Source organism: Polypterus senegalus, chromosome 2 (genome assembly GCF_016835505.1).
Source record: "Polypterus senegalus isolate Bchr_013 chromosome 2, ASM1683550v1, whole genome shotgun sequence".
Classification (NCBI taxonomy): Eukaryota; Metazoa; Chordata; class Cladistia; order Polypteriformes; family Polypteridae; genus Polypterus; species Polypterus senegalus.
The window spans coordinates 304,634,519-305,787,951 of NC_053155.1; the positions used below are offsets into that span (position 1 = coordinate 304,634,519).

At 40.0% G+C, this 1,153,433-nt stretch overlaps 1 protein-coding gene and 1 non-coding gene across 6 annotated transcripts; one reads left to right on the forward strand and one right to left on the reverse strand.

Annotated features, from left to right (window-relative positions):
• Window positions 1–47,920: 47,920 nt before the first annotated feature.
• robo2 (roundabout, axon guidance receptor, homolog 2 (Drosophila)) lies at window positions 47,921–796,863 on the reverse strand. 5 transcript variants are annotated; one of them, XM_039745866.1, is made up of 31 exons: window positions 796,053–796,863; window positions 733,121–733,447; window positions 339,154–339,311; window positions 329,803–329,923; window positions 319,122–319,260; window positions 285,238–285,365; window positions 279,073–279,084; window positions 256,780–256,904; window positions 252,346–252,517; window positions 237,556–237,761; window positions 233,744–233,825; window positions 231,307–231,472; window positions 230,065–230,231; window positions 221,749–221,870; window positions 214,733–214,964; window positions 202,214–202,338; window positions 199,052–199,223; window positions 188,826–189,014; window positions 187,727–187,753; window positions 176,723–176,765; window positions 161,145–161,272; window positions 160,386–160,667; window positions 153,480–153,605; window positions 111,293–111,449; window positions 103,636–103,896; window positions 98,561–98,772; window positions 72,277–72,459; window positions 65,973–66,146; window positions 61,775–62,041; window positions 55,560–55,760; window positions 47,921–48,398 (listed from the first exon to the last, which is right to left on the reverse strand). In XM_039745866.1, coding segments are annotated over exons 1-31 (4,761 nt in total). In that variant the 5' UTR covers window positions 796,108–796,863; the 3' UTR covers window positions 47,921–48,396. The 5 variants fall into 5 exon arrangements, with proteins under 5 accessions (XP_039601800.1, XP_039601801.1, XP_039601803.1 ...); XM_039745867.1 differs by lacking the exon at window positions 153,480–153,605 and having other exon boundaries at window positions 111,293–111,464; XM_039745869.1 differs by lacking the exon at window positions 72,277–72,459.
• LOC120524714 lies at window positions 112,276–112,429 on the forward strand. Its single transcript, XR_005632834.1, has one exon. It is a non-coding gene; the product is annotated as a 5.8S ribosomal RNA (ribosomal RNA).
• Window positions 796,864–1,153,433: the final 356,570 nt, after the last annotated feature.

Below are 1,153,433 nucleotides of genomic sequence, written 5' to 3' on the forward strand. Positions count from 1 at the left end.
TAAAGACCGCTGCAGCTCTGTTCTAATCCTTTCCTGCTGAATGCTATCACTGCCTAAACTGGGCTTTTCGCCCCGAAGACCCATGTGCACTCCAGATAACTAAAATGAATTGAAGTCCTCTCTGTAACTCAGATTCATTGCAGTAATGGAATTGTCCTCATATAGACAGAATGTCCTCAAATAAATCCTCAGTTCAACAACAACAACATTTATTTATATAGCACATTTTCATACAAAAAGTAGCTCAAAGTGCTTTATATAATAAAGAATAGAAAAATAAAAGACACAATAAGAAAATAAAATAAGTCAACATTAATTAACATAGAATAAGAGTAAGGTCCGATGGCCAAGGTGGACAGAAAAAACAAAAAAAAACTCCAGACGGCTGGAGAAAAAATAAAATCTGCAGGGATTCCAGACCATGAGACCGCCCAGTCCCCTCTGGGCATTCTACCTAACATAAATGAAACAGTCCTCTTTGGATTTAGGGTTCTCACGGAAGGACTGGATGATGATGGTCACGTAGATTTTTGCCTTTTGATCCATCCATCAATGTTGGAGCATCATGAAGCTTTGAGTAGGTGGAGGTGGCGCAGGCCACCACCACAAAGAAACCGGAAAAAGAAACAGAAGAGAGAGTAGGGGTCAGTACGGATTTTAGAGCCACCATGAATAGTTATTATGATGAATTGAACATACAGAGTATCAGGATTAAGTTAAATTGAAGTTATAAAAAGGCCATGTTAAAGTAATGTGTTTTCAGCAGTGTTTTAAAGTGCTCTACTGTATCAGCCTGGCGAATTCCTATTGGCAGGCTATTCCAGATTTTAGGTGCATAACAGCAGAAGGCCACCTCACCACTTCTTTTAAGTTTTGTTCTTGGAATTCTAAGGAGACACTCATTTGAGGATCTCAGGTTACGCTTTGGAATATAAGGTGTCAGACATCCCGATATATAAGATGGGGCGAGATTATTTAAGGCTTTATAAACCATAAGCAGAATTTTAAAGTCAATCCTGAATGACACAGGTAACCAGTGTAGTGACATTAAAACTGGAGAAATGTGTTCGGATTTTCTTTTCCTAGTTAGGATTCTAGCAGCTGCATTCTGCACTCGTTGTAATCGATTTATATCTTTTTTAGGTAGTCCTGAGAGGAGTGCGTTACAGTAATCTAGTCGACTGAAAACAAACTAATTTCTCAGCATCTTTCAGTGATATAAGAGGTCTAACTTTACTTATGTTTCTTAAGTGAAAAAATGCTGTCCTAGTGATCTGATCAGTTGCTAAGTGTTTCTTTCCTGGGGTTCTGCAAAGAAGAATGGCAGAAAATCCCCAAATCCAGGTGTGTGATGCTTGTCGTGTCAAACCCAAGGAGACTCCAGGCTGGAATTGCTGTCAAAGGTGCTTCAACTAAGTTCTGAGTACTTGTGTGAGTGTGAGATTTCAGTTATTTTTAATAAATTTGCGCTTTGTCATTCTGGGTATTGAGTGTTGCTTGACAAAGGAATTTAAATTCTTTTAGCACAGGCCCGTGAAAACAGTGAAGGAGTCTGAATATTTTCTGAATCTTCTGTAGGTTAGTCAATTATTCTCAATCTCTTGTGAATATGATAATAAGTCAGTTGTTAAGGTGAAGGTTAAGACCCCTAATTAGGAAACAGCCCTCATGTACAGTAATTAGATTAGTTGCAGCACCTGAAAGCTATTTAAATTCTTCTTAGCCAATGAATCTTCACAGTGGAATTAACTTTTATGTTGTGTTATGCTGCATCCCTGTTTGCTTTGGAAAATTAGGGTTCTTTGACCTTCAAATTAGGCTTTTCTGGTTTTGAATTTTAACATGTAAATGACAGATTGGAGTCTTGGATTTGGTCCACCGTTCCATGGTCAGGATAGAATCCACATTGCTCCTCCTGGATCTGAGGTTCCACAACTGGGTGGAGTCTCCTTTCTAGTACCCTGGCATAAGATTTTTCAGCGAGGCTGAGGAGTGTGATCCCCTGATAGTTGGATTCTGAGGTTCTGGGAATGTTAAAAAAGGCTACTTGGTCCTCTGGTGTAATCACAGTGATTGCTGGGTTCACACACTCGGAAGCCAGGGGTTGGGAAGGTGTCCAGTTTAGTGTCCTTAGGACTGTGTCACTGCATTTTGCAGATGACGTTGTCCTGTCAGCTTCATGGGGCAGTGAACTGCAACACACCTTGGGAAGGTTTGTGACCGAGTGTGGCGTGGTCTACGTGTTTTTGAAGGTTGCTAACATTAGAACATTCTAGACGAGAACAGGCTATTCAGCCCAACAAAGCTCGCTTATTTCTTCCAAAAAAACATCAAGTCGAGTTTTGAAAATCCCTAACGTCTTACTGTCTACCACACTACTTGGTAGCTTATTCCAAGTGTCTATCTTTCTTTGTGTAAAGAAAAACTTAACTGTTAACAAGTTTCCGGCTGTGTAAACATGTTCTTGATAAACTAATTTTAAAATAACAGTCTCGATCCACTGGACTAATTCCCTTCCCTTCCCTCTAGTCAACAAACAAAGTGCTCTGAGTGACGTTGCATTGAGGACACATTTATAAATGTCACCAACACACGCAGGCTCTCCTAATTACTAGTCAGTGATTGGCTGAATTGTGGAAAAGCTCCATGGAAGTGACTGTGGCATGCAAAAAGATCAATTAGCTCAGATTAAATTCAACTGTTGGTTAATTTTATTGGCATCTAACATTAATGATTTAATTAATACTTTATTGCTATCTGCTGACAATGGAAGGACAAAATGAAGTTTAGATAAATTCATAACTGTATGTGATATAGTCACTTAAATTTCTAAATATTCAGCTTCATTTTAGCCTTGTATTTACTCCATTAAGGAGGTTTACTAAGCATGTTCAGTATTAGTATTAGTAGTTTTAGTAGTAGTAGTTATTTTATTATTATTAGTAGTAGTAATTGTATTAAAATTGCTGTTGTATCACAAGTCACAAGTGATACTTTGGCTGTATCAAGAAACAGAGTAACAGCACATTGATACCCTGGACCATCAACATCATTATTATTATTATTATTATTCCTAAATAGGCCTTCATATTTAAAGTAATCAAATCAATTGGTACAACATTGCCATTTAATACTACTGACGTCCAAATCTAGGGGTCGTCCCCTGGACTGCAGCAACCCTCCCATTTGTCAGTTTTGCTAAACTTCACCTCATCACGACATACCTGAAGTCATCCATGACACAACAACATGTGACCAGCTTGGCTGTCATCAGCCTCACCTCAGACCTGCACAGAGGCTGTCGTGTGATGACTTCATAGTTGACGTTGCTTTCAGAAAAGGTAGACGTGAGCTGTTGTGATATGCAACAAACAGAACCCCTGAACATTCACTTTCAACTTTTGATTATCGTGTATACTCGCGAATAAGTTCTCCTGCAGATATGTCGGGACTTGCTTTTACAGTATCATTTCTGGTATTTTAAAATGTCGGTTGTATATGTCAAATGCGGAAAACTCAAGCTATTGGTCCAAGAAATTATGATATGCTAGCGCCCACTGGAGAGAGTAACCACGGAGCACACAGCCTTTTTCTTCTATGTGGGTGGGGCAATGCGCTGTATCAGTGTGTGCTCCTAACTCTCTCTCTCTCTCTCTCTCTCTCTCTCTGTTGTGCCTACATGACCACCCGGTAATACCCAAACTATTCTAAAGAAATATTTGCACTGATTTATGTTTTTTTGTATCTCACACCCTCATACACCTTTACTGTACGAGCATCCCTTATTTACGATGGAGCGTTCGATCAGAAGAAAATATGAATCTGGTTTTAAATTAAACATTGTTGAAGTAGAGAAAGAAATTAGTAGCCGCGCTGCTGCAATAAAATTCGATTTGTCTGAGAGACTGGTGTGAGATTGGAGGAGGCAAGAAGAAAAAAAAAAATAAGTGTTGCATTTGTGAAGGGGTGTATAAGTCGGGGTCTGATTTTATGACAGATTTTTCGGGTTTCAAGATGTGTCTATATACAGTATTTAAAAAAAGAAGTATTTGTTAAGTTTGTAATTTGTGCTTCTTTATTTATATGTTTGTTTTTCAAATTAAAGCTTTTATAATAAATTATAACATAATGGATTCAGGTAAGGGTGAGGTGACAGTGGGGGGCATGGGGGCGCCCAAGAAGATTCAATTTAGTTTGGCTAGTGACGGCACAGTCTGGACACACTGCATTAAGAGGACATCCAGAGTTGTAGTTAGTCCTCACTGTATCTTTGACTGAGTACCTTAAATAGCTCATTCTTTATGTTTTTTATGTTTTCTCAGCTTCTGCCTAGTGAGAACATGAATATTTGAGAACATGCATATTTCCATTCACACAGTTTATATTTGCTATAAATAGAAGTGCAGGGTTGTGAAGTCTGTCATTGAAAGTACAGCTCCTGAGGAAAATCTCGTTTGGAATCAAAGCCAGCAATTAGTAAAGCTCAAAATCAAACTCCACGCAGTTCTAAGGTTGGCAGAAAAATGAAATGAATAAATCATAATTGTTTAACTGAAAACAGAAAACAAAAGTAAGGAATACTAATTTATTTCAGAACAGTCTGAGATCATTTTTTATTTCTTTTAAACACAGTATGAATTAACTTTGGCTCAAATAGCACACAATAAAATTATATTCCTAAATGTGTAAAGTGACAAAGGCAATTTGTCAAACTTGGTATGAAATCATCCTCACATAAACATTCAGCGGAGCTGCAAATAGCACATGCAGAAAACACAGCATTTTCAACAAAAAAACAGTTTTGTCTCGCGTGAATCCAAAAACTGAATACTGGAAAGTGACTGAAGAATTGGAAAACACAGCATTTACTGTGGCAGATGTCACAAGTGTCATAACATTATCGTAAAAGAAAATGAATTTAAACATCATGAAATGTACCATTGAAAGATATGGCATGCAAATGACAGCTAAAAAAATACAATTGACATGATTATTTGCAAAAAAGAATTTGTGGTGATTGTTTTACACAGTGCCCTTCATAACGTCTGGAACAAAGACCGATTGTTCCTTGATTTACCTCCACCTCTTCTCCACAGTTTAAAATTACAAATCAGACATTTCAGATGCAAATAAAGAACTCATTGCAGACTTTCATTTAAGGGGATTATCATACATTTCAGTCAAACCACGTAGAAATGACAACACTTTGTCCACACAGCCCCCAACATAATGTTTGGGACAATTGACGTCACAAGTGTTTGTGATTCCTCAGGTGGGTTTCATTGCTTCATAAGATACCTCCTTGCTTTGACCCTTTGGAGTCTGGAGTTGCCATTGTTCAACACGAGGACTAGAGCTGTGCCAATGAAAGACAAAGAAGCCATTATGAGGGTGATAAACAAGAATCAAACTAATTAGATACATTGGTAAAACCTTAGGATGAGCTAAATAAAATGTCTGGAATAGCATGAAGAAGAAAGAACACACTGGTGAGCTCAGTAATCGCAAAGAGGCTGGTAGGCCAAGGAAGACCTCCATTGCTGATGACAGAAGAATCCTCGCTATGGTAATGAAAAAGCCTCAAACGCCTGTCTGACAGATCAGTAACAGTCTTCAGGGGGCCGATGTGTGTGTGTCAGGGACGACTAGCAGCAGAAGACTTCATGAACAAAAACACAGAGGACATACTGCAAGATGCAAACCTGTAGTTAGTCACAAAAATAGGATGGCCAGATTACAGTTTGTAAAAAAGGACTGAAGAGAGCATGCAGAATTCTGGGAAAAGGTCTTGTGGAAAAATGAGATAAAGATGAACCTGCTGTATCAGAGTGATGGCAAGAGAAAAGTGTGGAGATGAAAAGGAACTGCCCGAGATCCAAAGCAGACCACCTCATGTGTGTGCTGGGGTTGTAACGGCCGACCCCTTTTCCAGACCAGCAACTGCACAACCAAGAACTGTGGCCTGGCTAAACTGAGCAATCTAAAGACAACACCAAGCGATACCCCTTACAAGCAGTCCTTTCCCCCAATTCACGATTAAACAGGCAATGCAAGTCAGATTGTAAAGTTAAGTGCAGATATTTTGAAAAGTGATAACTATAATATATATATATATATATATATATATATATATATATATATATATATATATATATATATATATATATATATATATATATATACATACAAATCCACCCACCAGCCCAAACACACAAGTGAAAGACATTATATATATATCTTATTTATAACAAGTACACAAATAATATAAAGTAATCAAAACAATACAAAGCCCTCTCTTTTCTCTAAACAATAAATAAATAAACACGAAACACAGATGAAAAACAAACTGCAATGAATGGGTGAAATAGAATAAGTCCAAAGTTCCTTTTTTGTTTTTTCTTTTTCCTTTTTTATTAATTTTATTGCAATCCATACAAAGCAATCAAGTTTTTACAAAAGAAAAATTAAGTTAAGAACAGATCGATCCCCACCCCTGAGAGAGCGAGCAAGCCAAACGGCATAAAATTTAAGGATTGTAAACATACCTAAATTAATAAATTCTCTGTGCTTTATGAACTTATTTTAAAATATTACTGATTAGATCCTGCCATGTTTTGAAAAAGTCTGTACGGATCCTCTAACTGAGTATTTGATTTTTCCAATTTCAAATAATATAACACATCGGTTTCCCACTGACTTAAAAGAGGAGAGTTTGGGTTCTTCCAGTTTATCAGAATAAGTCTGCGTGCCAACAGTGTAGTGAATGCAATCACAATTTGTTTGTCCTTCTCCACTTTAAGCCCTCTGGAAGAACCCCAAACACAGCTGTTAATGGGTTAGGAGGGATTGTGAGTCCAAGGCTGTCTGAAGGTAATTAAAATTTTTGTCCAGAATAATGTTAATTTGGTGCAGGCCCAGAACATGTGACCCAGTGAGGCTGGGGCTTGGTTGCAACGTTCGCAGGTTGGATCATGCCCTGGAAACATTTTGGAGAGTTTTAGTCGAGACAGATGTGCTCGATATATAATTTTGAGTTGTATAATTGTATGCTTTGCGCATATGGAGCTCGAGTGAATTCTCAGCATTGCTACTTTCCACTCCTTTTCTGATATATTAATTGAGAGATCTTTTCCCAGTGTCCTCTTGGATCTTTGAAAGGAGGGATTGTAAAATGATTTTATATATTGTAGAGATGGAGTCTAATCCTTGAAATTGAGCAATATTTTTCCAGCATGGATGAGGGTGCAAGATGAGGAAAATCTGGAAGGTTCTGTTTAACAAAGTTCCTGATTTGAAGATAGTGAAAGAAATGTGTAGCTGGAATGTTAAATTTGGAATGTAATTGTTCATAGGATGCAAAGACGTTGTCTATATAAAGATCTCTAAGCAAGTTAATTCCAAATTTTTCCAGATATTAAAACTGCATATGTTTGTGAAGGTTGAAAGAGGTGGTTCTCTTGCAGAGGTGCCACAGATAGAAGCTTCTCCGTCTTAAAATGCTTTCTACATTGGTTCCAGATTCTAAGTGAGTGGAGCACAATTGGGTTATTTGTATATTGCCGATAACGTGTGTTTATTGGAGCACAGAGCAAGGAATACAAAGAAGTACTGCAGGATTTTACTTCTATTGCGGTCCAAGCCTGTGTATGTTCTTCTATTTGTGTCCAGGTTCTTATCGCCTGTATATTTGCTGCCCAGTAATAAAACTGGAAGTTAGGTAGAGCCATGCCCCCTTCTGCCTTTTGTCTTTGTAGGGTCTCTTTTGATGCGTGGATGTTTTGAATTCCAAATAAATGAGGTTATTGTTGAATCTAATTGCTTAAAGAATGATTTATTAATGTATATTGGATGTTTTGAAATAAAAAGGAGCTTAGGAAGAATATTCATCTTAACAGTGTTAATTCTTCCAGCTAGTGTGAGATGAAGGGTTGACCATCTATGCAAGTCTTGTTTAATTTTTTCCATGCAGAGGCGAAATTTTGTTGATATAGAGCTTTATGTTTACTTGTGATGTTTACCCCTAGGTATTTAAACTGTTCTGCAATGATAAAAGGTAGGGTATCTAATCTAATATTATATGCTTGAGAATTCACTGGAAAGAGTACACTTTTATTCAGATTAATTCTGAGACCAGAGATCTTTTGAAATTCTGTGAGTGCTGCTAAGACTGCAGGCACAGAATTTTCTGGGTCTGATATATACAGTACCATGTCATCTGCATATAATGAGATTTTCTGTTCCAGTCCTTCTCTGCTAATCCCCTTTATCTGATCAGTATTTCGACAATGTATTGCCAGTGGTTCAATGGCAATGCAAACAGCAGCGGTGACAAGGGCATCCTTGTCTAGTGCCACGTTCTAGTTTAAAGTAGTCTGAGCAAATGTTGTTGATGCAAACTGAAGCTTCTGGGTTAGTATACAGTAATTTAATCCATGCACAAATGTTCGGGCCAAACCCAAACTTCTCCAATGTAGTAAAAAGGTATTTCCATTCAATCATGTCGAATGCTTTTTCTGCATCCAACGATAATAATATTTCTGGGGTGTTTGATTTAGTTGGTGAGTATATTACATTAAACAGGCGTCAAAGATTTGAAGTGTCGGCCCCTAATACATCCAGTTTGGTCTTGTGATATTACCGAGGGGAGCACTTTCTCCATCCTTCTAGCTATGATTTTAGAGAGTATTTTAACGTTGTTATTCAGAAGTGAAATTGGTCTGTATGATGCACATTGTAATAAGTCCTTATTTTGTTTTGGAAAACAATGATTAGTGCTTGGCGAAAGGTTAGAGGAAGAAATTGGTTATCTCTGGCTTCTGTAAATGTTGCTAGTAGGAGGGAAGCTAGCAGAGCGGAGAATTTCTTGTAAAATTCTGCAGGGTAAACCATCAGGGCCTGCTGCTTGGAGTGACTTTATAGCATCTAGTAATTCTGATAATGCCAGAGGTTTATCAAGGTTCTCCGCACTAAAAGTGTCTATTTGTGGTATCTGTAATGTATCCAGAAATGCATTAGAGTGTGTATTGTCTTCTTTAAACTCAGTGGTATATAGGGATTTATAGTAGTCTATGAAAATGTGCATTATATTTTTGTGTTCGACGATTTTATCTCCGTTTGCGTTGGTGATTACCGAGATTGCGTTGCGTATGAATGAGTCCAAAGTTCTAATGTCCTGAATTAAATTAAATACTGTTCGATATGTTAGGTTTGCTCCTTCCCGAAATAATTCAAAATGATCTCGCCATGGGCGGCACGGTGGCACAGTGGGTAGCGCTGCTGCCTCGCAGTTAAGAGACCCGGGTTTGCTTCCTGGGTCCTCCTTGTGTGGAGTCTGCATGTTCTCCCCGTGTCTGCATGGGTTTCCTCCGGGTGCTCCGGTTTCCTCCCACAGTCCAAAGTCATGCGGGTTAGGTGAATTGGCGATTCTAAATTGTCCCTAGTGTGTGCTTGGTGTTTGTGTGTGTGTGTGCCCGGCGTTGGGCTGGCGTCCTGCCCAGAGTTTGCTTCCTGCCATGCGCCCTGTGTTGGCTGGGATTGGCTCCAGCAGACCCCTGTGACCCTGTGTTAGGATATATCGGGTTGGATAAGGGATGGATGGATGATCCTCTCTCCTCGGCAGTGGTTGAAATAAATCCAAACCCCGGGGTTTCTCCGCACTGGCTAACATACTGATGATCTGGACAATGTAAAAAGCAGACGGTAAGGTTGCACAATGAAAAGTACACGATGATTTAGTGAAATGAATGCGGAATGGCTCCTCTCTCCTCTCGATCTCCTTTTTCTCCTCCCTATCTCCTTTTCTCCTCCTTTGATATTTCATTCCTCTGGTTTAAATAAAAATGTCCCAGATGAAATTGGTGAGACAATGGGGAATACCAGTATTGGTGTCACTGCATCATCCTTCCCCGTTTGTTTCCCGGGACCAACATTTACATAAACACACAATGGATTGAAATGGGATGATGCAAAAAAGATGCGACTCAGCACAAAACATACATGAAATATCTACAATCGTGTAGCCCCGCTACAGGGCTGTGTGTTATGGCTTGGGCATGTATGGCTACCATAGGTCCTGGCACACTTCTCTTCATTGATGATGGAGCTGCTGATGGCAGTGGCACAATGAATTCTGAGGTGTACAGAAACATCTGATATGCTTAAGTTCCAGCCCCCAAACTCGTTGAACAGCACTTCATCCTACAACATAATGACCCAAACATACTGCTGAGGCTACAAAGGAGTTTTTCAAAGGTAAAAAATGGAACATTCTTGAATGGCCATGCCGGTCACCCAATTTAAATCCACCTGAGCAGGCCTTCTATATTCTTCCAAAGCAAGCAGGAGCTGAAGATGTCTGCATTAGAGGCTTGGCAGAACATCACCAGGAAAGACCTGGGGCCTCATGTATAACGCTGTGTGTAGAATTCGCACTATAACATGGCGTAAGCACAAAAGCCAAAATGTGCTTACGCACAGAATAATCCAGATGCAGGAATCTGTGCGTACTCCAACTTCCACATTCTTCCGCTACATCAATCCCGGTCAGTGTGAAAAGTAATGCTCGTGCATGCGCTTCAAGTAATGCCCCAGCACCTCCCAGAATTACGCCTCTTTGAATATGCAAATCAATATAAATCGCCCTTAAGCTCAGCCTTCTGTGAAAAGACAATGGGAACAGCACGTGGGAAAATATAAGAATTTCAGCGAATACCAAGTGGAAGAAAAGGAAAAACATACTATTTGTTTAATTAAACTGTGGTATAATCGACAAAAGGAAGTTGATCAAGTGACATAGCGTGTTGGAGAAACTTGAAAGCTCACATTCACAAAGTCGCACAGTGCCGGAAATAAAAAAGAATTCACATATCAAAGTCACCTTGAAAAGGCGAGTTGTATGTTGTATCCCACTGTCTGAGTGTCATATGAAAGCTTATTAGGGTACAGAGAAAAAAAAGGCACACAGTATGGAAAATGCACAAAATGTCAACTTCAATCTTGAAATTTCCACTTTAATCACGTAGTTTATTTTGTCATTAAAGTAGAAAATCATAAACTTCATCTTAAAATTGTTTAATTAACCAATTTCTCAAGTCACATCGTAATTAAAGTATAGCACATTAAATGCTTTGTTTTGTATGTGATCTTCTATGTGCTCTGTGTGTGTGATTCGCTATTTGCTTCTTAAACCAGCTCTCTTACTGCGACAGGATACAGAATCCATTACATTCATGATATTACAGCTCTCTGAATAACATAAAATACTGAGATGTATACGTAATATCATTTTCATGATGATTGGAGTTAAAGCACGTTATTAAACATGGGTTTTACGGCGCAGTGATTGTGCGCGACCTTCGATTGTTTATTGCAGCAGTACTCATGGGCGGCTCTAAGCTTGTGGCAGCCCTGGGCCGAGAAAGAATCGGTGGCCCCTTCGTCTGCCAATGTCAATATGGTATCTTATGCACGGTGTATGGCCACGTCCGTTGCAGACACTGCATAGCCGCCTTGTGCTCATGACACAAGCGTTTAACTTTTGCCGCTGCGTTTTTAGCTGTGTCGTTATTTTCTCTTTCTGTTTTATATTCAATTTATATTGGCATTGCTGCCCCTGCAGTCCTTGCTTTTCTTTCTCCAAGTAACCGATCGCCATACAATCAGCTCTGTAATAGACGTTAAGCCATCTGTAAGCTTAGAGCACCGATTCTTCAAAACGTTTAAGGAACATTGAAATGTCTTCGTAGTACATGTTTAATTATTCTATCCTTCACGCCAGTCCCAGTGAAGAATATAGATTATTTAAATGAAGTTAAAGTTTTATGTGTATAATATAATAAACATATTTTGCTGCATTTCATCTTAAAAATGATATCATCATCATATGTAAATACGCACTTTATAAAGTGGCTCAGGTTGTGCGATATTATAACTGTAGTGTAAGTTTACAGTGGGGTGATTGTATTAATAAGTACAAACAGTTCTACAAGGAGCACTTGATTGAGTGCATTTATAGTTCTTGGAGTGAAACTGCTTCTGAACCGCGAGGTCCATACAGGAAAGGCTTTGCAATGTTTTGCCGTGGCTGAGACAGTGTGTGCTTGATGCTGTATACCAATAATTCTCTTTCCGATCAGCTGCTGCTGTGATTCACACTCAGATACAGTGATATAAATACTTCAAGTGGTGCAGTGAGAGTAATATGGAAAAAGATGATCCACTGTGGAAACTCCTAACTGGGGCAGTTGAAAGAAGAAGAAGGTGCAGTTAGAGTAACAACGCTAAAGCAGTTATGGTATTTAGAATACTATGGCTATTCCCTGGACCATTATATTGTTACAAGTTAATTACAATCAGATGGATTACACTAATAAACAATATGCGGTTAGTTTCAGTGTATTTATAAACCTGCGTCAGTTAAATTAAAGGGTAACCACACAGGAACAGTAGCACTGCTTTGACGGTGGGTGCTGAGAACTTGCGTACGACAAGGTATGAGGTACCGTGGAAAAGTGCATGGCTTTACACCAAGTGTAGGTTTTATACATCGCGATTTGAACGTGGAAATGTTCTTACGCAACATTTCTGTGCATATGCAACGTTTATACATGAAGCCCCCGGTGATGTCTGTGAATCTCAGACTTCAAGCAGTCATTGCATGATACGGATATGTAACAAAGGACTAAATATGATGGCTTTAATAGACCGGCCATTTTTGTGTGATAAAACATTATGGTATACTGAAATAGTGGGACCATATAGAAAAAATGTGACCGAAATGTATGCAAATCCCAGTAAATTAAATTCTGAAATGTGCACTTTAATAATGTCTGAATTGTTTGATTTGCAAATTTGTAGCAGATGGGTAAATCAAGGAAAAATGTTTCTTTATTCCAGACATTTATGAAAGTTAAGGGGTGCATGCTCCAGACACCGAGATGGACAAACAAATCTCCCAGATGTCAAACTGATTGTACTAAGGGGGCACTGTTACCCATTTGATGCCATTTATGAAACACTGTATAAATTAAGGGGTGAGCACTATTTGAAGTCAGCAATTTATACACAAAGGGGTGCCGTTTGTGCTGCTGAAGGCGCACACTACTCCAAGTCTATTGACTACCTGCTATTGCGAATGGAATGAGGAGCAACATACGTCCACCCCACCTAGGGTTCCAAATTAGCTTTGACCAGTACTGAGTGAAGGGATCTGAATACTTTCTGATTCTATTGTAATTTACAGTGCATTATGCATGTGTGTGTGTATGTATGAGAGGGAGAGAGAATTCCTGTGGTAGACACACAGTCCAGATGTGTTTTCCATGGCTAGCCCTCATGGTTACTTGGGTCGTGGGGGCAAGGGGGTGTTGAGAAGCCTCATAGCCTATGCAGGGTGATCCAGATCTAATTAAATAGATCCAGATCGTCTGGATGACTTTGATTTATGCGGGGACGATTCCAGTTCAGCGCGAAGACGATTCTTCATGTTGTCAGTTTGCACAATTCTCGATGGTCTGGGATTTTTCGGGTGATTTTCTATCTAATAAACTTAATAAGTTATAGCGTAATGAAAGTTGCATAATTAGATCTGGGCCACCCTATAGAAACAACTTTTGTACAGAGTGGGCACAAAAGCTGTAAATATTGCATGCCAGATGCTGAAAGGACAAAGAGCCCATTGCAAAGGATAGTGGATGATGCTGGAGGCCTTCTGTACACAGTTTTTTTGGTGAATGTCTTAGACTTTGTAAAGTCTTGATCCTCAGTATTAAGACTCTCACTTTGTTTTCCCGCAATGAACCTTGAATCCTGATTGGGCATTGGTAAAGGAAAGGACTGATTTCTTGGCTATGCACTTTCGTTTGGTTTCTGATTTACGTTTCATCTCGCTTTCATCGTGCGCTTTTATAAAAAAAAAACCTTCCTACCTTTTCTATTAAGACATAATAGTGGTCATTTATTTCTGTAGGGTGGTGTTGACTTCTAAAATTAACCATTAGGCTCTTTGTTGTGTTTTCTGTAACTTCATAGGTAATAGCGTGACTGTGTCTGACACAATACTTGGAGTGCTGAAGTACAGTAATGCTGCTTCTTAGTCTTCTCTGACTGGGTTCAATTACAGTTTTTTATGCTTGGCGGAGTGGAAATTGAAGATAGTTCAGGGCTATCCTGTGCCAAGGTTCTATGGAGAGTAGCTACAGCTACCAGGCCAAAATAAGTTGGTCCTTGCTCCTAAGGGAGCGGTTCAGCTTCCTGCTCCAACGAAAATGGAGAAGCATCCTGCTCCCAAAAAACAGAAAGGGTGCACACACCTAGTATTAGAGGAAGATGTAGCCTCTAGTGATTAGACCAAGGTGTAGATTTGCTTATTAGTGCATTATTTTGTCTATCATAGTAAGAAAGGTTCCGCTTGCTGTTACAAGCTTCAAAATGAATGGTCATTTAGATGCCTTTTCATCTGAACAAGTCTCTGCAGAGATGTTGACTCATCTTTGAATGGCACCTCTTCTTATCAGATTAAATGTAGGAAGCAAGCTGACTACATTTTTTAGGACTGCAGTTTAGCTATTTCTAAAATCTAGGTGGTGGTGGTGTTGGAGAGAGTGGGGGCATAGTTGGTTTTACGTATACCCACTAAATCTGTTCTCTTAATTACTCACTAAGTCTGTTCTCTTAACAGGCCTTGTGTGCCACTGAAAGCCTAATAAACTGGGATAGTGCCCACTTTGTCCTACAGTATTAGTGTCTGTATTCAGAGCTAAACTGAACACATAGTTTTACCTATGTACTCAAATTAATTAAAACCTGCTAGTAAAACCGACCAATTAAATTACTTTATTGTTATTGCTTAGAAGCAAATTGGAAGATTTTTTTTTTCCAAACACCATATACTGATTGTTTGGGCTAACAGGATGTTTAGTCAAAGGCAAAGCAAAGTGTGTTGTCTGTTAAAATTATAGTGTAGCTAATGCATACATTGTGAGTAGGTAATAAAAATGAGCTATTGAGCAACACGTGCAGAGTTCCTTCTGTCATATTACAATGATGGAGTTCATCATTGAGAAGATCTCCTTTGCCTCAAATGTTTCTAAAAATTCTGCTCCTCTCGACATATTTGTTTTTCTCTTTGCAGTGTTCTCACCCTCTCTTAAAAAGCAAAAATTTTCAATTTGATAACTCCACGACATATGTCGTTGGCACATGGCACAAGATGGAATCCTGTCCTATATCTTGTCCAGCTGTTGCCCCTTATTTATTTTTTAATTTCATCTTCAAAAGTAACATACTTGGCCCAAATTTCAACCACCTTCTCTGTAAATGGCTCCTGTTGGGCTCTTCTGTTTAGTGTCAGTCCAGTTATACTTCTTTTCCAGTCATATCCAGCAAAAACCAAGGAAATGGTTATTGACTTGCTCCATATCAAAGAGCCTCTATGTCTGGTCACTATTCAGTGAGTGTATTTAGAGGTGGTGCACTCCTACAAGTATTTGGAGGTCCACATCAATGACACGTTAGACTGGTCTCAGAACACAGAGGAACTATAGAAGAACAGGGCAGACCAGCCTGTTCTTCCTGACTGTATTCCTTTAATGTAGGTAGTGACATCCATCACATCTTCTAAAACTCCACTATGGCCAGTCAGATTTTCTGTACTCTGGTGTGGTGGGCTGGTAACATCATTTCAAGAGAGGCCCACCGAATCAACAAGCTAAATACCATGTTTCCCCGACAATAACGGGCCTTATATTCATTTTTACTCCAAAAGATGCACTAGGGATTATTTTTAGGGGATATCGTATATTTATTCATGAACATCATGATGACATGATATACATTTATCCAAATGCAGTCATGTCATCCTCTTCTGGAATATTGTCATAACTCTCCACATTCAAACATTAAATTCCCGCCTGAATTTCTTGCTACTCCGGCCGCTTTTAGGATCCTCCAGGATCGATGTGCGTACTTCGATGTTTGATGAATGGGTCGATGTGGTGAAGCAAAATGCAGAAATGCAAATGTATGCATGTTGCTTTTATATTCAAGCGTCACATATTTCCCAAAGTAATGACACGATACATTTTAAAAGTCTCACATACCGTCTTGTGCCATCTTTTTTTTTTTTTATTGCACCTTCACAATACCATCAGAATGTACGGCCGCGTATTTGATCCACAGAGAAAAAAATAAGGACATAATGAAAATGTCTATTTTGTGATTGAAGTGGAAATTTTGTCTTTAAACTTGAAATGTCCACTTTATCCTCGTAGTTTACTTTATCATTAAAGTAGACCGTCGTAAACGTCATCTTAAAACCAACCCAGTTGTTAAGCACTGGGGCTTCTTCCTGACCTGACAGCAGCAGCAAGAAGCAATAGATCGCCACACAGAACACGTTAAATTTATGATATTCCAGCTATCTGAATATTTAGAATCCTTAGATTTATACTTGATATCACTTTCATGATGAAATGCATTAAAATATGTATATTACATTGTACAAATAAATCTGTAACTCTGTTTAAATAATGAATACTGTTAATAGTTACACATGTGGGGGTGGCACAGTGGCAGAACGGTAGCGCTGCTGTCTCGCAGGGAGTCATGTCCCTTGTGATCCCTGCCTGGAGTTTGCATGTTTTCCTGGTAGGTTTCCACAGCGTGCTCAGTTTTCCATCCAAAGACATGAAGGTTTGGGGATTTGGTGAAGCTACAATGATGTTAGTGTATGTGTGAGTGTGCTTGTGTTCACCTTGCAATGAGCTGATGCCCTGTCCAGGGATTTTGTTTCTGTCTTGCGCTGATGCTTCTGGAATGGGCGCATCCCCTATATCCTTTACAGAGATGTTGTGGCAAGATGTCCTCAGAATTGAATAGATGTTTCAGGCATATGTGTTGCATCTTGTAAAGTGTAAACCTGGTCTTAGGCTCCTTACCTTTCAGCTGACGATCTTGACTAGGGCTTATTTTTGGGGTAGGGCAGCCTGAAAATCATGCTTGGGTTTATTTTCGGAGTAGGTCTGATTTTCGGGGAAACAAGATAAAAGGCTCAGTTATGGGACAAACTCTGGACATCCTCTGCCTAACACTAACACTGAAGACTTTCTGCCAAAGAATTATTCAGCAGAAGTGTGTATAGAAACAGTATGTTTGTACCAACAGCAGCACACCTGCATAATGCCTCAATGTGTCTGGAACTGACAAACTAAAAGTTTTCTTTCCTTCCTTTTGAAATTGTTCTTCTCTTTTAGTCATTCTAAAAAAAGAGTTGGCTTTCGCAGTTTCAGAGTCAAACAACATGCTGGAGTCTAGAACTATATAACTAGCATACCTGAGAAACAACCTTTAGAAGCAATAGAGAGAATTAAAGACAAATGAGTCTATCTGAGTTTCTGAGAGCGCACTAACAAGAATCTAACTCTAACCAAAGCAGACATAAAACCAACTAAAGAAAGCTTAGATTATCCCAAGGCTAGGGTGACAAGCATTTTCCAGTGTCATCTTAAATAGTCACTTGATGGGGTCTTGTAGACTTAGAACCCCTGCAGATTTTGTTTTTTTTCTGTTTGTTTGTTTGTTTTTTCTGTCCTCCAGGCCATCTAACGTACCCTTTTCCTTGTTACGTGCTGTATGATATTATTTCCTAATCTTCTTTGTTTATGTTTTACTAGGGGGCTCTGCCCCCTGCTCACTTCACTCGCCCACCCCCGGGTTTGGTTTACCGGATATACAATTTAAACAGATTGTTTTTTTCATGTGAATTGTTACATATGCATTATTTTTGCTTTTACTTTAAAACTTTTGTGAAAACGATATTTGTCCTTTATTTCTGGCCCCGGGTGTGGTTAAATCTCTTTCTCTCAGGACGTATAACGCTGCTCGTGTTGCAAAGGGGGAGCGGCTGAACACACGCTATGGAGATGCCGTCGGATCATCTGCTGGCTTTCTCCTGCTGCTGGCGAGGTACGTATTCTGCTTGTCGTGCTGCACGTTGATCATGTAAAAGCCTCTACAGCAGCTGTCCTTTTGCCACTTCGTGTCTCTGCCTCTCACATTGTGAACTTAGGTGAGTTGGAGGTAGTGGGTGGCTGAACACATGCTAAGGAGAAGCGGTCGGATCATCTGCTGGCTTGCTGCTGCTGGCGAGCTGTGTGTTCTGCTTGCCACTTGTCATTGTTTTAAGAGAAGGGAGCACATGATGTCTGTCTTCCAAAAGCATTCCAACAACTGCTTAGTTAGATGTCCATGAACTTGTTTTAAATGTTGTCTCACTGCCTTTTCTCACGTGATGTTAAAGTGTCTCTCATGGGACATCAAATTGTCTTGCAAGAAGATCACGTCTCGTCTCCCTAGTCTTCCTCCCAAGATTTTTTTGTTTTAAATAGAGAGATTTATTAAATTCCTTTTTTCTTCCTCTTGTAAAGCACTTTGCGCTACATTGTTTGTATTAAAATTTGCTACATAAATAAATGTTGTTGTTGGTAATGATGTCAAGTGTTGCACTGATGGTCGACTAGCAATGGGTAAACACCATTGATGTTGACACTGACACAGTCCCAAAATGGCAGTGGAATGATATCCCTGTCATAATGTGAGACTATTACTATTGTTAATAGTCACCGGATGATAACATCACATGTTGCACTGCTGGGCAACTAGTGACAGGTAAACAATATGGATGTGGATGCTGAGAAATATTCAAAACAGATTTGAAAAGGTGTCACTGTTATAACATGAAGTAATTATAGATAAAACAAAACTAAAGTATTAGTTGGGCAGCATGATGGCATAGTTGTAGTTCTCCTGGCTATGCAGAAATGAGACCCGGGTTCGTGTCCTGGGTCCCTCCTGTGGCTTGGTGTGTATGTGTGTGTGTGTGGCTGGTGTGTATGTGTGTGTGTTTTCACCCTGCGATGTACTGGTATCCTGTCCCAGGTTTGTTCCTGCCTTGTGCCCTACGCTAGCTGAGATTGGCTCCAACACCTTCCACAACCCTGTTCAAGACTAAGTGGGTTAGAAGATGACTGACTAAAGCATTAATTACAAATTACTGTACAAATGAAAACTATGGTTTATAACAGTGGCCTTTGAGAATTTGTTTACGCAAATGTCATTTTTATAACTTCACTTGAGCACAGCTTAAGTGTAACTGATGGTCCAGTGTGTACATATTAAAAGTTTTATATTTATGGTCTGTGAATAAGAGAACAATAATATTTCTTCATCAGGTTCTGTAGTCCCTTAATAAAAGAAGTTGCATGTAGTAATGTTGAATATTGCATTTCGCTGTTCATACCCAAGGTTCAAATTCCCTTGTGCTCTGCTCCATCTATCCTCCAGTTCTGACTGACCTAGACACAACTTCTTGTGTTTGCACCTGAAGCATTTGCTTCTGTTCCTCAAGGAGTATATTTGCCAAGGAGATTTGTTATTTTGACTCTTTGTAGGAAAGCAACCCTCAAGCACCAACATGAAGTAGGTATAATTTGTTAGAATAAGCCGTGTAGTCGGGAGAGCAGTCACTGTGCTATTGTGCAGTAACAATTAAATAATTTTTTTAAAACTGTATTTTAAAAATAAGGTATTGTGAGCTTATGGAAAGCTTCACTAAATAAATAAATTATATACTGTAGAAGTACATACGTATGATTTAAGAGACTTTCATGACCTATAGTTTTAAAAAATGTATTAAACAAATTAACAAACAAGGAGCTCCTCGGTTTCCTAAGGGCAAAATTCTGGTGTTATGAATTGGGACACCTCGGTCACATTTCTGTTGCTTCAGATCTGTTCATCTGTTAGGGATATTTGTAAAGTTTTAAAGCTTAAAATGATAAATTTGGTATTTTTCAAGTCAAATTACTTCTTCAGAAACATGGCATATATGCATTTGCCACATGAATTGATGTTTCAAAGTTAAGCTCTTTCTGCAAATTAAAAAAAAAAAATTCTTGTTTGCTCTTGAGCTTTACTTTGGAGGCTCTGAGCATGGAGGAAAAGATTGAAAACGTACCAAATACATCCATTTTTCAAGCCAAGATACCTGTTGAGTATTGGTCTGCACTTTCTGTGCTTCCGACACATGTTTATGACAACAAAAGGGATCTGGAAACATTTTGCATATTCCTGGTACCATTTTTCTTGTAGTAAGAATAGTTTTTCTATTCTCTTGTGCAAATTGTCATGTAATTATGGAAGTAAATCAAAACAAAACCAACCACATTGCACAAAACGATTACTCTGATTTGGTCTGTGGTGAGGAAACCAAGCCACCAGAGAGTGTTGTGTAGGAAGTACAGAGTTATCGTACGTACAGTTAAGTCCATAAATATTTGGACAGAGACAACTTTTTTCTAATTTTGGTTCTGTACATCACCACAATGAGTTTTAAATGAAACAACTCAGATGCAGTTGAAGTGCAGACTTTCAGTTTTAATTCAGTGGGTTGAACAAAAAGATTGCATAAAAATGTGAGGCAACTAAAGTATTTTTTTAACACAATCCCTTCATTTCAGGGGCTCCAAAGTAACTGGCAATTGACTCAAAGGCTATTTCATGGTCTGGTGTGTTCAAGTCCGTAGTTATGTCTTTATCAATTAAGCAGATAAAAGGCCTGGAGCTGATTTGAGGTGTGGTGCTTGCATGTGGAAGATTTTGCTGTGAACAGACAACATGCGGTCAAAGGAGCTCTCCATGCAGGTGAAAGAAGCCATCCTTAAGTTGCGAAAAACAGAAAAAACCCATCCGAGAAATTGCTACAATATTACGAGTGGTAAAATCTACAGTTTGGTACATCCTGAGAAAGGAAGCAAGCACTGGTGAACTCAGCAACGCAAAAAGACCTGGACATCCATGGAAGAAAACAGTGGTGGATGATCGCAGAATCATTTCCATGGTGAAGAGAAAACCCTCCACGACAGCCAACCAAGTGAACAACACTCTCCAGGGCTTGGTCGGTGTATCAATATCCAAGTCTACCATAAAGAGAAGACTGCATGAAAGTCAATACAGAGGGTGCACTGCAAGGTGCAAGCCACTCATAAGCCTCTAGAATAGAAAGGCTAGATTGGACTTTGCTAAAGAACATCTAAAAAAGCCAGCACAGTTGTGGAAAAACATTCCTTGGACAGATGAAACCAAGATGAACCTCTACCAGAATGATGGCAAAAAAAAAGGATGGAGAAGGCGTGGAACAGCTCATTATCCAAAGCATAGCACATCATCTGTAAAACACGGTGGAGGCAGTGTGATGGCTTGGGCATGCATGGCTGCCAGTGGCACTGGGACACTAGTGTTTATTGATGATGTGACACAGGACAGAAGCAGCCAAATGAATTCTGAGGTGTTCAGAGACATACTGTCTGCTCAAATCCAGCTAAATGCAGTCAAATTGATTGGGCAGCGTTTCATGATACAGATGGACAATGACCCAAAACATACAGCCAAAGCAACCCAGGAGTTTATTAAAGCAAAGAAGTGGAAAATTCTTGAATGGCCAAGTCAGTCACCTGATCTTAACCCAACTGAGCAGGCATTTCACTTGTTGAAGACTAAACTTCAGACAGAAAGGCCCACAAACAAACAGCAACTGAAAGTAAAGCCGCTGCAGTAAAGGCCTGGCAGAGCATTAAAAAGGAGGAAACCCAGCATCTGGTGATGTCCATGAGTTCAAGACATCAGACTGGCATTGCCAGCAAAGGGTTTTCAACCCAGTATTAGAAATGAACATTTTATTCCCAGTTATTTGATTTGTCCAATTACTTTTGAGCCCCTGAAATGAAGGGATTGTGTTAAAAAAATACTTTAGTTGCCTCACATTTTTATGCAATCTTTTTGTTCAACCCACTGAATTAAAGCTGAAAGTCTGCACTTCAACTGCATCTGAGTTGTTTCATTTAAAACTCATTGTGGTAATGTACAGAACCAAAATTAGAAAAAAATTGTCTCTGTCCAAATATTCATGGACCTAACTGTACCTGGGGCCCTCCCTTAACCGGAAGTGGTACTTTATCCTTTCATGCAGCTATAAAGTTCAATTTGTTCAACTTTACTTTTATAATAATTGTTCAATGTATTATTATTTTAATTTGATTGGTTGTTGATGATTCTTTAATGAACATCATATAAATATATTGTATTACGGTTTACTTCTCAAATATCCATTCCCCATATCTGAGTGTACGAGAAAGTCTAGGGGAGACCACTCCCAATTTTTAGCTAGGTTAATTTACATAAAATGACTGCAAAAGCATCTCAGATCCACCAATCAGCATACAGATAAATGATTATTTTCCAGAAACCCATCTCTGCTATTAAGTATTATGTAAAATCCCCAAATAGTTTATCCTTAAGAGTCGTGAGTGCTACGTAGTTAAAAGAAATGCTTCTTCTGTAAGAAAGACCTCTTATATGTAAAGCTAAATGTTATATATGATCTGACTTTCTAATTTAAATGTGCTGGTACAAAAATCCTAGTTAAGTAGGCAAGTGGTTTCAAGCAGATTTTTCTCTTGCACTTTTCAGAACAGTTTGAATTAGGTGTTATTTATTTTAAAATATTAAAATATTGAATTAGTGACGAGTGAATGATGGAAGTTAAAATTAAAGCCTTATCTTAATGTATATATTTTATTTGGAAAGGCCAAACTCAGTTCAGTGTACATACAGCACTGTAATTGTTTTCCTCTGAATTCAAAAAATGATGTTATGCAGTGTAGCAAAAAAACATTTTGTTCAATTTTTAATAGTGTAAGGTTTTACATTATTTTGTATATCGCTTCATGTTTAATTTATATGTTTGTTTTTTGTAGTTTTTTTATTTAAAAAGATATTTGTTTTATGTATTTCATTTACAAGATGCTTACTTAGGGCATTTCGGCTCGCTGAAAACTCTGCGACTGCCAATCTGTGTTTTCATCTTGAAGACAGACTTGTTTACTGCCTTTGCTGCATGATCAGACAACAGTGAAATGAAGTGTTGCTAGACTGAAGAAGCAACACTCTGTAATGAGATGTACTTGTGCCAGAATATCAAAATATTTAAATATTTGTGTGTGTCATTTAAAAGGTCCATCTGGATTCCAAAAATAAAAATATGTTTACGGTATGAATTGTTGAGAATAATTAAATTTGGAATGACAGGCAGTGAGAAATTATTAGTCTGTGTTTTTACGTTTTCCATCATTTCCACTTACAATTATAAACATAATAATAGATCAATGAATTACCACACCACAAAATAGGTTATTTCAATTTAAATGTGATTTATTCAAGGTTAGTCTTAAATCTTTGGGTAATTCCAACATGAAAACCTGGCAGCTGGGGCAGAGCTCATCAATCAACAGATTCAGAAATGAGGTTTTAAGCAAGGAAAACATTACTGTTTGAATGCTACGGTTATCTCCTGCTCCATTATCGTGTGTTTGCAATTTGTTAGTAAACACTTTCAATTATCGTTTGTGCTTTGTACATGAACTGAAGCCTATATTGCTATTCAGCTTTCAGATTATCAAGCCTCATTACATCACCAGCAGGCAGTTTATACTGAATACAAATAGTATTCATTCACTCTTTGCCAGGAGGCCAGATTTCCTCAAACTGTTAATCTATAGATATGCCTGCTCTCTTCATAAATTTTGTTTTCATTCAAGATTGTGGTGGCTTGGCCGTAAACTCTTATTTTATCCAACGCTGCACTGTCTGAAATGTCACTGTTGCCAGTTCCTGTGCATGCATTGATAAGCCATTGCCAATCATTTGCCAACATTCTTTGGTGAAATGCTATGGCCAGGACAAGAAGTCCCAGGAATCATTGCATAAAAGATATTAAAGGATAGTTTGTTTAGGCTTTAGTTGTGCAGTGTGCGGCCTTATATTTGCAATATATTAAGATTATTAATATTAAATTATGCTTTGTACAAGCTGAATATCAAATGAGTCTATATGTATATATATTTTATGGAGATCCACGGGTTGAAATTATCTTTTCAAGATTAGTAAGAACATCATGGGAACAAAAAAAAAAGCTAATGATAATGGAATGAGTACTTTCAAGTGACTTAAGGCAACAGCTTACTGTTAGGAAAACAATTAGAGTAAATTATACATTGCAGAAAGTGCCTAGCATCACCTTATAGCAGGATCACGCAATTGACTACAACTCCCAGCAGCAGAGGCCATATTACACCACTTGGCAGATTCAGAAGCCACAGGAGTTATTGGAAAGAAGGATAGTTAAGCTGGCTCTCTGTAACTACAACTACAATCACTGTGAATTACAGTTTTCTTCGGGGTAAATATGCTTCTCTATGCATGCTCATCCGTGTGATTTTGTCTTGTTTGGATATGTCTTCGTGTGGGGAGCGCTCCCAGTCACGCCAAATCTCCATGCGCGGAACTGGTAGGACAAAACTTTACTTTCCACTCAGATGGCTTTTCACAGGGTTTTTTATTCCACAAATCTTGGAGACATAGAAAAGGTTGGGAAACACTGCTCTAGTTTATTCTTCCTTTCGTTTATTTTGTACTGTGAAGGCACAATATATTTTAATCTTTTGCTCCTTTAGTATTTTTCTGGGTGCAGAATGTTGTATAGTGTCACGTAAAGAGACGTAGATTTATGATTATTTTAAGTTAAATATATACTTAAAATTATGATGAATGTTTTGTGGTACCAAACTTTATTTTTAGTCACCACACCTGCACTTAATTAAAGTAACAAATACCACTTTCACATATCATTTGTACCTGCTGCACTCCACTGCGTTTTTGACTTTCTTGTTAGTGTTAATTGTTTACTGAGCAGTGTCTGTTGTTTTATTCAGTTTCATGTATGTAGTGACACTTAACAGTGTCATCTCCAAGGACTACCTTCAGTGACAGACTTTTGTCATTGTCCTGCTCCACTGACAGACTGAGGAGATCGTTCCTCCCACACTATGCGACTCTTCAATTCTACCGGGGAGTAAATGCTAACATTAATTTTATTTTAATTTTTTCATTTTTATTACTATTTAATTTAATATTGTTTCTTTGTATCCGTATACTGCTGCTGGATTATGTGAATTTCCCTTGGGATTAATAAAGTATCTATCTATCTATCTATCTATGTAAATAATTATCACCGTTGAGGAACTGAGAAGGACTTTTGTGTATGCATTTTTTTTTATCTTTGTATAATTAATAGATATTTTCCATCCATCCATTATCCAACTCGCCATATCTCAACTACAGGGTGTGGACTATGGCCGGCCAATACCCCCAGGCCACCAGAGGGAGCCCTCCCTGTGACATGGAGATGTCCCGAATTCCAGCAGGGCATCATGGACTATGTAGTTTTAGTACACAGCCCTGCTGGATAACGTCGGGGCTGCCAGGGGCCGCTGCAGGGAGGCTCAGAGATGTTTACTTTCCATATAGCCCGGAAGTACTTCCATGTCACGAGGATGAAAGAAATAAAGTGCTTTCAGGCTAACGAAGAAGAGAAGTTTCTATCTGACCCGGAAGTGCTAGGAGGTCACATGGACTGCTGGTTCAGAAGCACTTCTGAGTCAAGAACTATAAAAAGACGATGGGAAATCCCAGATGTCGAGCTGAGCAGGGTGGAAGGGTGGCAACGCGTCTGGGAGTGGAGGACTGTGTATTGATTATTGTGTATTGGAGAATTGTATGAGTATTGTGGAGAGAAGGGTGCTTTGTGCACTATATAGTTCAAAAATAAATTATATTTGGACTTTTACCTGGTGTCTGGCATATGGCCTGAGGGTTCAAGAAGATGATAGAACCCTCTATCTGTCACAAGGGTCACGGGGGTCTGCTGGAGCCAATCCCAGCCAACACAGGGTGCCAGGCAGGAGACAAACACCGGGCAGGGCGGCGCACACACACACCAAGCACACACTAGGGACAATTTAGAATCGCCAATGCACCTAACCTGCATGTCTTTGGACTGTGGGAGGAAACCAGAGTACCTGGGGGAAACCCACGCAGACACGGGGAGAACATGCGGGTCTGCGGAGGTGAACCCGGGTCTCCTAACTGCAAGGCAGCAGCGCTACCACTGTGCCACAGAGCCGACAATATATATTTTATTATCTTTATTATTGGTCAGGCCATTATAAGTGTCTCTGTGTATGAGTGTGTACATGCCAGGTCAAGGATGGTTGTGTTTTTTGGGTTCCCATAATAAAATAAACATACCACCGTTTTTGGACGTTGTGAATGTTAGTGTCCGCGTGATTGCTACAACCTACTTTTGGCAAATTATATATTATGTGAGGCTGCTACCATACTTCTACTTGTATCATGTGTATATTTGTGCTCTTCTAAGTAGACCTTGTTGAATATATTGATGGCAATATCAGCTGTTTAGCATCTGTGGTGAGTTACTCTAGTGTGCTAGTGTTGTATGTGTAACTATTTATTGACATGTTCTTATTTTAGTAGTAACAGAGGAGTAGTAGCAGAGGAGGAAAAGGCAAGACACCTGAGCGGGTGTATGCATGTCCAAGGCAGTGCAGGAGTAAGAGCTGGAGCACTACACCAGTCAATCCAGCCTGCATGACAGGAGATACCTCGGCACGAGGTACCGAGCACCGAAGGAGTGAATAAAACTAGTAAAGCTGGCACTTCAGTGTGGGTAAAAGGAACCAAAAGAAAGAAGAGAGAGATTACTTACTAATGGCTATTCAAAGTTACAATATCTGTGGCTGTGGACCTGAGCATGAGTTGCAAAACTGAAGGTCTCTCTTCAGGTTACGGGAAGGCACACTTGGTACTTTAAAGGGGCTAGGTGGGGCATCAGTCAGGACTGGAGGGTATACTGAATCTGTCACTAATGTACACTGCAGAACTCCTGAGCAGCCTGAACAAGGAGAGGAGAGGGTGCACATACTCTTGATTATACCCTAAAACTTTGAGAAGTGGAGATGATGTAGTGAACTGGGACATTGGTTTAGTCTCAGTAATTTTTCTCATTTATTCCCTGAAACAGCCCAGAAAGAAAAAAAGGGTAAAGGACTAAGATTGTTGTTGGGATATTCTAGTCTGTTTTGATTTTTTTCTTTATATAAACCACATACTTGCATACATACATACATGCATTGCTGTGGAAAACATACTGCATTGTTCCTGTTCCAAAGAAGGCAGATGTCTCTTCACCTAATGACTACAGACCAGTGGCACTTACATCTCACATCATGAAGACTTTTCTGTGGCTGGTCATGGATTATATGTCCTAGATTATTTAGATCCACTTTAGTTTGCCTATTGGACAAATATTGGAGTGACGGATGCAATTATCTGTCAGGTCCACAAGGCTTCCTGACACCTGGACAAAGCTGGCAGTACTTTAAGGATTCTGTTTTTTGATTTCTCCAGTGCCTTCAATATCACCCAGCCATCCCTATTAAGGGGTAAACTCAAAGATATGCAGGTAATTGAGCCTGTGGTGTCCTGATAATGGAGAATCTGTCAGGGTAGACCGCAGTTGGTGAGACTCAAGGACTGTGTGAGCAACACTGGAGCACCACAAGGAACAGGCCTGTCTCATTTTCTTTTCACTCTGTACACCTTCAACTACAAATATAACAGCAGGTCATCTTACTTGCAAAATTTCTCTGATGATTCTGCAATTATGGGATGTATTGATAAAGGAGATTAGACAGAGGAGAGGAATCAGGTGGAGAACTTTGTTTCTTGGTGCACAGAGAATTGTCTGCAACTTACCATCAGCAAAACCAAGAAACTGCTTATTGATTTTCACTGCACCAAAGAGCCTCTGTGTCCGATTACTATTCAAGGAGTGGATGTAGAGGTGTTGCACTCCTACAAGTACTCGGGGGTCCACAATAATGACAGGTTGTACTGGCCTCATAGCATAGAGGAACTACATAAGGAAAGGCAGAGCAGATTCCTTTTCCTTAGGAGACTGCGTTTCTATAATGTGAGTAATAACATCTTTCAAATCTTCTGTAACTCTGTGATGGCCAGTGTTTTCTACACTGTGGTGTGCTGAGCTGGCAGCATCACTTCAATTGAGGTCCACTAAATCAACAAACTTATTAAAAGGACAGAGTCAGTCAAGGGATGCACTCTGGGCCCCCTGGATGTCATAGCGAAGGAGAGAATTGAAACAAAACTGAGTGCCATTATGATCAATGCTACACATCCTCTCTCTGATACAACAACACTGAGGTCTTTCATCCAACGAACCATTCAGCAGAAATGTGTCAAAAAACACAGAAGGCAGAAGTTTTCCTTTTTTTTAATTTTCTTGCTTTATCGTTGTAGCCACCGTGGCTAAATCTCAAAGTCCAAAAGTTTGTTTTAAAAATATTTAGTGAAAGTTAAAAGCAAATAATCCTCACAAGAATAAAAGAAAAAATAGTTACACACGTAGAATAAAAGGCAAAAAAAGAAAAAATGTATCTTCCATAAACGTAGTTTTTCTTGAAAAACTTTAGTTATTTCTATACTTAAAAGTTCTTTACGTCTTCTTTCTATACTTAAAGGTTCTTAATTTCTGATATACTTAAAGATTCTTAGCTTCTTCTTTCTATACTTAAAGGTTCTTAATTTCTTCTTCTGTATGCATACAGTTCATCACTTAAATAAGTGCTGTTTAACGAGTTACTTCACACTCAAAAGGCCTGTAGGCCGGTTGGCATGGCTTAAAACCTTATGCCTTCCACACCTTACTCATGACAAGGCTGTCACTAACTGAAGAATATTGTTTACTCAAAGCTGTTAGAAATGGCAAGAATATACCAATACAATTCTATTTACGGGGGTTAGAGGAACCTCCCATAGATTATGCATTGTCATCTAGTAAAATATGCATGAATTTTATAGAACTAGGAAAATACAATCGTTATTTAGTTATTTATTTATTTATCTATTTGCATGAACTGTGCATTGGTGGTCTTACTAGTGTGACTTTTCACTTGACTCATTGAGCTTCAACTTTTGATGTATTTGAATATGTTTTGCCATTCCCTGTTTTTAATAAATTTAATATTTTTTTTACCATCTTATCTGTGTCTTGCTCATCTTGGTGTATTCTCGGTACGACTACTTGATGCCTGGTTAAACCATTGCAAGGTATGTGGTAGGTATGAAACTCCTAATTGGAGTTTTGTGGATATAAATAAAACCTCTGGCTAGCATATGCTTTGCTTCTTAGTTTTATCTTATCATTAAAAATGCTTTCTGCTACCATCTGTTGACTTCAGTTCTGGCTATTATTATTAGGACTTGGTTCTAATTTTTTTATTGGCTTTAATTTATCAAATCTTTTTTGAAAGATCACTCATTTTCAGAGTTCTTCTAGGCAAATGATAATCTGATCCCGAAGGTAGTTTATTGAATCATTTCTTGCTTTTTGATTTATAAATTACTTTGCACAATTTTTGTAAGAATTTTGGGCGCCGTCATTTTGCATCTCCTATGATTAGGACAGAGGTCTGTGCAGTTAGGGACATATCCTCAAACGTAAAGGTGTCCAGTAAAGATACAACAAGTTAAAAGTGTGCCTTTCAAAGAGCTTCCTTATCTGAGTTTGTAAATTCAAATTATTTCTTAAATGTAATCTCTTAGCATTCATTTTGGTGCTGACCCTTTGCCTTGTTATTTTTTGACCACAATTATCGTCTCTTGTTTTGGTTCTGACGGGTGATTTTTTTGGTCTTGATCCCTTAAAAATACTTGTTAACAGTGTACATGTTAAAGCAAAGGGTCGACTTTTAGGTATTGATTTTTGGCTCGTTGTTCAGGTTATGTTTCACCTTTTGCCCTTATTCATCTAAAATTCTTTAAAGAACACAATAAATTTGTCACCTCTACTGATATGAAATGAGTTGTTAATTCCCCTGACAAAAAATAACAGGCACATTAGCAGTGAAGGCAAACTGTAATCTAAGTGTGATACACGAATCACAAGCAAAAGTAGAAAACCTGGACTCTTGTACCTGTAACAGTTTTGTGATGATCTCCATTCTCTATCCGTGTAGCACAATTCTTAGTTACAGCAGACTTATGACATTCTTAGATGAGAAAGGAGACATTTTCTAACAAGTTATTTCCAATTTGTGTCTTCTATTAGGCAGCAGTATGCTCATCTTGTGAATGCTCATTCACACCTCCTTCTTATCTTATTATTGTGTGATGAAATAAGGAAACAAACTTGAAAAAGAGTTGGGGCATTACCCCTTATAATGTTCTGCTGAACAGTTGAAAAAATATAGCAGTATTGATCAAAAATCATTTCATACAGGTGGCAGTAAGTATGGCATTTTTATAGACAAAAATGGTGGCCAGAAGGAAGTATAAGTGGAAGTGTTGTCATCAATCTGTCATCATGTCATCATGTGGGGACTGTAAGTGATGACATCTTGCTGAGCCAGAAGTGACATCATCTTGTGGAAGTGATGTTATCTTGGGCAGCAGGAAGTGACATGATTAATCTGGAACCGGAAGTGATGTCATCGTGAGGAGCCAGATGTGGGGCTGAAGTTTATTCCTGGTTGCCATTTGTGGATTTGGTAGGAGAAATATATCATTATTTGGCTTCAGAATTTCTGGTGAGAAAAAAGGAGAGGCATTAATGCTTGATAATAACCCTTTATCTCGCGAGAATTCACTCACTTTTAGGGCTTGTTGGCTGCCTCCCAAGTGCTTGTATGTGACAAGAGAAAAACACCCAGTAAGTAATTAATATAAAAAGACACCATTTGAATGATTGAACCTTTTATCAAAAAAAGAAATCAATGAAATATTTAACCTTATCCAAATCAAACAAGAATGCTAAAACAAAGTCTAATTATTAAACCTTAACCTTGTTAATCAATTCTAATGGCTGAAGACTCATGACTTTAGCCTAGCATGCCCTGATTAGAGCTGCTGATTAGCTGTGCATACTACCTCTCTGTTTCTTAGTCATCTGCACAAAAATATACAATAATTATAACTGTTACTAACCCAGTAACAATTAACAGTGTTAACTTTTGCGTCACAGATGACTTGTATGTTAATAGAGTGTAACTGCTAGCGGTTAACAAAAGCAGCTTCATTCTCACTTGGTGCCCTTATTGCAATATGAGTACATTAAAAGAAAACAGGACACTGCTAAAATTGCTTTTTATGTTAATAACAAGATGTTATGTTATATACGTGTGCTCCCACACCATATGAAAACTGGATATAGCAAAGTGGGCATGACAGAGTGAAACTTGGGTGAGATATTTCTGACCTGTCGGCCAATTTCCTGAGAAGTTACAACGAATGGCTGATATAAAGTGGCAAAAAACCAAAAAAGCTCTTCTCTGCAAATATGCAGTGTTTGGTCCTCTTAAAAGAAAACTAAAATTCAGTTTGTGTATCAAATTCATCATCTTTGAGCTTCAATATTTTAGTCTTGTCTACACACATAAAAATAACAGCTCGGTGATATAAATTATACTGTATGTGCGAATCATCATTTAGCTAGTTTGCCTGCATTTCCCCATCTTGTTCAAGGGTGTCATCATTTCCCAGTTTCTCCGAAATGTTGTGTATGCTTCAGTCAGAGTTGCCTTAAATATACACACATTTCCCCGTCAAGGTTTCTTTTATAAATCTCGATGTCTGCATGGGTACACACATTTTGAGCCTCTCTTTGTGCTTAAATGAAGCTTCAAGACTGTGACTGTGTCTGACTTTCTCTGTTGTAATTGACAACGGGATCCTCAGAGGTTTATATTCTCCAATAATGCTGCTGACTGGAGTTTTTGTTTTCCTCTGCTCCATCAACAATTAACTATTGGACAGATATCATTTGTTACTATTTATATCAATTAGTTTGTGCTTTGTTTTCTTTGTGTTTAAACAAATATCAATGAGGGGTCCATATTTAATAATTTGTAATATTCCTCAGTATTTAGATAGATAGATAGATAGATACTGTAGATGTGAAAGGTACTATATGATAGATAAGAAAGGCACTATATGATTGATAGATAGATAGATAGATAGATAGATAGATAGATAGATAGATAGATAGATAGATAGATAGATAGATAGATAGATAGATAGATAGACAGATACTTTATTAATCCCAAAGGGAAATTCACATACTCCAGCAGCAGCATACTGATATAAAACAATATTAAATTAAAGAGTGATAAAAATGCAGGTATAACAGCCAATAACTTTGTATAATATTAATGTTTACCCGCCGGGTGGAATTGAAGAGTCACATAGTGTGGGGTCTCCTCAGTCTGTCAGTGGAGCAGGACGGTGACAGCAGTCTGTCGCTGAAGCTGCTCCTCTGTCTGGAGATGATCCTGTTCAGTGGATGCGGTGGATTCTCCATTATTGACAGGAGCCTGCTCAGCGCCCGTCGCTCTGCCATGGATGTCAAACTGTTCAGCTCCATGCCTACAATAGAGCCTGCCTTCCTCACCAGTTTGTCCAGGCGTGAGGTGTCCCTCTTCTTTATGCTGACTCCCCAGCACACCACTGCGTAGAAGAGGGCGCTCACCACAACCATCTGATAGAACATCTGCAGCATCTTATTGCAGATGTTGAAAGATGCCAGTCTTCTAAGAAAGTATAGTCGGCTCTGTCCCCTCTTGCACAGTGCATCAGAATTGGCAGTCCAGTCCAATTTATCATCCAGCTGCACCAGGTATTTATAGGTCTGCACCCTCTGCACAGTCACCTCTGATGATCACGGGGCCAAAAGGCCAAATTAAATCCTCTGTGATTCAATGTCATATAATAATAAAATATGATAACTTTTAAGGGGTGTGAAAGCTTTATTTAGGCTGTGGTAGGCTATGCCACCAGACCCTTTGAGTTAATCAGCTGTGGTGAAGCCTGCATGCATCAGGGAGGGTGATGCAGGCATAGTGTTGTCAGTAGCACAGACATGTGTGGAAACGTGCAACAACGTTTTGACATTGATAGGAGGGGGATGTCAGAAAGAGGAATGCTGGCAAGAAAGTGAAAAGTAAAGTAAATAAATTAAAGTAGATTATTGATAGGGATCTCTCATAAATTGATGGTGGAATGAGGGTCTCATGCATCAGTGCTGTGAAAGAAAAATTAACTGCTTGCAAGTTTCTAAGGGTTAAGAGCTGACAAAGCTGTTTTGCTCTAATGGCAGGTTATTCATACAGGCGTCTGTCATAAGAAGGGTGCAGTAAGCTGACCGAGGACAACTTCCTCTTTAGGAACGCAACTGTTAGACACAGGAAAGATGACTTTTCCTTCTTTAGGGCCCCATCTGCAACATACACAAAACAGAAACGGTTAGCCAGTTTGCGCAATGAGATGAAATGCTTAGGTCAACATATTATCCTTATTGATAAGTAAGGGGAAGGGGGAGAAGGAAAAATATTAAAGCTGATCAAAAATAGAGAAACTTTGCTCTTTTGCCTTGCAACGCATGAATCCATATACTCATCTGTGACTGAATTAAAAGCTGATTGATTGAACTGTTCCCGTCTTCCTCAGAGGTTACTTCCACTGTGCACATGGGTGACATGATAATTGACAAATGATTAAGGAATTTGTGTACCGTTGTGGATGCACTATTTAGTTAAAGAGACGGCAGAGGCAGCAACAGTGTGCAGAGAAATGACATAATCAAGGGTAACTGAGTAGAATTATTCTGATTTCTCTTCAGGGTATGCAAAGCCTGTTGCATTTGTGTCCAGCTGGGGCAGAGGAACAGAGGGGAATGGTCTCTTGTGTGTAGCATAGCTGTTTTATGTCCACAAGGCTGAAGGGTAATGAGAATCCATAACCATATGCTTCCAAACTGGTGATCAAAAGAGAGCAGGAAGGAAAGGAGAGAGCAATTTAGTCCCTGAGTAACTGAAATGGACGAATGGATGGGATGAAGTGTGCGTGAACTTTGTGGGAGAAGCAAACTCAGAGAGAAAGTGAGAACTGGGAAGACCGGTGCGTGGGAGCCATATATCAGGATAGGGTCACCAATAGTTGAGGGGAGGCAGGGAACAAGTCTTGAGACGTGGCTCTTTGGGTTTTGCTCATTGAGGAGCAGTTAGTTTTTCATCCGCTTTTCTTTTTTAAAAAGGAAGGAGGTCTGCTAGAAATATTTAGCTTTTTTTTATGAGCACTGCATTTATTGATATGACAATTGTAAAACACTATTTATTTACCTGTTTATTGAATTATTTATTGAATAACAGTCTATTATATAATGAAACAGTAAGATCTGTGTGTCCAGTCCCTCAGAGCAATCTGATTGGTCTGTAGGTGTGATTGGTCAGTTGTGTTTGGTAATGAGACAATGAGGAAGAGCAAGTGTGAGATTTATGAGGACTAATAAAGACACATACTGACAGAGTCACCTTCAGAGATGAAAAGTATAAAACCGGATGGGAGGCGAGAAAGGCACCCTGAAAAAAAAAAGTCAGAGGCTTTACGGGAATGCACTAGAGAAAGGCAGCGGCGGTGAAGAGACGTTAGTGAAGGCGTAAGACACGTCGCCTTCAAAGACGGAAAGCATAAAATTGGACAGGAGGAGAGAGAGGTACCCTGAAAATAATTACAGAGACTGGGAACCAGGCTTTACAGGAACACATCTGAGAAAGGGGGCATAGAGGGTGAAGAATGGTTCAAACACGCGCAAATACAGAGGAAACACACTGAAAGTACATTTAGGGAAAGATAGCTAATGTTTTAAAACTATTCTATTACCTGTCTTTGACAGGTACTGTGGCTAATCTATACTAATAAAAGGCAAAGCCCTCACTGACTCACTCACTCACTCACTCATCACTAATTCTCCAAGTTCCCGTGTAGGTAGAAGGCTGAAATTTGGCAGGCTCATTCCTTACAGCTTACTTACAAAAGTTGGGCAGATTTCATTTCGAAATTCTACGCATAATGGTCATAACTGGAAGGTATTTTTCTCCATTTACTGTAATGGAGTTGAGCTAGATGACCATGGGGGGCAGAGTTTGAGCCTCCCACGTAATCACGTGAACTGACTATCAACACAGTACGTAGAAAACCAGGAAGAGCTCCAAAAAGCGCTGAAGAAAACATGCATTATATAATTGAGAAGGCAGCGAAAAACAATAAGAAGCGAGCGAGTGACATTTACAACCATATTCATGAGTGCTGCTACTTCGGAAACAAAGCACGGTGTAAACCGTAAGTTTAAATTAAGTTCATAGACAGGCTACCGCTGGCGTTTCACATGCCCACAGGTAATGCGGGATACAAGTTTAATGAGAGGATGCAGGATATAAACGAGAGTTTTGATCACTTTGTAACTAAGTTAAAATTGTAGGTGAAGGGGTGTGCTTATGCAAATTCCGAGAGACTGTGTTTGTGGGGGATTGACAGTTAAGGCGGGTGGGGGAGTCACATCATCATCTCCCCTCCCATTCACCTCATTTCGCTCTGAGCTGAGCTCCGCGGCTAACGCCGTCTTCCGAAGCAACTTCGTCACACTGCCACCAAATACTCACAGAAAAACCCACAAGTTAATACACACGCTGTCTCTAGAGTTTCTCCACACTCAATGTATTCCTCGCGTCCACTTTATTCCCTCTGATCTCCCATTTCAATTCAGGTGCCTCCAATTTCCAGTAAGGCTCTGCTGCGCGATGACAAGTAATAAGTCTCAGGGACAGACCCTACAAAACGATGCCATTGATTTGAGGCAACATTGCTTTCCTCTTGGACAAAACTATACGTTGCATTCTCAAAGTATATATATATATATATATATATATATATATATATATATATATATATATATATATATATATATATATATATATATATATATATATATATATACTCAGCAAAAAAAGAAACGTCCTTTGACTTTCAACTGTTTTTACTTTCAGTAAACTTAATGTGTAAATAATTGTATGAACAGTAAAAGAGTCAACACCATAAGACATAAACTAAAAATGTTTCACAATGTGTCCCTGAATGAAGGGAGGCTCAAAATCAAACGTACCAGTCAGTATCTGGTGTGGCCACCAGCTGCTTGAAGTACTGCAGTGCATCTCCTCCTCATGGACTGGACCAGATTTGTCAGTTCTTGCTGTGAGATGTTACCACACTCTTCCACCAAGGCACCTGCAAGTTCCTGGACATTTCTGGGGGGAATGGCCCTAGCCCTCACCCTGCGATCCAACAGGTCCCAGACGTGCTCAATGGGATTGAGATCCAGGCTCTTCCACTGCGAGGATGAATAGTTGTCCTTCCTGTCTCCCTGTAGCGCTGTCTTAGGCGTCTCACAGGGCGGAAATGGCAATTTATTTCCCTAGCCACATCAGCAGTCCTCATGCCTCCCTGCAGCATGCCTAATGCACGTTCACGCAGATGAGCAGGGACCCTGGGCATCTTTCTTTGGGTGTTTTTCACAGTCGGTAGACAAGTCTCTTTAGTGTCCTGCGTTTTTAGAACTGTGACCTTAAATGTCTACTTTCTGTAAGCTGTTAAGGTCTTAACGACCATTCCACAGGTGCATGTTAATTAATTGATTATGGTTAATTGAACATGCATGGAAAACATTGTTTAAACCCTTTACAATGAAGATCTGTAAAGTTATTTGGATTTTTAAAACATTATTGTTGAAATACACAGTCCTGAAAAAGGGAGGTTTCTTTTTTTGCTGAGTATATATACATACACACCCCGATCTACATACTGTCAAATAACGAACCACACACCCTAGTGCAACATGGCACTGACATCTGAGGTTCGATTCACGAGGGTGGGTGCAGTGAGTGTGTACTGCCTGATTAGCCCATCAGGCAGTTGGATTTAGTCTTTAAATTTCTTTGGTGAAGAAAAATTTATGCAATGATGATTAAATTTAACTTTCATTCCTACTAAACATACTTCTGTCAACCAAATAAAAATTACTTATATTTAAAATTTAAATAGAACTTGAACAAATACGATAGTTCATAATACCCACGTAGCACTAAGTGCACGTAAGATTAGGAGTCATCCGTTTTAATAAGCAGCGTATTGCACTGATACGAAATAGCCTGCCCATTTAATTATTTAGGAATGGATAGATAAATTAACATTTTGTACAAATAATGTTTTTAATTTTTCTTCCTTAATGGATTCTGGCACCCCCAGCAACAGCTGCTCGCACCCCAAAGGATATATATAGATAGATAGATATATAGATATAGATATGTAGATAGATATGTAGATATATATATATATATATATATATATATATATATATATATATATATATATATATATATAGACAGATATATAGATAGATATAGATATATATATAGATAGATATATACATATAGGTAGATATATAGAAAGCGCGGGTATTTTGCTATATATGTATATGTATATATATATGGGTGTGTGTTTGTGTGTGTGTATGTGTCTGTGTCTGCGTCTGTGTCTGTGTCTATATATATGACAGCAACACTCATATCAGTGACAAAACAATTACATTAACAATCATCTTACGTTATTTTTAAAATGCTTCTTTTTCTTTTTCATAACTTCTTTAACACACTACTTCTCCGCTGCGAAGCGCCGGTATTTGGCTAGTGAATAATAAAGTGGTCCACTTATTTGCACCTGGCTGAACAAACAATAGTCTGAGTGTTTTATTCTCTCACTGGGGGTCTCAGGTCATATCTATAGATGTTCTGGGAAGTGGAAGACGGATTCCCAAGATTTCACATAGCCACTGTACATCCTACTCCTGTAATGGATAAAAATGAAACCTCAGATTGTAACCATTAAACCACCAGAACCAGCTATAGTCGGTTCCCAATACAATTTGCTAGCACGCCGGAGTTGAGTATATTTGGCGACATACATTCGGTGATGTGAATTTCCCCTTGGGATTAATAAAGTATCTATCTATCTATCTATCTATCTATCTATCTATCTATCTATCTATCTATCTATCTATGTACATTAATTGAACTCCGCAACCTCAGATTGTAACCGTTAAACCGCCATAGCCGAGTATATTCGGCGACTTACATTCATTGAACGTTGCAACCAGCTATAGTCACTTCCCAGTGCAATTTGCCTACACACCAGAGCTCATCAGTCCATGCTGTACATTCGTCAAGCAGCCAGCTCGTGACCACTGCCACCCCCTAACAAATCAGCATCACTGTCCCTGGGATTCAGCCGCAGCACTAGACAAGCCTGCAAGCATCAGCGCTTACCTCTGTGTGCCTGCATGCAGTTCGGTTGGCTCGGTGATTTACTGAATTTCATCAGTAGCGTCAGTTGCACCTTGTACATATTGTTCCAGTAGTTTTTTTAATAGTTTTTACAGTTCATTGGCAGTGTGTAAAATGATCAATGTTGCAGTAATTGTGATGCTCTTTGCATGAAAAAAAAATGTGTCTCATTAAAATTTCACTTTTTCTTTGTGAATTGTGACGTTTTCTTAAAAAGTGCAGCAAAAAAGTATTTCGCATCCGAGGGTGCATTAACAACAACAACAACATATAGCACATTTACATACAAATAATGTAGTTCAAAGTGCTTTTAAATGATGAAGAAAAGAGAAAGAAAAGACAAACTAAGAATTAAAATAAGACAAAACTCATTAACATAGAATAAAAGTAAGGTTTGATGGCCAGGGAGGATAGAAAAAACAAAAAAAAGAAAATTAAAATCTGCAGGGGTTTCAAAACATGAGACCACCCAGCCCCTTCTGGACATTCTACCTAACATAAATGACCAGTCCTCTTTCTATTTAGGGTTCTCATGGAAGGACTTGCTGATGATGGTCATTGGACTTCTGGCCTTTAATCCATCAATGTAGGAACATCACGGTGCTGTGATTAGGTGGTGTTAGTGCAGATCGCCACCACAGAAATCCAGGAAAAGAAACAGAAGAGAGAGTAGGGGTCAGTACGGATTATGGAGCCACCATGAATAGTTATGATAATTAATTGAATACACAGAGCATCAGGATTAAACTAAAATGAAGTTATGAGAAAGCCATGTTAAAGTAATGTGTTTTTAGCAGTTTTTGAAAGTTTTTTGTTAAGCCCCCAAGTATGTGGCAGTTTAAGGGTTAACATTAATCACTCAACACGGATTATCATTTTTCAAAAATATTTTATTTGCTGCTAGTGATCCAGGTACAAGAAGGATGGATTTTATTTTACAGGACATGAGAACTAAATTTTTTTTAAATGTTTTCTTGGACACGGACATGCAGGTGAGTACAGAAGCTTCTTTACAAAAAGAGACCAAAACATAAAAAAACAGCAACACGTATTGGATGCTTGCATCCTTTTCCAGTACTGTACAGCAAAACTTTCAACAGCTTTTTTTTTTTCTGTATTAGCAAAAAGGCAACACACAGAATGGCTACAAAGAACCAACAATACTGTATGAAATCAAAAATTAAAAGCCAAAAAACTGTCATTTTTTTTTAAACAGCAGAACACTTTACTATTGTCTTGTCAGGCAAAGGAGTGAGAAAGGGGATGACTTCAACGTCCACAGCTATGTTCTCTTTCGACACCAGAGGAATCCTACATGGTAACATGCAGCACTGGGTGAGAATCTCTCGATGCTTTCAGCACGGAACGAGGAAACTGCATTTGTCCTGAAGATTTTTTTTTTATTATTTTTGCTTACCCAGTTACTTAGAAAAGTTGATTTTCATTGTAATGCATATATATGTCTCACAGTCTTACATTTTAATAAATAGAAAACATACAATGTGAAGAATTCAAAATAAACAAGGTCTGTAACAAAGTTTTACTTAAATGCATCAATTTTCCACATTTTTTAATTTAGTTAGCCCCATCTGCAGCTAAACATTATTTAAATACCATAGAAAGTTGAGATCAAATAATTAAAAAATCTAATCAACAAGCTTTAATTCACTCAACAACAACGTTTATTATTTTTTTAAACCGTTGTCTAAAATAACCTGAGATACCTGCTGCACCTCATCTCCTTTAAACTTACAATGAATAAACATACTGTATATGCATCTTAACAGTAGTTATTGGAAGGTGTACAAATATTGTTCAAGTGCTCTCTAAGGTTTCATTTTTATAGTTATTAAGCCACTTGATTTCAAATATCATGTACTGCCCCAACAAAATGGCTATTTCGCTGAAAAAACATCTACGGACCGACTGTCGCAATATTTGGTTTTTATAAACAATTGCATTATCTCACACAGCCATGTTTTCACCTACACTGGCTATAAACTCTTTATATATATTTATACATTTACATGTCTATAGACTTATGTTAACCCACAACTACATGGGTCGTTTAGAAAGGAACAACATTGACTTGAAAAGATCCTTTTGGTACTTTTACTCTCCTTTGAATATGTAAAGGGTATTTTTTTTTTTGGGACAGCGGTGTGGAAGTTCAATTACCGGTACAAGATTAGCTTAACCATTAAAAACGTCAGTCATTAACATCCAATTTTATGTAAAAAAAAAAAATATTGTACAATGTACAGCAAGATGGCACAGAGGGCTAGCGCTTCTGAGACATGGTGTTAATTATCAGCCGGTTTCGAGTTTTACATGCACTTCGCGTATCTACTTGGGCTTTCTCCAGGTGCTCTTCATCCATAAGAGGTGGGTGGATTTACGTGTGTCAGGATGATTTGGCCCCGTAACCCTGTGTTCGGATTCAGCGGGTTGGACAATGGATGGATGGAAGGATGATTTGGTTCGCAAAGATGTTCTTTCAGGGTGGTGACTGATCTTCAGCCAATGAATAATTATTAAGTGGTGTGGTAGACAGTAGGACTTTAGGGATGTATAAAAAGTTATTTTGGAGAAATCACATAGGATTGGCAAGGTTTGTGGGGCGGACTGGCCTATTCTCGTCAAAATGTTTCATGTTTAATGTTCAATCAGTAACAATCTGATATCATCGAACTTCTGTTGTTTCCCGAACAGCATCGGGGCAGTTTTTGCTCTCAAATTTCACATTTTTAATACCAGAGTTAAAAACCTGGTGGGCTTAAGAATATAAATAATAATAATTTTCTTTTTCCAGCCATGCTCAGCAGATTTCAAAACGTGTTTCTGTAAATGAGAACGGTAAGGTCTTTATTGTTCTTTCAAAAGGGAAATTCACATTCTTTCTTTTGGGCCCTTCCAGATTTTTGATGTCGTAGGCTGCTTTTAAAGCTGGTTGAATGAAGCTGCACGGTCTTGGAATAACAATGGAATAAGCAGGATCAGACAAAGGATTTGACCCGTAACTATCAAATCATTTTCGTTGATAGACTCTTACGTTATTAGAATTTATCAGTGTTATTCAGAATATTTAAATTTTAAGCATCAAAACATTTTCGTTGATAGACTCTTACATTATTAGAATATAGTGGTGTCATTTAATACCATTAACTTTTCGTTGATAGACTCAGATAACATTTATTAAAATAGAACAGTATTATTTAGTACCATACAATTTTAAATCTCATATCATTTTTGTTAATAGCTGCTTATATTATTACAGTGTTATGGTGTTATTTAGTACCATAACATTTTAAGTCTCATACCATTTTCATTGATAAACTCTTACATTATTAGAATTTAATGGTGTTATTTATTACCAATTCATTTTTTGTAAGTTTCTTTTAAGTTACACATTGGATAGTATTTTATTTATCGTTACTGGTTCTGTAGATACATAACTCTATAAATAAACCTTTAAAAAAGTATATTCTGTGGTAAGATAATAGTTTAGAATGATATTTCAAATGTGATGTACATGTAAACAAACTTATGTGAAGCCAAAGCATGTTTCTATTGTACGTCAGATTCATCTTGTGATTTGCACCCATCGGTGACAGTAGTAAAAATATCACCAATGGACAACGAATATGACGCCATACATTAGATACAAATAAGATAATGGATGCAAGAAATGGTCGTGCAGTGGTCCGTATGAGTGACAGAAAGTGATCCTCACTAACTGTGTCTATCAGTTAATGCTTTTCAATTGCAATAGAGAACCATAGTTTATCTCGCCTGCATTGGTATAACGTTGAAATCTAAAGATCAGCACCATGGGATGGGAATATTCACTTGTATTCTGTCAATTTAGAGCTACTTTTCTTTGAAATGTGAGATAAAACTGAAGCTATTGGGTAAAATAAAAAAAAATCACCTGAAAACTTCACAAGAGCAGAAATTGTGTTGGGCCCATGGTGTGTGCTAGCCACAAAACACCATACTCACTCCAGGCAGTTATATCGGAAATTGTATTATTATATGGAAAGCTAATTTTACTTCTGGTGAACATTGTTTCAAGAGAGACACTGAAAGACAAATAAAAACAATGTACAATAGATATTTGCTTCTGTAATAAGCAATGTAAGGATGCCTCACCATCAGTTAGGACCTATGTTCTCTGACGTTACAAAAACATGTATCTATTTTCAACATGTTCTCTGACTTCAAAAACATGTAGCTTGGAAGAACGTGGTGACACTGGCCCTGATGAGTGATATTTGGCATTGATGATTTTTGGTTTTCATGAGTATAAATCTCTACCTAACAGGCCTCTGTTTAAGGTACAGGTTAGCATTGCAAATTTTAAACCCTAATTTCTATGAAAATCTAACAGTCACGTAAAGAACTTCGAATTATTGTTGGGACAGTCCTCCCTCTTTATAATAAAGCTTAGGCTTCAATATTGAAGAATAAAACATATTATAACTGTTTAGAAGTGGATATCACAGCCCAAAAACCAGTGCCAATGTAGGGACTACAATTCCCATCAGGCATTAGTAGTGTGCTGGGGCTGATGGCAGGACATCTTCATCTACAAAAAACAAATTTTGACCATTTTGATAGATATATCTTTATATATCATAAACTACCGTGGCTGTTCGTTTGTCTGTCCAACATTTTAAATCACCTGTAGCTTGCAAACCGTTTGACCCATTGACCTGAAATTTGGCACACATATATTACGTGACGTCTGCTATCCGCTTTCAGGGTGATGATTGGCCTCCAGGGTTATTCCTCTTTTTACTTTTATTTTATTTTATTGTAGAATCAACTCTTGGCAGCAGGGTGGTCGTGTGGCGCATGCAGACGGGCGTCATTCGCATCCCTACCATCTTCATTGTCACTTGCCCTATCTCTTTATATCTTGAATCACTCTTGAGGCAGGTTGAACACTTAAGTTCCATAAAACTAAACAGTTACAACACAAACACTGACTTAATCAGTTTTAACGCAAAAAGATGCCAATGAAAGAAGAGAAGAAGCGGGCAACTAGGGTGGAGAACAGAAGAGCTTCTCAGGAAGCAGCAAGCGCATCAACCTCTGAGCAAACGAATGCTAAACGTACAGAGAAAGACGATGAAAACTAGGAAATGTTCAAGTCAAATGTATTCACTGCACGTTATCGTGCAGTGCGCTGTTACAGGTACAGTGTATTCTTCTCAACTAATCTAGATAACAATTTCAACGCCTCGCTAGATTACATATTTTTGTGTAATGGTGGTATATAGCCGTTACACAAATATACCTGGGCAATGCCAAGTATAACTATTAGTTGAAAATCAAAAAGTAACAAGCTCTTTATGAGACGTAAACCTCATCTGCTCTGATGAGCGATACTACTGATTAGTTTCAATTTTCAGAAGGATAAATCTCTGCCAAAGGGGTCGCTATTTAAAGTACTTACAGTATCTGTCTGTGGTGCGCTCCATGTGATAAAATTCAGTGACAATGAGTAATCATAACAACAGATAGATGTTTATGATTGTATATTTGATTCACGTTCATCAGAAAACATCCACTCAGTCTGATATTATAATTGGTCATTTGGAAGCACTACAGTTGTGTGTTTAAAATGGGCTTTACTTCTGAAATATCAGATGTCAATGTTAAGATTTTATGTTTTTTCTGGCTTTTACCCAAGAAGATCAGGATACATTACAATTGTTCATATATATTTTAATTACTTTAGGAAATAAAAACATTTTTCTAATAATAGAAAGGTCAGCCATAACTGAACCTTGGACCTAAAGTTACATAGTTCAATACAACAATTAAATAAATAAATATAATATTGCACATTTCACAACACATGAATTAACCAAATAATCAATGTTTGCGGTAGGTGGTACCTTAAGTAAAAATTTTTGGTATAAAAGTTATAATTGAAGAAATTCATATAATTCCACTTTTGATTTGAAATAATTCTTGACTATCTTAGAGAAAATTGTTTTAATTGTGGTCTCAGAGCGAAGCTGTCCTCTGCTTTTAAGCATTTCCAGTTCCAACACCTCTAATCAAAAGTGACATTTAGGACATGATGGGCCTATTTGTCTGGATTTATGCCCAGTCTAAGGTTTATTTCATCCATTCATATATATTCAGTTTTGGCACTACGGCCATGGGGCGCGATTTCCCCTGAGGGTGATCCGGCTCGCAGGATCCTTGTTGTTGAGAACCCAAGTGGCTGGACCAGGCCAAGGTGATGCCCATGTAACACCTGCCTGCAGCAGATAGAGGGTCATTTCTAGAGGTTGGGACTGGATCGTGTGTCTGCCTGGAGGGTTGTCAACCAGGATCCCGAACTGTTTCGCCATGTGGTGGGTGCGGCAACGTGCTGTACCAGTGCATGCTCCCCAACCTGACCTGACCTAATTCAGATTTTTTCTGAACTAGCTTATTCCATTGATCATGGGGAACTGGAACCTAAACTGGAAGGATTCCATACAAGGAAGAAACTGGCCTCTGCATTGCACTCCGGGACTCACATATGTAAATTAGCAAATGCTATCTATAAGTACTAGCAAGTCAAAGTCAGGTATCTCGGATGTGGGAGAAAATGAGAGTGTTTGGTGAATATGGACATGTAGGTAGAATGTGCTAAAATCAGACTTGTAGGAGAAACTGGCTCCTTGGAGCTAACTAATACACTACCGTACCAGTCCGCTGTGTATCCCCTTAGGCAAAATAGACTTCTCTACACATTAAATCCCCCATTTCCTTCAATATTAGGCAAGTATGAAACAGAGATGTACAAATATATTATTCAAAAGGCTAATAGTTCTTAATCTTGGTGCAGGGGACCAATAGTGGCTGCTGGTTTCCATCCCAAGAAGTTTCTTGATTGGAAGCCAATCTCTGCTGCTTAATTGAATTTATCGCATGATTGGATGGCTTCTTTCAGCTCTTTCTGTAATCTTGAAAAATGTGGATTTTACTTCTTGGTAAATAACTCTTTTCTACTGGACAATTTCAATTCCTGGTTCAATTTAGATTTATTTGGATGCAATTATGAATGTTTTGGCATTTTAATTACTTCCTTTCCTCCTCAGGAATTAGCTAGACATTTTTAGAAATAAGTGGTCTAGTCTCAGGCTTCACTGAATAAATATGAATTTGATTAGATTGGATTGGTTTGAAAATGGATAGCCAGATAGACATTTAGATTTAGTTTATCCAAGGATTAAATCATTTGACTATAATTAAGTTTTAAAGAGTAAAGAGTTTGTCAATTTCAAGTGTCCTTAATCTCCTTTAGAAGGGTAAGTTCTTTGATTTCTTTATCAGAGCTCACATTTTTCTGTTTAACTTTCACGTTTCTTGTGTCAATGAAATTATTTTAAATTGTAAATGTTCTTACTATTTTAAAATCCAATTACTTTTATGGAATGATTCAGCACATACATATTGTTTTTATTCTTATTTTTGTAATGAATGCCAGTTTTGAGCAACTTTGAATGATTGAACCACCATTGCTTTTCTAATTATTATAATAGAAATATGTAAAAATGTCATTACCTAGGAAGTTTTCTTTTCTTAGTCCTTAACCATATTTTATTTAATAACCAGAACTTTTCCATCTATCATCCACATTTTATATCTTTTGGAGCCGACTGTGGCAGCACTGGGTGCGAAACAGAGCATCAATGCATCAGCAAGCACGCTCACATAGAAAATGGACCCAGAGGTGAGATTTGTTCATAGATGTTTTCATGTCATTTGCTATCATCCATTGTTGCTTACTGTAGATGCCAATTCAATTAGAAAGTTTGTTTTGTCCACTCTCCATGAAAACATGTGGTTAAAATGTTTTCACAGTCAACACTACAAACCATCTAAGGTGAGTTACACATAGACAAATCTGTTTTTATAGGCTGAAGATGTACTATGGCCCGAAATCGTCATCAGTTTGTCAGAATTATGGTGCGGCCTTGCACAAATGTTGTCATCAGTAGCGGATGTGGACTGGTGTCCAAATCCTTCTTTGTAACAAATATTTATTGGATCAATCCATTCATAAACACTGTGCTGTGGTAAAGCACTATCTCCATATTGTGCGGTAAGCCTTCAAAGGATCTTGGGCCCCAGTACACCTTCAGACCATAGAAAGCAGATCACTGCTGTTCTGCTCTTCTTTGGTGCAAATGAGGAGAGGAGTAGCCATGTTTACACCTAGAAGGTAACAAGAGAAACTGACTGATGAAGGCTGGAACTTTACCACTGTGTCCACAGACACACCAAGTTTCCACTTGGGTACGGGGAAAGCCGTACAGCCAACCCAAAGAAAATGAACACAAAAGCTTAGATAATTATTGATTTACCATTAATTATTAAAATATAAATTATGCCTAAAGTTTATTTTAATACTAAGAGGCAAGTTCTTCAAAACCAAACTTGTAGGAGGTGGATTTTTCCTAATGTTCCATAATTTGTATCTGCTCCTCCTGTACCTGCACACTTTCTCTAGGAGCACCACTTAATTGTTCCTTAATTTAACAAGCGGCAGTGAACTGAGGTTGGCAGACGACTCTAAACTGCCGGAGTGAGTATGTGAGTAACGGCAATATGGGATGCTTCCTGTCTTGTACCTAATGCTGTCAGAAGTGGCTCCAGCTCTAATCTTGAACTAAGTAAAATGATTGATGCTATGTATTTAGGGGTGTTTGTAATTAATTATAAAGAGATAAATTGGCACCTAATTAAGAAACTTATGGAAGTGGATACCAGCAACCACAGCCGTTCCAGTGATACTGCCAAAACAGGCTCTCGCTCACCTGCAACCCTCAACTGGATACATATAGCCTATATATATATATATATATATATATATATATATATATATATATATATATATACACACACACGTAATATATCTAGTATATAGAATATATGTATCCTATATATATATATATATACAGTATATACTACGGTGGGCTGGCGCCCTGCCCAGGGTTTGTTTCCTGCCTTGTGTCCTGTGTTGGCTGGGATTGGCTCCAGCAGACCCCCGTGACCCTGTAGTTAGGATATAGCAGGTTGGATATTGGATGGATGGATATACAGTATATAGAATATATGTATCCTACACACACAGACATATATATATATATGTAAAATATCCAAAATAGGTGTGTGTGCATTTTGAAAGTGTAAATTGAAATATGTTAAAATTGTGATCATAATCATAAAAAACAGAGAAGTATTATTAAAATTGTTAAAAAGTTAATTATTGAACTTTATACCCTTTGTACCACGCAGGCTGCTACTATTTAATATCACATCCTCCTTCACTAATGGTTAATCTTTTTCTAGTACTTGACAGCCCCTCAACATATGCCCAGATGTTTCGAGCTGGCTATCTATGCCAATCCAGTCTGTACTGCTAAAAGTTACCCTTGTTCTTATAAAAGTTTGTTTCCGCTCATTATTTTAGATTATCTGTTCAAAGGGGCGCACGACAGAAGTGTCTTGGAGGACTAGGGAGAGTGAAAGGCAATAAGGCTCTTTCCAAATCTGTCTTCTTTTCTTTTAATAGTTTACAGTACATGAACTCCCTTCACAATTCATCTGGATTTCTTCATGTCACAAGGAGTTAAGGTTTTGTGCTTATCACCAAAAAATTGCAGTGCAAAACATTAAACAAACAAACATAAAAATGTCATACAATAAAAACAATTATTTTATGGCACCACAGCCTATTAATTCACATATAATACATCCGACGAATAAAAACAGACAGTATCATATGAAAAAAGCTAAAAAGAAGTGAGCTTGCATAGCAATGCAAAAAGAAACAAAAAATAATATTTACAGAAACAAAATCCCTTTGCATCTGAGGGTAATCCTTTTTTTCCTCTTTTTTTTTCTTTCTCTTTAGATAAATTTTTTTCTTTGTTTTCTCCTGACAAGAAATAGTTAAGGTGGGAGGTGTTTTTGAGGAGGACAAAAAAAGCATAAGAAAATCATCTGTGGGGTATGTGTGTCTGTGTGTCTTTACATCACATTTACAGATTTCTGGTTTTTGTTTCTCAATAGTACATAAATAAAGAAAATGTTCAATTGCACCAACTGGTGTCATCTCTTCTTTGAGATCAGACCATGTCGAATCAGAATTGGCCTCCTTTTCGGTTTACTCTGCAGGAAAAAGAAAACAACAGAAATCAAATGAGTTATTCCCGCAAGTCAGCTTGTCGTCTGTAACATTTGGAAGCTCTTACTATTCATCCTGGCATTTGCTTTGTCTGCTCATTACATACATTTGAATTCCATGTGAAGGCTTGTCTGTGATGCTGAACTGAGGAGAACAGGATCATAACAGACATCTATCGTCATGTGAAAAACTAAAGACACCCCATGAAAAGTTTTTTTTTTCTTTTTGATCATATGTGGGCATATCAAGATTTGATCTTCATTTAAACAAAAGTTATAGATAAAAGTGGTATAATATAACAAATATCATTCCACATTTACAATCTGTAGACCACTGGATAATTTCAATAACCGAAATGCCAATTTTGCCTGTGGAAAAAGTTAGTCCACCTCTATGTTTATCACTTAACGTCAAATACCTCAAATTAGAATGAGGTGCAAATTATTAGAACAATTTTGTCTTATTTAAATCTCAGATATTTAGTTTGGTTCACTCTTTGTTGTCAAAGAGTGGCTTATCACCATGCCTAGAGCTCCCCAGAAAAAAAAGGGTTATGGACACCAATAAGTCTGAAAAGAAACTTCAAAAGATCTCCAAACAATTGGAAATCAACCATGCCACTGTCTGGAAGATCACGTACGCTTGGAGAAGATTTCAAACATCTGCCAACTTGTCCAAGTCAGGCCAACCCAGCGGGTTCAGCCAGAGAGCAAAATGCAAGATGTTAAAAGAAGTCTCTCAGAGTGTACTCACACTAGGCATGTTTGTTCTGTAATTTTCCCAATGGCAATTGTCCCTCCTCCCTACACTCACATTGCGGTTTAATGTTCTGGGCCTGGCCACACATTGGTCATCACCCTGCGACTTTGTGTAAAGCCAAACCAATTTCCCAACACAGAGTGACAGCATGCATATCAAAATGATTTTACTTATTTTGTGGTTGTTTTGGAGTCGTGTAGGGCAGGCTAACGCTCTACCCTCTTACAGATTTATTGAGTGTACAGCACTAGCATTTTACTGTTAATTGTGCTGCATATATGAAAAGATTTTTTACAGAGACAAATGTTAAGGGAGGAATTTGCAGCTTTTCTTGCCAACTACAATTCACGTTCATCACGTGCAAATAAAAACTTGTTTTTAACTCAAATAGTATCCAATGAAATAATATCGCATCATTGACATCATCTCTTTGTTCCGTGCTAGCGATCACACTGTTCTCGAATACTACTGAACCTCACCAAGGCCCACCTCCTCCAATTGGACCAAGGAAAGGTACATTCAGTCCGGCATGGAGAGATCGCATTAGTCAAATGAATTACAATTTGGGGGGTTACATGCGGACAAATGTGCTTGGGCGTGAAACAAATTGCTACTGTTAGTACACATTAAGAACTCCAGAATTTGATCATGAGGACTATAGTTAGCTGTTGCCACGGGTGATGTCAAGCTACAGGAGTCTATCATTAGAAGGAGTCTACACAAATGTGATCTGCATGGGAGGTGTGCAGTGCTTGAAATGGGCCCTTTTCCAATTTTCAATTTGAATACTGGTATCTTAACTTTTCTCCATGTCACGGTAACCTCTCTCAAAGCTTCACGTGAGACAACCCTCCACTACCCTGACTCAGTCCTCAAGTGAATACAGATGTATCATGGTTTGCAAAGTTTTACTAGCGACCTACCTAGCATTATTAGTGTATTAGTTCATTGTGGTGCTTGAAATGTCATGGAGCTCCAAACCTGCTTTTCAATCGAATGCTAGTGTGTGAACATAGACTGCCTTCAGCAATTTGGTTCCACTTTAAGCACTGGACGTGTGCCAGGAGGAAACCACAAAGAGCATGAGGACAAGACTAAAGTTTGCTGATGAACACCTAGACACAGTCTAGGACTTTTAGAACAGTGCATCTCAGATAGATGAGGCAAACATAGAGTTATTTGGCCACAGTACCAGAAGACATATTGGGTGTAAACCAAAGACAGCTTTTTGACCTGAACAACCTGTAAAGCATAGTGATAGAAATGTTATGGTTTGCGGGTACTTTATTGCATCAGGGCTTGGGCAACCATTATAGAATCCACTATGAATTCATTACTGCACCAGAGGGTGCTTGAGGATAATATGAGACTATCAGAAGATTGAAGCTCAACCCAAAAGCTGACCTTGCAACATGACAATGACCCTAAAGATACCAGTAAACCTACTAAGGTATGGTTATAAATAAAGAAATGGATGGTTCTAGAATGGCCACGTTAAAACCTGAATCTGAATCCCACCAAGATGCAGTGGGGAGATTTGAAACAGGCTGTGCACACAAGACAGCCCATCAAACATCACACAGCTGAAAGAATTCATCATAGAGGAGCAGGACAAACTCTCCCCAGTAGATGTCAGAGACTGCTAGACAGTTCTAGGAAATGCCCACTTGAGGGGGTAACACCCGCTGTTAGAGCCAGGAGGGGGCTTACTTTCTCCACAGATGGAAATGGAATATCTGTTCATTATTCATTGAATAAATTATTGCAAAATCTAATTTGAATTGTTTTGTTTCAATTACACCACCTTTATCTAAAGAAACGGTTTAAATGAAGATCAATTTCATTTCATTTGAAGAAAACAACATTCCATACACTCAAGTCACACTTAACAAACCAGGATTCAACCCCTGCCTGACAGTTAGAGAGGAGATTCCTAACAGAGCCTGCTGGTGTGTGCCATAAGTGGACTTCTAATGAAATAAAGGAATATAATTCATGTTCACCATATATATTGCATTCATCCTTCTGCTCCTAACTTCACTTTGAATTTCATTACCTATATTTCCACTAGCCTTTTGTCTTTTTTATATTCAGATGTCACACACTCACTCATCTGCCATTCTAATACCATTTTCAACTTCCCTCCTTTAACTCCTTCTTTCCTTTTGTATAGACATCCCATTTCTTTTTATTGTCTTATGTCTGTTTCCTCATCTTCTCACACCAAAAAGCTTTTGACTTTAGTGCCTTCTGTTGTGTACCAGAGTGAAAAACACCTATACCTATATAGGATATTTCATATCTATCTATCTATCTATCTATCTATCTATCTATCTATCTATCTATCTATCTATCTATCTATCTATCTATCTATCTATCTTAATACAATTAGTGTTTTAGAAATTAATTAGTGTGAAAGGTTGAAGCCTCTGTTTATTTTGTAGATTTTTTTCTAATGGTTGGAAATAGAATCCTTGAGAGTTTGCTTTATTTTTGGAATAATCAAAAAATAAAAATAACTGCATGATAGAAATGTTCTGTTAAGACCAGCTAAACTAGCAATACTTAAAACAAGTAGAAACAAAGAAAAATTCTCATGGTGACTAATGCACTATTATTGTCCAAAGTTCTGATTAAAAGCAGACTGAAATTTGAATGTACCTACCTACTGATTAACAACATGAAATGTGGAGAGTGGGACAAGCACTGTGTATGACAGCATGGTAGGGGTATGAAATGGTGCTGAACTGGTAATTATAGGACAATATTGATGTGTGTCAGTCATGAAATTGGTTATTGGTGGACATTTCAATTAGTTTCATTGTAACTAAGTATGGAATAGGAGGAGTGAAATGGAAGAATAGCAGTGTTGAGGTTTTAAACTTTGTATTTAATAATATTTGTTGGGGTGAGAGGTGTAGTTAAGAAAATTAATTTGAAGAATGGGAGCGATATGTGTATATACATATTTATGGTTGGAAATGCAGTTTTATTAAACATGGAAGGCTTGTATTTTAAGGTAATATTTTATAATTTTTATACTTGTTTAATATAATAAAGATTTCCTATCTATCTATCTATCTATCTATCTATTATACAGTGCCTTTCACTCTATCTATCTATCTATCTATCTATTATATTGTGCCTTTCACTATATCTATCTATCTATCTATCTATTATACAGTGCCTTTCACTCTATCTATCTATCTATCTATCTATTATATTGTGCCTTTCACTCTATCTATTTATGTGCCTTTCTATCTATCTATCTATCTATCTATCTATCTATCTATCTATCTATCTATCTATCTATCATGTGCCTTTCAGTTAGTCTATCTATCTATTATATAGTGCCTTTCAGTCTATCTATCTATTTATTATACAGTGCCTTTCAGTCTATCTATCTATCTATTATATTGTGCCTTTCACTCTATCTATCTATCTAATCTATTATACAGTGCCTTTCACTCTATCTATTTATCTATCTATCTATCTATCTATCTATCTATCTATCTATCTATCTATCTATCTACAGTGGTGTGAAAAACTATTTGCCCCCTTCCTGATTTCTTATTCTTTTGCATGTTTGTCACACAAAATGTTTCTGATCATCAAACACATTTAACCATTAGTCAAATATAACACAAGTAAACACAAAATGCAGCTTTTAAATGATGTTTTTTATTATTTAGGGAGAAAAAAATCCAAACCTACATGGCCCTGTGTGAAAAAGTAATTGCCCCCTTGTTCAAAAATAACCTAACTGTGGTGTATCACACCTGAGTTCAATTTCCGTAGCCACCCCCAGGCCTGATTACTGCCACACCTGTTTCAATCAAGAAATCACCTAAATAGGAGCTGCCTGACACAGAGAAGTAGACCAAAAGCACCTCAAAAGCTAGACATCATGCCAAGATCCCAGAAGTAATTGAGATCTATCAGTCTGGTAAAGGTTATAAAGCCATTTCTAAAGCTTTGGGACTCCAGCGAACCACAGTGAGAGCCATTATCCACAAATGGCAAAAACATGGAACAGTGGTGAACCTTCCCAGGAGTGGCCGGCCGACCAAAATTACCCCAAGAGCGCAGAGACGACTCATCCGAGAGGTCACAAAAGACCCCAGGACAACGTCTAAACTGCAGGCCTCACTTGCCTCAATTAAGGTCAGTGTTCATGACTCCACCATAAGAATGAGACTGGCCTGCAAAAACGGCCTGCATGGCAGATTTCCAAGACGCAAACCACTGTTAAGCAAAAAGAACATTAGGGCTCGTCTCAATTTTGCTAACAAACATCTCAATGATTGCCAAGACTTTTGGGAAAATACCTTGTGGACTGATAAGACAAAAGTTGAACTTTTTGGAGGGCAAATGTCCCTTTACATCTGGCGTAAAAGGAACACAGCATTTCAGAAAAAATGGTCTGGGGTTGTTTTGCTGCTTCAGGACCTGGAAGGCTTGCTGTGATAGATGGAACCATGAATTCTACTGTCTACCAAAAAATCCTGAAGGAGAATGTCCGGCCATCTGTTCGTCAACTCAAGCTGAAGCGATCTTGGGTGCTGCAACAGGACAATGACCCAAAACACACCAGCAAATCCACCTCTGAATGGCTGAAGAAAAACTGAAGACTTTGGAGTGGCCTAGTCAAAGTCCTGACCTGAATCCAATTGAGATGCTATGGCATGACCTTAAAAAGGCGGTTCATGCTAGAAAACCCTCAAATAAAGCTGAATTACAACAATTCTGCAAAGATTGCCAAAATTCCTCCAGAGCGCTGTAAAAGACTATTGCAAGTTAAAAACGCTTGATTGCAGTTATTGCTTAAGGGTACCAGTTATTAGGTTCAGGGGACACAGGGCCATGTAGGTTTGGATTTTTTCTCCTAAATAATAAAAACCATCATTTAAAAACTGCATTTTGTGTTTACGTGTGTTATATTTGACTAATGGTTAAATGGGTTTGATGATCAGAAACATTTTGTGTGACAAACATGCAAAAGAATAAGAAATCTGGAAGGGGGCAAATAGTTTTTCACACCACTGTATCTATCTATCTATCTATCCTATATAAAGTGCAGCTAGTGACCAGGCTAGGATTTGAAGCCAGCTGTAATTTAACAAACTCTAACATCTTCTATGTCTTATAAGGTTGTTTGTTTTTTGTATGCTAAAAGGCTTTTTACATTAGGAAACATATGAAAATGTTCTAGTAAAAAGGAGTCGACTTTCAGGTTTGAGGTATGGATACACCTTTAACCTTTTCATTATAATCTTCCCGACAATCTGTAGAAGTACCCTTGCAATTATTCTGCAGTGATTTAGCCTGCTCGTTATACTTTCTGTATATGTGATGCTGTGAGTAACGATGCAAGGCAGCAATCGATAAAGAGATTACAAAACTGCAGTTAGCCTCTGCTACCTCTATGGAGCCTTTTAATAAATACAACAAATCTAACTTCTGCATTCCAGTTTGTAATTGACAGTAGTGGGATCAAGACTGTGAATTATGACTAACAGCAGAGAAATGGGATCAAGCATCAGTGTCCTCCATTCAACCTTTCCATTTACCAGCTGTTGTGTGACAGAAATGAAGAATTTACTGCAAATAACTTGCGAAAAGGAAACAAATAACTGTTACATGTAAAAACAGAATGCATTTGCAAAAAAAAGAAGCTCTAATTGGTTTCAGGGATGGCATTTCTTTTTTAATAAACCTTTGAGTAGAGCCTAACCAATTATGTGTAAAATCTCATTGTGAACTATAAATCTCCAGCCCCTGAAGCTCTAAGTGTTTTTGTTTCACCAGTTTTTACTGTACCCAGAGCAATTACATAATGTAGCCCTGCTTCAGCTGAGCTACACTATTTCAAGGTAAAATATTTTATAATCAATAGTTGTAGTAGATCTACGTCAAGCTAGAATATTCAGTCTGCCTTTCATGTACCAAAAGTAAAAATAATAAAGTCATTCTGAATAGAATCTCGTAGGTGCTGTCAGCCCCAATAAGCCTAACAGCATAACTAGATAACAATGTATTTTGAAGACTTTTGCATCCTTCTTTAAAATAATATGAATGCAATTTCCCCGTACTTTCAAAAGGCTGATTATTTCTTTTTGTGCCTATCAAGGCCAATGTGTTTTCAATGTGTTTTCAGTGGAGAATTCATTAAACTTACATAGTAGTAGAATGCTTCTGATTTATTTTATCTTGACAGAGGAATACAAGGAGACATTTAAGGAATCAACTAAGACATAATAGCCAGAATGGAATCAAAAGGATGTTAGCCCTGAAATCAATGTCAGCCATTGTCCCTCTGCTTTACATCACTCAGAACATGACAACGCTGACGGCTTGGTAATACGTCTCTGGCTTAACATACTTACACAATTCTCCAGGATACTGGCCCTGGCTGTTTGTTCCCATGTGTCCTTGATCCAGGAGGTCGGTGATGTTACGCTGATGTGGCAGCCTGGTCGCCTCGCCTTTCCGAGGTCCCGTTGATCCCTTTGAAGATGATGTCCCTGAAGAACTGTGTCCCCCTGGGGAAGGGAAGCTTGGCTTACTGTATGGGACTAATGCTTCTTCTACAAATAAAACAAAACAAAAGCTTCAGTTAGCTTTGAGAAATGGGGCAGACAGTCTATAAAGTCTATAAAATCTAGGGGTAGCTGGTCATTTTTTACTAAATATATCCATTACGACTTCAGAATAAACTTAACGTAGAAACTAGAGACATAATGCTTTGAAAAGGACTACCAGTGTTAATAAAAAAAAGAAATGATATTTAGGTGCCGTCGTTAATACTTTTATTATTTTATAACAGTTACAGTATATTGGTAATATTAGCCAGGCTATTACTAGCATACGTTTAAAGGGGGTGGCATTTGGCATAGTGGTACAGTTATTAGAATTGCTGCCTCATGGATCCAGCATTCGAGGTTCAAATCCTGCTCCTGTATGTGTGTACTTTGCACATCCTCTGTGTATCTGTGTGTTTTTTATTTCCAAGGAAAATTGAAGTTTGGCGATGGGCTCAAAACTTTGTTATCAAATAATTTCTCGAACTGGATTCTCCGATGTTTAAAATGTCAAGAAAAGATGATTTTAGCATGGTGTCAGTACTTTTGTGTTTGAAAAATTGTAAACATTTTAAAATGACAATTTTTAATAAAAAAATTTGGCTTTTTTGTGTTGTGTAGAGCTCCTGGATGACCGCATATTAGTGTCACATGTATGTGATTGAGAAACAACCAAAGGGCTGCTCTTCTGACTGTAGTTCTACTCCTGAACAAGAGTTGGTGCTGTCGCCTAATGTCTCGCCTCTTTTTTTATCTGCAGATACAATGATCAACAGAGAGTCATGACATCACTTCTAGTTTCCAGTTGCTTGGACTTTCCCATTCCTCTCAATCAACCCCTTAACTGGCTCCTCCGCCATCTGTTGACAGTTTGCTGCTAAACTCATGTCTGGAAGACGTTATTTTGAAAACGAATGTTAATCGTTTTGTTATTTTGTGTTTGCCTACAGGGTGCCGCAAATCTTTATACTCTCTTTGCCTTTTTGTTACTTTAGTATAGATCCGTGTTTTCCAACCTTTTTTTTTGGCTGGCACACTTTTTGTAACCAAAAATCCCAGGGCACACCACTGTCTTACTAAACACTGTCACACATGTACAATTGGGAGGCAGCTAGAGGGCCTGAATAATAGTAGTACCACACCAGACCAGGGGGTGGCGAGCTGCACTAACTCTCTCTCACAATCCTCTGCAGACCATTCGTGGGAAATCCCATTAGGTTCTGGAGCCATTGATGACGTCACTTCCGGTAACGCTGCCATTGATGACATCACTTCCAGTACTGGTGTCATTGATGACATCACTTCTGGTTCCATCACCTTTAAAGATGTCACTTCTGGGCCCGGCGCTATTGAGAATGTCACCTCCGGTCTCGTCGACATCAATTCCGGTCCCGAGGATGTCACTTCCTGTACTGGACTTTAAAGCCGCCATGTTCTCACTGTCAAATTAGTTGTTTTTAGGACATTGTACCATTCACAACTCATCAGTTACCCATTTTTGTACCCAGGGATATTATTATACGGGTGGCTGCCCCAAACCTTTGATTTTTTCTGTGTCTTATTGGGACAACACAAACATATTGTATCTCATAGATATGCTCAACTGTCTGAAGGGGTGGAACTACTGGAGAAGCCAGTAACAAAGAAGCTCTGAGATCAGCATTCACAGATGCAGTACTCAGTGAGAACTCTGCTGGCATCTGCCAGCTGCTTTGTCCTTTTTCCCACCCCTCTCTGTCTCAGAGGCAACTTGTATGCCCTCTATTCACCAGCTCTTTGAGACTTGTTAACGAACCACAAAGGCATTCAGATGAACTCTAGCAGCCTGGAGATGTGTCTGAATGCTCAAAGTCTGGAGGCTGCAGCATAACAGTCACGGAGCTGCTTTTATGCCAGCTTCTCCAGGTAGTCCTGTCCAGCCTCAGTCAGGTCTCATCTACCAGCGCAGCTTGTCCCTCTCAGGTTCAGACCCAGGTTTGCTACCCTATTATTTCCACAGCACACCTGGGTAGCTCACATGGAGCACCACTGTGCCATGGCATACTGGTTGAAAAACACTGGTAAAGATACATGGTAATTCTAATGGGTTTGACCCCAAGTTATGATGTTTTACATACTGTCTTAATAATGAAGCAATCCAAATGAAATAAAGATCACAGTATTCCTGGATAAATGTCCGAGCGAGTGAGGCATGGCATACTTTTTGACTTATTTGTGAATGAACTGGATGACTGTGAGATCAGTGAAGGTTATTTCCAGGAAGATGGGGCAACCTGTCACATATCAGCTTGCACTATGGCACAAATTGAATCTTTTTTTAGCAATCGGGTCATTCCTAAGGGCCTATGGCCACCTCGTTTCCCGGACCTGTCACCTCCAGATTTCTTCCTTTGGGGAGCACTGAAAGGAAAAGTGTACAAGAACAAGCCTCATACATTGCAACAATTAGAGCAAAACATTGAACAAGAAATTGCTGCCATCACCCCTACAATACTTGCGGATACCTTTGCCAATATGGAGCGCTGTATCGATTTGTGTTTGCAAGAAGACCATTTTCAACACTGAAAGTAAGTGATTCGTTTACACATCTATTAAGGTGTAATCAGAATATAAATTTAATGTCACTGTTCTCTGTGCAAATATTTTAAATCTTTCTGCATGCACAGCTGAGCCAGATTTAGTACAAAGGGGCTCAGCATGTAAAACTGCTAGGCCACGCAAAGGACAAGATAGACAGAGACAAATGGGCAACATGCACTGTTTCTGTGTGTTAAGAGTCAGCATGCCTCTCTTTGCCTTGTTTGGAATGACATGATTTACCTAAGTAAGGGCCTGCACATGGAGAAAGAGTATAAAGCCTTGGAACATTGCCCGGCACACCTTTGAAGCTAACGGATGGATGGAAGATTATGTCATCCGATCCGGAAAATCCTTCCAGCGCAGCGACAAAAATGGCAGACTGTATACATCGAGCTCCCACCTCGGTAAAAGTCTTGTGAAGGCTTCCTCGTCTGTTATACCACGCAAATCATCATTAAAGAATTTAATGATTTAATTTAATGCGCCACCACCACCTACTCAAAGCATCATGATGCACCAACATTGATGGTCTGAAAGCCAGAAATGAAAACACTAAATACAAAGAGGACTGTTTGACTTATGTTAGGTAGTTTGCCCAGAGGGGACTGGGCGGTCTCGTGGTCTGGAACCCCTACAGATTTTATTTTTTTTCTCCAGCCTTTGGAGTTTTTTTTTTGTTTTTTCTGTCCACCCTGGCCATTGGACCTTACTTATTCTATGTTAATTAATGTTGACTTATGTTTATTTTTATTGTGTCTTCTATTTTTCTATTCATTTTGTAAAGCACTTTGAGCTACATTTTTTTGTATGAATATGTGCTATATAAATAAATGTTGATTGATTGATTGATTGAAAGAAAGCTAAGTTATTTTCTCTTATGTGATTTCTTACCGCTGTATCACTAAGGGAGGGGTATCGCCTCTTTATAATATATCTGTTTAGGTTCGGGTTACTTAACATGCCGCAATTACAAAAGAACTTAATCCAACCAGGGAGCTAGTGCCCCCTAGAGGAAAACACAAGATATGCACTGTATTTATTTAGTTTCTATCGCGTCACCATTACGTGAGTAATACATCATAACTCAGGGATCCCACCCTTTAGAATCTCCCTATAAAACATTTAAGAACAAGAGCTTCTGTATTGCAAAAAATGAAATCCAAGCAAATCTAAGCAACTCAAAAGTTTTATATCAAGTCATGAAATTTGTTTTCATTTATTGGAGGGTTTATTTGCAAAATTTGTATTTAAAACTATTTAGCTTTTTTAAAGATATCTTGTCAAGTACATTTTCCTTACCTTATTGTCAGATTTTTTTTCTAAAAAAAGGGAAAGCAAATCTGTATTTAGGAAAAGAAATCTTCTAATGGTATAAGAAAAATATGTGGTGATGATACTGTAGTTCATGAAACAAATTTCACCAAGCAGGTCAATTCTGTTATTGAACAAATATTTTACCAGAAAATTTTGATATACAGCAATTAAATTTTAATTGATTTACAGATGGTTTTGTCAAAGAAAGCTCTTGAGTTTTGTTTGTTTCTAACTGCTATCTGCTCTGGTGAACAGATATAATACAGCAGAATGAATCAGCTTTATGTGTAAATTGGGACACTCAACAGCTTAACGATTAACAACTGCTGTTTCAGAAGTTCAATAAACAGGGAGAGGCTGACATCTTACAGCCAATTCCTGTTGCTATGAAATATCTCCGTTAACAGTCGCTGCACAGATGATCTTAAAACTGCTTAGCTCCTGTAACAAGATTTTAAACACTGTGGTTTATAGATTTTTTTTTCATTCAATTTGCTGCCTTTGAAAATTTGAGGTAGGTTGAAATTCTGCAAAATAATGAAAATAAAATGTAATCAGAGGTGCTATCTTGGCTTCCTTTTATACAATAAGTTTACAGAATTTCATTCTATTTGCAGATTTCACTCAATTATCTTTTTTAAATGAATGACTTTACATTTAAATGTATTATTGTTTTTGCTAACGTTAATTAAAAAATGTGCCACTGTTCATTTATATAAAATGAACAGATGATCTATCTGATTTCTGCATAGCATAGTGGATTACTGGATAATTTTTAAAGGAAATTTGTCTCAACATGTAAAATTTTCTAAACTACATATTGCTATCAGATGTTCAAAACTCGCATCACAGTGCACTCACATGCAAGAATGATTTCATATAAAGAAATTCATGAACACAAAAGTGTGTTAACAAAATTAGAATAGAGCCACACATATTACTATTTATCTATTGTACAGTGTTGGTCGAAGATGATTTGGAGCTCTAGGCAGGGGGGATGGATGTCGCCTCTCGTTGTCCATAATTGATAGATAGATAGATGTGAAAGGCACTATATAATAGATAGATAGATAGATAGATGTGAAAGGCACTATATGATAGATAGATAGATAGATAGATAGATAGATAGATAGATAGATATGAAAGGCACTATATGATAGATAGATAAATAGATAGATAGATAGATAGATGTGAAAGGCACTATATGATAGATAGATAGATAGATAGATCTTTATTTGACCCCAGGGAGAATTTTGCATTTTGCAGAAGCTCTTGAAATAAAGAAAGAAAGAAAGGATGTATACAAAGCGGAAATTGGTGCGCTTCAAAGATGTTAGGAGTTAAATACAGCACGTGTTGTGTAAACAGATTACAGACTGAAAACCTTGTGTATATAGTATATTGGCAATTCAACTAAATCTTCCTCCCTGGGGAGAAGGCATAACATTTTATAGTATAGTGAATTAGCGTTTTTAGTGAATTTTTTCCACTTGTAGATTTGGATATAATTTACTTAATGGAAATCTGTACCATCACATTCACAGACTGCATAGACCAAAATGTTCAAATATAATCCTTTTTAAAATTACTGTGGAAAAATTAGAAAATTACTACTCCTCTTACCTTTGGGGAATTGGTACTTTAATATTGTACATTTAAAGTCGGAATTTATTTATTGTATTGTATTATACACTAATTTTTTGTAATTTCATCCAGAGTTTAAAATTAATATAAAACAGTTGCCCAGAAAATGTTGCCATATTTGATTTTCTCTTTTTTTAAAAGGTACATTTATCAGGAAATTTAGATTTTCAGATTTGTTTTAACTTAAAACAATCCATTTATAAAGCATTGGTGATTTTTTTAAAAGCAGGAATACATTCGGTGCAACCTCAACTACTGAATACATTTTATATCTGTATTTATATCTGTATTTAAAGCCAATGAAAAAAAATCAAAATGCCCCAAGTTTGAAACTGTTAGCTAAGTCCCCAAACACATTTGACTGTTATGATATGTACATTTTCTAACTTGTTTCTTTCTGTATTTGTTAATGCATATTATCGTCATAAAATTTTAGGCTGATGTGGGTCACAGTTGATGGGCAAATGATGAAGTTCATCTACCTGATACAAGTGCTTGCTTATGGTGTCTTCTAAGGTCATCATTGCGCTCCATTGACCCTCCACGTTCCTGGCCATGCCTTTGCCTCTCAAGTGATGTTCTAGTTTGGCGCTCCAATGAACTCTTGTCTTCTATGTTGGAGACTTGTTGTCTTTCGAGGGAGCTTGCTTTCTTTTCTGTAGGCCCCCCTGTGCTTCCTGTCCTCTGCCCAGAACTAGAATGTAATCTAGACCCTTGACAAGGAGGTGGATCTGGAGGTGGAGGGAGATCTAAAAAAAAGATAATCAGAAATTATAACCATTTAACTTGTTTGAGAATGACCATTTTCATTACTTATTTTCTTAGATATATGTCCTTTTATTCTAACCTGCTCAATCAAGACTAGAATAATAGGGGGGTTCGGGTTTGGGAGCTAATTCTATTTAGCAAAGGTTGCAAGGCAGGAACAAACCCTGGATAGGGTGCCACTCCATCGTAGGGTGAACACACACACACACCCGTACACCAAACACACACTAGGGCCAGTTTAGGGATTGTCAATTCACCTAACCTGCATGGCTTTGGACGGTGGGAGGAAATCGTATCAAGGAAAATAACTACAATAGTTGATTTCATGGGGTGTCAGAGGCCTCTCTGATAAGGAGGTAACTGCGAGGATTAAAATACCACTGTTTGAAAGTTGCTAATGGTGGCTGGAGTTGTGATGCAATTTAGTACAAAAAGTGAATGGAAACTTTAAAGGAAATTCAAAGGAACATTTTGATGGACAAGAATTTAGCATTAGAAGGTAGGAAACTGGTGAAACCAGGGCCACATTGTCTTCCAACTTTTCCAGAACACTACCATAGCTGCTCTTTACTTTTTTGGATGTAACATTCTGAAAAACATATAAACCACCATGTGATATGTATTTAGAAATACACATATAAGATACTCTATGAACTATCAATACTGCATGTATGCATCAATGAAATGCCATTAAGTGCCTCTGAGTGTAAAACAGACAACTGTGGACAGTCCGGCATACTATCTAGGTGTGCAGTTATCAATCATACAGTGAGAGTCGCCAATTAACGTACCATCCACATTGGAGAAAAATCCACATAGACAAGGAGAATTTGCCAGATTCACACTTATAAACCCCTGACAAGTTAAGAGCCATCACACTACTAAATGAAAGGCTCTTTAGCTTAGCTGGATCAGATAACTGGTTGGCTTCAAAAATACTGTGTATTATATAGGAGTATTTTTCGACAGTGACGAGGCCAATACATCCATATGAGACATATTATACATTATATGTGACGAAAATATTTATAGATTATGTGTAGGTCTATAGGAAAAAACTCATTATGAACGATAGATGCTCGATATGAAAGGCACTATATAATAGGTTAAAAGAGAGATATGAAAGACAATAAATGGTAGATCGATAGATAAACAGATCGATAGATCATCATGGAGACATGCATTTGCTTTAGTAACAGTGAATATACAGAACAAAATAAATTGCAAAGTATTATGTAAGTGGAAGACTCAGAACAAACACACGATATACCCTTTTAAATATCCTCTTTATGGATATAGCATCTATAAAGAAATTGTGTTCTTATGGTGATGTGATATGTTCAAGGCATCATAGGTCAATATGTTCAGTTAAAGAATATTGGTATCATTTGTATTTAATATTATGCATATGAAATCTATTACTGCCAGTAAAGCCCACCTATCAGTTATTTCAAAATGCAGCAGGGATCATAACAAAATTTACAAAATACAACCACATCTCCACAGTTGCTAAATCTCTTGATGGGCTGGCAGTTGGATTTTAAATGGAATTCAAAATCCTCCCTTCAACTTTTAAAGCTTTGAAGGGATTTAGCTTCTCCCTACCATGATGAATTGAATATTCCTCCCACACCTGAGCGCGTTATAAAATCACAAGACATGATCTCCTTTTTAATTCCTAAAATGAAGAAAATGACCACAGATGAGAAAGCCTTTAGCTGCAAAGCCTATAAACTTTGACATGGAGGATGTGTCCTGGCTCACAGCAGTTCAAGCAATGCTGCAGACTTGGCCGCTATAGATTTTGTCTGTATTAGTGATTGCCAAACTCAGAAGAGTCACAGAACAGAATGGCAGATGACTTTTGTTCTAAACAGTGTATTCATTGAAGGCACCGATACAGGACATTTAATGTACGAGGAAGTGACTTTAACTTGTTGTCTTATTTCTTTGTAGTCTACTGTGTGATTTAGATAGATAGATAGATAGATGTGAAAGGCACAATATGATAGATAGATAGATAGATAGATAGATAGATAGATAGATAGATAGATAGATAGATAGATAGATAGATAGATAGATAGATAGATAGATAGATAGATAGATAGATAGATAGGAAAGGCAGTATATGATAGTTAGACAGACAGATAGATGTGGTTTACAATACAATACAATACAGTTTATTTTTGTATAGCCCAAAATCACACAGGAAGTGCCGCAATGGGCTTTAACAGGCCCTGCCTTTTGACAGCCCCCCAGCCTTGACTCTCTGAGAAGACAAGGAAAAACTCCCAATAAAAACCTTGTAGATTTCAATTCTAGAAGTGTGATCTGAAGAATTTAGGAGCCATACTGCCACGGAGTGAACTCCCTTTAGTTTAGATGGATGAGAGAGCAATATGACTACAAATATACTGTATATTAGTAAACATAGGAGTATGTTTCTACATTTAAAATAGTCTAAGGAGGCAGGAAAGTGCTCTTTCAATTATTCAAACCCATCCTTACAATAGTAGTTTTAATTAAAGTCAGTCTAAACTCTTCACTCATTTTCATTTTGAAGATTCTCTTTTCCTAAATCCATAATCCATCTCTGAAGCAACACTTCCATAATATTAGAATAATATTAGAATGAAATCTTGAGGACAAGCAGATCATCAATAGGTGTTCCCCTTCTTTCATGTACAAAAGACAAATGTTTCTTTCATTCTCTTTATATATTAAACATGCTGGTCATTGATATTGTATGACACTGCTCTATTTGAAACCACAATTCATGACCACATAAATTGCATAATTAAAATAAGACAATATGTTAGAAGATCATAAGTGAAATGTGAAGTGTGTGACGCTTTCTTGTTTAATGATTCAGTTCACAAATCAGCTAAATGAGAATCGTGCGTCTTATTCTCAGGTTGCAATTTAGTCCAAGAATCAAATGAATGAGAATTGTGTGACTCCTTCACGGGTAATGATTTAGTTCCAAGACAAAAGAATCAACAAATCACCCATACCAATACAAATGTGTGTATTAGAGTAAAGCTTAAAGCAAATTAGTGTTAGAAATTGGAACATTATTTTTATAAGGTTCAATTTTGTGTGACTAATTGGTTGAATGTACAAAAGGACATACAGATATTAGTTTAATATTATATTAATATATTCCCTTTAAAAGAATTTATAGCAAACAGTACAAAGCAAACAATTAATCCGTTCTAATATAAAGGTGTTGTTACTGTGTTGTACTTGTGTGATGAACAAGAGAATCATTAGTGATAGAGTTCTCTTTCTCTGGTAATAATTCAGTTTTGAACGATTGAATGAAAGTCATGAATCAGATGGGCGGTATTTGCACGTCCCCTTTATTCATCTGCGTGCTAAACGAAACACGCTGACAATATCACATATATGCTACAGCACTCCCGTTGAGCACTGAATCGATTTGTTTGTTTGAGAATCGATTAGTGAGACTGAATTCATTTATGAATTCATTTATGAATCACCCATCACTAGTCACAAATTAGAAGCCATCTTTACACTGGGTGAAGGGGAGATGCTTTTTGGTCCTGCTAGATGAGATAGATGGTTAGTAATTGGAAAGCCTGTGTTTCATAGCTGGCAGGCAGCATAGAACCACCAAAATGACAGACTGAAATGCTGAGCAGTGAAATGGGGGGATCTTCTAATGAACTAGCCCTTTGCTTAAGGCTAGTTCTATACTTTTGCTCAGTGCTGCTGCGTTTAGCTCTGGGCCAGCACAAACCTGAATAGGATTAAGCTAGTTTGAGAATGTGATCTAACAATTTGTATATAAGCAAAAGCATGGCTATGATGGATTTGACTGTTTTAGCTGTAGGGCCTTAACTGGCTGGAGCATCAGAGGTTATTTAGACATACCATTATAGTACTTACCATCTAGTGCGCCCTCCCTACGGTGAGGAATGTTCGTCTGGTCTAACCGTCCTCCCTTGTGTTTTTTGGCTGGCCTGGCCTTTTGACTCTGGCTGTAGGCTGCACTGTTGTTACTGTCTGTGGAAAAAGGGCTACCAGGACGATGTCTTTGAGAGGAGGAGGAGTAACCTTTACCTAAAATATAAAGGGAAAAAAAGCAAAGATAAAACTTAGTACCCAAAATAACTACATATATTTTAAAAAAGTCAACTCTGTTCCAAATCTGTAAAATATGTGTGTGTTGGAATGCTTTAATATCTTAGTTGCCAAAAGTAGAGAAAGAAGGTCTTTACATCTACAATATCTCAAATATACGCTCGTCTGTAATAACCGATCATTGTAAATTCACTATAATCCTTCCCATAATGTTCTATAATGTATTTTCTAAGGACAATACGCTGAGCAGTTTTGATCAGATTTCCCCTTCCATACTAACAGATTCCAGCTTGTCCTAAGGTATTCCCTGGCAGTTTGGGTAATTTGTAAGACTTAATCTTCACCAAATGCCCAAAGTCACAACTAGTTCGTATAACAAAGAGTAGTTACCCTTCTGCAAACGACTCACAGACTTATGAGCACCTGACATTGTTTTCCATTTATTCATTAACTCAGGTATTAAAACAGATTGCTAAACTGAATATTTCATCCTTAACCTCAGATTCTACTTCTTTAAGAGTGAATGGCCCACTCTATTTTTGAGAAGTTGGGTGTCAAATGAAAAATTGCTGGTTTCTCATTTGATTCTGAGAAACAGATGAGCAAATTGTGTGTGCCAGCAGTCCTATTCAGAAATCTCCATATTGGAGTATATTGAACCTCAGGAATGCCATAATATTCTAGCTAAATATTCTCAAACCGCTTAATTCAATATGACCAGTAAAACCACAAATGGGAAACGCTCCCTTTGTGTAGTCCAACATGAATAAGCTGGCTTTTGTCAAGAATATGTGCACATTTCATATTTGACACATATAAGGAGTGTTTAGTATGAAGTAACAAACTCAGTACCCCATATTCTCATGACATTTCACAGAAGACAAAGAAGTCAAGAGTACTAAACTGTAACAGCCCTAGAAATACGTTTGCAGCTACAAAGAGGGTGTATTTACAGTATTGCATGGAACTGAGGCTTGACTTTTGCACACAGTCATGCTTATAGCACTTTGACATAGCGCAGGTTTTCCAAGGGGAGCTATGGATTCCATCCAAGACTGAAGTGAGGTGATGTAACATCTCAAAAGTAACCAAATGACTTCAGCATTAGCATATCTGGCCTACTCTCTCCAACGTCTAGAACTTTACCATTATGAATGTTTCTGACCCTAACTTAAAGAAAACCATACAGTTCCACCCACTGTTTCCATTACAGCCTTGTAAAAGTATGATATACTCACAAGGTTTATGAGTTGGTGGAAAGGCTGCCTCCAGATCTGTACTATTTCCCCCAACCATACTTAATATTTTATTGTCCATCTTCTTTCAGGTCCCAATCCAGGTGGTTCGTCATGTGATGGGTGCGTCAACGTGCTATGAGCATATGCTCCTAATCTATCTCTCTCTTGCTATTAAGAAGTAATGCGGTATTTAGTGAATGACACTACTATTGTATATAAATGGGGCCAAACAGCAACACACTGCTGCTCTTACAGATTTAGTCCTTGTTCAAATGAAGTTTGCACGTGTTTCCTCTGGGCACTCAGTTTTTTCTCTCATATCCCCTAAGGTTAGGTTGTCAACTCAAAATTTTATTCACAATCTCTAAAGCACTGACTAACTTACAAGATAACCTGAAGCTATCGAACATTCATTTTCATCTTCTCCCATACCTGGGATTCTTCCACAATAATAGGATCATCTACATTTTTTTTTTTTGAAAATCAGCCAAATTTGAAATAGTAATGTATGGCATTAATTAGAAGACTTCAGTCTTTGACATCAGGTCACTCCATGACAGGTTTTCTGACTCCAAGCCTTTAAGCATTTCTAGAAATTCTTTCTGCATTCAGGCATCCTCTAGGTCTTTCTGGCAATCATTCTCCCATTAGGGTTCTATTCGTGTCATGGTACATCTCTGCCTCCTTTCACAAAATTGTGAAGAATATATGTTCCTTAGATCTAAAATTTACATCACAAAGTCAATCATCGACCTTCAACTACTTTTACTAAGTAAATTTAGGAGCATTTTTTTTTTTCTCCAATCCAAGGAAAAATTATAATTGATCCATGGCTAAGGTGATGCAGGTCATGTCCCTTCAGAAATTTAGATAATTCTTTAAACAGCCACCCAAATCCTGCTCTGGGACTAAAGAAATGAATAAGTAGTACCCATTTTAGCATTGCCTTGAATGATTTCCAAGAAATCTAAATGTTCCAAATGGGTTTTAGGTGCTCAGATGCACAACATAGTCAACATTCCTTAATGACAGTAACGTTTTCAATGAAATAAATTTCTTATTCACTGAAACAAACATTGTAAGGATTTTCCCAGGTAGCTACACCAAAGTAGGAGAGATTCCAACTGAGAAGATGGGTCCCCTGTAAGAGAGATACTACTATTCCTGACAGAGAAGTTGGGTCCCTATACCAATGGTCTGGTTAGAGGTCAAGCAGACTATTTCTACCCAGTAATTCTCCATCCCTTGGTTGTGCTGCATCTCTTTTCCCAAAAAATGAAGTGATATTTCAAAGCCTAGTTTGTATTTCCAAGGTCAACATGATGTGTGGAACCCATCTAGCAAAAAAGAGCTGCATCCTTTATCTTTACCTCCATGATCTGATTCTCCTAAACCTATTCTGCTCATCATAATGGCTGCCAATCTGGTGTCAAAACTGGGGTGTACCCATTTTCTTGTGTGTGGTTAACTTAAATAGCCAACGATAACTCTCCTATTCCTTAACACCTCTGGTAATCCATATTGTAGGAGACGTTCCTATATTCTGTATTGTAGAATGTTTATAAAGTAATTAAGATAATTCATAAATTAATTTTGTTCATTATTAGCATTAAATACCCTTAATCTATTGTGCCTAGAAAATAATCAGATTTTTATATACAACACTTATTTTATCAGAAATCAAAATCATTAGAACATAGATAGACTTTTAGCATACACAAATTATAAAGAAGATGTTAGTTATGAAAAGCTGTAAGCCATTTGTTAATAAATCATCAAAAACAGGGACATTTCTAGTGACAAAGAAAGCAGGTAAATTTGCAGTGGCTCATTGCTGTATTTTGTGAATGGCACTATTATCTTTATATATTGTACACTACCGTGGCTGTTCATTTGTCTGTGCAGAATTTTAAATCACCTGTAGCTTGCAAACCGTTTGACTTATTGACCTGAAATTTGAAGTACACATATACTACGTGACGTCTACTATACGCTTTCGGGATGATGACTGACCTCCAAGGTTATTTCTCTTTTTATTTTTATTTTACTTTATTGTAGAATCAGCTCTCGGCAGCGGCCAGCAGGGCAGCCATGCGGTGCATGCGTATGGGCACCATTCTCATCCCTACCACCTTCCCCTTAAATCATTCTTGAGGCAGATTGAAGACTTAAGTGCCAGCTTAAGTGAAAAATTAAAGAAAGCGTACTAAGTAATTGCAACACAAACATTGACTTAATCAGTTTTAACGTGAAAAGATGACAACGAAAGAAAAGAAGAAGAGGGCCGCAAGGGTGGAGAAAAGAAGAGCTGCTCCGGAAGCAGCAAGCGCATCAACCTCTGAGCAAATGAATGATAAACGTACAGAAAAAGAAGATTAAAACTAGGAATGCTCAAGTCAAGTGTATTCACTGCACGTTATTGTGCCGTGTGCCATTACTGGTTGTATATAAATGGGGCCAAACAGCAACACACTGCTACTCTCACAGAGTTGGTCTTTGTTCACATGAAGTTTGCATGTGTTTCCTCTGGGCACTCAGTTTTTCCTCTTATATCCCCCAAGGTTAGGTTGTCAACTCAAAATTGGCTCCATGAGAGTGTTGATGAAGGTGTGTGTGTATGTGTGAGTGGGTCGATAGCTGGCACCAGCACTGCAACCGATATTATCAGATTCCTCACCACCCTGAATTGAAATATGCAGGTTTGAGAATGTTACATTACTTTTATAAATATATATAACTTAAAACATACTGTCTTCTTCTTTCAGCCTCTCCCGTTAAGAGTTGCCACAGTGGATCATCTTTTTCCATATTTTAAAGGTACTGTATATTTGGTAAATAAGATATTAATACTGAATGCAGTATATTTATATGCAGTGTGCATATATATCTATATATATATATATATACATTGTGGCAGACAGTCAGGGATCTTGCCCCACCGGGATCCCGGGAACCTGGAAGGACCGGGAGAGGGGCAATACCCCCCCGGACATAGGAGGGCAGTCCCCCTGGATTCCATCAGGACCACGAAGCTGGGAAGCTCATCCCTGTGGGGGTTTGTGGTCACCACTAGGGGGCGCCTGGATGGTTCCTGAGCCAAAGACAACAGCACTTCCGTTACACCAGGAAGTGCTGCTGAAACAGGAACAATGTACGCCCGGAGTGCTTCCGGATGCATGGACAGCACTTCCACCACACTAGGAAGTGCTGCTGGAAGACCATCATGGAGCACCTGGAGCACATCTGGGGTGGAATAAAAGGGGTCGCATCAGTCCAATTGAGGAGCCAGAGTTGGGAGGGAGAAGATGGAGCTTGCGGGAGAGGATTGGAGGCGGCTGAAGAGAAGTACAAAGGACTGAGCCTTGTGGTTTGGGCATGGTATTGTGTGTGCAGTAGTTCTAATAAATAGTGTGTGTTTTTGGGACATCTGGAGTCTGTGTCTGTCTGTTGCCGGGCTGATCTTTCACTATATATATATATATATATATATATATATATATATATATATATATATATATACAGTAATCCCTCGCTATATCGCGCTTCGACTTTCGCGGCTTCACTCTATCGCGGATTTTAAATGTAAGCACATCTAAATATATATATCACAGATTTTTGCTGGTTCACGCTTTCTGGACAATGGGTCTTTTAATTTAGGTTACATGCTTCCTCAGTTTGATTGTCCAGTTGATTTCATACAAGGGATGCTATTGGCGGTTGGCTTAGAAGCTACCCAATCAGAGCATGTATTACATATTATCTATCTATCTATCTATCTATCTATCTATCTATCTATCTATCTATCTATCTATCTATCTATCTAACTAAAACTCCTCAATGCTATGAGATATGCTTCCCGCGCGGTGCTTGTTTGCTTCTCTCTATCTTTCTCACTCTCTCTGCCTGACAGAGGGGGTGTGAGCAGAGGGGCTGTTTGCACAGAGGACACGGATGCTCCTCTACAAAATGCCGCTTTATCGAGGTGCTTCTGTATACTTAAAAGCATGTATTGATTTTTTGATTGTTTGCTTTTCTTTGCGAGCGCTCTCTCTGACATTCTCTGCTCCTGACGGCGCTCCTTTATGACGGCGCTCCTTTGAAGATGATATGTTTGCTTTCTTTTAATTGTGAGAAAGAACTGTCATCTCTGTCTTGTCATGGATTACAGTTTAAACGTTTGACTAAAGGGTTTTATTTCATGTCTAGAGGGATCTAATAATGTTAACAGGGTGGGAGAGTTTATAAGGGCTTAAAATATATAAAAAAAACTATACAAACATATGGTTTCTACTTCGCGGATTTTCACCTATCGCGGGGGGGTCTGGAACGCAACCCCAGCGATCGAGGAGGGATTACTGTATATATATACTGTATATATTTATACTGTATATATTCATATATATATACATATATATTGTATATATTTAAACAGTATTTGTTTTTGTGTGTGTGTGTATGGATGACACTGATGACGACATCTAGAACAAATTATTCTTTATAAATGCTCTGCTTTTCAAAGGCCAAATGTCAATGCACAATATTAAGTGTAAGAAACAAATCAAATCAGATCAGGTAGATATTGATCCTGTGCTTAACTGAAATGCTGGTTTGACCTTTACCCACGAGAAATAGTGTATCTTCTTGTTTTTCCATGGATGAAACATATCATCCATTTACCAATAAGAAAGCAAAAAGGTATGCAGGCAGAGAAAAGTAACAGTCACCTAAAAAAGCTTTCATGCAGAATCATTGCGAGGTGCCAGGCTATAGTCTTAAGGTCATTAGGCAGATTCATGAGGGAAAGCTGAGATTGTTCAGAAGAGGGAAAAACCCATACACCATGCTGCATTGAAACTTTGAATTCTACAAACCTTTTTTGGTTAAGCTTGTTCCATCAAACCTGAAGCCAGCTTTGTCTGCAGCAGCAACCAATGCCTGGGCAAAGCTACTGTTGGTAAACATGGAGTCATCAGAGGAGCTACCTATGCTAGATCTATGACTAGAGAAGTTACGCTCCTCCTCTGAAGCAGAACCCCATCCATTAACCATTGAACCTGAAAACAAATGCAGGTGTCGGGTAAGCCAAAGATCCACTGATATATTCAAACATATACAAATATTTATAGTTTTTTTGTTAATGGTAAACGGAATTGTACCAACTGAAAAAGTAAATCGTAATAAAATCAATTAGCTTTCTGAGGCAAATAACAGAACAACGATGTTTAAGCATTTGTACCACAACCATAAGAATACGATTTGTACCTATTAAATGTAAAGTGAGAAAATGCTTCATTTTCTTTTAGCAAATGCATATTACTGTACCACTGACATATATGGATATATTTTTATTATTCTCAATGTAATAAAAGGGGGCTGCATAGTCAAAAGTACTGTAAATACAATAAATATTGCAAGTATATTCAGATTTTGTATAGGAATACTGGTAATATATGAACATTTAACCCCAAGTAATATACTTTCCACATACTTACTGTAAATCTTTTGGGAAACTTACTTATTATTGTGTAAATTTTTTCTGAACACAGAAATGTGTAATTCACTGAAATAGATAGATAGATAGATAGATAGATAGATAGATAGATATGAAAGGTACTATATAATAGATAGATAGATAGATAGATAGATAGATAGATAGATAGATAGATAGATAGATAGATAGATAGATAGATAGATAGATAGATAGATAGATAGATCTGCTATATAACAAAACACTACAGTCTGTGTGTTCAGTCCCTTTTGAGTAATCTGATTGGTCAGGTTGGCTTTGATGCAATTGGTCAGTTTGGCTTTGTTAAAGAGGAGGTAAGAGTGTGAGAAGCACAAGCAGGAGTAAAGGTGTGGGAGGATTTTGAGAGAGATGCCTTCAAAGACGGCAGGTATAAAGTTGGACAGGAGGTCAGAAAGATGCCTCAAAAATAATGACAGAGTCTGAGATGTGGGCTTTATGAGAGCGTGCTTGAGAGACGGAGCACTGGGGAAGAGAGGCTCACACACACAGGTAACACAGATAGTATACTTATTGTGCCAAATCTGCATATATTATACACGTACAGTGTATCAATTATAGGCATTTAATTTTACTTTATTATAGTTTCAGTTTGGCTGTTGCCCTTTTTAAAGCATTTGCTATATGGTTTTAAGCTGTAGGGCTAATTTTTGCAGTGTGCCCTCTTGAAAAAGGCTTTGCATTGTTTTACTTTATGGATGACAAATACATTCCAACAGAGGATGTATCACAAATATTAGCACTGCTATTAAAATTTCAATAGATGGAATATCACAAATGATAACAATTAATATGACCAACAGAGTATGGCGGCTAAACAGATATTGGCTTCTATCTATCTATACTGTATAAAGTGCAGCTAGTGACCAGGTTGGAATTTGAAGCCAGCTGTAATTTAACAAACTCCAACAGCTCATTTGCTTTTCATATGTTAAAAGGTTGTTTACATTAAGAAAACATATGAAAATGTTTTAGTAAAAAGGAGTCGACTTTCAGGTTTGAGGTATGGAAACACCTTTAACCTTTTCATTATAATCTTCCCAACAATCTATCTATCTATCTATCTATCTATCTATCTATCTATCTATCTATCTATCTATCTATCTATCTATCTATCTATCTATCTATCTATCTATCTAAATGGGACAAGCTAAGGGAATTAAACAATGAAAGTCTTGAGCAAACAAGGCTGTGTGGGAACATAATCCAGATCCTCAAACTTTTGATTCAGAAGAATGTTTTCAGGAAGATAAAGAATTGCTTGTTACTCCAGGACACCAGTGGAAATTAAATAGAAGTACATTAAAGATTTAAAGCCATTAAGCACCTTTTCAGTAAAAGGACTGTGGGAGAAATCTTAGCAAACATTTACAATGTATCTACATGGCATATTGGGGCAATTTAGACGTTTGATAACCAAACAAGCTCAATGAGAGTAAAGATCTCCTCTAATTTGTCAGATGTCTCCTCTTCATCTTTACAATATGCTGATCATCCCCTACTTCCACTTGGTATCTTTTAAAACTGATTTATCTTTTTCATATTGTCAGTATTGTTCTTATTGAACTATTAGAATATTTGATTCTGTATTTTAAAGCTAAGATTTCTGTAATCCCTAATGGTGATGCACATTATTAATAATAGTGCTATATAACATAAAGATGTTTTTACTCTTACATTATATTATTAGTCATTTTTGGATGTGTGTGAATTAAATTAGAGCTACTTATCTGTGCAGTGAAGGGTCTCATTGAGGCAGCATTGTGCACTGAAATCCCATGTTACCTTCTCCCTTTGTCCGTGTGGGTAATCCATTGTTCTTTACTTCCCAAGACTGTGAAGGTGGGTTCATTGGAGATTCTACATTGACTCTGTGTGAGTGCGGCTGTAGACGTGTATGTGTGTGAGCAGGCGCTGCGAGGGACAGGTGCCCCGTGCTGTGTTTGTTTTTGCTTTATCCCCAGTGCTTATTGGATCGACTCCAGCCCCTTACAACCTTGAACTGGATTAAGCAGGAGGTTTGAGAAGGTTGAACAAGTTAAACTTCTATTGCCACTAATTAAATCCTCAAAGAATATACAATTATAAGACACAAAACACATTCCCTGACCACCATCTGCCTAATCAGATCTTTCATTCTTGCTCAAGGCAGTGGTGTTGTTCTTTTCTGCTCATCCTTCCTTCCAAAGAGGAGAAAGGCATTAATTACTTATTTCCCACCTTAAATGGCATTAACTAATTTAAAAATAGGAAAAAAGCACAAAAAAATTCTTCTTCAGCTCTCTCACTCATTAAAACATTTTACATCTGAAATATTGCACAGAGAAAAGGAAAGCTGTATGATTTGAAATGAAAAGTCACAAGCTAATCTATTTCCAGATCGCGTTATGTCAGTTTTAATTAATACCTCGCTGAGGTGGTAAATACAGGCGTACACATCATTGTAAGTGTTTTTGTTGCAACAGGATTTGTTCAGTGATGTCATCTAGTGCCTAAATATTCTATGCCAGAAGGCAACTCTACCCAAAAATCCACTTTTCGTACTGAACAGTAGATATAATGAACAATAACAAATTATTTTGTTTCTGAACAATGCCCTTATTGTTGCCCTCTGATATCACCGGCTTGATTAATTCTTTTTTTAAGGGCACATAACCAACTATAATTTTAAAAAGTGGCTGCGGTATCGTTGTAGTTTTCTTGTCTCAGTTTGTTGTTCAAATAAGTGAGCCCAGCCCTTCTGTTTCCTAGCATAAGAAAGCAATTGTTTGAGCCTCACCACCATTAGGGGTCCTCCAAGTTACATTGGAAACAGGGTTAAAGATGAGAGGCCCCAAAGGTGGAATCAACCCTACAGGCCAAAAAACACTATGTAATGCTGGTGTGTCCATAAACATCCAACACAAGCAGGCACGGACACAAGGTAAGAGCCCTAAAGAGTCTTTTACTGTGGATTTCCCGCCACCACAGCCACAAGTATATTAAATACTGTAAACACCGTATAACACAATAAACACACTCTTTGTCTTCCTTCTCTTGGTCCTCCACTCCTCCTCACATGCTTCGTCCATCTTCCACTGGACTCTGGCTCGATGATGCTAGGTAGGCAGTTCCTTTTATTTTAGCTGCCCTGGAGGTGCTCCTGATCTTCTGCATATGTGGTCTGTAAGCACTTCTGGGAGTGGTGGAAACCCCATGATGTAGCAGCTGCTCCCCATGGCGGCCCCCACGGGACCAAACAGGGCTATCTCCTGGGAAGACAATACCTTGCAGGCACCCATGTGGGGATCCAAGCCTGGGCTCACTGCCATCTAGTGTCTGGGGGGAGATAAAGCCTTATGTAAGCTGTCACCCCTTGTCCTTCCATCCTAAAGGCCAAGCTCAGCCGGGTAAGGATGCCATCCATCTCTCACAATGGTGATGTCACAGTTAGCATTCTAATGCATACAGTGGAACCTCTAGATACAATCACCTCTGTATACGAGAAATTTAAGATAAGAGGAAAGTATGAGCGAAAAATTTGGATCTAAATACGAGCATTGGCTCACGTAACGAGCCACAAGCCAGGCTATGGTTATGCGTGACGCGTTTCCCGATCCGCCTCGACTCGGGGATTCACCCAAGCTGACGCTGCCAGCCCGTCAGCTCACTCAGTGTTCCTTGTTCTCCCGTAGCGTGAGGATCTACGCGTTTGTGCGCTTGTGATTTCATTGTTTCGCTGTAGCAGTTCGCTGTATAAGCGTATCCAAAAATATCGCGGACATGCAGACGGAGAATAGGAGACGATTGCCCTCAAGAGGAGAGAGAGAGAGAGAGAGAGGCGCCCGTGCGAGCGAGAGAGATAAGCAGAGAGAGAGGCGCGCACGAGCGAGCGAGAGAGATAAGGAAAGAGAGAGGTGCGCGCAAGCGAGAGAGAGATAAGGAGAGAGAGAGAGATGCGCGCGCGAGAGAGATAAGGAGAGAGAGATGCGCACGAAAGAGAAGAACCATCAGCTCAGTTATGCTCACATGACGCTCAGAAGACAAAGTATATCCATACTACTTGTATTGCAAGACATCGCTCGTTTTATCAAGTCAAAATTAATTAAAAAATTTAGCTCGTCTTGCAAAACACACAAGTTACTTGCAAACCGAGGTTCCACTTGTATATATTATTTATCAGTGTTATTTGTTAGGAAAATTGATTTTTATGTTGATATTTTTGGGGACGGGAACGGATTAACTGTATTTCAATTATTTTCAATGGGGAAGTTTGTTCTAGATACGAGAAATTCGCTATATAAGCTCAGTGCTGGAACGAATTAAACTCGTATGTCGAGGTTCTACTGTATATTAAGGTGACACTTTTGTGATTATGTTACAGGCCTCAGGCCTAGAGGAACCTGGGCCAGGTACAAGCCACTGTGGGATATGGTGAAAAGCATAAAAGAAACAGGCAGCATTCCCGAGTCTCAGACCATACTTCTCTGTTCTACTTTATTCTCATTTACCCAGAATTATATAAATGCCTCAGTCTCTACATAGATATGCATGCTGATCAGTTAAACAATGGTGCATGCCAATTTCCTCTGCGGAACAACAGTGTAAACACATTTACTCTGGCTCAACAATAGTATTGTTGTCAGCTATCAAGAAGTACCTGATTAGAAATCAATGTCCCCAGAACTTGTTCGTGTTTAAAGGAAGCACATTGTGTGTGGATGAGTTACTAATCAAAACAGTCTGATTATTCAAAGCAGGTAACTCTTTTGCCAGACAGGTAAAATACTTATGTCCTGTAGATAGCCATCATCAATAACCTGTAGCAGAATTTTCCAGGAATGTTGTCTTTCCTTCAAAACACTGAATTCAAGTTAATTACAATTACACTTCACTTTAGGTATTGCAAAAATACATCTATTACTCCTTTACTCTTATGGGCCCGGGTTCATGGCCATCCTCTCTGTATGTCGGATGTGCAAAAGAGAAGGGCAAGGACCTCCGTATCCTTCTCTATTACTCAGTCATCTTAAACTCAGATATTACTCATAGTAGTAAGCATCAGAGTTCTTTGATTGATTATGTATCCTGCTTTTCAATATTCTTTAACAATGCCCTTTTTAATCTGATGTAAATGTTAGCCAGGAAAAATCTATAACAGATTTTAAAACGCGCCGCAGACCCAAGCCCATTTTTCATTTCAGCCTACATTGCATGCAGTATGGTCTTTTCTTTTCTGAGACGAACGTTTTTGTTTTGTTACATTAAAAATGAAACTATTTTCCTTGAGCAAAGAAAGAAGCAGTGTCTTTTTCAGAGTGAAGAAGTGGTTTTCTGTTCCAAAATGACAGAAGCCATCAGCTTCAGTGAGCTGGCAGGATGTAATAAAGGAAAGTTCATGAACTCGAAAATACAAACATAAAATGTAAGAGTCAGAGTCTGACAAGCAGACAGACAAAGTAAGAGAAACAGCGATGGGATGAAAAAAGTGTTTGGAAAAGGGCAGTCTGTCCCCTTTTTGCGCACTTTCTAGAAACTAGACTTTTTTAAACAAGGACTGAAAGAAGTTTTTCCTCCACATTTTATTACATCTCCCCTAGACTGTTATATATTTCCCTTCAGCAATTCTGCAAAAAGAATTTAAATAAAAGGAGACAAAACACAGCTGCTAGTGTGGGCTCTTATACATGATAGCATACCCCTGCAGCTAGCAACACTTCGATGGCTTCCTGCCTATTTCACAATACTCTTCGAGACCTGACTTTTCCCTTGAATTAATATGCTGGTGTATTTGCTTATAATATTTAACGCTTACAAAGCTCTGTGAAAGAAAACACCCTGCACTAAAAGTGCAAAGGAATTACAGTTGTGCTTGAAAGTTTGTGAACCCTTTAGAATTTTCTATATTTCTGCATAAATATGACCTAAAACATCATCAGATTTTCACTCAAGTCCTAAAAGTAGATAAAGAGAAGCCAGTTAAACAAATGAGCCAAAAATATTATACTTGGTCATTTATTTATTTATTAAGAAAAATGATCGAATATTACATATTTGTGAATGGCAAAAGTATGTGAACCTTTGCTTTCAGTTTCTAGTGTGACCCCCCAATAACTGCAACTAAACGTTACCGGTAACTTTTGATCTTTCCTGCACACCGGCTTGGAGGAACTTTAGCCCATTCCTCCATACAGAGCAGCTTCAACTCTGGGATGTTGGTGGGTTTCCTCACATGAACTGCTCGCTTCAGGTCCTTCCACAACATTTCAATTGGATTAAGGTCAGGACTTTGACTTGGCCATTCCAAAACATTAACTTTATTCTTCTTTAACCATTCTTTGGTATTACGACTTGTGTGCTTAGGGTCGTTGTCTTGCTGCATGACCCACCTTCTCTTGAGATTCAGTTCATGGACAGATGTCCTGACATGTTCCTTTAGAATTCTCTCATATAATTCAGAATTTATTGTTCCATCAATGAAGGCAAACCATCCTGGCCCAGATGCAAAAAAAAAAAGGCCCAAACCATGATACTATCACCACCATGTTTCACAGATGGAATAAGGTTCTTATGCTGAAATGCGGTGTTTTCCTTTCTCCAAACATAACACTTTTCATTTAAACCAAAAAGTTCTTTTTTGGTCTCATCCGTCCACGAAACATTCTTCCAATAGCCTTCTGGTTTGTCCACGTGATCTTTAGCAAACTGCAGACGAGCAGCAATGTTTTTTGGAGAGCAGTGGCTTTCTCCTTGCAACCCTGCCATGTACACCATTGTTGTTCAGTGTTCTCCTGATGGTGGACTCATGAACATGAGCATTAGCCAATGTGAGAGAGGCCTTCAGTTGCTTAGAAGTTACCCTGGGATCCTTTTTGACCTCGCCGACTATTACACGCCTTGCTCTTGGAGTGATCTTTGTTGGTCGACCACTCCTGGGGAGGGTAACAATGGTCTTGAATTTCCTCCATTTGTACACAGTCTGTCTGACTGTGGATTGGTGGAGTCCAAACTCTTTACAGATGGTTTTGTAACCTTTTCCAGCCTGATGAGCATCAACAACTCTTTTTCTGAGGTCCTCAGAAATCTCCTTTGTTTGTGCCATGATACACTTCCACAAACGTGTTGTGAAGAGCAGACTTTGATAGATCCTGTTCTTTAAATAACACAGGGTGCCCACTCACACCTGATTGTCATCCCATTGATTGAAAGCACCTGACTCAAATTTCACCTTCAAACGAACTGATCATCATAGAGGATCACATACTTTTGCTACTCACAAATATGTAATATTCGGTGATTTTCCTCAATAAATAAATGACCAAGTATAATATTTTTGTCTCATTTGTTTAACTGGCTTCTCTTTATCTACTTTTAGGACTTGAGTGAAAATCTGATGATGTTTTAGGTCATATTTATGCAGAAAAATAGAAAATTCTAAAGGGTTCACAAACTTTCAAGCACAACTGTAAATCTTGTTAGATGACTAAGTAGGGGCTTAAAAATTCTAAACGCTTTTGATATAGTTCTGTTTTTGATTAAAATGTTTATATGTATATGGGTTATTATTAGTGTTGATCGGCAAATTTCGACAACATTTTTTCGCAGAAAATAATAATGTAATGGATGACACACATGGGTTTGAATCCCAGCCAGGACTGAACAGGGACCCTTTATCGGTGGGGAGGCCAGTGCAATGGAAGGACTGGGGTTGATAAAGACTGCTGAAATTTTTTTCTCCCCCAATTCACTAGATGGCAGCCTCCCTGGGTTAGGATTCCCATATGGATACCCACAGGGTGGCTGAACAATCCCCAAGGAGATGCGGTTGCTCCTCCAAAACCCCCTTTTAAACGGTGATACAATGAGAAACAAATACAGTTTTAACTCCTCTTTGCTCAGTCAGCTGCTGGCTTGATGCTGTTGCTGTGCTTGCGTGGCCTGGAACCCCAGCAGATTTTATTTTTTTCTCCAGCCGTCTGGAGTTTTTTTTTTTGTTTTTTCTGTCCATCCTGGCCATCGGACCTTACTCCTTTTCTATGTTAACTAATGTTGTCTTATTTTAATTTCTTATTTTGTCTTTTATTTTTCATTTCTTCATTATGTAAAGCACTTTAAGCCTCTTTTTGTATGAAAATGTGCTATATAAATAATTGTTCTTGTTGTTGTTGTGCTGCATGATCTGCATCACTGTCTATCTATCTATCTATCTATCTATCTATCTATCTATCTATCTATCTATCTATCTACTCTGCTTGTCAGATGTCTCCTCTTCATCTTTACAATATGCTGATCATCCCCTACTTCCACTTGGTATCTGTTAAAACTGATTTATCTTTTTCATATTGTCAGTATTGTTCTTATTGAAAATTATTAGAATATTTGATTCTGTATTGTTCATTGGAGATTCTACATTGACTCTGTGTGAGTGCGGCTGTAGACGTGTATGTGTGTGAGCAGGCACTGCTAGGAACAGTTGCCCCGTGCTGTGTTTGTCTCTGCCTTATCCCCAGTGCTTATTGGATCGACTCCAGCCCCTTATAACCTTGAACTGGATTAAGCAGGAGGCTTGAGAAAGTTGAACGAGTTAAACTTCTATTGCCACTAATTAAATCCTCGAGGATTAAATAAATATACAATTACAAGACACAAAATACATCCAAATTTATGCAAGTTAATCCGGTGTCACAGTACATGATATCTAGTTGGAGTTAGACTTTCCAGCATTGTCTCACATTACCAAAATATCTTGGACTTGCCCCTTTTTAATAGCGTGTGGGTTCTATACAAATGAGCAAGCTCCATACAAATGCTTTTTGTTCAGATGCAATTTCTTTTTTTTCCCTTTTTTTCTGTTCTGTTGTGGTGTTTAAAACAAAAGACATCAGACAGACGGGCTTTTTTCTGTTTGCAAAGTCCAAAATACCCATGGATCCTTATTCCTCGCAGCTATATTATTACGCATTGCTCTCCTGGCTGAGTGCTCATTGGTTTTCAGCTCTTGCATACATTCGAGCCTGTCCCGATGACCTGTTTAGTTTTGTCAGGCAAGTCGCAGACTGTACGGACTGAGTCGCTAGAGGTGTCAAACTACACAACTGCTTGTGACTCACTAAGATTCAGTCTGTGATTGAAAATCCCTGAAGGAGCCGTGTAACGGGACAGGGTCCTAACAAGATGAATTTGGTGTGGGTGTGTCTGTGTGAGTTGGTCCTACAAACACTGGCACCCCTTAAAGAAATGTATCCTGCCTTGAACCCAGTCAAGCCTGGAGAGACTACTGAGTTAAATTAAATTAAGAATTGAAGATATTTAGCTGTTTAAATAGTACAAAATTAAAACCAGGAATATGTCACACACAAAGCAAAATCCTGTGAAGGATATCTGTAATCTTTCTTTTTAATTTGCAGCATCACTATTTTATCTTAATTGCTTTTTGTGTGCACGCAATAACATTTTCTTATGTTTTGTTTTAAGGCTTAATTAAATTGCTAACATGCAGCTGGAGGTTTTAAACTTAAAACAATGGTCAGTTTATTTGCAAAGACAGGGAAATGAAATCCTCAAATGAAGAATACTAATTCCATGAAATTTATTGAATGCCTGCCTTCATTTTAAATATAAACATTTCATGCACAATAATGTATCCCCAACCTGACCTGACCTGATGCACAATAATATTAGTAAAACTGATTCCATCAAACTCATTGAATGCCTGCCTTAAATATACACATTTTAAAGCATTCCATAGCATGCATTATGTGCAAAACAGTGTTTAAGAAAATGAGCTTTTTATCTGACAGATAGTAATGGATAACTATGAAAAAGCATGATTTACAGAACTGAAGGAATTGTTTATTTAGCTATAGTACTAGGGTGTTGTACCGTGTTGGCCATTACAGATGTAGTGAGAAGTCAAGCAAAATGACACCTTTTATTGGCTAACTAAAAAGATTACAATATGCAAGCTTTCAAGGCAAACTCAGGCCCCTTCATCAGGCAAGATGTAATGATTACATCTTGCCTGATGAAGGGGCCTGAGTTGCCTCGAAAGCTTGCATATTGCTAATCTTTTTAGTTAGCCAATAAAAGGTGTCATTTTGCTTGACTTTTCACTTTATTTAGCTAAAAATGGAAAACATTGCCATAAAACATTATAAAATTGAACAATCTAAGGTGTATTTATGCAGCCAGGTATTTATCTGCTATCTTTTGTCATGCAAGCATGTCTGTGAGTCACATCTGAGGTAGGTAAACTCTTACAAATCCTGCTTCTTTAATAGGACTATATGGTTCTTTATTGGGTTGTATGGTTCCTTGTAGAAATATTGCTTGACAAAGCACCATTTCATTCTGGGAAGGGTTCTCTGCACATGAAGTTGGTTCTTTGTGCTTTGAAAAACATCCTAATATGTATTAAAATGTATGGTAGGCTACATGGCAGGGCACTTAGCCTGGGGGTTGTTGTATGCAGCTAAAGTTCTTTTTAAAATCATGGCTTATTGGTATTTCACAAATATATTGCCATCTATTTATGGTCCTCTATGGAGAATGTTACAGAACTAAATAAATTGAGGTTCTTTCTGGAACCTTCATGTGGATGGGTCTTTTGGAAACCAAATATGGTTCCCTTATGGCATTGCTGTGAAGAACCATTCTGGCACCTTTATTTTTAAAGATTGTACTACTAGTCTGGGTCAAGAGAAGGCACATGTGCTAACCTTCTTCTATTTTGTTCCTTCTGCTGTGCAAAGACTATGTCCAGTGTGGGCAACTGACTCTGCCCCTTTCAGTCCACCACCTATAAGGCCAGGTTTATACTTCACACGATGCATGCTCCAGTGGATGCTCCTGCTACACAAGCGTTTTACTGTTTATATTTGTGCTTACTTTACGTAAATCTGGAAGAATCCACCAGGTGGCAGTGCGAGATATTATCACGGTGAGAACAGGTTCAGCTTCGCTGTGTTGTGAATTGCCTGTAACAGCCATTAAATTCCGAGGACACCTTACTGCAATATTTCTGAAGAGGATGTTTAATGATTAAATCCATAAATCCAGGAATGTGCCCATTTTAGCTAGCTTTTTAACATACTTTAATGCATTTCATCATGAAAGTGATATCAAGTATAAATCTAAGGATTCTAAATGTGCATAGAGTTGGAATATCATAAATTTTATGTGTTCTGTGTGGTGATCTATTGCTGTTTGCCACTTCTGTCAGGTCAGGAGGAAGCCACAGAAAAAAAAGACAGGACAGGAGACGGTATGTGAGACTTTTAAAATGTATCGCGTCATTACGATCGGGAATATGCAACGCTTGAATAAAAAAGCACCACGAATGCATTTGTATGTCAGCATTTTGCTTCACCACATCAAACCATTCATCAAACATCAAAGCAGGTACATGGAGGATCCTTAAAGTGCCTTTCTGTCACATGTAGACAGTAAACAGAGACTCTGACGTCACAATCCGACTTTTATCACACAGCGCCCCCTGACTCTTTGCTGGTACTGCAACTCGCGCATGCGTCAAGTTAATTTCTGAGGACCTGCTCAGAGGATGCGTCAAATGAATGCTGGGAATGCGTGGCAGCCATGATGCATACACGTTCTGATCGTGAATTATTAACAATCCCTAAAGCCCCCAGCTACCAGAAGGAGGCATTCAGTCTTGAAAAAAACAGAATCAACAAGCTAATTAAAAAGGACAGGCGCTGTTATGGGACAAACTCTGGGCCTGTTAGAGATAGTAGAGGAGGAGAGAATGAAGACAAAACTAGGTGTCATTATGAATAATGCTGCACATTCTCTTTCTGACACACTAATGCTGAGAGCATCCAGCCAAAGAAGTACTCAACAGAAATGTGTCATGAAGTGTGACTGGGGCTCCTTTATGTCTATGATTATATGTCTGTGTAATGCCTCTCTGTGACTGATCTTTCTGTCTTAGGCCAAGTCAGACATTTTCTTTTCTTTTAGTAATTCTGGTGTGTATTTTGGATCTGTTGCCATTTGTTAAAACATTTACTTATATACTGAGCATCTGTAAAAAGCCACATTTTTTTTCTTGGAAATAAAGTATGATCCTAATCATAACCCTACCCCTAACCCTAACCCTAATTCATTCATTTTATCAATCTCCCAATCTTTAAATTCTTAGCTTTCTGGCACTCACATGCTTCTCTATAAATGATCATGTTATTGTGCTTTGACCTGCTCACAAATTACTTTCATTTGGACTTCCATTTGTTCCAAATTCAATCACAACATCACCAGGATGACGGCCATGCATTCATATTGTGAAACATGATGTCAGGATTAAAATATACAGCTCTCAAACAACCTCTGAACCTCTGTATAAGATATTTTTGTAAATTATAGCACAGAGGTTAGTAACTCAGTCAATAATCGTTGACTGGTTTGCACATACAATGTTAGAGTTTGTAGTTAGTGGTTGATGTCCTATGACAGCCTCTGTTTCTTTTTTTTTGCTTATTTGTTTTGGTTGGCTTGATGGGCACAATGTGATATTTAAATGTAACAACATAGCCTAGTGGTCTCTGCCACACTGTGTCTCACTTTTAACAGGGGAGACAGATATGTGTGTGTTCTAATACCAGGGATATAGCAGCAAATTTAAAATTATATACAAAAAATAATTTGAATCATTATATTCTATCAAACCAGTTCCCAGTCTCACCACTGTCCTATCCTGCACTGGTTCTGGGAGAATCTGGCTACCCTACTAACTGGAACTACTTCAAGTCAAGTCAGTTATCTCAGATATACTTAGAGTAAAAGTGCATACATTTATTTGAACTGGAGTTTTTGCTTTCGGAAAAATAAATTCCCAAAATAATAAAGAAAGCCTTATGCTTACTTAAAAGTGAATTGAAGCTTTGATAATGTTAAGGGAGTGCAGTTTAAATATTTGGAACACAAACTGAGTTTCCTTCTGTTTGTCTGCTTTATGCTGTCTAAAGATCAGCAGCTTCCAGCCGTTGTCTCAGTGTATGGCTAGGCTCAGTCTCGTTCTGCTTTTCATATGAGTTTAGAATAACTCTCCAGATGATAGAAGTGCTGACAGCAAAATGCAGTCTAGTAAAGACTGAAAATGTAAAATCAAAATGCAAACTGTAGCTCTACAGAAGAGCAAAAGTGCATTTTAATAAATGTTCTGTGGCTACCGCTGGCTCGCTCTACAGTTTCTTTCATCTTTTACTTTCAAAGATGTCTCTTTTCTATTCACTACTTTTATGTTTTATTTTGCTACTCTTTGTATAATCTTGCTGTATGTTTTTATACATTAAACAATTAGTTATTTTAAAATACACATTTCTGAAGTACAGCAAGTGACTGGGGTGCAGTCTTCCTGGAGTGTGTAGTTGTCTGCATTACAGTATATGACAATGAAGGTGACATAAACCTTTACATTTTGATTTGGATTAATAATACTTAGGTCATTCAAATCCTCTTACTTCAGTGTTGTTAAATTTTTAGTGTTGGTTTATCTCCTTTGTGTAATAATCATTAAATTTAAATCATGTTTGAAATATTATCCATCCATCTATCTATCCCTTACTAAGCCTCTATAATGCATGAAGAATCCAATTTATATAATTAATGTAATTTGAACTTTGTTATCAATGTTTTATTGTTATTGCCATTTTGTTTGTTGTTTGTAATTAAACATGGAACCATTTTGTGTATTTTTCAATGGCCACAGCCATCCTTCAATCTATGTACGGCCAATGGATAACTCTTTAGATTTCACAATTTTGAATCTCTTTGCACATTCTCAAGCAGCATATAGCATAAAGCTAAAAGCTCAGTGTACTTCATTAGTACATACCTTACAAAGTACATTCCAAAATATGGTGTCTCACAAATGTAAACGCTGAATACACCCAAACAGAGTGTGACTGCTAGCCAGACCAAAATCTGCATATATTATACACATATAGCAATTTTCAGCAATTAATTTTACTTTATTACAGTTTCTGTTTGTCTATTGCCACCAATTTAAAAGCATTTGCTATATGGTTTTGAGCTGTAGCGCTAATTTTTGCAGTGTGCCCTCTTGAAAAAGGCTTTGCATTGTTTTACTATATGGATAATGAATACATTCCAACAGGGGGTGCATCACAAACATTAGCACTACTATTAACATTTCAGTAGATGGAATATCACAAATGTTAACAATTAATATGAACAACAGAGTATAACTGCCAGAAAAACAGATATGATCTATCTATCTATCTATCTATCTATCTATCTATCTATCTATCTATCTATCTATCTATCTATCTATCTATCCAAATGGGATAAGCTAAGGCAATTAAACAATGAAAGTCTTGAGCAGACAAAGCTGTGTGGAAACATAACCCAGATCCTTTTCAAAGATATTGATAAAATTGATTCAGAAGAATTATTTCAGTTAGTATCCCCTTACAACCTTGAACTGGATTAAGCAGGGGGTTTAAGAAGTTTGAATGAGTGTGTGTGCGTGTCTGTGTAGAAATCTATTTTTTATATATAAATACTAGGGCGCTTTGCCGCTTGCTTGCTTTGCTCGCCAAATCCCATCTCTGCCACTCACGTTGTGAAGAGGGGGTCTGAACGCACCCCAAGGAGAGGCGGTCACTCCTCCGAAACCCCCTCTTAAACGATGATACAATGGGAAACAAAATTATATTTTTTGTACCTCCTTTTTGCTCAATCAGCTGCTGGCTTGTTGCTGCTGCAGTGCCGTGTGAGATCACTTTTGTCGTATCACCTATGTCCATATATTCGATCTCTTTTCAATTTTACCTTTTCCTCAATATCACATTGAATTTTGATTCCATGTTTGGAATTATATTGTGACAACGCAACGTATAACTCTGCATGTGAGTGAATATCGTTTGTTTCTCTCTATAAGAAATGTGTCTGACAATAGTATTCACACAAATGAGAAATGTTTTCTCTCGTGGGATTTCACTTTCACCAAACAACAAATCTTTTAACTCTTGTGGATACGCCTCTTCATTGGGAAGAAATACTACTTTTTTTTATCCCTGATGGCAACACGAATTAGATGATCTACAAGTCTCTGACCTAAAGTTTAAAACCGAACAATATATTTGATCTCTTTTCACTGTTCCATTATTTCACCAAATAATAATTTCCATTTATTAGCCCTAATAAAATCTTTACTATATATATATATATATATATATATATATATATATATATATATATATATATATATATATATATATATATATATATATACGGAAACATGCTCACAGAGCAAAGCACTCGTATATCAAAGTGAATTTCCCCATAAGAAATAATGGAAACTCAAATGATTTCTTACACAACCCAAAAAATAAAAAAATATATAAAAATGATTAATACAAATATAAAGTAAAAATACATAAAACAAATTAACCTGCACTTTACCTTTGAAAAGAATCATGGCTGGGGTGAGTGAGTTTCTAAACTTTTGTGGGATTCCACCCAACGGGACGACACGCGGAAGAGCGTCCCAAAGCAATCGCAGTCTCCCATCGCTGTAGTGGTTCGCCGTAATAGCAAATCCGAAAAGATTGCTGACATGCTATAAGCGTCTGCCATCGATGGGTGATACAAGGAACGTTATAAATGCACAGGGCATAGTACTGCTTGACCACGACCCTGCCTGACTGCTGTGTCTGTGTAAATCCTACTACAATAAATAACTGTGCTGTTGCTGTTTCAAGCTGAATAAAACTGGTGTTGTTAAAGTACTGAGACTCAGCGTGTTTTGGGGCACAAGACGGGGACTCGCATGTCACAGCACACACACAAGCACACAGTCACAATACTGTAGTAAACAGTATACGCTTGTACGGATGTTGACTATATGAGTAAGGCACGCCGACTCAGACGGAGAATAGGAGACCGAGAGAGAGAGAGACAGACACAGACACAGAAACAGACACAGACACACACGCGCGTGTGACAAGAACCATCAGCTCAGTTGTGATCACATGACGCTCAGCAGACAAAGCTTATCCATACTACTCGTATTGCAAGACCTTGCTCGTTTATCAAGTCAAAATTTATTAAAAATTTTAGCTCATCTTGCAAAACACTCGTAAACCAAGTTACTTGCAAACCGAGGTTCCACTGTATTTATATACAGTAATCCCTCCTCGATCGCGGGGGTTGCGTTCCAGAACCCCCCGCGATAGATGAAAATCCATGAAGTAGAAACCATATGTTTGTATGGTTATTTTTATATATTTTAAGCCCTTATAAACAGCCTCTGTGGAAACAGCCCAACTGCTCACATCTCCTCCATCAGGCGCAGAGAATGTCAGAGAGGGTGAGATAGAGGCAGAGACAAGCAAACAATCAAGCACCGCACGGGATGCATATCTTATAGCATTGAGGAATTTTAGTTAATATGTAATACGTGCTCTGATTGGGTAGCTTCTAAGCCATCCGCCAATAGCGTCCCTTGTATGAAATCAACTGTGCAAACAAACTGAGGAAGCATGTACCATAAATTAAAAGACCCATTGTCCACAGAAATCCGCGAACCAGCAAAAATACCTGATATATATTTAGATATGCTTACATTTAAAATCCGCGATAGAGTGAAGCCGTGAAAGTTGAAGCGCGATATAGCGAGGGATTACTGTATATTTATATATATATATATATGTACAGTATATATATATATAAATACACTCACCTAAAGGATTATTAGGAACACCTGTTCAATTTCTCATTAATGCAATTATCTAATCAACCAATCACATGGCAGTTGCTTCAATGCATTTAGGGGTGTGGTCCTGGTCAAGACAATCTCCTGAACTCCAAACTGAATGTCAGAATGGGAAAGAAAGGTGATTTAAGCAATTTTGAGTGTGGCATGGTTGTTGGTGCCAGACGGGCCGGTCTGAGTATTTCACAATCTGCTCAGTTACTGGGATTTTCACGCACAACCATTTCTAGGGTTTACAAAGAATGGTGTGAAAAGGGAAAAACATCCAGTATGCGCCAGTCCTGTGGGCGAAAATGCCTTGTTGATGCTAGAGGTCAGAGGAGAATGGGCTGACTGATTCAAGCTGATAGAAGAGCAACTTTGACTGAAATAACCATTCATTACAACCGAGGTATGCAGCAAAGTATTTGTGTAATGAGTCAGAATTTGGCGTAAACAGAATGAGAACATGGATCCATCATGACTTGTTACCACTGTGCAGGCTGGTGGTGGTGGTGTAATGGTGTGGGGGATGTTTTCTTGGCACACTTTAGGCCCCTTTGTGCCAATTGGGCATCATTTAAATGCCACGGGCTACCTGAGCATTGTTTCTGACCATGTCCATCCCTTCATGACCACCATGTACCCATCCTCTGATGGCTACTTCCAGCAGGATAATGCACCATGTCACAAAGCTCGAATCATTTCAAATTGGTTTCTTGAGCATGACAATGAGTTCACTGTACTAAAATGGCCCCACAGTCACCAGATCTCAACCCAATAGAGCATCTTTGGGATGTGGTGGAACGGGAGCTTCATGCCCTGGATGTGCATCCCACAAATCTCCATCAACTGCAAGATGCTATCCTATCAATATGGGCCAACATTTCTAAAGAATGCTTTCAGCACCTTGTTCAATCAATGCCACGTAGAATTAAGGCAGTTCTGAAGGCCAAAGGGGGTAAAACACCGTATTAGTATGGTGTTCCTAATAATCCTTTAGGTGAGTGTATATATATATATATATATATATATATATATATATATATATATATAGACGTGAATGTCTGCAATGCAATTTGCATATTTATAGCTAGAAATCTGTTTCCTGTCTTGCGCCCTGTATTGGCTGGGATTGACCCCAGCGGACCCCCGTGACCCTGTAGTTAGGATATAGCGGATTGGATAATGGATGGATGGATAGCTAGAAATCCATAAAGGGGAAAAAATGAATCACATATCTTAAAATAATCTTTTATTCCTGAGCTTTCAACACCTATCAGGTGTCATCATCAGAGGAAAATGATTGCACAAACTGGAAGCAAAGGAAATATATAGCAAATGAGGAATGGGGAGAGTGTAGGTGGGTGTAAGGGGGTAGATAAGTAAGGTGGGGTTCAGAGGGTGTTGGTTTTAAAGTATGTAATTTGTGGCCTTAAAATATAATTTGTGTTTTAACCATTAATTAGGGCTATCACTAACTCCTTCCCCTCTTTTTCCCTCAGAGTGAACAAAGAACATCACTTTCTCTGCCGAAATGAAGTTCCTGTCTTAACTGCCTGAATCGACAGCACCTGGAAGTTAGTGTTTAATTAGGAACTTGGGGGAAGACCACTCTTAGTGCAGTAGCAACCTTTATGAGAGAGAACAGACCTATGAGGTCCTTATTAACATTTTCTTTGATTTTGTTGTTGTTGTACAAGTACAACTTATTTACCTACAGTATTTACTCATCCTTCTTTTGCGCTTATAGCTGTATGCACCGTGAACCCGTCCAATAGTAGTTTTATTATGAACAACAGGAATTATTTATTAAGGCAATTTTTGCACAGTTTTTCAAGGATAATGGATACATTTATTTTAGTTGGGTTTTAAGCTATGTAATGTGGTGTTTTAGAGGTATTTATAAGCTTCCTTACTGTAGTGATAAGTGTGGAAGCAGAGATATTAGACAGAATACTGTCTTCATAGTTAGTATACCATCCCCATTGCCACCCCATGACTACCAGAAATATGACTCATGATGTCATCACCTTGATGGTATTTAAGATGGCATTATACTCCTAGCTAAATCCATCCATCCATCCATTATCCAACCCGCTATATCCATAGCTCTGGATTCTAAATGCAGTGCTTAAGACTTTCCCTGTTTTTTTTGGTTTGTGTGTTTTTAATTTTGATTTTTCACTCTTTTTGGCTTTTGATCCTGTGTGTCCTCTTTCTCATTTGCTGTTATCCATTTGACTTTTGTTTCTGTTGCCTTTTCCTATGTAATAGAAAACTCCTAAATATTCTGAGCAGGACCCTTTCTAGGACTCCCTACAGAATAAACACAAGGAAAGATTATATAAGTGGTGCACCTTTATAGCAGCCACCAACCAGAGGACACAGTGACCGACACCCAAATTCCACACAGAAAAGCCATCCATTTCAAACTATCCCTATTTTAAATTGATACAAGGGAATTTTTTCTCGTTGAAATGAATTTAGTGAATGAAATGGTCTTCTTTTATTAGCAAAATATGTAAACCTCTCTTATGTTACAACTCTCAGTAGCATCCCAGGAAGATAGGAGATATCCGCCCTCACACACACAAATATAAGAAAGAGCACCACAGTGGCTATTGCTTGGATATGAACCACTAAGATCTAGCTACGACCTGTCCTTATCAAAACTGTAACAAAAAAAAAAAAAAATTCTCAAACCCACTTAATCCAGTTCAGAGGCATTTGTGCCCAGGAACTTATTTTAGACCTGGCACCAGTCCATTGCCTCTTCCTTTAGTGTGTAAATTTTTTTCCCCCCATCTGATCCAGAAATCCTGATTTTTGGATCCATCCTCGGGGCAAGTCCTTGGAGACAGCGCCCTTACTTTCAACATATGTAATCACAAGGCTGGTGCAAGGCAGCAAAATGATGATGTACCCTGATATCACTCTGCTGCTTAATTACACCTTCAGGACTAAAATTATTTATGTCCCCTAATTGTTTAATTTGCATTTTATGCCATAATAAAATCATCCTCGCTGATGAGTGTAGGCCCCTCAATACATTAAACCGTAGGCTATAACGTATGACCTTACTAATTGTTGATTGACTATTTTTAGAATGCCAAAGCAAGTAATGATGTATTTTTTGTTCAGCTACCATACACCCTTAATTAACTGCTTGTTGAATAAAAATGTGGCCTTCAATATGTTTTGTAGCAACAATCAATACTTAAACTGACTCTAGCCATGATAACACAGAATGATTTCAGTTAATGGATTTCTGTAATTTACTAAGCTAATTGCATTTGCGTCTAGTGCAAAAACGGCATTGGAAGATACTACAGTGATAAGATCTTTCAGTAGGCATAGCTGGTTGAATTATACAGTATCTTTATACTTGATAGTGATGGCACACATATGCATCCATTTTAGAGTACACCCTACCCTTTCCATAAAAACATTTCTGTATAAGGTGTATTCTCAAAATTTTATCTATCCATCCATCCATCCACTCTGCCACAGATGTTAAACTGCCCAACTTTACTCCTACAATAGAGCCTGCCTTCTTAACAAGTTTGTCCAGGCGTGAGGCGTCTTTCATCTTTATGCTGCCTCCCCAGCACACCACCGCGTAGAAGAGTGCGCTCGCCACAACCGTCTGGTAGAACATCTGCAGCGTCTTATTGCAGATGTTGAAGGACGCCAACCTTCTCAGAAAGTATAGTCGGCTCTGACCTTTCTTACACAGATCATCAGTATTGGCAGTCCTGTCCAATTTGTCATCTAGCTGCAGTCCCAGGTATTTATAGGTCTGCACCCTCTGCACAGAGTCACCTCTGATGATCACAGGGTCCATGAGGGGCCTGGGCCTCCTAAAATCCACCACCAGCTCCTTGATGAGTTTTTTGAACGAGCAAGTCTGACAAATGAAGGAAGACACCTCAGTCCAACAAGCTTGTGTGGTTAACTATTGTTGTAGCTACTCAGTGTTACTAAGATTCCTTTTTCGGCTACACGACCGTTTAATTAAATTGAATGATATTTTTCAGGCTACAGATTGCACAAGTGAGACTACGTCTGGAGTACTGAGTGTAGTTCTGGTCACTACACTACAAATTAGACATAGCAGCACTTGAAGCTGTGCTGAAGAGAGCAAACCAAGTGCATGCCAGGCCTTAAGGACATGCCCTACCATGACAGACTCATGTTTAGTCTCGAGCGGAGGAGTGAGAGCATGGTCTCCAAAATTTTCAAAGGCACTGGTAAAGTAGATACAGCAGAATTGTTTGAATTAAATAAAGACGGCAGTGAAAATTAGGAGTGAAGCCGGGACGAGAGGGGGTGCTGGCACTATTCATGTCCTCTCACTTTCCTTCCACAATGTAGAAAAGATGCCCACTGAGGGTAACTGACCCCTCCTCTTCTATGGTCACTATGTCATAAATTCCAAGGCATCATTTAACCAAACGAACGATTCACAAGATGGAGCTCCCCAATCAAACAAGGAGAATTAGAAAACCCTTGCCACTGCAAGACCCAGAGTGGCTATTTTGTTAAAATGAATTTTTGCACTCATGCCATTGATCGCCCTTTTTGTTTTCTTAAAAAAAAATAAATAAACATAGACGGCCATGTTTGCACCCCAACATTTATTCCGTGGAGTTGTCATCTCTCGCATGATCACAGTTTGAAGCATTTCACAGTTGCAAAACTGTCTTTGAATTCTAATCTTAGTGACAGTTTCATAAATTGTATTAGAGTTGAAAAGTACCTTTTAATTAACGTAATGTGCGCGTGTCTTGAATATGGGCTGGAAACGTTTTGGGAATTGAAATAGTGTTTAATGTTAAGAAAAAAAGCCTTTAAAATGAATCCACCTTATTTTTTCAGAGCATTTTTTTTTGTTGTCATTCAGTTAACATTAGTGACGTCACTAAAACGATTAAATGACCTAATATTCCAATTAACTTTAGTCCCATAACCCATATGTTTGAATCTATTTCTATTCTCCTTCACTCTTTACTGGCATTCAAAGTGTTCACTTTCAGATTTCATTTCAGAATTAAGAAGACTGCTCATTTCTCCGTATTGCCTTTTCATGAATGATTTGGCTATAAACAAGACCGAGGCATCGATTCCATCAAGGGTAATAACGGCAGGTTTGCGATGCTTTCAAGGAAAAACGCTAGACAACTACAAACAGGAAAAAGAAAAAAAAAAACATATTTGATTTTACTCCATTTACTTTGCAGCAACAGTCTCTCATTTTCTATCTTTCTCTCCACTGAGTGGAGATGTCAAATAGGATCAGGGTTGCAGATAAAAGCCTGAATTTTTATAAAAAATGTTCAATGTGTCAAACAGTCAGAAATAATCTAGGACATACAGAAATATGATTTATCTTCAACTGACTGCCTTGGTTACGGGGGGAATATACCATACACCATATTGTAAGTTCTCATCCTTTAACTTCATTAATGAAGGAAGCTGTACCTAAGCATACGTCTTTTTAAAATGCAATTAAATTAATGCTTCTTCACCATATTTGTGTAATAAATAAAAAAGTTTATGAAATTGCAAAAATGTCATTAAATATATTTTAAGCAATTCCTACATACCTTTTTAGTGAGACAACCATACGTAGTACTGATACCTTTAGTAAGATTCACACTGATATAATTCATATTATTACATTAGAATGCACAAATTATAACCTAGTGCAAAAGAGCTGTGCAGACAGATTGCTATACACAAGCAAACAATATCAAAGAGATTGAGGTAGATATATTCTTCATTTATCCGTCATGTCTACTGTGAAATACTGGGGGTCCTGGTGAAGTTGGTGGGTCTTGGACCCCATAAGTACTTCTTTGGACTCACCATGTACTGCCAGAGAAGGCATGAACTCTCCATGTTTTGTGATGAATGTTGCAGTGATGTCTTTACCCTACTCATAAAATGACTTACTATAGCCCTCTAGGTTACTGGACTGTACCTTTAGCTGAGAAGTTTCCTTCCACTACTGGATGTCATGCATAACAAAAGAACAATCTAGATGTGAACAGGTCATTCAGCCCAGCAAAACTCACAAGTCCTATCTGCTTTATTCCTCCAAAATAACATCAACTCGAGTTTTGAAAGGCCCTAAAGTCCTACTGTCTACCGCACTACTTGGTCACTTATTCCATATATTGATGATTATGATTATAAAAATCAAGAGCCAGGCCTTTAATGACCTCTTGGGCACGGCCATCAGCAGTGTGTCTGTTTGCGGAGAGAGTGTCGACCTTGTCGAGAGGTTTACTTACCTCAGCAGTGACATTCATATCTCTGGTGACTCTTCCTATGAAGTCAGTAGACGGATTGGGAGAGCATGGGGGGTTATGAGGTCGCTGGAAATGGGTATGTGGCGCTCCCAATATCTATGCAAAAGGACGAAGGTCCAAGTCTTTAGAGTCCTGGTGCTTCCTGTCTTGCCATATGGCTGCGAGACATGGACGCTATCCAGTGACCTGAGATGAAGACAGGACTCCTTTGGTGCTGTGTATCTCCGAAAAATCCTTGGGTACCGCTGGTTTGACCTGAATGAGGCACATTACCTGCACTGTGAGGGAGCGTCAATTACAGGTGATCCGGCTCGTAAGATCCACACAGATTGGGACCCGAGTGGCTGGACCAGGCCAAGGGGTCACCCACGTAACACCCGGCTGCGGCAGATAGAGGGTCATTTCCGGAGGGTGGAACTGGACCGCATGTCTGCCTGGGGTGTTGCCAACAGGGATCCTGAGTTGCTTTGTCGTGTAGTGGGTGCAGCAACGTACTGTACCAGTGAATGCTCCCCAAATTGCTGCTGCTTTACTTGCTTGATGATTATTGGTGTCAAGAAAAATACCCTAATGTTTGTGTGAAATTTAACTTAAACTTAGTTTAATTTTAAACATTTTAATCATGTCTCCTCTTAATAATAATATATTTTATTTATATAGTGCCTTTCCCATGCTCGAGGCACTTCATAGAGTCTCAGAAAGAAACAGCAGGTATATGTAACATTGGATACAAATGTTTCCTGAATAGAACACTAAAACAGACAGATACAGGATAAACCAAGCATTAAATAGAATAAAAGACAATCAACCAGAGTAAAATATTAAATTCAATACTAAAAGAAAAGACTAACAAATAACAACATTTGTGATATAACACAAACACACAAAAATTGTACTGAGCCTCAGAGAGGCAAACTGAAAAAAGGGGCAGAATGTCAGTTAAGTTAAAAGCTTTTGTGAACAGAGGAGTTTTCAGTTGTTTTTTATAAGAATGAATGGAATCAGTTGATCTCATTAATTTCGGGAGGTCTTTCCAAAGTCTGGGCGCTATATAACTGAAGACCGTGTGACTCATAGAGTGCAGGTTAGTGTGGGGCACAACAAGATTGCTAGAATCAGAGGACTTTAGTGGCCGAACAGGAGCAGAGTGATGGAGAAGGTCATAGATGTAGTCCAGTGTGAGGCCATTTAAAGCTTTGTAGGTTAATAACAGAATTTTATATTCAATCCTCTAAGACAAAGGGAGCCAGGGGAGGTGAAGCAGGATTGGTGTTATGTACTCGCTGTTGCTGGTCTGTGTTAAGAGTTTTGAATCAATTGGAGCTGTGATATAAGATTAGAAGTGGTACCTGCCACCAGGGAGTTACAGTAATCGATGTGGGATGTGATAAAAGCATGTACAAGATTAACCTTCTTTTGCTTAGGCTGAAAAGGCTCAAATCTTTTAATATTTCTTCATAACTCATCTCCTGTAGCCCTGGAATCAGCCTAGATTCTCTTCTCTGGACAACCTCTAGTGCTGCTATGTCCTTTTTGTAGCCTGGAGACCAAAACTGCACACAGGACTCCAGATGAGGCCTCACCAGTGTGTTATAAAGCTTGAGCAGAACCTCCTGTGACTTGTACTGCACACATCAAGGCGCTATATAAACTGACATTCTGTTAGCCTTCTTAATGGCTTCTGAACACTGTATAAGAGTTCATGGCGATGACTCTGCTTCAACTCCTAAGTCCTTCTCATTTGTTCTCTTAATCGTCTTTTGTTTAAGCTGTAAAGGCTCAGCTCTTTAAATCTTTCCTCATAATTCAACCCCTATAGCCCTGAATCAGCCTAGTCACTCTTCTCTGGACATTTTCTAGCTCTGCTATGTCCTTTTTGTAGCCTGGAGACCAAACCTGCACACAGGACTCCAGATGAGGCCTCACCAGTGTGTTATAAAGCTTCAGAAGAACCTCCTGTGACTTGTACTCCACACATCAAGGCACTATATAACCTGACATTCTGTGAGCCTTCTTAATGTCTTCTGAACACCATCTGGCAGTTGATAGTGTTTAATCTTTCCTCATGTAGTCTTGGAATCAGCCTAGATTCTCTTCTCTTGACAACCTCTAGTGCTGCTATGTCCTTTTTTGTAGCCTGGAGACCAAAACTGCACACAGGACTCCAGATGAGGCCTCACCAGTGTGTTATAAAGCTTCAGCAGAACCTCCTGTAACTTGTACTCCACACATCAAGGCGCTATATAACCTGACATTCTGTTGCCACACTTAATGTCTTCTGAACACTGTCTGGCAGTTGATAGTGTCAAGTCCACCTATGACCTAAACCCTTCTCACAAATGGTGGACCAGGAGATGAATCATTTATCGAAAAGCAAAATGGGGGGCCAAAACCGAAAGACAAAAAAAAAAAGGATTGTGTATCAGAGTCAAAAATCTTTTACAAATGACTTTTCGAAACAGATCACTAATGAAAGGTTTTGAAAGATTATATACAAATCTGAACAAAGGAAAATGTGTGCCAACAATGTTGAAAGCAGATGACGACATATGACAACCCATAATCCTATACCAATAGAAAGGTAGCCAGTCCCTTACCTGCCACTGAACTGTCGAGATTGTCCATGCTAGAACCTGGAGTATGTTCAATACCCCTAAGTGGCCTTGCGACTTCATAACCCTCATCGTCTTCCTCATCTTCATCTTCATCATCCGGAATGTCATTTTCTAGGTCTGAAATCAGAGTGCTGGATATATAGCCCAGAGGAGGTGCAGGGGCCTGAGGGGGATGTGAGTTGCCTTGCATTTGCCTATAAAGCACAAACAAATATACTTTTTGAAACTACCTGTTTCAGACATTTCATTAATACATAAAAGGGACCCAATTCCAAGTAACTCACTTTTGCTTATTGAAAACGTTTTGCCTGTCTGCTTTCCCAATAAGCTGGAGCAGCCAAAGGGAAAATGATATCTGTATATATTGCGGCACGCACTACAATTCCCAATTAGTCACTTGTTCATTCTCGCCAAGGCAGAAATGAAAGGAAACTTGACATAATTATTGCAGTACATCCATTTTAATGCTAGACCAGTCATCATCTTTTTCAAGCCGCAGTTACCGAACATGACATTTTCTATAAAAACATGACACTTTTTACTAGAGAGAAGCATAACATTAATTCAGTACACCGCCTCCCGTTTAACCATAAATAAAATATTTTGTTTGACAGACTGTGACCCACAACTGTCCTCTTCATACTATGAGCATAAATGAATATTGGATCACAAATAATCTGGCAGATTTCAGTGAAAATGTTAGAAAATATATATTTTTTTCTCTGTATACATTTATTTATTGCTATCAAGCCACCCATTTCATTTCTTCTATTTTCCTATAGGAGAGACGGTTGAGAAGAGGGTGGCATGCTGATGGGAATCAAATGTCGTCCCCGTCAGGGTCTGAATGGAGTTTATATATTCTCTTTCTTTGAGAGTGTTTGGTCCTGTTTGCCTAATAATGAAAGGGACATTTCAGCTACGTTAAACCATGAATTTTATTAAGCTTATTTAAGAATGCTATGTTATGTAATTTGATGGGAATGAATTAATATACTGCGGTGGGCTGGCGCCCTGTCAGAGGTTTGTTTCCTGCCTTGCACCCTGTGTTTGCTGGGATTGACTCCAGCAGACCCCCGTGACCCTGTAGTTAGGATATAGCTGGTTGGATAATGGATGAATGAATTAGTATAGTTGTGTGCACAGAACTGTCCAGGGTTATTTCCTGCTTTGTACCCATTATCACAAGGATATATTCTGTCTCCTGAAGCCCTCCATTTCGGAATAAATGATTTTAATACGTGGATGGGACAATGGTCACTATGCGGTAAATCCTGTAGCAACTGGCTAAACGAAAGGGCCAGCCCCGATTAAACACTAATTTTTTGCTGACGAGTTATAACCAGGGTTTTTATTTAGAGAATGCTACATTTATATGCATGTAAAAAGGAGTCTCAGATATGTCAAAATGGGGTATCAAGCCTCCAACATGGCCATAAAGCAGGCCAAGACATTCACTGGCCAGCCCTGTAGCACTGTTTTTCTCTGTTTCTCTCTATTCTGTGTCTGCTGCCCTGTTGAATCTCCTGTGCTTACATTTACTTGCTCTTCTTATTCACCAGTCTCCGCTCCCCCTCTATTGCCGTTTATTCTGTCCAGTCTCAGATAAGCTTCAGTTCCAGATGCTTCCTTTACACTCCTGCTGTGGGCGCGCAGGGTGGGAAAGCCCAGTCTGTGTTACAATATACTGTCAACATTTTTCAAATAATGGTTGCATATGCTTTATAGAATATCTAGCCTGAAGAATGGGTGGTAAGTCCAAAGGCCTCTGACTCTGACACCAGAATAATCTGTTGATTTCAGTTTTTGGAGACACCATGGGTTAAGGGAACACTCCACCCAAAAATTGCATATCCCTTTTATATGTCACTCAATTCAAATCCTCATTCTCGCTTGAGCACGTCCCATTTTTGTTCACAACAGTGTTTCCTGGAAGTCATTTATTTATTCATTGTGAGCATATTTCTGGATGACTTGACATCTAAGTTATGTGATAGGACTAATACAAGATTTTTTCATTGATATTTTTGCTCTCGTTTTCTGTTAACCATAGTGGGTCTCCATATATGTCTATTTTCAGAATCTTTGTTATCTCAATTCTGCATGAAAACACAAGATTACAAACTTCTTACAACAAACTACATCAATGGTAAAAAAAGAACAAACACATTAAACTATAACTAAAAAGTGTAATCCAGACATTGAAATACTGACTGAATTAGACTACGTTACAACCTTGGGAGATAAGTTACATCATCTTTCTTTAATAGCAACGGAAACGATTCACTTGGTTAGTAATATTCTAATGATGAATCATTCTGACCCTAGAATGTTGGTGACTTCAACCAGGGGAACTTTGGAAGGAACAAACCTTTCTCAGGATGTTCCATTTTGTGGACACAATAAGCTGGACTTACTCTATCCAAATGTTAATGCCTTTCAATGCAAACCTGTGGAGCAACTGGGTAAATCTGACCATATCTTACTGCCACCTACAAGCCTGTTATCAGACGTCAGCAGCAGCTCTCTTATTATCCAACGGCAGAAATTCTTGCCTGTTTGGAGGATTGTGGATTGTTATAAAATGCATATTTTTCTTTATCTTCTGCAAAGTTTTAATTTTCCCCCTGGGGACAAAAAAGTGTTATCTGTCTATATGTTTATTGGATTAAGTATCATTTTTTAATGAAATATTTCTTTAAGCGGATATTTACACATACAGTATATTAGGAATATTTTTTAGTTTATCTAACGGCAATTAAATTGCAGGTAGTCGTTGACTTACGACCACGTATAAGCTGATCTGGACGTAAGACAGACCGATATACATATTCAAACATGGCCACATGCATAGTATTGTATAATAAGTCCCTTAATTCATATTGATTGTTTTACATTCTTTTTTATCACAATTCTTAGTACATTGTGTAAATTTTATTACTGCTGCTTACATGGGTACCGAACTTTTAACAGCTTCACAAATTCTTTCTTTATCTGTTACATCATCAGTATGAGTGTCTCCCAGTGTTCAATGTGTTAACTGTGAGAGGCGGTATTGTACCAGCAGAGTTTGAGCACTTGTATGTTCTCTGTTTTAATATGTCAGCCTGTTGATAATACAAATTAACAGATAAAGGAGTTCAGTATGGTTTCATTACCCAATCGTGGCAGTTCACATGAAGCGGCACATCGTGAGTCACAACACAGAAGCTTTGAAGATTAACCAGATTCAAAGCCAGAGTGCAGCAGTACATCACGTGCGCCGAACGCCGTTTACAATGGAATAACTTAAAGTCACATGTGACCCTTTTCGGTTCCTTTCCTCTCTCATACTGCTTGATGACCTTCATTTATGTGTCAAGATCAATCACCTTTCTTCCTGCAATTGTAAGACAAATGTAACTGAATGTAGTCGTAACCACTGTAGGTAATAAAATGAGATCGAGATGAATGAGTCACAGCATACAGAGCTGGCATGGTGAAACTGTCATTTGCCCATGAGATGTGATAGCAATTGCAAGTCGAATGGTCATAAGACACATAGGTCTAAGTCGACAACTACCTGTATTGTAAATTTGGATGCTGGTATAGAAAATTATTACAGCTCATATTTTATACAATTTATGTTCATGAAGGATGGTGAAATTTTATAGATTTAATGTTATTAGGACTACGGTGGGTTGACGCCCTGCCCGGGGTTTGTTTCCTGCCTTGCGCCCTGTGTTGGCTGGGATTGGCTCCAGCAGACCCCCATGACACTGTAGTTAGGATATAGCGGGTTGGATAAGGGATGGATGGATATTATTAGGCTGTTGCCTTTTCCACTGATTTTACGGTAATGGAAGATTAATAAAAAATAACCAGTATTGCTATACCATGGCTAAAACGGATGTAAGTGAGTGACAAGGGAAAATAAATTAGAATTGATGGACTAAAACAACAAAGCCACCAAAAGCTGTGAATGAAGAAAGCAGAAAAAAGTGAACTTAATATCTTGAGCTTAACAGTCTTCTACACAAATCCAATGAATTTGTCTAAGTACGTTTGCGTTAAATAGGTGTTTTGGGGGCTGCAGGAGAATGATGATTACTGTTTCTGCTATGTTGAATATCCGTGTGGATATGTAATGTTTGAGCTTCATCAAATCAAATTCCATGCAACAATCTGTGAAAGAATAGACACAGGCAGCTAGCTTCTGAAAGTGAAGGCTACTAAGCTCAACAGTCACTCCTCAGTAGTTGTCCATCATGGCTTTGTGTAATAAGAAGGTCTGCACCATAAACTATTTTAAGACACAACTACCACTCTAAAGGTAACAGCAGGTTCAGAAAAGAAATACAAGTGTGGCTATTCAATGTAAATAAAAATCCATATTTTAAATATATTACTTTGCCCGAGAATACATAAGAAAAAAATCCAATTGCTTTTCCTGTTTTCCTTTATGTATTATGAATTTGTGTTCTGCAGCTGGAATATTTGAAACGCATATTGTCTTTCCAGGCACATCTTTGCAGGAGAAAAAAAAAATAGCAAATAAAGCCGCCTGCCTTTCTCCAGTCCACATCTTGACTAAATCTGTGGTATGACTGTTTGTTATACTCTGGGGCATATTTCATATGGTAATCCCATATCAAAGGGGGTGGTCTGCCTGATAGCCATTACAGCCAACCTAAAAATGACAAGGAAGAAAACTACTGAAGCACTGTTAATGGTACACAGCTAATATCTGTCAGGACCATTTACAAACCATGCATTGACACGTCTTATAAAGCGATCATAGTATAGTTGTTCATCTATTTCTATTTTCCATTATGCTTACATAACAAAAATTCAACGGCCCAAATATTTTGAACACCGAGACTAGAAGTGAAAAAGCAGAATTAAGGCTTTGAACTGGCAGATTTGTTTTTTTTCTCCTCAATATTAAAGTTCTGTTGTGTCATCATCAGCTATGCATTTGTATTAAATTATGATAGAAACATCAGTATTGGAAAACCTCATATGAGTCAGCCAATGCAACTGCAGGGAGCAACCCACAATACGCAGGCAGTACTCACCAGGCTTGTTTTGTGATGTCCAACTGATAAGCCCTAGTGAGTTCATCTAGGTGGGCCTGTAGCATGGGCTGCATTTCCTCTCGCGGCGAGGGCGTAAGGGTTGCTGTGGATTGTTGGCCAAAGGACACAGCAGGAGAGGATGCAACACCTCTTACTGGTGGTGTGGGTACACGTTCATCTTCTTCCTCTAATTCATCCTCCATTCCTTGATGTAAGTACGTCTGTACTGGTAAAGGGGGTCCCCAGGTATCACTGTCATATCTAAGAACAAAATATTCAAAAAGGTTATTTTCTGAAAGAATCTTCCTTGACCTGCACATTTAACTAATAAGTGTTAGTTTGTATTTTAAAATTCTTTAAATCGACAGGATACTGTAGCTGCAGTGTTAATTATTGTTTCAGACACTGTCTGTCCAATAAGTTGAATAATAGCATAAAGAATCAAAATCTGGTAATGGACTGCTTTCTCATTAATAGCTTGTAGAAGGTCCTGTCGGTAGATGACAGGCTTACTAATGGACCAATCCTGTGGTGCACTGAATTATAGCATAAGGCTAGAGGGTATCATGAGAACTGGAATGAACCGTGAAACAGCATTTTTAAATTCAGACATTAAATCTATGGCCATCACCAGGCAGGGTATTATGCTAGTATATTTCTTTTTGTCTCTGCTTGGTAAGAAAGAAAGAAAGAAAGAAAGAAAGAAAGAAAGAAAGAAAGAAAGAAAGAAAGAATCTAAGGGATTTTAATTATAATTGTTACTGACATAAAAAAAAAAATCTTTTCATATGATTCTAAGCATTATTGAAATCCGACACAATTTTGCATAAGTGTCAGTTACCCAGTGTTCATAGTTTAAGAAATGCATGGCTCATAATGGAAATTAATTTTTTGTGATTCCAAGCATTTAGATCATCCCAAGGTGGCTTAAACGGATAACATAAACGATAATATGGAAACAATTTCTTTGTCTTAAACTTGTTCTTGTGGGAGATCTCATGACCAAGCCTTAGACAGCCTGTTTTTATACCCCAAACACATGCGAGGCCATTAGACGTACAGTAAATCTGTTTTGAAAAATAAATAACCTCAATTAAAAAAAACTATTCATTTGATTTTCACATGGCATCTTAATATGCCGGAGTGGAACGTTGTATAATTTTACTAAAACACAATAACAATGCAGAATGATTATTTGTATATTTGGGTTCATTACCCCATTCGAGTAAAGGCACAACTAGATTAAATAAGATTCCAATATACGGTACTCACACAACAGTCATATATCATTTGGTTTCAAATGGCCAAATTTTACAGGCCATCTTTTACATCATCAGTAGGATAATCTAAAAATGTTTAATACTCTAAATCTTTGTGTCAAATACAAAACAAGCAGTTCCGTGTTGTTTCAGGTACTTTGATTTTGATCAACTGCAAACACATTGAACCAACACGAGAATAAGGAAAACTGGCCAATGTAGATAATTCACTATTTAAATTTTTCGTATTTACCAAACAAAACAGTCGTTCACAAGGAAAAGAACAAAACTAGTCGTACAGTAATATCTTCAAAAGACAATCGATGAATTCAGACCTTAACTGCCACCCAAATGACAGGTCTATATCACAAGACAGTTTCGTTTTAAAGAGTTCTAAATTACATCTTCTTAATTTTATGTTAATGGAGGAAGATGTGATAATGAAGAGATTTAACACGCTGATGGAAAGCTTGATACACTTTCACACTTAAAATGAATTTCTGTGTTTTGAATAACCGGTTGGGTACGAGTAATGTTTTTCGTTATCAACAGTAGTTGTGTGGAAACAAAATGTATTTTATAATGCGCTCAAAGTGTGCATGGCTGAGTTCAACAATCGAGACATAACAACATCAATTAAGAGACCATTTGTACCCTCAGGCCATATGCAGGATCCATATAAGAAAGGACAGAGGAGGCTCTTTTTCCTTAGGAGACTTCGTGTGTTTAATGTGGGATGTGACATCCTTCACCCCGACTCTCTCTTCTGTTTCTTTATCCAGTTTCTTTGTCACCTACTCAAAGCATCATGATGCTCCAACAATGATGGATGGATCAAAACCCAGAAGTCTACGTGACCATCATCATCATCAAGTCCTTCTGTGAGAACCCTAAATCCAAAGAGGACTGTTTCATTTATGTTAGGTAGATTGCCCAGAGGGGACTGGGCAGTCTCATGGTCTGGAATCCCTACAGATTTTATTTTTTTCTCCAGCCATCTGGAGTTTCTTTTTGTTTTTTTCTGTCCACCCTGGCCATCAGACCTTACTCTTATTCTATGTTAATTAATGTTGACTTATTTTAATTTCTTATCTTGTCTTTTATTTTTCTATTCTTCATTATGTAAAGCACTTTGAGCTACATTTTGTATGAAAATGTGCTATATAAATAAATGTTGTTGTTCACATCTTCTATAACTGTGATGGCCAGTGTGGTGTGCTGGGCTGGTAACGTCACTTCAAGAGAGGCCCACCAAATTACCAAGCTAATTAAAAGAGCAGGCTCAGTTATGGGATGCTCTCTGGACCCCCTGTAGGTCATTAAAAAAGGGGATAATTAAATCAAAACTGAGTGCCATTATGAAGAATGCTGCACATCCTCTCTCTGACACACCATCACTGAGGACATTCAGACAATGAATTATTCAGCAGAAGTGTGTCAAGATATGCGACTGGGTCTCTCTTTATATCAACAGCAATGTGCCTGCATAATGCCTCACTGGGACTGTCACAGCCAATTCAGATGTTTTAATTTTCCTCTTTGTTCACACCAATGTTTGTTTGTATATTTAATTATTTACTTATCTACTTATTTATGTATTTATTTATTTAAAGAGCTTCTGTAAAGAGCCAAATTTCCCCTGGGTACCAACAAATATCTCTCTATCTATCTATCACTTTTTAATGTCTCTTAATTGTGTGATTATCGCTGCCATCACTGTCCTCTTTTAATGACATATCTGTTGAGCGGTCATATGATTAAAGCATGGGCTGTAAGTCAAAGGTAGATCACGTTGACTTTTAAAAACGTGACATAGACAAATTGAAAAAATATCACTATTAAGAACATAAGAAATCTGACAAACGAGAGGAGACCATTCAGTCTGTGAAGCCCGTCTGTGTTGCTAATAGCTAAGCTGTCCCAATATCTCATGCAGATTCTTCTTAAAGGTTCTCCAGGTTTTTGCTTCAACTCCATGTCTTGGTGGTTTGTTCCACAACTTTTGTCATAAAGAAAGTGCTTCCTGGCTTCAGTCTTAAATGTACTTCCCCTTTATTTCCACTGACATCCTCAAGTGCGAGAGAACTCTGCCAAACTGCATCATCTCCTTGATAACATGTAATTTTCAGGCAGAGATAAAGTTAAACTGAAAATCAATCAATAATCGGATGGATTAAATTAAGTTTGTATGAACAAACAGGCGTGTCCTTTATTCACCTTTATTCACTACATTCTATACACATTGTATTTCTGGATGAGCATTTCGTTATCCCGAAGGTTGGCGGTTCGAATCCCCGTCACTGCCAAAAGAGATGCTACTCTGCTGGGCCCTTGAGAAAGACCCTTAACCTTTCAGTTGCTGCAGGGGCGCTGTACAGTGGCTGACCCTGCGCTCTGATCCCAAGGGGTATGCGAAAAGATGCATTTCACTGCGTGTTGCCCTGTATAACTATGTATGTGACAAATAAATAAAGAATTATTGGTTGTCAACTCTCCAGCGTATACAGACTGCCTCTCCTATAAACGAAAAAAATCAAGCAGGTTTGATTTTATTGTTGCCTTTCACAGACTTGTTGGCCTCAGTCATTAGGTATGTCACATTAGGTGATCATCTTCATGGATGCATTGCACCAACTGACTGGCTAAGATATGTAAAAAATAAAAATTCTGCACTGGAAAATCACTAAGGTTATTATTGTGACGTCTATAAAATAAAGTGAAATTCTTACTTGTGTGTGTTAATCAACATTGGATATACTGCTACTCTCTGGTGCCATGATTAGTGTAAAAGCCTAATGATTGAATTTGGAATTGAACTTGGGTTCCTTGAGCTGTGAGGCAATGAATTATTAATGCCTGCATGGAGTTTGCATGTTCTCCTCGTGTCTGTGTGGGTTTCCTCCAGGTACTCCGGTTTCCTCCCACAGTCCAAAGACTTGCAGGTTAGGTGCATTGGCGATTCTAAATTGTCCCTAGTGTGTGCTTGGTGTATGTGTGTGTGTGTACCCTGCGGTGGGCTGGCGCCCTGCCCAGGATTTGTTCCTGCCTTGCGCCCTGTGTTGGCTGGGATTGGCTCCAGCAGACCCCCATGACCCTGTAGTTAGGATATAGCGGGTTGGATAAGGGATGGATGGATGGATGATGCATTTTCTCCAAATCGTGTTGATAAATACCTAACTACAATAACAAAACATGATATGAAGGTAACATGATTCATTTTTTAAAAACGCACTTTATTTTTTTACCTAGTGTTTAATTATATAGCTAGCTAACAGAAAAGTGTTTCCCCAAATGACTATTTCTTAATAAATATGTAGTAATATATTTTAAAAAGCATACTTGCAGTCTGTGCTATATGCAATCATTTCCTAATAATTAAAGTGTCAGACACCTTGTGAAACAAATTTGTTTTCACCAGGCCAGAGAACATGCAACAGCTTTCGACTGATTATGCCATTATTTAAAGTCAAGAATAAAATTTAAAGCCCTAACAACCTGCTTCGCCGACTCAGAGATGTAAAGCTGTTGACTAACAAGTGAACAAGAACAGAATAAAATGAAGATAAAAGAATCGCAAACATGTCTGGTTGAGAGTTCTGATTTTACATGTAAGGGATAAATGGAATAACCGTTTGTTTCACAGTGAGGGGTCCCCATATACTTTAAGAATAAATTGAACTGTCATGCAATAAATATACTATGGCATCTATTACAGTACGATTCTAAACAGATTTAATTGGAAATAAACTGTGTAGTTGTACGATAAATGAATAAGCTTTTAAAAATTACGTTTGTTGATTAGAATTGACTAGCGGAGGTTTGGAATCATTACGCCACAAATCAAGAATGTGAAACAGTCAGGTTTCAAACGATTACGAGGAAATATTTTAGGGAGCAAAACAAAACTTGGTCAGAAACTGTTTAAGAAATCATGGGTGCTTTTCCATTATCTTTGTTGAATAACCTCTCACCCTTAAATAATAAGGCAACTGCCACATCACAAACTGGTGGATGCAAAGCTGCATTGTTGCAATAGGAAAACACCATTAGAAACACATGTGATGCTAATTTGAATAACATCAAAATTATGTGACAGCATATACCATGACATAAACACAAACACGAAAAAATAAAAAATACGAAGGCACACCAAAAATGATCACAAACAAGTGCTGATCATGACAAGTTGTAGAATATCCCTTGAGTTCCTAGTGCCACAAGCGTGCATTAGGAAGACAGCTTAAGGACTCTGGTGATGGTAAGTATCTAGCAAACCAGGGGTCTTTGTTGTGTTCTTATGCCATTTCTCTTTCTCCCTTTGCAGAACAGAAGATTGATAGCCATTCCACCACTGGCATTACTTCTGTTGCTTGACATCCTGGACCTCCCAATTCCTGCCTGGAATTCATATAACAGGAAGTTTGGCCATTTTCTGTTAGTTTTCTTTTGGAATTTTGTCTAAAAAGATGTTGTTTTTGTCTTTTTGAAAAGACCAACTTTTTCAGTTTTCAGAGTTCACGGAAAGGCCCCAAACCTTTTTCTGTGTTGTTCTCTTCTTTTACACAAGGTACCATAGGAATAACCTTTACTTTTGAAATTCCTGGCAATGCCCCTATTTATGTATGTTATATTTTTTGTTACGCATATAATATTGTATTTATAAATGTCAAACTTAATAATCCAAATGTAATATTTAATTACTAATTAGAAAACGAAAACACTATACCATATACCACAAAATTATATACAAATTTAAACCGTTCAACAAGAAAAAAAGGTCAAAAAGTAACAAATCCAGAATATTTGACATACAGTATTCCCCAATAAACCAACCAAGATAAAAGCAGATATTCTGCCTGCAAAAGAGTGTCCCTTTTTATCTAGTAATTATGGCCCCCAAGTGTTTGTGGAACGCTTTGGGTCTCCACCAGAGGATTTTCAGCACCCTCTGCATACAGTATACATACAGTATGTGGCTTCAACTTGGAAGATGGGGAAGCATAATGACATTGCACTTACATCAACTCCAGCTCATGTGATTCAAGAGAAGGTAATATATTTATATATTTTTAAATCTAGCTGGATCATTATCCTCACATCCCTCCGGTAAGCCCACAATTCTAACACTATTTTTCTTGATCTTGTCTTCCATATGAGCCTCCGTAAACTTCAGAACTATAAACTTTTTCTTTGGAAAATTCTGTCAAACATGTTGGGAGGAGGAGAATTGTAAGACTTGACGCCCTTTGGCTGTGTTTCCTATTTGGATTTCATCAAACCTATCTCAGTCCTATGTTAAGTTCTATGATTTTTGTATTTAACTTTGTAATCGTTTGCAGTTCATTCATGTAAACCTCATTGATAAAAATGCTTCTCTGTGTGATCTGTGTTGTCTTCCTTGGTAAGTTAAAAGCTTTGTGGGTATTTCAAGATAGCCATGGATAACTGATTGCACACAACAAATGAAACAAAACCCTTCAGTTAAATATAATTTTAGATGGGTTAATAATTTAAGCAACCATTAAAATTTTGTGCACATGATGAAGTGCACATCATGAAGGGGTCACATCATGTGACTCGCCAACCTATGGGCTACAATGAACAGCAATATCAAGTTAGGCATGTACAACGTGAACATTGCAATCCTATGGTTATACCACAAAAGATGAAGGACGCCTCATGCCTGGACAAACTGGTGAGGAAGGCATTGTAGGCATGGAGCTGGAAAGTTTGACATCTGTGGCAGAGCGACGGGAGCTGAGCAGGCTCCTGTCAATCATGGAGACTCCACTGCATCCACTGAACATTGTCATCTCCAGGCAGAGGAGCAACTTCAGCGAGAGACTGCTGTCACCATCCTGACTGAGGAGATCGTTCCTTCCCCACACTATGCGACTCTTCAATTCCACCCGAGGGGGTAAACATTAACATTATACAAAGTTATTGTCTGTTTTACCTGCATTTTCATCACTCTTTAATTTAATATTGTTCTTTATCAGTATGCTGCTGCTGGAGTATGTGAATTTCCCTTTGGGATTAATAAAGTATCTATCTATCAATACAATTCATAATAAATGGTTTAACATACAGTGGTCAATAAGGTGACAATATACTACAATATAGAATACATTTTAATGTATGATTTTTAAACAAATTAGGGGCCATTGTTCAGCCATTTATGCACACTTTTCTTAGATCTTGTGTTAGTCAAGCTAATATGGCCTGTCTAATTACCATTTATTTGGCCATCATGCATTTCTTTTCACAATTATTTTCTGTTAACCTGCAGTCCCCTATACAGGGCTGCATCTGTCTACCTGGTAATAACATGTGAATATTTTACTACTAACTAGCTATAAATGTTAAATGAATGTTGTATTTGGGAGGTAAATTCTTACCCGACTTCATGATGGTCTCCTCCATAATGGTCAAGCTCTGTACCTGGTAGGGGCTGAACTGGCGGAGGAGGTAAGGGAACATTGGCCCAGTTGGACCCATTTGTCTTCTGTGGTTTAGAGCCTCCCTTAGTTTTCTTTTTCTTCCCACCTTTTCCACCTATAAATGAAAAATCTGATAATTTTCAGTTCCTTAATAATATTAGGGTTGATCAAGTTTAAAGCACACTGTTATATTGCTACATTCAGCATGTGATTTAATAAAACATCAAGTACATTCATTAAAATAACATTCCGGTCATTAATTTACTTGATGCTTGGTGGAAAGTTTATTATATTTGGATTTGCGTTAAGGAATTGTCAAAAGGTCAGCCATCCATTTAGCATTTTCCTGACAAATACAGAGCAAAGTTTTATTGATTAATTTTGTTAGAGTCAAAAGCAACTATTGATCCAAAGAAGAGAAAATGCATTATCTTCTTAATTCTAAAGGTAACTGCTCTTTAAATTTAAAGTGGCCAACTTCTACATTAGTAAGTGGTTAAGAAGGCATTTCAGTCTTTCTGTCACAATTGTAAGTTATGGCGGTTAATTCCTCTTTATTTAATATTTCACTAACAGAGTTGTTCTGCATAAAACATGAAGATGTGTTGAGAAAGGAACTGATAAAAGAAAATTGATCGGAGACAAGATTATTCAACGCATTTATTCAAAGTTTCTGTAGGAGAACAGCATTATTTTACAGTAAGAGAATGCACAGTGATGTTTTTACCAGTATCAGAATAGTGTTTTATATGAAACATCACACACACACGCACAAGGATGGATAAGCAGAGGGAGAAAACGAAATCGGTATGAAACCCCTGCTGCACCAATGGGTACGCCTTCTTCATTAGGTGGTGATGTCCTCATACCACCAAACATTCCCTCTCTCACCTCCTCACTTTCTTCAAAGTCTGGCTATTCTTTCTGCCTGTAAACTACTCTACTCTTGGCGGTGGATCACTCGGCTCGTGCGTCGATGAAAGACGCAGCTAGCTGCGAGAACTAATGTGAATTGCAGGACACATTGATCATCGACACTTTGAACGCACCTTGTGGCCCCGGGTCCTTCCCGGGGCCACGCCTGTCTGAGGGTCGCCTTTTTTTTTTTTGTTTTTTCTGTCCACCCTGGCCATCAGACCTTACTTATTCTATGTTAATTAATGTTGACTTATTTTTATTTTTTATTGTGTCTTCTATTTTTCTATTCTTCATTTTGTAAAGCACTTTGAGCTACATTTTTTTTGTATGAAAATGTGCTATATAAATAAATGTTGTTGTTGTAAACTTTATAACGATGTGCCCAAAAGGAAGCATTTCATACTGGTCAGAAATGTAAGTGAAATATAACTGCGCTCTGTACATGTGAACGAGAAATTGGAATTTAAAATGAATAATAATAAAAGAAACTAAAATGTATAAGAGGAAGTGCTGTCTAGACAAAATAACCAAGCACCAATACTTCAAGCACAATACTTTACCTCAGACAATAGCATCTAGTATTGAGTTCATTAGGAGAAGGACAAAAGCTTCGCTAATCGATGAAAAATTCAACCACAATTGGCCGAAACCACTCCATGGTCAGTTCTATAGACTGAAATTGAACAACTATGTCCTCAAGAAACTGACCTTCAGCAGGCTGCAGAGTTGACGACTGAATGGCACTTCACACATGCTATCATCAAAAGAATATTTTGAAGATGGATGTTGATATTAAATGCAGGAAATGCCAGCGACAATAACAGCACATCAGTCATATTGTTGCTGGATGCTGAGTGCTAATGCCAAAAGAATACACTCGCCAACACAATTAAATGGCTAGTTACCCACACTGCTCAATGCTCTATGAGTTTGGCCTCCCATTGCGTGATCATTGGTACAATCACCAGCTGGAAATGTTCACTGAGACAAAGAACACCACTGTTATGTACAATATGACTGTGAATATCGATCATACCATTGTAGACAAACAACTGGACATCAATCGCCATGATAAAAGCAAGAGGTGATGTCTACTCATCGATAAAGCTGTTCCAGATATAAACATCTCACTCAAAGAAGTAGAAAAACTAAGCAAATACAAAGACCTTGAGATTGAGATCCTGCACATGTGGGACACATACGTGATTCCGGTTATAGTTGGAACACGTAGACCTTCTTCACTACCACTCCAAAAATACTGTATCTTGAAGAACTGCCAGGTAAAGCCAATGCCACCCAAGTGCAGAAGATCACCCCCCTCAGAACTGCCCACATATTTTGTAATGTAAGCTGTAAGGATCCTGGTGGGTTCCTGGTAAAGAACATCCAGCACAAATTTAGGAAAACAAAAAGAAAATAATAATAATGATAATTACTTTTATTTATATATCAGTTTTCCCATGCTCAAAATACTAATTTGAAGCTCAACTTGAACTTCTGAGTCTTGCCATAAAATGGGTTTATTAAACGTAAGTCAGAGCACCCTCTGGTAACCTCTGACAGCATTGAAGTGCAGATCCCAATCAAGGCATCTAGAGCAGCTTATGAGTAGGTTTCTCTCTGTCTTCCTCTCGAGTAGCTGGGTATCATGGGTAAACACACAGAATGTCTTTTCTAACCCAAACAAGTTGTGCTGACCTCTAATCAGTCCCACTCTTTAGGAGAGCCTGGCACCCACATAGCATATGCTGGGTTTCCTGCACTGTAAACACCATGTGTAGATGTTAAAAGAGATCCACCTTGAGAATCGTAATCTCTTAAGTGTTTCTCTGGAGGCCTCCTTTCTGGTATACCCAAAACACTTACAGGACCTAGCATCCTCCAGTATCCCTCATCTACCCTTGATATGTGTCCTGGCTCAGCAGGAAAGAGATCAGTCATTTTTGAGTCGCACCTGAAGATGTGTGCAAAAGCCAAAACAAAGCCAATAAAATATAAAAGAAGTAACAGAAATCCTGATGATTGGCAAGAATCAGAGTCAAAATTAAGGCAAGAAGTTGCGAACCAGGCAAAATATGAAAATCAATAACAAAGAAAGAATTTCTATAAGAGTTTAAAGGATTTGTCTGCAGATAAAGTAGATAAAGTTTGGTGCAACCGCTGACCTTTTATCCCATCTTGCTGATGAACTCGAGGTAATAATCCCAGAGACCACCCCCCTAGAAATGCAAGATACGACCCTAAAGATGCTTCTGCAAAATGGCACCTACTATAGAAAAAGGCTGTAAGACCCCAAAATTCAGCCCTGATCCTGACAACATAAGGTGGAAGTGGTGGTATTACCAGTAGTCACTGTACTGCCACAATGCACAAAGAACTTGCTTGTCTGACCAACATGACAAGAAATATAAATAAGAATGTATTACAATATATAACATCATTTTAATTATTAGAAAAACAATTAAGAAGGTCTTAAAAGTTACTCTGTTTAGGTACGTGTTTCTTGTTAATGAGAACTGAGTAGTCATTTTCTGTGTATGAGGCTAGATGGTCCTTACACGTGTACTGTGCACTGGAGACACCTTAACTCTTTGAAAGTGCTGCTATCATGATAATAATAATAATAATAATAATAATAATAATAATAATAATAATAATAATAATAATACATCATTTGATATTGCAGCGTCACTATCTGTGAATCTCACAAAGATTTATGTTGAGAAAATCAACAACTAAGTGGCACTTGTTGATGAGAACAAAGACGTGGCAAATTAACGAAGTTAATATTAGGCCCCTATTCATCTCTGTAAATGGAGGGGTACTGAAAACATTGGTGAAGGAGCTGAACAAACCCGTAACTGCCACCCACCCGTCCAAAGGACATTTTTGCTAGACTTGAACCACATTGTAAGAAAGTTTTTGTTCCTAACTGATCAAGCCTATTAACATTAGTAATTAGTAAACATTTCCCAGCACTTATACTGACAAGTGAGAAATGTTAGTAATAATAATAATAACAATAATATTAATAAATTAATTCATAATGCAGAGCCACTATCTGTGAATCTCAAAAAGATGCATACAGATCAAGTCAATAAATATGTGGCACCTGGGGATGAGATCAAAGACAGGCACCTTAACAGAGTTAATATTAGACCCCAGATCTTCATTATGATAGGAGGGCAACTGAAACCATTGGTAAAGTAGGCGAAAAAGCTAGAGAACAAAGACGTGGCACCTGAACAGGGCTGATATTAGACCCCTAATCATCTCTGTGACCCAAGAGCTACCAAAAACCTTGGTGATACAATTGAAACAACTTGGTATTAAAGATGTGGCACCTTAACAGAGTTAATATTAGACTCCTACTCATCTCTGTGACTGGGGGACTACCGAAAACATTGATGAAGCGGATGAAAAAACTTGGTAATAACAACAAACTGCCACCCATCCATCCAAAGGACATTACTGCAGGACGTGAACCACATTGTGACATGGATCTTGTTCTGATGGGGACTCAGCAAGCCTGTTAACTTCAAGAACTGGTGAATGTTTGCCAGCACTTATACTGACAAGTGAGAAATATCAATAAATAATAATAATAATAATAATAATAATAATAATAATAATAATAATAATAATAAAATGATTAACTTTGCAATGCCACTATTTGTGACTTTCAGAAAGGTGCATACAGATAAAATGAATAACTCTGTGGCACTTGTGGATAAGGTAAAAGGCATGGCACCTTAACATAGTTAATATTAGATCTCAAATCATCTTTATGACTTAAGGGCTACCAAAAACATTGGTGAAGCAGGTGACAAAACTTAAGATCAAAGATGTGGCACCTTAACAGGGTTAATAGTAGACCCCAATCATCTCTGTGACTGGAAGGGTTGGTCAAGCAGCTGAAAAAACTTGTTATTACCAAGAAAAACATTAACATGAATTTCCCCTTGGGATTAATAAAGTATCTATCTATCTATCTATCTATTATATAGTGCTTTTCATATCTATCTATCTATCTATCTATTATATAGTGCTTTTCATATCTATCTATCTATTATATAGTGCTTTTCATATGTATCTATCTATCTATCTATCTATCTATCTATCTATCTATCTATCTATCTATCTATCTATCTATCTATCTATTATATAGTGCTTTTCATATCTATCTATCTATCTATCTATCTATCTATCTATCTATCTATCTATCTATCTATCTATCTAAACAACCAACTTCCACCCATCCATCCAAAGGATAGGATATTGCTGGAAGGGAACCACCTTGTGAGATGGATCTTGTTCAATAGGGACTGAGCAGGCCTATTAACCTCATGGACTGGTGAGTGTATCCCAGAACATATACTGACAAGTGAGAAATAATAATAATAATAATAATAATAATAATAATAATAAATGCTTTAATGTTCCCATCTTTCCAGGTTAGAAATCAGAGGTTCTGTATGAGTAATCATCCATCCATCAATTCTCACAACCAGCTTAATCTTTCTTGGCGTTCTGGGGCCTTATTAATCGTGTAATGTATTAGAAGTGTAAAATGTAAGGTTGCAAACACCAGGGTGCCAAAAAAGCTGAACAGACACATTAATTTTTAGTACACTGCATAAAACAAGAAAAAAATGATATTTCCCAGTATTTTGCCAAAGAATCACTAATGAATTAGTAAAAACACAATCTGTTAAGTATGTTTGAATCAAATGTTTTATTTAGGCAGGCAACCAATAAGCAATAGGTAACAGATGGCTAAAATATACCAATGAGACAGCTGGAGAAGAGAGAAAAAAAATATATTAAAAAAAGGAAAAAAAGATGACTTTCAAACTATTATGCTTGACCTTCTTAGTGCTCTGTACAAAGTGTAGTCATAGACGGGAACATGGATATTATTAGTCAAATAAATGCTGCAAATTTTTATTCATTTCTAAGACATGGAGTGAAATGAACATTTTGAATAGCCGTTTCAATACCCTATTCAAGGCATTTCCAAGAATTATTAATGGTTAAAGTGGATAAATTCAAGTTTAAATAAAAAATATGTATTATTTTGAATTTCAGCTTTATGCTCCAACCTGCTTCTGTAAGCTTCCTTATCTATTAAAAGCTCATGTTATCAGAGAGGAGCACAAAGACCAGGAGATGTTAATCATCATATCCATCAACCCCTACTCACAGATGTAATGTCCATATTGTTCTATGTTGTAGAGTAATGTAGTAATAAGCAAAAAAATTGAGCAAAAATGTGGCAAGAACAAAATAATTCCAAGAAGAACCACAGTTTTAATCTGAATCTGGGAACAAGCACTGCAAATGCACACCAACTTCTTCCAATGCAAATTGCAACACCGGGCACAAGACACATGAAACTTGGATGTCAGTGCATCACACACACACACACACACACACAAACCCGTTTCTTATGACGCGGCCATTCAGAGTGGCCAATCAGCCTAAACCTTCACATCTTTGGGGACAAACTAAAAGTGAAACTCCATTCGGAGACAGAGAGCACACAGAAGCAGCGCAGGGTACAAGGCAGGAGAGGATACGAGACCACTGCCTGGCAGGGCAGACATCCCCATATTCATTCTGATGGAGTCGCCCTTTATTTTCACAGGCACGTTTTTGAATGTTAGAATAAAACTGGAGTGCTCACATGAAAACCAGGAAGACAAAGAGCGACTGTGCGAATTCCACACAGACAGAGACCCGGCCAGGATTAGAACCCAGGTCTCTTGGGAGTGGAGACAATTGCATCTGTTACCTAGACTTCATAATTTCAAATAACATTCCTTTTCACACTGGATGTCGTTAATGGTAGTCAAAAGCTACAGTTAAGCCATATTAATGGCACTAACCACATTCATATGCAGTACACTATGTCCTGTAGCAATTCTAATTAGATGAGAAATAAATTAATTTAGAATATTAGTAATACACTAGACTATTAGCTTTTTGCAGAGAAATTCTCTTTACTATCCATCTTTCAATGTGCTCAGCTTTTCAATATAACTGAATCAGTGCTGGAAGCTGAAAAATATGATAAACATTGTGAGAATGCGATTTCTGGCAGTGAGAGTACAAATGAAACTCTGCGGCTGACGAGTTAATAGCACGTCATCTATCAGGCTGATGAAGGTCATGTGTAGAAAGCTGCCATAGCTGGGAGGAGGCAGGAGAAGTTTGAAGAAGCAGAGCAGTCAAGGACTGAGTGAATTACAGTATTCAGATGAATACCAAAACCGATCAGCAAACGCGAGAAGGGCAGGCGATCCTAACAACATCTGCTGAAACATAAGGTGTCATATAACTTACGCGTAAATGAATGTTATTTTCCTTCTCTTGAGGCACACATGATATTATCCCATCCAATGTCCAAATTGTTAACTGCAGTAGTAATTTACGCCTGCTGTATATGTTATCAAACTTAGAGCTCTGTTTCATATATTCAGAGGGAGAAGCAAACACGTCCGTTAACCCTGTGTGCTGATGACATTCACGCAGCAAAGTAAACAGACAGGAAACATGGTGGAGCTGGAAAAATTAAATATTACAGTCATACAAGTATTAAAATACAGTAAATATACAGCAAAGTGAGCAATGACGTGGCCTATTGTATCATACCATAAGATGTTTCAAATAAATTATAGTGTGCCACCATAGAGAAATATCATGAATAAGATAGTAGACAATTTTCAATGTTTTTACTTTGATTTACCAGAAAAGTCCAAAAATTATAGTCATGGTCTCTTTAGAAAATAATACTCTTAGTGATCACTCACTGATTTGATCACGGAGGGCTATGCTTTCATCTATAGAGGACATTTCTAATACATATAATATTAATACCTTTTATTTATTATGACAACTGATATCTAAGGAAAGAACTTCCCATTGTGTTAGAAAATCCACTTACTGAGGTTATGTAGCACCAGATCAGAAAAATTTGAATCCAAACACAATATATTATTAACTCATCTACTGCAAGTGGCAGAATCTCCATTATGTAAGCACCCGAACTAAGAATCACTTTCAAATGTTACTAATTATTTTTCATCATCTCCATCTGTCTGGTACATGTTAGATTTGTTATTTATGTTTTTAATTTTATACTCTTGCATTCTTATTTATATGAGGGTAAGTCGATAATTATTCGCAATTTTGCAATCATTTTATTTGATTTGGCTGTATAGTTTTCCCTCGACTATTTGGAAACATGGTGTGTCTGTGGTCACATCCCTAAGGTTTCAACCTTGATCAGTCAGTTTCTCTTGTTTTTTAGCAGTAAACATAGCCACTGTGATCTCTGTTTGTACCAAAGAAGAGCAGCTAGCAGTGATCCGCTTTTTTAGGCCAAAGGTATACCAAGGGCCGAAATCCATGGAAGACTTGGATTGTGCTTTACCATGGTAGAGAGTTTTCCAACGGATTGAGAGAGGAGAGAGAGGTTAGGAGCAGGCACTGATACAGCACATTGCCGCACCCACCACATGACAAATCAACCCTGGATCCCAGATTAGGACCCGAGAGCAGCAATGCAACGAGTGACACCTCAGCACCGCACTCGCTCAGATGGAATGGAACCAATGTGAGGTTTTTTATGGTGGCAGGAGTGCCAATTCTGCCACCAACCCCCAGGTTTTTCACTGCAGGTTGGAAGGCCTACATGCAGGGCTGGATGTAGATTAACGTCATACCCTGGACAAGATTGAGAAGTTAAAAAATGGCTGAACAAAGATGGAGCCAGACTCTTGTCCACATCCACTGTCGACGATAACATTAGGTAAGTCCGCAACAATATTCTGATAAACCAACAAGGATTTTGAACCCTGGTACACCTTCACGCCGTATAAAGCAGATTAATGCTTTTATTGTTGCAAACAGAGAATAGAACAGCCATGTTGATTATTGACTCACCCTTGTATTTATGTATTACCCTTACTTGTCATTCTACCATATAGTGTATTATCAGTGCACTTCTGATGTTTTTGCAGTAGCGAAACTAGAACAAACACGTTTTCTAGGGTATGGCTGGGAAATATGCCAAAAATTAACTGACGATAAGGAGCTCTCACCGCACCAGTTTTGTTCATGCCAGTATGATCCTTAAGAACGAGCTGTCTCCTTAAAAAACTATAGTGCCCAGTACAAGTTGTAATCTTAAATCACGTGCTTCCACCTTGTCCAACCCTTAATCTGCATTCAAAACAAACACAGGATGCTAGGCATGAGAAAATTTGAGCGATTATGCAGAACCCCAGGCAAGTAGGGATGATTCTTATACAAATGAAGATGAGCTGGTATATAATAAGATGGAATATCGATTTTAAACTCAATACTGGACAAACAAAAGTGAAATGTAAACTTTTTGATTCATTTTACTGATCTGATGCTTTCTAACATACCTGTTAAGTAAATCAATTTGTTCGATTAATTTGATTCATGCTACTCATTAATAAGATTAATAAAAAAACATTGGTCCACTCTGCATGTGTTGCATCACAAATACATACGAAACATGACGATAATGCATATCATATGATATTGTTCTGTTTGAAAGCACAAAACGTGATAAAAAAATTTAAATTAATAATATAAGTGAATGATTAGGTTCGTGAATCAAATGAATGAGCACCAAGCATCTCATTCTTGGGTAATTATTCAGCCTGGAATTCAAATGAATAAGAATCATCTCTCTCTTTCTTGGGTAATGAATCAATATGCAAATCAAATTAAGAAGAATCGTCCGCCTTGTTCTCGGGAAGTGAATCGGGCCAAGAATCAAAAGAAAGCGAATCATGTGCCTCCAACTGATTCAATGATTCAGCAACCTGGGCTGGCACTTTGCACCTAATCATTGTCTAGATAGGTAGGTCTAAGTAAATCTATGGTACCTTTGTGGATTTTCTTCGTTCATCACCAAAGAAGTGAGGTTAAATGGTGATTCCAAACTAAATGCAGGTATGTATGTGACTGGGCCTTAAGATGAACAGATGGCCTCTTCAGGGCTATTACATGCATTGCATTCAGTACTTCCAGGATAGGCTCTAGTCCCCCCATGTCCTTAACTTGAATTAAGAGGATCTGAAATGTTATGTTAACATTTTTGATATATGGGAGAAAATCTCCCAAAGAAAAGCCTGTGCAGAGATGGAGAGAATGTGCATACTCAATGGAGATAGTAAACCAAGCCAGGATTTGAACCAAGGACACTGCAGGTGTGTGCTACAGCAGAAACCATTGCACCCCATTGTCAGATATATGAATAATAATTCTATTATTAATATTATTAATAAGAATCCCATTATCAATATTGTACACAAATATCATCATATAATATATTGTAAATATCATAATGCTATAAAATGTACACCAGCATATCATGTATTAATAACAGCAACAATTTTAACATTGGTGTAGTGCTCTTCTCATTATGGCTCAGAGCACTGAAGGGACCACTGCGCACAAAAGCTATCAAACAATAAAAGTGATATAAAACACACACAAAGTTCAGATATACAGCATAAGTGAAAATCTTTGTGTAATCAGAGAAGAGGAAAGCAAACATACTATCATGATGCCAATTCTGGAAAAAACCTGAATTCTTTGTATAAGAAGAATGTCTGACAAATACTGGACAAGCAAGTTGGCCAGCAAACCCTCCCTGCGTAGACTAACAATGCACAAGATTGTCTAGGCAAGTGTCCCAATACTTCAATGGTGATATGTAAAACGACTGCGCAGGTCCATCTCTCGGATCAGACTATAATGAAGCCTTTTCTCCCGTCTGCTGTGATGACATGTCCCGTACAGTAGTTAGAAGTTGGTACTTGGCCAAAGGTGGAAGTGGCGCCCAAGAGACCAAAAAAAAAGAAGATAATACAGATAAGCCAATAAGTTAAATAGTCGTTATTAAAATAATAAAATTGACATAAATAGTGAAAGGAGACATGCAATGCCATGCTAACAGCTCTAGCAGGAGTAGGCAAAGACAGAATAATGGGTGTTTAGTTGTGTTTTAAATACTGACACCAATGGTTTATTTCATCGTTGTTGCCAGATCATTTCAAAGTTTAAGTTCCCTGTCAGTAGCAGCTGTACTGACTACAGATATTTGGGAGCCAATGCCAAGCTACCCTTTCATTTTCTGGCTTGCACTTTCTTTAGATGTTTTCTCCGTCTCGACCTTTTGAACAGCAAACTTACAACTCAACAGTTAATTACGATCAGAGGCAGGCTATTAAAACTATAAAACTCATGCTTCTCGTACTAACCAACAACATTTATTATTATTTAATCCAGCCATTCACTTTCTAATTCTTGAAGCGAAAATACTGACAACTCTTTAAAAGTATCTGGATATGATAATGGGACAACTTGGCTATTTTTCTGCCACAGAGGAACAACAGTCAGCTAGAGAAGCAAAATGAGCAGGAAGAGATAAAAATAATATTGCATATTAACTAGAAAGGGTCTCATTGAGAAAGCTAATTAATCAAAGATAAAATGCTGACCAACTTCTAGTCAAAAAGAAAAGAGATTTGATTTGCAAAATGTTCAGAACATCGTACGCTGAGAATTTCATCTCGTGATCTCAAATAGAGAAGTGATGATGTTCTCACACATCAGCAGGAGTTGGCTGTCATAACTAACAACAAAGCACTTATCACAATGCTCCAAACTAGGAGTTCTTACATTTTTTAATATGAGTACCAAAAGAAACTTGTTGGTATTGTACTCGCCACCCAAGAAGAGGTTTGTTACCGTAATGAGAAACGGTAAACGTATTTGCGTATTTAATGAAACAATAATTATCATTCAAAACAGAAATAGATTTCTGATATACAGCATATCACTGGCAGTGTAAATGTGTAGTGTAAGCTTTAGTAAAGCCAAGAGAAGTAAAGTTTTTATAGCAGCTGTGGTGTGAGGATATCGTTTTTGACAGGGCAGTACAAATGGCCACTTAACTTAATCACTTGTTTCATGGTGCTGGGTAAGTGATAAAGTACTGAAAAAATAGTTAAACTGTGAACTTTTCTTACCTTATCTTAAATAGCGTTATTTTTTTTATAACGTTTTCAGTAAAAAAAAATTTGTTACTTATCTCTATTTTTCCTCAAAAAAAATTTGTATTTTATACAGGTGATAGAATAGACCTTGGTGAATTTGATGAACAGTTCAGTTTCAACCGTTCAATCTAACGACTAATATCGTGCTGAATATGGTGAACTCCACTCTATAGTTTGTCTCCCTTTTGATATTTTCTGCTATTATTACAGTTCTTGATGGTCCAACAAACACATCCTTCACACTAAAAGTAGATTAAAAATTATTGAACCATTTAAAAATAGTGTTACAAATAGAATGTAAAACTTATTACAAAATCCTCTCTTCACTTCAGTTATGGATTTGGAGTTAATATGTGCCATGATGGAGAACATGTGATGAGGCACCAAACAATTGTCCATGACCATAGAAGTTGCATTTAGCATATAACACTGGCACAAGATTATATATATATATATATATATATATATATGTATATTGTGATAAAGGTGCTATATAGCGCCTGACCCGGCACAGACTACGCAGAGGCACGTGTTCACACTCAATACTTTTTTTATTTTCTTTCTTCAGCCGTGGGCACATGTCTTCCCCGTGTCCCATCGGCCCAACATAGTCCCAAGCACAAAACACACAAAAACCACACTTTCCTGCTCCACCACTCCTCCCAGGCAACCTCGTCCTCTTCCTCCCGATTCTGGCCTTGAGTGGAGGTGGCTGGCCCTTTTTATATCCCACCCGGAAGAGTTCCAGCTGGTTGACCAGCTGGTCCTAATTGCCCTTCCGGGTGGGGCTGAGAATTCAAGCAGCCAGGCTGCGGGTCCCTACAGCTCCCCCTAGCGGACGCCCGAGCCCCCAACCAGGCTGTGGAGGACTCCATCTCCCATGGAGCCCTGCGGGTGGTTGGGGAATCACCGTCCGCCATGGAGGCTGCCACCAAGCGTCCCGGGGGAGGTACTGAAGTGTTCATGGTGGCTCCCCCGGAATATACACAACAGGGGCGTCCCGGCCGGGCATAGGACCCGGCTGTCCGTCACTATATATATATATATATATATATATATATATATATATCTATACTAATAAAAGGCAAAGCCCTCACTCACTCACTCACTCACTGACTCATCACTAATTCTCCAACTTCCCGTGTAGGTAGAAGGCAGGTTCATTCCTTACAGCTTCCTTACAAAAGTTGGGCAGGTTTCATTTTGAAATTCTACGCGTAATGGTCATAACTGGAAGCTGTTTTTCTCCATTGACTGTAATGGAGATGAGCTTGAACGCCGTGGGGGCGGAGTTTCGTGTGACATCATCATGCCTCCCACGTAATCACGCAGTACATAGAAAACCAGGAAGACCTAAAAAAAGCGCTGAAGAAAACATGCATTATATAATTGAGAAGGCAGCGAAACAATAAGAAGTGAGCGAGTGACATATACAACCATATTCATGAGTTCTGCTACTTCGGAAACAAAGCACGATGTAAACCTACACTTTAAATTAAGTTCATAGACAGGCTGCCGCTGGCGTTTGTAATTTAGTGCCTGCCCATATAAGGCTGTCTGTCAGCGGCAATCCAATAGCAAACTCCCACTAAATATTCACGGGTGAAGGACTGTGCTTATGCAGAGGAAGATGAGATGGTCAGGGTGGTGTTTGGCACAAACTCAGCGAAACTGCGAGAGAAAGTTTTAAGTGCCAGGACTAAGGTAACATTAAATACAGCCATGGACATAGCACGAAATGGCACCAGCACAGCTGGGAACCTTCGATGCATGTACACCGAGCGGCTCACATGAACTGACGAAGTGCACAGATAAAAAGCAACAGTTCCAAAGAGCGCTGAACAAAAACCGAATTACACAATTGAAAAGGCAGCAAAAAATATGAAGCGTGTGACACATACAAGCATATTCATAAATCCAGCTACTGCGGAAACAAAGCACACGGTGGAAAAAGTCAATGTCCTGCTAAAGGAAGACAGTGTAAAAAAAAACCCGTGCATGCAGTGTGTCAGGTCTCAGATAAAGAAGAAGACGAGCTGTTTATTGATGCAGTAAGAAACGAATCGATGAATGAAACCTGTCATCTTTACAACGATTGACAAACACGGAATGTAACTTGAACACAACACATCCTACAAATACGAACCTGATTGAAAGAAATAATGATAATCAAATCCTTGATGACAGCAACACTCAGTAACACTCACAAAACAAATACTGTATATTGACAGTCATGTTACGTTATTTTTAAAATGTTCCCTTTTCTTTTTCTAGCTTTTTAACACACTACTTCTCGCTGATACGCGGGTATATATATATGTATATATATATCCCGATCTACATACTCGAATAATGGATACTTTATTCGCCATCAATGATTGTTTTGGTAAAGCCATACTCAGTGTATTCATTAGATGAACGGTAAAAAAGTAAGAGCGAGGGGAGGATGACTTATTGAGGCATGCAGGCTGTAGTGCGCGTCAACTCTATCTGAATTGCGATCACATTTGAAAAAATATATTTTTTCAAGTTCTATTAAGTCCATATGTGTCAAACTCAAGATCATTTTATATACTGCATTATTGTTATTAATGGCCCGGGTATATGAAGCGCTGCTAACACAATAAACTACAGATCCCATAATGCAGCGCTTCAGCTGCCTTGCCGAACACTTACCGCGTTAATCAAGTCTACCTTATGATGCTGGAAGTTATTGCGAAGCTAGCTCACACGATGCTGACAGGAAAAGTTGATTCTGAAAATAGAGCCTTTAAAAACCGATGGGAGGCTGAGTATATGTTTACTGAACCCGTGTGTCTCATTTGTGGAGCTAATGTGGCTGTAATTACAGAATTTAATCTAAGACGGCACTATGAGACAAAACATCAGGGAGTTCTGTGTTGTGGAGATTCTCAGGATGGATTGCGGGTGCTCATCAGTGAGGCTGAAAGACCTGAATGCAATGCAGAAGATACAGAAAGCAGAAGAATTAAATAAGAATCTGACACCTTAGCGGACGTTTTTACCCGTGCACAATCACAAAGTGATTTCAAGTGAAGCTGCTTTTATGGGAGACACAAATGCACCAGTGCAACTTGCCCCACTTTCCCTGTTGCCAAGTAATGTTGAACCAAGTCGTCACTACGGTGTTCCCAAATACGCACTTTGCTGATAAACTGAGCGCACTGAGTTTGCACGGCGCTTTGGTGACTTTGAAGAACAAAAAAAGTCTGTCTACATGCCGCTCGATCCTTGTGCATGTTTGGTAGCACATATCTGTGTGAGAAGCTCTTCTCAGTGATAAAGACTAACAAAACAGCACACAGGAGTCGCCTCACTGATGAGCACCTGCAATCCATCCTGAGAATCTCCACAACACAGAACCTCACACCAAACATAAACGAACCTGTGGCCAAAAAAAGATGCCAGGCGTCCAGCTCTAAAATGACATATGAGCAAAGACAACTGAATGATTTGATTTGTTATTGCTGAAAGGAACACATTTTTTTATATTTCCAGGTTTTGTTTTGCAGCATGTTCATATTTGAATTTGTATAATTTTGACAGGATATATTTTTACGGAGAGCAAAATCTTTTGGGATATTTAAAATCTAAGTTTATTTTTTATATAAAATTACATAAGAGTAAAGAAATTTGAATGTTTGTTCTTTTAACGTTTACTTTATTTCTAACTTGTATAATTTAGACAGGATATATTTTTATGGAGAGCAAAATATTATAAGTTGTTTAAGGTTTGAGTTGATTTATTCAGGAATAATATTCCTGTCTGTTTTTACCATTCCTACCAAAGATATTTCCGTCGACTAAATAAAAATTCCTTCTATTTAAAATTTAAATAGAACTTGAACAAATACGATAGTTCATAATATCCACGCAGACTTGCACGTAAGAGCGGGAGTTATCCGTTTTAACAAGCAGCGTATTGCACTGATATGAAATAGCTGTGTCTGTATATATGTAGATATGTATGTATATGTATATATATGTTTATATATGTGTGTGTGTATGTATATATGTGTGTATGTATATGTATGTGTATATATGTAGATATATATATGTATGTGTATATGTGTGTGTATGTATGTATGTATGTGTGTATGTATATGTATGTGTATATATGTAGATATATATGTATGTATATATATATATATATATATATATATATGACAGCAACACTCATCACTCACAACAGTGACAAAACAATTACATTGACAATCATGTTACGTTATTTTCAAAATGTTTCCTTTTCTTTTCATTGCTTCTTTAACACACTACTCCGCTGTGAAGCTTAGTAGTATATATATATATATATATATATATATATATATATATATATATATATATACACATACACACCTGGCCTATTGACTCACCCCCTCAAAATTCTCAGCAATAGTCGCACACTTGTGCTGCATCTGTTATTTTCCTTTCGACATTTCGAACTAGCACCATGGTGCCTTCTCCACACAAGCATGTCTGTCACCCCCTTTCTTTTCCATGTCTTTGCTTGCCAGTCATCTCAATTTGATTGTTACACTGGTTTTGTTAGCAATGGTGTTGTCATAGGGAGTATTTATTCTATTTTGTACCACAGAAATGAAAGAACCCTATGATGTATCAATGGAGATGCTTATAGGTTACATCTCAGATCACGTAGTACTGCTATAAATAGTGCACTAAATAGTGGGAGGTATCTCACTCACCACAGAATTTGATTAACTTAGTTTGTTTTATTACATAAGTACCCATCACAAATACGTCTATGACCCAATTTAGATTGTGCCACATAATTTAAGAAACAGTGCTGTAAACTATTAAATGCCTGTGGTCATGACCAGAAACATTAAACAAAATATCGGTGCTATGATGATAAAAAAATATTGACACACACAAAATGCTCAAATAGGTGAAAATTGCGTACAAAAATAATAGGCATGGTAAAACCAGTAAATCCAACCAGCTATTCGCTAACCAAACAATCTTGATGGACCTAAGAGTTCAAACTTCTTAGGTTCATATCTGCAGATCTAGGTCAGAGTTATGGGAAGCCGATGCCTGGCAATGCTAGGTTCAAGACGGAAGCCAACCCTGGATAGGAGTGGGAAACGTGCAAAACAAAATTTCGTACTAAGCTTAAACTTGAACTTTCAACCAAGATAAAGCATCACCACATTTAACATGTTAATAAAATGATATTATTTTCAATGCCACAAATATCTATTTTATAAAAATCGTATTAAATTACTTAAAATGTCAGCCAATGTTGCACAGTGTATAGCAAAATTATTCAGTAGGAACAAAATACATTAATAAACTGTGATTTTGTTGCTGAAGACAATTAGGTGCAAGCACACTGAAACGTTATAAAGCTGAATTATTATAAAGAGTAGTTTGCTAAATATGTCTGAGTACAAAATGATAGAACTGATTATCACAACAACATTGTAACTGTAGAAAACCATAAACCAATGGAAGTAATTAAAGGATATCTGTATTAATGAAGAAATGCGCTTATGGAAGTAACAAAATGACTCTCTAAATCCAAATCAATGTGAAAGCGGCATATGTAAAGCCTCTAATCAGAGGGATGCCAATATCATATTCACACTTTTCTAAAAAATCATTAATGAGTATAGATATGGCAGTGAGATTAATGCTGATTTATTATGATAAACAAAGAGGCCTTGTGGATTCCTACTTTGCTGTGCCTAAAGTTCTGACTTCATGCAATCCACACTGTTAACAACAACTTATAAAAATGTATGGAAAGACAGCAGTTGTGTACATAATGAGGTTCATATCAAAATTAACAACAATACCATAATTACCAAGAATATGCATGAAGGTGGTGGGTGCAACAGAGCAAGAATGCAGAGGACAGGAAGATATGGAAAAACAGGAGCAGTTGAAAGAAAAAGAAGAATATGCAAGGCAATCTTGTCCTGTATGGTACTGTAGTACTAGTTCCACTTATAACGTCACACCTGAATGAAAACTGACCTCATTTTTCTGACTTACTGTACATTTACATAGTTCATTAGCGTAAAATGGCCAATAAAGTGTAGTGATTGAATGTCTTTTGAAAGATGAACTCCCAGTGACTGACACTTGTGCACAATCTCAGCATACATATGGAGATTACTGTATGTGTGTTAGTAGTGTAAGATGATCGGTAAATTACTTTAATTTTGGGAACACGGTTTTGTAGCTTAAAGTATTATTTAAGACAACTATTATTCTGAAATACTCTGTGCAGACCGCACAGGGCAGCAATCACTTTGAACAGAAGATGGATCTTACAAAATAACTAGACAACACACAAGAAAACACAGCCCAGGGCATGGACATACATAAGAACATAAAAAATTTGACAAACGGAGAAGGCCGTTCACTCCATCAAGTTTCTTTACTTAGCTAATAGCTACTGTATGTTGCCCTAATATCTCATCCAGATACTTCTTAAGGGTTGTCAAGGTTTCTCCTTCAACTACATGACTAGTAGTTTATTCCAGACTAGCCATGTTGCCTGCCAAAGACAAATAATGGAATAAACTAAAAAGAATTTGACATTGCCTGCCCTATGTGTACCCTCAGCACCTTATCTCAGTATCCTCGTGTGTCTGAACCTCTCCTGACTGGCGCTCCCTCTCTTGAACTTATTACTGTAAACTCTGCTTTTCAGACAATATCATTTCAAAACACCTTGCTCACCTACTGTCTGCTTTTCTACTCCCCATCTTTGAAGGTGACTCTCACCATGCCACCAACGCCTTTACTCCTCTTCATGTGTCACACATTCTCACTTCCTCTTTCGTCGCTTCACCAAAGCTAAACTGACCAATCACACCAAAGTCAAACTGGCCAATCAAATTGCTCATAGGAACCAGACACATACAGAGACCTTAGTGTTTTATCATATAGTAGATTCCCATAATTCTTTGAGTAAAGAAGTGCTTCCTGCAGTCAGACTAAATGCACTTCCCTTAAATTTCCACTGGTGTCCTCAAGAATGTGATTCACCATTAAGTTGAAAGAATTCTGCCATATCTACTTTATCAATGCCTTTAAAAAAATTTGAAGACCTGAATTAGACAAGAACCAATCATGGAACTTGTCATGGTATTGTGCAAAGTCCTGCTTGGGATGGTGTTTATATAAAAAACATTTATATGTTACTTATATAAAAGCCAGATCGAATGTTATTTACCTTGATTTATTTACTTATCTTTCTACAGCGTAAAGTCACAAGTAAGTAAATAAATCAAGTTAAATACGTCTAAAGCTGCATTGGTGGGGGACAAGATAGCAGACTGCCTGCTGTTTGTGCTGTTTGACACATTTGCAAAACAAGAGCTGCTGATGGAGAGTTTTTTTGTAGGGTTCAGGGATTCTAGTGTTAAGTGTTATGGTACCCAAGACAAATCAGAGTGATCACCAACAGACTGGATCTACCAAGAGCAACAAAAGAGAAAAATTGAAGAGCTCAGCAGAGAGGATCATCATGTGACAATGAAATAAATTAAAACAGACTGGGTTAGGGTGCTATATGGTTCAGGAAATAAGGGAAAGTGTGGGATATCACAAACGGTTTTGCCCACCGAATTTCTCTCTTGCTGAAAGAAAAGAACATATCTCAATAAAACATTTCTTCATGACTACTTTTGAAAGAAATGATCTCCTTCATGGAACATGGTCCATTCAGATTTAATGTCCCCCATCTCTCTTTCGAGATGCAAGAGAAATTCAATCCAGAGGTGAAAGACATGAGCCTCTGATAAATATTCCCTGCACACAGTCACTATGCATTTGGGCCTGCCAAGTCTGTCTGGTACCTTCCCCTGTGACTGGTTGACAGCTCTGCTCCTGGATTCACCCGAGTGTTCAAGACATACAGTCACCTAGACATTTGGTATGAACCACTGCTTCTCTGCATTGAAAGAAACTAGTTGAGGTGGTTCATGCATCCGACAAGAGAACTCCTGGGTGCACCTCGGGGCACTCCTAGGACATGCTGGAGAGCTGGTCTAGATATACCTCGGTATCCCCCGGAAAGGGTTAGAGGAGATGACAGTAAAAACAGATGTCTAGGCATCTTTGCTTAGACTACTTTCCTCTGTGACCTGGACCGGATAGAAAATGTATGGATGGATGGAGTTTCTTCACCTCTCATGAAAACTAAGTTCATCACTTGGCTTTGGTAGACATTAATCTCTACCACAAGAGGATCTTTAGAATTCTATAACTGCATTAATCAAGATGGAATCATTAGGAGAAATAAAGATACAAAAATTGGTTACCTGTTAGTACCTTTATTGAATATGCTTATTACTTTTGATATAAGTCTTGTATAAATTAGTATATATATATATATATATATATATATATATATATATATATATATATATATATATATAATAATAATATCAGGTACAATAATCAAAATCAAATGCAGCTGGTGTTAAGCCTTTTTATTTTTAATGGAAAAATTGATAAGTGCTTCTATAAGTAGGGCCTTGTGATTAACTTGCGCCCTCTGCCTTGCTGCCAAAGCTACCAGGGTAGGCTCTGGTACCACGCGGCCTTGGAACTAGTCAGTTTGAGAATACTATATTATGTTTTGTAAGTACTCACGCATTTTAAAAAGGTAATAAAACCAATTTACCATTTTAATGTGAATGTAATAAAATTCATGCTATAGACAACAGGTTAAAGATTTTGTATATTTTAGTTCTTGAGGCAACCTGAATAGATAAAGCATCTGAGACCAACCATCCATCATAAGCACATTAAATCTTCAACAGAAAGAATGAGGCGAATGTTTGAAATGTAAGAACAAAAGGAAAAATAGAGGCATTTTTGGGCTGCAGTGATGTTCTACTATTATCTCATAAAAATAAAGTGTTTTTGGTACAAGCCAATAAATGTTTCAATAGGGAAAACCTGTTTGACTGGCTGTCATCTGTAGACCTTGTTTGAAAATGAAGAATTCTGGCTTCATTTTGACATTTACAGCAGGCTTTTGCTGTGGTTTTATCTGTAGCACTTAAATGTTTTATCATTCCACTGAATGGAAAACCGATTTTTTATTATTCTTTTATTAAACAAAATCTGATGTCTTTAGCTTTTTTTCAAATCGTACATTACAGCAGTGAAACTGCCAGGAGATGGAAAATGTGTCTGACAGAATGCAAGGAACTGACAAAATACTCTAAAATAAAACAACCTTGTGGACAATGGATAGCACAGCATCAATCCATTTTAAAAAGAAGAGAAAGTTACTGTCAGTGCAGACAAGTGTCGGAGAGTGATGTCAGCATTGTGTTTTTGGACCAAATTGGTTCCCAAGAAGTTATTGTATGAATTGTTCTTCTTACCAGAATAAGCTTACTACTTCTGAAGACTCCTGTGTTAATGAACCGTTGATTACCCTGAACAAACATAATTTGTCAAAGGATATATATTTTCTAAAAGAAAGATGCAACGAGACAATTCCTGAGGAATCTACAATACATTCAGTAAGCATCTCTAAAAATATCTCTCCTTTAGCTCATAGCAATACAGCAAAGATCACATAACTGCAAAATAATCTTATCTGCAATGTGTGCCAGTTAGTGCCTGGAGAGATCAAAAATGAGACTAAAGTGTCTGGGTGCTGCCCAAATAAAGAAATCCCGGTAGGAATTGCATTATTCATCAGTCCACAGTGACCCCTGTGGCAAACCACAGGGTGGATATCTTTGCTGGCAGGTGATGACAAGCAAAGTCATGCAAACATCTAAAGCTTTTTGTGCCAGAAGGTAGATCACAGTATTATGGAATTGGAAATTAGGTAAAAAAAAAAGTCTTAAAAAATGTGATAGCCTTCTTGTTGTTTCATACTATTTGTTCCAGATTTAAAAAAAGACAATTATTTCATTTCATACTCTTCAGAAAATTCTAAACAAAGCCATCTTTAAACACTTTAAACAGGCTGTCAAATGCATATTTCTGTGTATACACTATAGAGTTCTGCCAATAAAGTGCACTTAAAGTCTGCCAAAGAAAACAGAACATTCTTGGAAATTCAACACTGGGACTGATTTTCCTGTCTCTGTAGCCATGTGATCGCTGCATGTCCCTTTCTTATATTCTTTTATGCTACTTATGCTTTTTTCTAAATTTGCCAAGTTATTTTTTTTTTCTTTTTCAAAAAAAAAATATTCCTAATAGAAACGCACACTGGTAATATTGTGCCAGTTTTTGTATGTCTCAAAATTTTTAATGTCTCACAAATATGGTTGCGAGACTCGGACGCTATTCAGTGACATGAGACAAAGACATGAGACTCTTTCTTCAGAGAATCCTTGGGTACCGCTGGTTTGACTTTGTGTCAAATGATTTGTTGCTTATGGAGTACCGTATGAGGCACGTTACCTTCATTGTGAGAGAGCGTCAGTTACATGTGGCACAATTCCCCGAGGGTGATCAAGCTCGTAGGATTCGCATTGCTGAGGACCCGAGTGGCTAGACCAGGCCAAGGGGATGCCCACGTAACACCTGGCTGTGGCAGATAGAGGGTCATTTACAAAGGGTGGGACTGGACCGCGTGTCTGCCCTGAGGGGGGGTTGCAAACCAGTTTCCTGAGTTGTTTCGTTGTGTAGTGAGTGCGGCAATATGCTGTACCAGTGCATGCTCCCTGACCTGACCTTAAATTTGCAATGAATAAGGTCTCTAATCTGGATATGTTTGTTGTTGTACTGTCCATTTTTTTACTTTCATAAACATAAGAGACATATCTTCAGTATAACTTAGAGGAACATATGCTTTTTATTTTTCTGTAAAATGTACATTTGTCAAGATTTTCACTGATCTGGTGTGCTACAAAGATTCCCCCAAGAGAAGCCCACCAAAACAGCAAGTTGATTAAGAACGCAGGCTCAGTTATGGGAAGTCCTCTGGACCTGCTGGAGGTAGTAGTGCAGGAGAAAATTAGGACAAAAACAGAATGTCATTGTGATCAATGCTGCACATGAAACATGACACACTAGCACTGAGGACTTTAAGCCAATAAATTATTCAGCAGAAGTGTGGAAGAAACCCTTCTGGGGCCCATTCATACTATCAGAATTACGACTGTATAATGCCTAACTAGGACTGATCTTTTAATCTTTAGCCAAGTCAGACATTTTCTTTCTTTTGGGGCAACTTTTATAACCGACACTTCAGAGTCTGGTGAATGTTTACTGAGTTAACCAGGAGAAGCATTTACAATATGAAAGAAAAACAAATAAAAATATACCTAACTACCAAAATCCTAATGACAGATAAGAGTTGAAGTCAAGGAAACAAGCAGAGAGATCAAATTCAATGAAACTAGCGAAAAGCAGAAATGCAAAGAAATGTTTATTTTTTTTTTTTCGTTTTAAGTGGTTGTACCTACAAATCAAATAACGAATGGAGCCCCCAGCCAACCCTTTATCTCATCCCACCAATTACTCGCGGGTCACAACCCTTGTAGCCACACCCATAGAATTATGTAATACAGAACTCACAACGGCCCTCAAATTGGTGGCGATTGAAAAGCCTGAAAATAGTGGTCACATTAACCTAATTATGACAGAAATCATTCCCAAACATGAAGGTCAAAAACATAAAGAAACCTCTGAAGTACAGGAAAAAAGAAAAATTTAACTAATTATTAATTCCTTCAGTTATAGGATTAATTTAATCAATTTATTAATTCATTTGTAACAGACACACATAAATAATCGTTTTGTTTCACAAAAAGCATAACTAAAGATCACTAATTAAGCAAATGAACTGCCACCAAAAATAATAAATTATCTAAGGGTCAATAGTTCAATTCTTAAATGAAATACTGTAGGAACAACAAAAGAGGGAAAATAAAATTACCTTTGCCGTTGTCAAAATCAAATTCTTAGTAAAGCTGAGAATCCAAGAGACATAAACAAATAATTCAAAGGCTGGGCAAAACCAGAGGAATCCAAAATGCCAAATGTCTCAAAATAGAGAAGAACCTCAAAACAGTTAGAGCATTAGAACACTCTAGATGCGAAGAGGCCATTCATCCCAGCAAAGCTCACCAGTCCTATTCACATATTTCTTCCAAAAAACATCAAATCAAGTTTTGAAAGTCCCTAACGTCTTACTGTCTACCACACTACTTGGTAGCTTATTCCAAGTGTCTATCGTTCTTTGTGTAAAGAAAAACTTCCTAATGTTTGTACGAAATTTACCCTTAACAAGTTTCCAACTGTGTCCCTGTGTTCTTGATGAACTCATTAGAAAATAACAGTCTCGATCCACTGGACTAATTCCCATCATAATTTTAAACACTTTAATCATGTCACCTCTTAATCTTCTTTTGATTAAACTGTAAAGGCTCAGCTCTTTTAATCTTTCCTCATAACTCATCCCCTGTAGCCCTGAAATCAGCCGAGTCGCTCTTCTCTGGACTTTTTCTAGCACTGTTATGTCCTTTTTGTAGCCTGGAGACCAGAACTGCACACAGGACTCCAGATGAGGCCTCACCAGTGTGTTATAAGGCTTCAGTAGAACCTCCTGTGACTTGTACTCCACACATCAAGGCGCTATATAACCTGACATTCTGTTTGCCTTCTTAATGGCAATAACTGAAATGAAAGAAGAAGCACCAAATAAAAAGGCATGAGATTACCAATGATACATTTTGTGTTATTTTGTCGACTCCTTGCTTTTTTTGGGCCTGTTCTGGCTGAAACCAGCAGGTAATATTTGGGGCCTGGCTGAGTTTAGGTGTGGTTCTACTGGACAGACCAGTGAACATCTTGGCCTGCTTTCATAGGTTCTTTTGGAGATCTTGCAACCATTTTGCTGCTGTGAAAATTCCACAGTTTTTTTTTTTTGTTTGTTTCTTTTAAATTTTGTTTTCTGATTTTGGGTACATTTGTCCACGATTGTTTGCCTTTGCTCTGACCTCTTGTCTGCCTTCTTGATTACTGTTTTTTGGACTCTGAACTTGTAGATAACATTTATTTTGCCCTTCGCTATTCCTGTTTCTCTGTTGGCTCACCATAATTTGTATTCCACTCTGGATGTGTGCAGTAGGTCATGCTTTACAGGACACCATGCCGTGATATGGCCAGACAGCTTGGTTCTTCCTCCAGGAGGGCTGGCGCTTGGAGGCTTTGCTACAGGAGCTAACATTTCTATGAGCATGGCTGTGTGGCACTTAGCTAACAGCTGCCATGATGCTACAGGGTGTATCATTTACTATAAAAATATGCTGCGTTGTAATGATGGTTCAAACAATATGGTAGAAAAAAAAAAAAGAAAAAACAAGCAAAGAAATGCACTTTTTGTTTGCCCCCAATGGAAATTTGGCTTTTGACGGAAGCTCTTTAAATAAATAAAATGGATTGAATAAAACATTATTTTATAATAATAATAACAACATGCCCTATGGTGGACTGGCATTTCACAGGACTGGCTTTCCTGCCTCTCCCCAATGCTGTTTCTAGTTCCCTACAACCTTTAATTGGGAAAGCTGGTTGAAAAATGGACGGATGGATAATGACTTTAGTAATAATGATCATTATCAAAAATATGTTCAATAAATGGTTTTAAGTTAAAAAGAAAATCTTTGCATACGTTCCTTCTCGCAGACATTTCAAAAACTGCCTAAACATAAGGTCCCTTTATTCAAAACAAAATGTTTAAGTCACCCACTTTGGTTGACATCCAAAATTTACTTAAGAAGGAAAGTGCTTGCAACTGGAAAAGTTCATTTACTGTATGTTTTGAAGAGCTTGTTCAAAGATGACACATGCTTTGAGACCAACTTAAATAGTGAAGCACTTCACTAGCTGAATCAATGAGATCATTTCCTATTTTACTTTTAATGGTTACCAGCTACAATAAAACTTGTGTGCAGAGAATTGCAATGTCATTTATAGGACACTGAGGCCTTGTGTAATCTTGTTACAAGGCACTGCTTTAACTGGTTTCTAATCCAATACATATCAAGCCATTACACTCATAAGGCAGATCTTTTATTTGATTTATGCTGACACTTTTATGCTGTCTTTACTTGCTTACAACTTCCTATAGGTTACAACGGTCCATTGCTCACTGACGGAAATAAATAAATATATCCATAAAGAAAATGGAATTTATTAATAAAAACATATACAGTGGTTTGAAAAACTATTTGCCTCCTTCCTGATTTCTTATTCTTTTGCATGTTTGTCACACAAAATGTTTCTGATCATCAAACACATTTAACCATTAGTCAAATATAACACAAGTAAACACAAAATGCAGTTTTTAAATGATGGTTTTTATTATTTAGGGAGAAAAAATCCAAACCTACATGGCCCTGTGTGAAAAAGTAATTGCCCCTTGTTAAAAAATCACCTAACTGTGGTGTATCACACCTGAGTTCAATTTCCGTAGCCACCCCCAGGCCTGATTACTGCCACACTTGTTTCAATCAAGAAATCACTTAAATAGGAGCTGCCTGACACAGAGAAGTAGACCAAAAGCACCTCAAAAGCTAGACATCATGCCAAGATCCATAGAAATTCAGGAACAAATGAGAACAGAAGTAATTGAGATCTATCAGTCTGGTAAAGGTTATAAAGCCATTTCTAAAGCTTTGGGACTCCAGCGAACCACAGTGAGAGCCATTATCCACAAATGGCAAAAACATGGAACAGTGGTGAACCTTCCCAGGAGTGGCGGCCAACCAAAATTACCCCAAGAGCGCAGAGACGACTCATCCGAGAGGTCACAAAAGACCCCAGGACAACGTCTAAAGAACTGCAGGCCTCACTTGCCTCAATTAAGGTCAGTGTTCACGACTCCACCATAAGAAAGAGACTGGGCAAAACGGCCTGCATGGCAGATTTCAAGACGCAAACCACTGTTAAGCAAAAGAACATTAGGGCTCGTCTCAGTTTTGCTAAGAAACATCTCAATGATTGCCAAGACTTTTGGGAAAATACCTTGTGGACTGATGAGACAAAAGTTGAACTTTTTGGAAGGCAAATGTCCGTTACATCTGGCGTAAAAGGAACACAGCATTTCAGAAAAAGAACATCATACCAACAGTAAAATATGGTGGTGGTAGTGTGATGGTCTGGGGTTGTTTTGCTGCTTCAGGACCTGGAAGGCTTGCTGTGATAGATGGAACCATGAATTCTACTGTCTACCAAAAAATCCTGAAGGAGAATGTCCGGCCATCTGTTCGTCAACTCAAGCTGAAGCGATCTTGGGTGCTGCAACAGGACAATGACCCAAAACACACCAGCAAATCCACCTCTGAATGGCTGAAGAAAAACAAAATGAAGACTTTGGAGTGGCCTAGTCAAAGTCCTGACCTGAATCCAATTGAGATGCTATGGCATGACCTTAAAAAGGCGGTTCATGCTAGAAAACCCTCAAATAAAGCTGAATTACAACAATTCTGCAAAGATGAGTGGGCCAAAATTCCTCCAGAGCGCTGTAAAAGACTCATTGCAAGTTATCGCAAACGCTTGGTTTCAGTTATTGCTGCTAAGGGTGGCCCAACCAGTTATTAGGTTCAGGGGGCAATTACTTTTTCACACAGGGCCATGTAGGTTTGGATTTTTTCTCCCTAAATAATAAAAACCATCATTTAAAAACTGCATTTTGTGTTTACTTGTGTTATATTTGACTAATGGTTAAATGTGTTTGATGATCAGAAACATTTTGTGTGACAAACATGCAAAAGAATAAGAAATCAGGAAGGGGGCAAATAGTTTTTCACACCACTGTAAAAGGCTTTTTTATTGTATTTTTACTCAGTTTTACAACAATGAGAATTTTCTCCAATTTGAAAATATAATGTATACACATTTTAATGTATAAATGAAATCTTTGGATGTGATTGGTTTACCAGAGAACTCTCCATTTAAATATACTCCAGTCTGTTTAGTGGCCATTTGCTGTTTAGATATTACAATATTTTGCTCCTACCCCTTATCATTATGTCCTCACCGGGACAGGCAGGTAACTCCTCATATCTAAAAGTGTTGTTTTCTCTTTTCCCAGTGAACGATCAGAAGACACTGAAAAGCCACACCCAGGAAGGTCACTGGAAGACCAGGATACACAGAGACTGGCCAGTGAGGGCAACACAGGAGAAGACGAGTGTCAGACACGTGCAAATAGGAGGGAGCTGCATGGACTAAGTGAGGGTAGTTCCACACCAGGGCAGGGGCGTGGGCAGGGGGTTTGGGGAGAATGTGATAACCTTCCTTCTGTTGTTTCTGCAGACAAAAAACATGAAAACCTGTCTGATCCAACTCTGAAGACATCACTTCCAGTTCTGGAGCTCAGAAACATGTCACTTTCGGTTCCAGCGCCCAGAAGCAATCACTTCCGGTGGCAATCCCAGAAGCACATCACTTCCGGGTTCACTAGGCCACTTCCTGTTTGGAGATTTAAAACTCTCATCTTTTCCAGCCATCCTCAGACTCCAATCCATGCACATTAGTGCTATTTTCAAACAGTTTTTGCAGCCGTGGAATTTATACGGGTGGCTGCCCCAAACCTTTTTGAGTGTGTCGAGTCTAATCATTTCACAACAGCAAACATCCTTCAGGGAAACTGAACCAAAAACCATTAAAATTAAAACAGGAAGGTCCTCAGTCTGTTCGCTTTGTACAAGACAAGGAGAAGTAACTTCAGCCTGTAGTTTCTTCAGACTTTGAGTTGGAATATTTTTAACATCAACAGTTTTGAAGGACACATACTCATGCCAGTTCATGCCTACCACATAATTCACATAAGTCTTCTCTCATAATGAAATTGTGTCCCTGCTATGCTGAAATGAATGATACAGCAGAAGTTGAAGGTCAGACAAAGGGGTGTTTTGAGGATTTGCAGACTTCAGGAAGCGAGCCCCCTCTGTGATTGTCTGTGTATTAAAAATCAAACCTTAGGGTGAATTCTTGGACATCAATAAAATCCCTGATGAGATGTTTCCTATGAAGTTTTGTGCACAGCCTTACACATATTCAAATAACAAACTAACAGCATGTATCAGGGGATATTTCCTATAGAGAATAGGGTAGAGGTTGGAAACATGCACTGATTACAGCACGTTGCTGCACCCACCACATGACGTATCATATATGACGGACAAAAAGATCAGGGACCATAACGTATGTATATAGTGGCCAAAAATGATCAAGGGCTTGACGCATCAGATCAGGGGCTTAAACCTCTAAAGCATCTTCTTCCCAAAAACGCTGGTCAGACATTAATTACTTTCATTTTAATAGATAACAACAGAATAATGACTAACGTTGACGTATTGAACTAATTTATTAAAAACGTGTGCTGATTTCCAAAGTCTTTTGCACCCACTATAAGAAACAGGCATGTCAGTAAAGTTTGTAACAGGGATGGCAGTGACAGATGCACAGAGTGGATAGTTAATATAATAACTGGTTTGGATTATCAATACAATCCTGGCACTTGTGACAACTAAAAAAGGGTTTTGGCTTTACTTGAACCGTCCTTATCCATATGCTGTCATTCCAAAGATTCCATATTGATACAGCTGAGCAGTAATCCAGCATCATAAAAATTAAGAACAGTGTTAACTTTATCCACCAAAGATCCACTAAAGACAGACGGGTATATACCGTGAGGTGGTGGAAGAATTAACTTTCTAACGCCTCCCGAGATTGAAGAAATTCTATTAACATCGTGTTCTTAAGTAAAGTCCTGTTTGTATGAAATTCATGCAGAAAATATAGATTAGCTCATTGTTTTGTGTAATATAAAATCAAAGCCCCAATTCCGTGATGTGTAAATTAGCAGTAATGTTGAAAATAGTCTCATTTTAGATGAGCTGTTAGAGAACAAGCATCACTTCTTTAACTACAGGTTTATTAAAGAATTCACACATTGTATTTTAAGATTATCCAGTTTTTACACTTGAATGTTACCACAAGCAAAATCTGCAACACTTAAGTTAACATTTTAGCTTTTCAAAGTTTGGCTTCTTCTAAACAAAACAAAGTAAAAGTTTCAAGTTTCTTTTTTAAAAGATTTAATTACTAACCTCCTAGTAGAATTATAAATGCAAAATTACATCTTGCCTGAAGAAGGGGCCCGAGTTGCCTCGAAAGCTTGCATATTGTAATCTTTTTAGTTAGCCAATAAAAGGTGTCATTTTGCTTGACTTCTCACTACATTCATAATGGCTAACACGGTACAAAACTCTAGTACTAAATGTAGAATTATGAATTATAAATGTAGATATTTTGTAATTGATTGCTTTGAATAGTGTGGCTTTTGCAACAATAACTTTGAGTAAGTTGCCTGTACTTAACTGTAGCAACGGTCAAGAGGAGGATGGGTTCCCTTGTTTGTCTACACTCATTGTTTTCTTTTGTTCAGTACAGAATCATCGCCTGATTGAGTCTCAGAGAAGTCGTGAGTGGTGGGAATTATGACAGAGAAAGGACCAATTGGAATATACTTTGCCAGTAAGGTGGGGAGTAAGGGAGGAGTCTAGACACAAACGAAAGTGAAAAATACAGAGTTTTTGGAAAAGCAGACTTACAGCAGGATGGATAAAGAAGAAGAAGAAGAAGACAGCATACCTTAAAATGGTGCAGTGTTTCAGGATTCTTTGGATCTTTTGGAAAAAAGCATGTTCCCTACCGGTAGGTCAAACTGTTTTCAATTCTGTATTATTTGGAAGAATACCATCACACCGCCTAGACTTCTCCATTATTCCAGTCAAACGCTTTTCAAATGAATCTGAGATATATGTGGACTTACTGGACTTTTTCCTATTCGATTTCCCCTGTAACGCGTTTGTTTTTTGATGGAGTGCTGTACTCCATGAAGTCAGTTCATACGTATTAAGTAAAGAGGAGAGCATCACTCGATGGGTATTTGTTGTGCATGTTGCCTTATTTGATTTTCATTGTTGCAACTCAAATATATAGTACTAGCCAACCCGCGGCGTATCCTTACGCCGCATAATCAGGCCGTTTTTTTAATGATTTTTAAGCACAGGGAGTAAATGAACATTTGAAAAATTGGTAATGTAATAAATCAGCAAGAAAAGCAACATTGTAACAATGGACGGAACAAACCAACACACAATCGTCCGTGCAGCACTCAGGCGCGGAGGGTGGAACGGGAGGAGAGGAGAAGGACATCCACCCCGCTCCCCCATCATGCTAGTCTGCTGATTTCTCGTCCAGTATGCACTGCCCGCTCATTGTCTTTGCACAGTCCAGATGCACCTGTGACTCACGTAGACTTTTCATTGCTCCTTGCGGTTTTGGCTGCCTTTCTATATATAATCCACAAAGACACCCGACCATGGTAGTAGCGAGGTGGGAGGGGTGTGTGTACAAAGTGCAGGAGCATCTAAGAAGACGCATGTTTGTTGTGGATGCGAATTGCTGTATGTAGCGTGTAAAACAGTTTGATATGGTCACGCCTCGTGCCTGTAACCGGAAACTCGGTTTTTAAAGACTGCTTACTTCATTGTGTATACGACTGTAGGTGAATGAAAAGATATAACTCTGGAGAGGGTAACATACAATACAGCGTTGTACACGCGGCACACAGCGATTCACATCCGCGACAAATGTGAATCTTCCTAGATGGTGCTGTCGCGTCCACCCACGCTCTCGAAGCACACACACTGCATGGTCATGTGCACGCTCGCAAGAGCAACCAACAGAGACTCGCCCACCAACTGTAAGACAATGGAATACCCCTCACAAACTGCTCTACACGACGCATACAACGATTCACATCTGCAACAAACAAACTGTTTTACACACTGCATTCAGTGATTCACAGCTGCGACATGATTTTTCTTAGATGGGTCTAAGACCATGGGAAACCCCTCGGAAACTGTTTTACACACTGCATACAACGATTCATATTCGCGACAAACAAACTGTTTTACACACCGCATACAGCGATTTACATCCGTGACAAACATGCCTCTTCTTAGATAGTCCTGCCGCGTCATGTGGTGCCTCTGTGTGAACCGGTCGGGCACAGAGAAGTTCAGCTGCTGAGAAAGCATCTCGACTGTTGCAGGGCCTGCATTGGTGAAGCAGGTGAGATGGTAATGAAACAGAGGCACAGGTAGCGAGGTGGGTGTGTACAAAGTGCAGGAGCATCTAAGAAGACGCATGTTTGTCGCGGAAGCGACTTGCTGTATGTAGCGTGTAAAACAGTGTGCTATGGTGCATCGTAACCGAAAACTCGGTTTTTAAAGACTGCTTACTTCATTGTGTTTCAATCTTAGTTGTAAAGGAATGTTTTAAGGATCCCATGGGATAATCCTCACAAACCGCTTTACACGCTGCATATGGCGATTCACCTCCGCGAGAAACATGCCTCTATGAACAGTCAGCGTGGGTCGGAGCCGCATGTTGCCTCTACGACAGATGAATATAAATGACGCCATTTTTTTCTGAGTTGGTGGGCGTGACTCTGTGAGTTGTCGTCGTATCCAATGGACTTGGAGTTAGTGGGCGTGGCTCCTTCCTGCGTGCGCCATAGTTGTCTCATTTGTCGGTGGCTTAGTGAATCCACGCCCCTTCCGGCTGCTTTCCATGGTCGTCTTGCCTTAGTGAATTATATATATATAGACTAGCAGAATACCCGCGCTTCGCAGCGGAGAAGTAGTGTGTTAAAGAAGTTATGAAAAAGAAAAGCAAACATTTTAAAAATAACGTAAGATGATTGTTAATGTAATTGTTTTGTCATTGATATGAGTGTTGTTGTCATATCTATCTATTTATATATATATATATATATATATATATATATATATATATATATATATATATAGCAAAATAGCTGCGATTGGCAGCGGAGAACTAAAAAGAAAAGGAAACATTTTAATAATAACGTAACATGATTGACAATGTAATTGTTTTGTAATTGTCATGAGTGTTGCTGGCATATATATATATATATATATATATATATATATATATATATATACACACACACACACATATATAAATATATATATATATATATATATATATATATATACACACTATACACATATATATACAGTTATATATATATACATATACACACATACATATATATACATATACATATATATACAAATCTACATATATATATCTACATATATATATTAGGGGTGGGACTCGATTAAAAAAATTAATCCAATTAATTAGAGGCTGTGTAAGAATTAATCTTGATTAATCGTATGTAATCGCACACGTAAATTTGCCCCAAATCGCAAATGTTTTTTTTTTTTTATTTAAAACGGTTTTAGTGGGCGACAGAATCAAATAATAGACATGGACATGAATATTGTAAACTGAAGCTGTTTTAATTTCTGAAAAAAGCTTTTAAACTGCATTTGAATTCAAAACAGAAACAAAAATATCATCCCTGGTTAAAATTGGGCAGACTTAAAAATAAAGTGGTAGTTTAAGTACTTTAAGTACATTTTCAGAATAGTATTGTCTTTAAATAATAATAACCAAAATTTCACCATAAAGTGCAGTTTTCTTCTTAAAAAATAAGTCAGAAACATAAAAGGTAATTTGACCAGCTTACTCTTTAAACTCTGAGTAACATTAGCCAAAATTATTTTGTACATTAGGCTAAAACAGTGTGATCATTGAACATTTTGTAATTAGATGTATTTAGAATTACTAACGGTCACGGAAGTCCAATGATCCCCAGTAAGAGCCACAAAGTCCGCTTTCTGTAATGCATCTAATTTTGCTTGCTTTTCAGTGTGCACAAAACCATGCTTTTATCAAGGCTTCTCGGGTAGTCGAAATGATCAGTCGTAGGAACGCGCTTTATTCCGACTCTAACATTTTTGTAGCTGTGATGTGTGCATCAGTGTAATGGATGTACCAGGAAATCATGCATTGACAAAAGTTCCGTTTGCTTGGAATTGAAAGTGTGATTAAATGCGTTATTTTTTAACGCGTTATGGAGTACATGCATCGAAGCTTCTCAACTGTGCTTGTGCTAAGAAAGGGAAAATTTTAAAATAACGTAACATGATTCTGCGTTAACCTAATATTTTTCATACGTCCCAAACCAAGGAGATGGGAAGGTAAAATGAATCGGTAGCGCGTACATACTCAGTACATCCCTCTCGGGAATCGAACCTCGAATGTCGGTGTTAGAGGCTCTAAGACTCTACAATTGCGCCACCGCTTGTCTATGCTAAAGTATGTATTGTAGATCGGGCTATAGATATACATTTATATATATATACCCGTGTATCGCAGTGGAGAAGTAGAAGTTATGAAAAAGAAAAGGGAACATTTTAAAAATAACGTAACATGATTGTCAATATACAGTAATTGTTTTGTGAGTGTTATTGAATGTTGCTGTCATCAAGGATTTGATTATCATTATTTCTTTCAATCAGGCTCGTATTTGTAGGATGTGTTCAAGTTACATTCCGTGTTTGTCAATCGTTGTAAAGATAAGAGGTTTCATTCATCGATTAGTTCCTTACTGCATCAATAAACAGCTCGTCTTCCTTTTATCTGTGATGTGACAAACTGCATGCACGGGTTTTTTTTTTACGCTGTCTTCCTTTAGCGGGACATTGACTTTTTCCACCGTGTGCTTTGTTTCCACAGTAGCTGCATTTATGAATATGCTTATCAGACGCTTCATATTTTTGCTGCCTTTTCAATTGTGTAATTCGGTTTTGTTCAGCTCTTTGGAACTGTTGCTTTTTATCTGTGCACTGCATCAGTTCACGTGAGCCACTCGGTGTACTTGCATCGAAGGTTCCCAGCTGTGCTGGTGCCATCTCGTGCTATGTCCATAGCTTTATTTAATGTTACCTTAGTCCTGGCACTTAAAACTTTCTCTGGCAGTTTCGCTGAGTTTGTGTCAAACACCACCCTGACCATCTCATCTTCCTCTCCATAAGCACAGTCCTTCACCCGTGAATATTTACCCGTGGCAGTTTGCTATTGGATTGCCGCTGACGGATGGCCTTATATGGGCAGGCACTAAATTACAAACGCCAGCGGCAGCCTGTCTATGAACTTAATTTAAAGTGTAGGTTTACATCGTGCTTTGTTTCCGAAGTAGCAGAACTCGCTTCTTATTGTTTCGCTGCCTTCTCAATTACAGTGGTGTGCAAAACTATTTGCCCCCTTCCTGATTTCTTATTCTTTTGCATGTTTGTCACACAAAATGTTTCTGATCATCAAACACATTTAACCATTAGTCAAATATAACACAAGTAAACACAAAATGCAGTTTTAAATGATGGTTTTATTATTTAGGAGAATAAAAATCCAAACCTACATGGCCCTGTGTGAAAAAGTAATTGCCCCCTTCTTAAAAAATAACCTAACTGTGGTGTATCACACCTGAGTTCAATTCCCGTAGCCACCCCCAGGCCTGATTACTGCCACACTTGTTTCAATCAAGAAATCACTTAAATAGGAGCTGCCTGACACAGAGAAGTAGACCAAAAGCACTTCAAAAGCTAGACATCATGCCAAGATCCAAAGAAATTCAGGAACAAATGAGAACAGAAGTAATTGAGATCTATCAGTCTGGTAAAGGTTATAAAGCCATTTCTAAAGCTTTGGGACTCTAGCGAACCACAGTGAGAGCCATTATCCACAAATGGCAAAAACATGGAACAGTGGTGAACCTTCCCAGGAGTGGCCTGCCGACCAAAATTACCCCAAGAGCGCAGAGACGACTATTCCGAGAGGTCACAAAAGACCCCAGGACAACGTCTAAAGAACTGCAGGCCTCACTTGCCTCAATTAAGGTCCGTGTTCACGAGTCCACCATAAGAAAGAGACTGGGCAAAAACGGCCTGCATGGCAGATTTCCAAGACGCAAACCACTGTTAAGCAAAAGAACATTAGGGCTTGTCTCAATTTTGCTAAGAAACATCTCAATGATTGCCAAGACTTTTGGGAAAATACCTTGTGGACTGATGAGACAAAAGTTGAACTTTTTGGAAGGCAAATGTCCCGTTACATCTGCCGTGAAAGGAACACAGCATTTCAGAAAAAGAACACCATACCAATAGTAAAATATGGTGGTGGTAGTGTGATGGTCTGGGGTTGTTTTGCTGCTTCAGGACCTGAAAGGCATGCTGTGATAGATGGAACCATGAATTCTACTGTCTACCAAAAAATCCTGAAGGAGAATGTCCGGCCATCTGTTCGTCATCTCAAGCTGAAGCGATCTTGGGTGCTGCAACAGGACAATGACCCAAAACACACCAGCAAATCCACCTCTGAATGGCTGAAGAAAAACAAAATGAAGACTTTGGAGTGGCCTAGTCAAAGTCCTGACCTGAATCCAATTGAGATGCTATGTCATGACCTTAAAAAGGCGGTTCATGCTAGAAAACCCTCAAATAAAGCTGAATTACAACAATTCTGCAAAGATGAGTGGGCCAAAATTTCTCCAGAGCGCTGTAAAAGACTCATTGCAAGTTATTGCAAACACTTGATTGCAGTTATTGCTGCTAAGGGTGGCCCAACCAGTTATTAGGTTCAGGGGGCAATTACTTTTTCACACAGGGCCATGCAGGTTTGGATTTTTTTTTTCCCTAAATAATAAAAACCATCATTTAAAAACTGCATTTTGTGTTTACTTGTGTTATATTTGACTAATGGTTAAATGTGTTTGATGATCAGAAACAATTTGTGTGACAAACATGCAAAAGAATAAGAAATCAGGAAGGGGGCAAATAGTTTTTCACACCACTGTATATAATGCATGTTTTCTTGAGCGCTTTTTTGAGGTCTTCCTGGTTTTCTATGTACTGCGTGATTACGTGGGAGGCGTGATGATGTCACATGAAACTCCGCCCCCACGGCGTTGAAGCTCATCTCCATTACAGTAAATGGAGAAAAACTGCTTCCAGTTATGACCATTACGCGTAGAATTTCGATATAAAACCTGTCCAACTTTTGTAAGGAAGCTGTAAGGAATCAACCTGCCAAATTTCAGCCTTCCACCCACACGGGAAGTTGGAGAATTAGTGATGAGTCAGTGAGTGAGTGAGTGAGTGAGTGAGTGAGTGAGTGAGTGAGTGAGGGCTTTGCCTTTTATTAGTATAGATTGATTCCTTTTGTTAAAATGTGTGATATGCTCTGTGTGTTGTGAGGTCAGTAGAGGAGTAGTGTTGGTTGTTCATTCTCTTTTTTCTTTATTTTTATTTACAATAATATTGTCTGCCACTACAATAAAAGGCAGTGTAATGAAAGGCACTATAATAATTATAATAAATTTTATTTATACAGTAATCCCTCCTCGATCGTGGGGGTTGCATTCCAGAACCCACCACGATAGATGAAAATCCGTGAAGTAGAAACTATATGTTTGTATGGTTATTTTTATATATTTTAAGCTCTTAGAAACTCTCCCACACTGTTAACATTATTAGAGCCCTCTAGACATGAAATAACACCCTTTAGTCAAAAGGTTAAACTGTGCTCCATGACAAGACAGAGATGACAGTTCTTTCTCACAATTAAAAGAATGCAAACATATCATCTTCAAAGGAGCGCCGTCAGGAGCAGAGAATGTCAGAGAGAACGCTCGCTAAGAAAAGCAAACAATCAAAAAATCAATACGTGCTTTTAAGTATACAGAAGCACCGCGATAAAGCGCCATTTTGTAGAGGAGCGTCCGTGTCCTCTGTGCAAACAGCCCCTCTGCTTACACCCCCTCCGTCAGGCAGAGAGAGTGAGAAAGATAGAGAGAAGCAAACAAGCACCGCGCGGGAAGCATATCTCATAACATTGAGGAGTTTTAGTTAATATGTAATACATGCTCTGATTGGGTAGCTTTAGTTAATTCACATAATGCATGTATTCCAAATAACGATATATTATTTGCACTATACAACTCCAGGCACCTCATACCCAGATAAACACACTTGAGTTCTTAATTTTGTGACTGATTTCAGCTCCTTTCTGTTTGATGGGATAGCAGGCTGCTTGTGCTGATCGACACATTTGCAAAACAAAACACACTGATGAGGAGAGGTGCAAAGGAATTTAAGGTGGCCCGGGATTACAAGTTTTTTCGTAGGCTTCAGGGATTCTAGTGTTATTAAATGTGGAACACTGTTGTTCAACTTCTAATTCTGCTATGTAACTTTCGTTTAGGATGTATACACTAATTTATGAATAATAAAATAAAAGCAGTACTCGTTCTAGCAAATACATGGTTAATTCACATAACTACACAAGCGCTATGAATCATGGCAGAAAACACAATAGTTTTAGGTGAGATTCCCCAGGTTAAAGTTCAGGCCAACTCAGTTTTAATCAGGTAATAAATTGACCAATTAAAGGACACAACAAATAAAATTTTAAATTAAACAAGCAGTCGACCAATTGGTGCTTATTTACTCTAACAGACTTTCATAACAGTCTATATGCCAAAATTATGCTACATTGCCGCTTATATTACAATCAGAATCATGCCTTGCATCTACAAATTGCACACTGTTATAGAGTACAGTGCCTTTAAAAAGACCAGTCAGTTATTTATTATTTTATATTTGCAGAGATCTGTTTTCATATTGACATTACAAAGTCTTTTTTGTTAATCAGTATTAAAAACGCCAAATTAAATCCACTGTGATTCAATGCTGTACAATAAGAAAATCTAAACACGTCAAAGATGGGTGAATACTTTTTCAAGCACTGTAGCTGCTATTTTGTTAATTTTCTTATCAAATTGGAGGGCGCTGCTGACAGTCTACAGGACAGTACACAGGGCAGGGATGTGCCATAGATAAGGTGCCAATGTATTGCATGCCACTGCCATGCACACACCTGCACACATTCGCACAGGGCTAATGTAGAGTAGATAAGCAAGCATTTTGCAAACTGGAATACATCAAGAAAACTCACATAGAAGTTGGAAAAGAATGCAAAACTGTTTGTAGACATTGGCTGGGTTCAAAACAGAACATTGACCTTCAGAACTGCAAGGCAGCAGCTCACCATGGTGGTGTCTTTTTAAGGTCACAATTAGCCAATTCATTGACAAATGAAGGAGATAAAAAGTAAATTAGGTTGAAATTAAGCTCAAACTCGGCAAAGCTTTTTTATAAGAAATGCCCAGGTAGGCCAAGAAGGCAGCAGAAGCCTAAGAAAGCGTCTGTGAGAAATAGGAACTTGAAAGCAGAAGAAGGACTTGGGTTTGCAGTAACCTTACCTTCATCCATCAAGGGTGTAAAATCTACATGACAAGAGTGGTGTAATGTTTGCGCAGGGTGACAGCAGCTTTGAGAGACAGAATGAAATCAGGAAATGACACAGAGAGATCAAAATTGAAGCAGGGGTCTTAGATGGGAAGTCTAATATTAAATAAATAAAAATCAGGACGTGTAGCCAGGATCATGATTAAAAAAACAGATCATCATAAGCTAAAAATGGAACACATAACCAAAGGTGGAAAAAAAAGTCAGATGTAATATGTGGTCTTAGGGCAGAAAAACCTCTAACCAGCAACTCACAAACTTACAAAAAGGAAAATGCTAAAGGTTATTTATTCAGGAATACAGATCTTGGATGACCAAGAAGCAAGATATGCTAAACTTTATGCTGTTGTGATAATAACGTCACGCTTCACACACTGCCAGTCATCAAGTTTAGCAGCAGTCGACAATAAAACTATTCCAGAATACCGGCGCCCATAAGGAAAACAAAATACCACTGTGGGAGAACATAAATTATATTTAGCACTGGTCAAAACACATGGAAACAAAAAGCAACTATTAAAATATAAATAAATAAATGAATTCAGAAGCCTGATCATGATAATCAGAATGTCTATAAAGAACCCAGACCATATTACTTTTAATTATGGACACAGATTGGGTTTAATTTAAGAGAATTGAACTATTGAGTGTAACTCTACATCCCTATCTTCAGCTACAGATAGTGGCCAAAAAAATGACACAATGAGGTTTCTGTACAGGGTTGCTGGTCTCACACTTTGTGACAGCTGAGCAATACACGAGGACCTTGGTGTAAAAAGACTCCTTTTCCAGATTAAGAGGACCCAATTCAAGGGGTTTGAAACTATGGTTAGAATATTCTTCTGAGGATCTCATGGGAGATTACCTAGGAAAAACCTGCTAGGAGAAGGACTTTATATGTCTCAAGCCTGAGTCTTCTCCAAGAATGGTTGGGAGATGCTATGGAGACTTGATCAACCCAGCATACTGCTATAAATGATGATGATAAAGATTCTTGAGGTGTATGAAAGACTACGGGTTTCAAAAAGTAAGAAGATCCCTGAATTAGCATGGGCAGTTGAGTCACTTGTACCATTACCATTGTCTCACACGTGCGATTAGGAAGAAGCTGTATGGACTAAGTGAAGGTATTTCCACACCAGGCCAGGGTGTGGTGGGGTGCACTAAACCCTCTACTGCCTGATTCAACCTTAAAGACATCACTTACGGCGCCCAGAAGTATGTCACTTCTGGTTTCGGCACCTATAAGCACACCACTCCCGGTTCTGGCACCCAGAAATACAATACAACCCCAAAACATGTCACTTCTGGTCATGGCCTTTAATGGATCCATTTTCTGAACATTAAATCAGTTCTTGTTTGGACTCCAACCAATGCACATGAGTTTCAAATCCCAATTGCAGCCAGGGACAATATATGGGTGGCTGCCCCAAACCATTTTGTGTGTGTTGAAGCTATTCATTTCAAACCATACAAATACGAGGAGGGAACCAAATATTCCCAGAATTGGTCAATAGCACAGGAATAGGGTGTAGTTATCAATCATATCACTAGTTATTGCATATGGCTAATGTCTGTTTATTCAGTTAGTTGAGTGGCCCCATGCTGAGCTGATCAAGGGCATATTTTTATTGTTTATTCCACAATCATGCACGTGACTTGGGCAATTTTTTTTTTGATTATAAACAATTTCTTCCCTATGGATAAACATTTCATCAGGGACAATACATCGAAGAACTGAGCAGTCTACAGAGAGACTTGAGGAACAAAATGTCTGGGGAAACGTCACACCCAAAACTGGATTTAAAGCCAGGACAACACACCTGCACACACTGCATTGTCAGTCAGAGTTTTTGAATAAAAACAATACGGTTGTTACTCTGCACCCCCTGTATTTGCCAGACCTCACTCCCTGGGACTTCTGTTTGTTCCCAAAATTAAAACTGAGACTGAGAAGAAGAAGATGTGCTACTGTGGAAGAAATCCTGGAGAAAATACAGGAGGTTGAAGACATGGTAACAAAGAAGAGTACAGGAAACATTCCCAGGTATGGAATGGAAGAAGTGCGTTGTAGCTCAATGAGAATATGTGATGGTGACTAAAAAGAAATTGATGTAAGGATTGTAATAGTTTTTTTTTTTTTTACAATTCCGGGAATTTTTAGGTTCCCTTCTCATATTTATTCAGCAGAATCAAAAACACACAGCATAAGGATGATACGACTATCTTTTCAATGAAGGAATGCTAGAGGCAGTGGGTGAGTTGTTTTGCAGTGAGTGTGTTTTATATTGTATATCCACCACATATTACTGTCCTTTATTTTACATTATTTACTCTTGAAAATGAGCAGTGTGGGAACCGAGAGAGAAGGAGAAAGTGATTCGTTGCACTCGTCAGGCAAGAAGACACATTATCCTAACCAGACAAACAATTAGCTTGAAATTCATGTCTACAAAATATCTTTTTTCCTTTTGCAGTTAATTCTTGACAGATTACTGAACATGCCTTCATTAACATCACTTAAGTGGAAACTTTGATTGCATTCCAAATAAATTTTACAAAGCAGAGCTTTGTGATGTACAGATGGTTAAAGTTCTCTTCTTTTCTTTTCCATATTTGTCACAGTCATCATTCACTTTCCAACCAGAGATTTCTTTTTTTGAGAGCATATGTTTTTTGGGTTAGCCAAAAGAATATCTGGAGGTTAAAACTGGCTTCAGTTTTGATGTAAGGATTATTAGTTGGATGGTGCATGCAAAAATAAGGCTGGCTGCATACAAAAGCTGCTGAAAGAAAAGTTTTATGGGTTCAGTCTGTGAAACCAACCTGAGAGGCTGCCACTCCTTTCTGAGCTGTTGTGAGAGCTCGTGGTGCTGAAATCTTGTGACTGGTTGTGTGGCATTCTATTAGACAGTCCCTCAGCCAGGCGGTAGTCAGGAATGAAAAGGAGTGCTACAGGTTAAAGGGTAAAAATCACAGTGGCATCAGGTGAGTCGCTCCCAGCCCAAGCACATGCACAGCATGCAGTTAGCAGAAAGCCGAGGCTGTGAAAAGTCATGTGTCAGAACCCAACTCTTTCACCCAAAAACCTGCAAGAATAAATGCTGCAAAAAGGAGTCAATGACAGAAGACAAGAATGAAAATATGAGGACATTACAATGTACCACAGGTAACGTGACGTACTGCTACTTTGATGAAGTGTTGTATCATTAAAAGATCTATCTATCTATCTATCTATCTATCTATCTATCTATCTATCTATCTATCTATCTATCTATCTATCTATCTATTATATAGTGCCTTATTAATCTATCTATCTATCTATCTATTATATAGTGCCTTATTAATCTATCTATCTATATTTCTATCTATCTATCATGCAGTATGCTTCAGCCAAGCACACATGCATTTTCCAAACTGGCTTCATCATTGAGAAGGGTCCTGAGTAGCCTAAAACTATCACAGAACCATCAGAATCAAGGTGGGACCCAAGCTCAAGTTGGATCCCAGTGATATTGCGGGGCACAGACATACATACACACACACCCTAAGCAAAGCTCCCACCCATTAATTAATTATTAGATCTGCATAATCCAGTACTTAGGTGCAGGACGTGTAGTCTATAGTAGCATGTTTGGGAAAAATCAATAGCTTTTTGTCACAGAGCACACTCATATGCATCTGCATAGACATTTGCATGGGGTACATGTCAATCTAACTAATTGTGTGGGATATGAGTGGAAACTGGAGTTTCCAGAGAAAATTAAGGTGGATGTATGAAAGATGCTCAAACTCCCTAAAGTCAGTAGCAGGGAATGGAAATCAAATGCAGGTACTGTGAAGCAATAGCAGTAGCTACTGCGCTTCTGTGCTCTTATATAATATCATCAAACCACACCATACATGTATATATATATATAAATTCTACTGTCTACCAAAAATCCTGAAGGAGAATGTCCGCCATCTGTTCGTCAACTCAAGCTGAAGCGATCTTGGGTGCTGCAACAGGACAATAAGTGAATGCCATTGAGGATAGAAGGGTACCCCGGCTGGACAACGACAAGACCTCCTACCAAGATGGAAGGTGTCATGGGATGGGTGATCAGAAGCCAGAGGCCAATAGCAGTTCCCTCATGAGTTAGGTGGTAGTGATCAATTGGAGGTATCCCAGCTTAGATACGTTCAGGGGTACGTGGGAACTGTAGTCTGGAGTTCCAGGCCTGTCTGGGTCCCTGGGCATCACAAGAGGGCACTATCCATGAGGACTCCCCTGGTTCTCAAAATGCCTCAAATCATACCCAGTCACTGGAAGCCGTTCCGGGTCTAGCTTAAAAGAAACCTTATTTTGACAAGTCAGAGCTGGGCAACACTCAACTAGAGGTGGAAGGAGATGGAAGAATTTCATTGATTTTGTATGTTTATTGGTTGTGTCCATTGTAAAAGTGCTTGATGGATTAAATATCCCATGATTGTATTGGGCATGATTGGGTTTTGGGGCTGTCATACCCTAATGGTTACTACTTACACACACACACACACACACACATATATACATACATGAGTCAAAGTTATGTTAATATTTGAATGATGGAAACGATTTATTCACAAAACATACTTCATATGTGCAAGATGATTTGCAGGAATGTCCCAGCCTGTTCACCTATGTGCCCTATGCAGCACATAAATTGTCCACAAAAATTGTATATAAGTATATACATAGCAGCACCATTAGTATTAACATAATTTTGACTCAACCTATATATATAGTATATATGTATGTAATCATAATTCACTATACCATTTACCAATTGCCATAAACAATTTCTTGCACTAGGAATTTGTCATCTTTTACATGCCCAAGCTTATCCTCCAGGGACAACACAGAGAGGGAGAGAGGAGCTTGATGTCAGAGCACAGGATCAGATATTTGTTCAGTGCCCATACAGCAATTCCAGGTTAAAAGCTTTGCCCAGTGGCCCATTGGAGTAGCATTGCTTCTGGCATTGCCTAGATTCCAGCTGGCAGCATTCCAGTTACCAGCACTGATCCTTTAGCCAGAGAGCTACTCATACACTCATTCAGATAGACATACATACACATGTATACATTATGTTCACATAAGATCAGGACGGTAGCCCCATAACATAACATGACATAAAACTGACAGACTGACTTAATCCAATTCAGTGTTGGAGAGGGCCAGAGTCTACCCTGGCAACATTGGGCACAAGACAGTACCCAGCCCTGCACCGGGCATCAGTCCTTTTCAAGTACACACTCACACAGTGCCAGTTTAGAGCTGTCAGGTAAGCTAACACCCGTGTCTTTGGGGAAATAGGAGGACGTGTCATGCAGACACAGGGAAAATGGGCAATGGCTGGGCATGGGTTTTGGGATCTAGGATGCTAGATCTGTGAGGTACCAGTCCTTTGCTGAGCAGACACATGCACACTTGCTCACAGAATCCAATTTAGAGATGCCATTTAGCCTAAAATGTACTGTATATTTTCTGGATATGGGATAAAAAAACAAAAATTACATGCAGATACAGGGAGAAAGCTCAAACTTTATACAGATGGTGCCTGGCCAGACGTAAAGCGGTAGTGCTAAACACTAAAATAACACAATATAACATAACATAACAAAATGGAAAAAAATGAAACACAATAAAAAGAAACATACAAACAATAACCTTTTGAACTAAAGAGAAACATAACACAACATTCTCAGACCCTATTAATCTAATACAAGGTCCCAGGGGATTAAAGAAGGTCTTGTAAGCATCAGGCAGGATCTATCTCTGGACAGTGTCCAGTTCATCCATGTATCTATTCACTCACACAAACATTTCACAACCATTGTTCCAATTTGGAATCACCAATTAACTTCACAGATATTTCTTTGGAAATGTGGTTAATAAAATAAAACTGCAGTGGAGGGACACCCCTTCTAGGAATGGTTCTTGCTTTGCGTCCACAGGGTTTAAAAGACATAACATTTCTATGTACTCCATCCTCATCATAGGGAGCTAAAGCCTGTCCCTGGTAGCATCACGAAGAAGGCAGGAAACCATTCTGCTCATCACAGAGCACAACTGTAGATACACTCACACCTGTTAATGCCTAGCCAAATGGGGGCTTCCAGTTTGCCTGACACATGAATCATCCAGATTTGGGAGGAAAATTCACAGGTAAGTAGGTACAACATACACAATCCATAAAAACAGTAATTGGGTAAGGATTCAAACTCAAACTACTAAAGTTTTGAGCAGTAATAATAACCATTTTACAACAGTGCTTTTGTTTAAGGGTATTTGTAAATCTAAATGGAAGCAATACGGCTGGTGTCCAAACATTTCTTTTAGACCCATTTCTTACTACCATTTGACCACAATATATATGTATAGATACATATACACACACCTACTGTATGTACAGGGTGGTCCAGATCTAATTATGCAATTTTCATTACGCTATAACTTATTAAGTTTATTACTCCGAGCCTGTACCTAACTGAATGGAGGACAAGTGGTACATTACATGGAAAATCAGTGGATCTAGTCTATTTTTGTTTATTACAAGATATTTCAAACAATTCTTTTGTCTTGTATTGTTTTCCTGCATTGCATTAAAAGTTGCATAATTAGATCTGGACCACCCTATAGAGGTGGTGCTGAACAATAAGGTGGGGCCTGAGTGATAGAGATAGTTCGACTGACGTCATCAGGAAGTTCTTACAGGCAGTCCTGGAACAAAGAGTGGTACAATCTTTGTCCTTAGATTACGATTTTGGGAGCTGCTTCTAAGGGCCTTTGTAATCCAGATGTTGCAGGTTTGGGGCTGACCACTGGAAATTACCAGAGCGCAATCTGGGAATGATTTCACAGGAGAACACTTGGCATAGTCGGCAGGATTTATGCTGTGGAAGGGTGGAGTGTAGAAGTGGTGCTGCCCAGTAAGGTGAGGGTTGATGGAGATAGAGCTCAGCTGACTTCATCAAAAAACACTCCACTTTGCATTGGTTACAGGCTGTCCTTGCATGAACAGCAAGGGGAGTGTTTTTTTTTATTTTTTTTTTAATTGCACACTATAGGGAGCTACTGCTGAGGACCATTGTAATCCAGACATTGCAGGTTCATGACTAACTTCTGGCAGTTACTGGAGTGTAAAATGCACAACCTGAGTTTCATCATGGTCTGATTCCACAACATTGCATTGTGGACAGGTGGAGTGTAGAAGTGGTGCTCCGCAATAAGATGGGGGCTAAGAAAAGATAGAGAGAGCACTTGGCTGATGTAACTATGAAGCACAATGCTTTGCATTGCTAATGGACAGTTCCTGCATAAACAGCTGGGGGAGCTCTCCTTTTATCTCACACTATAGAGGGTTGCTTCTGAAGGTCTTTGTTATCCAGACATTCCAGGTTTGCAGCCGACCACTGTCAGATACCATAGTGGAAAATGTGCAACCTAGGATGTATTGCAGTATGATTCCACAACAAAGCAAAACTAGATATTTATATATTGTCACGCTTGGGTCACAGATTTGCACAGAGACACAGAAGGTTGTAGAAAGCAGGAATTTTATTCAAACTCTGTAAACAAACATTTGTTTCTTTTTCAAAAGCTTAAACTTGCTCCACGAAAAGTCAGAGATGACAGTTCCGCCATGAGCAGAGAATGTCAGAGAGAGAGAGAGAGAGATAAAAGCAAAACAATCAATTCCAAAAACCGACAGACTCTGCACAAGGCTTTTAAGTAAACGGAGTACCGCACAAGGTCTTTATTACGCGTTATAGCGTAAGTGAGAAGGGAATGAGCAATGTGAAGGTAGACTCTGTTTCAGGGGTTTTCTCAGGGGCATCTGTGTCCTCTTGGAGTGCAATCACCCCTCCAGCTTACTATATATATATATATATATATATATATATATATATATATATATATATATATATATATATATATATATATATATATATATATATATATATATATATATATATATATAGGGTGGTCCGGATCTAATTATGCAACTTTTAATGCAATGCAGGAAAACAATACAAGACAAAAGAATTGTTTGAAATATCTTGTAATAAACAAAAACAGACTTACATCTATCAGCAACAAAAATAATTTTTTGTGAATCTCTATGTAATAAACTTAATACGTTATAGCGTAATGAAAACTGCATAATTAGATCTGGACTACCCTATAGTGTGGCATGCATCTGCACCTGGGGATCACCTTTACTCTTTGAGGGCTGAGTATTTTTTTCCAAAAAACTCAGTTTTCCTGATTTGCACACAAAGCAATGGTTTCACACAAAAATCGACATAAAACGTGGCTGCTGTCGGCGTCGATTCACCGTCTCTGGCAGCAACGGTTCAACAGCCAGCAGGAATGTGTGGTGGGCCGGCTGCCTGGCTGTCTTCATGCAACATGCGGACAGCGGTGGCAGTCAAAATGCAACATGGTCTGCTTTGTAACTCCTGCTTTGGTGGTCCTCCCAGGCAAACTCCGATGTAGGCGCCTCAGTTACATGAACGTGTTCAGCACCACAATCAGCTGGGGGCCGATGAGATGACACTGGTACCTCACTTTCATTTTTGATCTCCAGATGACTTGCACCAAACTGGAAGTCCGACAAGTTAGAGTCTGATTCAGCGGTAATACGCAAAACGTCATCCATTGGAATTTTATTCGCTTTGGTCTTTCGCCAGATGTCGATGCCATTTTAGAGGTTGTTTGATCTTCGCTGCTCCTACATGCACAAGCAGGGAATTGAGGTGAAATCAATGAAGCTAACTTTCCTTTTAGCAAAGAGAGTCTAACTGAAACGTAACAGTGAGTTTTGTTGCAGTTTATAGCTGATCACCTCTGAATTTCGACAAAAGTCAACAACCGCCTTGAAAGAGTTAAGGTAAGATGTCACTAACTCGTTTTTTCTCTTCCATCCGCAGTAATCTGTGTGTGACCCCATCCTTGGGGCCCAGAGAAGACTCCACTCCTCTCAGTAAAAGGGGCATAGCTGAAGCACTGCGTCTCATTCTGACCATATACCCAAGACCGGAAGGAGCTCATTAGCTACCTGAAGCAGAAGTTTCTAATTTATTTAAAATCATACCCATTGCTCTGTAATGATTTTTGTTATTACGAAAGGCTGGACTGGCCGACTTTTCTCTCTGTGGCGAGCCGGAACACTTTTGTGTTTCTGTCATTAAATGGGGTCACCCTGCTGGCATTCCTACTTTTACTGTGGGCTATTCAATGTACAAATAGGGTTATGAGGGCAGATCCTATCCTAACACTAGGGGACATGAGAAGGCAGAAACCAGCCTTTGATAGGGTGTCAGTCCATTACAGATAATATGCATAAATACATTACATACATTCAAACATACATACATACTTGAACCCACTTAACCCACTTGGGTCACGTGGGTCCAGAATCTACCCCAATAGCTTTAGGTGCAAGGTAGGAATCAATCCTCTCAGGTTACCAGTTCATCACAGATAATATAATATAATATAATATAATATATATATATAATATAATATAATATAATATAATATAATATATATGAGAGCAGCATTACATTGTCAGGCAATCACAAAGAGCAGTTTTTAGGTGAAAGGGTGAGGCTAATATTACTTTAGTAAACAGGAGCATTTACAATATGTGTGTTTGACATAAATGTGTGAAACTTACTAGCAGGATGCATAGCTTCACTTACTATTGTTGCAAGAGTTCTTATCCGGCAGCGAGTATCCCAGTCCAGTTATATCTTGCTTGGTTTGTATCGAAGCTTTCCACTGAGGATCAGGGAGGTCAACAGCAAGTTCATGGATGCTATTCGAGTGCAGGATCTGTGTGGTAGCATAGGGGGTGGCTTGTGAAATCTGTCCAGGGCTGTTGTAGCTCGTTTTAGTAGTAAAGTCGATACTGCTATAGATGGCTCCATCTGAGAGCATGGTTCCGGTTTTATCCCCTTGGCCTGGCACTGGTGGCAGCACATCTGTGATAAGCATAGGGGAATGAAGCAAATCAGTGATGCAGAGGAAGCTTAGACTATCAAGGTTTTCAGATGAAAAATAAATGTGTCATTCTGCATGTGTGCATTTCAGCTGAGACAAGGTCCACGAGCCAATGAAGGGAAAATGATGTACAACCATCGCTTAGCTTTCAGCATCTGTGACAGGACTTATGCTTGTCCTTCACGTCTCACTGACTAAAACCATCTTTTTTCTCTTGGCTATACCTTTGACTGCAAACATAAACTATGGGATATTTTAGCATAGAAACGTGTTTATCATTATTCATAATATGAAACCAAATCAAAAATATTCAGAAGTGTTTATGATTATATCTATACATGAATTTCAACTAAGGATGAGACAAAGTGTCACTGTCATTCTAACTTCAGCGATGCTATTATTTTTATTGCTTCGGCATTAATATCATATTAGAAACAAGTCACTAATCGATCGCTTACCTCCACGGCTAAAGTTTCCAAGCTCATTTGGACCACCGGAGCCACTGTTCACTGGAAGACTAGAAGTGGGCCAAGAGTCTGCCAACCAGGGATAGCCAGGTTCGCCAGCATTTAGCAAGCCTGGACGGCTGAAAGAAAAAAAAAATCAAAAGAAACCTTCTGTTAGAAAACGTATAAGGATCACCTTGTCTGCTAGGAACAGGTTTGGCTGCTACCTTGGGGGAATTCAGAAAAAAAAAATCCCTTCAGGCAGAAGCACTCACTAGTTGACACCCTGTTACCGGTTTGCTAAAAATCTCAGTGTTTCTGTTTAACAGTCAGCTAAGGTATGCGATAACAAAGGGCAGTGTTCAATGTAGCGTGTCTTAAATATGGTGCATTTCAAAGTAATTAGTCCATCTTGCCATATTATGAAGCACTTCAAAGACGGCCATCCTTTTAACAGAGATGGTGCAATGTGATGCGAGAGTATGTGTAAAAATCACCAAATTTAAAAGGCGTGCTGTCGTAAATAATAACTCCTTTATCGGACTCAAAAGAAATTCAAACGCCAGGGTGAGGAATGAATATTGTAATACAAATTGCCAGTTTCACGATACAGTAGGTATTGTTTTGCTCTTTTTTCTTTAATAACCTTTGTAGCATTTGTGTGATATTATTGGACCCATCTGAACTTTTACAGCTAATTACAATTAAAGAAATACAAGGGTTAAATTTGAGAACATTGTAATGCCGTTAGCCCATAAGACCATAAGAGTTTCCTCGAACTAAATAGCATTCAAATCACAACTCCATGGTAATCGATTGGATTTCAATGACAAACGTTACACCATGAATGCAAATGAACACTATCATTGTGATATGGGACAGACAAGCTCAGAGCCCCAAACTAGAGTTTGATGATAAACTGCCTCCTCAGGGGAACAATCATTCAAAGTCACAGTTCTGTATCAGTTGTTTCCTCCGCTGCAGTCTGCATTTCAAACAGCACCTGTCAGCTGCAGGCTGTTATGGTGCTTACTAAAAGATCTGCCTGTTGTCTCAACAACGAAACAATGGTCAGGAGAGGCATATACTGTATATACGGCAAAAGATAATAATTTGAAATTATGTGGGAACTTTAGGTAAAGCAAAAAAGGTACCTAGTTAATCACAAGGTGCCATCCCACACCAGATCAATTAACTTAACCTGTACGTCTTTCAGATATACTGTAGTAGGGAACTGAATTACCACCAGAAAAACAATTTATATACAATGAGAACAAGCAAAGTCCATAATAACAGGGGTTGTGCCCAGCACACTAGATTCTTCACTTCTATACTGCCTGAATGACATTGAGCTAGTCCATTTTATAAACTAATAGCACTTCTGCATGTACATTGTCACACACATGTGCCTAGGGAGGGCTCTACAGAGGTAAGGACAACAGGATCAGAGAATATGCTGACGCAGTTGGTGAATCTTTCTGCTCTGTTTCCCCATGGACTAGAAGACGATCATCTATGATGTCACTTCCTCATTGGCCTCAGAAGTCTTCTTTGTGTCTTGCTTGATACCGAAGAGGACTAAGGAACTGAAGTTGGTTTTCAGTCGAATCTGCAACTGAACAGGACTGAGCTCTGCCTTCAGAAGCACTTTGTTTCTGTTAAAAGATAATGTATCACAGACTGCGATGGTACTGACTTTTTTGATTCTTTTTTATTGTTTGTGTGAATTAATTAGGATGACCTTGGAGGTATCCCAATCTACTATATTGTCCCTATTTTCTCCTTAAAACATATTATGGTACCAATTCTTCTTTTTTGACCTTATTTGTGATACCTTTGATTATGTACATTAAATGCGGTTACCATGGAGGTAAACCAATCTACTATCTTGTTCCTGTTTTGTCCTTACTGTGTATTGGATATTGTAACACCACTCCCCATCTCCCTCACTCAGTATGGATATCAACATCATATAAATTCTGAATCTGCATGTACAATGTCACACACACATGCCTAGGGAGCATCTTCAGGGCTCTACAGAGGTAAGGTCAATAGGGTCGGAAAGTAGCGTGACACAGTTGCTGAATCCTTCTGCTCTGTTTCCCCATAGACTAGAAGACAAGAGTCTAGGATGTCACTTCCTCCTTGGCCTCGGAAGTTTTCTTTGTGCCTTGCTTGATATTGAAGAGGACTACAGACTGGAAGATATCGTTCAGTATCGAATCCACAAGTGAACAGGACAGAGCTCTACCTTCAGAAGCTCTTTATTTCCATTAAAGGATAAGGATAAGTGCTTTATTTCCTTTAAAGGGTAATGTATCACAGACTGTGATGGTATTAACTTCTCTTTTTTGACTTTGCTTATCGTTTGTGATTCTTTTGATTGTGTACATTAAATTAGGTTACTGTGGAAGTAAACCAATCTACTATCTTATCCCTATTTTGTCCTTACAACATATGATATGTTGTAACACCACTGTCCATCTCCCTCACTCAATATGGATATCAAGATCATACGAATTCCGAATGTGCATGTACATTGACACACACAGGCGCCTAGGAAGCATCTTCAGGGCTCTACACAGGTAAGGTCAACAGGGTCAGCGATTAGGGCAGTGCAGTTGGTGAATTCTTTTGTTCTGTTTCCCCATAGACTAGAAGACATGGACCTAGGATTATCACTTCCTCCTTTGCCTCGGAAGTCTTCTTCGTGCCTTGCTTGATATTGAAGAGGACTAAAGACTGGGAGACAGCATTCAGTATTGAATCCACAATTGAACAGGACAGAACTCTACCTTCAGAAGCTCTTTATTTCCAATACAGGATAATGTATCACAGACTGCGATGGTACTGACTTTTTTTGGTTCTTGTTTATCGTTTTTGACACTTTCAATTGTGTGCATTAATTAGGATGACCCTGAAGGTATCCCAATCTACTGTCTTATCCCTATTTTGTCCTTACAACATATGGTATATTGGATATTGTAACACCTCTGCCCATCTCCCCCTCACTCAATATGGATATCAAGATCATACGAATTCCGAATGTGAGTGTACGTTGTTGCACATAGGCACCTAGGGAGCATCTTCAGAGCTCTACACAGGTAAGGTCAACAGGGTCAGAGATTAGGGCAGTGCAGTTGGTGAATTCTTTTGTTTTGTTTCCCCATAGACTAGAAGACATGGACCTAAGATTATCACTTCCTCCTTGGCCTCGGTAGTCTTCTTTGTGCCTTGCTTGATATTGAAGAAGACTAAAGACTGGGAGACACTGTTCAGTATTGAATCCGCAATTGAACACGACAAAGATCTACTTTCAGAAGCTTATTATTTCCATTACAGGTTAATGTATCACAGACTGCGATGGTACTGACTTTTTTTGGTTCTCATTTATCGTTTTTGACACTTTCAATTGTATGCGTTAATTGGATGACTCTGAAGGTGTCCCAATCTACTATCCCTATTTTCTGCTTAAAACATATAGTAGATATTGTAAAGGCACTTTCCTTGCTATAAAGATCATACAAATTCTGAAAACATCAGAACACAAAAGGGATTTTTTTATCGCACAGACACATGTGAGGTTTCAGACACACAAATAAACATACCCATTTAGGCAGACGACAAGATCTTTGTATAACCAAAGAGGTTCACCCTCTTACATTGCCCAAACTACCAGTTTCCTTTTACCTCCACCTCTTTCTATTTGAATGCTTTCCTACTGACAGGGAACATTTCATAGTTTCTCAGATTAGTTTCTGAAAATGAGGCAATTTGTGTACTTCTCTGGTCGGCACCCTACACTTTTCTTTCATCATTTCCTACTTTTCTTTGTCCCCTTCTGTGTTGGCTGCAGTCCTCATGCTTCCCGCGGTATGTTTTATGAACCTTAGTAGGGAGAGATCACTCATACCCTGTTCTGGATTTTACTACCATGGTTTGCTTTGATGAACTTCCATGGTTTTTATAGCGGATGCCCTATGAATTCTGGGGTGATTGAGGCTCCAGATTGTTCTGTTGTTTTACATTTCACTAATTTATATAAATATCCGGGAACCTACAACTTCTCCTGGGCTGCCTGCCCTTTTACTTTCTATGCACCTTTGATTCCACTGGCCTGGAGGAAATAGCTTAACCACTTGTGCGGTTCTCCATTTTTTTGTGATGCCTAATATATTCATGACTCAGGATCGCTGTCTGCACCAAGTAGGAACACCACAAATCAATCCTCCCTAACCTGACTTACACCATTTTGAACTGCTTCCTCTTGTATCATTTCCTGATTAATGCGAGTTGCAGGGGTCTACACCTCCAAGTTAATTCTTTATCTGTGACAGTACACACTCTGTGGCCAAAACACAGCCTCACATATAAGTGGTAATTAAATTTGCATATCTATTCGCATGTGAGATTTGCATGAACAAGTATGCAAATGATTAGGTTTGCCTGTCTGTCACACTAATGAGAGCCCATTAGATTGCCATGTAATTTAGTCAATAATCTGATAGGACGAGATTATGATAACCTTAGGATACTTTAAACATCTTTACAGCACACCTCAGATCTCTTAATGATGCATTAGGTGTCATAGTAAAGGCTGACTGTGTTAGTCGGAAGCTGAATTCCTGCTCTTGATGAGGATGGGTGGTCAGTTTGATATGTCTTGAAAACGGGTAGCTGTATAGATCTGATAGAAGCAAGATGCCCGTGATAATCGTTGCATGAAAGCTCCCAAGTCTGTTTTAAGTAGTGATGTGTGAAACACACAAGTTCCTGTTTGCGCACAGTTTTGTGATATGAACACCACAATTTGTTTTGTAGGCAATTCCACACTCACAAAATGCAAAACTTGCTAAAAACAGTTTTCTGGAGGTTGTAATTGTTTTTTTTTAGTGGTTGCACAAACCAAAAACCTTGTTCACAATTCAGTAAACTGTGTTCTTTTCAACAGTTGCACCAGTAAATTCACTTCACTTTGCGTCTAAAACTTGAATTACCGCGGAGGAGTGTACTATTTTTTTATAATATAACATGTTCCATTTTTTCCTCACTAAAATGCAGCATTGTTCACAATACTGGGTTTTCTCCCCAAAAATAAATCTCACTACACGAGATGTTGTCCCTCATCCTATTACCTAGCAACCACCCGTCCCTATGTCTTGATTTCTGTACAAAACGCTGAGGATGTGCACTCGCCAAGCACCATGGAGCTTTAAGTTTCTTTTCTGTCTTTGATGCATCTTTAGGATAGTGATTACCAAGACTGTCATCTGACTTGAAAACGTTGGGGAACATACTGCTGAAACACATCTGGCAGCTTAACTAAACATCTACATGGGACAGAAAATGAGTCCAGTGATTTTTGTTTTTTCGACTTCAAATTTAAATGCTAAATGATAGTCAAACACATGTAAATTCTTCCAGAAAGGACTAAACATCTGTCTTCTTGTGTCATAAATATATATTTCCCTTAAAGCCAAACACAATTTGTTTCACAAACAAAGTTTGGCTGTATAGTCAATTTTATAGCAAATTGGCTATCAATATCACCCAGCATCTCTTGTTTATTGTGTACTTCTATCTCGTGAAGTAAATCATTGCATTGCTTATGATCGCCATAGACTAATGCTTTCTTTTTTAATCACATTAATGCATTTTCTGAAGCACCTTATTTGGGTTTTAGGGATCCCATGGCCTAACCTGGAAGTAAAAGTTGCCAAATAGAAAGCAAACCTGGAAGGATATCAGAAAACAAGCATTTGACCGGGGATCCCTTGGCATGAGCCCTAGGCATGTGTTGTATGAGGTGCTTCAGGAATATGAGGGCCACTTCTTTAGAACATCAGAACACTCTACACGAGAACAGGCCATTCGGCCCAACAAAGCTCATCAGTCATATCCATTTGTTCACTTTGGCCATCAGAGTCTGTCAAGGCTGTGTCTCGTCATCACTCCTGTTTGTGGTTTCCAAGGACAGGATATCAGGATGTGAGGGTGTCCAGTTGAGGAGGTTGCTTTATGCAGATGGTGTTGTCCTCATCTGACTTCGGCAAGCAATCAAGTGATTTACTACCAAGTGTGAAGTGTCTGGGATGAAGTTCAGCACATCTAAGTCTGAGGTCATGGTTATCTTGCAAAAAAAAAAAAAAAGTAGATTGGTCAGCTCAGATAAAAGGGGGACAAGTGCCCTTAGTGAAAAAGTTCAAGTACCTCCAGAGCTTGTTCACAAGTGATGGAAAAAGGTAATGTAGGATCGACAAGCAGATTGGAGCTTAGGTGCTGTACTGGTCCATGGTGGTGAACTAGGAGCAGAGTCTAAAGACAATTTATCTAAATCTCTGTTCATATGGCTATGAGCTGTGGGCAATGACTAAAAGCATAAGAATGTGAGTAAAAGCGGTAGAAATGAGATTTCCTTATAGGGAAGCTGGCCAGACACCATGAGATAGGGTAAGATAGGGTGAGATAGGGGTTTAGGCACGTCATAACAATGTGGCCTGGGCACTCCTTCTAGGGCTTTTCCGGGGACATCCCACTGGACATAGACCCTGTGGTAGACCCAGAACATCCTGGTTGACTTGGGAATACCTGGAAAAGCCCCAGGAAATCCTAGCTGCAGATAAGAAAGTTTAGGCTGCTGCCACCACAACCCTCACTATGAAAAGCGGTTTTAGAAGATGAGACGAGACAATTAATATATTATTACCAGTAACGCCACACTGCATGATAGTGTGCAGTGAATACACTTGACTTGAGCATTCATCATTTTCATCCTCTTTCTCTGAATGTTTAGCATTTATTTGCTTAGAGGTTGATGCACTTGCTGCTTCCTGAGCAGCTCTTCTTTTCTCCATCCTAACGGCCCGCTTCTTCTCTTCTTTCGTCGGCATCTTTTGGCGTTAAAAGTGATTAAGTCAGTGTTTGTGTTGCAATTACTAAGTACGTTTTTTCTTAATTTTTCACTTAAACTGGCACTTAAGTCTTCAAACTGCCTCAATAATAATTTGAGATATGAAGAAGTAGGGGAAGTGATGGTGAAGATGGTAGGGATGAGAATGGCGCCACATGGCCGCTCTCAAGAGTTCATTCTACAATAAAATAAAATAAAAATAAAAAGAGTAATAAAAATCATCACCCTTAAAGCGGACAGTAGAGGTCATGTAGTATATGTGTACCAAATTTCAGGTCAATAGGTCAAACGGTTTGCAAGCTACAGGTGATTTAAAATCCTGGACAGACAAATGGACAGCCACGGTATCGTATTATATAAGAAGATAAGCTTATTAATGTTTAGAGTCGTATCGTAGCAGTAGGGTTAGTTCAAAGCTTCATTCCTGGCCTGTATGTGTGCAGTTCATATGTTCTCCCCATGTCTGTGCGTGATTTCTTCAGGTCTTCTATTTTCCTCTCTCATCCAAAAGATATGAAGTCTAAAATAATTGTGTGAAAAACTGAATGGTGTATGGTGATGGGCTCCAGCTCTCTGGGATCCTTTAATGGACTCACAAAGTGAATGGATGGATGACTTATTGCTGTTCAGTTAACTGAGCTTTGGAAACTAAAATGAAAAAAGTGACGCAAACACTATTTTTGTACAAGACCCACATTGCACCTAGTTTTAACATGTTGAAAACTGTCAGAATGATATGTCACACGTTTACTTTAATTGCAGCAGCTTTATAAAAAACCCCTTAAGGGTCGCTGCAACAGCAAGGTTTTGGAGTAGTGCTTATTAAGCAGATATACTGTCGACTAACTTTGAAACCATTACACCTCATACTTGCGTTCCCTAGATTATTAGAAACAGAAAGTCAAATGTCACTGCGCCGTCAAAACCGCAATCTCGATATTTGCCAAGTTAAGCTCTTTCTTCACCTGAACATCTAGACATGCAATTAAAACACTGGAAATTCTGGAAGACTTGCAAGAACTTTTTTTTGGTTTGGAGAATAAAGCTGCCATGAAGGACTTGCACATTAAGTAGAATTTGAAGCATGTCTGAACATGAATTTACATTTTAAATTTAGATTCATTGCTGCCTTCTGTCAGCCTGTAGTTCCTTAGAGGTAAATGAATTTCCATGGTAACTGTAACTATAAGATTCATTGGCTTGCCCAGAAAATCTACTAGCACTCATTAGACCTAATCTCCTTTTGCTAAAATATTGATTAGCTGAGAGATAGGAAGTTATTACTGGGCCCTAATTACAATCTCCATATTGGCAAAGGGAAAACAGATGAGGATGTATGTGCCTCTTATCGGATTTTATCAATTTCAATTGAGTAGCCAAAGTTGTGGGATTCAGGCCTATCAATCCACAGCCTATTCATCTTCCATGAATCATTTATTTTGTGATCGATTAAGTGTAATTATTCCGTCAGAGCAATTTGGTCACAACCAATGAGAAGTCGTAAACAGCAGCAACTTCATTTACTATTGTCTAATTAATGCATTAAACATTGCTTGTAACAAATGAACACATTTCCTTTGATATTTGTGACTAATTTCGGCCTATGCATAAGAGAGTTATAAAACATGTGGGGCTGATTTTTTTTTTGTTTCATTTTCCCAGACAGGTTAAGAATGGTCAAAAGAGGATTGCTTTTCACAGTTCACGTGGAAACGTATATTTTAAAAGCTCGCTTAGTGTTTTTAACAGATATTCAGGGTTTTTTTTTAAATAGCACATGCCTCCCACTGACATGCCAAGAATGCTTCACGCATTTACAAATGTAACATGGTTAAGTTAGTCAATACTAACCAAATGGTGCTATTGTGTTATGTTGATGGCTGCTAATCAGGAGTAGGAGGTTTGTAAATAGGAAACAGGACACCCCTTAAGGGGTTGAGCATGAAAGTTGTAGTGCAGCCTCTTTGTGTTTTCCTATGTCTTTAATAAGAAAGATAGATAGATAGATAGATAGATAGATAGATAGATAGATAGATAGATAGATAGATAGATAGATAGATAGATATGAAACTATATAATAGATAGATAGATAGATGAAAGATAGATAGATAGATAAAGCACTATATAGATAGATAGATAGATAGATAGAGAAACTATATGATAGATAGATAGATAGATAGATAGATAGATAGATAGATAGATAGATAGATAAGATAAATATGAAGGCACTATATAATAGATAGATAGAGGATAATAGATAGATAGATAGACAGCACTAGATAGATAGCTATATGATAGATAGATAGATAGATAGATAGATAGATAGATAGATAGATATGTAAGGCACTATATAATAGTGGAGGAATTTGGACAGCCTGCAATGCATAGGAACACGATCTCCCAAGTCAACAAAATGTTTGACCGGACTGGTAGCGCCAATCACCCAAAATTTTATTGAATGTCAAAATCGGGAAAAAAAAACAACACGCAGTCACTGATTACAACTGCAACATGTTATGCGAATGAATATGAATAATATGAATGATGTTGCATCCGTGCCACAATGTTTTCTGAAATGTACCACACAGGTCATAAAATGAATTAATTCCAAATATCGTATATACCTATGTCTCTGGTTTTTTTTTTTTTGTCAGTGCGGCTTTGACATCATGGACCATAAAGTGCATACTGATTCAACGTGAGCAGGAACACTCAATAAAACTTAATTAAAAAAAATCAAGTGACGGTCCCTCCAGTCTTTCCACATTAGAGAATGTCCAGTTCTTTTGCATCAAAACACCACTCACATCTCCAGTTATTCCCAGTTTCATATAAAAAGTAACTGCGTCAGATCCCTGGGTGGGGAGGCGGTAGTATGTATCGTGATCGTGACTGAGAAAATAAAAGTGGAAAAAAAATGGTAACTTTTACAAGTGCTATAAATTTGCACTGTCTGTTACAGACACAATCAAATGTATGTGTGTACTGTATAATATTAACAATAAGTGTAGCTCTCTACTGAAAATGGTAAATATAGGAAGCAGTCGGGATCAAACCGAGGACTCTTGATTACAAGTCAGCAAATCTTACCGCTATGCCATGGAAGCTGTTGTATCGTCCTTGAACCTTTTGTGAAAGTGTTTATTTGATCTTTGGACTTCAGGCTTCACACATTATATAGTTTATGCCTAGATTTTGTCATTTACTACATTTACTACTAATACATGAAAAACGTTTCTGTTTTAACAACGTGTTTACACAGATTATTGTAGAAATGGAACACACATGAAATGCATGTGCTCCAAATAACAATCTATCATTTCCACTCTAAAACTCCAGAACTTCACTGCCAGATAATCAAGGCATGAACTGGGAGAACTTTGTGCACGTTCTGCGGTGGTGGGGGGGATAGAATAAAAGGCTGCTTGCTGCTTGTCTTTATCGGCACATTTACAGGACAAAAGACACTGATGGAGAGGTGCGAAGGGATTTAAGGTGTTACGAGTTTTTTCGTAGGCTTTGGTAATTCTAGTTTTAAGGGCAAATTTTGAGCACATTTTAGAGAAAGATTTTAGAAAAAAACCATAAACACAAGGAATACATTTCCAAGTAGTGTGGTGTAGAGTAGGACTTTGGGGGACCTTAAGTCTAGACGATTACATTTTGGCCAATCTAGGTGAACAGTAAGGATGAGTTTGTCGGGCTCTATGGCCTGTTCTCATTAATTTCTTTTATTGTTCAGCCCTGTAATTTTTTTTCAAGAAATCTGAAGGAGCACTCATGTATGAACATTTTGAGTTTACATTTACAAATGCAAACAAATACTACAATTCTTGAACTTATAACTGCTGGGATGATTTGCATAAAACCCATTATTCTGCACCAATCAATATAAAGAGAATATTATAGTGAATTTCACACCATATCCTTGTATGGATAGTTAAGGCACCAAAATACTGAGTATTTGGGGAGGCATCTTATCATTGAATTGGTGCTCCTGATAAAAACTCTACACTTGGTGAATATGTTTTAAATATCATACAATCTCATTATCTCCATGATAGATACGCTGGAAGTGATGGATGTAAGAAATTTTTGTTATACAGAAAATGCCCTTTACAATGGCTGCTAATGGAGTAGAGGGGATTTGTAATTAGGGCACTGGGTACTCCTTACAATATGTTGTGTAGCTTTTGTGCTAAATCAATAATGCAGCCTCTTTGAATTCTTTTTATGTGCTCAGTATTCTTTGGAAATTGTACTGAAAGATGAAGAAGAGAACAAAATAAATATAAAAAAACAAAACAACAAACAGCAGTCATTCTTAAAATGAGAAAGAAGGAAATCAAGCGTACAAACTAAGCCTAAATATGGGGCCTACAATAATATATTTATTGTATAAAGAAGAAAATATATATAAAGGAAAAGAATGTTGCACAAAGGCTTTTATAAATATATGAGATAAAAGAAACAAAAGACATGACACACAACTAACAGGTTTCTTTTAGCTTTCTGCATGTGTTGTAAAATCAAGCCATCTACAGCTTGTATGACCATTTGTTTTACATGCGGGATGTGCACATAGTAGCCAGTGCATTTTTAATGAATTATCTTTAACATTATTTAACAAAAATGAACACAAATTTCCTTTAAAATGTAGAAAGCTTATTGAACTAGCACCTCGCAAACAGATTTGGCATATGGAGGCAAAGCTAAACCTCCTTAATATTGTTCAGGGGACAGCAAGAGAATGACAATAATTCTTATCAATATTAGGAATATCAAGCAATCACAAGTGCTGACTGTATGCACCCCTTGATGCAGAGTTAATTGCTTCGTGTGACAGTAGAAATTTGAGTAGCGTTTGGTTTGCTAGATGAGGCTTTCAATGACACCAGTGGTGCCCCCAGGTGACCAGAATAATTAAGTGCAGCACTTGACATGCACTTTACAAAGGCCTGTGAAATTCAGTGGGCTGCACCGCATCTTGATTATCTTGATTTTCAGAAGCCATTTGTTAAGATCTCACATGAGAGACTAGAATTAAACACAAGCACAAGGTGTAGAGTGGAGATGAGTACGAAACACAGGAATATGGTGCAAGGCACCTTATCAGAATTTGGAGATGTTAAGAGTGGTGTCCCTTTGGGTTTAGTCCTGAAGCCACTGCTATTTTTAATAAATATAAATGATCTGTATAGGAATATAAATAACAAGCTGATTAAGTTTGCACAAGATGCTAAACTAGGTGGAATGGTAGATAAAATGGATTCAGTTGAATCATTACAGAGGGACTTGGACAGAATACAGACTTAGGCAGATTTGTGACTGTTTAAATTTTGTGTAAAATAAATGTAGGAAGTAGACGTTAAATTTGAACAAGAAATGAAAGGTCTGAAACTTGAAAGTACACCTCATGAGAAGGACCAAGAAGTCAAGGTGGACTCGTCACCATCAACATCCAGACAGCATATGGAAGCCATTAAGAAGGCTAACAGAATTTTGGGTTATATATATCAGAATGTGTGAAGTTCAAGTCCAAGGAGGTTCTGCTGAAGCTTTATACCACACTAGTGAGGCCTCATCTAGAGTCCTGAGTGCAGCTTGGGTCTCCAAGCTACAAAAAGGACATAGCAGTGCTGGAAAAAGTCCAGAGAAGAGCAACTAGAAGTTGAACCCTTTCACTTTAAACAAATGGAGATTAAGAGCTGACATGATTGACATTTTTAAAATTATGAAGGGAATTAGTACAGTAGTTCGAGGCTGTTACCTAAAAATGAGTTTAACAGGAACACAGCTGGAATCTTGTTAAGGGTAACATTTACAGAAGGAGTTAATTACCAAATAGTGTGATGGAGAGCAGGATTTTGGGGACCTTTATGTCTTGACGTGATATCATTGTGGACTATCTAGGTGAAAAGGCTATGATGAGTTTGCTGGGCTGATTGGCCTACTCTCATCACAGACCTTCATAGACCTTCACATCTTGATTTGATGTTATTTTGGGCAATCAAAGTAAAAGATATGAGACTGAGCAAAGAGTCTGAGTGTTTGGGCTTGCGAGTGTCCTGGATATAAACCAAGAACCAGGCCTTTAATGACCTCTTGAGCACGAGAGGTTTACTTACCTCGGCAGCGACATTCATATCTCTGGTGACTATTCCTATGAAGTCAGTAGACGGATTGAGAGAGCATGGGGGGTCATGAGGTCGCTGGAAAGGGGTGTGTGGCGCTCCTGATATCTATCTTTAGAGTCCTGTTGCTTCCTGCCTTGCTATATGGTTGTGAGACATGGACGCTATCCAGTGACCTGAGACAAAGACTGGATTCCTTCGGTACTTTGTTTCTTCGGAGAATTCTTGGGCGTACCGCTGGTTTGACTGTGTCAAATGAGTGGCTGCTCATGGAGGTCCGAATGAGGCACATTACCTGCATTGTGAGGGAGCTTCAGTTGCAGGACTATGGCCATGGAGCACACTTCCCTCAGGGTGATCCATCCTCATTGTTGAGGACCCAAGTGGTTGGACCAGGCCAAGGGGATGCCCACGTAACATCTGGCTGCAGCAGGTAGAGGGTCATTTCTGGAGGGTAGGACTGGACTGCGAGTCTGACGGGAGGGTTGCAAACCAGGATCCCAAGCTGTTTCGTCATGTGGTGGGTGCAGCAAGGAGCTGTACCAGTACATGCTCTCCAACCTGACCTGACCTGATCTGAAGTAAATAGGATGGATGAGCTTGTTGGGCTGAATAGCTCGTTCTAGCAACAACTATTTTAATATTCTGTTGTGTGATGCCATCTTTAGTCCATGGCCACTGTAATTTCTCTCCTACTCCTGTCGGTTGGGTCACTTGTTAAGGGTAAATTTCGCACAAACATTAGTTTCACATAGAAAACTAGCCACGTGGAATAAGTTACCAAGCAGCATAGAAGAAAGTAGGAATTTAGAGTTCTTCAGATCTCAACTTGATGTTATTATGGACAGTCAAGGTGAGTAGGATGGATGAGCCTATTGGGCTCAACGGTCTGTTCTCGTCACAATTGTTCTAATTGTTCTGGTGTGTGATAGACGACAGGGGACCTTGCCCCACCGGGACACCTAGAGAAGGGAAGGACCAGGAGAGGGCAGCCCCACTGGATTGCATCAGGGCCACAGAGCTTGGGAACTCAACCCTGTGGGGTGCCATGGCCACCGCCAAGGGGGTGCTTGGATCGTTCCAGAGCCATGGACTTCAGTACTTCCACCACACCAGGAAGTGCTGCTGAAACAGGAACCAGGTACTGTGTGCTTCTGTGTGCTCATTGAGTACTTCCTCCACTTCAGGAAGTGCTGCAGGAAGGCCATTAGGGAGCACATCTGGATGCAGTATAAAAGGGGCCGTCTCACTCCATTTGTCAGAGTCAGGTGGCAGAGGATGGAGCTTGCGAGAGAGGAGTGGAGGCAGCAGTGAAGTAAAAGAGAAAGACTGAGCCTTGTGTTTATTGTGGCTGGGGTGTGCTGCAAAGATGGAGGAGAACATCATAAATGTGTGTGTTGTGGGCATTCTGAGTCCATCTGTCTGTGTTCAGCACATGGGCACTTTTACCTTCTTTTTCTATGATCTCTCCCACTCCTGTTAGTTCAGTAAATTTTGTACAAACATTACTTTTACACAGAAAACCAGAGTTGGACACCAGTGACCTGGACTTGATGATATTTTGTAGAAATTGCTAGGCTAAATGGCTTTTTCTCATGAAAAATGTTCTAATGTTTATCACAGCAGTAAACTTTTGCTCTTATCCCTTTGGGGATTTATACATCTCGATTGCACTTATTTTGCCATATAAAAAATAATTAGGCAAGATTTTCTGCAAGTAAAGTGGTGGACAGTAGGGGCCTTCAAAAACTGAGCTGATGTCATTTAGGAGAAATTAGGACATTTCGCTAATGTTCTAATATTACTCACGTCACTAAAATTGTGCTCTTATCTGAGTGTTCATTAATTAAGTATTTCTAGATCATAATTATTTGGCCATTGTAAGGGATGACCAGCACCCCAATCCAGCCCGGACGCCCAAGAAATGTAAGGATGGGGGAAGGTAGCTTCTTTTGGGCCTCCCACAGACTGCTAGATGTCATCCTCCATTGGTTGCAGCGCTAACCCGGATTCCCAGAGGGCACCCTGGGATTTGGAGTTCTTTAACCCAGCCTTGTTGGGTGCCGTGGGTTCCGCCAGGGTGTGCTGCAAGGAATGAATAGCCCTGAGGCAAGGGATTTCCTCGTCACCCAGAAGTGCTGACAGATCACATGGGTGAATGTTTGGAAGCACTTCCGGGGTGGCTAAAATAAAAGGGACTGTCTGTTTCACATTGACGAGCCAGAGACGGGTGGAAGGTGGACGAAGCGTACTGGGGGGAGCGGAGAAGGAAGAGAACAAGAGACAGACAGAGAGAGAGAAGAAAGAAATAATTGTACTTGTGTTTATTGTGGTACTTGTGGCAGTGGTGGGAAACGCTGGCTATAAGAAGAGTTTTCCAGAATAAAGGATCTTTGCACTTTTAACTATTACTCTATGTCTCCCTGTGTTGTGTTTGGGGAGCGGGAGTGCCCCCTGGTGTCCATACCATATAAAAGACCATTCTGCAAGGTTTCCTTTTAAACTGCATGTCAGCCTGATAAAGAAAATGTATCATCAGTGCTTACCTTCCATTGCTCATCAACCCTCCATCCACACGTTGAAAGGTTACTTCATTGCCAGCAGAGAAAAAGAGAAAAAATGTAAGTTTTATAATTTATTTAAGTTAAGCAGTTTAATAACTGTTTGATAGCAAACAATTAAAAAATTAAGATACATAGTAATTAATTGGACTATCCTTAATACACAGCATGTATTAAATGTTAGTTCCAACGATATACACTACAGTATAAAGCATTAATTGTATTCACAATCCTGACTCTTATTTGTTTCAAGGCAGTATACCTCACTTGCTTTCCAATCAAAATTCATACAAGGCTCAGGAGAATGAGGCATTGCTATCTTCAGTTTATGGCACATTATACATTTTTATAGTTAATCATTAATAATAACGATGACATTATCAAATGTTAAAAAAAAAAAATGAGACTATGAAACGGCACCTTCAAATAGCTGATTAAATGAAAAATAATCAAACGCATATGAATTCAATTGTGTATTCAAATGCAGTAGCCATCTCTTCTTGTCAGCCTTTCCTGCCTTATCACACAGCTGCCAGTGCCAGGCTGTGTATCTGTCTCAGGCCTTGAGGCATTTTAGTGGAGGGTGACGGGGTCACTGGAGTCACATGGAGCATTTCTACAACATTTCTTTACAAGGAACTGCTTCATTAGTGCTCGTCCATTCAGCATATAAGAGGAGCAAATGGCAATGCAATTTCAGGCGGCATTTATATGTTCGTCTTTTTTGACTTTTTTTTTTTGTTTTCAGCTAATATTAAAGATTCACTGCTGATGGCTTCTGAAAAGTGGTTAGAATTTTAATGCAAGGTACCCTTGAATACTTTTCATTTTTATTCCCTTAGGTGGTGTTTTGTAGAAAATAAAAAATAGACAAGTGGTTTTCAGTGTTTGGTAAATTATAAATATAAACTATAAATAAAGGCTAAAGACCTCCTCCATATCAAGTGAGTCTGTTGGTCTGAGGGGGCAGAAAACAGGTTAATAGACTGCTTTGATTGTGTGGCGTGGGATGCGCTCAGGGGCCCTGACACAGATTTAAATGATATACAGACGAGGTCACCGGCTAGCTGAAATATTACACCAAAATCTGTGTACCAGTGAAGACAATCCCGACATTTCCCAATAAGAAAATGTTGTTCAACAATAAAATTAGGTGTGTTTAAATCAGGGGATAAGGAACAGTACAGTATTCAATGAAGACAACTATAGGACATGCGAAAGAAGACTACAGAGTGAAACTAGAAATGCGAAGCGCAACATCCCTGTCTGACGAGCTTAAGCCATTTCTATGGCTGCTTGGATGCTCAAATCATTAACACTGCTGACAAGGCTCCAAAGTGCACAGGGCAAGTTTAATCTGAAACTCTTACAGCAGCACATGTAGAAAACCCTGAAGAGGATAATAACTGGATGACACCAGGAACCTTCAAAACTAGACCTGACGTTTATTTTGTAAAAATTAGGCAGATAGGATTGTTGGGCTGATTGGCTTGTTCTCATCAAAAAAAAAAAAAAATAATGATCTTCACAGCAGTAAGGGATGTGAGATACCACCTCACATCCTCAGGATATGTGTAGCGTAGCAAACCACAGTGTTTACAGATATATGGGGGTGGGCAAAAGTAGGTTTAGAGTTGTGGAAAAAGATGTGCAGGTTATGATTGCCACACTCACACACACATCTCTCTATTATAAAAAACAAGACGAGACTATTTCCAAGAGATATTTTAAAGTCCTGCAAGACTAGACTATTGCCAAGAGATTTTATCAACCCTAACCCTAACCCTCTGTTCAACCATTTATGGTTAACATCCCACGTCCACGGTCCTATCACCTCTCATTCGTGTGAATGCTTTTGTCAGATTCAGTTCCTGCGCTCTCAGCTCTTATACATTTTTACGTTTTCCTCACTTTAATTTCTCAGTTAAAGAAGACTTATTATGTTCAAATCTTAATGAAGAATTTCATCTCGAAGGGTAAGCAACAGAAGAAATGAGTACATGGGCAATCCTAGCACTGAGAAACGATGAAGTCAAACAAATTTCTGCAAAAATTGTCGATCGTTGGCAAATTGGTTAAATGCATATCAATAGACTATGATGAAATAGTTGGTGATTATGGTGCGTAAAATGAAAACATCAACATACAATATCCCATAGAACATCTACAACCGTTAACAACGTCCGGTCTTCCACCAGCCGAATTACTGTTGAAAGATGAATGTATTGTAATGTTATTGCATAATTTATGTCTGAGTGATGGACTATGCAATAGGACAAGATTAGTTGTATTCAAAATTGGTCAAACAATTCTGACATGTAAAATTTTAACAGGCGACAAGAAAGGTAATGTAGTACATCTTCTATGGAAAACATTAGACACCAAAGGAAATCTTGATATGCCATTTGTATTGAAACGTTTACAGTTTCCCGTTAGAATAGCTTTTGCTATGACAATTAACAAATCACAGGGACATGCATTCGAAAAAGTCAGTTTATTTATTAGAGATAAAGAAACGATATTCACTCACGGGCAGTTATACGTTGCGTCATCACGATGTAACTCCAAACACGGAATCAAAATTCAAAGTGATATTGACAAATTTAGTTTTTACTGATGTTTTACAGTAAAATTGTAAGTTTAAACAGTATTCAAAAGCCAAAATGAACGAAAACGTTAAATGCAACAAATTCCTCTAACGCAACATGAAACATCATTTTCTTTTAATTTATTATATTTTACTATTTTTTACTATGGTTAATTACTCGCTTTAATGTAAAATAGTTAAGTCTATTATGCATATGTAACAATTCCCATGAAAATAACAATCTGTTTAAATTGTACATCTGTTTCCCCATACGCAAGTGGCAGAGCCACAAAGTGGCTAACGCATAGCACCTGCTTGGGGATTGGCGAGCGAAGCGAGCAGGGGGCAGAACCCCCTAGTTAATAATAATAATAAGAAGAAGAAGAAGACAAGTAGTACAAAAAAATAATACAATAATATAGAAATGCAGGTTATTATTGCTATACTCAAGCACACTTTAATAATAATACGGAAAAGACAAATAAGAAGACAAATAATGAAATAATTAACAAATACATTTTAATACAAGGACAAATTGTAAACCTCCTTTTGTTCACCCCTATATGTTTCAGCCAGGGTTCCTCACATTTTGGGATCCAAAAATCTCTTTGTTTATTTTGTTTTTTTTTTTTAAGTTAACAGTGTTGATTATTTAGATTCTTGATGTCAATTTGTGGGTAGTTCCCCATGAGGTGGGATCACCTTGCCCATCACTGCATGGGGACTGCCTTCAGTGATATAAAGGCTTATGAAAATCCACACAATCCCTTGTGGTTCATTGAATGCGCTTGTGGTGTGGTGAGCTCTGCATTGTCTATGCTGTGCTTTTGTGTTATTTTGGATTATTTTGACTTTTCTGTTGTTTTTGACTTCACCTAGTTAATTATGCTTTGGTTACCTTTTTAGGTAACACCTTTTCCTCTTTTGCTCTGTGGAGCTTTATTTTGTTACAGGGATTTTTGTTTTGTACAAATTTATTGCCCTTTCTCTGACTAGCAATGGTTTGACTATTCCCCCCTTCTACTAAGCATTTTTGGCATTTTTTCAGGACTATGTGCTTAGAACTTCTCTAGTAAATAGCAATGGATATCTTTTTATGTCTAATTGTTGTTTTCTATTGTCCAAACCGGTTTAAAAAAATCCTACTGTTTCACTTCCCTAAAGTAAACGTTTTGTGTTGATGAAATGCTTAGAAAGGCTGGAACTTCAACACATTAACCCTTCTATTATAAAGTTCTTGTACCTCTTTCACTTTGCTTAGCAGAAAGGTAGTGGACTATGTTGTATCCCTTGCTCTCTGCACAACCTAGGGGCATGAACATTAGGCAACTTTTGACGAGAATGGGCCATTCAGCCCAACAAAACTTGCCAATCCTATCCTTTTAATTCCTCCAAGTCTAGCTTTAAAGGTCCCTAAAGTCCTACTGTCCACCACACTACTTGGTCACTTATTCCAAGTATCTGTGTTTTTCTTTGGGATGAAAGACTTCCTAATGTTGTGTGAAATTTACCCTTAAAACGTTTCCACCTGTGTTCTAGATGAACTCATTGTAAACAGACTTACACTTTACTAATTCCTTTTGTAATGTTGAACAGTTTAATCATGTCTCTCCTAGCTCTCCTTTTGCTTAAACTGGAAAGGCTCAGCTGAACTTGCTGAGCCGTTGTTTTCAATCTTTCCCTCTTGTAAATGATCTTCCAGACAGTGGAATGGGTGATTTCCAGTTGTTTGGAGATCTTTTTAAATCCCTTCCCAGAATAATAGGCATCTATAACTTTCTTTCTGAAGGCCTCAGAGAGCTCTTTTGATCTAGGTCTGGTGGTAACACACCCTTCCACAAAAAAAGAGCAAACCAAACTAAATTTCTGAAGGTTGTACGAAGCAGGGTCCTTCAAGATCCTCTTCAATGATGTTCTAATGATCTGAACCCGATCTGGTGCATACGATTCAAATTTAGGGTATTTGTGGTAGTGTTACATGTAAGGATGGACTTACTTTTTCCACATACAAAATTTGCATTCATGTTTATTTATATTATGCTATGCACTACAAAATGTAAGTGTGGCATGATGGTAATTACATTATATATCACTTTTATCTATAGATATGGTTTAAATGAAAATCAAATCTTGATATGTTCACTAATGTTAAAAAAGAATAGACCCTTTTTTGGGTTGTACCTCCTTTTTCACATAACTGTAAGGACCAAAAAAAAAAGAGCTGCTCTAAGCATCAACTGTTAGGTTCAAGCATCCCACATATTGTGTTATGGAAATAAAGTAATTACTTACTTTACTTAATTGCTTTAGAACTAACTTGTTCAGAGGGAGATTCACGTGCCTGGCACAACAAATCTTCAGCTATTTCTTTTTTACTTGAGTAATATGCAAGAATTTTCTGTACTCTCACCAAATATACTTGAATAAAAATAAATCTGCCAGCCTGATGGTTTTCCAAAAACTTCCATTAGCAAACATACTGTACCAATACATGGCTTGTTACTGGACTCTTATCTGAAATGAGGTTAGTGTCAATGAAATATTCCACTTCAAAGGGGGTGAAAGTTTGCAAGCCAGCTGGACAGCTTTTCTTTCTAACACTTCTACAAACTTTAACCAAAAGATAAAGATATAATGAAGCTATTTGACATTTCCAACAAGTGAGCCTTATGAAATCTTAGAAGTTGCTATCTCTACTTAGCCACATTTTCCCAGCACAAATAAGTACTCTACTGTTACTCAAATGAGGTTCGTTTCAACTCCTGATAAGCAGTTTCTCAAATATGAATGCTGTTTAATCCTCTTTAATAGGCATTAACTGAGTGCAGATAATAAGCGAATAAAAATTCCATCAAATTTTCTGTCTGGTCCCGGATGATCCTGTCAAATGATTTATCCTGTTCTTCTTGACAGTTTTAGGAGCCTGGCATGAAATTTCAGGCATCTTTATGAGTTCTTTCCTACACATTTAGCATTTTTTTTATCACTTGTGACATTTCCCATTTAACATGCGCATATTACTGTTCATTAATTCTTTGCCAGTCTTCTTTTTTTCTGCTGTTAAACTCAATTTTTCTATTATACATTTTGTGGGTCAATATACATGTTCTGTAATTTGAACCAAATCTGTTTATTCAAAACTGTAATTATTTTCCTGCTCTCTTACACCCATTTAAAAAGATGATGTTTTTGTTTAATTTAAATAGGACAATGGATGGAATGCTAAAATCAATTACTGTTATAAAGATTTAAATGCAGCAACTTCTGAACCACAAACAGCTGATCTGAAATAAATTTACATTGTAAAACTGTCACAAATCATGCCAACTACACTATAGTCAAATTAACACTTAGAAATTAGTATGGAAGAACGAAGAGATCTGTATTTCTCCAAAAAAGCCTAGCAGTGTTCATTAGACTTTGACAGATTCAGAAAAGTTTACGCTATTTTAAACGTCCTTTGTTTTTTCACTCCTGAGATGAATGTCCCTTTGAAGTAAATGATAAAATGATGAAAATAATAAATATGAATTCCTGTTGTATACATTTGATCCAAATGATTTATTTATTTTTAGTTAAAGATACATAAATATGACAATTTTATGAACAAATAAAGAATACCTAGTCAAGGTTATAGAATAATGTATAAAAAAGTAGATTTCAAAAGACAATCATTCAAAAAAATGAATTAATGACAAATTCAGCTCATTCTTTTTAGGAGAATATGTGTGGAAAAATGCGGATATTAAAGCCCTATTTGAATGGGATACGCTTTTAGGAGAGACACCCATCAGCCGCAACATTAAAACCACCTGCCTAAAAATAATGTGTAAGCCCCCCTTGTGATGCCAAAGGAGCTCTGACCTGTTGAAGCAAAGACGTTAGCAGCAGATCCTGTAAGTCCTGCAAGATGACATGCGATCAGAATTGTTTCCCATAGATGCTCAAATTAGATTAAGATCTTGGACATTCGGAGGCCTAATCAACTCCTTGCCATGTTCCTCACACCATTCCTGAACAATTTTTGTAATATGGCAGTTATTCTGCAGAAAGATGTCACTGTAATTTCTCTGGTCCTGTTCAGCCTATATACATCAGACTTCCAATACGACTCGGAGTCCTGCCACGTGCAAAAGTTCGCTGATGACACTGCTATTGTGAGCTGCATCAGGAGTGGGCAGGAGGAGGAGTACAAGAAGCTAATCAAAGACATTGTTAAATGGTGTGACTCAAACCACCTACACCTTAACACCAGCAAGACCAAGGAGCTGGTGGTGGATTTTAAGAGGCCCAGGCCCCTCATGGACCCTGTGAACATCAGAGGAGACTATGTGCAGAGGGTACAGACCTATAAATATCTGGGAGTGCAGCTGGATGACAAATTGGACTGGACTGCCAATACTGATGCTCTGTGTAAAGAAGGTCAGAGTCGACTATACTTTCTTAGAAGGTTGGCGTCCTTCAACATCTGCAATAAGATGCTGCAGTTGTTCTACCAGACAGTTGTGGCGAGTGCCCTCTTCTATGCAGTGGTGTGCTGGGGAGGCAACATAAAGATGAAGGATGCCTCACGCCTGGACACTTGTTAAGAAGGCAGGCTCTATTGCAGGAGTAAAGTTGGACAGTTTAACATCTGTGGCAGAGCGACGGGCATTAAGCAAACTCCTGTCAATCATGGATAATCCACTGCATCCACTGAACAGTGTCATCTACAGACAGAGGAGTAGCTTCAGTGACAGACTTTTGTCACCGTCCTGCTCCACTGACAGACTGAGGAGATCATTCCTCCTCCACACTATGCGACTCTTCAATTCCACCCGGGGAGTAAATGCTAAGATTATTCAAAGTTATTGTCTGCTTTTACATGCTTTTTTATTACTATTTAATTTAATATTGGGTTTTTTTTGTATCAGTATACTGCTGCTGGATTATGTGAATTTCCCCTTGGGATTAATAAAGTATCTATCTATCTATCTATCTATCTATCTATCTATCTATCTATCTATCTATCTATCTATCTATCTATCTATCTATCAGGGAATACCATTGACAGGAAGGGGTGTACGTGGTCTGCAACAATCTTTAGACAGGTGGTAGGTGTCAAAGTAACATTAATAATGAATGCCATGGGCCAAGGCTTCCCAGAAGAACATTGTCCAGCTTCACCCTACCTCCAGCACCTTGCCCTTTTCCCATAATGCATTCTGCTATCCACATGTTCTTAAAGAAAACATGATTCATCAGACCAGGCCACCTTATTTCATTCCCCATAGTTCAGTTTTGATGCTCACATACTCACTGTAAGTACTTATGGTGGTGGAAAGGGGTCAGCAAGGGCACTCTAATGGGTCTACAGCTACACAGCCCCATATGCAGCAAGCTGCAATGGATTGTTTGTTTGGACACCTTTCTCTCATGGACAGTATTAAGTTTTTCAACAATTTGTTACACGGCTATTTTTTGTGGGATCACGCCAGACAGGCTAGCCTTTGCTCCCCACATGCATCAATGAACTTTGGGTGCCAATGACCCTGTCATTGATTTACAAGATGACCTTCCTGGTACTAATTTGGTACAGCATCCTGGGAACACTCCACAAGACCTGTCATTGTGAAGATGCTCTGACCCAGCCATCTAGCCATCATAATATAGCCCTAGTCAAAGTCACTCAGATCCTTATGCTTGCCCATTTTTCCTGCTTTCAACACATCATGTTCAAGAACTGACTGTTTACCTGTTTACTGTTTACATCCCACCCTTTGACAGTTTCCATTATAATGAGATAATCAGTGTTATTCACTTGAGCTGTCAGTGGTTTTTTACGTTGTGGCTGATCGATATGTGTTTGTAAAGTCACTGTTACCACACAACGGTGGGAATTTTTACTATGGACTTGCATGAGTTAAGATATGTCTGCAAAAATTAAAGAGGTAGACGTGCCTTCTAAAGTTATACAATGTTGTCATCTTAAGACAGCTGCACGCATTGTAGCTATGCATAACAATGGGTCTTGATGTTAAACATTATCTGGATCTACTGTAGAAGACTCAAGTTCAGGTGCCACAGGCTCTAGTCCTAAGAATTCTGCATTTGAACCTCCTTTCTCCACAAACTTATCCACATGACCGACAAGGTATGAATCGGTTTATAGTGGTTCAATGTGGATCACACAGAGCATCGACAAGTTCTTCAACTGCCTCCATTTTGTCTACAAAAACCTGAAAAATCCCAGGGAAAATGCCATTTTTACAGGAAATGATGGAATTTTACCAACGCATTGATCCACACAGGGGTTATTTTTTTAGACTTTTAATAGAAAGTAAGAGGTTCTATAATCTTTACTCATATGTGAATGCGCAGTCTGTAAAACATTTCTAACGAGCGTGATTCGGACTGAACTAAAATTAGATAAGTCTTTTGGTACCTTTTGGTATAAAACTAATACCGACCAAATAAGGTTTAGGCCTAACAAATACTTTTATTTTTCTTAGAGCTTCCAAAATAATGCACTGCTAGGATGCCCAGATACTCTTTATTTATTCAATTATTTTTGTCTCAATGACGTTACTGTTTCAAATAACCAAACAGAAAAGAAAAAAAACATCCGTAAGGTTCAACCATAGTATCTAACTTCTCCCTGATGCTGCTGCTCCAGCCCCAAAAACTCTGAATGGATTATCTGAGTTTGTGAAGGCTGTTTTTAAATGTAACATTTGTTAACATTTGTGGAAAGAAGCAAGATAATTGCACTTGCAAACTATGATGCATTTAATAGTGCTCATTTATTAGACTCTTATTGGACTATTTACTAGTTCCTTATTGTATAAAGATGGCATTGCAAGTAAGCATACTGAGTATAAAGCACACAAATGTATCCATTTTTGCATTTTCAGTAGTTCAATTTATGGGCCAAAGTCTTTCCCAACAAACAAATTGGAGTAAAACTTTATGGGACAGAAAAATTCAGAGAATTGATCAATTAACACGGAAGTAAGATGTAGTTATCGAAAATGTCAGTAGTTATTGGATACCAACAGTTTGGTTAATCAGTTCAAGGACTGACATCACGCTGAGCTGATTGAGCATCCACATGACTTAGGCCATTTACTTTTCTCCACTCCACCACGGTAGATATTCAACAGACGCCAATGACTGCATTTTTCAATCTTGACAAACTTGTGCATAAAGAGTTTATTTCCCCATTGAACTGCCGAGGCATCTACGTGAAAGTATCAGGTGTCACACACGTGCGATTATGGGGCAGCCAAAAGGACCAACGGAGCACAAAAACTCACCGGATGGGGATCTAAGACGGCGTACTAATGCTTCTTTCCTTTGCTCACCAGAAAAACTGAAGCCCAAACCCACTCCAGTACTTGAATTCTATGCCAAGACACGATCCCGTCATGGGAAGAACTTCTGCATTCCACCTGTCCCACCTTGATGACTTCACCTCCGGTCGCCGTCCAATGACATCACCTCCGACACCCTCTGTTCACGTCATCTCCTCCCTGCAGTTATTTCCGGTTCATATACCATAAATTGTGCCATCTTTTCGCCATTGTTTGTTGACTGTGTATCATCACAGTGCTGTATTGTGACTTTATTGGTTCACCGACAGTATATGAGGACGGTTCCCCAACCCTTAATCTGTCTCCCTGCTCTCTTTTCTTCACACAGGAAAAAAAAAAACCATTTAGAGAACTAGCACACCCAAAACTGGACGTTACATTATGACAAGGCACCTGCACACACTGCATTGTGAATCAAAGAGTGGTTTGTGGTTTGCATCATCATTACTGACCAAATCTCGCTCTGTGCAGCCGATTTTTATTAACGAAATGAAAATTGAGACTGAAGGGATGATGATTTGCTACTGGGACAGAAATCTAGGAACAAAATGCAAGAGTAAAACAAAAGCGGAGTGCAGGAAACATTTCCAAAAATGGGAGAAGAACAGGGATAAGTGTATCGCATGTCAGGGAGAGTATTTGAAGGTGACTAAAAGGGAATTGCTGTACGTTTTATAGAAAAATGAACAATTCTGGGAATTTTTGTGTCCCCCTCGTACATACACTTTATTTACAGGGCAACTTTTCTGAATCCATTGTGTTTTCTTTCTTTGAAACTAATGCTCATATATATATATATAGAAGTGTTGCATATACTAAATAACTTGTATTTCAAATCTGGGGATTCTGTTAAACAGAATACTGTTGAAAATGTCATATTCACAAAAAGTCTAACGAAAAACATAGAGGTGTGACCAGTGGGATACACACAGACATTATACACTTAGGATTAAGGATGGAGTCACACACAAGTGGTTATTACATTGGACAGTTAGCACATCTAGGTGTAGCAAGAGGGGAAACAGTGGAAGACAGACTAATGGACAGTACCTGCAGGGGTGAAGGTGAAGGACTGAACTGCAAAACAAGAAGACAAAGAAGTCATGAGTTAAAAGACCCTACAAAAACCCAGTGGCAACTGTTCATCGGTCAGTTTGGAACGGTATTTATTTACAGTCTGCATTTGAGCCAGGAAGCAAGCAGTGAGACACCAGTGATTTAAGGAATGATGTATGGCGGTGAATATGAATAGAACATCCATACACAGACTGACCATTTTTACTTAAACACAATGACACAAACTTCACCACTTTAGTGATTTCGACACAGGAATGGCTAATTTCAGATATTCAGGCAATTTCTTACAGAGGGGTTAGGCATTTTGATGAAACAAGAAAAAATGAGGGTTACGAGATGAGAGATGAACAATGTGGTTTTCACGAGATGGCAGCTGAGAGACCATTTGCTCGGAGTCTGCAGCGCCAATGCTCAATTAGCAGCGTGTCGTCTTCCCCCATGGGCCTTTCATGTAAATGTAAACTCCCACAAGATTATATTTTCGGGAACATTTTTAAGATTCTAAGCACTCTCGATCTTTTCAGTTATGTTGACCAAGGTCAAACGTTTTCTTGACAAATGTCGCACTGTCTTCTTTCAGCATGCCTGCAAGCCTACTATCTCAGAATGCACAATATTTATTTTATGGTCTACAAAAAAAAAAAAAAAAACACAGAGTGTAAAAATAGCTCTAGCTTTATGGCAGGAAGAAGACGTACACTTGGTTTTGCAATTTGAAATTTTAAAGTGTGCAACTACAGTTTTCTATTATAGGCAATCAATACCATTGTGCTCATTTGTCATACGGCACAAATACATAATGCTATGGATGTTATGAAACCCTGGAAGAAGAAGAAGCTCTCCTGAAGAAGGAGAACTTAATAGCACTGTGGTCATAGGACGGCCAGGACTGCTTTACCAGATCATGTCATGTCCATGTATAAGATGCAATGCAACAAACTAGTTGTCTCTTGAAAAGATTCACATTTTTAGATGTGTGTAAATATATATATGTACATAAAAACACATATGAAATGAGTTGTGTTAGTTTTTTACATTTAGTCTTTAAAAGCCATAGGGGCAGATTGCTTACCGGCATAGTTGCTCAGTCCCTTTCTCTTCTTCCGTCGCCAGTACAACCAAATGCTGAATCCCATTAGAATCACCCAACATGCCCCACCTATCCCTGCAATAAAAGCAGGCTGCTTGACAACATCCGTTATCTGCTCGGTGATGCTGTTATTGCTGCCGGCTCCACTCATAATGACATCCTTGAAATTCCCTACAAAACAAAACAGGCGACAAGTGGTGCCAGGTCAGAATAGATGATCTGTCACTGCAGGTTTACTGTGTATCTTTGAAGTTTGTAGCCTGTCGATGAAAATAAGGAGGACGTACAAGCTGAAAAAGAGATACTGCATAGAATACAGTGACCTCTGGCAAAACTATGACAGACTCTGATCCGGCCCCTGGATACAGTGAATAACATCATCTATCAACTTCTTCAATTCATTTGATAAGGATGCTGGCCTTGGTAACAGATTACAGTCTTTTATTGTTCCAGCTACAAGTGAGCAGGGCTCTGATTGCTTCCCTTATACTGTATACGTTATCTTTTAAGTGCATTATTGTTGTATTTCATAGAATAATGAGGTGCACTCGGGCATTAGCTGGTTGTTTTAGTCAAAAAAAAAATAAAATAAACATAAGTTATTTAGTAGCATATTGGAATGACTGTCTATTCACTCTAGTCAGATCACCCTTCTTCGGAATAATCAGCTTTACATGTTGAATGATCCATTAGTTGTCACACACGTGCATGCCCATTGGGGAAAGCTTAAGGGCTTTGTTCACGGTAATCTCCAGCCGCGACACAGGATGGCGCTAGTTACTAACACCTTTCCGCTTCTTCCCTCTGTAGACCACAAGATTGAAGGCTTTGCCAACTTTGACATCACTTCCGGTGTCTGTCCACCTGGATCTGCCTCTTTTTGTCAGAAGTCCCCATTACCAAAAAGATCCACCATACTGAAGCAGTCACTAGTGAGACTCGCATCTGTCTGGATGATTTCTTTATTTAATGTGTTTGTTAAACCATATTTTCTTTTCAATTATATTGGGTTTGCTTGCTGGCGTCCCCCAACACTTCACGCCTTGTCTGTGATCTTTTCTTATACTGTTTATAACAGGGGTCCTCAATTATGGTCCTGGAGGGCTGCAGTTGCTACAGTTTTTCATTCCAGCCAGTTTCTTAATTAGAGCGCAGTCCTTGCTGATAATGAAACTTGGTATTTAACTCTATGCCTTGTTAGCACTGTCATTTATCAAAGACAAATTTTAGTTACATTGTAGATCAGAGGTCCTCAATTACAGTCCTGGAGGTCCGCAATAGCTGCAGGTTTTCACTTCAACCAATTTCTTAATTAGAACCCGTTTATTTACTACTAAAGCAATATGTTTATTGGACTTAATTTTAGTTATCTTGCCTGTTACAATTTAGAACCCATAATTGCCTATTTTAGTTTTTATTGTTGCCTGTTTTCTTAAGCAGACATTAGTTAATAATGAGATGCAAATAACTAATAAACAAGCAGCTCTCCAGCTAACGTGCTTCTTTTTAAACCATGAAGTGTCTGTGTTAAAAAATGTTTAGAAATAAACGAGAGAGGAATTGGAAGGAGTGTTAGGTTTAAATCTGTTTGGCTCCACAAAAACATAAGGATAATGTTCTCAGGAACAGACTGAAACTGTACAGTGCAATTAACATTTCTCTTGGATGAATGAAAGCATTAACAAGTTTCATTACCAGCAAGGCATGTCTTCTAATTAAGAAACTAGTTGGAAAGAGAACCTGCAGCCACTGCGGCCCTCCAGGACCATGACTGAGGACCCCTGGTCTATATTATGAACCTAAACCTTTTGGTTTAATATTTTATTATTCTATTGATTTCAGATTAGCAATTCAAGACATATAGTGTTGTTCATGCATGTCAGAGGGACTCCTTCAAGGCCCATCCGAGGTATGCCATACCCCGCCAGGGTGAGAAGGAGCACTACTGCTAAGAGTCTCATCTGATTTTACCAGGCTTCTTTTAACTTCACCCGTTTGTTGTCTGGTAGAAATCTTGTAATTGATATTTAACCCACTTCCTGTTGTCCAAATGACTTGAAATTTTGCACACTTACTCACTTTCGATGACAATACATGAATCAATAATCAGTTTAATTAATTGATCAACTAATCCATGTTAATTAAGAAATTAAATTTTCATATGAAGAATAGTTAAAGATTTTACCAACAGATGGCGCTAGTAACGGATAGAAATATTAAAGGAAGTGTTAAAATATTGATTACAAAATTATACTAAAACAAACCCAAAGGTAAAAAATTGAAAATTATATATATATATATATATATATTGTGAAGAATGGCCGGCCATATATTTCGGACCACACCTCCAAGCCGCCAGATGGAGCCCTCCCAGCGGCATAGGGGTTCCCCGAATTCCAGCAGAGCCTCATGGACCTTGTAGTTTTTATAAACAGCCCTGCTGGATACCATGGGGGACACCAGGAGCCGCTATAGGGAGGCTTGGGGAGTGCTATGTGCCCTATAACCCAGATGTACATCCTGGTCACGTGAACAGTAGGAATGACGTGCTTCCATGGTGAAGAAAAAGACTTTGTAGCTGACCCGAAAGTGATAGGGAATCTCATGGACTGTATGGTGGATTCACTTCTGGGTAGGGAGAGATAAAAGGACCACTCCCAGATGACGAGCTGAGCTGGGTGGTAGGAGGGCAACACATCTGGGGGGTGGAGGATTGTGATTTATTGGAATAGTATTGTTTATTGACAATAGTGGTGTGGGGGTGCTTTGTGCACTTAATTATTATAATAAATAATAATTATTGGACTTTTACCTGGTTTTTGGCCTGCACCTAAGGGTTCAAGGGAGTGGTAGCGCCCCCTGCTGTCACAATATATATATATGTATATGGTGGCACGGTGGGTTCGCGTCCCGGGCGCTCCCTACCTGGAGTTTGCATGTTCTCCCTGTGTCTGTGTGGATTTCCTCCGGGTGCTCTGGTTTCCTCCCACAGTCTAAAGTCATACAGGTTAGGTGCATTGGCGATGCTAAATTGTCCCTAGTGTGTGCTTGGTGTGTGGGTGTGTGTGTGTGTGCCCTACGGTGGGCTGGTGCCTTGGCCGGGGTTTGTTTCCTGCCTTGCTCCTTGTGTTGGCTTGGATTGGCTCCAGCAGACCCCCGTGATGATGTAGTTAGGATATAGCAGGTTGGATAATGGATGGATGTGTATATATATATATATATATATATATATATATATATATATATATATTTATATACATACTTTTTAAAAACCATGTTTATATTAAGTTAAAAGTGTGGTAAAAAGTAAAAATAATAAAAATAAATAATAATAATAATAAAATCCTATTTTATGAGTGATGTATGAGAGACTTATTTTTTACTTTTTTTTTTTTATTCCATACAAATAAATCAATTTTTACAAACAAAGATCGAAAACAAAATAACCCCCACCCCTGAGAAAGAGAGCTAAGACAGCAGAGTAAAACTTAAAGCTAGTAAAAATAAGTAAATAGATGAATTAATAAGTGAATAATGATCAATGGAGAAATCCTCAGAGCTTTAAAAGCTTATTCTAAAATGTTATTGATTAGATCCTGCCAGGTTCTGAAAAAGTTCTGCCCAGATCCTCTAAGTGAGAATTAGATTTTTTTCCCAGTTTCAAATAATATATACCATCAGCTACCCAGTGACTTAAAAGAGAATTAAGATTCTTCCAGTTGAGCAAGATAAGTCTACGTGCCAATAGTGCAAATTATATATTTTATTTTACGAGTGATGTATGAGAGACTTATTTTTTACTTTTTAGTACACTTTTTAACTTAATATAAGTGTGGTTTATAAAAAAAAAAAAATATATATATATAAAATATATATATATATATATATATATATATATATATATATATATATATATATATATATTTACATTCCTTTATATTATATTAGAGATCTTTATTGTCACATACACTGCGGGAGCACAGTGAAATTCTTATGATACAATTGCAGTGATGTGTAAGAAACTACAGTAAATAAATGAGTAGCAGATGATGAGTTAATAAATAAAGAGCATAAGCAAATAAATAAGAGTTAAAAAGTAATGTATAGTACAATTACAAATAAACCAGCAGGAGGGTACAGCACACAGTGTAGGGCAGTTAGGATCAGGGTACTGGGAGTGCAGTGACTTTATGGCCTGGGTGAAGAAGCGGTCCTGAAGCAGGTGGAGTGAGTGGAGGGGCTCTGGTAGCACTTCCCAGGAGGCAGAAGTGAGAACAGGGAATGAGCTGGGTAGCCCTCTTAATGCGATGATGGATTCAGCTCTCCTCAGACAAATTGGGTGAGTAGATATTATGAAGATGTGGAAGGGCAGCCCCAATTATTTTAGTCACTGTATGGGCAGTTCTTAAATTATTACATTATAAGTTGAATATTTTTTTTTCGATTACTATACAGTATATACTTAGAAGGTATTCCATGTAAAAATGGGTCATGCTTACCAGTTTCACACATTATCTATTTAAACAGTGCAGTCATTCAAATACTCTGTATTATCACTTATACTTGTTTCATTCTTAAAGGTGGTGGATGGTGCCTGACTATAAAGTGTAATGTCCCCTTACAATTTTATTTTATAATTTTAGTTACTCATGAAATACCAGATTATGCACTACAACAATAGTAAACACAGTGTGCAGTGTTTTTGGCCACAAACAAATGAAATTTCTATCATCAATGGAAGATACCATTCAGGTATTGAAGGCTGGTGCTAATTTAGTAGAATTAAATATTCCAATAAAAAAAAAACAGTATGATATAAATAAACATTGCAATATCATTTAAAAATGAGTATTATGGAAAAAGATTATGCATGAGATGTTTATTGTAGCAAACGATAAAGTTGCCATAATAATGTTGTCTTGCTTAAGTAAAAGCACAAAGCAGGGGACACATCTGCAATGCTTCACCATCCCGAAGAACAAAAAAAAAAAAAAAATGAAATGTCTTCCTCCCATTTGAGACTAATAAAAAACAAAGCTAATTTGCGGGATAAGAATTAATTAGATACATCAGGTCTGATTGTATCCATTACTATGCAGCTGTTCACTTGATTATTACATGGGCAGCACTTTGTGACCAAAAGCAGGCCATGCGATTAGTGTCGTAATTGCTTTATTAACAACAATTATTAGGAATGATTTCTCCGTTCATTAATGTTTTACTAAAGATGAGGATTTTGAATACAAGGCTGTAGCAGAAAATTAATCATTCATCTCTTGTTTTGCGCAGTTTTGCTTTGTCGTTTTGTTAAAGACAACTATGCCCAAAAATAGGATTTTTTAAAAAGTGTTCCCCCATGTGCTTTGAAGTGCTGGCCGAGAAAAAAAAATATTTTATGTTTTTTATGCAGAATGGGGAGAAAAATGTTTATGATATAGTAGAAGCCAATAGTGAGCAATGCTGTACAACGGCAAATGATGAAAAAGAACAACTGCGGAAAAAAGAAAAATAAATGTCACGTTACTGGTGTTGCATAATCCGCATGTTAGTTATTCAATTGTATGCACAAAATGTACAGAATACATGCTTTTTTTTGCTAAAATATTCTGAAATAGCATAAAGGACAGCGTGCATGGGCGGGCAGGCATCCTGGCCTGCATGGGTCAAAGTTCCTTACCTTGGACGGAAGGCCAGCCCTTCTGAAGTGTGCTGACTTAAACAGGGAGTTGGCAGAAGATGCCAGTTTGGAACTGGGTATGCTGGCAGGGTTGCCATAGGATAGCGTTTCTCAACCTTTAAGTATTTGCAACCTGAGTTTTCATAACAGTTTTAATCGTGCCCCCCTAACATTGTTGTGAAATGTAGATGCATATTTTATTATACCTACTTAACTCTTATCGACATTTATCTAACTCTGTATTTATTGTTCTAGTATAAGAATGTAGTTTACGTTAATTTGTTTTGGTTTCAACAGATGTTTTTTCATATTTTTGATTCTTGTTTTCTTTTTTTCACATCTTCGCGCCCCCCTTTTTGTTACTTTGCGCCCCCCTAGTGGGGCCCGTCCCACAAGTTGAGAATCACTGTCATAGGAACATAACCCAGCTAAGAGACCAGTGTGATACATTTTAATAGATTTTTTAAGACCTAGTGAAAAGATTAAGAAGCCAGACATACAGCTACAACTTACCACTGGAGTAAAAGTACAAAACTGTACTTTTTGCAAATGGAGCCAAAATGATTCATCCTATCAAGCTGGTTTGTTTAGCTAAAAGCCAAGATGTCGCAATATCACATTCAGATACTTTATAAAAGTGGTCAAGATTTCCAGTTCAGCTTCATGACTCGATAGTTTCTTTCAGATTTCTTTTTTTCTTAGTCTTAAATTCAACGTGCCCAATTTTCACTGATGTCCTCAAGTACATTTAATCGAATGAATTCCATTTTATTAATGATATTAAACCAAATAGTGAATGATGAATCCACATCGGTGTAAATGGACACAAGCCAGACAGAGAACTGCTGGTTCCTTTGTCGTTTCCATCTTATTGCTAATAAGGAGCCATTAAAAACACTGAAAGCAGCTCTTTAAGTTTAAAATAAGCAATTAAGGGTTCAAAATCTTAACAAGTGAGACCACTAAAATGAAGTAGAAAAATGTCACTTGAGCAATAAATGACTTCTCATGAAGCAATTGGGTTGAAACAAAACGTTGAAGCCACTGTGGCCCTCCAGGACTGACATTGCTCACTCCTGATTTTAAGGGTCTGAGTCTTAAATAGCAAATCAAGTAAATGATAATTAGCAGCAAATACTGGACACCAATTAAGAAAATGGTTAGAATGAAAACCTGTAGCCACTGTGACCCTCTAGGATCTTTGCTGGGTACCGCCTGCTGCAGCCAGTTTTGGTGCTAGGTTATTTTACTTATTATTGCACCAACTGAATGTTCGGTAGCTAACCCATGTAGCAGCCAACCATTCCCACTGCCACCAGCCCCGCATTATGATCTGCGACCAAGGCAAATGCCTAATTTGTTTTAATGGTGGCCCTGGCTGTAGCCCACAGTTAATTCCACCAACCAGTCTGTGTCTCCCGCTATTTAAAAAGGATCATGTTTATGACCAAGAGTGTATCATTACTGCTGCAACAGACATTATTATTCCACAATAAATGGAGTTTTATTTTACAGTGTTTCTAGAAATTTACTTAATAAACGCAGGGAGAAACGAGAAGAGACCATCTAGTCCAGGGGTGTCGAACTCCGGTCTTGGAGGGCCGCAGTGGCTGCAGGTTTTTATTCTAACCCTTGTAACACAGGCGCTATATAGGCGCCTGACCCGACACAGATGGACACGGAGGCACGTATAAAAAACACAAAGAGTTTATTTTTCTCTTCAGCCGTGGGGCATGTCTTCCCCGTGTCCCACAGGCCCAAACACAGTCCCAAAGCACAAGCACAAAACAATTCTCTTCCTTTCTTTTACCTCCACTCCTCCTCAAGCTTTGTCTCCTTCCTCCCAACTCTGGCTTCCCGAGTGGTGGTGGCTGGGCCCTTTTATAGCTGAAGACTTGTCCAGCCGAGCTGTTGGAAGCAGACAGCCAAGCAGCCACCCCGAGCCCCAACCGAGCTGTGGATGACTCCATCTCCCATGGAGCCCTGCGGGTGTTTGGGGAATCACCGTCGGCCAGAGAGGCTGCCACCAAGCGTCCCGGGGGAGGTATTGGACAGCCAATGGCGGCTCCCCCGGAACATAAGCAGCAGGGGCGTCCCTGCCGGGCATGGGACCCGGCTGTCCTTCACACCCTTTTCTTAATTAGTGACCTGTTTTTACTGCTAATTAACTTCTTTTGCCTTAGTTTTAATCAAGTCGACTCAGACACCTTAGTTCCTTCTGTTTTCTTTAATTAGCAGCCAAACTATAAAGAGACACAAAATGAGCAAATAGGTGACCAGCTAACCACATTATCTGAACATAAAGAAAGGTGAGGATTTCGGTAAAGTTGATCTCTCAGGTCAATAATCAGAAACAGAAAATCAACATTTTGGGAAATAAGAGCAGCAGCAAGCCATGGAATTAAGTAACGGGTTTAATTAACAGCAAGAATTGGCTTCTCATTAAGAAACTGGTTGAAGTGAAATTGGTTGGAGTTTGAAACCCCAGTTTAGCTGGTCATCTGTTGGCTCGTTTCACGTCTCATTTCTGTTCGGCTGCCATTTAATGAAGAAAAGAATCAATTCAGAGGAGTGAATCCTTAAAAACAGGGCTATTCAAATGAAGGGAAAAGGAGTTAACTAGCAGTGAAAACTGGTCACTGATTAGGAAAAGGGTTAGAATGAAAACCTGCAGCCACTGCGACCCTCAAGGACCGTGATTGAGGATCTAGTCCATCAAGCCCGTTTGATTACCCAGTAGCTCAGCTGTCCCAATGCCTCATCCAGACTCTTCTTAAAGGCTGTCAAGGTTTCTTCTTCAACTCCATGACTTGACAGTTTCTTCCAGATTCTCACAGCTCATTGCGTAAAGAAGTGCTTCCTGGCATCAGTTTTAACTGTCCTTCCCTTTAATTTCCAATGAATATATAATTCACCCTTAAGGTCAAAGAATGTTGCTGAATCTATTTTGTTGATGTCTTTGAAAATTTTGAAGACTTGAATTTGGCCCCCACGCTGTCTCCTCTGCTCGAGACTAAACAGATTTAATTCTCTGAGTCTGTCACTGTAGGTCATGTCCTTAAGTCCCATGATGCCCTTGGCTGCTCTCCTCTGCACAGCTTCAAGTGCTGCTATGTCTTTCTTATATCGTTGTGCCCAGAACTGCACACAAATACTCCACATGTGGTCTTACTAGTGCATTATATAGTTTAATCAGTTCTACTTGGCATTGAGCATATTGTTTGCATGATTGAATTCCAATTAGAGTATGTTTGCATGTAAAACCGCACTTAACAGAAAGTTCATTCATTTTTTTATATCAGTGTTGCAGACAGCCAGAGCCCCTACCTGTCCAGGACACACAGAGTATGGAACTACCGGGGGGAGAGTGTATTTTTAAGACCGTTCCTAACCCGGACCAACAGAGGGCAGCCCCCCTTGGCGTGCAGTGGGGCCATGGGTTGTGAGCAAGGAAGCTCAACTCTGCTAGGGCCCATGGCGCCTGGACTTCTACAGAGCCCTATTTGGCAGCATTTCTACCACACCTAGAAGTGAAGCTCATTGGGCACCAGGAGTCCTTCCGGGTGTCCTATAAAAGAAGCCAGTTACCACCACTCACTGGCCAGAGTCGGGAGGAAGTGGACAAAGCCTGAGGAGGAGGGACTGGTGGCACAAGGGACTGTGTTGTGTGGGTGATTTGTGCACTGAGCTGGAAACTGTCAATAAACCGTGTGCTGGCTGCTAAACCTGTCTGTATCGGGGTTAGGACGGCTGTACGCGCCCTGGACTTCACAATCTGCTTAGTTCATTTTAGGGTCATAGTGTGCGAGAAAATATCCCAGCAGCATCAGGCACATAGCAGGAACCAACCCTAGACAGACCAGGTCCACGCTTTCAGTGTAATATGATATTTTTGGTTCATTCTGGCAGTGAATAACACAAATTATAAGAGCTGTGATCAAAATTCCAATTCTAATATGGTCCTCAAAGGAAACAGCTTGCCAGGTTTCTTCTCAGATGAGCTCAGTTCTTTACAGTCCCTCGTTACCTTTTGCCTTCTTCCACATTTTCTGCTTTTTTGCAAAGAAAGCTGATGTTCACTTTCTTTCAGCTCCCAAACTTGGTGCTCTTAGTGGGAGCCATAATTGGTGGACAGCTATGGTCATTAGATGACAGCATCTACCGGTGGTAAACTAGACACCCCTTTCCACCCAGCCATCATTTATCAAAGCCCCCTGAAATTAAGATCCTGGATTGCCAGCGTTTCTCTATGCATAGCTGGATTCTGGTGCATCTTCTCTGGACAGAAGAGCTAATACCTAGTATGGAGGAAGCACAGGGGTTTAATTTGTCACGATGCGCAGACTTCCATACTCGCACACTCTCTGGAACACAGCGACCCTTCTCAGATGAACACCCTCTTACATTCAGTGACTCTAAGGCCCAACTGTATACTTGACATCTGGATGGACAAAATGTTACTTCAGTGAGCAAATACATACATGCAGACTTCAAACAAAATGTAATGAGACCCGGACTTAATTCAGCTTACCGATAATTATGGGCTGAGGTTCACTTTTGACTCCCACTCCAGCGCTAGTACTTGCTGCCACCTCCACTCGGTATTGGATTCCTGGGTACAGCCCACCTATGACCACAGACCGAATCGCTGCGTCTACTGTCTTGTTGATGTGAAATCGACTTTCGTTGCCAAAACACCAAATCTAAGTTCAGTCCAAAAAAGGAATAAAACAATGTGCATTAAAATTTCTTCTTTTCAGTAAAATGTATTCCCTGTAATTGCATTTTAGTGGAAAAATATTGTTAATGCGTTCACAAAAATCATACAGAGCTAGATAAGAGGGCTAACAGACCCATGTTAAGGATTACTGAGTTTGTGTCCTGTTAACGTACATTAGTAACGTGACCACAGCATCATTCTATGTAAAATAGACATTAATATTTGTCATTGAAAATCTTTACATAATTTAAGTATGGGTGTTATACACCTGCTTTATGTTATGTAACAGCTTGAATTTTTTGTATACCATATATACTCGCGTATAAGTCAGGTCTTGAAACCCGAAAAATCATTCGTAAAATCAAACCCCGACTTATACGTCCGTTCTAAAATACGACACTTATTTATTTTTTTTTTACATCTTCTTGCTTCCTCCAATCTCGCATCAGTTTCTCAGACACATTGAATTTTGTAAACGTGAGTATATACGGTGTTTATATTTTCCTAGCTGTGTTGTCCTGCATCACCTGGGAAATTCCCTAAAACATCTTGCCTCAGTTACAGTGCCAAGGCTTAGTCAGATGTAGCTGATTAACTATCACTATTTTACCACCCACCACCCCCATTATGTGAAGTTTTTGTATATAAAAGTACTCGACAATCCAATCCAGCTTGAATGTTAATGTATTTGTGAAGAGTATGACAGAATAGGGAGTACTGAGTGTACCGAACTAGACCTTTTGCTAACCACATCTTCAATGAATTTCACCTAACTTTTCTTTCTTCACTTCACGTCTCATTTTCCATGAAGCTCACCACCTCTTCTCTTTTCTTCCCCTTTTTTACTTGCTGTCAGCCCCTTTTCTCTGTGCGATTACACCATCAGCTTGTACAGTGGTGCTGTTCTGCTCACAGCCTTCATTTTCATGAACTGCACGTTCCTTTCATGATTACTTTCTTGCCATCTAACTGCATAGAAACATCCCACTCACTAACACTTTTTTACCAAGAAATATTAAGAAATGTAAATAAATTTAAAAAAAAAAGTTGGCTAATTTTCTTTTTTTATAAACTCTCACCAAATTTCAATAAATTCTTTTTTTTTTTTAGATTTTGGGGTATTTAGTTTTTCTACCTTAGGGGGAGTTCTTTTTTCTTCTTCTTTTGGCTGCTCCTGTTAGTGGTTACCACAGCGGATCATCTCCTTTAATATCTTTCTGTCCTCTGCATCTTGTTCTGTTACACCATCACCTGCATGTCCTCTCTCACCACATCCATAAACCTTCTCTTAGGCCTTCCTCTTTTCCTTTTCACTGGCAGCTCTATCCTTCACATCCTTCTCCCAATATACCCAGCATCTCTCCTCTGCACATGTCCAAACCAACACAATTTTGCCTCTCTGACTTTGTCTCCCAACCGTCCAACTTGTGCTGACCCTCTGATGTACTCATTTGTAATCATGTCCATCCTCATCACACCCAATGCAAATCTTAGCGTTTTTGTACCTTGGGGGGAGTTACCCCTACATATTGATATATCGAAATGTCCATTCTTAGCGGATACCTACAGACTTAAATGTAGCATCCTGCCAAATTTCAGCTTTTTAACTAAACAGAAAACAGTGTTTTTGTTCGCAGGTACTGTGTCACATATCTATGATCTGCTTTTCGCAACTGACAGGACGTGGTGGATGTTTTCAAACTGGCCCGACTAACCACAAGCATTACTTGGTAGGTGACTGTCCAAATAATCAGAGTGTGATTCAGACCTATAAATGTAATATTTCGATCTTCACCCTGTCAAGTACGTGAACCAGCCACTGTGGTGCAACGTTAGAGGCTTTGCCTCTGGTGCTGATATTCGAGGTTCGATCCTCGTAAGGGGAAGCAAAGATGCATACACCTGATGAGACCCAATTAGGGTGAAACAAGTATCATGTACTCTTTGTATTTTTTGGCAAGTACTGTGTCTCACACACATACATATACATATATACATTATATTACATGTGTGCACATGGGAGGCAGCTTCTGGAATATAGTGATGGTAATTCCCAACAAAACCAGGAGTTGGTGCTGTGAGCTAATGCCTTCTCTCATCCTCCTTCTGCAGAAAGGAAAACTGATAGCCACTCCACCGGTGATGTCACTTCCATTGTCTGCCCTCCTCTGCCTAGTCATCACATGACCCAAAAGAGGCTATCTTGCTTCATTTATACTCTCAGCTCCCATCTGAAAATATGAAATCCACAACTTGGTGCATTCTTTATTGTTTTTCAGCAAGGGGGTGCCTCAAATCTTTAAAATGGTTGTGTCTCCTCTTTCACAATAGATAGATAGATAGATAGATAGATAGATAGATAGATAGATAGGAAAGGCACTATATAATAGATAGATAGGAAAGGCACAATAGATAGATAGATAGATAGATAGATAGATAGATAGATAGATAGATAGAAAAGGCATGATAGATAGATAGATAGATAGATAGATAGATAGATAGATAGGAAAGGCACTATATAATAGATAGATAGGAAAGGTACTATATAATAGATAGATAGATAGATAGATAGATAGATAGATAGATAGATAGGAAAGGCACTATATAATAGATAGATAGATAGATAGATAGAAAATGTATTCTGTAATAGAAAGAGAGAGACAGACAGACAGACAGACAGACAGATATGAAATGCATTCTGTAATAGCGACGGACGGACAGATAGATAGATAGATAGGAAAGGCACTATATAATAGATAGATAGATAGATAGGAACTATATAATAGATAGATAGATAGATAAATAGATAGATAGATAGATAGATAGATAGATAGATAGATAGATAGATAGATAGATAGATATATTCTTTATGCATCATCTTTCATTTAACATACAAAAACAATTGAGGAGCCCCCGACACACTCGCCCGTGACAAGTTGCCATGCTCCAGCCCTCGATGCCTACACACTGTACCTTGTACTCCTGGATGATTCCATTCTGGTGTTCAGGAGGTGGGGGGTCCCAGGAGACGCTGATGCTTGTGCTGTTATGATTTCCAACCATCAGGACAGTGACAGACTTTGGAGGAGCACTTGGGGCTACAGTAGACAGATAGACCAAACAAAATGAAGACATTAATCCAGTTGCTGGAGCATTAATTTTGCTTAAATAGTGAAAATGTAAAGCTACAAAGAAGCAAAGTAACCCTCCCTACAGGCTTGCATATGCATGAGCTAGTTCAGCCTTGACAACTTTGAAAAATGCCTTTCCGAAGAGGGGCTCAGCAGCAAATTAAATGAAGCAGGTAAAGGATATGCAAAACTAATAAACATCTGCATTTTTATTTGTAAATTCTGTCTTGCGCAGAGTTAAAAAAGCAGTGTAAACATATGCTGTGTTTGCCGTCTCTGTAGTGCTGTCACACCAACAGCTGAGGTTGTCCTTGTGGCCACTGATCTGTCTTTTTATTTTTGGAAACGGCTTCACGTTACAAGTATGCAACTGTATTAACTGGAATTACATAATCCTCACTTTTTTTCCCCAAAAAAAGAGAATTTGATCACACAGCTAATTCTTCTAATGTTGAGTTCAGCTGCTGGGTAAAATTGACTATAATGTTTTCCTAATAAATGATTCCTTTCATCCCTTAGTCAATTTTAAAAAACTTTGCCATCTGTGGACAACTAATATTTTTTTCCAAACCTGCTTATTGTGTTCATAAGAATGAGCGCTTCACAATCCTTTTTGATTTTTATATCCGCCGCCTCCTGACTCACCGGTACAAGAAAACCCCACATAAGATGGATGGGGATTTGGGACAGTTTAGCTAAACAAACAGGCTTGATGGACTGAATGGTGGTCTCACATTTGTTAGATTTCTTATATTCGTATGATATAACCGTTTGGTACAGCTTAATGTCTATTTGTTATGATCAGGGTTGAAATTTGAGGTCTTATAGCCTTTTCCTGTTATGGAAGCCATTTAGTGAACTGTTGTCAGGATCACATCCCACATTGCTAGGGGCGTGGTCTCTGGGGTCGTGGCCTTGAATTAATCAGCAGATGGTATAAAAGGTTAGCCTTTTGCAACCTGTGCCTTATCTGATCTGCAGAATAAACCTTCTTCATCTTTTTGAATTCTCCTTGTGATTATTTTTTGACTTGCCTGGTTTTACATGGTTGAGAGACATGGATGCTATCCAGTGACCTGAGACGAAAACGGGACTCCTTCAGTACTGTGTCTCTTCAGAGAATCCTTGGGTATCGTTGGTTTGACTTTGTGTTGCTCATGGAGTAACGAATGAGGCACATTACCTGCATTGTGTGGGAGCGTCAGTTACTGCACTATGGCCATGTGCTGTGATTCCCTGAGTGGGTTCCAACTTGCAGGATCCACATTATTGTGGACCCGAGTGGCTGGACCAGGCCAAGGTGACACCCACATAAAACCTGGCTGTGGCAGATAGAGGGTCATTTATGGAGGGTGGGACTGGACCGCATTGTCTGCCTGGGGGGGTTGGCAACCAGGATCTCGAGCTGTTTCATCATGTGGTGGGTACGGCAACTTGCTGTAATAGTGCATTCTCCCCAACCTGACCTGATCTAACCAGCCTGGTTTTCAACATATTGCCTGATTACTGACTTTTTACTTCGGGCAGCACGGTGAAGTAGTAGTAGTGGTGCTGCCTTGAAGTTAGTAGACCCGGGTTCGCTTCCTGGGTCCTCCTTGCGTGGAGTTTGCATGTTTTCCCCGTGTCTGTGTGGGTTTTCTCTGGGTGCTCCGGTTTTCTCCCACAGTACAAAGACATGCAAGTTAGGTGCATTGGCGATCCTAAATTGTCCCTACTGTGTGCACTTGGTGTGTGTGTGCCCTGCGGTGGGCTGGCACCCTGCCCAAGATTTGTTCCTGCCTTGCACCCTGTGTTAGCTGTGATTGGGTCCACCAGACCCCCATGACCCTGTGTTAGGATATAGCGGGTTTGACAATGACTGACTGATTTTTACGTCATTTCTGGACTTTGGTCGCTTCATTTTATTTTTGTTTTCGTTTGTTTTGCCTTTTGCATGCATCTCCCTGTTTAACTCGAGAAACTAGTTATCTGTTTTCCTGCCGAGTCAGGACACTAGTTATGCAAAAGTCATACTTTTTGAATACCTCCCCTCTATTTTAGGCCCTCTAGACTTCATTTTTAGTTCAGTTTTACACAACATTTTGTGCAGGAAATTACACCCTTATGATGGAGATCATAGCAACAATGATCAGAAGGATTTGAAGATGTGTAAGTCACATCAGACGACACCAGTAAAGGGAGACAAGGGGTCAAAGTTACTCCTTTTCACAAAACTTTGAAAACATGGGGATCAGTAAATACGTGGAATGTGTTGATCACAAATATTCTTGATTCTTTACCAATGGTCCTGTTCCTCTAACTGACATTCCCAGAAGGTTAAAAATGACAAATTTCAAACATAAGCTTGTTTTAGGCTACTTCAAGGTCAGTAATTACGAATATGGTGTTATTTCTGATTTTTGATCTTAACTAGGGACCTATTCCTTATCACATACAAGGGTGGCAGCTACAGGGCTCAAATGATGGCAATCCCAGACCAGACCAGGGGCAGCCTGTAATAACAATCCTGCAGACCACCCAAGGACAATTCTGCCTGGGTCCGTGGATATCTCTTCTGGTTCTGGGCTGATGACATCACTTCCGGCTCCAGACCCAATGACATCACTTCCTCCACCCCACTTTAAAAACAGCATTTTGCTAGCCATGAATCAGGTCTGTTTTGGACTCAACTCTACCGTGAAGACTGATTGTTGATTTTTACTCTCTTAAGTATACGGGGTGGTAACCACAAACCTTTTTCTGAGTTCTTCTCTTTTATTTACACCCTCTATGGACCACTATCAGTGGGTAAAAAAAATGAGAAATTTCTATTACGATTAAGAATATGTAGACTTTGCGCGCCTAGGGGACAGTTTAAGGGCTCAGGTGGCGGTAATTCTCTGCCACTCCAAGGGTTGGCGCTATGTGATAAGACCTTCTCTTTCCCTCCCTCTGCAGACCAGAAGATTGACAGCTTTTCCACCATGGACGTTACTTCTGGTGTCCATCTCCCTGGACCAGTCTATTCCTGCCAGAACATATCACAACCAGAAGCTCCTCCATTTTTTGAGTTAGACTCCATTTGAAAAGACGTTACTTTAACGCTCTGAAATCACGTTTTGTTTATTTCTGAAATTCAGTTATATGGGTTTTACCCCAGGCTTTCTTATTGTGTCTTCTAGTTCTTACAACATTTAACTTGAACTACAAATTTTAATACTGTAAATACTTCACATAACTATTCTTGTTTATTATGTACTTCTACCTATCATTCCATTTCTTATAAACACCCTGAATTAGGGCGGCTTATGTTAATTTAGACTTTTTCCTATATAAAAGTTCTGATGGATGGTGCATATCCCAGCAGTACTGAGTGCAACTAAACCTAAACAAGATGATGACTCATGTAGTTCCAGTTTCCAATAAGTTGCATTTGCACTTCTTTACGTTGCTGGAGAAACTTGCAATATTTGTCTGGATACAGGAAGAACATGCAGGCTCCACACGGACAGAGACCAGGCCAAAATTTGAACCCTGGACACGTAAGTGGTGATGCAATAACACCAAGTGTACCAACCTTCTTTTTATTTTTTGAACATATATTTCAGTTATTAATTTAGATTCCATTTTCTATGCTGTTCAAAACATATTATACAATTTGGATATGATTTTAATTAATTTCTGTCTTTAAGATCAGCTTTATGAAGCTTAGTTTTATTTCTAGAGCATTTTAATTATTAATTTGCTTACGCCTTTATCCAAGGTGACTTACAACATTTATGATACAATCAATGCTAACTCTTTTCCTTTTCCAATTGGAGCACAGGCAGGTCAGGTGACTTGTTTAGGGTCACTCAGTGGTGTCAGTAGTGGGATTTGAACCCACAACCTCAGGGATTCAGGCCCAAAGCTTTAACCACTACATCACACTGCCTGCCTAGAAACCTCTTTTAATTTCATGCTTTGCTAAACATTTTTTTAACATTACGCAGGAAAAGAAAAAAAAAAAAAACGCTAACAAAAACCAGCTTTTTCTACAGTAGGCGTTAAGACCCTCACAATTTTCCCTGAATCCTGACAGGTCAATTATTCCGGCTTTCAGCCTTTTCCTACAGATGTGCTGGTCCACAGATTGCTGCTCATCTTTTCAGGATGCAACCGAACAAAACACCATTTATTTCTTTCACTAGGCCATGGAAGTTGAAGATAAATGACCAGCAAACTGTGACAAATAGCCTCAACAACGAGAACAACAAATTCTGTATCTAACAAGATGGGTTTTTGGAGCTTCTTAAAGTGGAAGTTGGAAAATTGAATCTCCCCAGTGACATGATGTTAAAATAATGGCCTAACCATCATAGTCAATGTCATACAAAGTTAATGCTGGGAATGTTTAACTAGAAAATTATGCATACAAGACCCCAATGCCATTTGTTACCATGTAGAGTGAGCAAGAAGCTGCTAATAAGTACTTAACTAGATGATATATAACTAGCGTAATAGAACCATGCATTATATACCGATGTCAATAAGAGAGCCTCTTAGGTTTACCGGCAGCTCTGAACTGGCCGTATGTGCGGGAGAGAGCCTCTGTCTATGGTGGCTTCCTGCTTCGAGCTCAGTGCTACCAGGATAGACAGAGGTCTCCCCGTAACGATCAATTAGATTACATGGGTTTAAATGATAAACTATATGCAATTATTAAAGCAAGACAATGGATACTATAGCTGCAACAGAAGAGCTACCTACAAATAAAATCATCCATCCATCTTCTTAACCCATACATCCAGGGCAGGGTTGCGGAGCAGCTGGAGCTTATCCCAGCAATCAACAGGTGTAAGGCAGGATCAAAACACGGACAGGGTGTGAGCTCTTCACAAGATAGACGGCTAATATAGCATCTCCAATCCACCAAACCTGTATGTCTTTGGGCTAGGAGGGGATGAAGCCAAAGCACCTGGAATTAAAACACTAGGCTTCTGGTTGAAAGTGCTACCACTGTGGGGCCCAAATAAAACTAGATAGAATGAAAGAGATAGATATGAAAGACACTGACAGATAGATAGATAGATAGGTAGATAGATAGATAGATATGAAAGGCACTATATAATAGATAAGATAGATAGATAGATAGATAGATAGATAGATAGATAGATATGAAAGGCACTATATAATAGATAGATAGATAGATAGATAGATAGATAGGCACTAGAAAGATAGATAGATAGATAGATAGATAGATAGATAGATAGATAGAAAATGTATTCTGTAATAGAAAGAGAGAGAGACAGACAGACAGACAGATATGAAATGTATTCTGTAATAGCGACAGACAGACAGACAGATAGATAGATAGATAGATATGAAAGGCACTATATAATAGATAGATAGATAGATGTGAAAGGCACTATATAATAGATAGATAGATAGATAGATAGATAGATAGATAATAGATAGATAGATAGATAGATAGAAAATGTATTCTGTAATAGAAAGAGAGAGAGAGAGACAGACAGACAGACAGACAGACAGACAGATATGAAATGTATTCTGTAATAGTGACGGATGGACGGACGGACAGACAGCTAGACAGAAAGACAGACAGACAGATAGATAGATGTCTTTCTTTCACATAGCTGTACACTGAAGTAGAATAATAAGAATCCCCCATTGGGAAGAGATAATGAAGGTCAAATCCTGCTTTAAAATCTGACTGGATCATGCTGTCTAAATCCTAATTGCATTAATATAATTTAAGAATTTTAATCATCCCCTTAGCAAACTACTTCTTGGTACAAGTGCTGCTCTTTTAATTAATTTTCAATGTTTCAGCTGTAGGCAATAGAAATATGTATTACGCACAAATGGCTTCAAATTGAAATTGTTGACAATGAAATATTTAACTTTCCACTTTTCAGATTTTTATTGACTATTTCTGAGGTATTATTTATAATATAACATACCCAATCCCATTTAATTTGATTGAAGGTCATGGCAGGACCAGATCCTACCTGGACATGAGGCAGATATGATGTCCAGGATGGGACCCACTCACAAACACTCCCACACTTGACAGTCTGCCAGTTTAGTATCCCCCATCAACTTAAAGTACACTTCTTTAAGGATGTGGGAGGAAAGCCACAATAGCAGTACGACAGCACACACACACACACACACACACACACACACACACACACACACACACACACACACACACACACACACACACAGATTTATCGCAATTCTATACAGTACAAACTAAGACTGGGCACAGGAATAAATTGAGGATGCATGAAGAAACAGTCGAAACCAATGTTTTATTGTTCTGTCATGCAGTTGTTATAGTAAAGTCAGATCCTTCCTTGTGTGAATTCACCTTCTCTTTGGATCTCTTGATCCTTATAGCTGGTGAATATCCCGGTGTGTGGTCAGAGCCAGGTCTGGATGGGATGCTAGTTCATCTCAAGAGACATTTATTAACACATACTGGCCAATTTAGTGCAATTAATGAGCTTTTAGGAAATGGGAAGACACCTATGAACCTCGAGAAAACCCAAAAGGGCACAGAGAGATAATGTCAGTCCCCCTCAGACAGTGACCAGGCAGTAAACTGATAAAGCAAAATTCATAAGAGCCAGGGGACTGTTTGATAGGAACGTAATGTGTTTAGATCAATGAGACATTTGTCAATATGTTGAAATAGCCATGTGTTTATATTTGTTAAAATAACAGTTACTGTTTCTTAGTTTGATGATTAGAAATCAGAGACAGTTGTGTTCCTGCTGTAGAACTTTCTACAATATCTATTGGCTGCACATTTTTCAAATGATGGCTTCGGAATGGTAACAAGGTATGTACAGAGCTTTAAGCTGATTCAAAAAGTAGTCTATGAATGGCTAAAAAAAGATAGTAAACCTTTATTATAAGTTTCATAGAGGCAGGGTAAAAGAAAAAAGGAAGGCTGGCATGACTGACACACTTATTCTTCATGTCCACTTCTGAACCTAAGAAGGCAGAAGTTATCAAAGAAAATTAAAAAAACAAAAAGTCACATTTCAGAATCTTAACTTGTCCAATGGTGAATTTGTAGCATTTACTGTCTACCAAATTAATTTATTTGGAGGATGCTTTCTTTATGAAATAGACAGAAAGTAGTATGGTATAAATTCAGCAAGCAGCTCCAGATCATCAAATAGATAAACTTCAGGGAATGTAATGAAGTGAAACAGAATTCAATAAAATGTGGTGGGCTGCAAAATAAATCATTCAGGGCTGCTGACAAGGTAGAGCAATATGGGAACATCACTTGATGTGGAAGGTGTCTAAATTTAAATGGACACTACAGAAATCTCATGTAGACGATAATACAACTGCAGAGTCAGCCTGAAAAGAGAGCTCAGCACTGCGAGCTTAGAATTACCCCAAATGATACAAAATGAAAGGAAGATGTATTATGGGGGGGGGTGAGGGGGTCTTATTGATTTTTTTTTTGTTCCAACCCAATTTCTGAATATTGCTATTGCTCAATGTATTATTTATTTATTCATTTGTTTTGCTCAAGAAACATTTTTATGTATCATTTTCATTGTATTGCTTGTTGAAATTCTCCAGCCTTAATCATTTATTTTAGTCTTAAGCACTGGCATTGATGGTTTTAAATCGCTTCTTATTAGCTACAAGATGCAAATGACAAAGGAGCCAGCAATTACGCCTTACTGTGTGTATTCATCATGAAATATCTTTAATAAAAATAAAAATTCTGGAAAGAAACTAAATTGAAAACTGGGAAGAACTGAGAATTACTAATCTGCTTCAGGCAGCCAATTGTCTGGATGATATCCTTGGAAACTAAATAATCTGCGACATAAGACTGACCCGACATGGCAGAATGAAAGCACTAGCAGGCCACACGATTAAATAAGATCTGATATTGGAAAGGAACCAATAAACTGAAGTTACTATGGCCCCTCAGGCTTAACTTTGCAGACCTCTGACCCAGGATATTTGCTATTTCATACAGTTTAGTAAAATACGAACGCTTTATCTTTTCAGATATATATTTTATTGCAATCATTTATATTTGTCCATGTTACCACCTGGGGATATAAGTTACATTAACCTAGTTGATTTGTGTTACTTCAGCAAAAGAAATGATTCGCTCAGTTACCAACACTCTTATGATGAATCATTTTGGAGCTAGAATTCTGGTGACTTCAACCAGAGGAACTTTGGAAGAAATACAATTTTGTTCAATTCATGTTCCATTGGTGAACACAACAAGGTGGGCTTGTTCTATCCAAATGTAAAAGTCTTTAAATGTAAACCTGTGGTGCAACTGGGAAGGTCTGACCACATCTTACCGCCAACTACAAATCTGATATCTGATAACACAATATATATATATATATATATATATATATATATATATATATATATATATATATATATTCTATATGTATAAAATCCAAAGCCTAAAAATGCAACTATTTTGTGCAACGATTTTATGTCACGCTTTTTTCATGCTTTAAATTGGACTTATTTTAAAACCTACATATATATATATATATATATATATATATATATATATATATATATATATATATACTGCATGTTTGGTTTTAATTTTGATCGAGTAAACTTTCTTTCACAGCAACAAACTATTAAAAAAGATCTATTCATAACACTGATGTTTGTATTTAGGTGATTTAGTTAGCTGAAGGTCGAGTTACGATGACCCATTGCATACCACTTTAGTTTTCACGTGATTTTTCCTGTCATTTAAATGAGTAATTTTTTTTTTAAAGTTTTTTTATCTTGAAGAATGTCAGTTTAAGCAAATGGATCATTTATTTAGAATACTCATCGAGCATAGTGGACCTCAGTTTAACAGGAATACCTTTCTTTTACATATGTATAGAATTTCATGAATTTGACTTTGATAAATAATAATTCTCCTTTTGTACATTTACAGATTTCACTAATATTCTGGGTGCAACTGGGGTTTGGGCGCTGAAGGCATTGGGGGGTGGGTTGCCCCCCTAGCATATATATATATATATATATATATATATATATATATATATATATATATATATATATATATATATGTGTGTGTGTGTGTGTGTGTGTGTGTGTGTGTAGTGCCTTTCTAGTTGGGTATAATAGTAAACTCAGAAGTAAGCCTCAATGACACAACTTTTTTTTTTCTTTTCTTTGCTTTGCTTTGGGGAAAGCAGGAACAGTGATATGATTGGTGCAATTTACTTTGTACTACCAATCAAGCTGTAGGGCGCCAATAGTACTCCAATGATTTTTGTTTTTCTTGATGAGGTGAGAGGAAGAGCGTGTGGAGACAGAATGAGATGGGGGAGAGTGTTGAATGAGTGTGTAAGAAAAAAATAACAAAAAGAAAAGAGAAAACTGCTTCTAAGGCTGAGGAGAGGGCAAGAGCGAGGAAAAAAAAAGACGAAAAGTTTTTTTGGTGGTCAGTGTTTTAAACGTGAGAAACATTGAGCAGGTTTAGCTCATTGGAACGTGGATGAAGAGGGGAACTTGGCTTTGAAAAAAAAAAGCGGATGGACAAACAAAGAGTCGGATGCCTATATTATGGAAATTTGCTGTCTAAAGAAAATACAAAAAAGGGAACGCAAATAAATTCCACATCAAGACGAAGCTACTGGCATCTATCCAGACGGTGCTGTGAGAGTCCTATGTTTCACCACGGAGGTAAATGTGAAGTGCGGCAAAAGTTCTGGAAGGACACTGTGAGTACTTGTGGAGTTGTGTACTGCATATGAGCTCCAACTAAGTGCGCCAATGAATTATATATATATATATATATATATATATATATATATATATATATATATATATATATATTGTTGATTTCTGTGTGTGAACCTTGCCTGTGCTGTAACTCAGACAAATTAACTGAGTTAAGTTAAAATGATAATCTCCCTTGAGTGGCATGTTTAATAAAAATGTTTTACTATTATTTTTTTGTTGTTTCCTATCAATGATTGTGTGGAGTGCTTACATGGTGGTTGCATTCAAACAATTAATAAAAGGGGTGAGTGTTTACAAATCATTACTTTGAAATATTGTAATAGCAGGGATATACATACAGTGGTGTGAAAAACTATTTGCCCCCTTCCTGATTTCTTTTGCATGTTTGTCACACAAAATGTTTCTGATCATCAAACACATTTAACCATTAGTCAAATATAACACAAGTAAACACAAAATGCAGTTTTTAAATGATGGTTTTATTATTTAGGAGAAAAAATCCAAACCTATGGCCCTGTGTGAAAAAGTAGCCCCTTGTTAAAAATAACCTAACTGTGGTGTATCACACCTGAGTTCAATTTCCGTAGCCACCCCCAGGCCTGATTACTGCCACACCTGTTTCAATCAAGAAATCACTTAAATAGGAGCTGCCTGACACAGAGAAGTAGACCAAAAGCACCTCAAAAGCTAGATATCATGCCAAGATCCAAAGAAATTCAGGAACAAATGAGAACAGAAGTAATTGAGATCTATCAGTCTGGTTGCTTTGGGACTCCAGCGAACCACAGTGAGAGCCATTATCCACAAATGGCAAAAACATCAAAAGACCCCAGGACAACGTCTAAAGAACTGCAGGCCTCACTTGCCTCAATTAAGGTCAGTGTTCACGACTCCACCTGGGCAAAACGGCCTGCATGGCAGATTTCCAAGACACAAACCACTGTTAAGCAAAAAGAACATTAGGGCTCGTCTCAATTTTTAAGAAACATCTCAATGATTGCCAAGACTTTTGAAAATACCTTGTGGACTGATGAGACAAAAGTTGAACTTTTGGAAGGCAAATTTACATGGCGTAAAAGGAACACAGCATTTCAGAAAAAGAACATCATACCAACAGTAAAATATGGTGGTGGTAGTGTGATGGTCTGGGGTTGTTTTGCTGCTTCAGGACCTGGAAGGCTTGCTGTGATAGATGAAACCATGAATTCTACTGTCTACCAAAAAATCCTGTTCGTCAACTCAAGCTGAAGCGATTCTTGGGTGCTGCAACAGGACAATGACCCAAAACACACCAGCAAATCCACCTCTGAATTAAATAATTACACTCCATCTTACATATCAGAATGCCTGACACGTTATATTCCAAATCGTAACCTTAGATCTTCAAATGAGTGTCTCCTTATAATTCTAAAAGCTAAACTTAAAAGAAGTGGTGAGGTGGCCTTCTGCTGTTATGCACCTAAAATCTGGAATAGCCTGCCAATAGGAATTCGCCAGGCTGATACAGTAGAGCACTTTAAAACACTGCTGAAAACACATTACTTTAACATGGCCTTCTCCTAACTTCACTTTAACTTAATCCTGATACTCTGTATGTTCAATTCTTCATAATAACTATTCATGGTGGCTCTAAAATCCATACTGACCCCAACTCTCTCTTCTGTTTCTTTTTCTGGTTTCTTTGTGGTGGCGGCCTGCGCCACCACCACCTACTCAAAGCATCCTGATGCACCAACATTGATGGACTGAAAGCCAGAAGTCTACGTGACCATCATCATCAGGTCCTTTCATGAAAACCCTAAATACAAAGAGAACTGTTTGACTTATGTTAGGTAGATTGCCCAGAGGGGACTGGGTGGTCTTGTGGTCTGGAACCCCTACAGATTTTATTTTTTTTCTCCAGCCTTTGGAGTTTTCTTTTTTTGTTTTTTCTGTCCACCCTGGCCATCGGACCTTACTTATTCTATGTTAATTAATGTTGACTTATGTTTATTTTTTATTGTGTCTTCTATTTTTCTATTCATTTTGTAAAGCACTTTGAGCTACACTTGTTTGTATGAATATGAGCTATATAAATAAATGTTTTTTGATTGATTGATTGATTGATTGATAATATGGGTCCCACCAGTGATATTCCATCTAATGACACAGGTAACGTGCCAGTTCTATGGTGAGAGGGCTGCATATTTATGGGTGGCATGCTAATATGTTGTCATTTGTGTTTCGTAAGTCTTGATAAGACCAAATAAAGTGTTTCTTAAGGTCTTCTTAAGTAGCGGTAGCTGATTAATATACATATATACTAGAGATATTCTAATTCTTTGTCACTGGTGTTTTGTAAGTCATATTAACACCAACACCAGTGTTTGTTACGATCACCTTGTAATGCACAAAACGACTAGCAGATGAAACATAAGGTGCCCCAAAGCTAATGAGTTGCCATTGGTACTTTGTTTTACTTAGGCCAAAGAAACTCTACTTATGTACCTGTGTAGTCCACCTGCAACTGATGCACCTGGGTAGTCCACATTCTAAAGTGTCACCCAATAATAATGAACATTTTCTCTGTTTTTTGCGGGAAGAGATTAATTCATACCTTCTTCAGTCGTCCGCGCAGACTTGGACTCACTATCCATACCCTGGAACTCATTAAAATACGGTTGTACTTTGATCTCGTATGCAATGCCTTTCTTAAGGTTGGACAAAACGGTGCTTCTCTCAGTTGGGATCTTTACATCTGAACTCTGCCAGCTGGAAGGTGAAGGAAGGCCAGAGGTTTGCCGGTACATCACCCGATACCCCTGGATAAACTGAGACTGCCGGTCCACCTGCAAAAACAGCAAAGTATAATGTGAGGCAAGTCCTTTGAAGTTTTTCCACTTGTCAGTAACACACATGACCAATTAAGTTAGATGACCGTATTAAATGGCCTGTTACTAATTCAGCTATGCTTGATTTCACATCCTGCATAATTTATGTAAGATCTGTTATGTGTTAGTTTTTTTTTTGTGCTCCTTTTCCCCATCATTTCTTAATACAAAGATACAATCTTATGATTGCTTCAATTTACGCCGAGGTAAGCTCAGCAGAAAATTAATCACATTCTGCTTTCCTCATTGCTAGCTAATCCACTTCCAAACATTTGACAGACAAAAAGGAATTGGAAAATACAAGGACCGTACGCGAACTGCTAAATGGCTAATTACCCATAAAGTTATCATCAGGGAAATATTATAAACAGAATGACATCTGGGAGGAAGTGTGTTATTTATTCCTTCTTTGCACATATCAGTGACAAAGACATCGGCACTCAACAAATCAATTCTGCTCCATACTCTAAACCAGTTTCAATTTTTAAGCATCTGTCAAGCACCAAGGCTTTTGAACAGGTTCAGGAAAGAAGCCTGGCTGATTGCCGCCCTGCAGTCAAGTTAGAAACCTAAAATCATGTTGATGCAGAATTCTGCTTTGATGTGAAAAATACTCAATTACAAAAATAAATTGATATTGCCATAATTCAACTCGTTAGCGCTTGCTTCGACTGCAAAACTGAATATAAAGAAAGCATCAGTACCACCCAAAAGAGTTGAGCTGTCGGGCGTGTGTCCAGTGACTGATACAACGCACCAGTAGGACATTGGCTGGGGGTTTTACTTTTCATAGGTGGGTGGATTTTTTTTTATAAACTTTGAGCTAATTTCTTTGGTTCCTTCACAAGTTAAAACAATTAAAACAATCCACTATTGATACTACAAAAGGATTTTTTAAAATTAATTTAAACTTACTCCCTTACCAGCATGCCCTCATTAACATTATGCCAATTTAGGAAACGCAAACAATGAAGACTTTCCAAAAAACTCGATAACAATTTTTTCCTAAAAAAAAGGTTTTGCTTTGTAAAAAGTGTTTAGTGATTATGATAGACAACTTGCAACTAAACATAAATAAATAAATTTCAGATTGACTGTATCACATAAGGAATTTGGGGAGACATGAAATGAACTTTCATTGAAGTTAGTGTGTTTAATCGCTTAATGCTGCTGACACATTGCAGTAATTCACATGAGCTGAAAATGTTTAGCTGTTGATTTCAGATCGTACTCAGAATCTGATGTTTATCGTTACAGTGCCCAACAATGGTTGGCTAGTGTTGATTGATGGATTCCGCTTGTCCTGATACTGCTTTTCCATCGTGGCAATGTCCTCTAGAAACCTTTCACCATCTTCATTATCGACTGCACCAAGATTAGCAGGGAAGACGTCCAAGTGTCAATGCAGAAGACAAATCTTTGGTGACATGTTGCACGTCATAGTTTTGTATACTTGAAGCATCAACATCATTTGCTGTGAAATTTCTCAACGACATCCTTCTATTGCATTCCATGCAATTTCCTTGTGGCCCCACTAGCAGATCTTCAATTCACTTCTCATTGATGACGTGTCTGATTTGTTCACTAACAAACATGCCTATTCTTAATCTTGGCATCAGATATTCATGAAAACATCTGTTTCTAATATCGATTCCTTTACCTTCTTTATTCATCACTTTCATAAAATGTTTCATCATTCCAAGTTTTATATGAAGAGGAGGCAAAAATACATTTGTTCGGTCAACAAGTGGTTTATGCGCCAAACTTTTCTGCCCAGGAGCAGCCAGTGTTTTCACGTTTCCACTCCTTGTACTTGGTGTATCCAAGTTGCAGTCACAGCAACAGTGTCACTACTATTAGATCGAATTTCTGCAAGTGACATGACCTGATGTTATATTTACAGCCCGAGGTGTACAGAGTGAAGAGGAAAGGAGACCGGTAAGATATACGTTTTGTTTTAACTAGGCCAAAGGTTAGTGTAGATGTTTTAACAAACAGGCAGAGCTGAAGCTCACAGGGCCATAAGGGTGTGCCCGTGTATTTCTGGATTGATCGGTATTATTGAGCATGTTCATCCGAGTATTATTACGTGTTTTAACACTGAATACTTAAAATTTGTTAGTGACGCTTTCCCCTGAAGAAAATACGTTTAGTCCTTCGTGAAGTAAATAACATCTATCCCCGATCTGAACTCCCAATTAAACACTGGCTGCTGTGTCACCAGATTCCACTGTTTTAAAATGTTTTAGCAAATAACTAGATTAAAACTTAACAGGTACTTTATTAATACATTTCTGTTTGCACACACAGCCCGTTCTTTTTTGCTTGGCTGGGCGAGTGAACCATGAAAATGATTAGCGCACCATACACCCCATGTGCTTTTTGCCTTACACCCAGTGCTGCTGCGATAATCACTGGCTCCCAGTGATTCTAAACCGGCCTGATTAAATTTGCTCCTCATCCCATTGTCACATGCATGGTGCATAGGGGACAACTTAAGGGCTCTGAAAATTATAATTCCCTGTCACTCCAGGTGGTGGCGCTGTGTCCTAATGCCTTTCTCTACAGACTGGAAGACTGACGGGTATAACACCACTGATGTCAATTCCAGCATTAGTCAGTCAGAAGGACTGCAGACTGGATGATCTGCCATCGTGAGACATTTCATTTTGAGAACTTGCGTCTGAAAAGGTGTCTCCACGATTATTACATGTTTTTTGGCATTAATTCTGACACAATTACACATGGTGGTGCACTAACTTTCTATCGTAGTCTGTCTGATTGTACATGAATGCAATGTATGTTCATTTCTTTTGAATTGAATACCACTGTGTACAATAACCCCTTTCTCACTATTCGTTAGTAGACAACCAGATCACACGCTTGCATGGTGTTGCACTGACTACAGCAAGGAACTTTTTTGCGAAATAACACAATGAGTATTTATTTATTTTTTCAAATACAACTACTTTAGGTGCTTATGTGCTTATATACACCCATGTGCAATCCTGGAATTTTTCAGGATGTTGCATAGAGAGTCCAGTATTGTCTTCTCCACTCCCTTTCCTGCAGGACATGGTGAACCCAATATGTGTGATCATGACGCTGACAACACCAGCTCTTCAGTACTATGATCACCAAGATTAAAAGCAATAAAGTGATAAAGCACAACAATCACTTCACAATACGACAACACCTCACAACAGAAAAGATGCGGATCATATTTTCCCTGGGAAACGCTTCTTTAAAACCGCTGGAAAAATGTTTGAAAAACTCCTGAAAAACGCTTCAAAATAGTCTGAAAAACGCTTCAGTGGTGCTTGCAAAATGACATTAAAATGCTTGAAAAACACACACAAAAAAAGCCCAAGTAAGGTAGGATAAGATAAAAACCCCAAAGTCCTCTGGTGTGTAAATGGAAAGTGTCCGTTCAGTAAACTTGTTTCCATTTACTCTAAGCAAGCATTAATTTATGCACCAAAGGAGGCCCATAAGTCACAGTAATAGCTTGTTAACACTGAAGGAAGTGAGCTGTGCTTTTTAAGGAGGACATTAAGCAGCTGTTTACAGATGAAAAGAGTCTGTAAATCAGCAAAATTGTTTTTATTCATGTTTGGCTTTCATTAATTGAATGTTTTCAAGATTTAAGGACTTTTTGCTCACCATGGTTTGTCAGAAAGATACCATTGATTACCTCACTGTACTTTTTCATGATAATAACTTGTTGCCATTTTTCACATTGACAGCTACACGGCACTTGTTTAAGTCCTATAAACATGAGTCATTAAATACCGAAACAGACAATAATGTGGACATACATAGGACTCATTTTATGCATCTTGTCTTATTGGGTGTATCCTGTTATAAAACAGTTTTTAAAACACAAATTTATGTATAAATCGTTTTTTAAATCTTTTCATTCCAATGCAAAAAATAAACATCCAAGATAAAAATGATGAATGTGTCTCTCTGTTTACTCATCTCAAGACATTTGCCTTTGCTGTTTGGGAGGAGAGTCTGCTACAAGTCATGTCGACTCAACTGGACCCATTCAGAGTTCAGAAAAAACGTCACCAATGGGCCTCATCTCACTGATCCAATCAAGGAAGCCCACCACTGGATTCAGGCCAGTTGTATCCTTGGGTCACAATGCTGCTCTTGAACGCCATAATTCTACTGACAACTTAATGTACCTCTTCATTGTCATTTTCTAACCCGGGTAATTCAGACCAGGGCTGCAGGGGATGCTGGAGCATAGGGGCACAAGCAAGGAACAAACCCTGGACAGGGTGACAGTCCATATCAGGGTGACAACACACACATCCAAACATACACTAGATGCTTTAGATTTAGATTTAGGTGTCAAACTCCAAGCCTGGAGGGCCACAGTGGCTGCAGGTTTTCATTCTAACCCTTTTCCTAATCAGTGACCCGTTTTCACTGCTAATTAACTCCTTTACCCTTCATTTTAATAGCCCTGTTTTTAAAGATTCAGTCCTCTGAATTGATACTTTTCTACTCTAAATGGCAGCCCAACAGAAATGAGATAGATAGATAGATAGATAGATAGATAGATAGATAGATAGATAGATAGATAGATAGATAGATAGATAGATAGATAGATAGATAGATAGATAGATAGATAGATAGATACTTTATTAATCCCAAGGGGAAATTCACATAATTGAGATGAGAAATGAGCCAACAGATGACCAGCTAAACTGGGATTTCAGACTCCATCCAATTTCTTAATGGGAAGCTGATTGCTGATGTTAATTAGATAGATAGATAGATAGATAGATAGATAGATAGATAGATAGATAGATAGATAGATAGATAGATAGATAGATAGATAGATAGATAGATAGATACTTTATTAATTAACCCGTTATTTAATTTCATGGCTTGTTGCTGCTCTCATTCTGCCACAGCAGTCATTTTCCAAAACTGTTGATTTTCTGTTTTTTCTAACAATACCATCAAAATCTTTTGGTGACCTGAGAGATCAACCTTACCGAGACCATAACCATTCTTTATTTTCCAATATTATGTGATGAGAACAGATGGTCATGTGGTGACTTGTTTTGTGTCTCGTTATTGTTTGGCTGTTAATTAAGGAAAAAGAAACAACTAAGGGGCCTGAGTCAAGCTAATTAAAAGAAGTAATTAGCAGTAAAAACTTGTCACTAATTAAGAAGATGGTAAGAATGAAAACCTGCAGTCACTGCAGCCCTCCAGGACTTGAGTTTGACACCCCTGCTAGGTCAATCCGTATAAGCACAAACAGACTAAAAAATAGCTTTTTCCCATCTGCCATAAACTTTCTGAATTCTGAAACTCCTCAGTCTGAGATCAATTTTAATTAAATATATGCTATAATGGTAATGTACAATATACTACTACTACTACTAATAATAATTATAATAAAAATAATACATTTTATTACACCTGCTCAAGGTGCTTCACAGAGACTCATAAAGAAATAGCTGGTGTATGTTACATTGGATACAGATGTTTCCTGAATAGAATATTAAAACAGACAGATGCAGGATATACAAAGGCATTAAATAGAATAAAAGAGAATAAACCAGAGTAAAATATTAGATTCAATACTAAAAGAAAAGCTAGCAAATAAAATCATGTGTGGTCTAATGCACACACACACACACACACACACACACACACACACACACAAATTATCCTGAGCATCTGGACAGAGAGGAAGACTGAAAGAGAAGGCAGAACGTCAGGTTAAGTTAAAGGCCTTCCAGAACAGATGAGTTTCCAGTTGTTTTTTAAAAGAATGAATGGAGTCAGCTGATATGATTCATTTCAGGAGGTCATTCCAAAGTCTGGGCGCTATACAGCTGAAGGCTGTGCCACTCATAGAGTGCAGGTTAGTGTTGGGCACAACAAGATGGCCAGAGTTAAAGGATTATAGTGTGTGAACAGAAGCCTAGTGATGGAGAAGGTCACTGATGTAGTCCGGTATGAGGCCATTTAAAGCTCTGGGGGTTAATAAAACAATTTTATATTCAATCCTGTAAGACACAGGGAGCCAGTGGAGGCGATTAATCACTGTTGCTGGTTTGTGTAATATAATAGAATATATAATACGCAATATACTATTCATTAACAGATGCAATAACAATTCGTGCTGCTGTACATTGCGCACAATAATTTGTTCTGGTTACTGGATCACTTAAGACAGTATACAACATATTTGAAAATATTTGACATACTTTGTAGAACTATTCTATTTTCTCCTTTTTCTTCTTTTTTAAATTCTGTTTTTAAAGTGTTATTTTTATTCTATTCCATAAATACACCTTTGAGGATGTCCTAAAAGTAATTCCACTGTGTTATACAATGACAATAAAGTGCTTGAAGATGAACATCTCTGAAAACAGCTGTCCAGCCTGAGAACATCTGCAGAGAAGAACGGTGGAATATCCCAAAAGCCAGCTATATGAAGCTTGTCACGTCAGACCCAAGGAGACCCAGGCTGGAATCGCTACCAAAGTGGTGTCAAGGAAAAGGTTTAAATACTTGCATCGATTGGCTAGTTCAGTTTTTTTATTTGTAATAATTTGTAAAAAATTTCTATTACCCTGTTTTCAATTTGGAGTGTTGCTGGATGAGGGGAAATATAAATGTAAATGATTTTAGCATAAGGTTATTGTAACAATTTCAACTAAATGTATTTAGCATAAGAACAATTTTTAACTAAGCATTATCTTACCGTCCATGTCACTTGAATGGTTGTCGGACTAAGGACAACGGGGTTATGCAGGCGGACAATCACTTCTCCAAGTTCTTTCTGCACATGTCTGTGATCCACTCCCTGAGCTGGTGGACTAATATCTAGAAGAAAAGCAGACAGAAGAGAAATGAAAAAAAGTGCAAATAGATTTTTTCATATTATATAAATTCTTGAATTCCATAAATAGGTGGCATGGTAGCTCAGATTCATCTCACTCATCCATTCAAGGAAGCACACCACCGGATTCAGGCCAGTTGTATCCTCGGGTCACCATGGTGCTCTTGAACACAATAATCGTCTTTGTCATTTTGTAACCTGCTTAATCTAGACCAGAGTCACGGGAGGGTTGCTGGGACCAAATCCCATCAAGCATAGGGCGCAGGCACCATAGCATCTGAGTTAGCTTTTCGGGCAAGTCACTGTCTGTGTGGTATTTTCACATTCTCCCTACACTCGTATGTGTTTTTTCTGGATATCCAGATTGTACATTTTAAAGATGTGTTAGATTAACCGATGACTAAGTTAGAGTGCCTATTAGTAGGTGTGGGAACGAGTGTTTCATGTGAAGTACCACCATTTGAAGATATGCTGCTATTTCCTGCAACCCTGTAGAACAGAGGTGTCCAACTCCAGTCCTGGTGGGCCGCAGTGGCTACAGGTTTTCATTCTAACCCTTTTCCTAATCAGTGACCAGTTCTTACTGCTAATTAACTCCTTTACCCTTCATTTTAATAGCCCTGCTTTTAAGGATTCGGTCCTCTGAATTGATTTGTTTCTTCATTAAATGGCAGCCAAACAGAAATGAGATGTGAAACGAGCCAGCAGATGACCAGCTAAACTGGAACGCCAATTTCACTCCAACCAGTTTCTTAATGAGAAGCTGACTCTTGCTGTTAATTAAAGCCATTATAGAATATCATGACTTGTTGCTGCTTTCATTCTGCCACAGCAGACTGTTCATTTTCTGTTGAAGACCACCATCAAGATGTTTTGGTGACCTGAGCAGACCAACATGACAGAGACCTTCACCTTTCTGTATTTTCAGGAGAGCTGGTCACGTGGCAACTTCTTTTGTGTCTCGTTATTGTTTGGCTGCTCATTAAGGAAAAAGCAACAACAAAGGGGTCTGAGTCACATCAACTAAAACTAAGGCAAAAGAACTTAATCAGCAGCTAAAAATGGCTCACTAATTAAGAAGATGGTTAGAATGAAAACCTCCAGCCACTGCAGCCCTCCAGGACCAGAGGTGGACACCACTGCATCCGAAAATAGATGAGTAGCATCCAAAAATGTGAAACGAAGGTATGATATGTTATGACTAACAATAAAGGTTTTAGCAAACTAACTAAAGTAGAAATTAAACAATAAAATTACAAATTACAGCAATTAGATGTAGAGTGATTCTAAAAACTGCACGTTCTACCATCTTACAGAGTCATTTACGACGCTTGGAGAAGGCATTATTTTTTCTTTTTCTTGCAAGGGAAACTGCATGCCGGATTTTACAGAAAGTGAACAGAAGGCAAACTATCACATTCAATCACAGTTAGAAAACTGCTTACAGATGCAACTGAAAAGGCTGGCCTGAATAACTTCCAGGGCTTTGTGTATAGCATTTGAGGCAGAATACGCTACAACAATCCACTTTGCATATTCTGCTGCAGGCTTATATCATGGATATCCTTTTGTGGTCATGCAAGAACATAATTTAAAAAAAAAAAAAGTGAAATGTAAAATGTATTCAGTCAGATTGTATTTTGTGCATTTGTATTTGTGGTATAAGGAATGCGTTTTACAGAAAATGCTATCAACACGATAAGGGGGCTATGTCACGATAAAGACATGCCATTCGATCACCTTTCTTTAGAGAAATATTAAAAAGCTGAGAATGACGGATATCAATTTTAATTCAATTTTAAATTTTGACCTTGCTAAAATGTGATTCATGCAGCTTTATGAACATATAAACTTGGCTCTTGGATTTTCTAAATTTTCAGTTTTACTAAACTTCAAAAAGGCAGGCTGAGCGGTTAGTGCTGGTGCCTCATAGAGCCAGCATTCTGGGTTTGAATCCCACAGCTGGTGTTTTTTGGAGTTTTAAACTAGAATCGTCAATCGAGGTATGTTGTGGGTCTTTAGAACGGTGTACGTGTTGTGGAAATTCTTTTTAATTACTCTTAAATAACAGTCGAGATTACCATTGAGGTGAGTTAGGAATTGGATGTCCTTTACTGTATTATAACACTGGACAAGCTAAATGGAGAACTGCCTGATTTCTTTTGTCATTTGCATCTTATTGCTAATAAGGCGCAAATAAAAACCGAGACTACAACTGTTTAAGACTAAAATAAGCAATACGGGTTCAAAATCTTAATGAGCGAGACAACTGAAGTGGAGCAGAATTGTTACTTGAGCAATAAGAGCTTCTTATTAAGCAATTGGGTTGGAATAAAAACCAGTAGCCACTGTGGCCCTCCTGGAACGACTTTGCCCACCCCGATCGAGGAAAAGCTTGTGTTGCTGCTGGAAGAGGTGTTGGTGAGGCCAGCAGGGGGGCACTTACAATGTTGGTATGAAAGCTGATCCCAATGCCCCAGTGCAGTGATGGTGACACTGTGCTGTAAAAATGGCGCCATCCTTTGGATGAGACGTAACATCGAGGTCCTGACTCTCTGGGCATCCTTTTGGCAAAATGTCCAGGCTAAATTGTCCACCGTGGCCTTGTTATTCTGCCACCCTAAATATCTCTTGTCTCTAACTAGCTAACTACCTCTCACCCCTTCACCACCTAGCAGTTAATCCGTGGGGAGCATACTGGCACAAAAGTGGCTGCCGTCATATTAGTAGTGGTTGAAATGCCTCCTCACTCACTATGTAAAGTGATGTGAGTAGTAAGAAGAGCGCTATATAAAAGTAATGAAAAAATGCATTTATTATTACTATTACTAGCCATGTAAGCCCGTGCTGTAGAAAGCCTGGGGTCCTAGAAACTATTGAAACCGTCAGAAAAAAAATTGTCAGGTAATTAAAAGGAGCTACTCAGGGTGTCTCTCTCCTAGGAGGATTCATTTTACTATCAGTGGCTAAGGGCGTGTCTCTTTCTTTGGAGGTTTTGTTTTGCTGACGTGCTCACATCGCTTGTGCATTAGCAGCGGGAGGAAAAGTAAAAGGGATACCGTTTTACCGATGTGATTGGCTAAGTGACTTTGTCTTTCTTCTGAGGTTTCATTTTGTTGATGTGCTCGCCTCACTTGTGTTATTAGCAGCTAAGCGAGTTTTCGGTTTCCTTGGAGGTGGAGCTCTTACACCAACTCCACCTCTCACTTTCGGGCCGGACAGACAGACACAATTCCACGTGTAGACGTTTATATATAAGATTATTATTGTTATTATTATTAATGGTCTTAAATAAGCTAGGTTCATTTGTATAATGCAGTTAAGAAATACATTAGTTTGCACCTATCACCATACAGATAAATAGTATAACCCATAACACACCCTGTGTCTTTTTAGATTCACAAATTAATTACATGGGGCGACACGGTGGTGCAGTGGTAGTGCTGCTACCTCGCAGTTAAGAGACCTGGGTCCGGCTTCCTGAGTCTTCCCTGCGTGGAGTATGCATGTTCTCCCCGTGTCTGCATGGGTTTCTTCCCACAGTCCAAACACATGCAGGTTAGGTGCATTGGCGATTCTAAATTGTCTCTGGTGTGTGCTTGGTATGTGTGTGTGTGTATGCCCTGGGTTTGTTTCCTGTCTTGTGCCCTGTGTTGGCTGGGATTGGCTCCCGTGACCCTGTTGTTGGGATATAGTGGGTTGGATAATGGCTGGATGAATTAATTAGACAGACTAAAAGTGTGTTTGGAAAACATCTTATCATCAATTAGGAACTTCTTACAGTTAAAGGTTTATATGTCACCCCAAGGTTAAGCAGGTTAGGTGAATTGGCATTACTAGTCCTAGTGTGTGTTTGTGTGTGAGTGTGCTCACCTTGTGATGCGTCCAAATGCTTACTAAACCCTACCAAGTCCACCTATTTTAACTGACTGGACACAATTAGTAAAGGCCCACACCTGTCTATAGAAGGTGCCACAGCTGACAACGTGTATCTGAGCAAAACCAAGCCATGAAGCCAAAGGAATAGCCTGCCGAACTTTGAGATAGGACTGTGTTGAGACACAGATCTGGGGAAGGTTACAAAAAATCCATACAGTATTGAACGTTCCCAAGAGCACAGCCACTTTCATGACTCTTGGAACAATCATTACTCTTCCTAGAGATGGCCACCCAGCTAGACTGAGCAATTGGGAAACTAGTCAGTGTTGAGACAAAGCTGAACGGAGCAAATTACAGAGATATCCTTAATGAAAACCTGTTTCAGAGAGCTCTGAACCTCAGGCTGGGCTGAAAGTTCACCTTCCAACAGGACAATGACACTAAGCACAAATAAAAGATAACACAGGAGAGGCTTAGGGACAACTCCATGAATGTTCTTGAGTGACCCAGACAAAGGCTCGTCTTGAACTCAGTCGAACATCTCCGGGGAGACCTACAGATAGCTGTCCACAGAAGACCTCCAGCCAACCTGATAGAGGGGATTGAGGGGATGTGCAGAGAAGAATGGCAGAAAATCCCCAAATCCAGGCGTGCAAAGTTTGTCACTTCATACAGTAGAAGACCCCAGGCTGTAATCATTGCCAAGTAATGAGTACAGAGTCTGAATAACTTTGTCAAAAAGACATTTCAGCATTTTATTTTAATACATTTGCTATTCTGGGGTATTGAGTGTTGTGAGGAAAAAGTGAATTTTTAATGATTTTAACACAAGGCTGTAACATAACAAAATGTTAAAAAAGTGAAAGGGTCTGGATATGTTCTGAATCCACTTCTTTATGATTCAATTCATGGGGTACATCTATTGCATAAATATGACTATAAAATGGCTGTCTTCCTTTATGCAGGATCACATTCATGCTCATGGGTGATTTTAATTTTTAATAAAAACATTTCCAAGAATTTAAAAAAATATCAATGCCTCTCACTCATAATAATAATTTGAAAACAAAATGTGATGGAAGTGGCATGGAGGTGCAGTGATAACACTGCTGCCTCAGTAAGGAGACCTGGGTTTGTGTCTCAGGTCTTTTCCTGCGTTGAGTTTGCATGTTCTCCCCGTGTTTGTGTGAGTGTCCTCCCACAGTCCAAAGACATGCAGCTGAGGTGGATTGGAGTTGCTGAATTGGCCCTAGTGACACCTTATTCATGTGGATGAATCCCAACTGCCTTGGATGGTCCGGTATTGTGAACTCAACCTCGGGATGGCCTGAAGAAACACTGGAAGGACTACTTGAAGTGTTCGTTCAAGGCCTGCTCCATTCCATATAGGCAGCTTGAGGGACTTGCCTGGGGATCCTGCACTTTGGAGAAGGAATCCATCACTTCGAACAACAACAGACCCATTGCTTGGGAGGCAATTTACCTACCTATCATGCCCTGGGGTCTGCCTTTCCTGAACTGATCTGCTCCCTCACCAGCGTACAAACAGGAAGGCGAATGACAGAGATGGACAAATGGATGGAGAGAGTTGATGAACAGTCACAACTGACTGACTGTGTGTAGCTCTGTGATGGCTTGGTGCCCCGTCCAGACATTGCTCCAAACTTGTGGCAGATGCTTGCTAGGACAGGCTCCAGCTGCCCTGCAACCCGGCTCTGGATAATTGGGTTGGGAAAATGGATGGATGGACAGACAGATGGATGGATGCTTCTAACACACTAATTTAAACTGTGTGAGTTGCTTGCTTGTTCCGACTAGGGGATCAACGGGATCAGGCACAAAGTTAAAAAGATTTTGTGCAGGTTACGGGTAATGTATTTTAAGTGTGATATTTACAGTTACCTTTAAATTTGAGCTTCCTGAAGCTGTGTCTGCACGTGTTTCCTCCCACAATCCAATGAAATGCAGTTTAGGTGGATTGACGATACTAAATTAGCCCTACAGTGAGTTTGTAGTATTTGTGTGTATGTGTTCACCCTGCTATGGACTGGCGACCTATTCAAGGTTTGTTAATGCCTTGTGCCCTTTGCTAGTTGGGATAGGCTCCGGCACTCCCATGCAACCCTGATCTGGATAATTGGGTTAGGAAAATGGATGGATGGGCAGACAGATGGATGGATGCTTCTAACACACTAATTTAAACTGTGTGAGTTGCTTGCTTGTTCCGACTAGGGGATCAACGGGATCAGGCACAAAGTTAAAAAGATTTTGTGTAGGTTACGGGTAATGTATTTTAAGTGTGATATTTACAGTTACCTTTAAATTTTAACGTGCTGAAGCTGTGTCTGCACGGTTTTCCTCCCATAATCCAAAGAAATGCATTTTAGGTGGATTGACAATACTAAATTAGCCCTACTGTGAGTTTGTAGTATGTGTGTGCATGTGTCCACCCTCTGAAGGACTGGCGACCTGTTCAGGGGTTTGTTAATGCCTTGTGCCCTTTGCTGGTTGGGATAGGTTCCGGCACTCCTATGCAACCCTGTTAAGGACTAAGAGGTTGGGAGCAAGCAGCCATGACAGAATTGGGACCTGAGTGCAGGGGGTGACACCTCAGCACTACACTGGAACAGTGTGAGGTTTTTTTTACAGTGGCTGGAGTGCCAATCCTGCCACCAACCCTCAAGTTTTCCCTGTAAGTCGGAGGACCTGGATGCATATTAACGTCATGCCCTGGGTCTTGCTCAAGGGTCCAATGGAGTAGAGTCACTTCTGGCGTTTCCGGGATTCGAAACAGCAACCTTCTGCTTGCCAACTGCCTCAGAGCCACTGCTCGAGGTTAGAAAATGACTGACAAAATGTGATCAACATCAAGGCATATTTGACAGCATTAAAAATTTTCTGTCAAGATCTGTCAGCCATTTGACTGTTAAGGTCTCTGTTGGTTACGATTGAATGTTGTCTTTTCTTATTTGGCCTTTTCGTCCTAAACGTTTTCATATAATTTAAGCTGTAGACAGTGTTCCGTATGCGTTAGTACACTGGCTAATACCTTAACCTTATATGTTATTTGTACAATTTGTAGATTTAGTGTGGAACAACCAGTAGTTAAGACGACAGCCTGGAGTACGAGTATATCTGGTTCTGAAAGAAGTGCCTTATCATGCAGACAGGAAGAGTGCATCTCTTGCATTATTGCCTACTGAAGAAAAGCGCTTGAGGGAAGAAAAGCCATTTGAGATACTAAAATGAAAAGGAAATGTGCTACATACGGAAACGGTACAAAGAAAATAGGCGATAGTATAAGATTAAAAGGAAATTGAAATTTTCAAAGCTAGAGATTTTTTTTTTGGCTGTGTTACACTGCTTCTTTCTTCTTATGGAGAAGGCTGCTGATCATAATAGGCATGATATGTAACTTCAATTTTTTTTTCTCATTGTTTCTTTCCAGTCTGGGGAACTTTTCACTTTAAATAGTGGCAATAATACCCATTCTGTGAAAGTGCCAAGGTGATATCCTTTTTTTTTCCATTTTTTATTATTTAATGCCAAATATTGCATTTTTACTTTAGAATTCATCCTGCTTTGTTTTGTTAATTTGGCATGCTATACTGCTTTACTTTCACAGCAAACAGAATAGCAACTACATTTTCCTCTAGACCAGTGTTTCCTGCGGTGGCACACGTTTTGTAACCAAAAGCATCCCAAGGCACACCACTATTTTACTAACCACAGGCATATTTTATCTCATACAAACGCACAACTGTGCACGGACTACCAGAGAAGCTGGCAAAAAAGCAACTCCAAAATTAGAGCTCACAGACATGGCACTTAATGAACACTTTGCTGGCATCTCCCAGCTGCTTCATTCCTTTGTCTGCTCCTCTGCCTTCAGAAGCAACTCATATGCCCACTATCTACCACCTCTGTGAGGCTTGCTGGCGACCACACACCCAGGCAGATTGGACTCGAGCAGTCTAAAGTGCTCTAACATAATTATCATGGTGTTCCTTTTATGCCAGCTTCTCCAGGTAGTCCTGTCCTTCTCAGACAGGTATCGACCACCTGCAGAGCTTGACCACCTCAGGTTCATACCCAGGTGCGCTGCACTATTATTTATACATCACACCTGGGAATCGCTCACGGTTGAAAATCTCAATACTGCCATAACATTTCGTTTCTTTTATATAGCAAAACAGTAAACAGAAAATTAAACAATAAACTGAAAGGCACTAAAGATATTTAAAAGGTCCTTCTTACGTCTCTTCATTCAGTCTAGATCACACAAAAGTTAAACATTACCTTGGGTGCGTACTGGATCAGACATAGGACTGGGATCACTCAGTCCTTGGGAGTTTACAGCCCTGACCATGAACAGGTAGATGGTATTTGGCCGTAAACCTTTAACTGTATATTGTGTCGTCTTCACGTGATCGGCCACGGTTTGCCAGCTATTGCTCACAGATTGACTACAAAAGAGACAAAAAACATTCAAGGTTTCAGCTATATTACAGTTAAAAAAAAAAAAAAAAAATTAATTTCTATCTATCTATTATATAGTGTCTTTCCTATATATCTATCATATAGTGCCTTTCCTATCTATCTATCTATCTATCTATCTATCTATCTACCATATAGTGCCTTTCCTATCTATCTATCTATCTATCTATCTATCTATCTATCTACCATATAGTGCCTTTCATATCTATCTATCATATAGTGCCTTTCCTATCTATCTATCTATCTATCTATCTATCTATCTATCTATCTATCTATCTATCTATCTATCTACCATATAGTGCCTTTCATATCTATCTATCATATAGTGCCTTTACTATCTATCTATCTATCTATCTATCTATCTATCTATCTATCTATCTATCTATCTATCTATCTATCTATCTATCTATCTATCTATCTATCTATCTAATAGTGCCTTTATCTATCTATCTATCTATCTATCTATCTATCTATCTATCTATCTATCTATCACAAGCAGATCAATTCAACAAAAAGCTTCATTTTTTATTTTGTTCATACTACAATACTAGACTCTATTAAGCTGTTTTATTCACGAATAAGAAAGTCAATATAAAGTAATGGTTCATCAGGTGCTCACAGTTAAACCACATCGTGTGTGAAGTAAATGACAAAGAAGCAAGCAAAATGTCACACTACCAGGAAACCTATTTTTAACAGACGCTGTGATTACCAGGCACCTTGCTCATCTCCTGTCCGCTTTTCTGCTTCTCATCTTTGAAGGTGACTCTCAGCATGCCTCCTACATCTTTATTCCTCCTCATACTGTATGTCTCACACTCACACTTCATCTTTCAGTCAGGTGACCAAAGCCAAACTGACCAGTCACAGCAAAGATAAACTAACCAATCAGGTTGTTTTGAGGGACAGGGCACATACACACAGACCTTGGCATTATATTACATACTGTAGTTGATTTCATACTCTTTCCCCTAAAAGTAAAACATAAACCGTGCACAAAAAAACATTTTTGAAAAGTCTAACTTAACTAAATGACGCGAGTACCTGAATGCTTCAATGATGTAAGATGTAATCGGGGAGCCTCCTGTCAGGCCTGTTTGCCAAGATAAAGACACACTATTCCTTGTGACATCTGTAACCTGGGGTTTGGATGGCGGTCCTGGCAGCTCTGTGACGTCATACGTTTTGCTAATAGTTGCTCCTCCAGATTCTGTATGTTTAAGAAAAACAAAAATCCATGCGGTCAATACACCTGTACCGTGATTTAGCTAACATAACTTTAACCCTTTAAAAATACCAACACAAATCTTTTCAGAAGAAGACTGGCAGCTGTGATAGTTGAGAAAACCACAGGCCACTGATCAGGTGGATACTTAGCAATTGAAGCTCCCCTGGCTATTTGTTTTTTAACAATTTCATTATTTTAGTCTTTGAAAGCATTAAACTTGGTTAAGGTTTAATTTTAACTTGACCAAGATTATTATGCAATTTGTATGTTCAAAAAATAAAAATTGCTCAAGAAAATGCTATAAATGTAGATAAAAGAAAGGCTTGATTCAGATCATGAATACATTTATTACTGTTGACACATATACAGTATTGGGAACTTGTGGCCTGCGCATTCCCTCAGCAATGTAACTTCTCTGGTGATGCTCTGCCATGTCTCTAATGCAGCCATCTTCAGCTCCTGCTTGTTTAGGGGGCTAGTCCCCATAGGTTTTCTCTTCAGCATATGGAAGGCCCGTTCAGTTGGATTTAAAATCGGGTAACTGGCTTGGCCATTCAAAGATTTTTAAATTTTTTTAGCTTTTATAAAATTCCTGTGTTGTATGGTGGTTATGGTGGGATCATTATCTTGTTGTAGGCTGAAGTGCTGTCCTATGAGTCTGGAGGCTTTTCCTGGAGTTTAAGCAGATCAGATGTTCATTGTGCGGTTCACCGACAAAAGCGCGATAGACATATGCGCCCCGACAAAACCTCGACCGACAAATGAGCGCCGACAAACCCGCTAACTGGTTTTTGACAAATGCGCACCGACAAAATTGACACGACAAAATCGCGAGAGAGGCCCTTGCTGCAATTCTTCCTACATATGCAGGGCGTGATCTTAAGGACTATCTGCATACCGTGCTGATGGCATGCCGCGTCTCATAATATTGACTTCTAAAATAAACATTATTATATATGCTTTAAACTAGTAATTCATATTTAATGAAACTTTCGTGATTTTGTCGGGGCGATTTTGACAGCGCATTTTAATCGGCGCTATTTTGTTGGCGCGTATTATGTCTATCGCGCAAATGACGGGTCACATATTGTGCCAGTGCCGTCAGCAGTTCCATCATCAATGAAGAGAAGCGTGCCAGGACCTGTGGCAGCCATACATGCCCAAGTCATAACACCCCGACCACAATGTTTAACAGATTAGGGGGGCTGCTTTGGATCACGGCTAGCTCCTTTATGTCCTCACACTTTGCTCTTGCCATCACTCTGTTGCAGGTCCATCTTTGTGTTGTCTGTCCACAAGGCCTTTTCCCACAATTCTGCAGGCTCTTTTACATCCTTTTTCTCAAGCAGCAATCTGGCCATCCTATTTTTGTGGCCAGCTAATAGTTTGCTACTTGCAGTGTGTCCTTTGTATTTCTGTTTATGAAGTCTTTTGCTGATAGTCGTCTCTGACACACACATCAGCCCCCTGAAGACTGCTTCTGATCTGTCAGACAGGTGTTTAGAACTTTTTCTTGACCATATTGAGGATTCTTCTATCATCAGCAGTGGTGGTCTTCCTTGGCCTACCAGTCCCTTTGTGATTCCTGAGCTCACCAGTGGGTTCTTTCTTCTTTGTGATATTCCAGACAGTTGATTTTGGTCATCCTAAGTTTCACCAATGTTTCTGACGGTTTTAATTCTTGTTTTTCAGCCTCTTTGACGTTTATTGGCACAGCTCTTATCTTCATGTTGAACAACTGCAGACTCCAAAGGGTAGAAGCAAGCTGAGGTATCTTAAGAAGCAATGAAACCCACCTGAGGAATCACAAACACCTGTAACGCCAATTGTCCCAAACGTTAAGCTGCCCTTAAATGGGTTGACCGTGTAGAAAAAGTATTCTCATTTCTACATGGTGTGACCAAAATGTAGGTAAATCCTCTTAAATGAAAGTCTGCAATGTGCCCTTTAATCACATCTGAATTGTTTGATTTGTACATCAACATAAGCAAACAACAACAATAACCAAAACACACAAACTAATTTCTGGTTTGAATATTGGTGAGTTGCTGATGTTAACTATAGGATTGGAAATGAAATATGCATGATTGGTTTTAATAGGAGTTAAGGTTTTTGGTTTTTATCAAATAAAAAAAAAAATAGTAATGAACATCACTTTGATTCCAGGAGGAAGATTTGAACCTGTAAAACCGCATTCATCTCTTGACCTCTGCTTCGAACAAACATAGAAAGAAAAGAGACCGAGTTCATTACCTCGTACTTCAAGGAAGGAACTCCAAGATGTTTCTCCACTGGAGCTTGCAGCCACACAGGTGTATATACCAGAATCTGAAAGCTAAATGAAAATAAAACAACTCAATATATGGAAATCATACTAACAATCAAACAACTTAATATAGGGTGGCACAGTGGCAGCGCTACTGCCTTGCTGTAAGGAGACCAGGGTTCACATCAGCGACTGGAGTCTGCATGTTCTCCACATTTCTGTGCTGATTTCCTTTGGGTGATTCGGTTTCCTCCTACAGTCCAAAGACAAGCAGGTTAGGTGGATTGGTGATACTAAATTGGCCATAATTTGTGTGTATGTGTGTGTGTTTTCACTCTGTGATGGACTGGCGCCCTCTCCAGGGTTTGTTCCTGCCTTGCACCCAATACAACAACAACAACATTTATTGATATAGCACATTTTCATACAAAAAGTAGCTCAAAGTGCTTTACATAATGAAGAAAAGAAAAATAAAAGACAAAATAAGAAATTAAAATAAGACATTAGTTAACATAGAGTGGGCGGCACGGTGGCGCAGTGGTAGCGCTGCTGCCTCGCAGTTAGGATACCCGGGTTCGCTTCCCGGGTCCTCCCTGCGTGGAGTTTGCATGTTCTCCCCGTGGTGTGTGGGTGTGTTTGTGTGTGTCCTGTGGTGGGTTGGCACCCTGCCCAGGATTGGTTCCGCCTTGTGCCCTATGTTGGCTGGGATTGGCTCCAGAAGACCCCCGTGACCCTGTATTCGGATTCAGCGGGTTAGAAAATGGATGGATGGATAGTTAACATAGAAAAGGAGTAAGGTCCGATGGCCAGGGTGGACAGAAAAAACAGAAAAAAAAATCCAGACAGCTGGAGAAAAATAAAAAATAAAATCTGCTGGGGTTCCAGGCCACAGGAATACCATGTGAGATATGCTCCGGCAGCCCCCTACCCAGGTCTAAGCGGGTTGGAAAATAACTGGCAAATTAATATGTGAATAAATACATAGCATATATTGTTATTTTTATAGTAATTAACTAAAGTAGCATTTTTATTCTAATAATTAATTTCATGCAAAATAAGTCTGTAGTACTAGGGTGTTGTACCATGTTAGCCATTATGGATGTGATGAGAAGTCAAGCAAAATGACGCCTTTTATTGGCTAACTAGAAAGATTACAATATTCAGGCTTTCAAGGCAACTCAGGCCTCTTCTTCAGGCGAGATGTAATACAGAAACTGTGTTTATAAAGACACCAGGACAGAGACAGCATTGGAGAACCCTTAAGTGAGACATTTTGAATGTGAAAAATGAATTCCAATCTCGCCTGAAGAAGGGGCCTGAGTTGGTGAAAAACATGGTGATAGGAAGCAAATCACGAAGATTAACGAGAATTGTATACTTTACAAAAGGCCACATTAAAAAATCTTTCCAAAAATGCCTCGCTAATGACAAAAATGTGAGCCTGTGGACATTATGCGTAATGAATTGCAAGTCTACCGTCTAAACAGCCGTCTCTGGAGTGGCCACCTTTGACGACCCCCAGAAGTCCATCAGTGGTATTGAAGTTTGTCAGTGATCTCCAGGCTGCAGTTTTAATTGCTTATCTCTGAACAAAGTAAAAGGCTTTGACTATCGAAGCAAAGAGTTTAATCCAGCAGTACAGTAAAAATGCATTAACCTCCATGGCCCACGTCTGCCTCCTATACAAGGAGTGGAAGGTAAATTGTTTACCTAAAAAGTGCTGACGTTAATTTTGTTAATACATTTCTGTTTTCCTTCACAGGAGTTGATAATTAATTTAGAGCCACTGAAAACTGATGACAGCCAACATCCCTTTCTCACTCTCTCTTTCTCTCCGTGTATATAAAGTATGTTTTTATACCACATTGGCTCCAGCAGACCCCCGTGACCCTATTCGGATTCAGCGGGTTAGAAAATGGATGGATATATACAGCAGTTATATTTCCTTTGCATTGTTTTTCCTAATGTCTCTCTCTTCAGCTTATTAAATAAAATATCAACAGCATAAAGATTTTTCAGCTGTAATGGACATCATACAGTCTTTGCACACAACGATGCCAGTCATTAGGGTTAAGTTTAGAAGTAGGATTAGGGTAGGGGATGAGAACCCGAAGGAAAAAGCTATGGTACACTGATCCTGAAAACTGTATAGATTTCCATTTATACAAAATATATATCTCTACAACTAACTATAAAAATTGTGAGACTTTATATATTATTCAATAAAATATGTCCTGAAATTCTGTCTGAATTTTTATCTATAATACGCTACCGTGACTGTCCGTTTGTCTGTCCAGGATATTAAATCATCTGTAGCTCGCAAACCGTTTGAACTATTAACCTGAAATTTGGTACACATACGCTACGTGACGTCTACTATCCACTTTTGGGGTGATGATTGACCTTCAAGGTTATTCCTCTTTTTATTTTTATTTTATTTTATTGTAGAATCAACTCTCGGCAGCGGCCAGCAGGGTGGCCGTGCAGCACATGCGCATGGGCACCGTTCTCATTCTCTACCATCTTCTCTGTCACTTCCTCTACCTCTTAATAAGTTAAATCATTTTTGAGGCACATTTTAACACTTACGTGACAGCTTAACTGAAAAATTAAGGAAAACATACTAAGTAATTGCAAAACAAACACTGACTTAATCCGTTTTAATGGGAAAAGATGCTGATGAAAGAAGAGAAGAAGCGGCCCCTAGGGTGGAGGACAGAAGAGCTGCTCAGGAAGCAGCAAGCACATCAACTTCTGGGCAAACAAATGTTAAACGTACAGAGAAAGAGGATGAAAACTATAAGTCAAGTGTATTCACTGCACATTATCGTGCAGTGCTCCGTTACTGGCATATATATTCAAAAACTGTTGGCTTAGGGTTAGGGTTAATAAAATGTCAACAACATAAATATTTTTCAGCTGTAATGGACATCATACAGTTCTTGGGCACATTGATGCCAATCATTAGGGTTAAGATTAGTTTTAGGATTAGGCTTAGGGTTAAGGTTAATAAAATGTCAACAGCATAAAGATTTTTCAGCCATAATGGACATCATGCAGTCCTTGCGCACAGTGGTGCCAGTCATCACTTTTGTGAAATTCTAAATTTCTTATGACATGCTTGTGCTTGGCTCATTTAACCCTTAAAACAGAAGAATATTATCTTTCTGGAGGCAATCCAGGGGCTGTCCACTTTACTTTTATGGCCCACTAGTCGTTAAGTGTTTACATCAAGCAATTTAAACAATCAATATTTTGTATTTATTTCCTAAAAGTGCTATGGCACAGCCTTCCTTTTAACATATCTGATCTATGCTGAGCTGAAGAGCAATTGGAAAAACGAAATCAAGAAAATGAAACAGGAACTGTTAAGAGAAGGAGGTCAGCTCTGTAGCATAAGTCTGGCAGATGTCTCATTTGCAGTGTGTCTCCCATCCTCTATTCACATGATCACACGCACACACACACACACGCACACACACACACACACTCCTCCTTGCGTGGAGTTTGTATGTTCTTCCTGTGTCTATGTAAGTTTCCTTCCACTGTCCAAAGACATGCTTGTTAGATGAATTGGTGACACTAAATTGGCCTGGGTGTGTGTGTGTTTCACATTGCAATGGACTGGTGCCTTGTCCTCAGTTTGCTTCTGCCTTGCCGCCCTAAGCTGGCTAGGATGGGTTCCAGCATTCCCCTATGACCCTGCTCATGACTAACTGGGTTAAACAATGACACTTGCATATTTTAATTTATTTTCTCAAATATTAAAAAACATACAACCAAACAAATTGATACCTACCCTTAAATTTTTAATTTGCAGACTTCCGAGATCTTGCAAAGACATCCTGGAATCCTTCCCAAGGAGACTCACTCCATCCTTCAACCAGCTGATGGTGGGTATTGGGTCACCTGAAGCCTGGCACTTTAACAAGGCCACGCTGTCCACTGCTAACGTCTGATTGGATGGCCCTTGCCTTATTATTGGAGGTGGCCTGTCAGTAAAAACTGAGAACACAAAAACAAAGCACAATTAGAGATGAATCCTAAATACACCACATTGATTCATGCACTGCTTTATTTATGCTGCAAATCGTAAGCCATAGACTAATAGTTATGAACATCCAGATTTTTGGTGATTTTTAGGGTTTGTAATTTACTTTCTTTTACAATAAGTCAAGATAAAGAAAGGTTTACGAGACTTGTCATGCTGCTTTTGCATCACTGATGATATCACAGCCTTTACGATAAAAGAACCCCATAGCTACTGCAGACTGAATCACAGCCCCAACCTGTTCACTGCATTCCTGTTGCAAGTCCAATGGTTCTAAAGTAAAAAGTTTATATTTGTGATTCACTGGAAGCATTAATGAAAGACAAGTCATCCAAGAGCGTTTTTGGTAATATATAAACTTGTAATGAGACTGAAATTAATATGGTTTGTAACAGGCATCCTGTATATGTTAATAACAAAGGGTATAGAAAAAAAAAACAAGAGACAAAACATGAAATATTTTAACAAGCTTGAGTACAGTGTACTGTGTAAATTGGCTGTTCAAACCAGTATAAATTAAAATTAAAAGTTAAAAAAAAAACAATATGCTTCTCTGTTTATTACAAATGGACAAAATACTCTTTATAGCTGAGCCCCAAGGCTGCCTTCTCTTCATCCCACAATATTATAATCCTGACTGGAATGAGTACCTTCTAGCCTTTTAAATGGAGAAGATCAATGGAAGAGCTGAGTAGCCTTGAGGCTTTAAGGGTCATCCACCTTTCAAGAAATCTTAGGTGAAAGAGCATTACAGGCTTTGGCGACCCGGGGCCGAAAGGTTAAAAGAACACTTAGAGCCCCTAATGAGGTGTGAACCATTTGGACGTGGCAACAAACAGTGTGATCAATTCTGTGTTGAAACAACAATTTATACATTCCTGTATATTTTACATTGCTTTTATAAATAAATGCAGCAGTTATTTCAGCTGATTTGACTAAAGATGAACTATGTGATAGAAACATTCAGCTGAATGGATATAACAGACAACACATAATAGATAAATATCAGTGTATTGTAAAATGCAGACAGATAGACAGATAGATAGATAGATAGATAGATAGATAGATAGATAGATAGATAGATAGATAGATAGATAGATAGATAGATAGATAGATAGATATATGAAAGGCACTATATAATATATATATAGATAGATAGATAGATAGATAGATAGATAGATATGAAAGGCACTATATAACAGATAGATAGATAGATAGATAGATAGATAGATAGATAGATAGATAGATACTTTCTTATTTTTTAAGAACAAACTTAGATGAGATAATAATTAATAAAAGTTAAACATCACACAATTAAAAAAAATATAAAAACTGTATGGCAGAAAACACACACACCACACACACAATCTCTCCATTATAGCACTGTTAATAAAAATTTCCAAACACTATGATATCTACTCTTACCAGACTCCTGATCCACTAAAAATGGGGTGGGAGAAAAAGAAAATCAGAACACATAGTGTAACTCGTCATCTTCATATTTACCTAACACATTATCGATATACCATATTTGCCTAAACATCTCCTGGTATCTCATCCATGCTGTTGAGGCTGTGCTGGGAGACACAGCAAACCTGCTTGTGATGGCACATATGGATGTGCCATCCTGGAGGAGCTGGACTACCTGTGTGACCTGAATAGGCTGCAGACACCTCCTCATGCTACCAGTAGTGACAAGATTCGGTCTGGAAGGATAAGGAGAGTGCAACTGTCTTTGGCCACCACCTGCTAGACTATTCCCTGTTGGAGGTGTCACTTTCATTTGCACCAAAGAAGGTGAAGGAGATTCACAATCACTTATGCTTCGTAACTGGACAGATTGATACTCCTGAAGGTTCACTGACTTGGTGTTAGACTGGGATGATAAAGTGTCCCCATGTGCGTGTATGTGTGTATATACTGTATACAGTATACAGACTGTATATATCTATTTATTTATTTAAAGAGCTTCTATAGAAAGTCAAATTTCCCCCTTGGGGAGAAATAGTTCTGTGAGTTCTTCTTCTTCTCCCATTAGGGGTCGCCACAGCGGATCATCTTCTTCCATATCTTCCTGTCCTCTGTATCTTGTTCTGTTACACCATCACCTGCATGTCCTCTCTCACCACATCCATAAACCTTCTCTTAGCCTTCCTCTTCTCCTCTTACCTGGCAGTTCTAATCTTGGTACCCTTCTCCCAATATACCCAGCATCTCTCCTCTGCACATCTTGCCTCTCTGACTTTGTCTCCCAACCTATTCATGGATATTTATAGAGCCTGTTACAAATCTAAATAAATGAAGGTTCTTTCCAGACCCTTCATGTGGATGGTTCTTATACGGCATCGCTCTAATGAACTACTGCAGCACCTTTATTTTTAGGAGTATGTAAGCTAATTTTTTAGGACAGTGTAGGCACAGCAAACAAGTACATATTATTTCTGTTTTTTTTACTATTTCTCCTCTACGTGGACTTTTATTTGATCAGCATAAAGTGCCTCCTACAGAGCTTTACCTCATTTAAAACCTTTTAATTTTCTGCGAAGCTTGCATCTTTGTGCCAGACAAATTGCTGTTTAAAAATACTAAAAAAATGAACAAACACAGAAAGTGTATTTGAAATTAGCTTGCACAAGAGCAGTTTGTCATGGAGATGTAGAATTCCCAGCGTGAAATGAAAAAAAAAAAAGAAACAGCAATGAAGGAAAACATTCATGTTAATGAAGGCAACAAGTCATCAAGTGCCAGAAAAACAGATTTTTTTTTGTTTTTAACTTTCCTCTGTATTCTCATAAATCGTAGTAAGGCAACTGTGTATGAAGGCCAGGGGATTAGAGCAAATGCAAAAAGCTTTTGGAGTAGATTTTTTTTGCCTTTATGAATGTTATTTCAGTATTGCTTGTGAAACTATCCTGATTTTGAAGAAGATGTAAAGGGAACATAAGTAAATTTACAAACTGGAGGGACAACTCAGTTCACCTGACTCTTTTGGTTTACTAATGGCTAAGCTTCCCAATATACAAGATCAAGTCTTCAAACAAAGACCAAGGAGCAGATGTGAGGTTGCCATAGCCAGCCACACTCGGCAGGTGATACTAGCAATCATGATATGCTTCCCGGGGGCCTGCAACAAGTTTTGCATCTCCATCAACCTGAAGAAGATGCAGCTGATGTGCCAAGATGTCAACATCAACCTTTTGATCGGTCTCTTCAGCTATGAGCTGGAAGTCATTCAATGAGTTTCTAAACCTGGGTTCAACAAACTTGGACAACCAGACACCAGAGAGCAAGATCAACAAATGGATCTGAAACATTTCAAGACTGACAAAGAGATAATGGGCTAACAGCAATCTCATGGAGAACGTCAAAGTCCAGGTGCATGATGCTGCGCACAAACCAAGAACAGCAACTGAATACTTTCTACAGGTCCTGCCCTCAGGCATACATTTGGCGACACTTGGGGAGACAATGTCACCAACAACGCAGCGCTCGAGAGGGCAGGCACCACCTCCATCTTCACGTCTCTCAAGCACAGACGTAAGTGCTGGCTGGATATGGTTCTCCAAGGACCTCCACTTTGAAGAACAGGCATCTGGCAAGAGGCCAACAGGAAGACCTCAGCTGTGCTACAAGGACGTCTGCAAGCCTCAAGGCTCTCGGTATCAACACTAACACTTGACAGACAGTCGACTCAGACAGGAATGCCTGGAAGCAGGAGGTGATGTCGGGTCTCTCAAGACGTGAGGCTGTAGTGATGGAGAAAGCTGACAATAACAGTGCCCAGAGATATTAGAGCTCCTTTTGCAAGGTGCGGAAAGAACTGCCACTCATTCTGGACTCCACAGCCACAGCAGATGCAGCTACAACCAGTTCACCAGGAGCAAAAATGCACAATCCCTCAGAACTGAAGGCTACCAACTACTACTAAGCTGTTCAACTCTCTTGTGAAAGTAGGCAATGCATCTGCTTCAACTACAAGACTCTTGGTTTGGGGTTCATCGTGAAGAAGAATTCCTTCAAGCAGGGGCATCTTAACAGCATTATAGGCCTCCGGGCAAAGCAGTGCACTGGAGCTCCTACCTACTCAACCACTCACAAGAATAAAAATGTAAATGGTCGATAAAATTACTCATACAGTAAAACCTTGGATAGTGAGTAACTTAGTCTGCGAGTGTTTTGCAAGACACGCTAAAATTTTAAGTAAATTTTAATTTGATAAACGAGCGAGGTCTTGCAATACGAGTGGTCCGTATACGCTTTGTCTGCTGAGCATCACGTGATTACAACTGAGCCGACGGTTCTTCTCTCTCTTGCTGTGGGATTATGGGTAATCGTCTCCCATGCTCGGTCTCGGTCGGTGTGCCTCACTCATATAGTCAACATTCATACGAGTGTATACTGTTTACTATAGCAATGTGACCACGTGTGTGTGTATGTGTTGTAACGTGTGAGTCTCTGTCTTGCACCCCAAAACACGAAGCAGAGTCTCAGTACTTTAGCAACACCAGCGTTTATTCAGCATGAAACAGGAACAGCGCGGTTATTTATTATAGCGGGATCTGCACACTCTCCTACACACAGACACAGCAGTCAGGCAGGGTTGTGGCCAGGTTAGTGGCCAAGTAATCCCGTGCCCTTGCATTTATAATGTTCCTTGTGTCATCCATTGACAGCAGGCGCTCTTGTTGGATTCGCTTTTGCGGCGAACTGCTACAGTGCTGGGAGCCTGTGGTTGCTTCGGGATGCTCTTCTGCGTGTCATCCCGTTAAGGGGAATCCCAAAAGAGTTTAGAAACCTTACAGTGCGTGAAGCATTTTTTAATTTTGTGTCCAAGTGTAGTGACTCTTCAGGCAAAAGCAACTGTCATTGGAAAGGTTCCTTGTTAAAGTCGCAAAAAAAAGAAGAAGATTCCAGTGAGCCAACAGATAGCAGGGATTCCGTTAGAGTCAGAGTGAAAGTCGTCCTACATGATAACCCTCCTCCTGCTCCCCTCTCTCTCGTCTCCCTCACTCCAGCCACAATTCTTTTCAAAGGTAAAGTGCAGGTTAATTTGTTTTATGTATTTTTACTTTAGATTTTGTATTAATCATTTTTATAGGAATATTTTTGGGTTGTGGAATGAATCAATGGAGTTTCCATAATTTCTTATGGGGAAATTTGCTTTGATATACGAGTGCTTTGGATTACAAACACGTTTCCGGAACGAATTACACTCGCAATGCAAGGCACCACTGCATACTTATTGTATTGGTACTTTCAACAAAATCAGTGTTTAAACATTAAAAAACATGCTGCACAGCAAAGAACAATCAACACAAACGTCTGAACAACATAATATGAGCCTTGAAAATGATGTAAATGATACTCAAGTGGTACACCATAAAGACGGAGATAGCACAGAATGAAATTACTTTGAATTATTTATTATGAATCAAGTGTTCAGCACAAACATTTACGAAATTTCTTTGCACAGAATTGAGTTGAAGTGACGTTAACATATCCGCTTTGACATTATGTAGTGTGTGAGATCCGTACACATACAGACACGTGAGGTGGCAGAGTGACAGTGATACTAAATCAGAGGCAAATGCCAATGTCCACTTGTAACACAATATCCATCCATCCATTATCCAACCCACTATATCCTAACTACAGGGTCACGGGGGTCTGATGGAGCCAATCCCAGCCAACACAGGTTGCAAAGCAAGAAACAAACCCCAGGCAGGGCGCCAGTCCACCGCAGGGCACACACACACCAAGCACACACTAGGGACAATTGAGAATCGCCAATGCACCTGACCTGCATGTCTTTGGACTGTGGGAGGAAACCACGCAGACATGGGGAGAACATGCAAACTCCACGCAGGGAGGACCCGGGAAAGTGAACCCAGGTCTCCTAACTGCGAGGCAGCAGCGTTACCACCGTGCCGCCCTGTAACACAATAATAACAAATATTTATAGTTCAGTATAGTATAGTGTTTATTAATTGACAGGAAGTCACAACATACATAGATTAGCATGGGGCCCCAGGGAAATGCCCAGCGTGCCCATGCGTTAAGGCACTTCTATGGCATTAACACACAAATTTTGCTTTTGTTTTCAGTAGACTAGATTACTGTAACGCACTCCTCTCAGGACTACCCAAAAAAGACATCAATCATTTGCAACGAGTGCAGAATGCAGCTGCTAGAATCCTAACTGGGAAAAGAAAATCCGAGCACATTTCTCCAGTTTTGATGTCACTACACTGGTTGTGCCTGTGTCATTCAGGATTGACTTTAAAATACTGCTTATGGTTTATAAAGCCTTAAATAATCTCGCTCCATCTTATATATCGGAATGCCTGACACGTTATATTCCAAATCGTAACCTTAGATCTTCAAATGAGTGTCTCCTTAGAATTCCAAAAGCTAAACTTAAAAGAAGTGGTGAGGCGGCCTTCTGCTGTTATGCACCTAAAATCTGGAATAGCCTGCCAATAGGAATTTGCCAGGCAAATACAGTAGAGCACTTTAAAAAAACTGTTAAAAACACATTACTTTAACATGGCCTTCTCATAACTTCACTTTAACTTAATACTGATACTCTGTATGTTCAATTCTTCATAATAACTATTCACAGTGGCTCCAAAATCCATACTGACCCCTACTCTCTCTTCTGTTTCTTTTTCCGGTTTCTTTGTGGTGGCGGCCTGCGCCACCACCACCTACTCAAAGCATCATGATGCTCCAACAATGATGGACTGAAAGCCAGAAGTCTACGTGACCATCATCATCAGGTCCTTCCATGAAAACTCTAAATACAAAGAGGACTGTTTGATTTATGTTAGGTAGATTGCCCAGAGGGGACTGGGCGGTCTCGTGGTCTGGAACCCCTACAGATTTTATTTTTTTCTCCAGCCTTTGGAGTTTTTTGTTTTTCTGTCCACCCTGGCCATCGGACCTTACTCTTATTCTATGTTAATTAATGTTGACTTATGTTTATTTTTTATTGTGTCTTCTATTTTTCTATTCATTTTGTAAAGCACTTTGAGCTACATTTTTTGTATGAATATGTGCTATATAAATAAATGTTGATTGATTGATTGATTGAAATAGGTGGCCACTCTCCACACCTTCAACAGGATTAAGCAGGGTTGAGAATGTCTGCACAATATGGGCGCACAACAGATATAATTTTCTCTGAAATATTGTCTGTGGTCTCTAAACAAAAGAAATTAGAAAAACATTTTGAAAAGTAACTTAAACTACTGACAATAGGACTGGGGCATTCAGTATGTCTGGTGAAAGGTGGCTGAAGTTGAATCACAAGATTGGCACATGCATGCAACAACAACAATTTATTTTATGCATAGCCTAAAATCAGGGATTGTCACGATAGGCTGTTTTGAAAGCCCCCCCATAAGCCTCGATTCCCTAAGAAGACAAGAAAAAACTCCCCAAAAAAAAAATACAAGTGCCTCGAAATACGAGTCTTAGTCATTATCACTTTATCCAATGAAATAGAACCGATACAAGATAGTCAGACATTTTTTCTTACTTTAGATTACTAAAAACATCAAAATTTGGAAAGCAGAGCACACGCCGATGCAATCTGATATCAGACACTTTCACATTAACACTGTGCCTCAGACGACACAGAGTTGTGCTCTAACGTTGTCATGTGGCCTCCGCTACAAGATAAACTCAAGGGCAAGGTTTTCCACTATTAAAAAAAAGAATTGCAAAAAAAGGATTTTTTTATTAACCACAGAAAGATTAGTTGGACTGAGAAATGGCTTACCTAATTATGCTTTTATTATAGAGAAGCAGAAATCTTTTTTTTTTTTAAACGAAGGAGATTGAATTCTCTTTAAATTGGTTCCCAAAGGCTGCAAAAAAAAAATAAATAAAAGACTTCTCGGCTGAATAGTTTGCTTTAATTTTCAAAGTTTCTCAGGCTTTTTATTTTTGCAATGAATTTAATCCTGGGAATAGTCTTCACACATATGGAGATCTATTGGCAATAACACATTTTACATTTAAAAAGGTCACAATCATGAAGATGATCTGCTTTGGCAACCCCTAGCAGGAGTAGCTGAAAGAAGAAGAAGAAGACGAAGAAGACTATCATGCAATTTGGTTTATTTCTCCTTAAACATGTACACTGCATAAAATGTGAACATTATATGTATATAGTATGATTAAGGAGGGATCGGCAGGAACCCAAATGACGTTATAAAAGACATGATTAATGGCGAGAGGCTGGAGAGAGTCCAAAGTTTCAGATTCTTGGGAGTCCACATCAGCCACGACCTGTCATGGACAACAAACATGACAGCAATGGCCATGAAAGGTCTTCAGAGTCCAAGTGGTGTAGCTAGGGGGTGGGTGAAAGGGGCAGTCAGCCCCGGGTGGCACAGTTTTGGGGGTGGCGTTATTGGCCAAAATGTTTAGAACAATCGTGTGTAAGTAGCAGGGTTCAGAAAAATATCACTCATGAATGAAAAAAGTAAAATTCTATGATTTTTATCCACGAATACATCAAAAATAATTTTCAGACTGTCCTGTGACCGCATCAGACACAAACTTGAAACCTGAAATCTCGCTCCGTCCCTAAGCTCGGCAGGCCGTTTCTTCATCCCTGTGCTTTGGTTTCTGCTCAGCGGTGGGACCTTCTCTAGACAGCTGTGTGCCTTTCCTAATCAAGTCCAAACAATTGAACAGACCACCGGGGGTCTTCAAACAAGGCGTAGAAACATCTCAGTGATGACCAAGAGAATGGGTCTGAATACTTGTGTCAATGTGACATTTCAGTTTTTTATTTTGCATAAATCTGCTAAAATGTGTAATTTGCTGTTTTTGCGTTGTCATTCTTGGAAATGATTTAAAAATGTGGAAAACCAAAATCAAAAACAAACTGAAAATATTGAAGGGGTCAGAATACTCTTCCAAAGTACTCTATACATTATCTATCTATCTATCTATCTATCTATCTATCTATCTATCTATCTATCTATCTATCTATCTATCTATCTATCTATCTATCTATCTATACACATGTGTATAAAGAAAAATACATATATACACATATTTATATAGATATACTTGTGTTTGTTAATGTACTGTATACTTGTGTGTGTATTTATTATAAACACAACACATTTTTGTTTATCTATATACACAAATACAAATATGTATTATAAATCTACTTTCATCAAGTAAATTAAACCTTGAGGGAAAATGTACTATTGCTATATCTTGAAGGTGGCCTGTATTTTAATTATCACTAGGTATCTGTCTCCAAAATCAGAATGCACATTTGGAAGGTTTGGTCTGGAGTGTCGCCAACTCCAGAAGAATGAATAATTAATGTTATGTGATGTCACGACCCTTTTATAAATAGCATAAAGCATACTTCTCTACTTACCCTTGGTTTACAGTTGGACACATACTATATAGTTTAGAGTAAAAAAAATCATTGTGATGTTTCTGTAACAAAATATGCAGTGTGCAACAGCTACAATTTAACAAAAATAGCATAAAGATTTAAAAGTGAACAATGAGTAGGAAAAAATAAATGTATTCTAATTCCACAGGCAAACAGCTAACTTAATTAAAAGCATTTGTAATGAGGGATTCCAAAGTAATTTCACTTAACTTGTGGTAATGTGATGTAATAAAGTATTAAGTATTTTGTAAACTGTGCTGTAATAGAGCTAATAATCTGACCGCAAAGAAACTTGTTTCATGTAACATTCTGTTTGGTGATGTTATCTAATCTAATATATCACCTTGAATATCTATCTATGTACATGGGACGTTCAAAAAGTTTTCATTTATATTTTCGTTGGAAACGGTGAAGGCGGGAGGAGTAGTAATTGGGCATTAAAAAGTTGGTATGATGCTGGGAAAAGTGCATCACAAACAAAGGTGACTACGTAGAAGAGTGATTTAATTTGATTTTGAGATTCTTAATAAATACTGTTTAAAAAAGTGCAGAAACTTTTTGAACATCCAGCTGCATTCACTATTATGTAGTGCCTTTCCTATCTATCTATCTATCTATCTATCTATCTATCTATCTATCTATCTATCTATCTATCTATCTATCTATCTATCTATCTATCTATCTATCTATCTATTATTCAGTGCCATTCACTCTATCTATCTATCACCATAGTGACTTTTCAATTCATCCTATATGGTGCCTTTCCTGCCCTTCTGTCTTTTTTTCTGAGAATGACATTTTGAGCCAAAGCATGATGCAGTTTTCAGACAGAGAAAGCAACAGAGTGAGGTCAAGCCAAAACTGAAAGTAGATGATGGACTAACACACCATTTTCAGTGCCGTGTCCTCTGTGTGATCTGTCCAACACTAACTACCAGGGAGGAGTCAGCAGGACACATCAGACCCACCTTCCATAAATGTCAGCCTCATTTTAATTCACCACCAATAGGACGGGGAGGCAGGCAAAGCGAGAGCACGCCAAGGCCTTGACAGTCTGAGTAAGAATTTCTCATTACGAATCTCCTTGAACCTGCTTCGCTTTCCCTGGCCTCTTTGTCGTAAATCACCACAGCAACAGCAGGTGCGCCCATTAACAGCTCAATGTCCTCTCTGACAATATTTGTCTGTCCTATTTATTCCAATCACGCGGCGGCATTGAATCAAGCCGCACCATGGACAGATATTAAAAAATACTGCCTTTCCATTAATTTTAAATGACCTTTTAATCTACATGTAAATTTGCATTGGCTGAGAATGCATCATTTTGTCAAACAGAGGAGTTGGCTGCTCGGGGTCACAGTGAGAAGGTTAGGAAATTGGTTGGGAAAAGCGTGATGACTGGAAAAGATGGAGGGATTGAGAACAGAATGAAACAAACCTGTCATAAAATATGGGACACCTTTTTGGAAAACAAACAGAAGCCAATACATTCAGTCCATGAAGGTGTGCTGAGTGTGTCAGTCTCACACTTACTGTCACTTTTAATGAAGATTCCTGCAAGCAACAAGCAAATGCTACTCCTTATACTGTACGGTTACCGGATGGAGGTTTGCGTCATGTTTTTCAGCCGTTCCACAGCTTTGACATCTTCCAGCAAGCAGGGTGAACAGACATTTTTCCTTGAATTAGTGCATAATTCACATTATTATGTTTGTGGTGGAGACAGATTCAGCTCTGTTTAGATGTCTGCTGCTGCTCATGCCAAGCAGCCAGTATAACGAATGTTTATTTCAAATACTGTACTTTAGCATTTGCTTTTTTTTATCACTAATTGCATTGTCTAATTCAGGGATAGGGGGCTAAAGGGGACCATGACAATACTGAGTACCAGGCAGAAACTGGACAGGGTGCCAGACCGTCACAAGGCCCTTGGGTTCTTTAATGGCACTTTATGACTCTTTACTGGGTTGTATGGCACCTTGTAGAACCATTGATTCACAAAGCCCCATTTTATTCTGGGATGTGTTCTTTACATTGTGAGATTTCTGCACCATTTTGAGACCCTCCTCAACGGGACAACACACAGAAGCGTGAGTGCCGCTTCTCTTGAGGGTTGCTTGTCTGTTGCCGATTGAACCGCAGATTTGCAGTGCCACAGAAAGAACTACAAGCTGACGGGTGATGCAGGGAACATAATAACCTGGCCCTAACTCTGCCTGTTTGCTGCGTCGGTGTATAGTTGAATGGTAGATCCCGCTACAATAAATAACCGTGCTGTTCCTGTTTGGAGTTGGTTTTGCTAAAGTACTGAGACTCAGCCTCATCTTTGAGGTGCAAGACACCAACTCACACGTCACAACATATGAAGTTGGTTCTTTGTGCTTTTGAGACCCTCCCCAATAGGACGGCATGGAGAAGTGCGACTGCCATACATTGCAAAAGGTACACATGTCAAAAATGTAGGAAGGACGGTCCTTGCGTGTGTGTGAACTGTCAATATTTGAATTTGATGATTGCATATAGTGCTGAACTGACCTCTCTATACTATTCTTTTCTCTGCATGTCCTGAAGTACAAAAGAAACAGCACCATACAGCAACATGTGGGGACTGGCAAGATCGGGAAAAAAAAAAACACGCGGTCACTGATTACAACCGCAAGATGTTATGCGAAAGAATATGAATAATATGAATAATGTTGCATCCGTACCACAATGTTTTCCGAAATGTACTATACAGGTCATAAAATGAGTTATTCCAAATTTCATATATACTGTACCTATGTCTCTGTTGTTTTTTTTGTCAGGGTGGTTTTGACATCATAGACCATAAGGTGCATACTAATTCAGCGTGAGCAGGAACACTCAATAAAACTGAATAAAAAAAAAAAGTGATGGTGAGATACGAAGAAGGCAGACTCAACAGCGTTTGTGTGTCAGCTTTTATCCCTCCAGATTAGAGAATGTCCAGTTCCATTGTCTCAAAACACCACTCACATCTACAGTTATTCCCAGTTTCAGATAAAAACTAACAGCGTCAGATCCCTAGGACGGTAGTATGTATTGTGATCATGACTGAGAGAATAAAAGTGAAAATAAAAAACGGTAACTTTTACAAGTGCTATAAATGTACACGGTCTGTTTCAGACGCAAACCAAATGTACGTGTATACTGTATAATATTAACAATAAGTGCAGCTCTCTACTGAAAACGGTAAATATACGAGGCAGTCGGGATCGAACTGGGGACTCCTGATTACAAGTCAGCAATTTTACACCACGGAAGCTGTAGTATCGTCCTTGAACCTTTTGTGAAAGTGTTTATTTGATCTTTGGATTTCAGCCTTCATATAACAATTATATAACTATTATATAGTTTATGCCTAAATTTTGTCATTTATTACTAAAATATGAAAAACATTTCTGTTTTAACAATGTGTTTACACAGATTATTGTACAAATGGAACACACATGAAATACATTGTTACAAATAATGATCTATTATTTCCATTCTAAATAACCAGCACTTCACTCCCAGATAATCAAGGCTGAGCTGGGAGAACTTTGTGCCTGTTCTGCGGCAGTGGGGGGATTGAAAACAGGCTGCTTGCTGCTTGTCTTTATCGTCACATTTACAGGACAAAAGACGCTGACGGAGAGGTGCGAAGGGATTTAAGGTGGGCCAGATTTATGAGTTTTTTCGTAGGCTTTGGTAATTCTAAAGTTAATGCCGATTTTATTGAAAGTCTGGATTGGGTCCACTTGCAAAAGTCCCTGCTTAATGCTTAAGTGCCTTTACTCATGTTTTATATATAAACATGTATAAGTCTGACAATTGAGAGAAGACCACCCAGTCCATTAATATTGTTTGGCTAGCTCATAGCAAAGTTGTCCCAATATCTCATCCAAAATGACTATGTAGTTTGTTTCAGATCAGCATATCTGTGGACAGAAGTCCTTTCTAGTCTTTAAAGTACCACCAGTGTCCTTGATTACATGACTTACTATTGAGTCAGGAGAATTCTGCTAGATCAGCTTTATCAAAGCTGTTGAGATGTTTCAAGACATTCAGTATTGTCTGCTCGATATTAATGAGTGTTGGCCTGCCAAAACACTACTGTACAGGCCCTATAGTTGTGTTTTACAGAAATCTGACAAACAGGAGAAGACCAGTCAGTCCATTAAGGTAATAACTGAGTTGTCCGAATAACTCATCCAACATGACTACGTTGTTTGTCCTAGATTTTCATTAAGTCCTTCCAGGGCCATCTTAACACATGGGCATGCTGGGCAGTTGCACAGCATAGGGGGCCTATCTTAATCTCTGTATGTTGTGACTTGCTGAGTGGTTGTGTAGGTAGGGGCTCCAGTGCCCTGCTTTGCCCGGGGGCTTATAATGCTGTAAAAGCAGCCCTGAGTCCTTCCCAGCATCAGTTTTTAAAACACTTGCAGTGTCCTTGATTCAATGATGTACTATTGAATCAAGAGAATTCTACTAGATAGATAGATAGATAGATAGATAGATAGATAGATAGATAGATAGATAGATAGATAGATAGATAGATAGATAGATAGATAGATAGATAGATGCCCTTTAGTCATGTTTTAAATAAATCTGATATACAGGAGAAGACCATTCAATCTAACAAGCTAAATAACTAAGTCGTTCCAATATGTCATCCAGAAACTTCTTAAAAGTCACCAAGGCTTAGACTTGAAATGTGTCCTTTATAGAAATAGATATTGAGTACACCAACACTTGTCCATCTATGTTAAAGACGTTCAAGTAGTTTAAAGATTTTATACAAAGAATCTAAACTAATGAGCAGACATTAATGACAAAGTGTGCAGGATGAAAGAAGTTTCTATTCATGATTCTGATTTAATTAATGCACCTGCTTACAAATGTTGTAGAATTCACATAGTTAATTAACATGATGTGCAATGCATTAAAGGTTAAATGGCCCTTAGAGTGGGTCAATGCTGGGGTGGAATTCCCTCACTGCTACCAAGATCAAATTACCTTAAAGCAGAATAGCAGAAGTCAACAAAACAATGCCAATAAGAAACTTTTGTACTTCTGATTTTTCATCTTGGATAAAGACGTCTTACCGTCGGTCACCTCCAGCTGTGCCTTGGCCAAGATGCTGCCAGCGACAGTCAGTGCTTGACAGATATAATATCCGGTGTCAGATCTTTGCACGTTGCTGATGGTCAGATCTCCACCCTGAGAAACTGAAAATCTGCTGTTGGGCTGAAGAGGCTGATTAGGAAACAGTAAATTCTGAAAAAAGAAAAGTAAAATACTGTTATTCTTGACAAAATGCTTCTTTAGTAACAGAGCTTAAAATGGTTATGATATTAAAATTTATAATAACTTTTCATGCAATATGTTTGCAATTAACTGATTTATTTTTAACAATTTACTTACACACAACAGGATGGTAGAGAACAAAATGTTTTACAGGAGATTTAGGCAGACAGAACATTACTTTCATGCACACTCCGACATTCACGTTGGGACAACTAGGAATCGCCAGTTAAAATACAAATAAAATACCGGAAATTATACGGAAAAATCAAGTCCCGACTTTTACGCAGTAGAATTTAAATGCGAGTATATACGGTAATATATATCTACTTCTATATATAAAATCCTAAGCCTAAAAGAGCAACGATTTTGTGCAATGATTTTATGTGACTTTTTATGTCACGTTTTCTGTCACACTTTAAATCAGCGTTATTTTAAAACCTTCATATATATGTTTGGTATCATTCTTTTCAGAATTTATCGAACTTTACTGTCTTTAAATTATAAACTAAAAAATATCAAGCACTCACTTCCTGTGAGACAAGACTTTGTGCCAAGAGATTTCCGGGGCCGGAAATATAAAGACAAAGAGTAGGACAGCTGCTGCACAGGCTTTTAAATGTTTGAAGTGCTGTGCGAGATGCAGATCACATGGCACGGCAGCAGCAAGCCAGCAGCTGATCGAGCAAAGAAGAGGTAAAAAAAAAACTGTATTTGTTTCCCATTGTATCACCGTATCAGAGGGGGTTTCGGAGGAGCGACCGCATCTCCTTGGGGTGCGATCAGCCCCCCTCTTCACAATGTGAGCGGCAGAGATGTGAAGAGGCTGGCACATAGTGAGAAGGGGGTAAGCCCTCTTGTATATTTATCTATATGTGTGTGTGTGTGTGTGTGTGTGTAGATAGAGAGACAGTATATGTAGGAAGAGTAAATCAAAATTCACAGCATGAAATAAAAACTGATTGAAATTTGATGGACAAAATAAAGTTTAAAAGGCAGTGGTCCTTTAAACCATAAGGCTGCCAGTTCATTTCTCACCACTGGCTCATTGGGTGACCCAGAATTTGCCCCTTTCACATGTGCTATACGATTTATGAAACAAATTGCGGTATACTTTAACATTTATAAAGCAACTTGGGACAGTATTGCCCACAGAAATGCAACATAACAAAAGAGTCAAGGTCCTTGTTACATCACTTTTTTGAAGAAAAGGTTTCTCTAGGCTAGAATAAAAGGTCCAACATCTTTTGATTATTTTTTTTTTCTTTTTTGTGAATGTAGCACATCTGCACCCCGACTGACACCCACCGTATGTGATTCAAGGCACTTTACTGCCAAATGAACCTTCACCTTTAATGCCTTTTATCCTTGAATTTTTTTTTAAGTTCTTCACAAAGTGGAGTTCAGAGAAAGACATTAGCAAAATCCAATTATGCCTAATGACTTTAATGTTGCAAATTATGTACCTTTTTTAATTACCCTTTTCTCACTGTGGAATGATAGATGTCCACTTCATTATATTTAAGCATGACACAAAAGACTAATTACTTAATTACCATTTTCTGTATTTATTTTGGCTGCTGTCTGATATCTTCTTTTGTGTCTTTTCAAGGATTAAGGACATTTTGCCCACAGTCAGGGTAAATACGACTGCAGAGTCGCTGTCCTGGAGAACTGCTGCCCCGTTTAGTTTACCTCATTCCTGCACTTAACTGTCATTAACAATCAAGCACATGGCTGGTCCTTTTATGTTTATTATTGTTTTTCACTCCGGTATTCATTTCCAAGTTCAAGGTTAAGGGGGGCTGCTGCATACGCCAGCAGTAAGGGGTTCCATTTTAAAATCAGTCTCTGCCTGGAATGGCTGCCTAATTTTAGAACTGGTAATCGACCTGACTATAAATCTTTGAGCTATGGAAGGAAATCTTTGCGAATGTGGTGATAAGGTGTAAGCTCATATAGAGGGCATTCCAGCAGAAAATGAACCAGGGCCCAAGCGCTGCCAAGTGCCACTGCTGCTCACTGACACTTCATGCTATCCATTCTTATATTTTAGTTTCCATTATGTGCCCTGGCAGCATACCCAACCCAACCTTGGATGGGATGTGTGTTCACTACTTGGCACACTAGCACACACAGATACACTCATTCATACAGGGACCCTGGCATACAGGTCTTTGGCAATGGAAAGGAATAGGTAAAAATAAAGCAAGGGTGCAAACTCTGCCCAGAGAGTTACTGAGCCAGCATTTGTACCCATGTCAGCACTAACCCTTCTTGTGTTATATCTTCTCTATGAAAATGTGCTATGGAAATAAATTGCTGTTAACACACTACGCCATTTAAAATAACTAGCTGTGTGTGGACTTTGGGACAAAAAAAAAACATTTGAAGACTCCCTAGCAGTTTTGCTATATTAGTGAACTTGTAGAGGCGTCAGCTAACTTTTAAGAATTACCCAGGGCAGAGGACGAGGACCCTCCTCTGCAGCCTGGACAGGCCTTATTTGGTCCGAGACGGATGTGTAGTCGGGTGCAGCCGTGGCACAAATTGAGCGGGACAGGCTGGTACTTATCTCAGACAAATGTAATGCAGCTTGTTGTGTGAGCATATAACGTGCATAAACAGCAAAGCTCAGTTTGTCTGTTCGGGTTGAATGAGAAGTGAGGCACATGCAAACACCGAGAAAATATAAAAGTGCATGCAAGCATCATCTCACCAAGTGTAAGTCACACTTATGTAAGCTTCTACCTCTTCCGTAGAATTTCCACCAACTCCTGTGGCTGTATTTGAGCGTGAGCAGAGCGGACTGCTCCATACATACATACACACACACACAGGTCTTCAACTTATATATGTCTAATATCAGGTGAACTACTTCATTAATATGCCACTGCGGTTTTTATTACTAAACAGAGCTTAGGTATATAATTGTAAAATTGGATATTGTTCATGTGGCAGCACGGTGGTGCAGTGGTAGCACTGCTGCCTCGCAGTAAGGAGCCCTGGGTTCGCTTCCCGGGTCCTCCCTGCGTGGTGTGTGTGTCCTGCCCGGGACTGGTTCCTGCCTTGCACCCTGTGTTGGCTGGGATTGGCTCCAGCAGACCCCCGTGACCCTGTGTTTGGATTCAACAGGTTGGGAAATGGATGGATATTGTTCATTGTTGATGACAGAACACCTTTCCTATTAACTTTACTGACACCTTAAGTGATAAGCAGCCACATGGCCATTTCTATCAAATAATGAATTTCTCCCACATTAAGTCTGAATTTGGACTTCAAAAGATGCTGACAGTGGCTTGCGATAAGCAGGGAGCCATGTGGCACCTAAAGGGTCACTTTGCTGCCACCTGTTGGGAGAGGTGGACTCCTCTTACATTATTCATTGTCCACCACTGCCCTCCTTCTAATCTCATTAATAACTACAAAATAATTTTGTACATTTATATGACTTTTTTTCACTACTCAAAGTAATTTGTCAAAGAGCTTTGGGAGTCACATCAATGACCGCTAATGTGCAGCATTCACCTGGATGATGTGACGGCAGCCATTTTGAGCCAGTAGGCTGACCATACATTGTTAGGTGGTGAGAGATAGTTAGCCAATTAGAGACAGGGGATGTTTAGGGGGCCAGAATGACCAGGACATGGTGGGCAATTTAGCCAGGACATCAGGATACACCCTGCTCTTTACAAAGGATGCCCTGGGATCTTTAATGACCAGAGAGAGTCCAGACTTTGATTTTACATCTCATCTGAAGGATGGCACCATTTTTAAAGTATAGTGCTCCCATCACTGTACAGAGACATTGGGATCCACATTTAGACCACAGGGTAAGTGCCTCCTGCTGGCTTCACCAACACCTCGTTCAGCAGCAACCCAAGCTTTTTCTGGTTGGTCGGCCATCCAAATACTGGCCGGGCCTGAACATGCTTAGCTTCAGGTGGGTTACCTGTTATGAAGTGGATGTGTTATGTCTGCCAGCAGTGCTTTAGTCTGGGATTTTTTTCAACTGCCCTCTGATGACTGGCAGTACTCATTGGCACAGTGTACTGACCGTAAATGGGACAGTCAGCCTAATGAAACTGAAGAGTGAAGATCAAGAGAAAGAAAGGAACCAAAGGGCGAAGCAAGCCTCCAAACCGGAAATCAAAAACTGAGAAACGTCAAAGCCAGAAATCAAAATTCAAAGAAATAAAATAATCCAAAGACAACTTAATAACTCCTTAGCTTACCTGGCTGCCCTCTTTCTGCCAAAAGACAGCAGGCTGTGGGTTTCCTTTGGTTTCACATGGGAAGGTGGCCGTCCGACCCTGGGCCACGATCTGATCCCTCGGCCTGATCACAAACTGTGGTGGAGCTGGGTTGAAACAGAAGTTTTAGGCATTTTTAGACATTCATTTTAAGAGTAGGGAATTGTCCATAAGCATAATAAAACAAAACACAAGTCACCTTCAATTAAAGCATGCATGGCCCCATTTTTCATAGTTAGAGGTTTCCGTAATTGACTCTTGAACCACTGCCAAAGCCATAAGCTGAGAAAAGCAATCACCATCTAGAGTAAAAGGCTGAAATAGCTGCTCATGCCCGCTCTACAGCATCACCGAAAATAAATACAGTAAGCGCCGCTTATTAGGAAGACATTGAACGGGGACATCTTTCTTTTTCGATTTCCATTAGAGTGGAATTTTGGAAGTAAGCTTCTCAACATTCTTAACAACATTTTCATAATGCACATTTTTTTTTTGGTGAACAACAGTTTCTTCATTTTCTGTTCCTGATTACCTCATTACAGGGTTGAGCTTATCTTTGATGCTTTGGCACCCACCCTGGAATGGACACCAGTCCATCTGGATGGTGGTCACCTTGTTCAAGCACAAGCATCTTTCACTTTACTGCTGGTTTCATTCAGCCATCCATTTTGCAACACAATATCACCATTCAGAACCACATGCAACCAATGCCTGTCCCAGGGGCACTGGGTACAAAGTATGAACCAACCTTGGATGGGACTCCAATCCATCTTAATGGTATGCTTCTTATTCATGCAATAAGTAACATTGCCTTTTTACTGAGAGCATCTAACACAAGTCTGCAGTGGGCTGGCGCCCTGCCCGGGGTTTGTTTCCTGCCTTACGCCCTGTGTTGGCTGGTATTGGCTCCAGCAGACCCCCGTGACCCTGTGTTAGGATATAGCGGGCTCGATAATGGATGGATGGATCTAACACAAGTGCACACCATTCAAGCCTACTGCTGGTCTTGTTGAGCCAGTTATTATCTCTTAGGCCAAGAGTCCAGTCCTTGATTCTGGAGCAGGTTAAGGAACAAATGTGCAAGTCTTTGAGATATGGGAGGCAAACCACACACACACACACACACGCACACACACACACACACACACACGGCAAGACGTGTAAAATCCATGCAAACCAAGACCAAGATAGGATTTTTAAAGGATTTCAGGTCCTAAAAGTTCATGGGCAGCATAGCTATAGTGCCTATAAAAAGTATTCACCCTGTTAGAAGTTTTCACATTTTATTATTATGCTACACTGAATTACACTGAAATTAATTTGGCTTTTTTGACACTGGTCAACAGAAAAAAAACTCTTTAATGTCAAAGTGACAACACAGTTCTGCAAAGAGGTCTAAATGAATTAGAAATATTAAGCACAAAATAACTGATCGCATAAGTATTCACCCCTTTCAAGTCAATATTTAGTAGAGGAACCTTTGGCAGCCATGCCAGCCTTGGTCTCTCTATCAATTCTTCTATTTTTTTTTCCATGCTTGTTCTTTGCTAGACTCGCTGAAGTCAGACATATAATACATAAATGTGGAGACAGCCCGGAGTGAATTGTGCTAAAAAGTGGGTGGGAACAATTAAACAGTTCACCAATCCAATGCCTCATGAAGGCGGGGCTCAAAGTAGGAGCAATGATTTCGAACTTCAAGAAGTGGCAGGGCTCTCGTTACCCTGGTCCGATAGATAGCAAGCTTTACTAAAGATGAACTGTTGATATGGTCTCCAAAAAAATCTGTATACAATGTACAAATATGTGTTGCGTTCGAATAGAGCACATTGAACATGTTAAAAATAGACACAACCTACAAACGAAAACCTTTCTGCAACATCAGATTATACGTTAGCATTCGAAGACATCGACGGACGAGTGTTAAATGTGAAATTGTCGGAGGTGCTGTGTGTGCTGTTATTCATAGTTATGATAACAGTCAATGTGAGTTTAGAAAGAATTGGCAGCTATGCCTATGAAGATATAAGCTGCAAAATATACATTTTAAGTAAACAGTGTGTCACACTTCGTTAAAAGGACTGCCTTTAACTTCCTTAGCGTTACATTTTTTCAAAATAAAAACATAAAAAGTGTTTTTATGAAATCTCATCTTTCTACTGTAAAACATTCAAAACACTAAACATGTACAAAGTATAATAATGATATAATAATAACGATGAGTAATAAAGATAATAAATTATAATAATAAGAACAACACACAGAACTTGTATGTGTGAAGTGAGTGTCATTTTTGGATTCCCAGAATCACTTTTGGTTTCACTGACCATTTCAATTTCACTACCTGAAGACAGATTCACTTCCTCATCACTGCTTATAAGAGGCGTTTCTTACGAGACACCACTATGAGGGTAAGAGAAGACACGTGTACGCCATTGGCCCTTTTTACAGCCCGAGTAAACCTTGGGTGTTACGCAAGACACGTCTATATTGTTGCCCGTGAAAGAAACTTTGTGCAGTTCTGGTCACCATGCTACAAAAAAGATATAGCATCACTCAAAGCTGTCCAGAGGGGAGCAACATGGTGCAACCCAATACTTAAGGACATGTTGTATCTTGGCCAAGCAGAAGAGACTGCATGAGGACCTAATCAAAGGCATTTGTGTTTATGGTGTTCCAGTACTTAGAATTAGAATTAGAACAATCTAGACGAGAACAGGCCATTCAGCCCAACAAAGCTCGCCAGTCCTATCCACTTGCTTCCTCCAAGAAAACATCAAGTCGAGTTTTGAAAGTCCCTAAAGTCTTACTGTCTACCACACTACTTGGTAGCTTATTCCAAGTGTCTATCGTTCTTTGTGTAAAGAAAAACTTCCTAATGTTTGTGCGAAATTTACCCTTAACAAGTTTCCAACTGTGTCCCCGTGTTCTTGATGAGCTCATTTTAAAATACAAGTCTCGATCCACTGTACTAATTCCCTTCATAATTTTAAACACTTCAATCATGTCACCTCTTAATCTTCTTTTGCTTAAACTGTAAAGGCTCAGCTCTTTTAATCTTTCCTCATAATTCAACCCCTGTAGACCTGGAATCAGCCTGGTCGCTCTTCTCTGGACCTTTTCTAGTGCTGCTATGTCCTTTTTGTAGCCTGGAGACCAAAACTGCACACAGTACTCATTGAATCCAATAGAATTCTTTTAAATAAATGGTGAATCTTGTAGTCACAAACACCAGTAGAAATTAAGGGGGAGTACATTTAGGACTGAAGACAGGAAGCACTTCTTTGTGAAAAGAAGGAGCACACGCTGATACAGCGCATTGCTGCACTCACCACATGACAAACCAACTCAGGATCCCAGATTAGGACCCAAGTGCAGCCATGCAAGGAGTGACATCACAGCATCACACTTGTTCAGATGGAGTGGAACCAGTGTGATGTTTTTCATGGTGGCTGGAGTGCCAATTCTGCCACCAACCGCCAAGGTTTTTCCCTGTAGGTTGGAGGGCCTACCTGCAGGGCCAGGTGCAGATTAACGTCATACCCAGGATGGAGCAATTACAAGTTAAGGGACTCGACGAAGTAGAGTCACTTTTGGCATTTACGGGATTTGAACCGGCAACCTCCCGATTGCCAGTGCAGATCCCTAACCTCAGAGCCACCACTCTGCCCTTTGTGAAAAGTGGGAATCTTAAACAAACTGCCAAGTCATGGAGTTGACGCAGAAACCTTGAGAACTTCTAAGAAGGATTTGGATGAGCTATTGGGACAGCTTAGCTAAACAGTTGAGCTTGATGGACTGAATGGTCTCCTCTCATTTGTCAGATTTGTGAAGTTCTTATGGTCGTATGTGGAGTGGACAAGTATGAGAGTGTGTGGGTGCATTTGTCCTCTGTTGAACTGGTGTCCAATGCATGAATGGCTCAGATGTTGTGCCCAATACTGCTGGAATGACAACTACAGTAGGTGCCTGATTAGATTACATTAGATACGGTAGAGTTTCTTCTATGAGATGAGACCCATTGTTTTCAAATTTAAACACTTTGAAGAATGTTTTGAAAAAGATTTGTGCCCAGTGGTCAAAAATGTGTGGAAGGCCAAAGGAAATAAGTTTTCAAATGTATCCATGTTCGTGTGGACAGGGCCTGAACACAGGTCGTGAGCTAGCATCTCTAGTCAATTTTAATCACATAACTCTCGTTCAAAAATATTCCAAATTGACATCCATTTATTGTTAGCTATTCAAGGTCCTGTCTTTTTGACAACAAGGCAGATTGTCTGATAAGAACACATCATTTAAACTTAAAGTGAAGTGGTTGCTTCATTGAAAACAGCAGGCACAAACACGCTTGATGATTCGCTAATATGATACCCACACAAGTCCTTCAGTCCCGCTGTATTTTTAGCAGTGAGTGCACAGATCATTGGAATGCTAGATAAAAGGATAATGTGGACGAGGATGTCAGCAGTGGGAAAACAATTAGAGAGCAGGGACGGTTTGCGGTCTAGAAAAGAAGAGAAACACTGTTTGCTGAATGTAAATGAACAGTAAATTAGATTTGATTTCTGGCAAATTATGCTTTGATACCGCATTCAGCAAGCGCCGGCTTCAATCAGTGTCAGGCCACGGCTCTGTTATGCTAATGGACATCTAAGAAGACCGTGTGGGATGATATGGAAATCAGACGGAGGAGCGGAATGTGGAAAGAAGACCTGTGTTACACGAGGGGGCTGCGGGACCCCGGGGTTAATCATATCATGTTCGGTGTTGTTTCTACACCGGAGGATGGTACAGTGTGGCAGGGATTAAAGAGGAGATAATGAAGAGGCAGATAAGGCCACTGTCTCCATCACAACTTGGCTGCAGTGTCATTCCACGTCTTTGTTTAAAAATTGTTTTCTCTCGTTTTACACAGGTTACCATTCCAAACACAACAGAGCATTCGCAACCCCACTTAATCCAATTTGGGGTCACTGGAGCTGGAGCCTTGGCACCTTGGACAGGGCAGGAATCACACACACAATTGACCCGGGTTAAAACCCTAGTGTGGGTAAGTAGAGATGATGGCTGAGCGATGATTTTTAATTTTTATTGTTTATACCAGGCAGTGCTATTTTAGTTTGAAATCAAAGCGTTTTATGGCGTGAATTAACTGTACTTAGTGTAAAGTGTAAAATAATCTCACATTTGGGTTGTTCACGGAAATGGCACCTTCTCTCATGTGATGGCTGAAGTGGTGTATACCACTGATATTTTAAGTAAATTAAATGATTATGTTAAATATCTACCACAAGATATTTTTGCTATACTAAAATTAAAATTGAGGCATTTTTATACAAGTGTTGTCACCCTCTAAGTTGCTTGTTTCTTTCAGTGATTGCATATTTAAAATAACATAAAATCAAATTAGTGAAGTGCATATTGTGTTCAGTGTGTTGATGTCTCTTAATTAAGATTTTTTTAACAGGTAGCTAAGGTGAATTCTAAAAAAAATGTTATTTTCAAACCACAGTGCAACAGTAAAAGCATTAAGGACACAATAAGCAGGGATATTTATTTAGCGTAGTCGGAAGTGCAGCAACATCGCATGATTGCATAGGGAGAATGTGGCAACTCCAAACAGACAATGATGGGCTCCATCACATGGCACACACATCCACACTGGGCCGATTTGGTGCAATCAAATAACCAACCAAGAACAGCATTGGTTTGTTAGAGGAAGACAGGAAGACGCGGCTGTAAATCCAGACAGAATGTGCAGTGTCTCTGTATTGACAATCTCTGTGCCGTGACTCAAAACCAAGATTTTGGATCTTTGAGACAGCAGTGCCAACAACAATGCCACCTTTAAACAAAACTGTTTTTGAAAGTTTAATTCTGTGGTACAGTAGGTGAAGATGTGGATTTAGACTTCAGATCAGACCTCTAGCTCACTGCCTGGCCTGTCATGTATGTTCTATACTGTATATCACAAATGTAGGATTCTCAAAATCTATTTAATCCATTTTAGGGTGATGGAGGGCCACAACCTATGTTGGTTGCCCTGGGAAAAATGCAGGGGACCAGCTCACTTACTCAGGGTAAGTTTTAGAATCCCAAATCACCCAAACTTTGGAGGAAAACCAGAGTATAAGGAGAAATACAAACACAGGAAATCATACAAATTCATATCTGGACTGCAGAAGAATGGATTAATGAGATAGCAGCACTACCCACAGCACCATCAAGCCATACATTGCTTATTATGTCCTAACGTTTCTTTCATTTATTGTCTCTGTAGCGGACTGTAGAGGTCCTAACCAGCCTCCACCCTGCTGTAATAGCCTCCCTGTACAACCTTCTTCAAACAGCTCCCTCTACAGTCAGACCCTTTCCCTTCAGATTTTCTCTTACTTTATCCATCCACCTCCCCTTAGGCCTCCTTCGCTTTCTCTTCACCTGTACTTCCATTCCCATCACTCATTTTTGCCCACATATTCTTTGTCTGTCTTCATGATATCTCCATACCACTTCAGCCTACTTTCCTGTTCTTTCTTAGCTATCTCTCCCACTTTGCTGTACCTCTGGTTGTCTTATTTCTTGTAACTCCACACATCCACCTCAACACTCTCATTTCTTCCACATCTAACATATTCTCCTGCGCTCCTTTAACTGCCCAGTGGTTATACCCCTGTAGCAGATGGCCGGGACCCCTCCACGCTGGAAGGACTGGGGGAGCCATTCTACTGTTACCTTCCCCGGACTGCTAGATGGCAGCCCCCCTGGGTTGCAGCAGTGCCTCGGACTTCCGCAGGACTTCATGGGGGTTGTACTTGGTTACAGCCCTGTTGGGATCCGAGGGCGCCGCCAGGGGGTGCCGCAACAGCTGCTGAGTCATCTTGGGCGAGTTTTCTGCCGCAGTGTGTGAGTGTTATAAAAGGAGCCAGCAGTTGTTACTCTGGGAGCAACATTCGGGAGGAGGGAGATGAAGGTTGCCTGGATGAGAAAGGAGAAAGAGAAAAGAAGAAGAAGAAGAAGAAGAGTACTGTGTAGAGGTGGGCTTGTGTTTTGTGAACTGTGGTTGACTTGTGGGGACGAGGAAGGCGTTTCTCACAAGGAAAAAGAAAAATAGAAACTATTGTGTGCTTTGAACCCGTGTTCTATGTCTGTCTGTGTCAGGGCTGGCCTTTATACCCCTTTCTTAAAAACCTGACTTTTAACTTTTGCCTTAATTCTGTAATCACACAGCACTCTTGATACCTTCTTCCAGTTGATGAAATGATCAAATGAATAATCCACTGCATCCACTGAACAGTGTCATCTCCAGGCAGAGGAGTAGCTTCAGTGACAGACTTTTGTCACTGTCCTGCTCCACTGACAGACTGAGGAGATCATTCCTCCACCACACTATGCGACTCTTCAGTTCCACCCGGGGGAGTAAATGCTAACATTAATTTTATTTTTATTTTTTTCATTTTTTCATGTTTATTACTATTTAATTTAATAGTGTTTCTTTGTATCAGTATACTGCTGCTGGATTATGTGAATTTCCCCTTGGGATTAATAAAGTATCTATCTATCTATCTATCTATCTATCTATCTATTGCTCCATCCTGGTCTAACACACCTAAATTGTCCTAACATTCTAACTCAAGTAAGGTTTCCTAAGTCAGTGGTGGGGACTAAACTAGCAATCCTGTAGTTACCAGTTGAACATCTTGGCCACAAAATCATTTTTACACTTATATGGACATAAAAAGTCCATCTATCAATGCATTCTTTAATTTGTCTTTCTTTCTTTCAAAGGTTCACAGGGAAGCAGAGCCTATTCTGGTAGGACCAACCCTGGATGGGGCAATACTCGCTTACTTTAACTCATTATGGAAGAGGCAATGTAGTATCCCTGACATGCTTGCCTTTGTTTTGTTGGAGGAAGCTAAGTGCTCTACCATTAGTTAGTTAGCCACTCTTCCGTCATCTTTGATGTTGCGTTCCCATCTGTTATAAAGCTTCCTCCACTTCTGCCTGTCCTGCTCCACTTCCTCCAGGTTTCCTCCCCTTGCTCCTATGTATCATGGAGGGAACGTGCAAACTAACCATGAGAAGACTAGAAACTGAACGTATATCCCTGGAACTGTGAAATGAAATTAATTATAATGCTGTGTTTATGTTTCTTTCATATCTGTCACAGATATAAAAGTTCATACCGTCTTGAGCCTTATGATACTCATGTCTTTTGCCATTAAACTGTTTTATGCTCCTGTATAAGACTGGGTTTAACAGGCATTTACATTTTGGTGGATGATCTTGAGTTTGGTGGGCTGTGCAGTGCTCTGAGCCAATGCACTGCGAGGAATGGTATATTTAATATAAATCATTGTGCTGTCACTGATATGATTGCTATTCATAAGTCGCATCGACCAGGGAGCTCTGTTTCTTCCATACACAGCATAGAATTGTCCTTAATAATAATGAATACCTCCCTGTGTGTTCAATCATTCATCCACCCATTCATTCATTTCCTGAACCCACTTATTCCAAAACAGGGTCATAGGGATGTATAACCACGTCTGGTTTCATTTTTTCAACATTCATTTACTCATTTCCCATACTCTGTAGTTTATATGGTGCTCTAGCAAAAAAATGAAATGTTTTCGCTTTCAAGGGAACTCCTGATTGCACACCAAAGACCCCTACTTGGCCTTGATTCCCCTTGCTGAAAAATACACGGGTCAACAAAAAGCCCAGTCATTTACTACAAAAAAATCTAACCCCATAAAATAAATCTTTGGTGCCAAATGATAACTTTGACATTTGATTTATATGACTGTCGAAGAGCGATATGAAAACCTGCTTAAGGTCACCTGTGTCATGTTTAGCTAGACAATACCTTTTTTTTTCATCTTTCCCCAGACTCGGCAGATGTTTTGTTAGATATGGGGAACCTTTACATAAATAAAATGAGGAATTTTACATTATGAATTAGAATGTATGCTTTGCAGTAAAGGAACAGAGAGCTACTGTAGTTCATGGAATTATCATTATAACAAACACTGATACTGCCAGCACAGAATGCATCGACTTACCAAGCTGTGGACTTTCCCTTTAAGGACCGTGTTTTTGTCCTTTAATCCTTTCCATTTTTATTTTTGTAATTTATGTTTACTGTAATTTTAATTAATTTTTTTTTTTTTAATATTTACGGTTTTGACCTATTTCCTTTCTTCAGAATTACCTATTTAGGGCTCTTGGTGTTCAGTTGGGGATTAACTGAATTAAGGAACCTGATGATTTAGACACTTTAGGTTTTAAGCAGTGTTCTTCGGCACTATTTTGTGGTTCCTTGTGGTAAGTTTTGGCATTTATATGTATATTTTGACTCATTTTATGGTTTCGTACAGTGGGGATTCTAGTCTAAAGATTTTCTTGTTTTGGAAAAGTTCCGTTATTTGCTAACTCGATGAGGTCGTTATGTCTTCACACAGACAGAGTTTGAGAGTTGAACCAGGAGGTAGTTGATTATACAGAAGAAGGGTAAAACCGGGAGATTATGAACATGAGCAACAAAATAAAAGACATAAAACTGGTCAAAATTTCAAGAGAAGAAGTTTAAAACCAATGGTGCATTTGAAAAGAGCAATTTGAAAATGGGTTTTAATTCTACAATTAGGATAAGGAAGGGAAATCCAGGATGACCTTTTATTCCGTCACTTCACTGTCTTCCGAGGACACATCTCAAACAAAGCATGAAGTGGCACTAACAACAGGAACCCAAAATGGTGGCGATCATGAAAAAACAAAATGATGGATTAAATGGTTTAAAACCCTGTGCAACTCTAAAAGTGACAGGAATTTCCAGTTCATATTCAGAGAAACCCAAGAACCCATAGTATTAGAACTCAGAAATTCATGGAGAAGACGACATAAAAAATAGAAATAGAAACCAAAATAATAACAGAGGTAAGTTTCCTCTTGTGACCTTGATTGTCACATCATTTACATCATAGGAGTGGGGGCTCTGAGATTAAGGATCTACGCCGGTATCAGGAAGGTTGCTGCCAAGAGGGATCCTACAATACTGGGCCCTTGAACAAAGCCCTTGACCTGCAACTGCTGCAGGGGTGTTGTATGATGGCTGACCCAATGCTATTACTTCAAGGGGTATACAAAAACTTACAATGGTGAATTTTTTAAAAAAGACATGAGACATGTAATGATGGCGGCAGTCACATCATACCTTTTCTTTCGGTTGGATAAATTTCTCTAAAGCAATTCTAGCGATCGTTATCTTTCAAACAGCTCTGTACTAGTGTCAGGTTCAGTTCTGGTATATTGAACTCCTACATAAAGACATGCAAAATTTGACAAATTAGAGGAGGTCATTTAATTCAAATTTGTTTAACTAACAGCTAAGATATTCTTATCTGTCTACGACTCTGATTTTCGCTTTGCCTTCCCGTTTTGTTTGCCTGATCATTTTGTTGCTTACCCAGTCTCCCTCTTAAGACACCTTTGAGCTCAGTTAAATATGTCCTGCTTAGTTTCGATACCGACAATAATCCTAAGAAGTGACATCACATTACATTCTTTTTGTAAGTTTGTTCATTTTCTAGAGGATTTTTTGTTCCGATTTTACTGCTTTCCGATTTGGCTCTCTCTTGCTGTTAGGTTTCGATTCTTGGTTTAGCGGATTTAGACTTGTTTTTTATTTGGTTTTCTTTTGAATACGTCTTTATTATTATTTTTTGTTATTTTGAAGTGAATGCTTTTTTGGATTTTTGTGGAGATTTTTTTTGAGTGATCTATTTATTTTTTTAATTTAATTAATTAATTCAACTAAATATTACATACTTTGTGTTATTTTTTGGCAGCTCTGGCTTTCCCCATTCCCCATAACAGTTTTTTACATCTTGGGCAAACAGAAATACAAAAAGAACTCCAGGTTGGGTTAACAGAAGGAATTTTGTGGTTATTTGCTTGAAGAAATCACATTGGGAAAGAAAGAATCCAGAGGTTTTAAGGTAAGGTAAGGTAAGGTCTACCTTTGATCAGCAAATCTTGATGGTTAAGGAACTGTATGTCATTTTTATTCAATTTGATATGAGTGCGTTCAAAACTGAAATTATAGTGTACATATGATATTAATATTTTTGAGCTTGCTTGACTACAATTAAAAAGATATACATGTGCTTTATAAGTTTATTCAATTTCACTTTCTCCTTAGTTTTCAGATCTGGATGCTGTCCCAATGACTGGTAGGGTGTCAGGGTATAAAACAGTCCAGTTACCAATTCATTCATCCTTTCATTTTCTAAACATGCTTTATGATTAATAAATAATGAAACAGCAGCACAACAAACACAAGGTAGGTGCCACCCCGGACTCAAATTCCAGTCCTTGTACCCGCTCTCTCACTCATACTGGGCCAGTTTAGAGACACCAGTTAACTCCACCTGCACATCTTTAGAATAAGAACACAAACCCGGAGTGTGCTAAGAACACCAGCAAGAGCAAAGAGAGAAAATGTAAACTCCAGACGGACAGGCACTGGGATGGGAACTGAGCTAATAATACAGGAAATATGAATAATCTCCAAAAGCATTTCTTTAATAAACAATACACTGCAGAGATATTAGCCATGAGCTAAACTACTTACCTGAGGAAAAAGAAACAAGAGAGCGGCTTGGTGGATTTAATCTCTATCACATTTTTGTCTGAAGCAGTAATTTAATTTAAATTTCAGTTTGCTTTAAGTAAAACAATATTCCAGATTTTACTGAGATTAATGAAATGTTATTATTAATAGTATGTTTGTAAAAACACAATGTAATCCACTGAAGTTCTTTCTTTAGTCCAGTGACTAAAGTACACAAAAATATAAGAATTTCAGTTAATTCAAAACAAAGCTAAACCTTCCAGATGTCTTTTTCTGAAGAAACACTCCAGTATTTGAATTCTTTCTTCAGGAAAACATAACATAACCTTATGAAAAATGAGATTCTCAAGATGAAAAGTGTGTTTGAGAATATTATGTCTTTTAAAATATAAATGTGTAATATAATAATACTAATAATAATAATAATAAAGTGCAATAATGCTGCTGGTGTTATAAGTACTACTAGTAATAATAATAAAATAATAAGCCCATTCATTTCTAAAGCCACTTATATCAGTTTATCATCATGGCTGCTGTACTTTGTCCTTCATGAACTGCTTCAAGGTATGGAAGTAGCACATAATATATTATTATTATTATTATTATTAATAATAATAATAATAATAATAATAATATCATCAGAGTTCTTCACCAAGCATCAAACCCCATGCATCTCACTACGAGCCTGGCTCACCATCATGTTCAAGGGAAAGGTGTGAACAATATGGAGCAATATTTCAGTCAAAATTAAATTAATAATCCATAAAAACATAAAAGTACCTTGAATTCTGACAATAAACACAACTTGTCTTATTTTGGAAGAATGAAGTGGATAGGACTGGCAGACTTTGTTGGTCTGCATGGCCCCTTCTCATCTAGGTTGTTCTAAAATAGATATTAATAGCAGCCTGGAAAGTGGGTACAATATGATTAAATGTGTCATGAAAAATATTTTAGGGTTGCTTACTTCTTTATGTAGTTATGTACCTAATTCTTCATTTATTTAATTGAAACCACATGCAACATAAAATACACAATTTATTTAAATATATAAATACACAAATAAATGTAAATATATATATATAAATAAAAATAATGTAAATGTGACAATAAATAATTAACAACAACATAACATGTAGGTATAAATGAATAAATGTGTCATGAAAAATATTTTAGGGTTGCTTACTTCTTTATGTAGTTATGTACCTAATTCTTCATTTATTTAATTGAAACCACATGAAACATAAAATACACAATTTAATTAAATATATAAATACACAAATAAATGTAAATATATATAAATAAAAATAATGTAAATGTGACAATAAATAATTAACAACAACATAACATGTAGGTATAAATGAATAAATGTGTCATGAAATATATACAGTACAGGCCAAAAGTTTGGACACAGCTCCTCATTCAATGTGTTTTCTTTATTTTCATGACCATTTACAGCACTTCATCACTCTCCTTCTTGGTCAAATAGCCCTTACACAGCCTGGAGGTGTGTTTGGGGTCATTGTCCTGTTGAAAAATAAATGAGCGTCCAACTAACCTGACTTCTGCACAACACAACTGCTGGTCCCAACCCCATTGATAAAGCAAGAAATTCCACTAAATAACCTGATAAGGCACACCTGTGAAGTGAAAACCATTTCAGGTGACTACCTGTTGAAGCTCATCGAGAGAATGCCAAGAGTGTGCAAAGCAGTAATCAGAGCAAAGGGTGGCTATTTTGAAGAAACTAGAATATAAAACATGTTTTCAGTTATTTCACCTTTTTTTGTTAAGTACATAACTCCACATGTGTTCATTCATAGTTTTGATGCCTTCAGTGAGAATCTACCAATGTAAATGGTCATGAAAATAAAGAAAACACATTGAATGAGGAGGTGTGTCCAAACTTTTGGCCTGTACTGTATTTCTTCATGTATTTATGTAATTATTTCGTCATTTATTTATTACAGTGACACTGCATGCAACATGAAATATGCAATGAAATGAAAACTGTCACTTTCACTCGTCAAAGTTGAGAGGGCGGGCTCTAGTAAGTACTATCATTTCTTTGCTGTATTGTCAAATGCCACATTTACAGCAGACACTTCAGATGCAAACTGATGTCAATCCAAAATCAAGACAAGCCAGAGCCCACCCAGCCAACTGTGAGGAGGGAAAATGACAGTTTTCATCTTACTGCGTCTTTCATGCTGCATGAAGAGTCACTGTAATAAATAAATGAAGAAATAATTACATATATACATAAAGAAATCAGCAGCAAAAATGATATTTTGTGACATTTTATCATTTATACTTATAGTTAATGTTGCTAATAATCATTTATTGTCACATTTCATAGTACTTTTATTGATTTGCTTATTTATTTAATTTTGTTTAAAATATTCCTCCATATAAGATTCCTGTGAACAGTCCTCTCAGAGTCTGGTTGAGTGGTGGAAACAATCAAGAAAATAAAAAACGAACAATAAGATGGTATGTTTTTAGTTTATGGGACTTCTATCACACTGCAATGAACTGTAACTACAGTGCTCTAAATGGCTCTCGAAAATTTACTTGGTGAATCAGTTACACATTTAACATCGTGTTTCTGGTGATCATGGTTTGGTGTCCATTTTTGCTGTTGTCTTTGTATGCCGAGTGAGTTCTAACTCTACAGTGAGGTAGATTTCCTGGGGTAAAATAACATTTTAATAAGCTGATGGAGTTAATGAGAAATACTTTATTGTGACAACTACCTGTTTTGAGAAGCACATGATAGATAGATAGATAGATAGATAGATAGATAGATAGATAGATAGATAGATAGATAGATAGATAGATAGATAGATAGATAGATAGATATGAAAGATAGATAGATAGATAGATAGGGAGTATATACATCCATCCATCCTCTTCCGCTTATCCGGGGTTTGGCCTTGGGGCAGCAACTTAAGCAGATAGACCCAGATTGATCTGAAAGGCCACTTCTTCCAGCTCTTAGATAGATCCCAAGATATGAAAGGCCAGCCGGGAGACACATCCCTCCAGGATAGATAGATCTTCCCGGGCCTCCTCCCGGTTGGATGCCCGAACACCTCACCATAGGAGGCGTCCAGGAGGCATCCTGATCAGATAGAGCCACCTCATCTGACTAGATCGATAGCGGAGGAGCAGCGGCTCTACACTGATAGATCCCGGATGACTGAGTTTCTCACCTATCTTTATATATAAACAGATATAATAGATAGATAGATAGATAGATAGATAGATAGATAGATAGATAGATAGATGTAAAGACACTACAGATAGATAGATAGATAGATATGAAAGGAACTATATGATAGATAGATAGATAGATATGAAAGGAACTATATAATAGATAGATAGATAGATAGATAGATAGATAGATAGATAGATAGATAGATAGATAGATAGATAGATAGATAGATAGATAAATCGATCTTTATTTGTCCTCATGTGGAAATGTGACTTTTTACAGAAGCTCTATAAATAAATAAATACATAAATGGACAGCTAAATAAATATATAAACACATACACACTCTGTGGTCTGACTAAAATGGAAGAAAACTGAAAAAGGAAGAAACCTTCTGACAGTCCCAGTGAGACACTATACATGTGTTTTACTGTTGATATTAGAGCCCCTTCGTGTTTCTCGACCCACTTCTTCTGAATGATTCATTGGCTCAAAGCCCTCGGTGTTGGTGTGTCACACAGACCATGTGCAGCATTGTTCATAATCGCACTCAGTTTTGTTCTTATTCTCTCCTTTGCAACGACCTCCAGCGGGTCCAGAGTGTGCCCCACTATGCACTAACAGGCACGATTCTTATTAACACTGCCTAACAGATGGATGGTATCAATATAATGAATTTAAAAAACAGGTACTTTTAATGATTATAAAGCTAGAAATAAAAATTGTGCAATTCCCTAGTTTAGCCTTTTAGATCTGTTTAAAAAATAAGTTGGATGTCACATTTATGATTGATTGCTATTAACTTTTCACAAAAGAAAATCTTTCTAATCCATTAGCTGACTACTTCTATGTCAGATCTGATCACAAAGCACTAAAGTAATTCTGAAGACTCTCACAAACTTGTTGGCTGTGATGTATTTTTAATTAATTTGGAATTAATTTGGCCTTGACTCGGTTGGATATTCACTTACTGCTGGCCATCTAATGAGGCAAATAATCTGCTTATTATCGGTACTCAAAGTGGTTCTCTAACTTTAAATTAAAGTGACACAATTTGCTTTTTGAGCTATCTTAGTTAGCAGCGTGATTTCTTAGCTTATTTTTTTTTCATGCATTAAATCAAATGCTCACAACTTCAGATTTGCTACATATTTTTATTCAAACTCACATTAACTAATGGGGGGTCCGGTGTAGCTTGCAGCAGTGGGTTACAAGTCAGGAACCAACCCCAGCTGAAGCACCCATCAATTGTAATTTTCATCAAATGTGTTGTAATCAGATCATGGCAGAGGGCATCCCTGGATGTGGCACCGGCTCATCACGGGTAACAGAGTTTAGAGTTGTCAGGTCAACCTAACTGGTGCGTTTGTATAATTTGTAAGGAAACTGGTTACACTGGATGAACCCATGGAGACACAGCAATAAAGCACATGGAACTTATCCCAAGTCTTTGGAGCTAAGCAGGAACAGTCCAGGCATTGATTCACATGTACAGTATACATTTTTTTTAACCCACTTATGCAGTTCATTGGAAGGGAAGCTGGTACTAATCCAGGCAGGGCTGTGCCACTTAGCTATTTAGATTTTAGTTCACTCATGGGCACTTGTGAAGCAAGTCTTGGCACTGAGCTGGCAGCCTTTTAGTTTATAGCCCAGTTCATTAGCCATTCAGCCATGCTGCTTTTTAAAATGGTAAACACAGGTCTATGATTAAGTAACTAGTGTATTCTCCTTGTTCTCCATTCATGATCACTCCGTCCATGGATTATATTTTAAAATGCTGAAGGAGTTGAACGGTAACTGAAAAAATCCCCCATGTAAAGTCTCTCAGATATGTTTTCACGTTTTGCGATCGGCTTCTGTTTACCTCTGTGCTTTTTAATTTACACCAAGTGAGAGGACATCTATGTCCATTTGTCCAAATAGTCACGCATCAGTGCCGTAGCCCCTCCAGATCTCCCCTGGCAGTAAATCTTTGATCGTATTGAGCTGCTCGGCTTTGTGTTTCTGCGTCTGCTGAACAAGATCAGTCCATTTATATGTAAGGAGCAGTTTATCGAAAGAACTGTTGACTCTTGCTAGTCCATTTATGTCTATTACGAAGAGGCCTTGTATGGTTGGCCTCCAAGTGTTTCCTATCTGTCTCCAACAAAAGCTGATCTATATGTAAAGTAAACAGAAGATGCGTTTCTCATAAATGAATGAGAGTTTATTAGCTTCATTGCATCATTTATTGCAATCTGGGTACACGGCAGGAACTAAATTACTGAGATTGTCTATGAGTTGAGCAAGCACAGAATTAATGCATATTTAAACAATGTGCCTACCTGCCTTTGATGGGATGTAGTATGACAATTACCCAGCCGAGCTTCAAGTTCTAAAAATGGCAGCTCGTTTGATTTGAGACTTTAATGATTTATTAAAGTCATCTTCACCTCAGAGGAAATGGTGTATCAGACAAGATATTTAATTCATGATGGAACACATCTGCCCAGGGGCTGGAGGATTTTTAAAACAAATACATTTCTGAAGGCTCTTTTTCTCTCGGTCATATTTTATTCAGAGAGGTAAAGCAATTACTGTCTCCTTTCTGAGGATAGACTGAATGTTTAATTTTCAAAGATCTTTCACCCTAATAATTTCTGACAATCACACAGTGGGCATTAAACCTTAGGCTGTTTTGACCCAGACAATTTTCTATGTTATTATTATTATTAGTAGTATTATTATTATCATTATTATTATTGCTTCTTTTCTGGTTGGTATTTCTTTTAATTAACCCTTAAATCTGACGCAAAACTCCCTGATCCCAGCTCTTATTATTATAACAAATGAAAAACAGGGATGAGGAATAAAAAAAAAAAAAAAAAAGTCAGAGGCTAATCGAGATTAGGAAATAACGTTTAAAGAACTTCCTCTAAATTTCTATTTTATTGAGCAAATATATGAAATGCTATTAAAGGTACTTTGATTTCTGTTTTTAATTTTTTAATATTTTGTTCTTCCACTTTTTCCTACTAACTACTTCCATCTAGACTTTTGAAGAGCACATCTTCAAATTTTATAATTAATTTAACAACAGAGTAGATTCCGATGTAGTCTAAACAATTTGAGCCAGTTCTTGAAGTTATACCCTGTTGGGCGCAGTCATTGTTAACATTTGCGATGCTCCTTCTATTGGAATTAATTTCGTAATGCAAGTAGTGATAAAAAAATCACGTTTTCCATTCCAACACATGGCACCTCGTCAGCATGAGAAACTTGTACTAAATGCTGCATAATTATGGCAAGAGAGAAGCTAAAATTTACCACCCCAAATCTGAGAATGCTGGGACATTCCAAAACAAGTTAGGATGGGTACAATGAGGTATGATAATTAAATAACGATGTGATTTCGAACAGTGGTACAAAAGCAGTATCCATGCAAGGAAGAGTCCTTGAGGATTAAAGATGGGCAGAGGATCTCCAATTTCTCAACAAGTGCATGAGTAAATGATTGAAATGTTTAAAATCAATGATCCTCAAGGAAAGATTGGAAGGGATTTGCATATTACTTCCTCTACAATTCATAATATCATGAAACGATTCAAGGAATCTGGAGGAATTTCAGTGTACAAAGGGCAAGGGTGTAAACCTAAGGTGAACACCTATGATCTCCGATCCCTCAGATGGCACAGCATCAAGAAGCATCACTCATCAATGGCTGATAGAATCACATGGGCAAGGCCTGTTTACTTTGGCAAACCTTTGTCAAGCACTAGAATACGGAGTTACTTTCACAAAATTCCACTTCAAAGTTTACAGTGCAAAAAGGGAGCCTTTGGTTAACCATGTCCAGAAGCGGCATCGACTTCTCCGAGCTTGGGTGGCATCTGGCATCACACAGTGGAAATGTGTATTGGTGTCAGACAAATCAGTATTCCAGATCTTTTTGGGAAGAAATGGACACCATGTGATCATGAAGAACTGCATCCAAAACATAAAGGACCATGACAGACAGACTGTTATCAGTAGCAAGTCCACCCGGGAGTAAAGTCAGGGTCTGTCATGGTATAAAGTATCTATCTATCTATCTATCTATTGGGTCAGACAAATCAGTATTCCAGATCTTTTTGGGAAGAAATGGACACCATGTGATCGGAACCAAAAACATAAAGGACCATCCAGACTGTTATCAGTAGCAAGTCCAAAAGTCCTGTCATGGATGTCAGTGCGCAAAGCCCATTTAATGTAGGTAATGTAGGAAAGTGCATTGAGATTTTAGAGTACCAAATGCTGCCTTCAGGACGACATCTTTTCTTGGGATGTTCATGCATTTTTCAACAAGACAATGCAAAACCACATTCTGCACACATGACAAAGGCATGGCTGTGGAAGAAGAAGGTCCAAGTACTGGACTGGCCTGCCTGCTGTCCTCACCTGTCCCCAGTAGAGAATGTGTGAAGAATTTTGAAACGAAAAATGCTACAAAAACAACCCGATACTGTCACACACCTTAAGACGTGTTTGCAGGAAGAATAGGACAAAATGGCACCTGAAACACTTCATCACTTGGTATCCTCAGTGCCAAAACATCTGCTAAGTGTTGTGAGAAGAAATGGCGACATTTTGTGGAGTGTGTTGCAGGCCTGAAATGCGGGAATGGATGTACATTAACGAATGAAGTGAACCTGACAGGACAAAACATGAAATATCTTGGGATTTATATTGTCTGCAATGAATGAAAAGTCAAAGTAAATTTAAGAATCACGTTTTAACTAACCAATTAATTAATTATGTAAAGCAAAACATAAAACTGCAGAATGTGCAAGAAAACAGACAAACTAGCAATGGTGATGTTGCTACAAAAAGGGTGAAATAATTCAAGTACAAAATAATGATTAACTACACAAAAATGTATATCCTGGAGTAGGAGACAAGTAAGAAATAGCCAGGCCAGAGGTTATATAAAGACATATAAAGATATGTACAGTAAGTTTAGTATATACTATATTCAGAGGGTCCTTGGGTTACAACGTCTCTACATACGACGTTTCGAATTTACATTTACAACAATGAGTGTTTTGGCTTACGCCATTAGCGTCGTACTTACAGACTATGTGAGCGAACTAGTTTGGTTGCGCGCAGAGGAAGAATACGCAGTAACGCGGCGTATGAGTGAGGGAGTTGGCGAACTAGTTTGGTTGCACACGGAGGAAGTGTTCCGTTTGTATTGCTTTGTTTGGTGACTTTGTGGCCCTTATCATGGCTCCTAAATGAAAGTCAGAGTCTTCAGATGGTAGTGCTTCGAAGAAGAGGAAAGCCATCACGATGGAAGTGAAATTAGACATTGTAAAGAGATCAGAAGGAATCAAGGCAAGGAATTTTTTTTACACTCATTTTTTGTCATTTTTCTGTTACTACAGTACAGGGTACAGTACAGTATATTTGTGTCCTTTTCCTTTTTCTGTGGCTTAGTTGTGTTTTTATGTTCTAGATTATGATTTTGCAAATGTTTTAGAATAGGTAAGTAACTTAGTTTAGGGTGTGTTTCGACTTACACCAAAATTCGGGTTACATCACTGTTGTAGGAACGGAACTGTGGCGTAACCCGAGGACCCCCTGTATATATATATTATATATGTAGTGTGTATATATATATATATATATATATATATATATATATACAGGGTGACACAGAAAAACGTGAACTTTTGAAAAACCCAATAAAAATAGAAGAAATCCAACAAAAAAATTTTATTGACAGCAATTGAACCACTACAACTTGCCTTTTAAGAGACAGTAATCCAAATTATCAATGTCTGAAAATTACGTCCTGTAGATGGCATCCTCCTGTATATGCATTCTTCCAATTTGCTGTTGATCGCTACAACATCTCAGCTAGGATACCACGAATTTTGTCTTGAATTCTTTGTTTCAGTTCATTCAGTGTCCTTGGCCGAGTCGTGTAGACCCGACTCTTAAGGTAGCCCCACAAGAAAAAATCACAAACGGACAAATTCGGTGATCTTGAGGGCCAGGGAATGTCACCGAATCTTGAGATCACATGGTTACCAAACAATTCTTGCATAGTTGCCATTGATTGCCTTGCAATTGATTACTAAATTACTAAATGGCGAGACTGTTTACAGCTCAAGGTCCCTGTTCCGCAGTGCTGCCAACAGTATGCATTTCAAAAGTTACCGTTTTTCTGTGTCACCCTATATATATATATATACTTGAACCCGGACACACACAGACGGACATCGCTGGCTCCACCACACACTGTTTATTTACAATATTTACAAGTCACGTGCACCACAAACCCCAGTGCCTCCAGCACCGTTTCCCCCAATGTCCAGGCCTCACAGTCTCAATGCCTCTCTCCTGGCTGCCTCCAGTCCTCTCTCCAGCTCCGCCTCTTCCACCCGACTTCCGTTCTCGACTGAAGGGAGCTGGCCCCTTAAATAGGAACCCGGATGGGCTCCAGCTGCTTCCCGGCACTCCTCCGTAAACACACCCCAGTGTGGCGGAAGTGCCAGCTGCGTACCCGGAAACCATCCAGGTGTCCCCTGTCGTCTCCAGGGATGTTCAGGTGCTGGGCGCCACCTGGCGGTGGCCACGGGTCCCTACAGGGCTGGGCTTCCAAGCCCTTTAACCATGGCCCCCAACATAACCAGGGCGGACGCCAGATGCCACAATATATATATATATATATATATATATACACATATATACATATATATATATTTGCATAAGCTAAGATGCTTACTAGGCCAAATCCTTTTACCAAGGCAGCATTAATAAAACTAATATCGGTATTAATATGCTGGCCTAACCTTCAACTGCTTGTTAACTTAATAGTTCATTTTTTTCTTCTTCATTAAAAGGAAATGGATAGTGCAGATAAAGTCTTGACATTTTTCGATTTAGCTTTGATTTGAATCTCCTTTACACTCTCTTGAAAGCCCCAGATGACAGACAGATATAGCAGTGCGCTTTAACAGCTACATACAATATAGCAAAGGTGACAAGTGGTAACTGAAAAAGGCTTTGCATTCCAACAGAAGTGCAAACGAAGACATTGGAGACAAAGGTCAGACATAACCTTTGATCCTGTGTTTGATCCTTGAAGCGCTTACCCGTGTTAGCAACTCAGTGCAGATGCATTCAGGTTTAGTCGATTAACAGGTTAGTAACACAGCAGAAGCAGATTGCAGTAAGCAGTAAACAGAGCAGTAAATGAAACAACAACAAAAAAATAAAAAATAAAACACAATAATTCTGCAAGAGTTGAAAGCAGAGGTGTTTTTAAGGCGGCTGCATTTCACTTTGCTATATTTCTGTGCACTTGTTAGTAAAAAGGTGAATAATAATTAATGAAGCTTGATTTCAAGCACTGCGTGAAGCTCATGCACAAATGGGTTTTAAGGATGGTTACTTACCAACAGGGCGAGCTGGAGACAGAATAATGATGTGGTGGAAATAGAAACAGAATAGACAAAAAAAAAAAAAACAAAAACACAAAAATAAATAAAAGTCAGGATGGATGACATGAACTGAGAACTCATTCTGACAAGGAATAAAAAGAAAAGTTATGAACCCCAATTTCTAAAGGCATCAAGAACATGCAGGCTGTGCCCGCCCACATCATTTTAGGGACCACAAGACTAACTAACAGGAAGTCAGGGGACACACCTCTCCCGCCTTCCCCCAATTAAGTAAACATTTCCAAGATGGAATTCTTTCAGTGCATGTCAGATTTCGGGAGAGCTGTTTCTCAGTTCCAATTATTTTCATATAGCCCTTAGTCAGGTGGCACACTCGGAGTGCTGTGAAAGCCTCAAGTAGTCTTCAATTTCCTGCAAGTGTTCTCTGCTCTCAAGGTTTAGAGTAGGATTTCCAGAGGCTTACTGTCAATGACATATACATGTCTTATACTCCCCTTTTTCTAGTTTTTTTGAAATCTATCTCCTACACTGACACTGACGGCCATGCTGTCTATTAGTTTCCAGTGTTAATTGACTCCTATCCACATATTATATTCTGACATGATGTTTGAATATTTGCAAGCTTTTCTCTCAGTTATGTACTATTTTAATATAGAGTACTTTATTACAGTATTGCCTGCTTTTTATTATTTGGCTAGTTCTCTTGGAAATCACAAAAGCTGAAGCATTGAACCTATGGGGAAAAATGGCATTAGATTCTGGTTGGACACTGGCATGGGAAGAGATGCAGTGGAGCGGATGCTCTCATCCCTCAAAGATCAATAATGATCTTCTCACAGGTTCATCTACTGAAAAACCTTGTTACAACTTCCACTTCCTCTTTAGTCAAGTTCACTCGTCTTTTAGGCATTCTGACAGAGACCGTTAGCGAGTGCAGGGCTGATCTGAGGACCTTACTAAAACATCCAATTAGTAATAGTGATGTATACAGAGGGCGGGGTTTTAATCAGTGCAAGTTTATGATGCTCACTTACTGGAAACTCCTCGTTTCTGGGGAACGATTTCAGGCCCTGATCCCCATGACGAATGGGGTTCCATGGCTTACCCACACCTCTTCGCGCAAGATGGACACACATTAATCCACTCAGGCTCAAAACATCTAAGGGCATCACAGGCCAGTTATTGCTCTGTCTGACATTTTCATGTTCTGCCACTCGTAATGTTTTTCCTCCTGTGTGTGGAGGCGAGTGAACTGTGGGTATCGCAAAATGGGCTACACTTTTATAAAAGTGCAAATTGCAGGGATTTATACTTACTGGGAATTGTTTGCTTTGAGTCATCTTTTAAGGCAAAGTCTTATTTCAGTCTTTTTTTTTACTATTTTTGTTTTTTTGAGAGTATCTGAATAAATTTGTGTATTTGTAAAAATTTCTTCACAGTCTTGTCCTTCCTAGACAAATGCTTTGAAGGTTTCATTCCCTAGATGGACATTTCTGTGGTATATTTTGGAATATTAAAAACTTGTTTGGAATTTTGAAATCCAGGGACCCTTTTGACCTGTGTTAGCCAATGCCAGCCTATGGAGTTTGGGAACAGACTGTCTGGGGTGAAGTCTATTTTTGGGCAATACAGAATAGGCTCTGGTCAGGTTTAAGGATCTTTTTAGATCTTTTATTTAATGTCTTTGCAACCCAGTTCATGTCAGATCTCTCTGGAAGGAGGGATGGTATCCCTTTGCAGAATCACTGCCAACATTCATAGTGCCTTCCCCTCAGAGAGTCGTCACTGTCACACATAGCATCTGTTTTGGAGAATCGCTGGTGGTATTATGGCTGAGCAATATACCTTTCTTAAACAACCCACAGCAACCCGTCGCAAGGCACTTTACAAACCGTGCAGGACCCGTTCCCATTGAATACAATGGTGAGTCACGACCCAATAGAGGCAATCCGTGACCAGCCCATAGTTTAAGAAACTGGGTCTTAGAGGCCTTACACTTTTGCACCATTTTGAGCACAGATACTCAAAACATGGGAAAGGGCATAAGCTACACTGCCAGGTAGGTAAGAGTCTGTCGCATGTGTTATTAGGCTGAGGGTGACAGTGGGGACAAGTCTGTCTGGTCTGTGCACTTTGTGCTCTCAATTTCCTGGCATTTTCTATCAATATGGGCTAGATTTCTGCAAATGCTTGAACACAAATTGTATTATTAATCAAAGTACACAGAGTCATCACTTTCTATCTATCTATCTATCTTATATAGTGCCTTTCATATCTATCTACCTATCTATTATATAGTGCCTTTCATATCTATCTATCTATCTATCTTTCTTATGAAGTGCCTTTCATATCTATCTATCTATCTATCTTATATAGTGGCTTTCATATCTATCTACCTATCTATTATATAGTGCCTTTCATATTTATCTATCTATCTATCTATCTTATATAGTGCCTTTCATATCTATCTATCTATCTATCTATCTATCTATCTATCTTATAAAGTACCTTTCATATCTATCTATCTTAAATTTTGAAGCATCATAATTATTAAATTGTCTATGAATGGTATCACAAGACCTTATCATACTATGTGCCTTTAAGAATGAAACTAAAATGCCCTTATCATTTGCTGAAATTGCATCTTTGTTTTATGACACTGTTCATAAGATTCAGAAAAGGCAGACATTTAATCAAAAGCCTGTAACTTCTTGATTTTGATAGAAATTGTTGTTTCCGTTAAATCAGACTCAGAAATGTCCAGTTCTCTAGTAATCAGCTATCATTTTTCCCCAAAAAATACTTACCCTTACAGACATTGCACTGTTGTCTAATATGTGTTTTGAAATTTTTAAATCCAAAATTCTGACACATACTGAAAATGACTTAATTCAACCTTGCATTATTACCCTCTATAATTAAAATTAACAACACCCACAGAGACTAAATATTCAATGTATACACAAATAACTATACATATATTTAAAAAATATATTTGGACAGCTGAACTGAAAAGAGCTCTTTTTATGGATGGATAAGCAAAATGTCATTTTACTGTTGCAAGATTAATCACTCCAGAAAGCAGCAATCTACAAGTCACTGGCTGACAGGTGAAAGCAAAGTAGGGTTGTAAATTGGCAGAAATCAGCAGATTTTTTTTTAATCAAATTCAAATTAAAATAAACACACATTCCTTCAGAGTAATCCACAGATATTCAGACTGGTAATGAAATAAAATGATTACTGAATGTTCATTGTCCAAGGTTATGCATGATTGGTTTCATTGTTATGAAGGGTGTAAAAAAAATATAGTAAAAATAGTTAAATTAAGAAATAAAAAAAAAACAATGTGGAGATAATGGAATGATGAAGCATTATAAAGAAGCCGAGAGACGACTTAAGAGCCTACTTTACATAGAACGGCTCTGTAGTGTTAAATTTCATGTAAGTATAAAGTTAACATTTCTGAAACAGACAGAAAAGGTAGCAGAGCATAAGATGACTTTACATCTTTCAGCACATTTTTTTTTTAAATTAAACATTACATATTTCTTTTGAAAGGGCATCTTATAAACTCTTCCTGTAATGGAGCAGCTCCACTTTATCATTTATGTAGTGTCTTCTCACAACTTGCTCCACTTGTACCCCGCAGATTGAAATGAAACAAACCCGTGTATTAAAAGGGTTACAAATTGGAAACGGTCCCACAGGTCACTTGAACACCCCCCCCCCCCTTCTTGTATTATTAAACTGCTCCACAGAGACCCTGAACATTTGATTTAATGCGCATAGGAGAAAAGAAGAGAGATTATGGCAAAAAATGTTTTTATTAACCTTTCCCACCTTAACAGAAAAACCTGCAGCATGCACCACTAAACTGTGAAATGGTATCTCCATCTGCCTTATAGTGGTGCTCTGTAACCGTAAATAAATTGTAATTACAAAGACCACGAAAGGACTAGAATTTCTATATTGACTTCATCAAAAATACTCTTAAAATGACTGCGGAGCCTTGAGGATTTCATCGTATTAGTCAATTAATGATGTAAATGATGCACCATACACTGAAATTCCAACACAACTCTCATTTTCTTATAGTAGTAATTATCTTATGAGTGCTTTTCAGTATTATGAAGGTAAATCAGAAAGCATCTACAATTTTTTCTTTAATTGAAACGATTGCCAGATTTTTCTGAGCATAAAATCTCATATATTACAAGAATTATGAGTTTATTTATTAGTGGGCTCAGGTTGTACCGCCTGCACTTATAATAGGCCAGTGTGCATTTATATTTATATATTTCTGGGGTTCACACAACCCAGTTTTTAGTAATGTACTGTAGAAATAACACATTTTATAATGTGTGACTGATTAACAAAGTAGGTGGTAATATATTGTAATACTAGCCATTCGCCCGTGTATTAGTGAAACAGGACAGTGAGGAGGACCCCGCTCAGTTCACTACTCTCGATGTCACTCTTCCCTCTCCCCTCGGCCCGCAGTCTCTGTTTCAAATTAATACGAATATATCAATCCTGCAAGTGAACTATGATTCTTAGCGCGATGAGAGAAATCTCAAAATCAACCGGAATGTTCAAGCAAATTATAGAAAAAAAAGATCTAAATCCGTTCAAGTAGTTCTCTCGTTTGCTAACTAAGCAGAATTAAGGTTACGTCCTGAGGCAGACGCGTGAGTGAGGAGGGCCCTGCAGCCCGATGAGTCTCTCTCGGATTCACGCTAATATATCGCTCCTGCAAGCAAACTATGATCCTTAGCGCCATGAGAGAAATGGCAAAAAATCAACCGGAATGTTCAAGCAAATTGTAGGAGAAAAAAAATCGAAATCCGTTAAGTAGTTCTCCCGTTTACTAACTAAGTGGAATTAAGGTTGCGCCCCAAGACAGATGCGTGAGTGAGGAGGGCCCTGCAGCCTGATAAGTCTCTCTCGGATTCACGCTAATATATCGCTCCTGCAAGCAAACTATGATTCTTAGCGCCATGAGAGAAATGGCAAAAAATCAACCGGAATGTTCAAGCAAATTATAGGAAAAAAAAAATCGAAATCCGTTAAGTAGTTCTCCCGTTTACTAACTAAGTGGAGTTAAGGTTGCGCCCCAAGACAGATGCGTGAGTGAGGAGGGCCCCACAGCCCGATGAGTCTCTCTCAGATTCGCGCTAATAAATCGGTACCGCAACCGACCTATGATACCAAGTGTGATGAGAAAGTCGCGAAATCAAAGGAATATTCAAGCAAATTATAGAAAAAAAAACCCGATCTAAATCTAATAAGTAGCTCTCTAGTGAAAAGTGGACAGATGTACAAACGGGTCTAAAAAACTATAAGAAATTTTGCACTTGGACCACTAAATTTTTAAAACAATTTTTTAGTGAGCACCTATTGGCCAAGGATAACCTACATTCCAAATCCCAAGTCCTCATAGTTCGGGACATTTTGTGATGAATGAGTCAGTGGTATTTGGCTTTTATACTGTATATAAAGATAACAGTATATTTTTGCTACTCAAGATTATCATTTCTCGAAACGCCTCAGATGGGATTCGAGAGGAAACCATTTTACCACTGACCATATGCTCTATACTGCACATGACTTGACTTCATGAATGAAGATATGTGCTTCTAAAAAATGACCAATTTAACACTTGTGTGTGGGGATGCCATGTTGTAAAATTACGCTATCTGTCAATTTGTACTTCTTGTAGTACAGTTCAGATAAATAGGATGAAAGAGCTTGTTAGGGTGACTGGCCTGTTTTTATCTCAATTGTTCTAATGTCCTAATATTATTAAAGAAATTACAGAACCTGACAATATCAGATCATCCTTTATACGACAAGGTAATGAAAAATAATCAGATGAATAGGGAAGCTATTGTGGTCCTTCTGATTTCCATTTGTGTATGAATTTCCGTGTATGGAGATGCTATTACATAATATTTTGGTAATTAATAGTTTTTTATTCTCCCATATTTATGTGTCCATATTGAATGTGATAAAATTAGTTTCTCTCACCAGATAGCACTAATACAGAATAAATACACCTGGAGGACCGATGAGACAATTACAGAGCTAGTACTCCGCTCATCTGGTGTTGCTTTTGGAAATAATCAGTTTAGTATGAAAAGCTAAATTCAGACTTACCCCTCACTGTAAGGGTGGCAGAAGCTTCTACCTTTCCAACCCGATTCTCAGCCACACAGGTGTAGGTACCTTCGTCACTACTGGATGCTTTTTTAATTCGGAGAATATAATCGTCCTTGATGTCATATCTGTAAACGGAGAAAATATTGCATGAAGTTTACAAACTAGAAACTTTTCAAGACATCCTGAAAGCACAATAATTGCTCATACAAGCAACATTCCCAGTAATACTGAATTAAAAATGCTTCGCCTCCACTGGCTCCCTGTGTCTTACAGGACCGAATCTAAAACTCTATTAATAATCCACAAAGCTTTAAATGGCCTCACACTCAAGTACAGAAGAGACCTTCTCCATCACTCTGCTCCTTTTCACCCATTAAGGTCCTCTGATTCTGGCCATCTTGTTGTGCCCGACACTAAGCTGCACTCTATGGGTGACATGGCGTTCAGCTGTATAGCACCCAGACTTTGGAATGACTTCCTTAAATGAATGAGATCAGCTGACTCCATTCATTCTTTTAAAAAACAGTTTAAAACTCATCTGCTCAGGAAGGCTTTAACTAAACCTGACATTCTGTCCCCTCTTTCAGTCTCCCTCTCTGTCCAGATGCTCAGGATAATTTGTGTGATATATCACAAATGATGTTATTTGCTAGATTTTCTTTTAGTATTGACTCTAATATTTTACTCTGGTTTAATGTCTTTTGTTCTATTTAATGCCTTTGTTTGGGGTGGTCCAGATCTAATTATGCAATTTTCATTACACTATAACTTATTAAGTTTATTACATAGAAAATCATCGGAAAAATCCCGGAACATCGAGAAGTGTGTGAACTGACAACATGAAGAATCGTCTTTGCGCCGAACTGGAATCGTCCCCGCATAAATCAAAGTCATGCAGACGATCTGGATCTGCATAATTAGATCTGGACCACCCTGTATATCCTGTATCTGTCTGTTTTATTGTTCTATTCAAGAAACATCTGTATCCAATGTCACATATACCTGCTGTTTCTTTATGAGACTCTGTGAAGTGCCTTTAGCATGGGAAAGGTGCTATATAAATAAAGTTTAACATTATTATTAATATTATTATTCTCTCATTTCTCTGTTGTGAAGCTGCTTAATTGAGTTTAAGATCATCAGAGCCGGGCACAAGGTAGGAAACAACCACAACGAGGTAGCAGGATACCTGAGATGAAGCCTGTTTTTGGTCTCCTAACCAGGGGAGTACTGATCTGGTTTTGGATATTTTGAAGCCTGCACACTTTATCGCCAATTTGGGTGCAGTATGTCACAACAAAAACAGAAATAATTCCAAACATTAAATAAAATTAAACCAAACGTCCTTTAATGGGGGTCTTGAGATTAATAAGTATAAATTTAACATTGTGAAACATAACCTTTTGTTACACTTTCTAATCGCTTTATGACGGTACAAATCAATCATTAGACTGACATTCTATTGAAAACACATATTTTGTTTCCTATAAAAGTAAAACGAATCAAACAGCAGTCTCCAGGATATTCAACACAACATTTGTTTCCGTGGAACAACAGAACATTTCCTTAAAATTCTAAACGAGACATTATTATGCGTGTTTCCACAATCTTAAAATAGTTCGGCTTGAACAAGAATGACTAAATGTCTTCAGTGCAAGGAAACGTGGGATACGTGACATCTCTAATTACATCTTCAAGTGACTTAATTGGTAATCTCCATGCCACAAGGCTTGCACACAGAGAAAATGTCATCTTACGGCTCTGTTAGATTGTCCTGCTACCACAATGTTTCCTTTCTGAAATTAAGATATTTCTATGCTGGGCAAAGTCATATTCGTCGAGCTACTTGTCAATCATCAGAACCACAGAAGTACGACAGCTAATCAATCTAGAAAGATGATGATGGATCATTGTCCTGTCCTGCTTTCCGCTGATTACAACATCAAATTTGACCGACTGCAATATATTGAAAACAAACCTGGAAAAAAAATCTCATAAAACTTTTGCCACCCCATGTATTTTCAGACTATTTTCTACTTTACTGTTTTGGGCTCTTTAAGTAGAAGAGTGTTTAGCTCTCTATCTATATGATGGAAAGTTGATTTACTGACTAACTTAATCACCACTCACTTATCCAAAAAAACACAATTTTGCCATTAATTAAAAAGCTGAAATAGATCACTAGTTATCTGCATTTCGATATATCAATATTGATGGGTATTATCCCCATTACAGTAGAAAAATAAATATTCCCTCCCTGCGTGGAGTTTGCATGTTCTCCCCGTGTCTGCGTGGGTTTCCTCTGGGTGCTCTGGTTTCCTCCCACAGTCCAAAGACATGCAGGTTAGGTGCATTGGCGATTCTAAATTGTCCCTAGTGCGTGCTTGGTGTGTGTGTGTGTATGTGCCCTGCAGTGGGCTGGCACCCTGCCCGGGGTTTGTTTCCTGCCTTGTGCCCTGTGTTGGCTGGGATTGGCTCCAGCAGACCCCCCATGACCCTGTAGTTAGGATATAGCAGGTTGGATAATGGATGGATGGATGGAAATGTTCCACACTGAGAGTGACGCAGATCCCGTCCGCTGTTATGCAGCAATACTGGCTGCTTGTGCCATCATAAGGCCCCATCTAGCAATATTCATATTAATTATGGTCCATAACAAGATTTTTTAATTGAAAATCCAGACCGTGTGTAAATCCCTGGCCATTTTCAGAAATTACTAACTTTATCTAATTTATTTAGATATTTGCCTAGACAGCTGAAGAAGAAATATTCCACCTGTGTGTCAAATTCCTCTTGAAAGCTAAGCAACATGCTTTTTATTTTCTTTTTTAAAGTCCTTGCACTTTATAAGTGACCCTGACAGTCAGACTACCTCCTGAGAGATATCCACCATTAAAAATGATGTGATGGCATACAGTGCTGAGCATGAGACAGCCAGGCAGACCAGAAAATGTGGATGGAAGTGATAAAACTATCACATGCTGAGAGCCTACAAGGTAAAAAATATGATCCCAGCTTAAAAGACAGGGATTATTAGTTTGGTGCAAGAGAGGGAAAATATAGCAACAATGAATCAAGGAAGAAAAACAAAATGTACGTATGGATCGCAGGCTATAAATTAGGTTTAAAGTATAGGAAAGACCCCTAGCAGCTTAGCTATTAATTTTTCTCTTGCTGATATCTTCTGTGCAAACAGGCTTAGTTTGGCAGAGCTCTGGAATTCATTAAAAGCACATAACTGCAGCTCATAAACTGGCACTGCCTTTTTGTCTCGTAACAATACACCGCCTGTACAACGGCTTTTTCCTCAGTCCAGCACTTCAGCAGAATTTTCCATATCGCAGGATATAATTGGGTTTTCTTGCCTGGAGCCACATCTCCTTGTATTCATTGCAAATTTTTCAAAACAAATCACGGTGGGGAATTTTTTTTGTGTGTTTAAATCAGATAGGAAATTTCTGCCCATGAAGTGTGCCGAGAGTAGTAAGCTTCTGCATTTAACATTAAGATACTTTCAATAGGCAGCACTAAGCCACTTCGACTTAACTATCATTCCATTTTCTCAACACACTTTGTTTTTTTTACCCAAATCTTAAATCTGAATTGCCTACTTCAAATTGTTCCACTTGGATAAAACAAATAAACGTAATCTGTACAAATCCCGCAATATGGAACAAATAATTGTGGATGAAAACACAGTACTTGTCCGGGGATCAGTAAGCATAGCCGGATTGGTCCTCACAAAGCATTAGTAGGTCTGTTCAGAAACGGCTTGTGTCGCTTTTAAATTAAAATGGAAAACCTGCAATTCCCTGCAGCAACCAAGGTGCCCAGGTCCATTAAGCACCAAATATTTGAGAACAAACATGAAGTAATTGGACGTTTTATGTGGAGTCTCTTTAATGTGGCTGAAATAGTCAGAGCCCATGTAACCCAGGCTTGTCTTTCTGCTCGAGTATAACAAGAAATATTTGTGATCAACAGAAAAAGTCAATAATCCACCTCGGCAATTTTTTGAACCTGATTAGACCTAACATGGGATCCAGTGCCCATTCAGACAGTCTTATACCAGTTATTAATACCAAATACGCGATCGCTGAAAGAACAAAGCGATGCTATTAATTACATGATTGGAAAAAATATTTTGAAACTTTTAAGTAGGTCACTGTTGTACATTAGTATACTGATGATTGAGATGTGTGTACTTTTTAATGTAAACTGGGGTTTGAATATATAATTTTAAAAGGATTTTATTAGTTACTAGTGAAACACACACACCTACGGTCCGAAAATAAAATACAAAATGTTACAGATGATTGTAAGTTCTGTCTGTGCAGTCGTGGGAGATACAGTAATCAATAGACAAGTAACGATAACGTGCGGTGAATACACTTAACTTGAGCATTCCTAGTTTTCATCCTCTTTCTCTGAACATTTAGCATTCGTTTGCTCAGAGGTTGATGCGCTTGCTGCCTTCTGGGCAGCTCTTCTTTTCTTTACTCTAGCGGCCCACTTCTTCTCTTCTTTTCACGTTAAAAATGGTTAAGTCAGTGTTTGTGTTACAATTACTTAGTATGTTTTGCTTAATTTTTCACTTAAGCTGGCACTTAAGTGTTCAGTCTGCCTCAAGAATGACTTAAGTTATGAAGAATTAGGGAAAGTGATGGCGAAGGTGGTAAGGAATGAGAACGGCACCCTGCTGATCACTGCCAGGATTTGATTCTACAATAAAATAAAAATAAAAAGAAGAACAATCTTGGAGGTCAATCGTCACCCAAAAGCGGATAGTAGACGTCACATAGTATATGTGTACCAAATTTCATGTCAATAGTTCAAATGGTTTGCAAGTTACAGGTGATTTAAAATTGTGGACAGACAAGCGAACAACCACGGTAGCGTATTATATAAGAAGATGGGATTGCAGGGGCCAAGCTTGAATTACAGTTAACTTTTCTGCCCACCAGTAAAGTTCTTCTACATAAGATTTCTTTGAATTTCCAGAACCTTTTAGGTCATAAGCTTTCTTTTAAAACCAAGATCAAGTTATTTACTCACATTAGTTTGCAAGTAATTGTGTAACAGATAGACGGGCATTAGCATTATATATCCATGCGTCTTTCACTGAGGAAAATCTTCTGTCTGGCTACTCCATTATAAAGTGGAGTGCTGTAGTGATGTAGTGATGGTTGCCCTTCTGGATGTTTCTTCCATATCCACAAAGGGTCTCTGGAGCTTAGCCAGAGTGACCATCAGAGTTTTGGTTACCTCTTTTACCCTGACCCTTCTCCCATGATTGTTAAGTTTGGTTGGCCAGCTCTAGAAAGGGTTGTCGTTGTTCCATACTTTGCTCATTTAAGAATTATGAAGGTCACTGTGTTAGAACCGTCAATGTGACTTGACATAATCATTTCTCTGAGCTCTGCAATCAATTCCTCTGACCTCATGGCTTGGTTTTTGCTCAACTGTGGGACCTTCTATAGACAGTTGTGTGCCTTTACTAATTGTGTCCAACCAATTGAATTGACCACAGGTGGACTCCAAACAAGCAAGGTGTAGAAACATCTCAGTAATGATCATTAGAATGGGATGCACCTGACACAAAATTCAAGTATCACATAAGAGGGTCTGAACAACTGAACAGAACATAACTCCAATTCTTAAATCCTTGAACTGGCTCCCGATTAAGTTTAGGACAGATTTCATAATCCTCCTTTTAACATATAAAGCCTTAAATGGCCAGGGTCCATTTATCTGAACTTACCGTGACTTACAAACCAGAACGTACATTAAGATCTCAAGATGCCGGTCTGCTTAAGATTCCAAGGATTAATAAAATAACATTATTATAAAATAATAGGTCAAGCTTTTAGCTACAGGGCCCCTAAACTGTGGAATGGTCTGCCTGCTACTATAAGAGATGCCCCTTCGGTCTCAGCTTTCAAATCTCAGCTGAAGACTCACTACTTCAGTTTAGGATACCCTGACTAGAGCTGCTGGTTAACTGTGCAGACTGCATCTCTTTTGTTAGTTATTACCACTAAAACATAAGTTATAATTTGTTACTAACCCTCACCTATTCTGTTTCTCTTCTCGGTGCTCAAATGTAGCACTTGGTGCCACTGCCCTACTGCCAAGTTGTTTTGCCTGCCTAAAGTAAAGTCATCTCTGACGGAGGATCGCAGGAATCGTTGGATAGAGGGGTCCTTTCATCGGATTGGCTGGCCCAGTGCTGACTCAGTTGTGGAATGGCCAATATGGGGAGGCAGCTTGATGGCTGAGGTCTCCAGGACTCTGAACAAATCCAAGTTCTATTATGGGATATCATCTACTGTTGAATTCTGCTCCGTCTTTGTATTATTTCTGTTTTACTGTTATACTATATTGAGGATTACTTGTGTTCTGTTCTGTGTGTTGTAATGTATTCTCCCCATTTTTTTTTTTGAAACCCACTGCACTTGGTAAGGGGTCTCTCTTTGAACTGCCTTTCCTAAGGTTTCTTCCATTTTTTTCCCTACAAGGGTTTTTTTGAGAGTTTGTCTTCTTAGAGAGTCAAGGCTTGGGGGTCTGCCAAAAGGCAGGGCCTGTTAAAGCCCATTGCGGCACACCTTGTGTGATTTTGGCTATACAAAAATAAATTGTATTGTATTGTATTGTATTGTGATATTTCAGTTTCTAATGTTTAACAATTCTAAAACCCTGCTTTCACTTTGTCATTCTGGGGTATTAGCAGTTGTTGGATGAAACAGAAAAATGTATTTAACTGACTTTAGCACAAGGCTGCAACACAGCAATATGTGAAAAGAGTGAAGGGGCCTGCTGTATGTATTATCCCTTAATGGATGAAAAAAATCCTTTGCAATCTTAGTGTATGCTCATTCAGTTTTGATCTCATTACTTCCTTCGGACTTGTGATTCTCTCATTGCCTCCAAAAATTACTTGGGCTTTAGTTTTGACAACTGCAGCCCTATGACTTTTCTTTTGTTTTGCCCTTTTGCCATCATTTCCTGATTAATTTCTATATCTCACAACAAACCTTAGCCATATTGGGAGATGCATTGTAAAACGTTCCACTTAATTATAATACTACTCAAGTTAAATGTTAAGGCATCTCCTTTAGTGTTTATCACTAAGACCTGAAATGTAAAGAAGAGCCCCTCAGCCTCTGACTACAGGACCGGCCTGTCAATCTTGTCTAAGCTTCCTGCAGACCGGATTTACTGTTTAAACCCCCACCAAACTTGACGACGCTGCAAATTGGTCTTTGAGCATTTTCTGCTGGAGCAGCACTTCTCTAGTCACACTGCTGTTGAAGAAGAGCGGGACAACCGCTGATTTGTTATCTGGGCAACTCAGATTGCTTGCTTATTTCATGTGTTGCAATGACAGTTTCAAATCCTGAGCAAAAGTTGAAACCTCTAACTTTAAAGAACTCATAGAGTTCACTTCTAGCAGCAAGGAGTTCACCGTTTGTGCTTTTAAAATTTCGTACGATGGTTTAACCCTCTGAGATTTGTAACTTAGCATTTTGCCTTGTTATGGACTGATTTTGGAGCGTCCTACTAAGGGGTCCTATGATACATTTCAGTATTGGCATAGCATCTTCTGAAACTCCAGGCCAGAAGTGCACCTGTCTTTTTTTGTCTCAATGCATGCTCAATAATCCAGGTAAGGAAATTCTAGAAAGTTGATTCAGTTCAACTATATTTGAGGAGCGGCACCCTTTTGTGAAGAAATTTGGGTTTGGATCTTTTTACAGCTGATTTATGCACAGGGTGATTGCCAGAAAGGAAAGGTACAGTGGCAACATCTGCTGAGCATGAGGCACCCTACAGATTCTGATCTTAGGAAGAAAAAGAAGAAGAGCAACACCATCTTCTGAGTGTCAAGTGCGGGATACAGAATGCAAGTGTGACAAAGACAGCCAAATGCCTGTGGACAGTGACCTGTGCTCGGGTGTGCACAGCAATGTGATTGTTAATATCACAGAAGAAAGCCATACACACCATTATGGAAGAAAGCAGAACAAGAGCCATGAACTCTCCCCAGTGTGATCGCTCTGAAGCTATATTTTCACACGGTGAAAGGAAAATACGCTCTGCGGTGGGCTGGCTACCTGCCCGGGGTTTGTTTCCTGCCTTGCGCCCTGTGTTGGCTGAGATTGGCTCCAGCAGACCCCCGTGACCCTGTAGTTAGGATATAGCAGGTTGGATAATGGATGGATGGATGGAAAGGAAAATACATGTTTTGTCAAAATGGAAAAGTTCTGCTTGCTCTTTATAAACCACCTTTATTTAAGGAACCCGGAGGTCCACGTGTTTCGTAGTTTTCAATAAAACGGTTACTGCAAATAAGGCAACCAAGGACGCAGACATTAATATATAAGCCCAAAGTTGATATCAATACTCTCTACCAGCAGCATATCTTTGTCATATTGGTAGAGTCCATCACAAACACAAATGGTAACTAACTTTCTCTCTTTCTTTCCTAGGTGACGAAGCGGAAGCGGAAGTAGAAGCAGACAATGGCCGACAGTGAGATGAATCGCGTTGCCATCGTTGTCGAGGAACTCCAGGCACTCGACAAACAGATTCAGAAACTCCTGTCTAGACGAAGGTACCTCAGAGACTTGAAGACTCGGCTGCTGGACAAACCACACCAAACAACTGAAGTCGGCGTAACATCAACCCCACCTCGTGCCGTTCAAGTCCAAGGGCAAGTAAGCTTCACCCCCGCGCCTCGTAGGAACAACGACAACGCTGATGAAGACCTCGACGGGTTTCAGCTTTGCAGGCGGGGTTTCAAGGCTAGAACACCTCCAGCGGCACAGGCGAGCATTCAAATCCAAAATCGATTCGACCCTCTCCGCGTCCCCAGTCTGCCTTCAACCCCGGGTGATGTAATCGTGGTAGGTGATTCCTTTGTATGAAACCTGAATATCACGTGCCCTAATCAAAAATCCTTTGTTTCTTGTTTTCCCGGTGCTCGAGTTCGAGATGTGATGAGGCGGGCGCCGACCTTCTACCAGAAGCACAAGAGGGCAATTGGATCCATCATTCTACATGCCGGCGTAAACAACATAAGGCACCGAGTCAGAGGTTCTCAAGGCTGACTTCGCAGCACTAGTTGAAGACACGAAGGAGAGGACCCCATCCGCAAAAATCTTCATCCACTACCTCTCGTCAGACGATCGCATGAATACTACAGTCGTCTGCTGGGTTTAAACAACTGGCTGAGAGGCTTCTGCGAGAATCAAGACATCGGGTTTATAGACAACTGGGATCTTTTTTGGGAAAGGCCGCGCTTCCTCAAGCGGGATGGACTGCATCCGAATAGATTTGGCGCCCGGGTCCTCTCCGAAAACATCGCTAAGGTAATTCGTCTATCTTGACTGTCTACTTCTACTGCTAACCCCTTACGTAATGCTACTGGTTTGATAGGACATAATGGCTTAACAGAGTCTTCCGTTAAAGTGCACATCATTAATAATCTAATAACAAATCTTAATGCACGTAAAAAATCTAGGCAGTGCGGCAAAAACACCAATAATTTAATTGAAATTACTACTTCAGATCAACACTGCATTAAGACTATAAAAACGGATTGTAGATTACATAAAAAGTACACACAGAGCGGCGTTAACAAAAATAACTTAATTTTTGTTCCGATTACCAATAACACGATAAAATTCAGCTCTGCCCTTCAGAAACATTAAATATGGCACTATTAAATGTTAGAGCTTTAACTAACAAGACATTTTTTATAAACGATCTTATTAGTGATAGAAACATTGATTTTATTGCGCTAAATGAAACATGGCTTAATTCAATGGGCGGCAGTTTTAATCGAATCTGCGCCTCCGGATTACAGTTTTACTCGTGCGACCGCCAGGGAAAAGGGGCGGTTTGGCAAACATTTACTCGAGCGATTAAAATGTAAAGATGTTAGTTTTGGTAAATTTAAGTCCTTTGAGTATCTCACCGTTGTTATTCATGGAGATTCTCACGTTCTCGTATTATCCGTGTATAGACCTCCTAAATATAACGTCTTTCCTTGAGGAATTCTCTGACTTAATGTCAATTTTAGTTACAAACTATGACGCACTCTTAATAGTCGGCGACTTTAACTTTCATGTCGACAATCAGTGTGACCAAAAGGTAAAGGAATTCATGAACCTCCTGGACTCTTTTGATTTGAGGCAGCTCGTAAATCAGCCTACACATAAAGCAGGTCATACGTTAGACTTAGTGATTACTAAAGGACTTAAAGTTGATATAAAGCAGGTCATTGATATCGGTCTATCAGACCATTTCCTTCTACTATTTAATATTGAAATAAAGATAGAAAACACTCATGAGAAGCATTTTGTTAAAAAACGCTTCTTTGACTCATCAGCAGCTTTAAAGCTTACAACTATTCTAAGCAATCAGTCCGTTTATAATGCCAGCTATAATAGCGAGGATAATGTAAATAGTAAAGTGGAAAACTTTAATTCTAAAGTAAGAACTGCTGTTGACACAGTTGCACCTGAAAAGACAGTTAAAAATCCTCTAGTACTGTTATTCCATGGAAGACCCAAAGAGTGTCTGATTTAAAAGAACATGTCGTAGAGCTGAGCGTAAATGGAGGAAAACTAAACTAACTATCCACTATGAAATATTAAAAGTTAAAATAACAGAATACAATAACACTGTCCGTCTTGAGAGGCTGCTATTTCTCTAATATTATAAATAACAATGCTAGTAATCCCAGAGTCTTATTTTCAACAATTGACCGTCTGTTAAACCCAGGTAACACAAAGGAATGCCCCAGAATACTTCCAGTGAAACCTGTGAGAACATTGCTGTATTTTTCACTCAAAAATTAATGATATTAGAGATAACATAGTATATCTCCCCAACACTGCAGAACCTCCAAAGCCCGGTACTCCGTTATAAACAAATTAAATGCTTTCACCAGGATAGATTTACCTGAATTACATAGTATAATCTCTCAACTGAAACCCTCCACCTGCGTCCTTGACCCAATACCAACCAGGTTTTTCAAAGAAATATCAGGCGTTCTAATTGACAATATTCTGGACATAGTAAATTCTCATTAGATACGGGGTCTTTCCAGACTGTCTTAAGACTGCTGTAGTTAAACCCCTTCTTAAGAAACATAATCTTGACCCCTCTGCCTTTGAAAATTTTAGACCCATTTCTAACCTGCCCTTCTTAAGTAAAATTCTAGAGAAGGCAGTCATTATGCAGTTAAATGACCACCTAAATAAACATGCTATTCTTGATACTTTCAGTCAGGCTTCAGAACAAATCACAGTACAGAAACTGCACTTGTTAAAGTAGTAAATGACTTGCGGGTAAATGCAGACAGAGGCCATTTATCTGTTCTCATCCTCTTAGATCTGAGTGCTGCATTTGACACCATTGATCATAATATTCTTAGAAATCGCCTTAGTCAATGGGTGGGCCTCTCTGGCAGTGTCTTAAATTGGTTTGAATCCTACCTGGCAGGAGAAAATTCTTTGTGAGTTGTGGTAATCAAATCTCAAAGACACATGATATCCGATATGGTGTTCCACAAGGCTCTATCCTGGGTCCGCTGTTATTCTCAATCTACATGCTTCCGTTAGGTCAGATTATCTCAGGTTACAACGTGAGCTACCACAGCTATGCTGATGACACACAGCTGTACTTATCTATAGCACCTGATGACTCCGACTCTCTCGATTCACTAACACAATGTCTTACTGGTATTTCTGAATGGATGAATAGTAATTTTCTCAAACTAAATAAAGAGAAAACTGAAATTTTAGTAATTGGCAATAATGGATTCAGCGAGGTTATCAGAAATAAACTTAATGCACTAGGATTAAAAGTTAAGACGGAAGTAAAAAATTTAGGGGTAACCGTTGACTGTAATCTGAATTTTAAATCGCATATTCATCAGACCACTAGGACAGCATTTTTCACTTAAGAAACATAGCTAAAGTTAGACCTCTTATATCATTGAAAGATGCTGAGAAATTAATTCACGCTTTTGTTTTCAGTAGACTAGATTACTGTAACGCACTCCTCTCAGGACTACCCAAAAAAGACATAAATCATTTGCAACGAGTGCAGAATGCAGCTGCTAGAATCCTAACTGGGAAAAGAAAATCCGAACACATTTCTCCAGTTTTGATGTCACTACACTGGTTGCCTGTGTCATTCAGGATTGACTTTAAAATACTGCTTATGGTTTATAAAGCCTTAAATAATCTCGCTCCATCTTATATATCGGAATGCCTGACACGTTATATTCCAAATCGTAACCTTAGATCTTCAAATGAGTGTCTCCTTATAATTCCAAAAGCTAAACTTAAAAGAAGTGGTGAGGTGGCCTTCTGCTGTTATGCACCTAAAATCTGGAATAGCCTGCCAATAGGAATTCGCCAGGCAAATACAGTAGAGCACTTTAAAACACTGCTGAAAACACATTACTTTAACATGGCCTTTTTATAACTTCACTTTAACTTAATCCTGATACTCTGTATGTTCAATTCTTCATAATAACTATTCATGGTGGCTCTAAAATCCGTACTGACCCCTACTCTCTCTTCTGTTTCTTTTTCCGGTTTCTTTGTGGTGGCGGCCTGCCACCACCACCTACTCAAAGCATCATGATGCACCAACATTGATGGACTGAAAGCCAGAAGTCTACGTGACCATCATCATCAGGTCCTTCCATGAAAACGCTAAATACAAAGAGGACTGTTTGATTTATGTTAGGTAGATTGCCCAGAGGGGACTGGGCGGTCTCCTGGTCTGGAACCCTACAGATTTTATTTTTTCTCCAGCCTTTGGAGTTTTTTGTTTTTCTGTCCACCCTGGCCATCGGACCTTACTCTTATTCTATGTTAATTAATGTTGACTTATGTTTATCTTTTATTGTGTCTTCTATTTCTCTATTCATTTTGTAAAGCACTTTGAGCTACATTTTTTTGTATGAATATGTGCTATATAAATAAATGTTGATTGATTGATTGATTGATTGATTGATTGATTGATTGAAACACGGAAAAAGCAAGAATACTTCAAATTGGGGGGCAGCCAACTTGGACTGAACCAGGATCTGGATATTATAGCACAACTGAGTTAGTCTTATGGGGTGACATTAAAAATGCAAGTAGTATTATGTGCATTCTTGAAGAAAAGAGAATGCATAACTTACTTTCAGAAGTATTCACTTGCATTGTAAAGCGCCCTGTGTTGTTAATGCAAGTTAACGGATTAAGATGTTAGCTTGGCCAAGCTGTTGTATTCAGTACCATCGATACCAGTGTTGCATTTGTTCTACCACAGAACGTCTTCCACATATTTCCCCTTTCTTCCAAAAATTGACTCAAAAAATCGTTCTATTGAAACAAATTGCTGCCTTTATAAAACTGCCACCACCTTTGATTCTTTAGCACAACATTTGTCTAATCTGACAGGGTCCACACATGCGGCCTACAAGGGAAATCTGTAATTTCATTAAAGATGTGTTTACCCAGCTGAGCCAGCTGCTCTGAATAGTAGCTAAAGACCAACGGGGAGACTGTGAATCTGGGAAAAAGCCACAAGGAGTAGCCTTTAGAATAAACTTAGCTCTGAAGCTCATTAACCTAATTAAGACAATGTCATTGTTTCCCTTTGTGTTTAAACCTGTCAGTTATGCTCATTGTTTCTTTGCAAAAAAGAGCTAAAATGTCACTCCTGGAGAATTTTGCTCCAGTGTATCTTAGGTTTTACCACTTAGGAGGGCTTTACGTGTCCAATAGGATGTGTCAAAGGGGGCATTCTCTGACGGACTCAAACAGATTTGATGGACTGAACGACCTTTTCTCATTTGTCAAATGTTGGAATGCCAAGAAGTTTAGTCTCGTGCAGAGGAGACTGCGTGGGGACCTTATCCAGGTATTTAAAATCCTCAAAGGCATTGATCTAGGAACATTCTTTCAGCTATCCTTATATTATTTAGCTTGGGTCAATCCGTGCTCGGGGCGGCACGGTGGCGCATTGGTAGCGCTGCTGTCTCGCAGTAAGGAGCCCTGGGTTCACTTCCTGGGTCCTCCCTGCATGGAGTTTGCATGCGTGTCCGCATGGGTTTCCTCCCACAGTCCAAAGATATGCAGGTTAGGTGCATTGGTGAGTGCAGTGTATGCTTGATGTGTGTGTGTGTGTGTCCTGCGGTGGGCTGGCGCCCTACCCGGCGTTTGTTCCTACCTTGGGCCCTGTGCTGGCTGGGATTTGCTCCAGTAGACCCCCGTGACCCTGTGTTAGGATATAGCGGGTTGGACAATGACTGACTGACTGACATCCGTGCTCGATATAAACAGCGGTAACCACAACTACAGTGAGGAATCCATGCTCCTGGCAGAGTATTGCTCTTCAATTCTTCAATGTGACCAATTATCCATCCATTATCCAACCCACTATATCCTAACTACAGGGTCACAGGGGTCTGCTGGAGCCAATCCCAGCCAATACAGGGCGCAAGGCAGGAAACAAACCCGGGCAGGCGCCAGCCCACCGCAGGGCACACACACACAAACCAAGCACACACTAGGGACAATTTAGAATCGCCAATGCACCTAACCTGCATGTCTTTGGGTTGTGGGAGGAAACCGGACCACCCGGAGAAAACCCACGCAGACACGGGGAGAACAAGCTAACTCCATGCAGGGAGGAAGTGAACCCGGGTATCCTGTGGTCTTTGACTGTTTATTTGCTGCATACATTGTTACTGATACAAATGTGCCTTATGACACTACCATTTTACACCACCTTTTTCTTTCACTTCAACATAAGCCTACCGATAAAATGAAAAGGCATATACAGCCTAGCCGTGGCCAACAGAAACGTTCTGGCCAGCCTACATACTCAGATTAACGCACAGAAGCAAAAAAATCTACATCATGTCAGACCGACCCGCACACACAAAACGCCTTAGTACAATAAAGACAACATATGACGAACCGCACAGCGACATTATCTGAAGATCACCGGCAGCAAGTCTTGCACCTAGACAATGAACGAAAAACAAATTACACACACAAACGTTCTGAAGAGCAGCGGCAAACTGCCAGACAACGAGAAACATTACAATGGAAAAACTACAGGGATTCCATAAGACTGACAACTCAAAAGAAGATATTCCCTTTATATTACAGAGTAGGCAATTCCTCGTTTAGCATATTGTATGACTATCAACAAGTCACAAGGACAAACGTTTAATAACGTCGGAGTTTATTTGCCAGGCCCTGTTTATACCCGTAGCCAGTTGTACACTACATTTTCCAGAGTAACATCAAAACCCGGGTTAAACGTACAGGTATTTGCGGGTTACACACAGGGGAATATTTTCGCTGACAATAACGTTTATGCAACAAATCGCGTTTTCCGACATTATAGATGTCAGTATACTACATTACCCGACGCCCCACTTCACACATACTGACTCACATGGGCCCTGCATTTCCCTTCTTATCCAATATGTTCTGTTAACCTGTTCATTTTACACTTTCTATTGTAAATATTCATGCTTTTGTAAGTGACTATAATAACATCCCATACTAATCATGCAACTATTCTAATATTGAGCCCTCTCACAAGTCACTACTTCTTAAGATAATCTGCTTTCTTACTGTAATGTGTGATGTTCTTCTCTCCCTCATCATTTCAGTAACGCTTTTCTTCTTCTGAAATTTTTACAAGTACAATTTGTTAGTTTGTAAATATAAATCGAGGGACATTATGCTCTGACTGAATAATGAACTAGTGGGACTGCATCTGGTGTATCTATGAGGCAACACTAATCACTGTGCCAGTAAACTGAGCTATACACCTGCTAAAAGAATAAAATTCCATGTGAACACTTGGAAAAGGTCCTCTCCTTAATGTTGTTACTACTATCCATGCATACTTTAGGTTATATCATAACAACATTGATTATATTGTGAAAACTGATGAATATAAATTAAGAGGTGCTTTACTCAGGCTAAAAAAGGCACCAGTGGGATTGGATCTGGAGAAACTTTGTGCAGTAATGGTCACCAAGCTAGAAGAAAGATACAACAGCACTCAAAGCTGTCCAGAGGGGGGCAACGTGGTGCAACCCAAGACTTAAGGACATGTCGTACTCTGACAGACTCAGGGAATTAACTCTATTTAGTCACAAGCATGAGAGATGGTGTAAGGACCTAATCCAGGTCTTCAGAATTCTCAGAGGCATTAGATCCAGCAGAACTCTTGTCGTGGACACCAATGGAAATTAAGGGGACGTTCATTTAGGATTGAAGCTGGGAAGCGCTTCTTTGTGAAAAGTGCGACTCTGGAATAAACTACTGAGACATGAAGTTGAAGAAGAAACCTTGAGAACCTTTAAGAAGAACCTGGAAAAGCTATTGGGACAACTAAACAAACAGACTTTATGGACTGAATGATCTCCTCTCTTATGTTTCTAATTCTATCTATGTGACCTAACCACCTTCACTGGTTGTTCTTGATCTGGAGAAGCAGGTCTTCCCATAATATTGTGCTTCTCACCCTAAAACAAAGAGTTGGTTCAGCAACATTACACAGGAACCTTGGAATTCCAGAGGGTAATCAAGGGGATAGTGATTTGGGGGTATAGATTGACTGGTAAATCAAAGATTTTGTTAAAGGACTTTGCTGCTTCACCACCACAGTCTGGGACAACAAAACTGATGCTGCCGCACAGATTAATCCCTCACTCAATCTAACAATCATCTCCAACAGGCAGTTTCCAAAATGGAAAATTCTAAAAAAGGAGTTTTTTGGAGGTTTAAAAAGGGTTTTGGGAGAGAAACCAGGACGCAATGGGCCCTAAAGCTTCATTCACATTGTCGTGTTTACCTGTTGTCACACACGTGTCCATGGGAGGCAGTTAAAGTGCTCAAAGGAAGGTAACTCCACGCCAGACCAGGGGGTGGCGAAGTGCACTGATCGTTTCTCTCTTTCCGCTGCAGACCCGTTATGGGAAATTCCCCCCGCCGTCCATGACATCACTTCCGGTCCAAAGAACTTCACTTCCAATCACGAGCCTGATGACATCATGTCCAGTTCCGGTCAAAATTACCTCATTTCCTCTGCCACACTTTAAAAACCCTCCATCTCAACTTCACCAATCAGTTCTGTTTTGGACTCCAATCTGTACACAACTCTACACAAAATCAATCATTTTGCAGCCAGGATCAATTATACAGGAGGCTGCCCCAAACCTTTTTTGGCTTTTTGTCTCTCATCTTTTGACACTGTCTTCTTTTAGCTGTGTAAAGCATGGAATCTGTTGCCCACCAATGAAATGAGTTCTATTTATGCCTCTCGTTCACATCAATCACAGAGGATCGCAGAGGGTTTTTCAAAAATGTGACACGCTGCATATTTTCTACACAAAGATAAACTAAAATGCATGTCACTGTGTTTTCTCTGCAGGAAATCTTTACTACACGGAAAGCCAAATTGTTATCTAGCAACAACACTTTCCTAATGGTGTATACTGGAGCTTCAAGATTCTTTTCTGTCTCTGATGCATCTTTAGGATTGAGATTGCCAAGATTGTCATCTTAATTGGCAAAGAAAGCGTTATGACTGGGTTTCCATTGATAATTTTTTATGTGTGAATTTCAATAAAGTGTAATTGCAGTTCACAATACCTATGAGGTCATTCACGTAATACCTCAACATCACAAAATGCACACAACATCAGTCACAAAATGGCCGTCGTGTGTCCGATTCCTCTGTGGTGACCTTTAGAGTTGTGGGAGGGTTATCTATCTCACAGGGCATATTGTGACTGACAATGGGGGTTGACTAAGCTCACATTACCATGCTGAAGTGATTCAGATCTTGTGACACAAATCAGATGTCTTCATGGCTGCATGGACACAGAAAGCTGATTTTTATAAATCCGATTTGAGTCACTTTCATATGTGATCCTAAATCAGATAAATATCTGATTTGCGGCCATGAGAACGGTCAGATCAGAGTTTGTGTGTTTTTTGGCCTATACAAATGGGATGAGTGCTGACGTTATCAGCTGGCACCGGCAGTGCATAAAAACAATGATGGAGGAGAGCTACAACTATGACAACAGGTCTTGGTCCCATCACTTCTGGGCCAACAGCTGTTGGTGCAGCAGCGCCAGCAATAGCTGCGAAAGCTGCAAAACCTAGCTGTCGTGCTTTTTTTGCCTTCTCAATCTAATCATGTACAGCTGATGAACTGTTTGCTGTCCACCAGAGCAAAATGCGATGCAACTATTGCATCTACAGTATTTTCTTGCTTTTAGAGTCATCTCTCAAATATGAAGATTTTTGTTGTTAGTGAGGCAGATAACTCATACACATACATACTAATGTGGCATGAAAAAAGGATGGAGTCTTACATGACGCTAATAATAAAAACATGCACTTACAAATGCAATGAATATTACTGTGTCGGTCCAAGGTGTTCAGTACTGAGTGTTTACAGGATGTCCCCCAAGCGATAGGTGACAGCAAGATGTTCCCATAGAGAATGTATGGGCACATCTACCTGTTAAGGCTTACCTCTAAAAGGAGAATTTGAGACAGGTGTACTGCCTGTGGCCAGCAGAGGGAGCGCTTGCATTTTCAGATTGTATTCTTGATCCCAGAGGTGGATCTCAGGGTGACAATGAAAGTAAATCTCACATGGGGCACAAGCAGTGTCCGAAATCAATAGTTAGTTTAGTGAAGAATTAGAATAAGGAAGGTATACAAAAAATAAACATGAACATGAGATAAAGAAATGATAGGAAGTGATCAGGTGCACAAACCACCTCACAAGGCAAATAGTGAAGACAGGCCCGTCTTAAAACTGGTATATCTTCAGGTGGGCCAAAGGTGTCTTTTCCTTCACTTTGATAACACCCTCTGCATTTTATTTGTTAAGGTAAAATATGTATTTTGATGATGAAGTATCCTCAAATTAGAGATGCTATAAGAGATCCTCTAGTTGTCCACATAGACTTTCATTTTGCCTTATATTCTGTCTTGTTTAATCACAACATTTCTATAAAAAGCAACTCTCCCGGCGGTGAGGTATTTGAAAAGCATTAAATAAGATGCATTTGTTGCTTTTATGTATTCTAGATTGAATTTGCTCATACAAGAATAAATTAATCCACAAAGTGTTTTCTCTATCTTGAACATTCAGTGACAGCTTCTGCAAATAAACTTGGAGGATAGGCTCAGGTATGGGACCTGCTGGAGGTAGTAAAGGACCAGAGAATGAAGAATAATGCTGCACATTCTTATGTGCCTTCATAGTGGCTCACTAGGACTGCTCTCTTATCATTAGCTAAGTCTTTTTATTAATTCTTGTGTGTGTTTGAGGAGGTTGTTGTTTGCTATAATATTTTTATAATATACTAGCTGTGTACGCCTGTGCTTTAAAAAGCCCAGGCTCCTAGAAACCATGGATTCTGGCACTTCAGTCACATTTGGTTGTGCATTAGCGGTATTGTATAGTGCATTTCATATCTATCTATTTATCTAGTGTCTTTCACTCTCTATCTATCTATCTATCTATTATATAGTGCCTTTCATATCTATCTATTATATAGTGCCTTTCATATCTATCTATCTGTCTATCTATCTATCTATCTATTATATAGTGACTTTCATATCTATCTATCTATTATATAGTGCCTTTCATATCTATCTATCTATCTATCTATCTATTATATAGTGCCTTTCATATCTATCTATCTGTCTATCTATCATCAGTTTCAAATTGATACGTTGCTGGATATACAAACCAATCATTTTTCCAGTGCACAACAAAAGCACGTTAACTTCAAACGATGATAGCAAACAAATAACACAACATGATTGAAATGTGAACAACTTATTTTATCTTAAAATGTCAGCATAAATTCACTTGTGATTTTCTTTTTAGTAGGGTGTCAGAAGCTCAGGACACCTTTGGCACATACGTTTATCATGTTTAACTTGTCTTGCAAAAGTAGTCTATCGAAGTGGGCCATTTCTGATGACGATTTGTCAATTTTGAATGTTTTTGTGTACTTTTCGAACGTTCTAATGGGTTTTTGACATGCGTGGGCATTCAGGATGTTCATCGTCTTCAACATCCTCTTGACCTCCTCAAAACTCTTTTCTGCCACTAAAACACACATGTATTCATCCCCGTAAACCTCAGAAAGCATCTGAAAAGATTTGGTAGCCATTTTGCAACAACAGCAGCAAATGGATAAACTTTCAAGGCTTGCTTATGCTTGTCCAAGGTCAATGTCCCCCACCCAGCTCTAACCTGCGTAATGTGGTTTGATCCACAGAAGCCGAGTCTCATTATTAAACAGGTGCACCTCGTATTTTGCGACTTACTGTATGTAGTTACCGTATGTAAGCCAGTTTCTTATATTTGAGGCCTGCCACGCTGGACACAGCAGTTAGAGTAAGCTAGATTGGGATGGGAATTTTTCTGGGTAGGCTGGTGAAAGTCCTGGCCTGGGTTTTGTGGAGCATTTTGGAAGCCTAAATAACCAAAGGAAAACCTACATACGCTGCGCAGATAAAGACAATGACTCAAACCTGGGATGCAGAATCTGTGATCCGACAGCGCTACCCACTGTACCTTCTTCTAACCTATGTGCCCTATAGAAGGTATCAGCGAGCTCCAAACCCCAGACACAACTACATCAACGTGGTTCAAATAAACTATAATTATTTTTCAAAATGCCTTTCACAGTCTTCATCTTTCTTCCTCCTCCACTCCTCCCAGGTGAGTTTCAACCCACTCCTGTCCTGATGGTGTAGATGCAGCGACTCCTTTTCAACCCGACCCTGGAGCTTAAGGTTGGTACCTGGAAGCACTTCTGGGTTGGATGGAGCCTCTCTCTGGCAGAGAAGCTCCCTTTAGTGGTACCCAAAGGCTCCAGCAGGGCTGCCAACCAGAACTATAACTCCAATTAATTCCTTGTGTGTGTTTAAATGGGAGTCATTGCAGAATGATGCTACGGCCCAGTGTATTGAGGAAAAGCCCATGGTAGGCAGTCTCCCTAATGTCCTTCCACTATGACAACATTCCAACCCGGGAGAGGGATCACTAACCAACCTGTCCAGGATGTCCATTCATCTGCGTTCTTACATTATACGGGTGTCCCAAATGGGTGAGGAGACCATTCATCCCAGTTTGGATGCCAGCTTTCTCATATCACCTATGACACTTCATATTTAAAAACAGCTGAAATACTGAGCTCATTTAATAAGAAACACACACAACCAGATGCATCTCTGGCTTATAAAGTATATAAAAAATGAAATCAATGGCCTTGGAGTTCAAAAGAAAAGCTTGCACATCAAAAAAAAAAAGAAAAAAGCTCCCTTTGCTCACTTGACCCAAGTGTGCAGACTCAAGGTTGACATGATAAACTTGGAATTCAAACTCTGCTGTTCAATCAATGACATTAGCAACATTCCACCTCTTATCTCACAGGCTGCTAAGGAACAGGGTATCACTTTTAGCCTCCTCTCATTATACCTATCTCAGCACTTCTTTTTTTTTCGGCCCAATTAAATTCTGTTTTCACTGCACATTAAAACAACATAAGGTATTATATTTCAAGATCATGCCATGGCAATAAATCATGACAATAAACATATATTTTGAGTATTGCAAGAGCAGGAGAAATCGTACACACATCAGAATTTCATTTTCTTCGATGCTCCATTCAAAGCTTTTAATAGCAAATTTCTTTTAGTGTTTTCTGAAATCGCTCTTTGTTTTGATTAAATAATTGGAACATGTCACGGCCTGACCCAGTACAACACAATGCCGACTGCTTGGTGACAACCCCTATTTAAATTGTCATGTCACTGCCTGCATTCTAATTTCTCTTCACTTACTGTACTCTTTATGCATTAATTAACGTGACAGGAAAGCAGCCTCCTCAAATAGTCCTACATTTTTGTGTTTTTTTTTTTATTTAATAAAAGAGGGAAAGAGGACCACCCCTCTCCTGCTCTCAATAGTGAACCGAATTAGCAAGACTGGCCATTGCTTAGCCGGTGCTCTGCTTGCATTTATGGTTAATGGCTTCAAAGTGTGGGTGCAGATACACCACTCTGTGCATGTTAATGGCTTAGTGTCACCTTTTGTTTTTGGGTCTTCAGTTTTCCAGATGTTGGGGGGGAGGATGAGGTATAAAATTTGGGATGAATGAGGGCTGATAGGCTATAAATAGACATATTTTTAAAATTGTGCTGCCTTTTGCTTTGTGCTGCAGTTTTATTGTAATTTATCTTCTCTTTTTTAGTAATACAGCACTTAATTCAAATAAGATACTGAAACTTGACACGCACTTTATAGCTTTATGAGGAAGTGGCTTTGAAACAATAGCTCAGAATACTTTAAAGGCATGTAGAAAAATTAACAGGATATTTATGAATAAAGGTTCTTAAAATTAAACTATTAGCAGCTTTAACATTCTATGTTCTTGCTAGTTTAGGGTATTTAAATTTACTACTAAAATATTGACAAACAAGTTAGAAAATGTATGAAACGCCTAACATTGAGGTGCATTATGGGACTAATTTAAAAGCATTATTATTATTATTATTATTATTATTGTTAATTAAAATGTTTTGAAGTGGCTTTGAAACAATAGCTCAGAATACTTTAAAGACACGTAGAAAAATTAATAGGATATTTATTAATAAAGGTTCTCAGAATTAAACTATTAGCAGCTTTAACATTGTGTGTTCTTGCTGGTTTAGTGTATTTAAATTTCCTACTAAAAAATGACAAACAAGTTAGAAATTGTATGAATAGCCTAACATTGAGGTGCATTATGGGACTAATTTAAATGCATTATTCTTGTTATTATTATTATTATTATCCATCCATCCATCCATTTTCTAACCCGCTGAATCTGAATACAGAGTCACGGGGGTCTGCTGGAGCCAATCCCAGCCAACACAGGGCACAAGGCAGGAACCAATCCTGGGCAGGGTGCCAACCCACCGCAGGACACACACAAACACACCCACACACACACACCAAGCACACACTAGGGCCAATTTAGAATCGCCAATCCACCTGACCTGCATGTCATTGGATTGTGGGAGGAAACCCACGCAGACACGGGGAGAACATGCAAACTCCACGCAGGGAGGACCCGGGAAGCGAACCCGGGTCTCCTAACTGCGAGGCATTATTATTATTATTATTTATTAAACTGTTTTGAAACTATAAAATATTAATCAAATATTTTTAGTCAATACATGATAATTTACTCTCTTTACAGCTTTATGAGGAAGTGGCTTTGAAACAATAGCTAAAAAAACTTTAAAGGGATGTAGAAAAATCAATAGTATATTTATTAATAAAGGTTCTCAAAATAAAACTTTTACCAGCTTTAACATTCTATGTTATTGCTGGTTTAGCGTATTCAAATTTCCTACTAAAATAATGACAAACAAGTTAGAAATTGTATGAATAGTCTAACACTGAGGTGCATTATGGGACAAATTTAAATGCGGCATTATTATTATTATTATTATTATTATTGTTATTTATTAATTAAACTGTTTTGAAAGTATAGAATTTTAATCATATATTTATAATCAATACATGAACATTTTTACAATTCAATACAAGCATATATTTAAATTAACTCATATCAATGGATTAATAAAAGCATAAGGAAAATGAAAGGTAACTAAAGTGTTAACTAAACGTGATTTAAAGCTTCAGCATGTGAGGGTTGCCTCATCTTAAGAGGAACTATCAAGGTAATTGCTAAGGTTAAAATGAAGTAAATGAGTAATAAACACCCCCTTAAAAAGTGAGAACTAACTAGTGAGAAAACCCAAACACTCCTGTTATGAAGAGGTGATAACATCAATGGGAAATCCTGTAGGACACCCCTATTAACAAAGTGGAGTTTAACATAACTGATAATTTAACATAGTTGTTTGGCTAAAATGGTTGAATTCCACATATTAAGAGTCAGATGCCGTGATGTATTAGATCAGGTAATGATAATAGGAAAGTATTAAAGAGAATGAATTGTATTGTTGATTGCTCACTCCGTGGACTGAGATATTTGTGTATATCTATGTGTATATAAAGAACCATTTAGCATTTTCATCTGATCTTCATGAATTACCTTTTTGATAACAGTGGAAAGTTTTTTTCCAAAACAAAAGTTGGAGATATTTTTGTTTATTAACCATTTCAGCCACAATTGGTCATATTCAAAAATAAACCAGAGAATATCATTACAGTACATGCAAGGGACATTCGGAAAGTCCTGAGTCATCAGTAATTCTTGAGCTCTATTGGTGTTTATATTTGAAGAGCAAGCTTCACCTTTTCTGGATGCTGATCCTGACAGTCCTCCTTTATGGTTCAGAAACATGGATCTTGCTCAAGCTGGATCTGAACAAACTCAAGTTATTCTAAATGTGATGTCTGCAACAGATTCTGAGAGTCTCACTTTGCAATTGCATCACTAATGCAATCAATGCATCACCAATGCAAGATGTCAACAGCAACCAACCATGGAAGAACAAATCCAACAGGAAAGGCTGGGGTAGTTTGGCCATGTGAGCATAAACAGTCTAACACAGACTCCTCTGGAGACAGCAACCCACCCAGTGGAAGATACAATAGACTGCGCCAAACAAATGTGAAACAAATAATTAGAGGAAGCTCTGATGATCCAACGACTTGACCTGAACCACACCAGGACCATCGCCATGAATCATAAAACATGGAAAAGTATCATGAAGTGAGTCCGAAATCCTGCAGCGCCAACATCAGCATACTGGTTGATGGGCCGACCGCCTCCTCCAGCAACCAGCTAGGGATCAGAGAGAGTGTGGTGTTCACGTTGATTTTCCTGGAGAGCACCATAATTGCTGTATTAAAAAAAAAAGTTTAATTCTAACATGGAGCTGAATTTTTGAAAGGTTTTAGCCTGCTGGGTCCAAAAAAGAACGGAAGCAGTGTCAAGTCAGTTTCTGATGAGTCTTTCTTGCAAACATTCAAAAGGCTGGCCTGTGAAATTGGATTTTTTCAGGCCTGAAACTAAAAATCAGTCAAAAGTGTGACTCCCCCAAGAGCTCCAAGACCCCAGTCAAGGCCAAGTGCTGCAAGTCGACTGGCAGAACAAAGTTTGCCATTATTTTTTTTTCCTTGTCTTGGAAATGTCTCATCACTTGAGTGCCACTGGAGGAAGGAGCCACAGCGACAGCTAAATCGGAAGTCATCTTGCCCAAAGTTTGTCACGGAATGGAGAGAGGTCGTCCATGGTAGTGCCTTTCCTTCACTTCATAAACACTCCAGCTCACGCTGTCAAGACCGTTCAGTAATCTAGTGTTGAGTTGGCAGAGCCCCCCGCTTCCTATTACCCTGACTGAAAACCCTGCGATTTTTGGTTGATATAAAAAAAAAAATCAAACTCGAATTTCTCTCTACATGGGTTCATTTTCAAATCTCACAATGAGCTCATTCAAGCTGTGGTTGAGGAGGGGGACAAATTGACTGACGAAGATTTTGTATCATTTTTTTTTTAAGAAAATGTGCCTATCTTGATGGTAACAGCATTGAAAAGTCGTTGAAAATATTCTGTTCTCAAATTATCTTTTCCTTGAAAGGCTCAGGGCATTATCACACATGCATCTGTGGATCATCCTCAGGGCTCCTCCAAGGTATGTAGTAGCACCTCAGGGAGATAGGGGGCGCTGTTTTTAACCATGTCCTTGCCATTTCCTCTGGCCACATCGATCGAGAAGATACCCCCAAGGGGGGCACATAACTCCGCCCTTTCTGTTTTTTCTGTGATATACTACGGTCTGGCAGAAGGGGACGTGTCTCTGTGAGCTGAACGTGACTGCCATCCTGAAACCTGACGTGACCTCAACTTGAAATTGAAATATTTTCATGTTTGACTCCATGCACAGTTTTGTAAATGATTTCCCAGTCTTTTCCACTAAAAGTTCTTCTTTGTTCCATTGAAGTGTAATAGGTAAGACACACTCACACACACCCACACACCTACTAGATTGATCAACTCCTGCAATATATTTTATAATATCAAAACTGAAATTGGGAATACACAAGCGAGGCGAGCACGTCAGCAAAACGAAACCTCTGAAGAAAGACAAAGTCGCTTAGCCGCTAACATCTGCAAAACGGTACCTCTTTTAAATTTCCACCCACCGCTAATGCACAAGTGAAGTGAGCACGTCGGCAAAACAAATCCTCCTAGGAGAGAGATGCTCAGAGTAGTTCCTTTCGATTACCTGACATCTCTACATTTCAATTTTTTTTCTGATGATTTCAATAGTTTCTAGGACCTCTGGCTTTTTACAGCACGGGTTTACACAGCTAGTGTTTTATAATATCACAACCGAAATTTGTAATTTGATTTTTTGTTATTCTATTTATTACTTGTTTTTTTTTATGCACTGTAACTGAAAAAGAGATCAAAAGTTGACTAAAATAATATACTAAATGGGGAAAACAGACACGAAACACTAGCTAAATCAGACTGTATATATTAACACATAAATCAATAGCACCACTCTAACATAATGATGCTTTCAAGTACAGAATAAAACCCCCAGCCTTCAGAGTTAATAAGTGACTCTGTTGATTTAATGAACAAAATCTGCAGCAGAAAACCAATAATCCTTGATTAGGAAAAATTCAGCCCAAAAGTCTGCAGCAAAACAGGTGTATGTGTAAAACAAATGTGGATGATTAAGGACTCATTAATCAAGTGAGCGGGAAACAACAAAAAAAAAAGAAGAAAAAACGTTGACTTGCTTTTTAGCTTTTCTTTGTAAAATGCGGGGGGGTTTGTTATGCATTAGCGGCCTTGTTTGAAAATCGTTCACCGTCCATTTTCAAGGTTGCTTAACGTGACTTAATAGTTTGAAAGGTTCTCTAGATATTGGATTGCTTATTTTGATAAGCTGAAATTAAAAGGTTATCTTTAAAATATAAGTAAGTTCATTAAAATGAGATTGACAACTAAAAAGAAAACAGTCAATATCACATTTTCTTAGCTTTTGTTACCGTTGTGCGCCAGAGGGTCACCCAAAGGGCTAATCAAAAGGTAAGCACTACCACCCCAAGACACCAGGGGGCACGATCGCTAACCACCTTGTCTACTTTTCCATGCAGAGCCCAGAGAAGATGCCCAGAAAGAGACACTAACCCCACCCCTTCTGGACCAGGAGCTTTAAAAAGAGGGCAGCGGTTCACTTGAATGACAACCGACCTATGGGAAGGAAATCCGACGACAAGTCTGACATACCTACAGTAAATAGGAAATTTTACAATAGCCGACAGCTTTATAGATTTCTGTTCAATCTGGTGCAATCACACACTTGTTATTTTGCTTGTGTATAAACGTTTCGTCTGAGGTTGGTGCTGAGGTTACTAGCACTTGACGACATCTTACATATCTATCATAGATAGATAGCGTAGTTGGCAGGATTAGATAGATAGAAGTTAAAGTCACTATATAATAGATAGTTGTTGTTTCCACAAAGGAATTGTTACAAAATGAGACAACCCAGTTGGTGTTTCAACTATTCATTAGTCGTCTGTCTTGCCATACCTGGCCATAATAGATAGATAGATAGATAGATAGATAGATAGATAGATAGATAGATACTTTATTAATCCCAAGGGGAAATTCACATACTCCAGCAGCAGCATACTGATAAAAAAAATATTAAAGAGTGATAAAAATGCAAGAAAAACAGACAATAAAATTGTATAATGTTAAACGTCTACCCCCCGGGTGGAATTGAAGAGTCGCATAGTGTGGGGTCTCCTCAGTCTGTTAGTGGAGCAGGACGGTGACAGCAGTCTGTCGCTGAAGCTGCTCCTCTGTCTGGAGATGATCCTGTTCAGTGGATGCAGTGGGTTCTCCATGATTGACAGGAGCCTGCTCAGCTCCCATTGCTCTGCCACGGATGTCAAACTGTCCATATATATATATATATATATATATATATATATATATATATATATATATATATATATATATATATATATATAGATAGATAGATAGATAGATAGACTTTTTGATGCTGATTGACCATTTAATTACTTTCATGTTTGTCATGATTAATGCATGGTCTTAAATCAAAATGCAATATACCCAGAGAAGCCGCTAAGCCAAATGCTACATGTTTTGCTTTGCTTTTAGTTATGACATGATAAAACCAAGAAAAAATTGAACCACCACTTAATAATAATAATAATGATAATGATAATAATTCTTCACATTTATATAGTTCTTTACTCACTATTCAAATTGCTGTACATAGTGAGTGGAACGCCACTTCAGCCACCATTAATGTGCAGTATCCACCTGGATGATGCGACAGCAGCCATTTTGTGTCAGTACTCTCATGACACATTAGCTGTTAGGTAGTGAAGGACTGACAAAGAAAGTTAGCCAACTAAAGACAGAAGATGATTAGGGGGTCAGAATGACTAGGCCGTGGTGAACAATTTAGCCAGGACATCGGGATTCACTCTGCTCTTTACAAAGGATGCCCTGGTGATCTTTAATCACCACAGAGAGAGTCGGGACCGGGGTTTTACATTTTACGTCTCACCCAAAGCACTTGCATATGCATTGTGTTGCAATTTAGCTGACAAGTTGGGCTGCATTTAATTCTGGCGCAAATACATTATAACTAATGTTACTTTACAAAACATTAAAATGTTTGCCATTCACAATCCTCATTTTACAAGCACTGAGCTACCTCGACAACATTGTGCAATCTAAATGAATTTTTTTGTAAAAGTTCCTCTGAAGCCTGTTAGCTCCATGGTTTTCCAGATATCACATTGCATTCCAGTTATTTTATCCATTTTTATTAAACTTTGGGGTGGATGCTAATCTCCGTTTAGACGGCCTATAACACAAACGCCTGGATGCCTGCCAGCTTCCGTCAACTGACTATCAGCAAAACAGATCTGCTTACTGCGGGATCTGCAGCTCAGCTCAAGAAGCTTAACTCTTTCACCTTTAAATTTTAATCCTGTCAAACACTCCTGTAAAATACATCCTGAATTCCTCCTTAGCAGCCCATCTATTGCACAGAATTACTTGTTCAGTCTCAGGCTTCTTTCTAATAAAACTCACGTTTGAATTCTTTTAATGTAGTTACAGCAGTGACAAAGTAGCTCCACGCTGTTTACATGCTGGCTGCTTCCCTTTCACTTTTGGGGTTTGAAAGTGATTGATTATAAGAGCATCATCTTCTGTAGCATTCACTCCTTAAAAAGCTGATTATTAGCTGAGCTTCTTACTTTTAAACTACTTGTAAGACATTACTGTATGAGTCTTAAATGTCATTTAGTGGATGCGTGTAGATGTTTATATAAAATGGAACCAACATTTTCAACGATTTGTTTCATCCATGACAGGAAAATGGGAGAAATATTTAGTTGGGGTGCATTTCGATATACAAAGCAAATAACGTACTAGTGTCTTCATCACAGAAATGAGTCCCAAGGTTAACTTTTTTAATTTATTGTTTTATTTGAGAAAGGAGAAGCACCGGAGAACTGGAAAGTTGCAAATGTGACCTGAATCTTTAAGAACAGAGACAAAACGGTACTGACAATACTGAGCAATAAGTCTTACTTCTGTACCATGCAAAGTTATGGAAACAATGATAAAAAATAAATTAGAAAAGTACCTTTATTAAAATAATATAGTAAATAACAGGCAGCAGGGGTTTCTGAAAGATCTTGCCAAACTATCCTTCAGAACTGCGATAGCTGACAAATGTATAATGTATGGCAGAATTTACTTAGACATTCAAAAAGCTTTGAATGATCGATTAATCTTCAAACTATAAGCTGTAGGCAGCAGTGGTAACTTACTAAACTGCATCTAAAGTTGGTTAACTGGCAGGAGACACAAAATATAGATAAGAGAAGAATGCTCCATGTGGAGTGTGGTCACCAGAAGAGTTTCTTAGGGGTCTGTCCTTGGACCGTTATTTTTTCTGATTTATGTAAGTGATGCAGATTTCGATGTTGATAGCAAACTGAAATTTGCAGATGATAGTAAAATCGGAAGAATGGCAGACACCAGCAAAAACAATTCAAGATGACCTGGACAAGCTTCAGAACTGTGCAAAGTGCTGCAACATAGGCAAACAGAATGTCGATTATAAACACAAGATGGGAGACGCTGTCATAGAGAAAGCAACCTCTGAATGGTTTATTTTGACACGCTATTTTAGTCATCTAAGCAACGTGCAGAAGCTTTCAAAAATAAAATGTTTGATTATATTATTAAAAACTGTTGAATTAAAATGAGGGATGCTATGCTCGGGATACATATTGCACTAGTGATACCACATCTGTAGTACTGTGTGCAGTTCTGGTCACCACATTACAAGAAAGACATAGCAGCACTTGAAGCTGCACAGAGGAGAACAACCAAGTGCATCATGGGACTTAAGGACATGTCCTACTGTGACAGACTCAAAGAATAAAACCTGATTAGTCTCGAGCAGAAGAGACTCCATGGGGACCTAATCCAGGTCTTTCGAATTCTCAAAGATATTGACAAAGTAGATCCAGCAGAATCATCCAGCAAAAAACAGTAACTCAAGCGATGTTGTCATGACCTTGGGAAAACCTAACCATAAAGCCCCAAAAACTGTAGCAAAAACCCCCAAACGAGAAAGGGGTCATGAATCTTTGACTTTTGTAACCCAGGGGAAACAAGACACCTTTATAAATAAAATATTCATTGTACAAAAAGTTCTCTGAAAACAATAAAGCTCCAAAGACCACAAAAGGAGTATCCTGAAATAGGCAATCCAGGAGTCAACACATCCCAAAGAAAAATCTGGAATCCATAAAAGCACACAGCTAAACGCAAGAACCCACCAGCACTTCCAAGTGCATTGAAATGAACCGCAAGGGACTGCCTTTATAATGGCTGAAGTCTCTTCTTAGATGGAGATGGACAGGTCTCCCAGCCTCTTGGGGAACCACCCACAAAACAAATTGAACAAGGCCGAAAAAGCATTGGCGCATGGAAACTAAATGATCAACAATGCTGACAAAGAATTTAATTTATCTATGTATGTATGTATGTGTGTATATATATATATATATATATATATATATATATATATATATATATATATATATATTGTTTTTATGTATATATATATATATATATATATATATATATATATATATATATATATATATATACTCACAGTATATAAATATATAAAATACAAAGTCTGGCTGTCTGTTTGTATGTCTGTCTGCTTTTCATGAGAGAACTACTTAATGGATTTAGATCGTTGTTTTTCTAGAATTTGCTTGAACATTCTGGTTGATTTTGTGAGTTCTCCCATTGTGCTAAGTATCATAGTTCGCTTGCAGTACTGATTTTATTTGCATAAATCTGAGAGACACGCAGCGGACCAAGGGGAGGGGGATGTGGGCGGGGCCCTCCTCACACACGCACCAGTCTCCGTTCGTGTCACTCTACCTCTCATTACCTGTTGGAGCGTACTTCGCCTCTGCTTAATTAGTGATACCTGTTTGTTCAACAGACATTATCATCGACAGATTGTTAAGGAGTAATATTTAACGTTTTTGAGAGAGAGATCAGAGCTCCATGTGTTTTAGAGGGTAGCTCCTGATTGGCAGAGATATCACAGCCATGTGTTTTTCTCCCCACGCAGGGACACTCTCCCGTCAGAGCAGAACATGATCAGATACAGTAGCAACGTTTGAGTGTACCTACCTTCTGCTTAGCCAGAATTACATTTTTTTTTATTGATTTTTAAAATTTGTCCTGTTTCACTACTATGTGGGCAGACTTTATTATACAAATAAGTAGATTATTATTAGTATTATTAATAGTATTATTTATTATACAAATATTGCTGTACAAATAAGTTTGTCCTATTTCACTACTACGTGGGCAGACTTTATTATACAAATAATAAACTTACAGATAATAAAATGTACAAAAAAAGAATTCTGAACTCCATCCAGGGGAGAAACCCTGGATGAAACATAACAGATATTCTCAATGTCATGCTGTGTGCTTTAACATTAAAAACATAATAATGTGTTGTTGATCATCAAATACTTGATACCTTCAACCATATGCAATCACGTCTGTTCGAAGAACACTGCTTAGGAAAATTAGATGACCAGTGTGATCGCTGTGACAAAGTATTTCCTAAAGGTGAAATCAGAAGACTGTGTTACCAAAATGGAAGACTTCAGCTTGCTCTTTATGATCCAACTTTATTTTAGAACCGTAGATCTGTGGGTTTTACTGGCTCGTTTCTAAAATTCTGTTACATTCCTTTTATCAGAACCTACAAGAAATGTATGAGTCACTTAAGTTATGTGGAACAAGACCTTAAGAAAGGCTTTGTTTAGTGATAAATCACCAGTGACTCCAGAATTGGCGATACGCATAGGATATTATTAATCAGTTACTGCTATGTAACAAGACCATAGCAAATTTGTTGTTGTTCATCTTCTTCTTCATAATAATGATAATAATAATAACAACTTTACATTTATATGATGCTTTTGTCACTATTCAAAGTGTTTTACATAGTGAGTGGGGAGCCGCTTCAACCACCACTAAAGACATAAAAACTCTAATAACTCTTTAAAACTGGGACTACCTAAAGGGCATCTAGAAGTCATTTAATTCGACAGTAATTATCAAGAAGTTTTTTTATATATTTTTATTGATTTTAATTAGAAACAGATAACATTCCATACAGTCAAGTCAAATTTAACAGATCAAAGCAAAATTCGACTGCCACGCAAGAGAAAGAGAGAGGAGCCACCAACCGAACCTACTCTAGAAAAGGAGGGTATTCTTTTCCCCCAAAATGGAAGCTTATTCTTAAATGTTACTGATTAGATTCTGCCATATTTTACAAAAGTTCTGTACAGATCCTCTAAGTGAGAATTAGATTTTTGTCCAATTTCAAGTAGTATAGAACATCGGTTACCCACTGACTTAAGAGTGGTGGGATGGGATTCTTCCAGTTGAGCAAGACAAGTCTACATGCTGGTAGTGTGATAAAAGAAAGTACAGTTTGTTTGTCCTTCTCCACTTTAAGGCCATTTGGGTGTCCACCAAACACAGCTGTTAATGGATTAGGAGGGATTGTGACACCAAGGCTGTCTGATGTGAAGGGATGCAAAGATTTTTGTCCAAAATGTTGTTAATTTGGTGTTCGCCCAGAGAATGTGGCCAGTAATTATGAAGAACTTAACAAACACTTTTGGTTATCCTACATAACATCAAGCCATGAGATGCAGCTGTGAATGTCCCAATTCTGATGTGTCACAAAATATTCCTAGGGATTCACTTTGTAGTCGAAATCTCTTTTAAAACTTCCAGTACGTCAGATTGCTCTGTCGACTAATAGATGGCCCCAAATCCCCAACATACAATTCTGTAAATAAGTCACATGTGTTTTTAGTGCTGATCAGAGGAAACAAAATGGCCCGCTGAGCCACCAGTGCCGAGAGCGGCTTCATTATCTTTGGAGTATTCAGGAGATCACAGCTCAAGCTTGTATGGCTGCAGGCTTTATTTGAACATTATTAGTTAACAGGATTGCAACAGAATCCTTCAAAGTTCAGGTTTACCTTGTCCAAACTCAAATCGGTTTGGTCATACTTGGAAACTGTGCAGCTTGAATGAACAACAGGTATGAAAGACAGACTTAATAAAGACCTTTTTGTAATCTGGGAATATAATTGACTGTGAAATTAATTAAAACCTGTTTTCATCTTACCGGCCCCTGGGAAGATCGGCGTCATCTTTCCTCCACCTCACAGTAGGTTGGGGGTCTCCCTGGACTTGACATCGAAACTCTACTGCCTCCTCTTCAAGTATCACCTGGTTTATCGGTCGCCGCAGAAATGTTGGCCGCTCTTTAAAGAGAACAGAATAAATCAGTCGAGAAATAAATAAATAACAATCAAATGAGGTAAATGGGTAGCTCAGGAGTGCTGCTACCTCATGGACCCAGCCATGGATGTCTTGTATAAAATGTGCATGTTCTCCCCATTTTTCATTGGGTACTCTGATTTCCTCTCAGGTCCCCAGAAAAGGGCATGTAGGGTGCAATCGTGATAATAAACGAAAGGTATGTGAGTTTGGGTGGGTGCGAGAGTGGTCCCCTGTTCAGGCCTGTAACTTAGAATTGGTGTGAAAATGTCACGTTATGTAAGCCATTTTAATAAAAAAGGCCGCAGAACTAAACAAAAATGGAGGGGAGTGCCATTATCTGACTGATTTTATATAGCAATTTTTGTGGTGAACAGATCTGTGCAATGATGCAGTTGAGTATTATTGTTTTTATAATCCCTTTCCTTCAGAAAATGTGGCTTAAAGAAATTTAAACAAAATGACAGTAAACTTAAGCATAGTAGAAGGAACTGCTGTGATAAATGATCATGCAAAAAAAAAATTAGCAAATTATTATTTTATACAGTGCAATAGAAATAATTTCAGGAATGCAATACACACACATTTAATATGGTGTCTTTTACAGAAAAATACGAACACAAAACTGTGATACACACCCACTATGAAATATCGAGAACTAACTGTGCCTTGTCTTTGGACCAAAAGCAACCTGAAGACTCTCTCGCAGTTTTACTATATTGGTGAACTTGCCGAGACGTCAAGTAAGAGGGCCGGGGTAGGTCGTATCTTATCCGAGATGGTCGTGTAGTCGATTGCAGCTGTGGCACAAATTGAGTTCGACAGGAAAATGTATGGTAGCTCGTTGTGTGAACGTACAATGTGCATATACCGCAAAGCAAAGTTTGCCTGTTCGGGTTGAATGAGAAGTGAGGTGCATGCAAGCGCTGAAAAAAATGTAAAGTGCATGCATGTGCCCATCTCACCAAGTGCAAGTCACACTTGTATAAGCTTCTGCATCTTCCGTAGAATTCCCACCAAATTCCATGGCTGTGGCTGAGTGTGAGCAGAGCGGACTGCTCCATACACACTCACACATATTTCGTTGTGAGAGGTGAGGTACACACATGCGGCGAAAAAATTGAAAAGTGTATACATGCGCCATCTGGTGGCTGTGGTTGAGCATGAGCAGAGCGGACTGCTCCATACCCACACACACACAGACACAGGTCTTTTGTTTATATATGTCTACAGTCAAAAAAAAATAAATGAAAGTGGACCTTATTACCAGTCTTCATTTTCTATAGCAACTAAACTGAACAATCACAGTCAACAGCTGTCGTTTCTAGCGTCTTCTAATCACAAAGTGTGGACAACAGAAATAAAGGAAAACCAATACAATTGGGTGTGAAACAATGGCTTTTGTTGAAGTCTCTGTCAAAAGGAACCAGCAAAAGAAATTCAGAGTATACTGTATTATTATCAGTTTTTACTGTATATGCACACATTCAAACCGTTGACAAGTGAATCCCACTGATTATCTTGTTACAATGGCACCTGTCAAAGGGTGGGATGTGTTAGGCAGCAAGTGAACAGTCAGTTCTTGAAGGGGATGTGATGGAAAAAGGAAAGTTGGGCAAGCATAAGGATCTGAGCGACTTTGATAAGGACCAAATTGTGATGGCTAGACGACTGGGCCAGGCCATCTCTGAAATGGCAGGTCTTCTGGGGGTATTCCCAGTATGCAGTGGTCAGTACCTACCAAAAGTAGTTCAAGGATGGACAAGCGGTGCATCAGGGACAGTGACACACTGGTGTGCGTGGGGAACAAAGGCTAGCTCATCTGGTCCGATCCCACAAAAGAGTTACTGTAACATAAAGAGCTGAAAGACTTAATTGAGGCCATGGCAGAAAGGTGTGAGCACCCAGCCGCAGAACGGTCAGAGTGCCCATCGATGAGCCCTGTCCACTGCAGAAAGTGCTTACAATGATCATGTGAGCCTCTGAATTGGAGCAATAGAAGAAGGTGGCCTGATATGATGAATCACGATTATGTGGACAGCTGGGTGTGTGTGTGTGTCGTTTACCTAGGGAAGAAATGGCAGCACTATGGGAAAAAACGCAGAAACAGTGTAAAGCTCTGGGCAATGTCCTGGCGTTCATGTTACTTTGACATGTACCACCTAAAGATAGATTGGTTGAACATTAGAACAATCTAGACAAGAACAGGCCATTCAGCCCAACAAAGCTTGCCAGTCCTATCCACTTAATTCTTCTATAAAACATGAAGCCTATTATTGAAAGTCCCTAAAGTCCTACTGTTTACCACACTACTTGGTAGCTTATTAGTGTCTCTGTGTAAAGAAAAACTTCCCAATGTTTGTGTGAAATTTACTTATAACAAGTTTCCAACTGTGTCTCCGTGTTCTTGATGAACTCATTTTAAAGTCTCGATCCACTGGACTAATTCCCTTCATAATTTTAAACACTTCAATCAGGTCACCTCTGAATCTTCTTTTGTGGACCACATGCTCCCCTTCATAGCAATGGTATTCCCTAATGGCACTGGTTTCTTTCAGCAGGATAATACACCCTGTCACACTGCATAAAAGTTATTTAGAAATGGTCTGAGGAACATGATGAAGAGTTCAAGGTGTTTAACATCTGTAGGATGTGTTGTAAAAACAAGTCTGATCAATGGAGGAGCCACCTTGCAACTTACAGGACTTAAAGGATCTGCTGCTAAAGTCTTGGTGTCAGATACCACAGGACACCTTCAGAGGTCTTAAAGAGTCCATGCCTTGATGGGTCAGGGCTGTTTTGGTGGTACAAGGGGGACTCACACAATATTAGGCAGGTGGTTTTAATATTTGGGCTAATCGGGGTAGGTTCTCTAATCAAGTGTAAGGATTTTAACGTTGGTCGCAATTCAATAAAAAAAAATTGCTCTTTGTTTTGTATTTCTTTTTTATTCTTGTTTATTGGATTCTATTTTATTGGATTGGATTATAATGAATATTATTACAGCAATTATTATTAAAATAATATTAATCGTGCACAGATCAACACAGAGAGGATCACAGGGAGAAGACACAAACTCTACACTAAAGAGGGACCACGACACTTGATGTGTAAGACAACACCGCTGTGTCCCCTTCAGCTAAAGGACAAGAAGTATTCAGACCCCTTCACTTTCTACGCTTAATTGTCTTTTATAATTAATTTGATTTCAAATATATTAAATGTTAAATATATTATATGTTAAATGGTGCGACTCAAACCACTTACACCTTAACACCAGCAAGACCAAGGAGCTGGTGGTGGATTTTAGGAGGCCCAGGCCCCTCATGGACCCTGTGATCATCAGAAGTGACTGTGCAGAGGGTACATACCTATAAATACCTGGGAGTGCAGCTGGATGACAAATTGGACTGGACTGCCAATACTGATGCTCTGTGTAAGAAAGGTCAGAGCTGACTGTACTTTCTTAGAAGGTTGGCGTCCTTCAACATCTGCAATAAGATGTTGCAGATGTTCTATCAGACGGTTGTGGCAAGTGCCCTCTTCTACGTTGTGGGGTGCTGGGGAGGCAGCATAAGGATGAAGGACGCCTCACGCCTGGACAAACTTGTTAAGAAGGCAGGCTCTATTGTAGGAGTAAAGTTGGACAGTTTAACATCTGTAGCAGAGCGACGGGCATTAAGCAAACTCCTGTCAATCATGAAGAATCCACTGCATCCACTGAACAGGATCATCTCCAGACAGAGGAGTAGCTTCACTGACAGACTGCTGTCACTGTCCTGCTCCACTGACAGACTAAAGAGATCGTTCCTCCGCCACACTATGTGACTCTTTAATTCCACCCGGGGGAGTAAATGCTAACATTATTCAAAGTTATTGTCTGCTTTTACATGCATTTTTATTTCTATTTAATGTAATATTGTTTTTTTCTATCTATCTATCTATCTATCTATCTATCTATCTATCTATCTATCTATCTATTATATAGTGCCTTTCATTCTATCTATCTATCTATCTATCTATCTATCTATTATATAGTGCCTTTCCTATCTATCTATCTATATTTCCGTATCAATGAATTAAGTTTATCTAATCTAATCTAAGGTCTAAACCTTTATGAAAACATGTTTTCACTTTGTCATTATGGGTTATTGAGTATGGATTGATGGTCCAAAATGTCAATTTTTTCCATTTAAATTAAACCTACAACACTATAAAGTGTGCAGAAAGTGAAGGGGTCTCAATACCTTCTGAAGCCATTGTGCATAGTCAGCTAAAATGGTGTCATGGCTATGGCACTGGGCTGGCATCTACTCCAGAGTTGGTCCTGGCTTTGTGGTCACTGCTGTTGGGATATGTCTAAGCTACCCCTAAGCATGTCATGGAAAAAAAAAACAAATTTAGGAAATACATAAAGGAATGTGATGCGTATGCCTTGTGATGAACAAAAGAAAAATGTATAGTACAGGTCCTCCCTGCATGGAGTTTGCATGTCCTCCCTGTGTCTGCGTGGTTTCCTCCCACAATCCAAAGACATGCAGGTTAGGTGCATTGGCGATCCTAGTGTGTGCTTGGTGTGTGTGTGTGTGTGTGCGTGTGCCCTGCAGTGGGCTGGCACCCTGCCCAGGGTTTGTTTCCTGCCTTGTGTCCTGTGTTGGCAGGGATTGGATTCAGCAGACCCCCCATGACCCTGTAGTTAGGATATAGCGGGTTGAATAATGGATGGATGGATTATAGTAAGAGGAAAACTCTTCATAATTAAAAATAAAGCAGTTGGATTTTTTTCTAGTGTTTAAGCACCTTCAGCATGGGAAAGGTGCTATATAAATACGATTAATTTTATTATTATTATTATTATTATTATTATTATTATTATTATTAGTGTACACAGCTTGTGATGGGACAGCCAAAAAGGTCCACAGGTTTAAAAAATGTTTAAAATGAAACGCAGGAATGTGGAGTCAAGTGTAAAATATGAGGGAATACAATGTGCAGTTAGAAGGAGAACTGAGAGTGCGAAAGGACAAACAGGCCTAGAATAAAACAGGGAGCAGTGCAGATGTTGGGGCAGTCAGAAGATCTCACCCTCCTTTCTGGAATTCCATGGAGAAATACCTCATGAATTGCAGTACATTTCTTATGGCTAGGGATTCCTCAACAATCAGATTGCTTATGATTTACACTGCCCACCAATAAGCATATCACAGCTACAAAGCATGCTGTGGGTGCAGAGATAGCTGGGCCCACTAGGTGGCAGCATTGTGTTATAGCTTTAGGCCTTTTAAAGCAACCCCTCACCTCGTCTCCTGTAGATGGAGAATGACACCTTACAGGTGTGGCATCACAGGACATTTTAGTAGTAATCAGCTATAACAAGCCACAACATTTACTCCAGTGTATTAGTCAGTGCTCATAATCTTGTGGCACTTTATATGGCAGGCAGTGTAATATCACTATGGCACTGGGCTGTAAACAAAAGACTAAAAAAATATTTAAGTTGATTTTATATTTTTTAATAGCAGAAGAGCTATTACTAAGAGCATTACTGGTTTAACAGCAATTTTCTAGGTTTACCCAGGTCAACTGGTTACTCTCAAACAAATCTTTTATTCTTAGTGATCCTAGACATCCTTTGGGGTGAGATCTATTCTCTTCATATCATCAGACACCATCTCCAACTTTCTTCAGACTCATCCTTTCCACCTCGGACACCATCTCCAACCACATCTTCTTCAGACTCATCCTCTTCACCTCCATCTTGGTGCGTCTTTTCACCCATTTTTCATTAGCATTTTGTTTCAGATGCCTAAACTACTTTAGTCTGTTTCTCCTCAGCAAGACACTTTTCACCTTTACACCAAGTCCTTCTTTTATCCCATTCACCTTCCATTGCACTTTATGATACTCCAACCATCCATCATGTCATTCTTATTGCTTCTTTCCAGTTTTCTTCTTCATGCTCAACCTTTATCGACCATGTCTCTCACCACAGAATATACTACTTTTCACCTAGCTTTTATCAAGAGAAAACAATAATTCAAGTAATCCAGATAAAAAAAAAAAAAATAGTAATAATAAAATGTAAAATCAGACCCACCCTTCCATTAGAACTTTAGTTGGTGCCATTGCAGGGACTGAGTTTGGATAATAGTATAGTGATATCTCCATCATGTGTATCAGCTGTTCTTTATTCAGTCCCATCCTGTTTCTTTTATCAATCATCCATGGTGTTCTTCTCCTTCCTCTTGTACATTTTCCTTCAATCTATAATGTATCGTAATATCTTGTACTTTTCATGTCTTTCTATGCGTCCAAACCATTTCAGTTTTCTTCTTTTCTTAATTTTTCTACCTCCAGGGTCTTATTTAGTTTATGCAGAACCTGTTCATCAGTGAATCCCTCTGCTTACGATATGCATAGAAGCATGGCTGTAAATCCACACCTCGAATGCTTTGTCCTGTGTAGTGTGTCTGATTCAAGCGTCCACAACTCGTAACCGTAAAGAAGTACCGACCAAATAATCACATTATAGATTCCAAAGCTTCAATTCTAGATATATTTGTGTATTAGGAAGTAAAAATGTTAGTGTTGAATACACAATGGGAGGTCTGAAAATCGAGAGTACACCTTATGAGAAGGATTTAAGAGTCATAGTGGGTTATCAACTTCAAATCAGTGTTCAAAAGCCATTAAGAAGGCAAAGAGGTTATATAGCGCCTTGATGTGTGGAGTACAAGTCACAGGACGTTCTGCTCAAGCTTTATAACATACTGGTGAGGCCTCATCTGGAGTACTGTGTGCAGTTTTGGTCTCCAGGCTACAAAAAGGACATAGCAGCACTAGAAAAGGTCCAGAGAAGAGCAATGAGGCTAATTCCAGGGCTATAGATGATGAATTATGAAAAAAAAATTAAAAGAGCTGAGCATTCACAGTTTCAGCAAAGGAAGATTAAGAGGTGACATGATTGAAGTGTTTAAAATTATGAAGGGAATTAGTCCAGTGGGTCGAGACTACAACTTTAAAATGAGTTCATCGATAACACAGGGACACAATTGGAAACTTGCTAAGGGTAAATTTCGTACAAACATTAGGAAGTTTTTCTTTACACAAAGAATGATAGACACTTGGAATAAGAGACCAAGTAGTGTGGTAGATGGGAGGAATTTAGGGATTTTCAAAACTCGACTTGATGTTTGTTTGGAAGAAATAAGTGGATAGGACTGGCGAGCTTTGTTGGCATGAATGGCCTGTTCTCGTCTAGACTGTTCTAATTAAACAGGATATTTTAGAATTTGTATAAATTTAGAAAGGGCTTGTTCTGCTCTACCTCTGACTTCCACCTTAATGTCAAAGTGGTCGTCAGCCATCTTTCCCAGATGTTTGTACTTGTGAGCTTGTTCAATTCCAGTGTTATTGCTACTAGTATCATTGTTAATCCTATTTTGACTTACAACCATGTCCTTAGTTTTCTGCACATTCAGATTAAGACCCAGTCGAGTTCTTGTATCCATCAGATCTTGCAGCTCTTCTTCAGTACTTGATAGTGTCTTCCACGTGTCTTACTTGTAATTTGTTTAGAGGTAACCCATTTATTTTTACTCCTTCTGTTCTATCAGATATGAATTCTTGTATAATCTTCTCTGTAGAAATTTTAAACAGAATAGACTCTCTGTGTACTCCTGGTTTTGTTTCTACTTCAGGTGTTTTTTATTCTACACTCTGACCATTACTGTTTGATGCCAATGTAAGTTTGTAATTCCAGCAACCTTGCTCAGGATTAAGTGGGGGCTTAGAATATGGTATGGTATACACTTCTAATAATTTGAATATCTTTGCTGTCCAACGCTATTTTGGTGTAAGATATTCAACAGATGACCATGCCGTACCTGTCAAAGGCCTTGTCAAAATCTATAAGACATATGTACTGTACAGATCTTGCATCATGTCAAGGCCTTATTTCACCAAAGCTATTAGTCTCAAAAGTGCTTCTTGGGTCCCCAAACCTTCCCTAAATCCAAAAAGTGTATCGCATATGAATTCTTCACATTTGTGCTTTACTGTTTTGTATGAAATCTTTAAAAGTATTTTCAGTACATGTGCTATACTGGTCGCATTTCTTCAAGTTTGGTTTCTTGGGAATGGTGACAAATTTGGATTACAGCCTTCTCAGTCTTGTGGTATCTTCCCCTGATTATATATATTGTTGAACAACATTGTAAGGGATTCAATGGCAGCCCTATTTAGAAACAAACTACTGTAACGGATGGTGGCTGGTGCCATTACCCAACCGGGACACCACTGCAATGGAAGGACAGGGGGAGATGACTGATGAAGGGCGTTATCTTCACTTGGGGTGTAACGGCCCATCGGAGTCCCACAGGGCTATATGGGACTTGGTATTTGTCGGCTCATCCCTGTTGGCTTCCAGAGATGCTTCCAGGAGGAGCTGTAGAGACCTACTTTGGGCTTTTTACAAACCATGTAGTAATTCCTGGTCTCCCTAATGAGCCACCTGGAGTTCTCCCAGGTATGGATTAAAAGGAGCAGCTACCTCACAAATAGGAGCCTGAATTGGAAAGAGGTAGATGAAGCTCACCTATGAGAGGGGTGCAAGGCTGTGGAAGAAAGGGACAGCGGTACTTGTGACTGTGGGTATCATTCCTTGGAGATTTCTCCGGACTCCTTTCCCTAAAAAATGGGGCTTTTGTTGGATAGAATTGGTGTCTCTGCCTGTTTGTGTTGGCTCGGGATGGCAGTTTACAAAGAAACTCTATTGGTGGTGTAGCTAGCTTGCTGAAGGCCCTTGTGTAGGCCCCTCCTGACTAGCAGAACTGTTAGTAATTTATCAGCAACCAGATCCTAGGGGCCAGCTGGGCAGTGGTGTCCACCACCGCGCCACTATCAGATCACACGCTGGTGACTAACAAACCGGCTCTCTAAATGGAATTTGAAATAACGTTTTTAATCGTTTTATTACAGCAGCTGTAAGGTAGCAAAACTAAAATAAATTGTGGGAATGGAATGTGGGAGGTGAGGGTAGTAGTAGTAGTAGTAAGTAGTACATAAATATATGTAAGATGTGGACCCGCTTACTATTCCAAGACAACTTTGTGAAGGGGGATTATTAAAATGTAACATAAGCTAAAAAGTACTGTAGAAACTATACTATGCTATAAAACGAAGCTATTTCAATTTGTGACAAATTTAAACGACAACACCGCCTGACAGGATACTACTACCCCAAAGGTCACCAAATTTGGGAATGTGCACTTCTCTGTAAGGAGGACTAGGATGAGTTGTGCCTCCAATTCGGCACTGAGACTTTGGACTACCCAAGTCTAAATTTGTGTAAACTGTAAGCCTGCCGAATACGTAATGTCATCATGGACGGGACTGGACTTGCCTGGTGATGGTGCAAATATGCCACTGAAACTGTGAATTATTAACACAATGAAAACTGTGCAAGTGGTTTAAGATTTAAGTGAGCCCCCCTCCAAGCTCGTAAGCCCTTCTGCACAATCCATTGCTACGCCATAGAACTATACAAAGGTACAAACTACAGGTACAATGGCAAGCAGTATGGGGTTCAGATCCTGCTACTGACACTATGTGATCGTGAGCAAGTCACTTGACCTACCTGTGCTCCAATTGAAAAAAACAAAAAGAAATGTAAATAGTTGTATCAGAAATGCTGTAAATCGCCTTGGATAAAGGTGTGAGTCGAATAAGTAAATGTACAAAATCTAAAACTTAGACGCAACAAATCCAGAACACATCAGACAGAAGTACCCCATCACCACTCCTGCGGCCCTGCAGAGCGTATGGAGAAGAACGAAGTACAAAGCACCAAACTCACAGTGATACATCACTAGTTGCTACTGTGGACGAGAGGAGGGCTTGTGCCTCCTCCAGACCGCGAGGGGGCGTCCGTCCTGGTTAGGTTGGGGGCCTCGGGTAGAGGGCTTGGAAGCCCAGCCCTGTAGGGACCCGAGGCCACCGCCAGGCGGTGCCCCAGTGCCTATTTATCCCGGGAGCCCGGCACTTCCGCCACACCAGGAAGTGCCGGGGGGAAGATGACAGGGAACACCTGGACGGCTTCCGGGTGTGCAGCCGGCACTTCTGCCACACAGGGGTGTGGCCAAGACGAATTGCCGGGAAGCAGCTGGAGCCCATCCGGGTTCCTATAAGAGGGGCCGCCTCCCTCCAGTCATTGGTGGATGTCGGGAGGTAGCGAGACAGAGCTGGGGAGAGGACTGGAGGCGGCCAGGAAGAGAAGGCACAGAGACTGTGAGCCCTGGACTTTAGGGGAATCGGTGCAAGAGGCACTGGGATTGATGCACTACAAACTTGTGAATATTGTAAATAAATGGTGTGTTGGGTGGAATATGCTGTCCGTCTGTCTGTGCCCGGGTCAGCTTTCACACTATCTAAGAAAGCCCTAAATAAAATGATGTTGGAAAAATTAACACACATGTGCAATGGTGAGGTCAAGAAAGTACCTCAAAGTCCAGAAAAAAATATCTTACCAAATACAGTCAGCTGTGCAGTTTCGCTGTCTCTCTCTCCCACCATATTGGTCCCGACACACACGTACATTCCAGCATCACTTTTTCTAGTATTGGAGATCATCAGCTTTCCACCTCGGATCTGTGGAGAGAAACAGGAACAATTTGTGGTCAGTAAAGCCCACCACATTCAAGCTTCTCAATGTTTGCTTCATTCAGTTCTTGTGAAACAATATGCTTTCATTTGGAAAGTCCTTGTCAGGCAATTTGCATTGTTTTGATTTTAAAGGAATACTCCATTAAAAATATTTGGGTATTTTTTTGTTCTTTATTTCACCTTATACAATTTCTCTTATTAGGAATTTTTTAGTTTTCGCATACCCGTTGGGGTCAGAGCGCAGGGTCACCCATTGTACAGCACCCCCGGAGCAGTTGCAGGTTAAGGACCTTGCTCAAGGGCCCAGCAGAGTAGGATCTCTTTTGGCAGTGACGGACATTCGAACCGGCAACCTTTGGGATACCAGCACAGATCCTTAGCCTCAGAGCCACCACTCCACCCCTGATTTTATACTGTATGTTACTTAACCCATAGAGTTTGTAGTGATTCCTGAGAAAAAAAGATGTAATCTCATGTTTTTATGCAAAACACAGAAAAAAAAGTTTCTAATAAAATGGGCATCTATGGAGGCCAATGCTGGACCACAGCAAACAATGTCAAAACCTCCATGACAAAAATGTCACAATATTCATCTCTATATATATATAAAATCCAACGTCTGTCTGTATGCCTGTCTGTCTGTCTGTATGTACGTACGTACTGTCACAAACGCGCGCATGGGAGGCAGCTAAAGGGCTCGAGTGAAGGCAGTTCTGAGGCATGCCGGGATGTGGCAGAGTGCACTGACTCTCTTTCTCACTTCCCTGTAGACCAAACCCGGGAGGTTCCACCTGTCTCTCTGGACGTCACTTCTGAGACCGAGCCAATGGAGACAGACCTTGCCAGCTCCGGCCCCCCTGATGTCACATCCGGGCCTAATCCAATGAATGATGAACACGTGCCCGATCCTTATGACCTCACTTCCTGCCTCCCCCTTTAAAAGCCTTCCCTTTTCCCTTCTCTGACAGTCTTGTTTTGGACTCTGTTGTAAGCACTTCAGTGCCGGTATTTTGAAAAGAAAACGACTTTTGCAGCTAGGATACCAAATTACATGGGTGGCTGCCCGAAACCTTTTTCTGTCTTTGTCTCGTTTTGTGACAGTACGTATGTCTGCTTTTCACGAGAGAACTACTTAACGGATTTAGATCGGGTTTCTTTCCATAATTTGCTTGAACATTCTGGTTGATTTTGTGACTTCTCTCATCGTGCTAAGTATCATAGTTCGCTTGCAGTACTGATTTATTTGCACACAAAAAAAAAAACACCTGCTACCTACAGTAAAATATGGTGGTGGTTCCATCATGCTGTGGGGCTGTGTGGCCAGTGCAGGGACTGGGAATCTTGTCAAAGTTGAGGGACGCATGGATTCCACTCAGTATCAGCAGATTCTGGAGACTAATGTCCAGGAATCAGTGACAAAGCTGAAGCTGTGCCGGGGCTGGATCTTTCAACAAGACAACGACCCGAAACACTGCCCAAAATACACTAAGGCATTCATGCAGAGGAACAAGTACAACGTTCTGGAATGGCCATCTCAGTCCCCAGACCTGAATAGAATTGAAAATCTGTGGTGTGAGTTAAAGAGAGCTGTCCATGCTCGGAAGCCATCTAACCTGAATGAACTAGAGATGTTTTGTAAAGAGGAATGGTCCAAAATACCTTCAACCACAATCCAGACTCTAATTGGAACCTACAGGAAGCGTTTAGAGGCTGTAATTTCTGCAAAAGGCGGATCTACTAAATATTGATTTCATTTCTTTTTTGTGGTGCCCAAATTTATGCACCTGCCAGATTTAGTTTGAACAATTATTGCACACTTTCTGTAAATTCAATAAACTTCATTTCACTTCTCAAATATCACTGTGTGTGTCTCCTATATGATATATTTAACTGACATTTTTTATCGTAACAACCAACGATTTATACAGGAAAATAATGACTTTTAACAAGGTTGCCCAAACTTTTGCATCCCGCTGTATATAATTCACATGTCAAGGTATTCGGTTGCATGCTCACAATGTGCAAAATGCGTTAAGTTTTACTAAAATATGGTTAAATAAACCACCTCCGGGAAAACGCTCACATGAAAGAAAATGGAATGCAGTCAGGCGTGAGCTACCATTTGAATCAAAGAGCCACCTCACCTCCTTATTCAGTGTTCAGGAAACGAGTCCAGTAAATTTGCACTTCATGTTAAATTAACAAAATGTGGGCACTGGGAGAAGGATATGTTTACTTATTGGAGTGACATCTTTTATCCAATTGGGTACATTTCTTTTATTTTTCTAGTTGGAGCACTGGCAGGCCAAGTGACCTGCCCATGGTCACACAGTGGCATTTGAGCCCGCAACCTCAGGGTTGAAGTCCAAAGCCTTAACCACTGCACCACAGTGCCTGCAGAGTACTCCTAAAGATTTACAAGTGAAAGAAAAGTGAGTGAAGCTGTGGTATAGCGGGTCCACAACATCAACAGGATGGTCAGTTTTAAATATTGCAAATAACCTTGTCAGTCTTCGTGGGTGTGACCTCACAACCGTGGGAAGTCAATGAGGTAATTGGAGTGAGTTGAACCTGCACGTGAGGGCGTGATTGTTCTCAATTGCTTCATTGTCTTCCTATGGTGCCTGATTAAGACGCTGCGCCCACGGAGCCATGTAAGTATGGGCTGGCATGAGAGGAAAGAGTGGTAATAGATGGAACAAAACTGTTTAGGCGATTACAGAACCGTCTCAGGTAGGATGATCCGGTCACCTAGACGGAGGAAAGGCAGAATGAACTGGGGCTGTAGGCTGTGGCGCTCTAAGGGCTGGATACCCCACTGAGAAATGGTGTAGAGTGGGGCAAGCATGGCGGATGACTTCCCTATGGATCCGAGGTACGACTGTTGGTGCGTAAAGTATGATGGGAGGAGAGTCAAGGTTTGGAGGCAGCCAAGATGGGGGTTGGAGGAATGAAGTTCATGGCTGCTGAGTCTCTGCCGGCTGCGCGAGTGATAGGTGAGCCGGGGAGATGAAGGAGGTGGGCTGAGATTGGAAGGAGCCAGTGACTGCATTTTAACCTCTGGTTTTAATGGATTTATTTATTGTGGTTTTTATTCCCCACTCTTTAACTTTGTTTTATGGATTATTTATTTATAGACATTTTGAATCACTGCACTGTGGACACCGTATTTGGTTTGTTTTGATTCTTCTAATAAAAGCACCTTTGCACTTTTCCACCATCCCCTTACTCCATGTGACATTTGTCCCCATTAGTCAGCTCAGTTCAGTCATAAATATCGACGGTGTTGAGTTCGAGAAGCTCCCATATGTGAAGAGGGAGTCTGGAGTGGACCCGCATCGTCACAGAAGCCATTATCAGGGAGAGAATCTGCCTCACACTTGTGCATTTCCAGGATGCTTCAACAAGCAGAAGGTCAATTCACCATGCAGTTTCACAGACTGCTGCTAAATAATCCTGAGGTTGTGGTGAAGAGGGAGCTGAGCCAAAAGACAAAAGTCTCAATCTGGTCGATGTATATATCTACCATCATCTATGGTCATGAGCTTTGGGTAGTGACCAAAACTACCAGACATTTCTCATCTCGGCAGGGTATCCGGGCTCAGCCTTAGTGATAAGGTGAGAAGCGCAGACATTCGGGAGGAGCTCAAAACAGGGCCGCTGCCTCTCCACATTGAAAGAAGCCAGCTGAGGTGGTTTGGGCATCTGAGTAGGATGTCTCCTGGATGCCGGTCTGGGGAAGTGTTTTGGGCATGTCCAACCAGGAGAAGACCCTGGGGCAGATCCCCAGAGAGATTGTATTTCTTGGCAGGCCTAAGAACACCTTGGCATCCCCCGGGACTAGTTGGAGGAGGTGTGGCGGAGAAAAGGGATGTCTGGGCATCAAAGTTTGGACTGCAGCCCCGGTGACTCAGACCTAGATAACTGGCATAGATGGATGGATGGAAGAACAGGAGGCAGGTCTACAGCTCAAAAGCTCTGGGACATCTGAGAAAATTTCATTTTTATTCATGCTTGCGTTATCTAGAGGTAGTTTATTTAACAATATTTTAGTAAAAATATGTGTGTTTGGGACATGTGAGCATACAGCTGGACAGCCTGATGTGTGAATTATGCTAGACAAGTAACGTGAGATTTTTTCCGGTACATTTTTGTTATTGTTTGCTGTTGTCCAGTGTGGGTCACCATAGATGACAATAATATCAAAAATGGTACAGTGATCCCTCGCTATATCTCGCTTCGACTTTCACGGCTTCACTTTATCGCAGATTTTAAATGTAAGCATATCTAAATATATATCACGGATTTTTCGCTGGTTCGTGGATTTCTGCGGACAATGGGTCTTTTAATTTATGGTACATGCTTCCTCAGTTTGTTTACCCAGTTGATTTCATACAAGGGACGCTATTGGCGGATGGCTTAGAAGCTACCCAATCAGAGCATGTATTACGTATTAAATAAAACTCCTCAATGATATGCGATGTGCTTTCCGCGCGGTGCTTGATTGTTTGCTTTTCTCTGTCTCTCTCACTCTCTCTGCCTGACGGAGGGGGTGTGAGCAGAGGGGCTGTTTGCACAGAGGCTGTTTGCTTAGAAGATACGGACACTACATTTAAAAATGCTGAAAGACTACCTTCACATTGCTCCCTTTTTTGCGGCTGCTTTATTGCGGTGCTTCGGCATACTTAAAAGCCCAAAAGCACGTATTGATTTTTTGATTGTTTGCTTTTCTCTCTCTCTCTCTCTCTCTCTGACATTCTCTGCTCCTGACACACATTCTTTGAAGAGGAAGATATGTTTGCATTCTTTTAATTGTGAGAAAGAACTGTCACCTCTGTCTTGTCATGGAGCACAGTTTAAACTTTTGACTAAAGGGTGTTACTTCATGTCTAGAGGGCTCTAATAATGTTAACAGTGTGGGAGAGTTTATAAGGGCTTAAAATATATAAAAATAACCATACAAACATATGGTTTCTACTTCGCGGATTTTCACCTATCGCGGGGGGTTCTGGAATGCAACCCCCGCGATCAAGGAGGGATTACTGTATTATCTTTATTCTGCATGAACACATGAGATTAAAATATCTTCTTGGCCATCACTACTAACTACGTAGGGTAAGTAACATATCAAAAAATACCCGTTTAAGGTGGAGTTTTCCTTTAAGGTTATTAATTTATACCTTGGCTGTGATTTTAATGGCACTGCACTCAGCACTCACCACAATAAGTGGAGCAAATGGGTAAAAGTGAAATGAACATGAGAGAGTTGAGCCAATCAAGTCAATCCATCAAACATGGTTTGTCGTTCATCCAGATGTATTTTAAGAGTTGTCAAACTTGTCAACCATATTTTATTATTATTTGAGCAGAAATTAGTGCAGTGGATCGAGACTGTTATTTTAAAATGAGTTCATCAAGAACATGGGGACACAGTTGGAAACTTGTTAAGGGTAAATTTCACACAAACATTGGGAAGTTTTTCTACACACAGAGAACCAATGACACTTGGAATAAGTGCGGTGGACAGTAGGACTTTAGGGACTTCCAAAACTCGACTTGAAGTTGTTTTGGAGGAATTAGGTGGATAGCATTGGCAAGCTTTTTTAGGCCTTTTCTCGTTAAAAAGTTTTTCTTATGTTCCAATATGGCTGACTAGTTTATCTCAGATTCTCATGACTCTTTATATAAGGAAATGCTTCCTGGAATTTTGAAAACCTGGATTAGGTCCCCAGCCTTCTTTGTTTTTAAGAATAAGGTGGAATACACCCCTGACCCTAAAATGAAGTAACATGAAGTGAAGTGAACACATACATTTTAGCTTTGGAAGGGAATATGGGAACAAACGTATGGTTATGTTAGCAATATAATCGTTAATTAATTAAATGGTGGGGAATATTTCCGGGATATGTGGGATAGAAGATGGATGGATGGAATGTTGCAAACTCCAAATGTACAGCTAATAATTTGTGTTTAGCTAGTAAATACCATTTCTTTTCATCCCATTAAACTCTACCAGGAAGATAACGTCCAGGTCTGTGTTATTCTGATGTTATCATTACTAAGCTTTTTTTTATATTAACAATGTCAAAAAATGGTTTAACATTAATGGAAGTGACTTTTCATCTCTCTAGTTATAAGGAATATTTAAAAAAGGAATCCATGACAGCTGACATTTCTCAGCATGAATGTGATGAGGAAACAATTGAACACTCAGGTGTCTGTCAACGTGTCAAGAGAGTTGCTGGGAAATCCACGATCCATAGCTTGGAATCCGGGCCTTGTTAATATTCAGTACCTCCACTTACATGTAAAATTGTACCGTTGTCTAATGGTTTGTGCTTTGGATGGCAGGCTTTTAAGCTTCAGCCTATTTTTAGTCATTTCCGATCTGTGTTTCTTGAAGATGCTGAATATCATGGACTTTGGTACATTTTGGGATTTTTTTCATTTCAAGTGAAGTTGGATTTCCAGGAGCTTTTAATAAGAATGCAAGGACACGGTTAGAAACTTGCCAAAGGCTGATTTTGCACAAATGTTAAAGTTTTTCTTCATAAGAGAAATCTTAGACACATGGAAAAAATTGCCAGGTAGTGTGGTGGAAAGCAGGACTTTGGACTTCTTCAAATCCTGACCTGTTATATTTTCGACAATCTAGTTGAATAGGATGGATGAGCCTTCATTAACATTGTTCAAATGTTCTAATTGAATCAAGTCCGTAACAGACAATCAGCTGCCACAGATGGAATCTGGAGGGGCAGTTGAACATTCGTTTAGTGTTGTCATGATGCCACTTATGAGATAGACTTGCTTACCTAAATGACCTTAATGTTTTAATGGATGGACTCAGTATTGCTTCAAATCTGTAGCACATGGATACTGGTCCATGTCAAATGTAATGTGTAAATTAATTGGTGGGGAATCATTCTTTACAATAACTCATCCCATAAATGCCTCATTTCAATGGGATGTGGTGAATGTACAGAGAACTATGTTAAGCAGACATCGATTTAAGTTTATTGTTGTGTACCCAGTACAACGAAAACCTTATTTGCATGTCTCTGCAGAAGTTGAGAATATTACAGTACCTACAAAAGACACACACACAATTACTTAGCATGAAATATGCAATTATATACAACTAGTTGTGCAAAAAATCTAAGATGGGTTGAAATTTAAGTAGTCAACATAAGACTTGGCATATTCAGCGTTAACATTTGCAGTGCACTATCTACTAGTATGTATTTTATAATGCCTGTAGTAATAAAATGCATTGCATTTTTCATTCCAACAAATGGCGCATCACAAACGTTTGCCATGGTTAAATGCATTGCATTTTTCATTCCAATAGATCGTGCATCACAAACATTTTAAGTAATAAAATGCATTGCATATTTCATTCCAACAGATGGAGCATCACAAACCTTTGCAGTATTAAAATGCATTGCATTTTTCATTCCAACAGATGGTGTGTCACAAACCTTTGCAGTAGTTAAATGCATTGCATTTTTCATTCCAACAGATGATGCATCACAAACACTATCACTGCTTTTGCAAATCCCATACCCAATGGCATATAAGACAGAAATAGTCTCAGACAGACACACAGACACATGTCCTTTTATTAAGGTGGATAAGCTGATTTCTGCCTGTCTGATAGTTACTCTCTGTTGGGTGAGTTCAGCATTAACATTTGCAGTGCGGTGTGTATATCCAGTCGCTATGTCTCTGTTATATGCCATTGGGTATGAGATTCATAAAAGCAGTATTAATGTGATGTACCAAATGTTGGATAACAGTAACATTGCAAACAGACGGACACTCAGAAACACAGACGCTTGTGTATTAGGGGGCATAAGTATTTGCAAGTATTATATTTATATGTTACAATATACAGTATATTATTATGATTGCCTGTTCAGTAACCTTATAACCTGTGGGTAGAAACTTTCTCAAACTCATTTTAACTAATTCAAGGCCAGGTGGTTTGGGAGGAGAGAAGCCTACCCACCCAACACCAAGCCAACCAACCCTGGAAACAGTGCCAAACTATCACAGGGTGAAACTGAATTAAATGTCACGTTATTTGGACCACTCAAAGACTACTGTCAGACAAGCATGTCTAAGGGGAGCTTTGCAAGTTCTGTGTAAGTAGGAAAATGTTATTAAATTCCTACCTTTTTTAACCCTAGAATTGAGGAGGAAGCATAGGAAAAACTCTGGGGTTCCATCCTTCCTGCTCAACATCCTATTTAAGAAACAGTCAGGCCAGAAACCAGCAACTGACGGAGATGGAATAGGGGGATTCCCCCTCATTAGCTCCTTCATATTTCTGAAGAAGTCCTATATTGGACCAAATGATCTTTTTTTTTCCCCTTTATTTTTCTTTTTGATTACTTTGTCCTCATTAAACTTGGTGTCACCACAAACCTCAGCACTTAAGAACATAACAAATTTGACAAATGAGAGGAGGCCCTTCACTTGTTCGTGCTCATTTGTTTAACTAACATCTATGGTTTCCTAGTGTGTAGCTCTTTATCTTTATACACCATCCAAATTTTGCTGATAAAGCCCATTGGTGACAGGCTGTGTGGTGCAGTGGTTAAGACTGTGGACAAATCCCGCTATTAATGCTGTGTGGGCCTGAGCAAGTCACATGACCTGCCTGTGCACCAATTGGAAAAGCACACAGAAATGGAACCGCTTATATTATAAATGTTATAAGTCATCTTGGACATAATGAAATGTAAATAATTGTTTGCATGTTCAGTCAGCTTATTTTCAATGGATGGCTTGTAAATATTTAACTTAGGCTACACCCACACTACTATGCGTTAATTTAAAAATTGCAAGACGATCTCCTCATACTAGCGTTTCCACCTCGATTAAGAAAGTGTTCCAGTCCGCTCTAAAACAAGCAAAAATGCATATAACATAGATGTTTGCCTACACTGGGAATGTACACATGGATTAATAGATAAAAATAATAATATTAGTAATGCACTTGGATAGTCCATTCCCTATTGAGTAGCTTATCATTATTTTTATTGACACATTAGTATGAGATTCATTTAATAATAATGATATCACTTTCTTCTTTTTTGCATTATTCATACTGTTTGCAAAGCTGTTTATTTTTTATTTGCCGACTAAGCATGTCTTGCCTCCTGGAAATTTGCTATCAATTAATCCTCCCAAGCAGCAAGGGTCACACTTACTGTGATCCTGTCATCTCTGTCATCAAGGCGCACTTTGTCTTTTTTCCAGTAGATCGTGGGCTCTGGGTGGCCACGCGGGGGCTGACATTCCAAAATTGCAGGTTCTCCGGCAGCCACAACAACATCGGTGGGGTTCTGTCGGAAATCATCTCGCAGCACTGCAAAAAATAATCAGAAAATTAGGCATTGAATTTTTAAAGCTCATCAAGGTTTAGACTGGGCGCTGCTTCAGATGCTGCACTGGAGGCACATATGCTGGTACACCGGGAACACCAGCCTAATGCATGGAAATTACACGGCTGCAAAAAGTCGAAAATAAAAGAACCATGGGTGGTCTGCAGATTCAAATAAGATATGGGTTAATACACGGACACCTTCTAAACAAAAGACACACCACTAATGATACCATATGGAAACTGAAAATACCACTTAGAGAGCGGGTTTCACTGCAGACAAGAGACGGGGCTGTTTAGCCACAATGGGCATCACCATATGGGCAGTGAAAAAGAAAGCACTATAAAATAAGCACAACGAGAACATTATTACATTATCGACAAACGTGGCCTTTTATGTCTGTAATGGCACATCGACGTCTTCTACGTGATAAAAACAGAGTTTGTTTGACAAGGCTAACTTCTAAGCGCACACATATTGCAGCCCGTTACTCGCTGCAACTGATGCGCCCGAGAGATTTCGCAAACACTTGGTGGCTTTTTTTTTTTTAATTGTCTTTATTATCTTTATTTCCTTCTTTTATTTTACGATCACAACAATCCCGGCTAAACGGCTAGCTTTCCTCTGCCCACCGATCAGCTTCGGCGAGAATCCGCTCCCAGAATGTTAAAGAAAAGCGGGCTTGTTTGAAAACTAAATTAAGAGCTACTTGCCAGGTTCTTATGCAAATCCCAGCGGTGTAAAGAGGGATTAGGTCTAGCTAACAGGCCCCCATGCGCTGAAATGATTCCGGCAGATCCTCACAAGTGGGCTTTGTCTTGCGGATTTGCTTATTTTCGAATTTTTACTGAAGCCTTTCGCTTAGCTTACCGTGCGGAGGTTACAGTTAGCCACTCTTTCTTCATACAACACACATTTCGCTGTATGTAAAGAAAAACGGGGAAACTCTTCCAGGGTCATAAATAACTGCTCATATTTTAGCGAGTGGATCGCTCTATTGTTGTTTTTTGATGATGTGTGTAAAAAAAAAAAGCTAATAATAATCTTCTCAAGTGGAAACCTATGGGTCCCGATTATTTCACCCCCTGGCCAGAAAGAAATGGGCTTCAATATACCGCGTATAAATTCCGAATCAACTGGAAATGCGAATTGCGGAGCTCTCTTTATTTTACTTCAGGGCCATGGAATTGCATTACAATAAATACATAAATCAATTGCGCCTTCTCCTTTAAGTGCGAGAAAAAGGGGCAGCCAGCATGTCTATTCACGAATGCACTCTGTGTTCGTTTAGGAATCGCACGTCTTGCTACTATTTTGTCGTTAATGTTTTTTGTTTTTTTTTAATCTTATTCTTTTGTGATGTTGTTTTGTTGCAGTGGGTTTTGGGTTCTTCTGGTCTCTTCGTGAACCTTATTCATTCTTTAAGTTATCAGGTATGCTTTATCTGAAGCAGACCACGTCCCCTTTTTCTAATCTCTCCTTTGAGACCCTAAATCCCTTGAAATCAAGAGGCAGAGTCTTTGGATGGCTGCCAGGGAGCCTGCTATACAAGTAGGCTCCTATTATGTTGCTTTAATGCATTCTGTTTTGAAACCACGTAACAAAGTTACAAGTTTTTTGTTGCATAAACAGCATTCTCAGAGCTGCCAAATTCAGACTGGAGACTAAACCCACAAGAGCCAAAGAAATTCGACAAACGAGAGGAGACCATTCAGCCCATCAAGCTAGTAAGCAGGCCAGAGGTCTCATCCAGATTCTTCTTAGCCCTTTAAACTCGGCCTCATTTTTTGTTCATTTTCTGCTGCTTTGATTAAACTGGCCACAACTTTATCATCCTTTACTCAATATTCATGCTTTACCCCTCCAAATAAAGAACAGAGATTACTCTTTCACAGGTAAATCAATGGACAGATTATTAAGGGTAAGACTGAGCACCACATGGCAAGAACAGGAGCTTAACTGAACAGGCAGCATGGGTTCAGGCGAGGAAGGTTGTGTTTTAAAACATACTGGAATTCTATGAGGAGTCAACAAAAGGATCTGATCAAAGTGATATAGATAGATAGATAGATAGATAGATAGATAGATAGATAGATAGATAGATAGATAGATAGATAGATAGATAGATATGAAAGGCACTATATAATAGATAGATAGATAGATAGATAGATAGATAGATAGATAGATAGATATGAAATGCACTATATAATAGATAGATATGAAAGGCACTATATAATAGATAGATAGATAGATAAGAAAGGCACTATATGATAGATAGATAGATAGATAGATAGATAGATAGATAGATAGATAGATAGATAGATAAGAAAGGCACTATATAATAGATAGATAGATAGATGAAAAGCATAGATAGATAGATAGATAGATATGAAAGGCACTATATAATAGATAGATAGATAGATAAGAAAGGCACTATATGATAGATAGATAGATAGATAGATAGATAGATAGATATGAAAGGCACTATATAATAGATAGATAGATAGATATGAAAGGCACTATATAATAGATAGATAGATAGATAGATAGATAGATAGATTAGATCGAATGAAAAGCACTGAATAATAGATAGATAGATAGATAGATAGATATGAAAGGCACTATATGATAGATAGATAGATAGATAGATAGATAGATAGATAGATAGATAGATAGATAGATATGAAAGGCACTATATGATAGATAGATAGACGTGAAAGGCACTATATGATAGATAGATAGATAGATAGATAGATAGATAGATAGATAGATGTGAAAGGCACTATATGATAGATAGATAGATAGATAGATAGATAGATAGATAGATAGATAGATAGATAGATAGATAGCAGGACACGAACAGATTAAGAAGACCTCGGCCTTGGCCTGTTATTTTATGCATCAAGAGTGTCCTTTTAAAATCATGACCCAATGGTATTTCACAAATGTCTTACCCTCTATTCATGGTTTATGGATCTACTGTATCGAAGTAAAGGGCAATTTTGGAACCTTACATGTTGTTGGGCCTTTTAGGAACTAAAAGTGGTTCCCCTGTGACACTCCTCTGCAGAACTGCTCTGGCACTTTTATTTTTAGGAGCCCAATTCTGATGGTTTTTTTTTTTTGTCAATACAGACTGGCATCCTCTCTAGATACAGACTGGTACTCTCTCGATTGAGACTGGCATCCACTCTATATACTGGCTGGTATTCAATCTAAAAAAAGGACCGGTGTGCCCTCTAGATACAGGCTGGTATCAACTCTAGATTTGTCTGATGCCTTTAATCTAATGTAACTAATAAGACCAGGATGGTTGTTTAACTAGGACAGCCTTACATTTGCACAAGCACCTTTTAATTAGAAAATGAGTTGACATACAGTAAAACATTTCACTTTATAATTTGTTCCCTGATAACGGTTTATACATATAAGAATTCTTCTTTCTTTTAACCAGGTATCTACGTAGGGCTTTTCATGTGTTTAACTATTTTGGGACTTGACATACAGTAATTCCTGATGACATATGGGGTGCTTTGTAGACTCTGCCTGTATTTTTCTGTATTCTAATCAGTGTGACTGAAATGCTTCACAGTCATTCTATGTAAATGAACATATTTGATAGTGGAAGCTTTCTGTTAGGTTTCTTCCTTCTGCTTTTTGTACTGAACAAAGCACATGGGGCTCCACCAGCTGGTGTAAACAAAGGATGCCCATGTCGGAGTTCATTTCTAACAATGGCCCACGACTCTTCTTTATCTACTAAGTATTTTCTATAACAATGACTTACAACTGTTCATAGACATTTTTTTACATTTGATGTACCAGCACTTCAGTGACTTGCTGAGGCGCAGGTGAGAACTGAAAACCAGCAACACTGAGGTTTAACATCCACTGCCCTAGACTCTGCACACTGGCATATATAAAATATAAATAAAGGTCAGTTGCCCTACAAGAACCTAAGTTTAAGAAGCAGAAAAGTTGAAGAAATAAGTTCATACAAATGTCTTCACCAAATGTGTGTGCCCGCATTGTTTAAAAAGAAAAGGACATCATTACATCTTTTGGAGAACTCATATTGAGACAAACATCCACCCATCCATTTTTAGACTTGATTTGGATTCCAGTAGATGTCAACCAAGGATGAGGCACCAATTGTGAGAAATATTATAAAAAAATAAATGGGTATTGAGTTGTTTTTTCATTACATAATGATATTTATTATAGATCAATAGCTCTTCTTACTTTGGGAATTGAAACTCCCAAAATGAAGCTAAATGCTTTCACTCAATTTCAACAGACCGTTTAGCCTTTCAGGTTCTCCTAATATTGAAGGTTTGAGTATCTGCTGTATTCACAAAAACAGCAGTGGGGAAAAAATAATAAAATAACCCAAATGACATAACAATCTCAAATCAACTTAACCATGTTCAGAGATGTGGTACTTAAACAGCCTTAAACAGGATGCCAGTCCATGACAGGACCCACTGAGACCACACAGGTGCCAGTCTGGAATTACCAATTCACTTCAAAAACTGCCAGGAACTGCACTCCACCCTATAAATCTGGAGGATATCCCATAATTCCTAGCTGTGATTGGCAAGTGGCCCCACTCTCTTGGGCGACCCCCCACAAAACATATGGGTCATATCCAAGGCGTTTTATAGTCACAGCCAAAAACAATAATGCACATCATAAACAAAAGAAACATTTACATAAATGAAAGACACAAAAATGGACAAAACAGACAAGAAGCACAATTTTGAAACCCAGTAAGGGGAGAAGTGATGGCCGTCACATCACATGGGGAACTTGGGACAAAAGGCAGAAACAAACATGGAATGTGGTATCAGTCCCTTTTAGGGTACACTCGCTCACAGAGGGGCCAGTTTACAGCATCCATCAAAGTGATGTGGATGGAGAACTGGAACACTAAGAGTAAAAGGGAAAAGGAGAAACTCTGCTTTGTCAGTGAGCAGGTGAGCATTCAGTCCAAATCTCATAGCTGAACTGCACTAAACACTGGCGCAAAAATCAAAATTTACACAAAATGAGGAGAGTACAGAAGGTAGGGATTCTAAAAAGTAGAACACAACATGTTAAACAAACGGGAAACAAACACTAACTGTCCTACTGTGCAAGATCAGACACTCAGAGGAGGACATTTGCCCTCTTCTAACTTTCTAAAATAGTAACCAGCACCAAAACAACAACAACATTTATTTCTATAGCACATTTTCATACAAACAGTAGCTCAAAGTTCTTTACATAATAAAGAATAGAAAAATAAAAGACACAATAAGAAAACTAAATAAGACAACATTAATTAACATCGAATAAGAGTAAGGTCCAATGGCCAGGGGGGACAGAAAAAACACAAAAAAAAAACACTCTTCCATAAGTCTCTTTGTGAACTTCAGGCCTGCCAAGCCTTTGCTCAGTGTTGCCTTCTAACCCTAAGCTCAGGGGGCACTAGAAGGACGTGGCCTTTAAAGCCCACCTTTAGAGGGCCAAAGTATTTCCAGATCTCTAATGCCAATGGCAGTAGATAGATAGATAGATAAATAGATAGATGTGAAAGGCACTATATAACAGATAGATAGATAGATAGATAGATAGATAGATAGATAGATGTGAAAGGCACTATATAACAGATAGATAGAGAGATAGATAGATAGATAGATAGATAGATAGATAGATAGATAGATAGATAGAGTGAAAGGCACTATATAACAGATAGATAGATAGATAGATAGATAGATAGATAGATAGACGTGAAAGGCACTATATAGATAGATAGATAGATAGATAGATAGATAGATAGATAGATAGATAGAGTGAAAGGCACTATATAACAGATAGATAGATAGATAGATAGATAGATAGATAGATAGATAGATAGATAGATGTGATAGATAGATAGATAGATAGATAGAAGAAGGCACTATATAATAGATAGATAGATAGATAGATAGATAGATAGATAGATAGATAGATAGATAGATAGATAGATAGATGTTTGGCAGGCTCTCTATAGCAGGACACAAACAGATTCAGAAAACCTTGGCCTTGGCCTGTGTTATTTTATGCATCAAGAGTATCCTTTTAAAATTATGACCCATTGGTATTTCACAAATGTGTTACCATCAATTTATAGTTCTTTACTGTATGGAGCCTGTTACGGATCTATATTAGTAAAGGCTCATTCTGGTACCAGGGCGGCACGGTGGCGCAGTGGTAGCGCTGCTGCCTCGCAGTTAGGAGACCTGGGTTCACTTCCCAGGTCCTCCCTGTGTGGAGTTTGCATGTTGTCTGCGTGGGTCAGGGTTAGGCGCCTAGGCGATCCTACTTGGTGTGTGGGTGTGTGGGTGTGTCCTGCCCAGGATTTGTTCCTGCCTTGCGCCCTGTGCTGGCTGGGATTGGCTCCAGCCAGGATATAGCGGGTTGGACGATGACTGACTGACTCATTCTGATACCATACATGTGTAAGGGCCTTTTAAGACACTTTGTGACATTCATCTGCACAACTGCTCTGGCACTTTTATTTTTAGGAGTGCAATACATTTTTTAAAAATGTGACAGGCTGCATATAGTCCACAAAATCACTAAAAGGCCGACCCTCTTAATTGCATAACACCCACTATATTCCTAGTGATATTCCCAATTCCATTTTTTTTTTCACGCTAGAATTCTTTATTTAAATACTAATTGATAGACAAACCAATTCAGAATTAATACATGAAAATGTTTACGTACTAGAAATAAATACCTATCCTCTTATGTCAATTGTAATCATTTTTCTAGAACTTTAAGACAGTTTATTTTGTGTAGCAAAACACCAAGTTTATCTATGAATTAAATTTTGTGGGAATCATTTCACTCATCACTTATGACAACAGAACAAAGGAGTCAGTTGTCATTGAGAACTAAAGTGTGAGGGTGCGTGCGATAACAGAAACTTCAGTGTTAGTTTTGTGTTGGTTGACTCCATTGTTCATGAACGATTAAACATGGGAGCGGTTCAGTCCCCAGCACCCACTAACTGGACAGCACTGCCTGTGGATAAAAATGCATTTAAAGAACAGGATTACAGCTCCTAATCCTAATGCCAGTGGTAGTAAAATGGCATTAATATCCAATGCACAGCCATCTAAAGGTCCCAGTGCTGGCCCAGCAGAGCTCACTCCTTGGCGGTGTCAGGTATCTCTATGTTCTTGAGGTCCAGTTCCTAATGCAAGGCACAGTATTTTTGATTATCTCTCATACTGCTCTTTAACATGCTAATATACCTCCCCCATTGAGCCTGCCAGGAACTCCCCTGCTGCCACAGATCGGAGATCACCTGGCATTCACCCATCCCTTCATGACCTGTCTCTGCCCCAATCTGGTGCCCATCAATAATGCACACAGCTCCTGTTTACCCGCACCAGCACACAGAGGGGTCCTCTGTCAGTCAGTGTGGGTTCTTCTTAGTTTTTTTAAAGTATGGATCACCTGCTGAGTTCCTGGCAGCCCCTTCCCAACTGGGATTCCTATTAAGTTAATAAAGCATAAGAATGATTTAAATAAAATACATTTAGTTTTATCGTCTTCCAGGATTTATCCCTTTCGTTAGGGATGAAAGTTTGTTCATCTGATTGGCGGGCCATAATAGGCAATTACAGTTCCGCTTTTATACTCTACAAATAGTAGCAAGATATGCATGTGCAGCATGTCCTCATTTCCAGCTCAGCATCCTCTTTCAGGACGAGTCGGTCTCAGATTTAGTCTTATATAAATTCCGAGTCACTCCGCGGCAGAAAGCTCACTCAGCTTACCCCTATCTGAAAATGCCACAAAGTTGAAAGAGGATTTTTAGCATACACTTTATTATGTAAATGCGAATGATTTAAATGAAAATGGCGCTGAAATAATGAGAAAAGTGCTGAGGAAAAAATAAGCTGTACACAGATAAAAGCCTTCAATATTTATGCGTAAAAAGTAACAAAGCAGTCTGGAGATTTTCAGGGAGGAAGGCTATGAAAATGCAAAGTAATGTGTGTGTAAAGTTTATAGTGCCCGTGTGCTGCTGGCGACTGTTGGTTGTGACCCTTTGTATTTTGGTGGAGCTCTTAACTCGTGTCACAAAAAAAAAAAAACAAGCCATCGAATGGAAGAGGGACACTGGAAGCTGAACCATACTTTTATTCCTTCGCAAGATTTAAGAATAGGGGCTTTAAGAGCTTGCCATGGTGCATCGACTGGTCGTTTCCTGCTATGGAGCTCAAACAAAGCCCTGGCTGAATTGTTGTTACGAACCTGAAATGTCTTTTGTAAGTCTTATTAAGACCTAACGTCTAGTTAGCAAGAAGTGACCACATACTGCAATGAGACAAAGCCTTTTAAATACGAGTAACTGACTAAAATATGACCAAAATATTTGTGCATTGGTTGTCACTCATTTGACTGAGTGCCTCAGAGTGTTTTATTCCTGAATTGGAGATCAAAATCGACACAAGCAAGAAAATCTCAAAGTACATTTGAAGAAACCAGATTGAATACATACAGATTTACTTAATCAAAGAAAAGAAAGAAAAAAATTCAATTAGAACAAGAAGCAATAGAATGTATCTGTATTTTATATATGGAGTGGGAGGCCTGTACTGTTGTGATCAAGTACGAGAGATAAATGTGTGTCTGTGATGTATGAACACCGTAAGACATGTGGTGGGTAAGGACGTGGGATGGAGTTCTGCAGTTCCTTTGAAAGAATTTTGGAGAAAAAACAAAATAAAATAACAGGGTATTGTTTTCTTTTTAACAAGCATATTGAGTGCATGTTCATTGTACTGTACATATGGAAATCTACTCAATTTAAACAGATAGGATCCTTAGATTCTTGTTTAATGCAGGTACAGGTGAAGTTTATATTTGGGCTACTTGTATTGTGTTTATTTATTTATTAAACTATTTTGTTTTATTTTAAAGTAGGTAATGGTGAATGAAGCTGCGAGACATGCACAGACAGACAGACAGACAGACAGACAGACAGACAGACAGATAGATAGATAGATAGATAGATAGATAGATAGAAGTGAAAGGCACTATATAATAGATAGATAGATTAGATCGAATGAAAAGCACTGAATAATAGATAGATAGATAGATAGATAGATAGATAGATATGAAAGGCACTATATGATAGATAGATAGATGTGAAAGGCACTATATGATAGATAGATAGATAGATAGATAGATAGATAGATAGATAGATAGATCATATGAAAGGCACTATATAATAGATAGATAGATAGATAGATAGATAGATAGATAGATAGATAGATAGATAGATAGATAGATAGATAGATAGATAGATAGATAGATAGATAGATAGATAGATAGATGATTTTGGAACAACCAAATACAACACATGTGTCATCCATCCATCCAACCTGCTGGAGCCAATCCCAGCCAATACAGGGCACAAGGCAGGAAACAAACCCCGGGCAGGGCGCTCGCACACCGCAGGGCACACACAAACACACCCACACACCAAGCACACACTAAGGACAACTTAGGATCACCAATGCACCTAACCTTCATGTCTTTGGACTGTGGGAGGAAACCGAAGCAAACTCACGCAGATATCGGGAGAACATGCAAACTCCATGCAGGGAGGACCCGGGAAGCAAACACGGATCTCCTAACTGTGAGGCAGCAGCGCCACCACTGTGCCACCATGCTGCCCACACATGTGTCATATGTGCTAAATTAAAAAATAACCTCATAGAGCAATCTGATATGAAAGTTATTTAATCCAATCCAGCTCAGGGTAATCGGGTTCAAAGGCTTATTTATTTACATTTGTTCTGTCAAAATAAAATACTAAGCAGGTTTGGAAAATGAATGACATTATAATTACTTTTTAGCATATTGTTGTAGAACATGTTTAGTATATAAAAATAGTTTTGAGCCATAGTTATAAATAAACTCCAACATAGACATCCTTTATTTACACCAACAGGTGGATTCCCATGTGCTCTTTTTTAATGAAACATGGCACACTGAAGAAATGCAACAGAGTAGCACTACTTTAATCAACTAGGGTTATTTACATATACTGTAATCAATTACACCAATCAGCATACAGATAAATGGTATAATGCAGAAATCACCTTCTACTGTTAAGTAAGTTGGGGTTGAGTGGTGGCTCCGAGGCTAAGGATCTGCCCCAGTATCCAAAAGGTTGCTGGTTCAAATCCCCATCACTGCCAAAAAAGATATTCTACTTGAGCATGGCCCTTAACCTTCAATTGCTCCAGAGGTGCTGTACAATATCTGACCCCAAGTGGTATGTGAAAAAAACAAGTAATTTCCTTCGAGATTAATAAAGTTTAAAAAAAAAAAAGTATTATGTAAAGTCTCAAAATAGTTCATTATTAAGACTCGTAGGTAAATACCTGGAAAACAAATAAAACTTCTTAGATGTACTGTAAACTATTATCAGAGAACAAAATACAAAGTCAGATTTTATAAATAATCTAATTTGTTTCTAATTCAATTGAAGTATGGATGCCCTAGTTTAACAGTCAGGCAGTTTCAGGAACGTTTTTCTTTTCCCTTACACACATGCTTACTACTGTGTAGCCTTTGAAACTCAAGTCGATATAGAGATATATGTAATGGCCTGTAGAGGGCACTGTATAGCTGCCCCCTCACACAAGCAATAACACAACAGCAAACAGGGAATTAGTAAAAGAGGAAGAAAAAAGACTACAGCAGGGCATAACAAAAATACAAGGAAAATCAAACCATCAACAAACTATGCCTTCAGGGCCTACCTAAACAATAAGAGACTCTAATTATGCCATGAAGCGACTGGTCCACAACCCACAGTACAATTATCTTGTCCCTGCTCAACATGATCTAAAGTAGAAACATTAACATAAAATATCTTCTGTTTGATGCAAGTGTTTTTACAGCTCTTCCATCTGAGGTAAAATTTAAAGTAAAAATAATTACTGTATACAAAAATAAAACATTGTGTTATTAAAGCCGTTTAATGCAATATAATTAAGTGCTATGACCCGTAAAGTTATGAATTGTAAATTAAATGCTTTTAAGTTTACATTTTTAACAGCTTTTGAAACAGATGGATTTCAACTGTCTATCTATTCATCCATCCATTTTCCTAACACATTTATCTAGGGTAGGGTCACAGAGCAGCGACTGCAACCCCAGTAGTCATTGGGCACAAGATGGGAAAAACACTTGGCCTGGGTGGTTGTCCATCAGATGTTAATCCATCACAGGGTAGATTTCAATCAATTTAATTTTATTTTCTTCTTTTTTTAGTTTAGATGCACATTTGTGACATACTGTAATTCTATGTCTGTTGTCTTCTAGCACTGTGCATTTCATTCCTGTTTATTATGCAAACCCAACATTTCTTCTTTCATGTATTCATTTATTATTTACTAGCCATCCCCCGCGGCTCCACCGACATAGTAGTGAAACAGGACAAACTTTAAAAATCAATAAACAAACAGGTATCACCAGCTAAGCAAAGGCAAGGTACACTTCAAAACGTGGCAACAGGTAGACCGACTCGAATGGAAGCTGGCGCGTGAGTGAGGAAGGGCCCCGCCCGGCTCCCTACTCCTGACGTCACGCTTCCCTCTCCCCTTCACCTGCAGCCTCTGTCTTGGATTAGTGCAAATATATCGTTCCTACAAGCGAACTATGATACTTAGCACAATGAGAGAAGTTTCAAAATCAACCAGAATGTTCAAGCAAATTATAGAAAAATACCCCAATTTCCTAAATCTGTTAAGCGGTTCTCTCATGAAAAACAGACAGAAATACAGACAGGTAGACAGACAATGGATTTTATATATGTAGAGATTTAGCGTTCGTACTCTGATTTACTTTCAATTGAGCATAATTTATTGAGCTTCTGTTCTTTTGTTCCCTTTTAAATATGTGTGACACACTCTGGGTATGGCTGCAATATACCACACCACACCATCCTTTAAGCCCACTTAATCCTAAATAGGGTCTCAGGGTAGCTGGAGCCGATCCCAGCACTCAGAAGGTACAAGACAGGAATAATGTCTGGACAGGGCAGAAGTCCATCACAGAGCGCACACACACACATACACACACACTTGGGTCAATTCAACATCACCAGTTTGCCTAACCTCCTTTGGTCTGTGTGAGGAAACTGGAGCAAACCCATGTGTGCAAAGCAGCACCTGGGAGTACAACCCTGGTCTCCTTATTGCAAGGCAGCAATGCTACTACTGTGCCACCTTGCTGCCCAGGTGAAATATTAATAATATTTTGTATTATTATTATTATTACTGTGGTAGGCTGGCGCCCTGCCCAGGGTCTGTTTCCTGCCTTGCGCCCTGTGTTGGCTGGGATTGGCTCCAGCAGACCCACTGTGACCCTGTAGTTAGGATATAGTGGGTTGGATAATGGATGGATGGATTATTATTATTAAAATATTTTTTTCTAGTTTGACTATGAAGTCATTTGTTGTATAAGTTGACTTGATCATATGCAATGTTGTTTTCTTCAAAAGCGGAGGAGGAGGAAGACGAGAGGGTTGGGAGCATGCAGCGCATTTCTGTCTCCACCACACGACAACCCACCTCAGGATTCCAAAATGTAGCCATACAAATTCATTATTATTATAAAAAACTTGAAAAGGATTCACATTTACTGAAATAAAGGCTCACTACTTACAGAACGCATTTTCACTACTTGTTTCATTTTCTAGACCTGTTTATTCCAGTAGTAGGGTTTGTGGCACCACCTAACCTGGTAGAATTGGTGTACAGCCCTGGGTTGAGTGCCACTCTATCACAGGGAACTTTTACTTATACCTGGAACAATTTACCAATTAACCTAATAGTCAAATCTTTTGTAAAGAAGATATGAAAACACGTAGCAGGAAATTGAATTCGGGTCCCTGGACCTGTTAGTTAGTCATGTTTATCACTATGGCATTTGATGTTAAAAATTACTGTTAGTGCAACTGAAATTCATGGAAATGTTTGGTGATATAATATGTAATAAAACAAAAAACATCCCACCTGCTGTTCCAGCTACACTCTGTGATACTGCATTTAACTTGCACATTTAAGTTCTTTTTTTTTGACACGTTTCTCTGTCTGCTGAAAGAAACAGACGGTAATGCTTTATTGAAGCTTCACCACACACTACGGGAGAGCAGCACTTCAGACAAGACTTAAGAAGTCATCTCCCGCGGAGGGCCTCTGTTACCCTGTTGGAGAACTTCGTATCCTAAGGCTTTAACTTTAATGCAATTGCACAAGAATGCCCTCCATTCTCAGAGCTTCCCTTTAAGGTGAAGATGTTAACGTTTCAGAGCCAGAAATTGTTTTACTGTAAAACCACAGAACATATGCTGGAAATAAAAATTCATTTGGTTCTGCATAACTGTGTATATGTTTGAGTCAAAATGAGGGTGAGAAATCAGCCAGACCACCTGAGGTCGGTAGAAGAATTGAAACTTGCTAACATATAATAATAATATATAACAATTGTTCTTTTTTATGATTTAAATCCTCCTCTTTACTATCATCTGTTTCAGGTACCACAAAAGCTCACGTTAATGCGCTCCAACACAACTGATGCACCATTAACGCAGAGGTCTACGTTAATTACTTAGATTTCAACCCGTCTTAGATAGGTAGCACGCTATTCATATAATAGTATATAATAAGTCACTTTAATTTTTCGTATTGAAGCAAATGAAATGATTGTTGATTCAAACCTGACAGCAAATCCCCTTTTTGAATGTTCTTATATACATTTATGTAACATCTAACCAGCATGATTTTAAAAATCAGAAGATACTGCCTCCTGTGCTAAGGCCTCCACTTGATATATAGCCTTCTGTTGCACGTCAAAATTGAAACTTGCTAACAGATAATAATAATATATAACAATTGTTCCTTTTTATGATTTAAATCCTCCTCTTTATTGTCATCTGTTTCAGGTCCCAGAAAAGCTCATGTTAATGCGCTCCAACACAACTGATGCACCATTAACGCAGATGTCTACGTTAATTATTTAGATTTCAACTCATCTTAGATGGGTAGCATGGTGAGTCATATAATAATATAATAAGTCACTTGGGCAGCACAGTGGCGCAGTGGGTAGTGCTGCTTCCTTGCAGTAAGGAGACTTGGACTCGCTTCCTGGGTCCTCCCTGCGTGGAGTTTGCATGTTCTCTCCGTGTCTGCATGGGTTTCCTCCCACAGTCCAAAGACATGCAGGATTAGGTGCATTGGTGATCCTAAATTGTCCCTAGTGTGTGCTTGGTGTGTGTGTGACCTGTGGGCTGGTGCCCTGCCTGGGATTTGTTCCTGCCTTGCAACCTGCGCTGGTTGGGATTGGACCCCTGTGACCCTGTGTTAGGATATAGCGGGTTTGAAAATGGAAGGATAAGTCACTTTTATTTTTCACATTAAAACAAACCAAATGATTGTTGATTTAAACCCGACAGCAAATCCCCTTTTTGAATGCTCTTATATGCATTTCTGTAACATCTAACCAGCATGATTTTAAAAATCAGAAGATGCCGTGTCCTGTGCTAAGGCCTCAACTTGATATAAGGCCTTCTTTTGCACGTCAAAATTGAAACTCGTTAAGAGATGATAATGATAATATATAACAATATTTATTATGATTTAAATCCTCCTCTTTACTGTCATCTGTTTCAGGTCCCACAAAAGCTCACGTTAATGCGCTCCAATACAACTGATGCATCGTAAATGCGGAGGTCTACGTTGATTAGATTTCAACTCGTATTACACGGGTAGCACAGCTAGTCATATAATCTTCTATATATAATCTTCATTTGGATCTTGATCTTTGTTTGTCCGCGAATGAATTAGAAGAAGAAGCACTAGATGGCAGTAGAGAGACAGCTGAAACATAGGCATTGCATTAAGAATCTCCTCCAGGCTTATACTACTGAAGACTGTAGTACTCCAGTCACACCTCAAAACACAGACATTCAAACTAAACAAACTGTTGTGCTTTAAATTAACTAAAGAGATCTTCATTTAGATCTTGATCTTTGTTTGTCTGCGAATTCCATGCATTTGTAGACCACGTTCCAGTTTAGTACGCTGTTGTTACTCACGGATGTCAACAATGTGCCGGAATAACGAAAGGGGTGGTGGACAGTGTTACGCTGGTTAGCCCCTGAGGTCTGCTTAGAGAATGAGATTGCCGAAGATAAAAGGTACGTGCCTACGTAACATATGAATGAAAGAAAGACAGTGGATAAAATGAATGACAACGTAACAGCACGTTCTGGAAATTATTATTGTTATGTTGTAGCCGGCGAGTGCTGTGCGTCTCACAGTTGTACCGTGGCTTGCTCACATGTCAATGAAGTGATCCCTATTTATGCTTTAAAGAGCCTGGATACCTATGTGTCCCCCTTTAATAACCATTGCTCCGTGTATATTGCCTTACTCTTTGGATTGCCACAAAGCAACCTGCAAGATTGGGGAAAGGTTGAGAAGACATCGTGAGAGGAAATGATAGTGTCATGAAAACGAGACGGACTGTGAACGGACAGAAACAGAAATGCTCCTACACCACCACATACTGTAATTACTATTCGGACAGTGATTCCGAGTAGGCCGTTCCTATCGAATCAATGTCCAAGGGTTTTCTTTTGTAATTTTGTTTCCCTTATAAAAATTCATAATGCTGTGCGACGAAGGGCCCAGTTCACGACTGGCAGCCGCATTTAAACAGATAGCCCTTCACAGACAACTTTAACACGCGCAACGTAGTTGGGCGCACATGGCTAGTAGTATATAATAAGGCACTTATATTTTTCTTATTGAAGCAAATGAAATGATTGTTGATTTAAACCCGACAACAAATGCCCTTTTTGAATATTCTTATATACATTTCTGTAACATCTAACCAGCATGATTTTAAAAATCAGAAGATGCTGTCTCCTGTGCTAAGGCCTCAGCTTGATATATAGCCTTCTGTTGCATGTCAAAATTGAAACTTGCTAAGAGATGAAAATATATAAAAATTGTTCATTTTTATTATTTAATTACAAAAATATCTTAATCCAAGTACCGAGGTTTAGTGGCACTGGGCTGTAAAACACAAAGACGCTGGTTCAATTCCTATCTTTGAGTTTATTGGAGGACGCTCTGCAAATCACTTCAGCCATCTGTGTCCAAAATTAATAACAATAAGCATTAACAGTCGTGTTATGTTCATTAATGTTCACTATGAGAAAGGTGCTAGAAATTGACATTCAACCAGCGCTTAAATACACCGGGATTTATTAACTCAAAGATCTCTCCGTTGATAACAAGCGTAGACAAAAGGAACCGTGTTGAAAACTCCAAAGACTTACTTGCCATATTTTGCTTTAAGTATGTGACACTTTTGCTGCTTGTTATTCTTTGGCAACCATTTAGTAAATGCTATCATGGATGAATAAAATACATGCCCATGCCTGCTTTGTTTCCATCTTTTTTGACTTCACATGCGGCATTATATTCTGTGCCAGAAGGAAGGTTCAGCTACATATTAATATTTATCTAATATCTGTTTATACAGCCTGCAGCTAGTCTGACAGATGTAGCCATATTATGAGGCGTTGCCATTTGGTTAAGAAAAATATATATACAGGGCCTGCGCTTTCCTCAGAGGCTCAATATAATTTCAGGGGGGGAGACAGGACTAGGATTCTGGAGGGATAAGAATGCAATTATTCTGAGGCCCCTGACAGACCCATAGCTTTTCCTCTTTCCCTTCCAGGCTTTGGTGCTTTGACCATCAATAAGGGGCTCGGGGGAGTAAGGGGCAGATTGAAAAAGTAGAAGCAGACAGATGGTTATTTGTAATCATCATGTAAATGTAAATCCTGTAAAGATGGCTTTGCAGAGGCCAGGAGGCTGTTTTAGCACCGGACGGCTGAGGATTATGTCAGAATTGCATAGCCTACAGAAGTTCTAACTCCCTCGTCTGAGTTAGAATCCATCAGAGTGACATTCTCCGGGCTACTTCCTCTAAAACAAGCAATATGTTAATATATTGAGCATCCAAGTTAAAAACAACAAAAAAAAAAACACTGAGTTTTGGCTTCTGTTTTACTGCCCTCTTTTAATGGCTACTGGTGTCCCAGTCTGGACTCGGGCCTAATCTGGCAGGTGCTGGTAGCTGGTGGTGCTCAGTCGCTGTGGTAGCAAAGACCTTTGCTCAGCTATGGCAGGTGCTTTGCCGGCAAGGAATTCTAATAACTGCACCGCAAGCCCCAGCCAGTGCCTGTTAGGTCAAGAATTTTCTCTTTATTGTTTCTCTTGTTGTTGCTTATTGTTTTTATTAACTAACATACCATTATTACATCTTTTCACTAGTGGCAATCAGCTTTTGTTGTCCATCCAATAACACTTGCCGAACAAACAGGCCCTAACTTAATGTTACTCGATTATGTTTACCTCTTTGCTAAGTCGCTTTGGATAAAAGCTTCTGCTAAGCAAATAAATGTAAATATACCAGCATTATCATTACACAATGTAACACAAAAACTATTTCACATTATTTATCTAACACATACTCAATTACACAGCTACCTGCTCTAAGGTGCCTTTCAAATATACATTGTATATGTGATAAATATATACACATATACCATGATTCATTCTATCTATCTATTATATAGTGTCTTTCATATCTATCTGTCTATCTATCTATCATGTAGTGCCTTTCACATATATTTATCTATCTATCTGTCTATCTACACTCAGTATTTGTGTGATATTATATCAAACGCTTACATACTTTTAAGGTTTTAGTTTCACACTTGTTAAGCTGTCCATGTGTCCTGTCGTGGGTTGGTATGATAACTAAGGACTGAGCTCTTATCACCATATAAGGAACTGTCTACATCTTAATTTACCTGGCAAAATATAAGAAACAATTTTTTTTTTTTTCAAGTAAGAGGACAGCTTATTTCTCCTCAGCAGCACAGAGTATGTTGATAGATAGATAGATAGATAGATAGATAGATAGATAGATAGATAGATAGATAGATAGATAGATAGATAGATAGATAGATAGATAGATAGGCACTATATAATAGATAGATAGATAGATAGATAGATATGAAAGGCACTATATACAGTGGTATGTAGATCAGGAAGGGGGCAAATAGTTTTTCACACCACTGTAATAGATAGATAGATAGATAGATAGATAGATAGATAGATAGATAGATAGATAGATAGATAGATAGATAGACTTAAAAGAAGTGGTGAGGTGGTCTTCTGCTGCTATACACCTAAAATCTGGACTAGCTGACCGATAGAAATTTGCCAGGCTAATGTGGTGGAGCATTTTAAAAAAACAGCTAAAACTCATTACTTTAACATGGCTTTCTCTTAGCTTCATTTTAGTGTAACTCATATTCTGTATATGCATTGAATTATCGTTTTTATCATAGCTCTGAAATCCATACTAAACCCTACTTTCTCTGCTGTTCTGTTTCCGGTTTTCTGTGGTAGCGAGCTGTACCATCACCACCTGATCAAAGCACCGTGATGTCCCTACATTGATGGATTGAAGGGCAGAGCTCCACATGACCGTCATCACCAAGTTCTGAAAACCATGAGGACTGATTGAGATCATTTATGTTAGGTAGAATGCCCAATGGGGGTTAGGTGATCTCGTGGCCTCAGAACCCCTGCAGATTTTGTTTTTTCTGTCCTCCCAGCCTTCTGACCTTACTTTATTGTTTGTTACTCAGTATCGCCTAATCTTATTTTTGTTTCATATAAACTTTTCTTCCTTCATCTTGTAAAGCACTTTGAGCTGCACCATTTGTATGAAAACATGCTGTAGAAACAAATGTTGTTGTTGGAAAGGGCCATGAGTGCGGCACGGTGGCGCAGTGGTAGCGCTGCTGCTTCTCAGTAAGGAGACCCGGGTTCGCTTCCCAGGTCCTCCCTGCGTGGAGTTTGCATGTTCTCCCTGTGTCTGTTTGGGTTTCCACCCACAGTTTAAAGACATGCAGGTTAGGTGCATTGGCGATTCTAAATTGTCCTTGGTGTGTGCTCTGTGGTGGGCTTGCACCCTGGGATTGGCTCCAGCAGACCCCCGTGACCCTGTAGTTAGGATATAGCACAGGGGTGGGCAGATTCAGTCATGTTGATAAAAGGCACCGTTACATTACTGGTAGACCTGCTGTTTGGTGCTCGTTGACTTGACATTGAAACCCTCCGTGTTTGCGAGTAGCATAGAGTAAGTGACGTCTAGAATGGCATCGACATCCGGCGAGAAAGCAAATGCACAAAGCAAAATGCTCTGTGCCTATTATTTATTTACAGGTGTGGCAGAAAAGTAATGAGGCAGATTTTTTATTTACCAAAGTTTTTATTTTTTTCAAAATATGTTATCCCCTTCAAAGTAGTTCCCTTGGGCAGCTACACACCGATGGAGACGTTGTTCCCACTGTTGGTAGCAGCGCTGGAAGTCTTCAACCAGTATGGTCTTCAGCATGTCCGTTACACTCTTTTGGATGTTTTCTAAAGTCCCGAAATGACGTCCTTTGAGGACATTTTTCAGTTTAGGAAAAAGGAAAAAGTCACACGGACTGAGGTCAGGTGTATAACAGGGCTGGGGAACCACAGGAATGTCTTTTGAGGTCAAAAATTCTGTTATGAAGAGGGCAGTTTTTCGGCACCATTTTGGCACAGACCTTTCGCATGTGCAAATGTTCAGTCAAAATTTGATGAACGGTAAATCTGTTCAAATTTAATTGTTCACTCAATATTCTTAATGTTAAACGATGGTCTAATCTCACAAGAGTGTTCACACGCTCAATGTTTTCATTGGTTTTCGAAGTTGAAGGCCTCCCTGAACGGTGTTTATTTTCAACGTGTTTTCTGCCTTCCAAAAATGATTTGTGCCAGCGAAAAACTTGAGCTCGGGATAAAGAATGTTCCCCATAGGCCTGTTTTAACTTTTTAAACGTCACACTTGCCGTTTAATGGCACAACGTTGCTCCAAATTCCGCTGTTCCATTTTGCGTGACGCACAACCAAAAACACAACTTCGCTAATAGCAGTCACAAAAATCACGTAGTTAATGGAAGGAGTTGAAACTCGCACTGAGCTATGGGAGGGTACTGATACACGGGCTCTATCAAGGACAACAGCGCAGCTTTGCCAGATCGCTTGCAGTGTTGCCAGTCTCATTACTTTTCTGCCACACCTCGTATTTTATTTCAATTGACATTAGCTATCAGGTGCTTAAGGGGTGACATAGCTAATCAATAAGGTACAGAGAATGATTAGGGGGCCAGAATGACCAAACCTTGGTGGGCATGTCATCAGGGAATGCCATGCTCTGTTTGAAAGATGTCTCAAGAATCTCTTATGAGCACAGAGAGTCAGGGACTCGGTTTTATGTCTCATGTGAATGATGGCACCATTTTTGACAGTGCAGTGTCCCAGTCACTATATTGGTGCATTCAGATCCAAACACAGACCACAGGGTAAGCACTCACTGCTGGTGTCACCAACACCTCTTCCAGCAGCAACTCAAGCTTTTCCTAGATGGTCTCCCATCCAAGTACTGGCCAGGCCTGAACATGCTTAGCTTCAGGAGGATGACCTGTTCTTAAGCACAGGTGGTATGGCTGTACTGTATCTATCTCTTCCAACCCTCATTTGCACCAAACAGACCAGGGTGCAACATGCTTTAACACTTTTTCTTTGTGATTCAGTGTCTTGTTTTTCATACAACCACTATGAATACTAACGCTTAGTCATTTCATAGTGTTTGGTGAGTTCATAACTGCTAATACTTTGTCAGGCTTCAGGTGAGCAAAAGTTGGCACAAGTTTTTTGACTTCCCAGTACTTCACACTAGCATGTCTTTAAAGTTTGATTCTGCATTCATCCATCTCCTGCTCCTTTCCATTACTTCTTGACTATCTGTCTTGACAGTCAGCACACCCTTAGTGTCTGCTGGCCTTCAATAACTAGGGCATCAGAACAATAGAGATGAGAACAGGCCATCCAGCCAAACAAAGCTCACCAGTCCTATCGACTTAATTCTTCTAAAATAACATCACGTTAACTAAGCTGTCTTAACTTCTCAACTAAGCACTTTCTTTCTAGGGTCCTCTCTCCTTGATTACTTTAACTAATATATGGGCCCAGACCTTCCTTGGCTTCAGCGACTGCATTCACGTTCTCAGGCTTCACCCTTGCTCGCTGTGGTCTTCTGAGTGCTAGAGTCCTACTATTAAACAAAAAAAAAAGTTTGTCCTCCTGACCCCGATTACCACTGTGTCTTTAGTATGAAGCAATTTACAGACTAATTGGGGTCATTTTGTAAGTTTCCGGGAACAGCAGGACATCCAATTGGCAGCTGCTGCTACTCTGTGTGAAATTTTACAGGAGGAAAAAATGTAAAATTTAACTACACACTGACAAAAAAAGAAAAAAAAAATATATTAGACAAATGGCATTCCTTTACTTGCAGAAGCCTTTATGACCAAAATGCTGCGGTTTAATCCTCTGTAATCCACTGTAGAATTAACTGTCACACACTTTGTCTTAAACATGCATTTAATTAGTAAATTGGTGATTCTAAAGAAGCGAATGTGTGGCAGTGAATGAATATGCCATGTGACAGACTGGTATCTTACCATAGGGTTCAGTTCATGCCATGTGCCCAAGGCTGCTGGGATAGGTCACCATGATTCAGAATAACAGGGATTCATAATGAATGCATAGATGCTGGCTTTGTCAAGGACAATTAATTATTGGAGATAATTTCAGTTTTTTTATCAACTTTGGACAAAAGTAAGAATGTTTGGAACAAAAGTAATCGCTGTCAGCTGATAAAATGAATTATATAATCAATTATACTAATATGAGTCACATGATGCCACACTTTACATTTCTCTATGTAAGGCTGCATAATTAAAGACATGGCATAGTAACTGTTTTACACGTAGCATACAGTATATATATATATATATATATATATATATATATATATATATATATATATATATATATATAATAGATAGATAGATAGATAGATAGATAGATAGATAGATAGATAGATAGATAGATAGATAGATAGATAGATAGATAGAATTCTTTATTGTCATTATGCATACACAAAACAAAATGTTTGTTGGTAGGACTTGGCTTCAAGGTAGAATACTTAAAATACACAATACACTATAAATAATAAAATAAACATAATAAGTATAAAAGACAGCAGCAATAAAACATCATCAAGTCCAGACTTTTCCTGAGGTAGTACACCTGCATAGACCAGTGATCTGTGTGCATATCTACACGTGGCAGGTTAGGGGTAGATGTATGTGTGTGTATCAGCAGGGGCAGATGGACTTCACAGCTCTGGGGAAAAAGCTGTCTTTCAGTCTGCTGGTACGTGTTTTTATGTTTCTGTACAGCTTTCCCGAAGGCAGTGGTGCAAACAGTCCATTTCCCAGATGGGTGAGATCCACAGCTATACATTTGGCCCTCTTCTGCACCCTTCCAATATATGCAGAGTCCAAGTCTAGGAGAGGACTTTCCATGATCCCCTGTGCTGTTCTCACCACCCGTGCCAAGTCCTTACTGTCCTGTGGTGTGCAGCTGCCATACCACACTGTCATACTGTGACAGTGAATGTTTCTATAGCGGATCTGTAGAAGTTTTATATATATATATATATATATATATATATATATATATATATATATATATATATATATATTGTGACAGATATCGCTCCCTCGGACCCTCAGACAATACGTCAGACACCAGGTAAAATTCCAATTATTATTTATTTGGACAATACTACAGTGCACAAGCACCCTCCACTCCACAATACTCATATAATAAATCACCATTTCCAATAATCCTCCACTCTCCCAGACGCATTGCCACCCTGCCACCCAGCTCAGCTCACCCGTCTGGGTTTCCCACAATCCTTTATACTGCTTAACCCAGAAGTGCTTCATCCCTCAGTCCATGATTCCCCATCACTTCAGGGTTAGATAAAAAGTCCTCTTTTCTTCATCCTGGAAGTACGTTGGTCCTTCTGGCCTCGTGACTATGACATACTTGTAGTGAACACCAATATCTCTGGGCCTGCCAGCAGCGTCTCCTGGTGGTCCCCACGTTATCCAGCAGGGTTGCACTGGAAGACTCCAATTCCCATGAGTCCCTGCTGGAATTTGGGGCCTCTCCATGGCACCACCTGGCAGACTTTGGGTACTGGCCGGGATGACTGGCCGGCCATAGTCCACAATATATGTATATAAAGTTTATAGTACTATGGTGTATTGTACCGTGTTAGCCATTATGAATGTAGAGAAAAGCCAAGCAAAATGGCACCTTTTCTTGGCTAACTAAAAAGATTACAATATGCAAGCTTTCGAGGCAACTCAGGCCCCTTCTTCAGGCAAGATGTAATTAGAGAAAGGGGATGGTTAGGGGGCCAGAATGACTATGCCATGGACATTGGAATAAACATCCTGCTCTTTACGAAACGATCTTTTATGACCACAGAGAGTCAGCACCTCGGCTCTACATCTCATCTGAAGGACAGAATCATTTTTACAGCACAGTGTCCTTGTCACTGCACGGGGGCATTGGGATCCATTTTTACAGCACAGGGTAGCACAGCGCCCCCTGTTGGCTTCTCCAACACCTCTTCCAACAGCAACCTAAGCTTTTCCAAGGTGGTCTCCCATTCAAGTACTGGCCAGGCCTGAACATACTTAGCTTCAGGTGGACGTGGTTTGGCATATTAGAATTACCAAGAAATGGCAAACAATATACTATCATAGCTAAAAGACCCAAATATCACCACTGTAAGGAGTATTACCTGTGTGTATTTTTGTATACTCTTCTATATAACAAAGATTTCTTATGTCTATCATTTCCAACATGTAGATGATGAGATTATATGATATTTAACATTTTCATTGTCTATATAAGTAGTGCCTTTTCAAAGATGGGATGTTTTGCCAAAAAGTTTTAATCTATTCAGACTATTTTGGTACCTTTGCTTTCCATATAAATTGTAAGGTGTGAAATCGACTATACTATTCTGTTTACTTTGATTGGTCGCAGAGAGGTGCATCTTTCATCTATGCTATGCAGATTATCTCAGCCTTTACATGTTCAAGGACTTTCATATGTGTTAGCATTTGTCAGAGTGAACTCAGACTTTTCATATGTTGGATGCTCCCTCAGATCTCTTGAATAAAGTTTGTCTATCACAGCCATTACAGGAGAGATCTTAGCTATTATTTAAAAGAAAATTCCAAACACCTTGCATTCCAAATGATAAGCGACATCACCTGCCTAAGAACGTTAGCCGTCTACCTCCTTACCTGAAGTAGTTATTTATATCTCATGCTCGATTTATGCATACTATTTGTTTACTTTCTAAATGGTTTCAGACAAGCTAAAAGCGGATTAAGAAATATTACTTGAGGACAGGTTGCCATTCAGTTCCAGAACTGCTAAATCCTATTTGAAACACACAGATCAGATAGGCCACTTGGTCTCATGCTGCTACTGTGGAGAAAACAAGTGCCACCTGCTGAGTAAACCCGTTGAGATTTCGCAGGCTAAGCTGTTGAGGGACTGCGTGTTAAGCTGCGACCGGAATATTGAAAAAGTCTGCTATCATGATGCGCTTTCAAATAATTCTGAAAAAAATAAATTGATTCACTAAGATTTGGATTTTTATAAAGCATCTTTCTCAATGAAGACTCAGGCACAGCAATACAAGGCAATAGAAAATTAAAATTCTCTTTCTATTGGTGATCCATTTTCTGATTAATCTTCAATTTTAAAACATGCACTTTTTAAAGTTAAAGAGTAAAGCTAATATTACACCTGGCATCAAGCACTGATCCCTGAGGGACACCACTTTTAACTTCACCTAATTTAGAAAATATTCTTTCCATCTAAGCCAACATTATTGTGAATTTGTTGAAAGTCAAGTAATCATTCATTTAATGATACTCCATTATTAATAATAAAAAAAAAAATCAGGCATAAGGAAGAAATCAACTCCACATGGGGTGCCAGTCCACTGCAGACCTCACACTCATACTTGGCCAATTTTAAGTTGACTCTTTATCCTTTCCCCACTTTGCTTGATCAGCCTTTTCTCTGTGCAGCTCGGTCCTGCACCTCCTCCACAGTCAGACCCTTTTCATTCAGATCTTCTTTTCCTTTATCCATCAACCTCAACTTTGGCCTCCTTTGCCTTCTCTTCCCCTGAACTTCCATGTCCATCAGTCTTTTGCCTACATATTCATTGTTTCTCCTCATCAATGTCCATACCACTTTAACCAGCCTTCCTGTACTTTCTTAGCTGTCTCTCCTACTTTTGTTGCAACTCTATTTGTCTTATTTCTTATTCTGTCCTTTTTTCTAACCCCACACATCCATCTCAACACTCTCATTTCTGCCACATCTTACTTCTTCTCCTGCATTGCACCCTTTACTGGCCACGTCACAGCTCAATACATAATTGCTGGTCTTACCACTGTCTTTAAGCCTGACCTTTAACCTTAGTCTTAGTTCTTCAGTCACACAACACTCCAATTGACTCATCCACACTGCTTTCTATGGATTGTCTCTCCATCTATTTATCCATCTTGGGCTACCACTGATCCTAGATATTTAAATGTATCCACTCCTTTCAATGGCTCTCCCTGCAGGCCAACTTATGAATTCTGATCATCATTAAACCTCAGACATTCTGCCTTCTTTCTATTTGTCTACAGCCATCTGTCTTCCAACTTCTACTCCCCTTTCTGTTTTCTGGTGCTACACAACACAATGTCACAAAGACTGCACCAGGGATGATTGGTCTTTTATCCCAGGATTCAACAAATTCATAACCAGATCAAAGAGATAAGAACTTAATGAAGACCCCTGGTGCAGACCTACCCTAACTGAGATCTTGTCTGTTACCCTAACACTGCTGTTAATCTGCATCCTCATTCCCTCATGCATATCTTGGACTGCCCTCAGAAACTTATCTGGTAATTTTTTCTCTGAAGACTGGAGAAATTTAGGTGGGACTGGGGAATCTTGAATTCTGCTGAATGATACAGATAGTAGTTTCAGAATCGGGCGTCAACAACATTAATCAATGCACCCAACCTACTGTATCTTGTCTAAGCAGTCCAGTCTGGTGGTGATGGTGGTATAATGGTATAGGGAATGTTTTTTTGATGCACGTTTTGCTCCCGTTAAAACCAACCTCACCTCCTACCTACTTTGTATTTCTATTCCGGAAAAAGCATTGATCAGTTTTTAGGACTGTATTTTTGTAATATATAAAAACATTTTACAGTCCTTCCCTTTCAAAGATCCCAAAGTACGTACATTGGGGAAAAGGATCTCTCACTCAACATCTCACAAAAGGAGTGGAAGGTAGCAATGCACAGAATTCACTAGAGCTCCATATGCGCAAAACATACAATTATTCAACATAAAATTATATATCGAGCACATCTGTCTCGTTTAAAATTGTTGAAAAATGTTTCTAGGGCAAGATCCAACCTGCGAACGCTGCAATCAAGTGCCACCTCATTGGGTCACATGTTTTGGGCCTGCACAAAATTAACATCATTTTGGACCAAAATCTTTAAATGCCTATCAGACAGCCTTGGAGACACAATCCCTCCTAATCCATTAACAGCTGTGTTTGGGGTACTTCCAGATGGACTTAAAGTGGAGAAGGACAAACAAACTGGAATGGCCTTTAACTACACTATTGGCACACAGACTTCTCTTGCGCAACTGGAGGAATCTTAACTCACATCTTTAAAGTCAGTAGACAACTGATGTTCTATACTATTTGAAATTGGAAAAAATCAAATTCTCACTTTGAGGATCTGTGCAAAACTTTTTAAAAACCTGGCAGGAACTAATCAATTACATTTCAGAATACACATTGTCATAAGAATAGTCCAAAGACGTCAACAAAGGTTTGGGACAGCCACCCACATATTGTGCCCTGGCTGCAAATAGGTATTCGTACTGAGTTCTTTACAGATTTGAATCCAAAACAGAACTGATTTAGGATGAGAAATATGGCAGCTTTAAAGGGTGAGACAGGAAGTGACATCATCAGGACCAGAAGTGATGTCAATGTCAAAGTCAAAGCGAACTTTATTGTCATCTCAACTATATACAAGTACACATATAGACAAACTTGTGAAGCTCAGGGTCCACAATGTAACAACATAAAGTGCAAATAAAAGTTAAAATTAAATTAAAAATAGAATTTAAATTAAAATTTTAAATTAAAATTAAAACACAAACAAGACAAGACATTGTACAAAGACAAGATTGATGCAATGTATGGTATTATGCAATCCAGATACATAAATATAAGTCAGTAAATATGTAATATAATAAATAAATAATAGATATAGATAATACAAAAATTATCAGTGTATGATAATAGTTGTTTAAGGCATGTGTAAACAATGTCATCGGGACCAGAAGTGACATCATCAATGGCCCCAGTACTGGAAGTGACGTCATCAATATCGCCAATACTGGAAGTGACATCATCATAGGTGCCGGAATCGAGTGGGATTTTCCATGGATGGTCTACAGAGGACTGAGAGAGAAGGTCAGTGCAGCTCGCCACCCCCTGGTCTGGCATGGTACTACTATTATTCAGGCCCTTTAGCTGCCTCGCAATCGCACGTGTGTGACAGCATTTAAATTGAGGAAGTGGATTCTCTTCCCTTATTTATATTAATTATTTTTATTTACTTATTTACTTACTTATTTTTCCTGCTATTAAAATCTTACTCTGTTGGCCTAGCTCTCTTTCTCATGGGTGGGGGTTTTGCAAAATTTGACTTCCTGTACGGAACGTTATTTTGCTTTTAATAAATTCAATAAAATGCTTAAAAAAAACAACCAATCATTGCTTGAATGCCACGGTATTATATCATTTCATGGTCAAACTTTAGCCATCTTTTAATGGTGACACCTATGCACTATGTCACAAAGCAGACTGGTTTCATTAACATGGCAAAGAGTTCAGCGTTTTTCAACAGTGCTCCCAGTTACCGGATCTGAATCCGGAAGAACACCTTTGGGATGTGGTAAAATGGGAGATTCACAGCATGAATGTGCAGCGGACAAATCTGCGGAAACTGTGAAGATGTGTTCCATGGACCAAAATCTTAGAGGAATGTTTCCAACATTTTGTGTAGTGAGAAGTCAAGCAAAATGACACCTTTTATGGGCTAACTAAAGAGATTACAGTATGGAAGCTTTCAAGGCAACTCAGGCTCCTTCTTCGGTCAAGTTGTGATACAGAGACTGGAATTCTCAGTGGGGCGGCACGGTGGCGTGGAGTTTTTATGTTCTCCCCATGTCTGCGTGGGTTTTCCTAAATCTAAAAAGATTACAATATGCAAGCGTTCGAGGCAACTCAGGCTCCTTCTTCAGGCAAGATGTAATCTATACCAAGGCTCTTTTGAGAGCAAAAGAAGGCTCTGCCCAGGTATTACTATAGCGGTCCTATAAGAGTCTCCTCAGTGAGTACACCTTGTCCATCAAACAGCAAAAGAGTAAGGACTGTCCAAACCTCTTTTGAATTCCTTCAGATTTAAAAGCCTGAAATTAACTCGTTTGGAATGATTTTTTCTTTTTTAGCAGGGGCAGTTTTTTTTTCATAATGGGCAATCATTTTTGCTAATGGGACCCCCCCGGCTAATATAGTAAAGACGATTAATACACACCATTGATAGAGATCACGTTGTTTAAGATGCCCCGGCAAATGTGTCTGTTCATTGTGAAACAATATAATTAACTCTTAATGAACTTCTCCCTTCCCCCTCTAAATTCAATTTAGTCTAATCCTCACTTTATGGAAATGTATAGCTCATTAAAATGTTAGTTAAAAACTCATTAAAATGCAAGCTAAGATGTAATGGCTTCATTACAGTAATATGCTGTAAAGCAAAAAAGCAAAAAAGACAGCTTTATAATCATTTAATTGTGGCCAAAATGGAATTAATTTGCATGATAATAAGATGTGCATAAAAATATCTGTGGTGTTCGGTAATTAACCATGCTATAATTAAACATACATTGTTTTCTTCTTTTTTTTAAGAAAACCTGTTTTACTTTTTAGGCCTGCCCTGCCCCGTGCTAGCACCCCATCCAGAGTTGATTCCCATTTTGAGTTTGATAGGCCTGGATTAGTCTACAGCTCCCAAAAACCCTCCAAGTTGTTCAAGAAAATGGGTAACGTTTTAGGATAGACACGAACACGATCTTAACAGGTCATGTTGTGTTTGTCAAGTTGGCAGAGCACATCACATTTCATTTTTGCAGTTGCTGCATCTCGTTGCCTTCAGGATCTCAGATGATAAGACTAAGAATCTCAAGGGATGATGGATTACATGACTCCCTCAAGACAGAAAATGATTGCAAAAGACAACACCTTCTGGCAGACAATCAACGCGTCGCTCATCGGGATGAAAATTGGTGCGCCACACTAAAGTACGTAAAGAGCAAGGAGGACCACCGGGTAGTACCCATTGCTGCTGTTATTATAAGAAGAAGATACATCATAAAACTTGGAGAGGACCACATTGGACAGCAGGGTTTTATGTATTAAACGTCTGACCCACCCTTATGACTTACGACTTAATCAACCTTGTTTTATTCTGTTATGGCCAGACGTAGAGCACTACGACTGACTTATTAGGAGATGTCGAAACTACACAATGAATTTCATGGATGTGGGCTGTGATAATTTGGGAACAGCCAAGATTATGTAATGAAAACTATGAGCGATAATTGCTGTATGCTGTGAAGGGGGCTTTAATTCTTTAACTCTTTGTCCCTGGCCTGAATATTTTTTCCAAAAAAACAAAGTAATGGTTACACACATAAATCAACATAATTGATTTATTTATGACAAATGTCAGTCAGTCAATCATTATCCAACCTGCTATATCCTAACACAGGGTCACGGGGTTCTGCTGATCGATGTCCGTTTAGTCCTTTGCCGTAGGTTCGTCAGCGGCACATTCAGCCGGGGACCAATCAGCTGATGCAGGTATGTGACTTTCATTTTTGATTTCTAGATCACTTGAATCAAAGTCGGGATTCAATAAGTCACAGTCTAATTCAACAATAATATGCAATAAATAAATAATACATAATAAGTATCTTCCTTTTCTGGGTTTCCTTTTCCGGTGTCTACTCAAAGCACCGTGATGTTCCAACAATGATGGATGGATTAACAGCCAGAGGTCTGTATGACCATCAACATCAAGTGACTGTGTGAGAGCCCTAACTACAAAGAGGACTATTTCATTTATGTTAGGTCGAATACCCAGAGGGGACTGGGCGGTCTCGTGGTCTGGAACCCCTGCAGATTTTATTTTTTTCTCCAGCCGTCTGGAGTTTTTTGGTTTTTTCTGTCCCCCCTGGCCATTGAACCTTACTCTTATTCGATGTTAATGTTGATTTATTTGGTTCTATAATTGTGTCTTTCATTTTTCTATTCTTTAATATGTAAAGCACTTTGAGTTACTGTTTGTATGAAAATGTGCTATATAAATAAATGTTGTTGTTGTTTTTGTTGTTCATTATGTAAAGCACTTTGAGCTACTTTTTGTATGTGCTATATAAATAAATGTTGTTGTTGTTTTGTGCATTTGCCTTGCTCATTCTCTTGCCCGATGTCATTGCCATTCTAGGCACAGTTCACGCTACACTACTCACGCACATGCCGGGATTCGACGGCAAGTCAACAAGTCTAACAGTCCTCCAAGCAAAGCGGGTCTACCTATAACGTAATGGCAAGTTTTAACAACGTTTACACCTTTTTACAGTATTTCATTCAGTCTCAACAACATCAACATTTATTTCTATAGCACATTTTCTTACAAATAATGAAGCTCAAAGTGCTTTACATGATGAAAAAAGAAAAAAATAAATAAATAAGAATTTAAATAAGGGAACACTAATTAACATAGAATAAAAGTAAGGTCTGATGACTAGGGAGGATAGAAAAAAACAACAAAAAAAAAAAACTCCAGACGGCTAGGGAAAAAAAATAAAATCTGCAGGGTTTTGAGGCCATGAGACCACCCAGCTCCCTGTAGGCATTCTACCTAACATAAATGACCTTAATCAGTCCTCAACTCCTCAGTCTAAATCCCCTTGTGTTGACAAAAGTCAAGATCCACCCTAAAAGAGTTAATAAGAAATAAAAACGACCAATGACAACACATTAGAATGGGACTAACAACTTATAGGGGCTTTATCCTAAGACCACATCAAAAGTGTTCCAGGATAGCCATTCACATTGAGCCAATCAGCTTGAAAATGATGCTATAATGCAGGACCGGTTCAGAAATATGTACAAAACACAACTGCGGCCTTCATCATGACTGAATAACCGTTGTCAGGGTTTCTGCTTTAACTACATGACTTGGTAAATTGTTCCAGATAATCATAAAGAGGGGGACTCACCAACACCAAGCACATACAATGTACTCTGATGGACAGCATTTCCCAACAGTCTTGATATGAATCAGAGCTCTTATGTATAGAAACTAGATAGTAAACAAAACTGAGAAAAAAATACCTAATTATACAAAAAATGACCACGTATAATATAAAATAAAATAAAGTATAATATTTAAAGGATAAAAACATGAAAAAAAAAAACACAAGAAAAGGAATTAAAACATAAGCTAGCATAAGAGGTGGGACTGAATCAATGGTCTTACAGGTCAGGTCAGGTTAGGGAGCATGCAGTGGTACAACGCATTGCTGCACCCACCACACAATGAAATAACTTGGGATCCCAGTGGGCAACCCCTCAGGCAGACATCCAGTCCAGTCCCACCCTCTGGAAAGGAGCCTCTATCTGCCGCAGCCAGCTGTTACGTTGGTACACCCTTGGCCTGATCCAGCCATTTGGGTCTTCAACAATGAGGATCCTGCGATCTGGATTACCCTCGTAAATCACACTACATGGCCGCAGTGCCGTAAATGACGCTCCCTCACAATGCAAGTAATGTGCCTCATTTGGGACACTGTGAGAAACCACTCAATCGACACAAAGTCAAAGCAGCTGTACCCAAGGATTCTCTGAAGAGACACTGTACTCTCTGAAAGAATTTCTTCAGCTTTGCTTTCAGCAGTTAGATAATGAGAGTCACATACATTCCATATATCACAGGGTTATTCTTACAGTATTTACAGTGGCACATTTAAATATTTTTTTAAACACTTCTTTATATCAGTCAAAAGAATGAGGTGTGATTTTATTAAAGATGCTTGACTGAAAGCCAAAAGAAGTATAAACCTGGGGCTCTGAATTGTTGTGTACCCCAGCCATATACTGTTAGTCAGAAGCCACAGTCCAGAGATATTTTTAATTGACCTCACAAGAGAGATTGCATAGGCAGCTCGGGCGATGCTAATGGCTTCTGCTCACATGTGGAGTGACTGGCACTTTTGGCAGCTGGTAAAGGCTAATAGGGGTGTGGATCTCAGCTCAGTGTGGCACTCGCATTGAAGGGCAGCAGGGAAACTGCACAATTACTGGACTTCTTCACATTTCCCATGTGTTAAACACACAGACAGTCAGACTGCAGAACAGCTTCGTCTAAAGACCTTCTGCTTTTAATTAATATTTGAAATGCCCGAGTATGGCTGATGAAGTGAGTGCCTTCATAAATTACAAAATATACTTTTGCACTACCTTATTATATATTATATCTTGTCGTGGAAAAATTTGGACTCAAGGTTTTTTTTTTTTTTACTTTGGATCTGGTAATATAATCTTTCATTCTTTCATATGGTTTCCTTATTTTTGAAGAAAAAAACTGTCAAATAACCCGCACAGTGCTGCTGAGAAAAAGAAAAATTAAATTGCTTCTTATATATTTCCAGGTAAATTAAGATGTAGACAGTTCCTTAGATAGATAGATAGATAGATAGATAGATAGATAGATAGATAGATAGATAGATAGATAGATAGATAGATAGATAGATAGATGAATGCAAGGAGAGAGTGCGAGGCAGGTATAACAGTCTATAATCTTGTATAGTGTTAACATTTACCACCCCAGGTGGAATTGAAGAGTCACATACTGTGATCCTGTTCAGTGGATTCCCATTGATTGACAGGAGTCTGCTCAGTGCCTGTCGCTCTGTCAAACTGTCCAGCTCCGTGCCTACAATAGAGCCTGCCTTCCTCACCAGTTTGTCCAGGCATGAGGTGTCCCTCTTCTTTATACTGCCTCCCCAGCACACCACCGTGTAGAAGAGGGCGCTTGCCACAACCGTCTGATAGAACATCTGCAGCATCTTCTTGCAGATGTTGAAGGACACCAGCCTTCTAAGAAAGTACAGTCGGCTCTGTCCTTTCTTACACAGAGCATCAGTGTTGGCAGTCCAGTCCAATTTATCATCCAGCTGCAATCCCAGTTATTTATACGTCTGCACCCTCTGTACATGGTCACCTCTGATGATCAAGGGGTCCAGGAGGGGCCTGGGCCTTCTAAAATCCACCACCAGCTCCTTGGTTTTGCTGGTGTTCAGGTGTAAGTGGTTTGAGTCGCACCATTTAACAAAGTCTTTAAATAGGTTCCTATACGCCTCCTCTTGCCCACTCCTGATGCAGCCCACGTTAGCAGTGTCGTCTGTAAACGTTTGCACGTGGCAGGACTCCGAGTTGTATTAGAAATCCGATGTATATAGACTGAACAGGACCGGAGAAAGTACAGTCCCCTGTAGCGCTCCTGTGCTGCTGACCACAATGTCAGACCTGCAGTTCCTGAGATGCACATACTGAGGTCTGTCTGTAAGATAGTCCACGATCCATGCCACCAGGTATGAATCTACTCCCATCTCTGTAAGCTTCTCCCTAAGGAGCAGAGGTTGGATGGTGTTGAATGGCGATAAGAGCTCAGTCCTTAGTTATCATACCAACCACGACAGGACACATAGACAGCTTAACAAGTGCTTAATTAAAACCTTAAAAGTATGTAAACTTTTAATATAATATCACACAAATCACACAAATACTGACTGAAAAAACATAGATAGATAGATAGATAGATAGATAGATAGATAGATAGATAGATAGATAGATAGATATGTAAGGCACTATAAAATAGATAGATAGATAGATAGATATGTAAGGCACTATAAAATAGATAGATAGATAGATAGATAGATAGATAGATAGATAGATAGATAGATATGTAAGGCACTATATAACACATAGAATAATTAATTGTTGTATACAGTAACTTATGTAAAATTTCATACCAATTTTTTTTCTTTCTTAATAATATTTTTTGTGTTTTAGTAATGCAACTCCTGATGAGCATCATAGGCAGGTGCTCCGTCTGTGTATACTGTAACAGTCTCTCCCAAAATAAGTTGGGTGATTGAAGTCACAGCTCTAGAATCAGTCATCACTAAGGACTCACCGATTCTCTTCTACACTCCTCTAACTGGAGGAGTGACCAGGGTTCATAAAAAGTCACAAATGACGCTTGTAAGCGACATCCTCCTTACACATTGGACTCTTTTAATTAAGTTCACGGCTGGAGATGAACACTTTTATGTTATATATAGTCGATTTCGCTGTACAGTAGGATGTGTTCATTTGCTAGAACAATGGTTTTATTGCTACTGTACCCGTATTCTTGTACATTTATTGCACTGTATTAGTTCCTCTCTGCTGACCTACATCCCATAAGCCTTTCTTCTAAGGAGCAAATTGCACACAGAAGGAGAACTCTGTGCCTCAGTATTAACATGAATCCCAAACAGTGGCGGCCATAAACATTTATCTTACGGTGTAGTGTATGAGGGAGTGAGGAAAGGAGGCAGTAATTTTTCCAGTCTTTAATTAGTCTCCACCTTTCTCAAGGAGTTATGGTGAGCCTCCATAGAGAGAGGGTGAAATAACATAATATTGGCTGCTTTTACGACTTCCTAGTGCAAATATCTCCAAAATAACAGAAGGCAAATTTGTACATTTTTATTTGAATATGAACATTTGCTTTTAGATATTCCTCTAACTACAATTTTATTGAAGGAGTTTGCAGTTTACACCATTCCTTTTTTCAAGAATACATGTTAATGATTTTTCAATATCTACTTTTATAATTAATGATAAAGTGGTGATGCTAAATCTGTCCCTGTATGTGTACATTATGTGTGTCTGTGTGTGTTTTTTGATTCGTCAATGGACTGGTGCCCTGTCCAAGTGTTGTTTCTGCCTTGCACACAACGATGGCTGACATAGGCACCAGCTGCCCTAATACTCTGCAGAGGATAAGCGGATTAAGAAGGTGGCTGGATAAAGAGTACGATTTTGTTACCTGTGGTGAACTTCCTGACTTGCACCCTGCACAAGTCTATCTATCTATCTATCTATCTATCTATCTATCTATCTATCTATCTATCTATCTATCTATCTATCTATCTATCTATCTATCTATCTATTATACAGTGCCTTTCACTATCTATCTATCTATCTATCTATCTATCTATCTATCTATCTATCTATCTATCTATCTATCTATCTATCTATCTATCTATCCGTCTGCCTGTCTGTCTGTCTATCTATCTATCTATCTATCTACACTCAGTATTTGTGTGATATTATATTAAAAGTTTAAAAAAAAATTTAAGGGTTCAGTTTCAAACTTGTTAAGCTGTCCATGTGTTCTGTTGTGGGTTGGTATGATAACTAAGGGCTGAGCTCTTATCGCCATATAAGGAACTGTCTACATCTTAATTTACCTGGAGATATATAAGAAGCAATTAAATTTTTTTAAGTAAGAGGACAGCTCACTTCTTCTCAGCAACACTGTGTGGGTTTTTTGATTAAAAATAAGGGAACCACATGAAAGAATGAAAGATTATATTACCAGATCCACAGTAACCTTGAGTCCAAATTTTCCACACCAAGATATAGTATATAATAATGCAAAAGTATATTTTCTAATTTATGAAGGCACTCACTCCATCAGCTGGGGTGGTTAGAGGTATCTCCAGCAACGAGCATTATATAGTGCATTTCCTATCTATCTATCTGGAGGAAGATGACAGCAACAGCAGCAATAATAATAATAATAATAATAATAATAATAATAATAATAATAATAATAATAATAATAACAATGCATACAATGGTTACTTATTGCCAGCAGCAGTCTTCATCTTTCTATTTACAGTTGAACTGTTTTGTCTAAATATATTACCAGCCTTGCAAGATCAGCAAATAACTGCTACATTAAACACACCTAATCATAAGCCGTAGAAACTCAAATGCACTGCATTAAGAAATGCGAGGAGCTGGTGATGTGAAAATCTGCCGCCACGTGAATAAAAGGTGGCTTAATGGAGCAGTTCTGCTGCTTAGTGATAACAACATTATTACCTGTTTTTAGCTTTTAAAAGCCTTTCCTGTACTTCTTTCTTAAGCACTTACATTTTCGTGCTATTACAGCAAGATTTTCAAAACCAAGTTTATTTTTTCACTTCACAATTGGCATTTCTGTTAATTTTAAATTTAGCGTCTACAGCTCACATTTCTTTTTTTTTTTTCCATGTATGACAAATGAATAAGCCACTTTAGGGCATCAGCCCACCCATTCACATAAAGCCGCCTGTACCCATCACAGGGCTGTGAGGAGTCAGAGCCAGTCCTGGCAGGGGGCCGCACCACACGCACACACACACACGCACACACACACACACACACACCTGTACACTCTCTTGGCTTGTTTTAGATTTGTTCATCATTCCAATGGCACATCTTTGGCTTGTGAGAAGGATAAAAGCATAAAGACTCAGGGAGAACACACTGACGACACTCCGGCTGGCCTCATCTGAACGGCTGGCCAAGTGCTGTAAGGTGTCAGCGTCGCCCCCTTCAGCACGTATGCACACCTCAGATCAGTAATTCAACTTAATTCTAGATGTATACAACCCTTAGGTGACAAGAATGCAAATCTCCTTAAATGAAAGTCTGCAATGTGCACGTTAGCCAGGATGTCTGATTTGTTTGATTTGGAATTTTAAACTGCAGAGCAGAGGGGTACATCAAGGGAAACAAATGTGTCTTTGTCCCAAACATTATGGAAGGCATTTGTATATAAAACATAAAAAGGCTGTGACCTAGCAATTCCATTTGTTTCAGAGCTGTACTTTTACTTATCCACCAACAAACATTCTTAAACCTACCCAATCCATTTCAAAGCTGCCATGCCGTTAGTAGTAGGGTGTTGTACCGTGTTAGTCATTATGGATGTAGTGAGAAGTCAAGCAAAATGACACTTTTTATTGGATACCTAAAAAGATTACAATATACAAGCTTTCGAGAAAACTTCTTCAGGCAAAATGTAATCCAGAGACTGGAATTCTCAGTGGAGCGGCATGGTGGCGCAGTGGGTAGCACTGCTGCCTCGCAGTAAGGTGACGTGGGTTTGCTTCCCGGGTCCTCCCTGCGTAGAGTTTGCATGTTTTCCCAGTGTCTATATGGACATGCAGGTTAGGGGCATTGGCAGTCCTAAATTGTCCCTAGTGTGTGCTTGGTGTGTGGGTGTGTGGGTGTGCGCCATGTGGTGGGCTGGCACCCTGCCCAGGGATTTGTTTCTACCTTGTGCCCTGTGCTGGGATATAGTGGGTTGGAAAATGACTGACTGACTGACTGAATTCTCAGTGTTTATAAAGACACCAGGACAGATACAGCATTGGAGAACCTTTATAATCAAAGTGGAGCTTATGATATTATTTATCTGGACTTTCAGAAAGCATTTGATAAGGTGCCACATGAGAGGTTGGGCATCAAGTTAAAAGAAGTGGGAATTCAGGGTGATGTTTTTAGATGGGTGCAGAATTGGCTCTGACACAGGAAGCAGAGGTTGATGGTGCGAGGAACCTCATCAGAACTGGCCGATGTTAAGAGTGGTGACCAGCAGGGGTCAGTGCTAGGGCCGCTGCTATTTTTAATATATATAAATGATTTAGATAGGAATATAAGTAACAAGCTGGTTAAGTTTGCAGATGATACCAAGATAGGTGGATTAGCAGATAATTTGGAATCCGTTATATCATTACAGAAGGACTTGGATAGCAGACAGGCTTGGGCAGATTTGTGGCAGATGAAATTTAATGTCAGTAAATGTAAAGTATTACACATAGGAAATAAAAATGTCAGGTTTGAATACACAATGGGTGGTCGGGAAATTGAGAGTACACCTTATGAGAAGGATTTAGGAGTCATAGTGGACTCTAAGCTATCGACTATCATTAAGAAGGCTAACAGAATGTCAGGTTATATAGCGCCTTGATGTGCGGAGTACAAGTCACAGGAGGTTCTGCTCAACCTTTATAACACACTGGTGAGGCCTCATCTGGAGTCCTGTGTGCAGTTTTGGTCTCCAGGCTACAAAATGGACATAGCAGCACTAGAGAAGGTCCAGAGAAGAGCAACTAGGCTGATTCAGGGCTACAGGGGATGAGTTATGAGGGAAGATTAAAAGAGCTGAGCCTTTACAGTTTAAGCAAAAGAAGATTAAGAGGTGACATGATTGAAGTGTTTAAAATTATGAAGGGAATTAGTCCAGTGGATTGAGACTGTTATTTTAAAATGAGTTCATGAAGAACATGGGGACACAGTTGGAAACTTGTTAAGAGTAAATTTCACACAAACATTAGGAGGTTTTTCTTTACACAAAGAACGATAGACACTTGGAATAAGCTACCAAGTAGTGTGGTAGACAGTAAGACGTTAGGGACTTTCAAAACTCGACTTGATGTTTTCTTGGAGGAAATACATGGATAGGACTGACGAGCTTTGTTGGGCTGAATGGCCTGTTCTCGTCTCGAGTGTTCTAATGTTCTACGTGAGACATCTTAGATGTCAAAAATGAATTCCAGTCTCTGTATTACTTCTTGCCTGAAGAAGGAGCCTGGGTTGCTCATAAGCTTACATATTGTAATCTTTTAGTTAGCCAATGAAAGGTGTCATTTTGCTTGACTTCTCAAAGCTGCTCTGCCCAAAATCTGTCCTGGTAGTGGTGGGCACAAGGCAGGAAGCAACCCTAGAGGATACACAAGGCCATTGCAAAGCCCACTCATTCACATACTGTTATTCAGCAATTAGCCTAGCTGACACTCTGTCTTTAGGAATGTGAGAAGAAAATCAACTCGGATTTAAGGAGAACATGCAAATTCCACACAGATGATGACCAGGCACTGAGGTGCAGCACCAACACTTTGCCCACCATGCCTTTGGTGTTAATTCTCAGGCTTGTACTGTAATCAACTGGCTCAGGGTTGATTCCTGCCTTGTGTCCAATGCTGGATTACCCAAAACTTCAGGAAAGGCGGGATGGAAATGTTTTGTTATATTATGTCTAAGGCAAATACTAACCTTAAAAAAAAAAAGCTAATTTTGGTAGTGCAGATAATCCTACTTTGAAATCCAGCGAGTAATGTGTGTCCGTGACGGCAGAGCAGCTCTGGGTGGTTAAAGGCAGGGTTGACGGGATGAGACCGTCACAGGTCATTTAAAATGTCTGCACTGGAGATGAGCAGTCAGGCTCGGATTTCTCCCTGTGATTTTATTCAAGGTATTGTTCAGTGAAATCGGGGCTAAACATTTCTGCTTTTTTTCTTTCATTTTTCTAACCGAGCCCCTGCCGTTTTGCCTCAATGAGAATTCATCCTAATCTTCCGAATGAGAAAGCGACGACTTCAGACTGCTTACAAACATTTTTCCGGGGGTTGTGATATTCACAGTTTTCTTTTCCTACTTACAAAAAAGCATAACGTGAAAGTGGAAGTCAAAATTTACATTCCGCTCTGGGCAGCAGTTTGCCGATGATTGATGCTTTGGTATAAACCTGATAATGAGGATCCAACAGTTTGGAGACATTTTAATGAAATGGTGTTAGATTTAAACAAGCCTCCAGCCCACCGCATCTCACTGACACACATCTGAGAGACGCTCGTGTAACAGCTTACTTTGTGTTAATATTTGACCTCGTTGCTTTTTCTTAATCATTTAGGTTAGTCGAAGAATCGCTCTGCGCGCCTTCTGCCTGTTCCGCCAGGTGGCTTCTTCTACTTGCACTATGAGAATTCATTTTAATAAATTATTCGGCTGCAATTAAACAGTGCTGAAAAGTAGTTAGTGACCTGCAGTACAATACTATTAACATCAGCCAGGGAGAAAAAGGGGAATCAATACGAATCCTGCTCACAATTAGAGAATAATTCAATAATCTCTCGCTGGTCCTCTAGAGAGTGGGAAGTTCTCGTATTTCTGAGCTCAGCACAGACCCCCTGGATCTATTTCAACTAAGAGCTTATATCTAATTCTGATGAATAAAGACACTGCTTTAAATGAGCCAATGCCATTGGGTAATGGAAGTCGTGGAGCGAATTACTATGTGTCATATTCACAATTGCATTGTCTATAATGTGCCAGTGGTTTATTTCTCGGGTATCATTTATTATGACATATTTGCGGAAAAGTCACAAATTTTAAGGACATAAAATCATTAAACCTTATAATATCCCTTCCGAGTGTGTAGGTTTACTTTTTCAACTACTTGTTTAAATTTGATATGCACAATACTTGCAGGAGATATTTGGTTTTATTCAGTGAGATGTAGCTGGAAGGATAATTAAAGCAGCAGAACTTAGACGAACAGAGCTCTCCTAAAGCGGACCTGACTGCCACTTTTTCGCTATGCATTCTAGAGCATGCTCTTCCTCTTCTTATCTTGTGTTACAAAAGAGCAGTTCTTCTTCTTCTTTCGGCAGCTCCTATTAGGTGTTTGCCTTCTTCCATATCTTCCTGTCCTCTACATCTTGTTCTGTCACACCCATCACCTGCATGTCTTCACTCACCACATCCATAAACCTTCTCTTAGGCCTTCCTCTACTCCTCTTACCTGGCAGCTCTATCCTTAGCACCCTTTTCTCGCTATACCCAGTATCTCTCTGCAGTTCTTACATTTCTTTTTTTCTCGTGACCCACTTTTACCTACTGTGTGTTCTCATGACCTGAAATCTCCATGGATTGGCAGCCAATGATCATCCAGCTCTTCTTTGGGGAATCACTGAAAGTCATCATTCCATCCCCTTTGGAGGTTCACCATCAATTGTCATCCCCCTTCCCCCTTGGAGAATCTCCGCCAATCATCATCTGGGGGGGTTTGTTTCAGAGATTCAGGTGGCAACCCATCTCAAGGTTTTCTACAAACTGTTCATGACCCTTTCTCATTCATTACAATTGTAACTCACGACTCAGTACGGCCCAATTATAGACATCACGAGACGACACGTAGTGTAAGAAAGGAATAGTTTGATGGACGGCTGGCAGCTCATCCCGGCTGACACATCCAAGACACTAGATGGCATCTTCCCTGCAGCATGGAGGTGCCCCGGATTCCCACAGGGCACCATGGGAGATGGAGTTCGGCTTCACAGCCCTGCTGGGTGCCGTGGGTGCCATCGTGGGACACTGCAAGGAAACACGAGGATTTTCATTTTCCCGGTAACCCGGCAGTACTCCCAAGTCACGAGGACGGAGAAACAGAAGTATTTCCGGGCTGAAGAAAAATATGTCTTTATCTGACCTGGAAGTGCTATGGAATCACATGGACAGAAGGACAGAAGTGCTTCCAGGTCAAGGACTACGTATATAAAGGACTATGAGAGACCCAGCAAAGGGAACCGGAGTTGGGAGGGAGTGGAGGATTGGTTTATTGTAGTGGATTGAATTGTATTATTGATTATTTGTGTATTGTGGTGGATGTGGTGCTTTAAATGCAATATATTGAAAAAAATTAAAATACTTCTTGGTGCTTTTAAACCAGTGTCTGAATCTGTCCATTGGGTTTCATGGGGCAACAGCAACCCCTAGCGTCTATTCATTGACAATGGACATTAGACGTAAGATACATAGGAGTGAGATGTTATGTAAACTGTAATACTTTATTTTATTTCTCTGTTGCCTTCAAATAGGAAGAAATTGAACCAAAACAAGAAGAGCGAACCTTCGCTTGACTCTGCCTATAGAGCCAAGATTTCCACTAATTAGGGTATAGGATATAAATTATGTACTAAGTGTGGAAATCGACACATCAGTGCTACAGGAATTATATTTATAGTTTCACTACCAAGGTGAATTAACACTTTGGACGCGAGGTACAAGTGAAGTAGTATGTCATTGAGCCTATCAAAATGAGAAATATGAAAGAACTCGTATCTCAGTATGCGGCCAGTATAAATGCAGCCAGCTTGCTGCCAAGCTTTGCTACCCCATCTTTGTTACCTACTATAGTGCTGCCATCTGGCGGATAGCCATAGAATTTTTGTCTTTTTTTTGGTGGCAACAGCTTGTGGAAACTAGGGCTATAAATAGACATATAAAGCTGCTCATGAATTAAAATTAATTAATTAGATGTGTTTCAAGATGAATATTTAAATGATATTGGCAGTGATCAAGATAGTGACAATCAACTGGATGATTTGGAACCTGTATTTAGATAGCTGCCCCAAAAGCATTTCTCCATCATACGGAGTCCGACTGGTCACGACTCTCAGGACAGCATCACATGGACATTCTGCCAGCCACAAACAGTCACCAACTACCAAATGTGTGATGTACAACACGCGTGAAGAACGCAAAGAAATGTGTTGTATTTGACGCATATCATGTCATATCATATTTGGCACGTGCGCCTCTAAGCCTGCACTTTGCGTGATGCCATCCTTCAAGAACTCTTCTTCAATTACAGACTTTAAGAAGTGTTGCTTGTCAAAATAATGTAACGGTTTCTTTACATTTAGTTACTGTTAACAATGTAACCATTGCCTTCTAATGCATTTCTTTAAATTTGTTATAAATTCTTATGCACAGACCAATACTGCAGCGTCCTGGTAATAAATGGCACAGCAGTCAATGTGTTAAACCAGATCACCCCGCTCCTCCAAATCTATTTACATGTCTCTATTTGATATTTTACTACAGTTATGATGCACTTCAGCTTAAGTGATCCATAACACAAATGTACAGTATTTCTAAATATTTAAAAGCCAAATGCCACTGCCTCACTCATCATGAAATCTCCCAAATCATGAGGACTTGAGATTTGAAATTTGGAATGTAGGTTAAAATTGGCCCATAGATGCTCGCTATAAAAAGGTTTTAAAAACTTTGTGGTCCAAGTACGAAATTTCTTATAGGTTTTTAGACCCGTCTGTATGTCTGTCTGCTTTTCACGAGAGAACTACTTAACGGATTTAGATCGAGTTTTTTAGCTATAATTTGCTTGAACATTCTGTTGATTTTGCAACTTTCTCATCGCAGTAAGTATCATAGTTCGCTTGCGGTACCGATTTATTAGCGTGAATCCGAGTGAGATTCATCGGGCTGCAGGTTTTCAATGCTCAATGGCATGTGATGGCATAGACACCAGACTATATTACAAGGAATGACCCTCCACACTACTGAAACGTAACGAAGAACCAACAAACTATAAATTTAATGCGTAGTCATTCTACCCCATGTGTACTTTTGTACAGACTGATTAAAATAATATCTACACACCTGCTCAATCCAGTTCAGTTTTGCAGGGGCCGGCAGCCTATTCTGACAGTATAGGGTCCAAGGCAGGAACAAACTCAAAACAATAGTACTTTTTACAACATAAGAGAGTTTCTCATAGAACAGGACTAGAAATATGGTTTCCCAAAATCTTATGCAGTCTATGGGTCTTTAAAGGAATGTTCTAATAAAAACAAGAAAAAATAATAACAAAAAGTAATATTAACCCTCAGTTCCTTACCACCATACTCAATTCTTTGAATTTTGATGCCCCAACAATCTCCTGGATCGTGGACTACCTGACCAACAGAGAGCAGTTAAGGGGCTGTGTTTGTCAGAAATGGTGGTGTGGGACACTGGAGCACCACAGGCAACTGCCCCGTCTCCCTTCCTGTTCACCCTCTACACAACAGAGTTCCAGTACAATAGCAAAGCTTGTCATCTACAGACATTTTCAGGTAAATCATCCAACGTAGGCTGCATTAATAATGGAGATAATCAGAGTAGTGGAAGGTGTGGTGTAGCGGGTCCACAGCTCAGATCAAAATGTCCAGTTTTTTTAAATAGATAATCGTCGCACTTGCAGTTTAAAGAGGGGACGTGGTAGTGTGGCTGGAGCGGTTCTCAGGTGCATACGTGATTGAAGCCGGAGCTGCTAATCGCCACACCTGAGTCACGTCCCAGTAAAAAATAGGAGAAATCCATCCATCCATTATCCAACCTGCTATATCCTAACTACAGGGTCACGGGGGTCTGCTGGAGCCAATACCAGCCAACACAGGGCGCAAGTCAGGAAACAAACCCCAGGCAGCAATTTAGAATTGCCAATGCACCTAACCTGCATGTGTTTGGACTGTGGAAGGAGACCCACACAGACATGCAAACTCCACGTAGGGAGGAACCCGGGTCTCCTAACTGCAAGGCAGCAGCGCTACCCACTGCGCCACCGTGCCGCAATTGGAGAAGTGCGAGGCAGAAATAAAAAAAAGGAGAAGGAGAATGGTAAAAGACTGGAGAGCGAGAGACCAGAACTGGGGTAGTGCAAGAGAATGGACGAGCCAGACAGGTGAGAAAAAGGAAGGTCAGCACGGTCGAGGGTCCCGGATAGAGCGAGCGATCGGCACTAAAGGGATGGATCATGCCCACTGACTACGTGGACGAATGGGTACGATCAAGGAGGAGTCCGTCCTAGGGATCTGAGAGACGACCACGTGTGCAAGAAGGAAGACAGGAGGACAACCAACCCGGAGTGGTCTAGCAGACGCCGGCGGAGGCAGCTAAGACAGGGGTTGGTAGGGAGAGGACCACGGTGGCTGAAGTCTCATTGGCTGAGCAAACATTGAGTGAACTAAAGAGGCTGGGAAGGAGCTGTGTCTGGCTGGTGTAGCCCCAATGATTGCTGCTGTTTTAGTCTCGTTTTAGCCTTGTCTTAACTGTTTGGATTTTATTTACCTATTTATGGATTATTTATTTATTGAACATTTGACTGCACTAATTTCTTTGAACACTTTTGCTTTTGTTTTTTTGATTTTTATAAAAGCACTTTTCACTTTTTCATCATCCTCTTTCTTTGTTGTTTCTTCACTGTCCAGCTCATCTGGTGACATTACTGATGGTGTCGGGTTCAAGAGCTCCCAAACTGGAGATGGGAGCCTGGAGCAGAACCCACATCATCACAGAAAGCTGTGGAAGGCTTTGTCTTGTGGTGCAGGGACAACAACCTACAATTCAACATCAGCAAGACAAAAGAGGCGATGGTGGACTTCTGGCATGCCAAAGAGCCTCTGAGACCAGTCACCATCCACAAGGAGGATGTAGAAGTGATGCTGAGCTACAAGTGCCAACAAACTGGACTGGTCTGACAACCCAGTGGCACTGTATAAGAAGAGCAAGAGCAGACTGAACATCCTCAGGAGACTCTGGTCTCTTGATTTGTGCAGCAAGCTGTTGGAAATGTTCTACAACTCCATAGTAGCCAGTGTGATGCTCTACACTGCGGCCTCCTGGTGAAGCAACTTGAGCTCAAAAGAATTACAATGCCTGAACAAAGTTATCAGGAAAGCCTGTGCCACCTCAGGGTGAACCCTGGACACACTGGAAGCTGTTATGGAAAAGAGGGTGGTGGCAAAATTGGATGCCATCATGAAAAAAATCTCCCGAAGGTGGCACTCTCTTGGAGCATTTTTAGCCACAGACTCATTCCACTATGGTGGGCTATGAAGAGCCTTTGGTGGTCTTTTCTCTCTGCTGCTATCAGGAAATTTAATACTTTCTCCTGACATAAACATTAAGTTTGTTGTGAAATATCTGCAAAACATTTATTTATTTATTGATTGATTGACTGATTTACGTTATTATCAGTTCTATGAGTCTGCATCCTTATTTTTATGTTTCTGCTGCGGTATGCTTATGATTTTCCCCTTGCTATTAATAGATTTTATCTAAACTAATCTAATAAACAGGCACGTTTGCACTTCTTTGCATCATAAAACTACTGGTGTGTCCACACATGCTACTGGTCCATCTTCAGTTTACGAACTACAAGATTCCCCAACAAGAGGCAATGCCATGGGTTGCTGCCATGGGGCGTCACAATGCATTGTACTGTCATTGTACTTCAAGGTGAGCACTCATTGGACGTCAGGCCCAGAGAGTACTCACAGCCCGTCCTCACGTATGCTAAAATAAGGGTGACAACATCAGCAAGTTTTGACATGGGTGCCGGCATGCTGTTTACAGTACCCATGTCTGTTATGTGACATGGCATGTAATGTAGACGATCACCTTCAACATCTTTGGTTTCCCAATGAAGTGTGTCATTTAGTGTTGAAGTTAGTTAATGGAAAAACTGAAGATCTGGTTCTGGAACTTTGATTTTTGCCTTGGAGTTTTGGACTTTGTTTTGAACTATGGTTCTCAGCTTCTCTCGAGTTTTTATTGTTGACCTCTCTAAGTTTCTTAACTCACTAATTTCTGGAGGGACTATACTTTTTTTGTTTCATTTCTGAGTTTTATTATTATTATTATTATTATTATTATTATTATTATTATTATTATTATGTATTCTTGTTTGCCCTAGTGGCTGGCCTATTTGCATTCGGGCATTACACCAGCACTTTCTATTTCCTATATGACATAGAAACTGAGCTTCCCAAGGAAGATCAGGAGATCACCACATCTTTCAGATTATATTGGTCTCACCTTTCTTAAATTTGTAATATTCTTAGAGTAGAACACAGCAAAAATTGAGCAGTGTATAAAAAGAAGAGTAATTAAAACACCCAGTGACAACGCAAGTCAATAAATAGACACAGTTTTCTTTATTGACCACCGTGTGTCAGTCCGCTTGCCTGGCAATCTGCCTAATTGGCTGCTTCTCGTCATCCATATTCATGGAGAGCGAGCGAGTGCTCGAGACAGACAGGTGTCAGCCATTGACTGCCTCTAAAATTTGACCTTATCCATTTTTTTTATCTGAAGAAATAACAATTCTTTAAGTTGAATAGAAAATAAAAACATGAAACCTACAGTAAGACTGCATGATTACTGAATAACATTTCTGGATCTGGGTGACATATGCAGCCGTATTAAAACGTAACGTAATACAACATTCTTAAACAGACTTAATTCAGTTGAAAAAATGTAAACATTGCTAATTGTGTTGGATATAATATGGTATGGTGGCATAATGTTTGGTGCTGATGCTTCGTGGCTTATGAGTCCTGGCCTAAGAATTGTGTTTATGGACTAAAACAACTGGGCAGAAAAGGAGATGCCTTAAAGTTATAGATGGACCTCAAAGGAATTCGGACTTGTGTATAAGTTTGGGAAATGCAATTTACTGTAAAGGAAATGCATATAAATTGTTAATCTTTGGGTAGAGGGGTTCTTTCATCTGATTGGCTAGCCCAGTGCTGCCTCAGCTGTGGAATGGCCAATAGGGGGAGGCAGCTTGATGGCTGAGGTCTTCAGGACTCTAAACAAATCCAAATCTTATGATATCATATCATCTACTGTTGAATTCTGCTCTGTACTTGTAATATTACTATTGTACAATTGTATTGTATTAAGGATTACTTGTGTTCTGTTCTATATATTGTATTGTATTAACCCCGCTTTTTGAAACCCACTGCATGCCCAACCTACCTGGAAATGGGTCTCTCTTTGAATTGCCTTTCCCAAGGTTTCTTCCATTTTTTTCCCTACAATGGTTTTTTTTGGGAGATTTTCCTTGTCTTCTTAAAGAGTCAAGGCTGGGGGGCTGTCAAAAGGCAGGGCCTGTTAAAGGCCATTGCAGCACTTCTTACGTGATTATGAGCTATACAAAAATAAATTGTATTGTTTTTATGTAGAAATAACATTTAATTAGTCAATGTGGGGTCTTAACCCTGAAAGTACACCTTATAAGAAGGACATAAAAGTCATAATGGCACAGTCACTGACCACCACATGTAGACGGTGCATGGAGGTGATTAAGATGGCTAATAGAATGTTAGGTTATGTTGGCTGATGTGGGGAGAACAAGTCAAAGGAGGCTGTGGATACGCTTTATAATGCACTGGAGAGACCGCACCTGGAGTACGGCTTGCATTTTTAATCTCCATACAAACGAGAGAGGCAGTGCCAGATAAAGTACAGAAAAGAGCAACTATGCTGGTTCTAGAAATGCAAGGTATGAGCTGTGAGAAAAGACTGAAGAAGATGAACCTGTACAGCCTGAGCAAAGAGAGGTTAGGTGGAGACATGAATGGAAAGTGTTCAGACCTAACAGAGGTTTGGTATGGTGGATTCTTCACTATGACCATGAGCGTGCAGAGAGAAATTTGGAAAGGGAATGTTTTGTAGAAATTCTTAATAATGATAATAATAATAATACATTTTATTTCTATAGAGCCTTTCTAATGCTCATTGTGCTTAACATGATCTTTGTTCACACAAAGAAGCATAGATTCATAGAATAAATGACCAAGTAGTGTATTTAAAAGAATCACTTTGTGAACCTGTACATTTTAATTTGATGATATTTTTCAGAAGGTAGGTTAATAGGGACTGAAGATCTGAATGGCCTCTCTTTATTGTATTTGTTGTACGTGCTGATGTTTGCTTACTTTCACACTACTTGGACTCCATTTGCTTGTGTAAGGCTACCACCAGGGTTCCCTCTTGACAGATTGACTATTCATTTTCAATCCCACAATGAAACTCAACTGCATTAGTGCATTGAGCACAGAGAACCAAATCTGGAAGGGACACCAGTCTATTGTCAGTTATGTTCACCAGACCAGTTTAAGGAAAACACGAACTTTGGCCAAGGTCTTTAGATATGTGAGGCAACCAATACAGGACCCCGTAGAAAACAATGTGCTATTGGCAGTATGGCAAAGAAATGAATATTATCATTCTTTTATCTCGTGAATAATTAAATCTAATAACTGTCATTCTTCCACTGATGCTTCTTTGGATTTTAATGGAAAAATACATGATCTGAAAGTTGTGACTACTTAACAAGGGCGGATCAAATCCATTTATTAGAGTTTCTAATTTCTTTTATGTATAGCTCGATAAATGATTAAAGTCAATAAAGTTGGTCATCCTTTTAAAATCAGAGTTAAAAGCCTCTTTTAAAATTCAGACAATCCGAATTACCATAATCAGTTCATGCCTGACAACACTTTCTAAATCTATGGCTATTAATGCCAGCAATTACATGCAAAATGCAAATATAGGATCATAGCTCAGTGACTCTGACGCACACAGTCCTGCAGTACATGAAAGATATTCAGCCATCTCTCTATCTATCTATCTATCTATCTATCTATCTATCTATCTATCTATCTATCTATCTATCTATCTATCTATCTATCTATCTATCTATCTATAGGAAAGGCACTATCTCTTTTTATGTAGTGCCTTTCATATCACTTATGTCATTCATTTTAATACATTATTTTATTTATAATACATACATTTTAATTTTATTTCCTAGTACTCCAACTGTAAAACAAATTATGGAAGTAATTTTACTAAAGCTTGCTTCTCATAAACAGTTTTAGGATACTGGTACTACAGAAATATGTAAAATGTGAATACATGCATTCTCAAATCTTCTTCATCTTCTTCTTAATCCAGCTCAGCTTCACAGGGGTGAGAGGCAATTGTGGCCATGTCAAGTGCAAGGCAGTAACCAGTCCAGGAGGGAGTGTCATTATAGGACCCATCCATGCACACTCACCCAGGGAAAGAGACAGTTATTAAACCCACAGAAACACTAGGAGACCGCCAACTGATTAAAATTAATCTATGTAACATTCACTTCATAGGATTTGAGGAGGAAACCACAGAAATGGAGGAAAACAAATTCTAATAAGCAAGGGAAACAGACAGCTGCTATCCTGGAACTGAATTCATTTTCCCTATGAGGCAGTAGCTGTAACCATTACACCAGAGTACCAGCCTCCTATGCTACAAACACTCCCACTAAGTATTTAATATACTGTATAATTAATGCAGGTTGCAAGGCTCTATCTATCTATCTATCTATCTATCTATCTATCTATCTATCTATCTATCTATCTATCTATCTATCTATCTATCTATCTATCTATCTATCTATCATATAGTGCCTTTTATATCTATCTATCTATCTATCTATCTATCTATCTATCTATCTATCTATCTATCTATCTATCTATCTATGGTGCATTTGCCATTGATGGTAGGATCAACTAGTAACTAGAGAGCTCCTCTAATTTCCCACCTTTGGGGGACAGTATAACATATCTTTTGATAAATCATTTTGAAAAGGTGCATGTAAATTAGGGCCACTACTCTAAGGGCAGTGAAAAGAGGCAGAGTACATGGAAGATTGGCACAAATAGGCAGAATATATGGAAGATTGGCAAAAGATCTAATGACCACCTCTGAACTTTTAGTGACTTGGATCACATGGGACCATGCTGTATATTATGGGAATAACAAATGCTGACAAGAAGTAAGAATTAAAGTTCAGGGATTAGGGGATTCCTGGGACAGCCTAATATCCCTAAAATGGTTTGAGCTAAGAAGTGTTCTCATGGGGTTTAAAGTCCACTCTCTGCAAATGCCCATCCAACTTGGATTCTGGTGGAGTCTTAAAGCATGGGGGCATAGTGCGGGTGGAGAGTGAACAGCACTAGAGAAAATTTGGGAGAAGAATGGGAGACTTGTGGAACTTGAGACACTTTGGTGTTTAGATTGTGGTCAAATGAACTATATGGACATTGCACCCTTTTTATTCTGGCCATGTAGTGCAGCTAAGGTTTGCTTTCTGTTTATGATTCCAGATGTATGGGTCAACCTCTACAATAACGTCCATAACATTTTTCATAATTAACAATGCAATATCAATCATTCATGTATGTTATTAAGCGTTCCTTCACTACTGACTGTGATGTTAGTGTCAGGACTCACCCAGAAGTATATCACAAGTTGATTTGCTTGGTTCTTGGAAGTTATAATCAAGCAACGATTCTAAAGTAGACCGCTAAATACTTTCATATTATTGACAAGAGTCCTAGTGGACTCATTGATATCTACATCCAGACAGTGTCCAGAAAACCTTAAAGGCTGATGTGAAAGTAATACAGCACAATGTAAGCCAAAGAAGGTTATACTTAAGCTTTATAACACACTGGTGAGGCCCCACCTGACCTACTGTTTACAGGTTTGGTCTCTGGGTTACCAAAAAGACATAACAGAGCTAGACAAAGTCCAAAAAATGAGTGACTAGGCTGATTCCAGGACTGAGAGATATGAGCTAAGTGAAAAGATGAACACAGTTTAACCCTATCAGTGAAACAAAATGAGATGAAAAGGGTACTGTGACAGACAGTTTTAAAATTCCGAAGGGAATTAATATAATGGATCGAGACAATGACTTTAAAATGAGTTCAACAAAAACAAAGGTAGAAATTTCGCACAAACATTTGGAAACTTTTCTTCACATAGAGAACCACAGACACAGGGAATTAGTGACCAACTAGTGTGGTAGACAGGAGGACTTTAGGGATCTTCAGATGTCAACTTGATGCTATTTTGGAGAAATAAGGTGGATAGAATTGGTGAGCTTTGGTAATTGATAATTGGTAATGTAATTGGTGGAATTACATCAGAGATTGGCTGTGAGCCCTTTCTTATTTACAATGGTGATGGACAGGTTGACAGACAAGATTAGACAGAAGTCCCCTTGGACTATGATGTTTGCTGATGACATTGTGATCTGTAGTGAAATTAGGGAGGAAGTTGACCCTGGAGAGGTGGAGATCTGGTCTAGAGAGGAGAGGAAGGAAGGTCAGTAGGAACAAGACAGAATACATGTGTGTAAATGAGAGGGAGGTCAGTGGAATGGTGAGGATGTAGGGAGTAGAGTTGGAGAAGGTGGGTGAGTTTAAATACTTGGGATCAACAGTACACAGTAATGGGGATTGTGGAAGAGAGGTGAAGAAGAGAGTGCAGGCAGGGTGGAATGAGTGGAGAAGAGTGTCAGGAGTGATTTGTGACAGACGGGTATCAGCAAGAGTGAAAGGGAAGGTCTACAGGACAGTAGTGAGACCAGCTATGTTATATGGGTTGGAGACGGTGGCACTGACCAGAAAGCAGGAGACTGAGCTGAAGGTGGCAGAGTTAAAGATGTTAAGATTTGGATTGGGTGTGACGAGGATGGATAGGATTAGAAATGAGGACATTAGAGGTTCAGGTCAAGTTGGACAGTTGGGAGACAAAGTCAGAGAGGCGAGATTGCACTGGTTTGGACATGTACAGCAGAGAGATGCTGGTTATATTGGGAGAAGGATGATAAGGATAGAGCTGCCAGGCAAGAGGAAAAGAGGAAGGCCTAAGAGAAGGTTTAGGGATGTGGTGAGATAGGACATGCAGGTGATGGGTGTGAGAGAACAAGATGATGAGGACAGAAAGATATGGAAGAAGATGATCCGCTGTGGCATCCCCTAAAGGGAGCAGCCGAAAGAAGAGGCAGAAGAATTGGTGAGCTTTGATGGGCTGAATGGTCTGTTCTTGTTCAAATGTTTCTAATGTTCTAAAGAGTTCTGTAGAAATCTCACACCACTTTTAAGCCAACTACCAAAGCAATGTGACTGGAAGGTCAAGACAGGCGGGGAGCCAGATGCAGGCAACAGTTAGGGGGGGATACACCAGAGGACAGCACTGCTCCCTGTGCAATTACAAGCAGTGGCAAAGGACTCACAGTCATATATACAAGTGGATATGACAATAACTCAAACACACAAATTTAGAAAATACTGTATGCTAATGCTCTTTATTTTTCTAATTTTTAGAAACAGAGGTCATTTTCCAAATATATGTGTTTGAACCAGAACCGGTGGTTCCAAATTTCTTCCAGAGCTTGTAGAGACCTACTCAAGAAGACTACAAGCTGGAATTGCTGCCATTGCTTCTAGGAAGTACTCAATTAAGGGTCAGATGGATACATTTTAGTTTTTGACTTTTAATAAATTTGCAAACTTTTCTTTCAACATGCTTTCAATTTGGGTTATTGACTATAGGTTGATAAGCAAATGACAAATGCATCCATTTAAAATAATAGGATGTTGTCTCATGTTAGCCATTATGGATGTAGTGAGAAGTTAAGCAAAGTGACGCCTTTTATTGGCTAACTAGAAAGATTACAATATGCAAGGCTTTCGAGGCAACTCAGGCCCCTTGTTCAGGCAAGACGTAATCACGGGGAGAAGGGGTCTGTGTTGCCTCGAAAGCCTTGCATATTGTAATCTTTCTAGTTAGCCAATAAAAGGCGTCACTTTGCTTAACTTCTCACTCCATTTAAAATGAAATCTACAGCACAATAAAGTTTGGAGAAATTGAAGGGTTCTGAAGACTTTCTGAATGCACTGTTTATGAGAAGCATGTTCATTTAGCAGTGCAGGCAAAAGAAATTTGTGTTTTTTATTCATTTCCAAAAATGAATAATAAGTCGATAAAAGATGTTATCATCACAAAAATGCATTTAGGTAAAATTAATGCATAACCAAAACAGAATGTTTTACAGTGAAAAGATCAATAATAAATAAATAAAAATAAGACTGGAACAAAGGTTCGGACAATAAAAGTGAATTTTAAAAAAATGCATATTAATACAAGTGCATGGCAGAAAAAATATAAAGGCATATGCTGCTTCTTTGTAATGCATGTCAAAAGCAACGTTATCTGCAGCCCCCAGAAAGAGCCTAATTACATTTTGTAAGAGCAAGTACTAATTTTCTCTAAGTACTACAGAAGTATAACAGCTTTAAATAAAAAAAACGTCCCGTACATCGCCAAACATAAAGCATGTTACAATGACAGAGAAGGCATTTTCAGCTTCCATGCAAATGAATGTAAATGAATCAGAAGTGACTTTGACGTGTCCGGTGTCTTCCTGTCTGCTTACGTCAGGTGGGCACCAAGGAGGGTGCTGACATTTGGAGGTTTCCCTTGTAATATTTGCAAGATATCTTGTACAAGAAATGTAAAATTATTCTGCATTACTGTTTTCTTCAAGGGCGATAGCTCCCTGGTTGGAATAAGTTCTTTTGCAATTGCGGCATCTTAAGTAACCTGAAACTGTATACAGTACAGATATCATATTAAAAGGCGATATCGCTCCCTTAGTGATACGGTGGTAAGAAATCTCATAAGGGAAAATAACTTAACTTTCTTTAATGACGATTTACTGCGGCATTACAGACGAAGGAAGCCATAGCAAGATTTTTATCAAGGTGGGTTCTCGATGTTAACAGTTTGCCATTTTTGTCGCTGAGCTGGAAGTGTTCTCAGGACCGGATGACGATATCCCCCATCTGTCTGTCGGCTTCGAGGTGTTTGCCTGCTTTCCAACTCTTTTATACTGTTTTCTCCACGTGCAGCCCTTACTTAAGTAACTCATGCCATTCCAAACAAGGCAAAGAGAGGCATGCTGACTCTTAACGCGCAGAAATAGTGCACATTACCCATTTGTCTTTGTCTATCTTGTCCTATGCTTGGCCTAGCAGTTCTAAATGCTGAGCTCCATTGTACTAAATCAAGCTCAGCTGTGCATGTAGAAAGAAAAGAAAAGCAGATTTAAAATATTTGCACAGTGACATTAAACTTGTTATTCTGATTACAATTACTCAAATGTGTAAACAGATAGGTTCATTATACTTAGAATGAAATATTGTGGAGCCTGGAAAGTTAACAGCATTCAGTCAGACCCAGTCTGTTTTTTTTAACTCTCCATCCATCCATCCATTTTCTAACCCGCTGAATCCGAATATGCAGGGTCAATCCCAGCCAACACAGGGCACAAGGCAGGAACCAATCCTGGGCAGAGTGCCAACCCACTGCAGGACACACACAAACACACCCACACACCAAGCACACACTATGGCCAATGCAGAATCGCCAATCCACCTAACTTGCATGTCTTTGGATTGTGAGAGGAAACCGGAGCGCCCGGAGGAAACCCACGCAGACACGGGGAGAACATGCAAACTCCACGCAGGGAGGACCCGGGAAGCGAACCCGGGTCTCCTAACTGCGAGGCAGCAGCGCTACCACTGCGCCACCGTGCCGCCCTTTTTTTTAACTCTTGGTAGATAATTAGATAGAAACCTGAAGTTTATTTTCCTATTTTTCAAGCGTTATTATATCCTTCAGAGGAGTCCGGTGCTATATATTATGATGTTTCAGAATAAAATCAATCAGGCCTAATTACAACATGTTAGTTGGGTAAGAATCCACCATTCGCATTTTAAAGATAATCAGGTTTTAGGTTCCTATTCCGTAAAATGTACTTGTCTGCCTTTTCTATTTAGTAAGGCTTTCTTCTTCTCCGTTCTTGTTTTTTTGATAAGTTCATTTCATTCCCTTAGATTGGTGTCCCTCTGACCCCCAGTGACCCTCCGTCATTCTTAACTGGCCCATCTTCCACATCCAAATCGATCCGTCGACAGAGCACTGTCAGACCGAATCAATACATCATTCCTTCAGTAACAAGATGAGCTCCTGGGCACTTTACCTATATTTATTTATTTATCCATTTGTTTATTTATTTATTTATTTTAAGTAATCAATACAACTAAATTGGTGTACTGTGGACTGGTCTGCAATTAGTCTGTTTTTATTGCAATGTTAAAAAAGGCATTTGAGATTAAAAAAAAAATCGAAACTAAATGCGTACCGGCGAATTTGACTGCTACCTTTTCGGTTTAATAAGCATGATTTAGGATCATTTAACAGGCCACAAAACTCCTAGCAAGAACAGGAACTTTGTTTTAATGGGTTACAATTGCATCATTTAAACAATGCCAATCTAATTATTAATTTCAACAAATGACCTGTGATATTTAGTCACTTGCTCATTTCTTTTTGAATCTTCGCACTGCAATGGAGAGTTGAAGTCTATTCCCAGCAGCATCAGATGTGAAGCAGTGATCGACTCTTGTCTTTGTGCACTTAGCATTACTTTCGGCATTTATTGAAATTGGTTTAATGTGAAATTAATTTTATTTATACTTTGCCTCTTGCTTATCGGCTGCAGTGGCTTCATTAACTATGGGTCGACAGCAGATGTATGCGTTCACAACTTGACCATTGGCTACCGCATTTGTGTTGTTATGCCAGTCATGACTTCTCCAAGTGGCTCGACTAGAATGCAGCACAGACCTCCATTTCTGATTTTTTCAGTTCCAGCCATTCTCTTTGCATTGTTTGCTGGCACAGCGGATTGTAAGCAACCGAAAAAAGGTTGTTAAACTGAGACCAGAAGATGTGAATGTTTTCAAGAAAATGTATCGAGAGCAATTTTGTCAAAAATAAAATCTAGAGAGCTAAAGTGTAAGCAAAGTCAATATAAGAATTTCTAGGAGTCATTACCAAAATGATGAGAATATCAGCAGAATCAAAATGCTACCGAACTGAGGAGTTGTTAACAAGCATACCTGACAAGAATTGCACTGTTTTATAATTTAAATCTGTAATCTTGGACAGAGAACCAAAGGGTGGGTACTGAGTTTGATAGCAGAGCCATTGTGACATCGTATATAGTGTCTCTCAGGGGGCAACACCAGTGCACTGAGGCCTAGGAACTCACCAACAAAATGCAGAGAAACTATAAGGGCAGTGTGATGAACTTAAAATTAAATAACATTTAATTTGATTTTGTTTTTCAAACTGAAAAATTAATCCAGAGATCAGAGAAGAGCAACCAGGCTGATTCCAGGACTACAGGAGATAAATTATGAGGAAAGAATCAAAGAGCTGAGCCTTTAAAGGGAGATATGATTGGTGTTTAAATTCATAAAAGGAATTAGTCAAGTGGATCGAGACTGTTATTTTAAAATGAGTTCAGCAAGAACACAAGGACACAGTTGGAAACTTGTTAAGGGTAAATTTTACACAAATATTGGGAAATTGTTCTTCACACAGAGAACGATAGATAGATAGATAGATAGATAGATAGATAGATAGATAGATAGATAGATAGATAGATAGATAGATAGATAGATAGATCTGAAAGGCACTATGATAGATAGATAGATATGAAAGGCACTATATGATAGATAGATAGATAGATAGATAGATAGATAGATAGATAGATAGATAGGAAAGACACTATATAGTTGATAGATAGATAGATAGATAGATCTGAAAGGCACTATATAATAGATAGATAGATAGATATGAAAGGCACTATATAATAGATAGATAGATAGATATGAAAGGCACTATATAATAGATAGATAGATATGAAAGGCACTATATAATAGATAGATAGATATGAAAGGCACTATATAATAGATAGATAGATAGATAGATAGATAGATAGATAGATAGATAGATAGATAGATATTATGGTTCTATTAAAGTCACATAGAATAGTTTAGCGTTGAAATGTTAACCAGAATATTCAGCAAGAATTACAGTTTTAAGGTTTAAATCCGTAATCTTGGACAGAGAACCAAAGGCTTGTACTGAGTTTGATAGCACAGCCATTGTGACATCAGGTCCTATGTAGTGTCTCTCTGGGGACATAAGGGCAATGTGATGAACTTAAAATTAAATAAAAATTGTATTTTATTTTTCAATCTGAAGAATTAATCCAGAAGTCCGAGAAGAGTGACAGGGCTGATTCCAGGACTACAGGAGATGAATTATGAGGAAAGATTTAAAGAGCTGAGCATTTAAAGAAGATTAAGAGGTGACATGATTGAAGTGTTTAAAATCATGAATGGAATTAGTCCAGTGGATCGAGACGGTGACTTTAAAATGAGTTCATCAAGAACACGGGGGGCACAGTTGGAAACTTGTTGAGGGTACATCTCGCACAAACATTACAAAATATTTCTTTACACAAAGAACGACAGACACTTGGAGAATGTGACAAAGTAGTGTGGTTGACAGTAAGAGTTTAGGGACTTTCAAAACATGACTTGATGTTATTTTAGAAGAATTAGGTGGATATGACTGGAGAGCTTTGCTGGGCTGAATGGCCTGTCCTCGTCCAGATTGTTCTGATGTTCTAATCTCATTGAATCATGTATGACTGTTATAAGTGAAAGAGTTTAGAAGCATGGAAGTGTCAAAAAATCCCAAAAAGCATTGAGCATCTGTGGGATGTTCTTGAAAAACAAGGCTGCAACTTACAAGCGTGAATGTCAAAGCCACAGCCCACCATGAACTATTATGTGAAACACCGCGACCAACTACCAATTTAAACAGTAGCTACTCCAGACTCACCAGTGACAGCACCCAACTCAAAAATGGGTCACAGCTCAGTGGCTGAGAAACACTGACTTTGTTTTCTCCCAGTTCTTTGGTTTCCTCCACTATCTCTAAGGAGTGAATGTTAAATGAATTAACTTAAATCATGCCAGTTGTTGTTCTCCAGATATTTCTGTGGGGTTTATTAGCTGTTTGTTTCAAACTTCCCTATGTGAATGTGTGTGTCTGAGTGCTCTAATAACTGACACTCGTTCCAGGACCGGTTACTGTCCTGTACGTGACATGGCCAGGATTAGCTCTGAACCCTCTAAGTGATGGTATTGGCCCGCTAAACCAGGGGTTGGTGGCACTGTGTTCTAATGTCTTCTTTTTGACTCCCTCTACAGTTCCACCACTGATGTCACTTATATTGTCCACCCTCCTGGACGTACCTCTTCCCTCCTTGGAACCAATATGAGCATAAGTCAGTTGTATTATGTGCTCTCATCTGAAAAGATGCATCTTCCACTTGTTGTGTGTATTTTGTGCTTGCAGCTTTTCTGATTAAATGGAGTCACCAGGGTGGTGGCCCAACTCTTTGACATCGTCTTGTCTCCTCTTTACACCTGTGAACCTCAGCTGGATTAAGAAGAACAAGAAGAAGAGTTGGGAATGCACAAATGTACAGTAATAATAGTAATATTAGTGTCAGTGTCCCAAAACTATCAATAAGAAAAGAACTACAGTCAAATTATTTTCAAATTTTGTTTTATAGTTGGAGTGAAGGGAAGTAAAATGAAGTTTTCAGTGTCAAATAGTGAACTGAGGGTGTGAAGTGAACCAACAATCTTGTAGCTTTAATAATGATAAAGAATGAAGTGGTAACACAGCTTCTGTGGTTTCTCCATCCATCCATTCATCCATCCATCCATTTTCTGAGCCTGTTCACTTCAATACAGGACCATTGACAGTTGATGCCATCCCAGCAGCAGTGCCATGAGTTCCTTCATGAAAATCAAACTTCTTTGTATAAGCGTAAAATATAGGGGGAAATAAATTGTTAATAATAGAATGAAACTAAATTGTCTGGATTTTATATTCCATCTAATATGGATATTTTCATAGCACTGAAGGAACAAATAATATTCATTTTAGGGTCATTCTTTTCCTTTGGGTTAGTCTAGAGAGAATTTTAGGGGAACTTATGAAGTCAAGAATATGCAGAATTTGTTTAAAATTAGCCTGTGTGATAATTATTACCAGACATGTTGGCCATGTTGATACACCGTTACGATGAAGAGGCAGCAAGAATGAGGACAAGGCTTTGTACGATGTAGTACATCTGCTAACATCAGTATGGAAGTGTCACTCCTGCCCTTCAACAAAGATCAATGGAGCAGGTCTCACTCGCTGGGGACATTTATGAATGGTAGGCAGCCACATGAATGTTTGATGAGTATAAACGGTTGCTGAGAAACTGGGAGTCAAAATGTCTGGATTTATAAAGCAGCACCACTCGACGGCGTTATATGAGGTAACACCACCTGATTTTGTTAGGAGTCACCAGGGCAGCTCAGTGAGTACCAGTGTGTTATTTCCTCTGAGGTAGATCGGGATGTTTGTAGCTGTCATAGCAATGGAGAAGAATACCGAGAGCTCTTGTCTTGTCACACATCAAAGAAACATTCAATTCAATTTATACTTGTATAGCACTCTACACCGTGTACTGCCTCAGACTGCTAGTGCACATTAACACTATAATACTCTAACAGTTAATTACTAAATCATTCAGTGGAAATAATTCTCGCTTCCAATGAGATGTTTCATTTTGTTCTCTTTGTTCTTTTCTATTTAAGCATGCCATCCTCTAGTCAGACCCTTAAGTGTTTTAGGTTCAGCGGGTGTCTTGCCTTGAACAATCCTAAGGCTTTTGTCCTCGACCTGAAGCATCATGGATTTCCCTCTACAGTTCAAAGTCCACACAGGTTGATAAGTCACATTACGCTCACTGAGCAAATTGTTAGGAACCCCTGTACACCTGCTTATCCATGCAATTAGCTAATCGGCCAATCATACGGCAGCAGCACAGTGCTTAAAATCATGCAGATACTGGTCAGGAGCTTCATTTGATGTTCAGATTCAACATCAGCATGGGGACAAAAATGAGATCTGGATTGGTGGTGCCAGAAGGATTGGTTTGAGTACTACTCCTCTCAGGACCTCCCAAACAAAGACCTCAATCGGTTACAACGAGTGAAGAATGCAGCTGCCAGAATCTCAACTAGGAACAGAAAATCTGAGCACATCTCTCCAGTTCTGATGTCACTACATTGGTTACCCGTGTCATTTAGAATTGACTTTAAAATACTGCTTATGGTTTACAAAGCCTTCAATAATCTGCTCCATCTTATATTTCAGAATGTCTTTCACCTTACACTCCAAATCGTAACCTTAGATCTTCAAATGAGTGTTTGCTTAGAATTCCAAGAGCTAAACTTAAAAGAAGTGGTGAGGCGGGCGGCCTTCTGCTGTTAGTCACCTAAAATATGGAATAGCTGACCTATAGAAATTCGCCAGTCTAACACAGTGGAGCGTTTTAAAAAAACTGCTAAAACCCCATTACTTTTAACATGGCTTTCTCACAGCTTCATTTTAGTGTAACTCTGATATTCTGTATAGGTATTTAATTATGATTATCAATCATGGTGGCCCCGAAATCCGTACTAACCCCTACTTTCTCTGCTGTTCTTTTTCCGGTTTTCTGTGGTGGCGATCTACACCATCACCACCTGATCAAAGCACCTTTATGTCCCTACATTGATGGATTAAAGGCCAGAGGTCCGCATGACCATCATCATCAAATTCTTCCATGTGAAACCTGAAAACCATGAGGACTGATTGAGGACATTGATGTTAGGTAGAATGCCCAGTGTGGGCTGGCTGGGTGGTCTTGTAGCCTTGGAACCCCTGCAGATTTTGTTTTTTTTTTTTTTCTCTCCAGCCTTCTGGAGTTTTTTTTGTTTGTTTTTCTTACTTTATTCTTTATTACTTAGTATTGCCTAATCTTATTTTTATGTTTTTCTTTTTCCATCTCGTAAAACATTTTGAGTGACATCATTTGTATGATAACATGCAATAGAAACAAATGTTGTTGTTGTTGTTGTACCTGCTGATCACCTGGTATTTTGGGTTTATATATATATATAATATATTTTAAACAATTTGGGTTGACACATGATTAGTTCGCTTCCCGGGTCCTCCCTGCGTGGAGTCTGCATGTTCTCCCCGTGCATAGATGATCCTAAATTGTCCCTAGTGCGTGCTTGGTGTATGGGTGTGTGCCCTGCTGTGGGCTGCTGTGGTGTTATGGGTCCACAGCTCGTTGAGCAAAGGCCATTTTAAATAAATAATCACCGCACCTGAGGCTTTGTGAGGGGGGCGTTGTTGTAGCAAGCCCGGGTCAGTTGGCGATGTGGCGTTTCTCACCGAGTGCACAGGTGAGGAACTGCCCACATCCGTGATTGCTCGTGGCTAATGCTGCAGCTGCGATGGCCCCTCGCGTTATAAAAAAAGATGCGCGAGTCGGTTTTGGGAGGATGAAAAAAAGATCGAGATCAGAGAGAAAGGAAAAGAGAGAGGAAACGAAAGAGGATGGAGGTTACCGGGAGCGAATGAGGAAGCAGGTGGTGTGAGAGAGAGAGAGAGAGCGAGTGAACGAGCTCACAGGCAGCTGCGAGGGCCTGGGGTGTTGGGCCTACACCCAGGCGTTGGAGTTAGATGTTGCTCCCGCTGAGCGATCAGGTAGCGGGAGTGACCAAAGGAAGGCGACTGGCCGCAGAGAAGCCACGGAAAGGCAACGGAAGTCGGGAGACTTGGTGCTGGAATCCTCAACGTGGGCAACCTGGTCGTTGTGGGAATCCAAGTCTCTGAGGCTGGGATGAGTGCCACCTGAAGCCAGGGTTCGGGAGGTCTTCAGTCTCGAGAGTGAGATGTAGAGGGCAGCTGCAGAGAGCGTCTCGCCTGCTGCAAAGCCCAACCGGGAGAAGCAGGTGAGACGCTAGCACAAAAGAAGGCACCGAGCTTGTTGTTGTTGTTTTTTTAAAAAAAACTGCTTCCTAAAGAACATTTTAAACCTCTCGTTTTAAAGGATTGTTTTTTTTCTATTTTAACCTCCACGTTCTTTTAATGGATTATTTATTTAATGAAGAACTTTTGAATGAACTGCACTATTTATTGGAACACTGTTTTGTTTTTGATTGTTTTTAATAAAAACACTTTTGCACATTTTTACCATTCCCCTTGCTTAATTGTTGCCTTCACTGACTAGCTAAATCGGTAACATTACCGACGGTGTTGGGTTCAAGGGTTCCCAAAATCAGATGGGATTGTGGAGCCAGAACCTGCATCGTCACAGCTGCCGCCCTGCCCAGGGTTTGTTCCTGCCTTGCGCCCTGTGTTGGCATTGATTGGCTTCAGCAGACCCCTGTGACCCTGTAGTTAGGATATAGCGGGTTGGATAATGGATTGATGGACATCTCATCTCACAGAGATCTTGCAGATCACTCCCTATTTACAAACAATTTCTCGGAGACACTTAAACGTCCCACAAGACAAGGAGGATGAGACAAAAGGACAGCTGCTGTACAGGCTTTTAAATGATTGACGAAGAGCGCGACATGCAGATCACGCAGAACGGCAGCAGCTAGCAGCAAGCCAGCAGCTGATCCATCTTTAGCGTGCGTTCAGCCATCCCCCCTCCCTTCACAACACAAGCGGCAGAGATGTAAAGTGGCCAGCATGAAGCGCACCCCTGGTTGTGGGGTGGTCAAGCGAAGCCAGTAGGGGGCACAGCCCTCTAGTCTACTAAATAAAAAAAATCTTGGGTTGAGACATGATTTTCTCAAAGACACTTTAATGTCCCACGAGACAAGGAGTACAGCTGCTGTACAGGCTTATAAATGTTCGAAGCTCTGCGTGACATGCAGATCACACAGCACGGCACAAGCAGCAGGTAAAAAAAATGTATTTGTTTCCCATTGTATCACCATTTAAGAGGAGGTGTTGGAGGAGCGAACGCATCTCCTTAGCATGAGTTCAGCCCCCCTCTTCACAATGTGAGAGGCAAAGACGGGGGAGGGGAGCGGGTGGGCGAGCAAAGTGAGCAGGGGGCAAAGTCCCCTAGTGTGTATATATATATATTCTGCTGTTATGCACCCAAAATCTGGAATAGCCTGCCAATAGGAATTCGCCAGGCAAATACAGTAGAGCACTTTAAAAAACTGCTGAAAACACATTACCTTAACATGGCCTTTTTATAACTTCACTTTAACTTAATACTGATACTCTGTATGTTCAATTCTTCATAATAATTATTCACAGTGGCTCCAAAATCCATACTGACCCCTACTCTCTCTTCTGTTTCTTTTTCCGGTTTCTTTGTGGTGCCGACCTGCGCCACCACCACCTACTCAAAGCATCCTGATGCACCAACATTGATGGACTGAAAGCCAGAAGTCTACGTGACCATCATCATCAGGTCCTTCCATGAAAACCCTAAATACAAAGAGGACTGTTTGACTTATGTTAGGTAGATTGCCCAGAGGGGACTGGGTGGTCTCGTGGTCTGGAATCCCTACAGATTTTATTTTTTTTCTCCAGCCTTTGGAGTTTTTTTTGTTTTTTCTGTCCACCCTGGCCATCGGACCTTACTTATTCTATGTTAATTAATGTTGACTTATGTTTATCTTTTATTGTGTCTTCTATTTCTCTATTCACTTTGTAAAGCACTTTGAGCTACATTTTTTTGTATGAATATGTGCTATATAAATAAATGTTGATTGATATATATATATATATATATATATATATATATATATATATATATATATATATATATATAATATATATGGAGACACTTAGGTCCTGTGCTTCTTCTTGATCACTCAGGTCTACTGCGGAATGGTGTCCGGTGATGCCCCCTCTGTGTATAGTCAAATCTCAAACCAGACTGTTTCCATGTGTAGCTTATACCTGGTGGTATGAGTTGCTCGTTTCCATTCTGAATTCTGACACCCACAATTCATTTAAAAAGTCTTTGAAGACCCTCTTGTTTGGTGAATTTCTGTCTGATATTAGCTGCTGGCTTTTGTAAAGTAGGAATTGTAAGATGCTTGTAATGATTAGTTCTGTACCCTTGTCCTGTAACACTTGTTCCCTAACAGTACTCCAGACTGATGTTAACTTAATTATGTTGACCTCTTTTGTAAGTCACTTTGGATGAAGATATCTCATAAGCAAATAAATGTAAATGTAAAATAATGCCGACTAAATTATATGTTATATTTGTACCTTAGGCAAGCATACAGTATAGAGTCTTTTTCAATTCAGCTGATGTTTAATACAGCTGTACACTTACAGTTTCAAAGGACTCATTATTATGCCATGTCAGGTGAATTATGAAAGCTCCACATTGAAGTTCAATAGCAATGAATCCATCATTTTCTCAGAATCTGTATGCTCCTCTGCAATCAAGACGGTCGTCCACCCACCCTTAGCCTCAGCCAGTAAGTAGAGTAAAACAGGTACTTTGCAGTAAAAATGTATATTTTCTACTGACCCTGGTCTCACCTCAATAAGACGAGAACACATACTGTTGATTATTCTATAGTAATTAGCGAACATTCCTTTATAGACTATCAACTTGTGCAGGCTCAAATGGAAGAATTATAACAAAAAAAGAGATAACAGCTACTCTGCACTTAATTACAGCTATCTGTAAAAATGATATCATAATGACATTCTCAAAGCACAGGGCTGTCAGACCTCTGGTGATGGATAATGGGGACCTGTTATTCTTGAATAAAAATGCAGAACCTTTATATATATATATATATATATATATATATATATATATATATATATATATATATATATATATATATATATATATGAATCTTGGCTATCAAATGAGAATGCCATCAACAGACACTTGGACATAAATCCAGCACATGCAAACTTAAGAAGAACATGTTCATAATAATAAACTTTACAACCAATACCCCTTCCTGATCACAGTGACTTAACCACCTCCCTGACGTAATTTTATGCTATATATTGCCTTTGATTCTTGTAACTCTATAAGCATTATCCTCTGATGAAGACCCCTGGCAGGGGTTGAAAGCTCAGGAATAAAAATTACTTTATGATACGTGATTCATTTTCTTCCTTTGTGGATCTCCAGCTGCAAATATGCAAACTGTATCACAGATCTTCTCTTCCATACACACACACACATATATATATATATATATATATATCCATACATATATATATATATATATATATATATATTGTCACGCACGCTGAGTAGGAGGCATGGATTGATTCGACAGCACCTGGGAAACCACTGCGCCGCCAGGGAATGGTGGGGTATTAACTTTCTCCCTCTGCTTCCTCATAGAAAGAAAGACCTTCCTGCACCATAGGCCTGGATTGACGCAGTGCGATACTTCCGCCCTTCCTCCGCCATCTTGCCCTGACGTCATCCTTCCCATCCTCCCTTGCGGTCCTTCCCGCATTCCTCCACTTCCGGCTCCTCCCCAATAAAATGGCGCGACGCCAGGAGTCGGCGCCGCGCATATGAACTGTTTTGTTTATGATATTTTGACCTTTTGTTTGTATTTACAATATACGGGCCGGAAAACCCCAACCTTGCTACTGTCTCCTCGGTCCTTTACAAGTGGCGAGCGGCAGGATAGAGATCCCGGAATGACGGAGGGACAGGACCTGAACACCGTGCTGCAGGGAATGAACGCCCAGCTCCAGGCCCTGCAGCAAGCGCAAGCCGCTACCACCGGGAGCTGGAGGCCACGAAGGCCAGGTTAGTGGAAGCCCAACGGGCGACCAGACCCGCCCAGGCAGCCGCCTCCTCCTATGGTTCCGATGGGCCCTTCGAGGACGCCGATGCCTACCTGGGCATGTTTGAGAGGACGCCACCCGGAACGAGTGGCAGCGGTCCAGTGGGCGTCCATCTTGGCGCCATACCTGAAGGACCAGCGCTGGGCCTATTATGACCTCCCTGAGGAGGAGGCCGCTAATTACGACCTCCTCAAGCCCGAAATACTGGCCCGCTACGGCATTAGCCCGGCCAGCAGGCGGCGAATGGCGGAACTGGGTCTTTGACCCGAAAAGCCCTTCGCGCCCAGGCGCTCGAGTTCTGGGGCAAGATGGGCCGCTGGCTACGGCCAGAGAGCCCCGACGGGCGGAAAGTGGTCGGCGGGTGGCCTGTGAAGGCCTGGTCAACGCGATGCCCAGTTCCCTCGCCCAGCAGGTCCGGGGACACGCCTATCAGAACATGTCGGGCCTCCTCGACGCCCTGGAGCGTCAGTTGGCGGTCCTCCGACTTGGGGGTCAGAAAAGCCTGCTCGCGGGAACCGGCAGGGACGGGCGGCCACCCCGAGCCCCTCGACGCGCTGCAGAAGCGCCAGCCAGAGCCAGAGAGGCCGGGTCCGCCGCTGTTTCAAGTGTGGCGAGACCGCCACCTGCTGCCAAACTGCCCCATCACACGCCCGGAGCCTATGGACTGCAGCTGGACATCATCGGAGAGGTATTGTACCCCGCCGCATCCCTTGGCGAGTCCGAACACGGGAGTGGTGTTGCTAAATGGGCACGCCGTGGTGGCTTTGTTTGATTCCGCAGCAACATTACCATTGTTGCTCGCCGTTTGTCTTACCGCAACAGTGGTTAAAACAACATTTGTTGGTTACCTGTGTGCATGGGGGACTAGGTCATATCGTTCGCCACTGCTATGTTACCTGGAAGGGGAACCAATCCAAATGACGGTCGCTGTGTTACCTGACCCCCTTCCCAGTGATTCTGGGACAAGACTGGTCTAAAAGAATCAGCGGTAAGCCATTCGACGCTCCCGGGGCCTCGTTGGATATTGTTATGAGGGGAAAAGGCACCCCTCCCGCGGCCTCCACGCCGTGCACAAGGGCAGGCCCTATGGGCGCTGGTGTCTCGGGGGACCTTTCCTGGCTACGGACCTTGACCCGAAGATTCCGCGGAGAAGGGACTAGCCAGGAACTCTTCCCGGCCCAGGCCCCAAGACCCTCTCGGCGGCCTGGACCATCAATTTCGGTCCACGCCGCCTCCTTTAAGAGGGAGCAGTGGAATGATGACTCCCTGCGCTTTGCCCGAATGCGATCGTTCTGCCTAACAGCTCAACAGCGGACGGATCCACACGCGGGAACCCTTCTTTGTCCTTGAGAATGATCTGTTGTACCGGTGGCTACCCATGAGGGCGAGGTGCGGAAGTTGTTGCTAATTCAGCGTACCTTCCGGGCGGGAGATATGCGAGTTGGCACATGCTCACCTCCTAGGCCCACCTGGGGCGAAAAACACTGGAGAGGATTAAGCCCGCTTTTACTGGCCTGGGATCAATGAGGAGGTCCGGCGGTTCTGTCAATCCTGTCCGGAGTGCCAGACCCGCCAGATTCCTAGGAGGGACCGTGCTCCTCTAGTCCCTATTCCCCTCGTGGACATCCCTTTGAAAGGATAGGGGTCGATTTGGTGGGACCCTGGAGCCCTCAACCCGTGGCCACAAGTATATCCTAGTCATGGTGGACTATGCCACCCGGTACCCAGAGGCGGGTCCCCTGCGCCCGCTAATACTAAAAGCATCGCACGGGAACTGGTTAACTTGTTTTCACGCGTGGGCATACCCAAGGAGGTCCTCACGGACCAGGGTACGCCCTTCACTTCGGATACGCTCCAAGGAGGTAGCCAAATTACTGCAGATAAAGCACCTGAAAGCGTCAGTCTATCACCCGCAAACTGACGGGTTGGTGAACGATTTAATCAGACGCTTAAGCAGATGCTCCGCAAGGTAGTCAGCGGACGGCAGGAACTGGGACCAGCTCCTCCCGCCGTGCTTTTGCCTACGGGAGGTACCCCAGGCCTCTACAGGCTTCTCCCCTTTTGAATTACTATACGGGCGACAACCCCGGGGAATCCTCGACATCCTAAAAGAAGGCTGGGAGGCGAGGCTCTTCCCTCCTCTAACATTTTGAGTACGGCGCAACTGCGCGACCGACTCACAAAGATCAGGCCCCTCCTAAAAGAGCACGTGACTCGTGCGCAAGCAGCGCAGGCCCGGTGTTACAACCGCAACTCCGTCCTCAGGGAGTTCGCCCGGGACCGAAGTTATGGTGCTCGCCCGACCTCCCACTTTCGAAGCTGCTCGCCACTGGCAAGGGCCTTACGAGGTTAAGGAGAGAAAGGACTCGCCGACTATTTGGTGAAACAGCCCAATCGACCGGTGAAGGATCTATCATGTCAACCTGTTAAAGCCCTGAGAGATAGAGAGGAGCTCCCTATCATGTCAACCTGTTAAAGCCCTGAGAGATAGAGAGGACTCCCAGCCCCGTAGGTCACTCTCCCTTTCGCAAGCACAACTGCCCTTAACCTCGGCGAAGAGCTGACCCCCAAGCAGCGGCAGGAGTTAGCCCAAACACTCCGAGCCATCCCCGAGGTAGTGAGCGAGTCACCCGGCCGGACCGCTGATTGAGCACGATATAGTCACGGAGCCCGGGTAATCGTCCGGGAGGCCCTACCGACTCCGGAGGCAAAACGCGCAGAGGTCGAACTGGAGGTGAAACGTATGTTGGACATGGACATAATTGAAGAGAGCCATAGTCCCTGGTCCAGCCCTATTGTCCTCGTCTCCAAGCCAGACGGCTCCTGGAGGTTCTGTAATGACTTTAGCCGTCTGAATCAGATCTCAAAGTTCGATGCCTACCCCATGCCCGCATTGACGACCTCCTTGAGCGGCTGGAGTGCGGCTCGATATCTGACTACCCTTGACATGACAAAAGGGTATTGGCAAATTCCTTTAACGGCATCCGCAAAGGAGAAAACGGCCTTTAGCACCCCTAGCGGGCACTGGCAGTACAAGGTCCTCCCATTTGGGCTGCACGGGCCCCGCGACCTTCCAACGTCTGGTAGACAGAGTGCTGAAGCCCCACCAGTCCTATAGTGCCGCCTACCTGGATGACGTTGTCATCTATTCCGGCACCTGGGAGGAGCATCTACTGCAGGTCGCAGCTGTCCTCCGAACACTGGCTAAAGCCGGCCTCCGCATAAACCCCCGGAAGTGTTTTTTTGGATTAAAGGAGGCCAAATATTTAGGCTACCTCGTGGGACAAGGACAGGTGCGGCCACAGAGCTCCAAAGTTAAAGACATCTTAGAATGGCCCGTCCGAGTACCAAGAAACAGGTGCAGGCTTTCTTGGGGCTTGCGGGTTACTACCGCCGGTTTGTTCCTCGTTTCTCGAAGAGCAGCACCCTTGACTGACCTGACAAAAGGGCGCCCCTATACGTGGTGTGGACCGACAAAGCAGAACACGCGTTCAGTGACCTAAAGAAGGCCCTAACGTCGGCACCTGTGTTACGGACGCCCGATTTTGGGCTCCCGTTTATTCTCCAGACCGACGCTTTGGACACAGGCCTGGGTGCCGTGCTGAGCCAAAGCGTCGATGGTGTCGAGCACCCTGTGATGTACCTTAGCGGAAACTGATGGACGGGACCCGCACGCGGCAGTGGAGAGGGAGGCCTTGGCCATTAAGTGGGCAGTGACCCACCTCCGTTACTACCTGCTGGGTCGCGAATTCGCTCTGGTGACTGATCACGCTGCACTTCAGTGGATGTCCCTACACAAAGAGTCGAATCCGCGGGTCACCAGGTGGTTCCTGGACTTACAGCCGTATAAGTTCACTGTCACTTATCGGGGGGCACCCTTCAGGCCAATGCCGATGGCCTCTCTCGTATTCACGACCTCTCGGTTAGGTCCGCCCGACCTGACGGTCCTGGGCTAAGGGGGGGATCGTGTCACGCACGCGCGAGTAGGAGGCAGCGGATGGAGTCGACAGCACATGGCAAACCACACGCCGCCAGGGAATGGTGGGGTATTAACTTTCTCCCTCTGCTTCCTCATAGAAAGAAAGACCTTCCTGCACCATAGGCCTGGATTGACCGCAGTGCGATACTTCCGCCCTTCCTCCGCCATCTTGCCCTGGCGTCATCCTTCCCATCCTCCCTTGCGGTCCTTCCCGCATTCCTCCACTTCGGCTCCTCCCCAATAAAATGGCGCGACGCCAGGAGTCGCGCGCGATTATGAACTGTTTTGTTTATGATATTTGACCTTTTGTTTGTATTTTACAATATACGGGCCGGAAAACCCCAACCTTGCTACTGTCTCCTCGGTCTTTACAATATATATATATATATATATATATATATATATATATATATACATACATATACAAACACAGTATATTCTACTTACTAAGGTGCTTTTATACTAATAATTTTATGTGTCCTTTCATCTCATATTATACAAAATATTCTTAACTAAGAATTAAGTTGATTTATTAGAATCCTGTTGTTGCAGATTATTGAAGGGATGTGTCTTTGGGATTGGGCCATTCAATTTTACATTCGAAAAAATTACTTAGAATATACTACTGGTGATTACAAAAATCTTCAATTAGCAGTGGTTCAGAATGGTACAATTAACCACACGCCAAGCACCTGGGAAGCAAAACCAGGTCTCCTTACTGGGAGGCAGCAGCGCTACCACTGCGCCACTATGCAACCCCATTATAAAGTGTCTTCATATAAAATTTAAAAAGATGGCAGGTCACAAACTTTTCCTACCAGCTGCATTATCTTGACCTGTTCTCTCTGAGTAAGATGTAAGTTATGATTTATTTAACTCAGGCTCTTGTTCACAGGTGAAGGGAAAAGTGATGGTGAGATCATCGGATGGATCAGGTTGGCAAGTGCAGTTATGTGGTTACTATACTGATCCATAGTCATTAAGAAGGTGCCTCTCTTGATTTACCAATCTAAATCCATTTCCTCACCTATGGTCATGAGCTTTGGGTAATGATCGAAAGGATGTGAAAGACTGTGGGTACATGTGGTCGAAATTAGCTTTCTCTGCAGGATGTCTGGGCTCTCCCTTTGAGATAGTAGAGCCATTGAACCTCTGCATCAAGAGATGCCAACTGAGCTGGTTTGGGCATGTGGATGCCTCCCGGATGCCTTCCTGTGGAGGTTTGTACAGGCACGATCAGCTGGGAGGAGATGCTGGGGAAGACGTAGGGCTCTCTGGGAGGATCATATCACCCAGATGACCTGGGAATGACTAGTGATCTCACAGTACGAGTTGTCAGGTGTGGCTGGTGAAAGGTATATGTGGGCCTCATTGCTAAGACTGTTGCCCCTGCGACCCAGGCCCAGATAACTTCTGGAAATTGAGGAATAAATGCATTATCTTACATGAGACAGGCACCCTGACTGCTTTTCACAGTCTATGTCACTCTATAAGGATTACTGCATTTCAGTTCACTTAATATACAGATGCATGGCATGTAATTTGTTTGTAAATACATTAGGTTGTGTGTGATGAGGCTAGAAATTGTCTTTTGATTATAAGTAATTCGCCTAATTTGTTCGAATCCGATTTTGAGTAATCTATTAAATGAACTGCTTTCTCAATTGTGATCTGCCCAAATGAAATGTGTGAAAGGGTGGAAAGGGTCAGGCCCAATGGAGGTGGGAAGTGACAGATTAGTAAATTTATATTGCGTTGTCATGGTTACTCATAGCTCTATTGGTTAGGTCATAAGGCACTTGTGGTCAGTTAACTTTATGATCTGACCTTTATCCTTCTGCAAAAGGTTTATATCCAGGGCTTTTCTGTTGACTATTTAGTTCATATATATATATATATATATATATATATATATATATATATATATATATATATATATATATATATATATATATATATATTTATATATACACACACACACATACATATGTATATTTATAATATATATATATATAGGATGCCCCACAATAGGCAAATTAGTGGTACAAGAAACTAGTAAGTAGATTTCTGTTTCACAGTAGACTCTACAGTTTTTATCTGCAAAACTTTGATCCATCCATTATCCAAGCCGCTATATCCTAACTACAGGATCACATGGGTCTGCTTGAGCCAATCCCAGCCAACACACGGTGCAAGGCAGGAAACAAACCCAGGGCACCTGCCCACCACAGGGCACACACACCCCCACACACACACCAAGCACACACTAGGGACAATTTAGAATCGCCAGTGCACCTAACCTGCATGTCTTTGGACTGTGGGAGGAAACCCACGCAGACACAGGGAGAACATTCAAACTCTACACAGGTAGAACCCAGGAAGTGAACCCGGGTCTCCTCACTGCGAGGCAGCAGCACTACCCACTGCACCACCCAAAACTTAGACCCACAAAAAAATAAATAACATTTGCACAAAGTGCTGTCTATTTACTTCAAAGCATTTTTCACAACATGGACACATTTGGCATTTAAATGCAATAATTTTGAAATAAATAAAATATAAATTAAGAATCAAAATTAAAATATAATACATTGAATTACTTCCAACATACTGTACATTTGTGCATTCTCTGTGCATATCTGCTCTCCTGATCCTTCCAATATTTCATCCTCCTCTCTTGATAAAATATATATACAAATTCAGGGCCAATACTAAGAGTGCCAGAGAGCTGGCTGAATTGTGACTCTCTAATGAAAACTCCATTAACAGACACTTGGACTTAAAAAAAGAACATCTGAATAATAAAAAGTTATGACCAACACCTTCTGAACCTCACCTTAGTAATCCACCCCAACACCCCCCTTTATAACCTCCCCTCCATTCCAGCCCTTTGCCAGATGTATATTGCCTTTAGTTCCTGGATGTCTGCTAATTTTCCTCTGATGATGACACCCGGAAGGTTGTTGAAAGCTTAGAAATAAAAAACTATTTTAAGATATGTGAATGATATCTATCCATCCATCCATTTTCCAACCCGCTGAATCCGAACACAGGGTCATGGGGGTCTGCTGGAGCCAATCCCAGCCAACACAGGGCACAAGGCAGGAACCAATCCCGGGCAGGGTGCCAACCCACCACAGGACACATACAAACACACCCACACACCAAGCACACACTAGGGCCAATTTAGAATCGCCAATCCACCTAACCTGCATGTCTTTTGACTGTGGGAGGAAACCCATGCAGACACGGGGATGACATGCAAACTCCACACAGGGAGGACCTGGGAAGCGAACCCAGGCCTCCTAACTGTGAGGCAGCAGTGCTACCACTGCGCCACCATATAAATATACACTGTGAGTGTTGGTTCTGGGCATTACGTTAAACTGCACCTGCCCCTGCAAGCAGTCCTCCAACTTGCAGGGAAATCATGGGGGTTGTAGGCAGGATTGGCACTCCAGCCAGCCCATATGAAGGCTGCTTGCATCATGAAGAGGATGGGAAAAGCCCTTGGGAGCCCCATCCCTGGAAGAGTCGAAACCATTGGAGAGCCAATGGGGTTACGTCTGTTGGGAATCGGAACTTGTGTGGTGTTGAGGCGTCGCCAGCTGCACGGCAGCACTATTTTGTAGTGGGTGCGAAAACACACTGTACCAGTGCATGCTCCCCACCTTGACTTGACTTGTGAGTCCCATGGAGGACAGACTGACATCCCAGCCAAGACACAAAGTGCCAGAGGATGGATCAACTATAGCCAGAGGCCTGGAGCAGTTCTATCCTCCAAATGTTAGGTGGCAGTGGTAGTCTGCAGGTGTCCCAGTTAGACACCCACAGAGGGTTCATAGGAGGTGGAGTCCAGAACAGCAGGTCACTGGGTGCTGTGAGAGGTTGCTGTCGGCTATAAACTGGCCTGGTTCCAAAACAACCCAGAAGAACTCTCTACAAGTCATGCCAGGTCACCAGAAGCCTTTCCAGGTCCAGCATAAAAGGAGCCCACCAGGGCTGGATTAACCATTAAGCAAAATAAGCATGTGCTTAGGGCATCAAGGGACGAAGCGCACCACAGAAATTTTCCATAGCTAGATTTAGCATGGACCATATGGTGCAAAACTGCAAATGGTGCAGCTGAACCAGGCTCCACAAAAAGGGGCTGACAAATTAAATGAAAAAGTTACATACATACACATATATATTAGATAGATAGATAGATAGATAGATAGATAGATAGATAGATAGATAGATAGATAGATAGATAGATAGATAGATAGATAGATAGATAGATAATCATGTGCTTCATTGGGTCTCAAACTTTATAGGGATTGATTTTAAAGAAATACTTCAGCCAAAATCAATATTACTTTAATATGTTACATACCCCATGCAATTTGTAGTGATGCACAATAAAAAAATTTAATCTCATGCTCTCTTGGAGAAAAGTCATAGAAAAGTTTCTGATGGAATAGGACAGAATGGAGACCAATGCTTGACAACAGAGAAGATTCTGAGATAAAAATTTTTCCACAAACTACATGGTGTAGAGCAATGGCAAACCACCAGGACCTTTCTGATGGAATCCCAATCCTTTCGTATGACGTCAATGTGAGAGAGTAAAGGAGAAATGACCAGGAGAATCGCGGTCTAAGAATGGGCAAAAGATCAAAACGGGGAGTCAGAATGATGAAGCTTCAAAACTGAGCGCAGAGCTGAAAATTGGGGTCAGAAAGCAAGAGCGGAGGGGTACAGTGAGGCACAAATCCAGACCTGGCTGGTACTGCACTTTCAAATCGATAGACTGATTGATGGAAGGATGTTTTGGAGATCTGTCTTCTTGATTTTTTTTAATTCTATTTACTTGTTTTTACATTCTCTACATAGTACTATGCTATGGTTTCAAACACATTTTCTTGCAAAGCCAATAATCTTTTAAATCTCGCACTACTCCGAAAAGGCAGAATGCGCCCAGAGGCTTTCCCAGGTTTCAGACCAGTGTTTCTGGACATGCCCATGCAGTAAATTTTTTTTAAAACTGAATTAGTGCTTTGTTTGCTGAAGGATTAATCTCATTTGTCTTTGGCTTTGTTCTCTATTGACTCGATGCATTGATTCTATAGCAGTGCAGGAAATCCCTTTATAGGTAACCCAACTCAACAGGATTTCCTGGCCTGATGTATATTACATAAGACATGTTGGCCTCGTATACTCTCTTTTTCACCCTCTCCCTCTCTTTATACAAGATTATTCTGACTGCAGGGAACAACCGAAGTCCAAGATAATTAATACACTGCAAAGACTATATACGATTGTCACAGTTTCTGGCGCACAATACGTCTATGGATACCATCTGCGTTCCCTTTAACTGTGCTATTCTAGAATAATTCCTCCCTGCGTCTCTGTAATTTCTTTTCATGATGCGATTTCTCTTTCTTAGCTGCAGTTTGCTGAATCAGGTTTCATGCAGTGTGACCACAGCCCCTTTGAATGAAAGCCATTGGAAACTCACAATAATTATACTGTATTCTTATAAAGCCAGCAAATTGAAAAAAGCTGTGAGTCACTCTTAAAAGCCTAAAAGAGAATGAGCAGTTACCTCTATTAACCGTTTTCTTAAAACAGGCAGAAGAAATCACACCCTTGTGCTTGTTTTATGCTTTATAAGTCGGAAACTGTCGCATCTGCAATTATAAAAGTAAAGTATAAGCCAGCTGACCGTGGGTAGTGTGAGGCAACTGAAAATCAATGCGGCCTCCAGGACTTTCACAGTTGTCACTGGAAACTATTAATGAAGAACAGTCATTTGCCAGCAAGCTGTCGATTTCTTTTCCACAGAAAATTACTGACCATGAATCAAGCCAACATTTACAGGAATCTGCAAATGAAACAGCTAAATCCATGATGACAAGAAGCCTCGTAAAAGCTGCCCATTTACTCTACTTGCAGCACTCATCTCCACCAGGGATCAATATGAAGGCCTCATATAATACAGTCCTAAATGTCAGACTGCAGATTCTCTTTGCATTTATGCAGAAGGAAAGAGAGAATTATCCTCGTCGTCTCACAGGCTGACACCAACTGTGAACTGCCAGAAAAGGAAAGGGAATTGGTGAAAAGTGGTAGGAGCTGCTGGAAATCTTCGAAACACAGTAGCATTTGCTGACTGACCTGTAATGGTTTATGGGATAGTGAGATGGTGTAAGAGAATGGGGTGATTAACTAGAGGAGGGGAGAAATACAGCAACAACAAAGGAGCCGTAAATGTGCAATTGGAAGAGCGATGCTCTATCGTGTCAAAAGGAAGAAGACGAGCCGTCACCACTGGCCTATCTGAAACGGCTCAACGGACATCATGTGTGCTGTGCAGGAATGAAAAGAGCTGGAAGACAGCGGCCGTTACAGCAGAAGGGAAGAGCGCGGAGATGGAAACAGTAAATAAAAGAAGGGACTTTAACAAACGGACGCTCTTATAATATGACATCAGTGGGTTAAGTGGGTTAGAAAATAACGTGACATATAACTAACAATAAAATACGTTTGAATTAATAACAACAGAGATGTTAAATGAATTAGAAAGGCAACTAATAATTACATTAAAACAAAAAGGCAGCTAAATTGCTTTGTGACTGGTGAATGGCACCTGGTGCGGGTTTGTTTCCAGACTTGTGCCCATCAGGCTTCACTGCACCATGGCTTTAAATTAAAAAAAAGTGGGTCTAGGAAAATCAGGAGAGGCACAGATACAGTATATAAATGAAATTAAACAGACATATCCAGAGATATGAAAGGCACTATATAAAATAGATAGATAGATAGATAGATAGATAGATAGATAGATAGATAGATAGATAGATAGATAGATAGATAGATAGATAGATAGATATGAAAAGCACTATATAATAGATAGATAGATAGATAGATAGATAGATAGATAGATAGATAGATAGATAGATAGATAGATAGATAGATAGATAGATACCGATTCTAAATTGGCCCTAGTGTGTGATTGGTGTGTGGGTGTGTTTGTGTGTGTCCTGCGGTGGGTTGGCACCCTGCCCGGGATTGGTTCCTCCCTTGTGCCCTGTGTTGGCTGGGATTGGCTCCAGCAGACCACCGTGACCCTGTGTTCGGATTCAGTGGGTTGGAAAATGGATGGATGGATAGATAGATAGATAGATAGATAGATAGATAGATAGATAGATAGATAGATATGAAAGGCACTATATAAATAGATAGATAGATAGATATGAAAGGCACTATGAAAGGCACTATAAAAGGCACTATATAGATAGATAGATAGATAGATATGAAAGGCACTATATAAAATAGATAGATCATCTACCAAACCTATTACAGGACAGAGTTCCTACCTTACAGTACTTCTATTAAGCAGCCTGACAGCAATCTGATTTTGGAAAGCTTCTTTTCTATTGGTACATAGAGTGGCTCTAATTTTTGTTGACTTCATTTATAATTTTGTTGGAATTAAAGGGAGAGGCGAATGGGTTGGCACCCTAACATTTTCCAGTGGTGACAGAAGTGAACAACACTATGAGATAGATAGATAGATAGATAGATAGATAGATAGATAGATAGATAGATAGATAGATAGATAGATAGATAGATAGATAGATAGATAGATAGATAGATATTAAAGTCCAATTGAAGTCACATAGAATAGTTAGGCAACGTCAAGAGCAGGCGTTCAATAAAAGCTTTTAGAAATGGTCGTATGTAATGAATGTAATCCTTTTTTCCAGAGTCCACAAATACACACATTTATAGTTTATGCGCAATATGATTCGATATACTGCCTTGCTCAGCTGTTGCTATGTGCTGAAAGATATAATTTAAAAACAAATTAAATGAAAGCCCTCTTCAGCACAGAGCTGCTACACTGAATGTCCAGAGGCTCTCCTGGATGGTCCTGCAGCGTTAGCCTTCTGTATGGTTAGTTAATTAGGAGTGAAACATGAGGTAATTTGAGGTAATCCCATTACTTTCTTGATGGCCTGGTCCTTCTTTCTTTGCTCCAACCCTCTGATATGCTCAGATAAAAAAAGCCACAAATGACTTCCATAGTGATTTGATTTTCATGTCCTTTTTCAAGTTGCTTAAGGCAAATATATCTGGCTTTATTGCTAACTAGTGTATACTATTTATGACAAATGGAAATGATAAGTAAACTTAGTACAGATCATTTTAAATTGACTTTATTCATTAGCAAAGGGCTAATGATCTCTCCCTCTCTCTCTGTCTCTCTTTCTCTGTCTTTCATACCAGAGGCTGCTAGTGTGTCGTACATTTATCCTGTCATTGTCACTCAAGACTCTCCTTTTCTTTCAGAGGGCTAAGTTTAATTTATTTTGCACCTTCTTTTATTCTCTACAATCAAATAGCACATTTATTAACTAACATGTATTCATAAACTATGCTTCACCCAACATAAATGACCAAAAGTCTTTCAATGTCAAACTCATTGGTAACAATTGTCAAAACTCACTCAGGAAATATGAGAAATGTGTAGTTTTATATGGGTGTGCAGGATGCAATATTTGCAATATACATCACAAATAAAGATTAAATAAACACCTTTAAAATAAGCCTCGATCGAATTCCATAACTAATTTTCTCCATTAAAAATCCACCCGAGTGACTTGTCCAGCTGGAATGAACGCGCGCCATTTATCCGGCTCTTGTAAAGAAGGCCTAATTATGGTTGGTCTGTCTAAAGCTTTTTCCCCAATCGATCCTACTGTCTCGAGAGACTCCAGCAATATCACTTTGTTCTCCATGGAATACCATCTCAGCTACACGAGGAGAAGACTCTAAGAATATTCTTCTCAGAAGAGTTGGAACAGAAATTTAGAGCTGACTGCAGCAGGTTAAAAAAACACCTTTTATAAATCAATTTCACTCTTTGTGCTATGCCTTGAACAGTGTCACCACAAAAGTGGAATTTACAGTGACTGGGACAAGTGAATTGAAATGTAATGCATAAAATGATACAATGCTATATTCTATATTGTATTTTAGCATATGCCTTTACTTTAAGCAGCTTACAAGACCTTAGAATCTATCTATCTATCTATCTATCTATCTATCTATCTATCTATCTATCTATCTATCTATCTATCTATCTATCTATCTATCATATAGTGCCTTTCCTTTCTATCTATCTATCTATCTATCTATCTATCTATCTATCTATCTATCTATCTATCTATCTATCTATCTATCTATCTATCTATCCATCTATCAATGCCGCCTTTCAATAATCTATCTATCTATCTATCTATCTATCCCGCCTTTCATCTATCTATCTATCTATCTATCTATCATATAGCACCTTTCAATATTTTATAGTTTGTTCTATCTATCTATCTATCTATCTATCTATCTATCTATCTATCTATCTATCTATCTATCTATCTATCTATCTATCTATCTATCTATCTATCATATAGCACCTTTCAATAATCTATCTATCTATCTATCTATCTATCTATCTATCTATCTATCTATCTATCTATCTATCTATCTGTTATATAGTGTCTTAAACTATCTATCTATCTATCTATCTATCTATCTATCTATCTATCTATCTATCTATCTATCTATCTATCTATCTGTTTAGCATAGACATATGAATTACATGGTACACTCCGAATGTAATTGATTACAAAACACGAAGTGAGACGATCCTGCTGCTGGTCGCTACGAGTGCAGCGTCCATTACAACCTTAGTTAAGTGCATTCGGACTGCCAATGATGGCAGGGTTTGGTTCAACAAATGAAAAGGTCTTGACAGACATCAATCCAAAACAGAACAGTTCAAACAGAGAAACATGGCTGTTTTTAATTTGGGCAGGGGAAATGACGTCATTCTGGCAGGTGACATCGGATGTGATGTCACTTGGCCTAGAACCAGAGGTTATGTCATCGGACCCAGGACTGGAAGTGACATGATCAAGTCCAGGCGGAAATTTCCTGGGGTTAGTCTGGAGATGAAAAAGATGGTCACAGACATCAACCTGCTCAGTCTGTTGCAATGATTCCAGGAAGCACCAGTAGGAATTGTGGTGACCTCCAAGTGCCAGCATCAGAACGTCTGTGTCATTTTGACCATCTGCACTCATGGCAGTCACATTGCAGCTGCTCCCCTTTCCCGTTGACATGAATATTTTGCACAATAAACTGAACCCAGACTCCTAGTCTGTTCACCTTCTTATTCTATTACTATACACACACACACATTGTGTATATTTCTACATATTCAAGGGTTAGAAGTTTTGTGCGCTGTCACTGTCTGTATGTTTCCCTTTTTTATTCTGCCCAGCCTAATTCAATACAATGCCGTGGCACAGCTTACTTTAAAATCAGTGTGTTTAATGCAGGCCAATCATTTCTTTACGTTTGGGGTGAAATATGCAAGCAAACTGGAGAAATTTCACACAGAATGGATTCCAAGCATTAATGACCTGGCACATTGAGATTTGTGCGGAGTTGCAACCATTTTTTTTAAACAGCTTGAATAACTGGAGTGAAATCAGCATCCATCCGCAGCCTCCACTGAAACATCTAAGCACTTTGAACTTCCCTGCTGTGTGCTTACAAGAATAAAACCTGTTACCATCAACATACTGTGCTGACATTGAGAAAGTGTCGATGGAACACAAACAAAACGCGAAATAAAGCAAATATTACCGAGTTCCAAAAATGTGCAGGCTGCTGCCAAGCTGCTTGTTTTTAACATTAAAGTCTTTGGTGTGAAATTATTTTAGCTTTGAAGTCGATATGTCAATAGATGTATTTGGCAGTTACAAGTAGACTCTGTTAACTGTTTACAACCTTGATTACATATAGTGCCTATATAGCGCCTTTCAAAGGCACCTGACCAGTATAGATGCATAATACAAATGCATATGTTTATATTTATACAAAATAACTCGCTCAGGGTCACACAGTGCACTGGTGGTAGGACTGGAACCAGCACCCCTGTAATTGATCGTCCAGTTCTTTAACCTCTACAAAAACAGTGAATTCAATAAAAAGTCAGCTTAAATTTTGGAACTGAATATAATAAAATAGATCACTCAGTGTTCACATATGACAGTTAGCAAACATCCTTTCATGAACTGTAGGGGCCCGCTTTGTCCATTACAGTGCCACCAGTAGCTCAAGCAGATCTTGGCATTCAACTAGCCTCGGATGAGACACCAGTCCATCCATGGGGTACGATCACTAACAATGGGGCCATTTAAAATGGCTGATGTGCATATCTTTAGAATGGAGGAGTGGACCACATGGGAGCAACGGAAATCCAACAAAAGAAATTAGACCCGAGCTAAAGCCAAATCCCCAGAGTTGTGAGACAGCAGCATTCATCAGAGTGCCACTCTCATAGAGAAAATAATAAAAACAGCATCAAATTCTTGGAGCCACTTAATTCAAATTCATGGTGCCAAACTGGGTGCCCACATTCGCACACAGCAACACTCACGCAAGGCCAAAATGGAATCACTAATTAACCTAACCTGCACATATTTGGTGAGATAGGGACAGTTCATCTGTTTTTTTTTTTATTTTTATTTTCACATAACATCACAAAAAAATTGAGGTTTTTGCCTTCACTGTGAATGATGGGCTGCCATTCACAAAGAGACAGTATAATTATGGCAGCGGTTCTCAAACTTTCGCATTTCGCGTACCCCCTTTTCTACCAGGAATAATTCTGCGCCCCCTGCATAATATAAGATAGATGAGAATAACCCATGATAACAACTAACAAAGGTATGATACTCGTCCGGTGTCGCGGTATCCTATTATTTTTACTTCCATTAGATTTGCGTTTTCGGCTAACTTCGATGTGTGGTTTTTGGTAGTAATTCTAATCCCAAAAACAAAGAATAAATAACTTATTCTTTTTAACTTTTTTTTATGTTAAGAAACGATTAAATATGTTTTCATTTTTAAAAATCTCGTAAACGAGGACACCGATGAAGTCAATCTGTGCGAGATGAACGTATTTTCGTCCGAAAAATATTATGCCACTGTCATGAAAATAACCCAATACACAGTAAATTATTTAACTCAATTTGGCAATATTGGCTACGCATTAGATCTATGCCTTAGAAATGTTTTATTTTAATTTTAGTTATAATGAATTTACTGTGATTATATGCTTGCAAATTTAAAGTTGAAATAAAATTGCAAAAAAAATAATTTTGATGTGGGGTGGCACAGTGGTAGCGCTGCTGCCTCGCAGTTAGGAGACGCAGGTTCGCTTCCCGGGTCCTCCCTGCGTGGAGTTTGCATGTTCTCCCCATGTCTGCGTGGGTTTCCTCCCACAGTCCAAAGACATGCAGGTTAGGTGGATTGGTGCTTCTAAAAATTGGCCTTGGTGTTTGTGTGTGTCCTGCAATAGGTTGACACCCTGCCCGGGATTGGTTCCTGCCTTGTGCCCTGTGTTGGCTGGGATTGGCTCCAGCAGACCCCCATGACCCTGTGTACAGATTCAGCAGGTTGGAAAATGGATGGAAGGATAATTTTGATGTTCATTTATTCGACGCCCCCCTTGTACAGCTTCAGTGCTCCCTCAGGGGGGTCGCACCCCACAGTTTGAGAACCACTGAATTATGGCATTGTCCACTCCACTTCACTGACACGGAAGCATAGCTTCGCCATTTTGTTTTGCAATACTTTGACTAACAGGGTCAATTTAACCGTTTTGCTCTGCTTCATGATGGATGGATGTTACCAACACTTTCATTTAGCCAGGCTTCTCTGGCATAGATGGAGAAGATCATGTAACATGCAAAGTTTGTTATAAATAATATTCAATCTCTGTCAAATCTATATCTTTTATGAGTTCATTGCTGTCCAGTGTTTCTAAAATATACTGTCTTTCCTGGGATACGTATGCCGATCTTTGCCTGAATGTCATCTTCTGGCAGGTCCTGGAAGGTTAAGACATCTCGCACACTCTCGTAAATCCTAGTGAGGTTAAGAGTAGTTTCCTAAATTAGGAAAACTGATGAAAGGTTTTATACTCCGACTCCTAAGTGTAGGACCAAATGTGTGTCACTCTGAGATTCTTGAGCCTGTTAGGGCCATTTAGCTATTCTAAGATGCTTCATAAATACAGGCACTTTGTGTTTAATTTGTACATTAAAGAGTTCTTTACTGTTGATCAGTGTTATAAAAAGCCAAATTAAATCCATCGTGATTCAATGTCAAATGTGAAAACTTCCAAGGGGATGAATACTTTTTAAAGACACTGCAGCCTCATGACCTGGTACCAAACTGCATCCACACGCCTGTCTGTCCAACGTTAGTTTAAATCTGGTCTCCCATATCAAATACTTGAAGTAATCTGAATATTGGATAATGATAAAATTAGAGATGACAGTGATGTAGCATTCTGACGTGGCATTCAAATAAACATCTGGCCTCATGACATTAGGGTGCCAAGAAAGGGGATAATGTTTCATTTGTTTGTGTAACAATGTTAAATGTGAATTCCGTGATTAGGACAAATGGTCATCTGGAAGGTTCTGAGATTGGCTAAAGGATTTTCTGTCACTCGTAAAATCCATGACATCCATCCTCATTCTGAGGGGACAGAATACTTAAGCCACTCGGGTTGCTGATGATGGAAATCTATACAGCACAGGTCACAGGGTGAGGTCGGAGGACAAGATAGTGATGTTATCCTTTGACATATGGTTATCTCCTCAAAAGCTCACATGTGAAAGGCAGGAAGCTAATCAGTCTGGACAAGTTCACTGCTTGCTAGTGTTGTTCTCATCGCGATTTCTTAAAATTTACATTCAATTTCAACTGAAGGCCTGAAGCGGAAGAGCAATGTCTGATAAGAAACCAGGTCTTATTTTTTTTACCCCCAGATTGTTATACTCGTTTGGATTTTTCTCTAAAACGAAGTGATTTTCATGGAAGTGTTTTAGGGTGAGGCAGCGATTGTTATTTAAAAATATTTGGCAGGCACATAGGAGGATGGTTGTGGGGGTCGGCACGTGGAGATTTAAGAAAACAGATGCATTTTTAGGGATTCAGTAAACTTGTAACCGCCAAACCTTTGAAAGGTCTAAATATTGGAGATTCTTTTACAACAAAATGTGGAGAAGCAGCTAATGTGCTGATCGCAACTTAAATAAGTTGGCTATGATATGTCACATATTGGTGCGCACACCAGAAATGGTTGTCACGATGGTGGGAGACTGGCAATGCCATAAATGTGAGATAATCAGTAAGCAAAAATAAACAAACAAACAAAAAAAATCAATCAAAAATTATTTTCGTAATGAAATATTTAAAAAAACGAAAGGATAAACCAGGCATTACCCAGATTGTCGGTAATATTAAATCAAGGTTTAACGTAATGGCTCTTCCAGAAGCAAAAAACGGCTGCTATTCCATTCGAAGGTAGAAGGCTTAACAGGTTTAAGAAGCCTGACAAACACAAAAAAGACCTCTGACTCCTTCAGGACATTATGGTCCACCAACAGCTAAGTTCCCTCAATTTAGAACATGTCAAGGCTTCTGCTTTATGTACACACGGGTTGGCGGTTTGTGGCAGATTCTCACAACCCCTTATTTCCTGCATACACTATTCATATTGGCGTCAGAAGTGGTTTCCAAGAAAGACACAGAGGTATGAACTTGAAGCTTCATGGCTGGAAAATGTCCACCAGACTGGTAGATTATTGTAATGGATTTGGTAGTTGCAAGAGATCATTTGGTTTAATTTTTCTTACCTTTAATACATTTTTCGAATGGCAGAGTTATTTTTCTTGTAATCTTTGTATTATGGAGGTTATTTCTCTGTAATCTATTTATTATTTTTTGTTACTTATGTAATATTTAATTGTTTTTTATTTACGGGTCTACAATTAATACCGTTTTAAGTCCTGGTCATCAGGATGATGGTACAAGACAGAAGTTGCTCTAGAATGATGTCAGTTCAAGTGACGATATATAACCAGTGCATTTCTATCAGTAATCGTCTGAAATTCTAAAGGATTTTGGATAAAAGAGTAAAGAAGTTTACTGTAAGATAAAACTAACCTTGGCGCGGCATCTTTTCATAAGAAGCTTTGGCTTAACATTTTGGATTTAGACGCTGTGGAATATGGCCGGCCGTCCATCCTGGCCAATACCCCCACGCCACCAGGTGGAGCCCTCCCTGTAGCATGGAGGGGCCCTGAATGTCAGCAGGGCATCATGGACATTGGAGTGTTTATTCACAGCCCTGCTGGATACCATGAGGGCCGCCAGAGGATGCTGCAGTGAGAAGAAGCGAATATTTGCCCTAAGCCCCGAAAGTACGTCCGAGTCACATGGACAAGAGGAATGACGTGCTTCCGGGGGTGAAGAAAAGGACTTTTTATCTGACCCGGAAGTGATAGGAGATCACATGGACTGGGGGTTGGAAACACTTCCGGGTCAGGGACTATAAAAGAGACTAAGGAACACCAGAGCGTTGAGCTGAGCTGGGTGGAAGGGTGGCAACGCGTCTGGGAGTGTGGAGGATTGTTTATTGTGGAGTATTGTATTTATTAATGAGTATGGTGGAGAGAAGGGTGCTTTGTGCACTGTTGTTTATTAATACAGTCAACTTTTGGACTTTTATCTGGTGTCTGGCGTCTGATCCGAGGGTTCAAGACGATGAGAGTGCCCTCTATCTGTCATAACATATACTTTTGATCTCTCAGCTTCGGCTCCTGACCTGTTTCTTGGCCTTGTCTCTGTTTTGTATGCCTTTCCTAATCCCGTATAACTTTTCTCCACCGTCTGTTCTTTCAACCCTTAAGGGCCTACAGAAAACTACTGGAAACTCTGTTCAGAAAATACTTTGAATTAGCATTCGGTGTTTCTCATTACATGGGATGAGTCTATCGTGTGAATACTATCAAGACACATTAGTGCATCTGGCCGATAAGGTAAATTGTAATTCTGAGCCTGAAAACACAAACAAAATAGCAGCATTATTTGAATGTGACTTTATTTCTATAGGACATTTCAATAAACAAAGTGCCGTACATTGTTAAAACAATAAAAAAAAATTCCACAATATTCAAATAAGAAATAAGCATACAAACAAAATCTCATTAAAAGAGAGGAGGACTCAACTGCCTGGAAAGACTTAACAAAATGAAAAGATGTGGATTTTAAAAGCACCCACAGAAGGTGTAGAAGATTGGCTGTTCTAAAACCTGGTGTGGCTACCAAAAATGTATGGTCTCTGTTTGGGTTCAAGCAAGAGCAGAGAAACTTCAAAAATGATTATCTTAAAGATCTTGAAACTGCTACTGGACAAAGGAGGTCTAAGGTGATGTCAGAATAAAGTACAGAGTAGAACCTGGAGATGGAACAAAGTCAGAAAACTATCTGAGGTTGTTACTGGCAAAACAAAATAAATCTTTTCAAGAAAGTCAGGGAAGTGAAACCAAAATCGCTGTCAATATAACTGAGCAGAAGGATCAGAAGTCAAAAGAGTTTCATATAATCAAAGCCAACACAGAACATTATAACGTGAGAACATAAGAAAAAATCTAGACGAGAACAGGCCATTCAGCCCAAAAAGCTCACCAGTCCTATCCACTTAACTCTTCTAAAATAACATCAAGTCGACTTTTGAAAGTCCCTAAAGACCTACCGTCTACCACATTACTTGGTAGCTTATTCCATGTGTCTATGGTTCTTCGTGTAAAGAAAAACATCCAACTGCGTCCCCGTGTTCTCGATTAACTCATTTTAAACTCACAGTCTCAATCCACTGCACTAATTCCCTTCATAATTTTAAACACTTCAATTGTGTCTTCTCTTAATCTTCTTTTGTTTAAACTGTAAAGGCTCAGCATTTTTAATCTTTCCTCATAACTCATCCGCTGTAGTCCTGGACCCAGCCTAGTCGCTCTTCTCTGGACTTTTTCTAGTGCTGTTATGTCCTTTTTGTAGCCTGGAGACCCAAATTGCACACAGGACTCCAGATGAGGCCTCACCAGTGAGAAAACGTACAGTAAATAATAGTCAAAAACAAAAAGAATCGCAACTATAAAATCAAGATAGACAGTAACGAATAAATTCTAAATAAAAAGGGGTCACAACAAAACATAATACATTTTTAACATTAATGAGAATGTTAACTAAATGTAACTACAGGGTGGTCCAGATCTAATTATGTAGACTTTGATTTATGCGGGGACGATTCCAGTTCGGCGCGAAGACGATTCTTCATGTCGTCAGTTCGCACACTTCTCGATGGTCCGGGATTATTCAGGGTGATTTTCTATGTAATAAACTTAATAAGTTATAGTGTAATGAAAATTGCATAATTAGATCTGGACCACCCTATATTATGTTCCTTGGCTTCCCAAAACCTTAAACATTTGCTTGGTAGCTTTCAAAGGCCAAAGGAGAACTGTAAAAATAAGTTAATGAGACACATACACGATTAACGTCAATTGTTCAGGGTTCCTCCTTCATTTAAAATTAATTTGCCCAGACGTTCCTGAATCGATATGTCCTCGTCAGCAGTTTCTCGAAATGAGTACTGAACATGTGACTAAGGCTGGAGATGTACATTTTCATTCAGTTCTGAGACTGTAGGTGGAACTACCAGTTGCGATATCTTCTGTACGAGTATTTCAGAACCGTCAGACATGTTTTTCTGCTAACAATATGCTCATTACAAAATGACATCCCACAAAATGGATTTTGAAGCATCCTCAGTACCTTTTGTTTTACACATGTAGGCCTTCTTCATCCAGTAGTGCTCTGCCTATAAGCTCTCAGGGCCCTTTCACTCCAGGAGTATTTTTCCATTTCACATATCGCGTTTTACATCACGACTGTAAACAGCAGCTTGCATTAAATCTAATGACACTGCTGTGTAAAAAGTCTCAGTTCCTTGTGCATTTGTGCGGCCTCTATTAATTTTATCACAGATGGAGTAGCCTTCTGCATGTAGAACAGATCATGGGGGCTTGTTAACAGACGAAATTGGCTTGTGGTCTGGCAGGATATTGAAGGAGGAAATAAAAAAAGAGGGGTACAAAAGAAAGAAGAAAGGAAAATCAAAAGACCGGGGGTTTATCACACTTACCATTCGGGGAATGTGCTAATCAGCATTAGGAGGGGGGCAGCAGGCATTCATCTTCAGCTAGGATAGCCACACACACACACACACACACACAAAAGAAATGGTACTGCGCCCACCACTCTGATAAAAGGGAGGCTTTAGGCAACAGCACTTTGAAGCTGCAATTTACAACAACGCAGGGCCGTCTTACTTTTTTGAAGGAGATTTTGCCTTTTTTCTTTTGGTCAAATCCCCCATCTGTGGTTGTTTTCGTCCTCTCTTCCTTCCAGTGGACACTTTTTTGTCATCTCTTCTTCCTTTCGTTTTTTTCCCAGTAGACCCGATTTTACCACCACTTGCTGTTTTATTTTATTTTTTTTTTGGGGGGGGAGAGTTTTATTTTTCTTCTTTCCTCCCCATCCCTACTTATCCTGCTGTCCCTTTTCTCAGTTCCCATGAGAAGCCTTTTCTTCGCTTACCCCCCTAGCAGATCTCCGTCCTCTTTTAAAGAGTGTTCATTCATCATGAGTCGGCAAGCTTGAACTTCTTCTTTTTTTTTTCTCTCTATCTCTCTCTTTTCTTTCCAATGCTCATCAGGATGAGAGATGACTGAGGCGGTAATGGGGCATTTTTTTTTTAAACTCTCGCTCGGTTTTTCATTGCTTCAGGTGACAGTGCTAAATACTTGGCTCTCCGTTTATTTCTAGAAGAATCACAAGTATCACCTTATAGTTTTTTATTCAATGGACTCTGCCTGACATGGACCACCTTTTTTTTAAAAAACAAAGCACTTGCATTACTATATGGACCATTTCAATGCTTCTTATTCCATTCCTTCTTCTCTAATTGGATATTTTTGGTTCATCATATTCAAATTATCCAAGAACTGGCTGGAGCTTAGTTTCTGTAGCTCCGATTTTGGACCTGCAAATCTGCCCAAAGACCTCCAAATGTGTCCCATGACCCCAAATCAACATAATATATTTAATCTTCATTTTTTAGAACATCTACAAAGTTTATTCTATAGACTTTGTTTAGTCTTCACTAAACCAGCTTAGTTAACTTAACGCCTGTCTGTTTTTTGATTGGCCGATGGCCAGACAAATCAAACTAAATTGTCAGGTCATTGTAATTATAAGGAAAAGAAAACAAGAGTTAATTCTGACGCAGCAGGTGTAGATGTGGGCAAGTAGGATAAAAGATAAAAGACCAGAAGTGAAGAAACGAGGATGAAGAACCATCAGATTAAGTTTGAGGAGAGCGAAAACTCCAAAATGAGTGTGGACAGTGGAACAATTTTAAGATTGCAATATGACGTATGTATGAATGGAAAACAGTGTTCTGTCGTTATGGACTATTTTCTCTATATATTTATTTATTTTAGTTTTAACTTGTGTGATTGTGGTTTTTTTTTGCATTGGACAATTACACCTAAATTGCGTTGTACAATGTCTCATTGCTACAATGACAATAAAGATTTGATTTGATATCCATTTAAGATACTAACTTATGCGTGTGAATATACTTGGATACCTTACAATCTTAAAATTGTTCCACAGTCCACATTCATTTCATGCATTTAGTGGGGCGATGACGTAATTCACTGTTAATAGCACTGTAGCCCAAATTTTTGTTGTTGGCGCGACCCCATTTCGCCCCCAGGGCAGTCCCTATGAGCTCCGACACCTCATGATTGACAAAGCAAGCACTGCATTTATTCACTTAGCAGGCACTTTAATCCAAAGTTAATTGAATAAGATCTGAACAAGGTTATGAAAATGATCATCTCAAGTGAAGATATCTGTTCTTCGCTTGGCTATTAAGGACCTTGCATCAAAAATATTATCAAATCAAAAGAAGAAGAGCACTGGACTCCTTTGGTACTGTGTCTCTCCAGAGAATCCTTGGGTACTGCTGGTTTGACTTTGTGTTGCTAATGGAGTCCTGAATGAAGCACATGACCTGCATTGTGAAGGAGTGTCAGTTACGACGCCACAGCTATGTGGCACGATTCCCAGAGGGTGATCCAGCTTGTAGGATCCTCACTGTTGAGGACCCAAGTGGCTGGACCAGGCCAAGGGGACGCCAACGTAACACCTAGCTGTGGCAGATAGAGGGTCATTTCTGGACGGTGCTACTGGACAGCATGTCTGCCTGGGGGGTTGCCAACCAGAATCCCGAGCTGTTTCGTTGTGTGCTGGGTGCGGCAACGCCCAGTACCAGTACGTGCTCCCCAACTTCACTTGACTTGCCTACTTAAGGGCCCACACCAACTGGTGATAGATGTTCTTGCAGAAGCAGAAAAGGCTGCAAAGGAGTTCAGTGTCCTACTGTATCAAGGAGTCACTGTGACGGGGGTGCTTTCCTGAGCAAATTCCTGAGCAGAGACACACATTCAGGAGAGGAACCCACTGCACCACTATGATGCCCATCAATCCAAATTAAGAACATGTAAGATTCTAGTATTAGGGAGTCCATCCAGACATTTATTAGCAAACCCGCTGAGGGTCACCGAGGGAACATCCTAGTAGAACCAGCCCAGGGTGGGAAGCCAATTCATTGAAAGGCATTCGAGTGCACACATGCATCCAGTCATGCAGTGCCCATTTAGAGTGACTAATTCTCTCCAAGGAAAATCAGAGAAAAAAAAAAGTAGGGATAGGGAGTGCTGAATATCCATACTGTAAATAGACAGTGACTATAGTGTGATCTGAACCCAGAACTCCAGAGCTGTGACAGAACTGGTTACCAACTGCAGGAACTACAAAATGGATGTAGGTAACCTAGAGCTTCTGAGCAGCAGTGCCAACGACTGTGTCACCGTGCTGCCCACCTTACATGTATGTATTTAAACTGACTAAACAATGATCTGATGAGTATTTCTAGAGCAGAAAATAGGAGCAAGTAAGACAGAATAAAAAAAGGGGAAGATGATGTGTGTGTGCGTGTGTGTGCATCTGTGGCCCGAGGCAGGGAACACAGTAAATTCAACCTGACAGAAATGCAGGACTTTGTGATTATGTAATTTTATTATGATTTTTTCTTCCAGCAGATAAACATTTTCTTAGAACAGTTAACTGTTTAGAATAGTGGCACTGGCACAGAATTCAATTTTTATATTGCATTTGGAGTCTGATTCTTCTTTTGTCTTGCCAAAATTAGCTTTTATTTCATAATAGAGAGCTCTAGCCTGATTAAGAGTTTTTAAGAACCGATCAAGGCCATTTCATTAGTTGAGTCTACACCAGTGGAAGAATGTAGTAACTAGTCATGTTCTATGCAAGTTCAACTTTACTGAAAAGACGCATCTCCTTGCCCTCACAGCCTAGTGAAATCCCAGCCTGGGCATGGTTGGCACATTGTCCCCAATTTTGCTTCTGAGTGCTGCTCTCAGAAAGAATGCATGCTTTATGTATTAGAGGGTGTAAAAGAGCCCAATGTGAGTGCCTGTGAGTGTGTGCCATCTGTACTTCATTACTGCCCTGTGCCCAACACTGTCAGGAGAGTTCAGGATCACTAGCCTGGACCCTAGAGATTGCAACAGTTGTACAGAGTGCTTTTAGTTTTATATATACTCTAACATAATATACTTTAATAATAAATCAGACTTTAAAGGGCACAGCTGTTTGTGCAATGCAATACGATACAATATTTAAAAAAAATATATATATACTGTATATACTATTTAAAATGGTAATTTATAGATTAGGCACACACTTGTTTTATTATTTAGAACTGAGCATAATAACATTATATATATACAGTATACTGTATATATACAGTATTTTATATAATTACTTTCATGTCTTTCTATCATCATATAATGCTATTCATGTCCACCTTTTACTATAAAATGCCTTTCCATCATTCTACCTGTCATTATAAAATGCAAGCTGAAGCCACACCTGGAAAGGGTGCCAGTCGCAGAGTTATTATTATATAGTGCCTTTCCATCTATCTATCTATCATATAGTGCCTTTCCTATCTATCTATCTATCTATCTATCTATCTATCTATCTATCTATCTATCTATCTATCTATCTATCTATCTATCTATGTATCATGCCTTTCATATCTATCTATCTATCTATCTATCTATCTATCTATCTATCTATCTATCTATCTATCTATCTATCTATATACCATATATTGCCTTTCATATATCTATCTATCTATCTCTATCTATCTATCTATCTATTGTGCCTTTCATATCTATCTATCTATCTATCTATCTTTTTTTTTCATTTATGTGTATTTAAGCCCCTGTTGATTTTCCTGGACCCCCTTTTTTGAATGTAAAGCCATGGTGCAGTGACGCATGATGGGCACAGTCATTTTAATTAAAGCAGTGTACACTCTCAGCTACATACAGTTAAGCTCTGAGTTCTCTGGGGTGAAGTCATTATGTGGGGGGATCGGGAAGGAAGTGGCGTGGACTTTTGAGGGGTGTCAGTTTGTATTGAAAGCAGCATTACGCCATATCTCACATTTGGGATTTTCACCAAGTTAGGGGAACATACATAATGCTTGTTTCACTTGTTTTCAAAGCCATATCGCGCTTCCTAGAAGTGTGGGTGACGTGTCCCCCATGAGCTCTCGCTTCAGGCCTTTATCTGAGTAGCCAATACAGCACACTCACCACCGTTTGCCAAAATAAATTCTTGGCACCGCTCTATTGTCACTTTTCCAAGACTCACATTTTGCAGGACTGTGCAAGTCTGCTCAGGCAAACAAACCTACTTTGATGTTTTCCTCGACTGCTTTTTGTCTTTTTGTTCCTTTTTTTTTAGACGAAAAGGCCATTTATTTTTTTGAGCTGTAAAGACATTATAAGGTAATATATTACAATTAACAGAAGAGTAATCTTGTTTATGCAAGAGTGTATTTAGGCACTCATTTTTCATTAAGCTCAATGCAGATCCACTTCATCCTTTAATGAACACATTTCAGCATAATAATTGTGAATGGCAATGCTAATTGGTGTTACAGTGCCACCATATTATAATAGATGTTAACAAGCAGTGCAACAGAGGCACAATTACTTTGAAACTGAGTGTTTGAATATCAGCACCTTCAGCCCACCACTGCACTCAGCTGACCCCGACTACATTCGTGCTCAGAGGTGTTTAAAAAGGAAGACGGCCTCACTCTATTATTGCAATTTTTTTTTTACTTTTGCTTTGAAAAGCAAGGGAGATCATTCCCCAGTTTTGGAAAAAGAATGGAGAAGCATTGTCCAGAGCTGGCACATCTTACAAGAAGATGGATGGTCAGGAGACAGGCAGGGGCAAAATGAAGACCTCTTGAAGGGGCATATGGAAAGACCTAAAACTGAAGATACTGAGGAGACAAGAGTTTTGAACTGGAGCAACAGAAATTCACTGTGGGGGCTGAAGCTGAGGAGGAGGAGTAGTAGGACATGAGGAACAGAGAACACCAGTTAAACAGTTGAATTCTGGAGGAGCTGGAGAGGTTTGAAAGACATAGTCACACACGTGTGCATGGGAAGCAGCTAAAGGGTCTAAATGAGGGTAATTCCACACCAGACCAGGGGGTGGTGGAGTGCGTTGACCTTTTTTCTCGCTTTATCACAGACCGTTCACGGGAAATTCCGCCTGGCCCTGATGACGTCACTTCCAGTAAACAACCCATGACCGAAGAAACTTCCTGTTCCAGCCCTTTTGATGATGTCCGGGTCTGAACCTACGGAAGAGGACCCTTCTGCTTCCACTCTCCTTTTCTGACCTTTAAAGCCACCATATCTGACTAGCCTAGTCAGTTCTGTTTTAGACTCCGTTATGAGCACATCAGTGCTTGCAATTTACTCATTTGAAGCCAGGGAATATTATATGAGTGGCTGCCCCAAACCTTTATTATGAATCTTGTGTCTGCTTTTTGTGACAACATTGAAGAGAATAGCTCAGGTGAGAGAGAACCAGTGCCTGAACTAGCGGTTGTGTGGTCGTATTTACAGAGTAAAGGCTGAATCCTCTGAATATTACGAAGAAATGACAGGGTTAGGCCATTGAAAATGTATATTTGATAAATGAAAGCAAGGAGTCCAGATTCACAACAAGATTCCTGATAGTCAAAGGGTGACATCTGCAAGGGGCAATGGTTAGAGAAAAATCCAAGGCAGGGGAATCAGAAGGCAAGAACAAGATACCTGACTTTGGAAGGTTAAGTCTACAACATGAAATGGGAGAGAGATAGCTGGAGACCTGTGATGAAACCAATGGGTGGTAAGAGAGAAACGAGAGAAACATCTGTGGATCATCTACAAAGAGGTGGCAGATGAAGACGTGAGAAGAAATAACATTGCCTATGGAATGAATGTAGAGAGAAAAGAAAAGGGGACACAAACGTGATCTTTGAGGTACATCTTTGAAGAGTTTTGGTGGAAAAGACACATAGTTTTGCCCAGGAGACACAAACGGGTTGGTCAGAAAGGTAAGACTTTAACTGGCTGTTCTTCAGGGGAATTATTTCGAGCTAGCAACTTGTCAAACAGCCAAAAGATGCCTCAGAAGCTTCATAGGCAATTACTATAGTTAAACATACTACATAATTTGGGATCTACCATCACTTCTTCAAGGCCGAAGAGAGTGGTGCTTTTGTGTCCAAACCAGAATCATGAAGCATTTGAACCATCATAACCCAAATATATCATACTAGCCGAAGCCCGCCGTAGCATTCGGCGGTGTAAGAATAGGAACAGAAAACGGTGAGAAAGAAATTCAGTATAACAAAGGCTTAGGAAACCACTGTCGCAGTATAATGAAAATAGCAAGGAGCGAAACCAATGCCAATGGTCAAGAGAGTACCTTCCTGTAGTAGGCTACGGAAAACATAGACATATATAGATAGACGCTGCATTCACTGTGTTGCCCAGTCGACACGATAAGTCAGTGCGTCCACCCTATTGCGAGTGGTAAAAGTGCCATTTAAACTAATACAGGTAGACGTGGAAACCGGGTTTTCTGATGAAAAAACAATAACGTTTTAAACAGTATCATTTACATACAACAGATTTTGGCGAATCGTTTACATGCAATTATTTATATCCATTTATACACTAAATGCATGTGTATCTCATGGTCTTAGAGTTGGTGGGCATGGTTCTCTGTCTTGCGTGCGCTCTCTGTCTTGCTTGCTCTTAGTTAGAGTTGGCGGGCGGGACTCTGTGAGTTGGCGATTGTGGCTCTCTGTCTTGCATGCGGTGTAAAGTCAACGTGGTTCAGAGGTGCATGTGGACTTTTGCACAGACGAAAGTGACTGAGGCTGTGTTTGACGAGTTGTTGCGTGCCTCGAGAGCGATGCTGGACTCGGGAGGACGGTTACAGTTGGCGTGTGTGGCTCTGTCATGCGTATACCATGACGCGGTAGGAGGGTTAGAGTTGGCGGGCGGGACTCTGTCGAGCGCATCCCATGGTCTTAGAGTTGGTGGGCGGGGCTCTGTCGAGCGTATCCCATGGTCTTAGAGTTGGTGGGCGGGGCTCTGTCGAGCGCATCCCATGGTCTTAGAGTTGGTGGGCGGGGCTCTGTCGAGCGCATCCCATGGTCTTAGAGTTGGTGGGCGGGGCTCTATCGAGCGCATCCCATGGTCTTAGAGTTGGTGGGCGGGGCTCTGTCTTGCTTACGCTCACTGTCTTGCATGCCCTCAGTGTCTTGCTTGCCCTTAGTGAATTATATATATAGATAAGCACCTCGTATACAAAAGATACAGCCAAAGGCTGGAGCAGATGTACTAAGAATAGAAAAATCAGGATACACTGATATGTTCATCAAGAACACCGGAAAACAGTTGGAAACTTGTTAAAGTGAAATTTCGCACATACATTAGGAAGTTTTTCTTTACACAAAGAACAATAGACACTTGGAATACGCTAGCAAGTAGTGTGGTAGACAGTAAGACGTTAGGGACTTTCAAAACTCGACTTGATGTTTTTCTGGAAGAAATAAGCCGCCATATCCTAACTACAGGGTCATGGGGTTCTGCTGGAGCCAATCCCAGCCAACACAGGGTCCAAGGCAGGAAACAATCCCCGGGCAGGGCACCAGCCCACTGCAGGGCATGATTGTATACATTTCTATATTAATTGTTAGAATTATTTTAGTTCTTACCAATTTTTAGCATTTTTGTTTGAATATTTATTATTAAGCATATCTTTATTTTTTGCATTTGACCTTACAGTTTAGTAAATAATGAATGGATCTGTTCATAGGTGTCATTTTTATGAGGGGAACAGGAGGTACCATTCATATTCTTATTTACTGTACCATATAAGAAGGCCAGAAACGCAGGCAGTTAAACAACTACAGTCGCTTCCCCAATCTAATGCGATGAAATGGAGTCTCATCTTTCAGCAGATTAATATCCCCGCTCCCCCTCATCCTACACAGTCCTCAGAGAGGGCAAAGGGAATAAAACTCTGGAAAATGAAAACAATATTTCAAGTCTTAGGTTTTATTACACCAAGTTATGCCACTAAGCTCCCAGAGTCCCCAGTACCTTGGAAAATTACACTCTGAATAAAGAGCCACCGGAACTTTCATCACTGCCTGCTAATCCCTGGGTAGACCTAAGAAAAATCATCCTCAGCATCTCCTGTATTTAACACCTCTAATTCTCTGCATTCTTGACAACTGTATCAGCTGGGAACAACTGATTGGCTTACCACCATGAGGCTCTGACCCTTACGGGAGGTTATCAGCTCCATTCACAGGCTTGACGGAGAGGCTGGAATGCTAAGCTCAGCTTGCAGGTGCTCCATATTTCATGCACTGCTGGGATCCATCTCCTTTTTTTTTTTTGCCAGTGTCATTGTTTGCAGCCATAACAACTTAAAGTGTTAAGCTGCTTTACGGGGTGGTGGGTAGAGGCTTGATCTCTACAGCCCCCCTTTACACGTGTGCCTCTCTACTGTCCACATTGTGTCGGAATACAAATCCAATGTCACCTCAACCCACGCAGAATTCAAATCGGCTAAGTTGTTGCCATGTGTGGATATTTTTACACTTGTGTTAAATGTGGTCTCCATGCATTTCTTCATTTAAAGTGAACAACGAGTTTATCACCAGTTCTCTTTAATGAAATATGGGGGAGTACATAATGAGGAAAAGGTGGAGTGTAGGAAAGTAGGAGGAAAACAATCTAAGCAACAACGACGGAAGGCTGATTATAGCAGCTAGTGAAGAAGAATTGTGTGAGATAACGAACAAACTTACATTAATAAATAACCGAAAGGAGAGCCAACATGAACACAATGGGATGACTTGGCAAGAAAGAACCATGCCAGTCTGGACCAGTCACAGCAGCCTAGACAAAAGCTCATAATTGAATGGGCAGCTATTGATGCAGCCTCCATTTTTAAAACGTCAAAACATTTTTGCAGTAGTAATGGGGTGTGGAACTGTGTTAGCCATTATGGACGTAGTGAAAAGTTAATCAATATGACACCTTTTGTTGGCTAACTTAAAAGATTACAATATGCAATCTTTCAAGGCAACTCAGGTACATCTTGCATGAAGAAGGGGCCTGAGTTGGCTCAAAAGCTTGCATATTATAACACTTCTAGTTAGCCAATAAAATGTGTAATTCTGCTTAACTTCTCACAACATTTTTGCAGATAATATTGAATTGAATAATTTTAAATTTGCAATTAACAATGAATTTGCAGATAATATTGAATTCCCCTTGGGTGTTTATACTGTGAATATCTTACATCTAAACGTCTACGCGTGGAAGAGTGTGTGTCTGTCTGTCCGACTCGGAGGTGAGAGATGGAGTCAGGCTAAGGGCTCCACCTCCGTGGATACGCAAACGAGGCCAGAATTTCGGCAAAACGAAACATCCAAAGAGAGAGTCACTCGCTGATCTACTCTTACAGAAGCGTGGCGAGCACATCGGCAAAACGGTATCCCTTTTACTTTCCCTCCCGCCGCTAATACAGAAACGATGCGAGCATGTCGGCAAAATGAAACCTCCTAGGAGAGAGAGAGAGACACCCAAAGTAGATGTCAACATTTCAAATTTTCAATAGTTTCTAGGACCCCTGTGCTTTTTACAGCACGGGTTTACAGAGCTAGTCTTTTATATAAACGTCTACACGTGGAAGTGTGTGTGTCTGTCCGGCCTAGAAGTGCAAGGCTACAGCATGACGCTCAAAGAAAGTGACTCTGTCGCTAATGTGAAACCGCCGGTGCTAATACAAAAGCGAGGCGATCACGTCAGCAAAATGAAACCTCAGAAGAAAGGCAGTTTCTTTACCACTAATGCTCAAGCAAGGCGAGCATGTCGGGAAAACGAATCCTCCTAGGAGAGAGATACCCAGAGTAGTTCCTTCCAATTACCTGACATCTCTAAATTTCAACTTTTTTTTCTTATGATTTCAATAGTTTCTAGGACCTCCGTTACACAGCTAGTCTTATATATAAACGTCTACGCGTGGAAGTGTGGTACTTCTTGTGTGATTTTGGGCTAAACAAAAATTGTATTGTATTGTATTTACTACCATTACTACTACATCTACTCTAAATCAACAGTACTGGGCTTTATAGTGAATATAAATGTTCCTTTTTATCTGACCCCCTGAAACCCATCCATGGACCCCCTAGAGGTCCACGGACCACAGGTTAAGAACCCCTGACTCTAGAAACATCTCAACGATGAGCAATACAATCACAGCCAAATCTTAAGTATTATAGCAAAGGGGGTCTGAATAGTTGTGCCAGTGTCATATCTCAGTGTCTTTTTATTTTTAATAAAATTTGGAAAATGTTCTAAAATTCTGGGGTAATTCTGAGGGAAAAAATTAATTACAATGATTTTAGCACAAGGAATACATTTAAAAATAAAGTTATATGACCCCCCCTTAACTCTGTAGTTAGTATATAGCTGGTTGGATAATGGAAAGTTATTAAAATACACGGAAATGGTCTAAAGTGGTTGAGCTGGATGGGCATCTGGGAAGCTCCTTCTTGCCGAACTCAGCTTATGAGCCTGAGGAGTTAAGTGCAGGCAGACTTTTATTTCACATGCGCCTAATTAAAGTTTAATCTTCAACATTTGTTACTTTTAAGGAAAGAAAGTGCTCTTTCTCACCATGGTAAAATATTTCAATTGATTCTAAATATAAAAAAAAACAGTGGGCGTCCCTCACAAAGTATTTTTCCCATTTAATGTGAGTCATAGAACCCAATTGTGAATTAAAAAAAAAACTTCAAATTTAAGATATAAAAGGAAGCCAGTGAAAGTTAATGGGGCTCTTTAAATAGTTACTATGGTAATGTGACAAAATTGAAGAAATCGAATGCTTGTGAATGTTAGAAGCAGATGCTTATATAAAGTATTTAATTTTATCATATTATACTATATTAGTTTGGATCAGTAATGTTTTGACCGGGGTGGCACGGTGGCACAGTGGGTAGTGCTGCTGCCTCGCAGTAAGGAGACTTGGGTTCGCTTCCCGGGTCCTCCCTGCGTGGAGTTTGCATGTTCTGCCCGTGTCTGCGTGGGTTTCCTCCCACAGTCCAAAGACATGCAGGTTAGGTGTATTGGTGATCCTAAATTCTGGCCACCCTGGCCATTGGACCCTCCTCTTATTCTATGTTTATTAATGTTGACTTATTTTATTTTCTTACTGTGTCTTTCTTTTTCTATTCTTCATTATGTAAAGCACTTTGAGCTACTTTTTGTATGAAAATGTGCTATATAAATAAATATTGTTGTTGTTGTAAATTATCCCTAGTGGGTGCTTGGTGTGTGGGTGTGTGTGTGCGCCCTGCCCAGGGTTTGTTTCCTGCCTTTCGCCCTGTGTTGGCTGGGATTGACCCCGTTAAGATATAGTGGGTTGGATAATGGATGGATAGATGGATGTCATGACCACGATGACCATCATTCCCCTTTAAAGATCACTTTCACTCTTTCATACGGCAAGCTAAATGAACATTTAGAGATATCTCAAAGCGAGTTTCAGATATCCCCAGAAATATTCACGTAAACAAAACTTGAATGAATATTACAGTGATCTCCGCGTCAGGGTTGAAAAAGAAGAAGAAAACAGATGGGTGAAGTAAAGTTCTGAAAACAGTTTACTTGACATGACATAAAAAACACAGAGTTGTAACATCAAAAAAAAAACTGAACGTCGTTGACTTTGAACTATTTACAATCTCCTATATTTGTGGTCCTGAGGGACGCCATTAAAGGAAAGCAAAACAGAAAAAGAAAAACGCTGCTGGGATGTACCACCGTGACCCTGTAGTTAAGATATAGCGGGTTGGATAATGGATGGATGGATGTTATGACCGCAATGACCATCATTCCCCTCTAACATCACTTTCACTGTTTCATATGGCAAGCCAAATTATTTTAAGATATCTCAAAGCAAGTTTCAGATATCTTAAAAAGTAAGTTACATTTTAAGATATCTGAAATTAATTTCGAGATATCTCTAAATGCTCATTTGGCTTGCCATAATTTCAAATACTAAATTCACCAACATACAATGAATTCAGAAAGTATTTGGACTTTCCCTTCACTTTCTATACTCTACAACACAATGAAGTGGGCAGCAAGTGAAGGAGTCTGAATATTTTCCGAATCCACTGTATATTTGTGAATTTAGTATCTTTAGTATCTGAAACAGTGAATGAAATCTTTTAGGAGGAATGACGGCCATTGCTGTCATAATATAAAATACGACAAGGCAACAGAAACCACATCTCGGGAATCCTAAAATGAAACACTTCCAACTCCAGAGGGCTTATCACCAAATATTCATTTTCTCGTCTTTAAACCTCCTCCTGCTCCTAAATGACATATTGCTTCTTTGTCAATTTTCCTCATTCCTGATATGAAAAGAACGCCCGGCATAAAAGGAAAGTTCTCATAACATTTGAAGTGCTTAATCCTAGCGATACCGCCAAGGAATTTACTCACAATAAAACATAAAATAGCAGAGCTGGCATGCATTGTTTTACAGTGTGTTCTTATTTTGACACAATATATATTTTGTTTGCTAAGGATTTGCTTTTTTTTTTTTTGCTTTTGCATGAAAAGCTAAAAATTCCGATGTTGAAAGAAATGGAAAAATAAGGACAAATGACAAAAGCAAATGATTAGGGGATCATAAGCTAAAGCTGTATTTAACTACGCACATGCAGCTATGTTTTAGGCACACCTGCCTTACAAATGTTCATTCAAAGCGAACAAGCTATAACAAGACTATCTAAGCCAAGAGATACACTACGTGTGAACGCCGATGATTAAAATGAGGTGTTTTTACATAGAGGGAGAGAAAAACTAAGCAGTCAAATTCTAACCTACAATGGACTGACTTCAAATCCAGCTTACATTTAGATAGGCTAGAAAATACAGAGTCCTCCATAATGTTTGGGACAAAGACACATTTTTAGTTTATTTTTCCTTCTGCACCACAGTTTAAAATTTCAAATCAAACACTTCAGACGTTGTGATTAAAGTGCACACTGCAGACTTTCATTGAAGGGCATTTGCACACATTTCGGTCACAGCACATAGAAATGACAACACTTTCTTTACATGGCCCCCCATTTCAGGGCACCATAATGTTTGGGACAATTGTTGTCACAGATGTGTTTAATCTTTTTGAATGTTCTTTCTTCTTAATGATATTCCAGACAACATTAGAACATTAGAATAACCTGGACGAGAACAGGCCATTCAGCCGAACAAAGCTCGCCAATCCTATCCACTTAATTCTTCCAAAAAGACATCAAGTCGAGTTTTGAAAGTCCCTAACATCTTAAGGTCTACCACACTACTTGGTAGCTTATTCGTAGTGTCTATCGTTCTCTGTGTGAAGAAAAACTTCCTAATGTTTGTGCGTAATTTACCCTTCACAAGTTTACAACTGTGTCTCCGTGTTCTTTATGAACTCATTTTAAAGTCACCGTCTCGATCCACTGGACTGATTCCCTTCATAATTTTAAACACTTCAGTCATGTCACCTCTTAATCTTCTTTTCCTTAAACTGAGAAGGCTCAGCTCTTTTAATCTTTCCTCATAACTCACCCCCTGTAGCCCCTGATTCAGCCTAGTTGCTCTTCTCTGGACCACCTCTAGTGCTGCTATGTCCTTTTTGTAGCCTGGAGACCAAAACTGCACCCAGTACTTCAGATGAGGCCTCACCAGTGTGATGTAGCTCATCCTAAGGTTTTACCGATGTCTCTAATAGTTTTATTTTCCACCCTCTTAATGGCTTCTTTGACTTTCATTGGCACCGCTCTTGTCCTCATGTCGAATAATGGCAACTACAGACTCCAAAGGAGTAGAAGCAAGTCGAGACATCTTATGAAGCAATGAAACCCACCTGAGGAATCACAAACACCTTTAACGTCAATTGTCGCAAACATTATAGTGCCCTGAAATGGGGGGAACGGGGTAGAAAAAGTATCGTCATTTCTGTATACTGTGACCGAAATGTATGCAAATTCCCTTAAATGAAAGTCTGCAATGTGAATTTGTCTGATTTGTAATTTTGAACTGTGGAGCAGTGGGGTAAATCAAACAGAAATGTGTCTTTGTCCCAAACATTATGGATGGCACTGTAAATCGATAAATGAGAGAAAAACCTATTAGGATCACACACAAAGTGCGATTCCCCTTTTAAACAGTCATTTCTAACTGGTTTCCCATCCAGAGCTGGTCCCTTAGGCTGCTGTAGCCCTAGTATGTCAGTCATAATCTTTGGTGGTCAGCCGAAACGAGAATGGCACCCAATGAGATGAACTTTGTGTCAACAGGTGGCATTAGAGTCATATTCTCAGGCCACAGATTTTTGGGACACGGCAAGGCAATGTTACCTTTCTGAAAAGTCTCAATATGAGGAGGTTCACCAAAATTGTAATCTGTATAAGCACAAAATCAACATTTAACCAATGGCATGCCACTTCACATGTGTTATTTCTATCATTTTACCATCAGAACCAAGGAACCTGTTGATGTGATAATGACAGCGATGTAGATTTATTTATTGTTTGCAAACTAATATTTAATGTCCTTGGCAGAGCATGTCCTACATAGAGTGTGTAACCACAAGGGGGCGCCACTGAGCTCCATATCACAGACACGATGTCACTCAACTCAACTACAAGTTCAAATAAATGATATTTATTTGCTACCAACATGCTCCAAATAATCAACCCCAGAATATAACGAACAATCAATTTCCTCCATCCTTCCCTCCTCCAAGTGAGTGTCGCCAGCTGACTCCCGACTCTGACTCCCCGAGGTGAGGTGGAGCGGCTCCTTTTATTACAGTCCTGGGTGTACTTTCAGTGCTAGGAAACGGTCCCATGAAGCTGGACTTGTAAACCCCTGCAGCACCCCCTGGCAGCACCTACAGAACCCAACAGGACTGTACTCCGGGACTCCAGCTCCCAGCATGCTTTGTGGGTATCTGAATGGGTACTGCCATCTAGTGTATTGAGGGGGAGAAAATATTTATCAGTCATCATCTCTTCTTCCAGGTCCTTCCATTGCACAGGTCCTGCCAGCAGGGTAAAGGTCCCTGCTAAATCCTGGCTGCGATGCCACCCCATTTGTGCCATCCACTACAGGTGTTTAGTGATAAAGCTTTAACGTAGCCCAGTGTTATACTGTTTTTATTCTTTGAAGGGGCGACTAACTAAGAAGGGAGTGGATGGTCATTGTAATTGGCATCTCCTTTTTGCAATAAGCGTACAAGCTCTTTTCTAACAGTGACTGGCAACAGGTGCTTTGGCAAGTTATATTAAGCTCTCTCAAGAATGACAATTTGAATTATGCCTCAGCTTGGCTAGTAAACATCAGACCTGATTTACAACAGCAGATGCTTTATTCCTTCTAAGGTTCTCATCTTTTTTATTTGTAATATAATTAGACAAAATACTCTAGCGTCAAAATGTGACCTTGTACGCGATCCATTCAGCAGCCTGTCATATTTATATGAAGCATTCTGGTGACAGTAATTGATGACCATTAATGAAGTACCTTTGCCACTAGATATTAATAACTGCCGTTACAGTGGAAAAGCTAAATTAAGAGAGCAGGAGCTGAAAGCTTTTCTAGAAAATATTTTGAATTTATGCATTCATATACTTAGGTCAGGTTCTACAAGCACAGTTATGTGCATAAAAATACTATGAACTTTCATGAACTTTTACCAGCTGAGGGTATGGGAAGGCTGCAGGGATCTATGCTTTCCGGGGTGAACTTCTCCAGGCTTGTGGTAAGGCTGCCACCCTGGCATTGCAAGCAATTTTTGCTTCTATTTGGGATACAGGCTTCATCCCAACTGAAAGGAAAATGGGACTTGTTGTCCCTATCTGTAAAGGGAAGGGTAATCACTTGGATTGCAGCAACTTCAGGGGAGTAACACTGCTCTTGTTCTCAATAGCATTCATGATAACTTGCTCACCTACCAACGACTGGAGCAGGCTGGTTTTACCTTAAGGCGGAGTGGTGGCTCTGTGGCTAAGGATCTGCACTGGCATTCGGAAGGTTGCCGGTTCGAATCCCGTAAATGCCAAAAGGGACTCTGCTGTGTTGGGCCCTCAAGCAAGGCCCTTAACCTGCAATTGCTGAGCGCTTTGAGTAGTGAGAAAAGTGCTATATAAATGCAAAGAATTAATACGCCTAAGAAGTCTCCCATCAACCACATCCTGGCACTGAGGGTTATCATGAAGTGCAAACGCAAATATCGCGTCTTTGTCAATTTTCATTAAGCATTCGACTGAGACTTCATGGGACCCCCTCCCCTCAAAGTTGCTGGATGTCATGGCCAGCCTGTACACTGGTACTGTGAGTGCTGTGCAGACTGGAGGCAGAACCTATGTGTTTTTCCCAGTTGATTCTGGGATTCAGGTGAGTTTTTGTTCCTACTCTGTTCAATCCTTGTGGGGTTTCTGTTGGTGAAGAAAGATTCACTGATTTTAATTTTGTCAACTATCTTCGCAGAATCAATGGAGGCTTTTATCGGGGATCTCAAGAGACTGACTGAGGAGTCTGAGTGTCTGGGCTTTTGAGTGTCCCGGATAAATCTGAGGTCCAGGCCTTCAATGACCTGTTGGCCACAGCCATGAGCAGTGTGTCTGTCTGTGCAGAGAATGTCGACCTTGTTGAGAGGTTTATTTACCTGGGCAGTGACATTCAAGTCTCCGGTGACTCTTTCTATGAAGTCAGTAGATGGATTGGGAGAGCAAGGGGGGGTCATGAGGTCACTGGAAAGGGGTGTGTGGCACTCCTGGTATCTTTGTAAAAGAATGAAGGTCCAAGTCTATAGAATCCTGGCACTTCCTGTTTTGCTATATGGCAGCGAGACATGGACGCTATCCAGTGACTTGAGATGAAGACTGGACTCCTTCAGTGCTGCGTCTCTTGGGTATCGTTGGTTTAACTTTGTGTTGAATGAGCGGTTGCTCATGTAGTCCTGAATGAGGCACATTACCTGCATTGTGAGGGGGTGTCAGCTACGGCACTTATGGCCACATTGCATGATTCCTCGAGGGTGATCTGGCTTGCACGATTCACATTGTTGATGATCTGAGCAGCTGGACCAGGCCAAAGGGACGCCCATATAACACCTGGCTGCTGCAGATAGAGGGTCATTTCCGGATGGTGGGACTGGACCGCGTGTCTGCCTTGGGGATTGCCAACTGTGAACCCAAGCTGATCATCTTGTTGTGGGTGAGGCAACGTGCTGTACCAGTGCATGTTCCCCAACCTGAACTTTTATGAATAAAACTTTTTTATACCTGGAGATATTTAGATCTTTATCAAATATTACCATCAATACAATATTAAGTCATTAATCAGTTAATTTCTGTCGCATCAGTAACAAAAAATTAGTGTCATCTGTCCCCTCCTTATGCTACTAACTTTAAAACAGCGGGGCCAGAAGAGTCCATTTTGGAACAGTTTCCACAAATTCAGATTCCACCTCCTTTCCTGCTATTGCTGGGTTCTGTCCACTACTACATCAAGAAGGTGCTGCTTAAAACATCACCACTGGGGGGCCATTCAATGGCTAGAATCTCTCTGCTAGTGACGCTGATTTGGCCTTTTGTAAGGTAGGCATTGGTGATGTGTTTGAATGGCTTCCTCTTGACAACCAAGGTTCTTTGGCCTTGGCACAGCTGGAAGGAGAACTTGTGTCAAAAGAGGAGAGTCAAGCATTTTGATACAGTGGCCTCTCTAGTGGAATTTATTCTGCTGGCCTTAATGCTGATTATCTTCACCTCGTTGAGGGCACTGGAACTTCATGAAACAGTTAACGGTAAGCAAACCAGATTTTGCTACTATACAGAATGTAAATGGCCCTATAGACCAGTAGCTTGGTTTCCTTGTTTGGGCCACGATTCATGATGGTATGTAGCTCAATTTCTTGAAAAGAGGTGCTGACACAGCTAATTATGTGTTTAAATTCCTCCTAAATAGTTACCTTTTGAAACTCTTAGTTCCCACAGTATAGAAAGTAGTCACCAACATTAAGAAGGTGACAGCCAGAGGCTCAGTTACTGTAGGGACATCATGGAAGCAGTGCTAAACATTTTGGAATGTTGAAGGGTAGTTCTAGAGCCTTGTAGGCCCCAGCAATGAGGTTCAGAGTAGTCTGGAGTTCTCCAGAACAGCAGGGAAGAAAAGTTAATTGATTGCTTGAAACGGCTCATTATTTTCCAATAGCAATAATTCCAACAAAGAATTGCAGGATGGAGTCAATCCTGTCACCACTGGAGACAAGGCAGACGCTACTGTGAAAGGGTGTCATGAATTGACATTGCTAACTGTTGAACCAAAATGCTACCTTGCATGTAATTAAACTAAGAGTTATAATGATAAAGGTTTAGGAAATAAAAGAAATAGCAATATTGGTTCTTCACATTTTAAATAAACCCATCCTTCTCTCGATTTCTTTACTCACGTCAATGACAGTGTATGTATACATCAAATAGATTATGCGAGTACAATTAAAATCAGATACATCTGCTAAATGTACATACTACTAATAATAATAATAATAATATTTATATAGCACCTTTCCCATGGTCAAGTCTCTTTGTATGGCACAGACATACAGTGATTAGCGCCGATGTCTCACAGTCCGGAGTTGTGTTTCCACTTATGTTCTGTGTGGTGTTTCCATGTGTTTTCAATTTCGATGTTCTCGCCATATTCAGGACATACGTGTATTATGTTAATTTATGGTTCCTGGTTCCTGTCTTACACATACAATGCTGTTTTGGACGTGTTTCATTCCGTTGAACTGGCCTAAGCAGGCTCGCTAATCGATGAATGGAACTTACAACACACAGTAGAAAATATCCCCTATTTGGAATGCTAAAAATATAAAACAAACCCAAAAAACAATTCTAATATATTCCCAAAACGGGTTTTGTTGCTTTTCACAAAACGTAAATGATAGTTGCTCTCAGTTGTTTCAAAGACAAATTAGCGCAGCCATAATATACCTGGAAGCCAGTTTGACACATATCTTTTTAATTTTAGATGCAACGTGAACTGCAACGTAAAATGGTAGTTTCTACATTAGGAACTGAGAGATCCACACTAGCAAAAGTATTTGCTTTGTAAATTTTAGCTTTTTCCTTTTCTATTTCAGGGGTGTTTTTTGATACTATTGGGAATTTCTACTGTTTTAAGCTTTTATAAAAAGGGGGAATGCTAATGCCATCAACGTGTTCATACTTCTTTAGTCAGAAGCTCTGTGAATCGACTCATGAATGCAACTAGAAGTCAATGCATGCAAATTCAAGTACTGCTGTGGGAGTTGATCTCACTCTATGATTCAATGCATATTAATGAGTGTGGAATTGTGTGTGAAGTTGGCAGTTTAGTCAGTTTACGCCAAAATGCAAAAAAATACCACAGCCGTTGTGTCTGTGCGCATCTCTGCAAAAGAATCTCCAATTACTTAAGATGTTCCGCTCTAAGCAAGTTCACGGTTACGTTTGGAGTCATCTGAAAGCCAAAAGGAATCTCTCTAAACATATAAATAATCTCCATTGCAAAAAAAAAAAATGTTTTTTGAACTATTATATATAGGTCACGGAGTTCCTCCTCCCCCCTCTTCATCTTTTTTTATATTATTTTCCACTCTGCAGATCTCAAGACATTCCTGCTGAGCTTCACAAAATGCCTAACTAGTCACGGAGACTCTCATAGTCGAGGGAGTGGGGTAACGTCTCAAGGCATTAAATGACCTCTCATAAGCCGTGACTACAGTAGAGCTCCCTGTGCTGAGTTTATGCTTCAGAAAAGAGCTGTACAAATCCCTGAACCTTTTGGATTAGTTTCATATGCACCAAGACCAACATTGTTTCTTGGTCATTTCAAGAAATATTACTCCACAATGAATTCAAAAAAAAGAATGAAATCTCAATGGGAAGTAAAACCGAGGATGACCATGACTGCCAAGGAAAGATGAGATATCAAGTACAACAGGTTGCATTTTCTGATTTCTTAGTGTAAGGTTTTAACTGGTTTTGGTAATTTAAAAATTTCCCAATTGTAATGATAACTGTTTGTTTTTTTTTTTTGCATTATTTTTATTGTCTTTGTATTATTACTTTTCATATTTTATGTTGTTGTGTCAATTTGTTAATTATTGTCTAATTATGTATGATCTTTTTAGTTTATTTATGTTCTATGGTCCTTCTGGGTGGTGCCCCAGAAGGCGGGGTTACCCTGACATCACCACTCTTAAGCCCTCCCGTTTGCCATTTAATTGAGTTGAGAAGGCTCAAGAGTTGGAGATCATTCTTTTTTAAATGAAGTACTACTGTATTTCTGTTTATTTCTTCTTCTGTTTTTGGAATGTAACTCTTTTACAATCGGATTACCCTTTAGCCAACTCTTTTTGCCTATGTTTGCTCTTTTGAATGCTTTGCTTGCATTTTTCAAAATAATAATTGATTTTTAAAGATTCTTTGCTGTTTTGTACACAAGCTGAGGGTTTATGGTCACCCTTCCCCTTGTGAGGCTTTTGATATATTTTGGGACTTTTCTAGTTATTTAAGCCAGCTTCCCATTTTTGAGGCCTAGTTTATAACCAGCACTTAACAGTTGGAGTAAGTTGGGTTGGGGTGGCCATCTTCTGGCCATCCTGACCTGCAGTTTATGCAAAATTTTGGCAGCCTCATCCCATTATTTTTATATCTGTGACACATAATGGTCTCTTTTTCCATATTTCACTTAATAATAATACTAATAATACATTTTATTTAATAGGCACTTTTCTTAGCACTCAAGGTCACCTTACAATGAAATTAAACAACATTAGTAAAATAAAAACAAAGAGAATGATCAATCAAAAAGCAATAATTAGCAAACAAACAAAGATAACTGGCAGTAGCAGTGCAAACTTCACAATTGGGATGGCAGTTTGAAAAGATAAGTTTTGAGGGCAGTTTTAAAATGTGTTATTGAGTCACGTTGACGGATATAAGAGGGAAGAGAATTCCAGAGTTGAGGAGCACTACGAGAGACGCTCGAGCTCCCATAGAACAGAATTTGATGTGTGGTACAGAAAGTCGAGCTGCAGATGAGGTTTTGAGTGAGCGAGAGTAGTGTCAGTCTGTAGGAGATCAGTGAGGTTGTGGAGAGCTTTAAATGTTAAGAGCGGTATTTTGTATTGTATTCTGTAGTCAACTTACCCCAACAAAGGAAGAAATCCATTTAAAACAAAAATTGCATATTATAGGTTGCAGGTAGAATACAAGTGAACCTCTTTACTGAAAGATAAGCTTTGATTTTTATGACTGAATGTCTTTATAGAAAAATAAGCTTTGATTTTCTCATTTATTCTGTTCATATGGCCTCACGTGCATTCCTTCTGCTGTCTCCAGGGAGGATCAATGGAAAATAAATGGATGCACATCATAGCCACCTAATTAGATTTCATAAGTCCGTTACCATCTGATACAATCTATTTTAGCTGTTTGTTTACTGAGGAGCAAATCACAGTAATATAATTTGCTGTTTCCGGAGAATTAAATACAGACATTTCATAGAGTAGAGTAAAAGAAGCATCCATAATGTTACAACGGTAACCTTTTGTTTGCATACTATTTATATTTAATACAATATTGCTATCTACCATTTTAACTTGCATTGCAGTCTTTCAGTTCTATGATACGATGACAAAAATATTCTTTTGTGTTAATTCATATTGAGAAAAGTACAGCTAACTCCCAGATTGCCATAATAGTATTTAAAGAAACAATTAGCAAAGCGGCCAAATGTCTTAAAAACTCTTTCTGGACTAGCAGAAGTGACGACATAGTTAGAGATCATTCTTTTTTATTTTCCATCTGACCCTCTGTTGACTTGCAGTACAGGTGTTCAGGGAGCTAAGCTGATAGATCCAATGTTGAGGAGAGACTTTAACGATACCCAGAGCTTTCATTTTCTTTTACTCCCTAACAATGAAAAACAAGGCTTCCTTATGTACTACATAAAAGCTAATAAACTCTCCAGCTGTTCCCTCCCCGGTGACTCCTGCTGCTTCAGATTGAGCTAATCTGGGGATTTGCAGCTTCACAGCAATAGGTCACGGAAAGAAGGCTATTGGAAAAAAAAAAAGGCCAACTCTACAATTGTACCAACTGAATAAACATACGCTTACTAGTGTGAAACTTAATATAAAGTCCATTAAGTGTTGCCATAATGCCGCTGCACCTGTCAACAGGGTTACACTATATTAGTTTTCATTATCCGGGGCACTAAAATCCAGCATGGAAGTTTAACGACAGAACCCCTAATCAGCTAACGGCACACTGAATGAATGTTTTCTCTGTTGTCACCACCGCTGTTGTACTGCTTTGTATTTGTGCACGGTATATTGAAAAATTGCACTGCTCACGTTCCCTTTTTATTTATTTTTGTTTAATTCCCCTTTTATGAATGTCACACCAACTATAATGTGCATGTACATTTTATGATTCAATAATGCTTTGAATAGGAATCGAATCAATGTATAATTGTTCAAAAACTTTGATGGAGATCGGAACTTTAGAGGCCTTCAAATTTCAGCTTGTGGTGATTTTGGTTATCTGGGAGAAAAGGATGGCTGGACTTGTTCGACTGAATGGCCAGTTTTCATCACAATGTTCTCATGAGTATAAAATCCCTATCTCAGTTAACGCAGCTTCAACTCAGTTCCCGGTATCTCAAACTCTCCTTTATCTCCTGGGCCTTATGGTGCCTTATTGTGATATCATTTGCCGCTTCTCTGTGTACTGTCTCTGACCGACTCAAAGAGACAAAGAGTAAGAACAGAAAGAAATAACATGCTGAATTTGTAACCCAAAGTCTATGCTTTATCCTTCATCAAAGTGAAAATTCAAAGTCGTTAGTCAGAAAGAGAAATCAGATATACAGGTAGTCATCGACTTATGAGCAATCGACTTATGACTGCAAACAACAGTTTTCTCCACAGCAGCTCCATATGCTGTGACTCATTCATCTCGATCTCAGTTTATTACCTGCAGTGGCTTTGACTACATTAAGTTACATTTAGCTTACAATGCCCATTATAAGCCATTAGGAAGGCTAACAGAATGTCAGGTCATATAGCATCTTGATTTGTGAAGTACAAGTTCAAAGACGTTCTGCTAAAGCTTTATAACACACTGGTGAGGCCTCATCTTGAGTACTGTGTGCATTTTTAGTCTCCAGGCTACAAAAAGGACATAGCAGCACTGGAAAAGGTCCAGAGAAGAGCAACTAGGCTGATTCCAGGGTTATCGGGGTTGAATTATGAGGAAAGATTCAAAGAGCTGAGCCTTTACAGTTTAAGCAAAAGAAGATTAAGAGGTGACCTGACTGAAGTGTTTAAAATTATGAAGGAAATTAGTGGAATGGAGGAGGAGTACAGAAAGTTAATCAAAGACTTTGTTAAATGGTGCGACTCAAACCACTTACACCTTAACACCAGCAAGACCAAGGAGCTGGTGGTGGATTTTAGGAGGCCCAGGCCCCTCATGGACCCTGTGATCATCAGAGGTGACTGTGTGCAGAGGGGGCAGACCTTTAAATACCTGGGAGTGCAGCTGGATGATAAATTGGACTGGACTGCCAATACTGATGCTCTATGTAAGAAAGCTCAGAGCAGAATATACTTTCTGAGAAGGTTGGCATCCTTCAACATCTGCAGTAAGATGCTGCAGATGTTCTACCAGACGGTTGTGGCGAGTGCCCTCTTTTACGCAGTGGTGTGCTGGGGTGGCAGCATAAAGATGAAAGACGCCTCACGCCTGGACAAACTTGTTAAGAAGGCAGGCTCCATTGTAGGATTAAAGTTGGACAGTTTAACATCTGTGGCAGAGCGACGGGCACTAAGCAAACTACTGTCAATCATGAATAATCCACTGCATCCACTTAACAGTGTCATCTCCAGGCAGAGGAGTAGCTTCAGTGACAGACTTTTGTCACCGTCCTGTTCCACTGACAAACTAAAGAGATCGTTCCTCCCCCACACTATGCGACTCTTCAATTCCACCCGGGGGAGTAAATGCGAACATTAATTTTATTTTAATTTTTATTACTATTTAATTTAATATTGTTTCTTTGTATCAGTATATTGCTGCTGGATTATGTGAATTTCCCCTTGGGATTAATAAAGTATCTATCTATCTATCTATCTATCTATCTATCTATCTATCTATCTATCTATCTATCTATCTATCTATCTATCTATCTATCTATCAATGGATTCAGACAGTGATTTTAAAATGAGTCCATGAAGAACACAGGGACACAGTTGAAAACGTGTTAATGGTAAATTTCATACAAACATTAGGAAGTTTTTCTTTACCCAAAGAATGATAGACACTTGGAACAAGCGATCAAGTAGTGTGGTAGACAGTAAGTTTTAGGGACTTTCAAAACTCGACTTGATGTTTTTTTGGAAGAAATAAGTGAATAGGACTGGTGAGCTTTGTTGGGCTCAATGGCCTGTTCTCATCTAGAGTGTTCTAATGTTCTACAATTACAGGAAAAAAGGCAACTGATCTTGACACAAAAATGAAGGTGATTGAGCAGAATGAGGGAGGAAAGAAAGCGAACGCGATCGCATGTGACTTCAAGTTATCCCATTGTAACCGGTGTTCACCACAAGTGCTGTACTGCTGCAATCTGGCTTTGAATTCCATTAACCGCCGAAGCTTCTGCATTGTGACTCACGATGTGCTGCTTCGTGCAAACTGTCACGATTGGGTAACGAAACCACACTGAACTTCTTTATCTGTTAATGTTTATTATTAACAGGCTGAAATGTTAAAACAGAAAACATACGAGTGCTCAAACTCTACCGGTACGATTTCTCTTCTCGTAGTTAACACAATGAACACTGGGAGAGGCCCACACTGATGACGTAACATTACACAGACAAAGAAAGGATTCATGAAGCTGTTAAAGGTTCAGCATCCATGCAACAGTAATAACGAAAGAAAATAATAAATTCAAAAATTAATTTACACAAAAAAGATAGAAAATCTACAAAATGTGCTAAGAATGATAACAAAATGATACTAAACAAACAATACAACTTATAGGACTTATTATACAGTACTATACATACAGTCAGGTTGGTATACATTGTCACACACGTGCATTTGGGAGTCAACCAAAGGGACCAGAAAACGGTAATTCCATGCAAGGCCAGGGGGTGGCGGATTGCACTAAATATATCAGCGTTTCTCAACCTTTAAGTATTTGCGACCCGAGTTTTCATAACAGTTTTAATCGCGACCCCACTAATACCAATTTGTTCTTTTTTAATTAATAATATATCATAGATGCATATTTTATTATACCTACTTAACTATTATCAACATTTATCTAACTCTATATTTATTTTTCTAGTATCAGAATGTAGTTTAAGTTAATTTGTTTTGGTTTCAATAGATGTATTTTTCATATTTTCGATTCTTGTGTTCTTTTTTTTCACATCTTCACGCCCCCCTTTTTGTTACTTCGTGCCCCCCTAGGGACGCCAGCCCCACAGATTGAGAACCATTGAAATCTCTCTCTTTTCTTTCGGCCGACCAGAGACCGGAAATTCTGCCTGTATCCGAGTACAGTCCAACGATGTCACTTCCTGCCCCAGCCCAGAGGACGTCACTTCCTGTCCCGGCCCTGAGGACGTTGCTTTCATTTCCGCCCTGATGACATCACTTCCCTTGAGACACCTTAAAAACTCCCCATCATCCATACCAAGGCATTTCTATTTTGGACTCGAACCTGTACACATTTTACTAAAACATAAGCCCTTCTTCAGCCAGGGAAAGTATACGAGTAGCTGCCCCAAACCTTTGTTGTGTTTCCAACCGTTTATTTCACAACATGTACCGGTTCATCATACGTCCAGATCGAATTACGACCGATCCTTCAGAACTGAACATGGTTGTGAGTCGATGACTACTGATACTAGGAATTGTACTGACTCAGAAACATTTTTATGAAAGGAATCAGGAAATCAAAACATAGTCGGGAGCTTGTGCCAGGGTCATTACCAAAAAATGCAAAACTGATCAGTCATCAGCTTCAAAGCACAACAATCTAAACCAACAAAGCAAATTTAAATACTGGGAGATCTTTTTTCTCAGCTTTGCACACAAACACTGCTGTTATCTAAAACTCCAATATGTAAGGGATGCCTATGTTGACCTTTATTTGTTCAGTGCAGTGACATCCCATGCCGTTCATTCCTGGTTGCTTTTGGAATAGATTACCGTGGCAACTGTTGACAAGATCAATCCCAAATTCAGAGTTATACATTATTTTGTAAATAGGTTAATATATGAGGAACATTCAAAAAGTTTCCGCTCTTTTTAAAAATTCGGTTTATTAAGAATTTCACAAACAAATTATATTACTTTTCTACATAGTCAACTTCTTTTGCGATGCAATTTTCCCAGCGTCGTACAAACTTTTTAATGCTCAATTACTACTTCTCCCACAGAAATATAAATGTGTAGAAACGTTTTGAACATCCCTCATTTGTATGTATACTTATAAAGTTAATTATACATTTAACATAATGAAGATTCATATGACATTCTGCTCTTTCAGTACACAAAGCAAGACAAAACATTTAAGATGCATAGTTAAAATAAGACGTTATGTTGCAGAATCACAAATGAACAACAAACGTCTGACTCATTCATGGGTAATGATTCAGTTCACAAATCAAATGAACGAGAATACTCCAACTGATTCTCAAGTAGTAATTCATTAATGAATCAAATGATTAAGAATCATCCAACTGATTTTCACGTAATAATTTATTCACTAATAAAATTAAGCTGAACTGACCAACTGATTCTCAGGTAATGATTCATTCATGAATCAAAATAAAGAGAATCATCAAGTTGATTCTCAGGTAATGATTCCATAGCGCAACAAATAACGATAATACTCTAAATGATTCTCAGATAATGAATCATTCACTAATGAAATGAAGGTGAATCGTCCAACTAATTCCCTGGTAATGATAAGTTCACTAATGAAATGAACGAGAATTGTTCAACGGATTATGAGGTAGTTTATTCGATCATGAATTAAATGAACAAAAATACTGATTCTCGAGAAATGATTCATTCACAAATCAAAATAAGGAGAGTCATCCAAATGGATCACAGATAATGATTCATTTACAAATGAAATGAACAAGAACTGGGCACCTGGTTCTTGGGTAATGATTCAGTCAGAATCAGTTAAATATACATGCGCAGTACAGTCAATAAGCCATACAAATGTGTGCTAAAGTAAAGGAGAAAACAAATTATTGTTAGAATTTAGAATACTTTTTAATAGGTTTTAATTCTGTGTGCCTAATTTGTTGAATGTACAAAGAGACATAAATGTTGTTTATATATTTCCATTCAAGCTAGCCCAGCTAGCATACGGCGCAAGGCCGGGATAGGGTGCCAATCCATCACAGTGTTTATATATTCAGTTTATTGACTTGATTGTATAGATTGTTGTATGCTTTTAATAAATTTAAAAAAAATATATATATATTCAGTTTGCAAAACATTTCAATAACAAGTAGTAGAAAACAAAACAATTAATAAATTCTATATAAATATGTTATTACTGAATTCTACTTTGATGATGAATAAGAGTATCATCAGTGACAGTTTTTGTTTGCCGATACTGATATAGTTTGAATTTAAAAAAATCTTAAGTAAAGAGAGCTGAGACTCTTGACTCTGGGTGATTGCTGCGCATGCTCTTTAATCATCTACTGGCATCAGCCAAACGAAAGACGCTGACGACATCACACAGGTCACGCACGCACTTTAGCTCCGTACTAAACTGATTAGCATGATTCACAGAAAAGAGTCGTTCAAAAAAAAACGATTCGTTTGCAAGTTGTCCGTCACTTCCTGTGAATCGAACTCAAAAACTATTTGCATGTTTAACCAGAATCATGAAAAAAAAAACAAGTTCCAATATGTTCAATCAGAATATAAACATTGTCAATACAGAAAAGCTGTCTTATAAATGCATTATTAGCAAACAATGAATGAATTATATTAACATTATATTGCATTAGGCGAAAGAAAATGAAAGTGCATCGGTGGTGTTCACAGTGATATAAGAAGTCACATTGAGCTACAACTAAAGCATTAGACAAAATTAACTTACCTATAGAAGACATCATGGAGAAAGTAAAGGGTCCCGTCCCAGGAGAATTATGAAAGAGAAAAAAAAAAGAAAAGAAAACAATTAGATTCTTTTGTACTTTACCGTATTACATTATTGCCTGGCATTGCTTGTTTTCCTATGGGATTCTTAGATTTGCCATTATGACATGCAAGCAATTACATTTTTTCTTTCTTTATTTCCTCAAAGATGTTGGACACGTATGCAAGACTTACAAAATTAAACTAAATTGTCTGTAATCTCCAGTCTAAACAGTCAATTAAACGTAATGATATCAAAGGACTATCAAAGTGTGTCTGGCATTGTGGCTCACAGCTTAGGGGTCAAAACCAAACAATAGCCGACACAGATATGAATGGCACTTTTCATTTTTGTCCCAGAAATAGAAAAGCAGGCCACGTCCTGACAGCCGGCTGCACACAGTCTTTTTATTAGTGTCAGCGACATCAATGAAATCTTTATCAAGATATCAGGTGGCTCAAAGCCAACTAAGAACTTATGTAATGCCAAGGAAATTGAACAATTTGGATACGCTGCTCCCAAAGCGTGCAGTTATGACAATTTGACTGCTCACACATAAAATAAGATTCATGACTAAAGCAATAAGGGCGGGAATTGTTCTTGATGCACATTTTCACATGTGAGACCTCTGCCTTCCAGACGACAGGAATTAAATATATACGGAAATATGTCACACACAAGAGAAGTGCTTCTGTTGATAACTGTCACCGTCAGCTACCGTTGTTATTGGGCGGTAACGGGCAAACTGGCTAACAAAAGCCAACGTCCTAGAGGGGAGGACGCCATCCAGCAGTGTCTGACCTCATCTTGCTCCCAGAGCCAGTGATTCTGTCAGTCTCATAAACACATTTTCCTCACACATGAACAACTCTCCCAATTGTCTGTTGACAGCTGCTTAATCCTGTGACCTTTGAACCAAAAAAATTCACTCTTCTAGTCTAGACCATTCCCAGAATACCCATTTCTTAGCAAAGAAACAAAACAAAATGATTTCGGCACTGTGGACAGATGTCACCTTTCCGAATGAGAGCTGACATGTCTGATATCAGCCAAAACTCAAATATACTATTACATTACATTAATATAATCTCGGACAACTCAAACACAAAGATTAGAACCAAATAGAAGCATTACACCTTTTTACTAACTCATCAGTCTATTCCTTTTATAATTCAGGCTTGCCCAATACAGTGAGAGTCTATCCACGAAAATGAAGTCCTAAGTCTGGATATGATGTGCTTCTTATGAAGAAACACTGCACATGGATTTTAACTAATTCATCAGTCCATTCCTTTTCTGAATTGCTTTTTAGGTGTGTTCACATCTAAATATATACATAAAATCCAACATCTGTCTGTCTGCTTTTCACAAGAGAACTACCTAAAGGATTTAGATCGGTTTTTTGCTATAATTTGCTGGAACTTTCCGGTTGATTTCGCGATTTTTCTCATCGCGCTAAGTATCATAGTTCACTTGTGGTATCGATTTATTTGCGTGAATCCAAGAGAGAGACTGCGTGCCGAGGGGAAGTGGGCAGGGCCCTCCTCACTCACATGCTAGCCTCCGTTCGAGTTGCTCTACGTCTTGCCACGTGTTGGAGTATATCTTGCTTCCACATAGCTAGCAATACCTGTTTACTCAACAGGCATTATCATCTACATATTGTTAAGGAGTAACGTTTGACATTTTTGAGAGAGAGATCAGAGCTACGTGTGTTTTAGACGGTAGCTGCTCATTGGCAGTAATATCATGACCACATGCTTTTCTCCTCACGCGGGGGACGCACTTCCATCATGGCTGAACACGATCAGATACAGTGCCAATATCTGACGCTGGAGTGTACCTACCTTCCACTTGGCCAGAATTACATTTTACCTTTTAATTGATTTTTAAAGTTTGTTCTGTTTCACTACTACGTGGACGGATTTCCAGGGGATAGCTAGTACCTACTGCCATCATCATGTCTGTCTATCTGTCTTCCTGTCTGCATGAAACATCTCAGATCTCAGTGGATCAGCTTCATTTTACACTTTTGTTCTTCAAGCAAATTTGTTAAGAATGTTCTTTTTCATCATGATATGTTTTGGAAATTTCATAAACTCCTGTTTAAGAAGCATCAGAAAAGTATTGAAATGCTTTATTGTAAAGCCATGAAATATTCAGTGCAATCTCAATTACTGATTAATTTACTTCAACTTGGATAATTCCGGAATCTCTGTTGTTAGGTGCGTTCACATAGTCGTTCATTTTCATTATCTTGTCTGTCTGTCTTAATGTCTTCATGAAACAACTTGGAACCCAATGGACCGATTTTGTGTTTTGATATGTTCGTTCTTTAACAAAATTTGTTGAGATAACTAATTTTCATTGTGATATATTTTCGAAATTTTCAAAACTCCTACTTAAGCATCTGCAAATTCTTCAAATTTTCTGTCATAAAATAAGAGAAAAATTGTGTGCAACCTAAATTACGGATCAATTTACACTTTCTTGTTTGTCTTACAGAGACTAATTTAACTTGTATAATTTCTGACCCATTTATTTTATTCACACTCACGCAGCATGCGAAAGCACCTACTGTACTGCTATTATTGTGTCTGTGCATCTGTTTTCCTGTCTGCATGAAACAACTCGGATACCATTGGAACGATTTTATTTTTAATGTCTCATTCCGTACAGAAATTTTGAGAAATTAATTTTAGTTGAGATATATAACTGAAATTTCTAAAACTCGAATTTATTCATCAGGAATTTATTAAAATAGCCTATCTTAAATGAATTACTAAATTTACCTTGACATCTGGTTGCCTAGGAAAGTTGTTTAAGATAATACCAGCTTACTTGGGCCCAGTTGAGAATGTTAAAAAAATGTGTTTCATGAACTCTAATAATACATATAATTTTTAATCAGTTATTTTGGATTGTGGATGGATGGATGGATGAGAAGGTTTGCATTTAAATGAAGATTCCTAAGGTAGGCTGGCATTCTATCTACTTCCAGTACTGACTTTTGCTTTGCACCTGGCACTGCTGGGCAATTCTCCAGAAAACCTGAAATAGAAATTCCAGTTTGATAAGATGGACATAAGGACGGATTAATGGATGAGTATGTACAGGGGAGCATGAATGTACTGATCTACCATCCTGTCCAGACCTGGGTTCTGCTTTGAGCTTAATACTTCTGGGTTATGCTACAACAACCTTATAATAGGAATTCTAAATTCATAAGGATGATGGATGGAAAGAAGAATGGATGAGTAGGTTTGGATATGAAAGAAATTCTAGTTTGACAAAATGAATGGAAGGATGGATGAATAAGTGCAGGTAAGCAGGAATGTACTGATCTGCTATCCAGTCTAGACCTGGGTCCTGCTTTAAACCTAATAGTGCTACAACAGGCTTATAATAGAAAATCTAAATTGATGAGAAAGATGGTTGGGCAAAAGAATGGATGAGTAGGTTTGGATATGAATAAAGATTTCTGTGGCGTCTTATCCATGGTTGACTGGGTTTTTGTACCTGTCGCTGTTGTTTAATCCTCCAGAAATTCTAGGTTGACAAACTAGATGGAAGGATGGATGGATGAATGAGTAAGGGCACCTGTGCATGAATCTAATGATGAGACATTATCTCTAGAACTGGCTCCTGCTTTAAGTTTAATATTACTTGGTTAAACTCTGACAACCTCAATAATACAAAATCTAAATTAATAAGATGGATGAATGGATGGACGGATAGAAGAGTGCAGGTTAGCCTATAGTAGAAAATCTAATACCATAAAATGGAAGACCAAGTGCAGATCAGCATGAATGTAGTGATCTGGCACTCCATCCAGAGTTGGCTCCTGCGTCCAGCCTGACATGGCCGAGATAGACTCCATCATCCAATTACCATGTAAAACACAAGTGGCCGGAAAACGCAGATGGATTGATGGGTTAAAAAATGAGTGTGAATGTTCCTGTGATGGCCTGGAAGCCACTCCAGTGTTGGTTACTTATTTAAGATCATTGCTGTCTGGATGGGCTACACCGCCCCGAAAAAGTAATGTTTCCTTTCTAAAAAGTCTTGCAATGGTGCTTGCACTATTTAAAAGATTAGGCCATTAATTAATTACTGGATTATTGGCGGACACCTCCCTTCAAGATGACATACATTTATGTTACCACTGTTCACTTGCATTTCTTACAGTTGGAGCACAGACAGGTTAAATGACTCGCTGACGGTCACTGAGTAAGGCAGACGCAGCATTCAAACTGGCAGTCTTATGGTTTAAGGTCCAGTGCATCAGCCACCACCCCACGCTGCCTGCCTAATTGATTTTAGCTGTTGACTGAGCATTTTTCCTGAGATACTTGTACGCACGCATGCACACACACATACTGTAACAAGCCTAATGGTCGCTCTACTTTTAAACATCCATGTAGAAGCACCATATGCCATGAAAGCCCACACACATGTGTGTACAGAAAAGATCCAAGATGTGGATAACACGCATTCCTGCTAGTGACTTGGGGTGACATCTGCTAAACATCCTCTGTTCAAACCACTAAGGCGTGACCTCCTGACAGCAACTGTTTTTAATTTTTCAAATAAAGCATCTTCTTCATCATTCATAAAACTTCAAAGATATTTTAAAAAATCAAACAAAAACACCTTTGAAGACTCTTGCAAATGACACGTACAGTAACATCGTGGGAGTGACTAAATTATATTCTGTTTTAGGTCTATAAGCAGAAATCTCCAAACCCTACCATATACAAGGACATTCTCAAAAAAAAAAATCCAAAAAAAACATAAATAGGATTTGAAATTAGGAAATGAAAATGTGCTAGCAGATGAAAAGTGCACTTGCAGTTTTAAGAAAAGTAACTCTTATATGTCAATTTTATGTATCTGGCACAAAGCACAATAGCTAAGACTTTGGACTGTAAAGCAGAAGCCTTCTGGGTAAACCCACCCAGTTATAAACATACATATTGTCAGACGCAAAAGCTTCAGAGGCATTCTGTGGGCTCTGTGTCCCTCACAGGTCCCTATATATCTATATAAATCCAAATGTTTGGGGTACCAACTGTGCAAAAAACAGTTAAATTGGAACAAAAAATCAAGAAAATCAACAAAAAGTTTATGTGCTCTATTTCTAGTGCACCTTCTGTGAGGTACGGTTGTGCCCTCAGAATCACTCAGCAGCGTGGCTCTGGTCTTGATCTGCATATTAGCAATGTCCGAACAGAAATGAAAAGCCGCCTTCCAGGAGTGTTCTGCTTTTATACTGAGCTGATGGGAAGAGGCAGAGCTTCCTTTGCCTCAGTGCCCTCAAGGGGGCGTTTCTCAAGACTGTGATGGCAAAAGGACAGATGACAGTTAGCGACAGTGCCCCCTCTCATCCTGGGGTGGTACTACTTATTTAATTTGAACCTGGAAGGCAAACCTCTGACATGCATGTGTGACTATATATATAGTATAGTATAGTAAATAGTATACATATATATGTATGAATGAACTGTAAATGGTAAACATTGCCTAGGTGTCAAATATCTATCTATCTATCTATCTATCTATCTATCTATCTATCTATCTATCTATCTATCTATCTATCTATCTATCGTAAAATGACTATCTATCTATCTATCTATCTATCTATCTATCTATCTATCTATCTATCTATCTATCTATAGTGCCTTTCATATCTATCTATCTATCTATCTATCTATCTATCTATCTATCTATCTATCTATCTATCTATAGTAAAATGACTATCGATCTATCTATCTATCTATAGTAAAATGACTATCTATCTATCTATCTATCTATCTATCTATCTATCTATCTATCTATCTATCTATCTATCTATCATGACAGACATCCCTCCAACATCACACAGCCAAAAGATTTCTGCATGCCCACTTGCGTGGGCAGTGCCAGTTATTCATTCCACGGGTGGACATACTTTTTCCACAAATTGAAATGGCACATCTGTTTATTTTTTATTACATCACCTTTTTCTAAGAAATACAGTTTAAATGAAGATCAAATTGTGATACTGTATGTCCACATATTTAGAAAAAGATAAACATTTCACGGGGTGTACTTATTTTTTTACATGATTGTATTTCAAGCTGACACCCTGACAGCCTTTTAAGAAACTCCTCAGTGAAAGTTTAGGATAACAGGGCTATCAGCTAAAGAAACAAACCTAACAGACTGGAAGGATTCTTTTTGTCTGTATAACTCCATATGTTCCTATGTTCAGAAACCAAGAAACAGCAAAATCTGGTTCAAAATAACAATGGACAAATATTGTTATTATTGCATGTAGTTCTGCATTAACTTCCAATCCCAAAATCTATGAGGAGTCGCTGTGTTTTATGTGTCTATAAATAACTAGCGCAGGGTGTGGGCATTTTATCCTCATATATAAACAACATCAATTGACAGTGCCCTAAAAATGTCATCAGCAATAAGTGGTAAAAGACTTCACAGCAAACTATTAAACAGGCTCCCCTAGGCGAGACGCTCAGGAACAGAAATCACCTATCGTGCTCGCTTTTACTAGACACACATTAGATAAGAGTTCAGTTTTGATAGGCAGGCAAAATTACTCAAGTGAGTGTTCGGCTATTAAGGACACATTATTTATTCCTGAAAGTGTTTACTGAGAGCGACTTCATTCAGGGAAAAAAAAAAGCATTTACGTGATTGTAACATACAGGAGAAAACACTCTTCTTCTCTTTGGATTTTTACAAAAGCCTCTGTATAAGTTTACACTAGACATTTGTACTTAATGTGCAGTTGAATGGACTGAACATAACAGACTTTATAAAACCATTTAGTTGTATTGTATTATATGCATGTATTATGATCTTTACACACGTGATTTAAAAAGAATATATATATATATATATATATATATATATACTGTATAGATATATGCATACATGTACATTAGATAAAAAGAAATGGATTCTGTATAAAAATCACTAGATAAAGGGTACTCTTATAATTCTTATTATTATTAACTCACACATACTATATATACATTACATATATCAATCATAAAATCATTAATATTAATAATGCCTTTTATTCACATACAGCACTTTTCAAAACCCACTTCACAGAGCACATCACAACAAGGCTCCTACAAGTCCAAATGAGTACATTTTAAAATCAAAAGATAGAAAACTCTAAAATTCAGTTACTAGTATGGGTTTAGGTTTTCCAAATCGGTATTAACACTTAAAAAGAAGGTTATCAGTGAAAAAAAAGGTGTACCCCATTGTTTGAACCCTCTCTCTCTCTCTATTTATATATATACATATACATATATATATATACATATGTATATATATATTCTTATTCATGTCCTTATGTCTTCCCTTTTTAAAATACATTTTTATAAAAATATTCTCTGACTCCTACAGCTGCTAAGATGGGTACTTTGTAAAAAAGCACATTAGACTAAATAGAGTGCCTTCACAGTCTTCATTAAAATAATCTGATATATATATACATATATATATATATATATATATATATATATATATATATATATATATATATATAGCTTACACTGTATAGTTATATAGTATAGGTATACATTGAAACACAAGCACACAAAGCCTGTACACATACAGACATGCGTGGGCGTTGAAGGACTTGACAGGCTCATCCCAAGTACGTAGTAACCCACCCACCGAGACGAGAGGGGGCACTGCTGCTAACCTTTCCCCCCAGTGCTGAAAAGTGGTCTGCTGAAGGCATTTGAAGGCATCTGCCATAAAACCCCAGGCATCCCTGAAGGAGACGTTATTTACTGGCTAGCTAAAGAAAGCCGCTGGATGGAGCTCCGCTAAAAGTGACTGAATGTCTAAAGCTTTTGTTTACTGAACTCCTGATGGAACGCATACCATAGAGAACTAATCTCCTTATTTTGTATTGCACTGTCTGCAGACAGTAAAAGGGATGACCCGGTTGGAGCCCCAAACTTTCCATTGCTTTTTCGAGAACCTGCCATTCCCAGTCCCAGCCGCTATATATGTACACACATATGTAAACACCTATACATTCAAAGTCACATATATTTCAATAACATTTATTCAAATACTGAAAAGAATAAAGAAAAAACGGTTAGAGACACAACACTTCACTTGTGGGGTCTTTGTACAGCCAAAGCATTATGTCTCCAGCCATTTTTCTTTTCAATGATGGGATAAACTTTTCTATTGTCTCCATTTGCAGATACAGACTGACTCTGCTTTTTACTACACATTTATACATACAGACTTGCCTTTGCCATTTTATCATTTCATGTGGCACCTAAAACATCCCTGGGTTTCCTCCATGTATCAAAATAAAAAGAATGCTCCAATTATTGCTTTGGTCGAATGCCCCATTTTTGTATAAAAATATAAAAAAGTGAATAAATTGTGAATAAGATTTTCTATTTCTTACTTGATGTTCAACCTTACTTTTAAGCAGTCGTGTGTGTGGTTAGAATTCAATAAGATTTATTACAAAGTAAAGCTTTCACTTTTAAAACCAATCCTCCCCTTTTTCAATCTGGTAAACCTCAAATCTTCCCAGCAGAGTAAAGCACAGAAAATCAAAGAAGTGCACCATTTGTAGGACACCCTGTAATTTTCAGAAAAGCTTTAGTCAAAGCCTGCTAAGAGCAAAGACTTCACCACACTTTGAGAATCTCCTTTTTGAATTCTAACTAAAGAAACACTACGTCTAAAGAATTTTCTATCTATCTATCTATCTATCTATCTATCTATCTATCTATCTATCTATCTATCTATCTATCTATCTATCTATCTTGCCTACCATACTAAAATGAATACAGTATCTACAGTATCTATCTATCTATTGTAAGAGATGACCGGCAGCTCAACCCTGAGATGGAAGGAGGGAGGAAGGAAGCTTTTTTAGGACACAGCCTCCCCCAAGACGCTAGATAGCAGCTTCCCTGGACTGCGGTGGTGCCCCCGATTCCCACAGGGCACTATGGGACTTGGAGTTCGGCAGCACAGCCCTGCTGGGTATCGTGGGTGTCGGCAGGGGTCTCTGTGGGAAGATGGTGGGAGAACAAATTCTCACCTACCCAGGAAGTACTAATGGATTACGACAATGGAAGCCTCAAAGTATTTCTGGGCTGATTGCAACAACAACAACATTTATTTATATAGCACATTTTCATACAAAAAATGTAGCTCAAAGTGCTTTGCAAAATGAAGAATAGAAAAATAAAAGACACAGTAAGAAAATAAAATAAATCAACATTAATTAACATAGAATAAGTAAAGTCCGATGGCCAGGGTGGACAGAAAAAACAAAACAAAAAAAAAAACTCCAGACAGCTGGAGAAAAAAAATAAATTAAATTAAAAACCTGACTACTCCACCTGACACAGACGTGCTGGCAAATCACGTGGGAGGAAGAACAGAAGCACTTCTATCCTGCCTACTATACTAAAATGACTATCTATCTATCTATCTATCTATCTATCTATCTATCTATCTATCTATCTATCTATCTATCTATCTATCTATCTATCTATTATATAGTGCCTTTTCTATCTATCTATCTATCTATCTATCTATCTATCTATCTATCTATTATATAGTGCCTTTCCTATCTATCTATCTATCTATCTATCTATCTATCTATCTATCTATCTATCTATCTATCTATCTATCTAATCCTGCCTACTACACCATAATATCTATCTATCTATCTATCTATCTATCTATCTATCTATCTATCTATCTATCTATCTATCTATCTATCTATCTACCAACCACTGTCACAAGCAATTGAGAATCATTCAGTGGTATTCAAATGACGTTATGGAAGCAGCAAATCTTTTCCTTTCTTTCTTTACAACTGTACCTCTTAGTACGCGTACAGTATGTATTTGAAGGAAGATCATCAACTTTGGAACCCAAACCCAAGTGAGCCGTTCCCTGTTGCTGATTCTTTAAGTGCTAAAGATGCGCTTCTGTACACTAAAATCTGTGAATGACCAGGTTCTCGTGCTGGTAGTTTATTGTCTTTATTTCTTGTGTCAGAATTAAGTCAACATGGATGTTGAAAATCACAAAATGAAGTATCATATGCTCTCATTGACTGCCACAGATGAAGGTTGTATCCTTCACGAGTGTTAGAAATGTAATTATATTTAATTATCAAATAAATTCAAAAATGGACTAATTAATTGAAATGTTAATAAAATAGCCTCAATAAAAATATGAATCATACCAAAGATAATATCTAATGGTGTAAATTATATTTATGTCATCCTTACGTGCTACGTATTTGTAATTTCTAACAAAGGTTGCAAACTGAATTTAAAGAGGAAAAATTCAAAAGAATATTTTACACCAAACAAGCAAACAAGAGAGTAAAATGAAGCCCAGACAGTGAGGGCCCTTTGAGATTTTGCGTCTTGCATCTTTGTGTATCTGAGGCAGCCTTAAAAATGCATTTAGGACAAATGAATCATTGAACTCATTGATCAAAGAAGTGGAAAGCAAAATGGCGACTGCTAATTAAGGTAAGTTCAGTATGAGGTAATTTTGTTGTCATGGTTCAAACTGCAGCACTTTCAAATTTAATTTAAATTCGATTATGTAGAAAATTAAAATAGATGCAAAATATATTTGCATATCTTCCGTGATTAGATCCATAAAAGTTAATTGAGTTTCATGGCTGTTGTTTTCAGGGATTATACGAAGATGCCCTGCTTATTTAAGACATAGTTAACCCTTTGATCTGTCGGTACAAGTTTCTAATGTTGCAATTAATCAAACCATTATGGGAAATATCTTTTATGTCTTTGTTTATTCATCTCTCGTTGGCATTTCATGGGCATTTAAATGTTAGCTCATTTATGAAACAATCGACGACCTGAAGTACGTATAGAAAATCCTTGCCAATGTCCAACACATTGAGATGTGACCTCAAAGGCCATTCACGTTTTTCCCGTTGTGTTTTGGATGTCATCAAGTGATTAAAGCAAGCACTTAATCTTAAACCTGGGTTCAAAACTTAAGTGTTAGTGCTCCTTTACTAGTTTTTGCCTCTTGATTTTCTCATATTTGGTTAGGTATTCTTTAATCATCCCCCTGTTGAGTTAGTTACTATACATTGCTTTAACTCTTTCACTGTATTTTATGTTATCATTTGCTGCTGTTAAATATACTATTATTCTGATGTCAAATATTGAATATAAGCATCATATTTTGTTGCATTTGCGAAACTGTTAAATAAGTCTATACCACACAAAACAATAAAGAGGAGAGGTTGGGAGCTGCGCCCACGACATGACGAACCACCTCAGGATCCCAAATTAGGACCCGAGCACAGCCATGAAATGGGTGACACCTCAGCAACACACTTGCTTGAATGGAATGGGACAGTGTGAGGTGTTTTACAGTGGCTGGAGAGCCAATCCTGCCACCGACCCTCGAGTTTTCCCTGCAAGTTGGAGGACCTGCTTGCAGGGCTGTGTGGGCTGGTTAACGTCATACCCAAGACGCAGCAATTGCAGGTCAAGGGCCCGACAGAGTTTAATCATTTCTGGCATTTGAACTGGCAAGTTTCCGAGTGCTGGCGCAGATCCCTACGCTCAGAGCCACCACTCTGCACACACAAAAAAAAACACACACACACTAAATCGGACTAAAGAAATATTGAGCATCAATTAAAACTGTACTTTTTATCATAAGAACATGAATCTCGATCCATTGGATCCCATGTACACTCAAGAAACATGCACATCATCTGTTTGGATACATTTGTGCATGCACACCGCATACAAATATAATGATATGGTCTGTTAAAATGACATTAGACAAAGCGTACAGCTAGGGGTGATCACCGTATGCCCCCAAACACCCTTAATAAGATGGAAGCTTCAAGCGAAACCAGGAAGAGAAAGAAGCAAAGACCAGAAGGCCCATGCCATTAGACGCAGAAGTTACAGCATGCAGTATCTGCAAGAACAAAGAGTCGTCTGATCACAGATTAGCTGTGTCAGCCTGCACCGTCAGTGCGCTAACTGGTTTTCGACAAATGCGCGCCGACAAAATCGCGAGAGAGGCCAAGAGAGTGGGACGCGTATGTGCGCATTATGTATTATAACTGCTGATGGCATGCCGCGAACAAATAACTCAGTCGAGGGTTGGCATAACGCGTCGTATACAAAGTGGAATTATCAGCTGTCAGGCAGCCAGCAAGTCTAAATACGCTCAACTTTCAAGACATCTTGCTGCAATTCTTCCTACATATGCAGGGCGTGATCTTAAGGACAATCTGCGTGCCGTGCTGATGGCATGCCGCATCTCATAATATTGACTTCTAAAATAAACATTATTATATATGCTTTAAAGTAGTAATTCATATTTAATGAAACTTTCGCAATTTTGTCGGCACGATTTTGTCTGCGCGATTTTGACGCCGCGTTTTAATCGGCGCTCATATGTCTGCCGCGCAAATGTCGGGTCACAGATTGGTGAACACATTTGTAGGTTTTCATAGCAACAAATCCAAATGTGGGAAAGTTTTAGAAAACCCTTCCAAAATAAAATATGTGTTGTCTTGCATTGTCTAGTACAAGTTACTATTGTTATATCTACTATGGTAGCACCATGAAAAATCCCTAATAAGCATGTTGACTGGAATTTGTCCTGGCTCACCAGGAAACAGAAAACTCGATTTTTGAGTCAAACCGAGAAATGCATGCAAAAGGCAAAACAAAACAAGTAAAATATAAATGAAGCAACCAAAAGCCAGAAAAACCCAAAGACGCGAATCACAGTGAAAATTCAGGTAAAAAATCGAAAACCAGACAAGACATGAAAACCAATAACAAAGAGAGAATTTCTATAAGGGTTTAAAGGATTTATCTGCACATCGGACACAGCTTGGTGCAACCGCTGACCTTTTATCCTGGTTTGCGGAAGACCTTGAGGTCATGACCCTTGAAGCCACGCCCCTAGAAATAGCCGATGTAACCCTAACAATGGCATCTACAATAGAAAAAGGCAATAAGACCCCAAAATTGAGCCTTGATCATGACAACATTATTTTTTCATTCATTCATTCATCTTTGTACTATATTTTAAAGTGCAGGAAACAGTTTATAACCACAGGCTCAGCACAACACACGCATACAGCAGCAGACATTCAGCCATCAGACAGTTCCTTAACCAAACACTAATGGAAACTGGTAAAGGATCAGGGCGTCCACTGCTGTATTTCTAGATTTGACACTACGTTTATACACTGCATACTTTCTGTGCTGATGTGGTGCAAGCATGGAAACGTTCATTTAACATTAGCAGATCGCCCGCACAATATCAACCTGTCACTTTACAAAGCAGACAGCTTGATAAGTTTAACCTGCACAAGGCCAGAAGACTGGGGAAAAACTGATGATATACAGTAATAGGCTAGAGAGTGGGATACATTGAGATCCAAAGAAATGTCATAAAGAAAAAAATGAAGGAAAAGCCTGATAACAGCAAAACAACAAACACTTTCACCCATTTCCCAACCATCCAATATATTGTGTAGAACAAGAAATATTGGATGCAATTCAGGGACAAATGCTGGAATGGCTGCCGGACGAAAGCAGGGCACATCATCACACACATCCACAGATACAGTAATCAATAAAATGGGAATCTTTGAGATGTAGGAGTAAACCTGGGCATCTGGTGGAATTCTGTGTTGAGAACCTGCTACCGTAAATCCGCATAGACGGTGATTGGTCTGGAAACTCAGGCCCAGATTCAGAAGCAGTGTTTAGCAGCTTTGGAAATAAAATCAGAGGAAGAAATCAAAGCTGTGTTGTACAATCCACAATATAAAATTGCTTCCTGTGTATTAAATAGAAAAATAAATACTGAAAATGAGGAAGCTGTAATGCTGCCACGCCAATACCATATATATTACATTTATGGCATATTGTGGTTTGGGAGGCATGAGCATTTGCTCAAGGCGTCCCGAATGAGGCACATTACCTGTATTGCGAGGGATCGTCAGTTGCGGCAATAAGGCCATGTGGCGCAATTCCCCGAGGGTGATCCGGTTCAAACGGCCCTCATTGTTGAGGACCTTAGTGGCTGGACCAGGCCAAGGGGATGTCCATGTAACACCTGGCTGTGGAAGATAGATGGTGGGACTGGACTGCATGTCTGCCCTTGTTGCTAACCAGGATCCTGAGCTGTTTCATTGTGTGGTGGGTGTTGTACCAGTGGATGCTCCCCAACCTGACCTGACCTAATCTGACCCGTGGTTAGGGATGGTATTGATGAAGCGTTGCTGTCCGTTTTTTAGTTATCAGTTTTGTCAGTTAGAGCTCGTTTTACTCGTACAGAATGCCAGCCAGCTATACAAATGGAGTTTAATTACATAGCAAGCACTCAGTATAAATAAATTATATTTGTGGTTAACCCTGCAGAATGTGGAGAACATTGGTTCAACCAGTTCCGAAGTGTGAAATATATGCTACCACCTCTAAAAGACACTATTTAGTAATGTTAATGGACGAGTCACATTTGGGTGAATTGCTTTTGCTATTCCAATTAATCTTAATCTCATTTTAATCAGTCAGATTTACGAAATGCTAGCACCGTGACATGAGATTTGATGAACTCCACTAAAGAAGCTCAACAGATCAACCAGCACCAAAATGAATATACTGTATATAGCACAATATGAAGTGCAGTTTCGGAGATGGTCTATGCTGGGCAAAGAGGGGAAGGTAAGGGATTTGATAACAGTTATAAGAAATACAGAGATGATGGAGATAGATTGGCCATGTCATCAGAAGAAAAGGCAGCTCCATCACCAACGCTGCCTTGGATTGGGCACCTGAAGGGAAATGCAAGAGAGGACGGCCTTGGAAAACATCATGGTATACTTTGGAGGCAGAGCTGAAAATCACAAACCACAGTTGGTGCTCCATCAGAAAGCTGGCCCTGGACAGACGGCAGTGGAAAGCATTGTTGCTGCCCTCAGGCCAATAAGGCATAGCCGTCAATAACAGAGTATGGGCAAAATAGGTCAGCGGTCAAGGTTTTAGACCTTAAACTGGCATGTTGCTTTTGCAGTCCTTACTTCTTATTCAAAGAGGGACCGTGAGCCTGTCACTGAACCTGTTTGTGTTCCGATTGTGAGAGAAATATTAATATAAGTAGTCTTCGTCAATACCAGGGTTTAATACAGGCATCCACTACATATAACATAATAACTGAGTATCTGTAGCATGGCCACCTAATGCTCATCTAAGAGAATTTTATAATCCGAGAGTGTGGTAGGCGCGTCGTCTGATTGATCAGTTCCTGCCGTCACACAAGTGGGCTCTGGACATCCACAACCATATGAATCAAAAAAAAAAAAAAAAGCAAATGGATGGAGGGAATAATTATTTTTCAAAAATCAGACACTGATTATTTATTTATGTGTTTATTTTTACAGGCAATTTACCTAATTCGATGCACTCTAAAGAAATATGACTGATTATGTTTGAGGATTAACAGATTGTATTTTGAAGCAGAGGGAGGTCAGGGGCCTGTGTAGATGGAAACCTTGAAAATGTTCTGCTGAAATCTCCAGAGAAAAGAGACAAAAATTAATGGGTGTTGTGCTTTCTGGCATCCCTAAAGAGAAATCACTGAGCTCTTTGAAGCTGCTCCTCACTCGAAAGGATTAGTTTATCCAATCTGCCCTAATCACGGATAAATGTCTCCCATTGGTGTATATTCAGAAGGAAATTTGAAAAAAGAAGAAAGTTTCAAAATGTCAGCAACTAAACGTATGAAGAACAACCAAGCAGGAAACACCTAACTCAGTGGCCTTTCTTGCAAGTTTTAAAACAATAGCAAGACTATTTAAATATTTGCATCAGACATTTGACAAGAAAGTATAAAATCAGTTTATTGTGAGTATTAGTAGGATTATTTTGAGGTTTTTTTAAACAGAAGAAAACTTTTTAAAGGAATCTTGAAAAGAATAAGTCTCTAGATTTACAGTATTGGTATTAAACTTTGGAAAACAGCATGAAATCAATTGTCTACTTTGCATCAGACAGAAAAGTAAGGAACTGACTTATAATAATAATAATAATAATAATAATAATAATAATAATAATAATAATAATAATAATCCATCTTCTAACCCGCTGAATCCGAACACAGGGTCACGGGGGTCTGCTGGAGCCAATCCCAGCCAACACAGGGCACAAGGCAGGAACCAATCCTGGGCAGGGTGCCAACCCACCGCAGGACACACACAAACACACCCACACACACACCAAGCACACCCACGGGCCAATTTAGAATCGCCAATCCACCTAACCTGCATGTCTTTGGATTGTGGGAGGAAACTAATAATAATAATAATAATAATAATAATAAATAAAACTTTTAAAGTTAATCTGGAAAAAAAACTAATTGCTAGATATATTAGTATTATATTTTCTTTCCATCAGACAGAAAATTAAGGAACTGACTTATAATAATAATACCCTGTAATAATAATAATAATAATAATAATAATAATAATAATAATAATAATGAAATTAATAATAAGAAGAAGAACTTTTAAAGTTAATCTGGATAAAAACTGCTAGATATATTAGTATACTAAAATTAAAAGTAAAGAACTAATTTAATCTTCTTCTCCTTATTATTATTTTTATTAAAAAAAAACCTCTTGAAACAATTATCCTATAGATATATTAGTACTAACCTGCTCTTACAATTTTTAAAATGTCTTTTCTATTTTTTGCATCAGACAAAACGTAAGAAACTGAATATTATTATTACAAAGTATTATTAATAATAATAAGATTTTTTTTAAATAAAAAACGTTTTAAATCAGTCTGGAAAAGATGTTTAGATATATTGGAACTGGCTTCTATTGCAGTTTTTAAAAGAATAGCAGGTAGTTCTCTTGTTTGTATCAGGAATAATAATAATAATAATAATAATAATAATAATAATAATAATAATAATACTTTTTAATAATAATAAGAAAACTTTTAAATGAGTCTGAAAAAATCTTAGATATTTAAGTATAGCTTTCAATTAAAATTATTATTATTATTATTATTATTATTATATTTTTAAATAAACATTTTGAATGAATCTGGCAAAAAAAAAAAATATGTAAATATATTGATATCGGCCTACTTTTACAAAATAAAAAAAAATAGCAAGTCTATTTTCTGCTTTGCATTAGAGACAAAAGTAAGGAACTATTATTATTAATAATAATAAAGCCTTTTATTTATCTATTGGTTTTATATAGGACCCTTCCCTCTAATTATAATAACAGGAATTTATTATTAAATAAACACTTTTTGAATGAATGTGGAAAAAAAATGAATCTGTAAATATATTAACATTGGGCAATTTTTACAATTTTTAAACTAATACCAAGTTTATTTTATTCTTTGCATTAAACATCTGACAGAACAGTAAGAAATCAACTTATTATATCATTGATATTTTGAATAATGACCTTTTCAAATGACTATAAGAAATACGTCTCTAGATATATTAGTTTTGACCTGCTCTTATAAAACAGTAGCAAGTCTATTTTATTCTGTGCATCAGACAAAATTAAGGAACTCACCTACTACTATAATTACTATTATTATTTTTTTAATAAAACAATTTTTAAATTAATCTGGAAGAAATAAGTATGAAAATACTGTCTATTGGTACTGGGCTGCTCAATGCAGGGTCAATGTCTTTAAAATATCAGACAAGCCAGTTTTTGTCATTGCATCTGACATCAGAGAGCACAGTTAGGGATCAGCTTGTTATTATTATTATTATTCTTATTATATATTTTTTTATCAGTAAAATATGTTTTAAATGAATCGAGTTCAAACTAAACCGCCAGACATGTTAGTTTTGGGCTGGACTTGTAAGGCTTAAACCAATAGCAAGTCAATATTCTTCTTTGCACCAAACTCATATTATTAAGTTACCTAACTTTCTCTTTTTACTCCTCACACAGAATCTCTCTATCCATTTTTCAAAGGCAAGCTTTTTACCTGCTGGTGTAAATGCAGTTTATATTTATTGCACTTGCATCCCTGTTCACTGATCAATTCATCGCCAACAAATAATTTCATGCTGACACCGGTTGCCTCCCTGACAGCTCTGAGATATGAAATAACAAGCACTCAGTGTCAGAGCTTTTAAATCAAGCCCAAAGGCCCCCTTGGCACCAGCTATGGCAGCTTGTTACCACTAAGCAAATGTCAGTCCAGTCAAAAGAGTGGAGGAGGTTGTCAACTCCCAGACTGCATCTGCCCTAATAAACCAACCTTCTGTTTTGCTGATTTCACAGCAATAGAGTTGCATAGCTCTTGACCCTCAAGGTGAAATCCTCTATTATTTCAGCACATCTTGTGTTTCTGCCAATATGCTGCTTTGGTATAATGACAGAGCAGTGCATTACTGAGACTTAGATTCTACTGAAAATAATCATTGCTCTTTTCTAAAATATTTTTTATAGTCCATCTGATTCTTGTAAGATCTATAAATTAAAGTGTAACCACATGGCTGCATGCACAGTGCTTGTATAAATTATCGGTTTGTTCCTTAGCATATGTGAGGAGTTTGCAAGTTCACCTTGGGTCCTTATGTTGGTTATCTTGGGGTATTCCAGTGTCACCCCAAATCTATTAGGTGGGTGTATTAGCAGCTCTAAACTGACCCTGCATAAATAAGAAGTGTGTGTGTGTGTGTGTGTGTGTAAGTGGGTGTGCATACACACTGATGAACTAGTGGCCCATCCTGATATGGTTCCTAATAATAATAAGAATTATTCTTATTTATAAGGCACTTTACATTTGTAGTAAACCTCAAAGTGCTACATCAAAGATAAAAACAAACATAAAACAATAATTAGACACAATTTTATTAATATGCTTTCCTAAATAGAAAAGCGTTTTTTAGAACAGCCCACAATCTGCTGTGTTCTCAAGTTCTCTGGTAGGGCATTCCAGAGCCGTGGGGCAGCGACTGCAAAGGCTCGGTGACTGACCCATTGTACGAAGTTTGGTCAGAGGGGCGCCAAGGTGGTAAGTAATTGCAAGACGAAGGTTTCTTGTAGTGGATTGTAATATAAGGAGTTCCTTAAGATACTGTGGACATTTCCATGAATACACTGGTGAGTAAGCAGACGGAGTTTGTATTCAATACGGACGTGAATAAGGAGCCAATGAAGTGACCGAAGGATTGGTGAAATGTGTTCATATGCCCTCATCAGGATCCTTGCAACACTATTTTGGATTTGTTGGAGCTTTTGAAGACTCTTGCTGGGGATCCCGATGAGGAGTGCATTACAATAGTCCAGCCTGGAGGAGACAAAGGCACGGACCAGCTTTTCAGCATCACAAAGGGCGGCAGAGTTTGGCTATGTTTCGAAGATGAACTATTCTGTGCCTGACGTTGCTGATATGAGGTCTGTCTTCACATGTGCCTCTATAGAAGGATTAAGAAAAACACAAGTCAGGTCAAGTTGGGGAGCATGCACTGGCACTGCACGTTGCCAGGCTCACCAGACGATGAAACAGCTCGGGATCCAAGCAGACATGCAGTCCAGTCCCATTCCCAGGAAATGCCCCTCTATCCGCCACATCCAGGCATTATGTGGGCATCCCCTTGGTCTGGTCCAGCCACTCGGGTCCTCAACAATCAGGGTCCTGTGAGCTGGGACACCCTCGGGGAATCGCACCACATGGCCGTAGTGCTGTAACTGACGCTCCCTCACAGTGCAGGTAATGTGCCTCATTCAGGACTCCATGAGCAACACAAAGTCAAACCAGCGGTTCACAAGGAATCTCTGGAGAAACACAGTGCTGAAGGAGTCCAGTCTTCGTCTCAGGTCACTGGATAGCATCCATGTCTCACAACCATATAGCAAGGCAGGAAGCACCAGGACTCTAAAGACTTGAACCTTCTTCCTTTTGCAGAGATATCAGGAGCACCACACATCCCTTTCTAGTGACCTCATGACCCCCCATGCTCTCCCAATCTGTCTACTGACTTCATAGGAAGACATGAATGTCACTGCTGAAGTAATTAAACCTCTCGATGAAGTCGACACTCTCTCTGTAGACAGACACACTGCTGATGGCCATGCCCAAGATATCATTACAGGCCTGCATTTTGGTTTTTATCAGGACACTCACAAGCCCAGACCCTCAGACTCCTCGCTCAGTCTCTCGAGCGCCCCAAACAGAGGCTCCATTGACTCCACAAAGATCACAGCATCGTCAGCAAAGTCAAGATCCGTGAATCTTTCTTCACCAACAGATGCCCCACAGCTGCTGGACCCCACGACTCTGACCAACACCCAGCCCATGCAAGGATTGAACAGAGCAGGAGCAGAACAAACTCCTGACGAACCCCAGAATCAACTGGGGAAAACACAGAGATCCTGCCTCCGCTCCCAGTACCAGTGTATAAAAAAAAAAAACTACAAATGAAAAATTAAATGGATATGAGTTTGCTCTGTAATGGACTGCTGTCTACTCTAGCATTGCATCCTGTGCTGTCAGGTGAGGTAGGTGGGTTGTTGGAATGAACGACTGCATACATATCTGGTGTCCTGTCCAGGGTTAGGGTGGCCAAAATGGGCCGTGGCTCTCGGCAGCCTTTTCATATGTGGGTTCAGAATAAATGAATGAATGTAATGCTCTAAAGGGTCTCGAGCTCCCCATGAACCCCTAATACAGAAGTCAGGATTAAACAAAGAACAAATAAGAGAGGCCCCTGTGACAGACTGATAGGCTGCCCAGGGTTGATTCCATCAGCTGTGCTTTACTACGGAAGCTTTAGAAATGAAAGAACTCAGCTGGAAAAATATTCTTATCAATAGGCTCCTTAAATATTATTAAATCAGGGCTGTAAGTGGATCAAAGCATTTCAATACACACAGTTTCTACCCACGTCTGGATGCTGAGCGGAGCAGGTTGTGGTCAATTTGACGCACACATTCATTGGTAGTTACTTGCTCAGCACGACCTCCCAACACACCTTCTGACATCTCCATGACGCAGAGTGCAGTGGGATTCTCTGTCATACTAAGCAGGCAGCAAAACAAGAAGATAAAAACAAGGAAGAATCTTTTTTTTTTTAAGTTGACATCCAGAAAAATGGGGTTTAAAAAAACGGTGATCGGAGCACAAAAAGACTATCAGAGGTATTCAAATATCTGGCAAAAAAACAAAAAAGTAAAATATAGGCAAAAATACTGTAAAGGAGAAAGGAGCTCAACGCTAGAGCAGTGGATGAAAGCCCACCTACCCCATTTATGACACTTGCTCCTCCCATCATGTGACAGCACATTGTCATTGTCATGGATAGGTTCATATAATTTTATTTTGTAAATCTTTAAACGTCATCACCACTATTTTCAGGTTTTTCTATCGCCCCAAATTTGAGAGTCATCATTACTGCTGCATCCCGTGTTTCTAGGGGTGGGGGCTTCAATGGTCAAAGGCTGGCTGGGGGCTCCTTTTGTTATTTGATCTGTGGGTACACCATCTTAAAAAAAATAAATTGAGGGAAAAAAGAACTCTTTGCTTTTGTGCTTCTTGCAAGTTTTGTTTGATCTATTATATAGTGCCTTTCATATCTATCTATCTATCTATCTATCTATCTATCTATCTATCTATCTATTATATAGTGCCTTTCATTATCTATCTATCTATCTAATGCCTTTCATATCTATCTATTATATAGTGCCTTTCACATCTATCTATCTATCTATTATATAGTGTCTTTCATATCTATCTATCTACAGTATTATATAGTGCCTTTCATATATATGCATTATATGGTGTCTTTCATATCTATCTATCTATATAGTGCCTTTCATATCTATCTATCTACAGTATTATATAGTGCCTTTCATATCTATGCATTATATAGTGCCTTTCATATCTATCTATCTATCTATCTATCTATCTATCTATCTATAGTTCTATCTATCTATCTATCTATCTTCAATATCTATCTATAGTTCTATCTATCTATCTATCTATCTATGTGGTAAATTAACAATAAGTTTATGGCCATGTCTATATTAATTAGAAATTACAGGTCACTGGCCATTTTAATGTAATCACAGAGATCTTGTGCTTTCCTTCTTTTAAGCTTTATGGATTATTTCATTGATTCATGTGATATTCTGTAAAAGCAGCCTGATGGTAGCCCAGTCATTGAACTGCTTCAGCATTTCAGATAACTGAACAGAATTTATGTGACGGAGTTCTTGACAACTTTATGCACACAAACACGCTGGTGGTGTTTGGCTGCCATTCTTTTTAGTATACAGAATATTAAAAAAATCAAAACAATACTTGCTTGATTAGCTATGGGAATGTCAGGGAAGATGTATGTTAATTATAAACTACACTCCTTGTATGTTTTAATGGAGCCGTAATATTCATTTGTTTTACTTGCCTTATATTGTGGGGGTTCATTATCCGATTTCTTTTTTATGTGTATCAGCTTCAACAACACGAACACTCTGATGGTTAAGGGATTTAAAAAATAAAAGACAAACAAAGTGTGCTGTGTAAATGTCAGCTGAGGTGGCATGCATTGGTAGCAGACAACACGTTATATTTATGATGTGTGCTTCCATAGTATATTATCAGAAAATAAATACCTACATAAATTCCCCTAATCTGTGTAATTATTATATAATGAACTTTTTGTATCTGTAGAAAAACAGCCTTTGTTTTTGTATTTTAATTATGGACAGCTAACATGTAAACTCATTCTGTATATTTAATGATTTCGGAAGACCTTGTGGTGCTCTGCCATTTCTATCTATAAGAATAAAACAATTCCCATTAATTTTAATAATCCTTCCTGAGGGCACTGTCTATTGGTGCAGACAGCACTTGTACAATCAAACAGATCTGTAATGTTGAACTGTCACTGCAAAACGGCGTTAGACGTGGATGCCAAGGATTATTAGCAATTGGGAAATCAGACCTTTCATTAAGTGGTAAATTTATGCAGTCAATAAAAAAAAAAAATATTTGACAGAGACAGAAAATATGTATAATTAAATGTCTGAATTTCAGGGCAAAGAACGAAGACGCACAATACATAAACATAAGTCATTAAAAAGTTTACCCTTGCCCAGTAAATAGAGGTGAGAAAATCTTGATGATCTTTTATAATCTGACTTACGGTGTGATCTGATATCTATTGCAGTCCTTGTAATTTTTCAGTTTGTTTTAATGCATTTCTATAACATGAACATTTCAATTGATCACTGCATTACTTAGGAAACTAAATTGTATGATTCGAATAAAATACTCACGTTATACTGTACTGTATAGATGTATCAAACAAAACGGCTGTGCTGGACACAAAAAATGTCATCCTAACAGAAACATATGAAGGAATTTTATCTAAATAATAACCTCTTTTAAAATTGGGCACACCGATAAATGTACAGACGATAAATCCGCGCCAATAGAAGCATGCGTGTGTGAGAACAAGTGTGTAAGACAACGGGATCATTGAACAGCCCTGCCATTTTCAGTAATAAATGTCATCTGTGTGACAATTGTTATGATCACAGTCCTTTTCTGTCATTTATTTTAGCTTTTGATTTGTTTTAGTTTATTGATATCTTGCCTGAAGAAGGGGCCTGAGTTGCCTCGAAAGCCTGCATATTGTAATCTTCTCAGTTAGCCAATAAAAGGTGTCGTTTGGCTTGACTTTTCACTACATTCATAACGGCTAACAGGGTACAACACCCTAGTACTACAGTTTATTGATAGAGAAAGTTTCTTGAAGTTGAAATTATTTCATGTTTTATAGGCAATGCCATTATTATTGTATATGGCCATCATCATTTAGTAGAGCAGTTGGCTGATGATTGCTGTAGCCTTGCTAGGCATGGCAGGCCGGGGTGTGTGGCACCCAGATAGTTGACAGTGTAAAGGTCAGCGCTGTGCAGTTCCTGGTTATCCGTGATCACGGATTCTAAAAATGACTTTTGGGTGACTATTTGGTGTCTCAATAATTTCTAATTAACAAACTCTTTGCTTTTGATCTTTGACTACACTATTGGTGTTTTCACTTTGAGAACCCAATTTACGGTGTGCCTGCTTACACATTTTGGGTGATACTTTTCATCCCCTGCTCACTTAAGACTAGAATCTTTAACCTCTCATTCTCTCTCTACCAGAACAGCATTCTGCTGCAACCCAACAACTCCATTGTTTAGCCAGTTCAGCTGTTCAGACCTCAAGAAACACAGCAATAAGGGAGCCAGTGTGTAGATATGAGGAACATTTAATGAGGGTGTCACACATGCAGGGCATCACTGGTGAGAAAGAACTCTCAGATCGACTCCAAAGGAAGCAAAATCATAAGACTTTCAACAAATATCATTAAATCAAAGTTCATAACTACAGAGGTCCATTATAATCAAACTTCCTCATTTATTTTTGACTACAAGTCAAGGTTCAGGCAAGACATGTTGTCTGAGAGCATAATCCATCTCCTTCAAGGATCCATTGTCATTGGCAATGTCATGGTTCAGTGTGAGGTGGCATCACCGTGATTGAAGGTATTGATTTTTACTTTGATTGATATCATTTCAGATTTGTACTCCATTGGAACGGCACTGTCAAGCATGACATGACAGTCACATTCTTTATTTATTTTGTTTCCAGCTACTTTGCTTATCCTGGAAATGTGAACGACTAGATAGAATTCATCTAACTGCATTATTGCTACTACTTTTAAACAACACATCTCTCTCACTATATATATATATATATATATATATATATATATATATATATATATATATAAAATCCAACGTCTGTCTGTCTGTATGTCTGTCCGCTTTTAACGAGAGAACTACTTAATGGATTTAGATCGGGTTTTTATTTCCTATAATTTGCTTGACATTCCAGGAGCGGTAATTCGAGAAACAGGTTTGAGAGGAGCGAGGACTCCACCTCATCATGCTAGGTATCATAGATCACATGCAGGAGCGATTTACTCGTGTTAATTCGAGAAACAAGCAGTGGGTTGAGAGAAACAAGCAGTGGGTTGAGAGGAGAGGAGGGACGAGGGGTCCTCCTCACTCATGCGCCAGCCTCAGGGCGTACCTTACCTCCACTTAGCTTGTGAACGATTGAACAACTTCATGGATTTAGATCGGGTTTTTATTTTCTATAATTTGCTTGGACATTCCGGGTAATTTTACGACTTCTCTTATTGCGCTAAGAATCATAGTTCACATGCAGGAGCGATTTATTCGTGTTAATTCGAGAGACATGCAGCAGACCAAGGGGAGGGTGGCAGGGTCCTCCTCACTCACGCGCCAGCCTCGGGGCGTACCTTACCTCCACTTAGCTAGCAAATGAGTGCGCATCTTAACAGATTTAGATCATTTTTTTTCTATAATTTGCTTGAACATTCCGGTTAATTTTGCGACTTCTCTCATCACGCTAAGTATCACAGATCACATGCAGGAGCGATTTATTCGTGTTAATTCGAGAGACACACAGCGGGCTGAGGGGAGGGTGGCGGACCCTCCTCACTCACACGTCAGCCTCGGGGCATATCTTACCTCCACTTAGCTAGTGAACGATTGAACAACTTAATGGATTTAGATCGGGTAAATTTTCTACAATTTGCTTGAACATTCCGGATAGTTTAGCGACTACTCTCATCATGCTAAGTATCACAGGTTACATGCAGGAGCGATTTATTCGGGTTAATTTGAGAAACAGGCAGTGGGCTGAGAGGAGAGGAGAGACGCGGAGTCCTCCTCACTCACGCGTCAGCCTCGGGGCATATCTTACCTCCACTTAGCTAGCAAATGAGTGCGCATCTTAACAGATTTAGATAATTTTTTTTTCTATAATTTGCTTGAACATTCCGGTTAATTTTGCGACTTCTCTCATCACGCTAAGTATCACAGATTAAATGCAGGAGCGATTTATTCGTGTTAATTTGAGAAACATGCAGTGGGTTGAGAGGAGAGGAGGGACGAGGGGTCCTCCTCACTCACGTGCCACCCTCGGGGCGTACCTTACCTCCACTTAGCTAGCAAATGAGAGAGCAACTTAACGCATTTAGGTCGGGTTTATTTTCTATAATTTGCTTGAACATTCCGGTTGATTTTGCGACTTCTCTTACTACGCTAAGAATCATAGTTCACTTGCAGGAGCGATTTATTTGCGCTAATCCAAGAAAGAGGCTGTGGTCTGAGGGGAGGGGGAAGAGTGAAGTCAGGAGTGGTGGGCTCACTCTCCACTTGCCAGCCTCCGTTCGAATTGGTCTACCTCTGCGTTTTGAAGCGTATTTTGCCTCCTCTTAGCTAGTGATACCTGTTTGTTTATTGATTTTGAAAGTGTGTTCTGTTTCACTACTATAGGGGCAGAGCTGTGGAGGATAGCTAGTTTAAAATAAAATATTCCTAGTTAGGAAGTTCATTTCAGTTTGTTTTTACTTTGTCATCTTGGTCTATTTGAAAGTGGTGTAATCTGTGAAGATTCATCCATAAAATTTCGGTAGCATCCTTAGCATTATGTTTACCCACCGGAAAAAAATGAGCCAAAAATGTTGAATTTTCGCAACAAGAAGACATGTTATTATGTATAACAGAAATACATGAATACCAAAATGTCAACATAAGTACAATAGAAGAGCTCTGTCTAGTGCTCTATGTTGTACTAACGCAGATTTAGCACACGTCCTTCGTGTGACATCTTTTTAAACAAGTCACTGATGTACAGCCCAACGTCACAATCTGGACAGTAGAAGTGTGTTCCTTACGTAGTTTTCTCATGATATTGGATATTATGAGGTGGAATATCAGGGCCTGACCTGCACGATCGACGCGCCCCCCCACAGGCTTAACGACTTCCCCTAACACAAACAATGAAAGTTGCTGCATTGTGAACAATGCTTAGGGGGCTAACATCTTGCTTGTCCTGTCACTTGATTGCAATTATTTTGCCTTTTTTTTTCTCCTATAGCTACTGCCACATTACACTGAAGCTCCATGTGACCAAATTCACTGGCATATCATGGCGTTTCGCTCATACAGTGTGGTATCATGCATCAGTTTCACATCATCATCACTGTTAATCAGTTCATTCTAAAACTGCCTTTTTGTTTTTTCGTTTGCCATTGTGTTCTTCGTTGGAAGCTCCACCCCACTCATGAATATTGATGAGTTACTTTAGAGTGGTGAAACCACGATTTTTTTGCAGCCTGATGCTATTTAATCCACTAGATGGCTGTAGAATACTGTCGCACGCATTACCGTGTAAAGCGAATCTTTAAACGTCACCCCGAGTATGATTCATAGTTAACCGTACTTGCATAGAATTCCAAGCTCAGTGGGTTAATGCCAAGGAGAAAAAAACCTGCCACCCAAAGCCAGCTAGTCTGTTGCAGGGCACACTCGCTTATACAGTGTGAGCTTAGAGTCAACAGTTAAACCGACATGATGACTCTGGACTTTGTGGGGAAAGTAGGTGGGACAGAGTCAGCCATGGAGTGCACCTGATAACCTGATAGTTATTAGACGTTTTTATTTAAAAGGCATACTGGGAAACTCAGCCCAGACTCTTTTCATGTGAAACGAGTTGCCCACCTACTCTGAGTTTAAGACTCTTTGGTGAATTTCTAACTGATTCTAGCTGTTAGGTTTTCACATTTAGGAAATGTAAATCATTTTTATTTTGTTTTTTGAGTGCTGCACTTGTGATGATCAATTTTGTAATGTCGTTCTGTAGCACTTGTTTCCCAATCAGAAGACTGATGTTTACCCGAGTCAGTTGACCTTCTTTTTAAGTTGCTTAGGATAAAAGCATCTGCTAAGCAAATAAATGTAAACGAAAATGTTATCATAGTTACTTATTGGCTTTAGTCACTCCAGTCTCCATGGGGATGTTGATTTTTACAAACATTGATGTCCTCTTTTCCATCAATCAATTCAGCTATCCTATTGTTTAACTTGTTTGTTGCACCAATTTATGACTTCCATCTTAGCTAGGGACCAGATAATTAACCTCTAAGAGGAGCCGCACTGTTGTATCGGTTAGACTGTTTAAGGCCCACCACTAAAAACACATTACAGGACCCCCTATTGAGTTTGCTGCAGCCTATTAGCTTTTTAGTTTGTTTTTTTTTTCCGCCATTGCCTTGACTCCAGCAGGCATTGCAGAATATGTGTGTCAAATAGCTAGAAGTGCTGGAAAGCAAACAATTACCACAATAAAAGATACAGAGGCACTGCACCGAGCAAATTATATGACATTCCACGTCTGGCCATCTCCAAAACCACAGAGTGGAACAACACAAGGAGAAAGGCGCAGTCCTTTCAAAATGGAGAAACGGATTCCTGCATGTGGGTGTTGATTATTGGCATTGTGATGCCATTAATAGAACAAAGCACAAGGAAATTGGGGAGTTAATGGGAATGCCTTCTGTTGACCTACGACTGGGACACTAAGAAGATTTTTGGACTTTAAAATTGAAATTTAACAAGGAATTGTGGGAGGAGTGCAGTTGTGAGCCAAGAGGGGGGCCGACAAAGAAAGAGATACAAAACCTGCACATATATATAGATATGAACAATACTGTGTAAATAATAGACAAATATTGGTATGCAGAATGACACGAAAGGCACTATACAAATGATAGACACGTATATTGATTGGTATATGAAAAGCACTAGGACATAACAACATAAGACATTTTACAAAGAACAGGAGACCATTCAGTCTATCAGGCTCATTTGATCAGCTCATAGATAGATAGATAGATAGATAGATAGATAGATAGATAGATAGATAGATAGATAGATAGATAGATAGAAAGATGGATAGATAGATATAGATAGATAGATAGATAGATAGATAGATAGATAGATAGATAGATAGATAGATAGATAGATAGATATAGATAGATAGATAGATAGATAGATAGATAGATAGATAGATAGATAGATAGATAGATAGATAGATTTTATTTATATAGTGACTTTCCCCTTCTCAAAGCCCTTCACAGAAATTCAGAAAGAAGAACAGGGCAAAAATATAATTTGATTACAAATAATATCCACTATAAAGCACCAATTATAGAATAATAAAGGATATACGAAACATTAAAATAGAATAAAAGACAATACACCAGAATATTATACCAATATACAAATTACTACTAGAAATTCCTGAACAAATACAGGACTTTTAACTGCATAATATACTTTATTGATTGATTGATTGATTAGCTGTATTATCATCTGTCCTGTGAGTTTGTATTCTTGTTTTTTATGTTTCTGCTGCTGCATACATCTGAATTTTCACTTGGTATTAATACAGTTCATTTTATCTAATCTAATCTAATCTATGTATATGTATGTTGTACTAATACATAATAGGAAGTATAAATATTCTATACATACTACATACTATAAAATGCATATTACAAAAAAGACATAGCAGCACAAGAGAATGTCCAAAGGAGAGTGACTAGGCTGATTCTGGGACTATGAGCTATGAAGAGAGACTGAAGGAGCTGAAACAGTTCAAGCAAATGGAGAATGACTGGGGACATGATAAAAGTGTTTAAAATTATGAAGAAAATTACTCCAGGACAATGAGCACAAGATGAGGGCAGATTTCTCACAAATGTTAGAATGTTTTTTGTCAAGTGAAGAACACAAACACATGGAATAAATTATGAAGTAGTGTGGAGGAGAGCTGGACTTCAGGGACCTTTAGATCTTGACTTGATGTTATTTTGGACAATCTAGGTGAACAGGACAGACAGTTCTCGTCGTACTTTTTTTCTAATGTGCTGTATATTGCTCTGTACGTACATACATATGTGCTACATACACATGCATATCCACACACATATGTACTCATAGGCACTATATATATTTCACACACACACACACACACATATATTGTATATTTACACACAGATCCATTATCCCTTTACCTCGGTCTCTATTATAGAGTCCCACTAATTATACAGGAGTTTTTCTCAGGAAGTTTTAAAAAGTGGAATCATAAATAAACATCTGTGAAGAAGATTTCTGTTTTCTATTTAATACAATGAAGCTTATTATAGTGCTTGAGACTGGAGATGTGCTGCATATTGGTGAGATACGTAAGTTAGAATTTCACAGTGCCCTGTAAATTTGACATTATTACAAATTCTACATGAATTAGATATAACTGCATATCTTATAGAAATGTTTATTTGTGGAAGTGTGTGTGTCTGTCTGTCCAGCCAGGAAGTGCAAGGCTACAGCAGAAAGCTCAAAGAAAATGACTCTGTCACCAAAGTGAAACCACTGACAAAAGAGAACCTTGCTTAGCCGCTGATAGACAACAGAGGCGAGCATGTCGGCAAAACAAAACCGTCGAGGAAAGAATATATTCTATGGTATAATTAACTATATTTGTGCTAAAAAACTTAAAAAAATATATATTTACATACAGTTTGTATGCTCTGGAACGGATTAATTGTATTTGCATACAATCCTATGGGGGAAATTACTTCGGTTCACAACCAAATAGGGTTTCGAGCAGAGTTTTAGAACAAATTATGGTCGTCAACCAAGGTTCCACTGTATTAATGTCAGAGAAAATTACAGGCATTATACGGAAATACAAACCAGTATTACTGTGAGAGAAAATTAAAGGCACACAATATAGTGACGCATATTACAGCCACATACAAGGTCCTTGCCATTTAATATAGACTGTTCCTACTAATGTTTATGCACTACTGTTCTAGCGCCCGTTATTGTAACGGGCTTAATGTCTAGTATATATATATATATATTGTGACACACATGCGCATGGGAGGCAGCTGAAGGGCTTGAGTGAAGGCAGTTCTGAGGCATGCTGGGATGTGGCAGAGTGCACTGACTCTTTTTCTCACTTCCCTGTAGACAATTCCTGGGAGGCTCCAACTGGCTCTTTTGACATCACTTCCGGGATCGAACCAATGGAAACAGACCTTACCAGCTCCAGCCCCCCTGAAGTCATGTCCGGGCCTGATCCAATGAGTGATGAACACGTGCCCGATCCTTATGACCTCACTTCCTGTCTTCCCCTTTAAAAGCCTGCCCTTTTTCCCTTTTCCATCAGTCTTGTCTTGGACTCGTTGTATGCACTTCAGTGCTGTATCTTTATAAAAAGAACACTTTTGCAGCCAGGAAAGGAGATTATACAGGGGGCTGCCCCAAACCTTTCCTTGAGTATGTCTCAACTTTGTGACAATATATATATATATATATATATATATATATATATATATATATATATATATATATATATATATATATATGAGGTGGGACACAAAAATAACGGGATTGGTAAAAACAAAATATAACTCTATTTATTGATGAATTACAGCATTCTAAACATTATCACCTTCTATATACCCGCCTCTCGATCTCTACACCGTTCCATACGTATCTTCCATTGATTGAAACAGTGCTGGAAATCTTCTTGCTTAAGGCTCTTCAACAGGCTTGCCGTTTCTGTCTTCACTTCATCCATTGAAGAAAAATATGTTCCCTTCAGGTCACTTTTGATTTTCGGGAGCAAGTAAAAATCACAGGGAGCTAAAACGGGCGAATAGGGAGGAATTTTTTTGTCAGTCTGCTTTACAGAAAAAAGCATTGTGCGTGGGAGTGTTGTCTTGTGTTGCCTTGCTGTCTGCTTTTTTCACCTGATATTGTCGGGGCAACTTGTGTAGCAATTGTTGTGGTAATACCGACTGGGCTCTTCACAGGATATACTGTACCTAGCCGGTCGGCGGTTTGAAAGGGCATGTAGGAGGGGATATAGTACTATGATTCAAGTCCAGCCAGCCGACCTCCACACAGTTTTCCAGGAAAGCCCCAAGCGGAGGTCCCCCTGGGGACATAGTAGGACCCTCGCTGGGGACGTGCTGTAATTTCGGTTGTGTCTCACCTCATGTCCTCGCTATATATATATATGTGGCCCCGGCGGGCGGAGCCCGCCGGGGCAGGAGGGCGTGAGGAGGGCTTGTGCCTCCTCCAGACCGCGAGGCGTCCGTCCTGGTTCTGTTGGGGGCCACGGGTTGAGGGCATGGAAGCCCTTCCCTGTAGGGGCCCGTGGTCACCGCCAGGCGGCGCCCCGATGCCGGTTTATCCCGTGCGGTTGCCGGTCGGGGCAGGAGCCCGGCCGGGACGCCTTGGAGGACCGGAGGAGGGCGAGTGCCTCCTCCAGACAGAGTGGGGGCGTCCGTCCTGGTTAGGGCACGGGCCCTCAGGGACAGGGCTTTGAAGCCCAGCCCTGTAGGGACCCGTGGCCACCGCCAGGCGGCGCCCGGTGCCTGATTATCCGGGAACCCGACACTTCCGCCACACCAGGAAGTGCCGGGGAAGACATTGTGTGGCGCCGGAGAGCGGCCAGGAAGGCAGCCGACACTTCCGCCACGCTGGGCGTGGCCAAGGATGGAGGAAGCACCTGGGGCTCATCCGGGGCATTATTTAAGGGGCCGCCTCCCTCCAGTCATTGGTGGAAGTCGGGAGGAAGAAGGACTGAGCTGGAGAGCGTGGACAGGAGGCGGCCAGGAAGCAAGGCACAGGACTGTGGGCCCTGGACTTGGGGGAATCGGTGCAGAAGGCACTGGGGTTATTGTGAGTGCACGTGACTTTTGTATATTAGTGTAAATCACGGTGTGTGGGGAGCAAAATATGATGTCCTCTGTCTGTGCCGGGGCCAGCGTTCATATATATATATATACACACACATACTATAGAGTCCGGCAGCACACCTGTACATTATATGTACATTTTATACATACATACTTACACACATGCATATATTAAAATGTTTAAATGCCTTTACCACGGCATGCCAAACATGAGAGTTTTGGAAAGCTGGCAGCCAGTTGTTACAAGTGGCATCAGGGACCATTTCCTTTACTGCAGCAATTTGTGTATCTCTCGGGGCAGATGCATGGGAATCTTTTTTCTTTTTTTTATTTTATCATTTACAGAGAAAGCCAAAGAGTGAGATCGAGTACTTCTCCGTGTAGCACGCTTCTGGGCCATCTGTCACAATTCCAGCTGGGCCCAGGAGACCAGCTTTGGAAAGGCCACTGCCGCTAATGAGCACAGGAATACGCAGTCCCTGAACTACATTAAACAAATGCCGCTCCTCGAACAATCCTCACAAAGTGCCCCCCAACCCTCCAAGCCTGCTGTGGGACAAGAGGCCAGCTCAATTTTGTAGTACAATTGGTCCCATTGGTGTCTTGTTTGAGCCAGCATTAGGTGATGCCTACGAGATATGTGTCTACTTAAAGAGAAGAGTTTGACATATTGTTTCATCTAACTGGGATGCACAGCTCAGAGAATGCCAATTTCTGCTGCACAAGCAGAGAGCTAAGATTGCTGAAATTTACGCAGATAAATTATTGAGCTTCCAGACACTTGTGAGCCTGTTGCAAGCACAACAGGGCCATAAGAACAAATGGACTTTAAACTTCATAAAGCCTTCAGGTGATGTTCAGGGCTCAAAATGATATACTGTACGTGCCGGTCACCTGGAAGCATTGAATGTAAAAAGAAAATAAATAAATAAATAAACAGGCCGTCATATCACAAGGGCAACAGCTGGACCACCGCTCGGCTGTTTCTTCATGGTATGTACTGATGGATAAAAGGAAGTTTTGTTGGTTTGTTCACCAACACCCAAGGACTGCTGGTTTGCTGCTCTTTATTTTAGGCTATCTCCTCTGACCTACAATACACATTTTGCCCTAATTTTACACACAAAATATCAGTGTAATTTTTTGGAGTTTCTTTCCGAATAATTTATGCCTTTCTAGCTAATTCTGTAGAGTAGCATGGAGGTGCAGTGATTAGCACTGGGCGTGGGTGGGGGCACACAACTACAGAAGACTGGGTTCAAATTACTTTAAAGGACCCCGCGTGCAGTCCTCCGGGGCACATCCTTTAAGGACCTTTGTCAGATTTTCACTGAGTAATGCAGAATCCACCATTTGTATTAGGGTGACACTAAATAGACTCTGCATAAGTGAGCATACAAAGGTATAGAGAGTCGCCAGTTTGATCCGTCAAAAAACATTCTTGGGGTGTGGGATTTGAAAGTGCCTTAAGATGTGGAAGAAGAAGCAGAAATATCCAGAGAAAATAATTCTCAGCTAAGGAAGAACCTGCAAACTTCACACTGACAAGAATCAGAATTCAGGAGGGATGAAGCAGCAGCGTTAACCAATCCACTACACTGAAATACGTGGGAACATACAGGCACTGTAAGATCTCTCACTACTCTGGACAGGATTTTCTTTGGGATGGATAACTGCCTCTATGTGACATATGACAAAGTGCTTGGAAATTAAATCATGAAGGACAGCACAGTTCTCAGTAATGAGGCTCAAATGACCACACAAAGCACTGACCATTATAATAGGTAGATAGATAGATAGATAGATAGATAGATAGATAGATAGATAGATAGATAGATAGATAGGAAAGGTACTATATGATAGATAGATAGATAGATAGATAGATAGATAGATAGATAGATAGATAGATAGATAGATAGATAGATAGATAGATAGATAGATAGATAGATAGATAGATTGATAGATTGCTGTGAGTTCAGATCCTGCCACTGACACTGTGTGATCTTGATGAAGTCACTTCACCTGTCTGTGCTCCAACTGAAAAACCAAAAGCCATGGGACCAATTGTATTTCAACTGTAGTGAGTGGTCTGGAAGCTTCAGCCAAAAAAGTAAATGTTCGACTCGGCCCATTTTGTTGTTCGTTTTCTAGTTAGTGACATGCTCAGTTTTGCGATTCTAAAATAAACAAATGGCCTACCATTCCATGGTCTTTCTTTCTGACTTAAATCTGAAGTTATTCCGATTAGTGACGCTGTCAGACCACCGTTACATTTAAAATGCCGCCGAATTAGCCTGAAGCGCAGGAAGCGCTTTGCTCACAGATTCGTTTCATTTTCATACAATCGGCAGGGATGTCTAGTCGGTTTATCTGACCCACTCAGGCTGTGCTATGAAGACAGTAAACGTTAACTGTGTGTGTGTGTGTGTGTAGATATAAAATATCATGTTCAAACAGTTCACATTGAGAAAATGTCTGAGGTGTTATCTGTGCTCCTAGATGTTTAACTAAAGTAGATAAGCGGGTCATTCCGATGCAAGCGAACACACCTAATTAGACGGTTTAAAATTAAATAAATATTTAAAGCACTACTGCTCATTTATTTCCTACAGAGAACTGAGGGATTTGTCTCATCCTTTTCCAATTATCATATACAGCCCAGAAGAATGCAGTCAGTCTCCCAGCGTTTGTGGAGTGGCGGTGTCAGACAACGGTCTGCTTCAATGCCGCCTGACAGGAAGCCATTCTTACGAGAATCGCTCTCCACAAACCATGTGAGGGTTCAAACAAGCATTCAGGCGCCCTGCCGTCCCATCGTAGTCCTTCACAAGAAGCCTGCTGAGACCAAGACATGTGCTGGACACTCGGCGGCTGCCGATTATTTTGGTGACTGAATAGTAATGGAGAGGAATATCCCATTTGTGAACAAATGGTGTTGAAATCTGGTAATTAATTAAGCTTGTAGAGCTTTAATAATTGGAACACGAGGACAAACTCGTCTTTGAAGACGTGACTGTGTCTTCCTGCTCATCGACTTCCTCGTGCAGTAAGAGAACTGAGAGAAACGCGCAGATCTTGAATATTTAGTGAGACAAGACAAGTAAAGAGAAATGCGGTTCCGTCTGAAATCTTTAGGGTGTCCGTTTTAGTCACTTTCTCTGCTGTTAATGTAACCATTGGCCAACGTGTCAGTACTTCACCACATAAAAAGTAGATCAAAGTTCTATCTATCTATCTATCCATTTTCCAACCCACTGAATCCAAACACAGGGTCTCGGGGGTCTGCTGGAGCCAATCCCAGCCAACACAGGGTACAAGGCAGGAACCAATCCTGGGCAGGGTGCCAACCCACCGCAGGACAAACACACCCCCACACCAACCACACACTAGGGCCAATTTAGAATCACCAATCCACCTAACCTGTATGTCTTTGGACTGTGGGAGGAAACCGGAGTGCCCGGAGGAAACCCACGCAGACATGAGGAGAACATGCAAACTCCACACAGGTAGGACCCGGGAAGCAATCCCGGGTCTCCTAACTGCGAGGCAGCGGCACTACCACTGCGCCACCGGGCCGCCCCATCTATCTATCTATCTATCTATCTATCTATCTATCTATCTATCTATCTATCTATCTATCTATCTATCTATCTATCTTATCCTGCCTACTATTGAAAAATTAAAATCTATCTATCTATCTATCTATCTATCTATCTATCTATCTATCTATCTATCTATCTATCTATCTATCTATCTATCTATCTATCTATCTATCTTCTTGAAAACACCAATTTATCATTCATTTTTGGTATGAACTTCATTTTGATCAGCGTGAGCAGCCTAGAGTCCATCCTGGTAGTAATCGGTGACAGTCAGAGATCAGAACTGGACATCTTTCCAGGGACCAGCCTGAACCACATGGCATCCGTTAAAGCTTCTTTATATTTTAAACCCATTCATTTACCAACAATATTCTTTATTTCCTTTATATTAAATAGCCCTGCCATGTATTAAATTGAGAGTACTCAGTTTGACACCTGTACCAAGTTTATTGTCAATGTGGAGCCCATACGTTCTCCTCATGTCTGCATGAGCTTTTCTTCGGGTGCCCTCATTTTTCTCCCACATCCCCCCAAAAGTGTGCATGTCACCGTAATTGATGACTCTCAGCTGACTGTGTGTGTGAGCCCGGGTGAGTACAGTGTATGTGTGAGTGGGCCCTGCAATAGACTGACACATGTCTGAGTGCCGCTAGGATGGGCTTCAGCTCCTTGTCATCCTAGTATGGAGTCAGAATGTCCTTAAATGTTTTTATTTTACATTATTAAGTGCCGTGGCTCCAAGCTTACCTTGGTAACAATATCATGGACCAGCCTTTATCTGGATATTGGATCTTTGTATAGTAGTGCCTTTATACAGTAACGATAACTTAATTCCATCCATCCATTCTACACCAATTTTTGATAACCTAAATGAATTGGTACTAGAGGCTAATAATAATAATAATAATAATAATACATTTAATTTATATAGCACCTTTCCCATGCTCAAGTCTGGGCCTTATTTTGTATTGCAAAGTCAGGACCTTCTCCAAAAGAGACACCAATCCATGATAACTTTCTTGAAAAAACATTGCAAATCCATCCATTCATTTTCCGATTCACCATCAACTTCTCGATATCCACTTTATAAGAGTCGAGGTTTGCGACTTGAGCTTACGTTAGGAGAAACAGATGTCATGGAGGGAGGAGTAGCTGATTGCAAATCTCTCCATCTATTTTTCTGTCCATCCACCCATTCATTCATTATTCAGTAGTTCATCAATTTTTGATGTCCAATTTATATTGATCAGGGTCGAGGCCTGGAATGTCTACACTGGCAGTAATATTTATAAAGGGAGGTACCTGCACTGGATGGGTTGCCAGGCTTTCCCGACTGGATTGGATGCCAACCCTTTGCAACCACTTGGAAACAATATAATATATACAACCGTCCATTAATCCATCTATCCATCCATCCATCCATCCACCCATCTCTCAATTCTTCATCAGATTTTCATTTAGTTTATAAACGATAAGAGTTGAGATCTAGTCCTTATTTTGATCGTAACAGCCATCCATCTATTATTATTATCTTGTTAAGTTTACACATTTACTTGCTGTTAATCATGATGGAGGTGTCAAGCCTATCCTGTTTTTAATATTTATGCTTTGCCATTTCTTTGTTACATTATTGTAAATGCATCTATTCATCCATTGTTTAGTTCTTTGTCAGATTTTCGGTATTCACTTATTCATGGTCAAGGTCATGTGCCTATCCGAGTTATGACAGGTGTAAGACAGGGACCAGTCCTAGAAGTGATGCCAGTCCTTTGCCATTTCCTTTTTACAATATTATAAAAACATCCGTCCCCTCTTCCCACCCGTCCATTCATTTAGAATTTCGGTGTGTGCGCCTTATGATTGTGCTGTTAATGGACATCAGAAATGTTTTTTTTTTCTTTTTTCTAATGAATAGATATTTAAGAGCAGGGCCATCTTAATAGTATCATAGCCAAACAGAAACATACATAGGCATCAGAAAAAATGTGGGCCCCTATGCTCGTTGGGTCCCCGGGCAACTGCCCACCCTGCCCATGCATTAAGATGGCCCTGTTTAAGAGCAATAAACCTAACATTTAGTCCTGGGTATGACGTTAAACTGCATGTGGCCCTGCAACTTCCTGGTAAATCATGGGGGTTGGTGGCAGGATTGGCACGCCAGCCACCGTCAAAACAACGTCATGCAGCTCTAAAACGACAGAGAGGATTCCTTTCTGCTCTCCGAGGGAGTAGCTCTGCTGCAAGGCTGCTTGTATTATGAAAGGGATGGGTGAAAGCCCTCGGGAGCCCCATCCCCAGAAGAGTTAATGGGGTCAGGCCTTTTGGGGATCAGAACTGGGGTGGTGCTGAGGTGTCGCCCGCTGCACAGCAGCACTCGGGTCCCAGTTTGAAGTAGGCGCATAGAATATCTTGTCTCTCCAGCATGTCCTGAGGGTGGGACTGGAGCACATGTCTGCCTGTCGAGGGGGTTTATTAGTTAACCAGGATCCTGAGCTGTTTTGTCATGTGCTGGGCGCAGCAACGCGCTGTACCAGTGCATGCTCCCCAACCTGACCTGACCTGACCTGAAACATAACATTTGGCCTGTTGTGATAAATTTAGGCCCACCATTTTCTGAAATCCTGCTCAAGAGTCCACTTTGGATATTATAGGTATGAGACAAGGATATGCCCTGGATATAAGTCCATTGCGCCCATCTTGTCCCAATACTACAATTTACTGTATTTCTAAGCCTTTTTTTTCCAGATTGAGGCCTTTACGACTTGTAGCACCATTATTCCCAAAGCAGGACCCAGCTCTGGGAGACACAATACAATAAACCCGTCGACGACCAGGGCCATCTTAACAGCATCATACCCTGTAGGTACCCCCGGTGCAAAGTAGTGTGCTGGAGCCCCTGTTTTGACAGCAGAACAAACACATGCATAGGCATCAGACACATCATGGACCCCTATGCTCCTGGGGCCACCAGACAGTGCCCATATGTTAAGATGGCCCTGAGTCTCGTCACACACGCGAGTCCGAGGACCTCTGCACCATCTCAGTCGAGGTACGTAATGACCCGCCAAGACTAGAGAGGGCGCTGCCGCAAACCTTATCACCTGCCGAGAAGCGGCCTAGTTAAGGCACCTGACCCTGCGCCTTCCAGTCCAGCCGCCATAAGACACTGGGCATCCCAAAAGGAAAGGAGGCATCACTTACTGGCCAAAGCAATTCAACAGATGGAGCTCCGCTAGACATGACTGCGTAATGATAAAAGCCTTTGGTTATTTGAGTTCCCACAAACGAGACACACATTAGAGATGATTCCGCTGTTGGTTTTGTTTGTCGTTGTCCACCGATAATAAAAGGGATGATCCATACTTTCTTCTTTGCTGTCATTCCTGCACCCAACCACTCTGTCCACCCTCTTTGTTCAAACTACAGTCGGTGCCTGGATGGGACTTTACTATAAATCCCAAATATTTTAATGATTTTGCATACAGTCGTCAACACTCTGCCAAAGTTCTATTATGGACACGGATATTTAAATTTTCTCTTTGCCCACTTTGGAAGTAAAAGGGATAAAGCATTATGACCAAGTCTGTACCCCGCCCCACCACTGTGCTAGTATAATAACCTTTTAAATCATGTTTGACATTTTTAAGTCAAGCAAGCTGGCAGGACCCACAGTGTCGATGTGGTAATATTAAACCGTTTACGGAGCACTAATCTCGTAGCTCTGTCTAATGACTCTCCCTTCATGGGGGCTACTTGTCCCCCAGAGGCCTATTTGACTCCATCTTCCCCATTGCCACTGGTTGCTAATGTCCCCCTTAGCCCGTGTGTGTGCAGAACGGCGGGCCTTCAGCTGGGGCCTCTATAAAATATGCGTGCACCTTATGGAGAAAGCATCTTTGTGTTGCTCCTGCCATACTGCGGCACTGGTTACCCTATGACCCCAGAATAATCTGACAGACTCCATCTGGTAGGCAGGCATTTAATATCACTTGAGTCACGAGACCAAAGCAAAGTGGTCACTGCAGGCATCTGTCCACTGAAAGATAATGGTCAGTAAATACATGACATGAGGTCTGCTGATTTGCACCAGACTGTGTCCAGGGGGTGTGTGTGAGGAGGAGGTTGGGGGGATATGGCTTTTGGGGAAGAGAAAAGGAGATCTTGGCTTTCATTGTGTCCTTGAAGTATATATAAGAACTTACTTAAAACTTTTTATTGTATATGAGGAGGTACCCAAAAATAACCGGAACTGAATAATTTTACTTACTGAAACTTTATTCTCCTTCAAAGTCCTCTCCATGTGAATGAATGCACTTGTCCCAACGGTTTTCCCACTGCCGGAAACATTTTTGGAATTGCTGAAGAGGAACGTTGTCCAGTGCCTGCAGCGATTTTTCTTTGACTTCCTCTGCAGTACAAAAAACGCTTTTCTTCCTACTGGCCTTCATTCCTCTCCTCTCGAGAGCATATCTCCACCTCTCCAGGGTCTCCTCAACCTGCTCACTACCATCGCTACAGATCACAATGTCATCAGCAAATATCATCGTCCACAGGGATTCCTGTCTAATCACATCTGTCAACCTGTCCATCACCATTACAAATAAGAAAGGGCTCAGAGCTAATCCCTGATGTAATCCCACCTCCACCTTGAATGCATCAGTCACTCCTACCACCATCACACTTCCCTCGTACATATCCTGTACAACTCTTATTTACTTCTCTGCCACTCCCAACTTCCTCATACAATACCACAACTCCACTCGAGGCACCCTGTCATATGCTTTCTCCAGGTCCATGAAGACGCAATGCAACTCCTTCTGGCCTTCTCTAAACTTCTCCATCAACATCCTCAGAGCAAACATCTCATCTGTAGGGCTCTTTCTTGGCATGAAACCATCCTGCTGCTCACTAATCATCACCTCACTTCTTAACAGCGCTTCCACTACTCTTTCTCATAACTTCATGCTATGGCTTATCAATTTTGTCCCCCTGTAGTTATTACAGCTCTGCACATCCCCCTTATTCTTAAATATCGGCACCAGCACACTTCTTCTCCACTCCTTAGGCATCATCTCACTTTCCAAGATTCCATTAAACTATCTGGTTAAAAACTCCACCGCCATCTCTCCTAAACACCTCCATGCTTCCACAGGTATGTCATCTGGACCAACTGTTTTTCCATTCTTGATCCTCTTCATAGCTGTCTTTACTTCCTCCTTACTAATCCGTTGCACTTCCTGATTCACTATCTCCACATCATCCAGCCATCTCTCTCTCTCTCATTCTTAGACTTATCCATATTGATCCATTATTCAAATCTCTTCAACGAAGAGCTGGAAGCAATCACAAGAAAAGGACCAGCCACATACAGGACACTAAAATAAATCCCCCAGTCTATATTTACCATGTTTTTTTAATCTATACATTTAAAAGGCAAAGCCCTCACTGACTTGTCACTAATTCTCCCACTTTCCATATTGGTGAGAAGCTCAAATTTTGTGTGCTCATTCCTTGCAGTGTACTTACAAAAGTTAGGTATGTTTCATGTCCTATTGCAACACCATAGGGGGGGAGACGGGTGTACCCCCTAAACTGTATATACTGTACAGAGAGGAGAAACCCCTGCTCACGATTTCTGCAACTTCCAGTATACGTAGGAATGATGATGTATTGATATGATGATGTGTTACACTGTACTTACAAACGTTAAGTATGTTTCATTTCGCGGCGTGCCCCATAATGAACTTTCGAAAGTAACGTCTTCTCTTTGGCGGTTCTCACCATTATGCCGAAAGGAATTTTCGGAACTGACCTCTCCTTTTGGCGGTTTCATTTCTTATTTCTGTTAACAGAGGAGATGCACAAGGGCCGCCCCCAGCCCCCCTTCCTTTTTCCACACACGTACCACATGGTTGGCTCCCTGCCTATATACATTAATGACATCCCGCGCTCATGGGCCTCCTCACTCGCTTCCTTACTTTCCTCAGCTGTTCGTCGTGCTCACTGCTCCCTTCTTCTTTAATCCACCACTTCAAGCCTGTTATTGTTCGCTTTGCTTCACATCTTCCTGCTGGTGACTCCTGCCTTTTCATTTAGTTTCTTCACACTCTTAATCCTCCGGCATGCCTCCACATACTTTACGTTTGAAGATTGGCGCACCAGTCATGTTACTACGAAACTTACAACCACTAAAACTTTGTAACGGCAACAGGCTTCAGATCAAATCTCTGCATAAGAACCTCATTGAGACAACTGTCTTCACTGGCACTGGCTCAGGGGAGACTGGATGTATTCCCCGCATCCCTCTCATATCTGCTGACCTCCCATTCCAATTCAAACACGTCCCATTTCCAGTAAGGGTCTGCTTCGCTATGACAATAAATAAGTCACAGGGCCAGACTTTAAAAAAAGGTTGGCATTGACTTGACACAAGATTGCTTCTCACGTGGCCAACTGTACGTTACACGCTCAAGAATAAACTCGGCAGACAGCTTAGTCATTTTACAGCCCGAGGGCGTCATTTACAAAGAGATCCTGACATCTTAAAAATGTGCATTTCTTATACACAACATTTACAGTCATTAACTCTTTATAATCATCAAATTCACTCTCAATATTAAAAAAGAGCCTACGACAATTACATTGACAATCATGTTATTATTTTTAAAATGTTTCCTTTTCTTTTTCATAATTTCTTTCTTCTCCACTGCGAAGCGAGGGTATTTTCCTAGTTAAATATAAATGAACACAGTCCACCATTGGTCATAGGTACAGTCATTTTTTTTGAAACCCACTGATTCCAGTTTGAAGTTAGCACACATCTTGGCTACTCTGCCAATTCCTTCAACTGTCCATCCTTTATCAAAACTACTTGACCCATTTCAAAGTCACAGGGGTCCGAGCTGGACTCAGTGCGGGGTGCCAGGCCATTTCAGGACACACTCACTCATACAAGGCCAATTTAAAATGACCAGCTTACTTATCTTAACACATACTGTCTGTGAGATGTGGGAGGAAGCAGACAACCCACGAATTGAACCCACATCTCCAGAATGGTGCCAAGTGTGCCCATAAAAATGTGCATAAAATTACGTATAGTTTTAACAAATTTAACACGTGCTTGACTTGTCAGCTGTCCCAACTGTGCCGCCAGTTGTAACATTTGTGCCACGGCTGCGTTGGCAGTGCTGGAATATATTAAGTACAAAGATGGAAACACTTAATTATTTCTGAGCCTCATTGTGTAGGCACATACATAAATAAAATGCCTGCTCTCTGTGGTGTTTCTTTATCTCGCCCTCTCTGAGGATGCGAGACCCATGGCTGTCATAAGGTACATGAGAGAAATCAGCCCAACAGGCTGGCTAATTAGTGTAGCACATGCACTGCCTTAATGAACCTTAATTGCCTGGCTGTGGCAGATACCATAAGGGAAAGGCATGGCACCAGGCTGTCCAGCCGTGGGTACAACTCCACTTCCCACAGGCGAGACACGTTGTGCAATCAGACTACGCCTGTGACCCCTGGACCGAGACCTTATGTCGCGCTAATTCATCCAATACACACTCCGATGGTGGATTCACTTTCCCAGCACGTTCACTTCTTACATGTAAAGGTATTATAACCTGTTGACGTTATTCATATTATACTTGATAATGATTATAATAACAGGCAATCATCATCATTAGCATCATCATCAGTGTAATCATTTAAAATTAAGTTGATACGACCAATCACCATAATAACTGTGATTATTACACATGCAGAATTTGCCACCTATCGCTCTAACAATTTAGTCGTTTACGGGATAAGCCAATTGAAGAGTTACATTTCAAGAGAAAAGGGGCTTGGGACATCTTGGACAATCTTAAACACTTGATGCAGTTAGGATAAAGTCATTCATCTATTTTATAAGGGAAGCATCTTTGACTCCATCAGGATATGCCCCCTCACTCCCTCACTGGGTTTATTCAGGTAGATGTCTGAGTGGACCGCTGTAAGCATTTACAACTCAGGAAAACATCACGAAAGCCAGCTTTAACTGCAGCATGGAACTCCTTAGGAAATCTCCCTCACTCGCTAATCGTGGAGCTAGAGAAGGGCGACGTCTTATATGTTGATTAGCACACGTGTACTGGACAGGAGACAACAGAGACCCTGTAAACCTCAGGACCCCCATCGCCCAGTTATTCATTCAGAGAGGGCTGATGTCTGAGTAAACTGTTTAAAAGTCTTATACACTCATGTATGAAAAGATCTTTGGCAATCTGAGGTTCAGAAAGTGTTTACAAGAAAATCCGCTCATTGACTGGCTGACTAACTTGCTCGCTCATTTATTCAGATGGCATGAGGTCCTAATGCACAATTGGGAGGTCTTTGATCTTTTCACTCATGTTTAGAAATTTTAACCACAACATGCAGTTCATTCATCCGTTCGTCAGTCATCGTCCCATCCTATATATTCTAACATCTGCTGGAGCCAATCCCAACCAGCACAGGGCGCAAGGCAGGAACAAATCTCCGGGCATGGCGCCAGTCCACTGTAGGGCACACACACCAATGCACCTAACCTGCATGTCTTTGGACTGTGGGAGGAAAACATGTAGACATCACACAGGGACGACCCGGGAAGCAAACCCAGGTCTCCTTACTGCGAGGCAGCAGTTGTACCCACTGTGCCACCATGCCGCCCTCATCCTTTGTCTGTTGGTTTATTCATTCATACATACATGACTCACTCATTCACTCATTTGTTCACTCTCTTAGTAATTCAGTTTAAATGTGATTTCAATCACAATATTCATTCATTCGTTGACTACAGGAGACCCCCGTGACCCTGTAGTTAGGATATAGCGGGTTGGATAATGGATGGATAGATGGATCTTTTATTCCTGTGTTCACTCTCTTAGTAGTTAGTTTTTTCGTTTGGTCATGAGGTCAGATGTAACTATTTTAAGGTCCTATCAAACATCTGTAGAAATTTTAAACACCATATGTAGTTTATACAAATAATTTATCCATCCATCCATCCTCTAGCCCGTTGAATCCGAACACAGGGGTCTGCTGGAGCCAATCCCAGCCAACACAGGGCACAAGGCAGGAACCAATCCTGGGCAAGGTGCCAACCCACCACAGGACACACACACACAAACACACTAGGGCCAATTTAGAATTGCCAATCCACCTAACCTGCATGTCTTTGGATTGTGGGAGGAAACCGGAGCACCAGGAGGAAACCCACGCAGACACGGGAAGAACATGCAAATTCCACGCAGGGAGGACCCGGGAAGTGAACCCGGATCTCCTAACTGCGAGGCAGCAGCGCTACCACTGCGCCACCGTGCCGCCCCAAATAATTCATTCTTACTCTTTTACATATTAACATAATCAGCTGCTAATTTATTTATTTGTTCAATCACTCACTCACTTTCTGCCTCACTCCCATATACACTGATCAGCCACTGCATTAAAAGCCCTGACAGGTGTACTGAATGCCACTGATTATCTCGTCACAATGGCACCTTTCAAAGGGTGGGATACATTAGGCAGCAAGTGAACCATCAGTTCCTGAAGATGACGTGTTGGAAGCAGTTAAGCATAAGGATCTGAGCAACTTTGACAAGGGCCAAATTGTGATGGCTAGACAACTGGGTCAGAGCATCTCCAAAATGGCAGGTCTTGTGGGGTGGTCCCGGTATGCAGTAGTCAGTACCTATCAAAAGGGGTCCAAGCAGGGACAAGCGGAGAACTGGGGACAGAGTCATGGACACCCAAGGCTCACAAATGTGTGAAGGCTGGCCTATCTGGTCCAATTCCCACAGAGGAGCTACTGTATCACAAAATGCTGGCCATGTGACAAAAGCGCCAGAACAGCTGGCTGCGTAGCCACAGACCAGTCGCCTTATTATTATTTCGCCTTATACAATTTCTTGTATTAGGAATTTGTTAGTTTTCGCATACCCCTTGCTCAAGGGCCTAGCAGAGCAGGATCTCTTTTGGCAGTGACAGGGATTCAAACCGGCAACCTTCAGGATACCAGCGCATATCCTTAGCCTCAGAGCCACCACTCCACCCTGGCCTATTTGTCTAGGGAAGAGATGGCAGCAGAAAGCACTATGAGAAGAAGGCAAGCCGAAGGAGGCAGTGTGATGTTCTGGACAACATCCTTCTGGGAAACCTTGGGTCCTGGCATCCATGTAGATGTTACTTTGAGACATACCAATTACTGAAAGATTGTAATCAGACCACGAGATGTCTTCATGGCAGTGGTGTTCCCTGAGGGTAGTGGACTCTTTCAACAGGATAATGCATCCTGTCACACTGCAAAAAAATGTTCCGGAATGGTTGGAGTAACATGACAGAGAGTTCATGGTGTTGACTTGGCCCCCAGATTCCCCAGATATCAGTCTCTCTGAGCATCTGTGGGATGTGCTGGAGGAACAAGTCTGATGTATGGAAGACTCACCCAGATATCACACCTTCAGAGCTCTTGAGGAGTCCACGCCTGGATTGGTCAGAGCTGTTTTGGTGGCACAAGGGGTCCTACACAATATTAGACAGGTGCCTGATCGGTGTGTACTCATTCATTCCCTCATTCACACACAACTCATTCATTCAGCCTCGAGAACAGGACAGGCAGCTCAATCATTTGCAACCCTAATTGGGGACAGCAGGATGTCACGGGACACACCGACACTCACTCACTCACTCACTCACACAGAGGCCAATTGTAACTTATTCTGTTCGTCTTCATCATGTAGGAGGAAAAAAATAAAACAGAACACCTGGAGACGCAAATGAATAACATGCAAAAGGCACCGTCTGCAGACTGACATGGGGTCATCATTCATGCAATATGAGTATACGCATAAGCCCTGTAGTAGACTGGCACCCTCGATCAGTGATTCACCAACTGAAACAAACAATCAGTGAAAATTGAAGGGTGTGTGAATCAACAGATTCAGTAAATGGATGGATGGATGGATGGATGGATGGATATATGGATGAATTAATTTAGAGGTGGCACTGCTCCAAGAATTGGGGTTCAGATGCCATCCTGGTCACTGTCTGTGATCTTCTTGCAGGCATTTCTACCAACATCTTGTCATTAAATTCACCACGTGTGAGCTTATGCACAAATCAAGGTTCAAGTGCCAGTCTGGTCAGGCCAATTTAAAATGACCAGCTTACTTATCTTAACACATACTGTCTGTGAGATGTGGGAGGAAGCAGACAACCCACGAATTGAACCCACATCTCCAGAATGGTGCCAAGTGTGCCCATAAAAATGTGCATAAAATTACGTATAGTTTTAACAAATTTAACACGTGCTTGACTTGTCAGCTGTCCCAACTGTGCCGCCAGTTGTAACATTTGTGCCACGGCTGCGTTGGCAGTGCTGGAATATATTAAGTACAAAGATGGAAACACTTAATTATTTCTGAGCCTCATTGTGTAGGCACATACATAAATAAAATGCCTGCTCTCTGTGGTGTTTCTTTATCTCGCCCTCTCTGAGGATGCGAGACCCATGGCTGTCATAAGGTACATGAGAGAAATCAGCCCAACAGGCTGGCTAATTAGTGTAGCACATGCACTGCCTTAATGAACCTTAATTGCCTGGCTGTGGCAGATACCATAAGGGAAAGGCATGGCACCAGGCTGTCCAGCCGTGGGTACAACTCCACTTCCCACAGGCGAGACACGTTGTGCAATCAGACTACGCCTGTGACCCCTGGACCGAGACCTTATGTCGCGCTAATTCATCCAATACACACTCCGATGGTGGATTCACTTTCCCAGCACGTTCACTTCTTACATGTAAAGGTATTATAACCTGTTGACGTTATTCATATTATACTTGATAATGATTATAATAACAGGCAATCATCATCATTAGCATCATCATCAGTGTAATCATTTAAAATTAAGTTGATACGACCAATCACCATAATAACTGTGATTATTACACATGCAGAATTTGCCACCTATCGCTCTAACAATTTAGTCGTTTACGGGATAAGCCAATTGAAGAGTTACATTTCAAGAGAAAAGGGGCTTGGGACATCTTGGACAATCTTAAACACTTGATGCAGTTAGGATAAAGTCATTCATCTATTTTATAAGGGAAGCATCTTTGACTCCATCAGGATATGCCCCCTCACTCCCTCACTGGGTTTATTCAGGTAGATGTCTGAGTGGACCGCTGTAAGCATTTACAACTCAGGAAAACATCACGAAAGCCAGCTTTAACTGCAGCATGGAACTCCTTAGGAAATCTCCCTCACTCGCTAATCGTGGAGCTAGAGAAGGGCGACGTCTTATATGTTGATTAGCACACGTGTACTGGACAGGAGACAACAGAGACCCTGTAAACCTCAGGACCCCCATCGCCCAGTTATTCATTCAGAGAGGGCTGATGTCTGAGTAAACTGTTTAAAAGTCTTATACACTCATGTATGAAAAGATCTTTGGCAATCTGAGGTTCAGAAAGTGTTTACAAGAAAATCCGCTCATTGACTGGCTGACTAACTTGCTCGCTCATTTATTCAGATGGCATGAGGTCCTAATGCACAATTGGGAGGTCTTTGATCTTTTCACTCATGTTTAGAAATTTTAACCACAACATGCAGTTCATTCATCCGTTCGTCAGTCATCGTCCCATCCTATATATTCTAACATCTGCTGGAGCCAATCCCAACCAGCACAGGGCGCAAGGCAGGAACAAATCTCCGGGCATGGCGCCAGTCCACTGTAGGGCACACACACCAATGCACCTAACCTGCATGTCTTTGGACTGTGGGAGGAAAACATGTAGACATCACACAGGGACGACCCGGGAAGCAAACCCAGGTCTCCTTACTGCGAGGCAGCAGTTGTACCCACTGTGCCACCATGCCGCCTCATCCTTTGTCTGTTGGTTTATTCATTCATACATACATGACTCACTCATTCACTCATTTGTTCACTCTCTTAGTAATTCAGTTTAAATGTGATTTCAATCACAATATTCATTCATTCGTTGACTACAGGAGACCCCCGTGACCCTGTAGTTAGGATATAGCGGGTTGGATAATGGATGGATAGATGGATCTTTTATTCCTGTGTTCACTCTCTTAGTAGTTAGTTTTTTCGTTTGGTCATGAGGTCAGATGTAACTATTTTAAGGTCCTATCAAACATCTGTAGAAATTTTAAACACCATATGTAGTTTATACAAATAATTTATCCATCCATCCATCCTCTAGCCCGTTGAATCCGAACACAGGGGTCTGCTGGAGCCAATCCCAGCCAACACAGGGCACAAGGCAGGAACCAATCCTGGGCAAGGTGCCAACCCACCACAGGACACACACACACAAACACACTAGGGCCAATTTAGAATTGCCAATCCACCTAACCTGCATGTCTTTGGATTGTGGGAGGAAACCGGAGCACCAGGAGGAAACCCACGCAGACACGGGAAGAACATGCAAATTCCACGCAGGGAGGACCCGGGAAGTGAACCCGGATCTCCTAACTGCGAGGCAGCAGCGCTACCACTGCGCCACCGTGCCGCCCCAAATAATTCATTCTTACTCTTTTACATATTAACATAATCAGCTGCTAATTTATTTATTTGTTCAATCACTCACTCACTTTCTGCCTCACTCCCATATACACTGATCAGCCACTGCATTAAAAGCCCTGACAGGTGTACTGAATGCCACTGATTATCTCGTCACAATGGCACCTTTCAAAGGGTGGGATACATTAGGCAGCAAGTGAACCATCAGTTCCTGAAGATGACGTGTTGGAAGCAGTTAAGCATAAGGATCTGAGCAACTTTGACAAGGGCCAAATTGTGATGGCTAGACAACTGGGTCAGAGCATCTCCAAAATGGCAGGTCTTGTGGGGTGGTCCCGGTATGCAGTAGTCAGTACCTATCAAAAGGGGTCCAAGCAGGGACAAGCGGAGAACTGGGGACAGAGTCATGGACACCCAAGGCTCACAAATGTGTGAAGGCTGGCCTATCTGGTCCAATTCCCACAGAGGAGCTACTGTATCACAAAATGCTGGCCATGTGACAAAAGCGCCAGAACAGCTGGCTGCGTAGCCACAGACCAGTCGCCTTATTATTATTTCGCCTTATACAATTTCTTGTATTAGGAATTTGTTAGTTTTCGCATACCCCTTGCTCAAGGGCCTAGCAGAGCAGGATCTCTTTTGGCAGTGACAGGGATTCAAACCGGCAACCTTCAGGATACCAGCGCATATCCTTAGCCTCAGAGCCACCACTCCACCCTGGCCTATTTGTCTAGGGAAGAGATGGCAGCAGAAAGCACTATGAGAAGAAGGCAAGCCGAAGGAGGCAGTGTGATGTTCTGGACAACATCCTTCTGGGAAACCTTGGGTCCTGGCATCCATGTAGATGTTACTTTGAGACATACCAATTACTGAAAGATTGTAATCAGACCACGCAGATGTCTTCATGGCAGTGGTGTTCCCTGAGGGTAGTGGACTCTTTCAACAGGATAATGCATCCTGTCACACTGCAAAAAAATGTTCCGGAATGGTTGGAGTAACATGACAGAGAGTTCATGGTGTTGACTTGGCCCCCAGATTCCCCAGATATCAGTCTCTCTGAGCATCTGTGGGATGTGCTGGAGGAACAAGTCTGATGTATGGAAGACTCACCCAGATATCACACCTTCAGAGCTCTTGAGGAGTCCACGCCTGGATTGGTCAGAGCTGTTTTGGTGGCACAAGGGGTCCTACACAATATTAGACAGGTGCCTGATCGGTGTGTACTCATTCATTCCCTCATTCACACACAACTCATTCATTCAGCCTCGAGAACAGGACAGGCAGCTCAATCATTTGCAACCCTAATTGGGGACAGCAGGATGTCACGGGACACACCGACACTCACTCACTCACTCACTCACACAGAGGCCAATTGTAACTTATTCTGTTCGTCTTCATCATGTAGGAGGAAAAAAATAAAACAGAACACCTGGAGACGCAAATGAATAACATGCAAAAGGCACCGTCTGCAGACTGACATGGGGTCATCATTCATGCAATATGAGTATACGCATAAGCGCCCTGTAGTAGACTGGCACCCTCGATCAGTGATTCACCAACTGAAACAAACAATCAGTGAAAATTGAAGGGTGTGTGAATCAACAGATTCAGTAAATGGATGGATGGATGGATGGATGGATGGATGAATTAATTTAGAGGTGGCACTGCTCCAAGAATTGGGGTTCAGATGCCATCCTGGTCACTGTCTGTGATCTTCTTGCAGGCATTTCTACCAACATCTTGTCATTAAATTCACCACGTGTGAGCTTATGCACAAATCAAGGTTCAAGTGCCAGTCTGGTCCCAACCCATGTGATGTTTGCATATTTTTTTGGGGTATCTGTGTCCTGTGAAATGCCAAAGACATGTGTATGAGGTTAACTGGACTCTCAATATGCTTGGGAACAGTACTGTATAAATGTATTATTATTATTATTATTATTATTACTCTGCACACGGACTGGAATGCAGCACATGGATGGGAGACCAACCAGAAAAACCTTCAGTTGCTGCTGGAAGATGTGTTGGCGAGGCCAGCAGGGGGCGCTTACCCTGTGGTCTGAATGTGGATTGCAATGCCCCGCCTCATTCATTTGCACGGCAGGACCAGCCCTAATTGGGGACAGCAGGATGTCACGGGACACCTTCAGAGCTCTTGAGGAGTCCACTCCAGGATGGGTCAGAGCTGTTTTGGTGGCATGAGGGGGTCCTACACAATATTAGACAGGTGCCTGATCGGTGTGTACTCATTCATTCCCTCATTCACACACAACACATTCATCCAGCCTCGTGAACAGGACTGGCGGCTCATTCATTTGCAACCCTAATTGGGGACAGCAGGATGTCACGGGACACCATGACACTCACTCACTCACACAGAGGCCAATTGTAACTTATTCTGTTTGTCTTCATCATGTAGGAGGAAAAAAATAAAACAGAACACCTGGGGAGAAAAGCAGATGCAAACTGAGAACGTGCAAAACCCACCGTCTGCAGAATGGGAGTCCCTGCCGGAGTGACACGGGGTCGTCATTCAGTGCACCACTGATTCTGAAGTAGCGCCTGCTGTTTCATTTTAATAAATCCACATTAGCTCTCATGTCCTTTTATCCAGTAATCTGCACCACTTTCCAAGCTTTGCCATCATCCCTCTGCCGAGTTGATCCTGCTGAGCCAAGCCCCCTTGGGGTGGGCATGAATATCTAAGTGAAGCCCCCAATAAGCTTTTAGATGCTCTTCCCCGGCTTCTTTCTGCCTGGGCAACCACACCAATCATTAAAATGTGTTCACACTTCCTGAGGAAAGCAATACCCTACTGTAAACTGCCTCGCAAAGCCCCAAATCCCTCACTCCCTGGAAGCAAACAGGCACAGACAAACACTAATCAGCGTGGCGGCTTCTCTGTGCAACACGCAAGGTTTCAAACAAAATGACATCTTCCTGAATGACAATTTTGTTCCCAAAACTTGCTGGCATTAAAGGTCACTTGGTTTCTAATTCACCAATGTAAACTTTTTATTCAATGTTCTGGTCACCTTATCTCCAATTACGAAGACCTAAATTCATTTAAGGGTGGCATGGTGGCATCATTCCAAGAATCAGGGTTCAGATCTTGGCCTGGTTATTGTCTACATAAAATCTGCCATTGTTCTTGCAGATACTTCTACCAACAATTAAATTCATGCAGTATGCGTGTATGCATAAGCGTCTTGTAGTAGATTGACACCCTCGATCAGTGATAATGTCAAGGAAGCACCGACTGAAACAAAGACCCTCATATTGAAATAAACAATTTGTGAAAATGGAAGGGTGTGTGAATCAATATATTCAGTAAATGAATGGATGGATGGATGGGTTAATTTAGGGGTGGCACTGCTCCAAGAATCAGTGTTCAGATGCCATCCTGGTCACTGTCTGTGATCTTCTTGCAGGCATTTCTACCAACGTCTTGTATTAAATTCACCAAGTGTGAGCTTATGCACAAATTGCAGTGTAGCAGATTGGCATCTTCGACCTGTGGTTATGTCATGGCAGCACAGATTAAAACAAGACCCTTATGTTATTTTAAGAACTATAAGAAAATGGAAAGATGTGTGAATCAATAGATTCAGTAAACAGATGCTTATGGATAAATGAATGAATTTAGGGGTGGCACTGCTCCAGGAATTAAGGTTCAGATGCCATCCTGGTCACTGTCTTTGATCTTCTTGCAGGTATTTCTACCAACGTCTTGGCATTAAATTCACCAAGTGTGAGCTTATGCACAAATCAAGGTTCAAGTGCCAGTCTGGTCCAAACCCATGTGATGTTTGCATATTTTTTTGGGGTATCTGTGTCCTGTGAAATGCCAAAGATGTGAGTATGAGGTTAACTGGAGACTCTCAATATGCCTTGAGCTTGGGAATGACACTGTATAAATGTATTATTATTATTACTCGGCATATGGACCGCGTGTCTGCCTGGGGGGGGTTGCCAACTGGGATCCTGAGTTATTTCGTTGTGTAGTGGGTGCGGTAACGCATTGGACCAGTGCATGCTCCCCAACTTGACTTGACTTGATATGGACTGGAATGTAATACATGGATGGGAGAACAACCAGAAAAGCTTGGGTTGCTGCTAGAAGAGGTGTTGGCGAAGCCAGCAGGGGGCGCTTAACCTGTTGTCTGAAAGGTGATCCCAATGCTCCAGTGCAGTGATGGGAACACTTGGATCTTTGGATGAGATGTAAAATTGAGGTCCTGACTCTCTGTGGTCATTAAAGATCCCTGGGCATCCTTAATAAAGAGTAGGGGGTATCCCGAAGTCCTGACTAAACTGCCCACCATGGCCTGGTCACTCTGAGCCCCTAATCATTCCCCATTTCTAATTAGTTAACTGTCTCTCCTCCCTTCACCAGCTGACAGCTCATGTGTGGTGAGTGTACTGGTGCAAAAATGGCTGCTGTCGTATCATTCATTTTTTGGATGAGATGTAAAACTGAGGTCACGACTTTCTGCTTTTATAAAAGATCCCTGGGCATCTTTCGTAAAGAGTAGGGGGTATCATGATGTCCAGGCTAAATTGTCCACCATGACCGAGTTATTCTGGTCCCCTAATCATCCCCTGTCTCTAATTGGCTAACTGAATCTCACCACTTCACCACCTAATAGATAATGTGTGGTGAGCCTACTGGTGCAAAAATGGCTGCCGTCGCATCAGCCAGGTGGGTGGTACCCATTAGAGGTGGTTGAAGTGTCTCCCCAGAGAAGTGAGAAGTGTGTTATATAAATGTAAAGAGTTATCATTATTATTATTATTATTATTATTATTATTATGATTATTATTATTATTACTGATTCCTTAATTACAAATAATGCTATTCGACTTCAGTACCCTGCAACCTTCCACAGAATGAACTGGAAAGGATGGATGGGTCCAATAAATGGATAAAGTGATTAGTGAATGAATGGAGGGCACGGTGGGGCAGGACCAGGGGTCAGCGTGGTGACTCTCTATGTGGGGTTTGTGTGTTCTTCCTGTGTGTTTAATCTAGCAGGTCCATTGAGTTGGTTTGTGACCCTTAATTGGTTTGGGTGGTACAAACACGTAGGGTCACTTTGGCTCCTGCTTGGTGTTAACTGGCTCATCATGAATGACTGTCCCATATGACAGTTCTGGCCGAACACCAGATGTTGCCAGAAGAGGCTCTGAAATTGTTTTGCAATCAAATGGCTGGATGAATGCTGAAAATGAATGAATTTGTTAAATGTTATTAGCATAAAGTAATCAAACCTGCTGAATGGGGGCAGCATGGTGGCACAGTAGGTGGCGCTGCTGCCTCGCAGTTAGGAGACCTGGGTTCGCTTCCCAGGTCCTCCCTGTGTGGAGTTTGCATGTTCTCCCTGTGTCTGTGAGGGTTTCCTCTGGGTGCTCTGGTTTCTTCCCACAGTCCAAAGACAATGGCAATCCTAAATTGTCCCTCATGTGGGTGTGTGTGTGTGCATGCCCTACGGTGGGCTGGCGCACTGCCCGGGGTTTGTTTCCTGCCTTGCACTCTGTGTTGGCTGGGATTGGCTCTAGCAGACCCCCATGACCATGTGGGTGGGATATAGTGGGTTGGATAATGGATGGATGGATGGAACCTGCTGAATGGCTTGTATAGGGACCCCTTGACAGGGTGTCCTGCAATTCATAATTAAGTGAGTCAGTCATTTTCTAACCTGTTTAGTCCTGAGCAGGGTCATGGGGGTCTGCTGGCGCCTTTCCCAGCTAGCATAGGGAGCAAAGCAGGACCCAACCCAGGACAGGGTGCCAGTCCATTGTAGAGAAAACACACGCAGAACCCCAGCCAACACACTAAGGACAATTCTGCATTGCCAGTCCACCTAACCTGCATGTGTTTGGGCTGTGGGAGAAAACCAACTCAGACACGGGGTGAACATGCAAAATCTATGCAGGGAAGACCTGGCACATGAACCCTGGTCTCCTTACTGTTAGGCAGCAGCACTACCACAATGCCACCATGCCACCAATTCAGAACTGCTAATTAACAAAACATATACACATCTTATACTGAGACACCAGGAGAACATGCAGAATGCACACAATCAGGCATCGGATTTGAACCCAGGATCTCTGAGGCAGCAAAGCTCACCACTGTGCTACTGTGAAGCACGTGTTTTTACAATCCGGAAGAATAAATACTAAATTTAATTTAAAGCTAACCAACAGAAGGTTAGAAAGAGTGCAGTTACCAACTCATAAGCTGTAAAATGGCGGTGGGTCAGCTACCATCTGAAAGGGATTTTTTTTCTACACCACTTTTCCAATATATTATATTTTTTAAAAAGCTATTTACTCAAAATGGCTTGACGGGAAACAGACAAATTAAAAAATAATTTGACGTAAGTCATTTTGTTAGACAATAGTGCGCCCGACCTTCTCTTTTATTTCCACGCACTTCATGAAGAAAACAAAAGGGAATGGATTGCTACAGTAGATACCTTCAAGATATATGTAAGGCGAACGGTGATGCCTGGGTGGTCTTGGGACTAAGAGCTAGACGGTCCCACAGATAAAACTCGCTCAATTGTTCCCCTGCTACACGGGGCAGATGGACTTTTGTCTTTGCTGCTGGCCAAAAACAAAAGGAGACGGCACTCCAAGTGTAGCCTTGGCCGAGGTCAGCCGCCCTTTTAATTTTGTCATTTCACCTTTAAGCCGAGATTCATCTCGACTCGGTTTTCTTTTTGTTGCTTTTGTTCTTTATGTAGCAACACATCATGTCCTTGTATTGAGAAGACGAGGAGATTTTATTCTAAAAGCCCACATGCGGAGGAATGCAGATTTTAACTGAAGTTGACATCACACTACAGCTCAGAAACAATGGCACGGTGGTGCAGCGATTAGCCTGGCAAATCTGGCTCTTAGTTCACCTCTGGGTGGGGTCTGCCTGTTCTTCCTTTGCCTAAGATTTGGGTTAACTGTGGGTTAACTGGAGACTCTCCATTGGGCCCTGTGTGCATGATGGTAGACCACAGATGGATTGATGCCCACTTTTACCAGTTTAGGGTCAGGGGGACCAAAGCCAAGATAAGAAACATCTTTGGATGGGATGCCAGTCCTTCACATGGCTCACTTGTGCAGTAATAATTATTTTAGCACTAAATGGATCTAAAGTTCATGTCAAGAGTTTGCGGCATTGCACCTCACTAGAAATGCAAACATGTGAATCTTACTAATCTTATATTTAAACGTCTATGCATGGAAGTGTCTGTCTGTCTGTCTGTCCATCCGGGCTGGAAGTGAGAGGTGGAGTCGGAGTAAGGGCTCCACCTCCAAGGATACACAAGTGAGGCCAGCATGTCGGAAAAACGAAGCATCTGAAGACAGAGTCACTCGATTATTTGTTATTACAGAAGCAATGGTGAGCACATCAGCAAAATGGTATCCCTTTTACTTTTCCTTCCGCCGCTAATACACAAGCGAGCCCAGCACATCGACAAAATGAAACCTTCGAAGAAAGACAAAGTCGCTTAGCCGCTAATGCACAAGTGATGCGAGCACATTGGCAAAACGAAACCTCAGAGGAGAGAGACACTCGCTTAGCCACTAATGAACAACCAATGTGATTCAAGTGCCAGAATCCATGGTTTCTATGAGCCTGGGCCTTTTACAGCACGGGCTTACACAGCTAGTATTTATTATACATAAACGTCTACGTCTGGAAGTGTGTGTGTCTGTCTGTCCGGCCCTTATCCCAACTCCACCTCCGAGGAAACAGAAAGTCGCTTAGCGAGGCGAACACATCGACAGGACGGTATCCCTTTTACTTTTCCTCCCAACGCTAATGCACAACCGAGGCCAGCATGTCGGTAGCAGATGCCCCACAGCCGCTGGACCCCACGATAGCATACATTTTCTCTTTTCTAAGAGCCCTGCTAAAAAGTTTTGTGGACCTGAGCAGATCGACATTCCTGAAACCTTCATCTTTCCTTATTTTCAGATATTGTATGATGAACACAGTTTGCTGGTCCTGTTTTGGTTCATTTTATTATTTGGTAATTAATTAAGGAAAAGGGTAAAGTTAAGGGGTCGTCAGGAGTAAGTCAATTAAAATTAATTTAAAAGTTAATTAGCAGCAAACACAGGTCACTAATTAAGAAAAGGGTTAGAATGAACACCTGCAGCCCTCCTGGACTGGAGTTGGGGACCCCTGATCTAATCTCTTTTTATGAAGAGCTGGAAACTTCTAAACCCAAAAACACATTGCGATATTACAGAGACTGGCCCCTGTATAAGCTTAGATTTAAACAACTGAAACATATATCCTCCAGTCTAAAAAAGTACTGCATGAGATATGGCTTCAAATGTTCAGTTCTCCAAGCCAGAAGAGTTGTCATCCAACTTGAGATCTGCCACTCGAGGAGGTGACGTCATTGCCTGTCTAGCTACTGAACGCACCTCGTTACGTATGCATTATTCACTCGCCTAAATCTGAATAACTATTTACAGTTCAATGTTTATAAGTATTGTTCTTCATTCCAAAAAATCTTTGTGCCAATCCCTTGATCTCAGCAGTTGGAGAGCTCGCCTAATATTATTGTGTTATCCAAAAATGAAATGTGTCATTCTTAACCCTTTCTGTGTAAATTGTAGTAAGTGATATTGCAGATAATTCTCAAACACATTTAATGCCAAAAGTACAATTTCTAGATTATGTTTTATTTTTTGGCGAGTACAGCCGCTCTTATCCTGATACAGACAGGCAGGACACAGGATTAGTCTACACAGCACACAGTTTATTTATACAGTTGCCTTCCACACACACAAGGCATGTATGTGTGTCTATCTATCTATCTATCTATCTATCTATCTATCTATCTATCTATTATATAGTGCCTTTCCTATCTATCTATTATATAGTGCCTTTCATATTTATCTATCTAATATATAGTGCCATTCATATCTATCTATCTATCTATCTATCTATCTATCTATCTATCTATCTATCTATCTATCTATCTATCTATCTATCTATCTATTATATATTTCACACTATAGTGGCCTTCAGGTTTATTTAATCTAATACCTGCAATAACTATTTTATATATTAATTGTCTACCATAACACCTTTTATATCTATCTATCTATCTATCTATCTATCTATCTATCTATCTATCTATTATATAGTGCCTTTCATATCTGTCTATCTATTATATAGTGCTTTTCATATCTTATCTATCTATCTATCTATAGCCCTTCACTCTATCTATCTATGCATTTTTAGAGTTGACCACCACCACAGACTCTAACAGACCTCACAAAGTCCATACAGGCTGGGATTCAAAGCCAGGCCTCTGGAGTTGTGAGCCTGCAGTGCTAACCTCAGTGCCACCAATCACAATAGCAGACAGCTTAATAGCGATAGTAAGCTGCCAGAAGGAGTCACTAAACCGTTTTGATATCTCCACAAAAGTTTCTAGCCTGAAGACAAAAAATTCTGCCAAGTTCAATGTTAAAATGAAAAAAGGAGGACCTCATCAATACCTTTGATTTCACCAGACTGATGCAAGATGAAAAAGCAAATAATTTTAGATGAAAGGCCATTCTACTTTTATACTGACAACCCTGTCATAAAACATTTTTAAACCCGCCACTTAATTACTTTCATCAAAGCGCGTGGCTAGAAATGCTGCAGCCTCAAAGTTTTCTCCAGTCAGCTGGAAAAAAAGACAGTTCTGGGTGTAGGCTTTAATTTAATTGAACAGAAAGCACCACATTATTCTGTCCTTACATATGTATAAATTAAGCAGCACACAAGGCACACGCACGCTTGCACGCTGTCATTCTGTGTTGCTCACATGTCTGTTCTAAAGGAGGCCACAGCCCATGCAAAGCAACCTTTAAATAATATTCATATTTAAAATGTCTAGTGAACTAAAAATTAATAACTGTAATTTATTAAATCTGCCAGCTCTTGGTATCACCATAAATGAATATTAATGAATGAACAAAATACATAATTAATTAGAGAAATCGTTTACTAAAACGAAAAAGCTAGTCGTCTGTAGCTTTTTAAACTGAAAATGTCAGATATTCCATGAAGATATGAAAAAATATTTGGGTAGGATTTAATTTATAAAGTACACTGACTTATTTTAATGTACATGTTATAATGTTAAATCGTAGTTTTTTATGTGTATTGGTCACTTAGTTGGGCCACCAAACACTCTGCTAAAGGGCATTGGTCGGCCAGCTTTTGGGTTTCATTCCGCCATCCGTTCCATTCATTGTATAAGATACTAATGCCATGGCGTATCCGTAGGCTTTCTTTATACACTTTGGACAGGCCTCTCCTTGAATTTATTGACTGAGTGTCTATTGGTGACAAACATTTTCTGAGATTTTCCAGAAAAGAAGAAAGAAGTTTTGAGGAAAAGTAATTATAATCACTAACCATGGTGCTAGTATTGTAATAAATGGAAGATGTAATCATTAATCATGGCACCAGTTATAGTACATGTCAGGGTCCTGATGGCTAAGGCCTGGACAAAGGGCACAAAGACAGAATGAGTTCCAGATATTCACAGTTTCAAGCACTCGTCCATCCATTCATTGTCAAACCCACTTCATCCACCTCAAGGCCATCAGGACAACTGACATAAGGCATCAGCCCATCCCAGTGTGGTTTTGAAAGAACTATCCAATCATTATCAAACCCACCTCATCCACCTCAAGGCCATGAGGACAAAAGTCCATCCATGCAATGGCCATAAGGCATCAGACCATCCTGGTGTGGTTTTGGAAGAAATATCCAATCATTGTCAAACCCATCTTATCCACCTCAAGGCCAGGAGGACAACTGACGTAAGGCATCAGACCATCCCAGTGTGGTTTTGGAAGAACCACCCAATCATTATCAAACCCACCTCATCCACCTCAAGGCCATGAGGACAACTGACATAAGGCATCAGACCATCCCAGTGTGGTTTTGAAATATCCATTGCCACACATGTGCGCATCATAGGCAGTTGATTGGCTTGACGAAATGTGTTGTTACATACTCTGGATCAAGAGTTGGCCGTGTGCACTAATTCTTCTTCTCCTTCTTCCAAAGATCCTCAGAAGGTAAACCAACCTATCACCACCTCATGTTCCACTACCCTACTACCCCACGCCTATGTGGAAGAATAATTTTAGGGCAACATAGCATTCATCTTTAAGAAATAGCATAAAGGGTTAATAAATGTCAGAAATGAGATAAAGGTCAAATGAACAACAAAATGTACACTGAATTATAAGAACTGGATTAGGAGTAATACTGAGATGGTGAAGTAAATAAAGAATGCACCAGAAGAAAGGTTGATGTAATATACAAAATGTACTGAAGGATGACAAAGAGAGGGGGGTTGAGGTTAGGAGGGTGCACTGATACAGCGCATTGCTGCACCCACCATATGACAAACCAACTCAGGACCCGAGTGCAGCCATGCAACGGGTAACACCTCAGCACCACATGAGTTCAGATGGAATCGAACCAATGTGAGGTTTTTTATGGTGGCTGCTAAGAATGACTAAGAAATCAGCAGACATTCTATAAACTAGAATGGACAGTTGTTCTATGCACAGAAATGTCAAGGGTGGTGGCTCATCTCAAAAGGTAAAAGAAGAACCAGAATATAACATACCAGACTTTTATTATATAAATCATTTGGGTGTAAACCAACTGATTGATTGACACTGTGTTTAAATTCAACAGTTTATAAAATGAACGTCTATTCTCTGATCATTCTTACCATGCTGTAACAGACTGCTTCTGAAGAATGCTCCCTCTAAGGCATCTTGCCGAGGAGTAATTAAAAGATACAATGAACAGCTTTCCTCCTGCACTAATAACTGATTTGTCCTGTTAGAGGATGTTTCTTTCTTTTATGAGATGTTAAATTTCGACCACACCTAATGTCCAAATAAGGATAATGTCACCTGCAGGTGTAGCCCATCTGGCACGCCTCTCCCTGCCTTCCTCCTCTTATCTTCTCTGTTATTTCAAGCTTGTGTTGGACTCTCTGGTTTTGGGTTATTGTTTTTTGAATTGGCTCAAGTATATATGGTGGATCTCTTGCCTTGTTCTTTGGGGTTAGCATTTAGCGCTACAGCTTCAGAGATGAGAGATCGAGTCCGGTAATGAAGTGTACACATTTCTTCCATAGCTCTGGCGGAGTTCTACAAAAATATATATTTTTTTTCCCCCCCCAAGTATAACAAGCCATTACATAAACAGATTTCAAGACGTTACTATTATTTATGGAGGCGAGCTAAAAAAGAAATGACAACTGTATATTACAGATTGCATATCCACGCATATAATTAGAGTGACAAACTGGAGTAGAGAAACAAGGCTTTTTTATTCCTTCTGCTTTTCATGTGGCTCTGCCTAATCCAGCCAATAGGTCACATTACACATAAAAATGTATTGGTTGAATTATTAAATCTCCTGCCAAAAACAGTACCCGGTTAATGACTGCAAGCGCATATCTAATTCAGGCACAGCTGTCTTAAGGACAGGAGAAGCTTCTACTTCGGACATATTCAAATATCTGTTATTTACTGAAGCAGGACAGACCAGTACTAACGCCATACTCACAGCCCACCTTCGGCTGGATGGCCTGGTCAAGCTCATTAGGCTCACAGAGGGCACCTGGGAAGAAGTGGGGTCCTACTTGAGAGACTCCCTGACCTGACCTAAACCCCAAAGCCCTGCGCCTGCTTCTGCTCAGCCGTCATCAGGCTGCTGGTTCAAGTCACTTAACCTGCCATTTGAACAAAATGTATGTAATGTGCCTTGGCCTTGAAAGTCTCCTTGGGTAAAGGAATCTGCCAAACATACAATCATAATAAATAATCATCTGTTAATTTTCTAACCCACTTATCTAGTTCAGGGTCACAGAGAGATGAATCATCTTCTTATATAATACGCTATCGTGGCTGTTTGTTTGTCTGTCCAGGATTTTAAACCACCTGTAGCTCGCAAACCGTTTGAACTATTGACCTAAAATTTGGTACACATATACTACGTGACGTCTACTGTCCACTTTAGGGGTAAAGATTGACCTCCAAGGTTATTCCTCTTTTTATTTTTATTTTATTTTATTGTATAATCAACTCTCAGCAGGCCGTGCGGCACATGCATACGACCACCTTCACCGTCACTTCCTCTACCTCTTCATATCTTAAATCATTCTTAAGTCTTCAATCTGGGGTACTCATCCTTTGATGTTTTCCTGATAGGCTTCACTTTCCCACAAAAACCAGCACTGGATAAAGTCCAGCATGTCATCTTTATCCACTTACCCAATTCAGAGGGTTGGGAGCATGCGCACCCACCGTACCAAACCATCTGGATTGGGACCGGAGTGCAGGGGGTGGCACCTCAGCACCACACTGGAACTGTTGTTGTTGGTTGGGAGCATGTGCCTCACCCACCGGACAACGAACCACTCAGATTAGAACCCGAGTTCAGGGGGTGAAACAACTCTGCACCACACTGGACCATTGTGAGGTTTTTTTGACAGTGGCTGGAGTGCCAATCCTGCCACCAACCCCCAGGTTATCCCTGTAAATCAGCGTTTCTCAACCTTTAAGTATTCGCGACCCGAGTTTTCATAACAGTTTTAATCGCACCCCCCCCCTAACATTTTTTTATATATTTTATTATACCTACTTAACTTTTATCGACATTTATCTAACTTTATATTTATTGTTCTAGTATCAGAATGCAGTTTAAGTTAATTTGTTTTGGTTTCAACAGATGTTTTTTTTCATATTTTTGACTAGCAGACCTGGCGCGCTTCGCTGCACGTTTAACTGTCTAGTTTCGGCAGCGGATTGTGGTTTTTCCAATCTAGACGTCCTGCCTTTTTCAGATTCTTTTAACCGCCTGGTTTCGGCAGCCAATCGTCCTTTTCCCAATCTAGAAATCCTGTCTTCTTTAGATTCGTATAACCGCCTGATTTTGGCAGCGAATCGTTTTTTTTCTAACGTAGAAGTCGTCTCTTGTTGAGATTCGTTTAATCTCGTGGTTTTGGCAGCCAAGCACTTTTTTTTCCAACCTAGTAGACCTCTCTTGAGATCCGTTTAATGGCCTCGTTCATTGCATGTCTTCCAAGGTAGTTTCAATACCCATTTCTTCCACGGAGTCTTCTCCCCTTTTATGAGTGACTGTGTAAGTACCGCGTGTACTAAACAGTAAATTAGTAAAAGAGAAAGAACTAAACACTAAGGAAAAAGAACGGCAAGACCGCGTCAGCTGCGGAGCTCTGCTCGGAGCGAAATGAAGTGAATGAATGGAGGTGAATGGAAGGGGAGATGATCACATGACTCCCCAACCCGCCTTAACTCTCTATCCCTTCACAAACACACAAACACAGTCTCTCGGATCCCAACTCTCCTTTATATACATCAGTAAAGGAGAGAGGACTAAACACTAAGGAAAAAGAACGGCAAGACCGCAAGACCGGCAAGACTCAGCTCAGCTCGGAGCGAAATGAAGTGAATGAATGGAGGTGAATGGGAGGGGAGATGATCACGTGACTCCCTAACCCGTCTTCACTCTCCATCCCTCCACAAACACACAAACACAGTCTCTCGGATCCCAACTCTCCTTTATATAAATAGATTCTTGTTTTCTTTTTTTCACATCTTTGCGCACCCCCTTTTTGTTACTTCGCGCCCCCCCTAGGGGGGCCCGTCCCACAGGTTGAGAACCACTGCTGTAAATCGAAGGACCTGGATGCAGATTAACATCATATCCAGGATGGAGCAATTGCAGGTTAAGGGCCTTGCTCAAGGGCCCAACGGAGCAAAGTCATTTCTGGCATTAATAGGATTTGATTCGGCAAACTTCAGATCCCTCGCCTCGGAGCCACCACTCTGCCCAATCCAATTCAGGGCTGTATTTTAAAACAAAAAAAAGTTCTATTCCTTTTTCTAATAAAACCATGGCTGTTGTACTTTCTAGTGTATGTCTAAGTAAAGCACATCAATTTATCATTAGTCTTCTTTTACTGTTTTTCAAAAACGAAGGTAAAAAAAAAACAAAACAAATAACAAGCAACGGATGTATAAAGGAAGGGGTTAAGCCGTGGCCCTTTGCGAGTCATTAGCCTCAGATTTATTGGTGTACTTAGCAGGTCTCTGGTGCAACATGTGTTGACTGAATGAGGCACAGGGACCCACCGGCAAGAGAGCCGAGGAGAACACAGTCAAATGACGCCTCGAGGGCCTCTCTGCATATGGCCTCTCAGCCAAGGGTCAAGCTTCAACACAAGCCAAACACGCTTTACATGGCCATCTGCATCAATAAACGAGTGCTCACTATTAGCACAAGTAAGTGATCTGCTCCCGAGACGAGCGGCACCTCCACCGCTGGTGAGTCACCGGTGTTTGTTTTGTGATTCTTTCTTTTCTCTGTTAACCTTTAAGGTGACGCAGCCTGCTTTTGAACTTGTTAATGATTTACCGAGTGAGGGTCAGTATATGGATGGGCACAATTGTCTGTGACTGGGGGCATATTGTATATTTTTGATTAGGATTTGGAGCAGAAATTATCAGCCCAGGTGCATTTGGGTGATTCAGATAGATAGATAGATAGATAGATAGATAGATAGATAGATAGATAGATAGATAGATAGATAGATATGAAAGGGACTATAGATAGATAGATAGATAGATAGATAGATAGATAGATAGATAGATAGATAGATAGATAGATAGATAGATAGATAGATAGATACTTTATTAATCCCAAGGGCAAATTCACATGAAGTGATCAGTGAAATAGAGAATAATAGAGAAAAAAAGGTAAAAAGATAAACTCATACACAGAGCTGCTGGAATGGCTGCCACTTGCAGTGGCGCCAGATGTAAAAAAAGATGAAAAACACTGGGGAATCAAAAAAACCTCTGTTCATGGTTATATTTAGTTTAATTCAGATTATACTTCTAACACTAATAACAAATTGTTTTATCCATGTACTACCCTGATTATCCAGTTCAGAGCCATAAGTGGTCAGAATCTATCCTGGAAGTATGAGGTTCAACCCTACAGGTGGTGCCATCTTATCTCGAGTATGCATCCGCACGTACACTGACACACAGCCAATTTAGAGTCATCGATGAACCTACTGCATATGTATGAATTTAAAAGTGGGAGAAAAAGTGTGGGGGGAACTTGCAAACACAGTGTGCACGGCAGTAAAATAACTCTCGGTGTGATGTTGGACCATCACAGATCATCCTAACTCACTACAAGAGATTAAAGTCGCCGCCCAAACTAATACATCTTGAGTGTGGGAGGAAAACCCTAATGTAATATACATCATTCTTCTTAATCCAAATTAGGGATATTATCAAAACTAATCCAAGCAGCCCTGGGTGCATCACAAGAAACAGCTCAGGCCAAGGAAGGGCACATTCAGATCGAGCCACATCTGAGTTACCAATTAGCTTACCTTGCACTAGGAGACTTCCTCCATTGCATCTGGTACTGCTGGAGTAGGCAACAGGCTACCACAACGCTCATTTGGATTAAGAAGATCTGAGAATGTTATAATAAAATACACTAGCTGTGCTACCTCGTCTTAAATCTAGATAATCAATGTAGGCATCAGTGTTAATGCTTGCAGGAAACCATATATTGGAATGCATTTAGTGATAAAATGCATTGCATTTGTCATTCCATCAGATGACACATCACAAGAATTTGCAGGAATAAAATGTATTACCACAAATGTTTGTGATGTGCCATCTGTTGGAATGACAAAGACAAAGCAATTGGATGGACACACAGATACAGAGGGAAAGAGACACTTGTTCTTTTGTTAAGATGGATTAGCAAATACGTTTAAGCTCATTATATTCTGTACACATAACAATAATGACCAAAATATAATACAGGGTTAGTCAAAATTATGTTAACATTTGAATGGCGGAAACAATTTATTCACAAAACATACTTCATATGTGCAAGATGATTTACAGGAATGTCTCAACCTGTTCGCCATCATGTTCAACACACAAAAACCAACCAACAACAGTACCATTTAAAGCCCTGACACCATACCCCATAACCAGAACTCAGAGGATTTCAAATCAGGGGAGTGTGGAGGCCATGGCAATGGTCCACTACGACCTATCCATCGACCTGGGAAGTTGTTGTCGAGATAAAAATACTCTATTAATGTTAACATAATTTTGACTCACCCTGTATAATATAATATAATATACTGTATTTACTCATGTACCATGCGCCCTCGTGTAAGTCGCGCACCCTAATTTTTACAAAGAAAATCAAGAAAATCGTTTTGCCCCATGTACGACGCACGTTGTGATTGTATACTAAGCGTTTAGAGAGAGAGAGCGCAAGTGCACGAGTGAAAGAAAGAGTGCAAGTGCATGAGCGAGACAGAAAGAGAGAGAGCGTGAGTGTGCGATCAAGTGAGCGAGAGAGATTGCGAGTGCGCGAGTGAGAGAAAGAGAGAGAGCGTGAGTGCACGAACAAGCGAGAGAGAGAGAGAAAGAGAGAGAGTGAGAGAGAGCGAGCGAGCCCAAGCAGAAGAAGTAAACATTACAGAATTACATTTCCTCGTGTATGACACACACCTGATTTTCTAATGCTAATTTTCGGGAAAAAATGTGCGCTTGGTACATGTGTAAATACGGTAATATAATATAATATAATATAATATAATATAATATAATATAATATAATATAATATAATATAATATAATATAATTTGATACTATCTGTATGTATGGTGTTCGCAGCAATACCTTGAGCAGCCTCAAGAGCAGCGGCTGCGGGAAGGATGCGTAGGAAACGAAGTCACATGACTGACGCGGAACATAGACTTGCTAATGCCACCACACGTACACAACGAGCACAACAAACGGATGAGCAGCGTGAGCCTACAAATGCTACTAACGCTGAAAGAAATCGTGCAAATCGGACAAAGGACAGATGAAGAACATGCGCTACAGAATGCTACAGACATCGTGCCAGCCGTTCACAAGCGACTGAAGAAGCTCGAGCAACCACAAATGCAGCGGCGGCTGAAAAGGTCTATTTTAACCACAAATCAGTGTCATAAAAACAAAATCATTTCAAGGACTTAACAAAACAAATAATTCTTTGCAGAGAAAGTATGGATTTCACAAACGTTGAATTTGTAGCCCAATTCGATTGTGCTCCCAGTCGCTAATATAATATAATATAATATAATATAATTTTTTTTCTCAAAGATGAGATAGATTAATTTTGGTTGAGAATTTTAACAATTTAATATAACACAATACATGAATATCTCATTCTTCTTGTCATGAGATGGACAGAGGTAGAGGTTGTGCTACTGTCACGTAACGGGAGTACAATTCAATTCTTAGTAGCCAAGCCAACGTGGTATTAGTATTAGAATTTGGGGACCTTCAGAATTCAACTTGATGTTATCTTGGATGATATCTTGCTGAATGGGATTGGTGAGTTTGCTTGTAATTGCGTTTTCCCAAAATTACCAGAGTTCTGCGGCTTTAGTTTGCTTCATGGGATTCTAGCAATAGTGTGACACATTGAAATGATTCCACAGACCAAATATCTTCGTTTTTAAAAAGCTTTAGTAAAAGTTCAAAGTAAAACAGTTCACACAAAAATAGAGAAAAACTAGATATTGCAAAGTCAAGAAAATTACTTGTTTAAGAAAAGTTCTGTTATAGCTTACATCTTGTCTCGTTTCTTTAAATTTGCTTATACAGTCGAATGATTTCTAAACGTTCAAAAAACTATTTGCCTTTCGCATTCACAAACTCAAATGGGCCTATCAGTCCACGCTAGCAATGAGAATAATTCCAAACACACACAGACTCAATTAACACACTGTATTACTGATATAGCTAAGAGGTTTTATCTCACATTAACTTACAGGGGTTGAAAGGTTATACCATAATCTATAACTATAGCAGAAAATTGCATTCTGTTCTATTTAAGCAAACACTAAATATGCATTTAGCTTTAAGCTTCATCCTTCCAAGATTGGCTCTTAAAGGGCTGTTCTACTCAATGTTGTTGTAATGTTCTAACACATCACCAATGGGACAATTATAATCAAATTTAGTTAAACACAAAACTTAATTTTCTTTAACAGGAAACACAAAATGTCTAATGGAATCTTGGAAGGTGAGAGGATGTCTGCTGAGTGGAAAAGAAGTGTACTGGTGCCGATTTTTAAGAATAAGAGGGATGTGTAAAGCTGTAGTAACTACAGGGGAATACAATTGAGGAGCCACAGCATGACGTTATGGGAAAGAGTAGTGGATGCTCGGTTAAGAAATGGGGTGATGGTTAGTGAGCAGCAGGATGGGTTCATGCCAAGAAAGAGCACCACAGATGTGATGTTTGCTCTGAGGGTGTTGATGGAAAAGTATGGAGAAGGCCAGAAGGAGCTGCATTGCGTCTTTGCGGACCTGGAGAAAGCATATGACAGGGGGCCTTAAGAGGAGCTGTGGTATTGTATGAGGAAGTCGGGAGTGGCAGAGAAGTGCATAAGAGTTGTACAGGATATGTACGAGGGAAGTGTGACAGTGGTAAAGGCCTGCGGTAGGAGCGATGGATGCATTCAACAGGGAGGTTGGATTACATCAGGGATCAGCTCTGAGCCCTTTCTTATTTGCAATGGTGATGGACTGCTTGACAGATGAGATTAGACAGGAGTCCCTGTGGACTATCATGTTTGTTGAAGACACTGAGATCTGTAGGTGGATGAGTTTAAATACTTGGGATCAACAGTACAGAGAAATGGGGAGTGTGGAAGAGAAGTAAAAAAGAGAGTGCAGGCAGGGTGGAATGGGTGGAGAAGAGTGTCAGGAGTGATTTGTGACAGGTGGGTATCAGCAAGAGTGAAAGGGAAGGTCTACAGGACGGTAGTGAGACCAGCTATGTTATATGGGTTGGAGACGGTGGCACTGACCAGAAAGCAGGAGGAAGTGCTTTAGGTGGCAGAGTTAAAGATGTTAAGATTTGCATTGGGTGTGACGAGGATGGACAGGATTAGAAATGAGGACATTAGAGGGTCAGCTCAGGTTGGACGGTTGGGAGACAAAGTCAGAGAGGTGAGATTGCGTTGGTTTGGACATGTGCAGAACAGAGATGCTGGGTATATTAGGAGAAGGATATTAAATATAGAGCTGCCAGGGAAGAGGAAAAAAAGGAAAGCCAAAGAGAAGGTTTATGGTGAGAGAGGACATAAAGGTGTCGAGTGTGACAGAGCAAGATGACGGAGACAGGAAGATATGGAATAAGATGATCCACTGTGGTGACCCCTAACGGAAGCAGCCGAAAGAAGAAGAACGGGAAAAACAAAACATCTGTTTGCTCAGGTAAGGTAAACTGTATAGTCCTGAAAGACTCACCATTAATGGGACAAAGAGGGGCTGATAAGAACAGTCCACAGAAGACAATGTTTGTCTGTGAGTTTCTTTATCTCATTAAATAGAAACACATCTATTTTTCAACAAACATGAGTGCAGTCAGGAGTCCCAGGCCTTCATGTTGAAAGTCCAAAGCACAGACACAAACCTCTGGACATTACAGTAGCAGGACCAACAAAGCATGCCATTTGAACCCGGGACAATAAATCTAATAAGTATTAGCAGTGCACTTCTATATCAACCATAAAGCTGATTTAGTAATTATATATTGTAGTTTTTTTTTGCTGTTGTGATGCCTTTTCACTGTTAGTCCGTGTTATGCTCTCCTGTTCACTACCTCTAAGGTTATCACATTTAGCAGGGTAGTCCATTGTATATGCGCTATTTGCAATAATAAAACAAAACGCATAAATGGTGAACATGGTAGCCATTTGTTCATTAATATCTCTCAAGACAAAAATGAAAAGGTTACAATATGCTAATGAATGCATATGAAGTGAATTTCCATATACAATGTGGTTAACAATTTGAAAGGAAATAATACGAGTTTGACACAACCCACAGCATTCTAAAGGTGGGTTTGAACACAAGATCACCGAGCAGCAAGGGGAAAAAAAAAAAGAAAGACACCTCCCTAGGGCACGCATCTGTTGTTTGCCAAATAAATGCTAACGTTGCCACATGTTTCGTTTGGATTTCGCAGAGCGGACCATCCTTTTTCACCCAAAGCAATGTAAATTACGCTTCATCGTATTTACCATTTTGGAACTTTGCTCTCGCACTTTGACAAAGAGAACAGGCTCACGTATTGTGGCAGGGTGCCCACCTCGTCGTGTACTTTAAAAAAAATAAGGAAAAACCCAGGCGGGGGAAAAAAAAAAAAAGACCCTGAAGCAAAGTGGCAAAAGAACAACAAAAACAACACCTGTTCCCACCTGAGACCCATCCTAAACACATAGATCAGGCTCTATCTCGCCTGAGACAGAGAAGCCATTCACCGGTGCAAAGAAATAAAACTAAATAAATAAAAGTGTTTAGCGAACAAAATGTGGTTCACTCAATATTAATAAAAACGCACTGATGGAAATAAATGGAGTAGCTGTAGAAGAGCAAGCCCATCCAGGCTTGGCACCCTAGAGCAGGGATGTCAAACACAAAGCCCATGGACCTTTTTTAAAGTGGCCAACTTCATCAATATTCAAACCAGGTTACAAAGGACATCCAATGAGCATTAGATTTCTCTACTAACTAAATGTTTGTTTCTTAAAGACGGATACAATTTATAAGATATAGCCAGAGAACATTTACACCTCTCATCTCATTTTTGGAAACCTGGTTAGGTTCGCGGTGACAGCAGGATGAGCAGATCACCCAGACTGCACCTCTTCTGGGCAATTCCCAGGTATTCACAAGTCAGTGAAGAGGGATAAAACTTCTAGCATGTTCTGGGACTGATACAGGGTCTCCACCCAGTGGAATGTGCCCTGAGCAGCTCTAGTGGGGGCTGCTAGAGGGGCATCCATACGACATGCCCAAACCACTCAATTCAGAGGACTCTACTGAATCGCTGAGCTTATTACCCTACTACAGCTCAGCCACCTATAAAGAAACCTCATTTCTCACGCTTGTACCTCTAATCTCATTCTTTCAGTCAGCATAAGTGAAGACAGTAATGTAGACTGAACACTAAACCAAGAGGTCTGTCTTTAGATTTTGCTCCTGCTTCCTCACCACAGACCAGTGTAGAACATCTGCTGCTGCTCTAATCCGCTTGTCGATTTCGTGTTTCCTTTTTCTATCGCTTGTGAACAAGATCCCGAGATACTTGAACTACTCAACCAAGGGCAACCGAAGAGATCAATCCACTCTTTTCCAAGAGTGAACCATGACCTCAGGCTTGGAGGTGCTGATCTTCATCCCAGCTCCTTCATACTCGGCAGTGAATCACCAAAGTGCTTAAGAACAGGCAAGAGTGGACAACATCTGCATGAAGCAATGGTGCTAACGCTGGACTCTGCAACTGACCCCCTCACATCCTCAACAGCACTTTCCTTATGACATGCCCAAACCACTCGATTCAGAGGACTCCACTGAGGGGCTTCCCTGAATCACTGAGATTCTTACCCTAACACAGAGTGTCAGTCCAGCCACCTTGTAAAGAAACCTCATTTCTCACGCTTGCACCTCTAATCTCATTCTTTCAGTCAGCATAGGTGAAGACAGTAATGTAGACTGAACACTAAACCAAGAGGTCTGTCTTTAGATTTTGCTCCTGCTTCCTCACCACAGACCAGTATAGAACAACTGCTGCTTCTCCAATCCGCTTGTCGATTTCATGTTCCATTTTACCTTCACTCGTGAACAAGATCCCAAGATACTTGAACTACTTAACATAAAGGCAACTGATCCTCCTGCACCTGAAGAGATCAATCCACTCTTTTCCAAGAAAGACCCATGACCTCAGGCTTGGAGGTGCTGATCTTCATCCCAGCTCCTTCATACTCGGCAGTGAATCACCAGAGTGCTTGAGAACAAGCAAGAGAAAACATCTGCATAAAGCAATGGTGCTACCCTTGGACACAACTGAACACCCTCACATCCTCGACTGTGCCTTGATATCCTGTCCATGAAAACCACAAATTAGTAACAGTGACGAGATGCGGCCTTGACGGAGTCCAACCCCAACAGTGAATGAATTTGACTTAACGGACAGTATTTGGGCACAGCTCTCTCAGCATTCATATAGGGAACAAATAGCATGCAAGATCAGCCCTGTTACCCCAAATTCATGCAGAGGGAATTGCTTATATGCTTTTTCCAAATATACAAAACACACTTAGAGCAGGTTACACGTTCCCATGTGCCCTGTAGCAAATGTGCCAGGGACAAGAGCTGGTCTTCTGTACATTTACACCTGCTGTCAAAATCTGTCTCCAGTGTCTGCCTGCAATTATCTGCACAGCACAGAATATTAGTGCATGATGATCCACGGTTAGTATAGAAACTAACTGATCATAATGAAACAAGAAAACGTGAAAGGAAGGTGACATTTTACACTACCATAATGGACTTTAAAGTTCCAGCATGATGCCAAAGATGTGACAGTCTCACAACAAGATGGTAGCTCATAGCTGTTGCCACCCAATCCACTTTTTAAAGCTGCAAACCCTTCTGCGGCTTATCTGACGGCTGCCGCTGCCTGTTGTGATTCTTCTGCCAATTGTTGTATGTGGATTGAAAACACACTTGCATTTCCACTCATGTTACATACAGTATAACTGTTATGTTCGGGCCCGGCCACTATGTAAAGCACTTTGAGTAGTGAGAAAAAGCACTATGAAAATGTAAATAATTATAGTAGTAGTAGTAGTAGTAGATTGTAGGTTACCTCTGTTGCCACTCAACCAACTTTTTATAGCTGTAAACCATTCTGTGGCCTACCTATTGGCTGCCCCTGCCTGTTGTGATTCTTTTCTTGTTGGATGTGGATTAAAAACACATTTGTGTTTCCACTCGTCTTACATATAATCACTACGTTTTTGTCCCGCCAGTACTTAGATGGGAGACCATCTAGGAAAAGCTCAAGTTACTGCTGGAAGAGGTGTTAGAATGGCCAGCAGGGGGTGCTTACCCTGTGGTCTTAATGTGGATCCGATGCCCCAGAGCAGTGACGGAGACACTGTGCTGTAAAAATGGCACCGTCCTTCGGAAAACTGAGCTCCTGACTCATTGTGGTTATCATAGAGTTATTGTAAAGTTATTGTAAAGAGTAGGGGGTATTCTGATGTCCAGGCTAAATTACCCATCATGGCGTAGACCATTGGTGCCCACACTTTTTCGGCTTTAAAAATGACCAGGTCGAAATGATCTACCTACATTTAAAATTATATATATATACAGTATATATATATATATATATATATATATATATATGTATATATATATATATACAGTGTATATATATATATATATATATAGCATTCAAAGTCTGAATCACAATCTGATTGTATGGGTGGTTACCTACCAGGTAACGCGTGTGGTTGGTCTGCAAGTCGGGAGATATCCGCCACGGGTGCCTTCTCAGTTGCGAGAAGCAGATCATAGAATGTTACATAGTTAACTGTCAAATAATGCAGAGTATGTGACACGTGTTTCGCCCTATTTTGGGCTCATCAGGCGTACACACTCCACTGCACCCCTCATTGGGAATCGAACCTCGGACGTCAGACAAACTCACTTCGATTGTGACATTGTGAGAAAAAAAATCCTCTTCCAATTCCACATCCAGCCCATACCCTCCCCAAACAAATTTTTTTTTTGAAATCCCTTCTTTAGTCGATATAAATTGGAAGGCTAACTAGATCACAGCCGGAGTTTTGCAGTAGCTCGCGAGTTTGATGGTGCATGCGGGATGACCAGTGTGTTAGAAGAAAAGAGATCTCAGATCTCAGATCTTGATGTCAATCAAGTGGCAAATGCCATAGGGAGGATATATGATAGAGTAACGTTTAAAAAAAATTTTTTTTGAATGTAACTCGATCTACCTGCACTCCCTTTTCAATCTACCAGTCGATTGTGATCGACGCATTGGGCATCTCAGGCCTAGACATTCTGGCCCCCCCTAATCATCCTTTCTGTTTCTAACTGACTATATCTGTCTCACCACTTCACCACCTAATAGCTAATGTGTGGTGAGCAAAAATGGCTGTCGTTGATTCATGCACGTGGATGCTACACATTAGTGGTGGTTGAATTGGCTGCCACTTACTATGAATAGAGAGAAAAAGCTATATAAATGTGAATTATTATTATTATTATTAGTAGTAGTAATAGTAATAGATGTTAGCTCATCTCTGTTGCCACCCAACCCACTTTATAAAGCTGTAAACCCTTCTTACCTGACGGCTGCCACTACCCGTTGTGATTCTTTTGCCCATTGCTGTATGTGGATTGAAAACACATTTGCGTTTTCACTTGTGTTACATGTAATCGCGATCCATTTCTGATCGACCCTGAAAGGGGTCTGTGTGATCAACCACTAGTATGCTTACACCGTTATCTTGATGTGGTCAAGTGGCTCGGGGGCTAGGGATCTGCACTGGCAATCAAAAGGTTGCCAGTTCAAATCCCGTAAATGCCAAAAAAGGACTCTGCTCTGTTGGGCCCTTGAGCATGGCCCTTAACCTGCAATTGCTGAGCGCTTTGAGTAGTGAGAAAAGCGCTATATAAATGCAAAGAATTATTATTAAGTGCCTTTGCTTCTCGGTTGGTGACATTTCATTACTGTTGACAGTAATAGAAAAACAGTTCATCGGATGTGCTTACTTTTCAAGATGAATGCATAACAAATGAAGCTCACATAAGAGCTCCATAGAAGAAAAGTCTCTTCAAGAAAAGCCATGAAGTGCGAGATACTTCTTGACTGCACAGCAACGGTGGTGTAGGGAAACTCCTACAATTAGGAATTGTATTTAAGTACATCCAGGACTGAAGCCAGGGAGCACTTCTTTATGCAAAGAATTGTGGGATTTCTCAAACAAACTACTGAGCCGTGGAGAAACCTGGAGAATCTTTAAGAAGAATGAGAGATATTGGGACTAGCTAAATAAAGGAACTTGACAGAACGGTCTCCTCTTGCTTGTTAAGTTTCTTATGTCCATATATTCCTGTGGAAAATGGTCAGCAAAGAAAGTTTCTTATGTTCTTATGTTCCTGTGGAAAATGGTCAGCAAAGAAGTGGCCAAAGGAGGACTGCAATGGCCATCAAACTGTAGCTGTTTGCTTTATGCAGGAGAGAACAGGAGAGGACACCCCAGCCTCTATGAAGGCAAGGGCTTTGTCTAAATTGACACACAAGGAAACCCTGGCCCAGGGAAGACCACTTTGGGAAAGCAGACCTAAAAGAAGCCTTGTGTGTTTACTTCTTCTGTTCCTATCATGTTGGGGAATGTATTTTAAGTCTAAGGAGTCAGGTTTAGTTATTAATTAATTCTGCTCAAAGGTTTAAAACTGTTGTAAATATGTTAGCTTTTACTCGGTGAAGACCAGCATGCAATCCCATTAAATCGAATCTTCACATCGCAGAGTTGCAACATTTCACCAATTAATTCTCCATTCACAGTTGCATTGTCACGTCACTTCATTTATTTCATGACATATGTTCAAACAAAGAAGAGCAATAAAAGTCACTTGAGTTTAGGCTTTTTTCCAGATAAGAAAACAGACTTGAGCATTACCATCTATTAGTAACAAGCCGTAAAGCGAGTGCTCGGGACTGTTAATCAACTGCCAAGACAAATGGATGATAACAGAGACTGTGTACACAGCATAAACACACACTCCGCATTTTTCTGGGTGTTTTCTTATGTACTCTAGGGTTCAAAGGTCACCTCTTAACTTCATGGTAATGGCACCAGACATCGGCATTGCTCCACTATTTCCACATCATCCCTTTTAACTAGTGTGCACTTTTAACTCTTAGGTGGTTACATGGCGGGCAAGTTAAATGTTGAAATGCGGCTCTCATTAAGACGCGCCAGCAGAAGTGAGGATTTTCATACCTCGAGGTGTTATTTTTATACATCATGTTGCTGTATCCTTCTTTTTATTATCATCTATAAAATTACTTCAGCAATAAATAACACATCAACACATGAAAACTAAAACAATCTGACAAAAAAAAAAAGAATGGCTTCAACACATATAATTTTAAAGGCTGATGTTTTTTTAAAAATGATTTAATGACTCGTATCTATGCCGTACAGAACACAAACGATGCTGTGAGAGATGGTTTGGGCATGTAGTGAGGAGGCCCCCCTGGCACTTCTCACAGAAGGTGTACCATGCAAGGCCCACTGGGGAGGGGAAAACACAGGACACAGTGGTGGGATTATAACTGTCGGCTGGCTGGGAAGCTCCTGGGAATTCCCCACAGGAGATGGAGAGACAGGCTGGCTTGGTGTGTTTGTGCTTAGCATGCTGGCACTATAAGCTGTGCCCAGACAAGAGCACAGAAAGTGAGCAAAGCTCCAGCAGGCATATTATATATTTACTAACCACAGTATCTCTTGAAGATTGATCATTTGAAAATATTTGCTATCTCATGCTCTAATGTGTGCCTTCGGCACCATTCCCCAGTATTTGAACCTCTCTTCACTGGTGATCCATCCCTCAAGTGCGCACCAGTAAAGCCTGTTTCTCGGACTCTGTCAATATTTTTGAGGCACCTTTCTCATGTCCTGTCCACTCTGCTGTCTTTGAAGGCGACTCTCGTCATGCCTCCCATGCTGTTTCTCCTCCTCGTCGTGTCTCACACTTGCACTTCCTCTTTCGTCACATTACCAAAGCCAAACTGACCAATCACACCAAAGTCAAACTGATCAATCACACCAAAGCCAAACTGACTAATCACACCAAAGCCAAACTGACCAATCACACCAAACCCAAACTCACCAATTGTAGCAAAGCCAAACTGACCAATCACACCAAAGCCAAACTGACTAATCATACCAAAGCCAAACTGACCAATCACACCAAACCCAAACTGACCAATTGCACCAAAGCCAAACTGACCAATCCCATTTCTCAGAGGGAACTACTGTTTAATTATACAGTAGATTTAATGTTCTCAAAACATGTTTGAGGGAATGCAGAAGCACCACTAGTGTTGGTGTCACCCAGTGCAGTAACCGAGGCCGGATTAAGACCCCCCATAGGCCCCTAGGTGACTTGATAAATGGAGCTCCTTAACAGAGAACTGATCGTATTATAAACAATGAAGCACACAGACTCACAGCCAGTAATTCCCACTATGCATTTAGTTTTGTGCAAATCAAAACACTGCACTTCATGTGAATTCAGTTGTGAACAAACTGAAACACCGAGTTTGAATGCAAATTCAGTCACGTGTGAATAGAAACATTATGTTTCACTATGAATTTAGTTTTGTGCAAATTGAAACATTGAGTCTGAATGTGATTTCAATCTCGCTTGAATCGAAATGTTAAGTTTCACTTCAAATTTAACTTTGTGCAAATCAAAACACAGCCTTTCACGCAAATTCAGTTGTGTGCAAATCAAAACGTTGAGTCTGAATGTGAATTCAATCTGGCGTGAATCGAAACATTAAGTTTCACTACAAATTTAGTGATTGTACAAATTGAAACACTGAATTTGAATGCAAATTCAGTCTTGCGTGAATTAAAAAATGAAGTTTCACTACGAAATTAATTTTGTGCAAATAGAAACATTTGAGTTTGAATGTGATTTCAGTCTTGCATGAATCGAAACATTAAGTTTCACTACAAATGTAACTTTGTTCAAATCAAAACACAGCGTTTCACGCAAATTCAGTTGTGTGCAAACCAAAATGTTGAGTGTGAATGTGAATTCAGTCTCGCATGAATCGAAACATTATGTTTCACTACAAATTTAATTTTGTGCAAATCGAAACACGACATTTCATGCCAAATTCAGTTGTGTACAACCCGAAACACTGAATATCACTATGAAAATTAGTTTCTGCGTGAATCGAAACACAATTTTTCACACAAATTCAGTTGTGCACAAACCGAAACACCGAGTTTCACAATGAATTTAGTTTTGTGCGAATCGAAACACAATGTTTCACGTGAATTCATTTTCATGCAAATTGTTTTGCTCATCTCTATACAGTATTTGGTACAAGGTAGGAACCTATCCCAGAAGGGATGCTAGTTCACCAGTAAAAATACATTAATACACATAGCCACCCACAGTGGCACTGATCAGCCTACTGTAACCTGTTATTGTAAAGGAAGGATTGGGATTTCTAGGAGAAAAAAGACCCATGGAGAACATGCAGACTTTGCACAGACAGAGAATGAGCTGGAAACTGAACTCAGAGATGTAAGGCTGCCTTATAAATCAGTACCATACTACCCATCTTTTGCCTGTCAGTAAAGGGCAGATGGAGTATGTTGGATTGCAGTCATTTGCTCTTCACTAAAACTGATTACTAAAATAAAGACAGATAGCTTACAGACCATGGATGTTAGCATGTATTAACCTTCCTTTCATTTATATACTGAACCTGCTATCCCAAGTTTGCAAATTCAGTATCAACAATTAGCCAAATGATGACAGGTAGAACGTGCAACCACCAAACATCCAAGTCCTAAGACCCAGTTCCTTGGATTTGTGAAGCTGCAGCACAAACCCCTGCATGAAATTTAATGCCAAGCCACTGCTAATCATTATACCCATGAAGTGCTCATTGATATTCTTAACACTTAAGACAGACGCCTGACTTAAAAGAGCCCATGGGCTGAAGATAGGACCTCTTTATGTCAGCGCACTATACCTTGACAAAGTTAGTCTGCAAAGTCATTGCTCATTCTCGAGAAAACCATTTACCGCCAGCGGTGAACCAAGAAACGGGCGGTACACCACTGGGGATGCACTACACCGGTTTTTCTTGCAAGTGGTCAGCTTTAAGTGAAGGCAGAATATATCTTTGAGGATGGCAAGTTGCCCTCCACTACACATGATCATGAATATAAAGACAAATGGTCGTGGCGGTAGCATGGATATTAGTTTTTTAGAAAAGCAATAATGTGACCATTTAGGTGACATGGGGTACTGGCCACACTCCAGCTTGACCTTTTCAGTCAGTCATTCCCCGAATGGGACAGCTTCTAGTGGCTAGAAAATAATTTGCTTCTAGGCTTTGGAGTCATTTTATTGAGAGGATTTGGAGTTTAAGTCTTTTTAATCCAAATCAAGGAAAAAGGGCAACACCCAGCTTTAAAAATGACCCAAATTAATCTTAACCTTCTAAACATAATTGTCAGCTACAGCATGAGGGGCCCATATGGTTGCACAGCTTTGGGTCTGTAGTTAAGTTGTCTGGTGCCCACAGGATCCTTGGTCCTTGGCTAGTGGTCAGATGCTCTGGCACGACAATAAAGTAGGATCCTTCTCACGGCTCTGTTATATTAGGCCTGTGGAATGAACCCTCCCATTTGTCGTAATGCTGTATCGAAATCCACTCTCGAAAATAGCAAACAAATGGAAAGATATCACGCTTTATGAACAACAGACCAAATCTCTTGGCTTCTCTCGCCTTTCACAGATGTCCGTGTTCCTAAGCCAGAGGGACGGTGTTCTCTTTTGAACAAGACAGATTAGTGTTCTCTTTCATTGCCAGCCCACGTAGTCGGTATGATCTGATTCCCCCCACACCCCCGAACTACACAGTTCATTTTCGCTTCAGCACAAAAAGTCATTTGCAGAAAAAACAATCTCCTGATGGTATGCCGCTTTATGGCATTACATGCTATTTGTTCTAAAAACATTGCAAATTTATTTTGAAATTGATGCTAAACACTCCAGTAGTCTAGGATTACTTCAAGAGCCCTCGGGCGACCTCTCTTTTCTGCATCATTTGCACTCTGATTTTTTTTAAAGTATTAATATTCGAAATCTCAATACTTTTCTAATCCATGATGTAAAGAAGTGCATCAACGAACGATCCCATCAGTGCCGTTACACCTCACTGGCTCTCTAGCCAGATTTCACTGCAACCTGCCGGGCTGAGCGTTTCTGGGAATGAAAATGGAGCAATGTGCCATGGAGAATGCGACTCCACGTAATTTCAGTGGATAGACGGGGAGAGACGGATCAAGTGATGAATGGATGATGGGAAGAGATAAAGGAAAATGGAAAACACGATTGACAGTCTGATGGTAGATGAAGGGGAAGAATGAAGGTAGGGGGGGAACAAAAAAAAAAGAAAACAAGAGTCCTGATGACCCACGGTGAAAATAAGATGTCCTCACCTGCAAGTTGATAATAAGAGGAAGAGAAAGGGGTGGAGGCCGGTGGGGGTCTGCTTGAAATGAATTGTAAAAAGGAGATTCCAACAAGGTAATTGTTTTCTCTTATACTTTACGTCGTAGCACGTTAGTGCACGGATTACGCCATCTCTATTAAAGGAACAGCTTTTCATAACTTGAAAGAAAAGCTAAAACAGAACCAAGGGGTATTTTTCAACTTCCATCTCTTTAATCTCTCACACAAACGCTAAATCACTTATAGGTTGCATTAACTTTACCACTCTGATAACGTCTGATTCCAATTTTCCAACATGAAAGACACCCAAAACCACATGATATCTGTTAATTTTTTGTTATCGGATATAGTCCGCGTTTGTATGTGATACTACAATAAGGAGATTCCAACAAAGTAATCATTTTATCTTTCACTTTAGTCATATTCAGATGGGAACTTTCAGGACATTTATTTATAAAGTTACTGTTACACCACAATGTTGGTAATTTTTACCATGGATTTACGTGGGATAAGATATAACTGGAAGAATGATAGAGACAGGCATGCTTTCCACAGTTCGGCAATGTCATCATCTCAGAATCACTGCATATATCGTAGCTACTTAACCTTTGCTCTTTCCCATAACTTTTCACAGGAAGTGACGGAATTTTACTGAAATGTGGATCCGCATGGGGCTAGTTTAACCAGGGAATATTTTTTACAGAATTTTGATAGAATCTTAATGTGCGATCAGTAAAAATGTACGTACATTAGCGATTCAGACGTGACCGAGGTCCTCCACTAATAGTGATGCTGATCTTAATGCAGCGTTTCTCAACCTTTAAGGATCTGCGACCAGAGTTTTCATAACAGTTTTAATCGCGCCCCGCTAACGTTTTTTTTTGAAACCCTAATAAAACTTATTCCTATATTTTTTACTGCTGATACACTGCTAAACGTTTTATTATACCTACTTAACTTTTATCGATATTTATCTAACTTTAGATTTATTTTTCTAGTATCACAATGCAGTTTAAGTTAATTTGTTTTGGTTCCAATAGATGTATTTTTCATATTTTCGATTCTTGTTTTCTTTTTTCACATCTTTGTGCCCCCTTTTTTGTTACTTCCCACAGGTTGAGAACCGCCGTCTTAATGGATAATGAATAATGAATGAATAACGAATAATAAATAATGACACCTTGTGATGTAAAACAAATGCTGTCCAAATAGGATTATTAGTGTTATTAGCACATTAGAAGGAGGAGGAGGAGGTTAGGAGTGTACATATTATACCATCTCTGTTAAAGAACACTTTTTTATTTTCTAAAATGAAAGCTAAGCTAAAACAGAGCCAAGAGAGATTTTTCCACGTATTGGACAAAGGCTTGGATGTAAACACCCAAATAATCTTTTGTGAGGTTTCTAAACTCTTTTGGGACTCACCCCAAAGGAACGACACGCCGAAGAGCGTCCTGAAGCACAATCACAGTGTCTGTAGAAGACTGCTTATCCATTGCTGGGGCAACCGCAGGCTCACAGCGCTGCGGCAGCTCCCTGCCGACGCAACTCCAGAAAGATCAAAGTCGTACTGTAAGCGACTGTCGTCGATGGGAGATGCAAGGAACATTATAAAAGCAGGGAACAGGATTACTTGGCCTCTACCTTGGCTGATTGCTGTGTCTGTGTATAGGGGAGTGGTAGAACTCCAATAAATAACCCTGCTGTTCCTGTTTCAAGCTGAATAAAGCTGGTTTTGCTAAAGTACTGAAGACTCAGTCTCATATTTTGGGGTGCAAAACAGAGACTCACACATCACAATATATATTCTGCATTTATATGTGGTACTGAATTCAATTGAATTCCAATTGCCCATTTCTGACCTAAGTTTAAACAGTCAGATCAGATTTTTGCTCAAAAGTGTGGCTTGATTACGTCACAACATGGTAAAACAAAAATGGCAGACAAAGTGAATGGTCAAGGGTGTAGCAAGGAAATGAAACAAAGGCTGTACTGACTAAAAAAAGGTATGCATTGCAGTATCCAGAGCTACCAAACATACCGCAATACATCTCTTAAAGTGCACCTCTGCTAATTTCTACTGAGTACCGGCCACGTTTCTTAGTTCACCGATGTTCAAACTTTCACTGGGGATCAATCAAATGCTAAACAGCGTACCCCCAATAATGACTTCTTCACCAAATCCTAATTATCCTAGTAATTCCTAGTAATCTGAATTCCTCTCTGCCATTTTCACTTATGACCAATAGTTCTTTCTGTTTGTTAAAACACGGTGGCGCAGTTAATGGTGCCATTTTCCAGCTCAGTGGTCCTGGCCTGGTCACTGTCTCTTTAGAGCTCACTCATTCTCCCATTCTGAAGGTCAACTGGACACTCCACCTTGGCCTGGCGTGAGTGAGTCTGTCCTGTGATGGACTGGCCAATCCAGGAGTGTTCCTGCCTTGCACCTCGTGTTTCTAATCACAGGCACTGCAAAACCTTATATCTTATATATATAACGTCTACGCGTAAAAGTGTGTGTGTCTGTCTGTCCAGCCCGGAAGTGAGAGGGTACAGCATGAAGCTCAAAGAAGTTGACTCTGTTGCCAAAGTGAAACCGCTGAGAAAAGAGAAACTTGCTTAGCCTCCAATACACAAGTGAGGCGAGCACATCAGCAAAATGAAACCTCAGAGGAGAGAGAGATTCGCTTTGCCACTGATAGATGACGGAGCTGAGCACGTCGGCAAAATGAAACCTCCGAAGAAAGGGTCACTCACTTACAGTAGCTCCTAATACAGAAACGAGGCGAGCACATCAACAAAACAGTATCCCTTTTACTTTTCCTCCTGCCACTAATAAACAAGTTAGGTGAGTGCGTCAGCAAAACGAAACCTCAGAGGAAATAGAAACTCGCTTAGCCATTGACAGACAACAGAGGTGAACATGTCGGCAAAACAAAACCTCCAAAGCAAGAGAATCTCGCTTAGCGCTAATGCACAACTAATGTTATTGATTGACTGAAGTGCCAGAATCCATGGTTTCTAGGAGCCCGGGCTTTTTACAGCATGAGCTTACATAGCTAGTAATTAAACATTACTGTCACATGGCACTCAGGGAAAATCAGTACATCTCAGACAGCATCCTGCACTGTATCAAAAGAAGCCTAGAAGCCGGACCAGACCACTGCATCAAGCACGTCAAGAAACTCTTCTTAAACTCATTCGGCAACACGTTAGAACGCAGGGCACAGGAGGCTGTTGTGATGGTGTCGGAGACGATCGACATCTCCCCAGAGAATGGGAAGACGGTTCAGAAGATTCTGCCGCTCAACAGCTTTAAAGTATCACTTGCCAGAGGATTCTGACGTGGCTTCAATATGAAAGATGAACACTTTCCAAACTATCTACAGACAGCGAGTCTTAAATATTTAATTTCCAGTGACTGTTGGACCAGCTCCCAGGGTATTTCCATTGTCAGACTCCAAATCCTAAGACATTAATGAATGTGGCTGAATAGTCATCCTTTACAAGAAGAGGTGCTAATATGTCAATGAAAAAATTCAGCACTACAAATTAACCAAAAAAAAAAAAAAAGGCAAGGAAATGACAATACAAACAGCGGCAATTAAGAAAATGTACTCCCTCTGAGTGCTCCTTTTCACTGTGCGTGGGTATTCAGCATTTGGCTTCAAGAGTTATTTATTTCATTGGCAGCTGTTGGTGTTAACGTTTCCAAAATGTTGTGTATAATTCTTATGTGCTTTTGTGTGAGTGAGAATTTACTGTGTGGTTAGGGGGTCAGTGAGGGGTGACATGTGAATGGAGTGGACTTTACCGTGCAACGTCTCTAGGCCATTATTAGCATTTGGTAATTTGGATACTGTGATTGAAACAACTAGCCTATCTGTTCAGCATTAGAAATACTGCCATCTTTTCATTTCACACAGAAACTTTCCAGGGTTGGTTCTTGCCTTGTGCCCATTGTTTCAGATATAGACATTGAACCCCGTGACCCAGACCAGGACAGGAAATGGATGTTGGAACATAACATCCATGCATATGTATCTGTTGTAGAAAATATCCAAGTGTCTTCATTTTAAATTAAACCTTTCATGTAAGTGAACCTACAGGGCATTAAATGTGCACAGCACAGTGGCACAGTAGTAGTGCTGCTCTCTCAAAATAAGGCGGCCAAGGTTTGTGACCTGGGAGCTCCCTGTGTGGAGTGTGCATGTTCTCCCTGTGTCTGTATCTGGATCTGTGGCTGGATCTTTCCTGCAGGTGTTCCGGTTTCCTCCTACAGTCCAAAGTGAACTGGTGATGCCAAATGGACCATAGTGTGCGTGACTGTGTGTTCACACCGTGTCATGGACTGGCCCACTGTCAAGGGGTTCATCTTGCATTTTGCCTGCTGCATTCTGAGGTGAGCTCCAGCTCCTGCTGTCCAACCCTTCATAAACAGGTTAGGAACTGGGATGGATAGATGGATGGATTATTACTTGTTCATTTTATACCATTTTTTCAGTCTCTTATATGCGGTGCTTATCTAACTGTTTTATTTCATATATCACATTTCACTAAATATCTGTTATATAGGGCCTTATCTGTCTGGTATAGTGACTTTGATACCATCGATGGCTTCATATTATGTAGTGTTTATTACCTTTCACTATTCACTTTTTATAGGGCTTTACCTCTCTTATAAAGTGTAGATGTATCTTGTACATAGGCACCTGTCTTGTATTATAAACTCTCTTTAATATCTATCTATCTATCTATCTATCTATCTATCTATCTATCTATCTATCTATCTATCTATCTATCTATCTATCTATCTATCTATCTATCTATCATTATGCATATGCAAGGTGGTGCCTTTCATACCACCTATCTCATACAGTCTCTTTCTATTTGTCTTATCTAGTGCCTTTAATATATCTATATCTCTTATAATGCATTGGCACAGTGGAGCAATGGTAGTACTGCATGGAGTTTGCACGTTCTCCTTGTGTTTGTGTGAATTTCCTCCAAGTTCTTTGGTTTCCACCCACTGTCCAAAGACATAAGTCTATTGTATAGTGCCTTTCCTATCTATCTATCTATCTATCTATCTATCTATCTATCTATCTATCTATCTATCTATCTATCTATCTATTATATAGTGTCTTTCCTATCTATCTGTCTACAGTGAGTTTCTATGTATATTTATCTAGTCATTTGCATTTACAGTATGACCTTTCACTGCCTCTCTGGTATACTGTATCTTATTTATCTTACATAATTTATCTTATATCATGCCTCCCATCCTATCTTTGTCTTTTATAATGGTTTCCACCCCACTGTATTTCCCTACATAATTTCATGGACCACCTTTCACCTTCTCTCTTTATCTGTTATATGGTAATTTATCTCTCTAATGTAGTGATTTTAATATTATCAATATGTCTATCCTACTCTTTATAATTTCATTCAGATCTATCTGTTATACAGTTCCTGTCTATCCATCAGTCTCAGAGGTGATTATCTGTTTTCGAGGGTAAATCAAAAAGTAAAGGCAATTTGAAAATTATCTTTTAAAAGCAAAGGACAGAAACTGATGTAACACAACACAGTGTGGGTATTTCAAACACACATACAGTAGCTCAGCGCTCTGCTGTTAGTCTAGTTGAAGCCAAGGTCAAAAAACGTCGATGCTTGACTGTGGGATTACACCATAACTGAACAACACACCGTAGTGAGATTTCTTTAGGCAGAGAGAGTGGCAGCCTTCTAAAATTCATTGAAGAATTGGATCTCAAGGCTGCAGCAGATACTGAGCCTGGCAACTAGTTGCCTATTCCTTTCTGTTTCGTGCTTTGGCAACTTTTTTCTTTTATTTTCTATCAGAACATTAAATGAGGTATCCTCATGGACCCCAGCTCTTTATCTTCTTTTTGTCTATTTTGTTTATGCTCTGTAAGTCACACAGTGCTTGTCTGTATATACTGTGTATCTTATTGCATACATCACTGGTTACTCTCCAGTATATACTGTAGTGTCTTATCTCCTGTGTATTATCCAGTCTATTTGTCTCTGTATTTTATTTTATATGTAGCCTTATACGGGGCCTTTCATACTACCAATCTCATATAGCGCCTTTATATCTAACTGTCCTATATAATGCCCTTATTTAATCTATATATCTTGCAATGTACAATAAACTTTAAACTATATATTTATCTTATACTTTATATTATAGTGAACTTTTGTTGATTAATAGTTGGTTGAATATATAACCTTCCACTATTATATGGTTCCCTATCTATCTATCTATCTATCTATCTATCTATCTATCTATCTATCTATCTATCTATCTAGTGCATTTCACCTCAATCTATTTATTATATAGTGCCTTTCATTTATATTTATCTACTATATAGTGAAATTCTATCTATCTATCTATCTTACTGTATATTATATAGTGCATTTCCATCCATCCATCCATTACCCAACCCGCTATATCCTAACTACAGGGTCACGGGGGTCTATTATATAGTGCCTTTCATGTCTATCTATCTATCATATAGTGCCTTTCATATCTATCTATCTATCTATCTATTATATAGTGCCTTTCAGATCTATCTATCTATCTATAAATGGAACCTCATACAGTGCCTTTCTTTTGTTATTTCTTTAATTTTATTAATTTTATTGTAATCATTCCATACAAATAGATCAATTTTTACAAAAAAAAAAAAACAGGATGAAAACAAATTAACCCCATCCCTCATACAGTGCCTTTATATCTATCTTATATACTGTTTTTAAATGATCTATATATCTTATAATGTGGTGGCACATCCTGGGTCCTTCCAGTGTGGAGTTTCCATGTTCTCCCCACATCTTTGTGGGCTTCATCTTGGTGCTCTGTATCCTCACACTGTCCAAAGACATGCATGTTAGGGGAACTGATGACATTAAATGTGCCTTACTATGTGTGTGTGTGTTTGCCTTGCAATGCACTGGCGCCCTGCCCAGACTTAAAGACTTTTGTACCCTACGCTCTCTGGCATAGGCTTCTGTCCCCAAAATAACCCTGGTCTGAATTAAGCGGGTTAGAAAACGAAATGACATGAGATCTTATAACGTGCTTATCTTTCTCATATTATCCATATATCTATCTATTCCATACTTTATATTACAGTGTCTTTTGATCTATTAATAGTTTATTGCATATATCAACTTCCGCTATCTGTTTTTAAGTGCTTTATGCCTTTCATATCCATATTTGTGTGCATTTTGTACTGTTAAAATAAAAATATAATAATAACACTAACTGAAATAAAGTTAAACCATCTTCAATATCTCACGTTCCACAGTAAATTTTAGGTTACAGGTTATTTGTGATTTCTTTTTGATATACTGTCTCTTCTAGCTGCCCATCCAAAGTGCTTCTGCTAGGATATGTTCCAGTTCCAGAGACCCTGAGTTAACCAGTTATTATAATTATTACTATTATTAATTATTATTTGGCTAATTCCTCTTTCCAAGGCAACTTACAACATTTAAGATACCATTGGTTACGTTTCCTTTGCTTTTATAACTGGCACAGGCAGTTGAAGTGACTCACTCACAGTGAGATGGTGTCAGAAGTGGGATTTGAACCCACCACCTTAACTGCTCCACCACACTGTCAATTGATTGAATGTTTTTCTCTTTGTTAAAAATCCCCACTCAATGGGTTGATTCTTCCCGTGGTGTACTTTTTGTTTTTAAGTGACGTCCTGTTTTGTGAGGTACTATTTTTTTTTCTAAAATACCCAATGATCCATTAATTACCATTAAAGGTGGATGCTCACCAGTCCCAGCTAGCTTATTTGCTTCTCAAACACCCGGCGGCTGGCTGCACCTTTAAAACTCTTAAAGACGTGTACACTTTTCCATAAAGCTGAGAGGTAAATTGTCTCAATCAGATTATTAGATGAAGACCCCGTAATGATTATTACCCTTTCACTGTGCATATTGCATGCCATTTTGGATTGTAGAAGAGATTGTATTGGATTTTAAGTATCGCGGTCCATTGCCATGAAATGCGTTGAATTAAAGTGCACTTTGTTCTTTGCTCCCTTTCACTGATTCATCGTGTTCAAGCAGAAACTAATGAACAGATAATTATAATTCCACCCTAAGCATCATCCCATTAACCTGGAAATAATGAAATCTGAAGATAAGGCTTTCACGCTTTTATTTTGTTAACTCATTTCACAGGCACCTTATTCAGCTCCTTTTAAGATGTAAGGAAATGAAATAATCAGGAGGGCAGCAGCAGTTATAAATATAATCTTTTAAATTACTAAAATAACTATAATCCTAAGAAATTACCATGTCAAATATACACTTCTTTATGTGTTCAGATGTCTTCTCTTTTAATTCTAAGATGTTAATTTTAATACCATATTTTAAAGACTTTTCGGCCTTTTCATTTAACAAAGTAAAGCCTTACATCACCATTACCAGATTCAACCTAACAACCTTAAATTCCAAAGAAAAACCCACACAGACAATGGAGAAAGTAAATCTTCAAGGAACAACAGCCATGTGTGGCACACGTGTCAGGGACAGTTGATCTATAAGGTGGTGGTGCCACTCAGTGCATCTCTGTGCCATCCCCTATCACATTCTCAGATCTTATATCTCTTTAGATTATGAGGTGTTGTGGTGGGCAGTGGTACTGCTGCTTCACAGCTTCAGAGTCCTGCACCTGGGCACTGCCGGTGGCAAGTTTTGGATTTCCCATAAATTGTCATGTATTCTTCCAAATGCCCTCCCTGGTGTTTTAGTCATTTGTTTTATTATATACTGTATTATTATATAAAACCGGCAGTGCATGAAAGTAGGTTATGTGCTGTATATGACTGTTTCCTGCGACAGACTGGCATCACCTCTGGGGTTAGCTTCTGTCTTGTGTCAGATTCTGGCCGATGGGAACTATCTCACATTGATCAGCATGAATTAAATGGATGTAAGAATTTATATTATATTATACTAGTGAAACTTTTGGACGTATCATTCTAAAACACAATTAAAAGAACTTACATCTGATCATGAATTCTGAACACATATTACCGTGTCCTGGGGGATTATCAATAGACAGAATAGAATGACTTGTGGGGTCTGTGCGTTAATTACAATAAACCTTTCTGCACACCAGTAAAGTGCCCACCAGGTTATGGATACCTACATATCGGGTTGTAAGCTTTCAATGAAAATTGAGATTATAGTTCTAGTCCCATTGATTCATGATGAATCCCATAACAAGTCGACTGATATTATATTATATTATATTATATTATATTATATTATATTATATTATATTATATTATATTATATTATATTATATTATATTATATTTTATGTGTAGGTTTCCTCCCACAGTCCAAAGACATACAGGTTAAGTGCATTGGCGATTCTAAATTGGCCCTAGTGTGGGCTTGGTGTGTGTGTGTGTGTGTGCCCATACGGTGGGCTGGTGCCCTGTCTGGGGTTTGTTTCCTGCCTTGTGCCCTGTGTTGGCTGGGATTGGATCCAGGAGACCTCTGTGACCTTGTACTTAGGATATAGCGGGTTGGATAATGGATGGATGGATGGATATTATATTATATTATATTATATTATATTATATTATATTATATTATATTATATTATATTATAGAGGAGAAGTTACATTACCCAGGGATTAATCGCCAATATTATGAGCTGGCATTCCATCACCAGGGGCAGGGACACCTATTAAAATAGCAAGCCCACAATGTCGTAAAGACTTTTCCAACTAGTACAGCAAAGGCAAGCAGGGCTTTTAAGGAGCCATCTAGAAAAGGTATGTAAAAAACAAAGAATCCATTCTGGCACACGTGCTACATTGGTGTCAGAAGTGGGATATAATACAGTACAATACAATTTAACAATATTATATTATACTAGGCTGACCCGCCTTTTAAGGCGACCGACTTTTAAGTTGACCACTTCTTAAGGCAATTCAATATGTAGATCAATTTGATATTTTATACAAACTCATTAATTTGGTTATATTGCATTTGAGCGGTATTACTTTAATACTCGTAGTTTCTGTTATTTTTGTGATGAAATTTAAACTTTTTTCTATATTGAGGTCGCCTTTTGAACCCCCCTGATATTTACTACGCGGTGAGGCATTTGTACTCCATCAACATTAATTATTTCCAGAGACATAATTTTGTCTATTTTTCCAGCGCATCGCGCACAAAAGCAAGGGAACGATGGGAGCACCAGAACTCTGCTCACATCATGTCGCGTCGTACCGCAAGCTGCAAGTAGTAAGTCTGTGATAAGCGGAATACCGCAACGCTTTCCACTCATGGGACGGAAGGACAATCCCGACTGCATTTATATAGTAAGAAAGAAGAAGAAGATATCGCACAGTCTGGAGTAGAAAATCATCTTTTACCTGGAAAAACAAAACTACAAATCCCATCGTGCATTGCAAAATGAACGGGGTGTGTGTGAAACTCTGTGCCTGAGTAGCACTCACGGGACGGAAGGACAATCCCGACCGCTTTTATATTATATTATCCATCCATTTTCTAACCTGCTGAATCCGAACACAGGGTCACGGGGGTCTGCTGGAGCCAATCCCAGCCAACACAGGGCACAAGGCAGGAACCAATCCTGGGCAGGGTGCCAACCCACCGCAGGACACACACAAACACACCCACACACCAAGCACACACTAGGGCCAATTTAGAATTGCCAATCCACTTAACCTGCATGTCTTTGGATTGTGGGAGGAAACCGGAGCGCCCGGAGGAAACCCACACAGACACGGGAGAACATGCAAACTCCACGCAGGGAGGACCCGGGAAGCGAACCCGGTACTCCTAACTGCGAGGCAGCAGCGCTACCTTATACCTCTAATATATTATATTATATTATATTATATTATATTATATTATATTATATTATATTATATTATATTATATTATATTATATTATATTATATTATAGAGGTGCTGGACAAGTACTGTTACCCAGGGATTAATCACCCATGTTATCAGCTGCCATTCCGTTACAAGAGGCAGGGGCAGCTATAAAAATGGCAAGACTGCAGCGTAGCAAACATTTTTCCAACTAGCATAGCAAAGGTGTTCAGTCCTATTAAGGATAGCAAGCCAACTAAAAGAGGAATTTAAAGAGCAAAGAATCCATTCTGGTACATGCGCTACACTGAGGTTAGCAGTGGGATATAATACAATATTATATTATATTATATTATACTATATTATATTATATTATATTATATTATATTATATTATATTATATTATATTATATTACTAGCCACATTTCCTGTCGAAGACAGATAATAGAATAATTAAAAAATATTTGCTTTCTTTCTTTTGCCCTGCGTGTACCTTCAGGACCGTTCCTCTGTATTTGTGTCTTGGCCCCTCTTCACTGAGGCTCCGTCTCTCAATTAGAATCCTGTAAAGCCCACTTCTCACTGCCCACTCTGTCATTATTTTCGAGGAATCATTCGCACCTCCTGGCCAGTTTTATACTTGCTGTCTCTCCAGGTGACTCCCTCTTTACTGACCACAGAGAGTCAGGGCCTCAGTTTTACGTCTCACCCACAGGGTGGCGCCATTTTTACAACACAGTGCACCCCGACCCCCCCTTCCCTGCACTGGGGCATTGGTATCCACGTTCAGACCACAGGGTAAGCGGCCCCTGCTGGCCTTGCCAATGGGATGGGCAGAAGCTGTACATATCTAAATCAGTAGCTTTATGCAATTATTTAACTTAAATGGATGAAGCAGGTTCAATATTGGGCTGATGGATTAATGTGATACCTGAAAGATGTTAGTGGGCAGGCCGATAAATAAACTGCACATTGCTACAAATGCCCCCTAAATTCTCATGCAGATGTAAGGCATTGGTGGACATTTTTCTGAACCTCAGCCACTCATTTTAGGGCACGGATTGAAAAAATATCTCACCTTCTAATGCTGGCAAAGACGTAAATCTAGAGGCTCAAGGAGTGGTGGACAGAATATAAATGGTGGGCCGAGGATTCAGACGGTCAGAATTTAAATGAGAGGCCCACAATTCAACTGCAACCCTCTACATCACGTCTTCCTCATTTCTTTGAATGTTGCATTCCCCAGTAGCCATTAACAAGCCCTGAAGCGCTCTTTTTTGTCTGCTGGGAAATCCGGGTTAATATTACATTTTTCGAGGCACACTCTACATTTTTTATTTATTAAAAAGCAGCCTAGCATGAAAGCGAATAGGCACAACTCGAGAATTCCCTGACCCAGTGTACATGTGCTTCAGATTATCAGGGAGATTGCAATTCATAAAGAAAAATGAACAAGGGAACTAAATGACACTTGAACCCAGGTTTCACACATGGCAGAGCGGACTTGTAACATCATCATCTGAGTCTGGGAGAATTGCATTGGCTCTGCTCTGAGTGAATGATGACATCGAGCACAAAATTCAGGGTGGCATTCTCTGTTGAAAAGTGGGAAAAAATGTGGAGCGCTGGTGACGAGTGGAAGGAGGTGAGAGGGTAAGGGGTGGGGTGGGGGCACACAACTCAGCTAATCACAAATGCTACTTGTGCAGATATACCCTTATTAATAATTCAAAATGAATTGATCTCTCTTTAAATGGGTACTAAAACAGCGAGATAATCTCACCCAGCATTGAGCATCATAAGGGCCATCACCCTAACAGCTGCCAAAATGTGAGGGCAGTAAACGGGAATGGGGAGGACTCTGAAAAAACACACACGGAATAACTAACACCAAAAAAAAAAAACACGAAAAGAAACCACAACACACGGCATTAGGGCAGAACACATTTATGAGATCAAAAGTGCCAAAGGAACGGCTGAACTGGCAAGCATGGCGCGGCCCTGACCATCTGAAACGTCAAGAAAATAGAAACTTACTGTACATTAAATACATTTGAAATGTATACCATGCCATGAACAGTATGAACCATCAAAAAACAATCAAATGGAATATTAAAGTATTTCAAAATAGTCAGACATGTGTGAGTTTTCATTTAAATAAGTACTGCAATGAATTATGAGGCAGCAGATCCAAGATAGATAGATAGATAGATAGATAGATAGATAGATAGATAGACAGATAGATAGATAGATAGATAGATAGATAGATAGATAGATAGATAGATGAAAGGCACTATATGATAGATAGATAGATAGATAGATAGATAGATAGATAGATAGATAGATAGATAGATAGATAGATCTGAAAGGCACTATATTATAGATAGATAGATAGATAGATAGATAGATAGATAGATATGAAAGGCACTATATTATAGATAGATAGATAGATAGATAGATAGATAGATAGATAGATAGATATGAAAGGCACTATATTATAGATAGATAGATAGATAGATAGATAGATAGATAGATAGATAGATAGATAGATAGATAGATATGAAAGGCACTATATGATAGATAGATAGATAGATAGATAGATAGATAGATAGATAGATAGATAGATAGATATGATTTGTTTGTTTGCCTGTGGTGGTCTGGTGGTCTTGAGTGCACTAAGGGGTTTAAACTAGCAATTGTTCTATAAAGGACTTGACATACAAATTAATTGATTCTTTATGTAGTAAAGCATGATTATTTTAATAAAACTCTCAGCACCCAGCAAAATGAACAGCTCACAGAAAGCGCTGTTACAACTGACACCAAATTATGGAGATATAAGGAAGTGGAGTGTTGGCTCGCATTGCTGCCACAGCTTACTACAACACAGTTCTCGGAATGAATTTCAAGCAGTGAAGAGGAAGTTGTGAATGAGTCACAGACTGAAAATGACTTTTATACACATCTTTTAATATTAATCTCTCATTCAAAAGCAGCGCCATATGCATTCACACTCATAACTACAGACTATTCTGTTGATACAAATCTCTGTAAGCAGTTTAGGGTAAAAGCTAAACCCGAATGTTGAAACAGAGGTAGGACACTGTCTGAGTGTGAAGTATCGAGAGATGCATCTGAAAGCATCCACTCCACTGCCTCAGAGCTCATGAAGGCATGTTAAACATTTTTGGGGCGCTCATTATTTTTATGAAGCTCCCAGCAGTCCCATTATGCTGCCTCACCAGGGGTTTCCTTAAGTGTACAGACCCCAGTATCACCGCCCATTTCACATTCACTTCTGAATTTGCTCGCCCAGCACACACAGAAGGCCAGTGATCCTGGCAGCACTGGGATCAATTCCTAGAGGCTGAATTCCAGGTCTGTTGGTTTTCTCGGTTGCTGCGAGTTGTCGCCCTGAAGAGGCGTCCATGGCACACACAGCACATAAATTAATGTCACAAATGCTGCATGGAGGAGCACACAGGATGAACATGCATTCATTTTTCAAAACCGCTTATTGGAGCTCATCCTGGCAATAAAGTAGGAACCACTTCTGGACATTATTATGAATGTATGCATATTGAGATTAATACAAATAAAATAAAACTAGGACAACGTTTACAGCTGAGGTCTTTATCCAAGGTAACTTACAACATTTATAATATGATTGATTGCATTTCTTTTTCTAATTGGAACTCAGGGTCACACACTGGTGTCAGTAGTGGGATTTGAATCCACAACCTCAGGGTCAAAGCCTTAACCATTACACCACACTGCCTGCCTACCTAAACCCATAACCTGTGCAGACCTAATCATATACATTGCATTTTTATGTAGATGAAAATAAGATTTATGAACATTAAACAGCAATTAAAGATACAGTTGTGAAAAAGGAAGAGAAAAAAACTGTCTTGGAAACGAACCATTTGCTTGATTGTGCTCACCTGATTACCGCATCCCTTTCAAAAATAAATCTTTTTTTTTTTCCTTTGGCTTTTGAATAAAATCACAGTTTTGAAACTAGAAACTTCACTCCTGCCAAGTGTAAAAGAACACGGCTGCCAAGAAAAAGTTGCTAGTTTTCCAGATGCTAGTGTGGCAATGTTTGACGTCCTGTAGCCATGACACTACAGACAGTAGAACCATTTTTGGCAAATATGTTCTCGGAGAAAACGAAATAAACAGCGCGGTCGCTAGGGAGTCGCCGGGGGTTTGTGTTTATTTGTGTCTTGTAATGAGTGGGGCAGGTGTGAAGAAAGGGAAGAGAAGTGTTTCGGCTCTTTGGCTCTTTCAGTGGTCCTCCACTTCTTTTTAGCTTTGCCTGTCCCTCGCCATTGCTTGTGTATGTTCAGATCACTCCGATTCTGTGTTTCATGGTTTGTTCTGGTAAGTCGCCTTAAAAGAAGCCTAATAAAATTAATTATTATTATTATTATTATTATTATTATTATTATTATTATCTTGAAGTGGTCAATCTTTGAATGGCATATTATTATTGACAAGCACAAATAATGCACAGAAGCTCTAGACAGGTAGAGGGCACTGAGGGAAGAAGCATCTGGATGTTCTGCTGGAGTGGCCATTGCTGAATAGAAAATGATCCAGCTAAGAATATTAATAAGAATATTATGTCTTGTATCCCCTGGGGTGTTTTTCTATAGAGTCCCATTATATATTTGCAAAACGAAGCCCTTCCCGATTCTCTATCAAGTGACTTGCCTGCTATTTGACCCTTTTATAAATAACATCTCTTTAGGCATGTTCCTCCTCCAGGTACTTTTAAATGAGCTTTACAGCGTATCAAAAAGTACATTAATTCAAAGTACAATACAATTCCGCGCACACAAAGCTGTAATGAAATGATTGCACAGTACAAGGTCTTATCTAGATATTACAATTATTCCTCTGCACCTTGGACACAACAAGGGATTGAATTTAAATGTTCCTACTACCGCCACCATTATCCACTTACAATTATTAATTCTGTTTCCATTGAAGAGTCGGGGATGTTTTCATAACAGAGCATGCATTTTCAGTAGGCTATTACCCTGGGCTGTGGATAGCAAATCTAACTGTAATTGATTTACAAGCATATAGACTCGCCCTGTCTTCGAGGTAATCAGTTTTTAATCAGGCTGGCGAGCTCATGGACTCATAATCTGATTCAGGCAAGAATCCTTAATCGAGACAACAAATGTTAGAGTTAACAGTTAAACGAAGTTGGAAAGCATGGAGTCAGCTTTCGATAAAATGTGTGTGTAGTCATCGAGTAGGAGAAGGCTTTTCAAGTTACTGTATATAGTGCCTTTCTATCTATCTATCTATCTATCTATCTATCTATCTATCTATCTATCTATCTATCTATGTATTACTGTATATAGTGCATTTTACTTCAATCTATTTATTATACGTATAGTGCCTTTCATTTACATTTATCTACAATATAGTGAAATTCTATCTATCTATGTATTATATAATGCATTTCCATCCATCCATCCATTATCCAACCTGCTATATCCTAACTACAGGGTCACGGGGGTCTGCTGGAGCCAATCCCAGCCAACACAGGGTGCAATGCAGGAAACAAACCCCAGGCAGGGTGCCAGCCCACCACAATAGTGCATTTCACTTCAATCTATTTATTATATAGTGCCTTTCATTTCTATCTATCTACTATATATTGAATTTATATCTATCTATCTATCTATCTATCTATCTATCTATCTATCTATCTAGTGCATTTCACTTCAATCTATTTATTATATAGTGCCTTTCATTTATATTTATCTACTATATAGTGAAATTCTATCTATCTATCTATCTATCTATATATTATATAGTGCATTTCCATCCATCCATCCATTACCCAACCCGCTATATCCTAACTACAGGGTCACGGGGGTCTGCTGGAGCCAACCCAGCCAACAAACCCCTGTCAGAGTGCCAGCCCACCGCAATAGTGCATTTCACTTCAATCTATTTATTATATCGTGCCTTTTATTTCAATCTATGTACTATAGTGAATTTCTATCTATCTATCTATCTATCTATCTATCTATCTATCTATCTATCTATCTATCTATCTATCTATCTATCTATCTATCTATCTATCTATCTATCTATTTTATAGTGCCTGTATTACTTATTACAGAAGGTAAGCCAAGTGGCTTTATTGTCATATCATGAAGTAACATTCCCAAGGATTGTAGCGTAACATGTGCATAAACACAGAGAAAAACAACAGTAGTGACAAGTGTATCATATGTACCGCCCATAAATTCACTACTAGCAGCAGATCTGATGGCAGCGGGCAGCACAGAGTGTTGTAGTACCTGGCAGAGCTGGTTTGGATGCTACAGCACCTTCTTGCCAGATTGAAGTGGGACAAAGAGAGTGTGGGGTGGTGGGGGAGGCTGTAAGCTTTGTCTAGTAATTATATACAGTATAACTACATACTGTATGTTGTAACTAAATATGTTATATTAGAACATACAGTATGCAACAGATTCCACATAACAGATAACAGATGATGTTAAACAATAGACAGCAACCAAGTGCATCCCAGGACTTAAGGACATGTCCTACTGTGCAGAACTCTGAGAATAAAACCTGTTTAGTCTCGAACAGAGGTAACTGTGTGGGAAACTACCCTAGGGTTTCGAAATTCTCAAAAGCATTGATAAAGTAGCTCTAGACCAATTCTTTTGACTCATGTCATGGTGAATCATGTACTTGAGGATAACAATGGATATTAAGGGGTAGAGCACTTAGGACTTATGTCAGGAAACACAACTTTACATGAAGAAATCTGGAAGAAACTGCCAAGCTTTGTAGTTGAAGCAGAAACCACAAGAACATTCAATAAATATCTGGATTAGATATTGGGACAGCTTAGCTATTAGCTAGACAATCAAGTGACAAATGGACTGAATGGTCTCCTCCAGACTGGACATAGTGCCAGTTCAACAGAGAACACACTCATTTACTCATTCAAGTCACCTTCTTCTTCTTCTTTCAACTGCTCCCGTTAGGGGTTGCCACAGCGGATCATCTTGTTTCATTTACTCATTCAAGTCACCAATTAAACTTAATTTGGGTTGTGGGATGAAAAGCTGAGGAACTGGACAGGGGCTGGAAACCCAAGACTTAGAATGTATGAGGGAGAAGTGCTAACCATTGCACCATCACACATCTGAATTTCTTTTGGTTTAAAATACTTCATCCATGAAGTTTAATACAAAAAACATGAAATGTAAGTAAATTATCATTATCAATTGTTAATAAAACAACCAGACCCTCAAAGCTCAATCAGAACAACTGAGTCTGTCACTCTGAATTTAGACATTTGTGCTTATATTAGGTGTGGCTTTTGGTAAGCCAGTAGAATTCTCTGCTCCTTCATGGTATGCAGGTCTGTATGTATTTCTGTAATGTACACATTCAGTACATTTTTCTCACATTAGTAGGCTCCATAGCCTGTCCTCTTTTAACCAGCAAAAATTCAGAGCATTGTAGAAAAATGCAAAAATTAAGCAGGCCGATTTTAAAATAAGTACACACACAATGAGTACGTTCAGAAAGTATTCAGACCCCTACACTTTCTGCACATTTTACCACATTGCAGCCAGTTACACAGCATTTCAGTGGGGTTCCTTCCCTGGTTTGGATTCAAATGCCACTTTCATGTCTGTTTTGTTAATTGACGAGTCCTTTGTCTATATTAACATTGTTGATTAATTAGTTTATATATGTCTAAGTATATTTTGCTGTATTATATGTGTTTTGTGACCGGTACCTTAAGACGTGAGGTCTCCTGCCCATTACTGTCAAGGAACTGCCCTCAGTCCTATAATGGCTGAGGAAACACAAGGGTTCATTGTTTTAATTTTTGAGTCATTTGTGTATATTAACATTGTTGAATAATTAGTTTATGTATGTCTAATCATCTTTTACTGTATTCTATGTGTTTTGCAGTGGGTACCCCAAGAAGCAGGATCACCTGCCCATTACCATCAAGGAACAGCCCATAGTCCTATAAAGGTTGAGGAAACCCAAGGGTTCATTGTTTTAATTTTTGAGTGCTTTGTGTACATTAACATTGTTGAATAATTCATTTATGTATGTCTAATCATCTGTTGCTATATTGTATGTGTTTTGCAGTGGGTACAGCCTTAAGAAGTGGGGTCACCTGCCCATCACCATCAAGGAACTGCCTATAGTCATATAAGGGCTGACCAAAACCCAAAGTCCCTTGTGGTTCATTGTTTTGTAAATTTTTGACTCCTCTGTCTATATTAACATTGCAGATTAATTAGTTTCCTCACATCTAAGCATCTTTTGCTGTATGTTATGTGTTTTGTGGGTGGTACCGCCTTGAGAAGTGGGGTCACCTGCCTATTACACATCAAGGAACCGCCCATAGTCCTATAAGGGCTGAGAAAAATCCAAAGTCCCTTCTGGTTTATTGTTTTGTTAATTTTGGACTAATTAATTAGTTTCTTTATGTCTAAGCATCTTTTGATATATGCTACTCTATGTGTTTTGTGGATGGTACCCTAAGAGGCACGGTCCCCTGCCAATTACCCTCAAGGAACTGCCCATAGTCCTATAAAGGCTGAGGAAACCCAAAGTCCCTTGTGGTTCATTGTTTTAATTTTTGAGTCCTTTGTCTTTATTAACATTGTTGAATAATCAGTCTATGTATGTCTATTCATTTGTTGCTGTATCCTATGTGTTTTGCAGTGGGTGTCCCTCAAGAGGCAGGGTCTCCTGCCCATCACCATCAAGGAACTACCCATATCTATCTATCTATCTATCTATCTATCTATCTATCTATCTATCTATCTATCTATCTATCTATCTATCTATCTATCTTAATTCCTATAAGGGCTGAGGAAAATCCAAAGTCCCTTGTGGTTCATTGTTTTGTTAATTTTGGAGCCCTTTGTCTATGTAAACATTGCTGATTAATTAGTTTCTTAATGTCTAAACCTCTTTTGCTCTGTGCTACTCTATGTGTTTTGTGGATGGTCCCACAAGAGGTGGTGTCTCTGTAAAGGGACTACATTCAGTCTTATAAAGGCTGTGGAAAAACCAAAGTCCATTGTGGTTCATTGTGAATCTGCTAGTGGTGTGGTGAGTTCTCTTGAGTTTTCTGGATATTTGAACCCTTGTTCTGTTTTAGATTGGCATTCTGGATTGTGTATTTGGACATTATTTGCTTCTGGTTTGCTCATTTTGAAGGCATGGCCTTCTGTCCCTTTATCTTGTGCTCTTCAGAGCTTATTTTTGTGCTACATTATAAATGTATGTGTATAAATCAAGTGTAAGTGTATAAATCAATCTTTTTATTCATAAAGATTCTTCATTACTCTATTTGTGTGACTAGCTGGGGTTGACGGTGAGTATTTTGTGTGCTTTGGAACTCTCAAGTTCATAACACAGCCTTGTGCTAAAATCATTTAAATTTATTTTTCCCTACATTAAGCAACACTCAACACCCAATAATGACAAAACGAAAATAGGATTTTAGAATTTTTTGTACATTGTTAAAAATAAATAATTGAAATATTGCTTCACATAGTACACTAAAAACACAAATGGATGGACATACAAGCCTCTTCTAAATTAAATGAGCCAAAAGCATTCTTAAGTCTTCAACAATAGGATACACAAATTAATTATTGGCAGCTATTATTACACAGAAAAGTAGATTAAATAAACAATGGGCCGAGCATATTTAAACAGGAATTGAAATGACCACTTTAGGATGCTTGGCTAAAAGTACGGAGCACACCAGATGTCTCCAATTCAACAGGGCGAAATGTAAATCAGTCCCTTCAGACTACTGAAAAAGATAATCAAAATACATTGTTTTAGTAGGCCACTCGCCAATAGCTGGTAACCATTTTCTGGAGGTTCTGCTATGCTTCAGATCCACTGTGCAGGACCTGCAGTGAGTCTACTATCATCACCAAAAATCAGAGAAAACAAAAGGAAGAAAGACTTAAATCAGTTGGAAAATGCGTCAGGTGTTATTTTAATTCCGAGGACTACAGAGAGATTCATCAATGTACGAGTTACCTTTATATCATTATGAACATCAGGACACTGGCCTGCTGTGAGGAACAAGGAATGAGAAATTTGTGCAGCGAAGCCGTTCTGTTTATTTGTTTTCTAATTTGTTGAGCACAATGAATAGAATGAGGAGCCTGACTCATCAGCAATGAGCATGAGGTACAAAATCGGACGTGGATAGGAGGCTGCTTTGAAAATACATGTATGAATGAATGAATAATTAGCATTCAAATTGATTTAATTAATGAACTTCTACTGCCAGATAGATTGATAGATCATGCCACACATGCAAGGCTCGGAATTGTTTAACGGCTGTTGGGTCATCTTAAAACTACGGAGAAAGGTTTTTGGTGTTTACTTTAGAATGGAAGGGCTAACCAAGGCTTAGTTTATCAAATTCCTCCTCACCTGACTATGACTTTAGCTTGCATTCCTTGACTCCTGTCTATCCACTGATTCAAAATATTAAAAACAACTGCCGCCCTGCACAGCCAATGCAGACATGGTTGCTAAACTCCAGATTTTTAGCAGTAAAGGTACTCTCATGTTTGTTGATCATTATGAGACCCAATCACTCTTTAACAGATAATGAATTCCACTCGTAACCAGGTTTCTTATTCCTTCACATCATATCATACCCAAACTTGAATTCTGGACCTCCATCCATCCATCCATCTGTACTTTTTCAACTCCTTATCCAGCTCTGTGTTTAAGAGAGCAACACTCAAACACAGATGCTCAGATGTTCCTTTGCTCCACCACCTCCTCCAACTCCTTCTGGGGGATACCAAGGTATTCCTAGGCCAATTGGGAGATTGATTCTCTCCAGCATGTTCTGGGTCAGCCCCAAGGTCTCATTTCCAGTTGCCTGAAAGACCTCAACTCCCTCCTTTAGATGTGGAGGAGCAGCCCAAAGGTTTACTCCTAGTGGGAGAGGTGTCCAGAAAGCACCCTGATAGGTGCCCAAACTACTTCAATCAGCTCCCTTTGATGTGGGATAGCAGCAGCTCTACATTGAGCATCCCTCGAATGTCTGCGCTCCCCGCCCTATCTTGAAGGCTGAGCCCAAATACACTTCTACCGCTTGTATCTAGTTGTTTCGCTTACTACCCAAAATTCATGGTCATAGGTGAGGGTAAGAACGTAAATTGACTGGTAAATCATGAGATCTACCTATCGGCTCAGCTGTCTCTTCACCACAACTGACCAGTACATCATCTACATAAGTGTTGATGCTGCTCTGATCCACCTGTCAATCTTCTACTCCTTTTTTTCCTTCCTCCCTCGTGGACAAGACCCCAAATACTTAAACTCCTCTGCATCTGGTAGCACCTTCCTCCCCAACCTGGAGTGGGCACCATAACCTCAGACTTGAAGTTGAATACCAGCAACCATATCATGTTGTACTTCAGAATAAGTCAACTACCTGAAGCTAAACATATTCATGCCTGGCCAGAACTTGGATGGGAAACCAACCAGGAAAAGCTTGGGTAGCTGTTGGAGGAGGTATTGGCGAGAACAGTAGTTGACACTTACCCTGTGGTCTGAATGTCCCTGTGCAGTGACGTAAACACTGTGCTGTAAAAATGGCACCATTTTTCGGATGAGACATAAAACTAAGGTGCTGACTGCCTATGACCATTAAAGATCTATAGGCACTACACCCTTTTGGGGCAAAGAACCATGACCTCAGACTTGAAGGTGCTTACCAGTTACCATACCACATTGAACCTCTGAAGAAATCATCCACCTGAAGCTAAACATATTCAGGATGGCCCAGAACTTGGATGAGAGACCAACCAGGAAGAGCTTGGGTGGCTGTTGGAGGAGGTATTGGTGAGATCAGCAGTTGACACTTACCCTGTGTGGTAATGGGGACACTGTGGTGTAAAAATGGAGCAGTCCTTTGGATGAGACATAAAACTGAGGTGCTGACTGCCTGTGGTCATTAAACATCCCTGGGCATCTTTCGTAAAAAGTAGAGTTAAATTGTCTAGTCATTCTGGCCCCCTAATCATCCACTATCTCTCATTTGCTAATTATCTTTCCCCCCTTCGCTACCTAGTGTGTTGAGCATACTGATGCCAAAAACGGCTGCCAGTGTATCATCCCGAGGTCCTGACTCTCTGTGTTCGTAGATGATCCCTGGGTATTCTTCATAAAGAGTAGGGTGTATCCTGATGTCCAAGCTAAACTGCCCTCCATGGCCTAGTCATTCTGGCGCCCTAATCATCCCCTGTCTATAATTGGCTAACTGTCTCTTACCACTTCACCACCTAATAGTTTATGTGTGGCGAATGCACTGGCATTGCATCATCCCGGTGGATACTAGACATTAATGGTGGTTGAAGTGGCTCCCACTTACTATGAGAAGTGAGAAAAAGTGCTGTATAAATGCAAATAATTACAATTATTATTACTAGTAGAAATAGTTGTAGTAGAAGTAGATGGTAGCGTATCTCTGTTGCCACCCAACCCACTTTTTAAAGCTGTAAACCCTTCTGCGGCTTACCTGACGGCTGCCACTGCCCATTGTGATTCTTTTGCCCATTGCTGTATGTGGATTGAATACACATTTGCGTTTCCACTCGTGTTACATATAATCACAATCCATTTCTGATCAACCCCAAAAGGGGTCTATGTGATCCACCACTAGTGTGCTTACACCTTTTTCTTAATGCGGCCTTCTGCTGTTATGCACCCAAAATCTGGAATAGCCTGCCAATAGGAATTCGCCAGGCAAATACAGTAGAGCACTTTAAAACACTGCTGAAAACACATTACTTTAACATGGCCTTTTTATAACTTCACTTTAACTTAATACTGATACTCTGTATGTTCAATTCTTCATAATAACTATTCATGGTGGCTCTAAACTCCGTACTGACCCCTACTCTCTCTTCTGTTTCTTTTTCCGGTTTCTTTGTGGTGGCGGCCTGCGCCACCTCCACCTACTCAAAGCATCATGATGCACCAACATTGATGGACTGAAAGCCAGAAGTCTACGTGACCATCATCATCAAGTCCTTCCATGAAAACGCTAAATACAAAGAGGACTGTTTGATTTATGTTAGGTAGAATGGCCAGAGGGGACTGGGCGGTCTCGTGGTCTGGAACCCCTACAGATTTTATTTTTTTCTCCAGCCTTTGGAGTTTTTTTGTTTTTCTGTCCACCCTGGCCATCGGACCTTACTCTTATTCTATGTTAATTAATGTTGACTTATGTTTATCTTTTATTGTGTCTTCTATTTCTCTATTCATTTTGTAAAGCACTTTGAGCTACATTTTTTTTGTATGAATATGTGCTATATAAATAAATGTTGATTGATTGATTGAAGTGCCTTTGTCTCTCGGTTGGTGACATTTCAATACTGTCGATAGTTAAAAAGGGAAATACATTTCATTGGATGTGCTTACTTTTCAAGATGAATGCATAACAAATGAAGTTCACATAAGTGCTCCATAGAAGAAAAGTCTCTTCAAGAAAAGCCATGGAGCGCGAGTGACTTCTTGACTGCACAGCAATGGTGGAGTAGGGAAACTCATACAATAAGGAATTGCATTTACTATAAGTACATTTAGGACTGAAGCCAGGGAGCACTTTGAGTAGCAAGAAAAGCAATATATAAATGTATGGAATTATTATTATTAATAATAATAAAAATGAATGCAGGAGACCCGGGTTCGCTTCCCGGGTCCTCCCTGCGTGGAGTTTGCATGTTCTCCCGTGTCTGCGTGGGTTTCCTCCGGCCTCTCCGGTTTCCTCCCACAGTCCAAAGACATGCAGGTTAGGTGCATTGGCGATTCTAAATTGTCCCTAGTATGTGCTTGGTGTGTGGGTGTGTTAGTGTGTGTCCTGTGGTGGGTTGGCACCCTGCCCGGGATTGGTTCCTGCCTTACACCCTGTATTGGCTGGGACTGGCTCAAGCAGACACCGTGACCCTGTAGTTAGGATATAGTGGGTTGGATAATGGATGGTTGGATGGATAATGATTGTGCCCTGGGTATGATGTTAATCTGCATCCAGCCCTGCATGTAAGCCCTGTGACCTGCAGGGAAAAACCTGGGGATTGGTGGCAGAATTGGCACTCCAGCCACCATAAAAAACTTCCCACTGTCCATTCCATCTGAACTCATGTGGTGCTGAGGTGTCACCAGTCACATGGCTGCACACAGGTCCTAATCTGGTTTGTCATGTGGTGGGTGCGGCAACGCGCTGTATCAGTGCCTGCTTCTAACCTCAACCTGTCTCTCTCTCTCTCTCTATTATTAATACCCACATCTCGGCAGCTTCACACTCAGACACAAACCTCCCCAGTAAGATCCAAACCTCACAGGTGTCGATCACCAGTTTAACCAGTGGAGCAAAAGGAAATCTCCCTCAAGTTCAAGTGACAATTCGGGCTCTGACTGACAACAGTGTCCATTCTTAGCAGCAGGCCTGTTCCATCTGAGCCCTGCTACGTATGACACCATAGGCTGTCACATCCAGTCAAGCTCAGTTTGTTGCTTGCCCAGAGCCGTAAAACTGGCAAAATCACAAGAACTGAGATAAACTAATGAAAAATGCTGCAGAGACCTATTATGCCCATCAAAAGTGACCATTGAATGGATTGAAAAGAATGACTTGGAGTATCGAAACGAAATCTGATACGCACTGCTCTCGGTTTTCAGGTTTGCCAGCCATCAGCATCTATTTACTAAACAGCTCAGATCTGGGCAGCTTAACAGTCACCCAGTGGTGATGCTGAGATGTGAACTCAATGGCGACTGAATGTGATTCATTGAGACTGAAATGGAAAACCTAACCTTCAATGCTCCCGGGCCACCGAGGTGATTTATGCCTTGGCACATACCTGGGAGACGAAGAAAAGTTCTACCGTTATATTTAATGAAACTCGACACAATGTGTAACTTTCTGTCACTGGGGACATCAGAGTAAATTAGCCAATAATTTAATTTTTTTCCATTAGGGAAACAGCAGAGTAATAACTTGAGCCCAAAGCATTCAAACTCCATTAGCGTCTTCATTTTTGGCAGAAACGTTAAAATGTTGAGTTATAGGTCCACGGCACCATTTAATAATTACTAATATTGGTATATTTGTGTTCTTTTTTTTTTGTGAAAATGTCAACTTTATTAGAATCCATGAATGTCATCCAAGAATACATGGCAGCCAGAACCAAACACTTACTCCATTACAATGCAACACAATTATCCATTTTCCAATATGAGCTTCAATTTTAATAATCCGAAACAATAAATAAAATGAAAACTGAAAACATCTGTCCAGCCATCTCTTTTTTTTTAATAATCCTAAGGATATCCAGACAAAGACAAATATGAAAATTCACACAATCAGGAAAAACCCATTTACTGCGAATGAAAGGCACCCGCATGTTCTTTTTATTAAAGACGGAACACCGGCTGACTTACTGACCAAAGGATAAAACCTTTAAATCGTCATATTGTTATGCACAGCCGTGCCTCCGTGGCCTTCCACGTGTCGATGTCACCCACATGCCCTTTCCTCATTTATTTGATACAAGCTTTGTAGCCAAAGGATTATCAAATCTATTCCCCAACGTAGGCGCCAATCACCTTGATATTAGTGTAGGGTTTGGTGCGGCTAAGCCGGAGTCCAGTCCTGAATAAACAAGCGGACCCTTTTTTTTGTTAGGGCTCCTTTATTGAGTGTGCTCCAAATACATTTGCACATTGTGATTGTGGCTCCTTTTTTCCATGCTTTTCTCATTGTCCTTATTCTTGGAGATAACAACCATATTATTACTAACTATTACTGTTAGATGTACAGAGTAATGGAAAAAGATTATCCACTGTGGCAAACCCTAACGGGAGCAGTCGAAAGAAGAAGAAGACTGTTTGGTGTACAGAGTGCAAGGAAATTTTTACTTGCTTGTTTACTCGCTAATTAATATGCAACACATTGTCACTCATTTAGGGAGTATAACTGCCTTATCTTGAAATGTCTATCTTCGTTACCGGAAAAATCTCAGAACACATTTATTATTACCAATACAACTTATCAGAGCAAATACCAACCAAAGTTATATTACATATCTTGTGAACCCCTTACGAGGGGGGCAGGGGTCCCGAATCCGTCAATAACAATAGGAGTCGGGAGTTGATCTTGAAAATGACACGAGATCCCATATGTCTACAGTCTGATTAATCAGTCCACCGAGAGGCACCATACTGAGTTGATCGAGTGCGTATTTCTGATGTTGATCGTACAACCATGTAGGTGACTTCTATGAGTTTTCTTCTCCAAGCCACTAGAGCAAATTTTCAAGAGACAATAATAATTGCATTTCTTGGCACTGACAGACGTCTTCATAAAGAGTTTGTTCTTCACACACACACACACACACACACACATATATACATATGTTACCGGCAATGTACGAAATACAGGCATTGTATAGAATACTTAGCGTGTTTAGGCAAAGTATGAAAGATCCAGATTATTTTAATATTATATATACTTTCTCTAGGCATGGTATGTAATACCTAGGCATTATATAGAATGACAAATGCTATTTAGGCAAAGTATTGCCTTTTGACATTGCATAGAATGCCAAGGAAATGCGTGACATATTAATGGTTTCATACTTTGACATCCAATTTTCAGCATTCTATACAATGCCTGCATTTCTGCATAACACACACACACACACAAATATATATATATATATATATATATATATATATATATATATATATACTAGCATTAATAGCATACTTGCTCTATGTGGGCAAATTTGGTTCTGACCGAAAAAAAATCATATCTTCAGCCACATAAGGTCTAGGGACTTGGGGCAACCCTTAATCATTTCAGAAGATGTGGGGCTATGTGACCCTAAGATTTTGTTCACTAATCTTTGTATGCACAGATGTTTTGAACAGAAATAGGGCAAAAAGCGTGGTTTTTCAAATGGCCACCATTTTGAAAAATTGAGGATAGGGACTCAGATGGAGGTCAGACCCCTTCATGGTTCAGACCAAAAATTTAGAGAATTTTTTAGTCAAAACTGATGTCACAAATGCAAACTGAAAGTGCTTATCCTGGATGAAGATCCTTCTCTTGCCTTTAATTGCCTCCCACGTGGGGAGAAGAGCATGTGGCCGTGATATCTCTGCCATTCACCAGCTACCCTCAAAAACACACGTAGCTCTGGTCTCTCTCTCAAAAACATCAGTTACTCCTTAACAATCTTTAGATGGTGATGTCTGTTGAACAAAAAGGTATCGCTAGCTAAGCAGAGGCAATGTACGCTCCAACACGTGATGAGAGGTACAGCGACTTGAACAGAGGCTCGCGCGTGAATGAGGAGGGCCCTGCCCCCCTCCTCTCAGTCCTCTGCGTGTCTCTCGGATTCGTGCAAATAAATCAGTACCGCAAGCAACCTATGATACTCTCTACTCCTGACGTTACACTTCTACCTCCCATCGGCCCACCGCCTCTGTTTCAGGTTACCGCGAATGTATCGCTCCTGCAAGCGAACTATGATACTTAGCGTGATGACAGAAGTTGCAAAATCAACCAGAATGTTCAATCAAATTATAGAAAAAAAAAGATCCAAATCCATTAAGTAGTCCTCTCTTGAAACATGGACAGACATACAGAAAGACAAACAACAGTTGGATTTTAAATAGATAGATAGATAGATAGATAGATAGATAGATAGATAGATAGATAGATAGATAGATAGATAGATGTGAAAGGCACTATATAGGATAGATAGATAGATAGATAGATAGATAGATAGATAGATAGATAGATAGATAGATAGATAGATAGATAGATAGATAGATAGATAGATAGATAGATAGATAGATAGATAGATAGATAGATATTTAATTACAGATGCTCATCATCCTGGCTCACCTGAATTTAGCAATACCACTCTGGAATGACAGGGGGTACTGTCGCTAACTGTATCTTCTCCTCCACCCACAGCCATGAAAAGATGCCCAGTGAGGGCACTTAAGCCAGACTGCGATGCTCAAGGTTTACCCCCATCTATTCCCAGCAAGGCAACAGCAGAAGAAGAAGCTCATTATAAGAGAAATTAACCAGGGTGTACTTCTTTGTCATATGAATGGTATTTAATTAATTTAAAATTACATTGGCTACTTTAACACAAAAAAAAGAACTGATCATGGCTTCTTGGGAATTTTAACTAAGCCACCTTACAGATGTAGCAAAATCAGTGAGAATTCCAGCCTGGTCACCATCTTCATACTAGATTTTCTCCCCGTGTCTAAAGTACTTTTTTATTTCCTTGAATATTGTGATTTGTATCCCACGTTACAAAGACATCTGTACATTTGTGCCAGTGTAGTTTCTTGTGTAAGTGTGTCTGATGTTACTGGGCTGCTAAATTGTTATCATTCAGGGTTAAATGAATACATTCATGCAGACTGTGTTTTCATCAATAAAAGTTATATGATATTTTGGGCAGCCCGATGGAGCAGAGGTTAACATAATTACCACCCAGCCCCAATAATTTTGCAGTTTACCACTCCAAGTACCTAACACACTTCTGCCTGAAACAATCAGCACACTCACATTCTTGTATGGCTGTAAAATTACATCTAAAATGGCCATAAATGTTTCAGATTAGTTCAGAAACACTTTTAAAACTATCTACAATAATTGTTTATCCTTCTCCTGGATGACATTAGAAGATAAGCAAATCCATTTGCAGAGCTCAGCCTTTCATCCTTTGGGATTTCCGACTCCTATCACAGGTAATGTGCATCATCTCCGTGTGTAATTAGAAAGTTGTTTTAGAAATGGTACCCCCTTCCCAGCTGCTGGCACACACCGTGCTGGCAGATCTCCACCTTCACGCCTCCTGATCTGTTTAATTATGCTGTCCAGCTGTTAGAAGGCCCCGTTCTGGAAAGCTGACTTCACCTGGACAGCCTGTCATACCCTTGAGCTGTGCTTCTTTTATTTGCAAGCTGAAGAAATGTGTCTTTTAATTGAGTTTCAGTGAGGATCTGGTCTGTCTGACGTTGGTGACTCAATAAACATGCTGCTGTGAAAATGAGCCAGGGCATTGGATTCTCAAAAAGGCTTCCAAGTTCTCTAGTTTATTATTTAGGTCATATTTATAGCAAACAGAAAATGGCAATGGAGCGACAGGTTTCACATGATCTGTTTAATAAAAATAAAGGCCACGAGGGAGGGATAAACAAAGGGAAATAACAAAGTTCATGAACAAGTTCACTGTATGTTCGGAGGTGCTCACATGGGCAATGCCAGTACTACATAATGGTGAAAATACTTTAAAGATGTGAACATGGACATCATTCACTGGTCTCGTAACGACTAATGGCGAACTGCCTCTACCAAGAACTACAAACCTCATTAGACGCAAGAAGAACCAATGAAAGACATTCCGAGAACTAAGGCTGTCCCGATTAAATTTGCTTATTTATGCAAGACTGGTGCAGTCCTACCATAAGGGGATCTTGAAATCCCCAGAACAGTGACAAAACTCCTTCAATCAGTGCAAGAATTTTGCAAAGATGTAAATGACTGAGATTTCATTGACTTGATTTCCTATTCAAAACTTTAACTGGATTACATTAGATTAGATAAACTACTAGCTGTTCCCCGCTGCTCCACCCGTGTAAATGTGAAAGAGGAGAAACTTTAAAAATCAATAAACAAACAGGTATCGCTAGCTAAGCAGAGACAAGGATCAGTCCATAATGTGGCCCTGAGGTAGACCGATTCGAACGGAGGCTGGAGCATAAGTGAGGAGGGTCTTCTCGACTCCTGATGTCATGCTTCCCCCTGCCCTCGGCCCACAGCCTCCGTCTTGGATTAGCGCAAATATATCGCTCCTGTAAGCGAAACTATGATACTTGCCACAATGAGTGAAGTAGCAAAAACAACCGGAATGCTCAAGTGAATTATAGAAAAAAAAAAACGATCTAAATCTGTTAAGTAGTTCTCTTGTTCACTAGCTTAACTGAAGGCAAGGTACGTTCCAAGGCTGGCACGTGAGTGAAAACGGCCCCTTCACTCCCCACGCCTGACGTCATGCTTCCCTCTCCCCTCGGCCTGCAGCCACTTTCTTGGATTAGCGCAAATATATCTCTCCTGCAAGCAAACCATGATACTTACTGCAATGAGAGAAGTTGCAAAATCAACCATAATGTTCAAGCAAATTCTAGAAGAACACCTAAATCTGTTAAGTTGTTCTCTCGTTCGCAAGTTAAGCGGGGATAAGATACACACCCTGAGGCTGGCACATGAGTGAGGAGGGATAAGGCCCGCTGAGTCTCTCTTGGATTCGCACAAATAAATCGGTACCACAAGCGAACTATGATACTTCGCGGGAAACTGTCAGGACCATAAAAATACTTTGTTGTAAATTTCTTTGTAAAGATATTCGTTATAACGGAATTTTACCTGTATAAGTATATTTTCTTTAAGTTTTGTAAATCGATCACAAAATACATTTTCTGATTGATAATAATTGAAAAGTTATGATGCATTGTATAAAGACAATAGCCAGACACAAATTCAAAATTTCGGGTACCAAACTGATAATCCCTGTTGAAGTGTCACAAAAAAATGAAATGGTACAAATAATAGTATTGGTTGCTGCCATTCTCAATGAACTGCTTGGAGTGAGGAAGGATAAGGCCCGCTGCGTCTCTCTCGGATTCACACAAATAAATCGGTACCACAAGCGAACTATGATACTTACTGCAATGAGAGAAATCGCAAAATCATCCGTAATGTTCAAGCAAATTATAGAAACAAATCCTGATCAAAATCCGTTAAGTAGTTCTGTCGTTCGGTAGTTTAGCTGGAGGCAAGGTACAGTACTTTCTGAGGCTGGCGCGTGAGGAGGAGTGCCCTGCCCGGTTCTCCACTTCTGATGTTACACTTCCCCCCGTCCTTGGCCCACTGCATCTTTCTCGGATTAGCATGAATAAATCGGTACCGCAACCGAACTATGATATTTAGCACAATGAAAGAAGTCGTAAAATCAACCGTAATGTTCAAGCAAATTATACAAAAAAAACCCAATCTAAATCTGTTAAATAGGTCTCTCGTGAAAACGGACAGACTGTGCCAGAAGTTGGATTTTATATATAGAGAGATTAATCCCAAGGGGAATTTTTACAATTAATTTTGTACAATCAATATGTTTATTACTTTCGACGTGACCCCTGTTGTTGTATCTGTGCTTCAATTTACTGAGATTTCCAAGGCTATGAAACATCTAGTCATTATGCTGCATTTATGGGATCCAGCTGAAGGAGGACACTGGGGATTGATGTTTGTGCGTATATGCCCGAATATTCATTACTTTTTCTACAGTCAGGAAGTAGATGATCTAGAAGGAAGTCCATGACCCCAGCAAAGAGACCACCCATCTGCCCGCTCCTTCTATCTCATGAACTATAACTCAGAAATGAACGTTCATTCTCTTGTCTTGCCGTATCTCTGACAGAAGCAAAAAACAACGGTGATATCTTCCCATGATGCTTTACTAAATCCTACAGAAATCCTGATGTTAAATGAGGTTTACCCATTTGGGACCCCCCAGGTCTTTACGTTGTTTCTTTTAAATCATGTTGTCTTCTGCAAAATACGAAAAGAATGTCGTCATTTGTGCTCATGCACTGCAGACAGATGAAACGCTTTTATGACTACATAACAGTTTTTCCTATTGCTTGGTGTAAACCACATACATCTTTAATATTGAAAACTATCAGAATTAAGCCCATTTTTAAACAAGGGGCTTTCTTTTTGAATACCCCCCATATGATTGCAGCTCTCCCTTCCCTAGTCCTCTATGTCAGTAGCACAATGTCCAATACAATTATAATTTCCACATATTATTCTCAGTCCTCTGGAAGTTCCAGCAAGAATTTTCACTGTAAGCTTCAAACTGGCTAGAAAGATAGACATGTAATCAACGGCAGCAAATTGGTATAAAATGCTGTGTACTGTGAAATGCTGCACAAAATACGCTGAGTCCAAAAGACTTTCTTCTTTTTTTTCCCATCACTGTGAGCTGAAAAAAATCCTGATCATCAGTAATTTCACAGCTGGCTGCCCTCTCTTCTTTCATATTTTTATATGCTACTTTTAACACACTCCAATATTTAATTTCTGTACCCTGAATTATCGAAGCATTCAAGGAGTCAAGTGTTGAAGTTTAAAAAAAAAAAACAAATAACTAAATCCCACGTACTCTACCCAAAACGATGACCGTACCACATAGTGTAAAAATGTAATTAAGAGACGCCGGGTGTTTGGCCTTTAAACAACGCAGATATTCATTCACTAGGAAATCAGTTAAAAGGTTGAAGTCAGCATGTTCTCTGTCTCCCTTCCTTGCGAGAGAATACCTAATGCGTTTTCGCACTGAATTGTTTTTCGCCATGTTTTTTAAGTAGTCGAGTTTCTGCTGATGTCTTCATTCGGAGACTTAGATTTTGCTTTTTGCGCGGTTCACTCACCAAGTGATAATAAATAAACGGCAGCCTAATACTGGAGATGACAAAGTTAAAGGTAACAGTAACGTTTTTGCTTTCGGAGGCAGTCGATGAAATGCAGAATGAGGGTATGAATGGTCCGTCCAGTGATGCGAAAGCTAAAACAATTAAATGAAAAAAAAAAATAAGACAACAAAGTCCATAATTAGAAAATAATGTAACAAGAAAACTGCAATTTCTTACTGACCTAACCTGACCTAACCCAAAAGCTACTGAGTAACGTTTAGCCAAAAAGTAACTTGTTAACCTTACAGGATTCTCCATTGAAAGATGTTGAGTCCACTCGACTTTTTATAGTCAGAATGCTTACAAGTTTGGTAGATCATATATGCCAAACGCTTATCATTACCCCGAAATCTTAGGATAGAAGGTAACCCAATAAACCCCTTAAATGTGGCCTGAATACTTATGTAGGAACACGTCATATGCAAACATTTATACCACATTAATTTACATACAAACTAGCCACGTTGCCTGTCGAAGATCGGTGTAATCAGAATATAAGTTTAATGGCACTGTGCTCTGTACAAAAATGATTTTATAAATCCACTCACATGTACAGGCCAGATTTAGCACACAGGGGCTCTCAGCATTTAGAACTACTAGGCCAAGCGTAGGACAAGATAGACAGACAAATGGGCAACATGCACTATTTCTGTGTGTCAGCACGCCTCTCTTTGCCTTGTCTGAAATGGCACGATTTACCTAAGTAAAGGCCTGTACGTGGAGAAAACAGTATAAAAGACTTGGTCAGCAACCAAACACCTCGAAGCTGTTATCATTATATGAGTTATCGTCATCCGTCCAGAAAATCCCTCCATCGCAGTGACGGTAATGGCAGACTGTATACATCGAGATTCCACCTTGATTAAAGTCTTGCTATGGCTTCCTTGTCTATAATGCCGCATAAATCGTCATTAAAGAAAGCTGTTATTTTCTCTTATGTCATTTCTTACCGTCGTATCACTATGGGAGAGGTATCGCCTTTTAATATTAAATCTATATAGTTTCGGGTTACTTAAAACTAAGCAATTACAAAAGAACTTATTCCAACTAGGGAACTAACGACCCCTAGAGAAAATAATCGGTAATAGGTTAAATTTAAAAATATTTCTCCTTCCCTACCTGTAATGTTCACGTCTTTCGTCAGTATCCTCTGAACTTCTCTTAGCTGGTGCTTCCTCTCTCGAACACGTTCTTATAAATATTTGCTTCTCAGAATGACATTTCGTGGCTACCATTACTCCCTTACTATCCACTTTGATACTTCACGTGTTTAGCTGCGACTGTCAGTGTGCCTCCAATGCCTTTTCTCCTCCTCATTTGTCTCAACATATCTTGTCCATCGTTCCTTCTTTCGAGCCTACTGCTATAAAAACCTGCTTCTCAGACTGTCATTTCGAGATGCCTTTACTCCCCTAATGTCCACTTTGATACGTCACGTATTTAGTGGCGACTCTCAGTGTGCCTCTGACCGCTTTTCTCCTCCTCATTTGTCTCAACTTCTCTTGTCCAGTGCTCCCCCTCTCGAACACGTTCTTGTAAAAATGTACTTCTCAGACTGTCATTTCGAGATGCATTTACTCCCCTGCTGTCCACTTTTATACTTCACGTGTTTAGAGGCAACTCTCAGTGTGGCTGGGATTGGCTCCAGCAGACCCCCGTGACCCTGTAGTTAGGATATAGCAGGTTAGATAATGGATGGATGGATAATAATAATAATTCTTTAGATTTACATAACACTTTTTCAACTGCTCAGTGTGCTCTCAACGCAGGGGGGACCCGGGACATGGACCAATTCAACCCCACTTTTGTGAGACAGCAGCTCCACCAATGCAGGAGCACAGTAACTGTCACTAGAGTCACTAATTCACTTAAAAGGCTTATCTTTTGAGATTTAGGAACAAACCGGAGCACATGGAGCACAAGGACACTAGGAGAAACTCCATACCAGTACATGAGCTGAACTCAGTTACCTAGAAACGAGACTTAGCGGCGCAAAAAACTCTGCTGCCTGAAGTATTATATAAGATGCAAGTTATGGCAGAAACATGTCATCCAAAATTACAACATAACTGAAAACGACTGCACGGCCCATGAGTCACGGTTTATTAAAAAGAATGTACAGCCCAGAGGAGTACATTCATTTAAGTTATTCAGATTCTGGTGCCAGGTTTCAGTGAGAAAGACAAACTAATTATTATTTCCAAGAATGACATCACTTAGTAGCAAACCTTTATTATTAGGAGATGGTATGTGAAACAAAGGCAACCTCATAACTTTATTATGAGAGTTCATTGTCATTTATACAGGGCGAGTCAACATTATGTTAACATTTGAATGTGGGAAACTACTAATTCACCAAACATACTTCATATGTGCAAGATGATTTACAGGAATGTCTCAAACTGTTTGTCATCATGTTCAACAGACAAAAACCAAATGTGGCACATAAATTGTCCACAAACATTGTATACAACTACATATATAGCAGTACCATTGATGTTAACATAATTTTGACTCACCCTGTATATATATATCTATATAGCATGATTGAAAATACCGTAAGCAACTGATACTGATGCCTCTTGGTACATTTTTAAATTGTTCATAACTGCTTAAGCATGCATGTAGCGGCATTACAAGACAAGGCACTATCCACCTTAATAAAAGTGCCTGTGTGTCTGTCTGTGTCTTTGTCATTCCAACAGATGGTGCATCAACAGCACAAACAATTATTTTTTCTTGTACAGTCCAAACTCACACAAGGAATGCCACACTGGGCATCATTCTCACTAAGATTTGGTTCCAATTGAGATTTTCCCATTTATAGTAGCTTATCCTCTGTACTGAGGAAGTAAAAAGAGGCAAGCCTGTTAGTTGGAGCACCCTTTCTCATCCCTTGGATGTGTATACATGATAATATACATTATATATATATATATATATATATATATATATATATATATAGTCACACACGTGCATGGGAGGCAGCTAAAGGGCTTGAGTGAAGGCAGTTCCGAAGCATGCCGGGATGTGGCAGAGTGCACTGACTCTTTTTCTCCCTTTCCTGTAGACCAAATCTTCCCAAAGTGGTCGATATTGACGCCATGGGGTCGATTTGAACTTTCTAGGGGTCGATAGTTTCAATGAAAAAATTTGGGGGTCGACGACAGCAAAAATAGACCCCCTTACTACTGCTATTTGTTTGTTACTTCAAAATATCTATGATTCCAATAGGTACCTAATTATGAAGCAAAATAATTCAAAAAAACACTTTTTTGATAAAAACACATTACATACCAAATTTGTGAACGAAAAGGTAAAATGTGTCAATAAAAGAGTCACACGTAAGAATGCATGAAAATACATGTAGCACAAACATGTATGTGCATTGTCTTAACGAACTTATCAAAGCAGGTGTGGACATGAAAAACTGTTGCATGTGACTAGGGGGTCGATGGTTTTAAAAGTTTTTGGTAAAGGGGTCTGCGGCAAAAAAAAGTTTGGGAACTCCTGCTGTAGACCATTCACGGGAGATCCCACCTGGCTCTTTTGACGTCACTTACGGGACCGAGCTTATGGAAGAAGACCTTGCCAGCCCCGGCCCCTGTGATGTCACATCCGGACTTGAAACAATGGCTAAAGACCATGAGCCCGATCCCTATGATCTCACTTCCTGTCTTCCCCTTTAAAAACCTGCACCTTTTCCTTATTCCCTCAGTTCTGTTTTGGACTCAGTTTTGTGCACATCAGTGCTGTATTTTGCTAATCATTACTTTTGCAGCCAGGATACCAGATTATACGGGTGGCTGCCCCAAACTTTTATATGACTCTGTCTCATATTTATGACAATATATATATATATATATATATATATATATATATATATATATATATATATATATATATATATATATATACTGTCACACACGTGCACATGGGAGGCAGCTAAAGGGCTTGAATGAGGGCAATTCCGAGTCAAACTGGGAGGAGGCAGAATGCACTGATTCTTTTTCTTCTTGGCCTACAGACCATCCACGGGAGATTCCACCTGGTCCTGTTGACGTCACTTCCGGGTCCGAGACTATGGAAGAAGACCTTGCAGGCTCCGACCCCTGTGATATCACGTCCAGGCTCAAGCCTATGGCTGAAGACCTCTATAAGCCCAACCCCTCTGACTTCACTTCCTGTCTTCCCCTTTAAAAGCCTCCACCGTTTCCTTATTCCCTCAGTTCTGTTTTGGACTCGGTTTTGTGCACATCAGTGCTGTAAACATTTCTGCGACTTTGCAGCCAGGATACCAAATATGCCCCAAACCTTGCTATGGCTCTGTGTGGAGTTTCTGACAATACATATATACACAAATAAGCAATACTGCTCAGTGATGAGAGGGGGTCCTGACACTAACAGTATCTTCTCTTCCACAGCTCTAAAAAATATGTACCTAAGCCCGGCTAAGCTGGCCCTGTCCCTTCTGGTCTGGATGCCAGTAAGGTGGTGGTTGCTTCCTAACCTGAAGTCAAGACTAAAGGAGCTGCGAAATCTCAATGAGAAAGGCATCAGAGAATGCTGTGAAAGCTGATTTTTGGTCAATTGCCACTCTGCACACCATTTGCATATTTTTGTGTGTGTGCATTAAACGGGGTTATTTGGTTGGTGCTCCTAGCTATCTTACTCTGGTCTGTCCACTTGTCACAATATATATATATATATATATTATATACAGGTCACCTTCCAGGCTCACCTAAGGTCTATGGTACCTCTGCAGGACGAAAAGGGGTGCTTGGTCTAACAGTTTTGTCTCCACGAGAAATCAGCCCCTGAGGGCAACAAAGCCAAGGAAGCCCCACCCCTTCTTGTCCACTGGGTATAAAAGGAAGATGAAACTGAGTGGTGACATCTCATTTTGGACCTGACCATGAAAGAGAGTACTTAGAACAACTGAGAATGTGCAAAATGAGACTGCATAAATTAAAAGGAATTGTCTCTAACAGACCATGACTGTGAGCACATATTTTCATCATTTTTCTTAGTTTTTTTTATCTGATTGGCACTCTAAGCATTTGGCTTTTGCCTAGCCTTATCATTTGCCCTGCTAGCTACAACATATACATACACATATTGTGGCAGACGGCTGGGGCTCTTGCCCAGCTAGGACACCTGGAGAATGGAAGGACTGGGAGAAAGACAATACCTCCCCCGGGACACAAGAGGGCAGCACCCCCTGGTTTGCATTTGGGCCATGGGATTGGAGTTTGGAAGCTCAACCCTGTTGGGGCCCATGGCCACCACCAGGGGGCACCTGGAAGTTTCCACAGCCCTGGAGCACATCCGGGTACAAAATAAAAGGGGCCACCTCACTCCATTTGGGGAGCTGGAGTCGGGAGGTGGAGGAATGAGCTTGAGCAGGGAGGAGTAAAGGCAGCAGAAGAGAGAAAAGGAAGAAAGAAAAGAAAGAGAGTGAAGGGACTGAGCCTAATTCCTGTGAATTGTGTGCTGAAGGTCTATATAGGTCTGATTGTAATCTAAGTATTTGGGTGGTTACCTACCAGCTAATGGCTCCAATTAAGGCAAAACATGTGCCATGTACTTTTCTTCTTATTTGACAGGTACTCTATAAATATATATATATATATATATATATATATATATATATATATATATATATATATATATATATATATGTATATATATATGTATTGTGGACCACCAGGGGGCATATAGTCCCCAAACCGGACTCAACAGTCTTGCCACAGTTCACACGTTTATTGTAAGTGTGAAAGTGCTTTTCCTTTCCTCCCACTACACAGCACAACAGAGCACAAGAACAGACACTGACAGTCCTTTTCTTTCCTTCCTCCTGCCAGTCCTCCTCCACTCCTCTTCACAGCTTCGTTCTTCTTCCTCCCGACTTTGGCCATTGAGTAGTGGCAGCTAGCCCCTTTTATATGACACCCTGAAGGTCTCCAGGTGTCCAATGACCTTCTTCCGCCAGCACTTCCGGATGTGACAGAAGAGCTGCCAAACAGGGTTCAGTAAACATCCAGACGCCCCCTGGCGGAGGCCACGGGCACCAGCAGGGTTGACATTACATGCTCCGAACCCGCTGCAAGCCAAAGGGGCTGCCCTCTATCGGTCCGGGGGAGATAATGTCCTGAAAAAGCTCTCTGCCCTGGTCCTTCCATTGTTGAAGCATCCTGGCCAGGTAAGGACCCCAGATGTCCTCCATGATATATATATATATATATATATATATATATATATATATATATATACACTCCAGCAGATCCCCATGGCCCTGTAGTTAGGATATAGCGGGTTGGATGATGGACACATATATATAGTGGAAGCCGGCCTGGACACAGACAGGTAGACATGTTGAAAGCACCACCACATGTTTATTTACACATATTTACAAAAGTGCAACACATCTCCAAAACTCCCCCAAAGTCCAGGCCTCACAATGCCTCTCTCTTCTCTTCAGGCTGCCTCCACTCCTCTCCTCCAAGACTTTGTCTTTTTTCCACGACTCCAGCCATCGAATCGAGGGAGGCGGCCTCTTTTATCCCAACCCGGATGTGCTCCAGATGCCTCCCGATTAGCTTCCGCTGGCACTCCCCCGTGTGGCGGAAGTACCAGCTGCGCACCCAGAAACACTCCGGGTGTGGCGGAAATGCTGAGGGCCAGGACTCCTCAGGCATTGGGGAGCCCCCTGGCGGTGACCACGGGCGCCTATAGGGTTGAGCTTCCAAGCTCAGTTCCTGTGGTCCCCAAAGCCACCAGGGAGGTCATCCCCACGTGGTCTGGGGGAGGCGTAAGCCCTCCTCCGGTCTTCCGGGGTATCCCAGCTGGGTGCCACCCCCAGCCGCCTGTGACAATATGTATATATATATATATACACTTTTACATTTATAGGCTTTCAATAAATTAAAATTTTTAACCACAATCAATCTCTAAATGTAGCTACGTTTTTGAGTCAGGTAGTTCAGCAATATTTGGTAATCATCTGTGAGTGCCACTGCTGTACATCTTCTTAGCTGCTCAAGCCTTTCATATAAATTCTTGATACCTGACATATTGTATGCTATGTATATACTCTATACACTACATGTAGAGATTAGTATTTTTTCTTTCCCTTATGTCATTTATCCCTTTCATTTTAATAATTATACTAATGAGTGCTGCAATAATGCTCCACATGTTCAAAATCTTAAGCAATAACATCCTGACCTTCATCTACTTAAGCCAGTTCTAAAAACATTGAGTTATTGAATTTGCCAAGAAGATGGAAAAAATGATGTTGCTTTGTTGCACATCTTGCTCATTCAGTCATTTGATGCGGATAGCATTATGGTTCAGTTCATTTGACTGCTTACAAGACTTCTGTGGCTGTAAAAATGGTTGGTCACCCAGGGACACTAGCCGTAATGGGCTTAAAAAGGCCGAGGACTCGTATGGACATTTCCTCCATTTCATAATCTTGAAGTAAAAAAAAAAGCAACCAAACATATTTCCGCTTTACTTGCGACCACACTGCTCTGAGCAGCGAAGCAAACTGTGGAAGTGATGTACATTAGCGAGGAGTGGTGGAAAATGTCCTGCCAACCTAATTATACTTTGTTTTGGTACATTTCACCCTCTGTGGATCATCAATTTATCACTTCCCAGGCTCAGACGCAAACCACAAATGTACTTTCGTTTACAACTTCGCTTCGACTCCCACTGTACTTCTGCTTCATGCACTCTGTTTGCTCATTTTTCCACGCAGGTAGGGAGCCGTGTAATTAACTCTTTGTTGCTGACTGTGTTTTTAATGAAGCAAAGGTGAGGCAGTATTGGATATCCACTAATAGCTCCCTTTTGCTGTAGTTGACTCGTACTTTATTTGTCTAAACGTGAATTCTAGCAAAGTCAAGGTCTAGTATGTTACATTATGATTTCATTATATTAATACTACTTCTTCTTTCGGCTGCTCCCGTTAGGGGTCACCATAGCATATCTTCCTGTCCTCGTCATCTTGCTCTGTCACAGCCGTCACGTTCATGTCCTCTCTCACCACATCCATAAACCTTCTCTTAGGCCTTCCTCTTTTCCTCTTCCCTGGCAGCTCCATCCTTAACATCCTTCTCCCAATATACCCAGCATCTCTCCTCTGCACATGTCCAAACCAACGCAGGCTCACCTCTCTGACTTTGCCTCCCAACCGTCCAACCTGAGCTGACCCTCTAATGTATTCATTTCTAATACTGTCCATACTCATTACAATAATAATAATTATAATAATAATAATATTTTTTCACATTTATTTAGTGTTTTCCTTACTACAGTACAGTGAGTGGGGAGTCACTTCAATCACCACCAATGTGTAGCATCCACCTGAATGATGCAATGGCAGCCAGGTGTCTTTCATGACCACAAAGAGTCACAGCACTCAGACGTTCAGACCACAGGGTGAGCACCCCCTACACAGAGCTCTTGTCACTACTCAAAGTCATTTTCATAGGGAATGCAAAGTCACTTCAACCATCACTAGTGTGTAGCATCCACCTGGATGGTAGGATGGCAGCCATTTTGCACCAGTACCCTCACTGCACATTAGCTGTTAAGTGGCAAAGTAGTGAGATGGTTGGCCAGTTACAGACAGAGGAATGATTAGTGGGCCAGGATGACCAGGCCATAGTAGGCAGCTTAGCCTGGGCATTGGGAAACACCCTACTGTTTACAAAGGATGCCCAGAGATGTTGGAGGACCACAGAAAACCAAGACCTCAATTTTGCATTTCATCTGAAGGATAGCGCTATTTTTTGTCTGTGTCACTGCACTTGGGCATTGGGATCCACATTCAGACCACAGAACAAGCACTTCTTCCACGACTCCAGCCATCGAATCGAGGGAGGCGGCCTCTTTTATCCCCACCTGGATGTGCTCCAGATGCCTCCCGATTAGCTTCCGCCGGCACTCCCCCGTGTGGCGGAAGTACCAGCTGTGCACCCAGAAGCACTTCTTAGAAGCAGAAGCAGACCATAGTAGGCAGTTTAGCCTGGGCATTGGGAAACACCCTACTGTTTACAAAGGATGCCCAGAGATGTTGGAGGACCACAGAAAACCAAGACCTCAATTTTGCATTTCATCTGAAGGATAGCGCTATTTTTTGTCTGTGTCACTGCACTTGGGCATTGGGATCCACATTCAGACCACAGAACAAGCATCCCCAGCTGGACTCACTAACATTTCTTCCAAACCTAAGCTTTTCCTGGTTAGTCTCCAAGTGCTGGCCAGGCCTGAGCAGGCTTATCTTCAGGTGGATGACCTCTTCTAAAGTGCATGAGGTATGGCTGCTGGCTATATAGGGCTCTGATAGAATATAGGCCTAATATCCAGCTGAATACTCATATTAATAATCATTATAATATTAATAATCAGTCAATCAATCAGGGTGGCGCAGTGGTGGCGCTGCTGCCTCGCACTTAGGAGACCCAGGTTCACTTCCCAGGTCCTCCCTGAGTGAAGTGTGGGTTTCCTCTGGGTGTTCCGGTTTCCTCCCACAGTCCAAAGACATGCAGGCTAGGAGCATTGGCGATCCTAAATTGTCCTTGGTGTGCGTGTGCCCTACGGTGGGCTGGTGCTCTGCCCTGGGATTGGCTCCAGTGGACCCCCGTGACCCTGTAGTTAGGACACAGTGGGTTGGATAATGGATGGATGGATTATCATTATTATTATTATCTGCGGTGGGCTGGTGCCCTGCCCGGGGTTTGTTTCCTGACTTGCGCCTTGTGTTGGCTGGGATTGGCTCAAGCAGACCCCCGTGACCCTGTAGTTAGGACACAGTGGGTTGGATAATGGATGGATGGAATGTTCAATCACTATGCATGAATTTCACCAATGGAAATCACTACATGCACTCTCCAGTTCTGTTTCTGAACTTACATTTTACATTAAGACTTTGTTTGATGTCAGAGTCTACCAAAGCAGTGCAGGGTGGTACACGGGTCAACCACCTGATATACTCACTCAGTTTGGGTAAATTCAAATTTACTGTTAAATCCCACAAACAAAATTTAAGGATCTGGGTGAAGAAATCCTGGACACAGTGGGAAAATTGACCAGTCAGAAAAGATCCTGTGAGCAGAATCCAGGTGTTAGTGACCGAGAGACAGCAGTCCCTAACAGACCACAACTATACTCATCCTGAGCAAATTTCAGTTTTATATACAAATCTAACATACAGTATATATTTTTAGAGCTCTGTGATAAAACTCCTGCGGACATTATTTGGAAAGCAATGAGCAGCCAGGGAATAGAAGTCAGGTCCCTAGGGCTGGGAGGAGGCAGTGTTGACCCCTGTGACCCCTGTGCCACCACAATAGATTAATGGAACAATCGATGAGACTTTGTGTCCCTGGCTTAGAGCACAGGAGTCCGAGTGGAGGAGCAGTGGATCACCATGCTTTGTGTTAAATTGAGTCGTTCCAGTCTCTCAGCAGCTCTTTAAGAGACAGACCTAGAGAGTTTCTGTTCGCATCCCTCAAAACCTGCAGCTTGACAGGCACCCTCAGAGTCCATTAAATTCAAGCCACTTTGCATATAATGTAGTTGTAGTAGTAGCAGGAGTAGTAAGGTTACGCGAACATGAGTACAGTACGGTGAAATTTTTTACTTCCGCGTCCAATCCCGAAATAAAAAGCACAAAAGAAGAAAATGATGTGTGATATGCAAGAACAAGACATTAAACATCCTGGTCCGGGATACACTTGTAAGCTGTTTACAAAATTTTTATTTCATTCCGTGTGTCATTTATTTTTTGTTGTTAACATATTTGTTTTGTGTGCTCATTATTTTGTGAACACTAATTTTACATTAAAAAAATGAAAGTGGATTATTTGAATTTTCATACGATACGAATTGCATTAACCTGTAAACCGCCAGAACCGGCTATAGTCGGTTGCTAGTGCAATTTGCCAGCACTCCGGAGCCAAGTATATTCGGTGATGTACATTCGTTGAATGCTGCAACCGGCTATAGTCGGCTCCCAGTGCACAATTTTCCAGTACGCCGGAGCTGATCAGTCCGTGCCATACATCCGTTGAGCAGCCAGGTCATGACTACTGCCGCCCCCTAACAAATCAGCATCACTGCCTCTGGGATTCAGCCGCAGCGTTGGCCTCTGTGTGCTTGCGTGCAGCCAGTTCAAGCGCAGTTGGCGCAGTCGGTGATTTACTGAATTTCATCAATGGCGTCAGTTGCACCTTGTACATATAATAATACTTTGTTGCAGTAGTATTTTTATAGTTTTTACAGTTCACTGGCAGTGTGTAAAATGATCAGTGTTGCAATAACTGTGATGATCTTTGCATGAAAAAAATGTATTCCAATAAAATTTCACTTTTTCTTGATGAATTGTGACGTTTCCTTAAAAAGTGCAGCAAAAAAGTATTTGGCGTCCAGGGGTGCGTTAACCCCTCAAGTATGTGGCAGTTTAAGGGTTAATGCACTGCAAACAGACTTCAACAACAAGTGACAGAAATTTCAAACATAAGTATTCATTCTCTCATCTATCCCTCTGTCCGTGTCAGAGTCATTTACCAATCTAAAGAATTAGGTCATCAGAAACTACAACGAAAATGTTCTATATGAATATAAAATGCATCTAATTAGTAATGAACTTGTCCAGTCTTTTCCATTAGCTTTGTTTAATAATAATTATATTATTTCATTTATATGATGCTTTTCTCACCACTCAAAGCACTTTTACTTTTGCAACCACCACCGCCACCGATGTGCAGCATCTACTTGGACGGCAGCCATTTTGGCACCAGTAGGCTCACCACACATTAGCTGTTAGGTGGTGAGGTGAGGAGAGATAGTTAGTCAGTTAGATACAGGGGGACCAGAATGACTAGGCCGAGGTGGGCAGTTTAGTCAGGACATCGGGATACACTGCTCTTTTCAAAGGATGCCCAGCGACAGAGAGTCAGGACCTCGATGTAACATCTCACCTGAAGGACGGCGCCATTTTTACATCACTGCACTGGGGCGTTAGGATCCACATTCAGACCACAGGGTAAGCGTCTCACCACAATGCTTAGCTTCATGTAAGCTTAACTTTATACTTACTACCTGTTCTCAAGAGTATGTGGCATGGTTGAAATGATCTCAATCAGTAGATTTATTCCTTTATTTAACACAAATCTTTTAAGCAGGTTCAGTATTGGGCTGATGGATTAATGTGATGATGTTACTGGGCAGGCCAAAAATAAACCACACATTGGTACAAATGCCCGCAAATGATCATGCAGAGATATAAGACATTGGTGGGCTTCTCCCTGAACTCCAACCACTTATTTTAGGGCACAGATACAAAAATATCTCGCCTTTAAATTCTAGCAAAGACGTAAATCTAGAGGCTGAAGGAGTGCTGGACAGAACATAAATGGTGGGCCGAGGATTCAGACACCCAGAATGACTTGACAGTTTAGCCAGGACATTCTGCTCTGTACTTGTAACATTTTGTATTGTATTGAGGATTACTTGTATTCTGTCCTGTGTATTGTATTGTATTTTCCCCCTTTATTTTAGACACCCACTGTACGCCCAACCTACCTGGAAAGGGGTCCCTCTTTGAACTGCCGTTCCCAAGGTTTCTTCCATTTGTTTTCCCTACAAGGGTTTTTTTGGGGGAATTTTTAATTCAAGGTTGTGCTGTCAAAAGGCAGGGCCTGTTAAAGCCAAGTGCAGCACTCCTTGTGTGATTCTGGGCAATATAGAAATGATCTGTATTGTATTGTATCAGGATATACCCTGCTTTTTACCAAGGATGCCCACAGAGAGTCAGGACCTCATCTGAAGAACGGCACCATTTTACAGCACAGTCACAGCACTGAGACGTTCAGACCACAGGGTATGCATAGAGCTCTTGTCACTACTCAAAGTCATTTTCATAGGGAATGCAAAGTCACTTCAACCATTACTAATGTGTAGCAGCCACCTGGACGGTGGGATGGCAGCCATTTTGCACCAGTACCATCATCGCACATTAGCTGTTAAGTGGCAAAGTAGTGAGACAGTTGGCCAGTTAGAGACAGGGGAATGATTAGTGGGCCAGGATGACCAGGCCATGGTAGGCAGTTTAGCCTGGGCATTGGGAAACACCCTACTGTTTACAAATGTCCAACAGAGAGTCAGGACCTCATCTGAAGGACGGCACCATTTTAACAGCACAGTCACAGCATTGAGACATTCAGACCACCATTCAGACCGCATATTAGCTGTTAGGTGGTGAAGTGGTGAGATAGTTGACTAATTAGAGACAGGGGAATGATTAGTGGGCCAGGATGACTAGGCCATGGTGGGCAGTTTAGCGTGGACATCGCGATACACCCTACTATTTACAAATGTCCAACAGAGAGTCAGGACCTCATCTGAAGGACAACACCATTTTAACAGCACAGTCACAGCACTGAGACATTGGCACTGTCACGGAGACCACAGGGTATGCATAGAGCTCTTGTCACTACTCAAAGTCATTTTCATAGGGAATGCAAAGTCACTTCAACCATCACTAATGTGTAGCAGCCACCTGGATAGTGGGGCGGCAGCCATTTTGCACCAGTACCCTCACCGCATATTAGCTGTTAGGTAAGATAGTTGGCTAATTAGAGATAGAGGAATGATTAGTGGGCCAGGATGACCAGGCCATGGTGGACAGTTTAGCCTGGACATCGCGATACACCCTACTATTTACAAATGTCCAACAGAGAGTCAGGACCTCATCTGAAGGACGGCACCATTTTAACAGCACAGTCACAGCACTAAGACATTGGCACTGGCACTGAGACCACAGGGTATGCATAGAGCTCTTGTCACTACTCAAAGTCATTTTCATAGGGAATGCGGAGTCACTTCAGCCATCACTAATGTGCAGCATCCACCAGGATGGTGGGACGGCAGCCATTTTGCACCAGTACCCTCACCGCATATTAGCTGTTAGGTAAGATAGTTGGCTAATTAGAGATAGAGGAATGATTAGTGGGCCAGGATGACCGGGCCATGGTGGACAGTTTAGCCTGGACATTTCGCTACACCATACTATTTACAAATGACCAACAGAAGAGTCCAGGACATCAGTTTTCACATCTCATCTGAAGGATAGCACCATTTTTACAACACAGTGTCCCCATCATTGCACTGGGACATTCAGACCACAAGGTAAGTGCCCACTGCTGGCCTTGCCAACACTTCTTCCAGCAGCAACCTTTCCTGGTTAGTCTCCAAGTACTGGCCGGGCCTGCACATGCTTAGCTGCAGATGGATTGCCGGTTCTGAAGTTCATGTGATATGGCGGCAATTACTTTAATAATTTCTTTGCAAAACTCTGTTGGAAGAGGAACTCTTTTCAAGTGCAGCATACTGGGTGTCTACAGGAAAAGGAATTTCCGACTCAAAACCAAACTATGTCGACAGTAAAAGGGGGGATTTCTTTCTCCATTCTTCACCATAATTGCTTTGGACATTAACGGTGGCAACATTAAGGCATTCATCTATTAAGTGTTGACTGTAAACCATTCTACAATGGGGGCAATAAAGTACATCTGGTGTTGACACATCAGAACTTTTCGGTGATTTGTACTAAAATTAAGCACCAGATATTGCTGAATATCTTTTTATAGCTGCCGTTCATTATATTTAGCTCCCTATAATGTCATCCTTCCTAGAAAAGATGGACTTTTAATCTTGAAGGACTACAGCACCGCTCAGCTGGCGCCACTTTCCCAAAGCCGTATCTCTCTAAAAAAGACAAAGCAGCAAGTGTGTGTGTGCCCGCGCCATTACTTTGGGGTGCTAATGCTGCATTTGCATGCAGAGTACTGTATGGTGAGACCCGAGCGTTTGCTGTCTTCACATTAGTGGTCGCGCGGCCACCCCCAGCAGCTGCCAGGTCGTTCCATGAGCGCACTTTATTAGTTCTCGGCGCTCATTTTCAGCACGTCGTCACCCTCTTAACTGCAGATGATGCTCCGGTGTTGGGAATCCATGCAGGCCGACCTCCTTATAATGGCCTGGATTAATGATGAAAAATTTGTCGTCACCCTGAAGGCTTGCAGACATTTATCAAGCAGGCGAGCCTGCCAATAATTGAGGGAGCTACCTACGACCTGCCTGGACAGGGCTTCTGCCATTGTTTTCTCCATAATTGGGGCCTAATGGTGTGCGGTGTTTCAGAAAGCGGGTACAACAAGGCTTTATTATTACACATTTCAGCCTCATTATCTCCGTTATAACACTACCTGCACCGGACGACCGAGTATCCGAGCCGTCCGTCTGACTGTATTCCATTTCCAATTCTTTATTAATATCTTTGGTTTGGTGTCACTGGACGAAGGTCTTCAGGGGAAGAGGAGGATGTTCAGAAATTCCTCAGAAATGATATCTGATGCCACCTGTTCGACTAAATGGGGAGTGTGTCCCGCTCGGCCATAAAATTAAAGGAATACTTTTAAAACTACAACCTGCAGATGAATTAGCGGTGTCGGAAAGCCACAAGGAAGGCTCTCATATTGGGTTTAATTACCGGCACCTTTATTTTGTTTTTATTTTTTATTGAATCCTCATTAATGAGTGGCAGTTTGCCTTATCTGACAAAGAGCACAATTGGATCTTCGTTAAAAGTCTTCTGATAAAACAGCTTTAAGTTTAGTTATTATTGATGTGAGGCAGCAGAATGTTAACAGTCGCCATAAAAGAAAAGATTTCAGGATACACAGACCCTCATCCTTTCTGTCAGCTGTTGAAATGACTTTTCAGCATTAAAACTGAGTAATATCACCTTTGGGACTAATTTATAAAAAAGCTTTAAATGAAGTCCACTGTGCAGCCAACAATTCAAGCCTCACTTCTTTTTATGAGAAGCACTGCTGTATCCTCAATGGCAGTCTCCGTAACGGAACGGCGACATTTGTGCAAACAAAACAGCGGGCATCTTGATGGAAGCTTGGTACTGTCGGGCAGCGTTGAGAAATAATAGCCAGTCGAAACTGTGCATACATTATTTCTTATTTTAAATATATTACAATTACAACAAATTAAAACTACATTTAATACCAATTACTCAGTTATTACAGTGAATCCAGTTACAATTACAAACTTGCCAGCAAGTTTAGTGCCAACATTCACCTTCTCTTACAGTTTTTCTCAGTTGCGTTTGGTGCATTTCTTACAACAGAATTGCAGTTCTCAAAACTGCGCGTTCAATTCCCACAACCTTTAGTCAGTTGTGCACATCACGACAGCAATTTCTGGGTGTTTTCGTCATTTTGCAATTGCTTTAGTTCACTCAGGCAGAGGCTTATGCTCAATTCTCAGCTATATCATGCATTGGCGGTTGCTTATGTCATGATGATCAAAATGCATTGTGTAGCCCTCTTTTGCATAGTCTTACACTCCAGACAAACTTGTCATTTTTTCATTGTGTAAGTCATTACAGTCAAAAGTGTTCAAGAAGATATCATGGGCTGTCAAGTGTATTTTCTAGGTTTCTACAAAACTTTTTTTGGTTTGTATTCACAATACTAATGATTCCTGCACCACCTTAAATTGCTCTCAGGTGACACCTTATTCGGGGCAGGTGTGAGATCTTAGATCAGTCAGTCTCAGTTGCTTTGGTGCATTTCTCACAACAGACTTAACATTTGCATAACAGCGAGTGCATTTCTCAAAACATCATCAATGGCAACCAACATCAAGATGCAAAACACATTTCAGTATGTATATATTGTTTTCGATGTAATTTGTTTTCCTTCATTTCATATGTTATGCATAAAGTATTGAAATACATATACCTGTGCAACCAATGAAATATTCTTCTGGAATCAATCTCCCGCAATCGGTGTTTTGTATTTTTATGTTTCCTGCCCTTGTCATTCAGATGTTTTGTGCATCAGAAAATGTTTAGATTTAGATGTGCCAATTTTATATTGATATCATGACTTTACATTTTGGCTGTCATGTCCGTGGACAATGATTCAGGGACTTGGCATTTTGATGGCACTGACACATTCAGCGATGTAAACACTTGCTTTTGAGGCATGGATTAAGGATTTCGAAGAGGTTACCTGCTTTTGCTGGTCATCCATGATGTTTTGCCATTTGCACTAAGTGTTTTGAGAAATGCACTCGCTGTTATGCAAATGTTAAGTCTGTTGTGAGAAATGCACCAAAGCAACTGAGAAAAACTGTAATAGCACATATTTTTGCACATTGCAATTTATTATGAATAAAAAAATATCTACATATCATACATAAAATAGTCATATTATCATATTTGGTTCCATAAAACAACTAAAGGAAAAGACTCAAGACAACCACAGATTTCCATCTATCCATTATCCAACCTGCTATATCCTAACTACAGGGTCACGGGGGTCTGCCGGAGCCAATCCCAGCCAGCACAGGGCACAAGGCAGGAAACAAACCCTGGGCAGGGTGCCAGCCCCGCAGGGCGCACACATACCAAGCACACATCCATCCATCCATTATCCAACCCGCTATAGCCCAACCACAGGGTAACGGGGGTCTGCCGGAGCCAATCCCAGCCAACACAGAGCACAAGGCAGGAAATAAACCCCAGGTAGGGTGCCAGCCCGCCACAGGGCACACACCCACACACCAAGCACACACTAGGGTCAATTTAGGATCGCCAATGCACCTAACCTGCATGTCTTTGGACTGTGGGAGGAAACCCACGCAGACACGGGGAGAACATGCAAACTCCACGCAGGGAACCCGGGTCTCCTAACTGCGAGGCAGCAGCACTACCCACTACGCCACCGTGCCGCCCACCACAGACTTTATATACCTAAAATAATGCATCAATTACAAAGAAGAATTTTTACAGTGTATATATAGGGTGCCGCAGGGAAATGGGAAATTTTCAATTGACGTTCAATGCACGAATAAACACATTAAAAAAACATTTAATGATGAAATGTATTGTACACGATATGCAGTTAATGATGGTAATCAATATTCTTTCAATATTATGTTTGGAAGAAAACATCATGAAGGTGTTGCCCATTTTTCTGTACACATCCTGCTAGCCTGTTGTGGAAGTTTTGCATTGCTCGAAGTAACATGTCAAGAGGAATGCAAGCGATTTCCTCTTCAGTCCTCCTTTTCAGCAATGGTTACAGGATGTGTGCGGTACACTTGGGTCTTAAGGTGTCCCCACAGAAAAAAAAGTCACAAACTGAGATCTGGAGATCTCGGGGGCCATGGAATACCACCGTTGCGTGAAATGAAGTGCCTTTCAAACAATTGTTGAATAGCTGCCATCGATTGTCGGGCAGTATGCCAAGTGGCTCCACCTGTGGACTTCTTTTTTAAGGTTGAATCCATTACTTCGAAATTACACACCCATGTTGTAATCCCGTGAGAGGACGGGACACGATCATGACGCCCTAACTGGTAATGACGCCAAAATTCTTTTTTTGCACAGCAGTCACACTATCACCATTCTTATAAAAGGCTTTCACTGCAAACGCTCATTGTGCACCACTCCACTGCTCCATTATAACTAATGGCAAGGGGTTTTAAACGAGGTCGCATTGGTCCCAAACAACTGCCGACGCCCCAGGGTCGCCAACACCTAGTTCCAAATAATATTCATATATATACACACACATATTTCATGCAGTACCTGCCAAATAATACTATGAACACACAAGTCATGTTTCACCCTAATTGGAGCTCATCATGTGAACACAACTTTGCTTTCTCTTGCAGGGATCAAACCTCAGAAGTCAGCACCTGAGACAAAGCCTCCGACATTGCACCACAGTGGCTAGTTTGCTTATTTGACAGGGTGAAGATCAGAGTACTACGTTCTTAGGTCTGAGTCCAGTTTGATTATCTGTACATGTGTCGCGTACTCTTTGTATTATTTGGCAGGTACTGTTTTACATATCTATGATCTGCTTCTCACAACTGAGAAGATGTGGTGACCGAGCAACCACAAGCGTTACCTAGTAAGCAACCATCATAATAATCAGAGTGCAATTCAGAACTATTAATATATATACAGTATATCCCTAGCACTAGTCCTAGTCTGAGTCCTAGTCCTGAGGAACAATCGCTTCAGGGCTGCCAGGGGGGGCTGCAGGGAGGCTTCTGTCTGACCCGGAAGTGCTTCTGTCAGGCTATGCCACAGTACTGGAAGTACTCACAGGTGTGACGTAAAAGCAAGCCATCCAGCCTCCTCCAGAGAGTCAGAGTCAATAGTCAGAAGGCAAAGCTCACCTGGAGGAGTAGTTTATTGAAAGGCAGTGGAATAAATCTATAAAATATGATATTTTACTTTGTACCTGGGACTGCTTAGTGTAGTGTGTCTGCTGTTTTGGAGCTCAGTGGCACCCCGTGTCTTTTACTATATATAAATAGTCAAGCAAGTGAGTCGGAGGAGCACCTACCGGGCTCATCAGAGGTATATGGTCCCACCCTCTGGGATGAGCTGGGGTTCTGTCATTAACCGCGTTGTCTCCCTTTCTCTCCGCACCTCTGAGAAGACACCCTGTGAGGACAACTGAGTCCACCCCTTACAGTCAAGAGCTCTGTAAAACCAGGGCTCCCCAGAAGAGAACATCTGCTGATTGGATGGAGCTGACCTCATATAATCGATAGATAGATAGATAGATAGATAGATAGATAGATAGATAGATAGATAGATAGATAGATAGATAGATAGATAGATAGATAGATAGATAGATAGATAGATAGATAGATAGATAGATAGATCGACGGTCCCTTCTTGTCATCTGTCCTTCTCCCTGCACTTCTCCTCAGGCTTTGTCCTCTCCTCCTGACTCTGGCCCCTCAATGGAGTGAGGTGGCTCCTCTTATTCAGGTCCCGGGAGTGTTCCCGGAGGCTCATTACTATTACCTGGAATCACTCCTAGGTGCGCTGGAGGTCCTCTAGATTTGAAAGCTGCTGCATAGATAGATAGATAGATAGATAGATAGATAGATAGATAGATAGATAGATAGATAGATAGATAGATAGATAGATAGATAGATAGATAGATAGATAGATAGATAGATAGATAGATAGATAGATCCCCCCTCCAAGGGGGAGTTCAGCTTTTTATAGAAGCACAATAATTAAATACATTCTAGAACAAACAACAAATCTTCTTTCAATACACACCAAAACATCTGACTTGGCTAAAGACATAAAGAGCACTCACAGTCAGGCATTAGTTATTCAGGCGTATCGTCCTTTGGCATAAAGGCCCCCAGTAGCATTCCTTGACACACTTCAGTTTTTGCTTTATAACATGGCAGCAGAATAATTCTGTCAATATTGTGACCTTGATTAACCAAAGATATTTTTGTGTGGAAGAACAGGGATTGTGATAAACAGAATGTACAGAGTAGAGGCAGTACATATATACATAAAAATAATATCAATACGGTTTAACGAGGCCCAGACAATTGATCTTTAACCATTCCGCGTATTTACTCGGCTTGTATCTGCCACAACCTCGCCAGCCAATTTTCCAAATTGCAACACATTTCCCATCAATCAATCCCAAGTTAGCAGTAAGGAGGCAAAGCTCTATCCAGGAATTTGTAACGTAAGCATATCCTGCCTGTGATAGAAGACAATTAACAGTGGTAGGCTTTGCCAAAGCAGGTGTGTTGACCGGTGATAAGGATGCCTCTGGAGTCATTACTCACTGAAAAGGACAAAATAAATAGGCTGCTTCCAACTGTTTCTTTTAGCAGCTTTGTGAATAAAGATTTATTAATTCATGTATATATTTTTGTACCATATAGCTCACATGCATGCTATTAGAAGTAGTTTTATCAGGGTTTGCATTTACTGTACATATCTTGCTGACAAATTGCATACAAAAGGAAAGAAAGGTCTTGATGAAGAATGGGTATTATATGATTTTTAAAAATCTGAGGCATAAAAACTGATGGATCAGCTAATTTGAAATATACTTAACTTGAAGAGAGACAACAGAAGATAAAAATATAACCTAACCTTGTCAGACATGCTTAATCGAATTCAAGATCTCAAAAAATGCAGGCTACTAGAAGTATTAGGTAAATGGGTATGTGCCAGCCTTTAAGAGGGCGCTAGAACCCTGCAGGGCTTACTGCCACACACAGCCACACAAGGTCCTGTTCTAAACAGTGACCACCTAAAACACACACACACACACTTGGGGTGGAGAGGGAAGACCAAAGTACCAGAGAAAAACACTACCCGGAAAGCTAGGGCTCTGAATGTGTGAAGCAGCCATCATGCCTCCCAGACATTTTTTTTGTAACTGTCACATATAATTATGCACAGCACAATATGGGGTGAAATGCTTAGTTGCAAAACTCTAACAATGTGACAGAAATGTGCATATTTTCTAACTGTCCCGAGGGTTCACAGGTGACACAGTGCTTAGCATTGCTGCCTCACAGATTCTGAGGTTTGTATCCTGTACCTGAGTATGCACATTTTTCCCATGTTGCACTGGGTCAGTTTTTCTCCAATATCTAAAAGGATGTTACCGTTAGGTTAGATGGTGACTCTAAACTGGCCGTGTGCCCTGTGATACTTGGTTCTTTCCCACTTTATGTCATTTGACTCTGAATTAGATTAAGGGGGACTGGGAATGTATACATTAAAGCAGCAGTTCCCAAACTGTGGTACGAGGAGCCTTTTCAGGTGGTACGCATCGCGGTCCCTGAAATTTAATTTATCTGTGCAAAACCCTTTATGACAAGCCTGTTGTGAGTAAAAACCAATGAAACTGTTTAAATACAATAATACGTGCATTCCCAAATTTAGTGCAGTGTGAAATTTTGTCATCTGAATAAATAAAACCTATTATTCGAATCAGTATTTAGTTCATTTAACGGTACCATAAGTCCGTTTCGCAGAAGTCAGCTTCTACTTCTTCACTGTTTGAGCTTTTGGTCACTAGATGAAAGCACAATGCCGACACTATTTAGTCTTCGGTAAGTCTGCCTCACAGAAACCACTCGCGTTTGTTGTTATACGTGCACTGCTGCTGTATCGCATCGTAGTCACTAGATCTAAGCCCAAAGCCGAAACCATTTCATCTTCGGTAACTGCGTCACATACAGGCCGAAGGCAGGATTTCGTTTCGGGGCGGAATTTATCAATTTATGTAGATGCACACATTTTTTCATAAATTTTATGCATAATTTCTTCCAATTCTTTAACTTTTATTCAGATTTCAGGGCGGTTTAGACCCGAACTCACCCCCTTACAGCTTTCCTTCTTTTTCAACAAGGTGCGGGTGGTACGCAACGCAACTCACTTAACCTCAAGTGATACTTGACATCCAAAAGTTTGAGAGCTCCTGCATTAAAGTATAACTGTATCTTGGTACATCTAATCTTCTTCTACGTGTTGGGTTTCCAAACCTGCTTAATATATAATCCACATGTGTTATCTGGAGTTCCCTTACCCAAACACTCATTTCTTTCATTAATTATTTAGCGGTTTATATTTTTTTTTTCCCCATCTTTTTCAACGATATTTTGTTTTTCTTTCGAACGGTGAGGAGTCATGGGAATCCACCTTGGGATGCATCGGGATTGGGCGACCATGACAGCTCAACCAACATAAAAGAGGTGAAGCCTCACGTCGTTGGTGAGACTGGATTAATTTACTTTGGAACCACTGGGAATCGGTGGTTATCCCAGCAGCACTTAGGTGCAAAGGCAGAAAACAGCTCTTGCGTAAGGTGCCAGTCTATTGCACAGATCACTCTAAGATGACCACCCACTTTGACCAATTCAGAATTGTTAATCCAGCAAACCCTGACATCTTTGTGGATACTGCAGGAAGACAATAGACACTCCACACAGAAAACCACCAGGCCCACAATTTGAACATATGATTCTGGATCTGTGAAGGAGCGGCGCCAACTAGTGGCGAGTGAAACAGGTACATTTCAATTTGCATACAGTTTCGCAAAAATGAATCTAAAATTTGTTTCTCAGGTAATTTCCCAATTGAGAAACATAAAGCATTGATGGAAAATAAAGAACACTGATTGTGAAAGCCTCGTTCACACTTCCACATTCACTGGTATTATTTGTAGCTGTATAAAGCCCACAATCCCAGAAGACTCCCGTAAAATCAGTTCTATTTTGGCCTCTCGTTCACATGAACGTGGAGGAGTGCAAGACGTTTTATAACAATGTGACATGCTGCAGTGTTTTCCACCCAAAGATGCTCTGAAAAACACACCATCATGAACATTACTAGAAAGTTCGTCACAGCAAACTGTAACAACACAGACCGCCGCTGCTGCCAAAAATGCTCAAAACTGCTACTGAGCAATCAGCTTATCCTCTTATAATTCTTGTGTTTAAAAAAATTTTTTCGCAGGCTTTCCTGAAGCTATAAAAAATAATCCATATATGTTAGCTGGGGTTCCCTTACTCATTTTGTTTTAATTTAAAGTCCTTATTTTGAAGTTCGTAATTTTTTCCATGTCTTTTTCAACGATATTTCTTTTGAGTGGTGCGGTGTCATGGGATGCACCTTAGTTGGGCGACTGTGACGTCATCAGCTCTACCACCCGTGATGGAACCTCACTGCATTTGAGGTTGGATTTCTTTATCGCTAACTACGAGCTTTATTGTTCAAAATTTTTGGGATTGACTTTTGCTCTGAACTCTTTGGATGACCATTTCTGGTTTTGCCGTTTCTCGATTTGATCTCCCGTTTTGACCATCAGCTTTGTTTTCTGACCTCCTCTTTCCTCTCAGTCCTTCCTCATAATTTTTTTGATGTTTTCCGAAGTCGATAGATATCCTAGTTGAGGATATGCACACTCCCTGTGTTTTATATTTTTTTCTTATTGGCGATCTTATAGAAATATTTAAGGAAATGGAAGACGGAGGAATTAATGAAGCAAACCCTTCCAGACAGGAACAAAATGCTTTTCTTCTTGTGGTGAACGTGACATTGCAGATGAGCTGTTTTGCCCCCCATGTTCAATTTCAATACAAGCAAGCATGTTCTTGAATGGCACAAATGGAAATTTATTTTTCTAATTTGATCTGAGCCCTTAAGGATGAGTATGTGTGCTGGCATAAACTGGAACCCCGCCCAAGACTGGCTTCAAACTTTTGCCCAGCGTAACTAGAATAGGCACCAGACTCTGCAAACCAAAGTATAGGGATAAATAGAAAGAGACACAGCCGGCTCCATTAGATGTTCATACATTATTAACAATGCAATTACTCCTCTTTCTTGTAAAGCCACAATACCATCCATTCATTCATTTTCTGACCTCCCTTTATATTCCAGTAGAGGGGTCATTAGGAATTTAGACTTATCATGGCAGCACTGCGAAAAAGGCAAAGTCCAACTGTGGAATGGAAAATTTAGGCACACACTCATTAGCATCCGGCCATTTCATAATCACACGTTGCCACCATCGAGGACTTAGCTTGAGGAGCACCCCTGTTAGTTGTGAGTCCTTGCTCAGGGTTGATCCATTGGATTCAAGAGTGCAGAATACATTTGGTAACTCGTCAAGCTAAAGGACAGAGCTCTTCTCTCTCTAGTGACCAATAAGGTGTCTTCACCTCGCAATAGGCTGTCTTATCCATTTCATCTTTGCCAGGCCCGTTGGCATAACAGCGTGTCTTGGATTCTTGGACACAGCTGATGCTTCTCAAGGAGACCCACTTAAACATGGCAGTGACAACTCAAATGGAAGACATCCCCGTTGGAAATCAAACTGTGGTTCATGAATTTTGAGGTGGCCACACTATTTCCTGTGTCAAGAGGCTGCCAAAGCCCACTTTTCTCCTCAGAGATGGTGACTGGAGGGAAATTCAGTTCCCTTCCAAAAGCCTCAGTGACAAATTTAAAAAGCGATTGGCAGTTGTTTTTGCAATATAAACTATTTATCACCTGTTCCATTTTTAGCATTATTCTGAAATCATGTCAAAAAGAGTTTAAAACCAGACTACTTCTGAGAGGGATGAAGATTTCATCAGTGCCAGCGATACTACAAGGTTTCATATGCGGCTTCTTCACAGTCAGCAAATAAAGGATAATCTGCCGCTCAGTTCGACAATAGAGGAGGATTTGTTGTCTTTCTTTTTATTATTTCTTATCGACCATACTAACTGTCTCTGTTCATAGCCGAGTGTTGGATCGATACCTGCTATTGGAGGGGATCTCCGAATGTGATGCTCCCATCAGCAATTCTTATCTAATTACAAAGTGGCTTCAGTTAAAGAGACACTATCTCCTTGAGCTTCACCCACCTGGCCTGTAATCACAGCGAGATAAATCAAATTGTGGAATTCCACCCATTTACTAGCCAGAATTCAAGCAAATGACCTCCAGATGCAACTTTTGTCACAGTCTGCGGGAGAATAATAAAAATAACATTTCAGATCTGTAAGCTTGCTATACATCTGGTCTGACTCTACTTACGGATTTATTAAGGGAAGAAATGCAAGCAAAATTAATAAAACAGGAATTTTATAAGCACCTTAGTTAGTATGTGTTAGGTGGTCTGCAGCTCTAGAGTTTTGGGTTCAAATCCTGGCCTGATCACTGTTTGTGTGGAGTTGGTTTGTTCTCCCTGGGTCTCTTTACTCTGCACATTCCACATATTCTATTGCATTACAAAGACAAGCAGGTTATGAGCACTGGAAATTCTAATTTGGCCCCCCATACATGCCTACATTAGAAGAACTGGCATGCCATCCAGAGTTCATTCATGCCTTTTGTCCAGTGCTGCTTGATTAGGTTAAAACAATCTTGGCAACCTTAAACAGGGTGACTGGCACAAGTCCATCTGTTACCGTACCTGTGTGTGGGAGTCCAGGAAGGAGATGCATACAAAAATCATAATTTGGATGAAAGTCTGACACACGTCTTTCTTATATTGATATGATCCTTTCAACAACTTGGTGGGCTTAAAATCTTCAAAAATTTGTGCCAACCAGACATGATGGAGAAAATGCCATGACTGTTTATTCACATACTGACGATCTTCCTGTAAGTACATCCATCCATTTTCCCCTAGGGACAAATAAAGATCTATCTATCTATCTATCTATCTATCTATCTATCTATCTATCTATCTATCTATCTATCTATCTATCTATCTATAATTTTACTAAATTCAATTCTGGGTGGAGAGAATTTCATCTTGCTTCCCCGTGTAGTTTGTAGCAATGGCTGAAAAAAAAATGTAATTTCATGTAAAGCAGAGATAACAAAGTTTCTGATAAAGTAACAGTTTATGGTGACAAATGCTGGACAACAGCTAACGGTATCAAAAATATCTATGTAGAACATTTCACATTACTAGGGTCAAATTGCCAATGTGTCAGATCATCCAGTTGTATGCTCAGAACATCCCAAACACATGTAGTTTTACTAAAATACTGTTAAATTAACCATTCGCCCGTGAGTAAAAATGGGATAGATAGATAGATAGATAGATAGATAGATAGATAGATAGATAGATAGATAGATAGATAGATAGATAGATAGATAGATAGATAGATAGATAGATAGATAGATAGATAGATAGGGCACTATATAATAGATAGATAGATAGATAGATAGATAGATAGATAGATAGATAGATAGATAGATAGATGTGTGTCACACACATGTGCATTTGAGGCAGCTAGAGGGACCAATCATAGGTAATTCCATGCCAGGGCAGGGGCGGCAGGGTGCACTAATTTTACTTCTGATATTTCTGCAAATCAAAGAAGGGACATTCTACCTGAGTTCCAAACCCAAAATGTCACTGTTGGTTCCGGCTCCCAGATGACATCACTTCCGCCAACCTATTATAAAAGCCAGACTACTTCCACATGTACTCAGTTCTGTTTTGGACTCAAAACTGTTCAGAAATATGCTTATATCTGCCATTTTACAGCCAGGGATTAAGTATATGGCTGGCTGCCCCAAACCTTGTGTTAAGGCTGATTATTTAACAATAGATAGATGAATACAAAGATAGATAGATAGATAGATAGATAGATAGATAGATAGATAGATAGATAGATAGATATGAACTGCATGATAGATAGATAGATAGATAGATAGATAGATAGATAGATAGATAGATAGATAGATAGATAGATAGATAGATAGATAGATAGATAGATAGATAGATAGATGGTGGTACTGAGCCTAAGGATCTGCACTGGTATCTGGAAGGCTGCCGGTTCAATTCCTGTTACTACCTGATGGGATTCTACTCATTTGGGCCCTTAAGTAAGGCCCTTAACCTGAAAATTGCTTCAGAGATGCTGTACAATGGCTGACCCTGCACTCTGACCTCCAAAGGTCATGCAAAAAGACAATTTCCCCTGGGTGATTAATAATGTGTACCAAATGGTTCAAACAACAATTAAAAAGAAAGCAAACTTCTGTCTTGGCAGTCCCTATGCGAGTGCATTTCTGTCGCGTTTCCGGACACAATACATCTGAACGATTTGTCACTCAGACTCTCACCTTTTTTCAGGTTTATTTATATTCACTTTCATAACTGGAGTATCTCCAGATTACTTAGTGGTAGGGTATAAAACTGCACTGGTCAGTTGACCTCCTGCATGTTGAAGCATCTTGGATATGCACAAGTACGAGGCGTAACCTATTCCTGTTAATGTATTCACTCACTTTTCTTTAATTTTTGATCTTTAGTTGAAAGAGCTGCTACTGGCTGGGAGTCCTGACCAATGAATGAGACAAGGAGGCGGGTCTTCAATTCATAAACTGCAGTTGGATATTTCATTTTTATTCATCAGAACATTTTCCAGAATTGTTTTTTAAGAGAATTTTAGCAAATATACATGTCTCTGAGATGTTTATGCAATACAAGTAATGTGAGTGATGTATACCATAGATGCTTATAATATCAGAAATGTTGTTTTCTCCATTTTACATGAAAACATGAAATTATTATTTTTTTCCTTCAGCCATCACTACAAACTACAACAGGTAAGTAATATATATATAAAAATAACATTTTTGTGTGGAGTATGCCATTAATTGACCAGTGCCTATCCTGTGATTATTCCTGCCTTGCACCCGACAGGCTCCAGCTTACCTGGGACCCTAAGTGGGTTTGTCAATGTGTGGATGGATGGCTGGATTATATAAAAAGATGATCTTAAAAGAGAAACTAATATCAGATGCAATTTGGTGCAACATCCACGGCTAGAGTAAATGGTGAAGACAGCAACGTTGCCATGTGTCGATATCTTGTTCGATATTCAGTTGCCCAGCAGGGATGAACGTGACAGTGCAGCTGAGCTGTTTTACCCACCGTGTTCAATCCCAATACAGCCAAGCTTGTTCTGCCTTTAAACACTTTCACCTAGACAAGGATTCTAAAAAGTTGCCCATTAGAGCAATTGTTAGCAGCTTATCTAAAATGTGGCTGACATTTTTATAACACACAGAGAAACAGCTATGACAAGCAATTAAGAATTTGCCCATAACACTCTCACCCAGACACCAGCACCCTTAAAATCTTCAGAATAACTTGTGTTTATGTTGCCAATTGATTCTCACACTTCACACACATTGCTCTCAGTATTCAAGTAACACATTGTTATGTATTGCACTTTGTCACTTGGAGTTAGATTTCTTCACATGCGGTGGCCCAGTCTGTGAAAGGTTCCATTGTGACCGGGTGCAGGGATGACAGGTCAAAATAACAAAGGCAAACCTGGGACACCAACCGAGTCATCCCGCTTAATGCTACAGTCCAAACCAAAAAAATCACATCTTTAGGTATTAAAGTAAATGGCCTCTCGGGCACAACTACAAATAACAAGCCATTGGCTGTCAAAATGAGGGTCTTTCACTGGAGCTCTGGCCGGGGGGTCATTTGTACGGGAAATGACAACAACAACAGCAACATTTACTTCTATAGCACATTTTCATACAAACAATGTAGCTGAAACTGCTTTATAAGATGAAATAAAAAGGACGTTAATATAGAAAACATAAATGAGCAAGATTAGGCAATAATGTTATATGGTGTGTAACAATGAAAAAGGTACGGTTGGACGGCCAGGAGGACAGAAAAAACAAAATGACGCCTCCTTCCTGGCAGCTGAGCTTCTTATAGTGCACAAACCTAAAGGGGCGGAGCTAAGTGCCCTCACTGGGCGGTTCCTCAGTGCTGTGGAGAGAGGAAGAGTAGAGAATGAGAGAGATAGCGCCCCCTTTCACCCTGGTGGGTTATCACATACCTCGATCAGACACATGAGAAGATCCTCTGACGCACACGAGTGACGCTACGCTATATTACCAAAAGTATTGGGACGCCTGCCGTTACACACACATAAACTTTAATGACATCCCATTCTTAATACATAGGCTTTAATATGGAGTTGGCCCACCCTTTGCAGCCATAACAGCTTCAACTCTTCTGGGAAGGCTTTCCACAAGGTGTACGAGTGGGTTTATGGGAATTTGTGACCAGGAGAGCATTTGTGAAGTCAGGCACTGATGTTGGACCATAAGGCCTGGCTCATCACGCTAATTCATCCAAATGTGTTCTATTGGTTTGAGGTCAGGGCTCAGTGTAGCCACACCAAACTCGCTCATCCATTTCTTTATAGACCTTGCTTTGTGCACTGGTGCGTGCGCAGTCATGTTGTCATTCCCAAACTGGTCCCACAAAATTAAGAGCATGAAATTGTCCAAAATGGCTTATTATGCTGAAGCATTAAGAGTTCCTTTCATTGGAACTAAGGGGCCAAGCCCAACCCCTGAAAAACAACCCCACACCATAATCCCCCCTCCACCAAACTTTACACTTGGCACAATGCACTCAGGCAAGTATCGTTCTCCTGGCAACCGCCAAACTCAGACTCGTCCATCAGATTGATTCGTCACTCCAGAGGACACATCTCCATTGCTCTCGAGTCCAGTGGCGGTGGGCTTTACACCACTGCATCCAACGCTTTGCATTGCACTTGGTGACGTCTGGCTTGGATGCAGCTGCTCGACCAAGGAGACCCATTCCATGAAGCTCTCTACACAGTGTGTAAAGTTTGGAGGTCTGTAGCTATTGACTCTAGAGAAAGTTAGTGACTTCTGCACACTGTGCCCTTCAGCATGCGCTGTCCCCGCTCCATGATTTTACTTGGCCTACCACTTCGCGGCTGAGTTGCTGTTGCTCCCAGTTGCTTCCATGTTGTTCGAATACCACTAAAAGTTGACCGTGGAATATTTCGTAGCGAGGAAATTTCATGAATGGATTTATTGCACAGGGTGGCACGGTGGGGCAGTGGTAGGGCTGCTGCCTCGCAGTTAGGAGACCTGGGTTCACTTCCCGGGTCCTCCCTGCGCGGAGTTTGCATGTTCTCCCTGTGTCTGCGAGGGGTTTCTTCCCAAAGTCCAAAGACATGCAGGTTAGGTGCATTGGCTATTCTAAATTGTCCCTAATGTGTGCTTGGTGTGTGTGCCCTGCGGTGGGCTGGCGCCCTGCCCAGGGTTTATTTCCTGCCTTGCGCCCTGTGTTAGCTGGGATTGGCTCCAGCAGACCCACGTGACCCTGTAGTTAGTATATAGCGGGTTGGATAATCGAGGGATGGATGGAAATTTCACAGATGGACTTATTGCACAGGGCAGCACAGTGGCACAGTGGTAGCGCTGCTGCCTCGCAGTAAAGAGACCTGGGTTCACTTCCCTTGTCCTCCCTGTGTGGAGTCTGCATGTTCTCCCCGTGTCTGCATGGGTTTTCTCTGGGTCCTCCGGTTTCCTCCCACAGTCCAAAGACATGCCGGTTAGGTGCATTGGCGATCCTAAATTGTGCTTGGTGTGTGTTTGTGTGTGTGTGCCCTGTGGTGGGATGGCGCCCTGCCCGGGGTTTGTTCCTGCCTTGTGCCCTGTGCTGGCTGGGATTGGCTCCAGCAGACCTCCATATAGCGGGTTGGAAAATGACTGACTGACTTACTTTTTGCACAGGTGGCATCCTATCACTGTACCACGCTTGAATTCACTGAGCTCCAGGGAGCGACCCATTCTTTCACAAATGTTTGTAGAAGCCAGCCGTCTGCATGCCTAGGTGCTTGAGTTGATATACCTGTGGTCATGGAAGTGACTGGAACGCCTGAATTCAATGATTTGGAGGGGGGGGTCCCAATACTTTTGGCAATATAGTATATATACGTTACGGCCAAAACCCGAAGTTCAGCCAGCTCCTGTTTCGCATTTTGGCCGCAAGGTGTGGTCAAAGTCCAAATTACTAGAAATGAATATGCTACCTTGGACTGGCCATTTTGTGAAGTGGCGAGAACTCCTTGGCCAAAATTCGATGCGCTGATGTAAGACTGTCCACTCAAGGTGCGAAGATGCTTAAAAATGAGAAAATGAGTTTACCATTCTGCACGAGAATTTACTCAAGGCAGCTCTTATTCAGAAAGCGGACACCACTTGAGACGGCATTATTCTTGACCAATCACAAACCTTAAGGTCAATAAAATACGTCCCTGATGTTAAGTCACTATTTTAGGGCTAAAATGATAACAGAAACATGAAACCTACTTAAATACCTAATCTTAATTATTGTGAAACAACCAAGTGGCGTCCGCTTTCTGAACAAGAGCCGCCAAGGCTACACTACTAAGTGCACAACAAATCGCTGCTCACGCCTTTTTTCTTCCGACTTTGGCTGATCTCCCCGAGCCATTCAGCAAACTGGCTGGGCAAATCGAGGAAAAGATCGGACATTGGCCGGTCAATTTACAGCAACATTGCCATTTCCCAACTTGGCCGGACACTTCCAGCTTTGGCCGTAACATATATAACAGAGCACGAGGTGTTGATTAAACAGCTATAATTTGAACTGCAACACCAGCTTTCATAGAACTTTCATGTTTAGATTGAAATTTTATTATGTTAAAATAAATGAAAACACACGTCTAGACTAGGAAACAACTTGGATTTTGTCAGCTTGTCTTGTGTTAGTTTGCTTTTCATTTTTATGGTGACTCCACTTCACTTCAGTATCAAAAAAGATGTGCAGGTTTTGGTTAGATGGCTCAGTTTGTGAATAAGTGTGAGTCTGAGGGTGGATAGACTAAACTGGAATGGCTCCCGTATTCCGACGTCATCTGGGATCTTGGCACTTTCATCCTGAACATACAAGTGCTTAAGTGCCCATTCCAGGCAACAGGCCAGGATGCTTGGAGTGAGAAGGTGAGCATTTGGTGAAAGCTGAACTGCTGAGAGGAAGAAAGAAACCAGAGTGTGGCGAGGAGTACATGGCAAGATGTGATCGGACTGGGGGTTAATATAGGACCAGTGCACAGGTAATGGTTAGAGGCTCTTAAGTGTACGAGTAGGTCAGAGGCTTTTACTATTTTTATCCTTCAGTTTTACTTTTTGTTCTCTGTAGGTGTGGTTAGCCTCCCATTTAATAATATTTTTACACTATTTGTGCCTATTTGGGTGTTCTTTAGGGTTTGGGAGCATCACAACCAACCCCATCAACCCTGGACATGGCACCAGTGTTTGGCCAAAAACATAAAATCCTTGAAAAATAAAAGCAAGAGGATGCTATTTTTGCTGTTTTAATTCACCCCTTTCCCTAGAGATCTTCTTTATAGAATATATTGTTCTGCAGTCTTTCATTGAAATCACAAAAGATTTTGTACTTTTTATCCAATCCAGAATGCGTGCGCATATTAAATTTGGCAGGTCTGCAAAGTGACCCAAATAAAGAAGGAAGTGGCTGACTCCTGGGACAAAGAAGATTTAGATTAATCCATCAAGTTGCATAGCCTTTTCCCCTCCTTGGTATTAATTAATTAACTGACGCCAAGTTAATATCTGCTGGCCTGCCAATTTGTTTTTTTTTGGTGAAGCTGCAGAGCTAATATCTTGCAGGTCACAATTTTCTTAACACATCTTAGTATTCATATTTCACTTTTAATTGAAAAATCCAAACTGAGCTTCTCTTTAAATCTTTATGTGATGAGTGGAGACTTATTTTTGTTTTCAGTTACTTCTAGCTCCTCCTTCATACACCTCAGTTAGAATATATAGGTTTATGGATGGATGGATGGATGGATGGATGGATCGATCGATCGATGGGTGGACTAGAGTTTTTAGTTTTGATTCGTTAAACAACAAATAACAAAAATCCATGACACACTTTATGGTAGTTTATTACCATATTAACAATGTCAACGTTATTTAAAAATAATTTTATTGTACACTGAATGGCCAAACATTTGTGGAAACCTGCATTTAGAGGGAGTTGGCTCCCTCCGTGGTTCACACTTCTCCCTCCACATGATTGGTTAAGTGTGTCTGAGGACATTTGTGCCCATTTGGCCAATAGAGTTTTTGTGAGGTCAGGTACTCATGTTGGGGTGGCACAGTGGAGTAGTGGGTAGCGCTGCTGCCTCCCAGTAAGAAGACTTGGGTTCACTTTCCAGGTACACCCTGCGTGGAGTTTGCATGTTCTCCCCATTCCTCCGGGTACTCTGGTTTCCTCACACAGTCCAAAGACATGCAGGTTAGGTGCATTGGCGATCCTAAATTGTCCCTGGTGTGTGTGTGTGTGTGTCCTGCGGTGGGCTGGTGCCCTGCCTGGGGTCTGTTTCCTGCCTTGTGCCCTGTGTTGGCTGGGATTGGTTTCAGCAGACCCCCGTGACCCTGTAGTTAGGATATAGCGGGTTGGATAATCGATGGATGGATGGTACTCATGTTGGGTTAAGAAGACCCAACTCACAATTGGTGGTTCAATTCGGTAGGGTTGAGGTCAGGTCTCTGTGTAGGCCACTCAAGCTCCTCCTTGTCCTTCATGAACCTGGCTTTGGGCACAATTATGCTGGAACAGAAAATGGCCTATCCACAAAGTTGGAAGAGTCTTTGAATGGTGTAGCATAGGTGGCAGCTAAAGGGCTCAAAAGAAGGTAATTCCATGGCAGGCCAGGGGATGGCAGAGTACAATAATCCTTTCTCTTTTATCCCTGCAGACCAAACACAGGAAATTCTGCCTGAACCCGATGATGCCATTTCTGGTTCCAAGCTCGATGACGTCACTTCTGGGCCTGATGACATCACTTCTTCTGACCGACCTTAAAATCCTGCCTTCTTCCTTCTGTTAATCAGTTCTGTTTTGTACTCGAGTAAGCAACCTCAAATCTAATTGCCTATTTTGCAGCCTTATTGCAAGTATAGTATATGGATGTCTGCCCCAACATTCTTTCTTTTGTCAAGGTGTATTCTTTCACATTGGCGTAGTCGGTAGGATGGTTACCTCATCAAAGAACCAGGAGCAGAACCTGAGAGAAAGGATTATTGCACTCTGTCACTCCCTGGCCTGGCATGGAATTACCTTCTTTTGAGACTTTCAGCTGACCTCTCATGCACATGTGTGTGACAAGTGCCATTCACTGAAACCAAGGGGCTTAGCTCAAACACCTAAAAAAACTGCCTCTTACCATTATCCCACTTCACCCAAACTTTACAGTAGGTGGTAACATTCTCCTGGCATCTGCCAAACCCAACTTTATCCATCCATCAGACTGGCAGATAGTGAAGCATGAATTCGTGACTCCACATTTCCACTGCTCCATAGTCCATCACTGCAGCTGATGGTTGGCCTTCGACTTGTGTACAGCTGTTTGCTCATGGGAACCCATTTCATGAAAATCTTGTGTTGATGTTGCTCCTTGTGGCAGTTTTGGATCACTGATGTGAGTGATGCCACTAAAGATAAGTGATTTTGCACGTACAATGAGCTTCACCACATGGTGGCCCTGTTCTTTGAGTTTGCGTAGTCTACCACTTTATGGCTGTGCTGTTGTCGCTCCTTGATGCTGCCACTTCATAATAACAACACTTACATTTGATGGAGGAAGATCTACCAGAGCAGTAATTTCACGTACAGACTTGTGGCTAAGGTGGCATCCTGTGACAGTGCCACGTTTAGAGTCATTGACCTCTTCAATACGACCTGCTAATGTTTGTCAATGTGCTTTGGTTTCATGCTCCTGTTAACAATGAAACACCTGAACTGGGTGGGGTTGACCAAACAATGTATTTTTATGGCACTCCATGCTGTAGGTAGATTGAAATATACACTCTGAAATCGCAGAGAATTGCATGAATCTCACACTTTCCAAACCATTATGAAAGAAATGAGTTATCTGCTCACCCGGGATATCTTCGTTCAATATAAATTTAATTTTTCATACAGCCCAAAGTGAAGAGCCGCCCTTTTGCTCTTTTGATTCCATTTCCTTGTAGGTGACAATTCCTGACTGGTTCACTTCATTTAAAGATCTTGAAATGCAGCCGCCCTCTGATTAATGGCTTATTCGGGATTTGCCATGCAAATGGTTATCAGGCCGCAGATGAGGTAAACACTTCAGCCCTGTCAAACACGATGGCGCCCTGATGGAGTGGCCAGCAAGATACTGTCCCTCAGGACTGGCGGTGTCATCGGACTGCCACCTGAACGAGTCCTTTAAAGGTACATGATCCATATTGGAAATGCACGTTTGGCACTCTGCTGCTGAAATTAATTAACTGAGGGAATTCCAAATTACTTCTGTCTCCCCTGACATTTGCAAAAGGAATGGGAAGAAAACATCCTCGATTAAAGAATCAATTTTTATCTCATTTTTATCATTTGGCTGGGGCAACAAAATGGAGCTGGCAAATAAATTAGAGATGTTGGATTTCTGGTTGTGCTAGAATCTAAATGTAATATATTAAACTCTTGGTGACTTCAGAGTAGATTGATAAAAAAAATTCCCTAGAAATCAGTTAAAAATAATGCAAGGGTTTGGCATTTGTTTGAAACCAAGCCAAAAAGTTGGAAATGTGATTCATTTAGCTGATGCATTGATATCTAACTAGTCAATTCAGTAATACAGCCTATAAAAAATATTTATCCACCTTCATGAAAGGACAATTGTCTGTGCGTCTGTGCATCTGTGTCTCTGTCCGGTTATTATGTCTCTGTCATTCCGATAAACATTTAGAGAAATTGCATTGCATTTGTCATTTCCAACAGATGGCACGTCACAAATATTAAAGCTGCTTTTACAAATCCTATATCAGACGGCATGTAACAAAGTCATATACATTGTATGCTGCATTGCGAACATCTAGTAAGAACTGAATTGTACTCCATACATTAGACAGCACCACGGCATCTACCCCTGTTACTGCTGTTTGGTTTACTGCCCTCAGAAACACACATGTTAGGTAAACTGCCGATTCTGAACTGGCCCCATCTGAGTGACTGGCATCTCAATTGAAAATCAGCCTCTTACTACCCTGACCTGAATTACGTTAATGTGAGAATGTTATATCAGCTATATCTTTATTAGAAATACTGATTTAAGGGGTCTGGGTTAAGACTGTTGGCCTAAAAAGAACGGCACAGTGGTTTCTACTTCTATCCCCTTAGATCAGCGTGCTGGATTCCAATCCCACTTCAGGTCATTGTGTCCATCTGGAGTTTGCATATGTCTGTTGCACAATACCTGCAGGTGATGTTATGTTATGTGGTCAGTGATGTCAGGATATCTTTTAGGCCTTCATGACCCTGAACTGTGTTAAGCAGATTTGACAACATTACGGTGAAATATAACACACATTCTGAGCAGCGTGGTTGCTCGGTGTGCAATGCTTCCATTTCATGGATTCAGTGATCTGGGTTTGAATCACACAACCAGATACTATCATTGTGGAGCTGTCACCACCTCCCGGTGTCTAAACATTCCTCTGGGTGCTTAAATTTTAATCCTACATTTCCAAAAGTGTGCTGTTAGGTTGTTTGATGATTCTAAAATGGTTTGTGCTAGTGGGCCATACGAGGGACTTTCATCCTGGTCAGGGCCGCTTCTTGCCTTACACATAGACTGCGGCCCTCTGCAACCCTCAACTGAGCTGAATATGAAACATGATGTGATTTGATATGATAAGATATACAGTTCTCAAACCCACATAAACCATCTTATATATGAGAATAAAAATTAGATATTTAAACTTATGTATTGTATTACAGTAATCCCTCGTTTATCGCGGGAGATAATTTCCAAGGCCGGCCGCAATAACTGAATTTCCACGAAGTAGGGACACCATATTTATTTAATTATTTAACGTGTATTTGGACGTTTTTAAACCCTCCCTGTACTGTTTACAACCCACCCGTTACTCTATTAATAACAGGGACAACTATTAAGCAATATGAGATTGGTAGATAAGTTTATAGTTACTGTATAGCGAAGTACACGTAGCTATATATGACGTAATGATGGTGATGAATATGCTGTGCAGTAAAAATGACGACGATGAAGGTGATGATGACTTTTACTGCGCAGCCGAAGACTGTATTTTACGTCTCTTCAGACAGCGGTGCCATTTCCTGGGGCACCTCTTCCACGGTTTCCGAAGGTGTATCCGTAGTAGTAGTAGGAACTGGCTCTTTTTTGAGGGGCTGCAAAAACATTGTGATCGGCAGTTGCTGCCGCTGCTTCTTTTTCCGGTCGAAGAGCAGCTTGTAGGCGGTCATGACGTCGTCGACCTTGTTGCAAAACTGGACCGATCGAACCATATTGTCGTCCCATTCCTGTGACCGCTCTTGCAGATCCTTAGCCAGTCTGTGGGATCTGGGCATCAGTCAAAGCACCAATCACGGGCCCAATTAGAAAGCGGGAAGCTGTGATTTGTCGTCTCTCTCCCATGTACCAATCACAGCCCGTGTTACAACGCACTTAGTCACCGAACTTGTTTTGTTGTTCTTAAACTAGGAAATACTACTACTATATTTAAAAACCCGCAAAGTCGTGAAAAGTGAACTGCGAAGTAGCGAGGGATTACTGTATACTATATTATAAAATTCTCAAACTCAATTAACCTGCTCCATGTATAAGAGTACAAACAAGTTATTTATGTTATATTAAATTATAAAAATCTAAAACCTACATAATCCATATTATGTTTGAGAATTATATTATACTATATGTTTATAGGGTCATTATTCTTACGTGTATATTTGTACATCAGACTTCTTCATTATATTTAGTTTAATCCAGTGGTTCTCAAACTGTGGGGCAGGCCCCCCTAGGGGGGCGCGAAGTAACAAAAAGGGGGTTGCAAAGATGTGAAAAAAGAAAACAAGAATCAAAAATATGGAAAATACATCTATTGAAACCAAAACAAATTAACCTAAACTACCTTCTGATACTAGAAAAATAAATATAGAGTTAGATAAATGTTGATAAAAGTTAAGGAGGTATAATAAAATATGCATCCATGATATATCATTAATTAAAAAAGAATAAGTTGGTATTAGTGGGCTCCTTTCAAAAAAACATTAGGAGGCGCGATTAAAACTGTTATGAAAACTCGGGTCGCAAATACTTAAAGGTTGAGAAACGCTGGTCTAATCCACCATAATAAAAGGACAAGTGTCTGTGTGTATATCTGTGTCTACACCCAGTTGCTATGTCTCTGTTATTCCAAAACGTGGTGCATCACAAATATTGAAAAAATACATTGCATTTGTCATTCCAACAGATGGCACATCACAATTATTAACACTGCTTTTACAAGCCCTATATCAAATGGCATATAATGGAGACACTGCAAATGTTAACACTGAGGTCTGTGTTGATTACTTAGATTTTCACCTGTCTTAGCATAGCTAGTATGTATGTATGTATGTATGTATGTATGTATGTATGTATGTATGTATGTATGTATGTATGTATGTATGTATGTATGTATCTATCTATCTATCTATCTATGTATCTATCTATCTATCTATTATGCAATTATGATGTATCTATTATATAGTGCCTTTCTCATCCATCTATCTATCTATCTATCTATCTATCTATCTATCTATCTATCTATCTATCTATCTATCTATCTATCTATCTATCTATCTATCTATCTATCTCCTTTTTGACTTCAGTCTGCCCCAACTTGGGAACTGTCATATATATAAATGCTGTCAACCTTTAAAAGGTTGCCCTTGTAAGAGTGAGTGAATTGCGCTACGTCCCCTCGTAACATCTCTGATTTTATGTGTTAAAGTGGCTGTTGTCTTTAATATAAAAAGACAACATCAATATTCTCCTGGGTATCCATCCAGAAAGAGCCTCATTTTGTGCTCGATCCTGCTAATCATAGCCAATATGTAGAAGTCGCCTTTGAATGACACAACTAAGCCTGTTGTTTTTCCGCACAGGAGACATTCCAGCTTTTACAATCATACAGTGCCTCTCATAGCTATCTATCTTTATATGTTTTTATATTGTTGTATTTCATGTAACCCTAAAGTATGCTGCAGTGCTCCTGAGTATTCGCCTGCCCTCAAGGTAATGACCATAACAAACAGAGGAAAATGTGGCTGAGAATAACAAACAACTATAGCAGTGTTCTCATCTCAGATTTTTATCAATGTCTTTGCATCATGCCAGTCTGACATCCTGGTGGAGACCAGGGTCCTCCTATCAAACTGTTTCATTAGTTATAAAATGTAGTAATATTTTGTGCTGGAGTGTCGGTACGGGTGTCCCAGGATCCAAAGGTTGTCACATTTTAAGTGGAGCCCTCCAGAGGTGGTACACCTGGCTATGTTGGTCTCCCACTCGATTCATGAAAATATAATGAGTTATCCTAGAAGTTGTTTTTTTTCTTGCATTACTCTGTGTATATTACATTACATTATTATATTAAATTACATTTAAATAAAATGTTTTAGTATACAGTTGTATTTCGAATATGTCATGGTCTACATTCTTTGCTTGCGTTTTACAGCTATTTGATCAAAGTTAACCATCACCCAATAGCAGTGAAATGGCTCGTTTAGAGGGAACACAAACAACATGCCGTCATGTTGTAACTGTCCTCATTTTCTTTAAGAATTCCCGCTCTACTTCAAAAAAAAAAAAAAAAAGAGAAAAAGTGCTGGCATATTCAGATTGCAAATTTATGAGAAGCTGCTCCAAGACACTGTGTCCAATTGGTTTAAGATATGATCTGTCATCTTTGCCGCTGTAATGAAATTTCCACCACTCCATTAGAAAAGGTAAGCATCAAGTAAGCTTTCCACCTTTTGAGAAACTGTGACATTACAATTGATCACATCCAGACATAATTTAAATTGCCTGACAGTTATTTGCTTTGAATTGCCAAAGCCTCACAGAAGGACTGATTAGGTGACAATTTTGTACTGAAGAATATGTTTTTCTTTTTTTAGACATCCCAGCAGCAGCCAGACTTCTTATATAAATGCAAAACCTTAGCACATATGCTATAATACCAAATAACCTATCAAATCTTAATTTAGGGAATTAACCCTTTAAACCCGGCCTCATTGTCGGCCCTTTTCTGCTACATTGATTTAACTGGCTATAACTTTATCATGCTTCACTCGATATTCATGTTGTACCCCTCAAACAATGTATTAAAAAATGCATGGTGCATTAGTTATGTTGTACATGTATATTATAACAAATAATTTGCAAAATGCAGTGGCAGTTTTGCCAAGAAGTGCACTTGGCATGTTATTCTAATTTCCATAAGTGCTGGAATAAGCTTTAAAAATACTCTAAAAGAATCAGGGAATGTGTCAGCAACGCCCAGAACAAAAGTAATACGTCACGTTGGGCTGTTTTAAGTAGTACAATAAAACCAGGATTCTTCTTCTCCGCTTTTAATGTTTTCAAATGAGTATCCATAGTATAGTGCAGGTAATGTGCTTCATTCGGGACTCCATGAGGAACACAAAGCCCCCATTAAAGAAAGGCGGCACGCATTTATCCAATCGTGCTCCAATCAATGGAATGCTGAAGGCTTGGGTACCAAACAGTACGGTCGCTCCAGATCATGAACCACTTACATTTTTTAAGAATGTGTAAATGTAATAGTGCAGGTAATGTGCCTCATTCGGGACTCCATGAGCAACACAAAGTCAAAACAGCGGTACCCAAGGATTCTCCGAAGAGACACACATGAAGGAGTCCAGCCTTGCTCTTGGGTCACTGGATAGCGTCCATGTCTCACAATCATATAGCAAGGCAGGAAGCACCAGGACTCTAAAGACTTGGACCTTCATCCTTTTCCAGAGATATCAGGAGCGCCACACACCCCTTTCCAGTGACCTCATGACTCCCCATGCTCTCACAATCCATCTATTGACTTCATAAGAAGAGTCACCAGACATATGAATGTCACTGCCAAGGCCCTAAATGGATTAAGTGTAGGGCTGCAACTAATGATTATTTTGGTAGTCGACTAATCGTTCAATTTTTTTCCGATTAGTCGATTAGACACAATTATTTCACGCCTGACTATTTTGATGCCTGCGACTTGTGGTTGCACATCATGTTCTGGGCTCCAGTGCATCGGCTCACATCACAAACCACTTGGATTGGGACCCCAGTGCGGCGAGTGACACCTCAGCACCACACTGGAACAGTGGGAGGTTTTTCTACGGTGGCTGGAGTGCCAATCCTGCCACCAAGCCCCAATTTTTCCCTATAAGTTGGAGGACCAGCTGATGTAGAGTAACGTCATACCAAGGATGATGTTTAAAATGTTCACTTTGCATCCTTGCTCAAACAGGATTACACTTTAGCATTATGTGAATAGCCCAACTCTTTAGCACCAGCTGGGGGCTTTTCTGCAAGTCATCAAATACCGTCATGTATCTTTAAGTGGAGGCTGATTGAGTCACTAAATTATTTATTTTAGCATTGGGAGCCGCAGCTGTCATACTTTCTGTCCAATAGAAGTCAGTACTTCTGCCACAATCCGTGTAACCGTTACTGACAGGCCTGATTATATCTTCCGTTGAAAAGGGAGAACCCTTTTCTCCAGTGCACTCAAGCACCAGTGTTCATGCCATTGTGGACACTATCATGAATCCTTTGACTGCCTGTCAAATGTCTTCCTCTCTTTTCCTGTGTGACATGAGGAAGGCATGACAGTTCTGACATCCCACCAATCATCTGGCAAGAAAATTGATATTGCATTTCCCAGTAAACAAGGGCCTCAGAATCGACCGCTCTCTGCCCACACATCCCTGAACAATCAGCCCCCATTAAAGAAAGGTGGCACACATTTATCTAGTTGTGCACCAATCAATGGAATGCTGGAGGCTTAGGTACCAAACAGTGCGGTCGCTCCAGATCATGAACCACTTACATTTTTTAAGAATGTGTAAATGTAATAGTGCAGGTAATGTGCCTCATTCGGGACTCCATGAGCAACACAAAGCTAACCAGTGGTACCTAAGGATTCTCCGAAGAGACACACATGAAGGAGTCCAGCCTTGACCTTGGGTCACTGGATAGCGTCCATGTCTCGCAACCATGTACAATTGTGCTTGAAAGTTTGTGAACACTAGAATTTTCTATATTTCTGCATAAATATGACCTAAAACATCATCAGATTTTCACTCAAGTCCTAAAAGTAGAAAAAGAGAAACCAGTTAAATAAATGAGACAAAAATATTATACTTGGTCGCTTATTTACTGAGGAAAATGAGCGAATATTAAATATTTGTGAGTGGCAAAAGTATGTGAACCTCTAGGATTAGAAGTTAGTTTGAAGGTGAAATCAGAGTCAGGTGCTTTCAATCAATGGGATGACAATCAGGTGTGAGTGGGCACCCTGTGTTATTTAAAGAACAGGATCTATCAAAGTCTGCTCTTCACAACACATGTTTGTGGAAGTGTATCATGGCACAAACAAAGGAGATTTCTGAGGACCTCACAAAAAGAGTTGTTGATGCTCATCAGGCTGGTAAAGGTTACCAAACCATCTCTAAAGAGTTTGGACTCCACCAATCCACAGTCAGACAGATTGTGTACAAATGGAGGAAATTCAAGACCATTGTTACCCTCCCCAGGAGTGGTCGACCAACAAAGATCACTCCAAGAGCAAGGCGTGTAATAGTCGGCGAGGTCACAAAGGACCCCAGGGTAACTTCTAAGCAACTGAAGGCCTCTCTCACATTGGCTAATGTTCATGTTCATGAGTCCACCATCAGGAGAACACTGAACAACAATGGTGTGCATGGCAGGGTTGCAAGGAGAAAGCCACTGCTCTCCAAAAAACATTGCTGCTCGTCTGCAGTTTGCTAAAGATCACGTGGACAAACCAGAAGGCTATTGGAAGAATGTTTTGTGGACGGATGAGACCAAAATAGAACTTTTGGTTTAAATGAAAAGCGTTATGTTTGGAGAAAGGAAAACACTGCATTCCAGCATAAGAACCTTATCCCATCTGTGAAACATGGTGGTGGTAGTATCATGGTTTGGGCCTGTTTTGCTGCATCTGGGCCAGGACGGCTTGCCTTCATTGATGGAACAATGAATTCTGAATTATATCAGAGAATTCTAAAGGAAAATGTCAGGACATCTGTCCATGAACTGAATCTCAAGAGAAGGTGGGTCATGCAGCAAGACAACGACCCTAAGCACACAAGTCGTTCTACCAAAGAATGGTTAAAGAAGAATAAAGTTAATGTTTTGGAATGGCCAAGTCAAAGTCCTGACCTTAATCCAATCGAAATGTTGTGGAAGGACCTGAAGCGAGCAGTTAATGTGAGGAAACCCACCAACATCCCAGAGTTGAAGCTGTTCTGTATGGAGGAATGGGCTAAAATTCCTCCAAGCCAGTGTGCAGGAATGAGCAAAAGTTACCGGAAACATTTAGTTGCAGTTATTGGGGGGTCACACCAGATACTGAAAGCAAAGGTTCACATACTTTTGCCACTCACAAATATGTGATATTCGATCATTTTCCTTAATAAATAAATGACCAAGTATAATATTTCAGTCTCATTTGTTTAACTAGTTTCTCTTTATCTACTTTTAGGACTTGAGTGAAAATCTGATGATGTTTTAGGTAATATTTTTGCAGAAATATAGAAAATTCTAAAGGGTTCACAAACTTTCAAGCACAACTGTAGCAAGGCAGGAAGCACCAGGACTCTAAAGACTTGGACCTTCGTCCTTTTACAGAGATATCAGGAGCGCCACACATCCCTTTCTAGAGACCTCATGAGTCATGACCCCCCATGCTCTCCCAATCCGTCTACTGACTTCATAGGAAGAGTCACCAGAGTGCAGTATTTGGACTGGCCATTAGGTAACAGGAATTTTGATGAGCTGTTTTCCCACTGATGTACCCCATCCTGCAATACTCCAACATTCTCCATTAATTTATAGACATTCCCGCACCAGGATTAGAATTTTTTTGTGTCAGGAACTCCTATATTAATGTATGTTTTGGAGATTGCAGATACATTATATGTATCGGGTACATCATATGATATATCTTGATTTTCAGAAGGTACCACACAAGAGGTTGGACATCAAACTAAGAAAAAAAAAACAAAAACTGGGAATTCAGGATGTAGGAAGTAGATGGGAGCAAAATCAACTAAAACACAGAAAGGGTTATGGTTTGAGGAACTGTCATACAATGTGCGCTAATATGAGTTAACCGAAAGCGGAAAACAAGAGCAGGTTTGTTCAAAGTGCACAAACCTTTCCACTCCTTCTCCTACAGATCCCTCCAAAAGGAAACCAACATGAAGTACATCCTGCTTTCCTTGCATAACCACACCTCCTACCGAGGTCACCCCACTACTTCTTCCCTAGCTATTATAAAAGCCCAACTCCTTTTGTCTTTAGTGGTCCATGTTTTTGAACACAGAACCAGACGTTGCTCAGGAGCCATCTCCTGAAAGTTTGATTTGTTCTGATTTATCCATTGTACAATATAGGGGGTGGTTCCCCATACCTTCTTTCTGCCTTCTTTGTGTTTCATTACAGGAACCTCATCAGAATGAGGCAATGCTAACAGTGGTCTCCCTGAGGGGTCATTGCTGCTCATTTACAATGTACATAATCTGGATAAGAATATAAATCACAAGATAATTAAGTTTGCAGATGATGCCAAACATGATGGAATAGCAGACAGCATAGAATCAGCCAAGTTATTACAGAGGGATGTGGACAGAATACCAGCTTGGATGGATTTGCGGCAGATGAATTTGAATGTAAGGAAACATGAAATATTACATGCGGGAAGTAAACATGTTAGTGTTGAATGCGCAGTCTGAGCTCTGAAACTTGAAAGTACACCTTTTGAGAAGGACTTAGGAGTCATAATGGATGTGCTACTATCTACATCCAGATAGTGTACTGAAGCAGTAGTGAAAGCTAAGAGGATGTCGCTTTATAACTCATGATGTGTAGAGTCCAAGGAGGTTCTGCTGAAGCTATAAACACACTAGTGAGGCCTCCTTTGGAGTACTGGGTGCAGTTTTGGCCTTTGGGCTACCAAAAAGACAAAGCAGCACTAGAAAAAGTCCAAGGATGAGCATCAAGGCTGATTCCAAGACCGAGAGGTGTGAACTACGAGGAAAGATTGAAGGAGTTGAACATTTTCATTTTAAGCAAATGGAGATTAAGAGGCGACATGATTTTTAAAATTTGAAAGGAATCAGTCCAGTGGATCCCAGTTAATACTTTAAAATGAGTTTGACAAGGACACAGGGACACACTTGGAAACCAACAGGTAAATTGTGCACAAACTTCCGAAATCATCTCTTCACACAGAGAATCACAGACACATGGAATAAACTACAAAGTAGTGTAGTGGAGAGTAGAACTTTAGAGCTCTTCAAAACTTCAAAACGTTAGAGCTCTTCAAAACTTGACGATGCTATTTTGGGGAAATTAGGCGGATACGATTGGCTGCGTTGCTGTGCTGGCTGGCTTGATCTCATCAAAAACCTTTTAATGTAAAATGGAAACTTTTTGCTGCAATTTTTGCATTTGAACTCCACTCAACTAAACGTTATAGGATGCTCTCATTATTTTTTATCCATTTCCCATATTTAGCATTCTCCAGAATGGCAATGGTAAATTGTAAGGTTGACATTTTAAGAAATCCAGGGTTGAAATTTTGGGAAACTTTATTCTGCGATTTATTGGTTCAGCATCTAATGACTCCTAGGTATGTACTACTTTATCATATTTAGGGTTCAAGTCTATATTTCTATCATATAGTGCCTTTCCTATCTATCTATCTATCTATCTATCTATCTATCTATCTATCTATCTATCTATCTATCTATCTATCTATCTATCTATCTATCTATTTTATAGTGCCTTACATATCTATCTGTCTGTCTGTCTTCTATCTATCAATTATATAGTGCCTTTCATATTTATCTATCTGTTATATAGTGCCTTTCATATCTATCTATCTATCTATCTATCTATCTATCTATCTATCTATCTATCTATCTATCATATAGTGCCTTTCATATCTATCTATTATATGGTGCCTTTCATATCTATCTATCTATCTATCTATCTATCTATCTATCTATCTATCTATCTATCTATCTATCTATCTATCTATCTATCTATTATATAGTGCCTTTCCTTCATATCTATCTATCTATCTATCTATCTATCTATCTACAGTATCTATCTCCTTTTTGACTTCAGTCTGCCCCAACTTGGGAACTGTCATATATATAAATGCTGTCAACCTTTAAAAGGTTGTCCTTGTAAGAGTGAGTGAATTGCGCTACGTCCCCTCGTAACATCTCTGATTTTATGTGTTAAAGTGGCTGTTGTCTTTAATATAAAAAGACAACATCAATATTCTCCTGGGTATCCATCCAGAAAGAGCCTCATTTTGTGCTCGATCCTGCTAATCATAGCCAATATGTAGAAGTCGCCTTTGAATGACACCACTAAGCCTGTTGTTTTTCCGCACAGGAGACATTCCAGCTTTTACAAGCTAGTGGAAATAAATGTGGCATCATTTAGAAAACACCCCCAATATTCAGAACGAGATAAGAAAATTAACCTACGGACAGATGGGAGACACAGTTTACAAACCACCCAATAATGGTGCCTTGTAAAGTTCCTTAGTAATTAATGAGGCCAGGTAAATTCAAACAAATTGTTCTGAGTGCCACGTATTTGAAGTATCTGATGAAGTGACATCACTCGCTGCCCACACAAGTGTATGACTAAGTTACAAGGCAGCTCGTTTCTGGTAATGAAGTCATAAAACATGACAAAAACATGTCTCAGCTGGGTCCACTGACCATTCATCAAGCCATTTTCCTCCCCAAAACCAAAAGGTCAAACCATTCACTGGAAAAATAACATAATGAATGTAAAGCTTGCAGGTAACAGTACTTGACAAGTGTCTCAAGTGTAGCTCAGATATTATTTGTTATTTTGTTTTTATCCGTAAAGGTCATAATCATAAAGCAAACACATTCATAATTTTTTGAACAGTTTCTGACAAAACAATTCTTGAAAAATCGTATCTTTTTTTAATTGCAAACAGGATCCTTAATTTTCATTGAAATGAAGCAAACAATTTTCCTTGTCATGCGATGTTGGCTTTAGTCCATTTACCTCGCTGGTTAAATATTTTATAAATTCAACATGCGGAGACGTAAGGCTTATCCTTCAGCAGTGGGCACAATGCTGCTCAATGCCTTTTTTGGAATGTCACATTATGGCAAGGGGCAAACAAACACGGGCACATGATGGCTCACTTGGGGGTCACTCGCTATTACTTATCGTTAGGGCCTTTAAGCTTAGGTTGAACTATAAATAAACCTCTTGTTTAAAATTTAAATACCTCACATTACCACATTTTTCCACACACAATATGAGAATAATAAAATATTAATGTCCAACATCTACCCATCCAATTCTAAATCTTCATTTTCCATATGAAAATTGCAGGAAACCAGAGCCTACAAAATAGTGCCGGTGCCATTCTGAAATATAATTGCCAATATGCAGACATCGTCCGATAATAAAAAGAGACGCAGAGGAGAAATTTAAGTAAAAACCACAGCCAGTGCACTTTTTCCAACAATTATTTCCAGCCTCTTGAACGAGGTAATCAGATGAATGAAATGGACAGATACAATACGTAGAATGACAACTGCTCATCCGAAGGGCTAGGAATCCAAACAGAATGTATCTGTTATCTCTGACACTAACCGAACCCTTAGTGGTCACAGGTCCACCTCGGCCAGTTTAGGAAACGCTTCATAATTAAAGCATCATCTTGATATAAGACAAAAAAAAAAAAAAAATTAAAACTGTGATTTCAAGCCATTCAGAGCATTTAAAAGTTACTGTAATAAAATATACACTAGAATGGGACAAAACTAGAATAAGAAAGCATTATCTACCAGCTCCAGAAGGCTTCTTCTCACATGGACAAAGCTGGCAGTGCTGGGAGGATTCTGTTTTTTGATTTCTCCAATGCCTTCAATACCATCCAGCCATTAACTCACAGATATGCAGGTGGATGAGTCTATGGTGTCCTGGATAATGGACTATCTGTCAGGGCAGACCACAGTTTGGGAGACTCAAGGACTGTGTGAGCAACACTGGAGCACCACAAGCCTGAAAGTGAATCTCCATTTCACTTTGTACACCTTAGACTATAAAATATAACAGCAGGTCATGTCACTTGCAGAAATCCTCAGAGGATTCTGCACTTATGGGGTGTATTGATAAAGGCGATGAGACAGAAGACAGGAGTCAGGGGGAGAACTTTGTTTCATGGTACAAAAGAGAATTGACTGCAACTTAACATCAGCAAAACCAAAGAACTGCTTACTGACTTACACCACACCAAAGAGCCTCTGTGTCCAGTCACAATTCAAGGAGAGGATGCAGAGGTGCTTCAAATTAATGACAGGTTGGACTGGTTTTCTTTTTTTTTTTTATTTTATTTTATTGATTTTATTGTAATCATTCCATACAGACAGATTAATTTTTACAAAAAATAGGATTGAAAACAAATCAACCCAACCCCTACCCCTGAGAAAGAGAGCATGGCCAATGGAGTAAAACTTAAAGCTGGTCAAAATACAGTGGAACCTCGGGTCACGAACGTCACGGACCACGTACAAATCGGGTTACGACCAAAACGTTCACTAAACTTTTGCATTAGTTCACGACCACACACTCGGGTGAGAACAAGCCAGTTTCCCTTCCGGTTCGTAAGCACCGATGATTTCCGCACGTGTTCGGTCTATACCTATGCATTCGCTGGGAACTCTTTGTGCTCTATTTCGTTTTCCTTCCCTGTTCGTAGGCGCCAATGATTTCCGCATGTGTTCGGTCGATCCCTATGCATTTGCTGGGAACTCTTTGTGCTCGATTTCATTTCCCTTCCTTGTTCGTAGGTGCCGATGATTTCCGCACGTGTTCGGTCGATCCCTATGTATTCGCTTTGAACTCTTTGTGCTCTATTTCGTTTCCCTTCCTTGTTCGTATGCGCCAGTGATTTCCACACGTGTTCAGTCTCTCCCTGTACAGTACATTGTTCTCGGTCAGACGTGCATCGCGCAGAGGGACTTTACCTCAAAACTGTAATCTGTAATCTCTTCTTCACCCAGCTTCCTGCTCACTTCCTTCATGCCAGAACTCAGCTCATGCAAGGTTACTTTTCTTGGTTGTTTATGGTTAGTTTTTTATTAAATTAATGGATTTTTCAAATGTTCATTTTTTTTCCCTGTGCTTATAACTAATTAAAAAAAAGTGTTTACGGCGAGCAGTTTGTAAGGCTGTACCGTGAATTCTTGCAATGTTGCTTTTCTCTGTTCAAGGTTTTCTCAGTGTTATTCAATGTTTTTACATTTAGTTTATTATTATGCTGGTATAATTAACATTTTTTCTGTTTAAAAATCTTTAGAAACATATATTTACATACAGTCCATATGGTCTGGAATGGATTAATTGTATTTACATACAATCCTATGGGGGAAATTACTTTGGGTCATGACCACATTGGGTTGCGACCAGAGTTTTGGAACGAATTACGGTCTTGACATGAGGTTCCACGGTATATAAACTGATGAGCTTAACAGGCGGATAAAAAAAAAAAACAGAAATGTGAAGAGAATTATTACCTCAGTGTTTTAAGAGCTTATTCTAAAATGTTATTGATCAGATCCTGACAGGTTTTTTAAAAGTTCTACACAGATCCTCTGTGAATTCATTTTTTTCTAATTTCAAATATTATAAAACATCACTTACCCACTGACTTAAAAGAGGAGACTTAGGATTCTTCCACTTTAGTAAAATAAGTCGAAGTGCTAATAGTGAAGTAAAGGCAATCACAGTTTGTTTGTCCTTCTCCACTTTAAGCCCATCTGGAAGAACATTAATTTGGTGCATGTGGCCCAAAACATGTAACCCACTGAAGCTGGGACTTGATTGCAGCGTTCACCGGCTGGATTTTGCTCTGGAAACATTTTGGAGAGTTTTAGGCGAGACAGATGTGCTCGATATATATCATTTTAAGTTGAATAACTGTATTCTATGAGCATATGGAGCTCGAGTGTATTCTGTGCATTGCTACGTTCCACTCCTTTTCTGAGATGATGAGTAAGAGATCTTTTTCCGACTGCCCTCTTGGATCTTTAAGAGAGGGACTGTAAAATAATTTTATATATTGCAGAAATACTGTCTGAGTACTTAAGACTGATCAATATTTTTTCCAGCATAGAGTAAGGTGCGAGATGAGGGAAATCGGGCAGGTTCTGTTTGATAAAGTTTCTAATTTAAAGATAGTGAAAGAAATGTGTTGCTGGAAAGTTAAATTTGGAATGTAATTATTCATAGGGGTGGCACGGTGGCGCAGTGGGTAGCACTGCTGCCTCGCAGTTAGGAGAGCTGGGTTCACTTCCTGGATCCTCCCTGCGTGGAGTATGCATGTTCTCCCTGTGTCTGCGTGGGTTTCCTCCCACAGTTAAAGACATGCAGGCTAGGTGCATTGGCGATTCAAAATTGTCCCTAGTGTGTGCTTGGTGTGTGCGTGTGTGCCCTGTAGTGGACTGGCACCCTGCCCGGGGTTTGTTTCCTGCCTTGTGCCCTGAGTTGGCTGGGATTGGCTCCCTGTAGTTAAGATATAGCAGGTTGGATAATGGATGGATGGATTATTATATATATTATCTAAAACAGTAGATACATTTAAATAAGTAGGACTGGTGTTAGCTAAAGATGGAAACACATGGCGTGCAGTGTGGAATGAATAATTATTGATTTATTTATTTAAAGAGCTACTAGGAACAAATACATAATATATTTGTGATAATGCATCTTTTGGAGTTAACATAAACAGTGCACCTTGCAATGCGTATGTCTCTGCTGTATGCCATTTGGTATGGAATTCATAATGTTTGTGATGCGCCATCTATTGGAATGACAGAAACACAGCAACCAGACAGACCTATTTTTCAAGGTGAATTAGGCAAAGCTGTAGATTCCTGAGAAGCATTAGATCCTGAACCAAGAAATAACAGGATTCAGATTTTTGGCTTTTGTTCTTAAAAAAACGTCAATGTCATAATTAAATATGAAAATCTGAGGAACGCTAAAATTGGGAAAATGGGTAAAAAAAAATTATGGGAAATTGCACCAAAACATTTCTCTTATTCATTAGCACTTTCAAAACATTTTGACGACAGAAGGGAATTTACTCCAAGCTTGACAATCCTATCTACTTACATCTATCTATCTATCTATCTATTATACAGTGCCTTTCATATGTATCTATCCATCTATCTATCTATCTATCTATCTATCTATCTATCTATCTATCTATCTATTATACAGTGCGTTTCATATGTATCTATCTATTTTATAGTGCCTTTAATATCTATCTTTTATATAGTGCCTTTCACATCTATCTATCTATCTATCTATCTATCTATCTATCTATCATATAGTGCCTTTCTATCTGTCGTTCCATAGTTAAGTCTTTCATTAGTTAAATTTTAGATGGTTCAACATGCACTCCACTTTTTCTTATAGTGCAAATGGCCCCAAAATCTTAGTGCCCATTAAAGCACACAGAGAATGCTAAATATCTGAACAAGAAATAAAAAAGAATTACACTTTCAGTCTACAGTAAATAAAATGAAAACTTAACCCTCAGAACACCTCAGAATCCTGGGACAGTTGGTGGTGGTGGCAGGGAAAGGGGGCAACTGGGCATCTTTGCTTAGACGAGTGCTCCAATGAACCAGATTGGATAAGAGGTAAGTGGTAGAAGGTTTCAAGTGTGCCCACCCTTAAACACAAAGAGGCTGTTAACTAATTATTAAAAAAAAAGCTACTGATCTTTAAACTGGGAAATGGAAAGGTTATTGTCTAAAATCCTGTATGAAAATGTACAAAACATGAATTTTTACTTAAAACAAAGAACTAAATAATCTTACCATTGATCAACCATCGCCCGCTTTGATTACAGTGTTTATTCCCCACATGCCGTAAATGACAGATGAGCACAATGGAAAGTTCTGTGTGCACAAAGACAGAAAGCTTGCAGTCCTTTTAGTTAAAAATGACACCATTTCTCTGAAAACTGGCACTATTTTCTCTAAAGCATTCCAACAAATGGGACTAGATGGCTTTGATTAATGAAAAGAAATGAGCAAACTAAGTCGCATTAAAATTGGATAAGGTTCACCGCTTTATAAAGCAGTGCAGTAATGAATGAACTCCGTAATATTGGGCTGACCCTTTTTTTGCTTTGGCTCCAGGCATTAGAATGTAATTTCCCTTCTCGGCTGGCTGTTGCCCTCAGATTGCTACCTTTGTTCCGATTAGCTTCCGCAGCAGTTAGTGTTTGTACATTACAGTCCAATCCATACTGTGTGCGTTTCTTCCACATTCATGACTGCAAGGTGTGTCCCAGAGCCTGTGGGGAGTCTGCAGGAATGGCCTCTGCTTGGCTACCCTTCTCATCCAACATTAATGGATGTTAGATTTTTAATGAGGAGGCCAATTTTCAACCTCTTTGCATGGAGTTGGCTTTTCCACTGGGCATTCTAGGAGTGCATGGCATGTCTGGACCCATCAAGCAAAGTCTGCCTCAGCATGAGAACAAAAAGAAAGACAATCTGTGGGTCATTAGCAGGTCTCTCAAAGGATTTATGCTAAATCTTACATTGAAATGACTTCAAACAAAAATAGATTTTCGCTTTACGTTAAAAGCAGGCTCGCCAAACGGATGGACGGATGGGTTAATATCGTTTTGTACAAACTCATCATTCATATTAGGTGGCTGTCTGTTTGTTTCAGTTTTATTCACCCTCATATTTTGAAACAAGTGGGGAAAAAAATGTACAAGACAAAAACGCTACTGGTTTTCAAGGCAGGTAGCGGCAAATATCATAAGAGACGCTATTGGAGATCATCACACAATTTCGATAAGGACAGGTTGGTAGGATAAAACTTGGAGTCAGCCCAGGAAGCAGCATTTTATAACATAAAAACTACAAAGGAGAGAAGGGGACATTACATTCATCAAGTGCATTTGGGTAGCTAATTGTGAAGTTGTCCAAATAGCTCATCTTGATAATTCTTAAAAATTGTGAAAAACTGTCAGACTGTAGCTTACTGCTGACCTTCATAACTCCTTATCTGAAGTGCTTTGTCATTTCCAGGCTGATTGTGCTTCCCTTTAATTTCCTGTTCTGCATAATATTCAAGTAAATACAGTTAACTATATATATACATATATAGAGTTATATAGTGTATATATACAAAGTGTATATATATATATATATATATATATACTAGCCATGTGCGCCCAACTACGCTGCGCGTGTTAAAGTTGTCTGTGAACGGCTCCCTGTTTAAATGCGGCTGCCAGTCGTGAACTGGGCCCTTCGTCGCACACCATTATGATTTTTTATAAGGGAAATAAAATTACAAAAGAAAACCCTTGGACATTGATTCGATAGGAACGGCCTACTCGGAATCACTGTCCGAATAGTAATTATGTGGTGGTGTAGGAGCATTTCAGCTTCTGTCCGTTCACAGTCCGTCTCGTTTTCATGACGCTATCGTTTCCTCTCATGATGTCTTCTCAACCTTTCTCCAATCTCGCAAGTTGCTTTGTGGCAATCCAAAGAGTAAGGCAATATACACTGAGCAATGGTTATAAAAGGGGGACACATAGGTATCCAGGCTCTTTAAAGCATAAATAGAGATCACTTCACTGACATGTGAGCAAGCCTCGGTACAACTGTGAGACGCGCAGCACTCGCCAGCTACAACGTAACAATAATAATTTCTGGAACGTGCTGCCACGTTGTCATTCATTTTACCCACTGTCTTTCTTTCATTCATATGTTACGTAGGCACATACATTTTATCTTCGTCAATCTCATTCTCTAACCAGGCCTGAGGAGCTAACCAGCGTAACACTGTCCACTTTCATTATTCCAGCACATTGTTGACATCCGTGAGTAACAACAACGTACTAAACTTGAAGGTGGTCTACGCATGTGTGGAATTCGCAGACAAGCAAAGATCAAGATCTAAATGAAGATCTCTTTAGTTAATTTAAATAACAACAATTTGTTTAGTTTGAATGTCTGTGTTTTGAGGTGTGACTGGCGTACTACAGTCTTCAGTAGTGTAAGTCTGGAGGAGATTCCTAATGCAATGCCTATGTTTTAGCTGTCTCTCTACTGCCATCTAGTGCTTCTTCTTCTAATTCATTCGCGGACAAGCAAAGATCAAGATCCAAATGAAGATTTTATATATATATATATATATATATATATATATATATATACTATCCGATCCACGCAGCTCCCCCTGCATAGTAGTAAAACAGGACAGTGAGGAAGGCTCTGCCCGGCACCCCACTACTGACGTCATGCTTCCTCCCCCCCTTGGCCTGCAACCTTTGTCTCAGTTCCTGCAACCAAACTATGATTCTTAGCACAATGAGAGGAATCGCAAAATCAAACGGAATGTTCAAGCAAATTATAGAAAGAAACCCGATCTAAATCCATGAAGTAATTCTCTTGTGAGAAGTGGACAGAGTATACACATATATATATAGAGATATACATGTGTACATATATATATATATATATATATATATATATATATATGTGTATATGTGTGTGTGAATATATATATATATATGTGTATATGTGTGTGTGTGTATATATATATATATATATATATATATATATATATATAATGACGCCCCGAACAGCCAATGTAATGGATGGACCGGTGAAAAGTGTTTAGGTAAATTATAGAAAGAGACCCAATCTAAATCCATGAAGTAGTTCTCTTGTGAGAAGAGGGCAGACAGACAGACAGAGACACAGACAGACAGACAGACACTGGATACACATATACCTGTATATACTATATATATATATATATATATATATATATATATATATAGTGACAACCGGTCACAGCCAATGGAATGGAAGGACCAGGGAAGAGTGTTTAAGCAAATTATAAAAAGAAACCGAATCTAAATCGATGAAGTAGTTCTTTTGCGAGAAGTGGACAGACGGACATTGGATAAACACACACACACACACACACACATATATATATATATATATATATATAATATACTATATATATATATATATATATATATATATATATATATATATAGACGACTGGCCACAGCCAATGGAATGGTAAGACCAGGGAAGACAGCATATGTGAGACACTACCTCCCCTGGGACTCTAGAGGGCAGCCCTTCCGGATGGCTGTGGCACCACAGATTCCCAAAGGGCACGCTGGGAACTGGAGTTTGGTGCAGCCCTGTTGGGTTCTGTAGGGGCTGCAGAGACCTATAGAGAACTTCAACCACACTTAGGAGTGATTGCAGGTAACGGTGATGAGCCATCTGGAACACTTCCAGGACCTGAATAAAAGGAGCCGCCTCACTCCATCCGGGGAGACACAGTCGGGAGTGGAGGCAAAAAGGATGGACCGAGAGACAGAGAGAAGAAAGTGTCTAAAGGACTGTGTGTTATTGTGATGTGTTAATTTGGTGTGGTGGACTTGTGCCTTGTGTTGTTTGGGAAGCTGGTGTGCACCCTGGTGGCCACAATATATGTCATATAGTGCCTTTCATATCTATCTCTCTCTCTCTCATACTACTGGGATAAGTATATTTGGGACAATGGGCTACAAGGGACTGTAGAGTGTCTGAAGCAGTGACACCACATGTTGTGAATTCCTTGAAGAGAGCGAGTATGGCTAACAAGATCGGCAGTAACTGGGGCATGTAAGACTGAATTATTAAACAGCAACACAGCAGATATTTTTCATTCATAAACCATCAATTGACTTTACGTTGGAGAAACGCGTGATGAAAACATTCCAAACCACTGAATATTCAGCAGACTCTTCCAGTATTGCAGACGTCCCCATTCTCAAGACTCAGCTAATCACAATTTATGCCTAAGGTAAGTTTACCCAGGGCATTGGATCACAATTCTTCATATAAATGGCATTTCAGATAAATTACTGCTGGCGGTTGCCACATCAGGCATCAATAAATAAACAGGCCCTTGTGAAACGTGAATGTAAAGTTGGCACAAATTGAACCCTTTCCTTTTTTATTATCCTTTGTAGATGTAATGGAAATCAAAGAACAGTAATTACTCTTTGTCAAATTAACAGCACGGGACATAAAACATTTAGACACTGACATCTGAGTCCTCTCTGCTTTCTTTTTAAAAATAACACCACCTTTGCAAGTAAATATAACACCTCTGTGAAAAGCAGCTATGGATAATGGGAGGGTGATCTTTTATGAAGACTTTGCTTAGTTTTAACATTCTGAAGTTGGAAAGTTTTCACACTCATCAAAAAAATCTGCTGTTATTTGTCTTTTGAGAAATGGAATTGCTCCGCTTATTGAGAGGGGCGTAGGAGATGAGGAGCAGCATCATAATAAAGAGCAAATAGAAAAAGAATAAAAGAGAAACCCAGGGAAAGAAGAAAGAAAATGAGCCGCTGCAGGGGACCATCAGTGGTTCTGATAGGTGAGTCTCCTATTGTAACCAATTTCTAGCAGATGGCGGTTTTGGTAATCTATGCCTTCAAGCGTTTAGAGAAAATATGTTTGTACTCTGAAAGATGAGACTGTTTGAAGAATCAAACAGAACACAAAGTCAGCAGTAGATTGCTATTGTCGAGCCAACATTTTGTCAATGCAATTTGTTGCCTTGTGATGGGGTTATTGGTAAAGATATGGTAATGAGCTCTTTAACATAAGACTTTTCGACTTATCTTGGCGCTCCCTCAGCACCTTAACCACTCTTTTAGATTTTATTGCATAAAACGTAAACTCATGGGAGAGCAGCAAAGTGTTTACCCCATAGCTTTAGGAGACCGGTTGTGGATTTACAAGTGTGTGCACGTATTTTACTCCAGATATGCCAATGTTCTTTCATATTCAAACAAATCAGCTAAATGGTAAGTTAAAAATTGGCCTGTAATGTGTGTGTATGTGAGAGCACTCAGCAATACACCGATACTTCTTGAAATGTTGACTTCTGCCTTCATCACATGCTGCGATGATGGACTTTAGCACCCTAAATATACAGCGCCTACATTCAAAGGGATATAGAATATTACACCTTCATTACCAAATTCATTTGTCATTCCAACAGATGGTGCATCACAAACACTTTAGTAATCAAATTCATTTGTCATTCCAACAGATGGTGCATCACAAACATTGTAGTAATCAAATTCATTGTATCATTCCAATGCTAGTAATCAAATTCATTTGTCATGATGGACTTTAGCATCCCTAAATTGTATACAACTGGTGGTGCATCACAAACACTTTAGTAATCAAATTCATTTGTCATTCCAACAGATGGTGCATCACAAACATTGTGGTAATAAAATTCATTGTATTTGTCATTCCAACTGGTGGTGCACCACAAACAATTTAGTAATCAAATTCATTGTATTTGTCATTCCAACTGGTGGTGCATCACAAACACTTTAGTAATCAAATTCATTGTATTTGTCATTCCAACTGGCGGTGCATCACAAACACTTTAGTAATCAAATTCATTTGTCATTCTAACAGATGGTGCATCACAAACTTTACCACTGTTTTTTATGAGATGGGTATAACTCATGTGCACAATAGGTGTGAAATAAGTTACATGACACCCATAACATCACGGAATACTCACAACGTTAGTCGCAAAATACCCTCCGAGTCAGATAACCTTACAATAGCCCTTATCTTAACCACAACATAACCTGGAATTTGATGGGTGCTTTGTGACTGATGTTGTGGGTGTCACGTGATGCTAGGGCATTGCATGACTGATCTCATAGGTATTGAGGGCTACAATTACATTCAATTGGTTTAATGAATACTAAAACCAAATGACACATAACAAGACATATGCACTGCATTTGTCATTCCAACAGATGGTACATCACAAACATTAGCACTGCTTTTACAAGATGGTATGACTGCAGCCCACAACAGGTATAACACAGGTTTACGTGATGCCCAAAACATCAAGGAACGTTCACAACATCAGACACAAGCCCCCTGAGTCACATAAACATAATCATAGCGTAACCAGGAACTTGATGAGTGTTTCGTGATGTTGGGGCATTGACTGCACTGCTATAATATTAACCCTGCATTTTGGATTCTTAATCCAAATGGAATATAACAGAGACATATGCATTGCATTTGTCATTCCAACAGATGGTGAATCATAAACATTCATGTATTTAGCAGCATATAACAGAGACAGGACATTGCATGGTGCACTGAAAATGTAAACGCTGAGGCCTACATTGATCACTTAGATGCCAATCTGGTTTACACAGGTAGCACAGCTGGTATCAGTAGAAATAAAACTGTAAGCCATTTGGATGCCGTTTGTTTGTTCAGTAATCATATAAAAAAGAATGAACCAAATTTCACAACATTTTGTATCTGACTTGTCTTTGTTCTGCTTGAAAATAAAAGACACAATTTTTTGTCATGTCAAGGAGTATCAAGGTGTTTATAATAGGAGGGGAGCAACACAACAACTGACAGGGGGAGTACAGTTCCAAGGAAAAACTTCTATACAGTGTTGATGACCCTAAATTGAATTACAATGATTTGGGAGTAATTTGTTATTCTGATTATTTTAATTTTTATTTATGTGTCCTATCATGTGAATATGCCTTGAACTAAAAATCCTACAATGGCATAAAATGAAAATAGCTACCCTTCTGGCAATGCATTAGCTCTGACTGCCTTCCTTTACAAATATTGCACTATGGCCTTTATAATATTTTTGCAAATACAACGTTAGGGTTGCGTGCCTCATTTTAGCCAAAATAGACTTTCCATCTATTGATCACAAATCATAAAAGGGGCTATTTTGACGCGTCCGTTCGGGTGTCACTTGGCAGTCACGTCTGACCTTCTTAAGTTTAATTATCACGTGAACATCGCGGTAAATGAGTTGCTACATTTATTGGACTCCGCTATCAATAAAACAATAAAACCACAACATTTCAAGAACAGATCAAATGGGAGAAGTGCAGTCATGTGAAAAGGGTTTTCTGAAAATTTAAAGAGGGTCACTTGGGAGAGGAAAAAAAAAAAAGGCAAAAAGCCGATCCCCCCCAACACGCACATATTGCAGGATGCTGACGGCTAATCCTTTTCAATGCCATTAAGCATGACTGACCCCCGACTATCACTTTTTATTTTTTATCTTTCATTCCAATTACCTTCCGATTTGAATGTTGTTGGTTTTATTTTAGGACAACAACGTCACGCTGCTAATGCAAACTCTATAAACTGCGGGAATAACCGGAGATATCAGTGCATTTTGAAATTGTTAATAAAAAAAAAGTAAATAAAAAGAAAAAGTAAGCATGCGGTTCGTGAGACCTTCGGCGCCTCAGGCAGACATGCATGACTGGTGGTCCCGTTTTCCAAAGAGCTTTGGGTGAACTGCTTCAGAGGAGAGCGGTAATTACCCGATGCCATTCCCAAAAAAACAGCACAAGAGCAACCCTTCCACTACCAATTTGTGGAACCATTTAACCATTCACTCGTAACAGATTCTTTAATAACACTTACATATTTACAATTTAATGGGAAGCCAGCGAGGCAGACCCAGGAAATGAATTTCTCCAAACAATACAGGACTTGCATCTGCCAGCATTTTGAGAAATGAGAGGGGGGCTTCACAGGCAAAGATGACTGTAATTTAGACTGTGGGTTTTTCAAGCGATGAAGATGGCCAAATAGAGAGAGGATGTTCTTTAAACATCTTTAACAGGTGATATTAATTTGTCGCATGTGTCACGCAGCGGCCCGGAAAGCAGGACCTGTCCATAAAAGCGTTCTCGGGGGACGGGGGCAAGACAGGCTTTTGAAAAGGGGACGGCCTCTGGATTCACGTTGAACGTCATTAAAAGTGTTGATATCATCGAGTCGGAAAAGTGGCCTTCAGAAAAACAAGTCCCTTAGCACTACGCTCGGTCTGTCTCTCTAGTCCTGGCGTGAAGAACGACGCAGCAAAAAGCCGGAATTATATTAAGATGGGTACGCATCCCGGTCGGCAATAAGTTTAAAATTTCAGACGCAACTAACTTTATACTCTACATTACAAATTGTAGGTCTTTGATTTAACATTTTGATGGAATGTCTGCTCCTCTTTTATTGCTTCTATCCTTCTTCTTATGACTATAATGTACTATAAAGGACTCAGCGTTGCTTGCGTATATATAAATAAACGGGGAGAACACTGTCTTTTGGAAATTCAACACGGCTAAACACAAACAACCATGAAACAAAAAAGACATACTTTTAGACAAAACCTGTAATCCTGACAAATTAACTGAGAGGAAAACGCTGTATGTACCTGTGGTGCCATTCTGTATTGCATAAGCTGATGATGATATCCTCACTTTTGCACACTCGTGCTGCCTGATGGGAATTGTAGTCCCTACATGCTGTTTTTTTATTTGCCTCCCTCCATCCCGTTATAACCCCGATAAGGCATATAGCCTATATTTCAAGTTTGGGGCGACGGCAAGGTACGTGCAAGATTTCGAGAGATTCGGTTTAGCCATTTTTGTGTAATTTGTGAGCCAACAAGCAGACATCCAAATGGAAACAGCTTATGATTTTATTGATATAGATATGCCCAAGGGTACTTCTGAGGCTTTTATAGCAAACACATACAACTAACATAAATGTAGAAGATACTCAGCCTTCAGAAAGAAAAGGGAATAAATTGATAAATACAAAAACAGACAACAACAAAAAAATGGTATGTGCATATTGTCAGACAAATGGATGTGGAAAGTGTTTTAAGGGTTGTGCTGAGATAAGCAGGGGAAGGAAAAGAGTTTGACTCTGCCAGTAACTTAAACTTCTGTCAGTTTCCTTAGAATGGAGGAGGAGCAAACAACAAAAAGCCGATGAGGTCACTTCCTTCACCCATGAAGCCACGCCCCCTCTGGATTCAGGTCTACATAATTAAAGCCCTCACTGGAAGCTGGCATTGACTTTTAGACCAGCTTCTCATCTCTGAGCTCAGAACCTCTGAGGTTTATTATAGTTGGCAATGATACACCAAGACTTCTGTTCAGCACGTTTGCGCTACATCTTTATCATCCTGCAGACATCCAAAACAAATAGGGCGCCCTCTGAGACCTCAACCCTCCTTTCTTTGTTTCTGTTTTTCTTTCACAAACTCTAAATCATTAAAATGAAGAACATGGTTTTACTTTTACAATATACAGTATTCCTTAGTTTCTTCTGACATTATAATTAGTTGGATTCAAGTAACAATAAGTGAACGGATAAGAAAAAAATTGAAATAGCGGTGAAACTCGAGTTTTTCACTTTGAAAAAAGTTAATAAATTGTATTTTGGTTTCAGTGAAATTCTTGCCAATAAGAAAAAAAGGCATTTGGTTCCTTTTTGGAACAAAACTAAAAGCTGATTTTTCCCCTTTGGACAAATAAAGAAATAATGTCTTTCACATCTATTAAATAGTGCATATGTTACTTATTACTATTTTTAATATGGTGCCTTTTATATCTATCTAACTATCTATCTATTAAATAGTGACTTTCAAATCTATCTATCTATTATATAATCAGTTAGTCAGTCAGTGAGTCATTATCCAACCCGCTATATCCTAACTACAGGGTCACGGGGGTCTGCTGGAGCCAATCCAAGCCAACACAGGGCACAAGGCTGGAACAAATCCCCGGGCAGGGTGCCAGCCCACCGCAGATCAATTATATAGTGCCTTTCATTTCTATCTATCTATCTATCTATCTATCTATGTATTATATAGTGCCTTTCATATCTATCTAATATATAGTGCCTTTCATATCTATCTATCTATCTATCTATCTATTATATAGTGACTTTCATATCTATCTATCAATTAAATAGTGACTTTCATATCTATCTATCTATCTATCTATGTATTATATAGTGACTTTCAAATCTACCTATCGATTAAATAGTGACTTTCATATCTATCTATCTATCATCTATCTATCTATCTATCTATCTATCTATCTATCTATCTATCTATTATATACTGACTTTCATATCTATCTATCTATCTATCTATCATATAGTGACTTTCATATCTGTCTATCTATCATCTATCTATTAAATAGTGACTTTCATATCTATCTATCTATCTATCTATCTATCTATCTATCTATCTATCTATCTATCTATCTATCTATCTATCTATCTATCTATTAAACAGTGACTTATAAATGTCACTTATAGACAATTGTCAGTTCACATCATGTCTTTAGACTTTGGGACAAAACAGGATTGCAGCCCTTTATTGAATGAGATCCAGACAAAATAAAGTGGATTAGAAGCAGATGTGATCTGTGACTGAGATAATCGCACTTTTAAAGGCTACAGTATATCACATTACATTACTTTTCCAGTGATTATCAGTCGTAGGCTTCATTTACAGATCTTAGTGAGTGAGAAGCAGTCGGCAGGACACTCCCATGAAGGCAGTCTCCTATTGTAACATACCCAGTCTATATACCCAGTCTATAACTCGCTTCCCTGAAGCCCCACTTTTATCTTCACATGCAGGGGTGGGCTTTGTGTGCAGGTGAGCAGACACGTAATGAATGCCCATTGGGAAGTACAATGCATAGAAGTCATCAATGAGGTATGAGGAACAAAGGGGTGGTAGACCTCACAAACAGAAGAGAAGCTCGTCTGTCTGATCTTTCGTGTTAATGTACCATAAGAGAATGGAAAAAAAAGGTACTACTAAATCTGCTGCAGCTGTTAACCCTTCATAGAACACCAACTCCGCCTGGCATCACTCTATTGGCTGTCAGAAAAAAGGACAAGCACGGCTGTGCTGGGAAGGTCGTCACTCAGTCAGCAAATGTGACGTGGGTAGCCATTTTCATTCGTTTAAACTGACATGGACTAGTGATGAGTTTAGCGACTGTGGATGGCACATACTGTATGAACTGCCCAACAAGTAGTGACATCGCCTTTCAAAAATCACCCTAAGTCAAAAGAAAAATTCCTATTTCTTCATACTTAAATATTGAACCAATTACAGGGTGTCAGATCAATTCAAAGTTCTAACATTTCATCAATCTGCAACTTTATGAACAATAAATTTAAAAAGAGGACCAACCGGAAATTGGTCTGCCATGCTTAGGAGCTAAAGTTACAAATAATGGAAAACTATGGAAGAAATGGAGATGTGTGTCTCTTCACCTGTGCATTATCAAAGTGTTGTGTGAACTAATGATGTAAGCAAGACTGAGCAGAATGGGAATCCGGTGAGTTCTGTATGCAATATTTGTCTCCCTTTTGCTCTGTTCCACATATTTAAAGTCGTAATAAGGACAACCCAAACTGATTTTATGCGTTCTTTCAGATGATTATCGAGGTGTTGGAAGCTTTGCAACACAGGCATTTCATCGTTAATCCCTCCAAAAACCCCCCCACCCAATCCACTATTTACAGCCATACACCAACCCCCATTAGTTCAAAGAGGTCTGGGAACAGATGGGAATGGGAATAAATAAATGAAAAAAAGTGAACAAAAGCATTCAGTGTAGACAATTAAATATGGAAAACTGCCTCCACGATGGAATGATTAATAGTAAAAGCCATTAGTGTAAAAAGCCCCCTTTTTTCCAGTGGCAATAGGCTGGGTAGTGCGGACCCTTGAAGTGGCATCACACGATCATTCTGCACCTGTTGGCGCAGCGGACGTTGTGTAAGTGCTCAAGGCGGCCCTATCATCACTCTCTCGTGCTAATAACATTCCACCCCAGATGTAGGCGAGAGCCCGCCGAATGACATGCGGCTGGTGATAAACTACTGCGCCCTTTAAAAACTCATTTGCAGAATGGTTTCATTACAATCTGCAACTGGTCTGTGTCCATGGGGGAAATCTCCAGCTCTCATTAGGGTCTTGCACCGTCTCCACTTAATATATTTCTCATGCAAATCGGCTGACATGGGGATGAATTACATGAAAATTCCATTTTGCTAAATATTATTACCCCCGTAGAATGAATGGTCTTCCTCAAAGCAGCAGTCCTTAACATGTGGTAGAGCTGTTGAGTGTTGCCAGGTACGGTCAGCCCTCTGTGACTTCAGATTGCAGGGACCTGACTCCCTGCCAGAGCAAGGCCGCCTAATCTCGGCTCTATCTGGGGTTTGTTTAGGCTGCAGGGATTCAGCAGAACATTTCATTTTCTTTTTCCATTCTGTCATCTATACATATAAAAGGCAAAGCTCTCACTGACTCATCACTAATTCTCCCACTTTCCATATCGGTGGGAAGCTGAAATTTCGCGTGCTCATTCCTTGCAGTGTAATTACAAACGTTAGGTATGTTTCATGTCCTATTGCAACACCCAAATGGAGGGAGACGGGTGTACCCCCTAAACTGGATATACAGAGACGCGAAAACCCCTCCTCACTATTTCTGCGACTTCCAATATATGTAGGAAGCCCAGATTTCCCATGCTCATTCCTTACACTGTACTTACAAACGTTAAGTATGTTTCATTTCGCGGCGTGCCCCGTAACAAACTTTCAAAAATAACGTCTTCTTTTTGGCGGTTCTCACCATTATGCTGTAAGGAACTTTCGGAACTGACCTCTCCTTTTGGCGGTTTCATTTCTTATTTCCGTTAACAGGGGATTTATTTCACGGCAGAGACGCACAAGGGCTGCCCCCAGTCCCCCTTCCTTTTTCTGCACACCTACTACGTGATTGGCTCCCTGCTTATATACATTAACAACATCCCGCGCTCATGGGCCTCCTCACTCGCTTCCTTACTTTCCTCAGCTGTTCGTCGTGCTCACTGCTCCCTTCTTCTTTACTCCACTTCTTCAAGCCTGTTATTGTTCGCTTTGCTTCACATCTTCCTGCTGGTGACTCCTGCCTTTTCATTTAGTTTCTTCACACTCTTAATCCTCCGGCATGCCTCTGCATTCTCTACTCTTTAAGGTTGGCACACCAATTATGTTACTACGAAACTTACAACCACCAAAACTTTGTAACGGCACCAGGCTTCAGATCAATTCTCTGCACACGAACCTCATTGAGACAACTGTCTTCACTGGCACTGGCTCAGGGGAGACTGGATGTATTCCCCGCATCCCTCTCATACCCGCTGACCTCCCATTCCAATTCAAACGCCTTCCATTTCCAGTAAGGGTCTGCTTCGCTATGACAATAAATAAGTCACAGGGCCAGACTTTAAAAAAAGGATGCCATTGACTTGACAGAAGATTGCTTCTCACGTGGCCAACTGTACGTTACACGCTCAAGAGTAAGCTCAGCAGAGATCTTGGTCATTTTACAATGACCTGCAAACATCGTTTTAAAAGAGATCCTTACATCGTAAAAATGTGCATTTCTCATTCACAACATTTACAATCATCAAATTCACTCTCAATACTAAAATTAGCCTATGACAATTATATTGACAATCATCCGCCATATCCTAACTACAGGGTCATGGGGGTCTGCTTGAGCCAATCCCAGCCAACACAGGGCGCAAGGCAGGAAACAAACCCCGGGCAGGGCGCATAGGGTACATACAGTAGACACACACACACTAGGGATAATTTAGAATCACCAATGCACCTAATCTGCATGTCTTTGGACTGTAGGAGGAAACTGGAGCACCTGGAGGAAACACGGGGAGAACATGCAAACTCCACGCAGAAACCCGGGTCTCCTGACTGCGAGGCAGCAGCGCTACCCACTGCGCTTTTTTAAAAATGTTTCCTTTTCTTTTTCACAACTTCTTTAACACACTACTTCTCCATTGCGGAGCGCGGGTATTTTGCTAGGACGAGATAAAATGTGATGCAGCAGTTGAACCGGAGGTGGCACCTTAGAAACCAACGCCTTACAGCTCTTGGCCTACTAAAGTCAGACTCAGTTAATCTGCTGATCATTCTGCTAGCCTCCCATTACATTTCTGAATTCTTTGTGTGGCGTTTTAAAGAAAAGCTCAGCCATCGTGATCACCTGTGGCATGTCGGTCGGTGATCTTGACTACATGTTAAGATTTTGATGGACATCACACACGCAACAGCAAGTCGATGCAATGATGGATACCAGCAAAGTCTTGGGGAGGGAACCTAATCCAGGTCTTCAGAATCCACCAAAGCATCGACAACTTAAAGGTGAGTCAAACACTCAAGGACACCACTGGAAATTAAGGGGAAGTGCATTTAGGCCTAAATCTAGGAAACACGACTTTACATAAAAAGAGTTGTGGGAATCTGGAAGAAACTACCGAGACGTGAAAACCTGAGAACCTCCCAAAATTATCTGGATGAGGTACTGAGAGAGCTTAACTATGAGCTGAACAAACGAGCACCAAATGTTGTGAATGATCTCCTCTGTTCGTCAAATTCCTTATGTTCTGATGTTTTAAAGGGTATAGACATCCCTGTTCAGTGTGGCGATGGAGTGGCGTAAGGAACATCCAAGCATTTCTTTATTAACCTGTTAATTCATCTGAAGAATACAATTTGTTTTAATTCTTTCTGAGTGTTTCTTTCATGTTTGGATTTCTGGAGACTTAATATGAATTCTAGTGATACTCTTTTTTTGACCACATCATTTATCTGTCTCCACGTACACTTCTTCTGTTGTAATGGTCCACTGCAAATGGATCCTCCAGTGATGTGGTGATGCCACTTTAATTGTTCTGGTGTTTTAAAGAGCAGAAGTCACCGTTCAGTGTGGTGATGTAGTGGCGTAAGGAATGTCCATAGTTTTATTTTTGAACCTGTTAACCCTTTTCGTCCTGACATCCTATTACTAGTACATATATATGCAATCATTTTTGTAAAGCACAACTACATTTGGAACTGGGTGTGCAACTATTAGCGCGGAATGGCAAACAGTCCAAGTGCACACCAAATAGTAAGTACCTCCACTTTCAATTTTATTTCCTTAATAATATTGAAGTATTTGGCAGCTATTGTATAATAATAGTGATCATTTTCTTGTGCTCCGTAATTAGTGAAAAAGGACAGTGAGGAGGGCCTGCCCGGCTCCTCACTCCTAACGTCACGCTTAACTCTCCCCTCGGCCCACTTCGTCTCTCTCAGATTTGTGCAAATAAATCGATCCTGCAAGCAAACTATGATACTTAGTGTGATGAGAGAAGTCGCAAAATCAACTGGAATGTTCAAGCAAATTATAGAAAAAATTTAAATCCGTTAAGTAGTTCTCTCATGATAATTGGATAGAAATACATACAGACAGACGTTGGATTTTATATATTTAGAGATGCCTTTTAATGTAAACTTCGGGCACCTTTGGGCAGATCTGACCACAACCCGTTCGTCTTATTCCCACTACAAGCCTATTATTAGATGGTAACCAGGAGAGTGAGGATGTGGTGCCTGGAGGACTGCTGCCAAATGACAGACTGGGCAATGATGTGCGAGTCACGAGAAGATGATATCGAGGGACTCTCTCACTGTATCACAGACTTTATTACGTTTTGCACCTCAAAGACGGTGTATTGCTTTCCAAACAACAAGCCCCGGATTACTAAGATACCTGAAGACACCTGTTGGTTTATTTTTTTATCAAAGGTGAGCACAAAATATGGTCCATAAATGGTGAAAAAATACATTTTCACATTTCCTGAGAGTCAAAAATAGGGGGGTAATCCCCAAAAAGGTCGACGTTTAGCATAACTAGAAATCAAGATGAGTCGAACGGTATATCATAAGTGGAGGTTTTCTCACATCCATGAGTCAGACAAAAACATAAAGTAATTTCCAAGTGTGTATGAATACTTTTTATGAACACAATGAAACATCTTGTCTTAGTTTTACGTGCCTTGCTCTGCTGAATGCAGCTTATGCTTAAATGTGAGTCAGTTGTGCCAAATGGTGTGTAAAAATCCACACTTGGAAGAACTACGACTTGCTTGTGTAGAGTATAAATATTTGATGTACAGTTAAAATTATTGCATTTCAATTTAATATTTCTATGGGGGAATCTCATTATTTCAATGAAATGCATGCAGAAGTAGTTAAATAAAAAAGCAGACACATAGGCGCCTAATGTGTTTGATTAGCTATTGCTTTTTCCTCTCTAAATCTTTAAAAAAAAAACCCTTCAGGTCTTATTATGAAGCCAAGTAACTTTATTCTAAATTATATTCAAGAGCGGCGCAAACACTGTCGGCCTGCATTAGCATCAGCAAATCTTAATGTATACATCAGTGTGCAGTGACAATAAATTTGTACGAAAGAACGTGCCTAGCAGCCCGTGAGGCCTGACTGAGTATTAATCAGTACAGTAGTCAAAAAGGAGAGGCCAGGTGTGACTTTTTAAATCTAGGCTTCCTAGGAAAACCTCCAAGGAAATATGCACGGCCCTTCATATTTACTTCACTGTTATGATACTATCTTCAAAAAAAGCACCGCGTTCCAGACTATTACACTAAACGGAAAGCATGCGATAACACAGGCTACTGGCCGTGCAAGGAAAATCACACAAAAAGGATAAAGAGTGCCGTAAATTCAGAGTAAAAGGCATCTGTTGGGAATTCACTTTCACGGCCTTGATTGGCTGGGTTCTTTTTGTTTTTAGGTTTAGGATTTGAGCGGCAAGCTGTGTGGTACGGTGAGTAAAGAATCGTTCATTCTGTCCTCACCACCAACTAACCATGTGACCATAGGCAGGAAAATGAAGCAGGCTGTGCAAACGGGACAACAATCGAAACAACTGTTTTGGAATTCAGAGATATAAAACTGTCCTGGAATGGTGATGTGCCATATAAAAAAAGAGAATAATCTGCCAGACCAAGTTCAGGAGCTCTTGTACTTGTAGTGGTGATCACCAAATCAAATAAATCTAAAAATAAAGCCTAAAAACCAAGGAATTGTTTGTTGGATTGACAATTCTAACCTGGCCTGGTATGAGCATGTGTATATGTCCATCAACCCGGTGCTGCTCTGCTTCAATTCCCTTCAGCACTCAGATTTTAAAATATGCTGAAATTGATACATATTAAATAAAAAAAATGTGACAAATGAAAGGAGCCTGTTCAGTCCACCAGAGGCTTTTTGTTTATTAGAACATTAGGGCAATCTGGACGGGAAAAGGCCATTCAGCCCAACAAAGCTCGCCAGTCCTATCCACTTAATTCTAAAATAACATCAAGTCGAGTTCTGGAAGTCCCTAAAGTCCTCCTGTCTTCCACACGACCAGGTCACTAATTCCATGTGTCTGTGGTGCTCTGTGTAAAAGAAAAAAACTCCTGTTTGTATAAAATTAACTCCTAACAGGTTTGCCAACTGTGTCCCCGTGTTCTTGATGAACTCATTTTAAAATACAAGTCTCGATCCACTGAACTGATTCCTTTCATAACATTAAACACTTCAAACATGTCTCCTCTTAATCTTCTTTTCCTTAAACTAAGAAGGCTCAGCTCTTTTAATCTTCCATCATAACTCATCCCCTGTAGTCCTGGAATCGGCCTTGTTGCTCTTCTCTGGACCTTTTCTAGTGCTGTTATGTCTTTTTTGTAGCCTGAAGACTAAAACTGCACACAGAACTCCAGATGAGGCCTCACCAGTGCATTATAAAGCTTGAGCAGAAGCTCCTTGGACTTGCACTCAATACATCAGGGTGCTATATAACCTAACACTTCGTTAACCTTCTTAATGGCTTCTTAACACTGTCAGGCAGTTGATAGTGTCAAGTCCACTATGATTCCTAAATCCTTCTCATAAGGTGGACATTCGATTATCCGACCGCCCATCGTGTATTCAAGCCTCACAGTTTTCCTTCCTACATTTTCTGACATTAAACTTTATCTGTCACTAATCTGCCCAAGCCTATGTGCTGTCCAAATCCCTCTGTAATGATTCAAGGGATTCTATTTTGATCTGCCAGTCCATTAAGCTATGGTGCAACAGCACTGCTAAAGTAAAGCCTGGCACCCCATAGCAATAAATTGGAAGAAGAGGAATCATGAAATGAAAGCTGTGGCAAATTCAACGTAAAACCCTGCAGGGTTTAAATCAGGTTAGCGTCGGAAAAGACAAAGACGTCTTATTGAGTCTGACAGAACTGACGCAGAAGCAGATGATCAGAAATCCCAAGATCCAGGAGTAAAATTCAGAAAAGGTGCGTTTCACGTTATGATGGATTCCTTCATTTCAGAATTGTCTGGGCATTTTGAAAGCCTAAATAACATATGTTGAACGTTAAGAACGTGTATGACGCAAATGTTACAGTCTGAAGGTAGGCACTGTGATCGTTGATGTAATATCATGAGGTATACATACAGAAATAGAAACATTGCAAAAAGACATGTTGACTCTGTTAGTAATTTTAACTCAGAGCTACCAGACCCTCCACGCATCCAGAGACACGACATGCGATACGATATTATATACAGTTGTGCAAAATTTCAAGGTGATTGACGTTAAGCTTGAGTGTAGCATATGCACGTCACTCGATCAACTTGGGGAGGCAAAATTATCGTAATACGGAGCCTGGGGGCCCAGGTGCTCAGCTGTAATTGTCAGGGGCCCAAGATTTTCTGGCAGCAGGGCTGTGGTATCTCTTCTTGTTTCCCCTCTATAGAAAGAAAGATTGACGGGCCAACATTCATGATGTCACTTCCAGCTGTACCCACCTCTTTCTCCCAGAAATCACCATGGCCTATGATACCACCATCTTGGAGCAGAATCGATTTCCACACAGAGATAGTCCATTTAGTCCAGTCGCTTTACCACGCGTTTTCTTTTGTGCACCTTTCAATATACAAAGTCTGCCTTTAGGTGCCCCAGACCCTTTACAGTATGAGAATCTTTTGTGTTACAATATATGTTCAAGTTTCAGACCTCCCATTGTGTATTCAAACCTAACATTTCTACTTGTAATCTTCTTCCTCTTTCGGCTGCTCCTGTTAGGGGTCGCCACAGCGGATCATCTTCTTCCATATCTTTCTGTCCTCGTCATCTTGCTCTGTTACACCCATCACCTGCATGTCCCCTCTCACCACATCCATAAACCTTCTCTTAGGCCTTCGCCTGTTCCTCCTACCTGGCAGCTCTATCCTTAGAACCCTTCTCCCTCCTCTGCACATGTTCAAATTAACACAGTCTCACCTCTGACTTTGTCTTCAAACCGTCCAACTTGAGCTGACCCGCTAATGTGCTCATTTCTAATCCTATCCATCTTCATCACACCCAATGCAAATCTTAGCATCTTTAACTCTGCCACCTCCAGCTCTGTCTCCTGCTTTCTGGTCAGTGCCACCGTCTCCAACCCATATAACATAGCCGGTCTCACTACCGTCCTGTAGACCTTCCCTTTCACTCTTGCTGATACCGTATTATAATATAATATAATATAATATAATATAATATAATATAATATAATATAATATCTTCTTCTTTTGGCTGCTCCCGTTAGGGGTTGTCACATCAGATTATCTTCTTCCATATCTTTCTGTCCTCTGCATCTTGTTCTGTTACACCCATCACCTGCATGTCCTCTCTCACCATTTCTACTTGTAAAACTTCTGTTAAATTTGACCTTTCACACATCTGCATAACCCTACATGCTGCCCCAGTCCCTCTGTAACAATTTTTCCGATTCTCCATTATCTGCCCTTCCACCTCGTTTGGTGTCATCTGCAACCTTAACCACCTTGTTGTTTCTATTCTTATTTAGGATACTGGGTATCTTTAAATTTCAACCAAAATGAAAGCACCTAAAATGACTATGAAAGGTTTCCAAATGTCACCACAACTGAACACTGAAGCCGGAACTGAGTGATGGATTTTCTTTCATTAAAGCAGATTAAAGCAGGGCTTAATTTCAGTAACCGATTGCTGATTTGCATGTTGGAGTCATTCAATTCCTAGGAGACATCATTAATATGTAACTGTTAATAGGTGGAGCTACACACTAATTGCACCCCGGAATGAGACCAAATTTAATATTAGACTCAACTACGGGCCTGTTGGTAAAAGGAGCAGCAAATGAATTAAGACAACGCATTATTTACGATATCGCACAATAAATGGGGACTGGCAGCTCGGTGGAGGCTGTCACAAAACATGGCAGCTGTTCACCACATCTGGTCTTGTTTACCTCTATGTGAACAGAAACATTTATGAAATATTTCAACAAGAAAAAAGTGTGTGGGTGCAAATAACGAAGGTTCACATAAAGTACTGTTGTTCACTTGATCACACACACCTGCTGCAGAATGATCGCCTCTTCCCATATTAGACATTGGCTTCCTGCAGGTTAATGGAGATCAGGCAGTGACAGTCAATACCGGTACAACAAGCACAGCTAGCACACTGTGGAGGCTCTGTGGACTTCAATGGCAACTTGTGGAAAACATGGTAAGCATCCATATTACTATATAACATACTGTAGTGCTCTTCAAATAGTGGGTTTATTTCTGATATCTGTTATACCTGCATTTTTATCACTGTTTAATTTAATATTGTTTTTTAATCAGTATGCTGCTGCTGGAGTATGTGAATTTCCCCTTGGGATTAATAAAGTATCTATCTATCTATCTATCTATCTATCTATCTATCTATCTATCTATCTATCTATCTATCTATCTATCTATCTATCTATCTATCTATCTATCTATCTATCTATCTATCTATCTTTTATGTTCTGCTGATGATATTCATCAGACATTCAAAATGGAAACAAAACATTTAAACATCATTCATCCATTTGTCTATCCACTTATTAAACCCTTCAAATCCAAATTTCTTATTGCTTACTAGCCAAGCTACGTGTTGCAGACAGGTGACGGAATAATTAAAAACTATCTACTATCTCTTGACCTCCATGTACCTTCACCGTCTTTCCTCTGTATTTGTGTTTCTGCACTCCATCTCTCACGCGCTTTGTCATAAAGCCTGCTTTATTATTTTCGAGGTGCCTTTCTCACCTTCCCCTCTTTGAAGGCGACTCTATCAGCTTACCTGATACTCCTTTACTCCTCCTCGTGCGTCTCACACTTTCTTCTTCATCACATAACTGACCAATCAGATTGCTCAGAAGTACTAGGCACAGAGACCTTAGTGGTTTATTATATAGTACATACCTTCAGCGTCACGTATGAGGCTTGGAAAAACCTGCCACTCATGCACACCCCCATATTCTAAAGCAATTTACAGATATGAAGGGGAGCCACATGGGACATCTTCAAGGCTCTGTAGAGGTAAAAGGATTCACTCTGCAATGACAGGGGGCACTGTCACTAACTGCTTTTCCCCTTTTGCCTGCCGCTCTGAAGTGCAAAACCTTGATGACTCCTGACCACACCCTTGGAAGCCCCGCCCCCTTCTGAGCTGCTTGCTACTAATTTAGATCATGAGAAGTGGAGGGCATTCAATCTGAGGGACCCACTGAAGCAAGAAGGACTGATTCCTCCAAGAAAGTAAAGAGTAACTGAGGTAAATTTGGTGTATTTTCTTTTGTTTATATTATACTCTGATATAATTAAAAGGAGATTGCCAGGCTGATAGACCAGTCCTTACTGACATGTCCAAGTCATTGCTGACACTGGATAGTACAAGTGTATCTCATGTTTCTATAACTAAAGCCATTAAAAATGGCAGTGTCCAGATGTGCAAAGCTGATGGCGAAAGACCTGAACACTCCGACTCAAGACTGCCATGGCTGCCAAAGGTGCAGCTACTATATACCGACTGAGTACTTAAACAATCAATTATTTTTAGATAGATAGATAGATAGATAGATACTTTATTTGCCCCATTTGGGTATTTAGTGTTGTATAATAATAAAATGTGAAAACCTCTACTTTTTATAGGCACTCTCTTTCTTTAAGAATAGTGTAATTTAACACAATTACCCTAATGGGGTCAGGTTAAACTTGCCAATGCCCCTGATAACATCTTTTGAATGAGAGAAGAAACCCACATGAAGACAGAGAGAACGCTGAAACTGCACACAGGACCATCGAAGTGTACAAGGAGTGTGACGGGGCACGGCTCTGTTCCATTTCAGAGTCACAGTTTGCTGAAAGGCAGGCCAAGTGGCTTCTTCAGGATCACCCACCGAGGCAGTAGATTTTTTTCCAGGCTGGCTCTTCAGGTTTTATCAGGCATCAGTAACATGTCGGCAGCTCACATGGGAGGTTTTCCTGTACTACGGCCTTTCTCCTCAGACTAGATCTCCAATACTGATGCAGTCTAGTGATTTTATCTTGGTTGACAGCTAACCTCCATGTCACCATGTCAGACTCTTACAGCTACTATATAATGTGCCACCCTATTAGGCTTTTTAAGTCACTTTGGACTTTAAACAATATCAAGACACAAAATATGCACCACAAAAGAGAAATTAAAGAATTATTAATTATTTTAAAGAAATATGTATACACTGAGCATGTGGTGATACAGAAGCTGCGTTGCAAACTGATAGATCTTATTGTCTAAATGGCGACCTGTGTGAAGAGATGATGCTGTGCCTCTTCATTAACAACATACATGGCAGCTGGACACAAGAGACCCTACCATTAAGAGTACAGGATTAGGTGGAGGGCTTCACAGCTGTAAGGGTCTGAGTTCCATCCCAGGTGTGGAGTCTGAATTCTCTCATCTGACTATTTAGGCTTTCTCTACATATTCTGATTTATTCCCATATCTCAAAGAAGTACTTGCTAAGGTCGATTTATAACCAAACTGGTCAAAAGAGTGTATTGCCATGCTGATTCATGTCATGAACCTGCAGATTTTCCAGTTCTTATATCTTTTTCTCTGTCACAATTTTTTCCACTTTCTTGTCTTCTTTTCACTGACAGCGGGTTCCTTTATAAGAGAAGCCGACCCAAAACCCTCCAGGCTTAGATTCTTACTAATTTCTAGTTTAAATTCTTTGATACATGTTTTTTTTTTTTTTCTTTTTATCTGTCGTTTGAGGGTAAGGAAATCATTTTAAATGCAAAAATTAAAAGTTATTGCTTACATTGCAAAAAAAAAAAAAAAGCCTAAAGTCATTTTGTAAGAAAACCTGCCATCTTTCATGTTCTGATACAGAATGCCCTTTGAGGTTTAAACTTTTCTGATTCAGCACTCAAAAAGCAATCACAGTCAGGTTTCCATCTATTGATCATATTGAACTCACCGCTTTAGTGACTGGTGGAAGGGAAGACCCAACCGCTGGACTGGGCCTCAGGTCACTGTAGCGACATTAGTTCATCTTTGCCGTTAATCAACCTGAAACGTGGCTGGAAACCCTTTTGAAAAGCCACATGGACCCAAGAAGAACATGCAAGATCTATGGGGTCTGTGATCAGGTTTGCAATTGAACTCCAGGTCCTGGACTTTGATGCAGCAGTGCTTCCTAGCATTTATATTACCCAGAAATACTGATCGGTTCGCAGCATCATTTAAAAACAAACCCACGCTTTTCAATGTTTAAAAATTGTATTTTTACTTACGGCTCCTCCGAGGGCAGCAAGTCTTCACCCAAGGTTTTGTGGGAATTGTTTGCAGCATGCAGTTGTAATTGAAAGGCGGCAATAAATGACAAGGCCACGGCTTTGTGACTTATTGAATAGCCTTATGATGGATGAGAGCTAGGGGGGTGTGGGGTGTTGAGGGGGGTCAATTAAAGAATAGGAAATTAATTCTGGTCATGACAAGCTCATTAGGTTGCTCTGCAAATGGGAGGCATTATAAAAGCGTTTAAATGCTGCTTTTCACTTATTAAATGTTATTCAAAATATATGTAATACTCATGAGCATTGGGGTGTTTATCTTCTTGTCTATAGCTGCAAATCCTTTGGCCGTTGAGGTCATTTGATTTAGGAGCACGCAATACCCACACCCAAGTTACGTGAGACTTTCCATAGGAATGCTTCATTTATACCAAAATGTTCTAATTGAAGTAATTCATTAAGGTAGGGCTGCATATTAGCACTGCTACCTCACGGAATCCAGCATCCTCTGTTTTAATCGTGTGAAAACTAGGTGGACTTTGCGTGTTCTCCCTTTGTCTACGTGGAGTTGCCTTTCCTGACATTTTGGTTTACCTCCTATATTCCAAAAGACATGGATGTTAAGTCAATTGCCAATTTAAAGATTGGTTATGTTGTGGTTGTGCGTGAGTCTGCCCTATGATGGACTGGCACCCTGTATTGCATCCACTGTAACCCTCAATAAGAAAATTAAACTGAAAAAATGAATATGTGAGTAAGCTTTACAACTGACTGGCATCCCTTCCAGGATTTGTTCCTAGTCCAGCTGGCTGCGACTTCGTACAAAAATATGGAACAGATTAAAGAATACATCAGCGATAAACCACCCCTGACACTTCCAGAGTTCTGCTCTTGAGTCTGATGCTGCTTTGATGATCCCCTGCTCAAAATGGATGAGCTGGTCCAGAAGATGGATGGTATGTGTGGGTAAATGGATGGCAGAATTTAAAGCCGACAAGTGCAATACACATGTAAAGTCTAGTCAAACTAAAATAGTGACTCCATATTAAAATGAAAATTGCTACAGAAGAAGAAGACGAAGTGCCTAGCAATAAATCCATGATGCTCCCAGGCTTGGTTCTGGCCTTGAGTCTGATGCTGCTTGGTTGATCTCCTGCTCTTTGAGGCACCAGAATGGAAAAGCTGACCTAGAAGATGAATGGGATGAGCAGTTGGCAGAAATTAAAGCTAACAAGTCTAAGGAACACATACAGTATGTTATGAACACTCTGTAAACCTCTACTGGAGAAGTCCAGTCAAACAATAAATAGAGACTTCCTTATAAAAATGGAAATAGCTAAGGAAGAAGAAGAAGAAGAAGAAGAAGAAGAAAACAAACATAAGCTTTTTGCTTCTTATATACGCAGAGATATGGATGTTTGGTCAATTGCTGATTTCAAATTTGTGATTGTGTGGCTGTACATGAGTTTGCCCTGCGATGGACTGGCATCTGCATCATGCTCACTGCTCCCATAATGAACTTTTGCCCCCTGAAACTATGAATAAGAAAATTACACTTAGAAAATGAATATGTGAGTAAGCTTTACAATTGGCTGGCATCTCTTCCAAGATTTGTTCCTAGTCCAGCTGGCTGTGACTTCGTACAAAAATATGAATAGCTTAAAGAATGCACGAGTGAATGTGCCCAGCAATAAACCCCTGACACTAACAGAGTTCTGCTCTTGAGTCTGATGCTGCTTTGATGAGCCCCTGCTCAAAATGGATGGGATGTGTGGGTAAATGGATGGCAGAATGTAAAGCCAACAAGCCCAAAAGAACACGTACTTTATGAACATTCTGTAAACCTCTACTGGAGAAGTCAAGTCAAACTAAAATAGTGACTCCATATAAAAATGGAGATAACTAAGGAAGAAGAAGAAGTAGACAAAGTTAATAAAGGGTATATGTGTTTTTTTTTTTGTTTGTTTTTGTTGAATAAAATTAACTTATAAACTTTAACACTGCTGTTTGTCACAGGTATCTCGACGTGTTGCAGGATGGTTGCACGTACAACTAAGATTTTGTTTGTGACCTACACATTTACTTGAACTTCTTTGGCTGATGCCTTTATCCAAGGTGGTTTTATATATGTTTGGTTCCATTTCTTTTGTTTTTCCAATTGGAGCACAGGCAGGTGAAGTGACTAGCAGATGGTCACACAGTGTCAGTAGTGGGATTTTAAAACACAACCCTGGGGTTTGAAGTTCAAAGCTTTAACCGCTATGCCTTCCTGACTGTCTGCCTACACAACTGGAGATATTACTGCTACTACTAACATTACCACGGCTACTAAATATCCCTAATGAACTTGCTCCTCCCTACAAAACACGTTGTATTTGACAGTATCTGCTTATTAATTTAGTGTATAATTCAACATGAACTGAGGCAAGGCCTGAATATCATTGACTAAGCAATAGAATCTGGTTACATTTTTACATATAAATTGACAGAATTTAGCATGGCAGCCCAGATAATTATTGTACTGAGTGGTGACGTTCTTCCTAATGCTGAAAGCTTTCTCCCAATTTAATATGACATTGTTCCCGTGAATACATTACTGCCCGCCCTTTGTTACCGAATGCAGCGCTCCTTATCTTGCGTCAGTGCCAAGTCGCGTCACTTCTACCAGTTTAACATGGCCTGACTCTTGTCACTCCCTGACCTGCTTATTCTACACCCCCCAACAAACAGCATTTGCACCATTTGATATATGGTAGGGGGGAGAGAGGCAAGAAATTTAGGAACAAGTGTTGTGCATACTTTCAGAGTGGCACGCTGTATGGCTGAGATGAAAGGCAGCAAAATGAGAAGAAGTCCTTCATCCTTCACACCTGGAAGATATGACAAGCAAAAAAGGAGCGAAGTGTAAAAATGAAGGATCACACCATTAATGTGTAATATATATGAAAACAACTTTTATCTCACTATTAAATAAAAAAATCTTGGGATGAGACAAGACTTTTTTCAAGTCCTGCGAGACAAGACTTTGGCCGTAAGATTTTTCCTCTCAACCATATTCAACCACGCACAGGGTACTCTCACCTCTCATTTGTGTGAATGCTTTTGACAGACACACTTCCTGCTGTCTCAGCTCTCATTTTCTTCACTTTAAGTTCCCAATTAAAGAAGACGTATTATGTCCAAATCTCATTGATGAATTTCATCATGAAGGGTTATCAACAGAAAAAATGAGTACACGGGCAATTCTAGCACCAAGAAAAGATGAAGCCAAACAAATGAACGCCAAAAAATGTTGATCGGTTACACGGCAAAATGGTTAAATGTGTACCAATAGACTTTGCTGAAACAGTTGGTGGTGATGGTGCGGAAGATGAAAACATCAACTTATAATATCACGAAGAATATTTACAGCCGTTAACACCATCCGGTCTCCCACCGCATGAATTACTGTTGAAAGAAGGATGTATCCAAGAAAGGTAATGTAGTACATCTTCCGCGGATAAAATTAAACAACAAAAGAGATCTTGATATGCCATTCATATTAAAACGTTAACAGCTTCCCATTAGAATAGCATTTGCAAAGACAATTAAGAAACCTTAGAGCCAAACATTCAGAAAATTTGTTTTTTTTAATAGTGAGAAGGAAACGAAATTCAGTCACGGGCAGTTATACATTACATTGTCACGATAAAAGTCCAAACACAGAATCACAATTCAATGCGATATTGACGAAAGGTTAATTAAAAAAAATGTTTTTACTGAAGTTTTACAGTAAAAGTGTGTGTTTATAAAGTATTTGAGTGTTGATTTCAAAACCAAACAGAATTAAATTTTCTAGCACAATGAATAACTTTAATGCAACATGAAACATAATTTACTTGGAAATTATTACGTTTTACTATTTTTTACTGGTTAATTACTCGCTGTAATGTAAAATAGTTATTTCTATTATGCATATGTAACAATTCTCATGAAAATAAAAATCTGTTTAAATTGGACATCCACATCCCCATATGCGAGCGGCAGAACCGCAAAGAGGCTAGCGTGTAGCGCAAGCCCGGGGTTTGTAAAGCGAAGCGAGCAGGTGGCAAAGCAAATGATCAAGGATCAGAATGACCCGGCTGTGCTCATCTAGGACATTAGGTAACACCTACTTTAATCGAAAGATGGCCAGCTGTCTTTAATGACCACCAAGAGTCAGTACCTTGGTCTAACACTGCTATCGTACGCTGCATCAGGAGTGGGCTGGAGGAGGAGTATAGGAACCTAATCAAGGACTTTGTTAAATGGTGCGACTCAAACCACCTACAACTGAACACCAGCAAAGGCAAGGATCTGGTGGTGGATTTTAGGAGGTGCAGGCCCATCCTGGACCCTGTGATCATCAGAGGTAACTGTGTGCAGAGGGTGCAGACCTATAAATATCTGGGAGTGCAGCTGGAGGATAAATTGGACTCGACTGCCAACACTGATGCTCTGTGCAAGAAAGGACAGAACCGACTATAATTCATTAGAAGATTGGCGTCCTTCAACATCTGCAATAAGATGCTGCAGATGTTCTATCAGATGGTTGTGGTGAGCTGGGGAGGCAGCATAAAGAAGAAGGACACCTCACGCCTGGACACACTGGTGAGGAAGACAGGCTTTATTGTAGGCACGGCGCTGGACAGTTTGACATCCGTGGCAGAGTGATGGGCGCTGAGCAGGCTTCTGTCAATCATGGAGAATCCACTGCATCCACTGAACAGGATCATCTCCAGACAGAGGAGCAGCTTCAGCGACAGACTGCTGTCACCGTCCTGCTCCTCTGACAGACTGAGGAGATCGTTCCTCCCCAACACTATACGACTCTATCTATCTATCTATCTATCTATCTATCTATCTATCTATCTATCTATCTATCTATCTATCTATCTATCTATCTATCTTCTCATCCAACAGTCAACATCACAGAGTAAGCACCTGTGGAAGTAACCTCAGAGGAAGACAGGAATAGTTCAATCAATCAGCTTTTTATTCAGTCACAGATGAGTACTTGGATTCATGTGTTGTAAGGCAGAAGAGCAAAGTTCCCTTTTGTCAATTAGCTTTTATTATTTTGCCCCTTCCCCTTCCCCTTACTTATCAATAAGCATAATATAATTTATCTAAGCATTTCATCTTATATTGTGCAAATCGGCCAACTGTTTCTGTTTTGTCTACGTGTCAGATTGGGCCCTAAAGAAGGAAAGGTCATCTTTCCTGTGTCTAACAGATGAATTCCTAAAGAGGAAGTTGTCCTCGGTCAGCTTATGAAAGACAGACACCTGTATGAATAGCCTGCCATTCGAGCAAAACAGCCTTGTCAGCTTTGAACCCTTAGTAACTTGCAAGACAGTTCATTTTTCTTTCACACACCCCTGAGAAATATTGTGGAAATGATGAAAAATATACTTTCAGTATTATAGCACTAAAGGCCCAATCAAGAGGGAATTGAAGTGTATAAAGAACGAAAAGAGTGACCTAAAATCAAACGAAAATTGAAAAAGCGAATGCTTCAGATTCCTATTTTGTCTGAAATTTTCAAGTGGGAATAAGTCCATAATCTCACAGCAGTAACTGGGAATATCAAGGAAGTAGGTAGTCTATGATTTGGAAATTGTAGAGAGAGAAGTGCTGCTTAGCCTAAAAAGGCTGAAATCAAACAAATTGCCAGAACCAGAAAATGTTAATCCTCGAGTACTTAAGGAGGGTGATGGCTACAGGTACTTTATAAAGTGACGTGTATTTTTCAAAAAAAAAAAAAAATTCCTGGACACAGAAAATTCCTACAGAATAGAAAGTAGCAAATGTTGTCCCATTATATAAAAAGATGATAGAGCCAATCTGAGTAATTACAGACCAGTAAGCTCAACATGCATCAAAGGAAGCAATTATTAAGGGAATGGTTGAGCAGTACATGTCAAGAATGAATGTATTAGTGAGCAGTAAGAAGGGGGGGACTTCAATGGGAAAAGAATGTTTCACTTATATGGTGGGATTCGATAGGGAAGTAACAAAAGGATATGATAAAAGAGGTGCGTAGTCTTCCCTAAATTTACTTTTATTTTTATGTTACGCAAGGTTTGAATAATTTACAAATGTTCACAGCTATTATTTTTATAGTTAAAGTATTTGCAAATGACATAATAGGATCACACACTGAGTTGCAGGCAGCCTTGAGGGTTTAAAGTGTGGTGCCATAGCCACGCTGCTTGTGCTGATTATTTACCATGAGGACTAAAATATAAATTTACTAAAGCAAGCCTCTTATGATCTGTTAATGCCAACACAACATCACATGGTCTTTAAATAGTACTCAGGGAGAAGGCACACCTTTTTAATAACACAGGTAGATTATCCTCACTGTATTATTTATACCTGTGAATGAAAAGCCTAAACGCATATTTAACATTCCTTGTTGTTCTTCCAGACGCCTACATTGGACGGGAAGCAGAACTCAACACAGGCGCTGAACGCAATTAATGTTGTCCTCGATTAACCAATTACGTGATATTAGTAAGTATGAAGAGACGCCATTAACCATTGCTCCTTTGGCCAACACCTTCCTGTCCCTCAAGGCTCGGCATTGTGTCCCTCTAGATTTCCCTATGCACTTGTATGCAGGTCACTTATTAAATCTATAAAAACTCATTTTGATTTTTAATGAAGCCCTAATTGACTTTGCATGCTGACAGTAATCTGACTGATTCCATTGTCTGTAGCTTCAGCAAATTAGCAATGATGAACATTACATGAAAAAAAAAAAACAAAAGACGCTTCAATTAACTCTTTCAGCAGGTTTAAAAATCATATAATAAAATTTGCTCATGGACCCAGTTCCTGTTGCTTTTATCATCAAATATAAAAGGAATTGTTAGAAAGTAAAATACCGTCATGTGAAAAAGTAAGTGCACCCCATGACATGTCTTTATTTTTTCTATTTTAATAAATGTGGACATATTAAGGGGTGGCGCAGTGGTAGCACTGCTGCCTTGCAGTAAGGAGACCTGAGTTTGCTTCCTGGGTCCTCCCTGAGTGGAGTTTGCTTGTTGTCCCAGTGTCTGCGTGGGTTTCCTCCAGGTGCTCCAGTTTCCACCCACAGTCCAAAGACCTGCAGGTAAGGTGCATTGGCGATCCTAATATTGTCCCTAGTGTGTGCTTGGTGTGTGTGTGTGTGTGCACTGTAGTGGGATGGCACCCTGCCTGGGATTTGTTCCTGCCTTGCATCCTGTGTTGGCTGGGATTGGCTCCAGCAGACCCCCATGACCCTGTGTTAGGATATAGGGGGTTGGATAATGACTGACTGGATATATGAAGATTTGACCTTCATTTAAACAGTATCTTCAGATAAAGGTGATATAAATGATAAAAAAGAATGAAAATTTGACTTTACAATAATTTATTCTATGGAAAATGAACAGATACGCCCGCCATTGGCTCTAATAGCTGATTTTGCCCCTGTGAAATAACCAGGCGGACACACAACGAAAGTTTAGCGCAGCCACCTGTATAGTTTTCCTATAAAGGCTTGTTTGCATTTTAGAGTCCAAAACAAAACTGATCAAGTATGGAGGATGAGGGGTTTTCATAGCCGGTTCACAGGAAGTGATGTTGTCGGGGCCAGGACAAGAAGTGAGCATAATTGGATACAGGCAGGATTTGTCATATTTGGTCTGCGGAGAGAAAAGAGAGAGGTTCAGCGCAACACGCCGCCCCCTGGCCTGGCATGGAATTGGCGTTTTCTGGTCCCTTTGGCTGACTCCCAAGTGCACGTGTGTGACACCTCCTTAAGTCAACGTTTCCTAGAACTGTCTAAAACATCAGCTTGGAGAAGGTTTAGTTCCCTCCTTCATACAGAATTCTTTCAGCTGTGCCATGTTTGAGGGGTGTCTTATATCATAACATTTTGATGGGACTTGGATCTGACTTGGTTATTCCAGAATCCTCTATTTCTCTTTCTTTTCAGCCATTCCTTGGTGGATTTAATGGTTAGTTTAGGCCCATTGCCATGTTACAAGGTACATTTTCAGCTGAGCTTCAGTTTTCTGATGATTGTCTCATGTTATCCTCAAGTACCCTCTGGATCAATGAAGAATTAATGGTGAATTCCATGATGGTGAGCTGCCCAGGCCCTGATGGAGCAAAGCTGTCGCAAATCAAAACATATCCCCCCACCATACTTTACAGTTAGAACCTAAGACATTTGACAAATGAGTGGAGACCATGTAGTCCATCAATCCTGTTCGATTAGCTATCCCAATATCTCAAGATTGTCAAGGTACCTGCTCAATATCTTGGTAGTTTGTTCCACAGTTCCACAACTTTTTGTGTAAAGAAGTTCTTCCTTCCTTCAGTTTTAAATGCACATTCCCTTAATTTTCACTGATGTCTTCAGTATCCTGTTTTTTTTTTTTCTGGTCAAGCACTGTCTTTGAATTTCACCCAACACATCTTCTGGTATTGTCAACACCAGGTATTGTCTTTACCTTGTCTGTCCTGAGCACATTGGTCCGGAAGTCCTGGTCTTTCCCTTAAATCTCACCAACTATGGAAAAACCTTGAATGTCACATCTTTCAAGTTTTTGGTAAATTGAGAAAATGACGTCGCCCCTATAATTAACTATCTCTAGATTTCATTTTTCCTGAGCTTCACCTACACAATATGAATTTTTTTTTTTCAAGAATCAGCAACACCTGCCATTTAAATCGTGCAGTCACAGCACTGAAATCACGTGATCGTAATCCAACATTTTCATTGGTAGGCAGTCTTTCCTCGTTGGTTAGTGTAGTTGCTAGGTTTTTGTCCTGCAGTATCTAAAATACAGTGTACATACGAGCTTTTTCCGTCGTGCTATGACCAGAATGAAGACATTGTGATGTGTGAGTCCCTATCTTGCATCCCAAAACACAAGACGTGAGTCTCCGTACTTTACCTATTTTATTTTGGTTGCTTTTATCATCAAATATAAAAAAAATTGTCACAAAGTAAAATATCGTCAGGTGAAAAAGTAAGTACACCCCATGCCGATATCAAAAGGGCTCTCTGTGGCCTTCAGAAAGAAGGTTCCAGATGCCTACAAGTCTGGGAAGGGATTTAGAAAGATCTCCAAATCTACCATTCCTTTGTCCACTGGAGACGATTGTTCAACAACTTGTCCTAGCCTGGCCAGCCCAGCAGGTTCATCCCGAGTGGAGAATTCAAGATGCTAAAAGAAGTGTCAATGAACCCCAGCCATATTTTCATCATGGGTACCTACTTTCTAATGGTAGACTCAAACTATTTGACATGAGCAGTGGCAAGAGCTATCTGTAGGTCCCATCATGAAAATATGGCGGGGTTCATAGAGGATTCTTTTAGAATTTTGAATTCTCCTCTCGGGCTAAACTTGGTGGGTTGGCCAGGCCTGGTAAAGTTAGATAAAAATACCCAATCAAAATCCGTTAAGTAGTTCTCTCGTTCGCTAGCTGAGCGGAGGTAAGGTACGCCCTGTGACTGAGGATGGCTCTGCCCACTCCCCTTGGCCTGCTGCGTGTTTCTCAGATTCGCATGAATAAAACGGTGCCGCATGTGAACTATGATACTTAGTGTAATGAGAGAAGTCGCAAAATCAACCAGTATGTTCAAGCAAATTATAGAAGAAGACCCGATCTAAATCCGTTAGGTATAGGGTGGTCCAGATCTAATTAGGCAATTTTCATTACGCTATAACTTATTAAGTTTAGTACTCTGAGCCTGTATCCAACTGAATGGAGGACAAGTGGGACAGTACATGGAAAATCAGTCAATTAATTCAATGTAAATCCATTTTCGTTTATTACAAGATATTTCAAACAATTCTGTTGTCTTGTATTGTTTTCCTGCATTGCATTAAAAGTTTCATAATTAGATCTGGACCACCCTATAGTTCTCTCGTGAAAAGCGGACAGACAGACGTTGGATTTTATATATTTGGAGGTGAATAACAAATCCACTATTCCGATATTCATAAACATGCAGTTTGTGCAGCCTGATAATAACAACTGCTGTTAGGGTGGTGCCTTCTCAGCCATTTTTTCCCTAAAATAAACAAATTTGACAAAGGCAGTAGTGTGATAACAGCTGCAGCATGCAAGCTGTTGGAAAAATGTGCTTATAAATTTGGCATAAATTCCTGTGGGTAATGAGAGGAATTAGGCTCTTTTTCTATCTTCTTCCTGCTCGACAGTGCTGTGATCTCCATAATGTGGATTCAGGCTTCTAAAATTAGAAATGTAAGCAGCCTGGTGGTCTAACGCCAAAAACCTCAAACTTCACTTCTTTCCCAGACTTGAGAGCCTATGGCTGCTGCTCCAACTTGGCCGGGCTAATAGATGCGTCCTGCGCCTTCCACCCAGTCGCAAGATAAATTGATCAGAAAATGTATCAGTTTGCATACACTGGGTGGGAAATGGCATCTTTTTTTTTTTCTTTTGCATCTTTTTTCAAAGTAATGGGATCACGGAGGACGGCGCTGTGCTTCAGTGAGGCGTGACTGTGGGAGTCTCTTTAGTGGGAGTTTCTTTTCCCCCACCTCGTTCAAAGATTTCCATTATCGCAGATTATTGGAAATGGTGTTGCAAGGAATTAAACATCTGCTCGTTTGGGGGGAGACAGCAGTAAACCTCTGATCATGTTGACGATGCCGAGGAGGATGGACGGGCTGTTGTCACGTTTAACAGATGTCAAATGGTAGCACGATTAACCAATTATTTGTAAGCGGATTATAAATCCTCAACCTCCAACTGTAGCTCACGAAGGACACTGTAACAAATGAAATATGGAGACTGGGAACCAATTTCAAAACTGCTGATGAAGGATACTAAATGAACATTTTGGGGGCACTGTGTCAACAAAGCAGCGAGAGAGAGACGCTATTAGAGGTGGCGGGCCTAATTAAGGAATCTGCATGTAGATCCCAGTGGAGTTCCCCGAGTTCTGCTGGTTCATCACGTTTCTTTAATCAGTTACCCCTCAGGTGCCCAGGTGTGTTCAGCAAATGGAGGCCAAAATTGCTTATGAAGCGGAGAATGATGGAACATAATGTAATGTATCATAAGGATTAGTTAATATAGTTAACGCACATTCAGATAATGTTTATAATAATATGTATCAGAAGGGTAACATAATATATTTGTCACAGGTTCAATTTCCACAGTCTCTAAGATACTAAAGATATGGCACAGCCGCCCAACATTCAACAGTACTTGAGTTCAAGTTTATTACTCACTGCTTGGAATACACATATGTAGACACATATTTGTGCATCATCTCCAGCGTGAACACACAATGGCTACCCCATTTTTCCAAGCACTGGCTCACTCACATTCTCATCATTAGTTTAACGGCCATATTCAGGGTTTACTGCGTCTCAATTATAGTTACTCCAATCTCTGTAATCCTGGGGATGCCTTTTTTCTCGTGTTACCCATCAACACCTCCAGACACGTCTTCTTCAGCAATAGAGCCCACTCACATAGAGGCCAATTTAGAGTATAACAGCCAGCTTACCTAACCATTACATACTGGGGAAGGAGCCCACTCAGACAATGTCCCAGCATAACTTTCAGACCCAGGATGTAGAACCATGAGTTGGTTGCACTACCCATTTCACCATTCTGCATGTATATATTTTTAATTGGATTAAGCAGGGTTGAGAATGTATGTATTTATGTACAGTAAGGTACTGGATGTATGAATACACAGAATACCATAGCATTCTCAAGCCTGCCTATATACACACCCTCCATATCAAAGGAACCTGAATTGGAGGATCTGGTTCAGAATGTATACACTACATAATATATAATAATTCTGCTTATTGATACCACTATATGCACATATGTATATCTAGGGACACAGAATTGGAGGAGCTGATTTACAACGTACATAATATATAATAATTCTGCTATGTACTGTATACCACTATATGCACGTGTATTTATACCCACACACACTGACTTATAGGAGGTGGTTCAGAATGTATATAATAAATTCTATAAAATAATCCTACTTATCTATACCACTATATATACACATTACCTATACCCAGGGGCACTGAACTGGAGGAGCTGGTTCACAATGTATATAATATATAATAATTCTGCTATGTACTGTATACCACTATATGCACGTGTATTTATACCCACGCACACTGACTTATAGGAGGTGGTTCAAAATGTATATAATATATTATATAAAATTACCCTGCTTATCTATACCACTATATATAAACATATCCATACCCAGGGGCACTAAACTGGAGGAGCTGGTTTTGAATGTACATAATATATAATAATTCTGCTATGTACTGTATACAACTATAGGCCTATGCACTCATATTTATACCCACGCACATTGACTTATAGGAGGTGGTTCAGAATGTATATAATAAATGATATAAAATAATCCTACTTATCTATACCACTGTATATACACATTACCTATACCCAGGGGCACTGAACTGGAGGAGCTGGTTCACAATGTATATAATATATAATAATTCTTCCACATATACCACTACACCTGTATATGCACACATATTTATACCCATGCACTTCTAGTAACTGGTTCCGAATGTATACAATATCTCTCTATTAAATAAAAAAATTCTGGGATGAGACAAGACTTTTTCAGAGAGATAATTTTAAGTCCCACGAGATGAGACTTTGTGCCAAGAGATTTAACCATGCCCACATCTGGAAATAAAAGATGAAGAGTAGATGACAAAGTAGAACGTTGTAAAGAGGTTCAAGGATATTGGCATGATAGACATGCAGAGCAGGTTAGAGATTATGACAATACTAAAATCTAAAAGTCTCAAAAAAATGATAGTAAAGATCGCATTAGTGCAAACAAACAGAAATTATCATCCGGTGAAATAACAGGACAATGAAAAGAGATCGAATATATTGTTTGGATTTAAACTTTAGGTCAGAGACTTGTAGATTGTCTAATTCATATTGCCATCAGGGAAAAGTAATGTTTCTTCCCAATGAAGAGGCATATCCGTGAGAATTAAAAGGTTTGTTGTTTGGTGAAAGTGAAATCCACATACGTGAGAGGAGAAGTGGCTGGTGCGTAGAGCAGGCCGGGGGGGTTGGCAAGCAAAGTGAGCAGGAGACAAAGCCCCCTAGTGTATATATGTATGTATATATATATATATATATCTATATATATATTTCTATAGATAGATAGATAGATAGATAGATAGATAGATAGATAGATAGATAGATATGTAAGGCAGTATATGATAGATAGATAGATAGATAGATAGATAGATAGATAGATAGATAGATAGATAGATAGATAGATAGATAGATAGATAGATATGTACAATTTGGAAAATCAGAAGTTTAGCTCATTCTCACGCCGTGACCGCGTATTTCTGAAGGTCTTAGTGACTGACTAATTTATTTTTAATTCTTCATCTTTTCAGCGTTTTCACAGCTACTCTAACCTTTTCTCTTTTCATCCACCCTGTCTCCTTTCTTTCCTTCCTCTGTAATGTTTATTACCCACTCTTTCCTTACAGATGCACACCTGATGTAGGCTATACAGCTAAAGCATTGTGTCTTTAACCTCTTTACCCTTTCAACTTGAAATCACCTTCAATTTAATGTACAGTATGTATGTGTTTGTATGAATATATGTACTTATATATATTATATCTCTATCTACGTATATATCCATACTGTATATACACAATATACAGCAATGCATGTACAGTATCGTGTGTGTGTGACGATCTTCATGTTCATGCTTACACATACAACCAGACACATCTCACCCATTAAACTTCTGCGTAGCCAGTAATAAAAACAGTAATTACAAATTGAATAATCAGACAAATGTTTTTCCTTTGCTTTATTTTTAAGGCGCCAAACAGGATTGTGATTAGGCTTTTACAACAACAGTTTCTGAGCCCCAAATCAAACGCCATCATGTAACATGAGGTTCAAAGTATTTCACACTTTGAGCTGCAGTAAGGACTTTTTCCTTTAATTGAGTCCTTTGGGTAACATGAAACTCAAAGTGTGAGAAATGTGTTAAATAAATCTGTTTTTATTGTGAGAACACTGAGGCTCAAATGGAAACTGTACATGCTACATTAAAGTAATTTTTACTCCGAAGGGCTTGTGGTGTCCTTTAAGTGTGTCCCCTTTATAAGAGCCCCTCCTTAATGGCAGCAGGATGACTTATCTCGATTCCTTTGTGCCGACACATGAGGGGATGCTTAAAAATAACCAAACACATAATGTCAAAAGCGCTTTAAACTGAAAGGTTTCCTCACAAAGACTTATCCTCTAGGGCTGAGCAGGCATACACTTATTTCTGAGAGCCTCCTCTGCTGGGGTAAGCAGACACATTGTCATTTATTAAGCCCTCCGTTTTCAGAGAAGACTCTTTTGGTGAACGCTTTGTTGGTTTACGATTTAAATGCAGTACAGAAACGGCTACACACTGCATGAGCGCCAGAAATTAAGACTGTGAAGATACTTGCAGGCAGTGCTGAAATCAGAGCAGGCGTTCAGACTTCATACCCGAGGTGAGGCTTATCTGTTCAAAATAATTTGTTTATAAATCCTAAACTACCATCAAACGGAATATTTCTAACAAACTAAAAATAGTATTTTTGGTGTATTTTAATTAAAAAAAAAAACAGGTCTAGGTTTATAGCCATAGGGGTCAGGTCTGCTTGGGGAGCATGCACTGGTAAATCATGTTGCTGCACCCACCACACAACAAAACAGATCGGGATTCCGGTTGGCAACCCCTCAGGCAGACACGCGGCCCAGTCCCACCCTTCGGAAATGACCATCTATCTGCCGCCGTCAGAAGTTACGTGGGTATCCCCTTGGCCTGGACCAGCCACTTGGGAGCTCAACAGTGAATAACTGACGCTACCTCACAATGTAGGTCATGTGCCTCATTCGGGACTCCATGAGCAATCGCTCATTCGACACAAAGTCAAACCCGAGTACCCAAGGATTCTCTGAAGAGACACAGTACCCAATGTTTTCAGTCTTTGTCTCAGGTCACTGGATAGTGTCCATGTTTCACAACCATATAGCAAGACAGGAAGCACCAGGACTCTAAAGACTTGGACCTTGTTGTCCCATCTGTCTACTGACTTCATAGGAAGAGTCACAAGAGACATGAATGCCACGGCCGAGGTAAGTAAACCTCTCAACAAGGTTGACACACTGCTGATGGCTGTGCCTAAGAGGTCACTAAAAACCAGGATGTTGGACACTCAGACTCCTCACTCAGTCTCTCAGGAGCCCTGATCAGAGCCTCCATTGACTCCACGAAGATCACAGCATCATCAGCAAATTCAAGATCAGTGAATCTTTCTTTGCCAACAGATACCCCACAGCTGCTGGACCCCACGACCCTGCCCAGCACTCAGTCCATGCAAGCATTGAACAGAGCAGGAGCAGAACATACCCATGACAAACCCTAGAATCATTCTGCACAGCACTCACAGTACCAGTGGACAGGCCGGTCATGATATCCAGCAATTACAGCCCTAATCTGAATTTTTATTTAAAATAATATCGGACAGTACTAACAGGTTGCCACCCCAGCATTTTCTTGTGGTAACGTGGAGTGCCTTATTTGGCCACAATATACAAATTACTTACCAAAAAAGAGTATGTGAATACGGTATGAGCATGACATTGTAACACCAGAAAAATTCAGTTTAAGGCTGTGGAGCTAGGAACCTAATCCAGCAGCATCACGTACATTCATAAAATGAAAGTGAATTATAAAACTAAATAAAACTACTAATACTAATTCCGGTTAAGTTCCGAATTCAATTCAGAATTCTCCTGTTAACCAGGGCTGTAGAGTCGGTAGGTAAATCCTTCGACTCTGACTCTTTAGTTTCTGATACTTCTGACTCCGACTCCCCGACTCTGACTCCTCTCTATTTAATACGCTAATGTATTTTCCATGTTGATTGAAGGAAGGCAACATACACATCATTTAACCACAGAACTTCTGACTAGGAAGCTGACTCTCTACCATATTGGCCAGTTTAAACAAAAGACAAGAACCCCTGAACACACATCAGGCCATAGCACACACCTCCAGCTACATCATTACACTTGTTTACACTCAAATGAACTTGTTAAACACATTAGATCTGAAATAAAATGAAAACACTTTTTGTAAAGGACCATAGCCCAGATTACAATATGTGAATGTCAGGTTGTATAATAGCTCAGCTGAACTTCACACTAGTAGTAACACAACTATGCACTGGGCTTTATTCTTACATCAGAGAAGTACTTAATTAGGACTATTGTGTTTGAAATGGGACATTTAAACTTTCTGTATTGAAGAGATGAAGACATGGTCAGAAACAATGCTCAGGTAGCCCGTGGCATTTAAACGATGCCCAAATTGCACTAAGGGGCCTAAAGTGTGCCAAGAAAACATCCCCCACACCATTACACCACCACCACCAGCCTGCGCAGTGGTAACAAGGCATGATGGATCCATGTTCTCATTCTGTTTACGCCAAATTCTGACTCTACCATTTGAATGTCTCAACAGAAATCGAGACTCATCAGACCAGGCAACATTTTTCCAGTCTTCTACTGTCCAATTTTGGTGAGCTTGTGCAAATTATAGCCTCTTTTTCCTATTTGTAGTGGAGATGAGTTACCACCCCGGTGGGGTCTTCTGCTGTTATAGCCCATCTGCCTCAAGGTTGTTCGTGTTGTGGCTTCACAAATGCTTTGCTGCATTCCTCAGTTGTAACGAGTGGTTATTTCAGTTAAAGTTGCTCTTCTATCAGCTTGAATCAGTCGGCCCATTCTCCTCTGACCTCTAGCATCAACAAGGCATTTTCGCCCACAGGACTGCCGCATACTGGATGTTTTTCCCTTTTCACACCATTCTTTGTAAAGCCTAGAAATGGTTGTGCGTGAAAATCCCAGTAACTGAGCAGATTGTGAAATACTCAGACCGGCCCGTCTGGCACCAACAACCATGCCACGCTCAAAATTGCTTAAATCACCTTTCTTTCCCATTCTGACATTCAGTTTGGAGTTCAGGAGCTTGTCTTGACCAGGACCACACCCCTAAATGCATTGAAGCAACTGCCATGTGATTGGTTGATTAGGTGTTTCTAATAATCCTTTAGGTGAGTATATATATAAAATATATAAAAAGTAAAGGGACATTTGAGAAAAGGGGCAATTATTCTAATGATAGAAATGTGAAACATACCTTATTTTTCTACATAACCTTCCTGGACTTCAATGCACTTTTCCCAGCGTTTCACAAGTTTTTTGATTCTGTCGGAAAAAAAGTTTTTCGGTTGCATCTGCAACCAATTTTGCACCGCATCAATGACTTCTTCATCACTTGCAAATCTTCTTCCCCCTAGCGCTTCCTTTAGTTTCCAAACCATGCTCGCCTTACTTTCCGGTTCGTGATGATGAACCCAAGTTTCATCTACAGTAACGATTTGCTGTAAAAATCCATCTCCCTCGCCACGATAACGGGCCACAGGTTTAACACATTGCGCAAACAAAAAGCGAATCACTGCCCTCATTTCCTCCTTGGTGCAGATCGATAATGGAGTTGTCATGTTTAATGGTCTGCTACACTCCAACGAATAACGCGGGAATAAGAGTTACATGTTGTATAGAAGTGTTGATGACTTCACTCATTCAGCGCTGGATACGAACAGCGTTACCAAACTCTGAAAAGAGAAATTAAAAAAATCCCTTTGCTTTTTGACTTCCCCTCGTGTATACAGTATATATATATATATATATATATATATATATATATATATATATATATATATATATATTATCTGTTGTTCGGTGTCCTTGAGTGTTTAGAAAGGTGCCTATGAATACCGTATATACTCGCATTTAAGTTCTCCCACGGGCTTAATTTTACCATATAATCGCCGGTATTTTATAATGTCGGTCGTATAAGTCGAATGAAGAAATCTCACACTATTGGTCCAAGAGATTATGCTATGCTAACGCCCATCTGAGAGAGTAACCACGGGGCACAGTGCCTTTTTTTATATGTATTGCGCCTACGTGACCACACGGCAATACCCAAACTATTACATAGCAACTTTTGCAATGTTTTGTGTTTTTTTGTATCTCACACCCTCATACACCTTTATTGTAAGAGCATCCCTTATCTACGATGGAGCGTTTGATCAGAAGAAAATATGAAGCTGCTTTTAAATTAAACGTTGTTGAAGTGGTGAACGAAATTGGTAACTGTGCTGCTGCAATAAAATTCGATGTGTCTGAGAAACCGGTGTGAGGCTGGAGGAGGCAAGAAAATGTAAAAAAAAAAAAAATTAAGTGTTGCATTTTTGAATGTATGTATAAGACCCGACTTGTACGCAAGTATATACAGTAAATAAAATTTATTATTATTATTATTAAACTGTAGTCCTTGCTTCTGAATAATACTATTATTTGTTCTAAATTATAATGGTGTGTTCCAAAAAAGTCATAGTCATTCTAGAAGAAAATGCAGGCAGTGTAGCATTGTGGTCAAGGCTTTGGACCTTAAACCCTGAGGTTGTGGTTTCCAATCCCACTACTGACACCATCTGACCACAAGAAAGTCACTTCACCTTCCTGTGCTGCAATGGGAAAAACAAAAGAAATGTAACTGATTGTAGCTCAAATGTTGTAAGGCATCATAATAAGTGGAAAAAATATCAAGTCTTCAAAGAGACGAAAACAAGACTAACAAGAGATCTCACAAAATATAATATAACATGCGTTTCAAACCAAATTCTCAATTTTGACTCCCTGTTCCTCAGTTGTATCTCAGGTCTCCTCAGGAATTTTAGAAGAAACATCTGTGACAAAGTTGACTCATAAATAATACATAAATTAGGATCTCCTTTAAGTCTCATAAACCATCAAAGATAAACCTATGAGCGTTAAAGTTTTACACAGCAACAAATTTGGGATTGCCATTTAACCTCACCTCACACATTAATGAGGATGTAGAAAGAAAACCAGAAATAACATGCAAGATCAAGATCAAGTTAGTTTAGATACTGCCTATAATGCCTCTGTTAGTCCTATTATGATAACAAGACATTAACAAAGGCTTCTTTTGATCTTAATAACACTAACAAGCATAAATAAAGTGCTTATTTGTCTCTGTGCAATGCGGCACACTGAAATTACTCCATCCTGGAATGGTCTGAGGTGGCTTAAGTGGGACATAATAAGTCTCTTCAGTATAGAGCTTGTGAATCCTTAATTAATGTTTAATAAGACCAAGTGACGCTCTCATATTCACAAGTAAATTTATCAGCGTATCGCAAGCTCTTAATAAGCCACACGGCACAGAGGTGAATAACCACTTTACTGACGCTTTGCAAGTGTTTTGAAGACCAAAAGAAGTCTTTGTTAAAGTCTCACAGTATGGGAGTTGATGCATTCGACGGTACTACGGAAACTAAGAAGTGTTACCTAAAATCAGCAGACGGCAAATCAAACCGAGGGCTTGGGAGCCATCAGACAACACCGCTAACCTGGTGGGCAGAGTGCTGGGTTATTTAAAAAATTACCTGGGTAAAATCATTTTAAATTAAACAGTATAAAAGGAGTGTGTACATTACAGATTTCATCTGAACTGACCTTACTGTGTGGGCTTCGAAAATATTATTAAAAATGCACAGTTTAGGGTTAGAGTATAAATAAACCATTTAAATAACAGCAAAAAAATAATCTTGTTCAAAATCCCTATTGGTAAGGTTAAGCCAGTATTAGTTTAATTTACAGGGGTGAATATCTTAATGCTGTAAAATATTAAATATTTTAGACTCTCATGACTCATAAAACTCAAAACATACTTGAGTAAAATGTTAAAACATGATGTTTTAATGTTTATACCGATAGATAGATAGATAGATAGATAGATAGATAGATAGATAGATAGATAGATAGATAGATAGATAGATAGATAGATAGATATGTAAGGCACTGATAGATAGATAGATAGATAGATAGATAGATAGATAGATAGATTGGTAATAAGGCACTACATAAGGGACTGATAGAAAACTACTGTAGATTGGAAAGACACTATATGATGGACTGATCAATAGGTAAAAAGCACTTTATAAGAGACTGATAGACAGGTATAAAAGCACTAATAGATAACTGAATAGGAAAGGCACTATATTAAAAACAGATTTAAAAATATCGGAGATCATAATAGCATCTGCATGTTCACACAGATGGATCATACTCCGATGCAGAACAGCTAAGCAATACTTGTTTTTTAAATAATAAAATTAAATGAAAGTGAGTTGAGATGATTACCAAATTTGCCCCAGGGGACAAATAAAGTTAGTTAGTTAGATACTTAATTAGTTAGTTATTCGGTTTATTTATTTATTTGTGCATTTCATTAATCCAGCCACAGGGGATGCACAAACTAGTGTTCTTCTTCGTGCCGGTCCCAAGCCTGGAAAAATGGGGAGGGTTACATCAGGAAGGGCATTCAGTATAAAATTTTGCCAAATCAATATGTAGACAACAATACAAATTTCCATACTGGATCCGTCAAGCCCCAGGTTAACAACGGCTGCCACCAGTTCTGTTAGCCAATAGGGTGCTGGCGGATAATGGGCTATTGTTGGCCAAAGAAGAAGAAGATAAGGGGGGAGATGCGTCCGGAGGATGGGTGTAACAGAACAAGATGCAGAGGACTGGAAGATATGGAAGAAGATGATCCGCTGTGGCAACCCCTAACGGGAGCAGCCAAAAGAAGAAGAATTTGTGCATTTCATTCAGTCAATGTATTATATAGTGCCTTTCTATCTATCTATCTATCTATCTATCTATCTATCTATCTATCTATCTATCTATCTATCTATCTATCTATCTATCTATCTATCTATCTATCTATCATCTCTCAGTGTTTTGCTGTATATTTTAATATGGACAGCACAGTGGTCTCCCAGCTCCTAGTTTCCTGTACTGACCTGTCAATGTCTGTGAGGGGACTGCATGTTATCTCCATGTCCAAGTCAATTTTTGCCAGAGCCTTCCCATTTTCCTGTGTGTGTTAGGTCAATTAGATCAATATGAGTGTGTGTGTGTGTCCTGTAATAGACTGGTTCTCCATCCATGATTAGTTCCTGCCTCACGTTTCATGCTGTCAGTGCAGGCTGCAGCCCTCAATGACCTTAAACTGGATCAAGTATGGTCAAAAGCATGGGGGAATGTTTTAATGTAATTTGATTTTTATATATAAATACTGTATGTAAGAGACACTAACATTGGCAAATTAATTACCATACACATGTGGTAAAAACCAAATTCACGTTTTTGATGTTTTGCTCGTACTTTTTATTCAGTTGAATGTGTACTGCATTTATTCTCAGTAATCAAATTAGAATGCATGCCAAAACATTTGTTGTGTGTGTGTGTGTGTGTGTGCGTACATTTTGCCATTTATTCTAATTTACCGTTCTATTCTGAATTTGGGAATCCCACCTTACTAGAGCCAAGGCGTATATTTCTCATAACTAGACTTCCCCGTTCTCTGGGACTAACTGTGTTGTTTAAAGCCCAGAGAGTTTTAATTTCAGTGTAGTGTGGTCCTGGTGGATTAGGGCTCTTGTTTAAAATAAATGTCTACTGTTCTTGTTCTGACCATGAAAGGGAAGAAATAAATTGCTGGGAAGAGCTCTCAAATGTACCAGAGCTAGAAAACTATAATAAAAATGTGAGGTTTTTTAGTCTAGCAATAGAATCGTTCTGCATAGATTACAATTTAACAAAACCTTACAATTATGTGAAGAAATACAAAATTAGAAACAATTTTCCAGATATATTACTGCCATGTATGTGTAAAGGACTAAAATATCCTGTTAAAATGAGATGAGCAGCAAAGATTCAACATTTCCAGTAAAGCAAAGAGAAAAGTCAAATAAAAATCCGACATTATTATGCAAACCCCCTTCACCATTTTTAGCACCTGTAAGTTTATATAAGTAGATTCAAGCTGTGAATTGGATGATCAGGATATACAAGAGTAAATCTGAGCAAAAGGACTAAATCTCCTGAAGAGATGTACAAGTCTCGACTGACCTTTGGGAATACGGACTGCCAACACAGACACAGACATGCTGACTAAAGGACTCGGGGAAATTTATTGTCTTAAGTCCTCGGAGCCATAAAAGTGTCTCTGTGCATTCATGGCACGTGGGTGCATGCTAGAGTGGGCCCAGCAAGTGCAGGAAGGCTAATTCCCTCCGGCGTTGTGTCTAATCTATACTAAATATTACTGTCTGCACCAAAATGTTTGCACGATCTGTAAAATTCATGGGATTCCAAACACTTGCATGTGATTTATGTGAGAGTGCAGTGATGATCCGAAGCCCAGGTTCAAGGCCATGTCTGAGGCTAGTTAGCGTTATTTATAAACAGAGGGAGGGCAGCGCGACAGTACAACAAGGGCATTGTGGCGGCACTGCGTGGATCAACACCTGCTGTGAAAGTGTGACTGAATTACAAAGAGATGGAGAGCATAAGCAGAAGCTCATTCCTATTTTTATACATACTGAGGCATACTGGAGTTATGGAGGACGGCATGTAATTGAACTGTAAGTGTGTATATGGAAGTGTACGGACAACCGCGTGTGTTCAGCTGATTGATGACCCGGATGAGAAGGAATGGGAATGTTCATAAGTGTGGTCTGAGGTGGACTCTCCACTCTCATAGGGTTGGTTTCTTCCATGGGCCTGTTGTTATCACGATAACCTGTAGCCCACATCAACCCATAATTTGACTAAGCACTTTTGAAAATGCATGGATGGGGGGATGCAGTGCAGAAAAGGTCAGTGTAGAAGCTTCTTCATCTGCCGATTTATTGTATCAGATATCAATCTATTCCTCAGTGTCTTCCAGGGTGGGTTCCTGCTTTGTGCCTATTGTTTAACCTGCAGCCACCTCAATTCTTAATTTGACTAAGTACTCGTGAAGATAGATGGATGGGTGGAAGGATGGATGAATGGATGGACAGTAGTGCAGGATCAATGAAGGTCAGGTGAGGTCAGTGCAGGAGCTTCATCTTTAACCTATTCATTATATTAAATATGTATCTATGACTTAGTGTCTTCCATGTCTTCCAGGGTTGGTTCCTGCTTTGTGCCTATTGCTATCAGTGTAACCTGTGGCACACCTCAATCTTTAATATGACTAAGTACTTTTAAAAATGCATAGATGGATGGATGGACAGCAGTGCAGGGTAGGCAAGGTCTGTGTAGGAGTTCCTTCATCTACCTTTTAATTGTATTAAATATCTATCTACCAATTAGTGTCCTCCATGTTTTCCAGGGCTGATTCCTGATATGTGCCTGCTTCTATCAGGTTAACCTGGGGCCACCTCAATCCTTAATTTGACTAAGTACTTTTGAAAATGCATAGATGGATGGATGGATGGATGGATGGATGGATGGATGGATGGATGGATGGACGGACAGCAGTGCAGGGTAAGTGTAGGTCAGGTGAGGTCAGAGGCCATTATAAGAGCGTCTTCATCTACCTGTTCATTATATTAAATATCTACGTATTGCTTAGTGTCTATCTATCTATCTATCTATCTATCTATCTATCTATCTATCTATCTATCTATCTATCTATCTATCTATCTATCTATCTATCTATCTATCTGTCTGTCTATCTATCTATCTATCTATCTATCTATCTATCTATCTATATACAACTGATTGCGTAAGTATTCAGTCAGTGTATAGTAGATGCACCTTTGGCAGCCATGGCAGTCTTGAGTCTGTGTGCTATGAATTTCTCTCTAATTACACAGAGATTCATCACAATTTGCTGCTACTGAATACATAATAAAAAGAAGAACAAACATAGCTTTCTGTGAATAATCGGGTTGTTGAAGTGCATGTAAACACTTTAAGGGGCAGCCCCTGGTCCTCTAATTTCCTTCTACATCTACAAAACGTGCATATTAGGTATATTTGTATCTCAAAACAGTTAGAAGTTGGAAAAAATCAAATACTTAGAGGATCTGTACAGATATTTTTCAAAACATGGCAGGATCTAATCAGTAATATTTTAGAATAAGCTCTCAAAGCACAGTGGAAGCAATTATTTCTGTATTTCTTTCTTTCTCCATTCATCTCTATTGGCGTATCAAACTCATCAATTTAGGTGTGTTTACAAGCCTTAAGTTTTTCTCCGTTGGCCATGCTCTCTCCCTCAGGGGTGGGGGTCGACTTGTTCTCAATCCTACTTTTTGTAAAAATTGATTGATTTGTATGGAATGATTGCAATAAAATTAATAAAATTTCAGTTTGGGTACAAGTGTATCTCACAGTACAACATCCAAACATCCCACCCATATATTCTGGCCTTACAAAAAGTGAAAGAAGGCTCAAAAACAGATTGATAGGCAGAATCATTTCTTTACTTTAGTCCTCCTTTGAATGAAACTTCAATAAGGCTTTGCATTAAGCTACACGTTACTTTGAAAAGTAATTGAACGACCTAACGCACATTACTTGCTCTCAAGATTGTGTTGCTGTACACTCAGCTCGTAAACACAAATTTACACATTTCTGAAATCTTCTTCTTCTTTTTTTGGCTGCTCCCGTTAGGGGTCGCCACAATCAATTAATCAATCAATCAACATTTATTTATATAGCACATATTCATACAAAAAAATGTAGCTCAAAGTGCTTTACAAAATGAATAGAGAAATAGAAGACACAATAAAAGATAAACATAAGTCAACATTAATTAACATAGAATAAGAGTACGCAGATTATCTTTCTCCATATCTTCCTGTCCTCTGCTTCTTGCTCTGTTACACCTACAACCTGATTTCTGAAATACCGAGACAAATAATTTCAGCCAGGAGAAAGAATAATGCGATCGCCCGAATGTTCGCCTCTGTAAATGTACTTTGTGGACGCTTCTACCTGTGGCTGCTGAAAGCATGTGTAAAGCAAACACATGTGGACACAGACAGTCTGCGACAGACACGCACAGACTACAAAATCCTTAACTGTAACCCGGTTAAGGGTTTACAGGGCCACATAATCGGATTATTCATGGAGAAATCTTCCTTAGTTAATCAAGTTTCTCAGAGGCCAACAGTCCGATTTCTCTCATCGAAATGAGGGTTTACGTGGAATTTGAGAAATCAGATTTCTGTAAATAATCGGGTTGTTCAAGTGCGTGTAAACACTTTAAGAGGCAGATCATGCTCCTCTAATTTCTTTCTACATCCAAAAAATGTGCATATTAGGTAAATTTGTAACTCAGAACAGTTTGGGTACAAGTGTGTCCCACAGTACGACACCTGAGCATCCCACCCATATATTCCAGCTTTACAAAAAGTGAAAGAAGGCTCAAAAATGGATTGATAGGCAGAATCATTTCTTTACTTTAGTCCTCCTTTGCATGAAACTCGAGGAAGATTTTTTTTTTGTTTCAGTGAACCTTTCAAAGCTTCATTTTTTTTGGAATAATAACAATAGAAATGAAGCACGCCATCATAGAATTAGTCAGGCAGGCAGTGTAGATGCAACACCGACAGTGGCCAGAAGTTCAAGACTGCTCATTTGTTCAGCCTTGTATGGGGTACGACAACAGCCTTGACTGCATAAAAGGGAGCGGAGTGTGGGGTTTGTGAAGGGGGAGCTGGTGGTTTCCACCTGAATTCATAATGATCCACAATAAGCCCTCGTCACACTAACTGTTCACACCACAGGGTGAGCGTGATGCCTTCAACAACACCAAAAAGTGCACGACTCAGACAGACAAGCTCTGGCTTCTCCCGTGGTTTTCCTTTGATAAAAGTTTCTTGAATACATCTAAGCTGTCAACTTCTTTAGGATTAACTGATTTTCTTTTGTTTTTAATTATTACAGTTGGAGAAAAGTAATTTTTGTGATGTTATCAGGTTTCGACTTAATATATGAAGCATTCATCATTTTGAAGGCTGAAACAAGGAGCCCGAGAGTCCCACTCAAAAGTGTCACGCCTCAGTGGAAATGGCCAGGTGACTGTTGATCCTCCGTTTACTGCAGAGTCCTGCATCTGCTTGATTTTAAAGCATGGAGGCAACGAAGCAGAAGGAGGTCACATAGTGATTCACATGGATTCACATCCACATCGTACTTGATTACTTCACGTCTACTGTACGTCGCTCAACCTAAGTAGATGTGCCTTGGAAAACTAAATAGAATTCAACAATTGTAACGGCTGGATTGCTGTAATTATATTTGTTTAAACATACAGAATTGAAAAAGAATTGTCAGCTTAATCCAGTTCAGGGCTATTTGGGGTTGGAACTTATCCCAAAAGCAGAGGGCACAAAGCGGAAACCAAGAGCTGCTCTGGTGTCGCTCAGTTTGGCTTTGAGCTCTTCACTTGGAATGGTCAATAACGCTAACAATTCCTAAATTGTCCAAATTTTAATCTGATTTTTTTTGTTTAAATATAACACTTTTGTGAAGCTCTTAACAGATTTTTCCATCCATCCATTATCTAACAAGCTATATCCTAATTACAGGGTCACGGGGGTCTGCTGGAGCCAATCCCAGGGCGCATGGCAGGAAAAAAACCCCGGGCAGGGCACACACACACACCAGGGAAAATTTAGGATCATCAAGCCACCTAACCTGCATGTCTTTGGACTGTGAGAGGAAACTGGAGTACCCGGAGGAAACCCACGCAGACACGGGGAGAACACGCAAACTCCACGCAGGGAGGACCTGGGAAGCGAACCCAGGTCTCCTAACTGTGAGGCAGCAGAGCTACCACTGTGCCACCGTGCTGCCTGTTATGAATTATTCAAATTTAAAAACTAAATCAGACTTGCTTGACTAGAATAAAGACACCGTGTTTGAATAACCCTCAAACTCCTAGTCTGACTATTTTTAAATCTATTTTAAAAACACATCTGTTCTCTCTGGCTTACTAGGCCTTATTTTGCCTACCTAGATGTGTGTAAGTGTAGATATATGTATATGTATAGATATATTTATACAAATTATTTTTATGTGTTTCTGCTGTGCTTCTTTTGGCTAAATCGTATATTTCTATTTTATGTTATTGTTTCTAAATGTACAGCACTTTGGTCAGTCGTGTGGCTGTTGTAAATGTGCTATATAAATAAACTAAACCTAAACCTAAACCTAATAATCTGGAGCATATTCGTCAAGCATTGTCTGTTACAATCACCAACTTTTATTGGCATGTGTATTATTTCTTTTATCGGTGTTCAAAATGGACAGCGCTATTTATATCTTTTACCATTGGTTTGTACCTGTTTGATTAATTATAGTGCTGCAGGAATCAAGAACCGAACATACCAGCATCATCAACTGTGAGGATGGAAGTAACCATAAATAAGACTTTGCAGGACACACTTATATGCAGTTTGAATTTTAAGGGACACCATTATGTTATCAGAGTAACTGGATCACAAATCTTTAATAATACAATTTCTAATGTTCTGCAGACTACTAAGCCACAAGCCAAGAGCCTGTGCCAGGACAGGACACCTTTGATGTGCAATTGAAGTTTCAGTTATGAGCAATGCTATAATATTATCATGATACTATATCCCTAGTGACAAGTGCACCACAATTGGATATCACAATGACATCTGGATCGTGATAAATATACTAAGAAGAATATTCATACCCCCTCTGTATGTGGGGGGTTCTAATGAGAAAAATGTGATTGAGAGTCATCTCTATCTATCTATCTATCTATCTATCTATCTATCTATTATATAGTGCCTTTCTATCTATCTATCTATCTATCTATCTATCTATCTATCTATCTATCTATCTATCTATTATATAGTGCCTTTCTATCTATCTATCTATCTATCTATCTATCTATCTATCTATCTATCTATCTATCTATCTATTATATAGTGCCTTTCTATCTATCTATCTATCTATCTATCTATCTATCTATTATATAGTGCCTTTCTATCTATCTATCTATCTATCTATCTATCTATCTATCTATCTATCTATCTATCTATCTATGCTGTTTCGCTGTCGGTCTGTGGTTTGATTGCGTAGGTCTTTCGTGGGCGTGTCTGTGGGTTGCTGGCGGGAGGTGGAGGAGGTGGTGGCGTGCCGGGTGGGCTCGTGAGTATTTCTTATTCTTTTTTTCCTAATCTTTATATTTTTGTTTTTGCTCTCTCTAATGTGTAGGGGTTATTTTGCTGTCTACATATTGTTTATCTTATTGACTCCAGTATTGTATTTGCGGCGTGGCCGCAATGGCCACACCAAGACAAACACCGCCTGGCTTGATGCGCGCAATTTTGAAAACTTAACACGCCGGCATGGCGTGAAGTTGTTGGTTGATCCGATGGTCTCTGTTGAGGCGTGTGTAGTGGAAGTCGGCAAGTTAATCGGCTGTAAAAATGTACGTTCAGCGTCTCGGATGAATAAAAGTGTTGTCCTGTTTCTAAATGATGAGAGTTTGGTGCATACTCTTGTTCAGAATGGTGTGATTATTAACGGTACCTTAATTTCAGTTTTACCTCTTTCTACTCCTGCACGGAGAGTGATTATTTCAAATGTTCCTCCGTTTCTAAAGAATGATATTCTCATCAAAGAACTTGAAAGATATGGGCAGATCATATCAAAAGTTTCAATGATTCCCTTGGGCTGTCGATCACCCGACTTAAAACATGTCGTTTCTTTCAGGAGACAAGTTCACATGATTTTAAACGATTTACAAGGTGAACTTGATGTGGCTCTCAAATTCAGAGTAGATGGATTTGATTATGTGGTTTTATATCATCCGAGTCCATGAAATGTTTTAAGTGCGGTCAAGTGGGGCACAAGGCTAGCCAGTGTAAGCGCTCTGAGGAAACTACAGACTCCGCAGTACCTGGTGTTTCTAAAAGTAGCCGCGAGGACTACTCGATATTATTTGACGATGAAGGCAGTGAGTCTTCCGTCAGTTTTTCTGATGTGGAGGAGGACTTAATGGAGGGCCCTGGTCAGAGTGTGCAGGATCAGGGCAGTTCTTTACCTGCTATGATGGCGCAACTGGCACCTGAACGTGCAGCTGAGCCGGCGGATGCGGCTGAGTCGCGCCCGCAACTAAAGTCGTGCAGAGTGGTGAGAGCGCCCCAGAGAAGGACGCTGCGGCTGAGGCCGGATCACTGCCTACGGACGGTGTTACTGTTCATTCTGCACATACGAGTGATGGTGCTGAGCAGCCTGTGAGTGTGGCTTCCGTTCATGATGATGGGGCTCTGCCCAGCGCCGAGCTCATTGAAACAGAAGCTGTACAACAGATACGAGAGGTTGAGGAGAATGTTAGGGCTGAGGGTGCGATCAATAAGATGAGCACCTCAGCAGACAACAGCGAGCAATGTTCAAGAAATGGAGGATGACACAGAGTGGGTAAAGCCTGTGACAAGAAAAAGGAAAGACGGGTCCGCATGTAGCAGTGTTGCACTTAAACACAATAAAGTTGAGAGCTCAGTCTCCGCAGCTGACGACTCAGAGAATGTTCAAGATGAGCCTGAGGTGCCTGCAGACGTCGGTATTGTGAGTCAGGATGAAGGCGGTGGCTCGGGGACATCAGTGAGGTCCAATCTGTCACCTCAGCTGAGCTTCCGTGGTGGCTACAGTAACGACAACATAATCCGTTTTGTAAAATTTATTGAGGGCAAGAGGGGTGTGAATGTGAGTCACCATTTCCCGATCTCCAACTGTTTTTGAGCTCAGCTAAGGGGGTCCTACGCCAGGCTACAGCTTTAGGCCTTAAGAGAACTGAAGCTGTGCGGCTGAAAAATGTGATGAGCAGGGTGAAAAGATCCTTAAATCCCAAGCCAGTATGATGTACTGCTGGACACGTCCTTCCATGTCTTTTTTAAAGTTGTTTTGGTGACTGCTTTTCTTTTTGCTTTTCATGCCTTTGTGTAATTTTGGCACAATTAACATCAATGGAAGTCGACATGACAACAAGCGGTCGCGGTGTTTGATTATCTACTTAATAAGGAGCTTAGTGTTATTTTTTTACAAGAAACTCACACAGACCCTGCTAACCAGGCAGACTGGCACAGAGGCTGGCAGGGACAGATGTTTTGAGCCACGGGTCGAGTGTTAGTGCCGGGGTCGCCATTCTGTTTTCTACTTCTTTCTCACCCGACTCGACTAGCGTGACAGAGGTAGTTAAAGGCAGACTGCTGAAAGTGGAAGCCTGCTTAGGGGGCACAACGTGGGTCTTCATAAATGTTTATGCACCCAATGAAGGAAGGGAGCGTTTGCTGTTTTCTCTTTGCTCCATGACTTACTTGTGCAGTGCAAAGATGAAGATCTTGTTTTTGTGGGGGGAGATTTTAACTGCACAGATGACGCCTCCTTAGATAGAAATGGCCTGGAGCCTCACCCCAGCTCCGCGGCTCACTTAAAGTCAGTCCTCAGCAAGGCCGACCTTTTTGATGTCTGGAGGGCATTACACCCAGGAATTCGCCAGTACACGTGGGTGAAGGGTTCGGGGGGCTCGATCTCCATGGCGAGACTAGATAGAGTGTATTGCTTGAATCACCACAGCAATCTTATAGCGAACTGCTCCATTCATCCTTCTGGCTTTTCTGATCACAGTCTTGTCCTTCTCAAAGTTTCCCCTCCATTTCAATCTTCCTTTCCGTCATACTGGCACTTCAACAACAGCCTACTGAAAGATCTCCGTTTCATTGAAGTTTTTGAATTCTTCTGGAAGAGGTGGAGGTTGACGACAAGTTCCTTTTCATCTCTGCGGCAGTGGTGGGACTGTTCAAAACTCAGATCAAAGTGCTGTGTCAGCAATACACGCAGAATGCAACTCAGAATATGAGGAAGGCAATGGCAGAGTTGGAGGAGGACATCTTAGAGCTTTCTTCGTCTTTAGACAGCTCTTTTAACGATGGCGTCTTTGAAAATCTAAAAACAAAAAAACAAGATCTCATGGACTTATTGGACAGACGGGTGCATGGTGCTCTTGTGCGCTCAAGAATTCAGGAGTTGGTCGAAATGGATTCTCCTTCTCAATTTTTTTTTGGACTTGAAAAGAAAAGATCACAGAGTAAAGTGATTCACGCTCTGAAAAATGAGGATGGGCGCATCATCGAGGAGCCTGAGGCCATCAGAGCTATTGCTCATGATTTTTATAAAAAGCTGTTCTGTGCGAAACAACAGAAGATTCTTCTGAGACCAGGAGCCTCCTAGACAACCTGCCACAAATCCCCAAAACGGAAAAAGAGCTTCTGGATACAACCCTCAGCTTAGAGGACTTGACTACGGCCCTCAGCGAACTAAATACAGGAAAGTCACCTGGCATAGACGGCCTGACGGTCGAGTTTTTTAAGACATTCTGGAATTTATTAGGTGCGGATTTATTGGCAGTCTTCGAGAGAGCATAATGAACAATGAACTGCCATTATCCTGTCGGCGGGCTGTTATTGCTCTGCTCCCAAAAAAAGGAGATTTGTCCGACCTCAAGAACTGGCGTCCTGTTAGCCTTTTATGTACGGATTATAAGATTCTGTCCAGGGCTCTGGCTACTCGCCTGCGTAGAGTAATGGGGTGTGTCATCAGGTCAGATCAGACCTACTGTGTGCCAGACCGCTCCATCTTTGACAATATATTTCTGGTGCGAGACCTGATTACGACTTCAAAGCTTCTCGGTTTAAAGGCAGGAATGATCTCATTGGATCAAGAAAAAGCTTTTGACAGAGTGGATCACCAATATCTGTTCAGAGTCCTACAAGCTTTTGGGTTTGGGTCCTCCTTCTCCAAATACATTGGAATGCTTTACTCAAATATATATGGCGTTCTGAAGATTAACGGTGCCACAACAGCCCCTTTCTCTGTCACCAGGGGTATTCGCCAGGGCTGCCCACTCTCAGGGATGCTCTACTCTCTGTCAATTGAGCCCCTCCTAGAGCAGCTCAGGCGCTCTTTCTGGTCTCAGCATCCCAGTTTGCCCCACTGCTTGTTTTAAGGTCGTTGCCTACGCAGATGATATTACTGTCTTTGTGTCTTCTACATCTGAGGTAAACACTTTAGTCAACTGCTTAGACGTTTTTCAAAAACTGACGTCAGCGAAAGTCAATTGGCTCAAGAGCAATGCTTTCTTGCTGGGTGACTGGGGACTCGCGTCTCCTCCAGCTCTTCCTGAGACCCTCCAATGGAATAGAAACGTGTTTAAGTACCTGGGGGTGTATTTAGGCACAGATGGCACTGCTGTAGAAAATTGGGTGGGGTGGACAGATCTGATCCAAGCAAGGCTGAACCGTTGGAAGTGGCTTCTGAGGGACATTTCATGTAGAGGCAGGGTGTTAATCCTGAATAACTTGATTGCCTCCATGTTTTGGCACAAGCTCAGGTGTGCTGATCCACCAATAGCTCTGATCAAATCCGTACAGACGATCATCCTTGACTTTTTTTGGGACAGTCTACACTGGGTCCAGAGAGGTGTGCTGCACCTACCAGTGGCAGAAGGAGGGCAGGGACTGATTGACGTCAGAAGTAAAATCGAGGCCTTCAGGCTCCAGACGCTGCAGAGGCTGTTCTATGGTCCAGACGGCCTGCCTTGGAGAGACCTGGCGTTTGTAATTTTACACAAAGTGAGCGAGTTAAAATTTGACAAACAGCTACTCCTCTTAGACGTCTCCAAACTAACTTTATCAGTTTTGCCAAAATTCTATCAGTCAATGTTGCTTACTTGGCATAGTAAACTTATGAGATCTCGTTTTGTTTTTGGCAATCTTCATTGTTTTTTAGAGGAACCTCTGATTAGGAATAATGTGTTGAAATCTCCTCTGCTTTTCTCTTGTCACTTCACCTCAATCCTTATTAAAAGTGGAATCACGAAGATTGGCCATCTTTTAAATAACCACACTAGCACATGGCACACCGCAGCACACCTCACATCGGTCCTGGGCGTGAGGTCTGAACGCCTTGTACACCACTTTCTGTGCCAGTTTAAGGAGGCCTTGGTGAACTTAGGCGCAGGGTCACTGTGCCAGAGCGCTCTCCGGACAATCCGATCTTCAACTCAGATATCACAGAACTCGTCATCCAAGTCAAACCCAACGTCACAGACTGCACTGACCGCCAGGCTCCATTCTGAAAGTTGGCAACTTAATAGACAAGCAGTTTGACACGATGGGAAAAAATGAGCTCTACCAGGTGTGTGTTAAGGTGACTTTTTATAAATTTCTTAGAGACTTGCCAGACACACGCTGGAGACAAGAACTGCATGTTGGAGTGAATGAAACTCCAGCGTGGAGAACTTTTATAAACAACCACTGCAAAAAAGAATTGGCGACCTGCAATGGAGGATTCTTCATGGGGCTCTCGCCACCAACTCCTTTTTATCGGTTATTTCACCAGGAACATCAGATTGTTGTCCGTTTGTCAACAGCGAGACTGTTTTCATCTTTTTGTTAACTGCAAACGGCTCGAACCATTTTTTATATTTCTCAAGATACTTTTGGATAGAATAGGACTGTCATTGTCAACTGTTGGATTTATTTTTGGTATTAAGTATACTCAGAGACAGAGAAACAAGTGTGTGCTGGGAAATTATCTACTGGGCCAAGCAAAACTGTCAATCCTCAAAACCAGGAGGAACAGAGAAAAAAACTCAAAGACCACGATGTGCTCCTGATGTTTAAAGTGCTGGTGAAGTGCCGGTTGAAGCTGGAGTTCACTTACCATCAACTCATTGGAGACATGCAGACCTTCTGTGATTTATGGGGGCTTGGGGGGGCTTTGTGTTCTGTTGAGAAGGGCAAGCTGGTGACTGGGTGGTGACTTCTTTAAATGTCCTTCAAAATATTTAAATACTGGATGATTGAAAGCTCAGAATAGGAGACTCCTGGGGAATACAATGCTGTGTGTATAATGGAGAGCGATGTACGGAGTAGGAGACGAGTACAGGGGGAGTGATGGTGGAGTAAACTGATTATGAATTGTGTGTTTATTATGGACAATTATTTATTATTTATGTGTGAATCAGGAGGCATGTATAAGGGAATAGTGGGTTAATGAACAAATTATGAATTACTTATTTAATATGGAAATTCTGTACTTTATGTGTGGAGTAAGAAGTGTGCACGGGGCAATAGTAGTGGAGTAATGCAACATATTTATTAACTGCATACTACTGCTGTGTTCAATTTTTTTTTTTTGTTGTTGCACGAAGTAAAGTTTAATTTTTAATATTAAAATAATCTATTAATATGCAGAGTGGGAGGAGTGTAAAGGGGGAGTAATGGTGGTTTTTGTGTTATAATGAATTACCATCTGATTTTCTTATTAATGTGTGGATTAGGAGGAGTGTAAAGGGGGAGTAGTGGTGGTCTTTGTATTATCTATCTATCTATCTATCTATCTATCTATCTATCTATCTATCTATCTATTATATAGTGCCTTTCTATCTATCTATCTATCTATCTATTATATAGTGCCTTTCTATCTATCTATCTATCTATCTATCTATCTATCTATCTATCTATCTATCTATCTATCTATCTATCTATCATATAGTGCCTTTCTATCTATCTATCTATCTATCTATCTATTATATAGTGCCTTTCTATCTATCTATCTATCTATCTATCTATCTATCTATCTATCTATCTATCTATCTATCTATTATATAGTGCCTATCTATCTATCTATCTATCTATCTATCTATCTATCTATCTATCTATCTATCTATCTATCTATCTATCTATCTATCTATTGTCTTTCATATCTATCTACAATATCTATCTCTAAAATCCAATGTCTGTCTGCATGTCTGTATGCCTGTCCGCTTTTCACGAGAGAACTACTTAATAGATTTAGATCATTTTGCTTTTATAATTTGCTTGAACATTCCGGTTGATTTTGCGACTTCCCTCATTATGCTAAGTATCATAGTTCGCTTGTGGTCCCGATTTATTTATAAATATATATATATATATATATATAATCTGAGAAACACATAGCGGGCCGAGGGGAGGGGGGCCCTCCTCAATCATACGCCAGCCACTGTTTTGACTCACTCTGCCTCTCGCCATGTGTTGGAGTGCACCTTGCCTCCGCTTAGCTAGTGATAAAATTCAATTACAAACGAAAAAATAGGTGAAAAAAATGTCATTGTTTTAAAGTTCCCTTTGACACATTACAAACAAATTTGGCCAGGCTCCTTGGATCATCAGCACTCTCAAAAAGGCGTCCGAGTCCTGCCTGATCTACGACGCCCTCCTTTGTGATCTTTTCATATACAAATGAAATAGACAAGCAGACTCATGCATAGGCAAACAGGTGTGAGGGAACGGCTCCGGCAAACTCTTCAGTCCACATGAGATACATATGTAGCGAGCTGATTATGGCAGGGTGTCAATGGGACATGACAAGCCTGAACAAAGAGGAGGGGCACAAGGTGGCTTGTTGATTTCCATGGCCCCTCGACAACCCTTGCTGTGTAAGGCAGAAATTGGAAGGTCGAAGGGGTTGAATGGAGAGCAAAAGAAAAGACGAAAGAATCTGTTCTGTGAGCTCAGCAGCCCTGTGCTGTTTTTATTTTTGTTTTGCTTTCCTTTCTCTGTTAATGTAAAGGTGCCTGTGGAATGTTGGGCCTTGGTGAAATCATTTGATTCTTTAAAGGGAAGAACAAATAAGCCGAAGCAACTCAGGTGCCTGTCCGTTTAAACTGAAGACACAAAAATTCACTCTGTCCACAGCATGAGGTGCATGGCTTTAAGACATGATAAAAAATGTAATAATGTGTGACTGGCCAGGTAAAAAATGACTTCAAAGCAGCTTGAGGCCCAAATTCTGGAATTCAGAAAATAGAAATAACAAAGGTATCTGTGAGACCCCGCTCTGACCAACCCCAGCAAAATGCTTAAACCCAATCACACCTAAAACTGTGCTCTGGCCCTGTAATAGTCAAGAGAAAAAGGGGTTGCTCAGTCCAGGGAGACCATGAAAAATAAAGGCTGTTAAATCATCATAAATGGTGCTGCATCACAGTAAAATATATTGAGGTTGCGTATCCAATGTGATGGACTCTGAATCACAAGGCAGTAGGGTTAGACTCCACTTTGGGATCTCAACTCGGAGCATATTTACATCATAAAATCAATTAATCAATCTATCTATCTATCTATCTATCATACAGTGCCTTTCACTATCTATCTATCTATCTATCTATCTATCTATCTATCTATCTATCTATCTATCTATCTATCTATCTATCTATCTATCTATCTATCTATCTATCTATACCATACCACTTTTTTGAATCCTAACACAGGGTCTCAGGGGTTTGCTGGAGCCAATCCCAGCTAACAGGGTGCAAAGCAGGAACAAACCCCGGGCAGGTCGCCAGCCCACCACAGGGTACACACACACACACAAATCCACACACCAAGCACACACTAGGGACAATTTAGGATCGTCAATACATCTAACTTGCATGTCTTTTGACCGTGGCAGGAAACCGGAGCACCAGGAGGAAACCCTGTATACACAAGGAGAACATGCAAACTCCACGAAGGGCAGACCTGGGAAGCAAACCCAAGTCTCCTTACTGCTTACTATCTATCTATTATAGTGCCTTACATATCTCTCTATCTATCTATTATATAGTGCCTTAAATATCTATCTATCTATCTATCTATCTATCTATCTATCTATCTATCTATCTATCATATAGTTCCTTTCTTTTCTATCATCTATGTACAGTATCTATCTATCTATGTTATAGATTGACGTCTTTTAAAATGTCTGTATTTATCTCACAATGGTAAATATTTTTCTGTTTTAAAAGTCTTAATGATCTAACTATCTCTATACTGTATCTGCCTAAAGTGGTGTCTTTATTATTTTGTTGTGCCTTTCACGTCTGTCTATCAGTTTCACTATCTGTCTGTACACACATAGACTTTCACGCACATTGTAATTATTTCCTAAAGTTAGCGCATACATTTTTATGTTTGTAAAGGCAGTCATCAGTGAAATAATTTATTTGTCTAAAATATTTGCGCCATATAGATTGACTTTGTTGGCTTTGGTCTTTACAATAACTGCCATCATCTCCCTTAGGATTATTTTGAGGCGTATTCCCTGCTCTCCCCACCACCATCACTAAATACCATAAAATCACTAAGGAAATGTTCGTAAGGCTGTACAGTGAATAAATAAATAACAGACGGCTTATTTCCCCCTTCGTTGATACGATTACAGAAACATGGGGTGCGGGCCAATTAACTAATCAGTTCTGCTTGGTTGATTTTGCTCTCTGATTGCTCTCGTTGAGAAGCCTCCTCTATTATTTGTAATGACTAAACAATTAAAACAATTAATTACCCCCCCCATCATGTGTATTTATTGAGGCTGGGTCACTGGGTTGGAGGAAGATGCAAAGGACTCAGTGAAACATTATTAAACCACTTTAGTTGTACGCTGAACTGAACGGTTATACACCAAAAACAAAGCAGGAAACAGTAAATTAAAAAACGAATAATATCTCGTCAGGCGCCGCCACGCTGGCTGGTATTCTGGCGAGTTCATCTCGCCTGATATTCTGCTGTTAGAGGTGGGCTCGTTTTTGTCAGATTTCAAACGTGCGCTCACAAAGGAGGCCTCCTAGCTGCCATACGGCTCCCTTGTATTGTTCATTTAGAAAATTGTAATAAACTGCCTCATTTATGCAATGTCCCAAAGTTAAACTAATTGAAAGTGATAAATGTGATGTATGCGGTGACAGATGCTTGTCATGGCTTGTTTTGTTTTTTGTAGAAGATTGATTAAAATGACAAAAACAGTCCTAAAGGGTAAACATACACTCATTACTCGTGTGCAACAGCTTAGGCGGCAAAAGTCCTCTAATAAAACTTATCAGATCCTCCTTGTTACATTGTAATTACAAGCATGGACGCTTTTGAAGAACAATACTTTTCTAGAAAATTAATGCAGCCTGAAAAGAAGAATGCTTATTGTCTCTTGCATATTGGTCCATTTTATATTAAAATCTCTTCAGCCTGCACTGAACACAAGAAGTAAAACTGCAAAGTCTCATTTTGTGAATAATGAAAAACGACAAAGCGTGACAGTTAACAAAGCTCATGGCATATTATGGTTTGTTTAGGGGGGTTTGACCGCTGGTGTACATGGAATAGTTTGAAGACTAACACTGCAAAAGGTGTCTCTTAAAAAGTTGTGGTTTTAAATAACACTGATTAATCTCTAAATATACACCAGAAAAAATGTATATTTATAATATTACCTGTATTATATTTGATATATTCTGAATTCTCCCAAGGGATTTAATAAAGTTTATCTAATCTAATTGAATCTAATAATTCTGAAAGAATAGCGTTCTGATCAAATGAAATCAATAAAGGAGAAAGGAAATAGATGGATGGATAAGTATAAAGAAAAAAATGAAGGGAAAGAAGTTGAACTTAAATGAGATTTGACTCCTGTACTCATTCTGGATTACAGTCACGAATTTAGAGACATGAGAAGAATGACTTTAATTAGTAAGGCTTACAACTGCATCCCATTCAGGGATTGTACCCGTCTTATTCACTACGTTTGCTAAGATGGGCTTCAGCTTCCCCACGACCTGGCACTGGATGAGCAGATTAAGAAAATGGATAGACTTATGGACATAAGAGGGCAAATAACAGCACAGGGAATAACCGATAATGAGTGTGAGAAAAGTGACAGCTTCAGACAGACAGGACACGATATGCAGGTTTAGCTAGCCATATAAGACACTCTGTGACTGAAACAGACAGAAAGAAAGAGAGATAGATAGATAGATAGATAGATAGATAATGAAAGGCATAGATAGATACGATAGATAGATAGATAGATAGATAGATATGAAAGGCACTATATGATAGATAGATAGATAGATAGATAGATAGATAGATAGATAGATAGATATGAAAGGCACTATATAATACAGTAATACAGTAGATAGATAGATAGATAGATAGATAGATAGATAGATAGATAGATAGATAGATAGATAGATAGATAGATAGCTTTGGAAGGAACACTTTTTCAGTGTTGGGGGAACACAAGAAAATTCTGTTTTCAAAATGGGGTGATGATGAAACTTCCCAGTGTAATGGATTATGTTTGCATGTTCACTACCTTACACTGTCCTTAACCTTAGCAGATTCATGGCCTTCCTACTTCTGATTGGTTTCATTCTGGACTTGGACATATGTCCAGCTATAGTGCAGAAGAGATATTGTTTGGCCAAATGTGCTAAAGGACCCCAGAAAGAAAGCTATAAAACAGAGGGAGGAAAATGTCCTTGATGACATTTCACATTTTATCATGTTTTAAAAGGATAAGAGAATGCCCTAAAACACTTCCAGATAACTAAAATGCTTTTGAAAATTTTATTAGGTGTCCTTCTGACACCTCTGTAGTTGACTTGTATATTACCAGCACATCAACATATCCCAGCGTGTATTTTGTGCCTTTTTGAGCTGAGGTCAACTGAAGGTCAGACACTCATCATCTGACAGGGGGTCATCTGCACGGCTCCATTCTGACTTGACTTTTGAGTCATTTTAGCAGCTGGATTTAAATGGCTGGTATTATTGGAAAAAATGGATTTGTCTCCATGAGACTGCAGGCAGTAGTCCCATTATGCTCTTCTTATCGACAGCATTCATGATTGCAAGGAACTGCACTTCACTGGGTATGTGTGTAGATATCAAATGGTGCTGCTATCTATCTATCTATCTATCTATCTATCTATCTATCTATCTATCTATCTATCTATCTATCTATCTATCTATCTATCTATCTATCTATCATATAGTGCCTTTCATATCTATCTATCTATCTATCTATCTATCTATCTATCTATCTATCTATCTATCTATCTATCTATCTATTATATAGTGTCTTTCATATCTATCTATCTATCTATCTATCTATCTATCTATCTATCTATCGTGGCAATCCACTAACTGAACCTGCTTAATTAAGAAGTGCAGACTTATTTCATTTTCATGGTGGGCAAACGTACGGATCGCCCCTCAATGTGGTTCCATTCCAGTGCAGGGCAGATTGAAGCCCTCATAAATACTCAATCAAAGCAGACCAATTTCATGCTATCAATTACATTTGAATTCTTCAATGCACATGCTCTATTCTCATTCTTATTAATTGTTATTATCATTGTAGATATTACAGTTTTGAACAACTGATTTTGGGGGATGTTCATTAAAGAACTGCTTTATAATTAAATAAGCTGTGAGGGGAGAGGGGGCATGGAAAATCTCAGGTTTAGCGTAAAATTAAATAATTTGCTGGTGAATTTTCACATAGGACTTCTCATCAACAGAATAATTTGGGAAGTTGAGATTATCATTTACCGGCTGGAGTCAACGAGCATTTCTGAGAGATTCTAAAAATGTCCGGAAGATTTCTCGAATTTCAGTGAACAGGATGAACTGAACGGACTGTTCTAATATATGATATTGATATTTTCTAATGGATTTTGAAAAAGAAGCAATTTGAGTTTATAATTACTAGGGCAATCAAACACTTACAAGTATATGTGATGTCCATGCAGTCCCTGCCTACTGTACCTCCTTGGCATTTTGCTGGCAGCGTTCAAGCGCAGGATATTACTGAGAGGATTCAGCTGAAATGAACAATCATTCACAGCTCCAGGAACGCCCAGTCCCAATTTATCATGGCTTACATCTCTTGCCTGCCAGTGTCACTGGATTCATACGTTATTGTCCCTTACCTGTCACTGACTATGATGCTTTTTAATCTTTTTTTTTTTCCACTGAATTATATTCTGAAAGGTCAGTACGATCCAATTAGAAGCTTATCAAAGATGCACATGCTGCCTGGTGTCCTGCTTATCAACAGCAGGTCATAAATCCAGAAACTGCACATCATCACGTACCATACCCATCATGAAAAAGAACAAACAAAAGGGAAGAAAGACACCCGGGCGCCTATCAGTAATCTTCAGTCAAAATAAGGATTCTTAGCACTGATTGTAAGAGACACAAAGAGAACAAAAAGTTCAGGATCACGAACCCAACATGCATTCGCTTCTTTAACGCATCCCTTCTTTCAATTTGGTTCCCTGCCTGCTTCCCTGGCATGACTGGCTTTAAGGATGGTCACCCAGACAGAGACCTCTGTTTTCACAGCAGGATTTTCAAACAGACTTTCAATGCCATTTTGTTTTGCCCATGACCCCAATTTAGGCTCCATAAAGAGCAACCCGATTCAGTCTACAATCACAGCCATGCAGGACCTGAGCCCCCACCGGCCTCCAATCTTCATTCATGCTCAATTTAGATTTTGATAAAGAAACAAGAAAGCTGAAATTATGGAAGTGTAGATTAATTATGTATGTTCTCTGCTGTGTAGGCTACGTTTCTTAAAGGCATCGTCTCTGCACTCTTCCGCTGAATAATGGGAGAGAGCTAAAAGTTAAAATCGGGAGTGGTCTCCCCTCGACTGTCTCGTATGCTCAGATATGGGGAAGGATATTTGAGGAGTAAACCGCCAGACAATGATTGAATTTTTATATTAGATACATTAAAGAACTATCAACAATAAATCAAATCTCTATATATATAAACTCCAACGTCTGTCTGTATGTCTGTCTTATAGTTTAATAGTTCAGTTGCAGTACCGATTTATTTGCACGAATCTGAGAGACATGCAGCAAGCTTAGGGGAGGGGGAGGCAGAGGGCATCAGGATTAGGGAGCTGGGCGGGGCCTTCCTCACTCACGCTCCAGCCTTGGGGCATGCACCTTACTTCCGTTTAGCTAGCAAACGAGAGAACTTCCTCACAGATTTAGATCAGGAATTTTTCTATAATTTGCTTGAACATTCCGGTTGATTTTGTGACTTCTCTCATCATGCTAAGTTTAAGAGTTCCGTTGCAGTACCGATTTATTTGCACGAATCTGAGAGACATGCAGCAAGCTTAGGGGAGGGGGAAGCAGAGGGCATCAGGATTAGGGAGCTGGGCGGGGCCTTCCTCACTCACGCTCCAGCCTTGGGGCGTGCACCTTACTTCCGTTTAGCTAGCAAACGAGAAAACTTCCTCACAGATTTAGATTCGGAATTTTTCTATAATTTGCTTGAACATTCCGGTTGATTTTGCGACTTCTGTCATTGCACTAAGTATCATAGTTCACTTGCGGTACCAATTTATTTGTACCAATCTGAGAGACACGCTGCATGCCGAAGGGAGGAGGATGGGACCCTCCTCACTCACACACCAGCCTCGGGCGTATCTTACATCCACTTAATTAGTGAACAAGGGAACTACTTATCAGATTTAAATCATTTTTTTTACTATAATTTGCTTGAACATTCCGGTTGATTTTGCGACTTCTCTCACCATACTAAGACTCATAGTTCACGTACAGGAGCAATATATTCACACTAATCCTAGAAAGAGGCTGCGGGCCAAGGAGAGGGAGAAGTGTGACGTCAGGAGTGGGGAGCCGGGCATGTGCCAGCCTCCGTTCGTAAATGCTCTACCTCTACATTTTGGAGTGTACTTTGCCTCCACTTAGCTAGCGATACCTGTTTGTTTATTGATTTTTAAAGTTTGTCCTGTTTCACTACTACACAGGCAGTGCTACAGGGGGATGGCTAGTTAATAATATATTGAACAATTATTATAAAAGTAAAGTTGAATAAATCAGACTCTGCAGCTGCATGAACAAAAGGTAAAGTATCACTTCCGGTTAGGGAAATAGTCCAAAAGTTGATAGTAATCTGCATTTTGTATCTAATACTTGTATGCAAAATTAACCTAAGTGAAAGGTTATCATGTTTACATACACACACAGACATAATTTACGACATGGTATTTTCAGACTCTAAAACGTTGAGTTTATTTAAAATCTCGAAATGGAATTTTTGGAGGATTCCAAAACTTTCCCTATACCTCATATAAAAGAAAGACAGGGAGGTCTAAAACGTTGAGATTCATCATAATGTCGACATCGAATCTTTGGACGATTACAATACTTTCCCTATACTTCGTAAATGAGAAAGTAAAAAATGGGCATAATCCATCAAATTATAAAAAAAGCATTTTTCACAATTTCATGTGAAGGTCAGACAGAATAAGCCAACCATCAATGTGTCCATTGTCTCAGCTAGCTTTTCCTGGTCATGGGTTAACTTAGCTCTGTTTGGACAGCTTTGTGCACATCATACGAATTAATCCCAGACTGGACTAAAGTCCACCACAGGGCACGCCCAGGCTCACTCATGCCGAATCAATGATGCTGTCGAGATCTAACAAACATGTCATTAGAATGTGTGTATTATGTTTTGTCACAATTTCTTGAAGTGTTCGTACTAACTTTACAGAAACTTTACTATTAGTATTGTATTCACAATTTTAAACTGGCACGGATGCTGCCATTCTGTGATTTGGACTTCGCAATTCTGTTAATTGTTATCATGCACGGTTTGTGATTACATAATGTCCTGACTTGCTTTTGAGACCAAGAAAATTTTAATGAGAGAGGACTGAGAGATGGACATTCTCAAAAAACTGAACTGATTTTTATAACATTAAGAATCAAAGTTGTTAAGACAGAAATATTTTTTGTAGACCCAAAAGGAAGCAAACACTAAAGGATCGCCAACTCACACAGCTTTTCCTCAGTCTCAAAACAGTAAGAATCAAAGTCGATACACCAGAAATATTTTTTGTAGAAACGAAAAGAAGCAAACACTAAAGAATCACTCAAACAAAGTTTATTGTCAATCCCATAACATGAAGAATCAATGTCGTTAAGCCAGAAATTATTTTTGTAGAATGGAAAGGAAGCAAACACTAAAGAATCGCTAACCATCCATCCATCCATCCATTCTCTTCCGCTTATCCGAGGTCGGGTCGCGGGGGCAGCAGCTTAAGCAGAGAGGCCCAGACTTCCCTCTCCCGGCCACTTCTTCCAGCTCTTCCGGGAGAATCCCAAAGGCGTCCCCAGGCCAGCCGGAGACATAGTCCCTCCAGCGTGTCCTGGGTCTTCCCCGGGGCCTCCTCCCGGTTGGACGTGCCCGGAACACCTCACCAGGGAGACGTCCAGGAGGCATCCTGATCAGATGCCCGAGCCACCTCATCTGACTCCTCTCGATGCGAAGGAGCAGCGGCTCTACTCTGAGCCCCTCCCAGTTGACTGAGCTTCTCACCCTATCTTTAAGGGAAAGCCCAGACACCCTGCGGAGGAAACTCATTTCAGTCGCTTGTATTCGCGATCTCGTTCTTTCGGTCACTACCCATAGCTCATGACCATAGGTGAGGGTAGGAGCGTAGATCGACTGGTAAATTGAGAGCTTTGTCTCACGGCTCAGCTCCTTTTTCACCACGACAGACCGATGCAGAGCCCGCATCACTGCGGACGCCGCACCGATCCGCCTGTCAATCTCACGCTCCATTCTTCCCTCACTCGTGGACAAGACCCCGAGATACTTGAACTCCTCCACTTGGGGCAGAATCGCTAACTCACAAAAAAATTATCGTGAATCGCACAACAGTGATGAATCACAGTCGTTAAGTCAGAAATATTTTTTTATATAACAGAAAGGAAACAAAAGATTAATGAGTCACTAACTCACATTCTTCATTGTCATTCTCAAAACACTAAAAATCAAAGTCGATACACCAGAAATATTTTTTGTTGAAATGAAAAGAAGCAAACACTAAAAAATCGCTAACACAAAGTTTATTGTCAATCCCATAACTCGAAGAATTGAAGTTGTTAAGCCAGAAATATGTTTTTGTAGAACAGAAAAGAAGCAAACATTAAAGAATCACTAGCTCAAATTGTTTTTCGTCATTCTCAAAACTCTTCAAAGTCGATATGCCAGAAATATTTTTTGTAGAAATGAAAGGAAACAAACACTAAAGAATCGGTCATTCACAGAGTTTTTCGTAATTCCCAAATCACTAAGAATCAAAGTCAGAAATATTTTTTGCAAAGTAAATATACACTGAATCACTAACTCACTAATGTAAAGTCACTCACTTCACACCCCCAGCTCCTTCTGTTCAATATTGTCCTGGTAACCATCAATGTTATTTTGTAAAAACTTGCAGTGCCCATATTAATACAAAATGGAAAAACAATACAGCAATAAAAAATGAAAACTTTTTCCAGAAGCTTTCTAAAAACAAACAACTGCAAAAAGTGATACGCTTAATGCAGAAAAAAAATGGATAGAAACATATTTATAAAGGCCAATAGAATTCCACACTATCTTACAGTCAATGCCAGATCATGACACATGTCACATGACCTCTTACATCACAACCTCTCCACTATAAAGGATGGTGGCACGTGAATAACAGCATTCAAGATTTTTGAATTGCATAAATCGATTTTCGCGTAAATGTTAGTTTGGAAAAGGATATGTAGTTTTGTTAGGACTTCTGTATCATGATTTTATACATTTGATTATGATTTTCTTTAGGTGTGAAAAGCACCTATTGCAATAGCCATGTCTGTCTACATGAAACAACTAGTCAACCTATAACTTACCGCCAGAGTGCCACATTCGCCTGATATCCTGAAAATGGTCAGTCACAGTGATAAAGTTACCCTTTCACTTCCGTTATTTCCTAATATTAGTCGGAACTGAATAACTTTGAATAACTAACATTCCATGAAAATTACAATGACCAGACATGCTAATACAAAGAAAGAATTAACTACAAAAGCTTTTTTTTCTGTAAATTGTGTGGTGTGTGTGAATGAGAGTGGTCCCTCTGATGGACTTCAGAATATTGATCAGGTCTGTTTTCAGCCTTTTGCCCAATCCTGGTGGGATAGACACTGGCCCCCACAACCCTGAAACAAGGTTGGAAATAGGGGAGTGCTGGGGGGTGGGAAATTTCTTGTGCCCCCCAATCAAGTTGCAAGCTCATGATTGTACCATGGGAAATGAGAAGGAAGAGGTGGTTGTCAGTTTTGCTGCCGAAAACACTTCAAGGGGGACCCCCCTTCACTCGCACCATTAACTACCCCACCAAGTTAAACCTTCTACAGCCAGCCCTACCCAGAAGTGGACTAAGAAGGATCCAGAACGTAGCTACTAGACTCATTGAGGGCTACAATGCCTCCACAGTCATCACTCATACTTGACTGACAATGCTGTGCGTACATTTTCTAACTTGTTATAAATGGTTGCTTCTCAGTTAGGGTTTTTGCGACACTAAGTCTGAACTTTATATTTTCTTTGTTAACAGTGGTTTAAAATTATTTTGCGGATATTTTTGTTGCCATTTTATGTTTTCCATTTGTGCCATCTTGTTGTGCTGCTCTTGTCATGACAGTTTCTATGGTATGCGGTCCTATAGGTTACGTGGTCGATCATCGCAGCACTATAAGAACCAGCATGTTGACTTTGTCATTATCCGAGGTCGTGGATATCCAAGAAAAATCTATCATCGTGTGTTTGTGAGTTGTGCTATTAAGGTTTCCCAGATCTGATCTTTGCTTTGATTTCTCTTATTACAATTTTTGGGATTCAGTATTGGATGTTGATGTTCGATAAGACTGATCTTTAATTTCAACTTTCTGCTCGTGTTCGTTTCCTCTCGCGGTCCACCCTTTACACGTGGTATCTTTTTCCTGTAGGACTTACTGGTTTTCATTTTGATTTAATGCAGCAAGTTAACGGCCTTTGACTCTGATTAGCAACTTTCCAGTTGGTTCACTCTTAAAGGGCTTATTCATCTCTCGGTCCCTGGTATCGTAAAGTCTGACTTGTCGGTTTCCTCCTTGGCCATAATAATAAGTAGAAAGTCTCCATAGATACTGGAATAACTCGAAAAACTTGGCATGACAGACCAAGCCAGAAGAAACATGAGGAGCCTGCATGGCGCCCAGTAAAGTAAGACCATGTAAAGAACATGCACTCATAGCATGTGTGAGCTCTTGGAACGAGGGATGCCATATTTTCTTTTTGTTCTTCATCTCTGAATGGAGTGATAATCATCTGTTACATATTCTGCATTATTACTCAGATTATCAGCACCGTTTCCATGTCCTGAGACGTGTCTGCCCAGTAGTTTCTGCCACTGTGATTTTATTAAGGATTCCCCACTGATCGAAACAAAAAATTCCCCCGAGGGACACAAGTGACAAAAGGAGAGCAACACTGCCCTTGTCTCTTTCTTTTTTTCCCCGTTCTTTTCAGCTGGCCAGCAGGAAGTAGATGTGCATCCCGGGTTTTTTGATGTTGACAGCAGTGTCATCTGCTCCAAAGTCTCTGACATTTGAGGCTGTCAGGAGCCGCCGCGACGGGAAATTGATTGACCTTTGCTCGCAGTTATCAAAACAAGTGAAAGGAGGAGGCCGTTGAGAGCAGCTGCCGTGCCCCCCCCACCAACCATCCTCCACGTGGAAACCGGCAACATGGCTTCCAAGAACGCACAAGACACAGGGTACCAAGTTTCAAGCTGTCAGGCCAAGTGCATACCCTGGTGATTAATGAAGGTCTCATTTCCATATCTGGTACACTTTCAAGATGTTGAAATCCTGACCCGTGGAATCGGCATTGAAGAAAACATCCCAAGTGCATTTTGTGTCCTCCATTGTGTGCGCTCAGACCGAGAGGCTCGGAGCTGTCTGTCTACGGACGCCAAAACGTGTGAGTGCTTAGAGGGCACCGGGCCACATTACTTAGTCACTTTCACGTCAACATGTTCAAGTGACCCGGATGCTTACACAGGTTTGTGTGTATGTGATCATCAGTGCATCAAAAAGTTACAAAAGCCAGCAAATTTATCACTGTTTTTAGTTCTTTAAACAAAGGAATTTATAGCACAAGTAAAAAAAAAGGCAAGCTCAGTATTGGTGTAATCCTTTCTGTCCCTAAAGACAGACGTAAATCCATTATTACTCCTGCAGAACGTCTGCCAAAATGGTGTAGCCTCACTGCAATTTTATTCCAAACACAAATAATTATTAAATCTCCAGTTGAGGTGCAATATTTAGGCTGAATCATTGTGCAAACACACTGTGGGTATAGGCTCCCTGCTGGAAAATGGCTTCGTGTGGACATAAAGGATTATAATGTATTCAGATAAGAGTTTGTTCATTGCTTCTTAAAAGAGTAAATGAGAGAATCTGGGTGCGCGTTTGGCTCTGGCAGTTACTAATTCCTAAGGGGGTGATTTTACTCTTAATTAAACGGTGGAGAACCACCCTCTTATTACAACGTATGGCATCTGGAGTGAGGAGCAGTGCAATGAATACATGGACACGTTTAAGGAAAATAACGAGGCAAAGCTGTAAGAAAGAAAGAAAGAAAGAAAGAAAGAAAGAAAGAAAGAAAGAAAGAAAGAAAGAAAGAAAGAAAGAAAGAAAGTCACAAGATGGCTATCTGAGGGCATCTACTTTATAGGGTACAAATGAGTCATGTTTGGCAGTAAACAAGAGTAACATAGGAAAGTAGAGCCAGTAAAGCCATGTTGTTAGGAATAAAGTCATTGATTTCAAGACATGCACAGAGCAACAGTTCAACATCTCAAAAAATAATGGAGCTCCCCAGGACTTACTAATAAACACAATTTCATTTAGCTATTTTAAATAGTGACTTTCAAGGACATATGTCTATTAATGTATAAAGTGCCTTCTTTGTCCATTTAATGTAATGCCTAACATGGCTAATTGATATACTAGTTTTCTGATAAAGCATCCTTCATGTGCAGGTGTTACATACAGTATACTACCTACATGTCTATTTAATATAAGTACTTTATATACAATACAGTATAGTGCCTTGAAAAACTATACATTTTATGTAGCACATGTCATATCTATCTACCTACAGCACATTTGCATTTAATATAGAACCCTACATAACTATTTAATTTACTCGCTTATGTTGTGTCTTTCAAATCTATTTATCACACTATAGTGGCCTTCAGGTCTATTTAATCTAATACCTGCCATAACTATTTTATATATTAATTGTCTACTATAACACCTTTCATATCTATCTATCTATCTATCTATCTATCTATCTATCTATCTATCTATCTATCTATCTATCTATCTATCTATCTATCATATAGTACCTTTCATGTCTATCTATCTATCTATCTATCTATCTATCTATCTATCTATTAAATAGTGCCTTTCTATCTATCTACAAGATAATCAGAAAAATAGTTGTCGCACCATGTGTGTCACTTTTAATCTCCTATTTTTATTATTAAATGGCTGTTTGTGTAATTGTCCATTACATATAGTGCCCTTTGGTTCTATTTAGTACAGTAACTGGTATAGCTATTTCATATATATATTTTTAATATACTAACTTGCAACTGTATATATCTGTAACACTGTATAGTTTTTATTTTATATAGTGCCTTTTTATCTCTTTAATATGGACCCTTACATATCTGTTTCAAGTAATGTCTATCTTATGTAGTGTCTTATAAAAAATATATAGCACACTTCAAGAGTATTAAATCTAATTCCTGACATTACTATTTCATATACTATTGTTCTAATATAGTTTCTTGCACAGCTATAAATTTTATATACTGTAGCACACTTTTTATGTATCTTCCAAATGCAACTTTTAAGTCTAGCTGTAAGTTATTTGGTACCTTATCTATAAGTGAGGTAGTAGTGCTAACCATGGAGCAAGCCACCATACTTCGCTTACTTTACTGTTTATTAGTACAACTTATTTAACAATCACTACTTATCCAGAACCAAACTCACATACTGTATAGTCCAATCGCAAACACCTTAATATTCTTTTTCCTTAAAAGCATTACAATGTATTTGTCAATCCATCATTCAGTAATATTTCATAGAAATATCCTATCTATCTATCTATCTATCTATCTATCTATCTATCTATCTATCTATCTATCTATCTATCTATCTATCTATCTGTCTTGTAGTGTTTTGGGTGTATGGTTAGAACTTTAATAGGAATAGGTCTACTATAAAAAATGCTTCTTGATTCCCTCACATTTACTATTGGCTTGTGTGATCAACAGCATCATGGATTCCCCTTACCCCCTTATTCCCTTTATTATTTTTCAGTTCCTCTGTTATCTTAAACTTGTGGAAATGAAGATAACTGCTGGTCTAAATAAGCCCACCCTGAATGAACATGAGGACATCCTGTGAGAACTTGTCGATTCTGGGATTTGTTCTTGTCCTGCTCCACAAGGTGGTCAGAATATTGACCCCCATTTGGTCTGGTTGAGCCCTGTATTGAGGTCCTTCACATTTCAAACATGTACATGTAACCTTGGATACCCTGACACCTATGTAATCTGGCACAGAATTAGCAAGTGGGTCCAGCGACAGACTGGCATGCTCCCTATAATCAGGTCCTGCCTTCTGACCAGCTCTGAGATTTGGCACCTGGTTACTTTGCAACAGAAAAATTAGGTTCATAACACTGATGAAAGTGGATGAGATCTCTGAGGGAAAAATACCTGGCTGATATTATATATATATATATATATATATATATATATATATATATATATATATATATATATTGTGGATCCGACCCGGACACAGACAAGCGGACATGTTGTTATCAAACCACTACACGTTTATTTACAATATTATTTACAAATACTGGTCACAAAGACCCCAGTCCATTGGTCACTCAGACCCCAGTCACGTGCACAATTACCCCAATCACACACAGTCCTGGCCACAATGCCTTTTCTTCGGGCCGCCTCCACAGCTCTCCTGAGCTTTGTCCTTTCACTTCCCGACTCCCGCCTCAAATGATGGGAGACGGCCCCTTTTATAGAGTCCCCGGATGAGCCCCAGGTGTTCCCGGCATTCCTCTTCTGGCCATGCCCCAGCGTGGTGGAAGTGCCGGCTGTCCTCCCGGCAGCTCTCCGGGCGCCGTCCTAATTCTTCCCCAGCACTTCCTGGTGTGGCGGAAGTGCTGGGGTAACAGGTCCCCAAGGCATTGGAGCGCCTCCTGGCGGTGACCACGGGTCCCTACAGGGTGGAGCTTCCATGCCCTGTACCCGTGGCCCCAAAACAACCAGGAAGGCGACCCCCACGTGATCCAGGGTGGGCACAGACCCACATCCGGTCCCTCATGACGTCCCGGCCAGGTCATGGCCCCTGGCATCCCTGACATTATATATGTCATTATATATGCCCCTTCCTTTTCCACCTGAGTTCTGGGATTTTTCTATCAGCTGGATTCACATTAAATTGCCCGTCTGATTTAAGACACAAGTCTTTTTATCCTGGTGATAAAAGAAGGCTTTCGCTGTCTCTTGCTGTCTATCCAGAATCTTTCACAAGGGATCCTTTAATGAAAATCAATTTGAACTGCACATAAATAAATTCAACAATTCAGATGTTTTGAGTTTTGCAGTCCTGCCATTTCTCTTTGTCATAATTTATTAATGAGGTAGCAATTATAAATAATACCCAGCCCATATTGCATTGTTTAAAGTCAATTCTCCTGAGATGGTAATTGAAGCGCGAGACTTAAGAGGCCAGACTCTCAATACGGCTGCGGCTTTTGATTCCTCAGGCTGTGCGGCTCCCCAAACCCGTGACGTGATATCATTTCTGGGTTCCTCATCCCAGAAGAAAGGCACAAGTGCAAAGCAAGTAGAGTTATATATATATATATATATATATATATATATATATATATATATATATATATATATATATATATATATATATATTTTATACCACCAAAGCCTAACGATTTTTTATTTTTAATGAAATCTAATGACTTATTAAGGGCAGGGAGAGTCCGAGCTAATTCTCTTAAAGGGTCATCTCTGTGAGCTCTCCTGTTTTTGTACCCTGAGGTGACTCTTAAATTGTTATCACCGGCTGCAGAAAACCAATGTTCTTTGATCTGAAAGTGTCGAGAATGTACTGTGGACAGTGAAGATGTATAACATTTATGAGAAAGCTGATTATTTACATGGTGTATTCTGGAGCAATGAGCAGGCTTCTTCTATGGACCACCGTCTACAGTACTGACTTTTATCTGCCCCAAAGATCAAGGGTGGAGGTGAAGTCGGGAATGACTCACATCATCCTGATGAGGCATCCTCTGAGGAACATATTTGTAACGTGTCAGTGTTAAGGAGGTGTGTGGACACAATAAGGCGCTTATTGAAACATCAGATATCACATTTAGATTTTGCAGAAAGTATGAGCCGTACTGCTTCTTAAAATTTTAAAAATCGTATACCTGAATAAATGAAGAAAATTACCCCCAACTCGAGTGGATTGCTAATTGGCACCCATTTCTGTACTGCTGACACATTGCTCCCTCCATAATAAAACTGGACCGAGGACAACATCACATTACTAGCAATAAGGGAAACAGGAAAACTCTGATTCAGTTTCACAAAGCAGGCACTAAAATTTATTTAGCAGAGAATTTTGCAAAATGCGTAACGTGAAACTTCCTAGTATTTTGAGATTTTAAAATTTGCTTTGGTTGGAAAACGAGGAATACTGTTCCCTAAAGACTTATTTACACTTGTCTGCTTATCTATGTGCTCTTTGCTTCAGCTACATAAAGTGCCAACCGTACCCCACCAGTAAAATCAATTTGATTAAATCCCTTTTATTCCCATCCCCGTGAAGGAGAGAAGTATGTGCTTTTAAAAATTTGACATGCTGCATATTTGTTTCTATGAAGATGCACTAAAACACACCATCATGCACATTATTGTGTCTTCTCCACAAGAACACTCAGAACACAGAAAGTCACAGCTGCCAAACCTCCTGCCTGCCGTTACTGACTACATCCTAGCTGAGAATATGCACTTCTGGTGAGCTTTTTCCACTAAAGAACTTATACTTTATATACTAAATAAGCTGTCCCCTGCGGATCCACCTGTGTAGTAGTGAATCAGGACAAATTTTAAAAATCAATTAAAATTTTTTTTTAAAAATGCAACAATTTATATTGAGAAGAATTTAGAAGCTATTGATAGCTTTCGTATCCGAGGGCCTCTTGATATGCAATATTTTTGGTTTTGCTATTGGAGCAAGAATGCAGCTGTGATCTCTTTGCCAAAAATGTAAAAAGTTTGCGATTTATCTCTGGTCAAGCTGAAAAGTAGGTATGTTCTAAAGTCAAATGTTGGTAAAAATGTAAGAAGTTGGCAAGGTATCTCTGCTCAAGAGGAAGGTAGGTACGCTCCGACGTCAAATGTAGGCAAAATTGTAAAACATTAGCAAGGTATCTCTGCTCAAACGGAAGGTAGGTACGGCCCAACGTCAAAAGTTGGCACTGTATAGTGTATAGCTCTGACGGGAGAGCTTCCCCCATGTGGGGAAAAAAGCACATAGCCATCATATCTCTACCAATCAGCAGCTACCCTCTAAAACACACGTAGCTCTGATCTCTCTCTCAAAAAACATCAAACGTTACTCTTTAACAACCTGTAGATGATAATGTCTGCTGAACAAACAAGTATCGCTAGCTAAGTGGAGGCAAGGTATGCTCCAACACATGGAGAAAGGTACAGCAAGTCGAACGGAGGCTGGCACATGAATAAGGAGGGGCCTGCCCAGCTCCCTACACCTGAAGCCCCGCTCCCTCCCTGCGGCCCACATCATCTCTCTTGGATTCGCGCAAATAAATCGGTGAACTATGATACTTAGTGCGATGAAAGAAGTCTCAAAATCAACCGGAATGTTCAAGCAAATTATAGGAAAAACCCGATCTAAATCCATTATGTAGTTCTCTCGTGAAAAGCAGACTGATGTTGGATTTTATAAATATATTAGCTGCCTAAGACCATAATGTAAAAAGCCCCGGCTCCTAGAAACCATGGATTCTGCCGCTTCAATCAAGCAATCGCATTGTATTAGCGGCTCCTCAGTGGTTTCGTTTTGGTGACGTGCTCGCCTCCATTGTCTATCAGCGGCTAAGTGAGTTCCCTTCTCATCAGAGGTTTCGTTTTGTCGATGTGCTCACCTCGCTTTTGTATTAGTGGCTAAGCAAGATTCTCTTTTCTCGGAGTTTTCATTTTGCCGACGTGCTCACCTCCGTTGTCTATTAGCAGCAAAGTGAATTCCTTTCTCTGAAGAGGTTTCATTTTGCTTCTGTATTAGCGCTAAGCGAGATTCCTTTTCTCGGAGGTTTCATTTTCGCCTCCATTGTCCATTAGTGGCTAAACGAGTTTTACTCTCCTCTCAGAGGTTTCGTTTTGCCGATTTGCTAGCCTCGCTTGTGAGAGGACACCGTTCAGGCTTCCAAGCTCCTCTATCGATAATGTTCTCTGAGTGTTCATCCATTACTCCTTCCCAGGATTACCTAGTACTTTTTTCAAATTTATAAGCTTCTGCTTTTGTGTGCTACCCTGATGCTACTAAAAACACACAGTGAGAGCTGCTACTAGATATCCGTTATGTGGGAAAGACGAAAGAGAAGCGATGTTCTGTAGCAGTCCTATCAGGTGCTATTAAAGATATGGTAAGGTGAAGTGAAGCGCAGCTGTATCTAAAAAGAAATGAAAACTGACCTTGCTTAAAATGCGTTTACATTTCCATTGTTTGACGGATCACTAAAGAGTGGGCGTTCCACCTCAATAAGATCTTTCAATATATAAGATGGCTTGGCTCACGGTGTAAGGCCTGTACACTCTGGCTGGTGCCACTCACAGGAGAGTATCATCCTGTATTCATGTGGGTATAACACACACACGCGACATTTTCCTTCTCTTGTTATCTGTAATTGCCAAACAACAAGTCAATTCCACCTACCATCTGGCCTGACAACTATTGTATGAATCACTGGTGACATGCATTTTTTTTTCCATTGAAAATTGTCCGTTTTATCATCCCTCAATTACATTACAGAAAACTCACTCTGACAATGGCTTAGCACTCTGTTACCGGCCGTAACTACAAGTCATCACGAAGCCAACTCTAATCAGATTATTCTGCATTTCCCTGTCACAAATAACCCTGTAATCACTAAATGCATCACCATAAATCTTTCAATTATAAAGCCTTACTTTATTAGCACAATATTTCTGAACTGATTATATAACTGTAAGGAAGAGCTTTCATTTAGGCCGTCATCTGGGGGTCACAAAACAGGGAGGACCGAGGTTGTCGCTGCAGAGCTTCTCACTGAGTTAAGTGTTGTCTGAGACACTTTTTCTATTTTTAAACTCCTGAAATCTGTTTTCACATTCAGTGCTGCATTGTTATTTATTTTTTTTTTACAGATGGCATCATGTGATATTTTTATCGCTTGCCATACTATTTTTATATTTTTGGTGTGAATGAGATTCACATTTTTAATTACAGCTTCACATCTCAAATTTTCAAATAGTATTATTTACTCACTTCCACAAAAGGAAAAGAGAGATCACATCATTTACAGGCAAACACTTGCACTGTGATGCCCCAAAGTCAGTGGCACATATTCTCAAGGTCACATTTAATTCAGGCTTCATAACCTCAACCCCATACTGAGAGTCGCTGCTCCAGTGAGAAATTTCTTTTTGCATGCTCTCATTTCTGGTGACCTTTTACTTACGGCGTAAACTCCCCAGGGCTCTGGTAGAAGTCAAATTTCAATTTCTGTTTTTACTTTTTCTTTTTTTTTTTAATGATGTCTGGAAATTATAACATCAGGTCATTAGAATGACTTCTTCATAATGTCTCACCAGCTGACTATGAGAATCAAGAAATGACACATTCATCGTCTGCAATAATATTTTCACAATATTTGTTTAACATTTGATATTTTATATCATTTTCTTAATGAATGTCTTAAGCCCCCGACATTATTGAGATGAATCGGAAAGTAACAGTTCATACATTTTACTTAAGTGTCGTAGATCTGGAGGTTAGATGTATATGGTAGCTCATTGTGTGCAGAATACCACTGCTGGTCTGTGACAGACTGTTCACACATGGCGTATTTTTAACCTTCTCTGTTCATTTCCAAGCAATTTAAACACACAGTCTATAAAAAGTATTCACACTTTGGAAGGTATCAAATGTAATTCTTATATAACATTGTATTGCAGTGAATTTAATTTGGCTTGTTTGACACTGATCAGTAGGAAAAGACTCTTTAATGTCAACATGAAAACATATCTCTGAAAAGTGGTCTACATTAATTATAGACAGACAGATAGATAGATATGAAAAGCACTATATAGTAGATAGATAGATAGATAGATAGATAGATAGATAGATAGATAGATAGATAGATAGATAGATAGTGTGGATTATGGCCGGCCAGTCATCTCGGCCAATACCCCCAGGCCGCCAAATGGAGCCCTCCCTACAGCATGGAGGTGCCCTGAATGCCAGCAGGGAATTATGGACAATGGAGTTTTCATCCACAGCCCTTCTGGATACTACAGGGGCCTACAGAGGATGCTGCAGGGAGGCCCAGAGACTCTTACGTGCCCTATAACCTGGAAGTACGTCTTAGTCACAGCGACTGCGGAGGAATGACGTACTTCCAGGATGAAAAGAAGAGTTTTCATCTGACCCGGAAGTGCTAGAAAGTCACATATACAGGGGTTCAAAAGTACTTCTGGGTCAAGGACTATAAAAGACTGGGAAAGATACCAGACGAGGAGCTGAGCTGGGTGGCAGGGTGGCAACGCATCTGGGAGTGGAGAGGAGTAGTAATTGTATTTGTTAATGAGTATTGTGGAGAGGAGGGTGCTTTGTGCACTGTGTAATATGAATAAAGTCAATATATGGACTTTTAACTGGTGTCTGTCGACTTGTCTGAGGGTTCAAGGGGACGACAGCGCCCCCTATCTGTCACAATAGATAGATAGATAGGAAAGGCACTATATGATAGATAGATAGATAGATAGATAGATAGATAGATAGATAGATAGATAGATAGATAGATAGATAGATAGATCATGTCAGGGAATTTTAATAAAGTTTATTGAGTTTTGTTAAAAGAGGAAGAATGAGCAATTAATGAGAGAAAAGGGCAGAAGGGAAGAAAAGTGTTCTTGGGTAGTTCAGTGTTGTGCGTTCACTGGTGTGTTATTAAAAAAAAAAAAGTTGTCAAGTAGTCCACAAACTGGGGTGCCCATCTCTCTGTGCCTTCCCATACATCAAGGACTCTCTGTTACACTACCGAGGTCACTCAAAAGCCAAGAAGAACATATGCAGGATTCTAGTAAGGCGAGATTAGCAGACTTCATTCACCCACTTTTACAGCACCGCATCCAGAATGTATTGCTCTTACAGATACAGTGTAAATAGATAGATAGATAGATAGATAGATAGATAGATAGATAGATATTGCATTTATATAGTGCTTTAAACACTCAAAGTCCTTCACACAAAGATGGGGGAGCCACTTTGGCCTCCTCCAATGTGCAGCATCTTTGGACAATGTGATGGCAGCCATTTTTGCGGCAGTAGGCTCACTCCACTTTAGTAATTAGGTGGTGAAGACGTTACAGAGATGGTTAGCCAATAAGGCACAGGGGCTGATAAGGGGCCCAGTCTGACCAGGCTGTGATGGTCAGTTCAGACAAGTCATTACAAAGGATGCCCAGAGATCTTTAATGACCACAGCGAGTCAGGACCCCAGTTTTAAGTCTCATTCAAATGTGCCACTTTGTCCCTGTCACTTCACTTGGGAATACTTATGCAATCAATTATTTTGATAATATCTGTGATTACTTTACAAACTATATTCGTAATTAATTGAGACCATTTTCTAGAGATCTGTTTTCATGTTGACATCAGAGTGTCGATTCTGTTGATTACTGTCAAAAAGGCCAAATTAATTCCATTGTGATTGAATGTTGTACAACAATAAAATGTGAAAACGTCCAAGAGGGTGAGTACTTTTAACAGGCATTGTGTAATGTGAACATTTTAAACAAACTGAATCAGGACATGCTTATGCTTTAAAGTGAGAGGCAAATACAAGCAGCATGAGATTACCAGGAATAGGAAGCCAGTGGAGATATTCTGCCATAATTTATATCACAGAAGGGTGATAAGAGGGTTGACAAAGAGGTAACGTGTGTAGAATAACAGATGGGCCACACTGCTGATACACAATTGAGTACAATTAGGGGGCTGAAAGAGGCCTACCAGAACACAAACTCATCAAGGATGACATTTGACAACTAGTGATCCAAAAAAGCTGCATCACTTTCACCAGCTACAAGAAGTTAGGACTACAATGGCCTACGAAAATTAAAATGAAAGACAGGAGGATGGGAAAAACGCGCCACACTGAAGAATCCCAGGTAAGGCTGGTACACCGCAATAGATCACCAGAATATGAGGAGTCAAAAATGTTGTGAATAACCAATAAGAAGGAGTAGCAGTGCTACTATTAGTAAGAACTGCATCTCCCAGCAGTCCCTGCAGGGGTTGTTGGAGTCAAAGGTGGTCAGAGGAGTTTCAAAGGAGGGCAGGTGTCGAAGGGGAAAAAAGGTTTTCAGTTGTATTTTGTGTGTCATTTACCTGTCGGACTGCCTTCTGTTAATTAAGCCATATTTAATCGCTGTGTCCTGGATTGTGTCGTTGTTGGGGTCTGGATTGTCTGTCTACCTGTGTGCTGAGGACTGATTTTGGATTCATTGGCATCCCTGTAAGAAAAGGGGCGCTCCTAAACCATCCATCCGTCTTCATCCTTACAGTGTCTACCGGCAGGTCTGTTTTATCTTTCCCTTACAACATACAGATCTCTGGACTTACTCTCGTCGTCTCTCATTACATCCGGTGTGGTATTCCATAGACTTTGCTGTGTGGAGTTGTGTTTTTGTGTTTAATGTATTATCGCCATAGGGGTACAGGGGTGATATTGTTTTCATTTATATCATTTAATTTGATTATATTCTTTAATTGTTGTTTTTCCCCATTGTGCTTTATTTTGTCTCTGTTTGTGAGTGTGTGCGGGCGGGCCAAGGCTGGGAGCATCCCTGGGATCAACTCTAAAAAATAAATAAATCACCATCATCTTGACGGTGTGAATCATAACGGCACCTGACCGCTACACAGGGATCAAATAATTTCTTCAATTACATAAAAATAATAAGGATATGTGTACAATAATAATTATGTTGAAATAACTGGGTTAATATTTAATGAAACAAAACATACAGTGGATTCAGAAAGTCCACACTAAATGATTTCCAGTCAATCCAGTTTGACACAGGTGGACTCCAGTCAAGTTCTGTGGTCAGGATGCATCTGACCACAATTTGGAGTGCCATGGAAAAGGGTCTGAATACTTCTAGGAATGAGAGATTTCAGTTTTAGATATTTAATAAATTTGTATACCTCTTGTAAAATGTGATTTCAATTTGTCATTATGGGTCATTGAGTGTAGATTGATGGGCAAAAATGGTAAATTCACGCATTTCAAATTGTGCAAAACGTGAGGAGGCCTCAGTACTTTCTGAGTCCACTGTATACACTGAGTGTCCGCTGAGTTATTAGGTGCAATGCAAATAGCCCCAGACAGCCAATCACGTGGCTGCATCTCAATAGACACAGCATGCTGTCATGTTCAAGAGGATTAGCTGCTATTCAGCTAAACACCAGAATGGCCAACACATGCAATCTAAGAAAGTTTTGACGACGGTATGATTGTTGCCAGGCGTAGTTCCAGCTTCCCAGGAACTGCAGCCCTCCAGGGATTTTAACACTAAACACCATAGCATTTACAGAGAATGGGGCGATAAAAAGAAAAATGAGTGGCAGTTCTGTGGATGAACATACCGTGTTAATGAAAGAGGTCAGAGGAGAATGGCCAGACTCTTTGAAGCTAGCAGACAGACCACAAATCCCCAAATTGTACTTCTTTAGAACAGTGGCACGCAAGAGAGAATCTGTGAATACTCAATGCGCTGGACATGTGATAGTAATGGGCTATGGCAGATGAAGACCACCACTCTGTCTGCTAAGAACAGGAAAAGGAACTGCAGTGGGCAACAAACCTCCACAAAGGAAGATGCTGCCAGGATTGACAATCTCAAGAGTGGGATCAGAATTTGGAGTAAGTGGCTTGAATCTACTGATCCATCTTGCCAGGTGGGAATAGTGCAGGTTGGTTAGTGGTGGCATGTGGGATGTCAACCTGCACGAATTACGCATCATAAAGCCAGCTGAGTATCCTAAGAACACCACTGCATAATGATCCACGATGGTGACCCTATTTCAAATGGAAACTTCCAAAAGGATAATATGTCGTGTGACAAAGCACACATCATCTCAGGATGGTTCCAGGAAGACAACAGTGACTTCAGGGTACCCCAGTGGTGGTACAGCCCCCCCAAATAACAATTCAATAGAGTGCCTTTTGGTTGAGGTGGACCTATGAATTTGCAACATGAATGTTCTGCAGGAGATGCAGTATTGTATCAAGTTAGCGTGGGCTGAAACTCCAAAGAAAAGTTTCCAGCACCTTGTTGAATCCAAGCCTCAAAGGAATAGAGACAAAATGGGGGTCCTACCAGCAACTAGATAGGTGGACCAAACTAGACAGGTGGACTAAATCAGCATACATGCAAATTGAACACAATGTAATGGGCAGCACACATTGGCTTGTGTCCCCTGCTGGGATTGGCGCCACTCTCTTAACCATTCAGGAGGACAACACAATGGAGAAATTGGCTGAATACACCTCGACCCACTGGGAACTGCAGTCCAGTGGGGCAGCCCTGTGGGTATTGCCAGGGGTTGTTGCAGGAAGACACACTTCCTACTTTATGGGACTTCTGCATGACCCAGAGGTTCTACCAACAGGCAATGCCCTGGCACCAGAAGTACTTCCGGGTCTTCAATAAAAGGATCTGCACTGCATTATCCAAGCGAGCCGAAGCCAGGAGAGCACTCAAGCAACACTCATCTGGGATGAGTAGCGGACAGAAGAAAGAAAAAAAAGAAGAAGAAGAGAGGATTATATTCCTGTGTGAAGGAATTCTGACTAATTAAAACTTGAATTTTTAACCTGGGATTGTTGGTATGTTCATGTTTGAGGTTTAGGGCTCTGTGGTGCCCCATGCTGATCATCTGAGGTAATCATCAAAAAAGAAGAAGAAGAACAGAAAATGATGTAAAGATCCCCAATTATTAAGGCTAAATAATTATTAATTGTATTATTTGAGAAAGCCAACACCACTGTACTCTATTAGTTCTTGACTTGTTATCCATGTAAATGGGATTAGACAAACCCCTGGGAGTCAATCAATCTGTCCATCAATCTAGCAATCAATCTATCATGCATCAATAATGCATTCTGGTGGTGATGCTTGGAGTGGATTTGTTACCTAGCCTTGGACAGACTATTAAGCAAAATAGGCCCATTAGATTAGATTAGATTAGACCACATCAGAGTAAAATAAAGTAGAGTAGAGTAGAACAGTAAGACATGTCTTTAACTCCCATGGTGCACTTGGTTGATCTCCTCTGCACAGCTTCAAGTGCTACTATGTCTTTCTTCTACTGTGGTGAACGGACCTGCACACAACACTCCAGATGTGGTCTCACTAGTGCTTTATATAGTTTGAGCATAACATCCCCTGACATTAACTTAACAGTTTTTATATAGCCTAACATTTTATTTCTCTTATTAATTTGTTTTTTTCACTGCTTAGTCAATGAAGATGTTGTTTCAACATAAACCCCTAAATCCTTTTCAGAGGTTGCTTCCTGTAGCTCAGTGTCTCCCATTTTGTGTTTATAATTGACGTTCCTTTAGCCCACGTGTAGCACTTTACACTATTCTACATTAACCTGCATATTCCAAGTCTGAAGGATGTCCAGGTCTTTTTGAATTCTTTTTGCTGTCCCCTCAATGTCTGCCATCCCTCCAATTTCAGTGTTGTCTGTGAATTTGACAAGTTTACTAACCAGAATCAAAGTTATTTACAGAAATCAGAAAACGTAAGGGCCCAAAGACAGACCCTGAGGGAATCCACTGATGACCTCACTCTAAGTGGAGCATTCCCCTCTTATCTGTGGTCTTCATCTCCTAGCAGGTAATCAACTAGAGATCCACTTTTGTAGGTTACCTCCGATGCCTACAACTTTGAGTTTCAGAATTAATCTTTGGTTTGGGGCCGCATCCAATGCTTTCTAAAACTCTAAGTAAATTATATTGTGGGCTTTGTTTTTGTCAACTGTTCCGGCTACTTCTTCAAAAAAAAAATGTAAAAGATTGGTTTGGCAGGACCTTCCTCTCATAAACCCATGCTGGCTACTATTTAGAATATTATTTTTTGTTTAGGTAATTTTTTAAATTATTTTTTAGTATTGTTTCCATAATGTTGCATGGCACAGAAGTAAAACTAATTGCTCTGTAAATACCAGGATCTATTTGGTCTCTCTTCTTGAAGATTGGAGTCACAATTGCAACTTTACACTCCTCGGGTATTTCACCTTTCTCAAGTGGGCTTCTCACCTACAGTAGTAAGGGTTTACAGATGACAGCTTTCATCTCTTTCAATGTAATATGTCCGGGGATTAATTAGTCTTCAATGTATTGTGAGCTTACTCTATGAACTAGATAGATAGATAGATAGATAGATAGATAGATAGATAGATAGATAGATAGATAGATAGATAGATAGATAGATAGATAGATAGATAAGTCACAGTTGGAAATGTGGCATTTTAAAGAAGTTCCTTAAATACATAAATATTTAGTTACATAAATAAATAAACAATTATACACGTACCCTTTGGCGTACCCTTTGGTCTGAACACACACTGGAATGGCTATAAAGCAAGAGAAATTCAAAAGAAGGAAAAGTTCTCCTTTGGCAATCCCACACCCAGAGAGGCATAATGCAGGCATGTTGCTGTTGGTATAAAGGACCCCCAGTCGTGTTTCTTGACACCCTTCTAAAAATAATTCATTGGCTGAAAGTCCTCCGTGTTGTTGTCTCAGAGAGAGAATGTGGAGCATTGTTCATAATGGCTCTCAGTTTTGTTTTAGCTCCCTCCTTTCCAACGACTTCCAGGGACTCCAGAGTTTGTCCTATGACTGAGCCTGCCCTTTTAGAACTTAGAACTGGAAAGCAACAGCTGGAGTACTAAGTGTCTAACATCAGCGGCTCAGAGATTTGATGATTGTCAGGATAATAGGAATTAGTTGATGGTATGAATGGTAAAAGTAAAAACTGAAGCTGCCCAGCAAAGATACAGTAGATATGAAAGGCACTATTAGATAGATAGACAGATATGAAAGGCACTGATAGATAGATAGATAGATAGATAGATAGATAGATAGATAGATAGATAGATAGATAGATTTGAAAGGCACTATATAATAGATAGATAGATAGATAGATAGATAGATAGATAGATAGATAGATAGATAGATTTGAAAGGCATTATATAACAGATAGATAGATAGATAGATAGATAGATAGATAGATAGATAGATAGATAGATAGATAGATAGATAGATAGATAGATAGATAGATAGATAGATAAGGATTTATCTGCAAAAGGACAAAAAACATCCGTGAAACAGCAGCGCTAACCGCTTTGCCACTATGCTATCCAATAATAACAATAACAATAATTAAAATGCTGAACCACCCAAGGATAATCTGGCTTTATTAGAGCCATACGATCTCAGTAATATAAAGTGACAGCTGTCATAGGCTATAATGTAAAATACACAGCTCTGGTCTCAAGCCTGGTTTTAGTTTCTTCTACTTAACACACAACATCAGCAAGTCGTGGCCTAAATGTCAGCCCTATCAGACATATCACTTTCAAATAGTCCTGGACAGAACGCGAGAATGCAGACCGCGACCGAATACTCAGATTACACCTTATTGTGCAGCTGTTTAGAAGCTAATGCCTTATTGGTTTCCATTTCCACAAAAGTAACTCTAGCCAAACATAATATCTTACTCCACTATTGAAAGATCATTACAAGTCATAACAAATTCTGACAAACTCTAACTCTTCTCGTATTGTTGCCAAAGAGATTAAAGCAAATGTCTCATGACACTCTTTGAGCCAGTGGACTCGTACCACATCAGAAATGTAACATATACCATGCAATATGCCACAATTATGTCTGGAGCTATTACTGTAATAATGTGGGTGACAGAAAAAGAACAAAAAATAAAAAAATAGAAACCACAACCCAAAATATATATGTATATATCTTCTGTTTTAGTTTTGTTATATGTCAAACAACAAATTATTCCTCATAATTCTTTGGGTCTACCTTTTCCCTTCCTCATAATGTGACGTTTAAAGTGAATGTGGGGTCTGGCGGTGGCATTTAAATGTGGCTACTAGCACGACTCCCAGTTGCATTGCCTTTCCTGTACAGGATGAAGCCCCTCAGTCCGGCGTCACCTTCTTGTCTACAAGCAATGACAAAGGTAGCTGAGCATATAATTGCCTGACGGTACAAGTTATGAATTTTTGTAAAAGACGGACCAGACGGAGGTCAGATGTCAGCCACGTTGCTGATAATAATCCATCAGTGATTTTTCTTTTGTTCCTGACAGTTCTGACCCACTGAACTAAATAAGTACATTTAATCACTGATTCCTATTTTATCCGATAGCTATGAAGAGACTGGAGGAACCTCGTGTTTCGGAAGTGAGCAGGTGTTGCTTGAACTATGGCCTGCACAGTAATAACATAGCGACGGTACAAACCAAGTAATGGGCGCGACGCTTCATCCGAGCCGTCCACCTCAACTGCTACAAATGATTGATTATCTAGCTTGACCAAATGGCTGGTCCTAATTTAGTTCCCTACGGGGTCTCCGGTGTAGGTCATGCTATGCCAGATATCTAATACTCAGGTGGAAAGGCAATTTGGAACTGGTGGTCCCCAATGGGGAGCAAGTACACTGCTAAAGGAGTTGCATGGGGCTGGCGTGACCTCTGGTTCGAGGGTCATGCGTTTAATTCCTGTTCCACATTGACTCATTCTACAAGTTCATTTAAAAAAAAAAAAAAAAACGGGACAGTTGGTTGGCGGGGGGCACGTTGACACGTTTATCAAGCGCATTTCTGGATTGAAAGGAAATAAATGCAACTGGGACCTGAGCTACCCTCTGCGTCTCCTAACATTTCTATTAAACCCTAACGCCTGGGCTCGATCTGATGGCAACTGAAAATAAGGGGGGTTTGAGGGGGGGAAATGAAACTTCTAGAAGAGAAGTAGAAATGCTAACAATGTGAAAATTCGGGAAAGGCAAAAGAAGTATGCTTGTTTGCACGGCTGGAACTCTGATGATGTATAATATCACGTCAATCCAATCGTGTCTTTGGAAAACAAAGGGAATTTGCGATTTAATCAATCGTAACCACGGAAATCAGCCGGCAGAACCCAACAATTTGCCTTGTGGCCACGTCTTTTTGAACGGATACAAAAAAACTGGAAAACGCCCGGCTGGAACAGGAAAAAGAAAAAAAAAAAAAACGAGAAGCCATTGTCAAATCAAAGAGGCTATCAATAACATCACGGACAACAACAAACACACTGAAGCCGGTACTTTATCTTGGAGTGCTAATGGTGAAGTAATGTGTCTGCTCAGCACTTTCTTATTGACGTCTCACTTTGCCACTGTCGCCTGGTGGCAGCCATGACTGAGAGCTCTTGAACTTGTTTATTCACACTTGTTTAATCCTGTTTTCACACTCCGCTTCTCGGCCTTTGGGGCTGAGAAGATGGATGGAGGGAACCGGGGCTGTCAGGAGGTCGGGGTTACAGTGTCACTGGATCTCATTAACTGCATCACTCTCCACAGTGGGCGCTTGGGAGGTCACCCCAGCAGAGGACACTGGGAAAAAAAAAATGACTGTGCCAGTAAAAAAACATTCCCCTTTACAAACCACGCCATCTTATTCTTAAACTCAAAATACTGTCTTCCTTTTGGTTTAATAATGCTTGTCGTCTTTGGTATTGTACTTTATATTGTATTTATCACATTTTTTCCCCTAGCGTTCGTTTTTGAACTCACAAAAGGGAGAAGGCCCAAGTCGTTTAAGTCCTGGTGCTCCCTTTTTGGCTGGATGCTACCCAGTGACCTGAGATGACGACTGGACTCCTTTGGTACCGAGAATCCTTGGGGAGCGCTGGTTTGACTTTGTATCAAAAGTGGTTGCTCATGGAGTCCAGAATGGTGCACATTACCTGCACTGTGAGGGAGTGTCAGTTACGGCACTACGGCCATGTGGTGCGATTACACGAGGGTGATCCAGCTAGCTGAGCGGTTGGAGCAGGCCAAGGGGACACCTGGCTATCATTATTGGGGGTGGACTGGACTGCGTTCCTTGCCAACCAAGAACCCAATCTGTTTCGTTGTGTGATGGGTGTGTCAACGTGCTGTACCAGTGCATGCTCCCCAACCTGACCTGACCTGATATTCAGTGCAGGGCCGTGGGGAGCCAAAGTCCATCCCAGGCAACGTTAGGTGTAAAGTTTTAGCCAACCCTTAATGCAGGAGTTCCTCTGACTCCAGTCCTAGAGAGCTGCTGTGGCTGCAAGTCTTCATTCTACCTCTTTTCTTAATTAGTGACCAGTTTTTGCTGCTAATTAACTCTTTCCCTTTATTTTTATTGACTTTTCTTGAGACTCTGACTGCTGAACTGATTCTTTTTTCCTAAAACGGCACCTGAACATAAATTTGATGTGAAGTGAGCCAACAGAACATTAGAACACTCTAGACGAGAACAGGCCATTCAGCCCAACAAAGCTTGTCAGTCCTATCCCTTTAATTCTTCCAAAAAAACATCAGGTCGAGTTTTGAAAGTCCTTAACGTCTTACTGTCTACCACACTACTTGGTAGCTTATTCCAAGTGTCTATCGTTCTTTGTGTAAAGAAAAACATCCAAATGTTTGTGTGAAATTTACCCTTAACAAGTTTCCAACTGTGTCCCCGTGTTCCTCATGAACTCATTTTAAAATAACAGTCTCGACCCACTGGACTAATTCCATTTTCGTAATTGTAAACTCTTTAGTCAGATCTCCTCTTAATCTTCTTTTGCTTAAACTGTAAAGGCTCAGCTCTTTTAATCTTTCCTCATAACTCATCCCCTGTAGCCCTGAATCAGCCTAGTTGCTCTTCTCTGGACCTTCTCTAGCGCTGCTATTTCCTTTTTGTACCCTGGAGACCCAAACTGCACACAAGACTCCAGATGAGGCCTCACCAGTGTGTTATAAAGGTTAAGCAGAACCTCCTGTGACTTGTACTCCACACATCAAGGCGCTATATAACCTGACATTCTGTTAGCCTTCTTAATGGCTTCTGAACACTGTCGGGAAGTCGATAGCTTAGAGTCCACTATGACTCCTAAATCCTTCTCATAAGGTGTACTCTTGATTTTCCGACCACCCATTGTGTATTCAAACCTCACATTTTTACTTCCTATGTGTAATACTTCACATTTACTGACATTAAATTTCATTTGCCACAAATCTGCCCAAGCCTGTATGCTATCCAAGTCCTTCTGTAATGATATAACAAATTCCAAATTATCTGATAATCTACCTATCTTGGTATCATCTGCAGCCTTAACCAGCTTGTTACTTATATTCCTATCTAAATCATTTATATATATTAAAAATAGCAGGTGACCAACTAAGTTGGGGCCTCAAACTCCAACCAACTTCACCCTCATTCAGTTTCTTAATTTGAGGCCAATTCTCGTTGCTAATTAAACCTGTTATTTAATTCCACAGCGCTTATTCTACCATGGCAGACATTCTCAAAACTGTTGATTTTCTTTCTTAAGAGCGCTGGCTGGCAAAATGTTTTGTAGACCTGAGCAGATCAACATTACTGAGGCCTTCACCTTTCTTTATTTTCAGTTGTCATGTGATGGACACAGGTTGTTGTTGTCTATGTGTTGGCAAAATGTGTAAGACATTTTGTGTCTTAATATTGTTTGGTTGCTAATTAAGGAAAAAAGAAATAAATAAGGGGCCTGAGTCTTAAGATGTGCGTCTATTAAAATTAAGGCAAAGAGTTAATCGGCAGCAAAATCTGGTCAATAATTAAGAAAAGGGTTAGAATGAAAACCTGCAGCCACAGTAGCTCTCCAGGACTGGAGTTGGCGACCCCTGCCTTAATGGGATGCCATCCATCACAGGGCATAACTGCACTGTCACCTGTAAATGGGACAATCTTAAATTGCCAATTAACGAGAACGTTTTTACGATGAAACATTTACATCTTGCCAACAAGCAGGGTAAAACCTGGTGGAAGAATTGGCACTCCAGCTACCATAAAGAACCTCACATTGGTTCCATTCCATCTGATCTAGTGTGGCTCTGAGGTGTCACCTGTTGCATGGCTGCACTCGGGTCCAAATCTGGGAGGCAGAGTTGGTTTGTCATGCGGTGGGTGAGGCCACATGCTGTATCAGTGCCTGCTCCTAACCTCTCTCATTCCTCTGAAGAAGGGCCCTGAGTTGCCTCGAAAGCCTACATATTGTAATCTGTTCAGTTAGCCAATAATAGGAGTCATTTTGTTTGACTTCTCACTACATCCATAACACGGGACAACACCCTAGTGTTACGAAAAAACAGAAATGCCTAAATAAACTCTACAGGGAGAACAGGGGAATGAGTAAACTTCACGCATTGAGGGACCAGACCACAAACCAAACCCTCTCCCACAAGCGGCACAAATCAACTGAGAACTGCTTTGAAATGTGGCTCACCAGAAACACAGGCTGGCCATTTCTGTGAATGATTTGTGGCTCACTCTCTTATTATACAACCCAAAGCAGTGGAGGCCACCCTTGATGTTTAAGGACGCTAACGGCAATAGCATCATGAAGCAGCAGCAGCCGCCACCACATGCATGCCGATATGAAGCACAAACTGCACTGGACAGCTTGCCATCATCTGCTAATATGTAAAGCCTAGAAGGACGCATCTACAACAATATTGGTGTGCTTGTGTCAAAATGTAGCCATGTCACACCTGCTAGTCACCGGTCCCTTACCGAGCTGGAAACAACCAGCTGCCACTGTTCAGCCACGCCACCGAGCAGAAAATCCAAAGATTTATACTGACGAGTTCAAGGAGCTGCAGCCGCTACGCCGTTCCTTAATTCTGTCACAATCCTGCTAAGTTACGGCGCACTGCTCCGCAAATCCAATCCTTGAAAATATTGATTTTAAAGAAGAGGTTGAAAAATATGTGAAAAATAGGAAGGGTACTCGGCCCCTTTGACTGATTCTCTGATTTCATGGAATAAAACACGTCACGTTAGGAGCAACAAAAAATAAAAATTAACTAAGAGAGTGCTTTGACATGAAAATGTCACAGAGAATAAAATTTCATGGTGGAAATTAATATTCAGGAAAATTACAGAATTGATCAAAGGACTGAATGCATTTTCAAGAAACTTTAATGCGATAGATTTATATTGTGCGGAGAGCAGTGGGGTGTAAAAATACATCTGATATCTGGGCTGTACAGTACATAGGTAATTAACTTAAAGGAAGGAAAAACACACTCATATTGTGCAGAAAAGAAAAAAGCAGCAAAAGTAATAATCATTATTAGTAGTACTCAAAGTCATAAATTCTATTGTTTGTATGATTGTTATTAATATGATTATGATTATTATTATTTGATTACTTTATTGCTATAATGTTTACATTTTAGAGTACAGAGTTCATTTCTGCTAAAGTAACTAATGATAACTTACTAAGTAATAATAAATTATTAGTAACTAAATATCAAAACAATGATAATGATATTAAATATATTTTACTTTTATTTCTATTTTAGAGGATGGAGTAAGCACATTAAAATGTTTTGTGTTTAAATGTTTAAAATGTTTAAAAACTCTGTAATACCAGCAGCTATGATGAACCAGCAATTATTATAAGTAATAGTAGTAATTATCATTAAAAAAAAATAAAAAAATAATAATAATAATAATAATAATTATTATTATTATTATTATTATTATTACAACCTGCTGCTTCAAGATGTTCCACTGGTGGTACCTGATGTTGAGACCCTGGTCCTAAGGTCAGTGGGCTTTCATTTTTTTTCTTTAGCCTGGGGCTGTTGTTGTTGTTGTTATCATTATTATTATTATTATTATTATTATTATTATTATTATTACAACCTGCTGCTTCAAGATGTTCTACTGGTGGTACCTGATGTTGAGACCCTGGCACTAAGGTCGGTGGGCTTTCATTTTCATTCTTTAATTCTTCAACCCTGGGGCTGTTGTTGTTGTTATTATTATCATCATCATCATCATCATCATTATTATTACGTTTTACATTTTAGATGAGGAGTAAACTCACTCCATGTCCAACTAGAGTACCTTGTAATGATAATTATTAGTAGTAATAATGCTGGTAGTTTTAATGAATACGTAGTAATAATAATAATTAAATATTAGTTAGTAACCATGGTTCCTGTCTAAGGCAGGTAATAGAATAATTTAAAAATATTTGCCCTCTCTCTCTTTTACCTTCGGCATAACAATGTTTGCTCTCTCTTTCCCTTGGTATACTTCAGTGCCATTCCCTCTGTATTTGTGTGCGTATAAACCCCTCTTCACTGAGGCTCTCTCGAAGCGCGTTCCCATAAAGTCCACTTCTCCAACTCTGACATTATTTTCAAGGCACATTTGTCACCTGCTGTCCGGTTTTATATTTCCCATCTTTGAAGGGGACTCTCTCAGTATACCTCATATGCCTTTACTCCTTATACATCTCACCCTAACACATCCTCTTTCATTACGTTTCCAAAGCCAACACAGACCTTAGTGTTTTATTATATGCTAGCTATGGCTCCTGTCAAAAGTGGGTAATAGAATAATTCAGAAATATTTGCTATCTCTTGCCCTATGTGTACCTTCTGCGCCTTTCCTCTATATTTGCATGTGTCTGTATATCTCTTAACCGGTGCTTCATCTCTCAAGTGTGTTCCCGTAAAGACTCTCTCATATTTATTCTCACTTCCTCTCCTGTCTTTGAAGGCGACTCTCCCAGAATGCACCTTTACTCCTCCTCATATATCTCTCACTTACACTTCCTTTTTGGTCGGGTCCCCAAAGTCAAACTGACCAATCAGAATGCTCAGAGGAACTGGATACACATACTGTACCTTAGTGTTTTGTTATATATCACATAGATTAAGTATTAAAAATGGTAATCTCTATATATGTAAAATCCAATGCTTGTCTGTCTGTATGTCTGTTCACTTATCACGAGAGAACTACTTAACGGATTTAGATCAGGTTTTTTTCTATAATTTGCTTGAACGTTCCAGTTGATTTTGCAACTACTCTGATTGCATTAATAATCATAGTTATAGCCAAAGGAGCGATATATTTGTGCTTGTCTGAGGCAGAGGCTGTGGGCCGAGGGGATGGGAAAGAGTCATGTCAGTAGTGGGGAGCCGGGTGAGGCCTTCCTCACTGTCCTGTTTCAATAACGCGTGGGCGGAGCTGCGAGGCATGGCTAGTAAATAATAAAAATAATATATATTTTTCCTTTTATTTCTAGTTTACATGCAGAGTATCAGCTTATGGCTGATAAAGAATAAAAGCAACAAAAGCTGTGTTATACCAGCCACTGTGATGATAATAACTATAATAATATTTAATAATATAATAATAATAGCAGTAGTAGTTGTAATTTCCATCCATCCATTATCCAACCCGCTATATCCTAACTACAGGGTCACGGGGGTCTGCTGGAGCCAATCCCAGCCAACACAGAGCGCAAGGCAGGAAACAAACCCCGGGCAGGGTGCCAGCCTACCGCAGGGCACACACAAACACACACAACCCAGGACCACCACTGCGTCTAACCTGCATGTCTTTGGACTGTGGGAGGAAACCCACAAAGACACGGGGAGAACATGCAAACTCCACACAGGGAGGACCCGGGAAGAGAACCCAGGTCTCCTAACTGCGAGGTAGCAGCGCTACCCACTGTGCCGCCCTAGTTGTAATTTTCATTAATTAAATGAATAATTAATTATTAAATAATACCATAATAATAATAATTATTATTATTGTTGCTATTGTTGTTGTTGTTTATTTTAATATAAGGAGCCAACATATTTAATTTTTTTTTATTTCTGATTCCTGAAAGTTGATACCAGCCCAAATATTGTAAAACTTTGGTAATACTCTATTATATTTCTACTAATAATAATATGAACTGGATCCTTCCCCCTAGAAGACCACCTACACATCTGGCTGCAAATGAACATTTAGTGTACTTGCTGGGTAACACATTTTCTTATTACTGGCTTCAAAGGTTCTACCTTAATCGGAAAGAAATTCAGCTAGCCATTAGGGCATGTGTTATTAGGAGAAGATAACAAAATTTGGTATTGAGTTTACTGACTTGTATATAAGAAAGATACAAAGCTGACATATTCAATCAGGTTTATCACAAACTGCACAGTGGCTGCATGCAGTGTACCCCTCTGTTATCACGCGATAACACCCTTAGTAGTCACTAGGCATTCCGCTGCACACCGATAGAATTTAATTGGTTCTCCCAGGGAAGATGGACTGCTAACTCCTCACATAAGCAGATACCAGAATGTTTATTGCATCGGAAATAAAAATTGTAAGTCATTTATATATGTGAAAATATCTGGGTTGCTGTTTAAATGTCTTTCTGGGTGTGTATATATGTAATTCAATTTCATTTATTTTCATAATAACTAACCGTACACTGAAGTATTTTTCTTGATTGTCCAACTAGTGCAGGAACGTGCAACAACAATAAAATAGTGCCAAGAACAATAAAATACAGGTTTAAACAACACCACAAGGCAAAATGTATTAAACAGACCAATGACAAATAAAATTAGGTAGCCACTGTAAATCTATATACATAAAACACAATGTCTATCTGTATGTTCCATATAAAATCTTATACCCTTTGACCAATCTGGATCACATTTTGCCTAGTTGTCTTCTAGGACCATACGGACAAGATTGACACTTGGGAGTCCCAGTGTTTTATTTATTTGTTTTTTTCTGTGCACACTAGTGCCACCTGCTGGCTCAGAGCAAGTGCAACATCCAAACAGACAGGGACGGCACTGGCGCTAAATTTCCGTTTCCTCCACAGCGTTCACCCGTCACCAGGAAACGACGCCTAAACCTGCAGCACTGCAAGCCCCACCCCTTCTCGGAAAAAAGGAATGTACCTGACAATAGAGATCGTCTTTCGACGTGCTGAGGATCACAGAGACAGAGAGCTGAATGAAGAGTTGATTGAGATAACATCTTGTGCATCCCCAGGGGTCGATTTTTTACTTTCTGTACCATTAAATTGTGTGGCCGGGTTGGCGTGACAAAATTTGCCAAAGCCTCAGAATTCTTTACTTCACTCTATATACATTATATATATCTATATATTTAGGATCTCCAATGCACCTAAACTGCATGTCTTTGGACCGTGGAAGGAAACTGGAGCACCTGGAGGAAAGCCACACAGACATGGAGAGAACATGCAAACTCCACGCAGGGAGGACCCAGAAAGCGAACCCAGGTCTCCTAACTGAGAGGCAGCAGCGCTACCACTGCGCCACCGTGCCGCCCTATATATATGCACGAGTGCTGCCGGAACTGGGGAGCTACAGTTCATTGAGGGAACCATGAAGGCCAACATGTACTGTGATATACTCAAGCAGAGCATGATACCCTCCCTGGGCCGCAGGGCATTACAGTGATCCCTTGCTATATCATGCTTCGACTTTCGCGGCTTCACTCTATCGCGATTTTTTTCTCATACACGCTTATGTCACTACGCATGCGCTTTCTGAGAACTTTTATCTAAGCCCTACGATGGCTCCTAAACGTGCTGCTTTTTCTTAGCCTTCTGAGAATGAAACTAAGCGCCGGAGGAAGATGCTTACTATCCAGGAGAAAGTGAAACTCTTGGATATGATTAAAGATGGCAATACCCTACAAAAGCCTCCTCACGCATATGAAAAGACAGCACCAGCAACTGCCTATCAAGATGTTCTTCAGCCGCGCACCCAGACACCCACTGCCTACTCCTAGTACTTCTTCAGCGGAAGAAGACAACAACGCACCTGCTGAAGATACTGCACCACCTCTGAAGACTCTCCTACTGAGGTCGTGCCTTCATAGGTTAGTGGTTAAATGTACAGTACAATAATCTACTATATAAAAGCGTTCGGGATTGTTCTTCCGTCCCGTGAGTGCAAAGCGTAGCGGTATTCCGCTTATCACAGACTTACTACTTGCGGCTTGAGGTACGAAGCGACGCGATGTGAGCAGAGTTCTGGTACTCTCATCGTTCCCTTGCTTTTGTGCACGATGCGCTGGAAAAATAGACAAAATTATGTCTCTGGAAATAATTAATGTTGATGGAGTACAAATGCCTCACCGCGTAGTAAATATCAGGGGAGATGGTGCTTGCTTATTCTCATCTATAGCTTATTTAGTGCATGAAATTCCGTCTTTAGCGGTACAGATTCGGGCTGACATTGTACGACTTTGGACAGGCACTTGAGGGGATAAAAAAAACGTAGGTTTTCAGGAGATGTTATGAATGGGCACTTTGATGTTCTCATTCCCTACACTTACATGCCTGATGTACACATGGAGCGCACAAAAATTGAGGATAAAAGTCGGTCGCCTTAAAAGGCGAGTGCGCCTAGTAATATGATATTTGTAACGTCAAATATGTCTTATTTTCTCTTATTTTGTCTAATATATTGGGTAATATGAGTGTAATGGTGACTAAAGAGTGTTATTTCATGTCTAGAGGGCTCTAATAATGTTAAAAAACATATTTAGAAGGTAAAACAGGTAACAGGTAAACAGGTTTTCTATACTCTAACTGCGAAAATATTCGATTTATAAATAAAGAATCCTACTTCGCGAAAATTCATTTATCACGGTAGAGTCAGGAACGGATTAACCGTGCTAAACGAGGGTTCACTGTATTCCAACATGATAACGACCTCAAACACACCTCCAAGACGACGACTGCCTTCCTAAAGAAACTGAGGGTAAAGGTGCTGGACTGGCCAAGCATGTCTCCAGACCTAAACCCTATTGAGCATCTGTGGGGCATCCTCAACGGGATGGTGGAGGAGCGCAAGGTCTCTAACATTCACCAGTTCCGTGATGTCATCATGGAGGAGTGGAAGAGGATTCCAGTGGCAACCTGTGAAGCTCTAGTAAACTCCATGCCCAAGACAGTTAAGGCAGTGCTGGAAAATAATGGTGACCACACAAAAATATTGACACAATTTGGACATTTTTCACTTAGGGGTGTACTCACTTTTGTTGCCAGCCACCCCTCTTAACGAAGCAGTGTTCAAACGAAATGGAGAATCAACAAGAGTCAGAAACTACTGGTGCCGTTGGTTGATTAGTAAGTTAGTTAGGCAATCCCACCACCTGATATGGGCACCATGAAATCCCTCCATTGATAAACTGAAGGCCAGATATCCACATGACCACCATCATCATGTAATTCTTCCAAGTGAAGCCTGTAAACCATGAGGACTGATTCAGATCATCTATGTAAGTTAGAATGCCCAGTGAGGCCTGGCTGGGTGGTCTTGTGGCCTCAGAACCCTTGCAGATTTTGTTTTTTTGTTTGCTTTTTTCTGTCCTCCCTGGCCATCAGACTTTACTTTATTCTTTGTAACTTACCATTGCCTAATCTTATTTTTATATTTGTCTTTTTTCTTTCTTCACCTCATAAGGCACTTTCAGCTACACATCATATGTATGAAAATGTGCTATAGAAATAAATGTTGGTGCTCTTGTTGATTGGAGAAGGTAATAAAGTTCTGCATATTAAGAGTCAGATGATGTGATGTATTAGAAGAGTTGATGTAGTCAGAAAAAGGTATAAAAGCAGATGTATTGTTGAATTGATTGCTCACTCCACAGACGGAGACATTTGTGCATAGCTCTGTGCAAATAAAGAAATGTTCTGCACTCTCATCTGGGCTCCATGACTGCCTTCTTCAATGATGGAGGAAAGTTTTCTCCCCTGACAATAGCGATGGGTTCAAGACAGGAAAGAGCCCACTCACGTAAATACCCACTGCCTCACCTATACAGCCGATTTTGGAATTGTCAATTCAACTTTAGAGATGATGGTGTAGCACTAGGGTGTTGTACCATGTTAGCCATTATGAATGCAGTAAAAAGTCGAGCAAAATGACACCTTTTATTGGCTAACTCGGCGGTTCTCATCCTATGGGCTGCACCCCCCAAAGTAACAAAAAAGGGGGGCTCGAAGATGTGAAAAAATGCAACTAAGAATCGAAAATATGAAAAATACATCTATTGAAACCAAAACAAGGGCGACACGGTGGTGCAGTGAGTAGCGCTGCCGCCTTGCAGTTAGGAGACCTGGGTTCGCTTCCTGGGTCCTCCCTGTGCGGAGTTTGCATGTTCTCCCTGTGTCTACGTGGGTTTCCTCCCACAGTCCAAAGACATGCAGGTTAGACGCAGTGGTGGTCCTGGGTTGTGTGTGTTTGTGTGTGTCCTGCGGTAGGCTGGCACCCTGCCCGGGGTTTGTTTCCTGCCTTGCACCCTGTGTTTGCTGGGATTGGCTCCAGCAGACCCCCGTGACCCTGTAGTTAGGATATAATGGATGGAAACCAAAACAAATGAACTTAAACTACATTCTGATTCTAGAAAAATAAATATAGAGTTAGATAAAAGTTAAGTAGGTATAATAAAACTTGTAGCGGTGTATCGGCAGCAAAAAATCTAGGAATACATTTTATTAGGGTTTCAAAAAAACGTTAGGGGGGTGCGATTAAAACTGTTATGAAATCGCAAATACGCAAAGTTTGAGAAACACTGGGCTAACTAAAAAGATTACAAGCTTTCGAGGAAACTCAGGCCCCTTCACCAGGCAAGACTGGTGTAAAACTGCAGCACCCGGGAATATAAAAGCATTCAGACATGGGAAGAACCGAAAACTCTGGACGGCCAATGGCGGTTGATGCCAATTTTAAACAATTCAAGCCGTCAACTTAAATGGACTAAACACAGAAATTTAAGAGCAGCAGCAACATTTACTAAACCATGGTGGGTAAAAGGAACACTGCCGTTAGAGGCATCGCCGCCCCCATTATTTTTTATTATTATCTGAAAAAAGTAATTTAATACACAAGCACTTTATCTGATGTTTCTGTAAAGCATACTGTGCATTCTTATTTCAGTTATAAATCTTTAAAAGTGTAAAACTGCTGATAAACCCAATGATCGGGAAGAGAGCGACTCTTTATTAAAACAGGCTTATTTACTGAGGCAGAAAAAGCACCAATATATTATGGACTTAAAGCCAAATTGGATGAATAAAATTCTCCTTTTTCAGAGACTAGCAATCTGTCACCTATAAATAATGCAAAGAGCCGCCTCACTTCTGTCTTGTTCTTCCCAATGAATGTGACCTCACCAGGACGACACCGAGAAGAAGATCGGAACCATCCCACCGACACAGAATTCAATCTGCTTCAAAGCTGCAATTCAATTATCCAAAGGATTCTGCTCACTCGGTTGTGCAAAGGGAAAAGAGTGAAATAAGGGGGGGAAACAAAAAAAAAAAAAAGCTTCTCTAGAGGCCCGGGTTTTTTTTACATGTTGTTCTTTTTTACTCTCTTGATGAATTCAAAGGTTCCTTTAAAGTTGCGTTTCAATCCCTAAAATGTCGCTGCATTTCACTTTGGAAGCTTGGGGTGGTGGGAAAACAACCTGATAGGCCTTCCCCACTGACTCTTGAACCCTAACCTCTACAGCACTAAAGCATTCAGCACCTCATTTAATTTCCCTTCCAACACATGCTGTGCTCTTGAGGCACCCAGACATGAGGAACGGGAGGAAGGAGAAAGAAAAAAAAAAAAGAAGAATAGTCTGGAGACTTCATCAATTTTTCATGAATTTTCATTTAGGCCTGAAACCCTCTTACACTGATCGATAGATCAAGCTGCTGTCACATATTTAACACCTGGGGCTAATGTGGTACCTCTCGGGGTCCACGGCAACGAGGGAAAGATCTGACGTGGTGGTAGACGCCACACGGCCCCCCAAGTTCATACTGCACCGCCCCACCGCCCGCACCCACTTATTTGCTCCTCTGTGCTGTTGATGCGAGGCGCCCAACTCAAAGAAGTGAAATCCAAGCGTCGCATTGTCTCATTGTGACTTGTGGAAGACGGCATTTATTTTTCACATCAGTCAAATCCAATTTTTATGTTTTATTTATAAAAATAAATGGAAATGGAAATCACTTCAGTTTTTTTATTTTTTAAATCCGGCTCCTCCTGACCTACCAGTACAAGAAACCCCCCACTGATGACACACTGTTCAACTCGTCTTGACGTCTAGTTATTCAAGCATTATTTGTGGCCCCAAAAACACGGCATTGTTAGGCCATATTTTGTGCAGCCCTTATGATAAAGTGCCAACCAAATAGGGGTCTGCAGTAAAAATGATCAGAATGACTTGAAGTTGTGCCTACTACATCAACTGACCCCTAATGGGTTAGGGAGATGCCATTAAAGGCCGAGGTGGTAGTGGTGGTGGTTGGGGGTCTTATTAGAGATATTTCAGAGTGTAAACCAAATAGGGATCTGCAGTAAAAAAAAGATCAGAATGACTTGAAGTTGTGCCTACTACATCAACGGACCCCTAACAGGATACAAGGTAGTCAAATTTACTCCTTTTGCAAAACTTTGAAAACGGACATTGGAAACATAGGCTTGTGGAATGTCATGTTATTTCAAGGAGTCTGATCATGAATATGATGATATTTTTGATATTTGATGCTTTACCGGTGGTCCTAGCCCTCCAGGGGCAGAGTGATGGCTAGGGATCTGCACTGGCTATCGGGAAGGTTGCCAGTTTGAAACCCGTAAACGCCAGAAGTGACTCTACTCTGTTGGGACCCTGAGCAATTTAGCAGTTGCCTCTCAAATCCCCCCTTCAGTTTGCTGACGTCACTCAAATCAATTTTTGATTACAATTTCCAAAGAGTCACACAAAGACCTGCAGGTGAAGCTGAAACCTTGACTACCTTTAAGAAGTATCTGGGTGAGATATTGAAACACCTTAAATATTCGTTAAAAAAGTCAAGCGTGATGGACTGAATCAGGGATGCCAGGTCCCTAAAAAACGTATAGCCCAAGAGCAGATTAAATTAGTGGATTTGCCCCCAAAAATAGCCCAAAGTCTGAAGTAGATAAATTGACACACTAGAAAGTGAGGGGCAGTTTCAGACTGAGAGGGTTAGGTAGATACCATCAAAGGCCGAGGTGGTGGTGGTGGTGGTGGTGGTGGTATGGTTGGGGGTCTTATTAGAGATATTTCAGAGTGTAAACCAAATAGGGATCTGCAGTAAAAAAAAGATCAGAATGACTTGAAGTTGTGCCTACTACATCAACGGACCCCTAACAGGATACAAGGTGGTCAAATTTCCTCCTTTTTGCAAAACTTTGAAAAACGGGCATTGGAAACATAGGCTTGTGGAATGTCATGTTATTTCAAGGAGTCTGATCATGAATATGATGATATTTTTGATATTTGATGCTTTACCGGTGGTCCTAGCCCTCCAGGGGCAGAGTGATGTCTAAAGATCTAAACTGGCAATTGGGAAGGTTGCCAGTTTGAAACCTGTAAACGCCAGAAGTGACTCTACTCTGTTGGGACCCTGAGCAATTTAGCAGTTGCCTCTCAAATCCCCCCTTCAGTTTGCTGACGTCACTCAAATCAATTTTTGATTACATTTCCAAAGAGTCACACAAAGACCTGCAGGTGAAGCTGAAACCTTGACTACCTTTAAGAAGTATCTGGGTGAGATATTGAAACACCTTAAATATTCGTTAAAAAAGTCAAGCGTGATGGACTGAATCAGGGATGCCAGGTCCCTAAAAAACGTATAGCCCAAGAGCAGATTAAATTAGTGGATTTGCCCCCAAAAATAGCCCAAAGTCTGAAGTAGATAAATTGACACACTAGAAAGTGGGGGCAGTTTCAGACTGAGAGGGTTAGGTAGATACCATCAAAGGCCGAGGTGGTGGTGGTGGTGGTGGTGGTGGTATGGTTGGGGGTCTCCTTACAGATATTTCAGAGTGTAAACCAAATAGGGATCTGCAGTAAAAAAAAGATCAGAATGACTTGAAGTTGTGCCTACTACATCAACGGACCCCTAACAGGATACAAGGTGGTCAAATTTCCTCCTTTTGCAAAACTTTGAAAACGGGCATTGGAAACATAGGCTTGTGGAATGTCATGTTATTTCAAGGAGTCTGATCATGAATATGATGATATTTTTGATATTTGATGCTTTACCGGTGGTCCTAGCCCTCCAGGGGCAGAGTGATGTCTAAAGATCTAAACTGGCAATTGGGAAGGTTGCCAGTTTGAAACCTGTAAACGCCAGAAGTGACTCTACTCTGTTGGGACCCTGAGCAATTTAGCAGTTGCCTCTCAAATCCCCCCTTCAGTTTGCTGACGTCACTCAAATCAATTTTTGATTACATTTCCAAAGAGTCACACAAAGACCTGCAGGTGAAGCTGAAACCTTGACTACCTTTAAGAAGTATCTGGGTGAGATATTGAAACACCTTAAATATTCGTTAAAAAAGTCAAGCGTGATGGACTGAATCAGGGATGCCAGGTCCCTAAAAAACGTATAGCCCAAGAGCAGATTAAATTAGTGGATTTGCCCCCAAAAATAGCCCAAAGTCTGAAGTAGATAAATTGACACACTAGAAAGTGAGGGGCAGTTTCAGACTGAGAGGGTTAGGTAGATACCATCAAAGGCCGAGGTGGTGGTGGTGGTGGTTGGGGGGTCTCCTTACAGATATTTCAGAGTGCAAACCAAATAGGGATCTGCAGTAAAAAAAAGATCAGAATGACTTAAAAGTTGGGCCTACTACATGTATATCAACTGACCCCTAATGGGTTACGGAGATGCCATTAAAGACCGAGGTGGTGGTTGTTGGGGGCTCTCCTTAGAGATATTTCAGAGTGATACAATGGGTATATAGTATCACACAATGGTAGGGGAGTCCCCTTCATAGATTTTACAGCGGTAAAGAACATATACAAGTGTGAAAAGCAGGAAGAAGGGTACCAGATGGATGAAAATCTTAATAAAAATGTGGTGGTGGGGGGTGGTTTAAAAAAAAGTAGCCCAAAAAACACAACCTGCAAAAGCCCATTTCTTTCCCCGCTGACAAGGATCACAAATAGCCCAAGAAAACCGCGGATCGGGACTGAATAGTCTCCTGTCATTCGTCACAGTTCTAACGTTCTTGTCACAGTTTACAGAATTACTTGTTGCCTCCCACACCAAATGACCAAACATCCCTCGCTATGTTCGACACTCATCTAGAATGTCCACTTTCAGAATTAAATGAAAGAATTAGCTTTTTTTAAACAGGCGTGTATATGTTGAATACATTTTATTGTTTTCTATGTTTATGGTATATGTCTTTGTTTTAATATATTTCCACTGTCCTTGAATGTTATAAGGGGTGCTCATAAATAAAATGCGCTATTATTATTATATATTGGTTACCAAATTACAAATCATATATCTCACTCCAGCTAGAAATAAGGCATTGCGTTTTCTTCCAGTAAAATAGTTTGAAATATTGTTTATCTAGCAACAATTCATTTTTTCATTTACAATTTATTGTAAATATTTAAGGAGACCTTTTTCAGGTGCCCAGATTCATCGTGGGGTCTCTTATTTTATTTTCTTTCCCTTAACACTGAGGAGAAAAAGGCGACTTCAAGGTCAGCGCAGGCTGATGGAGCAGATACAGAGTTACAGAATGGCGATATTTCACCGGGAAAATGCATCATGTGCACCAGCTCACTTATCTAAGAATGACAATCCGTGCCCCGCTCCTCTATTCATTTTATAAATCGGCTTTTTTTTTTCTTTCACAGGGTTGGCCTACAGCTTTCAATTCAGTTTTTTTTTTTTGTTTATTTCTTTAACTTGGAAACAAAACATTAAATCACAGCATATCACAATCAAACAAATGAAAATAACAGCAAGTACAATGGTATGCTTTGTTAACAATCCAAATTACTCAGCCTATGCAATGCACATGTCTCTGTTAGATGCCATTTGGTATGGGGTTCATAAAAGCAGTGTTAATGTCTGTGATGCTCCATCTGTTGGAATGACAAATGCAATGTATTTTATTACTATAAATATTCAACCCAAATCCAACAAGAGAGCTATACGACTAGAGAGCTTCACCTGAAATGGCTGTTTATATAGGATAAAAGAGCAATTAGAAAATGAGTTGAGTAAATGACTGGCATGTTTAATTTGAGATTACATTACCCTGTGTAGGAGGTGAACGGACATCCCGGTCGGATCAGAGGGGGTGCCATTACCAGGACGGGAGCAAATTGGCTAGCAGATCTGAGCAGTAACTTTGTGTCCGACCAACATGAAATAATGGACGGACCAGTAGAAGCTGATTTTCAGGAGCTCGTCCATCCCCCTTACACCAGGGGGCAGCTGTCCTTATATGGCAACCCAGTTGGGACACCCGCAGGGGTGCTGGAGAATTGGAGAACTGTTGGAGTCCCTGGGTCTCGTTAGTGGACGCTGTCAGGGAGGATCTCCCTACTTTCTTTATGGCCTGTAAGTGCTTCCTGGAAGATATGGAGTGGCAGGTCTGACATAAAAGCCTCACATCGGGGAGTCAGCGGGCAACACACAATGAGAGGTAGAGAGGAGGAAGAATTCATTTCTTTTGGGTAATTGTGGCTTATTTTGGAGAAGTGATTATTGGAAAGGTGCTAGGTGTAAATAAACACCTTTAATCTATTCATACAATGTCTGATGTTATACTGTGTCTTGGGTTTGGGCTAATATACAGTATATATATATATATATTCTATTACTATATGATTAATTTATTTTTCAGTAATAATAAATTATAATTATATTAATATCTATATATGTAATTCACTAAGGCAAGACACCCATGGAAAGCACGCCGGAAGGGGCGTGGATTCACTAAGCTGCCGACTAGTGAGACACCTATGGCGCACGCAGGAAGGAGCCACGCCCACCAACTCCAAGACCATTGGAAATAATGACAACTCGCAGAGCCACGCCCACCAACTCGGACGTGACGACACAGAAAAAACGGTATCATTTATATTCGTCTGTCGTAGATGCCACATGCACCTCCGAGCCACGTTGACTGTTCATAGAGGCATGTTTCTCGCGGAGGTGAATCGCCATATGCAGCGTGTAAAGCGGTTTGCGAGGGGTATCCCATGGGATCCTTAAAACAATCCTTTACAACTGAGGTTAAAACACAATGAAGTAAGCAGTCTTTAAAAAACGAGTTTTCGGTTACGACGCATGACCGCGTGCACCATAGCAAACTGTTTTACACGCTAAATACCACAATTCGCATCCGTGACAAACATGAGCCTTCTTAGATGCTCCTGCAGGAACACGGAAAGTCTATGCGAGTCACAGGTGCATCTGGACTGTGCAAAGACGACAATGACTCAAGTGACGATTTGGAGGTGGGCACATGAGCGATGGCGGTCCGCCAGTTTTCAGTCACAGACGATTGTGTGTTGGTTCGTTCCGTGCATTGTTATAATTTTGCTTTTCTTGCTGATTTATTACATTACCGATTTTTCAAATGTTAATTTTCTCCCTGTGCTTAAATATCATTAAAAAAACGGCCTGATTATGCGGCGTATGGTACGCCACAGGTTGGCTAGTTATATTAATTTAATTTATCAAGTGCTTTGGGCATGGGAAAGACACCAAGTGTCAAAATATATTTATTAATATCACTTCCCGTTGGGTTACAGAAGGTGGTTTGGGATTCTGTAAGTTGATTCTTATACTAGCTGTGTTTTCTTCATATTCTTCATAGAGCTCTTCGTTAACATTGGCAGCGCACCATCTATTTGTAATGCATCTACTAATGAAATGCATTGCATTTGTCTTTCCAACAGATGGCGTATCACAAACATTTGTAGTAACACATTTAACACTCCTCAATCACCTGACGATAGGCGAAGCAGATCAATTTGTTCCAACCATGTTACCTCGGCGGTGATGATTTTGTTTCATTTTCACGCCACTGAGCGTTTGATTTGCTTTGAAACTTTAAGTAAATGGGGACGGCTGGGCTGGTGGCCCAAAATTTATGTTCTGCTGAGCCTGTCATTCCCTCGGGTAATTAAGTGTTTGCAATTAATGCACAAACCAGTGTGTTTCTTTGTGCCGTTCCCAGGCCCGGATAACTGGGTACGGTTACGTCAGGAAGGGCATCCGGTGTTAAATTTTGCCAAATCAATATGCAGACAACTACATACCGGATTGGTTGAGCCTCGGGTTAACAACGGCCACCACCAGTACTGTCAGTCAACAGGGTGCTGGCAGAAATTAGGCTACTGTTGGCCAAACAAGAAGAGAGAGATATGGAAAAAGATGATCCGCTGTGGCAACCCCTAATGGGAGCAGCCGAAAGAAGAAGAAGAATTAACCTAATATACTTAAAATGAGATGAATCAGGGTTTTTGGAGAGAAAATCAACACAAACATGCAAAACCCACACAAGTACTAACTGAGAATTAATTTTAAATCCCTGGAGCAGACACGCACACAACACCACAACACAGTGCAACCCACAGTAAGCAGAGGTACAAGGAAATGCATTCGTTTAGCATAATATAACATTCTTAAACACACATAATCGAATTCAGGGTCATGAGGGGTCGGAGCCTGTTCGATAATATGTATGAAATTAGAAACAAAATGCATGTACTGTGCAAAAAGATGAAGTTACAGACTCTTTAAACAGCTAAACTACCTCACAGAAACTTCAAATTGTGAAGAATGGACACTGAGAATCTCCTGTCTATAAAAATCACCTTCCCTGTCCAACCCTATCTATTTACACACCTAACAGAGGGCAATTGATGTCTAATGTAACTCAATTACCCTCAGCCCCAGTTATCGCTCACAGGTTCAGTACGTCCGCATATATAAGTGGATCTCATGTCCCAGATATCAATAACGAGAATCACAACGGTGGAAAATTAGTAGTCCTGCCAATCAACTGGATTGCTCTTTACAAACTCTGCAGATTCGCTGTTCAATCTCCCTAAAAAGAAAGCACTTAAGTGGTTTAGTCCTTATCACACGGTGGGAACGCGAGAGTAATCTGGAAAGAGTGGGAAAATTCACCCAGCCGAGGTATACCGGTAAGAAATAATCCAGAGTCAAGTACTTTCGACCAACAGTGTACGGAAAGTCCAGCAATGCTCTCTCATATGTCATCTCGTGCAATTAACTCTCCCCATACCCTTTATTTTCATTTTACCAGCTTCCCGTTATCTGATTTCAACCCACATGGAACCATCCACAGAACCCACCGGTTAAAAGTGTAAACCAAAGGTCCAGGTTGTTAAAAACTAAAGATTTATCATATCCACAATAAAAATATTGCATGGAAGTATGGCATGAACCCTAAGAAAGGAGCAGCCTGGAACAACCAAAAAATAAACGTTTGCACCATAAACGTGATCATCGGCTATCGTAAACAACCTTAGTTTAACCCCAATTTATTATCCCGGGCTTTCCATAATTGCACACGTGTGAATAGCAGCTCTAAATGGATGGTAAAACAAGCAAAACAACATTACTGAGGCAGTGTACTCCCAAGAATCCATCCCGGAAACGTCTCACAATAACACAACTCTGACCGAGCACCTATCATTTATTTTATCGAACATAACATTTTGCAAATATCGAAGTGAACTTTCTAAATAAACTAAACCATTTAAAAGAAGGTGAAAATATCTTAAGAACGGGTACTCACATGCCACTTCCAAGGATGCATTACGACTCACAGCTTCTCCGAGATAATTCCTGGCCACACAGATGTAACTCCCTTCATCAGGCTTACTTCGCCGACCGTGCACAATACGTAGAAAGAAGAGTGAGCCAGTGGGCAGAAGCATGCGGTGGGAACGTGGATCATCCTTGTCTGTTTCCACTCTCTCACCATCTTTGTACCATTCAATGGTCGGAGTGGGCCTGCCTTCAGCCTTACAATTGAGCGTAGCAGGTTCTCCTTTGGAAACGATGAGATCGGAAGGGTGTTCCACTATTCGTGGAGGGGAATCTTCCTGACGGAGACGAGATCCTGTAAAAAGAGCAAATTAAGAATCATACTCAGTTTGGAATATCTGTTTTTGTTTCAAATTCAGTGAGAAGTCAAGCAAAATGACACCTTTTATTGGCTAACTAAAAAGATGACAATATGCAAGCTTTTGAGGCAACTCAGGCCCCTTCTTCAGGCAAGAAGTAATTTCAAATTCTAATAACAAATTCAACATTAATAACAAATAAATAAATAATCATAAAAAATAAATAAAAATAGTTAATAACAAAGTCAACAATTACATTGCATTTTAATACTTCAGTTTCGTTATCATAAAGTTTCACATGACCATGACGGCGGTCGCCAGTGGTTCCTCTGCTCCATACTCCTATTACACAATGGCGGCTGTTGGACGCTGATGCTCTCTTAGCTGCAAGATGACTCCCTGTCTATTAAACAATAAACCAATCTTCCTTGGAAACCCTGTCTCCTGTGCAACTCTACAATCCAAGCTTGTTAATATATATATATATATATATATATATATATATATATATATATATATATATATATATATATATATACTGTATATATATATAGTATATACATATATGTTGAGAGTCAGACTACGGACGATATGAATGTAATTACTCCGATCTCCAGGCTGTCAAATAAACGAACCACACGCATTGGCACAGCGTAAAGGGACTTTGTCTCTGACGTCCAAAGTTCGATTCCCGTGAGGGGTGCAGTGGAGTGTGTACACCCGATGAGCCCAAATAAGGGTGAAACACGTGTCACGTACTCTTTGCATTATTTAACAGTAAACTATGTAAAATTTGCTTGTGCCTCCTCCAGACCGCCAGGAGGCTCCCCAATGCCTGCATATCCCTGGAGCCCAGCACTTCCGCCATACCAGGAAGTGCTGGGGGGAAGACGACTGGGGACACCCGGACGGCTTCTGGGTGCACAGCCGGCACTTCCGCCACACTGGGGTGTGGCCATGACTGATTGCCGGGAAGCATCTGGAGCCCATCCGGGTTCTCATATAAGGGGCCGTCTCCCTCCAGTCAGCAGTGGATGTCGGGTGGAAGAGGACAGAGCTGGAGAGAGGACGGGAGGCGGCCAAAAGAAAGGCATAGAGACTGTGAGGCCTGGACAGTTGGGGGAACGGTGCTGGAGGCACTGGGGGTGCACGTGAACACAAATATTATTGTATAATAAATGGTGTGTGGTGAAAGTATGTTGTCCGTCTGCCTGTGTCCGGGTCCCAGTTCACAATATATATATATATATATATACACTGTATACAGTATATATATCCATCCATCCATTTTCCAACCTGCTATATCCTAACTACAGGGTCACGGAGGTCTGCTGGAGCTATTCCCAGCCAACACAAGGCACAAGGCAGGAACAAATCCTGGGCAGGGTGTCAACCCACCACAGGGCACACACACACAAACACACACCAAGCACACACTGGGGATAATTTAGGATCGCCAATGCACCTAACCTGCATGTCTTTGGACTGTGGGAGGAAACCCACGCAGACACAGGGAGAACATACAAACTCCACGCAGGGAGGACCCGGCGCTAAGCCTGTTCGGGCCCGGCCGGTACTTGGATAGAAGACCATCTAGGAAACGCTTGGATTGCTGATGGAAGAGGTGTTGGTGAGGCCAGCAGGGAGCGCTTACCCTGTGGTCTGTGTGTGGATCCCAATGCCCCAGTGCAGTGATATGGCCTCTGTGCTATGAAAATGGCTCTGTCCAATATATTGCATATTGTATATATATACATTTCACTCCTGGAGTATTTCATTTCTAATAAGAATGTATCTTGAATATATTTAAGTACAACAACATACTATTAAATGCCCTTTTGGTAAAATACTTTACTTTTATACTCTGATAAAAAAGTATGAATTTGTCTAAGTGGAGCGGCACGGTGGTGCAGTGGGGAGCGCTGCTGCCTCGCAGTTAGGAGACGCAGGTTCACTTCCCGAGTCCTCCCTGTGTGGAGTTTGCATGTTCTCCCCATGTCTGCGTGGGTTTCCTCCCACAGTCCAAAGACATGCAGATTATGTGCATTGCCGATTCTAAATTGTCCTGTGTGTGGTGGACTGGCAACCTACCCAGGGTTTGTTTCCTGCCTTGCGCCCTGTGTTGGCTGGGATTGGCTCCAGCAGAACCCCATGACCCTCTAGTTAGGATATAGCAGGTTGGATGATGGATGGATTTGTCTAAGTACAGTTTTTCTGCAAGAAACTAACATGCTATTAAATGCCTCTTACTAAGATCAATAGAATTTCTTCTGAAAGATAAAGAAAAAAAATCTATCTAGAAAATAATATTAGAAATTCCTTTTGAGGAAACAAATAGCCCTGTAGACACTGAAGTATGGTTTGTGTGGTAATTTAGTCCATTTTTCAATCGAAGAAAATAAATATACTCGTAATAAAGAGAACATCTGTTTGCAGGAAAAAAGGAAATGATCGTAGAGTGTACACACACATTGACAAAAGTGTAGTTCTTCATTTCTGAAGGATGCTGTAAAAATTAAAAATACTGTACATGCAAGGCACATTCCCATCAGATCTGCTGTTTACTATTTGCTATTTACATTATAAAAAAATGTAGAATCACTCGCAGCCTACCACTCTGCACTCTTTGAGAAATAAGAATAGGAATTTTGAAATAAGTTGAGGAAATGGTGTGCAAAAGTTACATCCCTGTGTTTTGCAGACATGCAACTCCACATTTGCAAAAGGTAATAAAAAGTCCATTTAGAAAAAAAAAAAAACGTCAACTGGCCACCCAAACAACTGTTAATGACCTAAAATACAATGACAAAACAGTCAGGCCTCGCTTGTGCAGTACCTCGAACCAAAATCTTCTTCCCACAACTCTACTAGCACAGAAATCTTACTTGCTGACATCATCCTGTGATATGGACATGTAGATCAACACATGGACCTTCTCACAAGGAAACGCATACATTTCATTTAAAACTGTATGTACTGCATAGCCTCTCATAACAAAATGGAATAAATGGCTAAACATAGACATGTTAAAGATGTTACTCACACTACAAAGAAGGATCAATAAGACATAATATGCCGGATTGTCTGGAGGACACCACGTAGTGCTTCAGTACAAAAATAAGCAGTAGATCGGTGCACACAGATCTAATGACCGCATTTGTTTCAGGCCATTAGTAAAGACACAGTAAGTGTCAGGACACTTGTGTAGAAAAGAATACAGGGGGCTGCAAACACACACACACACAGAAAGTCACATATATCCATCCTTGATTTATCACCTGGTCGGTCTAATGGGAAGGTTCATGGGTTCTGCCAGTCAGTTACAGGACACTGCTACCATCACATTGTCCTTTTATACAGACCGAGTGTGTCAGTTTACTACCTTCAACTGCGGGGACTTCTACATTTTTAGGAACATAAGAAATCTGACAAACAATAATAATCCTTTGCATTTATATAGCGCTTTTCTCACTACTCAAAGCATTCAGCGATTGCAGGTTAAGGGGCTTGCTCAAGGGCCCAACAGAGGAGAGTCCCTATTGGCATTTGCAGGATTCGAACCTGCAACCTTCCGATTGCCAGTTCAGATCCCGAGCCTTAGAGCCACCACTCCACCTGACAAACGAGAGGAGACCATTCAGTCCATCGAGTCCGTTTGTTTAGCTAATGGCTAAGCTGTCTCAATGTCTCATCCAGATTCTTCTCAAGTCTCAGTCTCTCAAGGTTTCTGCTTCAACTCCATGTTTCAGTAGTTTGTTTCGGAGTCCCACGACTCTTTGTGTAAAAAAAGGTGCTTCCTGGATTCAGCCTTAAATGCATTTCATCTTAATTCCCACTGATTGTCCACCACTATGTGATTCACCATTAAGCTGAGAGTCATTCTGCTGGATTAACTTTATCAACGCTTTTCATGAGGGATGTAGCATGAGTGTTTGTGAGATTTATGCCTTTTCTGGGGAGTTTTTTGGACATCTTTATGTCTAAAGTGGAGTTTACTAATTGATATTTTTCTCTATCATACTTCTTGAGTACCTTAAATTGTTTTAGTAAGTTGTACTTATTTTAGGTGCTACCATATTGTAACAATCTCTTCCAAAATGACATTGCGTTAAGTCATCAGTGTGACCATATAAAGGTCGTCACCTACGTTTCTAGTTATCCAAGTTAGGATGAATCTAACATTTCTCGATAGAATTATCTTCACGCTTCTCTTACTTCTTTTCTGGCTTTTGGTTTTCGATTTTTGTTTAGTGTTTCTGGCTTGTCAAAAGATTGGTTTAATCGCTCTACATGCACATGCATTTTTTTAACCTAGTTTCCTCTCCTGATCCTACAATTCAAAAATTTTCACCATCTTTTGTTGAGGCAGAACAAGAAGTTGAAAGGTAAAAGTCCATGTAGCTACTGAGAGAAGGTCTGAACTCCACACAGAAAGTAACTGGCCAGGGAACAGAACTCAGGCTCTCCGAGGTGGCACAGCAGTTCTCAAACTTTCGTATTTCGTGCCCCACCTTTTCTACCTGTAATAATTCTGCGCCCCCTGCATAATATAAAATAGATGAGAATAACCCATGATACAACTAACCAAGGTATGATACTCGTGCGGTGTCCTATCATTTTTACTTCCATAAGATTTGCATGTGTTTGACTAACTTCGATGAAATATTTGCAATTTATTTTTTTTAACGTGCTTTAATAGCTGTTGTGGTACCACCCCCATCCGGGACGTCCGAGAAGACCGGAGGAGGGCTTCTGCCTCCTCCAGACCTCGAGGGGGCGACCGCCCTGGTGGTCGCGGGTAAAGGGCTGGGAAGCTCGACGCTGTAGGGACCTGCGGTTACCGCCAGGGGCACCCCAATACCTGGAAGAACCTGGACCTCAGCACTTCCGCCACACCAGGAAGTGCTGGGGGGAAGAGGAACAGGGACACCCGGAGTGCTTCCGGGGAGACAGCCAGCACTTCCGCCACACTGGGGCGTGTCGGTGGGAGATTGCCCACACACCTGGAGCACATCCGGGTACTTATTTAAAGGGGCCACCTCCCTTCAGAGAGAGACAAGAGTCGGGTGGAAGAGTTGGACAAGGTCTCGGGAGGAGGCAGGAGGCGACCTGAAGAAGAGAAGAGAGAGAGAAGGCATTGTGTTGGCCTGGACTGAGGGGTATTGGGGACTTGTGAGCACGGACTTGTGTACAGAAGAATCTCTATATATAATCTTCATTTGAATCTTGATCTTTGTTTGTCCGCGAATGAATTAGAAGAAGAAGCACTAGATGGCAGTAGAGAGACAGCTAAAACATAGGCATTGCATTAAGAATCTCCTCCAGGCTTATACTACTGAAGACTGTAGTACTCCAGTCACACCTCAAAACACAGACATTCAAACTAAACAAATTGTTGTGCTTTAAATTAACTAAAGAGATCTTCATTTAGATCTTGATCTTTGTTTGTCTGCGAATTCCACACATGCGTAGACCACCTTCAAGTTTAGTACGTTGTTGTTACTCACGGATGTCAGCAATGTGCCGGAATAATGAAAGGGGTGGTGGACAGTGTTACGCTGGTTAGCTCCTGAGGCCTGGTTAGAGAATGAGATTGCCGAAGATAAAAGGTACGCCTACGTAACAAATGAATGAAAGAAAGACAGTGGGTAAAATGAATGACAACATAACAGCACGTTCCAGAAATTATTATTGTTATGTTGTAGCCGGCGAGTGCTGTGCGTCTCACAGTTGTACCGTGGCTTGCTCACATGTCAGTGAAGTGATCTCTATTTATGCTTTAAAGAGCAAGGATACCTATGTGTCCCCCTTTTATAACCATTGTTCTGTGTATATTGCCTTACTCTTTGGATTGCTACAAAGCAACCCGTGAGATTGGAGAAAGGTTGAGAAGACATCGTGAGAGGAAATGATAGTGTCATGAAAACGAGACGGACTGTGAACGGACAGAAGCAAAAATGCTCCTACACCACCACATAATTGCTATTCGGACAGTGATTCCGAGTAGGCCGTTCCTATCGAATCAATGTCCAAGGGTTTTCTTTTGTAATTTTGTTTCCCTTATAAAAAATCATAATGCTGTGCGATGAAGGGCTCAGTTCACGACTGGCAGCCGCGTTTAAACAGGGAGCCCTTCACAGACAACTTTAACACGTGCAACATAGTTGGGCGCACATGGCTAGTGAAAAATAAACGTGTGTTGAGTGACATAAGAGTGTCTGCCTGTTTGTGTCCGGGGGGCAATGTTCACACTGTTAAAATGCTTTGTTTGGTTTTTGGTAGTAATTCTAATTCCCAAAACAAAGAATTTATTTATTCTTATTTAATTATTTTTTTATGTAAAGAAACAATTAAATATGTTTTAACTTTGAAAAATTTCGTAAACGAGGACACCGATGAAGTCAATCTGTGCGAGACAAATGTATTTTCATCTGACAAATATTATACCGCTGTTAGTTGTATCATGAAAATAACTCAATACGCAGTAAATTATTTAACTCAATTTGGCAATATTTGCTACGCTGCCAATATGGTGCAGTCGCGCCGCATTTTCACCTGATCTACTGTTACCCGAATGTTCGCGACAGATACCGATAAAGTCTCAAACTTTCTGGATTGAAAATACGTGACTATAAAAGCAGCAGCAGCGGCACCACTCATCATGGAAACATCCTTCAAATAGAAAAGGAGCTCAGAGTGTCTATCAAGAATATCAAACCAAACCTGGACAGGCTGTGTATTTTAGAGCGGGCACATATTAGTCATTAGATCAATGCCTTAGAAATGTTTTGTTTTCATTTTAGTTATAATGCATTCATTGTGATTATATGCTTGCAAATTTAAATTTGAAATAAAAATCTAAAAAATGTATTTGTTGTTAACTTGTTCATTTATTTCGACGCCCCCCCTTGTACAGCTTCAGTACCCCCCCAGGGGGGTGTGCCCCACAGTTTGAGAACCGCTGAACTAACACATCATCACAGGGCTAGGCTCAGATTTAATACTGTTTAAATTAGTCTTGGTGTGCCATCTCATGGGATGAAGAATTAGGTATTTAATTGGAAGAAAGAAAGAAAGAAAGAAAGAAAGAAAGAAAGAAAGAAAGAAAGGCCGTCATAAATAGAACAACTGGTTGTCAAGGTATTTTGCAAATAGTTCTTAATAAAAGCATTTAATTAATCTTTTTTTGGATAGTAATGGACAGGCAGTCAGGACTGGTTCTGGCAGCTGTGAAATAGATATCTCATTTTCATTCAGATAGTGAAGCCCTAGTTTTGGCTTTGAACGGAGCCGATATGTTAGACAAAATCAGATTCTGCTAAAAGGATGAGTATATTTTAACGTATTAAAGGACTTTGGCATTTGATTTACTGGCATATGACAGAGACATTGCATTGTATTGTCATTCCGCCACATGGCACATCACAAACGTTAACCCTCCATGCCGAATAGGATGCAATAGAGACTCATGCATTGCATCTGTCATTCCAACAGATGGTGCACCATAAACATTCGTAGTACTGCATTTTACCACAACTCTTTAGGAATGACAGATGTAATGCATTTTATTACTATATGCACTACCAAAAATATTCCAAGAAAAATGGTGCCCTGTTAACATTAATGCTGAGACTTATGTTGATTACTTGAATTTTAACATGTCTTAGATGGGTAGCACAGCTAGCTTAACAAATAACAAATTAATAGCAAAACCGTAACCAATATTCATATCGTAAATTCACCCATTTACACGTCTTCAGATCCTTTTTACAAGTAGTTTAATTTTCATTGAGATATCTCAGACAGATTGTGCTGTATAAGGCTGTGAAATTTCAAAATCTCTCATTGAAAAGTATTGGCAAATACTTTTAAAACAGAGAAACATTCTCTGTGACTTTCCTGTTTATTGTTTCAATTTTACTATGAGAGCAGTTACTTCCATTTATATATTTAGGATATTTTTTCCTCTTTTACTCGTCTGACAGCTGTTCAGATCCCCAGTACGAGTGAATCAAAACTCGGGGGGAGGCGCGTGTGTGCCACTCACTCGTACAGAAACACACAAATAAATGGACCTAACTGGAAATGAAGGGAAGCAGACAGAAATTATGTAAGCGTTGCTCAGTAAGTATAGAATGAACAAACATGTCCTCAGTATTTACGTTACAGTAGAAGCATTATCTGCGCATTATCATTGTAAAGAATGGATGTTATCAACCCTGGCAGCTAAAAGGTGTTGGAAGTAATTAATCACACGTGAAGGTGACAGCGTGAGCCACGCTAGAACAGTTCTTAGCAGTATGATGTAGGACATTTATTTTCATATTAGAACATTAGAACAATCTGGACAAGAATAGGCCATTCAGGCCAACAAAGCTCACCAGTCCTATCCACTTAATTCATCTAAAATAACATGAAGTCGAGTTTTGAAAGTCCCCAAAGTCCTCCCGCCTACTATACTACTTGGTCTCTCATTCCAAGTGTCTATCGTTCTTTGTGTAAAGAAAAACTTCCTAATGTTTGTGTGAAATTTACCCTTAACAAGTTTCCAACTGTGTCCCCATGTTCTTGATGAACTCATTTTAATGTCACAGTCTCGATCCATTGGACTAATTCCCTTCATAATTTTAAACACTTCACTCAGGTCTCCTCTTAATCTTCTTTTGATTAAACTGTAAAGGCTCAGCTCTTTTAATCTTTCCTCATAGTTCAACCCCTGTAGACCTGGAATCAGCCTAGTCGCTATTCTCTGGACCTTTTCTAGCACTGCTATGTCATTTTTGTAGCCTGGAGACCCAAACTGCACACAGGACTCCAGATGAGGCCTCACCAGTGAGTTATAAAGGTTGAGCAGAACCTCCAGTGACTTGTACTCCACACATCAAGGCGCTATATAACCTGACAGTCTGTTAGCCTTCTTAATGGCTTCTGAACACTGTCTGGAAGTTGATAGCTTAGAGTCCACTACGACTTCTAAATCCTTCTCATAAGGTGTACTCTCGATTTTCCGACTGCCCATTGTGTATTCAAACCTAACATTGTTACTTCCTATTTGTAATTCTTTACATTTACTGACATTAAATTTCATCCATCCATTATCCAAAAAGCTATATCCTAACACAGGATCACGGGGGTCTGCTGGAGCCAATCCCAACCAATGAATGGCGCAAGGCAGGAACAAACAAAGGGGAAGGGCGCCAGCCCACCGTATGGCAATTAAATTTCATATTTCATATATATATATTATATCTGGCAGCACGGTGGCGCTGCCTCGCAGTTAGGAGACCCGGGTTCACTTCCCGGGTCCTCCCTGTGTGGAGTTTGCATGTTCTCCCCGTGTCTGCGTGGGTTTCCTCCCACGGTCCAAACACTTGCAGGTTAGGTGCATTGGTGATTCTAAATTGTCCCTAGTGTTTGCTTGGTGTGTGTGTGTGTGCTGCGGTGGGCTGGCACCCTGCCCGGGGTTCGTTTCCTGCCTTGTACCCTGTGTTGGATGGGATTGGCTCCAGCAGACCCCTGTAACGCTGTAGTTAAGATATAGCAGGTTTGATAATGGATGGATGGATGTGTGCTTGGTGTGTGGGTGCATGCCCTGTGGTGGGCTGGCACTTTGCCTGGGGTTTGTTCCCTGCCTTGTGCCCTGTGTAGTCTGGGATTGGCTCCAGCAGACCCCCGTGACGCTGTAGTTAAGATATAGCGGGTTGGATAATGGATGGATGGATGGATGTGTGTGTGTGTGTCTGCCCTGCGGTGGGCTGGCACCCTGCCCGGGGTTTATTTCCTGTGTTGCGCCATGTTTTGGCTGGGATAAGCTCCAGCAGACCCCCATGACCCTATAGTTAGGATATAGCGGGTTGGATAATGGATTGATGGATGTGTGCTTAGTGTGTGGGTGTGTGCCCTGTGGTGGGCTGGCACCTTGCCTGGGGTTTGTTCCCTGCCTTGTGCCCTGTGTTGGCTGGGATTGGCTCCAGCAGACCCCCGTGACCCTGTGTTCGGATTCAGCGGGTTAGAAAATGGATGGATGGATGGATGGATATATATATATATCAATATTATACCTTGTTGATGGAGCTCAGAAGCTTTGTGTTACTGTATGTAGAGGACATGTATGCAAAAATGTAACAGAATGAAAGGTGTCCACCAAAGTCTGATCTGAAAAGCAAAGAATGTGACTTCATTTCACATCAATGAGCGCAACAATCGGTATAAAATTTTAATGTTGCGATATTAAAGTTAGCAAACGTCAGCAAACATCTGCCATGCATTCTTCAATATGCTTTTATAAGGTTACAGGCCTGTTTTCACATTGCAAGTTTAAATATTAATCTAAAGTCACCTTCAATTATATCGAAGACGGCGTTATCAGCAATATCAAATTGGCAAAATAAATAAATAAGACTGTCCTGCTGCCTTAATAAAACTGGATAAAAGGCAACCAAAAATGCAATCTTTGACAGTAGTACTAAGCTCGATTAAACCAAGAGGGAAAGTGAGAAGGCAGTGTTTGGCATAAAAACAAATTATGAAGCGGCTCCATGCTAAGGGCTGAGATTCGTATTCCACTGTAAGTAAGTTAATGAATGAAGTACTAATTAACATTATGGCATTGATAAATGGAGAGTGAGATTAGGGATGTACTCAATGTTCAGGCCTTCCCAGATGGAGTGTCAAAGGCACATTAATTCCTATCTCACTGGAGCATCTGCTTCTCCCATAATCCATTGCCCCTTGGTACGTGCAACACAAACTGTTGTGACTCAATTCGATTTATATCAATCTAATTTCTTTTAATCCAATTTGTATTCCAATCTACTGCCTTCTAATCACTTAAACCTTGAGCCTCCATCTGGTATTTTTTTCTCCCAAAATTAACCGAGCAGATGCCTGTGCAATTGTCCTCCCCTGTCAGGCTAATCATGTCCTAGCAGCAGCACAGAGAGAATGCAGAGGTTGTACGTGACTCGCCAGGGAGGGCTCCTCGTTAAAAAAACATCTCCGTCTTTTTCTCAATGCGTTTTCGGGTTTTGGCTGCACATTTGCATAGCAGTGGTGTCTGGGTAGCCGAGAACAGAGATGCTGGTGTGTTTCAAACTTGTAAAGAAGAGACTAAAGGCAGCTTGATGATCCGTTGTTGATTTGCATCTCTTCATCTGCTATGTCAGACAGTGAAAAATTAGAAAATGAACGCTTGACTCGGGTCATGCACTGCACTGCGCTGTGCTGTCTTTAAAATAGATCCCCTTTTGAGAACTAAACAGAAATGGGGTATACGGCTTTAGGAATCTCTTCCATTAGAAGCTGCCACCCCGGTGAAAGTGTGAAGAAGTTTTGACGAAACAGGACATTACATTTCAGCGAGTACGCCTTGATTAAAACAGAACGAAGGAATACACGGAATGAATACTTTAGAACCAATGCGTCCTGATTAATTTATTATTTGCATTATTTTGTTAATGTGTGTGGTAATATTGTGTGTTCTTGACTATCAGTGAAACAAGACTATTGCCACTGGATAAGACTAGTGAGATTATTATTATGAGACAAGATCTTACAAATGATAAATAATACGCAACAAAAATGAAAAGATTTGCACTGGACGTTGTTGATTTTCCTTTTTCTTGTTTAATTAATACTAAAAAAAAAAGAGTCTGTTTGGGATAATAGAGAAGATCCAGCTAGATGAGTGCGAATGGAAACCCCAGGAGATTCTGCATTAGTCATTGATTAATTTATGCATGTAACAATGGGATATGCATTTTTCACCTCTGGTTTGCTTCATTTTTAATTAAAACATTTACACAATTAAAAAAAAAAGCATTATAATAAAAAAATGATAACACAAGGGTTTATATTAGTGCATCTGCTAGTCACTTATTGCTACGTAAGACAAACAAAGCCTTTGTTGAGAGCAGCGAATGACTAGTAGACGGGCCGTAGGTGGCCTTCAGAGTGTCAGTGGAGCTCTGCAGACACGGGAAGAACAAGACATGGAGGGAGGAACTGGGACGCAATCCCTGGTCTGATTACTGAAAAGTACCAGCGCCACCATGACGCCCCCTGTTAGAGTATATTTGTATACTGTATATTAATATATTTGCTAATGAAAGTCTTTATTGAGGTCTGATTAGATATAAGTAGCAGCAAATGACTACTAGATGTGCCATAGGTGGCCTTTGCAGTGTTGTCATTGGAGTTCCAGTGAGAACATGCCAGCTCCACAGAGGCAGGACCTGGGATGCAAATCCTCATCTGATTACCTCAAGGTAGCAGTGCCACCATGCTGCCCCTATTCGAATATATTTGTTGTAATAAAACAATGCACCAATCAAAGGTGTCATTAAGGTCTGATTATATACAAGTAGCAGCAAATGGCTACTAGTCGTGCCATAGGTGGCCTTTGAAATGTTGTCAGTGGAACTCTGCAGACATGGGGAGAACAAGCCAACTCCACACAGGGAGGACCCAGGACGTGATCCCTGGTCTGATTACCTAAAGGTACCAGAGTCACCATGCTGGACCTATTAGAGAAAAGTTGTTATAATAAAACAATGCACCAATGAAAGTCATCATTAAAGTCTGAGTACAAGTAGCAGCAAATGGCTACTAGACGTGCCATAGGTGGCCTTCGTAGTGTTGTCATTGGAGTTCCAGTGAGAACATGCCAACTCTGCATAGGGAGGGACCTGGGATGCAAATCCTTGTCTGATTACCTGAAGGTAGCAGTGCCATCATGCTGCACCCTATTAGAGTATATTTGTTATAATAAAACAATACACCAATCAAAGTCATCATTAAGGTCTGATTATATACAAGTAGCAGCAAATGGCTACTAGATGTGCCATAGGTGGCCTTCCAATTGTTGTCAATGAAGCTCTGCAGACACGGGGAGAACATACCAACTCCACACAGGGAGGAACTGGGACTCGATGCCTGGTCTGATTACTGCAAAGTACCAGCGCCACCATGCCGCCCCTCTGTTAGAGTATATTTGTTATAATAAAACAATGCACCAATCAAAGACGTCATTAGGGTCTGATTATATACAAGTAGCAGCAAATGGCTACTAGATGTGCCATAGGTGGCCTTCAAAGTGTCATTGGAGCTCTGCAGACACAGTGAGAACATACCAGCTCCTCATAGGGAGGACCCAGGACACAAATCCTTGTCTGATTACCTCAAGGTAGCAGTCCCACCATGCCGCCCCTCTGTTAGAGTATATTTGTTATAATAAAACAATGCACCAATGAAACTCATCATTAAGGTCTGATTATATACAAGTAGCAGCAAACGGCTACTAGATGTGCCATAGGTGGCTTTCAAAGTGTCATTGGAGCTCTGCAGACACGGGGAGAACATACCAACTCCACACAGGGAGGACCCAGGAAACGAATCCTCGTCTGATTACCTGAAGGTAGCAGTCCCACCTTGACACCTATATTAGAGTATATTTGTTATAATAAAACAATGCATCAATGAAACTCATCATTGAGGTCTGATTATATACAAGTAGCAGCAAACAGCTACTAGATATGCCATAGGTGATCTTCAAGGTGTCATTAGAGCTCTGCAGACATGGGGAGAGCATACGAACTCCACACAGGGAGGACCCAGGACGCGCTCCCTGGTCTGATTAGTGCAAGGTAGCAGTGCCACCATGCCACCCCTATTAGAGTACACTTGTTATAATAAAACAATGCATCAATGAAACTCATCATTGAGGTCTGATTATATACAAGTAGCAGCAAATGGCTATTGGATGTTCCATACGTGGCCTTCCAATTGTTGTCAGTGGAGCTCCTCGGACACAGTGAGAACATGCAAACTCCACACAGGGAGGAGACAAGATTCAATGGCTGGTCTGATTACTGCAAGGTAGCAGTGCCACCGTGCCACCCCTATTAGAATATATTTGCTATAATTAAACAATACACCAAGGAAAGTCATCATTGAGATCTAAATATACACAAGTAGCAGAAAATAGCTAATATACTGTATGTGTCAGAGATGGCCTCTGAAGTGTTGTCAGTAGAGTTCTGCAAGCTTTGTTGAGTGTTTCCTATGTTCTTGTTGCGTAACGATAATTGACTTACTCTATATTAAAGGTTGACCCCATTCTGGAATGTCCTGCCATTTTCTAACCTGCTTAATATGGATCAGGGCCATGAGGTGGGCTGGAGCCTATCCCAGCTAGCAGAGGGAGCAAAGCAGGTACAAATTGCACACCCACACGCCAAACACACACTAGGACTAATTTAGCATTGCCAATTCACCTAACCTCCAAGTCTTTGGACAATGGGAGTAAACCCGAGTACCCGGAAAAAAACCCATGCAGACACAGAAAGAACATGCAAACTCCATGCAGGGAGGACCTGGGACATGACCCCTGGTTTGATCATTACAAGGCAGCAGTGCCACTGTGCCGCCCCTATTAGAGTATATTTATCATAATAATACGTACAATGCCTCAATGAAAGTCTCCACTGAGATCGGATTATACCCACCATGCCCCTTGAACACAAAGAGATGCACTTTAGTCAGCCAAAACCTTGGGTGGTTATGTTATTTGGGTCTGGTCCCCCTTTTGAGCCCGAGCTCTTTGCTTTACTCAGCTGTGTCTGGGGGACAGCAGTGGTCACTAAGTCAAAGAAGCATTGTTCTGGGCCTGTACCGGTATGGGCTCCCATGTAACGCATTCTCCATATCTGTCCTATTTGAGGCCTCTGGGTGAACGAGCTTGTTGGGCTGAATGGCCCGTTCTCGTCACAATTATTGTAATGTTCTCTTCTCGTTTTCCATGTGTGTTTTCTGAGGGTATTTTATTACACCTCCTAAAAATGTCCAAGTTGGATGGTGACTCTAAATTAAGCCTAATGTGAGCAAGTGTTAAGCACAGTCCAAGGTTGCTTCTCGCCTTTTACCCTGTGCCACTGGCGTCCCTGAAATGCTTTATTTGCAATAATCAGGCTCCAAGAAAACGATTGATGAATGTTATAGTCTTCTCGTAATATGCAGGCCGAGAGCAGAACGCTGTGGTCCAGATGTGGCCTCTAAGGTCTCTTTACAGAGGTCTCCATTCATTAACACAAATTACAGCAGGTGCCAAGTGCTGCACCAAGAATGCTGACTCAGATGTCACCTCTCGACTTCCTGTCTGAAATTAAATTATCTTCAAAACTGCACCGGTGACTTCGGAAGCTGTAAATTCTGAGACACGAGCTTACCTGTCAATATTATAATAAAGGCCAGTGTTCAAGCCGAGAGTAAAACTCTGAGCTTTGTAGATGTGAGATAGCAGCACTAACCACTGTGCTTGGAGTGGGAATGAATGAAAAAAAGTGTGAATGGGCATAAGCCCCCCTGATTCGGGGTGTTCACAAGAAATGTCATTATTTACTAAATCGGGTAGGCAGAGGAACATAGTAAGCAAGAATAGTTGCATTAGATGCTTGGAACTTTAAAATGTGTGCTTCAATAAGTCTAAATATTCTCATTGTAATTGACATTTGTTATTTTTCACCCTCTGATAGGGGTGTACATAAGGCTGGATCCTTACCAAAGGGTCAAAAATCAGAAATAACATTATATTATAATCACTGTCCTATAAAAGAGGCTACAAAGATGCCCTACATGCATATGTGAGAAAATTGTCACTTTTATATTGCTATTTGTGGCACTTAGACGGCTAGGACCTCCATTTAAAAATCAAATATCAAAAATGTTGTCATATTTGTGATCAGCAAAAATAGATAACGACACTCCATATGTTTACAAATGGCAGTTTTTTTATTTTTGAAGTTTTGTGAAAAGGCGTGACTCGTATCCCACTGGAGTCGATAGATGTGACATGCTGCCCAGTCCTTCTCCTCATTTTTACAGAAGACACCTATCGGTTTACTTTTTATCGTACAGAAAATATGGTCCAAAAATGACTTACAAATGAGGGGTTTGCAGGTCTAGAGGCCCAAAAGTTGGGGGGGGAGAGTCTGAAAAGCTTTGTAAAAAATAATCCATCCATCCATTTTCCAACCCGCTGAATCCGAATACAGGGTCACGGGGCTCTTCTGGAGCCAATCCCAGCCAACACAGGGCACAAGGCAGGAACCAATCCTGGGCAGGGTGCCAACCCACCACAGGACACCCACAAACACACCCACACACCAGGGCCAATTTTAGAATCGCCAATCCACCTAACCTGCATGTCTTTGGATTGTGGGAGGAAACCGGAGTACCCGGAGGAAACCCACACAGACACGGGGAGAACATGCAAACTCCACGCAGGGAGGACCCGGGAAGCGAACCCGGGTCTCCTAACTGCGAGGCAGCACATTCATACCTGGTGGCATGGATCATGGACTATCTTACTGACAGACCTCAGTATGTGCGTCTCGGGAACTGCAGGTCTGACATTGTGGTCAGCAACACAGGAGCGCTTCACTTTCTCTGGTCCTGTTCAGCCTATATACATCGGACTTCCAAAACAACTCGCAGTCCTGCCACGTGGAAACATTTGCAGACGACACCACTATCATGGGCTGCATCAGCAGTGGGAAGGAGGAGGAGTATAGGAAACTAATCAAGGACTTTGGTAAATGGTGCGACTCAAACCACCTACACCTGAACACCAGCAAAACCAAGGAGCTGGTGGTGGATTTTAGGAGGCTCAGGCCCCTCATGGAGCCCGTGATGATCAGAGGTGACTGTGTGCAGAGGGTACAGACCTATAAATACCTGGATGATAAATTGGACTGGACTGCCAACACTGATGTTCTGTGTAAGAGAGGACAGAGCTGACTATACTTCCTTAGAAGACTGGCGTCCTTCAACATCTGCAATAAGATGCTGCAGATGTTCTATCAGAAGGTTGTGGCGAACGTCTGGACAAACTAGTGAGGAAGGCAGGCTCTATTGTAGACATGGAGCTGGACAGTTTGACCGAGCGACGGGCACTGAGCAGACTCCTGTCAATCATGGAGAATCCACTGCATCCACTGAACAGGATCATCTCCAGACAGAGAAGGAGCTTCAGCGACAGACTGCTGTCACCGTCCTGCTCCACTGACAGAATCAGGAGACCCTACACTATGTGACTCTTCAGTTCCACCCAGCGGGGTAAACGTTAACATTATACAAAGTTATTGTTTGTTACACCTGCCTTGCACTCTTCTCCTTGCATTTTTTAACTTGCACTGCATTTTTATCATTCTTTAATTAATATTGTTCTTTATCAGTATGCTGCTGCTGGAGTATGGGAATTTCCCGTTGGGATTAATAAAGTATCTATCTATCTATCTATCTATCTATCTATCTATCTATCTATCTATCTATCTATCTATCTATCTATCTATCTATCTATCTATATCTATCTATCTATCTATCTATCTATCCTATCATATCTATCTATCTATCTATCTATCTATCTATCTATCTATCTATCTATTTTTAAATAGTAACACATCTCAATCTCTCAGCGACTATGAAGTAAGTTGGGTCCAAAAATAGTTAGATGGATGGATACAACTTAAAGAAAAAAGAAAAAAAAGAAAAACACCAAGTAGTCAAGCAGCAGCAGACGATGGTTTGAATTTCTGACTACGTGGTACAACGGCGCAGGTGAATCCAAATGAAGAAATGCTGAGCCCAGCAGAACTGCTGCTGTTTAGCAGGTGAGCAGAAAAGACTTGCTGTCAGAATTCCTTAAAGAAATGAGAATTTGAGGAGGAAGGATGGCATTTTACAAAGAGCGATTTATTCCCATCTAAGGTAAGAGCACACTGGAGGAATATAAAGTAGCCCGCTGACAGCTCGCCGCTAGCCACTCAGCAGTCGGCCCGCATAGGATTTTCAATTTTTGATGAAGAATTTTAATTTGACTTTTTGATGTATGTATATGTGTTTCACTAGAGAGAACTTTATACCGCAGGTATTAACTGGAGTCCTCAGTTAAACGTTATGGAAAAGTAATGTGCCGTCTATTTCTCATTATTTGGGTAACGGTGGATCGGTCCAGTGGTTTTCTCTAACATTTACCTTTCTTACATTATTAACTTAAACCTATTTATTTAATCAGTTGACAGACTGTGTAATGTATTGGCTAAGGCAGTGGACTTTTAAGCCTCAAGGTTGCTGGTTCAATTTCCACCTCCAACTCAGCGTGTGGCCTTGAGTGAAGCTGATAAACCTGTCTGTACCTAAACCCCCACAAAACCCCCTTAACCCAGCATGCAAATAATCGATGTCTGCCAGGACTGTGGAAAGAAAGAGAATTTGGAAGCATGCGCTGATAACGCGTTGCCGCACTCACCACACGACGAACCATCTGGATTGGTGACACCTCAGCACCACAGTGGAACAGTGGGAGGTTCAATTACGGTGGCTGAAGTGCCAACCCTGTCACAAAACCCCATGTTTTCCTGGTAAGTTGGAGGACCTGGGTTAATGTCATACCCAGGACAGAGCAAGTGTAGGTTAAGTGTCTTTGTTTAGGGCCCAATGGAGTCACTTTAGAACATGAGAACACTGTTGACGAGAACAGGCCATTCAGCCCAACAAAGCTCGCCAGTCCTATCCACTTATTTCTTCCAAAAAAACATCAAGTTGAGTTTTGAAAGTCCCTAAAGTCTTACTGTCTACCATACTATTCGTTAACTTATTCCAAGTGTCTATCGTTCTTTGTGTAAAGAAAAACTTCCTAATGTTTGTGCAAAATCTACCCTTAACAAGTTTCCAGCTGTGGCCCCGTGTTCTTGATGAACTCATTTTAAAGTCACCTTCTCAATCCACTGGACTAATTCCCTTCATAACTTTAAACACTTCAATCATGTCTCTTCTTAATTTCCTTTTTCTTAAACTGTAAAGGCTCAGCTCTTTTAATCTTTCCTCATAATTCAACACCTGCAGTCCTGGAATCAGCCTAGTCGCTCTTCTCTGGACCTTTTCTAGTGCTGCTATGTCCTTTTTGTAGCCTGGAGAACCAAACTGCACACGGGACTCAAGATGAGGACTCACCAGAGCATTATAAAGGTTGAGCAGAACATCCTGTGACTTGTACTCCACACATCTTACTATATAACTTAACATTTAGTTAGCCTTCTTAATGGCTTCTGAAAACTGTCGGGAAGTCGACTTCTGGCATTTATGGGTGCAAAGACAACAGCTAAATATGCAAAAGTGATATAAATTATTTATGTATTACAATACAGCATCACCAGGGTCATACTGGACCACTTGATGATGAGTTCATTTGCTATGGGACAGATGGGTAATAGGAGTCTCCCAGCGGGAAACTTCACATGAGTGCCCTTCACAGTCATAGTTCCCAGTAGGAAAATTCATCAAAAACAATTAGTATAATAAAAAAATAAATAAGTTAGAAAATACATGGCATAACATTAAGGGGCATTTGTGGGCTTCGTTAACTTTTTTGAAAGTTGCCACATTTTGAATTTTTTTTCTTATTGAAGTCATCAAAGACAGATATTTCACAATTTTATTTGTTAAATATTTTTGTAAAAATAGCCGTCAGAATAGAACGGTATTACAATGGCAATACCAAAAACAGTTGGGAGACTATGGAAAATGCTAATGAACACACAAAGGAGTGATCTGTAAATGTACTTTGCCATGGATTCAAACACAAACAGCATTAGTACAAAGTCAGAAAGTCAGTCAAAATCCACCCTGCTATATCCTAACACAGGGTCACGGGGGTCTGCTGGAGCCAATCCAAGCCAACACAGGGCACAAGGTAGGAACAAATCCCCAGGCAGGGTGCCAGCCCACTGCAGGGCACACACACACAAAGGATAATTTAAGATCACCAACACACCTAACCTGCATGTCTTTGGACTGTGGAAGGAAATCCACGCAGACATGGGGAGAACATGTAAACTCCACACAGGGAGGACCCGGGAAGCAAACCGAGGTCTCCTTACTGCGAGGCAGCAGTGCTACCATTGTGCCACCGTGCCACCTTATTACAAAGTACTTCGAACAATTCTAACTTGGAGTTCTGGAGTAACTACAAATTCATTTATGTTAGGTAGAATGCCCAGAGGGGACTGGGCAGTCCCATGGCCTCAGAACCCTTGCAGATTTTATTTTTTCTCTCCAGCCGTCTGGAGTTTTTTTTTTTGTTTTTTCTCTTCACCCTGGACCTTACTCCTTTTCTATGTTAACTAATGTTGTCTTATTTTAATTTCTGATTTTGTCTTTTATTTTTCTTTTCTTCATTATGTAAAGCACTTGGAGATAATTTTTGTATGAAAATGTGCTATATAAATAAATGTTGTTGTTGTTCGAACACTAAATTCGAGAGAAATATGATCCGCAGTTCGAACAAAACTTCTAAATTCGAACTGTGCGCGCAGTGAAAAAAATGCAGCAACAGATGGAGCTTACGCAGCGAGCATAAAGGTTATCTGTTGCGCACCCTCTTAGTGTTTTTGACGTACAGGCGTAACTCGATAGCTTTATCTTGAATGAGTGAATGAAGCCAGGTCTCTGTAATTAACAGAATGCAACTGTCCTGAACGATCTTATTCACTGCAACCTGTAGCTTCAATTCGTCCATCTTAATTGAGGGGGATCTTGCGTCGGAGAGAAACATACTAGAAGAGGTGGCTTTTGTGGTTGCCACCGTAGCCTCACCAGAACACCAGCCCTGCTTCCGACTCCTGTCCCTGTGCCACCTTCGTCTCCTATCTGTGAGGATGGTAATCCATGGGATAGCCCTGATGCTTGGCTATGTCTGCCAGGATGTTGTGAAAGTTGAGAAACTCAGCTGTAACAGTCGGATCACTACATAGTCCTATTTTGAGGAGATCGTGTTAGCTGTAGACGTTATTCACAAAGTAGAATGTCATTACGACGAACAGCAACACATACACAAAAGGACAAACAAAGTGCCGAAATAAAGAGTACCGAGCTGCTGAGTCTATGTGTGCCTCCATATATTTCATTTTATTATACAGATTTACAGATTTTATTTATTGCTTTCATGTTTAAAAGTATTATTTAGGACATTTAATTGTGTTATTTTTACCTTAAATTATGTGTATTTGATATTTAAGTTTATCGAAATGGGAATTGTTTAGTGTCTGGGAATGGATTCATTCACTTTCCATTATTTCTAATGGGAAAAACTGATTCAGACTTTGAACAGCCTCCTGAAACGAGGTCAAAGAACGAGGCACCACATGGTGGACCTAATTAACTGCATTTGTTTTTTGATTATATATATTTATTCTGAAATTAATGTCTGCAATACATTCCAAAAAAATTTAGGGCGAAGTAGTTTAGGACTAATAACAAGGTGGCGTGAACAACCAGGTGAGGCAGTCATGTTCTAGTACGATAAGGAGCCTACAAAAAAGGACGAATCGTTCAAGGGCAGAAGAGAAGCTCGTCTGTCTGATGTCTTATGTTTTGTACTAACATAGAATGGAAAAAAGAAAAACAAAAAAAGGGCTGAGATTGTGGATGAACTCGGCGCACCCATTGACCCTTCGTACAGCAATGGCTCTGTCAGGCAGCACAGCATCATAAGGATGAGCTAGACTATGCTGGAAGGTTGTCATGTTATATCCCTGGCAAATTTCCGTCATTTAAATAGAGATGGTCCAGTGACGAGATCAGCAACTTCAGTCGTCAGAAGCGCTATGACTACAAGTCGTGTTATGCGACAATGGCTTTAGTTGCTTTTTGCATTACAATCATACCAAGAAAAGTAGTTTTCAATAAAGGTTTTTGTACAGTAACACCATGCTTCATGCAGCTTATTTTTTAATTCTACCATTCCATATACTTTTATTGAGTCCAAATTACGTGACCTAAACACGTACCTCCAGGTCTCAGTAGGTTCAGAGTGGACTTATCACTAAATCAAGTAACATGAACATGCAATCTGATTGGCTGTTCAGCAGCAATCTGACGATCAACAACTAGAAACTTCTCAAGCAAATCAAAATGGCTGCTCTTTACTGGATGCAATCTGAGTCCTGTATTGGTAGGTTAGCTGACTGAGATGAAATGAGAAGAGTTATGGCTTGTGAGTTTGGCCATCAGAAGACTCGCGCCCAGAGCTGGGCACAGAAATACTGCAGGTGAGTAGACGCTATGGGGACCTTGTTATCTTTGATTATCTCATATAAATAAAGTTCTCATAAAGACAATCTGGTTATTTTTCATCCTGTTTAAAGCATCTTACCAGAGGCACTCTAGCTAAAATCTGTCCCTGCCATAGCAGAAGTATCAGTGTCAGGTTTGCCATTCAAATGAAAGGCAATCAACCTGGAAATCTCAATTATGTACTGACAGTCACAATAAATGTTCTTTATTAATGCAATAAAACAAATAACACACGGGCTACCTTGACCTTACCAGGCAAGGAATCCACAGATCAACAATCAAGTCTCGCCAGTCTCAGATCAAAATGTGCAAATGTTAGCTCTGCAAATACATTGTTGTTTGGCCTAATCAAGCTGTTGAAATTGTCAACATGTAACACGCAAATTCCCAGGAAAACAGTTTAGACAAAGGGACTACAAGCAAACAGTGACATCGGAAGAGAAGTTACTTAATATTCACTTTGATAGACAAGAACAAGGGATTAATTACGTGGAATTAGCATTTTCATTGAGAAGCCCAGTTGAATTGTGCTTTCTAGTTAGTGCGGAGCTGTGTCCGCTTAGCTGTGCAAACCTGCAGAGGTTCTCCTTTGTAATTTATTTTGAAAATGGTCACTAGTGAATTAAAAACAGTTAAACACAACATGCTGGTTAAGAATTGAAATGGCAAAAAAGTAAAAAGAGCTGCAGACTGGAAGTATAATAAATACCGGCCTGAAGTAGAAGGGTTACATGTGCAGTGGATAAGCACCTGCTCAGGGCGGCCTCTGGAGCCCCCGGATAAATCACATGTGAATCAGCGGTGTCAGCCGGGGTCTTTGTAAACTGATCTGAGCCATGAAAAAATTTAATAAAAAAATCTGTGAATGAATAGACATCAAGGGTGAGTTCACCTTTTCACCCCGATAGAAAGGATCCCTCTTGGGGCTCTTGGACGAGGGGCTTTTTTCAACAAACTAAAGTCCAGTGTCTGAAAAGAGACTGACATCTTTATTTCCAAATGATCCCTCTGACTGAGGGGTGGTTAGAGGCATTTCCAGCAACTAGCATTATATAGTGCCTTTCATATCTATCTATCGATCTATTATATAGTGCCTTTCATATCTATCTGTTATATAGTGCCTTCTGCATCTATCATTAACAGCTTATATCTTATCTATTTATTTACCTATGGCATATAGTATATTTAATATCTGTCCTGAGTTAATATAGTGCCTTTTATCTATTTATCTATCGGAATGTAGTTTATATAGTGCCTTTCCTATTTATTTATTATATATTGCCTTTCACATCTATCTATCATAAAGAGCTTATATCTTATCTATTTATTTACCTATGGTATATAATGTATTCTGTGGTGTGCTGGTGCCCTGCCCAGGGTTTGTTTCCTGCCTTACGCCCTGGGTTAACTGGGATTGGCTCCAGCAGACCCCCGTGACCCTGTAGTTAGGATATAGCAGGTTGGATATAGTGTATTTAATATCTGTCTATTTGTCTTGAGTTTATATAGTGTCTTTTTATCTATATATCGGTCAGAATTTAGCTTATACAGTGCCTTTCATATCTATCTATCTATCTATCTATCTATCTATCTATTATATAGTGCCTTCTATCTATCTATCTATCTATCTATCTATCTATCTATCTATCTATCACTAAGAGCTTATCTATTTATTTACATATGGTATATGGCATTTTTAATATTTGTCTCTCTGTCTTCAGTTCATATAGTGCCTTTTATCTATATATCTACCAGAATTTTGTTTATATAGTGTCTTTTTATCTATATATCTGTCAGAATTTAGCTTATATAGTGCCTTTCATATCTATCTATCTATCTATTATATAGAGCTTTTCATATCTATCTATCTATCTTAGTTATATAGTGCCTTTCATATCTATCTATCTATCTATTATATAGTGCCTTCTATCTATCTATCTATCACAAAGAGCTTATCTATTTATTTACATATGGTATATGGCATTTTTAATATTTGTCTCTCTGTCTTCAGTTCATATAGTGCCTTTTTATCTATATTTCTACCAGAATTATATAGTGGCTTTCATATCTATCCATCTATTACTATTACAATGTAATACAGTAACTTTAATGTCTGTTTATATATTTATGTTATATAGAGTCTTTAATGTATATGTGATCATCAGTTTATATATCGTCTTTCAAAGATATCTATTTATTAAGTAGTGCTTTTATATGTCTCTTTGTTAACTATGATATACTGTTGTGCATGTCCATAGATCAATCAATCAATCAATCAACATTTATTTATATAGCACATTTTTATACAAAAAAAATATAGCTCAAAGTGCTCTACAAAACGAAGAATAGAAAAATAGAAGACACAATAAACAATAAACATAAGTCAACATTAATTAACATAGAATAAGTAAGGTCTGATGGCCAGGGTGGACAGAAAAAAAAAAACCAAAACTCCAAAGGCTGGAGAAAAAAAATAAAATCTGTAGGGGTTCTGTAGTCCCCTCTGGGCAGTCTACCAAACATAAGTCAAACAGTCCTCTTTGTATTTAGGGTTTTCATGGAAGGACTTGATGATGATAGTCACGTAGATTTCTGGCTTTCAGTCCATCAATGTTGGTGCATCATGATGCTTTGAGTAGGTGGTGGTGGCGCAGGCCGCCACCACAAAGAAACCGGAAAAAGAAAGATATAAATGTGTCTTGAATTTATGAAGTGCCTTTCATATTTATTTATTCATCTCTATTATAATCTGTATGGGATATTTAGTTTACATAGTGCCTTTCACATCTATCTATCTATCTATCTATCTATCTATCTATCTATCTATCTATCTATCTATCTATCTATCTATCTATTATATAGTGCCTCTTCTATCTATCTATCTATCTATCTATCTATCTATCTATCTATCTATCTATCTATCTATCTATCTATATTATATAGTGCCTTTCACATCTATCTATCTATCTATATATCTATCTATTTGTATTCTGCAGAGCTGCCAGGACAGTCTTAAGTATTATGATGACATGTTAAATATTTATTTATTTTCCGGTTACACCTTGCACGTTGCTTGGTGCTTTATTGCTACTCCTGTAAATCGGATTTCATCTACAAATGCACATGCAGTGTTCTCCAGCCTGCCCACAGGGAGAAGCCCTCTGTAAGAATAAACATAAACGACTTCAGTGCAGAAGAGGGTTTTGTCATCAAGTTTCTCTCTACTGTCATTTGTGTTATCAGTTGGTTTGTCCTCTTCTCTAGTGTGAACTAACATTAATGATGGGGGTCTCTCTTGCTCTCCTCCATCAAACAGTACACTTCAATACTCTCGGTTTGCTGACAGCCACTGTAGCTTAATAAGCAGCTCTTTTTTTTTTTTTGCATAATAATAATGATTTCTCAGCACGACTCTGAGCACAGCTTATGTAGCAGGTAGCACCTCACCAGAGAGACCTGGCCTGATTGCAGCTCTCAGATGTCTTAAGCCTGCCAGTGGAAAAAAAGGTCTAATTCCAATTAAAATAAGATCACTAAGAGCTGAAGTGTCACAACGGTGGAGATGCCTTCTCAATGCTCACAGTGCAGGTTCCATATCACCTACTGTATAGCAAACTGACTTTGCTATGCTCCAGGTTGTTTGAGTGAAAATGTATCAATATTAATATAACAAAAACATTGAAACAATGCTGGCTGATTCTGGGATCCAAAATATTACAGAGAATGTCATTTTAAAACAATAGCTATTCTTTAAACATATCTGTTTAAGTTTCTTGTTAACACATTTTTCTCGACTATCCTTAAAACACACCGAAACATGCTGTCCGGACCTGAGAGGGACATGATCCTCGTGGAGCCACAGACTATTAGAGGGGACGGGGGTACCTGGAGATGCCATCTGTATAAAAGCAGGCCCATGAGTGGCGTGAGCGTGGGTGCAGACATGGCACTGTGAGAAAGCACTTCATTCCACATCTCTCTGTTTTGTGGACAGATGTTGGGGGGTTCCTGGCCTTGGGTTGGCTCAGGAAAGTGAGGGATTGTGTGTTGAAGTCAAACGTCCTGTGAAACTAGGTGAGTGGAGTGAATTCCACGTGTGTGTTTGTGAAGGCTGAGGGGATGAGGTACCTCAGAGCAGGCGATGCCACAGAAGTCCTGGGCACTGTGGTGGAGGGCCACACCAGTTTTCTGGTGTAAGGTGTCCGAATCCATACACCCTGTGGGTCATTCTAGTGGTGCTAGTAGTGGGATAGAGACAACTAATCAACCCCAAGACAAAGGACTGGCTAAGCACTAACAACCGGTGGAAACGTCACTGAAGAAACCAAAGGCCCTTTTTAGGGTCACATCAGTGGTCTGACTTGGAGTGGCTGAATCCATTCTTCTATCTCACACCCCCAAGGTTTAGACAAGTAAAAAAAAATAAAAATAACTGTCCATTATTTCCCTGCTTTTTCACTGGAAACCAAAGATTAAAGGCTAACCTTTATGATGCACATCGCTGAAACCCCCTAAGAGAGTTAAGAGCTCAGATTTTGTCTAAAGGTCGTAGACATCTTATATAATACTTATATAATCACCTGTAGCTCACAAACCGCTTGACCTATTGACCTGAAATTTGGCACACATATACTACGTGACGTCTACTATCCTCTTTCAGATGATTGACCTCCAATGTTATTTCTCTTTTTATTTTATTGTAAAATCAACTCTCGGCAGTGACCAGCAGGGCAGTCATGTGGCACATGTGTACTGGTGCCGTTCTCATCACTACCACCTTCGCCGTCACTTCCCCTACTTCTTCATATCTTAAATCATTCTTGAGGCACATTGAAGACTTAAGTGCCAGCTTAAGTGAAAAATGAAGGAAAACGTCCTAAGTAATTGCAACACAAACACTGACTTAATTAGTTTTAACGTGAGATGATGCCCGACGAAAGAAGAGAAGAAGAGGGCTGCTTGGTTGGAAAAAAGAACAGCTGCTCAGGAAGCAGCAAGCACATCAACCTCTGAGCAAATGAATGCTAAACGTACAGAGAAAGGCGATGAAAACTATAAGTCAAGTGTATTCACTGCACGTTATCATGCAGGCCGCCATTACTGGTTTTCTTATATAATATACTACCGTGGCTGTTTGTTTGTCTGTCCAGGATTTTAAATCACGCTGTAGCTCGCAAACCATTTCACCCATTGACCTGAAATTTGGTACACATATACTACGTGATGTCTATTGTCCACTTTCAGTTTTGATTGACTTCCAAGGTTATTCCTCTTTTTATTTTTATTTTATTTTATTGTAGAATCAACTCTCTGCAGGGTGCGCCAAATTCTTATGGGCACCATTCTCATCCCTACCACCTTCGCCATCACTTTGTCTACCTTTCCATATCTTAAATCATTCTTGAGGCACATTAAAGACTTAAGTGCCAGCTTAAGTGAAAATTGAAGGAAAACGTCCTAAGTAATTGCAACACAAACACTGACTTAATCAGTTTTAACGCGAAAAGATGCCGACAGAAGAAGAGAAGAGGCGGCCCGCCAGGATGGAGAAAAGAAGAGCTGTTAAGGAAGCAGCAAGCATATCAACCTCTGAGCAAATGAATGGCAAACGTACAGAGAAAGAGGATGAAGACTATAAGTCAAGTGTATTCACTGCACGTTATCATGCAGTGTGCCGTTACTGGTATTCTTATATCATACGCTGGCATGGTTGACCATTTGTCCAGGATTTTAGATCACCTGTAGCTCGCATACTGTTTGACCTATTGAACTGAAATTTGGTACACATATACTACATGACGTCTACTGTCCACTTTCAGGTGGTGACTGACCTCCAAGGTTATTCCTCTTTTTATTTTTATTTTATGTTATTGTAGAATCGACTCTCGGCTGTGCGGTGCATGTGTACGTGCACTGTTCTCATTCTCCACCACCTTCGCCGTCACTTCCCCTACCTCTTCTTATCTTAAATCATTCTTGAGGCAGATTGAAGACTTAAGTGCCAGCTTAAGTGAAAAATGAAAGAAAACATACTAAGTAATTGCAAACCAAACACTGACTTAATCAGTTTTAACGAGAAAAGATGTCAACGGAAGAAGAGAAGAAGCGGGCCGCTAGAGTACAGAAAAGTAGAGCTGCTCAGAAGGCAGCAAGCGCATCAACCTCTGAGCAAATGAGTGATAAACGTACAGAGAAAGAGTATGAAGACTATAAGTCAAGTGTATTCACTGCACGTTATCGTGCAATCCGCCATTACTGGTCTTCTTATATAATCCGCTACCGTGGCTGTCCGTTTGTCTGTCCAGGATTTTAATTCACCTGTAGCTCGCAAACCGTTTGACCTATTGACCTGAAATTTGGTACACATAAACTACGTGACGTCTACTGTCCGCTTTCAGGTGGTGACTGACCTCCAAGGTTATTCCTCTTTTTATTTTTATTTTATTGTAGAATCAACTCTTGGCCGTGTGGCACATGCGTACGGGTGCTGTTCTCATCCCTACCACCTTCACCATCACTTCCTCTACACTCTTCATATCTTAAATCATTCTTGAGGCAGATTGAAGACTTAAGTGTCAGCTTAAGTGCAAAATTAAGGAAAACGCACAAGGTAATTGCAACACAAACACTGACTTAATCAGTTTTAATGTGAAAAGATGCCCGACGAAACAAAGGGTGGAGAAAAGAAGAGTTGCTCAAGAAGCAGCAAGCGCATCAACTTCTGAACAAACAAATGCTAAATGTTCAGAGTATGAAGTCTATAAGTCAAGTGTATTCACTGCACGTTATCGTGACTGGTACCTAATATCTCCAGAATCCTTCCTACAGTCCACTCTAACAGCCAAAAAGAAGAAGAAGTAGAGATGTCATCATACAGAAAACGTTAAAGCCAACTAACTCTGTTTTAACACAAACAAGCTCACTAAGGACAGAAACGCGTACGCATGGCACGTGACACCCGCACACAAACACACACACACACACACACACATATTGCTCCCATATTTAGACAAAGGAGCCGTAATCCGACTGAGATAAAGACAGTAAAAGCCCCACTGATGTAGAGTCCCATCATTTTTGACTGGCTTCTCTCTGCGGCTCTTCAAAGCTCGGACACTCAACCCTTTTAACACCCACTGTCAGAAGTCATCAAGGATATCGAGCGGTGTAATGCAGATCAAATGTTTTCTAATGCTCAAGTTAGTCGAGTGCATTGACCCTTTCAAGTCCAGCAACAAAAAAATCATCTGCAGCTCATCTCCTATTAGTTTGGTTTTATCCCAGTCGAGCGATTCAGCAGGTGCCGATTGTGTCACACAGGAGGGTGACGCTCTTTGAAGTTTATTGCCCTGTTGGGTCTTCTCTCCATCTTTTGTTGTGTTGATTAATCAGTGTCAAGATGGAAAATGCAGCCCGAGTCTTATTAGTGAGAAAATGGAGCCTGAGTCTTATTAGTCCATGTGAAAATATGAAACGTTTCTGCCTTCTGCACCACCAAAAATGAACTTGGCTCAGTTACAAACGAAAAGAAGATATGTTCTGATAAATCAGCTTCTTCACTTTAGCAGCCTGTCAATTTCTATTCACCTAATGACTATAAAATACTGAGTCGAGATTTGACTGTCCCCTAAGAGGCTATTTGAAGTACACCATTTGGTAACTTGATCCACATATCTAAAGCTCTTTGTCAGAATCTCCAACTTTGTCATCCCCCAAGAGACTGTCTGCACGTTTATTTGAAACAGTCCAAACAGGACACCCAAAGAATTGGCAGACTGAGCTTAACAATCAAACATATTCACTTATTTAATACTTTATGACCGGTGAAATGTAGGTCATGCAAGGGGAAACAGTCAGGCGTTTAAGAGCACTAAACAAAGAATGTGAGGTCTGAAGATGCAGGAGGTGAAAGAGTCCAGAAACTGCTAGAAAAGCAGATGTGAAAAACAAACAGAAAAAGTGAGGTCTAAACTCACTCAGATCAGCAGATTACCAAAAGTTAGAAGGGTTAGGGACAGGCAAGGGTCAAAAACAAGAGCCAAATTTAACCAAAGCTGAGACATTATACAGAAGCTGATGTTAACTCAATGATATGAAACTTAGTTTTGGCACATGAAGACCTGTTTGTAGGTGCGTTCACATGGAATGTTAAAAACACCTACTGCCATGTCTATAAGTACAGTTTACAGTAGATACCAATATATTCATACCTATACAATACCTGTGATACGCCATCTGTTGGTGAAAATGCAATGCATTTTATTACTACAATTGTTTGTGATGCACCATGTGTTGGAATAACAAATGTAATGCATATATATCTTTGCAATATGCCATTTGGTATGGGACTCATAAAAGCAGTGTTAATGTATGTGATGTGCCATCTGTTGGAATGAAAATGCAACACATTTTATTTCTATAAATGTTTGTGATCCACCATGTGTTGGAATGAAATATATGTCTTCAAAATCTCCCTTAGAGCCTGGCTTAGCACTGATAAACTGGAATCAAGTGGCACTGTAGACCAAACACCTTATGGTGGTGGATAAAAGATGGCAATAGAAGAGGAGGGAGAAAACCCCAAATTCTGAAACTACTTTCAGATGGATTCATCTAGCCCCACTGCTCCAAGGTCCACGGCTGAAGGAGTGGACTACTCCTCCATCTAACGTCACACAGACACTCCCAATGGCTATAAATGTCCTTTTGAGTGAGTGAGTGAGTGAGTGAGTGAGTAACAACTACAGGGACAGAGTGGTGGCTCTGAGGCTAAGGATCTGCGCTGGTATCCCGAAGGTTGCCAAAAGAGATCCTACTCTGCTGGGCCTTTGAGCAAGACCCTTAACCTGTAATTGCTCCAGGGGCGCTGTACAATGGCTGACCCTGCACTCTGACCCCAAGGGGTATGCGAAAACTAACAAATTCCTAATACGAGAAATTGTATAAGGCGAAATAAAGAATAAAAAAAAAAATAACCTAAAGCATATGTAAATTTCATTTACTCCATTAAAAACAAATCCATCTTAACTATACAAAAAGCTAAGCGTATTTTTCATCATCATATAATTTTCATCCTCCAAAGTGTATTCATTTTGTGCTTTTATCAACACCTGTTTTGCACATTTTTCTGCCAAACCCTTCAATTTGTGCTTCCTGGTAGTTGGAAGCTCTGCAAATTGCTATTTGCTAAATCCCTGCTTCCTTACCCACTCCATTATAACAGAAGAAGTAGCAAACAAAATAATAAGACGGAGAGGGTCAGTCCCACTTTTTAGGTGGGTCTGACGTCTTGAAGAATAGAATATCCACATATTCAAAAGAAGCTGTGATAGACAGTATGGTATAAAGACTTATCCTTTTTTTGTGGGGAATAGAGTGGGATTTTTATTTTAAATACACAGAGAGTGTGTTCACTTGACATTTACATTGTAAATAAAATTATGACAATAAATTGTATATCCAGCAGGGGGCGCTGTCTCCCTTGTTGGAATGAGTTCTTTTGTAATTACGGGGTGTTACATAACCTGAACACTATATAGATATAATATAAAAAGGCGATACTCCTACCTTAGTGATACGGCGGTAAGAAATCACAAAGGAGAAATAACTTGCTTTCTTTAATGACGGTTTACACGGCGTAACAGATGAAGGAAGCCATGACAAGAACCCAGTTTGGGAGTGGGGGCCCGATGTGAAGAGTCAGCGTTGGAAGGATATTCCAGATCGGATGACGTTACCTCCCATCCGTCCGTCGCCTTCAAAGGTGTGCCGGGCAATGTTCCAAGGCTTTATACTCTTTCTCCATGTGCAGGCCCGCACTTCGGTAAATCATGCCATTCCAAACAAGGAAAAGAAGACCCAATGTCATGCTGACTCTGACACACAGAAATCATACAATGCCCATTTCACGGTTTGTCCTTAACTTGTCTTGTCTTAAAAAGCTTACCTAGGAGTTCATATATGGTGAACTCCTGTGTGCTAAATCTGTGTTAGCTGTACGTGTGAGAAGAAAAGAAAAGCAGATTTCAAATATTTGCACAGAGCACAGTGACATATGGGGCAGCACGCATTTAGGAGACCTGGGTTCGATTCCCGGGTCTTCCCTGCGTGGAGTTCTCCCCGTGTCTGCGTGGGTTTCCTCCCACAGTCCAAAGACATGCAAGGTTAGGTGCATTGGCGATCCTAAATTGTCCCTAGTGTGTGCTTGGTGTGTGTGTCCTGCAGTGGGTTGGTGCCCTGCCCAGGATTCACTCCTGCCTTGCACCCTGTGCTGGCTGGGATTGCCTCCAGCAGACCCCCATGACCCTGTGTTAGGATATAACGGGGTGGAAAATGACTGACTAACCGACTGACAGGGATATATTAAACCTATATTCTGATTACAAATGGTAAACGGCAATGACACTCTTGGTGTAAACACAGCTATTGAAAATCCCAATGTGTGCCCCCATAACATTGACTCCACATGCCAGCCTGCCCCGGGGTTCACCAAGACCGCTCAGCCACATGATAGCACCAGGCAAAGACGAGAGGTGAACTGGTGACCTCCTGACTGCCTGACCCACCCGGCACAAAGACTTCACAGGCTATGCCACTTAAGAGGCTGGAACATTGGGCTCTTATTACTTCACTTTCCCACGCATCGCTTGTGCATTGTAACCCCCCAGTCGTTAGCTAATGGGTGCAAAGGTTTGGAATTTTTATTTTATTTTATTTTTAATTTTTTTTGAGCTGCCTGATGAGTCTGTCTTTTCTTTATTGAATTTATTTAAAGCAAGACTGATGAAATGTATTTGTATTTTCTCCCAAGGTCAGGATAGTGTTATGTGGAAAAATGAATTAGGTTGTGGAATTTAATTGAAGTGCTACTTTAAATAAATAATTCAGAAAAAAAAAATATGTTACTGCATACACAATACTGAAATGACATTGCAGAATGTAGAGAAAGGGTAATCCAAATGCCGGGGCGGAAGCCAGTTTTATTTAAAAAAAAAAATCTTTTTAGAAGGACAACTGCCACTCTATTAGGTTAGAATAAAAAGCACGATTTAAGGCTGGCCGTGGGCAGCTCGGTCTTTATTTTCATTCTTCGTCCAACAATGATCTTTTATTCCGTGGACACATTCACACATTTCTTTTGCAAAGGATACATCAACACCCAGCTAGAATTTGCAATCACAGCAGCATGAAGGTGAAACGAAATAAAGAGAAAGTCTGAAAAGTGTCACCTAGAAAGCTTTTGTCAACTCATTCAAAATGGGTGTTTTTTTTTTCAGAATATGGTGATAATGTGGCAAGATGTTCATTATTATTTATAAAATGTGATGATTTTTCTCATTTCTTCACATTTACTATATCGGATGTGAAGCACTGATGTTATCACCGGGACTTTTTACTGTGACTTGTCCTGACACCGAAAAATGGCCGTTGTGGCTGGCACGTGATTGGTGACTAACTATAAATGTATTTTTCTGAAGAGTTAATTTAGAATAGTTTTCATTTAGAATGATTACTAGATTGTCCCTAGTATGTGCTTGGTATGTGGGAGTTTGTGTGTGCCCTGCGGTGGGCTGGCACCCTGCCCGGGGATTTGTTCCTGTCTTGTGCCCTATGCTGGCTGGGATTGGCTCCAGCAGACCCCTGTGACCCTGTGTTAGGATATAGAGGGTTGGAAAATGACTGACTGACTGATAATTACTTGAACTAGGAGATACGATTACGCAACACCTGTCCTTAAATCTATACACTGGCTTCCAGCTAAGTAATTTTAACAATTGTAGATAGGCACTATATTGGCACCTGACCCGTCACTAATAAGCAAAAACAAATTTATTTTTCTTCACTTGTGGAGCACGTCTTCCCCGTGTCTCACAGGCAATACACCGTCCCACAAATCACAAACCAAAACACCAAAATAAAAACACACTCTTCACCATCAATCCTCCTGACTCTCATTTCCGATGGTGGCTACTGGATCCCTTGTATAGCCCACCCAGAAGTGCTTCAGGTGATTGATGACCTAGACCCAGCTGCACGTCCACGTGTGGCTTCATCCCCACCCACACGGGCTCAGGAAGCCATGCAGCTCCCCCTGGTGGTGGCCACAGAGCCCAACAGGACTGAGCTCCGGGGTCCCATGTCTGTGTCCATGATGCAACCCAAGGGGGTTGCCATCAAGCGTTCCGGGGGAAGTAGTATGCCGTCCATGGCTGTTCCCCCGGACCAAGTGTCGAAAGCGCATCCCAGTTGGGCATGGACTCTGGCCACCTGCCATACAATGAACACGTGAAGCATTTCTTATTATTTCCAAACTCTACAAACCTTCCTTAAATATTAAAAAGAACCTGAACTTCAAACTCTTAACTTAATTGACTTGAATTTATTCTTTCTAAATTAATTCAGGAATCGGGTACAGTGGCACAAAGTCATTTTCATTAATTCGGGGAGTTGTGTTTGATTTTGGGCCCACTTATTGGCTTATGTTAAAATCCAGAACCTTCTGCTGTGACTTCTCCTGACACCAGGTACATGGCCATTGTGGCTGGCATGTGATTGATGACTAATTGCAAATGTATTTTTCTGAAGAATTAATTTAGAATGCTGTTGTAAGAACTATTACTAGAACTAGGAAGTATGACCATGTAACCCCTGTCCTTAAGTCTTTACACTGGCTTCCAGCTAAGTTTAGGGTTAATTTCAAAATGAACATGTCAGGCATTACTTATTATTACCAAACTCTACAGATCTTCCTTAAACATTAAATAGAATCTGAACCATAAATTCTTAACTCATTTGATTTGAATTTATTCTTTCTAAATGAAGTCAATTATCAACCATATTGGAACAAACTCAGCCTCACTGATCCAGAGAGTTACGTTTCATTCCTAGCCCACTTACTGTTTGTGTTGTAATCAGGTATCTTCTGCAGTGAGTGGTCCTGACACCAGGTACTTGGCCGTTGTGGCTGGCATGTGATTGATGACTAACTGCAAATGTATTTTTCTGAAGAATTAATTTAGAATGCTGTTGTAAGAACTATTACTAGAACTAGGAACTATGACCATGTAACCCCTGTCCTTAAGTCTTTACACTGGCTTCCAGCTAAGTTTAGAGTTAATTTCGAAATAAACAGGTCAGGCATTACTTAATATTACCAAACCCTACACATCTTCCTTAAACATTAAATAGAAGGTGAACCTCAAACTTTTGACTCAATTGACTTGAATTTATTGTTTCTGGATGAAGTCAGGAATTGGGCACAGTGGCACAAAGTCAGTCTCACTAATCCAGAGAGTTGTGTTTGATTTTTAGCCCACTTACTGTCTGTGCTGTAATTAGGGATCTTCTGCAGTGAATTGTCCTGATGCCACATACAGTACATGCCCGTTGTGGCGGGCATGTGATTGATAACTAACTCCAAATGTAGTTTTCTGAAGAGTTCAATTAGAAGGCGGTTGTAAGAACTATTAATAGAACTAGGAAGTATAACCACGTAACCCCTGTCCTTAAGTCTTTACACGGGCTTCCAGGTAAGTTCAGGGTTAATTTCAAAATGAACATGTCAGGCATTACTTATTATTGCCAAACTTTACAGATTTATCTTAAACATTAAATTGAACCTGAACCTTAAACTCTGACATCAACTGACTTGAATTAGAGCCTTAATCTTTTAACCCTTAAACCACCACAACTGCCTATAGTCAGTTCTCATTGCAATTTGCCAGCATGCTGGAGCACAGTATATTCAGTAACGTACATTCGTTGAACACCACAACCGCCTGTAGTCAGTTCCCATTGCAATTTGCCAGCATGCTGGAGCACAGTATGTTCGGTAACGTACATTCGTTGAACACCACAACCGCCTGTAGTCAGTTCCCATTGCAATTTGCCAGCATGCCGGAGCACAGTATATTCGGTAACGTACATTCGTTGAACGCCACAACCGCCTGTAGTCAGTTCCCATTGCAATTTGCCAACATGCCGGAGCACAGTATATTCGGTAACGTACATTCGTTGAACACCACAACCGCCTGTAGTCAGTTCTCATTGCAATTTGGCAGCATGCTGGAGCACAGTATATTCGGTAACGTACATTCGTTGAACGCCACAACCGCCTGTAGTCAGTTCTCATTGCAATTTGCCAGCATGCTGGAGCACAGTATATTCAGTAACGTACATTCATTGAACACCACAACCGCCTGTAGTCAGTTCTCATTGCAATTTGGCAGCATGCTGGAGCACAGTATATTCAGTAACGTACATTCGTTTAACACCACAACCGCCTGTAGTCAGTTCCCATTGCAATTTGGCAGCATGACGGAGCTGATCAGTCCATGCCCTACATTCGTTAAGCAGCCAGCTCATGACCACTGCCGCCACCTAGTGAATCAGCATCACTGTCCCTTGGATTCAGCTGCTGCACTAGACCAACCTGCGAGCATCAGCGTTGGCCTCTGTGTGCTTGCATGCAGCCAGTTCAAGAGCAGATTTACTGAATTTCATCCATGGGGTCATTTTTTACAGTTCAATAGCAGTGTGTAAAATGATCAGTGTTGCAGTAATTGTGATGCTCCTTACATGAAAAAATATGTTCCATTAAAATTTTACTTTTTCTTGGTGAATTGTGACGTTTCCTTAAAAAGTGCACCAAAAAAGTATGTGGCGGTTTAAGGGTTAATTAACGTGAATTTCTTCTTTCTGGATGAAGTCAGAAATCAGGTATGGTGGTACAATGTCAGTCTCACTAGTCCAGAGTGTTGTGTTTGACTCCTGGCCCCCTTACCATCTGTGTTGTCATCACTGGGACCTTCTGCTATGAGTGGTCCTGATGCCAGGCAAATGGTCATTGCAATAGCGACACAAAGTCAGCCTCACTAATTCAGAGACTTACTGACTCACTTACTGTCTGTGGAAGGTGTGAACATTGTTTTCGTGTCTGTGTGAACTTTCTCAAAAAGGTTTAGATCATCCGCTGTGGCAACCTCTAACGGGAGTAGCCGAAAGAAGAAGAAGATGTGCGTCTTCGGTCAGTCACTGATCTTTCTTGGTCCCATATGAACATGTAAAAGAGGGATGAGTTCTGGACGGTAACTGATGCATGCTGAATTTTCGAAGATGTTTTGCAACCTTGAATTAGATCAAGTAGAGTAAGTCGCCAATCACTCTGACCGTCCCTTAACATTTATCGGGAGCTGATCCGAAAACTCACTCAGTTCTCCTACCTGAATTTATGTTGAAACTTGGCAGGGAGGTATAATGCCACTTTGAACAATCCAGGGTGTAATTATTGATTCTGTGTTATGTATGTACTTTCCCGCAGTGTCTGGCGGTCTTACGGGACAAAAACATGAGTGACGCATTGACGCTGCTTGGCCCTGTCTGGTTGAGCAGTGCTCAATAATAGACTGGTGTCATCTCCTGCCTTTATTCCTAATTGTTAGGCCCGACCCATAGTGACCCGAAAACTGAAATAATGACTTCAAACATTTGATGGATTAATTGAATTAATTGAATTTGATTCGATGGCTTTGATACAGAAAGAAGTCTGCAATGATGCATCCTAAACAGAATAAAAAAAATTAAAATAAGCTGTTTTAAATTAATGCTGAGTTTGATATTTATTGAGACACAATACCCTCTTTTTTGATGAGGCAATTAAATTAATTGAATCAGAAGCGGCAGCGACTAGTGAGGAAGTTAATTAAAGGGAAGCAGATGGAAAAACAAGTGTCAGCAAAGATGAACCATTAAGACAAATGTGACACTGGAATTTTTATTCACTGTGGAGACCTAGTTTGCCATACATTACCACCACCTTAATCTCTCCACCATGACAAATGTCCCTTTAAGTAGAAAGCTTTTTGCCGCCCTCCAAGTTCGTGGCCCCTAGAGATCGAGAAAAACTCATACATTTTCATATGCATTGAGGAGTTCCGACTCCTGTCATTAGGGCTTCTTTCCGTCGTGTTGACTACTTTTTTATACATGGATGTGATTTGAAATAGGAAACAAGGTAAAACGGCCCTCTGGGGACTCACACTTCAGGCTAAAACTCTTTAAGACTAAGCAGGATTCCAGCAAATTGCACGGAGTGCGTAATTAGAAGGGAAGAAAAAAGGAATTCAAAAATGATTTGCTATCTTCTCTTTTAGTCACCGGAGAATTGCCATGAAAACTTCATCATGAGAGGGAAAATTCAGAGGACAGCTTTAATTGTTCTTGCCTATCAAAGCCTACAAAGTCTAAGCTTGCATCATAATGGATAAGGTTTATAGACCCTGGAGAGGGCAAAGTAAGATATCCAGAAATGAAAACAATCCACTTTAACTACTGTCTCCAAAACATTTTCAAGGACGACATCTTTCTATAAATACAATTTATTGCTGTGATTACTGGTTATAATAAAATATTAAAAGAAAAGGAATATGTTGGGTGGGACAGCTATGCACACCACCTCAGATCTTAGGATTTAATTTCCAGGTTTGAGACCTTTGATCTGGACAAGTGGGGTTCATACAAAGCATCCCTCAACCCTGGCACTTCTGTTCCTCCACAGTCACAATGCATGCTGGCACATGGAGAGGTGTCTCTTGGGTTTTGACTGTTATCACATCCAAATATTCAAGACAGGTTTCTCACCTGTGGAGGCTACTGCTGATTTCTAATCCTGTTGTGGAAATCTCCATTGATCTGTTAGCAATCATTTCAGGTATAGTGCCTTTGGGAGGTTATGGGGTGTCTTTGAATCTATCTATCTATCTATCTATCTTATATACTGTAGAGTCTTTCATATCTATCTATTATATAGTGCCTTTCACTCTATCTATCTATCTTGGAACAGCTTAGCTATTAGCTAAAAATAAGCAATCCTGATGGACTGAACAGTCTCCTCTTATTTGTTACATTTTTATGTTTTTATGACCAACAGTATGCCTGTTTACTAATCTATATACATATATATATATATATATATATATATATATATATATATATATATATATACGTATATATATATATATATATATATATATATATATATATATATATATATATATATATATATATACTGTATATACATATATATATTCATAGCATCCGTAGTCTGTGTCCCGATTTCATTGTATGGGTGGTTACCTACCAGGTAATGCATGTGGCTGGGCTGCCAGTCGGCAAACATTCATCACGCCCTCTCAGTTGCGAGAAGCAGATCATAGAATGTTACATAGTTTACTGTCAAATAATGCAAAGAGTACGCGACACATGTTTCGCCATTATTTGGGCTCATCAGGTGTACACACTCCACTGCACCCATTGTGGGGAATCGAACCTCGGACGTCAGAGGACCACACGCCGTGGCGCAACGTAAAGGAGCTTTGCCTCTGCCACTGACGTCAAAGGTTCGATTCCCCAGAGGGGTGCAGTGGAGTGTTTACGCCTGATAAGCCCAAATAAGGGCGAAATACGAGTCGCATACTCATTGCATTATTTGACAGTAAACTATGTAATATAAACCACAAGTGTTACCTGATAGGTAACCACCCTTACAATCAGATTGTGATTCAGACTACGAATGCCATGAATGTAATTACCCCGATCTACATACTGTCAAATAAACAAACTACACGTTGTGGCACAACGTAAAGAAGCTTCACCTGTGACGCTAACGTCTGAGGTTCGATTCCCCGAGAGGGGGTGCAGTGAGTGTGTACACCTGATTAGCCCAAAATAAGGGCGAAACATGTGTCGCGTACGCTTTGCATTATTTGACAGTAAAACTATTCAACCATATATTTTGTATGTATATATATTTATCATTTGTAATGTGCAGTTCATATCTGTCTATTGTGATGGAAGACCCAAACCCCAACATGATCACACAAATACAGTCCTGGGTTCAAATAAAGGTGTGCTTTATTACACAATACCTCCAAAAAGTTGACAAAAACTATACTGTGTAAAAATATAAATGTGTGTGTGTAACTCTATTATATATATATATATATATATATATATATATATATATATATATATATATATATATATAATGGATGTAATGGACAGCCGGCAGCTCACCCGACTGGGACGCCCCGGGAATGGAAGGATGGGGGAAGGCAGCTACTTGCTGACACTGCTTTCCCCAAAACGCTAGATGGCAGCTCCCATGGATTGTAGTGGTGCCCCAGATCCCCGCAGGGCATCCTGGAACTTGAACTTCGATTTCTCAGTTCTGTTGGGTGCCGTGGGTGCTGCCAGGTTGAGCTGTCAAAGGACCTGGAGGCGTATTCTTTTCTTTTATCCTGGAAGTACGAGGTAGTCATGAGGACAGAAGCCCCGAAGTACTTCCGGGCTGAAGAAAATATCAGTTCTTCAGTAGACCCGGAAGTGTCAGCCAGTCACATGATTGGAAGGACAGAAGCACTTCCGGGTCAAAGACTATTTAAAGGACTGATGGGAACCCAGCAAGAGAGCCGGAGTCGGGAGGAGTAGGACAGAACTTGCTGGGAGGTGTGGAGGTGAAGAATATTGTGTATTATTGTGCTTAGAGATTTATTGTGTTTATTGGCGGCTGTGGTGCTGGAGGAGCACGATTTAAAGAAGAAAAAGATTAAATATCTTCTTAGTGCTTTTACCCTGTGTCTGTGTGTCTGTCTGTTGGGTTTACCAGGGCGACAGCGACCACTAGCATTCTTACAATATATATATATGCTTGGTTGTGGTCACCGTGATGCCCCCCCATACACACCAATACCAAGTACAGTGGTTCCTTGGTATATGTCCACTTTGGAATAAGTGCAACTTGGTATACATCCTGCTTGGACGTGAAAAATTTTGCTTGGTATACGACCTTTGTTTGGAATACAACTCGCGCGCTAACCTTGTTTACTTCTCTCGAGACAAAGCCATGACTGCCCACGAGTGCCAGTACGCCAGTTGCTATGTGAATTTTCACATGATATTGTGTTTTTTCACATAAATTTGAATTGGTTGTTGAAAAGTATGAAGGAGGTATGCGTATCCGGGACATGGCTGCTGCATACCGTATGCCGAGAATGACGGTATCTATGATTGTGAAAAACAAAGACGTTATTAAAAAGTAAAGTGAGGTTAAATTTTCATTTATTTCATCTAATTGCTTTTGTATTTATGTATTTTAGTATTAAGCAGTGTTTAAATTATTTTATACAACCCCATCGATGTATAATATGCCAATAACAATTGGAATTTTTTCATAGGAACAGATTAATCATTTTCCCTTTATTTCTTATGGGAAAAATTAGTTTGGTATACGTCCTGTTTGGTATAAGTAAAAGGGTCTGGAACGGATTAAGGACGTATACCGAGGTACCACTGTACTTGAGTTTTTCCTCCCACATTTCAAAGATGTGCCTGCTCAGTTAGTTGACAACTCTGACATGGCCTTTTGTGCAGGTGGGCACTGCAGACGGCCCGGCTCCCCTGTGTTGATTCCTGCCATATGACCCTGAATTATATTAAGGAGACTTAAAAATTTATGTTACAGTAAAGAGCAAAGAAAAATTTTGGTAGGATGTCATCATTCTGCTGTACTCAATACACACATCATTGGAACAAGGGCATGATGGACTGACATTTTTTGAAGAAACACAGACGGTCATTAAAATAAGATTCTAAATATGATTTGTCGCTGATCGCTCAGCAGGGAGGCCAGGCCATCTAAGTAAAATGGCAATGGTTTAACCTTTGGACCCCGAGGGTTAACTGTTCAGATCTGTCATCAATAAAGAGGCCAAATATTTAATCAATCTAAGCTACATCTTGCGTCAGGATTTATTAAGATTTCTTTTAAAGTTTAAGGTTCATACATGGTGTGACTGCTTCATATCACAGTGAATTAATTGCAGGATGCATTTACTAAAGCACTTACATCTTTGCAGCTGGAGGTTTTATATTAATAATATCAATATCATTCATGTTAGATTGCATTAATTTTTTCAGTCAATGGGTTTATCAGTATGTAGCAATGGAGACGACTTTAGGAGTGTGGCTAATGTACTAGGGAGTTGTACCGTGTTAGCCATTATGGATGTGGTGAGAAGTCAAGCAAAATGACACCTTTTATTGGCTAACTAGAAAAATGACAATATGTAGGCTTTCAAGACAACTCAGGCCCCTTCTTCAGACAAAATGTAACCGAACACACATTCTGAGCAGTGTGTGATGCTTCCATTTCCTGGATTTTGAATCACAAAACCAGATACTATCACTGTGGAGTTGTCACCATCTCCCGGTGTCTAAACTTTCCTCTGGTTGCTTAAATTTATTTATTTATTTAAAAATCTTTGGTAACTCTAAAATGGCTGAGTATAGGTGTATGTGTTAGTGGGCCATGCCAGGGACTGGACATCCTGGACAGGGCTGCTTCTTCCCTTAAGTATGCTCAATACTGTGGCCCAATGCAACCCTGAACTGAGCTGAATATAATACGATATGACACCTTTTATTGGCTAACTAAAAAGATTACAATATGCAGGCTTTTGAGGCAACTCAGGCCCCTTCATCAGGCGAGATGTAATAGAGAGACTGGAGTTCCCTGTGCTTATAAAGACACCAGGACAGAGACAACATTGGAAAACCTTTAAGTGAGACATCTTAAATGTAAAAAATAATAGACTCCATCAGGATAAGATTCATTTAACAAGAGAGAAGATCAATGTATGGTCAAGATCTTTGGATAAGATAACTGTCCAACAAAGTCATTTGAAGTTTCTGAGTTTTTCCATATAATGTGGGTCTGTAGTCAGGTTGTCTGTTTCAGTCTTAGAGATGCAAACAATCCTCATGTCTGGCCATACAACTCTTGCCTCTGTTTAAACCATGTTGTAATGTGTTAGATTTTAGCGTGAGTTTAGCTTCCCATTCATTTCTCTCTTGTTGTGTTCTGATGTTGCCCATAAGTGCTGTGACTTTAAAGTTCCTCTCACAGTAATAATAAATAATAATAATACATTTTATTTTTACAAGGTGCCTTAATAAGCACTCAAGGACGCCGAACAAACAATAAATGAAAAGGCACAATATAAACAAAACTTAAAATATCAGAAAATAAAGAAAATATAAAAAGTTAAAACCAAACAAAGCCATTGTAATCATAGAGAAAGGGCCATTTTGAAGAGTTTAGATTTGAAAGTTGAGAATGATTCAGTATTTCTAAGCTCAGCAGTTAATGAGTTTCAGAGCTTGCAAGCTTAACAGCTGAATGCTCCTCTCCCAATGGTGGTTAGACGGGCGAGAGGGACAGTCAGGTGGACGGAGGAAGAGGATCTAAGGTTACGAGAGGGAATGGCAACATGAAGAAGTTCAGAGGGGTGAGGTTATGAATGGCCTTAAATGTTAACAGAAGAATTTTAAAACCAATTCAAAACTTAATCGGGAGCCAATGAAGCTGCTGTAAGACCGGAGTAATACTGTGAATAGATGAGGTTTGAGTAATGATGTGGGCAGCAGAATTGTGGACCAGCTGAACCTTATGGAGAGATTTATTAGAGAGACCATACAGGAGGGAATTGCAATAGTCCAGACGAGAAATAACAAGATGGTGAACAACTATGGCAGTGGTATGGGTAGTGAGGGAGGGGTGGATGCGATTTAATATTACGTAGGTGCAATTAAGCAGACCGGGTGATGTCATTAACGTGAGATTGGAATGATAGAGTACTGTCAGGATGACACCCAGACTCTTGACCTGAGGTGAAGTGAAAACAAAGGAGTTATCAATGACAAGTGAAAGATTATCAGCTTTAGATAATGTTGATTTGGTACCAATGAGGAAAACTTCAGTTTTATCACTGTTTAATTTAAGAAAATAAAACCAGGATTCAATTTCAGCAATGCAGTCAATAAGTGAAGATGGTGGAAAGGAAGAGGTGGGTTTACTGCCAAGGTAGAGCTGGGTGTCATCAGCGTAACTGTAAAAATTAATGTTATATTTACGAAATAGATAGATAGATAGATAGATAGATAGATAGATAGATAGATAGATAGATAGATAGATAGATAGATAGATAGATAGATAGATAGATAGATAGATAGATACTTTATTAATCCCAAGGGGAAATTCACATAATCCAGCAGCAGTATACTGATACAAAGAAACAATATTAAATTAAATAGTAATAAAAATAAAAATAAAAAAATGAAAAAAATTTTAATAAAATTAATGATAGCATTTACTCCCCCGGGTGGAATTGAAGAGTCGCAAAGTATGGGGGAGGAACGATCTCCTCAGTCTGTCAGTGGAGCAGGACAGTGACAAAAGTCTGTCACTGAAGCTGCTCCTCTGTCTGGAGATGACACTGTTCAGTGGATGCAGTGGATTCTTCATGATTGACAGGAGTTTGCTTAATGCCCGTCGCTCTGCCACAGATGTTAAACTGTCCAACTTTACTCCTACAATAGAGCCTGCCTTCTTAACAAGTTTGTCCAGGCGTGAGGCGTCTTTCATCTTTATGCTGCCACCCCAGCACACCACCGCGTAGAAGAGGGCACTCGCCACAACCGTCTGGTAGAACAACTGCAGCATCTTACTGCAGATGTTGAAGGATGCCAACCTTCTCAGAAAGTATAGTCTATATAGAAAGTATAGTCTATATACAAAGTATATATTACCGAGGTGAAGGAGGTAAATAATGAAAAGAAGAGGCCCCAGGACAGAGTTCTGGGACACACCTGAAGTAAAAGTGGTGGGTTGGGATGTGAAAGTTTTAAGCTGAACACACTGAGTGCGGCCTGACAGGTAGGATCTGAACCAATCAAGTGGAGTGTGGGTAATGCCAATCAAAGATAATCTATTAAGGAGAGTAGTGTGACAAATAGTATCAAAGGCCGCACTCAGATCAAGTAAAGAGAATAGTAATTAAACCGGAGTCAGCAGCCATAAGGAGGTCGTTGGTAATTTTAACAAGTGCCATTTCTGTACTATGGAGGGGTCGCCAACTCTGATCCTGGAGGACCACCATGGCTGCAGGTTTTCATTCTAATCATCTTCTTCATCAGTGCCCTGTTTTTGCTGCTAATTAACTTTTTTTGAACTAATTTTAATTGACTTGTTCTTGAGGACTTAGACCCCTTAATTAGCGGCCAAACAATAACGGGATACAAAATGCGTCAAAACAACTGGTGTCCATCACACGATATCTGAAAATAAAGAAAGGTGAAGGTCTCAGGAATGTTGATCTGCTCAGATCCACAAAACATTTTATCAGTGCTAGAAAAGAGAAAATCAACAGTTTCGTAAATGTCTGCTAATGCAACATGAGAGCAGAAACAAGACACAGAATTAAAGAAACGATGTAGTTAACGACAAGACTGGGCAACTAATTATGGAACCGGTTGGAGTGAAATTAGTTGGAGTTTGAGGCCCTGACATAGTTGGTCTTCTCTTGGCTCCCTCTCGTCGCATTTCATTTCTCTTTGGGTGCCATTTAAGGAAAGGAATGAAGCAATTCAGAGGAACAAATCTTAAAAGAGAAGTCAATTAAAATGAATCCATAAGAAGTTAATTAGCAGCACAAACAGGGCACTCATTAAAAAAGGGTTAGAATGAAAACCTGCAGCCACGGTGGTCCTTCAGGACTGGAGTTGGTGACCCCCTGCTCTAGAGGAACTCTCAGTTACCATAATTCTGCAATTAATTATGGATTCTTTTTGCCAATTGCTATCATAATGACCTATTTTATGGTCAGAAAGATCAGCATCAGAGCCGTAAATAATTACTGAAATGTTAGAGAATAGTTTGGGTAACTTGGTTCCCATGGCGCAAAGCCTACTGAAGCCCAATGTCCAAATTTTATTTTTAAATCTGAAAAAATTAATCAAATTACGGGTTTTAAAGATGGTTGGAATGATAGATTAAATGTTCAACATTTCTAAAATAAAGATTTTGACAGAAAGGCACATGACAGTAAGCGAGCATCCCACACCCGGTCTTTTGTCTTTTCAACTTCTGAAGTTCTCTCCAAAGTTCATGTTTACGCTTTACCCTCATGTGCCATCAAAAGGCTTGCTCTTCTGAAAGAACACAAAAAGACACTATGAAGTATATCATTCGGTCGCTTCCCTTTTCTAATTTTCTGATTTAAACAAGAAAGAAAACAAGAATGCAACGAGAGGACAAAAACGTTTGAGATGTCGATCACCGCTCACTGGCCTTATTTTGTCTACCCTCGTCTAATTTGGCTTTTTTCAATGAAGCCTGGAATTTGCTAAACAAAAACCCAGGGCACATAAACAACCACGGTCATTGTGTGCAATTCTTTCTCACATTTCCGAGCTGCACATTCTCCCTTCGTATCGTAAACGACCATGAATAACAGAGATAATTAATCATCCGATTAGTTTTGAAGAATAATTGTATTCTTCATAGCAAGTCAAGCTAGCATAAATTTGCCAAAGAAAAACCTATTAATGACTGTGTTCTGCTAACAATATCATGTTTGATATGATTATCCATCCAAATGTTTTCAGGTCAGGGTTGAGTCAAACCACAGCCTGCCAGAACCAGGCCTGTATGGGATGACGGAACATCTTGGGGTACAGTGAAGATTTTCAGACCCTTGCACTTTCTGCACAATTTATTCTATTGTAAATTTCATTTTTGCATAACAATCTACACTCAATAACCCATTAACTGCTGAGCTTAGAAAGGTCTGCAAATTTATTTCAAATCGAAAATCTGTCATTCCTATAAATATTCATATCTTATGCTTTGTCACCCAGGTGCATCCTGGTTGCTTTAATTCTCCTTGAGAACTTGATTGGAATTCAGTTAACTAAATAAACTGATTGGACGTCATTTAGAAAGGCACACATGTACCTGTGTGTATGAGGTCCAACAATCCAATCTGCATGCCAGGACCAAAGTCAAGCCATGAATTCTAAGAGAACTCGCTGTAGACCATTGCGATCAAACTGTGGTGATGTGTAGATCAGGGCAAGGGGATCGAGCCAATTCTAAAGCTTTGAGTGTTTCGAGGAGCCGAGTGGCAATGCTAATTGTAAAATGGAAGAAGTTTTGGAACCACCAGGACTCTTCTAAGTGTTGGTCATCCGGCCAAGCTGAGTGATCTGGCAAGAAGGACCTTGGTTAGGGAGATGATCAAGAACCCAATAGTTACTCCGGCTTCAAAAGTCGTCTGCTGAGATGGAGAACCCGTGAGAAGGAAGTCCATCTTGGCAGCACTCCATCAATCAAGTAGAGTGGTTAGATGGGAGCCACTCATCAGTTAAAAAAGTATTTGACAGCTTAAAGGACTTTGAGAGTGGGAGTGAAAAACTCCAAAAATTGATCTCATTGGGCAGAACTCTGGTAAAGCTCAGGCACTGCTCATCTCCTGGTAGCTCTGAGGATAAGGACATGTGCTGGTATCCAGAAGACTGCCGGTTCAAATCCTGTTTACTGCCAAAAGAGATCCCACTCCCACCCTTGAGCAAGACCCTTAACCTGCAATCGCTTCAGGGGTGCCGTACTGTGCGCTCTAACCCCAAGGGTTTTGTGAAAACTAACAAATTCTTAATGCAATAAACCGTATAAGGCAAAATAAAGAACCAAAAAAAAAATATATATATATATGGCGCAGAGCCATTCTGGAAATTCATCACCCATACCATCGTAGCCTTGCCTCACACATCTTTTCCATGATGGGTGCAACGCCCATCCGTTTCCGGACATCAGAGTTCATGACACGGTGCCACCTCGTCAAACCAACAAGTGATCGACTAATGCAATAGTTCATTAATAAGTGAGATTGAGCTGTTAATGAGTTTCAAATTAAATTTAAACTTGATTTTATTAAAAATCATTCACCTGTATAAAGGTGAAGCTAAGGGTTACATTTTAATCAATAAACAAATGCTTGTGTCTTTTTAAATATTGATGAGATTTTGATCTCAGAAAAGCAGGCAATGGCTCATTAACACTGCCTGATTAGCAATCAGTAGGAAGCAAAACCTGCTCTATAATTAGAAATGAATGGCAGTGTGTTCGACAGAAGGGAACGAGAGCAGACATAGCCCACCTTGTTACAGAATTGTAACCGAGGTACAGAAGACATGGGGTGGGGAGGGGGGGGGGAAGAAAAGAAACTACTGAAACCTTCCTCAACTGTCATAAAACCAAACAGGCTGCTGTCACCGCTTCCCATCACCTGCCTCCACTTTAATGAATCTTTAATTATCACCTCGGAAATCTCGCCAAAAATCACTTCAGGAAAATAAAAAGTGGGGCAGTGTACGTTCTCCTCAAGCGAGTTTTCTTCCATTTTTCACACAGCGTCACGGGGGCGTCTCGGAGTTCCTGCAAGGCTCTTTACAGCTGTTCTATTAAAACCTCAAAGAGAAATCCCTTAATTAAACTGGCCTTTACACTCTACCTTTAGACAAATCATTAAGCCGGCTCATCAATGCAGAAAGTCTGATGAAGGCTTTATTAACATTAGACACATCTTTTACTGGTTTTTGTAATAAACAAAGTAATTCTAAGAGCACGATATACAAAAAAGATTGATTGTCAGAATGATGACGGTGGGAAAAGGCAAATATGCCAATTAACATCACAAAATCTACATACACTGTCCAGGACAGCAAACTAAATAAATACTGAGAGTTACATTCATAGGTAACAGGAGAATTCAGAAACACCGACCAGCTACACACGCATGTGTGCAGATAATGGGACTATATAAAAGAGTGATAGATAGATAGATAGATAGATAGATAGATAGATAGATAGATAGATAGATAGATAGATAGATAGATAGATAGATAGATAGATAGATAGATAGATAGATAGATGTGAAAGGCACTGTATGATAGATAGATAGATAGATAGATAGATAGATAGATAGATAGATAGATAGATAGATAGATAGATAGTGAAAGGCACTGTATGATAGATAGATAGATAGATAGATAGATAGATAGATAGATAGATAGATAGATAGATAGATAGATAGATAGATATGTAAGGCACTATAGATAGATAGATAGATAGATAGATAGATAGATAGATAGATAGATAGATAGATAGATAGATAGATAGATAGTGAAAGGCACTGTATGATAGATAGATAGATAGTGAAAGACACTGTATGATAGATAGATAGATAGATAGATAGATAGATAGATAGATAGATAGATAGATAGATAGATGAAGCCACTGCGGACCCCCAGGACCAGAGTTGCACACCCCTGCTCTATACAGTATGTGCACACAAATAGTTTAAGACTGAAAGCATGCCAAGAACACATCCTGTACGTTCTTTATCTGCACCATCATTTAATGCCAGCCAGTAAATATTGTAAATCAAATATCCCATCCCACTCAAAGTCACTCAGCGGAGTTCGATCTCAGTGACAGCACAAAGGTACTTTCTTCCAGCAGGCCGTCATGTGAAGTGTTGCCGGCTGTGTTATAAAAATGCCAGCACAGAAACAAAGGGAGCGCCAAGGCTGTGGTCTTCCATGCTTAGTTGGCTATGTATGGAAATGTAAATCACGCTGGCACGCAGGTGTCTGGCATCGGCCTTTACCTCGGTAGGTTCAACACGTCCTGCTCTCGGCATATCATACGGGTCCCATTACGCTGACAGGCAGGCATCCTTTTAAAAAGCAATTCATCATAATTTCAATATCAAAATAGCTAAACAGAGTAAACGTACAGGAGCAATCAATCAAGTAAAACCGGCATGACCATCTTTTGATTATTTAAACATATATGGACAAAGCCTGCATAAGGTGTAAGCAGAAGAAATCACCGTCAAGTGGAAAATATGCAGCAAGGCCATAGAAGAGTGTCAAGAGGCAAAAGTAACGCTGTGGCTTCATCTACTGTCTTTCAACTTAACACATTACTGACTCCTGTGATGGCAGCCACATGATGAGGTATGTTTAAGGTGATTATTTCATTGCCATGTTAGCTCCTCTGGATTTAAGGCTATGATTCATCATTAACTGTAAGGACATCTGATCAACTTTGAAAAGGCCCTTCGCTTAGAAAAAGGACAATCTGTCCAGCCATCACTTTTCTGATCTGAGTTTTCCCATTACAAGTTTATTTGATGACAAAGTTTACCCCAGCGGCTATAGACATATCACCGGACAGGACACTAACAGTTGGTCACCCACCCAATATCAATCACATTGGCTCCATCAGAGGCAGTAAATGACCTAACAGGCAAAGCAGAAAATGACATGCGAGAACAGAAGCCATGTGGGCACAAGGAGAACATGCAAACTCCACGCACATCCCCTGGTCACTGCACCACTGATCCATCCCAGGTGTCATCACATCTTGTTCTAATGTGGAGTTCACAATTTGTGGGAATCCACATAGAAAAAAAAAAACACAATAGAGGACTGCAACGTTCATATCTGGATCTGTTTGCTATTAACAGTGCAAAGTGAGATATCCATTGACAGATTGAATAAATGACCAATAACATGTCATTTTAGAGATATGGATTAAACTTGCATGTGCATCTTACATAAACGATTCACTGACTGATTGATAACTGGTCATCTTGGATATACTGAAGAAAAAATCAGGCAGGCCTTTGGGATGGAGGAACAACTCAAAGCACCCAGCCAACATTTTAAGAGCACGATATGCAATAAAGATTGATTGTCTGAATGATGACGGTGGGTCAGGGCAAATTCGCCAATTAACGTCACAAAATCCACATACGCTATCCAGGACACCAAACTAAATAAATACTGAGAGTTACATTCACAGGTAACAGGAGAATTCAGAAACACCGACCAACTTCACACGCACTTCTTTATTATGGTGGAAGAAAAGCCAGTGCCTGAAGAGAGTCCATGTGTGTAGATAAGGGTACTACTGTATATAAAAGAGTGAGTGACAGACTGATTGATTGATTATCAATACAAACATACCAGTTGGCTGTGGAATGAACCAAGCATACTATTAATGGCACAAAATGAATTAGATACAGTAGATAGATAGATAGATAGATAGATAGATAGATAGATAGATAGATAGATAGATAGATAGATAGACATGAAAAGCACTATATAATTGATAGATAATTTTAAAATAAACTTTATTTTGCACAATAATAAAAACATGAACACAGCAGTAATATGCAGTTAACAGATATGTAACAATTTCACAAGAAAGTTAATGATTGCATTACTCCCCTACTATCGCCCCGTACACGCCTCATACTCTGCACATAAAGTTATATAATTGTGCATAATAAATACACAATTCATAATCAGTTTGCTCCTCCACTACTCCCTTGTACACGCCTCCTACTTTGCACATACTGTAACTCACTATTATACACACAGCATTGTAGTTTCTAGTATGTCTCCTGTTCTGTGGTTTCAACCATCCATCCATCCATTTCCTAACCCGCTGAATCCAAATACAGGGTCACGGGGGTCTGCTGGAGCCAATCCCAGCCAACACAGGGCACAAGGCAGGAACCAATCCTGGGCAGGGTGCCAACCCACCGCAGGGTTTCAACCATTCAATGTTTAAATATTGTGAATGACATTTAAAAAAGTAACCACCCGATAGATAGATAGATAGATAGATAGATAGATAGATAGATAGATAGATGGACAGATGGGTTATCTAATGCCTTTCCTGTATGTCTGTCTGTCATATAGTACCTTTGCACATCTATCTATCTATCTATCTATCTATCTATCTATCTATCTATCTATCTATCATATAATAACAAAATAACAATTCATTTAATTTATATAGTGCCTTTCATATCTATCTATCTATCTATCTATCTATCTATCTATCTATCTATCTATCTATCTATCAGAGGTTGCAGTAACCCACAGTAGCCATGCCACTTATAAAGGTCGCTATGTAAAATGAAGTCTCCCCTGACTAACGGATGACAAGTTCCTGCAGAGACACCAATTAACCTCAGACACGTCTTTGAGATGTGGGAGGAGCGCCGACTGTGCCAAGAATGTCAAGCGTGCCATAACGCTTTATAAAGTAAACATTGACTGATAAAGAGTCGGTGCTGAGGTGCCAATTAACCTGACGTCCATGGATCTGAGATGGCGTATCTCTGCACGATGTTGAGGCCGCCATGTAAACTGAAGAATAAGAGATTGCAGATAATGGGTCAATGTAGAGATGGCCATTAACCTCTCACATGCATTTTTTTGAATGTGGAATGAATCCGCATTATCTGGAGAACACCCAAGCATGCTGTTGATGTCAGAGCAGTTTGGATGATAGATAACAGGTCAATCTGGAGACCCCCAGCTAACCTTATAGGCATGTCTTTGGGGGATAGGAAGAAGCCCCACTTCCAGGAGAACATGCATGTCTTTTGTTAATGGCACTACACAAAATAACTGAAATAGTCGACTGGATAAGGAACGGGTCAAAGTAGAGATGACAGTTAACCTCACACATGCATCTTCAGCATATTGGGGGGGCACCCATCTCATCAGAAAATATCCAAGCAATGCCATCCATGACATTATAAAAAGTGACTGATTAATTGATTGATGGATTAAAGATCAAATTAGTGTCCCATTCTTTTCTTTGGGATGTAAGGGAAAGACCAGAAAACCCAATAAGAAGTAACCACGCCTGCTGTTAATGGCACTTAATGTGGCAGGCTGATTGAGTGATTGATAATGGGTATCCCGTTAGAAGCTTTTTGTTTGTACTACTATATAAAATAAAGATTTCATTATTAAAGTTTGGCCTGAAAGTCTTTCGGTTTCAGTTTGTAGCTGTTTTGCTGTGTTATGATGACTATATGGATGTAGTGCATAAGGAATGCAGAAAGCTTTATTAATATTGAAAATGCATTATTTATAGTGAGCACAGTTTCAGCAGTGCTTCCATATTGTTTGATTATACTTATGATGCCAGTTGTAAGGACTCTGACGGCTGTACATTCCATTAAATAGCAGCGCTTGTTCTTACTGAATGTCTGATTGCTTATTTGCCTCTCCAACACGATGCCTTTCTCTCGTCTTCAACTACTTTCTTCCAATTACAGCATAAGGAGGCACACAGAATCTAGCATAAAAAATATAATTTCAAACTTTCCACAAAAACTAGAAAACAAAAACAAAATACAGAAAAGGAAGGCAGACATGTGGATACTGAAGAGCGATTCCGATTTCTGGGGGTCGGGGCGTCGTTCCCTTGTGCCTTCTCCGGCCAGGCGCTCTGAAATCCAGGAGGTATTAATCACAAGATTTCAAACGAGGCTGACTGATGCTATTCATTGGGAGACTCTTTGTTACTAATGTGGCCCAATGAATACGTCTGCAAACCTTTGTGTTTCCCTAAGTGGACTCTTAGCAGCAGCAACTCCCATCTCAAAAGCCCACAGAGGGTCTTTGAAAAGTGTGGCATTAGCAAAAACAAAGGTGTTTTGGGGGGAAAGTTAGAACAAAGTGGTTTGATTTGATAAGAACTGTGATTCATGGTGCTCGCTGGCTTTGGCCCCCTGTCTCCGATGCAGGCCTTTTACTTTCTCCTAGCAACCGATGCCGGACGGCGAAAGGGACGAGTTCTGTGAATATAGGCAAGGCCGATTCAGAGGAGCTGTGAGAAATAGTGTAGGAAAACAGCTAAAAAAGAAGAAAAAGGAAACTTACAGCAGTTTGGGGAAGGCCGCCAATGTGATGCCACTCACTGATTGCTTTTTTTCCCCCCCAAATTTTATTATGACATTTAAATTATGGTCAACTTCTCCTCAACATTCTGAAGTAAGAGTTTCACCATCTTACTCTAACAAGATAACAGGAATATCTACAAGCAATGAAAGAAGGCCTTTAAAACAGATCAGGCATGCCGTGTGCAGTGGTGAGCATTGAAATTATAAAATACTGTTACATCCATCTAGTTTAAAAATTAGCAGTCTGGATATACGTTCAAAATGACCTTAATATTAAAGAGAGAGTGAAAAAAGATGGGCTTGGAGGTTACAAACGTACAGGAAAGGACGTCAGAATGAGAGGAGAGGAAAGACGACAGTGTGGCATGGGTTCATGTTCACGGCTTGCCACCCAGAAAGTCAAATTCACTTGTTAAATTATTCACTGCAATCAACTTATTAAATTAATAAATATAAAAATAACACCCTCAGGACCAATACAGGGGAGATAAACAGATATAAAAGGTGCTATATAAATAAATAGGCGTTATATAATCTTTAGATAGCTAGCTAGCTAGCTAGCCAGATAGATAGATAGATAGATAGATAGATAGATAGATAGATAGATAGATAGATAGATAGATAGATAGATAGATAGATAGATAGATAGATAGATAGATAGATAGATAGATAGATAGATGGGTTATATAGTGCCTTTCCTGTCTGTCTGTCTGTATGTATGTCTGTCTTGCCCAGCTGGGATGCCTCTTCTGTATATGGTCTGAGGAAAGAGGCAGAGACTAATCAGTACCTCCCCTGGGACGCTAGATGACAGCCCTCCTGGGTGGCAGTAGCATCTCGGATTCCCTCAGTGCTCCATGGGAGATGGAGTTCTTTACGACCCTGTCTAGATCTGAGAGGTTTCCACCAGGTCGCGCTGCAGTGGTTCCTGAGCCCATGTGGGCGGTCTTTCCGCCACACCCGGTCTTGCAGCTGGAAATGGGTCATCAAACACCTGGAGCACTTTTGGGTGGGCTATAAAAGGAGCCAGCAGCCACCACTCCAGGAGCCAGAGTCGGGAGGAGATGGACTAAGTTTGCTGGGGTGGAGTGGAGTAGAAAAAAGAAGAAGAACTGTGATGATTATGATAATGTGCTTGTGGGAATGTGTTGAGCCTGTGGGAATGGGGAAGGCGTAACCCACAGGCAGAAGAAAAGAAAAATAAAACTACGTTTTGTTTTATTAGTGTGCCTCCCGTGTCTGTCCGTGCTGGGTCAAGCGCTGGTATAGCGCCTTTGTCACGATAGATAGATAGATAGATAGATAGATAGATAGATAGATAGATAGATAGATAGATAGATAGATAGATAGATATGAATGCAAATGATATATATAATATATATATATATATATATATATATATATATATATATATATATATATATATATATATATATATATATATATATATATATATATATAGATTAATGAACAGATAGGTATGAAAGGTATAGGTCATAAGAAAAATAGGAGACGTTTAGTCCATAAGGATTGTTCATGTAGCTAATAGCTAAGGTGTTCCAATAAATTTAGATAGATAGATAGATAGATAGATAGATAGATAGATAGATAGATAGATAGATAGATAGATAGATAGATAGATAGATAGATAGATAGATAGATAGATAGAACAGTTAAAAGTGAATTGATCTGTTTAGCATTCTGTGAGATGTGACTCAGCCTGACGACTCAATAAGAAGCCAGCATTTAATGTGGCGGGCTGTCTTTTATAGCAGTGACCCTTTTCATTTCTTTTTTAATTTTTTTAGTCCTTGCTCCCAATAATTAACTCCAAGCCCTAACCCCAACACATACAACAACTCATCAGTGAGTAGCAATTAAAAGTGATGGCTGTCCCCTTCTTTCCTCACACATGGCCGATCCCAGCCCTCATCTCCTTTAGCTCCACTTTCCATGTCCTACCACATACCTGCAAACCCTTGACAAACCTCCTTTTAAATTATGCATTTTTCTTTCCCTGCTAACTTTGCAGAGTACCTTTCTAATAGCCCTTATCCAATTCAGGTAATGGGAGAGAGTATTTAAGAGGCTCAAGCACCAGGAAACAGCTCTCAATGACAGCTTAGGAGATCCCTGATTGCAGGGTGAGCAGTGATTAAGATACTTCTCATAACTGACTCTTAACTCTTGACATTTTTACAGCAGAAAAGTGAATCCCAGCTCAGTGTGGGCACTCTGACACACACACTCACACACACATTAACACACAAACACAAGAAAGGTGGATGTAAGCCTCTCTTTGTCTTGCTTGGCACTTGATGCATTCAAGTAAGCTGTCATTTGTTGTGTAGCTCAATTGTTCCTTTTGACAATACACAAGTGAGGTCATCAGGTAAAGGCATCGAGCTGCATGGCTGATATGATTGTGCGGCAAGCCGAGTGAATAGAATAAACAAAACCACATGTCTAGCTTAACATATTTGTGAATTAAAGCTAACAGTAAGAAAATAAAGAACAATATGGGCTATTTTTTTCTGTTCTTCCGTTTTTGTAGCACCGTATCACGCAACAGGAGGAACGCTGAGTGCCTCTTGAGAAAACAAGAAGCCTTTGCCGAGCAGCGCTGTGCTGTTGTCCGTCTCCACCAAGTGATCCCGCATGCAAACAGCAGCACAGGAAAGAAGGGCACAGCTAACAGAGCCATTTTAATGTAATGGGAAAAATATAATAGAAAAAATTTGGAAGTGTTTTATTTTTATTGAATTTATTACTTTGATTTCTAAAATGGAAAATGACACATGCTGGGGACTACAGCGAAAGACTGAATCGACAGCCTTGGGATTGACAGTGCAATGCCAGAACAACCCAATCACTGCCTACTGAAATTGTGACACATACAGCTACAGGCCATTATCAGAGTATGGAATTGTTTTATGCCTCCTCACATGGAAAATGAATGGTGTGCTTTTATTTTAATTTAAACATACAAAATTTGGTTTAACAACATAGTCATTTTAAGAAGTATCTGTGCCATGGCATAACCAGGGTCAAAGAAGCCAACAGTCCTTCTCAGGCCTTCTCACCAGCAATCAGCAAAAAGATGCTAATGCCACTTCTCTGTGTCTCGCACCCCTGGGTCACTACAGTATACGTATGAGTGTGCAGTGGAGTAACAACTCAAGTGATAAGTCAAACACAAGCAGGCCACTCATCCATCAAGCTCATCTGGTAAACTCAAAGCTACGTTGTCCCGATATTTCACCCCAACACTCTTTAAACACTTGTCAGGGTTTTCACTTCTAGTACTATTGACTTGGCAACTTGCTGCAGATTCCTACTAACATCCGGAAAAAGGATTCTGTCTCTTTCAAACAACTGAGCAGAATGATGAGCTGTTGCTGCCATCTCAGTTGGCTGGTTAATTGTCTTTTGCTTCATAAATCTTCATGCATCTCAGTGCACTGAATACGTCTTGGAAGGCAGGTCTTCTTACTAAACGCTCTGCCAGTGACGCTGAAACTAACAGTTAGAAAACTTCACCACTACGACAGACAGACAGACAGACAGACAGACAGACAGACAGACAGACAGACAGACAGACAGACAGATAGATAGATAGATAGATAGATAGATAGATAGATTTTGAGGCTCCATCTAATCTCACAATGGCACTATACTATAAATAATTGATAACAGATCACTGTACTGATACCACTTGACCTGTCAGATGTAAGAGCAGACCCTAATACCTGTGTCAGTTATCAAGGAAGCTATATAAAATGAAATTTCCATTGACTGACTGATAATATGAGACAGCAGATACACCAATTAATGTCACAAACACACACACACATCTTTAAGATGTGGGAAGAAGCCCAAATATGCTGAGAATGCCAAGCATGCCATGAAGCCTTATAAAGCAAACATTGCCTGTCAAAGAGTTAGTGCTGAGGTGCCAATAACCTGATACCCATCGATTTGAGATGTAATACTTCTGCACAATGTTATTGTCACATATAGCTTCCACTCAGTAATTCTAACTCTATGTACAATAGAGATAGACACATAGGAAAGGTTTTATATAAATGATAAACTAGTAGAAATGAAAGGAAATATTCAACTGATAGATAGATAGATAGATAGATAGATAGATAGATAGATAGATAGAAATGAAAGGCACTATATAATACAGTAATACAGTAGGTAGATAGATAGATAGATAGATAGATAGATAGATAGATAGATAGATAGATAGATAGATAGATAGATAGATAGATAGATAGATAGATAGATAGATAGATAGAATCCTCTTGGCTCAGGTGGATATTCCATTCAATAACTGAAGGTCTGAATCCCACCTTCCCAGCTGTCCCCTCAACCAGCAGATCCACAGGGCTGCTGCTAAGAAGGCAGTGCTGTTGTGCCAGAGGGCGGATAGCTGAGGATTAGATGACGGGCTGAGGGTTCTTTATCCTCTCAATCCCCTTTGTAATGTCTGTGTCTCCGTGTGCCTGCCCCTGATTTGGAGAGGTACTCTCATTGTCAGATTCACAGATGATAAATTCCAGAGGATGTTTTCATCAAGTCTTAGAAAAAACAGAGGTTACAAATAGAAATACTCTTACATTGAGGTATGTACCCCTGTCACTGGCACAAAGATTGCTCATCTTTTTCTAGAGACAACTGGCAAACTGGCAGTCACCAGTGAACTCTTATTTTTCCTGAGGACTACATTCAGCTGAGACACTTTGCAGGTCAGATTTTCTCAAACAGGTAAACCATCAAGACATTTGTACAATCACAATCACTTTAATCTGCTCCTCTGCCCATGTTGACAAACCTGTCCTCTCACTTACATGGTGTTATGGGGCAGGTGAACATAAGCACACAAACACACACACAAGGGCACTCTGCACATTTCCAGTATATTTGTATAGTTATTTACTGCCACACTCAAAGCTGTATTTGATAATAACCACCAAGATGTAAACTCTTATTTGTTGACAGACACTTTTCTTTGTTTCTTAATAATAATTATTTACATTTACAGAGCACTTTTGTAAGTACACAAAGCATTTTGCACATTCCATCCAGTGAGGACCAGGGGTGTAAACCCATTTGTATATACTTAATGCTTATTTAGAGATGCTCTTAGTTCCCATTCTTGCCCAGCTATTTGCCCGTGCATTTTCACATACAAGTGTCTGCATTTAAATCCTGTCACGTGACCCTCTCGATTTGCTTAAATGCTCACACTTATCTTGTCACTTAAAAATGTGTACTTCATTTTCAGGCACTTTATACATTTATTCTAACCAGTTTTTCCAGTTCTGGCACTTCCAGCACTAAGCAAAGGGCCCAACTCTGGACAGTATGCCATTCAGCATTGGGCACACTCAGTCAAATGAGGCCAATGTAAACTCACTGATTAACCTGACATGCATGGCTTTGGAATGTGGGAGGAAAACAGGAGCATTCCAAGTAAAAGTACATATAAACACGCAGGGAATGTATAAATGCCATAGAAACAATGACTTAGCCGGATCCGGAACTGTGAGGCAGCCACCATACTTCACTTACTTTACTGTTTATTAGTACAAGTTATTTAACAATCACTACTTATCCAGAATCAAACTCACATACTGTATAGTCCAATCGCAAACACATTAATATTCTTTTTCCTTAAAAGCATTACAATGTATTTGTCAATCCATCATTCAGTAATATTTCATAGAAATGTCCTATCTATCTATCTATCTATCAATGAAATACTGCCTTACACACCTGTCTATCTCTTATAAATTGCCTCTCAGATCTATCTTCTGTTATAAGGCACAATTTTGACCTATACGTTTATCTATCATATAGTGTGATTCACATTTATATATCTATTACATGACACCTTTCTGATCTATCATATAGTGCCTTCCATACCTGTCTCTCTAATAGACTGCTTTACAGATAAATCTTAAATGGCACCTTTAGGATCTATGTCTATCATATAATGTGTTTTATATCTATGTTCTATATGATACATTTCCGATCTCTTGAATATCTTCTTTCTGATCTATCTATAATATAGTGTTTTCCATATCAATCTATATTTTATAATTTGCATTTTAGATCTATCTTCAATTATATAGCACTTTTTGACCTATATCTCTATCATTTATTGTGTTCCATATCAATCTATCAATGTATCTATTATATGATACCTTTCCAATTAATTATATACAGTAGATCTTCACCAGTCTATCTGTTATATAGTGCCCATCATATATGTCTATCTCTAATAGATTGACTTTCAGATCTATCTTCTGTTATATAGCACCTTTTTGATCAATAGCTCTACCTTTTACATGATGTGTTTCATATCTGTCTATCTATCTATTATATAGTGCCTTTCATATCTATCTATCTATCTAAATCTATCTATCCAATATGTACATCTTTCCAATCAATCTTTCACATAATTCCTTTCTGATCTATCATATAGTGCCTGCCACACCTGTCTATCTCTAATAGATTACCTTTAAGAGATATCTTCTATTATATAGTACCTTTGTGATTTATATCTCTGTCATATTAGGCGTTTCATATCTATCTATATTTTTATCTATTATATGTCACCTTTCTGATCAATCTATTATATAGCTCTTTTCAGATATGTCTATTGTATGTGCCTTCCATACGTACCTCTATCATTAACAGATTGACACTCAGATTTGTCTTCTATTATATAAGACTTATTTGATATATATCATTATTTATCATGTGGTATGTTTCATATCCATCTATTATTATATGTGCCTACTATACCTGACTCTATCACAACTGATTGACACTCAGATCTGTCTTCTATTATATAAAACTTTTTTGATGTATATCTCTATCTATCATGTAGTATGTTTCATATCCATCTATTATAAGACACCTTTCCAATCAATCTATTATATGATTCTTTTCCATTCTATTTATTAAATAGCTCCTTTCTGATCTATCTATCTATCTATCTATCTATCTATTATATCTATCTATCTATCTATCTATCACATAGTCTCTTTAATGAATGCCAGTCTCTTATAAATTGCCTTTCATATGTACTTTCTATTACATAGCACCTTCCTGATCTATAATTTCTATGTATAGCATTAAACTGTATAGTATGGTTCTAACTAGATATTTATCATATACTGCATGTCCCGTCTGTCTAAAGGTCTGCTTTCAATTCAGTAAAATTATTTTTCTTATTTTTTTTTTCATGTTTTTAATTGTCACAGCCTTTAGAATACATTAACTAATAACAAGGATAGCTCGGTGGCGCAGTGGGTAGCCATGCTGACTCACCACCCTGCGCCTGACAGGCCACATTCTCCAGTGTCTAGCTGAGTTGTCCTTCAGCTCCAGTACTCTGGTTTCCCACCCACATCCCCGGAGATACGTGTGACTTAGGCTCCGTACGACTGGGTGTGTGGACCGGCTTTTCTCTGTCCAGAGCAGTTCTGCTACTTTTGTCTCCAGTTTTACAACTGAATTATAAATTGGATGAAGCGGGCTAGAGATCCCATAACGTAAAAATGTAATACTGATCACCCTAAGATAGCGCTCTCTCCCTCTCTCTTTAATTCATTAATGTCCTAGCCCTGTCCACCCATTTAAAATAATTATCATTGGAAATAAATAAATATCAACAAATAAAAACACAGTTCGTTTGTGTAATAACGTCCTCCCAGAGGGTCTCTACTCTCTTTTCAGATTTTGCCTTTCAGTCACACTTTTCAGTGCGCTCGCTCCCCACCGCCCCCATATAAAACACATAGTACAGACATTGTGACTATATATATATATATATACGGTATACATAAATAAATGTAGGTGTGAATGAATGTTTGATTCAGCTTGCCTAATTTAAAAAGCCACGACAAATTAGGCAAATGGGGAGATCGTTACCACGCAGCACCTTGTGACCTGTTTCCTTCTTCGGGGACTGCGAAGGCTCATTACAGCTCGGCTCCTCTGAGGCTCCTTTTATAACCAGGTGCATGATCTAACAAAGGTCGGATTAATCCGATTCAAAGCGTTAGGCATCTCGTCGATCTTTCAAACCATTTCTGTCCTAATCGTGGAGGTTTCACGCTGGGCCAAATTCCCCTACTCTTGCGCGCGGCATCACTATCGCATTTTTTCGGGATTCGGCATCAATATGCTGCCGACACTTCTGAGACTCCTGAAAACGAGCGCTTTAAGCATAAATTGCTAATTATGGCTCGTCTGATCTGGTAAGCTGGAAGTGTTAAACAGATGCGCGCAGGCTGTCACCGATACCAATGATGCGCAGAATGGTGTCAGTCAGTGGCGTCTGAGAGGGGCGCACGTGTAATTTACTGTACTTACTGTATTACAGGAGGGGATTCTAAAATTCTCGGCTACGGCTCCCTTGCCAGGTGGCGATGATCGCTGAACCTGCACAAGGGTAACTTGCCCTCAGAACGTATCGGACAGCTTGTGGTCTTCCAAGCAACTTAGTGGTCTTGTCAGTAAGAGCGGATCAAAAGGCAGAGCCGCCTTCCCAAATCTGAAATGAAACTGGCGACCTTTCTCCCACTCTGTTATATTGTACGCGAACTTAACACTTCACGCTGCTTATAAATAAGAAATATAAGAGATACCATTCTTTCCGTTGTACCGTTACACAACTATAGTAAACTTTGCTTTTATTGTTAAAAAATACAGCAATCTGCAAATAATTGTTTTAACGCGATCTAACGGCACCAGCACAGTACAAAAAAACACAACTTACCGTTCACTTGAAAAATCAGTATTCCGCAAATAAAGGCGAATATTAGCAGACCCATTGTGGCATAATAAAACAATCCACCAAAACTTCTTAAGCGATGAATTAATGGAAACAAAATATATACATATATATATATATATATAAATAGAAAAAGAGAACTCAGTCAGGTCGAGTTCATCCACCTCCGGGTGAAGCTGATTACTCCAAAGTTAAAGAGATCAGCGAGTGAATTGGCAACGCTGATAAATCCATAAGGGTTTAAAAAAAAACAAAATTCCCGTCTCGATCCCAAAGACTTCCAGAAAGCATCCAACATCTCTCAGCTCAGCATCTTAACTGAGAAGTTTCCCCCATTTTTTTTCTTTTTCTTGCTTTGAAACAAAATAAAATCCATCGCGATCCAAAAGTAGACCCTTAGATGAAAAGCATTTCAGTGATTTAATTCCTGGGCTAAAAAATAAGAAGCAATTGATTCTGGTATTTACTCCCAATATTTGGCACAATCACTAGCAAGGATATGAACGTCTATTTGTGTTCCCCAAAATATGAAATCCATACTGTTGCATTTTTTTTCCTTAGAGGAGTAAGATGTGCTTGTAAATTCTTCATTGGTCTGGAAGGTTCATTTTTTTTGTTTCCACCCACTAGGAAAAGCTGTTGAAGGGTTGTTGATCCAGTGTGCTTAAGTACTGTAAATATACAGTCAGTGGTGAGTGGATGTATTAGTTTAGCGGAGAGCTGTGGCTCCCTTCTCCCCGTCTGAAACACTAACACCACTGCTGCCAATCTGTGCTCATGCTGGGCTGGAGCTGCAAATGACACGCCAACCAAAAAAGAACTGAGTCGGGGGAGGAGTGTGCGTGTGCGTGTGTGTGTGTGTGTGTGTGTGAGAGAGAGAGAGAGAGAGAGAGGAGGGGTGGGTAGCACTACAACAAAGCTCACGAGAGCGAGCGAGCAGGCGAGAGAGAGAGAGCGCGCAGAACACTAGCAAAGGATCGGAGCACTGCAGAGCAGTCAGGAAAGGAAGCGCTCCTGAGAGACAAGCGCTCGGCGCCTCTGCCAAAGTGCACCTTAAGTGCCTCGAGAAACACAAGAACAATGAGCGCAATGTGCGCTGCCTCGTCCGCCTCCTTTATTTACCGTCGGAGAAAAAACTGCATAGAGTGGGGTGTGGCATCGAACGGCTGTAATTTCCCAACTCTTTTTCTACAGGCGGACACCTACCTAAGCTATTGTTAAGTGTTTAGGGGATAGATCACGCATGAATTCACCTTTTGTACCAATTAAAGGAAAAAAGAAGAGTTCGCAGGTGTGTGAGCGTGTGTGGGTGTGAGCGTGCGCGGCTCCTTACAATTAAAACGCTCGACTACTCGAGTCACTTGGCTTGGCCAATAACAGTCTAGTCACTGACGCGTTTGGTTTTAGGGTCAGTATGTCAAAAGGAAATTATACATTTTGCATGTATGCACAATTAGACAGACAAGAAAAAATGCACAAAAACAAAAGAATAAAAGAATTCCGGCATTTGAATAAACGAGAAACGTAACTCTAGCGCCTTAAGGAAATTACATGTAGTAGGAACTTACAGCGTTAGCTACAGGGTACCTTTTGAGTCGATAATATGAGGAGATAGATAGATAGATAGATAGATAGATGTATAGTGCCTTTCACATCTATCTATCTATCTATCTATCTATCTATCTATCTATCTATCTATCTATCTATCTATCTATCTATCTATCTATCTATCTATCTAATTATAACAATTACACTCATATTAACATACAAAAGTCTGTAACATATGGACACATTTACAACATTCAGAATTTTCTACTCATATTTTACCACTACACATTTACTTTCACTACCACATAAAACACCATTTACACTCCAAATTTCTCAAAACAGGTCTATTTGATTAGTCAGTTTAAAATATGTAAATTCAACTTGCACTTTGCAGTGAATGATCACCTTAAATATATAAAAAATATATATGTCAGTTGCTATTGTATTTTTATCTATATTTCTCTTTGTTTTTAATATGGCCATCTTTGCTTGACCTAACAGAAAGTTGCTAAGTAAGGATTCCTTTTTATTTCTTTCTTTCTTTATTTGTTTGTTTATTTAACAACACTGAAGTGCCATCAATGCCACAAAGTAACCATTCTTGGTTCCCAAAGGTACCATCCACATGAGGGGTTCCACAAAAAGCCTTTACTTATTTAGATCCATAACAGATTTCGTAAACAGACATGTGTAGATGATAACAGATTTTTTAAAATTCCAATTAGATTTTTTGGTGGCACAGGGACAGTGCTGCTGCCTCACATTAAGGAGACCAGGGTTTGTGTTGCAGGTCCTCCCTGCATGGAGTGTGCATGTTCTCTCAACTCCTGAGTAGATTTCTTCCAGGTGCTCTTGTTTCTTTCCTCTGCCCAAAGACATGCAGGTTAGGTAGATGGGTGATAATAATTGTCCATAGTGTATGACTGAGGTGTGTGTGTGTGTGTGTTTGCCCTGTGCTGGACTGGTGTCCTGTCCAGGGTTTGGTCCTGCCATGCAATTTATGCTACCTGGGATTGGCTCCAGCACACCTTCTCACAACGCTGTTCTTGTTAGAAAACGACTGACTGACAACTTGATTTCAAAAGGATTTTTCTTGTATACAGTGACGCAGGCTTGGTTCAGGTCATCCTAATGGGTAATTACAGTATGTGCCTACTAGGTAAAAATGTTTCGTCCAAATAGTAGGAACTTTTTTTAAAAAGCGCAAATAACAAATTTCATATGCAAAGAGCCATTCTACAACTAACCACATAACTCAGTAAAGTTTAATTAATTAACTTACATTATTAAGAATCTATCTATCTATCTATCTATCTATCTATCTATCTATCTATCTATCTATCATGTATCTATCTATCTATCTATCTATCTATCTATCTATCTATCTATCTATCTATCTATCTATCTATCTATCTATCTATCTATCTATCTATCTATCTATCTATCTATCTATCTCTATCTATCTCTATCTAACTCTTATATAAACTACAAAATGCTGGCTCTTTAGTGGGCTGTTTGGTTCCACACAGACCAATTGCTTGACAAAAAAAACAATTAATTCTGGGGACAGTTCTTTGCTTATGGCATTGGTTCTTATTATTTTGAAAATGTTCTTAAGATGTCAAAAACCATAAATCTTTAGTGTACACTTTTATTTATTTATTACTTATTTATTTTAATGGCACTATATGGTCCTTTACTGAGTTGTGTGGATCCTTATAGAACCATTCCTTCACAAGGCACCAAAACTAAAACTGTTGTATTATGTAGAAAAATGAATGTTTTATTGTTTCATAGGCTAAAGGACGACAGATTGAGAAAAACTGAACTTAGTTTGAGTTACTGTATGCAATAGAGTCCTTTTCCAATCATGACCCACTGGTATTTCACAAATCAGTTACCATCTATTCATGATTATTTATGGAACCTGTTAACAGATCTAAATAAATGGAGACTGTTTCTGGAACCATCATATGAATGGTCCTTTTAGGAATCAAAAACAACCTCTGTGGCATCACTTTGATGAACCCTACTGGCACCTTTATTTTTATGAGTGTATATGGGAACATTATTTCCAAAACTGCCATTCCCAAGTGTTAACAATATTTTTGGATAGATAGATAGATAGATAGATAGATAGATAGATAGATAGATAGATAGATAGATAGATAGATCTGAAAGGCACTATATGATAGATAGATAGATAGATAGATAGATAGATAGATAGATCTGAAACGCACTATATAATAAGATATATATGAAAGGCACTATATGATAGATAGATAGATAGATAGATAGATAGATAGATAGATAGATAGATAGATAGATTGATTGATGGATATATGGCTATTTATTGTATCTTTCTCCTGTTTCCGTGACTTTTAAAACTCGTATTTTTACGCCACGCCCACTGAAATACTGTCTCCCAGTCCAGTGCCCATTTCATTTTACAGAGGGTCGCAGCATTTTTATGATCCGACTTGTTTCGACGCCGCACTAGAGATACTAGGAAGGATGGTGATACCTCCATTATATCGGCGCAAGGGTGTTTGACGTTACTTTGTGGAAAAAGAAAAAATCAAGAAAAAAATCTCATCGAAAGCCTGCAGAGCGCACGTCAGAACATTAAAAAACCTCCAAGCTCCTGGGGAATGTGAAAAATAGCAAAAAAGAAATGGGGGAGGGTCACGCAATCGGTGTTTTTCATGTTGCACTAAACGCCCCGAGTAAAAACACCCCGGCAGCAAGTGCACCGCCAGAAAGAAAGCCGAGAAAACAACTACAGTTGAAGGAACGGGATGAGAAATGTTTTACATTCCGCCAAGAATTATTTTTAAAAAAAGACTTTAAGGAGCAGCCAGATAAATAATATGTGCTGACTCCGGATGAAAGCGCCTTCTTTGCTGGCGAGGTGCACATTTCAGGGCAGGCGATGTGAACGCGCGTGCAGATCACAGGAGCGCTGGCAGCTATTTGATGTCTGAGCTGCTGATTACGCTGTAGATGTGCGCGGCGGGGCGCTGCGGGCGCTGTGCAGCCGACGGACTCGCTCGCTCGCTCGCTTGGTGAGCCTTTGCCGCCCCCTACTGGACATTATTCTCTTAATTCTGAGCACAGCATTGAATAAAACTGTCATTTCTTAAAATAAAGGAAAACAAATAAAACCTAAGTCAGAGAGAGAGAACAAAGCACTAAAATGAAGGTTTGAACAGATTCGCGGCACTTTGGAAGTGATTTAAATGTTTCCGCTTGTGGACGTGTTATATGACTATCCGGATTCCAGTGCTGGTAAGCTTAAATGTCTGGTTTAGCGATTTACAGCCCTTCCCCTCTTAAACTCACCAGGTTATTGGTGACGCTTAACACGTCTGCCAGGGACAGACTGTTGCGAAATTATAAGAAAAGCTGGTTATTATCATAATCAACAACATATTATTAATGCTGTTTAATATTCTGTCACCCGCTTTGCTGAAGGAAAGTTGGGACCAGTAACATCACTAGACGCCAGACCACCAACTATACATTCTTAAAAACAATGACACTTGACCGGTTTGTTTGATTCCTAGAACCCTAGCTTGACAAAGAGCCATTTTTATTTTAGGGTTTTCACATAGGCAAATGGCTCTTCGGGCTTTGAAAAAGTTCATAATATGAGCGAAGAACAGAAATCTTTAATGTCATAGGCGGAGTGGTGGCTCTGAAGCTAGGGATCTGCACTAGCAATTGGAAGGTTTGCTGGTTCGAATCCCGTAAATGCCAATAGGGACTCTGCTCTGTCCGGCCCATGAGCAAGACCCTTAACCTGAAATTGCTGAGCGCTTTGAGTAGTGAGAAAAGCGCTATATAAATGCAAAGAATTATTATTAGTAGGCTGCTCAGCAAAATGCTAACAGATGAAGAAACCCAAACTTAGCCCGTGTGATTGCATAAAGTAAGAGTCCTTTTAAAATCAGTTAACCTATTGGTATTTTACAAATCTCTTACAATCTACACAGGGATATTTATGGAGCCTGTTACGGATTTAAATAAATAGGGTCTCTTTCAGGAGCTTTCATGTGGATAGCTTATTTTGGGAAGCAAAGATGGCATCGCTCTGAAGAACCGCCTTGGCACATTCCGCAATTGTAGAGAGCCTGCAGTTTAGAGTCATCAGGCCCTTTTTGGACGGCGGAAGACAAGAAACAAAAAAGTAAAGAATCCACCGAAAGAAGCTCACTGTAATGTGGAGAAGAAACACGCACACGCACCCTTACATGCACTGTACCGGTAAAAATGACTAAATGAGAAATGAGGCTGCTTACTTCCTCGCATAAATCTACGACTGACTGACAAGTCCTCGTACTGGGCTTCAAAAAGTTTTACAAGAACAATGACATATAAAATTAAACTGTGGCTTTCAAATCACATTATAATGGTGGTTTGTGAAAGCTGGCTTTGTAATTGACAGTTGCATGGTAGCATTTAAAGTGATACTCTGACAATGCAAATTATTTCAGTATAATAATAGTAATAATAATAATAATAATACAAACACACACACACACACACACACACACATATATATATATATATATATACAGTTAGGTCCATAAATATTTGGACAGAGACAACTTTTTTTCTAATTTTGGTTCTGTACATTACCACAATGAATTTTAAATGAAACAACTCAGATGCAGTTGAAGTGCAGACTTTCAGCTTTAATTCAGTGGGTTGAACAAAAGATTGCATAAAAATGTGAGGCAACTAAAGCATTTTTTAACACAATCCCTTCATTTCAGGGGCTCAAAAGTAATTGGACAATTGACTCAAAGGCTATTTCATGGGCAGGTGTGTTCAAGTCCGTCGTTATGTCTTATCAATTAAGCAGATAAAAGGCCTGGAGTTGATTTGAGGTGTGGTGCTTGCATGTGGAAGATTTTGCTGTGAACAGACAACATGCGGTCAAAGGAGCTCTCCATGCAGGTGAAAGAAGCCATCCTTAAGCTGCGAAAACAGAAAAACCCATCCAAGAAATTGCTACAATATTACGAGTGGCAAAATCTACAGTTTGGTACATCCTGAGAAAGAAAGCAAGCACTGGTGAACTCAGCAGTACAAAAGACCTGGACATCCACGGAAGACAACAGTGGTGGATGATCGCAGAATCATTTCCATGGTGAAGAGAAACCCCTTCACAACAGCCAACCAAGTGAACAACACTCTCCAGGGGGTAGGCGTATCGATATCCAAGTCTACCATAAAGAGAAGACTGCATGAAAGTAAATACAGAGGGTGCACTGCAAGGTGCAAGCCACTCATAAGCCTCAAGAATAGAAAGGCTAGATTGGACTTTGCTAAAGAACATCTAAAAAAGCCAGCACAGTTCTGGAAAAACATTCTTTGGACAGATGAAACCAAGATCAACCTCTACCAGAATGATGGCAAGAAAAAGTATGGAGAAGGCTGGAACAGCTCATTATCCAAAGCATAGCACATCATCTGTAAAACACGGTGGAGGCAGTGTGATGGCTTGGGGTGCATGGCTGCCAGTGGCACTGGGACACTAGTGTTTATTGATGATGTGACACAGGACAGAAGCAGCCAATGAATTCTGAGGTGTTCAGAGACATACTGTCTGCTCAAATCCAGCTAAATGCAGTCAAATTGATTGGGGCGTTTCATGATACAGATGGACAATGACCCAAAACATACAGCCAAAGCAACCCAGGAGTTTATTAAAGCAAAGAAGTGGAAAATTCTTGAATGGCCAAGTCAGTCACCTGATCTTAACCCAACTGAGCAGGCATTTCACTTGTTGAAGACTAAACTTCAGACAGAAAGGCCCACAAACAAACAGCAACTGAAAGTAAAGCCGCTGCAGTAAAGGCCTGGCAGAGCATTAAAAAGGAGGAAACCCAGCATCTGGTGATGTCCATGAGTTCAAGACTTCAGGCTGTCATTGCCAGCAAAGGGTTTTCAACCAAGTATTAGAAATGAACATTTTATTTCCAGTTATTTAATTTGTCCAATTACTTTTGAGCCCTGAAATAAAGGGATTGTGTTAAAAAATACTTTAGTTGCCTCACATTTTTATGCAATCTTTTGTTCAACCCACTGAATTAAAGCTGAAAGTCTGCACTTCAACTGCATCTGAGTTGTTTCATTTAAAATTCATTGTGGTAATGTACAGAACCAAAATTAGAAAAAGTTGTCTCTGTCCAAATATTATATATATATATATATATATATATATATATATATATATATATATATATATATATATATATATATATATATATCCATCCATCCATCCATACACTATCCAACCCTCTATATCCTAACTACAGGGGTCTGCTGGAGCCAATCCCAGTCAGCACAGGGCGTAAGACAGGAAACAAGACCCGGGCAGGGCACCAGCCCACCCAGACCCACACACCAAGCACACAATAGGGACAATTTAAGATCGCCAATGCACCTAACCTGCATGTCTTTGGACTGTGGGAGGAAACACGGGGAGAACATGCAAACTCCACACAGGGAGGACCTGGAAAGCAAACCCAGGTCTCCTTACTGCGGGGCAGCAGTGCTACCATTGTGCCACCATGCCACCCTATATATATATATATATATATATATATATATATATATATATATATATATATATATATATATATATATATATATATATATATATACTCAGCAAAAAAGAAACGTCCTCTGACTTTCAACTGTTTTTAGTTTCAGTAAACTTAATGTGTAAATATTTGTATGAACACTAAAAGAGTCAACACCATAAGACATAAACTAAAAATGTTTCACAATGTGTCCCTGAATGAAGGGAGGCTCAAAATCAAAAGTACCAGTCATTATGTGGTGTGGCCACCAGCTGCTTGAAGTACTGCAGTGCATCTCCTCCTCATGGACTGGACCAGATTTGTCAGTTCTTGCTGTGAGATGTTACCCCACTCTTCCACCAAGGCACCTGCAAGTTCCTGGCCATTTCTGGGGGGAATGGCCCTAGCCCTCACCCTGCGATCCAACAGGTCCCAGACGTGCTCAATTCCTTCGACGATAAACACGAATCCGTCCATCACCCCTGGTGAGACAAAACCACGACTCATCAGTGAAGAGCACTTTTTGCCACTCCTGTCTGGTCCAGCGAAGGTCGGTTTGTGCCCATAGGCGGCGTTGTTGCTGGTGATGTCTGGTAAGGACCTGCCTTACAACAGGCCTACAAGCCCTCAGTCCAGCCTCTCTCAGCCTATTGCGGACAGTCTGAGCACTGATGGAGGGATTGTGTGTTCCTGGTGTGACTCGGGTAGTTGTTGTGGCCATCCTGTACCTGTCACGCAGGTGTGATATTCGGATGTACCGATCCTGTGCAGGTGTTGTTACACGTGGTCTTCCACTGCGAGGATGATCAGCTGTCCTTCCTGTCTCTCTGTAGCGCTGTCTTAGGCGTCTCACAGTGCGGACATGGCAGTTTATTGCCCTAGCCACATCAGCAGTCCTCATGCCTCCCTGCAGCATGCCTAATGCACGTTCACGCAGATGAGCAGGGACCCTGGGCATCTTTCTTTGGGTGTTTTTCACAGTCGGTAGACAAGTCTCTTTAGTGTCCTGTGCTTTTAGAACTGTGACCTTAAATGCCTACTTTCTGTAAGCTGTTAAGGTCTTAACGACCATTCCACAGGTGCATGTTAATTAATTGATTATGGTTAATTGAACATGCATGGAAAACATTGTTTAAACCCTTTACGATGAAGATCTGTAAAGTTATTTGGATTTTTAAAACATTATTGTTGAAATGCACAGTCCTGAAAAAGGGACATTTCTTTTTTTGCTGAGTATATATATATTGTCATGTCATGGACGGCCAGGGTCCCTGCATGGCCGGGACACCTCTTTGCTGGGTGGATGGGGGAAGCAAGCTTGGTCAGGATAGTACCTCACCCGTAACACTAGATGGCAGCCCCCCTGGGTGACAACAGTGCCTCGGACTCTCGTAGGGCTTCATTGGAGTTGCAGTGAGATACAGCCCTGTTGGGATCCGGGGGCACTGCCAGGGGTTGCTGTAGCTGCTCCTCAGCCTGTATGGGCGATCCAAACACCACACCCAGAAATGCAGCTGGAAGGAGGTCATCAAGTACCCCTGCAGGATAACTTCTGTGTAACGTATAAAACGAGCCAGCAGCCACTATTCGGGGAGCCAGAGTCGTTAGGAGGGAGACAAAGCTTTCTGAGGAAGAGTAGAGGAGAAAGAGAGAAAGAAGAAGAAGGGATTATTGTGTGGTGTTGTGCTTTTGAGACTGAGTTGTGTACTTGTGTGTTGTGTATTTTCTTATTTATTTTGTCTTTTTTCTCCTTCTTCAATATGTAAAGCACTTTGAGCTGCATTATTTGTATTAAAATGTGCTATAAAAATAAATGTTGTTGTTGTGGGAATGGGAAAGACGTTGCCCACAAGTGAAGAAGCAAAATAAAACCCATGGGCTTTTATAAGTGTGCCTCCTGCGTCTGTCTGTGTTGAGTTGGGTGGCTGGCATGCCCCCACTACTGTCACTATATATATATATATATATATATATATACAGTATATATATATATATATATATATATATATATATATATACATATATACAGTATATAGTGGTTGTCAGCCAGGTCCCATGCCCGGCCGGCATGCTGCGCGTCAATCAGCTGTCCTTTTCTCTCACTGCCTTGTATCGTGTGACGTTAAAGTGTCTCCAAGAAAATCACGTATCGTCTCCTTCCAAGATTTTTTTATAATAGATATATACTGTAGATATATATATATATATATATATATATATATATATATATATATATATATATATATATATACACACATATATATATAGCAGAAACTGTACATATCAGTCAGTCAATGTAAATTTTACTTTATTTAGCATCCTTAATAACTGACAGGTATTATGGTTTGCCTCAACATCTGATAGGTTATATAGTGCCTTTCATTTCTATCTATCTATCTATCTATCTATCTATCTATCTATCTATCTATCTATCTATCTATCTATCTATCTTGTGTGTTCCATGTGGGATGAATTGGCATGCTAATTCAGATGGATGGTGCTTCCTTGCGAGGGAGGGAGGCCGTAACAGAAGGCCAGAGACAGAATTACATTCCAAGCGGGATGAGTGTTGGTTTTTTACCAGGACGGGAGTCCATAAAGGAAAATCGAGGATGTAATGGCGTACCAGCTGGGACAGGTGCTGGTTTCTTGCCAGAACAGGATGCCTCCACAGGAGAACAGAAGGTTTCTACGGACAGGGTTTATATGTTCCCCGGTACACATTATGGCAGCATCCTACTACCAGCTACCATGCAAATACCCGCAGGGCAGGTTGGGAATTGTAGTCCCATGAGACAGCCCTGTCTGCACTTCTGGGGAGTTAGTAGGGGACCTGCTTTGAGGGACTTGTGCATGACCCAGTAAGTGCTTCTAAAGTGCAATGCTGCAGCACCAGAAGTACTCAGGGCTCCAGCATAAAAGAAGGAGTCTTCTCCTCTATGGAAGTCAGAGATGAGTCTACATGGGAGGTGTGGAAGGAGGAAACAGAAATCCTGTTTTTTGGATTGTATTACTTGGGAAGAGAATTCAGAAGTCTGTGGAGGTATTGTGTGTATTTGAACCCCAGGTTGTGTCTTGGGGTTTGTGGTGTTATTACACCCCCCTGGTGGGCACAATATATGCAAGTCACAGTTTAGTTAAGGTAACTGCTGTAAACCAGCAATTAAAAGTCTTTAAACATGTTTTTAACTATGCTATTAATAATAATAATGACATATCATTAAAATATTGTTTCTTGAAATACCGTAAAATGATTTTATTTTATATCATGTCAGTAGAACCTACAATATGTTTTATATCATTCAGACTTTGGCAGGTTTGGTGGTGTATTCAAAATCACAAACTGAGGTAGAGGCAGACGTTGACCCAGCATGCCTGTGGTGCAAAGCCCCTACACCACACTGCTAACCCGTACATATTGTCCATCCGAGTCCAATCATGGCACTGGCCACTTGGGGTTTAGCACAGACCTGGACTATCATATACTGTAGGTATTTACATTTATATACACCGTATGGCCAAAGGTTTGTGGACACCCCTCCAAATGACTGAGCTCAGGTGTTTCATTGTTAACAGGTACATAAAATCTCAGCGCACAGCCACATAGTGTCCATTGACAAACATCGTCATGGCTGTACTGAAGAGCTCAGTGACTTTCAATGTGGCACTGTCATAGAATGCCACCTTTGTCACAAATCGATTTGTGAAATTCCTGCTCTGCTAGATCTGCCCAGGTCAGCGCCTGCTCCGATCACTACCAGGGTGTCGTTTGCATGTTCTTCCTTTACATGTAAAGTTTGTTAATGAAACCACCAGTTTTCACCCAAAAAGCCCTGTGTGCTTGTTTGAATGGCGATTCTGAATACACCTGCAGTAAGCAAATGTGGTAGGGTGCCTGGCACGAGTGTGCCCTATGACAGAGTGGCACAAAATCTAGAACTGGTTTTCACCTTACCCTTGATGCTGCCAGTTGCCAAGCCTTACAGTTCTGAAAACAATTACTTTTGGATTTGACAACAAATGGGTGGACATCATTCTCATTAGTATTATTATTGTAACGTCTGATGGACTGGTGTCCTGTCTGGTGCTGTCTTCTTACTAGGAAGGTTTTTTAAAACATTTCATGATGATGATGATGATTATTATTAGTAGTAATAGTAGTAGTATTGCAGCAATTTGCTGACAGCTGCTGAGGTGTCCATATCCAAACCAGGGACCTAAGCTTTAATCCAGCACTTTATGGAGTATGTGAGCAGTTCCCATCACTGTAATCTCCTGCACTTCCTGGGCTGTGTGGTGTCCGGGAAGCTCCTGCAGATTCTTGTTGAATGTTTTCTTGAACGTACTAAGACCCCCAACCACCACAGGCATAGCTCTAGTTTTGGTGGCCTGCTGAACATGAGCTCCAGATCTTTAGATTTTCTTTCATTTTCAGCTTCTCTGAGTAAGATGTTGTTGTCAATTGGAACTGCTTCACTGATAAGCTAGCATTGCTTCTCCTTCTTGGGACTAACCACCATGTCAGGACGGTTGTCTGAAGTAAACGATTGGCTTGTATTGCCAGGGCCCACATGATGGAAGAGTTTCCAGTGCTGACCACAGCTTTCACCATATGCTGGTACCATTCCTCAGGAAATTTACCACCACAGATGGACAAATGCAGATAGCTGACAGCCTGCATTAGTATTATGATGATAATGATGATGATGATGATGATAATGATGATGAGGGGGCAGTGACAGACTAGCACCCAACCCAGGGTTCTTTCCTGCCTTGTACCCAGTATTGCCAGAACTGGCTGTGGCACTCACAGACTGAACTGGACAACGTAGGTTAGAAAAGATGATTATTGCTATTATTATGTTGATGATTTTGGTCCTATTATTATTATTTTGGTCCTTGTGGCAGACGGCCGGGACCCATGCCCGGCTGGGATGCCCCTTTGACATTAGGACCAGGGAAGCAGCCATGGGATGCACACTACATCCCCCTGAACGCGTGGTGGCAGCCCTCCTGGGTTACATCAAGGCCACTAGTGTGGGACTTCAGGGCACGGCCCTCTTGAGCTCTGTGGCCACCACCAGGGGGAGCTGCACAGTTTCATGAGCCCGTGTGGGCTGGAATGCAGCCACACCTGGAAGTGCAGCCTGAAGTAGGTCAACAAGCACCTGGGGCACTTCTGGGGGTGCTATTAGAGGAGCCTGCAGCCACTACTCTAGGCACCAGAGTCGGGAGGACGATGACAAGGATGACAAGGAGGAGGACGACGACGAGGAGGGAGGAGTGGAAGAAGAAGAGTGTGTTGCTGTTTTCGTTTGGTGTGTTTTGGGACTTTGCTGTAGCTGAGGGACACGGGGAAGACGTGATCTCCCAACGGAAGAAAAATAAATTCTTTTTGTGTCATATTCACCTGTGCCTCCGGTGTCATTCTGTGTTGGGTCGGCACCAACCAAGTGCTTCTGCCACATTCTATAATGGACTGGTGTCCTATTCAGAGCTGCTTCCTTCTTAGTGTTCAGCACTGATAAGCAGGCTAGATAATGCTTCATTATTATTATTATTATTATTATTACTAAGATGATGATGGAGCCGTAGTGGACTGACGTCCTGCCCAGGGTTGTTTCCTGCCTTGTACTCAGTCTTGTTAGGATTGACTGAGGCTCCCACACTGTTTCTTGGACTAAGGAGGTTTGGAAAGATTATTATTATTATTATTTGGGCCCTGTGATGGGCTACCATCCTGCCCAGGGTGATTTCCTTTCTTGTACCCCACAGATAACCCTGAGCAGGTTATATTATTACAGAGCTAGTGAACGCCACCATTATCAAGCACCTGCAAAGGAAAAACAAGTAAAAGTAAAAGAAGCAAAGACGCCGAGAGACACACTTGACTATGCTGCTGAAAAACGTTGTGTCTTTTATCTTCTTTTCTTTGTAGTGTGCCTTTTTTATGTTAGTATTATTATTATTGTTGTTGTTGCTGTGCTTTATTGCATGTTTTCCATTTTTTCCACTTGTGTTTTTCAAACACATTTAAATGATCATCCTAATAAAATTCACACAAAGAATATTTCAGTACAAAAAATCATTTCATAAACTTGATATGGCCTGTATTCCTAGGAGACATATTTTATTTTTACTGTTATAATTATTGTAGGCATGGAGTCAACACAGCTAAGGAGATGATGTGTGCATAACTTATTTTGGGGTGAGCCATTTTATTATTATTATTACTTCTACTGCTACTGATAATAATAATAATAATAATAATAATAATAATAATAATAATAATAATAATAATAATAATAATTTAAATTTTCTATAATACAATTTCTGAAGCCTGCAATACGGGCGCCCCACTAGTCTTCTACTGTAAGCATGATATGAGTAAGTGTAGCTAGTCAGAGAAAAGCAAATGTCCCAGAAATGATAGCATTCATCGCATTAGAGCATGCAAGAATGCATGGCAATCTGTTGTAGATCAACCCCCTATCCCGTTTTATGTCAAACTCCCCTTGTGCAAGCAGCTCCAGTCAGATATATCATTAAGACTGCTTAATGAATCAGAGCGCAGAGGTCACTATGTTCACTTAGTCTCATGGTGCTTGCCAGCACTCGGAGCGCCGATGCTCCCCTCTGCCTCCTTTCTGTCAAGCTTGCACTTTTACAGATGAAGACCGCACGCTCGCACCGCATCGGGCCGCCCACTTGCCTTGCATGAAAATGCATTTTTTTTCTTTTGCCCATTTATGTCATTTCATTGGACAAAAGAGCAGTGAGCGAGTCTGTCTGCTCCGACATGTTAACAGCATGATTTGTTATAAAAACAGGAAAACAAACCTTAAATGTGTTTTAAGCTTCTACATGCAGACGTTTGGGTGATAGTCAAAGTCAAAGCAAAGTTTATTGTCATCTCAACCAATTGCAAAGCGCAAGGTACACAGCGTAACAATATGAAGTGCGAAGAAAAAATTAAAATTAAATTAAAACTAGAATTAAAATTAAGATTTAAAATTAAAATTAAAACACAAACAAGACATTGTGCAAAGACAAGACAAAGAAGTAGCAGCAATATTGACGTGTAGTAAGCAATATGAACATTGATGCAATGTATGGTATTGTGCAATCTAGATACTGTAGAACTTGGCCCGGACACAGACAGACGGACATCGTTTTTGCACCCAACACACTCATTTATTATGTACCACACTATGTACAATACTTATGTGCACCCCCAGTGCCTCCAGCACCGATCCCCCAAAGTCCAGGCCACACAGCCCTTGTGCCTTTCTCCTGGCCGCCTCCAGTCCTCTCTCCAGCTCCGTCCTTCTTCCACCCGACTTCCGCTACTGAATGAAGGGAGGCGGCCCCTTATATAGGAACCCAGGTGGGATCCAGCTGCTTCCCGGCATTCCTCCGCAGACACGCCCCAGTGTGGCGGAAGTGCCGGTTCCGCACCCGAAGCCCTCCGGGTGTCCCTGTCTTTTTCCCCAGCACTTCCTGGTGTGGCGGAAGTGCTGGGCTCCAGGTTTCTTCAGGCACTGGGGCGCCACCTGGCGGTGGCCACGGGCCCCTACAGGGCTGGGCTTCCAAGCCCTCTACCCGTCGCCCCCTCGCAGTCTGGAGGAGGTACAAGCCCTCCTCCGGTCCTCCTGGGCGTCCTGGCTGGGCTCCACCCCCAGCCGGATGCCACAATACATAAATATAGTCAATAAATATATAAAATAATAAATAAATAATAGATAGATAGAGATAATACAGAAATGATCAGTGTATGATAATAGTTGTTTAAGCCATGTGGAAACAATGAGAGGTCAGAATGTTTAAAAGAATATCAAAGTGCAGTGTGTAAAATACTTAAAGGTCAGTATGAGATTTTCAGTTCTTTTCTACATGCACACTCGTCTTTGCAGGAAAGTGGCTTGCATGTATAAAAGTTCTCTTTTTAGAGGTGGATGAGGAGGTTTGGAGGGTCCCAGGGGGCAACATGGTGTTAAGAGGTCTGCAGCCTGGCAGATCTGGCTCTGATGCTGCAGTATCTTCTCTTGGATGGCAGAATTGTGAAAAGTCCATGTGAGGGGTGTAAGAGGTCCTGCACAATGCTGCAGGCCTTGCGGACACTGCATTTGTAAAATATGTCCTGTAGTGAAGGAAGAGGCACCCCAATAATGTTCTCTGCTGTCTTCACTATCGTTTGCAGGCACTTGCAGTCAGATATGTTGCAGTTGCCATACCAGACAGTGATGCAGCTGGTCAGAACACTCTCAATGGTGCCTCTGTAGAACATGGTGAGGATGGAAGATGGAAGACCTGCTCACTGCAGCCGCCTCAGGAAGTGTAGTTTCTGCTGGGCTTTCTTGATTAATGATGAGGTGTTATGCATCCACGTTAAGTTATGTGCACACCAAGGAACTTGGTATTCCTAACAGTCTCCACATCTAAACCGTTGGTGCTGAGTGGGATGTGGACAGGATGTGATTTTCTGAAGTCCACAGTTATCCCTTTTGTCTTGTCGACATTGAGAGATAGATTGTTGTCTTCACACCATGTGGACAGGGATAGGCGAATCCTTATTGAGGATGTCCACTGCACATTACTGTTTTCATTTCGGTTTACCTCCCCTACCTAACATGCACAAGCTACGACGAGGAGGCTGAAAGGCGCAAAGCGTCTCGAAGCGGAACACACCAGGTTAATTCATACAAATCAGAAGAACGATTCCAAATGTCTTACTGCATGTGGTGAATGAGCAACTGGATGAGAGGCTGCAGAAAATGGCAAGGTGGATGAATGCAAAAATGATGCCAAGATCTTTGAACCCTGGGGGTTTTATTGGAAGTCTTCCATTGTTTGCCTTTGCTGCGTCTGCTCATCCCTTCTTTTTTGTTTGAATTTTACTGAATTTCTTGATCACTACACAGTAACAGAACACCTCAATATGCAATATATGATAATTTTTTGATTTTCCAAGTTATTTTCTGTCACTTGTAAAATATTAGGAAGCAATGAGCATCACAGAACGGCCTGCCATCTAAGACTGCACTACGTGTATCTCAACTAGGCTGCCATTTATCCTAAGATAAACTAACTGAACTTTATTTATCACAATTTCAGGCAGCATAGTTATGTTTAATGGTGACATAATGGTTAGCACTGTGTCCCGGCACTGCCTATGTGGAGACTGTACAAGGGTAAGTCAATAATTATTACAAGTTTTGTGATACATTTGTTTGGGTTGTCTGTACAGCTTTCCACATGCATGTGACGTAACATGGTGTGTCTGTGGTCACGGTGGTAAAGTATTATCCTTGATTAGTCAGGTTCTCTTGTTGTTTTCTAGGAGTAAACATGGCCACTCTGATCTCTGCATGCTGTGGTCTGCTTTTTATGGCCTGAAGGTGTACAGGTCAGGTCAGGTGAGGTTGGGGAGCATGCACTGGTACAGTGCATTGCTGTACCCAACACATAACGAAACAGCTCGGGATTCTGGTTGGCAATAAGGCAGACACATGGTCCAGTCCCACCTACCAGAAATTACCCTCTATCTGCAATAGGCAGGTGTTATGTGGGCACCCCCTTTGACCTGGTCCAGCCACTCAGGTCCTCAACAATTAGGATCACCCTCTGGGAATCGTGTCTCATGGCCGTAGTGCGGTAACTGACTCTCCCTCAAAATGCAGGTAATGTACCTCATTTGGGACTCTATGAGCAACCGCTCATTCAACACAAAGTCAAACCAGCAGTGCCCAAGGATCCTCTGAAGAGACACAGTACTGAAGTACTGAGTCCAGTCTTTGTCTCAGGTCACTGGATAGCATCCATGTGTCACAACCATATAGCAAGACAGGAAGCACCAGGACTCTAAAGACTTGGACCTTCGTCCTTTTGCTTAGATATCGGGAGTACCACACACCCCTTTCCAGCGACCTTATGACCCCCCATACTATGACAATCTGTCTACTGACTTCATAGGAAGGGTCACCAGAGACATGAATGTCATTGCTGAGGTAAGTAAACCTTTCAACAAGGTCAACACTCTCTCCACAGACAGACACACTGCTGATGGCTGTGCCCAACAGGTCATTAAAGGCCAGGATCTTGGTTTATATCCAGGACACTCGCAAGTCCAGACAATTTTTTCAGTGCTTCCAGGGTACAGATTGGACTGGAGTATTGATCAGGTAATGACAGCATGCTGCATGTATATGCCATAAATTATTCACGCATGCATGAATCAGATCATAAAATGTGAGGTGTATGCATACGTGAAAGTTCTCCTTATGTGCAATGCAAATCAGGCAGGTGGTGCATATTGAGTAGTAACATCCCCATCCAACATGGCAGCTACAGCTCTACAGTGTCATACTGACCTCACAAACTATCATGAGGCGCTGGGAAAAACACTTTGTCTAAGCTGTGCCGTTAATGCCAGAAGTGATTCCACTCCATTGGACCCTTGAGCAAGGCCCTTAACCTGCAATTGCTCCATCTTGGGTGTGATGTCAACCTGCATCCAGCCCTGCAAGAAGATTCCTCCAACTTATAGGGAAAATCTGGGGGTTGGTGGCAGGATTGGCACTCAAGCCACCTGAAAAACCTGACACCTGACACTGTTCCAGGTCCTAATTTGGGATTCTGAGGGGGTGCAGGATGAGTGAGTCACAGTATCAGTGCATGCTCCCAACCTCTCTCTCTCTCTCTTTCTTTAAGTTGGCTGTGCATGGTCAATTTCCAGGGACAAATTTAGACAAACAAAGTCATCAGAGAACCCAGTAAATGTGCTCACCTCAAAAACAAGTAAAATTAAAATAAATAAAATTTTTAAAAAATCAGAGTATCAGGTTTTTAAATGTTGCTTGGTCTCGATCTCCCTAAAATGAAAATTTACCCAATCATTTCACCAGACCCTTTGTCATTTTTCTGATTTTACGGCTGCTTTGCGTTCCACTGCCATATTATTGTCTTCCAAGGCTTGTCACAGTAACTCTAGGATTACAGCATCAGTGCTAAACCTTTACACAGCTCTGACTGCTTACTTAGAAGGAAAATCGCCTGCCTCTCATTGTACAAATGTGATAATCTTAGCATTTTGTCATGTCATGTCATTTTCTAACCTGCTTAATGGAGATCAGTGTTACAGGGGTGCTGGAGCCTGGAGGACAGGGTGGCACTGCATCACAGGGTGAACACACACACACACACACACTTACACCCCAAACATACAGCACTAATTCTCTTAATATGCATGTCTTTGGACAATGGAAGGAAACCGGAAACTGTGAGGAAACCCATACAGACATTTGGAGAACATACAAACTCCACACAGGAAGGACCCAGGATGTGAATGGGATGCACCACCATGCCACCCATCTTGGTATTTTTTGCTAATTAAATTAGGTTAATTACTGTCCTCTCTGTCTTTGTCTCCAAACCGTCCAACCTGAATTAATCCACTAATGTCCTCATTTCTAATCCTGTACATCTTCGTCACACCAAATGCAAATCTTAACATCTTTAACTCTGCCACCTCCAGCTTTTTCTTTTGCTTTCTGTTCAGTGCCACTGTCTCCAACCCATATAACATAGCTGGTCTCACTACTGTCCTGTAGATCTTCCCTTTCACTCTTGCTGATACCCGTCTGTCACAAATTACTCCTGACAGGTTAGGACATGTGCAGAGGAGAGATACTGGGTATATTGGGAAAGGGATGTTAAGGATGAAGCTGCCAGGTAAGAGAAAAAGAGGAAGGATTAAGAGAAGGTTTATGGATGTACTGAGAGAGGACATGCAGGTGGCAGGTGTAACAGAGCAAGATGTAGAGGACAGGAAGATATAGAAAAATATGATCCTCTGTGGCAAACCCTTATGGGAGCAGACAAAAATAAAGAAGAATACTGTATATACTTTGCAAAATAGGTGGTCCATGAAGACAATGACACATAATATATAAAATAAGCCAAATAAAAACACACCCATCAGTCCTGGGAATTATTAGCGTTAGACAGTACATGGATGTACTTACCTTTTCTACAGCCATTATTAGTTAGGCCACGGTGTATAGAGTGCATTCAGAAAGTATTCAGGCCCCTTGTTGTGGTTTGAAATTTTGCATATAAGTTGATAAATATTTTGTATGACTTTATTTGTATGGTTAAGTACCTCCATCCCCTTTTAGGACCGAGTCTCTTTGCAAGTTTACGACAGAGTTGGTGTGAGTGCCTCAAACTGGTTTGGTAAGTGAGTCTCTGCAGGACTCTCTCAATCAACCCCCACAGGAAAGCCAAACTGCTGGCAAACATCGGCTCAACAAATGGTTTTGAGAGCAGGTGTGAAGGTATTCTGTGCCCCATTGGTCTGAAGTATGGCTGTTTGGGAGTGGCTTGTATCAGAAGCCTTTAAGTACCATGACACTGTATTGGCTCTAGGGGTTGGGCAGAGAATCTATAAATTTGCTTGCTTTGATGAAGGAGCATCTCGCACACCATGAACTGAAAAGGACAACACAATGAAGAACACAGCTCGGCAGCCATGGCATGCAACCTGTTCTGAAGAAAGCTGACTACAAATGAGGACTTAACTAGAGATATTTTAACTAACAAGTCTGTGTGCCACCTGAAACTACACATCAGCATTTATCAGGTTGTATGGTTGCTAGTATTCATTTGCACTTTGCATATCTCTCTATTATAAAAGAAAATCTTGAGACGAGACTTTTGCCAAGAGATTTTTTAAATGTCCCGCCCTCTTCTCAACCATTTACAACCACACCCACTGTCCTCTCACCTGTCATTCGTGTGGTTGCTTTTGTCAGACACAGTTCCTGCACTCTCAGCTCTTATAAATTTTTATGTTTTCCTGACTTTAAGTTCCCAATAAAAGAAGAATTATTATGTCCAAATCTTAATGAAGAATTTCATCCCGAAGGGTTATCAACAGAAGAAATGAGTACACGGGCAATCCTAGCATTGAGAAACGATGAAGTCAAACAAAATTAACGCGAAAATTGTTGATCGGTTACACAGCAAATTGGTAAAATGCATATTAATATACTATGCTGAAACAGTCGGTGGTGATGGTGTGGAAGTTGAAAACATCAACTTACAATATACCATACAATATCTACAACTGTTAACACTGTCTAGTCTTCCACCACACGAATTACTGTTTGAAGAAGGATGTATGGTAATGTTATTGTGTAATTTATGTCTGAGTGATGGGCTATGCAATTGGACAAGATTAGTTATATTCAAAATTGGTCGAAAAATTCTGACATATAAATTTTAACAGGCGACAAGAAAGGTCTTTGATCTTGATATGCTATTCTTATTAAAAAGTTTACAATTTCCCGTTAGAATAGCTTTTGCTATGACAATCAACAAATCACGGGGACAAATATTCAAAAAAGTCGGTTTATTTATTAGAGAGAAAGAAACGATATTCACTCACGGGAAGTTATACGTTGCGTTGTAACGATGTAAGTCCAAACACAGAATCAAAATTCAATGCAATTTTGAGGAACATTTAGTTTTACAGTAAAAGGTTAAGTTTAAAAACTATTTGCATGTTAATTTCAAAGACAAACAGAATGACAATGTATAATGCAACAAATACCTCTACAACAACACGAAAAATAATATTCTTTCAATTTATTACATTTTACTCATTTTACTTTGGTTAATTGCTCACTGTAATGTAAAATAGTTAGGTCTATTATGAATATGTAACAATTCCCAAGAAAATAACAATCTCTTACGTGAGCGACAGAGCCGCGAAGTGGGTAGCGTGTAGTGCCCGCCCAGAGGTTGGCAAGCAAAGTAAGCAGGGGGCAGAGCCCCCTAGTTGTTATTATTTATGAATATAATCAATAATACATTATTTAAATTGTAACTTAACTCGTGTTTGTCTTTTACTACACCTAATTGCCTGAGGTGATACATGTAGAAGGGAAGGTGGGGAGAAGTTATATACTACAATACCTTATGAACAGTGGTAAGTCTGTGAGATTTGAGGCATTCTGACAAAGACTACATATTAAGAATACAAAAGGGGAAAGTAGAGTAATATATCACTCTATCAAGGCAAAACACCCCTCCATGTTTTTCACAAATTGTGATGTTGCAGCCTTCTCCTAAAATCATTGAAATCAATTTTTTCCTCACATCAAAGCAGAATAACATAGCGAAAACAGGATTTTTAGGAATTTTTGCAAATTTATTAAAAATAGAAAAAAACTGAAATATCCCATTGACACAAGTATTTAGGTTCTTTGCTATGACCCTTGAAATCTGGCTCAGGTGGATCCTGCTCTGTTGATCATCGTTGAGATGTTTCTACACCTTGTTTGGAGCCCACCGGTGGTCAGTTCAGTTAATTGAACAAGATTAGGAAAGGCACACCACTGTCTAGAGAGGGTCTCTGTGATGGTGTGGGTCATGCTCCTCGCTCCATCTTCCCTTCAGGGAGCCTCTCGAATCCAACACCATCGATAATGTAACCGGATGAGCTGGACAATGAGGACACCAAATGAAGCAAGGGGATGGTGCACAAGGTACAATTGCTTTTATTACCAACAACAGTCAAAACCAAAAAAGTGTTCAGAACAGTGCACTGCTCCAAAATGTCCATAAATAATTAAATCCATAAAAATATAGAAATCCCAAACATTTAAAACAAGGCTAAAATGAGATTAAAATCCTGCAGCAGAAATTGGAGCCACTCAAGCCAAGCACAGCTCACCCAAGGTTTACTCAACTGGAGACTTTTCAGCCACCGCGGTCCTCACACTACCGACCCCTGTCTTGGCTGCCTCTGCCAGCGTCTGCCAGGTCGCTCGGGGTTGGTTGTCCTCTCGTCTTTCTTTCTCGTACACGCAGTTGTCCCTCGGATCCCTATGGCGGATTCCTCCATGATTCAACCCACTCTTCCACATCATCAGTGGGTGCGATCTGTCCCTCGAGCGCTGATCCTTCACTCCACATGGGACCCCTGACCGCGCTGACCTCTCTGTTTTTCAGCTGGCTGACTCCTCCACTCTCACTCCTGATGCTGCTCTTGCTCTCTAAGCCTCTTTATTTCTTTTGCATCTCCCCTTTCTTTTCCTTATCCTGTCTCTCTGTGCAGACCCATTCTTATATGGCATCGTGAGGTCAGCGTCTCAATCATGCACCGCCATCAAGTGCAGGTGCGACTCGCCCCAATTACCTCATCAATTCCCCACGGCTGCATGATTACTCCCATGGAGACTGACACGGCCAAATAGATTATTTAAAAAGTGGCCTTTCCTTCTGAGCTGCTGACCCCGCTATACCACAGGGTCCCTACAGAGCTTTAGAGAGAGGACTTGGTCAAGGTACCGATCTGGGGAAGGCTGTGAATAATATTCCCCTTAAGGTTTCCTAAGATCACAGTGGCTTCTATAATTCTTAAATTATGAAAGTTTGATGTAAGTTCTCCTGGCCAAACTGAGCAATTGGGGGGGAAGGGCCTCAGTAAGACAAGTGACCAAGAACTTCCAGAAGAACGACCATCACTCCAATAATCTGGTGAATTCATGGCGGAGTGCCCAGAAAATAGAGGAATGCCAATTGGAGTTTGCAAAAAGGCACCTTAAGGTATTTCTTAGACTATGAGAAACAAGAATCTGGTCTGAGAAAGTCAAGATCTCAGTTCTGAGCATCACATCTGAAGGAAACCAGGCAGTGCTCATCAACTGTGCAATATCATTCCAATGGTGAAGCAAGGTGGTGACACCATCCTGCTTTGGGCTTGGGGACTGGGGTCTTCTCAGGGTCGAGGGAAAGCTGAACGGAGCAAAGTCTAGAGATAACCTTCATGAAAGATCTGGACCTCAGACTTGGCTGAAGCTTCACTTTCCAAAGGGATTATCACCCAAAGACAACACAGGAGTGGTCTTAGGGTGACCTCTGTGAATGTTCTTGAGTGGTCCAGCCAGATCTAAGATTCAAACGCAATCAAATATTTCTGGAGAGACCTGAAAATAGCTGCCTGCTTACAGTCTTCATTCAATCTGGCAGAGCTTGACATGATCCATCGAAAATCCCAAAATCCATGCATTCGATAATTGTCAGGTCAGATCCTTGAAGATTCCAGGCTGGAACTGCTGCCAAAAAGGACTTCAATGGAGTACTGTGTGAAAGGTCAGAATACTTGCATCGGAGTGATATTTCAGTATTCAAATTTTATTAAATGTGCAAAAACTCTGGGGTGTTGAGTGTTGCTTGGTAAGGGAAAAATGAATTCAAACAAATTTAGTGTTAAGAATGCAACTAAACGTGAAAAAAAGTGAAGGCGTCTGAATACTTTTTTGAAAACACCGTAAATAAATTCCTGAAGATAAAGCTGCAAACGAACCTTGCGATTCATCCATAGGTGAACCCGGACATTATTCATGTTAATTTTTAATGCATCAGACATATTCACAATAACTGTCTGCCAAGAGCTCTTAGTGATTTTCTGGGTACGGATTAAAGCTAGACTTCTTTTATTGCGAATTACCCATTTGGGTCGATGAAATAATACAAAAGGCCTCGCTTTCCTGATCATTAAACACATAAAATACAAACGTTAATGATGATTTATAAAACCTGCAGGTTTGGGTTTCAGCCACGGTAGAACTTTTGTTTTATGTTTGCAGTGAAAAATGCAACTTGCTGATTGCATTCATATGTCGAAATTCTTTGTCGGAGGTGGCTCCCAATTTTTCCATTTTAAAATTAAAGTGAGGAAATTTAAAGGAGCTATTGAGAGAGGAACAAATTACACGGTTAAATGATATTCTGTGGAAAAACTGGGTATATTTGGCCAGGCTCCATCCAGCGCCCGATCAACCATGTTAAGCAAACACTCCATTAAACCTGAACTACTGAACATTTTTGCAATTTTTATACAAATTGATGTATGCATATAGAGTCATTATGGAAAATAATATATTTATATACAGTGCCCTCCGTAATGTTTGGGACAAAGACATATTTTTCCTTGACTTTCTTCTCAGCCTCACAGTTTAAATTTACAAATCACTCAATTCAGATGTTACTAAAGTGTACATTGTGGATTTTCATTTAAGAGTATTTGCATTTTGGTCACACCATGAAGAAGTGACAACACATTTTCTACATTGTCCCCTCGTTTCAGGGCACAGCAATGGCAGGTCATATCATATTATATCATATCATATCAGGCCCATCGGCACAGTGGGTAGCACTGCTGCCTCGCAGTTAGGAGCCCCGAGTTTGCTTCCCAGGTTCTCCCTGCATGGAGTTTGAATGTTCTCCCTGTATCTGCGTGGGTTTCCTCTGACAGTCCAAAGACATGCAGGTTAGGTGCTTTGGCGATTCTAAATTGTCCCTGGTGTGTGTGTGTGTGTGTGCCCTGCGGTGGGCTGGCGCTCTGCCTGGGGTTTGTTTACTGCCTTGCGGCCTGTGTTGGCTGAGTTTGGCTCTGGCAGACCCCCATGACCTTGTAGTTAGGATATAGCGGGTTGGATAATGAATGGATGGATATCAGGCCCATGTCATATTTAGGACTTTCCAGCCTATCCCTTGCATACAAGGACTGCTTGAAGTCTGTGACTTATGGACATCACCAGGCTCCTCTAATTCGGCCATTTTCAGCTCTGGCTTGTTTTGGGAGCTTATCCCCTTAACCCTTTGAACCCTGCCTCACACCATCCTTTCCCATCCATAACGCTGGGCCCCCCAACAATTTTCAATGACTTTAGAAAATGAAAATTAAAACACAAACAAGACAAGACATTGTGCAAAGACAAGACAAAAAAATAGCAGCAATATTGACATGAACTAAGCAATTTGACATTGATGCAATGTATGGTATCGTGCAATCTAGATACATAAATAGAGTCAATATATGAAGTACCACGAGACTATTTGCACGTCACACCCTACTTACAAACAATTTCTCGGAGACACTTTAACATCCCGCGAGACATAAGGACAGCTGCTGTACAGGCTTTTAAATGATCGTCACGCAGCGCGGCATGCAGAACACGTAGCTCGGTAGCAGCAGCTGATCCGTCTGCATCTCCTTCACAACGTGAGCGTCAGAGACGCGAAGTGGTGAGCATGAAGCATGCTCCCGGTTGTGGTGAATGGGGGGTGGGCGAGCAAAGCCCCCTAGTAATGTATTATATAAATAATAGATAATACAGCACAATGTGAGGTAGTACAGAAATGGCATCACTACACAGTGTATGATATTAGTTGTTTAAGACACGTGTAAACAATGACAGGTCGGAATGTTTCACAGCAGAAGGATATCAAAGAATGTCCAAGTGCAGAGTGCGACAACTCTCACTGCAAAATTCAAGAATAGATGATACCACTCACAAGGATATGGATTTGTTCAAATATATCCATCCATCCATTATCCAACCCGCTACATCCTAACTACAGGGTCATGGGGTCTGCTGGAGCCAATCACAGCCAACACAGGGTGCAAGGCAGGAAACAAACCCTGGGCAGGGTGCCATCCCACCTCAGAGTATATATGTATATATATGGGGTGGCATGGTGCGTAGCGCTGCTGCCTTGCAGTTAGGAGACCCGGGTTTGCTTTCCGGGTCCTCCCTGCATGGAGTTTGCATGTTCTCCCTGTGTCTGCATGGGTTTCCTCCGGGTACTCCAGTGTCCTCCCACGGTCCAAAGACATGCAGGTTAGGTGTGTTTAGCCCACCGCAGGACACACACACCAAGCACACACATTTAGGATCACCAATGCACCTAACCTGCATGTCTTTGGACTGTGGGAGGAAACCAGAGTACCCGGAGGAAACTTGTTCAAATACATCAACAACAAATTAGAAACTAATTAACATAAATGAAGAATGACAACATCTGTCCATCAGTTAATTGTAGAAAAGGAGTCAGACAAGCCAGACACAGTCAGAGTCATGGAGACCTCGGCCAACAAGCCGCCTCCCGCCTATTGGCCCTTCACTTCAGCACTTGATGGCCCCATTTTGTGGGTCTGCCTGGTCTACCACTTTGTGGCTGAGCTGTTGCCGTTCCGCTTCACAATACCAGCACTTATCATTGACCGGAGCGGATCTAGCAGGGAGGAAATTTACCTTTATGTTTTTGACTGACATCTTCCTATTTTGCTTTGATTTAAATGGCTTATTTATTTATTTATGTATGTATGTATTTATTTATTATCATAACCCTGTTATATAACCCTATCTATAACACTGTTAACTAATAAATTGTGAAAGGATGTGACTGTTGTGGCAGACGCCCGGGATGCCTCTTCTGTATATGGTGCTGGGGAACAGGCATGGACCGAACAGTACCTTCCCCGGAATGCTAGATGGCAGCCGCTCTGGGTGGCAGTTTTGCCTCGGATTCCCGCAGGGCTCCATGGGAGATGGAATTCCCTAAGACCCTGTTGGGATCAGAGGGGTGCCACCAGGGGGCGCTATAATGGTTCCTGAGCCCATGTGGGCAGTTCTTCTGCCACACCCAGCAGTGCAGCCAGAAATGGGTAATCAAACACGTGGAGAACTTTTGGGTGGGCTATAAATGGAGCCAGCAGCCACCACTCCGAGAGCCAGACATGGGAGGAGGGAGACAAGAGAGGAGTGGAGGAGAAAGGAAAAGATAAAGTGAAGAAGTGTTGAGTATTGTGCTTATGCCTGTGGGAAACGAGGAAGGTGTTTCCCACAAGGTGAAGAAAAATAAAAGCCTGTGTTTTTATAAGTCTTTCTTCCGTGTCTGTCTGTGTCGGGCTGAGCGCTCGTATAGTGCCTTTGTCACACTGTCTAATACATCTCACTTTCTTTAAAACTTCCAACTTCTTAACTGGAAATCACACAGCAGATATTCAAGCCTTGCACAAGCGTACAGGGAGCAGATCTTATACAGCCAAAGATAAAGTAGGAAATAATTATTTGCTATGATTAGACACAGGGAAAACCCTGAAAGTAAACATAACATGATATTTAATTTTTGTAAACGATTTACTTGTCAGAACTGTTTTTCCTTTGTAATTTCCCTAGATGATCTTAAAAGACTAGCGATAGATTTATTTTAATTAAAATCCGCATTACAATCGACACAGACTTGTAATACCCTACCAGCCGTATTATTATAGAGTGAAAACTCCCTCGTGAGAGGGGAAAAGTAACTGTTCAGTTTTCATCCTGTTGTAAAACAGAATGCCATTGCGGTGAAGTTTAGTATTCTGGAAATCCGATTAGCCTTTTTTGGGGGGTTTCTTTGCTGGGTTATGTGGTCAAAGGAATATTCTTGGATATGGTGCCTTTCATAATGAGGGTTTTTTTGTGTTAGGTTACAAGACACCACCAAGAACTGACAAATAATAAAGCTCTAAATATAAAAAAACACAATGTGATCTACGGCAGTTAATCTGAGTGCCAGTCCATAGTGTGGGCACACATACACAGAAATTTCTTGTGGTGTCGGCTGATGCCATAGGGTGATTTTGAAAAACCAAGGCTACCTTGACTGGGAAGTGGTGAACAGGAACACCATGTGCCATACACTGCAGTGAATATCTGTGCAGAGCAACCTGCATTTTTAAAACAATGACATTTTTAACAATGAAATCTGTTAAACGGGACATTCAGGGCAATGCCCAATTGGGAACAAGCCATGCAGTGTGCATATAGAAAGCGTCATTTCAAAATCCATCTATCCATCTATCATCTAAACCCGCTTATCCAGAGCAGGGGTGCAGAACAACTGGAACCAATTTCACAAGGAAGGAACAACATCTGGAGAGGACACCAGTCCATAGCAGAACAAGCTAACGCACACATCCACAAACACACACACACACACACACTGGAGCCGAGTAGCTACACTAGTCTATCTAACATGTGTGTCTTTGGACTGTGGGAGGAAACTGGAGAACTCACTGGGAACCCACACAAAAAATGGGGAGAACATGCAAACTCTACACAGTAGAGCTACCATCTGTGCCACCGTGCCATCCATTTTCAATATATCTTAAATCTTTATAAACTATTTAACAGATGCATAGGAAAAAGGTCAGAGTGAAAAGGAGTACTTATTACAAACAAATATTATATACAGGTATATACTGCTTTTGAACTTCCTCACAATCTTTATTGATGACTTTTGAATGCATCGCACTTTTTGAACACTGGTTGTTGCTATGATTAAACTTGCATAACGCACTTTGCACCATAACTTCTTGTTGTGTCCTCAGGTGGCCTAGCCCATCCTTGGTTGCAAACTACTGATGTCTGCGGGCACAGAACATCACGATGCCATTTGTACACCAAGAAATTTGGAACCCTTGATCTTTACCACCATGGAGTCCCCAAAGTATCCAATTGCCTTTGGATTGTGGAGGACACCACTGGACTCACTGACATTTTGATTTTTTTTTTTGCAGTTTCGCTAAATGAAAGGCCTACACTTCTAAGGGTCATAATGCTCTGTCGCATTTCATTTGTTAATTGCTGTTTTCTTGCCTTTATCTCTTGTCCAAGTAGGACTTCAGAGGGTGTCACAACACAGTAGTCTGTTCCAACTCTGCTTTACGACACACAGAGAGGTTTCAAGTAATCAACACAAGTTGGGAGACTTGTGCAAATTGTTTGCTTCAAATTGCAAAGCTTCATTTACTTTAATTGCTGCAGAATACCTGTAGGTTGTAATTCTCTGAAGAAGGCCCATGTGTAATATTCTGCAACTTCTTTTATTCAGGTTTTGCTAACCTAAACTTTAAATTTAAACCTTTGGCAGTTTACTGCTTTACCTTTTCACCATTTTTCGCCATTCATTGCATTTCAACTGACTAAATTTGAACAAAAACTAGTGCAATAGGGTTTGGACAGCATGGGCTTTCCTGAAGTCAATAATCGTCTATTTCTTCTTATTCACATTGCACCAACAACAGTCAGCCAGCGAGTAGATGAGTGTGAGGTTAGGAGTTCACCGAAGTGGGGCCTGTAATGTGTTGAGCTGCTTGCTGCCCGCTGTCGCTCTCTATTGGATTAAACGGCTATAGGAAGGTTATGATATTAACTGAGTTAAAATGATATGAAGACAGGTGGACAGGCAGATCATAAAAAATTCAAACGTCGGCGTCAATAGGCTTTGTGCTGTAGGAACCAAGTTACTCAAACTATTCTATAACATTTCCGGAATTATTTACATCTCTGATACTGATCTTTCTGGTCATAAAATAGGCCATTACGATAGTAACTGATGAGAAGATTTCATAAATAATTGTGGAATTATGATATTTGTAGGTTCCTCTAGAGCAGGGGTTCTTAACCGGGTTAGGGGAACCAAATGCTGGGGGTATGGGACTCAATCTCTGGGTACTGGTATTTATTTTATTTAATGTATTTAATTTATACTTGGGTAGTACGTGAATGGAATGCAATAGAATCTTCGAGCACATTCGACATTTCCTGCAGATGCTTGTATTTAATTTTACATGTGTGTATTTACTACAACTTTAATTTTTATTTCATGTTTCTCTTCCTAGCTATCCATACCTTTAGTACAGTAAATTAAAGCTGTTCACATATTTGGAAATCATACTGGCAATCAATATAAGGAATGGTGATGATTATTTTGATAGTCAAGGTTGTATGGGACCATAAAGGACAATCCATTGGGGGTCTGGAGACATCAAAAGGTTAAGAACCCCTGCTCTATAGCAATGGTTCCCAACCTTTTTTTGGCCATGCCCCACCTAGGCCTCTCTAAAATCATGATGTCCCCCACTGTAACATATACCTTATTATTATTATTACCTATTGAAAAAGTGAACTCCTACTAATGTGGAGGAAGCCCATAATGTCGTTAATTTGGTCTAAACAAGCTTCCAAAGTACATGGAAACAAAAGAGGGAAAAGACTGTTGAAGTACTGACAAAGAAATCACTAAGAAATTGTTAATATGAAGTAATATGAAATACAGCAAATACAGTTTTGAAAACATATAATAAGAGGCGTAATATTCATAAATATAAAATAACTTTTGTGATATATGGCCAGCAGTGTATCCCGGGCCAATACCCCCACGCAGCCAGATGGAGTCCTTCTTGCAAAATGGAAGTGCCTCGAGTTCCAGCAGGGCATCATGGACATTGGAGTTTTACATCACAGCCCTGCTGGATACCAAGGGATCCGCCAGGGGACGCTGCAGTAAGGCATGAGGATTTTTATTATAGCCTGGAAGTACTTTCTAGTCACGGGAACGGAAATAATAAAGTACTTCTGGGCTGAAGAAAAGAAGGAGTTTTCACCTTGACCCGGAAGTGTTATGAAATCACGTGGACTGAGGGACAGAAACACTTCCGGGTCAAGGAATATAAAAGGACGATGGGAAACCCCAGCAGACTGAGCTGAGTTGGAAGGAATGGTGACAAAGCGTCTGGGAGTGGAGGATTGTATTATTGATTATTATTGGTGTATTGATTATTGTGAGTATTGTGGAGGTGGAGGTGAAATAATTAAATAAAATAAATTCATTATTGGGACTTTTACCTGGTGTCTGACGTGTGGTCTGCGGGTTCAAGGGGACAATAGCGCCCCCACATCTGTCACACTTTATTACAGCTTTTTCTGTAATATTTTGATCATTTTAGATTTTTGTTATACTGCATAATTTTATAATCATTGTTACAATTCATATTATTTTAATGGCAAAAATGATTTCTAAGTACAAAAACCCAAGCCTGTTGTAAAATGATAAATTAAACGGTTCTTCACCATCCCTTCTATTTTTATATAAATATATAAATTCTGTAAAAAATAAAAATTATTTGTTTATTTTTTTCTATCATTTTTAACAGTGAATTTCTGTTTTTTCATTTTAGAAATTGTTTAACGTACCTAAATTCTCGAATTGCCCCCCCTAAAAAATCAAACTGCCCCACGTTGAGAATCACCGCTCTAGAGAGTCGCTTTCTTTTGCACGATTTAGCTCAAAAACTAACCGGCACTTTGTCTTCTCATAACAGGCTTAAGTTTCGTTTCGAGTTTTGTATTTGTTTTTATCCCTGGACCGTTCTCAAGGAACTGTAACACACAGACAGACAGACATCAACCCATTATCGAGATATCAGTGTCTTAGGTATCGGGGGACCCTAAAACATCATGATCCGACGAAAACCGGAGATTGAAATTTCTGACGAATCTAAAGCTTTGGCTCCTTCCCTATAGACAAGGGGTGTCAAACTCCGGGCCTGGTGGGTTGCAGTGGCTGCAGGTTTTCATTCTAACCCTTTTCCTAATCAGTGACCAGTTTTCACTGCTAATTAACTCCTTTTCCCTTCATTTTAATAGCCTTGTTTTTAAGGTTTCAGTCTTCTGAATTGATGTGTTTCTTCATTAAAAGGCAGCCAAACAGAAATGAGACGTGAAATGATCCAACAGATGATCAGCTAAACTGGGATTTCAAACTCTAATCAGTCTCTTAATGAGAAGTTGGTTCTTGCTGTTAATTAAACCCGTTATTTCATTCCATGGCTTGTTGCTGCTCTCATTCTGCCACAGCAGACATTTCCAAATATGTTGATTTTTCTGTTTTTTCTAAGAACACCGTCAAAATATTTTGGTGACATAAGAGATCAACCTTACCGAGACCTTCACCTTTCTTTATTTTCAGATATTGTGTGATGGGCACAGTCGAGCTGGTCATGTGGCGGCTTGTTTTTTGTCTCATTATTGTTTGGCTGATGATTAAAGAAAAAGTGACAACTAAGGGGCCTGAGTGAAGTTAATTAAAACTTAGGCAAAAGATGTTAATTAGCAGCCAAAACTGGTCACTAATTAAGAAGATGGTTAGAATGAAAACCTGCAGCCACTGCAGCCCTCCAGGTCTGGTGTTCGACACCCGTGCCATAGAGGATAGGTTATGGTGATAAGCTATAGGTCCACATGTATGGGAGTTCATTTTTTAATTTGAAAAATATGCTGCAGATCTTTCAAACTGCTTCTCCAAGAAGCTCTTGACAACAGTCCGGACATTTTTTGGAAGTCAGGACTCAGAGAGTTAAACATTATGCCTGCCCTGATACTAATGTTCTTTGAGGGCCTCCATTGCCTGTTGTTATTGGATTTATACTGTGACCAGATGACAGTCTCGCATTGTGATTGCATCTGGATGGGGAAACTCATATTGAGAGGGTAGAAGAACCTAGAATTACATCCAAAGGGGGCCTAATGGCATGCTCCGGCATATGAAGGCGCTTGACAGGATTGTCCCGCTCTGCCTCTAGGTCATTTCAAAGGGTCACGGGTGACTTGATGGGACTCACTCAATATACCATTTCTGCCTCTATCCATCAGGTCTCAGCTGCATTAATAAAGAAGTTTAACAATTATATCAATCTCCCATGTAATCAGGGGGCAGCCACACCATTTTAAAAGAGAGTTTTATGACATAGCTGGACGGTGCCAGGTAATGAATGACATCGATTTCGCAGACGTTGCACACAAACCATTCTCAAAGCAACAGAATACAGATGTGAGCTGGAAGGGCTCCTACTCGTTAAAGAGGCAAGTGATTTGTAATCTGCCCGGCGTTGCCTCTGGAGCATATACACAACACACAAATTTCCTTGGCTTCTCTGTGATTCATTTTTCAAGACTCCGTACACTAAATGAAACATTAATGATTTCTCGTGGTGTCATACCTCAGACAATAATGCATATATTTTCACTTCCGTTCGCATTCTTGGGGCACATGTATATGCATTCTAAGGAAATTCTTTTCAATATTTTTAAATTATACATCATAATGAGCAAACATTGGGGGTAATGTTACCAAGTGAACCGCTGCTCAGCATCAATCTAGTGTTTCCATGCAAAGGGAGAAAATATACATTTATAGTGACAAATTCCTTTTCTTCACAAGTCATTTCTAAAATAATAACTGGAAGAATAGAAAATGAAATGTTGGTGGGCATTATTTTGTTATTATTAAAAGAATACAAATTTATAGGTGACTGCTGATTTGCAATATGTCCTTGGCTTATTCCACTTATTTGCAGTTTACCCAGAGACAAAGACCGAGCCGGCTTATAATAGAAAGACAGACGCTCTGACAAAGTGCTAATATGCAGTTGTGAATTCTAAGCATAAAGACAAAGGCAGTCATCTTTTTTATTTCATTGAAAGGTGCATTGTGACTGATATTCAAAGGATGATTGACTGGATTTATTAATGATTGCAATAGTGAAAACAGGGTGGCATGACGGTGCAGGGGTTAGCGCTGCCAATCCAAATCCTGGCCCAGTAACTAACTGCCTGTGTCTCTGCAGGAGCTGGACAAATTTGGACACCCTGTCCTCAGCAAATTTTTCTGGGAAATCTTTGTCATTGCCAGACCACTCAAAAGACATAACCACTTCAATTATTACTGGGTCTTCTGTTTTCATGCCCAGAACTCCATAACAAGAATACTTGTTTGTAACTCCATACATCCATCTCCACAATTCTCATTTCTGCCACAGCTAACCTCTTCTTCTGCACTTAATTTTACTGCCTGTGTCTCAGAGCCATAGACTATTGGTGGTCTTCCAACTCTCTTAAAAACCTTACCTTTAAAATCTGCCTTCTAAGATATAAAACCTTAAAATTCCATGCTTTCATGTTTGAAGCTTACCATTACTTACAAACCATACAGTATATTAAGATCTCAGGATGCTGACGATTACATGGATTAGTAAAATACTCATGAAAAAGCACCTTGAGCATGGGAAAGGTGCTACATAAATAAAATGTATTATATTATTATTATTATTATTATTATTATTATTATTATTATTATTATTACTACGTATTATTAATAGTAGTAGTAGTAGTAAGGTTTAGCTTTTGGTTGCAGGGCCCCAAACTGTGGACTGATCTGCCAGCTTATATAAACGATGACCTTTAGTCTCAATTTTTAAATCCAAGATGAAGAGTCATGACTTTAATCTAGCATACCCTGACTAGAGCTGCACATTGGATGTCAGCTTGTTTTTAGTTTTTTTGCATAAAAATGTAATTAATCAAGATGTTGAAGATTACAGGGATTAGTAAAACACTCATGGAAAAGCACCTTGAGCATGGGAAAGATGCTACATAAATAAAATGTATTATTATTATTATTAGTAGTAGTAGTAAGGTTTAGCTTTCAGTTGCAATGCCCCAAACTGTGCACTGATCTGCCATCTTATATAAATGATGACCTTTAGTTTCAGTTTTTAAATCCAAGATGAAGAGTCATGACTTTAGTCTAGCATACCCTGACTAGAGCTGCATATTGGATGTCAGCTTGTTTTTAGTTTTTTTGTATAAAAATGTAATTAATCAAGATGTTGAAGATTATAGGGATTAGTAAAATACTCATGGAGCATGGGAAAGGTGCTGCATACATAAAATGTATTATTATTATTATTAGTTGTAGTAGTAGTAGTAGTATTACGGTTTAGCTTACAGTTGCAGGGCCCCAAACTGTGGACTGATCTGCCATCTTATATAAACGATGACCTTTAGTTTCAGTTTTTAAATCCCAGATGAAGAGTCCTGACTTTAGTCTAGCATACCCTGACTAGAGCTGCTGATTAATTGTGCTTATTGGATGTCAGCTTGTTTTTAGTTTTATTGTATAAAAATGTAATTAATCAAGATGTTGAAGATTACAGGGATTAGTAAAATACTCATGGAAAAGCACCTTGAGCATGGGAAAGGTGCTACATAAATAAAATGTATTATTATTATTATTATTATTATTGCGTATTATTATTAATAGTAGTAGTAGTAGTAGTAAGGTTTAGCTTTTGGTTGCAGGGCCCCAAACTGTGGACTGATCTGCCAGTTTATATAAACGATGACCTTTAGTCTCAATTTTTAAATCCAAGATGAAGAGTCATGACTTTAATCTAGCATACCCTGACTAGAGCTGCATATTGGATGTCAGCTTGTTTTTAGTTTTTTTGTATAAAAATGTAATTAATCAAGATGTTGAAGATTATAAGGATTAGTAAAATACTCATGGAGCATGGGAAAGGTGCTGCATAAATAAAATGTATTATTATTATTATTATTATTAGTAGTAGTAGTAGTAGTAGTATGGTTTAGCTTACAGTTGCAGGGCCCCAAACTGTGGACTGATCTGCCATCTTATATAAATGATGACCTTTAGTTTCAGTTTTTAAATCCAAGATGAAGAGTCCTGACTTTAGTCTAGCATACCCTGACTAGAGCTGCTAATTAATTGTGCTTATTGGATGTCAGCTTGTTTTTAGTTTTATTGTATAAAAATGTAATTAATCAAGATGTTGAAGATTACAGGGATTAGTAAAATACTCATGGAAAAGTACCTTGAGCATGGGAAAGGTGCTACATAAATAAAATGTATTATTATTATTATTAGTAGTAGTAGTAGTAGTAGTAAGGTTTAGCTTTTAGTTGCAATGCCCCAAACTGTGGACTGATCTGCCAACTTATATAAATGATGACCTTTAGTTTCAGTTTTTAAATCCAAGATGAAGAGTCATGACTTTAGTGTAGCATACCCTGACTAGAGCTGCATATTGGATGTCAGCTTGTTTTTAGTTTTTTTGTATAAAAATGTAATTCATCAAGATGTTGAAGATTATAGGGATTAGTAAAATACTCATGGAGCATGGGAAAGGTGCTGCATAAATAAAATGTATTATTATTATTATTATTATTAGTAGTAGTAGTAGTAGTATTAAGGTTTAGCTTACAGTTGCAGGGCCCCAAACTGTGGACTGATCTGCCAGTTTATATAAAAAATGACCTTTAGCCTCAGTTTTTAAATCCAAGATGTAGAGTCCTGACTTTAGTCTAGCATACCCTGACTAGAGCTGCTGATTAATTGTGCTTATTGGATGTCAGCTTGTTTTTAGTTTTATTGTATAAAAATGTAATTAATCAAGATGTTGAAGATTACAGGGATTAGTAAAATACTCATGGAAAAGTACCTTGAGCATGGGAAGGATGCTACATAAATAAATTATGTATTATTATTTTTATTAGTAGTAGTAGTAGTAGTAGTAAGGTTTAACTTACAGTTGCAGGGCCTCAAACTGTGGACTGATCTGCCAGCTTATATAAAAGATGACCTTTAGTCTCTGGGTCGAGTGGTGGCTCTGAGGCTAGGGATCTGCACTGGCAATGGGAAGGTTGCCGGTTCAAATCCTGTAAAAACATCAAAAGTGGCTGTACTCGGTTGGGCCCTTCAGCAAGGCCCTTAACCTGCAATTGCTCTGTCCTATAAATCTGCATTCAGCCGTGCATGTAGGCCCTCCAACCTGCAGAGAAAACCTGGGTAGTTGGTGGCAGAATTGGCACTCCAGCCACCATAAAAAAACTCACTTTGGTTCCATTCCATTCCATCTGAACTAGTGTGGTGGTAATTAATGTAATTACAATGTAATTAATGCAATGTTTACGAACGGTTTCTAACAGTTACTACTCTGTTCTGTTTCACTTCCCAGTGTCCTACTTGGTACCACTTCTCTACATCCAAGCTATGTTTGTCTCATCAGACCAGAGTCCTTTAAATGCTGTTTGGCAAACTACAAATGGACTGTCGTGTGACTTTTACACAAAAATGGCTTCATTCTAGCAACTCTACTAAAGACGCCCGATTGATGGAGTGCTGCTGAGGTGGGCATCCTTCAGACAGGTACTCCCATCTCATCAGAGGACATCTGAAGCTCTGTTAGAATGACCATTGTGTTCTTGGTCATCTCTCTCAGCAAGGCCTCTCTTGCTGATCAGTTTGGCTGGAAACCAACTCTAGGAAGAGTCCTGGTGGTTCCAAACTTCTTACATATAAATTATTAACTCTTTTAGGGCGGATGTCGACTTTTGTCAACGGGAAAGGCTGAGGGCGAATGTCGACAAATGTCGACATCCAGGGATAGAGGGCGACAATCAGCTGTAAACTGCGACAAAACTCATTGTCACGTCACAGGCATTCCCTCTCTGCTTGGAGGAATGTTAGACTCGTTGACTCAGCAACTAATCCCTGCGTGTGCTGAGTTGCGATATGTAAACAAATAGAAACAAAGGCAAGATGGCATCAACATCTCATGCGGGAGCGAAGCGAGTGCAAAAAAGAAAATACTCGGCAGAAGACATTTTGTGCATTATCACGGAGTCGGGCTCTGATTTGTCAGAGTCAGATTTCTTTGGTAGTGATCAGAAGATCGAGGAAGAGATTGAGGAGCCGGCATCAGCCGATCGGAGACCAGCCAAAGCCACTGCAGCTGCTCGGCTGGCAGCTGAGCGCATTTGCGCTGCCCGTGCACCTACGGCAAGGTTCGTGTGGGAGGAATACCCAGAAATTGATCTTTGAGAGCCAAACTGGCTACCGGACTTTACAAGAAGGCACGGCTTGCTGCTGGACACAACGGATTACAAACCGCTGGACTATTTCAGGCTGTTTTTTCCTGAGGCAGTTTTTCAGCTGATATCTGATGAGACAAACAGGTACACAGAGCAACAGACAGCTGAAAAAGAGGCACCAGTGCAACACATATTGTAAGCAGTGCAACGTGCCAATGCATGCAATTGGCAGCTTTGAGTGTTATCATACTTTGCTTTGTAACATGTACGGTATGTGAAATAATAATATGTTAAATGATATAGTATGCAGGCTCATACAAAATGCAAAACAGTTATATTAGTCAAAAATAAATATTTTTTGTTGATTTGATAAGTTAAACAATTGTATTGTGTTCTTTTTTTAAAAAAAAGTTTTTGGAAAAATATTCAGCCCTGGGAGAAAAGAAAAAAAAAGCAAAATTAGCCCTAAAAGAGTTAAAGACAATGTGTTTCTGATAACACTCAAAGTTTTAGAAAATGTTTTATTCCCTCGTCCTGATTAATGGTTTTCCACAGTTTGATTGCAGAGAATTCCATGGGGGCCGGCACGGTGGCGCAGTGGTAGCGCTACCGCCTCGCAGTTAGGAGACCCAGGTTCGCTTCCTGGGTCCTCCCTGCGTGGAGTTTGCATGTTCTCCCCGTGTCTGCGTGGGTTTCCTCCCACAGTCCAAAGACATGCTGGTTAGGTGGATTGATGATTCTAAATTGGCCCTAGTGTGTGTGTCCTGCGGTGGGTTGGCACCCTACCCAGGATTGGTTCCTGCCTTGTGCCCTGTGTTGGTTGGGATTGGCTCCAGCAGACCCCCGTGACCCTTTGTTCGGATTCAGCGGATTAGAAAATGGATGGATGGATGGGTATGTCCTGAATTGTGGGACCTTATGTACTACCGATCAAAAGTTTTAGAACACCTTAGTTTTTATGCAAATGCATGCAGTTTGTTGTCTTGATGTTTCATGAAATCAAGGCAAAGAACAAATTAATGTCAAATAAAAAATAAGTCAAGGAATCATTAGGTGTACAAAATTGTATTCAAATTTTTGATTCATCAAAGTAGCCCCCTTTTATCGATGTAACAGCCAAACTGTGGTAACCCTTTTGATTCAGAATGTCAGTCACTGTGCCAGTCACCAACTTTGCTTCCAGCAGAAGAACCCCAGACCATCACATTTCTTTGTCCATTTTGACAGTTGATGTCACACAGAAGAACCATCACCATCACCAACTTAAAGATATATAAACACCATGCATGATGAACCAAAGATTTCAGATCTTGATGAATCGGTCCATAAGACTTTCTTCCAGTCTGCAGTAGTCCACAGCTGGGTATTTCAAGGCCCAATTTTGTCCTTTAAGGGATGGCTGCCATGTCAAACCTGTAGAACAAAGTCTCCTCTTCACAGCAGAAACTGACATTTGCTTTTATCGACCTGCACTGTTAAGCTGTACTTGAAGCTGTTGTTCTGTGAGGCGCCTGTGATCACACAAGTTGGTGACCCTCAGAAACTTGTCTTCAGATTGGCATGTGACTTTGGCTCTGCCAGATCTCGTCCTATCAGAGTTTTCTCCAGTTTCCAATTGCCTTTGGATTGTGGAGGACACCACTGGACTCACTGACACTTAGATTTTTTTTTTTTTGTAATTTCTCTAAATGAAAGGCCTGCACTTCTAAGAGTCATATTGCTCTGTCTCATTTCATTTGTTAATTGCAGTTTTCTTGTCGTTATCACTGGAATATTGTCCAAGTAGGACTTCAGAGGGTGTAGTAACACAGTAGTCTGTTCCAACTCTACTTAAAGACACACAGAGAGGTTTTAAGTAATCATCACAAGTTGGGACACCTCTGCAAATTGTGTGCTTCAGCTTGCAAAGTTTCATTTACTTGAATTGCCGCAGAACATATGCAGATTGGAATTCCCTGAAGAAGGCCCATTTGTAATATTCTGCAACTTCTTTTTTTCAGTTTTTGCTAACCTAAACTTTTTATTTAAACCTCAGGCCATTTGCTGTTTATCTTTTCACCATTTTAGGTCATTCATTGCATTTCCACAGATTACATTTGAATTAAAATGCTGAAGGTGTTCTGAAACTGTTGACCGGACGTGTATACACGGGTGTGTGCCTTTGTAAAGGGTGACCAGACCATTTAATTAAGTCAAGTCAAGTTGGGGAGCATATACTGGCACAGCACGTTGCTGCACCCATTACATGACAAAACATCTCGGGATTCTGGTTGGTAACCCCCCAGGCAGACACGCGGTGCAGTCCCACCCTCCGGAAATGACCCTCTATCTGCCACAACCAGGTGTTACGTGGGCGACCCCTTGGCCTGGTCCAGCCACTCGGGTCCCCAACAATGAGGATCTTACGAGCTGGATCACCACTGGGGAAACGTGCCACATGGCCGTAGAGCCGTAACTGACGCTCCCTCACAATGCAGATAATTTGCCTCATTCAGGACTCCATGAGCAACACAAAGTCAAACCAACGGTACCCAAGCATTTTCCGGAGAGACACAGTACCGAAGGAGTCCAGTCTTCGTCTCAGGTCACTGGATAGCGTCCATGCCTCTCAACCATATAGCAACACAGGAAGCATCAGGACTCTAAAGACTTGGACCTTTGTCCTTTTGCATAGATATCGGGAGCGCCACACACCCCTTTCTAGTGACCTCATGACCACCATCATGCTCTCCCAATCCGAGTCACCAGAGTCACATGAATGTCACTGCCAAAGATGGACTTTAATCCCATTCTAGACACACTTAAAGGAAAAAATGAATCAGACAGGATGGACCTGAGCACACTTAGGAGTGCCACAGCCAAGAGTCTGAATCTTTCTATCAATGAGAGATTTCAGTTTTTGACTTTTAAGAAATGTGTAAGCCTTCCTGAAAGCACACTTTCACTTTGTCATTATGAATGTTAATTGATGTGCAAAAATGACATATTTATCCAATTAAAATTAAAGCTACAACACAATAAGTCCACCAGTCTGTTAACTGTCAGCGTCGATGCCACTGATAAAAAGTCTGGAACGCTCTTCACCATCTTGCCATCCATAGTGCATTTAAGGGTGAAGCTAGGAAGCCATTTTTTATACAGAGAGTTGTGAGTCGGGGACAAACTACTGAGTAATGTAGTTAAAACAGAAAGCTCTACAGCCATTAGGAAGTTTCTGGATGAGATACTGAGACAGGAGTGGAGTGTGGAATACAAGTCAGGTTATATAGAGCCTTGATGTGTGGAGTACAAGTCACAGGAGGTTCGGCTCAACCTTTATAATGCACTGGTGAGGCCTCATCTGGAGTCCTGTGTGCAGTTTTGGTCTGCAGGCTACAAAAAGGACATAGCAGCGCTAGAAAAGGTCCAGAGAAATTAGGGTTAGGGTTAGGGTTAGAGTTAAAGCAACTAGGCTGATTCCTGGGCTACAGAGGTTGAGTTATGAGGAAAGATTAAAAGATCTGAGCCTTTACAGTTTAAAATAAAGAAGACTAAGAGGAGACATGATTGAAGTGTTTAAAATTAATTAAAGGAATTAGTCCAGTGGGTCGAGACGTGACTTTAAGATAAGTTCATTAAGAACACAAGGACACAGTTGGAAACTTGTTTAGGGCAAATGTAATACAAACATTAGGAAGTTTTTCTTTACACCAAGAACGATAGACACTTGGAATGAGTGACCAAGTACTGTGGTGGACAGTAAGACTTTAGGGACTTTCAAAACTCGACTTGATGTTATTTTGGAGGAATTAAGTCAATAGGACTGGCGAGCTTTGTTGGGCTGAATGGCCTGTTCTCGTCCAGATTGTTCTAATGTTTTAATGGACATCTGTCGTTTCTCACATTTCTTCTGTTCTATGTGTGTTCTAATATTGTAAAGGAACAATTGATCATGCAGTATATGTGCAATAGGGTTTATAGATCAAGTGTGATATTAACAAGTATGTCACTCCTTAATAAGGCAGCAGACAATTTTTTCAGATCTAAATCCTGTTTTGCAATTCTGAGAAAGAACAAAAGATTTCACATCAAGGGCACTGCAATCCGGGCTCAGAGGTCCACTGAAAACCCAGCATTGCTTCATCAGCACAGAACTGAGGCAGATCAATACAGCGCGCGTCCAAAAAGAATGCTGAATCCAAGCATCTTTCATATGTAAACGTGAGATTTCTGAGCACACGGAAAATAAATAAATAAAAAAATGCAGTATTAAATTGCTTCAATTTGAGGATCAGCACACATTATAGGCGACCTTGTGGTGCTACGAGAAGTGCAGAGTGAATAAAAAATTGACGTCCACTCGGGTCATTTTGGGAAAATGTATATAGAGTGAAATAATAAAATTAATAATAATTACATGTATGACTTGCTGATAGGCTCATAAGCATGCACTACCTTTATTTTGTGAGATAAAGCTTTGGGTTAAGCTGCTGAAAGCAAAACAGTTAGACATGAAATCGGTTTCATTTAGTGCTCAAAACTATGAGCTAGCGAATATTGTTTTATTATTATTATTATTATTATTATTAAACTTTAAAGATGTGTGCAGAATTGAGCAGAAAAAAAATATCTTGCTGAAACAATACACGGAAGATTAGGTTTAACAGAATGATTTATTATGTCAAATGCATTACGGCTGAAAGCTGATTGGCTAAATCAAATTAAATATCATAGCCATTCCCATATGCTCTGAGCCCATCTGCCCGGGATTAGCAATGGGAGCAAAAATTACAACAGTAAAGGAAAAAGTCATGCGACAGAATGAGAAATGGATGGCCTTGAAGCAAATTGGAAACAAGATGCACTGAATCTCCAATTAGGTAGTAATTCAAACAACTGCAAAGATATATTGTGTTAAAACAGGGAACAAGGGCTAAACAAATGACACTAGAAAGCAAATCCAGTTATGAGAAATGACTTTACTTGGCACTCACTCAAGGTGGAGGCATATCATACATAATATGATAATAATGGTCATGATGTATGGCTAATAAAACTCAACACAGATGAACAGATAGATAGACAGACAGATAGATAGATAGATAGAAATGAAAGGCACTATATAATAGATAGATAGAAATGAAAGGCACTATATAATAGATAGATAGATAGATAGATAGAAATGAAAGGCACTATATAATAGATAGATAGATAGATAGATAGATAGATAGAATGATAGAAAGGCACTATATGATAGATAGATAGAAATGAAAGGCAATATATAATAGATAGAAATGAAAGGCACTATATAATAGATAGATAGATAGAAATGAAAGGCACTATATAATAGATTAATAGAGTGAAAGGCACTAGATAGATAGATAGATAGATAGATAGATAGATAGATAGATAGATAGATAGATACTTTATTAATTGCCACAAGTTGGATTGTTACAATTCTGTCAAAGTTTGTGTTTTGGATTTTCCATATAGTTATATAGTTTGAATTGTTGGGTAGGAGTGAAGATGGGGTATAGGTGCCACTTTGACACAAAGAATTTAATGGCATATTATTTGGCAGAATATGTTGAGCCTATGCATATTGCACATATTGGCATATGCATTTCTATCTATCTATCTATCTATCTATCTATCTATCTATCTATCTAAATAACAAGACTGGACTTCTGTGGGTCAAACCGCCTGCAGAGTGGGTGGGGGGGCATTGATCCTGGACAAGCATGAACAAGACCTGCAAGTTTCAATTACTTTACGTTATTAGTTCGTCATCACATATTGTTTGAGTTTTTATTGTGAATCAGAAAAAAGATTGAGAATCAAGCAATGTATCAATAATTTTTGGTAAAAATTTTTTTGGATGCTAAGTAAGGTTCATGGGGAAGAATGCGTGTAACATGCACATGTGTTTGTGTGGCACAAATGATGGAGGCGAAGGAATTTGAATGTCTTGGATGCCCATCTATGTGAAAAAAATTACCATAATGTGCAAAAAGTCAAAGAAATTGTTCAAAACGATCAACGACTCAGCATCAGAATGACTGAAGAAGTGGTCCACATCGATAACGAGATTGTCAGGCAAATTTTGCACGTCAGTCTGAATGTAGCAAATGTTTGTGCCAAGGTTGACCCAAGGCCTCTAACTCCCGACCAAAAATAAAATTGCAAGTCATGTTGTGCCAACATTTTGGGGTAAATGAAAGCAAAACTGAGTTGGGTCTTCCTGTAGTATCCTGAGATGAAATGACAGACAATTCACTGGATGAAGAAAGCAAGACTAAATTCAAGGCCTGTTGATTCTTTTCCTTCAACATTAAGGGTGCAATTTTGGACAAGATGGAGCAACAGTGAACACTACTACCAACAGGTTCTGGAAGGAATGCGAGAAAGGGTAGGAGAAACAGGTTACAGTTGTGGGAAACGCTTTCCTTCTTCATCACAACAGAGCATCAGCTTAACTAGGAGATCTCAATGAAGCACATTTTGGCTGAGGTACACGTCATAGTGCTTGAACACCCTCACTACTCACTAGTCCCAGCTCCACAAGATTTTTTTCTTTTCTTTAAAGTCAACTCTGCACTCAGGAGATCCCATTTCGTGTCAACTACTGAGGTAAAGAAGAAAATGATGGAGCTTCTGAAACAACTGACAGAAGATAACCTTCAGCACTGCTCTGGTCAGTGGAAGACCACAATGCAGCAGGCCACAGACGCAGGAGGGGAGAAAATTGAAATATGTGTTTTCTTCATTAAAATTAAGCGTCAGTCTCATTTTTCAATTTTGAAACCTTGTACTGCACAAGTCCTTTTACAACAAAATAATCATATCACGCAGCAAGAATCGAGAAACAATCAAATCCTATTCAACGTCTCTTTCTATTCCCTTCTTTTCAAAAAAGTTTGATGATTTATACAAGAATTTTCAGATCTGCATCAACTAAGCACAACTCCACACACATTTTAAAAAAAACATTCATTGTGTGCATTAGTTAAAATAGAAACTCTATCATTCAACTGGACATTTTAAGGAACGTCTGCAGGCTGTGTAGCCCAGTGATCATGACTTCAACATTGGCTAATTATTGATAGATAGATAGATAGATAGATAGATAGATAGATAGATAGATAGATAGATAGATAGATAGATAGGAAAGACACTATATAGTAGATAGATAGATAGATAGATAGATAGATAGATAGATAGATAGATAGATAGATAGATAGGAAAGGCACTATATAATAGATAGATAGATAGATAGATAGATAGATAGATAGATAAGATAGATAGATAGATAGATAGATAGATAGATAGATAGATAGGAAAGGCACTATATAATAGATAGATAGATAGATAGATAGATAGGAAAGGCACTATATAATATAAAGAATATTATTTGCCTTACTCCCCGGAAGTACATCCGAGTCACATGGACAAGGGGAATGACGTGCTTCTGGGGTGAAGACGAAGAAGAGTTTTGATCTGACCCGGAAGTGCTAAGAAGTCACATGGATTGAGGGTTCAGAAGCACTTCCGGGTCATGGACTATAAAAGGTCTGTGGCAGCTCCCAGACGACGAGCTGAGCTCGGTGGAAGGGTGGCAACACGTCTAGGAGTGTGGAGGATTGTTTATTGTTGAAGTATTGTATTGTTTAATGAGTATAGTGGAGAGGAGGGTGCTTGGTGTACTGTTGATTAATAAAAAGTCAACTTTTTGGACTTTTATCTGTTTTCTGGCATATTGGACAAGGGTTCAAGGGAGCGATAGCACCCCCTATCTGTCACAATAGATAAATAGATGATAGATAGATAGATAGATATGAAAGACACTATATAATAGATAGATAGATATGAAAGACACTATATAATAAATGGATAGATAGATAGATTATATTTCATTTACTCTTGCATCTCGTATCTTCTCTTATTGTTCAACGCGTTGCTCTTGAATTCCAGATGAACACAAATTATTACACAAATAACAGATTATGAACACGTCCTTTATTGACTTTACATACTTCTTCTTTGGAGATTGCATTGATTTTCCTTTTTTTGATGTTTTTATTTATGGAATACGGGGCAGAACACATTTAAAACAACTGGTAATATGGGTCGATATACATAAGATAATGGCCTGGTATTTGCAACCTGAACATGTTCCGCGGGACTAAGCAGTCCATCACTATCAAAACCCAGCGCCTTATGCTCTGGTATACTCGTGTATAATGCATTTTCCTCGGGTTATGGTGTGCATTATAATAATTTATTAAGCAAAGTGGGAAGTGTTGGTATGCTCCACAATGCCTGATTTATGGTGATGTCAGTTTGAGTGGTTGGAAACCATCAGCCTGGTGGCAACCGTAATGGCATTAGGGACTCTTGTTTGAGGCTACCTGCAGGCTGCCTTTCTCCCATCAGATCATGATTCTTCCCAGCGATATGATGCTGTCAGCGTGCTTGTCATCAGTTATATGTATCAGTGGATTATGAATGGTATTTTCTGTCAGAGATGTATATTAGTTGCAAGCTGAAACAGCTTTGCCCTGATCCAGCAATAGAATTATACTTTGCATTGTCTCGAGAAATGATTCTAAATTAGAATGGATGTTTCTGTGCTCTGATTTTTCACCGCTGATGTAATTTAGTGCATCTGCTAAATATTTTATGGGGCATCTTGATTCATTGTTAAGCCACAGACTTGTGACTGAAGCAGCAGTACGCAGAGCGAAAGCTGAGAGGCAAATGCAGGGACGTTCAAAGGAAAATCACATGGCTTTAAACAAAATCTAATTTTTATTATTATTATTATTATTATAAATAAAAATTGATGCCATTGTTTGCCACTTATAATCCACACATCAGCATCTTGTCATTTCTTCATTTAAAATCCTGTACACAGAAAACCTCTCATATAACACAATAATAATAGACAGAGCTGTGTTGGTTTTCACACTCATTATGACAAACATTGTTTTCAGATCATTCAGTCTTTTGTTTTTCATGGATTTCTCTGTCACCAGCACAATAAACAACAACTACTCTGTCATCACAGACGGAAAGCGTCAGCGTTCCTTCCGTACATTCACTGACAAAGTCCACGTAATGCAGTGTGGTTTATGGCATGGTGTGAACAGGCAAACTCCACTGAGACTAACTGGGCAAGAAAACTGATGGATATAAAAGGTAAAGGGTGGGACTGGAGGAGCTACGCTAAATGAAGAGATGAGTAGACACAATAGAAATTATCAGTAGTTAGATAATAGACACAAAAAGCATTATGCAAGCAACAGATAGATGTACAGACACAAAAGACACTAAATAAACTATCAATAGACAAATGGAGAGATGTGGAAGGCACTCCATACTGTAAATGATCACAAGATGGATGGAGAGATGTGAAAGCCATCATACAAACAATAGACAAGGCACTGTAAGACAGATAGATTGATAGACAGATGAAAGTCACTATATGATAGATATGTAATGCATGATAGATAGATAGATAGATAGATAGATAGATAGATAGATAGATAGATAGATAGATAGATAGATAGATAGATAGATAGAAAAAACAATATATAACAGAAAATCAATATATAACAGATAGATAGTGACTGCACTGGGGAGTAGGGATCCACATTCAGACCACAGACTAAGCGCCCCATGCTGGTGTCACTGTCACCTTTTCCAGCAGCAACCCAAACTTTTATTAGATGGTTTCCCATCCAAGTACTACACGGGCCCTAAAATGCTTAGATTCAGAAGGATTATCTATTCTGTTATGTGTGTACTATGGCTACTGGCATAGATAGATAGATAGATAGATAGATAGATAGATAGATAGATAGATAGATAGATAGATAGATAGATAGATAGATAGATAGATAGATAGATAGATAGATAGATAGATACTTTATTAATCCCAAGGGGAAATTCACATGCAAACATACATAGATATTAAGGACATACTGCATATAACAGATTAATGCATACATGCACAGATGTGAAAGGCACTATAAAATGTATATATACACATATATGTGAGGTAATACATACTAAATTAACAGATATGAAAAGCACTACATAGTTGATACATAGACATGACAAGCATTATGATTAAATGCAGCTATCTATCGTATGTTCACTTTATACTTATATATGCATGTGTCTTTATAAAGACATGAAGGAATTTTATGTGGTTAGACAGACAGACAGACAGACAGACAGACAGACAGACAGACAGACAGACAGACAGGCAGGCAGACAGACAGATAGACAGGAGAAGCACTATATAACAGATAGATAGATAGATAGGATAGACAGGAATGGCACTATATAATAGATAGATAGATAGATAGATAGATAGATAGATAGATAGATAGATAGATAGATAGATAGATAGATAGATAGATAGATAGATAGATATTGTGATATTTTTTTATGTTTTTTTCTTCCTCCTACTAAATTCTACCCTGTTATTTTAAACCCTCCATTTTAAGAGTGCTCTTTGAGGATGGCATGCCAGTCCTTGGCAATTCACAACATAACGAGTGAGACGCAGAACATTATGTACACAAAGGTGACTTGAAACTGAATGGAAATGCATTTAAGAAGACAAAGCAGGGTGACGACATGTCTGAAGGCCACCAAGGGCTCTGCTCTGCCTGACCTTTACTTAGAAACACACACAAAAGCTTCTACAAATGGAGGGTTTGTGATTACAGAAAGAACTCCAAGGGCTCCTGATTCCTCCTCCTTTCAGCTTCTTGTTGTTTCCCTACTGCCGCGTCATGGCCACGACTCCACTTCCCGCAGCTACAGTGGAATGAGGCTTTTGGCAGTTGAACGGTAAAGTTAAGAATCTGCTGTGAAGAAGGGAGTATCAGGGGTGCCGTTAACTTCTTTAATGTCCACGGAGCTCGATGTGCACTAAGTTACAGAATGTGTTTGGACAGGATCTAGACTTTGAAAACATGTCGAGTTCACAATGAAAAACTGATGGATCGCCCCATTTGCTCCATTAGAATTCAACCCTGCTGAGCACATCTGACAGCACAGGGGTTCACGTCATTGAGACCAGCAGACAAGTACACACGCTCTGAAGTGCTCACAGTGTGTGTGTTCCATTCAAGCACTGATATTTAAATGGTTCAAGGTTGGAAAAAGGCAAACATATTGTTGGTACATAATTGGTCAATCATCCAGTACCGTTCCATAAATTAAATATTTCTCTCAGGGGGCTGATTAAGTAGTATCTGGGGAAATGCACTTACTTAATTTCTACAATAAATCATCTACATTTTTAAAAAATATTTCTGTGAAATAACATCAAGATAGAAGGCATCTGGTTATTTTCTTGTTCAGTTTGTTTTTTGTCGGACTCCCCACTCAGTACAGCACATGCCCAAATCCAATATGGAGCAACAGCCAAAGGCGACTAAAATATATTAGATGACGTAGGCCGCCGTCTAGGACGCAGTTCATGAAGGTTAAGCAGAATTCCCCCCTGCTGAAGGGGGTGAGCTGTTTTGGTAACTTAAAGGGTCGGGTGCTTTGGACACCATGGGGGACCCACCCGCCTTGGTCCTTGAAGTATAATAAAACTGAATGCGCATTATGGACACTGAGGGATGCCATTTATGTAACTGAAGTATTGCACACCCTGGACCTTCCCAAACTCCGCTATGTACATTAAGGGATGAAATTTTGGTAACTCAAGGTACGTATTAAGGGGAACCCCAGATCTTCAAACGGTGCTGCAAATAACGAACACAACATTTCCACATATTAATGCACATGCATACAATACCAAAGAGGCACTTCAGTTGGATTACCATAAATCATGACAATATTGAGTCCAACAACGTTACAATGAAATATGGTCACGACGTTTGAGACAAAAAGAAATTAATGGGGAAAATGAACAGTTTTAGTCAACAGTTGGAGTTCTAGACACAATGGGGGACCCACCCCCCTCGGTCCTCAAGGTATGCACCAAGGATGGTCCCCAAGCTTTGAACGGTGCTACAAACAGCGGACACATTTCCACATATGAATACACAAGCACATAATAACAAAAAGGTACTTCTGTTGAATTACATAAATCATTAAATTACTCAGTCCAACAATGTTACAGTGAAATATGGTCACGACGTTTGAGACGTAAAGAAATTCAAGGCCGAAAATAAACGGTTTTAGTCAACAGTTGGTTCTGAATGAATGCTATTTTTTCTTTATAAATTTTCATCGGCATAAATGTACAAATTTTAAACATTACCATATCGAATAGAATTGTTTTTCCTAATGAAGTCCCCATAGCAGTTTTTTCCAAAGGGACGTCACCGAGGTGAGCTGTTTTGGTAACTCAAGATGGGTGGGTGCTCTGGACACCATGGGGGACCCACCCCCCTCGGTTCTCAAAGTATAATAAAACTGAAGGCGCATTATGGACACTGAGGGATACCATTTATGTAACTGAAGTGTTATGCACCCTGGAGCTTTCCAAACTCCACTATGTACACCAAGGGGAGTACAAATGCTCCTTTGGTGTAAATGGTGTTTTTTCTTTATAAATTTTAATCTGCATAAATGTAAAAGTTTTACAGATTACCATATCAAATACAATTCTTTTCCCTAATGATCCTCCCATTTTTTGCTGAAAAGGCGACACCGAGGTGAGCTGTTTTGGTAACTCAAGTGGGGGGGTAGGTGCTCTGGACACCAAGGGGGACCCACCCCTCTCGGCCCTCAGGGTATGCACTAAGGGGGACTCCAGAACTTTGAACGGTGCTGCAAACAGAGCGCACAATATTTCCTCATATGAATACACAAGCACACAATAACAAAGAGGCGTTTCAGTTGAATTACCATAAATCATGAAAATATTCAGTACAGCAACGTTACAATAAAATATGGTCCCGACGTTTGAGACAAAAAGAAATCCATCCATCCATCCATTTTCAAACCCGTTGAATCCGAATACAGGGTCACGGGGGTCTGCTGGAGCCAATCCCAGCCAACACAGGGCACAAGGCAGGAACCAATCCTGGGCAGGGTGCCAACCCACCGCAGACAAAATGAAATTCATGGGGAAAGTGAGCATTTTTAGTCAACGGTGAGTGGTGAATGAATGCTGGTTTTTCTTGATAAATTTTCATCTGCATAAATGTCAAACTTTTACACATCGCCATATTGAATAGAATTCATTTTCCTAATGAACCCCCCCATTGCGTTTTTCTCTTCTTTTTTGTCACTCAATCCTAACTCTATTTTGCACCCTTCAAAAAGCAGAGTTGGAGTTAAGGTCTTTCTTGTAACTTTCTAGTAAACTTCATTTATTTCAGAATTGCAGGAGTTGGAGGAATTGGGTTCGAGGCTGTAGTGGCATCAGGATTTCATAAAAGGGTTTGCCTAAATTTGTTACGAGGGGGCCCAGTATTATTTTTATTACTGTTAAATATACATTTGTTTTAAAAAAATACCAATGTAAACAGTGTTTTTATTTTATTGTATGTTCTGTTGGAATGGTTTTTGTTAATATGTTTATATAGTGTTATATAAATGTTTATGTTTATAAATCTTATAAATGGGGTAGATAAATTGACTGCCTACCATCTGATGATACGTTGGACATACCAGCACATCTCAAATAATATCTGTTATAATTATGAGCAATATAACATTTGATATCAATCTTTGAAGGCGACTCTCAGCATGCCTCATGTGGTGTTACTCCTCACCTTTCTCACACATGCACTTCTCTTTCAATCGTGTCACCAAAGCCAAACTGACCAATCAGACTGCATGGAGGAAATGGACACACATGGACCTTAGAATTTTATTATATGACTTTGAAACAAAGGAAAAGAACTGGGACACCAAAGTGATTCTATTTAATGTCTAGAAAAAAAGAAAGAAAGAAAGAAATAGTGGCAAGGAATAGTGCTGTGGGCGGCATGGTGGTGCAGTGGTAGCGCTGCTGCCTCGCAGTTAGGAGACCCGGGTTTGCTTCCCGGGTCCTCCCTGCGTGGAGTTTGCATGTTCTTTCCGTGTTTCCTCCCACAGTCCAAAAACATGCAGGTTAGGTGCATTGGCGCTCCTAAATTGTCCCTAGTGTGTGGGTTGGTGCCCTGCCTGGGATTGGTTCCTGCCTTGTGCCCTGTGTTGGCTGGGATTGGCTCCAGCAGACCCCCCGGGCCCTGTGTTTGGATTCAACAGGCTGGAAAATGGATGGATGGAAATAGTGTTGTGATGGTATTGTTGAGTTGACATATACTATGGAAGCTTTTAGGAGACATCTGTTCTTCATGAACTCCAGGTCACAAATGACAATTTTGTTTGAGGTGGCTTTTATGGATGTAGAGGCAAAAGAATCAGGATGATGAGCGGAAGTGACATCACAGTCTCACCGATATGTCCTTCTATACTCTAAGGCAAAGTGAAATCGGATTAATGCAGGTGTTACATTCAAACATTTTGCTGTATTTTTAGCCTATCCCATTCCCAGAAGGCATGCCCTATGTTTGTGTGTCTTATAATGTATATATGTGTTGGCGGCTGGGATCCTTACTGGGCTGGAATGCCTCTTCCTTGGAAGGACTGGGGGAGCAAGTGTAGACAGAGCATTACCTCCCCCGGAACACTAGATGACAGCGGTGCCTCGGACTCCTGCAGGGCTTCATCAATCAATCAACATTTATTTATATAGCACATATTCATACAAAAAAATGTAGCTCAAAGTACTTTACAAAATGAATAGAGAAATAGAAGACACAATAAAAGATAAACATAAGTCAACATTAATTAACATAGAATAAGAGTAAGGTCCGATGGCCAGGGTGGACAGAAAAAACAAAAAAAAAACTCCAAATGCTGGAGAAAAAAATAAAAATAAAAATAAAAATACAGCCCTGTTGGGATCCGGGGGCACTGCCAGGGGGCGCTGCAGCAGCTCCAGAGCCCATATGGGTGATCCTTTCACCATGTAACATATAAAAGGAGACAGTTGACAGTACTCAGGGGACAGGGGAGACAGAGTTGGGAGGATGGAGACGAAGCTTGCTGAGGAGGAGAAAGAAAAAGAGACAAAGTAAAAGAAAGACTATTGTATTTAATGTGTGCTGTTTGTGCTTTTTGGCTGTATTGTTGCTTGTGGGAACAAGGAAGACATTTCCCATAAGTGAAGAAACAAAATTGAGTGGCTGCTACACCCTCTAGAGTTGTCACTCCGAGGTTCGATTCCTGAGAGGGGGTTCATTGAGTGTGTATGCCTGATGAGCCCAGAATTAGGGCGAAACACGTGTTGCGTACTCTTTGCATTATTTGACAGTAAAAACTATTTCAACCTTTCTATGATCTGCTTCTCGCAACTGAAAGAGGGCACCGTGGCGGATGTTAGCCGATGTGCTGACCAACCACAAGCGTTACCTGGTAGGTAACCACCCATACAATCAGATTGTGATTCAGACTACGAATGCCATGAATATATATATATATATATATATATATATATATATATATAGTAAAACCTTGGATTGCGAGTAACTTGGTTTGTAAGTGTTTTGCAAGATGAGCTAAAAATTTTTAATAAATTTTAACTTGATAAACAAGCGAGGTCTGTGGTGTTATGGGTCCACAGCTCGTTTAGCAAAGGCCATTTTAAATAAATAATCACCGCTCTTGCGGCGGCTTATCGAGGGGGGGTTGGGCCATAGCAAGCCACGGGACGATCTGCGGTGTGGGCGTTTCTCACCGAGTGCACAGGTGAGGGACTGCCCACATCCGTGATTTTTCCTGTGGCTATTATGCTACAGCTGCTATGGCCGCGAGTCGGTTTGGAGAAAGAAGAAAACGAACAAAAAAGAAAGAGAGAAGGAAACGGAGGTGGGCAGCAGGAAGCAGTGAGGAGGGAGCGAGCAAATCGGTGCAGCAGAAAGCAGGCGAGCGAGTGAGTGAACGCTCGCAGGCAGCTGAAGGCAACCTGGGCGTTTGGCCAACACCTGGGAGAAGTGGTTGTGGTCGCTCCCGCAGAATTTATTTTAAAGGGCGGGAGTGACCGGGAAGGTGCAGTACTCTCCGTGGAAGGTAGCGGGAGTTGGGACTTGGGACGTGGTGTTCCCTGTGTGAGAGCCTTGGTCACAGTGGAATTCCCAAGTCACTGTCAGGAGGAGCCAACCGGAGTCAAGGATCGGAAAGGCGACTGACAGTAGCAGCAGGAGTAGGCAGAAGGTCAGCTGCATTGAGAGCGTCTCACCTGTTGCAGGGCCCGTATGGGAGAAGCAGGTGAGATGCTAACGCTAACAGGGAAGAAGCACCAGGTTTGTCATTTGTTTTTAAAGACTGCTTCCTAAGAAACATTTTAACCTCTGGTTGTTTTTTCTATTTATTGTTTTTAAACCTCCACATTTCTTTTATGGATTATTTATTTTATTGAAGATTTGGAATCACTGCACTTTATATGAGCACCTGTTTTTGTTTGACTATTTTAATAAAAGCACTTTGCACATCTTTACCATCCCCTTGCTCAAATGTTATCTCACTGACTAGCTCACTCGGTAACATTATCGACGGTGTTGGGTTGAAGGGCTCCCAAACAGCGATGGGAGCGTGGAGCCAGAACCCACATCGTCACAAGGTCTTGCAATACAAGTATAACGTTTGCGTTTTGTCTGATGAGCGTCACGTGATCACAACTGAGCTGATGGTTCTTCTCTCTCTCATTGTGGGATTCTGGGTAATCGTCTCCCAAGCTCGGTCTCAGTTAGCGTGCCTCACTTATATAGTCAACATCCATACAAGCGTATACTGTTTACTATAGCATTGTGACCACGTGTGTGTGTGTGTTGTAACGTGTGAGTCCCTGTCTTGCACCCCAAAACACGAGTCTTTATTCAGCATGAAACAGGAACAGCGTGGTTATTTATTATAGCGGGATCTCCACTCTCTCCTATACACAGACACAGCAGTCAGGCAGGGTCGTGGCCAGGTAATCCCGTGCCCTTGCATTTACAATGTTCCTTACATCACCCATCAATGGCAGGCGCTTATAGCATGTCTGCAATCTTTTCAGATTCGTTTTTACGGTGAACTGCTACAGCCTGCGGTTGCTTCGGGATGCTCTTCCATGTGTCGTCTCGATGGGTGGAATCCCAAAAGAGTTTAGAAACCTTACAGTGCGTGAAGCATTTTTTAAAATTTTTTTTCTAAGTGTAGTGACTCTTCAGGCAAAAGCAACTGTCATTGGAAAGGTTCCTTGTTAAAATTGCAAAAAAAAAAAAATGAAGAAGATTCCAGTGAGCCAACAGATAACAGGGATTCCGTTAGTTCGAGTTAAGTCGACCTAGACAATAACCCTCTTTTCTCTCATCTCCCTCACACCAGCCACGGTTCTTTTCAAAGGTAAAGTGCAGGTTAATTTGTTTTATGTATTTTTACTTTATATTTTGTGTTAATCATTTTTATATGAATAGTTTTGGGTTGTGGAATGAATCATCATTTGAGTTTCCATTATTTCTTACTGGGAAATTCTTTTTGATATACGAATGCTTTGGATTACAAGCACGTTTCTGGAATAAATTATGCTTGCAATCCAAGGTTCCAGTGTATAGTGACTTTTCCGGTTGTATGTGAGTCATCCCTGGATTACGGTACAAGGAAATAAGGTGATTTATTGACAAAGAAAAGTAAGTATACAATGGTAGAAATAACAGAAAACATAAGAGTAACAGAACAAAAAAGCAATTATATATATATATATATATATATACATACATACATACAGAAGCCCCTTTGTGCCTGATTAACACAAATAGAGGTCTCTGGCTAATCCTTTTGGGGGCTGGTTCATTGTTCCATTTTAAGAGCGGGGCAATATGCTCCTATTCACCTCCCTCACCTTCTTCACAATCATCAATGGCCTTTCTTACTCCTGACAGATGGGCCTTTTCATCTCAGTCCTCTCGGGGCACCAAGCTCATCAGTCCTGTGAACAGACCGTCCTTTTAAGACCAAGTCCTGAAGTAGTTCCAGGTCAACCTGGGAGTCAATTCTGAAGCTAGGCTTGGCCCTGTAAGACTCTAGCTGCCATAACCCCAGAGGTCTCCCCGAAGGCCCCAGGTAATCCTGATACTCCACCTGCCCGTTAATTCTAACTCTGTAGGAGCCTGAAATGCATAGGCGGAGACTCTCTGTTGCTGCCACTTATTGTCTTGGGGGATAAAGAGCGTTTGGTCTTTTCACTACAGACTGGATAACAACATCATTTATCTCTCATCAGTGGGCATCACTTGCAGTATACCAGCTGACTCACACTCCCAAACTAAAATAAATAGGAATTTATTCGCACAGGGAACCAATTTTAGAAGGCACAGACAAATATCATATGAATGCAAATAGGGGGGTGGATGGCCAGTTGGCCGAGATCTCCAGGACTATGACCATGTCTGACTTTTGACTTACTCTGCTATAATCAAATCAATAGCTTTGTCTTTCCAAAAACAATGCTGACTGGATTTTTTTTCTCTCTCCACCATTTTTAAAAGGCAATAGCTCAATGGTAACATTAATGGACAGAAATTGTTAGGTTCCATTTCTTTTAATGAGTTTGGAACTACTTTGTTATACTGTGTGACTGTGTGTTTAATAAATCTGTGTCATTATGTGTGAGCAATATACAAAAATAAACAGAACTTATATGAATTGCAATACACACACACACATCCATCCATCCATCCATCCATCCATCCATTTTCCAACCCGTTGAATCTGAACACAGGGTCACAGGGGTCTGCTGGAGCCAATCCCAGCCGACTCAACTCCGGGCAGGCTGCCAACCCACCGCAGACACACACACACATATATATATATACATATATATATATATTGTGGTGAGTGGCTGGGGTGGTACCAGCGGGACACCAGGACCGGAGGAGGGCTTACACCTCCTCCAGACCATGAGGGGGCGACCATCCTGATGGCTTTGGGGAATACGGGAGCAGAGCTTGGAAGCGCAACCCTATAAGGGCCCGTGGATACCTCCAGGGGGCACCCCAATGCCTGAGGAGCCCTGGCCCTCAGCACTTCCACCACACCCAGAAGTGCTGGGGGGAAGAATACCAGGGACACCTGGAGTGCTTCCGGATGCACAGCCGGTTCTTCCACCACACTTGGGAGTGATGGCGGAAACTAGTCGGGAAACACCTGGAGCACGTCCGGGTGTGTATAAAAGGGGCCGCCTCCCTCCACTCCATGGCTTGAGTCGGGAGAGTAGAAGACGAAGTCTTGGTGGAGAGGAGTGGAGGCAGATCTGAAGAGGCAAAGGCATTGTGAGGCCTGGACTTTGGGGGAGTTTGGGGGTGTGTATGCACTGTAAATAATAGGGATTGAAAATAAATGTGTGTTGGGTGATTCAAAACAATGTCTGCCTATCAGTGTCTAGGCCAGTGTCCACAATATATATATATATCTTTATATATAATACTAGCAAAATACCCGGAGAAGATAGTGTGTTAAAGAAGTTATGAAAAAGAAAAGGAAACATTTTAAAAATAACGTAACATGATTGTCAATGTAATTGCTGTGTCACTGTTATGAGTGTTGCTGTCATCAAGGATTTGATTATCATTATTTCTTCCAATCAGGTTCGTATTATATATTATATTATTATACTGTATATTATATTATTCGCTCCATCTTATATATCAGAATGTCTGACACCCTATATCCCAAATCATAACCTTAGATCCTCAAATGAGTGTCTCCTTAGAATTCCAAGAGCTAAACTTAAAAGAAGTGTTGAGGCGGCCTTCTGCTGTTATGCACCTAAAATCTGGAATAGCTGACTGATAGGAATTCGCCAGGCTGATACAGTGGAGCACTTTAAAACACTGCCAAAAAAACATTACTTTAACATGGCCGTCTCCTAACTTCAATTTAACTTAATCCTGATACTCTGTATGTTCAATTCATCATAATAACTATTCATAGTGGCTCTAAAATCCGTACTGACCCCTACTCTCTCTTCTGTTTCTTTTTCCGGTTTCTGTGCCGCCACCACCACCTACTCAGAGCATCATGATGCTCCAACATTGATGGACTGAAAGCCAGAAGTCTACGTGACCATCATCATCAAGTCCTTCCGTGAGAACCCTAAATCCAAAGAGGACTGTTTCATTTATGTTAGGTAGAATGCCCAGAGGGGACTGGGCGGTCTCATGGTCTGGAATCCCTACAGATTTTATTTTTTTCTCCAGCCGTCTGGAGTTTTTTTTTTGTTTTTTCTGTCCACCCTGGACATCGGACCTTACTTATTCAATGTTAATTAATGTTGACTTATTTTATTTTCTTACTGTGTCTTTTATTTTTCTATTCTTCATTTTGTAAAGCACTTTGAGCTACATTTTTTTGTATGAAAATGTGCTATATAAATAAATGTTGTTGTTGTTGTATTTGGAGGATGTGTTGTGTTCAAGTTATATTCTGTGTTTGTCAACCATTGTAAAGATAACAGGTTTCATTCATCGAAGTGTTCACTACCCAAATCGGTACTCGTGAACCTAAGATGTTTAACAGGCATTCCCGGTATTAAGTTGTGGATTTGCCTGCGAATATTTAGCGGTAGCGTGTCTATGAACTAAATTTAACCTTTCCCAGTCCTGCAAAGTCAGTTCACGTGAGCCGCTTGGAGTACATGCATCGAAGCTTCTCAGCTGTGCTTGTGCTATGTCGTGCGATCCCTCGATGTCCACGGCTTTATTTAATGTTAGCTCAGACCTGGCATACCAGCAATTAAAACTCCGTTACAGAAATTTTAACTCTGTTACAAAGTGATCAAAAGTCTCGTTTAAACCCTGCATCTTCTCATTAAACTTTTATCTCGCGAATATCGTATTGGTTGTGGGCATGACAAACGCCAGCGACAGCCTGTCTATGAACTTAATTTAAACTTTAGGTTTACACCGTGCTTTGTTTCCGAAGTAGCTGCACTTATGAATATGATTGTATGCGTCACTCGCTTCATATTCTTTTGCTGCCTTCTCAATTGTGTAATGCGTTTTTTGAACAGGTTTCATTCATCGAAGTGATCACTACCCAAATCGGTACTTGTGAACCTAAGATGTTTAACAGGCATTCCCGGTATTAAGTTGTGGATTTGCCTGCGAATATTTAGTGGCAGCGTGTCTATGAACGTAATTTAAACTTAAGCTTTACACCTTGCTTTCCTATTGATATTTGTACAAAGGCTTGTTCAGCGTCAGAGGGTTTCCGCAGTAGCTGCACTTATGAACATGCTAAGCACAGTCCTTGACCCGTGAATATTTACCTTATGTGGGCAGGCACTCAATTACGCGGAAGACGTGATGATGCGGGATGCAACTCCGCCTCACACGGCGACCGAGCTGCAGGCTATGGCCGTATATATGGACGAAAGTAGGTTCCAGTTATGACTGTTACGTGTAGAATTTCGAAATGAAATCTGCCTAACTTTTGTAAGTAAGCTGTAAGGAATGAGCCTGCCAAATTTCAGCCTTCCACCTACACGGGAAGTTGGAGAATTAGTGAAGAGTGAGTCAGTCAGTCAGTCAGTGAGGGCTTTGCCTTTTATTAGTATAGATGCTACCGTGGCTGTTCGTTTGTCTGTCCAGGATTTTAAATCACCTGTACCTTGCAAACCGCTTGACCTATTGACCTGAAATTTGGTACACATATACTACGTGACGTCTACTATCCACTTTCAGGATGATGATTTTTATTACTCTTTCTATTTTTATTTTATTGTACAATCTCAGCTGTGGGCAGCAGGGTGGCCGTGTGGCACATACACACAAGTGCCATTTTTAATCCCTACCACCTTCACCATCACTTCCCCTCCTTCTTCATATGTTAAATCATTCTTGAGGAAGATTGAACACTTAAGAGCCAGCTTAAGTGAAAATTTAAGAAAAATGTACTAAGTAATTGCAACACAAACACTAACTTAATCAGTTTTAACGTGAAAAGATGTCGATGGAAGAAGAGAAGAAGAGGGCCGCTAGGGTGGAGAAAAGAAGAGTTGCTCAGGAAGCAGCAAGCGCATCAACCTCTGAGCAAACAAATGCTAAACGTACAGAGAAAGAGGATGGAAACTATGAATGATCAAGTCAAGTGGATTCACTGCACGTTACTGTGCAGTCCGCTGTTACTGGTATGTCTCACATAAAGGTTTTCCAATGCTGTCTCTGTTCTGGTGTCTGTCTATATAAGCACAGGGAACTCCATTTTCTGTATTACATCTTGGCTGACGAAGGGGCTTGAGTTTCCTTGAAAGCTTGCATATTGTCATCTTTTTCGTTGGCCAATAAAAGGTGTCATTTTGCTTGACTTCTCATTACATCCATAATGGCTAAGACGGTACAGCACCCTACTACTACATTTCTTAATTTAACTAGATATTCAGAGACTTGGATGTTTTCCTGTCTCTATCCCCTGAGTTGTGTTTTGTAGTCACCTTTTCATGGAGTTCCTTGAAATGTTCTTTTGCCTTTCATACTAGTCCTTCCACATACAGACTAAAATCAATTTAAACCTCAAACAGGTGGCCTCCATTTAACCAATCCTGTGATTTATAAGCCAGTGGGCTGCAGCAGTGGTGATTTAGGGATGGCGTATTGAAAGGCGTGAATACTTCTCCTATCAATTATTTTGTGGTTTATTTTTGCAACTAATTGAGACCACATTGAAGAAATCTGTTCTCTTTGAAATTAAAATCTTTTTCTATTGTCAAAAAAGCTAAAATAAATTCAACGTTGTATCACAATAAAATGTGAAATCTTCCAAGGCGGTGAATATTTTTATAAGCACCACAGAAAGCATATTATAAGGGAACATGTTGCAGATTTCTACAATTTATTGTTCAGTCAATATATTTTTGGTTTTTTTTTTTTCAAAATGTATTCATATTTTATAATGTTTAGCAGAATATCTCATTAGAAAACATTAGCACATTACTTTTGACGAGAACCAGCCATTCAGCTCCAGCAGTCCTCTGCACTTAATTCTTCAATAATAACATCAAGTCGAGTCTTGAAAGTCCCTAAAGCCCTACTGTCTACCAGACTACTTGGTCACTTATTCCATGTGTCTGTGGTTCTCTGTGTGAAGAAAAACTTCCTAATGTTTGTGTGAAATTTACCCTTCACAAGTTTCCAGCTGTGTCCCCGCGTTCTTGATGAAGTCATTTTAAAGTCACCGTCTCGATCCACTGGACTAATTCCCTTCATAGTTTTAAACACGTGAATGTTTGCTTAAACTGAGAACTCCTGTAGTTTACCCTGAGTCACACACCTGCGCTTCGGAGACAACTTGAACAACAACAACAACATTTATTTCTATAGCACATTTTCATACAAATAATGCAGCTCAAAGTGCTTTACATGATGAAGAAAGAGAAAAAAGACAAAGTAAGAATTAGAATAAGACAACACTAATTAACATAGAATAAGAGTAAGGTCCGATGGCCAGGGAAGACAGAAAAAACCAAAAAAACTCCAGACGGCTGGAGAGAAAAAATTAAATCTGCAGGCATTCCAGGCCACAAGACCACCCAGCCCCTACTGGGCATTCTACCTAACATAAATGAAACAGTCCTCTTTGTATTTAGGGGTCTTATGGTAGGACTTGATGATGACGGTCATGCAGACTTCTGCCTTTTAATCCATCAATGTAGGAACATCACGGTGCTTTGATTAGGTGGTGATGGCACAGATCGCCACCACAGAAAACCGGGAAAAGAAACAGAAGAGAGAGTAGGGGTCAGTATGGATTTTAGCGCCACCATGAATAGTTATTATAATGAATTGAATATACAGAGTATCAGGATTAAATGATGGTACTTCCACCCCGACACGAGGATTGTTGCTGCTGTTGCCTGATGCTTCTCCTCCTCTCTCCCTTGCAGATCACATGACTGGCAACACCAGTGACATCAATTCTGGATCATGGCTCTCTGACCCCAACCCCTTCCGGTCTGGCTTCTTTTTAAGGGGCTCCACCACCATCTTGAACCAGTCTGTTGTTTGACTGCAGTCTGAAAAGACCTTCATTATATTTGCATTTCTTGCTGTTTATTTTTTTCCATCAATTATACAGTATGGAGTATGCCTACAAGGTTTCAGGTTGGTGAGCATGCACTGGTACAGCGCGTTGCTACACCCACCGCACAACAAAACAGCTTGGGATCCTGATTGGCAACCCCCCCCAGGCAGACACGCCGTGCAGTCCCACACTCCTGATATGACCTTCTATCTGCCGCAGCAAGGTGTTAGGTGGGCATCCCCTTGGCATGGGCCAGCCACTCGAGTCCTCAACAATTAGGATCACTGTCAGGGAGTCGCGCCATTTGGCCGTAGTGCCGTAACTTATAATCCCTCACAATGCAAGTAGTGTGCCTCATTCAGGACTCCATGAGCAACACAAATTCAAACCAGTGGTACCCAAAGATTCTCTGAAGAGACACAGTACCAAAGGATTCCAGTCTTCATCTCAGGTCACTAGATAGCGTCCATGTTTTGCAACCATATAGCAAGACAGGGAGCACCAGGACTGAAAAGACTTGGACCTTTGTCCTTTTGTAGAGATATTGGGAGCACCACACGCCCCTTACAGGGACAACATGACCTCCCATGCTCTCCCAATCCGTCTACTGACTTCATAGGAAGAGTCACCAGAGACATGAATGTCACTACCAAGGTAAGTAAACCTCTCGATGAGGTCGACACTCTCTCTGCAGACAGACACACTGCTGATGGCTGTGCCTAACAGGTCATTAAAGTCCTTTGCCTACAAGGTGCACTAATATTTCATGTTGTTGTTTTGTCTCGTATTTTACACCTGTAATCCTCAAACCAGCTTAGTTGTTCTTCTCTGAAGTTTTGCAGCACTGCTATGTCCTTTTTGTATCCTGGAGACCAATACTACACACAGTATTCCAGATGAGGTCACCAGTGTGTTATGAAGCTTCAGCAGAACCTCCTGTGACTTGTACTCCACACATCAAGGCGCTATATAACCTGACATTCCATTAGCCTTCTTATTGGCTTCTGAAACCTGTCTGGCAGTTGAAAGCGATAAGCCCACTGTGACTCTGTGATCCTTCTCATATGGTGATCTTTGAAGTTTCAGACCACCCATTGGTCCCATAATGTCCTACTTAATCTAATTCAAGATCACTGAGGAAGGAAAGGATGTGTCACCATCAATGAGTGTGAAGCCTGAACTAATACCTGGCCCAAGGTAATCCTCCACCAGTCACACACACACATAGCAGGCCACTTTGGAGTCACCAAATAACTTAACGTGAACACCCATGAGCCAAAACGAAAGCCATAAAAACTTGCAACTCAATATTAGTAATGAAATCTTGAGGACAGAAAGCCACAAATATCAAATAATAGGAAACACACAAAACAAAAACAAAGCCAAAAGCTCTCCATTTAATCAAAAGTAGTCTTGCCTTTAAAGACACATTTAAAAGAAGATAAATTTAGTTCTATTACTCAATGCAATCTCACATAAGTTGGTAGAATTTGTCAAGGCTTTGGCTCTCTTATCTTACTTGACTGAGTTACCTGGGTAACCCTGAGAAATCTAATATCTAAGGGCTGACATATTAGAAAAGTGTCAAACAAAATCAAACAAACTTTGAAAAACATATATTAGATCAGATTTTTATTGCAAAGCAGTAAGACATACAGTATTTTGTATTTATTTGTTGGAAATAAATAAAGATATTTTCAGCACACTGTATGAAGCTATTAATGTGAAAAGTATAAAAGCCAAGGTCAATGTCGCTACATGGTCAAGGAAAACATTATGATCTTGTTGTGGGGTTTACGATTAAACAAAAAGAGATATCAAGTCTGTTTTTGTAACTATATCTATATATCTATATATATAAAAGCCAAATACCGCTGACTCACTCATCATGGAATCACCCGAGCCATGAGTACATGGGACTTAGGTTAAGTTATGTAGGTTACCCTTGGCCCATAGGTGCTCGCTAAGAAACGGGTTTAAAAATTCCGTGGTCCAAGTGCGTTCTGTCTGTATGTCTGTCCACTTTTCACGAGATAATTACTTAGCGGATTTAGATCTGGTTGTTTTCTGTAGTTTGCTTGAACTTTCCGGTTGATTTTGCGACTTCTCTCATTGCACTAAGTACCATAGTTTGCTTGCGGTGCCGATGTATTTATGCAAATCCAAAGGGGTGGCTGTGGACCGAAAGCAGGGGGTCTTCCTCATTCACTCGCCAGCCTCTGTTCGAGTTGGTCTTTGTCTTGCCACGTGTTGGAGAGCACTTTGCCTCTGCTTAGCTAGAAATACCTGTTTGTTCAACTGACATTATCATCTACAGTTTGTTAAGGAGTTACGTTTGACGTTTGTGAGAGAGAGATCAGAGCTATGTGTGTTTTAGACAGTAGCTGCTGATTGCCAGAGATATCACGGCCATGTGCTTTTCTCCCCACACGGTGAATGATTTCCCGTCAGAGCTGAACACAATCAGATATAGTGCCAACGTCTATTGATTTTTAAAGTTTGTCCAGTTTCATTACTATGTGGGCACAGCTAGTCTATATATATATATACTCAGCAAAAAAACAAAACGTCCCTTTTTCAGGACTGTGTATTTCAACAATAATGTTTTAAAAATCCAAATAACTTTACAGATCTTCATTGTAAAGGGTTTAAACAATGTTTTCCACGCATGTTCAATTAACCATAATCAATTAATTAACATGCACCTGTGGAATGGTCGTTAAGACCTTAACAGCTTACAGAAAGTAGGCATTTAAGGTCACAGTTCTAAAAACGCAGGACACTAAAGAGACTTGTCTACCGACTGTGAAAAACACCCAAAGAAAGATGCCCAGGGTCCCTGCTCATCTGCGTGAACGTGCATTAGGCATGCTGCAGGGAGGCATGAGGGCTGCCGATGTGGCTAGGGCAATAAATTGCCATGTCCGCACTGTGAGACGCCTGACAGCGCTACAGAGAGACAGGAAGGACAGCTGATCATCCTCGCAGTGGAAGACCACGTGTAACAACACCTGCACAGGATCGGTACATCCGAATATCACACCTGCGTGACAGGTACAGGATGGCCACAACAACTACCCGAGTCACACCAGGAACACACAATCCCTCCATCAGTGCTCAGACTGTCGGCAATAGGCTGAGAGAGGCTGGACTGAGGGCTTGTAGGCCTGTTGTAAGGCAGGTCCTTACCAGACACCACCAGCAACAACGCCGCCTATGGGCACAAACCCACCTTCACTGGACCAGACAGGAGTGGCAAAAAGTGCTCTTCACTGATGAGTCACGGTTTTGTCTCACCAGGGGTGATGGAAGGATTTGTGTTTATCGTCGAAGGAATTGAGCACGTCTGGAACCTGTTGGATCGCGGGGTGAGGGCTAGGAAATGTCCAGGAACTTGCAGGTGCCTTGGTGGAAGAGTGGGGTAACATCTCACAGCAAGAACTGACAAATCTGGTCCAGTCCATGAGGAGGAGATGCACTGCAGTACTTCAAGCAGCTGGTGGCCACACCACATACTGACTGGTACTTTTGATTTTGAGCCTCCCTTCATTCAGGGACACATTGTGAACCATTTTTAGTTTATGTCTTATGGTGTTGACTCTTTTATTGTTCATACAAATATTTACACATTAAGTTTACTGAAAGTAAAAACAGTTGAAAGTCAGAGGACGTTTCTTTTTTTGCTGAGTATATATATATATATATATATATATATATATATAAAATCCATCTTTTGTCTTATAGCGCACAACCCCGCTTCTAGTGAGTGTGGAGGTTGCCACCACATTTACATAGCAAGGAAGCCAGTACGCTTTTACCCACCTATCTCTATGCCAGAAGAAATATTGATCAGTCTCGAGGACTCGGACAGCATCTCCGCAATATATAAAACCATTTTACAGCCCCTTCCTTTCAAAGATCCCAGAGTTCAGAGGGGAAAGGATTTCTCACTCACCATCTCAGAAAAGGAGTGGAAGGTAGCAATGCACAGAAATCACTCGAGTTCCATATGCGCAAAGCATCGAATTATTCAGCTCAAAATTATATATTCAAGCACACCTCTCTAGTTTAAAATTATGCAAAATGTTTCCAGGGCAAGATCTAACCTGCGAACATTGCAATTAAGTTCCAGCCTCACTGGGACACGTTATGATTAACATCATTCTGGACCAAAATCTTTACATGCCTTGATGTCACAATCCCTCCTAATCCACTAACAGCTGTGTTCGGGGTACTTCCAGATGGGCTTAAAGCGGAGAAGGACAAACAAACTACACTACTGGCACGTAGACTTATCTTGCACAACTGGAAGAATCCTAACTCTCCTCTATTAAGTCAGAGGGTAACTGATGTTATATACCATTTGAAACTGGAAAAAAATCTAATTCTCATTTAGAGGGGTTTGTACAAAACTTTTTCAAAACCTGGCAGGATCAAATCAATAACATTTTAGAATAAGCATTTAAATTGAGGAAGCAGGTTCTCTCCCCTCTTTTACTCCATTTACCTTAATTCACTTATTCATTTATCTATTTACTTCTTTTTACTAACTTTAAGTTTTACTCTGCAGGCCTAGCTCTCTTTCTCAGGGGTGGGGGTTGATTTGTTTTGAACCTATTTTTGTAAAATTTGAGCTATTTGTATAGAATGTTATTTGAATTTAATCAAATCAATAAAATAAAATAAAATAAATAAAATGAGGGATGGTTAGAATCAGATCAACACCTAAGCTCTACCGTGCTTCCACCCTGCCACCCGAATATTAACAACACCTATAAAGATTAAACACAGCAATATGTAAAATGTTCCTTATTTGCTAGAATAACTACTTACAAACACCAAAAGTACTAAACAAACCCCACGAACAAACACCAACACGACGATATTTATAGTCCTGAAAAAAGTCCTTACTGTAAGTGATGGAAGTGATTCTTCATAGACAGTCAAGGCTGGGGGGCTGTCAAGAGTCAGGGCCTGTTAAAGTCCATTGCTGCACTTCTTGTGTGATTTTGGGCCGTACAACAATAAATTGTATTGTATTCTGGAAATGGAAACTATGATTAAATGATGGAAAGAAGTGCGCAATGCTCCTATTCAATAAATTGCAGAACCTAGATAGTGAAATACTGTCCTACCACCGGTGTCCAGAAGAACAGGTGCACCTCTTCTCTAAGAGCATCAAAGTACTGGATTGGGAGGGAAAAGAACCCACCGCCGTCCTTAAATCCGGTGGCCGAGCACCATTCTTCTCTGAACTGAAAGGTTTAAGAGCCGCTGTGGATAATGTTGATTGGGAAATGGCACAATCCGCCACATCCTTCTCTTCCGGTTTTATTGGTACAGTGCATACAAACCACAAACTACAAATCCCACAAGCCCCTTCACGTCAGTGCACACCTTTTTAAAGACACCGACCCCAACTTACTAACAGGAATCGGTGCAACCAGAGATGTTGTTCACATTTAACAATCACTCAACAGGACTTACATACAAAGAAACCCCCATGTGGCCCCGCTACAGTCTGTCTGTCTCTATGTCTGTCCGTTTTGAACTACTTAATGGGTTTAGATCGGGTTTTTTCCTATAATTTGCCTGAACATTCTGGTAGATTTTGTGACTTTTCTCATCACGCTAGGTATCATAGTTTGTATGTGGTGCTGATTTATTTGTGCAAATCCAAGAAACACGCAGCGGGCCGATGGGAGATGGGAAAGGCAATTCTCACTCACGCACCAGCTTCGGGGCGTCCTTACCTCCACTTAGCTAGCGAGAGAACTAGTTAACGGATTTAGATCAGGTTTTTTTCTATAATTTGCCTAAACAATCTGGTAGATTTTGTGACTTTTAACATTGTTCAAAATATCATAGTTCGCTTGCAGTACCAATTTATTTGTGCGAATCTGAGAGAGACACTGGGGGATGAGGGGAAGGGAATGAGGCCCTCCTCACTCACACACCAGCCTCTGCTCGAGTCGCTCTACCTCTCACCACATGTTGGAGTTTACCTTGCCTCAGCTAGTGGTACCTGTTTGTTCAACAGTCACTATATTGAGTTATCACAATATCTTAGTACTTGATTCTTTAAAGGTCTTCTGCTTACTCGTGGCACAGACTACAAGACCAAACGTTTTTTAAAATCATACCTTTGTTGAAAGAGTGAGACACCTTACTCATACTGGTTGATCTCACCTACTGTTTTGCCCACTTGTTAGTGCATACACTGGAAAATTTGGTCAAAAAACAACATTGCCTCTTAACAGATGTACACTGTTACAGTTTATATATTACTTTGTAGTAAAGAAATCAAAAAGATAAATGAAAGTCCACCTCTTGCGGGAGGAAGATGCTCCTCTTTTTTGCTGCCATGTTTATTTAAGGTGTTCCACTCATCTCTCAATTGCTACCATTTTTTTACACCTGGCATCCAGATGCTGTCCTGACTGCACAAGGCAGCAACAGTACGGAGAGAGACCTTGAATCAGGAGATGGTCATGATAAAATAAAGTAGTTAAGGTCAAAACCAGGAGAATGACAATCAAGTAACTAAGTAGTCAGAACCTTAACGAAAATGGGGCTGAGGCCACCAAAAACCTCCACAAAACCAGACTGTGATCTTCAATGGCCTGCCTCACCCCAAACTACCCATCCCCTAACTACTAGCTGCGGGCTTCAGCCTAAGCAGGCCCCCCCAAAAAAAAGAAAAAAAAAGGGAAAAGTGGTTTTTAAGATCAAAATGCCTTAAATGTCACAAAATATCTTTAGATGAGATGAAACTTACAAAACAGAAACTGTGAAAAAAATCGGGTTGGGCAAGAAAAACCGAAAGAAAGAATCATTATGAATTAAATATTTGCAGAAAAAGAGAAAAATAAACTAACAAAATGCTCAAAATAGTAAAAGAGGATATCCAGTATGCTGTCCTAGTCCCTCTGTAATGATTCATCGGATTTAAGATTATCTGCCAAACTAAAGATAAGGCCAACTAAAGCAAACAAGTCTCAAATAAACATAATCTGTAAGTAAAATCCAGAAACAGAGCAGAAATAATCAGAACAAACAATAAATACGAATATAACGCAATACTCACACAAGAGACTTCTAACACATCACCGCTTGAGATCCTCTTCTCTGAGTCTGAAACAGCCAGAGGGAGATCTCAGATGTGGTGATATCGCGGTGGGCCTACTGCTTGGGGTACCACCCACAGAGTACAGGGGACATAAGAGGACAACAAAATACACATAGATAATAAATCAATGCTCCCTGTTTGTCAGGAAGTTCAACCCAGAACCACAGATGGAGCTCCTCAGATTAAAGTCTCTGAGATTTAGTACCAGGCTGGGGGGCACAATGATGTTAAAAGGGCAGAGCTATCGTCGATGAACAGCATCTAGGAAGAGGTGGGCTTCTTTTCCAGATGTAATAAGTAATGGCAACTGCAGCAACATTCTCTTAAGATGTAATGTTTATGCGTTGATTAAATTGTGTTCTCGGATGGACTCTTAATTTTATTTTGAAAGTTTGACCTCCATGTTATTCCTGAACATTTTTCCAATTTGATTTTTTTTTAATTGCATTGTGTGGAGGACAATCTCGTTAAATAGCTCTGTTCTATTATTGTAAAATACTGTATCAAGGCTTCCAGGCTAACATGGCATTATCATTCTGTATTCATAGAAAGCGACCTCCCTTCAATAAACACAGAATGCATGGAAACATTGGAAAGCCTTGAAAAAATGTCTTGGTCACAATTCCATAAACACAAAGTTGCCAGCTGTGCCACAAGTAAAAGTCACAACACTCACAGTGCCTATCACAAGTATTCGCCCTCTTGGATGTTTTCACATTTTATTATTATACAACATTGAATCACACTGGAATTGATTTGGCTTTTCTGTTCAATGTCAAAAGAGCCAAAGAATAGGAAGGAACAACACTATATGATAGATAGATAGATAGATAGATAGATAGATAGATAGATAGATAGATAGATAGAATGACTATATAATAGATAGATAGATAGAATGACTATACAATAGATAGATAGATAGATAGATAGATAGAATGACTATATAATAGATAGATAGATAGAATGACTATACAATAGATAGATAGATAGAATGACTATACAATAGATAGATAGATAGATAGATAGATAGATAGATAGATAGATAGATAGATAGATAGATAGATAGATAGATAGATAGATAGATAGATAGATAGATAGATAGATAGATAGATAGATAGATAGATAGATAGGAAGGAAAGGCACTATATGATAGATAGATAGATAGATAGATAGATTAGATAAATAGAATGAATATATAATAGATAGATAGATAGATAGATAGATAGATAGATAGATAGATAGATAGATAGATAGATAGATAGATAGATAGATAGATAGATAGATAGATAGATAGATAGGAAGGAAAGGCACTATATAATTGATAGATGACCTCCTTATCTTGCAGAAGAGCTCAGCACTGTGCCCATATCATTGACCCCTTGAGCTACTCTCACGTACACCTTGACAATGCATTTTTATTGTTGCACGTCCATATCACAAATGTTCTGTGCTCGACGACTTTCATTCTCATAGCAGTTTTAAATGTTCAGAAAGAAGTGGTGAGGTGGTCTTCTGCTGTTACGCACCTAAAATCTGAAATAGCTTACCGATAGAAATTTGGCAGGCTAATATGGTGGAGCACTTTAAAATACTGCTAAAAACCCCATTACTTTAACATGGTTTTCTCATAGCTTCATTTTAGTGTAACTCTGATATTCTGTATATGCATTGAATTCTCATTATTATTCTTGGTGTCTCCTCAATCAATACTAACCCCTACTTTCTCTGCTGATCTTTTTCCAGTTTCAGTGGTGGTGACCAGCACCATCACCACCTGATCAGGGCACCATGCTGTCCCTATGTTGATGGATTGAAGGCCAGATGTCCACATGATCATCACAGTCTAATTCTTCGACATGAAGCCTGAAAACCATGAGGACATTCAGGGCCGTCTTAAAAGCATTATAGGCCCCCCGGCAAAGCAGTGCACTGGAGCCCCTACCGACACAACCACTCAGCAAATCACAACGTACATGGGCTTCTATGCTTGTGGGGCCCCTGGGAAACTGCCCAGTGTGCCCATGCATTAAGATGGCCCTGGACTAATTGAGATCATTGATGTTAGGTAGAATGCCCAGTAGGGGCTGGTGGTCTCATGGCCTTGGAACCCCTGCAGATTTTGTTTTTATTTCTCCAACCCTTTGGAGTTTTTTTCTGTTTGTTTTTTCTGTCCTCCCAGGCCATCGGACCTTACTTTATTCTTTGTTACTTAGTTTTTATTTTTATTTTTTTGTTTTTTCTATCTTCATCTTGTAAAGCACTATATCAGGGGTGTCAGACTCCAGTCCTGGTGGGCCGCATTGGCTGCAAGTTTTCATTCTAACCATCTTCTTAATTAATGAGCCGTTTTTGCTGACGATTAACTTGTTTTGCCTTAGTTTTAATTGACGTGACTTAGACCTCTTAGTTGTTTCTTTTTAAATAATGAGCATCCAAACAATAACGAGACACAAAACAAGCCACCACATGACCAGCTAACCTGTAAATAAAGAAAGGTGAAGGTCTCTGTCATGTTGGTCTGCTCAGGTCACCAAAACATCTTGACAGTGGTCTTAGATAAAACAAAAAATCAACAGTCCGCTGTGGCAGAATGAGAGCAGCAACAAGTCACGATATTCAATAACGGCTTTAATTAACAGCAAGAATTGGCTTCTCATTAAGAAACTGGTTGGAGTGAAATTGGCTGGAGTTTGACGTTTCAATTTAGCTGATCATCTGCTGGCTCGTTTCACATCTCATTTCTGTTTGGCTGCCATTTAATGAAGAAACAAATCAATTCAGAGGACTGGATCATTAAAAACAGAGCTATTAAAATGAAGGGAAAAGGAGTTAATTAGCAGTGAAAACTGGTCACTGATTAGGAAAAGGGTTTAGAATGAAAATCTGCAGCCAGGACCAGAATTGGACACCCCTGCACCACATCATTTGTATGAAACCACGCTCTAGATATAAATGTTGTTGTTTTTCAGTTTGTTTCACAGGACTGTGGAGCAGCTAACGTCTCAAAGTTGTACTCACAATATAATCCTTTGCTCTAACGAACTCGCTCCGATAGATGAGCAGAATAACATTTATCTTAGTAAATGGGTCAAAATCCCACTCTTGACTTATTCCCAAAGCTTTGAAGTGTATTGATTTGAGAAATTTAATTTCCCAATTGCAACAATATCTTTTATGCATCAGTCCCTAGGTTTGGCCTCCAGAAGCCTAAGACAAAATGTTCCACATCTGTTTCCTCCACACCATGGCTGCCCCCAATAAATCGTAGGTCTGAAATGAAAAATAATAATACAAAAAACGCCTGAAGATTAGAGAGCTGATACTGTTGTGGTAACTGCTTAATTCTAAGGGGTCAATATCTCAGGAGAAATTTGTATCAAATTACTTGAAACATAGCTAAACTGCAAAAATCATAAAAGCGTGAAATTTGTAATCTGTTCAATTTGCCATATTTATGATTACCAAAGGGCACGGCTCAAATTAATATTGCCCTGTGGAATTCCAGGCTGGTGACAAAGAGATTAGCTGTTATTCACTTTTGCAGTTTGCACACCCCTTAAATTTCTCAGATCTGTTGTAAAACGTCAAATTTCCATTGCTTTTAGGATTTCAGAGAAAGTGTTTCTGCTGGGATTTCATTGAAAAGAGGCTTGTGAGCTATTCAGCATCTATATGAAAAAAAAAAAACGGCCATTCCATTAGTCCAGTCCTCATATGTTCAGATGAAGAAAATTATATAAATAATAATAAAAAGAAAATCTTAAAAATGTTATAGGCTGGTACTTAAATGTGACTGCCAAAAAACTACTTTACATTGTTTTCAGGCTTGAGAGTTTAAAAATATGTTGTACATGGAAAAGATGATTAATGAAGCTATAAATTCAGGTACTGGTCTGTTGCCCATTAAAAAAAAAAATCTTTATTGTACAATTTCAAATGCATTTTTTAAAAGGCATAGGCACTCACAGTCGGTCCCTTACAATGACTGCTCTTCTTTGTTTGATGGACCCCACAGTAAAACCCAAATGCTTCAAATGAACACTTGGCTCTCTGCCTGGCTTAGCAGCAATCTGCTTTTCCATCATTTTAGAGGAATTGAATGAGGTGATTACAAGAGGTGTCACTTACATTTTGCAGACTTAAGCTGGCCCTCTGGCAATTGATTGAAATTAGAATATTAGAATAGTCCAGGCAAGAACAGGCCATTCAGCCCAACAAAGCTTGCCAGTCCTATCCACTTAATCCTTCCACATAAACATCAAGTTGAGTTTTGAAGGCCTCTAAAGTCCTACTTTGTACCATACCACTTGGTCACTTATTCCATGTGTCTGTGTAAAGAAAAACTTCCTAATGGTTGTGTGAAATTCACCCTTAACAAGTTTCCAATTGTGCCAGCCGAGTTCATGTTGAACTCATTTTATTTAAAATAAATCTTGATCCATTGGACTAATTCCCTTCATAATTTTAAACACTTCAGTCACGTCTTCTCTTAATCTTCATTTTCTTATATTCTAAAGGCTCAGCTCTTTTAATATTCCTGATAACTCATCCCCTGGAATCAGCCGAGTTGCTCTTCTCTGGACCTTCTCCAGTGCTGTTGTGTCCTTTTTGTAGCCTGCAGACCAAAACTGCACACAGGACTCCAGATGAGGTCTCACCAGTGTATTATATGAGCAGAACCTCCTGTGACTTGTACTGCACACGTCAAGGCGCTATATAACCTGACATTCTATTAGGCCTCTTAATGGCTTCTGAACACTGTCTAACAGTTAATGGTGATGAGTCCACTACAACTCCTAAGTGCTTCTCATTTCTCCTCTTAATCTTCTTTTGCTTAAACTGTAAAGGCTCAGCTCTTTTAATCTTTCCTCATCACTCATCTCCTGTAGCCCTGGAATCAGCCTAGTTGCTCTTCTCTGGACTTCTTCTAGTGCTGTTATGTCCTTTTTGTAGCCTGGAGACCAAAACTGCACACAGGACTCCAGATGAGGCCTCACCAGTGTGTTATAAAGCTTCAGGATCACCTCCCTTGACTTGTAAGGACAGCACAGAATCCACTATGGAAAACCCAGGAAAGGGTGGACAGCCAGTTGGCCGAGGTCTCTAGGACTGTGACTTTATTTTTGACTTTCTCTTTTACAATTTTAATTTCCACCATTGTCAACTGGCCATAGTTCATTAATTACTGAAAGAACAGAGATTGTTGGTTTCCATTTATGTTTAATCAGTTCTACCTTGTCCTTTGTGAGTTTTAACAAATTTTCATTTATTTCTTTACCTGTTCTGTATTTAGTACAAAGTATAATCTGTGGAATTATTCACAGTGCTCTGCACCTGAACTCAGTAACGAACACTATACAAAAATAAGTTGTATTGTATTGTACTCCACACGTCATGGCGCTATATAACCTGACATTCTATTAGCCTTCTTAATGGTATCTGAACACCATCTGTCAGTTGATAGTGTCAAGTCCACTACAACTCCTATATCCTTCTCTTAAGCTGTAAGCTCAATGTTCAGACCTTCCATTTTGTATTCAAATGTAACATTTTCGGGTGGCATGGTGGAGCAGTGGGTAGAGCTGCTGCCGCGCAGTAAGGAGACTTGGGTTCACTTCCCGGGTACTCCCTGCATGGAGTTTGCATGTTCTCCCCGTGTCTGTGTGGGTTTCCTCCCACAGTCCGAAGACATGCAGGTTAGGTACATTGCTGATCCTAAATTGTCCCTAGTGTGTGCTTGGTGTGTGTGTGAACGCACCCTGCGGTGGGCTGGCACCCTGCCCAGGGTTTTTTCCTGCATTGCACCTTTTGTTGACTGGGATTGGCTCCAGCAGACCCCTGTGACCCTGTAGTTAGGATATAGCGGGTTGGATAATGGATGGATGGATGTAACATTTTCACTTCCTACATGTAATACTTTACATTTACTTACATTAAATTTCATCAGCCATAAATCCTCCCAGGCCTAGTCCCTCTGTAATGATTCAACAGATTCAAGATTATCTGCCAAACTACGTAGCTTGGCATCACCTGTAAACTTCATCAACTTGTTATGTTTTCTACATAAGGTGGTTTGGGCACGTGGAGCAATTATGTGGGTGAGGTGGTGCACTTGTGATGGAAATGCAGGGAGTACAGCCAAGGGGGACATGGCTGGAGGTGGTGGCCCATGGGGAGACTGGTCTCTTTAACATGTACTGTAAATGACATTCTCTGATGAAGGAAATTCCTTAGTAATTGTGTTTTTAGACTAAAGCACAGCGTTTGACAACAATGACTTTTATATTTCATTAAAGAGTCTGGAAAATGATATTAGACTCATGGACACTGTTCTTGCCTGGTTTAGGTCTTATTTATCAAATTGATTCTAGTATGCATAGAAATGTACTGACAGGACTCCATCATTATACTCAGAAGTTAAATATGGTGTCCCGCAGGGTTCAGTACTGCGACCTTTACAGTTGTCACTTCACACGCTTCCATTGGGAACTATCAGAAAACATAACATTAATTTTCAGTCATATGCAGATGACACATATTTATACCTTTCTGTTAGACAAAATGACATTTCTCTGATGCTGTCCTTAATTAATTGTGTCAGTGAGTTAAAGGAGTGGATGAATGAGAACAATCTGTCTCTGAATACAAAAATAAACATAAATGTTGTTAGAGGGCACAATGCTGACCCTAACATCAATCTGCCACTTTTTAACTCAGTTGGAGTCACCATTTGTTTTACTGAATCAGCACGCAATTTATGTGTTATCTCTGACACTAGCATGTCATTTTAAACACACATTACAAAACTATCCATGCTTTTTCCATCTTAAAAAAAGATTAAGGTATTTTCTAAATATGCAAGATACTGAGAAATTAATTGATTAATTTATTTTAGTAGGACTGACTATTGTAATGCATTATTCACTAGCTGTTCAAATTGTTCTTTGTGCAGTTTTCAGTTAATTCAAAATGCTGCTGCCAGAATTATTAAAAGAACAAGAAAATATGAACACACAACTCCAGCTCTCAAGTCCTTACACTGGCTCCCTGTTAAGTTTGGAGTTAATTTCAAAATTCTGCTTTTAACTTATAAAGTTTTAAATGACCAAGGCTCTGCACACATTAAAATCTCAAGATCCCAGCCTGTTTATGATTCCATGGATTATTAAAATAACAGGGGGAGGGCCCCAAAACTGTGGAATGGTCCGTGTGCTACTACAAGAGGTGCCCCTTCAGTCTCAGCTTTAAAATCTCTGCTGAAGACCCACAACTTCAATTTAGCATACCCTGACTAGAGCTGCTGATTAACTGTGCATACTGCATCTCTGCTTGCTAGACATTTGTACAGAAGTATAAGTATCACAATATTTTTAAACCATTATTAAACACCTCCTCTATTCTGTTTCTTATCTTGGTATCTGGATGTGGCACTTGGTGCCCCTGCTATATTGCCAGGCAGGTTTCATGCATATGGAAAAGTCATCTTGGATAAATCTCTCTCATAAGATTAGATGGCCAGCACAGACTCCACTATAGAAAAGTCGGGAGCAGGTAGGTGTCCGTTTGGTGAGGTCTCCAGGACTGTGACTTTGTTTTTGACTTTCTCTTGTGTGGTTTTACTCCCCACTGGCTATAGTTCATCAATTAATTAATGGACAGATATGGTTGGTTTCCATTTATGTTTAATTATTTCTACCTTGTTCTTTGTGTTTTAACAAATCTATTTGTGCACCAGTTCTGTATTTAGTAATTAGTATAAACTTTATTTGTATTTTAACTCAGAATTGACCACAGTGGTCTGCACCTGCACTCAGTAGACTGTGCTATACAAAGAATACATTGTATTGTATTAAGAGTTTAGGAAAGTTTTTGGGTAACTAAGCAATGTTGGAAAACCCTGGGTAGTAAACTGTTACTTATGATATTTATTGTCATCAATATCTGACAGCTAGGACAAAGGAGAGGAGGTTTAAGGTGACACAGCAGACTAAAAACCTTCATGTCTCCTGTACAGCAGAGACCACCTCATCTGTGCTGACAAGTTAACCCTGTCAGTTTAGAGCCTGGTGGTGGAGCAAACACACAAGGTGTCTGTGATATACCAAAAATAACAAGATTTTTGATCTTTTGACAGATTTGGTCCTGTTTTATTATTTTCATTAAATAGGACAGTTTGTAGAAACTCAACCTACTTAGCAGCAGTTAGTTATTTTGCAGGGCACAACTACACTGGATTGATGTATCTATACTAATAAAAGGCAAAGCCCTCACTGACTGACTGAATGACTGACTGACTCATCACTAATTCTCCAACTTCCCTTGTAGGTGGAAGGCTAAAATTTGGCAGGCTCATTCCTTACAACTTACTTACAAAAGTTAGGCAGGTTTCATTTTGAAATTCTACACATAACGGTCATAACTGGAACCTACTTTCATCCATATATACGGACTTATATAAGACTTATATAAGACTTTTGATCACTTTGTAACAGAGTTAAAATTTCTGTAACGGAGTTTAAATTGCTGGTGAAGGACTGTGCTTATGCAAACGAATAGGAAAGCCGGGTGTAAAGCTTAACTTTAAATTAAGTTCATAGACACGCTGCCGCTGGCGTTTGTCATGCCCACGACGAATACGATATTCGCGAGATACAACTTTTAAGTGCCAGGTCAGAGCTAACATTAAATAAAGCCGTGGACATCGCGAGATTGCACGAGATAGCACAAGCACAGCTGAGAAGCTTCGATGCATGTACTCCAAGCGGCTCACGTGAACTGACTTTGCAGGACTGGGAAAGGTTAAATTAAGTTCGTAGACACGCTACCGCTAAATATTCGCAGGCAAATTCACAACTTAATACTGGGAATGCCTGTTAAACATCTTAGATTCACGAGTACCGATTTGGGTAGTGAACACTTCGATTAATGAAACCTGTTATCTTTACAACGGTTGACAAACACGGAATATAACTTGTACACAACACATCCTCCAAATACGAACCTGATTGAAAGAAATAATGATAATCAAATCCTTGATGACAACAACACTCATAACAGTGACAAAACAATTACATTGACAATCATGTTACGTTATTTTTAAAATGTTTCCTTTTCTTTTTCATAACTTCTTTAACACACTACTCTGCTGCGGGTATTTTGCTAGTATATAATATATGTAATGTATATCAGAACATTAGAACAATCTAGATGAGATCAGGCCATTCATCCTAACAAAGCTCTCCAGTCCTATCCACTTAATTCTTCTACAATAACATCAAGTCATCATATTATACTATATAGCTGTGTAAGCCCGTGTTGTAAAAATTCCTGGGTCCTAGAAACTATTGAAATCATCAGAAAAAAAATTGAAATGTAGAGATGTCAGGTAATTGAAAGGAACTACTCTAGGCATCTCTCTCCTCAGAGGTTTTGTTTAGCTGATGTGCTCGCATCACTTGTGCATTAGTGGTAAACGATTTTGTCTTTCTTTGGAGGTTTTGTTTTGCCGATGTGCTGGCCTTGCTTGTGTATCCTCAGAGGAGAAGCCCTTACACCGACTCCACCTCTCACCTCCAAGCCGGACAGACACACACACACACTTTCACATGTAGACGTTTATATATAAGATGTATATAAATTGTATATATGACATATACAACACAAACACATATATATGCTTTCACTATATATGATTTACATAAAAATATAGATACACTGTATGGTCAAAAGTTTGTGGACACCTGACCATCACACCAATATCAGCTTGTTGGACCTCCAATTCCAAAACTATTGGCATTAACATGGGGTCCCCCCCGCCATTTTGGATCTATAAGAGCTCCCTCTCCTCTTTCCACAAGATTTGGGCTCTATCAGCCAAAAGGGCATTTGTGAGGTCAGGTGTTGACGTTGAACGAGAACACCTGTCTCATCATTGGTGGTCCAGTTCATCCCAAAGATGTTAAACAGGATTGAGGTGTGGGCTCTGGTCAGGCCACTGGAGTTCCACCATGACTTTATAGACCTAACGGTATGCAGAGGGGCACAATCATGCTGGAACAGAAAAGGGGCTTCCTCAATCTGTGAGCACAAAGTTGGAAAAATGGTAAAATGTCTTTGTCTATATTTGCCTTCACTGGAACCAATTGGGGTGGCACGGTGGCGCACTGGGTAGCTCTGCTGCCTTGCAGTTAGGAGACCCGGGTTTGCTTCCCGGGTTCTCCCTGCGTGGAGTTTGCATGTTCTCCCCATGTCTGCGTGGGTTTCCTCCCACAGTCCAAAGACATTCAGGTTAGGTGCATTGGCCATTCTAAATTGTCCCTAGTGTGTGCTTGGTGTGTGTGTGTGTGTGTGCCCTGCGGTGTGCTGGCGCCCTGCTCGGGGTTTGTTTCCAGCCTTGTGCTCTGTGTTGGCTGGGATTGGCTCCAGCAGACCCCCGTGACCCTGTAGTTAGGATATACTGGGTTGGATAATGGATGGATGGATGGAATGGGCCAAACTCAAACCCTGAAAAACAGCCCTAGACCATTATCTCTCCTCTAACAAACTTTATAGTAGGCACTATCCAGTCCAGAAGGTAGCCGTTTTTCGTGATATCCACCAAACTCTGATTCATCCATCTTCGATGATGCGGGTTCTGCTCCAGGCTCCCGTCTCCAGTTTGGGAGCTCTTGAACCCAACACCGTCGGTAATGTAACCGGATGAGCTGGACAGTGAAGACATCAACGACGAAGCAAGGGGATGGTGCATAAAAGGGCAAAAGTGCTTTTATTAAAAACAAATCAAAAACAGTGTCCAAATAAATAGTGCAGTGCATAACGTTCAATAAAAAAATAATCATTAAAAGCTACTGAAAAACGTGGAGGTTAAAAATCACATAAATAGATCCTTCAAAAACAAGGTTAAAACAATGGCTGGAAGCAGTCCTTTTTAAAACTTCTTCCTACTGGTGACTCCCCTGCTTCTCCCATCCAGGCAATGCACCAGGAGAGTCACCCTACTTTCAGACGACCTTCTCCATTTGGCTGCTCTGGAGGTCTCCAGATCCCCGGCTTCGTTCAGCCCTCGCCAGACTGAGACTTGGCTTCCCACAACGGCCAGGACGCTCACCCTGGGGTTCCACTCAAAGTCTCCAGCTCCTGCTGCCTTCCCTGCGGCGAGTCAACCTGCTCTTGGTCACTTCTGCTCCACAAAAGCGCTCAGCAGGAGTGACCACTACCATTGGTCTCCGGATGTCGGCCAAACACCCCGCTAGGGATCGCCTCTCCCAGCTGCCTGCAAATATCCATGAGTCTGTGCTCGCTCACTCTCACTCTCTCACTCTCTCTCGCACACACTCTTTCCCTAAGCTTTGTTCCCTTTTCCTTTCTTCCTCCCTTCTTCCTACTCGTGCTCCTATCTATACTAATAAAAGGCAAAGCCCTCACTCACTCACTCACTGACTGATTGACTCACTCACTGACTCATCACTAATTCTCCAACTTCCCGTGTGGGTGGAAGGCTGAAATTTGGCAGGTTCATTCCTTACAGCTTCCTTACAAAAGTTGGGCAGGTTTTATATCGAAATTCTACGCGTAATGGTCATAACTGGAAGCAGTTTTTCCCCATTTACTGTAATGGAGATGAGCTTCAACGCCGTGGGGGCGGAGTTTCATGTGACATCATCACGCCTCCCACGTAATCACGCAGTACATAGAAAACCAGGAAGACCTCCAAAAAGCGCTGAAGAAAACATGCATTATATAATTGAGAAGGCAGCGAAACAATAAGAAGCGAGCGAGTGACATATACAACCATATTCATGAGTTCTGCTACTTCGGAAACAAAGCACGATGTAAACCTAAACTTTAAATTAAGTTCATAGACAGGCTGCCGCTGGCGTTTGTAATTTAGTGCCTGCCCATATAAGGCTGTCTGTCAGCGGCAATCCAATAGCAAACTGCCACGGGTAAATATTCACGGGTGAAGGACTGTGCTTATGGAGAGGAAGATGAGATGGTCAGGGTGGTGTTTGACACAAACTCAGCGAAACTGCGAGAGAAAGTTTTAAGTGCCAGGACTAAGGTAACATTAAATACAGCCACGGACATAGCACGAGATGGCACCAGCACAGCTGGGAACCTTCGATGCATGTACACGGCGGCTCACGTGAACTGCGAGTGCACAGATAAAATCAACAGTTCCAAAGAGCTGAACAAAACCGAATTACACAATTGAAAAGGCAGCAAAAAATATGAAGCGTCTGATACATACAAGCATATTCATAAATCCAGCTACTGCGGAAACAAAGCACACGTTGGAAAAAGTCAATGTCCTGCTAAAGGAAGACAGTGTAAAAAAAACCTGTGCATGCAGTGTGTCAGGTCTCAGATAAAGAAGAAGACGAGCTGTTTATTGATGCAGTAAGAAACAAATCGATGAATGAAACCTGTCATCTTTACAACGATTGACAAACACGGAATGTAACTTGAACACAACACATCCTACAAATACGAACCTGATTGAAAGAAATAATGATAATCAAATCCTTGATGACAGCAACACTCAGTAACACTCACAAAACAAATACTGTATATTGACAGTCATGTTACGTTATTTTTAAAATGTTCCCTTTTCTTTTCTAGCTTTTTAACACACTACTTCTCGCTGCGACGGGTATATATATATGTATATATATATATATATATCCCGATCTACATACTCGAATAATGGATACTTTATTCGCCATCAATGATTGTTTTGGTAAAGCCATACTCAGTGTATTCATTAGATGAACGGTAAAAAAGTAAGAGCGAGGGGAGGATGACTTATTGAGGCATGCAGGCTGTAGTGCGCATCAACTCTATCTGAATTGCGCGATCACATTTGAAAAAATATATCTTTTCAAGTTCTATTTAGTCCATATGTGTCAAACTCAAGGGCCGGCCACATCCGCCCGGCGTGTAATTATATCCGGCCCGAGATCATTTTATATACTGTATTATTGTTATTAAAGCCGGGTATATGAAGCGCTGGTAACACAATAAACTACAGATCCCATAATGCAGCGCTTCAGCTGCCTTGCCGAACACTTACCGAGTTAATCAAGTTATTGCGAAGCTAGCTCACACGATGCTGAAGAGAAAAGTTGATTCTGAAAATAGAGCCTTTAAAAACCGATGGGAGGCTGAGTATATGTTTACTAAACCCGTGTGTCTCATTTGTGGAGCTAATGTGGCTGTAATTACAGAATTTAATCTAAGACGGCACTATGAGACAAAACATCAGGTTAACCTGAATGCAATGCAGAAGATACAGAAAGCAGCATAATTAAATAAGAATCTGACACTTCAGTGGACGTTTTAACCCGTGCACAATCACAAAGTGATTTCAAGTGAAGCTGCTTTTATGAGAGACACAAATGCACCAGTGCACCTTGCCTCACTTTCCCTGTTGCCAAGTAATGTTGAACCAAGTCGTCACTACGGTGTTCCCAAATACGCACTTTGCTGATAAACTGAGCGCACTGAGTTTGCACGGCGCTTTGGTGACTTCGAAGAACAAAAAAAGTCCGTCTACATGCGGCTCGAACCTTATGCATGCATTATGTTCATAATATCCACGCAGACTTGCACGTAAGAGCGGGAGTTATCCGTTTTAACAAGCAGCGTATTGCACTGATACTGAAATAGCTGTGTGTGTATATATGTAGATATGTATGTATATGTATATATATGTTTATATATGTGTGTGTGTATGTATGTATATATATATATGTATTAATGTGTGTGTGTATATGTATGTGTATATATGTAGATATATATATATGTATATATATATGTGTATATGTATAGATATATATATATATGTTTATGTATGTGTGTGTAAATATATATATATATATGACAACAACACTCATCACTCACAACAGTGACAAAACAATTACATTGACAATCATGTTACGTTATTTTCAAAATGTTTCCTTTTCTTTTCATTGCTTCTTTAACACACTACTTCTCCGCTGCGAAGCGCGGGTATTTTGCTAGTATACTAATAAAAGGCAAAGCCCTCACTCACTCACTAATTCTCCAACTTCCCATGCAGGTAGAAGGCTGAAATTTGGCAGGCTTATTCCTTACAGCTTACTTACAAAAGGTTTCATTTCGAAATTCAATGCGTAACAGTCATAACGGTCAACAATGTCCGCCATGTTGAACTTTCTTGTTCATTGCCCCATCTTCACGAAATTTGGTAGGCAGCTTCCCTGCGCTAACCGAAACCAATGTATGTACTTATTTCGGTGGTATGACGCCACTGTCAGCCGCCATATTGAACTTTCCAACGTCACTAATTCTCCAACTTCCCATGTAGGTAGAAGGCTGAAATTTGGTACTTATTTCGGTGGTATGATGCCACTGTTGGCCGCCATATTGAACTTTTCAACGGTCTTTGTTACTTATGGGCCCATCTTCAAGAAATTTGGTACGCAGGTTCCCAACGCTAACTGAATCCTACTTACGTACATATATACGTCCATAACCTGCAGCTCGGTCACCATGTGAGGCAGCGTTGGGTCCCCCATGCCTACGTCTCCCATGTTGTTGGCTGCCTGCCTATATAAGGCCGTCCGTCGCTCCGGTCTCTACATTCCCTTCCTTGCTTCACCATGGGATTCACGTCTCCCTGCTGATAACTACAGCCTTTTTATTTAATTCACGGCTTCTCCACTGTTTTATTGTTCGTTTATTATGATTACAGTTATTGTGTAGGTATTTTAGACTTACTTTACATTGATCAGGTACCCATTTCCTTTATCATTCCAACCGTACCCCCATTAACATGTCTATCGAGGTGATCACCATCGATCAAAGAACTGTCACTTACCGAGTTATTTCCATGCCCAGAGATGGCACCTGCCTTTTCCATTCTCTGTGTTACATATTGCACAGCCATATCAGGCTCACTCTTGATATCCATTGTGTCTTATGTATTGAATGACTGGCACAGGTTCAAGGTGTGGACTGATGACGGTACAGGAGATAATTAGACTACACAGGAGCACTAGAAGAGTCAAATGCTTAAGACCTTCACCTATGGATCTGCATGTGAGTTGATGGCTGCCGCTGAATTGTTTGGTTGTCGCTTTCAAGTGTACTGAAATGGCCAAATATTTTACACCTATGGACAACCGCCAATGCCTCTTAAACATCTTAGATTCACAGGTGACGATTTCAGTAGTGGACACTTTAATGTTTATGAATGTTTAAACTCTCAAAAGCTGGATGTGAAGTTATCGATGAAACTGGTTGTATGCTTACAACGCTTGACAGATGGCGAATGTCACTTCAACACAAGTCCTACAAATACTGTCGTAATTGAAACAGACCATGAAACTCAAACCGATTATGACAGCAGCAATCCAAGCTGTGAGATTTGAGACAACATTACTGTTCACGTGGCCAACTGTACGTTGCATGCTCAAGAGTAAGCTCAGCACACAGCTTGGTCATATTACAACTAGAGGGCCGAACTGACAATGTGGTATACAAAGAGATCCTTAACAAATAATTATTGGTATATTTTCTCTCAGTTTAAAAAGGTTTAATTTTCTTCTTAATAAAAATTTTAAGGGAGTACTTCGCCGCTGCAAAGCGCGGGTATTTTGCTAGTTATATATAATGTGGATGTGGAACAAGTGTGGCGATTAGCAGCTCCCAGCATCAATTACAACGACTCCTCACCTGTACACTTAAGCGAGGACCGCCAGCATCACGAAGCTCCCGGGAACCGCTCCGGTCACACTACCACACCCCCTCTTTAAGCCGCGAGTGTCGTGATTATCTATTTAAAACTGGCCTTTTCAATCTGAGCTGTGGACCCGCTATATCACACCATCACAATGCAAGATAATGAAGTGTGATCCATCATTTTGGAGTCCACCACTCCGGCCGACGGTCTTAGGCTTGTGTGCAGGTGCTCTTCCATGAAAACCCCTTTCATGAAGCTCGTGATGCACCCTTCTTGTGCTGATGTTGTTTCCAGTGGCAGTTTGGAACTGTTGTAAGCGGTGAAACTGAAGATACGCCATTTTATCACACTTTAGTTCTGTGAGTTTGTGTGGTCTGCTATTTCGTGGATGAGCTGTACTTCCTCATTAACGTTTCTGCTTCACAATAATCACACTTACAGTTGACAAAGGCAGATCTAGCAGAGCAGACATTTCATGTACTGACTTGTGCCAAAAGTGGTATCATATGACAGTACCACGCTTAAAGTCACTGAGCTCTTCAGTACCACCTGCCAGTGTTGGTCAATGAAGACTGCATGGCTATGTGCTTTGAATTCATGCACCTGTTAACAATGGGTGGGTGAAACACCTGAACTCTGTTATGAGGGGAGGAGTTCACATACCTTTGGCCATATAGTAAAATGCACGGGTGTCAAACTCCAAGCCTGGAGTGCCGCAGTGGCTGCAGGTTTTCATTCTCACCCTTTTCCTAATCAGTGACCAGTTTTCACTGCTAATTCACTTTTTTCTCATCATTTTAATAGCCCTGTTAGAAGGATTCAGTCTTCTGAATTGATACTTATCTTCATTACATCTTAGCAAAACAGAAATGAGATGTGAAACGAGCCGCCAGATGACCAGCTAAACTGGGGCTTCATACTCCAACCAATTTGACTCCAACTAATCTCTTAATGAGAAGCTGATTCTTGATGTTAATTAAGCCCGTTATATAATTTCACGGCTTGGTGCTGCTCTCATTCTGCCACAGCAGACGTTTCCAAAACTGTTGATTTTTCTGTTTTTTTCGATCAAAATGGTGACCTGAGAGATCAGCCTTTCAGCTTCCTTTATATTCAGATATTGTGTGATGGGCACAGGAGAGCTGGTCATGTGGTGACTCGTTTTGTGTCCCGTTATTGTTTGGCTGCTAATTAAGGAAAAACAAAAAAAAAAGAGTTAATTGAAAGAAGTAATTAGCAGCAAAAACGGGTCACTAATGAAGAAGATGGTAAGAATGAAAACCTGCAGCCACTGCAGCCGTCCAGAACTGGAGTTGGACATCCCTGGTGTAATGTATAAATACAATTTCCTTTTAATTCAATATGTGCCATTGATGTAGGCCTTTTTTGTCACATTATTTATACTGAAGCATTGTAAGATGGTGCAGTGGTTAGCAATCCTGGAAACTGGGTTTCAATCTCAGTCCATCAAAAGACTCCATGGTGGAGAATTTATCTGGGGTACACCAGTTGACTCCCAAATGATCCCAAAGACCTGCTAGTAAGGCTAATAGGTGACTCTGAATGTTACTACACTGGACATGTGATATCATGGGTTGGTAGTCCTCTTGGATCCACGTAACAAAGTAAGGTCGCCAACAAAATAATGCAGAAATGAAAAATGTAGAAAACAAATTGACTGCAGAAATACAGCATACATTGTGCTGAGCTGGCTCTGGTTTGAGACTCTGCTAGCATAATGTTATGACTCACTAAGTAAAAATGAATGCAAGATAAAGGTTTAAAATGGTGACATCAGAGCTTAACCCAAGTAGCCTTGGAATGTCAAGGTAAAATAAGACTGTTTTGGTTAAAGTCTACAGTTTAGGGACGAATGGTTATATTTTTAATTTTACAATTGATATGAATTAATTCAATACATGCATAATAAAAGATTAAAGTGAGACAGAATTATATTCCAGTGCCATCAAATCATGAACCAAATTGGTTACCTATAAATATTTCAGTGTTCTATTATAAATTAATTTTTATAATTATTTAAAAAAGCAACAAACACATGATAAAAGTTTAAAGTGACTAAAAATGACATTCAAATGCTGTTAAATCCCGACAAAAAATATTAGACCATAATCGTAAAAATGCATTAAGCATGGATATAGTGTTCAGTATTTTAGTAAAAGAATACCAGGGGAGTGGAGGAACAGCATGATTGTACCTGTTTACAAGGTGAAAGGCGATATTCAGGATTGTGGCAAATACAGTTGGATAAAGCTGATGTCACACACCATGAAAATCTGGGAAAGGATAAAAGAAGAGACCACCAAAGGGGAGGAGCAGTTTGGTTTTAGGCCAGGGAGAGAAAAAACTGATATTGTCTTTGCATTGAGACAGCTGATAGAGAAGCATCGATAAAAACAGAAAAATCTGCATATGACATTTACTGATGTGGAGAAGGCTTATGATATAGTGCCATGTCAAGAGGTCTGGAAGGGCAGGAGAGAGAAGGGAGGACTAAAGAAGTAAGTGAGGATTGTCCAGGACGTGTATGAGGGAGTGAAAACTCGGGTTAAAAGCAGTGTTGGGGGTAACAGACAAGATGCCAGTTTGAGGAGGTCTGCACCAGGAACCTTCATTAAGCCTTTACCGCTTTGATGTAATTATGGATGTGTTGAGTTAGGGGATGAAGGACCAATTACCTTGGTGCAGGCTTATTGCTGATGACTTTGTGTTGTGTAGCACCAGAAAAAGAGGAAATGGAGAAGAAGTTGGAAGAATGGAGAAAGGCTTTGAAAGATAGAGGGTTGAAAATAAATCAGAAGAAGAGAGAATGAAATACTCAGTTGGAGGATCTGACAGATTTTTTTCAAAACATGGCAGGATCTAATCAGTAATATTTTAAAATGAGCTCTTAAAGCACAGAGGAAGCAATTGGCTTTTTCTTCTCCATTCATCTCTATTGGCTTATCAAACTTTCAATTTAGGTGTCTTTACAAGCCTTAAGTTTTACTCCGTTGGCCTTTCTTTCTCTCTCAGGGGTGGGGGTCGACTTGTTCTCAATTCTACTTTTTGTAAAAATTGATTGATTTGTATGGAATGATTGCAATAAAATTAATAAAATCTCAAAAAAAAAAAAAAAGAAGACAGAATGTCTGAGGTTTAATGATGATCAGAATTCATAAGTTAGCCTGCAGGGCGAGCCACTGAAAAGAATGGACACATATTAATATACAGGGTCAGTGGTAGACCGAGATGGAAAATTAGACACAGAGTTAACTCATAGAGTGCAGATTGGATGGAACAATTGACCATTGAAAGGTATCAGGAGTGTTGTGTGGTGAAAGAATTAAGGTGAAGGTTGAGGGTCAGATTTTTAAGACAGTGTAAGACCAGCAATGATGGATGGAGCTGAGACATGGGCAGTAAAGGGAGCAGTGCAGGAGAAGACGTTAGATGTGACAGAATGGAGAATATTTGAAGTTACATAAAAGGACAGAATAAGAAATGAGGCAATCAGAGGTACAACAAAAATGGGAGAGAAATCTAAGAAAGTAGAGGAAAGTTGTAGACATATGGACATGTGATGAGATGAGACAATGAAGATGTGGGCAAAAGAGTGATGGGAATGGAAGTACAGGGGAAGAGAAAACGAGGGAGGCCAAAGTGGAAGTTGGTGGACTAAGTAAAAGAAGATTTGAAGGAAAAGGGTTTGACTGGGAAGGAAGTGTAGTACTGAGCTATTTGGAGAACACGTTGTTCAAACACATCAACCCCTCATTAAAGATGATTGCCTTACTGGCACCTCTTCCAACAGCACAAAAAAAAAAACTGTTCCTAGATTGTCTCCCACCCAGGTACTGGTCAGGCCATTACACCTGTATCTTAGGTGGTACAGCTTCTAACAGGTAACAGAGCCTAACATCTATCTATTATAAAAAAAAAAACATCTTGGAAGGCTTGGAAGGAGACGATATGTGATTTTCTCTGAGACACTTTGACGTCCCGCAAGACAAGGCAATGAGACAAAAGGATGGCTGGTGTACAGGCTTTTAAATGATCGACGCTCACAACACGCAGCTCGGCAGCAGCAAGCCAGCAGCTGATCCGTCTGCATCTCCTTAGGGTGTGTTCAGCTGCCCCCCCTTCATAACATGAGCGTTAGAGACATGAAGTGGCTGGCACATAGCACACCCTGGGGGGGGGAAGGGGGGGGTGCAAGTGAAGCGAGCAGGCGGCAAAGCCCCTTAGTAACATCTAAAAGAAACTCAAACCCACTGAATCCAGTGCTGTGTTACAGGGACCCTATCTTGGTAGCACCAGCCCTAAGGCAGAATAAACTCCATTGCACGGTTCTCATTGAGGTACTAAGCTTTTATTTCTTTAAGGATTGGTAACACTTTACTGTAAAAATGCATCTATTACTCATTTATTTTTATATAATAAGACCTTAACAAAGACTTCTTTTGGTCTTCATAACACTTCTAAAATATCAGTAGATCAGTTATTCTGTGCTGTGTGGAGTATTGACATGATGGTAAAATGACTTGTTAATATGAAAGATTCAGACATCTTGTACTAAACATGTAATATCAAGAGAACGTCTCAGGTACGCCACCTCAGACCACTCCAAAATGACGTTGTGTTAGTCGGTCAAATTGCAGAGATGAATAAACACTTTAGTGATGCTTTGTAAGTGTTACGGAGACCCAAAAGAGGTGTTTCTTTAAGGTCTGGATACATACAAGTAAATGAGTAAGAGATGCATTATTGCAGGGACTAAACTAAAGTGTTGCCAAAGGATTTTTGTGGAGGACAAAGAACTATAACTGTATGAAAGTCCAAAAGATTATTTTTATTAATATAATAGATGAGATTTCTCTCGAGGATTCAAACTTTGTCTTTGGATGTAATAAAATGGGAAAATCCAACTGCCAGGGTATGTGGAACAAAATGAGAATGTTTTTTTCAGACCATACAAAAAACACTTTCACATGATGTATGTTTTTATGTTGAAAATGTGAAAGGTTTATTACAAATGCAATAAACGTAGCCTAGCATAAAACAATCGGCCTTCAATGTATACAATCCACTATCCCTGCCTGGTAATATCAAGAAATATATTCAAATGCAAAACCAGGAAAGTCAATCTATTTTGCTCATAAACAAGACAACTGAAGCAGACAGAGATTTTAAAAATGAGGTTTACACTGGGAGACGTGAAGCTGAAGACACAAATATTAGACAGCACAGGCAAACACAGTCTCATATGTCTCATATTTTAGTAGCTTTCATTTACATGGAACCTTGTAGCCTAGGACTTGTCACTCGTATTCCGTTCTGAGCTCTGTGATTCTGTGATCAATTTTTTCCCCTTTTTACCTTAACACTTGCTTGGATAAAAGTGTCTGCTAAACGAGTAAATGTAAATATTAATGCACATGCATACTTCTAAAACACTGTGTAGCTTCCACTAACTTTAAAAACACAATTTAAAAGTAGTGTGGCAAATGGCTGGGGTCCTTTCCTGGCCGGAATGCCTCCATAGTGGAAGGACCAGAGTAGAGAGAGAGGGAGAGAATGCAGAGGGCGCTACCTTGCCCGGAGCACTAGATGGCGGCCATACTGGGTTGCAGTGGTGCCTCGGATTGCTACAGAGGTTCGTGGGACAGCATTGCTGGGTACCATGGGTTCTGCAGTGACTGTAGAGTCTTAAATGTCAGGTTTCTACCTCTCCCTGAACTGCTTCTGGACCACACTAACGGGCAACTGGAAGTACTGCCAGGTGCTGGATAAAAGAAGCCTGCTGCCACTGCTCAAGGAGCCAGAGTTTAATAATAATAATAATAATAATAATAATAATAATAATAATAATACATTTTATTTATTTGTAGGCGCCTTTATAAACACTCAAGGACACCGAACAATAGAAAAAACACAGATTATAAACAAAAGTAAAATACAGAAGTTAAAATCAGACAGAGCAATTTTAATCAAAGAGAAAAAGCAGTCTTAAACAAATGAGTTTTAAGTTTAGAATTGAAAAGTGAGAATGATTCAATATTTCTAAGCTCAGATGGTAGTGAGTTCCAAAGCTAAGGGGGCAGACTGACTGACTGCTGTGCTCCCCATAGTGGTAAGACGGACGAAGGGGACAGTCAAGTGGATGGAGGAAGAGGATCTGAGGGTGCGGGAGGGAATGGCAACATGGAGGAGGTCGGACAGATATGGAGGGGCGAGGTTGTGGAGAGCCTTAAAAGTTAGTAGGAGAACTTTGAATTTGTGGCCAGTGAAGCTGCTGCAAGACAAGAGTGGTATGGTGAGTAGAAGGGGTTCTAGTAATGATGCGGGCAGCTGGAATTCTGGACCAGTTGAAGGTTATAAAGAGATTTGCGAGAAAGACCAAAGAAAAGGGAATTGCAATAATCCAGACGAGAAGTCACAAGGCTATGAACAAGGATAGCACTGGTGTTGGGAATGAGGGAGTGGAGGGTGAATACGATTCATGTTACGCAAGTGGAAATATGCAGACCGGGAGATGTTATTGATGTGGGACTGAAAAGGTAAAGTGCTATCAAGGATGACAGCCAGACTCTTAACCTGTGGGGAAGGGGAGACAGACAAATGATCAATAACAAATGAAAAATGATCAGTTTTGGATAATGTTGATTTTCTACCAATGAGGAGAACCTCAGTTTTGTCACTATTTAATTTAAAAAAACAGGATTTGATTTCTGCTATGCAATCAGTAAGGGAGGAGGGTGGAAAGGTATCAGAAGGTTTGCTAGAGAGATAGAGCTGGGTGTCGTCAGCATAGCAGTGGAAGCTAATGTTAATGTTATATTTACGAAGTTAATTTAGTTTAGTTTAGTTGGGAGGGAGCAGACAAAGCTTCCTGGAGGAGTAGTGGAGGCAGACAAAGAGAAAGTGGGTAGAACAAGAAGAAAAGGCATTGCCGTGTGCTGTTTTATTACACTGCTTTTTGGTACTGTGCTGTGGGAAATGGTTGAAAAGTGTGTTATGCTTGTGAACTTATGTCTGCGTCTATCTGTGTTGAGTTTGGGGAGCTGGTGTTCCCACCACAGTAGTTAGATATGAAAGGAAATGGTTAGCAGTGGCGTTACTGCATTAAGTGCTAGATGTAAGCTACTGCAAAACGACTAATAATCTTCTCTTAGGCATGTGAGTCAGTGAATCATCCTCTGGGTTCTTCTGCGGTATGTACTTCCACCCTGGGTTGGGGAGGGTGCTGATACTAGGTTTATCCTCTGTTATTCCTTCCACAGTGTCGAAAAGATGTCAAAAGATGGCAACTGACTGTCCCTTCTGTTTCCACTGCTACATATCCTGTGGTTCCCAGAAGAAGGTGTCACTCATTACTAGAACACACCGCAGGATGAAGTCCCTTCTCACTCTGAAAGGCTTTATCAGCCAAGAAAGGTCCCTCAAGCTTGGACCCTGATTTTCATTAGCACCATCAAGTGCACGCTTTGTTTGGACTATAGTTTCAATTAATGAGGATGACTGGGTTGGCGGCCCCAACCTTTCCAACTGTGGACCTGCAGTTCCTTCCAATGGCCACACTTCCCCCAGTAACGTAACTTACTATTAAAATGTTTATAACAGAAATGAGATGTGAAACGAGCAAATGGATGACCAGCTAAACTCCAGCCAATTTCACTCCAACCAGTTTCTTAATGAGAAGTTGACTCTTGCTGTTAATTAAAGCCGTTATTGAATATCATGACTTGTTGCTGCTCTCATTCTGCCACAGCAGACTGTTGATTTCCTGTTTTTTCTGAGACCACCGTCAAGATGTTTTGGTAACATGACCAAGACCTTCACCTTTTTTTATTTTTAGGTGAGCTTTTCGCGTGTCGGTTTGTTTTGTGTTTCATTATTGTTTGGCTGCTCATTAAGGAAAAAGAAACAACTAAGGGGTCTGAGTCATGTCAATTAAAATGAAGGCAAAACAAGTTAATCAGCAGCAAAAATGGAGGCTCAATAATTAAGAAGATGGTTAGAATGAAAACCTGCCCACCAGGAGTGTAGTTCGACACCCCTGAGCTACACCATTTGTATGAAAATGTGCTACATAAATAAATGTTGTTACAACAAGAGAAGAGCAAAAACAAAACATAAGCTCTTTATAAGAAAACCTAACAGCTAACGTAACTTGGAAGTTCACCAAAACTCACTTTACTTGGTAGATAAACTACTTAACTGACTTTAATAAAAGTGATCTGCATCCAGCCCTGCAAGCAGGTCCTCCATGGGGGTTGATGGCAGAATTGGCACTCCAGCCACCATAAAAAAACCTCCCCGTGTTCCAGTGTGGTGCCGAGGTGTCACCCGCAGCACTTGGGTGCCAATCCAGGTGGTTTCTTGTATGGTGGGTGCAGCAACACTTTCTACTGTGAACACCCATACTAAAGATGAAATCACCCATCTGTCTATATATTTTCTAACCCAGCTATCCAGCTTTGGGACCCAACCCTAACCTAGCACCTTTGGGCACAAGATGGGAAACTATCCTGCTTTGGGTGCAAATCCAATACTGGACACACACATACTGTACATTCACTTCACCATATCTGGCATAACTTGCATGTATCTGACGTAAATATTATCCAGGCTCATCTTTCATTTATTTATTTCTCTCTATTATAAAAGAAAATCTCAAGGCGAGACTTTTTGCAAGAGTTTTTATCAAGTCCCACGAGAGTAGACTTTTGCCATGAAATTTTATCAAGTGCCGCCCTCTTCTCAACCATTTACTACCACGCCCACGGTCCACTCACCTCTCATTCGTGTGAATGCTTTTGTCAGACATAGTTCCTGCTCTCTCAGCTCTTATACATTTTTACATTTTCCTCACTTTAAGTTCCCAATAACAAAAGACTTACTATGTCCAAATCTTAATGATGAATTTCATCCCGAAGGGTTATCAACAGAAGAAATGAGTACACGGGCAATCCTAGCACCGAGAAATGATGAAGTCAAACGAATTAACACGAACAATTGTCGACTGGTTACATGGCAATAACATGTAAAATTTTAACACGCGACAAGAAAGGTAATGTAGTATATCTTCCGCAGATAACATTAGACACCAAAGGAGATCTTGATATGTCATTTGTATTAAAATGTTTACAGTTTCTCATTAGAATACCTTTTGCTATGACAATTAACAAATCACAGGGACAAACATTCCAAAAAATCGGTTTATTTATTAAAGAGAAATAAACGATATTCACTCATGGGCAGTTATACATTGCGTTGTCACGATATAAGTCCAAACACCGAATCAAAATTCAGTGCAATATTGACAAAAAGTTAATAAAAAAAATTGTTTTTACTGAAGTTTTACAGCAAAAGTGTAAGTTTAAAAAGTATTTGTATTGTGGTGGATGGCCAGCTTCATATTCCGGCCCTCACCCCTAAGCTCTCCCGACAGCATGGATGTGTCCCGAGTTCCAGCAGGGCATCATGGACTCTGTAGTTTTTATACCCAGCCCTGCTGGATACCTTGGGGACCACAAGGAGTCGCTGTAGAGAGGCTCATGGACTCGTATATGCCCTATTACCCGGAAGTACGTCATAATCCCGTGGCAGGAAGAAACGACGTGCTTCCGGGGTGAAGATAAGGACTATTTACCCTGACCCGGAAGGAATAAGGAATTGTGGACTGTTGGGCAGGAACACCTCCGGGTCAGGGAGTATAAAGGACTGTGGGAGCTCCCAGACGGTGAGCTGAGCTGGGTGGTAGGAGGGCAACGCGTCTGGGAGTTGGAGGATTGGAGTATTGTATTTGGTTTATGAGTAGTGTGGAGTGGAGGGTGCTTAGTGCACATTAATATAAGAAAACAAATAATTTCAGCACTTTTACCTGGTGTCTGGCGTGGTACCTGAGGGTTTAAGGGAGCGATAGCGCCCCCTACTGTCATAGTGTGTTAATTTCAAAGGCAAAAAGAACAAAATCATATTACGCAACGAATACCTCTAATGCAACATAATTTATTATGTTTTACTATTTTTTAATATCGTAAATTACTTGCTGTAATGTAAAATAGTTAGGTCTATTATGCATATGTAACAATTCCCATGAAAATAACAATCTGTTTAAATTGTGCATTTGCATCCTCATACGCGAGTGGCAGAACTGCAAAGTGGGTAGCGTGTAGCGCCCGTCTGAGGGTTGGCAAGCGAAGCAAGCAGGGGGCACAGCCCCCTAGTATTTATTTATTTATTTTTTTAGATTAGCTTGCTTCTAAAAATTTGCTTTCTTCAGATAACAAACCACACAAAACTAAAGTAAATTTTGAAAATCTGGAATGTTGGTAGGTATCATATTTTTACATATACTGAAGATTCACAAATTATTCAGACCCCTTCACTTTCTGCACACTTTATTGTGTGATAGCTTACAGTAAATTTTAAATGGAGAAATCTGTCATTTTGACCCATCAATCTACACTTAGTAATCCATAATGAATGACATAATGAAGTGAATATACAGCATAATGAAATAATAAAGTGAAAATATATTTTGAAAAAGTTTGCAAATTTACTAAAAAATTTAAATCTGAAACGTCTCATTCATGTAAGTACTCAGTTCTACTTGATGAAAAGAACAAGCTTTCCTATCTCCGCAAACATGCAGTACACGTCTGCTTTAATAAGCTTCTATTATTTATATTTTTAAAGAAAAAAGTAAGGCTACATAGGGAATAAAAAAAAGCATTGTTTGTAAGCAATTTTAAAACAGCATTAATGCATGCAGGACTAAATATGTCTTTTAACAATCCCTTTAAAGACATCCTTTGTTCTGTTAATGCTCATTGATTTTTTTCATTAACTCCTTTTGGGAGGTTTGCTGCTTTCATGTGTCAGAGATCAGCTCGGCAGAGGTATTTACAAATACTAAGTGACCTTTCTGTTTGTTAGAGAAGACGCTTCTGTGACCATATTAAGCGCAAAGCGTGGCTTATCTGGGAGTAGAAGGCTGAACATTAATTACTAAAACATATGTCTTAAATATTTCTATTACTTGAAATTTAATTTTATGTTTAGAATGAGGGGCTTCCCTTTGACTGGCCCGTTCCAAGATTTCTTCCATTTGTTTTCCTAGTAGTTTTTCCTTGTCTTTAGAAAGTCAAGACTAGGAGGCTGTCAGTTAGTCAGGGCCTGTTAATGCCCATTGAGGGTTTCTTTGAGAGATTTTGGGCTGCAAAAAAAAAAATAAATTGATGTTATTAATTGTGAAACCTTATCAGAAGACCTGATAAACATCCCGGCTCAAAATGTGATGGTTTACTTGGAAAAAACACCTTATTGTAAGAAACCAGCTTTCCAGGAATCGCTAGTGAACTGGAACATACGTCCAACAGTTTTCCCCCTTGGATACAATTATCAGTGGATCAATAGAGACATCATGGTCTCCAGCATTTGGCGTCATTTGTTACTCAGATGTCACCTGTTCTGTACACAAACTGGAGCACTGGTTCTGCTTTTAGTTATATGGAGTACATTTTGTAATTTTACTGCTAGTATTCCCTTTTCTATTTCTTGCTGCTAGCTTCTCTCATCAGTTAATGGGTGGGCAAATTAAAGTTTTAATTATGTGTGCTACAAACAGCAAAATAATCTTGTAACTTAAATTTACATTACATTTTATAACTAACATTATAATTTATGACCATTTACTTAATTAGATCACACAAGAAACATTATTGACACATTCATGTATAAAACTGAAATACAGACATTCCCCATCACCACTGGAAACAAATTTGTTGGAAGCCATTATCAGAAGATAGCCAAAGCTTAGTGTTGCCATCTTGCTGTGTGATTGATTATCCGAGCTGTACTTGCTACAAGTCAAACAATCCGTAGTTCATCCTCTTTGCCCTCTTTTATTTTTTTCTTTTTGCTTTAGAAGATCTTTTCTCTATCTGAAATAAAGTAAATAATTCAACAAGATGGATCAGCTCTAGCAGTGTCTGTGCTCAGACGGCTTCGTGGCACTAAGCCTCCCTAAATCCCTTTCTGTAAACACAGCCATGGCCCTGGTCCTTGGTTAATAAACATGCAACTTTTGAAAACTTGCAGATAATTGATAAGCACTGAGAGCTTAAGCTGCCATTAGTTAGTCTCTCCTAATTGCACATTAAATGTTCCTGCTTGGGCTGCTTTCTTTTGTTTATCAGTGATAGAGCGCATAGCCCAGTATGGCACTTTGGAGAAACCTTGTAGATTCTGATTCTTTGACCACAGGAAAATATTAATGAATAATGATGAAAACCGTCTCTCCATTATAAAAAAAAAATCTTGGAAGGATACGAGATGTGATTTTTTCGGAAAGACACTTATACATCCCGTGAGACGAGTTCACGCCGGAAACCGGAAATAAAGAACAAAGAGTAGACGACAAAGTAGAACATCGTAAAGAATTAAAAAATGTTGGCGTGGTAAACAAGCAGAGCAGGTTAGAAATTTCAAAAGTCTCAAAAAAAAAGGATAGGAAAGATCACATTAGCGCAAACAAATGGAAATTATTACTCGGTGAAATAACGGAACAGCGAAAAGAGATCAAATATATTGTTCAGATTTAAACTTTAAGTCAGAGACTTGTAGACCGTCTAATTCATGTTGCCAGTGAGAATTGAAAGATTCCAAAAACGGCGAGGTATTTAGTCCGGCGAGACAGAGATTATTTCAAGCCATGCCCTACTTGACTATTTTCAAACAAGATTTATATTTTTTCCTCTCTTTTTCAATACCATTCTGTTTTACCTCTGGCCATCTTTTTTTATTTTTTGAGGGTTGCACATCACTAGTTGTTTTGGGAATCCTTCCCATAATGCACCAAGGTTGCACAATGGTGATGTCATCAGCATGACTGCATAAAGTTTGCCTGTTGCAGCCTCATATTATTGGAAATTGGATTAATTTATTACAATTAGGATTTTTGGAACTTACTTTTGCCCTAAACTTAATTTTTGATTTTCTAGCTTTGGCATTTCTCTCATTGATCATCAGATTTGACCTTTTACTTTGTTTTCTGACCTCGTCTTTTTTCCTGGTTCTTCGTCATCATTTTTAAATTCTGATTTTTTCCTTAAATCTGTGGCACTGTGGGTCCTGCTACATGCTTGCTCTTCTTTTCTGGGAGCCTCTCGAACCCAATACCGTTAATAAAGTATCCGAATGAGCTGTGCAAAAGGGGACAAACCACTCTAAGCATTGGGATGGTGGAAAAGTGCAAGTGCTTTTGTTAAAACGATAAAAAAAATCAAACCAGTCCATGTCCAACAAGTGCAGTGTTTACAATACATAAATAAATATTCCATAAAAGGGGAACAATCCAAATGTTTAAGACCTGGCTAAAAATGAGAATAATAAAAACCAACAAGAGTCATCGGGCCAAACAAGCCAACCATCACTCCTTCCAGGTCTCCCCTTCTCACGCATGGCTCGCTCAACTTGAGAGACTTCAGCAGCCGTGGTCCTCTCACTACCGACCCCCGTCTTGGCTGCCCCCTTCATCGTCTGCCAGACTGCTTGGGCTTGGTTATTCTCTCAAATCATTATGGAGCAAAGTTTGAGGAAAGTTATTTGAACACGGAGAGAAATTCGTAGAGACAGAACATTGCAATGCTCTTCAGACTTGTTTGGTAGGACATAATGAAAGGAAATCTTACTAAACAGGTATTCCCCGAGTTACGGACATCCGACATACGGTTTACGAACGGGGCCGCTGCTGCTCCTTCATCTGTTTGGGGGAAGCAAAGCAGGCTCCTTAGTAACTGCCGTTCCATCATCTCCACTGTTTGGGGACACTGCAAGCGGTGGCTGGAGGGGGCACGGTTTCACTGCTCGCGCAGTGGCTCTGGTTGATCAATGGGGCGGTGGGGGCCACAACCCATTCATTCTCAGTGGGCGGCTGGGAGCACAGCAAGTGCTCGTGTGCAGGACAGAGGCTTGATGGGGTGGAGGTGGGCGGTTCGCTGCCCGGACAACACGCCTCCGCAGCTACTGCTCCTGACTGGACGGAGGCTGGATGGGGCAGAGGGGGGAGTTTCACTGCCCGCCCACCACACAGCCTTGCAGTTTCCTTTGAACGGCTGCAAGTGGTGACCTGTTTGTGGCTGAACGGAGGCCATTGAGGGTGATTGGGGAGGCGGGGGGCAGCATTGTAGTGTGTCTTAAGTGGCTGCCTGTTGAATGGGGACGGTGGTGGGCAATTTGCTCCCTGCTTTTGGGCGCACCCTGTTTGCTCTCAGTGGGCGGACGCTGCAGGCAGTATACTGTATGCAAGTGGAGGTGACTATATGGTGGTGGGTGGTGAATCGCCCCTTGCTGCCCCCATTCATTCTCAACAGCAAGCCTGCTTGTATTGTTACGCACATAGCAGGAAGTTGTCTCTCGTCAGTACACCAGACTTTAACAGTGTCTCTGAAACACAAATCTGATACAAGTGCTGGTGATACAGTAAAGAAGAGAAAAACAATTACCATGGAAAATAAAGTAGAAATAATAAAAAGCTCAGAGAGAGGTGAAACTCCATCACTCATTGGCAGAGCACTTGGTTACGGTCGGTCAACAATAGCATTTATTAAAATAATGTATCTGTTCCAACTTACATACAAATTCAACTTAAGAACAAACCTACAGTCCCTATCTCGAACCTAACCTGGGGACTGCTTGTAAATGTATTTAGAAGAATAAAGGAATGATTTATTTTTTACGGAGCTGGACAGTTTGACATCCATGGCAGAGCGACGGTCACTGAGCAGGCTTCTTTAAATCACGGAGAATCCACTGCATCCACTGAAGAGGATCATCTCCAGACAGAGGAGCAGCTTCAGCGACAGACTGCTGTCACCATCCTGCTCCGCTGACAGACTGAGGAGATCGTTCCTCCAACACACTATGCGACTCTTCAATTCCACCCGGCGGGTAAACGATAACATTATACAAAGTTATTGTCTGTTATACCTGCATTTTTATCACTCGTTAATTTAATATTGTTTTTTATCAGTATGCTGCTGCTGCTGGAGTATGTGAATTTCCCCTTGGGATTAATAAAGTGTCTATCTATCTATCTATCTATCTATCTATCTATCTATCTATCTATCTATCTATCTATCTATCTATCTATCTATCTATCTATCTATTCACTTTATTTCTTTATAGTGCCCCATTTTTGTGCTATAGTGCTCAGAGTACCTGCATTAGCTTAAATCTATGTGTTCACACTAAATTGTCAATCATAATTGTGCAGAAATTGCAAAAGTGTTGCTTAATGAGAGGAAAACATTTCAATGATTTTAGCACAAGGCTAGAACATAAAACATGTTAAAGAACTAAAAGGGTCTGAATACTTTCACTATATATGTGATGATTTTTAATCAACAACAAAGATGTAGAAAGAAAGCTTAGAAAAAAAAAATAATACATTTAGAGTAAATGTATAAAGGTATAGTCACTGTCCTTGAATCTTCTGCTTGGAGTCGCTAAATAAAACGCAGAAGGCAAGAGCTCCCAGGCCACTCCTTTTAATGTTTCATCTAAAGGACGCCACATCACTGCTGCTTTTAGCACAATGTCGGAGCTTTAGCTAAGCTCTGGCCCAGAGGGAGATGTGCCCCCTGACTGTCCTCTGTCCAAATATTGAGCTGGGTCTGTCTTTATTGGCTTGGAAGACCTGATGAAATCAGGCTACAGGGCAATGAACAGAATAAATAAGTTCTCGACTATTGAAAATCTTATTGAAAGATTAAGCTTTAATAAATAAATCAACAGCCGGCCTTGTTTTTAATTTCACTCTGCCCTTTTTCATAAAGATTATTAAATAATTGTAGTTTTCATAGGGCCTCTTATTAACCTTCACCACAAAACTAAATATTAGGTTGTCCAATATGGGGGCACTACATTTTAAAAAATCTTTTTTCTGTGTATAACATGTTAAGGAAATTATATGAGGACTTACAACATGGCTATTTGACATCAAATACAATTTTTTTTTAATATATCATATAATTTTTGCCTCGTTTGGCATACATTGTAAACATAAAGTAGAAATGTAATTGAAAGCAGCCTAATATGACACCGTCATTTTGTTTTTTCATAAAAATTTGTAATTTTTGAATCCAAGCTAAAAGAAAGCACCAAACCATTTTCCATTAAATGAGGCAATCTATACAAAAATAGACCTTGTGCTCAATGTTATTATAACATGCTTCTCCTGATGCAGAACACTTCGCAATGTGGCTGGAGTACAACAGCATAAATACTGAAAGACCACAGGAGTGTAAATGTAGAGACAGGAAAACCCGCAAAACCGACAAATTACAGTAGCGACTCAGTTTGTCTTGGATTGCCTGCTTGAATATACAGATGCCAGCATTTGGTATATAATTCAAAATATTTATGTATTTTAATTTTGGAAGACAGTGATGTATCAAGATGCCATGTAGAACTGCCATTTCTAGATGTAAATTCTGAAACTCGCACATGTTGTAAATTATGGAGCTGCATTCTGATTAGAAAACATGTGTTGTATAATGTTGTTTGCTTAGTTCAGTATTCTAATAAAGAACTCTCATGCCAGGTTTTGGTTTTTAAAATAGCAACATACTTAAAAAAGTATTTTTGGTTCAATTTACTGAATGTTCAGTCAAGTCTATAAAATAACACAGTTTAATATAGCTGCCGTACAATTCCTGGAGACAGAGCTCAAACCTTGGCACTGTCTGTATGGAGTGAAACTCATATAAAGATGTCAACTTATTTATTTATTTCTGTCATCTATCTATCTATCTATCTATCTATCTATCTATCTATCTATCTATCTATCTATCTATCTATCTATCTATCTATCTATCTATCTATCTATCTATCTATTATATAGTTCCTTTCACATCTATCTATCTATCTATCTATCTATCTATCTATCTCCTTCCTGTTCTTGCTGTCGCTGTGCATGCTGGGTGGTTGTCTCGAGTGTGAGCGAGTGGAACTGGTGGTGGACGCTGAGGTGAGTGTGGTGATTCTTTTTTTCTTCTAATTTTCTAGTTTCTTATTTCTATCTTTTCTTTGGTGAAAACAGCTACACTTGTTTTTATACTGAGTGGCTTAGGCCACGGCAGCGCAATGGCTGCAAATCTTGAACGTCTGAGCCGCCGCCATGGGATTAAACTTATTTCAGAGGAGTTTGTTCCTTTAGAGGCGGGGTTTTGGCGGTAGGCGAAGTGGTCGGATGTGACAATATTAAGTCAGCTTCACGAATGAGCGGGAATATCGTGGTTTTTTTGAGCTCTGTGGATTTAGTCCCCACAGTAGTTGAGAAGGGGGTGGTTATTAATGGCTCCTTTGTACAGGTTTCCCCTTTAGCCGTCCGTCCGTAGAGTAACAATTTCAAATGCGCCGCCTTTCTCAAAAATGAAACTATAGCGAAAGAGTTGGAGCGGCATGGGCGTCTGGTATCGAAAATTCGGCACATTCCTTTAGGGTGTAAATCGCCAGATTTAAAACATGTCTTGTCATTTAGACGACAAGTTTTTATGGTTTTAAATAGAATGGATGACGAATTAAATGTGGCAATGAAGTTTAGAGTGGACGGTTTCGATTATGTGATTTTCGTCACTTCTAACGAAATGAAATCGGGAGTGAAGCTCATTTAATTAAACAGTGTCCTGAGAGACAGCAAGGGAGCAAGAAAACTGGCCGTACAAACACAGAAATAGAGGGGCAGAAAGTGGAAGATCACGAAATTGTGGCTGATGGCGCAGAGGCGCAAGGTGATAAGAATAAAAATGCTACTAGAGCTGAAGGGCAGGAGAATCAAGTGCCTCCCAGAGATGAGCCGAATGAAGGCGGTAGTGAAACGGTAGATCAAACAGCGGCTGCAGCAGAAAGTGTGTGGGGAGACATTGATATGGACGAGGGAGCAGCAACGAGACAGAGGAAAAAAGTGAATTTAAACGTCCTGCTCAGAAAAGGCAAGGAGAAAGAGAAGATCGGGCACGAAAGAAAATTGTTTTAAGTCAGGGCTCGGGGTCGTTGGAGAGGATCCCGCCTATGGTCCTTGTCAGGAGGATTTTCCGTCTTCGCGGAGACGGCCGATAACGTCTCAAATGCGGGAAGTGTCGGGGAAGAGCATGACGACGGTAATATCTCCGATGGGTCTGCTGCCTCGGAGCCCCCAGAGTTAAAAGCCAGGGGGGGTTACAGCGCTCAAAGTGTTAAAGAGTTTTTGGTGAATACCGCCGGAAAAAAGGGGGTGGACGTGGCCGAATTTTTCCCTGACATTGACCTCTTTCTATCGTCTGTCCGCGGGTTGCGACGAGACAAAGCAGCCTCCGCAATGTTTGATGTTAAAGAGCTCGTGAGGCTAAAGAATTTAACAAGTAAACTGAGAAAACAGTCCAATCTAAACACCACCTAATGGCTAAGCCCCCTGTTAAATCCACTCCACAGTCTTTGTGGTGGTCCCTGTGTTTTATTGTGTGTTTATCTATATATTCTGTTACCATGGCAAGTGTGCACATAGGAACCCTAAATATTAACGGTGGGAGAAGTCCAGATAAGAGGGTCGCATTGTTTGATTTTATCAGACAAAAGACTTGAATGTCACCTTTCTACAAGAAACCCACATTGATGAGCACAATCAGTGGGAGTGGAGCAGGATTGGAAGGGGGCATTTTTTTAGTAATGGGACAAATGTTAGTGCTGGAGTGGCTGTTTTATTTCTTGGGGCTTCAAGTAGAAGTCTGTAGTACTGAGGAGCTGGTGAAAGGGAGACTCCTAAAAGTACGGTGAAATTTCATGGCAGTGTCGTCACTTTCATTAATGTGTACCGAATGAGGGTGAGGAGAGGCTCCACTTCTTTAATAAGTTAGGAGATCTTTTATCTAAGTGTGACCCTGAAGAAGTGGTGGTGTTAGGAGGGGATTTTAATTGTACACTTGATACCAGAATGGACAGAAATAACGGACTGGAACCGCACCCTTGCTCAGCACGAGCTTTAGGTAAAATAATTAAGGACTTTGGGCTGGAAGATGTGTGGAGGGCAAAATGGGGCCTGTCGGCAATACACCTGGGGCGGACGAGTGGAAATACGATCTCAATGGCGAGACTCGATCATTTTTATAGTTTTAAGCACCTGTTAGGCTTATTTAAGGTGTGCTCTATTGTGCCTACTGGATTCTCTGATCACAGTTTGGTGTGTTGTACACTTATTTGTAACACTTACAGACCCGTAGTCCATACTGGCATTTTAACACACTCCTCCTTAAAGATCAGAACTTTAAAGAGTTATTTGTTCATTTCTGGGGAGGCTGGAAGGCTATGAAGAAGGAGTTCACCAGCTTACAACAGTGGTGGGAGGTTGGGAAGAGTCACATCCGGCCTTGTGTCAGGAGTATACCAGAAATGTCACCCAGTATTGCGGTCAGAAATGGCAGCTTTAGAAATTAAAATAGCTGAATTTCAACAGCTTCTAGAGAAGGGTCCAAATGAGCAGCTTCAGGCGAGCCTGACTTCTGCTAAACTGGGGTTGGCCCACCTGCTTGAGACCAGAGCTCAGGGGGCTTTAGTGAGGGCCCGCTTTCAACGACTGACTGAGATGGATGCACCAACTCAATACTTTTTTGGTTTAGAGAAAAAACTCGCAGAGTAAAATCTTACATCGATCTATCTATCTATGAACACCAACAGGCCTTTTGCAGGACTTCTATCTATCTATCTGAAAACAGGGAAGGTCCCAGGAATCAATGGAATACCAGTGGAGTTCTATAAAGAGTTCTGGCATGTCATCGGCCTGGACTTATTGGAGTGTTCCGTGGAGTTTTAAGACTGGCTTGTTACCACAGAGCTCGTGATCACGCTGCTGCGAAGAAGGGAGACTTGTGTCTCATTAAGAACTGGCGGCCTGTGTCTCTCTATGCGCTGATTATAAAGTTCTCTCTAAAGCCTTAGCCAACAGGATGGTCCAAGTTTTAGGGAGAGTGGTGCATCCTGATCAGAATTACTGCGTGGCTGGCAGGTCCATCTTTAATAACATTTTTTTAATTCGGGACATTTTGGCTGCTGCAGAACTGTTTGGTTTTCAGACTGGTCTTATTTTTCTTGACCAGGAAAAAGCTTTTGACAGGGTCAGTCACTCATTTTATGGAATGCCATGAAGGCGTTTGGGTTTGGGGGGTCTTTTATTAAATATATTCGCTTACTTTATAGTGACATTTCTGGTATCATAAAGATCAATGGTGGCTTGCGCGCCTTTCAGTGTCAGAAGAGGAGTCAGACAGGGCTGCTCTTTGTCCGGCATGTTATATGCTCTGGCGCTGGAGCCTTTCCTGGTGCACCTGAGGAAGGTGCTGACTGGTCTCTCCATCCCCAACTGCAACATGGACCCTGTGAAAGTCACTGCTTATGCAGATGATCTTGCTGTATCATCACAAGCCAGAAGGATTTCAAATTAACAGAAGGTCTATGGAATTATCTAAAGTGAATTGGAACAAAAGTAGTGCAGTGCTGGTGGGAACTGGACAGGATGTAGTCCTCCTCGACTGGAAGGAGGTCTGCAGTGGACAACTGGAGGCTTCCTGTACCTGGGAGTCCATCTTGGAGATGACCACTACATCCAAAAGAACTGGGAGGGTCTGTTGGACAAGGTTACAGCTCGGCTTGCCAAATGGAAGTGGATACTCCCTCAGTTATCCTATAGAGGACGGATGCTGGTCATTAATAACCTGGTGACCTCCAGCCTGTGGCACAAATGTATTTGTTTGCAACCTCCACTTTTGCTTGTTCAGCAGATACAGAAGGCGTCATAGATTTCTTTTGGACTGGTACCCATTGGATACAGAAGGGCGTTCTATTTTACCATTGGATGAAGGCGGACAAGGACTTATTGACATTACCAGCAGGATTGCTGCTTTCCGCCTTCAGACCATTCAAAACTGTTGTATCCTGTTGAGCAGAGCCAGTGGATGAACTTAGCCGTACTCTTCTTTAAACAGGCCAGGCATATGGGACTTGGGAAAAGTTTACTGCTGTGCCACTTGGATAAGATCAAGACTTTACAGGTGCCAGAGTTTTATAAAAGCCTTTAGCAGCATGGCAACTACTGGCGATAAAAAAGGACTGTGATGACCTCTCCACATTTTGGGTCCTTCATGAACCACTGTTCTACAATCCTGCTGTTGGCACTGCTACAGGAATTTCTGAAAACTTTATTAATCATTTCATAATACATGGAATAACCACGATAAAGGACATAATTGACTGGGAAAATTACACTTGGAAAAGTGCACAAGTGGTAGCAGTGGAGACAGGAGTGCACTCAGTCCGCTTAATGGAGAAGTTTCTGTGGCAGGTACAATCATCAATGGACAGGGAATCCATGACACTCCTGCACGGAATTTTCTTATCACAACTGAAGCCAACTGACGAAACGCCTTTTCCAACACTTACTGTGTCTCCGGCTGTTGAACTATCTATCTAGTTCTCTAGAGGCGTTATCTCTATCTATCTGAACAACCTCTATCTTGGATCAGGACTACCCTGCATGGATGCCATTGGCCAGTAGGGTGGGAGACCTGCAGTATCTATCTATCTATCTATCTATCTATCTATCTATCTATCTATCTATCTATCTATCTATCTATCTATCTTTTTAGAAAAGTATGTGAAAGTAGGATATTAGTGGATTTTAATTTTTATAAGTCCACAAATAATTTAGCAAAGTTTAAGGAAATGTGGTGTGTGAATAATGTGCTTTGTGTATGTGATGAAGATAATTTGCAATTTGTGCTCTGAGTTTGGTGTTTTACTCCTTTATAAATTGGGTTGATAAATTAAGAATAAGTGGGATTGGAGGGTGGAAACAATGGGAGGGATTAAATAAATATATATTCCAAGAACAATATGAATATGTAATGGTTTAAAAGTGAATAATCATCATTAGGAATGTGTACGTGGTTTTTTGTAAGACTTAAGTTTTTGAGTTTACTGTGTTTTTTTGTGTATTTATTCCTGTGTTTATTCAATAAAGTTTGGTTTTAAAAATAAAATATCTATCTATCTATCTATCTATCTATCTATCTATCTATCTATCATATAATGCCCTTTATCTATCTATCTATCTATCTATCTATCTATCTATCTATCTATCTATCTATCATATATTGCCTTTCATATCTATCTATCTATCTATCTATCTATCTATCTATCTATCTATCTATCTATCTATCTATCTATCTATCTATCTATCTATCTATCTATCCTTTCTGTCTGTGGAATCTCTGTCTGTCCATTACTCTGGTCTGGGTGGGCGAGGTTGTTGGTCGCAGGTCCGCTCCGTTCGTTTGGGTTCGTCTGTGAGTATTTCTCATTTTCTTTTTCTATCTTTCATTACTATCAGTTTCATGAATAAAGATTTTTTTACTGTTTTGATATTTATTTGAAAGTGTATTGTTTATTGTTGGTGGTGGTTGTAATAGTCGGACGTGGCTGCGGCTTGCCGCCATGGCCACGTCCCGAGCAAGGCCTCCAGGGCTTAACCCGCGAAATTTTGAACACCTTTCCAGAAAAAATGGAATTAAGGTAGTTGTGGACCCGATGGTTTCTGTTGAAGCGTGTGTTGTTGAGGTGGCGAAAAGAGTTGGCTGTAAAAATGTGAAGTCAGCTTCCCGCATGAACAAAACTGCTGTGTTGTTTTTGAGCGATGAAGCTATGGTACATACTCTAGTGCAGGAGGGCCTGGTAATAAATGGCTCGCTAGTCCTGGTTCTGCCTTTATCGACTCCTGCTAAACGAGTTATAATTTCAAATGTACCACCTTTTTTGAAAAATGAGGTTTCACTTAGTGAACTTCGCAGATATGGTAAAGTAATATCAGACTTAGTAATGATACCACTTGGTTGCCGTTCTCCGGATTTGAAGCATGTCGTGTCTTTCCGGAGACAGGTGTACATGCTACTAAATAACTCGCGCGAGGAGCTTGATGTAGCCCTAAAATTTAAAGTACTGGGTTATGAATATATTGTATTTATCTCTACAGAACTGATGAAATGCTTTAGGTGTGGTCAGACAGGACACAAAGCGAGTCAGTGTAAGCAGGGTGAGATGACAGTCAGCTCGAATATACCGGGACCGTCTGGTGAACACAGAGAGCCCCGTAATATCACTTCGGACAATGAAGAGAACGAGTCGGTGATTAGTGACTCAGAAATGGAAGATTAGAGTTATGATTCTGATGAAGAGGCTGAAGATCAGGGTGAAATAACAATGATACAAAGTATCACAGCAGGCCCGAGACATGAAGCAGGTGAGCCGGAAGTATCCAGCGGCAGATGGCTGATACGGACGAAGTAAAAACTGCTGGTCAGATTTGTGGAATAACTGAGAATAAGAAGGCTGAAGTCGGCCATGAAGAAGAGGAGATGGAAGTATCTAAAGTAGCACCAGGGGCTGAATGTTGTAAAGATGAGTCTGCTGCGCATCTCCACAAGACACCTGCCGAAAGTACTGCCGCTCCGGAGACGAGCTCGAACGCTGCGTCTTCTCAAGGAAGGGCGGAGGAGAGCGCGCTGGCTGTGTAGTCTTTGACTGGTGAAGTCACACATGAGACTGGGGCCGATGGAGAAATGAACATGGAAGATGGAAACAGTGAACACGGTTTGGTGAAGCCGGTAACCAGAAAAAGAAAAGAGCAAACAACCAGTGGTGGGCGCGCCAAGAAGAGCACGAAGACTGAAAGTGTAGAGGCCGCTGCTAGTGATCTGCAGCAGACAGACGGCACTGAAATCACAGTGAGCGTGGAAGGAGGGGAGGATGGCAATGAATCTGACCCGTCGATCAGAGTTGATCTGTCATCTCACTCGAGCTTGCACGAGGCTTACAGCACAGAGAGCATTTTGCGCTTTTTAGAGTTTTTAGAAAGGAAGCGAAGCGGGGGGTCAGCATAGTCAAACACTTTCCTGATCTCCATCTGTTTCTGAGCTCGGCGAAGCAAGTGCGGCGGCGGGCTGCTGAACTAGGCATGACCTCCAAAGAGAGAGTCCGCTTAAAGAATATTATAAGCAAAGTGAAACGTTCCCTAAAAGCACATTCTATTCCATGTGCTCTTTAAATATAAACGGCTGTAGAGAGTTAGTAAAAAGAACGGCGCTATTTGAGTACTTGGCGCAAAAAAAGGATTAACGTGGCCTTCCTTCAAGAGACTCATACTAACGAGGCAAATCAGTCTGACTGGCACAGAGAGTGGTCAGGGGTGGCACATCTTAGTCATGGCTCAAATCTCAGTGCAGGAGTTGCGATCTTGTTTTCTAAAAGTTGTGTACCTGACAGTGTTGTTTGTACGGAGTTAATCCGGGGGAGGCTGCTGAAGGTAGAAGCACAGCTGGGGGAGAAGAAGTGGGTGTTTATTAACGTTTACGCCCCAAATGCAGGGGCTGAGAGAACTCACTGCTTCTTAGTTTTAAAAGATCTCCTGGGTACATGTGACGATGATGAGGTGGTGTTTGTGGGGGGCGACTTTAATTGCACAGAGAATGCACAGCTGGACAGGAATGGGCTAGAACCGCACCGGGGTTCGTTCAATCACTGAGGTCTGTGGTCACCAATAATAATCTAATTGATATTTGGAGGGAATTTCATCCGGGGGTCCGGCAGTATACGTGGGTGAAGGGCTCAGCAGGGCTGCTGTCTATGGCTCGACTTGACAGATTCTACATCCAAAAACATCACAGGAACCTCATAGCTAACTGCTCCATTCTTCCAACTGGTTTATCTGATCACTGTCTTGTTTTCCTTCAAATCTCTTTTCTCTCTGCTCATTCTGTTAAATCCTATTGGCACTTTAATAGTAATCTACTGAAAGACCCCCACTTCATCAGCTGTTTCAAATACTTCTGGACACAATGGAGATGCAAAAAGAAGACCTTCTCTTCACTGAGGCAATGGTGGGATTGCTCAAAAACTGAGATACACGTATTGTGTCAACAATACACCGAGCAGACAACCAGGGATGTGAATGCGGCCATTTCAGAACTGGAGAAGGATATCGAGGAACTTCATTCAGTTTTATGTAATAACTTTGACGGCAGCACTTTTGAGTCCCTTAAAACAAAGAAACAATTGTTTATGGACCTTATAGACAAGAGAGTCAACGGCGCACTCGTCCGCTCGAGAATGCAGTCGCTTACCCAGATGGATGCTCCCACAGACTTTTTTTTTAAACTGGAAAAAACAATTGGCCAAAGTAAGACCATTAACTGTTTAAAAAATGACAAAGGTCAGGACCTGCTAGAGCCTGAAGCCCTTCGATCCTGGGCACACCAGTTTTACCAGCGACTGTTTTCTGTGGACATTGCAAAGGTGCCTTTAGAGTCGTCAGTTTTTCTCCAGGACTTACCTCAGGTTCCAGATGGAGAGAAGGACTTCATGGAATCTACGATCTCTCTAGATGAGTTGACCACAGCTTTGAATGGGCTGAACATTGGGAAGTCCTGAGGAATTGACGGTTTGCCTGTTGAGTTTTTTAAAGCTTTTTGGTCTCACCTTGGCACTGATCTGGCAGAGGTTTCCTGTGAAAGTCTGCAAGTGGGTGAACTGCCCCTTTCCTGTCGCAGAGCAGTTATCACACTACTCCCAAAGAAAGGAGACCTCACGGAGCTAAAGAACTGGCGCCCAGTAAGCCTGCTGTGTGCGGATTACAAAATCTTCTCAGAGGCCCTGGCTAACCGGTTAGGAATCATAGGAGGATAGGATAGGAGTCATGACGAGTATCGTGAACCCCGAGCAGACATACTGTGTCCCCAACAGGTGTATTCTTGATAACATCTTCCTGGTTCGGGATGTGATTGATGCGGCCAGGCTCTTTGGGTTTGACGCAAGTCTTTTATCCCTGGATCAGGAGAAGGCGTTTGACAGGGTGGACCACAATTACCTTTTAGCAATGCTGAAGGCCTTTGGTTTTGGACCTTCGTTCATTAAACACATTGGACTCTTATATCACAACGTGTTTAGTGTTGTGAAACTTAATGGAACACTAACCGCCCCCTTCAAGGTTACCAGAGGGATACGTCAGGGCTGCTCTCTGTCCGGTATGCTCTTCTCGCTCTCCATCGAGCCGCTACTACAACAACTTCGCATCCGCCTTCAAGGTCTGAACATCCCTCAGTGCCCAAATTTACAGCTCAAGGTATGCGGATGATTTGACTGTGTTCATCCGTCATCATGGAGACATCACGGAGCTGAAACATTGCCTAGATGAATTTGAAAAACTGTCATCGGCAAAAATTAACTGGGACAAAAGTACTGCATTTTTAATTGGCAACTGGAGGGATGGAGACCCACCGGGCCTACCTGGTGGCCTTAAGTGGAACAGGAGAGTCTTCAGATACCTGGGGGTGTTTTTAGGACAAGGAGGAGTAGCTGAGGAAAACTGGGCAGACTGGGCGGAGAAAGTTCAAGCCAGACTGAAGAAGTGGAAATACCTTCAAAAGGAGATCTCCTGTCGAGGCAGGGTCCTCATTATTAATAACTTAATAGCCTCCATGTTCTGGCATAAGTTACAATGTATTGACCCCCCAATATCTGTCATCAAGACCATCCAGAGAATAATTTTAGATTTCTTTTGGGATGGCCTGCATTGGGTGAAACGCAGTGTCCTGTATCTGCCTGTAGAAGAGGGCGGTCAGGGACTCATTGACTTGGTGAGCAAGATGGAGGCCTTTAGGTTACAGGCTTTACATCGGCTATTATACGGCCCAGAGCACCTGCCATGTAGACAGCTGGCCTTTACCTTATTTTGTGGGGTAAGGAGCTTAAATTTTGCTGAACATTATTTTTTATTACACTCTGCCAGAATTCTATCAATCTGCACTTCAGGTCTGGCACAGAAAGTTCAGGAGGACCAGGCTAAATCTGGAAAGTAATTTTTGGTTCTTGGAAGAACCTTTAGTATGGAATCCTGTTTTGGACTGTCCGTTATTGTTTTCTGGATCATTTGTATCAATTCTGTTAAACAAAAGAATTTTGAAAATAAGACATTTATTTGATATAAACATGAGGTGCTGGCACACCTCTGCCTACCTCGCGACAGTCCTGGGGATCCGATCAATACGCCTGGTTGACATTTTTCTTAGTCAAGTAAAAACAGCACTGCGGAGGTCAGGCGCGAGTTCACTGTGTGACGAGTACTTCGCAGGTGAGGGGACAGCTGAGGCAGAGATGGCATCACCTGTTATTATTGTAAAGCCAAATGTCACTGACCACACTGACAGACCTGGACACCTTCTCAGATTTGGGACTCTGGTCGAGAAAGATTTTGAACTCTTTAACAAAAAAGAACTTTATAAACTGTGTGTCAAAGTGACATTTTATAACCAGTTAAAAGATTTGCCAGATACTTTGTGGAGGAAAGAACTGCAGGCCTCTGAGAACATCACACCTTCATGGAGAGCTTTTTATAAACTCCCGTTACAGAAAAGACTTGGGGATCTGCAGTGGAGGATAATTAACTCGGCCTTAGCCACAAACTCATTTTTGAATATAATTAACGCTTCAGAGACTGACCAGTGCCTGTTCTGCGACACGAGGGAGACCATCTTTCATCTGTTCATACACTGTGAATGGCTGAGGTCGTTGTTCATTTTCTTGGATTTTCTTCTTAGTGATTTTGGGTTTAAGTTTCCAAAAATTTGTTTTGTATTTGGTATTAATTTTAATCAAAAAAGTCGAAATAAATCTGTTATTGGGAATTTCCTCTTAGGACAGGCCATCGTCAAGCATGAGCATCTCAGGCACACGTTAAAGAGTCATCATACTTATGTAATGTCCCACCAGGGCAAGATAGAGCACTGCCACTAACAGGCTTGTTTCTTTTTTTTCTGCCCATCTGAACACACCCCTTCCTGCAGAAATGGCATAAAACGTGGATGCCCCCAGAATGTCGGCATCTGATTTGGACCCAAACCTCTGAGAAGAATGGAGCTCCTCAGACCCTTTGAAGAAAGCATTAATAGCATTAGCCATAGAGGTGATTTACATTAATTTCAGCTCCATCAAGCAGATGTTTACTTTGTTTGCAAGTATCTATCTATCTATCTATCTATCTATCTATCTATCTATCTATCTATCTATCTATCTATCTATCTATCTATCTATCTATCTATCTATCTATCTATCTATCTATCATATAGTGACTTTCCTATCTATCTATCTATCTATCTATCTATCTATCTATCTATCTATCTATCTATCTTCATAAACCTCCAAAAAAAAGAATGGATGACTTGCAGTGGTGAATCTTGCATAGAGTTATTACAACTAATTCATTTTTAAGTAAAATTCAAAAACATATGGACAACATATCTGATTTCTATTTATTTTGCCCTGTTGAAGATTGCAAAATTTCTTTCTTCCAAGATTTGTGCAAAAAAAATGGTGGGATAGACTCCAGCCCCCATGACCCTGCTCAGGATTAAAAGGGCTTAGAAAATGCTATGATATATTTATATAAACATATAGTTATGAATTAGCACATACTCATGTTTTATATACTGTACACTGTACACACATATACTGTATTTTTTTTTTCATAATTTGTATTTAAAGGCTGGTTGAATACACTGCCTACGCTGTCTTTAGCATCAGTCTGCACAGTTATCTTCTTGAATCTCTGTACCCATTCAATGCTAACATGGATGAAAGCCGCCTTCTACTGTATGCCTCTAACATCAGCATTGTTCTAGAAATGGCTGACCTGATCGTATCTGATGTAGAAGATTTACTCCTTCTCTTTAACAACAGATCCAGCATAGTGATACTGTAAGATACCGTATTTACTAATTTGTTTTTGACTTACTCGACATAACAGGATTTTCCAAGGAGATAAATACGCAGTGCAAATCAGGATGTGTTTCCTACTTTGACAGAAAAGCCAGATTTGTTAAAGACCACAATAAAACAATGCATTTTCCTTTTACTGTACTTCATCCCTTTTTCATATTTGTGTCTGCAAGGCTAAACTCACACTTTAGTGAAGAGTGGGACCTGCTCCCACCTGGCTATGGAACAGTTTGACAGTCAAATGTCCAAATACTTTTAAGCCCCTGAAAATAGTGGGACAATGTATACAAATGGCTATCATTTCTAAATGACTCATATAATGTTTTTGGTTAATTCCTTAAATTAATGCTGAAAGTTTACACTTCAATCATTTAATGATTGCTTTATTTCAAATCCTCTGTCATGGAGTACAAAGCCAAAATTATGAAAACGGTGTCACTGTCCAAATACTATTGGACCTGACTGTACATGGGGTCATTATATTTGACAAGACTTCTCAAGTACCAGTCATGTATACTGTAGGTTTCAGCTTGATTTCTATGCGTTGGCATCAAGATGGATGTACAGCCTGGCAGTGCGTGAGTCACACAATCGCGTGTGGAACCACATGGAAGAAGCCATGGAACATCTGTACAGTTTTTAGTAGAAGGGCCGAGGAAAGATGATTGGTTTCAGCAGTGGAATCATCCTTAGGGAATCATATTCTTTGCTTTCCAAACCAAAAAAACCCAATTTTAGTGAGTTTCATATTTCTCAATTACAAAACTGACTAAAAATAAATTTTAAGGTCAATTTCATGAAACTGTATGTAAAAGGAAGCTCCGCTGTTTAACTCATTGCTAATAACCACAGAGTCACTGATCTGACAAAATCAGAAATTGAAAGGGATGAAAATTGCAATGGTGAGTTCACCATTAATGCCAGGGATGCCCACTGGCTTAGGTTTTGTACCACATGTAGCACATTTGTAGATAGATAGATAGATAGATAGATAGATAGATACTTTATTAATCCCAAGGGGAAATTCACATACTCCAGCAGCAGCATGCAGATAAAGAACAATATTATATTAAAGAGTGATAAAAACGAAGGTATAACAGACAGACAATAAGTTTGTATAATATTAACGTTTACTAACCCCCACCGGGTGGAACTGGAGGGTCGCATAGTGTGGGGTCTCCTCAGTCTGTCAGTGGAGCAGGACGGTGACAGCAGTCTGTCGCTGAAGCTGATCCTCTGTCTGGAGATGATCCTGTTCAGTGGATGCAGTGGATTCTCCATGATTGACAGGAGCCTGCTCAATGCCCGTTGCTCTGACACGGATGTCAAACTGTCCAGCTCTGTGCCTACAATAGAGCCTGCCTTCCTCACCAGTTTGTCCAGGCGTGAGGCGTCCCTCTTCTTTATGCTGCCTCCCCAGCACACCACCACGTAGAAGAGGGCGCTAGCCACAACCATCTGATAGAACATCTGCAGCATCTTACAGCAGATGTTGAAGGACGCCAGTCTTCTAATGAAGTATAGTCGGCTCTGTCCTCTCTTACACAGAGCAGTATTGGCAGTCCAGTCCAATTTATCATCCAGCTGCACTCCCAGGTATTTATAAGTCTGTACCCTCTGCACACAGTCTCCTCTGATGATCACGAGGTCCATGAGGGGCCTGGGCCTTCTAAAATCCACCACCAACTAACCATTTAACAAAGTCCTTGGTTCCTATACTCCTCCTCCTGCCCACTCCTGATGCAGCCCACAATAGTAGTGTCGTCAGAAAAGTTTTGCACGTGGCAGGACTCCGAGTTGTATTGGAAGTCCGATGTATATAGGCTGAACAGGACCTTTTGTGTACATTTCTATATGTTGCATTGCCCTTCTGTCTATTATGTATTGAATATTTTACTTTATTTTTATTTATTACAATTTTAGGTGCATTCACATAAAATATGAAATCATGTACTGTTACGCTAATGTCTGTCTACCTGCCTGCATAAAACATTTCAGCTCACATTAGATGGACTTTGTTGCAATTTGGCTTACTTCTTACTTCTTCAAAGAAAATATATCATAAAAGTTTAATTTTCAATAAGATATGTTGAGTACATCATGATGAACACATTATTGAGTAAAAAAAGTTTTTAAAAAACAGTAGCAAAATTTTAAAAGATACGTTTATTATTTTCCAAGTCAACGTTATTTCTTCACAAACATGGTATATATTCATTTCCCACTCAAACGTGTGTTCTAAAGTTAAATATTTTCCATAAATGTAAAAATATATAACCAGTCCTGATGTTTTACAATAAATACTACGGGACACACAACTCCTAACGAAAAATAAAAGCATAAAAACCTATCAAATATTTCCTTGTTGAGTTTCAATAAAAGAAAATAGGACCTCCGTGTTTCTGGCACATGTTTTTTGATGACAACAGGGATCTGAAAATAACCATTTTATTACATGTTCCTGGTACTATTTTTCTCGAGGTTTAAGATAAGTTTTCTATTCACTTGTTTGATTTTTCACATAAATATGGAAATAACATAAAATAAAACTGACAATGTGGCATCATAATTTACTGTGATTTGGTGTTTCGAGAGGAAATCAGGCCCCAGCAGGTTTGAAAGGTTATTGCAGAAAAAGACAAATACTGAGGTAGCATGCACAGCTGGTCTTCTTGAAAAATGGCTGAATCTCACAACATTGGTATTTTTCTTCAAAAATAACACCTATAAACTATTTTACAATGTATCTGTAATCGTAAAATGCACATCAATTTTCGACAACTCATTATGTTTTTATTATTTAAGTCCCATGTCCCATAGGGTTCAATGTAAAGAGCCATTTTTAAAAATGTATAGATACTGTTTAACATTAGAATACAATTTCTGGTGGCAAATGCATATGTTTTAAGTTTGTGAAGTATTCACTTGAAAAATACCAAACGTTTTCTTTAGGACATCATTTACTGATTAATTTACTCTTTTCAAATTTTTGCTTTTATCTTTTGTATATTTTCCTCTTTTACACATTCAATAACTACTCCTAACAGCAAACAAATCCCCAGTACCAATTATTGAGTCACAGCAATTTCTTCCCAGTTGTTGGAGGACTTCAAAAACAAATTTTAACTCTCCATCAAGTAATTTTAAAAACATTGTATTGTAAAAATATGAAAAGCAATTAGATTTGGAATCTGCTGTCTACAATACACTATACCTTTCTGGGCCCAGATTTTTCCACAGCATGTTTTGAAATGCTAATAAGCATACGTATTTGATGTACTCCACTAATAAATGCAAGTGTGTTCTGTTGTCAGTTTTTTTTTTTGTCTCTTTATTATAAAACTACTTCATAAACTAAAAAGTGCAGTAAATAAACTACATTTAAAAATGCTTGAGCTTTAAAAATGGTTAACTAAGTTCCCAGAAGCACCTAAATGCTCTCTCTAAGAGAACAAATACAAGTTATAAATTTCAATGTACTGGCTATATATGTCAAAGCCAAATTGAAATCTTTAAAACAAAATTGCAGTTTGAATTAATTTTCTCAGGAAAATTATACACTGTGTGACTTTGTACCGATGTTAAGCTTGATTTAAAGTCGCCAAATGATTTGCCAAGTTGATCAAAATTTCAGCGTCATTGCCCATCATTTCACGTGCAGTGTGAGAGGGGTTGCATCTTGAGATTGAGCAGTCAAACTATCTGAAGAATTGCTGGCACGTCAGAAACTTCAGTTGGCTCTCTTCTTGTGTGTCTCAATAGTTGATTTTCTGATGTTGCCATCAATTTCTCAAAGTTCTTTGTGAAGCGACAACAGTCACGCTCATTTTCACCTTTACAATTTCAAAACGCTATCATATAGCAGCATACATACAACTAAATGGCCAATGACAAAAGGATTTTAGGAAATGTTTACTGGAAGAACCCAAGATAAAGACACACAATGCTAATTACATAAATTACATACACGCAATTATTTCTGTAAAATAGACAGACTGTACTGTCAGACATCTGCATGTCCAGTTGTACCTTTTCCTTTTCTTTGTAGTTTCAGAGCAGAGTACAGTGAGAGGCAGCAACAGGAAAATTAAAGTAAGGAATTATTAGGGATAAGATTGAGCAACACTTGGCAAGAACAGGAGTTATTCTGAACAGTCACCATGGGTTTAGAAGAGGTAGGTTGTGTTTTACTAACATGCTGGAAATCTATGAGGAGGCAACAAAAGGATACGACCAGAGTTGAGCATATGAGATTATTTATATTGACTTTCAGAAAGCATTTAATAAGGTGCCACATGAGAGGTTGGGCATCAAACTAAAAGAAGTGGCAGTTCAGGGTGCAGAATTGGCTCAGACACAGGAAACAGAGGGTGATGGTGTGAGTAAGAGTGGCATTCCACAGGGGTCAGTGCTAGGGCCGCTGCTATTTTTAATATATATATAAATGATTTATATAGGAATATAAGTAACAAGCTCGTTAAGTTTGCAGATGATACCAAGATAGGTGGCTTATGTTATCAGATAATTTGGAATCTGTTATATCATTACAGAAAGACTTGGATAGCATACAGGCTTGGGCAGATTTGTGGCAGATGAAATTTAATGTCAGTAAATGTAAAGTATTACACATAGGAAGTAAAAATGTTAGGTTTGATTACACAATGGGTGGTCAGAAAATTGAGAGTACACTTTATGAGAAGGATTTAGGAGTCATAATGGACTCTAAGCTATCGACTTCCCAACAGTGTTCAGAAGCCATTAAGAAGGCTAACAGAATGTCAGGTTATATAGCGCCTTGATGTGTGGAGCACAAGTCACAGAAGGTGATGCTGAAGTCTTTATAACACACTGGTGAGGCCTCATCTGGAGTCCTGGGTGCAGTTTTAGTCTCCAGGCTACAAAAAGGACATAGCAGTGCTGGAACAAGTCCAGAGAAGAGCGACTAGGCTGATTCCAGGGCTTCAAGGGTTGAATTATGAGGAAAGATTAAAAGAGCTGAGCCTTTACAGTTTAAGGAAAAGAAAATTAAGACGAGACATGACTGAAGTGTTTAAAATTATGAAGGGAACTAGTGCAGTGGATCAAGACTGTTATTTTAAAATGACTTCATGAAGAACATGGGGACACAGTTGGAAACTTGTTAAGGGTAAATTTCACACAAACATTAGGAAGTTTATCTTTACACAAAGAATGCTAGACACTTAGAATAAGCTACCAAGTAGTTTGGTAGACAGTAAGACTTTAGGGACTTTCAAAACTCGACTTGATGTTTTCTTGGAGGAAATACGTGGATAGGACTGACGAGCTTTGTTGGGCTGAATGGCCTGTTCTCGTCTAATGTTCTGATATTCTAATACAGAGTAGGACAGAGTCCAGTCAGTTATAAGCAGACATGTGATTGCCTCTTTTGAGACCCTCCCCAATGGGATGACTCACAGAAGCGCGAATGAGGGTTGCTTGACCATCGCTGAGGCAACCACAGATCTGCAGTGCCACGGAAACAAGTACAAGCTGACCGCTGCCACGCGCAAAGTGCTGGTTGCCCGATTGGTGATGCAGGGAACAATATAACTTGGCCACTGACCTGGCTCCGACTCTGCCTGTTTGCTGTGTCTGTGTATAGTACAATGGCATTGGACTCAGCATTTCCTTACGATAATACACTTTCAGGGTGTGAATGATGCCCAAGTCCAATGGATGAAGCACTGCTGTGCAATTGGGTGGGAGGAACTCAGCGCAAACATTATCTAAATGTGGAAGCATACTGTGAGCAGCACAGTTATCAATCAGGAGCAGAATCTTCCTTTTCTTCTTCTTCATATTGTTTCTGAACTGTTTTGGGACCCAAAGCGTGACCACGGCGTCTGTGGAAGTTTGCTTTTCCGTTGCCGAAGCAAATGCAGGCTTTCTGCTCAGAGCCAATTGAGATCCTGCTATAAGCACCTGTCATCGATGTGTGATACAAGGAACATTATAAATGCAGGGAACAGTATTACTTGGCCACTGATCTGACCCTGACTATGCCCGTTTGCTGTGTTTGTGTATAGTAGAGTGGTAGATCCCACTATAGGGTGGTCCAGATCTAATTTTGCAGATCCAGATTGTCTGGAAGACTTTGTTTTATGCAGGGACGATTCCAGTTCGGCGCAAACATGATTCTTCATGTCGTCAATTCGCATACTTCTCGATCATCCGGGATTTTTCAGGTGATTTTCTATGTAATAAACTTAATAAGTTATAGCATAATGAAAATTTCATAATTAGATCTGGACCACCCTATATAATAAATAACTGTGCTGTTCCTGTTTCAAGTTGCTAAAGTACTGAGACTCAGTCTCATCTTTGGGGTGCAAGACACCATCACACTTAATATGCCAACTTACAGTCCTATGAATTGTTAGCAAACTTTGAGAACAACAAATCTTTTTGTCTGCTCAACTAACAGACATTTAGTGAGCCAGCTGCCAACTGGAATGCAGCAATTCTTTTCCATATTGTTAACCTTTATCCTTCTTTTCTTGATTGCATTCCCTTGCAGGTGTTCTCCATTACTCAGACATTATCCTGAAACACTTATCTCATTTGTGTCTGCCTCTTTATTTTTTGAAGATCCAGGTCAAAGAGAATTTAAAACTACAATCAGTCTGTCAGTAGTTAGTTTTTGCCAGCAGTCATACCACACGCACATCAGCGGAGGTCATCCATCTGAAGCTGGCCTGGACTGGGATGGGAGATAATCTAAGGAAAGCAGGGTTTTCTGCTGGAAGGCCAGCATGAGGGTATCTACTCTGTGGTCTGAATGTGGACCCCAATGCCCCAGTGCAGTGACGGGGACACTGTGCTGTAAAATTGGTGCTGTCCTTTGGATGAGACGTAAAACTGAGGTCCTGATTCTCTGTGGTCATCAAGGATCCCTAGGCATCCTTTCTAAAGAACAGAGTTTATCCTGATGTCCTAACTAAATTGTCCACCATGGCCTGGTCATTCTGGCTTCCTAATCATCCCCTCTTTCTAATTGGCAAACTTTCTCTGACCCCTTCACTACCGAACAGCTAATGTTCGGTGAGCATGTTGCCACAAAATGGCTGCCGTCGCATCATCCATATTGGTGGCGGTTTAAGTGGCTCCCCACTCATTGTGTAAAGCACTTTTTGTACCTTGAAAACTTGCTATTTAAATGTAATGAATTATTATTATTATTATTATTATTAGTCTGTATAACTAAGGTAATGAAAATGTGGCATGCTTTTTGGCCACATACTCGTATCTCTATCCATCCATCCATTTATTATCCAACCTGCTATATCCTAATTATAGGGTCACGGGGGTTTTCTGGAGCCAATCCCAGCCAACACAGGGCACAAGGCAGGAAACAAACCCCAGGCAGGGTGCCAGCCCACCGCAGTATTTCTATCCTGTTTTTAAAATAATATATGAGGGTGGAAACAAAATTTAAATAATTATTGTAAAAAATGTTATTTTAAAACTTTAGTAATTCCCTTGTAGTTACCATCAAAATACTCACTTTGAGATGCAATACACTGGCCCCAATACATCTCCCATTTCTGGAAACATTCCCTGTACTCATCTTTTGTTATCGTGTCTAGAGCTTCTGACGTGCTTTCCTGGATTTCTAACTTGGTAGGAAATCATCTTCCTTTTCGGTCACTGTTTTAATTTCAGGAACAAAAAGACGTGATAAGGAGCACGATCTGGCAAATATGGAGGGTGCGAAGCAGCAACCACCTTGTATATGGCCCAGCGGTGTGTGCAGGTGCCCTGTCAATGTGTACAATTTGGTTTTAGGTGCACCACTGCTATAGACATTTTTTCCTGATGCTGTCCTGTAGATGCCTCAGCACTTTGATGCAGTGTCACAAATTAACAGTCCATCCACGGGGAACAAACTCTTCATGAACAAATCTGTCAATGTTGAAAAACACAATCAGCATTGTCACTTGAAAATCTGCGATGGTGGGCCAAGTCACCTACACATTGTACAGTAGAATGAACACCAGAAATACACATTTGATCAACTCGGTGTGATGCTATTCAGAAGACTGATCAACCATACTATCGGCAAACGATATCTAGAGGTGAATGCTACGTCCTACTCCCGTGCTAGTGAACGATTCTGGGAATTTTTGCTGCCCCTGTTAGTTTACACCTGTTGCTCATGGCCAATACATCTGCACTTACTTATCTTTAATGGTCTGATCTTCTTAAAATGTAGATAAGAAACACATTGAGTTTGGGCAGCAATACGCTTTCTGTTAGCCTGGTCATAATTGCTTTTTCTTTGCTCGATTTCCAGTTTTTTTATACTGTCATGGAAGAATATAAAAACTTGGGATCAACAATTCAGAGAAACGAGGATTGTGGAAGAGAGGTGAAAAAGAGGGAGCAGGCAGGGTGGAATGGGTGGAGAAGAGTGTCAGGAGTAATCTGTGACAGACGGGTATCAGTAAGAGTGAAAGGGAAGGTCTACAGGACGGTAGTGAGACCAGCTATGTTATATGGGGTGGAGACAGTGGCATTGAGCAGAAAGCAGGAGACAGAGCTTTAGGTGGCAGAGTTAAAGATGCTAAGATTTGCATTGGGTGCCGCCTTTTAACCTCAGCTCCTTTTCGTTCAATTATTTTTCCCCCTCTCACACTCGCGCGTTTCCTTTATATGGGAGGACGTGGCACAGGTGTGGCAATTAGCAGCTCCTGGCATCATATACGGACACATACAATTCCTCACCTGTTCACTTAAGTGCAGAAATGCCAGCGCTACTTTGCGCCCGGAAACCGCTCCTGCCACACTACTATGCCCCCTCCTTAAGCCGCGAGTATTTATTTTAAAAGGCAATGAGCCTTTACCAACAAGGTTTCTTACCTGTTTCATTACAATCTTTGAATTCTCCTGTTAAATTTCAGTTACTTTCTGTATTACAGGTTGTGCGAACTTACACAGGCTTCATTCAGTTCAATACATTCAGTATGTTTGGTACAGTTTGAAAGTGTGTGCCCCCCATGCCTTACCAACTGCAAGGGAAACCCTAAACCAAACTAGTCAGAATGCCAACAAATAATTAGAATTCAGCTTGTAGGGGTTATAAAGAACATTCCATTGACTATGCACTAATATATAAGCAAACATTTTACCATAACTTATAAAACAATTTAACATAACCCTAACTAACTAATTAAAAAATGGCTCTTACATTCAGGGTCAAATATTTGCAATAACAGAGGAGATCTGGAGGGGCATATAGCGTTTCATGGCACAGTAGATAGATATGAAATTCACTATGTAATAGATAGATAAATGTTTTATTTAACACGGTCAGCTTGTTAAAATAAATGAGGTATTTAACACCAAATAATTCCAAATAGGATTTACACACAAAGATAAAAACTCACACATTATTGCCTTTTTTTTATTGCCCGGTGTGCAGTAATATCACAGCTTGATGCGTTTCCTGTTTTTTAAAAACTAGCGAGCCATATGGAGACTGTAAGACCAGACCCGTTTAAGTAGAAAACCATTCTGGAGAATTTCTCAGCCAGACGTACTGTAGAAAGAGCAAACTACACGAGCATCCGTTAATAAGATCAACGGAATTCCTAAAACAGCAAGACTGACTCTAAAATGAAGTTCACAGCCAATATGCAGCCCCTGTTAGTTTACACCTGTTGCTCATGGCCAATACATCTGCATTTACTTATCTTTAATGGTCTGATCGTCTTAAAATGTAGATAAAAAACACATTGAGTTTGGGCAGCAATACGCTTTCCGTTAGCCTGTTCATAATTGCTTTTTCTTTGCTCGGTTTCCAGTTTTTTTTTTATACTGTTGTTTTATATTCACCCGCCTCTCCATTCCAAGGCAGGGTCACGAGTGTTATAATTCTTATCCCCGACTCATGTGTTTTTCCTTTTGGTTATTTTTTAAATTAGTTTATATTTCTACACTATGTTTTGATGTCATTATATTTTAATGTTAGTTTTATGAATGCTAGACCATTTCTGTTAATATTAGCACCAGATTCCATTAAACTTAATGGTGTGACCAGGAGGGAAGTCATTTAAACAAGTAAGGGATTTAAACCAGAAGACTAATAGAGGGAGAAATAAACCCAAATTGTTACCCAAGAAACTGTAATTAAAACACTATAGCAATGATAGCAACAACAATTTATTTTTTTGTACAGTCCAAAATCACATAAGGCAGTGGTTCCCAAACTCGGTCCTGGGGACCCAGTGTGGCTGCAGGTTTTTGTTTCCAAGCAGATTCACAATTGGTGATAATAATCAATATCAACTGATCTCATTTAATTAGCTGGTCTTTTTTACTTTTCTCTTATTCTGCATTCAGAAAAACACAACAGTATGGCTTTTACATTTATAAGACATCTACTCTATATGCATATAAAATCCTAAGCCTAAAAGTGGAACGATTTTGTGCAACGATTTTATGTTGCGTTTTTATGTCACGTTTTTTGTCACGCTTTAAATCGGCCTTATTTTAAAACCTACATACTCTACTTACGCGTGTACCATGCACACATTTTTCCCGAAAATTAGTATTAGAAAATCAGGTGCGTATCATACACGAGAAAATATCATTCTGTAATGTTTACTTCTTCTGCTTGGGCTCGCGCTATCTCTCTCTCGCTCACTTGCTCGCGCTATCTCTCTCTCTTGCTCGCTTACTCACACTCTCTCTCTCTCGCTCGATCACGCTCTCTCTCTCTCTAAACGCTTCCTATACAATCACAACACGCGTTGTACACGGGGGAAAACGATTATCGCGATTTTCTTTGTAAAAATTAGGGTGTGCGTCTTACACGAGGGTGCGTGGTACACGAGTAAATATGGTATATATGTTTGGTATCATTCTTTTCAGAATTTATCGAACTTTAATGTGATGTTGTTAGATTTTCAGATTCTTATTTTGTTTTTAAATTATAAACTAAAAAATATCAAGAACTCACGTCCCGAGAGACGAGACCTTGTGCCAAAAGATTTAACCATGCCCGGGGCCAAAAATAAAAGACAAAGAGTAGATGACAAAGACAGCTGCTGTACAGGCTTTTAAATGTTCGAAGCGCCATGTGAGATGCAGATCACGTGGCACAGCAGCAACAGGAATCCAGCAGCTCATCGAACAAAGATGAGGTAAAAAAAAACTGTATTTGTTTCCCATTGTATCACCGTTTAAGAGGGGGTTTCAGAGGAGCGACTGCGTCTCCTTGGGGTGCGTTCAGTACCCCTCTTCACAACGCGAGTAGCAGACTGAACGCAACTGGGGGTTGGGCCCCCGAAGGCGCCGGGGTGGGGGAGGGTGTTGCCCCCCCCAGTTTAGAAATATGTCTATTTTTTTCTACAGCTATAAATCATTAACTCTCTTTTGTTGTTTTCCTATTATTTTCCCCTTTTCCTGTGTAGTTTGTTCCCTTCATTTAACCCTAACAGTGGCAAATAGCGACCATCATAGCAGACACCCGGGATGATGAAAGCAGCAATGACTTCAGTGTCAGACTCGCTAATTAGTAAATAATGAATTAAATAACCAGAACACCCAGAAAAGAAGAAAGAAAATTTAGGTTGAAAATACTGTTAATGACTTTAAAAAAACTACATATTCCATATAACTGCTTATTACATTTTAATACAAATCTACCAAACTTTGTTTGTAATATGTACATTGGCTCTAAAACACAGAAACTGGGAAATAATGACTCACTTAATTAGGCTAAGAGTCCAATGAAAAACGGACGTTAGTTGGATCAAAAACCTGCAGCCACAACTGGGTCCCCAGGATCGAGTTTGGGAACCACTGACATAAGAAATGCCTACAGGGGCTTTAACAGGCCTTGTTTTTTGAAAGCCACCCAGCCTTGACTCTTTAAAAAGACCAGAAAAAAACCTTGCAGGGAAAAAAAATTTGAAGAGATCTTGGGAAAGGCAATTCAGAGAGATAACCCCTCTTTCAAGTAGGTTGGACGAGCAATGGTTGTCAAAAAGGAGTACATAAAACATACAAAACAGAACACAAGTGATCCTCTTCACAATGCTAGGTGATCAATCTATCATGGCCACCTCAAAGATAGACTACAACAGCACAGGCTACTTTGTTTTTGCACAGCACTCCTCACCAAGTGCAGCAACAACTCTCAAGGCAAAATTCAAGGATAGATTGCACCACTCACCACAGACAGAACTATCACATATGATGATACCAATTTGTTCAAATACATCAAAAACAAAGTAGAAGGTAATTCACATTAATTGAAAACAACAACATCTGTCCATCAGTTAATCGTTGAACCACAGCCAGAGAGTTCAAAAAGGAGTCAGACAAGCCAGACATTGTCAGAGTCCTGGAGACTTTGACCAACAAGCCGTCTCCCCACTATTGGTCATTCTACAGCTGAATCAGTGATAGGCCAGCCAATCAGATGAAAGGACCCTTCTACCCGATAATTCCAGCACCTTTATCTGAGATGACTTTATCTTAGGCAAGCAAACAGCTTGGCAGGAGAGCAGTGGCACTAAGTGCCACATCAGAATACAGAGAAGAGAAACAGAATAGCAGAGTGTTAGTAACAGTTTAAAAATATTACGTATATTTAAGTACTTAAGCCTAACAAAACGATCTACACAGTTCCCTCATTTCAGGGCCCCATAATGGCAGGTCTATTAGGGCCGTCATATTTAGTCCTTTGTCACATATCCCTTGTATGCAATGACTGCTTGAAGTCTGCGATTCATAGACATCACCAGGTGCTGAGAGTCTTCTCTGGTGATGCTCTGCCAAGCGTCTAATGCAGCCATCTTCAGCTCCTGCTTGTCTTGGGGTCTAACCCCCTTAGGTTTTCTCTTCAGCATATGGAAGGCCTTCTCAGTTGGATTTAAATCAGGTGACTGACTTGGTCATTCAATAGATTTCCATTTTTCTGCTTTGATAAAATCCTGTATTGCCTTAGCAGTATGTTTAGGATCATTATTTTGAAGCTTAGTTTACTGGAACTTGAGCCATCAGCAGGTCCATCATCAATGAAGTGTGCCAGGACCTGTGGCAGCCATACATGTCTAAGCCATAACACCTCCAGCACCATGGTTAACAGATGAGGTGGTCTGCTTTGGATTTCGGGCAGTTCCTTTTGGTCTTCACACTTTGCTCTTGCCATCATCCTGATACAGCAGTTAATCTTTGTCTTTTCCAAGAATTCTGCAGTCTCCTTGAAGTCCTTTTTCACAAATTCTAATCTGGCCATCCTGTTTTTGTGGTGTTCATCTTGCAGTGTGTCCTCTGTATTTATGTTCATGAAGTCTTCTGCTGATAGTCGTCTCTGACACACATTCTTCCCCTGAAGACTGTTTCTGATCTGTCAGACAGGCGTTTTGGGCTTTATCTTGACCATAGTGAGGATTCTTCTGTCATTAGCAGTGGAGGTCTTCCTTGGCCTACCAGTCCCTTTGTGATTACTAAACTCATCAGTGTATTCCTTCTTCTTATTGATATTCCAGACAGTTGATTTAGGTCATTCTAAGCTTTCCGATAATTGTATTCTTGTTTTTCAGCCTCATAATTGCTTCTTTGATTTTCATTGGCACAGCTCTTGTCCTTATGTTGAACGATGACAGCTACAGATTCCAAATGGTGGAAGCAAGTATGGGTTTCTAATGAAGCATACACACCTGTCACGCAAATTGTCCCAAACTTTATGGTGTCAATAAATGGAGGGGACCATGTCAAAAAAGTGTTGTCAGTTCTACATGCTGTGACCGAGATTTATGTAAATACCCTTAAATTAAAGTCTGTCATCAGGCTCTGATCAGGGCTCTCGAGAGACTGAGCGAGAAGCCTGATAAAAACCAACATCCAGACCTTTAATGACCAATTGGGCATGGCCATCAGCAGTGTGTCTGTCTGTGGAGAGAGTGCTGACCTCGTCGAGAGGTGTAATTACCTCAGCAGTGACATTCATGTCGCTGTTGACTCTTCCTATGAAGTCAGTAGACGGATTGGGAGAGCATGGGAATCATGAGGTCACTGGAAAGGGGTGTGTGACCCTCCAAACAAATCCTCCAAAAATCAAATTTTACTTTACTAAGTTTACTTCAAAGTTTGTATTGTAAAATAAGCCGATATGCAAAAAGCCCCCTGACCTATACTAATTATACAAACTCAAAATCACAAAATTCTGTTAATAAACAACTCACCAACTTCTCGCGTCCACTTCAGATCTTCAGCTGTAGTCTGCACTAACTGTTCGTTACAATACTAGCACAAAATTACATAAAACTATAGCAAAAAAAACGTGAAAATATGTGAGCTATTACTACTTGTGCTGGTCAGTTCTGCCCAGTGGCCAGTCTCAGCAGCCCAGCCAGTAGTGTAGCCCAGTGGTCCGCAACCTGTTTGACACCAAGGACCGCTTTACTAGAAGCAAAGTTTTCCAGGGACCAGTAGGTTGTTGGAGGTTGGAGTTTGTGGGGTGATTATGGGAGGGTTCGTAGGGCAGTTTTATACACAATTTACATTACATTTCTATTATTATTAAGTTATAATTTAGTAATAGAAATTATACAGCTTACCATAATGCAGAATCAGTGAGAGCCCTGAGCTTGTTTTCCTGCAACCAGACGATCCCATCTGGTAAGGATGGAAGACAGTGACACGCGAAGTGTGTTGCTTATGTTCAGTCTACTCCGCAATCTCGTTTTGGTTGCTGTCGCTGCAGTAAACGTGCATCACAAAGAGAGGATGTTGGAAATGGAAGCAGCTTCTTTCGCGTTATTTTAATCTTCTCCTGTCTACAAATTATGCTGACGAGAATTTTTCTCAGCATTTCCTTGCGATGATACATTTTTAGGGTGCGAATGATGCCCAAATCCAATGGCTGAAGCACTGCCGTGCAATTGGGTGGGAGGAATTCAACATGAACATTATCTAAATGCGGAAGCATGTTGTGGTTGGCACCGTTATCAGTCAGAAGACAAATTATCCTTTTCTTCTTCTTCATATTGTGAGGTTTCTGAACTCTTTTGGGATCTGGGATCCCCCCCTCCACCCAACGGGACCGACAAGCCAAAGTGCATCCCGAAACGCTATTGCCGCGTGTGAGATTTTTTTGTCCGGGTCCCAAGAGAGTTTAAAAACCTCATATATTCTTGAATGAGTGTCACATTAATAGGAATGTTTCTTGATCAAGCATCACTGCAATCACATAAAAACGGCTTTTTCGGCGTCTTCAAATGCAGCAGTTCACTTACGTTTGCAACCCAAGATTTTTCTTCTTTTTTACATATAACAAGTATGCCGTTTCTATAGAAGGGTGATAATGAGTTAAATTCTAATGGATGTTTTTCAAATGTTGACGAGCAATAAGGAAAAGGTATCACTTAGAACCACACAAAACAACAGCAAAAAAACAGCACGAGGAAATTTCGAAGAAAGAACATTTTTTTACAGTGTTTCTGTTTGGGGATCGTTGTGCAAATGTCCACAACTGAGCTGTGACCACAGAACTAACTGCTCTGTGGATGATTCATTCAAGCATTTCAAGGTCACTTCGTTGTAATGAAAGTATCTGCTGCTGAATGTACTTCGTAGTAACAAGATTTCTGTGGACTCGTGTCATATGGGGAAACTGTCAGAAACATAAAAATACTTTGTTGTAATACTCTCTCACCACGGTCTCTCTCCTCTTTCTGCGCCGCTGCAAAGCCCCGCCCGCCTAGCATTCTGAAAAGTGTCCTCAGTGAAGGGAGCAGCCTTTTTGCTGTAGCCCTTCACTGAGTGAGTCTCCGTTGCTGGCAGTTCTCTCGCGGCCCGGTAGTGGGCCGTGGACCGCAGCCTAGCACTTCAGTTGCGACATCACAGCTCATTAACTTTGGTCAAGGCTTGTGGCTATACTAGCAGATGATGTTTCCGGTACCATAATTCCAATGGGAAAACGTGCTTTTGTCAGAAGGCAGAAGTAAGAAAAGTCAATAAGTAACGCCGAAGATTCAGAATGATTCAATCACAAATGATAGTAATCATTTTGTACAAGTTTAGTACTAACTAGGATCTGTCATGCGGGCCGCGTGTTTGACATGCCTGGACTAAGGCGATGGACGTTAAATCAAGGTTGCCATTTCAATTCCTGCCTTATGAAGCAAGTCACTTAACTTGCCTTGGCTTCAATTACAAAAAAAGACGTCTGAGAAGGTTTGCAACTTATTTTGAAAGCTTGTCAAATATACAATAATAAGTTACAATCACAATTTGTCTTTTTTGGGTTACTGAGAGAAAAACACTGATGTATTAGGTACAGAGGATAAATAAAACTGTGCACTTGAACTTATTGTTCAGAATTGATTAATGAGTTTGGTCTTTGCTAGTACCGAACGGCCACTTTATCTGCTTGGTACTGCTCCAACTTCACTGTTAATAAGCACAAGTCTTAGGTAAAATACGATCGCCTGTGATTGTGATTTCATTTAAATAGCACTTTGGCTGACATCACCATTTATAACTGTGCACAGCTTGCTGACTCGGGGAAAAGAATCAAAGAACAGCTGCTTGCAGAGGTAGCATCCTGCAGTGTATGTACAGGAAGGACACAATGGACTTCAGTTTTCTGGAGTTAAAGGCATAAAAGTGTTTCCAAACATTTAATCTTCTTGTCTTCTTCTACTGCACATTAATCTACAAACACAACCTCTCCATCATGGATATCAGCAATCAATGCCAGACCACTCAGCTTGTGAAAGCACCCTCGGCTCCTGCCATATATCCCATCCTTTCAGTGTCCTTCACTGTAATTGGTAAGTGCAATTAAAGGCAATTTACATGTCTTAAGTAATTTATTAGTTTTAACATTACATGGGTTGTTAGAAAACGTCACACGGAGATAAACACCTGTGCTTTGCAACCCTGAATTGGATAAGTGGGTTTGGAAAATTGATTTGTGGATGTGTACAGTAAAAGGCAGTACAGGATCATGTTTATGAAAAAGAACTGAATCTGTCGATTCACTTTCCCATCTCCAACCATAGACATATGGAAGACGAGGTGTGACAATTGAATTCTCGGACTGTACCCCTAAAATATACATGTGGAACTGTACACTAATGGCTACTGTCGCCTTCAAAGTACTCCCCTTGAGCATCTCAACACTGACTTAAATGGCATTCCCATTCCTGGAAGCAAGCCTGGAAATCATTTTCTGGAATACTGTTGAGCAGCTGTCTCACATTCTGTTGGATATCAGTTATATTTGAAAATCTTCGTCCTTTCAGCGTAGCTTTTAATTTACGAAAATAGCCAGAAATCACAGGGAGCTAAGTCAGGTAAACAGGCAGGATGATCTAATTGGGTAATCGCTTTTGTGGTCAGAAAGTCTCTCACAGTGAGCTCAGTGTGACTTGGTGCATTGTCGTGATGAAGGATCCACTTGTTAGCCCACAATTTGGGCCTTTTTTCTTCAAACAGAATCTCGTAATCTCTTGAGAAGATGGACTGCGCCTTTCGGTGGACATTTCCGTGGACTAAGGAGACCTTGAAGTGAGCTGAGGAGACCTCATGGTGAAAGAGCACCAAGGTGGGCTAAGGTTTTAAAGAAAGTCTGATCCTGTGTGTTATAACCTCACCTTTATTGGATTATTTACTAAATTCTAACCTCCACTGTTTTTATGGACACTCTTTTTATAGATTATTTATTTCTTCAGTACCTCTTGTCAAGCTTGGGTCACAAAGTTGCACAGGAGAGCTCAGCAGGGTTTCCAAGGAGTAGAAACTTTATTGCTGCTCTGCTAATTACAAACACTGTCAAATTTGACGCATCAGCCCCGACTCCTGCTCAAAAGAACACAAAGTCTTCTTCATCAAGAGGAACCAGCAGGCCGGTAGCAGTGACCAGAGCTGGGTGAGTCTGGGGGAACAGAGATAGGAGAGTGAGAGAGCACAGGATGGACGTGGCTCGGTCTTTTAAATGTTCGAACATGTCGCATGGCAAGCCGGCAGAAGAACCCGCAAAGAGGAGCTGTAAAAGTGAGTTTGTTTCGCATTGAAAAACTGTTTAAGAGGGGGTTTCTGACACACGCTAAACAGCATTGTTGGTTGATTGTTTGTCCCTGTTCATTACATTCTTGGCGGACTATTCCCTTATGATTGAAGCAACACACCAGCATGGTCTTAAAATATGAGTGCGACATGCGTGCCTTTTTAGGGCACGGTTAATCAGGGGATTTCCACTGCATGCTCCGTCACATCTTCTCGCCCATCTTTGAAACTCTTATGCCTCTCAAACACACTCGACTTTTTCATAGCATCTTCACCATATGCCACTTGCAACATTTCAGTAGCTCATTTGGCAATTTTAACAAAAAATGTAATATTAATACGTTGCTCTAAATTTCGACCATCCATTTTTATGCCAAAGTGTACACATAGAATATCTATTACCTTCCTAATAGCTAACAACTGGCTCTATCAGCTTGCAGTTTATGCACGTATTAGTTCAAACATGTTTTTGTGATTTCAATACAATTACGTCACGGGTGACACTACGTGGCCATTCCGGGAAATAATTGTCATACCTCGTACAGTAAGTTACCAAGTCATGTGGCAAACAAAAAGGCTTTACTGTGAGAGACTTTTTGGTGACAAAATTGATTACCCAATTAAATTATCCTGCCTATTCACCTGACTTAGCTCCCTGTAATTTCTGGCTATTTTCGTAAATTAAAAGCTACGCTGAAAGGACAAAGACTTTCTAATGTAACTGATATCCAACAGAATGTGAGTCAGCTGCTCAACAGTATTCCAGAAATTGAGTTCCAGGCCTGCTTCCAGAAATGGGAGCGCCACTTAAGTCATTGTATAGATGCACAAGGAGGGTACTTTGAAGGCGACAGTAGCCACTAGTGTACAGTTCCACATGTATATTTTTAGAGGTGCATTCCGGGAATTAAATTGTCATACTTCATACAGTAAGTTACCAAGTCATGTGGCAAACACTAAGATTTTACGGACCATCAAAACTCAAACTGAGCTAATTTTGGAGAAATACGTTGACTTGGACTGAAGAGATTTCTCCTTTTCAGAGTTGTTCTAATGTTCTAACTATGGTCACAGGTTCTGGTTAATGGGCAAAAGAAAGAGACAGTAATTGTAAATGAAGGAAAAGAGGTCCGAGTTCAGGTTGACAGATGCACTATCCACCGGAGAGTGAGAAGATCAACAGTTTGGGAGAATCTCAAGATGAAGTCACTCTTCTGCTGATTGAGTGGAGACAGTATGGGACTTCAAATGAAGATAAACTCAGAACCTCCACAGAGAGTTGACCTAGGAGCAAACTTGAGCACACATGGTGGAGAGAACATGTCTCAGCTATCTTGGAGATGCCTGTGAGTTTCCCAGGAGGGTTTAGGATAGACTGATGTAGACCAGCTTGACTGTTGCTACCATTATCATTACCAGGAGAAAATGATGAAATTTGAGAGAGGGAGTACAAGTGAATAGATAATCAATTGTGCCTCATTTTCTGAAGCTGCTTTTCCTGGTGAGGGTGGCTGTAAGAGCAGGTCAGCACAGAATTTCCTTTCCCCAGCTACAAATTTTAGCTTTTTCTGGGAATTCCCTGGTGTTCCCAACCCAGTAAAGAGATATTATCCCAGATGTGCCCAAAACAGCTCTAGGGGAGTATCCTGGGAGGCATCCTTATGGAATGCTCAAACCACCTCAACTGTCTCCTCTCAATCCAGAAGAGCTTTACTCTGATGCTATCCTAAATTGCTGAGCTTCTCACCCCTTCACAGAGTCATTCTAACCACCGTGCAGAGAAACCTCATCTGCCACTTGTACTCACAATCTCATTCTTTATGTCATTTACCAACAGCTCCTGACTATAGGTGAGAGCAGGGATGTAGATCAACAGGTAAACCAAGATGGTTTGTCTTCACCACCATGGACTGGTACAGTACCCTGAGAACAGCTGTTGCTATTCCAATCCATTTGTTGATCTCACATTCTCTTTCTCCGTCACTCCTGAACAAGATCCTGCGATTTTTAAACACCTCCTCTAAGGGCAGATGTTCCTTTTCACCTGAATAGAGCTATCATCTCATTTTCGAGAGAGAACCATGGCCTCAGACTTCAAGGTGCTGATCCTCAACCCAGCCACTTCATACTCAGCAGCAAATCGCTCAAGTCCATGACAAAACTCACAGTTAAATGAAGCAAAAAGGACAACATCTGTGAAAGGCAACAGTGCTACCCCTAGCCTCCCCAACTGGACATCCTTATATGCTCAGCTAGGCCTTGATGTCCTGTCTATAAAAACCACAAGCTGGAGTGGTAGCTAATAAAAGTTTCTAAATAATAAATACACAAACCCAAGAGATATACACCTAAACATCCAGAGATCTTCATTTAAATAGTAAACGACAGGTAGACACTTGCAGAATTAAACTCTTCCAGACAGGACAAAATGTCTTTCTTTGTGTGTCAATGGCCCAAACTTTGCTCGTAGCCAAAATCTATTTGTTCCATACATTTTTTTTACAACACGGGATTTTGCTGTGAATGATTTTGGTCATCACTAGCCAGAACATTTATAGGTTAATAGGGTCAATACTAACACATGTGTAGATTCCAGTGAAATTCTTAATTGCAAGTGTTAACATACTACCACTTTCCGGCACTTTGACCAGTGAGTATTATTACCTTACCTCAAAAATTTCCAACCACTTCATGTGAACGACAGTAGAGTGTCAAATCTGGGCTCAGTTTAAGTTTATTGCTGGATACAGTGCTATAAATACTGCAGCACACAGATCATCTCAGGATGTTGAACTATTCTAAGATTGGATCAAGTGACAGCTAACTGCTGGCCTTTTGTCGTCAACACCTCACTCAGCACAGGGACTTTTTCTACATTGTTCAAACAGGCCCTAATAATCGATCTTCTCAAGAAGTCCACTCTCATCCCATCTCAAGTAACAATTATAGACCAGTCTCTCTCCTCTCCTTTCCATCTAAAACACTGGAACATGCTGCCTCTAACTAACTCTTTGGAACAGACTGTTTGATCGTAATCAGTCGTGCTTTAACTCTTTCAGGAGGATGTCAACTTTTGTCAACAGGAGGGGATGATGGCGGTAATCAACTATAAACAGTGACAAACCTGGCTATTACGTTTTTGTTCCACTCGGTTTGGTAGAAGAAACGTTAACTGTGTTAGTTTGACCGAGATTCCTTGTGCTTGCGTGAGTAGCGAGGAGTAAACGACAGCACAAATGGCATCGACATCTTGCGAGAGATTGAAGCGAATGTATGAACAAAACTACTCCAAGGATGATGTTTTGCATATTATCGTTGAATTGGACTATGACTTGTCGGACTTCAATGTTGATACCAGTGATCAAAAGCTGTCACTTAAAATGACAAGGGTTCAAAACAGACTGTGTTGCACTGCGACTGTCACTGCTAAAATCCCCACCACGTGAAGACAGCCTGGCAGCCAGCCTGCTACCTGTGAATGGCTCAAGCCACAAGAGATGGCGAACTGCATGAAGCAACAGATGTTTATGTTGATTTATGTGTGAAACCATTGCTTTGTGTGCTTTTCAAAAAATTGCATTGTTTTGGAAATTAATATTCAGCCCTCAAAGAGTTAAGAAGGGCCATTCTACCGTGACAGTTCAACTTACTGCTATCAACATGTTACAACAGGCTAAAGCAACAGTACCAGTATGTCATCTTTCCTCATCCTGCTAGATCTTTCCTCTGCCTTCTACTTGGTCAACCACCAGATATCCTCCTTGCCACCCTCTCTGACCTTGGCATCACTGGGACCACCCTCAGGTGGTTTGAGTCCTACATCTTGGGCAGATCTTTCCATGTGTCTTGACATGGAGAGATGTCAAGGGTGCATTAGGCAAGTACCAGGGTACTCCAAAGATCGGTGTTGGCCTGTCCTTTCTTCTCCCTATATACCTCCTCACTAGGCCCTATCATCCAGTCCCACGATTTCTCTTGTTAGCGCTAGGCTGATGATATACAGCAGTACGATTCGTTCCCTCCACAGTACCACATGGTATCAGCTGGAATCTCTGCACATCTCACTGCTATTGCAACATGGATGAAGGAACACCATCTCCAGATCAACCTGGCATCATCTGTGTTCAGCTTGGTTACATGATCATTAACACCTGTCAAGTCAGTATGTAACCTTGGGATGGTGATCAATGTCTGTGGCACTGTGGTAAAAATAAAGGAGCTCTCTTAGGATCCTTTGGTGCAGGTGTATATGTTAGCGTGGCAGGACAGCTCTGGAGTTTTGATGAGGTAATCGAGCGATTGTGTGTTCACGTCCAGACGTGTGCAGCTTGGTCGATTGCCTCATTAGCGCTCTGGGGGTGGTAATCAGTGCCACCACACCTGCATCACTAACAGTATAAAAAAAAGAGCCTGAGGAAACAGACAGGTCAAGAGACAAGAAAGAGAAGTATGGAGGTTAAACAGAAAGAAAGAAAGGCAAAGAAGACAGACAGGATCACAGCAGAGCCAGTGCGACATGGTGGAGACAGGTAGTCAAGGTTGGGCGATGTCCGAGGGGCAGGGTCGCTACTGCTAAAGTTACTAGGGAGTAGGAGTGACCAACCACTCTGAGTGTGCTCCAGCCTTAATGACATGCGGTGGTGGTGGATGGCAAAAAGAGCAGGGTTCTTGGGGTCCATGTGGATGACAAGGAAATGCAGCGAGGGACATGAGTTGGGCTTGAGGCACCTCGGCGGTGACTTGATTTTGTTCTTTATTTCCCCTTATACAATTTCTTGTATTAGGGATTTGCTAGTTTTCACATACCCCTTGGGGTCAGAGCATAGGGTCAGCCATTGTGCAGCACTCATGGAGTGATTATAGGTTAAGGGCTTTGCTCAAGGGCCCATCAGAGTAGGATCTCTTTTGGTAGTGACGGGGATTTGAACTGGCAACCTTCTGGATACCAGCGCAGATCCTTAGCTTCAAAGTCACCACTCTGCCCTAGTAGCTGGGGTACAAGCCCATGAGAAGATGTACTGCGCCTTTTGGTGGACGTTTCCATGGACTAAGGAGACCTTGAGGTGAGCTGAGGAGACCTCATGGTGAGATAACACCACGGCAGGCTAGAATTTTAGAGAAAGTCTGATCCTGTGTGTTTTAGCCTCATCTTTATTGGATTATTTACTAAATTCTAACCTCTTTTTATGAATTTTTTATTTCTTCAGTACATCTTGTCAAACTGTGGTCACAAAGTTGCACAGGAGAGTTCAGCAGGGTTTCCAAAGAGTAGAAACTAAGACACTTTGTTTGGGAATAATAAAAGCACTAGCACTTTTTGCACTGGCTCATTTCGGTTATGACTATCAACTGTTCTGGGTTCAAGGACATTGTGGCAGATGGAGTCAACCCAGACGGTCACAATATCCATCTGTCCTGCTTCTACCACAGGTTCTTGGTCTAGCAGATTCACTCTATAAAATATCTATAAGTTCAGGCCATATCTAACGGAGTATGCAGCACATGTCCTGGTCCATTGATTGGTCTTGTCACACCTGGACTAATGCAACTCTCTTCTGGTAGGAATACCAGCATGAGTCAACAATCCACCACAGATGATAAAAAATGCAGCTGTACGTCTGGTGTTCAACTGGCCAAAGTGGACACATGTCACTCTCGACTTTGGCTCCTTGTAGCATCACATGTTAAAGTACAAATCCTTGATGCTTGTGTACAGGGTAGTCAATGGTTCAGCACCTACTGTATATATGGAGACGCTTGTGATGTCCTCTGTTCCTTCTTGACCATTCAGGGCTACTGATGAACAACATCTGGTGATGCCATCTATGCGTGATATCAAATATCAGTCCAGAATCTTTTCATGTGAAACTCCTGGCAGGTGGAATGAGCTACCCACCTCCATTTGGAAGTCTGACTCCCTCAATGTGTTTAAGAAGCGTTTGAAGACTTTCTTTTTTGATGAGTTTCTGAATAAATGATATTAATTATGAAGTTTTTGTAACCTTGTGAATTGTATATTGTTCTGAGCTCCTCACTTGTGATGTTCAATTTTTCTACCCTTGTCCATTAACACTTGTCCCCAAACAGTCCCCAATGTTCATTTGATTATGTTGACCTCTTCAGTCAAAAGTGTCTGCTGAGCAAATACATTTAAATTTAAATTGCTGTATATGAGTATCCTCATTTTTCATTTTTCTTTGTGTGTCATTGTACTAAGTATTATTGTTTTGTTCTTCTTCTTCTTCCTCTAAATCTCTGGCTCTGAGGCTAGGGATCTGCACTGGCAAGCGGAAGGTTGCCGGTTTGAATCCCGTAAATGCCAATAGGGACTCTGCTCTGTTGGGCCCTTCAGCAAGGTCCTTAACCTGCAATTGCTGAGCGCTTTGAGTAGTGAGAAAAGCGCTATATAAATGCAAAGAATTATTATTATTATTAAATCTTTTCCCACTTCTACTGTATGTGGCATTGAACCTCCACCTCCTGCCCAGTCAAGCCCTTTTCCTTCAGATCTTCTTTAATATCCATCCACCTCTGCGTTTGGCCTTCCTTCTCTTTCTCTTCCCCAGAACTTCCATTGCCATCACTCTATTGCTCACATATTCATTGTCTCTCTTCATCACGTGTCCATACCACTTCCAGATCTTCAAATTTCCAGTACATTATTATGGTGTAGCGGGTCCACGGCTACAAAAGATTTGTGGCTTTTTAAATAATCAATTCGCCGTGCCATTCTCCATGGGCATGATCGTGTAGCCACGGGTAGTTGATGGAGCACTTGGTTGCACTTTCACGTGAGGGTGCGATCATTCTGTCATTCTCAATTGCTTAATCAGCTTCCTGTGGTGCTTGATTGAGTCACTGCGCCCACGGAGCCTTATAACAATGGGCCGGCACAGAAGGAGAAACAAACAAAGGAACGGGCGTGAGCGCAAGCGCAGCTTTGGGGGCGAAAGAAAGCAAAACAACCAACCAACCAACTAACCAGCCAGCCAGCTAGCTAGCTAGCTGTAAAAGAGAGGTCAGAGCGGTCAGGGGTTCCCAAATAGAGCGAAGGATCGGCGCTCAAGGGACGGATGGTGCCCACTGAATGGAAGAGAGGCTGCGATTGTGGAGGAGTCCGCACTAGGGATCTGAGGGACAATTACGAGTGCGAGAAAGAAGACGGGAGGACAACCGACTCCGAGGGATCTGGCAGATGGGGGTCGGTAGTGTGAGGACCGCGGTGGCTGAAGTCTCTCCCGCTGAACATGCCTGGGGTGAGCTGGAGAGACTGGGAAGGAGCTGTGCTTGGCTGGAGTGATCCCAATGCCTGTGGCTGGATTTGACTTTTTTTTGTATGGATTATTTATTGACATTTTGATGCACTGCACTTTTATACAGACACTGCTTTGATTTTGTTTTGTTCGTTTTTGTAATAATAGCACTTTTGCACCTTTCCACTTGCTTCGTTTGTTGTCCTCATTGACCAGCTCATTCAGTTACATCATCGACGGTGTTGTGTTAGAGTCTCCCTGAAGAGAAGCGGGAGCATGAAGCAGGACCTGCACCATCACGATTCTTAGATAGCTCTCCAACTGCTGTTGTATTTCTTTTGCTGTCCTTTTTTATAACTCCACACATCCATCTCAACATTCTCATGTTTGCCATATCTAACTTCTTCTCCTGTGCTGCTCCCTTTACTGCCCATATCTCAACTCCATACGTCATTGCTGGTCCTACCACTCTCTTAAAAACTTAACCTTCACCTTAATTCCTCGATCACACAACACTCTGATACCTTCTTCCAACTGACCCATCCACACTGCACTCTATGAGTTATCTCTGAATGTAGTTTTCCATCTTGGGCCACCACTTTAGATACAGTATTTAACTGTATTCACTCTTTTCAATGGCAGGCTAAATTCTGCATCCTGACCATCATTAAACCTCAGATATTCTGTCTTCTTCCTATTTATCTTCAACCCTCTGTCTTCCATAGCCATTCTCCAATTTTCCAGCTTCCATTTCCCCTTGTGTTTTCTGGTGCTACACAACACAGTGTCATCAACAAAATGGCATGCACCAGGGGGATTGGTCATTCATCCCATTACTCAACACATTCGTGACCAGATCAAATAGGTGAGGACTTCAAGAAGATCCGTGGTGCAGACCTCCTCTAACTTGGGTCTTGCCTGTTACACCAACACTGCTTTTAACCCAAGTCCTCACGCCCTCCCATATCCTGGACAACCCTCACATACTTCTCTGGTCCTCTCTTCTCTCTTGTGCACCTCCAGACCTCTAAACGTGCATCCTATCATAAGCTTTCTACACATCAATAAATGCCATATGCAAACCTTTCTGTTTTCTGGATGCTTCTTTATCAGTTGTCTCAATGCAGACTACACCAGTTGCTCCCTTCCCTGGCATAAAACCAAACTGCTCCTCCGCTATGGCAGTCTCTTCCCTAATCCTTCTCTCTATAACCCTTTCTCAGATTTTCATTATGTGTGACATCAGCTTTATTTCTCTATACTACTATGGTCTCTTCATGAAATAGGGTATCTTTAAAAGGGATTATTTAATATAAAGGTTATGGTGATAACTCTTATTTTATTTCATTTTAACTTTTCAGAATCTGCCATCAGAATCGGGCAAAACTGAAATTTAAAACAAAAAGCTTGCTGCAAATTGCAGTCTCAAGGTGACTCAGATTGTGCTTTCAATTTTGTAAACTATTTTTTTTTGTAAACAGCACTGGGCATTAAATTGTACTGCAAAAAAAAAAAAAACAATTTTCTGAAAAATCAATAACGTTGAAATATTGTTTTTTTATGACTTGCTACAAGGTGCTGCAGGGCTCTCCTCTCAAAATAATACATTGAGAAGATTCCATTTCAGAGGAGGAAAAAAAAAAAAAAATAAAGTCACCAGCCAGTATGAAGCATATTTATTTATTTAGTTAGTTAGGCTCTCTGGAGGAGTCTCCTTTTACAGCAAGATTTTTATCAGTCATGAGTGTGCTGAATCTAAAAACATGTTCCATATATGCGTCAGGAACTGGGGGATTGTGGTTGGGCCCACTGATACGGCTTTGGTTAGCAAAAGGAAATCAAGTCGAAACGAATCCACCTGATCTGTTGGGCGTTCGCACTTGAACTCCATGGATGTTTCATTTGCTTAAGTAAATGTATTTAATTCTACGTAGATCCATTTTTCTTTTGCTGCATACATCAGTGGTAGCGCTGCTGCCTCACAGTAAGGGTTTGTGTCCTGAGTCCTCCATGGGTGCAGAACACTCTGAGTAGTGAGAAAAGCACTGTGTAAAATGTAAAGAATTATTATTATTATTATTATTATTATTATTATTATTATTCAGTGTTTGTTTCCTCTCACCTGATGTCTTTGCAGTTTTAGCTAGTAAATCCAGGCTACAACAAGAAGCCAAAGTGATTTACCCTAACCTAACCTAACAATTTCTTTTTTTTTATTGATTTTACTAGGGGGTTTGCCCCCTGCTCATTTCGCTTGCCAACCCACCAGCCTACACTGTGTGCCTTCCACTTCCCATCTCTGCCGCTCACATTGTGAAGAGGGGGACTGAACGAACCCTAAGGAAACACGGTGGCTCCTCTGAAACCCCCTCTTAAATGGTGATACAACGGGAAACAAATACAGTTTTTTTTTTACCTTCTCTTTGCTCGATCAGCTGCCGCCTTGCTGCTGCTGCCGTGTCATGTGATCTGCAGTTCTTGATTTTTTTTACTTTACAATTTAAAAACGGAATAAGAATCTGAAAATCTAAAAAAATCACATTCAAGTTTGATAAATTCTGAAAAAAATGAAACCAAACATATATATGTTGGTTTTAAAAAGATGCCTGATTAAAAGCGTGACAAAAAACATGACATGAAAACGTCATATAAAATCGCACTTTTAGGCTTAGGATTTATATGTACTTTATAGACTAGATTAAAATCAAATAACATTTCATACACCTTGCCTGAAGAAGGGGCCTGAGTTGCCTTAAAAGCCTGCATATTGTAATCATTTTAGTTAGCCAGCAAAAGGTGTCATTTTGGTTAGCTTTTCTCTACATTCATAATGGCTAACACGGTACAGCATGCTAGTACTACATACAAATAACTCAAATTTTACAAAAAAAAAGTTTGAAACAAATCAACCTCCATCTCTGAGAAAGAGAGCAAGGCCAGCAGAGTAAAGCTTTAAGCTAGTAAAAATTAGTAAATAGATAAATTAATAAATGAATAAAGATAAGTTGCATAAAAGAGGGGAGAGAACCTGCTTCCTCAATTTAAATACTTATTCTAAAATGTTATTGATTAGGTCCTGCCAGGTTTTGAAAAAGTTTTGTACAGATCCTGCAAGTGAGAATTAGATTTTTTCCAGTTTCAAATAGTTTATAACATCAGTTACCCTCTGACTTAGAATAGGAGAGTTAGAATTCTTCCAGTTGAGCAAGTTAAGTCTACGTGCTAATAGTGTAGTAAAGGCATTTACAGTTTGTTTGTCCTTCTCCACTTTAAGCCCCTTTTTAAATGAGAAAGATGCACTCGATATGTAATTTAAAGTTGAATAATTCTATGCTTTGCGCATACCCTAACACCTTTCTAAAGATGTGTGCAGGGCCCATAAGTGCGATCTTTTGCACTTCACTAGCTGAAGGGTGGCCTGGGAGCATCTTCAAGTTTTCATCCTGATCTTTCTTCAATGTACCTAATGATCCAACCATAACTGGCACAGTTCTAGTTTTACAGTTCCACATCCTGCTAATCTTGATTTCCAAATCCTTATGTTTACGGGTCTTCTCAGTTTCTTTTAACATGATGTTCAAGTCGTCTGGGATGGCTATATCGATCAACAGGCAGGTTCTCTCTTTCTTATTATGCAGCGCAAAATATCCGGACGATTCTCTAGGATTGTTCTATCTGTTGTTATTGGAACATCCCACATGATGGTGATATCATTGATGTTCACGACGTTTTCTGGCTGGTGTTCGTAATACTTGTCTGGCACTTGTATCTCTAGATTCTTGCACATAGTCCAGTGAACATAACTGTAAATAACATTCATCATTATTATTATTATTATTATTATTATTATTATTATTATTATTATTATTATCTACAATCTTCTCTCAACATGAAGTGCCATTTGTAGAGGTGAAGTTAACCTTACTTCCTTATGCACTAAGGGGTTTTAGGCGTTATTGTACCTAAATTCCATATCCCAAAATATTCAGCTATTACTGCTTTATTGTAATAAACAAGCTGCAAATGGCTGAGAAGTAGCAAGCTAAACACTTAATTTTTAAAATAAAGTATTTATATGATGTGAACAAAACCCGGGCACAGACAGGCAGACATGTTGTTTTCACCCACAAACACGTTTATTTACAATAATATTATTTACAAAGTCCAAAAGTGCACACAAACCCCAGGTTCCCAAAGTCCTGGCCAACACACAATGCCTCCACTCTTCAGGTCGCCTCCACTCTCCTCTGCTTAGTTCTTCTTCTACCCGACTCCAGCCCCGAATGAAGGGAGGCAGCCCCTTTTATCCTCACCCGGATATGCTCCAGGTGCTCCCTGGCAATCACCCGCCGCCACGCCCCTGTGTGGCAGAAGTGCCGGCTGTACTCCCAGAAGCCCCTGCTTCTCTTCCCCCCAGCACTTCCAGGTGTGGTGGAAGTACTGAGGTCCAGGGTTCCCAAGGCATTGGGGCACCCCTTGGCAATGACCACAGGCCCCTATAGGGTTGGGCTTCCATGCCCTCAACCCATGGCCCCCAAAGCAACCTGGGTGGCGGCCTCCATGTGATCCAAGGCGGGCGCACGCCCTCTTCCGGTCCTTTATGGCGTCCCAGCCGGGTCGTCGCCCCTGGCACCTCTGACAATGATTAAAAAGATTTGTCTTACAAATTAAACACAGAAACAAAAACTTTACAGTACATAGCTAAGACATTTTGTGATTCACAACCCTGGAATTGAGTTTCTTTTGTGACCCAATCTGAAAGCCATCATTGCATTAAGTTTAGATGGCATATCCCAAAGCATTGCAAAGTTGTAGTGTTTGGCACAAGGTGCCCCCTGCCATATTTGGAAATATTTAGTCACTTGCACGTAAACAATCTCTCAAAACAAGTACCGCAGTTCGAACATTAGAACACGAGAACAATCAGGACAAGGACAGGCCATTCACAGGATAGTCAGTCCTGTCAACTTAATTCTTCTAAAATACCATCAAGTCGAGTTTTGAAGGTCCCTAAAGTCCTACTATCTACAACAATACTTGGTCACTTATTCCATGTGTCTATGGTTCACTATGTGAAGAAAGACACAAAAAAAATCATAATGTTTCAGAACTCATAAACATAATTAAATATTCAAACTTGAACTTTACTGCCAGGAAACACAGATGCTAGGAATTCCTCTTGGTGTTACATCCTTACGCTAACAAGATACACAGAATTAAACAACATAAGATGTGCCACTATCACAACATTATATACTTAAAATTGCACTCGTACACAGTAATATGTTATATAAGTTATTTGAATTAGCTATTAGCTTAGCTTTATACTGTGCTAGCTGATCTCTCCGGTGTTACCAGTATAAATAAATGGGGGCTGCCTGATGGGAATTGTAGTCCTTATGTTGGCATTGGTTTCTGCATTGGAACCCCTTTTCCTGATGTAGTCTATATTTTAAGTTGGACCAACTTACAAGGCACATGAAGAATTTCATGAAAATAGTTCAACTGTTTTTGTGTGATTAGCTAACAAAAAAACAAACAAACAGACATACTAATGACTTACTTTACTTATACAGATTTTATTATATAGATTAATTGTATGGATTCATTTTATTATACTTGGGTTTCCCTTTGGATTAATAACACATCTATCTATCTATCTATCTATCTATCTATCTATCTATCTATCTATCTATCTATCTATCTATCTTTTGAAAATTAACTACTAATGAAAAATGTTACATTAAATGTAATATATTTGTAAAAAAAACAGACTTACTCCTTTTTGTAAATCTTTAACCACTTCTTCCTACACCTCTTTGTGATGTTTTTTTTCAGACAAGGGAGAAAAATTTCAGATTTGTAAAATCGTTACTATAATGAAACCCTGCTTAATTGTTTCCTGTTTTGCACCAAATGCTACTGAGTTGAATTGAATAGGGTGTGTTTAAAAATGTTATGTAAAGTTATAATTATTTTTATTATTTGTGTGTGTTTTCAACAGCGTCAGGCTGTGTGATTAATCAGATTCAGCAAGGCATAAATAGCAAGAAATGAAGATTTTACATTCTTTAAATATGTTTCTTTTGCTTAAATCTTTATCTCTGTTTGTCTTAATTTCCTTTATGCTACTTTGTTCAGAATTTTGAAGATGTCACCGATGCTGGTCACTGTCCAGATGTGGAAAGCCTTAAGTATCTTTGTCATGTCCACCATACATTCTAAGGTGGTATACCTATAACGATTCACATAATAATTTCACCTGAAGCTTTAACATTACCACCCAATAATATAAAACATATAGTAAATTGTGGATTATGGGATCTCCTGAATATGTCTGATTATTGATGAAGTAGCATGCATAGAGAAGAAAAATGCTTCATAGTTCACACATGGTCAGGAAACTGCAAATGGTTTTTAATTACTCCATAGGGACACATATGACCCAACTGACATGTGCTTTCCCAAGGAAGAGGCACTGAGGTCACAAAGGATAACTTTTACAAACATATTGTCTAAAGGGTGGGCAGTTTCAGGAAGGGATGTGTAATTATTTCTGTTTTCTTGCACATGAAAGATAATTATTTGTAATTATAAACCATAGGTCACAGGGATGCCTTTTGACATCGGTTAATGGTTTGGCCATTTGTGTTCACATGGGATTTCTTATTGTTCGTATGTTGTTTAATTACTGCACATACTGATGACAACATGAATTATTGATTCTAACAGACAAAATGACCAAACATTACAACAAATATATTGTTTATTATAGACTAAGTTGACGCAGAGTACAAACTCTTAAAACCTGAAGTCGCAGGTCACTGAACTGTTACCAGAACATAAAGTGAACTTGACAAGCTTATCTTTGGCTTATATGTTTCACTGCCTATGGTTCTTCTGCTGAGGTTTGCATCCTGTTGATGATCATTGGAAAGATGAGTGTGTGAAAACTAATTAGCTTTTGAGAACAACTTCTTTTCAAAAGAGGCAAACAAAAGTTGGCAGCAAAGAGAGCAATACAAATTTGTAAGTTGGAAATTTGCATGGAAATTTTCAGGCCTGCATACGATCCATTAAAAGAGAATATAATGATATATTCTTTATGTTTCAAAATCATCATAGAACTCTTACTTTAGAAAAAAAATTGGGAGTGATCTCCTCTAGACTTATTCGTATACTCAGATATGGGGATGGATATTGGAGGAGTAAACCACAAGATAATGATTATATTTTTATATTATGTACATTAAAGAACCATCAACAACAATTTAAATCAAATTAATAATATATTGAACAATTGTTATAAAAGTAAAGCTGAATAAATCGGACTCTGCAACTGCATAAATAAAAGGTAAAGTACCACTTCCGGTTAGTCGAAATAGCCCAAAAGTTAATAGAAATCTGTTTTGTACCTAATACTTGCATGGAAAATTTGTTTGACCTAAGTGAAAGCGTACTCAAGTTCTCGTGTTTATATACACACACACACAGACAGACACACATGGTATTTTTGGACTTAGGGAGGTCTAAAACGTCGAGATTCATCAAAATCTCAAAATGGAATTTTTGGTGGATTCCAATAGTTTCCCTATACTACATACTGTATACTGAACTACTGTATATAAAATTCCCCAGCATTTACATATCATAACGCATGGGTTACAAAGGCTGTTAAGAAACACCGTAGACAGAAAGAGATGCCACATCCATCCTTTTCCCCAGACCTGGCCCTGTGTGACTACTATCTGTTTCCAGATCTGGAGGTTCAGATCAGTGAGACATGCTACATCAATGATGACTACATCAAGTCAGGTTCAAAAGAGCAGCTAAACCAGCATTAGAACATTAGAACACTCGAGACGAGAACAGGCCATTCAGCCCAACAAAGCTTTCCAGTCCTATCCAACTCCTTCTTCTTCTTCCAGCTGCTCTCTTTAGGGGTCGCCACAGCAGATCATCTTCTTCCGTATCTCTCTGTCCTCTGTATCTTGTTCTGTTACTCCCATCACCTGCATGCCCTCTCTCACCAAATCCATAAACCTCCTCTTAGGCCTTCCTCTACTCCTCTTACCTGGCAGCGCTGTCCTTAGCACCCTTCTCTCATTATACTCAGCATCTCTCCACTGCACATGTCCAAACCAAAGAAATCTCGCCCCAGTCCTATCCACCTAATTCTTCTAAAATAACATCAAGTTTTGAAAGTCCCTAAAGTCCTACTATCTGCCACAATACTTGATCATTTATTCCATGTATCTGTGGTTCTCTGTGTGATGAAAAACTTCCTAATGTTTGTGCAAAATTTACCCTTAACAAGTTTCCAACTGTGTCCCCATGTTCTTGATGAATTCATTTTAAAGTCACAGTCTCGATCCACTGTACTAATTCCCTTCATAATTTTAAACATTTCAATCGTGTCAACTCTTAATTTCTTTGAAAAGGCTCAGCTTTGTTACTCTTCCCTCATAACTCATCCCTGTAACCCCGGAATCAGCCTTGTTGCTCTTCTCTGGACATTTTCTAATGCTGCTATGTAGGGCCGTCTTAACAGCATTATAGGGCCCCTACCTACACGACATCAGCAAGTCACAACATACATAGATTAGCATGGGTCCCCTAGGCTCGTGGGGTCCCCTGGCAACTGCCCAGCATGCCCATGCACTATGACGGCCCTGCTATTATGTCCTTTTGGTAGCCTGGAGACCCAAACTGCACACAGGACTCCAGATGAGGCCTCGCCAGTGTGTTATAAAGCTTGAGCAGAACCTCCTTGGACTTGTAACTCCACGCATCAAGGTGCTATATAACCTGACATTCTGTTAGCCCTCTTAATGGCTTCAAATCAAAGCAAGTCAATGCCATTTTCTTTGAGTAGCACAGAAAAGCTTTATTAGTGTTAAAACCATGAATGTCTTTTTGCAGGGATTCTTTTACATCTTATTAGGTTCTGGTAGTGTTTCTCCAAAATACGCCAGGCTGAAAACATTTCAATCACCCCTTACATGTGGCTTTTCTCAATTTTCTATACGTCTTGCCCAGTATGTAATGCTTTGCCATGAAAAATCAGCTTTCTGCTTCATGTCTCCCACTGCGGTTGCTCATATATTGCAGGAGCATGGCTGCTGGAGATAATTGATTTGTCATTTATTTTTAATGTCATTTGATTGGATAAACAGAAGGTGCAACACTCATTTGTTATGAATGATTTATGACTTTCCTTGTTGGCGTTCACTTAGCCAGTAAGCTGTTCATTTGAGAAATTGGAAAAAGTAAAGCAGTGGCCTCATAAAACCAGAAAGTGTAAATCATTTCTGAATGTTTTTATTAATAAATAAAAACAACAGTTTTTGAAGCTATTTTAGATGAATTAAGCTCAGTAATTTCATCAGAAAGGCTCATTTTGATTTGATAATACTAAACTGAGAGTGACAACATGGCTTTACTGCCTAACCGCTCCAGACTGCTGGGCTCAGTATCTGGCCTAATCCCCACCTTTGTGGAGTTTGCAAGTTCCCCCCGTGTTCTGTTCTCAGAGTTCTCTCTTGAAAATAAAAGTGGCAGATTGGTCCTTCAGAATGATGCCACAGGGGAACCATTTTTGGTTCCCAAAAGATCTATCCACATGAAGGTTCCAGAAAGAACCTTTATTTATTTAGATCTGTAACAGGATGCATACAGTAAGCAACCATGAACAGATGGTAAGAGACTTGTGAAATCCCAATGGGTCATGATTTTAAAAGGACTCTAGCGGCATACAATAACACAGCCCAAGTCCAGATTCTCTTAGTCTGTTGATGTCCTGCTAGATCACCTACCACACATTGCAGATTTCAAGCTTTTCTACATATTAGGAAGTTTTTCAAAGCACAAAGAACCAACTTCATGTGCAAAGTATCCGACGCAGAATGAAATGGTGCCTTGTCAAGCAAAGGTTCAGCATGAAGCCACACAATCCAGTAAAGAACCATAAAATGCATTTAAAGAACCAGGATTTTAAGAGTAATGATGCACACATCCTAATAACAGCAGGTCAAGTCACCTCTCACATGATTCTGCACTTATGGGGTGTATTGATAAAGGGGATGGGACAGGAGAGAGGAGTTAGGTGGAAAGCTTTGTTTCTTTGGTGCAAAGGAACTGCTTAAAACACTCTAGACGAAAACAGGCCCTTCAGCCGAACAAAGCTCGTCACTCCTATCCACTTATTTCCTCCAAGAAAACATCAAGTCGAGTTCTGAAAGTCCCTAACGTCTTACTGTCTACCACACTACTTGGTAGCTTATTCCAAGTGTCTATCGTTCTTTGTGTAAAGAAAAACTTCCTAATGTTTGTGCGAAATTTACCCTTAACAAGTTTCCAACTGTGTCCCCGTGTTCTTGATGAGCTCATTTTAAAATACAAGTCTCGATCCACTGTACTAATTCCCTTCATAATTTTAAACACTTCAATCATGTCACCTCTTAATCTTCTTTTGCTTAAACTGTAAAGGCTCAGCTCTTTTAATCTTTCCTCATAATTCAACCCCTGTAGACCTGGAATCAGCCTAGTCGCTCCTCTCTGGACCTTTTCTAGTGCTGCTATGTCCTTTTTGATAGCTTAGAGTCCACTATGACTCCTAAATCCTTCTCAGAAGGTGTACTCTCGATTTTCTGACCGCCCAATGTGTATTCAGACCTAATATTTTTACTTCTTATGTGTAATTCTTTACATTTACTGACATTAATTTTCATCTGCCACAAATCTGCCCAATTCTGTATGCAAGTCCTTCTGTAATGATATAACGGATTCCAAATTATCTTCTAATCCACCTATCTTGGTATCATCTGCAAACTTAACCAGTTTGTTACTCACATTCCTATCTAAATCATTTATATATATTAAAAATAGCAGCGGCCCTAGCACTGACCCCTGCTGGTCACCACGCTTAACATCGGCCAGTTCTGATGAGGTTCCTCACACCATCACCCTCTGCTTCCTGTGTCTGAGCCAATTCTGCACCCATCTAAAAACATCACCCTGAAATGCCACTTCTTTTAACTTGATGCCCAACCTCTCATGTGGCACCTTATCAAGTGCCTTCTGAAAGTCCAGATAAATAACATCATAAGCTCCACTTTTATCGTGTCCTTTTTTTGCAACCTTATTGAATTCCAGCATGTTAGTAAAACACGACCTCCCTCTTCTGAACCCATGCTGACTGTTCAGAATAACTCCTGTCCTTGTCATGTGTTATTGGCTTTCACTGCACAAAAGAGCCTCTGTGTCTGGTCACTATTCCGGGAGAAGATGTACAGGTTGTCCACTCTTACAAGAACTTTGGGGTTCACATCAGTGACAGGTTGGAGTGGACTCAGACATGGGCACTTGAAATCCATTCTCTTAATTTTTCAATAAATTTATCATTTTAAAATGGGCTCACAGTGACATATGGCTTTGAAACAACTGATTTAATAGCTAGGAATAATCGTGAGTAACTGTCAGCAATGGCATACTCTATAATAAAATTAATGAAACTTTGTTTTCAAATGCTTGACTCTTGAGTTTCTGATATTATCACATTTTACATTTTAAGACATCACAACAGGGTTATTTAAATGGCAAGACAAATTACCATTTAGACCACTTAATGAGATTTTGTAGTCAAGTTCATATATTGGTAAATATAAAGATCCTTTCAGTCTTCATATGTGTTTTAAGGTCTATGCCATTCACTTCATGACATCAAGGATATCCATCCATTATCCAACCTGCTATATCCTAACTACAGGGTCACGGGGGTCTGCTGGAGCCAATCCCAGCCAACACAGGGCGCAAGGCAGGAAACAAGCCCTGGGCAGAGCGCCAGCCCACCAGCCCAACGCAGGGCACACACACACACACACACAAAGCACACGCTAGGGACAATTTAGAATCACCAGTGCACCTAACCTGCATGTCTTTGGACTGTGAGAAGAAACCGGAGGAAACCCATGCAGACACGGGGAGAACATGCAAACTCCACACAGGAGGAACCCAGGTCTCCTAACTGTGAGGTACCAGCGCTACCCACTGTGCCACCGTGCTGTCCCATCAAAGATAAGGATATATTTATTAAAATAATATACAGTAACGTCTCTCAGCCTCTTAATCCAATTCAGGCGGTGTTGTCCGTGTGAAGCTTGCACATATTCACTGCTTCGGGGGGTTTCAACCAGGTATGCAAAGATGTTTAGGTTGGGTTTATTTCAATTAATTTTTACTGTATAGTGTATAGTTGAGTGTGAGATCAGACGCATTGTCCACTGCCTTACTGCCGTTACTGCTTTATGGCTGGTGCTTTGACAAATATTGTAGCCCCCTAAGGTTTGAGAATTTTATGTGCTATCTATCTATCTATCTATCTATCTATCTATCTATCTATCTATCTATCTATCTATCTATCTATTATAAAAAAAAATGTATGTCTGTCTGTCTGTCCTCTTTTCACGAGAGACGGATTTTGCTACTTCTCTCATCGCACTAAGTATCATAGTTTGCTGGCATTACCAATTTATTTGCACCAATTTGAGAGACAGGCTGTGGACTGAGGGGAGGAGGAGGCAGGACCTCAGGAGTAGAGAGCTGGCCAGAACCCTTCTCACTCAGGTGCCAACCTCCGTTCGAGTCGCTCTACCTCTCACCATGTATTGCAGCGTACCTTGCCTCCACTTAGCTAGCAATACGTTTGTTCAGCAGACATTACCATTTACAGATCATTAAGGAGTAACGTTTGACGTTTTTGAGAGAGAGTTTAGCGCTACGTGTGTTTTAGAGTGTAGTTGCTGATTACCAGAGATATCACAGGCACATGCTTTTCTCCCGTCAGAGCTGAACACGATCAGATACACTGGCAGCGTTTAATGTTGGACAATACCTCCCTTCTTCTTGACCAGGATTACATTTTTTTTAATTGATTTTATAAAGATTGTCCTATTTCACTAATATGTGGGTGGAGCCGCAGGGAACAGCTAGTCTATCATATAATGCCTTACATATCTATCTATCTAGTCTATCATATAATGCCTTACATATCTATCTATCTATCTATCTATCTATCTATCTATCTATCTATCTATCTATCTATCTATCTATCTATCTATCTATTTTACACTCACCTAAAGGATTATTAGGAACACCTGTTCAATTTCTCATTAATGCAATTATCTAATCAACCAATCACATGGCAGTTGCTTCAATGCATTTAGGGGTGTGGTCCTGGTCAAGACAATCTCCTCAACTCCAAACTGAATGTCAGAATGGGAAAGAAAGGTGATTTAAGCAATTTTGAGCGTGGCATGGTTGTTGGTGCCAGACGGGCCGGTCTGAGTATTTCACAATCTGCTCAGCTACTGGGATTTTCACGCACAACCATTTCTAGGGTTTACAAAGAATGGTGTGAAAAGGGAAAAACATCCAGTATGCGGCAGTCCTGTGGGTGAAAATGCCTTGTTGATGCTAGAGGTCAGAGGAGAATGGGCCGACTGATTCAAGCTGATAGAAGAGCAACTTTGACTGAAATAACCACTCGTTACAACCGAGGTATGCAGCAAAGCATTTGTGAAGCCACAACACGCACAACCTTGAGGCGGATGGGCTACAACAGCAGAAGACCCCACCGGGGTGGTAACTCATCTCCACTACAAATAGGAAAAAGAGGCTACAATTTGCACGAGCTCACCAAATTGGACAGTTGAAGACTGGAAAAATGTTGCCTGGTCTGATGAGTCTCGATTTCTGTTGAGACATTCGAATGGTGGAGTCAGAATTTGGCGTAAACAAAATGAGAACATGGATCCATCATGCCTTGTTACCACTGTGCAGGCTGGTGGTGGTGGTGTAATGGTGTGGGGGATGTTTTCTTGGCACACTTTAGGCCCCTTAGTGCCAATTGGGCATTGTTTAAATGCCACGGGCTACCTGAGCATTGTTTCTGACCATGTCCATCCTTTCATGACCACCATGTACACATCCTCTGATGGCTACTTCCAGCAGGATAATGCACCATGTCACAAAGCTCGAATCATTTCAAATTGGTTTCTTGAACATGACAATGAGTTCACTGTACTAAAATGGCCCCACTGTCACCAGATCTCAACCCAATAGAGCATCTTTGGGATGTGGTGGAACAGGAGCTTCGTGCCCTGAATGTGCATCCCACAAATCTCCATCAACTGCAAGATGCTATCCTATCAATATGGGCCAACATTTCTAAAGAATGCTTTCAGCACCTTGTTGAATCAATGCCACGTAGAATTAAGGCAGTTCTGAAGGCGAAAGGGGGTCAAACACCGTATTAGTATGGTGTTCCTAATAATCCCTTAGGTGAGTGTGTACTGCCTATCATATCTATCTATCTATCTATCTATCTATCTATCTATCTATCTATCTATCTATCTATTCTATCTATCTATCTATCTATTATATACTGCCTATCATATCATCTATCTATCTATCTATCTATCTATCTATCTATCTATCTATCTATCTATCTATCTACAGTATATACTTGCGGATAAGTTCTCTCATGGATAAGTCGGGATTTGATTTTGCCGTATAATTTCCAGTATTTTATAATGTCAGTCATATAAGTTGAATGCAGAAAACTCACGCTATTGGTCCAAGAGATTACAATATGCTAACGCCCACGTAAGAGAGTAACCACGGAGCACACTGCCTTTTTTTTCTATGTATTGTGCCTACATGACCACATGGTAATACCCGAACTATTCTGAAACGACGTTTGCATTGATTTGTGTTTTTTGTATCTCATACCCTCATGCACCTATATCATTAGAGTGTCCGTTATCTACGATGGAGTGTTCGATCAGAAAGAAAATATGAAGTTGGTTTTAAATTAAAGGTCATTAAAGTAGCAAAGAAATTGGTAACTGTGCTGCTGCAACAAAATTCGATGTGCCTGAGAAACTGGTGCGAGATTGGAGGAAGCAAGAAGATAATAAAAAAAAAGTGTTGCATTTTTGAATGGCCGCATAAGTCAGGGTCTGATTTTATGATCCATCTAAACAATGGACTGATTCGGCATCACTGAAACTGCTGCAGCTTTATGTATTTTAAAAACCTGTACCTTATTTTGTTTTCCGGTTCAACTTTTGAACATGACATAAGATGACAAACTCTAACCCATAAGTCCCTCCATCTCTCGTCCATACCCACTTATCCAGACCAGGGTCTTATCAGGGTCCACTCAGTCCAGTTCAGGGTGGTGGGAGGCCGTAGCCCACCCTGGTTGAGTCGCCAGCCTTTCGCTACTCGTGCACACATCCACTAGGGCCAGTTTAGAGGTGCCAGTTTAGTTTCCCTGCTTGTCTTCCAATAAGTGGAAGGTAAACTGGAATACTCAGAGGAAACTTCACACAGACAATAACTGGGTGCAGAATTTGAGTCTGGGACATTGAATCCATGAGGCAGCTTTTTTACACTACTATCCATCTTTTTAAAGAAGTCAAAGTAGAAGAAAAGAACTTCAGACAGAAGAAAATGATTTTTGCTATTCCCAGGCAAACAGTTTTTAGTAGCTCCATTTGTCAGTCAGTACGTCTGACTCTTTTGAAAAGCAAACTGATGGCTTGTGTTTGTATGAAATTTCAAAGCAGTGTCAGGGTCGTCTGATGGCGATAGAATATTTCATTATGCACCATGCAACGTGATGAGGGTGATGTGTAATAACAAAGCAACTCAATCAATCACGAAACCTCGTTATGTGCCATAAGCAATCAAAATGCGATATCACGCTGCACAAGGTATTAGGGTTTCAAGCTAGTGAGTGCAACATTTCATTAATTCTTCCAATTTGCCTTAATGGTTTTCTTAATCCAAACCTTCAGTATAAACCTGCCCCTTATGTTTAAATTCAGTGAATCCTGCAGACCTTTAATTAATCCATTAATCTTTTATAGATCTGGATCAATGTTCATGAAATTGAAAGGCAGTAGGGTGCCACTGCCATTACTCAGCTGTAGGGGTTCACAGGTACTTGAAATTCACTCTTTTCTCCTGTTTAAAGTTCAATTTATTGCTGTTGAGCCAACTCTGATGAGAAAATGAGAGGCTTCCTAAATCCAACCGAACAAATACCTGCTACTCTTGTTGACCGGGATTAGGTTCTTGATCCTAGCAAATGTATACCTTGTAAAGGCAAACAGCGTGAACCAATAGAATGGCACATTGAAAAACACTGAGTGTATATAAAGGCCTGCAGGGGAGCGTGTGCTTCTGAAGAAGAGAAAGATAAAGACCTACAGAACAGAGAGAGAATAATATAGAGAAAATATAAAACCCTGGGAAAGACATATTCAGTAAGCTGGCCTGTGTTTTCGGGATCTATGTGACAATCTGACGTAGCACGTAGCATAATACGTACAGTATCGGTGGTGTAAAGTGAGAAATTACATTTATTCTACTTGAGCAGATTATGCATGGAATGTACTTTTTAAAAAAGCAAACACTTTTTACTCTTCAAAACTATACCGATCTTCTTTATATCTCTTATATATATTTCTCTTCTGGTTCGTCCTGCTTCCTCTTTAAACCCGGTCACCCCCACACGCAGCCCACATCTTCCAAAACTTTTTCCCTCGCTGCCTGCGGCCTCCCATACACCCCCACACCGCTTTTCTCGATTCCTATTCCTCCTTTGGACTACCGCATTCCCCGCTCCTCTCTCATGACCTCATTGGTGTTACGTCACGGCCCTATATCTAGCCTGACCGCAAGACCTTTCACTTCGGCCATTTGTGGGCCTGGCAGTCTTTTCTGTACCCTGCTACAGGAAGGTACTCTCTCGACCATTGGCATTGGTTTCGCTCCTAGCTAATTTTCATTATACTGTGACAGTTGTTTTCTCAGCCTTTCTTTTAAAATGAACGACAGTATCTTCTCTGTCGATGGGTTTTTGTACAACGTCATCTCAATTCCGGGTTCCGGCAACAGCCTGTTCCTATCAGTGGGTTATTTCTTGACACAAATGGTTTATGAAGGCAATAGGGCAGTAAATTTCATTGCATCACATTGGGACATATTTGGAGACGTTCTTCCTGTTGTTCTTTTCAAGTCGAGCAGATCAGATGTTTCTACACACCTCAGAATTCATTGTGCCACTGCCATCAGCAGTTCCATCATCAATGAAGAGAAGTGTGCCAGGACCTGTGGCAGCCATATATGCCTAAGCCATACCAACCCCACCACCATGTTGAGGTGGTCTGCTTTAGATCTTGGGCAGTTCCTCTTCACCTCCACACTTTGCTCTGCCATCACTCTGATACAGCAGGTTCATCTTTGTCTCATTGCCCACAAGACCTTTTTCCCAGAATTCTTTGAAGTCCTTGTAATCTGGCCATCCTGTTTTTGTGGTGTTCATCTTGCAGTGTGTCCTCTGTGATTCTGTTCATGAAGTCTTCTGCTGTTAGTCTTCTCTGACACACACACATCAGCCCACTGTAGACTGTTTCTGATCTGTCAGACAGGCATCTGGGGCTTTTTCTTCACCATTGTAGCCGCCAAAGTATAAGGCGAAGTCGAGCATGGGCCAGACGTGTGCCGAAAAAAATTTCACAGTCCAAAAGTTTGTTTTCAAAAGATTTAGTGAAAGTTAAAAGCAAATAATCCACACAAGAATAAAGAAAAAATAGCTACACACGTAGAATAAAAAGCAGAAAAAAGGAAAAATGTATCTTCTCTAAACTTAGCTTTTCTTGCAAAACTTTAGTTATTTCTATACTAAAAAGTTTCTAAATTTCTTCTTCTGTACGCTACATAAGTACGGCTTCATTCTTATATAAGCACATTATCTTTACGTGTTACTTCACACACTCAAAGAGACCTTAGGCGTGGGCACGTGCCCAGGCACAGTCACGGTTTAAAACCGTATAATTCTATACCTTACTCATGGCAAGGCTGTCACTAACAGAAGAATAATGTTTACTCAAAGCTGTTAGAAATGGCAAGAATATACCAATCCAATTTTACTTAGGGGGGTTTTAGCAACCTCCCATTGATTATGCATTATGTCAGGGATGCCAGGGGCCATGACCCGGCCGGGACGTCATGAGGGACCGGATGTGGGTCTGTGCCCACCCTGGATCACGTGGGGGTTGCCTTCCGGGTTGCTCTGGGGGCCACGGGTACAGGGCATGGAAGCTCCACCCTGTAGGGGCCCATGGTCACCACCAGGAGGCGCCCCAATGCCTTGGTGTGGCGGAAGTGCTGGCTGGAAGACTTTGGACGTTACCCGGAGAGCTGCCGGGAGGACAGCCGGCACTTCTGCCACGCTGGGCGTGGCCAAGGGAGGAATGCCGGGAACACCTGGTGCTCATCCGGGTACTGAATAAAAGGGGCCGTCTCCATTCATTCAAGGCGGGAGTCGGGAGGAGGAAGGAGGAAGGAGGAAGCTCAGGAGAGCTGTGGAGGCGGCCCGAAGAAAGGCATTGTGGCCAGGACTGTGACTTTGGGGTTTGTGCACTGATTTTATTGAACTGGGTCTGAGTGACCAATATTGTTGTAAATAGTTTTGTATAATAACCTAGTGTGTGCTTGGTGTGTGGGTGTGTTTGTGTGTGTCCTGCGGTGGGTTGGCACCCTGCCCAGGATTGGTTCCTGCCTTGTGCCCTGTGTTGGCTGGGATTGGCTCCAGCAGACCCCCGTGACCCTGTATTCGGATTCAGCGGGTTAGAAAATGGATGGATAATAAACGTGTGGTGGTGTCCGGGTCAACTTCCACAATTGTCATCTAGTAAAATATTTATGAATCTTATAGAACTAGGAAAATGGCTCTTACAACCATAGTGAGGATTCTTCTGTCATCAGCAGCGGTGGTCTTCCTTGGCCTACCAGTCTCTTTGTGATTCCTGAGCTCACCAGTTCTTCTTCTTGATATTCCAGACAGCTGATTTAGCTCATCCTAAGGTGTTACCCATGTCTCTAATGGTTTGATTCTTGTTTTTCAGCCCCAAAATGGCTTCTTTGACTTTCATTGGCTGATCTCACGTCCTCGTGTTGAAGAACTAAAGACTCCAAAGGGTAGAAGAAGGCTGAGATGTCTTATGAAGCAATGAAACCCACCAGAGGAATTACAAACATCTGTGACATGAATTGTCCGAAAAATGTTGGTGCCCTGAAATGGGGGGGTCAATGTAGAAAAAGGGTCAGAAAAGGGAAGTCACGTTTTACTAATATGCTGTTCTTGCCATGTGTGGGTCAATTTTTACCTTAATAATTCTTTACATTAATCTACCTGTGATGCACACTAAACTTAAAGTTTACGTTTATGCTTGTAAGGACTCTTTATAAAATCAAATAATACCTGCAGTGGAAGAATGCATGCTTTTTACTAAACCTGATTTTTCTTTTTTAACCTTTGCTCTTAATATCTTTTCTCACATTAAAATAAAATGTAGTTTCCAGATTCACTCGGTTGCAATTTCTTAAATGCCATCAGACTAAAGTCAAATCCTGACTGAGCAATTTCACTCAGACTGAACAACTTGTCTCTTGGAAGGGCCATTTCAAAGACAGAAATGCAAAGCCAGCGGTAAGAGCAATGTGCACTCAGACGAGCGCCTTTCACTGCCAGACTGGGCAGAGCCACTGGGTGCCAGCCTTAGGCGCTGGGGACTTTTACGTAACCTGCATATTTCTGGAAAGTGGCAAGAAAACAGGAGTAGCTGAAGAAGAGCAACCCACCCAGACTTTGTGAAAATGCTGAAACTCCAGGTAGGCAGTGGCCCAGAAGGGATTTGAGGCAGCTTTACTGGAGTTGAAAGGCAGTAACTGTTTTGATGTTAAAAAAAACTTTCCATCTATCAATTCTTTGATTATAAGTGCCACCTAATTCACTTCGAGGTCTATCTTGGTACCACTGGGTGGGAAACAGTAATGAACAGGGAGATGCTACACAGTTGCAGAGTGGAGCTCCTCACACACCCACGATCACTTCACACTCTGACCATTAATCTGACTCCCTAAAGGAAAACTGAGGACCTCAAAGAAAGTACACAGATATGAATGACAAATGGCCTTAGGTTTCTACCCTGTGTGGAGGACTGCCGGCTTCCCATGCCGGTCCTCACCCCCAGTCCGCCAGGAGGAGCTCTCCTGACAGCAGGATCGTGCCCCGAGGTCCAGCAGGGCCTTATGGACTTTGTAGTGTTTATACACAGCCCTGCTGGATACCTTGGGGACCACCAGGAGTCGCTGTGGGGGGGCTTATGGGCTCTGTGATGCCCTATAACCCGGGAAGGAACGACATGCTCCCGGGGTGAAGAACAGGACTGTTTGCCCTGACCCGGAAGGAAAAAGGAACTGTGGTCTAATTGGACAGGAACACCTCCGGGTCAGGGGCTATAAAAGGATGGTGCCTCAGTCCAGACACTGAGCTGTGCTGGGAGGTGGAGGAGCAAAGTGTCTGGGCGAGGAGGAGAGTATTGAGTTTATTAGTAGTGGTTTATTGTGTGAGTTTAATAGTGATTTAATAGCTTATGAGTAGTGTGGAGGGTGCTTGGTGCACTGTGGGAAAAGAAAATAAAACGTTTTGGACTTTTACCTGCTGTTTGGAGTCATCCCTGAGGGTTCAAGGGAGCACTAGCGCCCCCTACTGCCACACCTGTCTACTACAACTGTGAGTGAGGACTGGACACCACAGCCCCCATGGTAGTCAATTCAATATAATTTATTTATTTCTTATATGCAGGCCTAAAAATACTAACATGGATTTACATATAATGAGCCAACAGAAAAGTACATAACCATACGACACTGCCATACGTTCAGACTCAGTTTGCATACCGTTTATTTGACAGGCAATTTTTCAGTTACAAATGCGGAACTCACTAAACCATTTTTTGGGGTTTAAAAGTGTTTTTTGTTTGGTAGGAAACAAGGAATATTGCTTCCTAAAACCTTACTTACTTTGTTTTGTTCAGCTGTAAAAATCAATTCAATTTAGGCCTCATGTTCACATTAACAAAGAGAAGTGCTGTACATTTTTTAAAGATGTGATATACAACGTGTTTTCTATGCAAAGACATATTAAACCACACTTGCGCCACTAATGTGTTTTCTCCACTCATCATCATTAGTCCGAGCATTCACAGGTTCTTAGGCTCAATACCTTCCTATGGCCAGTGAAATAGTGCAGTGGTAGTGCTGCCGCTTTGCAGTAAGGAGAATGTGGAAGACTGTGGGTTCGCTTCCTGGTTCCTCCCTGTGTGGATAGCACTTTGAGTACTGAGAAAAGTGCTATATAAATGTAATTTATTATTATTATTACCTTGCGTCTGCTAATCAACATGTAACAAGCCGCTACTTTCTGGCGCCATGATACCTGGGCATTACTGCCTTACCTAGACACATCTGTCTTCCTTATCTAGAATATCTATTTCACCTTGAAATTAGAATGATGATTTCACTGTGAATTCAATTCACGCGATTCATTTCATTCATCACAAGCACAATCATCAGTGCTGGTAAGCAGATTCAGTTTTTTTAAGATAATATTCTTAAACTCAATGGTTGGTTTTGGCTGGGCGCTGATGGGTGGGTGTTTTATATTTTTCTTAGTTTCAGTGATTCCCAGTTATGTTTGTTTTTATCCAAGACTTAATTTTGTATTTACTGTATATTTGATAGCTCATTAGAATTTGTCCACTATAGAAAAACAAAACAAAGTATCCTTAAACTTGTAGCAAGGCTGGTTGGCCTTCTGGACTGTCCATCACTATATAATGTGGCTGGGAGGGTGTCTATGAATGGCCCTTCAGGCACTTTTGTGGACGACCCAGTGCTGGGAGGATCCCGCCCGGTAAATATTCCAGCTGCCAGTTGCCGACCTCATGTTACCATAACAACCAAGCGGGGAAAAAATGTTTCAGAACTTTTCTTTTTAAGGAGAATGGCAGATCGAGGGGAGGGGGAGAGAAAAAGAAGGAAAAGGCTGAAGACAAGGAGGCGACTATCTGCGCTTTAAGAATCGTCAGGATCGGACTTCACCCATGGGACGGCTGCTGTTTGTGGGTGGCCACCTCGAAGTGATAATCAGTGTGACGAATCCCTAAGAAGAGGCCAGGGGCTGGTGTTCTACGGATGCCCCCGTTTCGTGAGTCGGACCTGTGATTGAGTTTCTTCGTGATAGCCGGCGGGGAAGTCGTGTTCGCCAGAGGACTGTTTTTGTTTTCCTCACGCCATCCTACAGTAGGAACTGAACTGTAGGTTCCTTCTCCATGTATCTGGACTACGTTAAATCTTTCTTTTGGTTTTCTCTGAGAAGAGTTCTTTTTCATTTCTCTTTATGTTTGTGTCAAACCGGGGGGTTAAGATTTGGCCGCTGGGGATGGCGTCTGGGGAAAGGGGTTCACAAAAGAGCACACAGGCACCGGGCAAGTAAATGTAATCAGTGGATTTCAATATATTTACCAGTACCACTTTCTTCTGATTTTTTGCCAGTTATTTAAGGGCGCGCATAGGCGACAAGAGGGGCCAAGTACCGATTATGTTAATGCTATTTTATCCTTTAAATATCGTCCACTTCCCTCTCGGGTGGTGAAGTGTAGGAATCACGTACAAACTGACTTAATTCAACTAGTGGTTTCTAGATAATCTGTAGCCTATCCTTTTAGCAATTTACCACCCACCCAGCCACACTCATACTCGGGGCCAATTAAGACTTGGAAAATAACTTCAGACACGTATCTTTGTGGATGGAGAAATAATAATCGCATACAGTAGTTATGAGAAGAAACTGCAAACTCCACATGGACAACAACGAATGACCGAGTGTGAGATTCAAAACTGGAATGTTGGACCCCCGAAATGAAAATAAAATGGAAAAAAAAAAAAGATAATTGTTATTTATTGCATCACTAAATGAATATGACCATGTATTAAAGAACAAAAAAATGACTGCCCACCACTAAAAGACTTCCTACATTAAAAACAACAGGAGCAGCAAAATAGATGGAGGTGACCTCCGTGACCTCGGAGACTGGGGCTTGCAAAAGGAGAAACTGATTTGCTGGGTTTAAAGTGTTATATTTTGGGAATGGCATTCAATCTTCCTTCCTCTGATTACCATGGCCACTCTGTACGGCACCAGTTTATTTTTATGAATTAAACACATTTCTGCCAAATCATTTCCCTCGGATCGTGAGTGTCATGTGAAATAACCTTTTAGAGTCGGCCAGACTGTTCCACACACATCTTAAGGATGACATGAAAGGAAGGCCGCTCTTAAAATGCTTATTGACCCTGTAATTAATTTATATAACACAAGCCGGTCATCACATTTTTTTTTTTCACTAGTGCGTATTGCTTACTGTTATTCAACTAATGCAAGCTCTGTCAGTGGAGACGCTCAATGACCCAGCTACTAAATTTGTCCTCCACAATGGGCTAAGGATCAATAACTAATTTTTTGGGGCTGATTACTTTGCGACAGTGGAGTGGACACTGCCTGAATCTTGCCAGAGGATATAATCAACCACTAAATAGTAGTATTATTGCTCTAATAATGGGCTGGTTATACAGCCCAAGCTGCCATGAGCGTGCATTGTAAAAACAGTAGAGATTGCAGTAGTGAGCACAAGGAAAACCCTCTGCTCTGCTCGAGTGAACAGGCCATCATGCAGCAGTGTGAATGGAAAATTACATTGTTTGTGTATTAACGCTGTTTACTGTAAATCAATTGAATAAGAAATGAGAGGACGATAGCCCTAAGTGGGTTCTTGAGAGCTTCCAAGATGAAAATGGGGCGTTGACACATAGACATTAATTATTGTGAAAAGATCAGACTCGACACACTCATAAAGGTTTGGGGCAGCCACCTGTGCATTGTTCCTGGCTGCAATGGGTTTGAAAAGTTGACAGAAGTGTCTTTGATGGAGTCCAAAAGTGAACTGATTGAGGTTTGAGAAGATGGCGGTTTGAAATGGAAAGACTGGAAGTGATGTAGGGGTGCTGGAAGTGACCTTCTTCTGATGTCATCGTAGGCACCGGAACCGGACGTGACACCATCATAGGTGCCTGAACCAGAAGTAACATCATCTTAGGCGCCAGAACCAGAAATTACATCATTATAGGCCTCAGAACCAGAAATGACATTGTTATAGGCCCCAGAACCGGAAGTGACATCGTTCTAGTCACCGGAACCAGAAGTTATATCTTCAATGATGAGTCAGATTTTCCTGCGGCAGGTCTGTAGAGATAACAGGAGAAGGTTCAGTGCACTCCGCCAACCATTTGCTTGGTCCATACAATGTCCTCCTACTCACATGTGCGCGACATTGTTATCCACCCATCCATCCATTATCCAACCCGCTATATCCTAACTACAGGGTCACGGGGGTCTGCTGGAGTCAATCCCAGCTAACCCAGGGTGCAAGGCTAGAAACAAACCCTGGGAAAGGCGCCAGCCCACCACAGGGCAACATTATTATTATTATTATTATTATTGTTATTATAAGTGCAATGGTTGGATACGTACTGTATATGGGTTTGACTATTTGTGCCTGTGCAATATATCAAGACACAGTATCAATTGGGTGTGTAACATATCCTTGAGAGTCTGTGAGACTGAAAGAGGTACTACCACATGGGCACTACGTAATTCTGAGAAAGTGTGGTTATAATATGGCCAAACAGTGATAAGCACTGCTACCTCAGGGGTTTAGTGGGTATGTGACAGATTTGGGTTCAATTCTAATTGGTATTATTGTAGCACTACTTCACAGAAAATGTTACGTGTTTGCCACTTGTCTCTCTGGTCTGCTTTTGTGGGTGAAGAAAACAGCTGGTCTAGTAAAGAGAGGAGATTGACAGTGGCACCCCTGAAAGTCTGACAACCGGTTCCTAAGGTAATTTGCATAAATAGCGCCATTTTTCTTTTAAAAAAGGAAGGGGTAACACCTGCTCACCTGATTGTTAATGCAAATATCCATTCAGCCAATCACATTCAGCAACTCAATGCAATTCAGCATGCAGACATTGTCAAGATGAGCAGCTGAAGTTCAAACAGAGCATCAGAATGGGTAAGAGAGGTGACTGAAGTGACTTTGAACGTGGCATGGTTGTTGGTGCCAGACAGGCTGGTCTGAGTATTTCAATAACTACTGATCTACTGGGATTTTCACACACAACCATCTCTAAGGTTTACAGAGAATGGTCTGAAAAAGGGAAAATATCCAGTGAGCAGTAGTTCTCTGGTTGAATATGCTTTGTTGGTGCCAGAGGTCAGAGGAGAATGGCCAGGCTGATAGAAAGACAACAGTAACTCAAATAAGCACTTGTTACAACCAAGATATTCAGAAGAGCATCTCTGAACACACAACAAGTCAAACCTTGAAGCAGATTGGCTACAGCAGCAGGAGACGACACCAGGTACCAATCTTCTCAGCTAAGAACAGGTAACTGAGGCTACAATTTGCAAAATTGGACAACAGAAGGTTGGGAAAATGTTACCTGGTCTGATGAGTCTCAATTTCCGCTGCAACATTCAGATGGTAGGGTCAGAATTTGGCATCAAGAACATGAAAGCGTGGATCCATCCTGAATTGTATCAATGGTTCAGGCTAGTGGTGGTGGAGTAATGATGTTGGGGATATTCTTGGCACACTGGGCCCCCTGTGTTATTTGGCCAACTACAAATGAGTGGAAGTAGGTGTGCCATGTGGTGGATTTGTGTTTCAACTAGCTTCGGTCCTTGTCAGAAAATGTATAGCTGGATACAGAGCAGGTAGGTCATCAAACCACTCTGTATATCAAATATTCTGTGTGGCCCAGTCATTCAAGTGCATCGGTCAATTCCTAAGCAATATTTGGAAACAACTAGAAGAGAGCTCTGTTAGTGTGTCTAGTTGTTTAATGCTGAATGGAACCATATAAATTAACATGTACAGACAGAACAGTGCACTGGAGTTTAAAATAACTTTGCAACTGGTAAAGATAAGGAAGATGTTTCTTCCATGTTCTTAGATACTACACATAGTTGTTAAAAAAAGAAATGACACACTAAGTATGAGGAATACGCACATAGTCCTTGGACCCCAGTTCACCCCTCTAATATACAGTAGTTCCTTTTGTGCAGAGTGTTAAATGTGTTAATATCAGTAACTTCAGAGATATCGATTTCCTCTCGTCTAACAGCATACTCTCCAGCAGATTGGCAACTGTCAAATGCCCTAACATGAGTGTGGCATCGTCTTGTTCAGGGGTTCGTATCTGCTGGACTGAATTGGAGCACTGCAACTCTCTACCCGGTTAGGTGCATCCAGAAAAACAGAAAAGATGGATCAATTACTGTATATTTATGTCTAACTTTAAACATCTGCTAGTTCCAATGCAATTGGAGAGGATTTGACACAGAGCTGTACAATTCCATTAAAATGAAATTTCATTTCTTAATAAGCAAAGAAACACGATATATCCAGAAGAAATAGAATTATTCCAATACTGGCTGTCTGTAGATTTAAAATGATGAGAGCAGAAATGCTGGCAGGCCTGGATAAATAAACCCACACCACCCGTTTTTCAATATACTAAATGTTTCATGTCAGTTAGCGAATCATTAAACATCTTGTTACATTAAATGAAGGCATTTACTTAAAAAAATGACATGTTGATGACTAGGGAACAATTTACATCCCTATAGGCTTCATCACAATAAATCACAGAGACTTCTAGCTGATGGGTATGCATTAAAGAGCAAGTGCATTCATGATTTTATTGTCTTATATCACCTTAATAAGTAGTTAAAAAATAGTATCATAGCGTAACAATCTCAAACTAGTTTAATTCCGATTCAGGGCCATCAGGGGAACTTATCCTGGCAGAAATGGGTACAAGGCATGGACCGTGCCTGTGTCAATCAAATTCCATAGAAGTCTTTTATAGTAGTTTGATTTATTTGATCATGCTAGGGAAAAATCTTCCTTTTTTGTTTTCAGGTTCATAGTAGATATAAGAAACCACGCTTTCGCTAACATATTTTTGATACACATCTTCAGTATAACAAGTCTTTTTGAACATTAGAGTCAATTGTTCACCAGGGGATGTTGAGAAGCCTTCTAAAAAGCTCATACCTAAGGCACTTTCCCACTGTAGGATCCAAGAACATCTTATAAATTCAGGAACATTCCCACCACAAGTACTCGGGCCATTTGTAGTTCCTTGTAGGTAGTTTCTGGAACTTTTCTTTAGCTCTTACTAAAAGGTATGTCATGGGTGGGATTGTACTGATTGGTTTCCCACAAGCACTGGCACCATCTAACATATCTGTTAGTAATTTGGACTTTTGAGAGTTATTGGTGAAGATGAAGCACCACACTTCACACCGCATTACTCTTCATGGCCACCTCCTTCGTACACTGTACCATGCACCTCACCAAAGAAATAATCTCCCCTTCGAACTCCCCACCACACAGCATTTTGCACCACAACACTCTCCAACACTTCTTGTTGAACGGTGTTATGCACCTCATCTGTACTGACAACTCCCGATCACACTGCACTTCATGCCACATCAGTCTTTATTGTCACTTCCCTGGTTCACCCCACCATGCACTGTATTGAATTGTAAATCTCCCCTGTGAACTCATGAATGCACCTCACTTTACACCGTATCACTCTTCTTTGCATGTCACATATTTTGCCTGAAGGATATAGTTCCTTTTGTGCAATGGGAGTGCAAAACAAATGGTCCATGAAATCGTCAGTAATGGAAAACAAAGTTCCTGTGGCAAGAAAGCACCTTTAGATATGTGACACCTATGCTCCTTGTAGGTCTAATCATATTGTTAATGTTCAAAGCTTTTCATTAGAACATTAGAAAAGTTGCGATGAGAACTGGCCATTTAGCCCAACAAGCCTGTTGATCCTTTTTACTGAGATTGTCCAAAATAACACCAAGTCGAGATCTGAAGATCCCTAAAGTGCTACTCTCCTTCAAAGGTCAGGACAGGTCAGATCAGGTTGGGGAGCATGCACAGGTACAGTGCATTGGAAATGACCCTCTATCTGCCACAGCCAGGTGTTACATGGGCGTCCCCTTGCCCTGGTTCAGCCAATCTGGTCCTCAACAATGAGAATCCTGTGAGCCGGATCATCCTCAGGGATTTGTGTCACATGGCTATACTGCGGTAACTGATACTCCCTCACAATGCAGGTAATGTGGCTCATTCGAGAGTGAGTGAGCAGCCACTCATTCAACACAAAGTCAAACAAGGATTTTCCGGAGAGACACAGTACCAAAGGAGTCCAATCTTCATCTCAGGTTACTGGATAGCGTCCATGTCTCTCAACCATATAGCAACACAGGAGGCAGAAGGATTCTAAAGACTTGATCCTTTGTCCTTTCGCAGAGATATCGGGAGAGCCATACACCCCTTTCCAGCGACCTCATGACCCCCATTCTCTCTCAGTCCATCTACTGACTTCATAGGAAGACTCACCAGAGACATGAATGTTACTGCTAAGGTAAGTAAACCTCTCGACAAGGTTGACACTCTCTCCACAGACAGACACACTCCTAATGGCTGTGCTTAAAAGGTCATTAAAGGACTGGATCTTGGTTTTTATCAGGAACAATCAGAGCATCATTGGCAAAGTCAAAATCAGTGAATCTCTCTTCATCGACAGATACCCCACAGCCGCTGGACCTCACGACCTTGCCCAACACCCAGTCCATGCAAGCATTGAACAGAGTAGGAGCAGAACATACCCCTGAAGAACCCCAGAATCAAATGGGAAAAACACAGAGGTCCTGCCTCCACTATGCACAGCCCTCAGAGTACCAGTGTACAAGCTGGCCATGATATCCAGGGACCTTGAGGGGATCCCACAAAGTCTCAGGATGTGAGACCTCCTTCACACTACTTGGTAATTTATTTCAAGTATCTATGGTTCTTTGCACAAAGACAAAATTAGTAACATTTGTGTAATATCTGCCCATGAAAAGTTTCCAACCGTGACCCTGTATTACTGTTGAAGAGCTGAGATCTGCTGGGATCTACTGTACTAATTCACTCCATAGCTTTAGGCCCTCTTAGTCTTCATTTGCTCAAACTGAAAAGTAATCCTGTAGTCTGTCCTTATAGTTCATGCCCCCAGTCCCAGAATAAGCCAAGTCGCTCTCCTCTGGACTTTCTCTAGTGCTGCTATGTCTTTGTTGTAATATGAAGACCAAAACTGCACACAGTACCCCAAGGAAAGCCTCACTAGTGTATTTATAGATTAACCATAACCTCCCTTTGCTTGCACTCCACACATCCTGATATATTTGGTTGAGCCAAAAAGAAGGACCCATTTCAAACATTTATTCAACAAAAATGCTATAAGATAAAATAAATTTCATTACGACACAAGAAAGGGTATACAAAATAGATTTTTTTCACTGTGTTTTAAAAATGATGTATTCAAGGGGGTGGCTATCATTAGCATTACACTCTTTGAGACGATTTCTGAAGGCTCGCGTGACTCGTTCGGCCATTTCAAGGTGAATAGCAGCATTTTCATGGTGAATAGCATCCTTGAGGGTTTCGAGGTTTTGAGGTCGGCGTGTGCATACCTTTGACTTGATATACTATAGCCCCACAAGAAGAAATCGCACAGAACGAGATCAGGCGAATGTGAATGCCACCCGACATTGCCATGCAGGAAGATCAGCTATCCCCGGAAACTTCTCCTGAAAAACTTGAATGGATCTTGGTGCCGTATTAGCTGTTACTCCATCCTGTTGAAACCAGGCATCCGCCATCCATTTCTTCCAGGTGGAGCGGCAAAAAGTTCTCTAGCATGTCAATATAACGTTCCGAAGTGACAGGGACCATTGCTTACCCCCCTCCCCCTCAAAAAAGTAAAGGCCCACAATGCCAAATTCTGCAACAGAGCACCACACTGTAACACACTCACTGTGCAGGGGTCTCTGATGAAGTTCATGAGGGTTGGTTTCAACCCAATAGCGAAAGTTTTGCTTATTAACGCAACCATTCAAATGAAAATGTGCCTCTTTGCTGCACATGACGATGGCATCTCGATGAACAATTTGCAGAATGTTCACGCACAACTCTCTACATCTCTCCCAGTCTCTCTCCATTATTTTGAATGGATGGAAATTAAGGTCCTCATGCAAAATCCTCCTCAAAGACGTGCTGGAAATGCCTAAGGCAGAAGCATGTTTGTGAGTTAAACAATTAGGAGACAGCAAAATTGATGATCTTACAGGCATTCGTACAGTCTGAGCACGGCCTGAAGATTTTCTTTTCAATATTGTAACTATCTTTCTAAATATAGCTACCCACTGAAGAATTGTTTTCCGATTTGGGACATCACCATTAGGAGGAATGCTGAAGTAAGTTCGGAATGAGCGTTGCGTAGTGATGACGAATTTGAAGAACGTATCGACAGCGAAAGCATGGTGTGCATTGGACCAAGGCATGTTGCTGACTGAAAACGACAACAATGGACCCCCAACCCAACCCACTCAGATTCCTCTACCTTGCATAATGACCTTGACAAATGAGGTACTTCATTTTGGCTAACCCTGTATAAACCAATATAACATCCTGTTAACCTTATTGATAATTTCTAAACACTGTCTTCCTGTAGACAGTGATCGGTCCTCTGTATCTCCTAAATTATTCTCATAAATTGTACTTTAAAGTTCTCGACCTCCCATTATGTATTTAGATCTACCCATTGTCATCCCTATGCATATCTCTTTACATTTACTTTAAATTTCATCTGTCACAATTCTGCCCAAGCCTGTATTTTCTTCAAGTTTCTCTGTAACCATTTAGCTGATTCTACTGTACATCATTTGCCCTTCCACATAGTTTGGCCATTTGCAGATGCAACTAACTTATTGATTATATTCTTGTCCATATGGGCTATGTCTATCAAAAATAGCAGCAACCCCAGAACTGACCCCTGAGGTCACCACTTTTAATGGCACCTATTTCTAATACTTCTCATCAGCATAACCTTTGGCTTCTTGTGTTTGAGCCAACTTGTATACCCATCTCAACACTGTGCCTTGAACTTCCACACCGTTCTGGTGGTACCTTATCAAAAATCTTCAGCAAATCAGGATAAATAATATAACATGCACTTTTCTGATCGTATGCTTTGATTGCTTGCTCATAGAATTCCAGCAAATTAGTAAAACATGACCTCCCTGTCAGAACTCATGTTACTATTTGCTAACACTCCTGTTCTTGCCATGTGTCGCTGGATCTTTTCATTAATTACTCCTTCCATTAATTGACCTGTGCTGCACTGATATGCTGACCTATACAGGGTGGTCCAGATCTAATTATACGTACGGATCCAGATTGTCTGGATGACTTTGATTTATGTGGGGATGATTCCAGTTCGGTGCAAAGACAGTTCTTCATGTCGTCAGTTCCCACACTTCTTGATGGTCCGAGATTTTTCGGGTGATTTTCTATGTAATAATAATTTATAGCATAACTAGCAAAATACCCGCGCTTCGCAGCGGAGAAGTAGTGTGTTAAAGAAGCAATGAAAAAGAAAAGGAAACATTTTGAAAATAACGTAACATGATTGTCAATGTAATTGTTTTGTCACTGTTGTGAGTGATGAGTGTTGTTGTCATATATATATATATATATATATATATATATATATATATATATATATATATATATATATATATATATATATATATATATATATATTGTGAAGGACAGCCGGGTCCCATGCCCGGTCGGGACGCCTCTGTTGCTTATGTTCCGGGGGAGCCGCCATGGGAAGTCCAATACCTCCCCCGGGACGCTTGGTGGCAGCCTCCCTGGCCGTCGGTGATTCCCCAACCACCCGCAGGGCTCCATGGGAGATGGAGTCCTCCACAGCTTGGTTGGGGCCCGGCGTGGCCGCTAGGGGGAGCTGCCTGCTTCCCACAGCCCGGCTGGGCGAGCTTTCAGCCCCACCCGGAGGTGCAATCGGGACCAGGTGGTTAATCACCTGGAATGCTTCGGTGGGCTATAAAGGCCCAGCCACCACCACTCGGCGAGCCAGAGTTGGGAGGAAGAAGGAGACGAAGCTTGCCTGGGAGGAGTGGTGGAGAATTGTAAGATTGTGTTTTGGGACTGTGTTTGGGACTGTGTTGGGCCTGTGGGACACGGGGAAGGCGTGTGCCCACGGCTGAAGAAAATAAAACCTGTGTGTTTTTGTACACGTTGCCTCTGCGTGGTCTGTGCCGGGTCGGGCGCTATATAGCGCCTTTTACATCTGGCGTAGTCGGCAGGATTCCGGGCCGTCCATTTGGAATGGGACCTGCATAAAAATTGTGTGTAACGGCCCGGCACAACACCTGGGGGCACGTGTAGCTCAGCGCAGGAGCGCACACCGCACCGCAGTGCGAAGCGCCCCGAGGCAGAGGCGTGCTCTATTGTGAGTACAGCGCTGAGAGCGCCTTTGGACTGCAGCAGGGCACGCTCCCGGCGAGCGCGCCACGAGGCGAGCGAGGCACGCGCCTGCACGACTTGCCGGCGGACACGCGCGCAGCACAGCGCTGAGAGAACGCGCTCGCAGCTGCAAGCAAGCCAGCCAGCGCAGCACAGCACAGCACAGCGCAACTGAGGCCGCAAAACCCACCTACAGGCACGCGCCATGGGGAAAAAGAAAGCCGGGCGGACACAGAAGCCAGCCTCCAGGCGCCGGCATGCCGGCCGCTCCACGGGTCACAACCGGAGGTAGGTGACGGGCTCAAGAGGGAAGGGCCACGGGAAGGGTTTTCAGCGTTTGCGTCAGCCTACCTCCTGGACCCGAGGGACGAACCACCTGTTGGTGGGCAGATGGCCGCTGTTCGTGGCGTGGCGGCGCAGAGGCGGGGAGAGCGAGGCTGGGCTGTGTCTTCCCTTTGGGCCGGCCAGTGAGCCGGAGGAGGAGAACCCGAAGGAGTTTCCCGATGCGGTGGCTCAGCTAGAGGAGCAGGAGCTCCTCTCCGAAACAGGTAAAGGGGAGGGTGTCAGCCGCCCGCCGAGGACAGTTCGCAGGCGGGGGGGCGGGACCTTCTCCCGAGCCTCTCGGACTCCCAAACGGACCTGCGGAGGGTCCGCAGGGTCTTGTTGGCTCGCGGTCGGGGGGAGGGAAACAAGGGGACTTCAAGTCCAGCGCCGACCGACGCATTAACTTTTCTTGGGCTGTAGAGGAGTTGAAACATGTTCTCCTTCCTCTGCAGTCCTTAGTTAAGGTTTTTCAGGTCCTGCAGGAGACGAAGGAGGACTTGGACAGGAAGATCGGCGCCCCGATGGCGGCCGTTGTTAAATGGCTGAGAGGCGGGGCGTCAACCTCCTGCCTGCAGGACACAGCGGTTCAGGTAGGTGAAGCCTGGGCCGTAGAGGAAAGGGGCGGAGCAGCGGCTGCGGATATGATCAGTGCTGCTTGCCAGGTCGCCCCGCCCACTACACAAGACGCCGCCGTGTGGACCGATACGGTGGCAGAGGAACGTGTGGAGAGGCAGCTGGTGGATGTTGGCTGCCAAACAACCCGTCCCTCTGCCTGCACGGTCTCGCGGTCGTCTAAAGGGGTGCAGGCGGCACAGGGTCCCCCTTCTTCCCATAAGGGGACCCAGACCGGCACTGCACCCCAGAGGAAGAGGAGGACCCGGACAAAGAGGTCGGGGACTCCTGACAAGGTGCAGCGTAAGCCCGTTCGTGTGGCACTGCAGGAGGGCTACGCTGCGGAGGGGCGAACACGTCACCAGCCCTCCCCGGAGTGGGCGAGGGGGCAGGAGTTTCCTGCCTGCTTCCGTTCCCGCAAGGGTCGAGCTGGAGGGGGTCGGTTATGCTTTTCTTGTGGTCACGCTGGTCATGTCTGGAGGGTTTGTCCAAGGAGGGCGTCCAGTGGCAGGGGCGTCGGGCAGCACCCCAGACCTGTTCATTATGTTTTTACAGGGCGCAGCCGTGGACCCAAGGATGCCGACTCCCTGTCCTGGAGAGGACCGGCCCTCGCGGGGCAGGCCGATGATCCCCACAAGCCTCATCTGAGGGAGGGGAACTGTGAAGGACAGCGGGTCCCATGCCGGTCGGGACGCCTCTGTTGCTTATGTTCGGGGGAGCCGCCATGGGAAGTCCAATACCTCCCCCGGGACGCTTGGTGGCAGCCTCCCTGGCCGTCGGTGACTCCCCAACCACCCGCAGGGCTCCATGGGAGATGGAGTCCTCCACAGCTTGGTTGGGGCCCGGCGTGGCGCTAGGGGAGCTGCCTGCTTCCCACAGCCCGGCTGGGCGAGCTTTCAGCCCCACCCGGAGGTGCAATGGGACCAGGTGGTTAATCACCTGGAATGCTTCCGGTGGGCTATAAAGGGCCCAGCCACCACCACTCGGCGAGCCAGAGTTGGGAGGAAGAAGGAGACAAGCTTGCCTGGGAGGAGTGGTGGAGAATTGTAAGATTGTGTTTTGGGACTGTGTTTGGGACTGTGTTGGGCCTGTGGGACACGGGAAGGAGTGTGCCCACGGCTGAAGAAAATAAAACCTGTGTGTTTTTGTACACGTTGCCTCTGCGTGGTCTGTGCCGGGTCGGGCGCTATATAGCGCCTTTTACAATATATATATATATATATTTACACACACACACATAAACATATATATATATACATATCTATACATATACACATATATACATACATATATATCTACATATATACACATACATATACACACACACATAAATACATACACACATACATACATACACACACAGATATATACACAAATACATATATATATACATACATACACACACACATATATAAACATATATATACATATACATACATATCTACATATATACACACACAGCTATTTCAGTATCAGTGCAATACACTGCTTGTTAAAACGGATGACTCCGCTCTTACGTGCAAGTCTGCGTGGATATTATGAACTATCGATTTGTTCAAGTTCTATTTAAATTTTAAATAGAAGGAATTTTTATTTAGTCGACAGAAATATCTTTGGTAGGAATGGTAAAACAGACAGGAATATTATTCTGAATAAATCAACTCAAACCTTAAACAACTTATAATATTTTGCTCTCCATAAAAATATATCCTGTCTAAATTATACAAGTTAGAAATAAAGTAAACGTTAAAAGAACAAACATTCAAATTTCTTTACTCTTATGTAATTTTATATAAAAATAAACTTAGATTTTAAATATCCCAAAAGATTTTGCTCTCCATAAAAATATATCCTGTCAAAATTATACAAATTCAAATATGAACATGCTGCATAACAAAACCTGGAAATATAAATAAAATGTGTTCCTTTCAGCAATAACAAATCAAATCATTCAGTTGTCTTTGCTCATATGTCATTTTAGAGCTGGACGCCTGGCATCTTTTTTTGAGCCACAGGTTCGTTTCTGTTTGGTGTGAGGTTCTGTGTTGTGGAGATTCTCAGGATGGATTGCAGGTGCTCATCAGTGAGGCGACTCCTGTGTGCTGTTTTGTTAGTCTTTATCACTGAGAAGAGCTTCTCACACAGATATGTGCTACCAAACATGCACAAGGTTCGAGCCGCATGTAGACGGACTTTTTGTTCTTCAAAGTCACCAAAGCGCCGTGCAAACTCAGTGCGCTCAGTTTATCAGCAAAGTGCGTATTTGGGAACACCGTAGTGACGACTTGGTTTAACATAACTTGGCAACAGGGAAAGTGGGGCAAGGTGCACTGGTGCATTTGTGTCTCCCATAAAAGCAGCTTCACTTGAAATCACTTTGTGATTGTGCACGGTAAAACGTCCGCTGAAGTGTCAGATTCTTATTTAATTCTTCTGCTTTCTGTATCTTCTGCATTGCATTCAGGTTACCCTGATGTTTTGTCTCATAGTGCCGTCTTAGATTAAATTCTGTAACTACAGCCACATTAGCTCCACAAATGAGACACACGGGTTCAGTAAACATATACTCAGCCTCCCATCGGTTTTTAAAGGCTCTATTTTCAGAATCAACTTTTCTCTTCAGCATCGTGTGAGCTAGCTTTGCAATAACTTGCAGCATCATAAGGTAGACTTGATTAACGCGGTAAGTGTTCGGCAAGGCAGCTGAAGCGCTGCATTATGGGATCTGTAGTTTATTGTGTTACCAGCGCTTCATATACCCGGGCTTTAATAACAATAATACAGTATATAAAATGATCTCGGGCGGATATAATTACGCCGGGCGGATGTGGCCCGCGCCCTTGAGTTTGACACATATGGACTAAATAGAACTTGAAAAGATATATTTTTTCAAATGTGATCGCGCAATTCAGATAGAGTTGACGCACTACAGCCTGCATGCCTCAATAAGTCATCCTCCCTCGCTCTTACTTTTTTACCGTTCATCTAATGAATACACTGAGTATGGCTTTACCAAAACAATCATTGATGGCGAATAAAGTATCCATTATTCGAGTATGTAGATCGGGATATATATATATATATATATATATATACCCGCGTATCGCAGCGGAGAAGTAGTGTGTTAAAAAAGCTAGAAAAAGAAAAGGGAACATTTTAAAAATAGCGTAACATGACTGTCAATATACAGTATTTGTTTTGTGAGTGTTACTGAGTGTTGCTGTCATCAAGGATTTGATTATCATTATTTCTTTCAATCAGGTTCGTATTTGTAGGATGTGTTGTGTTCAAGTTACATTCCGTGTTTGTCAATCGTTGTAAAGATGACAGGTTTCATTCATCGATTCGTTTCTTACTGCATCAATAAACAGCTCGTCTTCTTCTTTATCTGAGACCTGACACACTGCATGCACGGGTTTTTTACACTGTCTTCCTTTAGCGGGACATTGACTTTTTCCAACGTGTGCTTTGTTTTTGGATTTATGAATATGCTTGTATGTATCAGGCGCTTCATATTTTTGCTGCCTTTTCAATTGTGTAATTGGTTTTGTTCAGCTCTTTGGAACTGTTGCTTTTATCTGTGCACTGCGTCAGTTCACGTGAGCCGCTTCGGTGTACATGCATCGAAGGTTCCCAGCTGTGCTGGTGCCATCTCGTGCTATGTCCATGGCTGTATTTAATGTTACCTTAGTCCTGGCACTTAAAACTTTCTCTCGCAGTTTCGCTGAGTTTGTGTCAAACACCACCCTGACCATCTCATCTTCCTCTCCATAAGCACAGTCCTTCACCCGTGAATATTTAGTGGCAGTTTGCTATTGGATTGCCGCTGACGGACGGCCTTATATGGGCAGGCACTAAATTACAAACGCCAGCGCAGCCTGTCTATGAACTTAATTTAAACTGTAGGTTTACATCGTGCTTTGTTTCCGAAGAAGCAGAACTCATGAATATGGTTGTATATGTCACTCGCTCGCTTCTTATTGTTTCGCAGCCTTCTCAATTATATAATGCATATTTTGTTCAGCGCTTTTTTGAGGTCTTCCTGGTTTTCTATGTACTGCGTGATTACGTGGGAGGCGTGATGATGTCACACGAAACTCCCCCCCACGGCGTTGAAGCTCATCTCCATTACAGTAAATGGGGAAAAACTGCTTCCAGTTATGACCATTACGCGTAGAATTTCGATATAAAACCTGCCCAACTTTTGTAAGGAAGCTGTAAGGAATGAACCTGCCAAATTTCAGCCTTCCACCCACACGGGAAGTTGGAGAATTAGTGATGAGTCAGTGAGTGAGTGAGTCAGTGAGTGAGTGAGTGAGGGCTTTGCCTTTTATTAGTATAGATGAAAATTGCATAATTACATCTGGACTACCCTATAGTTATATATACTTGCATATAATACACAAAGTACCTATTGCAAAAGCCCATGTTTGTTTCTCTGTCTATCTATCTATCTATCTATCTATCTATCTATCTATCTATCTATCTATCTATCTATCTATCTATCTATCTATCTATCTATCTATCTATCTATCTATCTATCTATCTATCTATCCACATGAAACAACCCGCCACATGTGGATCGATTTTGTTGTGATGTGGCAACCATATTCTTTAAAGAAATGTGCGAAGACAAACCTATTGCTGTTGCGATATCTCTAACAGAGGTAAAAAATTGCAAAATTTCCCATTGAAAAGCATTAGCGAATTTGCAAACTCATCCATCTTAAAACAGATAATCGTTCTATTTAACTTCAAGTAGGAATTAGTTTATTGTTTCAATTTTTACCTTTAGAGTTGTGGCTTGAACTTGTATATTTCATTTATTTTTTTCTTTTACTCGACAAGTGAGTCGAGCGCAGGGCAGAGCAGAGCATAGGTGCAAAGAGCTAACACCACAGCGCCTTATCTTGTTGCTTTAGTTAACTAATAAAGGACAAATAAAGTCACTTCTCTGGAAATAAATGGAAATGGAAAGCAATTATGTAAGCATATATAAGACTGAATTCATTTCACGAGATTATCTGCAGATTATTATCATAAAGAACTGATATTTTTAACTTTCAGCTAAATGCTGTTCAAACTACCGCGGATGAGTCAGGATTTGGTTTTACAGTATAATTTCTGGTATTTTATAATGTCGGTCGTATAAGTCGAATGCGGAAAACTGTTGGTCCAAGGGATTACAATATGCTAACGCCCACCTGAGAGTAACCAAGGAGCACACAGCTTTTTTTTTGTATGTATTGTGCCTACGTGACAACATGGTAAAACCCAAACTATTTCGAAGTGACATTTGCACTGTTTTGTGTTTTTGTATCTCGCACCCTTATACACCTTTATCGTAACAGCATCCCTTATCTACGAAGGAGTGTTCAATCAGAAGAAAATATGAAGCTGGTTTTAAATTAATTGTCGTTGAAGTGGCGAAAGAAATTGGTAACTGTACTGCTGCAACAAAATTTGATGTGTCTGAGAAACTGGTGCGAGATTGGAGCAGGCATGATTGGAGCAGGCACGAAATGTCTCGTATTTTCCAACAGGCGTATAAGTCAGAATCTGATTTTATTATCGATTTTTCAGGTTTCAAGACCTGACTTATACTTGAGTATATACTGTAATTAACAACATGTTAACCGATGTAAGCACAGGCCGGGTGTCGGGAGGTGGGGGTCTTCAGTGGCTTAAACCCTGATCTCTGCCACCCAGCCCCTGATCTTTCAGACTCAGATATACACAAACAATTATGGTAAGCCAATGATCTAATTACCTATCATGTGCCATGCGTATTCCTATTATACAATCAATAAGCTCCTTTCCAAGATTTTACTTAGTTACGTTATTATCAAATTTCTGTGTTTTAACTAATATTAATAGCTAGATGGGGAACTTATTTCAATTTGTAACTCCTTGGTTAGTGTAACATTGATACTGATTTTGTGCTAGCATTGGTCATTTTGTATTATGATTTATTTTTCAAATATTAATTATTGGATACTACTCTATGGGGTATACTTTCCAAACTGTTATGTTTAAGAAAATCGAATAACAATTAATCACAGACCCTCCACCACTAACACACATTAATTGATGCCATTATCACATCACTCGAATTTGCAGTCAGCTATGTATGAAAGCCATTGAGCCACCATATGCCTCTTTGTGTTTCTTTTTAAACTTCATTTTAAAGTGCCTTTAAAAAGCATGTATTTTATCTCTTCTACTAACACATACTGTTATAACTATTATATTTGAATATGATAAATATTGCAAAACAATTAAATGAACCAAACTGGACTGACTGACTCTTCAATTAGAGGTTGGAAGCATGCGCTGATTATAACACATTGCCGGACCAACCGCACGACAAACCACCTGGATTGGAATCCAAGGGCAGATTAAATTTTAGGTAAATATATATATATATATATATATATATATATATATATATATATATATATATATACATACACTGCTCACAAAAATTAAAGGAACACTTTAAAGAAACACATTAGATACATCAGATCTCAATATGAAGTTGGATAGCTATACAAATAACGACAGGGCAATGTCTTAGGAACAAAAGGATGCCAAGTCTTTTAATGGAAATAAAAGTTTTCTGCCTACAGAGGGATCAATTGTGTAGACACCCTAAAATCAGAGTGAAATGAAGATGTGGCAGGCTAGTCCATTTTTTCAAAAACTTAATTTCTGCTACTCAAAATGCTTTTCAGTATCTTGTGTGGCCCCCACAAGCTTGTATGCATGCTTGACAACGTTGGGGCATGCTTCTAATGAGACGACGGATGGTGTCTTGTGGCATTTCCTCCCAGATCTGTATGGGGGCATCCCTGAGCTGTTGTACAGTCTGAGGAGCAACTTGGCAGCGCCTAATGGACCGAAACATAATGTCCCACAGATGTTCTATTGAGTTTAAGTCAGGGGATCGTGAAGGCCATTCAATTGTTTCAATTCCTTCATCCTCCAGGTACTGCCTGCATACTCTTGCCACATGAGGCCGGGCATTGTCGTGCATTAGGAGGAAACCAGGACCTACTGCACCAGCGTAGGGTCTGAGAATGGGTCCAAGGATTTCATCCTGAAACCTAATGGCAGTCAAGATGCCATTGTCTAGCCTGTAGAGGTCTGTGAGTCGCTCCATTGATATGCCTCCAAGATCATCACTGACCCACCACCAAACCAGTCATGCTAAACGATGTTACAGGCAGCATAATATTCTCCACGGCTTTTCCTGACCCTTCACGTCTTTCACATATACTCAGGGTGAACCTGCTCTCATCTGTGAAAAGCACAGGATGCCACTGGTGGATCTGCCAATTCTGGTATTCTATGGCAAATGCCAATTGAGCTCCCTGGTGCTGTGCAGTGAGCACAGGGCGCAGTAGACATTTGGGCCCTCAGGCAACCCTCATGAAGTCTTTCTGATTGTTTGGTCAGAGACATTCACACCAGTGGCCTGCAGGAGGTCATTTTGTAGGGCTCTGGCAGTGCTCATCCTGTTCCTCCTTGCCCAAAGGAGCAGATACTGGTCCTGCTGATGGGTTATGGACCTTCTCTGGCCCTCTCCAGCTCTTCTAGAGTCACTGCTTGTCTCCTAGAATCTCCTCCATGCCCTTGAGACTGTGCAGGGAGACACAGCAAACCTTCTGGCAATGACACGTATTGATGTGCCATCCTGGAGAAGTTGGACTACCTGTGCAACCTCTGTAGGGTCCAGGTATCGCCTCATGCTACCAGTAGTGACACTGACTGTAGCCAAATGCAAAACTAGTGAAGAAACAGTCAGAAAAGATGAGGAGGGAAAAATGTCAGTGGCCTCCACCTGTTAAACCATTCCTGTTTTGGGGCTCATCTCATTGTTGCCCCTCTAGTGCATCTGTTGTTAATTTCATTAACACCACAGCAGCTGAAACTGATTAACAACCCCCTCTGCTACTTAACTGACCAGATTAATATCCCATAAGTTTCATTGACTTTATGCTATACTCTGATTAAAAAGTGTTCCTTTAATTCTTTTGAGCAGTATATATATATATATATATATGAAATGTTCCAGCTCTCATAACAGTTAATACAGTTGTCGAAGGCACCTGAATGTTGCAACTTGTGTACATCATGTAATTCAAGGGTTCTCAAAGTTGGTCCTGGGGGCTCACTGTGGTGTCAGATCAAGAAGAAGACGGATGTTCTAAATGCTTTCTCTTTTGTTAATTCATAGTTGAGTTGTCAATTAATTAATCAATCTTTATTTAGTATAGCGCTTTTTAAGGGCATGTGTCATCATACAGACCACAATAGATTACGATGTCACCTCAAATATAAGAGCGGATCATTCAATCAAACCATTAAACAATATTGCAGTACTGTGCTCGAACAATCTGATCAATTCAGTTATTATTAGCAGTAGTCGGTGTAATCCCGTGTACAAAGTACTGAAATCAGTAAACATAATTACATTATTGTATCTCATATATGATCTAAGCAGTTCAATCAAATCCATAAAGTAAATTACACTACAATATAATTTAATCATTTCAATCAAATCATTGAGCAATGTAAATGAACATAATAAGAAATAGCACAGTAAGACCGTGTACGGAGCTATTGAATGTGTCGTTCATTTATAGTTTCACACCATTGCACACTTTCAGTGCAGCATACCGCTTCACCAACATTGAACAAATATTTATGGCTACAGTTCTGAGTTTAAATCCCAGCCTGCTCACTGTCTACAGTATGTGTGTTTTGCATGTTCTCTTAATCTCCACGTGGGTCTTTGTCCAGATGTTGTGTTATTCATCTCACAGGGCAAAGGCACAAGATTTGGGTTAACAGGAGTCACACATGTACACATGGGAGGCAGTTAAAGGGCTCAAAAGAAGGCAATTCCACCCTGAGCCAGGGGGTGGTAGAGTACACTAATCCTTTCTCTTTTATCCCTGCAGACCAAACATGAGAAATTCTACCTGGGCCCTATGAGGGCACTTCCAGTCCCAGGCCCAAATACGTTACTTCTGAAGCTGATAAAATCACTTCCAGGTCTGGACCTGATAGCATCACTTGTGGTTCCTGGCCCAATGACATCACTTCCAGGTCCAGGCCTGATGATGTAATATCCCCTGACCAACTTTAAAAAACACCATACAGTATTCCTTCTGCCTGTCAGTTCTGTTTTGGACTCTTGTCTGTAAAGACTAATTGCTCATATTTTTGCTTTTTCAGCTGAAACTTCAAGTATACGGGGTTGATGCTCCAAACCTTTGTGTGGTGTCAAGATGTTTCTTTTCACACAGGTTTATATGAAACACCTTGAATTGAAATCATAATCCAGTGAAAATGGAAAGTATGGTCATAACAAACAGGGGTCAATGTTTAAAGATAATTATTTTGTGATTATACAGCAAGAGTGAAAGGGAAGGTCTACAGGACGGTAGTGAGACCAGCTATGTTATATGGGTTGGAGACGGTGGCACTGACCAGAAAGCAGGAGACATAGCTGGAGGTGGCAGAGTTAAAGATGCTAAGATTTGCATTGGGTGTGACAAGGATGGAAAGGATTAGAAATGAGGACATTAGAGGGTCAGCTCAAGTTGGACGGTTGGGAGACAAAATCAGAGAGGCGAGAATGCGTTGGTTTGGACATATGCAGAGGAGAGATGCTGAGTATATTGGGAAAAGGATGTTAAAGATAGAGCTGCCAGGAAAGAGGGAAAGAGGCAGGCCTAAGAGAAGGTTTATGGATATGGTGAGAGAGGACAGGCAGGTGATGGGTGTAACAGAGCAAGATGCAGAGAACAGAAAGATATGGAAAAAGATGATCCGCTGTGGCGACCCCTAACGGAAGCAGTGAAAAGAAGAAGAAGAAGACAGACAGGAAGCTTAAGAGGTGTGTCTTATCACTATTACTATTTATTCCATATACAAGTGACCTGAGACAGAACAATGACCACTGCTGCATTATCAAGTATGCGAATGTCACCATGGTCATAGGATGTGTATCTGGGGACTATGAAAGCCACTATCTCAATTAAGTGGATGGTATGGTAAACTGGTGTAATTAAACCTTTCTCACTCTGAATGTAAAACAGACCAAAGAAATTATATTTGATTTTAAGAGACAGAAATCTGTATCAAGGTTATTACAGTTAATGAAAACTAAAATCAAAACTGAAACTATTATTAAAAAAATATTTCCAAATATAATAATTAACAAAGCCGAAATGAAAAACTAAAACTAAACTATTAAAGTAGCTGGAAAGACTAAAATATATTTAGTTTTCATTTTTGAATGAATACTCTTGCCATTAGTCTTTAACACTTGTAACTTTTAACTCTAAAACAGCCCCCTGAATATATTCATCCAGTGAACAGCGGCTGGTGGTGGAGGGCGGCTGTTCACATAGCATTTTCAGTGACAGAGCAAGCTGACTACGGTCACGGAAAACATGTGATATAGAAAGCGATTTACTGTGCTGCCATTCTTTTCCCTTGTTGTACAGTATATCAAGATGTAATTTAAAACGTCTGAAATCAGAATGTGTTGGTCAACAAAAATTTTACCATATGGACATAAAAATCATGAGATAGTAATGTTTCAGTTCATTTCTCAGGTGCCTGCATTTTGTTGACAATAATTCACCTGCCACTTCGCACAAGGAGAAATCCTTTCTGAAAATAAAGCGGCACTGATCGAGAGACTGACTAGGACATCATACAGGATATATTGTTGCTGACCAATAACTTTGGCTTTAAAAAAGTAATGTGCATGAGATGGAATCAGGGATCAATATGGCTGCTAGAAAATAAAAAAGCCCAGTATGGAAGATTTTTTAATGCAATATTGAAGGAATTCATTTTAAGCACATTGTCTTGGAGCAGGATATGTTGTGTGGTATAGACATATAGAGTAAAAAAAAAACCCTCAAACCTTAAAATTCACCTAAATTTTATTATAAATTGGCCCATTCTGGGCAATAAAAGAAAAAGATAAAAACTGCCAACAGTCAGTACACATTTGTTCAGCACAAATGACATATAAAATATTTTTAAAAATTATAAAATTGTATAAAATTGTTCTTATTCAGGACTTGGTTTTGATTATACTTGTTTTTACCAGACAAAAACAAAACCAGATAGTAAACGATGTAGTGTAGTAAACCTTTAAACTCATATCCTAACCCGTGAAGTGTACAGTTCTGTTTGATTTGTGACACAAACCTAAACTCCATAGTAGCTCTTTAACCATAACATAATTACTAAAACTGAAACTAATAGATATTAAAATTAAATAGAAATGTCTTTGTGAAATAAAAACTAAATTAAAACTAAAAATACATGATGAAGAAAAACTAAACTAACTGAATTCCTAAGTAAGGTCAGAAAAAATATTGAAATAAAAACCAATATAAAAAGGCAAAAATATAATAACCTTGTTTTGAATGTTCACCCATTGTTGTTTTGGGGGAGGAGGTAGAAATAGTAAATGAATACAAACACTTAGGAACTAACCTAGATAACAATCTGAACTGGAATGTAAATACAAAAAAAATATCCTCTAAATGCAATCTGCGTTTATTTCCCCTCTGTAATCTCAAACTATTTAAAGTAGACAATGATCTCACGTTGTCCTTTTATCTCAGTCTGATCCAGTCTGTCATCACAGTTCAGTTTCATTGCCTGGTTTAGTAGTCTGATAAACCAACACTTAAAAAAGTTGCAGCAGATTACTAAGCATGCAGCTAAAGTTATTGGGACAGATGGAGATGATTTGGTAATTGTGTGTCAGAGGACAATACTAAAGAAACTGACGACAGACCTCCATTACATGTGGAACTTAACTTCGGTAAATCAGGAAGGAGAGTCGCTTTGAAAACTCACACAAGTCGTTCCAGAAATTCCTTTCTTCCTAGTGCCATACGACTTTTTAATAAGGAATGTCGGAGAAAGTGATAGAGGTTTGATATGTATCCTTTAAGCATTTATGGGTAAATATGCATTATCAACCTGCCTTACCTTATCCTGTCTTGTTTCTATTTGTTTCCTTTCTTTCTGTCTATAATTAGATGCAACTTTCTTGTGTAAACATGACTAAATAAAGAATCGTTGAACCTTGAAACTTGGAAAAAAAAAGGGGTTGACTGGGGAGAGGTGCAGGACCGAGCAGTTTGGATATGGTTGATCCAGCACATCAAGCCCATTATAGAAGTGGGAAAAGATGAAGAAGAGGATGAAGATAACACGTATTTACATCCATGGAAGTTTTCACATTTTATTGCTATGTAATTTTAGATCACAGTGGATTTAATTTGGCTTTTTTGACAATAATCAGCAAAATAAAACTCTTTCGTGTTAGATTTCTCACAAAGTGGTCTAAATTAATTCCAAGTATAAAACACAAAATAACTGATTACAAATAAAATCCCTTGTGAACCACAGTTAGATACTCTCCATGTCCTTGCAGACGTCTATTCATGCTTGCAATGAGCACACAAACTGTCACCTTGACAGCCTTGACGTCTGTCATTTCCACTGAACTGTAATCCCGTTACTTATTCTGCATTGTTAGGTCTGGTAGCAATCCTTATAAATATTGCATGCCCGGCATTTTCCTTCCCTCAAACAGTAACCTGCAGGATTGAGCCTCCACCAGAAAACAGAAAGCTGATGTCAGGCCGTGAAACTCAACAAAGCAGGAGAATAAATAAGCAGCCAAGTCTGGCCGATTAAGCAGAGAGGTGCGAGTCTCAAAGTATTCATCATCATCGATCACTGACAGGCACGCTTTATGCTCAAATAACACACATTGAGTTAATCTCGGTCTGCTGCTATTATATTATCATTTTGACTTGGAAAGTTTCATTTGCTCATTGCAATTTGGCCCAACAACGCTGACTAGTCCTGTGGATGAAGGGCAGAGGAGTCGCTGCTTACTGACAAACAGTCACTTGTGGCCGAGGGTCTCCCATTAGAAAGCATTGTGCCTCAAGGCAAAGATTAGAGCTAAATGGATTTAGACTTGGAAAGTAAAAATAATCCTTCGTAAAATGTAAATGAAATCCAAATAAGAGGGGATTAGTTTATTCAAAGATAATAAAAGGTGAACTTTTTTTTCTTAAGCCAGAACAAGGGACAGTTTTTGTTGTGTTTTAATCCTTAATAAATATTAATAATTTTCAAATTATTCAGGCACCAACTGTGACAAGGCTTACTCAGTTACAGCATGATATATCACAGTCACTGCTATCAATATCCTACTGTGTGCGCGCGCAGGTTTAATTGGGTGAATCATCCCAATAAGTTCAGCCTCCCAAACACGGGCCTTTGTTCCTCTGTTGCTAACCAAATCACATGGGCACTTTAACTCCATTCTTCTAATTTTTCAATACATTTATCATTTTATAATGGGCTTACAGTGACATACAGCTTTGATACAACTAATTTAATAGCCAGGAATAATCGTGAATAACTGTCAGCAATGGCTTGCTTTGTAATAAAATTAATGAAGCTTTGTTTTCAAATGCTTGACTCTTGAGTTTCTGATATTATCACATTTTACATTTTAAGACATCACACCAGGGTTATTTAAATGGCAAGACAAATTACCATTTAGACCATTTAATGAGGTTTTGAAGTCAAATGCATATATCGGTAAATATAAAGATATTTCAACCTTATATATTTGCATGCACTTAATGACATCAAGGATATATTTCTTAAAATAATATACAGTAACGTCGCACAGCCTCTTAATCCAATTCACGAGGTGTTGTCCGTGTGAAGCTTGCACATATTCACTTACAGTATTTGGGGGGTTTCAACCAGGCATGCAAAGATGTTTAGGTTGGGTTAATTGATGACTCTAAATTTATTTCAATTATTTGCTACTGTATAGTATAAGTGTATAGTTGAGTTTGAGATTAGGCACACCGTCCACTGCCTTACTGCTTTACGGCTGATGCTTCTGACAAATATTGTAGCCACCTAAGCTCAGAGAAATTTAATGTTGTGTTCTATCTATCTATCTATCTATCTGTCTGTCTATCTATCTATCTATCTATCTATCTATCTATCTATCTATCTGTCTGTCTGTCTGTCTGTCTGTCTGTCTATCTATCTATTATATAGTCTTTTACATCTATCTATTATATAGAGCCTTTCACATCTATCTATTAATTATATAGTGTCTTTCATATCTATCTATCTATCTATTATATATAGCCTTTTACATCTATCTATCTATCTATCTATCTATCTATCTATCTATCTATCTATCTATCTATCTATCTATCTATCTATCTATCTATTATTTAGAGTCTTTTACATCTATCTATCTATTATATAGTCTTTTACATCTATCTATTATATAGAGCCTTTCACATCTATCTATTAATTATATAGTGTCTTTCATATCTATCTATCTATCTATTATATATAGCCTTTTACATCTATCTATCTATCTATCTATCTATCTATCTATCCATTATTTAGAGTCTTTTACATCTATCTATCTATCTATCTATCTATCTATCTATCTATCTATCTATCTATTACATATTGCCTTTCATATCTATCTATTATATATTGCCTTTTATATCTATCTATCTATCATATATTTCCTTTCATATCTATCTATCTATCTATTATATAGTGCTTTTCATATCTATCTATCTATTACACAGGTCTATAAAAAAAAAAAATTTCAGGTGCCAAGGTTTTTTGAATGGATATTAGGGCATTTTGAGGGTGCTGAATTCAAAAAGCCCATTACTTTTGCTGAATTGGTTCTAGTTTTTGAGATAATGGACATCCATCCATGTTTTAGGTAATGAAATATCCCATATAATTATTTTGTATTTCAATTTGTAGGCCTACAATGCTATAAAAGCGACTCTTTAAAGCCAGAATTCAACTGTGAATTTGCAGAGGAAAGAAGTCGGCTACAGTATAAGTTTGTCAACCCAGTCTTGGTTTATACCCAAAAAGTTCTGTCTTGCCAGTGTTTACCAGACTACCGAACTAGCCACTGTCAGACTCTGAAGAGAGGCAGGGATTGGAGTGTATGGCAGGTAGTATCAGCGGAAGTGAATTTGAGGGAAGCTCTTTGACACCTCAACCATTAAGCCAAAAAGAACTCAATGACCAGATTCGAGACTTACATCTGTCCAAGAAAGCATCTGAACTTTTAGCGTCCAGACTTAACGACCGAAATCTTATAAAGGCGGAAGTTAAAATTAAAACCTATCGGACAAGAGAAGAGAGGCTTCTCCCATATTTCAACCAAGAGGAAGAACTTGTATACTGCAATGATATCCCAGGAATTGTACTTCAAATGGCACTAACAGAAGACTGGCGGCTTTTTATAGACAGCTCCATTAGAAGCTTGAAATGTGTTCTCTTGCACAATGGTAACCGTTATGCCTCTCTTCCCATTGCTCACTCAACAAAACTTAAAGAAGAATATGAAAATGTAAAAATCGTATTACAGAAAATCCGTTATCATGAACATCAGTGGTCGATTTGTGTTGATCTGAAGATGGTGAACTTCTTGCTTGGACAGCAATCTGTATACACAAGATACCCATGCTTCATGTGCCTCTGGGATAGCATAGCAAAGCAAGATCATTGGACAAAAGTGTCATGGCCTACAAGGGAAGAAATGATTGTTGGTGCTGCGAATATCATCAACAAGCCAATGGTGGACAAGAACAAAATCATTCTCCCACCGCTTCATATTAAGGTAGGATTGATGAAGCAATTTGTTAGGGCTTTGGACAAAACGGGTAATTGCTTGAAGTACATTTGTAGATCACGCCCTGGACTGAGCATGGAAAAACTAAAATTCATAAACTCAAGAACGATTCCAATTTTACCAAATGCATGAATGACACTGAGGCTTCGACCTAGAAGTGTTTTGTCTCTGTTGTGAAGAACTACTTGGGTAATCACGGAGCAGACAACTATGAAGAATTGGTGCAAGATATGCTTGCTAACTTCAGAAATTTGGGAGTTAATATGAGCATAAAGATGCACATCATCTCCATAGCCATTTAAACAGATTTCCAGATAACCTTGGAGACTTCAGCAAGGAACAAGGCGAGAGGTCCCACCACGTGATGAAGATGATGGAGGAGAGATATCAAGGCAGATGGGACATACACATGATGGCAGACTACTGTTGGAGTCTCCAACATGATTGTCCTGATGACACACATAAAAGGAAATCACATAAACAGCATTTTTGGAAGCATTGACATTAATAACAATTAATAACTAATTAATCAAATCATACATAACTTTTTTCCTGTCACTGTTAGATATTTTTAATTTCTTTTTTGTATGATATTAGACTGTTTACTTACTAGTTGTAACTAAAATAAAAATATTCTTGCAATTCTGAATACTTTTCAAATGTGTTGCGTTAATTAATTAATTAATTAATTAACTATTTAATATCTCAGAAACTAGAGCCAATCTGGCAAAACCAAAGTCATATTCTTAATCAGCACCATAAACTTAATATAAAACTATTCAGACATTGTTGACACCAAAATCACTGTATACCAGTGTTATATATCCATCCATTTTCTAACCGAATCCGAATACAGGGTCACGGGGTCTGCTGGAGCCAATCCCAGCCAACACAGGGCACAAGGCAGAAATCAATCCTGGGCAGGGTGCCAACCCCCACCGCAGGACACACACACACACACTAGGGCCAATTTAGAATCGCCAATCCACCTAACCTGCATGTCTTTGGATTGTGGGAGGAAACCCACGCAGACACGGGGAGAACATGCAAACTCCACGCAGGGAGGACCCAGGAAGCAAACCCAGGTCTCCTAACTGCGAGGCAGCAGCACTACCACTGCGCCACCGTGCCGCCCACCCAGTGTTATATAGTGCCTTTTCTATCTATCTATCTATCTATCTATCTATCTATCTATCTATCTATCTATCTATCTATCTATCTATCTATCTATCTATCTATCTATCTATTATATAGTGCCTTTCATATCTATATATCTATCTGAAGCTAAGCATGTATGGCCCAGCCAGTACTTGGATGAGAGACCATCTAGGAAAAGCTTGGGTTGCTGTTGAATGAGGTCTTAGTGAGTCCAGCAGGGGGTGCTTACCCTGTGGTCTGAATGTGGATCCCAATGCCCCAGCACAATGACAGGGACACTGTGCTGTAAAAATGGTGCCACATTCAGATGAGGAGTACAACTGAGGTCTGGACTCTCTGTGCTCATCAAAAATCTCTTGGAATCCTTCATTAAGAGTAGGTTGTATCCTCATGTCCTGGGTAAACTGTCCACCATGGCTTAGTCATTCTGTCCCCCTAATCATCCCCTGTCTCTAAATTCCTATCTCTGTCACCAATTCATCACCTAATAGCTTATGTGTGGTGAGCGTACTGGCGCAAAAATGGCTGCCGTCGCAACACCCAGGTGGATGTGGTACATTAATGGTGGTTGAAGTGGCTCCACACTCACTATGTAAAGTGCTTTGAGAAGTGAGAAATGCACTATATAAATTTTCATCATCCTCATTTTGAACAATGGCGACTACAGACTTCAAAGGGTAGAAGCAAGGTGAGGTATCTTATGAAGCAATGAAACCCACCCGAGGAATCACAAACACCTGGGACGCCAATTGTCCCAGACATTATCGTGACCTGAAATGGATGGACTATGTCGAAAAACTGTTGTCATTTCTAAATGTATGTAAATATCATTAAATAAAAGTACGCAGTGCGAACTTTAATCACAATGTCTGAATTATTTGATTTGTTATTTTAAACTGTGGATCAGAGGGCTAAATCAAAGTACAATGTGCCTTTGTCCCAAACATTATGGAGGGCACTGTATATACTAGAAGCAGAATGGGTAAGTAATTTTAAGTTGTGGTTCATATGTTTGCCTGTTCTGGGGTTTTCACTTGCTCTGAGACACCAGGTGGCACTATTATTTAAACTGTAAAAAAAGAACAAAAAGCCAAAGGTACACCCAGGGTCAAAACTTTGGGTCACCAGATAGTCTACGGATTTCCTCTGAACACATTTTTACAGATATTGGCCATATATATATATACATATTGTGTATATATATATACATATTGTATATATATATATATATATATATATATATATATATATATATATATATATATATACACAATATGTATGCAGGTTAGGTGGATTGGCGATTCTAAATTGGCCCTAGTGTGTGCTTGGTGTGTGGGTGTGTTTGTGTGTGTCCTGTGGTGGGTTGGCTCCAGCAGACCCCCGCAAACCAGTGTTCAGATTCAGCAGGTTGGAAAATGGATGGATGGCTGGATATATATACATATATATATATATATATATATATATATATATATATATATATATATATATATATATATATATATATATATATATATAATAAAAAAAAATCCTGGAGAGAAACAGTAGGGTGACAAGACGTAATCTTCATGTTAAGATCACGGAAGACACTTAAATGACCCGCGAGACTAAAGAGATTGGCCACAGAGCATCTTGCGGGGACCTTAAACATGAGACTTTGTGCCAAGAGATTGACCCAGGACCATCTCGTGATGATGTAGAACATGAGATTCTTGCAAGACAAGCCCTACTTACAACCAAATAAGAGCAAGGGCAGCAACACATTCTGTCATGTTTTGGCTTTGAGCACACACAGATTCAGGGCCTTTAGCGCATATAAAGCGTATAAGGACAATATGTTATAAATAAAATATAGACGACTAAGCAATGAAGAAAGCAGTGTCGAGAAAAGATACTCAAAAGCGTTGGAGAGACAAAAAAGAAAAAGAATAATCTATGTGCAAATTCAGAAAATAAGGAAAGTAATTATCAGCCTGGAACAAGTGGAACTGAACAAAAAGCACGTCCAATCCGGACGTTGGCGCTATACACATGCAGAGCAGGTTAGAGATTATGAAAGCAGTGGAATTCGAAAGGCTTAAAAAAAAATGTTGGTGCGATACACATGTGGAGAAAATTAAAGAATATGAAAGTAAAAAAATTAGAAAGTATAAAAAAAGAAAGTAAAGATCGCAGTAGCACAAACTAATGGAAATTATTACTTGATATAATGGAAAAAATAATGGATAATGGAAAATAATCACCACAGACCAGGGGCCTCATGTGTAACGTCGTGTGTAGAACTCGCACTATAACATGGCGTAAGCACAAAAGCCGAAATGTGCTTACGCACAGAAAAATCCAGATGCAGGAATCTGTGCGTACTCCAACTTCCAAGTTCTTCCGCTACATAAATCCCGATCAGCGTGAAAGTAACGCTTGTGCATGCGCTTTATGTAACGCCCCAACTCCTCCCAGAATTACGCCTCTTTGAATATGCAAATGAATATAAATCGCCCTTAAGCTCAACCTTCTGTGAAAAGACAATGGGAAAAGCAAAAACATACTATTTGTTTAATTAAACTGTGGTATAATCGACAAAAGGAAGTTGATTGAGTGACATAGCGTGTTGGAGAAATTTGAAAGCTCACGTTCACAAAGTCGCACAGTGCCGGAAATAAAAAAGAAGTCACATATCAAAGTCACCGTGAAAAGCCGAGTTGTAGCCCACTGTCTGAGTGTCATGTGAAAGCTTATTAGGGTACAGAGAATAAAAGGCACACAGTGGGGAAAAAGCACGAAATGTCAACTTCAATCTCGACATTTCCACTTTAATCACGTAGTTTATTTTGTCATTAAAGTAGAACATCATAAACTTCATCTTAAAATCGTTTAATTAACCAGTTTCTCAAATCACATCGTAATTAAAGTAGCACGTTAAATGCTTTGTTTTGTATGTGATCTTCTATGTGCTCTGTGTGTGTGAATCACTACTTGCTTCTTAAACCGGCTCTCTTCCTCCAACTGGACACAGAATCCATTACATTCATGATATTACAGCTCTCTGAATAACTAAAATACTGAGATGTATACGTAATATCATTTTTATGATTATAGGAGTTAAAGCACGTTATTAAACGTGGGTTTCACTTCAATGAAATAATTTATTGCAGCAGTACTCAGGGGCGGCTCTAGGCTTGTGATGGCACTGGGCAGAGGAAGAATCGGTGGCTCCTTCGCCCGCCAATGTCAGTAAGGTATCTTATGCACGGTGGATGGCCACGTCCGTTGCGGACACTGCATAGCCACCTTGTCGCTGCATTATTAGCCGTGTTGTTATTTTCTCTTTCTGTTTTATACTCAATATATATTGGCGTAGCCGCCATTGCAGTCCTTGCTTTTCTTTCCCCAAGTAACTGATTGCCACACAATCAGCTCTGTAATAGAAGTAAAGCCATCTGTAAGCTTAAGGAACATTGAAATGTCTTCGTAGTACATGTTTAATTATTCTATCCTTCACGCCAGTCCCAGTTAAGAATATAGATTATTTAAATGAAGTTAAAGTTTTATCTGTATAATTTAATAAACATATTTTGCTGCATTTCACCTTAAAAATGATATTGTCATCATATGTAAATACGCGCTTTATAAAGTGGCTCAGGTTGTGCGATATTATAACTATAGAGAAAGTTTACAGTGAGGTGATTGTATTAATAAGTACAAACAGTTCTACAAGGAGGACTTGATTGAGTGCGTTTAAAGTTCTTGGGATGAAACTGTTTCTGAACCGCGAGGCCCGTACAGGAAAGGCTTTAAAACGTTTTGCAGTGGCTGAGGCAGCGTGTCCTTGAAGCTGTATACCGATAATTCTCTTTCCAATCAGCTGCTGCTGTGATTCACACTCAGATACAGTAATATAAATACTCCGAGTGGTGCAGTGAGAGTAATATGGAAAAAGATGATCCGCTGTGGCAACTCCTAACGGGAGCAGCGGAAAGAAGAAGAAGAAGGAGAAGTGAGAGTAACAACGCTAAAGCAGTTATGGTATTTGGAATACTATGGCTATTCCCTGGACCATTATATTGTTACAAGTTAATTACAATCAGATGCGTTACACTGATAAACAATATGCAGTTAGTTTCAGTGTATTTATAAAGCCGTGTCAGGAAAATAAGGTGTAACCACACAGGAACAGTAGCACTGCTTTGACGCTGGGTGCCGCCAGTCTGCAAAACCGAGCAGAGAACTTGCGTACGACAAGGCATGAGGTACCGTGGAAAAGTGCGTGGATTTACGCCAAGTGTAGGTTTTATACATCGCGATTTGAACGTGGAAAAGTTCTTACGCAACATTTCTGTGCGTACGCACCGTTTAAACATGAGGCCCCAGGTGTCATTAAAAAAAAGCAGGATAAAGCGAGGTCAGAAATAAAAGACAAAGAGTAGAAAACAAAGTAAAACATCATGAGGAGAAAAGAAGGGGGCCAAACACATGCAGGACAGGTAAGAGATAATGAAAACTGGAATTCAAAAGACTCAAAAAAAAAACGTAGGCGCAAAACACATGCAGAGTAAGATACAGAATATGAAAACAGAAAAAATGAGTCAAAACAAAGAAAGTAAAGATCACATTAGTGCAAAGAAAGAGAAATTATTACTCGGAGAAATAACAAAAAGGCGAATAGAGATCGAATATATGGACATAGGTGATTTAAGTCAAGAGAATTTAAAAAACGGAGTTTACCTCACATGCATTTATTGGTTACTTTGCAAAAAAATGATTAACTGCTGATGATGTCTTTTTGTCTGTGCAGAAATTCCAAACAGAGAAACCTATCCTGAATTATGGTACAAGTCATTAAACACATGTCTCACTGACCTCATTAAAAAGATTCAGCACGTTGGGACTCGAAAGATTCCAAACATTGTTTTTACAGAATTTCTGAAATAAAAGTGAAACTAATAAAATAGCAACAATTCAAAGAAAAAGAAAATCTTAAAAGTGTGTATCCAGAAAAACAAAAACGGGGATTGGCGAGCGAAGCGAGCAGGGGGCGAAGCCCTATAGTATATACAGTATATAGTTAGACACATACGCATGGGAGGCAGCTAAAGGGCTGAAAAGAATGTAATTCCTGGTCTGACCTGGGGGTGGCAGAGTGCACTTATCCTTTCTCTTATCTCCCCGCAGACCAAATACGGGAAATTCCACCTGACTTTTATGATGTTACTTCCAGTTTTGCCGGACTTTCATGATGTTACTTCCAGTTCCGAGAAGAGCTCACCTCCTAATGACATCATTTCCACATCCCAAAAAGTTACAGCCTAATGGCCTCATTTCTAGTTCTGGTCCCAAGATCCCTCCTCTTCTTGTTTTTCAACTATATATCCGCCATGTTTTCTAACCTGTTCAGTTCTGTTTTGAATTCTTGTGTGTAAAGACCATTTTTTCTGAACTTATACATTTTCTGCTACTTGCAATTATACGGGAGGCTGCCATAACCTTTTTTGCTGTGTCAAGTCTTTTTCATTTACTATATACTAGCCAACCCGCGGCGTACCATACTCCGCATAATCAGGCCGGTTTTTTAATAATTTTTAAGCACAGGGAGAAAATTTTACATTTGCAAAATCGGTAATGTAATAAATCAGCAAGAAAAGCAACATTGTAACAATGCACAGAACGAACCAACACACAATCGTCCGTGCGGCGTAGCGAGGTGGGAGGGGGGTGTGTACAAAGTGCAGGAGCATCTAAGAAGACCCATGTTTGTCACGGATGTGAATTGCTGTATGTAGCGTGTACAACACTTTGCTATGCTGCACGCAGTCGTGTGTCGTAACCGAAAACTCGTTTTTTAAAGACTGCTCACTTCATTGTGTTTTAACCTCAGTTGTAAAGGAATGTTTTAATGATCCCATGGCACACCCCTCGCAAACAGTTTTACACGCTGCATATGGCGATTCACCTCCGTGAGAAACATGCCTCTATGAACAGTCAACGTGTGGGAGGGGGGTGTGTACAAAGGGTAGGGACGAAAACAGTGGGAGCGTATGAGTCGCACTTAGTGGCAATTCCACGGTTTGCAGCCTGAATGGGGTCCAACGGCTTACCCACGCCTAGACACACACTCAATCTCATGCATAATTATTTATTGAATGCTAAACACTTCTGGAAAGACACGGTTGTCTAAAACAGGTTGGTGTGAGAATACAACAGTAAGTGAATGAAAAGATGGAACTCTGGAGAGAGCAAAATACAACACACTAGTGAACCCGTGGCATAACAAACAGCGCATAATTATTTATTGATGGTTGAACACTTCTAGAAAGACACAGGGACACCCCTCGCAAACTGTTCTACACGCCGCATACAGCGATTCACATCTGTGACAAACTGTTTTACACACTGCATACAGCGAATCACATCCGCAACATGATTTTTCCTAGATGGTCCTGTCGCGTCCACCCTCGCACTCGAAGCATACACACTGCCTGCTCATGTGCCCGGTCGCAAGAGAAACTGACGGAGAGCCGCCCACCAGCTGCCTGTATGTGTGCCTCTGTCTGTCTCTGGCACGGCTTTCTCTTGCACTGCCTCTGTGTGAACCGGTGAGGCACAGAGAAGGTCAGCTGCTGACAGAGCGTCTCGACTGTTGCAGGGCCTGCATTGGTGAAGCAGGTGAGACGGTAATGAAACAGAGGCACAGAGCTTATTGGTTTTTAAAGACTGCTTACTTCATTGTGCTTCAACCTCAGTTGTAAAGGATTGTTTTAAGGATCCCATGGGATACCCCTCGCAAACCGTTTCACACGCTGCATATGGCGATTCACCTCCGCGAGAAACATGCCTCTATGAACAGTCAACGTAGCTCGGAGGTACATGACATTAACTTGACCTGCACTGCATGTGGCCTCTACGACAGACGAACATAAATGACGCCATTTTTTCTGTGTCGTCGCGTCCGAGTTGGTGGGCGTGGCCCTGCGAGTTGTCGTCGTATCCAATGGTCTTGGAGTTGGTGGCCGTGCTTCCTTCCTGTGTGCGCCATAGGTGTCTCACTTGTCGGCGGCTTAGTGAATCCACGCCCCTTCCGGCGTGCTTTTCATGGTTGTCTTGCCTTAGTGAATTATATATATAGATATATATATATATATATATACACAGTATATATATATATATATGTATATATATGTATGTATATATATATATATACATACATATATATGTATATATGTATATATATATATATATATATATACATAAATAATCCCTCGCTATACATAATAATCCCTCGCTATATCGTGCTTCGACTTTCGCGGCTTCACTCTATCGTGGATTTCATATGTAAGCATATCTAAATATATAATGTGGATTTTTCGCTACTTTGTGGGTTCTGCAGACAATGGGTCTTTTTACTTCCTGTACATGCTTCCTCAGTTGGTTTGCCCAGTTGATTTCATACAAGGGACGCTATTGGCGGATGGCTGAGAACCTAACCAATCAGAGCACCCAGATAAGGTCCTGTGTGCTGAATGGCTCAGCAACGGAGCGCTGAATTAGATTCCGTGGCGTTAACCAGGAGGTCTTGTCTCGCTCATTCAGCATCAACGTGTTTCGCTGTGTAAAGAGTTCACTTTGGTGCTCTTTTGTGTTTATCTTTGTGCATAATCAAGCCCTTCATTATGGCTCCAAAACGATCTGCTCCTGCTACTGCTTCAGGGCCGTGCCCAAGCGTTAACGATTGCCAAAAAGATAAATGTTTTGGATATTTTAAAGGAAGGGAAAAGCTTCACTGCTGTAGGATGGCATTAATGAGGCTACGATTCTTTTTATTTAAAAAGTAGGAAAGGAATATAAGATCTATGGCCGCAGTTTCCTTTTAACCAGGGTGCAAAACGAGTTGTAAGTGGATGTAATAAGGCAGTAGTCTGGATGGAATCTGCTTTAGGGATTTGGATTGAAGAAGAACAACGGCGGTGCTACACAGTCACCTGAAGAGGCTCCTTTAGAAGAACTGTAACGCTCTCCTTTGTTGAGCAGTAAAATTAAACTTGTCATTATCGAACAAGTCATCGTGTCATTGTTGGTGAGTAACCATAATTAATTTTCTACTTAAAGTACCTAGTACACGTACGTACGTTTATTGTCACTGTACACACATTTACTGTATACAATTTTTCTTGCATTGTACGTATTTATTGCTGGTGGCCTGTCTATTGTAATGGCTGTAACATATGTGATATCGGAGACACTCGATATCTTTAAAATAATATTTAGGTTTTACTGTATATAAATAGTGTGTTTATATACATAATTTCAATGAATCTTACCTAATATCTAAGAAAATACAAAGGGTTTATGCTGTATAACTCTGCGGGGAATATTTATAAACAGTGTGGGAGAGTTTATAAGGGCTTAAAATATATAAAAATAACCATACAAACATATGGTTTCTACTTCGTGGATTTTCACCTATCGTGGGGGGTCTGGAACGCAACCCCCGCGATCGAGGAGGGATTACTGTATATATTGACATGTACAGTATTTATGTCTCCAAATTAGCCTAAATGCAGTGGCATTCCATCCATGATTGGTTCCTGCCTTGTGGTCAGTACTGCCAGGTTAGGCGTTGGTTCCTTTTACCCTAAAATGGAAGAAATGAGCTAAAGAAATAAATAAGTGGATTGATTGACCCCAACCCTAACCCTAATTATCTTTATAGTTTAAATTGTCAGCTCATGTTACCTTCCTGGAGTGCATAATGTAAAATGCCTGCTTATAATTAATAAGAAAGATGAATATGATCAACTGCTTTTCATGTTTCTTTCTTTTTTAATCTACTAAATCTATAATGGTAATGAAAATGAATGCAATAGGAGCATTTTTATATGGTATTTAATGCACATATAATTATAGCTTATTTGTACTAGGCAGTTCTGCGTTATGGTGACAGTAGTAGATGATAAAAATGAAGTTTCAGATTTCCATTTTAATATCTGTTTATTGGATTATGCACATATTTAGAAAACAAGCAACTATATGTATATTAAATTAGAGCCCACTAATTAAAGTTAATACAGTTTGTATGATTTTCTTATGGCATACTGCATAGAAGCAAACATTTATATTATACAGTATTATGGATTCAGAGGACATTAGAAGCACAGACGCAGCTTTCTAGTATAAGGGGTCCAGCCTGGCAATTATTCTTCTTGAATGTGAAATTTCCATTCAGTTGTCAAAGAAGCATCACAATCTATTCGGATTTGGACTGGTGATTGCTGTTGATATTCATCATAGCTGATCTTCTCTTTCTAATTGGCAGAGCCTCTCACAGCTATGGAGGCCTGCTTTGTTGTTATCTACTCAGGGAAACTGGTGGATGTTTTTCCTTTTGCTTATGACAATGATGGCTTCCATTCAGTACCCCACAGGGATTTGTCTATTGAGGTCTGCCAAGATGTAATATCCCCACCTTGTGTTCCATGCTGTGTTGCTACTTACCAGATGATCTGGTCTTTAAATAATTGCTCTGGCTATTTTCTCTCAATACACCCTTTAGTTTTAGATTCTGTTAATAGTTTTTTTATGAATACAAAGAAAATGGATTATGGTTGTGTTAACATGGACCGGGAACAACCTTTTATGTATATGAAAAGGGAAATAGTTTAAACAAGAGAACAAAACCAGTAATTACAGAGCAGATTTCCACCCCATAACCCCAGTCCTTACTTAAAATCAAAAATAATGAGACCAGCTGGTTAGCTCCACAAAAAACAGCAGTTAGGACTTCATGTAAAGATCCTATTAAGCACTCACGTGTGGCGTTTATTCCCATTGATAACCTTGCAAGATGCAGAATGAGCAAATCAGATTTCCATAATGGGCTTTTACTGTACATTGTTACGTGTGTCCTCTTTAGGAGTCCGCTTTTTGTACTTTGAGCTGCCAATCTGAATCAGTTCTGAATTATCTCTTTTTGTCTCTTGTTGTGACTAAAAAATCAGTTGTTCCTGTAAGCAGTTGTCCATTTGGGTGATCACTACAATCAGACATGCATTTGGTTAAGTTTGGATGCCACTAGAGGGCTGCACACCAGCCTGACTATAAAAAGGTGAGAATGTGACGAGATCAAATCTTTGTCACCTTAGGCTGCTTTTACTATCCTTAAAGCACAAGAATGCCTTTTTAATTCATTCTGCAGTCATACCAACAAATAACAGAGTGTGACAGAGGCAGAAATCTTAATGTTTATGAGTCCAGGTATTCAATTTGATTTATTGCAACATGGAGGGTTAGGGTTAGGGTTAGGGTTGTTGGGAAGTTGTAATACCCATTGGAAAAAATCAGGGAGGCTTAAGGCCATTTCACATTAGATGTCTTTTCCAGCGATTTTCACTCATAATCTTCATTTTAATTATCTTAGCGAGTTGGAGGCAGTCAGTGGAGCATGCCCAAGACTGTCAGCCGGTGCCGCACGCCCATGACTGTCAGCATTTGCCACATGCCCATGACTGCCAGTCGGTGGCACATGTCCATGAATGCCAGACAGTGGTGCACACCCATGACTGTCAGCCGATGCCGAATGCCCATGACTGCCAGTTGGTGGCGCACATCCATGACTACCAGTCGTCTAGTCTGACAACCCCGCTGATACGCTCTAACCAGTTTTCAACTTGCTTTGATGTTATCTTTAGTCATGGGGTGGACTCTGTGTGCATGAGATCAGACACCAAAGAATGCTCATCTAGAAGTACGTTACTTACAAGGCAGCAATAAGGAATAAAAAACGTGGATGTTTTCGACCTCACAAAAAGAAAGAGAAGCTCGTCTATCTGATGTCTTATGTTTTACATACCATAATAAAATGGGAAAAAAAAAAAGGCCCAAAATTGCGACTGAACTCGCCACCCCTGTTGACCATTATTACAGTACTAACTCCGTCAGGTAATTGATTGTGACAAAAAGGGACGAACACAACGGTGCTGGAAGGTCATCATGTAGTCACTAAATTTGACAGGCCGAATGATTCAGTCATGTTAATTGACACAATTCGGTGATGAGATCAGCAACTGCGGTTTGGTAAGTCTGACATACCCTTCAACTAGAAGTCGAAAACAATGTGACACCAGCTCTAGATGAACTGCAACATGGCAGGTGTAGTGATGAGCAAAACAGGAAAGTTTTCAATTCACAAAGAGTGGAGGAGTCCAGTGTGTTAGCATCACCGTGATTATACAAACAGAAGGTACAGCCAACTGTTTTATCTTTGTCGACTTTCTTTGACAATTAGTTAAGAACTGATGGTCTACTTGTCGTGATTTTTGCTGAAGTTTTAAATTTTATTACATTTTGCCAAATATCCACTTTTTTTAAAAAAAAAATATTTGAATGACTTCAGTACTAGGGTGTTGTACCATGTTAACCATTATGAATGTAGTGAGAAATCAAGTTATTGGCTAACTAGTAAGATTACAATGTGCAGGCTTTCGAGGCAACTCAGGCCCCTTCTTCAGGCAAAATGTAATACAGAGACTGGAGTTCCCTGTGACACCAGAAGAGAGACAGCATTGGAAAACCTTTACGTGAGACATCTTAGATGTAAAAAAATAATAGACCTCTTAAAGCTAAGATTCATTAAGCAAGAGACGAGAACAATGCATGGTCAAGATCTTTGGATAAGATAACTGTCCAACAAAGTCTTTCGAAGTTTTTGATGAGTTTTTCAATACAATGTGGGTCTGTAGTCAGGTTGTCTGGGTCAGTCTGAGAGATGCAAACAATCCTCATACCTGGTGTGGCAAGTGGCTGGGGCTGCTACCCGGCCGGGATGACCAGGAGGACTGGAGGAGGGCTTACACCTCTTCCAGACCACTAGGGGGGTGACTGCCCTGGTGGCTTTGGGGACCACGGGAACAGAGCTTTGAAGCTCAGCCCTGTAGGGGCCTGTGGTTACCGCCGGGGGCACCCTGATTCCTACGGAGCCCTGGACCTCAACACCTGGACGTGCTGGGGGGGGAGAGGATCAGGGACACCCAGAGTGCTTCTGGGTGCACAGCTGGTACTTCCGCCACACTGGGGAGTGCCGGTGGAAGATTGTCGGGAGGCACCTGAAGCACATCCTGGGTGATTATAAAAGGAGCCGTCTCCCTTAATTCGATGGCTGGAGTCGGGTGTGGAGAAGGACAGAACTTGGTGGAGAGGAGTGGAGGCAGCCTGAAGAAGGCATTGGATAGACGGCCTGGACTTTGGGGTAGTTTTGGGGGTTTGTGTGCACAATTGTAAATAGTAGACTTGTAAATAAACGTGTGGTGGTGCTGAATACGATGTCTGCCTGTATGTATCCGGGCCATGTTACACACTGGCCATTAAACTTTTGTCTCTATTCTCCAACATGTCGCTCGTGAGCTACCGGTAGCCCTCCACCCCTTTCCAAGTAGCCCGCCAAAGGGTTAATGGATCCTACATAAATTTGAAAACTTGTTTAGTCAAGTTAGGGGTGGGCAATCTTTACAAAAAATCATATCACAATCCCTTTAACACAAAATCACGATCCACAATCTGAATTGCAATCTGTCTTTTCAATGTGGCATACACTTAAGAGAATATCTGGACTCAAACTCATCAAGACCTAAGTAACACTTTATTTTAAATATCAAACAAAGTTGAATTCAATTGTTCTTTCGTTCGCTAGCTAAGCGGAGTTACAGAACACACCCTGAAGCTGGCAAGTGAGCGAGGAAGGCCCCTTCCCTCGGCCTGCTGCGTGGATCTCAGATTCACGTAAACAAATCGGGACCACAAGCGAACTATGATACATAGCAAAATGAAAGAAGTCGTAAAATCAACCAGAATGTTCAACCAAATTATAGAAAAAAAAAACAGATCTAAATCTGTTAAATAGTTTGTCTCCTGCGGTGGGTTGGCACCCTGCTCAGAATTGGTTCCTGCCTTGTGCCCTGTGTTGGCTGGGATTGGCTCCAGCAGACCCCCGTGACCCTGTGTTCAGATTCAGCGGGTTGGAAAATGGATGGATGGATGGATGTTTTGACAGCATTCATGTTTTAATTCAATAGTGTGAGATACACTAGAAAATGCATACAGACACACAAAATGCACTTGCAGGTGAAATAAATATTTTTGTGATGTTTTAATACAAAATGTGAGTTGTGGACACCAACATTTTGTAAATTGTCAGGTAAAACAAGCTGATTCAATTTGTTTAGGTTGAAATAAGCTATGAGAATAAACTTTAGAAAACATGAGTAGCTCTCGGCCATTTTCAATTTGTAATAGTAGCTCTCAGGGGAAAAAAGGTTGGAGACCCCTACTCTATTCAAACCATGTTCTAATGTGTTACATTTTAGCATGAGTTTAACAGAATTTCAATCCAGTCTGTAATTGAAGATGGAAACATAAAATCTTGATTTGCATAACGTTTTGCCAAAGTGACAATGAAATTTGTTTCATGGTGGATTGTGCAGTTGTAATGAAAAACTCGCTTAACAGTTTTTTTTTGGGTTTTAGAGTGTAAAGCAAGGAATATTGGTCCTTAATTTGTCAATGTCAATTTATTTATATAGCACATTTAAAACAACATAGGAATGCTGTGGCCAAAGTGCTTCACAATTATAGAATAAAAGAAATCAAACAAATAACATAAATAGAAATAAAATATATCAACATAAAATAAAATATATAATAAATAGAAATACTGTTATATAATCACAAAGAGGACTCCATCAGTATTACTTAATGCAAGTGAATAGAAATGAGTCTTTAATCTCGTTTTGAACAGTTCAGTTGTAGACGACTCCTTTATGTGATGATTTAAAGAGTTCCACAGGCGAGGAGCAGCAGCTGCAAACACTCTGTCCCCCTTAGTTTTACACTTAGTTTGAGGGACAACAAGAGACAACTGACGAGAAGATCTAAACACTCTGGATGGCTGGTATAAAACACACAATTCGGATAAATAGGCAGGAGCAAGCCCATGTAAAGATTTAAAAACTAGCAGCAAGATTTTAAAATCAATTCGAAAACTGACAGGCAGCCAGCGTAAAGAAGCTAAAATAGGAGAAACAGAGTCAGACTTTCTTGCCCCAACCAGAAAGCGAGCGGCAGCAGTCTGGACCAACTGTAACCTGCGTATCAGGGATTTGTTAATCCCAGAATGCAGCGAGTTGCAGTAATCGAGGCGAGAAAAAATAAAAGCATGAGTAGCTTTCTCAAGTTCCCTATTAGATAAAAAAAAGGTTTGATTTTACCTAATACACGAAGCTAGAAAAAGCAACTCTTGACTCCAGAATCGACTTGTTTCTCAAAAGAGAGATTACTGTCAAAAATAACACCAAGAATCCGGATTTGAGGTTTGCAAAAGACAAAGAGCCGAGAAGTCCAAGACCAATTTGGACTTTAGCTGATGAACCCACTATAAACATCTCCATTTTATTTTGATTCAGATTAAGAAAATTATTAGCCGTCCAGGATCTTAGTTCAGAAAGACAGTTGTGGAGTTGATTTATTGCAGAGTTGCAGACAGGAATATAAACCTGAGTATCATCAGCATAGCAGTGTTCTGTGTTCTTTTCCCACAGCTGCTGTCACCGGCCAGTAAAATCGATTCTATTTATTGCTTCAGTACGTTTTTAAATACGTGACATGCTACGTATTTTTTCCACCTGAAGAAACGCTAAGATGCACCATCATGCACATACATTACTGCGCTTTCTCCACCCGATACGTAGCCACTGCCTTTTCCTGTTTCTTAAAACTCATACTAAATGTTAAGAATATGCACTCTTCAAGCACCGGGGAATTTGAAGATCTCTTCTGTCTACAATGCATCTTGAGGATTGCAAGCAGTAAGATTATCGGCAAAATTAGCAAAGTGGGGATTGATTGGATTAAAAGAACATAAAACAAAATGTGTACACGAGACAGAAAATGAGCCCAGTGATTTTTTTTTTTTTCACTATTAAATACTAAATTATATAAACACATATTTAGATTTAAAGCATGCAGATGCTTCCAGGAAGGACTAAATGACATGGATTTTGTTGCGAGCGAAATGCAATTTCCACATTATTTTTTCCAAAGCGAAACACAGAATTCCATTGTAAATTCAGTTTCACATGATTTGTTTTGCACATCTCTGGGTAGGTGTAATATGGCATTAATTAATATCATGCATCCTGGTGTCCACACTTTTCACCATCTATACAGTGGTTACACCTTACATGGACTGATGAATAGCAAAGCCGAGTCTTCATTCATATCATCCATCGCAAAATTTGCTATTGACTGTTTTCCATTGTTACTGACGGCTGAATTGGTGTCAAGAACCAGCGGCCTGCACTGCTGTGGACTGAGTTGAGTTATTTTTGTTAAGCTGGGCTTATTATTATATTAACGCCTTTGCAACCATGGTGTGGCAATCAATGGCTAGCAGTTCTTCACTGACAATGCTGTGAACATCCGTTGGTTTTGCAAATTCTGTCTTTTTACAAGATTAGACTGTATCTCCTTGAATATGCAGCACAGCTCCTGTTCACAGGTCTTGTCACATCTGGACTACTACACATTTTCTGTTAACAGGAGTACCAACATGTCACCAGGCCACTGCAGATGATCCAAAATGGTGTTCAACCAGCCAGGATGGACACGTGTCACCCCTCTTTTCAGATCAGTATGTTGGCTCCCTGTAGCAGCACACATTAAGTTCAAATGCTTGGCGCCTGCCCTACAGAGTAGTCAGTGGGTCAGCACTTATGTACAAATTCCATTTCCAATAGAGTTGGGACACTTTCTAAAAATGCAATAAAAACTAAAATCTGTAATATGGCCACTCACTTGAACCTTTAGTCAGTCAGTCATTTTCCACCCCGCCATATCCTAACTACAGTGTAACAGGCGTCTGCTGGAGCCAATCCCAGACAGCACAGGGTACACACACACACACCAAGCACAATTTAGGATCGCCAATGCACCTAACCTGCATGTCTTTGGACTGTGGGAGAAAGCCCACGAAGACACGGGGAGAACATGCAAACTCCAGCGAACCCGGGAAGGTCTCCTTACTGCGAGGCAGCAGCGCTACCATGCCACCCCGCTTGAACGTTTATTTAACAAGCAAAAGAACAAAGAAAAGATTTTTAGTGTTTTCACCGATAAACTGCATATTGTAATCTGTTCAGTAAGCCAATAAAAGGCGTCTCATTGTATCCATTATGGCTAACAGGGTACAACACCCAACTTTTTCCAAAAACAGAAATTCACTTTTATCATTTTTCAAGCTGCCTGATGGCTTCTACATCAGGGGTCACCAAGTCCGGTCCTGAAGGTCCACTGTGGCTGCAGGTTTTCATTCTAACCCTTTTTTTAACGAGTGCCCTGTTTGTGCTGCTAATTAACTTCTTGTGAATTCATTTTAATTGAATTGCTTTGTTCCCCTGAATTTCTTCATCGTTCCTCTGAATTTCTTTATTTCTTTCCTTAAATGGCACCCAAACAGAAATGAAATGTGAGGGAGCCAACAGAAGACCAACTAAGTCAGGGCCTCCAACTCCAACCAATTTCACTCCAACCAGTTGCTTAAGGAGGCGCTGAGTCTTGTTGTTAATTAAAACCATTCTTCAATTCCATGGCTTGTTGCTGCTCTCATAGTGCATTAGCAGACATTTCTGCAATTGTTGATTTTCTCTTTTTAAGATCACTGGTAAAATGTTTTGGGAACCTGAGCAGATCGACAGGGTCTCGTTCAAAAAGTGGACGCCAAAAGGCAGACTTTTAAGGTCTGGACAGTGTACTTTTGCTTTAGGATTGACCTGCACCCCACCAAACCCTAACCTTAAGGTCCATGAGGTGGTCCCTGATGTTAACATCGCCCCCCAGGTCCCTGAGATTAATATCGATGTATTGATCCCTAATTTGGTGTCCGCTTTTTGAACAAGACCCAATCGACATTCCTAAGAGTGTCTTCATCTTTCTTAATTTTCAGGTACTGTATAATAGACACAGTTTACTGGTCATGTTTTGGCTCATTTTGTATCTTATTATTGTTTGGCTGCTAATTAAGGAAAAACAAAACAATTAAGGGGTCTGAGTCTTCAAGAACAAGTAAATTAAAATGAATTCAAAAAAAGTTAATTAACAGCAAAAACAGGGCACTAATTAAGAAAAGGGTTAGAATGAAAGCCTGCAGCCATAATGGCCCTCTAGGACCGGAGTTGGTGAACCCCTGTTCTTCATACAACCTTATGCAGCAATTGCTATGGTCAGATTTAATAAAAGTAATGTATGGAGAGAGGAAAGGGGCAGGTGGGCTCAAGCATTAGATCACACGAAGGCTAGCAGAGTTCGAATTAAGGTACATACTTCAATAATTTTATATTCTTTTGTCTCTGATTGCAACCAAATGGAAGCCACAAGGCCATTATCCTAGCAAATAAAGTGTATGGTTCAGGGCTGGATCATAAAAGGGCAGAGAGAGTCTGGCAAATCTCTAATTAAGATACATACTTCGAATTTTATGTTAATTTGTCTCCGAGCGCAATGCAGATTAACCTGTAATGACATCCAAGAACAAGTGGCCGTTAACACTACACACAGAAAGCCAGCCCTTTTATTTGAAGTTAACATTCTGAAAATACGCACTTTCCTAAAAATAATGTCTTGTTCCTTTAAATTTTGAACAGGAAGATAAGATATCAAGTCTTTGCAAAATAATGTAAAAAAAAATGTCAACAGTTTTCCAATATGTGTTGTGAACATGCTGAAATAGTTTAATGGTTTCTTCCTAATTTCATTTTAACAAGATGAATTCAGTGAAAAGTGCTTAAACAGGTCAGTGAGCACATGCAGTGGCATGCAAAAGTCTTCCCCTCGAAAATCATCCTAATTTTCTGTATGACAAAAGATTTGCACACATATTTATTCATTCGGTATTTTTAATGTGAACTCTTATGCTGTAACAATACATTCCCAAAGCCCAAATAAACCACTTTATTTAGATGTTTAAATGAAGAAGAGAAACTCCAAAGTTAGTGAAATTTAAGAATTTCAAGATTTTAACCTCTCCTTGAGCGTACGTTCAGTTGTGTCCTAAATGTTGACTTCTACTGTACTTGTCTCTTGCTTGTTATTCAAAATGATTTTGTTGATTCTAACCTTATCACTCAACAACTAATGTAATTGTGTTAAGATTTTTGAATACCATTCAATGCTTAGAAGTTTTTAGACAATATATCATGGTGCAATCATCAATCCAACCCGCTATATCCTAACTACAGGGTCACGGGGGTCTGCTGGATCCAATCCCAGCCAACACAGGGCGCAAGGCAGGAAACAAACCCCGGGCAGGGTGCAGAGCCCACCGCAGGGCACACACTACGGACAATTTAGAATCTTTGGACTGTGGGAAGAAACCCATGCAGACACGGGGAGAACATACTAACTCCATGCAGGGAGGACCCAAGAAGTGAACCGAGGTCTCCTTATTGCGAGGCAGCAATGCTACCACTGCGCCACCATGCCACCCTATCATAGTGCATGGGAAACAAAAATTATATTTGAAGAATAAAGGCAGTAATCTGTCAGCAGTGAAGTGATTTTGGAAAATTAAATGACTCACTGAAACAAGACAAGTGGAAAATCTGGTGAACAAAAAAGCACTCATTTCTACCTTGCTAAGTCTGTATATGCACTATGCGATTAGTAATTTTAATGACTCGCCACAACCGAACGTAACCCTAACTTGTGGAGGGCTGAGGGATATTACCGAGACAAAACAACCTCTCAACATACAGTATCTGTGCCTGAGTTTGCACCAATATTAGCAAGATGCTTTCCGTCTGCTGAACGATATTTGGTAGCCATTCCGTTTTTTAATAGTCCATTATTGGATGCTCTAATTGAAACATTAAATGATAATTTCTGCAGTACTTTAGTTACTCTTTTGGATAAAAACACATACAAGAGAGAACTAAAATATAGATATCGGTTAACTCCGGAGCTGGCACAGCTTTTCCTATATGCTAGTCTACACACATTGGAGGAACTGAAAGATTTTTGAAGGGTCCATCCTTTTTATATGAGTACCTTGAGCATGGGAAAGACGCAATATACTGTAAATAAATTATTATTATACCTTTTTACTTAATATCTTCCCCCTTACCCTTTCCCTTATCTGAAAAGTCTCTTTTTCAATCTTTTCCCCTGCATCTATTATCCTTATCTTTTTATTGGTCCTTTCCGCATCCCTTTCCCTAATCTTAAAAGTCACATCCCTAATGTTAAAGCAAATATGAACCCTAATTTAATCTTTTCTCACGTACTTTTAAAATACCTTAATTTAACATTTTTTAGAATTTACTTAGGGAAAATCATTTCTTTGATTGCTTTTTAAAATTGTATTTAAGATTATTTATAGGTTACTTTTTTATCTGTTTTATTTACAATCTACCCGACCACCAGTTTGTTTGAACCCCTGTTAACATTTTTTTTTTTTTGGTTGTGCTTTTTTCATCATCAGATTAAAAATATAGCTTTTAATACTGATTTGAAGATTTTATTAACTTGATAAAAGTGAAAATTCATGGCATCTGTTTATTATAGATTTGTTAATAGGGTCAGCTCAAGTTGGACGGTGGGGAGACAAAGTCAGAGAGGCGAGATTGCGTTGATTTGGACATGTGCACAGGACTGATGTTGGGTATAATGAGAGAAGGGTGCTAAGGGTAGAGCTGCCAGGGAAGAGGAAAAGAGGAAGGCCAAAGATAAAGTTTATGGATGTGCTGAGAGAGGACATGAAGGTGATAGGTGTGACAGAACAAGATGACGAGGATAGAAAGATATGGAAGAAGATGATCCACTGTGGCGACCCCTAACGGGAGCAGCCGGAAGAAGTTACATTTTTATGTAGATGGTATACTCTTTAGTGGATAAAGACATTTTATTTGTTAAATATTGAAATGAGTGAACCAGTGCTGGCTCTTATGAGAATTCTCCCCAAACCTAACCAACCCTTTAAGAGTGTTTAATTCACTTTGAAGTAGAGGGTGTGTATCTTTTTAAATAAGATGTTATTTTTTGGAATTAAGTGTTCCAGAGCATGCCAGTAATGGCATTATCCCCTACCCTAATCATACCCCTACCACAATTAAAAGGCAGCTTATTTAGCAAACACTGTGAAACTTTTCCTTTAAGGTTAATGTAGCATATGTGTGTCTGTGTTTGTGAACACAATATAATGACCTGCCATCAAGTCCAGTTTTGGTAGTCTTGTGTCTTCTACTATAAGTACAGGAATGAGCTCCACCACTAACAAGAGTAAAAGAGGGATACACCGATTAAAAAATATAATTAAACGATTTAGGGTGTTGATTTGTTCCGAATCTAGTTCTGTTAAACTTGACTTGCTTCGATGGAATGTTGTTTGATTCTAATGAAATTAATAAATGTTAAAAAAATGAGGCTATTACAAATAAACTGGATACATTAGGATTAAAAGTCAAGACGGAGGTAAAAAGGTTAGGGGTAATTGTTGACTGTAATCTGAATTTTAAATCGCATATTAATCAGATCACTAGGACAGCATTTTTAAGTTAGACCTCTTATATCACTGAAAGATGCTGAGAAATTAGTTCACGCGTTTGTTTTCAGTCGACTACATTACTGTAACGCACTCCTCTCAGGACTACCCAAAAAAGACATAAATCACTTGCAACGAGTGCAGAATGCAGCTGCTAGAATCCTAAATAGGAAAAGAAAATCTGAACACATTTCTCCAGTTTTAATGTCACTACACTGGTTGCCTGTGCCATTCAGGATTGACTTTAAAATTCTGCTTATGGTTTATAAAGCCTTAAATAATCTCCCTCCATCTTATATATCGGAATGTCTGACATCTTATATTCCAAATCATAACCTTAGATCTTCAAATGAGTGTCTCCTTAGAATTCCAAAAGCTAAACTTAAAAGAAGTGGTGAGGCGGCCTTCTGCTGTTATGCACCTAAAATCTGGAATAGCCTGCCAATGGGAATTCGCCAGGCTGATACGGTGGAGCACTTTAAAAAACTGCTGAAAACACATTATTTTAACATGGCCTTCTCATAACTTCACTTTAATCAAAATCCTGATACTCTGTATATCCAACTCATTATAATAACTATTCATGGTGGCTCTAAAATCTGTACTGACCTCTACTCACTCTTCTGTTTCCTTTTCCGGTGTCCTTTTGGTGGTGGCGCATCTACTCAAAGCACCGTGATGTTCCAACAATGATGGATGGATTAAAAGCCAGAAGTCTGTATGACCATCAACATCAAGTGACTCCGTGAGAGCCCTAACTACAAAGAGGACTGTTTCATTTATGTTAGGTAGAATGCCCAGAGGGGACTGGGCGGTCCCGTGGCCTGGAACCCCTGCAGATTTTTTTTTTTCTCCAGCCGTCTGGAGTTTTTTTTTCTGTTTTTTCTGTCCACCCTGGCCATCGGACCTTACTCCTTTTATATGTTTACTAATGTTGTCATATTTTAATTTCTTATTTTGTCTTTATTTTTCTTTTCTTCATTATGTAAAGCACTTTGAGCTACTTTTTGTATGAAAATGTGCTATATAAATAAATGTTGTTGTTGTTGATATAATTATACGATTTATGCTACCTCCTAGGAGTCAGTCAGTCATTTTCTACCTAGCTTAGTTCTGAACAGGGTCACGGGGGGTCTGCTGGAGCCTATCCCAGCTAGCATTGGGCGCAAGTCAGGAACAAACCCGGTGGACAGAGTGCCAGTCCATCTTAGGGCGAACACACACAGAACACAAACCGCACACCAGGAACAATTTAGTGTCACTAGTCAGGCTAATCTGCAAGTCTATGGACTGGGGGAGGAAACCCAGGCAGACAGGGGAAGAAAATGGAAACTCCACACAGGGAGGACCTGTGACTTGAACTCTGGTCTCCCTTCTGTAAGTCAGCAGCACCACTACTGTGCCACCGTGCCACTTTTTTTTTTTTTTTTTGTAATTTAGATAGCTGCATGCTGGTGATTAAAAACTAATGTAGCTTTATTCAGGAAATTTATGAATCAAAGCTGTAGGGTAGCCTGTCTGATTGGCTTTAGGTAAAGCACACTCTATTAAGTGCTTCCATTTTAAACGTGCTACAGCCTACAATGACACTGGACTATCAACTTTCTTTCCTGTTTATGAAACAGAGACTCCCGGCTTGACCTGCGGTGCCCCTTATCCATCACATGTCACTTTCTCAGAGTGCTCACAGTGACTGAAAACAGGAGTTGCCTAAAATTGCTTTATGTACAGAACGGACACATATATATTTGTTTCAAAGGGTCAATTTTCCAGTGTGACAGAATGATTAATACACCTTTCATGGAAGCTGTGTCTGAAAATAAGTGTGTACAGGTTTTTTGATATGGTACTAAGTGCACTGGTGTATTTGTGTTGTAATCGATTTATTTTAGTGTTATAGTCCTTAAAAAGGGAAAGGGTGTCAAAGCCAAGTAAAGCCACAAATATGAAAAATTCTAATCATATAGATGTAGCGAGCTAATAGAAAATTGGATACTGTCCTGCTGCTCAGGGATATTTAGACTGAGTGAAGCTTTCACATTTTTCTTTCCAAATATACTGTAGATGGTATGTTTTTGCTGCCAACTTTTATGTGCTGTATATACTTCTGTCCAAGTCTAAAATGAAAGAAAACGAGGTAACACTTTAGTTTAGGTACTGCACAAAGGCATCTATTACTCATTAACTATTATGTAACAAGACCTAAACAAACACTTCTGTGGGCCTTCATAAACCTTATGTAGCACCAGTAAAGAGTTTATTCAACTCTGCAATGTCACCTACTAACACAATGTCACTACGGAGTGGTCTGAGGTGCCCTAACAGAGACACATTTCAATTGATCATCCATTGTTCAGTGTAAGACCCATGAATCCTTCATATTAATAAGTTTGATGGACGGCCACAGCCACTACCTGGATGGAATGTCAGCAGGGTGGAAGGACCTGGGGAAAGGGAATTGATGAGGCAATACCTCCCCTGGGACACTAGAGGGCAGCCTTCCTGGGCAGCTGTGGCATCACGGATTCCTGCAGGGCATGTTGGGAACTGGAGTTTGGTGAAGCCCTGTTGGGTTCTGTGGGGGCCACCAGGGGGAGCTGCAGAGGCCTATAGAGGACCCCCAGAGCACCTGGGAGGAAGGAGTAGACAAAGCCTGAGGAAGAGTGGAGGCGGATGGACTGGCAGCAAGGAAGGGAATGGACTGTATATTGGTATATTGCGGTGTTGGTAATGTGTGCACAAACTCTAAATAAACATGGGTGTTGAGTGAACCTGTGTCGTGCCTTTCTGTGTCCGGGGATTAGGGTGGCAGTACGCCCCCTAGTGGCTTATTTTTATGCAATCATTTTTTACTCTTACATTTTATGCTGTTGTTATTTATTCATCGTCACATTTGATTGTAAATTTTATGAATTTGTGCATTTATTTATTTAATTCATTTTTTCCAAAATATTCCCCCATACACCTTGCAGTGCATTGCAGTTTTTTTTTTTTCCAATTGCTAAGAAAAGATTCTGCAATACTGAAGTCGCTTTCTCAAAACTCTTCATACAGTCTGCAATACCAACACACAGCCTGACCAAACATTTAACCCCTCCGCCAAAATACACTGCAGCACCAAAACAGTAGCACTTTATGTCCTTCTGGAAGAACTCTACATCATACACAAAACTAAAGGCCTTCAAAACTCTAACAACAGACAGCATTACCTAAAATGTAATATGGACCATCATGAAAGTATTTTCTGTAAAGTAACTGACATTATTTGTCACAAACATTGTATTACAAAACAGTACTGTATAAAACGTCCTAGAATGAACAAACCACACAGCAGTACAGTATATGTCAATGGACTTTATTTCTTGTCTGTGGTCTACAGTAAGTACAGAATATTCATTCATAATCGCACAGTAAAAAAATATACACCCAACTCAAAATGTAGCATTGCAGAAAATACCATTGAAACAAAATATACTGTGCATATCTCTCTATTAAAATCAAAAAATCTTGGGAAGAGACGTGACTTTCTCAGAGAGACACTTTCACGTCCCGCGAGATGAGACTTTGTGCCAAGAGGTTTAACCACGCCAGAAATAAAAGGCACACACTGCTCCAGTGTGGCGCTGAGGTGTCACCCACCCAATCCCGGTGGTCAGTGTGGCAATGTGGAATAAGCTCATGCTCCCAAACCTCTCTTTATTTCATTGCAGACAATATGAACCCAAAACATTTCATGTTTTGTCATTTGCTGATATATATCCTCCATTTGTGCATTTCAGACCACTTTGTAATGTCTCCAATCCATCTCACAATGCTTAAAAAAGTTTTGGCACTGAGTATGGGTTTGTCATTGTCATATTTTTCATTTCAAAATTCATCGCACATTCTCTGCTGGGGACAGGTGAGGACTGCAGGCATGCCAGTTCAGTGCCTGGACCCTCTTCTTCCACAGCCATGTCTTTGTCATGTGTGCACAATGTGGTTCTGCATTGTCTTGTTGAAAAATGCATGGACATCCCTAGAAAAGATGTTGTCCTGAAGGCTGCGTATGTTGCTCTAAAATCTCAGTGTACTTTTGTTCTTTAATGCTGCCAACATAGAAGTATAAATGAGTTTTGCCAAGGGCACTGACACAATCCCATACCATGATAGACCCTGGCTTTTGGACTTGTGGCTGATGACAGTCTGGATGGTCCTTTTTGTCCGGTGAATATGGCGTCCATTTCTTCCAAATAAAGATCTGGAATACAAATGTTTCCACTGTTTGATGATCCATCCAAGATGCCTCTGAGCCCAGAGAAGTTGATGCCGTTTCTGGACATGGTTAAAATTAGACTTCTTTGTTGCACAGTAAAGCTTGAAATGCCATTTGTGAATGTAACTCTGTATTCTAGTGCTTGACAAAGGTTTGCTAAAGTAATCAGGCCTTGCCCATGTGGTTCTATTAGCCATCGATGAGTGACGCTTCTTGAAGCTGTGCCATCTATGGGATCGGAGATCACGGGCGTTCAGCTTAGGCTTGCATCCTAGCCCTTTGTGCACTGAAATTCCTTCATATTGCTTGAATCGTTTCATGATATTATTAACTGTAGAGGGAGATATATGAAAATCCCTTGCAATCTTTTTTTGAGGAACATTGATTTTAAACATTTCCATCATTTTCTCATGCATTTGTTGGGAAACTGGAGATCCTCTGGAGGTCTTTGCTCCTCAAAGACTCTGCCTTGTGTGGATACTGCTTTTGTACCAAATCATGATTACAACCACCACTGTTTGATATCACATCATTATTTAATCATTTTACCCCTTTATTGGCCCTAATTTGCCCCCAACCTGACTTTGTTTGGAATGTGAAATGCTGAAATCTTATATATAAACATTGTGGCAGGCGGCCGGAATCCTTACCCGGCCAGGACACCCAGAGTGTGGAAGGACTGGGGAGAGAGTATTTTCAGGACAGTTTCTCCTCGGGCCGACAGAGGGTAACCCTCGTCTTTGGTTTCCAGCAGGGCCACAGGGGGTGCATGGACCTTTCCAGGGCCTTATTTGGCCACACTTCTGCCACACCAAGAAGTGTGGCCAGAAGAAGATCATTGGGTACCTGGTGTCCTCCTGGGTGCCCTATATAAATGAGTCAGTCACACCATTCACAGGCCAGAGTCGGGAGGAAGAGGACAAAGCCTGAGGAGGAGAGCAGGTGGATGGACTGTTAACAAGAAGTGACTGTGTATTGGGGTGTTGTGGTGTTGGTGATTTGTGTAAATAAACGGGTGTAGTGTGGCAAAATCTATCTCCTGCCTGTCTGTGTCCAGATTAAGGTGGTTGTAGACGCCCTGGTGGCTTCACAACATCTACGCGTGGAAGTGTGTGTGTGTCTGCCTATCTGGCCCGGAAGTGTGAGGCTACAGCATGAAGCTCAAAGAAATCGACTCTGTTGCCAAAGTTAAACCGCCAAGAAAAGAGAAACTCACTTAGCCACTAATACACATGCGAGGTGAGCACGTTGGCAAAACAAAACATCCGAGGATAAAGAAACTCACTTAGCCACTGAAAGACAATGAAGGTGAGCACATCGGCAAAAGAAAACCTCTAAGGAGAGAGAAACTCACTTAGCCACTAATACACAAGCGAGGCGAGTTCGTCGGCAAAACGAGACCTCCGAGGAGAGAAAAACTTGCTTAACTGCTAATAAGACAATGGAGGCGAGCACATTGGCAAAACGAAACCGAGGAGAGAGAAACTCGCTTCGCTGCTAATACACAAACAAGGTGAGCACGTCAACAAAACAAAACCTCTGAGGATAAAGAAACTCACTTAGCCACTGATAGACAATGGAGGCAAGCACATCGGCAAAATGAGACCTCCAAGGAGAGAGAAACTTGCTTAGCCACTAATACACAAGCAAAGTGAGCACGTCGGCAAAACGAGACCTCCGAGGAGAGAAAAACCTGCTTAACTGTTAATAGACAATGGAGACGAGCACATCGGCAAAATGAAACTGAAGAGAAAAGAGAAACTTGCTTAGCCGCTGATACACAAGTGAGGCGAGCATGTTTGCAAAACGAAAGTTCCGAGGAGAGAAAAACTCGCTTATCTGCTATTACAGAAGCGTGGTCAGCACATCTGCAAAATGAAAATGTAGAAAAAGAGAAACTCGCTTACCCACTGATACACAAGCGAGGCGAGCAAGTCTGCAAAACAAAACCAAGGAGATAGAAACTCACTTAGCTTCTAATGCACAAACAAGTTGAACACGTCAGCAAAACAAAACCTCCAAGGATAAAGAAACTCGCTTAGCCACTGATAGACAATGGAGGCAAGCACATCGGCAAAACGAAACCTCCGAGGAGAGAGAAACTCGCTTAACTGCTAATAGACAATGGAGGCGAGCACATCGGCAAAACGAAACTGTAGAGAAAAGAGAAACTCTCTTAGCCTCTGATACACAAGTGAAACAAGCACGTTGGCAAAACGAAACCTCCTAGGAGAGAAAAACATACTTAACTGTTGATAAGACAATGGTGGTGAGCACATCGTCACAACAAAACTGTAGAGAAAAGAGAAACTCGCTCAGCCGCTGATACACAAGCGAGGCAAGCACATCGGAAAACGAAACCTCTGAGGAGACAGAAACTCACTTAGCCACTAATACACAAGCGTGGCGAGCACATCGGCAAAACAAGACCACCGAGGAAAGAAAAACTCGCTTAACCATTGATAGACAACGGAAGTGAGCACATCGGGAAAATGAATCTGAAGAGAAAAGAGAAACTTGCTTAGCCACTGATATACAAGTGAGGCGAGCATGTTTGCAAAACGAAACTTCCGAGGAGAGAAAAACTTGCTTATCTGCTATTACAGAAGCGTGGTCAGCACATCTGCAAAATGAAAATGTAGAAAAAGAGAAACTCGCTTACCCACTGATACACAAGCGAGGCGAGCACATCGGCAAAACGAAACCGAGGAGATAGAAACTCACTTAGCTTCTAATACACAAACAAGTTGAACACGTCAGCAAAACAAAACCTCCAAGGATAAAGAAACTCACTTAGCCACTGATAGACAATGGAGGTGAGCACATTGGCAAAACGAAACCTCTGAGGAGAGAAAAACTCACTTAACTGCTGATAAGACAATGGTGGTGAGCACATTGGCAAAACGAAACTGTAGAGAAAAGAGAAACTCGCTTAGCCTCTGATACACAAGTGAGGCAAGCACATCAGAAAACGAAATCTCTGAGGAGACAGAAACTCACTTAGCCGCTAATACACAAGCGAGTCGAGCACATCGGCAAAACGAGACCACCGAGGAAAGAAAAACTCGCTTAACCATTGATAGACAACGGAGGTGAGCACATTGGCAAAACGAAACTGTAGAGAAAAGAGAAACTTGCTTAGCAACTGATACACAAGTGAGGCGAGCACATCGGCAAAATGAAACCTCAGAGGAGACAGAAACTCGTTTAGCCACTGATAGGCAATGGAGACGAGCACATCAGCAAAACAACACCTCCAAGGAGAGAGAAACTCAAATAGCTGCTAATACACAAGCGAGGCAAGCACATCAGCAAAATGACACCTCCAAGGAGAGAGACTCTGACTTAGCCGCTGATACATAAGCGAGGCGAGCACGTCGGCAAAACGAAACTGCAGTGAAAAGAGAACCTCACTTGGCTGCTAAAGCACAACCGATGCGAGTGATTGGTTGAAGTGCCAGAATCCATGATTTCTAGGAGCCTGGGCTTTTTATATTGGTGTATACTAACAAATGAAATGAAGCTGACCAGAAATAAACATGAAATATCTTGGGCTCATAATATCTGTAATGAAATAAAAGTCAAAGTAAATTTAAGAATCACTGCTTTTTTTATTTGGATTTTCCATACCATCCCAACTTTTTCTCATTTGAGGTTGTACATTGAGTATTGGATTTTTAAGTTGAACTTTTCTTTATCTAGAATAAGTACTATCACATACTGCTTGCATAAATAATAAATAAAAAAGAGGTGAAACTTTTTCATAGCATCCAGACGAGTATCCTGAACTTTGATGATGATATTGATTTTGTGTCTCAAATGAACAATAGATGAATATATCAAAACTCACAGTTGTTGTGTTGGGATTATAAAAATGAAAATGTTCTTGTTTGACACATATCAAATAATTTTGTTGGCATCTGTGAATCTTGATTAATAGCATGTGAGAATATTGATGTTATCTGAAGTAAATCCAATATTTCTCAGACACGGTCTCAGATGTAAAAGTAAATTAAAGCTATTTGTTAGTTTAAGAAGTTCATCCATCCATCCATCTGGAGGCAACTTTCTGCACTGCATTGGAGCTGGAGCCAACTGTTAGTCAATAATGCAAATCAAGCAAATTTAAATGGTGGGATATCAGAGGCAGTAAAAATACATGCAAGAAACCCACTCTGATGCGCCAAAAGCATTACCCGGCTCTTTAAATGGAAAGACGTAAATGGCCGAGAGGCGTATTGGAGCAGTGGATGTCAATCATGGAAAAAAGGGAGCCAAAGGTCTCAGTTTACCCATCTATCTCTGCTCCTGCCCTCACCTTTGGGTTGTGATAGAAGGAACTACATAGTGGATACGATTGACGGAAATGAAGGGTGTCTGAGCTCAGCCTCAGAGATACGGTGAGAAGCAAAGCCATTTGGGAGGAGCTCAGATTAGAGCTGTTGCTCCTCCGTATCAAAAAGAGCCAGTTGAGTGGTTCAGCCATGATGTGTATCGGACGCTGGAGAGATTATATCGCTCAGCTGGCCTGAGGACACCTCAGAGTCCTCTCAAAGGAACTGGAGGAAGTATCAGGAAAAAAGGACATACAGTATGGGCATCTTGGCTCAGACTGTTGCCCTGTGACCTTAACCCGGATAAATGGCACAAAATGGAGGAATGGATGCACTTATAGTGTCCTCCATAATGTTTGGGACAAAATCAATTTCTTCTTGATTTACACCTCTGCTCCACAGTTTAAAAGTACAAATCAAACAACTGACATGATTAAAGTGCACATTGCAGACTTTCATTTAAGGGAATTTGCATACATTCTGGTCTCAGCATGTAGAAATGACAACCCTTTTTTATACACTTTCCCCCCATTTCAAGGTCAATTGGGACAATAGGTGTGACTGGTATTTGTGATTTCTCTGTTGGGTTTCATTGCTTACATAAGATATCTCAGCCTGCTTCTATCCTTTGGAGTCTGAAAATTGTTCAACATTAGGACAAGAACTGTGCCAATGAAAGACAAAGAAACCATTATGGGGCTGAAAAATGAGAATAGAACCATTAGAGACATCAGAAAAACCTTAGGATGACCAAAATCAACTGTCTGGAATATCAAGTAGTAGAAAGAACCCACCGGTGAGCTCAGGAATCATAAAGGGACTGGTAGGCCAAGGAAGACCACCAGTGCGGATGATAGAAGAATCCTCACTATGGTCAAGAAAAAGACCTCAAACGCCTGTCTGACAGATCAGGAACAGTCTTCAGGGGGCCGATGTGTGTAGTCAGAGACGACTATCAGCAGAAGACTTCATGAGCAGAAATAGAGAGGACACAATGAAAGACGCAAACCACAAGAACAGGATGACCAGATTACAGTTTGTGAAAAGGACCTAAATGGCTTTCTCATAGCTTCATTTGAGTTTAATCCTGATACTCTGTATATGCATTTAATTATCATTATTATTCCTGGTGGTTCCATAATCTGTACTAACCCCTACTTTCTCTTCTGTACATTTTCTGGTTTTCTGTGGTGGTGATCTGCGCCACCACCACCTGATCAAAGCACTGTGATTTCCCTGCATTGATGAATTAAAGGCCTGAAGTCCACATGACCGTCATCATCAAGTTCTTCCATGTGAACCCCGAATACCATGTGGACTGATTGAGGTCATTTATGTCAGGTAGAATGCCTAGAGGGGGCTGGGTGGTCTCGTGGCCTCTGAACCCCTGCAGATTTCATTTTTTTTCTCCACCCATCTGGAGTTTTTTTTTTTTTCTGTCTTCCCTGACCATTGGACCTTACTTTTATTCTATGTTAATTAGTGGTCCCATTTTCTTATTTATTTTGTCTTTTTTCTCTTTCTTCATCATGTAAAGCACTTTGAGCTACATTATTTGTATGAAAATGTGCTATAGAAATAAATGTTGTTGTTGTTGTTAAAAGAGTCTGCAGAATTCTGGGAAAAAGGTCTTGTAGAAAGACGAGACAAAGATGACCCTGCTGTACAAGAGTGATGGCAAGAACAAAGTGTGGAGACGACAAAAAGAACTGCTAAACATGGAGCTGGAGGTGTTATGGCTTGGGCATGTATGGCTGGCACAGGTCCTGGCACACTCTCTTCTTTGATGATGGAACTGCTGACGGCAGCGACACAATAAATTCTGAGGTATGTAGAAAGATCTGATCTGCTCAAGTTCCAGTAAAAGGGTTCAAACTAACTGGACAGCACTTCATCCTACAAGATAATGAGCCAAACATACTGCTGAGGCAACACAGGAGTTTCTCAAAGCTAAAAAAATGGAAAATTCTTGAATAGCCAAGCCAGTCACCCGATTTAAATCCAACTAAGCAGGCCTTCGAAATGCTGAGGAGAAAACATAAAGGGGACAAGCCCCCAAAACAAGCAGGAGCTAAAGATGGCTGCATTAGAGGTTTGGCAGAGCATCACCAGAGAAGACCCTCAACACCTGGTGATGTCTATGAATGGTAGACTTCAAGCAGTCATTATAGACAAGGGATATGCGACAAAAATGGCTTTAATAGAATTGGCACTGCTGTGTGCCATACATTATGGTGCCCTGAAATGGGTGGTCCATGTAGAAAAAGTGCTGTGACTGATGCAAATACCCTTAAATGCAAGTATGCTATGTGCACTTTAATCACAATGTCTGAATTGTTTGATTTGTAATTTTAAACTGTGGAACAGACGGGGCAATCAAAGGAAAAATGAGTCTTTGCCCCAAACATTATGGAGGGCACTGTAGATGTTTAACACAAAATCTGAGCCTTTGTGATAGAGAGCTGGAGACAGTTTCTTTTTGGCCTTATGTATATTTCTGGTGTGTGTGTGTTATAACACTGGAGGGTAACGAGAGGATCATGGATAGCATGTGCAGTGAATAATTCTATTTGTGCCCCATTAACAGCTTGAAAATGTAAAGGTTTTGTTCACAGAAGGAGAGTGAAAGAGGACTGTAGGGGGTCCACTGGATGACCTGTTTAAGAAAAAAGACTGACAACCTTGTGAACATCATTTCCATATTTAAATTTGTCCAAAGTTTGCTATGTAGAAAAAAGCAAATTTTACGATGTTAAGAATATAGTGTCTTGAGAATGAAAAATCATCATTAATAATGAGCAATAACAAAGAAAACATCATGAAGAAAAGTCCAACAAATATAAAAATGTATCTTGTCTCCTTCAGTCATTGTAAATAACTGTAATTACACAGACAGTGTTAGCTATTATGTGGTCGTTTGGCCAATTACTGTTTGCCCAAATTCAGCCAGCTTTGAAAAGAAAGGAGCAAAATAAATAAATAAATACCGAGCACGAGAGCATGTGCAGCGCATACTAATAAAGCATTTATGTTAACAAGCAGTGACCGAAGCGCAGCAGGACCAAACGGTGATCACAGACACCTGCCGACACGTAATTACTAAAAGTTAAACATTTAGAAGATGTAATGAGTGGAAACTAAACTCGGGGTAGCCTTACTTGAATCACTTAAATGCCGTTTTCTTCGCATCCAGAAAATATTCAGGGGAACATCCATTTTAACAGATCTTTTATTTTATTGCTGACGAAAGTGCTGAAGATGTGTTCGGATGTCAGACGAATAACACAAGACACGGTGAGGGACTTGGAAATAATAGGAAAGGAAATGCAAAGCTGGCATGCAAAAAATTAAGCCACCGGCGGTAATTAAGCTTTCTCTCTTGATCAAAGGGCATTCCCCATGACTGCGGATTAAGAATTAGTTTTAACGGGTTTGTATTGTGAATTTTTCAAATTTACCACCCATCTGATACGACTGTATATGAATCAGTTAGGTGTTATTTTACTAAACTTAATTTAAAGTAAAATTCCACAGACTGGGGGCCTATGATGCCGCCTTATATTTTATGCTAACCAGGAAAACAGACTTCTGCCCACATATCCATGTCAAAGGGAAAAGAAATTGCAAATTTGCACTACAAAGCTTATTTTAGTACAATTGGCAATGTGGATCTTTAAAAGTAATACAGCACCTTTCACAGTGAGGAAATATTAAACCCAATATTAAGATTAAATTGCAAAACGCCGTTCAACACATGGCTGCTTTTGCATGGCAGCAGAATAACTTGGGGCTCTTGTCTTATCTCAGATAGGGTTCCTCATCACGTTCCTTTGTTAATTTTTGATTGTTTATTCTTTATTTTTGGTTCTGTCTATGATTGGATGGCAGACCATCTAGGAAAAGCTAAGGTTGCTGGTGGAAGAGGTGTCGGTGAGGCCATCAGGAGGCACTTACCCTGTGGTCTGAATGTGCATCCCAGTACTACCAGTGCAGTGATGGGGACACTTTGCTGTAAAAAAATGGCACCGTCCTTCAGATGACATGTAAAATTGAGGTCCTGACTCTCTGTTGTCATAAAAGATCTGTGGGCATCCTTCGTAAAGAGTAGGGTTGTATCCTGATTTCCAGGCAAAACTGCCCTCCATGGCCTAGTCATTCTGGAACCTGCCACAGACGGCCGGGGTCCTTGTCCGGCCGGGATGTCTCTTCACTGTATGTACTGGGGGAGCACGTCTGGTCAGAACAGTACCTCCCCCAAGACGCTAGATGGCAGCCCCCACTGGGTGGCATTGGTGCCTTGGATTCCCGCAGGGCTCCATGGGAGGTGGAGTCCTTTACAACCCTGTTGGGATTCAGGGGTGCTGCCAGGGGGTGCTGCAGTGCTTTCTGAGCCCATGTAGGCGGTTCTTCTGCCATACCAAGAAGTGCAGCCAGAAATAGGTCATCAAACACCAGGAGCACTTCTGGGTGGGCTATAAAAGTAGCCAGCAGCCATCAATCCGGGAGCGAGAGTAGGGAGGAGGGAGACAAAGCTTGCTGGAGTTAAGTGGAGGAGAAAAAACAAGAATAATTGTGAAATTGTGCTTGTGGGACTGTGTTGTGCCTGTGGGAATGGGTCTAGCGCTGGTATAGCGCCTCTGTCACAACCCCTAATCATCCCCTCTTTCTAACTGGCTATCTCTCTCATCACTTCACCACTTAATAGCAAATGTGTGGTGAGTGTACAGTGCTGGAGCAAACATGGCTGCTGTTGCATCATCCAGGGTGGATGATACACATTAGTGGTGGCCGAAGTGGCTCCCCACTCACTAAAGCACTTTTGAGTATTAAGAAAAGCTCTAAATAAAGAATTATTATTATTATTAGTCTGTGTTATGTACCATGTGTTTTAGAAGTGATTCCCCAAGAGTCAGGACCACTTGCCAATCACCACCAGGAAGTGCCCTCCATCCTATAGGGTGGTCCAGATCTAATTATGCAATTTTCATTACACTATAACTTATTGAGTTTATTACATAGAAAATCACCCAAAAAATAACAGATCATAGTGAAGTGTAGGAACTGACGACATGAAGAATCATCTTCGCGCCAAACTGGAATCGTCCCTGCATAAATCAAAGTCATCCAGACGATCTGGATCTGCATAATTAGATCTGGACCACCCTGTATAAAATTTCAAATGCGCTAGGAAGTTTTTGGCGAATTCTATATTTTTTGCTACAAGTTGTGCTTATTGTGTCTTATTGGAATATTTTGACCCTCAACTCGGAATTCTGTATCGGGACTGTGTTTGCTTTGGATTGCCTTCCCTTCTCAGGCAACTCCTTTTTGTGCTCCACAGAACTTCTTGTGCTACAGAGCTTTCTCGTTAAAAATAAACCTTTTAATTTGCAAATATTCTTCGAGGCCCTTTCTGTTTCTATTTGGGGTTTTGACAGTAACCCCCATAGTGGGTAGATTTAGAAGTATTTACGAGATTTATGTGTTTTTGGGGGTCTTAATTCATGAAAGCTCTGATGATTCTGTCCTTGAAAGAACAATTTAATTGCATACTGGGCGGAGTGGGAGAAATAACCAGAAACAGAACAGTCCCAGTGGAAGTTAGTATCAGAAAACCAACACCCTTCTTCAGCTGAAGGCACAAAACAAAATGAAAATTGTTACGCGGACAGAAGTCAAAATTAGCTGAAATTCCTTTAATTCAATTAGAACACTTATTTGTGATAATCAATGTCTTATCGCACTATAAAGGAAATGACTATGCTTGCTCTACTGCCATGCCAACTGTTCTATCATGGGAAGAGACCACCTCTACATATAACATAAATCCTCTTTAATGAAATACATAGATTCTTCTCCTGTAGACTTACAATGATATGCTGCACCTCTGTTTCTACTACCGTTTACCCACCAACCTTTATCGATATGCCGCTCACAGAACTATAGTCCACTACCTTAAGAATTTATCTTGCAATGAATTATCATCAATGTCGTCATTGGTATTCTTTTTGAAAGTTTTGTGTCTTTTGTGGAGACTTTTGGGAATTTGTGATGCGATTCTTGGAAATAAATTACTTCTTGGTTAACAAACTCCCTTTTGGTATTTTGGCTTTTGATTATTTTTTTTAACATTCTTGGCTAAGCAACAGATTGGATTCATTTTTTGTGCTTTTCTATGTGTTTCATCTCACGATCCTTTAATAAAAATTTTCACAGAGACAGAACACACTGTATGTTTTTTGTATCTTCTTTACTGGGAGTCCTGTCTGCCATACCCTAACTGTTGATAAAGCTGAGAAAAGGATGAAGATTCCCAGCCCTTTGCGGTAGAATAGAGCAAAAGATACAACCAGGAAGGCAAGTTATATACATTTTAATCACATTAAATGGTTATCATAAATTATTAATGTTATTATCAAGCTGCTAGTGCCATAAACAAAAGAAGTGAAGGAGGCTGCTTCCTTTTTTAATCAACCAGTTCAAACTCATTCTTTAAAGACATTGTACAGACAATTAGCACAAAATATTGGATATTACAAATACACAGCAAAAAAACAGAGCAAGTTTCAGAAACCAAATGCCTTTTGTGCAATCAACAATGACAACAGCAACAACAATTTATTTCTTGTTAAGCCCAAAATCGCACAAGAGATCTTGGGAAAGGCAATTCAGAGCAAGATCCATTTCCAGGTAAGTTGGGTGTGCAACACACAAAACAGAACACTAGTAATCCTCTTCAAAGAGCTAGATGGTCAATCTATCATGGCCACCTCAGAAATACAATACAATACAATATACTGTGTAGTGTAATATTTGTCCTTTGTCCTTAATTATTTGATTTTTCCTCATTCCAGATATTTGTTAGTCCTCTTTACAGGGGTATTTGTCCATCTCCTTTTGTAAAGTTCAAACACTAATGAAAAATGGCTCCCATTGAATAACATGGTCTTGCTGACATCATAAATATCCATGTACTCAAGGAAACACTCAGCACGGATGTCTCTACCAACATTCAGCAACAATGGAAAAGACACTGAAGTCATTAAAGCGACAAACAATAACATGAACTGCATGATATTATCAGAGGCCATAGGATATAATTTGACTTTATAATTGTGCTGCATATTCTGAGCAAAAGATAGATAGATAGATAGAGAGATAGATAGATAGATAGATAGATAGATAGATAGATAGATAGATAGATAGATAGATATGAAAGGTACTATATAATTAATAAATAGATAGATAGATAGATAGATAGATAGATAGATAGATAGATAGATATAAAAGGCACTATATAATTATAGATAGATAGATATGAAAGGCACTATATAATTAATAGATAGATAGATAGATATGAAAGGCACTATATAATTAATAGATAGATAGATAGATATGAAAGGCACTATATAATTATAGATAGATATGAAAGGCACTATATAATTATAGAAAGATAGATACGAAAGGCACTATATAATAGATAGATAGATAGATAGATATGAAAGGCACTATATAATAGATAGATATGAAAGGTACTATATAATAGATAGATAGATAGATAGATATGAAAGGCACTATATAATTACAGATAGATATGAAAGGCACTATATAATTATAGAAAGATAGATACGAAAGGCACTATATAATAGATAGATAGATAGATAGATAGATAGATAGATAGATATGAAAGGCACTTTATAATAGATAGATAGATAGATAGATAGATAGATAGATAGATAGATAGATATGAAAGGTACTATATAATTATAGATAGATAGATATGAAAGGCACTATATAATTAATAGATAGATAGATAGATATGAAAGGCACTATATAATTATAGATAGATATGAAAGGCACTATATAATTATAGAAAGATAGATACGAAAGGCACTATATAATAGATAGATAGATAGATAGATATGAAAGGCACTATATAATAGATAGATATGAAAGGTACTATATAATAGATAGATAGATAGATAGATATGAAAGGCACTATATAATTACAGATAGATATGAAAGGCACTATATAATTATAGAAAGATAGATACGAAAGGCACTATATAATAGATAGATAGATAGATAGATATGAAAGGCACTATATAATAGATAGATATGAAAGGTACTATATAATAGATAGATAGATAGATAGATATGAAAGGCACTATATAATTACAGATAGATATGAAAGGCACTATATAATTATAGAAAGATAGATACGAAAGGCACTATATAATAGATAGATAGATAGATAGATAGATAGATAGATAGATATGAAAGGCACTTTATAATAGATAGATAGATAGATAGATAGATAGATAGATAGATAGATAGATAGATAGATATGAAAGGTACTATATATTAATAGATAGATAGATAGATATGAAAGGCACTATATAATTATAGATAGATGAAAGGCACTATATAATAGATAGATAGATAGATAGATAGATAGATAGAGAGATAGATATGAAAGGCACTATATAATAGATAGATATAGATAGATAGATAGATATGAAAGGCACTATATAATAGATAGAAGATAGATAGATATGAAAGGCACTATATAATAGATAGATAGATAGATAGATAGATAGATATGAAAGGCACTATATAATTACAGATAGATATGAAAGGCACTATATAATAGATAGATAGATAGATAGATAGATATGAAAGGCACTTTATAATAGATAGATTTGAAAGGTACTATATAATAGATAGATAGATAGATAGATATGAAAGGCACTATATAATAATAGATAGATAGATAGATACATATGAAAGGCACTATATAATAGATAGATAGATAGATAGATAGATAGATAGATAGATAGATAGATAGATAGATAGATAGATAGATAGGACTTTATTTGTCTCCAGTATGTGTTCTGCAAAAGCAGAACTGTAACCACAAAGAGTACTTTTACATAAAGTTCCGGGATATCAACGTGTAAGATCAAGTCAATACCAAAAGAAGATTAGTGAAGTGCCAAACCCAAAACACATATTAAGAATCTTATTTGAAGGAAATGTTAGGAGGATTCAGATCCTTGAGGCTGAATCTGTGGCACAGCAGTATTAAACTCTAAGCCACCATCTTCTTTTCCAATTACACCTAACTGCTGTCAGATGACGAGATCCTAGCCCAAAGCATTAGTATTCCCTAGGGAGATGTCTGTACGGACAAACTAAAATAACAATGTTCCACCAGTATGACATAAGGTGTAGGTACTCTGTTACAGTGATAGTTGTGTAAGTATACAAAGAAAGTGTGAATAACTGAAAGCATATGTCACGCATCATTGCATCACAATCCAATTCTCCTAAGCATAGTCAATAAATTCCTGGCTCTGAAGTGCACAGCAACACCTTCTAAGCAATGCTTTTAATGAAATTAAGAGTGCTGGGTACATGAGCACATCTCTTAACTGTGGTCGAAAGGGAGCTGAGTGAGAAAGCAGAATAAAAATGTCAGTAACCTTGAAAATAACTGAGTGGAGAAAATTAAACTAATATAATCTTAAGAATATTTCTAAATTAAAGTTATGGGGGCTATGCTGACATTTTAGCTTCATGTAAAAAGACTTTGTGCTTCAGCTCCTAATTCTAAAATATTAAATTTTACAAGCATTGTTGAGGGTGGCCAGGTAACAAAGAGGAAATGCAAAGCAAGAAAACGTGGCATAGGGGAGAGATAGGGCCCAGCAAAGCTGGAAGTAGGACAGAGACACATGTGCTGCCAACAGACAACACCAGCACAGGAAGAAGATCACCACCAGAAGGTGTTATAGTCTACTCCTTGATGGAGGTTGAAGGAAGTAGTGGCGTTTTTGACAAGGAAATTCTAGAGGAGCCATATGGACCTTAAAGATTGGTACTATTCAGGTCATAAAATGATTTCTTCAAAATGTCACATATATTGTCTCTTTCTTTCAGGTGTGTAATAGGAACCACAGCATAGAGAGAAGTGTGCGCATTGCAACAGGTACACATGTCGTAAATGTAGGAAGGATGGTTCTTGCACGTGTGTGAACTGTTTAACATTTGAATTTGATGATTGCATATAGCGCTGAACTGACCTGTCCATACTTTTCTTTCCTCTGCATGTCCTGGAGTACAAAAGAAATTCCACCATACAGCAACGTGTGGGGACTGGCAAGATTGGGAAGAAAAAAAAACATGCGGCCAGTGTTTACAACCGCAAGATGTTATGAGAATGTATATGAATAATATGAATAATATTGCATCCGTGCCACAATGTTTTCCGAAATGCACTATACAGGTCATAAAATGAATAATTCCAAATATCATATATAGCTTTGTCTCTCTTTTTTTTTGTCAGTGCGTCTTTGACATCATAGACCATAAAGTGCATACTAATTCAGTGTGAGCAGGAAGACTCAATAAAACTGAATTAAAAAAAATCAAGTGACGGTGAGATACAAAGAAGACAGATTCACCAGCGTTTAGGTGTCAGCTTTTATCCCCTTAGATCAGAGAATGTCCAGTTCCATTGCCAAAACACCACTCACATCTACAGTTGTTCCCAGTTTCAAATAAAAACTAACAGCTAGAGTGGTAGTATGTATCGTGATTGTGACTGAGAGAATAAAAGTAAAAAAAAAAAGGTAACTTTTACAAGTACTATAAATGTACACCGTTTGTTACAGACACAAACCAAATGTATGTGTGTACTATATATTATTAACAATAAGAGCAGCTCACTACTGAAAACAGCAAATATAGGAGGCAGTCGGGATCGAACCAGGGACTCTTGCTTACAAGTCAGCAAATCTTGCCGCCATGCCACAGAAGCTGTTGTCTTGTCCTTGAACCTTTTGTGAAAGTGTTTATTTAATCTTTGGACTTCAGGCTTCACACATTATATAGTTTTTGCCAACATTTTGTCATTTACTACTAAAATATGAAAACGTTTCTGCTTTAACAATATGTTTACACAGATTATTGTAAAAACGGAACACACATGAAATGCATGTGTTCCAAATAACGATCTATTATTTCCACTCTAAAACTCCAGCACTTCACTCCCAGATAATGAAGTCTGGAACAGGGAGAACTTTGTGCATGTTCTGCGGCGGTGGGGCGTTGGAATAGTAGGATGCTTGTCTTTATCGGCACATTTACAGGACAAAAGACTCTGACAGAGAGGTGCGAAGGGATTTAAGGTGGGCCAGATCTACGAGTTTTTTCGTAGGCTCTGGTAATTCTAGTGTTAAAGAGTAATGTTTGATGTTTTTGATAGAGAGATCAGAGCTCCATGTGTTTTAGAGGGTAGCTGCTGATTGGCAGAAATATTATGGCCAGATGCTCTTCTCCCCATGCGGGGGACGCACTCCCGTCAGAGATGAACACAATCAGCAATGTTCTGCCAGACATACCTTACCAACTTTTTACACTTTTGGCAAGGAGATCATAGCTACATTCTCACCCCTTGATAGCAAAACCAAAAGTATTGTATATCAAGAGGCCCTCAGATACTAAAGATATCAAAATAAATTCTTCTCAATGCAAATTATTACATTTTTTTTACATTTTTTGTTGACTTTTAAAGTTTCTCCTGTTTCACTACTATGTAGGCGGAGCCACGGGGGACTCTACTCTAGATAGTTCTAGATAAGGATTTGCATTGAGCATTATCATTAGAACATTGAAAAACTGTGACAAGAACAGGCCATTCTGGCCAACACATTTGTCTGCCTTATCACTTAATTTCCCCAAATTCACATCAAGTCAAATTTTGAGGATTACTAAAGTTTTACTTTCCACCATAGTAGTCGTGTCTGTAGTTCTCTATGAAAAACTGTAACGCTGCCACATAAAAAAGAAAACACCAGGTTTTTTACACCGTCTGGCTGGTCTGTTTGTGCGGGCAACAGACGGATTATTGGCAGTGACACCCCTGAAGACGGGACGTCCAGGAATTGTTTTTAGCTGGAATCTACATAAATCGCACTGTTTTCAAAAAGGAGAGGGAGAACAGCCATCAAAAGAAAAAGACAGGAAGAAACCAACTAAACTGATTAGTATCTGCCTTGGCCATGGAAAAAGGTTCTGCAGCTCCAAAAGGCCGGTCTCTAAAGGCAACCAGTGGACTCGGGTGATCTTGTGAAGTCTTTTTTTTTTACAATGGTGCAGATGGACTGTGAATCATTTTACATTTAAGACGTCAACTTTTTTTGAGTCGCCGGGCATCTACCATTCATTCACCTGTTATTAACAGTTGACTCACACTCTGGACTAGTGTGTGAACTTCGGAAGGGGGCTGGGGGTGTCATTTTTCTACTGTATATATTATTTATGATGTATAAGGGTTACTGTGTGATGGTGAGAGGGGGTTGAAGAAAGGGATTGTTGCTGTTTGCTGTTTTTTTTCCGTACTAACCCCAAATTTCTCTGCTGTTCTTTTTACAGTTTTCTGTGGTGGTAATCTGTGCCACCTCCACCTGAATAGGGCACCATGCAGTCTCTAAATTGATGGACTAAAAGCCAGAGGTCCACATGACCATCATCATCAAATTCTGAAAACCATGAGGACTGATTGAGATCATTTATGTCAGGTAGAATGCCTAGTGGGGGCTGGGTGGTCTCGTGGCCTTGGAACCCCTGCAGATTTAATTTTTTTTCTCCACCCATCTGGAGTTTTTTTTTTGTTTTTTCTGTCCTCCTGACCATCGGACCATACTTAATTCTTTGTTACGTAGTATTGCCTCATCTTATTTTTATATTTTTCTTTCTTCATCTTATAAAGCACTTTGAGCTACATTTGTATGAAAACATGCCACAGAAATACATGTTGTTGTTTTTCATCTTCGTGTCTTTCCTTTTTGTATAATATATTTCTTCCAACTTACTGAAATTGCCTTATTGGTGTTTTTTCATATACTAAATATATTAATTTGTCTGTGAGAGCTGATCATTTCAAAAGGTGACGTACAGCAGACTGATATCAGCCTCTCCTCTTACCAGCTGCCTTAAAGTTCAGAAGGTGAGTGCTAGCAAGTGACCCATTTCAACATGTTGGGTCCAGTGTGTTACAAAACGTCCTGATGCTTGTGCAACATTTACCCTCAACAAGTGTTCAATGGTGCCCCCATGCTCTTGTTGAAGTCGTTTTAAAGTAACAGTCTTGGTCCACTGGACTGATTCCTACCATAGCTTTAAACACTTCAGTCAGGTCCCCTCTTATTTTTTGTTTGGTTAAACTGAAAACATTCAGCTCCCTTAAGTTTTCCGCTTAGCTCAATATTTAAAAAAATCTGAAAAATCAGATTATTACAGCCTAGTTGAGTTTGCTATAAACATTTTAATAATGCATTAAGTCAGTGAAGCAGGTTAACTTATTTATTTTTGCACAACAGTACCATCTGCTGGGAGAATGAGGGTGGCAGTACTGCACGTGCCTTTAATCCAGAAATGCCATTCCATGGTAGTAAATACTCTATGGACGTGGAACTGAATAAAAAATGTAAATTTACATAAAAAGAAAAATGGAACACATTTCACAGGTCAACAGCTGGCAGCAAAGGGGATCCAGTTGGGAACATTTAGACTCTGCTGTATATTATGGAGGAGATGGCACTTGGCACCTACCACAATTTCTTGTCCGTTTAAATATGAGTCGAGAGGCTCAGGGATGCCAGTGGTACTTGGGAGCACCAAAGGAGTTTGAAAAGGATGTTCTTGACATTATTTGGAAGTACTTTTGGGGTTTCCATGAGGAGAAGTCATGTGTGTGGGTTTTCAAGGCTGCTCTCTATAAATTGCCAGAGGATAGTAGTGGAACTGAGTACTGGGTAAACACTCGATAATGGGGAGGAGGAGAGATCATCATCTAGACATAACAAGAGCATCAGGAAGTACATGAAGTCTTAAGAGTTTGTGATAAGTTGCTATGAATGGATATGCCCTGTAGAAGTAGGTCCAGAGAGACTATAAAGTTTGTCAGTTGGTTTCTAATTCACTTGTGCTTCATGGTGTTGTTTTAGAGAGGTATGGTGATAACCCCAATCTCACCTTATATACAGTTATGTCCATAAATATTTGGACAGAGACAATTTTTTTCTAATTTTGGTTCTGTACATTACCACAATGAATTTTAAATGAAACAACTCAGATGCAGTTGCAGTGTAGACTTTCAGCTTTAATTCAGTGGATTGAACAAAAAGATTGCATAAAAATGTGAGGCAATTAAAGTATTTTTTTAACATAATCCCTTCATTTCAGGGGCTCAAAAGTAATTGGACAAATTAAATAACTGGAAATAAAATGTTCATTTCTAATACTTGGTTGAAAACCCTTTGCTGGTAATGCCAGCCTGAAGTCTTGAACTCCTGGACATCACCAGATGCTGGGTTTCCTCCTTTTTAATGCTCTGCCAGGCCTTTACTGCAGCGGCTTTACTTTCAGTTGCTGTTTGTTTGTGGGCCTTTCTGTCTGAAGTTTAGTCTTCAACAAGTGAAATGCCTGCTCAGTTGGGTTAAGATCAGGTGACTGACTTGGCCAGTCAAGAATTTTCCACTTCTTTGCTTTAATAAACTCCTGGGTTGCTTTGGCTGTATGTTTTTGGTCATTGTCCATCTGTATCATGTAACGCTGCCCAATCAATTTGACTGAATTTAGCTGGATTTGAGCAGACAGTATGTCTCTGAACACCTCAGAATTCATTCGGCTGCTTCTGTCCCGTGTCACCTCATCAATAAACACTAGTGTCCCAGTGCCACTGGCAGCCATGCACGCCCAAGCCATCACACTGCCTGACTCTACCGTGTTTTACAGATGATGTGGTATGATTTGGATAATGAGCTGTTCCACGCCTTCTCCATACTTTTTTTTTGCCATCATTCTGGTAGAGGTTGATCTTGGTTTCATCTGTCCAAGGAATGTTTTTCCACAACTGTGCTGGCTTTTTCAGATGTTCTTTAGCAAAGTTCAATCTAGCCTTTCTATTCTTGAGGCTTATGAGTGGCTTGCACCTTGCAGTGCACCCTCTGTATTTACTTTCATGAAGTCTTCTCTTTATGGTAGACTTGGATATCGATACACCGACCTCTTGGAGAGTGTTGTTCACTTGGTTGGCTGTTGTGAAGGGGTTTCTTTTCACCATAGAAATGATTCTGCGACCATCCACCACTGTTGTCTTCCGTGGATGTCCAGGTCTTTTTGCGTTGCTGAGTTCACCAGTGCTTGCTTTCTTTCTCAGGATTTACCAAACTGTAGATTATTTTTTTGTTTCTTCGCGCCCCCCCCTATGGGGGCCCGTCCCACAGGTTGAGAACCACTGTGGCAATGTACAGAACCAAAATTAGAAAAAAGTTGTCTCTGTCCAAATATTTATGGACCTAACTTTATATATATGCTAGCTGTGTAAGCCCATGCTGTAAAAAGCCCTGGCTCCTAGGAACCTAGGATTCTGGCTCTTCAATCAAACAATCACATCAGGTGTGCATTAGCGGCTAAGCGAGGTTCTCTTTTCTCGGCGGTTTTGTCTTGCCGACGTGCTCGGCTCTGTTGTCTATCAGCGGCTAAGTGAGTTTCTCTCTCCTCAAAGATTTTGTTTTGCCGATGTGCTCGCCTCGCTTGTGTATTAGCGGCTAAGCAAGTTTCTCTTTTCTCTGCGGTTTCACTTTGGTGACAGAGTCACTTTCTTTGAGCTTCATGCTGTTGCCTCGCACTTCCGGGCCAGAAAGACAGACACACACACTTCCACGTGTAGATGTTTATATATAAGAAATATACTGCATATATCACAGTCTGAATATTTGGGTGGTCACCTACCAATTCGGATGGAGTGCCGGCTCTAAGGCCAGGGATCTGCACTGGCAATTGGAAGGTTGCCGGTTTGAATCCTGTAAATGCCAAAAGGGACTCTGCTCTGCTCTGCTCCATCCTGAGTATAACGTTAATCTGAATCCATCCCTGTATGTAGGGGAAAAACTTGGTGATTGGTAGCAGAATTGGCATTCCAGCCACCATAAAAAAAACTCACATTGATTCAACTCCATCTGAACGAGTGTGGTGCTGAGGTGTCACCTGTTGCATTGCTGCACTTAGGTCCTAATCAGGATCCTGAGTTGGTTTTTCATGTGGTGGGTGCAGCAATGCGCTGTATCTGCGTATGTTCCTAATGCCACCCCTAAACGTGATGAATGAGTATAACAACCTTACCTCAAATCCTCTCTCTTCTTTACCTGAAAAATGACTTTGTAATGGTCAGCACAACTCTACAGTAGAATAAAACCGGGTCAATAGAACAAGATTACCAGGTGAACATTTTTACTGAATAAATCTTCAGGCCGAAAAAAAATGACATTTTAATCATAAGAAATTCCACCGAGAATATGCACTTGTGTATTTCCGGTAAACATCAGGGTCAACAACAGAAGAAATTTAATACTGATTCATGGGGATGGTGAAAGTTTAGTCCTGTAAAAAAAAATCTTTTTCATTTTTATATAACTAAAATTACATGTTTGCTTCTAAATGAAAGTACAGCACAAATTTTATTTAGAATAAAAATATATATCTGCCTGAAAGGAGTTATCTGCAATTCACCAATACGCGTGAACAAAGCCTTAACATCACTTGTGAAATATATTAGAAAAAGTATTTTAATCAGAAATTGGAAAGCCATCAGTGTTTAATTTAAATTCAATTCTGGTAGGGAAACTATATGAGTCAATAGGATGGTAAGACTGCTATAATTAGAAAGCCAAATTAGAGTCAAGCAACACACATTTCATAAGGCGGCATTTCAAGGATGTAATGAATACATAATCACGCGCTTTAGGGAACCTTTGCTAAGCTGACCCAGTTTTTTGTTTGTTGCTGAGCACAGACATTTATAGTATCTCTCTGTTTTTTGCACTTTATTGTTGCATTGCTTTAATTAGAATTTTGTCGTATAATTTATTATACTTTACTTCTTCAAAATTTACATTTTTGTGGCTTATTAGTTTTTTAATTTTACATAGTGAATATCTATCTATCTATCTATCTATCTATCTATCTATCTATCTATCTATCTATCTATCTATTATGTAGTGCCTTTCATATCTATCTATCTATCTATCATATAATGCCTTTCACATCTATCTATCTTTCATCTATGTGCACCAGAGAGTTACCTTCCAGGCTCATCTAAAGTAAGAGGTGCCACCCTGCAATGAGAGGGGGCATTGCTGCTAACACTCTTCTCTCCTTTTTCCATCACAGCCGCAAGAAATCTTCTCTTGTGCACAACAAAGCCAAGGAAGCCACGCCCACTCTGGTTTACCCAGTATAAATGAAAAAGGTTCCTGGAAGGTGGCATCTCATTTGGGGCTACACCACGACAACATGTAGATTGAGACTACAACGTGCTGTTGAACAATAGGTAATAATAATAAAAATTTAATAATAATTCTTTGCATTTATATAGTGCTTTTCTCACTACTCAAAGCGCTCAGCAATTGCAGGTTATAGGCCATGCTCATGGGCCCAACAGAGCAGAGTCCATTTTGGCATTTACAGGATTCGAACCGGCAACCTTCCGATTGCCAGGGCAGATCCCTAGCCTCAGAGCCTGCAATAGCTAAAGGGATTTGTCTCTCATAAATATTTCATTGTTTTATTTTATTTATTTATTTTTTTATCTTTTGTTGGTCTTAAACAGGCACCCCAAACATTTGGGTCTTACCCTGCCTCATCATAGTGCTATCTATCTATCTATCTATCTATCTATCTATCTATCTATCTATCTATCTAAAAACATGTATATTTGAAAAGTAATATTATTTAATAGAGGACTTGATTGAATGTTTTTTTGAATACTTTGAGGTTCTGTTTTTAAATCTTGCTTATTGACTGAATAATAAATATTTTAAAAATAAAATTAAATATCTATCTATCTATCTATCTATCTATCTATCTATCTATCTATTTTTTATATATGTTTGCCTTTTATTTAAGAAATCAGACTAACATTTCACTTTGTTATTCATTTATTTCTTATACATTATTTAAAACAAAATTTAAAAAATATATAATTAGATTCATATTTTGGAAAGAGTGCCTAGATAACGACATGTAGAATTAAAAATCATCTTGACAGAAAAGAAAACAGCTGAGACATGCTAATTGCCACACTCCCATTTCTTACGGGAAGATATTTCTTCCATTATTGCTCGCCTTTCTACCTCCTAAACGACCATTTTTAATTTGAGCAGATGCTCTCACAGGTGGAACAAAGCAAATAACCAAAAGAAGTCCCCTCTCAACTGACCTTCTGCATAAGAGTCCCATGTGCCTAAGGCTGGCACCCAGTGGCTCTGCCCAGTCTGTCAGTGAAAGGCACTCGTCTGAGCGCACATTGCTCTTACCGCTGGCTTTGCATTGGTATCTTTGAAATGGCCCTTCCAAGAGATAAGTTGTTCAGTCTGAGTGAAATTGCTCAGTCAGGATTTAATTTAATTCAGATGGCATTTAAAAAATTGCAACTGAGTGAATCTGGAAACATTTTAGTTTAATGTGGGAAAAGATATTAAGAGCAAAAGTTAAAAACTGGGGTGAGTAAAAAGAAGCGTACATCATTGCATTGTATGAATATCCTTGTAAATATTTCATTGTTTTTTTTAAGTAATCCCTATAAAAGTAAAATGTTGTCATTTGACAGAAATCATAACACATTGAATTGATTGCTAGTAGTGTTGTGATAGGAATGACAAGGATAATACATACCTGTCCATCCATCCATCCATCCACTCAGAAATCAACCCATCTATGTTTCTATTTACTTGTCTGTCTATCCATATTTGTGCGTAAATATTGTTACCTTTATCTATGTTAAGTAGTTTAATATCTTTACCTTTAATATCTAAAACCTTTAATATCAGTAGCTCCTCAGCGTCCATAAAACTGTATGTTGAAAGAATGTTAAAAGAACTACAAAGAATAGATCTGAAAGGCACAGAAATGATGGATAAACACATCCAGCAGACCATGGTGAAGTACTGATGTATACATATGAAAGGCACTGTTTAAGGTCTACAGAGAAAGATACAGAGATGCAGTATGACTACAAAGAGACAGACAGATTTATAAAGTATACGTATATGTATATGTATATATATATATAATATATATATGTATTATATATAAATAATATATATATATATGTTATATATATATATATATATATATATATATATATATATATATATATATATATATATATATATATATATATATATATATATATATATTCAAGGTATTCGTAGTCTGAATCACAATCTGAATTATGGGTGGTTACCTACCAGGTAACACTTGTGGTTGGTCAGCATGTCGGCTGACATCACCACAAGTGTGTCTTGAATGTAATTACCCCGATCTACATACTGTCAAATAAGCAAACCAGACGCAGTGGCTCAACGCAAGAGGCTTTACCTCTCGCGTTGACGTCCGAGGTTCGATTCCCGAGACGGGGTGCAGTGAGTGTGTATGCCTGATGAGCCCAAAATTAGGGCGAAACACGTGTCGTGTGATCTTTGCATTATTTGACAGTAAAACTATTTCAACCATATATATATATATATATAGATATATATATATATATATTGTGAGGTATTGCCGGCTGTGTATCTGGGCCAACACCCCCAAACCGCCAGATGGAGCCATCCCTGCAAAATGGAAGGGCCCTGAATTTCAGCAGGGCATAATGGAAATTGGAGTTTTTCGTCACAGCCTTGCTGGATACCATGGGGGCCACCGGAGGAAGCTGCAGGGAGGCCCAGGGACTTATACTTTCCTTATAGCCCGGAAGTAATTCACAATTATGGAAATGGAAGAAATGATATACTTCCGGGCTGAAGAAGAGAGGAGTTTTAATCTGACCCGGAAGTGCTAGAAGTTACATGGACTGAGGGACAAACAATTCCGGGTCAAAGACTTTAAAAGGACTCTGGGAAATCTCAGCAGTAAGCTGAGTTGGGAGGCAGGGTGGCTAAGCATCTGGGAGATGGGAGGATTTGTTTATTGGTTATTGAGTATAGTGGAGTGGTGGTGCTTATTATTATAATAAATATTCATCTTTTGGACTTTTACCTGGTGTCTGACGTGTGGTCTGAGGGTACAAGGGAGCGAGAGAGCCCTAATCTGTCACTATATATATATATATATATATATATATATATATATATATATATATATAATATAAGAGGTATGAAATTTTTGTATTTATTATCAAACATGCATGTCTGAGGGCCACCCTCCTTAACATCCATGATAAGCAATGCCACCCCAGGATGTGAGGGGGCGCTGTCGTAACCATGATTTGGAATAGTATGCCCTTTTACATTAGCTCAGAAAACTGTGGTGACTTCTAAATCAAGTCTGAACAGCTTAGTTCAGGTTTTTTAAACTTGCAGAAAAAATGTACTGTTTTTAAACTTATAAGCTTTTGTGACAGACCAACCATCATTTAAAAACTGCATTTTGTGTTTACTTGTGTTATATTTGACTAATGGTTAAATGTGTTTGATGATCAGAAACATTTTGTGTGACAAATATGCAAAAGAATAAGAAATCAGGAAGAGGGCAAATAGTTTTTCACACCACTGTACATACATATATCTATACTAATAAAAGGCAAAGCCCTCACTGACTCACTGACTCACTCACTCATCACTAATTCTCCAACTTCCCATGTAGGTAGAAGGCTGAAATTTGGCAGGCTTATTCCTTACAGCTTACTTACAAAAGTTGAGCAGGTTTCATTTCGAAATTCTACACATAACGGTCATAACGGTCAATAACGGTCGACATTGTTCGCCATGTTGAACTTTCTTATTTATGGCCCCATCTTCACGAAATTTGGTAGGCGGCTTCCCTGCGCTAACCAAAACCAATGTACGTACTTATTTCGATGGCTTGACGCCACTGTCGGCCGCCATATTGAACTTTCCAACGTCACTAATTTTCCAACTTCCCGTGTAGGTAGAAGGCTGACCCCATCTTCACGAAATTTGGTAGGTGGCTTCCCTGCGCTAACCAAAACCAATGTACATACTTATTTCGGTGGTATGACGCCATATTGAACTTTTCAACGGTCTTTGTTACTTATGGACCCATCTTCAAGAAATTTGGTACGCGGGTTCCCAGCACTAACTGAATCCTACTGACTTACATATATACATCCATAGCCTGCAGCTCGGTCACCGTGTGAGGCAGCGTTGGGTCCCCCATCCCAACGCCTCCCACGTTGTTGGCTGCCTGCCTATATAAGGCCATCCATTGCTCCAGTCTCTACATTCCCTTCCTCATGGTTCCCTGCTGAGAACTACAGCCTTTTTATTTAATCCACTGCTTCTCCGCTGTTTTATTGTTCATTTATTACAATTATAGTTATTGTGTAGGTATTTTAGACTTACTTTACATTGTTCAGGTACCCTTTTCCTTTATCATTCCAACCGTACCCCCATTAACATGTCTATCAAGGACCATCGATCAAAGAACTGTCACTTACCGAGTGGTTTCCTTGCCCGGAGATGGCACATGCCTTTGTTACATATTGCACGGCCATATCAGGCTCATTCTTGATATCCGGAGGAACATTGTGTCTTATGTATTGAATGACTGGGACAGGTTCAAGGTGTGGACTGATGACGGTACAGGAGATAATTATACTACACAGGAGCACTAGAAGAGTGAAATGCTTAAGCCCTTCACCTATTGATCTGCATGTGAGTTGATGGCTGCCACTGAATTGTTCGGTTGTCGCTTTCAAGTGTATCGAAATAGACAAATATTTTACTCCTTTAGCCAACCGCCAATGCCTCTTAAACATCTTAGATTGACAGGTGATCATTTCAGTAGTGGACACTTTGATGTTTATGAATGTTTAAACTCTCAAAAGCTGGATGTGAAGTTATCGATGAAACCGGTTGTATACAACACTTGACAGATGCCGAATGTCTCTTCAACACAAGTCCTACAAATACTGTCGTAATTGAAACAAACCATGAAACTCAAACCGATTATGACAGCAGCAATCCAAGCTGTGAGATTTGAGACAAGATTACTGTTCACATGGCCAACTGTACGTTGCATGCTCAAAAGTAAGCTCAGCGCACAGCTTGGTCATATTACAACCGGAGGGCCGAACTCACAATGTGGTATACAAAGAGATCCTTAACAAATTGGTATATTTCCCACAGTTTAAAAGGGTATAATTTTCTTCTTAATAAAAATTTTAAGGCAGTACTTCGCCGCTGCAAAGTGCGGATATTTTGCTAGTATGTATATAAATGTATTAATGGAAACTGTAGAGCACTTTGCTTAGCTTCTGTTGTTTCAAATGTGCTCTATAAATAAAATTGACTTGACTCGACTCTTTCTGTCCCCACAACCTATCTATCTATCTATCTATCTATCTATCTATCTTTATCTATCTATCTATCTATATCTATGTATCTATCTATCTATCTATCTATCTATCTATCTATCTATCTATCTATCTATCTATCTATCTATCTATCTATCTATCTATCTGTGTCTTTCTTTTTTATCTACAAATCTATCTTCCTCTTTCCCCGGCAGTGTGACCAGTTGCTTGAGTCTATCCCATGTTTAAAATCTCTGAATTGAATGAAAGAGTCTTTTAGGAAGCAGGTTGCTGAAGACGATTATTTGCCTGCTGTCCTGAGCTTTAACAGGCTGGCTTCGCTTGTGTCATTTTATTCTTCTTTTCGGCCTGCATAGTTCTTCCAATATTTAATACTCTAAACCAATCTTCATTTAAATTCATGTGGTGATTTAAACCTATCGTTCTTTAATTAAACATATTTAAAAATAGAGCACATTTTACATATATGTGGTATCTTTTATTACAGTCTTTAGTAAAGGAACTTTTAATCAAGTGATACATTTAGGACATCGAATTTTATTAAAAGGGATTATAAATACTTTGTGAGAGAATCTGGGAAAGTTTTGTATGATGATTTTTAATTAAAAGTTGTATGTCCTTGAATATCAAATATCAGCTCCAAGAGGTCTGCAATGCAGGAATTTATTGGGTACCTTGAGTAGAAGGCTGACATTAGCCTAATACAATAAGAAGCACATAGCGGCCAAGCAGCAGGCATTCAAGCTTGTCCTTGACCATTTTCTGGAGAACTCGTCTTTTATGTGCCAATTTGAATTGAACAAACAAAAGCAAACATAGATCCTTTCTGTGGTTGCCAATACATTATGGGGTCTAGCAGCATAAACAAATGTAATCTTAAAAATTCTCTCTTAATGACTTAGACAATGAACACATTTAATGAATTTCTTAATTTTTTTTTTTGCAAGCCAGGAAAATGTTTTAGCAATGGTGGGTAATATAAAACACCAACATACAGCAGGTCCCATGATGTTTCCTAGGCTTGATGCACAATAGGCGACTGCCAAAACAGATGGCATTTTGGATGCCAGGGCACAAATGGGAAGACTTCTGTCTGGCACTCCCTGGTGCCAAGTCAGTGGAGGTGTGCGGGGGGAGGCTTCTATTTAGTCAACAGCAGCATTTCCTCTTTAAGTGACGACTGCTTCTTGGAAAGTTTCCCTTCAAGGCATTCATTTGACTTAAAAGCCCAGGATTCACAGGCTGGTGCTTTACATTTGAGTCAACACTTGGATATAATCCTTGTTCTCCCCATCTTTGTTTTCTTTCATTACTGCCAACCGCCATAATGCTTCACAGTGCAGAGCAAATCCATGTTCATTTATTTATTTAATTTTTAATTAAACTGTGGCTTTAGGGACGACAGGCGTTAGCAAGGGCTTCCTATAAAGGAGATGAATAGAAGAGTTTTCACTAAGATTAAGATGAAAGACATTTTTTCCTGGGCAAATTATTATTGCAATAATAGGAAGAAGCAAGAACTGCAAATCCTAGAAGAGTGAGACCGTCCACAAAATGAGGGACACAGGGAGGGCTGGTGCCTAAAGCCAGGAGTGGTGATGAGCGAACCCCGCTGAATTTGCTTTGCTTTGACTTCGGGAAAACCATGGAAATGTTCAGAGAAATGCATTGAAGTCAACAGGGATGGGAACACTGAGCTAGCATTGAGTGGATTATAATGGTGCCATGGTCTCTGAAAGTGTCTCTAATGGCTTCTGAAACCTCTGCCAACTATGCCGGACTTAAATCAAAAAAATTGATCTAAGATGTGTTGCAGCACAGAATTAAATTTCAGAACATGAACAAGAAATTTCTTGTCAACAGTGGCAGACAGGAAGCATGAATTCAGTAATGCCAGCCCCCCACAGATGTGACGCACCTATGTCAGACAGAAAAGTTCAGTTTGTCCTTTTATTTATTACAGATGCTTTCATTGCCAATGCTACCAAATTAGCGCAACACTAAAGAATATGGATTTTTCACACCTTCCTGTTTGCACCTATCTATCTATCTATCTATCTATCTATCTATCTATCTATCTATCTATCTATCTATCTATCTATCTATCTATCTATCTATCTATCTATCTATCTATCTATCCAACCAATCTATCTATCTATCTATCTATCTATCTATCTATCTATCTATCTATCTATCTATCTATCTATCTATCTATTGTATCTCTGGGTAAGGCTATCAAAGAAGGGGCTCATGTGTTACACACAGGCAGGTCACGTAATACAAGTCCATATCAAAAGTCCTTTAAGACACGTGGATTGGCATCCTGACCAGGATTGAACCTTACCCAGCCTGGAGACCTGTACAATGGAAGGTCCAGAGGAGATAAGTATGGCTGAACATTTTCTCCTCATGTGAAGACCAGGGCATGTGTGGCTGACCTAACCCAACACAAAAAACCAACGCCACCAGCTCAGTCCAACAAAAGCCTTTATTTAGCTCCAGTACTCTGGAACCATTTGCTATTGCATGTTAGGCAGGTGCTTTCACTTGCTGTCTTTAAATCTTATTTAAAAACACACTTTTACTCCGTGTGAGATGTTGACTGGGACCTTAGTTGACTCTCTGTGGACGTTTTTTTTATTATGAACTTCTTCAGTTCTTATGTGTTTCTGTTTCATTTATCCTTTTGGTTATTGTGTGTCTTATATGTTGGGTTTTATTGTACAGCACTATTGTCAGCCCTGATGTTGTTTTTAAAGTGCTTTATAAATAAAAAAATAAAATAAAATAAATAAATAAATTCGTCCGATCTCAGCTGGGGGAGTTAGAGTCAGGTTAGGGTTAGGGTTAAGGATAAAGCTTGTCTGAAGGAGTTGAAGATGAAAGAATTAAATTAAATTTGAATGTTATATTATACTAGCTGTACCCCATGGCTGCACCCACATAGTAATGAAACAGGACAAACTTTAAAAATCAATAGACATTGGCACTATATCTGATCGTGTTCAGCTCGGACGGGAAAGCATTCCCCGCGTGGGGAGAAAAGCACATGGCCGTGATATCTCGGGCAATCAGTATCTACCCTCTAAAACATACAGAGCTCTGCTCTCTCTGTGAAAAATGTTAAACATTACTCCTTAACAATCTGTAGATGATAATGTCTGTTGAACAAACAGGTATCACTAGCTAAGCAGAGGCAAGGTGCACTCCAACACGTGGCCGAGATGTCGAGCGACTCTAACAGAAGCTGGTGAGTGAGTGAGGAGGGTTCCGCTTCCTTCCCCTCGGCCTGCAACGTTTCTCTCAGATTCGCGCAAATAAATCGGTACAGCAAATAAAGTACAATGAGAGACGTCGCAAAATCAACCGGAACATCTAAGCAAATTATAGAAAAAAACCCAATGTAAATCCGTTAAGTAGTTCTCTCGTGATAAACAAACAGACATACATGCAGATAGACACCTAGATGTTGAATTTTATGTATATACTAGTTGTATCCCATGGCTTCACCCACATAGTAATGAAACAGGACAAACTTTAAAAATCAATAGACGTTGGCACTATATCTGATCGTGTTCAGCTCGGACAGGAAAGTGTTCCCTTCATGGGGAGAAAAGCACACGGCTGTGTTATCTGTGGGAATCAGTATCTACCCTCTAAAACATATGAAGCTCTGATCTCTCTATCAAAAACGTCAAATGTTACTCCTTAACAATCTGTAGATGATAATGTCGCTGAACAAACAGGTATCACTAGCTAAGCGGAGACAAGGTGCACTCCAACACGTGGTGAGACGTAGACTAACTCGAACAGAGGCTGGCGAGTGAATGAGGAAGGCCCGCCCCCCTGCTCTCGGCCCACAGCCCCTCTCTTGGATTTGCATAAATACATCGGCACCGCAAGTGAACTATGGTACTTGAGTGCATAGAGAGAAGTCGCAAAAGCAACCAGAAAGTTCAAGCAAATTATAGAAAACAATCAGATTTAAATCCGTTCAGTAATTTTCTCATGAAAAGCGGACAAACAGGTCTTAAAAACTATAAGAAATTTTTAAAACCATTTCTTAGTGAGCACCTATGGGCCAAGGGTAACCTGCATTCCAAATTTCAAGTCCCAAGTCCTCATGGTTCAGGAGATTTCGTGATGAGTGAGTCAGTGGTATTTGGCTTTTATAGATATAGATTACAGCATATAGATACAATTAGATACAATTTATGAAGTTTGGTCATTTAGAAAAGCATTTTAATGGGAAAACTACCCTCAAAAATATTGGAAAAAGACTGTTTACAAAGGTAATAAAAACAGAAAATGGAAATGAATAATGAAAACTGTAAAATGTTACAGCACACATAGGTAAAAAAGAGCATAAATTATAAATACAAGAGTAGGAGGCACTGAGATGAAAGAAGTATAATGTGAGGTTTTTCTTTTTCTTTTTTTTTTGTTGACTCAGCGCTCTCATCCTCCAGGCAAAGAACAGAAGCAATTTGAAAGGCAAGTAAAATGTTATGCCACGGTGTAAAACTGTAAAATGTAAATCAAGAGACGTTGAAATGAAACAATGTCATGCGCCAGCGGGAATAAATTTAAGGGGTGATTTGTATTTCTGCATATCTTGCTCTGAAAAAAAAAGCAAAAACAAAAAACTGTCCTGGGATGATCGACAAGGTGCACCATTTTAAATAAAGTCTTAAGGGTTACTCTGGTAAGTAAGTACAATTTTTTTCATCCTACAGAAGTCTTAAAACACAAGGCTGCTGGTTCAGTTCCTGCCTGCACATCACTGTGTGACCCTCAGCAATTCACTGAACACACCTCTGCTCCTGTCAACTAGTGTTATGTATTCTGATACTTTACACCACCCTTGATAAAGGTAAGAGCCAAATATTCAGAATAAATTAATATTTCTCAAGTGCATAGTTTGATACATATGTGTGTCTGGGAGACAAGCTCAGGGCTCATTTACTAACTGTTATACTCCAACAGGAGGGTGGCGCTGTTATCTTATACCTTTCTCACTTCTTCCCCCTGCAGAAAGTTTTACTGACAGCTCCACCATCTCTGACATCACTTCTGGATTTTGCCTGCCTGGACCCGCCCCTTCCAGCTTGCAGATGTCATAATTGGCTCCAATGCCATCTTCGGGCAGTCTGAAGAAGGCTCATTTCAGAACAAGACAAACTCAATTCTATTCAAAAGTCTTTCTTTTTGTTGTTTTTGCCATACAATATACGGGGATAAATAACATTGGCTGTGTCTTATTACACTAGAAAAGTAGAACTTTTACTCCTGAGGGATGAAATCTGCACTTAGAATTATTGTTGGTAAACTGAATACCTTATTACACTTTCTTCTTCTTCTTCTTCTTCTTCTTTCTTTTAATTGTTTCTCCCTTCTATGTGGGGGTGATGTGCTTGATCAACCTTCTCCTTACATCTCAGTCCTGCACCTGTTCACGCCATTTTTCTTTCAGATCTTCTTTTACTTCATCCAGCCACCTCTACTTTGGCATCTCTCACTTTCTTTTCCCCTGTACTTCCATTTCCATCTCTCTTTTGCTCATATATTCATTCTGTACATACATTTTCTTCACTGTAGTATGCTAGGCTGTCGACATCACTTTAAAAGAAGCCCATTGAATTAATAAGATGATTAATAATAATAATAATAATAATAATAATAATAATAGATTACTCTGGTGGTCTGGTGCCCTGCTCGGGGTTTGTTTCCTGCCTTGTGCTCTGTGTTGGCTGGGACTGGCTCCAGCAGACCCCCATGACCCTGTAGTTAGGATATAGCGGGTTGGATAATGGATGGATAATAGATTACATTATATAGTGCTTTTCTAACCTCCTTGAAGAGCATTTTATGTAGACAGTGGGGAACCATGTCAACCACCACCAGTTTGTAGCATCCACTTGGATGATGCAACAGCAGTTATTTTTGTGCCAGTACGCTCACCACACATTAGCTATGAGCTAGTGAAAGGCTGAGAGATGATTAGTGGGCCAGAATGATCAAGACTTTGAGAGACAACTCACTCTTTTGGAAAGATGCTCAGAGATCTTTTATGATGAAAAGGAGTCGGGGCCTCAGTTTTACATCCTATCCAAAGGCTGCTGCCAATTGTTACAGCACACTGTCTCCGTCACTGCACTGAGGCATTGGTATCCACCAGCAGATGCCTGATGGCCTCACCGACACCTCTTCCAGCAGTAATCCAAGCTTCTTCTACATGGCCTCCAGTCCAAGAACAGGTTGGGCCCAAAATGCTTAGCTTCAGATGGAAGAACTGTTCTGAAGTGCAGGTAATATGGCTGTTAAGAAGGCAGACTCAGTTGTGGGATGCAGTGTGGATGCAAAGGAATTAGTAGTGGAGTAGAGAATGAAAACAAAATTGACGACCATTATGAACAATGCTGCATATCCACTTTTTGACACACTAGCACGAGTACTTCCAGCCAATGGATTATTTAGCAGAAGTGTGTCAAGAAACACTACTAGGGTTGCTTCATCTATCTATCTATCTATCGTGATGGAAACCAGGCCAAAATGAGCTCCAAATCCCAACACGAAAACACCAAGAGTCCCAGTTTCAAATAAAGAATGGTTTATTAACCAGAATTCCTTCTCACAATACTTCAGAGTAGCACAAGCAGGTTTCTCTCTCTTCCCCAGAATAATCTCTTCTCCACCCAACTCTTCTCACCTCCGCACTGCCCTACTCCAGTTGAGTGTTGCCTTCCTACCTTCCAGTTCCGGCTCACCTGGACAAGGGAGTGAAATCCTTTTTATTAAGGACCTGGGAGTACTTCCGGTGCCAGGGCCACTGCCTGATGGAAGTACTGCTGGGTCATACGGAAGTCCCATTTTAGAGACACATCTCCCTGCAGCACCCCCTTGCAGCACTCAGGGGCTCCAGCAGGACTGTACTGCTGGACTACACTTCCCAGCATGCCCTACCGGTTCCATACTAGGTACCACTATCTAGGGCCACTTTTTTTGTATGAAAATGTGCTTTATAAATAAATGTTGTTGTTGTTGTTGTCCAGATAAGGAACCATCCCCTCTTCTGGCCAGAATGCCCATCCAGCATCTATCTATCTATCTATCTATCTATCTATCTATCTATCTATCTATCTATCTATCTATCTATCTATCTAAAAACTGACCATTTTTATTTATATATATATGTATGTATGTTCTCCTTGCTTTTATAATCATTTTTAACAAATGTGTTTGAGATGCTGGACACCTGAATCTATCTATCTATCTATCTATCTATCTATCTATCTATCTATCTATCTATCTATCTATCTATCTATCTATCTATCTATCTATCTATCTATTGATCTTCAATTCAATGTAGTGTACAGAAAATGAAGAGGCCAGAATACTTTCTGAATTTCACCATATCCACTAGTTACCTGCACTTTCTATGAAAAGTCTTTGGTAATAGTAAAGTGAGATTAAAATTTTCAATCCCAAGATGTCCTTGTAATGAAACAGAACCATAGATTCCTAGAACTATACAGATGGTAACTCTATTATAAAATATGAAGGTGGGTCAACACAATTTCCCAAGTAATAAACATAAAAAAAAATATAGAGGGGTCATCGTACACAGACGAGTGCCCCTCAACACCTGTGGGGTACTCATTTACCTTTATCAGCAGGTCTGACTGATCTCCAGCCATCACCTGCATCCCTGACTCTAAGCCCCCCATTTTCTCTCAAGCTGGAAGGACGCTTTGAACAATTGCCAATAAGCACTTCTAGGGTCCCCTGCAGTACTGTCTGAACAAATGGCATGTTACGCCTTCTGCTTGTTGCGTTGTGCAGTTCCATGTGAATCCATTTCTTTCCATTTTATTCTGTGAAGGGTTCTTTGAATATAAAATTACTTCTTTGGGCTTTGGAAAGGTTCCTAATATTTGGACAAAACAGAACTTAACTTGTGCTATTGTATAGAGCCTTAAAAAACCATGAACCCATTGCTCTTTTGATATCTGTTATCTTCTATTCATGGCTATTTATGTAACCTGTTGCAAATCTAAATACATTAAAATTCTTTCTGGAAAGTTTATGTGGATATGATTTATTAGACAGCCCAAAAGGGTTCCTCCATGACATCGTGGTGAAGAATCACTTTAGCACCTTTATTTTGGAAGAGTGTGTTAAAGACAAAACGTTACAGCTTCCCCTAGTGGCACCTGCTGTTGCTGCAATCCTATTGAGTGTTCTCCATTATATACTGAATATGAGACCCTGCTGCCCCCAAACTTGTATGATCATGACAGGGTCACCAGATGAAGAATATTCACAGGAAACGTCATCCTCTCACTGGAAATATATTTGGAAGTTTTCTAAATAATAAAATCTGTTGAACAGAAAATGGGTTGTGAATGACCTTTTAGTTAAAAATATTACAGTAGATATCTAATTATTTTTTTAAGGAGTCATTGATTCACTTTTATAGAACATTTAGTTAGAAAGTCAGGATTGTTACTTACATGTCCTAATGTATTTGCCTATGTAAGTGATGACAAACTTGTATAGTAAGGTATACAGCTCTGGGGGTGGGGTGGGGTGTGGCGTCAGTGGGGGGGGATTTGTGTTATTCTGGCTTAATTATTGCAAGGATGCAGCATCAACTACTGAGCCCCCATGGGGAGGTCAGAGGTTAACGAACTGACACCTAGTGACCAATACATGATTGGTGGCCGGCCTTGTGTCCTCCCTTGGGATCTGACAAACCGAGCACTGAAGGTAGAATATCGAGTGTTTATGCCTGTGGATGGGAACAGCAGCAGCATGTGGGACATTTTTCGATGGCATTACTCTTGCATTAATCTTATTTTTCTTCATATAATATGTCATAGCTGTTCTGATTCAAATTTGCTAGTCTCAGCAAATTAAGCATCCTCTTTAATGTACTGTGTTGGAAAGAATACTTTATAATGCATTGTATAGTATATATTTCATATATACAGTATATACTGCAGCATGCTTTATGTTTCATTAATATTTATTTGTGTGTGTGTGTGTATGGGGCACATTGGCATTAAGGTTACAACTGCTGCAACATGAATCCTGAGTTTCAGTCCTGCGCTTGGCCATCATCTTTGTGGAGTTGCACCCCACATGTTGCAATTGTGCGGTGGGCTGGTGTTTTTTTTTTTTTTTTTTGGTTAAATTACAATTTATTTCAATATTTTTACTTAATCTTACATATATAAAGAATTTCAGTTAAAAAAAAAACATTTTAAGATTACACATTGTACTCTACTGCGGTGGTCTGGCGCCCTGCCCAGGGTGTGTTTCCTGCCTTGCGCCCTGTGTTGGCTGGGATTGGCTCCAGCAGACCCCCGTGACCCTGTAGTTAAAATATAGCAGGTTGGGTAATTATTATCATTATTTTAAAAGCCTCAGTCTTGCTAGATCAGTGATCTTCTTGTTACATCGCTTTTCAATACGCTTTTGCTAGAAGGAAAGTTAGCTTTGTTGATTTGACCTTCATTCCCTGCGTGTGTGTGAGTAGCGAAGAGCAAACAGATTCTAAAATGGCATGCAGAGAGATACTAAAGTGAATGTTTAAAGCAAAACGTTTTTCCGTATTATCGCTGAATCTGACTCTGATTTGTCGGAGTCCGATTTTGATGCAAGTGATCTGATCGAAAACAAAAGTGAGGTACCAGCATCGGCTGAACGGTTCCTAGCTGATCATGGTATTGAACACGTTCACCCGGGAGGACAGACTCTTACGATGACAGGAGGTACAAACCATGTTGCGCCTCATTGCTACTGCCACCCCCGCGCACCCGTCTCACAAAGACAGCCAGGCAGCCAGCCAGCCCACCGTGCATATCTGCTGGCCATTGAGCCGCCCTCCGCGCAGCCACAAACTGCAAACAGGTGCCGACAGCAAGCACAACAGGCAGCAGCAGACGTTTTATGTGTCAAACCATTTCTTTGTGTGCTTTTCAGAAAACTTTATTGTTTTGGAAAAATTATTAGCCCTCAAAGAGTTGCTACTGAACATACGACTGTTTATGCTGCTCCCTGATAAAAGAAAATGTTTCTGCTGGTATCTGTTCAGATAAAAAAGAAAACAGATTTATAAATGTTAACTTGCTGTTGCTCAGAAGGTGCCTGTTATAATGTTGAGTTCATAGCTCTGGACTCTGAGGGTAACTTGTTTTAATATAACAAACTGGATAAAACATTAATGCCCTGGCAGTGGCAAATAGCTTTAGTTTTATATTTGATTTGATTACATTAATGTTTAAGTTGAGATTTATAAGAAACATTTTAACTGCTACTATAGAAAGGGAATACTGCTGCTAAAAAGCATCTTATTTGTTTAAAGTGTTTGCAAACCAAATACACACAATATACTACTTTTGAATGCGATTGTTGTGATTGTCTGTGATTAATCGCGATTAAAAATTTAAATTGCTGTCCAGCACTAATATACTGTATACTGCTCAGAAAAATTAAAGGAACACTTTTTAATCCGAGTATAGCATCAAGTCAATGAAACTTGAGGGCTATTGATCTGGTCAGTTAAGTAGCAGAGAGGGTCGTTAATCAGTTTCAGCTGCTTTGGCGTTTGTGAAATGAACAACTAGTGCACTAGGGGGGCAACAATGAGACGACCCCCAAAACAGGAATGAATGGTTTAACAGGTGGAGGGAGGTCACTGACATTTTTCCCTCCTCATCTGTTTTTTCACTCATTTTGCATTTTGCTACAGTCAGTGTCACTACTGGTAGAATGAGGAGATACCTGGACCCTACAGAGCTGGCACAGGTAGTTCAACTTCTCAAGGATGGCAGGCACTTTAATACGTGCCACTGCCAGAAGGTTTGCTGTGTCTCTAAGCACAGTCTCAAGGGCATGGAGGAGATTCCAGGAGACAAGCAGTTACTCTAGGAGAGCTGGACATAGCCCCTTGTAGAAGGTCCTTAACGACCCACGGGTATCTGCTCCTTTGGGCAAGGAGGAACAGGATGAGCACTGCCAGAGCCCTACAACATAACTGCCAGGAAACTCTGACCAAACAATCAGAAACAGACTTCATGAGGGTGGCCTGAGGGCCTGACATCCTCTAGTGGGCCCTGTGCTCACTGCTTGCCCAGGACCGTGGTGCTTGATTGGCATTTGCCATTGAATAACAGAATTGGCAAGTCTACCAATGGCACCCTGTGCTTTTCACAGATGAGAGCTGGTTTACCCTGAGCACATGTGACAGACATGAAAGGCTCTGGAAAAGCCGTGGAGAATGTTATGCTGCCCGTAACATCGTTCAGAATGACTGGTTTGGTGGTGGGTCAGTGATGGTCTGTCAATGATGGAATGTCAATAGAGGGACACACAGACCTCTACAGGCTAGACAAGTGCACCTTAACTGCCATTAGGTATCAGGATTAAATCCTTGGAGTCTTTGTCAGACCCTATTCTGGCGCAGTCAGAGGTCCTGGGTTCCTCCTGGTGTATGATAAATCCTGGCCTCATGTGGTGAGAGTATGCAGGTAGTTCCTGGAGGATGAAGGAATTGATACCATTAACTGGCCCCCACGCTCACTCGCCTGACCTCAATCCAATAGAACATCCTTGGGACGTTATGTTTCGATCCATTTGACGCCACCAGGTTGCACCTCAAACTGTCCAGGAGCTCAGTGATGCCCTGGTCCAGATCTGGTAGGAGATCCCCCAGGACACATGGAGCATGCAAACCCGATGTTGTCAGGCATGCATACAAGTATGTGGGGGCCATACAAACTACTGAGTACGATTTGGAGTTACTGCAATGAAATTTCGGCAAAATGGACTAGCCTACCTGATGCGTCATTTTTTCCCGTTGATTTTCGGGCTGTCTTTGAATTCAACCTTCTGTAGGTTAATCATTTTCATTGCCATCAAACGATGTGCCATCTTTTGTGTGGGGTCTATCTTTGAACTGCCTTTCCCGAGGTTTCTTCCATTTTTTCCCTACTGGGGTTTTTTTGGGAGTTTTTCCTTGTCTTCTTAGAGAGTCAAGGCTGGGGGGCTGTCAAGAGGCAGGGCCTGTTAAAGCCCATTGCAGCACTCCTTGTGTGATTTTGGGCTATTCAAATTTAATTGTATTGTATTGTATTGTATCCTTTCATTCCTAACACATTACCATATCAGTCCATAGCAGTAGAGATAGGCACCAGGATTTTTTTCCCATTGAGATCTGATGTGTTTTCTAAGTGTTTCTTTATTTTTGTGAGCAGTATATATATATATATACAGTATATATATATATAGTATATATGGGCAAAAGTAGGTTTACAATTTCTTGTATAGAAAAGGAAATATATGTTATAACAATTAGAAAAGCTTTATTAACTTTATTAACTCAAAAGAATGTCACGATGGGACAGTGTACTTAGGTACAATTTCGTAAGTGCTCAACTCGCTGGCCTCGCATACACACAACTCTAAGTGCACTTTTACCAAAAACCCTGTATATATACAGTATATTGTGTGTATCTTATATATAAACGTCTATGTGTGGAATTGTGTGTGTTTCTGTCTGGCCCGGAAGTACAAGGCTACAGCACGAAGCTCACAGAAAGCAACTCTGTCACCAAAGTGAAACCACCAAGAAAAGAGAAACTCGCTTAGCCGCTGATACACAAGTGAGGCGAGCACATCGGCAAGATGAAACCTCCGAGGAGAGAGAAACTCGCTTAGCCGCTAAGGAACAACCCATGTGATCGATTGATTGAAGTGCCAGAATCCATGTATGAGCTTACACAGCCTGTATATGTTACATATAAACATCTACGCATGGAAGTGTATCTGTCTGTCTTGCCCAGAAGTGACAGGTGGAGTCAGGGTAAGGGCTCCACCTCTGCGGATACACAAGTGAGGCCAGCTCATTGGAAAAACAAAACATCCGAAGAGGGAGTCACTTGCTTAGCCACTAATACAGAAGCGTGGTGAGCACATCGGCAAAACGAAACTTCCTAGGAGAGAGAGAGACTCGCTTAGCCACTGATAGACAATGGAGGAGAGCACGTCGGCAAAACAAAACCGCCAACAAAAGACAACCTCGCTTAGCGCTGCTAATGCACAATCAATGCGATTGATTGATTGAATCCCCGAATCCAAGGTTTCTAGGAGCCTTTTACAGTACAAGCTTAACTAGTATATATAAACTGCTCAAAAAAATTAAAGGAATACTTTGAAAACACATCAGATCTCAATGGGAAAAAGAAATCCTCCTGGATATCTATACTGATATAGACTGGGTAATGTGTTAGGAACGAAAGGATGCCACATCGTTTGATGGAAATGAAAATGATCAACCTACAGAGCCCTGAATTCAAAGACACCTCAAAAATCAGAGTGAAAAAATTATGTGGCAGGCTAGTCCATTTTGCCAAAATTTAACTGCAGCAACTCAAAATTGTACGCAGCACTTTGTATGGCCCCTGTGTTCTTGTATACATGCCTGACAACATCGGTGCATGCTTCTAATGAGATGACAGATGGTGTTGTGGGGGATCTCCTCCCAGATCTGGACCAGGGCATCACTGAGCTCCTGGACAGTCTGAGGTGCAACCTGGTGGCATTGGATGGACCAAAACATAATGTCCCAGAGGTGTTCTATTGGATTTAGGTCAGGAAAGTGTGGTGGCCAGTCAATGGTATCAATTCCTTCATCCTCCAGGAACTGCCTGCATATTCTCACCACATGAGGCCAGGAATTGTTGTGCACCAGGAGCCACTGTACCAGCATAGGGTCTGACAATGGGTCCAAGGATTTCATCCTGATACCTAATGGCAGCCAAGGTGCCTTTGTCAAGTCTGTAGCGGTCTGTGTGACCCTCCATGGATATGCCTCCCCAGACAATCATGAACCCACCACCAAACTGCTCATGCTGAATGATGTTACAGGCAGCATAATGTTCTCCATGGCTTCTCCAGACCCTTTCACTTCTGTCACGTGCTCAGGGTGAACCTGCTCTCATCTGTAAAAGCACAGGGCACCAGTGGTGCATCTGCCAATTCTGGTATTCTATGGCGAATGCCAATCGAGCTGCATGCTGCTGGGCAGTGAGCTCAGGGCCCATTAGAGGACATGGGGCCCTTGGGTCACCCTCATGAAGTCTTTCTGGTTGTTTGGTCAGAGACATTCACACCAGTGGCCTGCTGGAGGTCATTTTGTAGGGCTCTGGCAGTGCTCATCCTGTTCCTCCTTGCCCAAAGGAGCAGATACTGGTCCTGCTGATGGGTTATGGACCTTCTATGGCCCTCTCCAGCTCTCCTAGAGTAACTGCTTGTCTCATAGAATCTCCTCCATGCCCTTGAGACTCTGCAGGTAGACACAGCAAACCTTCTGGCAATGACACGTATTGATGTGCCATCCTGGAGAAGTTGGACTACCTGTGCAACCTCTGTAGGGTCCAGGTATCGCCTCATGCTACCAGTAGTGACACTGACTGTAGCCAAATGCAAAACTAGTGAAGAAACAGTCAGAAAAGATGAGGAGGGAAAAATGTCAGTGGCCTCCACCTGTTAAACCATTCCTGTTTTGGGGGTCATCTCATTGTTGCCCCTCTAGTGCATCTGTTGTTAATTTCATTAACACCACAGCAGCTGAAACTGATTAACAACCCCCTCTGCTACTTAACTGACCAGATTAATATCCCATAAGTTTCATTGACTTTATGCTATACTCTGATTAAAAAGTGTTCCTTTAATTCTTTTGAGCAGTATATATATATATATATATATACACTGTATATAGTGGACAATCAGCCTAGACAGACAGACACCGAGACAGAAGTCCTAAAAACATACAATTTATTCTGTAACTGCCCATGCATTAAGAAGGCCCTGCCTGGCAGTCTTCTCCACCCATTCCTTCATCCTGCCTGCACTCTCTTCTTCATCTTTCTTCCACAATCCCTGTCACTCTGCAACTTAATGAACATAAAATGATGGGCAAAAATGAAAACTTTATCTATTTAAAATGAAACCTACAACATTCTAAAGTGTGCAGAAAGTGAAGGGGTCTCAGAACTTTCTAAATCCACTGTAGGTAGACGGTCCGTGTACTTTTTGGTATTTGAAATTTCATTTTAGATGCAAAAACGAAAAAACGAAAATGAAAGGAATTTTCAGATTTTGATTTTTGATTAAAGAATAAAATGAGGGAAAATAAGGTATTTTTTAATTCTGTGGTAACAAATAGCAGTCATAAATTTAAAATTACACGTACTTTTCTGGATTTATTTGTGATTTAAACAATGAAAGTGTAATAGCTCAAAAACAACAAAACAGACGCATTTTCGTTGTCTGAAACCGGAGGTGGTACAGTCAACCCTCGTTTATCACGGTTAATCCGTTCCAGACTCTGCCGCGATAAATGAATTTCCGCGAAGTAGAAACCATATGTTTGTTTGGTTATTTTTATATATTTTAAGCCCTTATAAACTCTCCCACACTGTTAACATTATTAGAGCCCTCTAGACATGAAATAACACCCTTTAGTCAAACGTTTGAACTGTGCTTCATTACAATACAGAGATGGCAGTTCTTTCTCACAATTAAAAGAATGCAAACATATCTTCAAAGGAGCATCGTGAAGAGCAGATAATGTCAGAGAGAGTGCTCGCTAAGAAAAGCAAACAAAAAATCAATACATACTTTTAAGTATACAGAAGCACCGCGATAAAGCGGCATTTTGTAGAGGAGCGTCCTATATTCTAGGCAAACAGCCACTGTGCAAACAGCCCCTCTGCTCACACCCCCTCCGTCAGGCAGAGAGAGTGAGAGAGACAGAGAGAAGCAAACAAAACAAGCGCCACGCGGGAAGCATATCTTTTAGCATTGAGGAGTTTTATTTAATATGTAATACATGCTCTGATTGGGTAGCTTCTAAGCCATCTGCCAATAGCGTCCCTTGTATGAAATCAACTGGGCAATCAAACTGAGGAAGCATGTAACCTAAATTAAAAGACCCATTGTCCGCAGAAAGCGGCGAAACAGCGAAAAATCCGTGATATATATTTAGATGTGCTTACATTTAAAATCCGCGATAGAGTGAAGCCGCAAAAGTCGAAGCACGATATAGCGAAGGATTACTGTACTTCTGCGCGATTTCTGACGACACGTGCGAACAAGCCTCCTCACAACACATCGACCAACGGCCTTGAAGTTACACTGCATGGCATCAGCAGAGGATGGACCATTACGTTGTTTTTCGAAACAGTTAAAGAGTGACACTCCGGGACGAAGACATGACTGCAGAAAAACTGAGTCGCATCTTTCCGGTAAAAAATACAAGCTTTGCAAACTTTATTGACGTTGCAGTTCTTTTATTAACGTTATTGTTGTTACTTACTATGAAACAGCTAACATTTGGTGATTTCATTTACTAACAACTAAGTCTGGCAATTTTTAGAGTGCTAACATTTTGAATGGCTGCTCATTGACAAATGTAACACATGTTAAGAAAACTTTCTTTAAATCACGTTGCTTTCCTATCGTGTTACACTTGTGCGCATTGTTAATACTCGAAACGTTTAGCGATAGCACTATAAAAATGGCCAGACTTAGTGTTAGTTAATGAAATCACCAAATGTTAGCTGTTTCACAGTAAATAACAACAATAACGTTCATAAAAGAACTGCTACATCAATTAAGCAAAGTTTGCAAAGTCTTCGTCCCGGAGTGTCACTCTTTTACTGTTCCGAAAAACAACGCGATGGTCCATCCTCTGCTGATGCCATGCAGTGTAACTTCAAGGCCGTTGGTCGATGTGTTGTGAGGAGGCTTGTTCGCATGTGTCGTCAAAACTTGCGCAGAAGAAGAAATGCCTCCGGTTTCAGATAATGAAAATGCGTCTGTGTTGTTGTTTTTGAGCTATTACACTTTCATTATTTGAATCACAAATAAATCCAGAAAATAATGTGTAATTTTAAATTTATGACTGCTATTTGTTACCACAAAATTAAAAAATACCTTATTTTCCCTCATTTTATTCTTTAATCAAAAATCAAAATCTGAAAATTCCTTTCATTTTCGTTTTTTCGTTTTTGCTTCTAAAATGAAATTTCAAATACCAAAGAGTACACGGACTGTAGACGTATAAAAAACAAATGCCACAAAAGCTCACCAAATAAAAAATGAGTCACCATCCGCGTAAGAGGTGATACATACTGTAGAGTCCCACAGAGGGCACCATAGTAAGAATATCGTCCTACAAATAGCTGTGTCAGGGTTTGAACAGCGACGAAGAGTAGTGGTGTGCCACGTGTGTTTGGTTCTGTCTGTGAAAAATTGGGCTACATGAATGATTGGTAATAAAGGGGGTTTATTGTGTTCGGCCATGCCAAATGGCCTAGTGTCCGGGAAGTATGTGAAAGTGTAATGTCCACCAGGTCTACTAGCAGTGGCTTACATCACAGCCAACCATTAATCGTCACCAGAACCATGGTGATCTCAGATAAGGATCATCACTGTGTGATAGCATATGGATCTGTCTTTGAGGTGACAACACACCTGACCCAGGAGAGCCGCACTGGGCTTATGGATGACCATGTGTTACTTTTTGTGCTTCATCTCCAGAGTGATAACAGAATGGTTACCCCAGTCTCCCAAGATGGCAATTGTTGTGTGCACAGGTCTGGAACTTTGTGTGAGTGGCCTGAAAAATATTACACAAATCCTGTAACTCAGGCTTTAATTATATGTTGTTTGAGAATTTTTTATCATGCTGTGTTTCACCTAAGAATTAATTTGAGTTTTGGGGTAGAACAGATTTTTAAATTCAAGACACAGAAAGTGCAGTGTGATACAATGCAACTCTTGTGAATAAATTCTTATTCTTAACCTACTGTTACACATTTTAATGGATTGTTAAATTCCTTTGCCACCAAATGTTACTCCTTAGGTGTTTCCAGTTTTATGTAAATCCTAGGATTTTTTTTCTGGTGTCAAATACTTCTTAGTAATTAATTATTCTTTTTTAAAATCAAAAAAGAAATTGACGTTTGGTTCTCTGATTTTAATTTGAATAATTCATGGACAATTTTCTTCAATTGCCATTATCAGTTAAAAAAATGCAATTCACACTTTAGAACATATAAAAATGGCGATTCAAGAAAGAGTGAAAAGTTTGGAAGAGAAGAAGAAAATTTTCAGACTCAGACTTCAGACTTAAATTTACAGGAAACCCGTACTGCATTGTGTGAGGGTCTCGCTGGGGCCACCACCCTTCATTCCTTTTTTTGTTATATCTCTTTTCCCTTTGATTGTCATTCACATTTAATTATTTTCAGTTTAGTATGGAGCCAGATGGGGTGGGATCTCCAATTGTTTGGTGGTCCTCAGGTGTTGTAACTAATAGAGTGCAAGTCATCAAAAAAAAATAAACAATCTTCTTAGAGCTTCGGGCTTTTTGCTGTTACATTTTACCATCCTGTACCTATTCTTTTAATAAGAGTTGGTCTTCTAATTTTGTGACTTTCGTTTTTTAACTAATGGGAAGAGAAAACCCAGGAAGCTTTTGAGGTGAATCTCTGATTGTAGCGGAAAAAAATCAGAATTTTCAGATGTTCAAAAACAACAACATTAGACAATCACCTTATGACAATCACTTTGTTGTTAAAATGTTATGATAAATGAACGTGCTAGTATGGGCAACAGTTTTCTACAACAAAATAATTTTTAAATGTATCCTTATTGATTATTATTATTTTTTTTTTATTTTGAATGTATGTTCGTATGGGATTAATAAAGTTTATCTCATCTAATCTAATTTTATATTATAATCTACCATTGATTCATTGTTATCATATATAATTATTTTATAATGCTGTTGTCAATACAAGTTATTCATGTTCAGGTCACCACTCTACCTTCTAACACTGTAAAAATTGACCCATTTTTATTTATATATGTATGTATGTATGTTCTTCTTGCTTTTATAATCATTTTTAACAAATGTGTTTGAGATGCTGGACACCTGAATCTATCTATCTATCTATCTATCTATCTATCTATCTATCTATCTATCTATCTATCTATCTATCTATCTATCTATCTATCATGCAATTATGATGTATCTATTATATAGTGCCTTTCTCATCTATCTATCTATCTATCTATCTATCTATCTATCTATCTATCTATCTATCTATCTATCTATCTATCTATCTATGCCTTACATATCTATCTATCTATCTATCTATCTATCTATCTATCTATCTATCTATCTATCTATCTATCTATCATATAGTGCCTTACTATCTATCTATCTATCTATCTATCTATCTATCATGCAATTATAATGTATCTATTATATAGTGCCTTTCTCATCTATCTATCTATCTATCTATCTATCTATCTATCTATCTATCTATCTATCTATCTATCTATCTATCTATCTATCTATCTATCTATCTATCTATCCAGTGCATCTGGAAAGTATTCACAGCGCATCACTTTTTCCACATTTTGTTATGTTGCAGCCTTATTCCAAAATTGATTAAATTCATTTTTTTCCTCAGAATTCTACACACAACACCCCATAATGACAACGTGAAAAAACTTTACTTGAGATTTTTGCAAATTTATTAAAAATAAAAAAATTGAGAAAGCACATGTACATAAGTATTCACAGCCTTTGCTCAATACTTTGTCGATGCACCAATTACAGCCTCAAGTCTTTTTGAATATGATGCCAAAAGCATTTATTCGTGCATTGAACATCAATTGAAAATTTCTCGCTTCCCTGGACCACCCTGTATTTGTTTTGAAGCAAATGAACTCTCGATGTTTTATTACAGTCGTTTAGAAGCAAATGAAGCTCAGTGCTGTTAGCAGTGGAAAAATAACAGATTATTCTGTAAATGCGGATTATCAGAGTCAACTCAAGATCCATAAACTGATATTCCAGAACATAAAGCAATACTTGAAGCTGAAGTTTGTATCGAACCTTAATATGGTAAAAGTGGGCATCCTTCCCTTGTCTTCCACTAAATGCAGACACAAATGTATAAAGGCAATGCGAGGAGATAACTTGGCTTGATTGGTTTCAGTATTTAATATTTAATTTTTCTTGTTCTTCCTTGAAGCATCTGGGACAATCTGTACATCGTTTAAAAAAATTTGATACCTAAGGAATTCGATTTTGACAATTATTTTGTGATTCAAGTCTCCCTCAAAAAGATTTTTGTTTTTACTGTCATTCTATAACGGAATTTTGTTTTTCTTGTGGGCGCCACATTATTCTGGCAATGGCATTGATGGGTTGCCATGACAACGTGTTCTAAAATTTCCCGAGGTTGCATTACGCGCTACGTCATCGACATAATGATATTACACTGTATCTCAGACTAGGTAAACCATGTTATTTTTTTAGAGATTGTACCTAAATAAACGGATACCTTTGGGGTGGTTCTCTACTGGTCTACAGCTCCACCTCTATTCCCAGTTTTATATGCATTGAATGCCAGGGTGAGGGTGAGGGTATGGCTGACATTAAAATTGGTGTCCAGCAGGGGTCAGTGCTAGGACCGCTGTTATTTTTAAGGATAGGAATATAAGTAACAAGCTGGTACCAAACTAGGTGGATTGGCAGATAATCTCAAATCCGTTGAAACATCACAGATGAACTTAGACAGCATATAAGCCTGGGCAGCTTTGTGGCAGATAAAATTTAATGACAGTAAATGTAAAGCATCACATGTTAAGTTTGAATACATGACGGGGGCAGGCAGAGCAATGTATTGGTTAAGGCTCTGAACTTCAGTCCCTGAGGTTGTGGGTTCAAATCCCACCATTGATACTGTGTGACCCTGAGCAAGTCATCTGACCTGCCTGTGCTCCAATTGGAAAATGGAGAAATGGAACCAATTGTATTATAAATGTTGTAAGTCACCTTGGATAAACACGTCAGCCAAATAATTAAATGTAAAGAATGGGAGGTCTGAAAATTGAAAGTCCACCTTATGAGAATGATTTAGGAGTTGTAGTGGACTTGACACTATGAAGTCATTATGAAGGCCAACAGAATGTCAGGTTATATAGAGCCATGATGTGTGGAGTACAAGTCACAGGAGGTTCTGCTGAACCTTTATAACACACTGGTGAGGCCTCATCTGAAGTGCTGTGTGTAGTTTTGGTCTTCAGGCTGTGTTCAGAAGTCATTATGAAGGCAAACAGAATGTTAGGTTATATAGCGCCATGATGTGTGGAGTACAAGTCACAGGAGGTTCTTCTGAAGCTTTATAACACACTGGTGAGGCCTCATCTGGAGTCCTGTGTGCAGTTTGGGTCTCCAGGCTACAAAAAGAAACATAACAGCACTGGAGAAAGTCCACAGAAGAGCAACTAAGCTGATTCCAGGGCTACAGGGGATGAGTTATGAGGAAAGATTAAAAGAGTTGAGCCTGAGTTTAAGCAAAAGAAGATTAAGAGGTGACATGATTGGAGTTTTTAAAATTATGAAGGGAATTAGTCCAGTGGATCGAGGCTGTGACTTTAAAATGAGTTCATCAAGAACACGGGGACACATTTGGAATCTTGTTAAGGGTAAATTTCATACAAACATTAGGAAATTTTTCTTCACACAGAGAACCACAGTTACATGGAATAAGTGACCAAGTAGTGTGGTAGACAGTAGGACTTTAAGGACTTCCATCCATTATCCAACCCGCTATATCCTAACTACAGGGTCACGGGGGTCTGCTCGAGCCAATCCCAGCCAACACAGGGTACAAGGCAGGAAACAAACTCTGGGCAGGGCATCAGCCCACCGTAGGGCATGCACACACACACACACACACCAAACACACACCAGGGACAATTTAGAATCGCCAATGCACCTAACCTGCATGTCTTTGGACTGTGGGAGGAAACCAGAGTACCCAGAGGAAACCCACACAGACACAGGGAAGCGAACCTGGGTCTCCTAACTGCGAGGAAGCAGCACTACCACTGCGCCACCATGCCGCCCACTTTAAGTACTTTCAATGTTATTTTAGAAAATTAAGCGGAGAGGACAGATGAGGTTCATTTAGCTGAATGGCCTTTCCTCCTGTAGATTGTCCTAAAATATCCAACATAGGCTTTTGGTGGTTGAAGAAGTTTGCACAGACACCAGATTGTAGCTCAAGTGGATTTGAAATAGAATCCAATAGTTTCTAGTTGTGGAGGGTGTATTGCTTATTGTCATTAACATTTCTTAAACATCACATTTTTAAATGAAGTACCCTGTGGAGATGTCCACTTACATGTTCTAATTACCAAATTTATATTTGCATAACCACTCCAAGCAGAAATCAATGGGATGTGCAAATTATTAGTTAATACTTGAAGCACAGCACTCAAGATCTCATCTCTTGGATTACCAAATGCCAACATACAGTAAGTCACAATATAAAGGAGAGAAAGTGAAGAATCTGGTAATAAACTCTAACTGAAATACCAATTTAAATGATTTTATTAACCATTTAATTTAATTAATTATTTAATAATTATTAATTAATAATGTATTATTAGAAGAAGAAGATTCATATTATTAATTATTCTCTTTGTATTTTTTTAGGCTACGTAATACGAGTTTACTTGCTTTAGTATACAGAATAGTGGTGTCTCTAAACACAGAATTCCACAGCTGAAAATGTCCATATCAACTTAATAATAGAGAAAAAAACTAATGAATATCCCTATGTAATGTAATTCTCTTTTGGTAACAAAAGAAAACCATAGCTCAATACTTACAATCCAACATTTCTGGGAAAGTAAATTCTTTAGAAATAAAAAACAACGTCATGAAAGCATACACAGCAAATCCAAAGTGTCACTCGCACGTATTGGATTTTAGTTCCCTGCTCTGTGCCGGGTGTTTTATGAGTCCTGGTGTAACAGAATCATTCAAGGAACAACATTATGAGGTGCTCCGCACAAGACGCAGCGTTTTCTCGTTTGATCTGAGGAAATGGTCCACAAAGTATATCCTCCAGGCTGTTTTTACTGCTAAAGATCAAATAAAAGCAATTATACTACAATTTGGTCCATAAACCATGGAAGAATAGAGCCATTGAGCTGCTGCCCTTTTTTTTTGTCTTTAAACATGCTGGTCCACAAAGCTGCTCGCTGTTTGTTACAAATATTTAACTTCTGTTAATGCACTGTATTTAAGCATAGTCTGTAAATGAGACTACACTTTAACTAGGGAGTTTACAAACCCGTAATTGTAATTATGAAGAGCGACTTCTTTTAAGCTGCAGGAAAAATGCTTCCAGCTTCACTTTCTGAACACCCTATTGTGTTGTGGATTTAATTTTAAATAGAAACAATTGCCAGTTTGGCCGTTCAGTCTGCACCTAATAACCCATAATGACAAAGTTAAAACATACAGGGTGAGCCAAAAAGAAGTACCACATTTCAAACGTTTATTCAAAACAAACGCTATAAGATTAAAATAAATTTCACTACGACACAAAAAAGGGTATATAAAATACATTTTTTTCATTTTGTTTTAAAAACAATGTCTTCAAGCTGGTGGCCATCATTAGCGACTCTTCGAGAATTTCTGAACACTCGCATGACTCGTTTGGCCATTTCAAGGGGAATAGCTTTGATTTCATGGCGAATAGCGTCCTTGAGGGCAGGCCCGCCGCCAGGTGGAGACAAACAAGACTCTGGTCCAGGGCTCTAACGGAAGGGGGCCCCTTCACGCTTCATTTTTTTTTTATGCTGATGTTGTGCGCGTAGATATATATTTAGACAATTATTCAAGTTACATGTAATAGAAAAGTTAAATCAATTTACTTACAACAATACAAGTGAGTGTTTTAATAGCCACACACTCCACGCAAGTAGATATCATGCCCGTGTCATGTGAAGCACGCTTCTCAAAGACAAAGGAGAGCTGACGCCGACGTCATTGAGCTTGACGTTGAGTAGTATGTTTGTTGTACAGGGTACGTGGATAATGGATTGACTTTGCCGCTGTAATTGAATACTTCCATTTCACACACACAAGTGCTGTTTTGTCTCAGACAAAATCGATATTGTTGTGTACTATTGTGGATGTTGACATGTATGGGGTAGCAGAAGTCCGTCTCCGTAGTTTGATAATTCATTCGCTTGGGTGTTTATTGTTACTTGTAAAGCAGTGACGAGTGTGCGTTGGTTTTGTGTGTATCGCTAAAGATTCTGGATCACCCAGATTTTTTGAAAACTTTGAAGTTTGATACAGCAAGTTACCATACTGATTGTACACCATGTAGATAACCCTAACCATTAGTATATATTAAAATGTCCAGATGTTACTACTGTTCATTGTATTGGATTAATTGTACCGTTACACATTAGATAATACATAGGCCTATCTCATTAATGTATTGTTTCAATTCCGCTACAAGTTAGCACTGGCTTTCCTTCTCGCAGTCAAACTTTGATGTGCGAGATGGCTTAACTCATTAAGTATGGTATTCATAAATGGAGCATTGTCGCTCTCGGATAAACTACATTTCGATCATTTTGTATACATATTTGAAGGTTTTGGCATGTGGGGACCCAGGGGAAGGCAGAGGGGCCCACACGTACCCAGTTGTCTGGGGCCCAAATATTTCTGGCAGTGGGCCTGTTGAGGGCTTCAAGGTTTTGAGGTCGGTGTGTGTAAACCTTCAACTTGAGATAGCCAGACAAGAAGAAATCGCACGGAGTGAGATCAGCCGAACGTGTAAGCCACCTGACATTGCTGAACAGGGAGATTAGCTTCCCCAGAAACATCTCTTGCAAAACTTGCATGGATCTCCTCGCTGTATGAGCTGTTGCTCCATCCTGTTGAAACCAGGCACCCACCACAACCATTTCTTCCAGTTGGGGCCGCAAGATGTTCTCTAGCATTTCAATGTAACGCCGACAATGCCAAATTCTGCACCGGCGCACCAAACTGTAACCCGCTCACTGTGTAGGGGTCTCTAATGAAGTTCAGAAGGATTGGTTTCAGCCTAATAGTGAAAGTTTTGCCTATCTACGCAACCATTCAAATGGAAATGTGGAACTGTCATCTGATCCTTTCTCCTTTTGTCCCTCTGCAGATCAGCCGAAGACCCTGCCTCTAAATGACATCATCACCGGTCCAGCCCCTGTTGACTTGTGGCACCCTCTGATGATGTCATATGCAGTACCCAGAACCCATTTTTCTGTCAAGTCAGTTCTTATTCCGGCCTCCCAGACTGCACCTCTTCCTTCGTTCAGCCGTATTTATAGAACAGCTTTTAACATGTTAGTCAGTTCTGCTTTGGACTCCTATCTGTAAAGACGTGCTTATTTTTTTAACTTGGACTGGGGTATATGGGGTGGCCATTCTCAAACCTTTTTGTGACTTTTTTTCATCCTTATTACACAAGATAATAAGATAAAGCGCCATCTTACAAGATTTACATTTACCATATAAACTCGCTTTTAAGTTCTCCTGTGTATAAGTCAGTGCTTGATTTTACCGTATAATTTCTGGTATTTTATAATCTCGGTCGTATAAGTCGAATGTGGAAAACTCACACTATTGGTCCGGGAGATTATGATATGCTGCTGTCCACCTGATCACAAGTTCACAAGATTTCTGAACAGGCGTATAAGTCGGGGTCTGATTTGATGGTCGATTTTTTGGGTTTCAAGACCCGACTTAACACAAGTATATACGGTACATTTATTTGCTTGTCAGACACTTTCTCAAAGCAACTTACAAAAGCGGTAAAAATAACTGAGTAAGATTAGACTTGGGCCTGTTTGTTCAGCAAGTTTAGTAGGACAGATAACAAAATGTTGACTGCCAGAAGTGAAAAGATGTAATCACTAATACATTTACAATCATACATTACCAATCGATAAGGCAATAATACTAAATCTAATAATAAATGAACCAACACAATACAACCCTGCGAGGAACACAATTAACAAAAACAGAGAAAGTGACTGAAGAGTAGATTCATATCTGGTGGCAAAGAATTGTGGATTATCTTACAAATAGACCTCAGTATGTGCGTCTTGAGAACTGCAGGTCTGATATTGTGGTCAGCAACACAAGAGCACCGCAGGGGACTGTACTTTCCATGGTCCTGTTCAGTCTATATATGTCGGACTTCCAATACAACTCTGAGTCCTGCCACGTGCAAAAGTTCGCTGACAACACTACTATCGTGGGCTGCATCAGGAGTGGGCAGGAGGAGAAGTATAGGAACCTAATCAAGGACTTTGTTAAATGGTGTGACTCAAACCACTTACACCTGAACACCAGCAATACCAAGGAACTGGTGGTGGATTTTAGGAGGCTCAGGCCCCTCATGGACCCCGTGATGATCAGAGGTTACTGTGTGCAGAGGGTAAAGACTTATAAATACCTGGGAGTGCAGCTAGATGATAAATTGGACTGGACTGCCAGTACTGATGCTCTGTGCAAGAGAGGACAGAGCCGACTATACTTCCTTAGAAGGCTGGCATCCTTCAACATCTGCAATAAGATGCAGCAGATGATCTATTAGACGGTTGTGGCGAGCGCCCTCTTCTACGTGGTGGTGTGCTTGGGAGGCAGCATAAAGAAGAGGGACGCCTCACACCTGGACAAACTGCTGAGGAAGGCAGGCTCTATTGTAGGCATGGAGCTGGACAGTTTGACATCTGTGGCAGAGCGACGGGCACTGAGCAGGCTCCTGTCAATCATGGAGAATCCACTGCATCCACTGAACAGGATCATCTCCAGACACCGTCCTGCTCCACTGACAGACTGAGAAGATCGTTCCCCCCCCCAAACACACTATGCGACTCTTGAGTTCCAACCGGGGGTTTAAACGTTAACATTATACAAAGTTATACATTCATTCTTATCACTCTTTAATTTAATGTTGTTTTTATCAGTATGCTTCTGTTGGAGTATGTGAATCTATCTATCTATCTATCTATCTATCTATCTATCTATCTATCTATCTATCTATCTATCTATCTATCTATCTATCTATCTATCTATCTATCTATCTGAAGTGGTGTCTGCATGATTAAATCAGTAAGGGCAGGAGTCCTTACTGGCCAGACTAAAAGTGAAAGATAGGAAGGAAGATAAGCTCCCATTGTCACTAGCCACCAGAGAGTCACGAGCCTGATGACCAAAAACCACTCCCTGATGCTGAACCCATATGCTCCACAAATCCTCAATGCCGAGAGGCCAAAAAGAGTTAGGGTTATAGAAAGTACATCTTCAAGGATCAATGGAAACAGAACAGGGCGATTTCCATTGAGAGGTCAGTACAGGTTTGAGAGAACAACTGCTGATGGATTAGGCTGAGTGAGAGAGTATGAAAAGGTCCAGGAGAACAAAATTATGAGGTAAGAGAAAGATAATCTGCTGTGGCAACCCCTAACTGGAGCAGCCAAAAGATGAAGAAGAAGAGGAATCTGGACAGGGAGCATTGAAGAGAAGTAATCTGAAACAGTGAGCCAATAACAAGTGACTGTGGGGCAGTTTCAAAATGTGGAGGAAGGTTCTGGGAACATTTAAGGAGCAGAAGTGGCTGAAGAGATCTGTGGATAAACCCATAGTAAAAAGTTTACATGGGGCAAGGTATAAGCAATGGACAAAATTAAGCTGAGTGTGCTGATTATTGGGGACTCTTGGGAAACAGAGAGATATTCTTAACTCTTACAGGGTGGATGTCGACTTCTGTCGAAATTCAGTAGTAGAGGATGTTAATCAGCTGTAAATGGTGGCAAACCTCACCCCTGCTGCATATGTTTCGGGGGAGCAACCATAGGCAGCTCAATGCCTCCCCCAGGACGCTTGGTGGCAGCCTCCCTGGCCAGTGGTGATGCCTCAACCTCCCGCAGGGCTCCATGGGAGATGGAGTCCTCAACAGCCCGGTTGGGAGCTGGGGTGGCCGCCAGGGGGGTACTGCATGGAATCCACAGCCCAGCTGGACAACTCTTCAGCCCCACCCGGAAGTGCAATTGGAACCAGGTGGTCAAGCACCTAGAACACTTCCATGTGGGCTATAAAAAGGAACGACAACCACCACTCTGTGCCAGAATCGGGAGGAAGAGGACGAGGTTGCCTGGGAGCAGTGGTGGTGCCAGAGGAAAAATGGTTGTTCTGTGATTTAAGTGCTTTTGGGACTGTGCTGTGGCTGGGGAGTTCACGGGGAAGACGTGCCCTCCAGCTGAAGAAAAATAAAAGCCTTTGTGTTTTTACACGTGCTTCTGTGTGAGTCTGTGCCGGGTCAGGTGCTATATAGCTTCTAATTCAGAGCGTACATGAGTAGCGAAGAGCAAACTACCTCTAAAATGGAGTCGACATCTGGCGAGAAACCAAAGTGAATTCGCAAAGCAAAGTACTCCGTGGATGACATTTTCCATACTGTCATTGAATCGCACTCTGACTTGTCAGACTTCGATTTTGATGCAAGTGTTCTCTGGAGATACAGACAAAAGTGAGGTACCAGCATCAGATGATCGGCCCCCAGCTGATCGTGGTGCTGAACACATTCATGTAGCTGATGCGCCTATGCTAATGTTCACCTGGGAGAGCTGCTACTTACGATGACAAGAGGTACAAACCTGATTGCATCGCACTACAACTGCCATTGCCACCCAATTTCCGTGTGAAGACAGCAAAGTAGCCGGCCTGCAACGCATTCCTGCAGGTCATCAAGCTGCCCCCATGCAGCCGCCAGAGACAGTGAACAGGCGCCAAAATCAGCCACAGCACACAGCAACAGATGGCTTATGTTGACTCAAGTGTGAAACCATAGCTTTGTATGCTTTTCGGAAAGCTGAACCTTTTGGAAAAAATATTCAGCCTTCAAGGAGTTAAAGATGGTGTTCCATAACAAGGCAATGGAAGATGGGAGACATCATTGCCTAACATAATACAAAGCTAAGGACTTGTGACAACTGTTTTTGGTGTAACTGTAATGCACTCCTCTCAGGACTATCCAAAAAAGACATCAATCGAATGCAACTAGTGCAGAATACAGCTGCTAGAATCTTAACTAGGAAAAGAAAATCCAAGCACATCACACCAGTTCTGATGTCACTACACTGGTTGCCTGTGTCATTCAGAAGAATTGACTTTAAAATACTGCTTATGGTTTACAAAGCCTTAAATAATCTCGCTCCATCTTATATATCGGAGTGTCTGACACCTTACATTCCAAATCGTAACCTCAGATCCTCAAATGAGTGTCTCCTTATAATTCCAAAAGCTAAACTTAAAAGAAGTGGTGAGGCGGCCTTCTGCTGTTATGCACCTAAAATCTGGAATAGCCTGCCAATACGAATTCGCTGGGCTGATACGGTGGAGCACTTTAAAAAACTGCTGAAAACACATTACTTTAACATGGCCTTCTCATAACTTCACTGTAATCAAAAATCCTGATACTCTGTATATCCAACTCATTATAATAACTATTCATGGTGGCTCTAAAATCTGTACCAACCTCTACTCTCTCTTCTGTTTCCTTTTTATCCGGTATCCTTTTGGCTTGCGCCACCACCATCTACTCAAAGCACCGTGATGTTCCAACAATGATGGATGGATTAAAAGCCAGAAGTCTGTATGACCATCAACATCAAGTGACTCTGTGAGAGCCCTAACTACAAAGAGGACTGTTTCATTTAGTCCTCCGGGGCCAGGAACCCCTGCAGATATTTTTTTTTTTTTCTCCAGCCATCTGGAGTTTCTTTCTGTTTTTTCTGTCCACCCTGGCCATCGGACCTTACTCTTTTTCTATGTTAACTAAAGTTGTCTTATTTTAATTTCATATGTTGTCTTTATTTTTCTTTTCTTCATTATGTAAAGCACTTTGAGCTACTTTTTGTATGAAAATGTGTATATAAATAAATGTTGTTGTTGTTGTGTGATGAGCAAGAATAAGCAACAACAAAAAGCTGATAAGTAGGAAGAGGAAAGGAACACAAAACACCACATGTCTTAAGGACTGTCCTTAAATGGATTAATTAAGAGATAGAGAAGCTGGACCTTAGTGTCTGGAATCTCTGGAGTCCTGAGTCACCAAAGACATCACCCCGAGTGTTAATGCCTAAGACAGATCAATGTGGAAAAGAAATAAACCAATACAGAGAATTTCATTATAGCAGTTGAGGGTATTTGAGCCTTAAAGATTTTTTATATGGCGCCAGGACGTTAAAGCATAAGGAATAAAAGGACCAAATTTAGACCATAAGGACTTTAGTTTTAAGGAGGTGAAGGTGAGAGTGTTTGGGAGTGCGAGAGAATAATTTAGATGAAACGTAATATAATTCAAATGTAGCAGCATTTTTGTTTGCAGTGTGTCCATTGAAATATAAGAATTAGTTTAGGAAAAATACTGAGATGATCAAGTAATGAATGTACCAGAAGAAAGGTTGATGTAATATCCAAAATGTACTGAAGGATGACTAAGGGGTCAGTAGATGTCCTACACAATCAGAATGGACAGTTATTACATGCACAGAGATTGCAAGGGTGGTAGCTCAACTCAAAGGTATAAGAAGAACCAGGAAAGTAACAAGATTGACTTTTATTTTATACTGGTCAACCCGCAGCGTACCATACGCCGCATAATCAGGCCAGTTTTTTTAATAATTTTTAAGCACAGGGAGAAAATTTTACATTTGCAAAATCGGTAATGTAATAAATCAGCAAGAAAAGCAACATTGTAACAATGCACGGAACGAACCAACACACAATCATCCGTGCGGCGTAGCGAGGTGGGAGGGGGGTGTGTACAAAGTGCAGGAGCATCTAAGAAGATGCATGTTTGTTGCGGATGCGAATTGGTGTATGTAGCGTGTACAGCACTTTGCTATGCTGCACGCGGTTGTGCGTCGTACCCGAAAACTCGTTTTTTAAAGACTGCTCACTTCATTGTGTTTTAACCTCAGTTGTAAAGGAATGTTTTAATGATCCCATGGGATACCCCTCGCAAACCGTTTCACATGCTGCATATGGCGATTCACCTCCACGAGAAACATGCCTCTATGAACTGTCAACGTAGCTCGGAGGTACATGACATTAACCTGACCTGCACTGCATGTGGCCTCTACGACAGACGAACATAAATGACACCATTTTTTCTGTGTCGTCGCGTCCGAGTTGTCGTCGTATCCAATGGTCTTGGAGTTGGTGGGCGTGGCTCCTTCCTGCGTGCTTTTCATGGTTGTCTTGCCTTAGTGAATTATATATATAGATGTCATTTGAGTATAAGCTGATGAATCAACCAGAGTAAATGTATGAATTGATTGACACATTGATGTAAATTCATTTGCTTATAAAACAGACCTCTACCTTTTAATATTTTGACCATTGTGATCATGCTGTAACAGACTGCTTGTGAGGAATGCTCAATCTTCATGAAGTGACATTAAAGACGCACAGATTGGTTCTTCTCCTGCCTGGTTTCTCACAGTAAGAGGTTCTAAATTTAGGATAAGATTTTATTAATACACTGTATATCTAAATTTAATTTCTTCCACAGCAGACGAAGGGAAGTAAACCATTGCTCAATGAAAAGCCAAGATGGGGGATTTGTGGGAGTATTAAGCCATTTCTGGATAGACCTAAGGCACAGGTGTTGAACTCCAGGCATGGAGGGCCGTAGTGCCTGCAGGTTTTCATTTTAACAATTGACCAGTTTTCACTGCTAATTACCTTTTTGTCCCTTCACTTGAGTAGCCCTGTTTTTAAGGATTCAGTCCTCTCAATCGATTCTTTTCTTCATTAAATGGCAGCCAAGCAGAAATGAGTTGTGAAACGAGTCGACAGATGAGGAGCTTAACAGGGGCTTCAAACCCTAACCAATTTCACTTCAACCAGTTCCTTAACTGGGGTCTGCTGGGAACGTCTGTCAGAGTCCCCTGTCAGAAGTAGCTTCAACTCCCACCTCTGGCAGAACTTCGACCACGTCCCGAGGGAGCTGGGGGACATTGAGTCAGAATAGGCCATGTTCCGTGCCTCTATTGTTGAGGTGGCTGACTGGAGCTGTGTCCATAAGGTGGTTGGTGCCTGTCGTGGCGGCAATCCCCGAACCCTTTGGTGGACACCGGTGGTGAGGGATGCCATCAAGTTGAAGAAGGAGTCCTGTAGGACTCTGGAGGAAGCTGATAGGTACCGGCAGGCCAAGCGTAATGCGGCTTCAGTGGTTGCTGAGGCAAAAACTGAGGAGTTTGGAGAGGCCATGGAGAACGACTTTCGGATGGCTTCGAGGAAATTCCGGGCCACCATCTCAGGAGGGGTAAGCAGTGCAGTGTCAACACTGTATATGGTGGGAATGGTGCGTTGCTGACCTCAACTCGGGACGTTGTGGGTCGGTATGAGTACTTTGAAGACCTCTTCAATCCCACTAACATGCCTTCCAATGAGGAAGCAGAGCCTTGGGACTCAGAGGTGGGCTCCCCCCATCTCTGGGACTGAGGTCACCGAGGTGGTCAAAAAAACTCCTTGGTGGCAGGGCCCTGGGGGTGGATGAGATATGCCCAGAGTTCCTCAAGGTTCTGGATGTTGTAGGACTGTCCTGGTTGACACATCTCTGCAACATTGCATGGACATCGGGGACAGTGCCTCTGGATTGGCAGACCGGGGTGGTGGTACCCCTCTTTAAGAAGGGGGACTGAGAATGTGTTCCAACTACAGAAGGATCACACTCCTCAGCCTCCCAGGAAAAGTCTATTCGGGGGTCCTGGAGGGGAGGGCCCATCAGATAGTCGAACCTCGGATTCATGAGGAGCAGTGTGGTTTTCGTCCTGGTCGCGGAACAGTGGACCAGTTCTACACCCTTAGCAGGGTTCTGGAGGGTGCATGGGAGTTTGCCCAACCAGTCTACATGTGTTCTGTGGACTTGGAAAAGGCGTTCGACCGTTTCCCTTGGGGAATCCTGTGGGGGGTGCTCCGGGAGTATGGGGTACTGGACCCCCTGATAAGGGCTGTTCGGTCCCTGCACAACCAGTGTCAGAGCTTGGTCCGCATTGCCGGCAGTAAGTTGAACCTGTTTCCAGTGAGAGTTGAACTTCGCCAGGGCTGCCCTTTGTCACCGATTCTGTTCCTAACTTTCATGGACAGAATTTCTGAGCACAGCCAGGGTGTTGAGGGGGTCTAGTTTGGTGGACTCAGGATTGGGTCACTGCTTTTTGCAGATGATGTTGTCCTGTTTGCTTCATCAGGCCGTGATCTTCAGCTCTCTCTGGAGCGGTTCGCAGCTGAGTGTGAAGCGGCTCCAAATCTGAGACCATGGTCCTCAGCCGGAAAAGGGTGGAGTGCCCTCTTAGGGTTCAGAGCGAGTTCCTGCCCTAAGTGGAGGAGTCTCAGGGTCTTGTTCACGAGTGAAGGAAGAATGGAGTGTGAGATCGACAGGTGGATCGGTGTAGCATCCGCAGTGATGTGGGCTCTATATCGGTCTGTCGTGGTGAAAAAGGAGCTGATCCATAAGGCAAAGCTCTCAATTTACCGGACGATCTACGTTCCTACCCTCACCTATGGTCATGAGCTATGGGTAGTGACCGAAAGAATGAGATCACGAGTACAAGCGGCTGAAATGAGTTTCCTCTGCAGGGTGTCTGGGCTTTCCCTTAAAGATAGGGTGAGAAGCTCAGTCATCCGGGAGGGGTTTAGAGTAGAGCGGCTGCTCCTCCGCATCGAGAGGAGTCAGATGAGGTGGCTCGGGCATCTGATCAGGATGCCTCCTGGAAACCTCCCTGGTGAGGTGATCCGGGCACATCTAACCGGGAGGAGGCCCTGGGGAAGACCCAGGACACGCTAGAGGGACTATGTCTCCTGGCTGGCCTGGGAACACCTCGGGATTCCCCTGGAAGAGCTAGAAGAAGTTGTCGGGGAGAGGGAAGTCTGGGCATCTCTGCTCAAGCTGCTGCCCCCGCGACCCGATCTTGGATAAGCAAAAGAGGATGGATGGATGGACAGTTCCTTAATGAGAAGCCAATTTTTGCTGTTATTTAAACCTGTTATTTAATTCTGCTCTCATTCAGCAGACATTTCCAAAACAGTTGATTTTCTGTTTTTTCTAAGATCACCGTCAAAATGTTTTGGTGACTTGAGAGATCAACCTTACCGAGACCCTTGCCTTTCTTTATGCTTGGATAATGTGGTTAGCTGGTCACGTGGTGGCTCGTTTTGTATTAATTAGTGTTTGGCTGCTAATTAAGGAAAAAGAAAGAACTAAGGGGTCTGAGTCCAGTTAATTAAAACTAAGGCCAAAAAAGTTAATTAGAAGCAAAAACTGATCACTAATTAAGAAGGTGGTTAGAATGAAAACCTGCAGCTACTGTGGCCCTCCAGGACCAGAGTTCGACACCCCTGGCCTAAGGGTATAAAAACCAATGGTAAAGTTCCAAGTCAGGAAGAGAAACTCCCCATCAGACTTGTCTCAGACATTGGAAGGATGAGGTCTCTTATCATTTCATTGTTTTGTTTTCATTTTTTCTTGTAGTTTTTCTCTCACATACCAAAAGATTGGAGATTGGAAAAAAAATCTTCCCCATGTGTGCAGGAATAAGCCTGCGCTCCCTGTGAACCTAAAATGGATTAAGTGGGCTTAAGAAGGTTTTGTTATTATGTTTTGGCTCTGCTCATCTATTGACCATTGAATCTGGTTGAAGATTAATGCTTTAAAATAAATTCTGAGTAATAAATCAGATCAGACTGCCATTTGTAGATTATCTTTATTGTGAGATGACAGACGGCTCCTTCTAAGCTGGTAAAAGTTAAATCACACTCATTCACACTCATAATGAATTCTAAAGATATGAATCATTATCAAATATAAATCAGCATTCTTTATGATCAAATTTATTTTAAACAGATTCAACAGGTGATCAATTTGCCAGAACAGGAAGCATTTAATATCGTCTTATATACAGGTACTGTAGCTGTCCAGGATTTTAAATCACCTGTAGCTCGCAAACCGTTTGACCTATTGACCTGCAATTTGGTACACATATACTACGTGACGTCTACTATCCGCTTTTGGGGTGATGATTGACTTCCAAGGTTATTCCTCTTTTTATTTTATCTTATCTTACTCTCACCAGCATTCGGCGCATACGTATGAGCACCGTTCTCATTCCTGCCATCTTCGTCGTCACTTCCTCTAACTCTTAAATCATTCTTGAGGCAGATCGAACACTTAAGTGCCAGCTTAAGTGAAAAATGAAGAGAAACGTACTAAGTCATTGCAATATGAAAACTGACAATCAGTTTTATTGCAAAAAAGATGCTGTTGGAAGAAGAGAAGAAGCGGGCCGCTAGGGTGGAGAAAAGAAGGGCAGCTGAGGAAGCAGCAAGTGCATCAGCTTCTGAGCAAATGAATGGTAAACGTGCAGAGAAAGAGGGTGAAAAATTTAAGTCAAGTTTATTCACTGCATGTTATCGTGTAGTACGCCGTTACTGGCATGAAATAAACCCAAACAGCATCCCATAACAAAACACTGGCTTACTGGGGGTTCCTCTGATTAGGTGTTCTTTGAAAATCATGAAACTTTCTCATTTAAAAATGATATTTTCAAACTAAAAAGATTTCCATACTCACTATCATTATCACATCATTTACAAAAGTATCTCCATCCATACTAAAATGGCCAAAAATCTACAATATAATTGTCCAACAGGACAGGACATGCATGCAGCTGGTTGTTGAGAGTGAGCAATGACATCTTACTCAAAGCTGGATATCCTTGCCGCCAGCCACAGGATTTTTCAGAAAACTGTAGTGACTGGTAAAGTATTAGCTTTTTGAGCACGTATGCAGCAATCAGACTGTACAAAGCATAATTTAGATGCATACAGGTAAGCAACAAAACAAGTGCCATTTAAAGCAACTCCTCTATGTCCGCCATGTTGGAATTATTTGTTTTTTTCTGTAAAAGGTGACTAATAAGGAAATAAGATCTTATAATGTGAAGGATCCAGTTAGGGAAGGGCCACATAATAAGCACAAACAAATTTGAGGATGAGCAAAGTGTGCTTTTTTGAAAAACTGCATTTTTGCACCTGTCCGCACCAAAACACTGACGTGGTGTTTTCAGAAGAACACAACTCTGGAGAGCATTTTTGAAAAAGTCTCCTTTTTTCTGGGTTAAAAAGTTAGGGTAATGTGGATAAAAACAGATACTATTATCTGTGTTTTTACACAAAAACACAGCAGTGTGGAATTGGCCTCAGAATTTCACCCATAAATGGTCCCCCATAGCTCTGCTAACAGAGTAGTGAAACAGGACAAACTTTAAAAATCAATAAAAAAAATGTAATTCTGGCCAACTGGAGGGTAGGTACACTCCAACGTCAAACATTGGCACTGTATCTGATCATGCTCAGCGTGCAGGAAGATATCTTGGCCAATCAGCAGCTACCCTCTAAAACACACGTAGGTCTGATCTCTCTCTCAAAAACGTCAAACGTTACTTCTTAACAATCTCTAGATGATTATGGCTGCTGAACAAATTAGGTATCACTAGATATGCTCTGACATGTGGCGAGAGGTAGACCGACTCGAATGGAGGCGGGTGCGTAAGTGAGGAGGGCAACTCCCCCTTCACCTCGGCCTGCAGTGTTTCTCTCAGATTCATGCAAAAAAATCAGTATCGCAAGTGAATTATGATTCTTAGTGTGATGAGAGAAGTCGCAAAATCAACCGGAATGTTCAAATTGTAGAAATAAAACTGATTTAAATCTGTTAAATAGTTTTCTCGCTTGCTAGATAAGTGGAGGTAAGGTACGCCCCAAGGCTTGGGTGTGAGTGAGGAGGTCCCTGCAACTGCGCGTCTCTTGAATTCATACAAATAAATCGATACCACAAGCGAACTATGATACTTAGCGCATTGAGAGAAGTCGCAAAATTAACTGGAATGTTCAAATTGTAAAAAAAAAAAACTGATCTAAATCTGTTAAATAGTTTTCTCGCTTGCTAGATAAGCGGAGGTAAGGTACGCCCCGAGGCTTGGGCGTGAGTGAGGAGGTCCCTGCAACTGCGCGTCTCTTGAATTCATACAAATAAATCGATACCACAAGTGAACTATGATACTTAGCTCAATGAGAGAAGTCACAAAATCAACTCGAATGTTCAAGCAAATTATAGAAAAAAAACTGATCTAAATTCGTCAAGTACTTTTCTCATGAAAGGCGGACATACAGACAGACATTGGAATTTATATATATAGATTCATAGTTTTTACTTTTTATCGTTCCAGAAAACCATTCTTGTTTCTCACGGGCATGTATGATTTCAATGATAGGATGTAATTGTCCATTTCTAGGATAACGTGTCCCATATGTTGCAACTAGATGAAACAGGAGCTGATGTCACATTGAAGCATGTGGTATCCAAGATTGTGAATATTTTCTTAAACATTTTCGAGGACACTCTTGCTTTTGTTTTCCATCTTCACTTTTGACTTTCAGGTTTGGTTTAGTGTTTGGTTTCATCTGACACGTCTTTGTAATCTTTTGGTACTGACTCTCTCCTACAACTGTTGGTACCGATGAGTCATATCATCGAGCTACTAGGAGTCAGGAAACTTTATGTAATTTTTATAATTTTTAGACATAAAGTATATATGTATAAGTAGATAAGAGTAGGTGCACCTACCTGTAAGGGGAGGTGCTGGATGTTGAACTGTGAGTGGCGCGAGAGCTTGTAGTCTTCTTGGTGCCGGTTTGTCACAGTGTAGACACGAAGTGGAGTTGGTTGCCATCAGGAACCCAGAGTGAGTTTCGAAATCTAGAGTGAGTATAGACAGGGTACTTGCATGCATGTGGGCACAGGTGAGAGTGCAAGACTATTTAGAAGTATTGTTCACCTGTGGAGGACACATCGTTTTGCGGGCATATCGTCGTGTTAGGTCATTGAAGAAGTCAACAGAATGTCAGCTGTGATTGGTTGTGATATCTCCAAGACAGCATTTAGCACTTCAACATGCCTCAGGCAGGGAGTATTTAATTTTTGTTCTCTTGACCTACTGATTACTGTCGGACCTGCTAAACATACTTGAGAAAGCAGTGAAGAGAGAAGAGAGGGTATTGCGAACCAACTTCCAATTTACAAATGGAGGTTGGCTTTGTGATCAGTGGATCATCTGAACATTGTGAAGGTTTGGAATTGAAGACGAGAGCAGAAAGTGATATGTGATAAGGCCTCCAAACAAATAGTGAGGGTGGGGATGTTGATCTATTTCAGTGAAAGTCAAGTCGAGTTGGGGAGCATGCACTGGTACAGTACGTTGCCGCACCAACCACACGTCGAAACAGCTCGGGATCCCGGTTGGCAACCCCCCAGGCAGACACATGGTCCAGTCCTACCCTCCGGAAATGACCCTCTATCTGCTGCAGCCTGGTCCAGCCACTTTGGTCCCCAACAATGAGGATCTTATTAGCCGGATCGGGTTTGGGGAAACACGCCACATGGCCGTAGTGCTGTAACTGACACAACCTCACAACGAAGGTAATGTGCCTCCTTCGGGACTCCATGAGCAACCGCTCATTCGACACATAGTCAAACCAACGGTACCCAAGGATTTTGCGGAGAGACTCGGTACCAAAGGAGTCCAGTCTTTGTCTCAGGTCACTGGATAGTGTCCATGTCTCACAACCATACAGTAAGACAGGAAGCACCAGGACTCTAAAGACTTCTAAAGATATCTATGCAAAAGGACGAAGGTCTTATTTGAGTGTAAGGTACTTTAAGAATTAGACCACCGATCCATCTGCTGTAGTGATGGTGTCTGTTAATTTCTTCTGGGTTTTTATCTCTTTAATTCTTTGAAGGAATGTCAACCTGGAGTTTTAACAACATTTTTTGAAGCAGTATCACAATTCTTTTTTTTTCTGTTTGTTTTTTCTCTTTTTCTATGTGTCTCATCAATGAAATTGACGGTATTTATAAAGAAGTGCACAGCATTGATTCTTAATTGGCACCTAAAATAAAAAAAGACATTTAAAATAATTGTTGTCTGCATCTGTCATTCTCTCTAGTGGTGCTCAATTACTAACTACACGATGCCCGAGGTTTGATCCACGCCAGGATCCAAGGACACAAGGAATCACACACCCTTGCAAATTGTTCCGATTACCTTTCATCTCCTGATCCTAATTTCATTTCTGGGATGGCCTGCCTGTGTGAGAGGAGCTACAGATTATTCTACCAATCATCTCAGAGCACCTTAAATACCTTTATTTGAGAAAGATAATTATAATACCTTGGCAAAAGCAGAAACCTGTCTATTTTATTTGGTGAACATATAATGCAAACAACATAACTTGATTTTAAAGAATTGGCAACCTTCTCTAAAATGCAGTAAGTGGTAAATGAGTCACATCTGCCACAGATTAACATCACGCTGGCTGTATTAAATGCCCACTCACTCCTCTGCTTGTCTGTTAAATTAACTTGCTGATGCAGTGGCTTAAATTTGGAAATTAGTTTAGTGGGTACAAAATACACATCAAGAAGGAAACGGCTTAATGGGTTTAACGTGGTCTAAAATCCGAACTCATGCCTTCGTCACACTCTCTACTTTCAAATATCTGGGCAAAATTTATGCTAGGTCTTGAAGAAAAATATCAAGTAATATTCCTTTATTTAAAAGAGACCTAATGAAATATATCACAAACATATGATCAATTTGTACATCTCTCTATTAAAATAAAAAAATCCTGGAACGAGACGTGAGTTTTTCAGAGAGATACTTTCACGTTCCATGAGACAAGACTTTGTGCCAAGAGATTTAACCACGTCAGGGGCCGGAAATAAAAGACAAAGAGTAGATGACAATGTAGAATGTCATAAAGATGTTAAAAAATGTTGTGGACGCCCAGGAGGACCAGAGGAGGGCTTGTGCCTCCTCCAGACCGCATCCAGTGCCTTAATATCCCAGGAGCCCAGCACTTCCGCCACACCAGGAAGTGCTGGGGGGAAGACGACAGGGGACACCCGGACGGCTTCCGGGTGCGCAGTCGGCACTTCCGCCACACTGGGGCGTGGCTACAGAAGAATGCCGGGAAGCAGCTGGAGCCCATCCGGGTTCCTATTTAAGGGGCCGCCTCCCTTCAGTCATCGGTGGATGTCGGGTGGAAGCGGACTGAACTGGAGAAAGGACTAGAGGTGGCCAGGAGAGAGGCACAGAGACTGTGAGGCCTGGACATTGGGGGAATCGGTGCAGGAGGCACTGGGGTGTGTCGTGCACGTAAAATTGTAAATATTTGTAAATAAAGAGTGTGTTGGGTGAAACAACGATGTCCATCTGTGTGTGTCCTGGCCAGCGTCCACAATGTTTTTACAATATACATGCAGAGCAGGTTAGAGATAATGGAAGTACAAAAATTTGAAAGTCTCAAAAAAAATGAGAGTAAAAATTGCATTAGTGCAAACAAATGGAAATTATTACTCGGTGAAATAACGGAACAACGAAAAGAGATTAAATATATTGCTTGGATTTAAACTTTAAGTTGGAGAGTTGTAGACTGTCTAATTCGTGTTGCCATCAGGGAAAAGCAGTGTTTCTTCCCAATGAAGAGACATACGGTATCCGCGAGAATTAAAAGGTATGCTGTTTGGTGAAAGTGAAATCTACAGATGCGAGCGGCAGAGATGTGAAATGGCAGGCATGTACCGCAGGCCGGTGTATTGGCGAGCAGAGGGCAAAGCACCCTCGTTTATTTAAATATAGGCCTAGCTCTAGGTGTCATTTAGATGGGCTAAGCCTCCTCCAAATATATAAATGTAGAATGTCGAAGACCAATCTACTGTTACTCATTGGATTTTTGGACTTTATCACACCATGCCACCACTGGTATTTCAGGTGACACCTTACAATTTACATCTGGAGCCAGGGCTGCTTAAATATTGCATAATAATCTCTGAATTGGGGATTAGGAAGAGACTAAGTAAAACAAGTAAGGAGAGACTGTACAGGGAGTCCTCGGGTTACAATGTCTCGACATACGACGTTTCAAATTTACAACGCTCACTCCCATAAAAAAAATAAAATTGAGACATGAGTGTTTCGGCTTACGCCATTAGCGTCGTACTTACAGACTACGTGGGCGAACTAGTTTGGTTGCGCGCAGCGGTAGAATACGCAGTAACGTAGCGTATGATTGAGAGAGTTGGCAGACTCGTTTCGTTGTGCGCAGAGGAAGTGTTCCATTTGTGTGGCTTTGTTTGGCAACTTTGTGGCCCTTATCATGGCTCCTAAACGAAAGTCAGAGTCTTCAGATGATAGTGCTTCGAAGAAGAGGAAAGCCATTACGATGGAAGTGAAAGTAGACATTGTAAAGAGATCAGAAGGAATAAAGGTAAGGAATTTTTTTACACTCATTTTTTGTCATTTTTTCTGTTACTACAGTACAGTGTACAGTACAGTATATTTATGTCCTTTTCCTTTTTATGTGGCTTAGTTGAGTTTTTATGTTCTAGATTATGATTTTGCAAATGTGTTAGGATAGGTGAGTGACTTAGGCTAGGGTGTGTTTTGACTTACACCAAAATTCAGGTTACATCACTATTGTTGGAAAGGAACTGCTGTAAACCGCGGACCCCCTGTAGTTTCATTTTAAACAATTTTAAGCATTTTTTTATATTCATACATCTATCTATCCAAAGGGCAGCATGGTGCAGCAGTGGTAGTGCTGCGGGCACACAGGAAGAAGACCAGGGTTTGTGTCGCGGGTCATCCCTGTGTGGAGTTTGCATGTTCTCTCAGTGCCTGAGTGGGTTTCCTCCAGGTGCTCCGGTTTCCTCCCACCGTCCAAAGACATGTAGTTTAGGTGGACTGGCAATACTAAAATTGGCCCTAGTGGGTGTCTTTTATGTCTGAGTGTGTGTTTGTGTGTTCATCCTGAGATAGGCCCCAGGAAACCTCACAACCCTGTTCAGGACAAAGTGGGCTAGAAAATGACTGACTAATCTATCTATCCATCCACCCAGTCTCCTACATTCCTTATCTTCTATTCCACTTGTCCAGTTCTGAGTCATGGAAAACTGATGCACTTCCCATTAGCACTGATAATGAAGCGGGAACTAAACCTGGATAGCTTTTCAATATGGCACATGTATTACACATCTGTCAGTTTAATGAACCCAAGTGAAGGCCTGCAAGAAACACTGACAGCTGAAAACAACCAGCCCTAAACAGAACAGCAGTGCATCACACACCCACAAATGACAACATACAGGTACTGGTCAACCAATATGGAGGAATATTTAGGACAATATTAGATAGATATGACAGACAGTATATGACAGACAGACAGACAGACAGACAGACAGACAGATAGACAGATAGATAGATAGATAGATAGATAGATAGATAGATAGATAGATAGATAGATAGATGTGTGAAAGGTACTATGTGATAGATAGATAGATAGATAGATAGATAGATAGATAGATAGATAGATAGATAGATAGATAGATAGATAGATAGATAGATAGATAGATATTTATTACATTTTGTCCATAATATTCCTCCATATACAAATTGGAACCCTGCTTAGATTTACAACTGTCACTTTTGCTAGAAAAGGTTTCCTAGAATTAAAGTGTGAAGCGGTGCCTTTAATTCTATAAACTCTGAATTCATCATTAAGAGCCTGCCACTGACGTTTCTCCTGTAAATGTGGTATTTGATGGCCGAATGTTTAAGTACGGTGTACTGATGATCCACCAATTAAAACAATGCGCTCCCTAGAACCCACCCTCTTAGCTTTGATGAGTGAAAGGGACTGATGTTAAATATTCAAGCCATACTTCATGTTTGGTGGAATATGGACATAATTAAACAAATGAATAAGCAACAAAAAGTGTGTTGTTATAATATCTTCTGTATAGTACAAGGTGAACAGAATTTACATATCACTCATTTTTGTATTAATTAGCAGCTTACATGCTGTCACAACTTTTTTGGAATTGGTGTTATTCAGTCAGTATATAAAGTTGAACTTTATGTGTAAGATATCAATGACAATAAGATATCATTAATCTTTGATGCTTTATACATATTTTGAAATATTAATGACAGGCAGGATTCTTTTCATTGCATTTTCAGATAAGGAGGAATTTCTTGATTTGAATAATATTTTTTTTTTCCTTAGATCATAAGCATAATCGGTAATGGCAGCCAGCAGCACCTTGAACTTGGAGATCGATAACAGCTGGCAATGTCCAAAACGGGGAACAGTGATTCAAAGATTTGTTCAGTTAGACAGAATTCAGTGCCTAGCCAACAAAATGTCCATTTGTATTTAAAGCTATTGATTTTATTTTTTGCTGTACCATTGAAAAGGCATTCTGATTCATATCAAAATGAAATAGTTATAACTAAAACTATTAAATAGGTAGAAGGGGGCCTGACTGCGATCAATATAAATGTTCAAAAATGTGATTGACTCATTTGGCCCAGCACTTTTGTAAGACGTCTCAAATCTGACATTTTATTTAAAATTCAATTATTTTTTTACCCCTTCAAATTTTTCGGAGTGTGTCTGCTGTACTGTGATGAAATTACTCACAGGTTTGATTTTTTCATTACACTTCTCAAACTGACATGTAGTAAAAGTCAATAAAGAAGAAGCAGGGCTATTTCTGGAAGAAGGTGTTCAGCTTAATATAGTATTTTCTGATGAAATTGACCTAATCAAACAGGAATAGTTTAGCCATTTATGAATTTATGAAATTATAGATGATGGCTGTGATGGAGGAGTTTAGATTGTGGTGCATATTGCTAACCTTCAGAGAAGCCCTCAGCAGGCTACCGGCTTTAAATGCATATTTTTAAATTCAATAGGACACTTAATAACAGTGCAATAGGTACTCATCCATTTTATTCTGTTATTTGCTTTTTTAAACTTACTCATCTACTCATTTATCAAATACTAGCTGCCCGCGTAGTAGTGAAACAGCACAGTGAGGAAGACTCTGGCCGGCTCCCTGCTCCTGACGTCACACTTCCCCTTCCCCTTGGCCCACAGCCTCTGTCTCAGATTTACACAAATAAATTGGTACGCAAGCGAACTATGATACTTAGTGCAATAAGAGAAGTCGCAAAATCTACTGGAATGCCCAAGCAAATTCTAGAAAAAAGCCCGATCTAAATCCCTGATCTAAATCCATTAAGTAGTTCTCTCGTTCGCTAGCTAAGCCGATGTATGATACGCCCCGAGGCTGGAGCATGAGTGAGGTGGGCACTGCCCCCCTCCCCTCGGCCAACTGCATCTGTCTAGGATTCGTGCAAATAATTAGGTACTACGAGTTAACTATAATTCTTAGCACGATGAGAGAAGTACAGTGCATCCGGAAAGTATTCACAGCGCATCACTTTTTCCACATTTTGTTATGTTACAGCCTTATTCCAAAATGGATTTAATTCATTTTTTTCCTCAGAATTCTACACACAATACCCCATAATGACAACGTGAAAAAAATTTACTTGAGGTTTAAGCAAATTTTTTAAAAATAAAAAAAGTGAGAAATCACATGCACATAAGTATTCACAGCCTTTGCTCAATACTTTGTCGATGCACCTTTGGCAGCAATTCCAGCCTCAAGTCTTTTTGAATATGATGCCACAAGCTTGGCACACCTATCCTTGGCCAGTTTCGCCCATTCCTCTTTGCAGCACCTCTCAAGCTCCATCAGGTTGGATGGGAAGCGTCGGTGCACAGCCATTTTAAGATCTCTCCAGAGATGTTCAATCGGATTCAAGTCTGGGATCTGGCTGGGCCACTCAAGGACATTCACAGAGTTGTCCTGAAGGCACTCCTTTGATATCTTGGCTGTGTGCTTAGGGTCGTTGTCCTGCTGAAAGATGAACCGTCACCCCAGTCTGAGCTCAAGAGCGCTCTGGAGCAGGTTTTCATCCAGGATGTCTATGTGCATTGCTGCAGTCATCTTTCCCTTTATCCTGACTAGTCTCCCAGTTCCATCCCCACAGCATGATGCTGCCACCACCATGCTTCAATGTAGGGATGGTATTGGCCTGGTGATGAGCGGTGCCTGGTTTCCTCCAAACGTGACGCCTGGCATTCACACCAAAGAGTTCAATCTTTGTCTCATCAGACCAGATAATTTTGTTTCTAATGGTCTGAGAGTCCTTCAGGTGCCTTTTGGCAAACTCCAGGAGGGCTGCCATGTGCCTTTTACTAAGTAGTGGCTTTCGTCTGGCAACTCTACCATACAGGCCTGATTGTTGGATTGCTGCAGAGATGATTGTCCTTCTGGAAGTCCTCCTCTCTCCACAGAGGACCTCTGGAGCTCTGACAGAGTAACCATCAGGTTCTTGGTCACCTCCCTGACTAAGGCCCTTCTCCCCGATCGCTCAAATTAGATGGCCGGCCAGCTCTAGGAAGAGTCCTGGTGGTTTCGAACTTCTTCCACTTACAGATGATGGAGGCCACTGTGCTCATTGGGACCTTCAAAGCAGCAGAAATTTTTCTGTAACCTTCCTCAGATTTGTGCCTCGAGACAATCCTGTCTCGGAGGTCTACAGACAATTCCTTTGACTTCATGCTTGGTTTGTGCTCTGACATGAACTGTCAACTGTGGGACCTTCTATAAACAGGTGTGTGCCTTTCCAAATCATGTCCAATCAACTGAATTTACCACCGGTGGACTCCAATTAAGCTGCAGAAACATCTCAAGGATGATCAGGGGAAACGGGATGCACTTGAGCTCATTCTGGAGCTTCATGGCAAAGGCTGTGAATAATTATGTACATGTGCTTTCTCAATTTTTTATTTTTAATAAATTTGCAAAAATCTCAAGTAAACTTTTTTCATGTTGTCATTATGGGGTGTTGTGTGTAGAATTATGAGAAAAAAATGAATTTAATCCATTTTGGAATAAGGCTGTAACATAATAAAACGTAGAAAAAGTAGTGCGCTGTGAATACTTTCTGAATGCACTATAGTTCTCTTGTTCGCTAGCTAATAATAATAATAAAATAATAATACATTTTATTTATATAGCGCCTTTCCCATGCTCAAGGCACTTACAGAATATAAGAAAGAACAGCAGGGTATACAGTGTATAGCATTGTACAAACCAAATAAATAAATAAAGATGATTAAGACAGTAAATTCAGAGAAAAGCCTATTAGACAACATAATTGATGGTCCAGCACACACACACACATCTTGACAGAGAGGTAAACTGAGAGAAGGGTAATAAAGTCAAGTAGAGCTAAAAGCATTCCTGAACAGATGAGTTTTGAGTTGTTTTTTAAAAGAATTCATGGAGTTAGCTGATCTGATTCATTTCGGGAGGTCATTCCAGAGTCTGGGCGCTATACAGCTGAAGGCCCTGTCACCCATGGAATGTAGATCAGTGTGGGGCACAACAAGATGGCCAGAATCAGAGGACCTCAGTGGGCGGACAGGCACATAGTGATGGAGAAGGTCACTGATGTAGTTTGTCGCGAGGTTATTTAAGGCTTTGTAGGTTATTAGTAGGATTTTATATTCGATTCTGTAAGACACAGGGAGCCAGTGAAGACGGAGCAGGATGGGTGTGATGTGCTTGCTGCTGCTGGTTCGAGTAAGGACTCTTGCAGCCGAGTTTTGAATAAGCTGGAGCTGTGATATAAGATTAGAAGGGCACCTGCCAGCCGTGAGTTACAATAATCGATACAGGATGTGATAAAAGCATGGACAAGTTTCTCAGCATTAGAAAAGGAGAGGAAAGAGCTAACATGGGATATGTTATGGAGGTGAAAGTAAGAAAGTTTCTTAATGTGGTTTATGTGGGCGGAATAAGAAAGGGAGGAATCAAAAATGACACCAAGATTCTTTGCGTAGAGGAGGTCTGATGAGATCACCGCCAAGATGGACTGGGAAGGAGCTCATTTTATTAAGTTGCATTTTAGTCCCAATTTGCAGGAGTTCAGTTTTGTTGCAATTTAATTTTAAAGAGTTCTGCTCCATCCAGGTTTTAATTTCACTAAGGCAGGTTGTGAGCTGAGAAAGCTCTGATGAAGTTCCACTTTTAACATTGAAGTAGAGTTGAGTATCTTCTGCATAAAGATGATAGCCCAGTCCATAGCTACGAATAATATGGCCAAGGGGAAGCATATAAATACAGAAGAGGGCCGAGGACAGAGCCCTGAGGAACTCCTTGTGTGACTGGCGCCGAGCTGGATCTGCTGTTGCCAAGACTAACAAACTCTTGCCTATCAGTCAGATAGGACTTGAACCACTGGAGGGCAGTGCCAGAGATACCCAGCATGTTCTCCATTCTGGACAGTAGAATGTCATGTCTGACCAGAGTGTCAAAAACTACACTGAGGTCTAACAGAATTAATATGCTGGTTTGTCCAGAGTCTGCTGCCATAAGCAGATCATTGGTTACCCATAGCAGAGCCGTTTCACAGCTGTGCTCTAAAACCAGACTGAAAGGGTTCCATCAAGTTATCAGAAGTTAAGTAGTTGGTGAGTTGGGAAAGCTACAACACGCTCAAGAACTTTTGACAGGAAAGGTAAGTGGGAAATAGGCCAAATTGTTAAGATTGTCAGCATCAAGACCAGACTTTTTTAACATTGGGGTTACAGAAGCGATTTTAAAAGTGAGCGGCACAGAGCCAGTGTCAAGGGATGAGTTTATTATTGTTGTAACAGTCGGGATTATGGCATGAAGGCAGGATTTAAGTAGTGTGCTGGGGATGGGGTCCAGTACACAAGTAGTCGGCCTCATCTTACAAAGCAGGTTATTAACAAACGCAGATGTGACTGGTGAGAACTTAGAGAAGGAGCTGGATGGAGTGAGAAAACAGGGAGAGATATAAACAGATGATGTATTTATGTTAGTTGAATTATTTAGATCTTTAATTTTGTTACGGAAAAGTGGAGGAATTCCTCACAGACTTCAGTAGAAGAGGTAGTTGGGCCAGATGTGGGTTGGAGTAGTTTATTAACTACAGAGAACAAAACCTTGGGTTATTGTGGCCACTTTCTATTATTCTGCCATAGTGGGTGTTCTTAGCAGCAGTTAGTGCTTCTCTGTAAGCTCTTTGGTGGTCAGAGAAAGCCTGGATGTGCACGGTGAGGCCAGTCTTACATGACATTCTCTGAAGGAGTCGGCCAGCTGCTTTCATAGAGCTAAGCTCCCTCCCCTCGGCCCACTGCATCTGTCTCGGATTCGCGCAAATAAATCGATACCGCAAGCGAACTATGATACTTAGCGCAATAAGAGAAGTCGCAAAATCAACTGGAATGCTCAAGCAAATTTGAAAAAAAGCCAGATCTAAATCTGTTAAGTAGTTCTCTCGTTCGCTAGCTAAGTATGGGCATACTGTCCTCTATGATGATTCAACTTCATTTGTCCCAGGGGAAATTTGGCTTTTTTTAATATTAACGAATTATTGTGTTTTAACTAATATTAATAACTGGATAGGAACTTATTTCAATGTCTTTCCATCTTGTATTAATGGCTCTTTTTCAACTGGTAATTATTGGATACTACTCTGTAGCCGCAGGTGAGTAAGGCAGGATCAAGCATGGGTAAAACGCGTGCCGAAAGAAATCTCTCAGTCCAAAAGTTCATTTTAAAATTCAAAGCAAACAGTCCACACAAGAATAAAGAAAAAAGGCTGTTACACACATAGAATAAAAGGCAAAAAAAATGGAAAAACGTTTCTTCTCTAAACTTAGCTTTTCTCATCAAACCTCAGTTGTTTCTATACTTAAAGATGCTTTAACCTCGTCTTCAGTACGCCCTAAACGTACGGCACTGCACGTTCAATAGAGCAAGTTAACTTTCACACTATTGAGCATGTAAGGCACGCTTTAAAACCATGTGTCCTCCATGGCTTACACACAGCAAGGCAGGTCACTAACTGAGACTATTCTATAGTCAGATGGGCAAGAAGTTGTTAGAATATACCAATTCAGTTAAACTTGTAGGGGTTATAAGAACCTCCCGTAGATTACGCACTAATATATAGGCAAACGTTTAATATAACTTAAATATCTAACAAATGGCTCTTACATACTCTGTTGGGTATATTTTCAAATGGTTATGTTTAAGTTAGTCACAGGCCATCCACCACATCAGTCGATGCCATTGTCACATCACTTGAATTGCCATCTGCTGTGTATGAAAGCCATTGAGCCACCACCAGCCTCTTTGTGCTCCCATTTAGCTCTAATGTAACATCCTGTTTAAAAGCACATGTTTAATGTAATATACTAACATATGGAACTGCATTCTATTACTATTGAATTTAACTTATTGCTACAAAACAATTTTAATAAGCAAAATGTAAACTGACTCCCAGAAGACATAAATATAAAATGTGAAATGCACTAACTTTCACATCATTTAAGTTAGTGGCCTGAATGCTACGTCGTGCATACTGTACATTGTCTAAGTTGTTTTGCTGCAGTATGCATTTGAAACCCCGCTTGGGGATTAGTAACGTATATCTAATTTGATCTAATCAAATCTAATCTAGTCACAGAAACGATAGGTATATGCATCACGGGTCTTTAAAAGATTATTCAGTGACTACGTTCATAGGAACAGAAAATGTGTGTCCATCTCCTATTAACATCTAAGTTGCATATCTGAAAAGTCTCCTTATCCGTAATAAAAGGACGCATCTGGAAAATGATGTTCATGCAGACCTGTTCTTTATGCCCAAAGGTTTGAGAAAGAAAAGGGAGAGGAGTTGGGGGCTCAAGGGTTGAATATTTTTTATGAAGAGGAGTTGGGGGCTCAAGGGGGTGAATAATTTTTTACGAAGAGGAGTTGGGGGCTCAAGGGGGTGAATTATTTTTTACGAAGAAGAGTTGGGGGCTTGGGGGAGTGAATATTTTTTATGAAGAGGAGATGGGGGCTCAAAGGGGTGAATATTTTTATGAACAGGAGTCGGTGGCGAGTGGCATGGCGGGCAGTGGTGGCGCTGCTGCCTCGCAGTAAGGAGACCTGGGTTGGCTTCCCAGGTCCACCCTGCGTGGAGTTTGCATTGTGACAATAATGAGACTTTGGGGCAGCCACCCGTATATTATATACCCGGCTGCAAAAGTTTGAAAAAAGTTGTTCACACGACTGAGTCCAAAATAGAACTGATGAGGTGGAGGTAAGATGGCGTCTTTAAAGGCCCAGAGAGGAAGTGACATCATCAAAAGGGCTGGAACCAGGAGTGACATCATCGGGATCCGAACCGGAAGTGACATCATCAAAAGGGTCAGAACCAGAAGTGATTTCGTCAGTGGCACCGGAACCTGGTGGGATTTCCTGGGAATGGTCTGCAAGGAACTGAGAAAGACAGTCAGCACACTCTGCCTCCCTCTGGTCTGATATGGTATTACCAATACTTAAGCCCTTTAGCTGCCTCCTATTCGCACGTGTGACAGCATGTTCTCCCTGTGTCTGCGTGGGTTTCCTCCCACAGTTCAAAGACACGGAGGTTAGGTGGATTGTCGATTCTAAATTGTCCCTGGTGTGTGCTTGGTGTGTGGGTGTCCTGCGGTGGGCTGGTGCCCTGCCCAGGGTTTGTTTCCTGCCTTGCGCCCAGTGTTGGCTGGGATTGGCTCCAGCAGTTTCCCATGACCCTGTAGTTAAATATAGTGGGTTGAATAATGAATGAATGGATGGATGGAGTTGGGGGCTCAAGGGGATGAATATTTTTAAAAGTAATGTATGTAGTCTACTAATAAATATCAATGTCATTACATTTTTTCTCACTGTTATTTTTGAAGATGAGGCATTGGTACAACAATCTTATATATAACATCTATGCGTGGAAGTGTGTGTTTGTCTGTCCAGCCCAGAAGTGAGAGGGGGAGTCCGAGTAAGGGATCCATCCACCTCTGAGGAAACAGAAACTCACTTAGCCACTAATAACACAAGCGAGGTGAGCACATTGGCAAAACCAATCCTCCTAGGAGAGAGATGCCCAGAGTGGTTCCTTTCAGTTACCTGACATCTCTACATTTCATTTTTTTCAGACGATTTAAATAATTTCTAGGACCCCTGGCATTTTACAGCATGGGCTTACACACCTAGTATTTTTATAAATAAAAATGAGATATCAGGGTGGCATGATGCTGCACTGGTAGCACTGCTGGCTTGTAGTAAAGAGACCAGGGTTCATGTCCTGGGACCTCCCTACATGGAGTTTGCATCTTCTTCCTGTGTCTTTGTGGGTTTCCTCCCACAGTCCAAAGACATGCAGGTTAGGTGAACTGGCACCGTTACACTGGCCTGTTTTTGGTGGGTGATTGTGTGTGTGGACTGGCACTTGTCCCAGGTTTGTTCCTGCCTTGTAGTCTATGCTAGCTGGGACAGGCTTAGGACCCCATTGTTACCCTGGTCTTAATTAAGCAGGTTAGAAATGACGTGACAAAAAATGTGATATCTCTTTGTTTGATTAAGTAAATACTGTAAATAGAGAACTAAAAAAATCACCAATTTTCAAAGCAGTTCTCTAAGTGCCCAAACTCTCATGCACCTTCTCCATCTTGCTTCTTTTGTCTTAGCCCAAAGCGTGAGAACACGCAGTATATGGCACATCCCACATAAAAATGCAATCGACAAAGGGCTTGTCTCAAGGAGGAAAACGGTGCTTGAAGGGACAAGGGGGTGATTTATGGGGGAACTGAAAGGTGGTGTGAATGAGTTGGAAGCGATCAATATTACACATTTAGAGTGCTATCTTCTAACCATGCCACAGTGACCCAAAGTATTAAAAGTGTTTCCTAAGCAGTATGAAACAAAAGCCTTTTACACATCCTTCTTGAGGTGTTCAGGGCTGTCCAATAGGATACTTCATTAAATGCATCCATAGATTTTCTGCTGTAGTTAAGCCAATGACACCGTTCAAACCTTTTTCGTTACCTTCAGAAGAAGATTGGCCTTTAGTACGATACAATTCAATTACTTCCTCCTATGTTAAATCTTGAAAGACAAGCACAAAAATGGCTTTTTTGAGATCAATCAAATGACTTTTAGAAATGTTGCAGTGTTCTCATTTGGAAGCCCATGTGAGAGCTTTGCAAAATGAGGCCAGACGGCACGGAGAAATCGAAGAGGTGATTGGCAAAATGGCTTTAAGTGTACGGCGTTCACTTGGAGGGGATGAAGATGTCTAAGGGATTATTAATACGTAGGCCGAATTAAAGAGAATGTTCTCTACTGCATCTCTTTTGGAAGCCATACTGAATGTTGAGGGTTTATTATTTTAATGTGTGCTACCACTCTCTCTATTGTACAAAAAGCAAGTAAAAACCTAATAAAACAGCTCATTTCATACACTATTTTATAAATGATATCATATTTTTTAATCCAGTTCAGGGTTGTATAAGGTCACAGCTTATCCCAGTAATACTGGGTGCATCGAACAGCACACCAGTCTGTAATGTTTGAACTAGGATGCATGTTTATTTTCCTTTGCTGCATCTTCTTTGTTTGTTTTAAAGTATTATTTTTCATGTGTTCATGGTACTTATATATTTTTGTTAATATTGTTCTGTTTATTTATCACTAGCTCTCTCCCGCAGCTCTGCCCACATAGTAGTGAAACAGGACAAACTTTAAAAATCTCTAACAATTTTAAAAAAAAATGTAATAATTTAGTGTTGAGAGGGGTTTATATGGATATTTTTTGTATCTGAGGTCCTCTTTATATGCAATATTTTTGGTTTTGCAATCAGAGTGTAGCTGTGATCTCTTTGCCAACAATGTAAAAAGCTGGCATGATATCTCTTGCCAAGCAGAAGTTGGGTACGGTCCAGCGTCAAACCTTGGCACTGTATGTGATCGTGTTCAGCTGTGATGAACACAATTATTAATAACAGGTATTGCTAGCTAAGTGGAGGCAAGGTACGCTCCAGCTTGTGGTGAGAGGTAGAGCGACTCGAACAGAGGCTAGCACGTGAGTGAGGAGGACTCCACTTGGCTCCCTATTCCTGAGGTACTGCCTCCCCCTCCTCTCGGCCCGCTGCCTATCTCTTGGAACTCCGCGCAGGGAGAAAATCATGTGGCCGTGATATCTCTGCCAATCAGCAGCTACCCACTAAAACACATGTAGCTCTGACCTCTCTCTCAAAAACGTCAAACGTTACTCCTTAACAATCTCAAGATGATAATGTCTGTTGAACAAACAGGTATCACTAGCAGCAGAGGCAAGGTACGCTCCAACACGTGGGGAGAGGTAGACTGACTCCAATGAAGGCTGGCGTGTGAGTGAGGGGGGCCCCAACCCGGCTCCCTACTGCTGAGGTCCCGCCTCCCCCTCCCCTCGGCCAGTAGCCTGTCTCTTGGATTTGTGCAAATAAATTGGTGCCGCATCTGAACTATGATACTTAGCGTGATGAAAGAAGTTGTAAAATCAACTGGAATCTTCAAGCAAATTATAGAAAAAAACCTGATCTAAATCTGTTAAGTAGTTCTCTTGTAAATTAGATAAGCAGAGGAAAGGTACGCCCCAAGGCTGGAGTGTGAGTAAGGAGGACCCTGTCTTCCTCCCCTCGGTCTGCTGCGTCTCTCTCAGATTTGCGCAAATAAATCGATACCGCAAGCGAACTATGATACATAGCGCAATGAGAGAAGCCACAAAATCAAGCAGAATGTTCAAGCAAATTATAATAAAAAACCCGATCTAAGTCTGTTAAGTAGTTCTCTCCTGAAAAGTGGACAGAGATTCAGACAGACAGGCAGACAGACGATGGATTTTATATATAGGGATATTATTTGCTGCCTACTTTATTTATGACACATTCTCCTGTGTTCCTTGTGTTTTGTGTGTGTAACCTCCAAGAGGCGGGGCCACCCTGATGACATGGCTGAAGGACCGCCCTCAGACTATATATACTGGGAGACTGGGGAGCAGGGCCGGCACCGCCATTAAGACGAATTAGGTATTCCCCTAGGGTGCAGATCATAAAGGGTGCAGAGGAATTCCGCCGAATGGGCTAGATAACAAACAGTCAGTTGGCGTACTAATAAGCTTGGCCTATGGCGCAAAATAACCTGGCACTGGCACAACTGGGGAGTGGACCTTTCAGTGGGTCATGGTGATTAACTGATTGTTGTTAGTAGAGTGAACAGTGTTATCTTGAAGAGACAGAAAGAATCAGGATAGGAGATATAAACAAAAGTCATGCCAGGATCATTAACTGGAAATCAAGCATATCGTTTATTTATAAGATATGAATCAAGAATTGAAGTCAAGATTCAGAAAGGAATAGTCTTTTAAGCAGAAACCATCATAAAAAATAAAATAACACCAGTAATTTGTGGATTTTTACCTAATATCGGATAGTGTAGAACCAATCATCCTGACCTTAATACAGTCACAGTTGACATCACACATTGTGCAGTTCTGGAGGATTATGGGAAACATTACCATGGAAAGAAACGAGAAAATTGTCTGAACATAGCGGTCTGCATGATCAAAAGAGAAAAAAGAAAATGTTTAAACTGTGCGATATAAAAGTTACCCACTGTCAAAAGGAATTCTCAGAGGTGGAAAACCCCAGTGTGAACATTGTGATAGAAAAATAGACAGATGCAGAAAAAGGTTTGGGGATGGCCACTCCGTATACAGAAAAATCAGGCAGCAAAACAAAAAACACGTATTTACAAACAGAGTTCAAAATAGAACTGGGTAACAAGGAAGTTTCTGTGGTTCATAAGTAGGAAGAGGTGGAGTCAGAGAGCTTGGAAAAGGAAGTGACGTCTGTAGAGGTTGGTTCTGGACCAGATAGGACGTTATTAGATGGTGCCGAAAGTGACATCATCAGAGGTGGTGCTACTGGGTTACTCTGCCCTCAGAGGGACAAAAGGAGGGAGTATTAGAAGGCAGCACTACCCCCTGGTCTGGCTGAGAAGTGACACTCTTTGGGCATGTACGCCGTCTCCCATGCACACGTGTGTGCCAACATCAACCCTGACATAACAAATGCAAGTATTGCTTTCTGGTTTTGGATTTATTGCATCATTTTTTGGATTTTGAGTAGTGGATTATGTCTAGGACTTGTTTATTCTGGTTTACCTTTTTAGGTAAATCCCCCTTGCCTTCTTTTTGCCATTTTTTGTTTGTTTTGCTAACTTGACATAAATTCCATCAGTTACAAAGAATTTTCTAGAGGATTTGTTCTCTCAAGTTAGAGGTTTATCATTCCCTCCCCCTTGTAGAAAATATATGTGTATCCTTCTACAGTTGTAGACTTTTAAAATAATCTTTTAATTTTTTAACCCAGATTTCCTTGGTGCCTGTGTAGGCCAAAACTTACAGTTTGGGGACAGGCTGTTTGGGGTGAGATCTATCTCCAGATAGGCCAGTGAAGACTCTTACCTGGTGTATGGGATTTTTAAAAGCCTCACACCCTATGTTTGTTTTGAGTGAACTTTTGAAGACAGATCTCCATGGTGCCTGTGTAGGCCAAACCTGCCTGTACAGCTTGGGGACAGGCTGCTTGGGGCAAGACCTATCTTTAGATAGGCTAGTGAAGATTCTGGCCTGATGTATAAAGCTTTTAGAGGCCTCACACGCTTCTTTTTTTGAGTGAACTTTTGAAGCCAGATCTCCATGGGGCCTGTGTGGGCCAAAGACAGCCTGAAGAGCTTGAAGTCAGGCTGCCTGGGGTGCGAGGTATCAAAACATAGGCTACTGAATATGCTGACCTGGGGCCTCATGTATAAACGGTGCGTACGCAAAGAAATGTTGCTTAAGAACTTTTCCACGTTCAAATCGCGATGTATAAAACCTACACTTGGCGTAAAGCCACGCACTTTTCCACGGTACCTCATGTCTTGTCGTACGCAAGTTCTCCGCTCGGTTTTGCAGACTGGTGGCACCCAGCGTCAAAGCAATGCTACTGTTCCTGTGTGATTACTCATTATTTTCATGACGCGGCTTTATAAATACACAGAAACTAACCGCATATTGTTTATTAGTGTAATACATCTGATTGTAATTAACTTGTAACAATATAATGGTCAGGAACAGCCATAGTATTCCAAATACCATAACTGCTTTAGCGTTGTTACTCTCACTGCACCTTCTTCTTCTTCTTCTTCTTTCAGCTCCTCCCGTTAAGAGTTGCCACAGCGGATCATCTTTTTCCATATTACTCTCACTGCACGACTCGGAGTATTTATATCACTGTATCTGAGTGTGAATCACAGCAGCAGCTGATCGGAAGAGAATTATCGGTATACAGCTTTAAGGACACGCTGTCTCAGCCACTGCAAAATGTTTTAAAGCCTTTCCTGTACGGACCTCGCGGTTCAGAAACAGTTTAATCCCAAGAACTTTAAATGCACTCAATCAATTGCTCCTTGTAGAACGGTTTGTACTTATAAGTACAATCACCCCACTGTAAACTTGCACTACAGTTATAATATCTCACAACCTGAGCCACTTTATAAAGCGTATTTACATATGATGCGATATCATTTTAAGGTGAAATGCAGCAAAATATGTTTGTTAAATTATACACATAAAACTTTAACTTCATTTAAATAATCTATATTCTTCACTGGGAGTGTCGTGAAGGATAGAATAATTAAACATGTACTACGAAGATATTTCAATGTTCTTTAAGCGTTTTGAAGAATCGGGCTAAGCTTACAGATGGCTTAACTTCTATTACAGAGCTGATTGTGTGGCGATCGGTTACTTGGGAAAGAAAAGCAAGGACTCTTGGGGCACGCCAATATATATTGAATATAAAACAGAAAGAAAATAACAACACAGCTAAAAGCAGCGACAAATTTCGACAAAAGATAAATGCTTGTCATGAGCACGAGGCTCATGAAACACATGTTTAATAATGTGCTTTAGCTCCTATCATCATGAAAATGACATCACGTATACATCTCAGTATTTTAGTTATTCAGAGAGCTGTAATATCACAAATGTAATGGACTCTGTGTCCAGTTGGAGGAAGAGAGCCAGTTTAAGAAGCAAGTAGTGATTCACACACATAGATCACATACAGTAGAAGATCAAATACAAAACAAAGCATTTAACGTGCTACTTTAATTACGATGTAATTTTGAGAAACTGGTTAATTAAACGATTTTAAGATGAAGTTTATAATGTTCTACTAAATGACAAAATAAACTACGTGATTAAAGTGGAAAATTCGAGATTAAAGTTGACATTTCGTGCTTTTTCCCCACCGTGTGCCTTTTTTCTCTGTACCCTAATAAACTTTCATATGACACTCAGACAGTGGGCTTACAACTCTTCTTTTCACGGCAACTTTGATATGTGACTTCTTTTTTATTTCCGGCACTGTGCGATTTTGTGAATGTGAGCTTTCAAGTTTCTCCAACACGCTATGTCACTCGATCAACTTCATTTTTTGATTATACCACGGTGTATTTGAACAAATAGTATGTTTTTCCTTTGCCTCCACTTGGTATTCGCTGAAATTCTTATATTTTCCCCGTGCTTTTCCCATTGTCTTTTCACAGAAGGCTGCGCTTAAGGGCGATTTATATTGATTTGCATATTCAAATAGGCGTAATTCTGGGAGGATTTGGGGCGTTACAAAAGGCGCGTGCACGAGCGTTAGTTTTCACGCTGATCGGGATTTATGTAACGAAGAGCGTGGAAGTTAGAGTACGCACAGATTCCTGCATCTGGATTTTTCTGTGCGTAGGCACATTTCGGCTTTTGTGATTACGCCATGTTATAGTGCGAGTTCTACGCACGGCGTTATACATGAGGCCCCTGGTGTATGAGTCTCCTACACGCCTCTTGGCTCTTTTTTGATTTTTTTTGAATGAACTGAAGTAATAGTACAGTCCATCCTATTACCCATCCACACTCATAGTTATGTCCTTTTTTGTAGTACTGAAATAATTATAGATACTGAATATCAGAAGTAAGAATAAAACATGCAGAACATAATGTAGAACTTTATTTAAGTTTTGGGTCAAGTTGCTGAACATATGAGCCAGATGGACTGAAGTGTTTCGTCTCATTTGTCAAAATTATGCTATTGTAATGCAAAAATACACCACATTAATCAACATGTTAGTTTTCCCTTCTTTCTACCTTTGAAACCTTCTCTACTTTGTTAAGGCGCATTAAACTTAAAATGTGAATATACAAGTCTGAACATTTCCAATTATCTCTATCAACACACTGGGATGCAAAGAAATGAATAACTAATTTCACGCAACTGCTTTCTAAAACAATGCCCAAGCATATTGTCAGATGACGAACAACAGAGGTATTTGATTTATGAGTACAGCTGGAATTTATGAAAAGGGACATATACAGTTTTTGGTTCTGTGATTTATATGAAATTTTACTAGAAATAACACTGTGGCAGCTGCCAGTCAGTCGATTTTGTAAGGAAAATTCAAGAGACTTAGCACTGTCATTCATGCCACGACTAAAAAGAAGTTGCAAATTCTTGTATTAAATAACATTCCTGTAGATTTGTGTTGTGTTTATATGAAACAAATTATACAGGACTATGCATAGTACCTGTCAAAGACAAGTAATAAAATAATTGAAAGATATTTGCTCTCTCTTGTTCTACATGTACCTTCAGTCCCTTTCCTATGTATTTGCTAGTGTGAACCTTTCTTAACCATTATGCAGAGTGCGTTCCCATAATGCACCTTTTTATAAATATACTGCTCAAAAGAATTAAAGGAACACTTTTTAATCAGAGTATAGCATAAAGTCAATGAAACTTATGGGATATTAATCTGGTCAGTTAAGTAGCAGAGGGGGTTGTTAATCAGTTTCAGCTGCTGTGGTGTTAATGAAATTAACAACAGATGCACTAGAGGGGCAACAATGAGATGACCCCCAAAACAGGAATGGTTTAACAGGTGGAGGCCACTGACATTTTTCCCTCCTCATCTTTTCTGACTGTTTCTTCACAAGTTTTGCATTTGGCTACAGTCGGTGTCACTACTGGTAGCATGAGGCGATACCTGGACCCTACAGAGGTTGCACAGGTAGTCCAACTTCTCCAGGATGGCACATCAATACGTGTCATTGTCAGAAGGTTTGCTGTGTCTCCCTGCACAGTCTCAAGGGCATGGAGGAGATTCTAGGAGACAAGCAGTTACTCTAGAAGAGCTGGAGAGGGCCAGAGAAGGTCCATAACCCATCAGCATAACCAGTATCTGCTCCTTTGGGCAAGGAGGAACAGGATGAGCACTGCCAGAGCCCTACAAAATGACCTCCAGCAGGCCACTGGTGTTAATGTCTCTGACCAAACAACCAGAAAGACTTCATGAGGGTGACCCAAGGGCCCCATGTCCTCTAATGGGCCCTGAGCTCACTGCCCAGCAGCATGCAGCTCGATTGGCATTCGCCATAGAATACCAGAATTGGCAGATGCACCACTGGTGCCCTGTGCTTTACAGATGAGAGCAGGTTCACCCTGAGCACGTGACAGAAGTGAAAGGGTCTGGAGAAGCCATGGAGAACATTATGCTGCCTGTAACATCATTCAGCATGAGCAGTTTGGTGGTGGGTTAATGATTGTCTGGGGAGGCATATCCATGGAGGGTCACACAGACCGCTACAGGCTTGACAAAGGCACCTTGGCTGCCATTAGGTATCAGGATGAAATCCTTGGACCCATTGTCAGACCCTGTGCTGGTACAGTGGCTCCTGGTGCACAACAATTCCTGGCCTCATGTGGTGAGAGTATGTAGGCAGTTCCTGGAGGATGAAGGAATTGATACCATCGACTGGCCACCACACTTTCCTGACCTAAATCCAATAGAACACCTCTGGGACATTATGTTTTGGTCCATCCAATGCCACCAGGTTGCACCTCAGACTGTCCAGGAGCTCAGTGATGCCCTGGTCCAGATCTGGGAGGAGATCCCCCACAACACCATCTGTCGTCTCATTAGGAGCATGCACCGATGTTGTCAGGCATGTATACAAGAACACAGGGGCCATACAAAGTGCTGCGTACAATTTGGAGTTGCTGCAATTCAATTTTGGCAAAATGGACTAGCCTGCCACATAATTTTTTCACTCTGATTTTTGGGGCGTCTTTGAATTCAGGGCTCTGTAGGTTGATCATTTTCATTTCCATCAAATGATGTGGCATCCTTTCGTTCCTAACACATTACCCAGTCTATATCAGTATAGATATCCAGGAGGATTTCTTTTTCCCATTGAGATCTGATGTGTTTTCAAAGTGTTCCTTTAATTTTTTTGAGCAGTTTTATTATGTGATGCCTTTGTTGACTCTGGTCAGGTTTTATACTTTCCAACATTAAATGGCGACTCTCTCAGCGTGTGCCTTTACTCCTTCTTTTGTGTCTCACACTCACACTTCCTCTTTCGTTATGTCACCAAAGCCAAATCAACCAATCAGATTACTCTGAGGGACTGGACACACAGACCTTAGTGTTTTATTATACAGTAGATTTAGAACTAGTTGTATGTTAATCGACATGTGTCACAGTCACTGGAATAAATATATTTTGCAAAATTGATATAATAAAAGTAAAAATGCCTATACATCTGGGTTGATTATACAAGTACACTGATTAGCATGTCAGCCGTCAGGTCTGGTCCTAGACGTGAATTCAGCTTCTTGTTTCTGTCTCTGTAGAGTCTGCCGGTTTTCCCCTCATCTGTGTGGGATAGCTCCAGGTACTATGAATTGCATGAATTTGTACACGTCATCTTTAATTGTTAATTTTAAATTGGCTCCATGTCGAGGTCAGTGTGAACACTTCGATGAATGAAACCTGTTATCTTTACAACGGTTGACAAACACGAAATGTAACTTGAACACAACACATTCTCCAAATACGAACCTGATTGAAAGAAATAATGATAATCAAATCCTTGATGACAGCAACACTCATAACAGTCACAAAACAATTACATTGACAATCGTGTTCCATTATTTTTAAAATGTTTCCTTTTCTTTTTCATAACTTCTTTAACACACTACTTCTCCGCTGCGAAGCGCGGGTATTTTGCTAGTAAAACATGAATTACACATAACTTTGAATGAATAAATAACACACAGACCCTATTGAGGACATCTCCACAGACCTCCGCTGAAGTAGAATTAAATGAGCTCTTAATTCCCATACAAGAAAGTACAGACAGAATAGCTGAGAAAGCAAACTGCTCTTCTATTCAATATAATGTAAGCTTATTACCATAAACAGAAGCACAAGCAAGAATACTGCACAAAGTACAGGTTGTTCCTTGGGATTCGTGGGTTTACAATTTGTGGATCCTCCTGTTCATGGGTTTGTCATCAATAATTAAATGGAAATTATTTTGACGGCTTTACGACCTGTCGTGGAAAATCGCAGACGACACTGTCTACTTTAAACAAATGACTCTAAACTCCTGAGCCTTCTCAGCCAATTTAAAGAGCATGAGGGAGGGCTCAGGAGTGGTGATGTCAGAGTGGCCTTGCCTTTTGGGACTCCACCCACAAAGAATAGGAAACATAGCTACATTGAAACTGACAGTACACCATTTAATAGACTAAAGATGAGGGCGCTAGCTTTAAAAGTGAGCCTTAACAAGCTGGCAGGATCACAATCAGTGGTGTATTTTTGTTTCAACGTATTACTGTAAAATTGGATTACAATTTCACCTTTCAGATTACAGTTTTCTTCTGATGTATGTTCTTGAACTGTGCCAGTAGTTTGCATGATTTACATCTGGGTTTGAAAACATCTCCATCTTCAAGTGGGAGGTGCTGGGTGTAGATGGGTGCAAAATTGGCTCAAACTCAGGAAGCAGAGGGTGATGGTGTGTGGACCCCTGTCATACCTCAATGATGTTAAGAGTAGTGTCCAGCAGGGGTCAGTGTTGGGGCCGCTGCTATTTATAATATATATATAAATGATTTAATTAGGGATGTAAGTAACAAGCTGGTTAAGTTTGCAGATGATGCCAAGCTAGGTGGATAGACACATCATTTTGAATCCATTGAATCATTACTGAGGGGCTTGGACAGCATGCAGGCTTGGGCAGCTTTGTGGCAGGTACAATTTAATGTCGGTAAATGTAAAGTATGAAACATAGGAAGTAAAAATGTTAGGTTTGAATACACAATGAGAGGTAAGAAAATCGAAAGTCCACCTTATGAGAAGGAGTTAGGAGTTGTAGTGAACTTAGCAGTATTAACTGACAGACAGAGTTCAGAAGCCATTAGGAAGGCTAACAGAATGTCAGGTTATATAGCGCCCTGATGTGTGGAGCACAAGTCCAAGGGGGTTCTGCTGGGCACCCTTCATAATGAGTATAATGTATCATGATGGCCTTGTTAAATTGCCCACCATAGCCTAGTCATTCAGGCCCCCTAATCATTCCCTGTCCCTAACTGGTTATCTCTCTCACACTCCTTCACCACCTAATAGCTCTTTATAACTCACTGGTGAGGCCTCATCTGGAGAGAAGTGTGCAGTTTTGGTCTCCAGGCTACAAAAAGGACATAACAGCACTAGAGAAAGTCCAAAGAAGAGCGACTAGGCTGATTCAGGGCTGCAGGGGATGAGTTATGAGGAAAGATTAAAAGAGCTGAGCCTTTACAATTTAAGCAAAAGAAGATTAAGAGGTGACATGATTTAAGTGTTTGAAATTATGAAGGGAATTAGTGCAGTGGATCAAGACTGTGACTTCAAAACGAGTTCATCAAGAACATGGGGATACAGTTGGAAACTTATTAAGGGTAAATTTTACATAAATATTAGGAAGTTTTTCTGTACACAGAGAACTACAAACAAATTGAATAAGCTACCAAGTGTGTGGTAGACTGTAAGACTTTAGGGACTTTCAAAACTCAACGTGATGATATTATTGAAGAAAAAAGTGGATAGGATTGGAGAACTTTGTTGGACTGAATAGTCTGTTCTTGCCTACATCGCTCTAATGTTAAAAAAAATATTATTTTCCACATAATGTTCACCATTTGTTGCCATACATAGTTGCATCCTAATATTTTTCAAATACTTCATATTGTTCCAATGTCTTCATGCCATTTGGCATAGGATTTGTAAATCTTTCATTTATAGAGCAGGTTTATTTTGCCCAACCAACCAAGCAAGCAAAATGAATTACATGTGTAGTCATTTCCAGTGGACACTTAAATGTGCCCTTGGTGTTCTGCCACCCTGAGACCTGTAATTGTAAAACTGATATGTATAACAGTGGCAGCTAAATTTGTACTACAAATGTGAAACATCATACGTCAAGTAGTTTGAGAGAATCATCGGGTGCTGAGCGGAACATCGCTGATTAGCCAGAGCCACTTCTTGTTTCACCATAATAATGGTGCTGACATGACACATAATGAGAGATGAAAGGCCATTTGGTGAGGCGCCTTCATGTCTTAAAGTGGCAGAGCCTGCTACTATAATCCAGTAACTTGAGGAAATCTCATTTAGAGGGGTACCAATACAGAAAAAAAGGTAAATAATTAGCGCTTACAGTGTTTAAAGGGGCTAAAACATTGTCATAATCTGCTAGTCAATGACAGACAGCCCTTCCTCTGGATCGCTGTTCATTTCATTTCATGTTCCACATCGAAGGCAGGGCAGCTGTGATGAGCCAGAAGCACCAAGGAAGGCCCATGTTCCCAGCACAATAATAAGCCAGCGTGTTTTAGTCTCGGCTACATCCTGTTAGCACGACATTTCTCGATCAAGTAATTATTACTTCTGCGTAGTGAAGAGAAGAACCTCTCATTAGCATCCAGAAGCTCTCAGGACTTAATTGGTAGTTGCTGGCATGGCGCTGTTCCTGGTACAATGGAATCTGAAATCATTAGTTTCTGAGCTTGAGTTAAGCTTCACCTATACTGCAAACCATCTGTTGTCTATATTTATTTATTTTATATCTCACAGCCCCCGTCATACAGTTTAAAGTGGGTAACACTTTAGGACAGGGCATTTTTTGGACTGGACATATGCAACTAGCAGTGTCTTAAAACTGTATAACAATACAATACAATTTACTGTTATATAGCCCAAAATCACATAACAAGTGCCACAATGGGCTTTAACAGGCCCTGTGTTTTGAAAGCCCCCCCCCCCAGCCTTGACTCTCTAAGAAGAGAAGGAAAAACTTCCAAAAAAAAAAACATGGAAGAAACATTGGGAAAGGCAAATCAAAGAAAGACCCCTTTCCAGGTAGGTTGGGCGTGCAGTGGGTGTCAAAAAGAAGGGGGTCAATACAATATGATAGACAGAACAGAACACAAGTAATCCTCAATACAATAGAATATTAAAATAAAAATATTACAAGTACAGAGCAGAATTTAACCGTAGATGATATCACATAGTACAATATGAATTTGTTTAGAGTCCTGGAGACTGTACCAATACTGTACCACAGGGCAGGGCAGGGCAGGGCAGGACCCCCTAGGGGGCATGAAGTAACAAAAAGGGGGGCGCGAAGATGTGAAAAAAAGAAAACAAGAATCGAAAAATTAAAAATACATCTATTGAAGCCAAAACAAATTAACCTTAACTACATTCTGATACTAGAAAAATAAATATAAAGTTAGATAAATGTCTATAAAAGATAAGTAGGCATAAATAAAATATGCATCTATGATATATTATTAATTAAAAAAGAACAAATTGGTATTAGTGGACTTTTTAAAAAAAAAACGTTGGCGAGGGTGTGATTAAAACTGTTATGAAAACTCGGGTCGCAAATACTTAAAGGTTGAGAAACGCTGCTGTACCATTATGATAAAAAGTAAACCAATAGGTGTCTTGAGCAAAAACAATAAGAAGGACTCAAAAGTTGCGTCTGCTACATCAATCAGATCTAGGGGTTCAACCCTAATGTGATACAAGGGGACAAAGTTACTCCTTTTCATAAAACCTCAAATAAAACATAGGTATGCCGATTGCATTATGCTATTTTGAGGTTGCTGATCATGAATATGATAATACTTTTGCTATTTGATTCTTTACCGGTGGTCCTAGCCCCCTAACCCTCTATAAGCCTCTCCTGGAAGTTTAAAAATGACAAATTCCATAGATAAGCATGTGTGATATCATTTTAGACTATTTCAAGGTGAGTGATTACAAATATGATGCTGTTTATGATTTTTGATCCTTTACTAGGGATTTAGCCCTCTATGGACCTCTATTAGAAATTTCCATTACAATCAAGAATATTTAGACTTTAAACGTTTAAATTGAAGTACACTTCTGCCTCATGAAGTAAATCATTACATTTCGAATTAGGGCAGCTTATGCTAACTTACTCTGTACACCTGATAACATCTGACAACCCTATAAACATTTCCACAATTACTTAATTGATCAAAATACATGTGAGTTCTACATACCATGGAATTTTGGTCCATATTTCATATGTTATAGTAAAAGACAGGAAATAATATGCGTGTACATTATCTGCATCATATCATGCCTCATTGGGAAGTCTTTGTAATGGATAGATGGAATGAAGCAGCCACCTGTGGCCATGTGCTCCACATAATGATAACTGGCAGCATCCCACTGGGTGATTTGTCACATGCACACCTGCAGGGCTGCATGGGACTTGTAGTCCAAATGGGCAGCCATGCTGGAATTCTTGGTTAGTACCAGAGGGTGCTACAGGAAGGTGCATTGCTTGTTCTAGAGAGGGTCCACCTAACCCGGAAGTGTTTCCTGGGTGCAATTTGGAGGCACCAGAAGTACTCCCAGGTCTGGCATAAAGGAAGCTTCTCAGGGAGTTGGAGTCGGGTGTGGTGGGAGGACAAAGCTCACCTGGGAGGAATGGAGAACGGAGAGGGGACTGGGCGGTCTCATGGTTTGGAATCCCTACAGATTTTATTTTTTTCTCCAGCCGTCTGGAGTTTTTTTTTGTTTTTTCTGTCCCCCATGGCCATTGGACCTTACTCTTATTTGATGTTAATTAATGTTGATTTATTTTGTTTTCTTATTGTGTCTTTTATTTTTCTATTCTTTATTATGTAAAGCACTTTGAGCTACTGTTTGTATGAAAATGTGCTATAGAAATAAATGTTGTTGTTGTTGTTGAGAAGGAAAGAGAGACAGAAGAAAAAGAATAGTATTATGGGCGTGTGAACAAATTCTATCTTGAACCTTGGATTTGTGTCTGTGAAGGTGTGTCTGCAAAAACATGCAAAACATTGAAAATGTCAGGTGTAAATGGCACATGGCAGAAGGAATTTAATGCTCTACAGTAGAATAACACCTACACATTTCCACCTACAACCAAGAAAAAGACTTTAACTAATGAGAGGTACTGTGATGTTTTCCGAGCCCGTCCTCTAGTCCAACTACTGCCATTGTCATCAGTGAAGAAGACTTTACATGGTCTTTGTCCCAACCCTACAATACAATAACCCTTACAAAAAGAATATCATTTAAACTGGGTTGTTTTTGATTGCTGTATTGTGCCTTTATTCTTGTACATAATATATAGGTATGTAATACATAACATTTTATATACTGTATGTTAAATAAGGTTAGATTAGTTAAACTTTATTAATCCCATGAGGAATTCAGCAGCAGAAACATAACAAACAAGAATACAGACTCACAGGACAAATAATAAAGGCAATCTATCTATCTATCTATCTATCTATCTATCTATCTATCTATCTATCTATCTATCTATCTATCTATAAGTAAATAAATAAATACAAATTATGTATATTGTGCAGATTTTTCAAAATTAACTTAAAGAGTACATCAGGATAAAGCACTGAGTTCCTGATAGTAGTGGGCAGAAACGTGGGCGCCTCCTGGAGGAAATGGAGGGGATTTTTCATGATATTATCCAATTTTGCCACCAACCTCATTTTCCACAACAGCTTCCAGGCTTTCCTGAGAAGTCATCTATGGACATTGTGCTTCTTTTGAGCTGAAGTTGCTTCCAGGAGACTGCAGTGTAGGGCAACATATATAAATGCTACATTTTCTATATACAGTTTTGGGTAGCAGTACTTCATTTTTTTCTCTCATCCGCAAAAGACATGTATTAAGTTAACAGGATGCTTCTAAAATGGCCCCATCTGGGTGATAGCGTGTTCATGATTGGACCGTGCTTTGAACTGGCCGACCATCAAGGACTGGTTCCAGCTTTGCCTGGTCCTACCAAAACACGGTTTGACCCCCCACAACCCCAAAATCGACTGAACAGAAGTGAGAATGTAATGCTTACAGTTTTGGTTGGTAGGTGGTGTTTTGGTTACCGTTGCTACTTTCCAGACACTTGGCTGGAACACTTTCCATTTGGAGTTTGAATATTCCAAGTGTTTTCTCCTGGGTATTCCGAATTTCCCACAAGTCCCCAAAAATATGCGGATTAGATTAACTGGTGACTTTAAACTGATCACATGTGAGTGTTTGAGTCTGAGGGGTCTTTACAACAGAATGTCGAGCCTGCTTTGCATCCACTAACATTAAAGAATTGGGCTTTGTACAGACCTAGATCACATGTGTCAGACACGTGTGCATGGGTGACAGTCTATGGGCTTAATTAAAGGTGTAATGTCGGGTCAGGGGTTGACGAAGTGCACTAATGTCTTTTCTCCCTCCTCAGCAGATCCCCAGAAGGAAAGACCATCTAAACTCCAACCACCTATAAAGCCAGACACTTGCCTTCCCTAGTCAGTCCCATTTTGGACACTGCTTTTTGAGACTACACAGCACAGAAGCGCTATCCTTTACAATATATGGGATGAAACCCCAAACCTTTATCTGTTCTTGTGTTTCCTTTTACACGTGTGTTAGATAATATGCAAGAGCCATGTTCTTTATGTTAATGTTTGTGATAATTTTATTAATCTTTGCTTGGTTTGAACTTGAATATAATGTTGCTTTAACATAGATAATGGGAGATTTTATTCTAGCCTGTATAAGTTAAAGGTAATAGAAAGTCTTTAATGTTAGCTCTGTGTGATAATAGTGTAGCTCTTAGATTGAAATTAGACAGAAAGAGAGAAGTGTGAATTGTTAATCAGGGAAGCATTTAAAGGCATAGCATTTCTGACCGTACATATGCATGTATGTGCAGTGAATGAGATAACCTTAGGAACTGTAACTCCAAGTTGAATACGATAGACAAGAAGTTTCCCTTTTTCACTTTTTTGCATGTGTTATCAACATATTTTTTTTATTGTGTGTGAACTGTTTGCTTTGAATTTCAATGAAATCATTTTAAACAAAAGACACTTGGACTATGGAGTTTTTTACCTTGCACAACAAGTCATACTATTGCTGCAATGCCTTTCTGGTAGTTGCATTGGAACTATTTTGAACTTCCCGGAAACCCTCGACAAATGCAGTTACATTTTAAAATAGATAGTGTAAGAGCCATTGGCTAGTTGTTTAAGTTATATACAGTACATGTTTGCCTATTAGTGCATGGTCAATTGGAAGTTATGGGAAAGAGTAGTGGAAGCTCGGTTAAGAAGTGAGGTGATGATTAGTGAGCAGCAGGATGGTTTCATGCCAAGAAAGAGCACCACAGATGCGATGTTTGCACTGAGGGTGTTGATGGAGAAGTATAGAGAAGGCCAGAAGGAGTTGCATTGCATCTTTGTGGACCTGGAGAAAGCATATGACAGAGTGCCTTGAGAGGAACTGTGGTATTGAATGAGGAAGTAGGGAGTGGCAGAAAAGTACGTAAGAGTTGTACAGGATATGTACGAGGGAAGTGTGACAGTGGATGAGTTCTGCGGTGGGAATGACGAATGCATTCAAGGTGGAGGTGGGATTACATCAGGGATCGTCTCTGAGTCCTTTCTTATTTGCAATGGTGATGGACAGGTTGACAGACGAGATTAGACAGGAGTCCCCATGGACTGTGATGTTTGCTGATGACATTGTGATCTGTAGCGATAGTAGGGAGCAGGTTGAGGAGACCCTGGAGAGGTGGAGATATGAGAGGAGAGGAATGAAGGTCAGTAGGAACAAGACAGAATACATGTGTGTAAATGAGAGGGAGGTCAGTGGAACGGTGAGTATGAAGGGAGTAGAGTTGGTGAAGGTGGATGAGTTTAAATACTTGGGATCAACAGTACAGAGTAATGGGGATTGGGTTAGGGTTAGGGTTAGGGAAGAGAAGTGAAGAAGAGAGTGCAGGCAGGGTGGAATGGGTAGAGAAGAGTGTCAGGAGTGATTTGTGACAGACGGGTATCAGCAAGAGTGAAAGGGAAGGTCTACAGGACAGTAGTGAGACCAGCTATGTTATATGGGTTGGAGACAGTGGCACTGACCAGAAAGCAGGAGACAGAGCTGGAGGTGGCAGAGTTAAAGATGTTAAGATTTGCACTGGGTGTGATGAGGATGGATAGGATTAGAAATGAGGACATTAGAGGGTCAGCTCAGGTTGGACGGTTGGGAGACAAAGTCAGAGAGGTGAGATTGGGTTGGTTTGGACATGTGCAGAGGAGAGATGCTGAGTATATTGAGAGAAGGATGCTAAGTATAGAGCGGCCTGGGAAGAGGAAAAGAGGAAGACATAAGAGAAGGTTTATGGATGTGGTGAGATAGGACATGCAAGTGATAGGTGTGACAGAACAAGATGCAGAGGACAGAAAGATATAGAACAAGATGATCCGCTGTGGCAACCCCTAACGGAGAAGAAGAAGTCTATTGGGATGTTCTTATGACCTCCATAAGTTGAACTGAATTGGTATATTCTAACTGTTTCTAGCCTCTCTGACTAAACATTATTCTCAGTTAGTGATCAGCCTTGCCATGTGTAAGGCGTAGAGGGCACATGGTTTTAAACAGTGCCTTGCGTGTTTGGTGTGCCAAGTAACATGAACGACAAAATACTTAATCGAATGTGCTGTGCCATATGTTTAAAGCATACAGAAGAAGAAGTGAACAATCTTTAAGTGACCCTGTAGTTAGGATATAGCAGGTTGGACAATGGATGGTTGGATGGATTATTTGCTTTGAATTTTACCCTATGCTCACTGGGATAGGGCGTATCACTTTAGATTAGGTGTCCCTAATTATGCTGTACTTACCATGTAATTACCTGTAAAATTATTGAGTAACTAGGTGTTATTACATTGTATTTACTGTGTAACACAATGTAATTCTGTGGTTAAGCACCCTATTGTAATTGTTATTCACCAATTTATGTACATATGCATTTTTAAAAATTGTAGAATAACAATTACAATTAAGTAATTAATTATAACGTTACATTTATGCTGGGCAGTCGGAACGCTTACCCAGCCGGGACACCCAGAGTGTGGAAGAACCGGGGAGAGAGTATTTTTAGGACCATTTCTCCTCTGAGCCGACAGAGGGCAGCCACCTTGTTTTCCAGTGGCCAGGGGCCGCATGGACCTTTCCAGTGTCTTATTTTGCTGCACTTCATTGGGCACCTGGAGTCCTTCCGGGTGCCCTATAAAAACGCGCGAGTCGCCACCATTCATTGACCAGAGTCAGGAGAAGGACGAAGTTTGAGGAGGTGTAGAGGGAGAGAAGGACTGACAGCAAGAAGGGAATGGGTGTTGGTGTTTTGCCCTGTGCATTGTGCTGTAGGGAGCAATTGTGAAAGGCTCTCCATTTGTAAATAAACTGTGTTGTGTGGCAAATAGGTGTCCTGCCTGTCTGTATCCGGGTTGGCTTCACACAATGTATTACACAGTAAGTACAAGGTAATACACCTAGTTACTCTGTAATTTTACAGTGTGAGCCAAAAAAGTACCACATTTCAAATGTTTATTCTACAAAAACACTACAAGATAAAAGAAATTTCATTACGACACAAGAAAGGGTACACAAAATAGATCTTTTTCACTGATGTCTTCAAGGTGGTGGCCATCATTAGCGATACACTCTTCGAGATGATTTCTGAACACTCGCATGACTCGTTCGGCCATTTCAAGGTGAATAGCGGCAATTCCGTGGCAACTAGCATCCTCGAAGGCTTGATGGTTTTGAGGTCAGGGTGTGTATACCTTTGACTTGAGATAGCCCCACAAGAAGAAATCTCACAGAGCGAGATCAGGCGAATGTGATGGCCACATGACATCGCTGCTCAGGAAGATCAGCTTCCCCAGAAACGTCTCCCATAAAACTTGCATGGATCTCCATGTCGTATGAACTGTTGCTCCATCCTGTTGAAACCAGGCATCCACCACATTAATTTCTTCCAGCTGGGGTTGCAAAAAGTTCTCTAGCATTTCAATGTAATGTTCTGAAGTGATGGAGACCACTGCTCCCCCCCTCAAAAAATTCTGCAACAGCACATTCTGCAAACTGTAACACGCTCACTATGCAGGGGTCTCTGATGAAGTTCATGAAGGTTGGTTTGAGCCCAATAGTGAAAGTTTTGCTTATTTACGCAACCATTCAAATGGAGATGTGCCTTGTCGCAGCTCGTGATGATGACATCTCGATGAACGATTTGCAGAATGTTCGCACACAACTTTCTACGGTTTTCCCAGTCTCTCTCAGTGAGTTCTTGCACTGTCATCATTTTGTATGGATAGAAATTAAGGTCCTCATGTAAAATCCTCCTCAAAGACATGTTGGAAATGCCTAAGGGAGAAGCATGTTTACAGGCTGAACGTCTAGGAGACTGCAAAATCGATGCCCTCACAGCTTGGATATTTTCAGGCGTTCATACAGTCCGAGGACAGCCTGGAGATTTTCTGTTCAATGTTGTTACCCATCTGTCTGAATTTAGCCACCCACTCAAGACTTGTTTTCTGATTTGGGATGTCACCGTTAGAAGGAATGCTGAAGTGCGTTCGGAAGGCGCGTTGTGTAGCGATGATGGATTCGTTGTTTTGGAAGAACGCTTCAACAGCGAAAGCACGGTGTGCACCGGACCAAGACGTTTTACCGACTAAAAATGACAAAGGATCGCCTATCAAAGGACCCCCAACCCACTCGTCTGCCTCTACCTCAGGTAATGACTTTGAGATATGTGGTACTTCATTTTGGCTCACCCTGTACAAGTAATTAAATGGTAAGTACAGCATATTGGGGACACCTAATCAAAAGTGTTACCAGATAGGCTCCAGCAGACCCCTGTGGCCCTGTTCAGGACTAAGTGGGCTAGAAAATGACTGACTGACTGCATTTATATTGTTATTTTAGATGATGCTCTTATTTGATGTGTAAAACATGTGACTCTATAAAGAGTCAGTGAAAGTTGTAGAAAATCTAGCAAACCTGTTAAAAAAATCATTTTTAAAACAAGTGAAATGATGACAATGGAAAGTTGAGGGAATGGCAGAAGTTTTAATGAATATCCATCACACTCCTTGTAAGTTGCCTGTGCTGATGCTTGTGTCAGTCAAAGAGAGCCTTTCTTGGCTCGGTGTCTCTTTCACCACTCCCTGGATAGTCGTTTCTTCTTGTCTTCCATATATAGAAGGAATATTTTTGCACCAGTTAATTAGAAGATTGATGTATAGGTGGATATCATTCATCTTAATTAAGGCTGAAAGGTTTTAGCGGAACATCCCCAGAGAAAGAAGGTGGTGCACAGTGTGATGGCAAGAATTACGGTGGAAAAAGAAAATTGGAAGGGATAAAAATATTCTTTTTTTATTGATCTGGTTTTGGGCTTGTGTCTTCTTTTTCCAACCTCAGAAGATCAGCATTACTTTCATGTCAGAGAAACTGACTGAAAAAGGAGAATTTTGTCAAGATCCTGAAATTGACAGGATTTGAATTAATTTATCAATAATTCTTCTAAACATTTTGTCTTTTGCTGTTGTAAAGGTAGATGTGCATTTATAGTTCTAAATTAACGTTTCTTTTCAATGCCCTGTGATAGATTGGTATCCCACGTAGGGCTGTCTCGTGTCTTGCCCCGTAATGCCAGGTAACTGCATGATGAGAGTTAGATAAAAACTCAGTGATTTATAAGTGTGTTTAAATACATTTTAATGGCATCAACGATTCATTATCTTTTTTTTCTTATTTTATTAATTTTATTATAATCATTCCATACAAATAGATCAATTTTTACAAAACAAATCAACCCCCACCCCTGAGAAAGAGAGGATGACCAATGGAGTAAAACTTAAAGCTAGTAAAAATAAATAAATTGATGAGTTTAATAGGAGGATAAAGATAAATGGAGAAGAAAAAGAAATGGGAAGAGAATCTGCTTCCTCAGTGCTTTAAGAGCTTATTCTAAAATATTATTGATCAGATCCTGCCAGGTTTTGAAAAAGTTCTGCAAAGATCCTCTAACTGAGAATTTAATTTTTTCCAATTTCATATAGTTTATAACATCAGTTACCCAATAACTTAAAAGAGGTGAGTTAGGATTCTTCCAGTTTAGTAAAATAAGTCTGTGTGCCAATAGTGTGGTAAAGACAATCACAGTTTGTTTGTCCTTCTCCACTTTAAGCCCATATTCAAAGTGTTTTCTCCTGGGTACTTTGAATTTCCCACAAGTCCCCAAAAATATGCGGATTAGATTAACTGGTGACTTTAAACTGATCACATGTGTGTGTTTGAGTCTGAGGGGTCTTTACAACAGAATGTCGAGCCTGCTTTGCATCCACTAACATTGAAGAATTGGGCTTTGTATGCCCAAAGCCCGGACCTAGATCACATGTGCCAGACACGTGTGCATGGGTGACAGACTATGGGCTTAAGTAAAGGTGTAACAACTAACGTTTTACAAGAAAAGCTTAGAGAAGATACCATTTTTTCATTCTACGTGTGTATTAACCTTTTTTCTTTATTCTTGTGTGGATTATTTGCTTCTGCGCTGGGCTGACACCCTGCCTGGGGTTTGTTTCCTGCCTTGTGCCCGGTGTTGGCTGGGATTGGCTCCAGCAGACCTCCGTGACCCAGTAGTTAGGATATAGCAGGTTGAATAATGGATGGTTGGATGGATTATTTGCTTTGAATTTTCACTAAATATTTTAAAATGAACTTTAGGACTGAGAAATTTCTTTCGGCCTGCATTTTACCTGTGCTAGAACTTGCCTTGCATTCCTGCTGCTACAGATAGACTTGTCTTTTTTTAAATTCCAAAAAGTTTCTTAAGTCTTCCAAGTGTGTTTCTATTTAATTGATATTTTGTGTATTTATATTGGCCCCTAGTGTGGAGTTAGGATGTGTGTGTGTTCACCCTCCAATGGACTGGCTGCCTGTCCAGGGTTCGTTCCTTACCTTGCACCCTATGCTCACTGGGATAGGCCGTATCACTTTAGATTAGGTGTCCCTAATTATGCTGTAAGCTTGTGGTCCAGAATGATGTTAATTTGGTGCAGGCCCAAAACATGTGGCCCAGTGAGGCTGGAACTTGATTGCAGCGTTTGCAGGTTGGATTTTGCCCTGGAAACATTTTGGACAATTTTAAGAGGGACAGATGTGCTTGATATATAATTTTGAGTGGAATAATTCTATGCTTTGTGCATATGGAGCTCGAGTGAATTCTGTGTGTGCATTGCTACCTTCCACTCCTTTTCTGAGATGTTGAGTGAGAGATCCTTTTCCCACTGTCCTCTTGGATCTTTGAAAGGGAGGGACTGTAAAATATTTTTTATATATTGCAGAGATGGTGTCTAAGTCCTCGAAACTGAGCAATATTTTTTCCAGCATAGAGGAAGGTGGGAGATGAGGAAATTGGGCAGGTTCTGTTTAATTTTACAAAGTTTCTAATTTGAAGATAGTGAAAGAAATGTGATGCAGGAAAGTTAAATTTGGAATGTAATTGTTCATAGGATGCAAAGATCTCTAAGTAATTTAATCCCAAATGTTTTCCAGATATTAAAAACTGCATACTGTATGTTTGCGAGGGTTGAAAAAGGTGGTTCTCATGCAGAGGTGCCACAGATTAAAGATTCTCCATCTTAAAATACTTCCTACATTGGTTCCATATTCTGAGTTGTTAGTATATTGGCGATAACTTGCTTTAATAGGGGCACAAAGCCGGGAATATAAAGAAGTACTGCAGGGTTTTATTTCTATTGCGCACCAAGCCTGTGTATGTTCGATTCATTATCTACTGAATTGTACATTTCAGGTTCAGCCCGAATGGCAGGGTGCCACACTATCACAGGGCACACTCACACAGACACAGTCATTCATGCCATACCAATTTTAAATCAGTAATTAACCTAACATGCATGTCTTTAATAATTATCTGGTAATCACAATTTTAATGCACTATATTAAAATAAGCTGAATTGAAATGAATTTGCTTCCATTTTAGCAATGAAAGGAATCAATCGGTTGAAATGAATACAGAATGCAGCAACGAGACTCGTAGCCAGAAGAAGAAAATCTGAGCCCATCACACCATTTCTGGTGTCATTACACTGGTTACCCGTGTCATTTAGAATTGACATGAAAATTCTGTTAATGCTGTACAAAGCCTTAAATATTTCTTGCCCCTTCCAACATTTCGGAATGCCTGTCCCCCTACACTCCAAGTCGTAGCTTTAGATCTTGTAATGGGGGTCTGCTTTTAATTCCAATAGCCAAGCTCAAAAGAAGTGTTGCTGTTATGCACCTAAAATCTAATATGTTTTACAGTGGTGTGAAAAACTATTTGCCCCCTTCCTGATTTCTTATTCTTTTGCATGTTTGTCACACAAAATGTTTCTGATCATCAAACACATTTAACCATTAGTCAAAGATAACACAAGTAAACACAAAATGCAGTTTTTAAATGATGGTTTTTATTATTTAGGGAGAAAAAATCCAAACCTACATGGCCCTGTGTGAAAAAGTAATTGCCCCCTGAACCTAATAACTGGTTGGGCCACCCTTAGCACCAATAACTGCAATCAAGCGTTTGCGATAACTTGCAATGAGTCTTTTACAGCGCTCTGGAAGAATTTTGGCCCACTCATCTTTGCAGAATTGTTGTAATTCAGCTTTATTTGAGGGTTTTCTAGCATGAACCGCCTTTTTAAGGTCATGCCATAGCATCTCAATTGGATTCAGGTCAGGACTTTGACAAGGCCACTCCAAAGTCTTCATTTTGTTTTTCTTCAGCCATTCAGAGGTGGATTTGCTGGTGTGTTTTGGGTCATTGTCCTCTTGCAGCACCCAAGATCGCTTCAGCTTGAGTTGACGAACAGATGGCCGGACATTCTCCTTCAGGATTTTTTGGTAGACAGTAGAATTCATGGTTCCATCTATCACAGCAAGCCTTCCAGGTCCTGAAGCAGCAAAACAACCCCAGAGCATCACACTACCACCACCATATTTTACTGTTGGTATGATGTTCTTTTTCTGAAATGCTGTGTTCCTTTTACGCCAGATGTAACGGGACATTTGCCTTCCAAAAAGTTCAACTTTTGTCTCATCAGTCCACAAGGTATTTTCCCAAAAGTCTTGGCAATCATTGAGATGTTTCTTAGCAAAATTGAGACGAGCCCTAATGTTGTTTTTGCTTAACAGTGGTTTGCGTCTTGGAAATCTGCCATGCAGGCCATTTTTGCCCAGTCTCTTTCTTATGGTGGAGTCATGAACACTGACCTTAATTGAGGCAAGTGAGGCCTGCAGTTCTTTAGACGTTGTCCTGGGGTCTTTTGTGACCTCTCGGATGAGTCGTCTTTGCGCTCTTGGGGTAATTTTGGTCAGCTGGCCACTCCTGGGAAGGTTTACCATTGTTCCGTGTTTTTGCCATTTGTGGATAATGGCTCTCACTGTGGTTCACTGGAGTCCCAAAGCTTTAGAAATGACTTTATAACCTTTACCAGACTGATAGATCTCAATTACTTCTGTTCTCATTTGTTCCTTTTTTCTATAATTTGCTTGAACATTCTGTTGATTTTGCGACTTTCTCATCATGCTAAGTATCATAGTTCGCTTGCGGTACCGATTTATTAGCGTGAATCCGAGAGAGACTCATTGGGCTGTGGTGCCCTCCTCACTCACACGCCAGCCTCGGGGGTGTAACCTTAAGTCTGCTTAGTTAGTGAATGAGAGAGCTACTTAATGGATTTAGATCTTTTTTTTCTGTAATTTGCTTGAACATTCCGGTTGATTTTGCGACTTCTCTCATTGCGCTAAGAATCATAGTTCGCTTGCAGGAGCGATATATTCACGCTAATCCGAGACAGAGGCTGCAGGCCGAGGGGACAGGGGAAGAATGACGTCGGGAGTAGTGAGCTGGGTGGTGCCCTTCTCATTGTCCTGTTTCACTAATACGCGGACAAATCCATGGGGGATGGCTAGTAGATTATATAGGCATACAGTTATCATGCTGTTCCAGTCTTTATTAATCTCTACTTTGCTTTGTGTTCTTTTACAGTCCTGTGGTGGCCGTTTGCACCACCACCACCTGATCAAAGTCGTGGGCAGCCACCTGTGATGCTGGAATGAAGGTGGGTGCCCCAGCTGTTCACGAGACCCACCACATCAAATCCATTCAGACAATGCATAGAAACAAATGATTTAAGAATATTTATGCTAGGTAGACAGCTCAGTGTGGGCTGGGTGGTCTTCTGACCTTGGAACCCTTATAAGTTTTTTAATTGTCTGTCTTTCAGGCCTTCTTTTGAGACTTACATTATGATACTGTATATAAGGATTCTACCTTTCTACTAATTATATGTCTACGAGGTGTTAGTGAGACCAGCAGGGGGAGCTTACCCTGTGGTCTGAATGTGGGTCCCAATGTCTCAGTGCAGTGACGGAGACACTGTGTTCTAAACGTTGGGGTGTCCTTCAGATGAGACATAAAATTGAGGTCCTGAGTCTCTGTGGACATAACACATCTCTGGGCACCCTTCATAATGAGTATAGTGTATCATGATGTCCTCGTTAAATTGCCCACCATTGCCTAGTCATTTTGGACCTTTAATCATTCCCTGTCCCTAAATGGTTCTCACTCGCACACACTCCTTCACCACCTAATAGCTCATGTGTGATGAGCTATTATAACACACTGGTGAGGCCTCATCTGGAGTCCTGTGTGCAGTTTTGGTCTCCAGGCTACAAAAAGGACATAGCAGCACTAGAGAAGGTCCAGAGAAGAGCAACTAGGCTGATTCCAGGTCTACAGGGGATGAGTTATGAGGAAAGATTAAAAGACCTGAACCTTTACAGTTTAAACAAAAGATGATTAAGAGGTGATATGACTGAAGTGTTTAAAATTATGAAGGGATTAATCCAGTGGATCGAGATGGTGACATTAAAATGAGTTCATCAAGAACACAGGGACACAGTTGGAAACTTGTTAAGGGTAAATTTCATACAAACAGTAGGACGTTTTTCTTTATACAGAGAACCACAGACACCTGGAATAAGTGACCAAGTAGTGTGGTAAACAGGAGGAATTTAGGGAACACAAAACTAGACTTAGATGTTTTTTTAGAAGAATTAAGCATATAAGCCTGGCGAGCTTTTTTTGGCTGAATAGCCTGTTCTTGTCCAGATTGCTCTAATGGCCTAATCAGCCTACTGTCGAAAAAATGGCTTCCGTCACATCATCCAGGTGAATGCTACACATTAGTGTTGGTTCAAGTTGGACTTGAAAGTATCTCTCTGAAAAAGTCATATCTTGTCCCAGGATTTTTTTATATAATAGAAAGAAATCAAGAACAAAGAGAATCATCCAATAAAAGAGAAAAAAAAATATCTCAAATGATATGTGAACAGAAATGCAAAAAAGCAAGGTTCATAGGATGTAAGGTACAGGATAAAGTCAGTCAGTCAGTCATTGTCCACCCACTATATCCTAACACAGGGTTACAATCCCAGCTAACACAGGGCGCAAGGCAATAACAAATCCCGGGCAGGGCACTGTAAAAGAAGAATGTTCTCCTTAGTACCTTGTACCCTGTGTGTTTAAGTTACTGAGTTTCATAAGCAATACTTTTAAATGTGCTATTTGAGAAAGTTTGATTTATGAACTAACAAAAATATGTTGCCACATAATGATGTCCTAAGCTGTTTTTCTGTTAAGTTCCTCAAATCGAATGTTTCAGACTAATGAGGTCATGAGTGCAAGGTGTCTGCTTTGTGATCAGATTTGGGGACATAAATAAAAGTTGCTTAGCTAGATATATTGCTCAACTTTAAAATTTTTGATGACAGGGATGTTTTTTGTCTAACTAATCATGAAATAAAGGGGTATAAAAACTCCGCCCATCTGCTGATCAGGGTGCAGATTAGCCGGCTGTGGCTGCGGTCTGTATCGCTCTACTTTCTGCAACTCTAAGAAATAAAGAGAACTGAAATTAACTCTTAACTTGCTGTCAGTTTCATTAAATCGCCAACAGCACCAGACCACCGCAGGTCACACACACACCCACACACTTTAGGGATAATTTAGGATCGCAAATGCACCTAACCTGCATGACTTTAGACTGTGGGAGGAAACCGGAGAACTCGGAGGAAACCCACACAGACACGGGGAGACCATGCAAACTCCACGCAGGGAGGACCCAGGAAGCGAACCCGAGTCTCCTAAACAGGATCAAGTAATTCATAATATTGTTTTTGAGGAGGCATTAATGTCATTTAATTTTTTATTTACTTTTTATTACATTTTACTTCTACTTTTTTACTTGTACTTTTTACTATGTTTTATTATTCATTGGTATTTAAAACAGACAGCTGTAGTGAAATACTCAAGTAAGTGATTTTCTGTCTATAATCACTAAGGATCAAACCAACTTCCTGCTGCACCGTGCATACTCTTCCATACACCTTTGCCTTAAATACAATCACTTTCTCTAATGGAGGGGCACCCTGACGCCCTTCCACCAGCTGAGACGAGAGATAGTGGCCACCCACCGCCTGCCTCCAGGGATAGTTGCCATTGTTCAACATGAGGACAAGAGCTGTGCCAATGAAAGCCATGAGGCTGAAAAACAAGAATCAAACCATTCAAGGCATCAGTAAAGTCTCAGGATGACCAAAATCAACTGTCTGGAATATCATGAAGAAGAAAGAACCCACTGGTGAGCTCAGGAATCACAAAGGGACTGGTAGGCCAAGGAAGACCACCACTGCTGATGACAGAAGAATCCTCACTATGATAATGAAAAAGTCCCAAACACCTGTCTGACAGATCAGAAACAGTCTACAGGGGGCCGATGTGTGTGTCAGAGACGACTATCAGCAGAAGACTTCATGAACAGAAATACAGAGGCCACACTGCAAGATGCAGACCACTAGTTAGTCACAAAAACAGGATGGCCAGATTACAGTTGTTTAAAAAAGGACTGACAAGAGAATGCAGAATTCTGGGAAAAGGTCTTGTAGACAAAAGAGACAAAGATGAACCTGCTGTATCAGAGTGATGGCAAAAGAAAAGTGTGGAGATGACAAGGAACTGCCCGAGATCCAAAGCAGACCACCTCATCTTTTAAACATGGTGGTGGGGGTGTTATATCTTGGGCATTTATGGCTGCCACAGGTCCTGGCACACTTCTATTCATTGATGATGGATCTACTGACAGCAGACACACAATGAATTCTGAGGTGTAGAGAAACATCTGATCTGCTCAAGTTCCAGTAAAAGCTTCCAATGTCACTGAACGGCAAATTATCCTTCATCAAGATAATGAGCCAAACATACTGCCGAGGCACCACAGGAGTTTGTCAAAGCTAAAAAATGGAAACCAAGCCAGTTCACCTGATTGAAATCCAACTGATCAGGTCATCCATATGCCGAAGAGAAAACCTAAGGGGACAAACCCCTCAAACAAACAAGTTGCATTAGAGGCATGGCAGAGCATCACCACAGAAGACCCTCAGCACCTCTTGATGTCTATGAATCGCAGACGTCAAGCAGTCATTGCATGCAAGGGACAAAGTACTGAATATGACTGTCATTGCTGTGTCCCAAACATTACGTTGCCCCGAAATGGGGGGACCATGAAGAAAAGGTGTTGCCATTCCTACACGGTGTGAACGAAATGTATGCAAATCCCTACAAATAAAAGTCTGCAATGTGCGCTTTAGTCATGTCTTAATTGTTTTTTTATAATTTGAAACTGTGGATCTGAGGGGAAAGTCAAGGAAAAAAAAGTGTCTTTGTATTTGTTAATTCATTACTTGCTTTTATACCATCGGTTTGTTATTAAATGGATGTCAGTCAAGGCTGAGACAAAAATAAGAGAATGGCGCAGGTGGAACAAAGAGGTCTGCTCATCCCATGTAAGGCTGAACAATTAAAAAAATCTCATTCCACTTCAATTTTTCAATTTAATTTCTTATTTTATTAAGCACACTTCCACTTTTCAGTCCAGCATACTCTACAATATTTACAAATAAAGCCCTGAAAGCAAATGAACGCCTGAAAGACTTAAATAACCTTCAGGTGTAAGCGAAATATACTGTATGCTTTTTTGTTTTTTACAATTAATGTAATTATGTGAAGCCTGACAGCTAGAAAGCTGGCATAAAGAATGGGTCACAAGGAGCAACATAAGCAGAACTCCCATAAAAACATATTTGGTAGTCTGGCACAGATAAAAAGAAAAGAAACGTTAGAGTTGTGTAAATTACAAATAGAAATTCTCAACTTTTAACCTGCCAGCTGCTGTGTTTTTCTCCTCAGCATTCGACAGCTTCACAGAATTGACTTGGCTTTCAACTCCCAATCTGTCACCTAAGCCGTTATAAGGAAAGTGAGAGCAGAATCTAAAAGCTATTGATAGCTCTGATGTGGCCTATTATGAAACGACTGAATACAATATGGGCACCTGGGATTCCATTTTACACTGAAAGGAGCTACATTAAATTAGGATCGGAAGCACTGAGTGCCTCTGTAACTGCCACCTTCCCTACTCTACCAATTTCTTTGTATTACAGGGGGTCTGCCTATACCACCGGCAGCTAAAAGGTCTGTCCTTAATGCATGCTGCAAATTAAAAGTGACATATCTATAGCAAAAAAGAACACGGCTTTTACATTTTTTGATACAAGGATCTGGTCTTGTTCTGCGCGTTTGATGTGTTTTATATTTGAAATGTTGTAAAAAAAAAAAAAAGCTGATGCCGTTCAGGAAAGTGAGTTGCTAGATCCTGTGGGATAAATAACAAATCAGCATTTATTTCTGCCTAAAAAAATAAATCCTGCTGTTCTGTCTGTGACTATTCAGGGATTTCCTCCCACATTCGTAACTCTACAGGCTTGGAATTAAACTGAAACTCCTGCAACTGGGAGGAGTATAGGTAAGTGAACGCTAGGTGGCACTCTTGCCCACCTTTTTTCCCAACAGATAGATGCAGGACACAGGTTAAAAGCACTAAGAAGACTTTTAATATTTTCTTCTTCTGAAATAGTGCCTCCAAAGTACCACCAACAATAAAGTAATACTAATTCCTAATTTCTCCTCTACACTTCCCACCAAGCTCCGAACTACTACCTTCCAACTCTGTCTCACTTGCGGGGTTTCCAACAGTCCTTTAAATAGTCCTTTACCTGGAAGTGCTTCTGTCTTTCCACCCACGTGACTTGCTAGCACTTCCAGGTCAGATGGAGCATTGGCTTTTTCTTCAGCTTGGAAGTACTTCGGGGCTCCCTTCCTCGTGACTATGGATGAGACATGGCTCCTCTGGTCCTCTTACAGCTCCTCCCGGCGGCACCCACGGTACCCAACAGGGCTGAGAAACCACACTCCAAGTCCCATGATGCCCTGTGGGAATCTAAGGCACTGTTACACTCCAGGGGAGCTGCCATCTAGCGTTTTTGGGGAGGCAGTATCCTGGAAAAGCTGCCTTCCCCCATCATTCCATCTCAGGGGTGCCCTGGCCGGGATGAGCTGCTGGCTGGTTGGCTGCCACAGGAGTCATCACTAACCACTGCACTACTAATTCATTAATTCATGTATTGATGTCTAATTGAACTGACTACTGCGATGCGTTACTCACTAGCTATTCAATCAAACAGTAAGGCCAGATTACAGTTTGTGAAAAAGGACTTAAAAGAGCGTGCAGAATTCTGGGAAAAGGTCTTGTAGGCAAACAAGATAAAGATGAACCTGCTGTATCAGAGTGATGGCAAGAGCAAAGTGTGGAGATGGAAAGGAGCTGCCTGAGATCCAAAGCAGACCACCTCATCTGTTAACAGTAGAATTACCAGAGCCTCCTAGAAAACTTGTAAATCCGGTCCACCTTAATTCCATTCTCACCTCTCCGTCAGCGTCTTTTGTCCTGTAAATGTGCCAATTAAGACAAGTTAAGTTAAGTTATTTGGAACACATGCATTTAATGTGTGTTCTGTTTCTACAGTAATCTGTGTAAACAAATTGTTAAAAGAAACTTTTTCATATTTTAGTAATAAATGTTACAAAATGTAGGCATAAACTATAGAATGTGTGAAGCCTGAAGTCCAAAGATGAAATAAACACTTTCACAAAAGGTTCAAGAACGCTACAACAGCATCTGTGGCGTAGTGGTAAGATTTGCTGACTTATAATCAAGAGTCCTGCGGGTTCGATCCTGACTGTCTCCTATATTTACTGTTTTCAGTAGTGAGCTGCTCTTATTCTTAATATTATACAGTACACACATACATTTGGTTTGCGTCTGTAACAGACCGTGTGCATTTGTGTTAGTGTTAAACATGGTGCTGGGGGTGGTATGATTTGGGCATGTATGGCTGCCACAGGTCCTGGCACACTTCTCTTCATTGATGATGGAACTGCTGAAAACAGTGGCACAGTGAGGTTTAGAGAAACATCTTAATTCTTCCAGTAAAGGCCTCCAAACTCATTGTAAGGTGCTTCATCCAACAACAAGATAATGACCTCAAACATACTGCAATGACAACACAGAATTTTGTTTTCAAATTGAAAACTACTGTTTTTATTTTACTTTTCCATGATGCTCTTGCTCACTGGTGTTTTGCCTAAAGAAGGGACCAGAGTTGCCTCAAAAGCCTGCATATTGCAATCTTTCTAGTTAGCCAATAAAAGGTGTCATTTTACTTGACCTCTCACTACATCCAAAATGGCTAACACAGTACAACACCCTAGTACGACAAACAACAAACGCTAAATAGTTCTATTTCTGAGACTGAAGAAGACACTGATGAGCAAGGTGCAAAAAGATGTCGGGTCTAAAAAAAAACATTTTTATGCTCTTGGCAATGATAAATAGTACTATTTCTGCTTGGAAACTACAATTAAAAAACTGCACAAAGTAATCACTGCATCAAATGTATGAACACAGCGCGTATCGAGCTAACATGACTCCGTGACTGTTTGTTCTGGTAACATTAATGTTTACCTTCTCAATATTCAGTATTATGGATTGGCATGATGAATTTAAAGTAAATCTCTCTATTATAAAAAAAAAAAACGACGAGACAAGACTTTTTTCCTGTGATGAGACATGAACTTTTGAAGAGACACTTTCACGTCCCGCAAGACAGTCAAGTCACGTCATACTTACAACCTTTGGAAGCAAGTCCCGTGATACACATGCAGAGCAGGGTACAGATAATGGAAGTAGGAAAATTCGAAAGTCTCAAGAAAATGAGAGTAAAGATTACTCGTTGAAATACCGGAAAAGCGAAAAGAGATCGCATAGTGTTTGAGGATGTCTGGGGGAGAAGAGAGACAAAGCAATGAGACAAAAGGACAGCTGCTGTACAGGCTTTTAAACGTTTGAAATGCCGCACGAAATGCAGTTTATGCGGCATGGCAGTAGAAGATCGAGCAAAGAGGAGGTACAAAAACAACTCTATTTGTTTCCCATTGTATCATCATTTAAGAGGGCTTTCGGAGGAGTGGCTGCGTCCTTGGGGAGCGTTCAGCCCCCCTCTTCACAACGGTGTGTAACGCTGGCTGGGGGGGAAAGGGGTTGGTGAGCAAAGTGAGCAGGGGACGAAGCCCTCAAGTTCTTCTAAAGAACAAATAAATCCTACAAAGTGTCACTGTTTCATTTTTTGTGTATGTCGCTATAATCTGACAAAATGATGTGCTTCTGACAGTCAGATTTACTCCCACCTGAGTGTATTCCGGAGGTTGGAAATTGCGAGTTCCAAGTTTTAGTATAACAGGGGTGTCCAACTCTGGTCCTGGTGGGCCGCAATGGCTGCAGGTTTTCATTCTAAACCCTTTTCCTAATCAGTGACCAGTTTTCACTGCTAATTAACTCCTTTTCCTTTCATTTTAATAGCTCTGTTTTTAAGGATTCAGTCCTCTGAATTGATTCTTTTCATCATTAAATGGCTGCCAAACAGAAAGGAGATGTGAAACGAACTGACAGATCACCAGCTAAATTGAGGCTTCAAACTCCAGCCAATTTCACTCCAAGCAGTTTCTTAATGAGAAGCCAATTCTTACTGTTAATTAAAGCCATTATTGAATATTGTGACTTGTTGCTGCTCTCATTCTGCCACAGCAGACTGTTGATTTTCTTTTTTTCTAAGACCACCGTCAAGATGTTTTGGTGACCTGAGCAGACTAACATGACCGAGACCTTCACCTTTCTTTATTTTCAGATTAGCTGGTCATGTGGCGGCTTGTTTTGTGTCTCAGTATCGTTTGGCTGCTAATTAAGGAATAAAAAACAACTAAGGGGCCTGAATCACGTTAACTAAAACTAAGACAATAAAAGTAAATTAGCAGCACAAACGGCTAACTAGTAAGAAGATGGTTAGAATGAAAACCTGCAGCCACTGTGGCCCTCCAGGACCGGAGTTTGACACCCCTGAAGTATAACCATTACACAAAATGGTGCTGCAGTAATATATAAATGATGCTGTTAATTATTAAGAACTTTTAGCACTGGGTTCTCATTATAAATAAACTGTAATCATGGCAATGTAGAGCATTCTCATTGTAGCTGTACTTCTTCACTCTATTACTTTTACTAGTCAGTGATCCATATTTGTTTTTTAATATTTGGTTGGGTCTCCTATCTAAAGTTATATAGAATTCTGGTGTAGCATTAATTTAACTTTAATGATTTGTGCCAGTTTATTCTTGACACCCACTTCCTGCCCACCACCACTGGATAGTAAAAAAAAAAAAAGTAAAGAAATATAATGGATGTCTGTGAGGTCTCTTTTAACATAAAAAGGCATTTCAGTCCATGACAATTATTGGGTTACTTAGCAGTTAATAGCTTTCACTATCTAAAAGAGTCCTTATTTAATAAAAATGACATGGCTTCCACAAAAATATCAAAAGAGGAGAATCTGCTCCAAAATCTCAGCCCATCTCTGTAAAAAAGTGTTTTCTGCTTTCAGTCACAACTGCAGTGACCTAAGCTAGTTAGTTATTAGTGAGCAGACTTTTGACAAATATTACTCATAAATGCAGTTATTTTGTTTCTTTGTTTCCTGTCCATCTTGAAAGTGTCACAATCCACTGTAGTGTCAGGATTGGCTTTCTGTTTTGTAAATTAAAATCCTGTAATCAATAGCAAGATGCGGGGCATGCTGATAAGTAGAAGAGATACTCGGTCATGCACAGAGTTGGCTGGCAAGGGGAAGCCGCTAGAAATAATTACTTCAACAATTAAAGTGTTTAACCTCTGTATTCCAGTGCAGTAACATAATTTAAATTGACACAAGCAATTAAAATGAGAATGAACAAGAAATTGGGGCTGTGCAGTGGCTAACGCAGCTGCCTTACAACCGCAGAATCCTGGGATCAAATGCCAACCTGGCCAATGATTCTGTGGAGTTTATACACACTCCTTATGTCTTTGTGATAGATAGATAGATAGATAGATAGATAGATAGATAGATAGATGTGTAAGGCACTATATAATAGATAGATAGATAGATAGATAGATAGATAGATAGATAGATAGATAGATAGATAGATAGATATGAAAGGCACTATATAATACATAGATAGATAGATAGATAGATATGAAAGGCACTATATAATAAATAGATACAGTAGATAGATAGATAGATAGATATGAAAGGCACCATATAATAGATAGATAGATACATAGATAGATATGAAAGGCACTATATAATAGATAGATAGATAGATAGATAGATAGATAGATGTTTTTGTGTACAGATCCATATGATGTTTGTCACATACTGTATGTGTGTCGGAGGACCCCCTCATAGGCTCTGTAGAGGGTGCTATCGCTAACAATGTCGTCTCCTTCTAGTTATGAAAAATCGGCCAGTGAGAGCAAGTGACCCCACCCCTTCTTCTATAAAAACCTCAGCCTGGTATCAGGAGGTATCATTTCTGGCACGAGCAACACACTGGACTGAGCTACGCTACTGCTGTGTCTCAACCCATGGATAAAGAGCCCAACTGAATTTTTGTTGTTTCTTTTGATTACCCCACATAATGAGAGGTGCACTTCAAAGAACATTTCTATTGGTTTTCCTTTTGGTGTCCTCAGTCAATAAACGGGATGTCCCAGCTGACACCCCAGATTTTCTCAGTTCGTGGAGCTCTCATTTCTTCACCTGGGCCACATATTTCTGTATCCTCTGTCAATATCACTAACAGTAGAAAAAAGGGAAATAATGACTATTGAGATCTACAAGACCAAAATAAAAGAACAAAAGAAAATTAGAAGTAAGAATCAAGTTTTCTTTCATCCAGTGGAAATATCGAACAAATACGTAGAAAATTTTCATTTGGTCATTACCTTTTCAGTTCAGTTGTGGATCAGTTGTTTCACTTTACAATTTGAGTCACTTTTGATGACATATTTCAATAATATATTTTTAAAATACTTAAAAACTACTCAGATTGACCCTGACTTAGGTTAAGCAGTTTCAGGAAACTATTTTGAGCTGAGATAATTTTTTTGATTGTGGTGTATATATATATATATATATATATATATATATATATATATATATATATATATATATATATATATATATATATATATATATATATAGTATATAAATACATATATGTATGGCTTCTGGTCCCCAAGCTCTCCTCTCCCTCTGCACTTGTTTGCTCTTCCAAATTTTGTCTTAACGTTTCTTTTCATTTGTACTATAGATTACATTTTTGGTCTGCCTGTATTTTTCTTTTCTTTTGTTTTATTTCATAATTGTTTTTCTCTGCCTTTTTTTGTATTTCAGGTTTTAAATCTACGATGAAGGTGGTGGATTGTGAACTTCGGTGTGTTAATGAAAAACTCAATATGCTGGATAAACCAGTTCCACAACTTCTCGCATGTCAGTCCACGCTTCAGGAACAGAAAGCTCGACTACAAGGACTGCAAGAAGACTCCCCCAAAAGCACTCCGGAATTATCATCACCACGACACTCCACCTGGATGCTGGGTCAAGTCAGCTTCACCCTACTCCACTGAAGACCGCCAACTGTTTTGGACCTCTTCAATCCCCCAACTGTGGCTACACCTCATAAGGCTGTTTTAATTATTGTAGATTCAATTGTTCAGAATCTAAACGTTCTGTCATCTGACCACACGACTTGTGTATCGAGCCCATATTTCAGATATCGAAAGAAAAGCACTGCCAATCTTTGAGAAGCACAAGAACAAACAGTTTGGAAGTATTGTTCTCTACTCCACAGGGTGGTAAATGATATTCATTATCGAAAGCTGGATATGCTGAGGAAGGACATCTCATCGCTAATTCATGCCATCAAGGAAAGGACCCTGGCTGGGGGGATCATCATCTCGGGACTACTTCCAATGATGAGGAGATCAAATGACGCATTCAGCAGACTTCACTCCTTGAACAACTGGCTGAAGACTTTTTGTGAAGAGAACTGCTTCAGCTTCATAGATAACTAGGACCTCTTCTGGGAGAGACAGCAGCACTTCAGGTGGGATGGCCTACACTCTAGTAGACACGGAGTTTGGGTCCTGTCCGAAAAAATTGCTAAGGTAATCGGGCACCCCAGACAGGAATATTTATTAAAAATAATGAATGCATAGGGGCTTTATCTAAAGAAATGAATTGCATTACACCTATGAAAATGAAGACACTACAGGAGGCCTGGTGTAAACACAAACAATTTAATATGTACCCTTAGTCAACCCGAAACTTCGTTAAACAACCCTTAATATAACCTAATTTAATATTAGGGCTTTAACTAGTAAAACATTTTACATAAATTACTTTATCACAGAGAGGAAAATAGACTGTTTAATTATTTTTTAATGAAACATGGTTAATTGTAAATGGTACCAGTGTCCTTTTAGACGCTGCTCCTCCGGGTTATAATTTCTTTCATTCTGTTCACCAAGGGAACACGGTCGGCCTCACAAATATTTTTTCTAGCCAGTTAAAATGTAATGTTATCAATCTTGGTAATTTCACACCTTTTGAATGTCTTACACAAGTTATTCAAGACGTTTTAAGTTCTCGAGTACTAACCCTTTATCTTTCGACCAAAATATAACGCAACCTTATTTAATTGATGAATTTTCAAATCTATAACCTTTTTATATAATACGCTACCGTGGCTGTCCGTTTGTCTGTCCAGGATTTTAAATCACCTGAAGCTTGCAAACCGTATGAATTATTGACCTAAAATTTGGTACACATATACTATGTGATGTCTACTTTCCACTTTCGGGGTGATTATTGACCTCCAAGGTTATTCCTCTTATTATTTTATTTTATTGTAGAATCAGCTCTCTGCAGCGGCCAGCAGGGTGGGCAGGTGTGTGGTGCATGCGCTGTTTTCATCCCTACCATCTTCATCGTCACTTCCCCTACTTCTTCATATCTTAAATCATTCTTGAGGCAGATTGAAGACTTAAGTGCCAGCTTAAGTGAAAAATTAAGAAAAACGTGGTAAGTAATTGCAACACAAACACTGACTTAATCAGTTTTAATGGGAAAAGATGCTGACGAAAGAAGAGAAGAAGCAGGCCACTAAGGTGGAGAAAAGAAGAGCTGCTCAGGTAACAGCAAGCACATCAACCTCTTAGCAAGCGAATGCTAAACGTACAGAGAAAGAGGATGAAGACTAGGAATGATTAAGTCAAGTGTATTCACTGCACGACTGGTCTGTAATAATAACAGCTTATGATAGGTTTGTAATACTGGATAATTTTAACTTTCATGAAGATGATCTAGGTGATGCCAAGATGTAATAAGAACATATGTTTAATATGTCACTGTATAAAAAATATTTTATATTATATATATTTTATAATATAAATCCACTCACATGTACAGCTAACACAAAGCCAGATTTAACCCACAGGGACTCATCATTTTGAACTGCTAGGCAAGCATTAGAAGACAAGTTAAGGACAACTGCGAAATGGGCACTGTACTATTTCTGTGTGTCAGAGTCAGCATGACATTGGATCTTCTTTTTCTTGTTTGGAATGGCATGATTTACCAAAGTGGGGGCCTGCACATGGAGAAAGGGTATAAAACCTTGGAACATTGCCCGGCACACCTTTGAAGCTGACAGACAGATGGGAGATACTGCCATCTGATCCAGAAAATCCTTCCAGTGCAGCGATGAAAATGGCAGACTCTATACACCAGGCTCCCACTTCTTGTCATGGCTTTCTTCGTCTGTTATGCCACCTAAATCATCAACTTATTTCTCCTTTTGCGATTTCTTACCACCATATCACTAAGGGAGGGGTATCGCCTTTTAATATTATATCTATATAGTTTTGGGTTATGTAACATGCTGCAATTAAAAAAGAACTTATTTCAGGAAAGGACCTAGCACCCCTTCTGGATTCACAAGGCAAGAGAATTTATGAACCTTCGATCTTAGTCAGCATATCCCCCTGGCATCACGTAAAGGGGTCACATGCTAGATTTAGTCAAATCAAAGAGGCTTAATATTAATGTAACACAGATTCTGGACATTGCTATGTCTGATCATTACTGTATTCTCTTTACAGTAGTATCTGTGACTAGAATCAGAGAGGAGAGTATTACTAAGCCATGTTATTTGGACACCACACCTGCTGCAAGATTTTCTAATATAATTAATAGTCAGCCTAAATTCACTGATTTTTCCAAAGCAGGCAGGGATGTAAATAATATGGTATGACAATACGGGTCACGGCAGACTTGGTAGCACTCGAAAAATACATTAACAAGTTATTTACGGTCATAAGACCATAGAAAAACTGAAACAGTCTGCAAACTTAAAAGGGAGTGCCATAGCACAGAACGTCATTGGAGAAAGACTAAACTATCAGTTAATTATGGAACTCTAAAGGCCCATAAAACTAAATATAAGCCAGCGGTTCATCTAGAAAGAACGTCTTACTTTTCTAAAATTGATAATAACAGCACAGGAAATCCAAAAGCCTTATTTTTAACCGCTGATCACTTTCTAAATGCAGCTCCATTAGCACTGAAAGCATCAAAGGCTAAAAATAAGGACTTTGCAGTATATTATTGGAGCAGAAAGCAAATTCGGTCCTGGGGACCCCCCTGTGGCTGCAGGTTTTTGATCCAACCAGATTCGCAGTAAGTGATAATAATTAATCTCATTTAGTTAGTTGATCTTTTTTTTTCTCTTCTCTTATTCTCTATTCAGAAAAGCACAGTAGTGTGATTTTTTCATTATAAGATATTCAGAAATAATTCTGTTTTATTGCTATAGCTTTAAATGCTGAACTCCTTTTTGTTGTTTTCTTATTATTTTTCCCTTATTCTGTGTACTCTGCTCTCTTCATTGTATCCTAATAGTGACAAAAACACGCAAAGCGGACACAATGGCTAACAACTCTAAATGATGAAAGGTTGCAACTGCTTCAGTGTCAGACCCACTAATTACTCAATAATGGAAAGGCAGAATGGACCGGAGGAGCAAACTTGGCCAGAGCATTACCTCCCCCGGGACGCTAGATGGCAACCCCTCTGGGTTGCAGTGGTGCGTCAGACTCCCACAGGGCTTCATGGGAGTTGGAGTGTGGTGCAGCCATGTTGGGATCCGCAGGCACCACCAGGGGGTGCTGTAGCAGGAGCTGCTGGGCCCTTTTGGGCAGTTCTTCTTCCACACTCTGGCTCCCTGAGTAGTGGCTGCTGGCTCCTTTTATAACGCACCCGGAAGTGCTGCCGGAAATGAGTAATTAAGCACCTGGAGCACTTCCGGGTGCGTTATAAAAGGAGCCAGCAACCACTACTCGTGGAGGAGGAAAGACGAAGCTTGACCAGAGGAGTGGAGGAGAAGGAAAAGCGTGGAGAAGGAGTACTGTTTGTGTGCTGTGTTTTGGACTGTGTTGTGCCTGTGGGAAATGGGAAAGGCATTTCCCACGAGAAAAAGCAAAAATAAAATCTGTGCGCCTTGAACTTGTGTCCCACACTTGTCTGTGTCAAGTTAAGCTGGCGGTGCCAGCCTGGTGGGCCACAATAGATTATACATGTGTAACTGCTTATTTTTTATTAAAACATATTAACACACTTACTTTTGTTATTTCTTTATTGACCCCCAGAACACAGAAACTGGGAAATAACACCTCACTTAATTGGACTAGGAGGCCAATTATAAACAGAACTTGTTGAAAGTTTGGGAAACGCTATTTTAGAGAAATGATAGATAATATTACATTTACTGTAAAACTGACTTCAAAGAAAAATGTTGTTGATCCTTAACGAGCTGAACATTGGGAACTAAGCTGCTTGACTAAAATTATTTTATCTGAACTTCATATAGTAATTATTCAATTAGAACACTCCACTTCTGTAGTTGAGTCCATTCCTACAATGTTCTTTAAAGAAGTTTCTGATCTGCTTATCAACAACATTCTTGACATACTAAATTGTTCTTTAGATTTTGGCATTTTCAAAGGTTCTTTCAAAACTTCTTTAAAGCTTCCGCTAAAAGAATAAATAAATAAATAGCCTTGATTGGTTTACATAGACAATTATAACATTTTCTCAGTAAAATTCTAGAAAAAACTATTTTTCTGCAGTGTGGTCTTTGGCCGGCTTGTCATCCCGGCCAATACCCCAGGCTGCCAGATGTAGCCCTCCCTGCAGGTTGAAGGTGCCCCGAAGACCAGCAGGGAGTCATGGACTATGTAGTTTTTATACACGACCCTGCTGGATACCACAGGGGCCGCAAGAGGGAGCTGCAGGGAGGGCCGAAGAATCATTTGTGCCCTATAACCCGGAAGTACGTCAAAGGAAGAGCGACATGCTTACGGGGTGAGAAGAAGGACTCATACCTGACCCGGAATTGATAGAGAATCACGTGGACTGGGGATTGGGAACACTTCCGAGTCAGGGAGGATAAAAGGACTGTGGGAGCTCCCAGATGGCGAGCTACCTGGGTGGAAGGGTGGCAACACGTCTGGGAGTGGTGGATTGTTTATTATTGTGTATTTGAGAATTTATATGAGTCTAGTGGAGGAGAAGGTACTCGGTGCACTGTGGCAATTAAATAAAGTCATCATTTGGACTTTTATTTGGTGTCTGGAGTCTTGGACAGGGGTTCAAGGGAGCAATACAGCCCTATTTGTCACATCAGTTAAGTAATTATTTGAATAAAAATTTTTATCTCTCTCTCTATATATAAAACCCAATGTCTGTCTATCTGTATATCTGTTCGTTTTTCATGATTCTTTTCATGACTTTGAGACTTCTCTCATCTCGCTACATAGTTCGCTTGCAGTACCGATTTATTCGCGCAAATCTGAGAGACACACAGTGGGCTGAGCTGCCAGCCAGCCTCGGGGAGTATCTTACCTTCGCTTAGCTAGCGAACGAGAGAACTACTTAGCGGATTTAGATCAGGTTTTTTTCTGTACTTTGTGTGAGCATTCTGTTTGATGTTGCAACTTCTCTCATTGCGCTAAGTATCACAGTTTGCTTGCAGGACTGATTTATTTGCGTGAATTGGATTGGCACACAGCGGGCTAAGGGTTGGGGGAAAAGTGTGATGTCAGGAGCAGGGAGCTGGGCAGGGCCCTCCTCACTCATGCACTAGCCTTGGGGTATATCTTACCTCCACTTAGCTAGCAAATCAGAGAACTACTTACGTTTTTTTTTATATAATTTGCTTGAATATTCCAGTTGATTTTGTGACTTCTCTCATCACACTAAGAATCATAGTTTGCTTGCAGGAGCGATGTACTTGCAGTAATCCGAGACAGAGGCTACAGGCTGAGGGGAGGGAGAAGCGCGATGTCAAGAGTGGGGAGCCGCGGGGGACAGCTAGTTCTTAATAAGTATCAGTCAGGTTTTAGATCAAATCATGGTACTGAAATAATTCTTGTTAAATTAGTAAATGATTTGCAAATTAATGCAGGATCAAATAAAATATTTGTACTTGTTCTGGTAGACTTAAATGCAGCATTCGATACTATATATCACAATATTCTATTAAAATAGCTTAGCCAGTGGGTACTGCCTTAGGCTGCTTTAAATCTTATATAACCAGAAGGAAATTACTGTTGTCAGTTATTGTGATTGTGCATCAAACATACATGATATTCCATATGGTCAATTTTAGGACCATTATTATTTTCACTCTATATGCTTCTGTTAGGCTAGATCTCTCTATTATAAAAAAAAATAATTTTGAGGAGGCAGACTAGGGAGATGAGACATGATCTTCTCAGAAGACAATTTGAAGTCCTGCGTGAGACACTTTAACTTGCTCCCAGTTCTGAAAGCAATGACAAGCACCAAGCAAAACACGCAGCTCGCAGCAGATGATCTGACCACTTCACCTTGCATGCGTTCAGCCACCCTAACCCCTCCTCTTCACAACACGAGCAGCAGAGACATGAAGTGGCAAAAGGGACAGAGGCTGTACAGGCTTTAAAATGATCGTTGGGCAACACGACAACAACTGCCCTCCCTTCACAACGCAAGCAGTGTTATACATCCTGCGAGAAAGAGATTTAACCATGCCCGGGGCCGGAAATAAAGGGCAAGTATTGTTTTTACAAAGTCACGCGAGACAAGGAAGTGAGCCATCATTTAAAACAAGTCCACGGACATCTAACCTAGCAGTTGTTGGATTGCTTTTGGAAGACACGCATCATGTGCTCCCAACTCTTAAAACAACGACATGCGACAATCAGAACAGGCAGCTCGCCAGCAGCAGAAAGACAGCAGATGATCCGACAGCATCTCCTTAGCCTGCATTAAGCCGCCCCCCCTTCACAATGTGAACAGCGTTATACGTCCTGCGAGAAAGAGATGTAACCACGCCCGGGGCTGGAAATAAAGGACAAGTATTGTTTTTACAAAAGTTTTTAAAGTAAAACTGAAAATAATGCATATGTAACAATTCCCATGAAAATAACAATCTCTTTAAATTGTATAACCGGTAAACTAAACACGGGGGTAGGTGAGCGAAGCAAGCAGGGGGCGGAGCCCCTTAGTACTTTCAAAATGTAATGTAAATTACCATAGCAATGCTGATGATACACTGCTCTATTTATCCGTTGGGCCTTATGACCCAGAGGCTCTAAACCCACTGCCTTACTAGCATTACAGAATGAATCAGAATTAATTTCTTTTAAACTAAAGAAGGAAAAAACAGAATTGGTAGCTATTGGCAGCAATAATCAAAGGAAGATTCTTAGAAACAAAATTAATCATCTGGCCCTGCAAATCAAACCTTAAGGTCATAAATGTAGGTGTTATTATTGACTCTGACGTTAATTTTGGATTGCATATTAATAATATTACCAAGACTGATTTCTTCCATCTAAGGAACATTGCAAGGGTGCAATCTCTTTTTAACATTTAAAGATGCCAAAAAATTAATAAATGTGTTTGTATTTAATTGATTAGATTACTGTATTACTCTACTATCAGGACTATCTAAAAAGGACGTACAGTAAATCTGCAACAGCTTGTCCAGAATGCAGCAGTGAGAATTTTAACCAAAAAGAAAAACTTATGAGTGCGTATTCCCAATATTAGTATCTTTACAATGGCTGCCAGTGTCCTTCAGAATTAATTTAAAAATACATCTACTGGATATAAGGCTGAAACAATGTTGCCCCTTCCTACATTTCGGAATGCCTGTTTCCTTATGTACCAAATCGCAGTCTTAGATCTGAAAATTCTGGTGTGCTTGTTTTTCCAAGATTAAAACATAAGAGAACTGGTGAGGCAGTTTTCTATTCTTACGCACCTAAAATTTGGAAAAATTTACCAATAGAAATATGCCGGGCTAAATCTGTCCAACATTTCAAAGAACTTCTAACAACCCTTTTGTTTAATTTGGCTTTCCAGCAATTAAAACAATTATCTGATGTCAAGTTTAGCTCTTTGATGTATAAATAAGTACCATATACAGTGGTGTGAAAAACTATTTGCCCCCTTCCTGATTTCTTATTCTTTTGCATGTTTGTCACACAAAATGTTTCTGATCATCAAACACGTTTAACCATTAGTCAAATATAACACAAGTAAACACAAAATGCAGTTTTTAAATGATGGTTTTTATTATTTAGGGAGAAAAAAAATCCAAAGCTACATGGCCCTGTGTGAAAAAGTAATTGCCCCTTGTTAAAAATAACCTAACTGTGGTGTATCACACCTGAGTTCAATTTCCGTAGCCACCCCCAGGCCTGATTACTGCCACACTTGTTTCAATCAAGAAATCACTTAAATAGGAGCTGCCTGACACAGAGAAGTAGACCAAAAGCACCTCAAAAGCTAGACATAATGCAAAGATCCAAAGAAATTCAGGAACAAATGAGAACAGAAGTAATTGAGATCTATCAGTCTGGTATGGTTATAAAGCCATTTCTAAAGCTTTGGGACTCCAGCGAACCACAGTGAGAGCCATTATCCACAAATGGCAAAAACATGGAACAGTGGTGAACCTTCCCAGGAGTGGCCGGCCAACCAAAATTACCCCAAGAGCGCAGAGACGACTCATCCGAGAGGTCACAAAAGACCCCAGTACAACGTCTAAAGAACTGCAGGCCTCACTTGCCTCAATTAAGGTCAGTGTTCACGACTCCACCATAAGAAAGAGACTGGGCAAAAACGGCCTGCATGGCAGATTTCCAAGACGCAAACCACTGTTAAGCAAAAGAACATTAGGGCTCGTCTCAATTTTGCTAAGAAACATCTCAATGATTGCCAAGACTTTTGGGAAAATACCTTGTGGACTGATGAGACAAAAGTTGAACTTTTTGGAAGGCAAATGTCCCGTTACATTTGGCATAAAAGGAACACAGCATTTCAGAAAAAGAACAACAGTAAAATATGGTGGTGGTAGTGTGATGGTCTGGGGTTGTTTTGCTGCTTCAGGACCTGGAAGGCTTGCTGTGATAGATGGAACCATGAATTCTACTGTCTACCAAAAATCCTGAAGGAGAATGTCCGGCCATCTGTTCGTCAACTCAAGCTGAAGCGATCTTGGGTGCTGCAACAGGACAATGACCCAAAACACACCAGCAAATCCACCTCTGAATGGCTGAAGAAAAACAAAATGAAGACTTTGGAGTGGCCTAGTCAAAGTCCTGACCTGAATCCAATTGAGATGCTATGGCATGACCTTAAAAAGGCGGTTCATGCTAGAAAACCCTCAAATAAAACTGAATTACAACAATTCTGCAAAGATGAGTGGGCCAAAATTCCTCCAGAGCTGTAAAGACTCATTGCAAGTTATCGCAAACGCTTGATTGCAGTTATTGCTGCTAAGGGTGGCCCAACCAGTTATTAGGTTCAGGGGGCAATTACTTTTTCACACAGGGCCATGTAGGTTTGGATTTTTTTTTTCTCCCTAAATAATAAAAACCATCATTTAAAAACTGCATTTTGTGTTTACTTGTGTTATATTTGACTAAAGGTTAAATGTGTTTGATGATCAGAAACATTTTGTGTGACAAACATGCAAAAGAATAAGAAATCAGGAAGGGGGCAAATAGTTTTTCACACCACTGTATACGTGGGAGAATTTAAACGCAAGTATATATGGTACCCAACATTAATCCATTTCTTTCTGTTTTTTTTTTTTTGTCTTTCATCCTGTGTGGCGGTGCCATGTGCTACCCACATCTGCTCAAAACACTCGATTCTGCAGTCACCTGTGGTACTGGAGGTACAGAGGAGGCCTTGGGCACCTTTGTAGATGACTGCATCAACTGTGCCCAGTGGAGGGTGGGTGACTACCTGGCCAAGGTCATTCTGACTTCGATAAAGCCATTCAGATTTAACTACTTGATTTGTGGCCCTCCAGAGGTTAAATTTTCCTCCTGTTGCTCCAATCTTAGGAGTTTATTTTTATTTTCCTCTCCTCCATGTCAGCTGATCAACTAATCACAGTCTGGAGTCAAAATCTGCTATGGACTGCTGTGTTTTATTTGCTTTTGTATCTTTTCACTGAACTTAATAACATCAAACTGTTTCTACTTAATCTGTTGCCATGTACACATGCCTAAGTCAAATGTAGATATATACACTGTACACTGTATACTGTATAGATTTATTTTTACATATGTGTTAATTAGATATGGTTGTTCTCAGGTCATCTTTATGTATAAGGCTTTTAATTAGAAAACAATATGAACCTGACTCTGATAAGAGTGAAGGTTTGTTTTGCACTTTAGTGTTTACATTTTGTTTAACAATACCCAAGTTGATTTTCTATTTAGTATGCATTTATTAGGAATTATCCGAATATTAATTAATTAATAATATCCAAGTAGCCGTGGTATATCTTTGTTGATTAATCAGTGAAAAGCACCTAAAGTTGCATGTAAATGTATGATAAGGTACTATATAATTAAAGCTATTATTATTTCTTCTTTTTCTACTTCTTCTTCTTATTATTATTATTTTGTTTTCAGTGTAATGCTTTTCTATACATACAGACTGAATATACATTCTATGAATAATTATTTTGCATTTTTTTAGAATAATTTGATGTTTTAAGTTTAAGAGGATAACAGAGGGATTACAATTTATAATAACCTAACAGAATGAAAGGCATTTCACAATTCATACTCGAGATTTTCCAGTTTCAGATTTAATAACTATTAAACTTTAAAATGGCTTTGGTATTTTGCAGTCAGCTGCAGAAATCTGACATGGGAACAACAATATTGTTAAATGAAAGAGATTTATTTAACAGATAAGAAATTAGATTTATTAGCTTCCTCATAAATAATTCTTAGCAGCCGTGTGGGGTTAACGTGTGCTTCTAATACTGAGGAAGTCAATAATCTTTTATCAAGGGGGAAAAAAAAAACTTGCCAGCTGAATCTTGGAAGAGCATTCAATTCTCTACCATTAATAGACTACGGCCTCTGAATTAAACCTGGGTGAATTTAATCAATCCAAAATGGCCAGTGGACAGTTGAGCACACATTAGAACCATAGGCGCATTGCTTATCCTAATTAACACGGCAATGTCTTGCCAAAATGTCATTATTTCTCCATTAAAGGACTGGGCATACCAGACAATGGACTGCAAATCCTGAATAGGAATCATATTATTTATCCAAAGCTTAGTGAATATATTGGATTTTCGGTGTCTGCCAGGCAAAATTGAGCCATTTGAATAACCAGGTTTTTGCAGACTGATTTTTTTTACATATTTTTTTTGTATTATTATTATTTTTACCTTAATAGATAAGCAATGGGTAAATTGCATTCAGCTATGTTTGTTAAGACCAACAAAAAGAAATATACATATGCAAGTTACTAAGAAATTGACATGAATACACTGATTTGTTTTAGCATGCATGAAGAACACTGAAGTGCACTGTGCTGGTTTGAACAAAGATCATAATTTGACATCGCAATATTTTAAAAACCTTATAATAATAATAATAATAATAATAATAATAATAATTGTTAATATATGAAAAAGTACTACATATATAATTTCTGTTTTGTATAATCGCATTATACCCATGAACCTGTGTTAGGATATAACAGGTTGGATGATGATGACAATCACATTATGGAATGCTAAAATAATCTTCTCTCACTCTTTATATAAATATGTGTGTTTGTGTGTATATATATATATTGTAAAGGCTAGCCCGGCCACCGACAGACACGAGACCAATGTCCACAACACACGGTTTATTTTGAACTATTTACAATAGTGGTTCCCGCGACTCACACATTACTCCTTCATCCTTTATCTCTCTTCAGCCGCCTACACTCCTCTCTCACAAGCTCAATCTTCCTCCTCCCGACTCCAGTTCCTCGAAGGGAGTCAGGCGACCCCTTTTATCACACCCCGGATGTGCTCCAGGTGCTCAATGATGGTCTTCCAGCAACACTTCCTGCTGCAGGGCGGCGGCTCCTTAAATAGGCAGCTGACTGCTGACCGCACCCAGCCACCTGTGACAGTACTCCCCCGCTAGGTGGGACCTCCCAGGACCAGCGGACCAATCTGCGAGGACAAGAACGCCTCGGCGTCAAGCCGACACATTGCAGACTAGGGCCCGACCCTGTAAATGAAACAGAAAAACAAGGGGCAGGGATGTTGCCCTGACGCAGCCCCTCCGCACGTCTTATCAGCTGGGCCAACGCTCTCCACTCAAATCAGCACCCTGATGCTCCCTCCTTCGGCTTTTCCGCATGAGCAGTCCGCAGTCCCCGCCACGGGACCACTAGTGAGCTCAGGCGTCATGTCCACCTCCCAAGCTGCAGGTTCCTCCTCTGCCTCCGCAGAGGACGGCCCTTCGCGGGACGTGCGCACCCAGCGGCACGTCCTCCCATGTCGGAGGAACTGGCTTCCCCACATCGCTCGGCCGGCGGTGACAGCACAAGGCGCAGTTCTTTTTGCAGCTCCTGTAAAATCGCCGCCAAGGAGAGAGAAGCAGCCGGCGGTAGGCTTACCTTGTGAGTAGTTTCACCTACCAACTGCTCTCTATGGGCCTTTCCCTGCGGCCCACTCAGGTTTCCTTGGTGCACGGGACGGACATTCCCTGCTCTTGCCTTCAACCAATCACCGGCGAGAGAACAGGAAAAACTGTCCAATACTGTGCCTGTAACGAAGAGGGACTTCTGGTCAGCCTTCTCACTGTCCTCTCTCACTGGAGAGCGTCTCTCCGGGCAGCTCCGCTGCTGCTGCGGCTTCCGCAGCCACAGCCTCACCTTCTCGGCAGCCTCCTTCCTTGGCCCCGCGTCGGTGAGCCGCCCCTTAATCATAAAGTCAACCAATGGACCTCCACTGGTCCATGCTGCACTCCATTGCTGCGGGTTTGGGTGCACGCGGCCCCTGCGGCACGTGGGTGGATTACCCTGTTATGCCGGGCCTTTCACAGACATTTTTATGAATGCAGGTCCCCACCTCAACCCAGGTGGAGCATCCTGCCGACTACGCCACTGTGAAATGGGGCAACCCGGACACACACAGGCGGACACCGTTTCAATCATCATCCCACGTTTATTTACAGTATTTACAAATGTCAAGTGCACCGCCACCAAACCCCCAGTTCCTCAAAGTCAATAACCACTGTCTTCGCATACAAATCACTCGGGCCTCTCCTCGCCTCCTCTGCCATGACCTCGTCTTCCTCCTCACCTGACTCCAGCCTTGATTGCAGGGCGCCGGCTCCTTAAATAGGCGGCTGATTGCCGACCGCACCTAGCCACCTGTGACAATATATATACAGTATATATATATATATATACAGTGCTGGGCAGCGATTAAAATTTTTAATCGCAATTAATCGCAGACAATCACAACAATCACATTGTTATGTGCAAAATTCAATCATGAACTCAAAAGTAGTGTATTGCCTGTATTTGGTTTGCAAACACTTTAAAGAAAGAAGTTGCTTTTTAACAGCAATATTCCCTTTACATAGTAGCAGTTAAAATATTTCTTGTAAATCTCAACCTAAACATTGATGAAACTTTAATTAATGTGACGTCACTTCCTCAGCTTTCCTTTAAAATCAGTCAGTTTAATTTTGGACTGCAATCTGTACACAATTGTACAATTCAATTTACCATTTTGAAGCTGAGTCCAAGTATATAGGTGGCTGCCCCAAACTCTTTTGTAGCTGTTTGTCTTTTCTTTGACACTATATATATCTACTCTATGTATATAAAATCCCAAGCCTAGTGCAACGATTTTGAGCAACGATTTTATGTGATGTTTTTATGTCACGGGTTTATTTTAAAACCTACATATATATATTTGGTGTCATTCTTTTCAGAATTTATCGAACTTTAATGTGATGTTGTTAGATTTTTAAATTCTTATTCCGTTTTTAAATTATAAACTAAAATATCAAGAACTCACGTCCCGTGAAACCGACTTTGTGCCAAGAGATTTAACCACATCTGCGGCTGGAAATAAAAGACAAAGAGTAAGACAGCTGCTATAGAGGCTTTTAAATGTTTGAAGCGCTGTGCAAGATGCAGATTACGTGGCACGGCAGCAGCAGATAGCTAGCAACTGATCGAGCAAAGAGTAGGTAAAAAAAAAACCTGTATTTGTTTCCCATTTTATCACCGTTTAAGAGGGGGTTTCAGAGGAGCGACCGTCTGAGTGGCAGAGACGCGAAATGGCTGTTGCATAGCACAGGCCAGGGGGGTTGGCGAGTGAAGTGAGCAGGGGGCAAGCCTGGACATTTTTCTTCAGACAGAGAACCACAGACACATGAAACTTCCAGATAGTGTCCAGAAGCCATTAAGAAGTCTAACAGAATGTCAGGTTGCATAGCACCTTGATGTGACAATGGTGGAGATTAAAATCGCACAAAATAAAGGCAAAAATAAAGTCACAGTCTTAGAGACCCTGGCCAACTGGCTGTCCACCCTCTCCTGAGTTTTCCATAGTGGAGTCTGTGCGGGTGAGGCCTTATCTGGAGTCCTGTGTGCAGTTTTGGTCTCCAGGCTACAAAAAGGACATAGCAGCACAAGAAAAGGTCCAGAGAAGAGCAACGAGGCTGATTCCAGGACTACAGGGGATGAGTTATGAGGAAAGATTAAAAGAGCTGAGGCTTTACAGTTTAAACAAAAGGAGATGAAGAGGAGACCTGACTGAAGTGTTTACAATTATAAAGGGAATTAGTCCAGTGGATTGAGACTTGTATTTTAAAATGAGTTCATGAAGAACACAGGGACACAGTTGGAAACTTGTTAAGAGTAAATTTTGCACAAAGATTAGGAAGTTTTTCTTTACACAAAGAACAATAGATGCTTGGAATAAGTGAAAAACTAGTGTGGTAGACAGGAGGACTTTAGAGACCTTCAAAACTCAACTTGATGTTATTTTAGAAGAATTAGGTGGATAGGACTGGCACGCTTTGTTATGTTGAATGGCCTGTTCTCGTCTAGATTGTTCTAATGTTCTAAAGGAGTTATCAAGAATATTCTGTGATCGAAGGGATATGACAAAGGTTGAAGGTCAGGTTTTTAAGACAGTAGTAAGATGAGCAATGATGTAAGGAACTGAGACTTGGCCAGTAAAAGGAGTGCAGGATAAGAAGATAGATGAGGTATAAATGAGAGTGTTGACATGGATGTGTAGGGTTATACAGTTAAACAAAAAGGGACAGAATAAGACAATCAGAGGTACAACAAAAGTGTGAGTGGTGAGTGATATCTAAGAAAGTACAAGAAAGTAGATTGAAATAGTGTGGACCTGTGATGGAGAGAGACAAGGAGTATGTGGGCAAAAAAGTGATGGGAATGGAAGTACTGGAAAAGAGAAAGTGAGGGAGGCCAAAGTAGATGTGGATGGATAAAGTGAAAGAAGATCTGAGGGAAAAGGGTCTGACTGAGGAGGAGGTGCAGGACCGAACTGTATGGAGAACATTGATCAAGCACATCAACCCCACATAGAAGTGGAAAAGAGATGAAGAGGAGGAAAAAGAAGAAGTTTTGATACAAATAAATATAATTTTTAAGTGAAAGCTTTAAATCAAGTGTCTCCGGCTGATTGATTAGCATAACCGAGAAGCTGCACTGTTCAGTCCCTCCCTGAAATGCATGACAAGATGGCTCTTGTGAAGCCTTCTACTGGTAGAAAAAAGGGTTGAAGTAAAGGATTCAAAGTGAAAGACGGCCCTAGTCAGGAGGGAGCCTGTCATGAGGGGTCCTTAGGGTGAAATAAGCAAGGTACTGCACAGACATTGAGAAAAGTAAGAGGTTAGAGGTAACAGTTGTATAGCTAGTTTAGACATTTCTTCTATTAAGAACAGAGCCCAAGAGAGTAATTGGTACCTTTTGTGCGTGTCATAAGTGATCGATAAAACAGACCGTAACATCAATCAATGTTGCAGTTTGCATTGCGACTTTGTGAAAGGTGTCAGCAATGTTGTTTACCCATCACATGGCTGGCTGCCATCATGTGACAGTTGTCGGTGTGACATGCAACATTATCACTGATCGATTATTTAACACGGCAGCTCGCTCTCCTAGCCGTGGGATAATTTAAAAGAATCAAACTTCTCTGAATGACATTGAGTTTACAAAGCACTTAACAAAATCAGAACTCCTCTCTGTTATCGTGAAATCTAGAAATCATAATCGACTGGATATTTCATTTTCATGTTTAACCTACACAGTGGCTATTAAAACCAATAAATGCACTACCCAAATCACAACTGGGCTCTAAATGCACTTCTCCTCACTAGCAATTTTCCATTTTCAGTTTGTTCATTTCTTTGACTTTCTTATGAAACAAAGAGTGACACTCACTTCTTTCAGATAGGATGTTATGTTACGTCAGGATAGGATATGCTACCGTATATACTCGCAGATAAGTTCTCCCGCTGATAAGTTGGGGCTTGATTTTACAGTGTCAGTTCTGGTATTTTATAATGTCGGTCATATAAGTCGAATGCGGAAAACTCACGCTATTGGTCCAAGGGATTATGATATGCTAACACCCACCTGAGAGAGTAACCACGGAGCACACTGCCTTTTTTTCTATGTATTGTGCCTATGTGACCACACGGTAATACCCAAACTATTCCGAAGCAACATTTGCACTGACTTGTGTTTTTTGTATTTCACACCCTCATACACCTTTATCATAAGAGGTTTTAAATTAAATGTCGTTGGAGTAGTAAAAGAAATTGGTAACTGCACTGCTGCAACAAAATTCGATGCGTCTCAGAAACTGATGCGAGTTTGGAGGAGGCAAGAAGATGTAAAAAAAAATAAAAAATAATCGCATTTTTGAACGGGCGTATAAGTCGGGGTCTGATTTTATGGTCGATTTTTCGGGTTTCAAGACCCGACTTATACGCCAGCATATACGTTATTTTATACCAGTAGAATATGCAGCATGTTTAAGCAGACTACCTGTGAATGGACGTAGAGTAGCTAAGATTGGAATTTTCTACTCCTCTAAGATTACCAGAACCTAACGGGAAAGAATGCATGTTTTATACATCAATAAAAATAAAGTAATCATTAGTATTTCCACTCCTAATGGTTCATTCAATGAACAGCATGTAGACATTGTGGCACTCACACAAGGCATTGTTACCACTCATGAAATCACAGATAATAACACTCAGCCTATAGTTTCATGAGACTCCTGCTGGTCTATTCATAAAGGACTGATGAACGCGCATTCACCGGAGTGATAACAAAGGGATGGGGTTGTTATTAAAGCTTAATTTGCTCTGTTCATGCAATTAATGCAAGATAATGAAATAACAGTAATTTGTCCACCCATTATGGATAATGGCTGCATCTATTGCTCAATGCAATGTTTCTGAAATCTACACAAAGTTCCACACAAATGTAGCTATGTATCTGGAAAATTTCCTTTGCTGTGAAGTGATTTTTGATATTTCCGCGGGTAAATCCGAAAGTAAAAGCAATCTGAAAATTGCACAGTAACTACTGTATAATGGACAGATGCTAAAACAATGCATCACATTCACAGTGGCTTATGTGCAGATCGAACATGCACAGCGCAGCACTCTGCCATTAGTCTACTTAAAACCAAGGTCAGATGAACATGGATGCTTTATTGTGGGCTTGCACCATTGCTGCACAACATGCTGTAGTGAGATTACCTTGGGTAGAAGGTGTGAAACCTGCTAAAATTCACCAAAGGAGGTTGACTTGTGCAGATCAATAAGCTGTTTGGGTACCGATCTTGAGGTACGCCCAAGTCCTCATGCACTACAGCATATGCAGATCCATATTTGTGGCAACAGTGGACAACACAATCCATCAGTCATCTTCAATTAAGATATTCGCCATGTCGATGTAAGCTTTTGTCCACGATGTTAATGTTCAACCAGATTGAGCTTCATCAGTTACACTTGTTCATCCCACTTTAAACCTGTGTACTCATTCTTACACTTTTGGTTGAGTCATACTGAGCCAACATCCTTTAAGCAGGGGTCACTCCATCTGCCCAAAGAACTCTCACTATGGCACTTTGTTCAACGATGGTGCAATCCCCCAGTGGAGCTTCCATGTTCATTTGACCTTTGTTTTAACTAGACTAATAGCAGAGCGCTGCACTATGTATGTTTAAACTACCCATAAGCCATCCTAAATGTGTTGTCTTGCATCAGCTTCTGTCCATTTTGGTTACTGTGTAATTTTCAAATTGCCTTTACTTTTTGATTTATCCTCATATAATTTTTTTCTGGGTGCGATTGGAAGTGAGAGCCACTGGTCTTTAGCCATTGAGACAATGCACTTTTGTCTTCTTTGGTACTGTGATGTTTATGAAGAAAGTTGATGTCACAGATTTTCTCGATTGATATTAAAAGAAAAAAAAGCGCCAGTGAAATATCTAACCATTATAATCTGCAGGTAATGCAGGTTGTCATTAGTGTAACTGGAGTGCTAAATACACGTCTATTTACTGTATGCATAACAGTTTATAGTGGCACATTCATTTCTAGATAAATGAAATGATTCTCTTGCTTTCATGCTTTACTTTTACAGTTATGAAGATAATTGAACTGATCTGTAATGGACAAGTGAGTTGATTTGGCAGAGGGTCGTCTAAGCAGCTAATGTGACACCGTGTTCCCTGCTGCATATGCCACAGATATTACAGATCTGGTGTTCCATCAGTAGTAACTAGTGGATGCGTAAAATATACAAATGTAATTAACACCTCTCAACCTTAATTTGAAACAGTAAATTAACCTGTAATTAAACATTTGCTTGTTTTAAGATAGATGATTTTGATAAAAAAAAATTCTACAGCACACTCCATTTTAATTTTCTTAATGGAAATAAAACTTTATAGCCACATTTCCTTAAAGAATAAGTGTACCAGGTTCATGAGGATGGTATAATAATATTATGATAACAACATGTATTGAGATAGAAAATAATACTTTTGAAACCAATTGCTGTACTTACTACAGGATACATCTGGTAAAAATAAAATCTCAGGAACTGCCTGATAAGATGACCTGGGGGAATACAGGTGACTGAGTTGAAATGACAGGAACAGACCACAGCTGGACTGGGTAAGAAAGAGTTAAGACATTGGGAACTACACACCTATTGATATGATAGTGATACACGAAGGGGGTCAAGAAGGCATAAGGTTCCTTAAAATTAAGACTGATACAGGCATCAATCTATCTATCTATCTATCTATCTATCTATCTATCTATCTATCTATCTATCTATCTATCTATCTATCTATCTATCTATCTATCTATCTATTATATAGTGCCTTTCATATCTATCTATCTATCTATCTATCTATCTATCTATCTATCTATCTATCTATCTATCTATCTATCTATCTATCTATCTATCTATCTATCTATCCTTACGTCTCAGTTGTAATCTTATTATTTGGATGGTTACCTACCAGGTAACGCCTGTGGTTGGTTGGCCAGTTGGCAAACATCCACCATGTCCTCTCAGTTTCCGAGAAGCAGATCATAGACATGGTATTCAGTATCTGCCAAATAATACAAAGAATAAACGGCATGTATTTTGCCCTCACTGGGGCTTCATGCGCTGACATCTGAGGTTCAATCCCCATAAGGGGAGGGAAAAGTGCATGCATCTGACAAATCCCAATAAGGGTGAAACACATCTTGTGTCCTCTTTTTATTATTTGGCAGATACTGTATGACACACACACATACAATATATATATAGGGCGGCACGGTGCCGCAGTGGTAGCGCTGCTGCCTCGCAGTTAGGAGTCCCGGGTTCGCTTCCCGGGTCCTCCCTGCGTGGAGTTTGCATGTTCTCCCCGTGTCTGCGTGGGTTTCCTCCGGGCGCTCCGGTTTCCTCCCACAATCCAAAGACATGCAGGTTAGGTGGATTGGCGATTCTAAATTGGCCCTAGTGTGTGCTTGGTGTGTAGGTGTGTTTGTGTGTGTCCTGCGGTGGGTTGGCACCCTGCCCTGGATTGGTTCCTGCCTTGTGCCCTGTGTTGGCTGGGATTGGCTCCAGCAGACCCCTGTGACCCTGTATTTGGATTCAGCAGGTTAGAAAATGGATGGATGGATGGATATATATATATATTTACTGTATTTGCATACATAAAATGGGCCTATGTTGTCCTGGATAATGGACCATCTGTCAGGTGGACTGCAGTTTATGAGTCTCAAGGACTGTGTGAGTAACACTGGAGCACCATAAGAAACAGACCTATCTCCTTCACTCTTTACACCTCTGCATATAAATATAACACTAGGTCATGTTACTTGAAGAAATTCTCAGATAATTCTTCAATTAAGGGGTGTATTGGTAAGGGAAATGAGACAGAGGAGTGGAGAGAAGAGGTGTAGAACTTTGTTTCTTGGTGCAAAGAGAATCGTCTGCACCTTAACATCAGTAAAACCAAGGAATTGGTAAATGACTTTCGCCACACCAAACAGACTCGATGTCTGGTCAATATTCAAGAAGTGGATGTACAGGTTGTTCACTTCTACAAGTATTTGGGGCTCCACATTAATGACAGATTGGATTGGTCTCAGAACACTACTGAATATAAGAATGGACAGAGCAGGCACTTTTTCTTTAGAAGATTGCATTCCTATAATATGGAAACTGACAATCTTCACATCTTCTTCTATAACTCTGTGATGGGCAGTGGGATTTTCTATGCTGTGGTGTGCAGAACTAGTAACATCACTTCAAGAGATGCCCACTGAATCAACAAGCTAATTAAAAGGGCAGGCTCAGTTATAGGACACACTCTGGATCCCCAGGAGGTCGAAGCAAAAGAGAGAATTAAAACAATACTGCACATCCACTCTCTGACACACTAACACTGAAGACTTTTAGCAAAAAATTATTAAGCAGGAGTGTGTCAAGAAATGCAACTGCGGCTCCTTTATACTAACAGCAATATATCTGCATAGCACCTCACTGGGCCTGGGACAGCCAAGTCAGACATTTTTCTTTTTTTTTCTTCCTTTTTGGTAATTCTGGTGTCTATTCAGACCACAGTGTGCATATACATACAATTATTTATCTATGTATGTATGTATGTATGTATTTATTTATTTATTTGTTTATATATATATATATATATATATACTGCTCAAAAGAATTAAAGGAACACTTTTAATCAGATTATAGCATAAAGTCAATGAAACTTTTGGGATATTAATCTGGTCAGTTAAGTAGCAGAGGGGGTTGTTAATCAGTTTCAGCTGCTGTGGTGTTAATGAAATTAACAACAGATGCACTAGAGGGGCAACAATGAGATGACCCCAAAACAGGAATGGTTTAACAGATGGAGGCCACTGACATTTTTCCCTCCTCATCTTTTCTGACTGTTTCTTCACTAGTTTTGCATTTGGCTACAGTCAGTGTCACTACTGGTAGCATGAGGCGATACCTGGACCCTACAGAGGTTGCACAGGTAGTCCAACTTCTCCAGGATGGCACATCAATACGTGTCATTGCCAGAAGGTTTGCTGAGTCTCCCTGCACAGTCTCAAGGGCATGGGGGAGATTCTAGGAGACAAGCAGTTACTCTAGGAGAGCTGGAGAGGGCCATAGAAGGTCCATAACCCATCAGCAGGACCAGTATCTGCTCCTTTGGGCAAGGAGGAACAGGATGAGCACTGCCAGAGCCCTACAAAATGACCTCCAGCAGGCCACTGGTGTGAATGTCTCTGACCAAACAATCAGAAACAGACTTCATGAGGGTTGCCTGAGGGCCCAAATGTTTACTGCGCCCTGTGCTCACTGCACAGCACCGGGGAGCTCAATTGGCATTTGCCATAGAATACCAGAATTGGCAGGTCCACCACTGGCGTCCTGTGCTTTTCACAGATGAGAGCAGGTTCACCCTGAGTATATGTGAAAGACGTGAAAGGGTCAGGAGAAGCCGTGGAGAATATTATGCTGCCTGTAACATCGTTTAGCATGACTGGTTTGGTGGTGGGTCAGTGATGATCTTGGAGGCATATCCATGGAGCGACTCACAGACCTCTACAGGCTAGACAACGGCATCTTGACTGCCATTAGGTATCAGGATGAAATCCTTGGACCCATTGTCAGACCCTACGCTGGTGCAGTAGGTCCTGGTTTCCTCCTAATGCACGACAATGCCCGGCCTCATGTGGCAAGAGTATGCAGGCAGTACCTGGAGGATGAAGGAATTGAAACAATTGAATGGCCTTCACTATCCCCTGACTTAAACCCAATAGAACATCTGTGGGACATTATGTTTCGGTCCATTAGGCGCTGCCAGGTTGCTCCTCCGACTGTACAACAGCTCAGGGATGCCCTGCCACAAGACACCATTCGTCGTCTCATTAGGAGCATGCCCCGACGATGTCAAGCATGCATACAAGCTCGTGGGGGCCACACAAGATACTGAAAAGCATTTTGAGTAGCAGAAATTAAGTTTTTGAAAAAATGGACTAGCCTGCCACATCTTCATTTCACTCTGATTTTAGGGTGTCTACACAATTGAGCCCTCTGTAGGCAGAAAACTTTTATTTCCATTAAAAGACTTGGCATCCTTTTGTTCCTAAGACATAGCCCTGTCGTTATTTGTATAGATATCCAACTTCATATTGAGATCTGATGTATCTAATGTGTTTCTTTAAAGTGTTCCTTTAATTTTTGTGAGCAGTGTATATATTTACTAGGGGGTTCCCCCCACTTGCTTTGCTTGCCAGCCACTTCGTGTCTCTGCCACTCACGTTGTGAAGAGGGGGGCTAAACGCACCCCAAGGAGATGCTGTCATACCTCCGAAACCCTCTCTTAAATGGTGATACAATGGGAAACAAATACTGTACAGTTTTTTTTTTACCTCTTCTTTGCTCGATCAGCTGCTGGCTTGCTGCTGCTGCCGTGCCGCATGATCTGCATCTCGCACAGAAATTTGAACGTGTAAAAGCCGGTACTGCGGCTGTCCTGCTTTTATTTCCAGCCCCGGGTGTGGTTAAATATTTTGGCACAAAGTCTTGTCTTGCAAGACATGAGTTTTTGATATTTTTTAGTTTCTCTCTATTATAAAAAAAATCCTGTGTTAGGGAATGACTAGGAGACGATACATGATCTTCATGTTAAGATCATGGAAGACAAATAAAAGACCCGCGAGATGGCCAGCAAAAAAAAATCAGTAGTGTAAAGGCATGCAGCACACACAGATACAGGGGTGTCAGTGCATATTAAGCGTATAAAGGACAATACATTTTATATGAAACATCGACGATTAAAAGATCGCATTAGCGCAAATGAAAGGAAATTAATCATCAGGACCAGGTGTAATTGAAAAAATAGCAGGACAAAGAGAGGTCAGAAATAAAAGGCAAAGAGCAGAAAACAAAGTCTTTTTGCATTCGCAAAATTCAATGCACAAAATGTAGATTTACACATTAATGGAACATACGCTATAAGAATCTGTGGTCCTGCAACAGTTAAAACAACAACAAGTTGAATTTCAAAGAAAGCACAATTCGGTCAGGTGTATATTTATGGAGAAGTGATCACAACGCGAGCAGCAGAGACACGAAGTGGCAAAAATGGACAGTGGCTTTACAGGCTTTAAAATGATCAACGCTGCCCCCCCATTCACAATGCGAGCAGCGTTATACGTCCTGCAAGAAAGAGATTTAACCACTCCCCAGGGCTGGAAATAAAGGACAAGTATTGGTTTTACAACGTCACGCAAGACAAGGCAGTAAGCCATCATTTAAAACAAGTCCACAGACATCTAACCTAGCTGTTGTTGGATTGCTTTTGGCAGACAAGCATCATGTGCTCCCAGCTCTTAAAACAATGACATGTGACAAGCAGAACAGGCAGCTCACAAGCAGCAGAAAGACAGCAGATGATCCGATGGCATATCCTTAGCATGCATTCAGCTGCCCACCCCTTCACAACACAAGCAGCATCATACGTCTGGCGAGAAAGAGATGTAACAATGCAATGGGCTGGAAATAAAGGACAAGTACTGTTTTTGCAAAAGTTTTTAAAGTAAAATTGAAAATAATGCATATGTAACAATTCCCATGAAAATAAGAATCTCTTTAAATTGTATATCCAGTAAACCAAACACGGGGGTGGGCAAGCAGGTGGTGGAGCCTCCAGTATATTTTAAAAACAGAATAAGAATCTGAAAATCTAACAACATCACATTAAAGTTTGATACATTCTGAAAAGAATGATACTAAACATATATATGTAGGTATTAAAATAAGCCCGATTTAAAGCGTGCCAAAAAATGTGGCACAAAAATGTCACCGTTGAACTTTTAGGCTTAGGATTTTATATATAGAGAGTAGATTAAAGATCCCCTATCTATCTATCTATCTATCTATCTATCTATCTATCTATCTATCTATCTATCTATCTATCTATCTATCTATCTATCTATCATATAGTGCCTTTCCTATCTATCTATCTATCTATCTATCTATCTATCTATCTATCTAACTATCTATCTATCTATCGTATAGTGCCTTTCCTTTCTATCTATCTATCTATCTATCTATCTATCTATCTATCTATCTATCTATCTATCTATCTATCTGCTTTTTGCTTTATAAAGTTAGCCTGTGTTATCGATGTCCAGGCCATAAGGCAGCTGCATGCTAGTCATATTCTGTGCCATTGTCACGGATCACTATTCTGTAATTTCTCTATCAGTGCATTCAGGAAGTGTCTATTCCATTATCTGGCCAGTTCTCTTCAGGAATGTTAACAAGATGGATCTGTAGCTACATCTGTTGTTAACTAATGACAGTTTCCAAAAACACAAAGTTGAAGTATTGCCAAGAGGCGTACTATTTTGGGAATGTGAATGGTAAATATTTGAACGTGCTATTCAGTTTGTTAGTGTAGAATTCTGAACATCAAATCTATAACAGGGTGACACATTAGTCATGGATGCTCATTAGACACAAAATCCCTGAGGGTCTTTTCTTTCTTTGAAGTACAGTGTCATGGTTTTAATAGTGCATTCCTGCATACTAATAAACATCAAGAGCATCCCACAGGTTTAGCAGCGGTATTGTATAAACCATTTTTCTTTTCAGTGACTACAATAATAAAATTTGATTTTACAAGTTTTATATTGTTATTTTTTTGTGATTTTGATACAAATGGTCATTTATATCAATGGAGGGACAATAAGAGGGGATTTAACAGAGTTGTCAAAATGACTTAATATGCAACTTTTTTTTTATTTTTAGACCATTAAGCAGCTCATGAAACACACAAAGGAAATTAAACAGAGGGTCATTAGGGAAAACAATGCTCACCGGGCAGAGTCCAGTGTTCATTACAGGGGGCACCCTCCACGCTTACTGCCCAATGTGCCCAGTTGCACGGGAAGTACTTAACTAAACTAAACCTCCACAGAGTACCAGTTTAGAGTTGTCAGATAAAGTTGTTCAACTCTGGGCTGTGAAGAAAATCATTATGTCCGAGGAAAAGACACATGGACATTGGAAAACATGGAAACCTCAGACAGACTGAAGAGGGATTCACAGGCAGGATTGTGGAGCTGTGAGACACTACTCTCTTATGTTATGATTATTATTTTTATTTAATAGCCCATAAGAGGGGCGGCACGGTGGCGCAGTGGTAGCACTGCTGCCTCGCAGTTAGGAGACCTGGGTTTGCTTCCTTGGTCCTCCCTGCGTGGAGTTTGCATGTTCTCCCCGTGTCTGCATGGGTTTCCTCCGGGCACTCCGGTTTCCTCCCACAGTCCAAAGACATGCAGGTTAGGTGGATTGGTGATTCTAAATTGGCCCTAGCGTGTGCTTGGTGTGTGGATGTGTTTGTGTGTGTCCTGCGGTGGGTTGGCACCCTGCCCGGGATTGGTTCCTGCCTTGTGCCTTGTGTTGGCTGGGATTGGCTCCAGCAGACCCCCGTGACCCTGTGTTCAGATTCAGCGGGTTGGAAAATGGATGTATAGATAGCCCATAAGAAATATCACAGCCTTCTTTTAGACCTGCTAAACTCTCCCGTGTAACTTTATGACCCAAGCTTAGCAATATGTTGATAATACCAAGCAAGGTGGAAGGGCAGATCATTTAGAATCAGTTGAATCATTAAAGAAGGACTAGAACAGCATTCAGTCTTGGGGAGAATTGTGGTAGATGGAATTTAATGTAAATAAATGTAAGATACTATACATAGGATTAGATCGAAGTAGACAATAAGAGATCTGATACTTAAAATGACCTCTTACGACTAAGGAGTCGTAGTGGACTCGTGACACTGCGTATACAAGTCAAATTCCATTACAACGAAGTGCTAGGGGCCTAAAAAATATTTCCTTGTAATGAAAATATTGTAGTAATGAGATTCTGTATTTGTCGCTATAGTGCTTTCTTTAACTTGCGTCAACGCATTTGCAATCACTTCAATAGCTTCTTTCATGTTAATTTTGAAATTCTTCTGTCTACAAGCTACGCTGACGAGAATTTTTCTTAGCATTTCCTTTGCGATAATACACTTTCAGGGTGCAAATGATGCCCCAATCCAATGGATGAAGCACTGCTGTTCAATTGGGTGGGAGGAACTCAATGCTTACATTATCTAAATGTAGAACAAGCATGGTGTGGGCAGCACAGTTATCAATCAGAAGCAGAATCTTCCTTTTCTTCTTCATATTGTGAGGTTTCTGAACACTTCTGGGACCCCAACCCCTCAACAAGACAACTCGCCGAAGTGCGGTCCGAAGCGCGATTGCCGCCTCTGTGGAAGAATGCTTGTCACAGTGCAGCAGCGGAGCGGTCGATTGCGTTCGAGCGCCTGTCGTCAATGAATGATGCAAGGAACATTATAATACAGGCAACAGAACTACTTGGCCACTAACCTGGCCACGACCCTGCCTGACTACTTTGTCCGTGTATAGGAGAGTGGTAGATCCGCTACAATAAATAACCCTGTTGTTCTTGTTTCAAGCTGAATAAAGCTGGTTTTGCTAAAGCACTGAGACTTAGCCTCATGTTTTGGGGTGCAAGACAGGGAATCATTGATGATGAGTGATCTTTGCTGTAGCTCCTTCAGTATTACCCTTGGTGTCTCCGATTAATGCTCTCCTTGCCCGGCATGTAAGTTTTGGTGGGCTTCCTTCTCTTGTCAGGTTTGTAGTGGTGTCTTATTCTTTCCATTTTGTTATAATGGATTCATTGGTGCTCCGTTGGATATTCAAACTTTTTTTGTTATAACCCAACCCTGATCTTTACTTCCCCACAAATGTGTCTCTGACCTGTGTGGAGGCTCTTTGGTTTTCAGAGCAAAGACATCATGTGACAGATCATGTGACACTTTGATTGCACACAAGTGGATCCAAATCATCTAATTATGAGGCTTCTGAACTTAATTGGCTGGAACAGATTGTGGACCACCGGGGTGTGTACAGTCCCCCTAACTCGACACAGACAGGCAGAGGCACAAGTAGCAGCACACAACACACTTTTATTTACAGAGGGGAGACGCATTTCTCGCTCTCCAGAGCACAGCACAGTACAACGCACCACAGTACGAGTCTCAGTCCTTTACTTCTCTACTTCAGTCCTTCCTCCGGCACTCCCTGTCTGGCAGGCTTCATCCACCTCCTCCCGACTCTGGCTCTCCGAATGGAGTGAGGTGGCTCCTTTTATGCAGCTCCTAGGAGTGCTCTAGGTGGCTCATCAGCATTAGCTGGAATCACTCCCAGGTGTGGTGGAAGTCCACTGTAGATCCCCCTGGTGGCCCCCATGGAATCCAACAGGGCTTCACCAAACTCCAGCTCCCAGTGTGCCCTGCGGGAATCCGTGGTC

Bases quoted from the DNA above. Each gene is read 5' to 3' on its own strand.
- robo2 (XM_039745866.1), bottom strand. From the start codon at position 796,107: ATGGGTCTGCTAATATTCGCCTTTATTTGCGGAATACTGATTTTTCAA. The intron at 252,518-256,779 runs GTAAGCTAAGGA...TTCTTTTTTCAG, and splicing joins GGCAGAAAGAGGGCAGCCAG to AATTTACTGTTTCCTAATCA. The intron at 230,232-231,306 runs GTACTCGCGTCA...TCTCTTTTGTAG, and splicing joins TACATCATTGAAGCATTCAG to TCAATCTGTGAGCAATAGCT.